A 973,850-nucleotide genomic window follows, 5' to 3' on the forward strand; every position below is an offset into this window, starting at 1 on the left:
TAATTCTTAAACTTAGTGAACTTATCACCTTCCTCTGTTAAACACACAGATCTCAGTCAAACTTGCACTGATGTAGGAATAAATGTCAAGTGCTAGCTCAGAAAGACAAAAAAGATATTTTAATTTTTATGTTATGGTTTAAAAATGCATCCACAAATTCTTTGAAGCTCCTCTCATTAGAGTGGATTCTCACCCTGACTGGTGTGGCTCAGTGGTTGTCATCCAACAAAGTGTAAGGTTACCTGTTTGATTCCCGGTCAGGGCACATGACTGGGTTACTGGCCTGGTCCCCGGTTGGGGTGTGTGCATGAGGCAAATGGATATTGACGTTTCTTTCACACATTGATGTTTCTCTCTCCCTCTTTTTCCCTCCCTTCCCCCTCTTTAAAAAAATAAACACAAAATATTTATTTAAAAAATGTAGGCTCCCGTTCCAGTCCCATTAAATATGACTCCCTTCTAAGGAATAGAAGGCTACAGAAATGATACAGTGTGACTTCTGAGGCCAGATTCCTCCAAGGTACCTGGCTGCCTCTCCTCTTGGGACACAGACCTCTGGAGCCCCAAGACATGACGTAATAAGTCTGGCCACCTGCCACACTGGGGAGACCGCAGAAAAAGAGATGAACAAGCGATTCCAGCTATTCAAGTCTTCCTAGGTCAGGCACCAACTCTGTGAGTGGCAATGATAACTCCAGGTCAGCTACCATCTGGATGCAAAAGCTTCAATGACCTAAGTGAAAAACATCTAACTGAGTGCTGTCAGCCCACAAGACTGCAAGACATGTTAATAATAAATGATTATTATTGTTTAATGCCATGAAGTTGGGATGACTTCTTATATAGTCATATACCGAATAACAATGTTTTGATTAACAACAGACTGCATATATGACAGTGGTGCCAGAAGATTATAATGGAGCTGATTTTGCAATAAGAAATGGAAGAATATGTGGTTCAGGAGGATTCTTTTCCTATGACAGGAGCCATATCTGTGAGATATGGCAATAGAGTCCCCTCTCACTCAGCACCTCAATTTTGAGTTCACAGATGACATCCCAGTTAGTCAGCCAGCAACAAATTCCAGCACAGAGGAGCCAGACCCCCAGATCTAGCTTGATGGTCTTCAAAGTATGTTGCTGTAAATTCCTTGTTGGGGACCTAAGATTCTGTATAAGGACACACGTCCACAGGAGCTACTTTAACAAGTACTCAGTGCCATTGCCACTTGAGTAAAAGCTTTCTGTGGTTGTGTGGGGCCAGCCTAGACTTTGGGAATATTTCCAGGTTGTAATGATGGAAAGCATAGGTAAGTTTTATTTCTTCCAACAATTCAATGCCAGAGAGAGTCTTTTCTGCTAGATAGGGTTATTGAAACCAAAAATAAGTATCCAAAGTCAAAATATGGAGTCCTCAGTTCTACACCGTCTCCATATTAAACCTCCCCTTTTTTCTATGAACACCACAAAGTTCCTTAATCTTGCCACCACTCCAACATGCAATAGCCAAAAACACATTGCCATGTCAGTTCCCTGTGCTCCTTTATCTCTCTATGTTGATTTCTTATTTCTACTGATCCTCAGGCCACCTTTCACTCCCTCCTGATAGTCACTGTTGTGGTAATTTATGCCTTACCCAGCCTGTTCCTCCTCTATATTTCTAATTAGTCTGGCCCACATCCTTATTCATGGAGCTGTGTTGACCTTTTTTTCTGACCCTGTTGGAGGACACAATGCTTGTGGGACAGAATTTATAAAGTCCACAGTAATGTCCAGTCATATGTTCGGCCTTCGCATTCACTGACAACTCACTCATGGACTCACATAGAACAACTTCCAATTCTGCAAGCTCCATTCATAGCACTTTTTACAGGTGTATCATTTTCTATCTTTTATAGAAATACTTTTACTATATGTTTTCTATATTTAGATATGTTTAGATACAAAAGTACTTAGCATTGTGTTACAACTGCCTACAGTGTTCAGTATAGTAACATGTTTTTACAGGTCTATTGCCTAGGAGCAATAGGCTGTACCATATATCATAAGGGTGTAGTAGACTAGACCATCTATGTATATGGAAGTGCATTCTGTGAAGTTTGCACAATGACAATTCTAAAAGTGTATACCTTATGTTAAGCTATGCATGGCTTTACAGCAATAAATAATCACAACATCCTAAGAAATAAATTATTACCTTTCTACTCAGTGCACCTCTGGTAATTTTTAGCTGCCTAGGATTTCTCTTTTAGGAATTCTTCTTCTTCCCAATTCCATATGATTTTTCTGGAATTTTCTACCTGATAACTTGGAGCCCTCTGACTCAGGGACAGATGTGTGGCCCAACCTAGCCAATCATAGTATCATATCTCACGTAGTGATTGGTTCAAGACAGGGAACACATGACTTAGAAAGTTCTACCAGAGACCCACCCCTTCGGGAATCAATGCAGACTTTAGAAAGAGGGGATGTTGCCCTTTTCTCTGCGTTTTCTAACTTTGGGATGGCATCTTTCAGAGGAAGAGATAGTTAACATGGAAACACGGATGGGACAAGAGAATGCACAGTGCAGACATAGAGCTGTGGAAAGCAGAGGTGAGGAAGTGGAGAGACAGAGAAAGCGTTTGAGTCACAGTACCTGATTTGAACCTTTGGCATCTGGTCATTCTGAAGGCAGGATTCACCTCCTTGGATTTTTCACACACGTGAGTAAATAAAGCTTCATTTTTGCTTAAGCTACTCTGACTTTTACTTCTGACACTTGCAAAATGAGTTCTATCTAATTCAATTTTTTTAAAAGAAGCGTTCAGGAAAGAACCAAAACAAAATTATAATTATTCATATAAATCCTATATGCCAATGATGGAAAACAAAATATGCAATTCATTATTTTTAGCCTCATTTGAGGACATTTTTTCATTGTTTTTAGAGTGAGATAAAGGGAGACAGAGAAACATTGACTGGTTGCCTCCCATATGCTCCAGGATGGAAAATCAGAGGAGGCATCAAACCCACAACCTAGGTGTGTGCCCTGACCAGGAATCAAACCCACAATGCTTCAGTTACAACACGATGCTCCAACAAACTGAGCCACACTGGCCAGGCCACAATTCATTTTTAAATATACATAACATAATCTAACTGAAAACAAATGAATAAAAGTACAAAACAGAGGGTTAGGATAAAGATTGGTATCAGGCTTATAAATGATTTTATTTAAGATGTAAATATTACTTTAAAACTTAAACTTAGTGGTTTAGAACTTTATTATCTCACAGCTCTATTGGTCAGTGATACAGAAGTGGCTTAGCTGGGTTATCTAAGGATCTCTTAGGCTGAAAACAAAGTGTTGGCGAGAGCTGGGGTCTCATCTGAATGCTCACCTGGGAAAGGATCCACTTCCAAGCTCACTTCTGTAATCATTGGCAGGATTTCTATCCCTGTGCCTGTGGACTGAGAGTTTACATTCTCCACTGGGTGTTGGCAAGTAGACACCCTCATCCTCAAGGCCAATCCACAACATGGTAGCCCGCTCCCATCAGAACAAGCAAATTAGAAAGTGTGAGAGAGTGATAGCAAGACAGAAGTCACAGTCTTTTATAACACAATCCTAGAAGTCACATCCCATCACTTTGCCCTATTCCTTTCCTTAGAAGTATGTCATTAGGTCCAGCCCACTCTTAAACAAGGATATGAATACTGGAAGACAGGTGTCACTGAGAGCACTTTTAGAAGTGAAATGTCTTTACAGAGGTATTTTCACTTCACAGAGGGCCTTTGTGTGCTCTAAGGCCAGACTTCAAGCCTTAAGAGTCTTATGATAGAGTTCTCAGAACAGAAAGGAATGATGGCAGAAAAATCCTTTTAGGAAACTGAAGGAAGGGATTTTCCCAAACCTAGGCTGCTCAGAATTTCTATATATTGGAGGATTATGTTCTATAGTCTTTTTAGAAGATAAAAACTAGATTTCTTTCATTTGCTTTTAGTTTGTCTGTGAGCAGTTGAGGAGTAGGGATAGTGGATGGAGGTTATGATGGTACTCGACCTTCTCCATGCCTCAAGTGTACCAGCATCAGAACTTTTTGAGACACAACACAAAAGCCACAACTTTTTTAGTCTAAAAGAAAACTGGCCTTGGACCAAAGCCTTCCCATTCAAGTCACCAAGGTCACTCACACTTTTCATCCTTGCTGAGGAACATAGGTGTATTAGGATCTGTAGGAATGGGGGCTAGAGTCTAGAGCAGATGAACTGGTGGAATTGGAGGAACATCACAAGCTATCTGTTTATCAGAAGCACCTGGGTCCCCTGTTGTTTTTTAAAAAATATTTGTTCCTTTTTCTTTCTAACCACTGATTATTCCATACAATCTTGTTGGCTATTGTAAACATGTTCCTACAGCTAAATTAGTCTGTAAAACAAAACTGACACCATTGGAACAGCTCTTTGTTGAGCTTTAGATAATGATTATCATTGCTCTTATGTGGCACAAAGAAAAGAATAAAATTATTTGCATAAAAATTATTGGATATAGAATTTTAAAAGAAGCTTCAAGCTTCAGAGTACTTTATTCAAAAATAGTTTCACTTTTTTAAAAAAAGCATCTATAGAAGGAGTTGTTTATCATTTTTAGTTACTTTTTCCCCACATAGAGAGGTACATTCTAGATTTTGTATGTTTTGTACTAATTCTTGAGTAAGTGCTCCCATTTTCCCATCTTTGTGGGAGTCAGTATTAGATTGTCTCTAGAGAACAATGGGCACAAGTCAGGAGGTAGAAGATATCTTGTGAGTGTGTTTCCTGTGTGGAAAGGCCAAAGCTGAGGCAGAGGCTAAAGCAGAAATAGAAAATTTTCACAGCTTGATTCAAATTGTGTATGTGTCAAGTTCACTCAAGAATCAAAAAAATGACCTACCATCTGGCTATTATTAAACCAAGACATGTGATCTCCAGAAGGAACTGCATGTCAGCAGAGATCTCTGCTACTTCCCATCACCAAAATACCAATATAATAATTGATACTTGATAGTTGGTTGTGACCTTTAAAATTGTAAACAAGCTCCCTTAATGTTCCTTTCCAAGCTAGTTATGAACACTACAGGCACAAAGTTTAAAACTTGGATGTTTCCAAGAGAAGCAACATGAGTTCTCCTTTCCCTTCCTGTAGCCTTTAACCCAAGGAATACAAACTAGGTCAGAAATGACACAAGTCTCCACTCTGTGTTCTCACTCAGTGTTGTCCGTGAATGGCATCTCACATAAATGGGACACAGTGCTGGTTAGAACAGTTCTCAAGTCTTGTGGCTAAAAGGGTGACACCATACATATATCCAAGAACTCCAAGGTGGAAGTTGTCCTTGAAGTTGTTTTGAAGTGGCTTGCTTCAATACATAATTCCATTGGATGCAAACATGGCAGGGGACATGATAATAAAAAATGTGACCTTACTGCTCTTCATTCTTAGATCCTCCAGCTCCAATGGAAGAGTCCTATTTTCCCCACCTGCACAAGGGAACGCTACACTTGTCTTTTCTCTATCCTAGCCCCACTGTCTTTATAGCTGGTTCTCAGTTATGAACTACTGAAAACTTTTTATCTGGACTTAAATTATTGTTAGGAATTTTATCTAAAGCCCCAGATTAGACATTGTGATTATCTCCAAATATTTATTTCACTTTTCCCCACTGGGAAGAAGACACAGATTTTGGGAAAATGGACTTCATGCCCAGGACCCCCACTCCAGATGAGTTGTGTTGAGGTTTCCCAGTTTTCATTTCTCATGGGAGACAGCCTGGGGGCTAGGAGCACAGATTTTGGTGTCAGAGAACCTAAGCTCTAATCTTATTCCTGACTCTTACTCTCTTTGGGCTTAATTTTCATCATATCACATTGGGGATGATAATGGTGTCCACTTTATAGAGATGTTGCATGGGTTAAATGAGACAATCTCATTTAATAGTGCATATAGTAGATGTTCAAAACATAGCATAAAATTGGAATATAGTAGGGTTCAGTACAAGGAAGCAATGCCATCATTATATTGGTGGCAACAAGTTTATGGAAATAGTGAGTTCTTGCATTCAAAAACAAACAAACAAACACTCAAAGAGTGACAATGCACAAGTTTCAAATGGAGGTGTAAAAGGTGGATGAGAAAGAGAGAGCTTGGATGGACCAGTAGCTGGACAATTGGTTTGCATGTCCTGTGTCTGGAATGATGATGAGATGAGGAAAACACAAGCTCCTATGCTTTTTGAGTTATTCTTCTCCCAACCACTAGGGGCCTGATGAGGTCATGACAAAGTCTTAGTCCTAAAGTCATAGAAATTTAAAAGTATCAAGTACAATCCTCTAATTTTATGGATAAAGAAATGGCAGTCCAACAAGGTGAAATGACTTCCCCAAGGTTATGCAATTCAACTGCTTTGTGGTGGAAGTAGTAATGCAATACAATTTCATGACATCCAGGACTACTTTTGTATCCACCTACCAGAATCTAATTAGCTTTTGCTCTTTATTAATTAAAGTTATTGGGATGACATTGGTTTGCAAAGCCATACAGGTTTCAAGTGCATAACTCAATAAAACATCATCTGCACACTGCCTTGTGCACCCATTGCACCAAGTCTCTTTCCATCCCCATTTCCCACCTGCTTTGCTCATCTCCACATAGCCCCACACCCCTTTCTCACTAGTTTATCACCACTCTATTGTCTGTATCTATGTGTTATGTATATATGTTTTTTTGTTAATCCCTTCACCTTTTTTCATCCAGTTCCCCCACATCCCACTCCTCTGACAACTGTTTTCTCATCAGTTTATTTTGTTTATTAGATTCTACATGTAATCAGGATCATGTGGTATTTGTCTTTCTGTGACTGGTTTACTTTACTTAGCATAATAGTTTCCAGGTCCATCCATGATGTTGCAAAAGGCAAGATTTCCTTCTTTCTATGGTCGAATAGTATTCCATTGGGTCTATGTACCACAGCTTTTTTATCCATTCATCTACTGGTGGGTACTTGGGCTGGTTCCAGATATTTGGCTATTTGCATTCTTTCAAGTTAGTGTTCTGGGATTAGGATGTGTTTCCGGAAGTAGGATCACTGAGTCAAAAGGCAGTTTCATTTTTAATTCTTTTGAGGAAACTCCATACTGTTTTCCACAGTGGCTGTACCAGTTGCATCCGCACCAACAGTGCACTAGGGTTCCATTTTCTCCACATCCTCACCAATACTTGTTTGTGGATTTATTGATGATAGGCATTCTGGCAGAATAGCTGATTGTGATTTTAATTTGCATCTGTTGATAATTAGTGGCATTGAGCATTTTCTCAGATGTTTATTGGCCATCTCTAGGTCCTCTTCAGAGAGGTGTCTTCAGGTACTTTGCCCATTTTTTATTGGATTGTTTGTCTTCCTGGTGTTGAATTGTGTAAGTTTTTCGTATATTTTGAAGATGAACGCCTTATCAAATGTATCATTGGCAAATATATTCTCCCATTCAGTGGGTTCCCTTTTCATTTTATTGATGGTTTCTCTTTCTGTGCAAAATCTTTAAGTTTGATGTAGTCCCATTTCTTTTTTTTTCCTTTGTTTCCCTTGTCTGTGGACATACATAGGCAAAAATATTGCTATGAGAGGTATTTGAAATTTTTTGTCTATGTTTTCTTTTAAGATTTTTATGGTTTCAGGATTTACATTTGTCTTTTATCCATTTTGAATTTTTTCTTGTGTGTGTGTTAAGTTGGTGATCTTGTTTCTTTCTTCTTTTTATTTTTTGCACATGCCTGTCCAATTTTCCCAACACATTTATTGAAGAGATAGTCTTTATTCCATTGTTGACTACTTTGTTAAATATTAATTGAATATAAAAGCATGTGTTTATTTATGGGCTCTCTGTTCTGTTTCATTGATCTATATGCCTATTCTTATGCCAGTAGTACCAGACTGTTTTTATTACAATGGCCTTATAATATAATTTAATAACAGATAGCATTCTTTCAACTTTGTTCTTCTTTCTCAAGATTACTGAAGATATCTGAGGTCTTTTTGTTTTCTGTATAAATTTTTGAAATATTTTTACAGATCTGTGAAATATGCCACTAGTATTTTAATAGGAATTGCATTGAATCTATAAACTATTTTGGGTAGTATGGACATTTTATTGGTGGTGATTCTTCCCACCCATGAACATGGTATATGCTTATACTTATTTGTATCTTCCTCCATTTCTTTCTTCAAAGTCCTATAATTATCTGAGTATAGATCTTTTAACTCCTTGGTTAAATTTATTTCTAGGTACCTTTTTTATTGCAATAGTAAATGAGATTGTTTCCTTAGTTTTTGTTTCTGATAGTACATTATTTGTGTATATAAAAATGCCACTGATTTCTGAATAATATCAATTTTGTATCCTGCTACTTTGCCAATTTATTTATTTAAGTCTTTGGACTTCTCTAACATACAGTATCATGTCATATGCATATAATGAGTTTTACTTCTTCCTTTCCAATTTGGATACCTTTTATTTCTTCCTCTTGTTCAATTGCTGTGCTAAGACTTCCTGTACTATGTTAAATAAGAATGGTGAAAGAGGACATCTTTGTCTTGTTCTTGATCTTTAAAAAAATGCTGTTAGTTTTTGCCCATTGAGTATGTGTTGGTAGTTGGTTTTTCATATATGGCCTTTATAATGTTGTGGTGTGATCTCTCTATTCCAGCTTTGCTGAGAGTTTTCATCAAAAATGGGTGCTGGATTTTACAAAATGCTTTCCTTTGTATCTATTGATACAATTATGTGGGTTTTATTCTTCATTTTGTTTGTGTGATATATCACATTTATTGATTTGCTAATAATATAGCAATCTTGCATCCCAGAAATAAATGCCACTTGATCATGGTGTATGATCTTTTAAATGTATTGCTGGATCTGGTTTGCTAATATGTTGTTGAAGATTTAGCTTCTATGTTCATCAAGGATATTGGCATATAATTTTCTTTCTTTGCAGTGATTTTATCTGCTTTTGGAATTAGGATAATGCTGCCCTTGCAAAAATGGCTTGGAGGTCTTCCCTCCCCTTGTTATTATTTAAAATAATTTGAGAAGGATAGGTGTTGGCTTTTCTTTGACTGTTTTGTAAAATTTACCTGTGAAGACATCCAGTTTAGGACTCTTGTTTGCTGGAAGTTTTGATCACTACTCCAGTTTCATTAGTTGTTACTGGTCAATTCAGGTTTTCTACTTCTTCCTGAATCAGCTTTGGAAGATTGTATATTTCTAAAAATATATCTACTTAACCCAGGTTGTCCAATATGTTGGCATATAGTTGTTCATAGTATTTCTTACAATCATTTGTATTTCTGTGATATCAGTTGTTATTGCTTTCTTATTTCCAATTTTATTTATTTGGGTCCTTTCCCTCTCTCTCTCTCTCGAGGAGTTCGGTTGAAGGTAACTCAATTTTATTTATCTTTTCAAAGAACCAACTTCTGGATTTATTGATGTTTTGAATTTCTTTTTAGTTTCTGTCATTCATTTCTTCTCCGATCTTAATTATTTCCTTCCTTCTACTCCCTCTAGTATTTGTTTGTTGTTGTTCTAGTTCTTTTAGGTTAGTGTTAGATTGTTTATTTGAGATTTTTCTTGCTTCTTGAGGTAGGCTTGTAATGCTCTGAACTTCCCTCTCAGGACTGCCTTCACTGTGTCTCATTGATTTTGTGTTGCTGTGTGTTCATTTTCATTCATTTCCAGGTAATTTTTAATTTCTTCTTTGATATCATTGATAACCTATTAATTATTTAATAACATGCTATTTAGCCTCCATGTATTTGAATGGTTTTGAATTTTTTAATTAAGGTTGATTTATAGTATCATGCCATTGAGATCCAAGAAAATGTATGATATGATTTCAATTTTCTTGAATTTTTAAAAAATATATTGTATTGGGAGGAAGATGGCGGTCTTACTGTAGGCAGCGTTTTTCTCGGCTTCTGTGAAGAGGGGGGAAACTCGCAGATCGGTGGAGAGGCAGAGCAAGTGGGCTGGATTGCCGAATCACTTTTGAAAGCAGGACATCAGAAATTATTGCACTCACTGGAAAACCAGACGGTAAGAAGGATACAGGACAAAAGGGGTCTGGGGGTGCGCAGACCCCAGGCCCGCCCGGTGCTCCGGGCTCTGCCCCAGGGATCCCGGGAGAGGGAAGTTGCTGCTCCCTCCCTCCCCGAATACGGGGGTGAGCAACTCCAGGGGAGAACGGGTTGCTAGAAGGAACAGATTGGCCAGTTGGACTGAGAAAAAAATCGCCCAGGGAATATGAAATCCCGCCCAGAGGCCGAGAAGTGAGAGCCTCTAGCCAACAGGACCAGGGGCATCTTTAGCCCGGTGGAAGTGCAGAGCGGTAGTGAGCACAAGCCGGCCGCGCTCGGCTAGCGCCCCAAAGGGAGGCAGGAATCGCGTGCTGCAATCCCAGGAGGGACGAGGGGCTTGGCGCGTTCCTTCAGTGGTGGCCCAGAGATTTCCAGCCAGCCCGACCGGAGAGCCGGGAAAGGTGCCAACATTCCGTCGGAGAGCCGTTTGGCGGGGAACACGGAGCTGGAAAGGGCTAGGCTCCCGCACCTTCATCGGGAAGACACTCTCTCGCACCAGTGTGTCTTGGAGCGCCCCGGGTACCTGACAGACTTGCTGAGTTCTGGTTGTGAGAGAGAGAAGCATTTCAAAGGCCCCTCAGCCAGCTGAAGCTAGCAAGATCAGAAAAACTGGTCTGGCCAGTTAGAAACCAACAAGAGGTTTTTTGTTTGTTTGTTGTTTGTTTGTTTGTTAGTTTTTTTGGTTTTGTTTGGTTTTTATTGGTTTCTCTGGCTGTTGTTGGTTGACTGATTTTATCTTGTGTTTTATGTGACTTTTTTTTCAATTCTCATTATTTTTTATATCGCAATCCCTTATGTTTCTCTTCCATTCAACCTAATATTATTCTTTCCACTCCAAATTTAGCTCTCCTGCACCACATCTTCTGCTTTTCTTTCCTTTTGTTTTAATCTTGCAAGTTACTGTAAATTTGTATTATCTTTTTTCTCACTTTTACGACATTTTTTTATTTTAATAATATTTTGGTACTCTTTTTTCTTTCTGTATAATCTTCTTTGCTTGGCTGGTTATACTGTCATTTGATAGGTTCCCCCTGGTATCTCAGTCACAAGATGTTGATAAGTTACTATCCTTCATCTGTGTTCCATTAATACACTTCTCAAGGTTCTATACTCTTTATTCTTGTTATCTAGACCTCATCGATTCTGCCACAAGACTGTCACTTTACTATTACTGCTAGTAAGACCTAGTCTATACAATTGTAAATGCTTCTCAATATCCCTACCTGATCTCAGCCCACTTTGCAATTTTCTGAACTATACTATTGTGAGGGGTTGCCTCTATTCTTTTACTCACTACTCCTATATACTAATCTTTAGTCCAACCCTACCTTAGAAGCTGACCTCCCACAGCCTCACAGCTTTCTAGATCCAACTAACAATCCTCTCGTCCCCAATAAGAGTCTTACCCTCTTTCCATCCTTTCTAAAACGTGGATAGGGGGGTGGAGGATCACAGCTACACTATAAGGAGCCAAAGGATAACCCATCTCTTCTCTACTGGCTGCTAAAGTAAATATCATAGTATACTATCTTGCTGTTTTAAACCATTTTGCCTTACTCCTCCAACTGATCCCAAAAAAGAGTAGGGGGAAGCTGTGACCACCAGGATACACGAAGGAGATTGCACCACTGAAACACACAAAAAATTCTACCACAGAAGTTCACACCATAAATACAGGGAACCAGAACAGTTCAAATTAACAAACAAGAAGAACAAAGAAGAAACCCACGAACAATGAGAAAACAAAGAAACAACCCCCAACTGAAGGGAAACGAGGAAGCCTCAGGAAAAATGCTAAATGAAATAGAGGCAACCCAACTATCAGATAGTGAGTTCAAAACAATGATTACCAGGAAGTTCAATGAACTCACAATGAGCTTTCAGAAATTAGAGGGAAACTACATCAATCTCACTGCAAACTATATAAACATGAAAAAGGAAATAGAAACTCTCAACAAAGGTCAAGAGGAAATGAAGAATACAATTTCTGAACTGAAGAACACAGTAGAAGGAATGAAAAGCAGGATCGATGAAGCAGAAGATCGGATTAGCGAGCTGGAGGACAAAGTAGAAAACAGCATCCAGAAAGAGCAAGAAAAGGAAAAGAGGCTCAGAAAGAATGAGGAGGGGTTAAGAGAAATGCAAGACAATATGAAACGTAATAATATCCTATAATAGGGATACCAGAAGGTGAAGAAGAAGAGCAAGGGATCGAAAACCTAGTTGAACAAGTAATGAAGGAGAACTTCCCTAATTTGACGAGAGAAAAAGTCACACAAATCCAGGAAACACAGAGAGTCCCAATCAAGAGGAACCCAAAGAGACCCACCCCAAGGCACATCATAATTAAAATGACAAAATTTCAAGACAAAGAGAGAATCTTAAAGGCAGCAAGGGAGAAGAAGGAAATAACATACAAGGGAGCCCCAATAAGGCTAACAGCTGACTTCTCAATGGAAACACTTCAAGCCAGAAGAGAATGGCAGGAAATACTTCAGGTAATGAGAACCAGAGGTCTGCAACCAAGGCTACTATATCCAGCAAGGCTCTCGATCAAGATTGAAGGCCAAATAAGAAGCTTCCCAGACAAAAGAAGTCTAAAAGAATACACCTCAACCAAACCAGCTCTGCAAGAGATTCTAAAAGGACTGCTTTAAGGAGGAGAGAAGAGAGAGAGAGAGAGAGAGAGAGAGAGAGAGAGAGAGAGAGAGAGAGAGAGAGAGGAACACACATACATAAAAGACAATGAATAAGTACCTATCAATAATAACCTTAAACGTAAATGGATTTAAATGCTCCAATCAAAAGACATAGAATAGCTGATTGGATAAGAAAAAATGACCCACATATCTGCTGTCTACAAGAGACCCACCTCAGGATAAAAGACCTACACAGGCTGAAAGTGAAGGGCTGGAAACAAATCTTCCAAGCAAATGGTCAGAAAAAAAAAGCTGGGGTAGCAATACTCATATCAGACAAAATAGACTTCCAAAAAAGGTCCATAAAGAGAGACCCAGAAGGTCACTTCATAATACTCAAGGGAAGAATCCATCAAGAAGACATAAATATTGTAAATATATATGCACCCAACATAGGAGCACCGAAATACATAAAGCAAAATCTTAGAGGACTTCAAGAAAGATATGGACAGCAACACAATTATAGTGGGAGATTTTAACACCCCACTATCAAAAAATGGACAGATCTTCTAAACAAAATATCAACAAAGATATTGTGGCATTGAACAATACCCTTGATGAAATGGATTTTACTGATATCTACCGAGCCCTCCATCCAAAAGAAGCTAAATATACATTCTTTTCAAATGTGCATGGAACATTCTCAAAGATAGACCACATGATAGGACACAAAACAAGCCTCAAGAATTTCAAGAAAATTGAAATCATACCAAGCATTTTCTCAGACCACAAGGGACTGAAGCTAGAAACCAACCCAAAGGAAAAAAAAACCAAAAAACACTCAAAATCATGGAGATTAAATAGCATGCTATTAAACAATGAATGGGTCAAGAATGATATTAGGGAAGAAATCAAAAGGTTTCTGGAAACAAATGAAAACGAACTCACTACAACCCAAAACTTATGGGACACAGCCAAGGCAGTCCTGAGAGGGAAGTTCATAGCGATACAGGCCCACCTAAAAAGGTTAGAAACTTTCCAAACAAACAACCTAACCCTACGTCTACAAGAACTCGAGGAACAACAACAAAGACAGCCCAGAGCAAGCAGAAGGAAGGAAATAACCAAGATCAGAGCAGAATTAAATGATATAGAGACTAAAAGCACAATTCTAAGGATCAATGAATCCAAGAGCTGGTTCTTTGAAAAGATAAACAAAATAGACAAGCCTTTAAGCAGACTCATCAAGAAAAAAAAGAGAAGACCCAAATAAACACAATCAGAAATGAAAGAGGAGAGATTACAACAGATACCACAGAAATACAAAGGATTGTAAGAAATTACTATGAAGAACTGTATGCCAAAAAAATTTGAAAACCTAGATGAAATGGACAACTTTCTAGAAAAATATAATCTTCCAAAACTCAATGAAAAAGAAGCAGAAAGCCTGAACAGACCAATAACAACAAAAGAAATTGAAGCAGTAATCAAAAAACTCCCAACACACAAAAGCCCTGGACCAGATGGTTTCACAGGAGAATTCTACAAAGCATTTAAGGAAGAGCTAACCCCTATCCTTCACAGACTATTCCAAAAAATCCAAAAAGATGGGAGTCTCCCAAACTCTTTTTATGAGGCCAACATCATCCTAATTCCAAAACCAAATAAAGACACAACAAAGAAAGAAAACTTCAGGCCAATATCACTGATGAACATTGACGCTAAAATCCTCAACAAAATACTGGCAAACCGCATCCAACAATACATTAAAAAGATTATACACCATGACCAAGTGGGATTCATTCCAGGGATGCAAGGATGGTTCAATATTCGCAAGTCAGTAAATGTAATAAATCACCTAAACAAAAGCAAAGACAAAAACCACATGATCATATCAATTGATGCAGAAAAAAGCATTTGATAAGGTACAGCACCCATTCATGATAAAAACACTCGGCAAAGTGGGAATAGAGGGAGCATTCCTCAACATAATAAAGGCCATATATGAGAGACCTTCAGCCAACATCATTCTCAATGGGCAAAAATTAAAACCTTTTCCATTAAGATCAGGAACAAGACAAGGCTGTCCACTTTCACCACTTCTATTCAATATAGTACTGGAAGTTTTAGCCACAGCAATCAGACAAGAAAAAAGAAACAAAAGGCATCCAAATCGGAAAGGAGGAAACAAAACTATCACTGTTTGCAGACGACATGATAGTATACATAGAAAATCCTATTGACTCTACCAAAAAACTGCTTGACCTAATAAATGAATTTGGCAAAACAGCGGGATACAAAGTCAATATCCAGAAATCAAAGGCATTTCTGTACACCAACAATGAAACTGCAGAAGCAGAGATCAAGGAAAAAAATCCCATTTGAAATAGCAAAAAAGAAAAATAAAATATCTAGGAATAAACCTAACCAAAGAGGTAAAAGACCTGTATTCAGAAAACTACACAACACTGAAGACAGAAATCAAGGAAGACACAAACAAATGGAAACATATACCGTGTTCATGGATTGGAAGAATTAATATCATCAAAATGTCCATACTACCCAAAGCAATTTACACATTCAATGCAATTCCTATTAAAGTACCAATGGCATATTTCACAGACATAGAACAAACACTTCAAAAAATTTATATGGAATTATAAACGACCCCGAATAGCTGCTGCAATATTGAGAAAGAAGAGTAAAGTAGGAGGGATCACAATACCCGACACTAAACTATATTACAAGGCTACTGTAATCAAAACAGCCTGGTACTGGTATAAAAACAGGCACATAGACCAATGGAACAGAACAGAGAGCCCAGAAATAAGCCCAAGTCTCTATGGTCAATTAATATTTGACAAAGGAGGCAGCAACATAAAATGGAATAAAAATAGCCTCTTCAACAAATGGTGTTGGGAGAACTGGACAGCCACGTGCAAAAAAAATGAAACTTGAGCACCAACTTACACCATATACAAAAAATAAATTCAAGGTGGATAAAAGACTTAAATATAAAACATGACACCATTAAAGTCCTAGAGGAGAACGTAGGTAAGAAAATCTCAGATATTTCACGAAGAGACTTTTTTAATGACGTGTCCCCTAGAGCAAGGGACATAAAGGAAAGAATAAACAAATGGGACCTCATGAAAATTAAAAGCTTCTGCACAGCTAAAGAAAACAGTATCAAAATTAAAAGAGAACCAACTGTATGGGAAAACATATTTGCCAATGACACCTCAGGCAAGGGTCTAATCTCCAAAATATATAGAGAACTTACACGACTGTACTCTAAGAAGACAAGGAATCCAATTAAAAAAATGGGCAAAGGACTTGAATAGACACTTCTCCAAGGAGGACATACAGAGGATCCAAAGACACATGAAACGATGTTCAATATCGCTAGCTATCAGAGAGATGCAAATTAAAACCACAATGAGATACCACTTCACACCAGACAGAATGGCCATCATAAACAAAGCAACAAACAACAAGTGTTGGAGAGGTTGTGGAGAAAAGGGGACCCTAGTGCACTGTTGGTGGGACTGCAGACTGGTACAACCACTTTGGAAAGCAATATGGAACTTCCTCAGAAAACTAAAAATGGATCTGCCTTGTGACCCTGCAATTCCACTACTGGGACTCTATCCTAAGAATACTAAAACACCAATTCAAAAGAACCTATGCATCCCAATGTTCATAGCAGCACAATTTACAATAGCTAGATGCTGGAAGCAACCTAGATGCCCATCAGTAAATGAATGGATCAAAAAACTATGGTACATTTACACGATGGAATTCTATGCAGCAGAAAGAAAGAAGGAGCTCCTACCCTATGCAACAGCATGGATGGAGCTGGAAAACATTATGCTAAGCGAAACAAGCCAGGCAGTGAAAGACAAATACCATATGATCTCACCTTTAACAGAAACCTAAATAACAAAACAAAGAAACAAGCAAAATGTAACCAAAGACACTGAAATAGAGGACAGGCTGATGGTGACCGGAGGGGAGAGAAGAGGGAATTTAAGGGGACAGTGGGAAGGGTTCACAGGAACAAACTTAAAGGACACATGGTCATAGACTAAGGGGAGGGTGGTAATGGGAGGGAAGGGGGGCAGGTGGGAGGGGGAACTGGATTGGGAGTAAAAAGGAGAAAACTGTATATGAACAATGATTAATAAAATATATATATATATATATATATATTGTATTGATTATGCTACTACAGTTGTCCCATTTTCCCCTCTTTGTTCCCTTCTGCTCTGAACAGCCCCTCCCACCTGCATTCTCCACTTTTAGTTCATGTCTATGGGTTGTACATATAAGTTCTTTGACTTCTATATTTCCTATGCTATTCTTAACCTCCCCCTGTCTATTTTCCACCTACCATTTATGTTACTTATTCCCTGTACCTTTTCCCCTCTCTTTCATCCTTCCACTTCTCTGCTGATAACCCTCCATTTGATCTCCATTTCTGTGATTCTGTTCCTGTTCTAGTTGTTTGCGTAGTTTGTTTTTGTTTTTATTTTAAGTTCAGTTGTTAATAGTCATGAACTGTTTATTTTACTGTTCATATTTTTGATCATCTTCTTTTTCTTAGATAAGTCCCTTTAACATTTCATATAATAAGGGCTTGGTGATGATGAACTTCTTTAACTTGACCTTACTGAAAAGCACTTTATCTGTCTTTCCATTCTGAATGAAAGCTTTGCTGGATAGAGTAATCTTGGATGTAGATCTTTGCCTATCATAACTTGGAATACTTCTTTCCATTTCCTTCTTGTCTATAAGGTTTCTTTTGAGAAATCAGCTGATAGTCTAATGGAAACCCCTTTTTAGGTAACTCTCTCCTTTTCTCTTGCTGCTTTTAAGATTCTGTTCTTATGTTTAATCTTGGCTAATGTAATCATGATGTGCCTTGGTGTGTTCCTCCTTGGGTCCAACTTCTTTGGGACTCTCTGAGCTTCCTGGACTTCCTGGAAGTCTATTTCTTTTTCCAGATTGGGGAAGTTCTCCTTCATTATTTTTTCAAATAAGTTTTCAATTTCTTGCTTTTCCTCTTCTCCTTCTGGCACCTCTGATTCAGATGTCAGAATGTTTAAAGTTGTCCCAGAGGTTACTAAGCCTTTTCTCATTTTTTTTAATTCCTGTTTCTTCATTCTGTTCTGGCTGAATGCTTCTTTCTTCCTTCTGCTTCAAACCATTGACTTGAGCTCCAGTTTCCTTCCCATCACTGTTGGTTCCCTGTACATTTTTCTTTATTTCACTTTTCATAGCCTTCACTTTTTCCTTTATTTTGCAACCATACTCAACCATTTCTGTGAGCATCCCAATTTCCAGTCTTTTGAACTGTGCATCTGATAGGTTGGTTATCCTTTTGTCACTTAGCTGTATTTTTTCTGAAACTTTTATCTTTTCTTTAATTTTGGCTTTTTTTTTGTCTCAGCACTCCTGTTACATATAAGGGGTGGAACCTTAGGTGTACAGCAGGGCAGGGCAACCCATGTCACTGCGTTGTGACACTGTATGTGGGGTGGGGTCTGAGAGGGAACAGTGCCACTTGCTCCACTCTCTGCCAGTTTTAAGTTACTTCACCTGCTATGCACAATCAATTTGGGCCCTTCTGGTGCTGATTCCCTGGTGGTTGGGTTTGTGTATGTTCTAGGAACCCTTGGATCTCTCCAATGAACTCTCTTGTGAGGCTGGGAGTTTCTCCCATTGCCTCAACACCCACAGGTATTTTCAGTCAAAGGCTTTGGGGCTTTATTTCCCTGTACTGGAACATTGGGTTGCGTGGTCTATCTCACTCCCATTTTTCTCCCATTTTATCTGCACAAGAATGTGGAACTGCCCAGTCTGAAAGCTGCCACCTCGCCCAGTTGACCAGCCACCACCTTACCAAGAGTCCATCTCCACCTTGCTGCCCATCTCTGCCTCTCCTACTGGTCTGGATGAATGTTTCTTCTTTAACTTCTTGGTTGTCGGACTTCCAAACATTTCGATTATCTGTCAGTCCTATTTTATTTTGTTTCTAAATTTGTCATTGTCCTTCTTTTGGTTGTGTGCTTCCATCTTGGCTGGGAATCCAATTTTCTTGAATTTGTTAAGACTTATTTTGTGTCCTAACATGTGGTCTATCTTTGAAAATGATGCATGTGCACTTGAGAAGAATGTGTATTCTGCTGCTTCGGGATGAAATGTTCTGTAAATATCAATTAAGTCCATTCAATATAGTGTGTCATTTAAGGCCACTGTCTCCTGGTTGATTTTTTGTCTCTGGAATATTTATCCACTGATGACAGTGGGATGTTAAAATCCCCTGCTGTGACTGTATTACATCAATCTCTTCCTTTAAGTCCACTGAGATTTTCTTTATATATTTAAGTGCTCCTATCTTGGGTGTATACATGTTTACCAGGATTGTGTCCTTTTGTTGGATCAATTTTTTTAGTATTTATATAGTGACCTTTTTTTGTCTTTTGTTATGGCCTTTATTTTGAAGTCTATTTTGTCAGATATAAGTATTGCTACACCAGCTTTTTTTCATTTCCACTTGCATGGAATATTTTTTCCATCTCTTCATTTTCAGTCTCTGTGTATCTTTTCTTCTGAGGTGGGTCTCTGGTAGGCAGTATATATGCAGGTCATGTTTTCACATACATCAGCTACCTTATGTCTTTTGATTGGAGCATTTAATCCATTTACATTTAAGGTTATTATTTATAAGTACTTATTTATTGCCATTTTATTCTTTTTACCTATGTTTCTTTCTCTCTTGACTTTTTTGATTTCCTCTTCCTGAAGCAGGCTCTTTACATTTCTTACAATACTATTTTGGTGATAATGGACTCGTTTAGCTTTTTGGGGAGGACTGGGTGTCTAGAAGTTCTTTATTTTGCCCTCAATTTTAAATGGTACTCTTGCTGGATAAAGTAACCTGGTTATAGATCCTTGATTTTCATCATTTTGATGATTTCATGACAATATCTTCTGGCCTGAAGAGTTTCTATTGAGCCCTGGCTGGCTTAGCTCAGTGGATTGAGTGCGGGCTGCAAACCAAAGCATCGCAGGTTCAATTCCCAGTCAGGGCACATGCCTGGGGTGCAGGCCACGGCCCCCAGCAACTGCAAATTGATGTTTCTCTCTCTCTTTCTCCCTCCCTTCCCTCTCTAAAAATAAATAAATAAAATCTTTAAAAAAAAACAAAAACAAAACAAACACACACACACACACAAAACCCTCCCTCTCCATTCTCCAAATATATTTAAAAAAAAGAGTTTCTGTTGAAAATCAGCTAGCAGCCTTATGAGAGCTCTCTGTACGTAACTAATTGCTTTCTTCTTGCTGCTTTTAAGATTCTTTCTTTGTATTTAATTTTTGACATTTTAATTATGTGTCTTGGTATGGGCCTCTTTAAATTCATCTTGACTGGTACTCTCTGAGCTTCCTGAACTTGTATAACTTTTTCCTTCACCAGGCAAAGGAAGTTTTCAGCCATCAACTCATTAAACATCTTCTTGATCCTTTGTTGTCTCTTTTTTCCTTCTAGTATCCCAATGCAGATGTTGTTATGCTTGATGTTGTTTTAGTGGTTCCTTAGACTTTTCTCATTCTTTAAAATTTCTCTTTTCTTTTTGATGTTCTGCTTAGGTTCTTACCATTATCCTCCAAATAACTGGTTTGCTCCTCTACTTCATCAAACCTGCTGTTGTTTCTTTGCAGTGTATTCTTCATTTTAGATATTGTATTTCTCATTTATGAATGGTTCATTTTCATGGTTCCTATGTCCTTTTTAGTGCTCTCTTTATTTAAATTCTTAGTAAGATCATTCATTCCCCTAAGGTACTTGAGCATTCATAACCATTGTTTTAAACTCTGTATCTGGTATCTTGGTTGCTTTCATTTCATTTTATTCTTTTTCTGGAGTTTTCTTTTGTTCTTTCATTTGGGGATGTGTTTTGTCTCCCAATTTTCTTTCTGTGCATTATGTATATCTGCTATGACTCCCAAACTTGTTATGATGACTTTATGATGAAAGTGCCGTGTTGCGCTCAGTGGCACAATCACCCAAATCACCTGAGCTCCGTGCTCCAAGAATGTTTATTTTGGGTTATGTACACCCTTCTGCTGTATTTGAGTCTTGAATGTAGTTGGCCCTTTCATGGGTGCAGTCCCCTTCAAGTTGGCTGACAATAAGGGTAAACTTCAATCACTATGTAAAAGACACAGTGCAAGGTCTGCCCCCTGAGGCAGAGAGGTTCCCAGCAGGGTCTGGTGCCTACTGGAACCCCCCTTTGGTTGTGCTGCTTGGGTATCTAGTTGAGTTCAACTCTGGTGTGGTCTGAAGCCCACCACTGGTTGTGTTGGTTCTGGGTCCACTTGGGTGGGATTCAGGTACATGTCAATGTCCGATGTTATGTGTAACTGGCCTGTGTAGAGTTACCATGCTGTTCACTGTTTGTGATTGTGTCAACTGAGCCTGTATGTGCATAGGAGGGGTCAATGTGTATATAAGGGTCAGCTTCCTCCAGCTTACATCTAGGAGCAGATCTATAAAAGGATCAAGGCTCCCTGAGGTCCACCTCTACCTGTTAGCTACTCCACCTCTTCCTGAGGTTGCCTGGTTTTCCTACAAGGTCTTCCAAAAAACCACTGTAGAGTAGACCCAGACTGGCCACACTCCACAGACTCTTCCACAGATGGCAAGCTCAGTAGGGCTGGGCAACTGGGGTTTGGAGGACAGGACTAGTGGTTCCCCTGCTTGGGTGTCAGAGAGTCAGGCACTCAATGAGGGGACAGTAGCTCCTACACCAGAGCCAAACCACTCAGTTTCTGCCATAGTCTTCAACTCTAGTTCCCCCCAGAGGGTACACAGCAAGTTCAGGTTGGGTGCAGCCAGGTATCCCCTCTGCGGGAGCAATCTCAGCTGGGCAGTCACCAGACACAGGGAGACAAATTAAGAGTCTTCATTGGGGGTGATGCCAGCCCAGCCCACAGGAGGGGATTAAGCACTTTGTCCCAGTCCCAGGCAGTAGCCTCTGAAGGACTCACATTATGAATGTCTCAGCTCTGAGCAGTTCTCCTTTCCCCTGCAGAACTGAGGCCAGTGTAGCAGGGTATCCATGACTTGGCAGGGCTGTTCCAAAGGTCTCCCCTTATAGATGATGCCTACAAGCCTGTAGGAGGGGGGTGGGCACTTCTTCCTTTTCCAGGGTAGCATGAGGTGAGCTTGCTGGGGAGGTGAGAGTTGCCCTGCCCCTGTAATATAGCCACACACTCCAGAACCTGCCCATCTTGTTCCCAGACAAAAGTTTTCCCAAGAGACACACTCCAAAAGTCCCCACTCTGTGCAGCACTCTGGTCCCCCTGCACAGTTGAAATCAGCAAGTGATTCAATGTGTGAGGGGAGTGACGCCAGTTGTGTACTCAAGGTTGGGGGAACCTGCCTTCCTTCCAAAGACATACAGTTTGGTTATTGTCTGAGTCTCCATCAAGAGCTTCCCCATAAGAAGAGAGTCCCAAAAGTCACTGCTGGGTACATCCCAGCAGAACCTTCCATAGGACCAAGAACAGCAAAGTGGCTTTGCAAGCATTTTGGGATTGAGCAGTACACTCCTGAGGCTGGTGGTTGTCTGTGGGAAGGTGAGTTTCCCAGGAGGATTGAATCCTCACTGATTTTCACCACCAGATCTTATGTGGGCTTCTCTTTCCTTCTCTGTCTCTCTGGGTTAGGGGGCGCTGCATGGGGTTAAGAACTTATGTTCCAGGGGAAGGGAGTTTTGCAGCCATAATATCTTTCTGGCTTCTCAGCCATCACACCTGGGTGTGGGGGGTACATCTTTTCATGTCTCTGCTTTTCTTACTAGTTTCTATGCTGCTTCTATTGTAAATCCTTGATTATAATATTTCAACCCAGGTAGCCTTCCCTTGGTTATTCAGGCTGGTTGGTGTGTGATTTAGCTGTAAATCTTGTTTGGGGTCAGAAGCAGGTGAGTGTAGCTTCCTTTGCAGCCATCTCAGAATCATACTGATTAGCTTGATTATAATATTATCATGAAAGTGTTTCAGGAGTCATGACCTACAGATCAACTTTGCATAATAAAAAGTTTTTAAAAATGGTTTAAGTTTTTGTTATTGAGGATGTGAATGTGGCAATCCAAACTACTGTTCGTCAGTAAGAAACACACAAAACAAATATTATTATTGTAAAATTCCCAAACCATTGGATTATTGAATAGAATGTACTTATATTTAGAACATCAATCTATACATAAAACAAAGCAAACCACCAAACACAAACTGGATACAGGCAGAATGGAGAAGGCTGAAATGTTAACTAACAAAACCTTCCAAGATAAACCTGATGTAAAAGTCCTCTCACCAACCCAATTTACCATTTTATTCCTTATAACTGTCATGAGACCCAGGACACAAAGACCTATATTTCAACTCTCTTCTTCTTACTAGTTATGTGACTGGAGCCAGTTACTTAAACTCTCAGGGCTCCATATTCTACTTCTATAAACAGGAGATAATAACATATGACTCACAGTGCTGTCTTCATGAGGCATTAGAGAGAAATTGCTGATGATATCCAGAGTAGTGCCTGGCCCATGAAGTTTGGCACTGCCTCTCCCAGTCCAGGTATGGTCAAAGGTTCATGTTCTAAAAAAGCAGTAATTATCGGTTGCACAGCAAGTCTTTCCTAATTTGGCTTTTGTTTTGTTTTGTTTAATGATTTTTCCAAATTTAATAGAGAACAAAGAGCTGGTTTAGATTACAGGGTCACCACAAAATAGCTGAAGCTGTAGATATGACCTATTTTTAAGCTGCCACAGCATAATTGGGATTTTTTTTTCTTGGGAAGGAGCCAGAGTTGGAAGCCTTCTCTCCTCTGCTGTGTAGGTCATATCAACAAGGCAGCCACTTTGACAACTCCAAGGCCCTGGCCCATGCCTGCTTGCTTCCTTTGAACCTTCCTGAGGTTCCTCCCCTGAAGGCTTGCTTAGTACATTTCTCAGAATTATTGAAATCCCCTCTACTTGCAATTAAACTCCCATTAAGGCAATCGTAAATGCATTTATGATGCTATTGATGAAATATCTACTGCCTCTAAGTCCAGTCGTGGCTTTACTGAATTCTACAACAATTTGTGGTGGATTATCTCCAAAGATGGTCACAAACACATCTTACAATAAATACTAAACGAAGTTTGTTAGGCTGAAAGAAAGGATTCTCAAATAGTAATCTGACTCCACATACATACATACACACACACAAAGTACACACCAGTTAAGGTGATAAAAGATATCATAAATGCTTATTGCTTTTACTTTCTCCTCTTAATTAATTTAAGTAGCAACTATACAAAACTTTGTATGTCATTGTATTATTAGGGTTATAATATATGGAAATATGGAATATTTGACAATAATAGCACAAAGGTAGTGGGTCAGAGCAAAACTGCACTGAAATAAGAAAAGGACACCAGATGGTAATTTAAATCCAACGAAATGGAAAAAAAAGAAATGGCAAATAGGAAGGTTAATATAACAAACTCTATAAATATATACTTGCCTTCTTTTTCTGTTTACTTTATTTATAGATATAAATTATACAATGTGATAATTATAACAATGAATGTTGGGTCTGTAGCATATATACATGTAATATTGTGACAACAGCACAGAAAGGAGCAAAAGTAATAGAGATATATAAAAGCAATGTTTCTTTATCTCACTGGAACGTCATTTGTACAAATCTGAAGTAAATTCTGACAAGATCACATGTATGTAGTTTAGCCCTAAAGCAACCACTAAAAAAATAACTCAAGCCCTGGCTGGCATAGCTCAGTGGACTGAGCATGGGATGCGAACCAAAGTATGGCAGGTTCAATTCCCAGTCAGGGCACATGCCTGGGTTGCAGGCCATGGTCCCCAGCAGCCGCACATTGATGTTTCTCTCTCTCTCTTTCTCTCTCCCTTCCCTCTCTAAAAAATAAATAAATAAATACATCTTAAAAAAAAACTCAAAATATATAGTAAAAAAATCACTAAGGAAATTGAAATGTTTCACTAGGAAATATATACTTAAAATTTTGCAAAAGAATATTTGCAAAATATTTTGCAATAATTTTTTACTACAAAAGAACCAGTAAAGGAAGAATAAAGGAGCAAAAAAACATGCACCATATAGAAAACAAAATGCAAAATGTCACACTTAAATTCAATTATAGTAATAACATTAAATGTGAGTGAATCAAGCAATTCAAAGGCAGAGACTGTCTGAGTAGGTAAAAGAACAATATACAACTATTAACTTTCTACAAGAGACACACTTTAAATTCAAAGACACAAACATATAGAAAGTAAGAGGATGGGGAAAAGATGTCATGCAAACAGTAATAATAAAAAAGCTATCTTAATATTAGACAAAATATATTTTAACCACAAAATGTTACTAGAGACCAAAAAGGACATTTTATAATGGCAAGTTATACAACTTTTTGTCACTCAATCAGGAATATATAATAGTTATAAATAACTATAGTTAAAAATAGAGCCTCAAAATACATGAAGCAAAGCTAGGAATTGGAAGAAGAAATAAACAATTCAACAATAGTTCACTTTCAATAATGGATATAACCAGGGTATCGACAAGAAGACAGTAAACTTGAATAACATGATAAACAGACATTTATAAAACACTGCAACCAACAACAGACAGGATACATTGTTCTCAAGGACACATAGACCATTATTGAAAATATACCATATGCTAAGCCATAAAATAAGCCTCAGTAAATGTAAAATGATTGAAATAATATACAACATATTTTCTGATGCCAATAGAATGAAATTAGAAATCAAAACAGGAAAAAATATTTATATTAACAAACATAAAAAATTAAAAACCCACTCCTAAAAAATCAATGTATCAAAAAAATCACAAATAAAATTAGAAAATACTTTGTAATAAATTAAAATACAGACACAATACCACCGGAACTCATGGGATGCAGCTAAAGCAGTGTTAAGAGGGAAATTTATAGCTATAAATGACTACATTAAAAAATAAGATATGAATCCCTGGCTGGCGTAGCTCAGTGATTGAGCGCGGGCTGCGAACCAAAGTGTTGCAGGTTCAATTCCCAGTCAGGGTACATACCTGGGTTGCAGGCCATGACCCCCAGCAACTGCACATTGATGTTTCTCTCTCTTTCTATCTCCCTCCCTTCCTTCTCTAAAAATAAATAAATAAAATCTTTTTAAAAAAAGATATGAAATCAATAACTTCTACTTTAAGATACTTGAAAAAAAGGAGTACACTAATCCCAAAGTAAACAAAATTAGAAAATAATAAATATTAGAGCAGAACTTAATGACTTAGGGAATAGAAAAACAATAAAGGAAATCAATAAAATTAAAGATAAGACACCAATAACCTATTTGTTTTTGGACACACATGCAGCTTTTCCTATGAAGAAATGGGAGTCTATTTCTTTTCCATATGAATATTTAGTGTCATTGTAATTTGCACTGACTAGTCAAATAAGACAGAAATGAGAGTTAAAAGAGACCACCATGTTATATAAGTCCAGGCTTGCATGCTGTAAGAGAGGCCTCATGAAGAGTCCTAGGAGGATGAGAGAACATGAGGGGAAGGTCCAAAGTTTCCTAACCACCAACCAGCACTGAAACGGGATTTCTCGAGACAGGATTTCTAGAGCCTTTGAGTCCTGCCCAGCCACCAGCTAAATGTGATTTCATGAAGTACTCTTGCCAACACCATGTGGAGCAAAAGAACCACTCAGCCAACTGAAAAAAGTATAAGAAATAACACGTGGTTATGTTAAGCCACTGAGCAAGATATAACTGAAAATAGTCTTTAGTATTAAACCTCAAAAGTAGAGGAATTTCCAGGAAAAGTTAACTGAATCTCAATCTTATGTCTCCATAATGTTGAAGATAAGAGGTCTTTAGCCTCCCCTAGAAGAAACTGGATGAAAGTTAAGTTTCTCTGGTTGAAGTAAACATGGTGGTGGGGAGACACTCAGAAACCTAACTGTTTGGCCTCTCTCATTACCCCTCAGAGGTTTCTCATAGCCAGAACCTTTGAAAAACCAAACATTGTTAACATTATTTGAAAATCCATGATTTAAGTTGATAGTGTGGTTTTAGAAACTAGGCAGCTCTGTAAAGGAGAGAAAGGAAGTTGCCCAAGTCACATAAAAAGTTACTGGCTTGCTTGTAATCAAAGTCAGGTTTCCTGAGTGTCATTCAGTACTTTACTTTTAACACCAGGATTTTTCTGAAAACTACCTCTCCATGCTCACTTTTTAGGGCCTTTCTCACTGTTAATGGGCCATAGACTTTGGAGTCACATTCCCTTAGTAGTTGTGTGAACTTAACCTCTCCCAGCAGCAGAGACCAACACTGAGTCCCCGATATGACACCATTCTCCATGGTGGTTATCCAATTACCTGGCAGCAGATTGATTATATTGGACCACTTCTATCATGAGAGGGACAGCAGTATGTTCTTACTGGAACAGACACTTATTCTGGATATGGACTTGCCTTCCATTCATGCTACCTACATAGCATTGCTCCTGATCCAGGAACTCACTTCACAACAAATGAAGTACAGCAATGAGCTGATGCTTATGAAATTTCTGGTCTTGTATACTCCCTACCATCCTGAAATGGTTGGCTTGATAAATTGGTGCAATGACCTTTTCAAGACTCAGTTACAGTGCCAGCTAGATGGCAATGCCTTGCAGGGTTAGAACAAGGTTCTCCAAGAGGCTATAATATTTTCTGAATCAGCATCCAATATATGGGGTGCTTTTCTTTCATAGGCAAGATTAATGGGTCCAGGAATCAAGGGGTGATCTACTAGCTAAAATCCCTAATAATCCACTAGCACATTTTGTGCTCTCTGTCCTGGCAACCTTTCTTCTGTTGAACTAGAATTCTTACTTCCAGAAGGGGAAAAGCTTTCACCAGGAGAAAAAATAACAATTCCATCAAATGGGAAATTATGAATGGCACCAACTAACTCTGGGTTCTGCATACCTCTAAATCAATAGGCAAAGAAATGAGTTTCTTTGCTGACTGGGATAATTGATCCTGATCACCTAGGGGAAATTGCACTGCTACTCAACAATGTAGGTAAAGATGAGTAGGTATGGGTTACAGATCTCTTATTATCTCTTAGAACTCTTTTGCTTTGTGATTAAAGTCAATGAAAAACTATAGCAACTCAGTTCAGACAGGATGACTAATGAATGGCCCAGACCCCTCAGGAGTAAAGGTTTGTTTGGGTCACCCCACCAGGTGAAGACTTACAGCCAGCTAAAGTGCTTCCTGAGGACAAAGGGAATATAAAAAGGGCAGTGGAGGAGGTAGTTATAAATACCAGCTATGACCACATGATTAGTTATAAAAATGGGGACCCTAGTTATTATGGATACTTCCACATTTGGTCATAAATGTGTATATTAAGCTAATATTTTTCTTCTCTTTCTTATCCCTTTATCACATTAGATAATATATATTAACTGTACATTATGGTACTTAAGTGTTGTTAATTTTACATCATATATTTAAGTAAAAAGATACCAAAAAGTGTATATCACTGAAAATTTTTTTACCTTTTTCAGGGAAAAATAGTAAATTTTTTGTTTACAACAAAAAATGGACTATTTGTATCATATTAAGCAGAAGTATGACCTAGTTATTGTTTTTATCAACATATAGAGATTAAGTATAGTTTAAGGGGATGTATATAGGTTTCAAGTTGACAAGGGATAGACTGTAATGGTTAATTTTATGTGTCAACTTGGCCAACTAACCAGAACTTTGACGGTTAATTTTACGGTGCCCAGCTTCTGCTCAAACACCAGCCTAGTCCTTGTTGTGAAGGTATCTTTTAGATGTAACTAACATTTAACTTAGTAGAATTTGAACAGTACAGGTTATCTTCCTTACTGGGGGCAGAGGGCTGATCCAATCCATTGAAGGACCTAAGAGAAAAGCCCTCTAAGGAAGAAGGAATTCTGCCACCACACTGCCTTTGGACCTCACCACACTGCCTTTGAACTTGAGCTGCAATATCAACTCTTCCACAGTTTCCAGCCTGCCAGCCTGCCCTGTGGTTTTTAGACTTGTCAGCCTCCAAAATTGTGTAAGCCAATTCCTTAAAATAAATCCTTTTCTCTCTTCTCTCTCTTCCCTTCTCCCTCTCTTTCTTTTATCTCACCATACAAGAGATAGATAGATAGATAGATAGATAGATAGATAATAGATAGATATTCTCTTATTGCTTGTTTTTCTAAAGAAACCTTACCAATAGAAACACTACATAAACATGTGCTATTATTATAATATACTTCATTATTTTAGGTATCTTTATATGCCACCTCAATTTTCCTTTGAACTATTAGATCAATTTCTATCCATGCAACACTTCAAAGCACAGTGTGGATATCATTCTCCCTTTACTAAAATCTAAAACCTTGAGAACAAAAGCTAGTTTATTCATCTTTATATTCCTATAGCAAATAGCAGGTGATTGATGACTACTTTTGAATGGATAAATGAATGAATGGCTGAAAAATTCTGCCTTATAGCAGACACAAAAGTTCACTTGCTCTTAGTTCATGTCACATTAGTCTGATCAACTTTTGTCAATGTAACTGATGGCTAAACTGTGGTTATGTTAAGGGAAAAAAATGTTTGATGACAACTATTTCAGAGATGAAACACTTATTATAGGATCCATAATGCCCTGTCATTCTTTAGATAACATCTGTTAACTAAAATTTTCCCAAAGTTCTTAATCATAACACAGGAAAGAATCTACTCAGGTTTCCAAAGTTAATTACTACAGTATAAGTTGTCTTCAGGTTGAAGGTGCTTAAGAACTATGAAGATATGAAGACACACTTTGAAAAAAACATGAGCAGTCCCCAATACTTCATGATTTCTCAAAACCAAACACTCAGAAAACCAAACCAACCAAGCCAGAGCCCAATAATCCTCAGTCCATCATCCTTTACTTGATGGTGTGGAATCAGTGTAATGAGCATTTAACTTACTATTTCTTGGTCACCTATTCTTAGCAGCTTGCTCTGTCTTCCATTTTAGCATAGCTGTTGAATTGGTGCAAACCAGAAGACAAGTAGTATATTCAGAACAATCAGCACATACTTCTGTGGGCTAATGAAAATCAATTGCTAGAATTTCATCAGACACAGTTTTGTAATTATCATTATAATTAATAATAATGATAATAAGTAATCTAATTAGCAAAGGTGAAATTACTCAACACAAAATTGACAGATAATCTCAGTAATGATTATAGGCTGATCTTTTTAGCTGCTTGGGAATATAACCATTCTCTTGTCAGTTTAAGGAGATGAGCATTTGGGAAATTTGGTTTATAATAAGTCATAGAATCCCAGAATCTCAGAAGGTCAGAGCTAAGAAAATGATCTATATTCAATCTCTTTAGAAGACATTAATATATACTGGTGTGAGAAAATGGCTGACAAGCTTTATTGTCAAGTTGGACACAATAAATTGTTAAGACAATACATATAGTACCAATTTTTCATAAACATAACAACTACAAAAATAAAAATAAATAAAATGTTTTCTGAAAAATATGTATTCTCCAAAATAAAAATAAATATAAGTAATTTGGATAAACCCAGAAGACTAGACATCAAAATAGTAATAGTGATTGTTTCTGAGGGAATAAAGTTATGTAGTGATTACAAAAATAGCACCAATTATTTCCCCTTCCTATATGTATGCTGCTTTTGTGATATTACAACTCCCCCAAACAAAATGTGGAGTCAGTTTCTCCTTCCCTTGAATCTTGGCTGGTCTTATGACTTGTGTTGGCCAATATAAGTAGTAGAAGTAAGTGTGTCAGTTACAAACCCAGGTATCAGCGGGCTTCCACTTGCTCTTGTAAGGCCCTGCTCAGCCACCATGAACAAGCCCCAGTCTAGTCTGCTGTGTGATGAAAGATGCAACCCTCTCACCCCATTGTCATTGCCCTGACAGCCAGCATCACCAGATTTGGAAATTAGGCCATCCTAGACCAATGGTTCCTTAGTCAAAATACCAGCTGACCACAGACACATAAGTAACCTCAAGTATGATCTTCTAATTTTGGATCAGGTTAGCAGAAATACCCAACTAACATTTATAGTTCTAAGCAGTAATTAACATTTATTTCAAACCACTGGATTTGAGTGTGATTTGTTATGCAGCAATCATTAACTGATGCAACCAAACAACAGTGATGTGGACACAACCAAATGATCCATTTCTATAATGTTGTAATTTTAAAATAAACATAGATTGGTTTTTAAATCAGACAGCAAAATATTTTTAAAATACCTAACTCTTTAAAGAGAAACAACCTGAAAGCCTGAAGAGGAATTGCCCTACTTGTTACAACTCTGGCAGCAAATACCAAAATCTTCATTCAAAGTTTAAGCAAATCAGCTAACTTACTGATTCACAGGAACTTCAAGTCCGAGTGAACATTTCCAGTTTTGGTAATGGGTGAATTTAGGTGATCAAATCATATTTGTATGGAATATGTTTCTCTTCTTTTGCATTGCTTTTCTTCTGATTTGAGTTCATTCTTAGGCAGGCACTTCTAACAGTGAGAAGATGGCCATCTACAGGTTTAACACAAGAATTCTCCTTTTCTAAAAATTCTAGCAAAGTCTCAAGATTCATTGTAATTGACCCAGTTTAGGTCACATTCCCATCTATCATTCAATCACTCTTGTTCTTATTGGCCAGGCCTTTTAACACCTATCCTTCAATCAGGCATATGCCCTGAATGAAGAAGGAGCAGCTACTCAAATGAAAATTGTGGTACTGTTTTCCTAAGAAGAGACAAGTGAGAGTTTGACAGAAAAATAAAAGGTTCACAACACTCAAGGACAAATAACTAGTTAGTAACCAAGTTGGGATTAACCCCCAGATCTCTGACTTCCAGCACCAGCCTGGAAAAAATGCCATTCCTCCATCTTAGCATAATATGGTATATTCATTTCTGCCCTTGCATTCTTCCTCTAACTGGCAAGCAGGCTTACCAATTATGAAATGTTTTCCTGCTATGATACCTTGTGACAAAATGCTGTGCTTTCACAAATTAAAATGAAGCTGTAGCCCATTATTGGGAAGCAACAAAACTTGCATTCATTCATTCAGTAACTATTTTGTGGCCACCACAGTCTATTACATGCCTAGGCTGTTCAATGATTCAATTGGCACATAAATGAAAAGCAATACAGACACCCTAAAAGGGAGTCAAGTTTAATTATCATCTCACAACTCATCTGTTTCTCAAACTTTCTGGAATAGAGTGGAAAAGATGCCTTACCACAACAGAGGCACAGGCAGGCCCTCATTTGATATGTGAAATGAACTGACTCTGTAAAAATAGAACCTTGATATTTTAAAAGATATTATTTATTATTAGAGAGAGGGGAAGGGAAGGGGAGAGGGAAACATCAATGTATGGTTGCCTCTAGCACATCCCTTATTGAGGACCTGGCCTGCAACCCAGACATGTGCCTGGACTGGGAATCAAATCAGCGACCCTTTGGTTCACAGGCTGGCACTCAATCCACTGAGCCACACCAGCCAGGGCTAAAAATAGAAACTTTAAATGAACTTTTACTAGAGTTAAGTAACTTTCATGCTTTTCTCCTAAAGTTTCACAATATGTACATATTGTCACATTTACCACAAACTCTCATAGCAAAGCCTCCTTTTCACTGTAAAATAAAAGAATATTAAGGCCCAGAGAGAGAAACCACTATGCTCAGTTTCACTGTTTGACTAGATGTGTGTCAGCTCTGATTATCCAGGAGTGGAAGGATCTAACCCAGTGGGTGGCAGAGACATTTTCTTCCACATATTTTGATATCACACCAACAAAGCTGGTACATACAGAAAGTATTTGAGGTCTTCCTCCTCTGATTCATTTGGTAATTAATCATGGACTTCCTTGTAGTAGTCCTCCTTTCTTCAGTTATTTTGAGCTGAAAGTTTAATCTTTCTACTTTCCTATTTTCATGTTTGCCTTGGGAACAGGGACTCTATATCAAGCCAGCAAAGACCAGTAGGGTGTTCCCTGGTGTACCCTCTCCAATCAACTGCTGATAATTGATGGGGTGTTGGAAAGTTTGATGCCAGGGCTCTGTGGGAAAGAGGGCTGAAGTCACTGTTAATCCCTGCCATGACCTCAGACAGGGATTTGATTTGACTCCACAACTTCTTGTCTTTCATGAAACATTGATTAGTATCCTTTATCTAGGATTTAAACCTCTGTATGGGTATGGATAAATAAATGTTAGATATGCCCATATTCTTTTAAAAAACAATTTGTTCTGTTTTCCAGTTAGAAAATGATCACATGCTCTGTGTAGTAAATTTAGGAAAAATTATAATAAACATAATGTGATAAGTAAAAATAACTGTAATTAAGTCATCCAAAGATAACCACTAATATTTTTGGAGCATTCCTTGATAATCTATTTGTTTTTCTATTTGGGTTCCCCCAAATTTGGTTCATGCTAGTATATAATTGTAGATTATTTTTATAACTTTGCACTGTATCTTAAACATTTTAAGTATAATTATTCTTCAAAAAAAAGTGTTCACTCCAATAATATTCCTGTGCATGGATTTCCATGTGTTGATTTTTTATTTATTTGAGGATTTACCATTATTAAGCTATATCAGTTTTGATGATTTAGATAACTATTTATGACTTTCCTTAAAACAGTAGGAGTTCTCATTGCATTATTACAATACATAAAACATTTTCATTGGTTATGTTTCCAAACTGGAAAAAACATCCTGAATTCAAGCCTCAAACATCCTAAATTCAAACCCTACCAGGATAACAATCTGCCTCGGCTATACTGTTGGAAAAACAATATTATAAAGAAAGGAGAATAGTAGCTAGGTTATGTGTATCTATTAGAATATGATATGGAAGAAAATTATACTTTTGAATTTTTCTTACTGAATTTAGAATTTACAATAAAGCTATCTAGTTAACTTTTTCCCTTAATTGCCCTTAGAGCCTCCATGGCCTTGAATCCAGGGGAAATAGTTATATTACCAACAGAGAATTTTCCTCTAACCTTCTGGCAGGTAATACAGTTTTCACAATTTATTCAGGAACATTCCACAGAAGCTGTCCTTGGGATAAGATTGGAGTGAAAAAAAGCCAGCAAGAGCTAGAATTCAAGATAGATCACCCATAAGTATTTTTTATTTTTTCATTGACTCAAAAAGAAACTTTAAACCTAACTATGATCAGTGTTTTGCAAGTTACTTAATGTTGATATACATTAGCATTTCCTAAATTCAGTTGTACATAATAATTACCTTAGAGCTTGTTAAAGTTTCAGATTCCCAGACTTAACCCTAGACCTACTAAATGAGAATGGTAGAGTAGAGGAGAGGGAAGCCATAGACTGTGTGTTGTAAAAAGTTCCCAAGGGGTTCTGATGAAACTCATGGAAAACCGCTCTCTGGAAACAAAGAAGTAGACTTTGAAATCACAGTCAATAATCTGCTACCTCATCTGCATGATTTGATGCCAAACATTGAATAATGTATTTCAGTAAAACAGAGTCCGTGATCCAAGCCAACTAATAATATATTAAACATTAATGTGTTTATCTATGTCCTCTGCCAATGGTTTACAGTTTTTTCTCTGTCAGACTATACAGATCTGATAACTGGTCCACACACATCCCAGAAATTTTATTGGCCTCAGCAACCAACTGATACCTCTGGCAAACAATAATAAAACATATATTACCACCCTGTTCATATAGTTCCAGCCAAGAACAAGAAAACTGACATCTTGGTTGGCTTAGCTGTCTTTAGGATGGGAAAATGTCTGGTTACATTTTGAAATACTAAAAATAAGTCCAAAATCCTCATAAGCTAGTTTTTACTCATAAATCTCTAGAGGTGTGGATTTACCAGGAGAGCAAAGTATAAGGCATATCCTTACTTAAGAAAATCAAAGGGGGATGAGAACAGAATTTATTCCAAACAGCAAAAAGGGAAAAATATAAGATACTGAATAAACAAATGAAGGAAGGACCTAAGTACTAGAAGAAGTTGGTGACCAATAAAACTATATGAGATTTGTTTTCTCTATTTTAGCCTTGCTGATAGAAGCTTGCCTACAATTGAATGGTTTAGTATGATTTTTATTTTAAAATATATTTTATTGATTATGCTCTTCCAGTTGTCTCAATTTCTCCCCTTTGTCTCCCTCTATCTGGTACCCCCATTCCCTCCAGCCATCCCCTCTTTGGTTCATATCCATGGGTCATACATATCAGTCCTTTGGCTATTCCATTTCCTATACTGTTCTTAACACCACCCTGACTATTTTGTGCCTATCAATTTATACTCCTTAACCCCTGCACCTTTTCCACCATTCTTTCCCTTCCCCCTCCCAATTGATAACCCTCCAAATGATGTCCATATCTATGATTCTGTTCTTGTTCCTCTTCTTTGCTCAGTTTTTTAATTAGATTCAATTATTGATAGTTATGAATTTTTGCCATTTTAATATTCATTATTTTTATCTCCTTTTTCTTATATAATTCCCTTTAGTATTTCATATAATAATAACTTGATGATTATGAGCTCCTTCAGTTTTACCTTATCTAGGAAGTACTTTATCTGCCTGTCCATTCTACAGGTTAGCTTTTCTGGATAGAATAATCTAGGTTGTAAGTCCTTGCTTTTCATCACACTGAATACTTCTTGCCAGTCCCATCTAGCCTGCAAAGGTTCTTTTGAGAAATCAGCTGACGGTATTATGGGAACTCCTTTGTAGGTAACTTATCTGCTTTTCTCTTGCTGCTTTTAAGATTCTCTCTTTAACATTTGGCATTTTAATTATGATATGCCTTGGTGTGGTCCTGCTTGGGTCCATCTTCTTTCAGATTCCCTGTGGTTCCTGGACTTGTATGTCTATTTCCTTCACCAAATTAGGGAAATTTCTTTCATTACTTTTCCAAATAAGTCTTCAATTTCTTGCTCTTCCTCTTCTCCTTCTTGCATTCCTATGATTCGGATATTGGTATGTTTAAAGATGTCCTAGAGACTCCTTAACCTATTCTCATTTTTTTAATTCTTTTTTCTTCTTGCTGTTCTTATTGAATGTTTTTTTCTTCCTTGCATTCCAAATCATTGATTTGATTCTCAACTTTATCCTCTCCACTGTTGGTTCCCTGTAGATTTTTCTTTATTTCACTTAATGTAATTCATTTTTGGCTACATATTTTTTATGCTCTTGGAGTATCCAGTGCATTCCTGGAACATCCTGATAACCAATGTTTTGAACTCTGCATCTGATAGGGTGCTTATCTCCATTTTGTTTAGTGCTTTTTCTGGTGTTTTATTCTATTCTTTCATTTAGGCCATGTTTCTTGTCTCCTCAATTTGTCATCCTCCCTTCATTTGTTTCTGTGTATTAGGTAGAGCCGCTTTGACTCTCTGTCCTAGTAGCATGACTTATCGTAGAAAAGCACACCTGTGAGTTGTAAGGGGCAAAGCCTTAGGTAGTCACCAAGGTGGGGCAACCAGTGTCATTGCTCTGTGGCTCTGTGTGGGGGAGGGCTCAGAGAGCAGACAATGCCATTGCCTGGCCTCTAGAGTTATGTTCAGGAGGAAGCTGTCTGTTGGCACTTGCCCTGTTGCCAGTCACTTCACCTTCTCCCTGTATGCCACTGGTGCCCTTCCAAGTGTTGCCCTGCTGCTGAATCCCAGAGAGGATGGACCTACATGAGTCCTAAGTCCATTGTGGGCCCTTTAAGAGGAGTCTGTTGAGAATCCCGCAGTTTCTTCTGCCTCAACCTCATCCCTGACCCTAGTTTTTACTATCAGAAGTTATGAGGACTTATCTTCTTGGTTCTGAAACACTGGGTCGGGTGGTCTGGTCTACGGCTGGGATCTCTCACTCCTGAGGTATCCCTCCTGATTTTTACCCACCATGTATGGATTTGAGACTACCTGTTCCACATCTCCATGCCTCTCCACCTTTCTGCACCTCTCACACATCTCCGCAACTCTACCCCTCCTACCCATCTAGATGAGTGTGGCTTCTTTACATCCTTCGTTGTCAGACTTATATACAGCTCGATTTTTTTGACATTTGTGGGCAATATTTGTTTTATAGTCTAGCTGTAATCTTCACTATAGTTGTATAAGGAGGCAAAGCATGCTTTCCTACACCTCCATCTTGACTGGATATCTTTGTGATCTTTATTTTAAATGTGTTGGTATCATATCATCTCTGGATCCTGGATGGGTCAACCATTTTTGTTTGGTAATATATTTCAGGAACTTTTTTGAAAGCCTGATTTCAACCAGAAATTAGTCAGTTAAGACTTTAAACATACAATCCATTTAAAGAAGCAACTATAATTCATCCTGTCCTTCTTGTTTTTGTACTAAAATATTTTTTTGCCACAGCAATCCAATTTTGAATCATCAACAAAATAAAAAGACAATCCACATAATGGAAGAACATATTCACTGATACATCTGATAAGGAGTTAACATCCAAAATTTACAAAGAACTTCCAAAACTCAACACACACATAAAAAAAAACAACAATTACAAAATAGGTAAAGGACCTGAATAGACACTTCTCCAAAGAAGACTTACAGATGGCTAATAGACATATAAAATGATTCTCAATGTCATTAATCATCAGGAAAATGCAAATTAAAATCACAATGAGATATCATCTCACACCTGCCAGAATGGCTACCATCAATAAATCAACAAACAAGTGCTGGTGAGGATGTGGAGAAAGGGGAACTCTTTTGAACTATTGGTGGGAATGCAGATTGGTGCAGCCACTGTGGATCTGCCTTTCCACCCAGCTATCCCACTTCTGGGAATTATCTGAAGGAACTCAAAACACTAATTCAAAAGTACATAAACACCTCTGTGTTCATTACAGTGTTATTTGCATGTGACAAGATATGGAGGCAACCCAGGTGTCCATCAGTAGATGAGTGGATAAAACAACTATGGGATATTTACACAATGGAATTCTGCTTGGCCATAAAACAGAAGGAAATTTTACCCTTTGTGACAGTATGGATGGACCTGGAGAACATTATGCTAAGTGAATAAGCCAGACAGAGAAAGACACATACCATATGATTTCACTTATATGTGGAATCTGATGAACAAACTGAACTGACAAGGAACATGAGGACAGAATCATAGATGGAGAGCAGGATGACAGCTGGGGGTGTGTGGTTAGGGGGTGGAGGGATAGAGCAAAAAGGAAAAAGGATTCATGGACATGGACAACAGTGTATAAAATAATAGTAATAATTTTCATTCAAGCAATCCAATTGTGAATTGCCCAAAGATGTCACTTACAGAATGGTTTGTCATGTAAAATAAAGAGGGGATTGATTAGTTGTAGCCAGCATCATTTCCCTATCTCATTTTGAAAGAAAATTTTTCTTTAAATATAATGGAAACTAGCATTTAGAAAGCAAATGCTACTGAATATTGCTATGGATATAAATGTATTTTAATATTAAATACATTTGTATTTCAAAAAACTTTATACTATAATTCTACCAATCAGAAAGGAGCAATGTTAACACCTTGGTATATAACCTTCCAAATCTATACCTACATGTATCACATGAACACACATGCACACACATAGATATATTTGTACAATACATAGGATAAAAATTAAAAATATGAAGTTACACATAATACATTTTTATAAATAATGGATCATGTTTAACACACATGTGTAATCTGCTTTTTAACTCTATATGCATATATATTTTTCCCATATCAAAGTGTTCATCTTCAATGTTATTTGAATGGATAATTTGAATTCTATTACACAGATTTGCCAAAAAATGTATTCAACAAGTTCCACATTGTGAGATATTTAGATTTTTCATAAATTGTTTTCTATTTTATTGATATAAAACATAATGATGAACATTGAAAAGATAACATATTTTCTCCAGTATTAATTATATTCTGAGGATAAATTTCTTAACATGGAATATGGCAGCCAAGTGTAAGCTTGTGGCACACAAATGCCAAGTGTTTCTTGGCCCCTGCCCAGACCAGAACCATGTGCCTGTGTTCTTTGCATCAGAGGGGAGTAACTGCCTGGCAAGCCAATCTTCCTAAATAATGTGGGTCTCCTGTTCTAACACACATTACAGTGCTAACACATTAAAGGAGCAAAAAGACATCCTCCCTACTACAAGTGAGGTTGAGGAAGGTCAATAAGGTGAAGAGGGAGAAATTTCACCAGGCACATTTCATTCATTCATTTCATGAGCAGGGATTAAGCATACACTTTGTGCAAGGCACTGTGTTTTGTGCTGGCAGTTCAAAGTTTACTGAGAAGTATTTTGAATAGAGATAATCACAGATTCTCATAGATAATCCTAGAAGGTTATTATGTGTGCCATGTGAAGGTCTCGTGCAGGGTGCCTTGAAAGCACAAAGAATAACGTCACAGACTCTACAAAAGAAGTCAGAGTCACAGGTCATAGAGAAGGTCACCTATTTGGATCATACATGGGAGGACATTACAGCCAGAGGGAACAGGTGTGCAAAGGCTCAGCAGCCTGTGTAAGAATGGAACATTCTGGGAAATTGTAATATAACTGTGGCTATTAGGGAGCACAGAATCTAAGATATACACAGGAGATAAAGATGGAAATGTGAACTGGGCCAGACTTCAAAGGCCCCTAAATATCAGGTTAAGGAGCCAGGACAACAAAATATTTTTGAGAAATATTTTTCTAAGAAAAATATTTAAGAGAGAGATTTTTTATTTTTAAAGACATGATCTCATTTGACCAGACTGAAAGTGATTAAATATAATGCTTTGAAGTCACCTTAAGCTGGAGATATCTATCTTAATTATTTGTCATTAAATAAGTTGACATTCATAAAGATCTCAACAATTGCCTGAGTTATAATCTGTACTCAGTAAATAGTAGATGATGCAATAACAGGCATAATAGTTTATTATTAATCCTCACAGCAACCATTCAAAGGAAGCATGAGGGGAAAGGAAAGTTCAAAAGCTGAACATCTTGCCTAAGTTCCAACAGGTAGGTAGTTGCAAACTTGACTTCAGCATCAAGTTTTGTGGCTTTAGGTCTAGTGTTCCCTTTTTTTACATCGTAATGTGTTTCACACAATGTGTGATGTTTCACATCACAATGTTTTAACTGACTGGAATGATTTGCTTTGATATTCAGCCAAGATGGAGCAAATTGGAACCCCTCTAAAAGACCATCTCTCCAGCCTCTCCAGGAAAGTAAGGATAAGAAAAATAACAAATTTGGGCTAACCACTAGCTTGGTTGAAAATAACAACATCAATGGTAAGACTAACATAGCAGTTAACAGTATGAACAATCATGAGCTTTTATTGAACATTTGCTAGGTTCCAGGTACCACATTTTACATGCCTTACAATGTAACAACCTCCAGCTCCAACGAAAAATTAAGCAGTATTCTACAGGTGAACAAATTGAGGATTGAAGAGTTTAAACTTGCCCAAAGTTTCAAAAATATAAGTAAGATTCAAACATGAGCCACATCATTCGTAAGCCAGTATTTTTAACTTCTGTCAACATTGTATCCAAATAAACCAGACATCCCACCTTTCAGGAAAAAAAGTAAGGAAGGAAGAAAGGGCAGAGGGAGGGGGAAGAGAGAAAAAAAGAAAAAGAGAGAGAGAGGGGAGGGAGGGAGGGAAAGAAAGAGAGAGAGAGAGAGAGAGAGAGGGTCTTGACAAATGTCATCATCAGCTTGGACATAGGCATTTTCTAGAGCTGATGCTTCTGTCTTGAACGCCAGAATCACCAGCTTATAAGGCCACCGAGTGACCCCTAGCATGCTGCAATTCTATCTCTTGCAGAAGGACAATCTCCCATTTGAAAGGTTACACTGGGGAAAGGCTCTTTGCTACTTTAATGAGCTGATAGGATCATTTGTAACTGGGTATCACTGCCTTGCACCAAAGGTCAGTGATGAATGGAAGTCGAGAGTGAAATTTATTAAATCAGATAGCACCCTCCATGCAGAGGAATGAGGAGCATGAGTCAGCAAGAATGATTCACTGAACCTGCTTTGGCAGTCGGTGAAGACTTTACTCCAGACCCACAGCAAGGAAAAAATATCCTTAAATTATATTGCCCACACAGCTCTCTGGGAATGAAATCTATCATGTCACTATAGGGGGAGAAAGAGAAATAAGCCCTGCAATTGTGTGCTGTGTCCAGTGACTGGTCACTGCTTTCAATATTCAAACATCCTCCAGATGTGCAATGAGAGGACACCAGCAACACCTGGCCAATGGGCTGGGAGGCTCCACTGGGCTATGAGCAGCTTTGAGGTGATAGGAAACAGCCTCATTGCATAGAGGATGAGAAGAGAACTTGCATGGAAGGCTATAAACTGTCAGGGAGATAAAAGCAGAATTCTAAAAGGGAGAACACACTGCATCCATCTGCCCTCATGGTCAGTCATTGTCTTCCTTTACCAGGGATGTCAAACTCATTTTGACGGGGACCACGCCAGTCTTGCAGTTGCCTTCAAAGGGCCGAATGTAATTTTAGGGCTGTATAAATGTAACTACTCCTTAACAAAGGGCAAGGAGCTCAGTGCTGCCGCCAGGTAGAAATAAGGTGCCGGGCTGGATAAAACAAGGTAGAGGGTAGGATTTGGCCTGTGGGCCTTGTGTTTGCCACCTGTGCCCTAAACTGAGTGTGAGCTTGATATGAGGTCCTGCCTGTGTGCAGGAAAGGTGGGTCAAATGCTTAGTGGTATTCATAGGTAGGGGGAGGCAGAAAAGCTTTAGCAACTACTTACCACCTCACCTCCTTCTCTAACCATATTGTCTATATCATGAATCCTAATCTTTGTTGAGCCCTCACTATATGCTGGGTACTGTGCCATGTTAAGTCCATTTGTAAAACAAACCTCCAAAATGGGGATTACTATTATCCCTATTTTATAGATGAGCTTTTAGTGACTTGCCTGGGGTCACCTAAGTCATGAGTAGCTTTGCCAGGATTTAGATAGAGCCTTACAATCTAACCACTAGACTCCCCCACCTCAAGTGCCTACACTAGGTTCTGCTCTTGAAGGTCATGGCTACATTACTACTTGTAATGGGGGTGATACTGAGCCTTTATTGATTCCCCAGTTCATTTCCTGTATGACACAGAGGTGGGAAAAGTAGGTTTACAGTTGTTTTTATGGGGAAAAAGGCAAATTTTGATTATTACTATAGTTTTATCAACTGTGTGTTTTGCATACTCACAAATGTAAACCTACATTTGTAGTCTCCTCTCCTAAATTCATGTCCACCCAGAACCTCAGCGGTGATCTTTTTGGAAATAGTCTTTGCAGATGTCATTAGTCAAAGATATCAAGATTTAAAAAACAATCCTGGATATAACGTACACCTTCTTCCTTCTCAGAAGAGATATTACAGAGCAACACAGAGAGCAAGTCCACGTGAAGACACTAAGACAGAGACTGGAGGTATGCTGCCACAAGCCAAGGAATGCCTGGAGCCACCAGAAGCTAGATGGGTCAAGATTTCTCCTCCAGAGCCCTCAGAAGGGAACATAGCCCCACTAAAGCCTTGGTTTCAGACTCTGACCACCAGAACTATGATAGAATACATTTCTGTCATTTTAAACTATCCAGTTTATAGTAATTTGTTATGGCAGACCTAGGAAACCAATACAGTAGTGAATGTATTTGAGAATACAGCTTAACTTAAATACATCATTCATACATACATATGTATAGAACAACAGCAAATGACCCAAATTTTAAGCAGTTCAGGTTCTCTCTGAGAATAAGCTTAATGAATAAAAGTCTTAATTCATAGACAAGATAAATTACAGAGACAAGATCTTCTCAAAATTATTCATCACAGGATCTCCTCAGAGCAAGATTCAATTTAGCAAAATGTTTACTCACAAATTCTCATCCAACACTTTGTGAGCAAAATAAGATAAAATTATAAAGACCATTGTCTTTGAATCAATAACATTCTTTTTTCTTTGCCTGATAAAATGAGATAGACTGCTTATTTATCAGACTTCTCCCTTTATGACCTTTTATAGTAAATAATTTCATTAAAGTATAACATAGATATGCAAAAGTACCCAGCATATATATGTGCAACTCAATAAATTTTTACAAATTGTTCACACTCATGTAATCAGGCAAGAAATAGAATGAGACTCGAGTTCTAGAAACTTCTCTCCTGCCCCCTCCCAGCCACTATTTTAACCTCTAACACCTTTGGTCAGTGTAGCCTGTTTTGAATATGTGTAACAGATTCACACAGCATGAACTCTCTGTCTGCTTGTTTGCCAAACATTGCATGTCTGAGATTCATTCATGTTATGCATACACAGTATTTTGTTCTTCTGTATTTCCGTGTAAATAAAACACTATTTATCCTTTCTACTGCAAATAAAATTTGGGTTGATTCCAATTTTGTAGCTATTAAAAATAGCATTTGTATGAACATTCTTGTATCATCCTTTTGATGCACATGAGATATTCAACATATTAGTGTTGAATTAAAGTGTTATAAAAATACATATATGCATTCATCTTTCCAATATAGTCAATTTTAGTCAATTTAATGGATTTCTAGTGGTATTTCATTGTGGTTTTAATTTGTATCTGTATGATAATTAATGATGTTGGGCACCTTTAAAATACTTTCAAATATTGGTTGTCTATTTCATTATCCTGTTGTGTAAAGTGCCTGTATAAGTCTTCCCATGTTACAAAAAATTAGGTTGACATCTAACATATCTTTAGTTTCAAGTTTCCACAAAATTATTTTACAAAGTTTATGTGAGAAACATTTTAGCTGACCAACTACTGTAAACAAAAGGCTGACTATAGGAGTTCTGTTTTGCAATGTGGTTAGAGTGCTTCTCTCTTTTGCTGGATAGGCAAGAGCCTTAGAAAACACTAGGCTTTGGAGTCTTGAGGCTAGAGTTCTATTTTGGGCCACAAAATCAGAGTTACTATTGCAAACAGGCTGTAGAATTCCCCTGGGAGCCACTTGGAGAATGTCAATCCCTGAAGAAGAAAAAGGAAAAAAAGAAATCCTTTTTTTTTTTATTTTATTTAATTGTTGTTCAAGTACAATTTTCTATCTTTTACTCCCATTCCAGCCCACCCACCCAGCCCTCCCCACCTCCCTCCCATTTCCAACCACCCCTAGTTTTTGTCCACATATCCTTTATATTTGTTCTTGTAAACCCTTCCCCTTTTCCCCTGAAATTCCCTCCCCTCTCCCCTTTGAACACTGTCAGCCTGTTCTCTATTTCAGTGTCTTTGCTTATATTTTGCTTATTTCTTTGTTTTGTTGATTAGGTTCCTGTTAAAGGTGAGATCATATGGTATTTGTCTTTCACCACCTGGCTTATTTCACTTAGCATAATGCTTTTTTTAATAAAAAGAATTAATGGTCTTTCTAATTTTCACTTTGCTTTTAGAGAAAATACTTTTTATAATAAGTACAATTGGTTGGCCTAGATCTTATTTCTGTCCATACTGTGCTCTTTCTACTAATTACTGACATGACCAATTTGGACTAATTTGTCCTCCTCATTGATGGTAAAATGATATACTTTTCCAGGATTCAAGCTGTGAAGAAGTTACCTAAAATAGAGTGAAGAAACTTTTATACTCAATGGAGAAATCACAGTTCCTACTGGTGTTTTAGATTTTGGGTCTAGAGGCAGCTGTGCAGAAAAACCCTGGGGAAAAAGTCTGCAGAATTGAATATGCAGTCCTCAGGCATTTTTATTAGGTGAATTTTCCAAATACCATTCTGCAATGTTACCACTGAGACACCTGACAGCAGTTGTAGCCTTGGGGGATGCTGGATTAAGTCAGGGGGCACAAATTTCATCACTCAGACAGTCTTTCCCTCCATGACAAACCCAAGTTTCTACCTGGAGTTCACATGCTGAACCTAGTGGTAGAGCTCTCAGCCAACACTGGTGATATATAGCTTTGCTGGTTCTGTTTGCAAATTATCCTATGAAATAATTAAGGTATGCACAGAGTTGCAGATAAGGATGATCATGTCAGCATTATTTATAATGGTAACATATTGCCAATTACCTAAATATTAAACAGTAAAAAATTGGAGTTATGTGTTATGTTTTCCTTATTTTTGCTTATATGTTTTCTTTCCATTTTCCCACAAAATTTCTTGTTTAATTAAAAAACATTTTAAAAAATTAAATGATATTAAAATCAGGTTAGATAAAAAAGAAGAATACAGGAGACTAGTTGCAAAGAACTATTTCACAATCTTTGAACTAGAGCTTCAGGATGGGATGGACAGGGCTGGGCTTCCAGTTGAAGGAACTTCCTTTAGAAAAGGAAGATAATGGAACAGTAACATGAGGCAGCTGGATCCTATAGAGACTCTTGTTTGTAGAAAACAGTAACAGTGGATTTATCCTTGGGTCTAGTGATAGTTACCATTTGAGCACCATGCCAGACCATGTGCCAGACATAATTACATGTATTCCTCAATTCGGGCAAAGATGTGATGCAGGCTTTATGATCTACACCTACACCTCTTCTGCAACCCCATCCTTCCTATCTACACTACTTCCCTGACCCCCACTCCCAATTCCTACTCCATGCCTCACTCACTACCCTCTGTGTGAGGAGTTGTGCTGTGTTCCTCTCTGCTAGTCATCCAGAGCATTCTGGACCTTCTCCCCACCCCACAGTCATGTTATGTATAGCTAAGTCATTCAGTCATTCATTCTTCCACTGAACATTGAGTACAGACCCAAACTCAGATAGACAAACTCTGGAATCAAGCACTCTTACCACTCTGTTCTAATAGTGCAGGGTAAATGGAGGCAGTCTGGCTTCCTCACCCAAGTGTCTGGGTAACTAAGGGAAGCAGTCTTCCCATAACCTTGAATAGGCATGATGAGTACTGTTCACAGCCTTGAGACTGGGTCTGATAAACGGTTCCCATAACATGAAGTGGGCTCGAATGCACAGAATCATGCTGTTATATAATTTTTTGGCTTTTTCCAGTTTTGTTTGTCTCGTACTTAAGCAGGTGGGGACTTCTCACTATAGGGACACACAACTTTCAGCATGTGTGTCTCGCCCACCCCTGAATAAAGGCATGTCAGACATCCCAATATTCTTCCATCTGCCCAAATCCTGTGAACCTGTCCGACCTTGAATGGTCACAACACAACTAGCCTTGGTATATATACAAGCTTTGATCTACATAGAGAGGGTTCAAATCCCTATGCTGCCAGTTTCTAGCTGTTTAAAACCTTGGGCAAAAGCTCCCTAAGCCACACTGTCTTTATTTGTAAAAATGGGTTTATCAATGGTAACTATTTCATAGGCTTAATGTGAGGTTTTATTTAAATAAGACAATAGCAGAAAGTCTTGCTCAAAGACTGACATATAGACAACTTAGTTTGATTGATTATAATTGAACTGAAAAACTGGCTCATCAAATCAAGCTTCTGAAAGAAAAATTTGTAAGTGTTTATTGTAACACTTGGGAAGTGGTAGGAAATGAACCATGTCAATGGAGCTTTTTGGTCAGTATAAATACTGAGTTTCTGTTGAGGTCAATTTGTTTCCAGCCATCCCAAATTATCATTTTATAAAGGGCTAATTGAGGGCCTTCTGTTCTGAGAAGTAAACATCTCCTCTAGCAAAGTTTTCTCTAATTTGCTGCTCTCTCTGTCTCAGATATAACCTTCTGATCTCTTTGATTCACCTCAGTAAGATTTAAAATAGGATATTATGTTATCATAACACACTAAAAAATTTGCAGAGTATTTGAAGGAAGGAAAGACCCTCCAAGATTATCCCCCTTGCTGCTTCTCAATTTTTAATGTGTACACAAACCACCTGTGGTCCTTCTTAAATACAACTTCTGATTCAGCAGATCTGGAGTTGGGCCCGAGAAGCTGCATTTCTAAGAAACTCCCATATGATATCATGCTGCTGATCTAAGGATCATACCTTGAATAGCACAGCAACAGAGCCCTAGTTTTCAAATGTCCCCATATATTTGAGTTACCTCAGAGCTGTTAAAATACTGATGCCTGGTTCTCATGCCCAGAAATCCTGATTTCATCAATGTAGGGTGCAGCCTGGATGGTGGGTGCACTATAGCTACTAAGAACAATAGTTAGTAGCTATACATACAAGATTTTAAAGAAATGGTAGCATGTTTTTCTTGAAGTATTCACATATCGTAAGTATACAGAATGTACTGTGATCCCTAGGAACAAGAGGATAGATGCTTATGCACATAGCCCAGATTGCTTTCTGTCAGATAAAATCCTCACTAAAGGACAGCTGGGGTCTCACTGTGTCTCACTATGTACCAGGAACTTTGCTAGAAGGCACACATATTTCACCTGACTCTAAGACAATTTCTGGGTTAGATATCATTAGACCCATTTCAGGTTTGACACTCAAAAAATTAAGTGATTTCCCAAGGTAACACTGTCAATGAGAGGCATAGTTGGGACTTAAAATCAAATCTGTCTGATGGCAAAGTGTGTGTGTGTGTGTGTGTGTGTGTGTGTGTGTAACAACTTTGAGACATAATTGACATACAATAAAGTATGCATATTTAAAGGGTATGACTTGATGAGTTGTAAAATGTGTCTACATTTGTGAAGTTCTTACCAAATCAAAAAAAGGCCTCTATCCAAATAGCTTTTTTTCTGACCTTTTGTCATTCCTCTGTCCTTGTCCCCACCCCACACCCAGGCAACCACTACCTTTCTGTCACTATAACTTGGTTTCCATTTTCTGGAGTTTTATATAAATGGTATCAGAATGTGTGCCATTGTGAGTTGCTTTCCATGTTTTTGGGTGTATCAATGGCACTCCTTTTTATTTCTGAGTAATATTCCACTGTACAGATGTATCACAACTTGTTTATCTATTCACCTGCTGATGAACACTAGAATTGTTTCCAGTTTGAGACTATTACACATAACACTGCTAAAAGCATTCAAGTATAATAAGCAAATATTATATTTGGGTTGATATGTGCTTTCATTTCTCTTGGGTAGATAACTAAGAGTGGAATGTCTGGGTAACATGTTATCTGTATTTAACTTTTTAAGGAACTTCCAAAGTGGCTGCACCATTTTACATTCTCACCAGCAGAGTAGGAGAGTTCCAGTTGCAGCAAATTTTTGCCAGCATTTGGTATGACTTAGTTTTTTTTTAATTTTAACAATACTAATGGATATGTAGTGATTGATACCTTGTTGTGGTTTTAATTTGCATTTCCCCAGTGACTACTAATGGTGCTGAGCATCTTTTCATATTCTTATTTCAAGTGCAAGATTTTACATTCAACATTAGTGTTTCTCAAACAAATAAAATATGATTATTTTAAGTGAAAAAATAAAATCAGACGTATCTTTGAACTTTATTTAAATAACAGTTATAGTGACATTTACTTCATTATAATATTAATAAAATGTCAATATAAAACTAGGCAAACATTTGTTTTACTTATAAATTTGATATCACTATAAAAGTTAAATCCAAACAAATCAAATATTCCCTCTAATATAAATAACAATGAGACATGATGATGTTTGCTGACCCTAAGTCATGACTTGCAAATTTTCTTTCTTTTCTTTTTAAGTTTTATTTTAATCATTGTTCAAGTACAGTTTTCTCCCTTTTACTCCCATTCCAGCCCATCCACCCAACCCTCCCCACTTCCCTCCCATTATTACCTTCCCCTTAGTTTTTGTCCATGTGTCCTTTAAATTTGCAAATTAAAACCACAATGAGATACCACTTCACACCAGTCAGAATGGCCATCATAAACAAAGCAACAAACAACAAGTGTTGGAGAGGTTGTGGAGAAAAGGGAACCCTAGTGCACTGTTGGTGGGACTACAGACTGGTATAACCACTATGGAAAGCAGTATGGAACTTCCTCAGAAAACTAAAAATGGATCTGCCTTTTGACCCAGCAATTCCACTGCTGGGACTCTATCCTAAGAACACTAAAACACCAATACAAAAGAACCTTTGCACCCCAATGTTCATAGCAGCACAATTTACAATAGCTAGGTGCTGGAAGCAACCTAGATGCCCATCAGTAAATGAATGGATCAAAACACTATGGTACATTTACACAATGGAATTCTATGCAGCAGAAAGAAAGAAAGAGCTCCTACCCTTTGCAACAGCATGGATAAGAGCTGGAAAGCATCATGCTAAGCAAAACAATCCAGGCAGTGAAAGACAAATACCATATGATCTCACCTTTAACAGGAACCTAATCCACAAAACAAAGAAACAAGCAAAATATAACCAAAGACACTGAAATAGGGGACAGACTGACAGTGACCAGAGGGGAGAGAAGAGGGAATTTCACGGGAGAACGGGAAGGGTTTACAGGAACAAATTTAAAGGACACATGGGCAAATTTTCTTGAGTCATTGACATAGCACCCCATTGTATTATATGGCCTTCCTTTGGCAGGAATTCATAATTTATGTACAAGGTCTGCCTTCACTCTTTAGCTGGTGTCAATCAAAGAAGATCTTCCTTGCTCCAACACTGTCATAAACACCAATGCAAATGTGGGCACTGGCATTGCATGGCAATACTGGGTTATAAGGAGAACCAGATGATTCAAAATATGTTTATATTGTTTTTGTTAGATTTTCATCCAAATGGAAAACACAATATTGAAATGCCTTCACAGTAGTCATCCTCTGAAGACAGAGCTATGATACCCAGTCAGTCTGGGACGCCCCATAGTTAGAAAGGCTCCATGCTGTGATATGGTGCCCTGTGCTGTCTTAACCTGACCACACATTCTGTTTGCACCCAGCGTCCAAATCTCCTTGCGTTATCCATGTGCTAATGATTCTTCCAACAGTTTATATGTCATTGTGTCACTGATTCCCCTTCCCTGCCGCAGATTTCTGGATGAGGAAACTGAGGCTGAGAGGTTTAGGTAAACCCTTCCACATTCATATAAAAGAAACTCGTGGAGTCAACACTAAAGCCAGTTCATCCAAGTTCAGATTGCATTTTTTCCCTATATCACAACCTCCCTGGCCATAGTACTAGAAGAAACATTCTGGAGAACATAAAAACCTGGAGCTTTTTAACTAGCTCTTCTTATGATCAAACAACAAATGTTTCCACCCATCTCATTTCCACTAATCCAAAACAGACTCAGTGTCCTTTGCCTATAATTCATGTCTATTCTTTTAGTCATCTTTTTATCCTCCTCTATAGGACACTCAAAGTCCTGGGCACACAACTGGGTATGACACAAGCCAGATGCCACCCACGTGCAGCTACTGCCCATCATGTAAAAACAAGGACACTTTTCTCCCTCATTCCTGCAGACAATGCCCTTGTGTTTTTATAATCACACCAGCTTTCAGTATTCTCCACACACTCATATATGTCATTAAACATGCCACATTTTTTTCCAGGTGGATATTTTCAAATAAAGATCTAAAAACAATTACAACAGAACCACAACACCTGCCATTCATTGAGCTTTTGTTTCAGGTCAGGCTTTATGCTAAAAACTCACACATGCCTCATCACTATGCCGTGTCTCTGCAAGGCAAATGCACCTATTCTCACTTGGAAAATACTGCAATGAGTTCAGAGTGACAGTTTTACACAGCTAATAACTAGTGGAGCCAAGAATCAAACCTGGCTTTTAAGTGCCGGTAATGCATGCCGCTATTACCTCAGAGAGGTCATTCCCAATTTGTGCTAGCTGTAGGGAATAGTTCCTTTCTCTAAAAAGTCATAGCCCTTCAATTATATCTCTTACTCTACTTAGCACTTCTGACCTTACGCATTCTTAAACTGTGAGTCTCATACAGTGGTGAGCACACTGCTGCATCTATAATGGGCATTTAGTAAAGGTCTATCTATTTTGGGGTGGGGGGCTGGCTAAATGGCTGGATAGGTAGGCACATGGATGGAGGGGACCCAGTTGCTTTCCTCTGCCCAGCATCTTTATTTCTGGAACTAGTGCCCACTACCATTACCACCTATTTCATGAGTGGACAATCATCCTGTTCACTCCCTCCTCTGGTCACATAAATAAAATGATTCCTGAATTTCCCTGCAATAGAAATTGATCCAGAAGGGTCAGTTTATCCAAGCAGACTCAATTTCTGAAGTCTTACATGGACAATGGCAGAGAGAAGTACCTGTTCCTTCTGGAATGGCTTAACTAGGACAAGGTGACTCTGAAATAAATGGCGCTTATTTTTTCACACCCTAAGGAGAGAACCTGCATGTCAGATGAGGGAAATATCATTTGAATCCTGAATTCAGCTAGCCATGCCTGAAACATGAAATCCCACCAGGCTTACTAGTTAAGTGAACCACATTTGGCCTCTACCCATTTGAGTACTGGCCACTACCAATTTCAAGTGTCCTGAAAAACACAAGAAACAAGGGTCTCTATAAGGACAGTTTTATTTACATAAATTATAACTCTGTGTTATTATTATAAAATTGGTGATGGTACATGAGGAAGGTAGACATGACACATGAGTTTTATGGAATCTGTCATAATTCATAGGCCAAATACTAATTCACACAGCTAAGATACCATGGTCTTCACATGGATTTTCTCCTCCAGTCTTTTATTTATATTTTTGTGCATTAAAAAGAGCAATTGATTTACCCCCTTAAATGCAAAGTCCAGACGTAAAGCTGATTTCAGGGTAGAATCAAACAATACCATCAAGGACCTGGTTTCTCCCTTTCTCTTCAACCTGATTCCTACCTTGTTGCCTCTACCTTCAGGCTTTTGCATCATGGGGGCTCCAACCTCTCTCTTCATGGCCTCAAATGGCTGCAGTATTTCCAGCATGACCTCCTTATATTGCACCATACCAAGAAAAAAGAAGATTCTCTTCTTTTATTTATATATATATTCTTTTTTTCTAATTGTCGCCTGAGGATATGTTTTTCTTAATTTTAGAGAAAAAGATAGAGACAGAGAGAGAGATCCAGCAGTTGCCTCCCATATGTGCCCTGACCATGGACTGAACTCACAACCTAGTTATGTGCCCTGACCAGGAATTGAACCTGCAACCGTTGGTGTATAGGGTAATGCTCCAACCAACAGAGTCACCTGGCCAGGGAAAAAAATCTCTTCTGGCATCTCTGACAAGAGAGCTTGGTATAACCGAGGTTGTCAGTTTCCAATAATAACATGATTAAAAAGGGTGAAAGAATAGAGCATGTATATACAGACAGAGAGAGAGAGAGAGAGAGAGAGAGAGAGAGAGCATGCAAATAGAGCACAAGTATGGTAAAAAAAATTAAATCTGGGTGTGGAAGGTATTTAGGTGTTCAGTTCAGTGCATGATTTTTTCAACAGTTCTACACATCTATAATTTTTATGATAAAAAGTTGATAGAAAAAGAAGGTATGGAAGTCATTGCTGGCTCCCACCAAGTATTCAGTTCTCAGCCTTTCAGACACATTATGAGTTTACTCTTCCCCCCGTATCTGAATTTTGATGTGGACAAGTGAGATACCCACATCAAAGTGAGGCTTTGGCCTGTGAGAGGTGACTAGTGTCACTTCTGGAACAAGCTCTATAGGCCCATTTATTGCAGTGATCAAGGAAACATATATTGAGATGAAGCACCCCTCAACCTGGATCTCTGAGAAGCTGTACAGAAACAACCCCAGGCAAACTACAGTGGGTATACATCTAAGCAGGAAATAAAACTTTCTTGTTACCCATCTCCAAGATTTGAGGGTTGTTTGTTATAGCAGCAACACTTATATCATCCTGACCAATATAAAATTGATGCTATGCAAGAAAAACAATACCACTCATAAAGTTTTAACTCCTAGATCATTTCTAAATAGGAGATTTCAAGCACACACTCTGAGTGGGTTTAAAATATTTATTTTTTTTATTTAAAATGATCAGTTAGATCATAGCCCAACACTAAACACAATGTGTTCAATCTTTTAAGATATCTGTGCTGTTAAATAATGTGGGGAAGATAACCCCAATTGCTGTATTTCCTTTCTTTTTCTGTCCTCCAATGCATTCCAAATGGTGTCAGAGCAGTAGGCAAGAACTTTTGTACAGTGCTAGAGTCTGTCCCATTAGCTGATTGCTTGTGGATATGTACATCCAGCAGCACATTGTAAGGCAGATCACTGCCCATCATGTCTAACTGCAAAACAAAGAAAAGCAGCAAATGTACCTGGCCCTTGGAAAGTTTCCAGTAAGTTGTAATAGTGAAGTGGAATGAGAATGAATTAACCAGCAATATCAACAAAAGAAGTAAATGATTTCTCTTCACTACTTAGAGGAAGTCTTTCTAAACTACTCAAAATCCATTTCACCTACTCCACAAGCATTGCCTGTGTGGCAAGTGGCACTTGGTAGGTCAATATTGGATTTTTAAAAGTAACTGAAGTGACCTCTCCAAAGAGAAATCACTTAAAAGTGAAGAAGTCACCTGGAGTCCAAATTCAATGTGGAAAAGATTCTCTGAGACCAGAGAAAATGGCCTGATGGATAGGTCTGTATTTTTTGTCAGGAAAGGACCACAGCATTTCTGGTGAATGATGGGTCCATGTTGACTGCAGCATGGGAGTGATTCACAACAACCTTTGAGGTCCCACCCACTATGTTACCTCTCAACAATTCCTTCAGCAGGTGTTTGAAACCGTTGTTTTTTTCTCTATTGACTTAGCAGCCACAGAGTCTTGGGTAAGTTACCTAAAATCTCTGAACTTCAGTTTCCCCAACTATAAATGGGAATAAGCCTATTGTAAAGATTAAGCAAAATCAAAATATGAAGTGCTTGGCACATAGTGAAAGGTCAGTAAATGTTTAGGGGCTGTAATTATAACCTTTGTGTCTTTCTTGGATATTGTGTGTGTGTTTCTGTGTGTTGGCTGGCCTTTTCCTTTCTAACTCTTCTAGTTTTCAAGTCATTCTTTTCTTTACTCTTTAATTCAAGGATAGTGAACTATGTGCCAGGCACTTTTCTCTAGGTTGGTGACAATGATGGATGAGGCAGATTTCCTTGTCCTCAGTAGACAAAACACAGAATATAATGTGGTCAGATTGTAGATGGTGACACCATGGAAGAGGGACACAAGAGCTGGTCTTGTGTTCTGGCTCTCCTACCCTATGGAGCTGATATTTGAGTGGAATTCTCCCCACAGGCCCAGCTCCACCCCTAGCAGGACCTGCAAACACCACTCTACCTGCACTTGTTAGGAAACTAAAGCAAAACTCCTCACCCAGCTTTCAGGGTTTTGGAAACTGTCCTGAAGAAAAAGCTTTGGGAGGCACAGGTAAACCCTAGACTCCAAGCCTTTGGGCTTGGGGCTTGAGGTACCAGCAGGCATGGTTCTCTGGCTTGTGTATTGGGCATATTCATAATAAACATAAAGATAGAACTTCTATTAAAAATATTAAGAAAACAAATCAAATTGCTGTCTATCCTTCTTTCTGCAGTTTCTGCAATAGACATTTCTCATTGCATACTTGTGTAAAAAGTTTCACTGGACAGTCTCCCTGAATCTCCACCTGAATTTATTGCTTCAGCAAAACCTCAGCATGATATTAGTGTGAGCATACATCTTGATTAGGTTGAGATAGTCCTGCTTTATGCCTACTGTCCAAGTGTAATTGTCAATAGTATTACCTTTCACTTTCAAAAGTGCTTCCGCTTCAATAGTAAATTATAATTATACAGTGAACCCAATTTTAGTAAACCTCTCTAAAATTAAAAAAAAAGCTTAAGCTCAAAAAAAGCTCATTTTGATGCTGAAAATTCCTTAAAATTATAAGAGAAATTGAACTCATTTTCAATATTATTTATATCATTGATTGATAGAATCATAGTAGAAATAAAAATATATACCATGTATTAAAAAGCAAATATGCTAGTCATTATGCTAAGGACTTTTCTCATTTTATTTTCTATATAAACTTCATAGTTTCATTTTGACTCCTTTCTACAGATGGGAAAATGAAGAAGAAGACAGGGAAATAGCTTGTTGAGGAATTGTCAAAAGGTAGGTAGAAGTATGTAGTGGGGGGAGACGAAGGCATGGTATCTGGAGGGAATAGGAAAGATGCTAGAAGAAGAGACTGGCAAATAGGGAGAAAGCAGAGATAAAGAAGTCTGCTTGGTTCAAGGCCAATCATACTCCTTGGCTAGCACCTTGCAAAAGTTGAAACACTAATGCTTCTTGGCTTTGGAGCTTGAGTCAAACATTCAGCTGCCCAGATACTTAAGTAAAACCCTGAAGTCCACTGATCCTAGAACACTGTGATGCAAATCCTTGCAATAATGAAGTTTTTCTCATCTCAACTATCCATCTCCCCAGCTTCCACCCTAAGCTTTATGACATCTCTCAAGAGCTCTCTAGAGAAATATCAAGTTATAAAGATAAGCATGACTCAAAATCCAAGGATTATCAAATATGAATTTGAGAGTTGTCATGGCCTGCAAAATCCCTTATGTGGCTCAGTGGCTGAGGACAAATTTTATACCTCTTCTCAGATTAGTCTATCTTAAAATGAAGCATGGTCAGTGAATCTGAGCACTGAGAGGTTGGTTCCAATCTCCCTTCTCACATTATTCACATTCTCACTGCTGCTAGCATAGGAGTCTCATTTCTGACATCATGATTAATCTAATCTTTCCAGGTTTTCACTACTAATCACATCTTCATAAAGTTTAATTTAATGTAATTTAAAGTAATACTGCCCTCTTGTGCCTCATTGCACAAGGGGCTTTTTGGAGGAAAGATTTATTTTTAATTAAAAATAAAATTTATAAGCCCTGGCTGGCATAGCTCAGTGGATTGAGCTTGGGCTGTGAACCAAAGTGTCGCAGGTTCGATCCCCAGTCAGGGTACATGCCTGGGTTGCAGGCCATGACCCCCATCAACCGCACATTGATGTTTCTCTCTCTCTCTTTCTCCCTCCCTTCCCTCTATAAAAATAAATAAATAAAATCTTTAAAAAAATAAAAAATAAAAAAATAAAAATAAAATTTATAATTGCAGCACCTTATTGAACATTAGATGGGGAAGAGAGAACATATTTCTTGTTTATTTCCCTTCATCATTTATCCCAGTCTTTTGCCACATTGGTTTACATCATTGATAACTGCTGGCCATGGGAATCAACTCTAAGGGTAAATTTCAATGTAAATCCACATGTGATTATTTTAAAGTAGCATATGGACAGAAATAGCAAACAATGAATCCAGGCTGCCGGGCAATGAGGAATGCAGGAGAAACTGAGTAAGAAATCAGGAAATGAAAGAAAGTTATTAAGTAGACTTGCCACAGATGGCTTAGTGATTTCAATAGACTTGGTTAATGGAAAAAACAATCATAGAGAGCCCTTTAATTGCTTTTCAGCTGAGCTCCTTTCCACCTCTTTATGTTTGCAGAGATTAATTAAGAGTCCCAATCACAACCTAAAGCTAAACTCAAAAAGACAGATCAGAGAAATTTTTTTAATGGTGGCATGCTCCAGAGACTTCTGAGCAGCATGGCTCATAAAAGCAATGATCAGTGGCTCTGGTTTGCAGAAAATTACTTGCAAGGAACAAGTAATATAAGTGCAGAACCTAACATCAGACAATACACAAATCACCACTTTTTGAGTCTTGTTTCTAGCCCCAAAATTCGGTCTTATATTTTTCTCTTAACTAGCCACTACTCTGCACTCAGGTGGAAAGAATAATGGGAAGGAAAATTATCTAGAAAAACTTAGATACTCCATAAATCACCTAAGAAGAAAGGATATAGCCAAGCTGATCTCTAAGATAAGGTGGAACACAGGGGCTGCATACACACCTCTGGAAGTGTGCTCTTCACTCTTTCAGGGAAAGACCTTCCAAGATTGTTCCATTTTCCATTCGGTTTTCTGACTCCAGTCACCATCTCTATGATTATCTCAAAAGATGGGCATGCTGGCCAATGATAGATATCTGAGGACTGGGTACATAGGAGGGGTGCCTACTTTTCCTTTCCCTTACTCATCCCCTTTTAGGCCATACTTTGCTTTCTGAGGATCTCTTTTCACCAAGTCCAGAAGTTTTGGCTTTGCTTTAGGCTCTAGACATTCCTAATGTCTTAAGCTACCAAGGAGCTTCCTTTTGCTTTATCTTCTATTCTCTATTTTGTTTGTTTTGTTTTGTTTTGTTTTGTTTTCAAAATTGTGCCCCTTGCTGGTCTGTGTAACCCAGAACACCATCAGGGTTCCATGACAGACAAGCAAAAACTGAGCTCTGAGAGGGTCAACTTACCTAGTTTGGCAGGCTTCCCTCAGGAACTTCCACTCTCCTTGAAGATGAGGGCCCTGAGGGTGTGTAGGGGAAAAGGAGGGGGAAAGGAGAGGAGGATTATTCCCAATGGGAAGCATAGCAAAGGTGAAAATCAGAATCAAATAAGGAGCTCAGTGTGTTGGGGGAATTTACAAAATTATAGTTAAAAGCAAATAACTATAGAAGGGGACAGTGTGATGAGATGAATCTGAAAAGGTACATTTTATGGCATTTTTTAGGAGACAGTAAGAATTCTTATGATCATTATACTATGGTTCCCCTTTCTTGATCCTTGGTACCCCATTTCTCAGGGCACACAAAGTTCTGCACCTGGCAATTCTCTCCATCCACCACAATTACATCTCAACCATGCAGCTTATGGAAACACATGCAGAAGTGACTACAAAGTCTTCCTGAGTCACACCATTCCTGAAGTCTTGGTAGACTACAGAGCCTATAGAATCTGTAGATAGCCTGAATTCAAATCCAATGCTTCACTCTCACCTTCAGTTTCCTCATTGGTAAAGTAAAAATATTAATAGCACCTTCCTCATAAAGCTTTTGTGAGGATTTAATAAGATAGTAAAGCATTTAGTATAATGCCTAGAGTATCATAGCAGGATAGTCCTAGCATTTTGATCATGGGAACAAAGCTTTAGGCAGAAGGAATAAATCCTGGTAGAATTTTGGGTGAGAGTGAGGTGGAAAGGGATTTATGATATGCCTTTTGTTCATCCTGGAGTTATGTGCAGATCTCCAACTTCGCACATCGAAAAGCAACGTTTACTGTCTCATGAAGCAAAGTGGAACACACTTTATAAACCATTTCATTGTGCCTTGGATCACAGTGACAGTACAGTATTTATCTTGGAGGGGGAACTGGAAGTGTTTCTTCTTTTTCTTTTCTGACTGGTTTATATTTACCTATCTATTAATAATAAACATGAAAGACTTTTGCAACTTAAAAATACATTTTTTAAATTTAAATTTAAAAACATTCTTCAAAGAATTTTTATAGGCTTGGATACTGGCAAGCCTATAAAATTTTTCTTTAAAAATTTTTACCAAATTTGGATGTTGAAATTATTTCACTCCCTTTTTCATACACTATGTACATTTTTCTTTTGCAGCAGTATCTATTACTATTTAATGTAGAGTAATAATCATATTTTCCCAGTAAATCATCACCTTTTGTATATGGAGCTTTGATGTAGACAGTGTACATGTGTTGAGGTGGGAGAAGATATAGGAAAGGGGGCAGAGACTGATGAGGTTTTAAATCCAGAGACTGATGAGTTTTGAATTCAGAAGAGAAGAGTCATACACACACAATTAACTGCTCCACAATGTGGGAAAAAATCAGTGCCTTCAGAGGTAGGTATCAGTGGCCCTTAGCCTTCAGTACACATCAGAGCCACTTGGGCAATGTTACTCTCAGTCTTTCAGTTGAGGAGAGAGAAGGGGGCAGATGGACGCTGTGAACATGGCAGCGGTACTGACCACATGTGCACTGCCTTCCTTGAGTATCCCAAAGTGAAAGGAAGAGCTCTGATTGCTTCTCTCAGGCTTCTGCCTTGATGAGAAGGCGAGGAAGCAGAGGAGACAGCTCAAACTCTAAAACCACTCTGTATTTCTTCTCTTTCCTTTCCATCTCCATCACACTTCTACTTTTGTTTGAAGGGATTGGAATGGCCATGGACATCTTTGGGATTAGGCTAAAGATGGGGATATGTTTTGTTTGAATTTAGTGGGTGGTATTTACATGTTTACAGTCATTTTCATGTAGTGGCATGAAGATATAGGGCTAGGGGTCATATCCCACTATAACTTGTCCTACAGTACCCTGCACCACAAACATGTAGAAAAGAAATATAAGGAAATTGTATAGAGCCAGAGGCTCATATGTAGATAATTTTTTCAATTCTTACAGGCTTCCTAAATTTGACAATTCTAAAAATGTTTAATACTGCCAAAAATATGTGTGAAGCTGAAATTAACTTTTGTAAGCCATAAATAGTAAAAATTAAATGATAATAAAGTATGCTAAGAACAAGACTAATATTATAAATTTAAACAAAGAAGAAGTCAACTGCAGAGATGTATCAAGCAGTTAACTAATAAAAGTATATTATTATTTTCTGGATTTTGTGTGATTTGTGATATTTGTCAGCCCTTTAAAATCTATAATTTGTTATGATTTATTTTCTCATTCTAAAAAAATAAAAACACACTATGTTTGCATTAGTATAATTTTTTGCCTCTCCTGAAATCTGGAAGAAAAGCGTCAAGGTGAACACTTTAAATGTTGCAAGAATGTGTCTAGTCTTTAATCTCAGGAGAAAATGAAATGTTATATTTATTTATATATTTAAATTAAATTATCTGATTTCCAGTTTGCCATGGGATCAGGGAATTGTCAGTCATTATTGGTGTTTCTGCACCCCAGGACTGTGGGAAGGTCCCAGGTACCTTGGGATTGTACCCAACCAGAAGCATGGGGCGATGGTAAGGAGGCGACACTCTTCATTTGCTAGGCATCTGTGGCACACTGCTCCCAAGGAAAGGCTCTATGGCTCCCATGCTATGCTGAGCAAATGAGAATCTTGGACTAGTGCTGAAGCCCTTGAGCTTGCTTATATTCCTGTCCCTGCGCTCCCTGGGTAGGCCTGACCCCTCCCCAACTCAGGAACACAGCCTTGGACAGATCTGCTAAGCTTCCCACTGAGCTTCACTATGTTTAGGCTCTTCCCAATTCCTAGAAATACTCCCTTATCCTCTATCCTTGACCCAATAAGCTTGGATTCTTATTCCCATATCTTCTAAAAGCTTAGGATTTTCAAAAGGCAAGAACGGTGTTATCTTTGGGCAACTTTGGCTACCAATATGGAACAGAGGGAAAACGTGACTTAAAGGAAATATCCAGGGTTTGGCCACTTCTTGGAACAGAGAGAAGGGGGAACTACAGGAAGAATACTGGCCCAAAATATTTAAATAATATCTCAAATTAAAAAACAAATCTGCCCTGGCTGGTGTAGCTCAGTGGATTGAGCTTGGGCTGCGAACCAAAGTGTCGCAGGTTCAATTCCCAGCCAGGGCACATGCCTGGGTTGCAGGCCACGGCCCCCAGCAACCGCACATTGATGTCTCTCTCTCTCTCTTTCTCTCTCCCTTCCCTCTCTAAAAATAAATAATCAAAATCTTTTAAAAAATACATAAAAAATAAAAAATAAATCTGACCATACCACTCCCTTAACTACATCTTTTCAGTGGCTTGCCATCACTTACTAGGTAGAGCATGTATCCATTACTGAAAAGACCATTTATGATATTGCTCCCATACAATAAACTCCATACAAGTTCTTTCTAAGATTTAATGTGCATCAAATTGTTTGGGTTTTCTCAAAATGCAGATTCTGATTTAGGAGGTCTGGAGTGGGGTCCAGGCTTCTACATTTCTAACAAGTTCCCAGGTAATGATGCCAAGGCTTCTGCTTCAAAAGCCACACATGGAGTGGCAAGGGACCACAGCTTTCTCCTCTGAGCATTCCAAGACTTCTGGGCCCACTGCCAATCTGGAATGACTACCCTTCTGTGTGGCTTTCAAGCATCCATGAATACATACTTTAATCCTTATAGTCTGTCTCATAGCTTGGATGTCTTTCTCATAGCTTGTGAACTACTTGAGAATAAGACATTCTTTATCATTTATGCACTATGGACATTACCCAGTGCCAGGGATGAATAAATGGATGGATAGATGAATAGACGGATGGACAGACAGATAGATAAAGAATGAATAAATCATGTGCAGATCAGTCTTTTAATCTAGACACATATAGAAGTTTTACTTGAATGAAATTCATGGGAGTCATTTAAAATACATTTAGTTAAATACATAGTGACAAAGTTACAGAGTGTGGTCATTAAAACCTCAATAAAATATGTCAAAAATCTCAAAAGCAGGGCTTTTCTTCCCAAGAGGACTGTGCCCTCTATTTTGGCCTGCAACCATGCCAGAGAGATTACAATAAAATTTGCTTTTAAAAAGTCATTTGAGAATGTCTTCTGCAGTCCTCTGTGTGCAGTTCTACTCACCCTTATATCACCCCTACGTCACCCCTAGAGCATATCGCAGTTTCTAGCACTATAGCTACTGTGTTACAAACTAAATTACAGCATCAAGATCAGCTGAACTATATGAAGCACTTTTTACCACCCAGGAACTCTGTTGATTCCTTTTAGTCTAAATATCTCTTGTAAACTGCACAATGAGGCCAATGCATGTTACAGATGAAGAAAATGAGATTAAAGTGCCTAAGTTAGCTACCCAAAATCAAAAGCTGGCAGGAGAATGGAACTGGGAACCCAAGACTCTCTAACCCCAGAGGCCACACTTGTAACCTCTACATAACAGTACCTCCCAGGGAAAATGCTTTGGTCACCCATGCACATATCATTCAAAGCCTGTGGCACATTTATTTGGGTAGAACTTTGGATTTGTCACCATTGCACTGGATGACCACTGGGAATTTTTGTCTTTGAAAACTCCTTGACAAAGAAATCTTTATGTTACTTCCTAGGGGATAAATCATACTCACGTTAGCCCCAGCTCCCATCCAGACCTCTGGGACCCTCACCTTCTGGACAGTCTTGCCTTTCTTCACCTCCATGTCTTATTATTAAAGCAGAGGGAGAGAGTCAATATGTGGTTAGTAAGTGGTATGTTAAATTACCCAATGAATTCCACAAAGCTCAGTCTTGCCTAGACTCAAGGTGTTGTTTCTAATGTTACTTACAATTTCTGGAAGGATGGTGGTTTCAGGTAAAAATCCATCAAAGCTGAAGCTTTCCTCCAGTTACCCACCTGGCTGCTGAGACCTCTCTGCATCTGAGATTTAGATTAACTGGGCTTCAGTCAATGATTATGATACCCTCTCAGAGGTTTCTGCCACTTTGAATTTCTCCTATATGCCCACCTCCTGCATATGTTTTGTTTCCCTATTTTTCCTCCCAGATGAGAAATTCAGTCCTTTTCAGCTTCTACAAAAGCATTCCAAGAGTGAGGAAGAATGTATTAGCAAACAGGAAATAAGAAAGCAGTCACATCAGACCTCCTGCTACATCCTCAATCCTCCTCCTATCTGTCTTCCTCACTCACTGCAGAGAAGCCAACTTAGTCCCTCCTGAATATGCAGAATAAATACACTAGACACTGATGCTTAGAGAATCAGAAACATTTCTCTCCTTTGCACCCTAATAGAACCCTGAGATTTTTAGCAATTCCCCTGTATAAGCCTCTGTGTGCTTCAGAGGATGTCCCCCTCCCAGTTACAGACATAACCTGAACACAGGTCTGGCTGCCCACTGCTCCAAAAGCCAATACTTTCTAGGGGCATGTGCTAATATAAAGGAAAGTGGTTTTATTCAAGTGCCAGCCACTTGGAAGATGGGGTACTCTCATCTCAAAGCCTATCTTTAACATCTCAGTTCAGGCAGGGTGGTTTGTAAGGAGAGAGAGGGGCAAGAAGAACAAAGAGAGCAGGGAGAGGGGCTGCAGACACACAGGCGATGTCCTTGTTGGTCCTGATATGGATCTTTATGTCAGTGTCTTGGAGCTGGTCAGTGCCAACCACATTCCTGCAGTTGGGCAATCTGCGTCACCTGAAGTCATGGTCATGGCCATTTCTTGTACAAGCAGGAACTAGAACTGTTGGCCCTTGCAATATGCTTAAAAAGAATCTGTCAGTATGCAAGTTCTTTTCCAGTTTGTTAGTACATTTTCTTCTAATTCCATTTCATGGTAAGTCAGAGTAGTATAAAGCTTATAGTCTCTGCTATACATTGACAGGCTTGACTTGTCAAAGAGAAATTCCATTTACCTGCCAGTGATCAGTGCAGATAGAAGCAGCAATCAATGACCAATAAGAAGTGAGGAGAGGTTTTCTAGGGGCTTCTGGGAAAAGTATCCTTATTCATTGGAGATGACCCAAACCAGAAATAGCCTGTCTCTTTCCTCCTTCTTCCATGATAGATGGAAATAACACCTAGCACTACTACCAGGAGAAGGAAGGTAACTTTGAGAATGACACAGCAGAAAAATGGAAAGAACTCATGAGAAAGAGATAATATAATAAGTTCATTAAACCCATTTTATTTTCCTCTTGGGCACATAACAAAATCCCCGAAGGTAGGCAGTGACACAAAACTGAGTCCTGATCAGTGGATTATGGATGGAAGTGACTTTTATAGCTTCTAGGCCTGGTCTTTTTCCTCCTGCAGGCTGGATCATGCCAGGGTGATCCTAAAGCCATCTTCAAGATGGCACAACTACAGTGTAAAAGAAGCTGAAGTCCTTGGATATAATAGGAGCCTCCATTTCCACAGAAAGTTGGCATGAATGAGCATAATGTTGTATTGTGTGAAGTCCCTGATCTCAGGACTAGTTTGTTATAGCATGTTATAGACTAAATGTCTGTGTCCTCCCCCCACAAATTAATATGTTGAAGTCTAATCCACAATGTGATGGTATTTGGAGGTGAGGCCTTTGCAAAGTAATTATGTCATGAGTGTGGAGCCCTCATGAATGGGATTAGTGACCCATATAAGAAGAATCTAGACAGCTAGTCTGCCACATGACTATACAATGAGAAATCTTAAGCCCTCAGAAAAGAGCCCTCAAGAAACTTTGACCATACTAGCACCTTCATCTGGAACTTTCATCAGAACTTTAAGAAATAAATTTATGCTGCCCAGTCTGTGGTATTTTGTTACAGCATCATATGTTGACTAAGACATAGCATGTGGCATTTCTTACACTGACAGATACAACCAAAATTTTTGAGTGTTGAATTAACCAACTCTAAAGTCATTCTACATCTAGACTTCCCCTTATAAACTAAGTTTTTCTTAATATTTAAGCCCATTTTGGGCAATATATTTTGTTAGTTTCAGTGAAAAATAACAGAAAATTTCATAGTTCTACAGCTCCTACTTTCATAGTTGTGTAAATAAACTCATCAAGATGTTTGCAGAATGAAGGCCAGGATCCACTATGTTAAAGAAGATTACCAATCTATATAAGAATATTTGTAAACACTCTCTGGGGGTTGTTTGCTTTCTGATCCTCATCATGTGATTTTTCTGCCCTTTATTGGCAAGAATCTATTTCTGTGGTTATTTCTGCTTGATGAGTCCAGTGAATTCTCTTAACCAGTACCCTCTTCCACCCAGATAGGACACCTACAGCTATTTGGAATTTAGCATTAAGCATTCTAAAATATCTCTCTTGATATATCCATTGATGAGAACTCCTTGAGCACTTCCCTCAGATCTAGCAATAAATTAGATTTTTTCTCTAGAGTCTCATCTCTGCTCTTGGTTCATTTGGCCTCCTTTTAAGAGAAGGGTCGTTCAGTGATGCCACCCTCCTTCCTTTGTATGTGCACTTTATCTGCCCCTAGACATGGGGCCACAACATTGGCCTTTCACCCACTACAGGTGTCCCATCTTTCTCAGCCTGGTAGCACCATTGTCCCACCCTAAATGGATGTATTAATGTATCCACCCATACTCCAAGGATTTCCAGACTACCTCAATTGGTCTTCCTGCAGTTCCCATGGATATACAGATATAGATCTAGAGAAGAAATAAAACATCCCAAAAATCAAATCAGGAGTCACAGCACTGTATGTATGGCAAGTATCTATATAGTCTGCTTCCTTATGGTATTTTCTCTTATAAAATGAAATAATTTGTCTGAGCTCCAAAGCCTTTCCTGAAACTCCTTATTCCCCACATTAGAATTCATCCCTTCCTCCTGTATGTATCCTGGTATGGTACCTACTGTCCTTTGACATGCTCTTTGAAGTAGCAGGGTATAGACTTTAGGAACTTGGACTCTAGAATCAGGAAGCTTTGGCTAGGTTCCTAGATCTCTTAATCACTTGGCAAAATAACCTCCCTGGGCCTCAGTCTCTTCATCTGTAGAAAGGGATAATAATAATAACAATAATAATAATAATAATAATGACTTCATCAGGTAGTGGTGAACATTAATTGATGAAGTTTACTTTACCTAGCCAATTAAGTGCTCAATAAATATCAATTAAGTGCACAAAGCTATTTGTATAGTATCTGTCTACCTCTTCTTAGATTATGAACTTCTTGAAGACAAAATCTTACTCATCTTTGTAGCCCCTTGATAGACCCTAAGTAATTCTTTATATGTATTGTTTGAGTGAGTGAGTGAGTGAATAAATGAATGAATGAGGAATAAGTAACTGAGTGAATTTCCAGGTGTGCCTACGGCTAATAAGCAGTTACTGAAAGACATTCCCACTAAAAAATAGGACTTTATACCCGCATAATTCCAGTTTTTGTGTCATGTGTCATAACCAAAGCCAAGTTTGGTTTTATGTTCTCTGTACCACTGAGATTTCTGATGCCTTTCCTGCTCCTACCCCACACTCTCAACCCCCAACTCCACACCTGGTCCATGTGAAAATATTCTGCTTATTTAACCACAAGGGAATGGTTAAGAAAGTTAAATCATAGTATGAGGCCTCTAAAAAGGGAGGTTAGATATGTCATCCTTCTGCAGAAAGATGTTTGTAATAAACTGTTAAGTGATAAAATTAGGTTATAACACTGTATTATTTACCATTTTGGTAAAATATACATTTTATATAGTAAACATCTATACCTGCAATTTTTACTGCACATTAGAATCTTTAAAAATGATGCAGCTCAGGCCCACACCAGGCCACTGGAGTCAGCATCTCCAGGGTAACACACAGGCAATTGTACACTAGCCTGCCCCCATCTGCAGTTTTGCTTTCTACAGTTTCAGTTACCTGCAGCCAACTATAGTCTGAAAACACTAAATAGAAAATTCCAGAAATACACAATTGATAAGTTCTAAATTGTGTGCTGTTCTGAGTCATGTGATGAAATTTCACACGGTCTCACTCCCTTGCTCCCAGAATGTGAACCATCCCTTGGTCCAGCATCTCCCCACTGAACATGCTTCCCACCCAGAAGTCACTTAACAGCTATCTTGGATATCAGATCTGTCATGGTATTGCAGTGCTTGTGTTTTAGTCACCCTTATTTTACTTAATAATATCCTCAAAGCACAAGAGCAATGATGCTGGGAATTTGAACATGACAAAAAGAAGCTGTAAAGTGCTTCCTATAAGTGAAAACATTAGTACAGTATAAGATTCTTTGAGAGAATGAAAGAGAAAGATGTCATTCACATAGCTTTTATAACTGTTATAATTGTTCCATTTTATGATCAGATGTTATCATTAATATCTTACTATGCCTAATTTTCAATTAAACTTTATTATTGTTATATATGTATAGGAAAAGAGACAGCAGATATAAAGTTTAGTATTATCTATGATTTCAGGCATCTGTCAGGGGTATTGTAAGGTATCCTCCATGGATAAGGAGGGACAATTATATTTCCTAAAAGGCACCCAAGTGACTCTAACGACATAAACTGATCTGTTTATCAGGGCTGTCTTTGTCTGGTGGGATTATTAGTGTTTTTATTTTCTTTTTGTGGCTTATTTTTTTCCTCCTATGAAAATGTATTGCTTTTGTGATAAGGAAAAAACCCACATTCAATCAAAGCAGAGGTGGAGAGAACGGTAGAGTGGAAACAGTTTTTATCATCAGCCTTGCAAGAAGGGAGTATACTGCACTGTTTAAATTCAATTCCACAGCTCAGACTACATGCAGGTCAACACCAGCCACTTGGAAAATGATTAAACAATAGGCTGGGCAGCTCTAAATACTGGGCTCACTGTTGTTTTTCTTTTTTTATAATTGAATTTGTTAGATGACATTGGTCAATAAAACCATACAGATTTCAAGTGTACAACTCTATAACACATCGCCTGCATAGTGTATCATGAACTCACAACCCAAAGTAAGATCTCTTTCCATCACCATTTATTCCCTGTTTGCCCTCTTCCACCTCCCCCACCCTGCCCCTTCCCAATAACCACACTGCTGTCTGTATCTGGTTTTTGTTTTTGTTTTAGTTCTGGTTTGTTTTGGTTTTGCTTAATCTCTTCACTGTTTTCACCCAGCCCCCCAACCTTCCTCCCCTCTGGCAACTCTCAGTCTGTATCTCTCTTCTAGGTAACACTTGGTTCACTTTTCAAATTTATTCAACTTTGTGTTTGTTGAAGTCCAGCTTTAACTGTACAGTGCCATCGGACTTTCACTAAGAGAAGATAGTGTTCACAGAAGCCCCCTGATAGTCCCTAAGACTGTCTGAGATGTCTGAGGTGCCAAGTTTGTTTGTGCAAACAAATGCAATCCTCTGCACAACCCTCTGTAAAATCTACAGATAGAATGTACAGAATTTGAAAATAATGTCTGAGTTTTCTCTATATTTCAAGATAATCATAAATTTCAGTATTTACCTAAATAGTGGGCTCAGTAGGAAGATCTGAAACCACCCCGAACATCTGTAGGGCCTGGCTCAAGAGTACAAATGGAGGTCCACATATTAGATGTCTATCTTAAAGTCAATCTAACCTACGTGCCCAGCAGTAAATGAGTGGATCAAAAAACTATGGTACATTTACACAATGGAATACTATATAGCAGAAAGGAAGAAGTGATTTCTACCCTTTGCAACAGCATGGATGGAACTGGAGAGCATTATGCTAAGTGAAATAAGCCAGGCAATGAAAGACAAATACCATATGATCTCACCTTTAACAGGAACCTAAACATCAAAACAAACAAGCAAGCAAAATATAACCAGAGACATTGAAATAAAGAACAAACTGACAGTAACAAAAGAGGAGAAGGGTGGGGGATAATAAGAGAAAAAAGGGGAAAGGTCATCAAGGAACAAGTATAGAGGACCCATGGACAAAGCCAAAGGGGGGCATGATTGAGGGTGGGAGGTGGGGATGCGTGGTGTGGGGGAGCGTGGTGTGGAGAAATGGAGACAACTGTGCTTGAACTACAATAAAAAAAATCTCCCCCCACCAAAATAAAGCCAATCCAACAGACTGTTAAATAAAAAGAGACTAAAGATACACGATAACCAAATGTAACATCGGATCCAGAATTAGATCCTCTTGCTATAAAGGACATTAATGAAACAATTGATAAAACTTGGGGCATGTGGATTAAATGGTTGTCATTTATTAATGTTAATTTTCTGATATTGTGTTGGTCATTGTGTAGTTATATAAGATAATGTCCTTGTTAAGGTCAAGTGTGCTCTAACATATTAGGGGATGACTGGGCACTATGTTTGCAACTTTCAAGTAGTTTTGGGAGGAAAACAAATTCATTGCACTGTTTCTTCAACTTTTCTGTAAGATAGAAATTTAAACACTGTTTTTTTTTTATTAAATGTATTGGGGTAACATTAGTTAATAAAATGATATCAGTTTTAAATGTACAATTCTATGATACATCATCTGTATGTTTCATTGTGTGCCTACCACCCAAAGTCAAATCTTTTTCTGTAACCATATAATTGACCCCTTTTACCCTTTACTATCTCCCACCCCCATTCTTAATGGTAACCTCCATATTGTTGTCTGTCTCTATAAGAATTGTTTCTTTGTTTTTCTGGTTTGTTCATTTGTTACTTTCAATTTTATATCCCACACATGAGTGAAATCAAATGGTTCTTAATTTTTTCTCTCTGACTCCATTTAGCATGATATTCTCAAGATCTATCCACATTGTTACAAATGCCAGTATTTCATCTTTTCTTTTTTAATTACATATTTTTAATTTTATTTTAATTGTTGTTAAGTACAATTTTATATCTTTTACTCCCATTCCAGCCCACCCACCCAGGCCTCCCCTCCTCCCTCCCATTTCCACCCACCCCTAGTTTTTTATCCATGTATCTTTATACTTGTTCCTATAAACCCTTCCTCCCATCCCCTGAAATTCCCGTGATATTCCGTCCCCTCTACCCTCTGGACACTGTCAGCCTGTTCTCTATGTCACTGTCTTTGGTTATATTTTGCTTGTTTCTTTGTTTTGTGGATTAGGTTCCTATTAAAGGTGATATCATATGGTATTTGTCTTTCACTGCCTGGCTTATTTCACTTAGCATAATGCTTTCAGGTTGCATCCATGCTGTCACAAAAGGTAGGAGCTTCTTCTTTCTTTCCGCTGCACAGATTTCCATTGTGTAAATGTACCATAGTTTTTTGATCCACTCATTTACTGATGGACACCTAGGTTGCTTCCAACACTTGGCTATTCTAAATTGTGCTACTATGAATATTGGGGTGCATAGGTTCTTTTGGATTGGTGTTTCAGTGTTCTTAGGATATAATCTCAGCACTGGAATTGCTGGGTCAAAAGGCAGATCCATTTTTAGTTTTCTGAGGAAGTTCCATACTGTTTTCCATACTGATTGTACCAGTCTGCAGGCCCACCAACAGTGCACCAGGGTTCCTTATTGTCCACAACCTCTCCAACACTTGTTTGTTGCTTTGTTTATGATGGCCATTCTGACTGGTGTGAAGTGGTATCTCATTGTGGTTTTAATTTGCATCTCTCTGATAACTAGCGATACTGAGCATCTTTTCATGTGTCTCTGAATCCTCTGTATGTCCTTCTTGGAGAAGTGTCTGTTGAAGTCCTTTGCCCATGTTTTAATTGGGTTGCTTGTCTTCTTAGAGTAGAGTCATATAAGTTCTTTATATATTTTGGAGATTAAACCCTTGTCTGAGGTAACATTGGCAAATATGTTTTCCCATACATTTGGTTCTCTGTTTATTTTGATACTGTTTTCTCTAGCCATGCAGAAGTTTGTTTTTTTTTTACTTTGATGAGATCCCATTTGTTCATTCTTTCTTTTATGTCCCTTGTTCTAGGGGACATGTCAGTAAAAATGTTTCTGCATGAAATATCTGATATTTTCCTGCCTATGTTCTCTTCTAGGACTTTAATGGTGTCACGGTTTATATTTAGATCTTTTACACACCTTGAATTTATTTTTGTGTATGGTGTAAGTTGGTGCTCGAGTTTCATTTTTTTGCACGTAGCTGTCCAGTTGTCCCAACACCATTTGATGAAGAGTCTGTTTATACTCCATTTTATGTTGCTGCCCCCTTTGTCAAATATTAATTGACCATAGAGACTTGGGTTTATTTCTGGGCTCTCTGTTCTGTCCCACTGGTCCATGTGCCTGTTTTTATGCCAGTACTGGGTTGTTTTGATTACAGTGGGCTTGTAGTACAGTTTAGTACCAGGTATTGTGATCCCTCCTACTTTGCTCTTCTTTCTCAAAATTGCAGCAGCTATTCGGGTCATTTATGGCTCCATATACATTTTTGAAGTGTTTGTCCTATGTCTGTGAAATATGCCATTGGTACTTTAATAGGTATTGCATTGAATGTGTAAATTGCTTTGGGTAGTATGGACATTTTGAAGATGTTAATTCTTCTAATCCATGAACACGGTATATGTTTCCATTTGTTTGTGTCTTCCTTGATTTCTTTCTTTGGTGTTGTGTAGTTTTCTGCATACACGTGTTTTACCTCCTTGGTTAGGTTTATTCTTAGATATTTTATTTTCCTTTTTGCTATATTGAATGGGATTTTTTTTCTTGATTTCTGCTTCTGCTGTTTCATTGTTGATATACAAAAATGTCTTGATTTCCAGGCAAAAATGCCTGGATAATGACTTTGTATCCTGCTGTTTTGCCAAATTCATTTATTAGGTTGAGCAGTTTTTTGGCAGAATCTATAGGATTTTCTATGTACACTACCATGTCATCTGCAAACAATGACAGTTTTGTTTCCTCCTTTCTGATTTGGATGCCTTTTATTTCCTTTTCTTGTCTGATCACTGTGACTAAAACTTCCAATACTATGTTGAATAAAAGTGGCGAAAGTGGACAGCGTTGTCTTGTTCCTGATCTTAGTGGAAAAGATTTTAGTTTTTGCCCATTGAGTATGATGTTGGTTGTAGGTCTCTCATATATGGCCTTTATTATGTTGAGGAATGCTCTTTCTAGTCCCACTTTGCTGGGTGTTTTTGTCATAAATAAATGCTGTACCTTATCAAATGCTTTTTCCGCATCTATTGATATGATCATCTGAATTTGTCTTTCCTTTTGTTTATGTGATGTATCCCATTTACTGATTTGCAAATATTGAACCATCCTTGCATCCCTGGGATGAATCCCACTTGGTCCATGGTGTATGGTCTTTTTAATGTATTGTTGAATGCGGTTTGCCAATATTTTGTTGAGGATTTTGGAGTCTATGTTCATCAGCAATATTGGCCTGAAGTTTTCTTTCTTTGTTGTGTCTTTATCTGGTTTTGGAATTAGGATGATGATGGCTTCATAAAAAGTGTTTGAGAGTCTTCCATTTTTTTGGAATTTTTGTTATACTCTGTCCAGGAGCTAGCTCTTCTTAAACGCTTTGTAGAATTCTCCTGTGAAACCATCTGGTCCAGGCCTTTTGCGTTGGGAGTTTTTTGATTACTGCTTCAATTTCATCTGCTGTTACTGGTCTGTTCAGGCTTTCTGCTTCTTTTTTACTGATTTTTGGAAAATTATATTTTTCTAGAAATTTCTCCATTTCACCTAGGTTTTCAAATTTCTTGGCATACACTTCTTCATAGTAATTTTTTACAATCCTTTGTATTTCTGTGGTATCAGTTGTAATCTCTCCTCTTTCATTTCTGATTGTGTTTATTTGGACCCTCTCTTTTTCTTGATGAGTCTGCTTAAAGGCTTGTCAATTTTGTTTATCTTTTCAAAGAACCGCTCCTGGATTCATTGATCCTTAGAATTGTGCTTTTAGTCTCTATGTCATTTAATTCTGCTCTGTTCTTGGTTATTTTCATCCTTCTGCTTGCTCTGGGCTGCCTTTGTTGTTGCTCCTGGAGTTCTTGTACACCTAGGGTTAGGTTGTTTGTTTGAAATGTTTTCATCTTTTTTAGGTAGGCCTGTATCGCTATAAACTTCCCTCTCAGGACTGCTCTCACTGTCTCCCACAAGTTTGGGGTTGTTGTGAGTTCATTTTCATTTGTTTCCAGAAACTTTTTGATTTCTCCCCTAATTTAATTCTTGACCAGTTCCTTGTTTAATAGCATGCTATTCAATCTCCATGATTTTGAGTGTTTTGTTGGTTTTTTTTTTTTCCCTTGAGGTTGGTTTCTAGTTTCAGCCCCTTGTTGTTGGAGAAAATGCTTGGTATGATTTCAATTTTCTTGAATTTGTTGAGGCTTGTGTTATGTCCTATCATGTGGTCTATCTTTGAAAATGTTCCATGTGCATTTGAAAAGAGTGTGTATTTTGCTTCTTTGAGATAAAGGGCCCTATATATATCAGTTAAGTCCATTTCATCTAGGGTATTGTTCAATGACACAATATCTTTGTTGATATTTAGTTTGGAAGATCTGTTCATTTTTGACAATGGGGTCTTAAAATCCCCCACTATAATTGTGTTGCTGTCCATATCTTCTTGAAGTCCTCTAAGATTTTCTTTATGTATTTGGGTGCTCCTATGTTGGGTGCATATATATTTATAATGTTTATATCTTCTTGGTGGATTCTTCCCTTGAGTATTATGAAGTGACCTTCTGGGTCTCTCTTTATGGCCCATTTTTGGAAGTCTATTTTGTGTGATATGAGTATTGCTACCCCAGCTTTTTTTTCCTGTTCATTTGCTTGGAATATTTTTTTCAGTCCTTCACTTTCAGCTTGTGTAGGTATTTTGTTCTGAGGTGGGTCTCTTGAAGGAAGCATATGTGTGGTTCATGCTTTCTCATCCATTCAGCTGTTCTGTGTCTTTTGATTGGAGCATTTAATTCATTTATGTTTAAGGTTATTATTGATAGGTACGTATTCATTGCCATTTTTGTACTTGTGCTCCTCACTCTCTCTCTCTTTTCCTTTCTTTCCTTAAAGCAGTCCCTTTAGCATCTCATACAGAGCTGGTTTGGTGGAGGAGTATTCTTTTAGGCTTCTTTTGTCTGGGAAGCTTCTTATTTGGCCTTCTATCTTGATTGAGAGCCTTGCTGGGTAAAGTAGTCTTGGTTGCAGGCCTCTGGTTCTCATTACTTGGAATATTTCTTGATATTCTCTTCTGGCTTGGAGCATTTCCATTGAGAAGTCAGCTGCTAGCCATTTGGGACTCCCTTGTATGTTACTTCCTGTTTCTCCCTTGATGCCTTTAAGATTCTCTCTTTGTCTTGGTATTTTGCCATTTTAATTATGATATGTCTTGAAGTGACCCTCTTTGGGTTCCTCTTGATTGGAACGCTGAGTTTCCTGGATTTGTGTGACTTTCTCTCTCATCAAATTAGGGAAGTTTTCCATCATTACTTTTTCAAATAGGTTTTATATCCCTTGCTCTTCTCCTTCTCCTTCTGGTATCCCTATTATATGGATATTATTACATTTCATATTGTCTTTCATTTTTCTTAATCCCTCTTCATTCTTCCTGAGCCTCTTTTCTTTGTCTTACTCTTTCTGGGTGTTTTTTCTACTTTGTCCTCCAATTTGCTGATCCGATCTTCTGCTTCATTGATCCTGCTTTTCAGTCCTTCTACTGTGTTCTTCACTTCAGGAATTGTATTCTTCATTTCCTTTCTGTCCTTGTTGATAGTTTCTATTTCCTTTTTCATGTTAATATAGTTTGCAGTGAGTTCATTGTAGTTTCCTTGTAGTTTCTGGTAGCTCATTGTGAGCTCATTGAGCTTCCTGATAATCATTTCTTTGAACTCAATATCTGATAGTTGAGTTGCCTGTATTTCATTTAGCATTCTTTCTGAAGGCTTCCTCCTTTCCTTTCATTTTGGGACTGTTTCTTTGTCTGCCCATGGTTTGTGAAACTCTTCTTGTTAGCCTCTGTTTCTTAAATTGATCTGTTCTGGCTCCCTGGGTTTGTGGTGCGAACTTCTGTGATAGAACACCTGTGAGATTCAGTGGGGCAGTCTCCTTGATCTCCTGAGCTCACTGGTCTTGGGCTGTGGTTTAAGTTGACTCTGTGTTTGTCTTTGGGTTTTGATTTTTGTGGGGTCTACCTTTGGGGTGTTCTTCCCACCAGCTGGTTAAATGAGGGTCACTCTGTCCAGCACCTCTTGTATTTTGTTGTGCTGGTGCAGGCAGGTTGTGTTGAAGCTGGTTCTTCTGTGTGTATAAGGTTTTGAGGATTCTCTCTTATTCTTGTTCAGTTGTTTGTACTGGGTAGTGTCTCCACTATTTAGTTGTATTTCCAGATAGGTCCTGAATCAAAAATTGTGTGGTTACCACTCCCTCCTTCTGTTGTTATCTGTTAGTGGTTCCTTTGTTGTTGGGTTTCCTCTTCCAGTGGGTATCCTGGTGTTCAGTGCTTCCACCTACTCTTTTTTTGTGATCAGTTGGAGGGGGAAGGCAAAATGGTTTAAGACAACAAGACAGTATTCTATGATATTTATAGTAGCGGCCAGTAGAGAATAGACAGGAGATCCTTTGGCTATGTATAGTATTAACTGTGATCTTCTACCCAACTAGCTGATTTTTAGAAAGGATGGAAAGAAGATAAGACTCTTGTTGGGGAATGAAGGATTGTGAGTTGGATCTAGAAAGCAGTGAAGTTGTGGAAGGTCAGATTCTGAGGTAAGGTTAGAGTAAAGGATAGTAAATAGGTATAGTGTGTGAGAGAATAGAGTTAACCACTACAGTAATAGAGTTCAGGAAACTGTGAAGTGGGCTAAGATCTGGGAGGGGTGTTGTGAACTATTTACAATTGCATGGAACAGCAGTTATTTACAATAATATTAGAGCAACAATCATATGACACAATTTATATGACCTAGGTAACAAGAAAGGGAGTATAGAACCTTGAGTAGTGTGCTAATGGGACATAAGTGAAGTGAAGGACAGTAAATTAGAAATATGCTATGAAAGAGATATCAGGGGAAACCTGTCAAGTGATACAATATAACCAGCTAAGCAAAGCAGACTATATAGAAAGAAGAGGAATACAAAAATACTATTATAATAAAAGATGTAAAATAATGGAAAAAATAATAATAATACAAATATGCAATAACTTGCAGGTTTTCTGTAATAGCGGAGTGAAATTTATCTCACTGTCACAGCTGTTGTGATGCCCCTTCTTTAGGTTCAACTCTGGTCTTTTCACAGTTCCAGGTTTTTTTTGTTTTGGGTTTTTTTTTTTTTTGTCTCACTTGCAGGTAATTAAAAAAAGAAAAAGGCAGATGAAGGAAAGAAGAAGAGATAAAGTTGGAGGAAAGAAAGGAAGAATGAGTAAAACAAGGAGAAAAGAAAGAGAGGAGAAAGAAATTGAAAGAAAAAAATTAAAAATTGTTAAAAAAATAGAATAAAATTAAAAAGCCTCTTGATTTCAAAGCAGCCAAACTGCTTTTTCTGGTCTTGCTGGCTGCAGCAGGCTGAGGGGTTATTAGTATGGCTTTTTTTCCTTCCCTATCTGCACTCAGTCAGCCTCACACATCATCTCAGGAACTATTGCGGCACCTCTCCCTGGTGCCTTTGGCATGGGAACCAGGTCTTTCCCCAGGGTTACCACTATGGACTGGGGTGCGAGGGTGCACTCCTGCACACACCCTCAGCCAGGCTGCCTCACTGTTCCCAGTGCTATGGGGGTGCACAGGGTCTTCCACACAAGCACAGCCTTCCACACAACCTCAGGATCGCTGCCCAGCTGGGTAGCAGAGCGGCTGGAGCAATTGCTATAGGATAATTCCCGAAACAGTGTCTGTCTTTTCACTTTTTCTTTTTGAGAAATTCCTTCTACTCAAGCCTGCCGCTCCATACAGTGGCCTAGCCTCTCCCACAGCCCAATTCTCCAGCCAGACCAGTGACTATGGGGGTCAGGGCCCATTGCATGACTCTCAACTCTGCCAGTGTCCACAGACTCCAAGGGTGCTCACAGCCCCTGTGTGTTTGCTAGCAACTGGGTTTCTCCCAGTGCTACTCAGATCCTGTTTGGCTGGGGAGGAAGCAGTTGCCCCAGCTCTCTCCTAAGGACTCTGTGGCAAACCGGCAGTGGGCACCGGGCCTGGGGCTGCAGCCCTCCTGGACCCTGTGCTGGTCTTTAGGACCTTATTGTCCTGAAGCACTCTTCTTACCATCTGGTTTTTCGGTTCTGCTACAATTTTTGGTCCTTTATTTTCATATATGTTGAGTTATGTTGGCTGTTTGCTCTTTTACTCTGTAGAGTGGCTAGGATTTTCTCCCATGTGTAGGAGAAAGTGGATTCCACTTTGGAAAACAGTATGGAGATTCCTCAAAAAGTTAAGAATAGAGCTACCATACAACCTAGAAAACCTTTTTCTGGATATCTACCTAAACAATTTTCAAAGATGTGTAGGAGACCATACTGCATGGCATGGACCCAGCTCTCACTTGGAGATGCACAGGGCCTATGCCCATGGATAAGTTCTCCCATGGGGAATCAGGCCTACAATGTGCCTAGGCCACTTTGAGTCTTGCTCTTGCTAAAAAACTCCCTCACCCTGAATTGAGGACATTTACTGCAAAGTAACCTCCTAAATTCCATGCTAAACCTTCCAAGGATGATTGTAACTGGTTCAACCACTTTTGCCTTTCCATTTGCAAATATCCCTCTTCTGTAATGTGTAAAAGATAACCACCTAAAGTGAACCTGTACATAGTAAATGAGAACCATCATGTAATGGGAGGAGAAACCCAATAAAGGCCGGTCACAGGAAGGGCCAAGGCTTTTTCTCCCCATGAGAGAAAAGCCATGCTGTCCTTTTTTTCCACCAGACTTGGTAGTCCATGTGAATGTCTCATTTCATCCATAATTATGCGGACACTGCAGGCCAGTGTCTGCATCAAAGACATATGCACACCTATGTTTACTGCAGCATTGTTCATGGTGTCCAAGACATGAAAACAACCACAGTGTCCTTTGATAGGTGGCTGGATAAATAAAAGAACAAATTGACAGTAACCAGGGAGGAAGGTAGTATGGTGGGGTGGTAACAGGGGAAAGTAGAAGAAGGGTCATCTGTTAGGGGGGGTGGGGGGTCTGCTTGCAGGCCCCCCCACCATCCACTACAGATGAGAATAAGTGTACCAAGACATGATCTACTTGAGGAGGAAAGAAGATCAATCTCTCAAAGGAAAAGGGCCAGGAGCCTGTTCCTCAATGGGCTTTTATTGGGTTTAATTTGCATAGTAATACAGGTAAAGTTCATCAATCATTGTCAAGCAGTGAGGATCAAAGAACAGATAACATTCAAAGAACTATGAGGGCTTACTCTGAGTCAGGGTCAGTTAGCTAAAGGGCTATAAAACTTTGGGGAACAAATGTATTTTATGCTTGGACCCTTATCAAAAAACTGAGGGCATTCTAAGCAAAGCAGTTTTCACAAGATTTTATGCATTCTTTCTTAGGCATGATCACCCCCGGGGAATCTGCCCATTCCTGCCCAGGGCTGTACCACCCTCCAGCATTGTTTCAGGCTTAAGTCACACAGGGGAAGAAAAGCAGCCAAGAGATTAGGAGACTTCTTACAGATAGAATGAGGACTCAGGCTATGTCAAAGTGAAGGGGTGAGGCTCCATCACCCCCTTTTTTATACCCCTCCATGTCCTTTCCTGAGGGCAACTTCATGACCATGTAACAGGGTGGAGCCAAAGGGGTGACCCAAATAGGGATTTGGAATGGGCCCCAGAACTCAGGGTGTCCAGGAAATATTAGAAAGATATATAAGATGTCCTCACCCCTACCCCCTTCAGGTGTGGCTTGGGGGAAGGGACAAATGAAGCAGGGCCATTGAAAGCTGTTTTGCATAGCAACAGCCTTGCAGCTAACCTCTGGCATAGTCATTTAACATATCTATAACCTTTAACTGGTTGCATAGATATGTTAAATAGCTGTGGCCATGCTCTGAGCCAGGGGGGATGGAAGTAACTTCCCCCCCAAGATGTAACTGGGAGGCAACTCCCCTGAGTTACAGTGCCTGCATGAGAGCTTGGAGATGATTGGCTCCATGACATGGGGCCACACCTTCCCAGACTCACGATGGCAGCCCCATAAAGCTGGAAGGATATGAGAGTGCTGGCAAGTGTAGCCAATTGTGGGAGGAGTTGGAAATGAGGCTGCAGGGGAAGATTGGTGCAGGGATTTAAATGGGGATGTGGCAGCCACTGGAAAGAGAATCACGTGACTTTGCCAGAGTGGGGATTCCCGAGGCCATTGTGCAGAGAGGACCACAAGGCTGTGGCAGCAAAGGAGAGCCACTCGGCTTTGCCAGAGTGGGGACCTCCGCAGCTTTAGAAGGGGGAACCACCACCCAGCTTTAGCAGAGATCCCGCCGACACAGCTGATGGTGCTGGGAACTGAGGGAGGCCTACCAGCGGAGACAGATTACTGGGATGAACTGGGGGCTGCCTGAGCCACAGACTTCTATTTCTTTTCCTGAGATATGGTACCCCAGACTGGGAAAAGGGGAAAAGAAGGACTGTGCATGTTTGTGGGTGTTTTAAGGAACTTTGGGATTTTGATGAAGACATTAGGTTACTACTTTAAGTCTATACAGCATTAAATAAACATTTTCTTTCCTTTTCATGAATCTCTGGCATTGAGAGATGTCTTTCCTATAAGGTGGCAGACATAACAAACCTGGGGGGTTCATTTCAGTAATAGTATATTGCCTTTGTCCACGCTGCCCTCTTCCCCTCCCCCCCCCCGGCTCTTCTGTGACAATCATGCACATCTTAGTCGTCCCTCCCTTGAGGAATCTTACTCATCATTGGTTGACCAATCATCCACCCAGGGCCAATCAGGGTGAAGTAAAAGGGGGCAGAGGTAGCTTCTCTGCCAGGAAGAGAAGCTTTGTCTCCTTAGTGGCTTTTGGTCCCAAAGTCTCTCTACTCAGCCTTAGCCATAGAGGGTTACAGCTTCTGAAACCAGGCAGGATGGTTCCCAACAGTCATCAAGGAATGTGTAGAAAGGAGCCATGGACAAAGCCAAAACGGGGAAAGATTGAGGGTGGGAGTGGGTGTGGTGGGAGAAAGTGGTGGCAGGAAAATGGAGACAACTGTACTTGAACAACAATTTTTAAAAAGGACAGAAATAAATAAATAAATAAATAAATAAATAAATAAATAAGTAGTACATAAATATTGTTTTTAAATCATCCATCCTGAAATTTCACAATTATTGACATTACTAATTCTTCTACTATAAAAAAGTTTTATTTTCTCCTAACTCCTCTTTTTAAACTACTAATACCCTTAAAGGAAATTAACACTTTCTATGACCCATGATTGATTGATTCATTAAATAAAATTTTACCCATCTATTCAATAAATATTTTAGCACCTATTAGGTTTTGGGGACTATATTAAGCAGTAGGAATATGTTGGTGAGCAAAATTAGTCTTGATCCTAGTCCTGTTAGGCTGATGATCTAGTAAGGAAGACACAAATTAATACAAAAGTCACATTAGCAGCTATAAAATTCCAATTGTGACAAATATTGCAAAGAAATGTGAGGATATTACAGAGGAATTGACATAGTAACTGTGGAGCACTAAAGATAACAAAGTCAATGGAATATACATTTTCTCATAGTGTAATTAAGAAAAATATGAAATACTTTATTATCTTATGATAAGTCAAATAAGTGTAATATGAAAAAATACACTGGGAGCTCAAGGGCAATATGGTCTTAATGTAAAAATCAGTTCATGGAATAAGTGCTGTCTGATCCAAATCTTGAAAAATGAGTAGGCAATGAAGTACATCTGAATTCAAGAGAGTTCATGGGAACAAATATGGTGGTGGTAGTAAGTAGAGGGGTACAAGTCTTGTTAAGAAAGAGGCAACTATCACAGTTTATCTGCTACACAGACTCTGAGAAAGAATGGTAGGAGCTGTGGTATCAAAGGCAGTTTAGGCTTGGATTGAGAAGGAACCAAAATTTGACCTTTTTCAAGGTAATGTGGAGCCATTAAAATTTTTAAACAGTAGAGCTATATAGCCACTTCTTTGTTTAAAAAGTAATTGTACTTGTCCACTGTATTGAGATTCCAAAGTATTGCATGAATAAATGAATTAATAAAGTAATCTTACACCTAAAAGGGTGGCTGTTAGAAAGACTTCTGAGAAAAGTACAAGATATAATCTAATGCTCATTGCTGATGTGGTCACTCCAGATTTAAATAATACAACCACACTTACCCACTCTACTAGTTTGGCTCAATTGTCCAAACTCTCACCCACAAAGAGCTCCAATTCATGCCTAAAGTGAGCCTCTCAGAATCCTTCCCACATAACTTTTACCAATGAAATGTGAATTTCTGCAATAAATACAATGCTATAATCTTATACAACCTCTATGGTCATTTTTACAAAAATGGGTGGTTTCTATATATACAGGAGGGTATACATCAAAATATGTTGATTCATGTAACTGTGAGACAGAACTTTGTAATGTAAGTGACAGAAAGCTAACTGGAACTAGTTAGCTAACAAAACAAAAGGGAAACTTTAGGATCATATAACTGAGAAATCAAAAGGTTGATAGATGGGCATAGTTTGATCCAGAGATTCAACTGAAGTCAAAGGAATCATGTATTTCTCTCCATTACTCAAATCTTCCTGAATCTGACTTCATTTTTAGATATGACCTCTTTCCATGGTGGCAAATTACCAGTTAGCAGCACCACATTCGTATCCTGAATGTTTAGGATTCTCAGTAGTAATAACAAGCTTTTTTTTATAGCACCAGCCACAGAACCTTGGAGAAGACTCTTACCGTGTCCAGGGGACATGCTCATCTAACTGACAGATCTGAATCAGTGTCTACCATTGAGTGAAGTGTTCCCTCACAGAAAAATTAATAAGTAAATAAATTCTGTTTCCAGAAGAAATAAGATGATGTGGTACCAGGCAAAGAAGAACAAGAGATGTGGTAAATTGTGCAGATTAGCTCATGACTTCCCACTCCAACCCCCGCTTATAGTATGCCATCCTGGATGCTAGAGGCTGGAAAGCTAGAAACTATGCATCCCAGACTCCCTTCCAGCTCAGATGTGCACAAGACAGTCTCTGCAGAAGACATACTCATGCAAAATTTAACAACTTATGTTGTTTATTCTGGCAAGTACAGTCATAGAGGCATTTTGATGAGATAATTATATGTGGCCTCCAGCTTCATGGGCAACAAGAAAAATAGTTTAGGGCATCTATTTGCTGGAAAGGGTCATGGCTGAGACAATCTGGTCTTGGAGCCAATAGATGTGGCAACAGCTTGCTCATCATTGCTCTGGTAGCAGCTCCTTTGGTAAACCACTTTTGTAATGTTATTTTGGAAATACTCCATGAGAGCCCAGCCTACAGCCTGCTCCTCCAGTCCCTCCAAGGACAGTGTAAGCTCCTAAATGTTCCATATTTAATCCCTTTCTATGTAAATCAGGTCAATTATTTTCTGTTATCTGTGACTGGACCCAGATCAGTGCAGTTATCTGCCATAATTTTTGAACAACGCTCAAAAAAACTTTCTTTTTTTATTTTAATTTTTTAAATACAGTTGATATTCAATAGTGTACTAGTTCAAGTATACAGCATAGTGGTTAAACATTTATACAGCTTACAAATTAATCCCTTGATCCAAAAACTTCCTTCTGAATTTTTTACATAAATGGAATCCACCTTAGTGGAGTAATCTGTACTTTCACTGATGGGCCTCAACAGTTTGAGATAATACTTTTTTTATTCTGATATACTATACTTCATGGATTTGTTCTTCTTCGTTATATTATTTGCTATTAAACTTGTCTCTTAAGATGTTAATCTTTATTATTGTACTTTTTAATTCCCATGTTTGTATTTGGTTCTTTTAAAATCCATTGTATCATTTTTCCAGTTTCCTGACAAGATTTTTAATTTTTCAAGCATAGTGACTTTGAAACTCGTTTGATCTTTACAACATTTGGGTTAAGACTTAACTCTACTTTCTGTTGTTCTATTTGAATTTAGTCATGTGTAGTCTCCTTGTGTACCTGGTTATCTGTGGATATAAATGTATTTGAAAAAGCATTCACAGAAATAATTTGAGAAATCATGTTATCTTCTTCCAAAGAAGAGTTTCCACTTAACTTTTGTCAGGAAACTAGAGGCATTGAGAATATAGAATCACTTCTATCCAATTTGTAGGAGTCACTTACATAATTTAAAGGTGCTCTTCAGATTCTATGTTTCCCACCTATTATATATACCTTTTACTAGTTCTCTACCCTTAGTGGGTGCTGAACTTCAACTTTTGTCCTCCGGGTCCCATCAGGTCATCAAAAGCAGTGCTAAGCCCTCTGATGCCTCTTCCAGAATCAGCAAGTGCACCTGGAGTTCAGGCAGCCAAAACTGCTGGTTTCCCCTCTCTAGAGTGCTTCTGTCTCCTGCATTTCAGCCCAATAATTTCTCATAGCCTAGTTAACTCTCTTAAACCTTCAAACATAATTTTTACGTATAGTGTTTTGTCCAGATTCCTGGTTGTCACAAGTGAGAGGGTTGTTCCAAATTACAAAATCTGCCAAAATCCAGGGGAATTTTACATTCTGAAATCCTGAATAGCTTTTCAAACTCAGTCTATCTCAGATTGTACAAAGACTTAAAAGAAAATTATAAACTTGCATAGAATGTTCCAATTATTTTTAGAAAATCAGCCTGGGTACACTTAAGGGATGAACCAACCATTTTGAGGAAGTTAATGGCTATGAACTTTTCTCTTCCCTCAAACACAACAGTAACTAGGAACTCTTGTGAAGCATCACTCTTCATGGTAAGACAGGCATTTCTCACACAGGAGGCTGCTGCTCGGGGAATCACTTCATTACCGACAGCTACTCTGCACTCTCCTCACTCCTAGCAAGCTGAGAATGGTTGTCCCAGTAAACTTTTTTATTTTTTGGTCATATTTCATTTTTAGTTGGCAGGGCATAAAATATGTGTTTTTGGGTGTAAACAATTTTCTCTCAGTGAATAAAAATAAAGAGGCTTGCCTCAAACATGTTTTACAAAGGATTTAAATTTTAAATATATTTGAGATTTCATCATATTTTGTATGTTTTGCTTTGGCATATTGCAAGAAATGCTCCTTTGATGAACTTTTGCCTACATTTAATCCTTATCTAAAATCTGACCTCGTCCAAGCCTGCTGTCTTCACAGTCTCTTAGCATTTCCTTCAGTCCTGATGCTGAAGGATAACAATCACAGAGCTTAAAGCCTTTGAGTGGAAACATGATGCAGTAGCACCAGGAAGCCCCAGATACCCTGGGTTTTCTTTATGAACAAATTTTTTCATTCCTTTCTATAAGAAAGAGAGTCCCTCCATGCTGCTCCTCTGGTAGACAGATTCATTATTGCTGAGAAATCTGGGAAAAGTTCCCATGAAATACTAAGGACTGCCATGTTGATTGCATTTATTAAGCAACCAAGGACAAAATATCAGCTGCAGAATTCTGCAAAATGACCCATGAAAACCAGTAACTCTAAAGAGGTGGGGGGAAGGCTAGAGAAGCTGGTCATCAGAGCTGCCCAGAAAAAAGTTATTTTTTGTTAATGAGCCGCCCTGTAAATTACTGATATGAAGATGATGTACATAACAATGAGACACAGTCAAAAGACTAAGAAATTAAAAATCATATAAAATGAATGTCAGAGAACATAATAATATAGGTCTTTGAAGTTTAGTTTTTCTGTGTGGACCTATGCAATAGAAAAACAATTCTCATATAAGTAGATTAAAAGTGAGCTCAGTGCTTACTAGTTGAATGAGTTTGGACACATTTCATAGTCTTTCTACACATCAGTTTTATTATGTCTAAAATGGGGTTAGTGACAGTTGCCATCCTCAAAGGTCAATTGTATATGAAGAGGTTAGAATAGTCTTTGGTATAAAGTAAGTGATCAATAGTGTTATTGTTTATGTTACCACATTATTATTAAATTATCTTTCCATGAAAACCAAAATACAAATGACAAAATGAAGTGGTCCCCAGACAAACTGATGTTGGCCAAGGAGGAAGAAAGTACAGTGTCTTTAAGACATCATAATAAAATGTCCTTAAATAAAAATCTACTACTTCAGATCCAGTAGTGCTATAAAAAGTGCCTCACTGACTGTTCCCTTTGAACCACTGATTTTTAAAAAATGTTTTTAAACAAATGAAATAATGGAAAGTAGATTATATGGATTGCATATTACCAGCTTCAACAGAAACAGGAATCTATGTGCCAGGTCAGTACTCAAAGGTGACTCTGCTTTCAGACTTGCTTAAAAGAATTAATCATATTCACCTTGGCAGAGAGCTCTTAGTACAAGCAACAAAGATTCTTTTCCCATTTCGATGATATTTCTGTCTTCACATTCTTGGCAAAATTCTGTACATCCACTTGCTTCTTAATTTGCATTAGCCACAAATCCTGGTGACTTGCTTTGCTGAAAGATGTACCAGTCAGGTCTTTTCACTTGTGCATGCAGAACCTCACCTTGATTTGACCTCACCTGAAAGCCAAGGGTTGATGGGCATCAGCATGTGAAATCCTGATGACCAGATGATATCCATTAGGAATCTGTTTTTGTCAGGTCTCGACTGTTTTCCAAAGTGGTGGCTGACTCCCCTCACAATCACAAACTGCCCACCAGATGCTGATCTACTTAGAACACCAGCAGAAAGAATGAAAACTCTTTCTCATACATTCATAATATATCTTGGACCTGATTCTTAGTGAATTGACTTGGGCCTCTTTCCTGTCACTGAACCAGTCATGGTGCCAAGGGGAAAGAGGGTACATTTAGCCAGACCTCTATTACATGTCCCTTCTAAATAACATAAAGTGAGAGTCAATTACATCCAGTCTACCAGTCTGAGAGCAGGGGTACAGTAACCCAGAAGAAAGAGGTATGTTCAACTAACGGAAGAGAAGCTGTGTATACAGAATAATAATTATTGCATGCTCTAGATCTTTCCTGTCTGGCCCCACTGTCTTCTTCCAACCCTCAGGCCACTTTCTGCCAGTGAAACAAAAGGACTACTGCTCCTCAACCCTCCCTCCCTATAAATGTAATCTTCACTCATCTTGTAAGACTCTACTCAGTCATTACTTTCTCCAAGAAGTCTTCCTGACTTATTCATATCACCATAACCCTAGACAGAGTTAGGAGCCCTCACTAATCCTGAAATTCTCTTTTCTTCTATCATGTACTTACACATTTATGTGTTACTCTCTACTCCTCCACTGAACTCCTTGAACATAAGGAATATCTAAGTCAATTTCATATACCTTGAATTTAGCATACTATTTAACATACAGTAGGCATTCAGTTAGTCTTTGATAAATGAATGAGTTGATAAAAAAATTCAACATAACATAAGGTCAGATGCCAAATAATTATATACACATGCACAAAGAGATGATACTCAAACTTGTTAGTAATCTGTAAATTCACTGACCAATCAGAAAGAACATTCTGGCTGTAGGAATTGGACAGGGGTCTGGAGGTACCCTCCAAGAGTCAAATGTTGCCACTCAGTTGCTGGATCACAGGGAGACTGAGAGTTATGAGAATGACAAGAGGAACATTCAAGGGCAGCAGCTATTTACCAAGTTCTATGGGGATATCTCAGTATTTCCTCAGCAGAAATAGTTGTACTGATACATACTTAGTAATTATCATCTATATAAGTGTTTGTATTTATATGGACATATAGTTAATATACATATGTATGTATGAAATATAAGATTTCCATCTGTTTCCATTTTATACATTCCCCTATCTAAAAACTTCCAACAGTATCCAGGCAAGTCTCAAGATTTCTGATAAATAGCGTGTGTGAGAGGGAGTAAGGGATGCTGGCTTGGGGTGTGTGCACCTGGAACACTCCAGAAACCAGGCTGCTTTCAGCAATTATCTCCATGGATTTGCAGGTTAGTTCTTTCTGAGCTCCACATGTTCACCAGATGGTTGAGGCAGCTTTAGTTTCATCATCCCTCTTCATTCAAGCCTAGCTAAGAGAAAGTTTATTTCCTAATACTCAAGCAAACCCCCAGATTTGCTTCTCTTGGCATAATAGCCTTTTTTGAGCTGCATCAAACCTGTAACTGAGACACATGGAATGACGTGTTGATGGGTGCATCCTGGGTCATATACCCTACCCTTATACCCATTCTGGAGGTAGCTTCACTGGGTCCTCTAAAGCATAATAGAACTTTTGTGGCAAGGACAAGTGGTAGTATATAGATACTGAGTGATCAAACCACAAATATCCATCCACCAAGTTCATCATTTTATTCTCCAAATATTATAATCACTGGTAATGAGGTAAGTGATCATTTGATTTACAAAGTTATGCTGAATAGTAATTTGGTCTTTTGATTCATTTATGGTAAATGAAATTGAAGTCTTAAGACTACACCATTAATCCAGATTAGAGAGGGGATCCAGGATGGCAGAGGAGTAAGTAGAAGCTACACTAACCTCCTCCAAGCACTAATCTGGAAGTACAACTAAATTGCAGAAAAATCATCCAGAATAAAGAACTGAAAAATAATAGGAGAGACTTATAATCATGGACAGACAAAAGAAACAACTGCACTACAATATGACTGGTACAGAGTGCAGAGGAGATGTGAGAGGGTTCCCTGGGCTCCCACAGGTGTCAGCTGAAGTGTTGGAGGAATATTTCAGCAGCTGGGGGTATCCCCTGAGAAGTGTGGGGTCTAAACTTCAAGTTAGGCTCCCCAGCCTATAGCACCAGAGCCCAAAAAAAACCCAGATAATATCCAGCTGCGGAAAGCAGCAAGGTTTCTCTTTACCAGGGACAGATGTCTGGAATCACAGAGAGCCTTTTAAAGGGCCAATGCAAAAAATTTCATTTGCAGCCACTTACCCAGGGCTCCAGCAAAGCGGGGTCAGAATGGACTGGAGACACTTGAGGAGGAATTGGTGATGGTGGCTTTGGAGAGATAACTGAGAGAGTTGCCACTAGGACCTTGGTTCTGAATCATCCCCCATACTTCAGAAACCACCCTGCTCAGGAAACACTCCCCTCCAAGTGGCACCACTCTGAGGGGAAGCAATAGCCCTGCCCACAGAAATAACTCTACACCATGCTATGGTGCTTAAGCCTAATTGCTGATTACAGAGTGACAACATTAACAACGAAGGAGTCAGCCACAGACTAGATCTCTGGTAGTGTTGAACAGGCTGCCTGAGGCCACACTGGGTCACCATCTGACATCACCAGAGGCAAATCCAGAAAGAAAAAATCAGTGCACCTACACAACAGAATACAAGACATGGTTGGCAGAGTGACTTGTGGTCAGCAAGATGGAGGGAAGGGTCCACCAAAGAATGACCCAACAATAAGCAAAACCCAATTACAACTATAGAGTTAACATTAATGACATAAAGTGTATCCCAAGAACATCAAGTTCAGGAGATCAAGGAGATTGCACTCTGAATCCCACAGGTCTCCTATCATAGGAGTTCATACCGTGAAGACAGGGAGTAAAAGCAGAACAACCTAAAAAGCAGAAACACACAACAAGAGTACCTAAAATGGGTAAACAAAGAAACAACCCCCAATTGCAAGGAAAGGAGGAATCCCCAGAAAGAGTGCTAAATGAAATAGAGGCAACTCCTGATAGTTTTATCAGGAGTTGAGTTCAAAATAATGGTTGTAAGGAAGCTCAATGAACTCAGTGAGAACTACAGGGAAGCTACAAGGGACTTACTGTGAACTATATCAGCATGACAAAGGACATGGAAACTACAAATAAGAGCCAGGATGAAATGAAGAATACAATTTCTGAATTGGAGAACATAGTACAAGGAATGAAAAGCAGTCTAGATGAAGCAAAAGACTGAATCAGTGAGCTGGAGAACAGGCAGAAAAAAATTCCCAGACAGAGAAACAAAATGAAAAAAGACTCAAAAAGAATGAAGAGGGTTTAAGGGAGCTGCAGGACAATATGAAGTGCAATAAAGTAATATTATAGAAATACCAGAAGGAGATGAGGAGCAAGGCAAAGAAAAGCTGTTTGAAAAAGTAATGACAGAAAACTTCCCTAATTTGATGAGAGAAAAAGTCACACAAGTCAAGGAAATAGAGAGGGTCCCAATCAAAACGAATCCAAAGAGGCCCATGACAAGACACATCATGATTAAAATGGCACAATTTAAAGACAAAGAGATAATATTAAAGGCAACAAAGGAGAAACAGCTAGTAACATACAAGAAAGCCCGGATAAAAGTACACACTGATTACTCAACAGAAACACTACAAGCCAGAGGGAATGGCAAGAAATATTCCAAGTAATGAAGAGCAAAGGCCTGCAACCAATACTACTCTACCCAGCAAGACTCTCATTTAAAATGGAAAGCAAAATAAAGAGCTTCCTATGCCAGAAAAAAAAAAGGCTAAAAGAACACATCTCCACCATACTAGCATAGCAAGAGATGCTAAAAGGACTGCTTTAGGAAGTTGAAGAAAAAGAGAGAAAGAGGAACATAAGAACAAAGGGAAAATGATAATGAATAAGTACCTATCAATAATAATGTAATGGAAATAAATTAATAATTTATTAATGAATTAATAAATTCATTATTAATGAATGTAAATAAATTAAATGCTCCCATTAAAAGACATAAGGTAGTGGAATGGATAAGAAAACATGACCTACACACATGCTGCCTACAAGAATAAAACATCTACACAGACTGAAAGCGAAGGGATAGAAAAAATATTCCAAGCAAACAGACCTGAAACAAAATCTGGAGTAGTAATACTTATATCAGACAAAATAGATTTCAAAACAAAGTCCATAAAAAGAAATAAAGGAGGACACAATATAGTACTTAAGGGAACCATCCATCAAGAAAATATAACCCTTGTAAACATATATGCACCCAACATAGGAGCACCCACATATATAAGGAAAATCTTGGAGGACTTCAAGAAAGATATCAACAGCAACACACTCTTAGTAGGGGATTTTAACACCCCACTGTCAACAATGGATAGCTCTTCCAAACAAAGAATCAACAAGGATATTGTGGCACTGAACAACACTCTATATCAAATGGATTTAACTGATGTATATAGAACTTTTCACCACAAGAAGCAAAATATACATTATTTTCAGATGCTTATGGAACATTTTCAGAAATAGACCACATGGTAGGTCACAAAAAAAAGCCTCAACAAATGCAGGAAAAGTAAAATCATATCTAGCATATTCTTGGATCACAATGGATTGAAACTAGGAACCAATCTCAAGAAAAAAACCTAAAAACATTCATAGTCATAGACACTGAATAATATGCTATTAAATTATGAATGGGTTAATAATGAGATCAAGGAAGAAACAAAAAAGCGTCTGGAAACAAAAGAAAATACACACACAACAACCCAAAACCTATGGGATACAGTGATGGCAGTCCTGATAGAAAAGTACACAGCAATATATGCCTACCTAAAAAAGATAGCAAAATTTCAGATAAACAATCTAACTTTACATCTACAAGAACTAGAGAAACAAAAACAAACAAAGCCCGGAGTGGATAGAAGGAAGGAAATAATCAAGATCAGAGCAGAATTAAATTACATAGAGACTAAAAGAACAATTCAAAGGGTCAATAAATCCAGGAGCTGGTTCTTTGAAAAGATAAAAAAAAATCAACAAGCCTTTAACCAGCTTCATTAAGATGGGGTGGGGGAGAGGACCCAAATAAACAAAATCAGAAACAAAAGAGGAGAAATTACAACCAATACCACAAAAATACAAAGGATTTTAAGAAATTACTACAAACAACTATATGCCAATAAATTTGACAACCTGGGTGAAATGGACAAATTTCTCAAAACATCCAAGAAGAGGGAAGACTCCCAAACTGTTCTTAGGAGGCCAGCACCATACTAATCCCAAAACCAGGGGTGGGGTGGAGTGGTGAGGAGGAAATGAAAACAACTGTACTTGAACAACATAAAAAAGTGTGAAAACAAATTTTAAAAAATTAAATTAAATTATATTACATTTTAAAAAGACACAACAAAGAAAAACGACAGGCCAATATTGCTGATGAACACAGACATTGAAATCCTCAACAAAATATTGGCAAACCACATCCAGTAATACATTAAAAAGATCACACACCATGATCAAGTGGGATTCATCCCAGGGATGCAAGTATGGTTCAATATTTGCAAGTTAATGAACATAATAGACCATGTAAACAAAATGAAATACAAAAATCACATGATCATATCAACAGATGCTAAAAAACCATTTGATTAAGCATGGCACCTATTTATGATAAAAAAAAACACTGAGAAAGGGGGAATAAACAGAGCATATCTCAAAATATAAATGCCATATATGAGGAACCTACAGCCAACATCAGACTCAATGTGCAAAAACTAAAAGCTTTCCCCCTAAGATCAGGAATAAGACAAGGATGTTCACTTTCACCACTTTTATTCAATACAGTATTGGAAGATCTAGTCACAATGATCAGACAAGAAAAAGAAATAAAAGGCACCCAAATTGGAAAGGAGGAAGTAAAACTGTCATTATTTGCAGACAACATGGTAATGTACATTAAAAAAACAGAGGCTCCACCAAAAACTGCTCAATCTAATTAGTGAATTTGGTCAAAAAGCAGGACACAAAGTCAATATTCAGAAATTGAAGGCATTTTTGTACACCAACATTGAAATATCAGAAACAGAAACAAAAATCCCATTTACTAACAGAAAGAAAAATAAATTATGTAGGAATAAACTTAACCAAGGAGTTAAAAGAACTCGGAAAACTACAGAACACCAAAGGAAGAAATTAAGGAAGATACAAACAAATGGAAGCATGTACTGTGTTCATGGATTGGAAGAATCAGCATCATTAAAATTTCCATACTACCCAAAGCACACCATAAATTCAACACAGTCCTTATTAAAATATCAATGACATATTTCACAGAACTAGAACAAATATTTTTAAAATGTATATGGAACCAAAAATGACCCCAAATAGCCATGGCAGTCTTGAGAAAGAATAGAGTAGGAGGGATCACAATACCAGATATCAAACTATACTACAAGGCTACTGTAATCAAAACAGTCTGGTACTGGCATAAGAATAGACACATCAATCAATGGAACAAAATAGAGAGCCCAGAAATAAACTCATGTCTCTATGGTCAATTAATATTTGACAAAGGGGACAGAAACATAAAATGGAGTAAAAATAGCCTCTTCAACAAATGGTGCTGGGAAATCTGGAATGGAACACACACAAAAATGAAATTAGGTCACCAATTTACACCATATACCAGAATAAACTCAAAATGGATAAAACACTTAAACATAAGCTATGATGCCATAAAAGTCCTAGAGGAAAACACAGAGTAAAATTTCAGATATTGTTGCCCGTGCAACAATATTTTTGCCAATACATCCTTTAGGGCAAGGGAAGTAAAGGAATGAATAAACAAATGGGATTACATCAAATTAAAAACCTGTGAGGCTAAAGAAAACATCAACAAACTGAAATGGGGGCCAACCATATGGGAAAACATACTTGCCAACATTACCTTGGACAAAGGTTTGATCTCCAAAATATATAAAGAACTCATATGACTCAATGCTAGGAAGACTAACAATCCAATTAAAAAATGGGCAAAGGACATGAAGAGACACTTCTCCAAGGAGAACATGCAGAGGACCCATAGGTATTTGAAATGCTCAACATCACTAGCTATCAGAGAGATGCAAATTAAAACCACAATGAGATACCACCTCACACCTGTCAGAATGGCCATCATTAACAAATCAACAAACAAGTGCCAGCAAGGATGCACAGAAAAGGGAACCCGAGTGCACTGTTGGTGGGAATGCAAACAGGTGCAGCCACTGTGAAAACAGTATGGAATTTCCTCAGAAAACTAAAAATGGAACTTCCTTTTGACCTGACAATTGCACTGCTGGGATTGTACCCTAAGAATTGTGAAAACGTCAATTCAAAAGAACCTATACACCCCTATGTTCATAGCAGCATTATTTGCAATATCCAAGTGCTGGAAACAGACTAAGTGCCCATCAATAGATAAGTAGATGAAAAAGATGTGGTACATTTACACAATAGAATACTACACAGAAGAAAAAAAGAAAGAATTCCTACCTTTCATGACAGCAATGATGAAGCTGGAAAGTATTGTGCTAAGTGAAATAAGCCAGACGGCAAAAGGCAAATACCATATGATCTTACCTATAACACAAATCTAATGAAAAGAACAACCAAATGAGCAAAATAGAACCAGAGGTGTGGAAACAAGGAACAAACTGACAGATAGGGACCAGAAGGGAGGGAGAAGGGGGATAAAGGAGGAAAGAAGGGGAAGGGCCTAGTTAAAGAACAAATATACATGACCCATGGACTTGAACAACAGGGTGGGGATTGACTGCAGGAGGAGGGGGAGGGCAGAGCAGGGAAGAGGAGCCAGGCAAAATTGAGACAACTGTAATAGAACAACAATAAAAACTTAATAAATTACAATGAAAAAAAGATTTCTGAGAAATATATCTTTGCCCAGAATGATAATATACCTCTCTTCTCCATTATACTTTCCATCAAAGAATCATCTGCTCTGACTTCAGCTCCCAAAACAGTTCCTGTAAGATTCATGGAGATGACTCAAAGATGATGTTTGTCTCTGTGACTCTTGTTCCTACCATAGCAATGTAGGTATACTCATAGCCTTCCCTCAAGCTTGCATTCATTTCCCAAGAGGCTTCACAACCCTTCTCTAAAAAGATGAAACAAACATTAAGAGTCTTCAGTGATCTAAAGGCAACCTGGTTGGGGAAAACCTTGAAAAAAAGCTAATTTTGCATTCACAAAGGAAGTGGCAGTAGTCAGGTCCTGCCAATGAGTGAATTTACAACATATAATTCTTTCAGAAAGAAATATGCAAATTAAATCAATTAAATCCTGTCTGTGCTTGGCCATTCTAATGTGCACACTCATCAACACATTAATTGAAATGGCACTGAAGGAGTCTTAAATTCAGAGAGATAAGTTGACTGAGATAATCAACAGGCAATGCATTCATATTAGGGCTGAGTAGGAAGGGCTGATTCTAAATCATTCAAGAATTCAGCATTGCATGTGAGGGAGACTGGTCATGTGGAGCTGGTACCCACCCCCCCAAAAAAAGCTGTTTTTTTATTATATTGGTAAGAGGCACAACTTGCTCAAAAGAATAGCTATTTCCTCCACTCACTCTGGATACTTAGCCAGAATGAGGGTGAGGAAAAGCAGTAACTAAGATCTTGACTTAGCAAGAACTCAAGAGAATAAAATTAGGCCAATTGCTAGAAGTCAAGCAAGACAATTCTTTACCACACAGCAGTGAGTAGCTTAAGACAGAAACCTGTTTGTTATCCTGGATTCGTACCCTTCTGATGACCCCTTTTCACCAGCCAATCAGTCAGCAGATCCTCCTTTTTCTGTCTTCTAATTATACTCTTAATCCATCAGCCTTTCTCAATTTCCATTGACACCACCATCCTAGACCAAGCCATCACCATATCTTCCCTGAACTTTTGTAACTGCTTCCTCATTGATTTGCCTGATTCCACTTTTGTTTACTTTATCTGTTCTCCATGGTGGCTTTTATGAATAGAAATCTGATGTTACTTCTTGCTTTAAAAAATCTTAATGATTTTGATATAGGGTACAGTCACAAAGCCCCCAAATGGGGATTTGTAATGGAGTCCAGGACTCAGGGTGTCCAGGAAATATTAGAAAAAATATATATATATAGGATGTCCTCACCCCCACAAGTCTGAACGGGGGGATGGGACTCAGGGAGTCGGGCCATTGAGAGCTGTTTTGCATAGCAACAGTTTTTCAGCTAACCTCTGGTATGGTCATTTAACATACCTATAACTTTTAACTGGTTTCATGGATATATTAAATAACTGTGGCCATGGTTTGAGCCAGGGAGATAGGAATGACTTCAACCCATGATGTAACTGGGAGGCAACTTTTGCTGGTTACAGTGCATGTGTGAGAGCTTGGAGATGATTGGCTCCATGCCATGGGGCCATGCCTGCAGACTTACCATGGCAGCCCTGTAATGCTGGAAAAATACAGGAACGCTGGCAAGTGTAACTGATTGTGGGAGGAGTTGGAAATGGGGCTGCAGAGAAAGATTGGCACTGGGATTAAACCCAGGCGCAGCAGCCATACCTGATGGGGACCATGTGACTTTGGGGTGCTTCCTTTTGCCACATGGCTTAGGAAGCAGGAGGAACCTGCTGGGAAGAAAAGGAGTGAAAGGACTCCTGCTAGTGAGCTGTGAGAAGGTGCCACAAGGTTTTGGATTAACTGGAGATCATGGCAGCAACACAGTGGATGGTGCTGGGAACTGAGGGGCTACCTGAGCCATGGACTTCTTTTATCCCAGACTGGGCAGAGGGAGAAGGAAAGACTATGCACATTTATGAGTATTATAAAGAACTTTAATATTTTTAAAAAGACATTAAGTCATTACTCTAAATCTGTATAATTTTTTGAATAAAGAATTCCTTTCTTTTTTACCAATCTCTGTCATTGAAAGATGTCTTTCTCTGGTGGCAAGCAAGATGAACCTAGTATGGGAGGGGACCACCAGAGCACAAGGCAGGGTCCATTCGGTAATATTACATTGTTCACCCCCCAACCCTGGGTCTGTTCTGTAACAGTTTCCTATTGCACTTTCAGTAAAAGCCAAACTTTGCATCATGGTCTAATTGGCCAAGCATAATGGCCCCCTTCCCCAATTTCCCCAGTCTCTTCTCCCTGACTCCCTAATTATATGGACCACCTTTCAGTTCCTCAAATATACCAAATTCTTTCCTCCCTCAGAGTATTTGCTATGCTATTCTTTATATCTGAAACATTCTTCCCTACTTCCCCAAAGCTCATCCCTAACCCCTTTTTATGATTGGCTCCTTCTAATTTTACTGGTCCTACCCTTAATATGACCCCCTCAGTAAGCCCTTCTCTTACCACCCTACCCAGAGAACATTCCTTTCCCATTCCAAAGCCCAATTCCATGCAACACCACCTCCATCAAAGGAAGTTTGATACTACCTTCTAGGGTAGTATTTTCACAGTATCCTCTGTAGCTTGTTTAAAGAGATTGAGAAACAGAAACCCCAGTTGTTACCCTGGTCATCTGAAGCCTGTCAATGCTGCTGCAGTAGCAGTGAGAGATTAAGTACTCAGAGATCTGCTCCTGCTGGGATCCATTTCCTCTACCAGCAGGCATGCTCCAAAGGGAATAGCATTTGGATGACTAGGACCCACTTGAGCTGATTTGCCTTCAATCCAGTCAACAGGCAAGGCAATTTAACCCCACATTTAATACCGCTTGCTTTGCTGAGTACATTCTAACAAGTTTTAGTGATCCAGGGATCCCTCTCTCTACATATGTATCAGTTGATTGGTTGAGAACTTTGATTTTCTCACTGGACATCTCCTTTATTAATCCATTATTTATTAAGCCATTAGTCAAAGATTTCAGCACCCCAAACATGCTGTCACTAAGACTTTAGCTACTCCCCTATCTCTCACCCTTCTGTTCCACTTCTTGGAATGACTTCTGGGTTCTGCTGCCTGAGGGTATCTGCCTCTCAAATCAATGGCATCCTCACCCCACATCATGTTCTGCCCACACCCTTCAGCCTTAAACTATGAATTACCCAAAATCTTCAACAGAATTGCCACAGTAGTCTTAACCAACTTCTCTACTCCTTAATGTAACTTCACCCATCTTGGCCCTGTAAGGACTTTTAATATGCCCAGTGAGAGCTTCCCATTTTTTCTCAATTGATTTGGCTAACCCACTTAATTAGATCCATCTTCTGAAAACTCATTTTTGCAAATATGCTGGAGACTATGACACCACAGATGTATATATAATGGATACCAGTTCTCTACCAAACATAGTCCATCAAATTGCTAATTTAGGAGGAGGAAAGATGGCGGCATGGTAGGAGGGAGCAGATTTTACATGGGAGAAAAACCTAGCCGATCTACGGAGGAACAGAGCAAACCACCAACAGTATCACAACATATATGAAAATAGGAGATCAAAAATTGTAGCGGACATTGAAAAACCAGATGGTAAGGAAAGTGTTTCAGGATAATAAGGGCTCAGGGATCAGCCCAGGGACCAAGGAGGTTGCAGCCCCAGGCTGGCCGCTCCCTGGTCTGCCTCAGGGCACTCGGGAGCAAGCTGGGTCAACCACTCCCTCCCCAGCCAAACAAGGATTGAGCAACACCAGGGGAGACCTCGTTGCTTGAAGGCACAGACAGGGGAGTGAGGACTGAGAGGCAATCAGTCCTGAGACTGATTGCACAGGGGCTGAGAGCACCCACCAATACCCCTGGAAAGAGTGTGCACCCCAGCCTGTGCAACCTAGGGTGGCCTGGCTGCAGGCCCATGCCCGCAACCCGGAGAGAGTGTGCTTTTGTGGAAGACCGGGAGCCCACAACCATCAACATGGAAAAGGCACGGCCATTCCACAAGATCCCCAGTGCCCACGGCCATGAACTTGGCCTAAGTGTACACCCCTCAAGAGCCCCAGAGCCCACACCCATGAACCCAGAAGAGGGGTGGGCGCCCTGCAAGAACTCGGGAGCACATAGCTATGAACACGGAAAAGGCGTGGGCTCTCCCTGGGATCCCCAAAGCACACAGCCGTGAACACAGGGAAGGCGAGCCCACTCCACAGGATTCCGGAAGCCCACAGCCATGAGCTCCGGAGAGCATGCTTAGGAGAGCCCAGATCCCACACCCAGGGCTGGGCGGAGAGGCACCAGACTGGCTCTGGAGAGAACCCAAAAGGCTGACTGAGTGCTGAATGGGAAGGGAGAAAAGTGATACCAATCGCCCCTCAGCCTGCTGAAGTCAGCAAGACCAGGAAAATCGGCTTGGCCAGTTTGAAACCAACAAGAAGTTTGTTTGTTTAATTGTTTGATTTTTGTCTTTTTTTAAGTAACTTTTTATTTTTTTAATTCTTATTAATTTTAGATCTCTCAATTCCTTATGCTTCTCTTTTTTCTTTCTAGTGTTATTCCTTCTTCCTTTCTTTCCAAATGTATCTCTTCTTCCTTCCATCTTCTCCTTTTTCCCTCATTTTTTTCCTTTTTCTTTTTTTTAACCAGCAAGTTATTACATATTTGTATTATCATTTTTCATTATTCTTACATTTTTTATTTTAATAGTATTTTGGTATTTCCCTTCTTTCTGTATAGTCTTCTTTGCTTGGCTGGTTATATTGTATCATTAGACAGGTTTCCCCTGTTATCTCATTCATAGTGTATTGCCAATTTACTGTCGTTCATTTGTGTTCCATTAGTACACTACTCAAGATTCTATATTCCCTATTCTTGTTATCTAGATCACATAGATTCTTTCATATGATTGTTGCTCTAATATTACTGTAAATAATAGCTGTTCCATACAATTGTAAATACTACACAACACCCCGTCCAGATTTTAGCCCACTTCACACTTTCCTGAACTCTATTACTGTAGTGATTAACTCTATTCTCTCACACACTACACATATCTACTATTCTTTACTCCCACCCTACCTCAGAATCTGATGTCCCACAACCTCACTGCTTTCTAGATCCAACTCACAATCCTTCCCTCCCCAACAAGAGTCTTCTCTTCTTTCCATTCTTCCAAAAAATGGCTAGTGGGGTGGAAGATCACAGTTAACACTATATGTAGCCAAAGGATCTCCTGTCTCTACTGGCTGCTACTGTAAATATCATAGAATACTGTCTTGTTGTCAGCAAACCATTTTGCCTTACCCCTCCAACTGATCACAAAAAAAAAGAGTAGGGGGAAGCTGTGAACACCAGGATACCAGAAGGAGACTGGACCACTGACTCTCACAGGTATTCTACCACAGAAGTTCACACCATAAACCCAGGGAACCAAAACAGATCAATTTAAGAAACAGAGGCTAACAAGAAGAATCTCACAAACAATGGGAAGACAAAGAAACAATCCATAAATGAAGGGAAAGGAGGAAGCCTCAGAAAGAATGCTAAATGAAATACAGGCAACTCAACTATCAGATATTGAGTTCAAAGAAATGATTATCAGGAAGCTCAATGAGCTCACAATGAGCTACCAGAAACTACAAGGAAACTACAATGAACTCACTGCAAACTATATCAACATGAAAAAGGAAATAGAAACTATCAACAAGGACAAAAAGGAAATGAAGAATACAATTCCTGAAGTGAAGAACACAGTAGAAGGACTGAAAAGCAGGATCAATGAAGCAGAAGATCGGATCAGCAAATTGGAGGACAAAGTAGAAAAAACACCCAGAAAGAGTAAGAAAAGGGAAAGAGGCTCAGGAAGAATGAAGAGGGATTAAGAAAAATGAAAGACAATATGAAATGTAATAATATCCATATAATAGGGATACCAGAAGGAGAAGGAGAAGAGCAAGGGATAAAAAACCTATTTGAAAAAGTAATGATGGAAAACTTCCCTAATTTGATGAGAGAAAAAGTCACACAAATCCAAGAAACACAGAGAGTCCCATTCAAGAGGAACCCAAAGAGGTCCACCTCAAGACACATCATCATTAAAATGGCAAAATTTCAAGACAAAGAGAGAATCTTAAAGGCAGCAAGGGAGAAACAGGAAGTAACATACAAGGTGTATTTTGTTTCTGTCCAACATTTCCATCTTCCAGCCCACCCCCACTCTACCCCAGGCTTCCTGGGGATCAGGGCCTCATCTTTACTCCTACCACAGTACCCAATAAAAATTCAGATACCCTGTCCTGGATTTAACTCTTCTTTGTTGTTGATCCTTAAACAAGTTGTTTAATTTTTCTGAGCCTTAGATTCTTCATCTATAAAATGATGAATGCCTACTTTGCAAAGTCATTGTGAAAATTAAATGAAGTAAGGCATTTGTAAAAAAACTTATATTTCATTGGCTAAGCACCAAGAGAATGACTCACTTTATTCAGATGTCTATCCTCACCCAATCTGATGGAGTCAGGGAGGAGGATAGCTATGTAATATAATCATAACTGAAGGTTCTCACTTCTTTGTGTGTGGAGACAAACAATTTCTCAGAGAAACAGAAGCCCAAAAGCAGCTACTAGAATAACCTTGCCTATTAAAATGACTGCCTAGTGTTCAATCATCTAGCTTCTCTCAAGCATCTCAACAATGGGCACCTCCATTTACACATTATGACAATTCACTCATAAAGAGATGTGAACTCTATAACAGTGCCGCAGTCACAGAGGTGCACAGCTCAGTTCTCCTTTCAAAAGACTCTGCCATCTCAAGGAAATATTTGCATACCCATGTTTACTGCAACACGTTTCACAATAGCCAAAGGTAGAATCAAGCCAAGTGTCCATCAACAGACAAATGGGTCCAAAAATGTGGGATAAATATATAATAGAATATTATTCAGCCTGAAAAAAGGATGAAATTCTGAGAAATGTTAAAACTTGGATGAACCTTGACAGTATGCTAAAGTGAAAGAAGCCAGTCACAAGAAAAGACAACTCACTGCATGATTTCACTTACAGGAGGTACCTGTAGTCAAACTTTTAGAAACAGAAAACAAAATGGTGGATGCCAGAAGGAAAGGGTGTACTTGTTCAATAGATATCAAATTTCCATTTTGCAAGATGAGAAAGCTATAGTGCTCCGAAGTAAAACAATATGAATACTTAAAATGGTTAAGATGGTAAATTTTATCTTATGTGTTTTTGAGAGAGAGACAAAGAGGAAAGACAGCTGTTAGTTTCCACCTGTGGGTATCATCTGACTGTTTAAATCTTCATCGAAGGCCCCTGTTCCCAAGCAGACCCCAGCCAGTAACAGACACCATGATGGCACAGGACTCACCAACACAAGATCCAATGTCCAAGCACAATGATGGCACAGGTAATCTTTTTACCAGTGCTCCCTTTGGGCTGCCCAAGACTTTCTCAGGGCTGTCCTGCACTCTGGGACTCTTCCGTCTTCTCCTTACCTTTCACAGGTGTCACCCTGACTTCATGATTTGAAGCCTTTCCCTGCCTGTTCTTTCTCCTTTCCTCTTACCTTTCATAGGAAATATCCCCAATAAATCTCTTACCCTTCTACCTCTGTCTGTCATCTGTTTTCCAAAGAATCTACACTTCATAAGTCACTAAAGCTACACACACAAACAAGTTCTCCCATGCACCCCAAGAGAACACCATAGGAGAAAGCCCCACTGAAGGCTGACAGTGAATTCCCCCAACAGCCTCATCTTTCCTCTATTTCCATTGAATCTTAGCACACTTAGTACATCTATTTGCAGTTAGCACTTGTTTAACAAGTTCATGATGCCACTGTGAATATGCTCCCTGAAGGCTAAGGACTTAACCTTATTTATTTCTGTATTCTGAGCAACTGCCAGGATTCTGGCAGAAAGGACATACTCAGAAAAAGTTTAAGAAAGGAAAGAAGAAAGGGCAGGAAGGAGAGAGTGAAGGAGGGAGAGTTAAAGGATAGGAACCATTCAATACTGCCCACCCACAGGTATGTATACAGTATTCTGCCCCTTCCTGTGATCCACTCAAGAGTTAATAAATATGTATTGAGTGCCTACTAGTGCCATATGGAGAGAGACTGTCACCACATGACTTTTGCCTGTGGTTGCTGTCCTAAGCACTGAAACACATGGGGCATTTGATTGTACTGTAATCAGTTGGTGTCCATGTTTCCCACAGCACTATTCAGTCAACAAAGCATCCTATGCACACTGTGGATTTTAAGAGGAAAAGTAAAGGTCAATGCTTGAGTCAGTGACATGGTCACTGATGGTTCTTCCAAGAAGGTGCATGGAAACTTTTCACTTAAAATAAGCTATTAGTCATTTTCAGGTATAGCCTAAGGTTTCTCCTCACTAATTATGTTGACCTTTCTTGAGGCAAAGATTTACACTGTGAATATATTATTTGTTTCAAGAATCATTGGTTTAGAGATGTAATGATGTTGTGGTGCCTGGGGAGGTTTGCAGACTCAGCGACATGAACTTTCCTTCCATTTGAAAGATTTTACCACACTTAAGTCATTTAAGACCTTATAACAATTGTCCCAATGATTATAAAATCATTACTTTCTTCAAGAACAAATACTACTAAATATAGCTGAATTTTAGCTCAATCTTTAAAATTTGTATTGCTGACTTATCCTTGCTTTGGGTGGATTTCTAAGTTCCAGAGTGGAGTGACCAGTAAATGATGGAGATTGGTTCAGTTCAGTGTCCCTTAGCAACCATAATTTCACTGTCCAGTTGCCATAACAACCATAGCACGAACATCAAGGTCATCAAATCCACTGAGCCTCTCTCAGGAAGCTCAGCCTCTCACACTCTCCAGGTTTCTCTTCTCTGTTAGCTCTCACAGGAAATGTATTAGGGAAAATGACCTTTGCTTCTCCCTTCCTCCACTCTGTGTTACTTTAGAAAGCAATGTATTTAAATAAACAAAGTAATCCATAATAAAAGAGATGCAAAGGCCTCTCCTCTAGATTGAAAGAGCCACTGTCACCAAGCATTATGATTGTGCTGTATTTCAATTTTTTGTTTTAAAAGAATAGATAGATAACATGGCAGGAGGAAGGATTTTGAAACTCTGAGTCTTGGGTTCCAGTGACATTAGTCACAATCTTATGGCTCAGTTAGGTCCTCTAGCTTGTAGTTTCTGGAAAAGAGGGAGAGGCTTAACTTGATAGTCTCTAAGGTCCATTATATAGGTGTTACATTTTGTGAATCCACATTTCAGTGCAAAGGCTTGCTTGTAAGTGGTAAACTGAAGTTAGTCCCAGCAGGCTTGTCCAGCTCCAATGAAATAATCAGCTTCATGGAACAAAGGCAAAAGGTCCCTCTCAATATAAGCTTTTGTGCTTGTTCCTCTGTTCACAGGGTAGAGACGGCACACCAGAATGTTGAATCACTATGAATAATTATGCAGCAGGGAGACTTTCCTTTCTCTGTGTTCTCTTAAGAATTATAAGTAGTCAACATTAAAAAGTAGCTCTTTGCATCAGCTCTCACCCAAAATCAGAGGAATTAGCTAGATATTAGCCTTTGGAGATAGTGGTTTTATAGCTCTATTAAAGCAGACAAATCAATCTCCCAGCAAATTGATTCCACTTTGGGGGAAAGAAGGGTCTATCTACTTAGGCTCCTACAAGAACTACAGGAATGAGGGATCCTGAGCACATTCCTGGCAAGCCCCGTTTGCCAAGCTTTCCAACCATTATTGTCAACTGCAACCATCTTCTGAAAGTCTGCACTGCCATTCACACAATGTAGGTCTTAGTGTATCTTAGATAAATTTGATTTTAGGACATGTGCACGAGCTCATTTAATGAACTGAAGACCTTATCTTTTTCCTCATGTTTTTCATTGATTTTTTTGTTGGAAAGAAATATTTCATTAGTTCAAAATAGTTCTTATGGTATTTTGCCTTTTTCTATTTGCCAAAATGTTTATAACATTGTCATAACGATTTTACTTTTTTTCCAAAATGCAGTACTAGCAGGCATTGATGTTTGAAATTACCATCTGGCCCCTTGCTAGCCTTCCAATCCACACTGACATCAGAGTCTTACTGTTTATGGCCTTATCCCCCACCAGCATGCACACCTCCAGAAACTGCTAGGCAGAAATGGGACAGCAAGAACATCACTGACCTAGTTGAAAAATTTTTTTTTCTTTGGGGTAAGGAAGAACACTGTAATAAAGAAAGGCTGCTTCCTGGTTGCCCTGGTTTTACCAGTGGTTCCTCGGGAAGAGAAATAATGTCTCTTGGCAAAGGAGGCAGGACACCTAGAAACTGGTCAATAACTTCCTCTCGAAGGTTGAGACCTGAGTAGTGTGTTCCTTAGAACTGGAAGAAGATGACAGATACAGAACAAATAATAAATTCCTTATAACATGCTAATTAGAAACCAGTGCCTGGCACACAGTGAACATTTAATAAATATCTACAGAATGAATGTATGAATCCAATGTCAGTAATTAGTGTGTGGTGAGCACAGGTAAAATAAAGTTGAAACGCTGAAGAATTAAATCAAATTCATCCACTCATGGATGGAAGTTAAATAACTTCCTGGAAATCATATAGCTAAATAGCTACCCAACTGGGGCTTTAGTTTTTCCTGACTCCAGCTGAGTGGCTTTACCCTAAGGTGGAAATTTTTCTACAAGGTGGATGAATTTGGAATTAGAATTCCTTACCTATAAAACACAGTTAAAGCAAAAAAAAATTAAAAAGGTATCAGTTAGGATTCCTGGCTGCAAGCAAGAAAAACAACAGTGACCACCTTTAGCCAGAAGAATTAATTGGAAGGATGTTAATGGTTCCTACAACTGATGGCTGGAAATGGGGGTTGAGAATGGCAAGGGCTCTTGGGCTGATTTGCTGGAAGCAGAAAGCATAGCAACTCTCTCTCTTCAGAACTAGTCTTGTTAGACATTGTATAGGACACAGCTCTTGTCACTGCCATCATTGCCATTGATAGCCATGAAAATTCATCCAAATATTTTCTTTATGCTTATTTCACTGCTTCAAGATTAAAGTCCCAGGAGAGGGTGTCTGGTTGGCTGAACTTCTGACTCTTTCAGAGAGCAGATAGAGCAGGAATCTGCTTTCCTTGCCCCATCCATCAGTTTCTACAGCAGAAGATGAAGGACTACTGATCCAAATGAAGGTCAAGTATTTGCTATTCCAGTTATAGATAAATGTATTGCCCATAGAATTTTATGAGTAAGTTAAAGCTCCAAATGTAAAGAACTGGGCCACCACCCATCACTTGGACCCTTCTTAAGGTCCCGGGGAAACATAGTGAAAATAGAAGCTAGAAGGACACATAGACTCTGAGAACACCTGGTTGACTTTGAGATATGCTCTGACATCATGGAAGAAGATATCTTCAGTTCTGCTTAACAGAGAACATTTCTGCAAAGGCTGGTGCTAGTTAGCCTTGCTCTACACTGCACTGTATTTTTTCACTGGCCTCCTAGTTCCATGTACTCCTCCATAATAAGCTCACACCTACAGTGGGGTTCTTACTAGGAGAGAAGAGGAAAGTAAATCAACACATTATTTTGCCTTTAATTTGGAGTATGCCACTGTGGGTCTCATCTGTTGTCTACTGAATCCTTCAGGCCAATTAGTTCTCCTTCCTAAAGCTGTTTCTACCACTTAGCTTCATGGATGCTTATTAGTTTTAGAGGTATGTTGGCACCACAGTGAAGAGCTGCTAGTTTTGTCTATCCAGTCCCCTTTCTTCTTTCTTCCAGACATTGCCTCAGGATTCTGGCAGGAGGAACAATACCCCATCTATCTCAGACTTCATGGTTCTGGTATCGCTGACCACACCCTCCCTTGACCTGGAATGAATATGACCAAAGCCTGGACAAATCCTTCCACATGGCAATAATGATTGGTTCAGGAAATGTGTGTGCTATTCAAGTTGGACCAATGATATTCAAGTCTGGGACTTCTGATGAAAGAATAAAGAAAAAGAAGCTGTTTTTAGTCTGAGATGACTAAATTGTGAGGATGTCGTCTTTCAGCCAGCCAGTGGTGGTCTGCTCACCATAAGGTTGATTAGCTTATGCAGGAAGAGAGAAGCAGAGCTGAGAGATGGAGACAAGAGATTTGACCCTTACTGGGTACTTGGATGCAGTCATTCCTTCATCCATTCCTGAATCTATACCTGAATTTTCAATTACATGAGTCAATAAATCCCTTTTCATGATTGAGTCCCTTTGAGTTGTAATTTTTTCCATGTTTATTCTCCACAATATAAGAATGCTAAAGCTATTAATTTACTCAGCAAATACTTATTGAGTTCCAGGCACTCTAATAGGTAATGGGGATATGTAATGTGTAAAATAGACATGAACTTGACAGTCTGGGAATGGAGAGAGACATTAGTCAAGGAAACACACAGATAAATATGTTTTGAGAAATTGTGAGGAATGCTAAGAAGGATGACATAGAGCACTATAGCACTGGACACAAAAGAGATTATGAAATGTCTATAGGTGAAGAACACTGTTGATGTTAGAGAACAATGAAGTGTCATCTTCAGGAAAGACCAAGTGAAATGAGGCAGATCAAGCCAGCTTGATAAGGCAGTTTTATCTTAAATTTGTTAGAGTATCCCCCTTTTTAAAAAACTGTGGTAAGAATATTTATCATGAGATCTACGCTCTAAACATATTTTTAGGTGCACAATATAATATTGTTAACTGTAGGCACAATGCGTGGCAAAATCTCTAGAACTTAATCATCTTAACTGAAATTTTGTACCTGTTGAAAAAATAACTTCCATTTCCCTTTCCCCCAAGCCCCTGGCAACCATCATTCTATTCTGAGTTTCTATGAATTTGATGATTTTAGATACCTCATATAAGTGGAATCATGAAATATTTGTCCTTTGTGATTGACTTATTTCATTTAGCATAATGTACTCCAGATTCACCTCTCATATATGACAGTGTTTCCTTTTTTTAAGGGTAGGCCCTAAAGAAGGCAAACAGAGAACCATAAAAACTCATTGTCCTTAAGGGGCTCACAGTGTTGGTATAGTTGAAATAATAAGAATAGTCAGTTTACCAAGGGCATAATTGTGTGAAACAGACAAACCATGTTCAAGGCCAGTAATTCTCAGTGGAGTAGGAGATGCTTGATATTTGAAAAAGCATTAAATATCACAAAAAACATAAGTCATTACTGAACAATTTTATAGCTGGTACAGATACACAGAAAACATTTAAAAGTGTTCAGGGAACATGAGTTTTTAAATGTGTAGAAATTCTTTTTCTAGAGGAGAGGTTCAGGACAGGTGCAACAGTGGTGGAAGGTAGCCCTTTTTTGGTAGGAGGGCTTGAATCAAGTGGTCCAGGGTTCAAATCCTAGCACTGGCACACACTATCTGTAAGGACTGGGACTCAGGGCATGTGGCTTCACTTTTCTGACTGATACACCTCTTTTAAACAATAGAGATAATAATGTAGCCTACTTTACTTTTTAATTTTTTATTATTGTTTATGCTGTTAGAGTTGTCAGTTGTCCCAATCCTTCTTCCCCGCCTCCAGTCCTCTCTTCTCAGCCAGTCCCCCACCTCCATAGCCAATCCCCATGCCATTATCCATGTCCATGGGTCCCTCATATATATGCTTTTTGACTAATCCCTTCACCCTCTTTCAAACAGTGCCCACCTACCTCCTTCCCTCTTCCCATTATCAATCTATTCCATGATTTTATGCCTCTAGTTTCATTTTGCTCAATTAGTTTATTTTGTTCATTAGAGTCCTCTTATAAGTGAGAATATATGATATTTGCCTTTCACCAACAGTCTTATTTCACTTAGCATAATAGTCTCCAGTTCAATCCATGCTGTCACAAAAGGCAGGAATTCTTTCATTTTGTGTTGTGTAGTATTTCATTTTCTGCTGTGTAAATGTACTACATCTTCTTTATCTACTCATCTACTGATGGGAACTTAGGCTGTTTCCAAATCTTAGCTATTGCAAAGAGTGCTGCTATGAGCATCAAGATGCATAAATTCTTTTGAATTAGTGTTTCAGGATTCATGGGGTATATCCCCAGCAGTGGACTCATTGTGTGAAAAGGTAGTTCCATTTTTAATTTTCTGAGGAAATTCCATACCATTTTCCACAGTGGCTGAACCAGTCTGCATTCTCACCAACAGTGCACTAGGGTTCCCTTTTCTCCACATACTCATCAGTGCATGTTTGTTGATTTATTAGTGATAACCATTATGGTAGGTGTGAAGTGATATCTCATTGTGGTTTTAAATTGCATCTCTCTGATGCCCAGTGATGTTGAGCATTTTTTTCATATGTCTATGGGCCATCAGTATGTCCTCCTTGGAGAAGTGTCTATTCAGTTCCTTTGCCCATTTATTCATTTTTTATATATTTTTATTTAATATTTATTGTATTTGTCCCATTACCATTCAGTCCCTTTACACTCCTCTCTCTCCTGTAATCACTACACTGTTGTCCATATCCATGAGTCCTTTTTCCTTTTTGCTCAATCCTTCCATCCCTTAACCTCCATTCTTCCAGCAGTCATATTGCTCTCTATCTGTAAGTCTGTCCTCATTTTCCTTGTTAGTTCAGTTTGTTCATTAGGTTCCACAAATGAGTGAAATCATATGGTATTTGTTTTTCTCTGACTGGCTTATTTCACTTAGCATAATGTTTTCCAGGTCCATCCATACTGTCACAAAGGTAAAATTTCCTTCTTTTATGTGGCCGAAGAGTATTTCATGGTGTAAATGTCCCATAGTTGTTTTATCCACTCATCTAGTGATGGACACTGGGCTGCTACCATATGTTGACAATTATAAATAATGCTGCAATAAACACAGGGGTACTTATGTATTTTCGAATTAGTGTTTTGGGTTCCTTCAGATATATTTCCAGAAGTGGAAGAACTGGGAGGAAAGGCAGATCCACAGTTGCTGCACCAATCTGCATTCCCACCAAAAGTTCAAAAGAGTTCCCCTTTCTCCACATCCTCACCTGCACTTGTTTGCTGATTTACTGAGGGTAGCCATTCTGGCAGGTGTTAGATGATATCTCATTGTGATTTTACTTTGCATTTCTCTAGTGATTAATGATGTTGAGAATCATTTAATATTGGCCATCTATTGGCCATCTGTAAGTCCTCTTTGGAGAAGTGTCTTTTCAGCTCCTTTGCCCATTTTTTCATTGGGTTATTTGGTTTTTTTTGGTGTTGAGTTTTATAAGTTTTTTATAAATTTTGGATATTAATCTCTTGTCAGATGTATCAGTAAATACATCCTCCCATTCTGTGGGGGCGGGTTTATTTTCTTGATGATTTCCTTGCTGTGCAAAACTTTTTTAGTTTGATGTAATCCCATTTATTTAATTTTTCCTTTGCTTCCCTTGCCTGAGGAGATATATCTGAAAAATATTTCTATCAGCAATGTCCAAGATTTTGCTGCCTATGTTTTCTTTTATGATTTTTATGTTTTGGAGTCTAACTTTTAAGTCTCCAGTCCATTTTGAATTTATTCTTGTGTGTGGTATAAGAAAATGGTCTAGTTTCATTTTTCTGCATGTATCTATCCAGTTTTCCCAACACCACTTATGGAATAAACTATCTTTGGCCCATTGTATGTGCTTGCTTCCTCTGTCAAATATTAATCAACTATAAAAGTATGGGTTTATTTCTGGGCTCTCCATTCTGTTCCATTGATCTGTATGTCTGTTTTTGTGCCAGTATCATGCTGTTTTGATTACTATGGCCTTAAAGAGTATAGTTTGATATTAAGTAGTGTGATTCCTCCAACTTTGTTCTTCTTTGTCAGGATTGCTGTTGCTATGCAGGGCATTTTGTGGTTCCATATAAATTTTTGAAATATTTGTTCTAATTCTGTGAAATACATCATTAGAACCATGATAGGAATTGCATTGAATCTATAGATTGCTTTAGGTAGTATGGACATTTTAATGATGTTAATTCTTCCTATCCCTGAACATGGTATGTGCTTCCACTTATTTGTATCTTCTTTGATTTCTTTCTACAGTGTCTTAAAATTTTTTGAGTACAGGTTTACATCCTTAGGTTTACAAACCTAACCTAAACCTTGGTTAGGTTTATCCCAGGTATTTTATTCTCTTTGTAGCAATTGTGACTGGGATTATTTTCTTCATTTCCCTTTCTGTTAGTTCATTATTAGCATATAAAAATGCAACTGACTTCTGGATATTAATTTTGTATCCTACTACTTTGCTTAATTCATTTATCAGTTCTAGTAGTTTCTTGGTGGAATCTTTTGGGTTCTCTATGTACAGTATCGTGTCATATGCATATAATGACAGTTTTACTTCTTTCTTTCCATTTTGGATGCCTTTTATTTCTTCTTCTTGTCTGATTGCTGTGGCTAGGACTTCCAGTACTGTTGCTGAATAAGAGAAGTGAAAGCGGACACCCCTGTCTTGTTCCTGCTCTTAAGGGGAATGTTTGTAATTTTTTCCCATTGAGTGTGATGCTGACAGTGGGTTTGTCATATATGGCCTTTATTATGTTTAGGTATATTCCCTCTGTTCCCACTTTGCTGAGAGTTTTTAACATAAGTCGGTGCTGGATTTTATCAAATGCTTTTTCTGCATCTATTGATAATGATCATATGATTTTTATCCTTCATTTTATTTATGTGGTGAATCACATTTATTGATTTGTGAATGTTGTACTAATCTTGCATTCCAAGAATAAAACCAACTTGATCATTCTGTATGATTTTTTTGATGCATTGCTGTATTCAGTTTGTTAATATTTTGTTGAGGACTTTAGCATCTATGTTCATCATGGATATTGGCCTATAATTTTCTTTTTTTTGTAGTGTCTTTATCTGGTTTTGGAATTAGGATACTGCTGGCCTTGTAAAATGAGTTTGGGATCCTTCCACCCTCCTGAATTTTATGAAGTGACTTGAGAAGGAGAGGTGTTAGTTAGTTCTTCTCAGAATATTTGGTAAACTCTCCTGTGAAGACATCCAGTCCAGGGTTTTTGTTTGTTGGGAGTTTTTTGATTATTGCTTCAATTTCACTAGATGTAGTTGGCCTATTCAGATTCTCTGATGTTTCCTCATTTAGTTTTAGAAGATTGTATGTTTCTAGGAATTTATCCATTTCATCCAGGTTGTCCAGTTTGTTGGCATATAGTTGTTATTCATAACATTTTCTTACAATCTGTTGTATTTCTTTGGTGTAAGTTGTTATTTCTCCTCTTTTGTTTCTGATTTTATTTCTTTGTGTCCTCTTTCTTTTTTGTTGATGAGTGTGGCTTAAGGTTTGTCAATCTTGTTTATCTTTTCAAAGAATCAAGTCTTGGATTCATTGATCTTTTATATCATTTTTAGACTCTATATTGTTTTTTTCTGCTATAATTTTATTATATATTTCCTTTTACTTACTTTGGGTTTCTTTGTTGTTCTTTATCAAGTTCTTTTAAGTGTAAAGTTAGTTTGTTTAATTGAGCTTTCTTGTTTCCTGAGATAGGCCTGGAATGCTATGAATATCCCTCTTAGCATTGCTTTTCCTATGTCCCACAGATTTTGGACTTTTGTGACCTCATTTTCATTTTTTTCAAGGTGTCTTTTGATTTCTTCCTTGATCTCATTGTTGACCCATTGATTGTTTAATAATATATTACTTAGCTTCCATGTCTTTGAGTATTTTTTTGGTGTTCTTCTCATGATTGATTTCTAGTTTCATAGGATTGTGCTCAGAGAAGATGGTTGATATGATTTCAATCTTCTTAAATTTATTAAGACTTCTTTTGTGTCCTAACACTGGTTTATCCTAGAAAACATTCCATGTGCACTTGAGAATTATGTTTATTCTGCTGCTTTGGGGTGAAGTGCTCGAACATATCAATTAAATCCATTTGATCTAGTGTGTTGTTTAAGGCCTCTGTCTCCTTGTTGATTTTCTCTCTGGAAGATCTATCTATTGAAGTCAATGGGTGTTAAAATCCCCAAGAAAGACTGTATTTCTGTCAATCTCTCCCTTTATGTCCACCAAGATTTGCTTCACATATTTAGGCACTCCTATGTATGTAAATGTTTACTACGGTTATATCCTCTTGTTGCATTGTTTTCTTTATATTTATGTAGTGTCTTTTTTTGTCTCTTACTATAACCTTGGTTTTTTGTGTTTTTTTTTTAAGATTTTATTTATTTATTTTTAGAGAGGGAAGGGAGGGAGAGAGAGAGAGAGAGAGATCAATGTGCGGTTGCTGGGGGCCGTGGCCTGCAACCCCGACAGGTACCCTGGCTGGGAATCGAACCTGGGACACTTTGGTTCCCAGCCCACGCTCAATCCACTGAGCTACACCAGCCAGGGCTATAACCTTGGTTTTAAAGTCTGTTTTGTTGGGTATAAGTACTGCTACCTCAGCTTTTTTTTTTCCTTTCCATTTGCATGAAATATCTTTTTCCATTCCTTTACTTTTACTCTGTGTGTATCTTTCAGTCTGAGATGTGTCTCCTGGATGCATCATATATACAGGTCTTGTTTTCTTATCCATTCAGCTGTCCTATGTATTTTGATTGGAGCATTTAAGCCATTTATATTTAAGGTAATTATTTTTAGATACATATATAGTGACATTTTAATGTTAGACTATTTTCCTCTGTTGTTGTTGTTCTTCTTCTTCTTCTTCCTCTTCCTCTTCCTCTTCCTCTTCCTCTTCCTCTTCCTCTCATTCTTCTTTAAGCAAGCCCTTTAATATTTGTTCAGTACTAGTTTGGTGTTAACAACTCCATTAGCTTTTTCTTATCTGAGAAGCTCCCGATTTCTCCTTCAATTTTAAATGATAGCCCTGCTGGGTAAAGTAGCCTTAGTTGTAGCTCCTTTCTTTTCATCACATTGAAAATTTCACACCACTCTATTTTTGCCTGAAATGTTTTTGTTGAGAAATCAGATGACAGTCTAATTGGTGCTCCCTTGTACATAACTACCTACTTTTCTCTTATGGCTTTTAGGATTCTTTCCTTCTCTTTAAACCTTGTCATTTTAATTATGATGTGTCTTGATTTAGGCCTCTTTGGCTCTAACTTTCTTGGGACTTTCTGAGCTTTCTGCCCTTCTCTGTCTTTTTCCATCTCCAAATTGGGGAAGTTTTCAGACATTATTTTTTCAAATACTATTCTTGATCCCTTGTTCACTCTTTTTTCCTTCTGGTGTTCCCATGACGTAGATGTTGTTACACTTCATGTTGTCAAAAATGTTTCTTAAGCTCTCCTCATTTTTTTAAAATTATTTTTTCTTTTTGCTGCTCTTCCTGGGTGTTTTTTTCTACCTTGTTCCAAATCACAGATTCAATGCTCTGCTTCATCTAACCTACTGTTTATTCTTTCCAGTGTATTATTTATTTCAGATATTGCATTCTTTTTTTCTGACTGGTGCTTTTTTATGGTTTCTATGTCTTTTTTCATGCTGTTGAATATCTTTATAATAATTACTCTAAGCTATCTGATACATTGTTTGCCTTGATTTCATCTAGCTCTTCTGGAAAATACTCATGTTCTTTCATTTGGGGGTCTGTTTCTCTGACTACCCATTTTGGCTGCTTCTTTGCATTTGTTTCTATGTAGTAGGTAGACCTGCACTCTGGTACAGACCTTTGTCCAATGCTCCTTGTGACTGGCCCTGGTCAGTTTGTTTGTAACTATTAGCAATCCATTGCATGTGACTCCCTCTTTTGGGCCTGTTTGTGTGCAGAAAGAACCAGGCTGTGCACCAAGGCTGGTTATTAGCACCAGGCCCTTGGGAGGGCCAGCTAAAGTTTCAGAGAGCTCCCAGAGATCTATCTCAGTTGTTATTTAGTGATATAATCTCAAGCTGTAATCAACAGCCCTGCTTAAATTCCACAGGGTGGGGCAGAGTAATCCCTGTGGGTGGGACTATTGCTTCCCCTAATGCTGATACCATTTGGAAAGGAGTGCTCTGCTTGAAAAAGGGCTGCTGCAGCATGGTGGTCCTGGCAGCTCTTCCTTCAGTTGTCTCCCCACAATCACCAAACCCAGACTCTCCTTAATCATTTCTAGTCCACTCTCCTCTCCCTCTTCTGGAGCCCAGGGTAAGTGGCTGCAAGCAAAATTTTGTGCATTGGCCCTTTAACAGATTCTCAGAGTCTCCAGCCATTTCTCCCTGGAAAAACAGAAACTTTGCTGCTTTTCACAGCTGGCTGTTATCTGGGTTCCTTTCTGGCTCCGGTGCTGTAGGTTAGAGAGTCCAGCTCAATGTTTAGACCCCACACTTCTCAGGGGGTACCCCCTGGCCACTGACATATCCCTCCAGAACTGCAGCTGCCACCCTTGGGAGCCCAGCTAGCCCTCTTGCACTTCCTTCACACTCCCTACTAGTCTTATTGTGGTGAAGTGGTTTGTTCTGTCTGTCCTTGGTTATCAGGCTTCTCTCCAGCTAGTGTTCAGTTGGTTATTCGGGATGATTTCTCTGTGCTGTAGCTGTAATTCCAGATAGGTCCTGGGAGGAGGTTAGTGTAGCTTCCACTTACTCCTCTGCCATCTTGGATCTCCCTTTGCCCATTTTTAATTGGATTGTTTGTCTTCCTGGTGTCGAGTCATACAAGTTCTTTATATACTTTGGAGATTAAACCTTTGTCTGATGTATCATTGGCAAATATTTTCTCCCATACAGTCAGTACCCTTTTCATTTTGATGATTTCTTTAGCTATGTAAAAGCTTTTTAATTTGATGTATTCCCATTTGTTTATTTTTCCTTTATTTCCCTTGCCCTAGGAGATATACCTGCCAAAATATTGCTTCATGAGATATCAAATCTGAAAGTTTACTGCCTATGTTTTCCCCTAGGATTTTTATGGTATCACAACTTATATTTAAGTCTTTTACCCATTTTTAATTTTTTCTGGTGTATGGTGTAAGTTGGTGGTCTAATTTCATTTTAATACTGCCTATTTTAAAAAGTAGTTGTGATGCAGAGATGAGATATTTATCAAAAAGGACTTTGTATTGTCTGGTACATAGTAAATACTAAATAACTCTTAGTTATTATCATTAGTATTATCATTTTGGGTCTTGATGGATGTAGAAAGTGTAGATGGATTTGGCTCCTGAAAACTAACATTGCCCTAATAGCTAATAATAATAGTTAACTTATATAGAATATTGATTCCATTCCAGGCATTATTCTGCACTCATAGCACAATGAGGAGTTACTATTACTACCCTCATCTTACAGGAAACAACACAGAAGTACAGAGAATTTAAGGTACCAGTCTAGCCTTACACACCTGAGAAGCAACAAAGCAGAGATTAACCCTATACAGTCTGACTCCGAGTCCACAAAGTTCACCTTTATGCAGTGCTGCTCCAGGCATGTTTACCAGACTGTTCAGTCTTCAGAACCACTGCAGAAATTTTTTTCAAGACTTTGTTTTATAGTCTCATACCCAAGTCCTCCTTTCAGTAAGTTGGGGTGGAGGAGCTAGGAATAAATATGCTTAAATCTCTCCAGGGGGTTCTGAAGATTAAAAGATTTTAGAAACCCCAGCCTTAAAGGACCATGACCCTGATGACTCTGGCAGGGAATTAACTGTAGCTGCCCTTCCCCCACCATACCTCCTATTCTGGCCTTCAGGTAGACAATGCTGAGTCTCTTTCCATTATCAAAGAATTGTTTTCCTGCAGTATTAACTGATTTGGAACCAGGTATAACTCAGTAGGCAGGGGCTTACTCCATGTGTTGATTCCCTCCATCAACGTCAAGAGCTTTCTTGGCCCAAACTTAAAGACCACTCAAATATTAATTTTAGTTCTATTATAAATCATGATTTTACCGTGTGCCTACACTCTTTTAAAATATCTTGAGCTTTCTAGACTGATAAAGTCTGTAATAAAACTCTCTTTCAATTTATCCTGCTTCCTCCAAAATGTTTGGCTGTCTGTTATGACCTTCCCCAGCTCATGCCAGGCATGGCTTCTCAAACATTGCAAAGGAGATAGAGCACTCTCCGCGTGGTCCAGAGCCAAAGCAGCTGCCATCACAACTGTCATGTAGGCTCAGAGCAGGAGTTACTTGCTTAAGTGGTCTCATTACATGTTTGGCACAGACTCACTGCATCAAGTAAAAGCTCTATTTGATTCTCTGAGAGCACTGAGAATAAACTTTGCTCTCAGAAGATCACCTAACCAAGACTGGAAGTTGTTCCCTATAGACTGTAAAACTGCCAGAGCTGAGGGCTTCAAGCAGGTGGCTTTCAGCTCAGTCCAAACAAAGCTATCACTTCATCATATGATGCCAGCAAGCCATTCAAGACATGTGGTACTGATACCCATATATTAATAATTCAGGCTAATATATCCATAGCATCCAAAGTCAAAGGTGCCCAGTAAATGTTTAATCCTGGCGCAGAATTTACATGCTGTGGAACTATTTAGCTGCTTAACTCTTTTCCACCTTTTCTGGCATGGTATCCCAGTAGTCATTGCTGCTGCCTGGAGTACCAATAAACCTTGTTTAGACAAGTGTTTGAAACACATTGTTCCCACAACAATGGAAAGAGAGACAGTGAACAAAAGCTCTGTGCTTTGACTGATGTGTGGTATAGCCAAAGGTTGACATATTATAAAATATTTAGTTGAAACAATGCACATAGCTGGAGCTCTTATGCAAATATAAGCACCAGCACCTTCACAGCAACTTCCTCATTATCTGCTGTCAGCTGTTCTACATGGTTCCTTTGCTTTATCCTCTTGATACAGCACTTTTGGGGTCTTCTTCCACTAGCTTTCCTGTGTTTTTAATAATACATTTTAAATGTTGTTAAAGATATTTTTTAACTCTAGACAAGAAATCTGAGGACAATGTCCTTTGAAATCCAAAAAACCTTATTTTCTACACCAGGAAGGGTATGAAGGTAAGCAAAGCTACTTGGTAACAATTGATGTCAATCTGTGAAATGGGTCTCCTTGGGATATGTGTGGAAAAGCAGGAAAATGACCTACCTTCCAGATCATCCCCCATGACCTCCTGCCATGGAATATGTATTTTAAACAACTTCTCAGCATGTGAAATACCCTATTCCTGAATTCCAGATGAGCAAGCAAACCATGAAATTAAATGGAGGCAGGCAAACTTGGGGAATGTCAACTCTAAGATTTTTCTACCCCCATTTCTTGTTTCTCTCCATAAAAATGTTAAATATAACTACGTCCTGTTATTCATGTGTCATAGAACCTATACTTTTGTGCCAATGGGGACATTTATTCTCTTTTAGTAACAGTGATTTCCATATTTTTACAATCTATTCCTTGCTCTCATTTTTCTTGGTTAATGGCACATTTAGGATTCACTTTGCAGAGCCTATTTAATTCTCAGTGCTGCAGTGATTGAACACATTCAAGTGACAAACACATATTGAGCATATCATTTATGATGAAGACATAGCCTCTACTCACAAAAATACTAAAATCAAAATAAGACATGCATCTTATTCTTTCCCTCATCCTTCCAAAGGAGCAGCTATCTCTTCACAGCAGTCACCAAATCATCATTTGAAAGTAACCATTTTCTAAAATGTTGTGACAACCTCCTAGTTTTTGTCATCTGTTTATCTGTTTGGGCTACCCAAACCAACAACAGTACCTGAGTTGCAGACATAGTTGGTCATGGGAGTTAAACCAGAATAATAGAAAAAGAAAATGAAAGCTTAGTGGACAACTAGTGGCAGTTTCCCATGCTCCCTCCCTCTTCTTCCTCAACAGCCTTCCATGTGCATTTGGAAATCCACATGGTTCTGGGAAGCTGATTCCACCCCAAATTTCAGTAGGGGAGCATGTGACCTCAGCTGAACCAATGTATACATCTCATCCTCCTGGTTAGTAAATTGGCTTAGGAGTGCCTAGGTGTTTTTAAAAAGAAATGGCTATAAATGGGACAGAGACACAAAATTAACAGTGACTTAAGCAAAATCAAAGTTTACTTCTCTATCACATAAAACTTAAGCTAGTATGATGATGACTCTGCTCTTTAGGGACATCAAGGGCCCAAGCTGCTTCTGTCTTGTTGCTCTTCCATTCCTAGAGTTCTGCTCTTGTCTGCATGGTCCCAAGACTGCTTACAATTAGGAAATACCCCATGTTTCCTCTTCTTTACTTTAGGGGCAAAACATTAAAATTGCCCAGAATAATTTCATCCACATCTCATTGGCTAGAACTCAGTTAGATGGCCACACTAGCAGCAAAGAAGGTAGAAAATACAGTCTTTGGTCAGACATATACGTGCCCAACTAAAATTCTATCACTAGGAAAGATGGGGGGACTAGATATTAGATGTCAACCAGTAAGTAGCCTCTTCCTAGCATGTGACTTAAACTATTCCAAGTCCTCATGTTTTCACTTGAAATCCAGAAAAGTTGGTGCATATTGTCCCTCTGGATATATGATTTGCTGAAGTGGGAACTTGAGTAACAGTAGCAATTTTTGAATCCCTAAGGAAACCAATATTAGGATGAAGCTGACATGCAGAAGGGGTCAGGGTCAAGCAAGTCCCAGAGAAAAGTACCTGGGTATTTAGTGGTATCATAAATTCTGGATTAAACTACATCTGAAGCTCTGTCTTCATACTTTTCACTTATGTCAGCCAATAAATTTTCTGAAAATATATTTTCTGAAGCAGCTTGAATTCTATATCCTAATATATAGAATAAAAAATTGACAGTGAGACAGGGAGAAAGACTGTGAGACAAAGACCAAAAGCTACTAGATAGCCATTAACATGAAATCTTGACAAAAGTCACTTTCAGAGTCTTGAAGGGTGTAAGCTACTTAGAACAGGAGAGCTGAATAGTAACAAAAGTAGGGAATAGCCTAAATATTATGAAATCTTCTTAAAACAAAGAACTGAGGACAAATAGCTGGTATCAAATAGCCAAGAAGTATGTTTTAAACAATTCTTTCCAAAACTGTTAGCTTGGATTGAACTCTGCTGTTATATCACACTCAGTTCTACCACCTGACATAGAAAAGGGTTTGTTGGCTCAGATAATGCCTTGAATATAAAACCTCATTAGATTGGCAGTTTTTCTAGATCAAAACTTTCAATAGATTCTTCAACAAATTCTACTGTGTTATCAATGGGAGGCTGTGAAATCTAGCTTTGTAATATTTTAAATATTTAGTCTATGGTCCTTTAACTTTTGGCCCTGAGAACAAGACCAAGTAATTATGCCCATTCTGGTCTGTATTTTTCCCTAATATCATCATAATAAGCAAAACTTAGAATATAAATGAAGAAGAAATAGGCACAATTATTAAGGAAACTATTAAAGGAGTTTCTTTTTTCTATAGGATAATTCAAAGCTGAATAACAAAACACGTTTGAATAAAAGATTAGAAAAAAATTAGAAAAGATTTTGTTCTTCAAAGTCACAAATAAATTAGAGATAGAATGGGCATTAGAATTCAGATCTCTTGTTATGATAGACATCATACCAACAAGTTCTTCCATTTTATTGATTTCTAGACTGAGAAGACATATATAGTCCAGGTAAATATTGAGAGAAATATTGCTTAAAATTGACATTCTCCTAAATAAAATGTCATTCAGATTCAAAAGAAAAGCCAGACATTTCAGTAGATATTATCATATATTATTTTTCATGTGAGACAGGTAAGGGTAAAAACTAGACTGTTAAGAATATGAATTATGCAGCAGGACTGTGGGGGTGCTCTGTCCTGCAGAGCCCTCCCAGCCACTGCAGATGAGAATAAGTCTGCTAAGACATGATCTGCTTAGGGAGGAAAGGCTGACCAGTCTCTCAGAGGAGAAAGGTCTTCAGCCTCTCTCTTAATAGGCTTTTACTGAGTTTAGCTTGCATAGTGATGGTTTCTGGGATTGTGGGGGTCCTTTTGAGTCAGGGTCTGGTAGACAGGATGATGCCAATCAGCTGTAAAACCTTGGGAAACAAACCCATTTTATGCTTGAACCCTTAACATTTAAATTGAGGACATTCTTAGCAAAGCAGGTTTCACAGGACTTTATGCATTCTTTCTTAGGCCTGATCACTGCCCTCCAGGAACCACCAGTTCCTTCACAGGGCTGCACCCCTCTTTGGTATTGTTTCAGGCTTAAACCAGGTGGGTGAAGCAAGGCAGCCAAGAGATTAGGGGACTTTTTACAGATAGAATGAGAACTCAGGCTATGATAAAGCCGAGAGGTAAGGGTCTTTTGTCCCTCCTCCACAATCCCCTAAATCCTTCTCTAATGGCCCCTTCATGACTATGCCTGTCTTAGGTTGTTCCTCCCTTGAGGAATTTTACCCATCCCTGACTACCCATCCCTGGACCATCTTCCAGGGGCCAAACAGGGTGAAGCAAAGGGAGAAGAGGCTGTGCCTCTGCTAGGAGGGTAAGTTTTGTCTCCTTAGTGGCTTATGGTCCCAACGTCCCCTTGCCATGGGGCCTTTTTGCCTGACAGTGGGGTTATAGCTCCTGAAATCAGGCAGGACAGTTCCCAACAGGAAAAAAGCAAGACTGTTAAGGACACAGATTCTAGAACAGGACAGTCATTCATTCATTCCACAAATACTGATTACTCCAACCGCATGCCATGAACTAGTCCAGGTGCTAAGTATATAGGCAAGAAACCACTGTCCTCAAAACCCTCACCAGGTGGTGGTAAAGGTAAGGAATTCTGTGATAAGATTGGGAAAGGAAGGACAGTCTTAAGTAGTCAGGGAAAGATTTCCTAAGAAGGTGACAATATAGGTTGTCCATTACTCCATAGAAAATTACCTCTAAAACTTCGCATCTTAAAACAACAAACACTTATTATTTCACCATGTTTGTAGATTAGGAATTCAAGAGCAGCTTAGATGATTCTGACTCAGGGTCTCTCATGAAGTTGCAGGTGACCAGGACTGCAGGAATCTGAGGCCTGCCTAGAGCTGAAGAATCTGCTTTCCAGGTGCAGGCAGTCACAGCTGTCGGCAGACCTTTGTGCCTCCATGGGCTTGCTGCGTAGACTTCCTCTGTACACCTCTGCGAATGCACACAATGTGGCAGTCAGCTTCTGCTGCCACCCCAGCCCCAGCAAATGATGACAGGAAGAGAAAGCCCAAAGTCAAAGCCACAGTTTTTATAACTTGATCATAGAATTGACAACAGCCCTTCTGCGGTGGGGTCTTGGTCATGGACTAAAGCTGGAACATTGTGGGAGGTCACTTCACAAAGGTGTCAGGAGGCCAGGAGCAGCAGAGGCCCTTTTGGAGACTGGCTAACTCTGGCATTGAGGAAATAACATAAAATAGGTAAGCTCAAGGTCACATAACTTTAGGCAAGTCACTTAAATTTTACAAATTTCAGTTTTCTTATCTACATACTAGAAATTTTTAAACTATCTATGTTGTAATTATATTCAGAAGACTTAGATAATGCAAATAAATTTCTTTAGCTCAGTGCCTGGCATTCCACAAATGAGCATGACAAGTAGCTATAATTACTATTATCATTATTGTTGATGTGGTTATCATTATCATCCTCATTTTATAGATGAGAAAACTGAGGCTTCAAAATTTAAATGCTCAGTGATGGTCACACCCCTGAAACATGATAATTACATTCAATCTTTCTGAATTCAACTGCTTCTTTATTTAATTGTGCTGCCACATATATACCATGCGAAGGATGAATCAAAGTTTTAAAAATTAATCCAAAGCAAGAATTAGAAAATTAGTATGATATAAGGGGGTAAAATCAAAGAAGATTTAAAAACTTCCCCACTGGTAATAACCAAACAGGGCTATTAGGAGTGCTGTAGGCTTAAAGTAATAGAAACCCAACTTCTCCCTGGCTCAAACAACAAACATAAAAGTAGATAATTGCTCACTTTGATCCCGATGGTAACTGTTTGGTTTTTTGTCTTCATGCTTGTTTGCTAATGCTTATAAGTTGGCTGCTATAGTTTCTGACACCACAACCACTCTGCAGGAGGAGTGAAGGGTGGTGTCCATGAGCTCTGCTTTCTAAGAGGCCTCAGCAGACTTTCATTTATACCTAATTGGCTAGAACTGTGTCAAAGGTTATCTTAGTACAAGGGTAAGAGGTGAATGTATAGCTTAAATCAATCATAATGCACCCTTCCCCCCAGGTCCAGACACATTACTGCCCAAATAAAATCTGGGTTCTGGTTTGGCAAAAAAGAAATGTCCATGTCTTTCTTAGGCAATCAATCAGTTCTGCCACAGTCAGTGATTCCCCAACAGAAAAGCACCCATAAAACATGGTTATTTGTTCCACACTTACCAGGTTAAATCTATTCAAAGCAAAATAATTTCATGATAACTGATAAGAGTTACCATATTTACTAGAGGTCAGAGATAAAAATTGCAGACAAGCCCCTGAGCAAATGCACACATGCCCACTGGAAGCACTTAACCTTGTTTATGTGAGGTCTCAAAGCGGCAGATAAGAGAAACCTGGTTTCATCTTGATGGAGGCTCTTAAAGGACACCAAAAAAAAATAAAATAAAGTAAAATAAACTCCAAGAAACCCACTTGGCAACTCAGGTGGAGTGGACTGTCATTGCTTCCCCATCTAACTTCACTTCCCTCCCCACATGACTATACCACGAAGTGTTTTCTTTCATGGTAATTCAGGATAGCAGTTCTTGCTCTCAGTAGGCAGTAACAAATGTTCTCATTATTCCAAACCACAGATATGCTCATCAACATATAGCATAGAATGAATCATTTTTCAACATTTTTCAAATGTGATGTTTTGTGACCATTTTGTACTCTTTGTGGGCCCAGAGAGAGTCCAGAGATACATTTTACAGAGGAAAGGCTTTCAAAGGCTAACAGAAGTATAAGATAGACTTTTTTGTTTGTTTGTTTTTTAAATGACCGTTAGTCTCAGATAATCAAACAAAAGCACAATTCAGAGGATTTTTAAAAATTAATTCAAAGAAAGCAGATGATTTTTTTTAAAAAACCACCTTTCCATTGGAGTTATGAGGTGGGGTGGTATATTAGAAAGAGCATCCAAATCCCCCAATTCTAAGCCCTATTTGTCCAACTATAAGTCCTGAGGCATAAAGTAATTCAGCTATGCTAAAGTGAAGCTATTTTCTGCCAATTCCATAAGGTTGAGAGGTGGGCATGTTGATGACCAAAAACATGATATTGTTGTGTGGGAATGCTTTCTAAGTAGCCACATTTTATTATGAGATAAGTTTGTGGAAAATGCTACAATGAACAGTTGACACTCATCTCACTTGCACCTAATCTACATAATAGATACTGTTGTCACTGTTCTAAAGCTGTGGAAATTGTGGATGAGGAGAGCTAGTGATTTAGTGTTGATTACGTAGAGAGAAAATCATCAAGCTAGATTTGGACCTGTATGGCTCTTTCCACCACAAAATTATTTTCAGTTCAGTCCACACACACACACACACACACACACACACACACACAAATGCAGTACCTGTATTTATATTCTCTAGACTTGTCTACTTTCCAAAACATCTCCTTGTCCTTCATATCTGACCATACAATCTTTAAACAAAATCCAGCCACTTACTTCAGTATCTCTGTCCTTTACCAAGAAATCTATTATTCTAAAAACATATGCACATATATACAAACAAACTTTTGGATGTTTTAGCTTGGGGTGAATAATCAGAAAATGAATAAAGTGACTGAAACAAAATAAATTGAAAAAATGAAAGGAATAATATTGCTGAAGCTACAAAACATTTAGAAGTCGATAATCTCAGGACAGAGAAGCTTATTGACATTTGAACAGAAATGAGAAATCAAAGAGATGAGAATGGGGAGAAGAAAATGATTCTGCCTTCTAAAAACTCAAGGAAGGAGGGAAAAGAACAGCATAAGCTAGGGAAGTAATTATGCTAGAATACATTTAGTCTCAGAAAAAAGTTCTTTGATAACCAAAAAACACCACTTTATAAACTTAGAGATTTAATACTCATATAAGTTCATTACAGATATAATCTTTACCATGCTGGAAATAATTGAAAAACATAGTCACACAATTGACCACTTTACGGCTTCTTTGATTTCCCCAGGCTGTTTGAAGTGTTGATTCTGGAAAGAATTTGAAAACTGGGCATACCGATCCTGACCAGCTAATTGTCAATGAAGAGAATGAATTACTCGGCAATTATATTAAAGCTGAAAGAGGTCCCAGGGAACAACCCTAACAAAAAAAATGGGCTGACATGGGATAAAAGCTTGACTAGTGACAGCCATGATTATTAAGATGTTGAGCCTGAGTTCAAAGGGAGGACAAGATCAACTTCATATCTGGCAATCTTTAGACAGGGTCACCACCCTGTACCAAGCATGTGCCAACTTATTCAGATGTGATATTTAATTTCATATATCCTTTCTTCACCCACCAAAGTTTTAAAATGCTATCAGATTTGTTTACCATGACTTGTACCTGAATTTGTTCAAAAAGTTTTCCATACAGGTCATTAGTTGGCCATTATCAAGCTACAAATAAATGTAAGACAAAGCAGCATAGACAGATATTCTTCTAGAGCTGTAGATACTCACCTTATGGGACTCATTAATCCCAAAAGCTGATAGAGCTTTAAAATAGAGATAGATTGCAAGCAGGTTTTGATAATTCTTGGATGACAGCTCATAATGGATTTTTTTAAAGGTGTCCAACAATTATCTATTGAACCTCTTCTAGGGTTGCCACATAAAACACAGGACACCCTATTAAATTTGAGTTTCATATTAAAAATGAACAATATTTTAGTATAAGCATATTTTATGCAGTATTTGAAACTTACTAATACTAAAAAAGGTATTGTTTATCTCAAATTGAAGTGTAACTAGTCATCCTGATTTGTTTGGATTTTTGTTTTGGGGTTTTTTTTCTTGATGGTTTCCTCACTTTCTTGCCTGCTTGTTGTTGCTAAATGTGGCAACTGCAATCTCTTTTATTGTAGAGTACTATCTCCCATGGGTTAGTTTTTTAGTTGGTAAGGAAAAAATTTTGTCTTACAAATTATCATGAAAAATCTCCTAAATCACTCAAAGTCAAGTCTACTTGATTTAATGTCATTGTAATATCTATCAGTGATTCCAGAACATACCATTTCCCCTGTGTTGAAAAGTTCTCTAAGTACAAATTGTTAATATTTCCCAAATGCTGTAACATCTCTGCCACACACCTATGAATAATATTTTCCATTTCCTTAAACACATCAGTTCCACATTTTTCTTCCTCAAACACCTTCTTCCCAGAACTTTCCACCCCTTTTCTCCATTCTGTATTTTTCAATCTAGGCCTGCTAATCAACTGACATTCTGGGTCTTTTCCTTTGCAGTTCTCCTGTGTTGGAGTTCTTGATACTGTGTTTGCTCTTGTTGTTGTTTACCCAAGTGTTGATAAGAGTACACCCTCCAGAATCTTCCTAGGGGAGGATACCCTTGGAAGTAAATATTTTGAGTCCTTGCAAGTTTGACAGTGTCATTTGTCTATTCTTATTTGAGAGACTGAGTAGAATTTTAGCTTGATAATTATTTTCACACATAATTTCACTGGTCCATTGAGTTCCCAGTGTTGCTGATGATGAGAAATCTGATATCATCCTGACTCCTGATTCTCTACATGTGACTTATTTTTTCCCCTTTTGAAGCTATTAGAACTCATTCTTTAATTTGGAGTTTTAAAACATTGTGATTTTTAATTTTTAAGTGTGGGTCTAATTTCATACATAGGGTTGAGGACTTGTATTAGTTTCCTAGGATTGTAGTAACAAAATACCACAAGTTGGATGGCTTAAAGCAACAGATATTTAGTGTCTCGCATTTCAGGAGGATGGAAGTCTGAAATCAAGATGTCAAAAACTGTTTGTTCTGGAGACTCTGAGGTAAAATCTGTTCCATGCCCCTCTTCCAGCATCTGGTGGTTGCTAGAAACCCTTTCCAGTCCTTGGCTTATAGCTCTATGACTAAAATTTCTGTCTATTGTCACATGGGCTTTTTCTGTGTGTCTCTTCTGTGTGTTGCTGTATGGCCTTCTTATAAGAACACCAGTCATTGGATTTAGGACCCACTCTAACTTAGCATGACTTCATCTTAGTTTAACCAATTATATCTTCAAAGACTGTGTTTCCAAATAAGGTTACATTCTGATGTTCCTCGAGAACACAAATTTGGGTGGTCATTATTTAAACTACAACACTGCTAAGGGGGGCCTGGCTGGTATGGCTCAGTGGATTGAGTGCCGGCCTGCAGACCAAAGGTTCGCCAGTTCAATTCCCAGTCAGAGCACATGCCTGGATTGCAGGCCAGGTCCCTGGTTGGGGGCGTATGAGAAACAACTGATCTATGTTTCTCTCCCTCTCTCTCTCCTTCCTTTTTCCTCTCTCTAAAATTAAATAAATAAAATATTTTTAAAAAACACTGCCTAGGGGTCCCTTTCATTCAGGAGCTCAGTGCTTCCACTTTCAGATGTTTTTCTTAATTAATTCATGTTTTCCTTCCTTCTCCTTTTTCTAGTTTTGCTTTCTGAAATTCTTATTATTTGTATCTTGGGCTTCCTGGAATCATTCTCTAATTTTCTAATCTTTTCTCTGTTATCCATTTTTCTTTTTTTGTTATGCTCTTCTATAAAACTTGTTTTATTTTTTATTTTTAAATATTATATTTATTTATTTTTAGAGAGAAGGAAAGGGAGAGAGAAAGAGAGGGAGAGAAACATCAATGTGTGGTTGTCTCTTGAGCACCCTCTACCAGAGACTTGGCCCTCAACCCAACATGTGCCTGGACTGGGAATCAAACCAGCAACTCTGGTTTGCAGACTGGCTCTCAATACACTGAGCCACAGCAGCCAAGGCCAGGGCTAAACTTTTAATTTCAGCTTTCGTTTTCATTTCAGTTCAGCATTTAACTTCTAAAAGTCTTTTCTCTTTCTTAGAGTTTTTCTTTCTATATCATCTTGTTCTCACATCATATATGCCATATCTTGTAATATCTCTGAGGGTATTGATTACTCTCTGTTATTGCCACTGCTATTGTTGAAAATGTCTCTGTCTATCAAGTTGAAGGCTTTTCTCAAAAGTGTGGCAATCCTTGCTCTTCTTAACTAAAATGTGAGATAGTAAAAAGGCAAATTGAAATCTCTTTATACAAGAATGGGGTTAGTTGCAGGATGGTGACAAAATAAGCCACTTCTCAATTCAATTTCTCCAGAAAAGAAATATCCAGTCCCTTGTCAGGGATGGATGGGGAAGGTAGTCTACTGATTGAGAGAGTAGAACAAAAATCTAGGCTCTGATAGCACCACACATATTTTTTTCTACCAGTCTCTGTTTCTTCAACCCCATTCATCACCCCTGCCCCTGGTAATAGCTTCTTGGATCAATACAAAGTAAGAAAGCAACCTGTTTTTCAGGGCTTAGTGTATACCAGGCACTTTAAGAAAGTCTCATTTCAGGCCCAGGCTGACGTGGCTCAGTGGACTGAATGTGGGCTGCAAACCAAAGTATCGCAGGCTCGATTCCCAGTCAGGGCACATGCCTGGGTTGCAGGCCACAGCCCCCAGCAACCGCACATTGATGTTTCTCTCTCTGTCTCTTTCTCCCTCCCTTCCCTCTCTAAAAATAAATAAATAAAATCTTTTAAAAAAAAGAAAGTCTCTGGTTACATTTTGCTTGCTTCTTTGTTTTGTTGTTTAGGTTCCTGTTAAAGGTGGGATCATATGGTATTTGTCTTTCACTGCCTGGCTTGTTTCACTTAGCATAATGTTTTCCAGCTCCATCCACACTGTTGCAAAGGGTAGGAGTTCCTTCTTTCTTTCTGCTGCATAGAATTCCATTGTGTAAATGTACCATAGTTTTTTGATCCATTCATTTGCTGATGGGCATCTTGGTTGCTTCCAGCATCTAGCTATCGTAAATTGTGCTGCTGTGAACATTGGGATGCACAGGTTCTTTTGGATTGGTGTTTTAGTGTTCTTAGGATAGAGTCCCAGCAGTGGAATTGCTGGGTCAAAAGGCAGATCCATTTTTAGTTTTCTGAGGAAGTTCCATACTGCTTTCCATAGTGGTTATACCAGTCTGCAGTCCCACCAACAGTGCACCTTTTCTCCACAACCTCTACAACACTTGTTGTTTGTTGCTTTGTTTATGATGGCCATTCTGACTGGTGTGAGGTGGTATCTCATTGTGGTTTTAATTTGCATCTCTCTGATAGCTAGCGATATTGAACATCATTTCATGTGTCTTTGGATTTTCTGTATGTCCTCCCTGGAGAAGTGTCTGTTCAAGTCCTTTGCCCACTTTTTAATTGGATTCCTTGTCTTCTTAGAGTGCAGGAAAAAAAAAAAAAGAAAGTCTCACTTTTAATATTTGAAGCTGACATCACCGAAAGCTTCTCAAATATTTTTTTGAATAATGATAAGAATAACTCAAAATGTCCTACCTTATATGATGTGAAAAGAAAGAGATGGCATTTGCTAATAGCCCATCAAAGCTGCTTTGGGGAGTTCCAGAACAGCTAAGGGGTGAGGATACAGTATGGAGTTGAGAAATCCCTAAATGACTATGGATATAATACTAATTGGGCTATAATATTGCTATTGGACTATACAAAGGTAAGGTCAGTGGGGGTGGTATGTGGGAAGGATGAGGCTTCCATGCTCAGGACATTCGTGATCAAGAACTGGGGCCTGAGTTTGAGTCCCAGATTATATATCTTCTTACCAGCTCTGGCTCCAATTTCTAACTCATGCTGAATTCTCCTGCTTTGCTCAGAATCCCTTCCTTGCTTGCACTTTTTTTGAAGGGTGTCAGGCTACATTGGATACATCCTAGTGCCTTCACACCACAAAGTATGAAGACAAAAGATAATGTATAAGCTCCTCTATAGATGTTTTAGGAAAGAGTGATTGGACAGTGGTAAAAGAAGGGGTACTCACTCATCACAGAGATGGACTAAAGTCTGGATTTGATCCACCATGTTTTCTTTCTTTTTTAACCCTCCGCAACTGCCACTGGCTTTCAGCTTGTCTCTAGCCAATTTGCTGGCTAGCTGTCCTTCCTCCAAGCCCATTTGCCTCTTTCCACAGTGGCTCCTGAGAGCTCTCAGATTCATTATGATGAGAATTTAGTTCTCATTATTTCATTTTTCTACTTTGAGGACCTGTACAGAGCCCATCATTTTGTTGATAAATGGCCTATTTAATGCTTTTTGCTAAGCAAAGGTTATCTGATCTAGAAAGAAATGTTGCCAACCCTTAGAGACAAATGTGGTCACACATGTTTTATTGGTAAAGAACAGTCTGTTTTTCTCATATTCACAGAATCAAATAAGTGTGTCACATTTTTATGACTATATATGTGTATATCCACATACATACTTACATATTTCATAAAAGTATGTATGTATGTTATAAATAAATATAAATATATTATACAAACTTACATACATGTATAGAGAAAAATAAAGAGAACTTTAGAATAGTATTTACTAAAATTGTAAATAGAGCAATAGAAATTATCTCTGGAAAGTGCTGCAAAGAAGAGCTTTGGTTCACTGTATCTTCACAGGGATGTATTACCCAAATAATGAGAAAATAAAAACAAAGTTATCTCCATTTAGAAAAAAAAGTAAATTGAGTATTTGTCAGATGAGTAATAAATATAAAATGTCTAAAGAGGACTACAGAGAACTTAGAAAGAAAAAATACATTTATAATAGAGAGGGAGGAAGTCATAATATTACAAAATTTACTAAACAGAAGATAACACATCTTATGTGACTTTCCCATAATAACAAAACAGAGGGCCTAAGTGCATTTCATGAAGCATGAAAAAAATACAACTAAAGGTTAATGAAGGCTAAAATGACAGAATTTCATTTTAAGACTTGCAAAATCTATGCAGTCTGGAATTGCATTCATATTAAGGAAGTGGGTGGCTCATACTTGCCTTCCCAACTTACCTCTTTATGGATATCTCTGGTTTTTCTACCAGATTAATCCAGTTTAGATCAGTTTCTTTATGGAGAAATGTTAAATAAGCTAAGTAAGTTAGCCAATTTGGTTGATTTTATAGAAAAATGGTAGTTATGTACACAATCCCACATCCCATGAAGACAAGGGTTGAGGCCCAAATTTCATTGCAGTGGTTACCATATGCTCACTTCATCTCCCTTTCACACTCTGAAGATGATGGTTACATTGGGAAAAAATATGGATTCCAAGAAGCTAGAATGATCTCAGTTAAGAAAAGAGAGAAAGAGAGAGAAGGAGTCGGGGAGGGTGGAGAGAGAGAGAGAGAGAGAGAGAGAGGGAGGGAGAGAGAATAGGGTATAAGTTACATAAAGCTTTAAAGTTCCTGAACTTATTTTTTTCCAATTATAAAAAGGAAAACATTATTGAAGATGATTCTTTAAAAAGTTGATGAGGTGTAATAATAGATCGGGTTATAGTGAAAAAAACTAAAACCACTGCATTAAACATTTGTAATCCTTTTAACAGCCTCAAAGAGCTGACAAAATAGAAAGGAAATACTAAGTAACTTCTAAAATAAAAGAGGTAAATGGAAAACTTCATAGTTGCTTTAGCACTGGAGCCATTGGCAAATCAGAAAGAAACTGAGCTGTGTTTTGGATGGCTGTGTGGTCTAGGGAACAAAAGTTAAAGCAGGGAGCCCATTCAGTCTTGTGTGTCTGTAAACCACCTGCCAGAGGCATTAAGCTGAGGTCTCAGAAGGCTACAGGTTCAGGGAAAAGATAAATCAGGAGTATATTCACCCCCTCTGTTCTCCACCCTAGTAGTTTTCGAGAGATGTACCTTGGCAGTGAGCAGAGCAGGAGAAAAGAATAGAAGAAAGAGAGAACTGTCCCTAAGAAAATGTAAACCATAGATAGGCTTTTTCAAGGATGTACAGCCCCAATTTTGTAGTACCTAAATGGTCAAAACATATAAACTTATTTTAAATTAAAGTAGTAGTTCATCATAAGGAACTACCTTCCCTGCACCCCTACCACCCCACCCCACCCCACCCCACCCCACACACAAATAGCTGTTTATGGGCAGTGAGCAGCATGCAGACAACAAGTACGTAAGTAAATAATGTACCATGAGTGAGAATGAACAGAAATAAGTGGTACCTAAATATTTCAGATATTATAATTATCAGACATGGATTATAAAAAGTTATGTTTCTATGTTTAATGAAATAAAAGATAAATTTGAAAATAAATTAATGGTACAGGGAATTATAAAAAGGGTGTTGTAGATTTTAAGAGAACCAAATTGAACTTGCATAAATAAAGAAAATACAATAACCAAAATTTAAAACTTTTTCAATGTCTGCAACTAGAAAAACTGATATGATCAACAGATATTTACAACAGCTTATTAATTACAAAATACTGTGTTAAGTAAGCATTAGAGTTAAAAATACACATGTTATCACATGTGAAATATATGTTCTTTCTTGAAGAACAAGAGCTTCATAAGGATTTTGTAAGGGCAAGATGGACCTGAGTTCTAACCTGATTTTTCTACTTGCTTGCTGTGCAGTTTAAACAACTTATGTAAAGTCCATCTGAGGTTCATTTTCTGTTTGTAAAATGGAGACAATAGAATCAAAAGAGGTAGCACACAGATAGCAGTGACAGTGTGCATGGCATTTGGTAGATGCACAGTAATGTAAGTGTGATTGCATTATTAAGTGAAATTATTTTTTGGAAGCACTGGAGAAACTTTGCATATAACATTTAATTTCAAATTACTTGTGAATCTACATAATCTTCAAAGCCAGCAAAGTGCTGAAATCTATCTTTTGATTTTAATATGGTTACCTAACAATTTGTGGAGAATATTACTAGTGTCCTACCCAATATACGTCCCCCCTTCTTCCTAACATAACCTAAAATGTATCTGTGGCAGTAATCTGCTGAGCTAATAGTCTGTCTTCCAGGCCCTTGGAAGTCAGAGTGTCCATGTGGCATACATCTGGTCAATAAGGTATTAACCATGCTGCTGTATGACACTCCCCACAAGCCCATTTGGCCTTTTACCCCTCCATCACCTTCCTGCCTGGAATGCAGATGCAGCTCCTAGATGTGCAGCAGGCACCTTATGAGCATGAGAGAAAGCCACACAGATGGGCAAAGAAGGAACATGGATGGAGCCTGGGTCTCCGTCACTATGCTGCGATGTCAATCCAGTACTGTCTATTCCCAGACTACTTCTCATGTGAGACAAGTAGACTTCTTATTTAAGTTTTATAGGCTTTTTTATTACAAGCTGTATTAGCAGTGTTCTCCAGAGAAACAGAACCAACAAGATGTAGATGATGATAGATGATAGGTAGATAGATGATAGATAGATAGATGATGATGATAGATAGATAGATAGATAGATAGATAGATAGATAGATAGATAGATAGATTTATTGTAAGAAGTGGCTTACATCATTATAGAAGCTGAGGCATCACAAGATCTGCAATCAGCAAGCTAAAGGACTAAGGTGTAAGCCTCAATCCAAAAACTGGCAACCTTGACCTCTAAGAAAAGCCAATATTTCTATTCACATCCAAAGGCAGTAAAAGATGGACATTCTGGCTCAAATACTCAGGCAGGAGGAGTTGCCCCTTACTGGGAGGCAGGTCAGCCTTTTTGTTCTTTTCAGGCCTTTGGTTAATTGGTTCAAGGCCACCCACATTAGGTAGGGCGATCTGCTTACTCATCTACAAATTCAAATATCAACCTCACCCAAAAACACAGATACACTCAGAATAATGTTTAACCCTGTGGTTCAGTCAAGTTGACACAAAAAATTCAAGCATCACACAAGCAGTCAGATATAATTCTGATACACTAATACAGACCTCCTCCTGGGCACCTGTAAAAGAAAATCCAAGCTCATTTAAGAATAAGCTTCTTATTCTTATTCATTCTTCTTATTCTTAATGTATAAGAAGCTTGGAGATGAAGTGTCCCCATCACCTACAGTTTTATATTTAGAAAGTCTAAGAGGGGACAGGTAGTGGAACATGGACACAAATATTAAGGGAGTTAAGAATAGTAAAGGAAATGGGCTACTGTAGTGTAAAATGTAGCCCTCAAGGAATAGCTGCAGTAAAAGTCTGGGGAATAATTAGAGAAAAATTATGAAGGACACCCTCCCCCAAGATGTCCTTTATAATTGCTGTGAAAGGAGTTTGGAAATCTCAGTTTTCAACGAGAAACGAGATACAAGCCACAGGTCCCACCACTGGCCCCAAGAGAGAAAACAGAACCATGTACCTCATCACTACTACAAAAGCTAATGTTCTTCTTAATCATTTTCCCTGTTACTTTTGAATTTGTGTATAATGAGCATGTAAGACACAAATTTGTGTACACAATAAAAGTGATTTGATGAGCCCAAAGAAAGGTCATAATTTACATGTGACATTTGCTCACTCATTCATTTACTTGCTGGATAAATTATGGAGAGCATTCTACGTGTCAGGCTCTGGGGACACAAAGCCAGGCACTCTGTAAAGAGGTTCAAGGAGCCAGTTCTTCCAGTAAGAGTTAATAATCTAATATTAACACTGACATATGTGCAAATATTTCATGGCACAGAATAAAAGAATTCATTTAGGACATTCTCAGACAGTGAAGTATTTATGTCACAGACAAATTAGCTTAGCATTGAAGTTAACATTTGCAAATAAAAGTAATTGGGAATGTAATGAAATGTGTTTCTGCATGAACTTCCATTCCCAATCTAGCTGAACGACCTTGGGCAAGTAGCAGAGCCTCTGTGAACCTCGTGCTCATAAAGAAGACAAAGATAATATCTAGCAAAGCAGATTCTTTGGTGATTAAATAACAACTTAAAGACATATAACACATGCAGCACAGTGTGCAGCACAGAGTAAGTAGAAAATGCTATTAATAGCTGCTCCTACAATCATCACAATTGTTGGATTAATATTAATCTCACTATAAAAGTAAAGGGCTGTATATACCAAATGTATGTTTGAATTCCACAGACTTACTGTTCTGCTACCAAAGAGTCAAGGTCCATAAACTGAGTTCTCATCAAGGCAAAAAGTTTTATTTGAGCAAATAGTATAAGGGGCTCAAAGTATAGAAAGAAACCAAATTAAGTGATACTTTTAAATGCTTTTCCAGTCATGGAATTAACTATGTCTATTTCGTATTATCAGCTCCTGGTTTTCTGAAATCTCTCAGTCAATTAACCTTCTCCTTAAAATGAGCCCTTTTTGTATTGTTAAACATTATTTTCTAGGTCCTTCGTTTAAGGCATTCATATTTCATTTTAACAACACTACTTTTATTCATTTGGTTACTCTTTTGTCAAAAATATATTTTAGTATGTACTAATAGCTGGTTACTGTTTTGAATTTAATATGTTAAATAATATCATCAAGATAGACACAGTTCCTATTCCCAGGTACCTTAGTCAAGGCTGTTCCCTCCAAAATGTCTTTTGGATCCTTTCATGTCATACACTTTCTTGGCTGATCATTGTACCTTTCATCCCTTGAAGATGGATCATAACATAAGTATCTACTAAACCTTCATCTTTATTTATAGACTATATTTCATCAAGCTTATTTTGATTTCTGCTTCTGTTCACTAATTCTGAGTTTCTTGAATTAGTGGGTCCCAGGATAGACAGAAGTACAGATGCTTAATTTTGGTGCTTGGAAAACTGTTTGTGCTAAGGTTTGATTGAACAGTAGCTCATTCCTCTGACACAAATGAGATCCTAATGCCATGTGATGATGACACATGAAAAGGAGGCTTTCAAATAAATTCTTTATAGTTTTCATCAACTCAGCAGGTAGAAGAGACTGAATATCTGCTCAAAGCATATGTTTATCAGGGACACATGTACTAAGATGTGAGCTATCACTTTTCCAAGCAAGATCTGAAACTCCAAGTACTTTCATGTTACAAGACATGAAAACGCATTGAGCATTCAGTGCATGAATTATAGTCCTTTACTGTGTGGGAACCAGTGGGTAATTCTGTGCACATCAAATTTTCCATTTCTCTCTTGACGTTAATGCCAGCCTTGGCTGATCCCCTGAAAAGAGTAGTATACACAGACCAGGTATTCAGAAAAAACTCAGCAAATTACTGGGAAGAATTGAAAGCATGTTTTTGTTTTAAATGTTCATCTTCCTGTTCATGGGTGAGATGAGATAAACACATTTCCAAAAGTTCAGCAAAACATCTTCAGAAGTTAAACAGAAACTCTAGAAAGCTGAAAGGTATTGATTCCTTCCAGCCCAGCAGCACTGTCCTAGAGGAGTATTTAACAAATGGTGGCACAAGGCCTATATTGATGTCTTTTCTGAATCACCTAATTTATACCCAGGAAGTAACTCACACAGCAGAGCTTGCCTCTTTGTTTAATCATCCACCAACCCCTTCAGAGCCCCGTCAGGATGATAAACTGGTCGGCAGGCAGAAGCACCCCTAAGTGCTCATGGGCTTGCAAGTTCTCTGCCTCTCAAGTTGCCTGTCTCATGCTTGCCTGTCAGTGTCCACAGCAATCTGGCCAACTGAATCTCTGCCTATGTGTCTATCGCTGTCCCCAGTTCTCCCTTTCTCCCTGTTTCTCTGTCACTATGTGAATCTCTCTCTGACTGCCTCTGTTTGCATCCCTTTCTTTCTGCTGCTCTCTATATCTATCTCACTCTCTCCATTTCTGTTTCTCTCTCTCTCTGTCTCTCTCTCTCTGTTTCTGTGTGGGCTTTTCTGTCTCTTTCTCTCTGTCTCTGTATGTCTCCCTCATACATGAGTTATTTTTCAATCCAATAGGTATTCCCACCATCATATATTTTTTGCAAATACATATATGTAAAATTCAAGATTTCTTAATGTAGAATCCACCAATATACCCAGGAGCTGAGGAACCCCTGAAGCTGAATGTAATTTTTTGCCTATAAACATTTTTCAGGAGAAAAGTTCAGAGCTTTCAACAAATTCCCTAAGGAGTTCTTACCATACAGACAAAAAAAGTTTAATCATCAATGTGGTTTTCATTTTTAATAAATTATAAATTTATTGTAAAGGTTTGATTTGAGCCAATGCATACCTTACTAACCAAGGATACTCACAGGAACACACCAGTGTTACATGAAAGTTCACAAAATATTTCACAATTAAAATGGTACAAATAACTGCTTTAGATGCTTAGAAATTCTGCCTACTGGGAACTTTCTCATTTGTCACTGCTGTTATTTTTCAATCTTTTCATTAATATTTGAGACCTATTTATGACATAGTCTGATGAGCTCTATCTCCATAAATTTGTATCTTTCTGAATATTTCCACAAGAATCTTGTCTTTTCTAACATAGCTCCTTAAACAGACACTCATAGGTGAGGATAGAGACATGAAGCTTTTAGCAAGTCCCACGTTCTATTCTCTACAAGTAGTTCTACACAAGTTGTTCTAGAGAAAATTGTGAAGAGGTTATATACTGTTTGGCTTCTCAGCACAGAATGTGTTTGTGTGTTTGGCTTCAACAACTCCCCAAATGACAAAATGGTCAAGGTTAATTCAACATAGATACTTAACTTTAAAATACAATTGTCATTTATTTTATTCTAAGTATATTTTATTAATTATGCTATTATAGTTGCCCCACATTGTCCCCCTTTGACCCCTCACTCCAGTATTCCCCATCCCTCCAGCAATCCCCCTCTTAGTTCATTTCCATGAGTCATCATATAAGTTCTTTGGCTTCTCCATTTCCTATTCTATTCTTAGCAACACCCTATTTTGTACCTACCAGTTATGTTTCTTAATCCCTGCACCTTTTCCCCCATTCTTTCCCTTTCCCCTTCAAATGATCTCCATAACTATGAATCTGTCCCTGTTCTGGTTGTTTGCATAGTTTATTTTTGTTTTTATGTTTTAAGTTCAGTTGTTGATAGTTGTGAGTTTGTTGTCATTTTAATGTTCATGGTTGTGATATTCTTTTTCTTAAATAAGATCCTTTAACATTTCATGCAGTAATGGCTTGTGATGATTTCCTTTAGCTTTACCTTGTCTGGAAAGCACTTTATCTGCCCTTCCATTCTAAATGATAGCTTTGCTGGACAGAGTAATCTTGGTTGTAGATCCTTGCTTTTCATCACTTTGAATACTTCTTGCCTTCAAGATTTCTTTTGAGAAATCAGCTGATAGTCTTATGGGAACTCCTTTGTAAGTAATTCTCTGTCTTTCTCTTGATATTTTTAAGATTCTCTCTTATCTTTAACCCTTGGCATTTTAATTATGATGAGTCTTGGTGTGCTCCTCTTTGGGTCCATCTTGTTTGGAACTCTAAGCTTCCTGGACTTGTATGTCTACTTCCTTCACCAAATTAGGGAAGTTTTCTTTCATTATTTTTTCAAATAAGTTTTCAATTTCTTATTCTTCCTCTTCTCCTTCTGACATCCCTATGATTTAGATGTTGGCACTTTTGGAGATGTCTCAGAGTCTTCTTATACTCTCCTTGTGTTTTTAAATTCTTGTTTCTTCTTTCTGTTCTGGTCGAATGTTTATATCTTCCTTATGTTCCAAGTCATTGACTTGAATTCCTGCTTTATTCCCTTCACTGTTCATTTCCTGCGAAATTTTCTTTATTTCACTTAATGTAAACTTCATTTCTTCCCTTATGCTTTTGACATACTTAGTTCTCTCAGCATCCTAATCACCAGTGTTGTTTTTTATTTCTAATCACCAGTGTTTTGAACTCTGCATCTGATGGGTTGGCTATCTCATTTTCATTTAGTTCTTCTTTGAGGGGGTTTGTTCTGTTCTTTCATTTGAGCCATATTTCTTTGTCTCTTCAATTTGGCAGCTTCCCTGTGCTTTTTTTTTTTTTCTGTATGTTAGGTAGAGCTGCTTTGATTCCTTGTCTTAGCATAGCTGTTAAGTTGCATAGGATGAGCCTTAGGTATTTGCCAGGGTGTGGCACCCCATTTTATAGCTTTATGGCTGTGTGTGATGGGAGGGATCAGAGAGGGGACAATGCCATTGCCTGGCTTCTGGGGGTTTGCCTGGCACTTGCCCCATTTCCAGTCACTTCACCTACTTTCCATATGCAACTAGTGCCATTCTAGCTGTTGCTCTGGTGGTGATTCCCAGTGGGTGAGTTTGTATACATTCTAAGTCCATGCAGGCCCTTTAAACAGATTCTCCTGAGACACCGGCAGTTTCTTCTGCCATCTCAATCCCCACTAACTTTGATAGCCAGGAGTTATGAGGCTTTATATTCCCAGTGCTGGAACCCTGGCATGGGTGGTCTGGGTTGGGGCTGGGATTACTCACTACAATAGTGTCTCTCCTGATTTTTATCTACCACACATAAATGTGGGACCACCCTTTGCACTACCAGCACTGCCACTGCTCCAGACACACTGAGTAATCTCCACTCTGACTCTGTGACTCTGCCCCTCCTACATGTTTATATGAATATGGCTCCTTTAAATCCTAGGTTGTCAGAGTTCCATACAGTTCAGTTTTCTGGCAGTTCTAGGTGTTTTTGTTTTGAGGTTGTAATTCTTCTTGTGGTTGTGCAAGGAGGTGAAGCATGTCTACCTACACCTCCATCTTGACCAGAAGTCCCAATTGTCATTTATTTATAAAACGCATCTAAAAAGAAATGATTGCTTGGAAAATGGGTATCTGAGCAGAGAATTAAAAACAAAAAATGGGTTGCTCAGCAAGGATGCTGGCTTAAAGAAACAACAGGAGGCCAAGGATAGAAATATCCTTTAATAACTTCCACAATGCCAAAAGACAAATCTTTCAGACTAGACTTCAAGGCTCCCTAGAATGTAACACTAAACTTCAGATGCATCCTGACCTCCAACATTCTTTAACAGCCAATTTATCTCTTTCATTCTCTTTTGAACCTAATATTCTAATATCTCTCCATATCTTTCTTTGCTATTATGGCAGAGAGAGTACAATGGGTCCACTGAGATCTCCAATGTGCCTGCCATCCACATCTTTGTATTATTCTATGCTTGGGTGTATACATCCAACCAAAGGGGATATATTATGCTATGTAAGACTGGAATCTCTCTCTCTCTCTCTCTCTCCCTTCATCCTCCATCTATATTGTTCACTTTGAAGAAGCAAGCTGTCATAAAGCTTATAGCCCCAAGAAATTCTGCCAGCAACTCAATGAAACCTGAAAGTTTATCCTGCTTCAGTTGAGTCTCTGATAGATCCCAGCCATTGTCAACACGCTGATTGCAGGCTTCTGAGATCTTGAGCAAGGAATCCCATCCAGCTTCCCCCAAATCCCTAACCCACAGAAACTATGAGATAATAAATGTGTGTTGCTTTAAGCTCCTAAGTTTGTTACACAGTAAAGAAAATTCATACTATTAGTACTTTTCCATTCTTCTGGAATTCTCTCACTCCTCCTTTGAAATCCTGTCCCTTTGTCAAGAATCAGATCCAAAATTTCTCCTTCATCTTATTCTCACCTAAAAACTGGAAATGTATCTCAGGGCTTTTCTAGTAGTTTGATTTTTCAGCCTTTCTCCAATGTCCCTTTCCCACATGCATGACTTTGGACCTTGCTGTCTTGCAGGAATGTGTCTGCATGTTACTATGTGGATATACATCTGTATAGTTGAGCCATTTGGCCTGATTACTTCTTCACAGCTTTGGTTCTGTTTCCCTGGGCACCTCACTCCTCCTTTTCCTACCACTCAACTCTTTTCCTTTCTCCACAGCAAAGGCATTCTCTATGCTCTCCCTGACTTTAGTGATACCACAGCTTTAGACCTGTGGCCTGGTTTCTCCTTGGCTCTAAACGCAAGCTGATTTCTTCAGCTGACCAAACCCTCTGTCTCAAGTTTAAGAGAAGATATAAGGGCTTGAATCTGAGTGTTTCCATCAGTGGGAACAGGTCTCTCACCCAATCAAGAAAGCCTCACCACTGATACACTAGAGCAACAGCTGTGACACAAGCCTCTTATCCAGCCTCCATCCACCATTTTAAACATTCTACATTCAGATGAGCCAATATTTGAGTTCATATCCAGGCCACAATAGATATATCTCACTCCAACTGCACTCACTAAACATCAGGTGAGCATATAGCTGGCTTTTGATGCCCATAAGATATTATCCAGAAGGGAGTGTAAACTAGGAAAGTCTTTTTTGGAGGACATTTTGAAGTATCTATCTAAATATAAGAATTTATACCCTTTGACCAAGCAATCCCATTCCACTCTGATTAATACCATAGAAAAATATCCTCAGGGGTGTACAAGACCATTCAGTGAAACATGGTTTCTAGAGTAAAAATCTGGGAAAATGTGGAATATGGATGAAATAATTATGATATATATATATACATTCATACTACAGGCTGGTACGCAGCAATTAGAAAGGATTCTGGGACTTCTGCCTCCAGGGAAGGTAAGCAGACATACTTTTGTTTATTCCTCCTGCTAAATATAACTAAAAAATACTGGACATTATATATAAAACAAACTTAAGGAAACTTGGAAAGGAATGAAGAAGGCAGATCTGTTGGGGGTCTGCGATCAGGGAGATGGCATGGCAGCCAGTGTCCTAGGTTTCCTTTTCTCTTTACACGTCCTGAAATTGGAGCTAAGGAAGCTCACAGCCCACCTGTACATGAATGTTTGTAATATTCTTAATGGCCCCAGATAGAAATAAGCAAGATGTCCTTTGATGAGTAACAATGGCAAATAAACATTAGCATACCCACACTATGAAACACTATGCAACAGTAAAAAAGGAATTATCTATTAATACATCTAACAACAGAATGCATGTTCGGAGAGGTGTGTTGGGTGAAAAGACTCAATCCCAAGAGAGTACATACTATAAAATGCTGTTTATAAAATGTTCTTGAAGTCACAAAATTATGGAAATGGAGAATGAAGTAATAGTTGCTGGGTTTACAAAGGGGGTGGGGGCAGGAGAGGAGGAGGTGAAGATATAAGAGGCTGACACAGAGCCTCTGTGGTGATGGAAAGGTTCTCTATCTTGACTGTAACAATGTCAGCATTTGGTTTTTGATATTGACCTTCAGTTTTACCAGTTGTTCCCAGTGGGTGACACTGTGAAAGGATACACACAGGATCACTTTGTTTTTCTACATGTGAACTTACAATCATCTCAAAATAAAAAGCTTATTTTTTTGAAAAAGGACATATAATCTCTAATTCCTCCAAAATGCATTATTAAAAAAAGTAAGTTTCAGAGCTTGCCTAAGTATGACCCCACTTAGGCTAACAACATTAACTAAACTTTACAGAGACTTACTGGGTGGCAGGCACTGTTCCAAGTCCTTTACATACGTTCACTCATTTTATCCTCACTATGAGTTAGGCTATACTATTATGTGCATTCTACAGAGAAGGAAATTGAGGCTCAAATAGCTCAGCCAAGGTAACTCAGCAGAGAACAGAGGATTTGAATTCAAGCTGCCAGACTCCAGGATTCATGCTCTAAACCTTTAACTAATTTGTCTAGCTCTCAGTCCAAAATGAATGTTTACATGTAAATAAGTAGAAAAGGGTCTTAATAGATATACATTACAAGTAGTATCCTTCTAAAAAATTATTTGCAGGGGGAGCTCTAATTTGTATTCTTTGACACTTTACATAGCACAAATATGGCCAATTTCAAGCTACTAATGTGATGCCCCTAAACATAAGCATTGATAGAAGCCAGCTCTGACATATCACTGGTTGTTGTGTCCCAGTGTGTTACACCACAAATTGAAACTAGGATACCCCTGGGAAGAGGAAAGGAGAGGTGCCATATGATTTCACCTATAAGACGAATCTAATGAACAAAATAAACTAATGAACAAAATAGAACCACAGGTATGGAAACATGGAACAGCCCAACAGTGACCAGAGGGGTGGGAAGAGGAGGATATTAGTGGAAAGAAGGCAAAGAGACTTGTTAAAGAACAGGTATGAATGACCCATGGACATAAACAGCAGTACGGGGATTTACTGTGGAAGCGGGGGGTGGGATGGGCACAGGAGGGCAAAGAGGGATAAATTGGGACAACTGTAATAAAATAACAATTAAAAAATCTTTAAAAAATGAAAACACTAAAAAAGTAAAAGTAAAAAGAATAATTTTACTTTCTAAATTAACTGTCTACAATGAGAATACACGCATTGCTAATTTATTTTAAAAAGAAAAAATAAAAGCAATTTAAGGATGTATCCTATTGGCTTAGAACTTAAAATCCCTTATGGTCCCAGGCCCTTCCAACATACAGGGTATGGCAAAAGTAGGTTTACAATTGTGAGCACATGAAACACAGGGTTTATTCTTATATTATTATTTATTAATTATTGTACTATTTTCCCTATAAACAACTGTAAGCCTGCTTTTGCCACAGCTATGTTCTTGTGCTCAAAACACGTCAATGCTCTCACTGCCCAAAAAACACCTCAGTGCCCTTCTCAGGACATACATGTCTTCTGAAGTATTTGGCCTTGGTCAGGTCCCAGCCTCACCTTGTACCTCTCCTTCCACAAACTCCTGGGCCTCGCACTACTTATCATACACTGTCTGTCACAACACCTTTGTTTATGCCATTTCTGCTCTGGGCAGGCCATTCCCTCCCCATGTCCACATGCATGTACCACAGCTGACATAAAGCCTCCCACTGCACTATACCCTCCTTGATAGGAGAAATCATTTCTTACTCATCCTTTTCTCCTTTAGTCCCCATAGCAACCGTACACAAGGGGTCATTTTTTTTCCACAGTTTACAGGTAAGGGAACTTTGATTAAGAACTCATTCAACACGTATTAATTATCTATTGCTGCATAACAAATTACCTCAAAACTAAGCAACTTAAAACAATGATATTTATCTTTCACAGATTCTGTGGGTCAGAAATCTGGGCACCAGTGAATCTCTAGCCCATATTCTCTCACAAAGCTGCACCAAGTATTGCCTGCAGTCTCATCTCAAAGCTCCAAGGGGAAGGGTCCGCTGCCATCCACTGATGGTTGTGGGCAGGACTGGTCTCCTCGTGGACTTTTGAACTGAGGGCCTCAGCTCTCCACTGACTGTCAGCTGAAGCTGCCTTTGGTTCCTTGCCCATCAGCCTCTCCCTAGGGCAGCTCAGAGCAGGGCAGCTCACTTTATTGCAGAGCAAGTGAGAAGAGTCAGAGAGAAAACATGCAGGTGAGAAAAAAAGCCACAGTCTTCTAAAACCTCTGCATGGAACTTCCTTCCCGCATATCTCCACATGCCTTGCTCCCTCGCTTCCTTCACATCTCTGCTCAAAGAGGCTAACCCCTCCCTCAACATCCATCTTTATTCTCTTACCTTTTTAATCATCTGATATCATTTACACTTTTTGGTTTGTGGGTTTATTCCCTGCTGTCACTCAGCACCCAGAACAGTTTTAGGCATATTGTATGTATTTAATACATATTTATTAAAAGGATGCATATAGTGAACTAGAGAACACTAACTGTGTACTCAGGCAGATAAAAGACACTGGATATCCATGTAAAAATGCTGGAAATGTTAGTGTGTCTGCATTTGGCCCCTGGGCAGCTGCTAACACAAACAGTGCCCATGACCTCTGCCTCCTGGTGTCTATGCCCTTGTGTAACCCTGTCCCTTTGTATAAGGGTGGAACCTAATGACTTACTCTAACAAATGAAATGTAGCAAAAGTGATGGGATAGCACTTCCAAGATTAGGTAATGGTGGAAGAGAGTTCCAAGCAGAGGGAACAGCAAATGCAAAAGCCCTGAGGTGGGGCTATGCCTGATGTGCTCAAGGAACAGAGAGGAGGCTTGGAGGGGAATGAGGGGGTGAGAGGGAGGGAAAAGGGTAGAGGACTTGGCAGGGCCTTGCAGGCTATGGTAAGAACTTTGGTGTTTTACTTTACATGTGTCAAGAAGCCATTGGAGGGTTAAAAGATTTCTTTTCAAGACCAACTCATGTAGTGAGAGACTGAAGTATTTTTTGAGCCTTTCTCTGGCCCTCACCACTGTCCTGACTTTGACAGTTTTTCTTTTATCTTTTTCAAAGGAAGGAGAATTTACAAATCATCAGCACATGACATACCCATATCAGGGTTCACCGTCATGAACCTAATGCCTTTGCACTGAAGCCTTCGCTTTTCTCTTTTGGGCTTCATTTAGGAGGTCAACAGCAAGTTGCCAACCAAATGACAAAGAGATGTTTTTCCCTCTTTCTTTTTTTAAGCAAACCCCTTGGTTTTTGTCTGAACAAACACTATCCAGTTTGACTAAGAACACATGTACACTAGCCAAAACGAAGTCCAAAATTGCACAAGATGAAAGCCAAGCTAAGCCATTGAGAGCACTTGTGTAAACAAACATTCCCCCACTATCCAGTGTGTACCCAGGGAGTCCTCACAGCTTAAAGAGGCTTTGTGTCATCTATATGTGTCTAGATTTGGACTTTGTGCTTCATCCTCTCCTTCAGATTTGAAGCGAGTAGATCCAAGTTCTGATCTGTCTATGGCAGGAGTAAAACCAAGGTTCTCAGCCTCACTGCTCATAACGTTTTGGTCTCCATCATGCCTTGTTGTGGGGCTCACCTGTACGCTCTTGGACATGTACTAGCACCTGGCCTCAATTCACCACTCTGAAGTGAATGCCAGTAACACCTTCCCAATGTGACAGCCAAAATATCTCCAGACATTTGCCCTCCAAATATCTCTTGGAGGGCAAAATGGTTCCATTTGAGAATACAAATCTATAAAGGCTCAGGTGTGTGTCTTTGGGGAAGTTTCTAATGCTCTTTGGCCCACAGTTGTTCACCTAGACAATGAAAAGAATATTATCCTACATGCCTAAGAATAGGAAATTGGACAAGGTGACTTTCCAAGAGCTCTGTTCAAGAGGCATGCTTGCGTAAATCTGTGATACTCAATGAAACCATGACATTAATTGAGAGTATTCCTCTGATACTCTGAACTACTTTAAGGTCAGAATGAAATCTTCCTCAGCATTGTGTACCAATGTCCAATTTGTGACACGCAGTACATTCTTAACAAATATTGGCATAATTATGATTAAATATTACTCATAGTGTTCTCATGATTGCACTACTAGTCATCTTATGCCTAGCATACCTAGGTACTTAATAAAGGCTTAATGCTGTTATTAAATGTGGTAAGGACACCTTAAATCAGGTTCTTTGTTAATTCAAAAATGTTCAAGTTACTAACCTATTGGTCATTGACAATCATCCAAATACTGGACAGATGGATATAAATAGAACATGTCTTCTGCTTGTCAGAGTATCATGCTAAGTGACATAAGTCAGGCCCACATCAAACGAGATTCCACTCTACAATGAAAGATGTTATAGTCAAAGATGACAGAGGGTTCCAGAGACAACTGCATAACTCTGCCAATCATTTCCTTGCATGGATCTCTAGGGTAAGGAATAGTGGAAAATTGAGGTATATTAATAGAGTAAACTATATTTTACAGAGATTAAGTCATTTCTTGGTTAGAACTCTTCATGAGATGGGTCACACATTTCCCCAGCTTCTTAACTGAATCACATGTATAATTGAATCCAGTGATCACTTCATGTTGAGTGTCAACTTTGACACCTATTTGTTTCCAGGAGAACTATGTCAAGAATGATGCTAAGGCCACATTCAAGCCCATGCTCAATGTCATCATGAATCCAGCATGAAGAAATGGTTCACTTTCAGATATTGACCATCTCTGATTTAACCTCTTCTTGAAAAATCATGATAACATTGTAAATATGGTCCACTATGTCAGTAAATGACAATGCCATAATTTCATTTGCTTGGACATAAGTCTTTGGAATAATCCTAAACTCCTCTTTAACTGTTACAGGTCACATCTAAATTGTTAGCAAATGTTACAGTGCTACCGGCAACAAATATACACCTCCACTGCTTCCACCCAGGTACAAACCTCCATCATTTCTTTATCTCCAGCTACTCTCCTTTCCACCATACTATTCCTTAAATCACCAAGAAACCTCCCAACTTAGGACTTTTGAGCTTCTAATTCCCTCTAGCTGGCATGATCTTTTACCAGGTAACTTTACAGCTTGATCCCTTACCTCCTCCAGCTTCTCAGTGAGGCCTTCCCTAGCCTTCCTATTTGCAATTGCAACTCCAGCATCCTTCCCTTTCTGTGACTTATAGGTATCACTCATCATCAGCTGATATCCTAACGTTTTTATCATTTATTTAGTGGAGACATCTCCCCACTAGAATACATTCTGCATGAAGACAAAGATTTCTCTCCATTCTATTTACTGTTATATCTCCAACACCTAGAAAAGTGCAAGTGCATGGTGGCTGATTAATAAATATTTATCAAATGAAGAGTGGATAAGCAAGTGCATGGTCAGAGGTATAATTCAAACACACTCAGTGATTGTGGTACTTTAGGAATCTCTTTGTTCCTACACTAAGTGATCCAATACAACAATGCTTTGGTTACTTCATTACAACAAGAGAGTCTGTCTGGAGGGGTACCATCTACTATAAAAGCTACAAGCCACATGTAGCTTTTGACATTTAAGTTTACACTAATAGGTATTCAGTAAAATAAAAATTTTAGTTCCTCAGTCACATCAGCCATATTTCAAGTGCTCAAAAGCCACATGTAACTGGCAGCTACCATATTGGACAGCACATATGTAGAACATTTTCATCATTGCAGAAAGTTCTCTTGGCCAGCACTGTTCTGAAATATTCACTCACACTACCCAAAATTAAATACTATAGTTAATTTGATGATTTAGAGATCAGTTAAATCAGCTTGTGGATGTGGGGATGCATGGGGTTGGGGGGGAGTAGTGGGGAAAAATGGAGACAACTGTACTTGAAAAGCAATTAAAACAAAAACCTGTGTACAACAAGAGGAGTATCTGTCAAGGCCTGAAGAATTCTTTCATGAGATTATTTGCCTGGGCTGATCCATACTGTATCCTTCAAAGTCTTTTCTTCCTTCATTTTGGCTTTTTTTTTTTTTTTTGCTGTTCCAAAGTGATGGATTTGTCCAGTAGATGGTCTGTAGTTCAATGACTTGCTATAGTACCACCTCTACCACATAAAAATTGCCCCCTGAACTCAGAACTCTATTTTGTCAACTTTCATAGATAACAGACATATGACACAACTATCAGAAATAAAGATAGATGTGGGAAAACATTCTCTTTGTGTTTGGGGACCAGAGGAGGGGTAAGTGGACCAGTTATGAAGATTGGTGGACAGAACACTGTAATGTCAATAATAGTTGACAGTCATAGTATAGGATAAAAAGGCACAGGAACATAGTATACATTTTCAGCTTGAAGATTTTTCTCAACTCAGGAAGAAAAGTCACATAAATTTGAATGTCTATCATCAATTTTTTGTCAGTATGTTATGGGATCTACATACTGCTTCACTATTGACCCCTCCCATATGTCCCCCCAGTGCTCTTTAAATAATCCAGCCAAGCCACCTGAAGAGGTCAGGGTGGGCAGGCATCCCTGGAAAGGACGTATTTTACCCTACCTGCCTTTTGTTCTCCCCTGGCCTGAGGACAAACAGATCTGTCACTGATGAGGGGAGTCTGCACTTCAACACTTGTAACTGTCACCTTCAGAAACCACCTCAGTCTCTCTCCCTCTTCTTGCTTAGTTACAAACTGCCTTCAGATCCATCTAAGGAACTGTATCTCTCCCTTATTTACAGCAATCCCTGAGAGCCCTCAAGGCTAAGATCAGAGGTTGAGTTTAAATGAGCTACCTGTACAACCTGACCTAATTGTTAGCCCTGCTAAATAACTAAAGGGAAAATTTTAAGCAAACAATTTAAAACAACACCTAAGATGGTCTTTTAATTTACAATTAAAAGTTATTTATTTTTAAAACATACCATGTCCCGGATGGTGTAGCTTGGTTGGTTGGGACATTGTCATCTCATAACCGAAAGGTTGCAGGCTCAGTTCCTGGTCAGGGCACATAACTAGTTTGCAAGTTTGATACCTGATCCAGCCCAAATGATTGCCAGCCTGGGCACATGAGGGAGGCAACCAATCAATGGTTTTCTCTTGCATCGATGTTTCTCTGTGCCTCCTCTCTTTAAAAGCAATCAGAAAATATCCTCGGGTGGGGATAAGTTAAAATAAGATATGCTATGTTTTATGTGTTTTACCCCTTCTTTTTTATCCCTTCTATGGAATACTTTTGCTATTTCATAGCCAAAATGTTCTTATTGTTTTCTGAAGTCCAAATCTTTAACATGGTGGCTTTTTACTATTTAATGTTGTTTCATGAGTAACAGGATTGTGTCCTAATTTCCTTCCATGATTAATTGGCTCTTCCCTTATCTATGCCTCCATTCCATGTTTTAGAAAGTTGACCAGTGGATCTTCGAGAATCCCGAATAAGTCTTGTTCACCTTTTGTGTCCCTCGTGGTACCTGATAGAGAATTGACCATGAACTTGTGTGCCACTCTTGAATAAATGTAGGATGAAAGAATGAATGAATAAATACAGAATAACTAGGGGAAGACTCATCACAGCTCTTGTCCTGTGTGTCTTCACTTTGAGAATGCTCTCAGGGCCTGCAGTCAGAAACACCTTTATCAGTGGGACTTGGCTAGTGTGCAGGATAATCTAGCTTGCCTCAGTTCAAGAGTAATTGGGAACAGATCAAATAGAGATACCATGTGAACATGGGGATGCAACACAGCTTTGAACAATAACAAAGACTCAGACAGATGCCATGTTCCTGAATGGGTGGGAAGAAAGGCAAAGCGTAGGTGCAATATGAATAATGTACCAGGGAACAAAGAAAACCTGAAATTGCTCCCTTTTAAGCCACATACTGGCACCTGGATTATCCTTTCTGAAATGGTTCTCAGTCACTCTTCTGTTGGTTTCTAGAGTGGCAGTGAAATTCAGTCTGAGCTCTAACTTAGCAGGCCACCATGCAAATGCAAATGTCAAGGTGGCTGAGCATCAGAGACTCTACAAAGCTAAGCTAATGCTCAAAGAATGAGTATGGTCTCTGAAACCAGACTCCTTGCTCTGCCACTTGTTAGGTCATACTTGGCCATGATACCCAGCCAAGTTACACCTCTGTACTTCAGTTTTTTCATGTACCTAACTCGTGGGTTTTTTGTGCAGATTAGCCAAGTTGACAAATGTAAAGCACTAAGGATAGTACCAGGCATGTAGTATGTCATCATAAAGTTATTGATGCTATGACAATAATGACAATGATGATGATGTTGGAAAAAGGTGCTTTAGTTATAAAATGCAATTCTAGGATACAGCTTGTGATGTTGGGCAATCTTGATTGCGTTCATAAGCCATATGTTCCATTACACATTCCAGACTAAGGGTTCCACTGTGCTTCCACATACATACACACAAGTGAGATGATTCTATAACACAGATGTCTGGTCCAGCACCACAAAAGCAAGAGGCAGAAGAATGTAGTGTTTACAAGTCAGAATGGAGTGAGCTCAAACTCCAGCAATATCACTTACTATCCAGGCACTGTGGACAAATTAGTCAACCTCACTCTCTCCTCTTCTATGAAACAGAAAAAGCAGTTCGTATTCTAGTACTGCTGTGAAAATGAAATAAAACACCACATGCAAGCTTTTTAGTCTTTGGTGCAGATGAATTGTTCAGTAGAAGGTAGCTATCATAATGTATCTTTTTGGTTAAGATGCTGGTGGCAAACCTTGACCTGTTTCTTTGAATCCATCTCAGGACTTTGATTCAAAGGCCGCTCAACTCTCTGAACTGAAAAGTGCTCCAGGATCATTCACTCTATGGTCCTTTTTTTACAGATAAGAAAATCAGAGGCCCAGAGAGGGGAATTTATTTGCCCAAGTTTACCCATGAGGGTGAAGTCAGAACTGGGATTAGAAGACAGTTCTCCTGGGGCTCTGTTAGCTGTGCCCCATCCCCCCTGCATGAACATGACCCTCCTCATTCCCAGTCACTGTTTTCTTCACCATGCCCACTGCAGCAGGTGCATTCCTGCCACACCTTCACCCTCAGCACTGGTTACTGAGCTTATAGTGTCACTGCTGGGGAACACCTCTGAGGATGTCCAACACTGTTCCCCTGGGACTGGGCCCCAGCAGACGTAGTCTGTTCGCTAATGCACCTTGTATTAGCTTTCTTTTATTTTTTGGCTCACTTCCTAATCACCTTCCCAGTGCTTCCTGGGTGGAGAAGTCACTGTGCCCCCTCTATGGACAGTCCCACAGCATAGCACAGCACCTCTCTCTATCAGCAAGTACCCATAATTTTGCCACCCTATAAAATATCCCATTTTTCTAATCCCCTGCAAATGTCCCTTCCCACCATGTACTCTTCAAACAGAAAGTCCTAACCTCAATGAACTCAGTTCCTCATTTGCCTTCCCACATACGTGAGTGGTGAGGGAAATCTTTTAGACTGACTCTAGGCTTAAGCTTTATAGCCAGGACAGCTGGTTCAATTCCAGGCTTCAGAGCCACTGCTAAATAGGATAAGCTATTTCAGCATGATGAGCTTTAGTTTTTCACATGTAAAATAAAGTAGTAATAGCTGCTTGAAATAATGTTGTGATAACACAATACAGTGTCTATAATGCACAGACTGGCATATTGAAAGAACCAACAAGCAGCAGCAGTACTGAACCTGTACTGTGTTGTTATCATTCTTGCTATGTAATGACTTCATTTGTTCCCACTGTCATGCCTCCTGAGGCTCTTTCCTGGGTGGCAGGCACTCTCAGAGAACATTTGTAGAAGCAAGCTTCCTCCCCTTTCATCATAAAGGACTGATTTGGAGTCTGTCTTTGAGCCACTAAGCAAGGAGAGAAATGGAGAGTCCTCTAAAAATAGAAACAGCCTGCTAACAAACCTGAAGGAATAGGCCTTGGGAGCCAAGGGCCATGGTAAAACAAGAAAAAAGCTATTGTGATGAAGTTTAAAGCTTCCTTGCAAAAATTATGCATGACTTTCTGCTTCTAATTTAAGTTTCACTATAACTTATTGGAGATCTTGAAAAAATATGTCGTTTCTCTTCATTGTTTTTGTAATCAGGCCAAGTCAAACTCACACAGGAAATTCAACAGGGAGATGAACCCCTTGATATCTGTTTTAAAATACTAACACCATCAAGTCAGAATTCCTCTATTTTACACTGAGAGAAGAAATTATTTGTGAAACCACAGAAACCCATGAATGCAGTGAGCCTGGGATAGCAAAACAAAATAACAACTTCTGGCTAAGGGTGGGCTAACTGCTGTAACAAATAGATCCTAGAGCATATAGTAGCACAAACATAACAAATTTATTTCTGGCTTATAAGCAGGTCTGAGTAGGTAAATAGGGTGGCGGGGGTCCTCCTCATGCAGTCGTTAGGGGATCCAGACTGGAAGAGCTCTACCATCACCAGCAGAGGACTTCCATGAGTGCCCGGAAGCTGTCTTGATTTGATCCACCTGGCAAGGAAAGAGCCTGGAGGAAAGTGTGTGGGAGGCTTGTGGATCAGCCCCTACAAGTGCTCATGCATCCTTCCCAGTCCATTGACTAGAACTTGATCTAGTGGTCTCAGGGTATTTGAGGGAAGATGATATAAATGGTGGTATGTTCACAACAGTGTCTTCAACAGAACTCCAGATTTGATTCAAGAGCCATTACTTCTAGACCTAGCTACTAACTAGCAGTGATAAAGTAACTCAACACCTCTGAGTCAATAGGAGAAGTTGGAACCATTTTTATAACATGGATGGACAGTGTATGAAAGTCTCCTGGGTGAGTTTCTGAAACTACACAGTGACTCCAGGATGGCTTCCCTAGCCCTGCCCACCAAGTCAGGTTTCAGTATGACACCACAGCATTGTTCCCTGGTCCAGCATCACTGGCACTGGGTACCGATGGCAGTGTATGGCATCATGGGTTGCTGAGATGGAAATAACCAGGCTATAGCAGATGCCTAAGGTTGCTTTCAGCTCCAACTTTTAACAATTAATACTCCTGCACATAAAAACAGTACACCAATTATTCCCCTAAAAAGATAACAGTTGTTATTGAAGAGAGGGGAAGTTGTCATCTGCGCTTACCCATCATGTTCTTTATGTCTTCTGGTTATAGAACACAGAGATCCAAAGCCAACACCAAATGCAAGCAGAAGCTAGGGAAGGAAAGAGGAAGAAATCCCTGTGACATTATATGAGATCCTGGATTTGAAGGTGCCTGAAGACAGCAAAGGTCCTGACTTCCTAGGTCACAAGCTAATAATTCTTTTTTTACTTGTACTATCTTAAATTTTATTTCTGTCTTTGGCAACAAGAGTACTAACTCATACAAGTTCTTGGGTAATTAGCAAATTTGGACCAACAAAAGCATAACTTAAACATAAAATAAATGTTTTAGAGGGTCTTAATAATTACAACCCTGGCCAGGTAGCTCAGTTGGTTGGAACATTATCCCAATATGCCAAGGTTGTGGGTTCAATCTTTGGTCAGAGCATATACAAAAATCAACTAATGAATGTATAAATAAGTGGAACAACAAATCAATCTCTCTCTCTCACTCTCTGTCAAGTCAATAAAAAAAATTTAAATAGGAATAATACACAGAAGCAAAACAAGAACAAAACAACCAGAGAAGCTGACAACCTCTTTAGGTGTTCACTCACCTCCTTTCTGGAATAGTGTCCAAATATAACTTGGCTCCAACAACCTTCCATCTATAACTACTACCGTTTGGTTTTTCCAATTCTTTGGAGAAAAGACTCTAATTGGCCCTACTTGGGAAAGACATCTCTGCCCTTTCACAAGAATTCCTCAACCTCAGCACTATTGACATTTTTGTCAGGATAACTTCACTATGGGGCCTGTTCTGTGCATTGCAGGTCATTTAGCAGCATCCTGCTTTCTCCCGCTAAAATGCTAGTAACACTGACTCCAGATATTGACAAATGTCCCTGTAATGCAAAATCATCCCTGGCTGAGAACCACTGTCTTACACTGATGAGCTCTGACTATGAGTAGATCACACCAACTTGGTCACTGGGAGATTTGGGAAAAGCTAGACAGCCACCCTACTGTGTGTCTACTCAGAATATTTCTCCCTGGAATTTCAAACTCTTCCTGCAGATATCTATGGGCATCGCCATCTAGATACTATAAAATCAAAGAGAAATGCAGTATTTTCCCTTGAACCTGTTTCCTCTCTTATATTTGCTATTTTAAAATATTGCATATCATTATAGTGATACTTTTATTGTAATTAAGGCTTTACATAAAGAAGTGTGGAGGTAATATGCCATTGTTTTGATTAAGCATCTAACAGAATTTTTACTGAAATCACTTGAGGACTTCTGAGTTCTGACCAAGATGGAGGCATAGGTAGAAACCCTTTGCTTCCTCGCACAACCAAAAGGAGGATAATAACCCATCTAAAATCAATAAACAACCAGAAGTGCCAGAAAATCAAACTGCATGGGACCCCGACAACCAAGGAATTAAAGAAACAGTCAACCAGAACTACCAGACTGGAAAGGCAGTGGACCATGGGGGTGGGGCTGGCTGTGGTAAAGTGGCAGGCTATGCAGGAGGGGCTGATTTAAGGGGAAAATGAGACTCAGAGCGGACTGTGGACTACAGCAGTTGGTGCGATGGGATAAACTCCCAGTCTCACACAAGAGAGTTTATTGAAAAGTGCTCTAGAGATGAGCAAGACAACTGCATTGCTCCCTCTCTGGCCACTCCCCCACAGGCAGCGTGGCCGCACAGCAAGGAGGGTTGCCCTGCCCTGGTGAATACCTAAGGCCCCAGCCCCTTACAGCATATCAGCTGCTCTGAGACAAAGAAATAAGGCCAAAATGAAAGAACAGAGCAAAACCTCAGAAAGAGAGCTAAGCGATGAGGAGATAGCCAACCTATCTGATGGAGAATTTAAAGCCCTGGTAATCAAAATGCTCACAGAACTGATTGAGCTTGATTGAGAAATGGAAGAAAAGTGAAAGATACCCAAAATGAAACAAAGCAAAATATTCAGGGAACCAACAGTGACAGGAAGGAAACCAGGGCTCAAATAAACAATTTGGAACAAAAGGAAGAAATAAACATCCAACCAGAATAGAATGAAGAAACAAGAATTCAAAAAAGTGAAGAGAGTCTTACTAACCTCTGGGACAACCGGAAACATTCCAATATCCAAATTATAAGGGGGCCAGATGGAGAAGAACAACAGCAAGAAATTGAAAACTTATTTGAACAAATAATGAAGGAAAACTTCCCAAATCTGGCAAAGGAAATAGACTTTCAGGAAGTCCAGGAAGCCCAGAGAGTCCCAAAGAAGTTGGACCCAAAAAGGAACACACCAAGGCACATCACCCTTAAGTTACCCAAGATTAAAAACAAAGAGACAATCTTAAAAGCAGTAAGAGGAAAGGAAAGTTACCTACAAAGGAGTGCCCATAAGGCTACCACCTGATTTCTCAAAAGAAACCTTGCAGACAAGAAGGGGATGGAAAGAAGTATTTGAAGTCATGAAAGGCAAGGACCTACATCCAAGAATACTCTATCCAGCAAAGTTATTATTTATAATGGAAGGGCAGATAAAGTGCTTCCCAGTAAGGTCAAGTTAAAAGAGTTCTTCATCACCAAGCCCTTATTATATGAAATGTTAAAGGGACATATTTAAGAAAAGGAAAATCAAAAATATGAACAGCAAAATGACAACAAACTCACAACTACCAACAACTGAACCTTAAAAAAAATAAAAGAAAGAAAAACAACAAAAACAAAAACTAAGCAAACAACTAGAACAGGAACAGAATCAGAGATATGGAGATCACATGGATGGTTTTCAGTGCAGGGGGTGAAGAATAGGTGGGGGGCGGTGAAGAATAGGTGGGGAAATGTACAGGGAAGAAGAAGCATAATTGGTAGGCATTAAATAGACTGGGAGAGGTCAAAAATGGTATAGGAAACAAAGAACTCAAAGAACTTTTATGTACAACCCATGGACATGAACTAAGGAGAGATGCTGAAGGCTTGGGGGGTACAGGGTGGAGGGGGGATAAAGGAGAAAATTGGGAAAACTGTAATAGCATAATCAATAAAATATACTTTAAAAAAAGAAATCACTTGAAAAGATGAATGATAAGTTTTGGGGAAAATTAACTTTTAATTTGAAATCAGAATATTTTCCTACTAAATACAAAGGGAAATCCCTGTAATTTATTGAGAATTCTTCACCTCATCTTTTACCGTACACTTTTTAATTTTTAATAAGGTTGAGGTGCACAGCATTATAATTTGACATCTGTATACACTACAAAATTATCACTACCAGCAGCCTAGTTGTCATCTATCACCATACAGTTGACCCCCTTCACTCATTTTGCTCATCCCTTAACCCCTTCCCCTCTGGTAACCACTAATCTGTTTTCTGTACCTATGAGGGTTTTTTTTTGTTTTGGTTTGTCTGTTCATTTGTTTTACTTTTTTAGAGTCCACATATGAGTGAAATCATATGGTATTTGTCTTACTCTGACCTATAAGCATAAACTCACAAGCTTCATCCATATTGTTGCAAATGGCAAGTTTTCCTTCTTTCTTATGGTTGAGTAGTATTCTACTGTATATATGTACCATATCTTCTTTATCCAGTCATCCATCACTGGACATTTGGGTTGTTTCCATGTCTTGGCTCTTATAAATAATACTGCAATGAACATGGGAGTACAGATGCCTTTTTGAATTAGTGTTTTCATATTCTTCAGATAGATACCCAGAAGTGGATTGTTTGCTATCTTGACAAATAGTAAAACCACTGCCTATTCTCCCCAAGCTGACACATGTCTCTCACCTCAGCTTCTTCATCACCCCTACCCAACTTCTAGGCCAACAAACTCTGCCCAGCTTGTCCCATAATTCTCTTTTCTTTGCACCCTAATTCCCACAGTCTCAGATGTGGCCCACATCATTCTTTGCTGGACTTTGACAATAGCCTGTTGACCAGGCTCTCTACCATCACTCCTCTTGGCTGTTGATCTTCTAGTCAATAGAGTGATCTCCCAATAGTTGTATCTCATCCTAGCACACCCCTGCCCAAAGCATTGTGTGCTCTTATTTCTTTAAGCGACCAGTTCAAATTTTAAGATTGGGACAAAATGTCATTCCTTGTCTTTCCTCAGATTATTTTTCTACATTTTATTTTCCTTTCCTCTCCCTTCCCCATTCTTTGTGTTACACAAACACACACACATGCACACATGCACATCAATATTTCCAGAGGTATGCCATGCAATTGTCATGCTTTTATATGCACTACTGTATCATATTGGAACATATTTTGCTTCTCTTACAAATAAACTTCTCATTCTGAAGTGTCTCTAGGGTACAGTCTGACATTCTCAGAAAGTTACATGTTCTCTTCTCCAAGTTTTTGCTGTGAACTGTGCTTCATCCACTATGGCACATCATTGGTGGAATTAAACTGACCTGCTTACCTGTTAGTCTTCCCCACAAAGTCATTGCTTCTCCAGTCAGTGGTGATATCTGTCCAGCACCTAACAGAGTACAGGACATCTAGCAGACAGATAGATGAGTTTTACTTAGTGTGTTTGTTCATTGAAAGTTTAGGCTATTATTTGAAGGGCAGCCTAAAATTGTTAAGTGTATAAACTCTGGAATCAACAAGAGCCAAGTTCTCATACTGGCTTTTCCAACCATGTTATCCTGCCTTTCTGCTTGAGTTTCCTCATCTCTCATGTGGGGATAGGCAGACCAAGTTCTGCATGACCTTATTATGAAGCTCATTAAATGAAGGCTAAATAAGATCACCTCTGTTAAACACTTACCCAGGGCCTTTGCAAGCCCTAAATAAGTATTATCTGCTATTATTCGTAACATCACCATCATTATTATCCATTCATACTCTGCCAAAAGGCACTCAGGTCCTCTGTTGAAAAGCCATTACCAACTTTATGTTGGAAGAGAGCCAGAAAAACTATCCAGATTTGAAGGGCTGTGGCCTGGTGACATTATCCAGTACAAGCTCTGCAGGCAGTGCTTTAATGAGGCTGAACATTATCATAATGTCAGACTGTTCTGAGGCTCCAATCAATGCTGCATCCCTCATACCACAGTTGGGAGGCCTGTGAGGATGGGGAATCTGTCTTTAATCCTCCACCCATCAAATTTTGGGCAAATGGCTTCTAGGCCTCAGTTTCCTCATCTATAAAATGAGCACAAAATTATCATATATACTTCTCAGGGCTGTGGGTAATAACATTTTATTGTCATAGCACTTTGCAAAGCTTTAGTACTTAGTACTAATGCAGGTGCTGTAGTTTTTCAAACCAGTTGTAAATGTTCTCCATCAGGTATCCAGCAGAATGGGCTGGGCTGAGGAAATTCAGTCACAAGCAGGTCCAGAGTATTCAGAGAATCAGACTAAAAACTTGATCAATCACTCAAATGATTCAGCACACACAAGGCCACAAGGCTGATGGGATGCACGTTACTGCACACACTGAAAAGACACCTCAGATTCCTTAAATAGGAGCATTTCAGGGGAAAGCTTATGGCCCAGGGTCACGCAGTAGGTAGTGGAAGAAATCTGTTAGAACCCAATCACAGACTGTCTCTAGATGAAATCATAAACACTGGAGTTCTCACAGAAAACAAATAATGCATAGTTAAGATTTTTAGTAAAAATACAAAATGCCCCTACTATGTTATGTGCCAATCACTTTATTAGGCATTATACATACTTCATTCTCAATCTTTCCCCAAATTCTAAATTCCATTTTTTGGGGGAAATGGAAGCCCAGATTTTAACCTGTGTCACACAGCTTACTCACAGTAGAATGAAATTTGAACCAGGCCCTCCTCCAAAGCTTGAATTCTTCCCACTCTGTGACATCCTGCTTCATGTTCAATATACACCTCCTGCTTGAAATGTTAATTGTCCTAGTTAATTTCTCCTGGTCTTGGCTAATTTCAATTGTGCATCCAACACAACAGCTGCTTAAATGTGATTCAAAGAGCTTCAAGGCTTCTGAAATGGAAGACCTTAGGGGGTTTAAGGACAGGAAACAAATGCAGCTTGCCTCCTAAAGGAAAGGTAATTTTGATAAGCAAGGCTGGAGTCAGGCTAGCCTGCAGGTTGCTTTCCCAGCCAGAGCGTCTGTGGGAGTTCAAGGTTGACAAGAAATCCCAAATGAGCTACTGAAGTGCTCAACCACACATCAAAAAGATTGCCAAAAATTTATTCTTTAAGGGACAGACTTCAATGCCATGAAAAACACACAGCTTTTGATAAGGGCAGAAAGGTAGGCCCATAACCAAAAATCAGGGACCTCCTTCGAGGAGGAAGTGGCTTCCTCCATTTTGCAACCTCGGTGACATCCAGCTAAGGGTTCCCTGTTACAACTGGTTCTCCTGGGTCAAGATCATTTTCATGGTTACCATGACTACTCATTCAGCATCAGAAGTGATTAGTCAGTGTGTGTGTGTGTGTGTGTGTGTGTGTGTGTGTGGACTGGGGGAACAGAGGTGGGATGGAGGAAACTCTAGAGAAATGGGCAAGACCCAAAATGAAAAAAATTAAAAGTAAAACATAGAAATGGCCCTGGCTGGTGTAGCTCAATGGACTGAGCATGGGCCTGCGAACAAAAGGGTTACTGGTTCGATTCCCAGTCATGGCACATGCCTTGGTTGTAGTCCAGGTTCCCCAATAGGGGGCGCATGAGAGGAAACCACATATTGATGTTTCTCTCCCTCTCTTTCCCCTTCCCTTCCCCTCTCCCTATAAATCAATAAAATCTTTAAAATATATATAGAAATGCCAAGCCTTTGAAAAAGAAAATTTGAAGTCATTTATGGTGCAGAAAAGTAAAGAAGGAAAAATAAATGATTCTTTTTAAGCTCATACTTTTTCATGAATAAAGGACACTCGCTATTTTCTGTTCATAAAAAAAAACCCCAGAAATTCACGCTTTAAGTTAGGATAATCATTTCAAGTCTCCTCTGTCAATGCCAAGTTGGTGCTGAAGGAAACTGGTAATTTTGTCTGGGAGGGAAAAGCTGCAGAGAACTCGAGGTTAAGCAAGCAATTAATCCAGTATTGACAGTGGGTCTGCTGACAGACTAACAGCTTGGGTGTGATCTGTCTTCGAGCTGCCTTGCATTTACACCTCACCTGTATTAGCCATTTTTTGACTGGGAAGGAAAGTGAGAAAGGAAAAAGAAATAAGCCTTTGTCAAAGGGTCAGATAACCTGGGTTTTAATGGATCTAGAATTTCTATGTAGGACAGACTTACAACAAAGCATGCGGAGAGTGTGAAAAATTAGAAGGGAGTGGTGAGAAAATTATCTTAAATCTGCATTTGAATAATGAGCACTAAGCTGTTCTTTGGGTTGTTATGTGTCTTTGCAGCATTTTAAAGGGGCTGATAGACACATAGGTGGCTTTGCTTCTTACTAGCCACATGCGACGTTGGCAAGTTATTTAACCTGTCCAAACCTCAGAGATCTATCAACACTTATTAAAGGCCTATTATGTGCCAGGCATTGTCTCAGACACTGAAGAACCAGTTGTAAACCAGATGGATGTCTTGCCCTCAGGAAGCTTACATACCAGTAAGGGCAAGAGACAAAAAGCATAAATATACACTCTAATTTCAGGGAGTATTATGTTGGATAATGGAATAAGGAATGAGTGGGGCCAGAAGAGGGAAAATCTATTTCCTAAAGAGTATGTCAAAAGCTTTCTCTGAAGAGAAAACAATTAAGCAGAGAACTCAGTAGGACCAGGTTTCCCATTAACAGTACAACTGACACTTGGGGGTGGATCATTCCTTATAATGGACTGACCTGGGTAATGCAGGATATTTACCAGCATCCCTGGCTTCTTCCCACTAGATGCTAGTAGGACCCCTTCTTGGTGCTGACAAATATGTTTCCAGACACTTGCCAAATGATCTCTGTGGGGCAAAGCTGCCCACATCGAGAAGCACTGGAGACGAGAAATGGGGAGAGCAATCCAGTTGTCCAGAGGCAGAACCTTCCAGGTGAAGGAAGGGCAAGTGCAAAGGGGTAGAAATGAACCAATGTTTTGTAAGAACAGGAAGAAGCCTCAATGGCTAGATGGCCGAAATCAGGGAAGAAGAAATGGGTAGCAGGTGAAGTCAGAGAAGTAGTGAGGGGCTAGCTTATTCAAGGCCTAAGTGATAGCAGGAAGAAGTTTAGGATTTGACCTGATCTTCATCTTGAAAGATCACTCTGGCTGCTATGGGAGAACTGACCCTAGAGGGAAGGACCACTGACAGATGTTCAGGCATCTAAGGAGAAATGCTAGTGCCAAAGACTGTGATGATAGCATGGGGATGTGCAGCAGTTGCCAGATTTAGGTTGTATTGCATTGGAAGCACTGGCAGAATTTGATGATATATTGGATGGGAGAAATAAGGGGAACAGAAGCCAAAGAAGTACAAGTTGGAGGTGTGAAACCTGGGTGGGGCTGGGCTGGGGAAGACTGGGCAGAAGCAGGTTGGGATGGAGGAACCAAAAGTGCCAACTTGGATGTGTTGATTTTGACATGCTTCTCCAGAATTCAAGTGTGGGTTTTGCACAATGCTGGCTCATAGCAAGAGTTAGATCAATACAGCAAGAAGATGCAGGATGGGGGGTGGGGGGGAGGGGTGGGCAGGGTGGGTGAAGCAGACACACCTGAACAATCACAACATAGAATTATTTACTTTACAAAACCTTATGAACTATTCATTTAAATTATGCATTATCCTCATGCATTTTAAATAAGACAACTACAAGTTTATTCATGTCATTTACCCATAGACTTTTGTTCCCAATATTTCCATGCTAACGTGGGATAGTTGATAGGAGGAATTTGAGTATCTGGGATCCATCATCTCTGAGAAATTTGGTTAATCTTCATGACCTCCCCCATTTATTTATTTATTAGATAGTAAATCAGTGGCAGAATTAACTGAAATCAGTCTCTCTATAATATTTTTCTCTACGGTTTCTTACATTCCCAAAAAAGTTGCACTCTAGAGAGAAGGATTACAGACTTTGAAATGCTGACTACAGAGAAAAGTGATTTTTCAAGGAATTTAAGGGTGACATTTGTACTTAGAACAAGCTAGACTCCTGTTTTTCAGTAGAGAAATTGCTACTGTGCATTAATTACATAACCTCCACTGCTTCTCCCTGGGCAGCGTGTGTCCATGTGTCCATGTGAGAAGCATCTGCACCCCACATGGTGGCTGCCATTAGGAGCACCTACCTCTGCAACTTCAAGTTTCTGCTTCTCATCTCAAATTGCTATTTTCTCCATCCTTGCCTCTTCATCTATCTGACCATCTCTTCCAATTATTAGCACATAAAACCTTCATTTTAGATATTCTAAAGCTGAGATTGGCAAACTTTTTCTCTAAAGGGTCAGATAGTATTTATTTTAGACATCATAGGCCTTATAGTCTCTATCAAAATTGTACAACTACCATTGTGGCAAAAAAGCAACCACAATAAGTAAACAAATGAGTGTGACTGTGTTTCAATAAAACTTCCTTCCCCCAAACTGACCATGGGTGGGATTTGACCCATGGACACACTTTGCCAAGCTCTGTTCTGTAGGATTAACCTCTCTCAGATAACAGCCAAGTCATCTGTATAGTGACTTCCACATATACAATATAGCCATATTGAGAAAATCATATAAGCATAGCCTTCAACACTGTTTAAAATCTACAGTAATACATAAAGGTAAAACTATAATATTTTTTCTTTTTCAAGTTTTGTGTTAGAACATTAGCATTTGTAACTTCAACAGAAAAAATATTTGGTAGCATATCAGCTATATCTGTTACTACCATGAAGAAATACAATAAGTCACTGCAAAGCTTAGTAGCATAAAACAACAGCCATCTTTCACTTCTCCAAAATCTATGGATCACCTAGATGGTTCCGTTAAGTGGACCTGGTTTGATGATCTTGGTCAGGCTTGATTTTGTGTCTGCAGTCAGTTGTTGAGCTGGCTGGGACTGGCTGGCCTCAGATAACCTTGACTGGGATGACTTGGGTATACTCCATGTGGTCTCTCATCCTCCAGAATCCTAGCCAGGGTGGGTACTTGTGGCATTGCTGGTGTCCCAGCATGAGCATGACCAGCTGAGCAAGAGAGCAAATGAAGTGTGCCAGCTTGAGACTCGGGCTCTAAATTGTCATGCTGTCATTTATACTACATTCTTTAGGCTAAAGCAAGTCACAGAGCTCTCCCAGAATCACATGGAAATGGAACAATATAATTTCAGGGCAGAGGAATGAATATAGAGAGACCATCAACTGGGTCATCAGTGCAGATGGTTTATCACTGTGGCCACTCCAATACAAGCTGATTCCTAGTGTGTTTTGCAGGGTTGGAATACCTCATAGTATCACTTAAACAAGGAAGGATGGGTGAAATCAATTAATTGATTCAGAGTCTTTGAAAACCTGTGTTCCAATGATCATGGTTTTAGAATAGCTGAAAGATGTCATTGCTTATTTTCTCTGTCTAACCAGAATTAAGAGAAGTACTTTACCATTCCAAGGGTGATCACCAGAAAATACACTTTTCCCCAAAGGAAGTATTTAACAGACCCCAGAAGTCTTAAGAAGTAAAATGGTGCCAAAATTCTCTAGTTGGATGGGCAAACTAAAAGGGGAAAAATCCAAACAACAAAAGCCTGTCAGTAAATCTAAATACAAAGCACTGTGCTCCCCACCATCTTTCTCATGGTCCTCTTCTGGGCCAGGAGTCATATTGTTAGGCCGCCTGAGTGATCTGAACAAAAGTCTCCCAGTAGGAAAGAACATCAAAAATAATTCACTTTTTTGTGGCAAGCTAGCAAGCTCCCTGGAAATTGTATTCATTTAAACCCTTTGGCTGCAAGTAACAGAAACCAACTTGAACTAGCTAAAGTATTTTTGAAAAGCTTTAAATAAGGATGCAGATTGTCTCTCAGAACCCATGGACAGAGATGCCACTGAGCTTCAGGAGGAAACTGGAAAGTTAGCTGGGAACAAGGATGGTCCCCCTGTTCGCTTACTACTCCCTGATTTATTCCCTCTCTCTGCAAAACTAGCTTTTTCTGTGACTTAGCCCACGTGATAGAAACTATGGGGTGAATGGCTATCCCATTGTGCCTGTGTTTTATTTTTCTTAGCTGAACTAAAGTGCCCAAGTACTAACTCCATATTCCTGAAAGAATGGATTTCATCCAGGCTGGGTCAGAAGGCCATTTTGGTCCAATCATCTATGACCAGCATTAGAAACTATAAACATGATTTCCAGGGCCCTGAGTTTTATGGGTGAAGGGGGCACTTAAGGAATAGTTGGTAGTTGTTCAGTCAAGTCCAAAATGCTTATCATAGCAATTCTCCCCAGCTGTAAAATGAGTGTCAGGAAGAGGGAAACCAGTCAAGCTTGTGATAGCATAAAGAGGCATCATTCAAACACTTCTACTTTTGTGAAGCTCTTTGGTTCTTTATATTCTCCTACTCATGAAGCACAAGGGCTATTAATTATCTAACACCAAGAAAAGATTACTAAGTATTTACTACTGTCTTGGTTTGGGAATCCTCTCAGCAACAGACCCTGAGTTAAGGATTTGACAGCAAATAGCTTATTTGGGGATGGTCCCAGGAAACGCCAACACAGGAGTGAGAAAAGTAGACAGTGACTAGAAAAAAACCAATGGTGAGTTAACAAGTGAGTCAACAAATTACTACTGTAATCAATTGCTGCTTAATCCTGCTGGGCAACACTGAGAAATAGTGTGGGTTATAAACTCAAGGATTGTCAAACATTGGTTGAGGGCTTGGGATGTTAATTCCCTGGCACTCCCAGCCTGCAGTTACATGGTAAGAACTGGCTCCACTGACCAGAGAAAACTCACAGGCATCGAAATCTGGGTTCTTACCATTAGAAGTCCAGCTGGTGTGTACTGGAATGATTGACATAACCAGCAAGCACATTGGGTGTGATGAATTAGGGAGAGGCCACCCAGGCAGATAAGGGACAGGATCTGACCTACTGCTAAGAAGACCCACACCAGAAGGGGCAAGTGTGGAAGCACTAAGATCCATTAGAAAGCTATTGGATTAGTCCAGGTTCAAGATGCTGGCATCTTGAAAGAACATCAGTGGTAAGAGTGGGGAGAAGTGGTTGACAGATGGTAAGAGTTCTAAGGAAGTCTGAGGAACTACTAATGGGTTACAAGATGACAAGGATGACTCCAAGGTGGGTTTGTTGGATTTGTTTGTTTTTATTTTGTTAGGGAGGGGATGGCATTTTGGGCCAAGCAGCAGCCATGGAAGAGGCAAGTACCAGGCCATGCTTTCTTTAAGCCTGAGGTGCTGAGGTTGGAGAGCTTCCAGAAAGTTGGGTCCAGGTCTGATTCTGAAGGGTACACACTGCCTTGTACAGGGGAAAGGGACACAGTCAGATCTGTGTTTTATAAAGTTATGTTGGCCAATTATGGAAATCAGATTATCAGAGGAAACAGTGTGGAGGTCAAGGAGTCCAGTTACAAAACTAACATAATCCTGAAACATTGAGGGGATGAGGGCAGATTGAGGCAGAGGCATCAGCAAAGAAGTGAGAAAAAAAGATTTGAGAAGCATTTCAGGATTGCAGAGGATGAGTCAAAAGAGCTGGTGACTGGATGCGGGGCTGGAAGACAAACACCTGGGTCAAAGAGGCTCTCAGGGTCAGCACTGGGTGGTGAGGAGGATGGTGAAGCTCAGGGACACAGAGAGGCAATTCAAAGACAACCATTTTGTCTTCTGTAGACCTGCCAGATAAAATGTGAGAGGCCCAGTTATCTTTGAATTTCAGATAAACTACAAATTTTTTTAGGATAATTATGTCCCATACAATATTTGGAATATACTTACACTAAAAACTATTCATTATTTGTCTAAAATACAAATATATGGAGCCTTCTGTATTTTCACTTGCTAAATTAGGCAACCCTACTGTTTGGAAGAGCTGAATTTGTGGTGTTCATGGAATAAAGGGCACAGGTGGAGACATGTCTCACATTGAGGGGCAAGATCTCTGCTAAAGGCACACAATTGAGAATCACAAAGGAAGATTCATACCTCTGGTTCTCATACTTGGCTGCAGTTTGGAATCACCTTGAGAGCTTAAAAGAAAAACCCCACTGATGATCAAATATTCTGATTTAATTAGTCTATAGTAGAATCTGGGCACTGGGATATTTTTAAGCTCCCCCAGGTGATTCTCATATGCAACAAAGCTTAGAAACCACTGATCTAAGCCACGTAAGTAGATAAAATCACTAAAGTAGAAAAGAATGTACAAAATGGTTCTCTGAGGGGAGCCATCATGTCTTAACATACATAGGGTCAAGGAGACCACAAAGAGTGGTGAGGATACAGGGCAGAGGGGGAGGGAGGAAACAGCAAAGGCCAAGGGGAGAGTCAAAGAGGATGTGATCAGCTGTGTTCGGGCCTGTGGGAGAGGGGGAATTCCCCTGGGCCTGTTAGGACTGGGGGCTTTTATGGGCTCAGAATCACAGGGGGTCAATGCGGAAGCCAAATTGTAGGGGTTGAGGAGTGTGTGAGAGATGAGCAAGGTGAATTCACCAATGGACTTGTTGGTATTTGTAGGACAATTTCTTATCTCTTTATCTGAAGAACAGAGACAATTCCACTTTCTCTACTAGATTCCCAGGAGGACAAAAGTTGGATAGAAAAAAAAAAAGGTGGGGAGCAGTGAAATTTCTTTCATATGAGTTCCTAGAAAGAATACAATATTGATTTTTGAAACAATCAGTCCCAGGGTGATCACTTCCCAGCTGTGGTCCAGACAGCAGCCTCTGTGAGCCTTGGTTCTGCAAACTGGGGATAATGGTACCTATGTCAATGGTGACAAGAGGATGAGATGTCAAATTCAGCCTCCAGAACAGTGCTGGGAATATTTGGGGTTCCCTTTTTTTCCAAGCTACAAAATGCTATACAAATATAAGATGATGATGACAGTGACAATGGTGATAAGTATAAGGGAAGAAGAAAGCGAACTCCAAGGGGGTTAAAAGGCAACGTCTATACATTACAGAAAAACCTCCCTGCCCCTGGGGGTCTTGTTATTCTATGGTTCTTTCTGCTTGTCGCTGATAGGAACTGTAGCTTTCAATGCCAGAGTTCGTAAAAAATGAAAGGAACTGTTTATTCAAAAGTTATACAGGTTTAGAGTAATGTTGCTGTTAAATCTCAAAGCTCCTTTAAAACTGCCACACACACACACACACAGTCCTGCCTCCTATGGACAAACCAGGCCAGTCAGAGGCACCATATCTCAGGAAAAGAAATAGAAGTCCGTAGCTCAGCAAGGCTCCTGTTCTTAATCCCAAACTGCATCCTCATGGTGGGCTGGAAATTCCTTCAAGTGCTACAAGGCTGCTACATCCTGCTTTCCTGCTTTCTAAGCCGCATGGTCAAGAGAGCCCCCTCTCCACTCACAAACGACATGGTAAAAAGCCCCAGCATGGCTGCCACGCCTGGGTTTCAATCCTAGCATGGATCTTTTCCCATAACCCCATTTTTCAGTCCTCTCACACTGGATTATACCTGCCAGTAGTCTGGTTTCTTCTGCCTTTCTCAGCTGCCTTTGTTAGTCCAGGCAAGCATGGCCCATGACAAAGGATTCGCTTCCAAGACTCCAAGCCTCTAAGCCCTCCTGGTGACATCGCCTCATGGGTTAGAGTCACGCCCATCTCCCTGGCTCCAAAGGCAGACACAGCATTTAATGTTATTAAAAACACTCGCCAAGTTTTTCAGATAAGCAAAGTAGTTCTCAATGGCCTTGCTTTGCTTCCCTCATCCCCCAAGCAATAGCTATGGGGATTTTCTCCATTTTGTGAGATCTCCAACTCAGCAACCTGTTACATACACAGAAAAGAAAGATTTCCCTAACATAAGTGTGGTTTACTTGAGACATTTCTACCAGTCTCATAATTACACTGTCCTCTTTTTGGGGATGGGGGCAGGGTAGCATGGGGGAAGAGAGGTGGAAGGAAGAGACAGTGAATGAATGAATGAATATGAGTGAGAGAATACAGCATTTCTGCAATTTACTTATTGGTATTTCAGTGGTAATACCCTGAAGTCCTCCATCACCACGAAGGGATTTTAATTTCCACTGGGGATGTTTTTCTCTTCATCTCACCACTAAAATAGAATTTGAAAGTAGCCATCACAAAAGAGGTTTGCATTTTTCCACTGTGAGACAACTGCTTATTCTACTATCCTTCCTCCCAGTGAACCAACTGCTCAGGCAAGTGAGAAGACAGACAGGATCAAAGCCATTAGTAATGACTAAAAAGTCCTAATTTGCCTAATTATAATAGTTAAAACTCAAAGCCAATTTTTTATCTTTAAAGCCCACTACAAAAGTTAATTAATTAATCCTTGTAACACCTTCTGAAGCATGTATTATTATTTTTTTAAACTCAAGGTGAACTTAACAGTTGGTGGCTGAAATTTAAACAAGGCCACTTGATAGTGAGAAGTAATATAACTGAATATGCAACTGAACTCAGGTTGGCTGTTAATGTCACACACTGTTCTCCAAGGATCCTAGGTGTTACCCCTGAGAAATTTAACAGACTGCTTCAGTATCAGTCTGAAGGCACAACAAGGAAATTGTTAACTAAGATATTCCTTTCACAGAAACATTGAAATCAGCAATTTGGGAGGAATTCGGGCTTATCTAAAAATTACATCTTCTGGAAAATTAAGATGTGAAGCCCTTGTTGGGTGACCCAGTTGATTGGAGCATCCTCCCATGAACCAGAAAGTTGCTGGTTTAATTCCAGGTCAGGGCACATACCTGGGTTGTGGGTTCAATCCCTGTTCAGGGCACGTATGGGAGACAATCAATCAATGTTTCTTTCTCACATCAATGTTTATCTTTCTTCCCCTTTCTCTCTCTCTAAAATCAATGAACATATCCTTGGATGAGGGTTAAAAAATTAAGATATCAATAGTCTTTGAAATGATTTGCCCTACTGCAAGGCCCCAGTGTATTTCTATCATTTGATTTAGAGCAGTTTTTCTCAGCCTTGACACTACTGACTACATTTTGGACTGGATAATTCTTTGTTTGGGGGGCTGTCCTGTGCATGGTAAAATGTTTAGAAGCATCCCTGACCTGTACTTACTAGATGCCAGTCACACACCACCCTCCTCCTCCCCCAGTCCTGACATTCAAAATGTCCCCAGGCATTGCTAACTGTGCCCTTGAAGGCAAAATTGCCTCTGGGTGAGAACCACTGGCTTAGAAGAGAAGTCAAGTTATTCTTGTCCAGTATTGCATACATCCGGAGGGCTCTTGATTTACCAGGAAAACAATTTTTTGTTTCTTCAGTGGGTCATTACTCTTTGATCTCAATGAACAAAGAATTCCAGATTTTCTCTTGGAATAAGGTGACAGGTATATGCACACAGAAGGTTCCCAAAGGTGTGCAGAATCGAAAATGTTGCATTTTGGTAAGTGGGTGCAAATAGTGCTGGACAGCTCTGGGTAGTGGCTGGAAAATGGCCTGGGGATGTCTCTCTGTGGTCTGGAGTTTTGCAGTCTTCCCAGGTTATCCACTGGCAATGCTAATTTTCTAGGAAGGCATGTAGCCCACAAAGGACATTTCCAGCCTTGCTTGCTTCCTCCAACTTTCCATACTCAGATGCCAGATTCTCCCACTTTCTGGCAGGGGTGAAGAAACTGAAAACTCAGTGTGCCAATGAGATTGAATAATTGGATATCAGTCTTTTAGAAATCAGTCTTTTGCTTCCCTATCCCTCCTCATCTCCATTCCCTCTCCCTGGCCTTCCCACAACCCCAAAGATGAAGTAAATCTCAGGGTCTTTTATACCAATAGACAAAATCATGTTGTAGTTAAGCTTTAAAAAATGTAAATGAATTTATCCCATGGCAGATAAAGTGAAAGGGGTGGACTGAATTGTGTGTCTCCAAAATTGATGGGTTGAAGCCTTCATTCCCAATGTGACTGCATGGAGATAGGGCCTTTAGGAGGTGACTAAGGTCAAATGAGGTCCTAAGAGTGGGGCCCTGATCAGAAAGGACTGATGTGAAGAGCAAGAGACACCAGGAGTGCACATGTACAGAGAAAAGGCCATGTGAGATCATAGTGAGAAGGCAGCTGTTTACAAGCCAGAAAGAGTCCTCACCAGGAACCAACCCTAAACCTTGATCTTGGACTTCCAGGATCCACAATTATGAGAAAATAAGTTGCTGTTGTTTAAGCCATCCAGTCTATAGATTCATGTTGTGACAGCCTGAGCAGACTAAGACATTATAGAATACTATCCAGAATTTAAAAAAAAAAAGAGAGAGAAGAAGAAAGTCACAAGAGTCCTCACTAACGTGGAAAGATCTACAAGATGTATTAAGTAGAAGAAAACAAATACCACCACTGAACCACATGTACATTATGGTGCACTGTCATCTGTGCACCCCACGGACAAAAGCTGTCGTGTGGACATGTGTTTGCACAGGCACAGTGATGTGTCGGGAGAAGAGCCCAATCTGGCTACAGTGACCTGGGGGAAGGCTGGGGTTTGGGAGGGGTGTGGCCATGAGGGGCTTTTATACTATTTGTGCTTTTTAAAAACAAAGCTAAGCCCTGGCTGGCATAGCTCAGTGGAGTGAGTGCGGGCTGCAAACCAAAGTGTTGCAGGTTTGATTCCCAGTCAGGGCACATGCCTGGGTTGCAGGCCATGGCCCCTAGCAACCACTCATTGATTGTTTCTCCCTCTCTCTCTCTTTCTCCCTCCCTTCCCTCTCTAAAAATAAATAAATAAAATCTTTAAATTTTTTTCACTTAAAAAAAACAAAGCTAAGATAGTATGTGTTAATTATTTCATAAAACAAATAAAAATTTAAGCTTTTAAAAAAAATCTCACCAGCTGTCCTAGTCTTTTTAAAGCCTGAACTATGTTCTCAGTGATGCCGACTCCTGGTCCCTGCTAAAAGTAGCATAAAACCATAGAGAATATGGAATTCTTTTAATCTAAATACTATAAATGAACCAGATAATTTTCCTACATTTGAATGTAATGTTCCACAATACCATGTTGGGGGAGGGTCACAAAGGAAAACCCCTTCATCAAAATACAAATTAAAGTTAATTAATAGGAAGGAAAATGAAGATATTTTACACTCTCTAGGTTTGTGACCTTGAGATCTGTCGTTCAACTCTTTTCAATGGAATGCAGGAAGAGAGAGAAACTTGTAATAAAAATGAAGATAGAAATAGGCAATCCAGACAAAATACACTGAAGTAATAAAACCCCCATGAAATAGATTACTAAGATAAAACCAGAATTGGTTGAGAGGAACAGACATTAGAACCCCGACTGGGTAATTCCATGGGATCCATGACACCAAGCAATCATTCTGCCCATCTATCTACAGGAAGAGTTTCCCTGTGGCAAGCTAACAATAAGACCTGCCCATGAAAGAGTGACTGGCAGCCAAGGCAGTCCCATGCTAGGCACGCTTTCCCTGACCCACATGTTGGCTTTTGCAGGAAAAATAAAATATTTGCTCCTTTGTAAAAAGGAGACAGACCAACACAGGATTCTCCCTGCATATGTTTGTGGTTATTCTAGATTTTAGGATTACAGAAATTTAGAATGCGGGCTGTTCTCACTGCTTTTTGTCACAGGAGTTATTTTAGCATTGGGCCTGGGAATGTAAATTCACAGGTGGTTCCCTATAAATTGCTCCTTGGGTCTCTTCTCTCCCAGTAGGAATAGGCAGTGAGCCTCTCTCCCTGACTCAGACACTTTCCAGGTCTTGCTTCTCTCTTGTCTTTCTTTGCCATGCTAGATCTTTGGGCCCACAGATTGGGACTTGCTGCCCTCCAGGAATGAGCAGGAGGCCATTGCCCAGGTGGGGCTTTCTCCTCAGGAAGCCCTGCCTCCTTCTTTCTTTGCCCCACCCAGACTACACCCCCTCTTGTAGACAGTCATGGGCACCACATACAAGTCCACAGGTCTTACCATCATTTCACTCAATTATTTAATGCTTGTCTATCCTGCTAGACACTAACCTCCAGAAAGGCTGGGTTTTCTGTTGCCTTTGTTTGACACCGAATATCCAGCACCGTGGCTCCAAAAGTCCTCAGCAAGTATTTAATAACAAACTGCTTTGAACTAAACTACATATTTCAGGAGATAATAAAATAAGTTAAAAACAACTAAGAAATAATTTCCAAGGATAAGTGAAGAGCTGCCTCAAAAAAATTCCTTGTGGATGGGGCAGCCATAGGGAGGGCTATAAAATTGGTGGGTTGGGAAGATAAATGAACTTTTCAGTGGTCTTGCCACAATTAGCAGCCAATGAAAAAGGGATACTACTAGTCTTATATTTCAGGACCATTTCAACCTTATTCTTGAGTTTCCCTTTGGTGCAGAGTTAGGGCTAGGAGTATCAGGATGGATTCTGTACCACTGGCCTGGGTTGAAGTTACAGTCTCTTCTGTTCGCACTAAGTAGGTTGCCTTTATTCCTAACAGTATTTTCCCAAGACTTTTGTTCCCCTGAAAAATTTTTTCCTTTTTATTAAATTTATTGGGGTGACACTGGTTAACAAAATTATACAGGTTTCAGGTGCACAATTTCACAACACATCATCTGTACACTCGATTGTGTGCTCACCACCCCAAGTCAAGTCTCCTTCCATCACCATTTATCCTCCCTATATCCTCTTCCACCTCCCCCTGGCAATCACCATACTATTGTCTGTGTCCATGAGTTTTTTCCTTTTTCATTTTTGCTCAGTCTCTCCATTCCCAAAAGCTGTCAGCCTGCTCTCTATTTATGAGTCTGTCTCTATTTTTCTTGTTAGTTCATTAACTGATTTCACATATGAATGAAATCATATGGTATTTTCTCTGGCTTATTTCATTTAGCATAATGTTAGTTTCCCTTAAATTTTAAGGCACATGTGTTGTTTTGGTCATAAGAATGTCATATCCCCCTTATTCAGCCATGACACAATTACTTTCAGCCCCAAAATTGTCTGCTGAAGTAGTTGTGGGGGCAGCATCACAAATATCCCATTAAAACTTGTTAGAAAGAATCTTTTATCTGTATGACTGTTAATCGATAATTATTGAATATTCTCCCCTTTTCACTAGGTTTTAATACAGCACATGTCCTATTTAATAAGAGCACTAAAATATTTCTCAAAATAATTTAAGTGAAAGTGTTAGTGGTGAAAAATGGTGTCAGATCTTGGTTCAGCTACCTCGGTACTTGAGTTTGGGTTGAAAGAGTTCAGAGTCAACAAACTCAAATTATAAAGGAAAGATTTTTTAGAAAGTTTCGGAGACAGTAGAAGGGCCCTTGGAGCTTAGGAGATAGAGGGAGAAAGATAAATGTCTTGAGGGACAAAAGAGAGAGGGGAGGTTCAGGCGTGAGACCAGGAGAGGGGAGAGGAGGGGAGTAGGGGAGGAGAGGAGAAGAGAACAGACTCTCTTCACCTGGCTTATCCTGCCTACTCAGCTCCTGCCTAACTGTCTACTACAAAAATACTCTGGCTAAATCTTGGATAAATAATAGTGCTTTGATCTCTTGTCAAGAATGTAGACATCTCTCAATTATCCTTATTACTGAATAAGTTTAGTGGTGACAGGAATATAGAACAGAATTCACAATTGACACACATGTGCCCATTATGTTTATATTTTGCTAATAACTTTTTGGAATCAGAAGACTGTTTAGTTTACTTTGGAGAAAAACACTTTCTAACCATTTATCCTTGGGGCTGCTGCTGTGTTGCAAACTAAAACCAGGCAATGGTAAGCAACATAAAGAGAGAAAGAAGCACAGCAGACCCATTAAGTCCCCGTCTATGAGATTAAAGCAGATGACAAATGTAATGGCTGCCTATTACCATCACCTGTGGGGACAGACTCTTAGATGGAGAGCAGGATGACAGCTAGTTGTGGTTGGGGAAATTGACTAAAAAAGGAAAAAGGACTCGTGGGCAACAGTGTGGTGATTGCTGGGGGGAGGGTGTATAAGGGGACTAAAAGGTAATGTAAACAAAATACAATAAAGATTAAATAAAAAAAAAAGTAAAAACACTCAGGTCACACCCAGACTGATTACATCAGAATCTCTGGAAGGTGGGCCTAGGCCTTTTTAAAGCTCCCGGGTGATGTGGATGTGTAGTCATGGCTATGAACTGTGCTTAGTGGCTTCACTGTGCTTGGTAACTCTCAACTGATGCGATATGTAGCTCTGAAGCCTGCAAGTACTTTGCTAAAAACAGCTGTTTCCAATGAAAGCATGCAAACCCTCAATAATATCAGTGTCACCAGAAATAAAAAAGAACTAGGAGTCACAATGTATCCCTTCAAAAGTATTTAAACCAAACCACTCACAGGTACAAAGTTTTACATGTAAGGTTGTTCACTGCAGCACGCTTTTGTAATCCATAAGGGACTAATTAGATAAACGGTGATTAACTTCAGGATGTGAACTGCTGAGAGAGACCAACCAGAATACTTCTATTTCCTCAGTGCCTGCTATGTGCACCTACTATAAATGTGATCTTGTTCCAGGAATTTGGGATTCACCAGAGTTCAGGACAAAGATCCTTACCTTTCTGAAACTTACCTTGTGGATAAGGTCAGCTAAATAATTTGTGGGACCCAGCACAAATTGAAAAGGCAGTGTTCCTTATTGAAAAATTACTAAAATTTCAATATAGTGACTGCAGAGCATGAAACCAAACTCAGGGCCCTTCTGAGTGCAGGCCTCGAGTGACTGTAGAGGTGGCATGCCTGTAAACCAGCCCAGATTATAGAGGGAGACAGGTGATAAAAACATAGAGATAAGTACATAAATCATCCAGCATGTTAGAAGAAGATAAGTGCTATGGAGTCGAAAAAAGTAGAAGGGAAATCAAGTTGCAATTTTAAACAGGGTGGTCAGAGTGGGACACATTGGAATTCACAATTGACACACATGTGTCATTTGATTGACACATCACAAGAGTGATATTTGAGCAAAGATTGTAACGAAGTGAGGGAGTCAGACATGAACATTTGGGGAAAGAGCTATCCAAGCAGGGTGAGGGGCTAAAGCAAAGGCCCCAGGGAGGTGTGGGAGTGTGCCTGGGGCACGGCTGGAGAAGAGCTGGTCAGAGAGGAAGGGTCAGAGAGGAAAGGAGAGGCTGGACCACACAGGGCCTTTTTAGAATTGCTCTGGCTGCTGGGTGAAGTGTGTGGGTGCATGGACAAGAGAGCAGCAAGGGAGCCACTGCCATATTCTGGGAGAGGGGAGACAGACAGAGAATGAGAATAAATTTGGTATATGATAGTATATATAAATATTATAAATATAAATATATATACACACAATATGTATGTGTGTGTGTATGGTGACATGGACAACCACCTACAATATATGAGATAAAGGTGCATTGCATAAAACAGACTGTACTTAATGACTCATTCTTTTGGTGTAAAAACAAAACCCCAAACTTTACGTGCATGGGATACGTTTCAAGACCCCCAGTGGATGCCTGAAACTACAGGTAGTACTGAACCCTATATATACTATGTTTTTTTCCTATATCTACATACCTATGATGAAGTTTAGTTTGCAAATTAGGCACAGTAACAGATTAACAGTAATAATTCACAGTAAAAAAGAATAATAACAATATACTAGTAATAAAAGTTATGTAAATGTGATCTTCCATTCACATCTTCCACACACAAATTTAGTGCCTTTTCCATCCTAACTAAGCCCTTATGTGCTGTGGCCATAACTTTTTCAATTTGAGGTATGACAGCAAAACTTGCACAAATTTATTTTTTCTTCACAATTTCAGATAGATCCACTTATACTGTAGAGCTAAGCCACTTTGGCATACTATTTTTTCCTTTCCTTATTAAGTCACAAACTTTCACCTTCTCACTTAGAGGAAGCACTTTATAGCTCCTCTGTGGCAATTCTGAATTGCCAGCATCACCCACAGCTCTTGTGATTTGGGGCCATTGTTAACTAAAATAAGGGTGATGAACACAAGCACCATGGTACTCTAATGGTTGGTCTCATCACCACGACAGTATCGAGTGACTGATGGACACTGAGTGTCTACAGCATGCTGGGCAAAGGGGTTCATGTATGATGGACACCATTTCATCACATTACTCAGAATGGCCTGCAATTGAAAACTTATGACTTATGAATGGTTTATTTCTGGAATTTTTCACTTAATATTTTCAGACCACAATTGATAACTGAAACAGCAGAGTGAAACTGGGTAAGGGGGGTACTACTGTATATACATTTATATATAAGTAGAAAAAGATAAAAAGTGTCAAAACCAAATTATTAGCAATAGATACTTCTGAGGCTGGGGTATTTTAGCTGGTAAGGAACAGCCTGTTGTTTTATTTTATACTCTCCTGACATGCTTGAATATTTTGCTGTAAGTATAGTTTTGTAAATTTAAAAAACCTGCTTCTCAAAGTAGGCTATCGTAGGACCAGCCCCTCTCTCAATACTCAAAACGTGACAAATATGTGACAAAGATGACATAATAATTGGGCTTCTACAAATTGAGAAAGATGTCATTAATCTCAAAAACAAAAAGTAAAAGTAAGATTAGAAGGTTTGAAACCAGGATCTGAAAGAAAAAATGGGAATTTCTAAACCTGGGGAAAACCAGATAGCATCGTAAATGACTGACTTTACTCAAGCAATCCAGTACAAAGCAAAAAGAAGAAACAATTTAGGTTGGAAGGAAAATGAATTCTTCTAAGAGGATGGTAAACATGGGCCTGGAGATTCTGGCCCTGAGAAATTCTGTCTGACCTTGGTTTTTCATAAGGGCTGCTGCCTGGGTTCACAGAGCCTAACTGGATTCATCCCCAACCTCCCCTGTATTGCTCTGAGGCCATCTTTCTGAAGCTCAAACTTGAGGTGGTCACCATCCTCTGGCTGAACTCACATGGAGGTCACTGGCGGCCCCGTTAACCTCTTCAAAGGTCTCCTGTTAATCTTAAGCCTAAAATTCAAACAAGGTCAGCCTGACCCCTCGTGGTGTGAGCTCTTCCATTTTGTACCACACTCTTGTCTGGGCTTGGGACTCCCTTTCACCAGTTCATTCCTTTTCCACCTTCTGGAATTACAACCTTCCTCAATCTGGCTAACAACCTCTATTAATTACCTTCAGAGGACTCTGTATGTGGTTTATAGGTATTTGTCTTTCCCCACCAGATGACAAACTCTCAAAACCAGGAAGCAGTTTAGTCCCACCAAGTACCTGGCAGAGTCAGTCCTCAGTAAGTATTGAAAATGAGTCATCAAGTATCAAGCCTTTTCTATTGTACATTAGAGATTAGTACCTTTTCTGAGCTACTTTCTGTTCAGCTGTGTGATCCTCTAAGATCAAGTAGATTTTATTCCTTGAGGGATAAATATACTTAACAGGACAGCACTTAGTGTGGTATTTAGAGGTCCAGGCTGCGAAGACCAAGTGGACCTCTTGGGACATCCCAATGAAGTGGAAAGGTGATAGAGGGTAGCAGTCACATGCAGTACTTGAGTATTTACTGTTAATATCACCTTGCTTAAGTCCATCTTCTTTCAAAAAGATGTGGTGATGCAGGGATCACCTCACATTAGGGAATTAAAACCATACTCCTTTATAAAGGACATATGGATAACAAGGGGGGGTGGAAACAAGGGAAGAAGGCAGGGAAGGCTGGGGTGGTGGGGAGAAAAGGCAGAAAACTGTACTTGAATGATAAAAAAAAATCAACTTGAGAAAACAAAACAAACAAAAACAAAACAAAACAAAACAAAACCATACTTCTGCTCCTGATAATGAGCATGAAGTATAAAGACCTCACTGGTGAAACAAATCAAAAATTTTCATAAAAGCCCATTCCTACAAAAAATACCTCAAATAATTATGTTGGAGAGTGCCCAGCTTTGTCATTTCCCAGCTTCAAAGCTTGAAATGATGTGTATCCCAAAAGCAGTAGGATTTTACTGTGCTGAACACCCCACCCCCAATGCTGATCATGTTGCCTGATTATGAGAAAAACCACCTGGAGGAACTTGAAAGGCCTCTTCCTCTCACAGTTAAAGCAGATCATCAAAGGTGGTCTCAGACTGCTCACCAGCAGGAAAAATCCCCGAGAGCTATGACTGAGTCATATCCCATGTTTTTTTCGTGTGACTATTTATGGCAGACAAAGAACTTGTGTGACATAGGGCTTTACAAATAGCTTCCACTGTCAGTTAAGCCAGAGACCATTTCCAGATGCCACTTTAACAGAAAAGATATTAGTAAAATGAGCAGTGTCCATAATTATCATGTTGGTAACAAAATAAAGCAAAATACAACAAAAGAGAGAAATTATAGGAAGGCCTACTATTAAACACAACACCCCTTTGAGTGCCCGGGAACTTAGGTTCTGTAGGAAGCTAACTACTAAGTTATACTGAAAAAACAATCCAAATCCTGTGAGGGAACCTGGAATGTCATTAGAAACTACAGAATCAACTAAGACTTGTCTATTGGATCACTCACTAATGGGTTAAATTTTTCATCTAGTAGTACTAGTTAGGAGTATGTCTAACCCCACATTCATCTCTATCTCCAAGAGTTACTCTCCTAGACTATTTTTGTCTTAACTTTCACAGCACAGCTTCTGGTTTCATATTTCAAAACACTGGTGAGCACAATTATACTTGTGAAGTACCTTGAGCCATATTGTTCGTGAACTTTTTCATTAAAATAGAAGGCCATCCTCCCCATTTTGAGCAAGAAAATATTTATTTTGATTGGAATTTAAGAAGAATACTGATTGCTATACAGATAATTCCTCCTCCTCCTCAAAAAAATGTCTTTCACTGAGGATTCTTCTGATTGTCAGAGGTGTGCTGTTTTGCATTTATTCTTCCCAACTCTGAGGTGTGGCCTTTTAAAGATAAGGAAACTGAAGCTTAAAAAGAAGTTAAGGAACTTGCCCAGGTAGGAGGTAGGAGGTGATCACAGGTAGGAGGTGATAATGCCTTTTGTTTTTGAAGGCTTTTCTTATTACCAGGATTCCAAGCTCTCCTATGCTCCTCAAACTTTCCTGAGCATACAAATTAGCTGGGGATCTTGTCAAATGCACATTCTAACTTAGTAGGTTCTGGGTGGGACTTGAGATCCCACATTTCTAAGAGGTTCTACAGTGATAACGAGGCAGCTGGTCGATGGACCACTTTGAAGTAGCTAGGTCCCACACTGCTGCAAAGGTGTAATTCCTTCTCTGTGAAAGGAATGGTGTATTTCAACCAGCTGGAGCCAGACACACTCACTTGACTACCTAACATTGATACATTTGAGACAACATGGAGACAAGAAAGATACCAATCCAGAAGCGGTAGTGGTTATGGAATGCATACATTTCCATGTATTTTTACAGTAAAAATGCATTAAAAATTATTTCACAAAAGAAACTTAAAAAATACAAGTAGGGTGTTGAGTTTTCCCCCCACATTCTTCCAGGCATTAACTGTGTAATGGGTGAGAGGAAAATTTCTAAATTGTTTGATTTCATTGTACAAAATACTCATCCATCATCTCTCATCAAAACATTTACATGAAGTGGGGGATTAGGAAAAGTAGGCTCACAAGAATCAGTCTCCAATTTAAGGTTACAGTAGTTCAGAGAAAACTATATCTTTCTGCTTAGTGCATATTCCCGGTACAGTACAGTTATTTCCAAAGCAAATCTGTGTGGAATTCAGAGGAAACTGCCACACCAAAAGTGTTCAGATTGAGATAGGCGCAGGTGGGTAGCACACAGATTTTCAAATGTCAAATGTCATCTTTGAGGACAAGTAAGACATCAAAATATGAAGTTCAGGACATACTCCCCAAATCTACTTTGATTTCATTTATTTAAGACTCTGGACCACAACTGAGAGCATTGATCATTTAACAACAAAGATTTTGCTAGAAATAGTGAGAAAATTCCTAGCAGTGGAACCTTAGGAATAAAGTCTCCAAGTTGGTTCTTTGGAAATGGATAAAAAAGAACATCATTTTCAGTTGTATTCTTTCTCAGCCTTACTGCTACAGCTCAATGTATGCTTTCTATGGAAAACTTTGAAAAAAAAATAAAAGTCACAGACTTTTCCCTCTTTTTTAGATATAGAATGTTCATTGTGTCTGTTCGAGGAAATGAACTTGTTTTGTGAATGTCCACACAACTACAGCTACTCATTCCAATGTTATGTATAAACCCATAAGTCAAATAAAGCTATGAACAATGTAATATTTATATATGCATAGTGTTTTATAAAAAGATTGGCCCGCATACTGCTTTTCATCAATAAACAGCATTAAATCCATAGCACACTGCAAGAAATGAGTGAAGAACAGAATGCAAACAAGTGCTTAATAATTCGCAAGCAGGCTCACCATGGAGGAAATGATGATATTCAAACCAACTAAAGCTTTAGAGAATTACTTATACAGTCTCCCACTTTAAAACAGCTTTACAATACCTGATTTAGTTTACATTAAAATATATCCCAATTAATTTTTTCCATATTCAGAAATATGAACACATCACATTCCTCATACCTAAATTTTTTGTCATAAATTCTCTTTTATACAGGAAAAAAAGGCAACATTTTTTTAAAACAGGCTCTATTAATTACAGTTTTTAACTCTGTACACACAATGATTGGCTGGTTTTCTTTGTTCTTTTTTTCCCTTTTTAAAAAACAGTACCATGAGAACAACAGTGATTGACTCGCAAAGTTTTGTGTCTGTATGGAAAATGCAAAACAGTACTACAGAAATACACAATGTATTGTAAGCAGCGGTTTACTATAGTGGTCCAACAAGTACAAGCAAACATTTTGGCTCAGCTAGGCAGTAATCCATTTCAACCACTTCCCGGGGCTACACCCGACCCAACTACACCTTATGTGGGATTGCCAAAAGAATAGGTCTTTTCTAAAAAGGAAAATTATGTTTTGTTCTGCTGTCCCAAAATTCCAAGGACAGGGTCATGAAGACATAAGTTTGCCAACTAGATCTACAACCATTGAGATCACGTCCCTTCTCCTTCATTCATTCTGGAGACAGTTAGTTTCAAAGGGAAATCAGCATTTCTAAGAATAAGCACCTCCAACCCTAAAATTCAACAAAGAGCTAACTCCACCAAGGCACATTCCCTTCTCCCCAATTTGGCAAAGGGCAGCCATGGCCTTATGCTAAAAAGAGGGAACAGAATAACCTTCTGTATTGTGGACTTTTATGGCTCCTTCACACTGGGCACATTGTCCCTCACTCCATCTACTCTTAAGCTTCAAATCAGACATGACAACACAGGTGGTGTTTGTTGGTCCATTCCTTCCAGTAGTTGACTGAAGCTGTGGCAGCACTGCCTTAATGAAATCTTAGTAGATGTTGGTGATGCTAATGAACCTTACCATCTGCACTTGGATAATGGTGGCCAACCTTTTCCTCTCTATGCCTTTCTATGGCCAGGGGGAGTCCAAACTGTTTTCTGAACCAACTATGACTCAAGAACATAATGTTTTTGTGTGTGCCGTGTAGGTTTCCTATATCCTTCATTTGCAATAGTAGTCTCTTCATACAGTTTGCTTGATTTTAGGATCATTGGCAATCCTAACCCATCTCAACGAGTTCTCAGCTTTTACAAATATAGCTTTGCTTTTTTATTTAAAAGGAAATCTCCTAACTACAGTATAGCACTACATCATTACATAACAGTCTATATCAAATTAATTAAACTTAATAACGTCCCTTACTTAGTGAAAATGATCAACAGCCCTATTTAATCAGGAGAGAGATTGCCCCCAAAAGGGAACAATTCTTGACAATTCTACAGTTCATGTAGAAACAAAATTTATATCCCTTTGGGGCAGCATTTGGCAAATAATTTCCAAAAAAGTATGCATTTAAAAATACTTTCTTTAATATTATACATCAGGCACAACACTTTTCATATATATTTTTATAAGATTTCAAATGCATAAAATGTTTGTTGCTGTTCATAGGATCATCAGGTGTCAGATGCTTCATTAGGTAAGAAACTAAAGTATTTCAGGTTTGTGAACTTCCTCATAGAACCTTTGACATGGTAAAGGTTGGAATGTGACCCAGAGCTCAGATACTGAGGTCGGTGCTGCATTCTTTGTAAGGCCTCCTTCTCTGCTCTGGGGGATGTCTGCAACTTCTGCTGGCATCCTGCTTCAGGCTCGGCTCTTCTCTTTCTCGTTGGCTGACTCTGTCCTCTCTGTTCCTTTTCTCAAGAGACCGCTCTCGCCTCCGCTCGGGGGACCTCGCTTTCCTGCGGTCAGTCGATTTTGCTCTCCTTTCGGGCGAGCCCCCCCTCCTTCGCTCTGGAGATCTTCTCTGATCCAGGAGCCTTTCGAGAGACCTCCTACGGCGGCTGGGCGAGCTGTCCTTTCTGCGGGTGGGTGACCGATCTCGCCTCCTCTCAGGAGAAATCTCTCTTCTCTTGTCGTGCCTCTCCCTCCTCTCCAACGTGTTGTCAGCGCTCCGGGTGCCTTCCCTCCGCTTCTCTGGGGACCTCCTCGTGGGGCCATTGGTCACCAGCCGCTCAGGTGGGGCTTCTCTTCGCCCCTCGGACGCCCGGTCCTTGGGTCGGCAAGCCCCGCTGTCGAGTGTCCTGGAAGTTCCGTTCCATGTGTGATGCTCGTTGGGTTGTCTGCCGTACTCTCGGCCGCCTTTTGAATCTTTTCCATGTGCCCGCTTTTCCCCATGTGGTGATGATTTGTGAAGATCGGGTAGATAACTGGACTCCAATGGCGGGTGCGGCCTGCGGCCGGCCGGCCCGGGCCTCATTTCCGGGACACCCTGTGCCGGCCCGGGCCTCACTTCCGGGACACCTTGTGCACCGGCAGAGGCGCCGTTCCGGTCGCTGCCGGGGTCTGCAGGAAAGTAAATGAGAGTGACATTTGGGTGAGAAGAACCTTGGGCTCCTGTCCCCACTTCCACGCTTGAGCTCTCATTAGTGACAACAAACACACAACTGTTACAGCGGTCAGAATCAAAGCCAGCTGAGTCCTGGTTAAGTGTAACTGCAACTAGTTCAGTTAAAAACTAGTGCGCACGGCTTTTAGGGTCTACCCTACTATTCTCTCTACTCAACACATAGACGATTAAAGGAACTTAGAACATAAAGGCATGCCCTTATCAATAGTCTGTCTGTCTATAGGTATCTACATGTATCCAAACGCTCCCACTTTACCCCTTGCTCTTCCCCCACCCACCAACCCTTCTCCACCCCTCCCCTGTCCCCATGAAAGAAAATACTTCCTTTAAAGAAGACTTTTAAAAAATTTACTTAAAAATAATCTGGGCATGAGGGAACTCTCTGGGGGAATGTTAGAAGCCTATGTTTTGATCTGGGTGGTAATTAAATGGTTGCACACAGAGGTGACAACTCACTGCACTGTATAGTTAGGCTTTAGGCATTTTAGTGTATGCACAGTATACATCTATTTTAAAATATTTTTATTTAGAAAATAATAATCCAGGGTGGTGGTTGGCTCTATGGAGCCAATACCATCAGATGTGGACAACTGGCAAAGGTGACATTAAGTGAGGGTCCATTAAACATTTTCTCTGCCCTTGCCCATGTTTATTCAGCTATTTAATTTTGTGTGAGTTTAAGAAACTTTTTAAAATATGGAGTCTTCTGACAGATAAAAAGGAGGGGAAGGGAGATTGTGAGGGACCCAGCTTACATCAGATGGAGTTCAGATAAAGTCTTTAGTTTAGAGGCACTTTTCTTTATACTCAGCCATCATTCCACCCATGAGCCATGGAGTTACTGGACTGCTTCTTATAACATCAAGATATCTACAGATTTAAAAGCAGGGCAACACTCATGGGCTCTGGTTTACTATTAAACTATTTAAAATAACAGTGCGCGTGTAGGTGACATCCTGAATTTATGAGAGCTCTTTCAAAGCATAGCTACTTTGTTACCACTGAACTCAACAGGTCCTAGATACCACTACACCATTTTCGGCAAGGCACCGGTGATGGTGTGCTGCAGCATGGTGGGCAAACCAGGGGGACAGTAACAGAGACAAAGTGGATGCTCTGAAAGATCTTTCATGAAGCAACAAGCTCAATAGTAAGCAATCTGTTTCATGAATGATTTCCCAAAACCTTAGGTAGGTGTTAACAAAAGTAGGAATATAGCCTTGAACAGAGGCTGGCAAATTTTTTCTGTAAAGGGCCAAGGAATTGACATTTTTGGCTTTGCAGGCCACTTAGTTTGTTACAACTACTCAACTCTGGCACTGTCATATAAAAGCACCCTTAGACAACACATAAAATGTGTTGTGTTACTCAACTTTACTTGTAAAAACATGCTGTGCACATTTTGGCTCATCAGTTGCCCTTTGCCAAGAGATAACTGATCAAGCAGGAAATTTCATCTTGTCTAGCAAAGCCCTATATATACCTACATACCTAGGTGAGTGCTCTGTGATATGATGTTTGTTCTTTCTAAATGCTAGGTAGCCTATTAGAATTAATACAAGTCATTTTAAGATCTGGGTGAGAGGAGGTGCTTAGATCATTATCATAAATCTAGCCTTGGGGTTCCTTACACCTAACTTTTAAGATAAGGGACAGCAAGACTTTAACAGGGTCAGCGGTGTACTTACAATTCAAAGAACGCAGGGTGCTCAGAATGAATTGCCAAACATACCAAAATAGAGCTAAGCAGAAGCAATGAGGAAATTAGGCCACAGCACAGAAACACCTAGTATTGATTGAGCTACAAACCGTAGTTTGATTATGGCCCATAAGGTAGAAGCAAGCCTCCCCGAGCTTTTCATTTCTCATACATGCAGCGATATTAGGAGGTATCATCGCTGTAGAAGGGAGGGGCCAGCACCAAGAACAGTCAGAGAGAAAGAGAAAGAGAAAGAGAAAAAGTTGAACATTTAGATTCCCTATAACAAAGAGGAAAGAAAAAATCTGCATTTGTTAACATAGGGCAAAGAGAGTTTATTTGTCCAGTCAGACAGTCTAAGGCAACACTCAAATAAGGCTGCAGAGACCGCAATCAGAACAGTGACGTTTTTAGACAGCCATATAAGGTGACTCGAGGACCCAGACAATAGATGCATCCTTTTTTCTTTCTTTTTTTTTCAAACAACTGGAACAATGACAGGCTGGCATAGGAAAGCATTAACAATAAACAACAAAAGAACAAAGTTCCTCCTACCCCCCCTTAAGACCGCGGCAGTTAAATTAAGTACAAAAAACTCATTACAAAAATAGCCTCACAGAGAAGCAGGTTCCAATCAAGTCAGAAAAATATTGGAACTTAACATATTATAACCCATTTGTGAGTCTAATCAATAGAATTAGAGAGATTTAGTCCAAATGACACATGGAGACATTACAGCAGCACAATCCTAACATGTTCAACCCTTCTTGGAAAACCAAGTATTTAAATGATCTTTATTTCTGGCCCAAAGAACATCTGTTAGTGTTGGATTTTCATCCTCAGTGCAACAGACATTGGTTTTGAGAGGGTACACAGGTTATTGACGGTGACTCTCAAATGGAATATCACATCCAACAGAAGCATAGGGAAGACAGAAAAGGAAACAATGTTACACAGTTTCAGTGGCATCAATATACCTATCAATGGTTCAGTATGTACAGCTGTAACATCTTAGTGTTGTCAGACCACCTTCCCGGAGCATGGTTGGCTACAGCTGAGGGGGCTTGATCTGATAACTACCCATCCCCCACCTTGGCCCCTCATACGTTGCACCTGTATGAATGTACAACACCTGGGAAGACTATCCTTCAAAGGAGTTATCTTGTCCTTGAGCTGCATCTGAATTAAGGATCTCAACAGGTCCAAAATGCAACTGGGAATTGTGCAAAATGACTTTCAGAAAAGGGTGGTTACAGATAAAATCCCTAATAAAGGGGACTGATGTACGTGGGGACCATTCAATCACAGTTTCTATAGAAACTTTTGTAGACCTTTGGTTGGGAAGAAAAGCCCTACATCTAGGGCATAGCTTTTTTTCTTTTTTAATTTTTAAACAATAATCTCAAATAAATAGGACATAATTATTATAATATATAATATTTTGCCATCAGGACACTAAGCTAGGTAAAGATCATTGCTGTTTAGTCAAATCATGTCTATAGATATGACAAAGGAACTCTGTATAATCTGGCTTTCCCCATAGGAAAGGTATAATCATGTGTTTCCCTCATGATGGGCACTGGGAATGTATTTCACCTTTTATCATTTAACATCATATGGCTAACATATCAACAGTTTTGTCTGTTTTCTAGTAATGGGCTCAGGTGGTTTGGGTTGGGGCAGGGACCAGAGGTGGGGATGCAGAAGTGTTGTATACAGAGCATAAAAGGAGGTAAGCAAGGCCCCAAATAATCTCAAAGTTTCACGTCTCATAAATAAGACATCAGGTTACCACAAAAGAAAAAAAAAGAATTGTGCCTCAACATATCACTCAGGAAACCTGCTTTCCTGCTTCTTAAAAGGAGTATAGTCATTTTGTGCTAACAATTGGATCTGAGAAACAGTTTGGCACAGTTCAAACAATCATTCCTTCGCTCTTGGTCGGACTAGACAAAATGTTCTCTCTGATTATCAGAAAGGGGGCTGTAAAGATCTTGTCTTAGACCATGCCCCAGTCCATGTAAGCAAGCAAAAGGATGAAATGTGTAGAGATTTCAGAACAAACGAGGCAAATAATCACATGGTGCGAAAGGCTGGTAAGACACTGGTGAATAGGGAAAACAAAAAGACTTTCCTGCTGTAGTTCTGGAGACAAATTCATGGAGTCATGCCAGGGAAGGAAGGAATGTTTTCATAGTTTGACCCACCATATTCTGGTACTGAGCCGTCTCCCCGCTTCAGAGACAGACGCACTCTGCGGCCACCATTCTTAATCAGTTCTATAGCCCGAGAATGCTTCATGTTTTTGGTGGTTTCACCATTGATCTCTAAAATTTCATCACCGATCTGCTCAAAGCAAGAGAGAAAAAAGTGAAAACATCATAAAAGAGTTTCACCAGCTATTGAAGTGTTTTATTATTTAAAATTCTTTCATTTATTGATTACCTAAATACTTATTGAATGTACCCTAGAAAAATCTATGGCTTAGGATGCAACAGGGAAAAAATCTCTGCCTTGATGGAGATGACATTCTAATGGGGGAAATACAATTAACAAGAAAATCAGAAAATTACATCTATGTTAGACAGTATTAAGTGCTATGGAAAAAACTAATAAAACAGTAAAGGGAATATTAATTGTTGAAGAAAGGAGGATGTGGTAAGCAGCTTCTGGATGGCCCTCAGTGATCCCCACCTCCTTATATTCACATCCTATGTAATTTTCTTCCCTTGGAATGAGGTTTGAAATTGGTGACTTGTTCTAACAAACAGAATATGGCAAATATGATGAGAGGTTGGTTCAAAGATAAAGTTACAAAATGATTCTGGCTTTTGTCTTGTTGCCCTCTTTTGTTCTCTCACTTGTTCACTCTCATGCATGCTGCCCTATGGAGTCCATGCTAAGGACATATGGGAGGCCCAGGCCAGCTGCCTGACAGGCACTGACTGCATCCTGCTAACAACCCTGTGAGTGAGCTTGGAAGCAAGTACTTCCCCAGCAGAGTCTTCAGAGGAGATGGCAATCTGGCAGATATATTAACTGTAGCATTTACTATGTGTCAGCCTCTATTCCATGCACTGGAGATAGAGGAATAAACAAAACAGGCCAGATCCTTGCTGTCATGGAACTTATATTCTACAAGGCTTTGGACTTTTAAAGTCCTGAATTTGTGCCTATTGTTTGTTAGCTAAGTGACCTTGCCCAAGTCCTTTTAATTTCTCAGAGTTTACTTCCTCTCCTGTAGAAGGAGATGATAATATCCCATGCTTATTACCAAGCTAAGGATTTGAAATTGGACAATACATGTAAACATGTCTTGTGATCTACATAGCATTATACAAAATACCATGATCATAGTATTTCATTCAATCAGAAACTCTCTTAAGTGACTAAAAACATGAAAAAGCATATCCCATGTGTTTGAAGTTTAAATAAAAGAAATATATACCAGTATACAGGGTCCAGCACAAATAATGCCTTTTTTATTACAAAATCATAAGCATGTAATTCTGTAACATAACAATATCACACTGAAGCACATCATATGACATTTTAGGTGAAATGCTCAAATTAAAACTATAAATCATTACACCCATATTATTACCTTACCACCCACACTCAAACAGGTGTTACTTCTGCCGGATCCTGTATATTGACTTGTACAGGCACCAATTGTGCATGCATGTGCATGAAGAAACTGATATGCAGTTTGATCCAGGAAACTGTATTTTAATTATGTAACACTTTTTACTGTTTAATTTTTTAAAGCTGCCTACATGGTCTACTTCCCCAATGGAAAAGAATATGCATGAAAAAATTCAATCCGAAGAAACTTAAAATTCAAGATTGTGTCTTAAGTACAAGTATTAAGTTCCCTACCCTTGGTCACTTTTTCCCTCTTTCTGCCCAAGGCCCAGTTTCATTCACTTTTTTCTTTTCCTGACCTGACTCCTGATTTTTTTTAATTTGCTGCCAATTGCTTCCTATGTGTGTGTCTTGATCTATGCGATCTATCTATAGCAAGCACATGATTTTTCTTTTTTTAGTCATCTAATCTGCCAAGGAGAGCAACACATTCGTATGCAATAACAGATATTAGATATCTAAACAGAGCAGAGTGGATTTTTGTATTTAAATTTTGTAGCTTTGACTACTATAGAGTGACCCTGAATATTCATGCCATGGAGTGACTGTCCCTTTGCTGAGGGTCAAATGCTGCTGAGGCTAAGGTAAGATGGCTGGTGACTAGCTAGCGACCAAATGGAGCTCACCACCCAAAACCTACAGAACTACAGAGCTTTCCTGCTCTCTAGGCATCCTGGTACACCTCGGAATTCCTATCAAGTGACAGGTCTGCCTCATGAGATTAAGTATAAGGAGTATGAAATGATATTCAGAAAATATCTCCTTCAATAATTTTGTAAGTAATTTTACTCCTTCTTCCAACCCCAAAGAATTGAAAGGGTTCACTGAACTTTGGCAGCTACCTCTAACTATGCTTCAGGGAGAGATTTATACTAGGGTGGGACTCATGTATTTTGACTATCTTGAAAGCTGTAAAAAATGAAATTCTCATGAAGAACTTTCTAGCCACATAACATCAAAAAGTCACTACAGATGATGTATTTACTTTGACTCTGGACTCCTCTTCTGACTTACCCTCATCTTTCCACACCTTTCTGCAGGACCATCCTCTGCTAAGCGCAGAACATAGAGGTCCATGTTATACTCGCGACCCCCTCGAAGACTAAAGCCAAAGCCCTTGGCTCCTCTTTCCAGTTCCACAGTGTAAAACTCCTGCTCCTATTTAAAAAAAAATTAAATGTAATTATTCCGGGAGAACTTGTATCCACACATATTTTTCTCCTTCTCTTCCCAAGCATTCTCTATTATGATGATTTGACCAAAAGCCATAATCACTATCCCCCTCTTGGTGATTCTCACTTGTTTATTAATATCCATTAACCTTAGAAGTTTGGAGATCCAGAAGTTGAAAACATCCATGAGTGTGCCTGTAGACTGCATGAGAGCATGCACATATCAAAATTTAAATCAGTGAGGCTGCAATTCTCCATTTATTGTGGGAAAAATCATTACATGACACTCTGCAAATGGCAGGATGTTCAGCCTCCCTGTCCAATGACCGAAAAATGCCAGCAGTGCTCATTATGAGAATACCAAAAGGCTTGGAAGGCCAGTAAAAAAGGAACCGGTTTAACTTTGTATTGTACAATGTTTCCCAAATTGGCTTCACCTGCTATTTATTACTTGCATACCCTCCATCACCACTGTAAGGGACAGTTGTTTGCTCTATGGGTCCCACCTGAAATTCACAGGTCTGAGACATACCTGAAGAAAAAGACATCTTAGCATAAATGCAATTAGGAATACCATGAGCAGGTATCAGCTGTTTTGCTCTTCCATTGGTCACCAATTACAGCTTTTTATTTTGTTCCCCCCAAAAAGGATATCTAGAAATATTTTTCAAAGGTAGTAAAATAAAATGTCATTTCCTAGACAATCAATGTGAGTCCATATTTAGTGCATTGCCTCACAAAAGGTTATTTATTTTCATTGAGGTACCTTGTAAAAGATACCTCATAAAAATAGCTTCAGAAAGCTGGAAGACACGTACAAAGCAAACAGGAAAAAAAAACGGCCCTCACCTGTGTTGCCTGGGGTGCTTTGAACTCAAACTGAGATTCCGGCTTTGGTTTGGTGGTATTCCTGCTAAAGTGAAAGAAATATATAAAAGCAACCCGTGGGGAAACTGAGAAAGAACGAATGAGGAGTGTCATCATGCCAGGAGTTACTTTTCCCCGCTTTAAACAAACAAAAGAAACCGCAGCCGTGTCTGACCTGGTCTCCTGGGCCCCTGGCTGAGGAGGGGTGTGTGTGGTGGTGATGGTGGCAATCTTCTCCGCATTGGTTAGCAAAGTGGCATTCGAAGACTCTGTAGGATGAGACAGAGCACAATGAAATGTGGGCCCAGAGAAGACACTGTCAAACTAGGAGGTATCCACAAGCCCCATGTCTGAATGACAAATTGGGCTTCTTTGTCACCATTTCAAGCAGCTCTGGCTTCAATTTGTCAATAATTAAGACTTTAAAGTACCACTTTAAGATACTCTATGATGTGAGCCATGTAAATCCCATTCCCCTTTTTCCAATCAGACATCCCAACAAAGGAAATAGTTTGCCCAAGAAAACACTCCCCTAAAGCTGCATCCAAGATAGGTGTCTCTCACTCCTCCCCCATCAGTTACACACGGCAGTCCCATCGAAACACTGTACTGCACCAAAATGACTTCCTAGAATTTCACAGACTGGTAATAAATATCTTTCCAAACATTTCCTGCAATTTATTAGTGATATTTAATTAATCTTTAATTTTCTCATATGAATGTCAAATTTAGAAATGTGCAGTGTCTTGTTAAAAACACACCGTTTACTTCCCCATTGCTGTTAACGAAGTACAACTGAAAATGTGGAGTTCTTGACAGATCTTGTCTAGTATCACTCATGAGAAATTAATTTTAAAATCTGCACTTGTTAGAGCTAGAGTTTGTAAATATAAGTTGTATAAATTATGAAGCCACCCTAACATAATAGACATGATTATATTCCTATGTAAATTGACTTTCTTCTCCACTAACCACATTCATATGCAACTTCATTAATCTCTAGAAGTGTGGAGACCCAGATGTTGGAAACATTCATGCGCATGTCTATACACTGCACACCAATGCACACATTAAAATGTAATCATTCATATAGTAATAATTATATATTCTTTTAAGAATCATTTCTCATTATGATCAAGGCAGACAGCAAGCAACTATGAGCAAGTTGCACTTATCTTTAGGTTGACTGTTGGAACATGGCATAAGTTTTCTATTCAAGAAAATGCTAAATATGATAGTTAGATTCTAAGATTCGCCCATAAATGCTTGTTTAATTCACAGTGTGTCAGGAAGTCTAGAAGTTTCTAGAAGTCGTTTGGCTTATAGGAAGTACTCTAATGTTTATCAAACACATATATCTACCCAAGATGTATAACAAAGTTTCTATGGGGAAATGTTAAGTATCCCCACCTGGGATACCGGGGCTACATTTCTTTTCATTACAGTCCTATGTGAAAAGACACCCTTCAAATCCCAATCACTTGTGGTCTATCTTCCATTATGTGTTCATTTTCCTTACACACAGTTCATGAAAGCATGGGCCTGAGACTGAAACCCAGGTTCAAATCCTCCTTTCCTCACTTATCAGCTGAGTGACTTATCTTCTTCATCTGATAGAAGGGGGCAACGGCATTAGTTCCCTTCCCTTGGAAATGTGTGAAATGTTTAGAACAGCACCTGCCATACAGTAAGCACTCAATACTTATTTCCTGAAGGTCTGGCCCTTGCCACTGCTTCTACTTTTTATTTACTGCTGTGGAACTTGTATAAATTATTTAAATTCTCTGCACAATGAGAAAGTCGAAATATGATTTTAACAGTTTGTATTCCAACCATAAAGCCCATGATTGTTACAGCCACGGTACAAGTTAATAAGAAAATGTAACTGGATCAAGTGAACTGAAATGTGTATCCTGCTCCTTCATTAGGACACTGTTTCTCACAACCTGTTTTGACAAATGTTTCTGCAGATTCTGAAGGAAAAGGAACCTGTGTTCAATTAAGGGTGATACTGAACAGAGAGAAATGTTCCTTCATGTCTGTGTTTTCTTTCCTAAGGACTCCTCCAAACCTTTAATCATGTCACTATGCTTTGCAACCCTTTGAGTAGGGGTGGTGAGGCTTCTCAAGTTTATTGGGAGGCAGTTTAGCATAACAGTAAGTAGGTCAGATTCTGAAGTCAAGACTATTTGGCTTTGCATCCCAAGCTCTGCAATTACCAGCTGGGACTTTAGCAAAGTTAAACTTTCTATGCCTCAGTCTCCTCTACTGCACATGTGGGAGAACAGATATATGTTAGAGAATTGGTGCAATGATGATCTGAAAGAAAAGTGTGTGTGATAATGCCTAGAACATAAAAACTGCCCCCAAAATGCTTGGCAATTTTTACTGGTAGTATGTGTTTATTACTGTTATAATACTAAAAGCATATTTTTATGATTGCAGTTAACTGGTACAGTCAAGGTGATAAATTTAAAATATTTCATGAAGTATAGCCCACTGTGCACATACAAAGGGCTAACACTGCACAGCCTCTCATTATGATTTACCAGGCATTTCATAAACACTTGTATTGGACCTTTTAAAAAACTTGATATTGCTCACTGTGATTACATGTATGGAGACTCTGGGAAATCACAAGGTGGTCCATCCAGGCCATGGGGAAATCATAATCAGGATACCAAAAAGGATGTTCTCTTGTAATTACAGTGATTATAATTACTGAGTTGAGTAGGGGTTTCCCTTCAGAGTGCTTGTGTGTTTTGGAAGCCAGAGTTCTCCAGGCAGATCACATCTCAAACAATTTTTCTATTTCTGCTGCTTTAATGATTACTGAGATATAAAAGATAACTACTCAATATGCATTTTAACAGAACTATTTTATTAATTTTCCATCTATAATTCATTTGTTATTTTTCACTGATTTGTATGCAAATCTGTTTTGGTTGAAGCTAAACTTCAAGCATTTAAAAAATTAACATTTAGTATGCAGCCCTGGCCAGTGTGGCCTAGTTGGCTGGGTGTCTTCCCACGAACTGAAAGATGCCTGGTTCAATTCCCCGTCAGGGCATGTGTCTAGGTTATAGATTTGGTCCCCGGTTGGGTCACATGCAAGAAACAAATGATCAATGTTTCTCTCTTACACCAGTGATTTTCTCCCTCCTCCTCCCTCCCTTATCCTGTCTCCAGAATCTACAAAAGAAACAAAAATTAATCAATGCCTATTTGAGCTTCTTGAATTTCCTTGTTGTTTCTCTTAATCTAGGAACAACCACCATTTCCTAATAATTTACACTGTGCCAAGAACTGTGCCAGGTGCTGTATCACATGCATTATTTCATTATTTATTTTAATTCTCACAACTCAATGAAACACATGTAATTAGTACCCTCATTTTATAGATGGAGACTCTGAGGCTTAGAAAAGGCAGGCAATATACCCAAGGTCTGGAAACTTTTAAGTTTTCATTTAGAATGAACCAAGACTTTAAGTGCTGAAATTCCCCCCACTGTTTTAAAATAGAGGAATGAAGCCCACTATCATAAACTCATAGCTCTATTCCAAAGTAAAATTTACTGCCTATAATAGAAAAAATATAAAAGAAGAGCCTGATATAAGAGTAGGCTCCAGCGGCAGTACTGTGAAGGGGTGTCAATGTATTTGACTTTTAAAACTCCAAGGCAGAGGGCCAGATTGGCTGCTTTTACGATAAATGACAGAAAGTACCCTACATCCTTTATTAAACAGTGTTTACACCTATATTAGCTCCCTCAGAGGAATGAAAATGGATATTACTATACTTTGCATAGCAACTGTGCACCAAGAAAAGCATGTGGGAGCTCTCCAGGTGCTGTCACAGTGCTGTGCTGAATCAGGGAACTAACTTCTGACAGCAGCATCTATCTGGGGTTTCAACATATCTCCATGACAAGAGATTACAGTTCTAACCTTGTTTCCATGGTAATATCCTTAACCTCCCATATGGAATCCACATTACAAAGCCAAGCAAATCAACAAAGGATACAGACATTCCTTTTATAAATATTGTAATGCACAAACACATATGTAATAAACGTCTGAAGGAAGCCTTTGGGAGACTTTTTAAATGTGTGTGGTTGGAACCCTGTTCTCTTTGCCCGAGTCTATGCTAGCATCATGTCCACAGAGCCTTCTATTAAGATGAAGTCACACTATTCTGTGCCTTCACCAAGGAAATTGTGATACCTGTGCTGCCAAGCCCTACCTCTTATTTAAGCAAATACTTTGAATCAGAGTGATAAGCACTACAAATTTATGACCATAATTTAAGTAATATGTTTTTAAGCTCATAAATATTCTCATCATCTTGAACTTAACTCAGTCTGATGGTCCCATGTTAGCCTGGCTCACTCAGGGTCTACCCTATCTGATTAAAGTCTCATTTCCATCCAGACTTCAGAGAGCATCTCTATACAACACAAGTGGTAGGAAGCATATGTGGCTGAATTTGTCAGATTTCAAGTTCCAGTTCAGTATAGTCAGGGGCTGGCTTTAGCTCAGCAGGTAATTCCGGTCAAGCTTCACTTAGTACCAGTACAGTCAGCTCTTCTCTGGGCCTTTCTGTGATGCCATTATGTACTTCCTATCCTGTACCCTTATCTCATAGGAGAAAAGGATCTGTCCCGTCCCCACCCCCACCCTGGTCCCAGATATAGTAAAAGCAGAGATCGTGAGGCCTCCCCTGGTCTAGGCCTGTCCAACATCTAAATGTCACAGAGACTTTGCTGGAGGGGGTTGGCAGAGAGAGAAGGAGAGTGGAGAGAGCAAGATGGAAAACAAAGAAGTGAGGAAAGCTATAGACCCAGATAAGTGAAGCTGTAGAAAAAAAGAGGTGAACGATGATAAGAAGAAAGAATTAGGCAGCATGAGTAAGAGAAAGAAGTGGATTTGGAGGGGGTTCCAAGCACTGGCTAACCAAGAGTGCATCCTCCTGAAATGCCTCCTAGGATTTCTGAGAATAGTTCTCTGGACAAAATGGATTTCTAAGAGATTTAAAAATCATTCTGATTGAGAAATTCAGTCTCCTCATGAGGATCACAAAACAAACTGTCTTTGGGCTACCTGATGAATTAAATATTAGAGTGAAAGATCTGATGGAGACAAGAGTACACCTCCCTTTCCTTACAATCCAACATGTTTAAACCACTTTCACAGAGAGGAGGTGGTACCACCATGCATTTCCCTTCATCAAAGTGTAAAAACCTCCGGGGTGGTTCCAGCCTCAGCTCAGAAATCTAACTCCCCTGCCTCAATGCTAATTTCCAAGAAAGCAATTTTTGGCCCCAGTTACAAGATGAGTATTATAAGCCCACCTATGTCAGACTTGACTGACTTCTGGCCTCCAAAACTTACACAATAACTGATGGAGAGTTTTATTACCATGGCAACAAATTCCTTAGTGTCTTGGATGAAATTGTGAAATTGCATCCTTAGCAGTGCATCAGTCCTTAACTATATTGTATCAATTCCAATGTTTATTTCTTCTAAACAAAACTCTCTGTAGATATTTCTATCTGAAGTTCATATTTTGAAATATTCAAGTTTAAAAAAATGTCTTTTCATTGATAACTATTATTGGATAGTTCACCATGCATTATATTTTTTGTTGTTCAGGTTTTCCAAAAGTATTTTCCATTGCACTTTTTAAAAATCAAGTCAACACTTAGTACATGCACAGTAGTATAAGTTGTTTCTGTATATTTTTGTCTTTCCTGACTTCACACTTTTTTGCCAAGCCCTTTCCTCAAGGATGTGCTTTTTTTCCTTTGGACACTGTCATTCTACATAAGGCTGACCAATATAGATTCAGCAAGTCAATTCCTGTGTCCAGTTCTTTTGGACTAGTTTTTTGAAATCTCTCCATGTGTCTAAATTTATATACTACATTTGTCTCAACCATTTCTTATTTAGTTTTTCTGGTTTTCTTCATCCTTTCCATAAGGAACTTATGCTCTATCATCTTGTGATCACTTTCCTAAATTATAATAGCTTTCCAGGGTGGTGAACTGGTAGAATGGACTCCAGACCAGATGGTCCATTACTAACCATGCATTTGAGATAGTCTGGAGGAGACCATCATTCAAGGAGCTAATTTTTCCTCAATGTTTTGTATGGGGTATTTTTGTGCAAAGCAAATTCTTTCTTTTTGGAACCAACAATTTTCAATATTATTGTTCGATTTGGGGTTTACTTTTTTTGAAAGACATAGTCTATACTATCCAATTGTTAAATTATAAAGCTCACTTTCTAATAATTCACATATGAAAACATTCATCTGGTGAATTATGTTTAGATAAATATCTCTAATTTTTAAAATTTTACATATCAATGGTATAACATTTGTATCACAGTAGCTCTATAAAGCCACATTTCTTCTTGAGAAATACTGACTTTTAGAATATTTTATTTTATCACATGCATAGCAAAAATGAAAAAAGACAATGAAATATTTTGGGACATGTAATCAGTTTCCTTCCAAGGGCCAAATCTACTTTAAATGAGGTCAATATTCAGGACTTAATTCTCTGAAAAACCTATACTTGGTGACATTAGTGTATCAACTTCACTTGTATTAAATATGAATAATACAGTGAATATTGACATTTTTGGCTGGATAACTTTTGGGGGGGCAGCTGTCCAATGTACTGTAGAATGTTCAGAAGCATCCCTGGGTCTACCCATTATATGCCATAAGCATTCACTCCAGACAATGCCAAATATGCTAGGGAGTGGAGGTGGGGGTGGGGTGGGGGGAACATCACCACTGCTGGAAAAGAACCAAAGATCTGCATTTAACCAACCAACCAAGAAAGAACTGGCCAGTTTAATGTAGAGATAACCTGCAATTAAATAAAAATACAGAGACTTAATTCCTTCTTTATTCATATGTAAAAGTTAGAAACAAATCAAGGCTAAACAAAACCACAAGACTCTCCAAATTAAATAAAAAATTAGATACATTCATTTACTCTGGAAAAAAAACCACTACTGGCTCTGCACTGACATTATGTCATTATGTAGATTTTGTGATGTCACCATATTATACAGTTAAATTTTAGTAATTATTTAAAGAAAAATCCTTAGTGATTTCCAGATGGAATATTAGGAGGTCTTTATCACCTGTATTCAAACTATTACATTGTTTTAAAGCCAAGGGCACCCAAACCAAAATCAATTGGGGAAAGTTGAAGACTTTTTGAAGTGTTCATATCTGCACCAAGACAGGTATTAAAGGCTAGAGGATGAAGTACAGAGGGTGAGGTAAGGGTTGGTAACAATGGCTCACATTTGTTTGATGGGTATGTTCCCTTAAGGATGGATAAGACTGTCTTAAATCAACACTATTCAATTACAGGAACACTAATGATAAAGAAATCAAGAGACAGAGATATCAGAAAAAGAGATACAGAGAGACACAACAGGTATACTTTACCATCCCCAGGAATGATGCGGAGGGTAACTGTGTTTCCTGCTTCTTTGATTAGGTTGACAATGTCTGAATGGGACTTGTTGGTGATGGAACAGCCATTTACCGCCAAGATCCGGTCTCCTACTTTCAGCTTGCCGCATCGGTCAGCAGGGCTCCCCTCAATAATCCGACCTATTTTGTGAGGCATAGCCACACATGCATTGCCTGCTTTGATATTGAGTTTTAATTTTTTTTAAGTTACGTGGGAATATAGTACAGGGAGGAGAAAAAGGGTTGAAAAGGGAAAGAGAAGGTTAAGTTGTTAATTAATTAAAGCATTAAGCAAATGTTATTAAAGGAGAGCTCTGCGTCGATGGTCAAAACATTGGCAACACTCAGGGCATCATGTAAGAAGCTACTGCACTGACCTGCAGTTCTTCTCTGACTCCAGAGGAAAACCCCAGTGCCCCTACTTAAATCAATTATAAAATTTGGGATACTTAGCAACTTCAAAGATTCTGAAGAGCCCCAAGATAACTTGCCATTGGCTTATTTTGGGACTTCAAATGTAAAACCCAGAGCTGGGATGGATGCTTTACGCACTCTGTGTTTGTGTCACTTCACTTTTGCCAGCTGTTGTTTAATCTTCTGCCAATGTTTTGTTCCTTCTCCATTTAGAAAAATAATCACTGGGAGTCTGGTGAGGCATGAGAGTCTGCTAGCACCAAAAATTCCAACTGAAAAACACCTACTAGACAAACACTTAAACTTCCTGCCTTCTAGCCATGATGAAGAAAGCTCTAGAAAACTAGAGATGAGCCAAGAAAGCCCCCAAGCTTGACATCTATTTTTGCTTTTACAACCCTTGATCAACCAGCCTACCTTGTGTGCTTTCAGGGTAGGGCCCAAATGGCTCATGAGCTCTGAAATCATCCTCTATCCTCCCAAAAATCTCAAAGGAATATGAAAACCTAGTTCCTACTCAAGCTGAGGACAGTGATCCAAAGCTAGGTTCATATCATTTCTCAGTACTTTTCCTTTAATCATTGCCTTTCACATTATCAGTTTCTACCCATCTATAACATGAAAAACCAGGGAGAGTCCATTTGAAAAGGTAGGTTTATTGTGCATGTTGAGGGATTCCAAGTCTCAACCAAGAGCACTGTTAACTTCTGAGAGAGGTGGAAAATTGGTTTTAAAGACTCACACAGAGTTTTCAGCTAACCGTGTATTAGTTTCCAAGTTTCTCACTCATATTCACCAATTTTGGGAATTTGTCTTTCTGGGGACTATGAAGACAGTTATGCAGTTGAGCCACCTTTTGGAAAGTGTAACAAAATTAACATGGGAGACACTAAAACTAAGCAGGCTCTTCCAGCACAATTTGGACCTTGAGGATAAAATGTGTGGGAAAATAAGCTGTAATCCATTTGAATTTCAGCATATTTGCCTGAGCTTTTATTATTAAATGTAACATTATGTCAAAATAGTTTTTTAAAATGAAGTTAGATTTTTTTTTCTGAATCCAACAAGCAGGTATGGTAGAAAGTTTCATACTCAAAGTCAAGATCTTAAGTTTAGCCCATCTCCAAGGACAACCCAAATGAGAAAGGTATCAAACAGCAGGTATGTAGAAAGCTCTGTATAGCTTGAAACAGAAGTCTCATGCAAGGTATGTGGGATAGTTTAATTCATTCACTGTTAAGAACCAGAGGAAAACAATCAAAGACCAATTGTGAGTGAAGACATTCAATATTCATTAAATAACACATAGCCTCCCACCTCCTGACATACCTGCTACTTCCTTCTAAAAAGTGAAACTGAGAATTCTGAAATCCTAAGAACATTAAAGGGTACACGGGGACACTAAAAATGTGGGTCTGAAGTTTCACTTGGGAGTTCTCACACCCCCTGCCTTTCCTTTTATTTTTTAAATTAAACAGAAGAGTCTCCAAAATTATTTTAAAAACAAAAGATCCTTGCCTTGATGCCATGTCACCCATCCATGGATTATTAAAGTAGCTCACAAAAGCAGTGTTAGTCATGGGTGTTTGTTACTGCAGCCACACATGCATAGACCTGCTGACTCACTTGTCTCCTTGTGGACAAGCCTTAGGGAAAACAGGGTTAGCAGGAAGCAACAGACAGAGGCAAGGGAGTTCTACAGAAGGAGGAAGCTAAAGGATGGAACTTGTAGCTGAACTCAGCCAGCAAGTGCCCTGGGTCACTGCTCCTCATATTCCTGGTGAGTCATTTGGGGATAGAGCTGAGGTACATTTCAAAGCCTGCACAGCCCTTCCAGCCTCCCATTATATCAGCAAATATGCTTGGAGAATAACAAATGATTTTTTATCCAATGATGGTGGATCATTCTTGGAGTACATATTTATAATCCATTCAATTGGAAATAGATTCGTAGATCAGTAGTTCCTGGAATCACCTCCTTTCCTCTTTGTGTCTGCTGGTGCACCCAGCAGAGAGTTAACCTTTTGAGAGTGTGACAATTGAGTTTCTCTATACTCTGCTGAAATCCCTAAAACATGGATGAGACAGGGAAATCACCCTTGTTAGAGTTCAAGGGCAATGAAGACAAATGGCTGTCAGATTTGAATTAGACTCCTAATCAGGTGACAGTAAAAATATTATTTAAAATTAAAGTTAAAAATTTCAGATGGGGATAGAGTAGGGAAAGGACACATTCCCTTTGGAAATGGAAAGGGCATTTCATATAATATTGTTATTCTTTACACCTCTAATTTTTTCTAAGCATATTTTTATAGCCATATGCTTCTTTTAAAAACTCTCAGACTTTCTAATGCTACTGAAATCAATAATATCTCACCCAGGACCTTGCAAAAGGTTTTTCTTGGCAAGAATTTCTCACTCTCTATACTGTCAAGGGGTGGTTCTGCAAATTTCATGCAGATTACACGTATGCTTTAGGTTGCTGCGTGCGTGTTTACAGGTGTTCAGAGTGGATGCTAAACGGTTACCAAAAAAACCCTTCGACCTCCAGGAGGGGAAAAGCTACCAAATAAACTGCATCCCCAATTAATACTTTAATTACCTGAAGCAAAAAGCAGGGAGGCATTTCTGTTAATGATACTGGGGAAGAACTTAATGATACTGGGGAAAAACTGGCAGCACTCACCGAAGGTTGTGCCTGCCTCAGGCCGGCTCACTGAGGACACTATGACGAACCCGAAGCCCTCGCTGTCCCCTCGGCGGATCTCCACGTCGTAGGGCTGCAGCGTGCTCACCACACCGCTGCCCCCTCCCCCGCCACTGCCGATGCCACTGGTGCTGCCGCTGCCTGAGCTCACCGTGTTCAGGGAGTTCTGACTGCCCTGTGGGGTGCGCTTGTCCTCGGTCAGGGAGGCGGGCTGCGTGCTGCTGTGGTGGGAAGAGGCTGGCGAGGGTACCTCCGTGTCTGCTTTGGGGGCTGTGCAAACAAAGTATGTGCCTCTCAGTAACCTGGCTGGGCCCAATGCATGCCCGCCATCCTTCCTCCTCCTCTCCCAACTGTGCATGGGCAAGAGGTCAGGAGGTTTACATGGCCTCACAGAATCCAGATAGAAGAATTTCAAATGGCTTCTTGGGAAAAGTATTTACTTCTCAGTATTTACTGACAATGACCCATGGAAAAATGCCAAAAAGGACAGCGAAATCGTTTCTCGTCTACAGCACACTAATGCGTCAATATCCACACTCAGATTCCAGCTGCAACACTCTGAAGTGTCCCCTGGGCGAAAATCAAAGGCAACCCAGAGGAAGTGCAGGTGTGCCCCATACCAAGGATGACCCCTAACCTCGCCTCAGAGAAGTGCCCAGGGCAGCACATTAATATTGCCGTTACCTAGAAGTCTCAGCCTACTCAGCTTTCCAAACATTTTCTGCTTTTGAGTTTTCCATCAGGCAAGAGATGGTAACTTGACAGTACCATTGAGGTTGCCATCCTGTGGGAAATCTGACATCTGTCAGAGGTATACTTCCTAGTTTCCAGGTGTCAATTATCTGCTCTGATCACACACTGGACCCATCAGCCTCCCTCAGCATTCCCGTTTTATAAAATCCCAGTTTGATTGCTTTGTCAGGTGACAGGGTAAAGCACTCCTAAACTGCCACAATCGTTGGTGGTACCAATTTATGTTTCATGACAAAACCAAAATGTGTTGTGCATAGCCTTGGATAAGACTACATTTATTCAAGAAATCTTGCCCTTCCCTAGATTTCTTTTTCACTGTAGTAAAATAGAAACATAAAATTTATCCTTTCAACTACTTTTAAGTGTACAGTTCAGTGGCATTAAGTAGTCACACTGTTGTGAAACCATCACCATCATCATCTCCAGAATTCTGTCACCACCTTCCAAAACTGAAACTCTGTACCCATTAAAGTCCAAGTCACTTTTTCCCTCTCCCCCAGCTCCTGGCAAACACCATTCTACTTTCTGACTCCATAAATCTGACTACCCTAGGTGCCACAAGAAAGTTGAATTATGTAACATTTGCATTTTTGTGACTAGTTTATCTCTTCATAGATTTAACATCTTTGACTGAGAGCTAAATACCCAAAATATTTAAGATTTTAAAAATAATTCTGAAATAGACAAAAATCACATTGCTCTACTATTTTTACTTAGTCCAGTGAAGTTAAAAAGTTTTCATCACACCTCAAAAGCTACTTGTGACTGACTGTTACTGGCAGCATGGAATACTATTTGCAGAAAGATTCTGAGGCCATAAGTGAGCATCAGGGACCTAAATGATTAACATTTTCCCACAGCTGCAGTAGGCAGGACTCTCACACTGGAACCTGACATCTTCATTCTGTAATGAATGATATACCATTTAAATGACTTACACTAGTTTGTTCTTTTTTTTTTGACAAGGTTCCAGTTGATTTTATCTGATAAGTATTTATTTGACTAATATTAAAACTACAGAGAATTCATATTATTTCATATCACACTTCTTCAGTAATTCAACTGATACAACACTGCTTCTACGGCCTCCTGAGTTCTGTCTTGGATATTTGGAGGTGGGGGCTGCAAACAAAGTTTAACCACCAACAGTGTGCTTTCAGGGAGCTGGAGAGTCAGTGGCAAAGACTGACACATGGTGAACTGTCATTACCTGGCAGATTCTGATATAGGAGTAAACCCTGATTCACAAGAATGGAAGGAAGTAAATGCTAAAATCTGGAGGCATTTGGAGGAAGGAGGGACTCTCCAAGGGTGTCACAGAGAAGGTTATATTTGAGTTGGGCCTGAAAGAATATGTAGTATTTTGAGAACTCAAGTACTTCGAAGCTTATAGGAGGAATGAATTAAGTATGACCTAGAAAGGGGCAGCTTTATACCTTTCTTATAGAGGAGAAAAAAATCTTGCATTAATAAATATTACTGTTGACAATAGAGTAACTTTTTTATGAGCTTATTTTGTGGCACAAACCTAATTTTTATTCTCTTAATTTGAAGTTACAATGCTCCTGACTGTCATAGTGACCTCTTTTGTTGAAAATTATCATCAGATGAAGAGGACAGCAAGGTTCTAGCTGGCGAGGTGTTGGGGGAAGTAATATAGTTTCAACTAGCCTTCTTCTAGAAGTCTTGGCTGAACAGGTACAAATGGCACATTGAAGTACTTTTGAATGACAGTAGTTTTGCAGTATTTGAGAGAAGTAAACTGTCTGGAAATTCTAAGCTTAGTCACATTTGCAAACATTTGCTAAAACAGATGCTTGAGGAGGCAGATACAGAAAGGGACCTTTTTCTGTGCATGAAGTGACAATGCTGTTGGAAGGAATGAATGAGAAACATACCTGAAAATACCACTTTACGCCGCACTGTGAGGTTGACATGGCCTTGCTTGGCGGCTTGTTGCATAAGCTGGACCACAAGCTGGTGTGATTTTCCAATTACTGGTGTCCCATCCACACAGATTAATTCATCCCCTGACCTGAGGCGGCCATCCGTATCAGCAGCACCCAGTGGTACGATGTGACCAATATAAATCTGTTGAGTAATTGGAGGATGGATAAAACATTGATCTTTTGGTTTGCTATTATACTGACAGCCTTCATATCTCTGAGAACATTTTAATCCATTCATTCATTCATGTCTGCATCCATGCCAGAAACATTCACTGAGTGCCCACTGGACACTAGGCATTGTGCTAGTACTACAACAGTTTTCACAAGGTGGGAAAAAACAACTTTTTCTTATCTGGTTCCATGACACTTATCCGTGGTGGTGATTCTCTTTTTCTCCTTTGCAAAATTAAATCACTTTTGTTTGCAAAATCCTTGTTCCTTTTCTATCTACCTAAGGACCCTCCTTTCAGAAAACTCTGCTAATTATAATACTACTTTCTTTAAAATCAAGCATTGTGACTTGCAATAGCAAATGCACAATAAATACTGTTAAATAAAGAAATGAATCAAGCAAAGTGTGGTCTGACACTCCCATTTCTGTACTCCCAGCACCTGTATCCAAGCAGTCTTTATGCAGTGCCTTGCTATTGTATTTACTTTCCACTAAACTTCAGTTGAAATATTTGTGTTTTCCTTGCCTTCTTGTTAGGTAATAATACTATAGCTACCTTTGCATGACCTGTATAGTTTACAAAGAACTTTGACAAAAAGACTTGTGAAAAATACGGACTCCAGAATCAGACCCTTTCCAGTCCTTCCATTTGCTAACTCTATAATCTTGGGGAAGTTAATTAATCTTTTTGTGTATTCACTTGCTGATAGAAAGTGGGGTAAATTGTGGGATAAATTCATGGATTTGAAGGATAAATGAGAGAATGTATGTTAAAATCCTTTGGCATAACATCTGGCACAGAGTAAGTACTCAATAAATAATAGTTATTTTATTACGATGAGAGAATTAATACTTTTCTTTAGTTTTCTTTTCCCCTTTCAAAAGAATTCTGTGATATAATCCTAAATTCATTCTAAAGATGAGGCCCAGCAAGGTTAAATGTCTCCTGATTCTTGTTTAGGATTCTTTCTCTTCTTTTGTAAAGAGGGGGGTCCTACTTTCCCTAATCTCTCATGATGCCTTGTGAAGTGCTCTCCCTGCTGGTGCTATTCAATACATGAAGGCAGTGGCAAATCTAACAGAATTGGCCATTGTTTTCTTAATTGATACCAATTCCTATTTAGCTGTTTGGTTTCATTTTCTTTGATGGGCTCTTCAGATGTATTAGCTCCCAGTTTTCACATATGTTAACATAAACCTTTTAGAAACTGGATCTAGTGAAACTGAGGATCCTTATATCTTTGATTAAATTTAGCTTTAAATCCTAGCCCTAGAAATCATCTCTCTGTGTGTCTATACCCCTCAGAGACTTAGCCTTTCCCCCAGGTAATCAGCAACCCCCAAGATGGCAGAAGACAGGAGCCCAGACCTGACTAGTGATCACAGGGGTCTGGACCTCTGGCACCATAAAGATAACATTTCGACCTAAGTTATGTTTCAGCTCCTGAGGCCTAAGTGGAACAATGCCCTGGCTATTTTCCCATGAGACTGGAAAGAGGGATGCCAGAACAGACCTCAGAGCTGTGCTCAAGACCTATAAGAAATGATGTACTACCCTTACCTCATCTCCCACCAATCAGCTCTCAGAACGACCCTGAACCCCTAACCCACTGTGTCTTGTGATTTTTCCCTGTATAACCTGTATCCTACATGCCCTCAGGGAGTTCGCTGTTTTGAATATTAGCTTCCTGCTCTCCTGAGTGGTGCCATTCATGATAAAATACCCAGTCTTTCTCTACTGCAATTCTCAGTGTCTAGTGTTTCACTCTGCTAGCACCGGGTAGATGAACTCTTCCTGTTCTCTAATATTAGTCTCTTCCCTCAAGACAAAAACATTTCTACAAAACCTAAGGAAAACCTCCACTGCCTGAGATGAAGCAGTGTTACACCTAGAGGGACTCCAATCATGGTGATTTGTTACTGCTGCCAATTTGCTTTGAAGTCTTAGAAAAGAACACTGGGAGAGGGAGGAGGGGAGGCAGAAGACTCACAGGTTCCCCTGGTTCATTTCCACCAAGAATCCTAAATCCAAATCCAGTCTCTTTTCTCCAGAGGAAGATATCCTGTTCTTGGTAATCTGGACCTAGAGAGGGGAGAAGGATAAGAGAGATTACTTCTCTGATCAAAGCAATCACACCCCTGAGATCACACAGTTACAGGACCAACACTGATGGTGCTGAGCAGATGACAGTTTTCTAACACAGACAAGGCAACAACAGAAACTGGATGTGAAGTAATGGAGGATGCTGGGTGAAAGGGAACAATGGGAGTAGTCATTGAGCCCTAAGTTTTTTCAAAAGACTAATCAACTGTTTGATAATTCCTAATCAAGACCAAGTCATGATCTCTGACTAAGCCAGAAATCAGCATTGACTGCTCTCCTCGGCACTGTTCAAGGAGACTTAATTAAAATCATCATGTGCTGTACTGCACTGTGGATGCCCCTGTCCAAGAGAGAGATGCCGAGTCAGAGCGACCTCTGAAGCAGGGGCTGGCTCGGCAGACTTAGGAGGCCCGTTAAGTCGCCTGATGTTATAGCAACTAAAAAAGAGACAAAAAGCTTGCAATAAAGTGTTCCCTTAAAAAAATTACTTCTTTTTCCTTTAAAGTAATCAAGACCAGCAATGCCAGTAATTTGATTTGTTAGATCATCTTTGCCAAAAAAAAGTTAGTCTTAAACATGCTAATATTTCCAAATTTGCAAAGTTTACTATGGTTTCAGTACTATTACCAAAAAGTAGCCAGACTTCCATAACCTAAGATTTATGGTGACAACAAATTGTTCTACATCAAGCCCTGGCTGGCATAGCTCAGTGGATTGAGCGCGGGCTGCAAACCAAAGTGCCGCAGGTTCAATTCCCAGTCAGGGTACATGCCTGGGTTGCAGGCCATGACCCCCAGCAACCTCACATTGATGTCTCTCTCTCTCTCTCTTTCTCCCTCCATTCCCTCTCTAAAAATAAATAAATAAATAAATAAATAAATAAATAAATAAATAAATCTTTAAAAAATTGTTCTGCATCAATGAACCATACTTCATTGTTAAAACGACTGACTGCTTTACTCCTGAGCTTGCTGTAGTGTTTCAACATTCAAAGTATTAGTTTATTATCAAATAACTTGATATTTTACTTTTAAAACTCAATAGTTCAGGGTTTAAATTTTTTTAAATCTCGTATTTAAAAAATAAAAGCAATTTTCATAAAAACATGCTCACTTTACATGAAATTGTTCTATATACCACTGTGTTAAAGGTAATAAAAGGGTTATTTCTATTTAATTTTTATTTAATACTTTAATATGTAGTGTTTTATAGTCTGTAAAATGACATATCTTTTATTTAAAGAGAAAAAATATAGTTTAATGGCAGAGAATCTTAAAGAATTTCAAATACCGTTCTACACACTTTCTGCTCTATTTAATTAATTGGATTTTGGGCTGAAGCAGTGTATGGGCCTGAGCATTTAGCTCTCATCACCTCCAGTCTGTACGATAGAACAGGGAGTAGGGCAGCGGTGTTTATATTTCAAACTAGTGAGAGCTATCCCTCTTCAGTGACTTGTTTACAAGCTTAAATGTACAGTGACTGAGTGTGCCAAGAAAGAATCAGCTAGGTAAACAGGTGAATACATGTCAGAGGTTTGAATCCGGTATTTTGCTTGAGCTATCTTAATGCCATGGCTTTCAACCATGCTTTTCATCCAATGCTTTTTTATTATAATTGCCGAGGCTAAGCTGTAAGACACCATGGGACATGGAGTTAAGCTACATCATGGCACTCCCATAAATGATTTGAGAATGATATTTTCTTGAGCATACGAAGGAAACATTTTCTTTCTGTTTGAGTAGCTGGCTAAAGGATATTTACTGTAATGGACTCACTGCAACTACAAATTAAATCAAGTTAGGTTTCCATCTTTGTTTCCTCTAAGCAGAGGATTATTACCAAAACAGGCCACAGGGCTTCCCAGGCAGCACCAGGGCCCAGGTAGAGTCGGCCTGAGTCTGCGGGGCCTTTCTGCGAACAAGGAAACGGACTCTGCAGAGACTGCAGCCCATCCACACCCATTTTTCCCAGCATCATTTAACCCAGGAACACTCACTTGTCCTACAATGACACCAAATGTAGCACATTTTTGCCTTATACTGTTCAGTTAGGTGTAAGCTAGCACTGTCTGGGTGGCTGTAGCCAATTGACTTGGACTTATCATACAGGTTAGTCCATAGGAGAAAAGCATCTGTCTTTCTCTATGAATCAGTGGGAAATGGCAAATTTATTAAAAAGCTTCCTATTGAAAAACAAGATGCCCAATGACACCAAGACTGTTGAGGACTCCAGTGATGAGCCAGAAAAACAGAGACACAAACACAATACACCAACACACAGAGATATTGCAAAGAAAGTCTTTTGGCACCTCAGTTTTGGCATTTTAACAATTATACTCTTCTTCCACCAACCAAATGCCAGGTACACAAGTGTGTAACTTTGGTGATAAAGTGGTGCTGCCACATAGAGAATTACAGAATTTTTTTTTGTGCATCCTCATCTGCCAGGGGCACTGAGGTTTCTAAAGTACTCCCCCAACAGGGTTTGTTCTCTTCTTGATTTCAGGCAGATTCCATTATAATTACATTTTTAGGAAGTAGCAGGGTAGAACCATCTTTCTGATGTTTTTATCACTTTGCTTTTCTTTTCAGTGAGGCTAAATAAAAAAGGCTAAGAAAACCTTGTCCAGCTTTCTTCACTTTTAAGCCCTTGCATAGGAGACAATCTCAGCAGTGAATATCCTTTGGTAATGCAAGCAACAACTGAATAAAGTGGCGAAAGACTTCCTTTGATAATTAGAAAGAATGGAATCACCAGGTATGCAGAGAAACCTCTCAGTGTCTCCATTACTACAGAACACACATTTTCAGACTTAGCAAAAAACATGCCCATCATTTTTTATTTTATCTTTTCTTTGGTCCATGCCTGGTCCACAAGAATAGCAAAACGTTTTTGTTCATGGCATTTCTCTTTCTGAGTTTCTCCCCAGCCCCCCAGACCAATGGGAACATCAAACAGGATGGATATAATGAAGAAAAAATTTTCAGTGAATCCTTACTCTGACATTCTCCAAAATTCGTGGAATTGATTTCTCTCTCTCTTTCACCCTTGCTCAATCCCGATGCTGGCGAAGGTGACATAGCTGGAATATTAATTTCACAATTTTGCAAAGCTTAATGCATGTGGTTTCTCTTAGTTCATGTTAATTTCGTTTTGATTGATAAGGAACGTGCAGTTAAGCTTTCACAGTAAAGGTCATGGCTGCTGTGAAGTTTAAAAGACTACAGTTTGATTCTGCTTTATTTTTTATCCCATGGTGCTTTTCTTGTCAAAAAGCTAGAAATTACTATTGTAGTGTTGGAAATTTCATTGAACTCCCATTACCATCTAAGACTCTTCATATTTAATTAAACCCCAAAGTGTACATTCTTGTATGACTGTTTTAATCATGTCATAAATTTTAGAGTCATCTAAACACTTATTTCTTTTAAAAAAATTGAGTATACTTTTTTAACTGCCACACTGTGGCACTTATTTGTTCCTGATGGAATACATTCCTGTGCTAATACCTGTTCAGGTGAATTCTATGCAGTTCAACCAGGACGGCTTTTTATTTGGAGGCGCAAATCATCAGATCTGGCCAAGGTTGAACACACACAAATGAGAGCTGTCATAATAGCTCTTAAAATCTCGAAGTGCACACAAGGCTCCTTAAACTCACTTCGAGGAAGAAGCCTGTCCACCAGTTCCAAATACGTAAACACGTCTCCACGGAGCAGTGCAGCTTTACCTTGGTTAATATGACAGCTTGGATGTTTTTTTCTTTCCAAACTAGTTTGTAAACAGGCAAAATTTCAATGGGAAGTTTTAGACTTTCTTTCAGAGTAAACACTAGTGGATACTATCTGGTCCTGAACATTAACCAGTATGATTGCATCAATGTCATTTTTCAAAACATTCATACAATAGGTATGTTACCTGGAGAAAACACAAAACTGGCAATGAGGCTTTTAAAGGACTTTCATACTTGCCTTTGTTTTTAATTAAACATGTAAGCCCTTCAGAGGGGTTTATTAATACATCTGTAATTCCAGATTGACTCATTGGACACTGCTGTTTTGACAGATGGCCGTATCAAGAATATTTTGCACAGTAGTTAGACCATGTGAGGGAAATGGATCAGACTGTATCAGTCTTCACATTGCCCTTCATAATAAAATGAAATATAAGGAAAATATATTTTCCCCTGAAAAGGGGTATAAATTAAGGGTACACTTAAGGTATTAGGACTGACTTCAATTTTCTAGGAGTACTTTGCTTATTGTAATGTCTTGGGGGAAGGGGCAGCAAATCACATCTTAGGCTACACATTTTTTTTCTTCAAAAAACAAGATAAAAAACAACCAAGGGAATATCAGAAACATGTTGGGGATGAAGCAAAATACTAAATAAAAGGCAAGATTGACGTAGGCTCAGTCACAGCACTGGTACTATGAAAAGTAGGAAATCTGTGACAGACTCAGAATAATTACCATTGTGGGAAAAAGTCTCATTGTTACTCTCATTTAGCAGCTAGGAAGAAACCCAAGCAAATCTTAACATCAGTTACATAACTACAATCACTCCATTACCGAGTCTCCAGTCACCAAACAGAAATCGATTGTCACTTGTGCTGCTGGATCCTTCAGGTGGCAAAGAAAGGGGAGATGCGAAACCAGCCCCACCCCAAATGTTTCAGTTTGCCTGCCCCCTGAGCAATTCTGATGCTTAAGGTGTCTGGCTGTGGCAAGATTCTTAGTGTTTGGGGAGTGGGGTGAAAACATTTTTTTAAAAAAATGGATTACATACTAAATTCTGAAGAAATTTTGCTTCCATCAGGGTAAAAATGGCATTTGAGCTGCAGCTTCCTGTTAACTGGATGCATTAGCATCACCTGTCAACTGTGATGTTCCCACCAGTGCTTCAGAATGCGATTTATTTTATCACAAAAAGATTCCTATAGTCCTAAATGTGCGCTGTACTGAGAAAAGCAGAGGCATGGTCCATAACGCAGCATCTCAACATCAACAGAAGTTGGGCCATTGATTGGAGAAGCCACATGGTTATGAGAATTCTCAAACATCCTCTTTGGAACACAATTCTTCAATGAACTTGCTACAGTTTGTGAGAACAGACTCCAGGTCCATAACTCAGAAACTACTGCTTCTGAGAGACGTTCCAAAAGGGGCTGCCAGGGTTACGGTCTTCCAGGGTCTTTCCAGTCCAGGGATGAAATAAATCCCTTCCCAAATTATGTGGCTTTTGTTGGCATAGAGAACCCTTAGCCAAAATAGCCTATTTAATTCCACACACTGTTAGGAGAAAAGGGCAATATTTCCCCTTGAGGAGGAAATGATGGAGAGACCCCTGAGTGACTTCTAAAATTTGATAATCAGCTAGACTCCAACTTGCCTTGTGCAACTGTTGAAACGTAACTGCTGAAATGCACCCAGTAGTGTGGCCAACTTTCCTTCTCAGACAGGGATGCTGGCTTTGTTCCCATTTTGTGTTTTGTTTGGGTCACAGAGGAGTTCCTCCAGCCAGCCAGGGAAATGCTTCCTAGCCACATCTGAGGGGGTGTGCCAGAGCTGGGGCACCTGCCCCTGTCCCACCTCCTCTGTGCCTCACTCTCCAGGGGCCTCTGGAGAGGTAGCACACCTGTGTTGAGGGGGAGGGGCAAAGAGGATGTGCTAAACAATTCTCTTTTCCCTTCCAGTTTTGTTCAGACCCTTTACCAAATGCCTCCTTCATCCTTAAACATTCTCTCCTATTCCAGTCCAACAAGGGAAAATGAAGTACATGACCTCCATAGTTGCTTCATACTGACCAATCATCCTCAGGAGAAAAGGTCAGCAATAGCAACAGCCAAAAAAGGACCTGTTTGTATGCCCCCAAATTAAAGCATTTTAGGGACTTTCATCAGTGATAAATTAAATGAATATTTTTATGGTGAACAGTCTTTGGAAATCACTTCATAATAAAGTTAATATTTTGTTTATAAGAATCAAAAAGTTATGATGCATGCCATCACTAGCTCGTATTTATTGGAATTGTAAAGCCAGAGGAACATAATTAAAACCACAGTATAAATAATTAAAGTACAAACCACTCAAATTTTTTTAAGGGGAATGTTTAGAAAAAGACTGATAATATTGGTAAAAAAAATACCAGTATTCTTAAAAACTAAGAAACCACTAAGAAAGAACTTAATTTCATCTCATTACTCCTGCAATCTGAACCAATCATATTTATGTTGTATTGTACATCAGAGCTGTTTAACAAGAGCATGCTATAATCTCCACACAGGGGAGAATTAATGAGACAGCAGTTCTTATCTGCTACTTCTTTAAACTGAAAAGAAAAAGAAATCCATTATTATCCAGGCCCTTTATTTGATGGCCATCCATATCTGCCCCTCCCCAAACTGGACATAATGGAGCCCCCATGACTATCCAGCAGATTCTTTCACTGCTGAGAAGCGTTCACCTCTCACCTCGGTTCAGTCTACACACTGAAAATCTATTTTTAATAAGCCTCGAGAGAGAGTTGAAGCCCTGGAGTGGGGTCGCAGAAAGGCAGCAGCCAGAGTGCTACTCACGTCGGCTTTCATACATGCTCCTGGACTGGGCCCAGATTTTGAAAGGATCTGGTTTTTTCTGCCCAGTGCTGTCGGTCTGATCTGGAGCCGGGGCCTCTGCGGGTGGGTACTCAGGGAGCACCTGTGTGCTGTGGCTGGGGGACGCTGTGTGCAGGCTTCGGTGGCTGGAAACACTGTGTTGGGAACTGTTCTGGCTGTCTTTTCTTTCCAGAGGTTGCTGAAAGTGAGTGAGTGAGAAGGGCAAGAACAGAAGATTACTGTTGGTTCTCTAAGTGGGTGTTTTCCCTCAGTTTGTCTTTGTTCAGCATTTCTGCACACACATACACAAACACATCAACAACACTTTGGCTTCCACCTTCCTCCAGCCAATGCTGAATGCAGATAAAACCCCAAGTGATCAGCTCACGGAGAGGGGGTGGGCCAGATGCAAAGACATAATCACAAATTGTACTGCCCTCTGGGCTGTGGCAGAAAACAAATCCAATTTTCATCAAAGGTTCTTGGCTAAGACACTGGGCTAATTTATGATGAGATGTCTCAGTCTTAACATCCTCATTTTTTCACAAAATGTGTGACACAAAATACCACTAGTAGTTAAATATAAGGCTATGATATCCAAAAGAAATACAACCAGTGCCAAAAACCGTTTGGGATTCCATGTCTTTTATTATTCTTTCAATGATAAAATACCTGTCTCTAATCTAAGGGTTTGCCATCAGTTTTTGTGGACTGTAAGAAAAGGAGATTAGATCTTTTAAAAATCACTATGTGTGCACTTGAACTTATAAGTATATAAATAACTATTATATGAAGAGCTGTCATAATTCTTAGGTGATCAGTTTTGCAGGTATCAATTCACGTCTTTATCTCCTGATACTACTGTTGGTTCTTTATATACAGATTGAACTCAAGGAGTCAGCCTTCTTAGATCTATACTCTGTCCAAAGTCCAAGAAGTATTCTAAGGGAAAGCATATCATTTAAGTTTCAACAAAATAAGCAATTCCTTAAAACATACCCAGCAAATGACCCTTACCATTTTATGAAATGTTCTTTATTTGAATGGGGAGCAAAAACTAAGGGGAGGATATGAAATAATTTCAGTTCTTATTTTCTCCAGTAGAAGATTTGTAAGCCCAGTTGTTTGGTTTCCCCTATTCCAAATTAAACCCTGAGATCTTGTCCCTCACATGATGGATACTATGTCCCTAGACTTACCTGCTAAAGAGCATCCTGAAGGGACAGAAGACAGGAAAGGGAATCTCTGTCCTCTCTTATGGCTCTTGTACAGCTCATGATTTTGAACTACTTTATAAGATCTTTGGCTCAGAGCATTCTGGGTCTCTATAGTTATTTACAGAATCAAAATCTTCCCCTTGGTCTTCAATGAATCTTATCAATAGTTCTTTGCTTTCTCCCTAGGCATCCTCCAGTTTTCATTCCCCATATTGATGGAAGTTTCCAAGGTCCCTTTCATTTAAAACTCAGGTCTCTCTGCCCCTCCCTGCCCAGTCCTTAATTTAAAATAAGTATCTGAAGAAAGCCCATGGAGGACAAAAGCTTCATTTGCCCTTGACAATTACAGATTACAATTTGAAATCAGGTTTTGGCAAGGATTCAAAGTTGAGGAAAATTGGGCATGCATTTAATAAAGGTAAGATAGACAACTGAAAATTTTCTTCTGTGTGCCTTTGGCAGAAATTTGAGAACCATATTCTACACTAGCAGAGAGGTCTTGGTAGACTGTGGGAGGGGTCTGACTCCGGACACACTCTGTGGGGGGGGATGTTGGGAAAAGCATAGTTTGGGTGCTGACAAACACCATCAGAGACCCAGGAATCATCCTTCTCTTGGAGGATAAATTACTCATCTCAGACATGGGTGGATCAGCATTCCAAAGACTTGGAATAGAACCTGGTTCTGCCAACTTCCAACAGCACCCTCCCCAGCAGCGAATTCAGCTCTTTGGGCCAGCTGTCTGATTTCTGCCCCAGAAAGTCAATACCTGCCTTCTTGCTTCCCCTGGAGGGCATGCTGAAGATTTTCAGAATCAAAAAACATCAATGGCAGATATAATCTCCATTCTCTTTTTCAAGTACATAGGAATTTGTTTTTCTCTTCATGTGATCATTACCAGGGTGGTCTTTAAAAACCAGCAGGAGCAGCACCAGCCCGGTTTGGGTGTGAACACACATTAGCATAAACAGAAGGACCTGGAATCCCGGGTGGGCTTTCCTCCCTCTCCATACTTTCCTGTGTTGCCTACTTTTAATTAGAATGCAGAGAATGCTTTCTATCATTGACACAAAATTTAAAGCTATTTTCATTTTGAAATTAACCTTGGTAACAAAAATTAATGGGAATTATTACTTCTATTTTTACATTTTGGTGGTACTTTGTTTTTGGTCACCTCTGCGGTGAGGGAAGATTTTAAATGTAAAAGCAAATAATTCAATAAAGGACCTCCCCATTTACCCTGGGAGTTGCTTCCCTTCCTTCAAACGCCCACCCTCTCTTGGTCCCTCAAATTAGTAAATGCCACATTGTGGGGTCTGTCTCCCTGACACTACCTTCAGTTCGCAATTAAGTCTCTCTGATCTTTGAAGCTCCAGTTTCCTTCAGGTTTACACTACTCTTTACAAAGTCTCTTGGGGACCCCAGGTGAGCTGCACTGCAGGCTTACCTGAGGGATACATCACACTTCTTCCTTCCTGGGGTTACTCTGTAGTCCCTGGAACCTCAACTTTAACCTCTTCCATTTGTTCCCTCTTCCTGAACTGGAAGAAAATCTTTCTGGCAACCCTGCCCACCAGAGGGAGTCTGATAAAGGCTGGGCCTTTTTCCTGCTGAGAATGCACATGAGCTTCTCCACGTGTACCCACAATGCACACAGAGTCTGCACATTTCCTCCTGGGTTTTAAGACCCTTCCCCAGCTGGTTCACGGTAACTAATCTCTGACATGGAGGACTGGACCTCCTTAAATTAATTGAAGATGTAGTTTTGCTATAAACACAGGTGCAAATGAAGTCTAGTGAACACAGTTTGAGCCATTTTTTAAATTTTAATGCCCCTTCTCACCTCCCCAATAAATGAGTCATATAGGTCTAATTTAACACCAAATGACAGATACAGTTGGAAACAAGTTTGGAAAACTGCCTCACAATCAAGTTGCACTTCTGCAACCCTTTTAAATGTCATCTAAACTTGGTTCTTAAATTTGGAAAAGAAAAAGTAAAGCAGCATCTTCATAACATGCCCTAAAAACTGTCACACTGGGGCTTTCGTGAACTGGCACGTTTGTATCTACTTAGAAGGCTAAATACATATAATGGTCTGGACGCTTGTGGTATTTTCCCCTAGGTAAGATTGACCTCACTTTGTTTCTTCTCAAGTTCAATTATGAAAACTACTTAATTTGAAGATGCATTTTGTATTTAATATTTAGCTGGCACTCTGGGCTTTCTGAAGTTTTATGTTCTCTATATACAAAAAAGTACAAAAATACGCCTTTTTATTTTCTGTGAGCATGATAATTAGCTTTGGCAGTGTCTTTTATCGGGTCAGAGCCCAGAATTGTCCAGGAGAAAAGCTGTGTCTGTGTTTATATCTCCAATCTCAGTCAACTGGCGTGCCCTTCAGCAGGCTGCATCATGTCCCGGAAGACTTGGGGCATGAGAACACACTCACTTCTGAATTAGTTATGAGACCAGGATCAGATCTGCATCTAATGTGATTGGCTTTCACCTCATTTTCTAGGTGAAAAACTGGCCCAAAGACAAATACCTGTAGACAAAGATGCACTTTCAAGCCTGTTGCAGTAATGAATGCAAACTAAGAATCGGGGTGGAGGGAGCACCCGGTCCAACAATGACAGGACACCCAGCCTGGGTCCTCCTCCTGAGTAACTAACTAGCTTCAATATATTTATTCCCTCCTCCAACAAGTACAGAGTGACCACCTACTGCGAGTCAGATTCTAAGATAAGCAGTATGTAAATGAGAAAGAGATGGTAGCTGCGCTGTTAGAATATATACCTCTGTGTGTATGTAGGGTTGTGTGTGTGTTTGTATGTATAGATAAATATTAATCAAATAACTGTAACAGACTGGTAACAACATAATGCAGTGCCCTTTAGCTAGGTAACAAGAGGCTTCCTAAAGAACATTCCATTAATGGAAGCAGCATGTGCTAAGTCTTCAAAGCAAAATGGGTTTGGAGTGTTTGAGAATAGAGAGAAGGCTAGTGTGGCACAGGAAGGGGCCGGGGCAGTCTTAGATGAACTTGGAGATGAAACAGTGTAAGGGCCTTGTGGGCTACTTTAAGGACACCGAGTTTCATTCTTAGTTCAGGGGAGGAGGAATTGTATTAACAACAGGAAAGCAGGCATGCACCAGGAGCCACCTTGCATCCAGAAAGTTTGGTCTGGCTACTGGGTGGTGTAAAGGTTGGTGGGGAAGGGAGAGAAAGCAGAGAGCAGTCAGGAATCTACTGTGTGTCCAGGGCAGGAGCCCAACAAGGTTTACACGATGGGAGTGGTAGTGATGAGGCAGAGGGACAAGTGAAGTTAAAAGACATTTGTTGCGAGAGTCAATAGGGACTGCTCACAGACTGAACAGGGGACAGGGCAGGAGGAGGAAGAAGAGATCTCACAAACATAGTCATTCAATTCCCATGTTCTGGCTTTAGTAACTGGTTGGAAAGGGTTGCCATGTATTGAGACGAGTATTTCCAATGCTCTGTTGTCACTGTGCTGATATTTTTGAATCAAGAGTTTAATTTCTGAATGTAAAATCAGAACCAACTAGGAAAAAAGAAATGGGCTTGATTTTGAAAACTCCATTGAGTCCTTGGCCACATACTAGCCATAAGACTTTTAAAGATAAAATCGTACCAATCTCCCTATAATGAATGATTTCCTTACTACTGACAGGCCAGGGAGATCGGGAAGATGCAATGGTCTTGATAAACAGAAATAGGAAAAAAAATCAGTTCATCAGTATTTCACAGAATTATTTTGAAATGAAGGTACTTATAAAGTGAGCTGAAAATATTCGCTTGGAAGAGCAAATGAATATAGACAGCACTTAGGAGCTTTAATGATGAAAAGAATTCATATAGCTTAAAAATGACAAATTGATACATTTTAAAACAAAATTATTTACAGTTCACTTATCTGCCAAGATTGAAGGCCACTGCAGCAATTTACATGGACAACAGGAAAAACTCCAAGTGCTGATGCGATATTAGGCCAATGTCATTAAAGGTTGTACGGAAATCAGAGACTCAAATACAAGGCAAAGCAGCTGATGGTCCTTGTTTTGGGCTCTTTCTTTTATTATTCATAGGCCTAAGTCAAACAACTTCTTCCAAAAAGGCAGGCAAGAGGAATTAATGGAGAAGAAAAGGGAGGTATTGACTGGATATGAAAATGAATTTTAGTTCACACTGAATGTAAAGCATCTAACACAACTGGCAAGTCTATTTTCTAGGGCTGCAAAGGGTGGAGGGTATGAGTTGATGTGGGAGGTGAGAGACAAGGAGGCTTATTTAAGTCCTTCTCCCATCCACTCCTCACCTTGCAGCCTGCAGGAACTTTTGACGGGTTGTATTATTGCCTTGGCTGAAGGACAAGTGGCATCAGAGTCCTGCTGACAACCGGGAGAGTTTCAGAAAGAGGCAGGACACATAAAACTGGATGAGTCATCCTGGGTTCACTCACGGTGCACGGGTATCTTAGAGAGCTCTCCCTGACGTCTCTTAGTGACTAGTAGTCAGTGAAGTCCTTACAATCCTTCCCAGGGGAAAGGAACAGAAGACAATGGAACAGAAACCTGTCACCACAGCTAGCTTTCAACTTGCTGGATTTGCAAGAGGTTGTTGGAGAGACTGCCTTTCCCCTAATTCAGTGACCCCCTTGTAAAGACTCTACATGAGAAGTTTTTTAGTAACTGGGAACATTGTATCTCCTTAGTGAACATCGTTTGCTTTCTTTGATCTGACACAGTAAATAATGTGGTTTCCTACATTGCTCAGGCTGCTAGTGAACTTGAAAGAACTCCACAGCTCAATCACAGCACCTAACTCAATTATGGGTCTTTTTATGGCTTTATATGACTATGGAACTTAGGTTATTACAATTCAGAGCTGAATGATTTTCATTAAAGTTTGTACTTGGTTCTGCTTTGTCGACTTGTGAAAGTATATGCTCATCAGACTTTAAGCCCCGTGACGAGGGTCTATGTTGATCTGTCTGTTCGTGTGGCTGTTGGTCTCTCCTCAGTGGCAGGAGGGGAGGACTGTCTTCTGTTTTAGTTCTTGTTGTATACCAGCATTGGTCTGACAGAGAAGGTACTCAGTTAACATTTATTGTTGGAACAGAAGCATTACAACATTTTGGTGATTTGTGACAATGAATCTATTTTTTGAAAGTAACAATTAATACAGTTTGTGTTTGTAAGCTCCAAAAACAAAGGTACCGTGACATCTTATTTATTATAGCTTCTCAGTGCCCCACACAAAACCTGGCACTTTGTAGGTTGTCCATTTATTTGCTAAATAAATGAATGGATATTTGAATTAATGAATAAAAGGTAAATGTACTGGTAGATAAATGGATAGATGGCAGTTGGACAGATGGACAAGTGGACAGATGAAGGAAGGGAGAAACAGAAGTACAAGTGAGAGATGAACAAGTGAGAAAACATAAATGGATATTAACTTAAAATTCAGAGTTTTCTATGATATGTAGAGTTTTAGATTCTCACACACAAAATCTTTGTGTGTGATCTAGACCAACACTCTGCCACATGAGTTTCCAGTCAGGGGGATTATGCTGGACCACAGAATTGGTCTCCTAGTAGGATCTAAAACCTGACAGCAAATATGTCTTATTCTTGTCCCTGCCATTTGGCAGGAAAATTTGATGTTCTGGATGTCCCAGCATTAAATTAATACAATTTTATTAAGACAGTGCCATTGTTCCCAGTGAGGCTATAAACCATAAAGTCAACATTTAAACTAAATGTAGTAGGTGAAATTGCTTATTAAGAATTAACTATCAAGGCCACCCAGGAGAGGAGCCTAGATCAAAAAGATAAGTCCTTCTGTTCTAATAAAAACCCAACTACTTAATTACTAAAAGCACTATTTTTTAAAAAAAGTCATGAGGGCAAAAAGAAGCTGTCAGTCATATGAGCAAGCCAACAATGTCAGGAGCCTCTAAAAGAAGAGAAAAACACATGTTGCTGGGTAAGACAGTATGTTCACAGAGCTGATGGTGAATCTAAGCGCATCACATCCCAGGCATTTCACTCCACAGCCTGCAAACCTGGCCTCGCCTGTCATTACATGAATGCCTGTCCAGGACCAAGACATGCAGCATCCCGTGGATTCCCTCAGACCCCACTAGAAAAACCCCATGCTCATCTGTCTCTCTGGCAGGGCATCACTGAAATTCAGACTGGGAAAGGAAAACAGCATTCAGCCCACCTGTACAGTGCTCTAACTGATCACAGATGTCAGCCATGCTCCACTGGCGGCAACAGACATTGGCTGAAATACCCCAAATTTTGTACAGCAGGTGCCTGAGTGTGCCAGCAGTGCTGTGAAAACCATCATCCCTGTCCTGGCACAGATATCAGGTAAGGACTGGGGGCTTGTTCTTTTCTAACCCAGCAGCACTCCAGCCTCTTGGCTTCAGGTAATTAAGAGCCAGCAGACTGTGGGCAAAGCAGTTGAGAGAGCGTTTTTCCTAGGAATGCAGTCTGAGTAATTGGCTTGCTCTTGCTAATGACATGGCTTCTACAAAAATAAACTGTCACAGGGAATTCTTTCAGCTGACTCTGAATGCAGGCTCTATACCTGTCTGATACCCTTGAGTGCAGCAAGGAATTCCAAAACACTTTGGGGAAGAAGAGTCACAAATGAATCTACAAAAATCCTCGTGCACGGTAAGTTTGAATGGGATGCAGAATGAAAGGAACACCATGCCACTTGATGTCCTGTGCAAAACTGCTGAATCTCCCCCAGTATGCTCCTGGCCAAGACTCCGTTCCATGTTGGTGTGTAAAATAAGTCTATCGTGTAGCATGGCTGAGGGTGGGGGAAAAAGGAGTGGCTCCTGCTAACTCAAGCTCGTGTGATACATCCTCCAGATTTCTCTTTTCTGTAGGCTGAACAGGTTCCTGACTGACCCAAGGATGGGAAGACCCATGTGCATGCGTACACACACACAGGCTCTGGCATCTTGGTGCCTACCAGCACTTTTCTGCCTAGACATTAGCACAAACTGACAAGGGAAGCAGCCCTGAAGTCACATGTCCCAATCATCATGTCCCAATCATCATGGCACTAAGCCATTGCAATCACATCAATTATTGCAGTTTTTCTCTTAGAAGTACTTGGGAGCAGGGCTTCAGAATGCAGGAAGCTCCCTCTCTCACCTCTTTAATAAACTTCTGCCTCCTGCTGCCAGGCTTGGAGGCAGGTGGAGAGAATTCAGCTGGAGTGCCACAAGCCACAAAGTTTTAAGGTTCTCCTTTCCTAGTGACAGGAAGCTGTAAAATTTCCCTCCCCCAAATATTCTAAGCCGCATGGAAATGGCTACTTTTTATCTGAATGGCAATGAATTGGGAAGCCTCTTCCACCCAGATCAATTTCATAGGCATCGGGGTTCCAGATTTTTCTAAGTAGCATTTTAATTTGTTGTCAGTGCCCTGGGAGAAGCTCACACCACCAATCAAAATACTATAGCCTCTAAGCTATTAGCTAACATGTCAACTAGGTAATGCATCTTCAGGGAACCCAGATTAGAAAGGACAGCAAACATTGATTTTTTTTTTTAAAGAATCCTATACCTGCAGCATAATGCTGTGAAAGCTAGCAAAAACAACAAAGGACTTCCACAGCAAGGGAATAGCTTATTCTCAGTCTGGCTGGGGCAGTGAACATTGTTCTATGTGAACATGGACACACATACAGGGCAGAACAGTTCTTCCTTAAACCTACAGGCTTTTTAATTTTGTAAATCATTAATCCTCCAGTGCACAGGAAAGCTCAGGGGGAGCATCTACCTATGTGAATGACTGGAAACACCAGTTGAGAGCAAGGCTACCCAGGAAGCAGATGGAGCTTTTTTCCCCTTCTCCTCCCAAAAGACACAATAGCATTTCTCTCAAGTTAAAACATCTAAGAAACTCATCCATTTGAAAGAGAGTTGTAATGCATTTATATAGAGAAGATTCTAATCCTGCATTCTTTATCCCGGCTCCCGCAGCTTTCCCACAATCACTACAGTTTAAAGACAAACCCAAATACCTTCTATACTAAACAGATCCCCAGAACTTAATCTACGGTGGGAGGCTCCTGTCTCCCCATCCGCTCTGAAACACACACATTTAGCCCAGTCAAACAAGACAGCATCCCCTCCCACCACCAACAGCCCCCCACTTCCCAATAAGCAGCTGGCAAGTCCTTACCGATTTAGGGCTCTTCTTGGGAACTGGCAGTCCTGGAAAAAATGCAACAAGGAGGGGTGGGGGAGAATCATTAGCATATAAATGTTACCTTTTCCTGAAAGAACAACCCCCAGGTGTTTCAGGGCAACCTAGCCATCTGCAGAGTTATGTCAGATTCCTCCCCAGCACTGGAGTTACCAGGCTGTTCATATCGAATCAAAGCAGGGGAGGAGGAGACGGGAGGTAGGAGATCTATCTGCATTAGCTATGCTGACTTGTACTGCAGCAGCCTGGAGGCTGGGAAAAGAAATTCACAGACCTCGGCGGCCTGGGAAATTGAACACTTGGACAGAATCTCAAATGCTCTTCTGGATTAAGAGAGACTTAATTTACAATTAAATCCAGGATATTTCCTTTCCACCGATCCACTTGTCAATTGAAGTGGACCAATAAGAACGGAGGAAGGGGTGTGTATTTAATTTCAGTGGTTAAAATTTATTTATTTCTTTCTTTTTTGGGGGGGGTCTTTTCTTTCTTTTTTTCTCTGCCTGTCAGCAGAGGAAATGCCATCTTTATTTGGATGAGGAGAACACCAAAACAAAGACGATGCTCTTCTGCCAGGACAGAACACAAATGCAAGTTGGTCTAGGATCTCCATCTGGGTCATGGACACGCCTCTCTATGTGTAGCATTCATCCAAGCAAACTCCTATTCAGCCTGCTGGAAAGAACTCAGCCCCTCCCAGGGAAAGCAGGTCGTTGGGGAGTAAAAAAGAGAAATTTTACAGAGCTGAGAGAGAAAGATAATAATGGAGAAAGAGGAAGGCAGAGGGAACAAAGATGGTCAGGGAACCTGGCTGGCTCTTCCAAAACCCTGTCCTTAGTGGGAGTAAGACAGCTGGAAGGAACCTGGGATCTCCTCACTTCTAGGCAAGTCCGAAGGGATGGGGCAGAGCATGGGAAATGTACCCCCAGGGGAGTGTAGCAAAGGAGGTACCGAAAGGAAAACTGAAGCATCCAACAGTGTCTCAAAAGTAATCATTTCTGCAAGCTGCCCTCTCATTTTTTTCTTTTCTGGTTTGAACAAGGATTAGAATGCAAAATGCAGATTCCAACTGTATTAGACACCAAAGATGCCCTTGGGATCTGATGATTTTGCACTGCAAATTTCAACCTTTTTAAGGAAAATGATCCCCATATAGTGTGAAGATGTCTATTCTTTGTGAGGTGACTTGACAAGCCATGAGCCAATCTTAAGTTCAGTGCAAGTAGCACAAAGCCCCAGAAGTGGGTAAGTAAGGAAGAAGCCGCAACAAGGAGCAAGGGGAATGTGTCCCTCGTAGGGGCCTGAGAGGGGTCAATGGTCCTGAAGGCATGAGGGCACTCTTTTGGCAGGGCTTATCACATCACCAAAATGAGGTCACCACAGTCTGGAAGAGTGTCTCTGGGACTGCAGAGTGCTTAAGGTGCTCCTGGCAGCTTGTTAAAAATGCAGGATCCCTGGCCTCACCTGGCAGGGGCCCAGGAATCTGCATATGAACAAATATTCCAGGGGGTGTGAGGATTGCATCTAAGGAAGCAACAATAGAGTATAGAATATTACTCTTCCGAGTCAAGTAGACTCAAGAGGCAACTCTCAGTGAGCTGCCTTAGAGCCCTCTATGCTTCAGTTTCTCAATTTATGAGAGGGAGATAATAAGACTCACCAAGATTGTTATGGTAAATAAATGGATGGAATTTTTAAAAGCTTTGTACCTGGTACAGGGTAGGCCCTCCATCGTCCTCCCCTGTTCTCTTCCTTTGCTAACAGGCACCATTCAGGGAGGAGGTGGCTCTGGTTTTTTTACTCTAGCCAAAATCACTTGTCTAGAATGTTAAAATATAAAACATATTGTAGGGGAGATATTTTATCTATGGATGAGAAGAACTGTGTGGGGCAATTTAGATATGTCATTATTCTTAAAAATAATTATTAAGTGCTTTTTATTTATTCATTAATATGATATCCTTAATGAATGTTATCAAGTTATATTAGTGTGTTTCATGGTGGTATGTACTTCAAAATTACATAATATTACATCTTAAAGTTCTGACTTTTCCCAATTCAGACTGACCTTATTCATCAATTAAAGTGAACACAGTTTCACCATTGTTAGCTAGACTTGGCTTTACCCAGGATCCCTATAACTCTCTACAAAAATGTATAAAGTATGTCCAAGTAGGTAAGAGGAGTCAGGGAAAATGGCTTCAACCCACACTTTGCTAGTCATTTATAAGACTAAAGCCATCTTAAATGCCGGCCTCTAAAGACTTTCACATGTGAAAAATAAAGGGTACTTTTCCTTCTCTGTCACAGACACACACACACACGTTCAAAGGTGCCTCTATAAGGATGCTTACTGCAGCACTGTTGATATAAAGGGAACCTGGAAACCAGTGGAAGTCCTAAATAAACTGTAGTACAGCCAACCTATAAAGCAGTCCGCAGAGGTTAAAAGAAATGAGCCATCTTAGGTGGGCAACAACATGGATAGTTTCTGAAACACAAGGCTGAGTGAGAACAGCAGGCTGCCACGTGGTGGTGCGGAAGGAGACAGGTGTAACTGCACTTGGACACAGGCACAGCAGTTGCCTTCCATGACTGTCCACGCCAAACTGGTAACACAGACATTTCTGGTGGGGCAAGGAAAGGCAGGGATCCAGGGACTAGTATAGGCAGAATTTAGCCTTAAATTAGTATTCTTATCAGAAGTACCATATTTACATCTGGCTAAGACAATGAAATATTAATTTAAAAATATCCACTAATGTGTTGGGAACCGCCCTGACTGGTATCAGAGGCTGAAACCCCCGCCTAGCTAAGGCTAAGGGAACGCCCTTGGAAATGTAAGCCAGCAAGGAGACAAAAGCTTATCTTCCTGGCAGGAATGCTGCTTCTGCTGCTTTATTCATAACTGAACCCCAAAAAGCTTGGTCGGTTAGCCAAAGACAGGTAAGATTCCCCACGGGGGGAACGACCTAAGACAGGCACGATCACTTTGGGAGGCCCCCCCCCCAAAAGAAGGACTTGGAGGGCTGCAGCAAAAGGGGGTGATGGACCCTCACTCCTCGGCTTTGACAAAGTCTGAGTTCTCAGCGTCTGGAAGAAAATCTCCTTGTCTCTCGGTTGCCTTAGTTCCCTTGCTCCACCTAAGCCTGAAACAATGACAGGGTGGTACAGCTCGGTACTGAGAAGTGCGGATTTCCCGGGGTGATCAGGCCTAAGAAAGAACATGTAAATTACTGTGAAACCTTCTTTGTTTAGAATGCTCTCAGTTGAATGAGAAGGGTCTTAGGAGGAAGTTATTTTGTTCCTCAGTCTTACAGCTCTTTGACCCCCAACTCAATAGACCGGCAGAGTTCTTTGTTTTCTATGGTTCCTTACTTCCCCTAATGAGTACTGTACTTTACCTGAATTATTATGCAAAATGAGCCTAATAAAAGCAGGTATGGACGGTAAATCAGTGCGCTCCCCTCTAGGGGGGGTGGCCATTTCGTCCCTACTTCCCCACAGAAACTAGTTTGTCTCTGTGCATGTGTCGTTTTTTCTCGCGTGTTTATCGTCGAGCCATCCACAGCGTTCCGTGGTCACTGCTGGCCGGTGACCCATGCGCAACACTAATGAATGAATGGCCCTTCCACCATTAACTGTCTGAAGCACATTCTGATGGTCTCAGCTCAGCTGACACAAGTTGTATTTGACAACAACAAAAACAAACTCATTTTAATTTAAAGGAGAATTTGTTCCTATTTATTAACTGGTTATTAAAAACCTACTTTTAAAAAGCCACACTTTTTACAGGATATAAATGGGCCACAATTTAGTATTTTAAAAGTAAAAAATCAGGACATTCCATTTGACTGCTTTAAAACAATGACAAACATTTGTTTGGGGTCCATGCATTCATTAGGTTTTAAAATCTAATGAATATGAATGCTGGAACAAAGCTTCTGATACAATTTATAATTTAATTTATCCCAAACTATTCAGATGGGTTGAAAACAGCTGGGAGACTAATGGAAAACACTCAAAAAAGGTCACCATTTGGTAGAATCCTCCAAGGCCAAATCAGAGGATGTGGCTCTTGTCTAGCTGGAGCTAACTGTTGGCCACCCCACACTGGCTGGACGACAGCAAGAAGCTCAGTCCCAAACTTCATAGCACATCAGTGGTTCTCCTTAAGACAAACACACACTTTGTGTTCCCAGTGGGAAGATTTGTTGTATAAATCACATGTTGCATAGGAAGCACATGAGTGGAAACAGCACCTGTCTTAATGGGTTCATCTGCTCCCTCCAGGAAAAGGAAGAGGGATTTTGAGAGGAGGCAGAAGAAAGAATTCATGGATGGCACCATCTGCTCTGAGGGCCTAGAAGGTGGCAAATGCTACTTCAAAGGGACCCCTGAAAACTTTTAAAGGGAAGTGTATGTTCAAAGCATGAATCTAAGTGTGATTTACAGAAGTGAGAAAAGCCTGGAAACTGAATTTTTAAAGTTCTCTACAATAAGGTGTCCCTTGGGAGAAACAAAAGGCTAATTGTCTGCTAGTGACTGGGATCTGACCAATTAACACAAGGAGGAGAAAACTCCTTCCTTTTAAATATCAAGGCTATAAACTATGCTCCTGAACATGTTCTCATATAACTAAATGGCAAATGTTATTTTGGTGAAATTCTATAATGGTGATACACAATTCATATAAAAAAGTAAAAATATAACAGAATACATATGCATTTGGAAACAAAGACTCAAAGATTATATGCCAAAACAGCATCCATCGTTCTTTAACTCATGGGATCCGGGATGGCTTTATTACTTATTTTCTACAACATGAAAAGCTTTATTCATTTATAAATACACACATATGTATACATACAGATGTCACAATAAATAAAGCTCTATACCGCCTTTTTAAATAAGTTAAATTTCAGGACATTTTATTGCACTTTTAAATCTGTAGAGCCCTCACTGACTGCTACATCCAAGAGTTATTACTTCTATACATACAGAGTTTCTTTAAGCACTCTGTTGAGATTAAGATTTGTGTCTTCCCTATTGACTAAATGGGAATAGGAAGAATGAGAATGATGTTGGATAGCTCAGCTGCGCTACCTGGGACCCAGACCAAAGCCAAGCAGGACCATGAGAGCACAGAGATGAGCAAGACCTGAGTTGTTTGGAAAGAGATGGGACTTCCCTGAACCTTACTTCCTCTTCTAGGTTTAAAGAAAGTGAGAATGTCAACCAAAGTCACTAACAGAATCAAGAAAATTCTGCAAAGGGCTTCAAAGGGGTGAACTCTAAAGTCACTATCACATGCAAAGTGGATCAACAAATCATAAAAATCTACTTTATCATTTTGGTTCCCTCCTCAGCATTCTAACAAACACTGTGTCTATGTCACTAATCCACATGTCACTGAACACACGAGATACTTCAGAGTTTTGCGTAGCAAATGTTGCATTAAAAACTATATTGCACCTGAATCAGGTTATGCAATGTGCAAGGAGCAGGGAACTGACATATATGTATTTAGAGAAACACAGCAAGAAAGGGACAGGCAGTTATGGAGACCACTGAAAAGCCATGGAAAGCAGAAAACTCAGAGAACTTGGTTAGGGGATGGCATTAGGTACCAAAGAGGACAAGGCTACTCCTGAGCACATTCCTCTCAGAGCCCTAGCCTTCTCTCTTATTCTATAGTCTATCAATATATAACCCTAAATGCAGGACAAAAAAACTATAGCTAACTTTAACTCAATAAACTCATTACTAGGAGTTTATATTAAGGAAATAATTAAAATGTCTCAAAGATTTACATAAAAAAGATGTGCAAGCCCTGGCCAGGTAGCTCAATTGGTTAAAGCATCGTTCGGATATGCCAAGGTTGTGGATTCAATCCACGGTCAGGGCACATACCAGAATCAACCAATGAATGCGTAAATAAGTGGGACAACAAATCGATGTTTCTTTATCTCTCTCCCTTCTTCTGTTTCTAAAATCAAATAAATAAAAAATAAAAAAGATGTTAAACACAGGATTATTTAAAGAAGATTAAAAGCTGGAAATAATACGAACTTCCATGAACAAAGGACAAACATTATTATATCAATAAGTAGAAGAATTATAAATCCATTAAAAATTAGTACAAAGAAGAATAGTGATGTGGAAAAATGGTAATGATATAAGTCATGAAAAGCAGGACAGAAACTGCCATAGAATATAAATTTATTGTTTTAAAAAAATATATATAATCATATGCATATATCATACACCCAAAGACTAGAAGGAAATGCATTAAAATACTGTTTCTGAATGCTATGGTTAATAGGTGATTCAAGTCTTTTCAGTATTTCCCAAGTTTTCTAGGTTTTACATAAAACACAGCTAGAAGCACGAACAGCTAAGCACTGAGTACTGCAGCCATTCTGAGTGTGCTTGGACAGTGGCGTGTACTCACTGGCTTTAGCGCAGTGATAAATTACAAAGTAACTGGAGTTCTAGCTCTTTCTTGACTCAGTGACTGCCATTTCTACTCAATTGGCTGTGCTACTAAATTACTGGCCCATGGCTTGATTGAAGCCTTTAGAATTAGAAGCTGTTAAGAGCCTGTCTCAAGCAAAGCTGTACAGAAGCACACAACTTTGCATATTATTTTAAGCAGTCTCTGAAACCTCTGACCAGTGGCCTTGAGAAGCCCATTCTGTTACGTCCTATAATCCTCAGGTTAAATAATCCTTGCCCAAGCACATCACTATAGTGTTAGATGCAATCCCTAGGGTGAGATCACACCTCCAAAATCTGTGCCTCTGATAAGGGCAGTATATGTAAAATACTGTATCTGCAAGTAGAAGTGACAATGAGAAGGATCAAGCAGAAAGGGAACCATTTCATTGTTTGCTTCTCCCTTTCTTTCTTGGAAAGATCTAAAGGGCACATTAAGAAAATAAATTTATTTTGAGGAGAGAAAATTCATTAAAGAATATATCAGGACACTAGTATTTATCAGCAAAATGCTTCTGCATAAAAAAAAAAAGAATCTTACAGGTAATTGAGGAGGAGTATGATGATGGAGCAGAATACCAAGAATTCAATAAAGAAGAGATATAGAGAGGAGTGCAGAAAAAATACAGTGAGAAAATCTATGATTTACCTAGAAATGCAGAATTGATGGTTGACTGCAAATCAGTGGCTCTAAACAATTAACATTAATGACCAGTAACCCTTATAAAAAGAAGCTGTGTGCACCATCCTCTGCCAACTAGTTTTTTCGTCTCATACATAATATGTAAACCATGAAATAAATATTAAGTGCCCTGCCCATACCAATAAAATGCTAAGGACAGTCCAGAAAACTGGAAAAGGTTGGTAAAGTCAGTCCTAACTTTTCCCACTGAGGGCAGGAAGGAAAATGGGGAAAATTCACTCACTCATTTAACTGAACTGTGCTAAGGGCCTACTATGTGCTAGGAGTTGGTATGAAATAAAGCAGTGACCAAAGCCTATGAGAGTCTGTTTCCACAGTCCTCATGTTCTGTGGGTAAAGAGAATAAACAACTTAGTAATCAGCTGGGTGAGGAAACTAAAACAGGGTAATGAACAGGCTGTTCTTGGTATGCAGAGCTCATTGTACTGGGCATTCAAGCACGTCTTTATTTAAGAGACAGTATTTGAGCCAAGACCTGAGTCATAAGAAGGGACTGACTCTGTGGCTATTCAACCTTATAAGATTTACTGAGCTCTGCCATCTATCAGGTAAAGTATTACTGAAGAGATAAAGGTAAATCAGACTTGGCCCTGACCTGGACAAGTTCATGGTCTATCATTTAAAAGAGAAGGAAGCAAAGTGAGTTATAATTCAGTATGGTCAGTGCCCAGGCCATGACACGAAGAAGCACACTGCTCTCGGGAGCTCAAGGAAGGAAAGCTAATCCAATGTGAAGAAGGGTCAGAGGGATGAGCTGAGCACTGAAGGAGGCCCGGCACTGAGTCACAGGGCCGGGGACTGAAGCAACGTGCAGTGATTGACACTTCATTGCATCATGGCGATGAAGTCTCTTAAGGTATTTTTAATTTTTAAAATTAAAGCCAAATCACTGTGCCAGCATAAACTCAAGGCCAAGTTTAAATTAGAGTGCATTCTCATTGAAGGATCTTACAAACAGTATATATCACAAAACTGAATCTATAAAACCAAATGAAAAAATGGTTCTAGTTTAAACATGTTTCATTTTTTTCTCCTCTCTCTGGACAAATGCCATAATCAACCCCATGGTACAATTTTTCAGTGTAAATATGATACCAGCTGCCAAGAATAGAAGCATCAGATCCAGTCTCCAAAAAGATGAAAACATTCTTTCCTTTGGGGACCTTGTAATGGTCATTGTGATATATTATGACCGTCACAATTTAGAGAGATGGTTGGACTTCAGATGTTTAGAATAAGTAGCTCCCAATGTTGTGTCAGTTGGCATTTTATTAAGAAGATTAAGAATATGACTGTATTGCTTTACAGCTATGGAGAAGTCTGCTTCAATTACATAGTATGTACAGACTAATAAATATGTCCTGAAGAGAAATAAATGGTTTGCAAAGCTGGTGATTGCTAACGGTTTACAGAGCCTTTCACCTGAAAGTCTTATTGGCACAGGTGAGGAGACACCTGAAATCATTAATACTTTGGGCTGCTCAAAACACTGGGTAAAATGGGTAAATTGTCATCATGCAGTTTCTGAGTGATAAATGCTCTAAAGTGAAAAGGTGTCATTGAAATAACAGAGTCCTATTGTTGCTGACTCAAAAGAATGTAAAGTAAACCATGAAGGGTCGAAAACTTGGCTTCCCTTTACATTTCTAAAAAGAAAAAGAGGGGCCCTGGCTGGCGTAGCTCAGTGGATTGAGCGTGGGCTGGGAACCAAAGTGTCCCAGGTTTGATTCCCAGCCAGGGTACATGCCTGGGTTGCAGGCCATAACCCCCAGCAACCGCACATTGATGTTTCTCTCTCTCTCTCTCTCTCTCTCTCTCTCTCTCTCTCTCTCTCTCCCTCCCTTCCCTCTCTAAAAATAAATAAATAAAATTAAAAAAAATAAAAAAAATAATAAAAAAAAGAAAAAGAAAAGGCTGAGTGCAAAAATAACTAGCAAGAACTGGGAGCTTTGACATTGGTGTATACTTCATAACTGCTGTCTGAGTTAAGTACTAACATCCCTATTTTACAGGCAAGGAAACTGAGACACTGATGGTTAAGTAACACAGCCAAGGTCACATAGTCAGATGAGCAGTTAGGAAGAGACTTGGTCAAATGCTGGGCCTGTGCTTTTAAACACTGAACTATCTCATTCAAAGGTACTTAATCTGTTTTGGATCATAACCATCTATAAAGGAATTAAAACAACATTGTTTGCACATACTAAATGAATTCATAGAAAATTCTGCTCATAGCTTCATAGAATACATGGACATCAACCCATAATTGTGATGTGAATTTAGGAATTTCCTTTTACAGATAGCATGGAAGTCTAAGCATAGTCAACTGAGTTCTCCTCATGTCTCTGATACTTTACTTCAAGTGACAGTACCCAAATGATTGACTATTCAAAACCACAAATGTTAAACATGGGTCTCTGATTTGGGGGAAATGAAGCAAGTCTTCAAAGTTACCAAATTAACAGGTTGGCTAGTCACCAATCTGTATGAAGTACTTTCAAAAGTGGGAAGGAGGCCCTCGCTGGCATAGCTCAGTGGATTGAGCGCGGGCTGCGAACCAAAGCATCACAGGTTCGATTCCCAGTCAGGGCACATGCTTGGGTTGAAGGCCATGGCCCCCAGCAACTGCACATTGATGTTTCTCTCTCTCTCTCTTACTCCCTCCTTTCCCTCTCTAAAAATAAATAAATAAAATCTTTTTTTAAAAAAGTGGGAAGGAACTTTATCTAGTTTGTAAATGTATTATGACACTCCCTGATAAGAGGACTGTTTACAAAATTAAGGGCGGGGAATAGATGGAGTGACAAAGTAGGGTGAGCTATGCTGTCTTCTCTCTAGAAGGGGAAGGAAAAGAACTGTCAACTGAAAAAGACCACTAACTTGTCAGGATGGACCTGCACGAGGCCAATCGTTCTTCTCTAGGGAGTATTTCTGCCAGTATCTACCTTTTTTAAGGGTGGAATTAAACCAGCTTCTCAAATGGCTCCAGGAAAGCTCTCTAGCTCTATGTGGGTTCAAAATATTCATAATTAGGCTGTTTAGGGACAGGGTCTTACTTCAGTCTATAAGTTCTTCTACTTCTGAGAAAGACTCCCCAGCTGCCAGACTTACAACCTAACTTTCCTACCATCTATATTCCACATTTGAATTGATTTTTGAGCAACCGCTTAAGGGTTGGCCCCATTCTTCTTATCTATGGTTCATCAAGGTCTCCCTGGGATAGGGAAGACAACTTGTATCCTGGAAGTTCCAAGTCAGTTCCTCTAAACTTGAAAGTTGGATTCTTTGCTACATGGGATATATGGGTGGTGGGGGGCGGGTGGTGTGGGTGGGGAGGATATGAAACAATAGCTCAAAATAACCCATTGAAAGAAAAAAAGCTGTAAGTATTCCTTTTTGGGGTTGGAAAAACAGGATGCTGTGTGAGGCCTTATTTTAAGGTCATTGGCCCCAAAGGGAAACCTATCACTATAATTGGTGCTGAGCTGTTTCCAGGTGTATATATATATATATATATATATATATACACACACACACACACATATATATATATATGCCATGATCCTTTATTTCAGGATTACTGACTTTTAGGATGATCCTTATCCCACTTACTTATTTTTAGCAATGTAAGCTAGGCATAGAACCAAGAAAGAGTATACTAAATTTTATCTTTATAGGACACCAAACCCCTGAAACAAACACACTTCTTGAACATTCTTAATCTCTCCCACCACACATCTACAAAACATATGGATGGGGTCTCCTGACTCCATCCATGTTTGTCCATCTCCACTGCCACTGACTTTTCTTTCCTAAATGAGTTCAAGAGCCTAAAACCTGGGCTCTCTGCTTTACTCTCCATCCCCCTTAATTCATCATCCACACAGAGGCCAGACATCTCTCTATGGCATAAAACAGATTATATGGTCTCCTAGTTCCATGTCCCTGTGGCTTCTGAGCACAGTTTTGATGAAATAAAATTTTTTTTTCCTCCTTGATCTGACACCTCTTTAGTTTTACTTCCTTCTCTTCTTCTCCTTAACTCATTTGCTCTGGTCAAGCTGGCACCCTCTACTTCTGGGCTAATTCCTTTCATTCCTCTGGACATTTCCATTGGCAGTTCCCTCTGCCTGGAACACTGTGCCTGCACTGAGATGTGTGGGTAGCTTCTCGTCACTCAAGGCTCTCCTCAAATGTCACTTCTTCAGAGAAACCACCCAGGGATACAGGCCATCAGCAGATCTGAAGTGATGCTTCTTGTCATACTCTATTCACACAGCCCAGTTTGTTTTCACAGATCCTAGGACTCTCTAAAATTATTGTTTATGCCCTGGCCAGGTAGCCCAGTTGGTTAGAGCATCATCCCAATATACCAAGGCTGGGGGTTTGATCCCTGGTCAGGGCATATATAAGAATCAACCAATGAATGAAATGAATAACTGGAACAACAAATCAATGTTTCTCTCTGTAAAATCACTCTGTAAAATCAATATCAAAATTTCACTCTGTAAAATCAATAAATAAAAGTTAAAAAAATAAAACAATTATTTATTTTGTTTACTGTTATCATTTACTTGTTTACAGTCTGTATTTCAGGGACCTAGTCTCTTATTCTAGAGCTAGTTCTCAGGTCAATAAACATCTTTTGAATAAATGTGGGAATGTGTTGGGCTTGTGAAGTGAATTTGTATCTTGAGGGCTGCAGGAAGAGCTGATGCAGTGAAGGGAGGGGCAGCTTAGCCTTTCTTTTGATTACCATTATCGCTGCTGTGACTACTTCATAGCTCTTGATCCCTGGGCCGCACCCTGATTTATTGGTGAGCTGCCAGGCCTAGCTCAACTCACCACTGCATCCCTCCACAGAGACAGCAAGGTTCTGCTGTGCCACCTTGTGTTCTAAATTCCTATCACAATGGATGGCTCAAGTCCAAAGCTAACTGAAAGCTTATAAAGAAACCCCAGACCCTACAGCTCTTAGCCTCAGTAAATGGATATGTTCTTGGGGATTCTTTGAAAGTCTAAAAAAGCTTAAGGACACCTTTGTGTCTTTCCTCAGAAAAGCATTTTTATGACAAAACTGAGTTAAAAGGCTCCAAATGCCTCACCATTCCCCACAAAAAGCAAACACTCACTCAAATGTCACTGATGAAAAAGAACATTTCAGATCCTTTTCACTAGCCAATCCATGAATCTCTTGAGGAGGTTTAACAACCTCATCAGTGTGACAATCACTTTTCTGTTGCAATGTACTTTTGCAAAATAGGAGGGATATTTTCCTGTTTTCTCCATAAGGGCAACTGTCATTTAGCCACTTCAATTAACTTTATTACCAAACTTTAATTGCACTGAAGCCAACCCTGGCATCATATAAGACTTTATCCCAATCTCTTAAATTTAGGAAATCATATTAGACTTAGAAAGCACTGGTCATGGCCAACAAAGGCAAGGTGATCCCATGTTGGAACCCTGTAGCACTGCATTATTCAAAGTGTCTGGAAGTCATACCTAAAGAACCACTTACTGAAGAGTTGGGTTTTTCCAAAGAGCAAAGGACATATGATGAAGGGCCCCATCCATCTCCCATGGAGATATTAAATGCCTTGAAAAACCTCTTTCTGAAACAATATCTGAACTGTTTTTTAGTGAGTATGTGAAATACAGAGGAAATAAAGCTGTTTCCTTGACTTTGTCAGTTTCTTATGAATTGCTGCCCCAGATAGCTATGGAAAGCAGACGCTTATGCTCTCTTCAACTAATAGATTTCAGGTTTCAGTGAGTCAATCAATACTCATTTTGCCAATTGGATTTGCTTACAGGCAGAAGAGGGGAATCAGTTTCACTTACACACACTGCAGCACACACACTGTCCCAGTCCGGATGAATCTCAATTAAAAATAACTTTTATAGGTCAAGTACATTTAAGATATAGGGGAAATTCAAGAACTGCAAAATTACTTAATGAATTTTTTTATCCAATAACAAGATGTATCCAAGAGGAACAAGGACACTGCCTTGAAGGAGTACTTTGTATTTTCCACACGGAAGGGTAAGTAAAAGAAATTCACTCTGGCAATGAAATGTATGCTGACCCAGTAAGCGTTTACAGTGAGGAAGACACTCAACAAGTTTCTCACACTGGAGATTAAGTGCCAGGGTAATTTTGCTTCCTCTCCTGTCTGATTTTGGCTATACCCTATTGACTTTTCTAGGTAAATGAGGCTCTAATTAAACTTAGAATCAAGGTAGATGGAGAACTTCATGCGAGCAAGTACTTGTACAATGGAGATGATCTTTTAAAAGCTGTCATAAAGTTCTGAAACTACTTTGTACATACAAGAAATCAGCCATAGATACTTTGGGATATCCAGTGCACAGTAAATTTGCAGTTTACCCAATTTTTCTCTTGCTTTTGGATTTAACATTCCTCAGAACAAAAGAATTCATGAAAGAGTCAAACCCATAAAGGTAGCATATGTAAGGGCAACACATAGGCAAGTGACGAAATCTAATCATGGACTTGAACCCAAACTCAGCCTCTCCCTAAATTAAGAGACCTTGGGAGCAATGGGCAGAGAAAGTGTGGAGTTCCCACTGCCTCCCTCTGCTCTGGATCCCAGTCCCCACTCACACATCACTCCTACGCATCCCCACTCCTATTCTGTCTTCCCAACCTCCTACAGGCCTCCTAAACTTTAGATTTCACACACCAGAAAATTTTTGTAAAACTGATTTAAGCAACTGGTCACAATCTGTCAATTTCTTATTTTGTAAATTAGGAACATTAAAAAGGGAGAGACAAATAATCAGCCACCTTCCCATTAGTAAAAGCCTATATCATCAAAAAAAAAAAAAGATAGAAAGGATATCTGTAAAGGAGCATCCTTCACCTTGGAAAAACTAACTTCATGAAAAACCTGTTCAGTTCTAATTTTTCTTATTTCCCTGTTTACTGGAAATCATGTAATCACAGGCCAGAAGGAACACATCTCCAGCTACCTTTCCCTCTGAGGCTCTTCCTTATTGCCTTATCTTTTCTCAAGCCCAGAAAATTACACTAAAACAGTCGGAATATCTGAGTATTTCCTCACCTCCTTTCTTTTGAGCCCCATTCAATTGAGCAATAAACCCTCCATCAGGACAGGGTGGCATTGTGGATCTTGTTCCATGCATACTACAAACAGAGGAAAGTACAGTTCCCCTCATATTTCAGATGACAATGCAGAGGCTCAGGGACACTGCCCATGGCTGACCCAATGTGCCCTACTAGCTAGCGGTAGAAAGGAGGTTGGAAGGGAGATTGTGACACCTGGCCAAGTGGCTACTTCCATTACTGAGGTGATGCAGAAGGAATGACTGAGAAGAAATGGGGGAATTCTCACATGAAATTTCTCCCACCCAAGTTCTACAAAAAATAATCCATAAACTGATTTCATTGGCACCTATAAAAATAGAACATAGCATTTTTAATAAGCAAAACAGATGGGTGTCAATGGGCTTAAACAATGATTCTCAATCAAGTTTGATGTTGTCCTTCAGGGGACATCTGCCAGTATCTGAAGACACTGTTGGATGTTACCATTGGGGAGGATGGGGGTCTTATTGGCCTCTGGGTGGGGGGTGGAGAGGCCAGCAAGGCTTCTAAACATCCTGTGAAGCGCAGGGCAGCCCACACAGCAGAGAACCATCCAGTCCAGGATGTCAAGAATGCCCAGTTTGAGACACTGTGATAGAAACAGCTGTTTCTTCCTCCTCCAATCACCAAAGTCTCGGTGACAGCTGCTTTGCAGGGGCAAACTACATAAACAATGAGTTCCATTAATTCATGGGCAGTGCTATTATTTTTAATGCAATCATTTCCCACTTTGTTAAATAATATTTATGGCAAAAGTGAGCATGGAGAAAATTTTAGAATTTAGAATCGACATAAATATCTAAGGAAGCAGAGACCTAATTCCAACTAGTTCCCAAAGATTAAAAAAATAAGTTTATGCAAATGTAAGAAAGCATTTTTAAATAGTTTTTTAGGTGAGTACATCATGACAAGCCTCCTGACCATACCAACTGCCAAAATAAAAGTATAATAAACACTCGGGTGGCTGAATGAGGTGAGTTGATAGCCAACAACAGGGATAGAAAGGGATTCCTTCTATTGCTGTCTCATCATTGGCCCACGTTTCAGTTTCCTAGCTACTATGACTGCTACTCTACAATAGCATGCAAAGGATCATTCAAACTACCTTGCCTCAAATGTTAAAATTTAAAAATATAGTATATTAGAATTTTGCATGGTAAAGGTAATATATCAGGTGAACTTTCTGGGAAAATAATTAAGCAGGAGAAAATGGGGAGGATATAACTGACCACACTGTACTTTTGCAGATATTTGCTTGCGTGCCATTATCTATAATGGAAGATGAACATGGTGCTGACGTTTGTTAAGTGAAAGAAAAAAAATGAATGGTGTTTCACCGCATACGGTGAGAAACAAAAAATGTCAAGAATGTTAGAAACATAAAAAGAAACGAGTATAAAAAAAGCCAGGTAGCAACTTGGCACAAAAAAAGGCATGTTGAACGTTGCCAATGGAAACAACTCTCCTAAGGACCCAATACTATTTTCAAAGACCTTAGGATTCCATCAGCGAGATTTCTGAACCAAAAAAGGATTATGTTCATGAATAGGGACACGATTAATATCTGAGCAAGGATACAACTAGGGAAAGTACCAGGTAAGGTATAAGTTGGGGAACTCTTTAAAAATCTGCAGGTGGCAATGCAAAGACAGCTTCTGTAGAAACCACGGCAAATACTTCACTCCAGATGGTGGTAAAGAATGTGGGATTTCATTTGAGGGCAATGAAGGAAGGTGAGAAAATGTTACATACAGTAAAGTCTCTGCCTCAGATAAGTTTTTAAAACGGTCAGAACTGAAAGAATACTCAGAGGAGAGGCTAGGAACGTATGTTCTCTTGCAATATAGAGAAACTCAGTGAAATAATAAGGTTGCAGATATAGTGTTAGAGAAGGGAGAAGCTGTTATAATGTTCTTCATGGCAGAGACTTTTCACATGGGAGACACCATCCAAAGGAGGTGTTAACCACAAAGTTAATCTTTATATGGGACCAAAATAAAGGCAGAAAATAAACTCAAAATTTAAGAAAAAAAAGTCTAAAAATAACTAGTTTCTTCTGTTAAAAATATATATATATAAATAAAACAAACAAAAAAAGGAAGAGTAGCCAGTTCCTGGTATTTGGAGAAGATAGTGGTAAAAAGAAATTCCTGAGAAATGGTGCACAGGAGGTCTATGCATCTCTCCTAGTGCATTCATGCATGCTGTCTCAGTTTAAAAATTATAAGACCAAAAACAAGAATTTCTTAAGATGCTGAAAGTGAGGGAGACTTTTTGTGTGTTATGTAATGAAATACAGACCCAAAATAGAGACATTTTATATTTGTCTCATCTCTTGCTATAAGTCATCTCAAATATAAATATGACTTAACATTCTTTAAAATAATTCTGAAATAAAATCCTTGATAACTGTAAACCATGCAATGAATAAAAATAGCAACTTAAAACAGCGTTAGTAATTAGCCAGAAGGCTCCTTACTAGCAAAAGTGACTGCTACACTGGTCATAACCATAGAAGTGCTAGAAGTTTGCTAATTTAATTTGAACAACTTTTAATAGCTAGGAACAAATTAGGCAGCAGTGGATCTAACCAGAGAATTTGGCTTCCAAAATGATTAGAAAACTAAGCACCGTTGTAAGCAGGAAGGCCAATTAGTTTGAGATACCAAATCAGATATATACTCCAAGGAGACTGCAACATCTTTTTATGTGGCTGATAGCTTGTGTGGCAGATTATACATTACTTTATATGTAAGAATTTAAGGTGAATTTTGTGTTTTAAAAGTTCTTCCTCTTTTTGGATTAAAGCTATTTTATATAATAAAATCACCTAAATTAAGCTTTTTGAACAGTGTCAAAAAGTATATGTGAAGGCCCTGTAATTCCCATTAAAACTTGATGAGCTGTCTCGTCCCAAGTGCTAATACTTTACAAGTCTTTTAAGTTTTCTGAGTCTCAATTTCCTGTGACCCCTTAACATTTAGTTACCAAGTTTAAAGAGCTTAAAGTGGTACCTGCACATGGAAAGAATTGAATAAATAGGACCTATTATTATCATTATCTGTATACAAAACCTCATTCACCATGAAGTTGCTTTCTATTCCATATTTTCCTTATATTCCTCATATACAAATAAGAGAAAGAGTAAAATAAGAGATATTCATCATCTCACTTCTAAGGGTAAAATAATGAAGCTCTATAGAGTATCACTGTGCAATAGCAATTTCTGAGAGGACAGGGATGGTCTATGACTGAACTGTCCCATATAGTAGCCATAAACCACACTGAGCTCTTCAAAAGTGGCCAGCTGGACTGAAGAGCTGAATTTTACATGACATTTAATTTTTTTAATATATTTTTTATCCTCACTTGAGGATATATTTATTGATTTCAGAGAGAGAAGAAGGGAGAGAGAGAAACATTGATGTGGGAGAGAAAACACGTTTCAGTTGCCACCTTGAAGAGGACCAAACCAGCAACCTAGGTATGAGCCCCAACCAGGGATCAAACCCACAACCTAGGTATATGCCCTGACCAGGCATTGAACCTACAACCTTTTGGTATGTGGGATGACACTCCAACCAACTGAACCACCTGGCCAGGGCTTTGGCATTTAATTTTAATTAATTAAATAGTCACATATGGCTAGTGATGGCTGTGCTAGATGTTGGAGAACACACTTAATTGGACCAATGATTCCATGATGTGATTCTCCATTGCATTTCCTTGTCATGCAGAGCATCCTGTGACAGACAGCCCAGGCTTTGAAGGTGAACAGCTGTCAACTTTCTACTGTGTGCTTTTGAGATGGTCGATCTCTCCTGCCTATTTCTTCAGCTATAATGATAATGTTCACTTTAGAAAGTGCTCTTGAGAATTAGTGTTTATGAAAACAAAAAGCCAGGTATTAATTTTCCATTTTTGTTCAACAAATATGACTATCTGAAGGCCTACAATGTTCCAGGCACGGTTGTAGGTGATGGGGGTGAAGAAATGGCTGAGACCAAGCTTCTGCCCTTGAGGAGATCTCAAGGAAGTTTAAGTGCCAGGAGGGAGAAAAAGGGAGCAGAGAATGACAGTGGTGGATGCTACTTTATCTTCTATAGAAGCCAGAGCAGGCTTCTCAGAGAAAAGGACCTTTGAACAGAATCCTGAAGAACGTGCATGAGCCCTGTGGCTCTCTGGAAGAGGGAAAATACAGAGTGAGGAAAAGAGCAAGCACTCAGGTCCTGGCACAAGACTTTAGAGTTCACTCTGAATGATGAGAACACATTCTGGCATGATGAGTGACTTGATCCAGAGGATATTAAGTCACTATGGTTAGGAATGGACTGCAGGAAGCACTGAGACCTGTTGCAAGGCCCATGCAAGGCCAGGTGCCACATGATGATGGCTGGTGGAGGCCAGGGGAGAGCTGGGAAGCACACAGAGCCTGGGCACATGGAGAATGAATGCTGACAGTTTGTTGGTGTGCATATACAGAACTATTAGGCTATCACTCTGCAAGCAACCTGAGCTCCTTTTTAGAGGCCCTGCAGCTCATTTTGAGAGATTCTGGCAGTTAAATACTTAAGCAGTGCAATTTGCAATTCGTTCTCCAGTCAAAGACCAAGGGCAGAGAGAGGAGAGGTGCCTGATCACCTCCAGGTTTAGATGTCTAGTACATAGCTCACTGTGGTCCTGATTATGATGGTTGTACATCATTTCAGAAGGAAAAAATACACACACAAAGAGGGTCTAATGCTAATGATGGGATTAGATGATAATATTAGATATTTCTTTCCCTATTTGGATCAATGATTTGTTTAACTAAACCCCATCATTAAATCTGGATGAACATTAAGTGGTAGCAACTTGCCCATGGACTTCAGACTATTCATCCCTTTATGTGTAAGTTATATTACTTAACAATTAGGGCAATGGAGTTTCTTTCCCATAACACATAAGGCTGCTTAGTATAGTGGTTAAGGACTCAGTCTCTAAGACTTAAGTTCCTGGGTTCAAATCCTGGCTTTGCCAATAATCAGCTGTGATTCTGGTTAAACCATTGAACTTCTCTAGTTTCATAGTCCTCCTGTCTAATATGGAGTTAACATTTTCCTTACCTTAGAATGTTCTTTTGAATTATGAGATAAAAATATTTTTAAAGCCAACGATTGCTGGCACATTGTGAAAGTGTTTATTGTTTTTATTACAAGGAATTTATACATGCTTTACTGACCAAAACAGAAATTTCCCCTTTCAACACTGTAAACAAAAACAATTTCTCAATTTCTCACCCTCTAGCATAGAGACCAACAATCACAGCCTTCATTGCCTAGAGGGGCCTACTCAGAATCACACTGCGAAGTGGTAGCAGTTCCAGTGTGATCACAACAATAGGTATTGTGAGGTGTTCTGTTGTGGGTGTATGGCTTGTACAATAACAAGCCTGGCACATAGTAAGTACTCATTGATGATAGTAGTAACAGTGTCATTACCATTACCACCATTTTCATATTTAATATTTGCCTTTTAGCATGTCTTTATCACCTTTCTACAGTTATGAGGTGTGACTATAAAGCTCTATGATTACTTTTCTATTGTGACTTGTGGAGCAAGTTTAATTTATTTAGCTAGGATTTACTGAGACCTCACCACATGCTATTTCCTCTGAGTTTCCAGGGATATGAGTCCAAGGTGGAATGTTAACATTTCATTATTTTATATTCATATCCTAAAATTATTTAGTGACCCAAGAAAAGCATTCTGTATACAGTTTGTGCAAACTAGAAAGCAAAATATCACTTCTATTACTGTTGTGATCAGCAAAAGTCACTGGGAGGTTGTACTCAAAATGAACATTTCCAAGATCAAGTCTTCCCTTCTGTTTTCCTCAGAAGTCAAAAAATGTAGAGTTTGGGAGCTGAAATGGACCTCAGGGAAGACTGAGAAATCTGTTGCTTTATAAAGTAGACTTTAAAGGAAGGATATTACTCTGAAATGAAAGTAGCTGTTTATTGTTTTCATAAACTTATTTCTCCCCTAAGTTATATGTCATAGAATCAAAACTAGAAGGATCCCTGAAGGCAAGAGCCTAACACTGGTTACAACTTGGGCTGCACATCAGAATCACTGGCAGAGCTTCTAAAAACATACAGATGCCTGGTGGTCAAGCACTGAGATTAAGATACTGTAGGCCCAGGCTAGAGCTGTTTTAATTTTATCTTTTTAATACATAAAAAGCCAACCCTAGCCAGTTGCTTCTAGTATTAGGTAATATTAGTAAATACCACTAGTTTATCATGTGACTACTTCTATCTCAGGAATGATCACAAATGCTATCTTATTTTTATCTCTATCATGTGCAGGCATGTGCAAAATAGGTATTACCTTTCTAATTTTTTGAAATGACTTGCCTAAGGTCACAAAGCCAGTAAAGATAGGAGCTGGAATTTAAACTTGCACCATCTGGCTCTAGAATCTTAAAAACAAGACAACACGTCCAAAATGGAGTCATTTATGCTAAGCCCCTATCACCAAACCCAGACTTTAATAATTTCATTATGGATTTGGCCTCTCTCAAGAATGGAATCTTAAACCAGTCAACCCAGAATTACCTGGTTATCACTAGTGAAAGGTAGTACCTGAAGAGACCCCTGACATCCCCTAAACAAGAGTAGCAAAACTACTCTATTTTTAATATTAAAATTTCCTGCCCTGATCCCTCTGCCTGTGAAAGTCTTCCACTGTGTACAGCTCTTCGGAGTGCCTTTCTGGCTATTAGATAGGATGCTGCCCAATTCACAAATCATTAAATAATGTCAATAAGATCCACACAATTTACTCAGTTGAATTCTGTTATACATCACAAGGTCATTCTTTGCATAAGGTTATAACCAAAGGGGTTAACCTAAAGGTGATCTAGTACAAATCACTCATTTTTTTATAAAGTAATCTAGTACAAACCACTCATTTTTTTTTATAAAGAAATGAGGCAGAAGTAGTAACCTATCAGAAGTATCGAGAGGTAAGGGCAGAGTCTGAACTAGAGGTTGGCTCCTGACACACCCAGTATAGCTTTCTTTTCAATACACACTGTCTCTCAAAACCAAAACCAAAATATAAGTTTTTCAATTTTATAAAGTATTGCCAAATCTTCTCTTGAAACAGAGTATTCTGATTCAACCCAAATTATATCTTAAAGAATGACTTACCTACTAATTGGTGTGAATTAGCGAAATAAATAAAATCTTTTTAAAATTTTTTAGAGACAGAGGGAGGGAGAAAGAAAAAGAGGGAGAGAAACATTGATGTTAGAGAGAAACATTGATCACTTGTCTCTCGAACGCACCCCAACCAGGGACTGAACCAGCAACCCAGGCATGTGCCCTGCCCAGGAATTGAACTGCAACCTTTTACTTTTACCTTGCAGGATGATGCCCACACTGGTCAGGGCACATAATATTTTATGCAGAAGGGTAGAGGTAGTTATATGCTTCATATAAAACCTTTCTTTTCTTTTACAAAGTAAAAAACCTTTATGGAACAAATTCTCCATCTTAGTAAACTAAAACAACAACAACAACAACAACAACAACAACAACAACAACAAAACTTGGGCCAATCTGGAATTTCAACTAAAATAAACAACATCCAATCATCCAGAATAACCAACTGAAAACTAGCTGAAGAGAAGTCTTATAACCAAGGATTTACAAAAGAAACCACATCAAGATAGGCAGGGAGGGCAGAGACATGAAAAGTGCAGGCCCACTCCCACAGGCTGTGGCTGAGGTTCTGGGTGGATATGCCAGCTGCAGCAGGGAGTGGGGTTCCCTGTGAGAAGTGTGGGGTCTAAGCTCCAAATGGGGCTCTCCAGCCCAGAGCACTGGAGCACCAGAGTCAGGAAGAGGCAACTACATAACATCTGGCTGTGAAAAGCAGCAGGGTTTCTGTCTGCTAGGAAGAGATGGCTAAAGACACAGGCACCCTCTTAAAGGGCGAATGCACAAAATTGTGCTTGCAGCCACCCAACCTGGGCTTTGGCAAAGGGAGGGAAGAATGGACTAGAGTCACATGAAGAGGGTCTGGGGTTTGTGGCTCTGGGAAGGGAATTGAAGGGACAGTTGCTAGGACCTCTGTGCTAAGTCATTCTCTGATACCATATACACCATCTTTCTTGGGTGGAGCATGCAACTCCATATGGCATTAACCTGGGAGAATGCAATACAACCACCTTCTGGACTCCCTCTTGACCCACCCTGTGGATCTTATGCCCTGGTAAGGAGTGAGCCAGAAGCTCTAAGTGAGTAAGCCTAATAAGCAGCCTGCAGGCAGAGGTAGGTGGAGGGTCCTGAGTTGCCTTGGGACTTTTACTGATCTGGCCTGGGCCCAGTGCTGGTGAAAGCCAACCTTGGTGCACAACTTTGTCCTTTTCACATGCACCCAGGCCCAGCAGAGGCAGCCACAAATTTTGGATTGCTTTGTAGCTCCTAACAGGTTGCCCAGGGTCAGCCACAGTCAGCACCTGACACTGTTCTGCTCAGTGGCCAGCTTCTGAAAATAACAGGGCAGATTTCAGTAAGATTACAAGCAGCACAGCAGCATATTTAAAGGGAGATCTTGGCAGGTACCAAAGCTTACTGAGGCAATTCTGCTTCATGGGGTCTGCACCGGCCCAGCAATTTGCACACTGTGGTCAGAGTTGAACCTCACAGTCTGCCAGCCAGAGGGTCGATCCGAAATATGAACAAGCCAATGGCAGTCAAGACTCAGTTACAACGGGAGGGCCCACAAAACACACGTGGGACATTCCCAGAGCACCCAGCTCAAGTGATCACGGAAACTGCACTACTGGATCCCTCAGGACACCTACTATATAAGGCCACCCTACCAAGACTGGGAGCCATAGCAGGTATACCTTACACATAGAAAGAAAGACAAACAGGCAGCCAAAATGGGGAGACAACATGCCCCAAATATAAGAACAGGAGAATTCTGCAGAAAAAAAGGAGCTAAATTAAATGGAGGCAAGCTATTTATCAGATATGGAGTTCAAAGTAATAGTTATAAGGATGCTCAAAAGCATAAAAAAAAGACAAATTATAAAAAGAGACCAATTAGAAATGAAGAATACAGAAGGAATAAACAGTAGGTTGGATAAAGCAGATGATCTAATCAGTGATTTGGAAGACAAGATAGAAAAAAACATGCAATTGGAGAAGCAGAAAGAAAAAGGAGTTTCAAAAAATGAGGATAATTTAAGGGACCTTGAGACAACACAAAGTGTAAAAACATTGGCATCATAGGGATAGCAGAAGAGAGAGAACAAGGGATTGAGAACATATCTGAAGAAATAATGATTGAAAACTTCCCTAATCAGGTGAAGAAAAAGACATACAAGTCCAGGAAGTGCATAAAGTCCCAAACAAGATAAATTCCAAGACGCCCACATGAAGACACATCAAAATTACAATGGTATGTTAAAGGCAAAGAATGGATCTTAGAAGTTGAAAGAGACAGTTATCTACAAAGGAGATTCCACATGACTGTCAGCTGATTTCTCAACAGAAACACCTCAGGGGACAAGGGGTTGGTATGAAATATTCAGAGTGATGAAAATCAAGGACCTACAACCAAGGCTACTACTTTACTCAGCAAGGCTTTCATTTAAAATTGAAGAAGAAATAAGGACCTTCCCAGATAAGGAAAAGCTAAAGAAGTTTGTTACCACCAAATCAGTATTACAAGAACTGTTTTTTTTTTTTTAATTTTTATTTATTTATTTTTAGACAAGGAAGGGAGGGAGATAGAGAGAGAGAGAAACATCAATGTGTGGTTGCTGGGGGTCATGGCCTGCAACCCAGGCATGTGCCCTGAATGGGAATCGAGCCTGCGACACTTTGGTTCACAGCCCACGCTCAATCCACTGAGCTACGCCAGCCAGGGCACAAGAATTGTTAAAGGACCAGCTTTAAGAATAGTAATAAGAAAAGAACCAGAGGGACCTAGTTAAAAGAATAAAATGGTAGTAAATACATACTTATCAATAATTACTTTAAATGTAAATAGCTTCAATGCTCCAACCAAAAGACACGGGGTAGCCGAAGGGGTAAGTAAACAAGACCCATGTATATGCTGTCTACAAGAGACCTACCTCAGAATGAAAGACACATACAAAAAGGATAGAAAAAGATATTTCATGCAAATGGAAAGGAAAAACAAGCTGGGGTAGCAATATTATATCAGATAAAATAGACCTCAAAACAAAGGCTACATAAGAAACAAAGACGGAAACTACATAATGACAAAGGGGTCAATCTAACAAAAGTGTATAATCTTTGTACATTTATGCACCCAGCATAGGAGCACCTAAATATATAAGATAAAGCCTGATGGACATAAAGGGGTAGATTGACAGGAACAGCCATAGTAAAGGGTTTTAACATCCCATTTACATCAATGGATAGATCTTCCAGACAGAAAATTAATAAGAGTGGCCTTAAATGACACACTAGATCAGACTGATTTAATTATCTTCAGAGCATTTCACCCTAAAACATTGAGTATACATTCTTTTAAAGTACACATGGAACATTATCTAGGATAGACCACATGTTAGGACACAAAACAAGTCTCAGTAAATTTAAGAAGACTGAAATCATATCAAGCATCTTCTCTGACCATAAGGGTAAGAAATTAGAATCAATCACAAGGTAAAAACTTAAAAACACACAAAGATATGGAGGCTAAATAACATGTTACTAAACAATGAATGGGTTAACAGTGAGATCAAGGATTAAATCAAAAGGGTGAAGCAAATGAAACGAGGGCACAACAACTCAAAATCTGTGGGACACAGTGAAAGCAGTCCTGAGAGCGAAATTCATAGCGTTACAGGCCTATCTGAAGAAACAAACAAACAAACAAAAGCTCAAACAAACTAACCTTACACTTAAAGGAACCTGAAAAAGAACAAGAAACGAAGCCCAATGTGAGTAGAAGGAAGGGCATGATAAAGATCAGAGCAGAAATGAACAAACTAGAATCTAAAAAAAACAAAGGATCAGTGAAACCAAGAGCTGGTTGTTTGAAAAGATAAATAAGATTGGCAAACCTTTAACCAGACTCATTGAGGAAAAAAGAGAAAAGAGAGAGGACCTAAATAAATAACATTTATTTATTTTATAATAAATTAAAAGAGCTGAAATAACAACTGACACCAAAGAAATGCAAAAAATTGTAATAAAATATTATGAACAACTATATGCAAACAATTTGGACAACCCGGATGAACTAGAGACATTTCTTGAAACATACAGTCTTCCCAAAATGAATTAGGAAGAATCACAAAATCTGAATAGATAGTAACAACTAGTGAAATTGAAGTAGTAATCAAAAACTTCCAACAAACAAAAGTTCTGGACCAATGGCTTCACAGAGGAATTTTACTAAACATTTGAGAAGAACTAATACCTACCATTCTCAGACTATTCAAAAAAACTCAAGAGGAGAGAAGATGCTGAAGCCCATTTTATGAGGCCAGCATTATCCCAATTCTAAAATGAAATAAAGACACTACAAAGAACACAAATTATAGGCCAATGCCCGTATCCCTGATGAACATAGATGCTAAAATCCTCAACAAAATATTAGCAAACCAGAGCCAGCAATACATTAAAAAGATCATTTACCATGATCTATTGGGATTTATTCCAGGAATGTAAGGTTGTTACAATATCCGCAAATCAAAATATGATATACTACATAAACAAAATGAAGGATAAAAACCACATGATCACTATCAATAGATGCAGAAAACACATTTGATAAAATCCAGAACCCATTTATGATAAAAAATCTCAGCAAAGTGGGAATAGAGGGAACAAACCTCAACGTAATAAAGGCCACATATGACAAATTCATAGCCAACTTCATACTCAATGGGCAAACACTACAAGAATTTCTCTTAAGATCAGGAACAAGACAGGAATGTCTGCCTTCACTTCTTTTATTCGACATAATACTGGAAGTCCTAGCCACAACAATCAGATGAGAAGAAGAAATAAAACACACTCACATTGGAAAGGAAGAAGTAAAACTGCATTATTTGCCAATGACATGATAATGTTTATAGAGAACTCAAAAGATTCCACCAAAAAACTACTAGAACTGATAAATGAGTACAGTAAAGTAGCAAGATACAAAATAAATATCCAAAAATCAGTTGCATTTTTATATACCAGTAGTGAACTATCAGAAAGAGAAACTAAGAAAACAACCCCATTCATAGGTGCTTCAAAAAGAATAAAATACTAGAAATAAATTTAACAAAGGAGTTAAAAGACCTGTACTTGGAAATTGTAAGATACTAAAGAAAGAAACTGAGGAAGATACAAATAAATGGAAGTATATACTGTGTTCATGGATGGGAAGGATTAACATCATTAAAATGTCCATACAAACCAAAGCAAAGTATAGATTCAATGTAATGCCTATCAAGACAACAATGGAGTATTTCACAGAGGTAGAACAAATATTCCAAAAATTTACATGGAACCACAAAAGACCCTGAAGAGCAACAACAATCTTGAGAAAAAAGAACAAAGCTGGGGGAATCAATTCCCTGATATCAAACTATGCTGCAAGGCCATAGTAATGCTGTAAAACAGCATGGTACTGGCATAAAAACTGACATATAGATTAATGGAACAGAATGAATAGAGAGCCCCAAAATAACTGTAAAGTCAACTAATATATGACATAAGAGGCAAAAATATACAACACTGTAAAAGATAGTTTATTCAATAAATGGTATTGGGAATACTGGACAGATACATGCAAAAATGAATCTAGACCACCTTCTTACAGAATATACAAGAATAAACTCAAAATGGGTTAATGACTTAAATATTAAGCTTGAAACCATAAAAACCCCAGAAAAAAACATAGGCAATGAAATCTTGGGACATTTTTCACAGCAATATATTTTTTTCTTTCTGATTTGTTTCCTCAGGCAATAAAACAAAAGGAAATATAAGCAAATGGGAGTACATCAAACTACAAAGTTTTTGTACAGCAAAGGAAACCATCAACAAAATGAAAAGACAACCCACCCTGGCTGATGTGACTCAGTAGATTGAGTGTTGGGCTGTGAACTAAGTAGTTCCTGGTTTGATTCCCAGTCAGGGCACATGCCTGGGTTGCAGGCTGGGTCCCTGGCTGGGGTTTGTGTGAAAGGCAGCCAACTGACTTCTCTCTCACATCTATGTTTCTCTTCGTCTCTTTCTCCCTTCCTACCCCTCTCTCTGAAAATAAATACAGTCTTAAAAAATGAAAAGACAACCCACTGAATGGGAGAATGTATTCGCCCATACATCTGATAAGGGGTTAATATCTAAATTTATAAAGAACTTATAAAACTCAACACCAAAACAAACAAACAAACAAACAAACAAACAAAAAAACAATTCAAGTAAAAAATGGGCCAAGGACCTGAAGAGACATTTCTCCAAAGAGGACACACAGATAGCCAATAGACCATAAAAAGATTTTCAAATTCACTAATTATGAGAGAGATACAAATAAAACCACAATGAGATATCACCTCATACCTGTCAGAATGGCTATCATCAATAAACCAACAAGCAAGTGTTGGTGAGAATATGGAGAGTACACTCCTGGTGGGAATGCAGACTGATGCAGCTACTGTGGAAAGCAGTATGGAGATACCTCAAAAAATTAAAAATGGAACTGCCTTATGACCTATCTATCCTACTTCTCGGAATTTACCTGAAAGAACTGGAAACACTAATTCAAAGAATACACACACCTTCTATGTTCATTGCAGCATTATTTACAATCACCAAGATTTGGAAGCAACCTGAGTGCCCATCAGTAGATGAGTGGATAAAATGGCTATAGTACATTCAAGGATAAGAGCAGACACATAGACCAATGGAATAGAACTGAGAGCTCAAGTCTCTATGGTCAATTAATATTTAACATAGGGGGCAGCAGCAGAAAATGGAGTAAAAATAGCTTCTTCAACAAAAGGTGTTGGGAGATCTGGACAGCAACATGCAAAAAAATAAAACTCGACCACCAACTCACACCATGCACAAAAATAAATTAAAGGTGGATAAAAGCCTTAAATATAAGTCATAACACTATAGAAGTACTAGAGGAAAACATTGGCAGGAAAATCTGACGTTGCACATAGTTAACATCTTCACTGACATGTCCCCTAAAACAAAGGACAGAAAGGAAAGAATAAACAAATGGGACCTCATCAAATTAAAAAGCTTCTGCATGGCTAAAGAAAACAGCATTAAAATAAAAAGAGAACCAACCAAATGGGAAAAAATATTTGCCAGTGATACCTCAAACAAGGGTTTGATCTCCAAAATATATGAGAACTCATAGGACTCAACTCTAAGAAGACAAGCAACCCAATTAAAAAATGGGCAAAAGACCTGAACAGATACTTCTCCAAGGACATACAGAGGGCCCAGAGACATATGAAAAGATGCTCAGCATCACTAGCCATCAGAGAGATGCAAATTAAAACTATAATCAGTTACCACTTCACACTGGTCAGAATGGCCATCATAAACAAATCAACAAACAAGTGTTGGAAAGGATGTGCAGAAAAGGGAACTCTAGTATACTGTTGGTGGGAATGCAGCCTGGTGCAGTTACTGTTACTGTGGAAACTGTATGGAATTTTCTAAGAAAACTAAAAACGGATCTGCCTTTTGATCCAGCAATTTCACTGCAGGGATTATACACTAAGAGCCCTGAAACATCAACAGAAAAGAACCTATGCACCCCAATGTTCATAGCAGCACAATTTATAAGAGCCAAGTGCTGGAAGCAACCTAAGTGCCCATCAGTAAATGAGTGGATCAAAAAAAACTGTGGTACATTTACACAATGGAATTCTATGCAGCAGAAAGAAAGAAAGAACTTATACCCTTTGCAACAGCATGGATGGAATTGGAGAGCATTATGCTAAGTGAAATAAGCCAGGAGGTGAGGGACAAATACTATGTGATCTCACCTTTAACAGGAACCTAATCAACAAAATGAACAAGCAAGCAAAATATAACCAAAGACACTGAAATTGAGAACAGGCTGACAGTGACCAGAGGGGAGAGGGGAGGGGATTTCAGGGGAAAAGGGTGAAGGGTTTGCAGGAACAATTATAAAGGACACATGTACAATAACAAGGGGTGGTGGAAACAGGGGAGAGAAGTGGAGTGGGGAGGGGAGGGGGGGAAAGGCAGAAAACTGTACTTGAACAACAATAAAAAATGTTAAAAAGAAATAAACTTTTCAAAATATCTTAAAAAATAAATAGCTATAGTACATTTAGACAATGGAATACTACATGGCTATAAAGAAGAAAATTTTACCCTTTGGGACAGCATGGATGGACCTGGAGAGCATTATAATAAGTAAAATAAGCCAGTCGGAGAAAGACAAGTACCATATGATTTCACTCATGTGTGGAATCTAATGAACAAAATGAACTAACAAGCAAAATAGGACAGACTTACAGATAGAGAACAGGGTGACCACTGTGGGGTGGTGCTGGGTAGGGAACTGTAGGGACTGAGCAAAAAGGAAAAAAAAAGAGAAAGAACTCATGGACACAGACAACCATGTGGGGGTTGGAGGAGGGTATGGGGGGATAAATGGTGATGGACGGAGACTTGCATTGGGGTGGTGAACAAATAATATGTTGTACAGATGATGTATTGTAGAATTGTACACCTAAAACTTGTATAATTTTGTTAACCAGTGTCACCCCAATACGTTTGATTAAGATAAAAACAAAATAAAAACCTAAAAAAAGTCACTAGATAGGCAATATGAATGCAAATTCTGTTAAAAAATAACTAAAAACTATTCTCCTGACTGCATGGCAGAGGGAGGAGGAGGAAAGAGGCTTGGTAAGCTGAGAGGCATAGTAAGCTGGGAGCCAGGCACAGGAGGAAGGTCCTGTCCCTCAGAGAACTTGACTGACAGACAGACCAGTAGGTAGGGATGTCTACAGAGAAGAGATTTATGAACAAATCAGCAATGGTCCCAGTTGCCAGGGATATGGATGGGCACTCCCAGCAACTCCAAGCATGACCCAGGAAACTGACTCTTGAAGTGGACTAATGATACTTCAATCTCTGTTTGATTTCCAGGTTGGGAGAGGAGGGTGGAAAAGATGAAAAACACCAAAAGCCAAGATGTACCTGATTCTGAAAAGAACAAAAAATAAAAATGAACTATGAGAGTAAAGTTTTAAACAAACTACAAATGTAGCCAGTTATACCCCAAAGTAGAAAAAGGCAGTTCTTTAAAACAAAGAAAGCCTCATCCTCAGACCTAAAGTCCTGAGATTCACAAAGGTGTGGATTTAATGAGTTTATCAATCTGCTTATGTGGAGTTACGACCTGAGGTTCATGAGAAAGAATCAGTGAAATGTCCATTTATGTTCTCATTAACTGAGCTTCTGTCTTTGTTGCCTCATCAAATCTTTTCAGTTACACCCCACCACACAGGACAGGTGATTAAAATGTCAGTGCTGATACAAATAACTAATGTGTGGCAGAAACAGATATATTTATATGCTGTCTAGAAAGATTAATAGTAGCTACTGCTGGCCTGCCAACTGAACATGTTCAAACATTCTGTCCTACATGTAAATCAAATGCAAAGCATATGGTATATTTTAAAGACTGCTGATGTCACAGTTATCTTAATACTCAGGACCTGGAGTAAACTATGCAGATGTTGACTAATGAGGCTATATATTCTTGGTCTTTCCATATTAGTTTAATGTTGTAAAATGTAATGGCACTAACAAAAAGGAGGTCTCAGAAATTAAGAAGAGAGAATGCAAACATTTGAAATCAAGAGATATGTTTTTATAATCAGTTGTTTGTTAGTTTGGGCATATTCGCTATAATATGATTCCAGTAATCACTGTCAGTTAGTAGATTGTGATGAGACTGTATTTTTGGTCCCCTTAAAAGTGAATCTAATAAAAAAAGGTCAACTGAACACATTGACAAAAGAAGGACAAATATATTAAGTAGGAGAACAGAGTGCCTTGTGACAGTCAAATATGCAGGAGCAGAATGAGAGATGCCCCGATGAACTAAAGACTGCTGAAAGTTTTCCAAGTTGCTAACTACAGAAATCAACAATTATGGGAAAATTAGTATTTTTCAGAGTGAAGTGAGGCAGAGTACTGGATTGCAAACTACAGACTGGAGGTGGACTTCTCAGTCATACCATGGGCTGGCACCTTCCTACCTATCAGGGACATGGTGAAAATGACAGATGTGTGACAGTATGAAAGTGCTTTGTAATTTGCCAATTTACGTGTAAATGCTGGGTATTATCATCATTATGCTTACACTCAAGTGGTCTAGACACAAGAGACTTCAAAGTTGTATGGATGGAAACATTTTTAAGAATCACACCTGCACAATGGCTTTTATACTGTTCAAGAAAGATTGAGCATTTCAATTCCCACAAACAGCTGCTCTGAATTTTGGGTTTCCTTCCAATGACACTAATCATTTTGATCACAGAATGCACGGTTTCACGAGAGCATGAGAACAGGCTGCTATGACAGAAATGAGTGACACTGTTGCAAAGGAACCAAGAGAAAATGAAAGCCTGGTTCCTCATCTCTTTTCAGAGGGTCAAAATATGCTATGCACAAAACAAATCATGTTGGCAAGGATTGAGGGGACAATCAATCTCAGGCACATGGTGTGAGGTGATCAATCAAGACTAGTCACACATACATATTTAGAAACAAGACACTTCAACATTGTGGAAAATATTTCTCAGTGTGAGGTCCTGGGAGTTCTGGTGGAACAAGGGTGGAGCATGAAGGCAGGGGAAAGGAGGAAGTCTGATATCTCAAAACAGCATATCCCACTTCTCTGAGATCCTTAACCACTTCATTAAATCACGGGTATGTCCAGATACGTTTTTAATAAAATTGATGGAGCTGTTGTTCCTGATAGGTATAGATAATCACATAATCATTCATTCATTCATTCATTCAAATACCTATTTATTCATGAATACCTAGCAGGGGCCAGATATTGTGTTAAATGCTGGGAATATAGCTACCTACATTCAGACATGGTCCCTGGCTTCATGTATCTTACATTCTAGTGAAAAAGAGAGCAGCAAAAAACACATATACAAATCAATGACTTGTGATAATCATGATAAAGGCTGTGAAGAAATGAGGTAATGAAGTAGAGATTACATGGAGGTGTTGGGGGGCTACTTTAGATAAGTGGTAAGTGAAGCCTTCTCTCAGGAGTTGACTTGAATGAGACTGAGCCAGCCAAGGGAAGAGTTGGGAATAGTGCATGCCAGGCAGAGGGGCCAGGAAGAGCAAAGGCTCTGAGACATAAGGGGCCTGGAGCTCAAAAGGCACTTCAGAAAAGAAGCCAGGTGACTAAAGCATAGTGAGCAGGGGAGAAAGGCATGGGAAGAGTGGCCAGGAGCCACATTTCACACGCATGCTGTGCAGGCCAGGTTCAGGAGAACTAAAGGATAAAAGTTTTTAAATCTTAATGGTCATTAAAAGACACAATCTGATTTATATTTAAGAGTATCACTCTAGCTGTGCATGTGTAACCTAATGTATAAACACAACCTTTATTCTAAAGATGCTAGCACTAGAAGAAATCAGAAAATATTTTGAATGCATTTCCAAACATTTAAATAAAAACAATCTTAGAAAAGTAGACATTTAAAAAGCTCTAAATAGTCAACTAAAAACCAGTTAAATTAGACAATGGGTTATGGGTTAAAAAAAATCAAAGAACAAAATAAACACACATACCTCCTCGTTGCACCAACAATGTGACTTCACTTCCCTTTGGACATTCAATCAGCATATCCACGACCTGGTTGTGAGTCAGAGCCTGCACATTCTTCTTATTCACTTCCACGATAAGATCCCCTTCTTTCAGACCTCGGCACCTTGGACTGTCAACAATCTGTTTCACTCTTTGACCACCCCCACCAGGACTGTCTGCGATAGTAAAACCAAAGCCCATTGGCCCTTTGACTATATGAACAGTTATAAGTTCCGGCTGAGTGGCTATGGAGGAAGCCAAAGAGACAGTGTCATTGGGGTAACCATGGGAACTGTTTGAGGCCACGTCTGCTGGGCTGCTTGGCCTGGCATCCTTCATGCCATTGACTTTGCCTGTTTTACTGCTATGACTGGCAGGCGAATCATAGTTCTCTTGCCCATTCACAATAATTGGTTCTTTATCCAAAATGGCCACCGAGGTCACTAAACTTGTATTGGGGTCATCTGGGTCAAAAGGCAATGGATAACCTCGGCAGAGTTCAAGGTCCACACTGGCACCAATGGGAATGGACTGGAAGATTTTCACAACTTGTGCATGTGTGTGTCCCAAAACACAAGTGTCGTTCACACTGACAATTACATCTCCTGCAAAAGTAAAAGTTTGGGGGTTAAAAAATACACAGAAAATTTATATCAATATAATAATATAAATGCCTACCAATAGGAAACTGAACTGAAGCTGGATTTGGGGGTGGTATAGTAGGACACAAAGAGATTACTTCTATTACTTATTTTAATGGCTAATAAGGCATTCTTTTAGGATCTAGTGTCTTCTCTGCCAGTGAGAATATAAGATCACTGAAAAAACATTGGAGCTTTCTTCTAAAACAAATTCTCACTGCAGAAATCCAAGTTCAGAATTCATTTACTCAAATAGATCTACAATTTTAGGAAATTGCTGCTTTACTCTACTCAATAGCACCTGAAGAGCTCCCCAAAGTTGAAATGGTTTCTAAGGTTTTCCTCTATACCAGGGAATGCATTTACGTAGTGTAGGAACTTTGCTCATGTAAAGTTTTTACAGGAGACTTATAAACTCATGAAATCATGCTGCTGTTTGGTCCTGTTTGAGTGCTGGGTAGAAGTCTCACCACACAAGGGATGCTATTCGGCCATGTGGTTTCTCTACCTGTTTCCATCTTGCCGTCCAATGCAGCAGGACCATCTAGGACCAAGCTCTTGATCTGCAGAAACTCATCAGGTTCATCCCCTCCAACAACTGTGAAGCCAAAGCCACGGCTGCTCTTCCGCAGCTTTGTGTGAATGAACTTGCCTTTCAACTCTGAAGGGTTTCGTGTAAAAAAGGGTTTGCCTAGATTAAAATAAGAGAAGTATAAAGAAAGTCATGAGAAGTGAAATGGTGAACTATATATGAGATGATACAACTTACAGATAATTCTCCAAGCTCTTGTGCTGGGGCATTTGGGTACATAAGTGTCTAAGAGAGCCCTCCCTTGATTTCCGTAATTGGGGTGATTCTTGGTCCCTTTGTTTAGGGAGGGGCACATGGAACTAGTAGACTGTCAGCATGGAGATCCAAAAGGAAATATAAGACTCAAACTGATGTCCATCCTCTGATACCCGCCCATGGTTTCAGTTCATGTGGTGTGACAGTAATGGAGCTGCCACAGGGCCCTTCACAGAAACAGTGGGCCTTTGCTTTGTGTCTTTTGTGTTGTTATCGTTTATACTTTGCAATACAGCTTCTAATGTATTGCTTTGAGGTTGGCTCCCATTTGTAAAACCAAATCAGCAAAATGTTTAGCTTTTAATTAAACAGAAAACTCTTTCTGAAAAAAAAAACATAGATAATACTAAGAATCATATTATGGTCACAAAGAATAATTTTCTAAAAATGTATGATCACTACTTGCAAAATGAAAAAAGTCATAATTCTACTTTGATTTAAATTCTAAATTCAACTGATTTCTCCGTTAATTTGCAACTTTTAACAATCTGTTAAGTAGTCTAGATATGTCCACTGCTAAAATTTATTGTTTGAAAAAAATTTAGGGATCTAGAGGTAGCTCAGTGGTATAGTGCATGCTTTGCCATGTGTGAGGCCCCAAGTTCAAACTCACGCATCAAAAAACAAATAAATAAAAAAATAAAAGAAGTTTAGAAAAGTGGTTTGGAATATTTTAAAAAACAAAACAAAATAAAAACCTAAACTAAGTGAAATACTAACAAGAGTCATATAACTCCAAATTCAGTTGTTTTATTTAAAATAAATTGATAGATATATATAGCTAAATAACTTCCAAACATGCCGCCTAAGGTTTTATTACATTTTCTTGATAACATTCATAAAAAACATGTTATATAGAAACCAACAGTTTTGCATTTTGTTATTTGGGCATTTCACTGTAATTTAGAAACTTACTGGAATTTCTCCGGTTATCCCAAAAGCTCAGCCTTTCAATTCTTCTAATTATATACTTCCTGTCTCATCCTTCCCACAGTTTCCCTATGTGCCCTGTGTTTTTCCTATCAAAAATGTTATTTAAAAAAAAAAAGGAGAAAAAGTCTCCAAAACCCTTGCTCCAGAGCCTGGCACCGAGGAAAGTTATTTTTGATTAGCTTTAACTAAAAGGCCTTTTAAAAAATGTCTCTGGGAACACTTATCACTTCTCAAAAGCTTTGCATATTTCAAAAGCTTCTGGCTCTTAAATAGGAGTCACAGGTCTGCTTCTCAAGCTCCTTCTCTCTGGGGATGTGCCAAGGCTGGTGGAAGCTTGACAGGCCCCATCACCATGGCTGAAGGAAGCAAAGACACAGCAGGTTCCCCATGTAAGGTTGTCTGCCAAGGCACCAGGAGGCCATGTAAACTGCAGCCAGGGCTTGTGGGGCAACAGCTGCCATGGCAATCATCTACTGAGGACAAGTGAGATGACTCCCCAAAATTACTTTGGGGTGTGTGTGAATGGGCTGTGTGGGGACTTACAGGGAACACTGCCAAGACACTAGTAGCTGTCACTTCAGTGACACGTTCTCGACCACCTTATGAAAAATTGCAACACCTCCTCCAACATTCCCAGTCCCCTTTTCTGCTTCATTGCTGTCCTTAGCATTTATTGCCACCCAACACAGTCTTATGTCTCACGTACTGGTTTGGCATTTTGGCTCACTGTCCCTGCCCCATGTATGGGGGCAGCACATGTGCACACACACACAGGACCACTAGATATAAACTCTGTGCTTTTATGGATCTCTGCTTTTATGTCCAGTGTGCAGAATACTGTCCCTTTCATTTTACGTGCTCCAAAACCATGTGCTGAATGAATGAATGAACAGCAGCGCAAAGAAATGAGATTTAACGTGTCTTTGAGAAGGCTGGAAGAGGTGGGTGCATGTTTAAGCTTTCCACCCTTATAACAGGCGAAGTTAGAAAAGGTAAAAATGTACCTGGCAGTTTATCTGAATGAATTTTTAAAGGGCATTAGCATATTTTGAGCTTAGTATGTTTTAAAGTTATTACAGTCATGAGCAGAAGTTTGAAGTTGACCACTGACCTCCTTTTCAAGGCTTAACAAGGAAGGGAAGATCAGAGGGTTTCACACCTATGCATATTATATTCTGTTTTATGTATGGGAGAGTCATCAGTTAATGAAGCTTGGGAAAAGCAATGTCTTTCTACCCACAAGCAGTGAATTTGGAGCTCTCTCTGCTGTAGCCCTGTGGTACATGTGATTTTCTGGGAGGTCCTGGTTAGCTGCCAGTTGTAATATCCGGTTATGGGAGAGAATCTCACTGTGTAGCCCTTTATTAAATGTACTCATTTTTAGGGCTTGCCGCAGACTCACTGAATCAGAATCCTCTGCATCTTGGTCCTCAAATCTGCTTTTGAATAACCCTTAGGTGCCTGCTTCCCTGTCAGGTTGGTAACATTCTTGACACTACTGTGTAAAGGCCCTGGACCACCACTGTCCAGTACAGCTTCCATGGTGCAGTTAACTGTTGAAAGACCAGGCTCAGCATGGAGACGCATAGCAGAAGGGCTGGAAGAATCTGCATGGTCCCCAGGGAGAGTGCAGTGAGTGTATCCCAAACCCCAAACCCAAGTGGGAATGAAGAGAGTCAAAGAAGAAAAGAAAGAAAAAAAGGTCTAGAAAAAAAGAAGGAATCTGAGATGAAGCTCCTAACACAAATAAGTAATTTGGCCCCTTACCTCATCGGTGCACTAAATTTTTGGCACCCAGATTTGAACCTTTAAAGCTTTAATTTATTTAAACATCTAAGACAATTCTTTAAGGAAGCTGGGCTGCTTAGTATGTATGTATGTATGTATGTATGTATGTATGTATGTATGTGTGTGTATGTGTGTGTGTATGTATACCTACAATGAGTTGATGTCAAAGGAACTCTGCCTAGTTTGGAATACCCTACAGTGAAATAAACAGTCTCCTGCTCTGTGGAATTTAAAGTCTAAAGAGGGAACTATTGTCAAATAGCTGAACACAAATAAACAATTATAAACTGTTAAATTCTATAAATGAGAATAAAATGGGAAGACTGAATATAACAGGAGACTCTAGCAGTAAGCTAAAATGGGTAGAAGTTAGTAAACACAAGCAGGAAAAGACAGCTGCAGAGGAAACAGCACATGCAAAGGCTCTGACATTGTTTAAGTTTTGCTGGTTTGAGGAAATGAAGAGAGGTTCCAGGAACTGAAGAGGTAGTGCAGCTAACTTACCAGGAGAGGGGGAAATAAGACAACATGAGGCTGCTGAAGAAGTTCTATATTTAAAAAATATGAAGAAGGCCACAATCATGTTGATATTAATTAATATGTTATTACCTACTATGTGATATCTTTATTAAAACCACTATCATCATAAAAAAGTACAGCCAAGCCAGAAGAAATTCTTTTACATAAGTTGATATTAATACCAATCTCATGACAACATCAGCTAGCAGGGAAACAATTTCTTTCTTATGATAATTATAATGGAGAAATCAAAATTAAGAGAAAAGAATTATTCTACTTATGTATATCTCTTTAAAAATGGAGAACACATTTTATAGTCTTTTTAACAGTTTTGTACTACAAACATTCCTCAACTCTATCAAATATGATGCTTATTCTATTTTTCTTAATTAAAAGAAAAAAATTAACAAATCTGAGAACCTTTTCTGTCATTGAAGATTAATGAGGCCTGAAAGTAGCAAGATTGGGAGCTTTCAATTTTCAAAAATGAGCCTCTCTAGGGGATCAAACTTTTTGTGAATACAGAAAAGTAAGCTGCCATGAAATGCTGTAAAATGTGTACAAATGCCAAAACTGCAGCAAGAATCAGAGATGAGAATGTAAAACAACATCAAACCATTTTATATGTACAGAAAAATTCTGGTTAAAAGCAAGTATGTTGCCTGGAATCTCGAAACATCTAATGCTTAGTTTTCAATTTACCTTATTTAACAAAATTGTTAGTGTCTGTAGTCTCTAAATCAATGGTTCACCACTCTGCATGACGTCATTGAGACACTTCTGATTGTTACAATGTGGGGAGAGTGGTCCCGGTGCCTAGTGGGTGAGACCCCCTATACTGCTAACCATCCTACAGGACAGCCCCAGCATTGCCTTATCTGGCTCTAAATGTCAACTGTACTGAGGTTGAGAAAGCCTGGCTTAATTGATCCTTAATGACAAGTAGTCATTAATTTTAGAGCATTACAAATAACTGGAGAAATTCATAGAGAAAACTTTCTAATCTTTTTTGACAATTGTGATTAATGATATATTTTGAATTTCAATCATTATGGTTTTTACTATCAAAAGAATGAGTTGGGAGTAACAAGATTCCATTCCTTAAAGTACCTTTAAAAACCAGGTTTTTGAGCTGAAACAATAATGTGATTATAAAAACCCTTTACCCTGAAGTGGAGCTTCTCTGGCAGGCTCCGGATTGCTTGTGGGGTGGTTGGGAATAACAGGAGGCACGAGCGATGAATGGTCTTCTGTCCATTCTGCAACACAGGGAATAAATAGCTCACTTAGGATTCACCTTTTTCTTCATTATAAAACTGCCGAAACCAATAAAACCAGGGGCCAATAACTTTTTTTTTTAAAAAAGGTATTCAATTCTACTCTATGTTAAGAATTTCAAGATTCTCTTTGTCCCTTTTTTTCCTAAGACCTTGTGGATAGAAATATTGTGATATAATCAATAAATCTCTAGTTCTCTCTGGCTGGAGATTCCAAAGTGAAACCAAATCAGAAACATCTGAAAAGATCCAGTCAACTAAAGTCAGCCCAGTAAGGAAGACACTTCTGTAGCGCAGTTGAGACATGAGCTTGGCTGCTAAGACAGCCGAGGAAGTGATGGTGAATTTCCTAAGGTGCTATCTCCTATCATCTCTGAACTCCAAACTGGTCCCTCACTATAGTCCCATTCCCCTTGGAGACCCAGAAATAACTCAGTGAGTGACCCCTGATGTTTACCCTAAAGTTCCTTTACAGCTCAGCTCACACATTCAACGGAACACCCCCATTCCCCAAACTCCACTAACACTACCAAGTTTTACCAGCTGAGGAAAAACATTAAAAAACATTTTTTAAAAAACAGAAAAGAAACTGAGGTAGAAAGAACTTTTCAATAGGTGAGCACTCTCTTTTTCTCTCTCTAAAAAATAGTCTATAGCAGTGGTTAGCAAATTATAGCCGAAGGACCAAACTGGGCCTAATGCCTGATTTTATACAACTTGTGAGTCAAAAATGGCTTTTTTGGTTGAAAATAGAAAGAAGAATATTTCATAACACATGAACATTAAATGCAGTCTAAGTTTCAATGTCCATATATCAGGTAGCACTGGAACACAGGCAGGCTCACTTGTAGACACACCGTCTGCAGAGCTGTTCCCACCCAGCTCCAGACAGCATTGGCAGCCATAAAGAGACTGTATGAACAGAGGCAACAAAATTTACTGCATGCTCCTTTGCAGAAAAAGTAAGCTCATTTCCACTCTATGATCTATTTTTATTATATGCAGTATTATAAAGAGAAAAGTATTATATTTGACATTCATGTGTTATACTGAGGGTACACTAGGCCTATTGTTTTGAAAGAGTGAAATAAAAACTGGGAAAGGCCTAAGCATCTATTGATAAACAGATGGCTAAATGAAGTGGTGACATTTATAAAACAGACTATAATGTAGCCATTAAAAATTGTGAGATAAATCTATATTAACCAACTTTGAAACATGTGCAAGGAATATATTTAAGTGAAAAAAAAAAAAAGGTCACAAAACTTAAATATTGGGTTGGCCAAAATGTTCATTTAGGTTTTTCCATAAAAGATACTTTTTTCATTTTTACCAAAAACTTTATTGATTTGGATATTTTGAGCATGTTGGCTATCTCCCGCATGGTATAACATTGACTGTTCTCAATTAATGTCCTAATTTGATTGCCATCAACTTCAACTGGTCTACCCAACCATGGAGCATCATCCAGTGAGAAATCTCCCAGCACGAAACTACGCAAGTCACTTTTGACACGTTCAATCAGTCACAGGTCCTTCTCTATATACTGTTCAAATCCATTTTTGTATTTCAGTTGTGTTTTTACACTCCTTGAAATAATAAAGCATAATATGCTGAAAATGTTATGTATCTTTTTGTAAATGCACGCTTATATGACAGCTGTCACAATGGAGTCTAACAAAATTGTTTTGAATGAAGTTAAAGACAAGTTAGTGCTACTAGAGCCATCTTACAGAAAAACAAAAAACCTTGACAATCTTTTTGGCCGACCCACTGGATACACATATAAAATATGATCTTATTTTTTGTTAAAACATGTATATTTGTATATCTCTAGAAAATTTCTGTGCAGTTTTTATCTCTGAGAATGAGTTAGGAGCAAGTACGGGAAATTTTAATATTCTACACTCCTGAATTGTTCATATTTTTACAGAAAGCATGAATTACCTTGTAGTTTTTTAAAAGCTGGTAAATCATCAGCTTTTTGTGATACTTGCATGTAATCTCGTTAAAAACAAAAGTCAGTTTCATACCTGGTAACTTCCCCTGAGGTGTTAAAAGTGGTTTAGACTTGAACACCAGTTGCTATGCAAAGGCTGCTGGGGGAAAAGATTCTTTCGCCATCAGAAAGTTCTCCAATCTAAATTAAAGGTCCTTTCTAAATTAAAGTGGAGATTTTGGTGCCTGTGAACGGGGTCCCCCACTTCAGCTATCTGGGGTCTAGGGCAGGGACTCTGGCAGCTCTGTATTCCCCCCAGCAGGACATCAAGTCCTCAGGGCAGCAGGAGGACTTGACCACACAGGCCAGCTCTGACCACACGGGGGTGTCAGTGCCAAGGCTTCGCCCTGTACTCCTCGGCCCACAGATAAGGAGAGAGCCAACCTTCTGATGGCTGCGGCTGCTGCTGCTGTGGCTGCTGCCCAAGCTGCTTCTTCCGCTTGGCTTCTAGGACTGGGTTCTCATATTGTGTCTTCCTGTTGATGTGGCTGGAGCAGAAGGCAGATAGTACCTATTTAGAAAACATTTCATCCCACAAGCAAAATGCCAATCAGGCCAACTCCCATGATTAGTGCCTGAGCAAAGCAGGTGGTTTGAGATGGTGACCACCTTGTGTCAAATGTGCAGCTAGGTAAAGGAAAAAACAATGATTTCCAATACTGACTGCTTATATGTGCCAAACACTATGTTGTAAGATTTATGCACATTTTATTTTAAAATCTTCAATCAATTCAAAGAGTTAGGTCCTATTATTATTATTTATGTTTTATGGATTAAAATAAGTAAATTTCTGAGCAGTTAAGTAATACCTCACCTAACGTAACATAGTTAGTAAATAGTAAAGAGGCAGGAAACTCAGATCTGCCTGCTTTCAAATCCCAGAACTCCCAAATTTCCAAGGAATCACCTGATGGGGTAAGCTGCTTTAATTCAACAAGAAATACATTATAGAATTATTCAAAAATGAGATTAAAACAGTGACGTGAGGATTCGGTAACATACAATGCCAGAACTGCCATCTAACTTTCTATGACAGAATTCATGGATGCATATGCACTCACCCAAACAATAAAGCTCAAAGAAGTACTCTACAACATCTGTCAACTATTCTGATCAATAGACACGGGGTCAGGATTAAAAGTATAAGCCTTAGGCAAAAAGACTCCAGATGTAACTAACCTAACTGTGATGTGTGCAAAGTCACAAAGACCCACATACTTCAGATGGTCCTAAAACTAATAAGGCCATGGCAAAACACACACACACAATATGAATACACAGATGGTTTTTTGACATGACCATTTTAGTGTATATATATGTACATACACACATTATATAAATACACATAAGCATAACATATTTCTGTTTTTCTTCATCAAAATCATACTTCACTAGAAATTTGGGAACATAACAATTATATGATTATTTAGGATCTAATAAGGTGGATAGACTACCCTTAATTCCTACTGTAGGACTTCTTGTTTCTTTCCTAATTCTTGTGGGCGATTTCATGCTAAGATATACTCTAACATTAACAAAGCATTAAATCTGAAAAGATGCAGGGAGGCAAAGTGTATAGTAGGAAAACAACTTGCTGCTTAAACCAAATCTCTTCATCAAAGCTGTTACCTGCTCCTTTTCTGTTAATACACAGCTAAGGGAGCACTCAAAAGGAGCCCCAAACAGGCAAGAACCTCACTGTACATGTGCAAGAAAGATGATGTGCTGAGCACACAAAGGGATTTTCATTTACGAAGGTCAGAAAAATGACTAAGCTTGCCTTTCTGATGCCCCAAATCACAATCTTCCCTGTTAGGAAAATAGGGGGCAACATGAGTAAAGGCCAAGGGGACTTGCTATACTGAACTCATAATTTTTACAATAAGATGCTAAGCATTTTATGACCCAGTGTTTTTATATCTTATGTTCTTATCTCCAGGATATTACCCAAATGGCTTTTCATTGCCAGCAGCATGTGGGACAGAAAGCTTGTCAGTTATTTCATTGTGGCAGGTAGAATTATGATGACAGGACATTTATATGGCATTTGTTTCTTTCAAAGGATCCTTTATTAGTTATTTCTCACGTTCCTCAGAGGAAATGATATAAAGCATATTTTTTCAATGTTTAATCACTTGGGTTTCTTTTATTTTCATTGGTGTCATCCTGCTCACTGATAGGATGGAGGAAGACAAAGTCTGGAGCTGGTGCTAGAATAAGGTGCACAGTATAGAGGTCATAATGAGGGCTTGAGGTTCTTAAAAATGGCATAGGAACCATGCGTATGGTCCTCAGGCACAGGAGAGACAAAGAGGCATACAATCTTGCAGGTTAGGCTAGTTCTCAATTTCCTTCTTTATCCTGGCAAAATTTCATACATTATTAAGATTTGTCTGACCCAATAAAGTCTGAATGAATAAATAAGTAATTCTGAGAAGCTCAGGCTTCGGCAGAGCAAAATGTAGGCAATCAGGTCCTCCTCCTGAAATAGTCCCTACTCACTTGGTCTGTTAAATTTTTGCTTTTCTCATTCATTCATCCATTCAACTAATACTTACTAAGCACCTGCCACATACCAGGTTTATGTTGGGCCTCAATAATGCAGTGGAAAACAAAAGATACAGCTATGACCCTCATAAATTGTGTAATATAATTTGCTACCTTCAGATTCATTGAATAGTTTCTCATTCATTAAAATAGACATATTTTCATTATGAAGTTATATTATCATTATTTCCTTCATATTTTATAATGATAGCAAATTGTTAACAGCATAAACATACATAATAACAGAGGGCACAAACTAAAGTGTGGATCAAGGGACACTCACTCTACATAGTAGATACCATAGACAGGGTCTTCAATCTTTTCCCAACCAGCAGGCAGTTCTGAAAAATAAAAGAATATTCAGAGTAAGAAGAGCATATTCTCAAAGAGCCTTGGGATTTTCAACAAGTTAGGCAAAAGAAGAAACTCATACAAGTATTTTAAATACAATAAAAACTGTGTATCCTAAAAGCAAAGCAACCATTGTTTTTATTTTATCAATGTATTTTTTTCTGCATGAAGAACAATTATTTACTTATATTTTGCTCAAGCAAATGAAACTTAATAATATGTAGTCCCAGGTGCCTTCATTCTAAGTCAATTATTAAATTAGATTTTAATAAAAATAGAGTTAAAATTTGCCTTGAATGCCTAGTTGCTATTTTAAATATTTATAGTTTTCTCATTTTATTTTTAGACTATGTTAACACAAAAGCAAAACTGGATAAAAATTAGTTTCTTTTCATGTTCAATAGAATAGTGCTGTTTTTCTCTTCCTGCAATAAAATAAAATTTACATCTGATTTTCTCTTATTCCCAATTACAATGCTACTGAGTAAGTAAAAGTGTCCACATTGCACTGGGTTTTTGAACTGCACACACCCATCACTCAGATCGTTCAGATCCGGTAGGTCTATCTTTACCAGCGGTTTGCCTACAAAAGCAGAAACACAGGTCCTGCTCTCCAAGAACTCGCTAGATTTTATTTCCTTTAAATATGGTGGTAAATAGTATTGGCACATACACATGCCTTTCTGTAAACTCAACTGTGCTCTACTAGACTTCACTTTGTAAGGTTTCATGTGAAAGGTTGGCCCTTGATTAACTAGCTAACAGTGAGTTCTGTCACAAGAATCTATTGTGAAAAGGCCCTCTGCAGTAGATAATCTGACTTGGTGAAAGAAGCAACCAGGCTGTTGTTTTGAGTCATTAAGCAATTCTTTCAGGCAGAGAATAATTACTCAACTTAATTTAAAAGCCACCCAGATACATACATAGATACATAGTTAAGGCAAGCTTGTATAAAACAGTGCTCCAAAGTCAATCACTGGTCCCAAAAGTAGACATTAAGACCAGCTTGAATGGAATATTACAAACTCTTGAAATATGACTTATTTTGAAAAACTAGATTTTTTTTAAATTCAAGGAATCATTTGATCACTATTTTCAAACAGTGACTGTTCCACCAGGGCTTACATGTCACAAACAGTTCCATACTGAAATAGGGTCCTGCACGTCACCCAAACACACAGGCTAATTGCTTAAAACTTATGTTTTGCTCAAATTTGGTTGTACATCAAGACACATTAATTTCAGGGTTTTTGCTCCGTGTTATATATTTGCAAACAAAGAGATACAGTTTTCCTCCTTTTTTCTAAATAAAAAAAAAACCCTGATTTTAAAGATGTCCTTGAATTCTGGGAGATGTAAGCTACTAAAAACGCAAAGAAAAGTCCAATTTGCAGATGTTGATAAAACTTTGCGTTTTTATACACAGTCTTGTGGACTAATGCAGATCAAATGCTGGGAAAATAGTTTCCCCTTAAAAAGCTGGAAATTGTCATTTAAATTAAAATGAACCAGGAAAATATTTCCAAACGTTAGGAAATTGTATATTAAAAAAGTGCAAGTTGGTGCACAGTCATACCCTTGTTGTGGCATGGGGCAAAAGGATGGGTGAGTGTGAGGGTCCACATTCTGCATAATGAGCCAAATCTCTTCTCAAAATCTGCAACCTTAAATATTTGGTTCTATTATCTCTAGATGAAATAGGGAAAATGGTAAAAATTCAGTTCATTCCATTATTAGTTGTTAAACATTTGTTGAGTGCCTACTGTCTACCTCAGAGTGTGAGAGGCACGAGGACACAAAGACAATCACAAGTGTGCCATCTGAGCAGGCGGCTCACACACCGCATGCCGAGCACCTGGTGGAGGTCCAAGAGGGCACAAGGAAAGGGGCCACTTCTGACTTTGTCCTGTCACCCAGTCAACAAAGAGAATGAGGCTAGTCAACGAGGGTTTCTGGATTCTTGTAAATTTAAACACATCTTCTGGGACAGATTAGCAAATGCAAAATTTTTTCAGTTTTTCAATTAAACTTCATTTATAATTTAAAAGGTCGATTTTGATTTCTCACTCCCAAAATGTCAATTAATTTAATCATAGGAATTAGTCCTCTACTGCTTAAAACAGAAATGTTTGTTCTTTAATTTGCCACTTGGTTCTAAAAAACTGAAAATAGAAAGTATTAAAGCTTAGAAAAAGATGACATTACTTTTTTTACTAAACACTCTCAAGATCCCCAAAGAGCCACACTGCCCTCCCCACCTTGTTTAACAACTGCTGGACATCAGGCCAGGCTGCACAGCCTGTCACAGACGCCGGGCAGCCAGGCCCGCGGGGTTGCCCAGGTCTGAGATGAACCTTAGCTCCACCATCTCACAAATCTGGAGTTGGGCTACTTAACATCTTGTAAGCAGGCCTTCCTCTTGGATTTACCACAAAGGTCGACTGCAGATGACATGGGGATGTCTGTAAAACATTTTGCACAGCACCTTGCTGGCACATAGGCTCAGACAACTGGTCTGGGAAAGCAGACAAGGACCTGGACAGATCTGTATTGTGCTATTCATCACCACAAAAGCAAATATGGAGCAGTCAAATGTTCTAAGTTCTTTTCAAAAGGGATTTGTCAGCATACAGATTGAAAGTCTTGTTCATACTCAGAGATAAACTTCAAAACTGTGACTTAGTTTTGGTTGGGAAGAGACTTCATTTCCTCCTCTTAACCTCTCCTAGTTGGTTTCAGCATAAGAATACCCTATAATTCCAAAAGAAGGTTTGCATATGCCTTTCAATTCTAGGGAGATATTATCACAGAAGACCTCATAAATTCTGTAAACCAAAAGTGCATAATGGAGCTCCTGACCCTGATCAAACAACAGAGTTAAGAAATGACAACTCTATAATCAAATGATCTTTGTCCAACACCCTGCCTCTAAGAGGCAGACTGTATAGAGGGTTTCCTTTTCACACCTGGAATTGCATTTTCCCCTGAAAACCTGAGAGTTGCCTTGTTTAAGATTAGGATCCTCTTATTACAAAAATGGATAATGAGCTTATTACCAGATTCTGGAGTGAATGCAAAAGAAATGTGTGTGTGTGTGTGGTGTACACCACTCTTTACGGTGGACATGTAAAAATCAGAGTAGAAAATCCTATTTCTACTTTACCTACGAGGTCACATCTGGGACATTGCTACAGTATATACATTCCTCTCCTGTCCCACATTAAAGGCAAAAAGTACCATAAGGTAGTATTGAAAAGTCCAACAAGAGGGAGTTCAGTAATAAATAATAAAATTGAGGGATATAAAAGGGCTAAATAGTAATGGGAAAAGTACAATTAAAATAGATAATAAAACTGGTAAAAACAATATGAGCTGATCACAGGGACAAATATTAAAACATATCTATCAAGTCTCCTCAACAAGCACCAAGGAAGCTCCTCTTTTAGCTTCTCAACAGATAAGGAAAGGGAAGCTAAGAGAAGGTAAATGAGTTGCCCAAGGTCATAAAGCCAGTGAGGGGAGATCTGAGGCCAGGCAACCTTAAAAAGATAGTCCTCTGTTTCCAAACCACCACCCAGAACTGCGGCCATAATGGATACTATGCAGCCACTAAAACTTATTTGTTAAGAGTCCTTAAGATTATAGGAAAATTCTGACAATGTTATAGTTACTTGGGAAAAAAGAAAACAGACACATCTTTCCTAAAGAGGCAAGACACCTCTTTTAACATTCAAACTTGCACAGAAGCAAATTAAAGTGTGCTGGGTACTGGGCTGTACTGTCTCCACCAGCCATGCACAGACAGCAGTGGTCACTCATATATATTAGGCGGCAGCAAGAGTGGTTCCAACTGGTTCAACAAGTGATTAACACACTCATTTTATGTCTGGAAAACCTCTTTCTTTCTTTTTCAATTACTTTATCTAATATCACTGGACTGAAAATTTTTAAAAAATAAAGTTAGTTTCAAATTGTTCTATTACATAGGTTGAACCTCAAGTCATTCCTACTTTAGTGACCCCAATGACAACTTATTAATCATGTTTAAAAATAGATCTATCAATGGTTATCAACCATCACTGGCATATCTACCAATTACCATAGGATATGTTCCAAACATGAAGAAAAGCAGAGCTAAATTCTAGTATATCATAACTCTAGTCAACCATGATTATCTTCATCTATATAACAAAATTCAATAAAAATAATAATCTCTATTAAATATTATTTTCAGTTAAGGCAATCTTGAAAATGCTAGGCTGATTCAATGATCTCACTATAGTTCCATTCATAGTGATGTCAAATAATTTTCTATTTTAAAAATATACTATGGTCAATTTTTAATCAGCCAAGGCTTTCTTGTATAGTTTAGCCACAATCTGAGCTTTCTCACCTATCCTTCTGGGTAGGAATCAGATGGAATGCAAACTGATACTAACATTGTTCAAAGCTGAACTCTAAACAGCTAACTTAGGGAATAGCAGATATATTCAATATATTCCAACAGCAGAGATAAAAAAACAGTTTGGCATTTTCTGCTAATGTAAATTACTTCCAAACTACAATAGCTAGGGTAATAAAGACCTGATTTACATAGATACATACACTCTAAGGGAAATGGTATACACAAACAAATACAGCATCTGGTTTTCAAGCCATTCGCTACAGTTACAAACATGTGGCAAATAAATTAAAAACAACATAATACTGAAAATATTAACTATTCAGTGAAGAATCACTAAAGTTACTGTATTACTGTCACTCCTATAATGAGCCTTGGATTAGTCTGATAGGTTTTTGCTTGTTTTGCTTTGCTTTTTTTGTATTACCTATGTATAATAACTACCCACACCAAACAAATAACAAAACGAGGCTGAGATAGGTTATATGAGAGAGTTCAAGGGACAAGGCAAGGATCTATCCCCTCAGTTTTTTCTTAATCCTCAATTTACAAGAATACCTAGTAACCATTTGCTAACTCTCACTGTACTCTCAATTCACTCAGACTTTTCCTTTGCAGACGTAATTTACTACAACCCTGTATGATGTCTGCAGTTAGGCACCTGTTGTAAGATTGACCTTTTGTGGATAAACTGGCATGAAAATCACAATTGGAGAAGTGTAAACTAAAGAAACTGAGAGGTTAAGCAATTCACTGGAGACAAACCCATTCAGGACAAGTCATGCAACAGCAGCAGGCTGGAGGGTTTACCTAGTTCACTGTCCAGCTCCTCGGTGTGGACCCCTTCTTCTCCAAAGGAATAGCAGGAATGAGACAGAAAAGAGAGAAAGAAAATTTCAGACACCAGCACCAAGAAGGAAACTCCTCTCAGAAAAACAGCAGCAAACACGTCACTTGATTTTGTCCTTACCTGTATTGTGGCTTATTTCATTGGCTTGGCTAACAAACTCAAGACCTCAGTGTGAATCATAAAATGGTAGGAGCTGGGTGGTATCGGCAACATAATTATATGGCTCATTTCCTTGCATATCAAAATAGGGTTTGATTGGTAGTAAAAGATGATAAGTACCTTTACAGTTTCAATGTTCTTAAGCATTGTTCTTAAGCAAAAAGCCACTCATTACAGGCCTTATTTCAAGCAAACAAAGCTATTATAGCTTTCAATAACAGTCCTTTTAATACTTCAATAATCCTCTAATCATCAAGGTAATTACACTCACAATTAAAGCTTTGCTTATCTTATAAGTGATACTGCTGCTTGAACAATGAGTGGTGAGGTCAAATTGAGAATGCAGATTGTAAAATGAGGTATACTTGAAGATCTTTTAAATGGGGTTAGAAAGATGAATTATGTCATGATGATGTACATTAGGGAAGCAAAGCTTGAAGGCTACCCTGAAGGAGGCAGTTTACTTTATATTAAGACAAACAGCTCAGAAATATTAGAATGAAAATGTTCTCAGTAATTTCAGTGAGTAAAACAAGTCAAGATCCTTTCCATTCTAGACCCCCTCTTGCTGTCAGTAAAACATTTTATTGCCCATGGGGAGAACACAGGCCTGCACACACAAATCATTTCATACACCAAGTCTATGCAGCTACAGAGTGGCAGCTTTCCCTTCCACAGTAAGCCCCACAAAACCAGGGAGCGAGCCTGTTTTCAGTAAAGCAATTGGCTCATGCCCAGTGTAGTTTTGGTACATGATAGGAACAAAACATTTCTTGAATCGATGAAACAAATGAATCGATTATTGACTTATAACCAGCATGGCCCTAAACACCTTATACACTTTTTAAAGACTATACAATTGTAAACAGTAAGTTCTGATGCTGGCATTATATCTCAACAAAGAGGGAATATGATTTACATAAAATCTTTCATGAAAATGCTCATTTAGATACTATTTAATAATGTCTTTGGGGGCATTCATTTCATTTCGTCAATAATTACTTAGTGAGACCAACCATGTGCCAGTCACTATGCCAGGTGACAGAGATATCGAAATGAGCAGTCACAGCTCTATCATCCTGGAGGAGGAGATAAGTCCAGAGCTCACGCAGATAAAAATTAAGTTAAAACTGGGATAAGTTCTCTAGAATAAGACATATAAAAGAGCGACCTAGTCACATCTGGGGGCAAGGTCATAAGAACAGTTCTTGAGCTGTAATTTGAAGGATGGGCAAAATTTAACAAGAAGACGTAGACTGAAAAATGACTAGAATTTAAGCCCTCCAAGAGCAGGACTTTTTGTTTATGGTGTTCATTCACACATCTGACGTTCCCAGAACACATGACATGTAGAAGACACTCAATATACAGGTGTGGGATTTAAGAGTATTTTGAGGAGAGAGACCTGCACATCTAACTGGCATGCAGCATGTTATCCACAGAGAGTAGAAAGAGACACAGAAACAGTACTATGACCAGCAATGTTATTCTTCTTTGTATCATGGTATAAACAATAATATAAGGCAGCTTTGTGTTAATCGGCAACAGAAAATGCAGGTATGGGAGCCTATACTTGTCACAGTGGTATAATCTGGTTATATATTTATACTGTTTTGTATAAAGGCACATGGACATACATATCATTTCTACTAGAAACAGAATATGGGGATTATAACATTGAAGGGATAATTACTAAAGTAAGTATGCTGGTATGAATACATACTTGTTTCAAAGGAAATAACATTTACAGCAACAGTAAGAAACGTAAGAATTAAAACTTACTAGATTTGGTAACAAAACCACTGGGTAATTCTACTCAATACTTTCAATACATACAAAAGTGCATTAACACTTTTTCCTCAGTAAAAACTATTGGAGTTTTCTACAACCTATAAAATTATACTAACAGGTATTTTCATATATTCCCATACTATAGTGGACATTGACAGTGGGGGTAGAGTGACAGCTCAGCCTATGTCTTGGAAAAATACACTTTTCATGTACTTAGGATACACTCAAAGTTACAGGGGTTCCCAAACAAGTCAGCATCTGCTTTCCCTACCAGGGGTGTCCAATCTGCAGTCTGCAGGCTGCAGGCTGCATTCGGTTCAGGGTGGCTATGAATGCATCCCAATACAAAGTTGTAAATTTACTTGAAACACTGAGATTTTTTTGTGACTATGTGTCACAATGTATTTAATGTGTAATGGCCCAAGACAAATCTTTTTCCAGTGTGGCCCAGAGAATCCAAAAGGTTGTACATACCTGCTACACCAAGACTGGGAAAATAAGAGTTATAAAATGTGGACAGTTTAAGAAAAGCTGATATTCCCTCCCCTCTAGACTTTTGTAATAGAAGATTAGGGTTCAATAGGTAAGTCTTTATTCTTAGACTTTATAGAGTCTCCTCCAAGTCCCTGAAGGCGGAGAATATATCTTCATTTAAATAGTTTCTGACTGTGTAAAGTTCTGTTTCCAATGGAAATATGACTAATATGACTACATACCTGCCTCTTTGTGTAAACAAATTATTCTCTTAATATTTCTACTGATTTCCCTTTTGCTTTTGGAAACCTCAGTACATTACTAGAAATTGGATTACATTTTTTAGAAGAGATTTTATTATTTTTAGAGAGAGGGGAAGGGAAGGAGAAAGAGGGAGAGAAACATCAATGTGTGGTTGCCTCTCCCATGCCCCCTACCTGGGGACCTGGCCTGCAACCCAGGCACATGCCCTGACTGGGAATCGAACCGGTGACCCTTTGGTTTGCAGGCCCACACTAAATACACTGAGCCACAATAGCCAGGGCTGGATTACCTTTTAAAAACTCATTGTTAAAACTGGGTTGACCTTACTACAACTCTAAAATATGCATGTGTGAACAAATGGCCAATGAATTTAAACTGAGACCTTCTGAGCCCCTTACCATCATCTTCACACTCTTCCAGGGGCTTCTGCTGCTTGTTCAGGCACCGAGGGTCTAACCATGATGTTGTTTTTGTGTTATGACTGAAATCCAGAAACAAAAACAAGAATATGTTTGAAAAGGAAAAGCAAAGAGCTCAATGACAAACGACTTTTACACTCTTGAACATTTGCTCCTCAACCAATCAAAGATGCTTTCCCAACAAACGCAGACCAGAGGACAGCTCGAATTTGGAATAACACAGCTCAAGGACGACCTCTGGCAGGCTTTTTACTTATGCAAGATATAATCATTCCATTATTGCAAGCTAAAATTGTAACGCCAGTTTTGTTTTTAAAAAAAGAGTTCCAAATGACACACCTTGTCTATACTGTCCACCATTACCTAGTCTTATTTTAGTCTTCACATCTGCTGAAGAGCAAATTCCAATTTATTTTAAATTTTCTACGTCTTAAATCTTGAATGCTGGAATTCACAAGGAAAGCTGCTATTTCATTCATTCTACTATACAAGAATTCTCATGACATTGGGAACCCCCCACAATTCATACAAGTAGCTCGAAGCAGCTAACATATATCATTAATTTCAGTGTCTCAAGTTATGATTCAGATCTAGTAAAGGTGGCCCAAAATTACTTAAATAAAACCTGGGCCAAGAAAAACCTTCGAGAAGGTCAACATTATACCCAACTGCCTTCTGGAAGGTATAACTCTAGATGAAATGTTTGAACAGATACTGATATGGGCCTTGAAAGTCTGAAGTACACAAGAACATTTCAAAGAATGTTGGCCTCAATTGTCTTAGAAATGTCACGAGAACGACTGGCAGAATCGGCCTGAACAGGTCAATGTGGGGGTGGGGTGGGCAGCTCTGCCTGAGCGCCCAGTGCACTCTGTGCACACAAATGGGGAGGACAGAGGGCTGCCAGTCCAGGAGTTCATGCTGCAAACTGGAAATGAACATAAACTAAAAATAAATTTTTTGAAGTTTAGGCCGTAACCTAAAATTTTTTGAACTCTAAAGTTTAAGTTGTAATTATGTTTTTAAAAACTGCCACAATTTTTTTTTATCTTAGAATAATATCTTATTGAATATTGGCAAATAATTATTTCAGTGAAAAACAGAATGTAAAAATGTATGTAACACATCATCTCAACTGGGTTAAAAGAAAGGTGATATATAGTAACAACTATTGCCAGCAATACTACTTATTTGTCTAGCTACAACTACCAGAGTCTGTTCTTTCATGTTACAATTTATTTCTTTCAATAATCCTATGAGAAAAGTATTATTAATATTGAAATGATTACTCCCCATTTTTCAGATAAGAAAACTCAGAACACAGAAGTGAAGGAATTTGCCCAAGGACACTGCTGATGCAAGGATACCTGGGGATCAAGCCCAGACAATCTAGCATGAGAACCCATAGTTTGCACTATACCTGCACAGCAAGACAGTAAACATGGTCAGTGCCAGGAGGGAAGAGTGTGTATGATTAAAAAAAGAAAAAACACTTTTTTAAAATAATTTTGAGGTAACTGCTGATTCACATGCATTTACAGAAAAAAAACACACAACAGATATTCCCATATTGCCTTTTCTTCAGTTACACCATTGGTCACATCTTGCAAAACTATAGTACAATACAATGTCATATCCAGGAAACTGATATTTAGATAGTCAAGATGCAAAATATTTTCCATCATCTCAAGGATTCCTCATTCTACTCATACCCATACCTGGTGTCCTTCTAATTCTTCCTTGTAAAACCCATTTTAAAACAGTGTCAACCACTAATCTGTTTGCCAATCTGTAATTTTATCGTTTGGAAAATGTTATGTAAATGGAACCATACATTATATAATCATTTGGGGTTGGCATTTTGCACTCAGCATAATTCTCACTGAGGTGGTTGCATACAGGGGTTTGCAAAAGTAGGTTTACAGTTGTAAATATGTGAAACACAGAATTCATTCTTCTATTATTATTTATTAATTATTGTATTATTAATTTGTATTAAAATGTAATTCTACTTTTGCACACCTCTCTACATCAGCACTGCTTTTATTGTTGAGTAGCATTCAATGGCATGCATGGACCACAGTAACCACTAAAGGATATCTCAGTGTTTCCAGTTTTTGGTTTTGGGTTGGCAAAAAAGTTAATTGTTTTTTTCCATAAGATAGCTCTAGAAGTGCCTAGTTGTCTTTAACTTCATTTGAAACAATTTGTCAGATTGTAATGTGACAGCTGTCATAACAGCGTGCATTTACAAAAAAAACATAAAATTTGGTATATTTTTGTGTAGCCATTTTAATATTGAAGATGGAAGAAATATGCAACATTTTCAGCATATGATACTTTATTATTTCAGGAAAGATAAAAACGTAGTTGAAACACAAAGAAAAGATTTGTGTAGTGTATGGAGAAGGGGCTGTGACTGATTGAACGTATCAAAAGTGGTTTGCGGAGTTTTGTGCTGGAGATTTCTCACTGGACAATGCTCCACGGTCGGGTAGAGCAGTTGAAGTTGACAGTGATCAAATTGAGACATTAATTGAGAACAGTCAACGTCATACCATATGGGAGATAGCCAACATGCTCAAAATATCCAAATCAATTAAGTTATCGGTGAAAATAGAAATGTGTCCTTCATTTTACAGAAAAAAGTAAATAGACTTTTTGGCCAACCTGGTACTTGAAATAAATCTACTTAAATATTCATGCATGGGTTTTCGTGTGAATGAAAATAAATGTTCACTTCTCTGGCCAAATGTGCACCTGCTGGGCCATATTGTAGTTGCCTGTTTAGTCTTTTAAAAAACTGCCTGGCTGTTTTCTGGAATGCCATACAATTCTACATACCTACTAGCAATATATGAGTGATCTAGTCTTTGCATCTTTGCCATAATTTAGTGCTGTTACTTTTTTTAATTTTAGCTATTCTAATAGGCACATAATGATATCTTTGTAGTTTTAATTTGCATTTCCCTAATGGCTAATGATGTTGAACATTTTCTCAGGTACTTATTTGCCATCTGTATACCCACTTCAGTGAAAATTTATGTTCATGTCTTTAGCTTATTTTCTAATTGGATTTTTATTTTTTACACTGTTGAGAGTTCTTTATATATTCTAAATTGACACCAGTCAATCTTTAGATGTGGGGTTTGCAAATACTTTTCCCAGTCTATAGTTTGTCTCTTCATCCTCCTACCACAGTCTTTTCTTAAGCAAAAGTTTTCTCATTTTGATGAATCTGAATTTATCATTTATTCATTTTAGTTTTGTTTTTAATCAGTGACAGTATTGTAGATATCCCCTTTGTCCCCCCTACCATTTACTCCTTTAAGGGATAATGTGTATGATGTAAAACTAAGAATTCCTTGCCTATTCTCAGATCTCAATCTAGGAAAAATCTGTATATTTTGTTACAGTTTTCTATCTAAGTTTTATTGCTTTACATTTTATATTTAAATGTATGGTGATCTATTTTGAGGTTTTTGGGGGTTTTTTTTGTATAAGGTATGAGGTGGAGGTTGAGGTTAATTTACTTGTCTCTGGTTGTCCAAACACTTCAGCACCACTTTATTGAAAAGGCTATCTTACCCATATTAAATTGCTTTCTCATCTTTGTTAAAAATCAGCTGGACACATATGTGGGTCGGTTCCTGGGTTCCATTGATACATGTGTCTATCCATCAACACCACTTTCAGAAACACTTTGTTTGTATAGCTATATAATAAATCTATATCAGATAGACTGATAACTCCTGATTTATTCTTATATTTTCAAAATTGTTTCACTTATTGTAGTTCCTATGCCTTCTTATATAACTTTTAGGATAAACTTGTCTATACTAACAAAAATGTCACTGAGATTTTGGGAGGATGTGCAATAAATCTGCATACTCATTTGGGGAGAAATGACACCTTTACTGTACCAATCCTGAGTCTTTTGATCCATGAGTAGGGTATGTCTCTCCACTTATAAAGACTTTTAATCTCTTTCATCAGCATGTTGTAGATTACAACATACAAAATCTTGTATGTTTTGTTAGATTTAAACCAAAGTTTATAAAGTAAATATAAATATTTTATTTTGAGTTTTGTTGTCCATATATCCATCGCTAGTATATAAACATACAACTGATAGTTGTATACTTATGTTTTATCTTGTAATCTTGCCGAACTCACTTATTCTAGAAATTTTTGTACATTTCTTGTTATTTTCTACAACAATAATCTGCAAGGAGAAATAATTCTATTCCTTCCTTCTCAGTTGTATGTCTTTCATTTCCTCTTATTGATTTATTCTCCTGTCTACAATTCCAGCATGATATCGAATAAGGGCAATGAGAGCTAACTAATATCTTTGGCTTATTTCCAATCTTGCAGAAAAATATTTTCTTCTACCATGAAGTATAATGTTAGCATTAGATTTTTTTGTAGAGGTTCTTTATCAAGAAAATTACCCTTTATTCTTTTTTTCCTGAGAATTTTTATTGTGAATGAGTGCTGAATTTTGTCAAATGCTCCTATTGCATCAATAATTATGACATAATTTTTTTTCTTTAGTTTCTTAATATGGCAAATTACATTGATTACTTTTTCAAATATTGAACCAGTTTTGCATCCCTTAAATAATTCCCACCTGGTCAAGGTGTGTAAGTTTTTCTAAATTACTGAATACCATTTGCTTATATTTTATTACAGATTTTTGCATCTATTAATACATTCATGAAGATATTGCTCCATAGTTTTCTTTTTTTCTTGGACTTGTTTTTGGTAACAAGGTAATACTCACTTCCTAAACATTGGAAAGTATTCCTCCTCTTCTATTTTCCAGAAGAAAGTGTAGAAATTTAATCCTTTGAACGGTTCTCTAGTGAAACCATCTGGGCCTGGAGATTTCTTTTTCATGAGTTTTTAAATTAAAAAGTCATTTTCTTAATAGTTATAAGGCCTATTTATACTATCTATTCCCTACTGAATGAGTTGTGTTCATTCATGCTTCTCTAGGAAGTGGTCCATTTCGTCTAAGTTCTCAAATTTATGCATGCAGAATGCCGGCAGCATTTGCTTATCTTTTTGAAGTCTTCAAGGCCTGAGGTGATTTCTTGTTTAATTCCTAATATTGGTAACTTGTGTCTTCTCTAAGTTTTTTTTTCTTTTTCAGTTTTGTTAGAGGTACTTCAATTCCATTAATCTTTTCAAAGAATCAGCCGGGTTGTTTCATTGATTTTTCTCTGCTGTTTTCATTTTTAATTTCACTGATTTCTGCTCTTTATTATTTCCTTCATTTATTTATTTCATGTTTCATTTGCCACTCTTTTTCTAGGTTCCTGAGCTGGGAGTTTAGATGGTTTATTAGAGATCTTTCCTCTTTTCTAATACATGTGTTTAGTGCTATAAATTTACCTCTCTCTCTCTCTCTCTCTCTCTCTCTCTCTCTCTCTCTTATTCTTGTTCAAGTACAGTTGTCTCCATTTTTCTCTCACCACTGCCCCCCATCCCATTACATTTTTGGCTGTATCACACCTATTTTGAGATGCTATATTTTCATTTTTATTCAGGTCAATGTATTTTGTTGAAATTTCTCTTGAGATTTCCTACTTGACCCACAGATTTAGAAGTGTGTTGTTTAGTTTCTACGTGTTTAGAGATTTTCCTACTTTATCTGATATTAATATGTAACTCTTACTTTCTTCTGATTAATGTTGTAAGGTATATTTTTCTAAACTTTTACTTTCAACTTACCAGTATATTTTTTATTTGGAATTTGTTTTGGTAGACAGTATATAGTTTGGTCATATCTTTAAATCTCTGCCATTCTCTATCTTTTAAATGTTGTATTTAAATTCATTTAATGCAATTATTGATGTGTTAAGACTTAAGTCTTTCCTTTTGTTTTGTATTTGGCCTGTTTTTTCCACCACATGAGAACAGAGAGGGAAGACAGCTATCTGTGAACTAGGCAGTGAATTCTAATCAGATGCAGAATCTACCAGCACCTTGATCTTGAACTTCACAACCTCTAGAACTGTGAGAAATGTGTTGTTTAAGCCACCCACTCTGCTATTTTTGTTACAGCAGCCAAAATAGAATGACTATATCATCTCTCAGTATATGTAGTCACATACCTAGTCATTAATCTATGTTTTATATATATAATATACACATATAAATATCCCTTTTCCCTCCCTCATTTATAATAAAATTGTCTTAGATATTTTCTCTACATCCGCTTAAAACATATTAGACAGTTATAATTTTTGCTACACTCTCAAACCCAATTAGAAATTTTAAGAGGAAAAATGGATTTTATTTACCTATACTTTTACTCTTTCATTGTTCCTTCTTCCTTTCTAATGTTCCTAGAATATTTCTATTATAATTTTATTTTTGTTTAGCAAATAACCTTCACCCATTCTTTTAGTACAAGCCTGCTAGTGGCAAATGCTTAGTTTTCCTTCATCTAAGAACGTCTTCATTTCCTTTCATTTTCACTGGATACAGAACTGTGCATTTAGCTTTCTTTTCCTTTAGGACATGAAAAATGCTTTTATTGTTTCCTGCTGGCCTGTGGCTTCTGATGAGAAATACAGTGTCATTGAATTGTTTCACCGATAGAAGTAATATATTATTTGTCATTGCTTTCAAGATTTTTCTTTGTTTTCAGAAGTTTGACTATGATGTGTATTGGTATAGTTTTTGGGGGGAGTGAGGCTGTCTGTATCCACTGAGCTTTTCTGTAGGTTTATTTCTTTGGTCAAATCTGGAGAATTTTGTTCTTTCACTACATTTTCAGCCCCACTCAGTTTCAATTCTCCTGGGATTCTGAGGATACAAATATTAGATCTTCTGTTACTGTTCCAAAGCCCCCCAAAGTTCTTTTCATTATTTTACACAGTTCATTTTCTCTCTGTTCTTCAGAATGGGCAATTTCTATGTTCTACCTTGAAGTTTACTGATTCTTTCTGCTCTCCCCTCCATTCTGTCGTTGACTCTATCTACTGAGGTTTTTATTTTGGTTATTTAATTTTTCCATTGTAAAGTTTCCAATTTTTGTAATTTCTGTTGTTTTCCTGAGACTTAATTTTTGTTGAAACTTATTTTTCCATTTGTTTCAAGCATGTTTGTAACTGCTCATTAAAGACCTTACACGATGGCTGCTTTGAAATTTGCCACATCATGCTGACATCTGCCATTGGGTGTTGGCTTCTACTGGTTATATCTTTATTCACTCAATTTGAGATTTTTCAGACTTTTGGTACAAGGGAATTTTTATTAAAACCTGGACACTTGGGACACTAGAGTGCTATGTATAGCATTCTAGAGCACATTTAAACCTTCTGTTTTAGCAGGCTTTCCTGACACTGCTCAAGCAGGGAAAGAGATAGGGCCACCTATTACTTCTGAGTGAGGTTAAAGTCCAGCGGCCCCATTTGGCCTTCACTGATGTCCAAAGGGAAGAGGAACTCCTTGTTATTACTGCTAGTTGGAGATGGGAGTTCTAGCTCCCCTCTGGGTCTCTGCTGATCCCAGCATGACTAGGAGAGTAGTAGTGCCTTACTACTGCTCCCAACTTGGTTCCACTGACTCTGTGGGATGGGGGCTTCTTTTTTAAATTATTTTTATTTATTTTATTTTTTAGAGAGGGAAGAGAGGGAGAAAGAGGGAGAGAGAGAAACATCAATGTGCGGTTGCTAGGGGTTATGGCCTGCAACCCAGGCATGTACCCTGACTAGGAATCGAACCTGTGACACTTTGGTTCGCAGCCTGTGCTCAATCCACTAAGCTATGCCAGCCAGGGCAGATGGGGGCTTCTTACCACTGGATGGTGGCAAAAGTACTGTCTCTCCACCAGACCTCCTATGAAAACATCCTGATAGGGAAGAGGAGGCTGCCTCATTACTTCTAGGTCAGGGTGAGGGTCCATGCTTTCCCCCACATGGCCTCCACTGAGTCCACACAGGAAGAGGGGGGATATCTATTATTGTCTGGCTACAAGTAATGTTGCAGCTCTCTCTGTGCTGTTTTTGACACCACCGTGGCAGAGAAGTTTGGGCTCCTAGTTTCAGCCTGTGGAGGGTAGGGGACTAGGGTCTCCACCTGACATTTGTTGGCAGGGGCAGGGCCACAGGTTTTTCTGTGTTGTTGGCTAGACTACAGTAGTTATTGAAGAAAAGCTTTCTGTCTTGTAGGATGACCCTTTCCTGGTGCTTTAGCTAGAGAGAGCAGACTTTTAGTGGGGCGCTTTTTTTCCTGGTCTCCACTTGGTATTTCTGGGTTACTGGTTTCTTCAGGTCCAAGTTTGGGATATATGAGGTAAAAACTTCCTTTGTTCCCAAGCTTCCCAGCTAGTCTGCCTTTTCTTCCATTCAAAGTCTTTTTACATTTGTTTTCTGTATTATGTCCAGGGTTTGTTTGCCCATGCTTCCTTTTCAGTATTCCTTCAAATTCCAGCATTTCTTAGATTACTCATAAACTATAAATACTCACATTCATACATAAAACCAGGCACATCTGATTCTACAGAAATTTAACTTTGCTATTCAAGGTAAAATATTCTAAGATGAAGCTCTTCAGAATGAAGGACACCTGATAACTCATTAATCAGGATATATAATTTAGGCTAAAATATAAATGGAATATATCTAATAACTTAACATTTACAGAATTTGATAGCTTCTGACAAAATCCCATTGTTGTCAAAAGCCATACATTTGCATAACTTTTCTATTAAATATTAGGTAAATGTCTAATATTGTAGGAAACATTACCATCAGTTAAAAGCTAAATCAGGTTATGAAAAGTAAGCACATTGCTGCAGTCTCCTAAAAGTTAGCCAGTCCTGGATCTTCACTAAATATCTTCACCTAGCATCAAAACAACCAATTCACTTTTTTCAAATTTATGAAGTCAATTGTTAGGAAAAATTATTGGTACATTATTTTCCAAGGATATGAGGAATTCCTGTTGTATTTCCCTTTGTTCCACACAATTTTTCCTACTAGTAGATGTAATTTCAAAAGCAATTTATTACAAAAGCTAAGCACAAAATCCTAAGCCTACAGTTGAAATCAGTTTTATAACAATATTTAAAATCCTCTGTAATAACGAAAGGATGATGATGAAAATGGTAACTGTGACAATAATGCTCACTAATTAGTTCTAGCCCAAGTACTTTACAGCCAGTATCTCATCGAATTCTCACGATGATCTGACAAGGAAGGCATGATTCATAATCTTTACACCTTTTATAGATATGGCAAATTGAAATACAAAGAGGTAGACTCAAGTTTCCAAGGTTACACAACTAGTAAGTAAGGGAAACAACATGACTTTGTAGGTATGCTCTTAACCACTGTATCTCTGGCTTCAAGGAAAGGACTACATCTTCTTCCACCCCTGTCTTTAATAAGCATTTGTCGTTAACATGAAGGCAGAAATCTGGACTGCCCCTCCTCCTGGATGGAAGATAACACAAGAGCTCTAGTTCACTTATCTCAAATTGCCTAGGCTGGTTCTAAAAGAGGGTGTTCTGAGATCCAAGCCTTTCTTTCACTCTTATTTTTTTAAGAAAATTATACTTTCTTATCCTCATGATTTTTCTAATTGTTAAATATATGCTCAAATATACAGGGTCTGGCAGAAGTAATACCTGCTTAAGTGTGGTTGGTAGGGTAATCATATGGGTATAATAATTTATAGTTTTAATTTGAACTTTTCACCTAAAATGTCATATACTGTGCTTGAGTGTGATATCATGTTATAGAATGACATAGTTATGATTTTATAATAAAAGATTTTATAATAAAACAGGGGTGTTATTTTTGCCAGACCCTCTATATTTGAATGGGAATATATACTTAAGAGACACAGAAATGTATTATATGGTTAGAAAAGAAATTCCTTAAATTCCTTATGCAAATTCAAGTATTAAGATACTTCTAGAATTTGTCTACACATAGAGCAGTATCTATTGATACATATTCACAGAAATAAATGGCTAATGGCTAAATATATTCTTTATATATTAGACCATAATTTATATATACACCATAATTTAGATTTCTAACACTTTAGGTAAATTATCAACCTTATGTTTCCTCAAGCCAGCCAGGTTCAATGACTAGGATGCTATGCTAATTGCCTTTTTTGTGCAAAGCTTGTTATATTGTATAAAAGAATACCACCAAGCTGTGTTCCATTCTTTCAGATTAAATCTATTTCTGTAGCTGCTAGAGAGAGGGAAGGAAGGGGAATAAAAGAAAGGGAGAGATTCAGGTAGAAATAATGGTATACTTTACTCTATAAAATAGACTTCTCCATTTTCGGTATAGGCCATCTCCCAGTTTTCAGGTAGAGGACCTAAATTATCCTCTGCAGAAAGAGGTAGGTATTGTGGGAACTTCTGAGAAGGGTCCGTGATGGGAGCAGCGATGATGCTACTATTCACAGGTGGTAGTGTTGTTTCTTGGAGAGGGCGCTCTTCCTGATCACCAGAATCGGCTATTTCATCATGGGGAGAGAGAGGAAAAACAAATCATCAATCATATGCCAAACTGGGGCCTTAGCCCAAACACTGTGTGCATCTAAAAGCCCTCATCCTTTCCTACTTTCTGACCATTGACTATATTGTTTTATTTAGATAAGAGTTTTTAAATACAAAACATAAAAATGATGGACTAAATATATTTTACCTAAAAATAAAGAAGAGAAAAGCAAGTTTAAATAATGCATTGTTCACCATCTTGGACACATCAAAGAAGAAACACATCATGACTAAAAACAAACCCTTAAACTAAGAAGGTTATCAAAACACAGACTGAGATGCACTCTCATTCTGGAGGCATCATTTGGCTTCATGACTCAGAAGACTTTGAATGCAAGAATGAAGTCCATGATGAAAACACAGATTTGGTAGTATTACTGTCCATTTCATGTAAGTTATTGAAAACAGTTTTGGTTAGATAGTAGCAAAGATCAAAGACTTGCAAATCAAGCTGGAAAGCACATAAAAGTTTAGAAGTTAGAGACAGCTATACCAGTGAGTCACACTGAGTATATTTTGCAAAAGTGAGGAGAATGTTCCTATAAAAACCAAGATAGTTACCCCAGAACAGTATTTTGTGGGTGGATGGATTTAACTTGGGTTTTAAAAGAAGGCTCTGAGTCTGCTTGTCTTCTTATCACTAGAAACATCAAGAGGTGATGTCATCAAAGCATCCACAAACTGCGGCAATGTTGACATTCATGTTGAATTTTTTTAAAGGCTGATGATATTAAATGTCAGCCTCCAGGGGGTTGAAACATAAAATTAGAAATGGAGTTTCTTTCTATCTTCCCTAGCGATTATCCTGTAGACATTCTGATTTCCTGAATGCAGACTGAGGAATAATGAAGGGCTGTAACTGGAATCTTTCTCTGATCAGTAGCTCCCAATGACAAATATGAGAACAAAGGCAACAAAAGTTGGATGGAGGATGCCAAGCCTATGAAACAGCCACCACCACCAAAACCACAAAACCTTTGAGGAGGCTGTCTGTGGTCTTTCCTTACTCTGCATCTGTTCCCTTCTCTGGTACCACCACCCAGATCTCCCTTTAAAAATCATCCCCTCTACTCTAGATCCAGGCAGGAACTGCCTTAAATGCACTCCTAGCTTATGTGGTGGGCCCAAGTCATACTCCTATCACTCTTGCCTTTGTGACTGGACCAGGTACATGATCCAAGGCAAACCAATAAATGCCAGGCATGGAAGTTTTGCTCTTATCAAGGTGGCCTCTTGATGCCAAAGTTATTATGTTGATAGGTTCGTGTACTGTAGGTGCTAGTGACCCTCTTTACACAGCTTGTGAAGACCTGCCTGACACACAAGCCTACATAAAGAAAAGCAGAGATGAAGATACAGAAAATCACCTAATACCATGACCAAGCCTCTGATTTCATATCTGAAATCAAGGCTACCCACGATCCCCTAAATGCCCATTCCTACTTAAACTAATTTGAGTTGGTTTTATAATTTATATCCAGGAGTACAGATTCACAAAACAACTGTAAGTTTGAAGAAAAAAGAGAAATTAAGCCAAGAGAGAAGAAACATTTTGAAATTACTAATCAATACAAAATAAATTCATAACTTGGCAAAAATGAAAAGATTCATCCTTACTCTTCTAGAAGCCAACACATATTCATTGCTAGTGTATCTTTGGAAGGTATGTAAGAATCACCAGGAGAGACTGTTAACATGTAAGACCTCATTATGCTATTGTCACTCTATGCTCAAAGTGGTGGATTTCCACTTAAAGTGGTACAGAGTGCAAAATGCTCTGACACAGTTTGATATACATATCATTGACTGGGCAGTGTCAATTATTTGAAAGAATTTATGAATTAGTGTATAACAGGTTACTAGCTGTCATTGGTTGTAGTTTGGTAAGTGAGAGGGCATTCATTTAACATATTCCTTATGTCATAGGTGGCAAACACAAGGCCCACGGGCCGAATCTGGCCTTCCACCTTGTTTTATCCTGCCCAGTTCCTTGTTTCTACCTGGCGGCAGCGCCAAGCTGTAACTTAACTGTTAAGGAGTAGTTGCATTTATACAGTCCTAAAATTACATTTGGCCCTTTGACAGCAACTGTGAGGCTGATGTGGCCCCCGGTGAAAATGAGTTTGACACCCCTGCCTTACATCAACACATTCCTTACACACTGAGGATGTCCCACCACATGTATATATTGAGGCAGTTAGTTATCTGTGCATCCTATTGGTTTTCTTGTTGTAAAGACAGGCACCCCAAAAAGATCGCCAAGTGCCACTTTTTCGTGTAGAAACTAATGATCAGACTGACTTTAGCAAAGATGATCTGGGCCCAGAAGTTTTCCTTTGATGCCAGGATTTCAAGTGAAGATTTCATGGCAACAGATTTTTTGAGGCATGACATCTAGAGACACGAGATTTTACTTGTTAGAAATAGGAAAAGCATCAAGACCTATGTGCTTGGTCTATGTGCTTATTTGTCAACAACCCCTATGTGCTTTCTATCAAGAAATATGCCGCATAAATGAAGGACAAATAAAGACACATGCTTCTTGCGAGCCATTAAGCCAGCTTGGCCGAACTATTTCGCTGCACATTACTCCAAAGGTCTTCTGTTTCTGTACCCACATCTTTGTTTTGGGTTATATCATGATTTATGATTCTTATTTGTTGAAAGATTAAGACATTAAAATATTAGTTATTTTTAAAAGAAATATTGACTTTTTAAAATAATTTGATCTTGCATCAATGAGTGCTACTAACTATAAATGGATAAAATATTTATTTTTAAGTGGATGAAATCACCTGATTTTGATAGGCAAGTATAAAAGATGGCAAATTTCTTCTAGCTATTGTAACTATAGGTTAGCCAGCCACTGGCCTAACCAATTCTAATTGAGAAAATAAAAATTTTCATGGAATCAAATTCTTAGAGCTAGAAGAGAAGTACACAGACATGATTTAATCCTAGGTAGTCATTTCAGCAATAAGGGAAGTAGATACTATTATGTTTAGGAACCAAGCAGGGATACCAAACCAGGTTTCCTCCTTCTTTTTCTAATGCTTCTTGCAGGGGGCTTGGGTTACTGTTATAACAATGGAGCCATCAAAAAATGTTTTTGATTGTTATTACATGTTGAAGAATTTTAGGGTTTTGAGCTTGAAGAATGAGAAAACTTCAGAGAGGCCTATACAGGCTATAGAAAGCATTCAAATAACACAAACTTTCCCCTAAATATCCTATCAGACTTGATAGCACAAAGAAGAAAATGCAGAGCTTAAGCAATTTTCCTTTATTGGGGTTAAGTTTAACCAAATAATGACTGAATATGGTGAAGTCAGAAGAGGCCACTATGAGAGTGGAAGATTTCAAATACTGAAAATGGATACCTCCTTGAGAACTGTAGCCCTAAAATATTAAAGAAAATATTTAAGTATAAGAAAAATAGAAGAAACAATATATTTTTCTAAGTCATAAAACTGTAGAAACTCACATATCATGCAGTTGTTACATTTTGCGTTACTATATAAGTTCAAACCGCCACAGAGTGGAAAATATTTTCTATTATGGTCACTGCGACAACTCAGGGAACACATCATGCCTCTGTGAATGGTCCCTCCCGGAAATATGCAAGACCCAACCTATATAGTCTTACCCAGAGAGGCCTTTCCTTGAAGATCCTTCCATAAAATACACATACCTAAGTGTGGGGGTAGAGAGCCCTGAATATATATATACATAGATAATGCAATGAGTAATATATGCTATATAATATAGAATGCAAGTGCAAGGTATAATCAGCTATTTCTTATCTTCCACCTTATAGGGAATATAGCAAAATTTGCCTGTGTTAACAGAACAAGTGATATATTTCCACTGTATCTCTACTTCCAAAAGTATGACGTAAAAGGATGATGTTAGCCTTCCAGATGGCATCAATTGTTATTAAACTGTTAAACACATACTCATATGTCTTTTTGTAAGCAATCAGTCATAATTATGGTACAGTGTCAAGGCCAGGAAATAAATGAACAAAATACAGATATGCATATATATGTGCATATTTATATATATAATATATACATTATATATAATTTTGAAGAGACAGAAACAATATGATTATTCTCAATGCCCTTCCACAGATATTTCTCTTAGGCCCCTTTAAGATATTTGGGTGAGGTTAAAATAGTCTTGTGAAGAAGCTTGAAAAACAGACTGGAGAAAAGACTACCTCTTCCAACACTGTGTGGTCAGAGTTTGAATTTTGGTGACCCCTCCAAATTCCTCTTCAGGAAATAATAATTCTTTGCGAAAAGCCTCCCACTGCCCACTTTCCCCAAGTCCACTGATGCGAGTGTCATCTGGCTTTACCTGTAAAGCTACTGTTCATTTCAGGAATGTCATCCTCCTCTTCATTCTCCGCATGGACTATGCCAGCATTTTGCATATCATTGTAGGACTTGGTTCGCTTTGGGGTTGATTGCTTGGAGCCAGACTGAAGGCTTTGCAAGGCATCCGTTGTGATCACTTTCCCACTGACTGGCTGGCTAGGAGGTTTGGGTGTCCCATAATAGTTTCCTAGGTGATGGAAAGACACATTTGCATGTTTCAGAAAGAATACATTGTTTTTTTCAAGACTTTACATCCAAATCTCTTGGCACATTTAGAAAATATGTATTTAAACTGAAAAAGCCAATAAACTGTATTTCATTTTTGAAATGGGTTGGAAAAGATGTCGATCCCACCCAGCCAGACAAGATGATTTCAGAAGCTAGAAGGAAAGCTGCCTTGTTTTCATGCAAAGAACTCACTAGGGCTCAAAACAAAGGAGGCTGCACTATATTGAATAGCACACTTTACCCTCATTACATTTGAATTATGTTGACCACCTTTTTACATACATATGCACTAGCCAAAAGCTGAATCCCATTCAGAATGAGCTTCACAGAAAATAAAAAATTCAATACTGCCTGCACCCTTACAGGCCAACCAAGTAGAGGTCCTTCCCTTAATAAGGGGGCTCCTCAAAAGGGAACCAGGGCAATATTTAAAAAGGACAGTGACCACCACGTGGCACCTCAGAATGGCAGGCTTGACTCTCAGGGCCATTCAACCTTGCCAAGTTTTAACAGAAAACTGTGTCAACAGTGGCACTCCTTACAGGACACTCTTTTAGTAATTACCCATCTTCTTTCAGCCAGTTTTTTCCAGACATTGGTTCAGGTCTAAACAGAATGTGCTTCTGAGTAGTACATGGAAAGATTTCTGCACTTTAATAAGAGTGTATATTAACATGTACTAGAAAAAAACTAACTAGTAAATTATGGTAGTAAAATAAAGTTCACTTATAAAAGTTAAGGGGAAAACAGTATTTTTAAAAATTGAGTTTTTTAACTTAAAGTTTAAAAAAGTAATTATATGGAATAAGAAACTAATCACCCACGTAAAACACAGCAATGATTGTGAGGCACTTCCTTTTGAAAATTTAAGTTAGAAAGTAAGTTTTTCAAAAGAAAACTTTAATAACAGACATTATGTTCAGATATGGACAAAATCATGAAGGTGGCTAAAGTTTGAAAAATACAGCTTATAATCAATAAATTCCCTGACTAGATGATAAAAAACATCAACATTAGAATGCCATTGATTCATTCACCATCTCACATCTTTTAGAATAAGCCCAGGAAGAGAAATCACATTCAGCCCTTCATTAACTCCTAAACCAGTGTTGTTATTCTGTGCTTAGTAAAGTAGAATTGTAACTGGTGGACAGTTGGTCAGAGACCAGGTAGTCTCCCTGCAGCCAACATGGTGGTAGGGGAAGGTTCTTACACTGAGCCTGGGAAAAGTCCTTCCTCCCTGCCCCACCCAGGGCCAGACTGGAGGCAGGACCAGAGGAAGGCAGGCACATGCACCATGGAAGTCAAAATAGCAGTAGGGGGAGGTGCTACACCAAAAAGGCCTGTCAGTCTAGCCTGGAGAAAGAAGGAATTGGATGGGAGGTGAACCCACCCTAAGCATATGAAAGTATGGGAAGTTGATTGGTCATTTGAGAGAGTACCTGGTCCATCCCACACCTAAGTTAATATAATCCCAGAAAAAGAAACACTCTCTTGCTCATCACTCTTACTTGGGATCTGGACTTGCACAGCAAGACTTGTCCTTTCTCTCCATGGGCCACATGGCCCAGGGCCTCCGGGAGAGAACCTCTCTTTCTTTCCCTCTTGCCCACCTGGGACACACTAGCCTGTGTGTTTGTGTGACCTTGTGGCCTTGGCAGCCCAATTGCCCATGGCCACGAAAGCTACACATGAAGCCTCCAGGAGGGAGCCAGAAATGAAAAGCAGCTGGGAACAAGCTAAGCTACCTTTAACAGCTGCCTGCAGGCTCTACAGGACTGGACTCTAAATTGAAGCAGGAACTCTGGACATTGGATTTTGTCTTGGTTTTGCGGAGGAAATGAGCTATGAGACAAGTGCCCATCATTCTCCCAGATCATGATACCTGAGTAAAACCTCTTTACTCTTTCACCAGTATCTGCTTCATGAATTTGGCTTTTGATGGTGGCAGGCAGCTGAACCTCCCTTTTTTTTAGTAACAGAATTTGTAAATCACAAGAAATCCTGTACATGCTTTTTTTTTTCCTCACGGATCTCTTCCCATTGTCTAACTTCTGTTAATAACATAAAACATACATCTAAAAAACACACATTTTATTATACAAGCATGAAGGGTAAGAAGACAGTGACATATTGCTCTTCATAATACACAAGTGATGAAGAATTTGCTCCCATCGAGCCGAATCTTTATAATTAAAAAGTTTAATTAGTATTATTTCTCTAAAATATTTTTGAATCACTAAATTCATGGATATATACAACTACTTTCTTTGACAGAGGTGTAATACTCATCAGTAGAGGAATGCTAAACACTTAAATTAGAAGTGCAGTACAGTAAAGAGCACCATATTTGAATTTGAAGGGTACCAGACAAACCTCATACACACATTCTGGTGAACCATACTCAGGCACTGCAGTTCTTTCACAAAAGGTGATAGATGTATCAATCTCTTAAATTTCTTTCAGGCTTCCAACTCAAAAGGTACAGGGGCTAAGCAGAACTAGCTAGAAGAATGGCACCTGATGTGTATTTTTAGGAGCTAATGGATATGTGCAAGGAAGAAGGCACACATACGTGAACCAAGACTCAGCTTGCACTTCTACAGAGGTTACATTGGAGGACGTCCCAGGCCTTTTCCATTAACAGGAGACCTTTAGTGAGGTTTAGGAAAGTAAAGCAGCTATTTTTTAAAAAATCTTTACAGTGAACAAAAAATAGAAACAAAACTTTACTGCATTTAATTCTAATTCCTTCCCATTACACTAAAACATCATGCATATTTTTGATAAACAGGTTAAACTAAGGTGAAATCTATAAATAAGAGCCTTCCACTAAAAGATGTGACTAAAAGTTGGGTCCCTTAATTCATAATTTTATAATTATAACTTTACAATCATACCAATTTTCAGTGGCATTAAACTGAAGTAACACTCACAAAGATATTGTCATTTAAGTATCAATTAAAACTTAGAAACTCTCAGCTTATGACAGAAATAAATGTTTGGAAAATAAAAGGTGTACCTAAATCTAACAAATAAATGTGGATTTTCCTCAGTTTTCAAGTTCAGGGTCTTTCTTAAGTTAATAAATGATTAGATGATTTCTGAACACAGCTAAAAACACAAAAACACCCCCAAACAATCTACCTGTTCATAGTTTTTCCTGTTTCTGGAAATTAGTTTAAGATTGATTGGAGACAGACAAGGTGCATTTCATTAAGTTGAACCATATGAAATTGCTGTTGCAGAAGACAAGCTGTCAACAGCAGCAGTTTCATGTGGGTGAACCTAATGAAGGGGCCTTTGCAGTACTCAAACTACTACCACTATAGCGGTAGTTCAAACTCCAGCCTCACTGCCTGCACATTGGGCAAGACAGTTCACCATTCTGGGAAAAATCATGTTCTCTTCTGTAAAATTGGGATTCTAAGAGTACCTAGGTTAGACCTAGAATATCTGTTATGGGGATACAGTGAGATAGTCCATTTGAAGCCTTTAGCCCATGCTACAGCCACTAGGTTAAGGCTTGATAAAAGTTTATTAATGCTGATGGTGTAGGTTTCTAATTTTTAAAATGAAGCTTGTTACACCTGTTGGGAGGATTAATGAGACAATGTGTCTCAAGTGCCTGTCACCTGGGAGGCAAGTATTTTTCCTTGATATAAAGGAATAAGCGAGAGAATCTACCAATAACCAAATAACTTTGGGCAAGTTTTTCATACTCAATCTAATACTTTCTCTGTGAAATGGGAAATTTCTCTCTGAAACAACACCAGCCCTAGCAACCTCACAGCATTATTATAAAGATCAAATAATATAACTTTCTTGAAGGTATCCCGTAAACTATAAGCTGTGGCAAACAGGAGATGGTGCTGTCATTCAAATTGCTCTAGCATTTCTCACTTTCCATATCACTACAACCTTTATAGAAAGGCTTCTACTTAGTGGTTTCTAATTGCAAAGTGTTCGACTTTCCTTTGCAGATGTGAATTTTCATATTTAAAAATATAATTATGAATTAGTGACTAAATTTATTATAAAAACTGAATGTTTCAGATTATGCAGTCCCCCCAAATTTGCCAGTTACCAGAGGTCTCCACTACCTCAGCCACCCTATTCCACTCTACTCACTCTCTCACTCTACCTGCCAAATCCCCATGCCTGCCCCCTTCCCCAGAATTTGAATTCACATCTCCTCCCTTCCACAAAACTCTCTACCTCATCAATACTTTGCAGTCTGGTCATAAATAATCAGGCCAAGCCCAGCCACAGCAGAAACACAATTTTTACAGAGTATGCACAAGAGACTCACTGTGAAGAATACATGGATCACTTAATGGTATTAAATAAAAATCATGTGAAGAATTATAAATGATTAAAAAATTAATTTGGTTCATCACTTGGCAGGCTGCACAGTTTCTAGGAGACATGAGCTGGACTCCCCCTACTCTCCACGTCAGCCAACATGCACCTCCGGAGGTGACCGGGCTCTCTCCCAAGTGGGAATGTGTGTGTCTCTCTTGCTATTTTCAGAACTGGCTCTATAATAAAACTCAACATGGATGGCAGCTGGACAGAGGGGAAGGGCAGGGCACATTGTATGGGAAGCCACTGCTGGTCTTAATTAACAGGCAGAAACTTTGGATACCACCAAGCCAAAGAAAACATTTTCTGATATGCACTTAAAAATTAATGGGGGCTGCAAATCAATTCTTAGAGCTTGATAAAATATTTAAGGAGAACTGTACCCTGAGTTTTAAGTGAGACTGAATTAAATCTATACCACCTCTCACTTTGTACAAATTTAGTATTCACTCATTTATTTCCTTACAGAGAAGCTTTTTGTGCCAGACACTATGCTAGGCACCACCAATAAAATGCAAAAATGGGACTAAAACACTATCTTCACAATTGTTCTGCATGGTATATATCGGTGTTCTTAAACTTTGTGCAAATAATAAAGTTACACATTAAATGATTCAGTAGGTCAGGGTGGGGCCTGAAGTTTGGAGTTTATAGCAATACTCAGGTGATGCTGATGAAGCTGGTCCATGGACTACCCTTTGCATAGTAAGGTAAACAAACAGGACAGTGGATGAAGAACAATGACACTCAAAGTAGCAGAAATGCCTTTCTTAGCTTCAACCTGACTGGTCCACACTAAGCAGCACTCAGGCCCTTTGTTTCGAAGTCCCAGGTAGGGGAAGGGAGAGACTTGTCTGTCTTATTATAGAAAAAGCTTTTGGAAATGAGAAGAATATGATGGTAGTGATCACCAATAGTTAGGAATCTAGAGCATACATTTTCAATGGGACAATGTCAGCCCCAAGGGGGTAAAATACAGTTTTATTAGGCAGGGGGTTGGTGTACAGGTCCACACAGAGAATGTAAAGACACAGACATCCAGCATATCTGTTTTCACCTTGGCCCAAGGCCATGCATAACTAACCTTCCTGGCTCTGCAGGCACGTTTCACAGTCATTCTCCACTGCTCCTTCTGCTCTGATCCCACTGGTTTTCCTTCAGCCCCATGTGCAAGCTGTGCTCACCTCACAGCTCTTGCACCTGCTCCTCTCTCTGGTTAACACCCTTCTCCTGCTTCTTTTCCCACTGTCACAAACTCATTCTCAGGGACTGTATCTGACCCCACATACTGGATCAGAGCTGCTGTTAGAAGTTCTTATGTGTCCTCAGGGAACTATGTGCCTCTCCTTCCCAACTCCCTTTGCTGTATTTATCAAACTGTTTAATTAATCAATACCTGTCCTTACCTGTGGACTATGAAGTCCTTGAGGGCAGGGACTACATCTGCTCTTATGCACCACCGCATGCCCATACCTAACATGGTGCCAGGTCACTCAGTTCTTTGTAGCATGAGCAACTGAACACAGGGAGACAGCACCCATAAATTGCAGCCATGAGTCGCTATGCTGTGGGTCTGGTTTTTAATAGAGCATGACTTAGGGCAATTTCTTTTCAGTCCAATTACATGTGAATCACCTCAGATCCGCATCACTTCCCATCACCCCTTGCTAGCTCAACACTTGATGGCATCATTCATAAAACCCTCATCACTTTCTTTTAGCTCTTCCTTTTCCTAGCTGCTCTGCTTGCCTTACAGACTATGATTTGTGTGCACAGAAGGTTGATAAGCCAACATCCTATAATTAGATGTTTGTTCTTGCCAGAGTCATTTGGCTTTAAATATAAGACCAAAAAGGGCAATGCAAGTTAATAGTTTTGTTACCCTGAGCAGGTAAGGGACCTCCCTCTTCCCAGACTCAGTTCCCACGGTATAAAACAAAGACAGGAATAGCACCCATCAATAGAGGTTTCATGAAGACTAAATTAGGTGATATACATAAAGTACTCAGCAATGTGTTTGGGACAAGGTTAGCATGGAGCAAACCCCAGCAGTCTTAAATTGTACCAGATGTTTGAGGCAGATAAAAGCTTTACACTGTAGAAGAGGGTATTGTTATCAAAACACATATTCAGAGAAAATTAACCAAAGCTACATTTATTATGTACCTACCAAATGCCACTAGCCTTATATTTACTTACTCTAATCTTCATTAACAACCCTACAGAAAAATGTCATTAGTATTTCTATTTTCATATAAAGAAGCTTAAATTCACACAATGTGTTAAGTGATGAATGGTATTTACGCACAGGTTTGTGTGTTTTCAACATATATGCTCTCAACTTTAAAAATCTTCCGGGCTCTCAGAATAGGGAAGCAAGTGAAATGTCCCTGGCCCCAGGCCTCCTCCTCTTCTTATGCAGAGGAACAGCCAATAGCAACACAGATTCTCTCTGGTTATTTTCATTATCAACAGAGGCCATTCTATGGTGGAGTTTGCCAACAGCGCTTATTATAACAGAGGCTTCCAAGGCCTGCCAAAGAGTAAGACTCCAGCCCGTCTCACTTTCCTTAATGACAAACAAGAACTCTCTTCACCCCTTCTTTATCCGAGTCCCCCCAAAGTTATGTCCATGCAGCTGCTTTTATGCAGACCTTCTAGGAAGCAAAACAATAACATTATTGAATGCTGACATTCCCCTTCTAATTAGCATGCAGAAATATGCAACCCTTAACTTCAATTTGAAATGTCACACTGGCACTACACTTCCAAGCCCAGGGAAAATCTCTGCAGTGCTCAGAGTGCATAATCAGCCTCTTCCACCCAGAAGCATTTGTAAAAACTGGCATGCTTGGAACCTCCCCCACGGAAGAGTGTGTCCCTTGTAAACTTTCTCCTGGAGAAGTCCCACAGTCTAGCTGAGGCAGCAACCTGTGTTGCTGAGAAATACTGACAAGAGGGAAAAACAAAAAAATGAAAGCAAGGCAAAAGGGAGTTGCTGTAACTGATTTCCAGCATCATGTCAAATACATGAATGTCACTATTAGGAAGATGGACCAAAGAGGAAAGACACATTTACTCTTGTCCTCTTTGCCTTGACTTGTCTTGATACTGATTCTGTCTAGTGACAGAAAGAGAAGTTGGTTCCAATGCAAAGTGGAAATCAATTTCAAGCTCTTTGCCTTGTGAGGGGTGCTAGTTGGGTTCCTTACATAACCAAAAATAGCCTCAACTCTGTTGGGGTCTACATGACTGTTGGCATTATAGCTGGTGGGGCTGGGCAGTTTCATCAAGGAGCCCCTGCCCTGTTGGGAACCGCCCTGACTGGTATCAGAAGCTGAAACCCCCGCCTAGGCTAAGGCTAAGGGAACACCCTTGGAACTGTAAGCCAGCAAGGAGACAAAAGCTTACCTCCCTGGCAGGAATGCTGCTTCTGCTGCTTTATTCATGACTGAACCCCAAAAAGCTTGGTCGGTTAGCCAAAGACAGGTAAGATTCCCCACAGGGGGAACGACCTAAGCCAGGCATGATCACTTTGGGAGGCCCCCCAAAAGAAGGACTTGGGGGGCTGCAGCAAAAGGGGGTGATGGACCCTCGCTCCTCGGCTTTGACATAGCCTGAGTTCTCAGCGTCTGGGAAAAAACCTCCTTGTCTCTTGGTTGCCTTAGTTCCTTTGCTCCACCTAAGCCTGAAACAATGACAGGGTGGTGCAGCTCTGTACTGAGAAGTGCGGATTCCCCGGGGTGATCCGCACCTAAGGCCTAAGAAAGAACATGTAAATTACTGTGAAACCTTCTTTGTTTAGAATGCTCTCAGTTGAATGAGAAGGGTCTTAGGAGGAAGTTATTTTGTTCCTCAGTCTTACAGCTCTTTGACCCCGACTCAATAGACCGGCAGAGTTCTTTATTTTCTATGGTCCCTTACTTCCCCTAATGAGTACTGTACTTTACCTGAATTATTATGCAGAATGAGCCCAATAAAAGCAGGTATGGACTGTAAATCGGCGCGCTCCCCACTAGGGGAGGTGGCCATTTCGTCCCTACTTCCCCACAGAAACTAGTCTGTCTCTGTGCATGTTGTTTTTTCTCGCGTGTTTATCGTCGAGCCATCCACAGCGTTCCGTGGTCACTGCTGGCCGGTGACCCACGTGCAACACTGCCCCTTCCCACCACATCTGGCCTTCTCCAGTGTTTCACATTTCAGCAAATGGTAATACCATCTATCCAGTTATGCACAGAAGAAACTAGGAGTCATCCTAGTCATCCTCAGAGGGTTATCATCACTTGCTTCTTTCCCCCCTTATTATGATAACCAACACTTTACCTAGTCCAGCTTTTCAATCACGTAAGTATTTCTATATTAATTGACTGATTACCACCACCACAACCAATGTGGTCCAAAACTAACTCCAACTAGGGCTGTCAAACAAAATGCCAGATTGAGTCTTTTATATATTTATTTGCTAAATCTAGCAACTTGACTCCAGCTCAACCATTAGAGGCCACCTCAAATATTACTTCTACAGGGGAAGCTCTTCCCAAATCCACAGAGATCAAATCTCTCCATCCCATAGTCTCCTTTATAGTTCCTAAAATTTACAATAGTATATTTATTTCTGTGATTATTTAAGTAATGTACCTCATGCACTAGACTTTAAGATCCAGGACAATGATCATATCTGGTTTTGCACAGTATTTCATCTTTAATGAATGAACAATTTGTAATAGAATCTATAAAACAAATGTCAATATTCAGGCAGCAGACATGGGAAATACTGGCATTCAAGTCCTGCCTGGGACATGACCTAGGTGACAAGCATTTGGTCAGGCTTTGTACCCCAACTCCCTTCAGTGTCTTGACCAGTCTCTCTGGATCTTAGTTTTATAACCTGAAGAATAAACATTACCACATTTCTAGCTTTAAAATCTTACAGCCTTGCAATTCCAAACCCCAAACAAATATTAGGCCTAAAAAAAGGTTATCAGGCCTTGAGGTTTCATTGGTTCACTCTATTTGTCTGCCATATCGCATGCCGCTGAATGTATTCACAAAGGATGATCATCACTCCTCTGTAGTGACATTATTTTAGGGACAATTTAAAATTATACTTTTTTTAAAGGAGCTTAACACTTAGAGATGTACTCAGCTCCCTGAAGTCAGCTGGGTGAGAACAGAAAAATCTTTCTGAAGAAGTCCTTACACTTCCTTGCAGAAGCTATTATTCTAGAATTGCACTGTAAAATATGGCAGCCACCAGGCACATGTGAAACTTGTTAAATTAAATTATAATGCGGTTTCTCAGTTGCAACAGACACATGTGACTAGTGGTTACCATGCTGGACATCTCAGAATACTGACTATTCATGTTTATCACTTGAGAAAGTTCTATTGGATAGCACTGGTTCTTTAAAAAAAAAAAAAAGAGGACATGGTGCCTTGTCCCTCCTTCTTGAGGACACATCATTCTAAACTTGTCTTTGTTCATCACCTTGCTTTCTCTGGATTCAGGTGTCATGGCCAGTGATGATTTTGAACTGAAACATAGTCCTAAGCCTGTCACTTAAGCTCATGAAATCTTCTGACAAGCTTCAGTTCAAATATCACTTCCTAAGGGACTCTGCTGATTTGGGATTAGATGAGATAATTTTTTTACCTGCTTCTGGAGTGCCCTATTTTTCCCTTCTCAGAACAATTATCACTTGTCTTGAAATATGATGAAATTTAATTGCCTCACGAGATCGAGGGGCTGAAGAGTATGGACCCTGGAGCCAGACTGCCTTGGTTTGGATTTCATCTTTACCTGGAGCTCATCACGTGAACTTAAAAAAGATAACTGAGACCTCTGGTCGAGATGGCAGAGTATACAAACATGGTACTCACCTCCTCCCACAACCACTTCAAAATTACAACTAAACTACAGAACATCCATTACTGAAAACCACTTGAGGTCTAGTTGAACAAACATCCTATAACTAAGGATACACAGAAGTCATGACGAGACTGGTAGGAGGGGCAGAAATGCAGAATGGGCTGGTCCTAGACCCACATGTGGTGTTAAAAATCAGGAGGGATAGTTTGGCTACAGAGGTCCTTGACCCCCACCCCCCACACTAAGATCCCTAGTCCAGAATTCCAGTGCCTGGAACAGAATTCCCCATAACTTTTGGCTATGAAATCCAGGGGAAATTGTGGCTGAAGCAGAAGATGCTGGAGGTCCATGCATTCCTCTTAAAGGGCCTGCACACAGACTTACTCATTGGTGGACTCACTTGCTCTGAGCTCTAACACTGGGACAGCAGCTAGAAAGGTGCATGAAACATAGGGGGAGAAATGCATTTGTCTAGCTTCAGGGTGAGGGTTGGAGGGACAGCATTCTCCCAGACAGAATGCTGGCAGAGGCCAATGTTCCTCTGTTGAACCCTCCCCGTACAGAGCAGACAGGTAAGCACCAAATCTATGAGCCTCCATGAACCTGACTAATACCGTTCATCCTGCCTTGCTGATTCCAAGACACCCAACCCCTCCCAACTTGTGGGCCCAACCAAGTTGCTCCCAGTGGCTTTTTCATACAAATGGCCTGTTTTGGCTCATGCTGCAGACCTTTCCAAAACCTCTCAAAGGTCCACAAACCACAAACAAGTATTATCTGACCTTGGCATGCCCCAAACCTTTAGCTAAGCAGCTCCAGGCCTGGCACTAGCAGTAGCTGGCCTCAGTTTGCAGCTTAGCCTCTTGTAGACCTCCAAGTCTAGCACAAGTGACAACCATTTGCAGATCACTTTGTGGCTCATACCAAGTAGCATGGGGTAGGGCACAGGCACTGACTGAACTTGGCCTGCAACAAAGACCCTCCAAATAGGTCCTAGAAATAACACACTCATTGTTCTGCTTCAGACAACACCAGAGCACCACCCAACCACCTCCACAAACCACACACCTAAAGGGCAGACTTGGCAGGCACCAGAGTCTCGCTAAAGCAAATCCTGAACAATAGGTCCACTGTAGTAATGGCCAGTTCTCAACCACTCAGGTTGAGAGACAATCCCTCCCATTGATGTGCCAATAGCAATCATGCCTCATTTACAACAGGAGGCCACAAACAACCCACACAAGCAACACTCCCAGACCACGAGGCTCAGGAGATCAGGGAGACTGTGCTACTGGGCCCCATAGGCCACTGTCCCAAGACTGGAAGGCATAGCAGCTATTCCTAATATATAGAAACAAACAAAGAAAGGCAGACTAAATGAGGAGACAAAGAAACATGTCACAAATGAAAGAACACATCAAAACTCTAGAAAAAGAACTAAACAAAATGGCCCTGTCTGGTATGGCTCAGTGGACTGAGTGCTGGCCTGCAAACCAAAGGGTCACTGGTTAGATTCCCAGCCAGGGCACATGCCTGGGTTGCGGGCCAGATCCCTAGTAGGGAACATGCGAGAGGCAAGTACACATTGATATTTCTCTCTCTCTCCCTCCCTTCCCCTCTGTCTAAAAATAAATAAATAAAATCTTTAAAAAAAGAACTAAACAAAGTGGAGAAAAATAATCAACCAGATGTAGAGTTTGTAACACTGGTTATAAGGATTCTCAATAAACTTAGGGTAACAAAAAAGGAACTTAATGAGAACTCCAATAAAGAGATAGGAAACATAAAAATGGAGGTAGAAAGCATAAAAAGAACCATTCAGAAATGAATAGTACAACAGATTATGTGCATGTAGTAGAGGATTGAATCAGTGATTTGGAAGATAAGCAAGCAGAAAACACCCAATCAGGATAGCAACAAAGAAACAAACAAAACATGAGAATAGTTTAAGGGGCCTCTGGCACAATATCAAGCATACCAACATTATCAACATTGGGGTACCATAAGGAGAAGAGAGAGAGAATGAAATTGAAAACCTATTTGAATAAATAATGATGGAAAACCTGGCAAAAGAAATAGCCCAGGAAGTGTAGAGAGTCCTAAACAGGATGAACCTAGAGAGGCCCACACCAAGACACATTGTAATTAAAATGCCAAATTTAAAGATGCAGCAAGAGAAAAGCAGTTAGTACCTACAATGGAGCTACCATCAGACTTCCAGCTGATTTCTCAACAGAAACTTTGCAGGCCAGAAGGGATTGGCATGAAATACTCAAAGGGATAAGTATGTCAACTATAATTGAAAAATTAAAAATTATAAAAAAAGATAACTGGCATTTCTGTGCCTCATATTTCTTTTCTGTAAAATGGGGATAAATTATAACTACCTCATAGGATTGTTGGGTCATGGAGTCAGTTAGTGAATGTAACACCCTTTGAACAGCACCTAGCACATAGCATACAATGGACAAGTGTTGGCAAACATAAGTAACTAAAAAGCCTAAGCACCTTCAAGGCAGAGCTGCTTTGGTCTTCTGCCCTGGTCATCACACTCCGTGGCTCAGGACAATGACCCAAAGTAAATGTTCAATATATACTTGTTGAAACAAACTGTACTTGTTTAAAAGGTCTTGCCTTAAAACTGCACTGCCAGAAACTTAATCTATAGATATATTCAAAAGTGTAGTGAAATACTGCACAGGAAAGCTCACTGCAGCATTGTTTACAAAAACACCTTAGGTGTCCAGCTACTACAGGGCAACTGGTTAAATAAATTACATATATTCATATACTGGGATACTGTGCCGCATTTATAAAGCATGAAGTGGAATTGTATGGGGTGATGTGGAAAGACCTTCCAGATATGTAAGTGTGAAGGGCAAGCACAAAGTGAAATAAAGAAGAACACATATGTATATGCCATTTATGCATAAGTTCTCTGAATCTTTGCACTAGATCCAGTAACAGTGGCTACCTACAGGGAGGAGGGAAAGCAATGGGACTTAAATATTTGAAGGTTCCTTACCATAGGAAGTATTCCATCATGTACATTTATTTCTCTTACTTAAAAATGTTTCAAGTGTCCTACTTTAAAGAGTATTTTGTGTTGTTGCAATATAGTTCTCCTCTCTGGAGCCAGGATAAGGCAAGGGAAAAAAATTGAGCAGGGAAAAAAGATGGTGAGTCCCTGGAAAGTACATAAAGCTATTTTCCTGGCAAATCTGTTGGCTTACTGACCAGTAGAAGAGGAAGGGAATGCCCCCAGGTGGCAACTTAGGACCAGTCATGTGTGTAAACAAATGGTACAAGAGCTAATGCTGACTGAAAGCTTGCATGTATCAGACACTAGGCTCAGCCCTTTCCCATTATTGTATCATTTCATCCTACCTATGATGAGGCATGATTATTATCCTCATTTTTCCAAAGTGAAATGGAGACATGGAGCATTAATTAACTTGTGAGAGGCATACAGCTGAACAGCAGATGGGCCAAGATTCAAACCCAGGCAAAGTCAGTGTGCACCCCTTTGGAGCCCAGCATGGAGGGGTGGTTCAGAGCACACAAAGGTAGAGGAAGCTCTCAAAACTCTAGCCAAGCCTATTCCTGTCACAGTACCTGGCATTTAATAAAAATTCCACTTTGCTTTCAGCTTATGGGAGTCAACATCGTAGACTCTGGTCGGTCCCAAAATATGATGAGCCATCTCATATGGTAGGTAAATTATACAGCTAAAAGGTCAAAGACTTAAAATACAGTGCAGTCAAATGCCTTAAAATGGAATGGATTAATCTTGGGCATAAGAAAATTTCAACTCCAAAATAGCTAAGCAACATTCAATGAAAACCTGTTTCATATGAGATGATCAGACATTTTTAAAGATATATTTTATTGATTATGCTATTACAGTTGTCCTGTTTTCCCCCCTTCACTCCCCTCCTACCCACATTGCCCCTCTTTAGTTCATGTTCGTGGGTCATACATATAAGTTCTTTGACTTCTACATTCCCATACTATTCTTACCCTCCCTCTGTCTATTTTCTACTTACCATCTATGCCATTTATTCTCTGTATCTTTTTTCACTCTCTCCCCCTCCCACTCCCCTGTTGGTAACCCTCCATGTGATCTCCTTGTTTGTGGTTCTGTTCCTGTTCTAGTTGTTTGCTTAGTTTGTTTTTGTTTTAGGTATGGTTGTTAATAATTGTGAGTTTGCTGTCATTTTACTGTACACATTTTTTATCTTCTTTTTCTTAGACAAGTCCCTTTAACATTTCATATTTAACATTTATCAGTTCAACTTGACCTTGTCTGAGAAGGAATTTATCTGCCCTTCCATTCCAAATAATAGCTTTGCTAGATAGAGCAATGTTGGATGTAGGTCCTTGCCTTTCATGACCTGGAATACTTCTTTCCAGCCCCTTCTTGCCTGAAAGGTCTCTTTTGAGAAGTCAGCTGACAGTCTTATGGGAACTCTTTTATAGATAACTGTCTCCTTTTCTCTTGCCACTTTTAAGATTCTCTTCTCGTCTTTAATCTTGAATAATGTAATTATGATGTGCCTTGGTGTGTTCCTCTTTGGGTCCAACTTCTTTGGGACTCTCTGAGCTTCCTGGTCTTCCTGAAAGTCTATTTCCTTTTGCCAGACTGGGGAAGTTCTCCTTTATTATTTGTTCAAATAACTTTTCCACTTGTTGCTCTTCCTCTTCCCCTTCTGGTACCCCTATAATTCAGATGTAGGAATGTTTAAAGATGTCCTGGAAGTTCCTAAGCCTCTCCTCATTTTTTGAATTCTCATTTCTTCATTCTTTTCTGGTTGAATGTTTCTTTCTTCCTTCTGGTCAACACTGTTGATTAGAGTCCCAGTTTCTTTCCCATCACTATTGGTTCTCTGTATAGTTTCCTTTATTTCACTTATCGTAACCTTCATTTTTTCATCTAATTTGTGACCAAATTCAACCAGTTCTGTGAGCATCCTGATTACTAATGTTTTGAACTATGCATCTGATAGGTTGGCTATCTCTCTGTTGCTTAGTTGTATTTACTCTGGAGCTTTAAACTGTTCTGTTGTTTGGGCCACATTTTTTGTCTTAATGTGCCTGTTACATACTGAGGGGTGGAGCCTTAGGTGTTCAGTGGGGTGGGGGGGGGCAACCCACATTGCTGTGTTGTGATGCTGTATGTGGGGAAGGGGTCTGAGAGAGAATAATGGCACTTGCTTCACTCTCTACCCGATTTTAGTCACTTCTCCCACTTCCCACAAGCAAATTGGGCCCTTCTGGTCCTGATTCCCATGTGGCTAGATTTGTGTATATACTAGGACCCTGTGGGCTTCTCCAATGAACTCTCCTGTGAGACTGGGAGTTTCTCCTGGCACCTCAACCCCCACAGGTGTTTTCAATCTTTTTTGAGGCTTTCAATCAGTTTTGAGGCTTTATTTCCACACATTGGGACCCTGGGTTGCATGGTCTATCCTGCTACCCAGTTTAGCCTGCACGCAAATGTGGGACCACCAGGTCTGCCATCCTCCTTGTGCACCTGTCCACAATCTGCCACCTTGCTGCGAGCCCTCTCCTCCCAGCTGCCCATCTCTGCCTCTCCTACTGGTCTGGATGAATGTGTCTTCTTTAACTCTTTGGCTGTCAGACTTCCATGCAGTTCAATTTTCTGTAAGTTATGGTTGTTGTTTGTTTTTAAATTGTTGTTGTCCTTCTTTTGGTTGTGCAAGGAAGCACAGTGCATCTACCTACACCTCCATCTTGGCTGCAAGTTGATCAGACATTTTTTGAAAAACATCTCTGTGTTGCTACATACCAGGAAGTTAAGCTAAGCTACTAATGGGTTGTTTTTCCAACTTTTTAGTTACATCTAGGATATTCCTTTTTTAAGATTTTCAGAAAAGAGTATGGGATGTGTCAAACTGAGCTGGTTTTTGTTCCTGGCTCTAATATTCTAGAACTAGCTGTATGGCCTTGATAAAGTAAACCTTGAGAAAATTCCTAAGTGCTACTTGGCCTCAGCATCCCCATCTAAAAATTGGTGATAATAACTACCTCTGTCAAAGCAGTAAGATTAAATGGGAAAAGAAAATGATTCCACCTCTGTGTCACCTGCAACATAAACAGCTCAAATGAGTTCATTTTCCTTTTTTCCCAAACCAGCTGTTGTCCAGGTCAAATTCTTTTCCCTTTCAGCCCAATACTCTTTGGCTTTGCACAACCACTCTTAGTCTTAACCTCTCCCAAAATGCAAATGGATGTTTTTCATACTAAGGGACTCAAGCTCCCCAGGTGGGCTTAGTAACTGATTTCAGAAAAGGACTATTCATTTTCTGCTAACCAAATAGGATTCACATTTGTTTTGTCCTCAGCCACTTAACTAGATTCACATCTATAAGACCACACATAGAAGATGTTCCTAGTATTCCTCCCTCCCCTCCCCTTACTCCTAGTCCTTAATGAAGCATCTTGCTTTGGGCATTCTGAGATCCCCTCCTAGCCCCTCAACCTAAAGGATACTAAGATAACTGACAGTTAGCAATGCTCAAAGGAAATATTCCTGAGTTCATAATCAGAAATTTGATTAACATCTAAACAATGTCCATTATATATTCACAATTTGGAAATCAGCACACTTAAGATTCATCATCACTTAACTGTTAGCCTCTGCCTGGAACAGGGGTTGTTCTCACATCAAGGCCATGTCCCTAATAAAATAATAGTCAACTTTGTATTTTACTCTGTTTGTAAACCCAATCTTGAAAATGCCCCTATAATCATGCAATAAATCCAAATGTTTAGCATTCATAAAGAGATACAATAATAATTTGACTAAGTTAGTAATTGACCTAGGTAATAGTATCATATTATGTCCTCCTGTCTCAAATAATAACACCCAATAGAACAATCAAGCTATAATACTGTTCCATAAAATGTAAGTTAAATTTTTTCCCCACATTTGGCTTTGACCTTATAATCTCATTTGTGGTATCTTATCCTATAGATATATTTTCATTTGTGTGAAATGATTCATGCCCATGTTATTCAATGCAATTGTTCAGTGTTTTAAAATATTAAAAATATTTATCCAACAGGAACCAGTTTAATAAATGATGATATGCCCATACAAAAAGATTATACAGCCACTGAAAAATAAAACAAGAAGTGCTCTATTACTGAATTGCAAAGACCGATAAGACATACTATTGAATAAAACAGCAAGGTTCCAAATGCCATGTATGTATTATATACTACCTGTTAGGTAAAACAGGAAAGAAATATGAACACATACACATAAAAAACATATGTGTATGTACACACACACACCTGTATTTACATAAAGAAACTTCAGAACAGTAATCAGAAACTAATAACATTGGTTGTAATGCTGGGAGGAAAAAGCACTGGAAATTAGGCAAGTGGAAAACAGGTATAGGAAAGAGATTAGTTATTGAATATTTTTGAAATAGTTTGCTTTATGAACCATGAAAATGTATTATCTACTCAAAAAATCCATTAAAAATCAATTAGTGGTAAAAATGATATTTCATTCCTTCAAGGTTAAAACAACACTACCAATAAGGTCACATTTTGTGGCTGATCATGATTCTTGTTCACCTTCCTTCTAATACCGCACATGCTCACATTAAAAAACAAAACACAAATATTTAAAATAATTAAATGAGAAATTCACAGAAGAAAAAAACCCCAAAACTACTTTTAAAGAGCTAAACAAAGTTTTATTTCATGTATTTTATTATTCACATTAAGGTGAACTGCAATATTAGTTGTTTAGACCTCACTAGTCCACAAAGCATTTCTGCCTGGATAGCCCTGGATCTCCTGTGTCCTTGTCACTGCCACACATTTTAAGCTCACCTTCATAGGTGCCGACTTCCAGAAGAGTCCCACTCTGCTCAAGGTCCAGGAATTCCTTCACAGTCAGAAAGTTGTAGTCCACGCCAGGCACTTCTCCTTCCCTCCGAGCCCGGGTTGTGCCTACAGCAAAAAAGACACAGACACAAGAATCCATCAGTCACCTAAAGCAGGAAGCTCCACATCCAGGTGTAATTAAAATAACCTGTTGAGTAAGCTGAACTACTGAAGACTCTGAAACTGATCTGCCCAGACAGGGACCTGGTGAAGACAATGTCTAACAGAATGACATCCTTACCTCCACCAGCCAGTGCCTGGGACTCTCAAATAGGAGCAGGAGAAAACCAAGCACAGTGCAGTAACCCAAGGAGAGTTTTATCCTTTCAAAAACGCACTGAGTGAAGCACGTGAACTGGATTTTATACAACATTCATCAGCAGCAGCTTTGAGGACTCTGGTAAGTACTAAAAAGTGATCCACCTTAAGCTCAAAGCCTAAGGGGTTTATATTTTTATCACAGTCCTCAAGATTCTTGTGTTCCTCAGTACATTTGGCAAGTTCCAATGTAATAAGCCCTTTGATGAAAATGACACCCATTGCATAAACACATCACTAGGGAAATGTGATTGCCCAAGATCTGTGGTTGGTATCTCCTAGGGACTAAATAATGCTGCTGCTCTCCATGTAATTAATATGTTGGGTAAAAAGAGGCAACCCATAGTTTTGACTAGAGAGAAAGGATACTGCATTTTGCTAGAAAATTCTCCCCTTGAATTAAGCTGGTTATTCTGGCAATGACTAATAAGTAGAACAATCCCTCTTGTGAAATAATAAATATAGAGCTTCTAGAGAATGTAAGTGACCCAGCTCAGGTACTAGGCACAGACTTATCATTTTAGTTCAGTCTTGACTGAAAGTGTGGAAGCATTGTGGAGTTGTGTGGTTTATACAGAAACCAAGAAAAGAAAATAACCAAGAGGAAATTATGTATAGCATACTAGGAATCTATGTTAAATATTATGAAAGACCACTCCTCCCCCCCAAAATACCCCACAGAATCAGCAAGACACGTAATTTCTGCTTCCATGTTCAAGTTAGGGGATATAATTGACATAGTTCCTTTTGAAAGGCACCACCACCTATGAAGCTTTAAGGTCGATATTTTCATATACAGAATGCAGAGATTTCCCTCTATTCCTATGAATTTCAAAACAATTAAATAACCAACTGTATATACCTAGTTACTCTAATGTTCCTAGCACAGTGTAATCTCTGATCACTTACCTATATGACTGATCATATCCACAAACCTATGGTGGACATCCATAATTTTCTTAAGTCAAAAAACAAAAACAAAAACAAAAACAAAAACAAACTCAACACATTTTGCATATTTTACTCAAGATAAATACATTTTAAAATGAGCCCAATTTTTCTAATGTCTAAAATCTGAGTGCCTTCAATAGTGGCAAATTTTCCATAGAAGGGTTATATTACAAATGTTTGCTTATCACACCTAGCATGCTGGGGCTGTCTGGTAACACAGCCTGCTTGTGCAGTACTCAGAAGTCCACTCTTGTACTATTTCCTAGTTTGTTCCCATTTCTGGCTTCCCTAGCATGCAATGACAAAGAAGTCCCTTAAGGAAGCTCACTACTTTTCAACTTCCAGTGTCAGGCACATTAGTAGGAACTCCAGAAACATAAAGAGTATCATGTAGTGTAGACTAGCAGGGGACTGGAGTGTGAGCAAGGGGTTCATGGTCTGGCTCCCCAACTTGTGGTTTTGGGTAAGTCCCCTAGTTTCTGTTACTTCTCAGTTTCCTCGCCTGCAGAATAGGGATCATAATGGGACCTCTACCACAGGTTTGCTGTCTATTGCATGGAATAATCCTTTTAGAGGACTTAGTTCAATAATCATTAGCAGATATTATAGTTTAGAAACAGTAACATCATTTATGTTATTGTTAGAATTAAACGAGTTAGTAGAATCTTTGAGTTCAAATGGTTTCTATATTCATCATTACATAGATCCTATTTTCCATTGATTAATAATTAGTTTCTGAGGTCCCCATAGATGTCCGACACTAATTCTGTCACTGAGAAACACTCATGAAACAGCACAAAGCCCCTGCCCTAATGGAATTTATATTTTACTATGAAAGATAGAAAATAGATAGATATGGAAATAGACATAGCATTTAATTTCAACTGGAAATCATTCTTCTGTAGAAAACATAGGTTAAAGTATTACAAAGTATTTCAGATAGATTAAAGGGCTTGAAAGTGTCTTGGAAGAATGAAAGAAGGTAGAGAGTAGAGAAGTGACTTTAGAGAGGTGATTAGGAAAAGCCTGGCTAGGGAGGTGCCATCAAAATTGAAAGCCCTGCAAAGGCGATGGGAAGACCATCCCAGGAAGGGGTTAGGCACAGAGAAACTGCAGCCCAGCAATGGAAAAGAGGTTAGTTAGAAAGGAAAGCCAGGGTCCAGGCTGTGTAAGCCACAGAAAACACTTCCTATTTTATTACAAGTGTGATGGGTAGTGACTAGGAGGGGTATCCAACTTTTTGACATCTCTGCACCATACTGGAAAAAAAGTTGTATTGGGCCACACAGTAAGTACATTGTGACACATAATCATACACACAAAAAAAATCTCATAATGTTTTAAGTAAATTTATGATTTTGTGTTGGGTTGCATTCATAGCTATCCTGAGCTGCATACAGCCCATGGACTGCAGGTTGGACACCCCTGCACTAGAGGATTTGGAGCAGGGTGATACCATGATTCATTTTTAAAAGATCACCTGGCTTTACAGAGAACAGTCTATGGGCAGAATGGCAGGGGCATGTGGCAAAAAACAGAAGTAGGCCAGTTAGCTGCTGTTATAGTGTCCAGGAGAGAAATCAGGGCAAAGACAAGAACAGTAGAAAGAAGGAGGCACAAAGCACTCGGATTTCTATCACAAATTATTGAGTATTTTAAACAGCAGTAATGTAGTCCACAGTATAGACATGTTAAAAGTGCATCAACTCACTAGGCCACGCTAGGTCCGTATCTTTGACAGAACTTGCTGATGGAGTGGATATAGTGTGTAAGAAAAATGGAAGAATAAAGACTAACATGTAAATTTTGGTCTGGACAAATGGGTACTGCCATTTATAGAGATTAAGAAAATAGGAGAAATGATTTTTAGGGAAAAAGAATTAAGTGAACTATTAGGTAAAGTTTGAGGTGCTTTTTGAGGTGTAGAGAGCTGTTGACAGTTGACTATATAAATCTGAAGATCAGACTGAAGGTTGGGACATAAATTTGGGAGTGATCTGTAAACCAATGGTACTTAAAGGCAAGAGACAAAAACAGCCAATTTAGGGACAGAGAGTGTAGAAACAAGGAAGCCAAAAAGTTTGGGTTGAACACTAAAACCTTGTGATATGTAGAAACTGGGCAAAGAAGGGAGATCCTCAATGGAGACTCAGAGGCAGCAGTCAGCAAGGCAGGAGCAAAGCATGGGAGTGTGATGTCCTGGAATCAAGTGGAAAAGCTGTTCAGCCAGCTACTTAGAAAAGATCACATTGGGAAATTCCAGTGCGGTGCAAGAATAGAATCTGAAACTTGCTGTGAAAGGATCTGTCCTAAATAGGTTCTGTATGTTGCCATTAACTTAACCCACCCCCCACTACACTCCCACCTAATAATGAGCATGAACAAAACCAAACAAAAGATTTGTTGGGTTTTTGTCTTACCAAACCAGACAATCATCCCTGAGTCTTAATTTCCTGAAAGGATTCAAAAAAAGGGGAAAACTTCAAAAATGCTACATTTTAGAAGAAAAAATAAAACTAGCAGATACCATTTTCCCATGTAAATGAATATATGTAGATGGCCTTTGGGGTAGGGGAGGGGGAGCATGTCTCCACCCACAAAACCTTCAGGGTTTATTACTGGTCAAAACCTTCCCACTCTGCAGGCTTGTAGGAGGTTGACTCCCAGTTACCCTCTGAGCAACACGCCCTGGGTCTGGGCCAACCTGACCGGGCTCCATTCAATGATGTGAGGGAGGAAGGAGACTCTGCCTCCTCTTTTCTTCCAGCAGAATGACAGGCTGCCTGCTGGACACACGCCTGGCAGATGGCATTTCAAAGGGTTTTCAGAAGCCATCTGGGGTGGGTACAATTATTACAAACCATGCTTCTAACAAAGCCAGAAGGGCTACTTCCTGGCAGAAGAGATGTAAAACAAATTCTATCATGTTTTTCAGGAACAGCATATAAAAAAATCACCAGGATGACAAACTGGGGTATTCTACATCCTACAACACTGCCTTCCTGCTCATCTAGCTAGAAATTGGCCCAATAATATCTTGTTCATTATTAGCTTTAAATAAATAAATACAGTGTCCACCTTCCATTTTCAAAAAGAAAATGGAAAGAGATTATCAAATACTAAGAAAAGAATAGTAACTTCCATTTATTGGATATTTCCTTAGGCAAGGTGTTAAACACTTAACACTATTGTATATAACCTTCACAGGAAAGGCAGAAGTCAGGGTCACTATTATACTCATTTTATTGATGAGGAAGCTAAGAATCAGAGAAGTAACCTGCTCAAGGTCACATAATAAGTAAGCTGGGCAGCACAATGGTTTCACTGTAGACATTCTGATTTTGGCAGTCCTCCTTCCAAACCATCACTGTCCAAAGGAACTTTCTGCTGTCATAGAAATGGTCCATATCTGTGCTAATGTGGTAGCTGCTAGTCACATGTGGCTATGGACAAATGAGGTTATAACAGAGAAACTGAATTGTAAGAAGTTTAAATTTGAAGACCCACATGTGCCTGGGGGGCAACCAGTGTGTCAGTGCAGATCTAAACCATATGGGCAAGTTGCCTGCACTATACCGGGTCTGGTTCATGTCCCACAAAGCACTTCTGCTTTCAAAATAATAGCAAGAATCATACTTACATTAAACAGCAGATGTCTTATACTCACACAGGAAAGCTTTCTTTTCAAAAACTCATATGCTTTGAAAAATCATCTAGTCTAACTCTGTTTTGTACTAAAAATTCTATTTAGTTCCTATTGGCTCTGGTCTCTTAGAAATAAAACCTCCTCCAATACTTGTGACAGCATGGTTTGTAGAGAACTAAACCAAACAAAAGCAGCCTCCAAAACAAAACATCTGAGTGCCCATTAATATAGGAATAGCTGATAAAATAGGTATTTTCACCCTTAAAATTTTGTTTACTATGTAAAGGATAGTTAGATATATAGTTACTAGAAGGAATGTCTATAATGTTGAGTGATAACACAAATTATAGAATAAAATGCAAAAATGTCACTGCATTTTATTTTAAAAAAGTCCTATGGACACTGAATATTTTATGAGTTAATAAACAGTTAAGAGGGTAGAATAATACCAGAACTTTAACAGTGGTAACCTTTGGATTGTGGTTTCAGAAATGGGAAGAGAGGAAATGATTATTTAAACACCTCTCACATTGAATTGTATCATGTGTATGTAGTTGTTTTAGCATTTTATAAGTTGAATAAAATAATCATTTAAGGAATCTTGACAGACTTAATTCTTGGGTATCCTACTTAAGTATTTCAATAATAACTTAGTCTATTCAGAAGCACACACAAAAATATAGGGTCCAGCTGAGTCAAATAAACATATGTTCCAAGGTTTCCCAGCTCACAGACAGACAGAATTGATGTCAACAATATCTGCTTACAGTCATTAGTGGAGCATACTACAAATAAAGTGGAGAAAAGGTGGTACTACTTTTCTGCCTTCGTTTTAAACCTCAAACTCACTTAAGCAGAGTTCTTTTTAAGTTTTAAAATACCCACAAGATTTGTACCAGAGCAATGAATACTGTACTATCAACCCTTTCAGCCCCTAGATAATAATTAATTTGAGTTATGCCCTACTGAATGTCTCAGTATGAATTAGCAGTGCCCCCAAAATCTGCCCCTTTAGACTTGAGTGGCTGCTTGCTTCTTAAGCACATTTTATGGTTCATAAACTTTTAACATACCTGGCTTGAGTGGCCCTTGCAGCGGAAATCAGAAAGTGACCTTCCTTATCCAACTCCACAAACCACAGCTACAGAAAAGAAACCATATTCAGAGCTCATATGCTCTCCGTCCTTATTCAACTGGAAATTCTCTTGAAATATTGAGTTGAAGTAACAAAAACATTCTAGAGCAAGACACTGTCACACCATTCCTTTGGCTCCATGTTCCCAACACTATCAGGTTCCTGGCTAGCACCCAGCCGAACTGTGTGTCAAGGCCAGGCTGCTAACAGAGGAATCCTCACCCTCTGAAGATTAATTAAGTTGCTAATACTCAGTATCGCTAGATATTACCTTAATCTGGGTCCTGCTTATCAAAATCTAACAATAAGACTTTAAAAATTATATTTGCAATTCCATGTTAAGAAAAGATCATTTTCCATAATGAAACAAGTGCTTGCATTGCTTGAAATAGTTAGATACCCAGGACGGCCTCATGTTCCTCATCCTTCAGCCGATGAAGATGGAGGGCAGTGGAACATGGTGTTCACTCAGCTACCTACTCAAACCCCTTGACTGAATCTCAGGACCAGCAGTGGTATTTACTCAATATCTTCCCTTCAAAATAAACTGAATAAACACACACACACACACACACACACACACACACACACATATTCATGTAAAAAGGAAATATTAACTGCTCCATACCTATTAGTAAAATATCTACACCTCAGGGTTCTGCATAAGCATCCAACCAGACTCCCCTGCTGTAGACCCCATCAGTGTCCAGTGTGTAGTTAAGCATCCGAAACAAACAACAGGTGTAATTGATATTCAGCTGACTTTGATTTGGCTGGCTTAAAAACTGGGATGTGAATCTCAATACCGTTCTTAAAGATATGATCATGGTGAAAATCCCTATGCTTATGATATAGCTACAATATGTATTATTTTGTATTCACACAAAATATCATCAAAGTCAAACCTGCATCATTCTTTGGATTCTGGCCTTCAGTTAATGCAACCCTGTGTTCTGGCTAATTGTCCTGCCTGTGTACTATTTCAATCCTGTTTCAGAAGAAAAATGGAGGGGGCATACACCCTACAGCTAGGCAGACTTTCTGTTTTCCTCCTGAAGGGAAGTTCTGACTCTTTGGCTCATATTCACAAATGATCTTGTCCTCTTTTCATCCTCCCAGAAATACAAACCTTGTAGCACGTCCAGTGCAAACTATTCTCCATGAACTGGTGAATGGTGCATCCCTACAATGAACACCACTCCACAAACAACAGACATGCACAGTGACCCTCAAATTCACATGCCAAGGGAATGAAAAGCCTTTTTCTTAGGGAGCCTAATCAATCACAGTAAGAATGTAAATCTCTTTATTCCTCAGCGATTTGGAAATAATGCCTACAAATACTGACCATAGCCTTATGCGTGTTAGGGACTCAAAACACTAGCAACTCCTTTCTGTGCCTCCAATGTGGCACCAGGCACTTACACGTGTAGCCACTGGCATGTGCACTGCTTGTGATCTTCCTAGAGTTTTTAAACAAAATGCACTCACTTTTACTGAAGCTTTTGTGTCATTAATACTGCCAGTTAACATGAAGTATCCTCAGAGAACTGGGAAAGAAGACCAGCAGATCTTTTCTCCTAAGAGAATGTGTCTGAGTTTAACACAAGGTCACCTGGCTTCTTGCTTGTGTCCTTTCACATTCATGTCCCTTGGAAAAGGGGGTCTGAACTGACTGCCTGTAACTGTGGGGCGTAATAGGAACAATTGGAAAGCATTTGAAGAGAAGGAGAAAAGAGCTAAAAATAGGAAGCACAAGGCTATCTTGGCCCTAACATGGCTATTGAAAGTATCACCTCGTTAAGGAACACAGAACAATATTATTAATAGCTACTATTGATTAAGCACTTGTTAGGTGCCAGGGAATTACTCAGTAACTCATAGTCCTGAGGCTTGGTAAGGGTATAAGTTTTTAACATCACCCACTTTCTAATGGATGCTTGCATTCTTTTATTCTTCCAACAACTATTTCTAAAGTGCCTACTATGTATGGGCCACATACTGTGTAAGATGATGGGGGTGAGCAAGACAGATGCAGAACCTTCTCTGAGAAAGCTTAAAGTTTCTGTGGGGAAGATAAAAGCAAGTAATCACAATAATGAACAATAAGTAATGTTAAGGAGAAAATCAAGAAGACTCTCAGTGGCCCCATCAAAGAGACCTCTATGTGAGAAGACCCAAGTGAGAGGAGGATGTTAAAGAGTGTAAAAAATTCCAATGGGACAACAGGAGAGAGTTTGACAAGGTGGTCATGGAACCACAGAAAGGTCTGGAAATATTCTGTGGCTTAAACTTGGTGTGTGTGTGCAGGGGAGGGGCAGCAAAGGAGAGGGGGTGAAAACCCATAACACTGTTGGGTCTTGGATGCGACAGCTGTGCCACTCAGAATGGTCACAGGAATGAATGTATACCAAAATGTCATTAGTGTCACTGAGCATCTCACACACACAGACACACCAGCTGTGCTGCATTTCCAGCAGAACAAAGCTGAAAAGGTAAGGTCCCTGTCTTCAAAGAGCTCAGATCTACTGGGCCTGTAGATCCAGTAAGAATTGATGTCTCATCATAAATGGGAAAGCAACTAAAAAAGGACATGACTGATTAAAATAAAAAGAAATAAAGAAGGGCACCCTAATCCTAGGGGTGCTAGAACCAAAGTTTTGAAGCTGTCGATGTGTTCTTTAATGCTCCACATGGTGATCATGACTTATGGTCTCTCACTTCTTCACTTCCAAGGACTCTGCACAGGGATGAATGAAGGTTACTTTCATGTGTCAACCTGACTGTGTTAAAAGATGCGTGGTTATCTGGTAAAAGATTATTTCTGGGTGTGTCTGTGAGAGTGTTTCCTGAAGACATTAGCATGAAGTCCTTGGAGAAAAGACATTCACTCTCATCCGTAAGGATGGGCATCAACTCATCCATTGGGTGCCTAAATAGGGGCACAGGAAGGACAAATTGCTCTTTCTGCTTGAGCTGAGACACCAACCTATCTTCTCCTGCCCTCAGACTACATGGCTCCTGGTTCATGGGCTTTTGGAATCAGACCAGTACTTATATCCCATTAGCTCTGCTGGTTCTCAGACCTCGGACTCAGAATACATTACGCCAGCTCTCTTGGTTCTCCAGTAGGTCCACGGCATATAGTAGAACTTTAGGCCTCTATAACCACATGAGCCAATTCCTATAATCAACCAGTGTCTCTACCTACACACACACACACACACACTAAAGGTCCTGTTTCTCTGAAGAATCCTGACTAATATACAGGCAACATAAATTGACCTTTTTAACAAACACCATTTTGACCGAATATTGTCCCTCTCCAAATCTTCCAATCCTCCTAAAAACGGTCAGAAGCAGTACCCTTATCTTTCTGTCCTGGACACTTACACAAAATACTCAGTATCTATGCATGTCTTGAGTGGAATAGTGCCAAGCTGCTCAACAGTGGATGTGTAAAGATAATTATTTCATGTCAGCTACAACTCACATGCTTGGGATCAGAAGACCCTTTTAGGTTCCATCTTGCACATAGGAACACTGTGTGATGGAGACACAGAAATCTCATTCACCAATCCCGCCTACAACACTTGAAATAAGTAAGGACCTGGCATTTATTCCATGACACTGATGATTCAGAAAAATGCTGTAGATATCAGGGATGGCAAACAACTGATCTGGTTTTCAGTTTTTCTCCACAACTGTGATTCAGAATAGGATGAAAAGAAAGGAGACATTTTTGACTGCCCGATCCAGTGAACCAGTGAGCTGAAGGCAGCTAAATAGAACAGTTCAAATTGCCCATACATCCTTTTCTTGGAGGCCAGTTGTGATGTTATTAGGAGATGTTTGAACATGCTACCTTTTAAGGAGATCCACCCAATGACTGCTGAGTGAATCACATTATGATACAAAATGAGGATATATTTTTCCTATGAAAGCCTTTGGCAAGCAAACAGCTCCCCAAAATAAAGAGAGGCAGCAACTGAAAAGAACCGGTATAACAAGAAGAATCAAGTTCTAATTTCAGCACTGCTACTAAATAAATGATGCCACTAACCTTGGACAGTTCCTTTTTTTATGTACTCACATGTCCTTATTTGTCAAACCATAGGGTAGCCAGTGCCCCTGCTAACAAATGGACTTCAGTGCAAAGACACAAAATCGCTGGTAAATTTAAGGCATTTAAGTTTTGTTCATATTAAGAAATCTGTACTTTGGCCAACATTTATACTTTATATGTGTTACCTCATAACAAGCATATGAGGTAGCCACCACTACTACCCCGACTTCACAGATGGAAAAACATGCATAGATGAGGTGACTTGCCCAAAATTAACCAGCCGGTAAGTGGCAGAGCCAGGATTTGAACCCAGGATGATACTGCCACATTGCAGAAAAGGCTCCTGTACCCAATGTAGATATTAGAATGGGGGAACAAACTGATGGGGGGAGGAGGACAGCTGAATCTTCACAGCTTTCACCTGAGGGTGAATGAATCATCACCTGAGTTATCAATATCAAAGAAAGGAAATGGATGCTGATGCAGTTGAGCAGAGTTGAGTGTGGGGGAGAGAATGTCCCTCTTCTGTGATCTCTTTGATCCAAAACCCAAGCTTTCAGAAATTGTCTTACTACCTCTTAACTGGAATAATAAGGTAAACTATGCCAGAATCCATCAAACAGGAAAGTTAAGTACTAACCTGAACTTGACTATTAATCATTCTTTCTCTTTCATATGAGAGAGGAAACTTTGGTACACATAAACTCATGGAAACCACTGCATTCATTAAAAACAGGAAAGTGAAAGTTTTCAAGCTGTCATTTTGATTCATTTCAAATACTCAGCATTGAAAAAAAAAAGATAAAAATCCTCCAATACTCGAGACATGCTTATCAATAATCAACTTCTGAGGAGGGTTATCTTGAGGCATTTTTGCCCGAAAGGGAACTCCAGAGATCAGTAGTGCCATATCGTAGTACTACAGGCTCTTTATGTAAAGGTGGATTAGACCAGATAAACCTCTGTTTTGATACACAATCCTTTTCACTTTATCTAAGTTAATGACAGAAATTGCTTGTGTAAAATTGAATGTACAAATTCCAATTACTTCAACCAGATAATTTCAAAAGCATAGGAAAGAAAATGGTTATTTTGTTGAAAAGCTATAGCTAATTAAGAAATCAAGTTTCCACAGATTAGGTTACTTTGTATAAATAATATTGAATGTTTCTAATATTTGGCAGCTTTCTCTCTTTAGCTTAAAAAATTAAGAGTGACTGCAAACGGCTTTTTGCGGGGTATGAGCATGTTCTAACATTAGGTGGTTGCAGTGGCTCCACATTTCTAGGAATATAATAAAAAGACTGAATCGTGCACTTTAAAGGGGTAAATTTTATGGAATGTGTATTATGTATCAATAAAACTATTAAGAATAATATTAAACTACAGAGATTCAGGATAGAAAAAAGTGTCTTCAAGAATATCATAATTTAGTAAACTGTTACATTTCCATAAAAAATATGTTCATGGAATGATTCATTCTTCACCAATTTTATAGCTCCCTCAATTAATTCTTCTAATATATGAACCAAGAGCAAGTGTGAGATAAGAAATTACTGACCATGTTATGTTATTTTCCTAAAAACTGCAGGGTTCCAGAGTTCTCCCAGAATGAGAGTATGGAGAAATTGTTAGAAAAATCTAAAAATCAGACTTGGTGAGTTCAAATTCCAGTTCTGATATTTACAAATTGTGCAACCACAGCCAAGTTAAACATTTCAGGTATTGGTTCCTCATCTCTAATAATACCAACCTCATACAATTGTGTAAGGATTATAAAAGACAACATATACAAAATGCTTAGCAAAGTCATAATATGAATTCAATAAACACTGACCATAGTAACAACAAAATCACCATCACCGACACCACACACTCTGCTTTTAAAGGAAAACGGTTGTTAAAGAAAGGAAAGAAGCTAGCTATTGATCTTTTATTCTACTGCTAACATTGAACATAGGTTTTCTACATATAATGCCTAATTCAATGCTCCCAAGAGGGACATTTTTCCCTATCTTCACATAATTTTCTCTCCTTAATCACCATTTTTCAAAGCTTCTCATGCAAATGTACACAACTCAAACTACAATCCTTTGGGCTAACCTTTGATAAGAAATCACAAAGTCTGAAGAAAAAAAAAAGAAATCACAAAGTCAACACACTCTGTTAATACCTTAATTGTAGTTCACCGTTTGTTACTGAGCACTAGCATCTATTTATAAGAAAATGACTTTGTTGGCATATAATGTCTTAATTTGAGGACCTCAAGTCCCCTAATTTCATGTTATCATATTATTCTTCATGATTAACTTCTAACAGAATGGATATGATATATAATTGTTCAAAAAACATTGTGTGGCTGGATGTACAGAGAGAAATCAACATAAATCTAATACTAAACAATGTAATCACAAGAGCAAGTCAAGATGAATGTAAGAGAAAAACAGTTTGTGTTGATTTAATAAATACACTGGTTCCCAGTGGGCCTAGGCATGCTAGTTCTTGAAGCCTTCTCAGGCTTATGGCCAGATATTCAACACTGTGTAGACTGAATTTTGGCTCCCATCAAGTATATGTACATGTCAAAGTAATCAAAAGGGAATATTGTGTAGTGTGTATATTAAGCCTGTGCCAATGAAATATATACTACTGTATCACTTATGTGCCTGACTATGTATGGCTACTTTCATAGCATAAAAGAAAAGAGAAGGAACAGTAAAATTTCTAGGATTATAGTCAGCATGGTATTGAAGGATTACTGAGTGAAGCGTGTAAAAACTGGGTGTTTTCTTTCCATTTTTAAACACGTGTTTTTTTTCTTTCTTTTTTTTAAAATAACAGCTTTCACCCTGAAAAGGCTTTACTGATACCCAAAACCCTAACATTCAGAAAGTATTTTATGAGCAAAGACAGAAACTTGAGCATTTGAACATCACTTAAGGGGGGTTCCCCAGGCAGCTGAATTCACTCTTGCGACTCAATTACTCATGAGCAACTTATGCTTGAATTGATGACATCAGTAGGTTCCCAGAAAACTGAATTACCGCCTTGACTCCCCCAACCCTGGGACCATCCATTACCTCATCTAATGGTTGCCAAATATCTCTGTAAGTCAGAACCCCAGAAAATATGAACTTGGAACCATTGCAAAATGATCTAGACCCTGTTGATTAACTGTAATCACCTTCACTGCAATTAGTTCACTTCTCACTAAGCAATTATATTCTCTTATTATGCAGTATTTCTCTTGCCATAACTCTGGTTCATTTTATGTCACAGACTATACTTTTTAAATAGATGAGTCCTATAAATTATTATTTTTCACTTTGTTAAGCCAAATTAGGTAGCTTGTGGAGGTGAAATTACAAAAAAGTACTAATGCTTAGAAAATGAGAACAACAATGAATAGAAGCCTGTGCTGATGTGATAAATTAAAAATTTGGTCTTCACCCACATTCATTCTTTAAAAAAAATTATTTCATTAGAATACTATATGAAGTATCAAGTGTATTATGAGAAAACAAGTGGCCAGTTTTTAAAAAGATTTTATATATTTATTTTTAGAGAGAGGGGAATGGAAGGAGAAAGAAAGCAAGAGAGACATCAGTGGGTTGTTGCCTCTCATGCACCCCCAACTGGGGACTTCACTTGCAACCCAGGCATGTGCCTTGACTGGGAATCGAAGCAGTGACCCTTTGGTTCGCAGGCCCATGCTCAATCCACTGAGCTACACCAGCCAGGACTGAAGTGGCCAGTTTTTAAAATGTAAAATAAAGTGTAAATCTTTATTATTATAAATCACTAAGAATAATTATTATATAAAACAATAATTATTTTATGGCTTCATCTAATAGAAGTTAGCACTTTCAAACAAGCCTTGCTTCAGAGATGACCACTGAGTGAGTGTACTGCCTTCTAAGATGGCCACATCAGTTTAAGCCTCCAGACCCCCACAAATGCAAACAAATAACACTTAATCTCTTATTTTTCTCTTCAGATTTGAAAAAAATGCATGCTGTACAAAATGTAGAACCCACAGAAGAGCACAAGGAAGACAAGCATCCCACCACTTAGGAATGGACACTATCAACAGTGAAGGACCCAAGATGTCCTTGTCATCTATACAAACTAGATCTAACGCTAGTCCAGATAAAATCAAACCAAGAATCAAATCAACAACTTTTTATTAGAGACACAGGAATTTCAAGATCAAGTAATTAAAAGATAACACCATTTTAGTTGTGACATATACAATCTATTCTTCAAAGGCAAAAATTGAGTGGTTTCATTTGTTTCTGCTTTGCTTCATTTTACATATATACATATGCATATACGTACGTGTGTGTGTGTGTGTGTGTGTGTGTGTGTGTGTATAAATTAAGTGTCCTGTCTCACAATGCTTATTGGTTATCTCTCCTGGGTTTCATCTAATTCATCATCCCTGTCAACAGCACCTGCTGATCAAGGGCAAGGAGAGGGGAGAGATGATCTTTATTTCTCGGACTTGGCAGTGGGGTCCGTCTGCCATTAGCTCCCTGTCAGCAGGTGATGTGATAGATGGTCCTGGAGCTCTTACAAGGAATTTTCATCAGATACCTGCCTCCTAACCTATTTACCCAGCAATTATGCTCTCATCTTCTGGGAAGCCCACACTGTTGCCCAGAGGGGAACAGAGTCGAAGTCTTTCAAAAATCCAGACACTGCCACCAAGACCTTCTACAGGCTTGGCTTCTCAAAACAAACCAAAATAAAAAAGAAACAAAAACAAATGGGTATTTAAATGAGCCACTGAGAAATTCAGAACACTTCTAATCTCAATATATAATACATTTGAAATGAGTAATGAAAGATTAAAGCTATTCATTTGTAAAGTTAGTGACTTCACAAAATTTTATAGAAGAAATTTTTGGGTTTATATAGATAAAACAGGAAATAAGACATTTAAGAGAAAACAATTGGTTTTCTAAACCTTTAAATGAACACTCGCTAATGTCAATTTATGATATTTACACCCCCCCTAAAAATAGCAGTAGAAAATAAAAAATTCACAAAATAAGACCTGATCAAATTTTGGATATAAGTGGCTAACTTTAAAACTAGTAACACTTAATCTCTTATTTTTCTCTTTAGATATAAAGGTGCATGCTGTAGAAAATGTAGAACCCACAGAAGTGCACAAGGAAGACAAGCATCACCACCACCTAGGAATGGACACTATCAACAGTGAAGGACCCAAAGCCCCCAGCGACCACTCCAGGCACAGGGATGAAGTCCTGGAGTCTTCAGGGAAATTCTTGGTCCCAGAATTGTCACTAACCACTGTAGGGTTCATTATAATAAACACTCAACCACAAGCTAATACTTTGCAAGGAGAAAGCATATGAGTACCCCTGCCACTCACCTGCTTTAGGTTACATGAGTACTGAAAATGAAAGTGAGAAACATCGCAAAATTTATTGGAAAATGAAGTACTGACTGATGTAGAATTAAGAAATCTTTAGGTGGGGTTGAGGGACTGGAATAATAAAAATCCCAAAACTTATCAGAAGCAATTTCTTGCTCTAGGTATTAGTAGTAGTAGTAACAGCCATTGTAGTAATGAGGAAGAGAAGCAGGAGCAGTAATAGCAGGTGATCAATTAATAATACAGGTCTACTATTATTACCAGCACAACCAAATTTTAGTAAGCATTTACTATATGTCAGACACTGGGCAAGTACTTGAACATTCTTTCCCCTCTGAGATCTTATCACAACCATGAGCATAGGTGTAGCATCCTCACTTCTCAGGTAAGAAAACAGAGGATTGGAAAGGATATATTAACTTGCATAAGGCTATCACATAGTTAAAGAGGGAGATGAACTGGGATTAAAACCCAGCATTTTCTGATTTGAACCTAAGCTCTAAAATGTATTCCCTTATGGCTTCATGTGTCACTGTGTCAGCCATGTTGGTCTCATTCTTAAAAAACTCCAGGCAGGTTCCTGCCTCAGGGCTTGTGCACACTCTTGCCAGGGAAACACTCTTGCACCAGACAGCTTCATGGCTGCTCCCAAACCTCCTTCAAGTATTTCCTCAAATGTCACTGCTGTTCACAAAATTGTGTCCTGCCCCCGCTTCAATTTACACGTTGAAGCCCTCACCCTAATATAAAAGCATTTGCAGGTAGGGATTTTGAGAGGCAATTAGGTTTCCAGAGGTGCTGAGAGTGGGCCCATGATGGGATTAATATCCCTATAAAAACAAACACCAGAAAGAGCTCTTGACTTCCTCTCTCTCCTATTCTCACTCCCTTTTTCCTCCTCTCCTCTCCTCTATCTCCCCCACCACTCCCCCCATCTGCTATGTGAGGACACAGCAAGAAAGTAGGCCATCTGCCGGCCAAGAAGAGGCCCTCACTACAACCCAACCATGCTGGCACCTTGATCTTGGACTTCTATTCTCACTGTCCAAGCCACGAGTTTAGGGGATTTTGTTATGGCAGCCCAAGCAGACTAGTTGTCTTCTCAGTAAGGAGATCCCTAATGCCTTATTTTTTATTTTATATTCTATTTTGAAAATACAAAATTTCCCCAAATTTCAACATCCTCACATCTATTTTAGCAAAAACTTTAGCTAACTCAGTAAATCAAACTATAATGGCAGCAGTTTATGAGACTTTGTAAATTCATAAAAGAAAAAAACATAATTTTATCATTCCATCAAAATTTTGCTGCAGAAAATGAGTGTAAATGCCATTCCAAAACCCTAGATATGTGACCTAACATGGACTGCAGAGTGGAAAAGATTCAAGCAGAAGGATGGCTTTATCACTTTATTAGCCTGGGCTTGATAACAGATCACTGAGATACTCACATGCACTTCCACTTTATTAGAGATTACACTGAACAGAGAGCTGATTTTAACAGTAAGAGTCTTTCTGTGGCATTTAGCCAGAAGCAATAAAATTCTGACCTGGTAGCTATAACAAAACAGAACAACCCACTGCCATATATCTCTATAAAACAACCAGACTTCAAGATACATCATTGGGAGGACGCTCACTGAAAAGGAATGTTGCTTAAAAAATATCAATACCCCATGATATAGAAGCAAGTACAACAGATGTTTAGAATTGGTTTAATAAATGTTTAAATATGCACGCCAACATGCCATTAGTTTGTGAAATATAGATTTCAGAAAATATTGACTTGAGGTCAATATTTTCACTTGAGGTCAGTGAGTAGATGCAAAGTATAATGAATATTCATGAACAATGAAAATTTACTATTTTAATATAACTATGCATACCTGAGTTCCTAAGCGATTTAGCTTCCTATTTGCTGGTTGTTAAGATTATGATAAATGTTACATTCCTTATCATATGTTAGTGAGTAATTTAAAACACAAGAGCATTATAAAGAGTCAAGTTTTCATTTTAAACTACAGAATGTTGAAATGTGTTAGAAAGTCATTACAAACTAACAATCATAAAACTTGCCATTTTTACAAGGAAGCCACCATTTATCTGCTGAAGCATAAATGAGAATTTTGTTATTTTTAAAAACTTGTATTGGCTATTAAACTTATTGCTTATTTCAACAGAATTTAATGTATCTGGGATGTGTTCTGCTATCATTTCCATTATTCTTCTTTATAGCTACATAAGGTTAAAATGAGTTCCCCAAACTCTTTTTATTGCTTCAGAGAGGTAGAAATAAAGGGTACATAGTACCAGAAAGGGAGGAAATAAACACCAGTTTCATTCCTCCTTCTCTCACAATGGCCTTCACAAAGAACTTTGCTTTCTCACACAGTGTGGCCTGACAATGTTAACATACTTTCATCAAACAAGAGATTAGAGTCACATAATTTGGGAAAGTACTAGATTTAATCCAATCAAAATATTTACTGCAAGACTTCATCGAAATCCTTAATGTGCTGATATTCAATGAGAGTTTTTATCCAACTTTTTCTTCGCTGGGCATTTCACAGGACTAGTGTTCCCTGGCATACATTTTGGAAAAACAAAACAGGCTTTGAGTACCACTATCCTTAATCCCAGAGGCAGCTTACTTATGTTTTTAGTGTCAAGAAAAGATTCTTTTTCTTATTTTCTTCTCCACATAAAGCCAAGATTAGGATGGAATCTCACAATGATTTATGAGGTAGGGCACACTTTCTAGACCCAGAAGACATTAATAGCAATAGCAAATACAAATCTAATTATAAGGGAAGACCCCCTAAAATCCTGGAATTATCTTCTGGAGAGCGGGCCCCTTGTAGTACAGGCTTCCCCTGGCAGGTGAATGTTCTAGGAGCCCATCTGTGTCAGTATACCTGCTGGTGGTATTGTGGGAGGCTGCATTTGGCTTTGGTGAATTTTTTTTAAAGACTCAACATGTTTGCCCATTTCATGATGGGTGATTTACAAATGCACCTGGCCACAACATACTGTGTTCAGCAATTTGGGACCAAAAACAGCATGACCCCTGTGCCCCAACCTCCCTATTCACTTGATCTTGCCCCAAGTGACTGTTTTTGTTTGTTTGTTTCCCCAGATAAAAAAAAAAAAGCCCTCAAAGGGAAATGTTTTGCTGACGTAGAAGAGGTAAAACAAAAAAACAGCAAAAGCACTAAAAGGCCTCAAAGCAGATGGGTTCAAAACCTGTTTTGACCAGTGGAAAAAAAAACATCTTGATACGTGTATTGCTTCAAATGGAGAGTGCTTTGAAAGTGACTGAAGTTTAAACATGAAAGAATAAACACACAGTTTTTTTAATAAACAAATTCCACTTCTTGGGTTCCGTGCTGGTATATCATTCCCGTGTTTGAAGTCCTCCAATGGCTTTCCAACACCACAAGAGAAAAACCAAAATTCTGCAGAATTCCTGAAAGTTTTTCTAATCCAGTCACTTCTGTCAGCAATCAGACTCCAATTCTGGCATTCCTGGCTCCCTGCACACCCTTCCCAAGTAAGTGCTCCAAGAGGCAGAGAAGTCTTGGCTAGTTTAGCTCAATGTGGCACCTACTCTGATTGTGTACACTTGGAGGCATTACACTTATTATTCCTCTATAGGAAAACAGTACACTACCAATTACAACTGGGTTTCCATATATTATTTTAGCTTTAGGTTCAGCTTAGACATTACTTCTTCCAAGAATCCTTGGTGGATACACAAAGGCTGGGCTGGGTATCAATATTACAGGTTCTCATAGCATCCACTCCTTTCCCACACCACAGGACTTACCAGTCTCCATTGAAATGACCTGTTTACTTGTTTTAACCAGCATGTCTATCCCCTGGGGGCTAAAAATGGGGTCTTAGTATATATATATCATTTCTAGTAGAGTTTTTTTCACCACAATCAATTGACCCAATGCATACCTACCATTTAATTTCAATAGCAGAAAATTCTCCCTCAGATGCTCTGGATGTTTAATGAGACCATGCTTCTACCTCCACCGCTGTGAAGGTCCAAGAAAGGGTTAGTGGGCAATCGCTATAAACACCATTTAATGTGTGCAAACTTCATGAGTGGAGTCAGAAAATAAGGGGGGCGGGGAGAAAAGAAAGGACGTGAGGTAGAAAAACAAGGTAAAGAGCACTATTGTTTCTCCACTTCAGTGAACTTCTGAGTGACCAGGAGGTGAGAGGCTGTGCTCCCACTGGCCACTGCTCCACATGCATCTCAGAATGACCGCCTTGCCCCACAGTGTTATACGCTGCACAAGTTAAGAGACTTTCAAGGGAAATCCTGACCTTAACCAACTTTTGTTTTCCTATATGCTTGGAAATGGGCTAATTTGTAAGTTAGGACTCAACTGCCTAAGTACTCTAAGAAAAGAATTATTTCAGTGTTGGCAAGAACTGGAAATAGTGGCTAGAATTAAAATGCATACATAAATTTGCCACAGGGGCTAAAATATCCCTTTCAGAATTTTGTGTCATTTAGGATAACCAGCATAAATATTTCCAGAGTGCGTATCCTGGGAAATCTCACTACAGAAGAGCTGACGATATCTTCTTGCTCCTGACATCAACAGAAATTCAAATTTCAAGATCACATAAATCACAGGTTGCAAGTTACTACAGCAGCTGCTACAAAAGAAATGCTCAATGAAGCTCTGAGAAAGGAAGGAAGGAAATGAGAAAGGGAGTGAAGGCAAGCAGGAGAGAAGGAAAAAGAGAGGGAAGAAGGGAAACAAAAGGGAAGAAAAGGAAAAAAAAGGGAAAGAAGAAAGGAAGGATAGTTTTGGCCTTTGCAATAGCTTTGTTATTCCAAAGCAACCACTTATAATTACAATTTTAATCCACACTCTCAAATCGCAAAGTGTGGTGAACAATGAAAACAGATATTACTGCCCAGTGGAAAATATCTGCTGTGTTCATTTTGGAAACAGTGGAATCTCTCCTAAATTCCTAAGAAGAAAAACAAAGTGCCACAGGTAAGACAAAAGTCCTCACTTCTAATCAGCAGCTCATAAAATTGTTCTGAGAGTTCTCAGAGGTAAGAAAAGGAAAGTTTTTTTAGCATATAGCTTGGCCCTTCCCAGGACTTAATGAACGTTTGACTCCAGTTCTATCACTCTGTTCTGGCTTATAGAAAAGTGACAGGCAGGTAGCTGTTTCCTGTCAAAGTTCCAAGGCAAATGCTGGACACTCAGAGAATCACTCAGCTCTGAAGTTGGCTCTGCCAGAATGGGATGGGATCACATACGACAGAGACACAGAAAAACGGAGCAAATGTGACCCACTCCACAGGTGTCAACACATCCTGCTCTCTTGGCCTGCTGTGAAAACAGGCAAATAGCAAAGGGTGTTGTCTTTATTAACCAAGTTGAGGCAAACAACAGAGGATGACAGGTGGATATTTGGACAAAAAGTCCAGCCATGCAGAATTCCCTGTGGTCACTTATATTCTGACTCTTTCAGCTGCATGTGCTCCCTCTGAAGGTCAGTGCCCATCCACAAGGGCCTGGCAATGATCCAGAAAATGTACTGGGAAAACGGGCAGAGCTCCCAGCCCAGCCCATCAAAACCTGCATACTGTCATGACCACAGGTCTCGGAGGTGCAGCCTCACATATGTCTTCCAGAAACAATATTTGAAAACAGAGGTTCATTTGTGCTGTTTGTTAGAAATGGTTTCCTCTTCCGTCAGCTCTAACCTCCCTCAACCACGATTTTAAACACCTACTTGGAATTGCATCTCTGGACTCAAACTGAAACACTGTCATCCAGTCCATGGTCCCTTTCCAACTCATGACCCTCAGCAGCAAGTTCCCCAGATGCAGCCAGCCCTCTGCCTTGATGTCACAGCTGCCTCGTTTGTGGGTAATCTTTGGGGAACATTCCAACTTGTGCTGAACAGAACACCTCCCTCAATCAGCAGCTCCAATTGATTTTCTCACCAACTCCATCAACTCTCACTTGTTTATTCCCCTCTTTCCCCTCACAGTCTTTATGCCCAAGCACACTACTTGCTGTACTGAGGTTGTCCACACAAACCCACCAGCTAATGTTAGGAATACTTTGAAAATCTATACAATTAAGATAAACTCATGATACTCAAATATTTCACTGTCACTAGAGGATCTAAGTGTAAATACTAAGTTTAGAATAGTGATGTTTCAAGTCTACTAAAGTAGCTTCTAAAAAGGTAAAAATACAACAACATCTTACCTTAAAACATGGACTATTGTCTGAAATAAATCTACATGCTCCACTGTATTATCTTTTGAAATTAATGTCATGGAGTATTTCAATCACAAAGAAACCCTGATGTGTAAAAATGTATGAAAAAGCAAAGGGAAACAAAATAATTATCAGTGATATCAAATGTGCCTAATTCTTAATATCCTCAGGTTCAATGACAAGAATCCACTTCATTATACAAATATTTTCTTAGCACCTACTATGTTTAGTCACCGTGCCTGGTGCAAATGATACTAACAGACACCACTCAGTTCCACAACTGGCACACGAGAATGGAATGGGATCAGGGCTTGCTCACTTTCCTCAGGACCTCAGTGACTTTACCAAATCACAGCCAGGGAGAGATGGCAGTTTTTAGAAAATGTGTATAGAAGAAAGGTTTCCTGATCTTTGTAAAAGCAACAGAGAATCTCTTGTTACATATAATAGTTTTCAAAAACTATTCTCACATTCTCTATTTTCATCACAATTTACATTACCCTAATTAAGTAGAACTGCAAGTTAGTATTTATTTTGATTTTGCACTCCAACAATACAACAGGATATCTGATTTCTTTTCCTGCCCTCCGTGATGCTCAGTTCACTGTAAAGGTGTTGACATCATTGCCATATTTTGCCAAAATGGCTGCACACATTAAGGTAACTTGGGAAGTTATTGCCTGTAAAACAAATGGGGCATCACTGAAATGGGTACTTTTTGCTTGTATATCATTTGAAACTTAACAAAGTCAGGGAGATGGGTCCCACAAGCATACCTCTAGTAAAAGCTCCAGCTCTCATTAGCAACGTATGTTATACAGTAATTATGCTACCAAGCTGTCTAGAATTCCTATCTGCATGCAAATTAGTTCATATGTGCTCCAGCTGCTATTATGACAGTATTAAAACAAGAATGTGATAATGAAACTATCCTCTTTATGAAAATACCATTCAGTTACTCTGAATGGTAACGCACTGCACATACCTGCAATCGCTCACCAACTGAACAGCCAAATCCCCTTCTCACATGCAGGACCTTCTTTTGTTTGACCCATCTTTTCATTGCTGTAAATAGGTTGAAGAACAGCCAAGAGAATTTCTGGGCTACCTCTGACAGACCTCTTTCAGTGATGTGGTGGGAGTACTCCTCAACTGACAATATGGGTACTTGGAGCACTAAAGATTCCCACAATCCTCAAAAGGTTAAACAATTAAACAGCTATCAAACCCTCAGCTGTTAGGTCCTAGCTTTGACATCAATCATTACATTAAGACCTGGGGCTTATTTTAAAGGCCACCAGCAGGTAGGAGTAAGCGAGGGAGAAAAAGAGTATAAGCTTCTTAATTCCAGGACTAAAGCATAAGCATAAAGCTAAGAATGCAGGTTCTAAACCATTAGAATGATCATTATATAGGGTGGGTAAAAGTAGGTTTATAGTTGTGAGTACACAAAACACAATTTATTCCTGTGTTCCTATTTACTAATGATGGTACTATTTTCCATACCAACAACTGTAAACCTCTTTTGCCCCACCCTACATTACAGGAAGGCTAACTTTCACACATATTCTCTCCTTCCTCTGGTGATTTTCTAGATTTCTTGAACAGCTGTCCTAAGCCATTGCTTTTAGGTGGAACCTGCAGGGAAAAGTAAGCACTGTTGGTCACACCAGCCACCTTCTTTCCAGGATGCTTTCCAGGAAGCATCCACGTGTACTGTGCTTGGGATTTACCATGAAGGCCCTTAGAGTCTCACATCTACATATCTGTAATGTTGTTTTCAAAGTTGAGAGCAAGTGGCAATTTTGCAAAAAGTGGGGAGGATTGATCTTCACATAAATTTTTTTTTGATCCTCACCTGGGCACATGCTTATTGATTTTAGAGAGAGGGGAAGGGCAGGGAAGAGAGAGGGAGAGTAACATCGATGTGAGAGAGAACCATTGACTGGGACTGAAGCTGCAACCTAGGCATGTGCCCTGATTGGGAATTGAACCTACAACCTTTAGCTTTACAGGACCATGTTCCAACAAACTGAGCCACATCAGCCAGGACTAAAGTTATTTTTATAAACTGCCTTGTTTGGTTAACTGAAAAAAATACAAAGGCTTTAAGAGGACCATAAATTAATCACAAATTGCTTACTTATTTCTCCTTTCCCTTCACATCATAAAAGGACTGAAACACCTTGAAATAGGTGGCTTGAAACACTTTTTAAAACAGAAATACCATATGTTTTCCTGACTTTTACTAGAGTCAACTGATACAGATTTATCTAACAGCACAAATTCCATCTTTTTCCTTAAAACTGATCTTTTCAAAGTGGTCCAATTGCCAGGAAACATGGTGCTATTTTATATAGCAGAAAGTCTCGTCCATTCATTCACCAGATTCGATACATACATCATGGCAGGGCAGGCCTCAGGGCCTGAAGTCCCCATGGATGAACAAGGAGAAGGGGTGCCTGTCCCCTTGGAGCAGAACCCTCATAGGAACAGCATCTCACTCTGTGAGACACTGGGCAGATTCCAGGACTAACTCTACCTCAACTTCTGAATCTGTAACATGGAGAAAATGCCCCCCACAATAAAAGACTGTTGTGATTATTTAAATTGAGAACATAGTTCAGCACTTCACATGGACCTGGAAAAGAGCAAATATGTAGCACATGTCAAGTCACATTTCCTTCTTCTCCCCAAGGTGAATTTCACACCCGCCTCAGTACATTACTTTTAGCTATTCAAAATATTGCCATTAATTATCCTATTAGAATACTCTCTTTTCTAAAAATCAAAAGGAAATCCAGGAATTTCAGTTCCTATTTTTAAAGCAAAACATTTTGAATATATATTTTTATACTGGTAAAATATAAAAACAAAAATTCCACCATTTGAACTATTTTAAACTGTTCAAGTCAATGGCATTTAGCATATTCACAATGTTGTACAGCCACTATCACTATCTAGTTTCAAATCATTTTTCACTACCCCAAGTGAAAACTCCATACCCATTCATTCCCATTCCCATCTTCCCACATTTCCTGGCAACTACGATGGATTTCCTTACTCTGGATATTTCCTATAAATGAAACCACACAGCACTCGTGCAGCCCATGTACAACCTTTTGTTTCTGGCTTTTTTCACTTAGCATAATGTTTCAAGGTTCACTCATGTGGTAGTGTGTATTTTCTTATAGTATGTACTACTTCCTTCCTTTTCATGGCTGAATAATATTATCTTGTGTGAATATACTACATTTTGTTTATTTAGTCATCAGCTGATAAACATCTGGGTGGTTTCCACCTTTTCGCTATTTCGAATAGTGTGTTGCCATAAATATTCATGCACAAGTTTCTGTTTGAACATTCGTTTTCAATTATTTTGAGTATATAACTATGGAGTAGAGTAGATTTTAAATATACACACACATTAATATACAGATATATACATAAAACATATAAACACATATACACAAACATACAGTATGTATACACACATAGATATAATACCTAAATACAGCTGTCCCTTGAACAACATAGGTTTTGAACTGCACAGGTTGGTAACAGGTGCACCGAGACAAAGAGATATGGCCCAAATGAAAGAACAGATCAAAGCTCCAAAAACAGAATAAGCAATGAGGAGATAGCCAACCTATCAGATGCAAAGTTCAAAACAATGGTAATCAGGATGCTCACAGAAATGGCTGCATATGTTTGCAAAATAGAGGAAAAAGTGAAGGCTATGCAAAGTGAAATAAATAAAAATGTACAGGGAACCAACAATGAAGGGAAGGAAACCAGAACTCAAATCAATGCTTTGGAGCAGAAGGAATAAACAAACATTCAACCAGAAAAGAATGAAGAAACAAGAATCTAAAAAAAATGAGAGGCTTAGGAACCTCCGGGACAACTTTGTGTTCCAACATCCAAATCAGAGGGGTACCAGAAAGAGAAGAGGAAGAGCAAGAAATGGAAAACTTGTTTGAAAAAATGATGAAAGAGACCTTCCCCAATCTGGTAAAGGAAATAGACTTCCAGGAAGTCCAGGAAGATCAGACAGTCCCAAAGAAGTTGGACCTACGGAAGCAAACACCAAGCCACATATAATTATATTACCCAAGACTAAAGATAGGAAGAGAATCTTAAAAGCAGCAAGAGAAAAGGAGACAGTTTCCTCCAAAGGAGTTCCCATAAGACTATCAGCTGATGTCTCAAAAGAAACCTTACAGGCAAGAAGGGGCTGGAAAGAAGTACTCAAAGTCATGAAAGGCAAGGACCTACATCCAAGATTACTCTATCCAACCAAGCTATAATTTAGAATGGAAGGGGAAAGTGCTTCCCAGATAAGGTCAAGTTAAAGGAGTTCATCATCATCAAGCCATTATTGTTAAAGGGACTTATCTAAGAAAGGAATAAATGTTAAAGGGACTTATCTAAGAAAAGGAAGATCAAAAATATGAACAGTAAAATGGCAACAAATTCACAATTATCAACAACTTAACCTAAAAACAAAATAAACTAAGTAAACAACTAGAACAGGAACCTAATCACAGAAATGGAGATCACATGGAGGGTTATCAGAGGGGAGGGGATGGGGGGAGATTGGGGAAAAAGGTACAGGGAATAAGAAGCATAAATGGTAGGTACAAAACAGAGAGGGGGAGGTTAAGAATAGTGTGGGAAATGGGGAAGCCAGGAACTTATATGTATGACTCATATGTAAGGGCGAGGGGAACTGGTGGGATACAGGGTGGAGGGGAATAAAGGGGAGAAATATTTGGGACAACTGTAATAGCATAATCAATAAAATCTGCTTAAAAATATTAGAGAGCGAACATTTTTCTAAATGGGGAAATGTTAGGAGTAATACACTAAAAAAAAGAAGAAGGAAAAAGGAACTATGCAGGTCCACTTCTACATGGCTTTGTTCAAAATTTTTTTTGGATATTTCCTTACTATCATGAAGCAATCACATCTATACACCAGGCTACTACAAAACAATTATGGTATTGCTGCTTGCATTATCCGTGGTATTGCATTATCCGTATATGAATCTTTATACCTATAAATAATATTTCTTTTTCATATTATCTTTTAATTTTTGATGTTTAGTGTTAATAATATGTATAACATCTACAGTGTTTTATATCATAAAAGATAGTATTTATGTAGGCACTGACACTGATGATTCATTTTGTAATCAGATGATTAAAATTATGGTATCGATATAGTACAGTACTGTAAATGTATCTTCTCTACCTTATGATATTCTTAACAACATTTTCTTTCTCTAGCTTACTTTGTTCTACAGAAGAATATACTGTAAAAGAATACAGTATAACATACAAAATCTGTTAATGGACTGTTCATGCTGTTGGTAAGGCTTCCAGTCAACAGTCGTATTAGTAGTTAAGTTTTGGGAGAGTTAAGAGTTACACATGGATTTGGGGCTGCATAGGGGGCTGGTGGGTGAGCTCCCCTAATCACCTCATTGTTCAAGGTTGAACTCTACATAGGTAATATAATTAATAGGCAGTTACACTAAACACATATGTGCCCACAGCAGGCAACTTCTGTGGCAAGCCTTCACTGTACTTGTTTGGTTAAGGATTTTCCTGTTTCTTTCTCCATCATTAGAGGATTTTGACCCCTCCCATGTTCACATTTATAATCTCTTAAATGACCTGTGTCCTCTCCATGCTCCACCTACCTTTGTCACCCATATATCCAAGAGAATGCCTAGCTCCTCTCAGGGTTCTATAAATGTTTGCTGAATAAATGAATGAATGAAGTAGTACCCTGGATATAGCAAAGATAAAGTGTGCACTTGAGGGGAAATCAGTCATGCAAGTTTAAAATAAAGAAGGGCATTTTTTACTGTTCAGAGTGTTACCTTGAATGTCACTGAATACCTATCACCAATGTCACCTATGCTGTTGAATCAGCAAATGCTGGGACTGACCTTGATTTCCCTCTTTATTATAAAACTCATCCAAATGGTTTATCGAAGTGGTTAAAATCATAGGTTTGGAGAGAGATATCACAGTGTTGGCATCTCAACTGGTCGTGTTACTCTTTGCAGTTCCCATAAGCTTCTATTTGCCTCTCTCTCTCTAAAAAAAAAAAAAAGAGAGTAATCCCCATGCCTTTGAGTTACTGTGGGAATTAAATGGCATAATCCCCATCAAGTGCCTGGCGCGTAGGTAGCATAATCAAAGGTACCTTTTAAATAAGTAGGTTCCAAGCATGAATTAAATCTCTCTTAGGGCATGCCTAAATCTGTGGGAAATTCAATGCCAGTTGCTCCAATCCAGACTCATGGTTCTACATCTATATATTGATGAATCTTAAACTTATGCCTCAAATTTAGAGCTAGAATTTCACTCAGAGCTGCAGACTTGCCTGTTATCCAACTGCCTATGTGAAATCTCCACTTAACTCTAAGATCTCTGAAACATTTTACAATTAATAAAGCACCTCATGAAGACATTATTATTGAAGGAATATACGTAGGAACTCTCTGTATTATGTTTGCACCTTTATGTGTGGCTTAAACTATTTCGAAATTAAGTTATTAGTAATAATACCAAAACTAACATGGCCCAAACTGAACACTCACAGATTTGCTCTCCTGCCCCAACTTGCCTATGCATCTCTGCAAATGAGCCACAGGGCATCCAGCCACTCAGGTGAAGCACTTAGCATCACCCTCAAGGTTATAGAGAGAGCAGCAGTAGGAGCACATTCCCTGGGGTCAGACTACCAAGTGACCTTGAGTAAGTTAATTGACTTCCCCATACTTCAGTTTCCTCATCTGTGAATGAGAATAAATGGGACCTATGCATAGATTATTATGAAAATTAGTGAGTCAATACACTAAAGTGCTTCATATGATGCACAGTACATTCCAAGTTTTCAGTAATTAGCCCTTATTTTTCCTGTGCCTTACACCCATATCCAACATGTATTCAAAACCTGACCTTGTCTAGCTCGCCCAACTGCCAATAGCTCTATTATAACCCACCACCACCATTGATTCCCATAAATTTGCATATCCTCCTCCCATTCTATTCTCATTCCTGTCCTCCTACATACAGTTAATTTTCCATAGCAGTCAGAGTAAACTTTCTAAAACCTGAATCAAATCATCTTATCTTTTATACCACTGGTTTCCATTCAATGCCCCAAAGGTTTTCCATTAAGAAGAATTTTTTTTTAAATCCTAACAATAACCTAAAAAACTCCAACTTCTTTGACCTCATCTGCCTCCACTCTTTTCACTAATCTCCAGTCACAATGGCTTGAACATGGCAAAGCTTTTGCACTTGCTATTTGTGGCAGGGATTGCTACTTGACCTCCAACATCCACTCTCCCATCCTTCCTTAATAAAGGAACTCCCAATTTCTCATGGCCACATGGTATCCTAGAATGGAGACTATACTTTCAGCCTGCCTATGGTTGATAAAGATGTAGATGTAGAGACAAGGGACTATATTCTAGCCAATGGAATCTAAGCAGAAACATTATGTGTGACTTTCAGGAAAAGACCTGAAATCTGGAAAGCACATCTCCCTTGAGCGCTGCCTTGGTCAGATAGGCTGCTGTGTAAATATAACAGCTGAGGCTTGGATAGCCATTTTGGAGCATGAAGTTGGAAAAATGAAAGCAGCAAGACAGAAGGGGCCAGAAGCCATGGAAGGCAAAGCACAAACATAGCAGGAATCTGGGTCCAGGAGATGGTCAAACTCCATTATCACCTCTGGATTCCTTACCTCCATATTGTTAACATGAGAGGGAAACAGACAGTGCTCTCCTATTCTGTTTAAGACACTTTAATATGAGTTCTCTCCTCGCTTCTTCGCAGAACAATTTTCCCCGAAGATCTGTGCATGGCTGCCTCTTTCTCATCAGTCAAGTCTCCCCTCAAATGGCACCACCTTTGGGAGGCCTCCCTGACCACCCTGATTCAATAGGACCCTCATCTGCCTCCTTGTAGCTCCACCACATGCTATATATACTTTTTTCTTTGTAGCCCTTGATAGCACAAGAAATCACTTGACTTCTTTAATGTCAGTCTTCTTTCATGAGTGGTAAGCTTTTTTTGGGGGGTGGTGGTGGTGGTGAGGGGTGGTCCTCTGCACCCTCCAGCATTTAGAGCAGCTCCTGGCTCACAAAATGAATGAAATACTTATCTTTTGACTGACTGATTGGTGAAATGCTGAATGAATGGCTTGGTTTTTTTTGTTTTTCTCCACATACTGGTGACCTTCTCATCTCAGATTAGTGGGTTTAATTCAGTTAAACATTTATTAAACACCTGCTGGGTGGAGACACTGGAGAACAAAGATAACTGAGGCCCAGTCACTGCCTAGGGTGGGGCTGGGACTTCAAAATGTGGCAACAATGTATTCCACATTTCTTAGCATATCATTAAATATTCAAAGAATAGATAGTAAGTTGATAGCAAATTTTGCTCTGTGTATACTTAGAAGCTTAGATGTTACCCATTATTTTCTTCTTTGAGTGTACTTTTGAAACATACTGCAATCATTACATTAGTTAGTGTTCTGACTATCACAAAGTATGGACATCTTCCAAAACACAGTTTCAAAATGTCACTGCACACCCAATTATTAAGAAAGTCTGTGACTGTACCATTCTTCCTTGAAAAACCACTCTCCAGAATTCAAAGACTCTAACTACTCCCTGAAAAGAGTAACAAGTAGGATTCTACCAAGTCCTTTTAATAAAGACAAATGTTCCCACAAGAGAGAACTCCTAACAAATCTCCTGCATCAAAACATTGTCTGTGTATCTGAATAAGAAATTATCTACACAGTTAAGACAGTTTCTTGGTCTAATTCTACTTAAGATGGAAACCTTGAAAATTAAACCTGCAAAGTCCTGTGAGACTATGCCATGTATCACATCCATCCAATCCAAAATCCTCAACTGTCTAAAGAGCACTTGTGAAAGCTTGTATCACTTCAGTAAATTCTGGACTTGGATGTTTTATAAAAAGCATCATCACTAATGTTCCTCTTTCCAGATTATGCTATGAGTTGTAATGCAGAACAAAAGCATAATTTAATATTAGATAATATCTTAGTGAAAAGGTACTATTGGTTAAGAAAATGGGATTTGTAAAGGCAGAGTCTGAAACTGGCATGAGCCCTGTAACTCTGACAAGCAAGTGTCTTAATAACCATTCCAAGCCTCAGTTCACTGACAGCTGATATGACAAACAAGATCAGAAAAAGATCGCAGTGCCTGGCATAAATGCTCATTATGTTTGTCAGTGAGACCAATGACATAATAGCATGAGTGGGCCAGGATTTGAACCCCAATCTGACTACCTCCAAAATGCAATCTCATTTCACTATCTATTGTTTAGTTTTTTTATTGCTGGTCACCAATCTACAGAGTTTAGAGGAGGCTTCAGCTCTGATTTTTATGGCACAGAGCCTCCAAAGCCTCTGGGGTGGAGAAGGATGAGTTTGTTCAACCACAGTACCATGGCAGATAATTTGTGTAGCAGAAAGAACAGAGATTGAATGGAGAAAAAGTGCCAACTCTCCATGTGGGGGACAAGGCACCATATGGCTCTGCAATTAGGAAGGAAGAAGAGTGCCAAGGGCAAAAATAACCCTGGCAAATCCAATATCGCTGGTAGGAGATGCCAGCCCAGGTCAGCTTTTTTTTTGGAGTTGTTCTTGTTCCCCCAAGGGATTTTACTGCCACCCCTCACCATGACTTTGAAAAGGATTTGAAAGATGAAAAGAAAGTCTGATGTTAGTGGATATTTCTAAGGTCAGGTCATTAAAACAATTTTCCTTTTTCCTAAAAGCCTCACATGAACAAGTCTTCAAAGGGAAGATCTGATTCAAGAGAAAATCACTGTTAAGGCTAAGGAAACTTAACAACCTCACTCTCCTCTCCTGTAAAAGAAGTGAACCACATGAGATGCTTTGTCTCTTGCAGCTCTGACATAAGCTCCTAATGTTGTCAATATGCTAGAAACAGCAACAGGGAGAGGAGGAAGAAAGCTGTACATCCTACGGTCCCAATGAGTGAAGTTTATGTTCAAAGGAGAAGGGGGGGGCGGGAACTCTGAAATAGCATCCATAACGATGTGTTAAGACCTCAACTATATTTCTATCAGCATACAGGTTTGTTTCACACCAGGAAAACAAAGAACACAGTAATCTTTCAAACCCAAAAAGTAACCCAAATGTTCCTTTTCTTTCTCTTATAGTGGAATAAAACTATCAATGACATTCAAACACCCCCATTCATTCAGGTGAAAGCTATTTATACATTTGACTACGAGGAATGATTTAAAGAAAAATAGCTAAGGCTTAAATTTGGCAAAGTTAAAATTAATATTTCTTAAAATACAGATCAGTTAGGTAATCTCTATCTTAATTGTGACACCTCAATATTTTTGTCTTGACAGCTTATAGTCAAAATCACATTGATTGCTGCTTCTCTAGTTAAGTAACAGCTGAGAAAGCTGGCTTGGATTCAAGGACTATGTTGAATTTAAAAAAATACATAATAAGCACTAAAATCATATCGACTCGGTGAGGTACTCCCATCATGAGGGGCACATGGAAACGGAAAACAAATGCAACAGGCTGATTCACGCCCTAACTGCTCTTTTACTTGGGGAGCTTTACCTATTGTTTATAGGTTTTTTCCTTATAGACTATTGATTTTCTGTTTTATACATACTCCCATTTCACTAGATATTATTATTTTTGTTCTGATCTTATCTCCCCCACCAAGCTATAAATTCTGTAAATGCAGGATTCATCTTTTTATAATAATTCTTAGCATACTGGAAGTTCCTAGCTTCAAGGCTTCCCACATTCCAGGTCCTCAGGAACCCTGTAGTGAATAACATGAAAGAAAAAAAGTAAGTGATCTGCTAATGAAATGTGAGTTTTAGAAGCCATACAAATATTGCTACAGCCTACCCTTCCTAAAGATTTCTACAAAAAGGATGAGCCTCTGCCTGGCTCCCTTACAGCAGTTATGAAGGTAAAATAAATCAGAAAGGATTCCAGGGTATTTTCAAAAGAGCAAATCCTTTTCATTGTGTGGGGTAGAATTGATAGTATGGGAAACGTACTGTTTTGATCTAACTAGTCTTCATTCCCCATTTTTTTCTGCAACCAGCTCCCAGCTCCAGAGATCAGCTCGTGACCCTGACCTAGCTAATCAATACAGTCTTTTTTCCACCAAAGTACTCAGGGCTGGTGGTATAACTCCAGTTAATCCAATTGGACTGAATCTCAAACTTTGGTTGTAACCAATTAGAGAAAGAAGCTCATTTTCAGAGATGGTGCTAAGCACAAGGATAGAAGTCTAAAGCTGCCAGGATTAATCCCATCCCACCAGGGATAAGCCTGTTGACGAAACCAACACAGCAGAGGGCACAGCTGAGGTAGGACAGGTTCATAACAGCAACCTTTGGGTACCCAGATCTAGCCACGCCTGATGGCATGTATGTATCTTTGGACTTTTTCATTACATAAACCTATAAATTCTCTTTTCTGTTTGAGTCAATTTGAGTTCAGATTCTGCTTCACTATGTTAATGCAAAGGGTTCTAAGTGAAACATGGGTGTCACTGAGGATCAGCAGAGGTTTGCAACACTCAGATCCTTCACAACATACCCTCACCTACTTTCTCTAACCTCACATGCCACCATCCACCATTCATTCCATGTGTTTAAACAATAGATACACTCCACTATATATTGCCCACGAGTAGGCCATGCACATTTATGCCAACATACCTTTGCTCATGATGTTACCTGCCTTGGCAAACTCCTATTGATGCTACAAAGCCCCTTTCTGTGTTAGCCATTATCAACATTCACAAGCAGAAACAACCACTCCTTTCTCCATGAACCCTTTACATTTTCTTCATGATGTATGGCATCTCATGCTATTTACCACACTGGATTATTGTTATTTCTTCATTTATCTCTCCCCCTGCTCACCAGTCCATACTGAAGAATTATAACTTATTCTCTTTTGTCTCCTCATAGCTTAACGTTTGATAAACAACTGTGGGAAGGAAAACAGAATCAAGGGGGGGAGGTGAGAAGAAAAGGATGCTTTCTGAACAATAGTCCCTAGGACCCAAATATACCTTGAAATAAAAGCAAAAATCTGCACACCAATATTGAATTCAAGTATGTATTCCCAAAATAACATTTTCATCTTTCAATTTACATTGAGGAGTCACTAGATTATTAAGTAAATGCAAAGGAAACAATCACTGTTAAACTAATAGTCAAATTAGGATTCCACATTCTTCCCCACACCCTGAAAATTATACATTTAATGAGACACAGAATGAAGTTACTGATCATTTAAATGCAGTCACAGTTGTTTCTGTCTGCCACTTTCCTTAACCTGCAGGTGGAACAGAAGGATGAAGCCAAAGGGCAGAATTACAGGAATCAGGACAGCAATGGCCTCACCATCTCCAAAGTCTAGTACAATCAACAAAATGCCTCAACTAAGTATGAGGCTTCAACTGGGATAGATCCAATGGATAATTTCTTGGTCAGACTAAAAGGTACATAGCACACTTTCAGGGTAGTGAAACACCAATCTACCTTTCTCATCCAGAAATATTTGTTAAGTATTTCCTGAAAAAAATACAGATATCTAGACATCCCCTACAGGTAGATTCATGCTAAGTTGGCTGGGTTTATCTGTAATACTACAGAAGCTCTTTGAAATCTGGAAAATAAAACATATCAAAAGTAGCCTGTAATTGAGCAGAAAAATTAATTAGTCTCAGAGTAACTCTCTTCACCTGGTTAAGAGCTGCTAGATGCCGTGCTACCATCTAACTCTTGGAAGGCAAGATTCACTGTAGAGCCGCAGGGATGTGCAGGTGGCAGACTCAGAGCGGCCACTTTCTCCTCTCCTTGTGATCCTCAATATTTTTCTTTCTTTAAACAAGACACACATACCATCAACCGTCATACAGAAAACTCTTCCCCACAATGCTGCCAAGGGGCCATCTGAAATGGATATCCCCAATTCTCTAGGGAACAAGCACCACAAAAAAGAGGCCGATGTCCTCTTAACCTGTATCCGCAATTGTGATCCTGGGCCAAAGCAAATGTGCTCAATAACGGGGTGTAAGGAAACATATGTTAAATCACTCACCGTAGCCCAACTGGGATCAAAAGCAGAGCCTTTCTAGGCTATTCCTAGACACAAAAAGAGCTGGCTTCCTCTATACTCAGCAGACCCAGGGCAGCTAGTTAGCACATGAAGAGAGGCCTGTCATGGATATAAATATAGTTTACATGCCAATGGTTTCTAATTAACCTATTGCCAGTAGTTTTGACTACAAGTGCCTATTCCTTCCTAGTCTCAGGAACCTAGGGAAGGACTAAATCTAGACTTAAACACAGTCTGGATTTGAGTATCATCAACTCTGCTACTTAGGAGCTGTGTGAATTTAGGATGGTAATTTAACCTCTCTCACTCCTCACACACTTCAATTGAAGAGATATAATAACTAACTTGTGAGAGCAGTAGAAATACGAGATTAAATAATATATAGAAAGTACTTGTCATCAAAGGGAAAGTCATCAACCACACACAATGACATCTGGTAGTTAGATGTTCATTAACATCGAAACTCTAATGAATATTTTGGATCAGCAAATACAACCCATAGGAGAAAGACTTCCTACTTTTTATTTGCCTTCCTGGATCGCTCTATCCAAAATAAACACCGACCCTTTGAGTCTCTTATCTCTTCACCAGCTTTGTTATTTTACATGACAGCATGTAGCATTCCCTGGCATTTCACATTTACTTGAGGTTTACTTTCTGTGTCTGTGAAATTTGGCTGAGCTCGTTGCTATACCCCCAGTGCCCTTAGGAGTGCCTGGCAAAGAGGAGGCCCTCAGTAAGTACTTGCAGGATGACAGAATGAATGGAACGTAAAACTGTAGGGAGTTATAAACTTTTACACTTGGTTTTAGAAGGGAACGGTATTATATTAAAATAATTCTCAAAATTGCAGGTTGCTTTAAGTCTGAAACAGGACTCACATCTACATAAGCAACAAATACTTACTAGACAGCCTGTTTTACAAAGCTGCCTGCTAGGTACTGAGGAAGAGGTACTGACTAATCAGATTCTGGCACTAAAGAGGTACTGGAAGGATATAGTTCACACACACTGGGGTGCACGAATGCACAACAATCCTTCACTGGGATCTGTCCCTCTCCCTTCCACATGGTGACAGCAAATGCAGCCACGCTGGTAACAAGTAAAACCCAGTGTGCATGAGAGGGAAGGAGGAATCAGATGTTGGGAGCAGCAAAAGAGGCTGAGAATTCCAGGGCTCCCCAGGTGCCGCAAGTCTGATGATCAAATCTCGGGATAAAATCTTTGTTTGAAAAATAACCACACGATACTTAAGGAGAACTTTTTACAAGTATTTACATTTTTATGTTTCTAAGGAAATCTATCCAAAAGAAGTAAACAAAAATTTAAACACATTAAAACATGAAGATGTTGATCACAATAGTTAAAAAGGAAAAACTGTCCATTTTGGAATAATTTAAGGATGTGTGTGTGTGTGTGTGTGTGTGTGTGTGTGTATATATATGGAAAGAGGGATGTAGAGGTAGGTATGTGTGTGTGTATGTAGAGGAAATATAGCTGAATGTTCATAATGATTATTCCTGGGTTATGTAATTCATGTAAATTTTTTACTTTATTCTTGAAATTTTTTAGTACTTTTCAGATTCTTTATAATGCATAAGTACTACTTCACAAACAAAATGCTGTGTTTCACTTTAAAATATTACTCAAAGGCCCTGTCTGGTGTGGCTCAGTTGGTTGGACATCATTCCACAAACCAAAATGTCCCTGGTTCAATTCCTGGTCAGGGCACATACTTCAGTTGCACACCAGGTCCCTGGTTCCTGATGTGCAACCTATCGATGTTTCTCTCATGCACAGATGTTTCTCTCCCTCTCTCTCTCCCTCCCTTCCCCTTTCTCTAAAAGTAAATAAACAAATATTTAAAAAAAATAAAATGTTACTCAAAGACTTCTGAAAAGTTCTTCTGTTTCTAAACAACTAAGTAGCAAATGCTTCAAAGACCACCAGGAACATACTATAGTTGAAAGAATGGGCTAATGACTCATTGCAAGAGGGAGAATGTACCCTCTGGGGAATTGGGGGTACTCAGTAGGAAGTGTTGATTGCAGTGGGCTTTTATAGGAGTTGGGCATGTGTCCAGCTGCTTCCAGTGATTTCAGGAAGGGTTCAAGGAAGCAGGGCTTCAGTCTGGACTTCCCTTCAGAAGTGGAGGCAATTCTAATGTGTGTGTATCCTAATAAATCACACCTGGAACACAGCAGGGATGAAGCAATGCTACAACTATAGTTGCAAAAATAAAGAAGCAGAAGTCAGACATAAAGAAGCAGGGGAAAATGTTTAGCCATTTCTGTGGTCTAGATAACTTTTAAGTTTTTGTCTGTGTTAAGACATGATTATGAGTGGTCTTGTCCTGACCTATCACCAAAGCCTAACTGATAGTAGCAGGCCAAACCCACAATGCTGTTAGAAACAATGAGGAAAAATCAGTGTGATTAGTGCTACCTCGGATAACAAACATAATACAAATTTGATGAGGTTATTTTCTACATTAAGTAATACATACGAATGATTTATAACCTGCCATACCATGTCAATATGTTGCTAACATCTTCACTATCACTATCATCCATATGGATCACTTTTAGGACATAAGGATCAGTATCTCTTTTTGGAGGGCTGCAATAGACATGTGTGCATTATTTTAGTTTACTGAGATGGTCAAGGATAATGGAAATAAAGACCCAAATCTTAGGAATTTGCATATACTAAAAATTCAAATAACAATGTAAAATAGATAGTTCTTCCAAACTCTAATGTCATTCTTTAAAATTCTGTAAGAAATAAAAAAAATGTAATACCTATCTAAAAATATAGTACCTTAAAAGAATTTTAAGAAAATTAAAATTTTTCTTAAGAATTTAAGAAAAGCGCTGGCAGAGGTGAAGTGGCATACTGTGGGCAACTAACTTTCAATGGTTCAGTCAAAACAAATCAAGCAATGAGAGAAAGCAAATACTATTAATATTTGGGCTATACAGGGTATTTTAAAATGACACTTTAAAATTGTACAGACATAGAATGTGAGATTGTTTCTTCCTGCATTCTCATGGGTCATCTTGCACTTTGAAGCAAAGACCTTTACAAGAGGTCAGAATTCTAGAAGTATGTGTAAGATGCTTCTCAAAGGCTAGGAAGTACCCATCTTGAAGTAAAAATTTCTTACTTTGAAACCTGCCCTTATTACCATGAAATTATAAATTCTCAGGTGACTCAAGCTCTAGCCATCTATTCACTTTGAAATGTCTATGGAGTTCCTGAAAAGGACCAGGCTCCATCGAAGGCATGGCAGGTTTATGAAGACTACGAAGAACAACAGTAAGGTATGCTTCATGAGCAAACGCATAGGTAGGACGATGTACCACTTACACAGGAATTCCATCTATAGACATCCCCCACCCCTTCCATGCTTATCATCCTAGCAAAGGGTTGCAGTATTTAAACAAGGCAAAGAAATTAAATGGCCTGTAGTAAAGTGGTAACAAGAAGGGTGAGTTACACAGAATAAAAATTAAAAACAAATTCAGGAAAATCAGGCCCTCTGATTTTTTTTTGTTTTTAATTAGTACATGCACATAATGGTGAATATTACAAATAACCAACCAATCAACACAATCACTCCCCTCCAGCCCCCCAGTCCCTCCCTAAAAACAACCACTGTTTTCTACATGTGCACAGACACATAAATTCATTTAAAAGCATACATAGCAATAAACTAGAGACACTGTTTAATACCTTGCTTTGTCTCAGTGAACACTATTCACTCAGTTGTTCAATTATTTATGAAGCAACTTTTAAGTAGCAAGCACTGTTCTAGGAGGTGCTAAACATGGATGAAATTCTTGACCCTATGGATTTAGTATTGCAGTGGTCCATTCCATACCATCATACACAACACCTCATTCTTTCAATAGGGTCTATTCACCTCATTATAAGTATATACTGCAATTTGTTTAACCAGTCCCTTATTGATGGGCATTTAGGTTGTTTTCTAGAAAACACATTCTGTTTTATAAACATTGATCTCATAGCACCTTCTTCATTTATAAACAAATTTCTTGTTCAAACTCTAAACAGCTGTTTAAAACACATTAATCTGTATCAACAATGCATTTTTGAAAGTTTCATTCAAAGACTTCACTTATCAATATCTATAAAACCGTATCTGAAAAGAAACTCATTCTAGAATCGTTTAAGATTCCAAATGGCTATTTGTAAGTTCTGCAGCATGTGTAATCAATTTTAAGAACCTGTGAAAACAGTAACTGTCATAGTCAATCTGTTTTTTTCCTTGCAACCATTAGGTGTGGTGCTAATTCTTCCAGCTGGTTTTCAGACAGCTTTAAAATTAATTCTGATGTTTCCCTAGCCCTTAGAAGTCAGAGTGATTGCTTTGCCAAGAGAAACTGAGCTCTTACAGAACAACTCAGAATTCACTATGTTCTTATAATTTCAAGTGTAGACATTCAGGGGTATGTGCATGTGGGTCTGTGTGCATACACACACTCAGGCACACATGCCTAAGAACATGTGTATGTGTACACATGTGTGCTGACAAACTCCTTAAGCTAAGATTTGTATTATACAGGTATATGATGCCCCACAATCCACGGAGTAATGCAGAACCATATTAATCCAGATATTACAAAACAAAAACAAACCCAATGCAGTAGCCTATACTGATTTACAAAAAATATATATATAAGCCCAACAGCAACATTTCTTGAGCAGAATGTATGCCAGGCCATGTGCTGTTTTAAGCATATCTTCTCACTTGGTTGCAGAACAGCCCATATTACAGATGTGAAAATGGAGACTTAGGAGGTTTCAGTATTTTGGCAAGTTCATTAGCCCCAAAGTGAAAGAGTTAAACACAAGCACAGATAGCCTCTGCTTTAAAATCTGTAACTGGTTATGGCATTGTGCTCTTGTGACTACATAATACATCTAATAATAACTTTATGAATTATATGCTAGGCATTTTATACTCATTATTATATAATATGCCATATCGGATTTATACAGGTTAACTAGCAAATTCTGTAAATGTTGAATCCAAGATACAACCTAAATCTATCTGACTCCACAGTAAAGAGCATGAGCTCTGCACAGATTCAAATCCCAGTACAACTACATAGTAGCTGTGGATACTGGATAAATTAATCTCCCTGTACTTCTTTTGCTTATGTTAACTGGGGATTCTTGATGACTATGTGCATCAGGGTGTAAACAGATGTAAAGAGCCAAGAACAGTATGTGGCCCATGCTTACACCCTCCATACAGCTGGCTGTTGTGGTTATACTGCTTGTATTCATTCTATAACAGACAAACAATTACATGTTTTCTCCCACATACAAACCACGGCTGGACCACGGTAAGACAGAGCCTGTGGTTGGGACATCGCACTTGTAGGAAAGTCCAAGCATGAAGCTACATTATTAGGAGAAAATAAGGACAATTCTAAGCTGAGGAGCAACTGGAATAATTAAGGAATTCCCAAATTCCTACCTAAGACTTCCCCAAGCAAAGGTCTCTAATAAACCCCCAACCCAGACTAGAATACAGGCAACCCACTGATGGATCCTATTTGGTCTAAAGGAAGGAACTCTGCTCAAAGTATTATGACCAAGAGGAGAGTTGCATTTCCTGTAAGTGGGCGGGGAAGCCATGGAAACTAGAGCCAGAGGGTATGGCGGGGCGGCGGGGGGCATCCAGGTGAAATGGAGCCCTCACAGCTTCAGAGTTGCCTTTGGCTCACAGAGGAAGAATCCCAATAGGGAAGATGGGGCAGCTGACGGACAAGCCAAGGAGCTCGGTGGCCTAACATTCATCTTTCTGTTTGGAGGACCTGCAGAGACTTTGGGTGGGAGAAAAAGCCTGCTTTACAATGGGGCTCTGCATACACGGGCCTCTTCTTTTCAGACCCTCTCCATTTTCTCCAGATGAGCCCAATTTTATGCAAACAACACTCTTAAAGGAGCTCAAAATACAGGCGGGGGGTGGGGAGAAAGGAAGCCAACAATTCATTAAGTGGAGCAGGCCAGTCAAGTGGGGACAGCGAGAATGGGAGGCATCGAGGGGAAATGGAGCCTGGCTCTCAACGGACCAGAGGCCAAGTAAAGCATCCTCCCCTTGACCCTCACTCCTAGCAGCGCAGACCTGGAGGAGACTGGCCATTCCCATCTCTTTTCACCTGTGCCCACGCTGTCCCCGCGCGCTGGCCTGCCGCTCCGCCGTGCCCGGGGGAAGCTAGCCCAGAAAACATGGCTGGCTGCAGCCTGCGCGACGCGGGAGCGGTCCGGGCAGGCATGTTGACCTCGCCCGCTGGCGGGGAAAGGTCGGAGTTGGGGAACTTGACTTGAACGTCTGGTGTGGCTGCAAGTGCAGCTCATATCATCGGCTAGGCTCCTTCCTTCCTTCCTCCCTCCTCAACCCTCCCCCCACTGCCTTTTCCTTCCTTCCTTTCCTTCCCTTTTCAGCCTTCCCCCTCTTTCTCATCCCTGCCCAGCCTCCGCCCAGCCAGCCAGGCCTCCGCCCCTCCCCTCCTCCGGCTGTCACTTCAAGCCCAAGGACAAAACCTGCCAGCGGCTTGCGGTTACCTGCTGGCCCCTTGGGCCCCGAGGTCCGCCTCGGTCACTGCCGGAGCCCAGGAGTACACTCAGCAGCCACCCGCCTCATCCCCACGCGTTTGGGCGGCCGCTGCAGCAGCTGCTCCTTTTATGGGGCCCCGCAGGCAGAGGCAAAGCTCCGGCGTCCCCAGCCCGCGCTCGCTAGGGTGGGGGTGTCAATGCGCACTATTCACACTTGGGCACCGCCCCCCACCCCGGCTGCTGGGTCCCTCGAGAGTACAAGACTTCCCGCCCTCCCCATCCACAAAGTCTGGGTACGAGTGGTGGGATGGGGTGGAAGATAAACACTGCTTTTAGGGCACCCAGCAGGGGAAAGGAGGTCACGTGGTCCCGGGCCCGGTTGCTCAGGGAAAGATGGGCCCAACCTTGGAAATGGATGTGGGCAGTGTGAGTCAAACAGGACAGGTATTTTATCCGTTAAAATAAAGCAGAAATAAGGCTGAACCATCCTAGTTATATTCCTTATAGTAACAATTTTTAAATGACACCTGCCACTTTATTAAATGATTATTATAGGCCAAGAAATATTCTCTACTTGTGCAGACCATTTTGGAAGCACTGTGATGGTATTACAGTCTACCACCCCCCACTTCATACATCAGAAATCCAATCATACCTCAACTCTTCTGGAAACTTACATCTGCCCCCAATCCATGAAATACAAGATAAACACCTTAGCTTCACATCCTAGGTACCTTAAAATCTATCCTAGCACGATGCTCCAGCCACAATATGGATGCATCTCAGCCTCCTGCCACCCAAGAAAGGGGTAACTATTTGTTTTCCCTTTGAAAGATGAGAAAGGTGAGGATCAGAGAGGATAAATAACTGCCAAAGGTTACTCAACTAAGAGGTGTTTGGAGCAATGTCTCAGGTCAGTCCCAGTTCAAAGCCTTGGGTCTTGGTCTCCCTATGCTACTGCCTTTGTAAACTCTAAGGCCAAGAGAGCATGCCTTTTGAATTTTGAAAGGTAACTAATTTCTTCTTTGGCAAGGATAACTGCCTTCCCCACCCCCTAAAAGACTCCCAGGGCCATAGGAAAAAATAAAAAACTCAGAGAGCCCCTTTGAACTTGACACCTCAGGCCAGCTCATCCTTTTGATTCATACATCATTTTGGTTCTAATTTCAGGTGGACTGTGGCAATAGTGAGTGGGCATTCATGGGAAATAATTGATTTGACTACACTGGTTTTGGCTTCTGGCATGCTTGCATCACTGCCCAGGACAGCAAATCCTCTAACAAGGTGGGAGCCAAAAAGCAATTATTTGACATAGTTTATATAATGTTAAAAATGATTTTTTTCATGTGAATTACAGAAGCAGGACAATAAAATCCACAATATAAGTTTGAAACAGGCCTCCCCTCAAGGATGTGGAAATGCATTAGCCAAATGAGAGAGTAATATCACATTCACTCGAGTCTAGTTGCTTTTTTTAAGCTGGAACAGGGAAAAGATTTGACATGAGGGGGTCCCAAAAGCAAAGCCGGTACAATTTTGTGTAGAGCTCATCAGAGAGCCCTGATTCTGATAAGATGCAGTCAAAGAATGTCTAAGTAACTTCAAAAGAGAAGGGTGGGGTTGAGATAGTGAAAGTGATTTTCAATTTTAAATAATTACATTAGGTCATTCAATGTGTGGAATGGAGTGTCTGTCGTACAGGGCATCCCTGCTGAGTGTCCTCAAAGGTAGAGTGTTAGGTGGCAGAAAACCTGTAATTGAAGCCCTGAAGCACTCACATCTCCATGAAGAGGGCTGGGGGCGGGGAAGAGCAAGAGCAAGAGCGAGAGGGAGTGAGACAGAGAGAGTGAGAGAGATACCCTATTTCCCAAAATTACCATCTAACTATACCAAGCCTTATGAGCTTCAAGGGGGTGGGAAAAGAAGAATTAAATGCAAAGGGAAACAAAAAGGCCACTTAATAGAACTCTAAGAAATGTGATTTAAAGAAAGAATTATTTGAACCCACATGCAAAAGAAGCTTGGTCTAACACAGGGGTGGTTTATCCTTTGAAGCAGCCAGCAAAATCCCTAACCATTCAGATTCTGAGCTCCACAAATTTTGTTTCATTTGCACTTGTGGTAGATTTTCTTACAAGCCCTCTTAGTGCTGCTGGGAAATGCCACTGGTAACAAGAAAATGAGGACTTGGTGTGATGTCACCATCCTTTTGTCTATCTCTACTCATATTGAAACGGACTTCTTTTGAGCCATGCTACCCTCTCTTGAGCCCTGATCCTCTGAATTATGTACCTTGTGAAAGATCTCTGAAAACTGACATTTGCACTTGTCTGTAAGGGCATAGTTTGGCAAGTCTAACTCAGTTTTGTAGCCACTGCTGAATCTTCAACCTAGATCAAGTAGATGCAGGTGATATGTCTCAGTAAAGATTATAAAATGAACTTTAAGTTTTGTGTAATATGCTGACTAATGTGTTTCTTGTTCACAGATGGTTAAAATAAAATTTCTTAGGGAGAGGAAATTTCAAATTTTTTGTACATCCTCATACAACTCGGGGTTTTGCACGTGTGTCCAGTGCAATGGAACATCTCAGGTAGGCTGAGTATCCATCTCAAACATAAATAGCTGTCCTTAATACTCAACTGCGAAAAGAAGGTGCTTTATATCTCACTCAATTGTATTATCAGCAGTCTATCTCAAAGAACAATACTGTGGGTTCTTTCAAGCCCCTCAAAATGGATGGGAAAATTAAGTCTGATTTAATCTCTCAGCCAAACAAGATATAATGACATTAAGTTATACATGTGGAGTTGCTAGAGGTGGTTTCTGTATTAAACTCAACTGGCCACCCAGAACTTAACTTTCTCTGTGGTAGGTATGAGTCTTCTGTATTTTGGGGTTGGTGTTTATTTTTTTAAGTGCAAACATCATAGCTCTAACATCAAAACAGAATTAATTCAGTTTGGCTTTGATTTTTTTTCTTAAAACTAACATCCTTTCCCTTTTATTCATTCAACACATATTTTTTGAGCACTTCCTATTTGTTGCATTGTTCTGGACACTGAAGATGCAACAGGGAACAGACAAAAGGCCCTGACTTTATGTAAGTTTATGCCTGTCCCCAAGTAGAACCCTAACATCATTGCAAGTGTACACAGAACTGACCCACAATTATTTACCCTAATTATAAGGTAATATAACAAGGAATTCCAATGAATAACTAACTAAGCCTAGAAAAGTTTTCCTTGATTTTAGGATACACTATATATTTTCTTCTATTGACTTTCTTTTTTTTAGTCCTCACTTGAGGACATGTTTCCATTGATTTTCAGAGAAAGAGGAATGGGGGTGTGAAGAGAGAGACATCAATGTGAGAGAGAAACATCAGCTGACTGCCTCCTGGACATGCCCCAGAGACCAAACCCCAAACCCAGGCATGTTTCCCGACCTGGAAAGGAAAACACAACCTTTCAGTAAAGGGAACCATGTTCCAACCAACTAAGCCTTTCGGCCAGGCTAACTCATTTTTTAAAAAAATATTTTATTTATTTATTTTTAGAGAGGGGAAGAGAGGGAGAAAGAGAGAGAGAGAAACATCAATGTGTGGCTGCCTCTCATGTGGCCTCCACTGGGGACCTGGCTTGCAACCCAGGCATGTGCCCTGCCTGGGAATCCAACCTGTGATGCTTTGGTTCACAGTCCGCACTTAATCCACTGAGCTACACTACACTGGTGTAGTGTAGTGTACAGGGTGGCTAACTCATTTTTAATGCAAATAAGGCTACACAGTGATAGGGATGATCAGTGTTTGGACCTTGGCCTTTGGAATCTAGGATATCCCCTATCTACCCTGGGCTCTGTGACCTTGAACAAATTACTCAATTCCACTAAACTTGTTTCCTTATTTGTATGTTTTAATGGAGAGAATAAGAACACTTAATTTGAGGTAATGTTGTAAAATTAAATGAGATAATATAGGCAAATCATTTTGCCTAAGTCAATGTTTCTCAACCTTCTTTTCATTATCAATCCTACCAATAAGCTTTTTTAGATTTTATTTCCCCTAATCAATCCCCCCATAAAATTTTAATACTATAGATATCCTGCATGTCTGTTTAGTTCTATCTGTACATATACATTTAAAAAGTAAGATTTTTTTTCACCCCTCCCCCAAAGAAACAATGTCTGTACCCTTAGGGTACAATCATTCTCCACTGAAAAGGCCTCAATTCAGATCTGGCATCTAATGCTTGCTAAATCTTAGCAAATATAATAGTAATAAGAAAAATAAAGTAAATATAAAACCTTATATCCCCAGAAGGAAAAGGGAGTAACGTCTGATAAAATGATGATGAAGCATATCTCTAAAACCCAGGAAGCCAAAGCCTGAGTCCAACAGCACAGCAGGTAGCATATGGTGGCTGGGCTTGAGCCCCCAGCAAGAGGACCTGCTTGCTGATGGGAGCACAGTGGCTAGACAAGGAGTGATTACAACTCTTAACCAGTCAGTTAAGGCTCCCCATTAACTTGCACATGCAAAGAAGAACCAAGACAACATGAAAGGGCTCCAGGACAGATATGTTTGTACACCATTCTCCTGGCATGAAAGGTCCTCTTTCCATTTTTCTGTCAAGTAGCACCCTTCCCTCAAGCCCACCAAAAGCTCCACTTCCTTCATGAGGTCCTTCCAGTGTGAAGTCTCTGCCAGCCCTCAGTCAACGGATAACCCTAAATTGAAAGCATTTTACAAAACAACTGGCTACAGCTCTTCCTCAAAAATGTCAAGGTAGTGTAAGACAAGGAAAGACTGAGGAAGTGTCTCAGATTTCAGGAGACATGACAAATCAAGGCAGTGTGTGGGGTCCTGGAGTGGATTCTGAACCAGAAGAAGGACATGAGTGGAAAAAATTGGTGCGATCCAAATAGTCCTTAGCTCACTTAACAGTGTTGTGACAGTGCTAATTTTCTGGTTTTGATCATTGTACCATGGTTACATAAGATGTTAGTATCAGGGGAAGCTGGGTAGAGGATATATGGGAACTCCCCATACTATTTTTGCAACTTTTCTCCAAATCTCAATTATTTCAAAATAAAAAATTAAATTAAAAATCATGGTGACTTGCTCATTCTTTCTTTCAACAATCATATCCTGAGGGCCTATCCCATGCCAGGTCCTTTCAGGGGCTTGGGAATCAGCAATGAACTAAACAAGACAACAATAGCTGTGAGGCAATACCTGTGGGTCTTATCTTGTCTATTATGGCCATGCCACATCCATGTCCCCATGGTATGGTATAAGCTGCTCAAGGGCAGGATATGGCTATTGTTCTCTGTCACTCAAAGGAATGAATGGGAAAGGAGAGCTGTTAAGTCCATTGCCTAGCATGTAACAGGTTCCTAGAACAATGTTTGGACAGTAAATCTTTGATGGGTGAGAGAAGGTACCATTTTTAAAAATATGAAAGACCTTGACACAGAGTCTGGCACAAAGTAGGTGTTCAATCAAGATATTTCTTGTGTGGAATATAAAAATAATCAGCTCCTGATCCCTTTAGACTTTCAAACATTATAATTTTATGACATGTCATAATTCTTTTACAAATAAAAGTGTCTATGTGTGTGGAAGCAAGTTAGAGAATTCATTTTGGAGATACAGGGAAAGAGGAATGGAGACCTGAAATAGTATATCATAATATACCCTAAAAATTACTTCAAAAATTAATTAAACTCAGATTTAAAAGATTTCAACAACTTGCTTTAAGAACAAGAATGATAATCAAAAAAGAAACACCAAGAATTCCCTATGCATTGCCAAACTTCAGCGACTCACATAAATTAAAACAAAAACAACACCTGTCATATGGTACTAAATGTGCAGCATGCTTTTGTGAATCAGGATGGGATTACATTTTTCTTGGCAAAGACCTGCCTGCTTATCTCCATACCTGAACAACCTGATACAACTACTCAACGTATGCAATGGTATCTCAGTTTAGGGTCTTTTCTATTATGTCCCCTTCCAGGGTTCCCTCTCTTGGTGAATATTACCTCCATACATCCCATTCTATAAGTTGGTACTTTTGCAATCATCCTGGATGACCCCTGAGCTGCATCTCTAAGTTGTGACAAATATTCCCCTGAACTCATGTTTATCATGTCCATCATGTCCTCATCTCTGTCACCAATGTTCTCATCTACCATGTTCTTTAGCCTGGACAACTATAACGGCTTCCACACTGGCTCACAGTAGGAAGAAATGTTGTTTTCTTTTCTTTTTTTAAAGGGGTAAATGTGATCGTGTCACTCTCCAATTTAAGTCTCCAAAAACAAAAAACAAAGTCTTAGACTTCAAAGAACATGTGTGGTCTGGTCCCTGCCAACCTCTTCAGCATCATCTTCCAGCTCATGATTCCCAGCTATTTCTGCTCTATTCATGCCAGTTTTTATTCAGTGTCAAAATGTACCATGATCTAACCACCCAGGAAAGGCTCTCTACCATGCCCCCCCACTCCACCTACTCATCCTTTGTATCTCAGCTTCAACAGCCTTCTCAGAGAAACCTAAGAACAATCCCCCAGACTCGGTGAGTTGGTGACCTCCAAGATAGCCCTTATTGGTTGGTGCCCGTTTCCTGGTATTTGAACTCATGTATTCTCCACCCACAGTGTACTAGGGGTGCTCTGCGTGAACAATAGAATGTAGGAGAAGTGATGGTATAGGTCACTTTCAAGGTTAGTTGATAAGACTTCCAAGAAACAGTGGCTTGGCCAGTACTTCCACTGGATTAACTGTAGAGGCTAGGGTTGTCCAGCATTCTTCAAATACACATTTTCAGCTGTAGTACTGCTTTAAAAAATACACAAAGTAGCAAAAACTTGTAACAAAATTCACCGATGGTTCTACCAACTAGAGACAACAAAAGCAAACATTTGGACTATGTGTATGTGCAAATCTATGTTGTTTATTTAAGAATCATAATATATATTCTGTTTTGTAACCACCTGACTTGACTTAAAAATATTGGGACCACCTTTCTATGCCATTAAATTTTCTACCATGTCAAAAAACCCCACAGATTTAGTACCCCATCCCAATCTATCCAGTCAGAATTTCCAGAAAAGGAGCCTATGAATCTGTATTCTAACCAGTAACTCAAGAAATAGACTATACACCTAAAATATAACCTAAAATAACTTCTACTATAAAGGGCTCATATAACCTAAAATAACTTCTACTATAAAGGGCTATGATCCCACAAATGCACATATTTGCTCTAATACAGATAACAAAACTAAGGAGAACAATGACAGCAAAAAGCTTTAGAAACTCATTGTCAAGTATTACTCCTCTTGTAAATTGGGCTTCTCACAAAGGAACTAAAGGATCAATTTATACCCACATTGCACACTAGAGAGCTCAAATTCTTTTCATGGCAGGTGGGGGTAAAAATCATACAGCAATGAAGTTAAGAGCACTCTTCCTGGAGTTCACTTTCATGAATGAACTCATATGTGAGGAACCCCAACTTTAATATCTCCTTGAGGATACCTCCTTTAGAAGGTAATCACCTGAGGAAAATTACCAGAAAGATTTTGTTTTGTCACTTATCACTATTAAAATCAATTGTGTTCCAAGGCAGAGGACTTAAGCATCTTTATACTTTTCTTAGCCATTCTTTCTTATCCTATCAGGGATCATGAACAAGAAGCTGTTTTTGACCTGAACTTCCAACCTACTTTAAACAACTCTACCTAAAAATCTGAGGGACATTTCCATGTGATTGGCTGATTCTGCAATACTGTCAGTTTGGAAAATACCAATTATCTATATGAAAACATTTGTCTACATCTACTTGAAATTCAGTAAATTTTTTTTCCTTTGCTCTTTGTTAAAATATCTCCAAAATTCTTTGGGTGCTTACTCAGTGTGTGCCAGGTGCAACACTGTTATTTAACCCATTACTTATTTTAATCTGCCCCAAATCCTTACAAAGAAGGGATTTTTCCCTTTATATAGATCAGAAAATGGAGGCTCAGAGGGCTTACAAAAGTTCACATCCCTCATGGGTGATGAACCAGGATGTAAAACAAATTTCAATTATCCCACAATCCCACTTCTGAGTATATATCCAAAGAAAGTGAAATCAGTTTCTTAAAGAGACATTTGCACTCACTCCCATGTTTACTGCAGCATTATTCACAGTGCCAAGGTATGGAAACAACCTAAGTAAGTATCCATGGGTGAATGGATAAAGAAAATGTGAAAAAGTATACATAATGTATAATATATATGTATGCATTATTACATAATATAATTATTACATAAATATTATTCAGCCATAAAAAAGTAAATCCTCCTACCTCTGACAAACATGATACACCAGAAGACATCAGGCTTAAGTGAAACAAGCTGGACACAAAAGATAAACACTATATAACCACTTATACATGGAACCTAAAAAAGCAGAAGTCACAGAACCAGAGACCAGAACAGTGCTTTCCAGGGGCTTGGGGGATGGGGAAAATATGGAGAGGGTGGTCAAAAGGTACAAATTTTAAGTTATAAAATGAGTAAGTTCTGGAGAGCTAATGTACAGCAAGGTGACTGTGGTTAACACCCTGTTTCATATATCTGAAATTTTTAAGTGAGTGGATCTTTTTGAAGTATTCTCACCACACACAAAAAGTGAGGTAATGGATGTTTAAACTTGATTATAGTAATCAGTTAATAATGCAATATGCCATGCTGTAATACCTAAAATATACATAATTTGTATTTGTCAATCTTACCTCAGTAAATCTAGAAAAAAATAAAATAAAACAAATCTGACATCAAGCCTGTTTTTTTTTTTTTTGGTAAAATACCAAACTCCATATGCAGAATAAAAATAATTAATACTGTCCCATTGTGAAAATGAAAAGATTGATTTAAGACAAGTAGATAGGGGATTCCCTGGCCCATATCAGTGTTTTCTATTACTCCAGAGAAAGTGATACAACATTGCTATTAAATCAATCTCTTTTAAATTAAAAGTGTACAGCAGGATGGTGCAATGAAAAATGGACCCCTATCATTTACTCTGTCCTTTTATTAAGTAGAGACTACAACTGCTAGACTGAATTCTTAAGGCACTTTTGGAGTCTAAAAATGCCAGCCACCTGCCAATTAATTCAATACTATTAGAGGAACTGAGACCTGTTTCCGATCCCCTACATCATGCAATATGGAAAGATGGACACATGAAAGAAATGGCACTGTGGACAAAAAAGGAAGGAAAGCCACCAAGTTCAGAGCCATAGTGCTGAGGTTTGTACCTGGGGGAGAGCTTCCTGTCATGGTGACCATTAAAGACAATGACAGTCACATGGCCAATCTCCAAAATCTGGGGAGCCGCAGGTAAATGCTGCTCTGTGATTAATCCAGGTGACAACTTCTAAGGTTGCTGATTTAAGCACCAAAGAAGGTGACCCACTCAGATAAGTATTTGTATCGGTACAAATCAAGCCCACTTTTTGAAGGTGTACATGCCAGTACATAGTTCCTTCAGTAATTCTTATGGGCACAACACAACTAGCATGGCTGATATGTACAGAAAAGAAAAGCACAAGCTTTTCAAGGCACTTAAATGTTCGATCTCGTGCTTTCCCTGTTTCTTTAATGGACTCTATAAATGGGGGTTTTATTGAGCCTTTGGACCTCCAAGTAGGTAAAGCTTTTATAAATGTTCAAACACCACTAAGAAAACTCAAAGTACAGTATAACAATGTTTTTTTCTATCAATAACTCTTCCTTATTTGACAGAGCTTTGAGCTATAGATCCCTTTATTAAAGTATTTGAGAGCTTCTTTCCCTCACTAGTTGTACTGGCACCGGGACAGACTGTGGCTAGGGAACTGACAAGTCAGAACTCCAGATGGATTAAGGCAGAGGATATTAGCAAAGGTCTGAGCCTTAATGAGCAATCCATAAACTCAGAAGAATTCAGAAAGTTCTACTTTACATATTTTTAATGGAGGAAAAAATCTTAATACAGAAAACTGCAAACTCAATAAGCAAAATTCAAGTATGTGCTTAGCCTGATTTGTTCAAGAACAGGCTCTGGGTGGTTGATTGACTCCTGAAATCACAGGCAAACTTTGGGAATATGGCCTTATGGACACCGTGTGTTGCAGAGGGCTGATGAACTGCATCCTGTTATAAAAGACATCTGACTGCCCCCAACACATTAACAATTAACTTCTACTTCCCTCTAGAAAAGACCCAGAATCTGAGAATGGTCAAGATGACAGGGCCTTTAGGCACAATTTGTTTCAACTTTCTCATTTTACACATGAGAAAACTTAGACACACACATGTGATGTTTACTACCTTCACTTTAAAAAGGCAGGGAGTTTCCCACTTTTTAAACCAGGTCACTGCTTTAGGAAACTTCATTAATAAATTTAGACAGACTAAGTTATCCAAATCACATCTGGGGAGACATACCCACCTCATTCTACCAAGGAATTCACATGTATTTAACATATTCTCAAGAAAATCATAAAACAACCATGTTTAATCAACTATAAGACAATTATAGTTTATGAAGCAGTAAGGCAGAGAAATACTGCCAGTTAAATGACAACATGCCATGATGACAGAATGCATTTCAATTTCTCAAACATTAAAATGCAGAAAACAAATCTCAGAATTGATGAAATATGATACTGCAAGAACTTTCTTGCAATGCCTTGATTTATATGGTTCTTAAAAGAAAAGAATGTGGTGAATTTCTTTTTGTAATAATTAATAGGAAAGAAAGAGCCTGTAGAACATCTCATACATTAAAAGCCTTCTTTCCAAAAAGTGTGAAACCAGCATACAGTAAGTTAATCAAAAGAGTTCCACAAAAGAAATCGTAGAAATTATTCATATATACGGCATTTTTGGACTATAAGACGCACACCCCAAATTTGGGAGGAAAGGGAGGCTGCACCTTATAGTCTGAATGTAGGTTACCTGGCTCACTGTGGTGGGGGGAGGGGAGGCCAGGGGCAGCAGCAGCCTATGGCCTATGTTATTCATGTTATTAAATATTTTACCACATTTTTTCCTCCAAAAATTTTTTCCCCTATTTTCCTCCTCTAAAAGCTAGGTGCACCTTATGGTCCAGTGCATTTTACATTCTGAAAAATTCAGTACATAAAGTACCTTATTTTAACACACATAACATTCATTAATTCATTGATCTTTTAAATTAGATTAAGAACATTTTTTGAACCTAGTTTCCTTTTTTGGGATTCTAAAGAATCTTTCTTGGTATATACTAGTATACTTATAATTCAGAGTCTAACATTTCCAAATTGAAATGAAGTGATAATGGAAAGACACTTGGCAAAGCAATTTGAGTGCTTTAGATTTTTAATGACTTCTCTTTATATTTTATAGTCCTTCCTAAACATGATTTAACAATTTTTAAGCAACCAACCTTTGTTGAGTAAGTTTTCATGGAAACATCTTTTTTCTCACTTATATTTCATTGGCTTATGTATATTTAAGTATATGTCATTATGTTAACAAAATAAGAAGTATAAGCAGGTTTTGGAATAAACAAGTGACTACTTGAAAGCATGCAGTATGAAGAGAAGTGTGTAGGTACCCACTTTCAAGGTGGCACCCACTGATTCTTGCCCCCAGGTATTCAAGCTCCTATGTAATGTCCTCCCACATTGAACAGGGCTATCCTGATACTGCAGAAATGATGAAGTGTGATTTCTGAGGTTAGGTCATAAAAGACATTACAACTTGCAACTAACTTTCTCTTTGGTCTCTCATAGGAAGGAAGCCAGCTCTTGTGCCATGAGGTCATTCAAGTGACCCTATGGAAGAGTCCACATGTCGTCTGCCAACAACCAGCACGAACTATCTAGGTATGAAGTGAGACACTTTGGAGGTGGATCATCCAGCCCAGTCCAGCCTTTAGAAGACTACAGCAACTTAGGCTGACATGTAGACCACAGTCTCATAGGCTCAGCTCCGGACCACACAGCTAAGTCATTCCCAGACTCCAGAACTCCTCAGATTCTCAGACTACAGACACTGTATGAGGTGACATATGCTTATTGTTTTAAGCCACCACCAGTTTGCTACATAAAAGTGATAACTAATTCAGCAGTTTACTAGCTGACATGGATCATCAGCAGTCTGTGGGTACCTTCTAGAATGAAGAGTAAGTTGGTTCCATAAGAAAGGTTCTCTGGACTTCTGGACTCACAGAGGTTACCAAGTATTCCTTTATAGGTGAGGCTCTTGTATCCTTTCCTAATTCCCCACTGGGGAATTATGAGTAAGACTATTACTCATATTCTTACAAATATGAGGAATAAATTAAGGAAGTGTGATAACAGCACCATCCAGCCACAGAATTGGGTTAAAGATGAATAAGCCGTGTACACAAAAGGAAGCTGGGAAGAAGAGAAGATACCAGAAAACCAGACCTTCCCTGTGCTTGTAGCCTCTGCAATGGCAAACAAGTGCCCACAGCCAGGCATCACACCTTGACACTGACAAGAGGTGTCCAGCCACGAACCTGAGTGCCACTTGCTTCCTACTGTTCTTGTACAAAACACATTCCACCTCCAAAGGTCTACATCTAGGACAGCCTGACCCTGGGAACTGTCAGGCTCGAAAGAATGGATCTCTGAAGTCCACGAACACATCTGTTTTATAACAAAACAAAACAAAATTGAGGGCATCACACACAAGAAAAAAGTGATCCAGAAAATACCTACATTTCCAAATATTCTATCCAGTTCATCTTTGTATGCAAAGAAAATCAGTTAGCAAAAACAACTGCCATCCTAGTCAAATCCCACAGTCAAGGCTTAGCTAAATAAATGTTTTGTAAAATACAAAAGTACACTAATGTAGTTTATGAGCATGTGTTCAGTGAAGCAGACCTCAAAATTCACAGAAGGACAAGAATGGGTTTTGATTGGCATTAAGAGAAATAGATGCCATGGGTCTCAGGTGCCCTGAATATACTTTATTTCTTATAATTACCCATAAAGGCAATCTTATCATCCCAATTTTATAGGTAACAGGTCATGTGATTAAAAATTTACCCAAAAATCATAGTCAGCTTAATTTCAGTGCACCCATTATTTCTGCCATAGACTAAGAAGGGGCAACTGATATGTAGATGCTTCTCTTCCTATCCTCAGGCACTGGTCAGAGCAGGGGCATTCAAGCTGCTCACTCTCTGGCATGGTGGCGAATTCCTCTAACTAGCCTCCAATTTCAGGTATAAGGAGAGTAGAAAGGTTGCAAAGAGAACTAAAGAGAAAAATCACAATTCATTTTCCTCACAGTTGAAAACCACTTCAAAATTAGGAGCCTGATTTTGGAAAAAATAAAGGCGATACCCTCTTCAATTCCTGGGCCTCTGGGACTGAAATGCCTAAAACAGCACTGAAGATAGAATCTAGAATTGAATTCAAAACTCAACCCCACCTCTTGTAAGCTATGTGGATATTGGGTTAAGTCAGATAAGGCTAACATCAGCAGGTTGTCGTAAGTTTAAATGAAAATGTCTATAAAATAGTTGCAAAACGCAAGCACCCATTAACAGATGGTACTGATCACTAATATTATCATGTGCATAAGCCTATGTGCCTATGTGCATAAATTTTGTAATCATTCCAACCTGGGTCTGAACCCAGACTCAGCCACTGACTAACTGGGTAACTTTGGGTGAGGTACTCTACTTTCCTAATAATCAACATTCTTACCAGTAAAATGGGGTTGGCCATTGTGTCCACTCATTGGGTTGTCATGAGTTGTTAACTTCAATATAAATATTGCTAACAAGCAATTATTACTGAATACATACTTATGTCAGAACACTGGGCCAAGCCTTTATATTCACAATCATTATTATGGTAATTAGCCTTCACAGTCTCACCTACCGGGTAGGTACTAGTGCACAGCATTAGGAAGTACTTAATAAAGGCAGCTTCCAGCAATAGCACATGTGGTAAGTAAGCACTCCTGCAACTACAGACTGGGCTGCAACACGACACAAGTCTTGACTGGCCAAATGGATGGCCCTAGCTCCTGCACATAACCCTTTCCATTCCTTCTCCCCTACCGAAGCCACCTTCCTGACTAGATCAGTAAAAACCAATAGAAATAGCATTAGCGTGCAGGGCTGGCAAGTGACCTCATGAATCCTGGACCAGCTCCTCTGCCTTAGACAAGACTACGAAAATAGATAACAAATCTTTTAAGGAAAAACAGGCAGAACAAATCTATTTTAAAGATTCTTTCCTTCCTTTTACAATCACAATGTGCTTTGCAAGTGCCCTGATTTTGGTATTTCTACTGCCATCTCTGCCCTTGCATTTGGCTGTCTTCCACATCTAATTTTGACTTTTCTTGTTCGCTGAATAGGTCTAGCCAAGGCAAAGGACAACTAGACAGCGTAAGAATGAATGAGGTTTATTTTTTTAAAGAAAGATCCCCCATAAATAACGCCCTGCAGACATTTTGAAATAACTGTAGATAAGAATTGTCATGTAATTTACAATACTAACATGAATACAAAAAAAAAGAAAAGAAAGAATAGGTCAAGTAGTGGCTACACCTGAATCCCCTGGGCAATTAACAATGGGCACAGCCTTGTCTCGTGTTCAGTAGCAACCTAAAGATTTATTTGCTTAACATTTTGATGGCCTTACAGTATTCTAACCTGCAGCCAAAGTCTTTAGCAGAGAGACTACTTGTCAAAAATAAGGTCTTTAGCAGAGAGGCTACTTGTCAAAAATGCTCTTAAATGGCAGCATTAATGTTTTATCATTAAATGCCTATGAGAGAATAAATTTACTGTTCCCTCAGTGCCAACCAACTCATCAAAGGCAGAAACACAATATGTTTCCAAAGGCTTCAGACCAAGTGGGACAACAACTTAAAAACAAAGATGAGCCAGAAGGCTACATACTCTGAGTACTGGTTCCCCAGAGAACATAACAACAGACCTTCCATCAAGACCAGTGGAAGTGCCAAGATACTGTCTAGCTCTTTCTAAACCAAGACACCCACAGGCATCAACATAAGCCTATATGCAATCATGCACAGGTATATACACACACACACAGAAGCAATTTGTTAAAGGGTTAAACACATCTCTAATGACAAATGAGAAAAAATGTGCGTGATTTAAGACAACTTCTCCCTTTTTCTTTTTTATTATCAGATGCTGTGACCTGTATCAGATGCAGACTAACTCCGATAGAAAAATGAATATTTTATCAATGGCCCATCATATCCCTTGTTGTTAAACCACAATTCGTAACCAAATCCAGCATGCCAATACTAATTAGAAAGTATGTAGGAACAGGCACGGACAACAAATACTCCACAAGTTTAAAAGAGTAAAAGCATACCATGGCCATTTGCACTCATGGTTGTGAGGTCCAAGTGTTTAGGGTGATTTAACATCTCCAGATCCTCACCTTTCAGCCTGACAGTGTGGTTGTTTGGGCATTGCTACTCTCATTAAGAAACATTTGTGGAAGAACCTACATCACCTCCAGCAGAAAGTGAAAATCTATCACACAGTAGAATGAGAGGAAGCCCTTAACAATCATGTGGCAATTACAGGAACTGGAAAAGAAAGATGGCACAACATTTTACAAAGAAAGAAAGGACAAAAAAGCAATTTTGGTTACTATAGACAGATATGTTACATATGTACATGTCACCTGTATGTGCACAGAACATAGGAAAGACAGCAGCAGCAGGTCATTAACAGGGACTAAGTAGTGGGATTCAAGGTGATTTTGGTTTCTCCTATTTTGCTTACCTGTAATTTCTCTCTATAATGAACACAAATAATCTCTGTGATAGTCACATTAATTGCAAATGGTAACAAAAAAAAGTACACACTTCATACTAACAACCTGAAGTAATCTTGTTTTCCAAGTTTCTTAAGGCATTGGCTAACGTGGCATGTTAACTCAGAGCTCTCAGTTCTCCCAGGTTAATGTTACTGAGCTTTATGGTTTGCTTGTTTTGGAGTGTGGACCATATACTTGTATGAAAGAGTTTAGGCATTTACCAAAAAGTAACCCAACCTACGATATAGGCAGTGTTAATAGCAGAGTTTCTCTAAAAGCAGGCAAATTCAATAGGGTGTCTGACATGTCAGAAGAGGCCCGGGATGTATACAATTTTTGAGAACTTCAGTACAAAAATATCCATAAATGGTTATAAAAGTAATGGTTTATCTTTAGATATATTGTGACTATATGTATGTGGCTCATATGTCCACTTGCCTTTGGAGATAATGTAAAGATAAGTCTAAATTTGAGGATGGAGATTGATAATGGAGATAAGTCTAAATTTGAGGCCCTTATCCCTCCACAGCCACCCTGATACTGGGAAAAAGAATGTCTGCCCCCTAAAACTGCTTTCAAAATTAAAAAATAATTTTAAAAGCATTTGATAGCAAGCTCTATAATTACGTCTTTAACATTTTGATTGAATCCAAGAAAAGAAGGAAGAGGAGGGTGGGAAGCAGCAAGCACTGCTCAGACTACTAGGACTTCACACACTACTGGAACATGGCCCATTGGGTGTCATATTTCCATAACTGAGACTGCCCCAGACTCTAGCAACTGAATGTTTCCTTCAAAGGGATGTCAGGATATAAATCCTGGTATCAGCTTCCACGTCAACACCAACAAAGGAACCTTGAAGATCACCTTCCTAAGGGAACCTATTTCCCAGAGAAGCAACACAAACATAGGACATTAACGTGAAAGCGAAGGGCTGGTGAAGGTCAAGCATCTACTTAAGACCAACTCTTCAAAAGTTCTTTACCCACCTGAGTAAGTAGCAAGCAGTGTTCTTATTGGTAATAAAGAAGGAATTATTTCCCCATCTCACTTCCTCTTCTCTCCCCAGTTCAGATCCCAAGCTTTGTGGCAGTGAAAACAAAATAATTTTGACTGGGAAAACACAGTTCTTTTCCCTCTTGGTTGTTTACTGGAGGTTAGAGAGGCCTTGTTATATCCATCCAACCAATCCAGGCAGTGCTTTGCTCTGGTTTCTTAAGTCGATCCTTAACTGTAATCAAATCAGGACACAGAATGGAGTCATCTTTGGGAATCCTCAAGTCAGGGAGCACAGCACGTGAGCGGGGAGCTGTGGCTTGATTATGTCCAGGCTCCACTCAGATTGGTGATTCGCCAACAGTGTACTGGGCAATAGGAACTGTGCTCCCAGCGCTGCAATATGTTCGTTCATTCACTGTGCACCTGCTCGGTGCCCACTTTGGGCAAAGCTCCGTGCAAGGTTCTGTACGTTGGTTCCCAGAGGAGAAGGACTGCTGCCAAGTTTCCTTTAGAATATGAACTACACTGAGTGTGAAATGAAAGTGCTGGGAGTCTTGAAAAGTCTCTCATAATGCTTCATAAATTTCAGTTAGAAAATTAGCCAAGCCTTTAAGTAAGTGGATGGAGGCCTGTCCCATTACTGTAATTTCCAGGGTTACTTTAGCCTCCATGCTTCCAAGGTTTCTGTGACTTATAGCAATGAGTTAATAATAATGCCTACATATAATTTTATTACCTATGTAGGGCAGCCAACACACAAAATGGCAGTCCATGTGCTAAATTCAGCCAGCTGAGAAGTGTTTTTGTCTGGCTGACAAAGTGCTTTCAATTCTGTTAAAAAAATGAGTTGCCAAGCAACCCAAGTATCCATCAGTGGATAACTGGATAAACAAAATGCGGAATATATACACAACAGAACATTCATTATTCAGCCTAAAGAAGGAAGGAGATTCTGACACATGCAATATGGATGAACCTTGAATGTTATGCTAAGTAGAATAAACCTGTAACAAAAAAGCAAATATTATGTGATTCCATTAATATGAGCCACCTAGAGGAGTCAAATTCTTAGAGACAGAAAGTAGAATGGTGGTTGCCAGGCACTGGTGAAGGGGAAATGGAGAGCTGTGTAATGAATGGGTAGAGAGTTTCAGTTTCACAAGATGAAGAGTTCTGGCGATTCCTGGTAAAATAGTTAAATGTATCTCACTGGTTGTCCACTCAGTGTGAATGTAATGTGACCAAACTGTACGCTTAATGATTAAAATTGTAAATTTTATGTTATATGTATTTTAATTCAATTAAAAATAGTTAGTTGCCTTAAAAAATGGAGAAGACCTGGCAACACAGGCCTGCACGGCTGCTTGTGCCCCAGAGCTCCCAAGTCCGTCATCCCTGCTGTCACTCTCCACTGCACACTCCGTCTCATGTCAGGAGTTCCCAGCAGGAGTGTGCTGGGTGTGCCCAATGAAGGGCACCACCTCTTATGAAGACCAGTATATTAGAATTGCCTGATTTATGAACACATAAAGCCTAACGCTAGATGGATGGAAGTTAGAGAGCCAGATTGGGCAACAGCTCTAAGACCAACAGATCGGTACTCATTAAGGATGAAAAGCCCTGAGCTTTCCCAGCTCAATGACATGGGCTCTCTTTGCAGGGGTGAATGGAGCCCTCCATTCTCCTAAAATGGAAGGTCCTGTCTCTGAGCAGAGGTTCTAAGCCTTGCTCTGTCCAGAGGGCATATCAGAGTCAATTCACAATGATGATTGCAGTGGTCACTAGGAACCAAACATCCTTCTCCCTCTCCATGGTGACTAATGGACCATGGCAGACACTCATCTAGAGATAATGTCCTGTAGCCTACTTACCTCTTTGCCAGCCAAGGATTGTGTGTGTGTTGTGTATATAGGAAGATTTCTTTTAGACAGATTCATTTTACGTAGACAATCTTTTGTTGTATTGAATAACTCTTAATAATAGAAATTACTGGAAAACACTACTTACAGGCAGTGTCCATATTACTTTACATCTAATTGGGGAAGTGAATATAAAGCAGTTTGCAGGTCTCAGACCCCACACATGTGATAGAAAGGTAAGGGCTACTAACTCTGCCTCTCCTCCCTTTTCACCTCCCCAGCAAGGAAGCATTCAGAAAAGGTGTGGATATGATTTTCATTGGCACATAATGAATGATATCCAGCACTTGTGACAGTGTCACACAGTGGAACACTCCCATCCAAATGGCCAATAAGACCCTTAAATTAAGTAAAGAGAAAACCATGCTGGCTTTGGCAGCCCTCTAGCATGTGACCCAGGATGCAGAACTGGTGCACCACTGTCAGAATACTAGAGCTGAAGTACAGAGATCCGCCTGCAAATCTGAATACCTTATATCTACTTGCAGGCCTATAAACTTTCTCAATCTCAGTTTCCAGATCTATAAAATGAGGCCAGTGACCACTGCCCACCTTCAAACTTTTCTGGAGTTTCGGATAAAACATGGATAGCAAAGGTTTTTAGCTATAAAGCAAAGGACACATTTAATAGAAGACTTTACAAAAAACATGGAAATAATGCAAATGTCCATCAATGGATGAGTGGAATAAAAACTGTGGTAAAATATGTATATATTGGAATATTATTCAGCCCCTGAAAGGAAGGAAATTTTGACACATGCTACAAAGGGTTAACATCGAGAACATTATGCTAAATTCACTAAGCCCCTATAAAAGACAGATTAGATAATTCTACTTATATGAGGTAGCCTGAATTGTCAAATTCAGAGAGACAGAAAGGACAACTGTGGTTATCAGCAGCTGGGGAAGAAGGAAACTGGGAATTGTTATTTAATGAGTACACAGTTTCAGTTTAGGAAGATGAAGGAGTCTACAGATAGATACTGGTAGTGTTTGCACAACAGTGTGAATGTACTCAATGGAACTGAATTGTTCACTTAAAATGATTAAAGTGGTAAATTGTGCCATTTATATTTAAACACAACAAAAAATTTACAAAAACCTTCCTTATTTATAAAAATGAATATATGAGCATTGCGGAATCAGAAAATACAGATAAGTAAAAGAAAATATGAATCCTTCCATAACTCAAATAATCACACTCAATATTTTGGTTTGTATCACCCCAGGATTTTTTCTCTTAAGATCCTTTAAGACGAAAAATGTTCAAGCAGACATATGTGGTGAATACTGACTTGATACTATTACTATTTTCACTGGAGTACTCAGCTGGGACAAGACAAGGAAGGATTCGCAGCATTAGAAGGCAGGTGAGGCTCAATTTTCCCCCTCGACACGGAGGTGAGCTGTCACTTCTATAATACCTCCCTCTTAAGGAACACATGCTTAATCAAATCAAGATAAAAATATAACAATGAAAGAAAAACATTATAAACTGAATAGAATAAAAGGCTATACTAAAAAATAAGAATACCAAATATTATGAAAGGCCTTCTAGCTATAAGATGTATAAACCATATCAAACATACTGCAATGTTTACAAATAAAATTATATTGAGGTCCAGAACTTGTTTCGGAATAATCGAGTGAGCAGAGGAGTACCCCGGAGGGGATGTACAGATGAAAGAAGAGTGACCAAGAGTGGATGATTGTTAAAGTAGGTCATGGGTACTAGATTGATTATAATATTCTTTTTACTTTTGGAGTGGGTGGGAACAGATGAAGTTAACAACAGAAAACAGAACAAGATATGAATAAGGACTCAACTTTTCCACCATTACACTCCATTTCTAGCTGTCTAGTTGTTGGCGTCTATTTTAAATTCAGGGGTTCAAAAGAACTAATTTTTTTAAAAGCATGCACACAAAACTTGTTCACTACTGAATAACAAATTTGAGTCTGTCAACTGTATCTGTGGAAAAGTAGGTTCATGTGTTTTGAAAAGTCAGGTATATTTACTAATTTTGTTTCCTTGAATACAGCGGACAGAAAGGTCATCTCTTTCTCTGAAGACTTATAAACCAGTTTGCTTTTTATTGTTTTTCATTAAAATTTTAAACGTGAAATATGTTCCAGCAAGTGAAAAATCCAGTGCACCAACTCACACTTGGGATTAATTGCTTGGAAAATTCCATTTCAAAAAGCACAGTGTTTGAAACTAAGGGGCATTATCTTATGTTTTGCTCTTTACTCAACTGCACATGAAGTATTTTGTGTAACTTTTGATCAAGGCAATACAAACATATAATAGGAATTTTCCCTCAAATTTTATATTTGGAGAATATAAAAAAATAAATGTTCTTTAAATTTTTTTAAAATTATGAATACATATAATGAAGGCCTATCACTTAAAGGAAATTATGTAGTGTTATTTACAACAGCACCAAGATGATGTTCAATTAAATGTGTAAGCTAACATTTCAGAGAGCTTTATTAAATAGAATTTTTCTTTTTTTAAGGTAGGTTTGTTTGTTTGTTTGTTTGTTTGTTTGTTTATAGAGGGGAAGAGAGGGAGAAAAACATCAATGTGTGGTTGTCTCTTGCATGCCCCCAACTGGGGAACTGGCCCACAACCCAGGCATGTGCCCTGACTGGGAATCGAACCTGTGACCCTTTGGTTTGCGGGTCAGCACTAAATCCACTGAGCCACACCAGCCAGGGCTATAAAATAGGACTTTCTATTTTCTACTTAATAAGTTTGTGAAATGTACCCTTCAAAAGCAACCAATGATTATTGGGATAGACCATGAGATTATCGAGAAAAAATTTTTAAACAATCAACTTCTTTGAGTAATTCTTAGCATTCTATATTATAGATCACAGGCCAAGGAATATAGCGGAGTGTCTAGATTTCAAAAGGCATTTGGTAGGGTTTTCCTATGATATCCCCAAGAATGGAGGAGCCATGATGAATAGATAACCACACCAAAAGGGTATTAATTAATGGGTCAACTTTCAGAGATGTCACCAATCTCCAGATTTGACTTTGTCCCATTTAGTGATGTATGCAGGTTTTAAATGCAAACACAAATGGCACACTGATCAAATATAGCTCTAAGACAGTGCCAATAATATGATCCATAAAGGGAGGATTTAAAATCATTTTGTTGCTTTAGACAAATATACCCAACCTCACAAGAAAAGATTGAAAAAATAAAAGTCCTATTTTGGGGGTGAGTAAAAAGAAAAAAATTCACATATACATAAATTGAAAAAAAAATAGGAAAAAAGGAGACAGAAAGAAATTATCCTACAACAGAGAAGTAATGTATAAAAGAAGGGAGGAATTAATCCCACTTATTTTTGATGTGTGAGGATGAGGTAGATCAGACAGGTTTATAGTATGCCAGGTACCATTCTCAACACTGTACAAGTATTATACAAGGAGACAGCCTTATTAGGACTCCAAGGGGTTAAAGAATGATCTAAGGTTACATGAATTGAGAGCAAGATTTGCTTCCCAGGCTAAGAGAAACGTAATGAAAATACAAGAAATTAAGAACAAGCTAAAGGTGTTAGAAAAACGGGAAGAAAGCCAGTGTTGCTAGCGTACAGCGTGTGGGACAAAATGAGGGGAAGCTGGACAAACAGCTGGGAAGTTATTGTTGACCTCACCAGTGGAAGAGTGAAGACTTCAAGTCTGTAAACATCTATCCTTTAAAGTAGTTAAGCAGAAGTAGGAGATCACTTGTCAAACATGGGGACTGGACTTTGGCAGTGATTGTAAAATTAGACTAGAGACCTGGAATTTCTTTGATTCTATCAATAGGAGCAGCAGTAGTGGCACTAGAGATTACATTTTTAGAAAATGCTCTATGCTCTATGCTCTAGTTTCTTTGTATTACCTTTTATCCTTACAACAATAATTGTCCATTATTATGCCTATTTTAAATGCAGAAAAATCAATGGCCCATAGCAAGTCAGGATCCAAGGTCAGACATATTTAGTTACAAAACCCCATGCCCACCACACTACTTTCATTCCCACAGGAAAACCAGACCATGGGAGCACTGGATTTGTTCAACAGCTTTAGGAAGGATCCAACACCAGCCAAAAACCAGATTGTTTCCCTTCTACTTACATGGTTCCCAGAATTTTAGCCTACCCATGAATTTCAATTTAGGCTTGCAAATTCTGTTTTGAAGTGATGAGGTTGTTGGTTTTTTTTTTTAGGATTTTATTTACTTATTTTTAGAGAGAGGGGAAGGGAGGGAGAAAGAGAGAGAGAGAAACATCAGTACAGGTTGCCTCTCAGACACTCCCAACTGGGACCTGGCCCACAACCCAGGTATGTCCCTGACTGGGAATGGAACCAGCGACCCTTTGGTTTGCAGGCGGGCACTTAACCCACTGAGTCATCCCAGCCAGGGCTAGGTTTCCATATTTTTAAAAGTAGACATATTACACACATATGAAGACAAAACTAACTACCCTATCCCATTCCCTCAAATACATCCCAAAATGACCAATGTAAATATGCTGGTGTCTATATTCATTCCTTTCATACCAAATTATATAAACATATAGTTTTTCTTTTTCATCCTTTCAACCACAAAAAATCAAACTATACATTAATGCCCAACAATATCTCACATGGATATTTATATAAAATTCTAAGTAAAATATTAACAAATCAGATACAACAATAAGTAAAAAGGATAATAAATCATGGCCAAGGGGGTTATCCCAGCAATGCAATATTGGTTTAACATAAAAACATTTATTAGTATAATTTGCCACAGTGATAATTTAAAAAGAAAAAACATATGATCATCTCAACAGACACAGAAAAAGCATTTGACAAACTTCGACATTGACTGCTGATAAAGTAAAAAAAAAAACCTTGGCAAACTATAAATATCAGGAAACTTCCTCGACCCGATACAGGGAATCTCTGAGACACCTAACATCATACTTAATGGTGAAAGAGCAAACGAGACATCTTCTCTCCCCATTTCCATTCAACATTTTCTAGAGATTCCAGCCAGTGTAATAAAGCAAGGAAATAAAAGCACCCAGACTGAAAAAGAAAGATGTAAAACTGCATTATGTTTTCAGAAAGCACGTTTATTTATGTCAAAGGTTGGAAAACTGTGGCAGTTTTGTAAATAAAGTTGTACTGAAACATAGTAACATCCAATTCACGTATGTATTGCCTATGGCTGCCCTCACAGACCCCTCACCAACAATGTGGAAAAGCTGAAGAGTTGCCACAAAGATTCTCAAATCAAAAATATTTACTATCTGGCTTAAAAAAAAGTTTACTGACTTCTGATCTATGAAGGAAATCTGACAAAACCTGCAACACAGTTAAACAGGCAATTTTAGCAGTATTTCAGAATACAAGATCAATATACAAAAGCCCATTATATTTCTATATACAATTTGTAGTCACGAATTAAACATTTAAATACATTTATAATAGCACCAAAATTATAAAAAATACTCAAGAGAAAATCTGATTAGAGATGTGAATAAACTGCATGAAAACTGTAAAAATTTACCGAAAGAAATTTAAAAAGATATGCACTGTTCACAGTCAGTATTTTTAAAATGTTGATTCTCCCCAAATTGACCTATATATATTCAATGTAATGCTAACAAAAATTCTACCACACTGTTTTGTAGAAATGGACAAACTCTCCCATCAATCAAGTAACAATTATGAATAACCCATTCAACAATAATGTTTAAACATCCTAACACCGGCCCTCTGGAAATTCTGTTAAAGGCACTGGAATACTCTATACAGTAACACCAACACAGCAATGCATGTGACATATTAGCATGGAACTAGTGATGATCCACAGCAACCCCATGCAGACACTGCCATTGGTCACTGCCCTTTCCTCAATGAGCCTGGATAAAGGATCCGAATTAAAGCAGCTTGGAGCTAGTACCCTCTTTAACATCTCAGAGGTCTGATGGATGCTGCTGATTAAGGTAGGCAAGTATGTTTTTACCTTTATTTTTTTGGCCCAGCCTTCTCTGCCATTTTTTTGCTTTGCCAAAATAAAAAAAAAAAAAATGGGTCCTGTATTGGTGGCTATATTTAGCCTTGCATTTAAATTTTATGTTCACATACTGTTCTCCTTTAAAAACAAATATACAGCTCATATATTGCAGAAAGCTTCCTATTCATTAAGCCTATGTCATAATAAATTTTACTTTCTCTAAATCATTTCAACCCTATATTCTGTGCTAGACAATGCTGAACTCAGTTCTCTGCTGCTAGGGTTACTATCTGAGCCTTATTTTTCTCACCTGTCAAACTGTGAAACTGTATCTGTATCACAGAGTTATGAGGACTAGAGAAGATGGTTGGTTACCACTGGGATGTTAGCTCTACAATATCTGGATTTTGTTTAATTTGCGTATCAACGTAACCCCAGCACCCACAATAATGCTGAGTAAAGAGCAGGTGTTCAATAAATAGCTATTAAATGAGTGAATTGTAACTAGCTTATTACATATTATGGCACATAAAAACGAGTTCAATTCATGTGCATAGTTAATATTCTATTGGGTTGACCAAAAAGTCCATTTGGTTTTTTCGTAAGATGGCTCTAGTAGTGCTTAGTTGTCTTTAACTTCATTGGAAACAATTTTGTTAGACTGTATTGTGACAGCTGTCATATCAGCGTGCATTTAAAAAACTCATCAAAAGTGGTGAATTTTTGTGTAACCATTTTAATATTGAAGATGGAAGAAAATATGCAACATTTTCAGCATTTTATGCTTTATTATTTCCAGAAAGGTATAAATACAACAGAAACACACAAAAAGATTTGTGCAGTGCACAGAGAAGGTGCCATGACTGAATGAACGTGTCACAAGTGGTTTGAGAAGTTTCGTGCTACAGATTTCTCACTGGATGATGCTCTGTGGTTGGGTAGACCAGTTGAAGTTGATAGCAATCAAATCGAGACATTAATTGAGAACAGTAAATGTTATACCACATGGAAGATAACTGACATACTCAAAATAACCAAATCAATAAAGTTTTTGGAGAAAATGAAAAATGTCTTTTATTTTACAGAGAAAACTAAGTGGACTTTATGGACAACCCGATATATAGCCATTTGCAATCATTTTCATCACATGGCACACAAAGTACTAAAATTCTGCAGCACACCAAAAATATATATATATTGCCAATCTGACAAAAAATATAATTTTTATTTATTCATATCAGACAGCTATAGTTGTGTTGGGTGTGTTGTCGCTTTTTATTTGACAATCTCAGGGAAAAGAGGCCAGTGCCTAAATAGTAAGGTATTGCATGCTTTAAAAATTCTTGCAGCACAGCAGTGTACCACTGCACACCGGTGGAAAATCGCTGTTCACGAGCTGCTTGAACACAATCGCCCAAGGTCCTCTATTTGTCCCCTGGAATCATATTTTACCCAGGGCTTCTAAAGTTAGAAATTAAGGAAAATGCCACAAACAGAGCCAGACTAGAGTGAAAAAGTAAGATACAATTCTGGTGTGCAAAATTTCAAGTGCCAAGAAAATACAGTAATGAAGAGAAATAGTATTTTCATGCAATATTTTATAAAAATCAAAACTAATACAAAAAATTTCATGGTGAGCAAAATCAGTTTAAAACAAAAACAAGATCAGTTAACAGTACCATGCTGAGACATACTGAAGCCTGACACAAAGGGGGAAAATCAGTAGCACTGATCCTATCATTATTTAAAATAATTAGATTTTAAATGTCACATGGAAATATTATTTCTCTCAATTACCAAGTTTTTATCACGCCCTGAAATTCTCTGTCCCAGGTGGATGTCTCACTTGCTTCCCCTAATCCCAGCCCTGAACAATAGTCCAAGTTGTTCTTGAAAACCCCTTAAACTGTCCATGAAATAATATAACATTCTATTCTTCATAAATTCTGCTCTGCCAAGTTTGTGGCCACTGGTGGAACAGCTCACCATTTCTCCAGGTGAGTTCTGGATGAGGACACCGGTTTACACTAAAGGAGCCATGCCATCCACAAAACATGTGTCTTTAACCAGCAAAGCCACCCTCAGCTCAGGGAGGTGCTAAGACTCTCCTGGTCACTGAAAACAGCAGAACCATGTCTTCCATAGTCCTGGCAAGGCCTCTGGAAGCAAGGGACCCACTATACTATTTCATGTATGTTCATTCTTGCTTATGTTATTCCTCTCTCTCTGCCTCTCTCTCTCTCTCTCTCTCTCTCTCTCACACACACACACACCCCTGTGCAATTTTGAGGCATAAACAATGTGATTCTGATGGAAAACCCTTTGGCTCTGCCCATCACACCTGCTCGATGACCAACTGACTCTGTCCTCAGGAGCCTCAGCTCCCACAAATCTCCCACAAATCTTCCATAAATTGCTACTGATTTCCTCCAGCTGCCAAGACAAAGGCAACTCTGGCAGCCAGGCTATGTGTTCCTCTTGCTTTCCCTCAGTACCCATACCATGTTGCTTCCCACAAATTCACAGTTTTATCCTGAGATGAAATCGCACAATTTCTGCCAGGAATCACACATGGAAACGGTTTCGTTTTGCTTCTGGACATACTGTATTTGATAAAATTAAAAGGAAGTCACCATATCAACATTTTCACACAAGAAGAAAGGGGGAAAAGAGGAAAGTAAAACTCAACCAGCTATGAGACCTAGTACAGGAAAGATAGGAGAAAACATTCCTTCCCTTAAAGGTTTCAAACCTTGAGGTATAAAATACTCTCTTGTCTTTCTCTTTGTTCCTACTATGGCATCTAGCCAGTCACCAACTAATATGAGAGCTGGGTGCCAATTCCATTACATATATTTAAACCTAAATGGAGAGACAGTCATAAGAGGAAGTGAAATCTCCCTGTCCAAGTCTCTCAGTGAGAACAGATACTCCCTGCAAGCTCTCTGAAATCAGTTTCATTCTTTGGGTCACTGACACAAAACATGGACTTAGCACAGGGCAGACCATGGCAGAAGGCAGGTCTGATAACTGTTCATGTAAATATCTATTAGGTGACAACCTTGAAGTCATGTTCAGGTGCTGTCCAACACCACTGCTGTGCAAATGTGGGGGGGCACCAAGTATCAGATTCCACATGTTTCTTCCAGTGCTTTCCTGGAGCTAACAGGTGAGGTAACAGACTTAGCAAGACCAAGTGACTTGTCTTAGGTCATACCGACAGCAGGTACGACCCTCCACCAAAGCTTCTGCCAAGGAACCATGATGGGTTCCTCTGCCCTGGGGTAGGACCATTTGAACCATGGCACATGTTCCTCATGCAGCCTCTCCCCATGATGAGGGGGGTGAGACCCCTCTCCCCAATGCAACAAGATGTGCCACAAGATATGAGTGGCTCTAGAAATGCAGCTAAGAGTCACATAGCCACAAATACCTGCTCCTTTGAGACCACAACAGGGAGAAACATGGATGCAGAGTGATTCATAAAAACTCAGTACTGGTACACAAAACACCTAATGACACAAGTTCAATTGAATTCTTTCTTCACTAATCAATGTATCTTTTTAATAATTATAAAACTATAATGATATCACAAGGCTATTACCTCCTTAACATTGCAAAACCTTTTTCTTTCTGTCTTGTTCATTGGTCTATTCCCCACCCAGACCTGAATCTAACACTGAATAAACATTTCCTGAATAAATGAAAAGATATACATAGATATAGATATAGACATATAGATAGATAGAGATACACACACATAATATATTCACTGACAAAATCCCCAAAACATGGAAAAGTATTATAAATAAACAAAACTCTCCCATCATTTCACAAAACAGAGATTTACATTTTAGCTACATCTACAATTACATTTTAGGATATTCTGTTCAGAATGTATTCAATCTAATTTGAGATTAGACCATATACAGAATTTTGTATCCTTTTTTTTTCAACTAACACATCTTGCCTTTAATTTTTATCCTTCCCTTTGGTTCTGTTTTCTTCAACTCAAGTGCACTTATAGCTAAAGACCCCAGAAATAAGTAAATCAATATATAATGTCCCAAAGTGATCAAACACCAGAAGTTGCTGGAGTTAAACACTTCAATGAAGTAAAGAGTTGCTCAGAACCAGTTCTTCCTCACTCCTAACACAGGTCATTTTTTCAGTTAAGTCAAGCAAACACCAAGATCACTATAGTTACATTCAACTTTGTAGTATTCTTTGCATAGAAAAGACGTATGTCTTTCTACTAATGTATAGCTAAAGAATAGAACTTAAGGGCAATAGCAAGGATGTGGAAGACAGCAATCCTGCATATGAGATTACTCAAGCACTTCTGAATCCTAAAGACTATAAGAATCACAGATTTGTTTCCAACTTTTTCACAATGTGCACATTGGTTTCTAAATATGAATCGTGCATTTTAACTCAGCAGACTTCCCTTTCAGTATCTCTGCTTGGATACCTAATATACAGTGAGACCCAAATTCCATAATTGAACAATAATCTTTCCCTTCAAAGCTGCAACCTGCACACCCCATCTCAGTAAATGAAGACTCCAGGTTTCCTTCTGTCTCAGGGCAAAAATCATGATGTCATCCTTTTCTCCTCTTTCTCTCATACCTCCCACCAAACCTCTACCTGAATCTGACCCATTATCTAACCACTTCCTAAGCTCCCTGAGGAGGCATCCGTCACTACTCACCTTGATGACGCATGGACATCCCAACTGGTCTTTCCACATCCACACCTGTCTCCTCACTAATAGCCACAGACCATCCTGAATTGTCCTTTAAAATGTTAAGGCAACAAAGTGGCAGCACAAGGAAATCTTCTAGAGAAATAAAATGATGATGGACTCTGTATCTTGACTATGATAGTGGTTAAATAACTGTGTATGTTTGTTAAAGATCACAGGACTCTGTACCAATAAGGGGAAATCTTCTCATATGTTAAAAAAAATTAAACCAAAAACATAAATCAGACTACTGAAGTTCTCGGTTCAAAACCTCTAGTAAAAGTAAAGTTTGTACCTGACCCAATTCTCTGTTATGTCTTTGACTTCATTTTCTAATGTCCTTTCTCCTCTTCACAAACTCTGGTCCAAGCACACTGACCCCTTGCTACTCCTCAGATAAGTGACTTAGTACACAGCCCATCCCCTCTCTCAGGAACATGTTCCCCCCACTACTCTACCTCCCAGATATGTGCAAGGTTGACACCCTCCACTCCATCTCTTGAAAAACATGTTACCTTCCCAATTGTGCTCTATTTAAAGATGCCACCCATCAGCATTTGCAATAGCTCTTACCTTGCTCTAATGTTCCTTGTCCTTTCATAGTTTTTATCAATTTCATACATTCCATATAACTGACCTACTTATATTTTGTGACCATTATCTGACTCCCCATTACCTACCCCCAGTGGAATTTAAGCTCTGGAGAACAATAATTTTTTCTTTTGTTCACCAATATATCATCAACACTTAGAAAAGTGCTTAGAGTACAGTACGTGTTTAACAAATATCAATTGAATGAATGAGCAGACACAAAAGGTGCCTACTCTATGTGAGGCAATGCAATAGCCCCCTACAGTAGATTACAAATGTAAAATGACACTTACCCTTGTTTTAAAAAATGTGTTGGGCTGTATATTCCCCAAGTCACCCTTCCCTGCACAGCTCACAAGTTCATTCCAAAAGAGTGTTTTAAATTACAGGCTACAGCAAAATGAAAGCTCCCCAAAGGCCAGGATCTTAGCTTTCTTGCTGCTACGTTCAGTCTCAAACAGTGTGTGGCCCATAGTAAGCACTCAGTATCTGGTGAATGAGTAAGCTTCCTGTGGACAAGAAATACAGCTCTTGTTGGTTCTGAGCTTCTGATCTTCCCCAGCACAAAGAAGGAACATCAGACACAGAGGACCCAGTCCTGGGTCTGCTCTGCATAGTCTCTTAATGTCAACAGTGTACACAGACTTTCCTCAATATTCTTGGGAACATTAGTGAGAAGGATGATTTTTAGCATGCCAAAGGAGCACTTCACTTGAGGTGACAGCCCTTTGGAATTCCTATTGGGCACATTGCCTCAAAGACAGGCTCACCGATGTTGACATGGATTCTGAGCATGAGAACAAGGTCAACAACTAACACGCCCATGGACAGCAGTGAGAAACTGCTGAGTTTTCCTTTGTATTATGACCTCATGACCTCATTTCTTCATTTTTAAACTTCACAGCAAAGTCACCATGAGCCCAAATATCCAGGAAAGGAACCTCAGCCATCTTCTACCCCAAGGCCCTCTGCTCCACCAAAACTCTCAAAGGCTTTGCATCCCTGACTGTGAATTTTCCAAAGATAGAAATGCCTCATTGGCAAGTAAACAGCACCTGAGATATGACTTCAAGTTCCACAACCACGGTCACATGCAGTGTTTCAGCCCTGTTCAGTAAACATATAATGTGAACAACAGGTATAATTTTAACTTACATATATGATATTAAAAAGAAATAAAAAGGAACAAGTGAAATTAATTCAATAATATATCTGACTCATTATATCCAAACTACTATAATTTCAATATGAAATAACAGTATTAATGATATATTTTACCTTCTTTCTCCAAACATAGTTTTTTAAATCTAGCATATGTTTATGTCACCCTGACAGCCTATCTCAGTTCAGACTGGCCACATGAGACACTCCAACAGTTGCCTGTGGTTGTGGCAACCATACTGACAGCAGTATGCTCCTTCTTTTTCAGGATGCTACTGTTCTTAGATTCATACTGTAACAGGGCGCAGCCGGGGAGGGGGGGCAAATAGGTATTTGTATGGGGTCCAGAATTCAGTGTCCAGGAAATATTAGGAAAAAAAGTATACAGGATGTCCTCACCCCCAGTTTGAGCTGGGGGATGGGACACATGGAGCAGGGCCATTGAGACTTGTTTTGAATAGCAACAGTTTTGCAGATAACCTCTAGAACAGTCGTTTAACATATCTATAACCTTTAACTGGTTTCATAGATGTGTTGAACAGCTATGGCCATGCTTTGAGCCAGGGGGATGGGAGTGACTTCAACCCATGATATAACTAAGAGACAACTCCCCCTGGTTACAGAGCCTGTATAAGAGCTTAGAGATGATTAGTTCCTTGCCATGTGGCCACACCTGCCTGGACTTACTATGGCAGCCCAGGAAAACTGAATGAATATGGGAATGCTGGCAGGTAACTGATTGTGGGAGGAGTCAGAAATCGGGGTGCAGAGGAAGACTGCAGAGGAAGACCAGCCATGCCTGGTTGGGACTATGAAGCTTGGGCAGAGAAGAACCAGGGTCTTTTTGGGACCACATGGCTTGGGCAGAGAAGAACCAAGGACTTCTATTGCTTTTTCAGAGATATGGTACCCCAGACTGGGCGGAGCGGGAGGAAGGACTGTGCATTTGTGGGTATTCTAAAGGACTTTGGGATCCCAGTGAAGACATTAAGTCATTACTCTTAAGTTTATATAACTCTTTAAATATATAAACCCTTTTCTTTTCACCAATCTCTGGCATTGGGAGATGTCTTTCCCTGGTGGTGGGCAAGGCAAACCTACTAAGGGGTGGGGGATCCCTGGAGCACAAGGGGGGTCCATTCAGTAATAGTTTATCATTCACCACCCCCAGGTCTGTTCTGTAACAATACCACTGAAAGATGTTATAACTGATTTTTAAAAGTCTTCTAAGCTATACTGACATCACTTTCATTATTCTTAGCTTCAAAACATCTTCTTGTAAGGCAGTTAAATAATGCAGCATCATAGTAGGAAAGGGCTTTTCAGTATAGCAAAGTTAGCCTGTCTCCCTCACTTACAAATAATATGTGGGTTTCTCTGACCTCTAACTTGAACCTATTTCATTGAATTCCAATGAGTTCCTTACCTTTTTTATGTGGTATTTCTTATTGATGACAGTGCAAGTATGTGCTGGCTACAAGGTATTTTGAAACAGCTATGCCAACAACAGCAAATGGTAAACTGAACAGAAACAAAAAGGAAGCTGGAAGCACGAGGAAGCTCAAGGGTATTTACCTTCTCATTATAATTGCACTGCTGTATTCCAGCTCCTAGTGTTCTAAGAGGTACAACCAAGATGAAGCTTAAGAATAACAGGGCTCTTAAGGACTCGGCATAATGTTCCAACCAAGTTTTTCATGAAGAGGAACTAAAAACACCTTTAGGTTAGGTGGTAATTCACCAGGTGAGAAAGTTGCTTTGAAAATCTGTACCAAGAAGAGCTCTTGTCATTTTTTTCCTTGAAGATGAGAATATTGTTTCTATTAGTTTCTCAGAGATGAAATGGATTACATATGAAAGGCAGTTCCATTTGGAGAACTTTCCACAGGGACAGCAGTGTGAAGTTGGTAGCTAAGTGGAACATAAGATAATTAACACATCACAGAGCATATAGACTCTGACATTCTCAATCCCCTATTTCCATTTTCCATGACCCCAGAAAGCTACTTTTGCAAAAGAAAGCAATCTGAATTAAAGTTAACTTTCAGTGAAAGATTGGTTTCAAGTATTTCTCAGCCCACAGCATGAGATATTCTGGCCCAGTTCTAACACCTGACTCAGCAGAGACCAGCTGCAACAATGGTTTTCAGGAGACCAATGCTGAAATTGGTGAAACTCTGAAAGTACCTTGCTGAAGTTGCTGATTTCTTAAAAATGGGATCACATTATAGGAACCCTGATGCTGTATCTACAGCCCTGGTTTCTTAGAGAGAAGAGAAGACCAGCCTATAACATATTTCTTATCCTACGAACAGCCAAGAAATAATTGGCAGCAACCTCCAGTAGAAATGATTGATACTCAGTGCTTGGCAAAGAGCCAGGAAGCAATTGATTTGTTCTGCAATTACTTGCAAATATCACCTTGAAGTGGAAGAGAAAGCTAAGAACCTCTCATGGACCATGGCCCTTTTGGCCTTTGAAAATGCATATAAAAGCAGAGAGAACAAGAGTGAAGCACATGGCATCACAAATCCTTATGGTTTCAGCCTCCAGAAATAAATTTGAAGTGTGTGAATAAAAAGATATCAATGACTACAGCACTAAAATTAATGGAAAATGTAATAAAGGTACAACTTAACAAATACTTCTAGATTTGGGACAGTGCCTAATAACACTGTATTTGTGATATTTCTGATGAGTCAAGCACAAACAGTAGCCATTCTTTCTTCATTCACGTATTCATTTAACCAGGCTATCCAAGCCTTTCATATGTGGGGTACTATTCCAGACACTGGTATCACAATGGTAAACTAAACCTGACATGGACCTGCCCTCATGAATCCTACTCATCCACTGTGAGGAAGGCAGACATAGCTACATAAATTCACCTGAGTCAGTAATACTGATAATATTTGTAAGAATTGTCATTTAGTGAATGCCTAATATGCACTGGGTTCTATGCAAGGCATTAACCTAATAACCACCAGCAAATAAGCATTAAGACCAATTCAGAGATGAGGTAACTGAGTCTTATAACTTGCCAAGGTCATCCAGATAGTAAATGACAGAGCCAGGATATAAGCCCAGATTTGTCTAACTCCTATCATAAGCTTAATGTTCGAACAAAAGATGTTCAGCACGGACTGGAGTGGCTCAGTTGGTTGGGCATCACCCTGCAAAGTGGAAGGTTGCTGGTTCAATTACTAGTCAGGGCACATCCCTGGGTTGCAAGATGTGGGTTCAGTCCCTGTGAGGGAGCACAGTAGAGGCAACTAATTGATGTTTCTCTCCCTCTCTTTCTCCTTCCCCTCCTCTCTCTCTAAAAATAAATAAAATCTTTTAAAAAATAAGATGTTTGAGTGGGCTGAGAGGGGAATAAAAGATAGAAAATTATACTTGAACAACAATTAAAATAAAATTCAAAAAATTAAGATGTTTGAAAATATCATCATGATATTTTAAACAAATTAGGCAAATCAATGGTTAGTAGGATTGAGTGATGGTTTGTGCATGCCATTAAAATTCTTAATTGAAGAACAGCAATTTACAATATGCATAAAGAATCTGAATAGCTCCAGGTAGTATGGCTCAGTTGGTTGAGTGTTGTCCCAAGAACCAAAAGGTTGTTGGTTCAATTCACAGTCAGGGTACATGCCTGGGTTGTGGTTTCAGTCTCTGGTTGTAGTGTGTATAGAGGCAACCAACTGATGTTTCTCTCGCATATCAATATTTCTCTCCCTCTTTTTCTCCCTCCTTTCCCCTCTCTCTAAAATCAAAAATGCAATAACAAAAAAGCCCTGGCTGGTGTGGCTCTGTGGATTGAGTGCCAGCCTGTGAACCAAAGGGTCACAAGTTCAATTCCTGGTCAGGGCACATCCCTGGGTTGCAGGCCAGGTCCCCAGTAGGGGGCATGTGAGATGCAGCCACACATTGATTTTTCTCTCCCTCTCTTTTTCCTTCCCCTCCCCTCCATCTAAAAATAAATAAAATATTTAAAAATAATAAAATAACAAAAAAAAGAATTTGAACAGACATTTCACCAAGGAAGATATATAGATAGCAAATAAGCACATCAAATCATGTTCAAAATCTTTAATCATTTGGAAAATGCAATTTAAAATTACAATGAAATACCACCATACTATTAGGAAGTCTGGGGGGAATTTTTTTTTTTAATTTGACAACAGGACGTACTAGTGAAGGTGCAAGCAACTGGACTCTTAAGTGGCATTAAAAGGGAGAGTTCAGAATGGTAATAGGTTTGGGAAAGAGTTTGGCGCTTTCTTATGAAGTTAAACATACTCACTGTACAACCTAGCAACTTCACTCCTAGGTATTCATTCACCCAAGGAGAATGAAAACTGTTTACCACAAACCTCTCCAATACACACTTGGTTCCTTCCCTGGGGGTTTGAGCCGATTCTCTTGCTTTCTTTGGAAGCTCCTTTAATGACTTGATTCATAATCTCCCAAAACTGGAAATAACTCAACTGTCCAAATGGATAAGCATATTGTAGTACAGTCTCACAATGGGACACTACGCAGCAATACAAAGGAAAAATCTAATGATACAAACAAAAAACAATGCATAAGTCTGAAAGTGAAAGAACCTAAATTCAAAAACTGCATACTATACGATCTCAATTACATGACATTCAGAGAAAGGTACAATTTTTAGGAATAGAAAACTGATGTGGTTGCCGAGGGGTGGGAGATAGGGGGTGGGGTGGGGTTGACAAAACCACTCTGTATGCATTTGTTAAAATTCAGAACTGTATAGTAAAATGAGCAAATTTTATTGTAATTAAATTCAGAACTTGAATAAAATTCATTTCAAAAGTTGTGAGTTTTAACGTGAGAAATAAACACCTCCCATAAATACATGAAACTATTTAAAATTCATCTAGCTTAAACCATCTCAAATTACAAGATGTTTTCTTGATGACAAAATGTTGAAACGTGAATATTTTCAAACTGGCAAGTAACTGACTTTTTTTTGCAACACCTTCTTTCTGGTTGGCAAGCAGCTCAGTTTGCTCCAACACCTTCACTCTTTGTGCAGGGAAATGCAAACAGCGGGCAGGGCGTTTCTGGAATGGGGATGCAGGTTTCTCCTCAGCCTGTAATAAGTCACAAAATCGGCTGTAGCGAATGTGTGTCTTCACAGAGGAGAAACTGCCAAGAAGCTGTAATTTTCCAAAAGCTTGCTGATTTCTCAGTGAGAGAAACACATCGTAAGAATAACCTGGTCAATTGCCTGGGAGTTTCTATCCTTATCATCTGCTGGTAAGTGCTCTGCGGTCCAAGTCCTGGTTACAATCCCTCTGTCATCCTTTGTCATTCCCCAATAAAATACTGTGCTCGAAATCTTTCCTTACCATGTGTTTTTTTACAGTCACTCAGACATTAACCACACCCTCCACTCTACTTCTTTGCATGGCACACTATAACACAAGGACACCTAACACAGGACACCAATCAGCCAGTCATTTTACAAGCATCTGGCAAGCTGGACAGTAGCTCACCTTGGCAGTCAGTGCCAGGAGAGCAAGACCCCCTAGGTCTCTACTCTCCAGCACACACCTGGGTCTCCCCTGGGGCCCCAGGGCCTATTCTCCTGCTCTCCTTAGAGGCTCCTTTGAGAACTGCCCTCAAGCTCTGGCTCATCTGTCCCTCAAAGACTTACTCAAAACCCTGTATTACAAGTAATCCAAAGCATGAAATGAAAAGTGATGCTCTCGAGAACTTCTGTAAAGATGAAGACAGGAAGCTGCCAGAGCCTGTGTTCCTTCATTTTCCATGTCAGTTTTCAAGAATACAGTTACCAGCATGTTATATAAAATAAGAATATGGACTGGGTGAAGCATTCCTCCCTAAATTAGAACCCATTAAGGCAGTGCTTTTGCAGTACAAGACAAGTCCGGTAGGGCTATATTAACAGAAAAAAGAAAAACTTCAGAATCAACACTCGCCACAGTAAAGATGACAAGCAATCCCCTGTATATAAAGGTGTATTCAAATAATGAATTACTATACTCTTGACTGGGAATCAATCACATGGTTCAACCTGAACAATCCAGATGAAAGTCTCACCACTCTCTTGGTGACATGGGCAGTTTAAGTTCTAGCTCTATGCAATTTAAACATCTGTAAAATAAGAGAGCTGAGCAAGAACAAAATCTCAGAGTTCTCTTGCAATAGTACGCTTCATAGCTTTAGGAATCAGAAAAGCATAGAGGGCAATAAATTGTCTGTTTTCTGCTCTTAAAATACAACTTCCATGAGGACAATCTTGGTACTCTTAGTACCTAGCAAAGTGCCTGGCATATACAGTGTGCTCAGTAAATTTTTGTTCGATGCCTGAATGAGTGATATAAAAGGCAGGACAAGTTTGCTTTGCCCCATCATTTGACTATCAGGTTCTGTAATTAAGAAATCAAATTTATATACCTAAATTATGATTTCATGGTAAATCTGGTAGGCACAGAAAAGAGTATGAGACCCTGAACTTACCTTTGATGTTCTAGATGGGGAAATAAGAAATGTTTACTTGAGCAAAGAACAATGTGGGCAGTAAAGAGTCTGCACTGAAACTATGCAATGGTTCAGAGCAGGGATAGGTCACAGTGCGGAGTGCACAGCCTGCAGTCTACAGAGAAGGCTTGATGGAGTGTACACACATGAAGCCAAGCTTTGCTTGACTCGTCAAGAAACATTAAAAATGGCAAATATGGGGTTCATGTCAAGAACAGGTTACTATACTGGGGATTGAGATAAGGTACTTCCGGACTTTTATGTATTAACAAAATACGGTGAAAGCAGGTCCAAACTTAAACTTCACATTTTGAATGTCCACTTACACCACTCCCAGGTTCATTTATCCCACAGTCTGTCACACATTTCCATGTAGATGCCCCTACAACTTTCCAGGGTACCTGATCACTCTTCCCAGGACACCGTGTACCATCTTGGACTCCTCCCTTACCTCCAATTCCATCTCTCACTAAGTTCTTTTTCCTGAATACTTCTTGGGTTTCTCCCTTCCTCCGTTGCCTTAAGTTGTACTTTGGCCATAGATTCCCTGATGCCCCTCCTGCATGGATTTTATCCCCTATATCAAGGGTCAACAAAGTTTTTCTGTAAAGGGCCAGGTAATAAACGGCTTAGGCTTTGAAGGTCATACAGTCTCCGTCTCAACTACACAACACTAGCATTATTGCCCCAAAGCAGTCATAAACAGTATGCAAGAAAATGACTGTGTTCCAATAGAATTTTTTAACAAAAAGAGGCAGTAAGTGGAATTCTGCCCAAGGACCACAGTTTGATGACCCCCTCCTCAGATTTCTACCACAGTACCAGGTGGTTTACAAAAAATACAAATAGAACCATGCTGTTCTCCTGCCTAAACTCTTTCAACACTCCCACTGCCCTCAGGATAAGTTCCAGGGTCCTTAGCAGGACATACAAGGACCTCTGTGTCTGTCCCGCTGCCTGGCCCTCCAACTCTTACCACTGCACATTCAACAGTCAACGACTTGATGCTTTCCCAGAAATACTAGCCTCTTGTGCCATAATTGCACATGCTTGGGTTCTATTCATATAAGGTCTCCACTTGTCCATCTGGCAAACTCTTGTCTGTCCTTCAAACCTACAACCAATCAATGTCTCTTCCACAAAACCTTTGCTGACCAGAATTCTGAACAAAGTCAGGCCAGTGTCTATTCCCCAAAGTCCTTTACATTCTTTTATAGCGCATGTGACATTGGACTGTCATCACTAGGTATGTGTTTCTCACCACCATCAACTCCACTGGGCCCTAATGAGGGTAAAGGCTGTATATTGCACATCTGTGTATCCCCTGGATCTAGCAAAATCTAGCACATAGCTAGGTCATAGCAACCATTTGTTTTATTAATCTGTAAAAACAAATCACAAATATTCCAACCTGGTTCTCATTTGATCCTGTATAATGTAAAAGAAATCTGACTTTTCTCAACATTCTAACTACTGTGGTTACGCAGATGATTTAAATTCAACACCTGCTATTAAAACTTGTCCAAATGTCAGAATGAATTGTTCTTTCTCAGGATGTTATAACTCAAAATTTCCTCTTTTAAAGGAGATGTACTTTAAAAACTGCTACTTAGCTGTCTCCCCATTAGTCTTTCATTAGCTACTTGAACAATGGTAAATATGTTACATCCTCTTGCAGACAGCATAAGTCCTCAAGCAATTAGTTTGTTCCACCAAACACAGGTATACTTTGTTTTATTGCATGCCACTTTTTTGTGGTTTTTACAAAGTGAAGGGAAAACCCTTCATCAACAAAAAGATTACGACTCACTAAAGGCTGAGATGATAGTTAGCACTTTTTAGCAATAAAGCATTTTTATTCAGGTATGTACATTTTTTAGACATATTACTATTGTATACTTAATAGATTATAGTATAATGTAAACATAGCTTTCATATGCACTGGGGAACCTAAAATTTTGTACGACTCACTTTATTGAGTTATTAGCTTTGTTAGGGTGGTCTGAAACCAAACCTGCAATATCTCTGAGGCGTACCTGTGTGACCTGGTCACCACATGACCACAATGAGCAAAACTTCACAGAGCAGGGAAAATTCCTGTGTCTTCCAGAAGCTAAATGGAGCCTGCGGCCAGAAGACACATGAGCTCATCAGTACACACTATAAAAAAAACGTTTCAGCCATCAAGCTGGCAAAACTTGAAAAGATTATATTCAGTTTTGGTAAAGATAAAGGGAAATGAATAACTTGTACACACTGATGGCAATGCAAATTATACAATCCCTTTGGGGGGTAATTTGGAAATTCTCTCTACTCCTAAAATGCACACCCTCTTAAACTTGGCAGTGCCACTTCCAGGACTTTAACCTGTGGAAAGATTCACAGTTGGGCACCCAGCCCTGTGTGTAAGGACGCACATTTCAGCATTGTTTCTGGTACTCCCAAACTGGGGAGTGACCACCAGAACCAGGCTATAGTGATGTTCTCCACAAGCTTCACACTACAGGCCCACTGCCTTACTGACAGCCCACTACCATGTCTAATAGACAGACATCTTAAACTCACAAAGTCCAAATGAAACTCCAGAGCCTCAACCAAAAAATTGCACAGCACAGCACTCCCAATCCAGGGAATGGCAACTCTGCCCTTCCAGTAGTCCAGATTTAAAAACACCTTGGAGTCATTCTCAACGCCTCTCTTTGCATGGCCCTCATCTTATCCATCAGACAATTCTTTGGGGTATGCTTTCAAAATACATCCAACCCCTTTTTACACCATCTCTACCACTCCTATTCTGATCCAGCCACCATCAGTAATAGCTTCCTAATGGTGTCCTTTGCTCCCAGCCCTCCATACATCCTTAACACATTACCTAAGGTGAGACTTTTCCAATGTTGAGGCATGTCATTATCCTAGTCAAGACGCTGCAATGGTTCCCATTTCTCTCTAAGTTTAAATGGTCTAAAATGCTTGGCATAATCTGTCTGCTCTCTCTTACACTCTGACCTCTCCTTCCATATTTCTGGCATTGCTCTCCCTATTCCAGGCCACAGGGCCTTTGTATGTCAGACAATGCAAGAACCACTTCTGCCACAGGGCCCTGGCACAGAGCCTTTGCACTTCTGCCTAAGTACAAGGCATTTGTACTTTACCCAGGTACACACATGGCTCCTGCCTTTACTCATTCAAGTTTCTGCTTGAATACTACCTTCCCCATGAGATCTACCCTGACAACCCTATTTAAAATTGGGGTAACATACCCTATCTCCACAGTCTTGACCACCTAACTCTGCTCTTGTCCCCACCTTTAATATCACTTAACAGTTTCTTCTTCTTAAGATTTTATTTATTTTTAGAGAGAGGTAAAGGAAGGGATAGAGAGAAGGAGAGAAACATTGATGAAAGAGAGAAATAACTGATTGCCTCTTGCATACCCCAACCGGGGACCTGGCCCACAACCCAGGCATGTGCCCTGAGTGGGAATCAAACCAGTGACCTTTCGGTTTGCAGACTGGCACGCAACCCACTGAGCCACACCAGCTAGGGCTTACCAGTTTCTAATATACAAAATTACTTACTTATTTATTTATTTATTTAGTATGTTACTACTTATTGTCAGTCTCCCTAACCAAAATATAAACCTCATGAGGGATCTTCATTTGTTTTGCCCAATACTATCTCACATAAAGGTTGCTAAATAAATATTTACTGAATGAATACATATATATTAGACTTTTTGTGAAACCAAAATGAACCAGCCCTAACAAACACCCATCTAATCAATTTAGGTTCCAGTTATTATTAGAAAGAATGAAATAGGCATACATATCCTAGTGTGGAAAGGTCCTCCTAGGTAATAGCAATGAGAAAAACCAAGCTGAACTAGGGTGCAACAGTAATTATTACAGAATTGTTGGTAATACTGAAAAGATGAAAACAATCTATAATCCCTCTATCCAGGGAACAGTTAATTAAATTATACCAATCCTCACCTCCACACTTGGGATACAAGGCAGTTGTTACCAAGAATTACATTATTGTATTAAGATATCTATTTTAGGTGGGAGAGAAAAGGGACTTATTGATTGAATAGGAAGTACAGTGTAATACTATTTTCTCTGAAAGAAAAAATCTTTGTACATATTAATGCAAAAAGGTTTAGAGAGAAACCAAATGAAATATATATGTATGTAATAGTTACATTTGAGGAATGAGGGTTAGTACTTAATTTTATTCTGTATTATTCCACTTTGCTTAACTATTTCTGCAAGCAATCAAGCAAACTTCAGTTTTGCCAACCACAATAATTTTAGGAACAAAATTCTTACAACTGAAACATTTCATTTTAACTAATCACTTCAAACTTATTCCCTATTCCCTGATCTTATTAAGACTCAATTAACATGGATTTTAGTGCAAGTTTTAAGAGGGTGTGTGGCAGTATGAGGAGCATGGGGGTGTCTGTTTTGTTTCCTGAACCATCCTTAATATCTAAAAAGTGCCTGGCACATAGTAAGCACTCACACATTTATAAAGAAAGTAAGTTCTTCTATGAGACCACCTTCAGGTAAAAACATAAGTAGTAAATTCAAGGGTCCAAAAAGCTATAAAAGAAACAGCAAAGGCCTCGGTAAACTCAGTAAACTGAAGTGTTAAGCCTCATAAAAAGGATTTAAATGTTTTAGAGTTTTTTTGCTTCCCCTTCAGATCTGTATCTACAATCAGTGGGTATTTTTAAAGCAGCTCTCTTTTTAAAGCACTGTGCCACAATTAATTAGAAAATTAGCCCTGGCTGGGGTGGCTAAGTGGACTGAGCACCAGCCTGCAAACTGAACGGTCACCAGTTCAATTCCCTGTCAGGGTAAAAGCCTCTGTTGAGAGTCAGGTCCCCAGTTGAAGGAGTGCTAGAGGCAACCAATCATTGTTTCTCTCGCACATCACTGTTTCTCTCCCTCTCTTCCCCCTTGCTCCATCTCTGAAAATGAATAAAATCCTTTAAAAAATTATGGCACTTACTGTCTTATTGGCAAGTATTTCATATAGTTGTTAAATTTGTAGATTCCCACTGATCTAATCTTTACTGCAGCAAAGAAATAGACCCAGTGCAATAATTCAGGAAAGGTAGTGAGAAAAAGAGATTCTTTAATCAAAAGAGGAGCATCAACCTTTAAGATCAATTAAACAGTGAATAGAAATCTAAATGATTTTTATTCCAATAGAATAAATGATAAACTAGTTTATAGAAAAGAATGTGTATTATTAAATACAAGGGAAAGCTCTGTTTCTTTTTTTCCTATTTTTAAAACAATTTTTCATGGGATTATACTTTTTGCTCTGTTTGGTAATAGCAACTCCACTCTAGGAACCAGCCCAAACTTCTCAGTGATTGGTCAAAGTTCTCAATTCATTCAGTCATTCAAGAATTACTGAACACATGTTATGTGCTAAGCATTGTGCTTAGAACTGGGGTGCAGAAAGAAAAATAGAAACAACCCCACCCTAACAGAGGTGTTAATACTAACAAAATAGAGTTACATGCACTACGCTTTTTTGCTGCCCTTTCAAATCAGATAAGCACAAACATTAAAACTGTAAACATCTTTTCACTCAAGAGAGTTCAGTGCAGTTCAGATTCATTTTCTTTCTTTTGTTAAAAATTTTATGTATTGAGCTTTTTAAGAGAGAGAGAGGAGAGAGAAAGAGAGGGAGAGAAACATTGCTTTGTTGTTCCACCCATCCATGCATTCATTGGTTGTTTCTTGTATGTGCCCTGACAGGGGATAGAACCCACAGCCCTGGTGTATCAGAGCAATGCTCCAACAGAGTTCATGGGCCAGGGCACCCAGTGATTGATTCATTTTCAAGCTCAGACTTCCCCTTTACTCTCATGCTTAAGATGTCAAACATCTTAGTAAAAATTAAGTGATATTTTCCCCATTCTACTTTTACTCTTGAATCTGACAGCACACTGAAAGTTTAAGGGCTGTCAACCTCATTATGATGAGGAATAAAAATCAATAAGAGCAGTTCAAGGATTGTATAGGACAGGGGTGGGAACCCCCAGAAACACTTAGGTAGTATTTAGGCATCAACTCATTAGACTACAGGGGACTGAACAGATTTAGTGCCATTGTTGGCAACATGAAATCACACATCAAATGGGTTTACCAATGCAAAGCAGCCCCCCCACACTAGTAATGAGCATGGCTTAGGCATCATCTTCCTGGCTTAGGGCACCCTAAATTAACCATGTAGATAGATGTGCTGGTGGCCAATAATGGCAGAAATGTGTCATCAAGACCTGATTAGTAAAGGAATGCCAGCAAGATCTTTGTACTTAGAGTTTATACCACTTCAAAAGTCTGAAAGCTGACACCTGCTCAGACACAGCCATCCACAGGGTGACTGAATTCATGGTTGGTATCGCGGCCTTTTCTTCCTACCAGACTTCTCAAAGATGCTATGACAGTTTTTCTGGTGCCAGAGGGTGTCAGTATGACTGCAAGGGATGTGCTTACAGTCAGATATTTAGGTCTGATTAGCAACATAAGAAATGTTTTTTAAAAGGAACAAACATGCTGACAAAATGGTGATTACCAAACTAACTAGATCTTGCCATAAATATATGGTTGCAAAGAAAAAATGTGAAATGTTTTCACCAGCGTGAAGGACATCTTTTTAAACTATCTTTTCCACATTTACATTTAACTTTAGAAATAATTTTACCTTCAGTTATAGGTGTCTCTCAAATTATTTTCCCTACAGCAACTCTAATAAGCCAACCTCAGAAAAACTCATGTGTCTACATTGTTACTGGGATCATTAAGTGGGCGATCACAGTTGGTATCACATCACTTACTTTATATGACATGGCATAGAAACAAGGTCAGAATTCAGTTTTTCAGTAACTCAACCCTGGTGATTGGCTCCTTTGTGAACATGGAAATTCATTCTCTCCTTTTTCCTCTCCTCTACCCATACCCATATGCTGAGAGTGAATAAAAACCAAAGTGGAGAGGAGGAGTACCTTATTAGAAGTCTCTGCTAGATGTGTCTTAGCAATATCTGCTAGAGTCATTGCTTATGGTGCACAAGGGTGTCAAAGACGTATAGCTGTTCATCACAAAATAGTGCTAGATATGAGAAAAATATAAAGGTTCAAGGAGATCCCTTCTGCTAATGAAACTGTTATCTGCAAGTTTCTAAAGAACCTGGGTCCAGCAGACACACCTGAGCCACATTATAAACTGCTTCTTCTGGCCACAGTTAACAGGTAGCAAGGTTCTGGTCTCCCCTGGGGGAGATCTCACAATAAACACGACTGCCCATGCTTTTTGCTCAGCAAGGACTGGCAGGAAAGACTCAAGTCTAAAGGTAGTAATAGACCCATTCAAGAGCCATAATTAAGTGAAAAGAACAACAAACTGACCCCATACCTCTTTATTACAAGCACAGCAAAGCCAAATACTAAAACCACCCAATTTTTTTAAATGCTGCCACAGAAATACAGCCTGAAATATGCAGCCTAAGAAAAAAACCACATAGAAATGCAAACCAGTAGGGTGCGGGTGGGAGTTAGAGCTAAGTGTCCTCAGCTGGGACCCTTCCCCTGGGCCTCATCCCCTTTCCCAAAACCAGAAGACGAAAAGCCTTGGGAGACAAGAGCAGACGGCTTCTGCTTGCTTGGTTGAGAAATGGAGGAATCAAGTCTCTGTTGACATCATTAATCTGCTAGAGCTTTCAACAGCACTAAAATTCATTGGCAAGTGATGAGCTGTGTCTGTTGACAAGTTACAGTGCAAGTTAAATCGCGAAAAGAGCCTAAAAGCATATCCAATCAATACTTGAGGGCTTCCAAAGTTATCATAAAACACTAATTTTCAGAAGTTAATAGCCTTACAGATGATAAAATATAAGCTTTGCTCAGCTATGAAATGCATTTATTTTCCCAGGATGACAATATCTTATTCTGTGGGTTACCCAGTTAATATACATGGGTTTGTGTACATGGCACATATACCCACACTTAAATATTTTTAATATAAAAAAGTGATAATGCCCTCATGCAAAAGCTCTCAGTTTTATAGCGAACCCCCAACAATTATGTCTGAACCTTCTGAAAGCAATGAATACTTGTTCATGAGGAATGCCAGACAGACGACGACAAGCTCAGCAAGGGCTATTTGGCCAGCACACACTCTTGAGTAGTCTCCTAAAAGACTCTCAATTGACAGAGCCCTAAGCACAGTGAACTCTAGGAAATAGAATGGACACTACATACTTAATCCTTCCTTATAAATAGGCTACACACGCCCCCAATTTGACCCAGGTACAAATCCACTTCCTTTGTTTGTGAGGCAAAGTGTATGCACCAACACCATGGACATGACAGCTTTCTTGCTTTCAGGTACCCAGGGCAATTGAACTTAGGGCTTAAAAAATCCCCAGCCTTCCTGGCTTGGCCCTTTCACTTACAAGAACAAAATAGGGAGACTGACCTTTCAGCTCCCCAACACTCAGCAAACCAGACCCTGGATTCCAGTTCCTATTTTCTGGATGCCTACAGATAAGACAGTGCTGTCACACACACACACACACACACACACACACACACACACACGTTAATTTCCAGGAAACAAACCTAAAAATCCTTCTGCAAGTACATTCTTTCTTTTAAAAACGGGAGAAAAGGGAGGGAGTTTGGATGCAGCTCCTTCCTCTTTTATTAATTCCCGGGAGCTCGCAAAGCCCTCCAAAGTGCAAAGGCATTTGTCACCGCGACTGCCCAGCAGAAGCTGCTCTCCCTCTCCCAGCCTCCCCAGCCTTTCCAGCCTGGGGGCCTGAACAATGCAGCAACATACATTTACCAACACCTGCTGGAGCCTATTAATATGCACGGGGATGTATTGATTTCCCCCCTCTCCTTCCCCTGCCCTCTACACTGAGCAGGCTTTCATCTCTTCCTTTACCATCCATCAGAAACTCATTTCGTTGGCCCCCTCCCCCTACCACCCCCAGTCCCCATTCAGCTGAGCCCCTTGCTCCAAAAGCCCAGACTGACGAGCACACTTTGGAATGCACTTCATTAAAATTTAGCTGCCCAATTCCAACCTGCAATGCGGAGGAGGCAATACAAAGCGCGCGCCACACTTCCTCCAGCATCCCCTTCAAAAGCCCCATTGTTCGCCAGGCATCTGCTCCAGAGCCCGGCCTCTCCCTACCCACTGACCCGATTTTTTCTACCCCTCCCCCGCCCCTCCCACCCTGCCCGGCCAAAGGGGCCTGCCCGGTGAATTAAAACGCAGCCTCAGCCATCTGGCCCTCCCAAGCTGGCCCGGTTTCTCCCCGCCCCTCCTCCCTGGTCCACACACACATACACACACACACACACACACACACACACACACACAACACACTACACACGGCATCTTCACCTCCATGGATGTTCCCACAACCCAAGCACAAACCTCCAGTGGCCAGGCGCCTCTGACACCGCCTGCCTGGCCTGTCTGTCCCCAGGCTTCCTCCAGCGGCGCAGCGTTCGAGTCCAGAGGTGGGCAAGGGGCAGCGGGGTGGGCGAGGGGGAAATCTTGGACCACTTGTACTTGCCTGCAAACCCCAGCCAGATCGCCAAGATTAATCCTTTCCCTTTGTGAGCCTGAAAGCGCCTGCCACCACGATCGTCCTCAGCTCTGCAGCGGCTGTAAAGAGAGGCGGGGGGTGGGGAGGGGTGGGATCCGAACCCCTTCCTAGGCGAGTTGGGGACGCCTTGGCCACCTGACCAGAGAGCGGTTTGCGAGGGAAGAAGGCTCTGGCAGCAGGAGCAGCTGACCATGCGATAAGGGAGATAATATGCCCAAGCTTGCGCCTTTTATATTACTGGCGACATTTCTAACACATGACAACAATTTCCATCTGTATTTAAGCCGGGAGTGTGAAGAGAAAAAAAAAAAAAAAGAGCATTACATCACAGAGCCCGGGTTCCTAGAGGCTGCCGATATCTAGGCCAGGGGGATTAAGGCCGCACCTGTGAGGCAGGCAGAGCAGACAGGGTGGGCACTGTATCTGGAGCCAGGCATGTCAGGTCCCCATGGCCCGCCTGGCCCTGTGGGAGCCCCAGGGGAGGGAAGGCAGGAAATGGGCTGCACCATTGGCAAGACGCTGGAAGCTGGGTAGATGAGTGGGTGAAAGCAGGGCAGGGGGAGTGAGGACTTTCCAGCTAGGGGTGCAATTCTGTCTTAAGGAGACCAGGGTCAGACAGCTTCCAGGGAGCTTCCATGAGACCCACTTCTGCCTCTTCCCCAAGTCTGGAAGGAATTTCAAAGATAATAACTCTCATGTTTGAAATAATATTTTCTGTGGAGTTAAGATAAAGGTGGATGGAGAGGCTTAGAATATTAATTTGAAGAATCCACTTTCGAGGAACAGCCACTTCAAGAATTAAGGATAGAACCTGGCTCAGAATCAAGCTATTTCTTTATTGCTTATCTCTATGTCATTCAAACCCATTCTTTAAAGAATTTGTAAGAGCCCAGGTGTTATCTCCATACCACTCCTGATGAGACATCCCTCCCCTACCCCTTACCCTCCTTGGTGAGAAAACTTTATGGAGACAGGCTTTGGAGAGGTAAGCTTTCTCTGTTGTTGAATGGCCACTCCTTGTCATAAGACAGAGAATGCCTAGATTGTCAAAGCACCTTTCCGTCAGCCAGGTGCTACACAGTCAGGTGCAACCATCCTCCAGGAATTCACTACCTGCTACAATTCAAAGAGAAGGAAATGAAGAGGCTAGAGGAGGCTCTAAGGTGAAGAATAATAAGAAAATGGTAAAGGGAGGCAGAAGCAAGGGACAGTTCTCCTTGCAGGGGAGGGGTAGGGAGGAAAAGGCAGTGCAGACCCTTGATTCAAAATGAGTGAATGTCCATGTGATAAGAAAGCAGTTTAAGAATGAGAGTGGAAAGGTGGTGGAACTGCAGAGCTGTTTAAGTAAGAAGGTAATAATAGATCTTTTCCTCCAATACAGTCAGTGGGATTTCACAGATGAGAAAAGTTGTTTCCTGTATATTCATTACTCAGTAAACAGTCACTGTGTGTGTGGATGTCTGACTGCCTATTCCCTGAACACCCAGGGTGTGGAGCATTTCTAATGCTTTTTGACCTTCTGGTCACTCATCATGGTCAGAGACTCAACTCTCAAGTCACACTCACTGGGTTCTAACCCATCTCTCCAATTCCCTGCTGTGTGGCTTTGGATAAGTTACTTTCCACATCTATGCCTGTTTCTCCAGGAAGAAAAAAATGAAACAAAACCTACCTACTTGTTGTGAGGATAATGCATACCAAGTGCCTGGCACAGTTCACCATACCTGAAAAGTGCTCACTAAATGTTACTTATTATTACTTTTGTTATTATGTTTATATCTCTGTGTAAACTGTCTCCACAAAATGAAAGCCCCATCCTCTACTGCAAGACCTGCAAACTGGAACAGCTCCCAGGGCTTCAATTAGCAAAGTGCAGACACCAACACTCCAGGCATCACTCAACCTGTCAGAAAAAGTGAACACAGAGGCCTTGAAAGAAAAACATATTCTTTGCTTCTTGTTTGTTTCACATCTACTTTTAGGAAGGTGAAAATACCTTGAGAGTTAGGTTAAGTATTAGCTTATATTTTTGGTTTGAGGAAGAAAAATAAACCCTTAAGGGAATAGTGTCTTTTTTAAAAAAATTTTATTTATTTATTTATTTTTAGAAAGGGGAAGGAAGGAGGAAAGAAAGGGAGGGAAACATCAATGTGTGGCTGCCTCCTGCACGCCCTCCACTGGGGACCCAACCCACAGCCCAGGCATGTGGGAATCAAACCAGCGACTCTTTGGTTTGCAGGCTGGTACTCAATCCACCAAGCCATATCAGCCAGGATGGGAATAGTATCTTTATCAACCATAAACATAATACACGTGGACATTTACATCATATCCCTTTCAATCATTACCAAAGAAAAAAAAGAAAGTAGATTCTACTTAAAACTTTTGCAATCCACCCTCTCTAGGTGGCTCAGTTAGAGCATTGTCTCATGCACCAAAGGGTTTTGGGTTTGATCCCCGGTGTTCCTCTCCTGTTCTCTCTCCCCCACCCCTTCTTCTCTCTCTAAAATCAGTGAATATATCCCCAAGTGAAGATTGAAAAAACAAAGAAAAAACTTTTGAAAACCTTTAGCCGCAACCTAATGTTGAAAAATGGGATTTGTATTTTATTAGTTTTCCACAAGAAAATTATTGTGTAGTATAAATTAAATTGCTTTTTTGCAAGGAAGCTGCATTGAGACTGCATGGAAGGGAACAAAAATACAATAGTCATTCTCTCTGTGAAAGAAAGAAGGAAGGTTTTATTCAGTAGGATTCAAGGATAGCTCCCCAGTCTTCAATAGAAGGAGAATAATAGCCCTCATTTGGTTTGGAAATATCCTTAACAATAACAAATTATTTTCAGCCAGAGCTCCAAAGACCAAGTTTCTATGCAGAAGTAAAGCAGAAGTAAAAGACTCCATGAAAATCTACTTGCTTTTCATCAGAGTACATACTTGATCTCAAAAACCAAGTCTCTCTGAGCTTGTGTGGTCTCCAACATAAACCAGGAGAGATGCTTAACTGAATTTCTTCTGAACTCTTTTTTGTCACACACAAAAAATTAAAACCAATAGGTCCTGGGCCAGCCTTTCTTCAAGTGGTGCCTGACTTCTCAACCTTCAGGTCAAGCTATGCAGTGTCTTCAGCACACACTTTAGCATGGTAGCAAAGTGTAGACCCTTCCTCACTAGCAATTTTTAACAAACAACTGTGAGAAAGGGGCTAAGAATTTACCTCAGTGGACAATTCAAAAGCAACTGGGGAAATGATCAGGAATCAGACCAATTAAATGTTGTGAAAATGTGACCACTGATAGATAGCTGGTTCCAACCCACCTGGGGCTGGATTAAGAGACATTACCATGCCACACCTTCACTCTCTTCAGGGGGAGGGGGGGTGATGGGAACAAAGAGTTCCTGCCTCACAGGACTGTTATGAAGACTGAGACAGTACAGGGCAAAGCACTTAGATGAGTGCCAGGCAGAGAAGGGTGCTCAGTGCTAGTTTTCACTGCCATGTCAATCACTTCTAGCACAGGTGTGAATTTCCTCCAAAAGCTTATTCTGAACAGAAGAATACATGTTTGTATTATTCCATTTATATGAACTTCTAGAACAGACAAAATTAATCTAAGGTGATGATAATTCACAACCATGGGTACCTCTGGGAAGGAGAAATATTCAGTAGGAGGACACAGGACAGAGCCTGTTGGAAGCTCAAGTGTTCTATATATTTATCTGGGTAATTGTTACATGGATGGATGCATATATGTGTACATGTGGGAGTACATGTGTGTATGTGTGTGTAAAAATACATCAAGCTCTGCACTTAAGATTTATAGAGCTTACTATGTGTATTTAATACCTCAAGTTTTAAGAAAACTCTGTTAGAACCCATACATGCCATGCTGCAGTAACTGTCATAACTGTCATGCTATTCCAGTCGAGTCTGGAAGATGGGGAAGAAATACACCAGTTTGTGGTATAAGGAAGAGAGAGGGGGAAGGAAATGGAGAGAGAGAAGTGGGAGGAAGGAAAGAACAGAGGAAGGGAGAGAGAAGGATTGATACAGCAGGCAAGCCAAGCTCCTAAAGCACATAATATGATTTCAGAATAAAACAGCAATGCCCTGGCTAGTGTGGTTCAGTGGTTGGGTGCCAGCCTACAGATCATGGGGTCACTAGTTCGATTCCTGGTCTAGGGCACATGCCTGAGTTGCAGGCCAGGTCCCCGGTAGGGGGCACATAAGAGGAAGCCACACATGATGGTTCTTTTCTCTTTGTCTTTCCCTTCCCTTCTCTAAAAAAACAAATAAAATCTTTAAAACAAAAAACAAAACAGCAAGTGCTATTATTAACAAGTTATTTTTTTATCTCATCAGTGTTCCTTAGAGATAGCATACTTGTTTAGTTATATCTGACAGTGTTTCTTAATTTTGAAATGATTCATATCTATAGTGAAATGAGAAGATGGGAAATTCCCCCACAGGATCCCAGACACAGATTTGGGTGGGGTGTCTAATTCTAGTAAAATAAAGGAGTCAGAATGCCCACCAGTTCAGTGGGTGGCCTATGGGAGAATAGATTCAGTAGCAAACATGAAACTCAATCAGACCTCTATTAACCACAAATTTCTATCCCCTGGGAAAAAATTGGGAGAGCTGGGTCAAAGACCTTCTTGTAGATTCCCAGAATTCGCTATGGTCAAGCAGGCAGTGCTGCCAGAACTTAGGCCGAATTTCAGTTGCCCTGATGCTTTTATATGACGTTCCATTTTCAAGTCATCTCATTCACATGAAGAACATTTTATCCACAACTCAGGCAACATTTCCTCAAAATTTCACTGAAATAGGTGTGGTGTTTTTTTCCCCTAAATCACTAATTAAGTGAAGTTGAGACTGTGCAAAACCATTTAGAGATGGAAGTAAGAAATGTACATTCCTCAGATCAAATTATGATGAAAACAAAGAAGACAGATGCTGTAACTCCTAACAACCCTATAAGATCTGTTTGTAATGATGTCATCCTATGAAACGGGAGAGGAGAAAAATGTCAAGTTCATTTATGTACAGCAACTGCAATTAGAAAGCCAAAGTTATAAATCTTTTACAGGTCAGCAGCTTGTTGACCTTGAAAATTACTTCATTTCTAGTATAGCCAAATTTTGACTCACTTTTCAAAGCAAAGCACTTAAGGCAATTGTATGGCTCCACTTCAATTAGGCAGGTCACAAGAGCAGAAAAGTCCCAACTAGAAATGTGGCAATCAGAAGACATGGTCCAGGAATAAAGAGTTTTCTTCTGATGACAGGAGTGATGAGAAAGGCAATGAGAAGGCTGTGCCCTGGCAACACTGGGATTCTGGTAGCACCAATCTTGCCTGCTTATACAGTACTTGAGAACTGTCAATTGCCCTGCTTAGATGTCTTCCATTAACAAGCAGCAGAAGCTGGGTGTGAAATAGCCAAGCCTTGGTTCAGAGATGTCACCCCATAGCCCTTCCTATCCCTCAACATTGCCAAGGAAAGGAAAGAGCAAGAAAGTCATTTGACCCAGGTCTCCTAGTCATGAAGGGCATCCAATTTAGACTTTCATTCTCTTCAAGTAGTGTCCACAGTTACAAAGATACACTAAAAAGAATAAAATATATTTAAACCTGGGGTCTGCTACCAGACTATTACTGATTTCAGTGCACCTTACGTTAATGTCTTATACATCTTGCAACTAGTGAATAGTATAATTATATTGCATTGTTTTGTGTTTCATGGTAAAAGGATTAATTAAATGCAAACATTAAAACCATGTCCTAACTTGTGCTGTTGCATTGGTATTTGTTGTCATTTTTATATTTCAAGAGACTTAAAAACCTAAGTGGTCTCTTAAGCCTTAAGAGGTCGTTAGGAGCAAGCATCATCCAAAGGGCTTCATTATCTAGAGACTGGGCCTGAAGATTAGGATGCTTAAGGTATCTATTATACCCCTAATAAACAGATTCCTTTTTAAAGAGAAGTTAAGCTTAGAGATGTTAATTTGCCCACAATCACATGGTTAGATCTTTCCTGATTCTCCCTGTGAAAGAGGTTCCACTGCTTTCATTTCACCTCTCCTTTGGTATTTATATCACTTCCTGGTCACACTGAATCACTGGTCTCAAGATTGATCTTGGTGCCGGTCCTTGTATGTCATTCCATCCTGGACTTACCTGATGGTGGGATTTACCTTACTCGGGTATAGCTGCCTCCTATTTGTCTTCCCCACTACACTGAGGACTCCCTGAGAGCCAGAAATGTTACTTGCTTGTATTAGTATTTACTACATGTTTGTTGAATGGACAAATAAATAGAAGAAATGTAGAATGGCAGGGTAACTACATGGATCAATTGATTGATAGAAATAAAAATGAAAGAAATAATAGTTACTACCCAATAAAATCCAAATCTAATACTGTCTCCAGCCTTTAATTAGCTGAACGAAGAACAGAGAGATCTTCTAACTTGATTGGATTAGCCTTCCATGTTTATGGATCCAGTGGATAGTAAGTAGCCTTGCTGGGGTAAGGCGCCACTTCACCATATTTGGAGAGCATGATTGAGGCACGTAACTCCCAAATGAATGAAATTTGATTCTGTCTCTCAGGCTTCACATCTAGCTGAGTATCTACAATGAAAACTCAGTCACTGCAATAAAACCTCACAATCAGGGTGCTACCACCAAGGCATCATTCACATAGATTACAAACTATATGCCCTCTGGAGTTGTATAATACAGTGCCTTTAATGGGATCTAAGACTAGAAAGTATATAGAAAAATAAGAGAAGACACCACCTCAAAAAAGAGGTATATGTTTTCGTTTTTAAAAAAATCTTTTCTGGCACTATAAAATAGGCAACATGAGCCACTGGTTAAGAGCAAAACTTCTAGAACAATACACCACAGCTCTAGCACTTAACAGCTGTGACACCTTGAGCAAGTTATTTAACCTTTTTGTTCCTCAGTCTTCTTGCATTTGGACAGCAATACCATCTACACTACAGGGCCACTTCGAGGACTGGATAAGTTACTATGCTAATATGAAGTAAAACCTAGCACATGGCAAGTGTTCAATATGTTAGTAATAATATTATATTTTTATATTCACCTAGAATCTCAGCAGATATTTGGATCCATTTAAAATTTTTTTCTTTCTTTCTAAAAATAGTATGTGCATATATATCTATACACATAGATGTACACATACATGGTCTGAGCAAATAAAATGTGGTTACTAGTGCGAGCTCTAGTATCCATCCTGATGTGCATTCCAGTCCCATTCCACACCTGTGAGGCAACTCACTGAACACTGCTATACTCCAGTTTCCTCACCAAATAAAAAAATATAATTAAAATATTTAGCATATACCTGCTATTCTGTAAGTGGCCAATCTTTTTTTCAGTATATGTACAATGTTGGCTCTGGCTGAGTATTTTTGTTGGTTAGAGCATCATCCTGATACTGCAAGGTTGCAGGTTTGATCACCGGTGAGGACACATACAAGAATCAACCAATGAATACATAAATAAGTGGAGCATGAAACCAGTGTCTTTCTCTTTCTGTCTCTGTGTCTCAAATCAATAAATAAGAATTAAAATAATAATAATATATGTACAATGTCTTTCAGGCTAGTATCTCTGTACTTCAATAACAAAATCTCAATTATAGGCTAAAAACACTGATAATGAATAATGGGGGGAAATAAAAAGATAACACTCACATGTAATCCCTTTCTCCAAATTATATTGATTGCTTTTTAATTTTTTGTAAGGATTTTTTAAAAATACTTAGAGATAATTTCAAATTTACAGAAAGCTGTAAAAATAAAAATAGTACAAAGAATGCTGCATACACTTCACCCAGATTCACCTAATATTGACTTTTTAGCCCTCTCCCCACACATAATACATTTTTAACCATTTTTAATGTTTTGCAGCCATTCAAGAGCAAGTTGCATTTACTGTGGCCCTTTACATTAAATACGTGAGACTGTATTTCCTAAAAATAGGGACGTGTAATTGCTTATTTTTAAATGCAATAGGAAAATATGTCACTGAGTGAAGTCTACTCATATTATGGCTAAAATAACACAAATGACATATTCTTATTTAAATTTAAGGTGATAATTTGGGGTAGTACATTCCCTTGGGACTTTCAGTAAGCCCATCAGAATATGGCCGGTGAAGTATCCCTAGCTGGACCTTAGCATAAATGTGCATAATCCATTACAGAAGCTGAAAAATTATCTATAATATTTTACTGAACCTATTTGATACAAGATTTATTTTAAAATATATTGTACTTTATTCCCTTCATTTAAATGACTCTTGGAAAGCTAAAACATGGTAAAATCATCTCATAAATAATAGAGGGTAAGGATACTGTGAAAATGCCCATATCCCTACAGAAATTGCTGTGGAAATTGCTTTATAATTGCAACAAATCTTGATGAAAAATGTTAGCTGAAATTATAAAGCAATTAAATAAATTAACATGACTACCACACAGATATTTTAGTATCCTAGACTCCGCCAAGGACCACTCTATAGGTTATTAAGACTCTTTTTAAAATTCAATACATTAATTTCTAAAGGGACTACACCCAAAGAAATTTACCACGAGCTTGGACTCTTGGATGCAGTTAAACTGGATTTGAATCTGGGTTCCATCATTAGTAAACTGCATCCTTGAACAAGCCACTTACCTGAGCTCCCCATACCTCAACTGCCACGCTCATAATACAGGATGATAACACTGTGCCTCTCAGGGTTTGGAGAGAATTAAAAGGGACAGGATTTGTAAATTGCTTAGCACAGTGCCTGGTATATAGAGTAACTTCTCTATTAATGATAGATATTATTATTAAGCAGTGAGGCAGGTCTAACATGTTTTCATAAGAAGATTATAAATTACATCATCTCTAATTATACTTAAATCTAAACTGCTATGCCTTCTTGTTTTTCTCTACTCCTGAGAACCTTAGGACAAAGAACACCAACCAAACCGTGTTTATACGAGTCTATTAACACTGGACATACAAATCAAGTCCAGTGTTATGAGCTCTTAAGTTTGTAGTTTCTCTTTCTTTTGTCCCCCAATGACTTCATCTATTCAGCAAATATACAATGGCAATTAGGGTAACAACATATAATAAGAAACACCAAGAAAAAGAACACTAAGGAATTAGCTGATGCTGGGAAAATGCAGTGAAAGTACTGTTTCAAGCATGCCTACTCTTGGCTAGATCATCCAATTATTAATCTTCATATGTTCTTGCCTAGCTTCTAGTGTTAGGTTGTTATTCAACAAATGTTAGCAAATATTTTTTTAAACTTAGCTTGCTCCCCCAAAAAAGAATCATACAAATTATACAAATCATTAAGAAGAGAGAGAGAGTCATATAAATAAGGCACAAGAGCCTAATGAGAACTTGAAAAGAAAAAAGGGAGAATGTGGGTTTGAGGAGTCATGCTAGGAGGGGAGGGGAGGGGAGGGGAGGGGAGGGGAGGGGAGGGGGCCTGAAAGAAAGAAGACTGATCTAAAGGAGGACATACAAGGTGCTGTGCTCACTGCTGGGGGCTTCTGTACTTCTCATGAACATCAGTAATGGTGATGAGGAAATGGAGTCCCACAAAGTCTCAGTCACCTGCTCAAGTCAACAAAACCAGTAAATGCTTGAGCCTGCCAGCCACTCTAACCCACCATACCTAAAAGTCCATCACACCTGGATGTTCTAGCCCAAGGTAAAGAGGAAACGTCTGATTCAGGAGTGTACAAATCCTCTTCATGAACTCAGTGATGGCACAACTCAGTATAGATTCCTCTGGTGCATCAGTGGTCCTTAAGGGACAGTCTAGAAATGAGAAGTGCCATTGTGGTTTGGGTTGTCACAAACACAGGGTGTGCTCCTGGCATTTATCTGGTGGGTGTTAGGAGAGTAACAGAGAACTTTCTCACCTCCCTCATAATCCTCAGTGCCCCTCCCAACATTCATGTGGAAGAAAATCTGTTCATAGTTACCTGAGCCCAGACCCTAATTCCAAATGATATCTAAATAAAAAGTAATTTTTCTAATCTCGTGTTTCTTTTATTTCGGCATAAAACTCCTTACCTAGACTACTTTGTTACTTTGTAAAACAAATCATACTCCAGCTTATACTTGGTGGAACAGGAAACTGTATGAGAAGTGATCCAGCAAGCAGAGGGGAAAATCCCCTTGATACAGGCAATCTTGTGTTTAAAGTGTTTTCTATTTATATAATGCTGGGCCAAGCACTATAACAAGTACAATAACAAACAAAAAGCATAAGAATTCAACCCTAGCCATGAATCTGCTTTGTCAGCAGAACATCTCATTATATTGGGTGTTTTTTATTAGCACCACATTTAAAGTCATCTGTTAAAATATATATATTATGTAGGATAGAAAACCCTATACCACAGTATGAACCGCTCACTTCTTTAAGTCTTGGCTTCTTTGAGGACAACCCAATGGGAATCCAAGGTAGAACAAATACGTTCTGATGGAGAAGGAAGGAAAGGCTAGGTGGAGGTAGTAAGTCAGTGAGTCAGTGACTAAGAAGAATCTCAAGACCACAGACCATCCAGAGCACAGGAGAAAATACAATATTGATGGGTAAAGTTAAGGGCAGAGAAGAGTTGAGAACTGATGGAGAATTAATGAAGACAAATACTGATTGTGTTATATGCAACAAACGTTTGATTGAATAGAAACAAGGCAGGATTGAAGAGACAAATGGGCTTGAGTTCAGACCTCTAATAGTTTGTGTATCCTTGATGAGGCCAGAGTTAGAGATGACACATATATAAGGATCGTGGCAGGGTACCTCACACATTAGGAGAGGCCAAAACTGAATAGCTATTATTGCTGTTCCTGGTGACAGTTTTACAACAGGCTAGGCTTTGTAAAGGCTGAAGCAAATACTTGTTGTAGACAGCACTTCATTTTGTTAGAGGACAAGAACAGTACACACAGTGAGAAGTTCCTAGTGACTTTTATCTGATCAGTTCCAGGAATGCTTGTAGAACTGTCTAGTTCATGAATTACAACCTGAAGCATTCCACTCATATCAAACATGACCTGAACATGGGGATACACATTCCAGGAGAGAAGCAGTGTGCCAGTGCCCAGTTCTTTACCCTGGCCCCCTGCTGATAAACTGATCTAGCTCACATCATCAGCTCAAATTCGAGAATGGGTTGACTTTTGGCAAGCAGTGTTGGAAACAGCTATGCTTAAAAGAAATGAATAGGTTAAAATATATTTAGAAATGGCACAAGCAAAATTAGGATCCTTTATGTTTACCATCACATGAAATTTAAATTGTCTTATAGATCTAAGCAATTTAATCCCTTTGTAAACTTCTTTAAGTCCATGATGAACGCCTCTTGCACAGGTTACAATGGACCTAGTGTGAGGCAGAGCCTTGATCAACAAAGTGTTAACCTACAGAACAAAAGTGACCTATCCTTTCCTCTTTCGGATGAACTTTGCTTGAAAAATAAAGAGACCATCATAAACAAATCAACAAACAAGTGTTGGAGAGGATCTGGAGAAAAGGGAACCCTAGTGCACTGTTGGTGGGAATGCAAACTGGTGCAACCACTGTGAAAAACAATATGGAATTTCCTCAGAAAACTAAAAATGGATCTTCCTTTTGACCCAGCAATTCCACTGCTGGGATTATACCCTAAGAACACTGAAAAACCAATCCAAAAGAACCTATGCACCCCAGTGTTCATAGCAGCAGAATTTACAATAGCCAAGTGCTGGAAGCAACCTAAGTGCCCATTAGTAAATGAGTGGATCAAAAAACTGTGGTACATTTACACAATGGAATTCTATGCAGCAGAAAGAAAGAAGGAGCTCCTACCCTTTGTGACACCATGGATGGAACTGTGAAGCATTATTCTAAGTGAAATAAGCCAGGTGGTGAGGGACAAATATCATAGGATCTCACCTTTAACTGGAACATAATCAACAAAAGGAAAAAGCAAGCAAAATTTAACTGGAGAAACTGAAAGTAAGAACAATCTGACAGTAACCAGAGGGGAGGTGGGAGGGGATAATGGGGGGCAAGGGTTTTCAGGAACTACTATAAAGAACACATGGACAAAAACAAGGGGAACGGTGGAAACAAGGGAGGGAAGGGGATTTGGCTGGGATGGGGGTAAGTGGTGGGGGGGAAATGCAGACAACTGTAATTGAACAACAATAAAAAAAATTTTTCTAATAAAGAAAAATAAAGAGAGTTCCTTAGAGTGGAGCCCAGAGAAGAGAAGAGAGGAGAGCAGGGCGGGGTATCAGGGTGTCATTCAGCATTCCAGAGAACCAGTACTACAGGATGAGTTGTATCTCGTTTTGACAGCCACAGTGTAGTAAATGACAAGCCCTGCCAGGTGACACATTTATCTTCACAAGAAAAGCAGCCATTCCAAAGCAAGCATCTCAGATGTCATACCAGCTCAGACAAGAAGTCATAAAGCAGGAAGACTATTGATGCAGGAGGTGCAGGGTGTCCAGACTGTAATCAAAGCAGTGTGAATGGGCACAGCAGCTCCAAGCTCACAGAAGCCTTGACTTTCTCTCCAGGCCTGGCTTACCAGCCAAGTAATTGGTGGAGGCTTTATCAGCCATCTAGGGGCTCAAGCCTCTGAGCTGCCTTTTATTCCAAAACCTTTATGGCAAAAGCAGCCCTGCTGTTTCTCCCAAATTCAAAGTAGCCAAGAAAACAAAAAAAAAAGCAAAAACAGAAAAACAAAGAGCATCTTCATCCATTTCTTCATGTGTTCATTCTTTCAACAAATACTTATCCGATGGTCTAGTCACTAATCTAGGTACAGGCTGGTCACTGAGGTAGCTACAGTTCCCAACTTCAGTAGAGTTAGATTCTAATAGGACAGACAAACATGTAGGAGGTATAATGGGAGTCACAGAAGGTGATTCTGGGAGCACTGAGGAGGGCAGTAGATGCAATCCATGGAGGCCTTCATGGAGGAAGTGGTCTCTGGGTTAGAGCTTAAAAGAAGGCTGTGAACTGGTCAAATGGAAAGTTAGTGAAATAATATGTATCCAGTTATAAAAAGACACCAGGTGTGTTTGGGGAGTTGATGACATTCATACAGCTGAAGCACTGAGGGAGAGGAGGTTGAGAACTTAAATAAATTTGAAGGGCAGGTGACAGAAATATTATCCAGATGGCTCTGAGGAATCAGAGAAGTGAGCAACACAGATAATATTTACATACATATCAAGTCCATTTATTTAAAGGTGGTTTTGCGTAAAGTATACTAAGCAGAGATCTAATGAAAAATAAGATAAACCTAGATATTTCACGAGATTCCTGTAATGATTTTTAAAAGCTAAATAATCATTAGCAATTATTAAAATTCCATTGTACATACCAGTGAGTTACTTGAAATTCAGGAAAAGGACACTTATTTTTAAGATACAATGTTTTACATAGCCCCAACCCCCAAGATATAAAACCCCATGATTTTAAACAGTCAGAACTATAAAATTCAGCAATGGGAAGCTTTTTTCCTTTTTTCTTCCATTCTCAATGGTCCACATTCTACTGCTCTAATCAGTGTTATTTAGTACACCCCACACGAGAGTTAGAACTGTCTGAACCCTGACCATGCCACTTGCTAACTATGTGACTCCAGGCAAGCAATTCACCTAGCTGAGCCTGATTCCTGTGATGGACCCATCTCTGAGGGTTCCAGGCAGTGTCTGGGGAGATGGTGATTGCAGAGGGTGCCTCTGTTTCCGTTTTACTGAAGCGTAAATGAGACCAGAGAGGTTACATGATTGCATGGACCACACAGCTACACAGCAGCCCCGGCCTTCACATCAGGACTTCTGACTCATTCTGCATCTAGTTCTTTTTTCTGTCATATTTATTTTGGCAGTGTGGTGATTTTCAATGGTAAATATAATCATATTTTAACTGCAATGACCTTTTTCATACTGTGGGAAAAAAGTTTTTGAATAAAGGGGAGTGGAGAATAATAACGAACAAAAATAGCACTGGATGAATATTTTAAATGGGTGAATTGTATGGTATGTGAATTATATCTCAATAAAGCTATTAAAGTTAAAACAGCACTAGATGAGATATGGGTAATGAGGTCATTAGAAGAGGTTCGATTTTGAGGAAATCATGTGTGCTGCTTCATTTTCTCACCTGTGAAATGGGGCTACTATTACCTGCCCTGTCTTTGCTTAGGGATGAGGATGAAATGGAGCCTCAGTGGTAAAACCATCATGGGGCACATAAGGCTCCAGTGCACTAGAAGACACTGAAAAGAACTAGAGAACAAAGGGGCTTTATTTATTAATTAATAATGATATGTGAGCCTCCTAAAATGTATAGGTAAAGAACGCTAGCCCAACTGGCAAGCACCTGTTCATGAGGTCATCCCTTTTCAAAGTACTGAAGTCACTGAAGTAGCAGCAACAGGAAGCTCTGGGAAACAGAGATTACACAAGCTTGTTTCTCTATGGCACAGTTATACATACCAGGAAAATCCATTCTCCAGATCGATGGCTTCCTAACCAATTATCATGACAGGTTGGTACAGAGGTTCTGCTTCACAAGTCACATAGGTCAAAGAATCCAAATAAACGCACATGTGGCTGGAGATATAGAGCCTATAACAGAATCCTAAGTCCCACCTGGCCTCCTCATGTTCAAAGGCACACACACTGTACCAGACTCAGAAACAGACCTCTTCTGAATTGCCTTTCCATTTTATGAAGGAAATGTAAAATGAAACGTTACCTGTTTTTTTTCCAGTAGGAAGACCATTTCCATGTTCCAAATTCCTAATTTATTGGTTTCATAGGAATGCAACATCAATACCAAGGACTTCATACAAGCAAAGATAAAACATGATTTTTCACAGTTTTTAAAAGGCTGAGATCATTTTTGCTCCAGTTCCTACATAGTGGTAAACTTAAAATCAAGCCATTTAGCTCACAGTCAGGCGCAATAAAATCAGTGGAAAACATAAATGGGAAAGCATGCCAAAAATGTAACCATAGTAACACCACAGATGCGTCAAGAAATGGTGTGCCTGTGTGCTTCATTTCCCATTTCTTAAATTGGAATCTAAGTAGGGAAAAATTACACAGAACAATCATGATTCTGCAGCTACTAAATTCTGCAAAACTGCACTCAAACTGAAGATCTAGAACTTCAGAGGCGGCTCCAGTATAGCTATAGAAACAGCCCTGACGGTTTAAGAGATGCCACTTAGCAGTTACCTCCTCTCTCCATGACTGTTTCCTCATCTATAAAATAGGTATTAAAAATTCCAACCTCAAAAGTTTTTTCTAAGAGTAAAATTGGACAGTATGTCAGAGGCAGGAGACCTGAGGCCCTGGTCATTGTTAAGCCTGTTTTTACTGTCTTACCTTAGTAGTGCCTTGGTTTCTTGATCTATAAAAAGAGCATGATAATCCTGCTTTACCCATGTGATTAATATTAAAAATTATTACTAAGCCAAGTGTAAGGAATTATTATTATACTATTAGGATTATAGTTTTCAATTCCAATGTTGAAAGCCCAAGAGAAATGAGAGCCAGAATTTCCCATTAATTCATTATGACATTTTCTCTGTCCAGTGCATTTCTGCCACTCTGCAGAAAGGGGCAACTTTGGGGCACTGAGCCACATTACTTGAAGTCAACCTCTCTTTCTCTGGGAGCCTTGGTTCTTTCAACAAGTAAAATGGAGGGCAGGGGTCTATTCTAGAATCTGATCTCTAAAGGTCCCAGTCTAGATGCATGGTCTAAGTCCATGCAGAGCTGTGGCATGCATTCAATTAAGTTATGTTTATTATTTTGCAGTAGTATCAGGAAATATTCACACTCTAGCACATTTCTTGTGAAATATTATCTTTAAAAAAACAAATCACAGCAATAGGCAAGGTACCTTAAACTTCAATTTATTCTTCCTTTCTTTTCCGGGTTAAAATACAATATTTCTAAAAAGACATTTCAAACTTTAAAGGATGGGGTAATAGAGAAGAGACAAAAAACTTCTCGAATCATTCTTTCTTCTATTTTGAATGAAATCAAATAATTTCATGTCCTTGCAGGTTTACTACCTTATGACTGGCTGTACAGGGATGAAGTTTGGTAGCACATGGTAATACTTCACCACAATTAAACTGCCAATAATCTCCTTTTCACACACCCACCCATCAGTAAGGTGCCCAAACTGGCTACTTACAAGGCACAGCATGGCAATAGGTACCCACTTCCTTCCTCAGTTCTTAGTCCAAAGGCCTGGTCCACACCATGAATAACAATTATAGTTAATATTTATGGAAGCTTACACCTTGTCCATACTAAGCAAAATTGACATACCTCATCCCATTTACTACTCACAACAGTTCTATGAAGTTATTAGTATGACTGAGATATCCTTTTCACTGATGTGGAAATTGAACCTTAAAGGAGAAATAACTCTCCTGGCATTATAAGCCAGTAAGTGACAGAGCCAATACTTGAAAGCCATGTAATTCACCTTACACTGTTCTGTGAATCCCATTGTTGATTATGATTCCCAGACTTATGGAGCCACTGAGCAAGCAAGCTGTCACGTGTTCCAGACCAGCTCTCCTATCTCCCTCTATTTTCACACACCCACCCATCAGTAAGGTGCCCAAACTGGCTACTTACAAGGCACAGCATGGCGATACAGATTATCCCTTATTGTCTGCTGGAGTTCGTGATCAGGAGACCCTTTCTGGAACCGCTGGTTGAGAAAGTGTCGTAGGTCCTTGTTCAGCTTTCCTCCTGCAGGAAATGTATAAAACAGATAAAACACATCAACAACAGGGCTTCCCAGAGGCCAAGCAGCCTGAGAGCTATGTGGAGAAGCCACAGGAAGCCCTTCTATTCAGCCACCCTCAGTCATTAGGAGGACTGACTAGAGGTTTTTCTGTGCAGAAGAGGAAGCAAGCAAGAATGTAACAATAATAAAGCAGCATAAAACAGCCTCAATTTGGGGGCCCACTTCACATAACACTAGAAGCCTAATAATTTACACTAGGTTATTACATTAAAAATATGTGGCACAGGCATTTGCAGACACTGCTACAGAAAGAGAGTAAATGGCCAACACCCTAAAGAGGACAATCTCACAATAGATGACAAATTAGGAAATGTTCTTTGCCCAGGGATCCAACTGGTGAAAATTTGCCCTATGGATATACTTGCAAAAGTCTGCCAGCATATCCAGTATTGTTAATTGCAGCATTTTTATAACAGCAAATAAATAAAAATAAAAACAACATGGAAACAACCACCAGGGATCAACAAGTTAAAGCAGTTCATCTAAATAGTAAATGCTGTGCAAAAGCTAAATCTTTATGTATGGGTAGTGTAGGAAAATATGTAGAATAGTGCATGCTATCTCATCCCTTTTGTATACAAATAAAATTAAGAAAAGGAGATACCATGTAATAATGGAAGAATCAATCACCAGAATGTTCTTTAAAGTGTATTTTATTGATTATGCTATTACTGTTGTCCCATTTTTTTCTCCCCTTCACCACCCCTCACCCTGTACCCCCTTCCCTCCAGCATTCCCCCCACTTAGTTTATGTCCATGGGTCATACATGTAAATTCTTTGGTTTCTCCATTTCCTGTGCTATTCTTAACCTCGATCTGTTTTGTACCTGCCAATTATGCTGCTTATTCCCTGTACCTTTCCCCCACATTCTCCCTCTCCAACTTCCCACTGATAACCCTCCATGTGATCTCCATTTCTGTGATTCTCCTTCTGTTCTACTTGTTTGCTTAGTTTTTATTATTTTAGGTTCAGCTGTTGATAGTTGTGATTTTGTTGTCATTTTACTGTTCATAGTTTTGATCTTCTTCTTTTTCTTAGATAAGTCCCTTTAACATTTCATATAATAAGGGCTTGGTGATAAGGAACTTCTCTAACTTGACCTTATCTGGGAAGCACTTTCTCTGCCTTCCCATTCTAAATGATAGCTTTGCTAGACAGAGTATTCTTGGATGTAGATCCTTGCCTCTCATGAGTTTAAATAGTTCTTTCCAGCCCCTTCTTGCCTGCAAGGTTTCTTTTGAGAAATCAGCTGATAGTCTGATGGGAACTCCTTTGTAGGTAATTCTTTCCTTTCCTCTTGCTGCTTTTAAGATTCTCTCTTTATCTTTAATCTTGGGTAATTTAATTATAATGTGTCTTGGTGTGCTCCTCTTTGAGTCCAACTTGTTTGGGATTCTCTGAGCTTGCTGAACTTGTATGTCTATTCCCTTTGCAAGATTGGGGAAATTTTCTTTCATTATTTTTTCAAATAAGTTTTCAATTTCTCACTCTCCCTCTTCTCCTTCTGATACCCCTATGATTTACATATGGGAATATTTAAAGTTGTCCCAGAGATTCCTAAGACTTTCCTTGATTTTTTTATTCTTATTTCTTCATTCTGTTCTGGTTGAATATTTCTTTCTTTCTTTTGTTCCAAATCGTTGATTTAGTCCCGGTTTCCTTCCCTTCCCTGTTGGTTCCTTCTATATGTTGCTTTATTTCAATTTGTATAGCCTTCACTTCTTCCTTTATTTTGCAGCTGTACTCAGTCATTTCTGTGAGCATCCTGATTACCAGTGTGTTTTGAACTCTGCATCTGATAGGTTGGCTATCTCCTTGTCACTTAGTTCTTTTTCTGGAGTTTTGCTCTGTTCATTTATTTGAGTAATATTTCTTTGTTTTGGCACACCTGTTATGTAGTAGGGGGTGGAGTCTTAGGATTTGCCAAGACGGGCAACCCACCTCACTGTGTTGTGGTGCTGTATGTGGGGGAGGGGCCAGAGAGGGAACAATGCTGCTTGCTTAGCTCATACTCTGCTCCCACTCACCTCCCCCAATACCCACAAGTGAACTGTGCCCTTTTGGTGCTGACTCCCAGTGCATTTGTGTATATTCTAGGACCCTGTAGGCCCCTCCAATAGACTCTGTGAGACTGGCAGCTTCTCCCACCACTGCAATCCCCACAGGTTTTTACAGCCAGAGTTTTTGAAACTTTCTTTCCCCAGTGCTGGACCCCTGTGTTGCATGGTCTGTCTCACTCCCTAGTTGTTCCTTCTGGATTATCCACACTCAAATATGAGATCACCTAGTCCACCAGCCACTGCCTTGCCGCACATCTTCTCTGCCCCAGCTGCCCATCTCCATCCCTTCTACGTGTCTAGATGAACATTTCTTCTTTAACTCCTTGGTTGTTGGACTTCCATACAGTTCAGTTTTCTGGCAGTTCTGGTTGTCTTTTGTCTTTAAAGTGGTTGTTATCCTTCTTTTGGTTGTGCAAGGAAGTGAAGTGTGTCTACCTATGCCTCCATCTTGGCAGGAAGCCTCAATGTTTCTCTCATCAGAAAGTTTTTAACAGCAGTTTCCTTTAGGGAGAAGGTCTTGGGCATGGCAAATAAAGGAGATATCACTCTTCCTTATATAGACAGATAAAATATAGAGGTCTGACTATCCTGTGTTGATTTACAAACACTAAATACATATTTCTTTTTTATTAATGTTGCTGTTTAAGCAATAGTTAATTGGGTGGAGCTTTGGGTTTATTTCTTTGTTAATTCCCTACAGTAAAAGAACAAAAATAAAACTAAAAAAATTATATTGTTACAAATATATGCCTAGAAAGAAGGTAACTAAATTTTTAAAAATTATAAATACAAATTATAGTCTACAGCATCTACAGAAGGCCTGTATATCAACCTAGATAACATTCATTCTTATGGAGAATGACACTTCAGTGACAGCTAAGAATAACAAGGCTCAGATTGTCCTTCCAAATTTAGACAAGATAAAAATTAGGTAAGAGCATTTCTAGCCTTAGAGAAATAATGCAGTAATTCAGTATCCATGTAAGCCACAATATTCAAGTCTTTAGATAATAACTTCCCCATGGTCAAAAAGAGTAAGTCACAAGGATGGCAGGAATAGTTAGGATGATGATATATCCTACCTAGGACAGGAAACTACTGATCTTTACTCTAATGTCATGTTCAAAACAAGGTTCTCTGCTATGCTTGATCATTTTAGAAGATACTAATAAAAAAATCTGAACTTTTATTTGAGTTGTATTATACCTACAGTTTCAAGTGGCCAAAAAGAAGATACATGTATTCAAGTCAAGCTTAAGTCATTCAATAAATATCCAATTAGTCATCAGATATTTGCTTGTTTGTTTATTTATTATGTTTTTTTATCCTCACCCAAGGAAGTGTCTATTGATTTTACAGAGAAGGACAGAGAGAAAGAAAGAAAGGGAGAGATACATTGATGTGAGATAGAAACATCTATCAGTTGCCTGTTGCACACATCTGACCGAGGACCAAACCCACAACCTAGGAATGTGCCCTGACCAGGAAGAAAACCCATGACCTTTTGGTTTATGGGACAATGCTCCAAAAAACTGAGCCATACCAGACAGGCCTCATCAAATATTTATTGAATGAAGAAGACAAACACCCACACACCCTACTTCCTCCCCTCTAAAATGAGCACAAGGTTTAATCAAACATTTTGCAAAATAATATATATGATTGGCCATTAAGCACATGAAAAGATATTCAATACCATAATTATCAGAGAAAGGCAAATTGAAACAACAATAAGATCCTATTGCATACCCACTAATACAGCAAAGTTAAAGGCTGGCAATCTCATGTGTTAACAAGATTTTGGAGTAATGGAACTTCTACATACTCCCAGTGGGTATATAAAATGGTTCATTCTCTTGAGAAAACAATTTAGTTGCATCTTATAAAGTTAAACCTAAACTAACCAAATGACCCAACAATTACATTCTACTCAAGCAAAATGAAAGCAAGTCCACACACACACACACACAAAACTTGTAAATGAAACTTCATAGCAACTTTATTCATTATGCAATAGTCCCAAATTTGAAATAACCCAATAACCCAATAAGCAAACTGTACTGTATTCAAACAATAGGATGCTATACCACAATTAAAAGGAGTACATACCTAATATTAATAAATCTCAAATACATAGTGCTAGCAAAGAAGCTAGGCACAAAAAAAGAACATACTGTACAATTCTATCTTTACAAACAGTTTTAGTAAAGGCTAGCCAGATTGAGAATGACAGAGGGCAGTTAAGTGGTTACCTGAGGGTAGACAGTCTACAAATGGGTACAGGGGATTTAAGATATACGGAGCGTATCAACATTGATTTCTTGGCTTTGCAATTGTACTACAGTTATGCTATAATTGGGAAAAAATGAGTGAAGGGTACATGGGACCTCTGCATGCACAATGATTCCAAAATAAAATATTTTATTTTTTTAAAGATTTTATATATTTATTTTTAGGCAGAGGAAAAGGGAAGGAGAAAGAAAGGGAAAGACACATCAATGTGTGGTTGCTTCTCGTGCACCCCCTACTGGGAACCCGGCCTGCAACCCAGACTTGTGCCCTGGCTGGGAATCAAACTGGAGACCCTTTGGTTCACAGGACAGCGCTCAATCCACTGAGCCACACCAACCAGGCAAAATAAAATGTTTGAAAAAGGGGGAGCATAGGAAAACTTTTGGGAGGAGATGCCAGTAAAATGTATCTTGGTTATGACAATGACATCACAGGTTTAGATATTTGTCAAAACTTACAGAGCTATACATTTATATGTAAACAAGTATATTTTATGATATGCAAATTATACTATAATAAGATCTCTTTCAAATTTTTAAAACATACATAATTATTGAATGACTATGTGGCAGACACTGTTCTAAACACTTAGTTTTCAAGTTATTAGAAAACTGAACTAAAAGAAAGAGAATAAATCTTGGTAGTTAAGACAGGCCTGTGTTTAAATCCAGGGCATGCTGATTTTTTAGCTAGTGAGCCCAAGAGCACTGCTTATCCTCTGAACTGCACTCTTCTCATCTGCAAAAATGGAGCATGGTATCACAGTAGTTCCATCACAAGACCGTTATGAGGATTAAATGAGGCTTGGAGTGCTTGGCACTGAGAAAGCACTCAAAACTGATGGAAATTACCATTATGAGAATATGGCACGGACAACTGAAGCAAGAGAGAAAGAACTGGTATCAGTCCAAAGGTGGACTGTTACGTAAAAAAATTTGTTTCAACTAAACATAAAGCCTGTCCTGTTAGCTTAGAAATAGTGAAAAACAAAATACAGGCCTAGGGAAATATGGATTACATGATATTTTTCAAGTTTCTGAAAGGGAATAAAATACTACTTGTGCTCAAATGGTCTGGACGTTTGTAAACTGGTTAACAAACAGTACATGATACAGTCCAGGCACTGTTCTGGAGTTGAAGTTCAAGAAATGAAACCAACTGGTAAATCACTGATATTTGATAGTCATTCTGCCAACTCTACCTCTAGGTATAAAGCACTCTGGAATTTGACCAAAAGGATAACAATGTTTACCAGCAAAATCTCTATTACCTAGAATCTAGGGTTTTATATTCCCCTTAGAAACCAGAGTGCTAGACATTAAAAAGACAGTGACAGTTATCATTTGAGCCTTGAATACCAAAGGCGTCTATGGGATCCAAATGTACTGCTTGAGTCGAAAGCAAAATTCCAAAGAAGATTCAGGATACAGTATCTCTTCATCATATATATACTGTAGGCTCACACATGACATTCCTATCAAGATAAACCAGGGACTTACAGGTTGGAAGGCATTAAGACATAGACGCACTTGGTTTACACTTGAGCTTTACAGTAAAACTAGGCAAGCCAGCTATAGTTTATGATCTTTGAAGTAAAACTCCTTTCTACTGCAAATGTGTCAATGGGCAGGGTTAACTATGTTGCCTGTTAACATTTACTCTATGTTCCGTGACATTTGTAAGCGAAAAGCCTCAACCTTTGCATTACGTTAACAATACTATACTTTTGGGCATCTAATCTCAAATTAATTGCCAATTATTTAGGGGACCTGTCTATAAATCTTCCCCTAATTGTCAAGGGCAGTGAGCCAATGAAATAATAAATTGCAAGACAGAGTTTGTCATGCATCTACACTTTCCTTGAAATTCAAGACTTGCTTTGCAAATGGAAAACATAGGTCAGGAATACAAGGAACTTTTTCCATGAAAAGGATTCAGAACTTAATTTAAGACATTTCATATGTCTTATTATAAATGGAAAAAAGGGGGTTTAGACAACCATAGATTTACCATTTTACATTTAATATTTTATCTACATATCTGGAATTCTGTTTTTTACATTTAAATCAATATATTGCTGCTTTTTAAATTTGCATTAGTTTACAGAAATTTAACCATGTCAATTGATGTAATTTTTGTTATTTTAAATGTTGTATATTTCATTTAAAAATATACCAAAATATATTTCTCCTTCATAGAATATTGAGCTACCCCCATTGCCGCAATATAATTGTAATGCCTTTTTAAAAAACCAATGTGTTAATTTTTTCTCTAGACTATCAAAATATGGAAATGGACATAAACAGCTTCAATTTACCTAGATATTGGTAAATTCTTCTCCAAAATAGTGGTGCCAATTTACCTTCCAGCAACAATTTTTAGAGCTCCTGCTTCCCCACACTCAAAGCAATGTTTGCTATTATTAGTGTAGCAAGGGTCCCTGATACCACCCCCCCCGCCCCCATTTGCTGATTCACTATCAGAATTCACAGGACTCAGTATAAGGTCGGCTCAGAGCTATGATTTTTATAGCAAAAGAGTGCACAGCAATAGCAGCAAAGGAAAAGTCTCACAGGGCAACAAAGTCCAAAGGCCTTCAGATGCCAGCTTCCCAGTGTCCTCTCCCACTGGAGTCACACACTCAATTCTCAATACAACTTGTAACAATACTGTGAAGTGTTGCCCATTTGACACTCTGAGAAGCTCATTAGACTCTCAGGGCCCACAGTTTTTATTAGGAACCAGTCAAATAGGCAGTGTATGCCTAACATGAAACAAAACTAGACTTTTAGAAGGAAAGCATAAACCGCATCTTTTGCCCAAAAGGTTAAAGCACAGTTGAGTCAATGGAGAGAATCCCTCCAAAACCCAAGCTCCCAGATTCCAGCCAAAAGCCAACTTGGTAAGCAGGCTTTCACGTGAATAGTCATTAACTCTTCTCTGCACACTCCGCCTTTTTAAAATCTTTCTAACCTAATAAGGATAAAATGACAACCTGGTGTTATACTAATTTACAATTATTGATTACTAGTGAAACTGACCATTACATCTTTTTTTGTCTATTTCCTCTCCTGTGACTTCCTGTTCATATTCTTTGTGCATTTTCTTAATGAGTTTTTTGTTATTCTTGGTAAGAATCTGATATGATTCCTTTATTATTTAGGTTGCAAATTTTGCTTGTCATTATTTCAACATAAAAGGATCCCCTAACAAAATTGAGGGGTGCCATTTTTCCAATTTTGCCTCCTATGGTACACAGTTTTCTGCCAACTCAAACAGAAGCATCATTTTCAAGGTTAGGAGACTCTGCTTGATCTGATATCTGCCTCCTAAGAAAGAATATAAGTCAGTAGAAATAATCTTCATGGTCAAGAAGCTAGGTTTTCAGTGAAAACACTTTTCAGCCCTCTTAACTCATCCACTTCTGACCAAGAAGGCAAAACACAACTCTCCCTGTGCCATGTGAGCTCTAAATGATCCACCTCTACTTGGTCAAAGAATAGTGTTTCATTACAACTAGAACTTAGACTTTAATACATTTAACATTTTCAATGTTGAGGAAAACTTGTATATGAATATTAAACTAATCATACTTTCAAAAGATTCTGCTTCAGCACACAATTTCTTCATGAAATGATTATAGTTGTAGGAAACATTTATCAGGGCAACAAAAAGTTTGCACTGTGGTGAAGCTATTGCAGCAAAAAAAAAAAGAATCTGTCAGTTCAGCAGTTTAGGTTTAAAAAGAAAAAATTTTTAAAGATTTTATTTATTTATTTTTAGGGAGAGGGGAAGGCAGGGAGAAAGAGGAGAGAAATATCGATCAGTTTATCTCATACACACCTCGTTCAGCGACCGAACCCACAACACAGGCATGTGCCTTGACCGGGAATTGATCCAGCAACCTGCTTTGTGGCATGATGCCTAACCAACTGAGCCACACCAGTCAGGGCAAGAATAATTTTTTAAAACCAAAACTATACATTGAAGTCCAAATTAACTAGTTTTATAGTCATTCAAACTCACAATTCAAAATATATTGAAATGAGCATTGTTTGAAAAAGATGTTTGCTATTTGTTTCCTTCTGATACATTTTTCTAAAATTAATGTAAATTATTGAGGAGTTAGTGATTTATGGGTAGAGTTTCCACTAGGAAAAATAAAACATGTCTGAGGAAGGCTGGTGGTGATGGCTGCACAACAAGGTATTTACTGCCACAGAACAGTAAACTTAAAAATGGGTAACATGATAAATTTCATGTTATGCATATTTTGCCACAATAAAAAGGTAATATAGATTACTTACATTTGAAAAGTACACAAAAGTACAAAGAAAATTAAAACCAAGTGTATCTTGATTTGTATCACCCTTAACATTTTTATTGTGTGTGTACACACATATATTATACATACTTACATACTTACACAATACACTTAGACATTTGAGGAGATCCACTCACTCATTCAACAAATATTTATTAAGTGCCTCTAGCCCTTAAGATCCAAGAGGACAATGCAGAATCCCTGAGCAGGGACTGGCGGGTAGACAGGGCTGGCCTCCAGACAGAGACAACTGTTAAGATGTGAACTGGAGGAAGACAAGAGGCTGGCTGACTGGCTGGCTCTGCACAATGTGGGGAAAGAACATTTACACAGAGGGAACAGCATGTGCAAGTGGTTTGGAAGTAGAAAAGAGGTCAGCATGTTTGAGGAATGGCAGGAAGCTCACATGAGGGGTGGCACAGACTGAGGCTAAAAAGAGACATGGAAGCCAGATAATTCTGTGCCTCACAGACCATGATAAAGAGCTGCAATTTTATTCCAAGCTCAGTAGAAATCCACTGAAGTGAGTTTAGTCAGGGATGGGGGAAGGTGTGGTCTAAATTCTGAGATGACTTTTGCAACTGTGTGGTGGATCAGGTATAGAGGCAGTTGACAGGATGAAGCCAATGGAATTGATCACCCATCTGGGGTGCTGGGAGTAGGAGATGCCCCTCACAGGAAGAGGGCAGGAAGGGACAGAGAGGAGGTGTCACTGAAAGCTGGAACTGATAGGGTTTGCTAATGTGATAGAGGAGAGCAATAGCAAAGGCAAGGGAGGAGTCAAAATGAATCCAATGTCTGCTCTTAACTAGTGATGAACAGGTTGGATGGAACACAGAGTTGCTATTACGTTGAGATAGATGTGTAGGTTTGTGCTATATATGTGCATTTTTATACAAATATCCTAACGGAATTCAGAGCATTCCCAATATACTACTAATGCTCAAAAATATAGTTTTATTAGCTATATACTATTTTATTTTCTCATCACATCACAGCCTATTTAACTATTACCAATTACTAAACATACATTCCCTGTGATTAATCTTCTTGTATAAATGCTATCTGTATTTCTGGTTATTTTTCTCATGATTCCTGAAATGAAAATATTGAAACTAAAAAGATAAAACGTTTAAGGCTTTTGATACAAATTCCTTCCAAAAAGATTTCATCAGCTTTCCTTCTCTCAGCTTGATTTTAAATGGCTTCAAAGTAGCAATGTGGATTCATCATACTATTATCAGTTTCATGTTAAGACATTTAGATATATTTCCTTTAAAAAAAACTAGTATAAACAATGCTGTTATGAAAAATCTTGAATATAAATTTTTGCTAAAATTTCCTAAGATAGGAATTGCCAGAGTAATAAATATGAAAATAATTTTAAATATTCTTGACAATTACAAATTGCTTTCCAAAAAGGTTATACCAATTTCTAAAGTCAAAAAGAAATACAATATCACTAATCTGACAATTATAGTGTCAAATGAGAATGACTGTTCCCCTTTTAATTCTGTGATTTTTAAAATTTTCTACCTATACTTCAAATGTATGCCAATTCTGTATTAGTAAGGCAACATGGATGATAAAACTATGCTGCTTTTCATTTTGAGAAAGTGCTGATTGCAATAAGAAAATTAATTTTGAGAATGGTTTATTGGGAAGTAATGAATGAAATTCATTAACATATATATTTAAGTAAAATAATAATAATAAAGTGAAACAAACAAAAAAGTCCTTGCTTCTAAAAAATACACAGATTGGGAACACTTAGTGTGCTAGTTCCTTACCAAATTATTCCAAGCCCCCTTTCTCAAATGACATGAAAGTGTTGGTCTCATTTAGAGGTCAGCAAAATTTTTCTATAAAGGGCCAAGGGCCAGATACATATTTTCCAGCTTTGGGAGCACATCAGGACCCTGTCCAACTAGCAAACCAACCCTCCCTTGTCATTTAAAAGCAGCCATAGATTATATGTACACAAGGTTGTTTTCCAATAAAATTTTATTTACAAAAACAGGAAGCATATGTGGCCTACAAGCCATAGTTAGGCTAACACCTGGCCTATATGTTGGCCCTGCATCTCCAGGTGAGCCATTCTCCTTAAGCAATTCTTAGGGTAGAGGTGGTGGGTATTCACTGTCTCCAAGGTTAGCCTAAGCAGCATTACCCAGAAACTTGTTCAATAATAATTTTGAGGTTCCATCCCAGACTTACTGAACTAGAACCTCTCCCTTTCAGCAATCTATGTTTCAACAAGCCTTCCAAGTGATTTTAATAGATCCTGAAGTTGGCAAACCAATGGTCTCAGCCACAGCAAAGCCCCCTAAGAAAATGTGCATAGCTACACTTTGAGGAGTTTATTGGACAATTCTACACATATGTTTCCCATCTCTGGCAAACCTCACTACTGCCATTCTACTACTGGGCTAATAATAATACCTTATAATAATGGGCACAGCAGAAATGACTCCAAGCAGGTGGTACCTAATCAGACATGCAGAGATTAAATCTGTTCATTCCCCTAGTGGTACAAAGACAGTTATTCTTTCAGGCATGTTTCTGTAGAACTTAAATAACATGAAAAAGAAAAATGTGCAGTGAGTCTATGATGTGAAATAGATACTGCACACTGTGTGTGCTGATGAAGCTCTAGAAACTACTACTGACCTTGAACTCCCCACATGGACAAGCACAAAACATTCTGCTAGCACTTCAGGACATTCACTTTATTATTTTCTGACTGCCTTCTCTGTTCTTTTTCTCCTGGAGAATCTTTTTATAACAAATTATGCACAGAAAGAAACACAAGGTTTAAATTCTATCACCTCTATTTTTAAATTATTTTCAGCTTTTTTTGCTTTTTATATTTATTCCAGCTACACTAGGGTAGTAGAATAATATCTATCTGAAAGTAAATAAAAATACAGATTTACATAGAGAAATCAGAAAGCAACATTGGCAAAGTAACAAAGGTGATGTGACTTTACGACCAGCCTTAACCAACTAATAGCTGCATGGCTTCACTGAAAGCTTAAGTCAGCCATCTCTACACTCAGAACAGTGAGTGGGGTCTGAACACATGTGTGTGAATGTGTGTACATTTGTGGATGTGTGTGTGCCCTTCAAGAAAACACTATGCCCTGACCAGTGTGGTTCAATTGGCTAGCGTAGTCCCACAAAACAGAAGGTCACTGGTTCAATTCCTGGTCAGACCACATGCCTGGGATGTGGGTTTGGTTCCCAGATGGGGTGTGCACAACTGATTGATGCTTCTCTCCCTTTCTCTCTCTCTAAAAATAAATAAACAAAATCTTTAAAAAATATATAACTCTAAAATAAAAAGAAAACCTAATGTTTAAGACAGTCCATTGGGATCTAAAGAAAACACTGCTCAGATGTCCTGCTGGACTCCAGTCATAACAGTGAACATCTTTCAAGCACTTTTGACAGACCAGGCACTGTGCTCAGCAACAACTTCACAATCCTCACTCCAACCCAGAAGGTTGGTTCTATTTCCAATCCCATTTTAAAGAAGAAGAAACCAAGGCTTGCAGATTGCCCTACCACCCAGGCAATTTGGCCAAATGAAAGTGTATGAATTTAGAGAGATGAAGATATGAATAGCCAGTGAGTCTTGGTGACAGAGGTGCTGTTCTTTCAACAGCAGTAGGGTTTGAATTTTTTAAAAATAAAAAAAAAGTAAAATAAAAGTGTTTTCATATACACCATGCCACCAGAAAATATCTATGTGAATCTCAATATAGAAACCAAAAACTGACTTCCCATTGTAATGTTGTCCTAATATCCTTCTCAATGCCTAATGTTTGCAGAAACTGAGAAAGTGATATCTAAACAGCACTGGCCTCCAGAGAACACCCAGCCAGGGATGTCACATAAGCAAGGTTCCTTCCCAGAAACCATCAAGGCCTTAGGACATTGCTAACAAATAAGATGTTTTAAATGGTTTCATGCAAATGCAAGCTGGGATCCTGCTGACATTCCAGAGCCTGGAATATCCATAGCAATTAACACAGCTGTGGCCCTTGCCACCTAGCCTCACCCTAATTTATTCTGACAGGTATGGATATCAAACTAATCTGGATCACAAACTATTCTAATATAGTCTGATATCATTTGCACAACAGCAGGCTGGAACCTGAGTTCCAGGCACTCTGATCCAAACTGGGCAATCTCATACAAACAAGGTTACAATACAGTATGCCACTCGAACATCTGCTGGATTATGAGAACAGAGACCACCAGCTATATCCACACCATTTGATGGGTCTGAAAAAGGTGAGACCAGTTCCCCTCAGCAGAGCATCCTTAGGAGTTTATTCTTTGCACAAGACCCCTCTTAAACATCTTTCAAAGATGGAAACAAAAAAGAGAATCACATGGTCCGGGCCCAGCAAGAATGCAAAGAAAAACATCCCAGGCATCAGTAAGATTCTAGAGCAGGGGCACACAAAAGTTTTCTGTAAGGTCAGATAGTAAATATTTTAGGGCTTTGCAGACTGTGAGATTTATGTTCCTACTACTCCATTCTACCTTTTTTAGCAGGAAATAGGCCCTAAATAATATGTAAATGACCGCATGGCTCTATGGTAATAAAATGATATTATAAAACCAGGCAAATTTGTCCCCCAATCTGTACTTTGCCACCCCATTCTAGAGGACTGTGTCTATCAAAAACATGTCACATTTTCCCAATATTGCCAGGGTGTGCATGTGTGTGCACCTGTGCAGGAAGCTCTGGGTGTGAAAATCATTCCCTTAGAAAAGGAGTGGGAAAGTGAACCACAGGTCTGCACTGAAGAGACTTTCACAGAAATACTGACCATGTTAAAAATACCCCCTCCTCACATCCTCTAGAAGGTAAAGTAATTTTACCTAATTTAATTTTAAAGGCCTGGATAGCCTTCAAAGAAATCTATTGAATGACTCCTGGAATAAAGTTTGTTACTGGTGTCAATCTCCAGTTTATACAAATACGCAGAATAGAAAAACTCATAGATTATAAATACAAATTTCCCTTTGATGATTATAAATTGGTGCCTTATCATAAACTACTTTTATGAGTGTTATCTCATTTATACCTAATCAAACCCAATGAGAATGGTGGCATCATTCCCACGTTTAAACAGATAAGGGAAGTGAGACTCCCGGTGCTGAAGCACTCAGATGCAGGATTAGAACCCAGTTGTTCCCCCCAAAGTTCCACACTTTCCCCCCTTCACCTGCACAACTCCAAACAAGAGGTTCATCCAGCAGTGAAGGGTGAAACTCAGTTTTGTTAAATCCATTTAATGATAATCTTCGAAACTATCAAGGTCATGGAGAAAGAAAGGACAATCAAGAATGTGGTGCAGACTAGAGGAGTCTAAGAAGACATGACAAACAAATGCAGCGTAGAGTCCTACACTGGATCAAGGACAGAAAAGGAACGTTGGTGGAAAAAACTGGCTAAATCTGAGTTAACGGCAGAGTTACTAGTATAGTGATACTAACTTCTTACTTTTGACAGATGGGCCATGGTACCAAGATGCCAGCATTGGGAAAAATGAGCAGAATGAGATTCAGGAACTCTGTACTGTGTTTGCAACTTTTTTCCATCTTCAATATTCCAAAACAGAGTCATTTATTTTTTAAAGATTTTATTTATTTATTTTTAGAGAGATGGGAAGGGAGGGAGAAAAAGAGGGAGAGAAACGTCTATACGTGCAAGAAATACATTGACTGGTTGCCTCTCTCACGCCTTCAACTGGGGACCTGGCCTACAACCCTGGCATGTGCCCGGACTGGGAGTCAAACCAGTGACTTTTCTGTTTGCAAGATGGCACTCAATCCACTCACCCATACCAGCCAGGGCATAAAATAGAGTCATTTATATTTTTTAAAAATGGTGCACTGAACACATAAATGTGCCTGTGTGCAGGGTTCTCAGGCTCTTTTGTATGTTGCAAACCCACTAAGGTAAGAATTCTTAGAGATTCATCTCTCTAGATTCACCACAGCTTCCATTTTTAGAGAGTGTAGTGCACAGTACATCTGGCTAAAAAATATTTGGGAGAGAGAGTTCTCATCCCACAGGCTGATCATCAGATATTTCTAATCTCCATAATTCCATAAGCAATGATCATTTTCACATTCTATTTTCATTCTATCTCACTGGAGTCTTTCAGCTGCTATTCAAAAGTGATTATAAATAATGGGGTTATAAAAGCCATTCAGTAATCAGGACACTCACTGGCCATATGCCCACCTTGACAACGGAAGTGATTCGTGTGAGGCAGTTCAATCACTCAGCTTGCTTGGCTTCCCCTCTGACAGGCTCTTCAGTTGCTCATCAACATCACTCTTAAGAGTGTTTCATTTTTTGACTAGTGAGCAGGCCAGCAAGTCAAAGTGCTCTAGCTTTTTAAACTTTGTATGCAAGTAGAGAAAAACAAACTGAACTCTTTTCTGTTTTGTCATCCCACACATCTAGAGGACAGGAGGGAAAGCATAGAATGTAATGAATCAACGCAAAGTCCCGGCCTTTGTCATAGAACAGCAGAGACCCAAGTGGAATCAGAGGACTAAAGAACTCAGACCTGGCCAAAGTTTGGCCCTCAACACGCAAGACTTCAGTACACAAGCTTAAGCCCATTGCATGATTCACTCAGTGTCTCCCAACAGGACCATGGGCATCTTGGCAAGGACAGTTCTATGTTGTTATGGGGTCAGCCCCCTAGACATCAGCAGCCTTGTTCTTGGCAGCCCCCTGCAATTATTGTGACAGCCCTAGTGGGTCGATCCCATGCTGAGAAGTAGGTAAATGAACAGCAGTCAGAGACAGTTATTGCTTAACTGTTAATTTCTTTTCTTTTTTCCATTTAGCTCCCAGAGCATATTAGAACAGAATATTACAAAAGGGTCCATATTGGTGAAGATTGTATTTGCAATGCATAAGCTCATGTAAATATGCATGTCTTTTGGTCCACAGCTGCTGACTTCAAGGCTGGGGAGCTCAGTGCTAGGATCCGAGGGTTTGAGCTCATGTCCCAGTGGCTCAGCAGAGACCTCTCGGACAAGGCCTGCTGCAAGGCGGCCCTCCATCAGTGACTGTCCCGTTGCTCTGGCTGACTGCGCCCAGAGCCATTTTCTTTAAAATAATGTCTTTTCCTTTTTTCTTATATTGTTATCTGTCACTTCCCCACCAGGAGGTTTTCATATGAGAGCTGAGCCCCTCTCCACTTAGAGGAGGAGTTGGCTTACACTTAATGACTGACTGGATGAATAAAGAATGGTAATACTAATTAAAATAATACAAGCAGTAACTAATCCAAAACCAGATGGACCTATGTTCTCACCATGACTTTGCCCTTTGATGCCTTCATCACTCGGAGTCCCAGTCAGTAAAGTGGGCAAACTGACAGTATGTACCAACACAGCTTTCATGAGGAAGAGTTGAGAACACACAACATAATGCTCCATAAATGTTAGGTATCCCCCTTCATCATCTGCCTTGAAAGTAACATTTTAAAAAAACTTTCATGAAATTTGGTTTGTTCTCAAGGTGAGATATTTTTTGAAGATCTGTGATTATGACTAAGTACATAAAATAAACAAGTTAAACAAGCCAGCCTTTCCATATCACTAGAGAGCAAATTAATTAAAACCTAAATGTTATCACCAGATTGCTTTGACACACCCAGTTCTGTTGATAGTACTCGGTATGGCCAAAGGCTTGCAAACGAAGAGACAGGATTTCCAGGTTTGTGTGAACTCTGATGACAGTGCAGGGGACCAAACAACCGTGTTCTTTCCTCTAGACCAGGTGTCAAGGTATCTGGCATTCACTCTTTACTTAACCACTTATTTATATGTCCTGCATATATGTATTATATTGTTTGTTCATTATTTTAATTTGGATTACCCAGATGACTAATGCTGTGAAACATTCTGTCATATACTACTGTGTACCCTAGATGCTAGTCCTTTGTCAGAAATATATTTTCCAAATATCTTCTCCCAGTCTGTGTCTTGTTTATTCACTTTCTTGACGATGTTCTTTCTTTTTTTTTTTTTTTAAATATTTTATTTATTTTTTAGAGCGGGAAGAGAGAGAGAGAGAGAGAGAGAGAGAGAGAGAGAGAGAGAGAGAGAGACATCAATGTGCGGTTGCTGGGGGTTATGGCCTGCAACCCAGGAATGTACCCTGGCTGGGAATCGAACCTGGGACACTTTGGTTCCCAGCCCGTGCTCAATCCACTGAGCTACGCCAGCCAGGGACGATGTTCTTTCAATAAGTGGAAGTTTTGATTGTTGATGAGGTCTAATTTATCAAGTTTTATGAGTTTTTGTATGTGTTATTCATTTATTATGGATGAGTCAGCAAGCAGCATAATCAAATAGACAGAAGAACAATGGGTGAGGGTTAAGATACCTGGATTTAACACCTAAATCTGTGTCATATTTGTTTTGGGGAAGTCATTTGTGAGGATTAATTTTAAGTGTCAAGTTAAGTGGGCTGGCCATAGGGTGCCCAGATATTTGCTCAAATATTATTCTGCATGTTTCTGTGGCTATACTCTTTTAACACTGAAATGATATACTTACTGAGTAAAGCAGATTGCCCTCCCAGGTGTGGAGTGGGCCTCAACCAATCAATTGAAGGCCTGAATACAACAAAAGGGCTGACCTTCCCAGGAATAAGAGGGAATTCCTCCTGCCTGAGCTATCAAACTGGCTTCTTCTTGCCTTTGAACTCAAACATCAACTCTTTCTGGGACTCAAGCCTTCCAAGGCTTAGGACTAGAACTTACAGTATCAGCTCTTCTGGTTGTCAGGCCTTCAGACTCTGACTACAGCTATACCATCAGCTCTTGTGCATCTCTAGCTTGCCATCTGCTGATTTGGGGACTTATCAGGCTCTATAATTGCTGTAATTTTTCACAATAAATCTCTTTAAATATAGATATATATATATACACACACAGGCACTCTATTGGCTCTGTTTTTCTGGAACACTAATACATCATCTGCCTCTTTCTAGCTCCAGCACAGCACAGAGCATTTTAATAGGTACTTAATGAATGTTGCTGGAATCTCTAATAAATTGGCCTGGTTCACATGTTTGTAAATGAATGAATGGGATTTCACAATTTCACAGGTCTCTCCCATTCTGAAAGTCTCATATTTGGTCTCACCTTTCCATTCCAGCAACACCTTCTCCCTGGAGTGTCCTCTTCCAAAATTAATTTGACTGTGCCTCTCAGAAAAACTGACAAAGCGCCTTCCTAGCTAATCAACTCATCAGTCACTCTAACAGGCCCCTGCTCTATACCATCCTGTTACAACTTGCTCTCCCACCTGGGGGAGCAAAGCTAACTCACGCAAAGTAGTTGGAATGTTTACTCTCAATGAGGTGGTAACCAGTGACGACTTCTAAGTTCCTCCTTTAAATATATTGCTCATCTACAGACATACTCACCCCACTTCTGAAATAACAATTTTTAAACTGCACCAAAGATTCCAGCTGAGATAATAAAACTAGTTACTGACCCACTGCTGGGCAAGCAATTCCCCTGCACTCTGGAGTTACCAATTCACAGAAGGGGTCGGACATTTGTCAGAGGAACAAACAAGCATGTCAACACCTCAGTCTCTGGGAACCTGTAACACCCACTCTTCCCTGCTTTGTTTCAGACCCGCCCTGAAATTCCAGAGAGAAACTGACCTTTAAAAATTAAATAAATTTAATAAAAGTAAATAAATTAACTCTAGTACAATTAAGTAAATTTTGCAATGCCTCTTGAGACCAGCCTATACCCTAGGAAGATGCCAAACCACAATTCAGAATTCTTACTTTATAATAAATTTATATTTAAAAAGAAAATTAGGTGATAATGATTGAGAGTTGTAGTGAGAACATGAAGAAATTCAGCTCCCTGGATTCCCTGACATGGCTGTAACAAATGCAGAGAGCTGCTCACTCCTTTGATCCTCGAATATTCCAGTAACAGGGAACCAGGCAAGTTTATTCAGAATTTAAGTGGTAACTGGGCGTTGCCTGGAAGGGAGGAGTCTGAACCTGGCTGAACACTGGAATCACCCAGGGCACATCTGCAATAACACTTGCTTAGGCCTGGATCTCCAACCAATTAAGAATCTGTGGGGAGGAACTTGGCTTTTTCCTTTGGGGGCGTAGGGCAGGGTGGGGCATCTTCCCCAGTGACTCCGGTGAACAGCCAGGGTGCTAAGCCTAGCCTCCTTCTCTGATCCTGATTCTCAGTGGATCCACTAAATGTGAGAATATCCACTCAGAACATTCTGTTTATAGAGCATCCTAGCAGATCTCCTAGGATGAAGCGGCCTGAGCTTCAAAGCAGAAATAAGACTCTGAATGAGAAGCAGGATGGGATGGATGGGAGTGAAGAACATCAAGGGGAAAGGGAATTAAAAAAACCCCAAACATCCTCTTCGAGTCACGAGTCACGATCCTGGGAACTTACATTAAGTTTCTGCCAGTCCTAAGGAAGAAAACACAAATTAGCTGGGTAGAAAGTTCATTTCCAAGAATCAGGGGACCCTGGGTGGTCTGGACTTTGAAGTCCCACTGTGGTTCAGCCACCTTTTCACTTTCACACCAATTCCCTGAGAACAGTCATGAGATACTTATATTTAGTTTGAAAAACACACATCAAATGTAAAGGGTGGGATGGGGGTGAGGCAGGGGGCCACAAGCCAACCCCCTGGCTGTAATGGGTGACAAAGAGTGAGGTGAGAAGGGCTGTGGCAGCACAAAGGGGGGCTTTCCCTCACTGAAATGCTGCCTCTGATGACTTCAAGTGGCACAGGCTGACCTCTGAAGCTGAGGCTGAACACAACGCCAACACATTTAGAAATAGCTAGAGAGGATGAAAGAACAAACAGAGGGCTCCAGCAAATGAAACACAACTCAAATGTAACTGATGTGAATTGAGTAATTCTTATGTTGATGTCGACATTCAAGCTAACACTGAACATGTGCTACCTCAAAAGGTTTCTTTAAGGAGTAACACCAGCTGAGTGGCCTTCAGCCACTCCCAGATCCTGATGTACCTTCAGTACACAGAGGATCAATTTCCTTTAATGAGATATGATTCTGCCACTGGTCACGAGTACAGGAGCTGTTATAGCTGGGCCGTCTCTCCAAAAGACTCCCAGGGAATGAATGAAAAGGCTTCAGTTTTTTTTCCATCAGCAAACTAAAAATATTTAAGCCTAGCAAAAAAACCTTTCTTCATCCAGATACCAAAATTTCCTGTAAACTGTTTCTATTCTGGCTTACCTAGACATCCACGCTCTCTATAACCTTGATATGTTTTATTTATATATACTGAAAGCACACTGGTAACTTAAAAAGTTCAAGTGAAATCAAATTATGAAAATAAAGCTGTTATGCTTCTCTTCTTTTTCCTTGTTGAAAGAATACTAGCTTAACATTTGCTTTTCTCCTCATAATTAGAAAGATTCTGGAAAGAAAATGTAGTCAAACAGGCTTGAGCAGAACAAAGCCAAAAATGAAGTCTTGTATATAAAGGAATAACAATTAAAGAATAAAAGATCCAGCTCTCACTTGACAGCTAGGTACTACCTGCCTGGAAACAGAAATATCTGTTGTGCTATCTCCAGAGAAGCCTTCTGTTCCCAAATGAGGGTCCAATGTTTGGCTGGTACAAGCTCAACCAGCCGGAAGAAACAGACGGTTCTGCGAAGCTTCAGCAGAACAAGCCCTAACAATATGTCAAGAACACATTTGGCACAACAGTAGTAGAAAAATATTTTCAAAATCAGTTCTTGGCTTAAATACAGCATCTGGTACCTAGAGTAAATACAGAGAAAAACAAACTTGGTGATGTCCTATGACTTTCTGAACTGCACAGGCCAGCCGGTGGGCTGGTTATTCATTTACCAGGCTCTGCACCCTCTATGCCCTTCCATCAGCAATTTCCCAGTTCAAGGCTCAGAAGGGCTGGAAAGAAAAGAACTGCAGAAATACAGACAACTAACTTTCTTAGCTATTATGTCCTTTAAAACCATGCTGATAGCAATACCTAATGCCATCTCAACAATTCTCATTATTAGATGTTCTGGATTATAGAGTCAAGTTGATATCTCACCTGCTGCCTATAAAAAGTAAAGGGGTATACCTTACCCCTCTGGGAAGATGGGGCAGAGAGACATTTGCCTATTTCTCCCAAATGCAACAACAGATTTTGGATGTTTCCTGTAAGACAAGCAAGAAGTCTCGAAATGTAAACAGAGGAAGGCAGACAAGCTAGGAACCTCCAGAAAGACTTCAACATAGAGACAAGTTCCATGGGTTTTCTCTACGCCTCACATATCCCAGAATTTAGAGTGAAGAGCTGGCAAGTGGCAAACACCAATGCATCAGACATAAGGAGAAGAGAAAAGCCTGATTTCTCTAGCTAAAGAACCAGAAAAGATGTAGACTAACAGCACAAAAAAACAGTAACTGCTCTCCTCCAGCCAAACACCACAGGAAAACATACTATGGTCCCAGCAATATCCAACCCAGAAATCACGGAGCAGGGAGCCTAGACATCCATGCTGTCCACGCTATAATGGGGTGTCCAATCTCCCTGCTCCATGCCAGAGAACACAGAGCAGAGAAACAGAATTTTCAAGCTACTGGATTGAAAAGAACATTTCTCCTCCCTCCTCCCTCCCTTCTACCCCGTGTGTCCCATAGGAAGTCACAACTTCTGCCCACCCGAAGTAATAAGAAGCCTCCCCACCCCCATAGAGTGTCAAAGGAAGAAGAGTAAAGACCCTGGACTTCCACTAGCCCCGGTAGTAACAAGGCATCAGCCCCTTCCTCTGTCAAATGACGGGAAACAGAAAGTTTAAGTAAGAGTCAGAGTTTCCTGGCCAGTGTGGCTCATATCGGAGCAGTACTGTCCTGTAATTTAAGGGTTGCAAGTTCAATTCCCAGTGGGGGCACGCCAGGGTTATGGGTCTGATCCCCAGTTTGGGTGCATACAGGAGGCAGCCAATAGATGTTTCTCCACATAACATAGTATCCAAAATGTCCAGATTTTAATTGAAAATCACTCATCATAACAAGATCCAGAAAAATCTAAACCAGAATGAAAATAATCAGTACTGTAACCAACACTGAGAAGGCAGAGATGTTGGGATTATCTGACAAATACTTGAGAATGTTCACTGTAAAATTGATTCAAGGAGCAATTACACACTTGAAACAATGAAAAGGTACAAGGTCTCACCAAAACAATAGAAGAGACATTATAAAGGTAAAACAAAGAGAAATTTTAAAATTATAAATTAAAATCAATGAATAATAAAGGGAGAGCAGAGGAAACAATTACTCAGCTTAAAGGTAAAATTTTAGAAATTATCCTATCTATCCCAGTCAGACCACAACCCTGGGTTGCAGGCCATGGCCCCCAGCAACAGCACATTGATGTTTCTCTCTCTCTCTCTTTCTCCCTCCCTTCCCTCTCTAAAATAAATAAATAAAATCTTTGGGGAAAAAAAAAATTATCTTATCTGAAAAAGTGAGAAAATGACTGGGGAAAAAGAAACAGTACCTCAGCTATCTGTGGGAATATAATGAAAAATCTCACATTTGTATCACTGGAGTTTTGAAGGAAAGGAGAAGGAGGGTAGTGTTAAAAACTTAATTGAAGAAATAAGGATTGAAAACTTCTAAATTTAGCAAGAGACACAAACACACAGATTCAAGGTGAGCAAACTCTAAAACAAAATAAAGTTTTTAAAATATACACCAAAATACATCATAATTAAATTTTTGAAAACTAAAGGAAAAGATAACATTTGAAAGTAGTAGTAAATGACACCTTACCTAAAGGAGAGAAATAATTAGTATGACAGTGGATTTTTCATAGGAAACTATTATGGAGACCAGAAGAAAAAGGTACACCATTTTTCCAGTGCTGGGGAAAAAGAACTATCAAGTTAGAATTCCACATCAGATGAAAATCTCCCTCAGAAATGTAGAAATCAAGACATTCTCAGATGAAGGAAAATTAAAAGATGTTGTAGGTAGGAGACCTTCCCTATAAGGAACTAAACAGAGAAGTTGTCTAAACAGAGAAAAAACATTGTAAAAGTAGAAATTTTAGAATAAGAGGAAAGAAAAAATAAAAAGAGCAAAAATGTCAATAGATACAATATATAGTATTAATATAGACACTACTCCCTTTGAGTTTTCTAAGTTAGAGTTGATGGTCAAAACAAAAAGTATAACACTGTCTCATGTGGCTCCAAGTGTACACGAAGGAAATATTTAAGACAGTGATGTTATCAACAAGGATGTAAAAGAGGCAAAGTTTCAATAATCCACTCACTTGAACTGATAAAATGACAATAGTACATTGTGTAAAGAGTCTATATCTAAAGTAACACTGAAGAACATTCAGACAAACCAAAATAAAATGCTAAAATATGTTAAAAATAACTCACAGGAAGGCAAGAAAGAAAAACAAATGAGTAAGAGAGAGACCAAACATACACACACACACACACACACACACACACACATACATACACACACGTGCCAGACTTAAGCTCTATATTGTCAATAATTACATTAAATGCAAATAGTTCAACTGCATTCCATCTATAAGAAACTCGCTGAAAGTAAAAGAATGGAAAGTTATATTGTGTAACGTTAATGAAAACAGGACTGCTAATATTAATATCAGATAAAACACTCTTCAGAACCAAGAGAGTTAACACAGACAGAAAAAGACATTATGTAATGGCAAACTGGTCAAAGCACCAAGAAGATAAAAGAGCCAAAGCACCAAAAAGATGCATCGATCATAAATGTGTGTGTACCCAACAAGAATACTGCAGAATACATAGAGCAAAATTGACAGAACTGAAAGGGAGAAGAACAAATCCACAATTATAGTTAGAGACTTCAACATCCTTCTCTTAACAACTAATAGAATTAAACAGAAAATCAAAGATGTGCCCTGGCTGGCGTAGCTCAGTGGATTGAGTGCAGGCTGTGAACCAAAGTGTCGCAGGTTTGATTCCCAGTCAGGGCACACGCCTGTGTTGCAGGCCACGGCCCCTAGCAACCAAACATTGATGTTTCTCTCTCTCTCTTTCTCCCTCCCTTCCCTCTCTTAAAAAAAAAAAAAAAAAGATAAATAAAAAAATCTTAAAAAAAAAAGAAAATCAAAGATGTAAAAAACTCACCTTTAAGCAACAGGATCAAATGGACATTTATAAAACATTCTACCCAACAGCAGCAGAATGCAAATTCAAGTGTCCATATAGGTCTTATTGTGGATAAAATGAACCTCAACAAATTTTAAGATTTTATTTATTTATTTTTATAGAGAGGGGAAGGGAGGGAGAAAGAGTGGGAGAGAAACATCTGGGGACCTAGCCCACAACCTAGACATTTGCCCCACTGAGCCACACCAGTCAGGGTCTCAACAGATTTTTAAAATTATTTTTAAGTATATTTTATTGATTATGCGATTACAGTTTTCCCATTTTCCCCCTTTATCCCCTTCTACACTGCACCCTCCCTCCCACAAGCATTCCCCCCACTTAGTTCATGTCCATGGGTTGCACATATAAGTTTTTTGGATTCTCTATTTCCTATACTATTCTTAACCTCCCCTTGTCTATTTTGTACCTACCAATTATGTTTCTTTTTTTTAAGATTTTATTTATTCATTTTTAGAGAGAGAGAGAAAGGGAAGGTAGAAGGGAGGGAGAAAGAGAAGGAGAGGAACATCAATGTGTGGTTGCCTCTCACCTGCCCCCTATTGGGGACCTGACCCACAGACCAGGCATGTGTCCTGACTAGGAATCAAACTAGTGACCCTCTGGTTCACAGGCCAGCAATCAATCCACTGAGCCAAACCAGCCAGGACCCAATTATGCTTCATATTCCTTATACCTTTCCCCCCATACTTCCCCCACCATTCCCCACTGATAACCCTCCATGTGATCTCCATTTCTATGAATCTGTTCCTGTTCCAGTTGTTTGTTTAGTTTATTTTTGCTTTTTTAGGTTCAGTTGTTGATAGCTGTGCATTTGTTATCATCTTACTGTTCATAGTTTTTTTTTTTTTAAGATTTTATTTATTTATTTTTAGAGAGGGAAGGGAGGGAGATAGAGAGAGAGAAACATCAATGTGCGGTTGCTGGGGGTTATGGCCTGCAACCCAGGCATGTACCCTGGCTGGGAATCGAACCTGAGACACTTTGGTTCACAGCCCGAGCTCAATCTACTGAGCTACACCAGCCTGGGCTTACTGTTCATAGTTTTGATCTTGTTCTTTTTCTTAGATAAGTCTCTTTAACATTTCATGTCATAATGGCTTGGTGATGATGAACTTCTTTAATTTGACCTTGTCTGGGAAGCACTTTATCTGCCCTTCCATTCTCAATGATAGCTTTGCTGGATAGAGCCATCTTGGATGTAGGTCGTTGACTTTCATGATTTGAATACTTCTTTCTAGCCCCTTCTTATTGAGAAATCAGCCAATAGTCTTATGGGAACTCCTTAAAGAACTGAAATCATACATACAGAGTATATTCTTTAAGCACAAGGACATCAAACTTGAAATCAATAAAAGATAAGAAAACCTCTAGAAACTACAAGCCAATACACTTCTTAAAAAAAAATGAGCCAAGAGAAAAAAGTTTCAGGGAAAATAAAATACAGTAAACTGAATGAAAAATAAAAGTGCAACATAAATTTTGTGAGACACAGCTAAATCAATGTTGAGAACAAAAATATACAGTACTAAAGGATTATATCAGAAAAGAAACATTTCAAATCAAAATCTCAGTTATTGCCTTAAGTATTATAAAAGGAAAAGGAAAATAAACCTAAAAAAGAAAAACATAAAGACAGAAATCAATGAAATTGGAAACAAAAACAATGAAGAAATATCAGTGAAACAAAAAGCTAGTTCTCTGAAAAGATCAAACAACTGATACATTTCTAGCAAGACTGACAAAGAAATTCCCAGTAGCAATCCAGCAATATATAAAAATAATTAGCCCTGGCTGGCGTAGCTCAGTGGATTTAGCTCGGGCTGTGAACCAAAGTGTCGCAGGTTCGATTCCCAGTCAGGGCACATGCCTGGGTTGCAGGCCACGGCCCCCAGCAACCACATATTGATGCTTCTCTCTCTCTCTCTCTCTCTCTCTCTCTCTCTCTCTCCCTCCCTTCCCTCTCTAAAAATAAATAAATAAAATCTTTAAAAAAATAAATAATTATACATTATGACCAAATGAGGTTTCAGGGATGCAAGGTCAGTTATAGATTCGAAAATCAGTCACTATAATCCACAGTACATATTAACATGCTAAAGAAGAAAATGCACATGATCATATCAAGATATTCAGGAGTATTTGATAAAATTCAATATCCATTCATGACAATAACTCTCAGAAAAATTATAAAGAAACTTCTTTAAGCTTCTCTTTAAGATAATGAACATATACAAAAACCCACAACCACTTTATACTCAACGGTGAAAGCCTAACCCATCACCCCCCCTCGCCCCAATGGTAAACAGCACAAGGTTGTCACCCTGTCATTCAACAAAGTCTAGAAGGTCTGGCAAGAGTGTTGCAAAAGAAACCAGAGAGGGAAAAACAAGGCATACAAATCAGAAAGGAAGAAATAAAACCATCCTTATTTGCAGATGACATAATTATGTATATAAAATGTCCCAAGGGATCTGCTGAAAAATAAAAACAACTCCTGGTATGAATAAATGACTTTAGAAAGACCACAGTATACAAGAAACACATAAAAAATCAGTTCTATTTCTATATCCTAGCAATGAACACAATGAAGTCTAAATTTAAAATATAGTTTACAACTGTTCAAAAAGATGGAATCCTTACATGTAAATCTGACAAATCATGTACAGGACCTGTTTTCTGAAAACTAAAAAACAGTGATGAAATAAATCAAAGAAAACCTAAAGAAATGTAGTAGAAGATATATGGCAATTCATGGATGGAAAGTATCAACATAGCAAAGACATCAATTCTCCTCTGTCATACAGGTTTGATACAATTCCTATCAAAATCCCATTAAGGTATTTTGTATATATATATATAAGATTATTCTAAAATTCATATGGAAAGGCAAAGAAATTGGAATAGCAATTTTTTTTAAAAAGAAGAAAGTTAGAGATATCAGTATACTTAATTTCAAGACTTCATAAAGCTAAGTATTCAAGCCTGCATAATACTGATGTTGGGCCAGACATGTAGATCGATGGGACAGAATACAAAGCCCAGAAATATATTCACACAAATACACCTGACTGACTTTTCATGAAGCAGCCAAAGCAATTCAGTGGAGCAAGGGCAACCTTTCAACAAATGGTGATGGAACAACTGGATCACTAAGGAAAAAAGATGGATCCTAACTTATACCTCACACCTTGTATGAAAATTAACTCAAAATGAATGATGGACTTAAATGTAAAATGTAAAACTGTAAAATATTTATGGAGAAAATAATAAAAATCTTTGGTATTGAGAACAAGGTAAAGAGTTATTCTTAACATCAAAACCACAATCCACAAAAAGAAAACAATAAATTGGGCTTTATCAAAATTAACAAGTTGTTTTTCTGCAAAAGATCATAAAGAGGATGAAAAGGCTATAAGAAAATATTTGCAACCATGTATCAGACAAAGACCTAGTGTAAGATGGAGAGAAGGATGTGGACATTGTGAACATACACAAATGGAGAACAGTTTTTAAGTCTGGATGCCTTACAACAATCTGTGCAAAGGTTTCCCCACCACTTTCAAATCAAGGTTCCATGAATAACAAAAGCTTCCAATTCAAAACTTCCTTTGACACGCAGTTAGGACTCTTTCTGTGTGCTAGTGACATGCATAGTGACTGTCTAATTTTTGCCCTGAAGAATGTCTTTTTCATTATGGGTATGTCAATGTACCCCCATGAGAAATTTTACCTACTCTTACCTCTACTTCTCTAAAGCCACAGCATGAATCTCGGTCAGGGCAAAATGAACAGATGTATAGAGACCACCGATTGCTCAGTCTCCTTCTGACTGCTAAATTTGTCTTCCCAAGTTTCTGAGTGTTGGGCCTTTGAGTGAAAGAATATCAACTACACTGACTTTGCTGCCCAGTGGTTTTATAAATGTAAAATGTTAAGCATAGATTGCATGTGGAGTGATTATATGTATTTCACAATCATCAAATAACTTAAATTTAAACAGGAAAAAGCCTCTCACTATTTTACCCCATTCCTTTCATATCAGTTTCAAAAGATGAAATTGCTGTCTTGGAGCAGCAAGACCAGTTGTAATCATTACAGGGGCCTTTCTAAGTTCCTTCCATTACACACATGCATTCCCCTACCAATGTGATGGCTGGTGTGTGTGTGTTTGAGGGTGGGGGTTCTCATTCAACCCCCTGGTATTCTAGCAGTATGACCACTGGGAGTATAAAAACAGGGAAGGAGGTTGGGGGGGCACATCTCACCACCAGTGAAAAACACTTCACTGAAAACCCATAAAGGCTTAACAATATATAAAGCAATGCACTAATTAAAGGCAAGATCTACATCCAGCTAGCTATACAGAGTTAGTGACAGATTATTACATACACAGTCAAGTGTGACTTCTGAAATAGAGCAAACTCCAGCAAAACATACATGAGAAAATAAAGAGCTCTTCTGTTTCTCCATGTACTAATGGAACAAAAGAATTCATATAGATTTATTAAGGCAAAAAGTTTTTCCATTTAGTTCACTTTGACATGTAGAAGAGAATTTTGAGTTGCCATCACCCATTCCCACAATGACAACAACTTATTACAGGACTATGCTAAGCATTCACATACATTATTTAATTCAATCCTCTCCACTGTTTGAAATGAGAACTATCGTTATTGCTATTTTAGAATAAGGCACAGAAAAGTTGAGAAAGTTGCCCAAGTTCACACAACTTAGTAACACGTAGAAATTGTGCTTGAATTTACCCAGTTGAATTCTAGTGTTCTGACTCTTGTACATTCCTTGTGAAAAGTCTTGTTATTTAAACAAAGAAATAATCTTCTTAGGTTTGGGACTTGGGATTTTTTTTTTTTTTGGTCTCTTCTCAAAACTTGGCTATACCTTGAGATCACTGATAACCCAAAAAGCTTTTGTGTCAAAGACATTAGAACTATCTATTCATAAAGGTGTGGATCTCCCAGCTAACCATCCAGATTTCGTTTTTAATAAAAATATAATCTAATGTTGCCAAGTCTGCATCAGGGCAAGAGAAATGAAGTTTAATGACTGATAATTTTTTTTAAGTTTCCCTTAATGTTATTGAGGAAGTTCTAGGTAACACATTGAGAAAATTCATTCTTCTTCATCAAAAGCTGGAAAACATGCATCCATCCCAAAGTCCCTTGGCCTCTGATGAATTCTAATGTCTCTTAAACTACATACGACAATATGACAAGTGTCTGCTCTGTTTGTGTTTCCAGTACACCACCCAGAAGGTTTAATACTGGAAATGAGGTGAATGAAGTCTGATGTAAGTTTTCAAAGACTACTTCACATTGACAGGGGTCAAATCCTATATGCAAAGCCACCATTAAACACAGAACAATATACATCTTTAAGCAATTTTCAATTCCAAATCTCATGCATATAAAATGTTATGGAATATGACATAGGATAATGGAATTTAAGATAACCATCAAAGGTAAAAAAAAGACCCTGGAAACATTTTGTACAATTCTTATTCCAGAGGAAAACAATGAAACAGAGTTATCTGATAAAATATGGGAATCAATGAAAGACTATCTATGTATTCTATAACAAACAAAGGATGCATCAGAAAGTATCAAAAAGTGACACAACAGCAAACATGATGATAATGAGAATAAGGACAATAATATCAATGGGCAATATTTATCAAATGCCTTCTGCCTGCCAAGTATTGGGTTAAGAACTTTATACATATTCCTGCCTTCAAACACCGCAGTATTCCTAGGAGCTGAACACTACCGTTATCCCCACTTTAAAGAGAAGGAAACAGAGGCAGAGGCAGACTAGGAATCTTGCCAAAAGTATATAGTAAGTTTGGAGCTGGGATTTAAACTCCAGAGTGAGCATGTGCTGATCCAGACAGAACAAACAGAAAACAGTATAATGGGGTAGGGCAAGTGCCCTCAACTTTGTATATACAAGAGCAAGAAATGTGGAAGCCATCTGCTGCTAGTTATTTAGGGAGCAAAACATACTAATTTCCCAAATGAACACCTCTGTTAAAGGAAAGAATACGTTGGAACCCTGCTCCCACCCCCTGAGCAACTGGGCAATGAGAGTGCAGTGAAACCCATCTGGCTTCATGGCCTGGCTAAAATCGGGTTTCTATTAGAATCTCTACTTGGCTGCATTCTAATTAGCCTAAGCTTTGTGCAGCCAAAATCGGATAGCAAAGACACTTGCTTCCAAGTCTGGAGCAAAGGCCAATAAAAATCAAACCCCCTTGCAAAATCCTCCCTCTCCCTCTGAAAGAAGTGAGAGCACTACTAAAGCCTTGCTTTAAATCTTGACTCTGCCACTGAAAACAGCTGCATATTACTGGGAAGGACACTTTTATTCTCTGAGAGTAATTTCCTCATCTATCAAACGAGCCTAACACTGACTTCCTTAGTGGTTCATTGCTAATTGAGATAATATGTGTAAAATGTTTTAGCACCATGTATGATGTATTGATCAGTAAATCACTGTGTACATGCAGGGAATAATTTGGGGGTTAGCATTAATCCAATATGCTAGGATGTTAAAATGACATAGAAGCCACATCAAGGAAAATCACCAACTTCATCACAAGTTCCTAGGGAAAGAGATTTAATGCTAAAAAGAAAAATTTGTAACAAGAAGGCAGAATAGGGTAATGGTTCATTAAAATTACCTTATTTTTTGGACTATAAGATGCACCTCCCCACCATTTGGGAGGAATAATGGTTGTTAATGCTGCTGTTGAGTTCTGTTTATATTTACATTGGTGAAATATTATGTTATTTATGTTATTAAATATTTTACCACATTTTTTGCTTCAAAATTTTTTTCCCTATTTTTCTCCTCTAAAACCTAGGTGTGTCTTAAGGTCTGAAAAATATGGTAACTGATTCTGGTTTTCTTTGGGGTTTTTTTGAGGGAGGGGCTCAAATTCACCTATGAAACCTTGTTGGGCTGTAGAGAGTTGTAAAGTTCTCTTTATAAATGTCACTGTTGACTTTTAATATAGATATGATAAACCAAATATCAATCATGTCAGCATTGGAATACAAGCTCCAATTTGAGATTCAGTTAAAACCCAGTGGTCAAGTAAAATGCTATTATTTTAATAATCAAGATTAATTTTAAAGATTTTACCATCTCTGTCCTCTAACATCATCATGATAATAATCAAACTAATATAATGAACAAATGAATTTTTTAGGGCAGATCTTCTCAAGTGTTATCTGCCTCTCAGTCATGTAGGCATTTAGTTATAATGCTAATTTTGGTTCTGTAGGGCCAGGGTGAGCCCTGAAATTCTGCATTTCTACAGGATTCCATGTGATGCCGAGGCTGCTGGCCCATGGGCCACCACCCTTTGAGTAGCAAGGCTGTGAGACATGTCATCTCTCTCTCTCTCTCCCCCCGCCCAGCTTTACATTTTTTAAATCAGCTCAGAAGCTGTTTGTTGGTCCTCCTACTGCAGAGGAAGTTTCTTTCCAATGTCAAAACCAAAAAAAAAAAATACCTACAAAACACAAAATTGTGGGGGGTCTAAATCTGAGATTTTCTTGCCCTGTACCTTGATATAACTACATCAGGATAAAAACACAATACTAGAAATCAACCAGAATTTATATCCACACCTCCTTTCTTTAAGGATTAATGATAATTGCTCTTTTTTTTCCCACATCTTTCACGCCAGTCCTTTATGTTGATCTAATCCCAACAACCTCCAGGTAGGTCCTATTTTTATCTCTATTACGTAGAAGAGAAGAGTGAAGCTCAGCCAGATTAAATAACTTGCTTACTGTCATCCAGACAGGAAGTTCAGAGTCTGTGTGACCGATTCCCTGTTGTGAGGTACAATTGTCCCAGACCTTTCCATTTTCCTTCTGGGGTAAAGGGCACCAAACTACTCACCCCGTGTCACACTGATCTCGGCCCCTGCTCTTCATTTCTCACATCCTAAACCTCCAAGTGCGCGCATGGTGAGGGAGGCAGGTTCCCAGAGTTTGGCTGCAGTCTGTCCATGTGCTACATACATGGAGCCGGTGGTTTATAGCCTGCCCAGAGCAACACTAAAAGACACCAAGCTGACCACACTCAGCTTATCCAAATTTAACTGGTTAAATCAAAAAATGATTCCTCTATGCTGTATTGTGTGGTAAGTACAAGAAAGAGGTTGTGGTCAGAGAGAGAAAGACAAATACCATACGATTCACTTACATGTGGAATCTAAAAACACAATAAACAATAAAACAAAACAGAGCACAAATTGATAGTTTCCAGAGGGTAGAGGGGGAGAGGGGATGAGTGAAAAGGTGAAGGTAAGTAAGAAATACAAACTTCCACTTATAAGGTAACTCATGGGGATGTGTTGTACAGCATAGGAAACAGGGTCAATAATATCATAATAACTATGTACAGTGACAGGTGCATACTAGATTTATCACAACCACTTCATAAGGTATCTAAATATCTAATCACTATGTTGTACACCTGAAACTAATGTAATATTGTATGGCAACTCTACTTTTTAAGTTAAAAAAGAAAGGAAGGGAAATGGGGCGGGTAGGCTGCTAGCCTCCAAGGGCATCTAATTTTTTGGCAAGGTAAGACTTCACGGTTTTCATTCATTTCACAAAAACTCACTAGTGACTGTACTTTCTCACCTACACTATACTAGGGTACTAGGGCCATGAAGGTAACTATGCCAGACGAGGGCCTCACCCTCTTTGAGTCCACAGTTAAGCAGTAGAGAGAGACATTAAATAAACAATTATATAATACAAATAATCAAATTGTGATAAGTGCAACCAGGGTCAAGTACAAGATGCTAGGGAAGTCCTGGGCTAATCAAGGGGCACAGACAAGACATCCTAGAAAACTTAGACAAGGTGAATACTCAAATACCCATAATTACTCAGTTGTTTTTTTGGGGGGGTGGGGGTTGGTCTAATTACGCAATATGACTGTCCCTCTGACAACTCTGAAATCACCACATTCTTTGGGAACAAAAAACATTACTGTCTTTTGAAAAAGTTTCCAGATTTCATTAGGGGAAAATGGGCCAGATTCCTGCTCTTAATGGCATGCTCTTCAAACCATGCTTAAAGTCACAGAAAGTGAGGCTGTCGAAAAGTTTTCTGACATCTGTCTTCTAGCAATACTTTTCACTTTCAATTAAATGAATTTTGCTCTGATGAAACACAATGAACAAGGAGCACCATCTCTTTTGGAGGCCACAGTATCTAGTCTTTCATAGTAAGCTATTACAACACATTGGAATAATCTACATGAGGCCAAAAGACCAATTATTATTAGAATTTAATTCTGGGAATAAGATTAGTAGCAAAAAGAGCATCACGTTCAAACAGAAAAACACTCATTACACTGGTACCTCATACATCAAACAAAACTCTAAACTATACCCCAGGATTCCAGCATGAATACTCATTTCCTTAAGTAAATTAGATACCCTTTAGGACATACAACCATCTTTCCTGACATCAGTTTAGAGCTCTAGAAAATTAAAAACAAGTTGAAAACCCAAATGCATATTATTGTGCACATCTGCTCACTGGATGGTTTGCAACTAGATTAATTGGGGCAGAAATAGCCTTTCCAGATCCCCATTCTAGAAATCTGGAATGAGTAGGGAAAGAAGCAAATGTCAAAGATAACTCCATTATCATATGTAAATCACAGGGTAAATGATTTCCTGTCAATAAAATAAAAATTCTGTATGTTGCTGTGGATATAGGATCTTATTAAACACACGAGTTATTTTCATAATTAAACAAGGATAAATTCCATAGAAAACAGCATTTAAAATGACATTGTGGTTTTTCAGGAAAAAAAGCCTGAATGTTAACATTTTAAAATATATAGTGAAACATATGCCACATCACACATCAATAATCAATAGGCCCTGCTGTTTAAAGAATTAAAACTTAGTGTCCCAGGTTTGATTCCCAGCCAGGGTACATGCCTGGGCTGCAGGCCATAACCCCCAGCAACTGCACATTGATGTTTCTCTCTCTCTCTCTCTCTCTCTCTCTCTCTCTCTATCTCCCTCCCTTCCCTCTCTAAAAATAAAATAAATAAAATCGTTTGAAAAAAAGAATTAAAACTTGACTCAGGTCAAGTCAGGTCTTCCACTCTACTCCTTCTTGACTGGGAGAGTTGGGCAAACTACCCATCTTCTCTGAGACTCAGTTTCCCCATTTGAAAATAGGGGAATGACAGATTTCTTATGATGCAAAGCATATAAAGTTCATAGCCAGCACCTGGCACTCATAACTTTTACCTGTTGTTACTATTCTTATAAGCATCTTTGTATTTCATTATTGTTGCAACCAAAAAAAAGCAGGGCACTAACATAATGAAGAAACAGGCATTATCAAGAACTTCACTAACGAGATCAGGATAGATACTCAATCAGATCAAACTAAAAGGTGAATTAAAGGAGGAAAAAAAATGCAAATCAAAAAATTGGATCCCTCCCTCCCAACCCCCATCTTTAACAAGTTGGACTTCCAAGAAGCCAAATTACTTATATAGGCTAAAGCAAATGAGCAGCCTAGCCTGGTTTTAGATGAAAAAGTACTGTTTTAAATTAGGGAAAAACAACCATTTTCAGTAAAAGGCAAGGCAGTAATTATTTCAGGCTTTGCACACCATGGCAATTCTACAGCAACTCCTCAATTCAGCCCTTCAGCTTGAAAGTGGCCAGGGGCAACGCAGACAGTAGGCATGGCTGTGTGCCAATAAAACTTGACTAAAACAAAATACCCCTGATCTAAGAGGGTTTTACAGAGGTTGGTGTGTAGCTATCTTCCAGTTTATAGTTCTTCTAGTAGTTGCTTCTGACTACTTCCTGAGATTCCAGCATCTGGGAGGGGCAGGGAGTAGATGGAGGAGCACAGTGGGCGGCTGGGCAGGGCAATGAACAGCCTGGCCTAAGGTAAGGAAGGGCACCTGCCTGTGCCTAGCATATCCTCGAAGCTCAATAAATACATCCACAATGTTTTATTTCTTAAAAAAAAAAGCAAAAGGTGGCAGAGTAAGATTGAAACAGAGATCCACACATGAATTTATATAACAAAATGTCAACATCTGTGAAATCTTGGAAGTGGGAGTCCCAGAGCTGGTTACTTGTTCTTCTCAAACTACCAGAGGTGGACAGCTAGGGTTTAAAGCACCCACACTACTGTAGACCGATGTTTTGCACTTGCAAGACAAACACCACAGTGTTGCCCAGTTGTTATATAAATGTTCTACTCTTACTCCCACTGTCTTTACTGGCCTCCTGAGAACTGATATCAGTCTGCACCCTGGCCCCAGTTCCCGGGTCACAATTAGTACACTGCTTATAGTATTTTCTGTGTTCTCCTTACATAGGAAATATGGCACAATTGATACTTTTAAAATAATAAAATCAGAAGGGAAGAGATTAGTCAAAGAGCTGAATCTTAAAATGTGGAGGTCATACAGCCCAAACCAAAGGGCTACATGTGCTACAAATCCACTCAAAAGGTTGAGCTACTGAGGACCCTCCTGGGTCAGCCTTCAGGACATCGAAGAAGCCCCAATGCCTGCCTTCAAGAAACCTTCAAGTTCAGTTTAGGGTTTTTCACCATTGGAACCCCTGTCAGCTGGAGTCTGATAGTTCTTTGCTGTGCACAGATGTCCTGTGCATTGCATGCTGCTGAGCAGTATCCATGGGATCCACCCAGTAGATACCAGTAGCACCTCCCCCAGTTCCGACCAAAAATTTCCCCAGACATCACTAAATGCACCCCCAGCATCCACTGGCCTAAAGCAAAGGAATGATGGTTACAGTTAACAAAAATTGTTAACATGCTAATGGTGCAGAAGGGGTTTTAAACTCAAAATGTTAAATCCTCACAGAAAAATCATATTCATTATAAAATGTAAATCCTGACTAAGTGATAGTTATCATCATTAGGAAAAGGGTACACTGCATTCATACTGCTCTGTGATGTTGTCACAGGTCCTGTGATGGGCGTTGGAGTGGACCGAATTCTCTCACCTATAGAATGTCATAGAACTCTTTCACAACAGCCCTGCCAAGTGTTACAGTATGCACTGCATGGAAGGAAAAGCAGAGATCCAGACACTACATCAGATTTACTGTCTCCAAGTCTAGTATTACTGCCAACAACACAAAAGGTAACATTTATTCAGCATGCATGTATTATATGCATAACAACCCTATGAGTTAGCATCTGACATTGCCACAATTTACAGGTGAAAAACATGCCCAAGGTCATACCACTCTCAAGTGTTGGAAGAGGGTTTCAATTCTGTCTCACCAATGGCTCCCCAATCTAGCTTCATATGGAGAAATAGTCAATCCTAATTATTCTTGAGTATGTATTTGTGTATACTAAACTAAAATTTACTTGTAACCCCCAGTCACTAAAATTTATTTGTAACTCCCAAAATCAACACTTGTGGCACTTTTACGGCCATTTACAGACCCACACTAATCAATTAAAAATTGTAGTCAACCAATGTGCATGTTATTAGTGAGATCAAATAAGGCCAAACTCTGCTTTCTTGTTTCAGCTTTCCAATTAATGACAAGTGACCTTTTCATATTTTTTTAGTGGCATGTTTTCACATTTTTGTGGTGGTTTTTTTTTTGCGATTGGTCTATTTTAAATGGTTCTCAAGTGCAAAGCTCAAGTTCCTAAGTGGAGAAAACTGTGATGAGCCTTACAGAGAGAGCACAGAGTAAATAACCTTCATTCAGGCATGAATTATGCTGTGTTGGCTGTAAGTTCCATGTTTTCAACAGGAAAGCACATCCAGAAAAAGCAAGAGAAAATCTGCCAACCTGTAAATTTGTGGATTCTTCAGATGATAACCAGCAAGAAAAAAAAATGCATAGTAGACAGTGTTGTGAGACTGAAGGCCAAAGAAATTTACAACCACGTAATCCAGGATCAGGATAGTGTTAAATCTTTCTCATCTATGGTTTTATTATAAAGAAATACTGTAAGTATGATTTGTAAGAAATATAAATTACATAAAGTATCTTTAAAGAGAATCACAAATAAAACAAGGGTATGTATTGAGCGATGATATCATTGTGGCCAGGAACTCACAGGAACTTAGCCCTGTTTTTCCCCTAGGAGCAATGGCTTAGTATTTGCTAATTCAGTGTTCCTGGATAGTCTACAGAATATGACTACTGAAAGAAAAAAAAAGGATCAGTTGCAACTGCATCATAGAAATTGCATATGTATGGGCTTCATCTCACAGCTCCTGATATAAAATTTTCAGCAGTGGGGCCAAGAAATCTGAACATTTTAAATCTCTTCATCCACACACCTGTGTTTATGAGTCGCTGTGAGTGATACATGATGCTCTCTAACAAAACTGAACTATCACCCTGGCTTTTAGCATCACCCTGAATTTGATTTGTATGACAAAGAGCATTGCCCACAGTCATACAAGGCTCATCCTGCAAAATTATTGGCTTACACCCTTGCTGCAAGGCAACAATTCCTTAAACTATTAGGAGAAAAAATTCAACTGCGTTCTGTATGGTCATTTGAAAAGTGACCCCACCCAAAATTCTAACCAGCAGTCTATCTGCTGAGGCAGAAGGCTTTCTGTACTAACAATGGTTACACTGGCTTGTGTTGGTCAATTCATGGATTTGTCATCAACTCCCTGTTCTAATGTCCCTCCCCTTTAAAACTTTCCATTTGTATGTCTGTTTGCCATGTACTATTACATTAGTAATGAGAGCAATATACAAATAGCATTAAAAGATACTCAGACTTGGAAATAGTGATTTAGAAATGTACTTTAAGAGAACAATGACTGACCCATGCTCAAGGTAGATCTTAGGGTCATCCCCAAATGTCCAACAATATTTATCTCCAACACAAAATTCCACAGAGGTGGTTCTGCTAAACACAGTCACTTAGAGTGCTTTGACAAGAAAGAATCCTACAGCAGGTGAGTCTGGAAAACACTGGAGGATACCGTGTACACACTCAATCACATATTAGTGTAATAAAAGCTCTGTGACGCCCTGAAGGCAAGATTGGAATAAAACATATCTAAAATATGTTTCAGTGAGCCGTTCCCAGGCTTAGATACCTATAAATTCTGGGGAACAGAGGCCACAGAGAGTGATAAAACAATTTACCACTAATGGCATTTTCAGTGCTCTCAGACCTTCCTTGACTCCTCACCTACCTCCCCCGCATGGAAAACTCACAGCAAACAAATCGCCACACCGTCTCAGGTCCCTTCAGAAACTCCACAGCTACAATCACTTGCTGCCTGACCACAGTTAAGGGCTACCCTTTGGAGGAGCTGAGCACTAGGATCCACTCCCCTTTCCTCCATGACAATATCCATCCTAGATTAGGTAATATAGCCCAGGAGAAGTTTTGGAAACACATACTCTATCCCACTGGGAGAGATGAGCATGAGAAAAGAAGGTTCTCATACAAGAAAAATGCAGAAATAGTAAAATGGCTTCCTTCTGCCTGGAATAAGAATAGAAGAGAAAAGACTTCAAATTAAGACATTTTCATTTTCAAAGGCCTTTATCTAAATTATTTAGTGACACCAGCAGAGATTCCATGAACAAGGGAGCAATAGGCTATTGTCCCTTGAGGAACAACTCAAGATGGTAAGTGGGACTTGTGGTATGTATGATGGGTGGGTGAAGAAGGTGTGGAAAGATTTCAAAGTGGTTTAAAGAGAAGAACAAACAACACAGAGAAGAGTTCAGTTCATCAGAATTCCACAGTGGCCAACCCTGTGAGAAAAGCAGCCAGAAGGTAAAACTTAATTAGACTCTCCAAGGCCACTGGAGACATGCCTGTGTGAGGACTGTGATGTGTGCCTGACACTGGCTGGGGAAGGAAGGACCCCATGTGTACGAGAAAATAGAGACAGGAGGAGTGAGCATCTTATCAGAATTTCAGACCCTTAAGGAAAATTGAAATGAATAATATTAGAATTTCTGAGCAATAACAGTGTAATGCTGAGGTACAGAGAATGAACTCTGAACCCAGGCTGCCTGAATCTCCATCCTAACCCTGCCATTTACTAGCTGTATGACCTTGAGCTAGTTGCTTAAACTCTGTGCATCTGCAAAATGAAGGCAATGATAGCACATCTACCTCCAAAGGTCTGATGTGAGGTTTAAATGAGCTATCCACTTTAAGCTCTTAGCACAGTACCTGGGACATGCAAGTGCTATTAAGCAGTCATGTACTGAAGCTGGTTGTACTGGTTCATGACAGCCGCTCTCTTCCCAATTCTGTGTTCAGTGATGTCAGGCTCATCAAAGCCTGAGTCAGTTGTTAAACACTTACCAGCATATCGTACATATATGCACGTGTGCACACACATAGGCATGTATCTGTGCATATATACATGCATGTTATATACAATACACACCTGTGTATATACATATACATGTTATCTATGCACGCAAGCACACACACGTATATACACGTGTGTGTGTGTGTGTGTATCTCCTTGTATGTACACAGACACACACACAGGGTCTGTCCAGAAGATATGTAGCCATGTAGTATGAAAAATAAAGACATTTATTGAAGAGGATACAAGATACAAGAAACACTGTATGTAGGACAATGACACCTCAGTCCTCTTAGAAGTAGGCACCTTGGGACCTCACACAGTTCTCCCAATCACCATTGGCTGTCCCATTGTATTTTCTTGGATCTCGTCAATGGTCTGAAATCTCTCCCCTTTCAAAGATGATTTTAGTTTTGGGAAAAGCCATAAGTTGTAAGGTGCCAAATCTGAGCCATAGGGGGCCTGAGTCACCTGGGTGATTTGATGTTTTGCCAAAAAAACTCTGGACAAGATGTGATGCATGGGTGGACGCGGTGTTGTGATGAAGCTGCCAATCATCAGTTGCCCATAGTTGTGGCCTTCTGAATCATCCAAATAGTTTCCATGGAGAAATGTTCAAGCTTAATGAAAAATCTGATGTACATTCATTGCTCTATTTGCTCATTTTGAATGCCTCAGCCACACAGTACATGTACTTATTCAACAGCACCTACCAACCCCACTGACTAGTACAGTGAAATCCTCATTGTTTACGCATGAGTATTCCAGTCCACTCTCCTTGGCTGCCAGGTTACACTGATGTCACGCAAACTGTTCTCATTATATTAACAATGGCTGGACTTTTTCCAGACAGATCTCGTATGTATATTTGCCATCACTATTATAACATTACTAATATATGTTTTAATGCAACTCAAGTAGAGAGTAGGTCTTTTGAATTCCTGGCTTTTAATGCACGTTACATAAAAATTCTGAGGTTGACCCTAAATCCTCAATGTTCATGAAGTGCCGGCAGCATGTCTGGCACAGGCAAGTCATTATGGCCTATAGAAGAGACCCAAAAAAGGTCCTTGCCTGTAAGCTGTTTACAACCTAGTTAAGATAATACCAGAAATAAGACCCAAACTCACCCAATGTCCCCTGCCCCTTTACCTCTTTCACAAGATGAAAGGAAGAGCAGCTGGGAATCTGGTACCTGGTGAGCACTGCTTTCCCTGTGATCATTCTGAGCATCACTGGGACTCACCTGTTTTTACTCCTGTTCCCAGAATTCAGTTATCTCCACAGTTAATGTGGATACATAATAGCCATTGCCCTGAAGCTGTGAACATTTGCTACTCATACCTTTTACAGATATATACTGAGAGAGAGAAAGAGAGGAAGGAAGGCAGGCAGGCAGGCAGACAGGCAAGCAGGCAAACACATTTTTCAACTTAAATCACCAAGCCTATATTAAGTCCTTAGAAAATGTGAGGGGGCTTTTTGTAAATGTCTACATTTGAGAGCTATTTTTTCACTATTTTAGCTAAGCATTATATGATGTTGTATTAAAACAAAAAGGCATGCACTACAATGATAGTCAATTATAACACCTAATGTTTACTGAATGTCCTAGCAGCCACACACTCTTCTAAGCACTTTACATTACTCCTCACAAGCCTGTGAAGTATCCTGTTACTATCGCCATTTTACAGATGGGAATACTTCAAGAGCTTGAAGAGATCAAGTAATTTGCCTAGGGCCACAGAGGCAGTAAGAACTGAAATTTGACCTGGAGTTTGGCAAACTCCAGAGTTGCACATCGGGTGCCTCTCAGGGCTGGCGTGACTGGCATTGGCCTGGGTAATCCCTTGCTGTGCTCCATTATGCACCATAGATGTTTAGCATCGTCTCTGACCTCTACTGACAAGATACCAGAAGCAATTCCCATTTGTGACAATGAATGGTATCACCCATAAGAAACACTCACCCAAAAGGGTTTGCCAAATGTCTCCTCTGGACCAAAACTGCACCAGGTTGAGAACCACTGCTGTAAACGAAGGAAGCAGAATAGAGGAATTCCTAAACCTGGCTGTATGTTAGTAATGCTATGGGATACTTTTAAAAATAAGATTAAGCGTGGAGATATCAGGCCCTACTACCGCCTCAGGAAATCAGAATTTCTAGGGGTCCAGTCTTATGGCCCAGGAAAACTATTAGAGGAGACATCTGCCACCAATGAGTTATATCATCTTGGGAAACTACTTGCCCTCTCTGTGCCTCAAAGCCCTTATCTACAAGCTCAGCAGACAGAGCCAGACTATGAATGAGGCCTCTGCCTGCTAACAATCCATCTGTGACACCACCTGACACCCACGGCTTTCTTCCTGGCCAGACTTCCACCCCACACTGCTCATAGTGGCTCAAATCCACAGAGGGAAATGGTTTGTACAATTCCAATCTTCATGTAACTATGAGACAACCTGACCAAAGGCAGATTCTTTGATAGATTTACAATCTCTTCATCAGAGACACAAACTGGGGCAGGATCACTGCCAGGAAAAGGCTGGTTTCTGCTTCACATCTGAGGGGTGTGAAAATTTAACCCCAAATTAGCAATGCATCATTCCACCATGCAAAGTGTCTGCTACATCTCTGAAGGAAAAAAACAATCAGTATTGCCATAAACTGGATGCATCTGAAATCTCTGACTGGAGATTCTATGTTCATGCCTTCAGATTCACAAAATGCATTCACAACCTTTGTGTAATAAAAGCCAAAGGGAAAAAGTAGGGATATACTATACACTATGGATGGGTAGGCTGTAGTCTAAAATCTCCAGGTCCTACCCTATCCTGACAAAATTCATTCTATGACAAATAAGTACTTTAGAGAATCAAACAATAATCACTATATTTGTAAATACTGGTTAAGCCCCAAATGAGAAAACTGCTGATGGACCATAGCAACAGCTTGAGAGAAGGCATTTTTCTCTGCTTGTACCAGTTTGTGGGTAATCTGCACGTTACATTAATTTAGGTCACTTTTAGTTTATACACCCTTGTGTGGAAATGGAATACAATGGTTACATTTGAAAGTGTCTGAGGTTGTTGAAGAAGCAATGACAACCACCATTCTTTAAGTAGGAGGGGGAAATAATCCCTGCAAGAATGTTTCATAGATGGAACCTCAAGGAGGAGAGAGGAAGGGGAGATTTCCTGGATTACAACATCATGTGCTTTCTGTATGTTATTGATTAACTAAGAGATGATCAGATACCACTAAATCAATTTAGCAGAAACTGATTAGTAGCTGTAATTATAAATCCATTCCTATAAACATGTGCTACCAATACACTCTATCAAGGGCAGACTTTACTTAATATTAAAGCATTAAAGAAATTATTCCTACTTTCTTGGTGAGTATGGAATAACATAAGAAAGTAATCAATTGATTTTAAGAGATATGCTGCCATCAAGTATGAATAATTGCTTTCTCCTATCCCATCTTAATTGATGAGTTAGACAGGTTCTGAAAAGGTGTTAAAAAACACTAGTTCCCAAAGCCCAACAAGGCATCACCTAAACAAACCACTACCGCCATCTATTGCTGGTAGACAGTGCTGCACTTTTACATTTCTTGGTTCATTGGATCAAGATGCCTTCATTAAAGTTTTCCATGTGGGGAGGCACATTTTGACTATTCTTAATGGCGTAGTACAGAAAGTCTAAAATGTTTTTCCTAACATTTGTACTTCTAACATGGCTAAACCCTGAATGGATTCCCTGTAGTGATCTGGAGCTAAAGTCTAAAGCCAGGGAACTTTAATTCCCTGGTATATAATATTTTAGCTTGAAATTTCATCTGAATTTTGTGCTATATACCAGAGTAATTCATGTCACTGGTTCTCTGTAAAGATATTTAAGACTATACATAGTTTGACTGCTTTGTTTTTTCACCAAATATTCAGGTTAAACTGATGAGTCATTTGGTTACCATATTTAGCCTCTGGTTTCACATAATCCTGGATACTAATGATCTCCCAAAGTAGTCTTGCCCCAATTTGAAAAGAATCTGAATGAGGTTAAGTTCAGCTCTGCCACAGCCTGAAGTGCCCATGCTCAGTCTCAGTTTCCTTACTGGCGAGGAAGAATCTTGGACAGGATCTTGAAGGATGCTCCCTGCCCTGACAGCTTCTGCATCAATGGCCATCAGACACAAGCCTCACTCCTCTCTCTACAGATGAGCTGCCGGTGCACATTCTTATAAAGTATGGGCACAGAAAATGTAATAATGCTATTATGTTATATAATATACAAGTAAATTACTAAACATTATAAATAGACATTTCCTATTTCATCTATATTCCTAAAAGCTCTTGTACACAAGTTGGAAAAATTTAAGTTCCTCCCCAATTTCTGTCATTAGCAAAATAGGAAAAAGCCTTACATGTGGGATCACCTCATATTTAAGCATACAGTAACTCAGTTGGCTAGAGTTCAGGATTGGAGCAAAAGGTGACACTAGAGACATAAGCAGTGACCATACCAAAAGAAGTCTCAAGAGTAATTTAAGATCCAAATATCCAAAGAATTCTTAAAACTCAGCAATAAAAAAACTAACTACAAATGGGCTTGGAGGGGTTGCAAGATGATAACAGAGTAGGAAGATTCTCACATTTGCTCTCAGAACTAAACTGGAAATAAAACTAAAGAGGGGAACAGTCACCCAGAATTACCAACCTGAAGAGGATTACCTGAAGATGAGACTTTTAAACAAGGATGGGCAGAAACCACCTCAAAACCAGTAGGAAGGGCAGGGTAGAGAAAGGGGCCAGCCCACTCCCACAGGCAGCAGGCCAAGGTTATACATAAAGTGTAACTGCTGCCTGAGAGGAGTGAAGCCTGGACCCCAGACAGGGCTCCCTAGCATGGAGCACCACAGCAGGATCAGCAGTCTGTGTAGCATCCAGTGGTGAAAGGCAGCGGGGTTTCTGTCCAACAGGGAGAGACGGAGCCTACTGGAAACAAAGCCACATCTTTTTAAGGGACCAAAGTACAGATTTTTCATTCTCAGCCAATCACCTTTTGGGCTCCTGTGAAGGGTGGGCAGTGCAAACTAGAGTCACCTGAGGAAAGTCAGGAGTGGGAGGCACTAGGGAGAGACGCTGAGGAGTGGCTGCTGGGATACCTGTCAGGGGTCATCTTCCAATATCACAGCAGCCATTTTTCTTAAAAAGAACAAGTTCCTCCCAGGGGAATCAGCTTGGGGAAAACAATTATCCACTTGCTCCGCCTTCTGGAATCCTGCTCTCCTCCATCTTGCAGCTTTTTTTCTGCCCACTCTGCATCTCAACCCCTGCTGAGGAGACAGCAACATAAGCGGACTTATGGGGTGTCAGAGACCAGCTCTGGGGCCTGCCATTCTCTGTACTTTCCGGGGAACTGGACTAGTGCTTCTCTCTCACACAGAAGTACCTATAGAGACACCTGTTACAAACACACTCCTGATCTCCAAAGTCTGGGCTCCAGGCTCTACCCTCTTGCCTACTAGGAGCTCTGTCCTGCCAAATAAAAGGAAAGAATCCAGGAGAGATTCAGAGGTGAGCCCTGAGTGCAGGATAACATACCCACAATCTTCACTGAAGTCTGAAAGGCACCTTCCCCCAAAATGGGAGATCCAGGGTGCCCATCCTCCTGATTCAGCCAGAAGTCATTTCAGAAACAGTCAGTGTCAGTCCAGCAGGCAGAAGCAGATCCTGCAGTGCCCTGGGATGTTTGCTGACCCACCCTTGGGCCCTGTGCTGGTAAAAGCCAGCCTTAGATCTCACCTTGGCCCATCCTGGAAGCAGCCAACCAAGTCTAGCAAGGCAGCAACAAGCTGTGGATCACTTGTAGCCTCAAATATGCAGTGGGGGGCCAGACATGGACATGAGCTGACACTGGCTGACACCTGCACCAGACAACACTGGAGTAGCACCCAAAGAGAGCTCGCGCCAGGCACTAAACTCTGCTGAGATGAATTCCACTTTGTTTTTTTCCATTATTTTTGTGATTTTTATCTTTTTCATTGCCTTTTTATTTCTTCTTTCTTTTTCTTCTACTTTTTCTTACTCTATTTTTTCTTCTTTTGCCCTTTCCTTATTTTATTTCTAATTCTTTGTTCTTTTTCCACTGTTTTTCTTTGTATTCCTTATTTTTGTCTCTCCTCCTTCTCTCCTCTCATAATCATTTCTCTTTCCTTAAGTGTTCTCATATTCTTTTTATTCTATTTCTCTTTTCTCTTTTGTTGTTGACTTTATTGTTGTTGTTGAGTATTTTTTTTACTTGGTTTCCCATTGTTTTTTTGTGTTGTTTGGTTTTGTTATGTTCTGCCAGCATCTCTACAACATCATTCAAGTTGTGGTGGAAATTAGCCTCTTAGCCAGCCAGCCAGGGTGGAGACCTTACCGATGAACTGACCAACAACAAATACAACAGGAGAGCCCATGTAACCCACACAAGGACACTCCTAGAGCATGTAGCTCAGGAGAGCAAGGAGACTACACCACAGGATCCCACAGGACACCTACCACATATGGTCAATGCATGAAGATGGGGAGTCAAAACAGACCTATCTAATACATAGAGACTCACACCAAGCCACAACATAATTGTAATGGCAAAGCTTAAAGGCAAAAAGAGGATCTTAAAGGCAGCAAGAGAGACACAGTGAATTACCTACAAGAGAGCTCCCATAAGACTGTTAGCTGATTTCCCAACAGAAACACTTTATAACAGAAAGGATTGCCAGCGTATTGAAAGTGATGAAAAGCAAGGACCTGCAACCAAGACTACTCTATCCAGCAAGGCTCTCATTTAAAATTGAAGGTGAAAAAAAAGAGCTTCCCATATCCTCCCTCCAAAAAAACCCTACAGGGTAAAGGAGTCAGAGGAGATAAGGTAGCTGAATGGATAAGAAAATATGACCAATATATATGCTGTCTACAAGAGACCTACCTCAGAACAAAAGACTTCCACTGTCTGAAAGTATGGAAAAAATATTCCCTGCAAGTGCTGGTGTAGCAATACTTACATCTGACAAAATATACTTCAATACAAAGGCCATAACAAGACCATCACCACATAATACTAAAGAAATCGATCCAACAAAATGATATAACCCTGGTGAGCATATATGCACCCAATATAGGTGCTCCTAAATATATAAAGAAAATCTTGGTGGACATTAAGGAAGAGATCAATATGATACAGCCACAGTAGGGGATTTTAATACCCTACTGCCATCAATGGATAGATCTTCAAGACAAAAAATCAACAAGGAAAGAGTGACCTTAAATGACACACTAGATCGAATGGATTTGACTGATATTTACAGAACATTTTATTCCAAAACAGCAGAATACACATTCTTCTCAAGTGCACATGGATCATTCTCAAAAACAGACCACATGTTAGGACAGAAAATAAATCTTAAAAAAATTCAAGAAAATTGAAATCATAGCATTTTTTGGATGACGATGGCATGAAACTAGAAATCAACCTCACCTTAAAAACTCAGAAACATTCAAATACATAAAAGCTAAAAAGCGTGTTATTAAATAATGAATGTATTATCAATAAGATCAAGGAAGAAATAAAAAATTACCTGGAAACAGAGTCTTCCAGCCAAGATGGAGGCATAGGTAGACACCCTGTGCCTCCCCGCACAACCAAAACAAGGATAACAACAATTTAAAAACAAAAAACAACCAGAACTGACAGAAAATTGAACTTTATGGAAGTCCGACAACCAAAGAGTTAAAGAAGAAATATACATCCAGACTGGTAGGAGGGGTGGAGACAAGCAGCTGGGCAGAGAGGACTAGGGGTAAAGCGGCAGTGGAGAATGGGGGCAGGCAAAGAAGCGGCTGGTGAACCCAGTGAGGCAGAGGATTATGGAGCAGGGTGGACAAGGCTACAGCTGGCTGGCAAGGCAGCAGCTGGCAGACCTGCCGAGGCAGCAGCTGGTGGAATGGGCAATCCCACATTCACATGCAGATAAACGGGGAGGAACACCTGGGGAGTGAGACAGACCTCACAATCTAGGGAAATAAAGCCTCAAACCACTAAATGAAAACACCTGAGGGGGTTGAGGAGGCAGCAAGAGAAACTCCCAGCCTCACAGGAGAGTTCATTAGAGAGACCCACAGGATCCTAGAATGTATAAAAGCCAACCCTGGGGAATCAGCACCAGAAAGGCTCACTTTGCTTGTGGGTAGTGGGGGAAGTAACTGAAATCCAGCAGAGAGCGGAGCAAGCGCCATTGTTCCTTCTCAGACCCCTTCCCCACATACAGTGTCACAATGCCACATGGGTTACCCCACCCTGGTGAACACCTAAGGTTCTGCCTCACACTACATAACAGGCACATCAAGACAAAAAAAAAAATAGCCCAAATGAAAGAACAGATCAAAGCTCCAGAAAAAATACAACTAGGCAACAAAGAGATAGCCAACCTATCAGATGCACAGTTCAAAACACTGGTAATCAGGATCTTCATAGAACTGGTTGAATTTGGCTGCAAATTAGATGAAAAAATGAAGGCTACGATAAGTGAAATAAAGGAAAATGTACAAGGAACCAATAGTGATAGGAAGGGAACTGGGACTCTAATCAACAGTGTGGACCAGAAGGAAGAAAGAAACATTCAACCAGAAAAAAATGAAGAAACGAGAATTCAAAAAATGAGGAGAGGCTTAGGAACCTCCAGGACATCTTTAAACATTCCTACATCTGAATTATAGGGGTACCAGAAGGGGAAGAGGAAGAGCAACCGGTGGAAAAGTTATTTGAACAAATAATAAAGGAGAACTTCCCCAATCTGGCAAAGGAAATAGACTTTCAGGAAGTCCAGGAAGCCCAGAGAGTCCCAAAGAAGTTGGACCCAAAGAGGAACACACCAAGGCACAACAAATTACATTACTCAAGATTAAAGATGAGGAGAGAATCTTAAAAGTGGCAAGAGAAAAGGAGACAGTTACCTATAAAAGAGTTCCCATAAGACTGTCAGCTGACTTCTCAAAAGAGACCTTACAGGCAAGAAGGGGCTGGAAAGAAGTATTCCAGGTCAGGAAAGGCAAGGACCTACATCCAAGATTGCTCCAGCAAAGCCTGCATTTATAATGAAAGGGCAGATAAAGTGCTTCTCAGATAAGGTAACTTAAAGAATTTCGTCATCACCACACCCTTATTATATGAAATGTTAAAGGGACTTATCTAAGAAAAAGAAGATAAAAAACACGTACAGTAAAATGATAGCAAACTCACAATTATTAATAACCACATCTAAAACAAAAACAAAAGCAAACTAAGCAGACAACTAGAACAGGAACTCCACCGAAATGGAGATCACACAGAGGGTTATCAACAGGGCAGTGGGAAGGGGAGAGAGGAGGAAAAGGTACAGAGAATAAGTAGCATAAATGGCAGGTAGAAAATAGACAGGGGGAGGTTAAGAATAGTATGGGAAATGTAGACGCTAAAGAACTTATATGTATGATCCATGGACATGAACTAAAGGGGGGGGATGTATGTGAGAGGAGGTATGCAGGGCAGAGGAGAATAAAGGTGGGGGGAATGGGACAACTATAATAGCATAATCAATAAAGTATATTTAAAAAATTACCCAGAAATAAATGAAAAGGAACCCAGAAATGCCTACCATAATTGGTAGGCTTTAAATAGATGGGGAGAGGTCAAAAATGGTATAGGAAATAGAGAACTCAACTTATATGTACAACCCACAGACATGAACTAAGGGTGGGGGAGGAATGCTGGAGGGTTGGGGGAGTGGGGATCAAGGGGGGAAAAGTGGGAATACTATAATAGCATATTCAATAAAATACACTTTTAAAAAAAGAAGAACATATTTGCTTGACCCTTATTATGGATGAAGATGTGGGGATGGCCTCAGGGACTGTGAGAGGCTGAGTGGAGGGCATAAAGGGGGAAAACTGGCACAACTGTAATAGCATAAACAATAAAATATTAAAAAGTAAAAATTTTTTAAAATAAATACACGGAAAATAAAAATGGGCCAAAAACTTAAGAGACCTCATGAAAGAGTAGGTATGGATACAAAATAAGCATATGAAAAGATGATCCATATCATATGTCATCAGGAAAATGCAAATTAAAACAACCAAGGTACCACTACACAGTGATCAGCATGGCCAAAATCTGGAACACAACACCACCACATACTGATGACAATGTGGAGCAACAGAAACTCTCATTCATTGCTGATAGGAATGAAAAATGATGTGGCCATTTTGGAAGACAGTTTGGAAGTTTCTGACAAAACTAATTGTACTCTTTGCCATCAATCCAGCAACCACAGTTCTCAGTATTTACCCAAAGTTAAAAAATATATGTTATGTCCACACAAAAACCTGTACACAAATATCTATACCAGTTTCACTCATAATTGCCAAACTATGGACTCAACTAAGACATCCTTCAGTAGGGGAATGGATAAATAAACTATGATACAACTAGAAAATGGAATATTATTCAGGACTAAAAAGAAATGAGCTATCAAGCTATAAAAAGACATGGAGGAATCTTAAATGCATATTACTAAGTCAAGTCAATTTGAAAAGCTACATACTGTATGATTATAACTATATGACATTCTGGAAAAGGGAAAATCATGGAGACAATAAAAAGGTGAGGGGTTGGAGGAGGGAGAGGGATAAACAGGTGGAGCTCAGAAAATTGTTAAGGCAGTGAAAATACTCTGTATGACACTATAATGATTAATACATGTCATCGTACATTTGTCCAACCCATAGAATGTGTAACACCAAGAGTGAACCGTAACATAAACTACAGACTCTGGGTTACAAGGACATGTCAGTGCAGGTTCACCAATTATGACAAATGTACCACTCTGCTGGGGGAGGCTGCAGGGTGGGGAGGGATGAGGACATAAAGAAATTCTATCTTCTCAATTTTGCTGTGAACCTAAAACTGTTCTAAAAGAAAATTAAGTCTTCAAAACATAATTTTTCCCTTTACATGTACACATATCAAGAAAAATGTTTTCCCCACTTGGTGGCCTGTGGATTTTTATACTCTGACAAGTCCGGCAAGCTTACACACCAGCATAGAGAACCAACCACAGCCTGATGAGGCCTTCAGTGTCAATTCCTGCAAACAGAAGAAGGTAAGCTCTCAAATAAATTTTCCAGAACAAGACCAGTCATTTTATTTCTTCCCCATGGTGACAGACATTCCCAGTCCCATGAGGTACCAGTGACATTCCACATATGGGAACTATATTTTCGGGAAAAAGGCCACAGTGTCAGAGGCAGAGTATCACAAGAATAACCCCTTCTTTCTCCATTACTGACAAAATTCCACGTTCTCTACTTTCTGCAGCAGCTGTTTCCAAGGCTTTACATTCTCAGACAAGTTTCAACAGAGTCTTGCTCCTAGAGTCACTAATAAAAAAACAGATAAAATTTCCAGTGTGCCCTTCACCTTACCATATCCCTACTTCATTCCCCACCCAGCACCTTGCCAGCGATGTAATTCAGACCTGGTGCACTTCCCAGTCACATCAGTAGTCTACGTATGTACTACAATGATGGCTTCAAGCAATAATCAGTTGCAAATCAAATATTAAAAATGAGAATTAACCTCATCAGTGCAGGCTGACAGATGTGTTTAGTGTAAATAAACTTGAAACCTCCTGCAGATACTGTGAAGTGAATCCCCAATTTGCTTTAGAGCCTGGTTCCTGATGGAGAGCACTCCATTGACATGCTGAGGCTGCACTGCCCGAGAATTCTAGCAGCTGGCTCTGTAGAATCTCAGAAAACAGAAGAATCAGAAGAGGACAAACATTTTGACCTGCTGCCCTCTGACCTCCCTAAGGAACCTCCAACCACACCCTGGTCTCAGTCACATTGTGTGGGCACTAAGATTCATGAGGCCAATTAAAAATAAAATTACAATAGTCATTGATGTGTGTGATGCAAGGGTCGGTGAAAAGCTCCACATGTTTGCAGTTTTCAGTATAATTTAAAACAGCAGCATATTGGCCTTGGAAACAGAAACCCCTAAACTTCAGGGATAACAGAAGCTGCTTGGTCAAAATAAATCAATTTGGAAAACTATACTCATCAGTCTCAAAGTAATTTCTGCCAAAGCATAAATGACAATATAAATATGGAGGGGGTGCTAGAAAAACTATTGCTTGAACATTTATTAATAGCATATTACAGAACATACATAAAAGTTATGTATTAAGGAATATGTGAAAAATACACAGAGATAAACTCATATGCATGCATGCATGTAAAAATGTAGCACAGTGAGTTCAACAGTATGTTGAAAACAAAAGCAACACACCATGGACCAAGTAGGGACAATCCACAAATTTAAGGCAAGACAATAGATCTATTAAAGTAGTTCAATGCAATGGTAGAGCATCATACATACATCTAACTTAAGAATTTTAACTGTATAACCAAAGTAAAAACAAAAGAGAAAACAACAACAGAACCAAGAATAATCATCTTTGATGAAGGATGTTTCTAAACACAAGCCAACCATTTCATGTTCAATCAAAGAAACAACAATCCGTTCCAATAGTGGAGGAAAACCTGACTGAGCTGTTCTCACTGAGAAATGCTAGAACAGAAATGGGAATGATTTAATGGGTTTTCAAAGATAATTATAGCAATAGTCAATTTTTGCCTTGTTCAATGACTTTAAACGTTAATACCCCCTACATTGCAATAGTTTAGAGAGGGGAAAAAACCACATCATTACCTCAGCATATAGTGTAAAGAAAGCAAGTGATAAAATTGAGCACATATTCTCGATACACTTTTAGTAAAGCACAAGGAAATTTGTAGTATTGTTATTTAATAGTAAATTTTGGAAATAACCCCCCCTCAAAATTGTGGGACATTTATACTACGAATTCTGAGTAACCATTTAAAAAATGAGATATATACATAATAATGAGGGGAAAGAGGCAAACTAAAGGAAATGATGGAAACTAGTATAGCTGCACTTTTACGAAAGTCATGACATGTACACACATATGTTTCCACACTTAAAAAGTATGAAAAGACATACGTCAAATCATTAATTATGGTTATCTGTGGGGAAAGATATTAAGCAGAGGCTTTCATATTTTACTTCATAACTTTCTGAAAACTCAAATTAAAAAAATTATTTTGTAAGTAAAGAAACTAGGAAATAAGAAAATAAAAACCCTGGAATGAAAAACACAGAATTGGAAGCAGCCTAGACAGATCACCTAGGAAAGGCTACGTGCACCATCTCCATCAAAGACGATGCTTCTTCTGTGAAGACTGCAGGGAAGGAGGTGGCGGAGTTCCTATGTAATCCAGTCGATTGTTATACAGCCTGAACAGTGAAAAAAAATTCTTCCTTTTATCTACCCCCTTCTTCTTATCCTAGCTCAGAAGCTAATCCTTTTGTTCTTCCCTCAGAAGCTACAGAAAACAGATGGTCACACCATCCTTTGAATTTGTCAGTGAGCCACACAAAACCAACAGTGTTCTTCTGAAGGGACAATACTGTTGTGTTGACAATACAGAATGACACATCCCACTTTGCTCCTCACACATAAACTTACCAGACTTTATTACTAATGAGCTATTCAAAGGGATTTTACTAGATGTATTTTCCTTCAACAGCTATTAATTCAGTGTCTCCAATGTACTTGGTATTTTATTATGAGTTAGGAAGGGTCCTATAGAAATTAAAAATTTCATGGTGGGGAGGAGAAAATGACAAAAAGGAGATAAATGAGTCAAGATGGTTTAAAATTAACTAGGAGAATGCACTCATGTCATTATTATTATTAACGCATAAACTAGATCTTTAGAGTTGAAGCAAGGCTAAACAGGGTAAAGAGAAAACTTTTATGACCTTTTAAAATTTACTATTTTATTTTGTCTTCCTTTTTAAAGTTTGTTTTTAGATATATTATTTGCCAGCAAAGTGGAATAAGGTCTGAAAGGAGAGTAGTGAAGGTCAGACTAGGGCACACTGCCAGGTGGAGGGAGAAAGGCTAAGGCAGAGGCTTTTGGGTCATTAGGCATCCACAGCTGGTGGATGCAGTGACCCAGACAAGTAAAAGAAGACTTGACCAGGCTTGATAACTTAACACAGAAAGGGAAGTTCCTGTAACTGACAAAAACAGAGAAGAAAAGTGTCCAATTTGAGAAGGGTGCTGAAGGTAATATAAACTGTCAGTACTGGAAACAGAAAGGCTGTCTCAAAAGTTAAAACTGGGCCATGGCTGGTGTAGCTCAGTGGATTGAGCATGGGCTGCGAACCAAAGAATCACAGGTTCAATTCCCAGCCAGGGCACATGCCTGGGTTGCAGGCTAGGTCCCCAGTGGGGGCCACATGAGAGGCAACCACACATTGATGTTTCTCTCTCTCCTTCTCCTTCCCTTCCCATCTCTAAAAATAAATAAATAAAATATTTTTAAAAAGTCTGAACTGGACCCAGTTGCAGGTTCATCACATATAAGAATCATCACTTTGTTGCCTCTCCACTTTGCACACCTCACAGCTCTCTGCAGTTAGCAACACAGTTGAGTGGCAACTCCACTATCTCGAACTCTTCTATATACATGTCCAAGGCAAATCTCTTCATATGCCAAGCAGGCACCTCTGCCTAATCCAATCACAAAAGAATGCACCAAAGAACAGACATCACCCTAACAATTACTAGTAGCTGTGTGTGTTTCCTTCTCATTAAAAAAAATTGTGTCTCATACTGCAAAATGGTAGTATTTTGGCATTTTCTTTAAGTATCCACCTTGCAACCCCAGAAACTAAACCAATGGTCCTTGCTAATAAAAGAAAGTGAGTGTTAGCCCTAGCTAGATAGCTCAGTTGATGTACAGCATCATTCCCATACACCACAGTAGCAGGTCTGACCCCTCGTCAGGGCACATACAAAAATCAACCAATGAATGCATAAATAAGTGGAAACAACAAATCAATGTCTCTCTGTCTTGGTCTCTCTCTCAAATCAATAAAGCTTAAAAAAATAGTCCCTTAACAATAAGGGAACATGCAGCTATCCTTCGGTCTCAGTGGCAGGGTCAAACAACAGACACTTTGTGAAGTCCACTCTGTTCTTGGACTTTCTGCAGACACAGGGAACCCACTCTTGTTTGGTTACACTGACAGGAACTCACAGCTTGCCTTGCTAAAAGGAGGAAGCTCAGAGACATCTTGTTTTAATTTACTCATCAGTTCTGTTCTTTTCATATTTTGTCAGCCTGTTGTGCTAACACTTTGAACAAGAAAACTGTCAATGGGTATAAAATTTCTCTCCAACACTGAAATTCAACAGACTTGTGAAAATCTGCAAAATTCCACACATACTTATTCTAGGAATTTTGAAAATATTTTACTGATTTCAATTTACCTTTTCACTTCAGAGATAGTTACCTTCTATCCTTATCGACACCTAAATAAATAATTAGAAGCCACTCACCCTTTCAACATGAATAATAGCCTAAGTGGTTACAGAACTCTTTTTTTAGGTCCGTGTTTATTTGCTCTGCTTTTCCTCCTCAATCATATTGTTTAATGTCTCATCAGCTAAGCCTATCTTTGGACTAATAAAGCAATTTTCCCTACGGTATGTTATTTTTACAGGGAATGTTTTCTATTTACCTGCCTACATCCTTGAGCTCAAAAAGAAGAATGAGGTAGACTTAACTGTCTCAAATATTCTGCATTTGCTTTGTGTTTGATACATGAATTACAGAGTGAGCCATGTCTTAAAATTGAATGCTTAGTGGTTACTTCATCTTAGGACCATCTTTTCACAGGCATCCATGGTGATAAGAACTGTTGTTGAGGTTTCCTTGGGGATTCTTTGGTAAATCTTATCATTTCCTTAACAGCATTCCCACAGCTTAATGAAAACCAACCAGAAAATCCATCAGAAAAGAAGTGAACAAGTCCAAAGCACAGGATCATGGGGGATCTTCCTTTAGAGGCTCTGCGTGTTACCTGTACAGACAACTCAAGGCTCACACTGGGTAACGTCTCCACTCCTGGTCAGTCATTCTCAAACCTTACTATCTGCCCACAAGGGTAGAAAGAATGTCACAAGAAAATAATCAAATGTTCAGGTTTGCAAATTATTTTTTATTTTTCTCATAAACTAGAATGAATTGGAGGCATGTTTATATAAATTTACTCTCAGATCTGCATTCTAATATGTCTTCTTGAGTTAAATGAGAAGTGTGTGAACTTATAGCTAAAATGTAAAACACCCCAACTAGCCCTTATCTATGCTGGAGGAACAGTAACAAACACTTCTCAATAAAAATTTTTAAGATTTCAATTTAATTTCTTTCTAAAATAATAATTTTTGAAATATTATAAATTGCTTGTATCATTACTTAGGTGCTTTAAAAATATTGCTAAAAATTCTATACCAAAAATTCTGTAGTTGCCCTGATCCTGCTCAGAATTATGTCATTGCACACTCCTTAGAAGCGGAAGAATGACCAGGTCCAAAAGGTGTGGCTTTTAAGAAAGCCCCTCTTTCCCATCTTCATACCACCCTCCAGGAAGAGTGCTGCAATGGTTAGAGAGGGTAAAAGGCATTTTAGCAGTCTCTAATGCTGGGTGAGGTTTCACTTGCTCATCAGAAGTCTGACAGCACGGGGATGCTGAACCTTTCCCATTCCTAAGTTTCCAGGAGGCTCTTGGGCAGTAGGACAAGGGTGTGCCCAGACAACTCTGATATTCTGGCCTTCTTCATTCTCTTGATGAAGTGGGAAGAAGGCAGGTCCTAAAGCTTTCTCCCTTCCTAATATAGGTTAAAAGCAGCAAGGGCTTCCTAAAGAAATGGGTCTTGCATCTCATTTTTTTCTTGTACCCTCTTACTCTTGCATGCAATTAGGCAGAAGAGGTCTGCAGGTCTCTCCCTTGGATTCCTATGCCCTACCGCAAACTCACCTTGTTCAAGACAGCAGTAGACAGTAGGGTGGGGTAGGTCTCCACCAAGCATTAGGCAGACTCTTATCATCATCTCTTCCTTGTATTGTCTCTAATTGAATGTGTTATGACTATAGTGACCACATAATCCAAATAGGGATATTTGAGAATGAAGTAATTAAACTGGGACACCCAGAGATGGATACCATAGATGTTCCAGGCAAGCAAGAAAATTATGGTATGACTTTTTTCACCTTATTGAGTGGAAAGATCGGATATTTGCTTTTGGCCTTCGGGAAGGACGAAGGAGTGGTATGGGCCGACTCTAAGCCATTTTGGAGCACTGGTGGGCTCAGGAAAGTAGTTCACAAGTCCATAGGTCCAGATGTATATAATCAAGACCTGCAGGGGATGCTTCACACAAAGCATCTATGTTCTTATATTTTGACTCATCACCTGTGCTTAAGTATCTCAGAGACTTTGAGAACAAAGTGCAGGTATTCCTTGGTCTACTGGCTAAAACACCATCACAGAAACTTCACAGCATTCATTTCATATTTATAATACAAAGAATAATTCTAAATCATTTCTCTCTGAATTTATTCCCTCTCTCTTCCAAAGGTGTGGGTCTCACTTGTAGACCACAATCTAGAAACGTCTTCACACTAGCTATTCCCTCAGAGACCTTGAAAAATAACAAGGGCCTACATGACTCTAAGAAAGAAAAATCATCAGTTTATCTTGCCATTATTTTTTAATGTGAGTGATATCACTTTCACTTTAAATGAACAACCCAAATATTTTTAGGAAAAAACCTCTTCATATGTTTATATATTCAATGAGGGCAGGCATTACAATTAACACTATCATTTGCTGCCACACTGTTTGGAAATAGTTTCCAAAGAAGATAACTCCCCAAAACTTTCTATTTAAATCAACACTGGCTGATCCTCAGCCCTTATACTTATGCTCAAGTTCACTGACACTCCAACTCAAAGCCATCTTGCTTTTTGAACAGAACACTATTAGATGGCCAGTGGGTAATCATCCCAAATCCCAATCATGTAGATAAGCTTGAACAAAATAAAAAGAATTTAAGAACTGGATGCCCAAGGGAGCAGATCATACAAAAGCAGAACAAGCCCGTGGCAAGTTGTTTAAAAGTTTGGCAAGTTTTGGTAGGCATAAATAAAATCATTCACAATTTAATTTTTAGGACACTCAGAGAAAAAAAGAAAGACAGGATTCCCCATGAAAGGGAAAACGCTCCTTTAGTAAAACAAAATACTTTCTGGAGGGAAACCTGCAAAATGAGTCCAGGGTTGAAAATCAGCATCATGAACAGACATGAACACCAGAAAAGAGGACCCATCACCACAAGCAATCCAGCCTGAGAGTAGCTAAAACAATGCTGATGGAGAAGAATGAAGTAGAAGGAATCACTCTACCCAATATTAAGGTTCATTATATAGCTCCAGTAATCATACACAAATATGCCTGACTTTTGACAAAGCTACACAAAAATACTGAATGGCAAGAGGACAGTCTTTTCAACAAATGGTGCTAGAAGAAGTGGACATCCATAGGCAAAAAAAATGAATATTGACCTAAACCTCATACTTCATACAACAATTACTCAAGATGGATCATGAACTTAAATGTAAAATGTAATACTAGGTTTGACACCAAAAGCATGAGCCATAAAAGGCAACATTTATTGTTTGAATCTTATCAAAATATAAAACTTTTACCCTGTGAAAGCCCATTTGAAAAGCATAAAAAAGGCAACCTACAGACTGGGAAAAAATATTTGAAAATGATACACACGTTAACCTAAAAATAAAAGGCCTTTCCAAGTGAGAAGCAACAAGCATCTATTTGAGATCAAAGCTATACACAGCCAGCACTGATTCAGAAGGAAGCCCACATGGTGTTCTAATCAGGAGACAAAGGCAAGGGGCATTTATGAGAAAGGGAACAATCACATTAATGGAAGAAAGGCATTTCTATTGGTGCAGATTACGTAACATAATGATCCTAATTCTAAATTTTTTTTTAAATTTTGCAGTCCAATAATCATTAGTCTGGTAGTCATATTTCTGCTTTCTTGTTATCCTTGTAAACAGTTGTGGGATGTGAGGTTGCTTTAGGCACAGTCCAAAGATATTTTGCCCTGTTTTAACATCCAAAGGTTTGAGGCTTGAGTCACGCAAGGCAGGTCCCCTGGCATGGCAGCTCTGGCTCCATTTTAAAGGGGCTCTATTTGTATATTTTTTTAAATTCACGTGACAAAAAACTAATATCTAAAACATATAAAGAACTCTCAAATTTCAAACATTTTTTTTTAAAAATCCAATTAAAAAATGAGAAGAACACCTGAACAGACATCTGACTAAAGAGAATATGTACATGGCAAACACATGAAAAGATGTTCAATGTTATTAGGCACTTGGGAAATGCAAACTTAAAATACAATGAGATAACTTTACACACAGCAGTATGGACAAAATGAAACAGGCACACCACCATATGCTGGTAAGGATGTGAAAACACCGCATCACACCCCTGTATTGCAGGTGAGAATGCAGTATGGCACAGCCACCTCAGAAACAGTTTGTCAGTTTCTTATAAACTAAACTTATGACTGAAATTGCACTCTTGTGAATTTATTGCAGAAAAATAGGAGAATGTTTATTCAAAAAGGGAAGAGAAAAGAAAAAAACCTTGTGGAATCAACCCAGATGTCTTTCAGATGAGTGGTTAAGCAAATTGTGGTACATATAAAAATATATATATACAAAATAAATACTCCTAACAACCAAGATGAATTTCCAGATAATTACGCTGAGTGAAAAAAGCCAATCACAAAATGTTAATATGTATTATTACATTAACTTAAAATTTTTGAAATGACAAAATTTTAGAACTTGAGGGACGATTAGCAATTGCCAGGGGTTGGGTGGAAAAAAGAGGTGAGAAAGGCTATAAAGGGGAACAGGAGGGGTCTTTGGTGCTGGAACGGTTCAGTATTTTGCCTGTAGAGGTGAACACATGAACCTATACAGGTGATACAACTATACAGAACTAAATACACATTATCCACACAAATGAGTACAAGTAAAATTGAAGAAATCTGCATAAGATTGGTAGAGTGAATCACCATCAATGTCCTGGTTGCTGTATTATACCACAGTTTAGTGAAATATGACACTGATGGAAAACTGGGCAAAGTATATAAGAGATCTTGCTGTACTATTTCATAAAACTATATATAAATCTACATTTAACTAAAGTTCTTCCATTAATAAAATAACAATTGCTAATAAAGCATCTTAATATTGTAACATAATATTAAGTACAAATACTAATGTACAAAACTAGTGGACCCACACTTATTTTGTTAAAATGTGAGCTTCTGCCTGTATATTTATGCTTTAAATACAAAGATTAAGATTGTACTTATAGTGGTTGTCATTTCCGGGTAGTGAGACTATACATACTATTACTTGCTTTGTTTTTTTAATCGTTGTTCAAGTACATTTGTTTCCATTTTCACCCCACCATGCTCCCCCACCCCACCCATCCCTGCTTCCCACCCTCAAACCCACCCACTTTGTCTTCGTCCATGTATCACTCATACATGTTCCTTGATCCCCCCTCCCCATTACCCCCTATTATCCCCATCCCTCTCCTCCTCTCTGGTCACTGACAGATTGTTCTTTATTTCAATGTTTCTGGTTGTATTTTATTTGCTTGCTTGTTTTGTTGATTAGGTTCCAGTTATAGGTGAGATTATGTGGTATTTTTCTTTCACTGCTTGGCTTATTACTTGCTTTTTCATTTTACTCTCAAATTTCTAATTTATTTTTTAAATAGTCTACAATGAATAAATTATTTTTATACTTCAGTGGTTTTAAAAATGCTTGATACCATCCTTAGTACCAAAAGAGGGGAAATCATCCCTATCATATATATTTCTTATCAAGCACAATATCAAAGAATGCAGTTTGAGGGTTTAAATATTTTAAAAACTGTGAGGCAGTAAATAGTTGAATTTAGAAAAGATCATCCCTTGAATAAAAATACCTCTTGTGATGCAGCTTAATAAAACCCACTCTGAGCCCTGGCTGGCACAGCTCAGTGGATTGAGCGTGGGCTGCGAACCAAAGTGTCGCAGGTTCGGTTCCCAGTCAGGGCACATGCCTGGGTTGCAGGCCCTGGCCCCCAGCAACCACACATTGATGTCTCTCTCCCTCCCTCTCCCTCTCTCCATCTCTCCCTCCCTCTCTTCCCTCTCTAAAAATAAATAAAAAATAAAATCTTTAAAAACAAAAACCCACTCTGCATACTCGAATTCACGTTCAGTCAATCCGCCTTTTTATTTTAGAAATAAGGCTCTCAGTGCCCATCTTCAGAGGGCGATGCAGCCCTGAGAACTGGCCTCTCCACCAGGAGACATGGTGGCCTCAGGTGTTGGGAACACAGGGCCACTGGGACCCATGGAGATTGAGCTGGAAAAACACCAATCAGGCTGTGGTTACCAGGAAGTTAACACTCACTTTCTTCTTCCCCCAAATTATCTTCATTTGTTTCAGATACTTCACAGGCCTCCACTTAACACCTCTGACGACGTGGTGCCAAACAAATCTGTCAGCTGCAAATATGGCCATAGCAACTTTTCCCCAATTACTGGGGCAACAAAGTGAACAGCAGAGAAAACACCACTGAAAAGAACGTACCACTCTGCTTTCCACATGGGGTGGCATTTCCTGGATTTCCTGGATTTCCTGGATTGTGGGACAGTCTGCTTAAATAAACTATAGGTCTTCCCATCACCCCATGAACCTCCCTGTGGCCTATTTGCTTTTTATTGGTCTTTGGGTTCAAAGTTCTCAACAGATGGTGGGTCCTCCTGGGAGCCATCTTGGAAATCGGTGAGATGTTTTCTACATACACAGAGGAAGGGCACTGCCTCAGCCATGGGGAGGCAATCTGGGATTTGGTGGCTGGGGTGTCTCAAAGAACTGTGCCATGATGCATCAGGACTGCCAAGCATCTGAGCCTAGAACCTTCCTTTGGGTCACATAAATGCAAAACATGTTTTTTACAGTTTCAAATAAAATGTACGCAAAATTGTGTAACATGAGAAGGAATTGCTACTTCTTAGTTGGGAACTTCACCAAGGTTTGTTCACTATTTCAGAAAATGGCATTACCAACTACCCTTTTCAGTAACCCATTGCATGCACCTGCAGCAGTTGGTTTTACAGCTGGAGTATTCACAGGGATTCTGAGTAGAGGTGTAAGCAGCTGATATTCTAATACATTCTCCAGCACCTTGTTATTCAAAGTGGGGTCCAAGACCTGTGGTTCTGGTGTCACCTGGGAGTTCATCAGAAATGCAGAATCTCAGGTCCCAAGCCAGAGCTGCTAATCATAATCTGCATTTCACCAGGACTCTTCTGAACTTGGACTGAAGCATGTACTACACGTATGCCACTTATTATAAATTACTTTCCTTTTTTTATTTTCTATAGTTAATTAGGTCACTATATGACTTTAAGAATTAGATCAATTGAAGGATGTATGAGGGAGAATCCCCCTCAAAAAACTGGAATTATCTTCTGGAGGGTGAGTGCCTAGTAGTATAGGCTTCACCCACTAGGTCGGTGTTCTAGGAACCCATCTGTATCAGTGCACCACCTGGTGTTGTTGTGAGAGGCTGCATTCCGATTTAGTGAATTTTTTTTTGAAGACTCTTTCAACAGATTTGCCCATTTCATCATGGGTGATTTCTGAGTGCACCCGCCCACACCATACTAAGTGTTTAGTGGTCTTTAGCAAAAACGGCATGATCCCCATGCCCCACCCTCCCTATTAACCAACTTGCCCCAAGCCACTTTTTTTGTTTCTGCAGATGAAAAAAGTCCACAAGGGGAAACATTTTTGCCCATGTGGAGGAGGTGAAACAAAAATTGGCAAAAGCACTAAAAGGCATCAAAGTCAACAAGTTCAAAAACCCTTTTGAACAGTGGAAAAAAGTCTTGATAGGTGTACTGCATCAAATGGAGAGTACTTTGAAGGTGACTAAAGTTTAAACATGAAGAATAAATACACAAGTTTTTATAAATAAATTCTGGGGTTTGGGGTAGATCTCCCCGAGCATTATTTATTTATTAATTTCACTTGAGGATAATAAAAGTAACACTAAAAGTGTTTATTTTAAAACAGGAAGTTACTGAATTGAGAACTACTGAGTAAGAAATTATTTACATGTTGCCAGCTCTGTTTGTAATTTTTCTACAATATCCCTAGCCCTGGAAACATTGTTGAACTACAGGTGACTACAAAAAAAAAAAAAATGTGAATTTTTCTTGACTACAATTTTTGTACCCCAAATTGTTTTCATTGAGTCAATGTGATGTTATGTCACTAAAATATGGCATCGAAAGCAATTTGCCACTCACAAGTGGAAATATTTAAAACGCATCGTCCCTCTGAGACCCACGTATCAGCAACTTGAAGAGAAAACGAATGCTCCAAAAACACTTCCCTTGAACTGTGTCATTACAGGATAAAGCATCCCATCTACTGCCCTCATGAGGACACATGCCTACACTTAATAAGAGAAAGCTCTGTCCTGAAGTAGATGAAATTGGACTTTCCCATGACACAAGCAACGGGCCTGGGGCCCATGGTCCCAAATGCCAACTGTCCCACCAGCAGCTCCAATGCATCTAACTTGCAAAGCCACCCTCAGCATCTTCTCTCCTAAATCTGCTCTTTCTCCTTTGTTCTCTTGTTTCAGTTGAAGACACCCCTCCCAACAACAACAACAACAACAACAACAACAACAAATAACAATCCCCTAATTCTACAACAATAAAAATAATCATTGAGAATTTACTATGCTAGGTCATGGTGACACCAACATGACACCAACACAGTCACCCTGGTGGACAGGCTCACAGACAAGGAGGGCTCCTGGTCCACTCATCACCTGGACCATTTTTGTCATCTTGAGTCCTCCCTCTCATGTGTCTCCACACTTAATCCATGGTCAGGTCCAGTCGGTTTTACTTCTGTGACATCTCTCCCATTTGTTGACTCTATCACACCTAATTACCTAACAAACTTAATCAGCTATAGCTTAGCTAACTAGAAGGTCAATTAACTGAAATATTTTCCCTTCAACATGCAGCAAAAGAGGTTTTGACAAATCAACAAACTAAAATGGCACCTGGATGGAATACCTGTTTTTTCCTGTCAGACATATATTCCTCGGGCCACAGCATCTCCATTTGCTTCTGGGCATCCACCTCCCACGTCTTCACCCTGGCTCAGTGCCTGTGGTCTCAGTGGGGTTGGCCGTACTCTTTGGAATAAGAGACAGCACACATCCCAGCCTTGCCCATCAGAGGGCTGAGAGCAGGTGGGAGGAAGAGAGTCACAGGATGAAACCAGGCCAATGGGATTTCAGTCTGGACTTTGTTAGAAGATAGCAAAGAAAAGTTTGATTTGCAGGGCAAAAGCTATGTGAGTAGACCTGCTAAGTCCATTTGCTACATAGGCAAAGCTCTTCCTGAAGCATCAAATGACTACAGACAAAAGAAAATCTAGCAGATGGAGTAGGGCTGAATCCTGATGACACATTCTTAGTTAATACATCTCTCTCCTGATGCTTTCATACTATTTTTGACTAAAGCCAACTGGAATTGGCTATCTGACATTTGTAACAAAAAATAGATGTTTTATTTTTCTAATTGCTGAGTTTAGTAATAAACTTACAGACAGATCTATAAAACTTTAACCATTATAATGGTCTATTTTAAAAACTGAATTTTGGAATGATGCCTGTGAAATACCAAGATACAATACTAGGATATCCTGAATGGTAAAAGACAATATTCTGATAAAAACACCACATTTACCAAACCAACAAAAATCTGTGAGCTATTTTAGATTGTCTAGAAAAACCAACTCAAAGACTGTTTCTCAGGATTCCAATCTCTCAAGAAAAAAGTATGGGGAAAAATGTGTGTAAAGGCCTGCATACAGTAGTCCCCACTTGGAAAGTGGCGATGTACACTAGCATATTCAGGGCTCTGTGTAGTTCTGCCTTTTAGAAACATGTTTTCCAGTGCTCTTTCACTACATAACTTTCTCTTATTATATTTTAAAATTTTCATTTACTCATTCTTAGGGAGAGAGAGAAAAGGAGGGAGAAAGAAACATCTATTTGTTTTTCCACTTATATTTCCAGTAGCATTCACTGGTTGCTACTTGCACGCACCCTGACCAGAGATCAAACCCACAACCTTGGCATGTGGAGACAATGCTCTAACCAAAAGACCTGGCCAGGGCCTCTTTTATTATAATTTTTATTTATTCTTAGCAATACCCAAGAACATCTCACTAGGGAAGCATTGCATACAAGGGCCCACCAGCTCCACCTGAAGCACAACCCTATTCTTGTTCTCCCCAGTCTGCTGCTGTATTGATAAAAATGCAAGCACCTTGACTTTCAAACACTAACAGAATTTGAATCCTACTACCACAGCATATTCCAAGATAATATACTTCCAGCAGTCATGCCATCAGCATTGTGTGGTATTTCTCAATTTTGTACTTGAGACTGCTGTGGCTGCTTGTGCTACATGTCAGGGAGGAAGAAAGGTAAGTGTAACCAGACTGAGACCAACCCAGAAAACAGATGCAAACCAATTCCAACTTAATCAGTTTCTTTTCGAAGCTGAAAACCTACTTTATATAATGAAATAGCTATTATTAAATCAAAGTGCTGCATTTCAGAACAGAATAAAATTCAAATTGTTAACTAATCACTCCAGAGTCAAAATTTAAATATTCTGTATTTGTGATTTAATTACATGATTCTAACATCATTTGTGCTGAATCAAGTAAACAAGTATAGGCACATGAGATTTCTTTTTAAAAATGTAACCTGGACATTCCTAGATTGGATGTATAAACAGAAACACAGAGAAAAGGAACACAGAAAAAGAGAACTCAAAGAATAAGCTCAATGTTAGAACATGTGATACAAATACATGTTTTAAATGTTTCAATGGTCAATCAAGTATGGCATCACTTATTCATGTCTGCATGCATATTCATTCATCTAGTAGCTATTTATTGACAGTCTACTCTGAGCTAAGCGCTGTGCTACACAAAGGGGAAAGAAAAGTTAGCAAAATCAGATTTCTTTCCTTTCCTCATGTTATTGACTGAACTGTGCCTTCACCCCCACCCATGCCAAATGCATACGTTAAGGCCTAAATCCCAATATCACAAAACGTGACTGTATTTGGGGATGTGGTATTTAGAGAGGTGATTCAGTTAAAATGAAGTCATCAGGATACATGACTGGTGTCCTTAAAGAGGAAATTAGAACAGAGACAGACAGAGGAAAGACCACAGGAAGACCACAAAAAGGAGGCGGTCATCTACAAGCCAACAAATGAAGACTCAGAAGAAATCACCTCTGCTGAGACCTTGATCTTGGACATCTAGCCTCCAGAATTGTGAGAAAATATATTTCTGGGGTTTCAGTGGCCCAGTCTGAGATGCGTTGTTATGACAACCCTTACAAACTAATACACGCATAAAGCTTGAACTCTGTTTGGAGAGACAGACCTTGATTGAGTATCCACACAAATAAACCCAGACCTGGAGCTCTGAGTTGGTGCATGAAATTCAACAATAGTTACTTAATAGCAGAAAAGAGTCCCCTCATGGGGGAGATCAGTAAGATTTTCCCTGCGAAAGTGATTCTTGAACTGGAATGGAATGATAGGAGGGATGAGAAGTATATTCGAGGCAGGGGAATCGGTATGTGCTGATGCCCTGTGAGGAAGAATAACATAATGACCAGAGGTAAGCTGTGTGGTTGTGGAGCAGAAAGCAGGGGAGTGTGACAGGAGACATGTGGCTGGGAAGGAAATCAGAGACCAAGTGGTAGTGTATAAGACAAGGAAGGAATTATTAATAAGACCATATTCCAAGGTCTGGGAACTTGAACAGAAAAAAAAATCACATCCTTTTTTTCACTATCTTTAACTAAAATTCAGCATTTCCTTCTGTTATGAATGTAGGCAACAAGTCAAGGTAGTATTATAGCAACTTTTTCACCAATAGAAATTAGTGCTATTTTCATATAATGTTGAGGTTCTTGCAGACGCCTTGAAATTAATCTGTGTTCATCACTACTTTGAAATTACAGAGTTATTATGCCTGGCTCTAGATTTGGTTACTTAAGTCATTTAAAGAAGCTCATATGTTACTTCTGTGATCCTTATGCTACAAGTTTATTTAAAATATTTTACTAACTGTACATAATTATTTTATTTGCAATATTGTTATTTTGTGCAGTTAAAAACAGCATTCTGAGGTTCTTTCCATGGTGGGGGCAGGTGACAGCTAGGTTCAAACTCTGAAAGATCATTATGGCTCCAATGTAGAGAAGGCATGAAAAGGCTCAGAGAGGAGACCAAACAGGAGACTCCTAGAGTAGTGTGGCAGTTAAAGAATTTTCTAATCTAATACTATACTATTCAGTAGAGAAAACCATTCTTCAGATCAGATCTTAAATAGAAGTCAGATACATAAATCAGATAAAAGCAGCATCACTCCAATTGAAGTTGGGTGTGCAAGCCCAGTCCCATCAGCTCAGCATTTCTCTGCTCCTAGAAAATCAATTCTGACACATTTATCAAAAACTCCTGAATCAACAAAAAACGTAATTCAAAGGACTGTTCAGAGTTATCTTCTGATAGGATAATTCTGATACTGCCCAAACTGTTAAATAGTCCCAGGCTCTTACAAACTGTAGGATCATCCATTCTTTAATTTACCTGCATGTTAAGTTTCAGCAGAGATTCATTCATTCATTCAAAAGTCCAGAGTACTACTTTGTGCCAGACACTGTCCTAGACACTGAGGATACAGACACATTCATAGCATTAAGTGAAAAATCTAGAGGGCAAATAACACAGAAAATAAACAAAATAAGGGAAATGTATATGTAAATGAATATGTTTGTATATCATCATTATCTAGATTAATGCCTATATGGCCATAACATTGTAAAATGGTCACAAGCCTGTCTCACCTCCTGGCACAGCCTAATATTGCTGAGATTCTAGACCACTTCTTTGATTTATTTTACATCCAATGTTCTTCTCTTTCATCATAACTTCATTGTTTATTTTTTATTTATTCCAAGTATATCACCATTTGTCTATCTTATCTTTATTTTAAATACCTCTGATGCCTTGCCTCTATTTCTTCTATTTTCCCTCTTTTGCAAATATGTTTTTGTGTGCTTGGTATTCTCTGGATAAATTCCTACTCTATTTTCAACCTCCTAGCCATGCAATGAGTCAGCACCTCCTTCTGAAGTGCCATGCAGAGAGCTCTGTCTCTAACCCAACACACTGTTCTTGGAAAACCATCCAATGTGCCATCATTTCCCCCAATTCTGATCCTCAACCTACAGGATGAAAAACTTTTTTAAACTAGTAGGCACAAGGGGGCTGAGTGGGGAAGAAAGTAAGCTCCATGAAGGCAGCACTGCCCCTTTCTTGTTCACTGTTGTATTCTAGGGCTCAAGGGGCATTTGATAAAAGTAGTACTCAAGGCTGAGAAGGATGGAGGGATGAACAGATAGAAAGATGGATGAGTAGGTGGGTTGGTGGGTAGACTATTGGATACACAGAATAAAGGGGAAGAAGAGGGGGTGAGAATTAACATCATGAGGGAAACTACATATTGAGGAAAAAGTAGAATACATAGAAATTGAAGTATATTATTTGAGAGAACTTGAATTACCCTATATAGTTTTGTATAATTCACATAACCTAAGAGATTTTATGAGATGAGATCCATATAAATGTGTGAAACCTAGTATTACCATCGATATCATCATCACTACCACCCCCATTTTGTAAACATGGGGGCTGAGACCTTTAAACACAAAGCTAAGACTTGGACCCTTGTCCTCACTGCCCCACACTATTAGGTTCCAAGACACTTGGAGCATAAAAAATAACACATGAATTGGCAATGTTTTCAAGAGAGTCAAGTGAGATTCTGAAAACATGGAAAATGAGAAGTGGAAGGATTGATCAAGATCATAATGTTCCAGAGGATCTTTTCTAGTGTATTTGAAATGTCTACTCCCCCATCACCAAAGGGAAATCAAGGTGAGTCTTCCTGGAGGGCCCCAAGAAGGCCTGGCCCAAGAGGACAGTGGATGCTGTGCTCTAAGGGAAAACAGGGGTTAAAAAAATTAAAAACAGACTTTTTTTTACCATCAGGTAAACAAAGATGCAAGTTAGTGCCACGAAATGAAGCTAGAAAACTAAACAAACAAAAAACAACAGGGATTAAGTACCTGACCTCCTATACTCTGGAATATAGTTAAACTATGTTTTTTTTTTTTAAGTCAAATTTAAACATTAGGAACTGCAGTTATTTCCTTTGCATGAACATCTGACATCTATCTGGCACTGGACTCAGCAGGGTGCCCCTGACCAACTCACTTACCTTTTTAGTATCATGGTTTCCTCAATGGAAACATGGGGATACCAGTGTCTACCCACCAGGCCATAGTGAGGAGTAACTGAATTGGTATCTGTAAAATGCTTTGGAAAATGTCTGGCAGGTCGTAAATGCTCATAACATGAACTGTTCTCATCACTACCATCCTGGGTTCCTCCTTATAGCAACCCAATAAGGCAAATTCAATCAACTCCATTTTATAGATGAGTAAACCAACACTTGGTGAGCCATCCTCAGGGGCTAGAGAGCAGAAGGGACTTACCTGAAAGCCTCTTTAATTCAGACAGTTACAGACAACACTGACAATTTGTTCCAGCTGAGTTTTCTGCTCTTGCCCAGTCATACCTGGAAATTCCTACCCTGCAAATAGCAGGTACCCTGATGCTTCCCCTTAATTCCTGCTCCTGTGACTAACCCCTCAGCTGTACTTGTCGAAGCAATGCCCAATAAAATGAGTGTACTAAAAAGCAGAAATCTATTATTTTCAACCAAAGACTTCCATGACAAAATACTTCAATTACTACTCGCTACTCTGGTTGAATGACTCTGAACATGAAATAATTGGTTTCCTTTACATATTATTTTTCCTATTGAATGACATCTTCTGTATGTATATTTTAGCAACTACTATATCAGGGTACAAAATGAGAAATGTATTTTGTATATGAAGTTACTTGTGCTTAAGGAAAATTTTAGTATATTAGATGGGTATTTATTACAAAAAAAATAATTATAGAGGAAAAGAGGGAAAGAAAAAGGTCCCCAAACTAATAAGTTTTTTACTACATAAATGTGATGTGAGACCTATTTTCATATCATCCCCCAGAAAATCCTGTTCAACACAGGTGACTGGTAAAATGAAAAAAGGAGGCTAAAGGAGAACTGAATTAGAGGGAGGGGGACAAAGTGGAAATCAACACAGGAGACAAGAGGTATTTGGGGTGGGAGAGTGTTAGGAAGTCCAAAACTGAAGGAGGCATCACCCCTATCAAATGATTCAAACACTTGCCAATCATGTCACAGGGAGCACACTGCAGAGCTCATATTCAGCATGGGCTGAGAAAAGAGGAAATGTGCCCTAGATCCTGCCCGCCAGTCCATCTTGCCACTGGGACCTCGTATGTGTTGCTCCCTGAAACAAAAGCCCTTCCTGTGATTTAAATGGCCAACTCCTCATTTTTCAGATCTCACTCACACCATTTTTCTTCATAGCACTTAGGAGCTGAAATGATTGTTTATTGACTTACGGACTTTTTATTGTCTGCCTCACAGTGTTCAATATATAGGGTCTGGCACAAATAATGTCCCCTTTTTATTACAAAATCATATGCATGTGATTCTGTAACATAACAACATCACACTCAAGCACACCATATAACATTTTAGGTGAAATATTCCAATTAAAATTATAAATTATCACACCCATATTACTATCCTACCAACCCCACTCAAGCAGGTGTTACTTCTGCTGGACCCTGTATATTGTGGATGACTGAATGAATCTGGAACAGATGCTGAGACCTCTTCTAAGGATAAATAATGCATTCATAAGCCATTTGATGTATGAACTGTTGGGACAGACAGAGATCTCATTTCATGTGCACACTCCAAGCTCAGAGCTGCCTGCAGGCTGTGCTCAGAGGTCATCCCCATCAACATCTAGACCACCAGGAAAGGACTTTGCCATTGATTTGTGGCATCTGCCACATGCACAGCAACAACTTTGACAGTGTTTCACTCACGCATCACTCATCCTACATCGCCTGGCATGCCTTGCTTCCGTTCACCATAAGAAGCCTGACTGCTGCTTCTTCCAAAGATAAAGCAAACCCTTTCACTGTACTTTTTTTATCCTTACCCGAGGACATTTTCTTATTGCTTTTAGAAGAAGGGGAAGGGGGTTGAGAGAGAAGGGAAAGGAAGGAGAAAGAGAGGGAAAGAAACATCGATGTGAGAAACATCGATTGGTTGGCTTTTATACGTACCCAAAAGCAACTGACCAGGGTCCGAACAGTCAGCCTAGGCATGTGTCCTAACTGAAATCAAACCTGAGACATTTCAGTTTGTGGGATGGTATATCCAAGCAACTGGGCCACACACACTGGCCAGGGCATCACTGTGCTTCTCAAAACCCTTCCATGATACTCCTTCTCACTCAGAAGAAACTCCATGGGTCCTTCATGATCCCCCTCCCTCTCCCCGAAAGGGTCCCAACTGCATTGGCCTCCTTGCTAATCTTCAAATACAGCAAGGATACTCCTGCCTCCCTGTCCTGAAAGGCTTTCCTCCATCAGAAACAGCCTCCTTCCCTCAACATCCATGAGCACAGACCCCTCACTGCATGCAGCAACTATCACAGTACCTGGTGGCCAACCTTGCTGGTCTGATGTAAAACAGCCCTCTCTCGTTATCACCATCTGTAATTCCATCCAGTTTATTCTTTACTACATTTTCTTCTTGACATGTATTGTAGTCATTGTCAGCTTCCTCCTTCTACCACTCCTGTATCCCAACCAGTACCTAGACCGAATTAGGGAAGGAATCTTATCTTCCTTATTCACGGAGTATCTGGAACATTTAAAACATACCTGGTACATGGGAGTCCCCAATAAATGTGGTGAATGAATGAATGAATTCCCACTGATAATTAAAGTGATTAATACCTATTTTCACATAAAGAACAGCTTATGCACCCATTAAAATGTGTATTGAGCCTAACACCTTGCTACCCTTCTGCCAGATACCATAAACCCAATTTTGCAATTTGAAACAATTGTGGGTGAAAAGCCAAATAGAAATACACATTTGGATTCTTAGCAAAAAGCAATGTACCTCATCATGAAACACATGTAATAAAGAAACAAGATGGGCAAGGAGCTCTCCCATGTAACCCTTATATATAAGTTTTCCCTGAAGCCATATCCTCCTTGTGTGGTCCCTACACTCAGCATCAGAACTCCCTGGACACTTGCTAGAAACGCAAGTTCTTGGGCCCTACTCCAGACTCCCTGAATCAAAAACTTTGAGAGTAGGGGCCCAAAAATCTGTATTTTTATAACCCCTTCAAAGGATTCTGACACACATTCAAGTTTGAGAACTACTGCCCTGAAGGAAGTTGTGAGATTTTAGAGATTTATTTTAGGGAGGCATAATTTTACTCTTTTGGCTGATAAATTAAAAGCATGATTATAAGGTGGACAAGACAGTCCTTAAATAATAAACAGCAAATTTTACCCTGGCATCTAAAAGGAATTGTCATTTTGGCTAGAAACTATCACAAATGGATCTAATGTTTGGAATAATTTTTTTTATCAAGCTTTGTATTCCACGGCTGCCCTGGGTGTACTTATAACTGAACAACCATATCTAATTCACCCTAATGTTCTGATTGTTTCAGGTAGCCTTTCTGATAATTAGCAGGAATCAGCAAATTAAAAAATGACAATAAAACATTGTATAAGAAACCTTTGAAGGATAGAAAATGTGAAAGTCTAACAGCCCCATGTATAGAAATCTCAAAAGTCTTTACCTGAAACTGTTTCTTTAATTGCTTTTAATGAAGTCAGTGCATGTGTTAATTAAATATTAAGTGCAAATGTGAGTACTTACAACATGCAGCAGAGCTCTGCAGAGCGTAAGTACTCTAGCTACTCCCTAAGTCTACGGGACAGGGACACCTGGGGTCCCCAATCACTTAGTCAACTGTCCTCCTAAAGCACTGGGGCCACCATCAAGGCGCTCATTACCAAATTCCAGAGACAAAAATTATGCCCACAACATGGCTTGAGGACAGTGTATATGAACAGGTTAGTAGTAGTAATCGCTGGCCTTGTGCTAAGTACTATGTACCTTTTGTTTAATTTTCACAATAGCCTATGACATTTATATTTATTTCCAGTTACAAATGAAATAACTTTGATCTCAATAGACAAAGTAACTTAACTAAAAATCTACAATTAGTAAGAATAAAGCCTGAACTTGAATCCAGGTAGCAATCAATGCAAGATTTACTTTTTTTTCCTATCACACTTATATCTCCCATGAGCTTCCAAGACAGGCCCCAAATAAAGGCACTTTTACTACAGGACTCAGATGGACAAGGAAGGGCCAGAATGCAAACTTCATTTGCCAAGGAACGGTCTCTGGTGGACACAGACATTCCCTTTTTCTTTCACTGATGCTCTGCTCTGAACCACAGCTGTACATTTCCAACAAAAAGAAATATATGAATTACAGTCAATATAAGCAAAAGAATAAAACAGAAGGGAGAATGGCTACATGGGACTCCATGAGAAAATTTTAATTTGAACATTTTCTGAGACCAGATTTCAGCTTATCGAGTGCTGTGAAAATCACACACAATGCCTGCATATATTCCCCATGCCTATTATTTTCTCTTCCTTTTTTGTTCCCCCTTCCTAGGATGTGGCCCTTGGGAAATCCAAATACAAACAACAGAGCTCTGATCACCCTCCTGGCTCAGTGCTCAGGCTGGAACATTGGCTGTAGTGGAGAAGAAAAATCTCAGAGGGTTTTGATCGGTATTCAGTACTTATGTTCACAAACAAGCCCACTGGTCTGCGATAATGGCAGCATTAAACCCAAACGTCAAGAATTTACACAGAAATATTTTTTAAGTGTCAGTTTAAAAGCCCTCAGCCCCATTACATGCAGACTTTTGCCACCCTGCTTGTTTAAAAATCAAGGCACACACCCAACAAACCACTTTTGGGGAGTACCCATTAGGCCTTTGAAATAAGGATTATAATGGGAAGAAGGGAGGTCCAATGCTGCCATGGTTTCGGGTCACTGTTGTAACTTGTCATAGGACAACTGCAGGCTACCCCAGGAGACACCTCTCATATGGCACACTCTTGTCACTTTCTAGAATTATGGAGCTGTCTCCTCCTTGGCCTTTTCACTTGTTCTTTAACTCTTCTTGATTATTTTCTTACATCTATCCCCTTTGCACCCTCCAGGACTCAGTTTAACAGCCTCTCCTCTGAGAAGCCTTCTCTGGCTAACGAAGACCATCTAATTATTTTCTATCAGAATACTTATATCACCTGCAATTATTTAATTTATTTTATCTCTGTATTTCTTCCAGACCCAAATACCTTGAAAGCAAAGACCTTGTCTGTGTTGGCAACCAGGATATCTTGAAAAGCCTTAGTCTTTAATGCATGCTTGTCAAATACATGAATAAGTTAGCATCTCTTTTTTACTTTTTAATTTCCACTCCTAAAAACTTGGGCTCAACATATGATGGTGAGGAACTTCATTTTTTTTAGCTCTCTATGATGCAGAGCTCCCCCCATCCTCTAAGATCATGGAAGGAACTTGCCTTTGAAGCATACTTTCAAGCAGAATCTGGACCAGAAGCACTGAGAGAAGGGGCATACATGATGTTCTCCAGACTGTTGCGGCAGAGGGTGGCTGGCTTTTGGTCTTTGCTGCTGTACTACTGAACCAGTAGATGAGCAAATGCAACAGCTGCCCTAATGCTGAGTAAGTTTCACTAGAGAAATGAACACCATGAGGATAATCACTGAACTCAGAAGTGGGTTGTGAAGGTGAGGACCCATGACTGGTGAGTCAATTATCAATTCAAATGCTAGCAAGACTGCCCCACTCAACTTCTCTCACTTATTAGAATGAAGACCCAATAAAAATTTGCCCAAGAAAATTTAAATATACTCCCAGCACCCTTTCTCATTTCATTAGAGGCAATGCCCTTAAGTGGTTCTATCTAAGCCCAAGTCTTCAATTATCTCTATGCTGATAAGTCTTCCAGGCTGGACCTTTCTTCTGAGAAACTGTCACATACCAACTGCCACTTGGACACTGCTACTTGGATATCTTGCAGGCATCTCAAACTCAAAATTGTGCAAAACTTGCCTAAGGTCATGCTGATAGAAAGCGGCAGGTTATTTCATGTTTTGATGACACCAAGGAATATACAGTACTCCCCCGCTCTGCCATCTATGGGGATGCCTGTAGGACAGTGCAAGGGAGGGTGCGACGTACTGATTTGCTTGGGTAAATGAAACTCAGGGAAATGAGTTCTAGATTGGTAATGGCAGTGAAGGTTGTCAATAAAATGCTACACAGCCTCCAATAAACCCGGGAATTAATGTCAGTGGTAGCTGGGGATTTCTTACACATTAATGCACTTGAAGTTGGTTCAGGAAATTCACTTGCCTAGAAAATTGTGGGGCTTTTTGCGGGGGGGCGGGGGGGGGCGCGGGGCGGTCTGGTACAATCTCTGAACAGCCTTTTACTGCTTACGTTACTTTTTAAGAGTCTCAGGTAATGAAGTGCCTCCCTGCAAAGGGGATGAGGAAGTGTGGAAGAAGAAAGGGGGTCACCAATAATCCTCACAGAAACATACCATTTTTTGATCAACATTCTACAAGTCCACTGGCTATGTGTTCTGCCTCATTTCTTTTACGTGTTAGCTCACTGACACGAACAGGTGAAATTATTCCCTTCCTGAACAGAACTGTGTCATCTCTTTGCAGTTTGTTTGCAAGCTTCAAACCTTCCAATTTTCTTAGACACAGTTATTGCCAAACGAGCACCAGCCCCAGGATTCAACTCAGCCTACTCACCCAGGGACGAGCATCCCTCCTCCCCAGTAGGGGCTCAAACCAGACTGGCTGTCCTATCTTGCTTCATTTGCACATGCTTCCTCAGGATTTTTTGGACATTACCACTTTCCAGGTTTCTCCTGCCCATGATCTCCTGTTTCCCATTATCTTGGTGTAGACAGATTATTTCGATTTAGATATTTTTCTCATCTGACTTTGCACCAAGAACTTGCATATTTGACAAATGAAGTCAATGGGGCTTATGCAGTTTGTACATTTAGAGATGCTATTGTAGGTCTGTTTTCTTTTTTTCAATAGTTATTTTAATCAGTTCCTGAGAATTTCTGTGCACCAGTACTTCCTGATCAGTACTCACTGATCAGTACTCACTGATCACTAATTCCTGACCACATAATGATTCATATTTTAGATTCATTTTTAATCCTGCAAGTAACAGTACAGAGTTAACACTTTGTAGAGATGCTTCTCTAGAGTGAGACTGTTTCTCCTCAATATTAGTCATGCACTAGACCCCATCTCATTCCACTCTGCAGGAGGTCTGCACTGTGAGCTCTTCCTCGTATTTACCTGCCCTTCCCAACAATTCCCATCACCTTCCTTCTAAACTCAAAACACTGCTTTCCACTGTTGCACAGATTCCTCAGGGGCCCTCCCAAATCCCCACTCAATTAAAAATGCCTCTGCCTGGCTAAATTTTTGGAGACCTTTGCCAAGGTTAAGGATCAGTCACAATTCATCTCACATTACTTTCACTCAAATATTGGGTAGGACACTAATGCAGAGAATTTCAGGAGATTTTACAAAAGTTCTCATCCTCATGGTATTAAGTCAAGCTATGTTCTTATCAAGGTCTACTTGAAGTAAGAGAATAGGATTTCTATGCTTATATTTGGATAATATAGGGCTATTTTAAGCACTTTAATGTTTTTAGAATATGTTAGCTTAAGTGAGTATTTTTTTCTGCTCTGTGAAATTCCACGAAGCAGCTAGCATTCAATGGCCTACCAAAGCCAGCTATGCGGTACTTCAGAAATTTACTAAAATTCCATCTAAAGAGAGTGTGTGTCTTGAAAACCCCCAAAAGGACCAATACCAACTATATACCTAATCCCTTAAAAAGCAATTGTGTGCATACACTTTAAAATGGTTAATTTTGTGTTATATGAACTTCAGCTCAATTTTCTGAAAAGCAATTGTGCAAGGTGCTAATAAGTCCATCTAAACAACTTCAATGGTGATGCTTCTTTGTTACATGGGCAGCCTGTGACTATCATATTCAGTCGCAGAACCTCCAATTTATGGCTTTGAATAACAGATTTTAGACATCTTCACACCCTATTTTCTTGTTCACACACAGCAAACACACAGGTTTGGGGCTACTGTCTTTTCAATAAAGAATCTAATGGAAAGTTAGCACTGATATTCTTATTAATTAACAAAGGAAAATCTTATGGTGAAGAGATTATTTCCTTACTGCAGCAATGTTTCTACTTAAATTGTAGTTTTAGCATAAAACATATCCCAAGTCCATGAGGTAACAAATTCTTCTCTAAAAGTACAAACTAGAATCATGCTTATAAAGGATAAGCCTTTCAGTATATTCTATTAAACAAAGAGTTCATCCCTGGCTGGCGTAGCTCAGTGGATTGAGCGTGGGCTGCAAACCAAAGTGTCGCAGGTTCAATTCCCAGTCAGGGTACATGCCTGGGTTGCAGGCCATGACCCCCAGCAACTACACATTGATGTTTCTCTCTATCTCCCTCCCTTCCCTCTCTAAAAACAAATAAATAAAATCTTAAAAAAAAAACCCAAGAGTTCAGTAGAACCAAACTAAGTTCTCCAAGCATTTTTTTCTAACAGATATAATGAAAATAGTAGCACTTCTGTTATGTTCTTTTAGAAAGTCCATTGGTAGAATAGATGATACACAGGCAAGTTTAACATTCACTTTGCTTTGCAGATAGAATTTAAAACAAAATAATGTTAACTTTATATCAAATTGATGCTTCTGTCTGAAAGCACAAAATTTGTTTTTTAAAAAAAAGAGAAAAGCTCTGAAATAGCAAACCATGGCAACTGTTGACATGAATGAGCAAAATCCAAGCAGAATTTTTAAAGCCTCGCTGGAATGCTTAGCATGTATTCTAGAAGGAACAAGGAGCCATATTAGAACCTTTGTCTTTCCTCAGCTTATCCAGGCTCCATTCGCTGACTCAACAAATGTGCACTGGGCTCTTTCCATGCCACAAGCAGAGTGATACAAATGTGGAAACTCAAAAAATTAGCCAAGGCCCCATTTCCAGGAGCCAGAAAGCAGTGTCAGCTAGGATAGAATTAGCCATGCGATACTGGCAGAGGGGAGCCTGGGGTGTCAGCAGGTGTCCAGGCTGGCACAGCCTTAAGTGGAGTAAAAGATGAGGAGGATCCAGGCATGGACGAGACGGCAGAGATTCAAGACAAAGGTAATGGAAAGGCAAGGATCCTGAGACAAAGTCAGTCCAAGAGCACCATACCTTTCTGTTGACTACAGTGTGACGATGGCCAGTGTCAAAGTACCATGAGAAGGGGCTGAAAAGCAAGAAGAGGCCAGATACCACAGGGCCTGTTGGCCATAGTATTAAGTATCTGCATTTTATTATAATTTCAACAGGAAGACACTGATAGCTTTGATTCGGGATGCTCAATTTTCTTTAATCCAGTCCTATAACTCCATCTTTGCATGGCATAAACAAAAAATTTACACACCAAGATCACCTATGGGTTTTATTCATCATTTCAAGTGCTCCACTGTCTCAGCACAGCAGTACAATAAACCAAAGACCTGGAGAAGGATTCTGGAAGATGACAGCTCACTGATCAAACATGAGTATATTTGCTGCAGTTACTATAGATGGTGCAGGAATTTCTACCCCCTCACAGCTTGACTGAATCTTAGACGTAGGAAACTTTTCTCCACTGTTGACTAGCAGGGCTGCTAAAGTAGAACTTTCAAACTAAACCTGCCATTTCACACTTCCAAATTATGTAAGTATTTCATTACTCATATGCTGCAGAGTTAATGCTATGCCACACAGAGTCACTTTGGAAATAATCAAAATAGGCAATCAAGATGGCAAAGAATCCCTGGAGAACAGACAGTTATGAAGCCACAAAGATAAAAAGACATTTCACCAGCTGGGGATTTCAAACTTCCCTCTCAAGCTTCTTTCTCAGTAAAGCCTTTAAACTATATCAATAGCTGAACCAGAGAAAAGCAAGTCAATAAAATATTAACAATTAAAAGGTTTGTTAAGACCCAAGGTTATGGTCATGCCAATCCAACCTGGGGAGGTGACTGTGTGAAGAATATACAACCAAATAGGTACAAAGAGTTAAGCATCATTTGATAGACCATCAATGGATACATATTTAAAAAGCATTTCATTATCAAGGAGCATGAAATAGGGTATCTTTAGAAGCAACCTTGACAAAATCAATGTCTCTCCCACACCTAAACTTTCTCCAACCTGACATTCAACATTGCTTCAACCATTTACAGATGAGACTCAACCTGGCTTTCCCCCCTTTAAAAAAATCAATCTCAATTAAATATGGAAATAGTTTAAAAATGAACAAAGCCAATGAAGAGAAGGTAATGAAGGCCATAAGGGGAGGAAGGCCCACTTTTGTTGACATTACAAACCCTCTGGCCCCTTACAACTAAAAGTGAGCAGTGTGGGCAAAGCTCTCTGTCCCTGTAGGAAGAGACAGAATGTGCTCAGAGGGGCAGCCGTGGTTGCTCACTTGTGGGGAGAGGCAGGGATGGGGAGAGTCCAGTCATAGATGGGCTAAAAGAGAGACTGTCTGAGGGATGCCATTTTGTCATTGATCTAGAAAAGCTTTACCTTTTTAAAAATAAATTTGGGGAGAAATAATCAATCACTTATTTTTTCTAATTAGAGCTTTGGTAAACAGGGAGGTTGGCAAGTGAGTTATTGGTAGTGAAAAAAGGAGGAAGATAAATTGAGAAAAGAGAAAGGGAGGACAGAAAGATAAAAGGTTGGGAGTAGAGAAGAAGGTGAGAAAAGAAAGAAGAGAAAAGAGAGAAAGAAGAGGAAGGAAAGAGAAAGAATAGACAGGAGATAGCATTCCATTTCTTGTGGCAGCTTCCACAGAGACTTTGCCATTCTTTTCAGTTAGCCCTTTCCTATATTTTCTTCTTCCCACCAGAGGCCAAATTGTCTGAAGCATATGAAGAAAAAGGAGGGAGGGGGAGTCCAGCCAAGCAGAGAAGAATAACGTCCCACCTTCTCACTCACTCTCTCAATTCTCTTCTCACTCACTCTCTCTGCTCAATGGGCCCTGGAACCTTAAAGGAAGAACTCAGAGGTTTCCTAAGAGTCAACAAATTGTTCTAATTTAAAAAGAACCCCAAAGATTAGATAGACCCACACACCCCAGCTTTGTCATGATAGAAATAAAATTTAAAACTGGTCAGTAATTTTCAAACAGAGATGTGTATATATATTAAATATATGCCATATATATAATAGATTTCTGTTGCCTTTTGTGTGACAGAAATTCGTTCTGCATTCACATTAACATTGCTCAGTGTTTTCCAAGTAAAGAAAAGGGCATGGGAAAAATGTGCAGCCCAATATATTTCTTAACCCAATCTCCGAGGCAGAGCAGTTAGCGACACACCAGAAAATGAAAACCTTCTTTCTCTTTGTTTCCAGTCTCATGATTAGTACACTGGATTACAGGGCCATCAGAAGTTTTAAGAAAACTTGTATTTGAAGCTGTGTCTTTTGCCAAGTTTCTGCCTTTGAAAGTGACTTGGGCCCTGGCTGGTGTAGCTTAGTGGATTGAGCTCAGGCCTGCGAGCCAAAGCATCGCTGGTTTGATTTCCAGTCAGGGTACATGCCTGGGTTGCAGGCCATATCCCCAGTATGGGGTGTGCTAGAGGCAACCATACATTGATGTTTTACTCCCTCTCTTTTTCCTTCCCTTCCCCACCTCTCTAAAAATAAATAAATAAAATCTTTAAAAAAAATTACTTGGTTCATCCCCACCTATGAATACTTCTGAGGTCTTCCTCCATATTTAAGAGGCACTGAAAGGGCCAAATTGAGGACAAAATAGTTAAGCCTCTTTTAGAAACATCATAGATGAGCTTTAGGAAAATAAAGACACAAAATTAGAGAAAAAGAAAAACATCAGCAGTCTTACTGCATTTCTTTGCCATGGGAGCTTTTAGTAAGACCAGATGCATTTATTACCTCCCTTCCCTTGTCTTATCCATGAGAGATGTGTGTAAGCAAGCTGATGACCAATTCTGACCCCTCAATCAGCATATAAGAGAGTGTTCACTTCATGTGGTGCATATTAACAGGTTAAATATTCAAGATCTGCTTTGGTCAAGCATTTTTTAAAAAATTTAAATGACTCAAGCTTCTATATTAATTAAAACATACACCATAACTAATGTAGCACTTGCCTAGAAATAGCTGGTGTGCTTTAAGTTATGAAAAATAACTGTGTCCAAAACTGATGTTCTTATGATTAAAGCTTGTCCAAAAAGCTCACCTACTTGGTGAGAAAACAGTGAACTGTGGCAAATAAAATCCTAACTTTTTAACTTCCGAACATTCTGTTTGTAGGTTACCTCATCATTAAAAGTCTGTTAAGAAGTTATTCCCCAAGATTCCACAAGCATTTTCAATCATGGTTTAAAAAAGGAAATACTGGGTTGGCCAAAAAGCCCATGTAGTTGTTTCTGTAAGATGGCTCTCATAGTGCTTAGCTATCTTTAACTTAATCCAAAACAATTTTGTTAGATTGCATTGTGACAGATGTCATATCAGCATGCACTTTAAAAAATTATCAAAATTGGGGAATTTTTGTGTAGCCACTTTAATATCGAAGATGGAAGAAAAGACAACATTTTCAGCATATTATGCTTTATTATTTCAAGAAAGGTAAACACACAACTGAAATACAAAAAAAAAACGTGCTGTGACTGATCAAACATGTTAAGAGTGGTTTGCGAAGTTTCCTGCTAGAGATTTCTCACTGGATGATGCTCCACAGCTAGGTAGACCAGTTGAAGTTGATAGCAATCAAATCGAGATATTAATTGAGAGTAATCAATGTTCTACCACATGAGAGAGAGCCGACATACTCAAAATAACCAAATCAATAAAGTTATTGGTGAAAATGAAAAATGTGTCTTTTATTTTGTGGGAAAAAACTAAACAAGCTTTTTGGCCAACCCAATACTACTATATGACAGAACAGGAGGGAGACAATTGAGTCACAATTTAAAAGACATAGTCTTAAACCAGGTAAGCTTAGATGATTCTTGATTTTGACTCTCATTTCCCTCCTTACATTTCTAGAGCACTTTGTAGTTTCTAGATTTGTCTCCACACCCTGACTGCTTATAAAATGCCCACACCCTGTGGGGTAGATGGTTGCAAAGAGACACAATTATTCTAATTTCAAATATGAAGAAACTGATTTTTAGAGACCAGTTTGCCCAAGATCACACAACTAATCACAAGATCACACAACTAGAAGCAAACTGGTACTAATGTTTTCTAATTTTTCACCATGCACTGGAGTGTGTTCTTCCTAGGCATCCAAAGACATGGACATTCCTGAAGTCCTACCTCCCTGCCCTCTCTCTAACTACTGCTTTTTCTTTTGTTCATTCTCCTTGCTGTATCCCTTAAATATGGTATGATGGTTAATTTTATGTGTCAACTTAACTGAGCTAAGTGATACTCCAAGAGCTAGTAAAACATTATCTGGTTGTATACATGAGGGTGTTTCTGGAAGACTTAGCATTTCATTCAATACAATGAATAAAGATCTCCCTTCCCCAGTGTGGGTGAGCATCATCCAACCTGTTGAGGGCCCAATAGAACAAAAGGACAATGGAAGGGGGAATTACTCCCTCTCTCTTTTTGAGCTGGGACATCCATTTTCTCTCACCCTGGGTATCCATACTCCAGGTTCTTGAGCCTGTGGACTCTAGGACTTACATGAATGCTTCTCAGGCCTTCAGACTGGGAGTAACACCAAAGATACCACCCCTGGTTCTCAGACCTCTAAACTCAAACTGAACTATACCACCAGCTTTGGTTGTCCAGGCAGACAGAAGATCACGGGACTTCTCAGCCTTCACAGCCATGTGAGCCAGTTCCTATTCATTCATTTATTCATTCATTCACTCACTCACTCTCTCCCATTCTGACTAATATAAATGGAACTTATGCACTTCCTTTTCACACACATTCCTCCTGATGTTCCCACCTATTTTCATAACTTCTACGCAGTCTATTTCCTGAACATTCATTCAAAAAATGCCAACTATGTTCTTTGCACAGTAACAGGTTTCAGGGATGATGCAATGAATGGGAGAAGTTCTTGCCTTTATGGAGCTGGCAGTCAGTCTAGCAGAGGAGAAACAATTCTCAATACAAACAATTACTGTAAACTCCATAATGCCATGATCATCGAACATAAATTCTTTTGGAGTATAGAGATAGGATCAATCAGGTAATGACTGCCAGAGGAAATGAGGTAAAAATTTGGAAGCTAGACTTCTTTAAATATACTTCATAAATTTTACTTTGAAACAATGTAAACATTTTATTTCAACATAAAACACAATTTAAAAGAAACCCCTAAAAACAGAGAGAGTCACAAATAATTTAAAACTGGGAAATTTGAGTTTACGTCCATAGCAAAATACGGACAAAAAGATCTGCAAAAAAAAAACAAAAACAAAAACAAAAACAAACAAACAAAAAAAAACGTCAGTCAAATCTCTATTTAGAGCTTTACTGTGTCCCTCAAAAATTTAAATGCTGCCCTGGCTGGCGTAGCTCAGTGGATTGAGCTCGGGCTGTGAACCAAAGCGTTGCAGGTTCAATTCCCAGTCAGGGTACATGCCTGGGTTGCAGGCCATGACTCCCAGCAACCACACATTGATGTTTCTCTCTCTCTCTTTTTCTCCCTCCCTTCCCTCTCTAAAAAATAAATAAAATCTTAAAAAAAAAGAAAAACCCAAATCTTAAATGTTAAGACCTTAAAAAAAATTTAAATCCTGAGGTCTTCATTCACAGAACCTCAAAACATGACTGTATTTGGAGACAGGATCTTTAAAGAGGTAATCTATAGGGAACCGTTCCAAGTGGCATGGGAATGTAGCCCAGCTCCCACTCAGAAAAGCCAGTGGAAAGCAAGGTCTGGCACACAGGAGCCACGCCCACAGACAGGTTCTCCCATGGGGAATCAGGCCTGCATTGTACCTAGGCTGCTATGAGACTTGCTTTTGCTAAAACTCCCTCACCCTGGATTAAGGCAGCAAGGGCTTACTGTAACTTCCTAAAATCTGAGCTAAACCTTCCCAAGTATGGAGTGTGACCAGTTCAACCACTTTTCCCCTTCATCTGTAATATCCTTCTCTTTGAAGTAATTAGCAACATTCTTTCCTTTGTTACTTGTAAAAGGTAGTCACATACAGCAAACCTGTGTGTAGTAAATGAGGACCATCCTCAATGTAATGTACCCAGAAAAGCAATAAGCCTGTCCAGGCAGGAGCCAGGACCCTCTCTCTCACTTAGAGAGTGGCCATGCTGTCCCTTTTTCTCCACAGGACTTTTGTAGTCCCTGTGAATTTGTCTCTCACAGCACAACAGAGGGATCCTGTGGCCAGGACCCACATGAGTAATCGAGATAAAATGAAGTGACATGAGTGAGCTCTAAACCAACAGAACTGATATTCTTATAAAAAAAGGAGATTAGAACACAGATATGTATGCATAGAATACAGACCAGGAGAGGACGCATGAGAAGGAAGAACTTGCAAGTTGAAGAGAGAGGCCTCAGGAGAAACCAAACCTGCGACCAGTGATTCTGGTCTTCCAGCCTCCAGAATTGTGAGAAAATACATTTCTGTTGTTTTAGATCCCCAGTCTGCAATATTTTGTTAGGGCAGCCTGAGCAAACTGATTTGGTCCCCATATTATAGGCTCTCAGACTATGGCCCTATCAGGGCCCTTACCATACTGCAATTTACCTTCTATTTTTGTGTTTTTAAATTGAAATCTATCTCCCAGGCTATAAACTACATGAGGACAGAAAGAGGGCGTATTTCTTCAAAGTGTCCAGCACATAGTTGGCACTTGTGATGGTTTAAAAACACAACCTAAAAAGCCTTTGGAACTTTCTCCATTGAAAGGTAGGATCTATGTTGCCTCCCCTGCAATGTGAGCCGTACCTATGCCCAGGCTGAGAGCACAGAGACTTCCAGTTCCTCTCTCCTGGACACTCACTGCTGGAACCCAGCCACGATACAGTGAGGAACTCAGGCCATGTAGTGAGGCTGTGAGTGCATGCTCTGGACGACAGTCCAAACAGTAGCACCAACACCACACGTGTGAGTCAGCGGTCCCACAGGACGAACCACAGCCCCAGTGACCCTCTGAAGTACAACCACATAAGAGACTAGACGCAAGAACTAATTGCCCCTGAATCAGCAGAGATAATAATAAAATTGTTGGTGTAAGCACATGTTTTGGGATGGTTTCTTATGTAGCAATATATTACCTAAACAGCACTCTAACAATATTTGTTCAATGAAATTCTTTCTGGGATACTTCTACAAACTTTGTCCTTTTGGCTGTCCCTGGGAACCTCAGCAGGTGAATGTCAATCTAACTCCATTCTGTCACTGGTAGATTCCCCAACTACACATGCACTCAGGAAAGTCAAAGTCACAGAATTAATCCTACTGTCAACTCTTGGCCCTAATATAGGCAACCCTCTCAAAAATGCAATGAGGAGAGAAAGCATCACAGACAAAAACAGCTTTTCAGGACCCATTCCTTCCACCCATAAGCCACTTTGTGTCCACTGTTAGTTATTGGCTGCAAACCCTACTGTTTGTGGTCATAAAGGGTTTCATTACTTGGTAATGCAACATCATCACCCTATCTCACATTTCCTCTCCCTGCCACACCAGCTCTATTAAAGCTGCAACCATCACCATGGAAACTAGCCTAGGAAGAAATTCATCACTCTTGGTCAAACCTTCTATGCTCTCACCCACAGGGAGCTAGAGAGAGAGACTAGCATTTAAGGAAAATGGTTATTTTTGATTCTGAAAGGCACCCATTCAGGGGTTTTTTGGGGGGAGGGACATTGTTTTCTCCCTATCAAGCTTCAAGAGAGATTAAAAACATAAAAATAAATGAATCTCTTTCATTTCTAACTGCTTCAAAAATAATGTTAACTGCCTGCCTTATAGGAATTACTATGACAATCCATACAAAACCTAAGCCCCAAGGATGTTTGAGCACTGGGCTGATATCACTACTAATTGAAGAGGGCAGAGATTAACAAAGTTTAAGAACAAGGCTTCAGAACCAGACAGACCTCAGTTTAAGTCTTGACTCCATTACTCAGTATTAGGGCAAACACATTCATTCATTTATATATTCATTCAATAATTTGTTCATGCATCTACTAGGTCACAGGCACTTTGCTAAACACTGAGAAAACCCTCAGGTTCAAAACAGACACAATCTCAAAGTATGTACCCCATTCCTCCCACATACCACCAGGTACTAATCTGGCTGTAGGAAAAGCAAAGGCGAACAAAATAAAGTCTTCAGCTTTGAAGAGCTTTCACTTCAGTGGCAGAGACAAAGGAGAACATTTAAATAACAGGACACATCATGATAGGAATAACGAAAGAGATATACAAAGGGCTAAAAACAGAAAATATTAGAAAGAGCCTCAATTTAGGGCAGTGGTCAGAAGAGGCAATAGTGTTTACACTCTTTAGATACTAGTTAGCCTACCTATAAAGTGGCACACTTCTACACTGGGTTATTACAAGTTAACCCATGCAGAGCATGTACACTGTTCTTGGTGTACAGTGATGTGCAGTAAATGCCAGGTGGTGTTACTGATATGACATACAAAAGTAACTTGGGGAACTCTTGGGTATAGCAACCCACCATGGGCCCTGAACTCCTACTGCCCCCTCTTAAGAATGCTAAGCCCTGACTACTCTTTGCCTGGGCTATCAAGCAGAATTGTGTCTACAGTGAGCAATCTTGAGGGATAAGGTCAAGGTTCTCTCCAGGGCCAACAGCAGGTTGGCCATAAAAATGAGTGGGTTCCCCAAGCTCATGGTTCCTTGGCTTTGAAGCAAACCCAGTGTTCACAATACCCACCAGGGCCCTTTTGCATAAACCCCCTTGGAATTTGGGGAGCTTGAAAGCAGACACAAAATGATGCTCATTCTGCTTTCTGTGCTGGGGGTGATCAAGTCCTTTATCTCTGACCCAAGAGTCTAATGGTTCTGTCAGTATGCATAAAACCATAATAAGCAAACATTTACTTGTCAGTAGAATAAAATCCCATATCCTAATAATGTTCTTCAAGAATCGCCAGTGAGCCTTAACTTAGTTTTCTATAGTTAAGTCTCAAGTCACTTCCTCCCTGACAGTAATTTCTTTTAATGAGTTTGTAGGTTTCATCATCAAGAAATACACCACACAATACCAAGCTACATCATCCCAAATTTCTGTTCACGATTACACTGAGCCTAGAAGTTTCTTTTGTTCCTCACCATTGGAGGTTATAGATATTAATGATGTTTTATTTTCCCACAAGGCCAGAAAGAGCTGTGACCACAGATACAGCTTTAGAAGCAGCATACAAGATGGTGAACAAGATACAAGATGATGAGAGAGAGAAAGGGATGGATGGGGAGGAAGAGTCAAAGAATCATAAGAACAAAGAGACTGGCAAATTTGCAAATATGGTATAGAGCACAGATTTGCTCTCAAAATGGAGACTTACCTAAAAAGAAAAATGATCTCAAACAAGTAAGTTGTAATCAGCAATGCTTTGCAAAAGGCACTTTGTCAAGGACATATCACTTTTATTAGATGATATTATGTAACTCAAGTAAAAGTAAAAAGTGCACAGGCAGCAGGTATAATTTTTAGCAGGTCATAAAGGATTTCTTGGTCCCCTTGTACTATTTTCTTCCTTCTCTCCTGGCTAGTTTTTGTTAAGAGCAAAGGTGTAGGTGGAACTTGCTAACTCTTGCTATATATGGCAAAAGTTCAGAATTCGAAATGCACTTTTAATTAAGTGTACAGCTAGGAATTTGGAAATTCCAATTGGACCAGCATTTGTCTATTTCATCTTGATAGCAAAAAGCAGCAACACTCTCCTCTCTCATTGCCACTTACTCCTAGGGTCACATGGCCAGTCCAGGGAAAGAAATGGCAGGTACAAAAAGACTTGTACACACACACACCACAGTTTCAGACACACATTTTGTTTGTTTCAAAAAGAAATCATCTGGAGAAAGGAAGTAGATTTATCACTTGTCCCAGGCACTAACCATGCTGTGAAATTATATCACATCAAAGATAATTGCATCGATGAAATATTTATGTACAAGCATTAGAGGCAAACACTCCATTTCATAACCAAGACTGTGCTACTTAAGTAAAAACACAAGAAAAGTTTAGGTTGTAGAATTTGTTCTGGCTTGGATTTGTAAATTTTGTAAACTAAAGCCCGAGCAGCTCCCATTGGCCAAGATGCCCTTCAGGCAACCAGAGGTGCTGGAAGCAGTTTGTGAGAGTACAGTTTTCAAAAAGTTCCATGTTCCAATAAAACATATGTGAGATTCAGGTCTCTGTCCTCTGGTGCCTGCAAAAACAAAAAATCAAGTTCCAGGAGAGCATATGCTGAACCGAACCATTCAGGCTCCCTTGGACTGCTTTAAATTAAAGGCATCCTCTGGTCCTTACCTTCAGCACTATTGGAACAGATGCTGTCTACCCAGCCATGAGGCAGAGTCACAGGCAGGACTAGCCTGAGATCTGGGAGGGTTTCTGAGGACACGAAAGTCATAGTAGAAATAGCCAGATACACTATAGGCCAGTGAACTGTAATCCCAAAGGGATCAGTGGCATCTCCCTGTTAGAAAACCCGGTCTCCAGAACACACAAGGCAGAAACACAGAATACTTAATCTTGAGAAACTGATCTGAGAAGGATAATAAAAATAATAAATTCTTCTCCACCCAGGATTGATTTATCAGCCACCTGCATCAGTGTGCAATGCACAGAAAACAAAAGGACCAAAGAGAAACAATTAGGCCAACACAGAAACAGACTACCTTATTTCATAGAGTGGTAGGAACAGTAGGGAACTGCAGTTGTTCCTTGCTACCTGACTCTGAAATCCCCAGGTCTTCAAAATCACCTAATTGCTTATCTTTGCAGGGAATGTTTACTTCCTTTTTCTGCATTCTCTCTCCCAGAGCCCTGCCTAACAATTCATGGAATAGAATTTCTAATCATTCTCCTCCAGGGACCCAAAACAAATGGTAAGAATAAACCCACATACAATGAGTCCACATGGAGGGACACTGTGTACCAGGCTTTCTGTCAGGGACAAGGGTGGAGAGAGAGGGGAGGGAGCAGGGATGTAAAAAAAAAAAAATCTGATTCTAAAAACTGCAGCCTGATTGAGAAAGGTTTCAAATACTAGATATCAGACATTTTATTGTTAACTCTTAGTTGCAGTAACTGAAAGTCCAGTTAAACTAGTTCAAGAAAACATAAACTCAGTATATATGGCAGGCAGGATAATGGCTTCCAAAGGTCTACTCTTCAAATTTGTGAATGTCACTTTACATGGTGAAAGGGACTTTGCAGAAGACCTCGAGAGGGGGAGATGATCCTGGATTATGTGGATGAGCTGATCTAATCACATAAGTCCTTAAATGAGGAGAACCTTTCCAGAAATTAGTCACAGATATGATGACAGAAGCAGGGTCACAGAGATGGCAGCAACAGAAAATTAATATAGTACAAATGACTAAGAAGTTAAAGAGTTATTTTCAAACCCAATGAGATCTGGTTGTTTCAATCAGTAGTTCTCAACTAGAGACCATGTTGTCCATCAAAGGCCACTTGGCAATGCCTGGAAACATGTTTGGTTATCACGTCTGGTGCCATGGGGACCGTGCTATTAGCATCTAGTGGGTAGAGGCAGGAATGCTAAGCATCCTACATTGCATTAAGACACCTCCCTACAATGAAGAATTATCCAGGCTCAAATGTCAATTGTGCTCTGTCTCACATTTTCTCTACATGTCTTATTTTTGCTTGGCTTTATTCTCAGGTAAGAGTTCCCAATATGGTAGCAATGTGGCTGCACACAGCTTCAAGTAACAACTTTCAATCTTGGAAACCCATTTTTTGACAGGTCTGGCAAAAGTCTTTGTATTGATTCTGACTGGCCAGCTTGGGTAACATGCTGACTCATGAACTAACCGCAGTGGCCATGAGTATGGAGCACTATACTAATTGGCAGAGCATGGTCACATTCCCACCCCTAGGCTGAGTCAGCTCCAGCTCCACATACACTATCATGCAATAGTGTAAGGCAGTCACCAAAAAGAAACAATGTAAGAAAGAATTTTTTTAAGTGTCTGCCATAGCAGTAGATTCTGTCTAACCTAGTGATCAAGATACTATTCTGGAGGGTTTTATGAACACTGCAAAACAACACCTTCCACGCACAGGTCTCCGCACCTCCACACCTGCACACCTCCACACAGAACTATGAATTGATTGGTATATTAATCTAACATCCCATCGAAGTGTTTTTCAGGAGGTCGCAATGAAATACTGTGTTGTCTGATATGTGACATGAATTTAGTCAATGCAGACTTTCCTTTTAAGGGTACTGTGAGCAGTCACTCAAACAACAGAGGCAAGCTCTACAGCATTGCCAGGAGCACTGTGGCTGGATCTAAAACATAGCTTCCTGAAAGGGTGGGGAAAGGATCACACTGAGAACCTGATACAATTCTCTTCACAGCACACACGTCTAGAAGGAGAGGGGGATGAACCAATCTTTGATCAGCTGCAATGCTGAGTATCTGCTTTATTCTTTCACATCACTTCTATCACACATCTCTCTGCAAAGCATGGGCCTCATAATGAGCCTTCACATTTCTTCTTCTAATGACTTCACATTTCTTCACGTTCTCATAACTCTGGTACAAACAGTCAAAGTGGCCTATTGACCAAGGATACAGATTTCTAGGCACATACTGAGGTCAAACCATTATGAGATTCACATATAAACATGGCAGATACACCTCGAAATTAACATAGCACTAAGAAGGACAACATAAAAAGTGACATCTTTTTTTAAAGATTTTATTTATTTATTTTTAGAGAGAGGGGAAGGGAAGGAGAAAGAGAGGGAGCGAAATATCAATGTGTGGTTGCCTCTTGCACAACCCCTACTGGGGACCTGGCCTGCAGCCTAGGCATGTGCCCTGATTAGGAATCGAACCTGTGACCCTTTGGTTCGCAGCCCACACTCAATCCAGTGAGCTACACTAGCCAGGGCTGAAATCTCTTTTTTACATGACTCTCCCAGAAATAACATATTGGACATTCCAGGATTCATGTTTCCCAGGTCAGATATCACTAGGCATCCTTCACAGACTTCCACCTGTTCTTTCAGACTGGGCCACAGTATTTTCCTTCCTTTGTTTGTTTCTCCTTCCTTCCACTTTCCTTCCTTCCTTCCTTCCACAATTCCCTAAGAGACAGTGTCAATCCACTCCCTCTGCCCTCTCCCTGCTCCTCCACCATGGCTCTCTGCTCCCTTCCTGAATGCCCACCCAGCAGCACACAGCCCTACAAAGAAAGAACACAGTGCAAATGCTCTCAACTGCTCCATGCTAAAAATGTTCTTTAGAAATCCTCTGAAAAATAACTTTAAAGCAAAGCATTATATATTTAAAAGAGAAATGTCAGAAGACAGCTAAATACAAGGATATCCACAAAGAGTAGTCTATCCATAGAAGCTAATCTGTATAAACACACTGGTATGGATTTGTTCAGGCTGCATATAAAGTACATGTGGATTATATAATTTATTATATAAAACACATGCAGTGTATAGATATATACACATATCTGGACTTACTATATATAGCTCCACTTTTATAAAACATACTATATTTAATACACATTAAATATTTTAATAGAATATTTTGTCCTACTTTATAACTAGCTTTTTATAACTAACACAACACATTGTGAATACTGTTCTATTCCAATTAATATTAACCTATGACATCACTGTTAATGCATAGTATTTTATTGAAGATATACCATAATTTACCTACTCACTCCCTTCTTTTTACATAAAGTTTTTTGTTAATTTTATGATTTTAGTGACAAATTTTTAAATATTTCTATTCAGACAGCAAGGCTAAATGCAGCTTCTTAACTTTCTTTATAGTTTATTTAGTCTTCCTTAAGAGTTCTCCTTTTCCCTCCCTCACCCCATGGCTGAGTAGCATTAATTTATTGTTAACAGTATTTCAATTTCTTATGATCTGAATGAGGTCCTTGAGTAAAGCCATTGAATGTAACTTCCACACAAGCAAAGATTCTTCCACTTATTTTTTTACTGATGTGTCCCCAGGATGCAGAGCAGTGCCTGGCACAGGGATACATTTTCAAAGAACAAATCCATCTCATTGGTGAGAATGCAAACTGCACACTCTCCATTGCCCTCTCATGCCTTCTAATGCCTAGGGAGACAGCCTAGTGCAGGGCAGGCTTACACAATCTTGCAGCAGTAAGGAGTAGGGCCCTGTGCTGGCCTCTAGGTCCCCTGCTCTCTGCCCTGAAGCATCTTACCTCCCCAGGTTTACCCACGGCTGGACACTGAATTCAGCCCCAGGTGATTCAGCTCTGTTCTCCAAGCACAGACAGAGCCCTGTGTCCTCCTTCCCATCTCCATCCTACCTGAACTCTTCCATCTTCTGGTGAACTGTCTGGATCTTAGTCCTATCTTCCAACCAATCCCTGTCCAGCCTACTTAGGCTGTACCCTCCACGCAGTTATCTCATGTTCCCTAAGTCTCCCCTGTGACAAATCCTCTGGTTTTCTAAACATCCCCCCAAAGAATATGTCAACTTGCCTTTCACATCAGGTGGGAGCCCAGAATGCTCAAGACTGACAGGATCTCTCAGGCTTTCTCTGCCTAAACTCACCATACCGTTCTTATCATGCTGCTGACAACCTGTCTCCATGAGGTGACCCTACGTTGTAGTCTTCTTAGGGTTCCAAGGACAGTGAGGCCAAAAATACTATCACCACTTTTAACTAAGATATCCACCTGCACTCCAAACTTTGGAGAGAAAGTAAAGCATAAATATATCAACTGCCTTCTCCTTTCCCATATTCACTGGGGCTTGAAGGCTCAGCTCCTTCTCATTCCACATTCTTTGTAGCAGAGATTTCCTTGTAATTCATCATCCGAACCAGAAAGCATCTGAGAGTGAAGGGGGCACTACTGACAACAGGCCAGGACAACGTGCATGAACAGAGCCATCCTAGGCAAAGTGGCAAGTATGGTCACTCTAATTACACTGAACCTGACACTCAAGTCCACTAATCCTAGCTCTTGATAATGGTCATGGAGGCTCAAGGGATTCAGAAAATGTTACTTTGGTCAAAAGTTAAAAACTGATTCTTCCTTTCTGCTCTAAGAATCCTCATCTCTTGAGCCAAACAGACACTTCTGAGTGATGAGAAAGGTGGTTCTGTGCACAGAACCAGAGAAGAAAAAACATAATAATTTACTCAAAACAATTCGCTCTCTATTGATGTTTTCTAAACAGTGTAGCAATGGCCACTCATGGAATTAAATCGCGGCACACTAGCTCTATGATTTTCTTATGCATATTTTAAGGAACTGGGCTTACAAAGACTTGATAATTACTGAAGAGGCTTGTGAGGGGAAAAAAAAAACTGCTGGAAGCCTACTAAACAACGTAATGTCCTACTTACATAGTGTTTCTCAACTCTGGCATGCTGTTTCTCTTCCCTGTAATGCCCTCCTACCATCGTCTCCTCCCCTCCATGGTGAAGTCTTTACTGACAGTCCTCCATCCTCCTCCTAAAACTTCCCTACTCTCGGTCACTGGCTCCCTCACAGTCTTCTCCTGTGTTACTGCACATGAGGGTATTACCCATAGAACTCATCAACCAATTTGTGTAATGGAGGTAGGTAGAGTATTACCATTTTGCAGATTAGGAAACTGAATTTAGTAAATCATGGTACAAGTATTCTCGCCAAGGTTTACTCAACATTGTCTACCTCACCTGGTTTTTTGTTGTTGTTTTAGGTTTTTAAAGATTTAATGACCTATTGAACGTGAAAGCTCTGGGAAACAGTTGAGGAGGTGGGGAAATATAACAAATTACTTTAGGTTCACCTTTTCCTACCTGAATGTTAAAGTCTTGGATAATAAAGACTAGATTTTATCTAAATGCTAAAACATTAACATGATATTAAAAGCCTCAAGAAATTCTTAATAAATTAAATGGCAGCAGAAGTCTCACATGAGCAAACACAATTCAGCCCTCCAGATGGCCACATTTCTGGAAAGAAACAACAGCATCACCATGTGAGTTTCCTGACACTGCTGCATCTAGAATTGAGTCCTGGGGGTGGGTAGATGGAATGATATCTTTGACTTTATAGATACTGGAGGCACATATCCATTATTCTTGAGGAAGGCTGTAAATAAGAATTTGAACCTCCAAGATCCCTGAGCAGAAATGATGACTATTAGGACATCCCCGATGGACTGAGGCTGACTGTGGTCATGAATCAGAAAAGAATGTCAGGGATGCCCAGGCAAAAAACTAGCTTAGAGTTTGGACTAATGATCAACAAAACCTAGATGTACTGAGAAAAGGAACGGGACAGGCTAGAGTGTGGTTAGTGGTGAAACCCTCTATAGCACTGAGACTGCACCATGGAAAGGAAGACTGTGCATGTATGCGTGTATGTGTATGTGTTTATGTGTAACAAAGAGCTACATCTCCAAAAACCTGAATACCAGACCTTTTGTGCAGAATGTCCAGCATCTGGTGTTTCCATACCCCAAGGCGGCTCCAAAAGAAAGCTGGGAATCTTCAGGGGCAGAAAGCACAGCAGGGGCATATCCTGATCCCTCTGGCTGTGGAAAGCCCTGGAACAGCAGTCCTCGAAGTTTCAGGACCTCTGTATGCTCTTCAAACCAGCGTTATACCGGGGCCTGGATTCTACAGATGCTGTATTTGTGACACACCCAGTCACTTCAGCCACCACACATAATAAACTGGAATCTTTAAGCAGTGATTTCTCATCAATGTTAGAAGTTAGCAACAACAAAAAATGACAAAATCAGCAAATCTGATATCTAAAATGCACATCATAATCAGAGTTTTGGTGGAGAACTTAAGCTAAAGTGAGAGTAATAAAATCTTAATCACATAGGAGGGCCTCACTAGAGCTTTGAGTTTTTCATCTTCAGTGAGCTGCAGTGTGTCATAGAACTTTGTGTGAAAATTCGTGTTTTGGATTAGAAAAAGTGAGAATTTGTTAGGTGTACCTATGAACATATATATATTAAAAATGCCATCACTCGCAGCATACCATCATTTCAAACAAAGCAATTGCAATTTGGATACTCCAAGCAGTATAAGCCTGTACAGATAGCTTTAATTAGTCTGAACACTGTGGATTTTAAAAAAGACAATACACAAATTAGAGCTTCTTCTACCACAACCAGGCTTTCTAAAAGCACATGTGTTTATACATAAACTCACATTTTCCTGTCAAAATTATGATGTAGTGGTGGAGGGGGATGCTAAGAAAAGCAGTTACCATAGCAACAAAAAATCACCACCACACTGGAGATGTCTGAGTGATTTTGTCTCATCTCTGGGGTTCTTGCCAGAATGACTTGCACAAGTTATTCTTCAGCAGTCCTGAGGACAGTTCTTTAGGCACTGGACTCTGATTGTTCTGAATCACCTGAGTACAGTCATAGTTACAAAGTCTTTGGGTAGGGAATTTACTGCATACCCGGCTCAGAAGATCAACCAGTACTGCCCACTGGAGTGTAGGCTACCTGCGAGGAGGAATTTTCCCCCATTTTTGTTCTTTGCTGAATCTCCACTATCTAGGACAATGCCTCTCACATACTAGGTGTTCAATCAATATCTGTTAAATAAATTATCACTATGAAAAGCACAGCACAAATGAAAACCACAGCTCAAATCTCCATACTTTATTTTAAAATCTCAAAGCCCAGGATTTGAGTCAAAGAACTCAGTTTTTCAATCTACTTAAAAAAAGAAAAAAGAAATGAAAACCTTTCAAATAAGATTTCAATGTAACACAGCTCGATACTGTGTCCCTTCCAATTCATCATTAAGTCATTCAACTGAGATGAGATAATACAGTGGTTAAGTATGTGAACTCTGTGACCACAATGCCTGCGTTTAAAACCTGGCTCAATCACTGTGTGATCTTGAAGAGATCACTTAACTTTTGTGTGTCCCCCGTCTCCATGTGAAAAACAGGAGAGTACTGGGATCTACCTCAATGTTAGTATTATAGTTAAGCTTACACCATAGATAAAAAGATGAATAAACATCTGAAGTTTTTATTACAGCACCACCCACATGGTGTTATACATCTTGTTGTATGTGTTCCATTGTCTCAAGTCAGCAATGGCTGGTATAAAATTTCCAACAGTTGGGGAGTGGATTTGAAACTCCACCAAATCTTTGAAGATCATACCACGACAATTATGTTTATATCATTTGCTATTCTGAAATGGAGGCTGGAAAGCAAACATAAGGGCTAGCTTTTTGATCCTCTAGCATAGCATGGAAAAGGAAGAATACAGGGACTTCAGTGAGACAAGCTAAAGGAATGGAAAGACAGGAATCAGGGGATCCTTCACTCTCTGGTCAAATCTGGGAATGAGTGGCACCACACTTTAGTCCAACTTAGATGGTCGAGGCATAGCCTTAGCCGCCAATCACACAAGTGATCTGGCAGTTAGGTTACCAAAACCCTGCAAAGTGGTTGCTCCAGCACTAGAAAAATCTGTGCATAACGGCAACATGTGAAAACTCATCTCAAAAAACTTGATTCTAGGTAATGTAATTAGTAATATAAAAAAGGAAAAGAGAAACTATTATGAAAAAGGTTAAGACACTAGTAGCTTTTCAAAAATTTTCTGAAATCAGTCTAGCAGGGGAAAAGTGATTTATATGAACAGATTCTTGGCAAAAATAGTATAGTACAGAAATATAAAATTATGCAAAGGCTTGTTGAGATTAAATGAATTACTGTAGCATATGAATCAGTCTTTTTTAAAGAAGCTATACATTATAAAATAGACATAGCCTTGTGGTTGATTAGATTTGCACTTCCATCTTATTTAAACTATGCCACCTGGAGAATAAAATAATTCAAAGCATTTTATATAAAACACCTTAGCTTAATATTTCACAATGAGAAGCCTTCCTTTTGGATTAACTTATGCCAAAACAGGAGTCTAGGAGAAAAGAATATTGAGTATGTGGGATGTTAGTCATTCAATCTAGTAAAACACTAAATCTCCTGCATTGAATGACTATTGCAATGTACATTTTCCTACAATTGGGAATTGTGTTTAGAAATGCTACCAAATCTTTGATAACCTGACCATCAGGCAGACATAAATTGCCATGTTTTCATATAAAGGCACCAAGTTTCTGCAGCATTCAAAGCTTAGAAATCTCTGAACAATGCAATTCTCGGTTCACAGATATCTTAAAATAACAGAATTAGTCTTCTAGATACTCTAATGTGGGAGAAGGCATAAATTCTATAGGTCATTATCCATAAGTGTGCACAGCTCCTCAACCAATGTTCCTAGATAAACTGATGTCCTTAGCCCTCAGGGTCCTGGGTGGACAGTCAGGCAGCTAAAGGCCTCTCGGGACAGTCTCATTCTATGTGCATCTTGTCAGGGCTCTAAATTCCCTCCCAAGATCATGTAGATATCACCACTGTGTATTTCAGCCATGGCCTGCAAAAAGTAGAAGGCACGTTGAGAGAATATAGTTAGTTCCACACAATGTTAACAGGAGTTTGGAAGAAAACAAAATACCCGGGGATAGAGGAGATTCTGTGGCCAAATAATGTAAATGTTGAGAAACAAGTAATAGAAGTTTCATCACTGAGGAAATTTGAAAAATTCTGTAATATGCTAATGGAATCTACTAAAGGACTATAATACCACTGTATTTCACCAACTTTTTTGGCAGTACACTCTTTTTCATGAAGTTTCATCAAGATTAATAATGAGCAAAACAGTTTGGGAATGGCTGCTTTAAGCATTTAACTTGTGTTACCTGATGAAGGGGCTTCAATAAGCACTTCAGTTACATGTGAATTATTTTAAAAGCAAATTTAAAAAGAAAAGGGGAGTCATTCCAGATGGAGTTTCTAATGAGGCAGATGTTTTATAATAGAGTGGACTGACTGTGGCCAGGAGAAGTAATAATATATTTGGATGGCCTAAATTCATTCTCCCATTTCCCTTCTAAAATATCCCAGGTATATATGTACATTGTTTGTGTTTCCTTTCATTTTATTCAAGGAGTATTTATGAGTGTATACAGGTGCTCCAGGCACTGGGAAACCTGGTCTCCCTTGCAGGCAAACAAGATGAATAAACAAGGTAGGCAAGCTGGAACTCCCATTTCCATAGAGGGAGATGGACAACAGAAATGCTGATATATAAAATAAATTCAGAATTAAAATTATGTTATGCTTTTAAGTGTGATATATCAGCCTGGGTAATGTGATAAAGATGGGGTGGCTATTCTAAGGAGGTGATGTAGGTACTAAGTTCAAAGCCATGAGAAAAAGGCAGCAAGGCAAAGATCTGGGAAAAGAGATTTCCTTACCAGGCAAACAGATGCAAATGCTCTGAAGAGACATGAATGGAGGGGAAGCTGAGAAGAGGGCAGCTGTAACTGGAGTATTATCCTAGAAGGCCAAAGGCCCAGGCAGGAAGAGACCATGTGGGCTGCACAGCTCAAGGTTAACAAACTTGGATGTTCATCTAAGGGAATCGACTCAGCAAGTTGTAGCAGGAAAAGGCCATGCCATGATTTCTATTGTTACAAATAGGTGCTGTTGTATGAAAAACATCAGGAAAGAGGCTACAGCAACAAAGTGGTACAATTCACACCTAACCATGGCAGACACCTCCTCAAAAGTCAGGGTCTCAAAACCTAAATCCTGGAGGAAGGAGTCCTACTCAGTATTCACCAGCTAAGGAATGAACCGATGTATGTCACACAGATGTACTTCACCCTTCACATAGTATTGTCAGATGAGATACAGTCATCCCAAAGAAACAATGCAAAGAAAAAACACATCTGCTTTAATAGTATTTTGCCTAGGGTGCTACTGTTCTTAACAATCTTCTTTTGAATCTTAAAGAAAAAAAAAACTTGGTGATAAAACTTACAGTTTCAACTACATAAGCATGATTCCTCCAGTAAAACTCAAGTGTGTATCAAAGCCAATTATTAAAATAAACAGTAATGCTTTACCTTGGTTCTTACACCCACATGACAGCTCCCTACAAAATAACTTACAATGTTTAGAAACTCCTGAGATTAAAAAGAAGCAACAGTAGAACAATCAATTCTGACCCTATTAAATCGGAGCCTGTAAAAATTTGGATCTGGTAATCTGAATCTGTACTCTGCTTTATCCAATAAGAAAAATTCTGGTCTACATATTAGCAATTAGCTTACAATTAGAGTTCCAGCCAAGCTGGAGGTGTAGGTAGAAACCCTCCCCTTCCTTGCGCAACCAAAAGGAGAAAAATAACCAATCTAAAATCAATAAACAACCACAAGTGCCAGAAAAATCAAACTGGGTGGAACTCCGACAACCACTGAAATAAAGAAACAAAGAGAACAACCAGATCATTAATGTGGTAGACGGAGAGAAACTGCAGTGAAGTGGCAGACCATGGGGGCAGGGCTGACTTAAGGGGAAACTGAGACTCAGAAGTGACTGTGGCCTACAGCAACTGCCACAGAGGGAGAAACACCTAGAGTTCTTGAAAGCAGGCAAGCTGCAATGTTCCCTCTCTGGCCCCACCCCCACAGGCAGCGTGACAGCACAGCAAGGAGATTTGCCCTGCCCTGGTGAATACTGAAGGCCCCACCCACTTACAACTTATCAGAGGCCCCAAAAAGAAATAAGGCTGGCCCTGGCTGGCGTAGCTCAGTGGATTGAGCGCGGGCTGGGAACCAAAGTGTCCCAGGTACGAATCCCAGCCAGGGTACATTCCTGGGTTGCAGGCCATAACTCCCAGCAACCGCACATTGATGTTTTCTCTCTCTCTCTCTCTCTCTCTCTCTTTCCCTTTGATGTTTCTCTCTCTCTCTCTCTCTCTTTCCCTTCCCTCCCTAAAAATAAATAAAAAAAAATAAAAAATAAACATTTCCTGTAACAATGCTTTTAAAAAATAAAAAATAAAAAATGAAAAAAAAATTTAAAAAAAAAGAAATAAGGCCAAAATGAAAGAAAAGTGCAAAACCCCAGAAAGAGAGCTAAGCGAGGAGGATACAGCCAACCTATATGATGGAGAATTTAAAGCCCTGGTAATCAAAATGCTCACAGAACTGATTGAGCTTGGTCAAAAACTGAATGGAATAAAGCAAAATATTCAGGAAACCAATAATGACAGGAGGGAAATCAGGACTCAAAGCAATAATTTGGAATAAAAGGAAGAAGTAAACATCCACTCGGAAACAGAATGAAGAAACAAGAATTCAAAAAAAAAAAAAAATGAAAAGAGGCCAAGGAATCATCACCAAGCCATTATTATATGAAATGTTAAAAGTTTAAAAGGACTTATCTAAGAAAAGGAAGATCAACCTGAAATGTTCCAATATCTGAATAATAGGGGTACCAGAAGGAGAAGAACAACAGCAAGAAATTGAAAACTTATTTGAACAAATAATGAAGGAAAACTTCCCAAATCTGGTGAAGGAAATAGACTTTCAGGAAGTCCAGGAAGCACAGAGAGTCCCAAAGAAGTTGGACCCAAAGAGGAACCCACCAAGGCACATCATCATCAAGTGACCCAGGATTAAAGACAAAGAAACAATCTTAAAAGCAGCAAGAGAAAAGGATACAGTTATCTACAAAGGAGCACCCATAAGGCTATCAGCTGATTTCTCAAAAGAAACCTTGCAGACAAGAAGAGGCTGGAAAGAAGTATTTGAAGTCATGAATGGCAAACACCTACATCCAAGGTTACTCTATCTAGCAAAGCTATCATTTAGAATGGAAGAGCAGATAAAGTGCCTCCCAGATAAGGTCAAGTTAAAGAAGTTCATCATCACCACGCCCTTATTATATGAAATATTAAAGGGACTTATCTAAGAAAAGGAAGATAAAAAATATGAAAAGTAAAATGAAACAAACTCACAGTTATCAACAAATGAACCTAAAAAAAGAAAGAAAAACAAAACAAAAACTAAGCAAACAACTAGAATAGGAACAGAATCAGAAAAATGGACATCACATAGAGGGTTTTCAGTGAGGAGAGGGAGGGGAGGAATGGGGGGAAAAGGCACAGGGAAGAAGAAACATAACTGGTAGGCATTACATAGATGGGGAGAGGTCAAAAGTGGTGTAGGAAACAAAGAACTCAAAGAACTTATATGTACAACCCACAGACGTGAACTAAGGGGAAGATGCTATAGGGTTGAGGGGTGCAAGGTAGAGGGAGGTAAAGGGGAAAAATTGGGAAAATTGTAATAGCATAATCAAAATATAATTAAAAAAAAAAACATACAATTGGCCCTGGCTGGTGTGGATTGAGCACGGGCCTGCAAACAAAAGGGTTGTTGGATCAATTCCCAGTCAGGGCACATGCCTTGGTTGTGGGCCAGGTCCCCAGCTGGGGGTATGTGAGGGGCAACCACACATTGATGTTTCTCTCCCTTTCTTCTTCCCTTCCCCTCTCTCTAAAAAATAAATGAAGAAAATCTTTAAAATAAAAAATAAATAAAGTCAAGAAAAGTAAACTAAAATAAAATAAAATATAATAATAAAATAAACATACAATTGGTGGGGATAAGGAGCGATTTCAATCTGAATAGAACAAACTGTACAGAAATATACAGAACCAACACACTAATCACAAAGTGGGCATCTATTCATTATAGAAGGTCACCAAAAGATCTCTATTACATTATCAGAGTACTTTGAGGTTGCCTATACCTACATCTTAGTAAATGAATGTATTAATTTAAAAATATTACCTAGTTGAAAGTTTTCAGTAATTCTAGCTAGTTTTAGAATACAGTTCATAGAAAAGATTGACTTTGGCTCAAATCACATGAAATTAGTATTTTTAACATTTTGGGTATAACATCATGTGTGACAAACAATATAAATCAGACATTTTATCCAGTCACTTGTAGATTTTTTTTTCTAAACTTGTAAGTGGATTAAGCTCCAGCCATTCAGGTTTAGAAATGAACGATCCTGCATCTACGTCTGAGAGAAGCCCCTCCCCAGCAAGGCCGAAGTCTTTGAGCAAGCCCCTGGTGGTCCTCTCTGGAACCCATCTCTGAGGATCCTACCACTAACAAAAGTGAACTCTATCTCCTGACCTTTTCAGCTGCTCCAGCCATAACCAGAGTCTCCTGCGAGAAAGTCTGAGTCAATTTATTGTATATATAGTACTACAGTCTAAGCAAAAGACTGGACTAGATTTTAAAACAAGTGGTTAGCAACAAAAGACAGCAACTAAAATCACCATGTAATGTAATCGTGCTAGCTCTGATCTTCGGTGATTCAGTGGCATAGGATGATTTAATTAAATAAGAAATTCTGGATTATTTTTTTCTGTTGCCAAATATTTTAGGGCCGCATGTTCAATTAAAAATTAAAACTTGGCCACACATACCAAGTCTAATTACATTTCTCAACATCTGTCTTTCATTCCAGGCCAAAAGAAAAATAATATTTACAGAATAGCATATTGAGGCAAAAAATACTGCTGTCTTTTCATCTAGTTGAATTGGTAAACATCTCCATTACATAATTTGCCTTTTAGATGGTGTGTCAGTTACGAATGCTTTTGGCTACAAATAAGAGAATCTTTGAATAGCAGTAGTTTAAATAATGAGTGATTTATTTTTCTCATAGAAATCTGGAAGGAGATGGTCCCTAAGAACCATGCAGCTATTCAACAATGTTGTCAAAAGGTGCAGCTCTCTCCTTCTATCCCACCATCCTAGCATGTTACTTTTCCTCTTCAAGCCTGTTTCCTCATTGTTACAATGTGGCTGCTGTATTATAAAGCAATGTATCTTCCTTCAAAACGAGAAACAAGAGAGTCGAAAGAATTTATTTTCATGGGTCCCTATCTATTTTTTTTCCCAGGAGGGCACTGGCTCCCACTTTCCCTTATGTGTCACTGGCCAGAGTTGAGTCACATAAACAGCTCCAGACCAACTGCTGTGGAAGAAGAATGCATTAGGCAGATTGGCTGAGACCAATCATGATTCATCAAGTACCACAGGGGACAGGCCTGCTTTACCTGAGACCAAGCAACTGTGCTGACTAACCACAAATCAGGGTTCTGATTGTAGAAACAAGGTAGGGTTAGCTGCTGGGGAGGCCAGGAAGTAGTGTATCCCACAGGTGCTTCAGACAATGGAAGTGTGTGTCTATAAGTAAATAAACAGCCATTAAAGGAGAAAAGCAACCTCACATCTTCTGTCTGCTCTAAAGCTTGAATATTGTGGGAATCTGAAGTGTCAGGGCTGTAAAAGAGAATGACTTATCATGAACTTTCCTCAGATTTTTCATTCACTGTTTTTAATTAGAGAGGTAAACATCTCCATAGCAAGTTTTACCATGTTCACTGAAAACAAGTGGGATGAATGAAATCACCTCTGGAAATATCTTCCAACTCCACAATTCACTGATTACATAACTCAAAAGGGTAACCAAAATGCAACAAGATATTTCATCCAGTTTTCCAGGAAGGTGGTTTAAATATCAATTTTGAATGGGTGATACGTATAAAGAAAAGGTAAAACTTACAAATACTCCCACAAAGGAAACCTGTCCTCAGACTACTATAGCTCCAAAGGAGAAATGAAGGTGCATGTTTGCCATGTTACAGCTAAAAATGCACAAACTTAACATGTGGTGGCAGTCTGGCCAAAATGGAATTCTAGCAGCATATAAAGAAATTTACATTATTATGCATAAATTAACAATTTCAGTGCTTTAAATAGTAAATGTTACTTCTTATGACTCAGGCATCAAGCAAACTGTACATACTTATCCCCAGAAATCAAGGCCTGATACTAAGAGCATTAAAAATTGATCATAGGCAAAACTGGAATATAATGTATAATGTCCCTTCTTGCTAGGTCTACAAGCACAGGGAAGAATGAGTCTCCAAATTTTACGAACAGCCAGTGTAATATAATTGGTGGGGGGGTTCATATAAAATATTAAGATGATAATTAAATGTTGATTAATTAAGTTAATAAACAATTCTATAAGTATTGTGAAACTCTACCACTTTAAATGATATTGCTGCCTACTAGAAAGTAACCATGTAAATCTGTTAATCAAATTAGGTCTTGCTTACTTGTTCAGGAATAAAATTAATTCATACTTGGCCTCAAGAAGAGGTCACAAATCTAAGAGAGACAACAGAACCTAGAGTAAAAAACCTCCTGCCTCTTTTGACGCATCTCGGTGCTAGAATTATAGTCCAGTTGTTTGGCACTTAGAAGATAAGCAAAACACACATGCAGGTTGTATTTGGCTACTATATTTTAAAGACACAGAGAATGGAGGAGGCAAGACAGCGGAGGACTGAATGAAAGCCACACTATCCTCCTCCCAGAACCAATATGGAATTACAACTAAGTTGTGGAGAAATCACCCAAAACAAATAACCAAACAATATACTGAGAGAGGAGCCTCATAAACTTGGACAGACAGAAGAATCACCTTCAGCACTGACTGCACCTGTACAAGAGCACACAAGACTTAGTGGGCAGAGTGACCCTCAGTCAACCAGCAGGAGGGAAGAACCCACCAAAGAATGACTCAACAACAATCAAAACCCAATTATATCCAGAGAGCCAACATAAACGGCATCTCAAGACCACCAAGTTCAGGAGATCAAGAAATCTGTACCACTGAATCTCACAGGTTTCCTACTATAGAAGTTCACACCACAAATTCAGAGAGTCAGAACAGATCAAAGAAGCAGAGGCTAACAAGAAGAGTCTCACAAACAATAAGAAGACAAAACAAAACAAAACAAAACCCCAGAAGGAAAGGAGGAATCCTCAGAAAGAATGTTAAATGAAACAGAGGCAGGTCAACTATCAGATACTGAGTTCAAATGGTTATAAGAAAGTTCAATGACCTCATTGAGAATTATCAAAAACTACAGGGAAACTATGAGGAAAATAGTGAAAACTATATCAACATGAAGAAGGAAATAGAAACTATCAACAAGAGTTAAGAGGAAATGAAGAATACAATTTCTGAATTAATGACCACAGTAGAAAGAATCAAAAGCAGGCTAGATGGAGCAGAGGATCAAATCAGCGAGCTTGAGCACAAGGTAGAAAAAAAGTCCTAGAAAGAGAAAAAAGGGAAAAAAGACTCAAAAAGAATAAAGAGAGGTTAAGGGAAATGTAGGATAACATAAAACATAATAATATCCGTATAATAAGGATACCAGAAGGAGAAGAATAGCAAGGGATAGAAAACCTCTTAGAAAATGTAATGATGGAAAACTTCACTACTCTGATGAGAGAAACAGTCACACAAATCCAGGAAACACAGAGGATCCCAATCAGGAGAAACCCAAAGAGGCTCATTGCAAGACATGTCATAATTAGAATGGCAAAATTCCAACACAAAGAGAGAATCTTTAAGGCAGCAAGGGAGAAACAGGAAGTAACATACAAGGGAGCCCCAATAAGACTAGCAGCTGACTTCCCAATGGAAACACTCCAAGCCAAAAGAGCATGGCAAGAAATTTTCCAAGTAATGGAAAGGAAAGGCCTGCAACCAAGACTATTCTATCCAGTAAAACTCTCAAAAAGGAAAGAAAAATAAGGAGCTTCCTCAACAACAGAAGGCTAAAAGAATACACCTCCACCAAACCAGCACTGTAAAATATGCTAAAGGGACTCCACTAAGAATAGGAAGAAAAAGAGTGAGAGAGAGAGGAACACAGGCATGAAACAAGTAAAAGAGCAATTAATAAGTGCCTATCAATAATAACCTTAAATGTAAATGGATTAAATGATCTAATCAAAAGACATAGGGTAGTTGAATGGATAAGAAAAACATGACATTCACATATGCTGCCTACAAGAGACCCACCTCAGAACAAAAAAACCTACATAGACTGAAAGTGAAGGATTGGAATATATTTATTTGAAACAAATGAACAGGGGAAAAAAACAGTGTAGCAACACTTATATTACACAAAGTAGACTTCAAAACAAACATCATAAAAAGAGACACACAAGGATGTTTCATAATATTCAAGGTAAGAATCCATCAAGAAGACATAAACATTATAAACATATATGTGTCCAACATACAAGCACCCAAATATATAAGGAAAATCTTGGAGGACTGCAAGAAAGATATAGATAGCAACACAATTATAGTATAGGATTTTAACAACCCACTGTCAAAAATGGATAGACCTTAAAAACAAAACATCAACGAGGATATTGTGGCATTGAACAATGCCCTTGATCAAATGGGCTTAACTGATATATATATAGAGAGAGAGAGAGAAAGAACACTTCATCCCAAAGAAGCAATGTACACATTCTTTTAAAATGCACATGGAACATGTTCAAAGATAGACCACGCAATAGGACAAAAAAACAAGCCTCAAAAATTCAAGAAAACTGAAATCATATCAAGCATTTTCTCAGATCACAAGGGACTGAAACTAGAAACCAACCTCAAGAAAAAAAACTCCAAAACACTCAAATTCATGAAGTTTGAATAGCATGCTATTAAACAATGGATGGGTCAAGAATGAGATTAAGGAAGAAATCAAAAAGTTTCTGGAAACAAATGAAAATGAACTCACAACAATCTAAAACTTATGGGACAGAGCAAAGGCAGTCCTGAGAGAGAAGTTCATAGCAATACAGGCCCACCTAAAAAAGATAGAAACATTTCCAATAAACAACCTAACCCTATGCCTACAAGAACTTGAGGAACAACAACAAACAAGCCCAGAGTGAATACAAGGGAGAAAATAACCAAAATCAGAGAACTAAATGACATAAACACTAAAAGCACAATTCTAAGGTCAATAAATCCAGCAGCTGGTTCTTTGAAAGATAAACAAAATCAAAAGCCTTTAAGCAGACGCATCAAGAAAAAAAGAGAGAGGACCCAAACAAACAAAATCAGAAGTGAAAGAGGAGAGATTACAACTGATACCACAGAAATATAAAGGATTGTAAGAAATTACTATGAAGAACTGTATGCCAAGAAATTTGAAAACCGAGGTGAAATGGACATATTTATAGAAAAATATAATATTTCCAAATTGAATGAAGAAGCAGAAAGCCTGAAGAGACCAATAACATAAGATGAAATTGAAGCAGTAATCAAAAAACTCCCAACACACAAAAGCCTTGGACCAGATGGTTTCACAGGAGAATTCTACAAAGCATTTAAGGAAGAGCTAACCCCTATCCTTCACAGACTATTCCCAAAAATCCAAAATGATGGAAGACTCCCAAACTCTTTTTATGAGGCCAGCATCATCCTAATCCCAAAACCAGATAAAGACACAACAAAGAAAGAAAACTTCAGGCCAATATCGCGGATGAATACAGACACTAAAATCCCAACAAAATATTGGCAAACCACATCCAACAGTACATTAAAAAGATTACACACCATGACCAAGTGGGATTCATTCCAGGGTTGCAAGGATGGTTCAACATTCACAAATCAGTAAATGTAATACATCACATAAACAAAAGCAAAGACAAAAATCACATGATCATATCAACAGATGTAGAAAAAGCATTTGGTAAGGTACAGTACCCATTTATTTTAAAAACATTCAGCAAAGTGGGAACACAGGGAGTATTCCTCAACATAATTAAGGCCATATATGAGAGACCTACTGCCAACATCATACTCAATGGGCAAAAACTAAAATCTTTTCCAGTAAGATCAGGAACAGAACAAGGGTATCCCCTTTCACCACTTTTTTTTAATATAGTATTGGAAGTTTTAGCCACAGTGATCAGACAAGAAAAGGAAATAAAAGGCATCCAAATCAGAGAGGAGGAAACAAAATTGTCATTGTTTGCAGATGGCATGGCAGTGTACAAAGAAAACCCTATAGACTCCACCAAAAAACTACTGGACCTAATAAGTGAATTTGGCAAAACAGCGGAATACAAAGTCAATATTCAGAAATTGAAGGTATTTTTGTACACCAACAAGGAAATATCAGAAACAGAAATAAGGAAAAAAATCCTATTTGCTATAGCAACAAGAAAAATGAAGTACCAAGGAATAAACCTAATCAAGGAGATAAAAGACCTGTACTCAGAAAACTACACAACACTGAAAAAAGAAATTAAGAAAGACACAAACAAATGGAAACATATACCATGCTCATGGATCGGAAGAATTAACACCATCACGATGTCCATACTATCCAAAGTGATTTATACATTCAATGCAATCCCTATTAAAATACCAATGACATATTTCACAGATATAGAACAAACATTTCAAAAATTTATATGGAACCATAAATGACCCTGAATAGCCACAGCAATTTTGAGAAGGAAGAACAAAGTAGGAGGGATCACAATACCTGATAACAAACTATATTACAAGATCACTGCAATCGAAACAGCCTGGTACAGGCATAAGAACAGACACACAGATCAATGGAACAGAATAAAGAATCCCCAAAAACCCCCAAGTCTTTATGGTCAATTAATATTTGACCAAGGGGGAAGAAGCATAAAATGGAGTAAAAGTAGCCTCTTTAACAAATAGTGTTGGGAGATCTGGACAGCTACATGCAAAAAAATGAACTCAACCACCAACTATACCATACACAAAAATAAACTCAAGATGGATAAAAGACTTAAATATAATTTGCAACACCATAAAAATCCTAGTGCAGAACACAGGCAGGAAAATCTCAGATATTCCACGCAGCAATATTTTCACTGATATGTCCCCTAGAGCAAGAGACATAAAGGAAAGAATAAACAAATAGGACTTTATCAAAATAAAAAGCTTCTGCATGGCTAAAGAAAACATCGGCAAAATGAAAAGGCAACCAACTGCATGAGAAAACATATTTGCAAATGATACTTGGACAAGGATTTGATCTCCAAAATATATAAAGAACTCACATGATTCCACTCCAGAAAGACAAACAACCCAATTTTAAAAAATGGGCAAAGGGCCTGAACAGATACTTCTCCAAGGAGGACATAAGGAGTACCTAGAGACATATGAAAGGATGCTCAGCATCAGTAGCCATCAGAGAGATGCAAATTAAAACCACAATGAGATAACACTTCATACCGGTCAGAATGGCCATCATAAGCAAAACAACAAACAATAAGTGCTGTCGAGGTTGTGGAGAAAAGGGAACCCTAGGACACTGTTGGTGGGAATGCAGACTGGTGAAGCCACTGTGAAAAACAGTTTGGAATTTCCTCACAACACTAAGAACAGAACCGCCTTTTGATCCAACAATTCCACTGCTGGGACTATCCCCTAAGAATCCTGAAACACCAATTCAAAAGAACCTATGCATCCTAATGTTCATACCAGTACCATTTATAATAGCCAAGTGCTGAAAGCAATCAAAATACCTGTCAGTAAATGAGTGGATCAAAAAACTGTGGTACATTTACACAATGGAATTCTATGCAGCAGAAAGAAAGAAGGAGCTCCTACCCTTTGCAACAGCATGGATGGAACAGAAGAGTATTATGCTAAGTGAATAAGTCAGGCGGTGAAAGACAAATACCATATGATCTCACCTATAAGTAGAACCTAATCAACAAAACAAACAAGCAAGGAAAATATAACTAAAGACACTGAAACTAAGAACAAACTGACAGTAACCAGAGGGGAGGTGGGAGAGGATAATGGGGGGAAATGGGGGAAGGGTTGTCAGGAACATGTATAAAGGACATATGGACAAAGCCAAAGCAGGGCAGGATTGAGGGTGAAAGGTGGGGATGGCTGGGGTAGGGGTGGTGGTGGTGGTGGGAAAATGGAGACAACTGTACTTGAACAGTAATAAAAAATTTTTTTAAAACACAAAGGCTTGCAAAAATAGTTTAGACACACACACACTCTTATTTGATTGATTTCTAGGGGCACTAATAAGCAATCCTAGCAGAAAATACAACGTTCACCTCTCTTTCCTTGTGTTCCAAGAACTCTCTTTACTCCCAGAATTATCATGCAAGGAAAACTGGAAGAAAAAGGTTTCTGAATTATTCCAAATCAGTAGCTAAGCCCCAGACTCTATCCTCAAGCTGCTCTCTATTTCCCTCTTGAGGATGTCAATATTATAGCAGGAAAAGAGGGACTGCTCAATTTTCACATCATTGCATACTTCCTATTCACTGATGACTTAGCAAACAAGAATGTGAAATTGATTTAAAATGAGGATTTCTTGCACATAAGATTCTGAACTTTTAAGACGTAGGTTTTTACATTTCAACTATTATTAGAAAACCATGCAAAAATCTTGCCACAGACTGTACATCACAATTAAGCATAATTAACCCAATAGCCCATCGCCCCACATTTTGTCTACTTCCTGGAGTTTATACATCCACTACCTGTAGGTACTAGACTATCCGCTCTCTAAAAAGTGTCTCTAAGTCCTAAAATTCATGACTCAGTGATTCTTAAATTCAGTGATTAGAAACTGAAATGAAAGAAATAAACTAGGCATTAAACACTGGGGGGATGCCCTGACTGGTGTGGCTCAGTGGGTTTGGTCACAGGTTCGATTCAGTCAGGTCACATGCCAGGTTTGCTGGCCAGGACCCCACTTGGGGGGCGTGCCAGAGGCAACAGATCAATGTTTCTCTCCTTCTTTGTTCCCCTCTCTTCCCTTTTTTCTAAAAATAAATAAAATAAAATAAAATCTAAAAAAATAAAACATTAGAGGATGATAAGACTGTGGCAAACTGGGAGATCTCACCCCCATGAAAGAGGTTCTTGCTAATTATGTGGATGCAAATCACCTAATCATTGTTGCAAATCACCTAATTTTTTTTAAAGAAGAAAAGTCAAAAATCTTACATAAAAATTTCCACATTTCATATGTTTTAATTACCTCAAGACACTGTATTGGGAAAAATAAGTCATGGCAATAGAGTGGGTTCAGCTCACCAGAGCAGACATGTCTGCTATAAGATCATCTATCGATGGCAACTGCAAGCCAGGAAAAAAACCAGAGAAGGACAACTCATCCAGCTCTCCTACAGTGAGATTCATCCTATCAAAAGACATCTGGTTAATAGGGATAGATGCTGCAGTTATGGTAATTTGAAGAGTGCTTAAATCTTCAGACAGCCCCTTTGTTTGGATGCTTCCTTTTAATTTTGAAACAACGTGGCTTTCTATGACATATTAAAGCATAAATTAATCGCTCTAATATTCTGGGCTATTTCTTCTCCTCCTGGCTAAGTCCAAAATCTCAGAAGACAGATAGTTAGATGGACATTCCCAAGGAGGAAATGAAGGCAATGGAACAGAGTCACATAATGCAGGAGGCCCCATCGCCACAGCTGTCCTTAATCTCCCAGAGAAGGGAAACCAATGCAGGTCCAGGTCTGGTTAAACAAGGAAGCTTCAGCCTTAATTCCTACTGCTACTTTTTTCCCATCTTGGGTTAGATTTAAACTCCAATCTATCCTTCCTAATGGCCCTTTCTTACACCCATTTATCTTTTGAAAAAACAAGTGCATACACTTAGTCCATTTTCTCTACAGCCAACAGACCATGGGACAGATATGGAATAGATTCAGCAAAAGAGGACGAGTTGACAAGATGCCAACTTGTTTTCACTTACAGGTTAAATAGATTGTCTTATCTATATAACCTTTGTTATCATTAGTCAAATCTCTATTTAAGCATTAAAAACTCCTTACTGACTGTTCCCAACTTAAATACATGACCTTTGAAGACTCCTAAAGGAAGAAGACTTCCTAAAACCTAATGAAAGGACCCAATCTCTTTCAAAATATTTATGTATTTATCAGAAATTCCTGGGGTGCTAAATCCAGTATTAAATCTAGATTAACAGCTCTAAAGAAGAAAGAAAGACAAAGCAAGTAAGGGAGAGAGAACAAATCCTAAAATTATCCTACTGACCATTGCCAATTCACATGATAGTTCCTCTATATATATTAAAGAATGCATGTACATGTAATTTACTTGAAAATCTGGCCAAATCTTTACTGATTATTTAGTAATAAATTACTCCTGAAGGAGATAACAAAATTAAATTTAAAGACCTATGGATATCATTTTACCTCCAAAGAATTCTTCAGATTCCCACTGAAATTGTGCTATATTCCCAGCATTTATTACCCCTGCCCCCAAAATGAATGAATGGGAGCTATACAGGATGCTTGGTTTAAATTTCACTTTATCAATTGCTATCTGGAAGTGTTCTAATAATAGGCAAATGGAAGCAGAAATTTATAATGCTCAAGCCTCTTTTTTTAAGTGGTTAAAATCCATTTTTTAAAGTTATGTTTGATTTTTTTTAAGGACAGGAGGTCAACAGAAAATATAAATATTGGAAGTAATACCTAAGGTTATGTAGGCAATTAGAAGAAAACAGTGACGATCAGAAGTGTGGGACCCTGGGATTCCATGGACTTGCTATATCATGCAGAAATTATAAATCAGAAGAATCAGGAATGTTGTCAAAGGGACAAGGGCAATGTGACGACTCCACTGGGTGCTCAGACAGCATTGAATTTGGTCAGTATCCGCTTCTGTTGCTAGGGATCATCCTGACACAGCAGAAACTCCCTGAGCTGCTGTAAAAAGTAACTGCCGGGCACCAGGGCAGCAAAATCAGTGGTGATTATTGTCAATAACCCACTGAAGACCAAAAACAGGTAACACACACTGACCAAGGAGACCCCACAATTAGAGAGCCCTCCTTTGCTAATTCTTATTTTCAGCAAGAAGAAATCACACATTTCAATACAAATAAAGATAATATTTAACCATCAATTAAATATTTAGAATGTTAAAGGCACTGTGCCAGGCACTTTGCAGGCACTATATCAATAAATCCTCCAGATGTCTTATGAGGCTGCTGTTCATATCCTTATGGTCAGATTTCACGGAGGCCCCTGGAGATTAAATGACTTGATCAAGCTCACACCACCAGTGAGGACACAAGCTGCAACCAAACCCACGTCTTTATCCAAGATGCTCCAACAGTTAGAACTCACACACACAGAGTTTTCAAGAATTAACACTGATATTTTTAAACTGAATTCTCATCACAAAAGGACTTTCATTTATATCATTCTATCTCAAGTCTGTAAGAGAAGTTCCCAGAAAGAGAAGAAGCCTCACCTATCTGGGAGTTGCAGGTGGTGATTTTTAGACCAACAGAGCCCCGGATGACAAGAAGAGAGCTCCCATTTAATAGGATACTATTCATTTCAAAGACAACATCATTCACCTACATTACAAACTCCTGATTATTGCTTCAAGCCTTTTAAAATGCATGAGTGGATGGATGAGTGGATGGATGAACAGGTGGATAGACTGTCCAAAATGAATAACAAAAGCAATTTCTTTAGGTAAGTGACAAGTCAACCTTTAGAACTAATCCACTTAGTCACCAAGTATGCCTTGAGTTAGCACCCAGTAAAGTGCTTGTCACCAGGAATCCAAATGGCCCAAGACAATTATGTTAAGTGGCTCCAGCTGAACAGCTCCAGCAGGGGTGAGCAGAGTACTATGGGACCATGGCAAGGGGGTGCTATAACCCTGTCCCAAAGACACCAAGGTCACCTTCCCTCACAGCTGACAAATGTCTACAGCTCCAGCTGAGTGGCATCAGTGAACTGTGGGACTTGAATGCATGCTTCAGCTACTGTTTCAAAGCCACTTGCTGCCACATGTGGCCAGGCCTTCCAACTCTTCTGAAAGGCAGGAATTGAAGATTTTAGGGGTCATGTCAAATTAGAATCAATAAAAAGTTTGAAACAAGGAAGTGTGGTCATTGATTCTGCTTATGAACATCAGTCCAGCTCCATGTGACAGGTTGGAAATGGGTGACAGAACAAGTCTTAAGTTTCACTTAACCAGTTACTGAAAACACACACTTACATTAGCCCATGGAACCAGCCTCATTAGACCTCCTAAAAATAGATTCTGCATTCCCTTACAATTTTCTAACTTGAGAAAAACTCACTGCAAGCAATAGTGTTTTCAAAAGCCCTCCAGTTTTCTTTTTCCTTTGTGTCAGTGGCTTCAGGCCATATCTCCTCACTCCAGTATCAAAGTGTTTACATCATAAGTTTACATTGAAACCAGCACTCATACTGTCAATATACTCCACGAAGACTTATAATGGTTTTTGTGTTTATCCAAAGCCTTGATAGTACACTCAGAAAACACAGGAACTCCCACCTGTACACACACACACCAACCCATATTCTTATTTCTGCCAGGAAACACCATGGATCAGCTTCCACTGGGGGTGCCTTTAAGGTTTTTATAATGATCTACTGATAATGACACTAATGACAGATAACAACACTAAAAACATCTTCTATGTGCTAGATATTGTGCAAGGTACATTTCATACATCATCCTAACATTTGATTTAATCCTGGCATGAATGCTAGGAGGTCAGAACAATTATTATTCCCATTTTCCCAGTGATGCTTTGAGTGATTAATGAGCTGGCCAAAGGTCACACTCCCACTATGATGCTGAGACCTGGATCTGGACAGCCTGACTCCTACCCATTTCTAAATGCCACACCCACTGTATCAAGTGTAAGAACAGTAAAGGTTGTTCTTCAAAGGCTTCTGTTGTAATGTATCAATGACAAGAACAACAGCAACAATAGGCAATACCTAGAGATCAATAAGGGTGCATCAGATACCATGTCAAAGATTCTACATCATCACATTTAATTTAAAGAGATGATTCTCACAATCCTTGTGCCCATGTTTTGAAACCATGCATGTATTTTTTTTCTTTTTAGAAAAATCCATCATATCCCAAACATGCTTCTCATTTTAATAAATCTTTTTTAGAGAGAGCAAGTAGGGCTTTGGAACATGATGCATCAAGGTATGAACTGTGACCTATTCCATGAATTTTTCAAGTGGACTTTGGCAAGTTTTATGGTCTCTGAAACTATCTGTTCTCAATGTCTTTTCACAGAACTCTTCAGAGGTTTACATAAGATACCATGTATGAGTTAATGTGTGTGCACTGCCCAGTACTCAGAATGGTAATTGCACAATGGCTGAGCATCATCTTATTCAAGAAAAGATCTACAGCCAAACTGTTTCATGTGTTCTCACCCTTTTAAGGAATTCCATTCTATAAAAACTGTCCTAAGATTCATTATCAGATTTCCACTGGATTCTGCTGAGTTGGTTAAGCTTCTCTGTCCCTGCATCTCTGAAAACCTAATAGAACTTGTCATACAACAGGAACGCAGAAGACAGGCTTAAGAATCTGATGTTAATTCAAGAAACCTGCTGATTGACAATATGTCTGGAAAATGATTGTAAACAAATTCTGAAACATCTGCCCACATAAATGTCTGAAAACAGATATGAAGAGTAGCTTTTGAAGAAAGGAGGGTAAATGAGAGGTCGTATAAAATAGGCCCTATGTTATCAACCGCTGAAAAAAGTCCTAAATGCTCTACACACAAAGCTATCTACATGCATTTCTGGCTGCTTAGATACATACACACAGGCATACAAACATCAGTCACACCATCCTACTGTCACCACTCTGATTTCCTTGAGATCATATATTAAAATAATATATCCTTATTCCTGTGGGGATAATATTCATACCCTAGTGTAAAAGTTCTATTCTTTCACAACCTATTTATTCATTGAACTGCATATCAAGTTTCTACTATGTGCCTCGTACTATACAGTGAAGAGATAGTAGGTTCCTAAGAATTCATCCACTCAGTTCAAATTCCACCATCCCCCTTCTATATCAACCAGGAAAAATATTTCAAAAGCAGTCCTAATACTGTCTCTTTCAGTGTTTAAAAAAAATCTAAAAAACACTTCCACTTGTATCATTAAGGCTTTTCTTGAAATAATTTTTCTTCATCTATATTTAGTATATATTCATTTTCTTATGTCAGTTCTGAAATCTAGAGTGGAATATATTTTAAGAAAAGAAAGGCTAGGGAGAATTAATTTACACATAAGAAAAATATATATTCAGAACACAGTTATCGTGTGTGGGCTTTGTTCTTCTACTTCTTAAAAAAGTGACACTTCACACTTCTTCCCCAGAATTCTGGTAAGGAGAGCATTTGGGTTTTTGTTGTGTTTTTTTTTTAACACCTCTTTCAAATTGTTCATTATATTATAAATCAGTTTTTAGGAGAGGTCAAAAATATGTGTATTCACTAACAGAAAAAAAGGAGAGCTGACTCTGGAAAATACATACAGTAGTTTATTCATGGCCAGGTTACTTTCAAATAGTTTTCAAGTTTTAGAATGGAATGCCTTACATCAGAGGATTTTTAGGACAAGAGGAATGTTACAGAATCCTAGACCATCCACCCAGTGTCTCCCAAAATACACTGCACAGATCTACTTTCCATATGTCAGAGGATGTGACCCAACTACTTAGGCCCAATCCTGGCTTCCCTGCACTCAGAGGACCAGCAGATGTGTGGCACCCAATGAGTGGTCAGGAACTACCTGGTAATGAATGAGAGGGAGATATCAGCAATGAACAGAAAAAAGCTGAGAAGGATCATGGTAGTACTTGGTCTTTAATGAATGTGTCTGATTAGAATGAACTGTTATGTAGCTGACAGTATTGATGCAAAGGTTTCAATGGTATAGAAAAATACTTATGGGACCAAGACAGGGATGTTCACTTTCACCTCTCTTATTCAATACAGTACTGGAAGTCCTAGCCACAGCAACCAGACAAGAAGAAATAAAAGGCATCCAAATTGGAAAGGAAGAAGTAAAAGGTGGTCTTTTTTGCAGAGGACATGGTACTATACATACAGAATCCCAAAGATTCCACTATGAAACTAGTAGGACTGATAAATAAATTCATAAAAGTAGCAGGACACAAAATTAATATCCAGAAATCAGCTGCATTTTTATATGCAGTAGTTACATATATAATGTCATGCAACCATCACTATTTATTTCTAAAAATTTTCAATAATATCTCAATAAAACTGGTGGGAAAGCCCTTTCACATTACCTAAAACAGAAATTCTGTAATTTTAAGCAATAATTCCACATTCTCTCCCTTCTCCCAAACCCTGGTAACCTGTCCCTGTGAATGTGCCTATTCTACAGACTCCATGTAAGTGGAATCATAAACTATTGGTGCCTTTGTGTCTGGCTTATTTCAATTACCATAATATTTTCAAGGTTCATCTACAACTGATATTTTTTAAATATATGTTTGGATATGTGATTTTTTTATAGTGAAAATGTTATATATGGGAAATTGTCAGGCTTTGTGTTTGAAACAAGGGGTGAGATAGGCATCCCCGCAGGATGAACAGGGCAGATACAGGTGCAGAGGGCAGACATGGGCCTCCACAGCATGTGGGGATGAGTGCTAACAAGCAGTGCTCAGTATGTCAGACTGCATTCGGAAATCAGCCTAACAGAGAATGCATATAGCCCCAGTATCTTCCATAGCTCTTACCTCAAGATCCACTGCACTGAAAAAAAGCATAGAGCATTTTACTTACAATTGAAGCCCTAATTTTGCAGGCAAGCGTATTTTGCATGATTTGGCAGGTTATAAACAAATGCAAGAAGACAGCATCTGTCAAATTCCTTAGGAAACCAGGCAGAACCAAATGTAATTCCTTACCTGAAAAACATAAACACACAACACACATTAAAATTCAATTGGCATAATTCTATGTCTTTCTTAGTCATTTAAGCCACATGTTTAATCAGTGATTTCTTCTTCTCATGGCAGGCTGGCAATGGCACATGGAGATAGAATTCTTAATTCAATACACATTTATTCCTGAGTCCAGACTGTTTTGCTGTAATGTCCCCATCTAGGCTATATACTCCATAAGTGCTTCTAATGCAAGTATGTGAAGTCACTGTGTCAAACATAACTCAGATTTGACAGCAATTATTTTTAAATATATTTTATTGATTATGCTATTACACTTGTCCCATTTCCCTCCCTTCATTCCCCTCCACCCTGCACACCCCCTTCCACCCACATTCCCCCACTTTAGTTCATGTCTATGTGTCATAAGTTCTTTGGCTTCTACATTTCCCAGTACTATTCTTGCCCTCCCCCTGTCTATTTTCTCCTTACCATCTATGCTATTTATTCTCATGACAGCAATTATTAATAGTGTAATTAGTCATTTCCAGGATACAATACTCAAATAATCAAATGGACCCTCAACTCCCTCTTGAAATCCCATCTAACCCCTAAATCCATCCACTCACTAGCTGAATATCCATCCATTCACTCAGCATATCTACTGAGCACGAACTATGCCTGTTAATGATACACAGAGGAAAAGCATGACTCCAGTCATCAAGGACTTCACAGTCTAGTGTAGAAATAAATTATGTGCAAGCTTCTTTTTCCCTTTTTACTGGTAAATTGCAAATGGACAATACTTATACTAGTTTCCATTTCTTCTGCCTAGTCAATCATTGAGTCAATAAGTATATGAAGAGCATTTGTGCTAGTACTACACCGTAGAGCAGTGAACAATCCTTGCCCTTGGAGAACTCACAGTCTCATAGCAAATACAGGTATTCTAACAAAAGCAAGTGTGTGATGGAAAGGCGGAACAGAGAGGTCTAGTCTAAGGTAAGAGAGGCCTCCTTGACAACACATATGGCAACTGTGACCTAAAGGATGAGTAGTAGTTAAAGGAGATGCCATCTGAGTGTATGGAAGTGGTTCTCAATGTGTGGTCAGGGGGTTCCCAAGGCCCTTTTGGAGGATTCACAAGCTCAAACCGTTTCCTAATAATACTAACACATACAAGACCTTTTCACTCCCATTTTCTCACCAATATACAGTGGTGTTTTCTAGAAGCTATGTGACTAGTGACATTACAACAGACTGAAGCAGAAGCAATTATTAGATGCCAGCTGTCTTCTATTAAACCAGGCCATAATGTAAAGATTGGCAAAAATGTAAAGAAATGCCAGTTATAATATATAATTTATCAGTTTCAATTTCTAAAAAGATACATAAAAAACAAAAGCCCTTTTGTGTTCTCAAATACATTTATGAGTGTAAAGAATTAAACTATGGACTTTAAAGAATATATTGATATTAATTTATCAACTGTAACAAATGTTTACACTAATACAAAACTGTTGGGTAAGGGGAGATATGTGGGAACTCTATGTACTTTCTGTGCAACTTTTCTGTGAACCTAAAACTGCTCTAAAAACTAAAGCCTATTAAAATACAAAGTACAGAAGTGCTGAGATCAAAAAGTTTGAGAACCCCTAACCCACAGAAAAGCAAAACTGAAGATGGGGAGGGAGGGAGGCTGAGAAACCTCTAATCACAAGGAGAAGCAGTGGTAATTAGAACAAAGGTGTGGCTGTAAGAAAGCTTTTCACAACAGTTTCTAGCCAGAAACAGAATGCCATTCTCTTCAAATAATGACATCTAAGAGGGACAAAGAAAACATGAAGTCTCAGAGACAGTCAAGTTACAAGCAAGGGCTGATACACCTTAGTAGCAGAATTTAGACATTGAGTCTGTTCACACTTGCTTTGACCAAATTTAGGAGAATTAAGATTTTTGAAAAATATATACCAGGTAATTCAAAAAGTATCCTCAAAGAATCAGAGAGGAGCAGCACTAAGCCAGTTCATATCCACTGAAGTTACATTCTCCCGTGGCAAAGAGAAGGAAACTGAAGCCATGAGTGCAGACACATTTCGATTCTCAAGTTCAAGTCTTCTGGAAATGATCAATGCAGAGCCAAGAACAGGGTATGAGCCTTTAGATCTTCCTACTCTCTTCTGGGTTAAGAATTTGAAAAACTGAGCAGTAACCCCCAAAGAATACAGAATGCAAAGCAAATGCAATTATGTGTCATTTCAGACACAGGATGATATATTTATAAATTTCTACCTACTGCTTTGTATTGCTATACAATACAGGCAGGCTAGGTTCAGCTGTTTGTTCATTCATTCAAATGATATTTATTAAGCCCCTACTATATGCCAGACCTGACATCAAGGATCTGATGATCAATCTGGAGAAACAGGTTAAAAAGAACGAGTTTAGTATTTTATGAGAGAGATAAAGGATGCTATTAGCATTCAGCGGAAGGACATGAGGAACACGTCTCTCTGGAGGAGCTTTTGTCAAAATTGAGGTCTGGTTGACAAGTAATATTTGGCCAGATTATGAGTAGAAGGATGGAATGCACAACAGTGTTGAGACTGGGGGAACCACAAGTGCAAATGGGCAGAAGCAACAGAGGATCTCAGAGGATTTCTGAGAAGGGAGAGGGAAGCAGAGGCAGGATAGTAGGCAGGAGGGATGACAGCAGTCCCGATGGCATCCTGAGCTAGGCCAGCAGCAGCAGGCAGAAAGAAGTCAATGGGCCCTGAGATATTTCTGAATGGCACTGATGGGCTCTGGGAATAAATGGATGCATGGAATAAAAGGGAGAAGCACAATGTAAACCACCAAATCTCTATCATGGAAATGCTAATGGGCTTTTACAACTCAATCACATAAGAGTAGAAGTTGGTGGCCAGCAAACCCTAGCAAAGGTAGTGGTACAGATTAAATGAAAGAATACCAAATGCCTATATGCAATTAAAAAGACCTGTTGTTATTATTATTATCATAGCTGTCCTTATAACTGAGCATCAGACCAAATAAATAAGATGACTTTGACTCTGTTTTATATAAATCATGACCAAATTCAGCTGTAAAGCTGTGCTCTTGGCCGATCATCTATTATGTGAGTGAGGTTAAAGGTTATATCCAAGAAGAGCTGATATTACTTAACCAAATGTTGGCCATGCAGTCAAAGGGGAGCCCTCAAGTTATATTCCAAATCTGTATTTCAAAATGTCTTGTTTTTTCCCACTCTGGTAAGGTCCAGCTAATATAGATGGAATATACTCTTCCTACCTGCTCCATAACCTTAGGGGAAACATTTAAAGTCAAAATGATGATCAAACACAGACAGGGTCGGGAAGTCCACAGCACATGGGGAAATCCAGCCTCCCAGAAGCCAAGGCTCTGGTTAGGGGCAGGCAGAATAGGAAGGGGTCCAGTGGTTGCTGAAGCCAGGACACATGCCACCAATTAAAGTGGCAATGCCCTCAGGCAAACACCAGAACAAGAGGAGCGGGTAACTGGCAAAATGATCATCAGGGATGCAAAGCAACCATCCTGTAATTCTGTAAAGTGTCCCTGATGGACGCAGGAACAGATATCTGGAGGTACAAATGTTACAAAGGAAAACAGGCTATGAAAGGGCAATCGAGGAACTGGCATTTAGAACTAGAGAGGTGAGAAAGGAATCTTTAATACTGCCTCTCAAGTAGAGCTGCATCGTCGAGACAAAATCTGCCATTAACAGATGAACAAGAGAGTGAGTTCATAAAATTTATAAAAGACCTCATGACATGGGTCTTCTAAATTATGGTTAATTTAACAAATACTGGTTTATAAACATTTTAGAAACCCATGCAATATAACTAGTGTCTCTGAGCATCAGAGACATAGTTCAAAATTTGCTATGTAGATTAGAGTTTCTCCACATATGGTCAATGCACAACCTATATGTGTCTCACTTGAGGTATCTGTGGAAAATGCACATCTTTAGGACCAAATTCAGATACTTTGCTTTAGAATCTTTGGGTCACAAAATATGAATTTTCTATAAGCTCCCTAAGGTTATTGACATACACTAAAATTTGAAAGTCCCCAGGAGGAAACAAGTAGACCTTGAAGGAAAGGCTCCTACATACTCCACTGTTCTTGATCAACAGAGGAATAAAGCACCGTTTGGAATTTGTGTAGCCAAAGAAAGAATTTTACAACAGGAGGTGTCAATGAACATTGAAATAAATTATCAAAGACGCATATAAAAAAATCTCTGAACCTTTCTTTATATAAGATGCAGTGGACAAGTTATGTAACCTCTCTGAGCCTCAGTTACCTTATCTTTAAAATGGGGATTAAAAATAACATCATGAATCTGTTATGAGGATTGATGTAGCTAATACATTTACCATGTGCACAGTGTCAGTCACACACACAAAGCTATGAACTATACAATATAAGCAATGAGTATATAACATTTGGTTAAAATGATATACTAGTTCTTCATTCAAAAGAAAAAATGAATGTGCATTCCATTCTGCCTTTACTTCCTGCCTTTACACCTGCCCTAACCAGCTCAGAGATGTTCGGAAATAAAAATAAGGATCTTCAGCTAGCAATGGCTCATGAAGAAAGAAACAAACTGCCCTGCCCCCTGCTGGGCAATGGAGTAATAACAGAAAGAGAAAGAAAAAGTATCATCACAGCCTGGCCGCAGTGTTTTCATTATGTGGCAGGGTCAGATACAAAGAACAGTGTCTCCCTTTGTCCACTTTGATGTCCCTTTTCAATCTAAGATTATGATGTTGCACTGACCTTCAGAGAAAAGGGCACTGTTCCACACAGTTCTGATAAGCTGCTTTCTAAAAAAACACTTCCTAGCAGTACTTCTTACCAAGAGAACAAGATGATCATGTCATTTAATAGTGGCCTTATGAAAGAGAGACAGATGAGAAAGGCTGTTTCCAAAGGTCACTGGAAACTGGTCTTTGAGAGTATCACTGAGTTAGATGTGGACGGTATGCATGTAAGAGTGTGTATGTGCATCTGTTATATACATGTGTGTATTACATATAATTTTTCTCTCCCTAATTGAAATACATAAAAATCCTACACTCAAGTTCATGTAACACTTTTACAGTTTAAAATAAGATGTGTAATATTTAGAGTCAACAGACCTGATCACTAACCAGTTTTTTATTTCCTTTTTATTCTGTTCTTTTACAAATTAAGGATTCCTAACAGAAGGATTTTTAAACAGTATTTATCTTTAAAGAAGTCTTTAAAGGCTTAAAGGTATCTTTAACAGCTGGAGTTAAAACTTAGATTTTGTTACTTCAATATAACGTTAGGCAAGTCAACCTCTGTAAGCTTCAATTTTCTTCTTTAAGGTAGGGGAAATGCCTACCTAGATTTCTTGTAAGTGAAATAACGTATGGTAAAGTGCTTTACAAATGGTAATTACATAAATGGAATTTAAAGTCAAAATTAAACCATGTAATTAATCCAAAATGATTGCTCTCCACAAATTTTTTTTTTGGAAATGATCTTGCACAGCTACACCTGCAAGCCCACAGGTATGATTTTTTAGCATACAGCATGAAGCTTCTAAGGGGGTAGTGACAAGCAGGCATCTATTTTTGGAGGACCAGGCCTTCCTGTATCTGTGTACTGACAAAGACTCTCCTTGACCAGGCCCTGATCCTGGCTCGGTCTTGTCTTTGGCCTGCTCAGCCCCATTTTAGCAAAGACTCCTGTCATTCCCCAGCCCTTGAAGTCTGCACCTTGGCCTACCTTCAGCCAGAATACAAAGTCTGTTTATCATAAAGCCCCACCTACCCATGTTTCCTCTGAGTAATTTTCCATCCACTGACCATCCCCCAACTCTGCTCATTGGTTATGAATGCCCATTGTCCTTCTAGTAGTCAGAGTTGAAGCCTAACTCTCTCCCCTATTGTAAACCCTCATTGTAATCATTCTGAACAATCTTAAGTGCTGTTTTAACAACAGTCAATAATTTTCTCTTTAACAATCTGTAAAAGAAAACTAGAAAAAGCATGAGCTCATGCCATAGGACACTGACAAAAATAAATATAAGAAAATCAGGAAAAAAACATATATCCTGAATTGAAATGGAGTATCTGAAAATTACAGGGAAGCATTTGATCTCTCTCTCTCTCTCTCTCTCTCTCTCTCTCTCTCTCTCTCTCTCTCTCTCTCTCCCTCCCTCTCTCTCCCTCTCTCTCCCTCTCTCTCCCTCTCTCTCCACCCCCTCTCTCCCCCACTCCCTTCCCTCCCTTTCTCTAAACTGTCTAGGGTCATTGAAATTTGTGGTGGTCCAGACACATTGCCATCATCACCCAATGAGAAAAACCAAGAAAAAATACTAAGATGAAGCACTCTTATGACTATTTTATCACTGAATCTTCACAGAAATAGGGTAAATTAATTAAACAAGGGAGTCTTTCAACTGAGATTGCTTTAAGACTTAGACTACATGAGCTATTCAAAACCTAAGCTAAGAATGCCTCAAGACTAAGAAATTGAAACCAAAGGACAATTAGAAATAGCTTTCCTAAATAAGGCAACCACTTAAGTTACAGCCAATCAGTTTCCTGGCTTAGCTTCAACCTCTTCTCTATAGGAGTCTCTCCCGGGCTCCTGTGAGTGGTGTACTCCTAACCACTTTCAGAGTGGCTATGCCTAAATTGAACTGATTTTTTCTTAAGTAAACTCTCAAAAATTTTACTAACCCTCAGTCTATCTTCTAACATAGGGATAATTATTATTTCCATTTTATTTGTGAGATAACTAATAAATAGAAAGGTAAAGTAATTTGTGCCAAGTTATACAGCTAGCAAGTGGTAAAGCCTGGATCAAATGCAGGATGGTTGATTCTGAAGACCATTCTTTTCACCATACAAAACTGACTCCTTGGGAGTGATATTCAGGAGGAAAGAGGAAAAGGAAAATTGAAATTCCAGGAGAAGTGGGGGACCCAGAATTAGAGAACCATGGCCACAGAGATTTGGGCAATTTTTGAATGAGTACTTAATGTCTAACAGAACAAATAAGTTAGTTTGCCCTCTTCATTAGTTATAATCACACAAAATTTTTCTTATTATTCTTCAGATATTCCTCCCAGATAACCTTCTTCTCTTCCCTACCTCATTTACTGTTCACTTGAAACCTATCAATGATGGCTATTGATATAATACAGTAACACTTTTTTTACCAATTACTTTAAAGCATAAAAGCAGAGAACATCACCTACATATGGTTAAAAGACAATTTTGATCACCACCATGAAGAGTGAATCAGCAAATATGCCAGGATCTGATGTAAAAACAGTGGCACATTAAAAGTTAATGTCTATCCCCATTAAACTGACAGTTGCAAGAGGGAAAAAATAAAAAGCTAATTTGGGATGAAATGAGAAAAAAATGAACTTTTTAAGACATCTATCAAAGACATCAATGCTCAGGGTGCACACACATGTCCACCCAGGTTTGTGCTGACTCACTTGTGTTGGTCCTCAGACTTTTATCTTCATCATTGTTTTTCAAGGGCAAGAAAGTTATTTCACAAGCATCCAAAACAAGCATTCTATTAGATGTACATGGTGCACTCTTCAGTGTTGTCAGTCTGCCTTTTGACTGGTGCCATTATAAAAGGAGTGCCTTAAGGAAAACAGTTTTGTGTCAACCAGTACCAACCCCCTACCCCCGGGGAGTGTTAGTTTCAAGCATCTGAAAGAAGTAAAACTTAAGAGAAGGCCCTCTGGTTTTCAAATTCTTTACTCATTATTTGCAGCCAAGTATGCTAAGTTATAGATAAACATATGGCAAATTCTTAGTCAACCAGTTTGGAAAGTATTTTAGAAGCTAAACCAATTTGGAGTACATATGAATTGATCGCTGGGGGGTTTTGTTTGTTTGTTTAAGAGAGTATCTTCCATATGAAAAGAAAAGGGGGTACCTCTCCAACACCTATTATACACCAAAACACAATGAATTTACATTTTCTCAATTTTTACACACTTCCCCCAACCCCCAGCCTCAGCCTCTGACAACCACCACATTGTAAAGTGCCTCTATGAATTCAGTACTTTCAGATTCCATACATAAGTGAGATGATACAGTATTTCTTTCTCTGTTTCACTTATTTCACTTAGCACAATGCCCTCAAGATCCATCCATGTTGTCACAAATGACAGGCTTCTTTTTATGGATGAATAGTATCCCATTGTAATATATATGTATATATCACATTTTCTTTTTCCATTCATCCAATAAGAGACACTTAGGTTTCTTTCTGTGTCTTAGCTATTGCAAAGAATGCCGCAATGAATATGGGGGTACAGATATCTATTCAAGACAGCGATTTCATTTCCTTCAGGTATACATATACCCAGAAGTAGAACTGCTGGATCATGTAATAGTTCCTTTTTAATTTTTTGAGAAACATCCATACTGTTTTGCATACTGGCTTCACCAATTTACACATTATCTCAGTTAATGCTTAACAACAATTCACCCAATGAGGTACTTATCTCCTTTAGACAATTACAGAGAAAGGGATTAGAAAGATTAAGTAACTCAGTGGAGTTGTGGTCGTTTCTGACCAGGTCCAGCCCATACTTTTCCCATATATTTGTAGTCTCTGGTGTTGGCATATTTGCACAAGTATGTGGGAGTTTATTGAAATAAAAATCATCACTTTGTATAGTCATATAGGGAAAGAGTGCAGGTGGTATTAGAATTAACTTCCTTCAGTGTGTGAAAGAATTCAGCATGCGATGGTAGAAATTTACATAGAAGCATAAAAAAATCAATGTCTTCTATGAAAATGTAAATGATACCCAAGGATACAACTATATATACTTACGGCCTACAGGAAGGTTATCATAATGTTTTAATATTTGCTCATGTGAATAATGAAATTAACTTACTGCAATCAACTAAATCTTTTAAAAATTAAGACAATGGTTATTCTTCAAACTTATCATAATTATTAAAATAAAATCTCATTAACCCTGTGCCAAGTTATTTCAGATACTACCACTTTGAGAACACTGTTACCCAGAAGGCAACTTAATGCATTATTATGCAACAATACAAATAATGAATAATCTGAATGTGGATAATTCAAAATCTGTCATTTCTAACATCTTACATTTAAAATTCATATAGTTTTATCATTATCACTTCTCCACTTATGAATAAGCTCTTCTCTTAAATCTTTAAAATAGTTTCAACTTTCACAATGAAAGATATTCTAAATTTGGGAACAACTATACAATATTCATGGAGTAAGAACATCAACTGGGTTCCCCCACCCCGCCAACTCCCATTTGCTGAAAAGAGAAAGGACGATCTGACGTAGTTTTCCACTACGGGATCCTTGCGGGGGGGTGTTGGGGAAAGGAGTTAGAATGAAGGCTGCGTGCTCCTGCTGAAACACTGCTGCTGGGCAGAATCAAGCACATCTTTGGGCAGCCTAGCTAAGTGGTGCATGATGGTGTGGCAGAGAATAAAGTCCTCAGGTGTGGTGAACGAGAGAAAGCAGAAGCCAAAAGATTTCAGTGAGAGTTGTCATGTGGTCTGTAATTTTGAACCACCTTCAATATCACATAAAACATGGGTAAAGGACAAAATTTTTATTGGAACTATTTTCTTAAATTCAACAGTACTCCAGGGCTGGACAGCATGAGCACACCTTATGAACATGATCTGGCCACTGGCTGTCAAGCCTTTCCTAAGCATCTCTGTGCATCCTGGGATATGTCCTTGGCCCACTGCAAACACTCCAAAGTGAATTATGGTGGCATAATCTCTTCCTATAAGTGACACTTATAAAAAATCATGGCCATATTCCCAAGTGACACATTCTGGAGTAGATATTATCTACAATACAGAGTATTCAGAGAAGACAGCTAAAATAAAAACAACACACAATGTCTAGACTTGAGTCTTAACTAAAACATAATACCCACATACATGAACACACCACCATACAAAGGATACTTAACTCTATTATCTACCCTTTCTGAAAAGAAGAGTTCTTTGGTAATGGGTACCCTATATCTAAACCTCATGGAAAGCCAAATTTGAAAGCATTTCAGTTCAAGAGAATAACTCTTGCCCTGGCTGGGTAGCTAAGTTGGTTAGAGCCTTGTCCTGATTATGCCAAGGCTGTGGGTTCAGTCTCCAGTCAGGGCACATACAAGAATCAACCAATGAATATATAAATAAGTAGAACAACCTCTCTCTCTCTCTCTCTCTCTCTCTCTCTCTCTCTCTCTCTCTCTCTCTCTCTCCCCCATCAATAAATTTTTAAAAGTTTAAAAAATAACAAAACATAATGAAATAATTCTATTTTAGGCACTGAAAAGGCTATATTTAAAATCTCGTTATATATCATAGCGTTGGGTATCACCTTTTCAATGCAGTTTGTAAAATCGCTTTAAAGCCCTTCTCAAACCTTGTACCTTTCCATTTGACTTTTTTTAACAGTAACTTGGAGACAAAAACATATTTGATTGTCTACGCCGACTCTTTTACTCTTCACTGAGTCTGAGCTGAAACAAGCTCTAATTTATAACCATTTTAGAGGGACAAAGCCACGATGAGGGAGAGGGCATCTATGGAAAAAAAAAATTCTCTGAAACATGGAAACAAGGAGACTATGCTGGAGAGAGAGAGGGAGGGAGGCGGCACTGTAACAATATAACCAGTTGATTTTTTAATGTAGTACAAATTACACTTCTATAAATAAAACCATACCCTCCCAGTGACTTAAACCATGTTTTCAGAAGTGGATCACATTATGCAGGGACAACTAACTATTTGTATTTAAGTTTCTCTATCAGATTCTCTGCTACCTAATCCATAAGAAGGAATTCTCAAATAAATTATTTTAGAAACTAAAAAGAGGGGAGAAAAGAAAATGTACTCATTTCTCTGGTTAAGTTAAAATCTCCAGCTTTGATATTGAAACAAAAAAAAAACATGAATTTTAACTAAAAGCCATCATCTAATTTCCTTTGAAAAATAGAGAGAAATATTCTGTTTCAGGAAGACACTTCAGAGCATTTCTTCTCTTGCCAGAAACTTCTCTCAGGAGGAGCTGACTTGAGAGGCCCGTTTCTGTGATGTTTCAGCACCTTACACACACAGAGCTCATAGTCACCTGAGATCCTAGAGTGTAATGAAGTGGGTTCTAACCCAAAAAAGGACACTTGCTGACTTCAAGAGTGTATTGATTCTCAAGGAGATGAATCTCCCAGTCCTAGCTGAGTCTCTCAGAGAGGCACAGAAAGAACCAACTAAAATGGAATGGTTGAACCAATCACCTTCTTATGCTAGGAAAGCAAGGTGGAAAAACAAGATTTTTCATGAAAATGGGGGGAAAAAGCTAGGGTAGCAATACTTATACCAGACAAAGCAGACTTTAAAACAAAGGCTATAACAAGAGACAAAGAAGGACCAAGCAATGCCACTTCTAGGTTTTTATTCGAAGAAACCAAAAACACTAATTCAAAAAGACATATGCACCCCTGTGTTCAATGCAGCATTATTTACAATAGCCAAGATATGGAAGCAGCCTAGGTATCCACTAGTAGATGAATGAATGGATAAAGATGTGGTTTGTATGTGGAATATTACTCAGCCATAAAAAGAATGAAATCTTACCATTTGCAACAACATGGATGAACCTAGAGAATACTATGCGAAGTGAAATAAGTCAGACAGAGAAAGAGACACACCAGATGACTTCACTTATATGGGAAATCTAAAGAACAAAATAAACAAACAGAACAGAAACAGACTCATAGACACAGAGAACAAACTGATGGCTGATAGAGGGGAGGGGACTTGGAGGCCTGGTTGAAAAAGATGAAGGGATTAAAAAGCACAAATTGGTAGTTATGAAATAGCCATGGGGCTGTACAGTACAGCATAGGGAATATAGTCAATAATATTGTAATAACTGTGTATGGGGCAAGGTGGGTACTAGATTTATCAGAGGGAACACTTTGTAAATTATAAAATTGTCTAACCACTGAGCTATATACCTGAAGTTAATATTGTATGTCAAACATAATTAAAAAATTAAGAATTATTTTTTATAAAGAAAATAAGGCAGAGTGTGGACGGGAGGGGACAGAATATAAACAAAGGCAAGGGAGAAAAAGAAAGGTTATTCATCCTTTTCAAAGATGTGTCCTGCTACTGACTTTATTATAATCAAAACTTTTCACACATTAGACAGCCAATCTGTCTCACTGCCTTTTTTTTCTATAATCACATGGAATTCCTTCCCAAGAAAGGCATTCTTGAAATACAGGGGGAAAGTCCCTTTGGTCCACAGTGAGCCAGATCTCACAAACTGTCCACAGGAGCCCATTATCACATTTTACCCAGTGTGCAGTATATTTACTTCCAAGCTACTCCTTTGCCAGTATAGCATCCCAGACCAATGGCTCTCAGCTGGGGTTGCTATTGCCCTCAGGGGACGTTTGCTCCATCTAGAGACATTCTTGGTTATCACAACTGCTGGGGGGACACTGCTGACATCTAATGGACAGAGGCTAAGGATACTGCTAAACCTCCTACAATACACAGACCTCTTATGACAGGAAGCACCCAACCCAAAATGTCTGCAGTATCAAGGGTGAGAAACTGATTTCTAGAGAAATCAAAAGCATTTTTGTTGCCTTCACTCATGGAGAGCAGTGTTTTACAAAACAGTAAACTTTCTGACTCACAACTTTCACTAACTTGGACATATACCTATATATATGGTATATATAACATATACCAACAAGTCTGAAAATGGGCAAATATTTACTTCCACATTTAAAAAATAAGACAATAAACACATATGCTTATGAATGTTAGCAGAGTTCACATTGTAAACCCACTAAACACTTGCAAGCTTTCCTGTATGTTATGTCATGTACTGCACCACAGCCCCACGAAAGGGGAGGTGTCATGCCCATTGTAGAAGAAGCAAAGCGAGCCTGAGGAAAGTGAAGTGATTTGTCTGGATTTTCCCAGTGTGTGCAAAGGACAGCAGAGAATTAAATCTCATCCCTAATTTTGGTTTTTCCTCTTGCAGAATGAGGTTCTCCTCCAGAATGGTTTTGACATGCAAGTAAGCTGCTAAAATTGTTGCCAGTCTCATCAATGTCAAATGTTCACAGATGTTACCCAACCCATGCAAGTCTCCGTTTCCTGACCTGTGAAGTGGGGATGTGCTGTGTGGAGTAAATGAGACAGAGCTCTCAGGTCTGTACTAAGCGTACCATGAACTCTCCGGTACAAGCAGCTGCTGCTGATGCTGTTAGTGAGATCTCAGGCTAAAGTATGGAATTATAGCAGAATGATATTTGAGCAAGCAACCCAAAATTGGGAGGGGAAAGCTAACACCAGAAACATCTATTGCAGTATATGAGCAGAGTAAGCCACAGGAGAGACTGCTTTCAGGTCAGATGGGGCACAGGGTTGAATAAACAAGTCTTTGGCATTTGCCTTCATTGCCTTTTCTGCTATAGAAGACAAGGCATGGGTAAAGGTATGGCTAACAAATGTGTGGACATCTTTGTGCCAGTTAAATTCAGTACATGCCTCCTTACTGAAGGGGATAGTGAACAGGTGAATTAGGTTCAAAATAGAGTTAATTTTCATGTGAGTAATGTGGCACTGACAAAACTCAAGGCCCTAGAAACAGACAGCCTTGATTCAAATCTTGGCTCTACCTCTTACTAGCTGTGACCAGTAAAAAGTTAGAAACCTTTCTAACCTTCAGCTTCCCTGGCAAATTTGAGACTACAACAGTACCTCCTTCATAGAAATTGTTGAGATTCCAATGATATAATGCATGTCAAACTCTTTACACAGTGCCTGGCATACTGCACACGTAAACTTGAACCATCACTACTATTGCTGCTGTTACCATCATCACCATCATCCAAAAGGCCCAGCTCTACACCCAGCTCAAGTCAGATTGACAATAAATGTCTGCTGATTAATAACGGCTAACATTTAATCATTGTTTACTATGTGTTAGACAATGTTCTATGGGTCATCACTATTTATATTTACAAAGTACAAATTGGACACCAGAGAAGTTAAGAAACTTGTTCCAGGTCCCATAGCCACAAAGTAGCAGAGCTGGTATTTAGGCCCAGGCTGTGAGGCTGGGCTAGCATGTGACACTGCCTTATTATGGAGGAAAGTTAAAGAGAGGTTAAGAAATTTCTTGTAGTCTGGGATCACAATCACTGAAATAGGCAGATATTTGGGGATGAAAAGACAGAGCTTTTCCACAGGATACACACAGCAAAATACCACATGTGATTTGAAACCCTCAACTTGTTTTGACTCTCACTGGGCAAGTACAATTTCCAGAGTGTCCCTGAGATGTAGAAGGCAAAAGATGGTATATTTGTAAAAAAAAAAAACAACTCTAGACATCACAGCCACACAACTCTACCATCTGATCACAAACTAAATCAGAGGAATAATTATTAGATGTGAGGTGATAACAGAGACTCCCATGCAGCAAGAGAAGGCAAATGGAGTCAGATTAAAACCAGACATTTTTATAAGACTAAATCATAGTTCCTGTAAACCTAGGAGTAGTCTTGTCAGTAAGGACTCTGCAGAACTATAGCAAAATACCAAATCCTAACACTGTCAAGCTGTTTCCGATAATAATTACATGGGGTTTCATTTCTAACCTCTTGAAATGCTTTTAAGTCTGTTTTCTAGTGGCAAAGGCAGAGGTTAAGAGGAGAGAGCTGTTTTGTTGAACACAAGCCACAAACCGAATGCATGATGCTGCAAATGTAATCTTTATGCTGCCAGCCAGCCTGATCATTATCCAGCCAAGAAAGAGCCCAGAATACACAATGCCCTGGTAATCACAGAAAGCAGACGTCTGTGGCTGCAGGTAAAACTCATGTGTTTGCCTTACGGTGCCACTTGCTAGGGAATTTCTTCCTTCCAGATTGCTAGACCTCCAAGTGTTTGTGGAAAGAAGTCAGGTGTGGGGACAGCACTACAGAAATGAAAAATGGTCTGGACGAGACAAACACTGCATTTCCCATCTTGTTTTAAATGGGCCTAGAGAGACACGACATGAGGGCTGCTTAAACCTTTGGACCCATTGCTCCATAGAGCACAATGGAACATGTCCCCAGAAAGTTTTGTGAGGTCAACAGGGCAGTGTGGAATCTTTACAGTAACTCACTGTCATTTACCCAGTGCTCATAATACCCCAGAATGACTGCATTTCAACAGGTAGAAAGTGCTACAAATACCCAGGTCCCCTCAGGCAGGCAACCCATGAACAATCACAGCTCAAGTGGTTCCACTTTTTCCCTCTCTAGCAAGAACCAGGAATGTGTCCTGGGAGGGGGTTCCCATTGGCAGCTCCTTCAACATCCATCTCTCTCTGCTCTGAACTGAAATTCTGCACAGTGGCTGCAGGCCTCTGATGATGGAAAAGAGACACAGGCAGCAGAGGAGACCCCTGGAGCACACAGGCATCCTCCAAAATCTAGTCTCCCTTAGGACTCTCATTACTGCACAGCAGATGGACATAGGAGGTACAGAGAGTAGGAGGGAGAAACCCAAACGGCAAAAATGTGTAGCTCTCAGAAGGAAACCACCATTATTTTATTTCATAATAATCCCAAGAAAAGACTAAATCACTCACAGCTTATTTGTTCATTCACTAGAGACACATGGGCAGGCTCTGCAGAAGCAACATTATCAGTAACAATAACAACTTTATTTCCACTTCTTTGGTTAGTTACATCATGTCTAGTATATTTACTGTGAGTCAGGCACTCTGCTAAATGCTTTTCTCATTTAATCTATTTAACCATCCACTGAAGTAGGTATTATTGTTTCCTTCCATTTCATAGAAAAGCAAACTGAGATCTTGGGAGACTAAATATCTCACCCAAGGTCACACAGCTAGTAAGTAGCTGAGATAGAATTTAACTCTTGTCTACAGTAAGAAAAAGAAACAGAGCAGCATTCTCTGTATGTTATTAATGTAGTGTGCATCATACTACCACCTCCAGAATGTGGGCTAAATGCAGACATAATTAGTGAGTGTACAAGAACATTCATTGCAGCACAGTTTGGAACCCAAAAGTAGGGGTGGTTCAATCAGCAGCAGAAAAGCCATACAATGGGATATATGCAGTCATTACAAAGGAAAAATGAGCTAAGTGAGGTGATGACAATGACAACTTTTATATAGTACTTACTACTTGTTAGGTACTTTCATATATTAGTTCATTTAATCCTCACAACCCCAGGGGAAAGAGGAAAACAGGCACAGAGAAATAAAGTAACTTGCCCAATCATAGCCACCAAGTGCAAGAGCCAAAAATCCAACTTTGGCTGCTTGGCTTCAGAGTCTATGTTGTTAAACATGACCCTCCACTAAGGTAACAAGACAGCACAATCTCCATGTTGGGAGTGTATGCATATTCCTTAATTTTATACACACACACACACACACACACACACACACACACACACACATACTTTTTAGGAACAAAGAAGAACCCTGATTACAAACAAGGGTTATAGTTGGATAGTAAGATGGTCTTTCTCTTTCCTTTTACAATAAACATGAAACACCACAGTATAGTTAGCAAAATTTCTACATTCCCCCCAAAAAGTGATATAGATGTCAAAATGGCATGATCCTGAATTATCAAGATCTTCTCAGCTACACAGTTAATGTAAGCCTGCATAGCATTACTTACTGTTGTGATTCATTCTCTCTCTGCCTCTCCTCTCCCCTTCTCCCTCCCTCACTACTCAAAAAGGAAAGGAAAATCTGAATGTCTGGCTCTGACACTGCAAGGGTTGCTGTACTCTATTTTACTATGTTTTCAAAGAAAGCAAACAATTTTTAAAAAGAGAATGTCAGTTTTATTTAATTTGGTTCTCCACTTTTTATTGTTGTAAAAATTAGTAACAGAAACCTCACGCACATGTCGCTCAACAAAGACTACTCTTCCCCCACAGGAAGAGACTGCCTTTCATCTCAGACAGAAGTGGTAATACTTGACTCCACAGCAAGAGGAAGGAAGGACTCCTCCTTGCCCAGTAACAGCTCAGCCAATGAGAGACTGTCATAACCAACCACTTGGAGCCTTCAGTTTCTTCCAATGGACTCTGTTTACAACATCCCCTCCCAAGTCCATAAAAGAGTGTTTCTCTCCTTTGTTCCTGTAGACTTGTGCTAGGTTCACTATTAGACCAAATGTTCTGAGTTGCAATTGTTCATATTCCCAAATAAAGCCATTTTGCTTGGCAACAATCTGGCTATCTCGTTAAGGTCAATATTCTAAATCAGGGATGTCAAATTCATTTTCACTAGGGACCGCATCAGCCTCAAGGCTGCCTTCAAAGGTCCGAATGTAATTTTAGGACTGTATAAATGTAACTGCTCCTTAACTGAGGGCAAGGAGCTCAGCACTGCTGCCAGGTAGAAACAAGGTGCCAGGCTGGATAAAACAAGGTAGACAGCAGGATTTGGCCCATGGGCCTTGTGTTTGCCACCTGTGTTCTAAGTCAAAGTTCAATTTATCTTAACGTTTTAAAAGAAGATCCGACAACAGAGGCCTTTTGAAAGGATCACCTAACTTGACAGAATGCTTAACAAAAAAAATCATGAAAAGTCCTACATTTTGCAGATAGCAGACATCAACTACATATCAGGAGTTTGGGGGTTTGTTTTTCTTTTTTAAGTATTCTCTTTAGGATATGGTAGGGAAAAAAAGTATCATATAACATGAAATTTTAAAGGATTTCAGAAATTAATTTATTTCTGGGATAATCGTAAGTACGCACAGAGATTCAGAACATGCCGAGGGCCTACTGATTTCTTCTAGACATATAAATATATCACCTCTTGTTCTGTCTATTTTCATGTGTTTCTTACATGGCTCACAAAGTAACATGGTAACAGGCTGTGTACAATTTCCTTGGGATTCCATCACTGAAGAAAGAATATGACAGAAAAATGGACACAGTCACCAAAGAAATTGTATGAACTTAATTATGTCAACCAAACAGTGAGGATGGTTTTCACAAAGGGGCTGTGGCCCTAGGCACACAGTGCATACTTTCCATCACAAGGTCAACAGACAGCCCTCAACATTGTGTCCTTGGTGCTACAGAAATTAGTAACAAACATTATCTGACTTATCAGTTCCCTCTTAGAAGTATAATATATGATATCGACTCCATTAGAATGAAAATTTTTGGCAAATATGATAAATCCCATTTATAGCTTCTGTGTTACGAAATGGACTGACACCAAAGGGTAAGGCTACCTACCCCATAACAGGATTGTTATTAGGAGGCTTGGTTTGCATTTGACATAGCACCAGTATTCAACTTTATCACAACAATTGGTAATGATAACAACTATAAATTTACCCATAATTGAGTGCACACTAAGATCAAGAGTCTCATTATTGCTCTTAACAACCTTAGAAAGTACATTATTAACTCAATTTCACATAATAAAGAAAAATGAATTTTCAAATATTTAAGTACTGTACCCAACATCACTCAGCTAGAGGATTAGAAGTGCCAGGATTCAGCCCTGGCTGGTGTGGCTCAGTGCACTGAGTGCTGGCCTACAAACCAAAGGGTTGCTGGTTCGATTCCCAGTCAGGGCACATGCCTGGGTTGCAGGCCAGGTCCCCAGCAGGCAGGGCTCAAGAGGCAACCACACATTGATGTTTCTCTCCTCTTTCCCCCTCCCTTCCCCTCTCTAAAAATAAATAAATAAAATCTTTTTTAAAAAAGTATCAGGATTCAAAGCCCAGGACAGCCTAACACACCAAATCCATTAAGCTATAAGTGCCTTTGTACCACCTTTTAACTTGCCTAAAAAGTTGCTTGAAGAAGTACTGAGATTGGACTTTAGGAATACTCAGCTACAAGCTGTGTAGCCTTTTAGAATTAATTCTGTAGAGAATTTAATCACTGGTTTGGGAATGCCAGTGATTCCTTCCCTGTAAAATCAACTCAGTTTTTCCTCATGCAAATCAATGGACAATCTTCAAAATTTTCAGAATTTCTGTCTTTCTCAACTTTGTAGGCAAAGCAATGCCTATGCAAAATAATTCACATTTCTGCAACATTTACCTAAACTGCTAATAAGAACATGACCCTGACAGTATAACAAAAATATTTGCCACCCTTAACTAAATAATTTGACTTGACTATCTCAACCCTCAGTTCCATGTGTGGCTTAATTCTTGCTACCTATTAAATTGAGAAGAACAGGTTGGGCTGAACTATGCCTAACATTTTCCTGCTTGTATAATTGACAGCTGTAAATATTTGTATTTGTTTTCCTAACATATTTAAACCTCACATATGCAGCACAGCTCTTTCTACAAGACACAAGTTGTTAAGTTAATCCTCAGAAAACATCGGGTGAGTGGGGGGGATAACTGCTTCAACTCAGAAGTGGGCATAAGCTTTGTATTTTAATAATCTTTGTTTGCACTCAATGTAGTATATTATCCAGGTAAAGGGAGGAGGTGTCCTGTTCTGGTGTGCAATAGGTAGAATACACCTGAGCTACTGCAACCCATGCTGGTGCCACATTTTAAGAGGGACAAAAATTGAATTGATGCAAAGGAGAGGTGGGCAAAAACCAGGTTCCAAACCAGGTTGGAAGAGATTCAATGTTTGTCTCAAGCAGTAGAGTGTTGGGTATATACTTAAAACAATGTTCCTTAAATTAGCTCAAAGCATAAGTTTAATGAGATACACCCCCCAAAAAATTGGGTCAGGGGGTCTTCTGGTAAAGTAGTTGGAACTGATATGTTACACATTTTATCCTCCACTTAGAATTTGAAAAATACTAGTATTCTAATGAATATATTCAGGGAATAGATGCTAAAGTTTTACGTGTGCTTTTCTACATGGCCTAGACATCTATGGCACCACAGTTAGCAACTACAGCTTGCCAGCAAGAGCTTGAAGACAACAAAATGGCAAAGGAGTTCTCTGGGTAAAATGCAAATATGGGGGATGTGGCCTGCTAAAGTGCAAAAAAATTGTCATCACACCTATCACTGTGATGAAGCAACAGAAAAACACACTACCTCAAAGTAAAGATGCCTGAGTTCTAATCCAGCCCTGGTTGGTAACAGACCACCTTCTGGGGCAAGTTAATCTGCTCTGCGAGATTCTGTCTCTGGTCTCTGCTCCAGTGTTTGGTCTGGATTACATCACAGGGGTGGCAGAATCGAAGCGTGCAGCACCAAGTGCAGACATGTTCTGTTTGACCATCATGAATAGTATTTTTATATCATTTAGGAAGCTCAAAGCCATCCATTCCTCCCACCAAGGAAAGCACATCCAAGAATGAAGCTCTGACAATAGAATTAGGCAAGCATCCTCTTCCTACCGGAATCCTTTAAACAAACTGCAGGAACAATTACTTAGGAACACTGGTTCCACTGTATCAAATTCAAGAACTGGTAAAACAAAGGTCATTTGCTGCAATTTTTTAATTTAATTTTTTTTTGCTTTACTAAAGCATGCAGACACACACACACTATTGAAACCAAACAGGACAAAACTAGAATGCTTTCTGAAACCTAATCACTCCTGCAGGATTCACATAATCACACCCGCTGTGGGCGAGGACAACTTTAGCCACATCTATTAAATAAATGACAAAGATGAAATGCAGCAGTGGAGGCCCATTTGTTCCAGTTAAGGTAGAGTGCCCAGGAGTATGCCTTTGAAACTTCCTAGAGCTTAATTTTTATATCTCTACTTTAGACCACACTATACTGCATTACATTAAAGAAATCACTATCTTTTGAAAACTGTGTAAAACATGATTTTAAAAGATAAAAACTGTGAGGCACAGAGAATATCTTCTTTTAAACTCCAAGGGCAAAGCAGATATTCCATCTTACTGGAAGCCACTGGATTCTGAGAAGGCATGTCTATCCGAACTCAGTGCTAAGAACACCTTGGGACTTAAACCTGTAAACAGCTCTAGATAAACTGATGCATTTCAGTTTTACAGCCAGTAACTCCTCAACAAGAAGCACCTTGGAAAAACTGGCAAAACTTGAAGTCAAAGTTTGCTTTACCATCAAACAAAAGAAGAAACTATTCTTTAAAAGTTGCCAAACCTTTTTTTATGACAAAAGTTATATAAGCAAGGCCAAATGATTACATAGGTGTATATAATCCTCACATGTGTGTCTATAGAGGTCTGTGTTTCCTTTTGATCTTTTTGCAGAATGAGTTCACATTGTAGATGCCCTCAGTTTGGGTGCTCAAAGGGCATCAGTATCTCAGGGAGGTTATTAAAAAATACACAATCTTGCCCTGGCCGGGTTGCTCAGTTGGTTGGAACATCATCCCATACACCAATAAGTTGCAGGTTCGATCCTCATGTAGCGGTGGAAAATTGTAACAGGGAATTGTAACCCACGCCACCATTCATTCTTTTGGCATTGTCTCTGTAACTGCTCACTCTGACAAATACGTTAGCTTGAAGATGAAGAGTATGTTTGTGTAAGAATCCTAGGAACTAACTTCAAAAGATAAAGACCTAGACCTTCAGGCACCCCAGGTCCAGGAGATTTGCTGACCTTTAACTATAGAACCAAAATGGTGTGGAGCCAGGATGACTAATCCAGGGTGATGCACACCGGATCATCATGTGCCTTATCAGAATGGGCTGTGCACATCTGCACGTAGAGGACTTTGCAACCTCCTTCCTTTGATCTCTTTGCTCTGTTTCCCTCTCCCTCCTTATAAAAGCCTCTGCTTCCAATGAAAAGTGGAGATGGGCTTTGTGATATGAGTCCCCCAACTTCCAGATAGACAGCATCTGCAAATAAACAACTTTCCTTCACATCAGCTCTTGCCTCTCGAGCATTGGCTTTCATAGCAACAGGCAGTTGGTCCTGTTTTCCATTATCCCCAACCAGGGCACAGAGCTAGGCTGGGGGTTTGATCCCCGGTTGGGGCATGTGTGGGAGGCAACCGATCGATGTTTCTCATATCAATGCCTTTGTCTCTCTCACTCTTCCTCTCACTCGAAAATCAATAAACATATCCTCAGGTGAGGATTAAAACACACACACACACACACACACACACACACACACACACACAATACACAAGCTCAGGCAGGCCCCATCTCAGGTACAAACAGCACTTGAACAATATTCCAAGGGGATTCACATGCAAATATAAGTTTAAAAAGCCCTGGGTATAGAATGGTTATAAAGCACCAATCTGATTCCTCTTTGATGGGAAGATACAAGTACCAATGTTGATAACACACATCGCTGGAAACTAAAGATGTAGTTGCTGTCTCTATACAACAGTGCCTCCAAAAACAGCATGCTCATCTTTTTTTTAAGAGCACATCCATACAAGATGTCTTATTTACTGAACTGTTGTGAAAACAAGAGCAAAATAAAATAAAATAAAATTAAATTAAATTAAATTAAAATACATAAAATAAAATAAAATAAAATAAAATAAAATAAAATAAAATAAAATAAAATAAAATAAAATAAAATAAAAACTGAGTTCCAACCACTGTAAGGAATTTTCTAATCTCATTATCCATCTCATTTGATCCTGGTGCAATCCATTTCATATCCATGTTTGACTTGTGAAGAAATTGAAGCAGAGTGAGAATAAAGGGAGCCTTCAAGTTCAGGTTCTAGGGGGTAGAGGGCCTTTGGCAAAGCTTCCCCATGTTGCAGCAATTCTCTAATAATGTGGCTCAAAAATCATCCATGAAATGAACTCTCCTGTCACAACCTCTGACTAAAGTCACTGTATCCAACAGGGCCCTTGGGCAAAGATGTTCACATCCAAAGTACCCAATAAAAGTCGCAAGTTACAGATTTATGTAGTGCTCATGAGGTTGCTAGCTGGGGCTCATGCCACTATTGCAGCTTTCACACACATTATTATTGGGATGTAGGGCAGTGAGGGAGACAGGAGAAAATATTGACATATCAGAGGGCAAAATGCTCTCTGTGCTTACCATGCATTTGGGCTAAACTCCTGCCTGCAGAAAGGTGACCCTGGGGCAAGACCTTTAAGGTCACTCCACTTTTCCCAGACTCTATACCGTTTCCCAACTCCAAAGAACTCAGCCTCCTGAAAAACTGTAATCAGATTCCCAATCTCTGTATCAAAATTGGTCAAACTAATTATCAGGAGTATGTAAAATGCTGACTATCCCTGCCCTTTAGTTGTCATGGGACATCACTCAATAAATTGAATCTCTGATCCATCTTGCCAGGTAGAATAAGAAACAGAGTTGGGAGGAAGCCTGCTGGTCAGTCCTTCCTCTGAGCATGCCCAGAAGCCCTTGACACAATCAAGTCACTCTATGTGTCCCAGTTCACTCTTGCGTAAGTGACACCTGTTTGCCTCAAGTGTCTCAAAGTGTGGTTCACTTCCCATGGGGGGTAGTGGACAAGGACTGTAAAAGATGAGTTTGTAAAAGATGAGTTTAACAGGTGTTCAATATTAGAAAAATCCTGGCTCTTTGTACATAGATGGGTCTTCTTTTTTAGTAAACTGTGTTATTTTTAAGAAGTCAACTTAAAGACTACTATTAAGCAAATATCAGCTCAGATGATATGTCAATGTCAGGAAAAAATCTTGAAGATGGTTTTTAATCTTTTCAGAAGGCAGAGCATTCAGAGGTGAGCATTTATTCTGAGAATACAGGGAAATACTGAGATATTCTATTTCATCTTAAATACAGGGAAAATTTTATAACTATATAATATAAAATGACAACTATTAGATTACATATCTGCAAAACTTTTAAAAACCGCATTAAATCAAAAAAGGACATCGCCAACCATTTTAAAGTGTGTTGGTTAATAGTTGTTTGCTATTAGTTTATATTGTTTTTCTTTTTCTAGCATTCAAAAGTAAACAAGCTAGAGTAAGAATCAAATATTTTAAAAACTTTGATCAAAGGAATAGCTTAATAAATTTAATTTTTTATTCAATAAGACTATGACTATTTTACTCTATTTCCACCTTAATCATGAATTTCCAAAGCTGCTTGGAACATGCTTTAAGAAGCAGGGGATAGATTATGTCTGAAGTACATTTTATTATTCTATATCATAATTTATGGTTGTGAATATTTTAAAAGAATGTTACATACTAGGCCAGACTCCTTCCCTGTAAGGATCAATTTCCTCTTTCCTCATCAGAATAGAGACTTTATGTCTCTACTTTATGATTCTATGCTCAAAGATCTACCCATTAGGAAAGTCAGACTGTAGGGAGGATCTATTCCTTCCCTGCCTCTACCCACTCTTCATGGGATGCCATGGGACCCAGTATGGCCATCCATCAGGGGACCTGGCTATTACTGTCACGGGAGCCAAGGTGGCCAACCAACCCTGATGTATGTGTGGGACCTGACTGAGCCAACTGAGCTCTAGTCAGTGAATGACAGTGGTGCTGGAAGGAAGGGTGCCTCCTGCCTCAGGACCATTAGATGTGACAATAAAGTGAGTCAGGAGCCATCATGTGGAGACCACTTTCCTGAGACTGAAGCAAACAGACATGAACAGGAAACAGAGAACAGAACGTTGGTGAGTCCTGGAAAGCCTCCCAAACCAGGAAGCTGGCAGGCTTCGGAGGAGTCAGGGGTGGCTTTTGTACACCAGTTTGTGTTTGGGACAAGACCTGTGCAGGGATCTGATTTTGTGACCCAGGCCCTGATTGCTGAACAGGCTGGTGGGGATTTCTTGCCCGTAAGGATGACAGAAAAAGTGCACATGGACGTCCGGCAAGATGGAGGCATAGGTGGACTCACTGTACCTCCACGCACAACCAAGATTAGAACAACAATTTAGAGCCAGAATAACACCCAGAACTGATAGAGAATTTATCTCAATGGAAGTCGGACAGCCAAGAAGTTGAAGTAGACCCATTCATCCAGACCGGTAGGGGGGGCTGAGAGGAGGAGCGGGCACGGGGCTCGGCGCATGGAGATCGGGGAGAACTGGGTGCATGAGGCAACCAGAAGCTCGTAAGCCTTCCAGGAAGCAGCGGTGGACCCTGAGTACACAAGCAGCGGCTGGCGGACCCAGTGAGGCGGCATTGTGGACCAGAGCAGAACGCACAACCCAGGATCCCAGAGAAGGGACTGAGATCCCAGGAGAATGCAACTACCGTCATTCCCCTACCCCGCCCCCACATACAACGTCACAATCTAGTTACTGGGGTGCCCAGCCCCGGTGAACACCTAAGGCTATGCCCCTCACCTTAACAGGAGCGACCAGACAGAAAGGAGAGAGAGACATGTCTCCAACAGAAGAACAGATCAGTCCCCCAGGACTCATCCTTTTGAGCGACCAAGAAATAGCCAATCTATCAGATACACAGTTCAAAACACTGGTGATCAGGAAGCTCATGGAATTGGTTGATTTTGGGCACAAATTACATGAAAAAATGCAGGTTACCATAAAAGAGATGAAGGAAGATGCACGGAGAACCAATAGTGAAGGGAAGGAAACTGGGACTCAAAACAATAGAGTGGACCAGAAGGAAGAAAAAAACAACTAAGCAGGAAAGAATGAAGAAATAAGAATTCAAAAAAAAAAAAACGAGGAGAAGCTTAGGAACCTCCAGGACATCTTTAAACGTTCCAACATCCGAATTATAGGGGTACCAGAAGGGGAAGAGGAAGAGCAACAGATTGAGCACGTATTTGAACAAATAATAAAGAAGAACTTCCCCAATCTGGCAAAGGAAATAGTCTTCCAAGAAATCCAGGAAGCTCAGAGAGCCCCAAAGAAGTTGGACCCAAGAAGAAACACACCAAGGCACATTATAATTACATTAGCCAAGGTAAAAACAAAGGAGAGAATCCTAGAAGCAGCAAGAGATAAGGGGACAGTAACCTACAAAGGAGTTCCCATCAGACTGTCAGCTGATTTCTCAAAAGAGACCTTACAGGCAAAAAGGGGCTGGAAAGAAATATTCCAAGTCATGAAAGACAAGGACCTACATCCCAGATTGCTCTATCCAGCAAAGCTCTCATTTAGAATGGAAGGGCAGATAAAGTGCTTCTCAGATAAGGTCAAGTTAAAGGAGTTCATCATCACCAAGCCTTTATTTTATGAAATGTTAAAGGGACTTTTCTAAGAAAAGAAGATACAGAAAAAACATGTATAGTAAAAGGACAGCAAACTCACAATTATTAACAACCGCACCTAAAGCAAAACCAAAAGAAAGTAAGCAAACAACTAGAACAGGAACAGAACCACAGAAATGGAGATCACATGGAGAGTTAGCAACAGGGGAGTGGGAGGAGGAGAGAGGGGGAAGAGGTACAGAGAATAAGCAGCATAGAATGTAGGTTGAAAATAGATAGGGGGAGGGTAAGAATAGTATGGGAAATGTAGAAGCTAAAGAAATTATGACACATGGACATGACTAAAGGGGGGGATATGGGTTGGAGAGGGTGTACAGGGTGGAGGGGAGTGAAGGGGGGAAAATGTGACAACTGTAATAGCATAATCAATAAAATATATTTAAAAAAAAATAAAGAAAAAGTGCACACAAAGCAGCTAATGACCTGAGAATTTAGGGAGGGGAAACAACATGGAGAGGTGGGACATGGGAGGTTATGGGGTCTGCAGAACTGGACCTGGATCCAGACTCCTCCTACTAGACACAGCCTCCCTCCTCTGAAAAATCTGTAAAGTGACCTGAACCCTTTAGGGCCTAGTTTCTTCACATGCTAAATAGAGAAGCTACCAGCATGGCAGTACCATTGTAAGAAATAAGTGAAATCATGTGTATGAAGTTTTCAGAAAAGTATCGGCCTGGAATAGCCCATTAATGTTAGCTATTATTACCTTTATACCCATAAAATGTAAAGTTAAAAAAATATGTAAACTCCCACATTCTCACCAGTCCTGAAGTGCTATGGTCAAGGAATAATATATTAAAACAACCAACACCTCTCAATATTAATGGCCTGAATGAGTGGGAAAGGGTCACTGGCAGATCCACTCAGGACACTCTGGTCCCAGGTCTAGCCACATCATCCTGCTTGGTTAATGTCAGCTCCTGGCTTGGAAAGTTCCATGGGTTGTGGTGCTCATGAGCAGACCTTGGAGTTCTATAATATGCTGCAGTCACCTTCAATTTGCTCTTTGATCTACACAGTCACAAGATTGCCTTCTGGAAAATATGTTGAATTCATAAGGAAAATGTAACTATATTCTAATTTGCTCTTCTCAGGTTTCAGATTGCCTTGACTAGGCTGCTTAGCATTAATTATATTTGTCATTAATTTTAATGACTTTTTGTAATTAGATACAAAGATTAGAATTTTTATATCCCATTGTACTTTCCTTTTAATACAAATTACTTGTGGTTTTTGAATGAGTTATAAACTACAATAATTTCTTCCAAAGAACAGAAAGAAGAATTCACAGGAAGAGAGAAAACTCCAAAAGATAAATAACTCTATTGCAGATATTACACACTCTAGAATCCCATAATGTAACTGCCCAATAATTGTTTGGCATGTAAACATTTGGGGTTTTTTTAAGATTTATTTATTTATTTTTAGAGTGGGAAGGGAGGGAGAGAGAGAGAGCAAGCGAGAGAGAAACATCAATGTGCGGTTGATGGGGGCCATGGCCTGCAACCTAGGCATGTGCCCTGACTGGGAATCGAACCTGTGATGCTTTGGTTCACAATCCGCACTCAATCCACTGAGCTACGCCAGCCAGGGCAACATTTGTTTTTTATAGCCCCAGATTCTCTAGCTAATAAACAAAAGTAAAAAATTGGTATTTAATAAAGATTTAGTCTATCATTGCACTTAACTGTTATAAATGTCTACTTTCAACATAAAATTCTAGCTGAACCAAAATTCTGGGGTTTTAAAAAATATTTGTTTGTCTGTTTGTTTCTAGAGTGGGGAAGGGAGGGAGAAAGAGAGGGAGAGAAACATCAATGTGCGAGAGATTGGTTGCCCCCAACTGGGGACCTGGCCCACAACCCAGGCATGTGCCGTGACCGGGAATCCAACAAGTAACCTTTTGGTTTACAGGCTAGCACTCAATCCACTGAGCCACACCAGCCAGGGTAAAAAAATCTGTTTTTGACAAACACAGATGTCCTGAGCAGAATAAAATAGTTATCATCTTTAGTGTCACTTTCAAGACATGAAATATATTTATCACAAAATCACTGATCCCTCTATGATCTGTCTGTGATTTTTTTCACCCATGAATTTATTGAAAACATGAAATGAGCCCAGTTTTTTTTTCCTGCACTGCTTCCTACATAAGTAATTCATTTCTAAGGTGAGCAACATTTAAAATGTCAGGCCAAAGAGTTCCTTCTTATTTTGAATTCCCAGATTTTAGTGGAAACTACCCTTCATAAGAGCTCACATATTTTCCCAGAAGCCTGCTGGTACTTGTCCCCGAAAAACTCAGAGTCCGCCAAGCTTTTGTTCCCATGGTCTGTGGATGGACTGTGCACCCATTCTTCACCTTGACATTGGTCTGTTGCACTAAGAGAAATGGCATGCTTAAAATACTCTCCCATTTGGTGATGAACAACTACATTGAATTTAAAGACCACAAGTGATGTTAAGTAAGAACAGCCAAGAAATTCAACCAAAGAGCCAAATGGTACTAAGCACATGTTCTTACCTAATAAGGGGCCCTAAGATCTAGGACTCAGCTTAGACGGCAGGGAGATAATAGTAAGAAATCAGCCATTGAAACCAAGTAAACCTGGGTTTGAATCCTGCATCTGCTATTGATGATCTACTTGAGTCAATTTCTGAGCCTTTCTAAGCTTCAGTTTCCTCTCCACAAATTCGGGATAAAAACATTAACATTGGACAATAGTGAAAATTTAATGTGACAACATATATAATAAAGCCTGGCATATAATAAAGTGCCTGGCATATAGTTAAGAACTCAATAATACTATCTATAAATTTTTTATCATTATCATTCTTATTATCATAAAAAAGGGTCATATTAATATAGCATGAACATAGTTTACTGATCCCAAATATATGTTTTATTCTTAGTTTTCTAAAATCTGTGATGTAATAATTCTGTCCTTCCCCACCTCCCCCACCCTTTAAAACTACTGCTGCTTACACTGGTGAACAACAATAAACATCACAATAGACAATACCTTATAATAAAGATCTCACAGTCTGTATATGAAAGGATATGCATAGAGAAAAATCTATAATCACCGAAGTATTCATTGTGATTATAACGATTGATAGGTATAGGTCTTTTTTTTTAAAGATTTGATTTATTTATTTTTAGAGAGGGATGGGGAGGGAGAGAGAGAGAGAGAGAGAGAGAGAGAGAGAGAGAGAGAGAGAGAGAGAGAGAGCGCACCATCAATGTGCGGTTGCTGGGGGTCATGGCTTGCAACTCAGGCATGTACCCTGACTGGGAATCGAACCTGCGACACTTTGGTTCGCAGCCCATGCTCAATCCACAGAGCTACGCCAGCCAGGGCTGGTATAGGTCTTTTTAATGGCATTTTATAATTGTTCTCTGACAACACATACTACTTTTGAAATAAAGAAATTGAACAAAATTCATTTTGTAAAAGAAATAGAACATACAACCCCAACTTACATTATGCCCCAAATCTAATAGAATAAATTACATGAATATAGTTTTTGTCACTCTTACTACACAGTTTGCAATTTTTACTAGTCCCTGGCAATATAAATAGGCATTACTCTGCCTTCTCCATAGGTAGTACCCAAAGAATAAAAGAGACCAATGCAGCATTCTTTACTACTTGCTGCATGAAACACTACTGGCATCAGACAGCTGGGGTTTTATGGCTTCTGAATGTTTTAACTTCCATTAATTAAATCCTACTTAAAATTATTTGTAAAAAGCCACAAAAACATTAATGTCAAAAAAAGTGATGAGGTGAAAGAATGGAAGATACAGTTCCAAAAAGTTTTCAAGGTCTCTTGAGTTCCAGAAAACACCATGTTGAAAATGGTAGCCCTTATTTAAACACACACACACACACACACACATTGAAAAAAAGATCTCCTTTTCAAACATATTAAATTATAAATTGGACACCAGTGTTGTAAAGGCTGATTTCTAAATCATAATGGAACACATCTGGGTGATTTTCTGACTCTCCTTGAATATTTGGTTTTCTTGGCAGCAACAGGAAATCTCTGGGCAGACATACAGCTAAAATAATTAATGCCAGCTTTCAGGCACAATGATGAAAAAAATTCATGACAGCAACAAAAAATGCCCCCCCCCCAAAAAATAACCACAGAGATTTAATGTAAAACATGAATCCACACAGCCTCCAGCCTAGAGCAGCTGAAAGACATTTGTGTGATTCATGAACAAAGAGTCATTCGATCTCTTCCTTTTAGAAGACTGCTGCATTTTCAGCGACTTTTGTTTACACCCAGTACTGGCTGCTTCATTCATACCCTGGTTTTCTCTGCGCTGAACTGTGCTCCTGATTTCCACCACTGGCTCCAACAAGGCCTGTGCCTTCTCCTTGCTCCTAAGCTCCCACAAATGCAGAGCCCAACACAATGCCTAGAATAGAGCAGACACTCCACCAAACACTGGGTAGATGCACTAAAGGACAAATGAGTGTGTGAATAAATCAGGAATGTATGAACAAAAAGCAAAAATCAAAAACCAAAAGCTTTCCCCAGTTCTAAAATGGCTTCATTTCAAAAAGGAAAAAGGACTCATGGATATGGACAACAGTGTGGTCATGGGCGGGGGTGGGGGGAGGGCGGTCAGTACAGAGAGGGAATGGTGTCAGCGGGGAGTAAGTGGACCAAATAGCAATGGAAAAACTACAACTAAAACTCATTTGAAAAGATGGAGGCATAGGTAGAAACACTGTGCCTCCTCGCACAACCAAAAGAAGGACAACAATAAATTTAAAAACAAAAAACAACCAGAAGTTGTTTTTGCAGAAAATCGGCAGAAAATCGAACTGTATGGCAGTCTGACAACCAAGAAGTTAAAGAAGAAACATTCATCCAGACAGGTAGGAGGGGCGGAGATGGACAGCCAGGTAAAGAGGGTGTGTGGCAGGGCAGCAGCTGGCAGGTGGGGCAAGGCGGGGGCTGACAGAGCAGGTAGTGCCACATTTGCATGCAGATAAACTAGGAGGAACAACTGGGGAGCAAGACAGACTGTGAAACCCAGGTTTCCAATGCAGGGAAATAAAGCATCAAAACCTCTAACTGAAAAAACCTGTGGGGGTTAAGGTGGCAAGAGAAACCCCTAGCCTTACAGGAGAGTTTATTGGAGAGACCCATGGGGTCCTAGAACATACACAAACCCACCCACCCCTGGAATCAGCACCAGAAGGACCCAATTTGCTTGTGGAAGCAAAGTCACTGAAGAAGTGGGTGGAAGAAGTCACTGAAAGCCAGCAGAGAGCTGAACAAGAACTACTGTTCCCTCTTAGACCCCACCACCATACAGTGCCACACACAGTGACATGAGTTGCCCCACCCTGGAGAACACCTAAGGCTCCACCCCTTACTACATAACAGGTGCACAGAGACCCCCCCCCAAAAAAAATGGCCCAAATGAAAGAACAGATCAAAGCTCCAGAAAAAATACAACTAAATGATGAAGAGATAGCCAACCATCAGATACAGAGTTCAAAACACTGGTAATCAGGATGCTCACAGAAATGGATGAGTATGGTCACAAGATAGAGGGAAAAGGGAAGGCTATGAAAAATGGAATAAAGGAAAATACACAGGGAACCAACAGTGGTGGGAAGGAAACTGGGACTCAAATCAATGATTTGGAGCAGAAGGAAGAAAGAAACATTCAACCAGAACACAATGACGAAACAAGAATTCAAAAAAACGAAGGGAGGCATAGGAACCTCTGGGACAACTTTAAATGTTCCAACATCCAAATCATATAGGGTGCCAGAAGGAAAAGAGGAAGAGCAAGAAATTGGAAACTTATTTGAAAACGCAATGAAGGAGAAATTCACCAATCTGGCAAAGGAAAGAGACTTTCAAGAAGTCCAGGAAGCCCAGAGAGTCCCAAAGAAGTTGGAGCCAAGGAAGCACACATGAAGGCACATTATAATTACAATACCCAAGCTCAAAGATGAGGACAGAATCTTAAAAGCAGCAAGAGAAAAGGAGTCAGTTACCTACAAAGGAGTTCCCATAAGACTATCAGCTGATTTCTCAAAAGAAACCTTACAGGCAAAAAGGGACTGGCAAGATGTATTTGAAGTCATGAAAGGCAAGGACATACATCCAAGATTACTCTATCCAGCAAAGCTATTATTTAGAATGAAAGGGCAGATAAAGTGCTTTCCAGATAAGGTCAAGTTCAAGGAGTTCATCATCACCAAAACCTTATCTTATGCAATGTTAAAGGGACTTATCTAAGAAGAAGAAGATCAAAATTATGAACAGTAAAATGACAACAAACTCACAACTATCAACAACCAAACCTGGGGGAAAGAAAAGAAAGTAAGCAAACAACTACAACAGGAACAGAATTACAGAAATGGATATCAGGGTTATAAGTGGGGGAGGGGAGGACTGGGAGAAAAGGCACAGGGAGTACATAGCATAGAAGGTAGGTACAAAATAGACAGGGGGAGGTTAAAAATAGTATAGGAAATGGAGAAGCCAAAGAACTTATATGTATGACCCATGGACATGAACTAAGGGGGAAGGGAATGAGAATGGGAGGAAGTAGGCAAGGCAGAGGGGAATAAAGGAGGAAAATGGGATAACTGTTATAGTATAATACCAAATACCAAATACCAAAGGACTTGAAAAATATGTTCAGCCTCCTAAAAGATGGGGAACGAATGTTCACAGCTGGATTCAAATCCTGCCTGTTTGATCGGGTGGTGTGTAACCTGTGGGACTCTGGAGACCATCTTTAAAGAGAGATGGTAAAAATAGTTCCCATCACATAAGGATTTTGTGAAGATTAAATTAATAGTATGTATAAAGAATTTATTGAGCAGCCTGGCACATAGTTAATAATGAATATATTTTAGCTAACACTACCATAGTGTTATTTGAGGATGTGGTAGGTGGTGCATACTAATGCACCATGATTAAGTAGGTGGTGCATACTAATTAATGTTGTGCATCATTTCTTCATGCATCTAATGCTCATGGAGCACTTACATCATATCAAGCAATTTCAAATATCATAATCTGCAAAAGCCACAATAGCCACATGAGACAGTTTACAGCACAAACTTCATTTAAAAAACAAACAAAAAAACATTAATTTTAAAAGAAGAGCCTTTTGAGAAATATAGAAGAGGATTAAAAAAAGATAGTATTGATTGAAGACCCAACATATTCCAGGCCCCATCAAAGGCCCTTCCCGTACATAATCTAATTTCATTCTCACACAATACTAAGAAGATTGATGCCATTACTTAAACTACACAGGTGAGGACACGCAGCAGTTGAGCCACTTCACTTGCCCAGACCACACAAGTCACAGAGCCAGAATTCAAACTCAGATCTACAGACTTTATGCCCATCTCTTTAAAATTTGCCAAAAGAAAAATATAAAGGTGAATAAACCAGCCAAAATTTATCTTTACTTTTAGTAACTTTAAAAAGACAAACTGTCACCTCAGCTCAGGTTGATATGACAAGTTTCCAAAGATTCTAATGTATTCCCAAGATTTTCTGCAGGAATGAGTATGCTCCCAAGGGACACTGTCAATCCAGACACAGTAGTGGTGGTCACAAGTAGGGAGGAGCTACTGGCATTTAGGGGTAGAAGCTATGGACGTGGCTAAATACCCTACAGTGCACAGCCCCGGACAACGATGTCCAAAACATCAACAGTGCTGATATTAAGAAACCCCGTGTTCACCAACAAAACGAAAATCTTTGAATTTCCATAAAGTTGTCCAGTGCTTGGTCATGCTCTAGAATTCCACAGAAATAACCAGTCAGTGTGCTCATGTTTTCCCACTATGAAGCTTATGCTTCAGCACACGTTACTGCTAAGGTGACCTTGTCCATCACCCCCTGAGCTTGGCCAGCATTCATGCATGGCAGGGACCCTCTTCTCCATGCAGATGTGGACAAATGGACTGATGATCATTTCAGTGATACAGAAGGCTCCCAATTGGCTTGTAAAAGGGTTCAGCCCAAGGTAAAGAGAGTCAGGAGGGCGCTCTTTCCAGTGCCATATATTTGCACTCAACATTTTTCCAGATATAACACATCTTCAACCCAGCACTGTGGTCTTTTTTGCCTGTGTTTTCTGGCATAAAAAACTGTGAGACCATTTAAAATGAACTTTGGAAGGTAAATTTGAATCTGCTAAGAGCAAGAATTGCAGTCACTTGATAGATTTATCCCCTAATTTGATAGCCTCTGCCCCTTCCCAGAAAATTTCAGCTTAGGATTTATGGTTCTCCTGTGGGAACACAAGCCTTTGAAAGGCAGTCTAATGAGTTTTACTCACACCATGAAGGAAAAGCTCTTGATTCCTGAAGGTCTCCAAAAGCTATCTCTCTTTTGAAAGTGACAAGTATATGTTGTTAGGCCAAGCAGTAACAAGTAACTCTAACCTTTTCCTAACTGGCTAGATCTGTTACCTATTACATGTGAGGAGAGCATGAATTTTCATGCAAATCACAGCATTTCAGAATGAGAAGAATGACAGCTGTAATACATTTGACAAACTTGAAGAAGGGGTGGCACTCACTGTTTGTGACTGTGCTGTTACATTAATGTGTAATAACAAGCAGGCAAAAAGACTCCCCCTATCAAACACATACAGATTAATTTAAGTCAATATTTAATTCTAAAATTACTTATTCAAAGGATCTGCAAAAGCAGTGAAGACAATTTAAAACAAAAGTTCTATAACCACAATACTAAGGACACTGAAAGGATGAGAAAGCAGATCTGAAACTAATGAAAGAGGAATCCTGGAGGGCTAACTCCCACATTTATTCACAGAGAGCTTTAGTGCTCAGGTTCAAGGTAACTCAGGGCCACCAGGTGTTAACAGCTGAACTCAAATTTTCACTTTGAGGGAAGAATCCAATTTTTTAAAATGATTCTAGTAATTTTTAAAAAAATATTATTGTGATCAATTGGATAAAAAAACACCTGTATACATATTTTAAGACCATGTGTGGACTGTCTGTAAAACTGTGAAAAATTAAGGAAGGATGAGTACCAAATTGTTAACAGTGCTTTGCAGAAGATAGGAGGAAAAGAATCTAGCCCACATCATGCAGAAGGTGTGGAAACACTGCTTGTTTAACTCTTTGTAAGGGCTGTGACTATGGGTGATTCTTACTTTTTTCAGTATTTTTTAGTGTTTTATGTTTTAGTGATTCCATTTTTTACTTTTAAAAGTTTGGGAGGAAAACAGAACTGCATCAAGAACAAATGTTAGAATATCACACGCTACTTTACAGCATTCACAGAGCACTTCTAAGTGCTAGGCCCTGGGCTAAGGCTTCCTTGTTCATCTGAGTCCTTGACTGTTTCCTCTTCACAACTGCCATATCTACCCTGATCAGGGACTGAAGTAGACTCTTTTTAACTGAAAAATAGGCTTCAGAGAACTAGGTTCATTAAATGAGTTATTACAGATATTATATAGCAATTGCAAATTTTCAAAGACCAAGGATGTAATGAAATTGACTTGACATGAAACTCACAGATAATTCAGTTTCATCTCATAACTGAAAAGCTGTTATAGGGTCATAACACCTTCAACCCAACATTGGCAACACCCTAAATAACAGCAACTCCCATGACAGGGACCTACTGATGACTTTAGCTCATTTCTCATCCATCTCCATCGCTCTGCCCCCACTGAGGCTACAAAATCAGCTTAGGTAGCTTTCTTGAAGTCACAGGGGTCAGTGGGAGGCTGAGCTATCTGACTGTTCTGTAAAAATAGACACACATGAAGAGAACCTTCTCTGGGTGGACTGGTAGATTTCACTGTCTCATGGAGTTTGGCATAGGATGCCATTCATGTCAGTTCATCACTCTAGTCTAGATAACCCCTGGCTATCAAAACTCTGTAGTCACAGCTGACAGAAATTATAATTAAGAAGTGTGGTAGGCAGAGAAATGGCCCCCAAAGATGTCCATGTCCCAATCCCCAGAACCTGTGAGTATGTTACAATATGGCAAAGGAGAATTAAAGTTGCTAACTATACTGACTTTAAAATAAAGACATTTTCCTGGCTTATCTAGGTGGGACAAATCTAATCACAAGGGCCCTCAAAAGTAAAAGAGAAGAACCAGAGAAAGACACTACTATGGGAGAAAGACAGAAAGATACAGCATTGCTGCCTTTGAAAACAGAAGAGAAAAGCCAGAACTGGAGAGCATTATGCTAAGTGAAATAAGTCAGGTGGTAAAAGGCAAATACCATATGATTTCACCTATAAGTGGAATCTATTTAACAAAATAAACAAACAAGCAAAATATAACCAGAGACATTGAAATTAATAACAAACTGGCAGTAATCAGAGGGGAGGTGGGAGGGGGTAATGTGGGGGAATGGGGGAAGGGTTTTCAGGAACATGTATAAAGGACACATAGATGAAACCAAAGAGGGTAGGATCAAGGATGGGAAGTGGGGATGGCTGGTGGGGATGGGAAGAGTGGTGGAGGGAAAATGGAGACAACTGTACTTGAACAACAATAAAAAAGAAGTTTAAAAAAAAAAAAGAAGAAGCCTCTAGAAGTGGAAAAGTCAAGGAAACAGATTCTCCCACAGAGCCTCAAAAAGGGAATGCAGCCCTGCAAACTACTTGGGCTTAGCTCATTAAGTACCTGTGGGACTTCTAACCTATAGAACCATAAGACAATAAATTTACATGTTTTAAGACACTAAGTTTGTGGAAATTTGTTATAGCACTAAGAAGGAAACTGATACAGGAAGTAACTACTGAATCTTTCTCTAAAACCTCTTAGAACAGGAAGAATAGCAGCTATTTGAAAAGGAATTATATGTATTGTTTTAGCAAAAGAAAAAATCAGTTTTGAAAGTTGCACTTTATTATGATTATTTTCCTCAAAATATCTGCCTTCCAAAGTAATTGATAGTTACAATTGCAATTCAGGGTATAACCTTGATGGTTTGAAGGGCTCTATTTTAGTAGGGCTAGTATGTTTTCAGGTCAGATAACCACAATAATAAACATTTACTGAGTGTTTACTATGATCCAACTATAGGTATCATCTCATTAAGTCCTCACAACAACCTATGAGGCAGGTACTATTACTACTAGGCCACTAGTAAAAAGTAATTTAAGGGATCATAAGTTTTAATAAAATAGGTAAAACTATAAAACCCTTAAAAGGAAACACAGAACTAACTTTCATGACCTTGACTTAAGCAATGGTTCCATTGCTCGGATATGAACAAAAGCATAAGCAACTAAAGAAAAAAAAAACAGATAAACTTGACTACATCAAAATTTAAAATTTGTGTGCTATACATAATGATACCAAGAAAGTAAAAAGACAGCCCACAAAATGGGGAAAATATTTACAAAACCTGTATCTGAAAGGATCCCTGGTGCAGAATATATAAAAACTCAAAAAATGGTCAAGTATTTAACAGACATTTCTTCAAAGAAGTGATCTTATGTTGAGCATATAAAAAGATGCTAACATCAGTGCAGTACACATTAGGGAAATGGGAATGAAAAGCACAATGGGATACCACTCCACATTCACTTGGGAAGCTAACATCAAAAAAGAACACTAGCATCCTGGCTGATGTGGCTCAGTGGATTAAGTGCCAGCCTGTGAGCCAAAGGGTCACTGGTTCAATTCCCAGTCTAGGGCACATTCCTGGGTTGCGGGCCAAGCCCCCAGTGCGGGATCACACAAGAGGCAACCACACACTGATGCACTGATGTTTCACTATCATTCTTCTCTTTAAAAATAAATAAGTAAAATCTTTTTTTAAAAAAAGGAACAATGAGAACCGTCATGAGTCAGCCACTTTGGAAAACAGTTTGGGAGTTCAAAAAGTTAAACACAGAGCTATGACATGACCAGCAATTCCACTCCTGCATATATATCCAAGAGAAACCAATGTCCACACAAAAACTCATGCATAGATTTTCTTAGTAGCATTATTCGTAATAGTCAAAAAGTAGAAACTACCCAAATGCCCATCAACTGATGAATAAATAAAATGTGGTATATCCATACAGTGGGATATTATTTTGCAATAAAAAGAAATGAAGTACTAATGCATGTTACAAAATAGAGGAACCTGAAAACAAGGTAAGCGAAAAGTAGCCAGTTAACAAAACACCCCATGCTGTCTGAATCTAATTGTATCCATTTGTCCAGAATAGGCAAACTGATACAGACAGAAAATAGATTTGTGGTTTCCTAGGGCTTAGCACAAGATAGGGCGTGCTGAACAAGGAGTGACTACTAATAAGTATGGGATTCCTTCCAGAGCCAACAAAATGCTCTAAAATGTGATTGTGGCAACAGTTGGACAACCCTGTGACCCTCTTAAAAACACTGAATCTGTAAAGGACCCCATGGACAAAACCAAAGGTGGATGGGATCAGGGATGGGAAGTTTGGATGGCTGGGGTGGCGGGGAAAGGCGAGGGAGAAGGGAGACAACTGTACTTGAACAACAACAAAGAACAAAGTTTTAAAAAATTGAATTGTACATGTTACATGGGTGAAGTAGATGGTATATTAATTATATCCCAATAGAGCTGTTTTTAAAAATGTTATTTAATTTATATAGTCCATATGTGTCCCTGAATTAATGTATAATTTTTATATAAGAAAGCAGATATTTGAGAAAGAATTGTGAAACAACCGGTCAACCACAAGAGGGCACTTTCTTCATAAGCACAGAATGAGAAGGTTCTGAATTACCTAGGTAACACAGTATTTACCAGTTTGACCTCATTCCCAGCCTTGTGTGGGAGCATACCTGCACGGCCTGGGGTGGGGGTGAGGCAGTTCTGAGCGTGTTCCATCCAACACATTTACACCAACAGTGTTACCCTAGTTGATGATGGGTCAAACAATTCATGACAAACACAGATAAAAAGTAAATGTTTTAACTTCAGTAATAGATAAGCGGTAGATAGAATAACATTGGGTTCATTTCTTTTCCTTCTGGCCATACAAGAAATTATACAAAGTTATTTATTTAGCATAAAACTCATTAAGATAATACAAATCATTCCAAGAAATGAAGCATGTTATAAATACTTGGCCTCTAGTTCTTCAGCCTCCAGAACAATGCCTGGTATAATTGGCACCAGATAAATATTTATTAAATGAATGAGAAAATGAAGATGAGTGATATACACATTTCTTAAATTTCAGGAAAAAATTTATCTACTATGCCTTGAAGACCACATCAAACTATCTCCCTTCATCCACAGCAAATAAATACATGCCAGTCATTTCACAAAATAAATCTCTCTCTCAAACAAGTTTATAGAGACATTCTGTGGTGTTAAATATAATTTTTTGGCCAAGAATCCCTTAATATCGACTGATGCATTCACTCAGTGAGTTATCTTTGGTCTTCCTACTTAATGTTCTTTAATCAATGCATCTCTTAATAAACCACAAGCACAGAACATTTCATTTGTGGAAACTGGATTCCCCTCTAGCCATCTCCTTTTTCAAACAGTCTGGCATCAGAACACTGTCTGGAGGCAATAATAATTCTGGCCCTGATTTCCTCCACACAAGCCACTTACAACTGCAAAAATTACATTTGACACTAAGTTCCGTCACCACAAAAATTAGGCATAATTTTTAGAAGTATTTTTCATTTGAGATTAACAACTAGGTGAAGAATGAGCTGTTGCAGACTCAGGAGAAGGATGAGCTGCTGCAGAATTTATCTGGCACTGGAGCATTGTCATAGCTACACACTCTAGGAGACACCAGATCACCGAACGATAAACAACTTAAAAAGCCTTCTCTGCCATTTTGTGTGTGTGTGTGTGTGAACAGTCTACTGTCAAAACAAAGATGTCATGTTTAGCTGGTTCTAGGCAGCCCGGAAACTTAAAATAGAATGCCAAACACTTTGTACTTGAGCGACAAGGGAACTAACTTTCACACATCATTCATTTATATGTCTAAAAATTATACCATGTAACTAGGTGCTTGGAGATATGCTAGCAAAAAGGGCACATGAACTGCCCTCTAGGAGCTCACAGCCCTGTAAACCAGTGGGCCACCAAGTGGGCAAAAATAGAACAGCATGGAATGACAGGGTAGGCCCAAGGTGCTATGGGAACACAGAGGATGAACTCCTAATGTAGCCCCAGGTGGTTAGTAATAACTGTAAAGGGATGTAATAATACAGTGGGAAGTTAGGAGAAGGAGGTAGTCATTGAAATAAGTAGGACAATCACCCATGGCAGAGGGAAAAGCCTGTGCAAAGTCCCAGAAGCAAGATAGATTAGCAAATTCAGGAAATAAGAGAGTTCAGCATGGTTGACATTGACTGTGGAACAAAGACTAAGAGAGGTTAAGGAGGTAAGCCCAAGCTAATCATGAAAAAATGTAATAACCATTTTGGTGCATAGGAAGCCACTCTGTAAGGACCCCCACATTTTCAAGACCCTTCTAAATTTCCTTGAGGTCAAACCAGAAACCTTAAAAAGTAATTAACACGTGTTGTCACTCACCTGTGCCCAAGTTAAGTCCACAGAAAACAACTGCGAGGAATTCTCTAAAAAAACCCTTTTGGGGAAGACTCACAGGTCACATGTATGTTAAGAGAACTTGACAGTCTTACAAAGAGTTTTCAGGTGCAGTTTTTCCCAGCAAGCACACAACCATCCTACAACATAAGTGTTCTCATGCCAGTCTTGCAAACAATATTACTGAGGTTCGAAAAGGAGAAGGAAAGAACCAAGGTCATGAACTCAGTAACAGCACTTGGACTCCAACTCCAGTCTGCTTTATTCCAGACTAGTAGTTCTAACTCGCTCAAGTGCCAAAGCAAGCTTATCCTCAGCCCAATTTCACCAAACAAACCCAACATTAAAAATCAAGATGCGACATTCAAAATTAATAAAAACTATGAAACCTCTGGACCATAATAAGGAAAAATAAAAGAAAAAATGCTTTCTTTGACCTTTTAATCTATCGTACTGCCTTATAAATTACAGCAGTTTATGTAATTGGAAAGAAAAAGAACAAGGAAGCCCACTGAGGCCACCTATCAAAACATTTGCCTAGAACAGGTCTACCTAAGTTAGTCCTTCACTAACTCAGATCCAGCCAGCTTTTAATCCAACCCCTCTGATATCTAGTAATGGTCCTTCTTTTGACGAAGCCAAACTGAGTAGTCATTTCATTGGTTAAGCAGAAGACATGACATTCGAGACAAAAACACAGCCTATTTTTCGGAAAACACAAAGATTTAGAACTTGATATGATAACATTGTACTAGTCGTATTAAATTGGCTATAGGATAAAAAATGCTAAACTTAAGTTAATAAAGTGGGGAAAATAGTAGCCTTGACTCAAAAGCATTACGGCACATCCCGCTAACAATCTCAGCTCCCTGGGGAACACGGGCGAACCTTTCAGTTCCACGGTGGTAAGAGATGGGTGCAATAAGTGAATGTTCAAATCAACATGCCATGCTTTTGCCACAGACACCCTTCACTATGCTTGTGGTCCCCTCCAAGCCTGTCAACGTCTCACTCCTGGCCCCTGATGACTGCAGACTCAGCCTCCACAGGAGGAACCCTTGAACCCATGATCTCCCAGACGAAAGGTGAGTGACCCAGGCTGGGCCCATCAGAAACTCTACCAGAATTCAGAATTGGGACACAATGTTAGGTATCTGCTTGTAGCCCTCTCAGGGGTGTGCAACCCGCAGCCTGCAGGCCACATGTGGCCCAGGATGGCTATGAATGTGGCCCAACACAAAATGGTAAATTTATTTAAAACTCTTTTTTTGTTCATCAGTTTTAATTAGCATTTGTGTATTTGTGGCCCAAAACAACTAACTCTTCTTCCAGTGTGGCCCAGAGATGCCAAAAGAATGGACGCCCCTGTGGCTCACAGGCCCCAAAAAGCCAGGGCTGTGATGGCCATTTTTCCACCCTGTACATGTGAAAACAGAAGCTGGTGTGGAGGGGAAGGAAAACAGGGTAGACACAAAAAGTGATGAAAGGAAATGAGAAAACAAAAAAATACAAAGTGGGACCCCGGTTACTGAATTTCTACCGACCAGGCAAAGTCCCCACGGCTCCTGCTCTTTCCCTTGTTCTTGGCCTCTAAGAGCTGCCCTCAGGTCCTTTGGTAAATTCCTTTTGTGCTCCAGCTAATTTGAGTAAGTTTCTTTTTGTGTTAAAACCTTTAGTCTGACATTTCCACTTTGATGTAGAATGCCACCCTGAGTTATAATTTTCTCAAGAAAATGGTTGGATAAATATACTCATACATATAGTCTATACATAAATACATTCACTGGGCAGAAACTTAAATGACAAGCTCTACCAGATTAGTTACATGAATTATGATTCATACATTCTGATACTGTTCAAATATTTACTTACTATCACCTATGGGCACTGTTGCCTGCATTGGGCTCAGTTGGGAACAAGATGAGGTCTCTACCTTCAGAGAGCCTACCCCTAGTGACATGATGGACAGCAATTAAAAAGCACATGGTTAAAAATATTAATGTTGGACAATATTTAAGGGACAGTAAGTGGAACAAGTTTATGAATGAGACCCTCTAAAAATTATCAGATTATCAGTAGATATATAATTACATATTTCTAACATACAAGGGCAGAGGGAGAGGACAAAGAAGAGGAAGAAATGGGAAAGAGGAGAGGAAGAGATGGAGGATTTACCATCTTTCCCCCCAAATGAACAATAAGATAAATGTTTTTATTGGTAGCTTGTAGGTAGTGTTTACTACATGCTTCATGCTTTCTTCATGCTTTTCCACTTACCAAGTTTTCTACACATAAGATATGTTACTTTCATAATAGGCAAACAATTTATTTTTATTTTTATATACCCGTGTGTATAGACATATAGATACATTCATATGGCCCCCGCCCTTGGTGTTTCTGTAAGGCCTTTGTAATAATAGTGCAGTTGGAGCTGGGGCCATCGTCGACACATCTGCCTATGGGTGCCCTCAAACAGTGTTATAAGTTCCCCTCCAATCCTTATAAACCAGAACCTCTAAAGTGAGGCCCTGGAACTTGTATTTCCAGCCTTTGTGCCACTCAAGCACACCACAATAAAAGAACTACCACTACACTTGAGTTTGAAAATGTAGTTAATTTTAAGGCGAAATTCTGACCCTAATGATTTCCTCAGGCAGCCAGCTAAGTGGAATAGGTTTCTTTTTTGGCTAAGAAACCCTTTGAAGACTGCCTGTAGGGAAGTCAAGCTTAGGAAGACAGGGCCTTTGGATGGCAGGGCTGGGGGCTTGGAGTGGTGATTACCTCAGGGTTTGATCATTTTCAAGTGGATATATACCATTTAGGCACCCTGTGGGCTTAGCTGAAAGCAAGAAGCCCATTTAGCCAGAACAGATGGAATATGGGCTGAATCTATCTGTAACCATCTTTAATAAAATTTCTCAGGCCCAGGCAAGAAAAAAAATGAATGGCGTATAAATAGCTTAATTACACACAATGGTGGCAATGACAAGAGCTCCCACCAACAGAGCCTGAGTCATTAATCCAGTCACCTTCCACTGTGAACCCCAGAATCTCAGAATGCTACAGGCGGGACAGGAGAAACTTTTGAAACCTCACCACTGACTGAGGCATTACTGTGAGCAAACTTCAAGGCTTTAGCCTAAGCATCCGGGTGCTACCTAGAAGAGAGAACAACGAAAATACGGGAGCAAACAGGAGCCCCACTGCTAGGTTGGGTGAAACGGCTGGAGACCTGTACCTGTCTGGGAGGACCTCCAGGGCTGTCTGCCCTGGGTTTCTCCTCTCAGTTTGTCCACACCACACTCTAACAGAGAATCTAACAGTGGAAGAGATTACGAAAATATATTATACAGATATATTTCTCTACCAGTGGCACACAGATAAAATCCACTCCATTCCTGCTATTTGATGCTGGCTCTTGTGACACAGATTGTACCAACCTTCCCCTCAGACTGATGACGCACTTCCGTGAACCTGCATACTCTCCTCAAACACATTTCCTTCCTCTTTGGAGCAAAATGGCCACAGTATGTTGGAGAGGGTGCATTTTCACAACATAAATCATGCCTTGCATCCAATGTCCTTCCCTTCCTGAGCCACACACTAATGCTGGAAGATACCAATGAAAGTAAGAGCTGAGATGAAAGTCATGGCCAAAGGCAACATCCAGGCAAATTTCTCTGGAAGTTCTTAATTAACTCCTCTTCCCAGTCACCTTACATATATTGCAAAGTGCTAAAACAAACAAAAACAAACAAACAAAACTCCACTGGTTTCTCTTTTAGATGTTTATGAAGAGATAAAGAACAACTCTGGGTAAAGCTTTTTTTTGGGGGGGCTAACACCATAGATCTAAAAGTTTCCGATGGAAAATTCATTTTTGAAATGGCAAGAAACTACCATAAAAATTCAAGGGGAAAATAGATTTCCAAAACAGCAGGTGTTTAGCTTCCAGTCATACAAAAGCACTGACGCAGTCAACACCAATGGCTCAAGTGCTTCCAGATCTAACACACACAGGACTGGTTTAAAAAAAAAGAGAGAGTACATACACCTTTGAACTGATAAAGCTAGCTAAATCTTGAGATTGAATGCCAAGTCACAACATTCTAGAAAAATGCCAGGTCTCTGAGATCTTAGATTCCATCAACATGACTAACAAATTTGGAGAAAAATCTTTGCAGTTGGATCACTTGGCTAAAGTAGCATCTTAGGCAAACTTGGCTGGAGAGAGCTCTACATCATCAAGGTCTGAGGAAGATCTCTACAAATCTGGGTATTATTGGGAGGGGGCAATTTTCCCCTTACCCTTCTTAGTTCTGAATGGCTGATCTAACAATGAAATAGACACAAGACAGATTTACAGAGAAAAAATATTCATACATATGAATATCTCATAGAAATGGTATCCAAGAAGTGACCCAGGCAGGCTGCTTATATATATTTTTAGACAAAGAAACAATTATGTGTGAAGATATGACAAAACTATGGGTTTTGTTCAGGGTAGCAAATTAATGAAGAAGTAAAGAAGTTTGTTTATACAGATTTCATAGCCTTGAATTCCCTAAGGCTGCTGATAGGCATAGCCTCAATTCTCCTGGTACAAGAGAGAAGAGGCTTTCACATGGGTGACTTAGCTCTGGCTTTCAGGGGGAAAGAGCAGGGCAGACCAGAGAGTTCTTGTAGCAGCTGTTTCTCAAGTAACTTTAATTCAAAATAATCAAATGCCAAAGTGGCATATTTTGGGGTTGCTTACTCTGAACCCCAATCATTATCCATCTCCTGCAGCCTGCCTCACTCTCCAATACCTCCCCCACCATTGGCTCTACACTCCAGCTCAGTAGCTTCCAACTTTTCCAAATATGCAGGTACATTTTCAAGTTTAGTGGAACCTAACATGACAGTAATTAAAATTTTAATATCAGTAGGTTAAGAAAATACATGTAAACAAAAAACATCAAGAAATTCACTGAGTTCCTATTTTATTAACCCTCAAAGCAGCTGCATTAATTTAAAAATATCCATTCAATTCAAATTTATTTGAGCTCCTACTATGTGCTAGACATTGTCTGAAGAACTTGAGCAAACCCCCTCTTCCTTTCTCCCTGACCCCTCCCATCTCTCTCAGAAGTGGTCTGAATGAAATGGTTACATCTAACAGGGAAATTCTTAATTCTATTTGGTTGAGGGAACGAGGGAAGAAAGAGAGATGGAAGCAATTTTCCCTCTGTCTTTGGGGTTTTAATTTTTTACCACAAGAATGCATTAATGAATTACTCATGTAACTAAAACTAAGTGGAGGAGGGGACTACAGAATTTGTGTGAGAGAACTTTAGAAAAACTTTAAAAAACCTTTGCAGTGACTTTAAGGCCTCCTAAGATTATGAGATACCACTCAACCGTGCACTGCTTAGTCGGACAAGAAATTAGTGGTTCTGCCAATTGTTCCTATCAATGCAAAATTAGTAAACTGGTGGCAATGCTCAGGCAAGGACCACCTTTCTTTTGTTCATCCTGTTGCCTCCATCAAGTACACAGTGCCTGGCATGACTAACACTCAGTTAAGTAAGTCCTGAACAGCTGGCTGAAAGAATGGGTAACTGAGACCTAGTACCATTTTTTCTTCTTTGGTGACTAACACACTCTTCACAACTCTCCTTAAATAAATCACGTCCTCTGTGTATGTCTTTTGTTGACATCTAACTTACCCATGATGCAGAACACAAACTTCAAGTCCACGCCTAGATGTTTTCTGCTGTTGAACACACTCATGCAGGTAAAGGCAGAGACAACATTTTCAGTGCCCCCAACAGACTCCCTCTACATCACTTCTTTTATCCTTTTAATAACATGTTCATCCATTCTTTGTTTGTTTCTTTGTTTTCTTCTACTTGAAAAGTGAAGTGGGTTATGAATAAAACTATGGTTATATAAGCTGACTTTTTTAATTAGGGAGAGCAAACATCTTTAATCTGGCAAAGTGATATGAACTCAAAATAGTATGAGGAATCTAACAGCACTCTATCAGGATATGAAGATTTAACTGGGCTTAAATTACATCAGTGACATTTATCATAATGGGCATCATGAACAGACAAATGTATTATAGATTTAATTGTAATACCTTTACTCTAAACAGTCGATGCTTAAATAATTTTTATTTACATGTTTCTTGACTACAAATAGAATATACACTAAGGACATACTCAGCTGAGACAGAATGTACAACCTCAAAATCCTCATCTTAAAATTGTCCCATTTATGCCCTGGCTGGGTGGCTCAGTTGGTAGGCACATTGCCCCATACACCAAAGGGCTGCAGGTTTAATTACTGATGAGGGCACATACCTAGGTTGAGGGTTCGATCCCCAGAAGGGGTGTGTACCCAATCAATGTCTGTCTGTCTGTCTGTCTCTCTCCCCCTCTCCCTTCCTGTCTCTCTGACATCAATAAACAAACCCACAGGCCCTGACTGGTGTGGCTCTGTTTGTTGGGCATTCTCCCGCAAAGCATAAGCTCACCATTTGGATTCCAGGTCAGAGCAAATGCCTAGGATGAGGGTTTCATCCCTGGATGGGGCGTGTACAGCTACCAATTGATGTTTCTCTCTCATATCGCTGTTTCTCTCCCTCTCTTTCTCCCTCCCTTCCTCTCTCTCTAAAAATAAATAAATAAAATCCTTTTAAAAAGTAAATAAATACATCATTGGGGGAGGATTAAAAAAAGAAACATTTTTTTAAATTGTTCCATCTATGAAACCTTAGTCAATCTATCACGATGTTAGAAGGCATAATAATTCATTAAATAGATTTTGCAAACAACAAAATACTTCATGATCTTCTTTTACACAGGAATGACAACATGAGTGCTTCACACACAATGTTTATCTAAGGTTTATAAAGACTACGTAAATCATTGAGATTATAATTCTAAATTAACAAGAACCCAGAACAAACTGTATAAGGCATCTCTAAAATCCACTTCCACCTCTCCTGGGACAACTCCAAGAATATTCAAGTCCCATATATAACATTCAAGAAGTTTGAGAAGCAAACATCTGTCTTATCGACATAAAAGCCCAGAGAAGTCTCACACTATCAGCTCCTCAACACAGCCTGGAACAGACTCTGCTTGGCACAGAACGCAGATAAGAAAGGAAGAAAGTTCTAAAGTTGTCATTTTGCAAAACAGGGCATTTTTCAGATGGCTTAGAGAAAGAAACACAGTAATGCCAAACCATCAAAACAAAGAAAAGATTTCCAGATGTTATCAGTGACTGGTGTGAACACTTTATTTACATCAGTGTTTCTCAGCCTCAACACTACTGACACTTGGAAACAGATCATTCTCTTTTAAATTTTTATTTATTGATTTGAGAGAGAGAGAGAAACATTGATTTGCTGGTCCATTTACTTATGCATGCACTGGTTACTTCTTTTGTGTGTCCTGACCGGGAATTGAACCCCTAACTTTGGCGTATCGGAACAACGTTCTAACCGACTTAGCTCCCTGGCTAGGGCCAGATCATTCTTTTTTACTGGGAGGCTGTCCTATGCACTGTAGGTTATTTAACAGTGGCCCTAGTCTCTACCCACTAGATGCCAGTAACATACCCACCAAGCTATCAAAAAACATGTCCAGACACCTTGGAGTGTCTGGACATGTCCCCTGGAAGAAAAAAAACAGCCCTTGGTTAGGAACAACTGATTTATAATGATGACTGACACAGACAATGATGATGACAATGACGATGATGATAGTAATAGCAGTAATAAGAAAAAAACATACTCGTAATTTCCACCTATTCGGTGTTCTGTATCAGATGCTATGCTGAGGATTATATATATATACTTTACTCTACAAAACAATCCTATGAGACAAGTAGTATAATTTTTCATATTTTATAGATAAAGAAACTAAGGTTCAAAAGTTAAATGTCCCACTCATGGTCAAACAGTAAGAGGCTGACCAGGGGTTCAAACCTAGGTCTAACTTATAAATCCTCAAGTTTACCGACCATGCTATATATTGCCACCTCCACATAGAGGCTGCTCTTCTAACACAGCACCAGGCTGTTCCAAACAGAGGCAAATGTAGAACATAGTATGCAAAGGACACAATAAATGATGTGTAGAGGCAGTGGAAGCAGGCCACCACTGGACAGGGAACTCTCGTGTGGCTTCTATTAGTAACATATGCTTTGTGTGCTCATATGATCTCAATAACCCTCAGAGCAACTTTCAAGATAGATACCATTATTCCCATGTCACAGGTAAGAACCCCTTGTCCAGAGAGAGTGAGTAAATTATTTGAGGTCACATAACTGGCTCTTCTGATGGAGCCATGAGTTAAAATGAGACTGCTCTGACAACTGAGTCTCAATTACTTTGGGTACAATGACTTTGTGGGCTGAGGAAAAACAATAAGGTAAACAGCTGACATACAATTAGCAGTACCTGACACGGGTGAAATACCCCTGGGTCCCACTTCATCATGAGGCCCTCATAAAACCAACAGAATGGCAGCCTCATGCTCCAACCACCTCACCCATTGGGACTGTTCTGGTCTCCTGTCACTCTGGACTTACTCAGGTTCTGAATGGGTCTTGGCTTTTCAAATATCATTTCAAGTAGAACCAGATTTGGGGGGATGGGGTATGTAAGTGAATTTTCCCTTCACAAAAGTATTAACTTCACAGCTGAAGCTCATCAGGGACATGTGAAGTATATGAACAATGTGGCTCATGGATAACCTGAAGGGAGAAGGAAAGAAAAAAAGGGAGATTTATGGTGGGAAACTGAGAGCAATACCCATGGTGAGAATGATCTAAAGTGCAGATATTTAATCTGAGAGAAATATTTGGATGTTGGGAATTCCAAAGAACTGAGCCCATGATTAAGGTCAAAACAGGCCCATGGGCTGTGATTAAGAAATGTACTTACATAGAAATACTAGGCCACATACACATGCACACACCGGAGTGGTGTAAAAGTGCTGTGTGAGGTTTCACATGGCACTCCCACCACAGACAGTGATGGCATGCTCTAAAAGCTGGGATAATTGACTACACTGGGACCCAAAGCTTCTTTCCAGACACTTCTGCAGCTCAAATGTACACATAAATTTAAATTTAAGGCCATTAGGACACAGGAACAGTTGTTACCATTTTCAAGGGGAGAATAAATAAGTAAGTGAAAGAATTTATATAAACCTTTAGCAGGGTCAGAGAAATTCAGCTCTCAGATGCCATCCATTTTAAGTTCCTTTGCAATATGTAAATAACAGAGCATTTACAAGTCCGAGAAGTGGAGGCAATAACGGTGGCAGAGAAGAGACATCCAAGGGTAGGAAAAGACAATTTAATAGGGGGTCTTTTAGAAACACTTTGCAATGGCTGCTCACTTTGTTCTGCTCAATCCCACACCCTACAGAAATCCTGAACAATCGGGGCAGAAGGAAGGAAAACCTTTCAGTTACGATGAAAACCCAACTCAAGCTGAAGACAAGACACTTTCAGCTGCTGACCTGGGCACATGTGCAGCCTGGAGCATGGGAGCACAGTACAGGATAGACTGCCCTGGGAGAAGTGGCACCCAGTTAAACCAGTAAAGGGGAAGGGATGCAATGCAGGAAAAAGTACAGACTGCACATTCAGGTCAGTCTGGTCATGCAAATACAATGGCAAACACGTTCTGCTTTCTAGAAAAGCTCACAGTCTTTAAAACTCACCTGGATTCCTTTCCCACCACTGCCCTTCTGCACACCCTCGTCTTTTGTGACCCTCCCCCAACTCTCCTCCCACTTGTCCTCTGAGCACATCTGGACTCCCCTCCCTCATTCACCCCGTCTATCATCTGACACTCTCCTTCATTTCAGTGTCTTTTTTCCCAATTATCTCATGATTTCATCTCTGCCAGAAATATGGCCAATAGATGAATTAATTCATGAAGTTTCTACCAGCATCATTCTTGCCTGTAATGATTAGGTAAAGTCACCTTAACTGGAAGGCATGCAGGCTAATGGTGGGATCTCAGGTACTGTGCACTTTGGAGAGACTAAGAGGACCTTTCTTCCTAATGGCCTTCAAATCATGCCATCAAGACAAGTGTGCCTCTGAAGTCCAGCCAGCAGGAGGCCTCTCTCTTTTACCCAATTTCTACCCCATATGCTTAAAAGGTCAATCTGTGTAGCAGTAATGCCTCTACCTGGACTAGCCATCCTCCCAAAAGGTTATTTCCAGACAGATTCTTAAATGAAACATGAGTAATTCTATTAGAGTGTTGATTAGAAACTCAAGTCAGAAACTGCTCCCAACAAGAAACTAGTAACCTGAACAAATGGGAAATGAAGTCCAGCTTGGCTCCCAGAGAGAACTGAATGAACTGATGATATTTTCCTTTTCTAATTTCCGAGGATCCCTCACTTTCAGTGACACTAAGGAGTCGGGTCCAGGGAAGATGGCACCAGCTCTCTGTTGGAGCACCAGCAGTCCTCAGCCAGCCAAGGGGAAGTAGCCCTATCTCAACACATGGCAGGGAGATTTCTCCACTTCCCTGAAATATGGGTGATACAAATTCAAATTCCTCCACTCTCCTCCTTACATGACATACACACCCACAACCACACATACCTACCAATGTGGCTACTCAAACTGCAGCATAACTCACAAATAGCATTACCACTGAAAGAACATATCTGCCTTAGCAATTTCACTAAATACTCACTACAGTTTTCCTATAGTATACACATTTTTTAAAATGTCAACCTTGGGATCTGTCTTCCAGTTTCAACGTATGTCCTGTGCATTGACTTTCTCAACCCATGCCTCTGAATGTCGTGACAAGACACCCCATATGCTTGGCTGCTTTAGGTGAAACTCATCCCTCTGGCATTCAGACCTCCTGGTGACACACCTTGGCCAGCCTGAGACAGTCGTAGGTCTTCCTTGCTTTGTGCCCTGCCTGCAGCAAGTTAGATGCTGCCTTTACTGTGACCCCACAGGCCTCTGTACCTCTCATCCCCAGATACACATGCTTGTTGTCATATAAGCCTTCTATTACAAAATGCACCATGAAGCTTGTGGGTTTGTTAAAATAATAATAACTCACCATCTCCTAGGCCCTGATATTCCAGGCTCATTCACACCACAATCGGCCTTGCTCATTATGACTCAGCAGTATGACTGCCTGCCCTTCCCTCTACCTGGAAAGGTGTTTGCCCAATCCTTTCCATTCTTCCAGTCTGGATCTCATGTCACCTTATCACAGAAGTCTTTTTCATGATCTATAAATAGTGGCATGGAAAACAACCCTATTCCCTCCCCAGGTCACCTGATTCTCAGCCTACTTATGCCCTTCACGGCACCTACATATCTTATTATTCTGTTTGTCTTGTTCTTCATGTACATGCTTATTCTTTCTACCCTACTCCTCCATCAGACTATATTTAGGAGGGCTCTGGGCAATATCCTTATTACCTTATAAATACCTGGCACAGAGTAGACACTTAATACATCCTGGTTCAGATCATTAATCCATTGGTTTTAAACAAAGAATTGATGAATAATTTAATGAATGCCTACATACTGTCTTAGTCAAAGATAGCTGTCATAATACCATAGACCAGGTGGCTTAAATAGGAAGAATTTATTTCTCATAGTTCCTAAGGCAGAGAAGTACAAGATCAAGGTACCCACTGATTGGATTCCTGGCAAGCGCTCTCTTCCTGGCTTTCAGACAGCTGCCTCCTCATTGTGTCCTCACATTGTGAAGAAAGAGTAAACTCTGGTCTTTCTCCTCTTATAAGGACACATCCCATCAAGGGGGACCCCTTCTCAGGACTTCATCTTAACCTAATTACCTCCCAAAGGTCCCCACCACCAAATACCATCATGTTGGGGGTGAGGACTTCAACATATGGATTTGGAGAGGACATGTACATTCAGTCCACATCACATACAAAGAAAACTTTTCTTCTCAAGGGATAATTAATTTTTAGTCACTGCAGACTCAGCTAATAGAAAATGTCCTACAATACCTAAGTGTGTATAAAGGAAAGCAAAAACATGCTGTATATACTTTATTTAACTCCACATAGTTTCACAAAGCAACCTTTGCATCCTGCCCTCTTAATATGTGTTGAACATTTATTGTTATGGTATTTTTTTCCCTTACTCATCATTCAGTGCCTACTGACAGGAACAAATAATGAAGACTACATTTGCTAATGTTTCCTGCTTAGAGTCCAGGATATTAGTGTCTAATTGCTGGGGGGAGAGGGGGGGTCTTATTATATTGGACATCTTTTGGATTGCCTGCCAAGCCCAGAAGCTATCCTTCTTCTCAGGAACCTTTCTGCCAGACCCCCATGGGGAGCACAAGGCAGCCCTGTTTGCACTGGGAATCCAAGCTCCACACTGACCAAGAGCAGTCATCTGACCCAAGTTTGGCAATGCAGAGCCTTTCCAGGGAATGTGGAACTGCAACTGAGAGCCAACTAGTCAGTCTCCATGGGTGGCTGGAACTGCATAAGGAGTTAAGGGTTATTCATGTTTTCCTCATGAAAGCCACTCCGCTGAGACAGAAAAAGTAGCAAAAACAAAAAAGGAGGGACCAGAGAGAGAAAGTCCTTATCGTTTTTCAGGTTTAGATTCCAGTCTGTTTCCAAGAACCAGCCTATTCTTGACCCTAAGTGGCATGAGATACCTCGATGTAATAAAGATCCCCTCTCTTTTTCTTGTTTTACTTAAGCTAGCTTCATTGCTAGCTAGTTCATTCATTGTAACTGAATACGAATGTTCTAACTTCCTGAGAATGTGAAAATCTTTTGTATATTTACATACACATGTGCTCTCAAACACACTCAAACACAGCTATAAACACAAAACTATTTCTTTTTGTGAAAACTCCCACAGAAACTCTGAGGGAGGGAAGGGGGAAATTACCATAACAGAAATTAGCATTTCTAGAACACGTACGTTGTGCTATTATATTGCACCATGCTGAGTCAGAAATGAGAAAAGACTGGCCAACTTGGTGATACATTATTATTTTTCCCTTGTACTTAAAAAATATTTGTTATTTGTCTAGGGAAGTGGTTAGCTTGGCTTCTAGTTACCAGAGAGGAGAAGGAAAATTTAGCATATTTTGCTGTGTATAATGTGCTCCCATGTATAATATGTACCCACGTTTTTGGCCCAAACTTTCAGGAAAAAATCTTTCATTTTAATTTTTAATTCAATTGTTTATGTATTTATACTTAGAAACAAAACCATTTATCATATTCCAGGGTATATTTTGCAGACAGATATGATTATTGCTTTCTAGAGTTACACTTTTAACACATAAGTGTAAGTAAAAGAATTAAAAATATTTATATAGATATGAAATTAGCACTACCCATGCATAATGTACATCCTTATTTTTCCCTCAAAAATTTGGTCAAAAAAAGTGCACCTTGTACATGGCAAAATATGGTAATCTCATGATCTCTGAATTAATCCAGCCTGAAACTCATCTGCATATCTCCGTCACTCAAGGCCAAGCTATCTAAAGAGCTTTCAGAAAACATTTCACTAGACAAATAACAAATATTTTTTAAGTACGAGGAAAAAATAATAATGTGCTGCCAGGCTGGCCAATCTTTTCTCATTTTTGACTTAGCATAGATGTAATATAATAGCACAAAGTTGATGTTCTAGAAATGCTAATTTTTGTTATTATTGCTATTAAAATATTATAATGTTCCTGCTCTTGACCCAGTGCTCCTAAGTGGAGCTGGTGAGGTACAGTTACATGATGCTGACTCTAAATCCATAAAAACATTTTCTGTGAGCAAACACTAAATAAAATCATGGGATAATTATGAATCAACCAAGGCACTCGGCATTCTGTATTCTAAAATTTTTTTAGAATACATAAAATTAATGACACAAAGTGACTGGTTACAACTGGTTTACATTTTTTAAAAGACAAAAATGTCAATTTATACTTACTTATTAAAGAGAAAAATACAAAGTCACAACGGCACTTGAGGAAATGAACATATCTTCATTCATCCCAAAGAATCCAGAAGTGAGAGGCATGGCATTCTGGGGCTGCTTTCCAAGCTCCCCTCTCTTTTTTTCACCAAGACTCACACCCCCATTCCTCCCAGCTCTCCCATGGATCCAGCATGGCTGGACGAGAACTGTAACAGCTGAAGGCCCTTTATTGTTCACCACTGACCCAACCAAAGAAATCCTACAGCAAAGCATGACTACCCTCAAGAAAAGTTGACCAAAAGCAACTTGGGAGAATAGGGGAGTAAAAAAGGGACTAGGAAGTGATAGGATTCCATAATCACCTTCACTGGCAGTCGACAAATTAAATGGAAACAATGAGAGTCTACTTGGGACCTATCAAATGGGCAGTTACTCAGAAAAAAATATATACTACCGAGTGATAGTAAGGATGTGCAAAAAGTCTCTAGCTTGACTAGTAGAAGGGTAACTTGTCTTACACTCTCTAGTACTCTTTATTAAAATATGCAACATCTTAGGCCCAGAAATTCCGCTTCTGTAAATTTATCCTACAGATATAATCAGAAAGATGCAGAGTGCTTAGAGGAACACAGGTGTTCCAAACAACAAAAACCATAAAATGGTCTTATAACAGGGAGAAAATGGCAACCATCTAATGATCCCATCATGGCAGAGTGATTCCAAGAAATATACACATACATGAATTTAAGCCCCGGGTTCTTCAAACTTTGATCTTTATCAAATCAGCTCAAGGAGTGGCTGAGTTAGCTAAAGATCTCCTGCAGCAGAGAGCAGGGAGTTCCAGTGGATGTGTCCCTTCCCCATTCATCCCAGATTTACTATGCATTACATACTAGGCATCCACCTAAAATTATATGTAATGAAATTCTTCCATTGCACAGGTGGCAAACAAGGCCCACAGGCCAAATCCAGCCCTCTATCTTGTTTTATCCGGCTCAGCACCTTGTTTCTATCTGGCAGCAGCACCAAGCTCCCGCTTAACTGTTAAGCAGTTACATTTATACAGTCCTAAAATTACATTTGGTCCTCTGAAGGCAACTGCGAGGTTGATGTGGCCCCTGATGATGAGTTTGACACCCCTGTTCTATTGCTTAAGAAACAAAAAATGGTTGGGTACTGAAAACTATTATGCAACTGTTACAAATCATGTACTATAACGACTGAAAAGGGTAATTAGCTACCCAAAGACCTAGTAGATTCCTGTGAAGGGCGGGTCTTTAGTGCCTACCACTTACAGAAACAGATTAAACTCTTAAATATGGTGTAACCTTCTCAATTCCATCTGCATAAAGAAACAATGATAAAATTTCCCTTCTAAGACAGTAATGAAGCTTAATTGAGATAATTCATGTAAAAGTTTTTAACTCATATCTGATACACAATATTCCATAATGGAAGTACTTTCAATATATATCAGCCTAAAGCTTAGAGTTTCACATTTAGCCAGTAGTCAGCCCTACTTCCATTGATGTAACAATGAAACCAACATCAGCTCAGACATCCTTGCAGGCATCCATGACTCCAAGTATTTTATATACATAGTTAAAAATTACTTCTCTTGCCCAAAAGAATCCCTCTTCGAAACGTACAGGCTTTCTGTTCTGTTTTGTTTTGTTTTTGTTCCTAAGGAAGCAGGCACTTCATTTCTTAAGCAACTGAATATCCTCACTAACAACCCCAACAGGTCACCTTTCCCCACAATCACAGAAGTACTCAAAGAACACTCGAGCATCACAGAATGTTACAGATGCCTTTATGGGGAAAAGTAGGGCTGGAGAGTTTTATGTCTTTGAGAAATGACAATAATTCAGGTTTCATTTCTAAAGTAATATGACATGATCATTTTAAAACACAGACATGAAATGGTTCATTTATATAACCAGTTGCTCAGAGTCTTGTCATTTTAATGGGCAGCTTATAAAAACATACCTTTTGAAAGAAAAAGGTATATTTTGAAATAGTGTCTACAGAGAGGAAAAGGATGGATGAAGCTCATAAAATGTAACTGCATTTTAGTTTTGACTTGGGGAAATCAATCCACAGATCCACTGGTACATCGCTACGTCCTACCTGCTACAGTTCCCAGCCAATTGCTGCCATGAGAGCCCCTTTTTAAAAGGGTTCATCCAATAAGCTGCATCAAACAGCAGGAGTTGACATCTGCCCCTTCATCAAACCTCTCTGTGTGACCTCATGGGAGTCTCAGTGACTGTAGGAACTGGAAAGGCAATTCTGATAAGGCTGGGCCCACTGGTCTGAGAATAAGATAGTCTTGCCTAATTCAGGCCAGGGCCAATAACCAGTTGTTGACCACTCTAAGAATGGAGGTGGTACCAGCCCCAGTCATTTCATAAGAGAGAACACCTGTTAAGAGCATTCAGATTCAAACTTGTTCAGCAACTCTACCATGCTAACCAAGAAAGGAGAGAAAGCAACTTGTAGTAAATACAACAGACTCTCTAGAAACCTTCCTGCCCCAAACATCTCCCCATTCATTTAACACTGGTACCCAAATCCCCATCTTGGTTTCCCAGTGCACACAGTAAGGAGAATATTTAAAAGTTCCCTGCCAGGGAGGGCAAAATTCCCTCCCTGGAATTTGTCTCCCCATGAAGACAAATCATGTAGTATTATCTTAGGAAGGATATTATAAATTATATTATAAATATCTTTTAAATATTTTATTCTATGCATCATAAAATATATTTTATTATATGCATAAAATATATTTTATTATAAATATATTAATATTAAGGGCTTATGTGCCAGGAACTGTCACAACTGTTTCATATACCTTATCTTAATTAATCCTCACATGCTGCAAGGCAAGTACTACTATTATGTACATTTTACACATGAAGCAACAAAAGCTCAAACTGGTTAAGTAACTGGCCAAAAGTCACTCAGCTAGTAAGAGCCAGAACCCAGGGTCGCTTGGCTCCCAAGACATTATATTCTATTGTCTCTCTCTAAGCAGGTTCCAAAGGAGGTAGTTTGAAAAAAGACAGGTGCACCAAGTTCAAGAGATAATGATTTGTACATCAAAGAAATAAAGTGCTATCATCTAGAATGGTGTTAGCAGATGAGTGGAATCACTAAGGGAATTTTTTTTAACGTTGGTGCCGGAACTTCACGCCCCCCCCCATGCCCAACACAAACCATTCTGATTTCAATTGGCTTGAGTGCAGGAATTTTTAAACACTACTCAGGAGATGTTTGTGTAGAGTTAGAGACCACACCTGAAAGGATTTGGGGCTGAACTTAAACGTTAATAGAAGAAGCTAAGTGAGCAAATGAACTTTTGGAAATCTCTAGAGCAGCTCTGTCTGAAAACACGTCCTTCAGTAAGGGAAATATCCAAAGCCTGCGCTGTCCAAATGCTAGTCACTAGCTACACTGGCCTGTGTGACTAAGGAAATGGATTTTAAATTTTATTAAATTTTAATGAATTTTAATTTAAAAAGCCCCACAAAGAGTACTATTGTACTGGACATCAGTGTGCCCCACTTCGCTGGTTTGAAATGGGTGAAGAGGGATGCCATCTCCAAGCCAAGAGGCAAAGCTGAGGAGTGCTTACTGTGAGTATTAAACAGGGCTGCTTCTCCAAAAGGGACCTCCATTAATGATTCAGGTACTGTGAGGGGCTAAGAGGGGAAAAAATCACCAATGCCTTTGAAAACAGGTCAAATGTTTCCAGCCAGATATGCTTTGAAGACACAGCTCTTCAGGATCATTCTTAATGTTCTCCGTATAAAGCTAATTCTCCAGATTTAGTACCAGCTGCTCACCACAGCCATCATATATACTGTATCATAATGATAATGCAAAGAAATGAATTTAGGATATGAGAAATTACACACTCATAAATCTGACACTACTTCAATTTTCTAAATATATATTCAATTGATTAATTCAGGGATTTTCAATTGGTGTGCCTAAACAATTTTTAAAACATGCAATACCTGACTATTTAGTCAGGGGAACTAACCTCTTTTCCCTTAGACCACAGGCGGCAAACACTAGGCCCATGGGCTGAATCCCACCCCCACTTTGTTGTATATGGCATGGCACCTTGTTTGTACCTGGTGCCATCACTGAGCTCTTTGCCCCTAGTTAAGGAGTAGTTACATTTATATAGCCCTAAAATGACATTTGGCCCTTTGAAGGCAACCACGAGGCTGACGTGGCCCCCAGTGAAAATGAATTTGACACTCCTGCCTTAGACTGTCAAATAAAAAATAACAGCAGCCAGCAGAACAATAGTCATTTGAGTGAATACCTTGTCTTGAACCATAAATGTATAGGTCATATAATAATGGAGTTGCTTCTTACTGGTCATGTCATATAGTAAGGCTGCATCTGATTGGTTAATTTTTGGTACCAGAAATTCTTATATAGAAGTATAGGCTCCTGATTTTTAAAAAGTCACTTTGGAGCAAAAAGGGTAGGTAATCACTATTATTTTTGTGTGTGTGTATAAATCAAACAAAATTATACCTAATTTTTTTGGGTGGAGGAGCAAAATAAATAATTATTTTTTGGTGTGCTGCAGAATTTTAGTAATTAGTTTATGTGTGCCATGAGATGAAAAAGGTTGAAAATTACTGGATCAGTTAATAATGTAATGACAGAGCAATTATGAATATGTTCATCCAATATCTTTAATATTGTAGCTAACCATACTTGAAGAATATAAGGGCTTAGAGATAAGTTAGCATCTAGAAAAGCTATCAATACATCTCACTTTTATTAGAATAAGAATTTTTTACATTCTCAGGTATATTACATGCCTGTGTGACGAGCTGTGCACTTCATTTGGGCTACAAGACTGCATTTCAGAGGACTAATTCCAGAAATGTGTATGTTTCCCTAAATTTTGCCATAAAATTATATTTTTAAAAGCCTTAGATTTATTGAATTTTGCATCAGATATCTGAATTCAATTTAGAAAAGCCTTAGCTAATTACACATGTGAACACCTCCATAATTTAAAATGACATTATATTCTGAGTAGCACTTTCAAAAAGGAAACATCACCTATGGCTCCACATTTATCTCTACAACATAGTCATGCTAAAACCTGGGCATGGGACCAATTTAAAAGCAAGCAAGAGCTTCATCTGGTAAATTAAATTGTCTGGAGATTGCCCTGGCTGGCGTAGCTCAGTGGATTGAGCGCGGGCTGCGAACCAAAGCATCACAGGTTCGATTCCCAGTCAGGGCACATGCCTGGGTTGCAGGCCACAGCCCCCAGCAACCGCACGTTGATGTTTCTCTCTCTCTCTCTCTTTCTCCCTCCCTTTCCTCTCTAAAAATAAATAAATAAAATCTTTAAAAAATTGTCTGGAGATAAGAAACCAAAAACCTACTGATATACTTCTCATTAACTCAATAATAAAACTGAACTTCCTCCCATTTTCCAAAATGAATCCAGACTAACTACTGAGTGGCTATTAGAAAAGTGAGAGGGAAACTGATCAGTGACACTGAACATGTCACATAGGCTCAGTTCATCAGCTGCTTTGAGGACGCACACTCCTGGACTATGCCTATTCCATTCCATCTCATCTAAGTAATGGTTACTGCTCTGGTCTTGGTAAGTACCATTTTTATGACAGTCATAAAAAGAAAAAGTTTGCCTGTGTTTTTAAGCAAATGACATAGCAAATATATTACAACAAGATACGTGGTCTAATTAAAAAGGAAAGCAAATCCTAAAACAAATTTGGACTGTGATACTGGACTGAAATAGTCATTTGCAATGCAAGAGATCTCATCTTCTAATTGTTCCTTTCTAGTTAGACAGTGAAAACCAAAACATACAACATATTAACTATAATCAGAGAACAACTAAGTGAAATTATGAGCCAATCTCTCTCTCCTTTTCTAAGTAGAATGTAAAAAGAACTGGAGTCTTTTAATTCTTTTAACACTATAGTCTATATTACCCAAACACTGTCCTACTCTAGAAAATGTGGGTTCATGGCCCGGCTGGCGTAGCTCAGTGGATTGAGTGCGGACTGGAAACCAAAGTGTCCCAGGTTCGATTCCCAGTCAGGGTACATGCCTGGGTTGCAGGCCATAACCCCCAGCAACTGCACATTGATCTTTCTCTCTTTCTCTCTCTCTCTCTCTCTCTCTCTCTCTCTCTCTCTCTCTCTCTCTCTCTCTCTCTCTCCCCCTCCCTTCCCTCTCTAAAAATAAATAAATAAAATCTTTTAAAAAAATATTGTTTAAAAAAAAAAAGAAAATGTGGGTTCACTTATCGTCTATGGATTCTCTTATACATTTTTCCACCTCAGAATTTACTGTACTATTTTGTAGTTAGTTTGTACATCTATCCCTAATATTCAATTCCACAAACATTTATTGAGGGACCATTTGTCAAGCACCATACCAGATACTGCAGATCTGGTAATAAACTTGGTAAGTTTTATGGGCTGATGGAACAATACCTAGATTTATGGCTGAATAAGGGCTGATAAAGGCAATAAAGGGAGTAAATACAGGGTGCTGTCAGAACATGCAATGGGGGTCCCACCCAGATGTAGGAGTGAGGAATGACCTTCCAGAACAATGTGACCCACAGCATGAATTTAAGTTGGCCAGGAGAAGGAGCAGAGGGTAAAAAAGTTAAGAACATCACTGGCCCAGAAAATGACACACACTACTACTTGGCAATGAGCACAGCACTAAAATAAGAAGAAAACAAAGTTCAGTAAGCTCAAGGGGAGAGGAGTGTGTTCAAGATGAGGCCAGAGAATGAGCAGAGGTAACCACTGAAGGCCTTGTACTTCCTGTTCAGGCATTTTGACTTTTATCTGGATAGCATGGTGGAACCAGATTTGAGTTTTATGGGACAATTTTTCTGGCAGCTGGAAGAGAGGAGATCAGAGTGGGGAGGAAGCCAGAAAGCAGAAAACTCCTGCAGACTGCCTCCCAGAATGCAGTTTAATGAGCTCAATGTAAAATCAGTAATGTTGATTCAACTTAATTCATGCTGGAAAACATATCCATTTACTAATTCACTCAAATATATATATTTCTATCATTCCTTACTGACAATGTATATGCTCCCCAACCAATGAACATGGGTTTGAGCTACTTTATAATTACTAAATTGGCTGCCCTAAGTTTTATGCACTCTGCCTCCACCCCAGCATCCTCACATTCCTCATTCGAGTGGTCAGCACGTGCTCAGTGGCAGGCCAGAATCAGAGATCCCCTGAACCGAGTTAACTCATTTTTTCACAATGTTAATTCTATCAATGTGAGTCTACCCCAGAATTACACAACAAAAAGCAAAGTTAAAGAATACAAGCAATTTGCCTATACATACAGAAATTGTTTAGCAGATTTATGTATCTTAAGCATACACACAGCATGTGCACAGATATGTCACTCAAGAAGTGTCTCACTGGACCACTCTGGGCACCATCCCTGCAATTTATTAATCAGCTGATTAACCTTTAAACAGACCCACCAGAACATCCAACAATCAGCACCTGAACAGAAACAAATCTTTACTGCTGTACAAGCAAGTAGTTCAAAGTGAGAGGAAAAAACAAAACCCCCACTTGAAGGTAGTGTTATTTACTGTTAGTGTTATTTTATGCAGTGCAAGCTTTCAAGCTTTCAGCTTGCACTGCATAAAATTTCCATTTCTGGGAGATCCTTGGAGATGGGTCTCTGGTGCTCATGCCACAGATGGAACAGGTGTAGAAGCCTGCTCACTGACATGTGAGGTTTGTCCTCCAGTTACATTGTGATGTCATCCTCCATGTCACAGCCGGAACTGGGAAGAAGGGGTAGTGATGGAGTAGTGATCTTTTTCCTTTAAGTCAAGTGTACAGCTTCCATTGTAATTCAGAAACATCATCAGGGGTCCTTAATCTTTTGGAGTCATGAGGCGAGGGGGTCATGCCTCCTGAGTATCACAAAAGCGTGAATGCAATTTCTAAAGCCCATGTATGGACCCCCAAATGCATGCAGATCAGCTGGGATTCTTTGGTTTCTAAGAAACAGGAAATCAAAATCAAACTAACTCAAGCCCTCTAACCCCAGGAACTACATTGTCTTATACAAATAACTAACATGTCACTTAACAGCATGGCACAGCTTGAATCAGGAGGTACAGTTTGCACCAGCAAGACTATCTTGCTTTCATCTCTTTGGGCTCGTTCTCAGGAGCTATATGGTGGTACAAAGGAGTAAGGGGCTCCGGGCCAGCACCATCTCAGGTTCAAAGGAAAGGAGGCAGTATGTTTTTTTCCCCACTGTATCAACAAAACTCACAATAGCTCTAATTGCTTCTGATAGGGTCACAGGCCCATCTCTGAATCAATCACTAGAGTGAAGGAAATGATGTAAGCTCCATACAGGCAACACTCCTGTGTGTGCCACTCCCCAATGTTTACCCCACATCATTCTTCTCAGATGTTATACAATAAGAAGCTTGATTCTTGTATGGAGCTACAACAGGTTATCACTACAACATAAACATGGTATAAACTGTAGTTAATTTACTTGGGAAAAGGGCTTTCTTAGTGCCCCTGTGCCTTAGCAACTTTGGATTGGGGCAAAATTTAAGATAAGCAGCTAGGAGGACAGAGTTGATGGTACATAATAATAAGCAGACTCAAACTTTACTAAGGCATGTGCCAGGGGAATGATGGTTGCAATAAGCTAAAAAACCCTGAGACAAATACTCTGTTTTTAAATTTCATTTTTAGATTTTAAGGGGGTTACCTCAACCTGACCATATCACTCCATTTTCCATTCACTCAAAGAAGGAAGGTAACAAGTGTCTATCTGCACCTACCAACTTACAGGAAACACTGAGAACCAAGGAACATGTGAACTGAAATGGGAGGATGGACCAGCTAGTCCACATTGTGAGAAACTAAACGGCAAACAACCCACATTCTTCAAAACTAAACTGCAGGGAGAGGAAGATTTGGTGGGCAAGGGAAAATGGAGAAGGAACTTAACAAGAAGCATAAAGAACCAGTCATTCAACCACAGAACAGGGATCTTATTTAGACGCTTATTCAATCAAAGAGAAAAAACTATTTTATAACATTTGATAATTAGTCATTTGAACATCAACTGGATATTTGGTGACTAAGGTATTAAGCTAATTTTTTTAACTTTACATTTTTCAAATCCTTCTTTCTTACAAGGACATATTGAAAAATATATGAAGTATAATAATATCCACAAATTGCTCCAAAATAAGAAGGACAATACTGGGGAGAGCTCTTGGGGGTGGGTGGGGTACACAGGGACGGGTTCATTATACTTCTCAGTCTCCTGATGTTCAATTTCATTTTCTGGAGACAGAAAATGGGTTAGACAAAAGCAGGGTCTTAGCCATTTTGTTTTCTGTTACATTCCCAGTTGCAGCACAGTTCCTGACAAAGAAGGGCTTGAGAAACATTTGTTAAATGAAGGCGAGGACATTCCCAGTACTACACATTATCCATTTCACTAGTCCAAGGTCAGCAGCAGCTATGTGGAGGGTCCTATAAATCTAAAGGCTCTCCAGCCTGCTTGTACTAACATAAGCACTGCATACTCTGCTATGGTCGAAAGCATCTTTTTACTCTCACCCTCTTTGTCACTACGGACAGCTTAGTACATAATCTCCATCATTATGTAAATGGAATAAAAGTGGGGGGAAACCCTACCCACAGTGATCAATATATGTTTATACTATACACATACAGTATATATTATATTATACATATATATTCTCAATCTATACTATAAGCCAGAACTAGGTATTGAGGATGCTTCATGGCACTTACATTTCTAATGGTGGACACGCCTGGCACGCCCCTTCTCCAGTGCCCCCCGGGTGAGAGGCAGAAGTGTGCACTGGGCTCCAGAATGTAAATGAGCAGGTATGAGTCTGGTTTGCCATCTACCAGATGGTAGGACATTAGATGAATTGTTTAAACCTTCTTCACCTCTGTGTCTTCACTGGTAAAATGAAGAACATTTAAGTGTTTCTTAGAGTTGGTATTAGAATTAAACATAAAGTGCCTTTCATAATGCCCAGTACAATAGAATCAAAAAAGTTACTATTGTACCAATTTTCTTCCCTGGAAAATTTTAAAGAATTTGTTTTAACTAAATAAGATTACAAGTTATTTAGCTGAGCCACCTATGACTGCTCACCATCACTGCAAATTTGGAACCTGACATGATTTTGACATTCCCTGCCCTGCCTTCACACCAAGCCCTTTCGGGATCTTGAAGGAGAGATATAATTAACTTCCAGAGCTTCAGGCATGCAAATAGTGGGTCTTGTTTGCAAGTCGCATCTGAACAACTTTCCATTTCCTTGCTGGCCAAGAATTCTTTGCAAGTTCCAAAGTGATACATGTCACTTGTACACATGCTACAAGGTATAAATGAACGCATCCAACCGCTGCAGGGATGGAAGAAAAGAAGAGTGGGCAGGTCTAGAGGCCCAAGGTTAATTCCCAAACTTGGAGCTGCTAAAAAACAAATGAATGATCATGAAGACATTAAGAAAGTTGCACGTACAAGCCAAATGGATTGTTGAAACAGTTTTGCATAAGAACCACTGTCCTCAAAAATCAGTCTGCTTCAGTTGACCAACCTCTTTCCACCATTCATTAATTCATGAATAAAGAAATGGCACATCAGCCTTCTATTTCCTCCTGAAAGTGGCCACCTAAATACCTTTCATACCTAATGTAGCATTTAGAGCTTAGGGTTTTTAATCAAGGCAGACAATATTACTAGAGGCCATGTTTTTTTTCTTATCTATCAATAATTTAACCTTGCTGAAAATGCCATGTTTCTTTCCATCTTACCTCTTTTGTTCCCAGACACCGAAGCATCCATGGGAATATTAAAACATATTTTGAGATTAAATGGACACTAAATATTTACAGATGCTTCCTGGGAGAAGCATGTTCTGCAGTCCCTAGCCCATGCCAGCAAATATGCACACACTAACAATCTAAGATAAGATCCATGAAGTAGAGGAGAGAGTAATGTCTTCAAAATGCACAAAGACACAGGAAATGCATTAACTACTTTAAAACATTTTGGTGTCAGACGTTTTAAAAGATTATCTTTAAAAATTGAAGCACAATGTTAGTTTTGAAAAACTAAAAGAAGCAGTGAAAGAAAAAGAGTTTGATAGATTATCTATTAAACATTTTGGCCAATAGTAGGCATGTTTTTCCCCCCTAGCTGACAGTCTCTCTTACCATGCTGAGAATCTGTTTAGCGTCTAAACAATACTTCTCTTCAAGAACTATCCTTAAATCCATTGTTTAAAACTTTAACCTTAGTGGTGTGGTGCTGAAGCTGGCGTGTCCTGGTTCACACAGTAACACCTCTTCACTACTCAATGTTCAGTTACTTCATACTGGTAGCTGGACATCTGCCATGGTGGTGGTATATATACACCATGGAAATCAGGGATCAAATCAAGGCTGTTTTTCCCCCAGAGAACCAGCTGTTGAACATTTACCAGCATGCTACTGAAACTAAATGTCCATCAAAAAGCAATTTTAAAAAAATAAATCACAGCATAATTATACAATGGACTTTGAAAGGTAATATAGAACTATATATTTATCAATGAGGAAAGATGTCCACAGTATTTTAAAGTTAGTATTATATACATATATTCACGTAAGTATTTTATATTATGAGCCCATTTTAGTAATATACACACCCCTATAGAAAAACATCTGAAAAAATATACATTGAAATGGTAAAAACATATTATTGATGTGTGGTAGGATCATGAGTGACTTCTAGTTTCTTCATCCTACTTTTCTGAACATTCCAAAGTTTTTGGAATGAATAACTATGATTTCATAATGGATAGGGGACTGCAACAAAACTTAAATAAGAAGAGATTATCATAATAGCAATGCTAGTATAATGAGCTACTTATACGTGAATGTGACTGGGATAATAAGAAATAGAGGGGAGTATTATTTTTAAAATGTTCTGAAATGGATTTGATATCAGACTTCCCTGTAACTTTTCAAGTCATTTTGGCCCAAAAGAACCTTCATCTGCTCTGGGCCAATTAGGTACGGCTGTTCAGTCTGGTAACACTTTGAAAAAAATCAATAGATAATTAAGAAGAGTATTTTTCTTAGTAATCTTTCCTATCATTAAATACACTGATTACATCCTTCAAGACTTGGATGTGCCCAATTTAGAAGACCAGACCAACCTGACATTTATTAGTGTGGATTTTTTTTAACTCCCTCCCTCTCTAATCACTCTAAGGGCATTGTATTGGGATGCCAACAGTTTCACCATCAGGATGCTCTAAGAAGCTGTTCCTCCAAAAACCCTTTGCTGTAGCTTTTGAAGATAGGACACATGATCAACTTCACATTTCAAATGTTTATTCCCCAAAGCCTTTTAAACATATCACCAATGGTAACATTAGTGAGAGGAATAAGAACATCTTTACAAATAAATGACAGCAGCCCTGGCCAGTGTGGCTCAGTTGCTTGAAGCACTGGCCCACACACCAAAATGTTATGGGTTTGGTTCTGGTCAGGGCGTATGTGAGGCAATCAATGGATGTTTCTCTCCCCCATCCCTCTCCTTCTCCCCTCTCCTTTCTCTCTAAAATCCATAAGTATGTCCTCAGGTGAGGAAATAGATAAATAAATAAACAGAAATTGATCCTTTCTATTAGCACTGCCCTTGGCGACATTCTTCTGTTTCTCCTCACGTTCCCTGACTCACTCTAACCTGACATGAATTTGTGCTGCCACTCCCTGCATCCTGCCCTTTGACAAGGCTTCCTGCTTCTCAAGAAGGTGCCACATTTCCATAATCCTTGAGGGTTCCATAATCCAGGGTAATCACCTGATCAATAAGGAATTGCTTTTTCCCATTCAACTTTCTTATACTGGCCTTGTTTTTCTTGACCTTGACAGTTTTGAAGAATACTGGCCAGGCATTTTGTAGAATGACCTTCCATTTGGGTTTGTCTGATGTTTTTCTCATGATTAGACGACGGTTATGTTTTGGAAAGAATACCAAAGTGTGAGATGTCCTTTTTGTCACATCATATTAGGAGTATGTGCTGTCAGCATGGCCCATTGCTGATGATGCTGACCTTGATCACTTAGTTAAGGTGGTGTCTGCCAGCTTTCTCCACCGTAGAGTCGCAATTTTTCATTCTCCATGTTCTAGTCTTTGCATGGGAGTCACTATGTCCACACCACACTTTAGGAAGCAAATTAAGCTCCCTGTTCTAGAGATGGAAGTATCAACCTATAGTACTTGGAATTATTCTGCAAGGTAGGTTTCTCTCTTCTTCCTCAAACTGGAGGGGGGCGGGTGTGTGTGTCTTATAGTCTGAAAAATACGGTAATACTGAGTTGGGAAGTAAGGCAGCAAACAGGAAAGAGATGAGGGGTGGGGACTACCATATTTTCAGACTATAAGATGCACCCCCCAAATATTGGAGAAAAGGGGGTGTGTCTTATAGTCCAAATGTAGCTTTACATTTACATTGGTGAAATATTATGTTATTTATATTATTAAATATTTTACCACATTTTTTGCTTCAACAATTTTTTACCTATTTCCCTCCTCTAAAACCTAGGTGTGTCTAATGGTCAAAAAAAATACATTTCTTCCATTCATTGATCATACCAGGCATAGTGTAGACAATATTATTTTTTTAAAAAAGGTCTCTTTAGGAGACAACATTATCATTAGAATTTACACAGCAAAATAAGATAATGCAGAAGTGTCACAGAGCTAGTTAACCATGGAGTCAAATCGCCCTTGCTCCAAAGGCCTTCCTCTTAAGCACTGCACTCTTCTGCCTCAAAGCAGGCCTCCATCTAACCCTTCAAATGCCTTTGACCTAGGATGTTGTATCAAGGGGGTCGAATGCAGACATGCAGGTGCATCTTTACTTCAAGGTTTACTCATCTACATTCCCTCCCTGACACACTAAATTTCTGGCTCCCAAGCTGTTCTCTCTTGGAGTGGAGGACATTTCTACGACTGCTGACATAATTACTACACAGGGGGATAAGCTTTCTCCCGTCTCATTTCAATACTCAGAAGTACCGTTCTACTTACATTTATGTAACATATAAGTTAATGTTCCATCAAATCCTTCCCATTGACTACAGTACAACTTTTTTAAAAAAGGATATGTGTACAAATAAGCAGCATCATTACATCTACTCTTAGAATGTGAGGCTTAAATCCATTCCAAAAATTCTCTGAGCACTTCCTCCCAGGTAGAGCAGTAACTACCCACTCATACAAAGTGCATGCTCAACCAGAGTTGGTTTCATACTACATTAATTAACACAGCATCATTCTGCAGCAACAAGGGCCCATCTGCTTTCTTGGCAGCAAAGAAGAGATGGATTTCAAGTCAGCTTAAGGAACGCTGAACCTGGAACATTTCTATCTGCATATTAAGCTGGAACTTCTTATCTAGTTCTAATTCTCAGTGTTAACTCAGCAAATCTTAACAGATTTCTTTAACAGATCACAGGAGGTCGATATTCATCCATCAAATCCCAGCATCATAGGCTAAGTCTGAAGCTGAACTTTGGAGCTGAACTAGGAGGAAGGAGGCCCATCCCACCACGGTAAGATTTTTCACTGCTGAAACTGAAAATAGTAACTTATCTACAGCTAGACCCCCTTTCTGCATTGTTTGTGTTCTCTGGGGGCAGTGTAATCTCAAATCAGCGTCTGGACCTCTTCAAATGGCTCTTCTTGAGTGCCCTGATGGGGGACTAGAAGGAGGGTGTAAGCACTGTTGATGTTGCTGTGTGGTGAGTGATCAATGCTCTGCTCTCCAATTCCAAGGGCAAAAATCTAAGCAAATTAACATGGTTTCAAGTTTAAAAGTCAAATAATGGATAGGCTGTGGTAGGCAGAATAAGGGTGTCCAAAAGATGCCCACATCCCCAGTGAATATGTTACCTTACATTTCAAAAGGACCTCCAGGTGAGGAGATTATCTAGGATTACCCGGTGGGCGCCACCTAATCACAAATCCTTGAAAGCTGTGGACCTTTCCTGGTCAAGAGGTGGGATTGGAGGAGAGATTCCCAGAAGTAAAAGGAACTCAGCCCACTGTGGCTGACTATAAAGATGGACTCACAATGGCCACAACTAAAAGAAAATGGGTTGCCTTGTGCAGCTGAGAACAGCTCTCAGTTGACAGCCAGCAAGGAAACAAAATCTCACTACTCCAGGCACAACTGAATATTGCCAACCACCCAAATGGGTAAAAAAGAGATCTTACCCTACAGCCTCCAAAGAGGAACAGAGACAGCTGACACTTTGATATTAGCCCAGTGAGACCCATGGAAGACCTCTGACCTTCAAAATATAAAATAAATTTTTATTGTTTCAAGCCACTAAATTTGTTGTCATTTGTTCTGGCAGCAATAGAAAACTAGATAGTGTCAGGGTAAATGAACCCATTCCTCAACATATAGGTCCTAGTTTTCAAAATCAAAAGGAACCATAATACTTAAATAGCACTCTACTGTGCTATTTAGTAAGAATTGCTGCAGAACCACATTTGTGATGCCAAAAACAGCTGTTGGTGTTGGGCAGTCTCTGAGAGATCACTACCAAAGATACTGATATTAAATGACCCCAGACCACTCTGAAGGGCAATGATAATTAACACTGACCTGTGATCCCAAGTTTTTCAAGTGCAAGGAGCATTTATAATGGTTTAAAAAAAAAAGGCACAGATCCTACATGGAAGTCGTGCTTTCAGTAATGTGGACTAATAAAATGCATAATCCCCCAAATCTGGTCTGGATTCACCAGTGTTTGTAAGTGAATTGCTATCTTATTAATTACAACAGCATCAACATACAGGTGAAAACTGTACTCCAGACATATGAGGTAATTATTTATGTAGACAAAGTCTGGAACATATATGGGTGCAAGTGTCCCTTTGTGTCCTGACCACCAGCACTATCCAGACCCATAATACAAAAACCAGAGTCATGGACTAAATACACCATCAGCGTCCTGGCACATACGTGGCACAGGGTACCTCAAGGGCATCACAGTTTTTGTCATTTCTATCTAAAGGATGAGTCTGATTTTCTCATAATTACAAATCCACCTGAGGCTATTTATATACTGCTAAAGCCACACTTGGGAAATATATTGTAAAAGGAATGCAAGGAATGACTATTAAAAAAAGTGACTTCCAGATAAAAAAACCTGGGGCCACTATGATTGGTATGGTTTAGTTCATTACCAACCCATGATTGCTTTAACCATGACTCCAGTGAAAACTTATCTCATGGAAAGCATGAGATTAAGTTGTAACAAAGAAAATGGATTCAAATAATCTTCTAAATATTAAATCACAGATAACCAATAAGCTACCACACACATCACCTCTCAGTAGATATTACTTCCACCAGGCTCCCAGTCTGACTTTGTATCACACACCTTCCCAATACCAATTCAACGAGGCTCATATTTGCAATCAATTTCCAGTGTAGTTCATGAGTGACAGTATAATAGTATGCAATCCATTAAAAATAATCAGATGTTTCCATGCGATTGATTCACTGGAACACTTGCCCAAAGCTCCTCAAGAGAACAGTACTTCCAATTCCTTATTATGGGTTAAAAAAATGTATAAAAAGATGACAATACCTCCTTTGTTGATTATAAATCCAACTTGTGACTTCTGATGGAAAAAACAATGAAATGATTACAGTATTAAATTGAAGCCAGTAAGCAGGGAATACTGGAGAGATGTTGACATTAAATGGTTTTAGGAAGGTTATATAGGAACCTTTAAAACCTTTCAAAGTAGCCCTGGCTGGCGTAGCTCAGTGGATTGAGCTCGGGTTGCAAACCAGGCATCGCAGGTTCGATTCCCAGTCAGGGCACATGCCTGGGTTGCAGGCCACAACCCCCAGCAACCACACATTGATGTTTCTCTCTCTCTTTCTCCCTCCCTTCCCTCTCTAAAAATAAATAAGTAAAATTCTTAAAAAAAAAAAAAAAAAACCTTTCAAAGTAAACAGTAGTCTAGCATGTAGAAACTGTCAATACCCAGCTGTGCATCTTTAGGCCAGTAACTGAGCCTCTCTGAACCTGGGATTTTCCCCTCATTTGTAAATTGAGGAGCAACTCCACATCTGATTCTGCATTCTAAATTCATGAATGCTACATGGACTAGCAATATCTCTAACCATGACTTTTGATGCCTGATAATGTTCTTCACTTCTAGCGCAGAACTAGAATCAGCCTGCCCCACTGCTCTGAACACTCCCCCTTATTCCATGGACAACCTTGAGCAAGCGTGGCTTCCGTAGTAAGCCTCAGTTTCTCCTCAGATCTACTTCTGAGGAAGAATAGGGCAACCCAGAGAGAAATTTCTATATAATTTAAGTAGTATTACTGATTACAAAAACTACAAATATGGATTAAAACCCAGAACTAGTGAGTTTAAGTTCGCTCATACTTGTAAGAACAGATTGTATAAAGAAGTGTAGAGATAAAGCACCTCACCATAACCAAGCACACTGATGGATCTGACCATTCTTTTTCCAAAGTACACAAAATGGAACACTTAAGATTGTCCTCTAACTATTGACATGTGGCATACAGCCACAGTAGAGAATGCCAAGATTTTGAACAAAAAAAAAAAAGAACTAAATTACTCCTGCTATTAAGATGTGGGCAGGAAAATCCCAAACAAAGCAAACCAAAGTTCCACAAAGACTTTTGCAAGGCAGAATTTGCAAAGCTCCTACTAGAGAAAGCCTATGTGCATGAATGGAATTTTAGATAAAATGCCCACACTGAACTACAGTGACTTAAAAAAAGATAGAAAGAAAAAAGGAAGGTGGCAGGTATTTTAAGTGTTTGTTGCAGATTTAAATTGAAAAAGGCAAATCTGAAGCGTGTCACCACAGATGTGAGACCCACACTGCAATGAGGAGCACACCATCATTTTCTAATTTATATACTGTATTCACTCCTAGATTATGGGGATGTTGGGTATTAATTGTGGCAGCCTTGCTTATAATATTGTGCCAATACTCTCTTGAGAGACTTCAAACTGTCACTTATCAACAGGTTTTTAACATTTTGTTGTCATCCCTCCTGAGTGCCTTTTTCTCTGTGATGTTCCCAACCTTCTCTCTTTCTGAGCACACCTCTGTCTGCCTGCAGATGAATGTGTAACAGGGCTTCACAGGGAGCGAGGGCTTGGCCACCAGCATAAACCCCCTTGAAGACCCACTCACCACCACACTTAATTGGCAGAAGTGATGTCTGCCATACCAGTTCCTACAAATACAGCTGGTTTTGGTATAGTCCTTGTGTCTTATAATTTGGCTAAGCGTAAAATTGTGCCAAGGGGGGAGCTAAGAGAGAATCTTCAAAATGGCAGTGAGACTGTCAGTGTGCATTTAACACATTTAATAAGACTAAACACAGAAAATGAAACTACTAGGGATCGGCTTACTCATCCCTAGTAGTTTAAAAAATAATAAAAGGCTTAAAGGGAATCCTTTGTAGCCAAACTGCTAGCACTTCTCTGGACAGGGGAGCTTCCATGCCCACCTGCTCTGTACATGTACTCTGCCTGATTGCTTCACCTTGATCAGGGGAACCTCACTCATCCTTCCAGACCCCTGGGTAAAGCTAGATGCTCCCCTCTCTCTCTTTGCCACAAGAGGTTAGACTTTCTGTTCCAGAAATTACCATGTGTTTTGTAGCTGTTCATTTTTCTGGCCATCTCTCTCTGGTATTGAGTAACAAGACCAGAGCTTCTTGTTCATTTCTCTATCTCCACAGGTTGGCCCCACCCAGACACACGGGAGATACTTCATATTTACTGCAATGACTATCAAGCAGACAAAGCATCTGCCTTAAAACGTAACCAGCAGAACCTCTATCTACTTCCATGAAGATATAACTGTTGAGTTTTCAAGTCTGATTATTATTCACTGTGGTGGAAGCTTAAAGCCTACACACAGCTTTCCCCCAGTATATAATTATGTCAAAGAGACAAATTAAACATGCATTACTTTTTTTCTTAAAACCCTCCCAACAACTCTACAGTGGTGCTCTTATCATTCCCATCCTAATGGGTGAGGTGAGTAGGGCTGGTAGGGAACCGACTTTTCCAACATCTCCCAGTAAGAAAGCCAGTGACATAGCCAGGACTAGACCTGTCAAGGTTCCAACACCCATGATTTACAACCTCCCCAACTCACCCAACAGCATATGTTCAACTCCTATTTGAAATAGAAAAACTAAAACCTTGAAGGTAACTTTTCACTTAATGTGCATTTATATGTTCAAATACTTATTTAACAGGGTAACCACTATTTGTTCATCATTTATCTATTTGCAAATTTTTGTTACGCCATATGAACTAAAGAATATCCATTTCTAAATCCCAATGAATTTAAAAGTCACTGGTGTAGATCTTTATTTCATTACTACAACAAACTTTAGGGAACTACATGCCTTTTTCCACAAGTTAAGTTTGCAGACTTCTGAATGCTTTTGAGCATATCCAACCTATTTCAATCCATGCTCCCATGAGAGTGTCCTTTGTTGGGTTATCAAATAAGTGAAACCAAATGTTAGCTAACCAGAGAAACTAGTTCTCTGTGTTTCATTCTCATGCAGGAAAGAGTTTGTTTATTAACTTTCACAAGATGATTCCCTGTGGCTTTCTATAGCAGGAGAATATCTTTAGGTAACTACAGTACACATGACTACCTCGGTGATACAAACCCACCGTCCACTCAGCACCTTCTGCCCTGGGGGCTGGGGATACTGTGTAGCACAGTATTTCCTCCTTTCCTAGAGTTAATATTCTTGTGCATAATTGTGGCCGATAAATAAGTAAATAAATTAAAAAGGTAGCTTCAGATAGCAGTAACAACTGAGAAGAAAATGACAAAGTGATAGAAAAGTAGAGGGGTGGGTGAAGACAGGAAGATGGTAGCAAGAAGGCCATGCAGAAGTTACTTGACATAAGGTATATACAGAACTTTCTGAGGTGGTGTTGAATTTAGTGCTCAGAATCAATAAGCCATGAAAATGTCTAAGGGAAGAACATTCTCGACAGAAACTACAAATGGTGTGAATGTTCATACTATATTCAAGACAATACAGGAAGTCCAAGTAGCTGGAGCTATCTTTCCCTTACTGATTTCCCCTTACTGATTTGATTCCACTGTGATTGGAGGAGATATTCTGTATGATGCAGTTGTTGTTGTTGTTGTTGTTGTTTTTAATTTAGTGAGGTTTGCATTATGGCTTAGGGTATGGACACTCTTGGTATATGACCTGTGAGTGTTTCAAAAAGACTTTTATTGTGTTCTATATAAACCCTCATGGCCGATGATGTTGTTATTCAGTATCAATTCCCTTAAAATCTCTCCGGTTGTTCTATCAGTTGTTGAGAGAGTTGTTGAACTCTCCAACTTTAATTATGTTGGATTTGTCTTTTATTTTTCCATCACATAGTATGCAGACCTGTTGTTTGGTGCATAAACACTTAGGATTGTTATGTCAACTTCATGGAATGACCCTTTTTTATTTTCTCTGAGGTATACTTTATCTGACATTAATATAGCCAATTTTGCTTTCTTTATTTGTGTTTCCAAGATATATCTTTAGCTATCCTTTCACAATGAACCTGGCTATGTCACTTTATTTGTCACAAATGTCTTGAACACCTGTATAGTTCTGTTTTCGTCCACCTGCCAGTCTCTGTCATGAAATTGATCTATGCACGTAGGCCATTTGCATGTAATGAAATTACTGATGTGTTAGGGTTTAAATCTACCATTTTATTTTTCATTTGTTTTTTCTCTCTTCTTTTTCCTGCCTTTCTGTGGGTTACCTGAATATTTTTAGAATTCCATTTTGATATGTCTGTAGTATTTTTAAGGGTATCTCTTTGGTATAATATTTACTTTATTTTTATTCAGGGGCTTATTATGTGTTAGATACTATGTAATTACTTTACTCACATCAAGGAAACAAGAGATTATAGTTACATCATAAGGATATTTTAAAATTCAATGGGTAGATGTGTCTGGAAGGAAGAGAAGTGTCAGAAGGGCCTCTTAGTAGCAACGATAAATGTACCAGCAAGTTAATTTATATCAAGCAATGTAGAAAAGATCCACTTTCAACCCAAAGCCAATGCATTTTCTAATTCTATTCATCTGCATTTGCTGACTTTCTGATTCTTACCATTTTAACAAATAGAATTCATGAATATGATAAAAACCATTCATGGTAAGCCAGTATTTGAAAATAGATGACTGTGTACAAGAAATTAATACACCAGAGTAATAACTCTGGTGTATTTACTTTCACTGCCAAATAAAATCTGCATTAATATTACATTTTTATGGTGAAATACTAAGAAATTTAAAATATTTAAATGTAAATGAGAACATTCTTATTTCACACTAAGTATTTATAGGCCATTATTTGGCAGGTTTAATGATTTATATTTACAATTTTAGCACCCACTGCACCATATATAGACTCTCCTGTCCTGTGCTTGAAACCAGAATTCAGCCCTTCTGTTCAACAGCCCTGTTTCTCCCTTGTGGATTACATTAAGCTTTTAATTTATTCCTCCTTCAATTATAAATTGGCATGATGGAGAAGAGGTGAAAGCAGACCTGAAGTTCCTATCACTACAAACGAGCAAGGCACTGCCTGAGCAACCTGAGGACCAGGATCAGGATACTGTGTTCTGGTGGTGGCTTCTCCCTGTCACCCACATCACCTCAGGCACAGACTGTGGTCTACCAGCTCAATATTGCCAGGAGCAGGGTGTGTGGACCGGAGAGGAATGAGGCATGCCTAGTCCTGAGTAGGAGCACGCAGCACCACAAAGTCGAACGAAGATGATGTATTCACGGAAAAATCTGAAAACTTCACTCCATGAATCAGGAGAGTAAACAGCTCTATTTAGCAGTAGGCTGAATGGTCATGAAAAAGCTGATCTAATTTTGCATGCATGGTGTGATGCTTCTACAGTTTCACTAGTTTCTTAAACTATCTCTAAAACACAGAGGTTGAGGCCCACTGGCTAAGTAACAGGGGAGGCAAAGAAAGGAAAAATATGAGGGAGTCCAGGGAAGACAGAACCAGGTATGTTTCCTTGTGAAGTACTGTGATATCTCAGTTCCATGGAGACACAGGTGGGATCTGGGAGCACTCCTGCTAAAATAATCCCAAGTAAAATGTGGTTTCCCAGGCAGGTGCACACCTCCCTGGCCTTGCACCTCCACGCTGGGCCCTGTCTGTCATCTCTGCAAACAGCTGGCCTACCTTCCAGAGGTAGGACAGGGCTCCTGGATTTCTCCCAGCCACATTCTGCAATGCCCATACACCTGCAATGTCACACAGCCACAACATCCATCCCTGCAGCTCACCAAAAGGCACTACCACGGCCAGTAGATGCCTTAGTCTTTTGCTTATGTCAAACACACAGCCACTGCAAGCAACTGCTCACCCAAGACACAGCCAAGCTCCAGCCAGGCCCCTGCTTCCTGGTAACAGTGTGCATTTTACCCGTGGTGTAAAAAACACATATGAACATAAAGCACGAAGTAACTCAAATTGGCCATTTTCTCTCTTTTATGCAACACTTTACTCTCCTTTAGACTCACAGGGTTTTGTCAGCATTCTAATCTAGGTTGGTCTACTCTGCTCATCTATCAGGTCCTGTCTGATATTATTATCTGATGCCTTAAAGGCATAACCCTGAATTTCATGCTTCCCTAGGGTTTCTCAAACTGAAACTCTTGACACTTAGAGCTGAATGATTCTATATCATTGTGGCTTTGCCATGCACTATAGGACATTTAGCAGCATCCCTGGCCCTCCCCTTGTGACAATCAAAAAGTTCTCCAGACACTTCACAATACCCCCAGCATGGACAGCGGGTCCTCACATTTGGTGAACAAATGATCTAGATCACAACTGACCTAAAATGAGTCAACTCCAACAGCAGGAGGGACATCAGCAGTTCATTTTAAAAACAGGATCATCATTTATGTTGATAATGTAGACACAAGGGAAGCCAGTCCCAGTAATGAAATATTTAGATATCAGTGTAAGCATTTTTATCATTCCACCTTCCCACTTCCTGCTCCAGACCTCCCTACACAGAAATTTTGGTCTCAATGAAAATTTACTGCCATTTTGCTATTATCAAAACAGATGTTCCAGCTCTGAGTTATGGAGCAGTTTCCTAGAGAGCAGGAAGAAGCTGAGTTTCCCTCCCGGGTGCCCTAAGAGACAGCAAATAAACAATATCACCTTCTGTAACACCATAATTTACACTCTGGTAATGGAGGAAGTAGAAAAGGTTTAATCAAGCAAATAAATTCACACCTGTTCTCTCCTCCTTTTTTTCCTTAGTTCTGTCTCCCTTGCATTTTATAAATGTGTGGTTTTAACCTATTACTGTTTCCTGCTAAAAGAAATATTTGGACTATAGCAAAATGCTGCTATGCAATTCCTTCCTTCCTTCCTTCCTTCCTTCCTTCCTTCCTTCCTTCCTTCCTTCCTTCCTTCCTCCCTCCCTCCCTCCCTCCCTCCCTCCCTTCTTTCCTTCCTTCTACTAAGCTTCAGCGCCCACAAGGTTCCTGGGGTGGCAACAGGGGTGCAAAATCATGCTGGCCAATTGTTCCTGATTTATTTCCATATATGCCTTACTATTCTCTGCTTACTCATGGACCATGAAATATGATACAGTGAGAGACAGTAGCTTTTTGTTCAACTGTCTCCTCACCACAAATGAAAACTGAAGCATGTCCCTTCTACCAAGAAAAATGCGTCCCTATTTTCACTTCTGTGGTAAGTTATAAAAGATCGTCTCTTCTGTCTTAGGTTCTCTCCCTCATGCTCTCCCATCCTTCTTCCTGGAAGAAGTCAGGTGCCACATTATGCAGTCACTGTGTGGAGAGGTCCATGTGGCCAGGGACTGAGGTGTGCCAACCATGAGATGATCTTGGAAGGATAGTCCTGAGCCACCACAGTTGGACCTGCCTTAGCTGACACTGCAGCCCCAGCAGACGGTGATGTGACTGCAATCTTAGCAGAAACCTTGAGCCAAGGCAGCAAGTTAAGCTATGCTCAGATCACTAACCCATGGAAACTCTAAAATACAAAATGTTTGTTGTTGTAAGCTGATAAACTTGGGGGTCATTTGTTATACAGAAGTAGGTAACTAATAAACCTGCCCAGCTAGAGGCCTCCACAACCAAAATAAAAGTTAGTCAGCTGTCACTTAACTCACTCATTTCCAAGAGACTCTGTTTGCAGAAGACCCTTCACTTCAGCTCTCCTCAGCAGGTTCCTCATGTAGAAGTCATCGCCATGACTTCTCTCTGTGGAATGTTTTTCACATTTAAGCAACCAAAATGTAATGGAAACAAAAGGAAGTAAAGCTCAAATTTTTCACATGTTTTCAACACTTGTCTCAGAAGAGCTCTGTAAAGAGAGTTTCAGGGTCAAAAATATTTTGACAAGCTATGCACTCTTCCTGGAGAACGCTAGGATTTCTTACCATGTTGAAAGCTCTGAGAATCCTGCAAAGGAGCTCTGCTAAACATCAAAACACTCTCCACACACCAAGTATCTCCTACAAAGGTCCTACTGAACCAGTATAAATGACATACTTGAGGGAGCAGAGGTCCAGGGCAGCAGTTCTCAAAGTGCAGCTTTAAAAGTGAGTGAAAATGCACTTCACACAGGTCTTTGTCTTATTTGACAGGGTGCTTCCCACTGCAGATTGCAGCTTATTCTAAAAGCATGAAAACCAAATGGTGAATGGAGTGATACTGATTATTATTTACCACTCTTTTCTCTAAAGGACACGATGGGGGCCATGAGTCTACTCTCACTTCAGATTTCAAGGTTAGGGAGACATCAGCTTTCTAGGTGGCTGTGTATAAAATTGCTCAGCCCTTTCTTTCTTTCTTCTGCCAATCAAAATCCTTGGGAGCACAGTGCAGTAGTTAAGATGATGGGCCTTGGAGTAACTCTGAACTTTATTTCTGTTCCATCACTTACTATACATGTCAACTAACCCCTTTATCTAATATAAAATATGGATAACAAGACCTGCCTTACTGGATTAGATATTTATGTTTAATTTTGGCACAATGCCTGGCACAGAGTAGGCACTCAATACATGTCACCTACTTGGTACCATTATCATCATGCAATACATCAGATCTTAATTAACCACTCTAACTTTCTAACAGAACCCCAACATCACAACACATCCCAACCACGTCATTCACGACTACACAGGTGCCATGTCCTTGCTGTCTTTGCACTGCCAGATGGAAGAATCTGATGCTTTATCTTCACCCTCATGTGGTAGCTCTTAGCTCCTGACCCTCACCTGTCTCGGCCTTCTCTAGTTTTCAACTGCAGGCAATGCCATAATAACCACCTCAATTTTAGAAGTTTCATAGTCGTTTGCAAAAGGTAAGCTTTGCTGTTTTATTTCCAATATAATTCATAAGGCCACCCAATAGTTTACTGTGGTCTAAAAGACGGATTAACCTGCAAGGCCTATCAGAGCCTTTTGTCCTCCTCATCTGGTTCAGAGATGAAAAGTAGGTAGACGGCCAAGCTTAAAAAGTTAATTCTTTCACTAAATTTAGAGATCAGAGCTACAAACCAGTGGTAACAATGCCACACTCAGCCCCGTGCTTGACCAGCTGAGAACCCAAGGAAACTGAGCAGGTGTGTGGAAGATCAGGTGGCTGCGCACACAGCATTTGCCAGCTCCATGCTACCACTAACAGAAGGCAATGGTTATGTAAAAGTGCTATTTTCATGATGCTCACTAGAAGCTCTAACGCTGACTACAGGCTGTCTGGAATGAGTGTCATTCAGAGATGCAAGCCATGAGGTAATGTGGTCTCCAGTGAATTAACACCTGGAAAGGGAAATTTCACTCTACACTCAGCAACATGGCAAACTCACATCTAGGTTGAGACACACATGCAGCTTGGCCTTTGAGTGACTTTAATAAGGTATGTAAGCTCTCTAAGCAACACTTTCTCCTTTATAAAACCAGAGGCATGGTCTGGACTATGTAGGTTGTCAGTGGTAAATTATGCTCTTCCACTAATGACATATGTAAGGACAGCTCCATAAGGGTCCTTATATTAATCCCAAGTAGTAACTGGCTCAAAGTACCAATATTCATGGTCTCCAACATGTTCCAAGCATTTACTCTGTAAAAACATGTGTGCCATACTTTCGGACTCATCACAACCCTGATGTAGGTCCTGTTATTATTCCCACAACAGATGTGATAACAGCAGGCCTGAGAGGCTAAACAACTTTATTCACCCAGCTAGGAAATGCTGGAGCTAGGATTCAAATCCGAGGTTCTAGCCACTGCAGCACACTGCCTCCCTGAGGAAGCATTTCATACATATTTGTGAAAGAATGGATGAACTGTCAAGGACAATTATTTGGTTTTTATCCTGTAGCACTTTCTTTTTTTCAAAAAAAAAAAAGAAAACATTGATTTGTTCTCCTTGCAGATTAAAAAGAGCAGCAGCTTACTAAACACCAAACACATTTCTTTATACTAATTTTAAGACAATTACTTCCTGAACCAAATTTTTACTACCCAAGAGTGGGTACTTATTTAAACACTGCCAATTAATGACGTGAGGGTCCAAAAAGCAACAGCTGGTCACTACAGGCAATTTTTATTTTGTAAGTCCAAAAATCCCAGAGGCTAAAAGAGTGTAGCATAACGAATCACAAATCAGAGACAGAGCCTTTGACATAAGGATTTAAAGCTCAAGAATTTCAATGTACTTAATAACATGAAATCTGAGACAGATGGCAGAATGCCTTAAGAAACCCCAAATTGTTAAGGTTATCCAGGATGGAAACTACTTAGCTGGGTTTGTATTTCTTCTCCCTTGATCAGAAAATGGCTGGCACCACCTGGTGGTTTTTCCTCTAAAAATCTAAGTCCCCATGAGCCAAAAAACTAAGATCTGAACCATATTCTTGCTGTCAACGAAACTGACCTTCCTGAAGAAAGCAGTCAATCATTAATTTATAGTTTATTCATGTAATTCTAACTGAAGTGTTGAGCAAATTTAGTTTTTATCTAAATAGAAATATTCTCACCTCTACAGTACTCCCTTAAAAATAGAAAATAGATTGTCCTGGCCAGTGTGGCTCAGTTGGTTGGAGCATCATCCCATAACCAAAGGGTTGTGGATTCGATTCACAGTCAGGACACATACCTAGGTTGCAGGTCCAATCCCAAGTCCAGGCACATACAATACCTGGTCTGGGCACATAAGGGATGCAACCAATCGGTGTTTCTCTCACACTGATGTTTCTCCTTCTCCTTCCCTATATTCCTTCCTCTCTCTCTAAAAGCAATGAAAAAAGTATCCTTGGGTGAGGATAAAAAAATAGAAAATGTCCCCAAGACTCATACCCAGGACAGTGTGAATGCTCCTGAACTTACACACAGCCTGGGTACCACCAACATCATGTATTCAATCAGGCTGAGGATGGAAAGATGCTTTCCTGTAAGTTAAACATACTTGCAGCAATGCTACACCGTGGGGTACCAAGCTCTTCACCATTTTACAGATGAGGACACTGAGACTCAGCCTGAATTTGGAACCTGTTCCAGAACTAGGATGGAGTGACAAGTAGCATATTAAGATTTAAGTGCAATTTTGTCTGTTTGCATAGTCCTGGCTATGCTGTGATTTGCTTCACCTTGATGGCCATGATGCCCACTAATCATCACATAGTACATGAAAATGGATGAGTTCTAATGAACGTTTGAACCCCATTAACTAATGGCAGTCATGGTAAAATTCTCCTTTGCTGGCAGTCCTAGTGAGTCAAGGTGCAGTTGTGCTAGACACATACCAGGTGCTCAAACATTGCTGATTTCTTAGTTTAAGCTCGGTTGACCTTGGGTAGCTCTGAAGCACTAAATGTTCTTCCCTTATGGAAGCACAAAGGGATAACTATAGGGTAAGAAGTATCCAAAGGGTAGGAAGGACACTTGTCAAATTTATGACCAGCATCAAGACGAAGATAAAAATTAGAAGAAATCCACTTTTTCAACCACATGTCTCTGAGTTACTAGAAGTATAGTAAACATGGAAACTGTGTTATCCTGAATGAACATTCAAGTAAAGAAAATCAAATGGGAAACAGCAGAGACAGTTAAAGGTGGGCAAAGAGAAGTGACCTAAAATATTTCACAGCCTCTGTTGGTTCTGGACAATCTTAATTAGATGCTCCAATTGATGTCCTATGGACTGGCAACCCACTTCATTACTTCAGTACATTTTCCCTCACCCAGGGACCCATTATTGCTCAGCTTCACCATAACACATTTACAGAGAGCTGACAAGCAATGTTTGAGCAAAATGAACTGGAAATGAATGACTTGCATAAAGAAAATGACAGTTTCTTTGGGAGAGTTACCAAGTTTATGTTGTATCCAGTTTGTGTGTGCATGTTTTCCTTCTAAGCTGAAAGTTTTTATTGAAGGGAAGAAATTGTCGTTGCTGGTGTGTCTCGGTTGGTTAGAGCATCGTCCCATACACCAAAAGGTTAGGGCTTCAACTCCCGGTCAGGGCACATACGTAGGATGCGGGTTTAAAACCCAGCCGGGGCACATTGCAAGGCAAACAATCAATGCTTCTCTCTCACATCGATGTTACCTGCCCACCCCCTCTCTCTGTTCCTCTCTCTCTAAAATCAATAAACATTTTAAAAATAAAGGAAGAAATTAACCTTGAAATTTATTGAGAGAAAAAAGTCTACGGTGGAGAGAATGGGAGGAAAGGCAGCTGGGTAGCTTGTGTTTAAGAGCTTGGCTGCTGGACCAAAGTTTGAGTCCTGAATTTGAGCCCTGCCACCCACACAGGGAATGCTCAGGGCCAAATTACTTAAATCCTCTGAGCATCAGGTTCCCTACCTTAAAATGCAGACTTCCTGTACCCTGGCCCTCTGCCTCTTCCTTCAGGTACAGGGAAGGTAAACACACCCCTGCCTCCTCTCTGATAGGTAAGGTGGGGCTGTATGATTAGTTCTGGTCAATAAGTTGTATGCAGAGGTGTGGTGTGTCCCTTCCAATCTAAACACAGAACCACAGGTTCAAGACCATCCACAGCCTGCTTTTCCCTTGTGCACAGCAATGTTGGAACAGGCCTCTATGTCAGTCAGAGTGACTAGGATGAGCAGGCCTGCTCCCCACCCACTCACATGTTTGATGCACACGCATCTTGACCTAAAAACAGACCTTTTTTTACAACACTGGTATTTGTGGAGTGGCTGTGTCTGTTACTGCACATAATGCTGACTGACTACTTCATAAGCTGCTTGTACGGAGTAAATAAAATAATGCTAAGATGTCTGTAAGTATTCAATGAGTGACCTGTTCTCCTTCCTTCCTCCCATCCTTCCATCTTTCTTTCTTCCTTCCTAAGGAACAAGCACTTCTCCTGGACAGGTACAACATGGTTAGTACTGCAAAGTTACACTGGGGGATATTTTACTTTACACCTAATAGAGAAGGAACTTAACTGAAGTAAAATATAAATCAATAAGCATTTTCTTTCCTTTTTTTCAGGTTCCACTGAAGGTTTAACATTAGTTTTTAGAAAGTATAAAAATTTAACCCCAAGGAAACCAGCTTTCCCTCTCAGGATTCAGCTTCAAACTAGAGCACTTCTTTGCAATATAGATAAATAAGTTACTTTAGTAGTTTGGTACAAAGCAAGAATACACATCAAAAATTAATACACAACAGTTGAGGGCTATGTTATATTTTCCTATGAAATAACTGAAATTAGAAGTGAAGTAAAATATCACCAGCCAAACTCATCTGGATACCCAGTTTCTGTACAAAAATAATGCTAATTTTAATTCACTACTGGGGGAATGCTCTCAGATTTTGAACTAGTGTTCTGTCATGTTCTCCATTACAGTAAACGGCCCCTTCACTGCCCGTTTTAACGGGCAATCAGGATGACCAACTAGTCCCATTTTGTCTGAGACTTACCCAGTTTTAACACCCAAAGTCCTGCAAACCTGGGAGACCACTCAGTCCCAGCAAACCAGACAGTCCGGGACTGTCTCAGTTTTAAGTAAGTCTGCATCCCAGAAGCACCCTCAACCCAGGACGAGCCAGCATGGTCGGCCACCCTTAATGCAGAGACAGCCGTAAGCACAAAATAAGCAAGACACCTCTCCCTGGGGTGTAAGATACAAGGGAGGGGCATTACATTATCTAAAAGAGTTTTACTTTAAAACAAAGATATATAACAGATTACTATACAAATTCTGAGTTAACTTTTAGGAGAAAATTCAGGTGGTCAAATTAAGGTTGAGCATTCTGGCCTGTTTTTACAGGGGCACACAGGTGGAAAAGCCTGATAAGCAAGACAGCAGAAGAAAAGCCACAGACACAGAAACACCCACGGTGCCACGTTTATGCACTCCCTACTTTGCTGCATCAACTTAGCCCTGTCATTTAAGCTCTCTAGGCTTCAATCATGGTTCCTCAATTTTAAAATCCTGCCCAGAAGAAGGCAGGGACTTTGCTTTGTTCATTGCTGCATTTCCAGGACCTGGCACTATGCTTGGCACAGAGGAAATGCTCGTTCTGTAGTGTGTTAATGAGTGCCTACATTTCTACATCAGTGATAAAACTAACACCCATATGAGCATCACTGACATTCTCAAAGATTATATATGCAGAAGTGTTCTGCATGGTAATAAGGGCAGTGTGAAAGTAATTTCTATTACTTCTACAAAGCTCTTTATTATCTTCTTTCTCCATTTAGTGACTCCTGGATTTTGTTGAGTAGCAGTGATGGAGTGTAATTTGCAGACTTCAGTCAGGGAAAATCTGTTAGGCCAAGTTAAACATTACAGTAATCTCTCCTTATCTGCAGTTTCACTTTCAGCAGCTCCAGTTGTCTGTAGTCAACCATAGCCCAAAAATATTAAATGAAAATTTCCAGGAAGAAACAATTCATAAGTGTTAAACTGCACGCCATTATAAGGGGTGTGATGCAATCTCAACACATCCCGCTGTCCCGCCCAGGATGTGAATCATTCCTTTGTCCAGTGTCCCTACACTGTTAATGCTCCCCAACTGTCAGTCATTAGTACCAGTCTCAGTTATCGGTATAACAATCTTGTGTTCAAGTGACCTTTCTTCTACTTCACAATGGCCCAAAGCACAAGAGTAGTGATGCTGGCAATCTGAATTATAGGCCAAAGAAAAGCCAAAATAGCTTCCTTTAAGTGAAAAGGTGAGTGCAGTACAGTATTTTAAAAGAGTGAGAGAGAGAGCACATTCCCAGAACTTTTGTTGTTATAATTGTCCTATTTTATTAGTAGTTATTGTTGCTAGTCTCTTACTATGGCTTATTTATAAATTAAACCTTACAGAGGAATGTATGTATAGGAAAAAGCATAATATGTACAAGTTTCAGTACTCTCTGTGATTTCAGGCACCCACTGGGGGTCTTGAAGCCTTATCTCCCACAGATAAGGCGGGGCTATTGTTAAACTTATGAGGCAATACATGTTTGGAAATACTTTCTAAAATATACTGGAAGAAATCAAATGTTTATACTCAGTAATATCAAAGTTTACTCAAAAAGTTTGAAGACATGTGAATCATAGGGAGGAAGAAACTGCAGTTTGATCTACCAGAAAAGGAGAGAAGAAGAAGAATTCGAGAGGCATGTGAATGAAGGCTGAGGGGGACCACAGTTTACCTCTCCAAAATATGTCTTTGGGATATTCATGGTTGTAAGCTAGTTATTTTTAAGAAATAAAGACTCAGGAAAAAACCTTTGATCTCCTCCCTAAGTGCCTAAAAGGAGTTTAGATAGAGGACCAGCACTAGGAAGGGAGGTATCATCACAGGGAACTACAGTTTAATACCAACTCGTGTGTGATAGTCAAGGAGGAAGTCCTCTCTGTAGCTCCCTGTTCCACATGGCCCAGCAAACACCTACTTAGCAACATGTGCTTTCCACCTCCATGTGAACTGCCTTCCTGCCCTCTGAAGTCCCAGAAAACTTCCCCCCACTTCTCCATAGCTCCAGATGACACATAACCCTCAACAGCCCAATGTGTAAACTGGTCTCATATTCCCATGTTGCCCCCACATGTACATCCACATTAAATTTTGGACATTTTCTCCTGTTAATCTGTCTCATGTTAATTTGATTATTAGCCCAAACAGAAGAACTTAAAAAGGTAAGAGGAAAATTATCTTTTGGCCTCTAAAAGGCCAAAAGCTGAGACAGTGTGAGGAAGGTTTTTCTGTAGGGAAACAAGAGAACACATTGAGCCAAAGTGGGAGGACCCCAGAGCGCCTGGCCCAGGGCAAGATCTCCACTCCTCCACCTGGTGGGGCTAGCACCAGCCTAAACACCAAGCATTCCTGGGTCAATGCTACATACAGCTGCCTTTCTTTTTTGTCCTTCATATAAGGAAAAAATCCTAGGCAAGGTTATTTCACGTAACACAGCATTTAGTAATGGGAACACATGCTGTCTGGGATGGGTATCAGATTTGAGCCTGCCCAGAAAGGGAAGAGGAGAATAATGAGAAAACAAATGTCATGTTTAACCACTGTCCCAGCATTATGTTTGGGACTGTGGATCAAATGTGAAACTCCACCTAACAGGTAAAACCAAACACTAGACATGTGTATATAAACACATCCATTACCATTACCATTTTTTAAAAAAAATTGTTAGAAAACATGTCTGACACACATATTTGAAATTATTGGCAAAGTATTAGAAAATATTTATGGTTGTTATTTTGATACACATCATCAACATCCTGAGTTGATTCATAACTCAAAGTTCAAAAAGGACTCTTTTGAGATTTACGATGTTCTCTCGACAGCCCCACCTGACACGGGTGCAGCAAACAGCTGAATGGAAACTGTAAACATTACCTGGCCTGCGTGATAGAAAGGAACAGGTTCACAAGTGCACTGTGTAATGCTCTGATGAGTGAGCTTCTGGAAGTAATAGGGGACTCAAAAGTTGGAAAAATTTAGTTTAAGATAAAAAGTTACAAGCCTAGTAAGTAATGTATACGTTAAAGCTTTTGTTTCAGAAACTACAGATAGATAAGGGCCATCCTGACTCCTGGGAAAACAGCCGAGCTCCTGGGGCACTGCTGAAGATTACCACCTGGGGATAAGTGGAGGCATTCAGGCCTTTGTGTTCTGGGAAGAGACAGACGACCACCTGCCCCTGGGAGCAGCTAACTACCCAGGACAAGAATGTTGCCCATTTCTTTCACCTAATCCTCCGTGAACTTCAAAGCCCCTCACTGTACCTTGTTTATTCCCGTCTATAAAAACCTTGGCCTGGAAAGAAAAGGGAAGATGGTCTATTAGGGTAGGAACCCACCATCCTCTCAGATCGCCGGCCATCTAAATAAATCGCCCATAAAGATTCAGTCACTGTCATTGCTTACTGGGTTTGGTAGTGACAAGCAGCCCGAACACCCGTGTCTTTTCTGGTTTCAGCAGGGTCAAAATCTTAGCTCATTCTTGTATGGCTACCCTGTGCTGATAAAATTTTTAACACAAGTACCCTCTCCAAAATATCTCAATACCAAAAATCTAAAACACACCACACTTTTCTCAGCTGCTGGGGTGTTCTGATGTGTCTTATTCATTTATCTGCTCTGCCCACACTGCCCTCCCCCCTCAGGTTAATATTAGGGAAATGTAGGCTGCATTTCTCTATCAATAAATGAAACTCAGATTTGTCCAAAAAGGGCAGCTGGATGTCAAAGAAACAAAAGCAGAATCCTTTAAAATACCTGACAAAAATAATTTGGTTGTGTGAAAATTCTAGCCTATTTAAAACTATACATATTTTTAAGTATACAGAAACAAAGAAGCATAAATGCAACACACTTTCTCTTTTCATTCAAAACACACCATTCCTGACAGCTATCAGATAGGAAGGGGATTTCAGAGCAAGGTGGAAAAGGTGAAGGGATTAGTAAAAAACCGCAAACACAAAACCTCATAGACACAGACTACTGTATGGTGATTACCAGGGAGAAAGGAGCTGGGGGAGGCAGAAGAGGGTAAAGGTGGAATAAATGGTGATAGAAAGGGACTTGACTTTGGATGGTGAACACAAAATACAATATACACATGATATATTATAGAATTGTACACCTGAAACCTATATAATTTTATTAACTAATGTCACCCCAATAAATTCAATAAAAAGGAAAATGTAGGCCATTCCAGTAACTCAGTGCTTTATATATAAAAACAACTATTTTTTAAATAAATGAATGAATGAGTGAGTGAGTGATAGGCATCTCTCCCTATTCACAAAGCTCAGGAATCCCTATGCCAGCAGTTTCACGCCACAATTTCCATATAATTTAAATAAAGAGCCTACCAGGTAAATAAAAAGTGGTTTCAAAGGCCAGATTTAGAAGAACCACCCTTTCTGCAAAATGAGTAACTTTCAAATATGGTCACAGAAAACCTCAAAGCTAGTCTTACAAACACCACTTCAGGAAGCCCTGCCCGGGGGAATTTGCACTGGACCTCCTCCCCGAGGGCGCCCAGTGAAGTGCCTTCTGCAAATGAAGCACAGACTTGAAAACAAAGCTAGTCTCTGCCAACTAAATGGGGTGCTATGTCACAGGGCTCGACTGGACCCATAACCCATGGTTCCCACACCTACCAGGACCTCACTACAGAAGAAGGAAATACACAAAGCCCACAACTGAGGGAGAATCTGGCACCTCAACAGTCTGAACAGTAGTACCCTCTGGTCAGGGGCCTGGAAGGGAACATACATAGGTCACCCATCTGCTGGGTATCACACAAGAGGGGACATGCTGGCTGCAGCTGGAGATGAAACTGAGAGTACCTATGACTTTCACTAAATTTAGCTTTAAATCCTAGCTCTAGAAATCAGTTCTCTATGTGTCTAAACCCTTCAGCAACCTAGCCTTTCCCCCAGGTAGTCAGCAACCCCAGAGGCAGGAGAAGACAAGAGCTCAGCCCTGACTAATGGTCACAGGGTCTGGACCTCTGGCACCATAAAGACAACATCTTGACCTAAGTTATGTTTCAGCTCCTGAGCCCTAAGGTGCAACTGACTACTTTCCCATGAGACCAGACAGAGGAAGCTGTCTAGAAATAATTCATTACCCTTCCCTCACATCCCCACTGGTCAGCTCCCAGAACAACCCTGAGCCCCTAACCCACGGTATCTCGTGATTTTACCCTACAAAACCTGTATTTTACACACATTAGCTTAGCCTCTATATTGGCCAATCCAATATTAAACAAGTTTTCTTTCTATACTACAAACTCCTGCCTTTCTTTGAGCCAATGCAAACCCCAAGAAAAAAACTGGGGTTTCAGTAACAGAGAGGATATGCCACACCTGAAGGATAAAAATTAATAGTTAACCTCTGGGCTGACCAAGTAAAACCTGCCCAAATCCACAGGGGTGTGAGTTCCCAGCCTCTAGAAGGAACATATCACCATGAGGTTGTGACAGGCTGTAGGCGCCAACCCAGAATTCACTCTTCTCTCACTGCTCGTGGAGGGAAGCGGAAATTTCATGGGTGGCAGAGTGGCAAGCTAAAAGACTGCATGTCCCAGTGTCCTTCACAATGAGGTGTCCATAGAGCTATAGGGTGAAACTTGAAACAAAGTTCTTTAAAAGACCGTATTCCCTTCCTGTTTCTTTTGTCTTGAACTCCATCCAGGAGCCTCCTGTGAGGTATGGACAAGGGCCTGACAGAGGGACGGCAGGACAGAGAGCAAACGTGGTGACACTGTCATGCACCTGACATTCTGGCCCCTGTCCCCTGGACTCTTCATTTCCTGGGAGAAATGTCAATCTTGTTTAGGCTACTATTTTAGAGTTTTTGTATTATCATCCCAACACAATTTCTAACTGACACGGAGTCCTAGAGGTTTCTAAGGTCAGTCAGAACACTGATTCCCGGGGAAGCAATAAGGACACAGTGAGAGAAAGCTCATCTAGGGACTTTAAAGTTTTGATAAGGATGTGACCACTGGCTCTGCAGCATTTGAGAGCTGGCTCTCCTTAGGCAAATACCTTGACTTAAACAAACCAGCAGGCCCCAGCTTTCCCACCAGGTCCTCCAGTAGCACTACCTTCAGGAAGAACACCTGGGCTGCATTGAATTGTTTACCTGAAGCACTTCCCACACAGTAAAAGGTGTCAAAGGGAGTAGAAGACTGGGAGAGTCCACAAAAGGAAAAGGGCTTCTGAAATGTCGGCTTTGAGATCTGCAGACAAGAGATTAACAGCATCAAACAACTGTGAGGAAATGTAACCCAGTAAATGAAGTCAGGAGGGAGATGGCACAAGTAAACTGGTAAGAACCAGGCATGGACACCTTCACTTGCTCGGGCCACAGACGGTCGCTGGGAGCTTCTCACGTGCCAGGGACTCATGGCTCGGCACCTCAGGCTTGATGGTGAGCACAAACACATGCGTGCACACATAAAGGCTTTGCTCTTCAGGGTGTACTGTCTCTAGTGCAGTACAACAGAACTTTCTGCCATGACAGAAATATTTTAGATCAGCATTGGCCTTTATAGTAGCTATAGAGCACATGAAATTTGGCCATTATGACTGAGAGAATGAGGATTTCTTTATTGCATTTCACTTTCATTTATTGATATTTCAATTTAAATAGCCACATGTAGCTAATGGCTACCACAATTGCCAATGAAGGTCTAGGCAGAGTGTGTAGGAAATAGCCCTCAGCCTGAGGAGAAGGGAGGGAAAAGAGTGAGAGCAGAGGACCCAGAAGAATGGAGTGCAGGTCTTCCCTCAACATCCCTCACATCCTCATAACTTTCTGTACCTATCAGATCCTCATGAGTTCAGCTTTTTCATTCCTAACTCCTCCAACCTTGAAACATGCCTTCCCGGGTAGAAGCTAAAAATGAGTGGCAGATGGTGACAAACACTGAAGGTCCCCCTCTTCAAGGAACTGTCTACCAAAGGACTGAATCGACGAACTCGGGTGCCCCATCCAATTTAGTCCTAACTGCATGCAGCCTGGTGCTGCTCCATTCCCGCACTTCCCTGCAAGAATGACAAGGTCACCTTCCCATCAGGTGACAAAAATGCTGCAGTACTATAGAAAACAAGGAGTCTCCGAAAACATACCAGCCTTTTCTCCTCTCCATTCTGACATGTTTCGGATGAATAAGTGAGGATGTTATATGTTAAGCCTTCATGTCAATAGCACTTTTTCAAGATCAACTTGCCCCCACTGTATCAATGCCTGGAGCACAGGGCAAGGAGTTGATGGTCTCAACAGCTCTGCAAAACTGGAGTCATTCTAGACACAGCCAGCAGCACACCACAGTCAGCAGCATGAAGAAACAGTACCTTCTCCCTCCAGAGGAGCTCAGGGGTGAGCTGGGGTTTCAAGGATGCCTAATGGTAGGGGGCTGCAAATTGCTCAAAGTGATACAGGGTGCAGCTAAGAGGGGGGGTCCCAAAAAGGGATTTGGAATAGAATCCAGAACTCAAGGTGTCTAGAAAATATTAGAAAGACATATAAGATGTCCTCACCCCTTCCCCACCACAGTTGTGAGTTGGGGGAAGGGTCACATGGAGCAGGAACATGCAGGCCTGTTTTGTACAGCCATAGTTTTGCAGCTAATCCACGGCATGGCTATTTAACATATCTATAGCCTTTGGCTAGTCGCTTAAATATGTTAAATAGCTGTGGCCATGCTCTGAGCCAGGGGGATGGAAGGAACTTTCCCCCAAGATGTAACTGGGGGGCAGGTCGCCCTGGTTACAGTGCCTGCATGGGAGCTTGGAGAAGATTGGCGCCATGACATGGGGCCACACCTGCCCAGACTCACAATGGCAGCCTAGTGGACTTGGAATAATACAGGAATGCTGGCAGGTGTAACAGATTGTAGGAGGATTCGGAAATGGGGGTACAGAGGAAGATTGGTGTGGGGATTTAAACCCAGACACAGCAACCATTAGACAGAGAACCACGAAGTTTTGCCAAAGTGGGGACCCCTGCAGCCATGTGAGGGAGAGAGCTACGAGGCTTTGCCAGATTGGAGACCCCCACAGCTTTGGTGGAGAGAAGAACACTGCAGTTTTGGCCAGAGTGCAGCTCTGGTAGAAGAGGACCATGTGGCTTTGGGTTGCTCCCTTTGACTGTGTGTGGCTTGGGAAGCAGAAGAGACTTTGCCTGGAAGAAGGGTGAAGGAACTCTTGCCAGTAGGCCATGAGGTACCACATGGCTTTGGATTAACTGGAGATCCTGCCTGGATGGCAACACAGCTGACAGTGTCAGGAGCCTGAAACATGGGACATTTGCTTCTTTTCCTGAGTTATGGTACCCCAAATTAGGGCAGGGGGAGAAGGAAGTGTTACAGGGTGCAGACAAGAGGGGGGACCCCAAATAGGCATTTGAAATGGGGTCCAGAACTTAAGGTGTCCAGGAGATTTTAAGGTGTCTTCACCCCTTCCCCCACAGGTGTGAGTAGGGGGAAGGGGCACACAGAGCAAGAACATACAGGGCAGCTTTGCAGCTAAATCCATGGCATGGTCATTTGGCATACCTATAGCCTTTGGCTGGTCACTTAGATATGCTAAATAGCTATGGCCATGCTCAAGGCCAGGGGAATGGAAAGGGATCTCCCCACCAAGATGTGACTGGGGGGCAGGTCCCCTGAGTTACAGCGCCTGCGTGGGAGCTGGGAGAAGATTGGCTCCATGACATGGGGTGACACCTGCCCAGACCCACGATGGCGACCAGAAAAGCTGGAGAAGACAGCAGATTGAGGGCAAGTGTGCCCAAGTAGAGGAGGAGTCGGAAATGGGGCTGCAGAAGAAGATTGGTGCGGGGGATTTAAACCCAGACGCGGCAGCCATTGAGGGGGAACCACGCGGCTTTGGACAGAGTGGGGACTCTCCCTTCCCGCAGCCCTGAGGGGGAGAACCACACGGCTTTGGCAGAGTGGGGACTCCCGCATCCCAGAGGAGGAGAACCACGCGGCCTTGACAGAGTGGAGACTCCCATGGCCCTGGGAGAGAGGACCACGTGCCTGTGCCAGAGTGCGGACCCCCACAGCTTTAGAAGGGGGAACCACCACCTGGTTTTAGCAGAGATCCTGGCGACTCAGCCGAGGGTGCTGGGAACCCAGGGAGGTCTCCCAGTCGAGATGGAGGACTAACTAAGAACCAGAGGACTGCCTGAGCCATGGACTTCTATTTCCTTTCCTGAGATACAGTACTCTGGACTGGGCAAAGGGGGAAGGAAGGAAAGGACTGTGTGTTTGTGGGTGTTTTTTAGGGACTTTAGGATTTTTGATAAAGACATTAGGTCACTACTTTAAGTTAGTATAGCATTAAATAAACATTTCCTTTCCTTTTCACGAATCTCTGGCATTGAGATGTCTTTCCTAGGGCGGCGGACATAACGGACCGGGGCCTTCTTTCAATAATAGTATATCGTCCCAGGCCCCCCTTGTTGTGTTCTGTAACAGAAGCACTGTGGGTGTCTGTGGGTATCCTAAAGGACGTTGATATTTTAATGAAGATGTTAAGTTATTACTTTAAGTCTGCATAGTATTAAATAAACATTTCCTTTCCTTTTCACAAATCTCTGGCATTGAGAGATGTCTTTCCTATATGGCAGCGGACATAACAAACCTGGGGGGTTCCTTTCGGTAATATATCATCCTCACTCCCCTTGGCTCCTTGTGTTCTGTAACAAAAGGGCTAGCCTTCCTTCTCTTGAAACCAAGTGATATATTAGAAATTGTCAACTAGTCTACCAAAAATACAGAGCTCACAAGAAAACCAATATAACCTGATTGCTCTGTTCACCTGACAGGAATCAGTGAGCCAAAACAGAGGTGATGGGCTTTGGTGGGGCTCCTGGCCGCTGTACATGCACAAGATGCGCCTGGCAGAAGGGCAGCCCTTATTTCCCAGTGAGAACTGGCCTTAGTTCATTGGGTCAGTGGCGGGAGTCATGGTCAGCAGTGTTCTGAGCTGCAAGTAGAGCAAGTCTGTGTGAGGGCTGGCAAGTAGTTTCTTGTGGGGAGAAAAGTGGAAATATGGCACAGAATCTAAGACTTTTGGAGTTCATGAAACATCAAAATACAAATATGATGCCAAGCAATCTATGATTTCAGATATGTCCTATTTTTCACATTTAACTACTGAAAAATTTATAAAATTATATAATTATCACCCTAAGATTGTTTGCAAATGAGAACACTTTATCAGGGCTATTTTCTAATTTAAACCTCCTAATCCTCGCATGACTTCAGCCAAAGTCAATGTCACCACCCCCAATTCATGTGGGAGAAAGCACTGTTCAGAGTAGAGCGGCTCTGACTTCCCCGCAGGGCTTTCTGATATATCATATATTGTGGGACATTGGTCAGCAAGGCTGTGGTTTTTAGTTCTTTTGTCTAGTATTGTCACCAAGGAAGAACCTGAAAAGAACAGCAGATACCTCCCCAAATACGCCTCTCTGGCACAGAATTATGTTGAACTGGTTATTTTTAAGAAATGACAGACACATAAGAACTCTGAAAACTGAGTAAAAGTTACCCTTTTATAAGAGACATTTATATTTACAAGGGAAATTTCCATTTGTAAGTGTCTCGCTCTGGATACCAGGAAGAGGAAGATGACTAAAACTCTCTATCAGTGGAGGAGCCCAGATGTAAATATTCACACCCTCATCTACTGGACTTCTCCTGGCCACCTCCCATAACTGGCCTTCTCCCCACCCACAGCATCTCTCTTTTGTCTTCAGCTGGAAACAGTTTTTAAAGTGACAGCTTGGGCCATTTCATGGAGTTACTCAGTGTTCCTGGGTATTGCCCACGTATATGAAAGTATTAAACTTGTTTGTTTTTCTTCTACAAATCTGTCTTTTACTACAGGAGGGAGGGTCTTGGCCAAAAATCTAGAAGGGTAGAGGGAAAATTATTTTTCTTCTCCTACAAACCTAAAAAGGCATAAACCCAAAATGCTGCCTTTCATGAAATGGCATGAAAGGGCCCTCTGGGGCAGTGCTTTGCAGTAAGAATCCAGATAGGTAGCGGTACAGTCTGCCACCCACACAGACTGGATGGACACAGGTAGGTCCTGCTTTACCTGCACTGGATTCTTTTCACAAAGGAAACATTGGTAACACCCCTTCAGGCATTTCAGAGCAGACAGAAAGGGAAGAAAGGAACAAATTGGCCTAGCTACACACATTTTGATGATTAAATAAAGGTTCATGAAAATGCAGTGTTTTCAACAGTGTTAATTCTAAAGTGATGATAACAAGTAAAGTATTTTAACAACGGCCTAAGTATAAGTGTGATCATTACCATTGAACAGAAATTCATACCAAAAGCTTCTAGATGATTACAGAAGAAACTCATTGCTCCATGTTCACATGATAAGACGTGATGCTATAAATTATGGAGCTAAACAATGTGATTAGGAAAAATATCCTGGCTCACATACATGACACAAGCCAGTTGCTATGGAGACAATACATCAATGGGTCTCTACTGCATTCAACTAATTTTTAATCTTGTTGATCTGTGAGTCTGCTTGGCTGGGTAATGCTATTAATAAATATGAAATAATGAGAACATGGATTTTCCAGGTTTTAGTGTGAGACAATTAAATAATTGCTTCTTCCCAACAGGAATCAAAAATTCCTTTACTTTGAACTCTACTGTACTCTTATCTCTTCATGGGGCATATTTGAGACTATCTGTTTTTTTGAGAAGAGGAAAAAGGAGGACAATTACATTGCGGCCCTAAGGCTTTACTTTTTAAAACCACCAAAGGCCTGCTTTTCTCATCTCTGCAAGAAAACCCTCACCTGCAATCGGGGGCAAACATGGCAATTTTCAACAATTATTTTATGCAAATATATAATCTCCAATCGCATCTGCACTAAAATAGTTATAAACCAAATCCTATTTTCTCATTGACTTGTACTATTATTTCAGAGTTAACCCATTTTCATTTCTGAATGAGCTAACACCAAGTTTCTCTGCATCTATCACAAATGCAATTGGACTCTTCAAACTTACAGAGCAAGAAATTCATACCAAGGCAAGAAAGGGGAAGAAGAGGAGATCAATTATATGTTGAATGCCTGCCATGTGCCAGCTGCTTACTATGTGCTTTAAGTGTGTCACTTTATTTAGTCCTTGTACCAGAATTGTAGACCAGTGTACTATTGACAGAGCCATCTTTACAGATGGAGACAATGGGGCAGGGTAGAACCAGAAGTCAAGGAGCTGGGCAATGGGCCACCAGTGTACTGATGTACATCCCTCCACACTACCCCAAAACGGGGAGAAGTCCTTGGGGGAGACTACAGGAATCTGGGTCCATTTCTAACAGGAGCTATGGGGATTCACCATGGTGATGGCATCCTCACCTAGGTGTCTTAGGCTAGGGCCCTCTGGGACTGTGCTCGGAGCTGGCCCTCCCTAAGTCCGCTGACACCAGTGAACAGAATGCTCAGGGGAGAAGAGCAGGATGTGTGCGAGTGTGTGTGAGTGTGCCAGACTAACAGAGGGTAATTTTCTCTCTTCTTCCACTAGCATAAGCTGCTTTGAGAGGGGAGCTGTCCTTTATAAATTTGAACTGGGTTTGACATAACAAATATATTGTCTGAGCATTTTCAAAGTATCAAACAATAATCATTACTTTCCCCTCACTTTCTCATTACTTCCAAAGTAGCATACTGAATCCAAGCTCAGGCACCAGTTGTGCTTTCATGAACATCCTCATTTCAGCAGCATTTCCAAGGAGGTGAGAGAGTCAGCCACAGCACTGTGCCCATGGGGCCGGCGCCACCCTCAGATTACAGGTGACAGAAAGCAAGCTCTCCTCTCTCTAGTTTTTCAACTGCGGGGAGATGTGGGGATGCCTATATCCTGTTTATGCTGCTGCTGGTTTTCACAGATTTCTCCAACATGCTATATTCCTTAGTAGAAACTTGGGGCCTGAGCACAGCCCTTGTAAATATTTTGTTTGCCAACACAAAGGGCTTTTTTTAATGGAGTTAACAGTTCCCCAGACCAGGTGTGAACTCATTTGTCTAACCATCACCCCACTTATTCTGACCAATTCTGAGTCAGCCAGGCCAGTGTCACTTTTGTGTCACTTCTCTGACCTCTAAACACTTCGTGTTCGCAAACCCAATTTTGTATATTCAGAGGGGGAAATGATGGACAACTCATCCCCACAGAAAGTATGCATCTATCCTAACCTTTCCTGTATATAAATAAACCCTAGACACTGGGGACTGTTAATACCCTAACTGAGGAAACAGACCCCAGAACAGGCCATAATAAAAAGAGTAAACAGCACAGAATGAACAGAGAGGAGGGAAAACCCCTTCTGACCAGGAGGTTAGGGCAAGTTTCAGAGTGGGGGACCATTTGACCTGGTCTTCAAGGTGATGGGAAGCTTGCTTACAGAGGGGAGGGACACCCTGTGACAAAGATGTTCACACAATGAAGAGTAACATGGCTCAAAGGCTGAGTCACAGGGACTGTGCCTACACTGTCCATGTAAAATGTGCATCCAACTTTCCTTTAACAACCAACACAAAGAAACCAGTGAAAACCCTTATAGAGCAGCATTAACAGGCATGTGCAATTCCTGTGCTAAACCAGGGCCTGGCCTTGTGCGGTGGCAGATGCGGACCTCGGAAAGCCTTGTGCACCAAGTCACACGAACATGCCTTATCTTTCTACCTGGCACCAGCAAGCCCCCAAGCATGACATCTTTTCATCTTTGATTCCTCTCTTCCTCACCTCATTTCATACATGGCTGTCTTTTCACCTTCTCTTTTCTTCTGCATCCCCATAATAACAGCATGGCTAGCTAGCAAGAAGCAGGCAGTAGGTTAAGAGTTCAGGAGCAGCCTGGGTTGGAATCTTGGTTCTTCCAGTTTTCAGCAAATAACCCCCTAGGCTCAAGTTTTCCTTCTGTAAAACAGGGCAAGAGCAGCACCTGTCACATAGGGTTGAAGCCCCTGCCACACAGTGAGTGTTTGATGAATGCTAGCCTTCGTTATTCCTGCCTTCACCAAACAAGCTGTCATATAAATCATGACATAGCCATAGTTATAACCATAAAAGTGGGTATAGTCCCCTCTTTTCCCATCCCAATTCCACCACCACATTTGGTACCTCAGGTCACAGATAAAGTGCCAGCCCTCAGGGATGAAGTCCCCTCTGCTATTCACTCACAGAGCAACTTTCCTGCAGGGCTGGTATGATGCAGTATGATTATTTGATTATTATCTATCTCTCCTACTAATATTAAATGAATGACAGTGGAGTATTTCCTTTTTATTATTAAATAGGTTAGTGAATGAAAAAATGAACAACAGAATATTTACATGAAAAAATAATATATTTGTAATTGAAAAAATTAGGTTACATAGTATCAATAGCATGTTCAGCATAATCCTATTCTGTGGAGGAAAAATGTTGTGCCCGCCTATCAACACACACACACACACACACACACACACACACACACACACTCCTGGACAGTACTACACAAAATATCAACACTGCATTTTTCTAGCCAAAGTTAAAAGTATCTATATGGGGGGCAATTATGACCCCACTCAGAAAATTCCAGGTTCATCTTTCTCCCTGGTACAGTCCAGGGCAGTCCCCAAGCAGTGATGGATAGAATGGACAATTTCTGTGAGCAGGTGGAGGAGGAGCCTGCCTCCCTGCTTTGATGCAGTTGTGATGCCCAAGTGTGGACTGTCCTGGCTGTCCACCAGCCATAGCAAGGTGGGGGAGCCCATGGCAGGGGCCTGTGGCCAGACCAGCCACATCCAGCACTACCCAGCTATGTCAGAACTGTGAAAAACAGCACATTCCACTCCAGTTTCCCAGCATGAGCCAATCCATTATAGAGAAAACCAGGTGGTTTTTCATATCAATCCACTGGAAATATTGGACTAATGCAAAGGTCCTACCTACGCATTCTATTAAAATCCAAACTACATCACAAAATGACAACAATAAAAGAACATATTACTATAATGATGGACATAAGCTCATATCTTCAATGCATCAGATGAAAGTAGCTGTAACTCTGCCACATATACACACACACACATTTAACATACATATATAGAGGGTATAATAATACAGTGGAACCCCAGTTCTCAAAGTTAATTCATTCCATTAAACTGTTCAAGAAGTGATTTATTCAAAAACCATATCTCCCTTGTTTGTTGCCTGAAAGATGCGTGACTGAGTATACACTCAAGAGTGTTGGCTCAAGAGTGTTGTTGGGTTGAGAATCGAGACCCGAAGTTTTGTTAAGACAACCAAGACATTTTTTCCCACGAACAACTTGGTCAAGACTAAATTCTTTAAGAACCAAGACATTTGAAAACTGAGGTTTGACTGTATATAGGCATGTTTATTTAAAAAACAGAAGTTGGGGAAACTGTATACCCTTTGGTGGTACAATTTTCTGCTGTAAATTTACCAAATAAATAACCTAGAATGTGTGCCAATATAGAAATCTGGAAATATCGTAAACAGTTAAAGAAATCATGGTACACCAAAAAGGAAGCACTTCATAAACTTTTAAACCCACAGATGCAACTGCTGACATAGAATAGTGTCCATGATACATTACTGAGAAGAAAATAAGTTTTAAAACACTATATATTGTTTGACTTGAATTTTATAATATAAACATATACCTTATATGTATAAACATGCAAAAATTCTATTAAAATATAAATATTTTACAGAATATAAAACTATATGAGACATGTAAAATGAATATATACCATCTACAAAGAAAGTAGTTCTGGCCCTGGCTGGTGTGGCTCATTGGATTGGGCACCAGACTGCAAACCAAAGGGTCACCAGTTCAGTTCCCAGTCAGGGAACATGCCTGGTTTATGGCCAGGTCCCCCAAAGGGGTCTCCCAAGGGGTATCCACACATTGATGTTTCTCTCCCTCTCTTTCTCCCTCCCTTCTCATCTCTAAAGACAAATGAATAAAATCTTTAAAAAGAAAAAGAAAGTAGTTATGGTTGATATTGTCTATCTTTAAATTTTTATTTCCTTTTTTTCTTTAAGAATGAGGTATGTGATTTAAAAAAAAAAAAACAAAACTCATAGGGTAGAGAAGAGCCAGTTGAGAAAGACCAGGTCACAACAGAATAGCCCATGCAAGTTGGACTCTGGACTTAATAGATGTGGCATCTCGTCTATATGTTTAAGATGCTATTTCCCATGTGGGCACTGCCCACTATATCTGTCCTACATTCCCCATCCTCCCAAGCATCCGAACTTGACTGTTTTCTGAAGTCGACTGTTTTCTAAGGCTGGAGTGCCACCATATTCATCAAATAAACCTTGAAAAGCAAACTAATTCAAGGTTCCTCACTACACGAGAAAGAGGCCAGGTAATCAGCACAGAGAAGACAAAGGCATCACAGAGCAGTTGATGGTGGGGATGGTCAATCAGCAGGAAGAGCAGACACCCAATTGCCACTGGCTATCACCAAGCAGGACCAGAGCCCAGCAGTGTCCATCCACCCTAAAGTCCTTTTAAAAAGAAGCTGAAAACGCAGATGTCTGGGAAATGTCCTGATATTTTAAGTGCTCATTACTACATGGGTTGGCCCTTGGGAGAGTTACACAAGCACTCTCTGCCTTACTCCCCATCTGTAAATTGGAGATAACAGTATCTATCTCACAGGGTTGCTGTAATGTTTAAATGACTTAATCCACACAAAGTGCTTAGAAAGTCACGTGACCAACATAAGCACTTAGTGCTTATCATCATCCAACCGTGAGCTCCCACAGGTCACCCCTGAACTACCACTACCTAATGGCTAGTAGCAACCTGAGGACAGGGCCTCTGCCTGCTTCATTCATCTGAGCACTGTACAGTAGCTGGCACACTGTTGGCAGCAGTGTTTTTTGGTTATGTGAATTCATCATGGGATGATTCCTAAGTTTGATCCATGAAGAACTCTCGCATCACCAGGCCAGACCCATGTGATCTCAAAGGATGTGAGTAGGCTGCACAGTAAGCAGCCTACCTGGAAGACTGCCCACACCCCGGCCCCAAGGACCTCTGCCCTTTATTCCTGTTTTCTGAATTCCACTTAGGGTTGTAGATTCAAGAAATGGCAAGTCTGGGGATGACTGGAACAGATGGCAGTCCCAGGGATGACTCCTGTAACTGCTGATCTACCAGGAACCCACAAGCCACTTTTCCAGGCCCTATCATTTGTTTACACATCCACCTGCTGAGAAAAATCCCTGGGGGTTCTTTCGATCCATATGCTATTCTGGAAAGTTGGCCTGTGTTGGGAGGAGGAAGTAGAAGTGCCGGAGTGTTGCTACTACACTCCTCTCACCTGGCCTCAGCACAGAGGCTTTGTGCCACTAACTGTCACCTGAGGCATCCTGCCAGGAGTAAAACCTCAAATGATCCTGCAGATGAGGACAGACAACAATGACCACTGTTGTGACAACACACGTCAGACTCCACATTCAACACTGCCAACAATCCTTCTGCCAGTGTACCAACAACCCTTTGCACAAGCATTAACATTCCCATTTCACAGAAGAAGAATTCAAAAGGTAGTCTGACTCTGAAGACAAGGCTTTAATCACCTCACTGTACCTCAAGGAGAGGTTCTCAGCGCAATGGGAAAACATCTCAGAATTTCATGTGTCACTGGGCCACTCACAGAGCACGTGCTCAGCATCCATCTCTGGGAGAGTGTTGACTGAGAGTCAGTCCCTCCTCTGAACTCCACAGAAATCTGTCCACACCATTCTCTGAAGTGACTAATTACTTCATAGAAGCTAAATGATCTTCGAAAAACTGTTGATGGATAAGCCGTTCCTATATTACCCAGCTCAACAAAGCCTTGTCAAATGAGGACAGAGTGGTCTTTTCACTACTTTGCACTTTTCACTGGATTCGCCACTTTCCCATGAAGTCACCTGGACTATTCCATTTAATACCATAATCTCCTAAACCCTGGACATTGTTAATCCCCTGACCCTGCTCTACTTTTCTTGATTCCACAGCCCTTACCAACTTCTAACATACTTCTTCATTCACTCACTGATTACTTTATAGTTTATCATCTATCCTATGCCACCCGCCCACCCCCACTAGAATAAACACTGCACAAGGCCAAGACTCTGTTTTCAACTGATGCATTACAAGCTGCCTACAAGACAGTCCTGCACATAGTAGGCACACCACAAATATTTCTAATTGAGCTGAACTGAAATGCAGGTTCTCATTGCTTGGTGTCTCATGTTCCTTACCTACAATCAGCGGTTCCAGTGCTACTTACTCCACACATTGTCACGAGCATACAAGGGCCAGACACAGCGTGGGGCACTTGGTGTGACGGCCGGCACAAGGAAAGCCTTCAGCGCAGCTTCTCTGTTCTTTTTTATTATTGTTGTTGTTGATCAATTACAGTTGTCTGCATTTATCCTTTACCACTCCCCACCAACCCAGCCAAACCCACCTCCATCCTTTGCTTCTACCCACCCCTTGGTTTTATCCATGTGTCTTTTATAGGACAGCTTCCCTGTTCTTTAACCCATAAAATGAAATCCACACTGTAGACTGTACTTGGCTTCATATATTGAGCCATAGACTGCTAACCTTCCAGCAATCAAGCCAAGTTTTCGGTCAGGAAAGCCATTCTTCTTAGACACAATTCCTCTTAGAAGTAGCTATTTATTCTACCAGAAATGCTCAGCATTTCTTTCTTTTACGTAGGAGCCTATAATGGTGACAAATGTCTGAAATTATCAGTAAATAAACACATAAAGGGTAGGAACTGAACTAACTTTAATAGGTTGCCTGAACACTGGGATACATTTTTTTTTTTTAATTCCCAGGAGCCAAGCTCAATTCACTATTAGAGCAACAGGCCTGGGCCTCCAATGACCCTTCTGTTTCACTCTAAGTGAAAGAGGAGGACTGTACAAATGATAAAAACAAAGCAAAACAAACAAAAGAAAACCTTTGTAGCAATTAACAATTCACATCTGACTTCCGCACAAGACCTTGATCTCCCAACATGTAAGGGCAGTATCTTCATGCATCTTCATGTCCCTTGGCCCCAGCACACTGACTGGACCAGACTAGCAATTCACTGAAATGAGAAGGGGTGGAGGGAAGAGAAGAAGGAAAGGAATCAGGAAGTAAGAACAAGTGGGGAAGCCAGTAGGGGTTGCGGGGGAGGAGGGAGGGCAAGCAGAAAAGAGGAGAGAAGAGGAGGGAAGGGACTGTGTGTATAATGACATCATTTTAGGGGAAAAAGGGTTTTAGGCTATGATTGTTACACTTTCATATATTCCTATAGGTGTGAAAAGATACAGTTACCTGACAGTACCTGGGGTGGGACCAAAGGAAGCATTGAGATTTTAAGGGGTGGGAGATGTGTTAACATTTTCTTTGTTGTTTATTTACTTATTTATTTATTTTTAGAGAGAGAGGAAGGGAGGGAAAAAAAGAGGGGGAGAAATGTCAACTGGTTGCCTCTTACTTCCTAACTGGAGATCAGGCCTGTAACCCAGGAATATGCTGTGACTGGTAATCAAACCAGTGACCTTTCGGTTTATGGGATGACTAACCCACTGAGCCACACCAGTCAGGGCATGTTAATATTTTCTTCATGCACCTCTGTAGTGTCTGACTTGCTCTGGTACTGGGTTTGTGTGACCACAGTAGGTCCATCCCAATGAGAGCACAGCACTAAGAGAAGAGACTTGGGGAACTGCTGAAGGGAAAAGAGAAAAATAATTATGGAATCTTGGGTACTTCCTAGGAGGCCAGTACTAGATCTCAGGAGCCAAGTAGTTAGCAGCCAAAGGGTGGTGTGAGACCAGGACAGCCCACAACATGGCAGACAGGGAGAGAAAGGGAAGGGAAAAGAAAAGCACGTTTACCTGGGACCATTCTCAGGAAGCACACTGCAGAAGGAGCAGGCTGGGGGGCTTTAGGCAGAAGTGGCACGAGGCAGGTCTGGACTGTTCAACAACATCTCAATGCAAACTTTTCTAGTGAATGCTGGGAAAGAAACTCAAAACTTGCTCTGGAGATGAGGCTATATACTATGGAAAGAGATTTGCCAACTTTCCTTTCTCCTTCATCTCAACAGTCACCATTCCTTCTTGGACTACTCCAGAAAAGCCTGGATGAATCACCTGGTGATTTATCCTGCCTGTATCCACAATGGTTCTTCACTTGTTCATGTCTCAAAGCAAGTACATGTCAGTCTGCTCCCATGGTCTCTGCAATCAATACATTGATGTCAACCCATCAGAGTTACCACTGCACTAATTTACCAGTTCTGTGACCTGGGGGGCACATTACTGAGCCTCTCAGACCTTTAGCTTCCTAACTGATAACCTGGGAAATAAAAGTCCATAACTCACAGGTTGTTGTGAAGATTAAATTACCTAATTATTCAATACATCAGCACAGTGACTAGCACCTAGGAAGCTCTCAATAAATGTAAGCTTTCACTTTGAGGCGTTGCTCATATTCACCCAATGATACAAGTTCTTATTATTTGCCCCATTTTACATATGAGAACTATATGCCTCAGGTGAATAAGTTTCCTGAAGTTAAACAAGTAGTAAGTGGCAGAGGTCGAATTTAAATCCAGACTGGAAACTTGTATTCTTGACTCATAATTTTTACTGTCTCCAAGTCATTCTCTTCACTCTCTTCCCTTAATACTCTCCCATTTAACATTTTAACTGTCACAGTCTTCTTTAATATTACCTGACCTTCTACCCCTTTCTGCTTCTATCAAATTCTCTTCCTCTTTCCCCTCTGTGACTTACACTTGCCTGGCAACAAACTCATACTCTCAGCCAGAGCTTAGAGAGGGATGTGAACAGGAAAAGAGGATCAAAAACCAGAATCCACTTAGCAGTGTCTTCTAAAGCCAAATGCATACCCATCATCCAACCTAGCTCTTCCATTCCTGTGTAAATGCATAGAAAAAAGGAGTGTTTGTGTCTGCCGGAGTACCAGGACAAGAAGAAATACAGCACTTTAACTGAAAATAGCTCCAAAATACAAGCTACACAGATTCCTATGAGCAGAAGAATAAATATTATGGTATACTCATACAAGGGAATATTAATTACACTGTATGATATAAAATAAAAGCAATAATAAATGAACTACTGGTAGGCACAATAAAATGGATGAGTCTCACAAACATTATATTGAACAAGTTAAGCCAATCATAAAAGAGCACATACTACAGTTTTTATTTATTTGAATTTCAAACGCAGGCAAACAGACATGACCTCTTTGGGAAGGGAGCTTTGAGAAGGAAGAGGCACAAGGGAAGCTTCAGAGGTGCTTACAGTATTCCAGACCTTGATCTGGGCCATGGCAACAGAAGAATGCATAGGTTAAAAGTTTACCAAGTTGTATTGTAATATTAGTGTGCTTTATGTATTCTAGACCTCAATTTTAAAAAGAACAAAGGTAATACAAATATCTAAATCCATTTCATCGCAGAGGTACTGAGGCTTCTGGGCAGTAGCCAAGATGATGGGCTTTGGTGCTGTCCCCAAAGCGCTGACTTGTCCCCTGGCTAAGACCTGAGACAACCCTGTATGCAGGAATGGGAACAGTGTGGGTCAGAACACACCCAATGGAGCCACAGCCAAGTGCATCTGCTGCTCTCTGCATCTCTTAGTCCCTCAGACCTACATAGGTCTGCCACAAAGGCTATAAAGCACAGCCCCTCCACAGCTGGGCAGCTTGTGCTTATGTTGTATCATGTTCTTTTGGAAATCCTCAAAATTGAATCCTAGTTCATATTTTCTGGTACAGTTGATGGTTTTTAGTTGGCATAATATTATACTTTGGTTCTCTGTCTTCCCCTTATTTGACCTAGAATGCTAGAATAACCCAAGATGATTATTCCTTCTGGTCACAGAGATTTCACACAAAGGAGATTGTTAGAATCCATTCATTTTATTATCAGGCACATTATTATATTAGTCACCCAAATTTTGAGGGACAGAAAGATAGTGTAACAGTATGTTAAAACTCCTGCAGATTTAATTTTCAACAAGGGTGCCAAGACAATTCAATGAGAACAGAATAGTCTTTTCGACAAATAGTACTGGGACAATTTCATATCTACATGCAAATAAAACATGGCAAAACCTTTTCCTCACACCATACACAAAAGCTAACTCAAAACAGATCACAGACCTAAGTATTGTATAAGACCTAAAGCTGTAAAACTCTCAGAAGATGATACAGGAGTATATCTTCAGGATTAAGAGCTAGGCAAAGCCTTCTTAGATATGAACCAAAAGTGTCAACACAAAAGAAAAAAATTAGATAAAACATTTGTGCTGCAAATGAAACCAACAAGTAAGTGAAAAGATGCCCCACAGAATAGGAGAAAATATTTGCAAATCATACAACCAACCATTAAGGCATTATGTCCATACAACCAACCATTATGTCCATACAACCAACCATTATGTCCATAATTATATATATATATATATATATATATATATATGTAGATAGATATATATATAAAAACTATACAAAAAAGTCATGAATAGAGACAACACAATTTTAAAATGTGGAAAGCATCTGAATAAATATTTCTCCAAAGAAAATATACAAATAGCCATTAAGCACAAAAAAAGATGCTCAATATCATTAACCACCAGAAAAATACAAACAAAAATCACAAGATACCACTTCAAATGCTTGAAATTGGATCCTTCATACACTGCTGGCAGGAATGTAAAATAGAGCAGCTGCTTCAGAAAACAGTCTGGAAGATCCTCAAAAGGTTAGGTATAGTGTCTATGTGAACCAGCAATTCCATGCCTAGGTGTGTCCCCATGAGAAATGGAAACATATATCCACATAAAACTTGTACATAAATAGTCATAAGAGGCAAAAAGTAGAAATAACCAAAATGTCCATCAACTGATAAATGAACAAAATGTATATCTCTACAATGGGAAACTACTCAGCAATAAAAGGGAATGAAGTACTGATACATGCTACAACACAGATTAGCAATTTTCAATCTGTGTCACAAGAATTTTTCAAACATGCAATACCTGACTATTCAGCCAGGGGGACTGACCTCTTTTGCCTTAAAGCGTCAAATGTAGAAAACAACAACAGTCAACATAACAATAGCCACCCAGTGTAAATGAATCAATATTGTATTTTTTTTTGGTCAGATGGCAAAACATACATTTTTTGGTGTGCCACAGAATTGTAATTTGTTTATATGTGCCATGAGATGAAAAAGACTGAAAATCACTGGCATAGATGAGTCTTTTTAAAAAGATTATTTATTTATTTGTTTGTTTGTTTATAGAAAGAGGGAGGGAGGGGAATGAGAGAAATATCAATGTGTGGTTGCCTCTAGCACACCCCTACTGGGGACCTAGCCCAAAACCCAGACATGTGCCCTGACTGGGAATCAAACTGGTGACCCTCTGGTTTGCAGGCCAGTGCTCAATCCACTGGGCTACCCCAGCCAAGGCTGACACAGATGAGTCTTACAAGCATCATATTAAGTAAAAGAATCTGGTCACAAAAGGCCGGGTTCCATTTAGGTTCCATTTACATGAAATGTCCTCAACAGGTTTGACTGATCTACAGGAAGTAGATTAGTAGTTGCATAGGGATGGGAATTAGAAGAGTAGGAGCAAAAGGGTGCAGGGTGTCTTCTTGAGACGATGAAATGTTAAGTTAGATTTTGGTAATGACTGCAACTCTGTGAATGTATTAAAACTATAGAATTATAAAATTTAAGTGGATGAACAGTATGGTATTTGAATTATAACTCAATGAACCTGTTCTCTATTTTTTAAAAGAAAGAAATTAGGAGAGAAGAAATATCTATGACATTTTTTAAAAATAGAAAGAAAACAAAACAAAACACCCTGCAGGCTACTGAAGTGGCATGAGGAAACGGAAAGAACACCTGACTGTGACTAAAGTAAGAGGGGTAGCAGTCTAGATCTGCTCTACCTCTCTGTGCCAGACTGGCCCCATGACCTTGTCATAGCCACGTATCTCTCCTCTCGGTCTCACTGTAACGTGAAGGGTTATGTTGTAGCTGTCTCCCAACTGTAATATTTCCCGATTATTATAAATATATTGCAGATTGGCGATCACAGTATAACATGATGAAGAAGAGGAGAACAATAAAAAAGAAAAAGAGTAACAGTAACTAATACTGACTGAGCTCTACTTTATGCTACCGGCTTACCTATATCAGCTCATTCAGTTCTCACAATAACTCCCTGAGACAGATGACATCCCTATGGTGCAGATGAGGAATGATGGCTGAGAGGGGTTGAGACCCTTTGCCTTTCAAGGATATTACCAGGGGAAGCTTCAGGGAAACAAGTGTGGAATGGACACAGAAAAAACCCAGTGCGGATTGGAACAAGAGCACAGAAGAAAAGCCTCCAAACATGCTTTGTTTCGTTTTGTGTTGTTTTTTAAAGGAACTGAGGGATTCTTTTATTATTTTTGCTATGTTGGAAGCATTTTTCAGTTCTGCTGTAAAGCATGGGGAAAATTAGAGATGAGCACAAGAAAAACTAAGCAAAAAAGCAAAGAACTTAAATGTCATAAAAAGTCATTATACTATACCATATGGCTGTGAATGTTTACCCAAAAATGCTGATATGCTGATAATGATATGTAGATATTATTAGCAGGGTAGAGAAAGAAAGTGTGAGTTTTAGGTGGAGTAAGAAGATGAAACCTCAACTTCTTACTAGGGACAAGAGTAGGTAATACCTAAATTTGAAACTGGTTTGTAAATCTGGAGGGAAATACCAGAAGCAGCAGCTTACAGAGTTAAAGAGGGCATTCTCTGAGGGGCCCTACTAAAGCGTGCAGAGGAGTGATGTAGGAACTCCTATTTTTTTGTTATAAATCTTAAAAATACTTTTCACGCTTCTTAAAATTATCTACACGCATTACTTAAATTACATTGAGTTAAAACAAAATTAAAACCCTTGTTCAAGTTTGAGCTGGGATTCAAACACGGGACTGAGCACACAATCCACGCCATGGGATCATTATCCCTGAGAGATACATGTAAAATGCTCTCGGAGATGACTTAGAAAATATCCTTCAGCCCTGGCTGGTGTGGCTTAGTGGACTGAACACTGGACTGTGAGGCAAAGGGTCGCCGGTTCGATTCCCAGACAGGGCACATGCCTGGATTTCAGGCCACGTCCCCAGTAGGGGTGCATGGGTGGCAAGCACACATTGATGTTTTAAAAAATAAAAGGAAAGAAAAAAAAATCCTTCAACAAAGGAAGTCATTTTTGACATAATCACCAACATGAGTTACTTCACCCCCCATTAGAGATGAAACCTACACAGCTCAACTCTCTCCACAACACTTAACCCCCACATGGTAATGAAGGCAGAGCCATAAACACTGGCAGCCTTCCTCTAAGTATGAGCAGCTCTCAAAATCTCACAGATATTTTAATGTGCTTTTCTCCACTTCCAACCACAGGAGGGTTCCCAGAGATGCCCTTAGGGTATATCCAGATGCAGAGTGCAGGACTCATTCCTGGAAAAAGTGCCCTAGCTCTCAGGCACAGAATTAGTTAGGTTACAAAAAGAAGGAGAAATATTTTCCCGCAAAAACAGCCACCTGGATTTTCCAGTTAACTACTATTCAGAAGCTTCCCAGTCATCAGAAAAGAATCTGATCTCCTGCAAGAACAGAATCTCTGCTCACAGAACAGGACCACAGCATGCACAAAACCACCTGACTGTGGAGGAAATTCTCCACTAATAGGGTGTTCAGGGTTCGAGGTGACAGATGGGATATAAGACTGTAGGTCCATTCTTTGGTTGCCCAAATAAAGGTAAAATAAATTATTATTCTCTCCAGTCCTCACATAAGTGTTTATTATATCTGCGATTAGAAGGAAGGAAGAAATAAAAGCAATGGACAAGCAACACCAGAGACAAAAGGGAGTTTTCCTGCTGTGGCGGCATAACACATTTGTGACCACTTAAACAGTGTGCTCAGCTTCCACAGTCAGCCTGGTTACAAACAGCCCAGTGCCCTGCTTCTGATCACAACCCAAAGGAACCTGCTGGATTGATTTAATGACCAGCTCTGACTAGAAGCTGCCTTCAATTTATCTATGGAAAAGGTGGAGCAGATGGAGGGGCTGAAGGTGGGAACTGGTTTTTACATTTGGCAGTTTCTTCCTCCAACACTTCACCATTCATCCTATCTGAGCTGCATTTGCCTGCTCCTGTAGCCAGAGCTCCACCAGCTGGGAGCTGGATTGACCAAAGCCAACACAGACCTCACTCAGAATGGATTCGCTGCCATTAATCCACCTTAAAAAGAATAAAAGCTCCTCAGTAAACAAGAGTATCCCCACCAGGCAGGCCCTCAGCCTAATTGGAGGTGAGTCAGCTCACCAATGCACCAGAGACTGGCTGAAACCTCCTTGAACATTTCTCAACTTGTTGATGCAAAGCCAGAAAAATGAGGTGGAAGCACAGAATGAATAGAAGCAATTTAAGTTCACTGGGAGTCCCAGGATCAAGAGTCAAACCCCTAAAAAAGCAATCACTCTACCTTTGCTTCAAGGACTGTAGAAGACCAGATCCATCTCCAGCTGCAGCAGGCAGAATGTCAAAATGGGAATAAAAGTGCTGTGCAGAGAGAAGTCAGGGTGACCTCCACGAAAGAAGAAGCAGGCTTCATTGATGATTAAAGACTAGCTTGTGATTACGTTATTACACTTGGAATAAGTGTTACAATGTGCCAAATGACATCATGCTCAAAGCATCACATGTTATAACCTTGGGCAACCAGACCACCTGTGTCCCAGTCGCAGCTCCCCTGCACACTGGCTGTCCTCAGGTGAAGTTCTTATTCACTGAACTCAGAATCATCTGTAAATTGGGAATGATGATGATTCCCACAGCCCAAAGGAGAATTAAAGGGTTTGAGGTGGACAGTCTGGGTAAATGCCTAGTACATTCTAAGAAGTGAACATCATTACTCCCATCTCACAGATAAGGAAAGCAGCCCAAGAAGGGATCATAATTTTGTCTCAAGTTATACAGAACTAAAGTGGCAGAAATGAGTCTGACTGCAGAGATCACTCTTAATTACTATTATACTCTCTCCTCTCCCATCTACTCTTCCTTTTATAATCCTTAAGGGATACATGAAACCATCTCTTGGCTTGTCTATGTAATAAAAAAGAAAAAAGAAGTCTTGGAAGAAAATTCCTTAAAAACCCATATAGTAGTAATAGTAATAGCAAGAGGGTTGTTGTCATCACCATGGTAGTACTCAATATAGGAGTGGCCCCTGGTTGCCACTATGGGCTGCGGTGTGTACATACACCATCTCATCTCGTCTCCTCTGTTTGAGAGACTGCAATTCAGCTAAAACATCAGGTATTTGGAAGTGGCAGCACAGAAGCAGACAGATATGTTGGCAGGACGATTATAAACAAGAACTATTGCTGAACAATCCCAAAACAAGCACCCTTCTGACAGAAGGGGGAAGAGGACCAGCATAGCCAATGCCCATGTCATAGAAGCAGGCACTACAGACATCACATCTAAGGAACTGATGGACAGCTGGCAACCACAGACCACTGGGAGATGGTCCTGACTAAACAGCAGCCAGGGCAGGAAGAAAGGGCCTGAATTTTTCTGCACCAGAAAAAAATCACAGTGAAGTCATGCTACTGAGAGGAAAATTTAAAAATATAGTTGTAACCTCCTAAACTAAAAATCAAAATAGTACTCTTGGCCAGGGACACTTTTAACAATGACGCATTTTCATCCTCTTTCACATTTTCATGGAAAATGAAACATCTCTGGGTCTCATTTTAACTCCTCTTCTGTACCCTAATCTCTACAAGGGCAAGTACTGGGTGCTGTTCACTGTTGTACACCCAAGTATCCACAACAGTACATGACACAAAGTAAGTATATAATAAATATTTGCTAAATGTGTGAGTGATGTTTCTAAGGCTCTTAACAGGCAAACACTAAGAACTAACTAAATAGGTGCTAATTGATTAGCATTATTTTCTATTTTTCTCTACAGAAGGACCAGTTTACTTCTTTGAATCCCCACAATTCTCAAGCCTTAAATGCAAAGTTCATACTCAACAAGTGCTTCATGAGTACACAGAGAAAAATATGAACATTTGCCACTAAGCAGATCCCTGCCATCATAAATGAGGACTTAAATCAAACCAAAATCATACACACAGAGACATATAAATACACACAAAACCCCTGCAATTTACTGTGTGTATACTGAACACTTCCTTCCTAAGAAGAAAGGAGAATCTACACAGCAGAAAAAGTAATTAACCAAACAGCTGCTTTTTATAACCTGGAAACTCATCACTTTGATCCCTTTCTTCCAACAGAAAGCAAATTCCTTGAGGGCAAAAAGTGAAAAAGAGAAAAATCCAAGATTGCTACTTCAGTTGGCCAGAAAAAGAGACAAATAGTAAAATTAAAAATTTCAGTTTATTACAGACCTCTTTTGAAGGGGAAGATAATAATGTTTTAACAAAAAGGAAATGCTTCCCCATACCAGTGTTTCTGTTACTTATTCACACCTACTCCTACTTTCACTAAAAAATCCGTAACATTTTATAACTAAAAGAAAAAATCAAAGATTATCTAATGACTAAGCTTCTCATTTTCCCAACAGAGAAAGAAAAGAGATGTGGCAATTTCATGAGAAAACTACACTATACTCAGGACATTTAATGTTCTCAGAACATGCTATAATTAAAACAAACTAATTTGAGATCTGTAAAGGCCACTGACACCACTGTAAATATATACATTTTTGTCTCCATTTCTGCCTTGTTCCTTTCTTCATTCCCCAGCTTCTACATATCTTATAACTTGGCATCTCTCCTAGGAACTCATTTATACAAGAAGGTATTTCAGCTGCAGGCCAACAGGCATTCCCAAATCCACATATAGGAAGGGAGAATGAAAACCAAAGCCTCAAGGGCAGATCGATGGGTAAAATGTGGTTATTCACTATGAGTACTCACACAAGTTACGCAGGCCCAACCCACCCTGACGAAGCTTTGGCTTTATGCCACAGGTGACACACCCAGAGCCCAAGAGGTTGTGGTTCCACTACACTCTCTGTGATCTTAGCTCATCCTTCAAGGTCATGTGCAATACCTTCCTGTTACTCATAAACTGAAGTCCAGAGCAGTGAGATACGGAAAAGCAAACTCAGGTTTCCTGGTTCCCAACCCTGTGATCTTTCTATGGCCCTGATTGGACAGAGACCATATGAGAGGGCCGGGGCTGCAAAAACACAAGTGTAATTTGTCATGTTTTGGTACCTTCCCCAGCTCCCACAAACTAAATCAGTTTGTCTTTCTAGGCCAAGCTAAATGTCATCTCCTCTGTGACGTCCACTTCATCTTCCCCTAGCCCAGTTGAGATCAATCACTCCTTAGTCTATGTCATCAACTCAGCCCTTTCCTTGATCTGTCAATTAACCTTCAATTCAGTCAATCCTGTAATGAACTTTATCATTTACCACTTGTCTTGTCCTCTAGACTAGAAGATCCTCATTGGCTGGATTCACCTTTCTATTCTCCTGTTCACCCGCAGTCTTCCCTGCCCTGCACATTTCCATGTACTCATCAAAATGTTAACTTATCTGACACATAGTTACTAAGATCCTACTTCATTCCACACATTACACTAGAGATATAACAATGACCAAGACAGAAACTGAAACTGCCCTCATTCACTCTTCACTCGTAAAAGGAAAGAGTCGCATTAAAGAATCATTTAAATAATACTGAGGGGTAGTACTGACTGATCAGGAAAAAATGCACTGTATTTAAGTGGGAAGGAATGGTGGGGGTAAGTAACAAGCAAGTGAAATGCTACTTGAGAGAGGGTCTGTATGTGGACATGCATATTTGGGGACATTCTGCATATTCTGTACCAGTAGTAGAATGTATTCAATCTGAAATTTTTGGTGATCATGATTACACCAATTAAAAAATGTCTTGGGCAGTAGAGCCAAGAGGAATAATTAAAAGTCGAGTTCTGACCTGTTTGTGACTAAAAAAGGGAGGGAGGAAATGAAGTGGGATTTTGGAAGAAATTTCTGAAGAATACTGCTGAGATCAGATAAGAAAGGATCAGAGTGGTGAAAAGGAGTTTCCCCAAGAGAATGTTTTAAGCTGAGAACTACACTGTAACTAAGACTAAGGTAGGTGGGTTGAGGAGGATGAGAACCAGGAAAGGTATGGATTTTCCCAGGTGGAAGGAATAACAGATTTATATCAAGCCTGAAAATTATAAGTTATCCACACACTATTGGCATCCAATGGCTGTAAAAGTAACCAATCTTTAGGTTCCTTCATCTCTTCTTCCACCACTAGAATCCAAACACAGCAGCCAGATGCTACCAGCCTGACATGTCAATTCCTCCCAAACACCATTTCAAACAGGTTTAATTTCCCAAGAAGCATCACGTATAAGTTCAAAATTGTTCTTGTCTTAAAAGACAAGATGGTCACAGGACAGACATTGCACAGAAGGAGTTGGAAAACTTGGGCTTAAATGCCAATTTGTGGTTAATATACCAGGTGGCCTTTCACAAGTCAATAAACAACCTTCTGCCTTCCATTCTGTGTCTATAAAATGATTATCCAGAATGACCCTGTTTTTTAAAACACTGCAATGTTACACTATCTGCTAAAATATACCACTGAATCTGCTTTAAAATGATTCAGTAATTCAGTCAATTCAAAAAATTGTTTATAAGTATTTAAAAGTTGTTTGTTCTTTTGATGCAGAGGAATTTTATTCCAAAAGATTGTGTTTTTCTAAATTGTTTGAAGTCTACACTACAGCTTTTACATTAATTAGAAAAACAATAGATGGCCCAATTCTTATGCAACAACTGGGAATTTGAAAGTAGACAAACTACAGGCCAAATGTCCATGGCCCCATGTGTTAGCGCTTCAACAGTGCAAAAGGAACAAAAAGCAGGGAGCAACACTTCGAAGATGACAGATGTTAGTTTGGATTCTTCCTCCCTCACCTCACCAGCAAAGTAGCATGACTTTGGGGCTTAACCTTCTAAGACTCATGTTCCTCGTGGAGTAAATGGAGTTCAAGGTTACCTTAACTGGCAGCTATTGCAGAGAACCTACTGCAGAGAATCAACTTCATAATATACCATTAGCAAAATTTAGCACAGTATATGGCACATACCAGGTGCTGAGCAAGTGCTAATCCAACTTAACCTCAGAAATTAGAACAAGGAAGGCCACTTTGATAACCTACAACTACTGATTAAATATCCAGCACATGCATAGCTCTCATTGTGCCAGGTACAACAGTCAAGGCAAATAATAATTAAAACCCTGAAGATGTACAGGGTGGGGCAAAACTAGATTCACAGCTGTAACTATGTGAAACACATAGTTTACTCTTGTACCATTATTAATTACTGCATTATTTTCCTTAAGAACAGAGGTAAACCTACTTTTACCCCACCCTATATCAAGTCACTTAATTCTCTCAATAGCCAAATGTGTACTATTATTGTTTCCCATTTTACAGATGAAATTATGCCACTGAGGGGTAAACAGTTGTCAGCCCAAGCAGTCAAGCTCCAGAGCCTGTGCCACTGACCACTAGGATATGCTGCCCCTTCAGAGAAACAGGGAGTCACTCTCTGTTCTTCACCACAGGAATATTATGATCAAAGAATTTTCTTAGAAAAATTATTCAGGCCATATTAACAAAACTGAATGAGGGAGACTAAAATCAGAGAAACCAGGTAAGCTCATTAGGGTACTCCAGAGGAATGTGAAAATAATAGGAAAGAAAATAAACATCAAGGGACCAGCTTTCCAAAGACTCAGACACATGACATAAAACACATGGGGACATCAAGTCTGGCTGAATTTCTGGGGTAGGCTGGATCCTCTGTCCAACCTCTAGTCTATTACCAGGTATCCTCTAAAATCTTTGCAGAAAAAAAAAATGGGGGAAGGAGCAGGGAATAAAGCTGTTCCTCTTGGCCAAGAGCTATGAAGAGCCATTTTGTAGTGTGAACATGAGGTTGTCTCTAATGTGTACTGGAGAATTCAGAAGCACCCAGGGTCCAACCCAGACAATCTGGTTGTGATCCTAGAAAGTTAGGACTAACATGTGAGTGTAATGAGCTCATCTCACATTTGTAGTAAGCTCATATCAAATGACTGTACTTAGCCTAATGAACGTCTAGGTATATAGGAGAATGTGTTCTCAAATGTATGGTGCAGGGCTTCAGCCCCTGTGTTCTTCTGAATTCATCCAGCTCCATTTCCTAGCAGGTGAGCTGAGTGGGAGAAAAAGCTCAAAATTCTTCTCACCTGAGTAAGCAGTGGTCAAAAAGCCATGAGAGCCTCTGTAGAGGAAAGGGCAGTAGGTGACAGTGCCATCTAAGCACTGGCAAGAGGACACCAGGTTTCAATTGTGGATCATACAAATAACTCATCCTATTCACCAAACAACCTTCTGTTTGGGACAGACTTCCCAACTGGCTTGACAAGAAACAACTTCATTAAAATGCTACAATAAACATTCTAATTTGTGTATCATTCTCTGTCAGGTGAAGTAATGTGAGTTTGCTCCAGGCACCAGAGCGAATACTCCTTCCATGGTCCCTGGCTGCTGCAAAAGCTTCATTGAACCATCATGAGACGTATATTCCAGATAGACTTCTCTGCTGGCAACAGAAACAAACTTATCAAAAAAATAAGTTTCTTATGTGGCCACAAAATAAAAGAAAAAGCTAAAGAAACAGCCTTAGAAAGGATGAGAACCAAAATATTTTTAAAGATCTAGTCAGGAGGAGCTAAGCCTTTTTTCACCTCTAGGTCAGTAGTTTTTACATAACTCAGTTTCATTTCAGTTTCAGGAAGAGTGAGTCTGATTGGCTTAGCTTAAGTCACATGTTCTCCCATCAGAAGACAAAGAACCTTGGCTGACCATCCCATGGAGACTGAAAGGGACTTTTTCCAATAAAAGGGGTGGGGACAGAGGAAGGAAGGGAGAGAGGGAGGGAGGAAGGATGAATAGGAGGGGAAGAGGAGGAAGGAAAGGGAACATGCACTGACCCCTCCATGCAGAAAATGCACACATTCATCGTACAAACATTCAAGGAGTCCACAACAGCAACTTATACAACTGTTTATCCTCCCAATTTCTTTCACGTTCCAGTTATTTAGTGGGTCAAGATATACTAAAAAGATTGAAGTTCAGGTCTGAAATTACAATGGCCTCTCATGAGAAAAACATAGTTAAAATGCATATATCAAAAATGAACCAAGCTCTGGCCAGTGTAGCTCAGTTGGTTGGAGTGTCATTCCATAAACTGAAAGGCTGCGGATTCAAATCCCAGTCAGGGCACACACCTAGGCTGCATGTTTGGTCCTAGTCAGGGAACATATGAGAGACAACTGATAGAGGTTTTTCTCTCACATCAATGTTTCTCTCCCTCTCTCTCTCCCTTCTTCCCCCTCTCTCTAAAATCAATATGCTTATCCTTGGGCAAAGATTAAAAAAAAAGCCAAAAAATCAGTGAGAGCCATAAAAAAGGATTCCGTTAATTCATTGCATAACCTTTATTGAAGATGGATTTGTGATACCTCAATGAGTTGAAAATAATCTTTCAGAAAATATACCCATGCAGGAGTTGCACTTGTCTAAAAGAACAGTAAAAGCAAATAATTCTGAAATGAGACCCAAAGGACAAGACTATCCCTTTCACAAGCCAGGTGGGTCATAGGAAGGAAAAAATTAATACTTGTTAGACAAACAAGTATTTGGAACACTTATAACAAAGATTTATATCTAGAATTCCGCTGAAACTGGCAATTTACTCAAAGATTCTACTGGTAAGACCACTCACTTTAAACGGAATGTGTCAATTACTGAATTGCTAATATTCACACTTTTCAAAAGATATTCTTTGGAAGAGATTCGCTTTGAACACTGGTATTAGAATATCCATTGTAAAACACATGATACATATCAGGACTGCTACTGTTCTAACCTTTTCCATGTTCTTCTTTTCCCTGTCTCCCACCCTCCGACAGAAGGAGAAAGGGTAGCTGCAATTGTAACAACAGTTCATCTTGGGTTTTTTAACACGTAAATCGCCTATGGGCATTTGGTAAAATATGACTTCTCCAAGTAAACCAAGTGGAGACAGTACATCTCTTGTTCATCAAGAAGAAATAAGGCTTTCAGTCTTAATTCCCCAGACTACCAAAAAGAAAGAAGGAAAGAATTCTTTCAAAATTGTTTCTCAAACAAGTGAAAGAAAGAAAATGAGATTATAGTAGGAAGTAAGATAGGAAAAGGGATGAAAATGAAAAGAGGAAGATAAATGGAGAAGACACCAACCAAAGGCTATATTATTAAAGGGATCTAAAATTGATGGTCAACTAATACAATTCCTGAATTCACAATAAAACAGAAAGAGAAAGAGGTACCTGCCCAAATAAAGCCTACCAGCCTCCTCACCCCACCTGCAGCCACTTGCTGTCTACCCTTACATACCATAGGGAGCTAATGACAGAACGTAAGAACATGAGGTATCTGAGTGCAGGCTCATTACCGCCATGGAAGGATACTCTGTATGACACAGAGTGGAAGAACAAAGAGAACTTGACCTCACCACCATCTAGAAACACATGAAAATGGCAAACAATGAACAAAAGTACCTCCCTCAAATACAAAAAGCCATCATTTCAAAGTATGGGATAAAATTAAAGAATAAATTTCAGACAATTTGAATCAATTCCCTATGAAAATACTGAACTATCAAACAATGAATTTTGCTATCAGGTTAACAAAGATTTCAATAAAAAAATAAAACTCCAGGGTTGCAGAGAATGTAAGTAAATTTGTATAAATATGACATGTACCAAAAACTTTTAAAAAATATGAATTCCATCACCAAGCAAAATTGCATGTAATAGCTGTCTCAAGGAAATATTCAGATAAATATACAGCATTGTATATACACATTCACAATGGCATTGTTTATAAAATCGGAAGTTCAACAAAAACCTAAATATTCTCCAATAAAACTCAATAAGTAAATTATAAAACATTGGTAAAATAAGTATCTGAATAATGATGAAAAATTGATGTTTTACATGTACTGTGGACATCATTCCATAGGTCATATGGTTAAAAAATTCAGGCTGTGCAAAAGTTAAAACTTATGGGACAAATGTTCATGTAGTTGTAGGCCATATATGTGTATCTATAAACATAAACACACATTTGCATATACATTTATACACACACATTCATTTATACATATGCTATTTAAAAACCAAACATTTCACAGTGGTTATCTTAGGTAGAGGTATCACAGTTTATTTATCTATATTTTCTAACTAGAGCAAGCAAGTGTGATAAACTAAAGCAAAGATACTTTATAAGGATAATGTGTCATACTTACAAATAGGTTAGAACAGTAACAGGCCAAACTTCAATCAGACTGAGAAATAAACTGCTGTATTCCAAATCTCCCTATTTTTACATACTCTCATTTTTCCTTGCCTAAAAAAAACTTACTTCACATTTATTCTGCAGAGACTATTCACATGTGAAAGTCTCATTATTAGCAAAATTATATTTTTGACAAACTACATAAATTGATGAAAACAAGGACAAATTTAAATAGAAAATCATTTTTTTCACCTCTGGTACATCAATGGAATTTTCACTTAATTGCAAAATGTTAATATTTCAAGATTCCTTGTGAACAAAATTATAAAGTCATACTATTCAGCAAAAACTGTGAGTTGCCATCTAAAATGCATTCCCCCCACCTTCCAAATCCTCAGCTGAGCAAATGGTTGCCCTGATTAAAGTCTTCCACTGCATCTGGTTATGGCCATATGAACAAGGTCTGGCTAATGAGATGTGAGCAGAAGAGATGTGTGTAATTTCCAAGATGTGCCTGTGAAGAGACCTGCCCTCCCTGTTCCCTTTGCCTGAACATGAAGACTAAAAAAGATGGTAGTACTCTCTTAATGGCAGAGCAGAAACTGAATAGAACCCAAGTTCCCATCTCCACAGAACCACCACATTAGCCATGGGCTATTACAGGGCTGGACCATTATATAAAACAGAAGTTGACTTCTCTGATATTAAAGCCACTATAATTTGGGGTCATCTGCTAATGCAGTCAAACCTATATCTTGGCAGATAAACAGAAAACTTGACTACAGTGGAACCAGTCAGCTATTTAATTTCTCCAATCTGATCTCATACATCTCTTCAAAAAAAAAATCTCAAAATGAGTTGTCACTTCTTAATCATGTAATAGAGTACCTAGTTAATGTCAAGGGCGTCTATAACACATAAAAATACTAGGCATACTTACAATAAAATACTGATTAAGGATAGTCTAAGTTGAAAGCAAGATTTTCAGACAAGAGTAAACTATCTGCCATCGAAAGAAAAAAATCCCAAAGAGTATATGTATGTGTATGTGTATGGGTATATGTATAAAAAAGCTGAATAATATATCTTAAATTGTTTACCTCTGTAGGGTTAGAACTTTTGGTTGGGGATAGAGAGAGGTAACGGAAAATGTAGTTTTCTTTTTTATATACCTTTGCAACAAACATGCATTACTCTACTAATATTTTTAAAACTACCAAAAAAGCATATTTCAAAACTCTAAGTTATACTGACATTAAAAATGACTGGGGAAGGGAAGGCAATGAAATTTCTATCTACAAATAAAACCACAACCTTCTGAATTCAGTGGAAAAAATTCATAAACTTGTAACTTCTATACATTAAAAAACTATAGCATACCATAAACTATATTTCTATTTCTTTAACTTCCTTAACTTCAACAAATACCATAATTTCTCTTAGAGATGGTAAACAGGAAAAATGAAAACATGAAAAATTAAAGGGACAGAGAAACAAGCATCCATTGTCTGGTTAAGACATTAAACACAGGATCACAGGGCACCACTGGCATCCAAGGACAGTGTTTTCAAATCAGATGTTAAGTCAGCCTATCTTAAAGCCTCAATCAAGCTCTGATGGCTATCAAGACCTTATTAGGATGTGGCAGGCAGCCCATTTTCAAATTTAGGCATTCATTCATTGCAGAGGACTTACTGCCACAGAAAAGTGCATAACTACACCACACTGAATGATAATGCACATCAAACATACATTAACGTCCTATACACTGAATGTTAGCAACTATGAGAGTTTGCATAACACAGTATCAATAACTGACTATATCCTTCAGGCTGCCATTAGTCCAGTATAGTATATTGTATTTCATGAAAAACACCATCAAATAACACTTCTTTACATCAGCAATACCCAATTTTTATTAAAGGTGCACCCAGTTGATTAGCTAAATCACATTCTCACTAGTGTAATGGTAAAAGAGTAGCCACATAACTGTGTGACATTACCAACTTTACATTTTCCTAGAAAATAGTGCTTCTAATCTTCATGGAACTTATGATCTAAGAAGCCACATTAAGCATCTAGAATTAATCTCAACAACCTTACAAAAGCCCAAGGGTATTCAAAGATAGGCAGAGAAAGGAAGGACTGTATCTTTCATCTCCAAGGGCAGAACCAAGGAAGGTGTTGAGCATATAACGGGGACTTAATACATGTCTAATACTGGCAACCAGAGAATTCAAGAAACCCATTATAACTCTGAAGATCCAAATGAACCCTTAAGAGGCTAAGCTAGTGCACACTGCAAGCTCCTACTGGCAGAAGTTAAGAAAATAAAATCATTCAGGCAGTAAATGGGATAAAATTTCTAATATCAATGAAAGCAGTTTTAAAACCTATCAAAATGAAAAAATTAATTTACAAGCTTTACACACACACATATTTAATTTTTAAATGTTTCCAAAGCTTTTAATTCTCCCATTCTAAAAATAATAGTAATACAAGAGAGCATAAGTTTGCCCAAGATGCACAAGACATTAAAAGTCAATGCTCTCAATAGACTGTGGGTCACAAAATCTGATAGAAAGAACAGTTATTCCAAGGGATATAGGATTCTATATGTCAAAAATTATCTTTATTACTAAACATGTAATGTAATTAAAACATAAATATTATACACACATACATATGTAATAGATATGTGGATGTAATACATAATAGGCATTATTGGATTCAAAGTAATTTTACAGAACTAACAGATTCTGAGAATACAACTAATATTAAGTGAGCATCTGAATTTTGGGGTTTTTTAATATACACTCCATAGACGCTAGAAGACTGGAAACCACTACCTTATCCAGAGTGATCTTTTCATTGACCTAGATAATACAATGCCTGGTAGACTGGGAGAGTAACTAAATTAGCCCTAGGTCAGAGGGAAATGGCTACATTAAGGAAGTACAGAAAACAAGCATCTGATTATGTAATGGAAAATGTGTGAAAGGAGAAGAGAAAGTTCCATCAATGTAAAAAGGCAAACCAGTTTAGAGACACAGTTTCTGCAGATTTTGGATCAGCAGAGACCTTCCATTTTCTTCTGGGCTTAGGGATACCTGCAGCATTTTCAGTGCAAAGTCATAATTTTCTGTCCTCTTGGCTACTCACATACATAATGAGCCACAATAATGACTATGTTTAATACTGCTAGAGACTTTCAACAAATTGTAAGTTTATGCCAACCAATTTTAAATGTAAGTGATACAGAGGAGTAACACCAGGGAGCTGCAACTTGAGACAAACATCATATTTCAATGTCAGGAAAACATAAGAGTTTAACTTGAGAGTCCTTAAAATAACAACAATGCAAAATTATTCAAAACAAGGAAAAGAAAAATAATATTGGCCATCACCATCTTTTGAGAACTAAGGTATTGGGTAAATTTACATTCATCAACTCCACAGGGCAATGGCTCCAAAGGCCAGGAAACCCACCATTGAGCTCTCCGGTTTTTTAATGCATGCCTTGGAATAAGTTGAATGGGCAACATTCTGTTTTCTATGCAATCAGAGGAAAACAAAGGTGTAGGTTATTCAAAGTCACCAGATAACAATTATGGAGTACCACCCCTTTTGAATTCCATCTCATTAAACTGGTAATAAAATAAATATACACTTCTTAACACATACCAAACAGTCAGAAATGACTAAGTAGAATAAATATGTGAGAATTTAATAAATTAACATTGGCATTAAAATACTGTATTACTCACTTTCCTAGTAATACACTATCAAAAAACAATACAACTTTGGACAATTCAAACCATCACATTTACATTTTCCCTTAACTTAATGAAAGGGTATGAGAAATACCTCCCTGAATTTTAACCAACAAGCTGAGGAAAATAAAGCCAGAAAGAGAGAAATATAAACCCCAAGATGAAAGATCCGTGTTCTGATTAAACTTTGTGTTATGAGAGAGAAGGAATAGAGGCAAAGTTAGACACAGAGATTTTGGTGTTAGTAAACGTCCATCTGTCCATCCATCTATACATTCATACACAGGATGTATGAATCACATGAATTACATACAAATGAATTACTATGTACTAATATGTACTGAGCATCTATGATGTGTCATGTGGGGCTATAAATATAAAGGAGGCCATGTTTACCCTCAAAGAAGTCTTGGTGGAGGGCTGGAAAATAAAGTAGACATACTTTAATAAAAATATATGTGGTACAGAAGGAAGCAGGAAAAGAGGCACTTAACCAGGAAGAAAGGAGATGCGGGAGGATCCGGAAGAGGCTGTCAGGTAAGACTGCCTGGAGGAGGTGCCACCAGAGCTAAAACCAAAAGCAAAAGTAGAATGTAAATCTTTGGGCATACAATCACAGGAATAGGTATGAGGATGTTCACACATGTATATGGGTGTGCACTACAGTGTTCCTTCTAAAAGCCAAATGTGCCAATAAGCTTTATAGCTTTCAACAGGTTATAATCTTAATGCCTTTCTTGTGCTGTCCATTAAAAAAGTATGGTAACTATATGCATACACACACACACACACTTATTGTGGTTATCATTTCACGATATATTCAAATATGGAATCATTATGCTGTACACATAAAATTATTATCATATTATGTGTCAATTATACATCAATTATTTTCAAAGACAACCATAATTTTATCTTTCATGACTTCTGACTCAGGATTTTGTACAGAGCACAGTGGAAATGTCTTGTCTCTGCTCCTTGGTGCCTGGAGCATCCACTGTGAAGAAGAGGCAACTCAACAGCCAGGGGCTAGAATTCTCCAGGGCCTTGGCAGGGGATAGCCCATGAAACCGCTCAGTGCTCAGTGGCAGTGTGTTCCATGAGTCTGCTGCAGCTTCCTCACAGCCTGATGACTATGTTCCAAAATCAAATGTCCCAAGACCATCAGGGAGAAGACATGCCCCTTTGTACAATCCTCTCTTAGAATTTTCATAGTGCCACTTCCTCCAGTCATAAACCCCCAGATTCAAAGAGAAAAAACGCAGACACCACCACCCTGTTTATCCCCAGAAGCAGTGCAGTGCCCAAGTCACTCTGTAAGAAGAGTATGTTGTCACTTAACTCAATTTCTGCCATAATCCCTAAAAAAGCAATGAATATCATGATTCCTAAAAATGAATGAAAAAATCTAGTTTCAGAGGCTATGTGAGTTGCCCAAGGTCACACAATTAATAAGCCACAATACTAAGATGCTAAACCAAGCCTGTGTTACTCCAAATCCTGTGGGATTTCCATTACACCATTTGTAAAACATGTCATTGAAAATGTGCTCTACTTCAGTGAAAGCCAGGACACATGTATGTTTTTTAAAAAATAAAGAAAAGTAAATCATCCCACAAAAGTTATGTTAAAAGAATATCCAAATATGAATTACCATATTTTGGAAGGTTAGCAATTAGAAATCCTATTATATACTTAGCTTTACCAGTACTAAGCCTATTTGTTTTTAATTGAGGATTAGTATAAGAAAAGAGAAATAAATACCAAGAGTATTCTGCAACTAAAGTCCTTAAAATGAACAGGAACAACCTAGGACAGTAGTGCCATCATCCAATGAAGCCCAAACAGGATATGCTCGAGCAACCCCATGAGCCAACTCGTCTGATGACAAGTCCAAAAGAGGTATTCTCAGTCATCACCGTTGACAGCCTTGAAAGTGCCAGTCCCAGCTATGAGTGTCTCTTCTGGCACGGGAAATTCTACAACACATCTGTACTGCGAGCCAAGGATGCTTACATCACCCAGATTTTCTGCCTTTTGAAAACCTGCAATGTGAACATTTACTGTTGTTATCGAAACTTCACATGAGGTCAAAATAACACACACCCATTGTTGTAACATTCCCAAATGGGACTAATAATCATAATGATGGGAAATAGAGACATTTGATAATGTATTTATTACAACAAATCAAGATGCCTCTTTTTTAGGTATCTGTGATGTACCTGGGGGAATGAGCAGTATATACACACTCTTTCATAATTTGACAATAAGCCCATCCATCCTTTATTTCACCATCATGGTGAATACCGTGCCAGCGTCGGCTCCGGCTCCCTCGATGGGTTCACAGCAAGTAGAAGAGATAGAATTGCTTATTTAAAAACCCAGTGCCTCTTTTCAATCCCTTTTTTCTCCACCCAACACCTTGGCCAAGATATTAAAGAACACAACATGAAACACACACAGCATTTATGGGTCTGGGTTTGATCAAGTAACATTTTGAGAATTCAGAATAAAATGCCACCTCAGACCCAGAGACGACAATTCTCAAAATCACTATCGTTCATTCCACAAAGCAAGGCATAGTAAATACTCGCTTTGTCTTCAAACACTAATCAGATTTTTCTTTCCAAACCCCTACAAGAATCTTAATATGACTAATGACCACCTATCCTACACCTTTCTTTATGAATGGGAATAACCTAAATTAATTATAGTTTGAAGTGCCAAGTGGGTAGTTAATGACTAAAATCAAAACAAAGTCATCTAGATGGTGAAGCTTCTTCCAAAATTATGCCAAAATTATGCCAAATCTCTTCATGTTAATCTTGAAAAACAATGCCCATCTCTGCTATTAAAACAGTGAACACTTTCATCCTCTGAAAGAGTTCTTCAGTAATAATTGGTACTAAGCCCAAAAGAATATTCAACAATAGCATTGAATATCTCCCTGGAAACCAATTAATTATTCAGCATTCCCTAGCTGCCTTGAAACCCAGAGATGTCCAGGCTGTTCGGGGATGAAAACACTTGCTCAGGACTCCTCTGGGGCAGAGAGGACCACAGGACTCACCCCCATGGCAATACTCATGAACAGATGCTTAGAGGGGATCACATCAATGACACCCAACAGCCTGGCTGAAAGTGGAAGCTGCACACAGATCACATCTCTACCAGCTGTGGTATTTGTCTCCCTAAAGTCAGTGGACAAAAGGCAAATGTTGCAACAGATCTCAAATTCACACATGAGTAATAAACACACTTAGGCACAGAAGGAAACTGATGTTCCAGTCACAAAAGTGAAGCCATCAGGATGTTAAATAATGATGACAACAACAACAACAAGAGTCACTACAGTAAGGAGAACAACTGTGCCCAGTGCCAATAGGAAAGTTATTCACAACAGACACATCAAAGTCTTAGACTCAGGAATTCCGCTTCTGTGAAGCTCTCCCAGGAAAATTATTAATGTGTTGGACAAAGATTTAGGTACAAGGGTGTTCATCACAAAGTTACTGAAAACAGAAAAACCTGAAAGAACTAAGATACCCAGCACTAAGGTAGTAGTTACATAGTATGTGCATACCACAGCACACTAAGCAACCCTTAAAACTGACGGTGTAAAACCACTTGGGTTTCTTTTTTGACAAGGCACATATTCATGATATTAGGAAACAGAAATTCAAGTAGCAACATGTATATATTTCAATTTAAATGTTATACACATATACATAATATATCTAGAATAACATATCCCAAAAGGGTAACACTGGTTATATTTGATTGGTGGAATTACAGGTGATTTTTTTATCTATTCTTTCTAATATTTCTATAGCAAACATGCAGTACATTTTTGCATTAGAAAATTAATAGAAACCATTTAAGCCACAGGTGGCAAACACAAGGCCTTCGGGCCAAATCTGGCCCTCTACCTTGTTTTATCCAAACTGGCACCTTGTTTCTACCCGGTGGCAGCACCAAGCTCTTGCTTAACTGTTAAGGAGTAGTTACATTTATACAGTCCTAAAATTACATTCGGCCCTTTGAAGACAACCATAAGGCTGATGTGGCCCCCAGTGAAAATGAGTTTGACATCTCTGATTTAACTATTTCACCAACATGCTTTCACATAGAGCACTTATAAAAGTGTACTGTTTTCAGGAGCCCAAATCCAAATATTTAACTCAATAAAAAGCCATCAGTAGCTCTCTCTCTATAGAACTCTTAAGAATGAATGCTTCAGATAGCCTAACCATCATCCAGAAAGTTTGATATACCAGTCAGTGCAATGATTCTGTAGAATCCCTGTTCAAAAGGTATCCTCAGAATATCTATTTTTGCCATGTGTTTCTACCCAGAAATCCCATGTTGATTATGCCATACAAATCCTTATTCTTCCCAAATAATAGTCCATTGAAAACTCTTTTTCAAAAAGGGCATGGGGAAAAAAGGTGAGGATAAATATTACTTTACTACACACACCTAAGGAAAAGCAATAAAATAGAAGTTTAGTGTGGCATCATATAACATAGGCATTTACATGTAAAAATTAAATACATTTGTATGTATAAACACATAGGTATACATGTGCATGTGTATGTATGATTATATAACAAAAAGATAACCTGAAATTCAAATTGTTGATAAGTACCGAATATAGGAGTGAGTTGATGGCTCCTTGCTTTGTATGATTCATTTCAACAGAAGTTCCTATTACTATTTTGAAATATTTATTATGCATAGTCCCCCAAAATATATTGACCTAGAACAACAAGTTAAAACAACAGCAGCCAATGACAAAGCTATTCATTGTCAATATGTTTTTCAAAAACAGAAAATGCATTCACGCTGTGAAATCCCTCTGAAAAGATTCACTTCCATGAAAGCATACAAGGCAGGAAGTTCATAATTATTAAGTCCATTTTCTCTCCATAACTCTTACTAATAATATGTACCTTTATGATCATTCATCTGAAGAAATCAGGCTTACCATGAAATGAAAACAGATCACAGGAAGACAGAGAAGGAATGTCAACCTCAGGAAAAAAAGAGATCCTTTCCAAGGTGCTGAGAGATCATGGAAATGTCACCCATGCCAAAACCACCATCCCTTTGACATGACTGGGTTAAAATCCCTTAAAGACAGCAATACCAGAGGAAGGCAATAAAGAAGGCTGGAAAGAGAAGAAACAATTACAAGCTGTCCTTATTTCTTATGTTGGAAAATTAACTTATAGCAAGGACCTTGGCACCAATGTTAATTCTCCTTACACACACCAATTACCCACAGAGATTTTTAATACAATTTATAGTATACTTCACCTAACTTGCTTTCCTTTTGAATTAGACTTCCAAAGGCAGATTAAAGTTAAAACTGGATTAAAAAATACAAACCAAAACAAATTCTCCCTGATGCATTAATTTTCTAGATACCATATAAGGCTTGGTCAAGTCCAAAGACTTCTATGCCCAAAGACTGAAATGGCCATAAAGCCACAGAAATCCACATCTTGCTTTCAAAGAAAAACAAAAAGGGAAGTTTTTCACATATCTTGCAGTTAATCAGTTGTATGCTTACATCAAAGAGAATACTTAAATATAGGTCCAAAAGAATTTCAGATCAGCTTTGTATTCATTAACTATTTAAAAATCATACCCACTACCCAGGAAAAGAAAGTTATAAATCAAATATCACTAACCAACCTGCAAATGACTTCTCATTCACTATAAGTATGGGTGAGAAATAGACAGAAAACACAGGATTATCACTGGGAAGAGGTTATAAAGGGGTGGATGAAAATGAAATGAGGCATGAACTAGTTGTCTAATTTTAGACTTGAAACAGGGTTTAGCATATAGTAGGCACTCAATAAATGCTCACTTAATGATAGTATACTAGACACAATTTATTTGCCATATCTGGTTGGTTGCCAATACCATGCACATAAATACTATTACTTGACTAGGTTCTAAAGTAGGAATTGGGGTGGGAAGGAACTTAATAAGAGGTCCAACAAACAAGGATAAAACCCAACTGTGGAAAACCACAGTGTTCCTAGGCAAATGCCCCTCCCCCAATTTTTTAGCCATTGTCCCACTCCTATCTACTGGCACACTTCCAGACACACTTCCAACAGACACACGCCCAGCCACTATATTTACATGGAACTCACTGTATTGGCAGTTTGTTGATCCTGGCCCTTATGGACCAATCAGAGCCCCTCCCCTGAAATGTACAACAAGGACTAAAAGACTCCAGTCTCAGTCTGGTTGAGACCATGAGAGGAAGAAATGTATGCTGGGAGCTGTGGGCAGCCAGGTGCTGCTACGGTAGGTAGAGCAGTCTATTTTAAGAGAAGAATATTTAACCAATGAATGCATAAATAAGTGGAACAACATACTGATGTTTCTTTCTCTCCCCCTCCTCTCTCTCACCTCTCTCTCCCCCTTTCCTCTCTCTCTGTAAAATCAGTAAATCAAAAAAAATTAAGAGAAAACAATAGAAGAATAAAGCAAGAGCACATTGTGGGGGGAAAGACAGATACCTACAGAAAAAACTGATAAAGTCAAAGTCCTGGGTCCCAGGGTGTTTCTAAGGCTTGACTATATCCCTGAGCTTGGGTATCCGTGAGGTATCATATACCCATAAAATACTCAGATACACCCTCTTTCTATTGGGCTCAAGAGCATTACACAAGTTGCAACTCAGGGTCCTACACAGAAGACTCTATAACAAAAATAATCAACAGAGAAGAAAAAAACAAGATGAGGCCACAGGACGAGGAAGGGCAAATAACCCAGGGTGGCCCCAAACAGATGAGGAACACACCATGCAGGGCCAGAACAGAGAAATGGGAACTCAGAGAGAATGTACAAATAACAATTCTGTTCATCCTGTGGAATGTCAGAGGAGTGACTAAACTGGCGAGAATATCAGTTGTTTTCACAGTGTTTTCATCTCTGCAAATACCACATTCTTTTTCTCCCTTGCACGGTCTTGTTTGAAACTCTGGCAAAATGCTGTACAGGGAAGCAATTGAAAGTTGGCTGAGATAAAGTTCTGAGATTTCAATTAAAAACACTCTCTCACTCACCGCTTGCTAACACCATGGAATGTAAAGAACTGCAAGGGCGAGGTTTTCTTCATTTTGAAAAATATTTCTGTTAAGCTCAGAATGGGGAAAAATCATCTATCTACATACACAAAATAACTGCTGTTCAGGCTATACCAGGGCTCTGGTCCAATCCTCAGTTTCTGGGAAAACTGGTAAATTTTGTATAAACTAATTCTACTGTTTTCATTTCCTAAGCGACCTCCACGAATTTGCATTTATATATCCAAGAATGCCTAAAACGTTCCACATTGCCTGCTATCCCACAGAGTTCCAATTATTATCCCTTTTACTAGTGCCTGCTCATTCTGCTTCAAAAGATATCTACTGAGTTTTAAAAGTCATTCTTACTAATAATAAAAAAAAACTTTTACCACACCGAACACCCAAGACTATTCCCTCCAAAAGGTCAACATCCCAAATTTTTCACGAAGACACTAAATACAAAAGAATACAATACCCTTTTGAGAATTTTCTGATATGAATGAATGACAACTTCTAATATAGTGATAGGGGATGAATATTTAAGTTTGCTTCTGTTACTGAACAATCACACGGGTTGGAATGTTAGTATTATACACACAAAAGGAAGGCATAAAAGCAAAGTTGAAGGAGAGAACTCTCCCACAGCTCTGAGCTGATCTTCCCAGAGTACTGGTCTCCCCAACACTGCTCCAACCCCCAGAGTGCCTAACAAGGACAGGAGCCACAGACTGACACCCTCTAAATGAAGCCCAACTTTAAAAGAATAGAAAAACAACAGAAGGAACCAAGATGACTCCTTCACAATGAAATTCCGAGAATGCAGGGAGTCAGCAGCCCAGACAGAGACTTCAGAAGGCAGGAGTAGACCAGGCCCCTTGACTGAATAAAATAAACCCCCTATGGAGTCATTCATTCCTGCAGGAAGCACCCAAGGCCTGAAGGAATCACAGGCAGAAGGGTCAAGTTTGGCTGTGAAGAAACAGAGGAGCTCAAGCTCCCAGCTCCGAATCTCTTACCTGCACTTGCCTGTGGCTCCCTTCCCCTTATTCCAATTAGGAAGAGGCAGCCATGGCACTTCCAGCAACTCTGTGAAAGGGGCGGGGCTGCCTGAGCTCTGTTGGCACCTGAGTAGAGCAAACTGAGCATGCTCCCCAACCTGGAAGAACCACACTCTCATTTCTAGATTAAGAATAGACCAGACCAGCAGTGTCCACCTTCTAACATTACTAATAACCTAGGAAAATATGAGTAAAAACTAAAATTGCCCTAAGGAGCTTTATGAGAATTAGAAATTAAAGATCAAAGGAAGAGAGCCAAAGGAGTCTTTGGGGTCACTAAATGGGTCCAACAAGGCCACAGGCCAATTGGGTAACAACAGCCATGGAATTTGTCCACATTCAGCCAGGGTCACTTTGACTGAAGTCTAAAGACAGTGCAGGAAGAGTGGATAAGAGTTCGAACTGTGGGACCTGGGTTTGCTTTCTGACTATGCCATTTTCTAGTTGGGTGTGACCTTGGGCAAGTCACTTCTCTCTAGAGTACAGTCTCCTCATCCACAAAATAGGATAATAACAGTGCCCACCTCACAAGGCAAAGTAAGAATTAAATTCCTAGCATAAAGAAAACAGTCATGAAATGTCATTATCAAGCACAATGCAATCTAAAAGAGTCTACACACACATACACACAGACTCACACTCACACACACATACCCTTCCCTGGACATCTGGTACTTCCTGAAAGGTTTTTGTTTTTATTCCGTGCCGATGGGTTTGCTTTATTCAAAGTTCCTAAATGTCTTTTATAAATAGCCTAGCTTTCACTTTGCCTAAAATCAGGCATAGAAAATAATTTAAAATTCTGTGAAACCATGTATATCTAGAAAATTAGAAAAAAGTACAGAGTCTTTGAGAAGTCATCTAGATTGTGCAAGAGTATCTGGATTCAGCTCTCACCTTTCCAACGAATCCCAGACAGCACAGAAACACAATCACATGGATGGCTTTTAGTTCTACAAAGTACACAGCAAAAAGAGCTGGTGAGGGCCCAAGTGACCTGCACGGCTTTATCTTCTATTTAGCCCGCTTGACCTGAAATCAGTCTCAGGATTAGAAGGGCAACAAGGCCACCCAATCTCAAGGCCCTTCTCACCTACGACATCTCCAAAGGGTTATTCAACCTCTGGAGATAACAACCTGGGGGAGGAGAAGCTCACTACCTGCTTAAAGTCCTCCGATGGCTGACCACTGCCCTTGGGACAAATTTCAAATCCTTTAGCATCACGGCCTTCAAGGCCCTGTGGTCTGTCCTCTGCTGCTTTTCCTAATCCAGTTCCCACCATTCTCCCTGGGCCCAACCTCATGAGACATTCCAAAGTCCGTCCACTTCTAGGATTTTGTTCCCACCATCCCTCAGCCCAGTGTTCTTTCTTTCTCATTCCCATCTTTAGCTCTTTTTCATTCTCCAGGTCTTAAACCACCCTGCCTCATACAGGCTCATAGCCATGTGGTTCACACCATACCTGGTTTACAGCCCACCTCCCTATCCCCCTACACCAGAAGCCCCATGAGGGCAGGCACATGAGCTGATTCCCAAGTGTATATGAAGCAGCTGGCACATGATAAGGGTGAAGAGACAGGCAAGGTGGTGGTAACCATCTCCAGAAGCTTCCCATCTCCTCTTTGGATACCATTCTGAGACATAGCTCAAGCAAGTAACAGGAAAAAAAAATTCCATCTTTTATGGAAATCACCAAGAATACACAACCCTAAGCAAAATGTCAGGTACACCATACACAGAACCTCACCCTTGACTGCACATTAGAGTAAGAAGGGGAGCTTGAAAACGATATTTTAAGAGAAAAAAAACTGGTGCCTGGGTTATATATCACCAAGGTTCTGATTTAACTGACATGCAGTAAGTCCCCTGGCACAGGGAGATCCGACAAGCTCCTCCAAGTGGGCCTAAGTGTGCAGCCAGGGTCAAAAACCACCACTTTAGACAACTCCTTCTCAAACTATTGGTGGGGAAGAACCAGTTGTTTCTTGCTTTCAAAAGTATCAATATACAGTAAAAGTGAATTACTAGAAAAATAAAAACATGTACTCATAATTATTTTCTTATTTTTAAGATTTTATTTATTTAGAGAGAGGGGAGGGAGAGGGGGGAGAGAGAGAGAGAGAGAGAGAGAGAGAGAGAGAGAGAGAGAGAGAGAGAGAGAGAGAGAGAGAGAGAGAGAGAGAAACATCAGTGTGCAGTTGCTGGAGGTCATGGCCTGCAACCCAGGCATGTACCTGACTGGGAATCAAACCTGAGACACTTTGGTTCACAGCTTGCGCTCAATCTACTAAGCTACGCCAGCCAGGGCATAATTATTTTCATTATTAAAATCAACAGACATACAATTGCTCTATAAAACTATTATTAAATTTCTAAATTCTGACACTCAATTTCTGTATTTATACCACTGTGCACAGGTAAGAAAAACAGTTGGTGCATGTCTACAGAGCATACTTAGCGCAACACTGCCCAGAGGCTTTAGGGAAAGCACAAAATCTAGTCTACCAACTGCTGCTTCTGGGTACAAGGAAGAGCTCTCTGAGAGCTCATACAATGATGAAATTTCTGGAGTGGTTTGTGCACAAACTATTTCCTGATTAAAAACATAACCTTACCTGTGTTCGCTTGGTTTTTTAATGTCGCTGTACTGAAACAAGCATTTGGTGTTACCTGATAATACAGAGGGGTGTCATTGTCCTCCCTGAAAATTTGCTCTTATCATGAAGGCATGTGTTAACAATGATAGCATCTTACATTAAGAGAAAATATCACTGATGTAGAACTGAGTAGGGAAGGGAGAGGCATGGCCTAAAATAAATTCAAGGATGGGAGTGATCAGGGTGGGTCAGAGGAGCAAAGGAGGGCCTCATGAAGGAGGAAGCTCCAGGGGTAGGCTTAAAGAGGCATTGGGATTGGACATGGAATGAAGGAGAGGTTTCGGCCCAGTCTGAAGGACAGCGAGGAAACCAGAGAGCTGTGGCACAGGGCTCTGCACAGCAAGGGAGAGGGGCAACCGGCAGAGGAACCATATCCCCCAGGCTCCCAGGCCCATGCTGCCTTTTCAGTATCCACAGAAGACAATGCTTTCGTTAAGCTCTCAAAGCAAATACCAAAAACAAAGAAAAGTTTAAGTATGATCTAAGCCAAAGTGGTCTTCCTAATAAGTTTTAAAAAGGAGAACTTGATAATGTACTTCTACACTAGAACTGTGGTGAGAAAAGTGGGATTTCCATATTGTGTCTAGCACTTCAGTACGATGAATCCACAAATTCAGTATGATGAATCTTCCTTCTTGTTTACTTAAAACCAAACCAAACCACAGAAACAGTCTCCACTTGGTGAAGGTTAAGGATTTAAAAAAAAACCAACCAGCTTGATTACAAATAATATTAGTTCTAAGGAGGGCCCTTAATCATGTTTCAAACTGCTAAGAATATTACTACTTATCTCCCTTTGGTTTCCAATATGGCATGTTATGTAATATTGTTAATAATAAACACCTTATATAAGTTATTCTATTTCTCTTTCAGATAACCAGTGTAGGTGGATGGATATCACTATCTTTTTACAGACTGAGGCCTTAGAAAGGTGAAATTACTCATCAGAAGTCCCACAGATCGTCAGTGACAGCAGTCAGACTCCAACCACGGGCTCTGGTGCCAAATCCTTTGAAGGTCACCACCTGCAAACTGCTTTCACTCCGCTGCCTTCCTAGATCTCAGAACAGATCTGCCAGTCACACTTCGGCTAACAAAACATAAGCAAATTTTAAAGCAAAAAGGACATAAAAGCAAGCACAAATACTGTTTTAAAATCTAGACTGCTCTGGTCTGTGGAAATGGTCAACCAAAAAGCTCCGTATTTTTCAGGTTGAAGTCTTCAACGGACCTGGTGTTTTACGTGGTCCAGCCCTGAACCCTCATTCAGCATCACCAGTAATCCTAATGGGTAACTTCTCTTCACTGGCCTTTAAGCCTGTCTCAAGCTATTCTTTCTCCACCACAATTACTTTCCTCAAACATGCAGTGGCTTTTTCAGACTTGTCCCTGTCTCAAAGCTTTGACACTTGTCATTTTCTTTGCATTCACCCTTTCTTCAAATGCCGTGTACCTGGGTTGGATCTATATTTGTGTCTCAGCTCAGAAATTCCACTTCTTCAAAGAGGCCTTCTGGGAATACCCTGCCACCCTCTGCTTTACTTGCTCTTGAGTGTGTACTACTACCTGAAATTCTTAGCCATTGGACATGCAACCTCCACATGAGCCCAACTTAAAGGAAAAAAGAATCAAAATTAACACAACAAATAAACCAGATGCCACACATATCAGAAACAAACATACCCTGAAGGAAATAAAGCTAAAATAAGAGAAGAGACCGAATATTGGTGAGATTGCTAGTGCATGCGTAGCACACAGTAAGAAGCACTCAAAGGCAGCGCACACAGAAAATGTCCTCCAAACAACAAAACACCAGTCCTTCTTCCTACTGTTTAATACTCTTCCCTCAACCAATATTGTCAATGACAAACTTTAATCTTTCTAAAAGGAACAGCTTTTTAACTGTGGCTACAAATTATCTCCAGTACAGCCCCCTCTATGAAATAGGAAAACTGATAACTAAGCTGTCCAACATAAAGTGTATGAGGACTCCCTGTGCAACTTCCCCCTCCAGAAAACTTGGATAAGTCTTTCCAACAGACTCTTCGGGGTCACTTTCCCAGGTGCCTTATCATTAGAAGTTTCTCTCAGTTATCGGCCATAATGACCATTCACAGGCCCCTCATTTCTGTCTGCAACACAAGAGCTGAAATGCAGAGCCTGCTCCTTCCCCAGCATGCTACGCTGATGCACACCAATGTTTTAATAAAAGTGGTAAGTTTACGATTTTAAAATATAGAGGATGACTTCCAGCTTTGACAAAACAACCCATTTTCTAGAAATGGCCCTCTACAATGCCAACCCCATGCACAACTAGAAAGCACGTTCAAATGTGACCATTTCCAAGGAGAGTGTGTGAATTCTTACTGCAGGGTATTTTCTGATGGCTGTGCCTGCCCTCCCTGTGAAACCATCCTATAACTGTATTCACAGGTACAAAATCTAAAATTTCTGTTCTACAATGAAGTGCTAGTGTGGGAATGGTGTTCTACAGCCCACCTCTTCTAAAAGCAGCTGCTGTCAGCTTTATTTCAGAAGTTTGAGGATTCCAAACAATATAAGCAAAGCCGGATAATACCTACACAACACAAACTCATAACCATAGGTCTGTGTTTGAAGAAATTATATACTGAATAACAATATAAAACAATAAATAAATCTGAAGACTTAAGGAGTACTTTTGTCAAGAGATACAACTGGGAATGTCAACGTTGGAAGGAGATTTTATCTTCATGAAAAAAATATACCAGTTATTTCAAAACAAGTAAGTGAAAAAATGACAATATTGTGCTGACAATATACAAATCTGTCAAATGTACTATCCAGGGTAAAAACAAACACCCTTAAAAAAAATCTGTGTAGCCCTAGCTGGGCAGCTCAGTTGGTTGGAATGTTGTCACATCAAAAGTTTGCACACACGTATGCCTCAGTCAAGGCAAACACGTAGGCTGCAGATTTCATCCCCAGCTGGCACATGTGGGAGACTACCATGTTTCCGATGTTTCTCTTTCACATGGATGTTTCCCTTTCTTCCTCTCTCCCTCTCCCCCCCGCCACCTTCCTCTCTCTTAAACAGAACAAAACAAACAAAAAAATCTCAATAAACATATCCTAGAGGATTTTTTAAAAAAGAAATTAATGAAAAGCAGTAAGTAAATCAGCAAAAACTAATATGACAGAGGACATAGAGCTATGAGGTAACTAGGGAAAATGATAACCAATCTAAGAAAAGAATACTGCTTATTAAAACTATTTAAAATAACTTGCTATTAAAAAAAAAACAGAAAATGATCCTTAACTTCCACCAAAGCCCTACAATGGCCTCCCATTACCCTCAGAACATAATCCCAAACTACCTCTCCATCCTCACCATCATCCTCCAGACACAAACATCTTGATCAAGAATGAAATATCTGTGCATCATCTATGCGCCATAGTGGGTGAATCTCACTTTTCAAGTTTCAAAGAAACTTTTAGGTTTCTTTCATACATGGTAGACCACTACTACCCAACATCCATTTCCCCTCTCTCAGTAGGAACATGCCAGTGTTGTTCAAAGAAAATACTGTTTCTTCACTGGCTATGAGTTGTGGGACCAGCAGGCAAGCGGCTCTGAATGGGTATTTTACACAAGCTGAACAATTCGAACATTTGTTCATGTGTTTTTCATCTCAAACAGAAAATGGTTGGCGTATAGTCATCCTCCAGGGGGCACCTGACAGAGATGGTACATCAGCTCCCCTCCGCCCAGCAGGCTGGAGCTGCCCAGTCTCTCTACCTTTCCGTTCCCATTTTTCAGGTGTCCCTCAGATTCTATAATCTATCCTTTGTTCCTGTTATTTGCTTTTAACACATTTATTTATTTATTTGTTTGTTTGTTTGTTTATTTATTTGAAGTAGATTCGGGGTAGATTTTTCAGGGCTGCTTGCAACCAAAGTGTCTAAAACTCACATGCTTACCAAGGTCATTCTTGTACCTAGGTACAAAAGCCCAGCCCCTGATTATTTTCAAGCCCCTCAAATCTACTAACCGACACTATGACCCTCTCCCCTCAAAATTATGTAAGTCCTATCATGGACTCTTACTTTTCATTTACCCCATGTTTCCAAAGAAAATACAAAAGCATAATTTTGTTTTATAGCCCATTGACTTGCGACTTTCCAGCACTGAATTTGCCACCTAGATGGTGATAAAAGTTTTTTTTTTAATTTCTCATTACTAAGTACTTACTATACGTAAGGCACTGTGCTAAGTGGCACACAAGATAGGAAGAGTTGTCCCACTTCACAGGTGAGCACACCAAGGCTGAAAAGAGATTACTTACCCAAGATCAAACATACACAGCTAGTAAATGAACAAACCCCTAAAAAACCTAAATTCCTAAGCACTATAATGATAATACTTGATGCGGAGAGAGGGTAGGGAGGGGAGGGCTGAAAGTAATTGTATCTTGGAAAATTTTATTTCTTGACTGACCATTAATAACCAAATCCATCTCTTGGGTCTGGTTATGAAATTCGGCCTATTTGAATGCCCATGAGCCCTGTCTTAGAAACTATTTAGAGTTAAATGCAACAGTCCATTATTTCAGTTAAACAACAAAAAAAATTTTTTAACTTGTCCTCTTTTAAAAAAGAGAGAGTTGTGCTGCCCGAATCATACACACCATGTTCTTAGATTTTGGGGCTGGGTTATAAACTGCTCTGACCAGGCGGTGGTGGAGTCAGAGAGACAGAAACAGCAGGGAGGGCAGAACCCAGCAGCCAGGCATTAAAAACTACTGCAAGTGGAGAATAATTTGTATTTGATCATTTGGATTTGGGTATGCTTAAAAATAACTTGCATCTGGTTTTAGTCAAGCTCCCTGTTTTGTCTAATAAACAAATGCCAAAAAGTAACAAATTCTGACTTGTGGCTTTTAAAAAATTGGGTAACATAAATGTATTTTTCAACTCAAACAACAAGTTGAGTTAGTTTAGAGAATGGGCACCTGCAGCTAGAAAGCCTAATTCACTGAACTAACATACCAAGTTACTTCATCTTTTTGGACCTGTTTCCTTACAAAATGGGGAAACATTTTTTTTAGTTGCCTCACAGGATTACAATGAGACTCAAAATAAAGTATTTTATGGGGGAAAGATTTACAATCATGAGAACAAATATACCCAGAGGAGGCAGAGAAGGTCCATCTAAGCTGACATTTACACAAGTGTGTCTAACATGCCATAAACTGCAGCATCAACTATAAGTCATTACAAGTCACCAAAAGAGAAACACAGTCCTACATCACCTGATGATGTCACCCACCAGACATCATGAGGGATGATATAAGTTTTTATTTAGCATAGACATTGTGAATACTACCAAGCCTTTAATTTCAATTCTTCATTAATAATTGTTCATATTTTAAACTAAATACCTACAATGCTCCCTTTGAGGTTCAGGAACCACACTGTGAGACTATTTAAAAGCCAGATAAGAGGGGCATGATGGGCAGACAAATCTGACTTAATCTACAAACTAACCCTCGACCTTGATTGAACTTGGACAGGGCCCAGTTGTCCTATAATCCTCAAGAGTGAGGAATGACCAAAAGAAATGGGGCAACTGTACCCATTCAGAAACTCCTTTCTTTAACATGGCTTTTTCTACTTTCTGCTCATCCACTCCATTCCTTAATCATTAAGCCCTTAAGGCATCAGATTCTGATTAGCATCAAACTGTCTTAAGAACAAAGCCTCAGGTACATTTTGACTTTTGTTGTGTTTCAGCCCCAGGACCCAGAAAGCAGAACCACCCTACGGGCCACACACTCACAAAACCAGACAGAACAACGCCATGGCTGACATCAAGACCTAATACAATGATCAACTACTCCCTACCCTGGCCCCAGCCAATCCACAGAGTCCACAACCCTGACTCATTTAGCCACTGTAATTAATGATTTTCCCCTGTATAACTCATCCCCTAGAGGCCATCAAGGAGCCAGGTCTTTGAGTATGAACTCACCTGTGACTCCAGGCATGGCACCATTTCCTTAAAAATAAACCTTCAATTTCTTAGCTGAAAAAAAAAGTCGTTCATATTTGACAAACTTGCACTTCACAAAATAAGTCCATTGAAATGAAACTGGAATTAGGCCACTGCCCCCTCAAAAAAAATGAAGACATGGTTCCATGCTTTCAGGCAATTTCTACAGAGAGGCAATGTCAAAGTACGTACTGTAGAAAGCTAATAGGTACAGGTTGTTTTGTAGGATAGGAGGTGGTGTACAGAAAGTACAGATTCTACGGCGGGTTCTCTGGTCAATTAAGTTTGAGTGACACTGTGTTAGGCAAAACTAAATATGTTCCTTAAATATGCTCCTGCTCAGAGCCTTTAACATCTTATATATTTCAAATTCCTAAGTAGGTGTTAGAATAAAAAGCATTTCCCAAACATATTTGTATAGTGCATCCTATGAACAAGTATTTCACAGGAAACACACTAATAATGCGGCAGAAGATACTTAAAGATGAAAATACAAGGAACAGCCCTGGCTGGTGTGGCTCAGTGGATTGAGCACAGGCCTGTGAACCAAAGAGTCGCCGGTTTGAACCCTGGTCAGGGCACATGCCTGGGTTGCAGGCCACGTCCCCAGTAGGGGGCATGTGAGAGGCAACCACACACTAATGTTTCTCTTCCTCTCTTTCTCCCACCCTTCCCCTCTGTCTAAAAATAAGTAGGTAAAATCCATTTTGTTTTGTTTTTAAAGAAAATACATGGAACAGAAATTTCTTCAAAACATACCACATTTAGAGAAGTCATTGTCCATAAACAGTGGTGTGGGGAGTCATCTACCACCAATCCCATACCCGAGGTTCTCTAGTCCAGGAGTCCCAGAGCCCTTGAAGAATCTTAATAATTTAGAAGATAATCACGTGGGGCCAGAATGGAATTTATTTAAGCTGAACAATCAACTGACAAAGAAATAAAGGCAGGAGGGAAGAGAGAAAAAAATCACAGGCCCTCCTTTTTCTGCTAATGCTTATGAACAGCTTATGAACAAACAACCGACTTGCTTTAGTTTTTTTTCTTCAGTAGATGCCCTTATGATAAGTCACCTCCGGGCACATTATTAGAATGAATCAAACATCAGTCTTCAGGAAATGCACCATATGACTCTATCCACAGGTCAGCAGACAGACACAACAAATTTAAAGAACTTGGAAAATTCTACAAAGGGCCTTCTGTGAAAATGTTAAAAGTGAATTGGTAGTAAAGTCAACCCACTGTTTAACACTGAGTAATGTATTGTGTACTAATAATCAGCAATGATTATTTCAGGACAAAAATTGATTTGTTAATGTTAATGTGAACCAACAAATAAATCTCATTAACTGTTGTATTTCCTGATTTAACGGTTCTGCCATCACATATTCAAATTCCATCATAAGCCATGCAGATAAACTTAGTGAATGAAGTAAGCAGGGCCTAAGAAAATGAGGACTTATGGGGACTAAGGGGGAACTTGAAGGTACAAGCCAAGCCATGAGGCATACATGCTCAATTCAATTAAAACACAGTGCTTTTGTCCTGCACTGCCCCTCCCCAAAAAAACTACAACAGGTACAGTCCAAATTCTGCCCATAGGATGCTAGTTTGAGACTGTGGGAGAGCTACCATCCTTAAGAGGGTTTGAACCTACTTTTCTACAAATGCCTGAAGAGCACACTAAATTTACAAATCACCAAGTTGAGTAGAAAGTATCACCCAGATGTGTCAAATATATTTGCTTATAGTGGATGGATATTTGCAAGGTGTACATGCAAACATAACAGGCTTTCAACACTGCATAACTGAGTTGAATGCCTGCTCAGTGACCTGGAACAAGGCAGGTCACCTCTCTGCGCCTCAGTTTCCTCATCTTAAAAATGAAGATGATACTGCCAGCCTGATCCTTTGGGAAGTAGTGAAGGTTACACAGGAATACATCTGATACACTCTTAGCATATAGCAGGCGCGTCATTAAACAGTAGTTAATCATTGTTTTTACAAGGTATATTTCAGTTACTACTACAAGTGATGTTTAGAACAATTCAGGTGAGGGTAGAGTGAACTTCACAGGCAAACTGTTGGGTAAATGATGCTGAAAACTCCCTTGGAAAAAGCTCCTTACCGTGTGACCAATCTCAGCCACTTTCCAGAAGTAATGAAGAGATGCTGGTGCCATCTCAAGGAAATGCCCAGAGCTCAGAGGAGATAATTTAAAAAACAAAACAAAACAAAAAACTCTTATACTGTTCAAATTTGAACAACAGCTTCAAATTTGATCAATAGCTTGCAAACATTTAGCAGTAAGTCTGTAAAATAAACACTCAAATCAAAAGCATAGATCCAAACACACAGATGCAACATGCCCAGTTACTTGCTCTCCATAATTCACACCCATTAAGGTCACCATTCTCACTTCATCTTCCAGCAGATCATCTGTATTCTTGCCCTTTTTAAGATATGGAATGTTCTCCACTACAGAAAATTTACATTCCAACTTGTTGGGCCTTTTTTTTTTTAATCCCTAAAGAAACTGGACTGGGAAGAGGAAAACTTATCAAGTAAGAACACACAGGTGCTTCCTCCCTAATTAAAAGAGAAGTTTACAGCTGCACTGGCCGTGAATCACCCCTGTGGTTACCCACGTGTGTCCTTCAAGAGGCACGTAGCTCCATCAAGAGCCATATTCCATATGCTTTCCTGAAAACTGCCTTCTCTTCGCTTGGTAAAATAATGACTATCAGGTAACTAATGGTATTTTCTGCTTCCTGTCTTTCCTCCCTATGGATATCCCAGGTCATTTGTTTCCTTAACTCTAAAAATAATTAAGCAACCTGGAAGCAAGAGGCTCAGAGCTTAGCAAATCAAGCTTTGATTTATATTGAATTAAAGTGTGCTGTCAGTTGGGGGAAAAAAAGCTAGTTGCAAAATTATGGATATGTTACCATTTGTTTCAAACGCATGATGCAATATGTATTTTACACATACACAGCCTCCAGAAAAGCCCACTGATAAAAGTGAGGGGAAGCTACCTGGTTGAGGGAGGAACTACTTTCTTTTTATCTTTTTATTTAATACCCTTTTTATCTTTTGAAAATCACATACCTAATGAATACATTAATCACCCTGAAAATTTATCTTTGACTTTAAAAATTTATCTCGACTGCCAAGTGTTTTCTTACATTTCATTACTGTCAAAAGTGTTTAAATTATCTGATTCTTATTTTGTGAACTTAGCCAAAGGTATTTCTTTTTTATATATAAATTAAAAAACAGATAGAAAGATATATATCAGACCACTAACTCTAAGAATGGGGAGGTAAGAGGTTTTGCTTTTTCTCTACCCTTCTGCAATGTTACCACTTTTAAAATTGAAAAATAAAAAGCTACAGAGGAACAACGAGTTACCACTACATATCTATTAGAATGGCCAAAATCCAGAACAGTGACAACACTGAATCATCACAAACAAATTCCTATACTTAAAGCATTTTTATTAAATGCCCAGAAAGACACCGGCAATTTAAAGATAAACTTAAATAATTATATCAGGTTAATTTTCTGTAATCTTTTTTTAACTTAATTTATTAGAGTGATATTGGTTAATAAAATTGTATAGGTTTCAGATGTAGTTCTGTAATACATCAACTGTATATTGTATTGTGTGTTCACCACCCTAAGTCAAGTCAATTTTCGACACTCTTTACTTTTGCTTATCTTGATTAAAAACCTGGGGCTGAAAACGTTCACCTGCTGATTGCTCCCTTTGGAGGATCTATGGAAATATCTAGCTCCACAACAATCTTCAGCTACTCTCTTTTGGCAACAAATGAGTTGCTCTCGTTCTAATTGTTGGTGGCTAAACATGTCAGCTTAAATTTAATTGCTTAAAATCAGAATATTTAATATAGTGTCCCTTTGAAACTGTCCCACATACAAACAAATGTAAGATAAGAACAATGCTTGTAAAGTGCTGAAGTGTTAAACTTTATCACAGGGAGATCTGTTTTTCTTAAGGAATAATAATGCTCCTCATTTTCCAAAATGATCAAACAAAACAAAATGAAAACTAGCTGAAAGGGGATAAAATTGGAGTCCCATATTATTCTGGCAGACAGTTGAGTGTCTACCAGGGCCTTCACTGCACAGGAAACCAGGTAATATGATGGACCCTGATCTGGGAAGACTATCAGTTTTCATGACCCTTGCTTGACAGAATTCCATCAGCTTTTCCTTTGGAGAAGAGTGAATTAATTCACTGAATTTGAAGGAGATTTTATTTTTTGTCCCAGGAGATAAAATGCTGACTTCTCATTCTAAAATTATGTATGTAACAAAAACTTGATTTTCCATTTCTGAACCCCCGTAATTCTTATACAAGAAAAGACATCCAGGAGATAACTTGTATATACTCCCATCCATTCATTCATTCATTCATTCATTCTCATTCTCATTCTCTCTCTCCCCCCACCCCTCCCTCCATGTTTTATTCATTGTGACAAGTTAGAAAAATGCTCCCAACTCCCTAGAGAGAATACATTTAATTATTTTATTTAAAAATGCAATTTCCCACAGTTTTTGGTTTTGTTAACAATGACCATTAAATACTGCTGGAATAATTTGCCCCATACCCACTCTTGACCTCCTCCCTAAAATTCAGCTACTGCTTTGTACATCGAAACTCTACTTCTTAGACAAATACCCCAAAAACCTTCAATCACTGTGCCCCTTTTCACTTTCTCCAGTTGTATCCCATTGGTCATCATCCTGGAAATTCAGTATCTAGGTGTTGGGAACCGCCCTGACTGGTATCAGAGGCTGAAACCCCCGCCTAGCTAAGGCTAAGGGAACGCCCTTGGAACCGTAAGCCAGCAAGGAGACAAAAGCTTATCTCCCTGGCAGGAATGCTGCTTCTGCTGCTGAACCCCCAAAAGCTTGGTCGGTTAGCCAAAGACGGGTAAGATTCCCCACGGGGGGAACGACCTAAGACAGGCACGATCACTTTGGGAGGCCCCCCAAAAGAAGGACTTGGGGGGCTGCAGCAAAAGGGGGTGAAGGACCCTCGCTCCTCGGCTTTGACATAGTCTGAGTTCTCAGCGTCTGGGAAAAAATCTTATCTCTTGGTGACCTAGTTCCCTTGCTCCACCTAAGCCTAAAACAATGACAGGGTGGTACAGCTCAGTACTGAGAAGTGCGGATTTCCTGGGGTGATCAGGCCTAAGAAAGAATATGTAAATTACTGTGAAACCTTCTTTGTTTAGAATGCTCTCAGTTAAATGAGAAGGGTCTTAGGAGGAAGTTAGTTTGTTCCTCAGTCTTACAGCTCTTTGACCCCCAACTCAATAGACGGGCAGAGTTCTTTGTTTTCTGTAGTTTCTTACTTCCCCCTAATGAGTACTGTACTTTACCTAAATTATTATGCAAAATGAGCCTAATAAAAGCAGGTATGGACGGTAAATCAGCGCGCTCCCCACTGGGGGGGTGGCCATTCTGTCCCTACTTCCCCACAGAAACTAGTTTGTCTCTGTGCATGTGTTGTTCTTTCTCGCGTGTGTTTCGGCGAGCCATCCACAGCGTTCCGTGGTCACTGCTGGCCGGTGACCCACGCGCAACATCTAGGTGGTCACCTGGCCCAACTTCGAATCCAATCTTTGGGTCCACTGTAAACTTCCACTTGGAATGACCCAGCCTGGGCTTGGGAAATTCAGTTATCAGTGAAAGAACCACATTTCTAGGCGATCACATGCTCCCTAAAGCTTTTAGGGAGCTTTGCATGTCATCAATTACTCCCCAGAATTCTGTTTATGTCTCTTTGGGCCACAGAGAACAAATTGCACTTCATTTACACATATTGACTCTTCACCCAGTTAGTATTAACCCTCCACCCAAGTCCATTGTGCTGTGTTATTTTCTTCTAACTATGCACTTCAGACCATGCCCTTCATTTCTCTAACACCTCTGTGATAAGTCATTAAAGACAATGATATTCAAGAACAAGAGCTTCCATATTGACCTTCTCTTTAGTTTTAAGCTACATATTGAATCTTCACTCAGATTGTCAGTCACATACAAACACCATATGAATTTCTAATCCTGAACCATCTCTTCTTGAGGCTATAATACCTAGGTCAGGTGAAACCCTAATCTCTGTTCTCCTAGATTCAAGCACCTCAAGCCACTCCATATTTATAAGTTTCATTCTCTCTTGAAACTTAAAAATATTTTTAAAACAATATGGTATAATTAATTTTAGTCCATTTTGCTTCATCTTAAACAGATTCTTAACATGTATTCAGTTTCACATTTCAGAACAAAATGAAAATTAACATTAACTTGAATTATCACAGGTGACACACAGGCTTTAATTTATATTAATTTACTAAGTACAAAATAGAATTGGGCTGCACTTTTATACTTTTAATCTACCCCACTATCAAATGTTCAGTTCAGATTATAATTGCACAGAAAACGCAAACATATTTCTTTGACTTTTATCACCATTTCTACCCACTGCAGAATTATTTAACATGGTTTTACCAAATTGGAAAAACCCAAACACATGATCTCTTGCTCAAGCCAATGGTCAGCCAAAAGAATTTGATGTGAAAAGACAAATTTCTTAAGTCAATCTGTATTTTACCACCGACTTACAATTTTCTTAAAAACTTTACCACCATATTGGAATAACCTCTAATCAACACAGAAACTCTTACCTCTATTGAAATCTTCCTAAAGGAGTGATCAATTTACCAAGTCAAAGAAGAATCAACCAAAATAAGAGATAATTGGCTACAACCTACTAATAAAAGTTAATGGAACAAAAAAGAAAATCAGAATTGATTTGGAAAATCAGTAAAAAGAAAATCAGAAAATATCTTTAGATTTGGCTTCAGATAAAGGAAAGAAATAATAATAAAAGTATATTAAAAGCTTTTCCCACATACTGGTGACATTTTACATGGCTTTCTGCATCACCTCACTTAATCTTCAAAACCTCCTAAAAAACAGGTACTATTACTAGTCCCCTTTTACAGAAACCGAGACTGTAAGAGATGGCATGAATGCACAAGGTCACACAAAAAACAATAGAGCCTTCACCTAAACTCATGGACTAGCCACTATGGAAAAGAGGTGAAACCTGGTGTACTGAATTGAATAGTGTCCCCATCCCCCTAAAATTCATGTCCAACTGGAACCTCAGGTGACCTTAATTAGAAATAGGATCTTTACAGACATTGTTCGTTAAGATGAGGTCCCACTGGATTAGGGTCAGCCTTAAACCCAATGTGACTATTGCTTTTACAAGATGAGAGAAGACACTCAAGAGACCCAGAGGGAAGGCAGCCATGGGCAGAGGGAGACATAATTGGCATGATGAGGCTGCAAACCAAGGAATGCCAAGTACTGCCAGCAACCAGGCTAGGAAGAACTAAGAAAGGGTCTTTACCAGAGCCTTCCAAGGAAGCATGGCCCAGGCAGACACCTTGGTCTGGGTCTTACAGCATTCAGAACTGTGAGAAAATAAATTTCTGTTGTTTTAAGCCACCTGCTTTTTTATGGTAACCCTAGGAAACCAATACACCTGGGAAGAGAATGTAATGATGCGATATAACATTACAGCGTGAATAAAGTCTGTAAACAGCAAGACAGCATTAGTAACCACAAGTCAAAAGATCACCAGGTTAGTGTCAAATAATCACTAGTGTAATCCCAGCTGCTTCCAATAATCATTAGAAGCCCCAGCATGCAAGAGATCTGGTCACACTGCACATAATAATAAAACATAACACTTTTTCTTCCTAGCAGGAACATCTGATTACATTGAACACAAGAGATTAACAACAGAAGAGATTTACAAAATGCAGCCTCCCTGAAGGCTGAGAAGCACTTAGATAAAACTTGATGTCTCCGTACCAGTCTGCAAGTTTGATTTTAAGGTCCTAGGTCCATGTGTCCCAGGCAAAGGATCTCTAATTCTTCAGTGCAAGACCTATGCTTGCTCTCTCCATTCCATTTGTACCCATCCTCCAACCCATGCATACAACTGTCAAGCCTGCATTCAATACACATCATAAACAATAAACATGATAAAGAGCTTACCAGGTGCCCAGTATTTGCCAGTTCTTAGAGATAGAGCAGTCAAGATGACAATATGGGGTTACCCTCCAGCAAGAATGAGACATTCAACAAGTCCTTTTGAGCGTGATGAGAATTACCCAGGGGGCATGAAGGATGTTGTGAGGGATATGAGATGAGGCTGGCCAGTCCTGTGCAGCTGTGCAGGGATGCACTGCACAAGGGCACTTGGCCAAGGAATGTGTTGGGGCAAAGGTGCAGCCCTCTCCATGTGTTATTTTCTCATTATCACAAAGAAGCAATTTGAACTAGCGTCAGCCCTGAAGATACAGAGGCCAGAGGCCAGATATTGCAGACAGCATTAATGAATTTGGATTTTGTATTAAGAGTAATAGGAAATAATTGAAGAGATTTTTAAATATTAGACTCAGCTGTGGAGGGGAGCAAGGCAGTAATTTACTCGACATGATTTCATCACTTGTATAATACCAAAATAATTCAAGGAAATGTATAAATAAATGAAGTTAAGACCATCTGTTAAAATGCCATTTTGGTTCTTGATGAATTAGCATGCATTTAAAACCTGGTGCAGCGTGTAGCATTTTTGCATTCTTTTAACTTAAGGAAAATTTAAATGGTTTATTAATCCAATATCCTTTCCATTAACTTAAGTAGGATCACAGGCCCTATTCAAACCTGTCCTCCCTTTCCACATATCAAGTCCTCACCTTCAAGATGTGCTACTGAAGTTCTCAAATAAAAAAGGGCTGGTCTGCAGAAATGGGATCAGTTCCCCTCATCCAAGAGATTGTCAAGTTGAAAAATTAAACCTGCCACTTTAAGATATATGAGTCCCACTTCAAGAATTTCTAGCATCAAATCAAGCGAGACTATCATGAGAGACAAATCTATGCAGTGCAGGGATTCTAAGACAAGTCCTCATTTCCTGGGCAGAAACCAGAGGCCTAGCACCACGATGAGGTCAGAGTGAGGCCATCCTACATCCAAAATTATCTAAGTGAGAGTCACTTTGCTAGAGCATCAGAGTAGGTTTCCAAGTCTCTAATCTGACAAGGTGCATCACAGAACCTGTCTCTGATCAGGTAGGCTCTGGAAACGCTACGTCCTACACTCCATGCTTCAGTTTACTCATGTATCAGATGAGAATACATACATATGTCTACCTCAGTGGGTTGTTGTGAGGATTTATAAGTCAATACATGTGAACTGCTCAAAACCATGTCTGGCACATACTAAATAAGTGCTAAATTAAAGTTAACTTATTATTATTTAATATTTTAGAGCATTATGGGGATTTTCATACATAAAATCCTGAGAAGATGTGCAAATAGATAAATCTAGTGAGCTTTATGTATTCCAGTCTTTCCCAGACTTGTCTGCCCACCTCCCCACCCCAATCTTGTCACTGTCCCAATAAAATACTATCACTAGAGGACCTCAAGTCCTATACAGCTTACCTTGGGATATGCCACCTCAAGCCTGTGTCTCTCTCCACCTCCTTCCAAGTGCTTATCTAATAATCCAGGAGATTTTATTTTTCATATAAACCATGAGATGGCAGAAGAAGAGAGAGCAGATCCATACTTAAGCCACCTTTAAATTTCCAGTTCCTCATATATTGAGTCACCCTTGAAATTTCCGTTGAAATTTAATCCCAAATTAATAAAAGGCCTCAGTCCAAGGGGTGCTTTTGTGTATTACTTATACATAAAAAATTGGCCTAAAGGTCAAACAAAATGACAGTAAAGGGAACCTTGCCCAGACTTTGTATAAAAAAGCCAACCTTGACCCAATAAGAACAATTAAAAACAACCCAGGGCAATGAAAACATAATTCTCCAATAAGAAACTGGGAAAAAAGCAATGGTAACTTTGTTCATAATATTAACACTTAACACAATATGGCTTATTTCTTTTTCAATTTACATGACCTAGAACACTAAGTAATATACTCCTTAAACAGCTAGGGCATGTTGGTTAGACTGATGAAAATGAATGAAGAACATCATCCCCTTAAAAATTAGAAAAAATAATCATAGCTCACACTTACATAGGTATAACTATCCTTAATACATTAACTCATTTAATCCTCACAATTATCTTTTGAGGTAAATACTTATATCCCTATTTTTCAGATGAACAAACTGAGGCACCAAGTACAATATTAAGTACCTTACCCAAGATCATACAACTAGCAAAGGAGGGATTCAAGCCCTGACGGGTATAGCTCAGTGGGCTAGGCACTGTCCTGCAGACTGAACAGTCACTGGTTCAGTATCTGGTGGGGGCACATGCTTGGGTTGCACGGCCAGCCCCCCCGTGTTGGGGGCATGTGAGAGGCAACAAATGGATGTTTCTCTCCCTCTCTTTCTCCCTCCCTTCCCCTCACTAAAAAAATATATATTTATAAGAATATATATTTTAAATATATATAAATATATATTTTAAATATATTATATATAAATATATAAGGTCTGAAAGGTCTTACATTTTTGAAAGGTCATATATATATATATATATATATATATATATGTCTGAAAGGTCTGGAAGGTCTAAAAGTTTTATACATATAAAATATTTTTTTTTAAAAAAGAGATTCGAATCAAGAGTTTGGCTCCAAAGTTTATGCTCTTAACCACTGTTCCAACTACATGATTATGGTGTGATATTTTTAGATTTTAAAATGTTGTTACTTATCTTTTGACCTGGGCTAGTAAAAAGATTTATGTCTACTTCTGACCCTGCAGCATTAGACAAATATTAACCAAACTTCAGACATTGAAAAGCCAACTTTATAATGTGACATAGTTGAAAAACACCTATCATTTATGCATATTTGCTTAAATGACATATTATAACATGAACAGATCTAATTTTATTTCATTATTGTGAAATGAAAATCAATACCACCTACTCTAACTAAAAGGAAGCCCTAAAAAATACAATGTAAATAAAAGAATGTTATTAATTTCTAGCTAAAAACTGTCATTTGCAGAAGGTCCAAGATTGGCATTCTCTCCATTTCACTGTCTCCCTTTTCTGAACAGGTGGATCAGCAAGGCTTAAAGATACTACAGACCCATGTACACCAAATGAGACAGTCTCAACCTCATCACACCCACTTACAAGGAAAAGTGACCACCTCACTGCAAGATTCAATGCCATTCAATGCCAATCCCTCACGTATAATGGGTAGCTCCACACTTTAGAAAACACTGCTTCAAGGAGCATTAAGAAACAGAGACGTCACAAATGCAAATTTGTTTGCTAATAAATCAAGTTGCCCCTGCAGGTTTTTTATATAATGAGAAACCACAGAGATAAATATAAAGGACTGATTCTAGGTTCACTCAATCAATGATAAAATGACACACTGAGGAAAACAAGGCTTGGCTGGCAGGTGTCCTATTGGAAACAGATGTGTGTTTTAGGCCGACCACAAGATCAATACCAGCCAAGAATGTGACATGGGTCCAAGGATAGGGAAGGGCCTCTACCCATTAAGGACCAAACCAAGGGAAGGAAGGGGAAGGGAGCCCTGCCTGAGGCGAGCCAGGCAGAACACACCTGGTGCTCAGGAAACACAACTAAACACAGCACATCCTTTCCAGGAGAGGCAGTCAGCGAAGGAGGAAGGTCTGAAAATTAAATGATCTAAGGGGGTAGCATCACCGTATTTAAATTTTTTTCACCTCCTAACAGAAACATTCATTACTTTTACATGAATTTGTTGTATAGCTCACCCCGCCAAGATGAGGATATTTTACTGTTTTGGTCCCTGACACACCCCTAGCGCAGAGAACAACAACTGACACCTAACAGATGCTCATTAACCTGAATAAATTAGTGAGTTATTTAATAAGAACGGTGGGTATTTACAACTGGAAAAGAGAAAGCTTATGGGAAATGCAATCAATTTTTAAACATTTAAATAATTATTTATATTTTATAATAATTACAAATGTAGACCCTAGAATCAGAAAGACTCGGGTCTGAATCTCACACATGCCACTGAGAACCAACTTCACTCTGGGGTTTTGGATAACCTCAGATCTTAATGAGATGACTAATGAGAATGAGAATCCAAGTACCTAGAAATAAAGGCTGGGTCTAGTAACAGTGCTTATTTCAGACCGTGCTCCTTAAATAATGTGTGTAAAAGAGCTTTTAAAACTCCTAATCCCAATGAACCATTATCCACCCTCATTTATGGTTATTATATTATCAGTCATCATACTTTACTGAGTATGGAACTCAATGGTGGCAGGAGCCATCTGCATTAACACCAAAGAGCCAACTGTATGCATCTACCCGGCTCTGTGTTCTGTGCCTGTACATTAGTCACTTCATATTGGCCTTTGTGGGAGTATTTACACAAAGGAAATGGGCAAATGTATTTATCAAAACACCACTTCCATTCTTATGTTTTCTTCAACTTCTTTTCAAGTTATATTACAGGGCAAAAACTTACACATTATTCCCAGGGCACAGGGATACCTGCTATTATGTGTGAATTTACACACAATTTTGGGTTCCAGCACAGTGAAAATCTCCACATGTATTTTCTTACAATTGACTCTTCAAAGCCCTATAATTAGCATAGATATACACACATTGAAAAGCCTTATGACAGAAATTAAACCATGTGTTTTAAAATATACTCTCCCCACTGGAATACCATCACATATAACACATATAAAAAGACTTCATTGAAGCTTGGAGTTGCCAAACATTGCAGAAAATAAACCACAGAAATAAATTAAGATATTGGGAATCAGAGTATTTTGGAACCTCACTAAATTACCTGTTTGTGGACAGAAATATTTACAAACACTTCAAAAGCTTTCATTATGTTTATTTTTCAGCATAGAACACTTCGAAACTTGTACATTTTACATCTAATCTATACAACATTTTCTTGCTCATCTTCTCTTCTGTTCTACTTAAAAGAATGCAAAGAAGGCTTTGACAGAGACCTACGGAATTATGCTGTACTGAAAATACTTTGTTGTATTGTTCATGAGGAAGTATTTCAGATATCTTGATCCTAAGTCCTATGTGGCAAATAAACACATCAGAACTGTCTCACGTATTCAGCCCAAACTCCAAGAGATGCTTAAGTTCACAATGACCAGAACAATATTTGTTCTTATTCCCTCTACTCTTTCAAATGCATATTTACAGGTGACAGTTTTGACTAGCCAACAACACTGACTTCCCTTATAAATATCATAAAAGTATATTATCAATATAGCCTTTGATTTTGTCTTTTAGGGTGTGTAGTATTATTTTACCCCCAAATACTAAAGCTCTTGGTTGTAAAAGGTATAAACCCAGGATCTAAGTAGGAAGGAGGAAGTGGGGGAAAAGGATAGGCTTTCTCAGTGGTCACTGCTTTGCATAACAATAGGTTGAGGATCTGCTGCTTTATAAATCTGAGATGGTACATCATGTTTTCTAAACCAAGTTCTCTCCTCTCCTAGCAGATACCTTTTCAAGTGCTTGTCTGTCCCCCAGGCTCCTTCTTTAGAACTTTATCACCTTTACCATCTTCCCCTCAACACACACATTCCATCAACAGGAATGTGCTCCCGGTAGCCCATCCCTCACCCCCAATACCCTCCCATCTCTACATACCCCCACAGGCAATGGCTGACTGGCTCAGTAATGACCATCTGGCTTAGGAGCCACCAAATTCTTTGGGAAAAACTAGAACACAAACTTCTGTGTGACTAAAACTGTCACATAATAAGTTAGGAGGCTGTGGTGCTTCCAAATTCCACCTTGAAGATGGAAAATCAAAGATCTAGAGAGAAATACATGTAAGGCAAAGAGAGAAAGTAGAGTCCTCACAACTTTCTATTCCAGTTCCAGAACCTTCATGAGGCCCTACTCCATCCTTACCCTTGAGTTTCGTGAGCCATTCCTCTTTCTATATAATAAATTCTCCTTCCTTCACATGCATGCTATTAAAACCAAAGTTGATTCATAATTAACTATAGATAAAGCATTATTCTCTACTGTCCTAGAGCAGCTTCATTTACTTAACAATTCTATCTTTTCAAAGTTTTAATCTTATGATGTAGGAATAACATGAGAGATGAGACCATCCTACCTGTCTCTAAGTAGCATCTGACTAAATGTCCCATTGAAAATTGGGCATCCAGGAAAGATTATAGTCACACTTCTCTCCATAATTATTGTGTAAATACCATGGCTGAAGGACCTTTTCCAGGGCTAACCTCAGCCAGCCAATCCAGTTGCAGACAAAAGCTAACTTCTTAAGAGTCCACAGAGAATGCAAAATGGCTGACATATTAGTTCTCTATTGCTGTGTTAACAAATTACTCCAAAGTGTAGTAGCCTAAAACAACAATCTCACTTCACTATCTCACACAGTTTCTGTGGGTCAAGAGCTTGGGAGCAGTGCAGCATGATGGTCCTGGCTCAGGGGCTCTCATGTCATTAAGTCAAGATGCTGGCCAGAGCTACAGTCACCTGAAGGCTTCATCGATGCTAGAGGATCTGCCTTTCAGAAGCTCATAATACAGCTGTTGGCAAGAGACCCGGGCTCCTCACGATGTGGACAAGTCCAAAAGGCTGCTTTCACATCCTCATCCTGTGGAAACTTCATCCTGTGGCTTACCCCAGAGCAAGTGATCCAAAAGAGCAAAGCAGAAGCCAAAATACCTCTAATAACCTAACCTTGGGAGTGACATGCTGTCATTTCCACCATATTTTATTGGCTCAAATGTCTGCCCTCTTATATTGTGGAGATTTTTGTTGTTATTTTTTATTTTGCTTTGAAATTAAAGTATGCAAAATAAAGAAGATGCAGTTTTATTTTAAAAAATCAGTCCTCTTCAGTGTGAGAATGAACTATACAAGGCATGCATACAAGAAGTGAGAAGTGGTGGGGGTGGAGGTGGAGAGCTCTGAGGGCTGGCTACCACAACCAAGTAGACTGGAATATATACTCATTGAGACTCTGAAATAAAACACTAAATACAGTGTTTGGAGTAAAAAAAGAAGGAAGAGCAATCTTGGATGAGCCAGTGTTTACTAACTAATTACAATGGTATGCACTGTGAAGAAATAAATGATGTATAAAACATATTCCTTTTTCTTCAAAGAGTTAAATCTAGGTGAGAAGCTGAGACTTGCTCATGAAATAATTAGAGAGCAATTAGGGTGACAAGCTGACCCTAAATGCAATATAGGTGCAGAAAAGGAGGAAATAATAGGGTGGATGAGCTAAGGGAAAGTCTTTCTTAAATTAGTATCTGTAACCACCTATTTTATAGACTACAAATAAGATTTTTTCTGAAGTCATTTGATATTAGCAAGTGATTTAACAGGTCTAATGGCTTAGTAAGTCTAAGAGAAAGGCTTCTGACCTAATTACATCACCAAGTCCTCTTCTACTAGGCTATTTCTTTGAGCAGAAAGGGATAAAGGGGGATGGCGGAGACAGAATGAGATATTCCAAAAGGGAACATCAAGATCATCTTGAGAGCAAATGCCAATAATGAATCTGCCCCAATTTGATCTGCATTCTACAAGTATTTCTTTCACATCAGCCATTATAAGCCAGTCACTGGGCTGGGTACTACACACACAATAAGAACAAGATAGATGCCAGTCCTGCCTCCTACAGTTTAAAGTTTATCAGGAAAAGATTAAAAATATAATAATAATAGTTATTATTATTAGTATTATTATTACTAGTCTCTTAAAAGAGTGATGAGTGATATTATGACAAGGAAAGCAAAGGGAATCATTAGATCATAGAAGAGGGATTGTATTTCCCTAAACCTAGGGCATGGGCAAGCAAGAGCTCCCTCATTAAGTGACAATGAAGCTGAGATCTTTAGTATGTGTAGCAGTTAGCTGGAAAAAACAGGTGAGAAAGAATATTCCAGGTGGTAAGAAATACTTATTGTCAGGCCAAAAGCTGAAGAACAAGCTCAATTTAAGAAACTGAAAAAATTTAGTGGCTGGAATAGGCAGTGAAAGGGGACATATGGAAAGATCCAGAGGAATGGCTTGGCAGACCAAATTCTCTACAGCAAATACCATCAAGAAGTGGAGTCTGTTTCTTCACCCTTTAAATTTTGGCTGACCTGGGACTTCCTTTAACCAATAAAATGTGGAAAAGGTGAGAGTGTGACTGCCATAGCATGGGCCTCAAGTGACCTTGCTTCTACCTTCACTATTCTACAATGCTGCCCTGACACCATCAAGTAAGAGAGCCAGCCAGTCTAGCCCTAATGAACGTAAAGACACCATGTGGACAAGAACCAAGATAACCCCAGTGGACAGCCAGGACCAACGGCCAGACAGTAAAAAAAACCACCTTGACCATTTGGCTCAGTCACCTTTCCTACTGAACATAAAAGAAGAGTCAGCCCAGGTAAAACAAGCCCAAGAACTATCTGCCAATCCAAAAAATCATTAGAAATAAGAAATTATTGTTTTTATTATTTTTAATATTGTATTTATTTATTTTTAGAGAGAAGGGAAGGGAGGAAGAAAGACAGGGAGAGAAACATCAATGAGTGGTTGCCTCTCAGGCATCCCCTACTGGGGACCTGCCTATAACCCAGGCATGTGCCTTGAATGGGAATCGAACCTGCGACCCTTTGGTTTGCAGGCCTGTACTCAATCCACTAAGCAACAGCAGCCAGGGTTTGTTTTTATTTTTTTAAGCCACAAAGCCTTGGTGGTTTTGTTAGGCAGCCAAACAAAGAGGTCAGATCATACAGAACCAGGTTATGGATGTTGACCTTCACCTGAAAACAATGAAGAGCAATAGAAAGGTTTTAAGAAAAACTATCATAATCCATCAGCACCACAGACATCATGTCTAGGCCAACAAGTTTTCCAAGGGTCTACAAATTTTGTAATTGTTTTTGAGGCAGGACAAAAAGAAGATGGTAATGGTGTTGGTAAAATTGGACAGATACATGCAGGAAAATGAAACTAGACCACCTTCTTATACCACACACAAGAATAAATTCAAAACGGATCAAAGGCTTAAATGTTAGACCCAAAACCATAAATATCCTAGAAGAAAACATAGACAGCAAAATCTCGGGACATTGTTTGTAGGAATTTTTTATTGGATACATCTTCCCAGGCAAGGGAAACAAAAGAAAAAGTAAACACATGGGACTTTGTCAAACTAAAATGTTTTTACACACAAAGGAAATGATCAACAAAATAAAAAGACAATTCACTGAATGGGAGAACATATTCGCCAATATATCTGATAAGGGGTTAATAACCAAAATTTATAAAGTACTTACAAAATGGAACACCGAAAACACAAACAAACCAATTAAAAAATGGGCAAAGGACCTGAATAGATACTTCTCCAAGAGGACATACAAATGGACAATAGACATATGAAAAGATGCTCAAAGTCACTAATCATCAGAGAAATGCAAATAAAAACCATAATGAGATATCATCCCACACCTACCAGAATGGCCATCATCAATAAATCAAAAAACAACAAGTACTGGAGAGAATGTGGAGAAAGGGAAACTCTTGCACTATTGGAATGCAGATGGGTGCAGCCACTGTGGAAAGCAGTATGGAGATCCATCAAAAAAATTAAAGATGGATCTGCCTTTTGACCCAGTGATCCCACTTCTGGGAATATATCCAAAGGAATGTAAAACACTAATTTGAAAGAACATAAGCACCCCTATGTTCACTGCAGCATTATTTACAGTCACCAAGATATGGAAGCAGCCCAAATGTCCATCAATAGATAAGTAGATAAAACAACTATGGGACATTTACACAATGAGATTCTACTCAGCCATAAAAAAAGAAGAAAATTTTATCCTTTGCAACAGTATGGATAGACCTGAAGAACATTATGCTAAATGAAACAAGCCAGTCAGAGAAAGACAAATATGAAATGATTTCACTCATAATGTGGAATCTTAACGAACAATCTGAACTAACAAGCAAAACAGAGATAGACTCATAGATGGAGAGCAGATGACAGTTAATAGACATAGTAGATGGGGGGACTAGGGCGTGGAGGGATTGTGCAAAAAGGGAAAAAGACTTATGCACATGGACAACAGTGTGGTGGGGGGAGGGGGTATAAGGGGACTATATGGTAGTGGAAAAATATAATAAAGATTACATATTTTTTAAAAAGGGCAAAAGTAGCGGTTGGAATTCATCCATGTTTCAGTAGATATCTGCGATCCATAGCAGGTCAACTGTAAATCAATTCTTATGTAGATACATATGCTATCTTTCATCTGAGAAGTCAGTACATTTCAATTAATTTCATTAGTCATGGAGGGAGGATTCTCCAAAATACCCTGTTCCTTGACTGTCTTTAAATGACAAAGGTGGAACAGAGGGGACTCAGAAGTTAGGGTAGCAAGCAAAGAGACCAATGGATACAGCCAACAATATAGGAAAGAAGAATTATGTTTACCTGGCCAACCAAAAATAAAATAAAATTCAGCAAAATTTGAATCGAACTGCTAAATATATATATATATATATATATATATATATATATATATATATATATCTAACTTTCTCTGTGGACAGCATCTTTCATCCTGAAGATGAACAAGTTTGTAGAGCTTACCAAAAGCACAGCCTCTACCAGTGTGGTGATACCACAAAGAGAATATCATCAAGAAAGTAAACCAGTAAGGAGGAGGAAGTTCCATATTCTGCCATCTAAATTCCAATTACAAGGTATTACTGCTTGAGATTTCAAGAGCTGTCAAAAGAATGGCAGGCAGCCTAATACCTTGAAAATGCCTTCAAACTGTCTGCAGATCTCAGCCTGCTTTTCCTGGTCACAACTCCCTTGCCCTTTTCCCACAAATTTCCAAGACTTGCTGTCTTTGTCTGTTTTGAATGACAGTGTTCTGCTGAGGAAATCCCCTCCTTCCCAAGCTGGGTCACCAGGAAATTGTTTGGAAGTCAGTGTCTTCCTGGAGGTGATCTGATTGCCCACAGGGAGAGAAAGAGCTAAGAACACCACCCCACCCCCAGGCCAGTTTCTGGCTGATGGGTGTACACATGGCCACAGGCAGCCATGGCAACCTGAGGCACCTGTGCCCCTGGGTTTCTATATGTTTCTATTTGGCTTGTTCTGGATAAGCACACCCACAACTCACTGTCCCTCACCTGCTAAATACAACTTTTAAGCGACACCTTTATTTGATTTTATTTATTTTTTACTTCTAACTTGATCAACTTCTGGCAAACAAGACAGCTACTGCAAAGGGTAATGTTTAACTCAAAGGAGGGGAAAGAGATAAATAACAAAATTGCATAAAATTGTTAGATGGTTACTTTAGGCCAGAAGTTATTTTACTGAAATCAGGCCTTGTCAATCTAATTTTTTTAAAAATACACACACACACACACACACACACACACACACACACAGAGCAATTCTGTTATTTTTCATTTAATTTTAATTTTATTTTTATTTAGGGTTTTAAAAAAAAGTTGTCAAAATCAAGAGTATGAACAAAGTAATACTCTTCTAAAAATGAAATATTTTACTATGTGCCCTAACCTTAAGAAGTATATTCCATATTAAATGTCAATATAATCACTCTTTCCTCTCAAGTTCACATATGTACAAAGAAGATAAACTTCAAGCTACTGAGCATTTTTTCAATTACCCAAATTAAAAATAAAAACAGTGCTTCCCTGAGAAATGCAGAACTTGATCTGTGGAAAGGAATAATTTCTTTCAATTTACCTTAGTTAACTGAAGTGTTACATGATGATGGGGCACTAGATTTTGAAACTTGGTCTTCTCTAAAAACCTTTAACAAAGGCTCTGTTCTCACTCATCTGCTCAAGGCGATTCAAGTATTACACAGAGCCTGTGACAGGGTGACCAACCTCTGAATGCCACCTTCAGTCTTATGACACTGTCAAAATGACAAGCTCCCTACTAGTTATATTCTGTGAGACTTGATGTTTTTTGCCTTTCTGCATTTAGACAGGCCAATTTAAAGCCTAAAATAAAATAAAATAAAATAAAATAAAATGTATCAAACATGCACCTTTGAAGGCAGACTGCTTGTATTGAATATAGGTGGGACATCCTAATTATCTAATGCCTCAAGATGTACTTGTTCTTCGGTGTAACAGTGACATAAGATTTATTTATAGTTTTCCCAAGACTCATTAAGCGTTTCCTGAAATGAGACTGACTCACTGAAATCACTTTATTGTGGTAAGATGGCAGAGCACAAAGGGACAGCAGTCCTCAAAGACTAGATGGTTCTGCCTGAGTTTTTGGAGCAGAGGGCACGGCATGTTTTTACTGAGGTTGCAGCCATTGTAGGTGAACAGGGAGAACTCTCCCTCTGTTACATCCTGTCCTCTTTAACTCATTAATGCAAGCGACTCTAAGCTGCTGGAGTAAACACCAGCATTAGGAATTCTTTTGTGACTACCCCTCAAATCACTTCATTGACTATGTCGCTAAAGAGAACAACATAAACCCATCTACTTATTCTTTAAACTAACAGATCACACATGCAATGGGCTATTCAGATCACCACTCTTTTGAATTTATTTCCCTCTTTTTAATTGCCTTTTGCAAGTCCTGAATAGTTCCACATTGCTATTATTATGGGCAGGAAGACTAACAGCAAAATGCACAGTCTTTATTATTTAAAAACATGCAAACTGCATTTTACTACCAAGATTGTTTCATACTCTTTCATGTTTATGCTGTGAGGGAAAACAATCAATAACCAGAAAGATTACTGATACTAATTCTGGACAAATTACAAACAGCTAAATGTAGACAACTATAGATGATCCTGAATTCCTTATAGACGCACTGAATCATTTAAAAGTATTCCAAAGAAACACTGTCAAATGGTCTTAAAGATGGTTCGTTTTCTAACTTCACAGAAAATATTTCAACAGTGAATTTTCAATTGTGAGCCCATCTAAATTATTAAGTCGGAGTGATATGGGCTATATAAAATACCAACTCCTACTTCTCCATCACTCAGAGCAGCCCATCTGATGTTCCCTAGAATGTGTCATCTGCATCTAAGACCCTGCAGAAACACAGGATGATGGATTTGGGGAGTAAAAAGATTTAAGCAGTGATGGTGTCAAGTTTGGGGCTAATGAGGATTTGGAAGCAAAGCTGACATTCCTCATATTCTTTGAACATCAGTGAGTATAGTGTGGCCAACTGATAAATGGTTGCTCATAATATTACTTAGTTTCTGGATGATTTTATAGTCTGTGGACATTAAAAAAAAAAAACAAAGAAAGAAAGAAAACTCTTAAGTGACCAAAACAACAACAAAAAAAATCAGAAAGGAATCTTTGAGTATCACAGTGAAAGGCTGCAGATCACCCATTGTCCCTCCTACCCTTTTGGCTCTTAATAACAGAATTCACATCAGTGGCAACCAAATGCCAAGAGCTGGGCTAGGCGACCAGCAGGGAGGAAAGGCCCTACTTCACCAGGATCTCACTTGGAAAAGGAGTTCTGCAAACCTCACTTCTCGTTATTCCAAACAAAGCACAGTTCACAAGGAGAGCAACACTAGGAATGCCCTGTCAAAGAATTTTCTATTTATGCCACACTTCAACAAAGAATTAGGGAGTCTATTGGGATTCTTCCCTCATCTTTAAAACAGGTAAGATTTTGAACTTTATTGGATATTATGAGTAAGCAAAACATATGCAAAGTGCTTATCACACTGCCCAACCTGGGACAACCTGAAATATGTTACCACGATTTAGTTTGTTCATAGCACATGTTTCCCATAAGATCCTTCAACATCTCACAAACTCCAAACTGGAAACAGCCCTGTCCAAATTCAACAATTTTCCTATCTATGGACACCACCTCTCACCTCTTCTCTTCACTGCAGTCCCTGCCCCCAGAAATTTGCAAATGGACATGAAACAATATCCAACCAAGAAGAATTTTAATGAAATCAAGGACGAGATAATCAGAATTCTATCGCTCCTAGTTAAAAAACCAAGACAGTTTACTAAGCCAAAACTACACTGAATTGCTCTGAAGCAAGCTTTCCCAACCTTCTACAATTCGCATAATTCTCTGTTGTGAGGAACTGTATTATGCATTGTAGAATGTTTGGGCAGCATCCCTGGCCTCTACCCTCTGGGTGACAGGAGTACCCTCTGAGTTGTGACAACAAGAAAATGTGTCCAGACATCACCAAATGGCCTCTGGGGACCAAAATAGACCCTGTTGAGAACAACCACTACTCTAACACCAAGGAATGAGAGCCACAACTCTACAGTCAGAAGCTCTTTGGTTTGGCTTCTCTTATAAATGGATAATCTCTTTAGGAATCAACAGTGTTTTTCAGTAGTTATGGGGCATTAAAGGAAGAGCATTAACTTTCTCAGAGAACGCCACTTTCTGTTCTGGTGGAAGGAAAAAAGTATTTTCCTTCTACCCTTCTCAGTTCTCAGCCAGGGAGGGATCTGGATCAAAAGACAGATAAACATTAACAGGAGACAAGCATACAAATTTATTTCATATAAGTTTTTTTATTGATTGATTTTAGAGAGAGAGGAAAGGAAGAAGAGAGAGAAACATTGATTTGTTGTTCCATCTATTTATTCATTCATTGTTTGTTTCTTGCATATGCTGACTGAGGATAGAACCCACAACCTTGGTGAATTGGGAGGATGTTCTAACCAACTAAGCAACCCAGCCAGGGCTCACATAAATTTTAAGTGACATGGGACCCTTCCTAAGGAAATTAAAACCCCAAGGAAGCAGTTCAACCTGAGCTTTTTAAATGCTAGTGTTAGCAAATGCAGCTAGTTAGATATATTAACAAAAGAGAAGGGAACAAAACTGGCTAAGCCTAAACCTGATTATGTCTGAAGTTATAGCTTCAGACACCCCAAGGAAAAGTTTCAGACACCAAGGGGACAGCCACATCCTCCACCAAAGGGGACTTCTCCACCCGAGACCAGTTTTCCAAGCTGGAGTGGAGTGTGGGGAGGCACACTACTAGCCATTAGCAGGGATCACCAAAGGAGTGCAATTCCTGAGTTGGGCACATGCACAGGAGCCAAGATGATGACCATAAAGGGAAGGTATCTAGCCTGGGAAAAGGATCAGATTGGATAAGGAAGATAAGGAACACAGAACCCTGGAAGATCTAAGAAAGGTATTGGCTACAGGGAGGTCTCAGCACAAGCCCTTGAAGGATTGGGAAAGAGATTAGCTAGTTTGAAAGACAGCCAGCTCCTTCCCAAGTTCAAGATAATATAATCAAAATTTAAGAAAGGCCCCTCTCAGTAGCACGTGTTTGTCAGTTAGTTTGTGAGGTTTTACATTCTTTCTCATAGCAGTCGTGAGGCTCCAAGCACGGCCCTGGGTACACAAGAGTGGCACCAGCCAGAACACAGCAGGAAACAGAGACTAAGCTAGCCAGACAGGGAGAGACACCGAGCTGGACTAAGCTTTGGCATGGACTGAACTGAACTACAGCAGCTTCAGATCCCCTGCTGATGCCAGCAACAGTACAGCATCTCTGGACCCTGGCCCTTCTTCTGGGCTTGGTGAAGACAAAGCTGGACTTCTGCTACAGCTGACAGAGCTGAGCTATCTGGTCAAGGATGAGACACTGGGCACCTGGGGACAGTCCTTTGTGTTAGCTTGGGCTCCAAAAAATCTTACTATTACACTTCATCCTCCTATACATGAGTTCCTGAAAAATATTTCTTACAACTCCATGGAAGAACTGCACTTCCACCAACAACACTAGGTTTAATGAAGAGTGGAGTTCTAGAAACTGTGACAGAAGGACATGAGCAAACGGTAGCAAACTAGGGCACATTAGGGCTTGTTCTTTCCTCTCAGTGTCTTCCCCTTCGTCTCAGGAAATAAGGATGCTCCTTTCCCCCAAGTATGGGTCATATGACCTTCTTCAGGGGAAGGGCAGAGAGTCCTTCCTGCAAACACCATTTCCCAAACTCCTTCAACTTGAAATATAAGCCAAGGTGCAATATTTGGGGGTAGTGTCTCCTAAACCCCGTCACCATCATCTCTTGTGGCCAGGAACCTCGCCACTCAGCATGTCACTGTATACACTGTGTTAAAGTTACTGAGAAGTGTCACTTCTACTCTCATCTGCAAGAAAGACAGGTGCAAAATCAACATACGGAGTAACCCTGACACTGATATTATTTACTGAGGATCACTGGCCATCACATGCAGTGGCCAGAAACTAGCAAGCAGTTTTGAAGAAGTTCTAGAGAACTGTCTTCTTTGAAATAGTCCTCCGTTGATTGTTCTAGGGTCTAAACATAATTTGCTTTGTCCCCCAACCCCATTATTAAGGGGCCAGAAAGAACATCACCCATGATCACAACTCTACTGTAACATGGTAGGCTTCTGGTTTTGATTTTTAATTATCATGACTAAATAGGAGGTCAAAGTTATACATACTAGAGTAATTACTACTGTCACTTTCTTATTTTATAGTTAATTATATCATAAAGAATGCTAGCAAGTACTTCACTTTTTTCACCCATAAAATGGGGTTAATAATAAAAGTATGTACACCCTACAGGGTGTACAGGGTTGTACAGGGTTGTTATGCACCCTACAGGGTTGTTATGCAGATCAGATTAGTTAATATTTGTAAAATGCTCACAATGGTGTTGCCACATGGTGAGTACTACATATTTGTTGAATAAATAAAATTAATATTGCTCTGATATTTAAAGAAGAAATTACAGTGTTCATGCTTGCACTCTTCATGTCAAATTGGCTGTATTTTCATGTTGTTTTGTTTTTCTTTTGATGGGAGGAGGTGAAGAAACAGTCTTTGAAATGTCCTCTTCTGTCTCTGAACTCTCAGAACACTCTCACACACCTACAAAACACCTTTTGGGAAACACTACCCTACCATATGTGAGGCACTAATATGTGTGTATGTTTATGTATATGTAAATTCTGGTTGTAACCCACTATATGGATTTCACTACCAGTAATCATGAATCTTGTCCTACAACTGGAAAAATAGCACTTTAGTATTCCCCAAAGAATATTCTATAGAGAAGTGACATCAGGAGATATTAAAGAAAGGGTTCCATAGTCAAATAAGTTTGGGAAACAGTTTATTTCATATACCCCCAAAACAATAAAAGTCTTAAGAAATTCTGTATTTAAGAACTCTAGTAATTCCATATAGCTCCAAAGGCCCAAAACTTACCTGTGACCTGGGAACATTTTTTTTTCCATTACAACAGATTAGCAACACCTAGCTTAAGAAACTATAGCTAAACTTTATTTCTCAAATTAAAAAAAAAAGGAGAAACACTAGTCTTGTCTCAAAGTACCCAACCTAGGCTTAATCCAACAGAAGTGCCTAGGAATCCCTGCTCTACTCCATTGAGCTGTTTTAAAATTTCTTGGTGAACATTAAACAAAAAGAGGTCCCAATTGTTTTTCCCTTAAAAAGAAATGTACTAGTTAAATAAGTAAGACAGTAGGTGTTGAAAGTGCTATATAAATGCTAACAGCTTTAATAGTCTTTCCTGTTTTTGTCCCACTCACCTATTTATTTATTGATCTAGTCAACAAATATTTATTGCCAATCTACTATGTGCCAGACACTGCACTGGATGCCGTGTGTGTGTGAGGGGGGGGGGGGGCCGGTGAGAGGATGTTTGGCATTTCTAACCCCCCCAGTTTTACTGTGATATAATTTACATATAACATTGTATTCATTAAGGTGCACAGTACAATGATTTGATACATGTATATACTGTAAGATGATCACTACAATAAGTTTAGTTAACGGTCATTATCTCACATAGAACTTCAATCGTCTTTTAAATAAATTAAGTACACATTTTAAAACCACAAAGGAAGTCCTTTGGATATTTATATCTCTTTTCTACAAGAAACTTCTAGAAAAATACTACCAGCTCACAAAAAGAAAAGCTCTATGCCTGAATTTCTTATTCTTTGTAGGATTCAAAAAATAACAGAAATTTGGGGGCTATCCAAGAATAGGGAATTGGTTAAATATAGAGAGTGCCAATGTTGTTGGATAATCAAAAGGTATATAATAACTGGGTAAATATTCACAGTGCTGGCATTCAGTTGTTATATTTGGTGTATTCATTACACAACATTACTGGGGTGAGGTAGGGAAAGTGGACTAGGAAATGGGCACTAAGATCTTCACATTACAATACACGTACGAAGAGCAACAGGGAAACTAGAAATGGTGTATTAGGTCATCTGTTCTCAAATTTGGAGACATACTGACTGGAGAAGACTATTTAAAAATGCAGATTCTCTAGCCTCTCTCCTAGGCATTCTGATCCTGCAGGCCCAGGGAGTTCCCGAGAATCTGCATTTGCAATGACCACCCAGAAGCTTCTGAGCCAGTGGACTGTGGACCATACATTCATTCAATGAAAATTTACTGGGTACCTAGTATGTGCCAAGTTCTGCTCTAGGTGCTAAAACAGAGCAGTGAATAAAGCCACACCTGTGAAATAAGCATTAGGGTGATAATTATGTTTTAAAATTCTTTTAAATTAAATTCTATTTCTCACAAAAACTGAAAAAAATCATGGGCCAAAATGCCTCTGCTGTCTAATTTCTTTTTTACATAAGAGGAAAACAGATGCCACAGCTCTCTGGGCTCCCGACCCTCAGGGCAGCCTGTGGCAGGGGGCCCTGGAAGGGAGTGGAATTAGCTGGCTGCAGAGGGCCAGCAGCCACCTAGAGAGGGCTCCAAAAATGAGGCCCCATCATTTCCTGCCAAGCCTGTGTGCCTTCCCAGGGAATTAAGGACAACAACTAGAAGTCAAAAAGGGTGGCGAAAGAACACAAAATGTGTTACCTCACCTTTCCAAAAACACAAGTGAAGGGACATTTAGAAACTGCAGTTCCTCCTCTGCTTCTTTCTGGTTGCTGACATTGACCTCTGAACTCTGTACCAGGTACAATTTGTTCCCTAGCTTTCCTGAATTTCATCATTTATTTCTGGACTTGGAATATTAAAACTTCACTACCTCATGTTTTGGTGTTTGTTTGTTTGTTTGTTTGTTTGTTTGTTTTCTTTTGGATACAAGTTTCAACAAGCTTCTCCAGGGTAGAGAAAGGTAGAGCCAATGGTGGAATGAAATCCAGCACGGGCATAAGCTGCCACCAACGGGGACAACTCAGTCCTATTTGTCTTGGCAAGGTGTTCGGTGAGCTGTTGGTTATGTCATCTGCCCGCAAGTAGGCAGGCCTGGCTGTTTTGCAGTCAGCCACTTCCCAAAATTGGGATGCTGAACACACAGAGCAGTACACCACCCCCTCTGCTCTGACTCCAGAAGCAATAAGACCAGGCACGATCAAATAAAACCCAAAAGATACAAGCCACATAGAGCCAAACACATAAGAATTTTAAATATTAAAATATTTTTTCGCCTACAGAGTAGGGAACTTCAGGAAAAAGTTGATGGCTAGAAAATTTTATCTAGCAAATGAGTTTATACAACACATTTTTGAAGTTAAATCTATAATGACAAAACCATGAAAGCTAAACAATACTCAAAATTCTACCACTAAAGTGTTTCATCTCAGGTATTTTATATGAATTAATTTCAATTTACAATTCAATGTCAAGGTAAATTGGTTCCTTTCTCTATTGTGCTATATTTGGTGCCCTAAGGCCTTTAGGCCCCTCGTAATTTAAACGTAAGTAACATTTTATCCTGATTGTTATGTAAAATAATTCCCCAGCTTTTGCTGCCTTCAGTCCCTAAAGGAAACAGAATCCTACTGTTGCAGGAGAGTTAGAACTACAAGCCACAGCAAACAGTTCCTGAAAGCAAACCAACAGATGGGAAGATAACACTATGTCCCTTCACATTCATGGCTGTATCTATAGGAACTCTGGAACTGGAATTTCTAAAATCCCCAAAAGAACAGCAAATCAGATGATCAAACTAAGATGGGGTAATAGGGTGAATAAACAATAGCATTTCTCTAAATTCAGGCATAAGATGAATTGTAAGGATTAAAAATCCTGTATTTATATTTTAAAAATCATCAAATGAGTACACTGAAATAAACTATCATAAAATTATTGTACTCATATTACATTACTTATAAGTGCACATTTCTGGTGAACTATGGAAGATTTTAAGGGAAAGGTTTAATCAGTGAAACCTTCCTTGAAATCTTTGGCAATGTCGCCCTGACTGTGCTGAGCCTGATCTAAGCCCTGAGCTCCCGCAAAGGAGCCTGCTGGAGACAAGCCCTCCCTTTAGAGACCCTTGTATGTTCAGAGACAGGACTAGCAAAAGGCCACGCTGCCCATCTCCACCATTTCCCAGTGATCCCCTTGTTTCATAAAATTCCACGTTTTCTCTCACTACTTTAAGACTTCCCTCATTAATGAAAGTTCTCCCTATTGCAACAGCCTGAGGAAAATGTCCTCTGCCTTTGCCCTTTCATTACAATAGAATCCAAACTGACCACTGGAGTTTACAGTGCTTTTTGGCCAGCCTCACTAAACTACAGTTTGTGTTAGACTCAAGAGCCTGAAAATTCTTATAAAGTTGGTAGGGCTAACTTAAAAAAAAAGAAAAGAAAAGGAAGAAATCAAATCAAAATCCATTGTTTGAATTTTGGAAATCTTCTCTTTAAAAAATAAGGGCACACTATTCAATATATTTGAAAAACAAATCACTATGCATGCCACAAGCAAAGACATCTATCTCCAGCCACAGTGGCCTTACAAACTCAGAGACCCAAAGTAACCAACCACAGATGGTCTGAAATTAAAATTTTCTAGCTAAAAGCAGGTCACAGGCGTAGTCCTGTCCTAGGCCTGTTGCTCCCTATTCTATTTATTAATAGAATAAATAAATTCTATTTCTGTTGTTATTACTACTAGTTGGATGGAAATTACTAAGTTTCTGTTAGGTGTAGAATTAAGAAAAAAAAAAACCAGAATCCATGGACAAACTTGTCTCAATCAGCATTTAGACTTTTCCAAGTTTACTGCTTTATTTTACAAAGACTATAACTCCTCAAGAGCAGCAAATATGTCTTTTATTCTGTTTATTCTGATTGACAAAGGTCAATCTGTACCTTAACTGAACCTGTCTGCTGTTTTTTAGCATCCACAGTAACATACCTTTGGAATGTCAGGGTAATTTCCTTTTCTTCCCCGACCCCTCAGGGCAAAACCACTAGAGCAAAGAGCACAAATCCCCTCATTATTATTGTTGTCGTGTTAATTGTTGATGGTTAACCATCCAGTACCCACCTCTGTAAAAAAACACACGTGTCTACTCCTTTTACTTTTCACCCAATCCCAGGGGTTTCCCCACTTTGCTTTCTCCCTCCCCTCATCTATCACCAATGGATTTCATGTAACCCCTTATGCTTCCTCCTTTGACTGTAATGTATAAAATAAACTGCAAAACTGCCATTCTCTGGAGCATTTGATCAATCCCTTGAGATTTTGCTTCCCAGAATTATCATCAGTTTGGCTCAAATAAACTCATAAAAATTCTCTACAGGTTTATGGTAGAGAATTTCTTACATTGACAATGCCTGCAAATAATATTTAAGCAACTGTATAAACTGTTTAAATTTTAAGTTGCTTTAAATTGTTTTCACCACTTAAAATCTGTTTTGATTTTAGCTTCATAACATCTCTTAGCAGCCCTTTAATTACAAAGTCTCTGGGGCACAAAATGATGGTATGATAACTACCGATGAATCATGCAGCTGAGTTCTATGTCCCAAAGCAAGTGACTGAACTGTATCATCCAGTCTCCTTTAAGGGCCCAGAAACCATCCCAAGATGACAAGACCAGAATGAATGAAGAAGAGAGAAAAAGGTAAGCAAAGCAGGCCACTGTCACTCCTGCAAGTCTGTCCTCATTGGACCTACCTGTATTCTTCAGAGCACTGATCACTTCCTGAGCATACCTCCTTTGCAGCCATGATAACATACACCTTTAGAGTGTATCCACTCAACTCGTTAACATGCCAGTGTGCAAGTGCCACATCAGATCTGCTCCACACCTGCAGAGGCAAACTGTGTGTGCATTGTGTTGGTTGCTGTAGTCTAGAACAGTGCTTCATACATAGCAGACACCCACTAAACATTTGTGGGAGGAATAAATAAATTCTATTTCTGTTGTTATTACTACTAGTTGGATGGAAATTACTAAGTTTCTGTTAGGTGTAGAATTAAAAAAAAAAAAACAGAATCCATGGACAAACCTGTCTCAATCAGCATTTAGACTTTTCCAAGTTTACTGCTTTATTTTACAAAGACTATAACTCCTCAAGAGCAGCAAATATGTCTTTTATTCTGTTTCAGAAGCCCTACCACAGTATAATACTCAGCTGAGGCATAACACATGTATCCAGGTTTCCAAGGGCCAAAAGTTTTAACATTCTCTCCGAAGTGCAAAATACACCAGGAGTTACTACTGGTGGGCAGAATTCACCTACTGGCAGTATCAGAACACACTCCACATCTTCCTCACCTCAAGTTTTTACACTTTGATATCTAGGAAACTGCAAACTAGATCAGGAGTAGCAGCTTTATGGGTTCATAATTTTTTTCAGAACCTGTCAATTTTATCAAAGGAAATGAAAAAGCCACATCCAGTATCCAAATCTGACCCACACATTAGCAAATGAAAGTAGAGCTCACTGCCCAAGTGACTAATTTATGGTTGGCTGAGATCACCTAGCTTACTTTTGGAAACTCACCCCTGGAAAGGAAAAGGCATTTTAACAACTTTAGCCAGTGGGAAGCATGGAGCGTCACAGAACCTTTGCAGGAAAGGTCCCCCATGCGGATCTGCAGATCCTCTCGAGCCCCTAAAAGGCTATTAAGACCCAGCTCGCACCAGCCCTAGCTAGTGAATGACAGTCAAGGATGGTCAACCTGGAATCCAGAAAAGAGGGCACAAGATGAAATCAAGTCCTGCACGACACCAAGGAGGTGGGGGTGGGGTAACACAAACGAAGCCCTAAAAATTAATGTGTAAACTAAATCCTATTATTATGCCAAAGTTTGCTCAAGAGGAAAAACTAGAATCTTTCCTCTCCAAGAATTTGTAAATCCCTCTTCAAAGGCCAAAATGGAAATTACAAAGTTCCACCCCCTACTGATCTGCAAAAGCCTTCTTTGAGTCACACAAAGCCTCAGCCAGTCTATTTTGTGTTATCTTTATTGAAGTGAGAGTCTGGGGACAGGAAGAATGCTGGGGACACTTTAGGGAGAGGATCCCAACAAGCACCCGCCTCACTAAATGAGGCAACAAAAGATGATGCTGCAATCTCACTGAAGTTCCCCGGAAGCACCTTCCTGTTTTCTCTTGTCAGACTCTGGAGTTCGGCTGCCTGCTGTGGGCCCCATGCAGGGGCCAGGGTAACTGTCAAACTGAATTGTAAATTGTATTTAATTTTTTTTTAAAGATTTTATTTATTTATTTTTAGAGAGGGAAGGGAGGGAGAAAGAGAGAGAGAGAGAAACATCAATGTGCGGTTGCTGGGGGGTCATGGCCTGCAACCCAGGCATGTACCCTGACTGGGAATCGAACCTGCGACGCTTTGACACTTTGGTTCGCAGCCCGCGCTCAATCCACTGAGCTATGCCAGCCAAGGCTTGTATTTAATTTTTTAAAACAATTTTGTCTTGGGGTTTTTTTAAAGGTTTTATTGATTGATTTTGAGAGCAGGGAAGGGTGATAGAAAGAGAGGAAGAGAATCATAGATGTGTGAGAGAAACATCAATTGGTTGCCTCTGGCACACCCCCCCTCCACCCCAGAGAACCTGACCCACAACCCAGGCACGTGCCCTGACCAGGAATAGTTTGCAGGAGGTCGCCCAACCCAACGAGCCACACCACTCAGGGCTTTAAACTTCATTGACTTAAATTTTAATGACTCAAAAGTTAATGGAAAACTTTTCCTTGTATTTGGATATGAATCTACTTTGCCAACAAAATTCTGTTAACTGTAAATACAGACCCAAGTATTATTACCAATGAAACTTACAACATCCAAAATCAGATGTACTCTAAGTAAAAAACACACAGCTAGTTTCAAAGACTTAGTATGAAGAAAAATGTAAAATATCTCATTTGTAGCTTAATTTTGACTACCTCTTAATATGACACTTTGCATAGATTCAGTTGAACTGATTATTAAATTTAATCAATTAAAATTAATTTTATTAAAATTACTAGTATCCATGTGACTTGTTCCATTTATTCTTCTTAAGTAGCTACTAGAAAATTCTCAATTGCATGCCTCTTCCATCATATTTCTATTAGACAGTACCACTTGAAAGATTCAAGCTGCTTGAACTTTCCCCTTAAAACTCCCTATGCAATGTTTTTGTGCCTGTACTCATTTGGCAGCTGGATGAAATCCGTGGGTCTTTCAGAATGATGTTTATAAATGAATAAAATAACATATGTAAGAGTACAAAAGAAACCAATTATACTGAAATACAGTTTAAAAATACTTAAAATTATAACTATGTTTTTTCTAAGTTAAGGCACTGAATATCAATAAACAGTGGTGAATCTAACAACTAGTATAACTGCTAAGTACTGATACACACAGCCAAACTGTAATGCCATGCTAAAATATCTAAGATTTCTATTGATGACAAAGTCCTGGGAATTGCTTATGCTGCTGTGGTTTATTGCCTACATTTATAATTGAAGGAAATGCTCAGGTTCAGTTAAGGGTGAGGGAAAAAGGAGATGTCATTTTTACCCCACACAAATGTATGATGCCCTGACTCTATCCACAGGCCCCCTGGGGGATGCATGGACTCCAGGTTAAGAGCGTTGTTTTAATACCTGGTGAATTCCGGAGTCTGTTTGTCAAAGATGAACCCTGTCCTTGAGGTGTCATTTTACCTTGGCTCATTCCTGTTAATTTGGAGTTCATGACTCACAGTTCCTGTTTTTGACCACAACCAAACCAATACTATGAGGAAGCGCCTGTACTTGTGTTTCCCCCCAATACTTTTGCTCTCCAAAGGGACAGGAACAGCAGTAAGGAACGTACATTTAAAAGGAAAAAGTCTTAACAACATACCAAAAAAAAACACCCCAACTCTCTTAACCTAATGATTAATTTCTGTGTGTCAGAATGATCAGCAATCAGAATGACCACAGAAATTTTGGTGGCACTTCATATAATTTTACAAAGTATTTCCCATTTTATTTTCATTTACAAACACCTCTACAACATTTCTGTGCTAGGTACTATTCTAAGAACTACAAATATTACAGTCTTAATCCTTAATACAACCTATGAGTTCATTACTTTTTTAAAACGTTTTATTTATTTATTTTTAGAGAGGGGAAGGAAGGGAGAAAGAGAGGGAGAGAAATATCAATGTGTGGTTGCCCCTCGAACGCTCCCTACTGGAGACCTGGCTCACAACCTAGGTATGTGCCCTGACTGGGAATCGAACTGGTGACCTTTTGGTTTGCAGTCCAGCCATGGCCATTACTTTTTATTATTATCCCCTTTTTACAAGTGAGAAAACTGAGACCCAGGGAAAAGTTAGGCAACTTGCCCGAGGTCAAGGTGCACTTCCAACAGAGATCAGCTAGCTTGCCTGTGGTGTTCTCCAGGAGCCTGGCAATACCAAACAATGGGACCTCAAGGCTAATTCATTGCAAGTGAGCAAAGGGGATTAGGAACCCCATTCCCTTTCCTAAATTACTTGCTGAAAAATTCAACCTAGATGGGGTAAGGAAGGCCACTTTTATGCCTTCTGGCCTATTCACAAGCAGCTTTCAAAATTAAAACAAATGCCTTTCTTTGTCTGTAAGGAAAAATAAAAGTTCCTCTGTATCTTAGGGCAGCAAATGCTGGGCCTGGCATTTTTCCACTCTTATCTGAAATATGTTGCAGGGGAATCTAGGTCCAGTGATAAGCCAAGTTTCGACCTCACCACACCAGCTTAAGAGAGATTACACACATACTCAGGACTAAACGAGGAAGAGGACACAGAAACCTCTGTTCCTCGATCCAGTCACTGTTGATTCTCTGTTGCCAGGGCCCAGCCAACCACCTGTGTCAAGTGCTGAGCAGTGAGGTTTTATCAGCTAAACCAGCCCTACAGGTGTATCCAGGGAGGCAGGTACACAATGCCACATTCCTTCCTCCCGAGAACAAATGAAGGTTTGTCTTCTTGATGCTTGGGGCAGAGAAGCCTCCCTCTCTCATACAATAATCTCAGCATAGGAACATTTTTGCTAGCTGCCACTCTTAACACTGAAATTAAAATGGCTCTAAATGCCAACCACAGGAAAAAAGAGGCAGATAATATTACAATAACATTTATCTAGAAAGACAATACTCATTAGGTAAAATTTAACTACAGCAAGAATCTTTAGGGCAAATACAATCAATAAATATTGTGGCTCAGAAAATTAGCTGCTACCTTTTAAAAGTCTTTTTGACTAATTTAAAAGCTTTATCTTGGCTGTGTGAACTGCCATCCCCTTTCTGGAATGATAGAGTCCCAGTGGTAGCTATAATATTAAATAAAATGACCTCATTTCCTCCAGAGAAATATTTTTACCTCAACCCCCACGCTCTGGTACTCAAATACAAAAAACTCCAATATCAGGGGCAAAAAGTCAGGGCTAATAGGCCTGGATCGTTCTCAGATTAACAACCTTGGGGAAATAATCCTATAAGAAAATATTTTAAAGATTTTGTGTAATAACATTTTTGGGCCAGATGAAATTTGTTAGAGTTTGCACTTTTGTTTCTAAAAACCTCTGAAGTCATTTGTTTCCCACAGTTTTTCTCAGAAGCTACTTTGTGGGAAAGAAAGCCAGTCCCCAGGCTGCACGCCAGCCAGAACGGGGTTGCTCTGAAAGAAAGCCAGCCCTGCCAAGGCTGGGCCAGATGGCGAGCTCCTGCCAAGGAGGTTAATTTGTTACCTTGGGAGAGCTATAGGTGCTGCCATTGAAGAACGTCTGTGACATAGCATATCATGAAGCAGGCAGATCACATACAGAGTGAGTGGTAGGATCCCAGGTTTGTTTCAAATTACATAGGAAGAGGTCTGGCAAACTGAAATGGTTATCTCTAGAGAGATGGGGGTTTCGTTTGGAGGGACAGTGGGAGAAGAGCAATATGGTGATTAGGGACAGATTCTACAACTAAACTACCTCCCATTCAAATCCCAGCTCTGCCACTTATTACCTGAGTAATCGTAGTCAAATTATGTAAAGACTCTGCCTCAGCTTCCTCATCTATGCATTGGAGAACACGAACAATGGGCTGTCGTGAGGATTAAAAAAACTGATGTGTGCAAGTACTTTAGGTAACCAGCTGTTACTATTTTTGCAATTTTTAAGTGTTGCTTTGTAACATTTGTCATTTTTAACATAACCTTCGGACCTCAGTGTCCCCACAAAGAGATGAAACAAATAAGGCTGAGAGAAATCAAGGAACTTGCCCGAAACCCTGCAGGTAATTAAGAGATGCATGCAGGGAAGCACAACCTGAGTGTAAATTCCAAGGCGGCAGTGCCACCCTCTAGACTCCTGTCTGCCTTTTCTTTCCTTACTTTACTTTCCCTTAAAAAAGAAAGACAAGGGATAAGTAAAGAAAACATACTAGGTATATACTTCTTCAACTAATAAAATTAACCTTAGCTAATTACAAATGAAAGTCCACCAGGTCAAACTCTGGGAAGTTGCACGCTCAGGGCTAGCCCTCTCCTACCCCCCACATGGCCTGCACCTGGATTCAAGCTGAGTGTCCCGGGCAGAGCAGGTGAAGGACAGTGAGGCTGGCAGAGGGAAGCCAGGAACTCAGCCACCTGAACCAAAGCTCCCGTGTCCTTGATGCAGTTTTACTAAGGCTCAGGAGGCCAAATGATAAACCTGGGTACTCAGGGGAGCAAATGTGAACAACCTTTGTGACTCTTCTGTTTTTTCGTCCTTGAAATGCCTCACAATTTCCCTCAAAAGAAAAATTCATCTTGTCGTTCTTATTTCTCTAGGCATCACTTTTTCATTTCTGGAACTGCTACAACTCTCTTTCAAATATCAGAATGACAACCACTGATCTTTTAAAATGCTACCCATGGTCACCACGCAATGGTGAGAGAGGAAAAAACAAGGACACAGGCTGCCAGTCACAATATTTACCGGGGATGGAAAGTTTGTCCTCGGTGGAGGATGCAGAGAATTGACAAAAGAAAAACAAAACTCCTCTGTGTCAAAACACAAGCTGAAGATGACTTCCTTCTCCGTGCAGCCCTGTGTCAGCCGCACACAAATCCAGAGCGGCCCTGGGCTCCGGAAGTGTTTATGGTCCCATGGAGTCATAAACATGCCATCCTTCAAAACAACACAAGAGCCACACGAACATCAAACAAATGGGGCAGTTCCACAAAGGATATATTGGGTTTTGACGTCTAATGCTCTGAGTGCAATAACTGTGTTTGCCCTAAAAATAGATGAACTAAAATAAATATCAGAGTGTTCCAAAGCAGTGCAGCCAGCCACTTCCTCCTGTGACTCACAACAGCCTCATGACTTCTTTTCTATAATGACTATGGGGTAGGAACTCCGTGCTTTTTAGTGGATTGACTTAAATACTCTGTATACCAATTCTGTGAGGAACTTAAAATCATTCCCATTTTGTAGATGAGGAGACTGAGTCTCACAAAGGTTAAATAAGTATGTAAGTTCACATAGTTTGCCACTGGCTTTTGGACCCTGGTCAGATTCTGGAAGCTAAAGTCAAAAAAGACTGCCCTACACTCAGTTAAGATCACAAACAGTACCTGAGTGGTCCTTCAACCAGGGTACATGTGAAATTCATTCAAGGTTTCTGGGCTCTAAACCTCAGCTTCACTTTTTTTCAACAAAATACACAGACACCATAATGATTAATTTTACAGTAGGCGTACTTTTAAATGGCTAAAAATAAAAGATTAGCAGTACTAAGTGCTGATGAGAATTGTTTTGAGATTTAAAAAATTTATTTTGAGAGAGAAGGGAAGGGAGGGAAAAAGAAAGGGAGAGAAACATTGATGTGAAAGAGAAACATCGATGTGCAAGAGAAACATCGATTGGATGCCTCCCACATGCCCCAACTGGGGACCTGGCCACAAGCCAGGTATGTGCCCTGAGTGAATCGAAGCAGCGACCCCTCTGTCTGCAGGACAAGGCCAAACCCACTGAGCCATACCAACCAGGGCTGCTTTTTTCTTTTTTTTAAGATTTGAGAATGTTCAACAATGGAAACATATCCTGCTGGTGCGAATGTAACTGGAGCCACCATCTGGGAACACTCTTTGGAATTATCTACTAGAATTAGATAAATCATACTCTATGACCTGATCCCCAGAGAAATGCAAGTACATTCCATATATATCAAGAGACATGTACAGTCATAATGATAGTAACATTATTCATAATATTCCCAAACTCCAAATAATGCAAGTATCATCAAAAGTAAAACATGTGAGCAAATGTTGCTATATTCATGCTGTAATACTATAAAAATGAAAATGAATGACATATAGCTGTGAACTGTGCAACATAGACAAACCTATGTTGAGCATAACATTGAGGAAGTAAAACCAGTACAAAAGACTAGATAATGAATGAATGAATCCATTTACACCAAGTCCCAAACAAGTAAAACTCCTCAGTGGGAATAGAAGTCAGGGCAGTGATTACTTTGGGGAATGTGGGGAGGGGGGCAAGTAGTGAGCCCTGAGAGGCATTCTTTTTTATTTCCAATGATTTCATTTATTTTTAGAAGAGGGAAAGGGAGAAAGAAAGGGAGAGAAACCTCAATGTGAGAAATAAATATCAATCGCCACTTGTACCCAGTCCCACCAAGGACCAAACCAACAACTCAGACATATATGCTGACCAGGAATCAAACTGGCCACCTCTTGCTTCATGGGACAACGTTGACACAAGAGCCAACCACACCAGCCAGGACCCAAGGGACATTCTTGGTTGCTGTCATGCTCTAGGTCCAGATTGGGTCTGTGTTATCCTGATAGGCTGACACTTTAACATATCCACTGTATACTTATGATTTTTGTGGCTCTCTTTCATATTACAGCAGCCCTCCCTTATCCACAGTTTCACTCTCAGTGGTTCCAGTTTCCCACAGTCAACCATCCAGTTCAAAGACATGAAAGAGAAAATTCCAGAAATAAACAATGTATAAATTTTAAATTGTGTGTCATTCTAACTAGAATGATGAAATCTCACACCACCCCATCTCCATCTCACCTGGGACGTGAAGCATCCCTGTGTCTAGCATATCCACACTGCAGATGCCACCCACACATTAGTCACTTAGTAGCCCTCTTGGTTACCACATTGGTTATCACATCAACTGTCGAGGTATTGCAGTGTTTGTGTTCAAGTCACCATTATTTTACTTAATAACATTCCCAAGTGTAAGAGTAGCGATGCTGGCAATCCAAACATGCCATGAAAGAGCCATAAAATGCTTCTTTTCAGTGAAAAGATGAGTATACTACAGTAAGATATTTTGAGAGAAAGAGGTCACATTCACAGAACTTTTATTACAGCATATTATTAATATAATTGTTGTATTTTATTGTTAACTATTGTTGTTAATCTCATACTGTGACTTATTTATAAGTTAAAATTTATCATAGGTATGTGTGCATAGGAAACAATAATATTTATAGGGCTTGGTACTACAGGCAGTCTCAGGCATCCACTGGGGCTCCTGAATGTATTCCCCATGGATTGGGGGGCACTACTCTACCTCCTCTCTAAAAAATAAGGACATTACTACAACCTGTAAACCTAAACCAAGTTTTAAAGATTTGAACAAAAAAAAGTAGTACAATGACAGACATTCTTATACTAGCTCGATATTCTTAACATGCAGAAACAATTCTACAGAGAAATTACTTCAACAGTATTTTAAACAATGTTTGTATTCAATAAACACCTGCTTCCTGTGGTATCAACACACATGCAATCCATTTCAAGAATAGGCATCCACACACAGTGCCTAGGGTTTGAAAGTATAACTCTTGTTACAATAATGAAGTCATTTAGTGTTCTGGCACAAAATGCACTGAGCCAGTGTAAAACTGAGTATTCTGTGTTCATCACAGTGTTACTTGCAGTAGTCCTACAGGAGATTACAGGGCTCTATACAATATGGCCCACATATTTGAGGTAAAAAGCCAATGCCCATGGTCCTAGTGAACAAAACTACTCATTTTGTCCCCTGACCAGTGTAGAAAGAATTCTAGTGCTTCTTACATTTGCCAAAGCAAAACTCTCCAGAAACCCAAGGGCATGGTAGCTCTGAAAGATACAGACCCTGGGACAGACTAAACTAGCTTGCTTCCTCTCCAGCCCCTTCATTTGGTTAACTCTCAAAAAGACTTCAGACTTACCTCAAGCTCACTGCATCCAAGCTTCCCCTGGCCTCTCTTTCCCCTGTGTTGGGTCCCTCCATCTTCTGCTTCTTTAGACTGTTGATCCTTTCCTATTAACTCTTTACTCAAATTGTCATTATACCCTTACCTGCACAATTATTTGATTCATCACAAAGAGCATCACTTTTCTGCCCATCTTTGATTCTCTACAACAATGGGCAATGTCTGTGCTTAGTAGGTACTTGATAAAGTCTTAATGGACAAGTGAATAATAAATTCTCTCTTAAAACAACAAAAACAACAGAGACAAAGATCTTTCCATTCTTCCCAAACCAACAGCCACAGCGCAGTGCATTTCAGGAGTGATCTGAACTCATTCCAGAGTAGTTTTTGACATGCAAGCTCATTTTTCTGTGAGCCTCATTTCCCAGGTGGAAAAGCTCCTAGAAAGGCTTGCCTAGATAAGGTGAGAGTGATGTCTAGACACTTCTGCTTTAGCCTTCTTCTGGGAAAACCTCCAGCTACTTCACTGAACCTCATACAACCAAGTGAGAGTTTACATTTTACAGATTCCTCATGAGGGTTTTGGCATTTTTGGAGAAGACAGCTGGGGGAAGGGTGGGCAAATATCTGTCTTTAGAGTGGTTTCTAACAAAGTGATGAGTACAAACAATTCTAGGACAACTAGGATGTCACTGATCCCTTTATCAAATGAGGCTGCCAAACAAAAAGCAAGTCTGACCTATGGAATGACACCCAGGAGGAAAAAGTACTTAGTCGGGATTTAATTATAATATTTAATCCGGAAATCATAGAGGAGAAAATTACCCAAGTCTGAAGCTGGAATTGTGGGTCTCATTGTCCATAAAATACAAGATTGCCCTTGAGCAGAACTATGCAGGAAGGTGGTTCTTCATACCCTTCACCCATTTCAATTCTCTCACTTTTCCCTACAATTCCCCACTTTGTTTCCACATCATTTCCCTATCCTTCCTATGTGGCTTCATGAAAAAAATTCTGACAAATGAGCTTAAATGCTCCACTTACATGCACTCCTTTGTTTTCAGTTAATAACCCATCACTCCTGCTGACCTTCTCTATCATGCCTCTACACTCTAAGCTCTTAGTGGGCAGGGTCCACTTTCATATGTCTTTTCCATGTTATAGGCAGCTCAGAGTACATACAGGCCAGCCTGGCAGAGGAGGCATGCAAATAGTGATAGATGGCAAAGAGCTTGATGCTGGGGTGTGGTAGACGGATGAATTAGGTTCCTATTATGCTTTGAAATAACATGAAGTCCTAGAATAACTTTTGAACTTTCATGACACCATGCTTCTAGGGACAAAAACAATGGGGTTACTCCTCTTTCCACCTAGCACACCCCAGCATCAGGCTATTTCCACTTCCTGAGATACATCAGAAAGGAAAAACAGAAAACTAAGTGGTCTCTCTCCAGTCAAAAAATTATTAAACACAGCCCTGGCCAGGCAGCTCAGCTAGTTGAAGCACTGTCCCACACACCAAAATGTCATGGGCTTGATTCCCGGTCAGGGCACATACCTAGGCTGCAGGTTTGATCCCCAGTCAGAGCAAGTACAAGAGGCAACTGATTGATGTTTCTCTCTTGTGTCAATATTTCTTTCTCTCTGTCTCTCCCTTCCCCTCTCTCTCTCCAAAATCAATAAAAACATGTCCTTGGATGAGTATTGAAAAACAAATTATTCAACACAAATGTATATAAATAAAAGTGATCTTGAGCTTGGTACTACTTACCCAGCATGCATTTGCCCTTACCGCTCTGAATTCACTGTGATTCAGCCAATCCCTTCTTGGATGGTAGTTACTAATATGGTTACTCTCAAGTCAAGGTCCTCAAAGAAACACTAAACATGAACACATGGAACTGTACACTGTCAGCACTAGGTATTTCACTAGGATCTTGAAGATTCCTGATATAAGTTAAGGAAAAATACAAAGCACCCCTGGACAGTATGGCCTGGTTAATTAGGCATCATCCTACAAACAGAAAGGTCATGGGTTCAATTTCCAGTCAGGGTACATGGCTGGATTGCAAGTTTGGTCCCTGTCGGGGTGTGCAAGAAGCAGCTGATCAGTGTTTCTCTCACACATCAATGTTTCTCTCCCTCTTTTTCTCTCTCCCTTCCCCTCTCTATAGAATCAGTGAAAGAAAAAATAAAAAATTTTAAAGAAGCAATACAAAACAAAAATTCCACTGAAAACGACTTTGTGGCATTCTGCATGGCTGGCTTTAACAACAAAAATACCTCTGTATATGTACTATGCTGGGTATGCTAGGAAATAATGTTAAAAGGAGCCCTTTTGGAGATCCCAAAGAGATAAGGAAGGTCAAGGGACTAGATAATGCCTCAGAAGGCACTGTGTGGAAACCAGGTATCCCCATCTCCCATACAGTCAGGAGATAAACTGATAACCCAGTACTGCATCCAATCATGTCATTTTACATATTTCAGAAAACAAACTTTCCAATAAGGACAGACTATATCCCTCTTTCCCCTGACCTTCCTGTCAGGCTTCCCTTACTAAAGTTTCTACCTGATAAACACCATGAATGTTCCATTTTGCCAGAAGAAGACTACAGGAAATTGCTGGGTTAGAGCTAAGAGCTTGGGAGGCACCTGAGCAATCAGCTAAGTTAGTTGGAAAAGGTTATTCCTCCAACTGGGACAGTTTCCATGATCTCAATTAGCATAATATTCATCAAAGGGTTGTTTTTCTTCTATCTTTCCCATATCGGTAGTTTCAGGATAAGAAATAAGCACATGTGGCTTGTTTGTTCTTATGGATACTACTCTGAACTACATTATTCAAGTGTACTCCAGTTTTCCCAGGAGATACATGCATTCATACACACACACACAAATGTACTTTTCAACTCAGTTATTTAGGAAGATGAGCTTTGTTATATCAAAACATTGATTAAAGAATCATGACACAATGGGCAGTGAAATTATATTTCATCTTTTGAGCAGGCAAAAAAAGAACATTAAAAGAATATCAGTTTTTAAAACACTGTGTATAGTCTTTCTAGACTTCCAGCCAAGATGGAGGCATAGGTAGACACACTGTGCCTCCTCACACAACCAAAACAAGGACAACAACAAATTTAAAAACAAATAGCAACTAGAACTAACAGTAAATCAAACCATATGGAAGTCCGACAACCAAGGAGTTAAAGAAGAAACATTCATCCAGACCGGTAGGAGGGGCGGACACAGGTAGCCAGGCGGAGAGGACTAGAGACAAGGCAGCAGCTGGAGGACCAGAGCAGGCAAGGCAGCGGCTGGCAAACCAGGCGAGGCTGCAGCTGGCAGACTGGGCGGTCCTCCATTCGAAAGATAAACCAGGAGGAACAACTGGGGAGAGAGACAGAACTCGCAACCCAGGGTTCCAGCCCAGGGAAATAAAGCCTCAAAGCCTCTGACTGAAAACACCTGTGGGGGTTGAGGCAGCAGTGGGAGAAACTCCCAGCCTCACAGAAGAGTTTACTGGAGAGACCCACAGGGTCCTAAAATATACACAAACCTGCCCACCTGGGAATCAGCACCAGAAGAGCCCAATTTGCTTGTGGATAGTGGGGGAAGTGACTGAAAACCGACAGAGAGTGGAGCAAGCGACACTGTTCCCTCTCAGACCCCAACCCCACACACAGCATGACAAGGCAGTGATGCTGGTTGCCCTGCCCTGGTGAACACCTAAGGCTCCACCCCTTACTACATAACAGGCATGCCGAGACAAAAAGGGCCCAAATGAAAGAACAGTTCAAAGCTCCAGAAAAAATACAACTAAGCAACAAAGAGATAGCCAACCTATCAGATGCACAGTTCAAAACACTGGTTATCAGGATGCTCCAGGAACTCACTGGGTACTTCAACAGCATAAAAAAGACCCAGGCAGCAACGAAGGTTACATTATGTGAAATAAAGAAAAATCTACAGGTAACCAACAGTTATGGGAAGGAAACCAGGACTCAAATCAATGGCTTGGCTGAAAAGGAAGAAAGAAACATTCAACCAGAACACAATGAAGAAATAAGAATTCAAAAAAATGAGGAGAGACTTAGGAACTTCCAGGACATCTTTAAATGTTCGAACATCCAAATCATAGGAGTTTCAGAAGGAGAAGAGGAAAATTTCAAGAAATTGGAAACTCATTTGAACAAATATTGAAGAAAAATTTTCCCAATCTGGCAAAAGAAATAGACTTTCAGGAAGTCCAGGAAGCTCAGAGAGTCCCAAAGAAGTTGGACCCAAGGAGGAACACACCCAGGCACATCATAATTCCATTGGCCAAGATTAAAGATAAGGAGAGAATCTTCAAAGCAGCAAGAGAAAAGGAGACAGTTACCTTCCAAAGGAGTTCCCATGAGACTGTCAGCTGATTTCTCAAAAGAAACCTTATAGGCAAAAAGGGGCTGGAAAGAATTTTTCAAAGTCATGAAAAGCAAGGACCTACATCCAAGATTACTCTATCCAGCAAAGCTTTCATTTAGAATGGAAGGGCAGATAAAGTGCTTCCCACATAAGGTTCAGTTAAAGGAGTTCATCACCACCAAGCCCTTATTATATGAAATGTTAAAGGGACTTAACTAAGAAAAAGAAGATACAAAATATGAACAATATGAACACTAAAATAACAACAAACTCACAGCTATCAACGACTGAACCTAACAAAACCAGAAAAACCCTAAGCAAACAACTAGAACAGGAACAGAATCACAAAATGGAGAACACAAGGAGGGTTATCAGAAGAAGAGTAGGAGGGAGAGAGAGGGGGAAAGGCACAGAGAATAAGAAGCATAAATGGTAGGTAGAAGATAGAGGGAAGTTAAGAATAGTATGAAAAATATAGAAGCCAAAGAACTTATATGTACAAACCATGGACATGAACTAAATGGGGGGAATGTGGGTGGGAGGGGGTATGCAGAGCAGGGAGGAATAAAGGGGCGAAAATGGGATGACTGTAATAGCATAATCAATAAAATATATTTTAAAAATTAGTAAAAGAAAACATAAAATAAAATAAAATAAAATAAAATAAAATAAAATAGATAAAACACTATGTACAAAATAAGTAATTTGTTCCGAGTTCTGTTATTAAAATAACAACTCAAGGTAGAATGAGCAGTTCAAAACTTTTCCAAAATGACTATTTTATCATTTTAAGAAGAGCTCTATGCCAAGCTCTTTACAGGCACTATTTTATTTAAATCTCAGAGTCATCCTAGATGAGAGGGGAAAAGACCACAAGGGCGGGAACTCTGCCCACCTTTTTCACCCATTTATCTCAAGATCTGGTACAGTGCCATGCATACAGTAGGTACTTAATAAAATTTGTTAACTCAAGGTCAAGATTTTTTACATGTTAGACAAATGCACCCCCTCCCATTTGCTCCCACTCTTAAGAGGCTCCATGAATTGACAACAATTTCATACCAGTGAGTATCTGGTTCTCCTTCCAAGGCAAGGATCTTCCCCTTACCTTTCCTCCTTTCCAAACTTCAGGTTATTTAGCACTAACTCAGCTCAGACAGATTTTCTGAGTAGCAGCACACCTTTATCTCCCTAAATGGAATCCCTGAGAACAGTGCACATCCTCAGGCTTATCCTGGATTCTCTTTCAGGGGACTCCCTGAGGATGTCACTCTTTTATTTTCACGTGCATTCTGAAGCCACCGGAGCCTAGTAGATTTATAGTACCCATTTCTTGGATGTATGGCCAAGTAAAAAAAAAATGCAAAGAATTTCACTAAGAAGTGAGAAACATCTGCATCCAACTCACTTATTCTGGGTGCTGATTATACCAAGGACTGTGTCATGAAAATAAGCCTGCTTGGCCAAAGCCCGAGGGCATAATTATCCTTGCTCTAAAACCTTCCACCAAGGAGGCCAGAACTTACTGCATATATTTTCCTTAGCCAAGAAATAGAGGCAGGGTATAATGATTTTCAACTGAGCATCTCCCAAACAGATGCAACTATGAGGGGGGGGACCCCCCAAAAACAGAATTTATTTATAAAAATTGTGTATTTATTCTTACATGTTTTAATTTCAGTCATCTTCAAAGTATTCTCCATTTGATGCAATACACCTATTGAGACATTCTTTTCCACTGCTGAAAACAGTTTTTGAACTCATCAATTTTAATGCCTTTTAGTTCTGCCATTTACCACCTCTTCCATGTTTCTCTTTGAGGGCTTTTTTCATCTGGTAAAACAAAAAAAGTCACTGGGGAGAGGTTGGGTGAATAGGGAGGTTGGGGCATGGGGGTCATGCCGTATTTGGTCAAAAACTGCTGAACACTGAGCAAGATATGAGCAAGTGCATTGAAAGAGTCTTCAAAACAATTCACTGAAGCCAAACACAGCCTCTCACAATAACACCAGCTGGTGCACTGATACACATGGGTTCCTAGAACGGTCACCTAGCAGGAGAAGCCTGTAACACAAGGGGCCGGCCCTCCAGAAGATAATTCAGTTTTGGGGGGTATCCCCCCTCATATCTCTGATAAATGTTCCCTCTGTCCAAAGCATCCAGTCAGTGGAAACTAGACAGACAACCTTGAGGATCATTCAGTGCAGGGGTGTCCAACCTTTGGGCGTCTCTGGGCCACACTGGAAGAAGACTTGTCTTGGGCCACACATTAAATATATTGTGACATGTAATCACACAAAAAATTCACAATGTTTTAAGTAAATTTACAATTTTGTGTTGGGCCATATTCATAGCCATCCTGGGCCCCATGTGGCCCACAGGCCCCAGGTTAGACACCCTTGATTAGTGTTCAAAAACTTCCATCATTTGCACCTCATCCTCATGACTTTTGCCGTATCTCAGTACTAACTACTATTTTATCTTAACTTTTAAAAAAGTTTCTTTTATGTAATTAAATGAGCTCTAAATTAAAACCTTATATCATCTCTAAGGAGACATAGAGAATTAGCTGCCATAAAAATAATGTTAACTCAAAGAAAATACAGTGAAAGCCAAATGATATTAAGACCTATAGCCTCTCAATTCTTAAGGGAAGTTAGTAAACATTAAGGAGTGTTAAAGACACACTGGCACCTGGAATCAATGGGAAAGGGCAAAGGCCTGAATCTGAATTGAGGCAGGAACTCCAGTGAGAAGACAAAATGCGAGGGCTTTATTTCACTCTCCTCTTCACTGTGGATGTATACGCTTAACATAGCTTACAGTGGACCACTTCTCAGAGACACTGATGTTACTTACCAAGGCCAAAACTTTCACCCTAACGCAGGGGTTTCAAACCCATTTTCACGGGGGTGGGGGGGACATCAGCCTCGTGGTTGCCCTAAAAGAGCTGAAATAATTTTAGGACTATATAACTGTAACTACTCCTTAACTGTTAAGAAGTTGAAATTGCATTCGGCCCTTTGAAGGCAACCGTGAGGCTGATGTGCCCCTCCCCCCCGCCCCGGAAAAATGAGTTTGACACCCCTGCCCTAAAGTAACAAACTGGGGCAAGGCTTCTCCTCAAAACATCCAGGTCTATGAGAGAGTCAGTAGGGATATTATTTTTCCATTTCCTATTTTCAACAAAAGAGTTTGGAGAGCAAACTAGCAGTAATTTTCTAGCATCTGAGACATTAAACAGTTGACAGATGAAGGCACTGCCAAACGCCCCAAGAAAATTCCGATTGGTTAGGTCAGCCAGAACTCCAGACAGCAGGACCTGGAACTGGAAATGCTAATGGAAGGGAAAGTGTGTTAGCGAGATACAAAAACAGCAAGGTGTTCTTTCTTCAGCAGTATTGACCTTCAAGGTCACAGCAAAGTAGTAAAACCTTGGGTGCTTGTACCTGTTTCCCAGAGTTCAGATGAAAGGTTTCTTTTTTTTTCCAAGCACAGAAATCATGGCCACCTTACACAATTCCTGAAATGTCTCCATGGTGAGGCTAAAAGACAAAGGGAAAAACCTGGAGATTATGGCTGAAGTGCAACAGATCTGTGACTGAATCCCAGTGCTGCCACTAGCAAGGTCTCAGTTTGCTCATCTGAAAATGGAGATAATTTGAGAATCAAATGAAACAATGGACTTAAAATATTGGACATAGTATCAAACACACAGTGGCTTCTTCCCTAAAATCCATAAAAACCCACAAAAATCCTTGAAATTAATATTAATTTAGCACTTACTTTATGGCATGTACTACATGGTTAATGTAAGTAGCCTCTGTTCTAAGTGTTACAAACATACCAATTCATTTAATCTCACAAAACCCCATGAAGTTGGCACTAGTATTACCATTTAACAGATGAAAACACTGAGGCACAAAGAGGTTTGGTAACTTGCCCAAGATCACAGGATTAAACAGTGGAGACAGGAATCAAACCTAGGCAGTCTGCCTCCACAGCTCACACTCCCCCCGTATCACAATGCCTGTGAAATGCCAGAGAAGGAACACTAAAAGAGCCCAAAATACTGACTAGAGGGTTAGCTGCATAATAAAGCAAGTATAGTAAAATATTCATGGCAGAATCTATTAGCAGGCATATGGTTGTTCATTACAAAATTATTTCAACTTTCCTGTACATTTAAAATTTTTCATAATAAAATATTGGGAGGACAGCAAGGAAGAGCCCAGAATGTCACTTCGTGCTCAAAAATGGTAGACCGCTCAAGAGAGGCTCTCTGCCAATAATGTCAGGGTGAGAGGATTAAAAAGACCATGTCCCAGTTAAACTCTACAGGCCACAGAATCAAGTTACAGGTGACTCCAATTGGGGTCAAGGGCTAGGAAAGATAGAGAACCATGTGGGCTGGAAACCTGGGTCCCCTGCCAGCTTAGCGAGAGAAACCATCTCCCCCATGAAAATGCTAATGGAAATGCTGGGCCAAAGCAATCATCTGGAAACCGTGTCTTGACACTGTATAAGCAAACAGACACTGCTTCTTCTGAAATGGCTAAGAATGCAGTGGTCCAACCATGCCTATCTTCACTGCTGGCAAATACCCAAGACAAGTGAAAAGATTTCAACTTCTCAGGTGCTAGAGATAAATACCAGCTCTTAAATGCCTCCTGGGGAATGAAAGGGAGGGAAGGGTGAGGAAGCAGCTTCACCCAGATACAGTTGAGCTGGCAATTAACAGGGAGAACAGAAGCGAGTGTCCAAAGAAGAAGTCCTAGCACTGCTCAAAAAGTGGACAGATTTGTGTCTTTCCATAATGTGCCCTCGACTTGTGTTCAAATACTTCATTGAGGAAAACCTTCTACTGAAGGCCTCCCACCTTCTCGACTGGGTCTGGGGCTTGGAAGGGCAGACAGACATGGGAAGGAAAGGATTATAAGGAATAAGGGGATGAAGTTTTAGGCATGTCCATATATATTAGTAAAAGTAGAAAATGGTTTATTTTAGAAGGGCAATTTGGCAATGTAATAAAACCATAAAATGAATTTGCATTTTGAACCAGAAAGTCTCCTACTGGAATTTTCCTTTATAAATACAATTATATGTGCATAAAGATCAAGGTACAAGAATATATTACCCATTGCCATATTATTTGTTAAAAACAAAAGGCTGGAAAGGACCTTAATGCTCATCAGCAGGGGACTGGTTAAATGAATTGTGTACGGAACGGTGACACAAAGGGACACTCTAAGTCACTGAAAAGAATGAAGCCAATCTCAGTGCTAATGAAAAAAGGGCTCCAAAACAGAGCTGTAAATATTAACTGAAAATAATGAGTGGAAACTGATATATACATATCATCAAAAGATACATAATGTATATATGCATATATACACAAATATACATATACACACATGTATTCTGCTTTCTATCTTTTTCTGTGTACTTTATTACAAGAAAGGAGGGAAAGGAAAGAGGAAAAGAATATACTTATAATAGCATGAACAATTTCTAGAGAAAAAACCATCATCTAGGAGAAGTCAGGGGATCAAAGACTTTTCACCCTTTTGTACCATTTGAATTTTTTTTCTACATCTATACTCCCTTTTTTACTTTAAATAAAAGTAATTACATATGGATATTCCCAATCAGCCCACTGAAAAGATATTTCACATAGCTTCACAGTGCATTTATGGTATTGTTTGTGAGTTTGTACTGAATTATTTTCTAAGGGGCTGTGACAATTAGTGGTATACCATAAAATACTGTACATCAGTTGTAGGACTTTAAAGCTCACTTTCATATATATTAACTACTCTTGATTAAAATCTCCAGAAAAAAAAAATGTGTCACTTCCATGGACATTCTATCAAGGAACTCTTCAGTGATAAAAAACAAAGTCTCAAGCTGTTGATTTTTGGAAATCAAGTTGATTCAGTTTCCAAATGGTTAAAACTCAGTCTTCTTTAAAACCATAAATCATAGGTCTCCCTTTAAATACATATAGATCTTTCAAGTGATGCAATGCAGAAATTCCTCAGATACTGCATCTACATGCTGAGATGGTAAGATTCTGAAAAGACATTTTCTGATGCCCTTTGGTTACCAGTAAAAACATGCGGGACTAAGATCATCACTAGCCAACAGACCACTATTAAGATACCATGAGGCCCCACTGTTTGTTTTTTAAATATTTGATTCATATAGAATCTAACAGTTTATTTGATATTTAGTCAAAACATCTCTGTGAGCCTACTGCAATGAAATGCCCACTCCCATAAATCTAATACTCAATTTACACAGGATGTAACTAAAGAACAGAACTGCTAAATAACTTGTTCTATTTGAACCATTTAGCAAAAGGCTAAAACAAACCCAATTCAAAATACTTCAAGTGAAACAGTAAAGGTTCATGACACTAAGGTTCTTGACAGAACCCCAGCAAAAGACAGTGGCTTATCTCAGGAAAAGACAAGTGGAGACTGGAACCTGGTCAGGAGTCTCTCTAGCCCTGTGGCTTCATTTTCTCTCACTGCACACCAGCTTCTTCTACATACCAAAAGCATGGCTCTCAGTCCCCTATCTTTATTTGTAACCATTTCATCAGGAGCAGGGACATATCTTGTGTTTAAAATTAGGAGCCTTTGGAGCCACAGAGTTCTTTGCTGTGGGGGGGCTGTCCTATGCATTGTAGAATATTTAGGTGAGATGCCCAGTGGACCTCCCTCTTGCCCCAGGTATGAAAATCACATCCTCTCCAGCCACTGCCAAATGTCTCTAGAAAGTAAAGTTGCCAATGACCTACAGAAGCCCACCTACCTGCTCAGTTTGCCTTCTGAATTGCTGAGGGAGGGCAAGTGCTGATTGGCTGGCTTGTTGACAAATAAACTATGGCAAGCTAGAACTCACAAGGTGACACCTTGATAGACTTGTGGGTTTAAGGGAAAAGTTTTCAGAAGTAGAGAGTTGTCATTCTACCATTGCTAAATGGCTTTCCCTAAAACTTTTCCATCAGCACTGTCCAATACAATAGGCACTAGCCACAGATGGCTATGATCACTTGAATAGCAGCTACTGCCATTGAAAAAATGCATTTTAAATTTTATCTCACTTTCATTAAGTTATATTTAAATAACCACATGTAACTACTGGCTACCAAATAGGGCAACACAACTTGAAGTATTGAGAGAGTTCAGCTTCCTTTAGAGTAGCTACTGGGACATACAGGGTCTGGCAGAAGTAACGCCTGCTTGAGTGTAGTTGGTACAGTAATAATATGGATGTAATAATTTAGTTTTAATTTGAATATTTCACCTAAAATGTCATATGGTGTGCTTGAGTGTGATATATTTATGTTACAGAATTACATGCTTATGACTTCGTAATAAAGACAGAATTTCAGGCTTATGATTTTGTAAAAAAGAAGGGCATTATTTGTGCCAGACCCTGTGATAGGTACTAAATAAGTATTTGCTGATTTAATGGATACATGAGTGGACAAGGCTGGACCCAGAATGCAACAAGGAAAAGATCATTAAACAAAGGCAGATGGCTCCAGTCTAGGTAGAATGAGAACTCAACAACAAATAATAGGAAAGTAGCCAGTCAAGAAGGAGAGTAGGTAAACACTGTGCCCACCTCCTCCCACAACTATACCAAAATTACAACTACAGTATTTTGCTGTGCACAATGCACGCCTTGTTACCCAAATTTTTTAGGGAAAAATAAGGATGTGCATTATACATGGGTAGTACTAATTCCATATCTATATAAATGTTTTTAATTCTTTTATTTATGCTTATGGGTTAAAAGTATAACTCTAGATAGCAATAATGATATCCATATCCAAAATAATACCCTGGAATATGAAAAGCAGAGAGTTACCTATAAAGGAGTTCCCATAGGACTGTCAGCTGATTTTTCAAAAGATACTTTTCAGGCTAGAAGGGACTGGTAAGAAATATTTAAAGTTATAAAAAGCAGGGGCCTAGATTACTCTGTCCCACAGAGCTATCATTTAGAATGGAAAGGTATAAAGTGCTTCTCAGACAAGGTAAAGCTAAAGGAGTTCACCATCACCAAGCCATTATTATTGAAATATTAAAAGGACTTATCTAAGAAAAAGAAGATCAAAACTATGAACTTTAAAATGGCAATGAAAGCCCTGGCTGGTGTAGCTCAGTGGATTGAGCGCGGGCTGCGAACCAAAGTGTCGCAAGTTCGATTCCCAGTCAGGGTACATGCCTGGGTTGTAAGGCCATGACTCCCAGCAACCACACATTGATGTTTCTCTCTCTCTACCTCCCTCCCCTCCCTCTCTAAAAATAAATAAATAAAATCTTTTTTTAAAAGGCAATGAATTCACAACTATCAACAATAGAATCTAAAAAACAAACTAAGCAAACAAGCAGAGCAGAAACAGAATAATAAATATGGAGATTATTTGGAGGGTTACCAATTGGGACAAGGAAGTGGGAGAATGGAGGAAAAGGTGCAAGGATTAAGAAGTAAACTTGGTAGGTACAAAATAGACAGGGGGATGTTAAAAACAGTATAGGAAATTAAGAAGCCAAAGAACTTACATGCATGACCCATGGACATGAACTAAGGGAGGAATTGATGGAGGGAATTGGGGTACTGGATAGAAGGGGACAAAGGGGGAAAAAATTGGGACAACTGTAATAGTATAACCAATAAAATATATTTTAAAAAAACAAAGGCTATAACAAGAGACAAAGAAGGACTCAGCAATTCCACTTCTGGGTATTTATCTGAAGAAATCCAAAATACTAATTCAAAAAGGTGTATGCATCCATATGTTCACTTCAACATTATTTACAATAGCCAAGATATAGAAGCAACCTGAGTCCCTCAAAAGATGAATGAATAAAGATATGCGTGTATGTATAAATGGAATATGATTCAACCATAAAAAATAGAATGAAATCTTACCATCTGCAACAACATGAATGAACCTAGTAGCAGTATTGTGCTAAGTGTAGTAAGTCAGACAGAGAAAGACCACATAATTTCACTTAAATGTAGAATCTAAAAAATAAAATAAACAAAACAGAAACAAACTCATAGATACAGAGAACATTTTGATGGTTGCTGCATGAGAGGAGGGTTGTGGGGATGGGTGAAAAAGGTGAAGGGATTAAGAAGTACAAATAGGCACTTACGAAATAGTCAATGGGGATATTAAATACACCACAGGGAAAATGGTCAACAATATTGTAGTACTGGCTGGGTAGCTCAGTTAGTTATAGCATTGTCCCAATATGCCATGGTTATAGGTTTGATCCTGACTTCTTCTATGTGATCTTGGTCAGGGCACATAGAAGCAGCACACAATAATTGCATAAATAAGTGAAACAACAAACTGATGTTTCTCTCTCCCCTTCTCTCTCTCTAAAATCAATAAATATAGTAATGATATTATAATAACTATGTAGAGTATCAGAAGTATAATATATTTACTGTGGTGATCACTTCTTAAGTAATATAAATACCTAATCACTATGTTACATACCTGAACCTAATATAATATTGTATGTCAACTGTAACTGAAAAATAAAAAAAGGATTTAAAATATTTTTAAAAAGGAAGAATCAGGAAAATGTAAGTAACCCAAGTGCCCACTGACATAGACTTACAATGAAATATTATTCAGCTCTAAAGGGAAGGAAATTTTGACACATGCTACAACATGGATAAATCTTGAAGACATTACATTAAGTGAAATAGGTTAGTCAAAAGATAAATATTATATGAGTCAACTTACATGCGGTAACTAGACTAGTCAGATTCGTTGAGGCATAAAGCAGAATGGCAGTTGCTAAGGGCTGAGGGAGCAAGAAATAGGGAGCTAGTGTTTGGGTACACAGTATCAGTCTAAAAAATTGAACAAGTTCTAGAGATGGATGATGGTGATGGTTGCAAAACAATGTGAATGCAATTAATGCCACAGAAAGAACTGTGCACTCAGAAATACTTAAAATGGCCATTTTAATATTATGTGTATTTTACTATAAAGGAGGAAGAAAGAAAAGGATGGAGTATGAGGGAAGGATGGAGAAGAAACAAACTGGGAAAGCCTAACACAGTACAGTAAACAGAACCTCACAGTTCTTCATGCCTTCCCTGTATTAAAATTATACGTCCATGCCCTCTGCCATGCAACTTCTCAGGTCTTTCTGAGATGGAGGGAGTACACTTCTCTGCACCATGAATCCCAGGATTGACGTGCATTCTGGGATTCTGTTTTGGCCAATGGAACGTTCCTGGGCATGACAAGACACAAGCAGAGGCTTCAAATGTGCTTTTGCAGTCTGCTAGTCCTCTTTCACTCTGGTGATTCACCATGAGCAGAATATATCAGAGTAGCTACTAATTAGAGAAGAAAGAAGAAACAAATAGAGCAGACCCCAACCCAACCCCACACTCTAGAGCAAAGACCAGCCTAACCTAGAGTCGCCCACAAAGTTATGACTGAGAGAAAGACATCTTTGTAGGCTATGGGTTTGGGAAGCAGTTTATTGCACAGCAAGTTTATAGCAAGAGCTACCTGATACAATGAGTTTCAATGGTTGTGGCTTTGCCACCAAAAGAACGATCAAAGAATAATGAATATTTGCCACAAGGGCAGTTAAAAATCAGGCATATTCTAGAATTACAGATATATCAGTTATTTTAAATACAATGCCCTGAACCATGTACTTTTATGAATCATAATTTAGAAGGCCTGCTAGGCCTCAGAGCCTTAAAGATGGTAGGTCCAACATAGAACTGTACTTCATTCTTAGGGGGCTGTGGCTTACAGTTGTAAGTGGTGTTGAACCTGAGGAAAACACATCCTGGAACCCCTCAAAACTCATTATCATCCCTGGAGACAATCTGATTGTAAAAGGATCCAATTTGAAATGCTCCCTGAAGCACTTCAGGCCTCACTCAACATTCTCCTCTTAAAATTTCTCCTTTCAGCAGCCCCTGGCAATCACTCGCAGCTGGCAGCCAACATATTCTACTATCTGAGGCCCTTCACCCAGAAAGGAAATTAAATTTGCATCCAAGTCAAGCACGTGTTTGTATGCAGTTCAAAAACATCAAACCAGGGAAACTCGGCGGGCTCACAGGAGCTCTGTCATCACGCACAGCGATTTGTGAAGCTGATCCTCTGTGAAGCTGACTCCGGGCACCCTCACTTCCACATGACAGTATGCCTCCCTGCAACCTGCTAGGGGGAGCCCTGCCCAACTTCCTGACAGTTCGCTTCCCTGGGCTTTAAACAGCTACACACGCAGTCCCAGCTTCCCTACCCCTCTGCACCAAGTGGCCAAGGAGGGAGATGGTTTGGAATTTTATTCCCCCCAGGGAATAAACTTCCTACCCTACTATGGCCCAAGCTCAACGCAGGTTCCTCTTGAGCACACTCAATAATCATGCTGTACCCAGAAAGAAGGAGCAGAAGGAAAATCCAGGGGCAAATGGGAAAACATCTTATGGGTCTGAGAAGGAGAGCACTTCAGAAAACACTGACTCAAGGGAATAAGGGCAAGGGGGTCAGTTAAGGCTCTCTCAGTCCCACTGCCTACATCCCAGCAGCCTGACTGATCTCTAAATCTGCCACATCACATGGCAAAGTGGATCCATCACTTGTTTGGAAAACCAACAGAACATGAGGCAGCAGGTAGTGGGAACACATACAATAGCAGTAGAGAAAGAAGTGAAAGACAGAAGACCATTAAAAGAGTGAGATTTATGACAAACCCATTGTTGTAAATTTAAATGGTTAACTATTATGGAAAAAAAATTCAAATTGCCTCACTATTGTTAGAAAGACATTCACCAGCCCTGGCCTGTGTAGCTCAGTTGGTTGTAGCATCATCCCACAGACCAAAGGGTCACAGATTAAATTCCCCATCAGGGCACACAACCAGGTCGCAGGTTTGTTCCCCTGGTCGGGACGCATATGAGAAGGCAACTGATGGATGTTTCTCTCTCGTATCAATGTCTGTCTGCCTGCCTGTCTGTCTGTTTCTCCCTCTCTCTCTCTCTCTCCCTGAAAGCAATAAAAAAAAAAAAGTCCTCCAGTGAAGATTTTTTTAAAAGTGATCACCAAATGATGAAATTTTGCTGATTACACCTTAGCAATTTTAAACATTTTCTGATGCAGTAACATTCCATTCCCCAATGTGTATGTCATATGCACATAACAAACACATTTGTTTCTTCTTTTATTTAAACTGTAATTTAATTAATTAAGTAGTTATTCCTTCTAAGTTACTTTCTGTTATATATCCCCCTGGGTGGTCAGCACTGTCTGAACTTTACTTGCCCAGAACCATTTGTTCCCTGATTTTTATTTAAAGTTTCTATTCAGCCGGACATTTCATGTATTTCTGTTAAAATGGTTATGACCCCTTTGAAGGGTTAGGATTGGGTGAGAGAGACTGCTCATGATGAAAATAATGAAGAGGAAGAGAGGAAAAATCAGACAAGAAAGGGATCTTATATTCAACTATTAATGGTTAACATTTATTAAGTACATACAAGTATATGTATAAACTCAATCCTCAAAACAACATAAGCATGTTAAATTATTCTAATTTCATATATGGGAAAATAAACTCAAAAGTGCTTAGGCTTCTTGACTCAAGTCACATATATGGTGAAGAGTGGTGCTCGGATTAAAGTCCTGTTCTCTGAACAACGTCACTAGTGTCCTGCCCTCCAGGTAGGTGCCAAATACCTTGATGAAGACAAGAAAGAGGTAATGGCCTTGGTACCCTTCCAGGAGACATCAGCCTACTTGACTCGGCCCCTTGTCTTAACAATGATTAAAATTTAATAAGATGAAGTACATTTTCCTGATGCCTCTAATCTGGTATTTTCTCTTCCTGTCCCCTCACTTCCTCTTCCTCCTCTTCCTTTTTTTCATCTTCAGCACCTTCATAAATAAAGTACCAAAAAGTTCCTTTGTGTCACCCATAATTTTATAAGACACTCCATTTAAAGTTCTGACTATTGCAGCCTGCCTGATATTCTGATACCAATTTGGCAGAACCGTGTTGTAAGGGCTCTGTTTACACAGAGCAAACAATGAAACTAAATGTGTCCTGGTAAAACTATAAAACTGCAGAAACATGCAGCATGATATTATGCAACTGTACACAAGTATATACACATTTATGAATAGCAGAGTAACTAAGACCTTGAGATCTGGGTTTGAAACTCACCTCTAATCCTCATGGATTTCTGGATTTTGTGCTTAATCTTACTTTCATTAAAAGTAAAATAGGGATGATCATTCTATCACCTTGTGAGAATTAACAGGAGAAACATATATAAATTGGTGATCATTTTGCAATGTACACAAATACCACATTGTTATAGTGTACACTTGAAATTAATAAGCATATAATGTTGTATGTCAATTGTATCTCAATTTTTTAAATTTTAAAAAAGTATTATTTCACAGTTTCTGTGGGTCAGGAATCCAAGACAGGCTCAGATGGGTTGTTCTGGGTCAGATCTCTCACACCTTTCCCAAGTGTCGGTGGGAATGTGGTCAGCTGCATCTGACAGGGTCTGGAGAATACCCTTCCAAGCTCACTCACAAGGCTGTTGACAGGGCTTCATTCAATTCCTCACTACATGGGCCTCTCCACTAGGATGCTCACAACACAGCTACCCCCAACCGGAGGGACCTAAAAGAGGGGGCAAGGGAAAAATTGCCCAGGACAAAAAGCAGTCTTTTATAACAATCTCAGAAGTGGCATACTATCACTTCTGCCTGTCACTACACTACAGGTCACAAGGACCATTTAGGAAAGACTGTATAAGGGTGTGAATCACAGGAAGCAGGAATCATGGGGAACATCTTTGCAGGCTGTAAAGTTTGAAATCATCAAATCTTCTAAATCCTAGAGCCAAACTCAGACAATGAAAAATTGACACAGCACCACAGGCAGAGTTGTTTTTGCTCAACTGCAAAAACTTAAACCATTCATGTTATATTGCAAAGGTAAAAGTAGAAATATCTATGAAAAAAATTATCCATGAGAAATATCAACTTTTTTTTTCCTATACCAAAAATGATCGAAATGCTCTTGCTACCTAACTTCTACTCATGGTAATCTTGATTCCCATGCTAAAAATGCAGCACTTGGCTCAGCAAACACACCAGTGTCCAGACAGTAAATTCCCCAAATTGTGTCTCTCATTCTGGAGCAAAGCCTAGGCCTAAATGAAAAAAAGAGTTTAGACCACAAAATGGTCTGTCACCTCTAGCCTGTGTATACATTTTAGTAAGGTGAGAACATTTTAGTAAGGCATAAAATAAAAGGAAACACTTTTCTGAAACACCATATTATCCAAGTCTGAATTGGAAGATGGATTTTATACCATGAAAAGCTTTGCAATGATTTCTCTCTTTTCCTTCATTTGTAATTAAATGTCACTCAGACTTGGACTAAATTCAAGTCCTAGGTGATAGATGTTGATTCCCCTGAGTCGGAGCTCTTGCTCGACTGGATCAAGCCCATGCGTAACTTTACTTGGCACATTCTTCTTCGTTTTAAATATTTCCGGAGGATGGTAAAAATGGGCAGCATGGATTAATACAAAATACCTCAAATTATATTTTTGAACTAGAATTAAGGAGAAACAAATGCCAGGCTGAACACACTGCAGCTGAATGATGGATAGGGCCTCTGCTGCAAAGGGCAGACTTTTTTTTATGGCTGCTTCCCTTCCTGGTTCCTTCAAAATTGCCCTTTGCAAGTGTTTCATCATAGCTCTACTCTGAGTGCTAAGAAGCCAGAGTGTTTGGTGAACTCAACCGCATCTTTCTGTGTGGGCTGCCTACCTCTGGCTGGCCCTCCCTAGTCAGCCCATATGTGATCATGTAAGAGCTGCTGAGTCATAGTTATTCACAATTAAAGCAAATTATCACTAGGCCCTGGCCGGGTAGCTCAGTCAGTTAGAGCACTCCCCCCCCCTTTGCCCCCCACCACAACCCCTGATCCCCTGATACACCAAGGCTGAGGGTTTGATCCCTGCTCAGGGCACATACAAGATACAACCAATGAACACATAAGTAAGTAGAACAACAAATTGATGTCTCTCATTCACTTTCTCTCCCCCTACACCACCTTCCTTTCTCTATAAAATTAATTTTTTAAAAAACAAATCATTACTAACACCTTCAAATAATGGAATTTATTTGTACATGACTACCTTTAAACAGAGTATGTGTATGTGTGTGGGGGAGGGCAGTGTTAAAATGTAGACCCTACAAAATTTACTTTAAAAATCTTTCTTACTGATGAGCTTATTGATGGTAAAAAAATAAATTATCATGAACTACAGTTAATTATTCTTGTACTTGACTGTTACTCTTTTAAACCAAACTTAATTACATACAAGAATCAATCAAAACACACTTAGCTTAAAGGACAGGTAACCATGAAGAAGTATTAGAAGTTGTGCAGCATGCCCTGACTGGTACAGTTCAATGGGTTGGGTGTTGTCTCACAAACCAAAAGGTCACCAGTTCAATTCCCATTCAGGGCACACGCCTAGGTTGAGGGTCAGGTACACAGTTGTGGGTATTTGAGAGGCAACCCGTCAATGTTTCTCTCCCTCTCTTTCTCCCTCTCTTCCCCTCTCTCTAAAAGTAAATAAATAAAATCTTTGAGGAAGACATAAGAAATTGTACAGCATGATCCTAAATTAGCAGAAGCTTTATTAACTGCCCTAATCAAATCACACACTTTCACACTTGCATTGTTAAAAAGAAACAACAGGTAGAGGGCATCCTCAAACATTCTCAGCAGTATCTCTTACAGGTATTTTCAAGTAGAAATCAATTGCACATTTCAAGTTAACAAGAAATGGAAAGCACTCTGAGGCAGGAGGTAGTCAGGAAGGAAGCTCCCGAGGCCCCGCAGGGCTGAGGTAGAAAACACCTATACATGACAAAGACCCCCTAAGACGGGTTGTTCCTGTTTTCTGGGATAACTCTGAATCATAGAATGCGCCTGCGCGCTACCCCTGATTCATCATAATATCATTATAATGAAATAACATTGTGGGACTCCCTTCTCCAGAAGCCAATCAAGAAAGTCATGGGAAACCACGCATGCGCAGTAGCTTTGAAATCCAACTCCTTGTACCTGCGCAGGAAAAGCCCGCCAAAGACTAGCAAGGGGGCTTCTGCCCCTATAAGAATAGAATCCTCCAGCCCACGTGCCCTTTTTTTTCCTCTGCTCAGAGCTGGCTCACTCCCGTGTCCTGTGGTGTGTACTATCACTTAATAAACCTCCCCTCTTTCTTTATGCTATAAACTTTGTGTGTTCGGTTCAATTCTTTGTTCTCGATCACTAAGAACCTGGTTACCTGTGCACACCTGTGCACACCTGTGACAACTCCAACAGGCAATATTCCAATATTTCAAATTCCAATTCTAGGAAACCAAAATGTCAATTAAAGCACCTAACCTTGGACCTTTTTAGAGATGCTCAATACTTATTTATAAGTTGTGGTGGTGTTACAGGGTCTGCTTCCATTTAATCTGTGCTTTAGGCATCTCAGCATTGGAAAGGAACCCAAAGTTCACCAGAGTCTAACCCTGTGGTGTGCAGACATGCCTTGCCCCAATACTATACATGGAAGGATGTTACCCTCAGCCTGCTAGCACTCCACCTGACTTCATCCTGAGACCACACTCAGGCATGGGTTCCAAAGTAGCTTTTTCAAAACCAGATCACTGCTCAGCTCAAGACCCACCATCCTTACAATAAATTACAGCTTCATCTCCACAATCCACAAAGCCAAGCATGATCTGGTCATGGCCTTGTCTTGAAGCCATTGCCCATTTTTGTGCCACTGGAGCCACATTGGTCCTCTGGCTCTTCTTCACTCACTGAGTTCTTTTCTGCCTCAGGGACTCTGTTGGTGCTGCTCCCTCTGCCCCACATCTTCATAGGGCAAATCCTTGGAATCCAGGTCCTGTCTCAAATATCAGCTTCTCTAGGCCTTCCCTGACCATCTTATCTAATATTTCACCCCCCACTATCCCTATTGCCAGTTGCTATTTTTACCTGTATTTATTCATTAACATGCCTATTATCTATCACATGGGTATGCATGAGAAGGTAAGCTCCATAATAATAGCAGTTAATAAAAACTAAGACTTATATTTTATAGATGACTTATTGGGTGCCAGGAACAGTTCCAAGCACCTTAGTTCTCATAACAACCCAACAAGGCAGGTAAAAGCATTAACCCCATCTTACAAATGAGAACACTAAAGCCCACAGAGGTTAAGTAATTTGCTGAACACACAGCTACTAGGTAGTAAAACTGGGATGTAAATCCAAAGTGTGTGACCCAGAATCTGTGCTCTTAACTACCACCTCCTGCTGCCTTCCCCATCAAAGCAGGAACCTTCTCTGTTCTGCTCAGCTGCATCTCTCAGAACTCAGCACTTGGAAGAATAGCAAGAGGAAGTAGCTCACTCATCTCGTACACTAGGCCCACTTCCTTCCCTCCTATCACCCCAAAATACCTCCAGCTCAGGGACCCTATTCTCCACCCCCGCTCCTCTAGTGTTCTCAACTTCTTCACTGCAAGAATAATCTGAAGTCATCCCGCAGTGACTCAGCCCTACATCACTTCATTCACAGAGCAATGATGGTAAGGATCCAAAAAGCACCTCTTTCTTCATTCAAATATCCGTTTCACTGAGTCATTCATTTTCTTAAATTCCAGAAAAAGGAGTCAGGTTAGAGAGAGTAGCCAGTTTTTTATTTGTTTGTTTTTTACCACAGCTAAATACAAAAATCTCAAGATCTCTGGAACAATAAATAAGAATTGAACATTAAACCCAGATCAGTTTTCTTACAGTAATTTACCTAGCAAGGCACAACCTCAATTTACAAAGCCCTTCCTGCTATTCCAGCTTCTATTTGGGCCATAATATTTCTGTCTTCAAGAGATCACATTCCCAGGGCTGGGAAGCAGCCTGTTGCTTAATCAAACCGCTATCCAACAAAAACCTTCCTAGCAGCTGAGAAAGGGTTCCTCCAGGAGCAGTTGGCTGAGAGCTCAATAGGATGTGTGGTTTCAGCTATTCTTACTCTTCAGGATAATACTACTTTCCTCAAAGCAACGTAACCCAGCAACCCCATGGAAACCTGAGTAACTTCTTTGGTGATACGTTCCTAAAACTCATAACTCTCTTCACTTCAGGGAATTTTAATGACACACCTCTATTTCATGACAGACAGCCTTACAACATCCACAGGAATATGAGCAAAAATTGATACCTCTTCTGGAATAGTCTTTCTCTCTCCTTGGTCCTTATTTTGTTTTCAGAACACAGGTCAGCTTAGGAACTGAAAGCTATACCTTACCTTGATGATGCAGGGTTCAAGAAGTTCTTAATAAGTGAATAGCTTATGTGTTAATAGGACATGCCAATTTCTCCACTGTCTGGGGCAGCCCAGCTTTGATGGTTCTGGCAGTAGGCCATGAAACCAGGGATTCAGAAGCAGTCTCCTTACAAACTGTGGGCTCAGCAATATTCCAGGGTTCAACTGCACTCCTGGTCCCAGACAGTCATCTTGAAAGTATGTGCTGGTGACTCAAGATTAACTGGCCTACAAAGTGGGTCAGTACAAACTGATCACTATTTCTAAAAAAGGCTGCCAAGCCCTTGGCTCTGAACAAGAGCATTCCTGAGCAACACCACGACTGAGATTACAGTGTGAAGAGTAAGGCAGGGATGAACAAATGCAGGGCTGAATCCTGATTGTATTAAAAACTTGACATTTTGTTCATCATAAACTTTTCCATTAATTCTGAGTTTTAAAATATTACCTTGAGCCCTGACTGGTGTGGTTCAGTGGTGTGGGCATCGTCCCACAAACTGAAAGTTCGCCAGTTCAATTCCTGGTCAGGGCATATGCCTGGGTTGTGGGCCAAGTCCCCACTTAGGAGCAAATGATTGATGTTTCTCTCCTTCTCTTTCTCCCTCCCTTCCCATCTCTCTCTAAAAATAATATATAAACTCTTTCAAAATATGTTACCTTGAATATTGGAGTTGTTGGTGCCCCTTAACTTTTGCACCCAAGACAAGTGCCTTACCTGCCATACACTAGTCCCTGCCCTGACACCCCAGCTCTTTGGATTAATTGCTCACATCCTAAGTTTCATGCGGCAGTTGATTTATTCATCTCTGCTATGTTATTCAATCTTCATGACAACCTTATGAGGTAGGCATCTGCTATTATCTCCACTTTGCTCAGGACACTAAAGCATAAGGCAGGCTGCATGCTAGTGACAGCAGGGGCTCTCAGGGATCCATCCCAAAGCAGCCAGAGTGGAATTCGTAGCTGTGCTGGTATTCCTTGACAGGTAAGCTTAAAACCCTTACCTGCATTGCCTACTTTCACATAAAGAAAGGGCAGCTGATGAATACAACATAATACTCAAAGTGTAAACCCAAAAACAGCTGGAAAGAAGAAACAGCTTGTTGGGCTATCATAAGCTAAATAAAAATAATGTAACACATACCCTTAAAAGACTATCTAAACAAACAAGCTTCTAAGTTTCCAACTGACATTTCAAATATGGCTAATGAAGCACAGGAGAAAACAATCTCAATTCCTGAATCTGAGCCAGAACCAAACTCGCTGAAATCCTGGTAAGGGATACACATACCTCAGAAAAAGAAATCAAGTACATGCAAGGTGGAAGGACCAAGGATGTGTGCATTTGCACCTGGGGAGCATCAAAGCAAGATCTAATTTTAGGACTGGCTATCCTGTTAGAATCCCTTTACCTTAATTATATACTTCTGCTAACAGAGCTTAGAGAGTCACTCAGATTCAAATGAAAGAGTCAAATTCAGGCACCCCCAAATCATCTATGGATAAAATTAGTATAGATTATACATGTATTTATAGGACCTTTTCAGCTGAACCTAAGGATCTCTGCAAATATTAATTCCTCTACTAAGGCAATAATTTTTTAAAGATTTTACTTATTTTTAGAGAGAGGAGAAGGGATGGAGAAACATAGATGTGTGAGAAAAACATCAACTGGTTGCCTCTTGCACATACTCCAACTGGGGGACCAAACCAACAACCTGGGTATGTGCCCTCACCAGGAATTGAACCTGCAACCTTTCAGTTTGCAGAAGGACACCCAGCCAACTGAGCCACACTGGCCAAGGTAGGCAATAATTTTTTTAAGTTAATTTAATATCCCTGGCCAGATGGCTCAGTTGGTTGGAGAATTGTCCTGTACACTAAAAGGTTGTGGGTTTGAACTTCAGTCAGGACACATAAAAATCAACCAATGAGTGCATAAATAAATGGAACAACAAATTAATCTCAATCTCTCTCTCTCTCTCTCTCTCTCTCTCTCTCTCTCTCTCTCCCCCCTTCTCTGTCTCTCCCCTTCCTCTCTCTCTAAAATAAACAAACATATCCTCAGGTGAGGATTTAAAAAGTTTATTTAATATAGGTAAAATCTGGACCACATCATTAAAAAAATGATATGTCATAAACAGCATCAGTTTGCATTTCATGTGCCAATTCCAATACATTGAGAATAACTTTGCAAACAAATTTACCTTTGGTGGGAAAAGGTACCGTGACTGAACAGCTATATCTGCCCAGGATGCGGAGTCAATGACCAATGATGTATGTTCATTTAACATATTTGCTCCCCCTCTCCTATACCCTTGCCCTTGAGCTGGTTATCCAAAAGCCAATGAAGAATAAAGAATCTATGAACCAGGGTAGATATCTTTACAAAATACATGCAACATTTACTACATTCTTCTTGACTAAGGTTCTAAGTCAAGTCACAGAGCATGTTCAAATGGGCACTATTTTAACTGTTTTAGTTTTAATTTTTCAACTTTCCATTTCACCCTTTTTTGGTTTTTCCAGAATGTCACTATCCTTTTCACCTCAACTCAGAGATGCAGAAAATGTGAGCTAAATTGGGTCCATCCCAACTCACTGTCTGAACTCACTGCCTTCTTATGACCATAGCTCCTGTTGTTTTGAGACAATAGGACGTTTTCTCCAAAGTGAGAGTTAGTAAACAATCAGTCAAATACTGGGATTGAAGTTTACTTTAGCTTCCCAAGTACCAAGGAGGAAAAAAATAAGAGATTCCTACTTAAGACAGTTTATTAGTCATACTACTGTAATTCTGATTCTACTGAGCCCTTCAGAATATACTATCTACAGGAATTTTCCAAGAGACTCGAGAAAGATATGCATTTTCAACTTTACCAAATAGCATATCATGTACATTTCCAACAAGGAGGTACCTGAATACCAGTTGGCTCCAACTAGGCACTGCGAATATCCCTGCATATGACCAAATGATCAGGCTACCAAAATGGGCACTATGGCCATTTTGTCCATCCTTAGAAGAGATTACATTCATGAACAAAGTCTCAACTTGAATGCTTCCTTGACCTGCCACCTGCAATACAGATAATGTTAAGAACAACCCGTCCTATGTTCCTAAAACACTCTCAGCATTCCTCTAGTTACATGCTCAGGATAAGAGTATGGCAATCCAATTCATCACAGAACTCAAGGGGCTCACAAAGCATCTCAAAAGTGACACCTGCCCAGGAAATGGGGAAACACCAAGGTTGCCATCAGCACCAAAAATGAGGTTGGAAGGGCTATTGCAGAGAACTGGACTCAGAGGTGGAAGGCCTGGGCCTCCGCCCCACTCTGACCCTAACTGTGAACCACAGTTCTGTCCTCAAGTTGCTCTATTTGCAAAACAAGGGAAAACACCTCCTCCTCTCCATGGTACATTAATCTGAGAACAAAATGGCATATTTTGAAAAAACTATTTTAAAATTTTTAAAAAGAGGGTAAAGGAGATATAAACATGAAAATTGGCCATTGCAGTTTCAATAAACACTTCCCATCTTAGTACAGAAAACTTTCAAAAAGTAAAGAAAACTTTTTTAAAAATAAGTAAATGCTAGGTTCAGAATCCATGAATGCAGAACCACCTTTCTATTAACCACCAGACTCCCAATATTCAGCACACTGCCTTTTAAAAAGGGATTTAATTACTGTTTGATGAATAAGGGAGCAAGTGGATGAAAGAATGAGGATGATAATAACAGAAAATAATAATGACAACATATTGAGTACTTCCTCAATGGGTACTACTCAAAGCACCTTCTATGCATTAACATATTTAAATCTCCCACCACCTTCTAAACTCTACCTGTGGCACTTACCTTCTGGGTTTAGCACTAACAAATACTCTCATTTTACAAATCAGAAAACAGAGAGGTTAAGTAATTCATCAAAGGTACCCATGTGGGAAGTGGTTGCTCTCAACTATCATTTCCAGCCACGCCAGGCATGCTGAGTGACTTCAAGAAAGAGGACCTGAGGAATAATAAGATAACTGGGAGGAGGGACAGGGAAATAATTTATTTAAAAGACTGTCCACCAAACCCTTCAGTTTGATTTTTTAAAACACAGTATTTATCTAAAAAGAAAATGTATTTAGAGAAGCAGATTCAAATTTGGAATCATGCTATCTAAGTCTAGTTGTCCGTTCAAATTCTTTTAATCCAAATTATGTGAGTAATTTAAGAGACAGCAAAGTCCCAAATTTCAGTGGCATAACAGTCATTTCACAGAGAGAGACCTTGGAGAGCCACATTATATTCTACATTCTTTGGATAAAAGGACTTCATTTAATTTTCACAGCTTCAAAGAAGAGACAAGCAGACAACAAGTGGTCCATAAGTAAGTGACTACTGAAGCTGATGAGAGAAATCACCAGTCCACATAACAAAGGGAAGGGAAGGAAGTATAGGAGTGGGCAAAAGTAGGGTTACAGTTGTTCCTATGGAAAAAGATATGCAAGTTCTGATTATTAATTACAATAGCTTTGTTAACTCAAAAGGACAATACAATAATAAACTCTGCTTCACATACTTACAACTTGAAACCCTACTTTTGCCAACTCTGTGTCCATGTCAGGAAGCAAGTAGCTTTTTTTATGATGCTTCCTGACCCCTACTTCTTTATGAAACCCCATACGTGAAAATATCCATGTTCCTGACTGTTAAAATTTTTTTACAAAATATTTTATAATATAAAACTTGCATTCACAAGGCCAATCATGAGAGCTTCTGAGAGCTTTTAGTCCTGGGGCCTCTCAGTCACAGACTTCTGGCAAATTCTCATACTGAGCTTTAGACACTGGGACTCTGACCTACTGACTAGATTGAAATTACACTGCAGTCATGACAACTTTACACACGAGCCCCATTACTGGACTATACATGCTCCAAGACATTGATAATTAATACTGTTTATGAAGTCATAACTATCCAATAATGGTGATCAGTCCACATGGCATATTATGTATGCACTGAAAGTACTAATTTATTTGACATAAATATTTAAAATATACCATCATTTTTATAGCCATGTTTTGGCATGTCTTCCCTGTATGAATACACCATGGAAATTTCCCAAGTGTCTCAAACCCTGCCCATGACTGGTGGTGAACTATCTCACCGGTGAAGAGGAGAAGGGTAACAGAAAAGAAATTTGCCTTTTTTCTGAAGCTGTACCTTGCATACAAAATATCACACAAGACAAAGAGCATGTCACTTGCCCAAGTTTAGCCAAGTTTAATCCTTGAGATAAACAGAGGGTGGGAATTAACCCGCAGGCTGCCCTCAGGCTGAAGTGGTCGTGGAAACCCTCTCCCTAAATCAAGACCTCCTCCCAAAGCCACTCAGAAAGGGCCAGATGCCCAGGGAAGTGGGCCAAGAAGTGCAGGCACTTGTCTGTTGATTCAACCCAGCTCCAGCCAAAACGGCACTGCAGAAAAAATATCCTTTACTTGCTTGTTTTGAATGGCATAATTAAGGTCTCCATTTTTGCAAGGTCAGGAGGTGCTGCAATGCAGTAGTATTTAAAGAGCTAGGACTCTTAAGGCAGACCTAGAGGCTCCACCTACAAGACCTGGGGCAAGTGCTAAACTATACATAAAAGATATATACCATCTTTTGATCAGTTAGTATACACAATATCTCATATAAGATTTACAATAAGTCTGTAAGGGGGCTATTATTGTCAATCAGATAATTTGTGGAAAAGCCAAGATCAGAACCATTAGTCAGCATAATTCCAAGATCATCTGCTTCGTGGCCCTATTTTACCAAATCCCCCAAAAGGCAAACTGTGGGCCACATGGTTCTCCTACCTGCTAGAGCAACACCATCCAGTAACACTTCCAGTGACGAATGTGTTCTAGTCAAGCTATCTGATGCAGTAGCCATCAGCCACATGTGGCTGCTGAGCTCTTGACATGTGGCTAACGTGACTACGGAATTAAATTTATTATTTTATTTCATTTTAATTCCTATAACTTTAATCATTTAAATTTAAGTATAAACTTAAGAGAGGGTAAGCAGGGGCGCACATGGATGACCCACGGCAGGGCTGGTGCTAATCAGCAAGCAAGCTCTCAGGCGGGCGGGTGCCCTTCCACAGTATCAGACAGCAGGAGTCCCATGGGCCAGTCTTCCACACACGTCATTTAACCAGTCTGAGCCTCAGCTATTAACTAGCAACTCTGTGCTAAGTTGTCAGGCTTTCCACATGTTACCCTTTTATTCATGGACCCATGAACTATATTATTAGAGTCCATGAAAATGTGGCTCAGAGATTCTAAGTAATTTGCCCCATGTCACATAGCTAACAAATGGCAGGAGCCAGGACTCAAAACATTTACCTTCCGGCTCCCTTCCTTAAAGCTGAACCCTAGCTGCCACCACCATTTACTTGTATAAAATGAGGAAAATTCCTTTCCCAATTACCTCATATCATTATAAAAATGAAATGAGATCATGGATCTGAAAGTGCACTGACGACATAAGACAGGTGTAAGTTATTATCTGGACACTTTTTTTAAAGTTTGAAAAATGAAACCAAAAACTTCTCAACTTTTCAGCTTACTATTGTGAACTTATGACATTCCAATCAAATAAAAAACCTAGGTCAGTAAGCATTGGAAATATTCAGAAATCTCTCCAAGTCACTCAAGTCTACATTCATTCCAAAGTTCAACATATTCATTTATGTTTGTGAGATGACTGCTTTTTTTTTTCTTGTCAGCCTATGGTTCCCAAAGCCAAAGTGGCCAGCTATTTTCAAGTTGAAGGTTAAATCAGGCATAACTGTGTTCTGAACAATGTTAGCAATGGGCCATGGTATAAGGGGGATCCAGACTGCCCCTAAGTCCAGTGGGAGATGGAGAGTGTGATGTCTCTCTTCACCCCATCACTCCATCTGAACCAGCATCTGCTGCAAAGCAAGATTTCTATCAATAACGTGGAAACATGCAACTTCCAAGGACTCCACCCACAAATGAGGGCAAATCCAGGGCCAACTAACCCACCCTGGTAAAGACAAATAAACACATGGAAACAACAGTGAAAGGGACTCTAACCTCTAGATATTGCAGTCAAGCTGTGTTTTTGTTTTAGTTGTAGTCAGCAGCTGCTGTTCAACAAGCATTCAGACAAGCCCAGCTGTCCTTTTCTGAGGACTGTGAGCAGTCCAAGAGTGAAAAAATGGGCTATATTCTATAATTATAAGCAGTAAGAAGTCATTTTTTAAGTCATCACCACTAGCGTGAAATATATTCTCAAGTCCTTCCCTATTGTTTAATCTTCCCCGAGCCTTAATTAATAATAGTTATATGCCATGATACCCTTAAGAAAGTTGACAGAACATTCTGAAAATACATTTTCTCATTTGACCCATACTCAACTCTGGGAAATATTGATGGTATACATTAATCTCTCCATTTGACAACAGACTTAACAACGGCTCAGAAATGTGTAGTCATTGCCAAGTTAATAAGTGGCAGAACTAAGCCTGGAACCCAAGTCTCCTCACTTTCATTCCAATGCTGTTTCACAAAACTATACATTTAAAATGTCCCTGGTAGTGGCACTATTCAGAGCACCATGACAATTTCTACCTAACCAGTAAGTCTTGAAAAAGATACTTTTAAGAGGATTAATAGAGAAATAGAGTAAAACATGCATTAAAATGGGTAGAGACTAAAGATAGTAGGACTATTTGACCATATTCTGGGCTCAGTGTTTTTCAGTTTTGGTTGTACATTAGAATCTCCCAAGAAACTTTTTAGAAAAACTCTCTATACCTATATCCCATTCCCAGAAATTCTGACCTAACTGGTGTAGCTTCATACATCGAGATTTTTTCATCTTTTCCCCAGATGACTCTAATGTTACATTTTAGCTAAGAACCACTGCTAGAGGTCAATAGTACATGGGCAAGGTACAATTTTTTTTAATGTTAACAGTTATGTGTTCATTTTAATGATTATTTGAAAAAAGGTAGCTGTCTTATAAAACTGATAATTTTATTTATGTTTACAGACTGAACTTTAAAAGGTGTTTGGTTCAAAGAAAAAAGTAGAAAATAGTGCAGGTGGTCCACAGACTAGTTCAAGGATGACCCAAGTCTAGCTATCTAATGAGGAAAGCTGCAAGGGTTCCAGGGGAGGGGGAGCAGACACAGTGGGCAGAAGCATCAGGACCTTCACAGTGACCTGAGTGAGGCAGGGAAGAGAAAGAAAGAGCAAGAGCCAACCAGGACAAAGCCAAGTTCTGCATCTTGTTCCAAGTACTACCAACACCTCGTAAGTAGGAAATAAGCATTGCACCAAAGGCAGAAATGGAAAGGTTAAAGGCCAAGGAGGTTATAGATGCAAGACCAACAATGAAACCAACTGCTCAGGATTGTTTCATTAGACAGACGTACAAGTTGCTTATAAATGGTGCCCCCTACAATGGTTGCCTGCCAAATAATGGCCCGTGGTAAGGGAGACTCCTCTTATTTAGCTGAAAACTCCTAGGACAGGGATATCAAACTCATTTTCACTGGGGACCACATTAGCCTCACAGTTGCCTTCAAAGGGCCAAAATAATTTTAGGGCTGTATAAACTGTTACATTTATACAACTGTTAAGGAGTTGAAATTATATTTGCTCCTTAGAAGGCAACCACGAGGATGATGCGGTCCCCAGTGAGAATGAGTTTGACACCCCTGTCCTAGACCCATAAGAACATAACTGTCAGACCATTTTCGGGTACATGCTTCACGTTTCGTTCTTCAAATTTGGGGCCTGCTAGGGCACTATGGATCTTTGAGCCAGTTTGCCTCCTAACACAGGCACCTGATAAATGTGAACTTTAGTACAGTAAACTCTCCTGAAGCCCAAGTGTTGTCATCTGGACAACTTGCTCAGAGATGGTTTTAGACAGAGAATTCCACCCTGGCTGGTGTGGCTCAGTGGACCGAGTGGCAGCCTGAGGACAGAAAGGTTGCTGGTTCAATTCCTAGTCAAGGCACATGCCTGGGTTGTAGGTCAGGACCCCCCAGTTGGGGGCGTGCAAGAGGCAATGGATTAATATATCTCTCACACATCGAAGTTTCTCTCCCTTTCTTTCTCCCTTCTTTCCCTTCTCTCTAAAAATAAATAAACAATTTTCTTTTTTTTAACTTTTTAAAAAAGATTTCTTTCTTTCTTTATTTATTTATTTTAGAGAGGGAAGGGAGGGAGAAAGAGGGAGAGATAGAAGGATCAATGTGCCGTTGCTGAGGGTCATGGCCTGCAACCCAGGCATGTACCCTGACTGGGAATTGAACCTGCGATACTTTGGTTCGCAGCCCGCGCTCAATCCACTGAGCTACGCCAGCCTGGGCAATAAACTATTTTCTAAAAAAAAACTAAAAATGAAAGAATTTCAGCAGTGTAAACTTATTTATCTTCAGTCATATTCACCCATGTGCAGAAGAATTTAGATGATATACAGACCCAGAAAAAAGTAACAGTAAATTACATTTTGAGAAAATTATTTCCTTTCTAATTCTCTTTCTACCCTTCTAGTTTTGGACCTCATAAGGTCACAGTTTGGAACTGTAGGGGTTTTGTCACCTACCACTGTTGGTTAACTGCACACTTTAATGAGGAGACAATGGGATTCAGGCTCAGAAGCCTGGACTCACGTGTGTTACACTCAAGGCAAACAGTGTAGGTTCCCATTTATGACTGTGATATAAAGTTTGCTCTTAAAACTTAATTTTTAAGTGACTCAGTCACAGAAAAACAAATCAATACTATAGAAATAATATGCAAATGTGGCAAAAAGTTGTTAAGGTGGTTTCCAAGTGACTCATATTTGAGGCCTTTGCTTCAGATGCCATGTTTTACTGTTCTTCAGTGATATTGTAAAAGTGTTTCTCTGCAGCTTCACTGTATTTATGAAATGCAGGTGTTGGAAATGCCGAATGAGATACCACTTTTTCTCGTCCCCAGGAAATTGAAGAAATAGCCTGGAAGAGCTCACTCTAGCAGACTGCCTCAGGGCCTGCTTCTGATGCAATGAAATTCAAATATTTACCAACCACTACATTTCAGACTTTGCTCTGATGGACCAAATGTGAGTTTTGGTGTAGACTCTTTTCTTGCTTAGATTCTTCCCTAAATTGTATATTGATACCAGTTTTAAAAATCACTCCCAATGCCATGAAAAAGAAGTGTGCAGGAGGGGTTGGATGCCACAGAGATGTGGCATTTGACCACAGGCAAGTTAACCCCATAAAACATCCATGTCCTCATGAAGCTATAAGAAGACTGAATGAAACCATGTACAGAAGGTGTCTCATACATTAACTGACATTTAACAGGCACTTCATAAATGTCATTTTTGGAATAACCCAGCCAGTTATGCAGTTAAGGAAACACTACCTCATCAGTGTCCTGACAGAGACATTCATCCCATGAGTAACTCAGCACAAGTATTTGTTCTCCATCCCCAGGAACTGAGTACTATCCTTGAGTACCTATAATGAAATAACATGGGCCAGGTACTGGAGAAAACCTGAGCCAAAACAACAAACAGCTCTGTGATCAAAGTCCATTGTGTAGTAGTGATTATATCTCACCTGCCTACAAGCAACACTTTCTCTTTAACAGTCATCACGTTTCTTCCAGGATCATCTAACCAAACCTTCCCAATCACCCTCCCAACCATAAGTTTACTGCCTCAAGGTAGTACCTGGGGATCTTGATAAAACGCAAATTCTCATCTAATAGGTCTGGGAAGAGGACTGAGATTCTATATTTAATAAGCTCTCAGGAGCCCTGCCTGGTGCAGCTCAGTGAATTGAGTGCCAGCCTGTGAACCAAAAGGTCACAGGTTCAATTCCCAGTCAGGGCACATGCCTGGGTCAAGTCCCCAGTAGGGGGCACTTGAGAGGCAACCACACATTAATGTTTCTCTCCCTCTCTCCCTCCCTTCCTCTCTAAAAATAAATAAATAAAATAAAATAATAGCTCCTAGGAGATGCTGACGCTGCTGGTCAGTCAATGGACCACTTTTTAAATAGCAAAACCCTAACCAACGACAACGCCTTGCAGGCCAGCAAGGGGACCAATGGAAGGAAGGACATAGTCCTTATCAGGTTTTCACAAATCCTCTTCTTTTTCCAAGGGTCTGACCATCATTTCAGTTTATTCCTGGATGCTCCAGGAAGGAAATGAGATGTCTAACTGAAAATCCCATTTAATGAAGCGTCACTGCAACAGACCATATGGAACTGGTTATAATGACACATTACTATTTTGCTTACTTCACACAATGTTACCGACAACCCACCTGATGTCAGTTTCCCCATGACACTTGGAAATGACAGTTCTGCCTGTTATCCCGCAGGATGTGGGTCTACCTTGGTAGAACAAGAACCCAGGTAGCTAGAGGCCGGTGCGTCATGGTAATGACCCACCGGCAATTAGAAGAACCAATGAGCCCTGACTGAACACCTACTGACCAAGAATAAGTCACGTCCAAATAGACCACACATTAGTCATCATTCAGCAAATGCTTGTGGGGCATTAACCAGTGCCCACTACTCTTCTAGGTTCCACCGCCTGACCCCAAACACTGTTCACCACTGCAGCCTCTACTCCTTTGGGAGACACTTCATTGTTCTAATCAAATTTAATGAAAGTTGATCACAGCAAGCCTGTGAGTTACTAAGTTCAAATATAATTTCATCAGTCCTGGCTGGTGTGGCTCAGTAGATTGAGTGCCGGCCTACAAACCGAAGGGTCACAGATTTCATTCCCAGTCAGGACACACACCTGGCTAAGAGCCAGGACTCCAGCTGGGGGCATATGAGAGGCAAGTGATTGATGGATCTCTTGCACATCCATGTTTCTCTTTCTTTCTTTCTCCCTTTCCCTCTCTCTAAAAATAAATAAAATATTTTAAAAAAACAAATATGGCCTCATCAGACCCTACGCTACATCATCTTACATACTTTTCAGACGCCATGTGGTAAACATTATCTGTAGCTTACATACACACACACACCCCCTTCTTGAGGTGGTTAAGTAAAATTCTCCCAAATAACACAACTAGTAAATGCCAATCAAATCCCACCTGAGTGCAAGATCCATGGTCTTAGTTTCCAGTCTGTGCTCCCTTCTCAGGGGACAATGGCAACTCCCTACCTGTTCTCCAGAAGTTTATCATCGTGTAAAAGAAAGAGAACAGCCCATAGCTGGGAGGGAGTCAAACAAACAAAATAGTAAGTGGTAAGCAAAATGAACATTCCAACACAAAACACTCTAGAACTCAGCATCCAGTGAGAGCCCATTACCCTTCCCAAAATACTTTTAACTAGGAAAAATGTATCAAATATCTTTCTTCCTACCCATACACTAAGCTCCCTGAAGGAGAGAGACCAGCCCAGTGATGGGCCCACACTTGGTGCTGGCTAAACGTCCCCCATATACATTTTTGTTATCTTTTTTATACCAAACTATGCAAAGCTAAGTGACTTAGAACACACAACAACCATTTAATTATTTCTCACAATTCTCAAAATTCTCAGTGAGGAATTTGGACAGAAAATAGCAGGATGCTTGGTCTTAGCTCCCTATGCTATCTACTAGGCTGGAGCATCCAAGCAAAATAAAATGCCTTCCACACGCACAAGTCTGGGGTCCCAGCTAGAATGGCTTGCACAGCTGAAGCTGATGAGTAATGCTTACAAAGGGTTCAACGACCAGGTGCTAAATGTGAGGGGCATGGAGTTCTTGGACAGGAAGCTGCTTCACTAACATACAATAGTCCCTTCTTATCCACGGTTTCAGGTACTTATGGTTACCATGGTCCGAAAACACTCAATGGAAAATTCCAGAAATAAACAATTCATAGGTTTTAAATTGCTTGCCTTTTTGAGTATCTCACTTCATCACATCACACAGGCATGGTATTATCTCACATCATCACAAGGGCAAGTACATTGCAATAAGATGTTTAGAGAGAGATCACATTCACATAACTTTTATTCCAGTATACTGTTATAGTTGTTCTGTTTTATTTTTACTTACTGTTGTTCATCTTTTACTGTGCCTAACTTACAAACTAAAATTTAAAATAGGTATGTATGTATGCATGTATAGGAAGAAACATTATATATATATATATTTATTTATATATATATATATATATATATATGGTTTAGTACTATCTATGGTTTCAAGCATCCACTGGGGGTCTTGAGGATGGACAAGGAAGGACTATTGATTGTATAAGCTTCTGGGGGGCAAGAATATTGCCTTGTTCCCCACGGATCCCCAATGCTTACACACTGCAGGCCCCAGACAAACACGGAAGGAACCATGACCCTCTGATGAGTCACTTAGCTTTGGCTTTTCCCTAGTGCAGACAGACAATAAGAAACACATTTCCATAAAGGAGCTGAGATAAGCAGCAACATAAATAACAAACGCAATATGGTCTCGGATGGCCTGGCTACCTGACAGGGCCCGTCCAGAGGGGTTCAGCAATAGCCAATAATTACAATGAGTCATTAGTAGGTAAGTAGCTAGAGCTGTCCCAACACAGGGGAACCAAGAAATAAAAAACAGATTTGGTCCCAGTGAAAGGTCAAGTTAATTAGAAATTAAAAATACTTTTAAACAGTATCACTGATAGAAACAAGACGACACACTGTTCACCCACTTTCCAAGTAGGGATTTATAGCTCCCTTAAGGTTTTCTAAAGATGGGGGTCAGATCCAAAGTCTGTTACCAGGCCCCAAACAATTAATTCAAATCCTACTCCAGCTACAGTCAGGAAAGGAGAGAAAATAAAAGAACCAGCAAGCACATTCCTAAAACAGCAAACTTAACCTCCAATAATTTCTTCCAGCTGAGAACGCACTACACAGCTGGGCCTTCCTATTCCCATTTGTAATTATTCAGGTGCGAGCGTTTCCATAGTACTCAAGTCTACCTAGGTCCATGCTCTGGGAAGCCTGAGAATAGATTCTTTCAGATAAAAGATTGTGCACCAATTCAAAAGGCTCTTCTTCTGTCAAAAAAATAAAATAAAATAACCAGAGTTCTAAAAATTTGGGCCCCAGAATATGCAGTGGTGGCTTATAATCTGGGACCTTCCACTCACTAGCTAGGTAACTTTGGGCAACTGCTGAACTTCTCTGAGCTTCAGCTTCCTCATTTATACTATGAGAATTACAATGGTGCTCAACTAATAGGGTGGTTAGAAGGATAGAAAAAAAAGGATACTATGTCTATCAAGTGCTTCTTCCAGGACAAGGCACCCAATAAGCTCTCAATAATTGCTAGCTACTATTATAACTTGTCTTTTTATACTACAGCTAACCCTAAATTAACAGTGAGACAACTTTGTTTTAAGTCTCATAATTCCACTCCATTCAAATCTTACTGAATTTAAAATATACACCAAAAAAAAAAACCTTAAAAAAAGATACAGGCACAGCTGCCAAATGGCAAGTAAAAAGCCATAATTTTCCATCATTTGAATATATTTAGTGATAACTATAAATGAAAAACTAAGGGAAAAAAATCCCCAACTTAAAGTTACCCTCCCAGTCTGACAGTCTAGAAACCAAAAATGAAGTTAGACTTCCACCAGCTTTGCTCCTTTTCACTCCCGTCTGTCAAGGTTGGGTGGAGAACTCCCACATTTCCTGTTCTGAGCCAGAAGCACTCTGCCAGGTAAAGCAAGAAACACTCCAGCTTGCATTGCACAGCTGGGACCTTCAGAGCGCTGGGAACTCAGGAAGCTTTCTCCCATTATTTCTGGGTTATTTCTGATGGTATCAGCAACCCTGAACTGTGAGAGGGCCCCAGCCAGCCAGGGTAAAAGTTCACTCATCAAGTGCCTAGCATGCCTACATCCTAACAAGCAACTCCTGTTTTACCATACAGTTCCAATGACATCATCTCTGATACACACCTTGTGGGCTATTCTAGTCCCAATTTCTCACAGCTGAAAAGCCACTAGCCTTTTGGCTCCTCATTTTGCTTAATAGAAGAAATTTAATTGTGGTATGTATGATTTCTTAGATTTTCTTCTGCAGATTATGTAGCCTGCAGCACTTTACACACTCTAGGTCACAGTGTCTGATCTAGGGGTACTTAAAATGTGTATTTGTACAGATCTACCCCTTGATGGACATCAGACATCCTCACTTACATTAATCAGCATGTACAAAACTTCACAGAAAATTCCAACCACCAAAACCTCCACCACCTAACCCACAGATCAAAATTCAGATTTGCCAAAAATTATATAAAACTATAGCAATGTCATACTAGAAAGGAAAGAATATCAGCCCTAAATCACTCAATAAAAATGACAAAATATGATATGACTACATTTTACCCAGTCATGTTCTACCACACCACCCAGCCTCTATCTGAAATTATCTTGTCCAACTAATGTGTTTTTGCTAATGTGTTTAACTCTTTTTTCTCTCCACCCAACTCTCCAAAATGAGAATATAAGATCCGTAAGAGGAAGGACTTTTTCAATTTTGTTCACCACTGTAACTCTAGACTCACAAGAAATGGCAAATACTAATTGTGGTGAATTAGATTATTTTTGACAAATATTCTCTCCTTCCTTCTCCAACCTCTATGGAAGCAATATACATCACTGATGTGCTTTGGACATGAGCTGAAATGGCAGCATCTTGTCAGCTCGAAGCCCAGGCTTTACTGTCCACCTGCTTTCCTCTATGGGAGCTTTGCATTGGGGCACCAGAAGCAGCTGCCCCACATACCACTGTCCAGTCCAGCCTGGGCCCCAGAATGAGACAGAACAGAGCTCCCTAACCAATCTGTAGACCCAGGAGTGTGAGAGTAATTACTTAATGCTCAATGCCATGAGTTTTGGTGATTTGTTACAAAACATTATGCCAATAGATGACTGATACAGCAAGCTCTCAATGAATACCTGCTAAACAACTGAAACAAATTCATTTGTTATTAACAAATTAATAAAGGAATTAACAATGAAAAAATTCACTAAGCATTTCTAAAATCCATTAACTGTGAAATTCTGCCATATTTTAAGTTTTAAGCCTGGTTTCTGCTTTGGAATACACCCCTTTGTGTAATAAAGAACACAATCAGAAACTGAAGCCAAAAGCTAATAACCACTTCCTCCATTTGTAGACTATACTAAAACCAATGATGGTTGGATTTTTGTTTGGGGTTTTTTTTTTTACCCTCTCCTTTCCTAAAATGCTGGTGAAAGTTTTAAGCTCATAAGATACCAATTTTTATAGGGTAGCATTCCTTTCATCTAGTGCAAAAAGCCTTGAAGCTCATAAAAATGAGGCTATAAACTTTTCAGGCATATAGCTTCATAGGATCACTGTTGATGTGTTCTCAGTACTTGAAACATTTAATGGAAGTAGGTCTATAGTTCACTTACATCTCATATTTACAATTATTTCATTTCTTACCAGAGAATAGAATCACATCTAAATGGGGTAAAACCAAGTTACAGTTCATAAGTAGCTTTTCATTCTCACCCTTTATTATTCAAGGCAGTGGCTATAAAAGAACCTCTTTTTAATGAAATTATAACTGGGGCAAGACAGAGATTGGGGGGGTGGATTGACAGACAGACAGAAAGGGGATAGGACCAGTAAATATAAGACCAATATGCTTCCCATCTATGGAATTGATATTCTTAATCTGAATGTGCTAAACATATGAAATACCAAAATTTCATGTGAGCAGATGGTTATAATCTATCAATGCCTTCCGCTCCTCCAAGTGTGAAAAAATATGGAAGCACCTAACAGAGTACCCAGAAACTTATGGTGAAATATTCAGTGAATAAAACAAGTCTATTTTAATACATATTTTAATGACCTAAAATCAGATTAATTCAAAATGCTTTCCAGGCCACATGGAAAGTCCATAATTTCCCTATGTCAAAAAGCTCAAATCATTTCTTGATGTATGCAATAATGTTGGCTTACTCCTTTCTTTACAACCAAGTTTTTAAGTTCCCTTTTAAGACATGACAGGATATGCCAGTGGTCCACAATCCTTTTGCTATCAAGAACTAATTGCATCATGTTTCAAAAATACAACCCAGTTGTGAGAAGTCTGAGCTCCCCACTGCACTAATGAACGAATGAGTAACTTATCTGCCCCTGAGATAGCCAGTGTAACCAACAGAGTGGGGATAATTTCAACAAAAAGTAAAGAAACTTGACTTTTTAGTTAACCTAAGTAACCATATCTTTAGAATATGTACTCTTGTCCAGTGGGCTTTGTTCTCTCTTAGTAATGAAAACAGCTTGAGATTCTTTCCCCAAAAGCCTTTTAAGGACTCCAAAGAGTGAGGGAATGAGGCTGGGAGGTAATGTTCAGTTTTAATCCCTATTTTCCCTTCTCTCTCTTCCTACACCAACTAAATTTTCTTACTGAAATAAAAGTAGGCTAAAAAAAACCCTAATATGACTAAGGCAAAAATACCCTCTGTACACACACTCTGATACTTCTAAATAAAAGCACATGATGGGCTTTGTGGGGGATAAAACCTAAGACATCCAAAGGCAGACAAGATGAAAGGTGTTCAAATTGGAGTATTACAATTAGGAAGCAGGTGGGCTGAGAACTTGGCTCACATCCCAGGCCTCCTCTGGAGGGGCTAAACGGCACAAGGGCCTGGCATGCACTGGGCTCTTGATGAACGTCACTCCCTGTCAGCAACAGGACAATACTTCATCTCATGGGCTAAACCTTCCACATCAGGCTCTATAAAAAGTCAGCAAATATTTATTCTCTCAGTTCACCAACCTCAATGAGAATCCAGTACATGCTAGGCCCTGTCTAAAGGGCTGCACACCCTTTACTTCATTTACTCATCCCAATGGTCCAGTGAGCAAGAAGGAAACTGAGGCTCCAAGAATTGCAGTCAGCATGGGTAAGACATGAAGATGACTCGTCCTAGTGCTGGATGACTTATACAATCAGCACCTTCAAGACTGCTCCTACCTGCCCTTCAGATTCTGTTTCCTGTCCATTTCATAATAATGTGTTTGCCTAATCAAAAACAAGTAGTCTGAAGAACAATGGAAAATTTTGGACACCTGTGCCAATTTTAATAAAATAATCACTTGCCCACAGGCCAAGCTGTGAAAGCTCATAGAAAAAGATGGACATTGAAACCACTTGCAAACATCAAACAAAAAGCTACCTAGAGATGACTGTTAAGGTCCAGACCTTCCCCAGCCTCTGTCCTTGTTCTCAACAGAAAGCCCAGGTTTACTGAACCACTTCCTGCCTCATCCTTCCTGTGAGTCCCAGGGTGCTCAGACCCTCACAAGCCATTTGTGAGGCTGCTGCCTCCATTTTGTAGAGTGAGTCTCATAAAGAAATACAAGGAGCTTACCAGTAAAGGGACTCCCATTAGTTCACCTCAGACAACTATGAACTTTAATAAAACATTTGTAATTAGCATTTTTGGAAACAAAGAGCAAACTGGCAAGAAAAAAATGTCTTGATTGGTGAGGTGAGACCTCACTATGTTAAATGTCTCTATAATAAAGAATCCCCTAAGCTATCAATTTTAATCACTTGATATTTTGCTTCCTTTTAATGCAAATATACAGAAGACAACACTACATCTCTAATTTTATTTGTAAGGATATAGGTCTTAGGCAAGAATTAGGGCCTATTTTTAAGATATTTTGAAAGGCAGGAAGACCTGTGTCTTCTCCAAAATGATTGGGTACTACTCACCTGTCCACTGAAACCATGCATAAGGTCTTGCTTTATGCTCCCCAAAAGCAAATTGGGGTGGGGGATCCCATTCAGATTTCATTTGAAGGAAATGCCTTTTTCTATCCTCTCTCTCTCTCTCTCTCTCTCTCTCTCTCTCTCTCTCTCTCTCTCTCTCCCCTCCCTCCCTCCCTCCCTCTCTCTCATTAGTAATACTCCAAAACAAACCACTGCAAAACTTTGGGGTATAAAACTACCATTTTATTAATCTGGGGTTTAGGAATTCAGGGGGGTGCAATGGAAAAGGTTGGACTCTATGGTGTCTCTGGCTTCAGCTAGGGATGCCCTGACATCTGGGCACTGGAATATCAGGAAGCATCTTCACTCACATGCCTAGAGGTTGACACTGGCTATCAGCTGCAACACCTACAAAAAGACCCTCCGTATGGTCTCTGCATGGTCTAGTTTGGACTTCCTCACAGCGTAGAGGCTGGGTTCCAAGAATAATATAATACCCCAAGAGAGCAATGCAGATATACATGGCATTTTTATGGTCTTGCTTCAAATGTTATACAGTGTGAATGAATTTTGTCATGCTCTGTTGGTTGAGACAATCACAAAGGTCTGCCCAGACTCAAGAGGAGGGATATGTGGGGAGGACAGTCAAGGTCATGTTGTAAGATGAGCATGTGGGATGAGAGATAGTTTTGCAGCCATCTTTGGAAAGTGCAATCTGCCACATGGCACCACCACAGACAAAGAACCCCACAAATAAGGTTCACTGCAAAAATCTGAGTCTCGGGCATCTTTGACTATTACAGATTTAAAGCAAACACTTTGGTAAGCAAAAGATCACAGCCCAGAGCTAGGAGAATGAGAAATCCACCAAGCTGCCTTTGAAGTGATGATTACAAACACTAGTCCTGGTAACAACTAGAAGGGTCCTCGACTCACATACCTTCGTTGTTTTATTACAGCTTAGTTCCGTCTGTACCCCATTGACATTTGATTTAAATGTACAAGGGTATTAAAACATCTGCTGAATTATAATTCCAAAGTTCAGAAGACAGTGAGATGAAATCTATGAAACTATGAATTCATCATGTTAAATAGTTTTTTTTATTTTTAATGGAATACAGAGAGCAGCTGTTTATAAAGCAGCCCCATATGCAAAGCCATGGATTTGGTTTAATTTGCAGCTGATGTGACCCATGACTTTTGGATATGTTGCAGAAGAGACTTCAGTCTTCAATAATGCAGCATGTCATAGCAGTCCTGCTCTTGGGGACAGGAGGGGAGGGGAGACAGAGAAGGTGGTCAGCACTGAGCATCCCATACCTTGGTTTTCAGTACCTTTTTTCCCCTTCTTAAACCTAAAAACCATGCCCCAGCCTCTTCTTCTATTTTAAGGATGTAACAGGACCATCTTTTAGGTTTCCAATTCCATCACTAACCAGGGTTACCATCAGATATTAAGCTAATATCCTTATTTTATAAGTAAGAGTCCCACTATTTTATAAGTCCTTATTTTATAAGTAAGAGTCCTATTGTTCAAGAATCAAATCTTCACAACCTCCTTGCCTTTCCTCACCTGCTAAGAAAATATTTGGCCTTGCCCACTCAGCATCAGCCCCATTCCTAACTGCTTTCCCCTTCTCCTACTCCTTCCCCTGTGTCTTACTCTGCAGATAGAGGTGATCTATGTGTGAGGGTGGAGGAGGGGAAAGCAAAGGGACATAAGAGCAGGTGAAGCATGAAGAAAAAGAGAAGGAAGAAAAGACACAGGAAGGGTGCCAGGAAAGATCTGGTAGAGGGAGGAACACACAATGAGATTTTCCAGGCATATACCAAGTACCAAGAACTGAACTGAAGACAAATAGGCAGAGTAGGAAAATATTGCGGAAGGCATTCACCTGAGTTCCTCAAAATGTTCTTTGAGAGGCAGAAGATGGGAATCTCTTCTGCTGGCTCCTGGACTTTATTTCTTTGAATGAGAAATGTTCCAAGAGTCAGTCAGTTAGGATACTTAGATATCCATGGGTTCTATGCAGGTGATGAAAATGAGGCTCAGAGAGATCAGTAACTGGGAAAGTAACTGCTCAATTCTACTTGTCACAAAGGCTAGTGACTTACCACTATCACACTGCCAGTAAACAAAAATCTACAGTCATTCAGCCATTATCACCAACTGGTCATAAGAATCAGCTATGCAGCAGGCCAAAACCCACAACCAATATAAAGCATTTATGTTGCTACTACACAAAAAATACCAGCCAATGAAAATTAACTCGCAAGACACTGGAAAACTGTTAGTGCCATTGATGGATGCGAAATAACACAAACTTCCACTTTCTAAGAAAGAAAATTGCCAAGGATTTTATTCGGAGTTTTAAAGTCTTTAAAAGTTCTCATAAAGTCAAACAAGTAATTTTGTTTCAATAAAAGAGAGATGAATTTCACCCAGCACTGTGGTTCTCAACCTGTCCTCATGAGAATATTAGCTCTTGAAGCTAAAAAAAACTTTTATTAAATAAGAATAATCATTGGCATGCAATGATGCTAAGCCCTCTCCTCACATTTACTATTTTGTTAAGTCGTCACAGTAACTCTGTGAAGTTAGTGCCACTATTAACTCCAGTTTACAACAAAGGACAAGGAGGATCAGTCACTCGCTCAGGCTCTAATTGTGTGTCCGGCTCTAAGCAGGCTTCTGACTCCTCAGGACCCCAGTGGGCATCACCCTACACAGCAAGCTGGCAGTTCCCAAAGGGCTCCCCCACTCACCTTGAGCTCTTGTGACAGCAATATCATGGTGATGTTCACGGATTCCCAACAAGGCCTGGTACACTCAAATGCTCACTGAGTTAAAGCTTGAATGAAGGAACCCACCCCTAGACCAAGAGTAGAAGCAGGTAAAGGGTAAGAAAGATTAAAACAGGTGGACTTCATAAAAGTGCCCCACTTACATATGACTTGGCTGGAATGCAGTGTCCTTAGTAGGCTACCTACCTTAAAATCCCTAAGGACTAAATTTTGGTAAAATGTACAGTAACTTCCTCTTCCAAATTTCCTGTTTGGACTCCTTGAAGGAATTGCCTAATCCCTGCTTTATTCAGCCACTAACTGTCTTTATCCTTCTGCACACCACAGACACCACCAACTTGGTATTTACTAAACATCTTTGCCCTCAGGATTTCCAGGCAGTGATAAAAGCACCAAGGAAACAGTTTGTGGTGTAGGGGGTGTGCACAATGGCAGCAAGCTGTAAAGCACAGGACCAGGAGTAAGCTTTCTAGGAGGAAGCCAAGTGTTAGCAGTGGCATTTAAATGGTAAAGGGTCTTGAGTCAAGTGTTTCCCCAGGGAACTGGAGAGACACCAATTTGCTCAAAGTCACCCCTGGCTGGGGAATATAATAGAGGGCCAGAGTTCAGACTTTTATTCCAGCTGATGACTCATTTAGGACAAATGATTTTACCTTTCCTTTCATACCCATGACAAAAGGTATTTTGGAGAAAGCCAATTCAGCAAACTTCAAGGGTGTCCACACTGCAGCCAGACGTAAAGCCACATGGAAAATGAAAGGACCTGCCCAAAGTATTCTTTTCTATGGCAGCTAACATTCCAACAGTCATACAGCAGCAGAAGCAGAGGTCTAGGGACTAGTCAAATGTGAATTGAAAATGAAACACATCCACTTCCCAGATGTGTGTCTTCAGCTAAGTTACTGAAGACAGTGTCAATTAAATTAATACAAACACTCACACGCACACCTGCATTATGTGCTCATATGCAATGAACACTGCGCTACGCTTCCAGGGTCCCCAGCAATGACTGCAAAGAGCTGCCTCCTCCTCCTAGGTCACATGCCCATCCTAAAAGAGTCCACACCCAGGGGTTAGCTGACCTGACAAGTCAGCCCTCTCATCTCAACTCAGGACAATGCTGCAGAACCATCTCAACTCCCAAGCTTCCTGTGGGTTGGCCTGGGGTTCTGCTGAGCTCTCTCACAATTCAACCAGCCCCTCTGTACAGGCCGACTTGTAGGCATTCCCTAACAAATGTCCTGTCTGCAAATCTCCATCTCAGTTTGCTTTCCAGTGAAACAAATCATATACTTCACCAAAATACTGGAAAAAGAAATAGTACTAATACCACTTGGCTTGTCATTTTTCTAAGTAATATGCAAATCTGAAAAAAAACTAACTTAACTCTTTACAGAGCTGATATGATACCCAATAGACACTCAACCTTTCCTTTTTTCTTAGCTCTAATTCTCCCTACGTCATACAAACTGGTCTATACCAGATTTGTTTTTGTTTTAATTAAGTGGGTATTTGAAAGTTTTATCTTTGAAATTAAAAAGAATGACAGCTAATGAAACAATAGGCTAACCTGAAACACCCAACTTTAAAATGCATAAAGGCTTTAATTTCTCAAAAGCTTAACTAAAACTTTTCTTGGACAGGTAATATATTAGAAACTATTTTTTAGCTTGGGGCAAACAAATTACTCCATAATCCACTAAATTTGAATAATACACACTATACTTTAGGAAACATTCATTCCAAGTTATTCTTACAAATATAAATATAGAAAAAGATAGCATTAGAAGTCACCAATCACCAGCCTTTCCTTGAAACACAAAGAAAAGATATTAAAGCTCAGTAATAATCAGTTATTTGCAGAAAAGCAGAGGTGGGAATGGATGAGGGATAAAAAGCAAATGGTGAGCCTTTGTTAACCAGTTTAATTCACTTAAAAGGGATTTCCCGGGAATGAGCCTTGAAGTGGCTAAGAAACAGACCAATGTGTGGCATAATGGCTAAATACCACTAATACATCGCCAAATGTTCTAAGCAGCATTTTTAAAGCCTCTTGCCATAACTCTGAATGGAGTCCTATGGTTACGGCACATCCCTGACTGACCAGGGCAAAGAGAATATAATATCTGACAAAGGAGGGACAAGATTAATAAATTAAGAAATGTCTTTTTGGTTTAGCACTTTTAACCTCTTCAACATTTGCCAAGCACCATTTATCGACTAATAGGATTTTCAGGTACTTTTTTCTACTTTCCCAGGAACTGAAAATGAGAAGCAAGAAAATTAGACCTGGAGGAGAACACAAACTGCCAAGCATAAAGGTCTGTCTCACTTTGCCTGACTACTCTTAAATCTTGATTTGTCTGGATTCCACAACATTCTTCAATGTTGGTATGGTAAAGTCATTCTGAACCAGGGACTACTCTGTCTTCCTCTCCCCAGGGACTTCTAGCAATGTCTAAAGAAATTATTTGGTTGTTACAACTTGGTGGAGATGGGGGGTGGCATTTTACAACACCCACCACAGCCCCCAACAATAAAAAAGAACCCAGTACACAATGCCAACAGTGCTGAGGTTGAGAAACACGAGTGGAGTGAACAGAATGCTAAAATTCCAAATTGAAGAAGCCTGATTTGATTCCCAAATACCAGGGTCAAGTACTTAGCTTTGCTGAGCCTCAGTTTCCATATGTATAAAATGGTACTCATAATACTCTTCAAGAGTTCTAGTAAAGAATAAATAGGATTACAGATAAGAAATCACCCACATAGTGCCTGGCACATCAAAGTTGTCTATGAAGTCTGGTGAGTCTGAATCACTGCTGTTTTTTAACTGCCACTACTTCCCGCCCACCCCCATTTCCTCCAGGGTTTTACTGGGAAGCAGAGAAACGGGGAACCCAGCCAATTCTAAAGCCCAATCTAAGTCAATAGTTTGCATGTAGCTCATTTAATAATTTTGACTCCCATTGTGTCTAAATTTATGTTTGAGGAACCTGGGGGTGGGGAAGGCCACAATTTCTACATTTTTTTAAAAGGTGTGTTGTTTTTCTAAAGAAGAATTTCAATTCAATGACCTGGGAGCCAAAGAAAGAAGGAAATACAAAAATCCCCACTAGATCTTTAAAAAAGCACAGTAATGTGGAATGCTAAGTACTTTTCTCAGACAATAAATATCTTTAATGAATTAACTGAAGACATTTAAATAGAATGAAGTAGATGCTCAGATATCTGATGCCCCCCACTCCAAAATGGTAAGTTCTTCCTTATTAATGACCATATAGGGTGGCTCAGTGGTGAACCACTACATAATGTATCAGGGCCCTAATATTCAGTTCACCTTATAAAAATAATATGTACCTGCTGTAAACTATACCAACAAGTCACATGTGTAATAGTCAGTTTCCATTACTTTGGCCCCAATCCCAATCCTCAGAGGAAGGCCAGGTAACCATATGATTCATCATCCAAACTAAGACACTGAAGACTGAAAGGGGCACTATTAATAATTAGGCCAGGTGTAAACTGGGTATTTCTCAAGCAAACTAGGACATATGTCCACTCTACTCAGAGGCTGCCAAGGGCACAGTTCTCTACACACAAAAATGTACCCACCTAGCTCAGTGAACAGTTACACAAGTGCAATTATTCTATAGATGCAGCCCTATCTCTAGCTTTTTTAATTTAATACATATACCAAGAGATGTTTACATGATTAACCTCACTCTTTTTAATTCACAGCAGAATATGCCACTATAGGGAGATACCATAATTTTTAATCACCCATAGCACATACAAGGTCTGTCTGGAAAAAGTCCAGCCATTGTTAATATAATGAGAGTTGTTTGCACAACATGAGATCAATGTAACCTGGCAGCCAAGGAGAGTGGACTAGAATACAAATGCATGAACAATGATGACTTCACTGTACTAGTCAGTGGGGGCAGTAGATGCCTCTGAGTGAGCATGTGTACCGTGTGGCCATCACATTCAAAATGACTAAGTGAGTAGAGCAATGAATCTGCATCAAATTTTGCTTTAAGCTTCAACATCCCTTCACGGAAACTATCTGGATAATTCCGAAGGGTGTAGCTATGGGCAACTGGTGATTGGCAGCTTCATCATGACAATGTACCCGCTCATGCATCACCTCTCATGAAGAATTTTTTGGCCAAACATAAAATCACCCAGGTGACTCAAATTCCTACAGCAAAGATTTGGCATCATGCAACTTCTGGCTTTTCCCAAAACTAAAATCACCTTTGAAAGGAAAGAGATTTCAGACCATCGATGAGATTCAGGAAAATACGATAGAGCAGCTGATGGCAATTGGGAGAACTGTGTGAGGTGCCTACTTTGAAGGGGACTGAGGTGTCATTATCCTGTGTACAATGTTTCTCGTATCTTGTATCTTCAATAAATGTCCCTATTTTTCATATTACCTGGCTGCATATCTTCTAGACAGACCTCATATAAGTCAGCTTTCTATTTTGTGTCATTATGAGCAATGCTATAGAGAACACAGCACTACACCCACCTTCTACAGGCTTGAGTATTTCCAGAGAACAGATTTCCAGTGATGGCAATATAAGGTGAAAATGTTACCATTTATGATGGATTCTTACCAAATGTTCTCCAAAAAGGCTTTACAAGTCATATCAAGAACAAGAGTTAATAAATACTTCTGAAATTCTGCAAAGCTGATAAAGGGAGCATGTTATCTCATTCCATTCCTTTTTGGCATGTTCCCTCATCTCCAAATAGTGTGAGCTGTGGGTGTACTAGGAATTTTCCTGCCTCTAGGTCTGTGTTCATGTTTGTTAAATGGAGCCTCTAATTACCATTGCTCACTGGATCAAATAATAATAATAATGATGATAGTTAATAGGCACTGAGCACTCAGTATGTACTATGCACTCTGATGAATATTTCTCATGCATCATCTTACGTAATCCTCACAAACATTCTTTGAGGTAGGTACTTTACAGATAAGAAAACTGAGACTTGAAGAAGTTGTAAATCTCACCAATGCCACAGATGAAGAGGGGATTCAGAACCACAACTGCCTGACTCCAGAGGCCCCTTAACACATTCCAGAGTATGAGCACCTTAGAGAGAGAAATCAGCAGAGTCCCCAAACCTCCTAGTCTTACTTACATACAGATTCTTTCATAAAATATACATTCCTTTATATGCATGCAGACTGGATTTTCAGAGGCAAAAAATCCTGTGACGTAGTGCAATCACTACTCAGGTATGCCTGTCCCTTCTCCACCCAGCTCCCCACCAATGAAACCAGATACAGGGTGGGGCAAGGTAGGTTTACAGTTGTGAGCACATGCAACATAGTTTACTCTTGTATTATTATTTATTAATTATTGTATTATTTTTCTATATGAACAACTGTAAATCTACTTTTGCCTCACTCTGTATTTACTTTAAAAATAAAATGAGCCCCAAGGGCAAGGACAAATGAAACAACCCTATAGAGGGCAAATTTCAGGTCTCCAAGGCCAGGCTCAGCCGATATCCTTCCAGTCAAGAGGATCCTATACTTGACCTGCACTGTAGCCTTCAGGTCCAAAAACATACTCCTGCAGCTCTACGGCAGCACACTGCCCTGAGAGAGGAAACATGGCCAGCACTCCAACAGTCTGGGCAGTGAGTCAAAGTGAGTTTTGAATATGCCCACCCTGTCAGGAATTTCCAGCCCCACAGTGGGTTACTGTGAATACTCAGTCCTCAGGGACATAATGAGCAGAGACACCACATCCTCACGATGGTTGGAATTTTGTAACTTCACTGAATCCAGCAGTGTGTCTTCACATCTATGAATATGGCACAGTATTCTTTCTACAGATGAAGAAACTGAGGCATGGTCCTGGGTCATTTGAAACTAGAAATAAAATGGGACTGCCAGTAAGCACAATATTTCCCCACAAAAGCCACACTGATTTGCTGCATCATTTGCAGGACTTCTCCTAAATGGTTTGGGAGAATGTAAAAGGAAAGATGTACTCGACATGTACTAAGTGATACAATGAAGATGGTTGTGGTAAATCAAAATCAGCTTGGGGTATGGCATCAAAGACCTGGGCAGAAGGTTCTGGCTCTGCTGATCTCAAAGAAGTCCACTTACTCATTGATTAGTGAAGACACAGTCAACCACCTCCCTGCGCTGATAAGTGTATCCATCATTCCTGCATCGGAACATGGTTTGCATCTCAGTTCTGCCATTAACAGCAGGGGCAGAAAACATCTTAACTTTTCTTTTTTTTTCTTTTTTTTTCTTTTAATCATTGTTCAAGTACAGTTTTCTCCCAACTACTCCCATTCCAGCCCACCCACCACATCTTAACTTTTCTGAGCCTCAATTTCATCTGCAAAATGAGGATGACTACAGGACCTATACTTCATAGAGTTGTTTGAGGACCAACTGAGATAATATGGAGCACTTACAGCAAAGTACAGCATACATTAAGGATTAAATGAGATTAAAGCATACATAAATTTTTATAAGCAATAAATGTCTACTTGTTCCCTTTTAATCTCATTCACAGCTGAAAGAATCAATTAAAAAAAGAACTGACCCAATCACGCATCTTGTTTATTGCAAAACGCCTGTGTGCATTTGCTCCCCTTCTATCTTGACCCCAATCACTCTACAATTCTAAAGACTCCAAAATCATTTAATTGTGCACTAATCATTTAAATTTAGTGGTAACTAAATTCAGACTTCAGGAAAGAGAACTAAAGGAAATAACATGAAGACATACAGATAGTACACTTAGAATGTGTTTCTATCAAATCTGCTCCATATAATTGGGTCCAACAAATTCAACTGCATAAAATCTAAAAGGAGGTGACAGTGCCAGGAAAGAAGATAAAGTCCCAGCGTATTAAACAGAACTGTTCTGAGTCCATTACATAGTCAGTTCAGTGCCTCCACAAACCTAAAATCAAAAGTTATCAGATTCAGTTGGTTAGCATGCTGTCCCGATATACTAAGGTTGTGGGGTTAATCCCCAGCCAGGGAACATACAAAATTCAACCAATAAATGCCTAAATAAGTGGAACAACAAATCAATGCTTCTCTCCCCCCGCCAGCCCCTCTTTCCTGTCTCTCTCTAAAACCAATAAATAAACAAAAATTGAAGTTATCAGATTCAAAAGAGGAAAACTGACCAATGGACTATCATAAATATCATTTATTCGACACTGCCTCTGCTCTATGTTCCATGCTGAGAGTTTCACTGTAACACTTCCTTAATCCATACAAGGTGTGTTATCACTGTGTCACAGGAAAATCACACTCCAAAGGTCACAGAGCAGGTGAGCAGTGGGACTGGGCTTGAGCCCAGCTACTTGAAATGCAAGCCTGTGAGCATAACTACTGATCATAAGTCTCAGACCCAGCAAGGTGGACTACTGGCCAGGTCAAAGCTGATGGAAGAATTAAAGCCCCTAAGACCAGATGACCAACATACATACCCTTACCAAACTGCTCTAAGTTCCAAAGAGATGACATGGAAACATTACCCATCCTCACAACTAGCGACACCAGGCAATAGGTGGCCCTGAGAGACCTGGGAAGGGCAGGCACAGCAATGCAAGAGGGAGAAAAGCAGAAGGGAAGCCAAGGCATGGAGAAAATCAAACTTCACCTGCTTCTGAGGGCAGAAAGATTAAATCAAACAGAAAAGGTCAAAACTCCAATGTCCACTGGCAGATCAATGGATAAGCAAATACCACCCATACATAGGATGGAATATTATTCAGCCTTTAGAAAGAAGGATATCCAGACACATGTGACAAAATGGATGAGCCCTGAAGACATATATTAAGTGAAATAATAGGCCAGAAGAGGACAAGTGTTGTATGATCCACTTACATGGGTACCTAGAGTAGTCTGAATTACAGAGAGTAGGATGGTGATTGCCAGGGACAGGGGGAGGGGAGTTGGTGTTTACTGGGTACAAAGTTTGCAATGATGAAAATGTTCTGGAGATGGATGGTTGTGATGGTTGTACAACCCGGTGAATATACTTAATGCCACTGAACTATACAATTAAAAATAGTATAAGTAGTAAATTTTGTTATGCATATTTTGCCACAATTTTTTAAAAAGTCAAATCGAGCCATGATGGGTGTTGCTCAGTGGACTGAGTGCTGGCCTGCAAACCAAAAGGTCGCTGGTTCAATTCCCCATCAGAGCACCAGTCTGGGTTGTGGGCCAAGTTGCCAGGTGGGGGGTGTGAAAGAGGCAATTGATAGATGTTTCTGTCTTGCACACTGATGTTTTTCTCACTCTCTCCCTCCCTCTGTCTAAAAATAAGTAAACAAAATCTTTTAAAAAGTCAAATAGAACCTTGCTATGTCCATGAAGTACAAGTTCCATGGCCTCGGACTATGTCCGAAGAGACAGCTGCAATCATCACTGTGGAGGACACTGGCACTGTGTCTGGACCTGCACAGGGCACAGCTGCAGATGGACAAACAGAAGCTGTGAGGTGTGAATATCCACACCCAACACCAAGGCACACACATTTCCTTCCCTTCAGAAGGCACAAGGACTGTGGCCCACCCCAGTGCAAGGAAGGGTGGCTAGCTGCTGGACCACACCTGGAACTTTCTGCACCCTAAATTCACAAGATGGTGTGGTACAGTCTGAGGAGATCCCACCACGTGCCATGAGGCAATAATGCAGCTTCTGCTGACAGCCCAGAGGGTCTCCAGGCATGAGAAAACCCATCATTGTCACTTCATCAGCTGAGTACCTGGGACTCCTTAAAAGCCTCAGTGTCCTGACCTCTACAATGGGAGGATGGTGCATATTCTTCACAACTGAGCTGAGGATGAAAGATTATCTCCTGTGGTGTTCAGAGCAAGGCCTGACCTGACAAGCACTGAATTGAGTTCCACTATTGCTGGCATCATCCATATTTGTCTTCTCCCCCAGGTTTTTACTCCCACACTTGAAGCTCAACAGGCAGATGACACAACAAGGTGAGGAGGTGGGAGCTGGAAAGCTGCCCACTTTTGGCAAGAAAGAAGGACTTTTAGGCCCACACAATAGAGGAGAAAGCCAGTGAGCAAACAGTGAGGATGCCGGGAAACAATGCTAAAAGAAAAAGCAAAAATCTTTACTCTTCTTTGGGAGTTAATATCTATAAATTGCTGTATTATATTGCATTCATTTATTTTTCCTTCTTCCACCTTGGTCAGAGATGGGGTCCCTAATTACTACTGGCTGTATTCTCTTTCTCACACACACACACAACCATGAAGCAAAGATTAGGACACTGGTGTGTGTGTGCATATACATTTCATGTTGTTATATTTCACAAGTCCAGAACAAAATATCTTTAACCACCACACACACACACACACACACACACACACACACACACACACAGAGCTCCTGCATATTTCCACATTTGTAACTTTCTGCTATCATCAGTTGGGGGATGTAAAAGCAGACAGTTTTCCTCCACAGACTGTATACCTGGTTAACAGCATTTGGCTCTCTTTCCCAAAAGACAGCATCCATTCCCCTCTCCAACCACGAGAGTATTATAGCCAGGATTTCAACTTCATCTATACTTCTAAAACTTTAAAGCAATGAGCTGTGTGGCCTCCAGCCAGACACTATTATTATCACTTTTTATAGGTGAAGAAACTGAGGCACAGAAAGACTAAGTAAAGTGCTCAAGGTTGCACATCTGGTAAGGGGTGGAGCTGGAATTAAAATCAGGGCAGCCCACTGTAACCACTTAGCTAACCTGGCTCACATGGATCATGGTCCCTTGTGGCCAGGTTTCCAGGTGTACCTGCCGAAGCCTTTGGTGGCCACTGATGAGATAGTGATGTTCTTTGCATCCCCCTGCATTCTGAGCATCTAGGCTCTAATCAGCCGCCCAAGCTCAATCTCTCACCTCACTCTGCACAACACAGGTTGTTCTGGTTACTTATCTCCCTTTCTCCTCTTCACATCACTGCTTCTCAAGTTTGACCAGCAGAACAAAACCTTGTCTGCTCTTCTCTCACTCTGCCCTTCAGGAATACAGTGTGTCTCCAAAGATAACCAACACTGTTCAAAGCTTCTGGCTAACTGTTGTATCTTTCCTGAATCATGTCCATATCTGAAAGTACCTACCCACCACAAGAAGGAAGCCATTTGGGTTGGTTCATTCACTCATTCATTCATTCACTCATTATGCTGCTCATTTGCCAGGTGCCAGGTACTGCATAGTTATAATAACAATAGAGTATAGGACTCAGGTTCCTGCCCTCAAGGTAATTACACCCCAATGGTACAGAAGAAATAATCTCAGATGGTGAAGAGTGTTAAGATGAAAGTAGAGTGGTGAGTGACTACAGGGAGAGATTCTATGAGAAGGTAACAGGATTCTAGACCAAAATGTCTAGGTCTTGGTTGGTATTTGGTGTTTGGGGCTAGGTAATTCTTTGTTGCAGGGGACTGTCCTATGCACTGTGGGATGTTTAGCAGCCTCTCTAGTCTCTATCCACTATATGCTAGTAAGTCTTCCTCAGCTGTAACAACCAAAATTGTCTTCACACATTGCCTGATCAGGATGGGAGCAAAACCACCTGAGTTGGAAACCACTGATCTTAAATGATGTTTAACAGCACCAGTTCTAGAATGAGAACCAGACTAGGATCGCTGCTTATTAGCTCTTGAGCTGAGGCAAATTACTTAATCTAAGCTTCAGTTTCTTTATCAGTAAAATAGGTAAACTAATATCCATATTAAAAGTTACTGTGAAGAAAAATAATACCTGTTGTCATAGACTGAATATTGGTGGCCCCTCCACCCCAAATTCACATATTGAATCTCTAACCCCCAGTGTGGCTATATTTGGAGATGGGACTCTTAAGGAAGTAATTAGGGTTGAATGAAACGATAGGATGGGCCCCTAAACCAAAAAGATTAGCGCACTTATAAAAAAGGGACACCAAAGGTAAGAAGGTAGCCATCTGCAAACCAGGAAGAGAGCCCTCACCAGAAACTAAAATTTGTCCTTACCTTGATCATGAACTTCTAGCCCAGAACTGTGAGAAAAAAAAAAATCTGTTGTTTAAACTACCCAATCTGTGACATTTTGTTACAGCAGCCCAGGCAGGATAATACATATTTTCTTTTAAAGAGCCCATAGCAGAGCTACAATAACAAAAGGTGAATAAATGGAGCTCTTCTTGAATCCACCAGCTGAACTCATATCCAAGGACTCCTTTCTTGCCTCATCTATACTCAGTTACAATTGAATTTCCCATGGCATTTGTCCAATTTGACTCCCTCTAAATTCACCATCCTGTTGGGGGCAGGTGCAACAATTAGGTATCAGGCCCTGACGAGCGTGGCTCACTGGGTTGGGCGTCATCCACAAAGTGAAAGATCACCGGTTGATTCCTGTTCTGGGCCTATGCCTGGGTTGCTGCTTCAGTCTGCAGTCAGAGTTCATACAGGAGGCAACCAATTGATGTTTCTCTCCCTCTCTTTCTTCCTCCCTCACACTCTTTCTAAAAATAAATAAATAACATATTTTTAAAATAAAAAGAACTAGGTTTCAGTTACTAACATCCATCCCATGTCTTCTCCCTTCTTAACAGATCCTACTTGTTTCCCCCACTGTAACAGTCACAGGGCCCAGGTGAGAATTGACTTTACCCCTACCACAAATGAGCACTGATTTGCATAAGCTTTAATGATTGGTGTAGAGATTGCAGGCCTAAGCCACTAGCACACAGCGTGTGACATTACTCTAGGCCTCCCTGTAAATAAGCAAACACATCACCCCCATTTGCCAGTTACCCTTCTGCAAACAAGAGAAGCTGTCCTAAGGCCAAAGCCAGCACAGTGCAGAGTGCAGCACTGAGAGAATCCAGAATGTCCTTGACAATATCTGGGTTGTGTTCTCACAGGTAATGAGTATGGGCTGATATCCAGTTCTACTGAGATGTGTATGCCCAGAAAATATATGAGAGGTACTGTCTAGTTTGAACAATGGCGCCATATGGGCTAATTGCAGTTCTAAAGCAAACCAGAAACATGACCCATGTCCTGATCAAACCCTACCTGAAGCTCCCTCTTTTTTCTAAAAGTCTTAGTTTCAGGCATTAGCTAATCCCCTCTGTTCTTTAAGCCAGTTGTTTTTTTTTTATTACTTTTAACCAAAAGCATCAAGGTGATTAAAATAGTTTATGCAACCAAAAGGTACCATATTTTTCAGACCTTACGACACACCTAGGTTTTAGAGGAGGAAAATAGGAAAAAAAATTTGAAGCAAAAAATGTGGTAAAATATTTAATAACATAAATAACATAATATTTCACCAATGTAAATGTAACCAGAGCTGAACAGCAGCATTAACAACCATTATTGTCCGAAAAATATGGTAATTTAGAATCTCCCCCTCTGTACAAAATACTCAAACTAGAAGTATTTATGCAATTGTCCATTATATCAGCTGCTGGAGACACAGCAATCCCCAGAAACGTCATGCTGACCCACATAGAACATATCTGTTCTGAATAAGCTACTTCACTTGGGAGAATCAGCACACTCTACACGCTGAGCTTCCTCAAGAAAACTGTCATCAGTAAACACATTGATAAAAAAAGTTAAAATGAACACTCAAAAACTACCTATCCCAAGTTTTCACATTTAACAAGCATCAACCCAAAGTGTGTCACTCCAGCCTCTTCTTCATGGAGAAGGTAAATATGACATCAAAGAATGTGCCTGTCCTCACCATTTGTAATGGCACTGTGTCCTGTGCTGTTCAGTTTGGCAGACACTAGACAGTCACATGTGGCTACTTAGAGTTAAATTTAAATTCATTTTATGCAAATAAAATGAAAATATTCATTTCTGTATTGTGACTAATGAAATGTGGCCACACTAGCCGCATTAAAAATACACAATCTCAACCAAAGCATCGTAGGTTCGATTCCCAGCCAGGGCACATGCCTGGGTTGCAGGCCATAGTCCCCAGCAACCACACATTGATGTTTCTCTCTCTCTCTCTCCCTTCCCTCTCTAAAAATAAATAAATAAATCTTTTTTTAAAAAGTACACAATCTCTACATGTAGCTAGTGGATGAAACACTGGACAGAGGAGATGAAGAACATTTCCATTACTGCAGAATGTTTTATTGGATAGTACAGTTTTTCCTCCAGAGTCCCTTTGCTATTTTAAAACGGCAAGTGTGGTGCTGAGGAACAGGTCCCTCTAAATCAACAGACTAATGCCAGGATCCAGAAGCAAGAAACTGATCTTCCACCTACACATATGCACACACCTGGTATTTGCCACCCTAGAACTAGTAGCTCAAATCACTCAATTAGTGTTTCTCTTCTTTACAGTCACCCTCAATCAGTGGTCATTTGAATAAAAGGTATGTCTCTTACCATCATTTATTAGGTAGCTGGAATTGAAAAGGCCAATATTTTAGGGCCTGGAGCCTCAAACTTAGGACTTCCCCTAATCAGCCAGAACTGTTTTAAACAATGGGTTCACAGGGCCCATCGCCCAGGATTCTGATTCCATAGGTCTGGGAGGGGGCCTGGTGACCCCCATATTCAATAAACACCCTGGATGATTTTGAGTCAGTGGCTGCTTGTGGATCATTCTCTGGAATTGGGGCACCAAGCAGTGCAGGGCAGGTATACATGACTCCACACCACTCATAAAATCACCCCCTGAACTCCCACAGCTTGAAAACTCCCAGGTAGTAATTCTGGTGCACTTTCCTTTCATGCAAACCCAATTTGTGGGCCACCATTTCTGAAGTTGACCTTTGCCAAGTACCTCTGCCTGCAATCTGCTAGCAGCCACCAGGTAAATAGAAGTGCCTGGTAACAGGTACACAGGGTCACAAAGTTCTCCACACCTTTTTAGAATATCTCTTTCCCCTCAGGAAGTCAGGCAACAGGGTGACTCATCATGTTTTATTAAACCCCATGGATAGGCTCCTTCCACCAAAAAAAGACTTCAATAGTAACCAGCTCTCATATCCCCATTAATGCCTCCTTCCCACAATCATCTTCCTCAAGATAATTATTTCACAAAGAATTGCTTGAGCTTCCACTTTAAGGTGAAATGAGCCTCAGAAATAGATTCACACTGCTTATGAAAGCCAGGCCTTTTCTTACTTACAGCAGTATTTTCCCACAGGTTTAGAGAGGCAGAAATAGACAACAGCTACATGATTTTTTTTCCTTGCTGGGCATCCTATCTCTCTGACTTCTTTCTTCTAAATAATTAGATATGTACAATATGTCAATATGGAAAGAAACAATCTGTGCTTTCTAAAGAATTTTTAGCCCTGGCTGGCATAGCTCAGTGGATTGAGCGCGGGCTGGGAATCAAAGTGTCCCAGGTTCGATTCCCAGCCAGGGTACATTCCTGGGTTGCAGGCCAGAACCCCCAGCAACCGCACATGGATGTCTCTCTCTCTCTCTCTCTCTCTCTCTCTCTCTCTCTCTCTCTCTCTCTCTCAAAATACATAAAATCTTTTTAAAAAACAGAATTTTTATATGCACATGGAAGGGCCTAACTATGGCTTTGCACTACAGCATGACTCACTGTGGCTAGACTCTAATCTTTACCAAAGACCAAAGCTCAAGAATTTTATCAGGGATCACCTATACTAAAACACCATGGAATATAAGCTTTGCCTGCTATATCTTATCCTTCATCATTTTAGAGAAACAAAAGCCAAAGTTCATGCCAACTTAAGGGAATTGTGGGTACTCCAAAAGCAATTATAATAAAGGAAGTGGATCCAGGTATACAGTAATCGAAACTTGAAAATTGTCCTCAGCTCTCACATTCAAAGTCCTACATTGCACACAGAATATCCTATCTAAACTTTGAGTTCCTAGACAGACCATTGGAATGTTCTTATTCTGTCTGATATGGCTATGGAGAGAGGGAAGGAGAATAGAAACACAATACAAATCCAAACCAAGCAAAACTGAAACTCCATGTTGGGCTTTTGCTGCCAACTGTATAGTTTTCATTTTATAGAGGCCCTTCCTTGCTTGGCTCCTTGACAGACAAACTGCAGTGACTAAACTCAAGTCTGAATTACCTGAGTGCCTTTTGCCATCCCACTGCTGCAGACCCAGTGCCCAACATGAAAAATGCAGGACAGTCCAGTACACAGGCAGTGAAGCAAAAAGGGCTGTATCGGTTTTCAAGGGACAAAACTCTACCATATAAAGCACTCCCTGAAAAACAGACACCCACTGATAATAGAGGTTAATCAAGTTCTGAAAACATCCACTCCTGGAATGAAGGTTAGAGACCTTATTTATCTGTAGAATGTCCAAACAAGTCGTTACTAGGAACTTTCCGACTATATTTAAAACCAGACTTCCCTAAAAGGTGTACATAAAATTCATTGATTCTTTTATTTGTAAGGTCACATACTTCACAGTAAAATCACTTAAGAGCAGAGAAAATACAAAATACACACACACACGCACACATATCTATGTATTTCCAGTACATAGTCATATAAATGTCATCATCAGGATACTATTTTTGCACTCTGTTTTAAGAGTCAGCAGACCAGAACCATGAGATAAAGTATTCCAAGAATTATGATCAGCTGTCAAAATATACCCTCTCCCCAGCTCCTCACAATTAAGGAGGAGGAGCTGTCACCAGGTGGGCCCCAAATAAACTTCCGTGGACTAGACTGACAAACTAGACCACTTCTGGAACTTAACATCCACTCTGACGCACACTTACTGACCCTCACTGCAAGTTGGCAGCTCTCCTGAGCCCCGAGAATACAGACAAGGGTAGGAAATGTGATCACTGCTCTTAAAGAGAAGAAGTGTGAGAGACGTCAAATAAGAGAGACAAATACATAAACAAGAGGTTTCAAGTTTGTCGCCTGAGGAGCAAATATGGCTCCCAGATGTGTTTTGTTTGGTTCATCCATGCTTTTGAAATAACTTTGAACCAGCCTTTAGAAATTGGCGAAGTTAGTTTTTTTAACAAATTCAAGTTCCTGGGTTCTCTTGAAAACTTGAAAAAGCTGGCAACACTGGGCCAGTGTTCCCACATGACAGCAATAAGCTGAAGCTAAATGGCAACTGCTCCCTTTGAACAAAACATGACCTTCCAGTCCCACACATCTGATATGGATGTGTCTCCCTAATGTCTTTTAACATACCCACTCAGTATTTGAGTTTGTGATGACTATTATTAGGTAGAATCTGTTATAACTAAGATTAGTGAAGAAATACAAGACTCTCACAAACTCAAATTGGCGTGCTTTCTGAAGAGCACTATAATGTTAGGAATTTAAGTCTTAAAAAGATAAAATTCATGTGGACCAAGAATTCTAGATATCTATCTGAAGAAAATCTCTAAAGAACTCACTAAAATATACATATGGATATTCATCAATGTTTGTGAAAAATAGGGAACTGAAAATAGCCTAGGTGTTCATCATTTAATATATAATATAGTAAATATAATGGTTTAATATATTATAATGCAACCAAAACATGGTTTAATATGTCATCATACAACCAAAAATTGATTCCACAGTCACCGTAATGATAAAGCAGCTATATAGGTAGTGAATAAAAAATATCCATGCTACACTGTTAGGCACAAAGAAAAATCCCACTTAAAAAAACATATATTGTATGATCCAATTTTCATAAGAAAAAGACCCTGAAAAAGTCTATCAAAAAACCATATCTAATATATGTTTGTGAGTGTTTTACATATGTGTGTGTTTGTGTGTGTATAAATAGTGTTAACACATTGTACTTCTCTGCAGTGGATGAGCAATGTGTATACAGTTTTCTTTCATATTCTCATCTTTCTATATTGCACACCTTGTTTAAATGAGGGGACAAAATTAAATTTCACCAGAAAAAACATAACCTGTAGAAGCACAGACCAACTATGGGTAGTGATTGACAGCCACACAAGATCACAATACTATTTGAGTTTTTAAAAGATTAGAAACTGCCCTGGCCAATGTAATGTAGCTCAGTGGATTGAGTGCAGGGTGTGAACCAAAGAGTCTCCAGTTCAATTCCCAGTCAGGGCACATGCCTGGGTTGCAAGCTAATTCCCTAGTGTGAGCCACATGAGAGGTAACCACACATTGATGTTTCTCTCCCTCTCTTTCTCCCTCCCTTCCCCTCTCTCTAAAAAATAAATAAATTAAGTCTTAAAAAGTTTTAAAACAAAAGGATTAGAAGCTATAATCTAGATGCCTCTGCTTTAATTTAAAAAAATAAAAATAAAAACTCACATGTTCCAAAGTAAGTTCTTTTTTAACAACTTGATCTTGAGTTTTGAATTTTTAACCAAGTCACACAGACTTCAACAGGCTAATAGAGGAGGAAACAAATAGGCTTTCCATATCAGATGTAAATCATAAAGCTTGGCCAAGAATTCAGGTGGTAAAGTACTGACTCTACTTAAATCAAGCCAAAAAGTGATGCCTTCTGTGGCCACATTACATAAGCAATAGGTTCAATCACTGAACACATCTGGCCAGAATAAAGGCCCTCTGCGACCTTCAACACAATTAATTCAATATTTTCTATATAGTTCAAAATGCTACAACTGGCAGACAACCTCTTAAATCTTCACAGGAAAGTCAGACATATGGCTAAGTATATTTAATATGCCTTAAAAATAAGCCATGGATTTTCTAGCCAACAAAATCTTAGGGAAGAATTTTTTTTTTAATTTAAAAGTTATGCCTACTTGTTACCCTCAAAAGAATTCAATTCAACAAATAGTCATTGAGCTCCTACTGAGGACAGAGATGACAAGGAGCTCGAAAACAGGGATGCTGGCTTCAAGAATTCAAGAAACTTATAATCCAGTACAGAAGAGTGGCAAGTCTGCAATTATATCCAAGACCCTACTGTGAGTCTTGAAATCAAATGTTTATGAGGGAAAAAGAGAGAGGAAGGAATCAGCAGGATTGTGAGGGAGATCAGGGAAAACAGAAGATGGTAAATGAGCAGAATTGCTTGAAAGTAGGTAGCAGCATGCTGTGTGTTCCAGCAGACAAATACTTCAGGAATCAATGTTGTACTTCTAACAGTCTTTGGTGGGGCCACCTGGCATGTTGTACTCATGCAACAACAAGGAGACGGCCTCTAAGAAGTGCATCCACACTGACTGCAACAGTCAAAGGACATGGAGTCAACACATTTCTGACGTAGAAACTTAACAGAGAAAAATTCTGAAATGTCCTATACTAAATTACAGCAGGCTGAAGGTAGGAAGAAGAAATAAGGAGAGTTAATCAGTTAACAGCCACAGGGCCAAAACCAACAGACTGCTCACATACTTGAATGTATATTAAAATGTTGAGTCAACTCCCAGGCAGCTACTTCAGTTCTTATCTAACAGGATTAGGTGACCACCAGATGACACCACATCTTGCTTATGCATGAACTTCCCAGACGGTTGCCCACAACCAATCCAGAAGCAGCAAATACTTCATTACTATGCATCTGGCCCAGAACTTTCTCTGCTTCACCTTCTCTCACCCCAACACAAATTCTTTCAAAACAACTTATGTCTTCTTTCTCCAAACTCATTATAAAAGAACCCAGGATGGTGGACATGTTTGTCTTCTCCATCTGGACCTGCCGCTGGTGGTCTAGACTACATGCCCCGGGACCTGGTCCTTTTCCTAGACAAAACCAAGGATAAGAATTTTAGAACCAGGAATCTCACCTATGTCAGCTACCAGGGGGCCAGGATATATCACTGACCTCTCCAGCTAATTTTCTCATGGCTAAAATGAGACCGACCTCATGTACCCAAGTTAAACCCTAACTGGATGTCAATGACATATTAGAAGATCGGGGGCAGGAGGGTGATTGGGGGACTGGATATAAAAGGTGAAGGGATTGAGAAATACAGATTAGTGATTACAAAATAGGAATATATAAGGTACAGAACAGGAAACACAGTCAATAATATTGAAATAACTATGCATAGTTCCAGGTAGGTACTAGAAATACCGGGGGGAACATTTTGTAAAGTATATGGATTGTCTAACCACTGAGCTGTACACCTAATACAAAATAATATTGAAGGTAAACCATAATTGAAAAAAACTTCAACTGAAAAAAAAAATGTTTAGCCCTGGCTGGCGTGGCTCTGTGGATTGAGTGCTGGCCTGTGAATCAAAGTGTCGCCGGTTCAATTCCCAGTCAGGGTACATGCCTGGGTTGTGGGCCATGTCCCCAGCAGGGGACGCACAAGAAGCAACCACACACTGATGTTTCTCTCCCTCTCTTTCTCCCTCCCTTCCCCTCTCTCTAAAATAAATACATAAATAGAGAGATAGAGGGATAGATAGTAAATTTATTTATTTTTAAATTTTTAAATTAAAAAAGGAAGATCAACAAATAATAGTTTGATTATTAGTTTACGACTCCTAAATCAGATCTCCAGTCTTAACCATGAAGCTTTACCATAGAGCAGGTTTCTTAGCCTCAGCCTTATTGTCATTTGGGGCTAATTCTCTGGTGTGAGGCTGTATGTGCACAGTAGCACGGTTAGCAGCATCCCTGGCCTCTACTCCCTAAATGCCAGTAGCACGTCCCACCCTTGGTTGTTAACAACCAAAAATGTTTCCAGACATTGCTAAAAGTCCCCTGGGGGCAAAATTTCCCCTAGTGAGAACACTGCTTTAGAGCAACTCACTGATGAGTCTCTATCTCACAGATGAAAATTATCACAGCTGTTAGTTACTATGAAGGTTATTTCAGCAAGCACTCCTTAGGTGCCAAGCAAAGGACTGTTTTGCACACATTTTCTCATTGAATCCTCACAACCATCCAATGAAGTAGACAGTATTCTCACTTTCAACTGAAAGAACTGAGGTCCTGGAAGGTTAATGTGTCCACGGTAACTCAGCTGGAAAATGGCAGAGCCTGAACTTGAACCCAGCCAGTCCAATCAATTCCAAACTCTTGTAACACCAAGCTCCCCTGTCTCCCCAGCCATTCCTTAGACTCTGGGAACCTAGGTATGATGCCAGAAAGAACAAGGGACATTCTCACAGATCATCTAGGGGTTACTGCCCAGGACCCCCAGAAAATAGGGAGAACTTGTCCCTCCTTTATGCCTTACCTCAACCTGAGGCCTGATGAGAATCATTAGAATCAACTGTCACCAGTGACAATGTGGGAGAAGTTCAGGCAGCTCAGAACTCCACCTATGCTTGATGAGGAGTAGGGGTTTCCTTCTTACTTGTCTGAACTACTCCAGCCTCAGCCTTTTAAAAAAACAGCATCTGAATCATGTGGAAAAATGAGGGTTTTTTCTACACTTGAAATGCTCTCCAGAGAACTGTGTACCACAATCTCCATCTCTTAAGAAATTCTTCTCTTCCAAATGCTTTCAGACAGGGAACATTCAAATAATAATGGAAGCCAACATTTACTGAGAACTCACTATGTGCCGGGCCCTGCACCAGGTGGTTTACTTAAATCTCATGTTATTCTTCCATCAGCCCAAGGAAGTAGGTATCATTATTTTCCCTATTTTCAGAGGGAGAAATCCTTGTACAAAGAGGTGAGGACTCTCACTCTGGGTCACTGAGCTAATGAATGGAAAAGCCTGCCTTCTAACCTTGGCCAGCCTGAGCCCAAAATCTGTGAATCTACAACACGTTGAGAAATTGATATTTGTGGATTACCTTACAGTCCTATTAACTGTACTGCAGTCCTTTTAACACTGTATGTTGCAATAATTTTGAAACATGGCTTATAATCAGGGCATAATTTCCGCTTAATTGCACCATCAAGTCACTGTCCATAAAGAGAGTTTCCAATCTTGTCTCATAATGGTCTGAAAGATTTGCCTTATTGTGGAAAACATAACTGCATCCCATTAAATACACACCAAATGCCTCCATTAGCAATAAAGACACCTTAGATGCAAGAATGTAATTCTCTTACGTACTTTGTTCTCACAACACTGGAGATGAAAAGTCTATACACACAGCTGCTGACAGTCCCAGGAGAACCTCTCACAGTCCATTTAAGGTTGACAGAGTTTGCAAAGTCCCCTGACACTCAGCACATGGGGCCAGCGATGCTCATTGTCTTCAAGAATATTCAAGTCCTCATTGTCTATATTAATCAGCTAAGCTCTAGCTCCAGTCAGAGGCTGCAAATGCTAAACCCTTAGCAAGTTGAACATGATCCATTACGAATCACCTAAGTTGTCAGAGACTTTCAAATATTGGAAATTTTTAGAGGCAACTGAGCTCAGCAAAGATTTATTCTAGTTCTAAATTTGACAGTGGAAGTCAGGAAATAGTTGTACAACTACTCTGCACTAGGCACTATTCTCGGTGTTGGGAGGCAGCAGGGAAGAGAATCAAACACATCCCTGCTCTCTCAGAGCTTGTTTTCGAAGGCACAGACAAAACAAGGAACTTACCTATTTTGAAATTATTTACAAATATACAGTAAAACAAAGCAGAGAAAGGGAATAGGGAATGACAAGTGGCACTGGACTTACAGTTTTAAATAATGAGGTCAGAGGAGGCGTCACTGAGAAGGTGACATTTGAAAAGGACTTGAAGTTCATGAGGAAGCAAACCTTCGACATGTCTGAGTGGGTAAAAGCAGGCCACGGACAGGACAGAGAAGGAATGTCATGGGCCACATCATGGGGAGGAGGGGGCCCATTAGTCCCTGTAAGGAATTGGGCTTTCACTCTGAGATAGGGACTATAGAAATGACTAAAAATAATGGGTTATTCCATTATTTAATTACTTAGCTATAAAAAGAAAAGATTTAATCATAGAAGACATTGTTTAAATTACATTTTCTAATTTTGCTACATGCCCCCAGAAAAGCTGACATCCAAAACACATTGGACCTCACCCAGGACACTTGCCTATAAAGCAGAAGTCAACATGACAGGCGTGTACTGTGGAAACACCATCACAAATTCACAAGAAATACTACATGAATGCAGACATCCATAAGATGCAGTATAGCAAAGCTCCAGTATTTACTAGGGATTTTTCAAGGTTATGGATCTCACATATGAGCTGCATGAAGACAGACAGGAACACAGTAACCTACTTTTTTAGGATGTGAATGTCAGCTCTTAACAAATTTGACAGCCTTTATTCTCAGTGTATACAAAATCAGTATATCCTGTTACACATATATACAAACTCAAGGAAGAGACCACTAACATCACAGATGGGTGTTTTGCATTAAATAACCATCGTTTATAAAGCAACATCCTTCGCATAAACCCTTGTGGTAAGGAGATGTCAGAATGTTTTTGCTTATAAACCACTTAATTCCCCTTGGTGGATATCATCAATTCTGCCATCTAAAACTAGCTGAGGAACAAATGCCAACAAATGCAGTGAACCAACTGCATGCCATTGCATCATAAAGTCAAGTTAATCTATTTTTAAGTAACACAGCCATTGGCCAAGGGTGGCCCCTGGAAACAACGCACAAGTGGGGATGCCTGTCCTTGCATTATTTTTTGTAAAAGCTGTGGAATGTTTCAAAGTATAACCCAAAAATATCCTTCAGAGAGTGGTCTTTTGGCACCAAGAACAAAAACGGATTGATTTTTGAAAGTTTAAGTTAAAAAAAAAAGACAAAGCAATTTAAGAGCAGGAAGGGAAAAAAATCAGACTTTCTGTACCAAAGATCTGATTTGCTCTTGGTTGGGAAAATTGTACAGAGAGACAGCGCTACAAGGAAACAAAGGTACAGTGTCATTCTTATGGATCTTAACATAGAACCAATCCCACATCATCAGAAAATAGAAAAAGCCCTCATCATCCTGCCTGCTGGACATCTGAATTTTCACTTCATAAAGTCCAGTAACAGTCAACACAGAAATACTTAAATGTAATTCATTAAGCCTATCAGTCATTTATTTATTTATAGCGCAGTCTAAATTATTAGACACAGGAAACCAGCTAAATGGAAGATCTGGTGATGAGAAAATTAACATATTGTGTTCCTAAATGAGAAGAAATAAAAGATAAATAGGGAGAAAAATAGGAAATATGTTGTAGATGGTCTAGCCTGCACGTACTTACCTAAGAAGCAACACTGGAAAATTCATTCACGCAACCAAGAAATTTTAGTGAGCAACTATGATTTGATGGGTACTATTTTGGCAATGGGAAATAGAGGGGTGAACAAGCGAGTAAAGCTACTTGTTGTCATGGACCTTACATTCCAATGGGAGGGGAGACAGACAATAGAGAAGAAACAGAAGACTCTGTGAAATTTTGGCAAGGCTATAAAGACACAAACAGGAAGAGGAATGGCACGGGGTTCCAGGAGCTGTCTTCCAAGGGGTCAGTAGAATGCTGACTCTCACAGAACTGATTACTCTCAGCTCTTCCCAACTCAGTGATGCCACAGAGCAGGGCCTCCCCTTTACCAGAGCTGGCTGGTAGGCATTTAGCAGCACAGCTTAGGAGAAGGAGCTCAATGAAGGTCTCTCTGAAGGGACACCAGGAGAGGAGTCAATTTTGTGACACTCTGGAGGGAAGAAAAAGCAAGCCCAGAGACACTGAAGCAGAATTTGTGGGAAACCAAGAAAGACAAAGCATTGTGTTTTAAGATAAGAACAGAATTTTGTTATAGAACTATTATAATATATTCCAATGAGTCAAAATAAACACATAACATCAAAACAAAACAAAAAAAAGCACAAAGAACTATATTCAATTGTGTGTGGTCATCATTCCCTCATTATGGCGAGGGAAGGGCCAGGTGGTGGTGTTATGGTTTTCAAATTTTATCTTATTTATTTTCTCCATTCTGTCTCAGGAAAAAGTAGAGAGACCATTTTTGTTCCAGGGTAATTTGCAAAACCACAAAATTCACCTATAAAAATATGTAAGCATGACCTATAATATTACCAGTTTGGGAAACTACAATCACACTATCTTAAACTCCTCAAGTCTGAGTTATTCATAGAATTGCTGCATTTTGAATGCAAAAGACAAAAAGGAGCAAACCCACTTCTTTCTGGCAAGAAGAAACTTAGGCCCAAAGAGGGTGACTTGCCAGAGTTACAGTGCTAGCTGGCGAGCCTGAAAGCCAGGTCATCTGCCTCAGATGATGTCATTTTCTCACTGTCAGTCTGTCACTCTAGATCAATAGTACTCAAAATTGAGCATACATCAGAATCACCCAAGGGCTCATTTAAAACACCCTACAGGCTGCACCCCCATGAGCTTCAGAATCAGTGAGGATGTGGTGAGGCCAGGAAATGTGCACTTCTAACCAGTTCCCAGATGATATTGGGTTGGCCAAAAAGTTCATTACATTTTTTCCATACGATGGCTCTAGTAGTGCTCAGTTGTAACTTCATTTGAAACAATTTTGATTGATTATTGTGACAGCTGTCATATCAGTATGCATTTTTTAAAATAAACTTATCAAAACTGGTGAATTTTTGTGCAGCCATTTTACTATTGAAGATGGAAGAAAATATGCAACATTTTTGGTGTATTATGATTTAGTATTTCAAGAAAGGGAAAAAACACAACTGAAATGCAAAAAAAAAAAGATTTGTGCAGTATAGGGAGAAGGTGCTGTGACTGAACGAACGTGTCAAAAGTGATTTGCAAAGTTTCTTGGTTCTACTGACATTTCGGCCAAATAATTCTTTGCTATGGGGCTCTCTTATGCATTGGAAGACGTTTAGCAGCACCCCTGCCCCCTACCCACTGGAGGCCAATAGCAAGAGATAGCCGACATACTCAAAATATCCAAATCAATAAAGTTATTGGTGAAAATGAAAAATTTGTCTTTTATTTTACAGAAAAATCTAAACAGACTTTTTGGCCAACCCTATAACAATGCCATTGGTCTGGGGACCATACTTTGAGACCCACTGACCCAGTAATTTAGGAGTATGGGTGTTTGAATCCAACACAGCTGAGTTCCAGCTCTAGTTCTGCCACTTGTATGACCCATGAAAAAGCCACCCAAACTCTCTGGACCTTAGTTTGCAACATCTAAGTTATGAGGAAAAAAGAACCAAATACCCCTCCAGCATTAGTTTAGCCAAGGACCTGGCACATTCTAAAGCAAGTGCTTAGTAAAAACTAGCTACATCCTATACCAAAGTTTCCTTAGTTTTTTTTCTTTTTCCACATACATTAGAATGGCTAAAATTCAAAAAAAATCAGACAAGATCAAAGATTAGCAAAGATGTGGAGCAAACGGAACATTTATAGCAGCTTTATTCATCTAGCTATTATTCAACAGCCAAAGTATGATAAACGGTCCAAATGTCCATTGATGAGCAAAAACATAAACAAACTGCCCTGACTGGTATGGCTCAGTGCGTTGGGTGCCATCCCGCAAAGCAGAAAGTCATTGGTCAGAGCACATGCTTGGGTTGCAGGCCATGTGACCTGACAGAGAAAACCAATCCATGTTTCCTTTACATATCAATGTTTCTCTTCCTCTCTCTCTAAATAATAAATAAATAAAAATCTTTAAACACACACACACACACACACACCCTGACTGGTATGGTTCAGTGGGTTGGGCATCGTCCCACAAACTGAAAAGTCCCCAGTTAGACTCTGGGTCAGAGCATATGCCTGGGTTGTGGGCTGGGACCTTGGTTATGAGTGTGAGGAGCAACAGATCAATATTTCTTTCATACATCAATGTTTCTGTCCCACACTCAATAAATAAATAAAGTCTGTAAAATATATATATATACATATACAAATTGGTATGCATATATAAGGGAATACTACTTGATAATAAAAAAGAACAATGATGCACACAACCATATGAAATCTCCAAAAATATTTTGCTGAGTGAAAAAAGCCAGACACAAAGAGTACATGCACACTACATTATTTCATTTGCATGACTTTCAATAATGAATGAAAGTAATTCATAAGTGGGGAAAATATGTTGATGGAAGGAAATGTGACTTGGAGTGGTGGACACACAATACAATATACAGATGATGTATTATAGAATTGTTTCTCTGAAACCTATATAATTTTTTTAAAATTTTTATTTACTTTTAGAGAGAACGGAAGAGAGGGACAGAAACATTGATGTGATGTTGCCTTTCACAGGCCCCTAACTGGGGACCTGGCCCACAACCAAGGCATGTGCTCGGACCAGGAATCCAACCAGCGACCCTTCTGTTCACAGGCTGGCTCTCGATCTGCTGAGCCACACCAGCCAGGGCCAAAACCTATACAATTTTATTAACAAAGGCCACCCCCAATAACTTCAACTTAAAAAAATAAAAAATAATATCAAAAACAAGTAACTGATGGTGGAAGAAATCAAACAGCCTTTTCCTCTCGAGGACGTGGGGGGAACTGACTGGAGAAGAACATGAGGGAAATTTCTGGGGTTCTATATCCTAACCTGGGTGAGTGTAACATGAGCATATAAATGGGCAAAATTCAGCAAATCATATACTTAAGATTGTGCATTTACCATAAGTAAATATATAAAGTATGCATATATGCTTTATTATATGTAAAATAACATTTATATAGCATATATACACACACACATATATATAAATTGTTGTAGGTACTTTGTGACAAAAGCCTATCTTCTCCCTTTAAAATGAATCAACTCCAACCTGGTGGATCCATTTAGCTTGACTCCTTCACAATCCAATCGTGCTTCATGTAATACCATTTCCTATAGATTATTTTGGTGTGTGCATCATTCCAGAGGCCTGTCATTACACAGAAACAGCAGAATTTTCTCCCAGAAGAAGACCATGACATTTCAATACAGATAGCACCCACAGTGACCCATGTCCCTGGGAGTAGCTAGCTCAGGAGGCAGACAACACCAAAGTAACATTTTCTTTTACTATGTACCAAGTAAGAGTCTATCTAACATGATTAAAACACAGTAATGACACAGTAAGAGCAATGCTGTCATAATTTAAATTATATTGTCAATGTAAAAGAGGGAACAGAAGACCAGTGAAATGCTTTCTAGTGCCATGTTTCTGTAATGAAAATGTTAAAGAGCTAACTATGTCCATGTAATTATCATGTGAAATAGTAGCTTTCATTTTGTAGTGGATTCCAGGCCGTTGGAGTGTCTCCATCCACATCTTTATTCTATCCCACTACAAACAGGTCAAGTTGATTTACACACACACACCTGATGTGAACACTCCTGTGCAGCACAAAGGTTCTGAGGAAGGGAAATAACATAACACTTGGAGACACTACCATTTCCTTCTGGCCCAGAGATGTCTGACTCCAAAAGCACTTGATTATCTGACCAACGCTTCCTAAGTTCATTGACAAGGCAGCCCTGGGACAATGCCTCTGAGATCTTTGATAACTGGTGGAAGAGGCTCAGCACATGTAGCATCTTGATGTGGAACACCAGCTCCCACACAAAACCCAATGGACACATGGAGTCCCCCACTAGATGGTACCCCTGGCTGTCTTTCCTCCAGCCCTTTCTCCAGAAATGGCTCTGAACTGAGACCTATAGCTGCTCTCATCAAATGATTTTACAAAGTATTTCCTCTAAAGTTCCAACAAGAAACTCATAAGCCAGGTTTCTAACACTGAAAGCTAGGCTTAGAAATAAATAACTGCTCAAATTCAATTTAAATATAACAATAACAGCTAATTTTTATTGAGCACTTACTACGTGCCAGGCACTGTTCTGCATACTTTCCACTTATTAGTTTATGAAACAACCTCAAGAAAGCCAGTTTACAGCTGGCTATGAGGACACAATCTCTAGTGAGGCAAGGGACTGGCCCTTAAGCAAAGTCTGGGGAGATAACCAATGAATGAAGCACTCTTTCCTTTGGTGAACTTACTACCTTGTATGCAACTGAGGCAAGAGGAGATCTAACTCACCGTTTAGAATAAAGAAAAACTACAAGATACACATTTATGGGACCCCAGAGAAAGAAGGATTTGTTCACCCCAGCTGGCTGCTCTAGGGCTCCTTCTTAAAGGAGGTGTCCAAGTGGAAACTGAGGACATAAATGGAAGGAGCTTTCCGTAGCTAAGTGTCAGCCCCTCAGCTCCCAAAGCTAAAAAGCCAGGTCTACTCCACCTGGTCTCCTCTGTCACCTGCAACAGGCCAGTTTCCAAGGCAGGACCAGCCAGCCCTTTTTCCCTTAGACATGTTCCTCCAGCTGCTGTTGCCCCTGCAGACCAGGCACACATGGGAACTTTTCACCACATTCTGTCACCTCCGCCAGAGCTTTTAAGGAGAGGAACTGCGTCATGGCACTGGATAGTACCAGGCAGGCCTTTACTGCTGATACAGGGTCAACCCCCTGCCTGCACCAACTGAGATGTAAAGGACTCCCCATGACCCTCAGCCATCAAAGAGGCAATCACTCCACTACACACTTGAGAGGAATTTGCTTCCACTCCCTCCTCACAAGTCACCCCCTCCCCTCCCCAAAGGTCAGCTCCCCACCTTTTCCTCCTCAGTGCTTAAGGCTATGCAGCAGGGCTCAAACCCTCATTTCGGTGTCTGTGTGATGTTAGACAAGTAACCTAACCACTGTCAGTCCCAGTTTCTTTATCTGGAATATGGGATTTATAAGAACAACTCGCCCTCAGGATTCTTGTGACTCAGAACAAGATAATGCAAGAAACGACTTTTACAGTCTAGTATGCAGTAAGTTAACAATAAAATAGTGATTACCCTTATCACCATCATTGATGGTGACGACGGTGCTTGGTGCCTATAGTAGTGGTAGCATCGACTGGGGCTTGGTTCGAGCTAAGTAAGAAATACCCCTCCTCTCCCTCCCCCAGTCCACCGCCCCCCTGCCCCCCCCCCCCCGCGCCTTGGTGCTGAACTGCACCGAGGAGACACATGCGTCATCCAGCTGTGGGGTGAGTGCAGTATCTTCAGGAGGCTGGCTCAGGAACATCCGGTACCCCGACCCACCTGGAGGGTTGCAGGGTAAAAACGATTTTCTAATGGAGGAGGTACAACAATCATAGATCCTCTCCTCGTGCATACCCATTCTCTAGGTATGGACACAGACAATTGGCAAAAGAACGCAGCACTGCGCCTGCTGCAGCGCTCCCCCCGCAAAGGAGCCAGGAGAGCCTCCACTCTGCCCCAGCCTCAGTTCCCCAACTCTCCTCCAGGCGCAGGCGTAGCTGCGCTACACTTGGTGGCTGAGATAACAGGTTGGCAAAACGGCCGAGGAAAAGTGCCCCCGCTCCCCAGCACAAATCCAACCTTTTCTTCCCAACACAGGTGGGCAAACTACCAGCAACCTCTCCACAACTTTGTGTATTTAACCTACCATCGGGTGCGCAGCCTCAATTTCCCCCCTAAGCTGCGCTCGGAGGAGCGAAGAGGGAAATCGAAATGGGGGTTGGGAGGAGGGAGATACTCTGCAGGCCGCTCCCCTTTTCTGGAAGCAAACCTGAGGTGCGTCCCGTCTTACCTTGTCTGACGGCTTTGAAGGTGACGGACTCCTTGCAGCTGTCGATGACTCCCAGCACGTCATAGCGGGGCAAGCCGGAGACCCGGATCCCCTGCACTTCCAGAATCAGCTCCCCCTCGCCCAGCCGGGGGCCCTCGCCGCTGCCTGGAAGCCCTGCCGCCTCGGCCGCTGCTACCGCTCCAACATACAGAAACTCCCCATTCTCCGCGCCCCCCAACACCGTTACCCCCAGCTCGCCCTGAGGTCCCAGCTTCACGGTGCATTCGTGAACCTTACTAGTCCAGTGGTTCTTCTTCTGGATCACTTTCGACATGACGAGTTATATCCCTCCTCCCCCCCCAAAAAAAATAATAATAAAATGAGAGACAGGTGTCCCCCAACAGCGCAGCCCCCAAACCCCCGCTGGTTCATGGGAGAGACATCTTCCTCCAAATAACGCAAAGAGAGAGAGAAACTTGGCAGCCTTTCTCCCCTGCACACGCTCGCGCACTCAAGCCATCATAAAACAAACTTTCTGGGCTTCCTCGCGAGCCCTGCACCGGCGCCCGCGAGCTTTGTTTGCATTCCGGTGCTTCTCGGTCCACGTTCTGGCGCCGGATCGTGCTCCTCGGGACCAGAGTCCACTCTGCGCCGCTTGTGTTATATTTTTTTCCTTCCTTCTTTTCTTTCTTGCCTCTTAAAAATGCAAAGGCTCCTCTTTACCTCCAGCCTGGCTCTCCTGTCCTCGCTGGCAAGCTGTTCCCGAGGGTGAGGGAAGCCCTTCCAGCCAGTTGCTGGGAGCCCTGGAGACGCTGTTGCAGAGTGGGGGTGGGGGTGGGGGACAGGAGGGAAGTGCCTGCGGCCCCTTTAAGCAGATACAAAGGCTGGGCTTGTTTTGTTACAATTCATTCTATTCCGCGCCGCTGAGCGCAGCGGCCGGCCACAGGAGACGCGCGCGCATGCGCCCCGCGACTGCCTGCCGGCCAGCCCGCCCGCCCCACCCCTTCTTCCCAAAGAGCTAGATTCCAATGTGCTTCCCTTTGGGTCCTAAAACCGACCCTCCAGAGGAAGGCTAGTTACCTTCTCTCTCACACCCCGCTTATTCCTCCCTTTCTTTCAGTGCCCTGGACGCAGCAAGTCCCTCTGGAGCTAGGAAGACGAGCACGTGTTTTACTCCAGCTATTTGCAACTTTTGAAACAGGTTAATCTGGCTTTGGCATTTTAAAACCATTTCAAACAGGTGGGGGTTGGGGGAGGTTTACACCTTACCCTCACACTCACTCACTGTCCCCGGCTAAGCCTCCTAATCGCCTTCGGCCTGTAGGCTGGCCCTGCTTGTCCGCCGCCCCGCCCCCACACGCACCCCACGCCCCCGCCACATTTCCCTCCAATACCCCTGTGCCCTACTTGGAGGCCTGCGTGTGCTCGTGCCGATGCAGCGCAGGAGGGTTCGGGTCCTGGAATTGGGTCTTGCCCGTGTCTACGGCTAGAGGAAGTGGGGGTTGCGGGGGTCCTCTGGAACCGCGTCGCACAATACCACACACAGATATCCGCACCCTTAAACTCTGGGGTCAACTTTTTAAGACAGGGAAAACTATAGACGAGGGAAATAAGCCAGATGGTGATAGTGGGTTGGGGGCTTTTTAAATGCCCTTCCAGAAAAGACTTCTGAAGTCAGTCATCTCTACCCCCAAGTTAAGTTTCTGGCTGACTCTGAAAGGCTGCGGACCCGCTCCAGGGCCAGGAGATAAAGATCACCCCCGGGCTTGGGATCTGCACCCACCTCCTGGCTCCCGCGGGGGCGGGGGCGTGTCAACCACCTCTTGAAATTTGCAGCCCCGGGGTGGGTATCGCCTTGGGGCGGCGGGGAGGTGGGGAGGGGTACAGTGAGAGTCTGTCCAGAGCTGGGGAGCTGCCGGCAAAGAATACCCTGCCCCCGAAGTATTCGGGGAGACCCGAATACTCCCCAAATCGGCCTGGGCGGTACATTTTCCCAAGCAAAATTTTTCCTCAGTGATTTATAAGTTATTTATTTATGTTTGGTAACAGGAGAGAGTCCAAGTGCTCAATAAAGGAAGTGAGTGGAATGGACTCTTAGAAGGGTGGGATGCTGCAGCAGCCGGGGTTGAGATCTGAGTTTAGGTTCTCACTGGTCCAATCTCTCTGTGTCCTTGAGGGAGATCCTTAACCCCGGGAGCCTTCGTTTCTTACGTTAAGTGAGCATAACAAAACCTCACATGGTTTCTAGTAGTATACATGCGTGAACATTTGTAAAGTGCCCAGCATGTAAAGTGAATACTTTTTAAGTGGTATATAATAAAAACTGATACTATTAGTAGTAGTATCACAATATATGGAAAGTGAATTGGAAAATCACTTGGGGTTTCAAATTAGATGATGATGATAATTCTTCCTCTCCTTTCTAAAGCTTAAATTAGTATTTAGAAATACATTTAAATATTTTTAAAGCACTGGTTGGAGGGTACTACCTAAGCTAATCAATAGAAGGGAAGAATGTTGCTGTTTCTCTCAAGATATCCAGAACTGAAAATTCCCTTCCTTTGTAGTATTTGTCAAAGGAGGATCTGGCCAGTTTTTCTTGGCTCTTCTTGGTCAGGAAAATATTTCCATCCTCTTCTCAGAAGCAATCAGTTTATCTCACACCTGACTGGATCAAAATGAGTGGGAGCTTCAAAATATTCCTTCCCAAGCCCAAACAACCGTCCAGCTCATCAGAAACTGAGGACTTTTAACGTTCCCCTTACGTGGTGCTGATACACAACATTGAGGACCACAGATCTAGCATTTTGATTCCTGAATGTTATTTACATCACAGATGCTTTTGGAGAATAAACCTGTTGCACATCTTCCTCTAGAGTGTAAGTTCCAGGAGGGCAGGGAACATTGGCAATCTGGTTTATTGATATATTCCTATTTCCTGGAACTGTGCTTGGTATCTAGTTAATGAACAATTTTGTTGAATCGAACCCCCCACAAAAAAAGCACATTTTTGCATACCACCTGAGAGTGGAGTCATAGATTCCTCTACAAATCACTAGTAAACATGAAAGCTTACTTCTCCACCACTCCATATTCTAGTAGTCTGATTGCTTGCCAAGGAATCCCCCACCTGCCTAGAACTGGTGGTCTCCTCTCTGTTTCCCCAGTATACTCTTGCTCCCACCAGCAGGAGTCCAAAGGATGGGTGAGACCAAGTGTTCTGTGATTCCTCCCACTGCACAACATCATCTTCCCTCTCTAGGACTGCAGCTGTCCTGTAGCTGAAAAGGAGAAAAAACTTGGTATTTGTCAGAGTTCAGATTTTAGATGTGGAATAACCCCAAGAAGGAATATCTGAGGGTACAAGGGCAGGACAGAGAGATACACAGAGAGACATATTAGAATCCAAGAACATAAGTATGTTGATGTTCCAAAGCAGCTAAGACTGCCAATGTTCAGGTACTAAGTTTTTGAAAACTCCCCTCCTCTGACCTTTTCTGTCTACTCTGTTTCACCTGGTCTATTTCCTGTGTCCCATTATCCAAAGCAACTTCAGGGCAGAAATATATGTCCAATTCAACCTTTCAATTCTTAGCACCTAAACCCATGCTTTGTGTGGAGTGTGCACCATACGTATTTGTTGAATGAATACATGAGGACATAGATGAAGAGTGACATTACACTTCAGAATATGTGGCCTTTGATACAAAGCCTAGTTAGATTTGGTGGCTAGATCCAAAGGTATTTACAGATTGTTTTCTTGAAAGAACTTACAGTTATCTCATTTTTAAGTAGATTGTTCTTGAAAAGATGTGAAGTGGGATCCTAGTGCTCTGGCTTCTCTCACTTAGTCTATGACTTTGGTAATACATTCCAATGGGGAAAATAATGCCATAAAATACCAAACTTTGAAGCTTACCATGTGTGCCAGGGTAGTTATGTGAATTATTTCATTTAATCATCACAACAACTGTGTAAAGTAGGTATGACCTTGATCTTACATAAATGACCTTGATTTTACAATTGAGGAAAGTCAAGCTAGGGAAATGAAAAAACTTGCCCAAGAGCTTGGAAGTAACAAAGCTAGGACGTCAACCCAGAGGCATGACCCAAAACCTGTGCCCAGAACACTGTACTATGAGAGTGTTGGATGTGGCCTGCTGCCATGTAGCATATTTGGCTAATAGTATTTCTTTGATTCTTGAATGTGTCACAGTGTGGGCACATTAAGTTTCTTTCCTATCTCTTCCCTTTAATGTGAACGAATACAGTGTTCCACTCAGGAATCCAATCTCCTGTTCCCCACCTGTGGGCTCTGAAGATTGAATAATTTACTGGAATGTAAGTGGGATTAATTTACAAACATTTCTAAAGTGTTTGGAGATCTATAGGATGTGGTACTGGTGATGTGCTAAACATTCTTATACTCATGACATTAGCATTTCAACAATGAACTTTCAATAAGCACGGTAGATTGAGATAAGAACTAAACCATATAACTCTACACATAAAACCTTATTTTCATATAGCCAGTTTCACTAAGGGGAAGAGAAAAACCCATGAATATAAACTGTGCATTTCTTCTCTTTTCCCAAATACGTTTCTTCTCAAAGTTCTCCATTTGTGATTAAAGAAATTTATATTTGCAGTCTTAAGTGGTGGTTTTACCTCATTTTTCTGAAAATGTGAGTATGGAAAATAAGTTGGTGAGCTGTGAGGCAAAGAAGAACACATAAATTGGTTATCATTTCATGATTTTTCTGGAAAATGACATTAAAAGGCATATATTATAGATATCAATGAAAGTATGTTGTACGGTAACTAACTCCAAACTGGTAATTTAGAAAAAGAGGAGCCTGATGTCATTAGTTCAGATAGAAGGTAAACGACAGGCAGTGAGGGCATTTTTATGATTCACTTGGTAATTTGTTCTGTACCTCACAAGAGGCAGATGGGTAGTTTTCTCTGACTACAGTATTTCTTTCTCCTTTTAGTACTTTCAGCTAGGCAAGAATAAATAAGATCTTAATTCTTATGACCTTCCTAGACAATACATGTACACTATTATTTTAATACCCCCGAGAAGGAACTCCAAGAAGAGAATTTAATCGTGACTTATGTTCTGTTTCACTTCCATGGGAGAAATGAATATTGGTAACTAGAAGATTTGAAATTTTAGAAACCCAAGAATTTATTATGAGAATCTCTCCTAAAATTTCCCAAATGATTAAGCTGCATAAAATACTATGTATTCCATCCTGGCCTGGTAGCTCAGTTGGTCGGAGGACTGTCTAGATGCACCAGGGTTGCAGTCAATTCCAGGCCAGGCACATCAAGAGTCAATCAGTGAGTGCATGGATGCCTGTATCAATGGATCCATACTTCTCTGTCTCTCTAACTCAATCAATAAAAAATAAAAAACCCTCAGGGGAAAAGGGAAAGGGTTTGCAGGAACAAGTATAAAGGACACATGGACAAAAACTAGGAGTGGGTGGAAATAGGAGGGAGATGGGGAGGGATGGGTGGGTGGGCTGGGATGGGAGTAAAGGACAGAAAACTGTACTTGAACAATGATTAAAATAAAATTTAAATTTTTTTAAAAAGTTAAAGCAAAAAAACACAATGAAACCTATGTATCCCATATTAGTTATCCTGTGTAATTCTACTGAAAATGTATTTATTAATCTTGTTAATTTTCTTGAGAACGGGACATTTGTTTTTTCTTGATCATAGACTTTTGTATCCCTTTTATTCCATTTCTCACCAACTCTATGACAATACAGTCATTTGAACATGATAGGTGCTTAAAGAATACAGGATTTTCACCCTGGCTGGTGTAGCTTGGTGGATTGAGCATAGGCTGCAAATTAAAGGGTCACTCATTCAATTCCCAGTCAGGGCACATGCCTAGGTTGCAGGCCAGGTCCCCAGTGGGAGCCATGTGAGAGGAAATCACACATTGATGTTTCTGTCCCTCTCTTCTCCTTCCCTCCCCCTCTCTCTAAAAATAAATAAATAAAATTTTAAAAAGAATGTAGGATTTTATTTTTGAAAGTATCTCTCTTCTTCCTTATTGTATATCTTGAACAATTTATTGCACCAAAACAGAACCGAATGAATTCACACTGAAACCAAGCGTGGAATACGCATACTTTTTTTAAAAAACCCTACTGATATATTTTTAAAATATTTTCTTAACTTTCTCATGTTTTTTTAAATATTTTATTTATTTATTTTTAGAGTTGGGAAGGGAGGGAGAGAGAGAGAAACATCAATGTGTGGTTGCCTCTCATGTGGCCCCCACTGGGGACCTGGCCTGCAACCCAAGCATGTGCCCTGACTAGGAATCAAACCTGTGATGCTTTGGTTCGCAGCCCATGCTCAATCCACTGAGCTACACCAGCCAGGACTAAAAAACCCTACTGATATGTTTTTGTCACACAATTTTAAAATGGGTAAATAAAAGGCAGCATTAAATCAAGATATTAGAAATTCTATTAGCTAGAGATATCTACTTTTTACATTTGGTTATATCCTGATATATACTTTTTACATCCTGGACTTTGGCCAAAACAAACACACACACACAGATCTCTCTCTCTCTGTCTCTCTCTCTACACACATATACACCTTTTGAGATTTATAGCTAATATATGGAATGAAATCATGCTTTTCATTCCCCAATATATTATCAGTTTTCCTATTTGTAAATATAAACCTATATTTATCATTTTCTATGGCTCAACAATATTCCATTCTTTGAATATTTCAAAGTGTGTTTAACCAATGTGCTAGTAATGATCATTTAGGATTCTGAATGGGGCTAAAGTAATTATTTGTATTAGGATGTTTTGGTTACCAGTGACAGAACCCCAGTTGAACCAGCTTAAGCAAAAAAGGAAATGTATTACCCTGTATAACTGGCAACATTAGAAGTGAAACTAGTTTTCAGCATGGCTCTGCCCTCTGCTCTCTAACTCTTGTCTCTGCTTTGCTCTGTCACTCTCATCCGCTCCTACTACATCCAGATTGGCCTTATCCAGGCAACTGGAATAGATAGTCACAAGCAGCTTGCATCATCCAGATTTAACAATGTCAGAAGAAAGAAGATTGTCACGAACAGAAAAAAGCAATAAAGAAATCTCAGTTTATATTACAGCTTTCAGTTTTAATTGTTGAGGGTAGAGGTAGAATCTGCCTACTTTTCAGTGGCTTTGACAATAAACACATGTCACAAACAAGCTGCCTGATCAAGCCTGGCAGAGTATGTGTGGACTTAGGAGACTCAGGGAAACCCCAGCAAGGTGGGTCCTCTGTAGGCTCTTATCATGGTCACCTTTCCTATAGTTAAAGAGTTCCAGGAATTCTAATGTAGTGACAGTTTGATTTCAATCAAAGCTGCAGTGGTTGGGCCGCATTTTGGTAGATATGTTGAAGATATGCTGAGGCTGGCAACTGTTCAGGTTCAAACCCTTTACAAAGGGGGCCAGTCAAGTGTTTTACTTGTTTAACACAGATGCTGTGTTAAATTACATAAGACTGATTTCAAATGTTTTGAAATAAATTTTAGTTTCTCTGAGGCTATACCAAAAAAGAAAATTAGATATTCCAAGATGGCACATGACAATGATATTCATTCATTCAACATATTATTTTCATTCATTCAACTAATGTTGATTAAATTCTTAATTTTGCCAGTTCCTAGTAGATATTGATAGTTCAAGACTAAAGGACACACTTTTTTTTCTGGAGGCAGTTTACCTCCTAATTGGATACTCAGACAAGAAAACAATTGTGTTTGGTAAGTTCAATGACAGGGAGCCTGGGGTGATCCTGCAGGGTATCTCATTAGGGAGGATTGTAATGTGCAAACATGGCTTCAGAAATTAAAGGTACCATTATTAAGAGAAAATCTTGCCTCCTCCCACTCTAATTTATTTTAATAGTATTTTAAGAAGTTGGGGAGAGCTGGGGGGTAGGCTGGGATGGAGGTAAAAGGGAGAAAACTGTACTTGAACAACAATTAAAATAAAATAAATTTTTTTTAAAAAAATGAAAGACACCTGGCTGGTGTAGCTCAGTGGATTGAGCTCGGGTTGTGAACCAAAGTGTCGCTGGTTCGATTCCCAGTCAGGGTACATGCCTGGGTTGCAGGCCATGACCCCCAGCAACCACACATTGATGTTTCTCTCTCTCTCTATCTCCCTTCCTTCCCTCTCTAAAAATAAATTAATAAAATCTTTAAAAAAGTGAAAGACAAATTCCAGTTTTATGATCACATTATGGTACTCAAAGGTGTGTTTTATTGGAGCCATTCACAGAGTTCTCAGTCACCTACAGTACAAGTACATGGCTCCATAAAGCACAACACTTTCTTGACATAAAGCTGATCCAGCAAATACTAGGTAGAGTTTTGGAAAATGACTTAGGATCATTATTTAATCTGGAACCTGCACAACCTTGATCCTTGAACTGTGCCATCTTTGGAAAATTGTTCCCCACAAAATCTAATAGACAGATACATGAGGAACCTCCAAAAGTGTATAATTCATTTTCCAGATTTAGCACATTCCTAGAATTTTAAACCTGTTTTTATAGCCCATTGCCCAGGTGAGGGGAGGCTTAGGCAAACCAAAAGTGGTTAAGAGCAAAATCCCCATAGAGTCAATGCCCAAATTTAGTGTCTTTGTGTTCTGAACACTCCTGACCCTCCTGGCTGAGAAATTCAGCATGCTGAGTTTGGGTACCCCAAAGATTATACATGCAGCAGAGAACTGCTGAATTAAGCTAAGTATTGGAAGACACCGCAGTTTTAATTATTAAGCTAGCCCTCTGCCTTAGTGAATACACAAGCTGGCATAGGCTTGGGAATGTTTCTGCTTCCAAACTCATAGGATCTGCATTTTTTAGATATTTGACCTTATTCTTTTGACTTTTCCTCTACAGTCCTGAGAGTGCTGGGATCACTCACAGCTGAGTGGTGGGGGCAAATATTGGAGAGACAGCAATTTTTTTTTCAACTTAAATCCTAGGCTACTCTGTTTTAGACTAGACTCAATTTCCCTTTCAGTTATTAATTTTATTTTGACATTAATTTTGTCATGACTTTACTTTTTGAACTGACACCACTAGAACCTAAAACAACCAAAGCTATGTAATTCCCTTGCTAAGGCAAACTGTAGTTTCCTGACACTGCTCTCCAGATAGCTAAGATCCTTCTCTAGGTTAGTGTTTTCAAATTTTTGTTCTCGTTGTTCAGAATAAGAAAAGCACTTTGTTTCTCTACCCAGCATACTTACACAGCTATACATATTATGGAAACAAAAGTTTCATGAACCCATATTTGTTCTTTCTGTGGCACACACTGTGCCAGGTGTTATGGTCCACAGTGAAATCCATTCCTTAACCTTTCTCTTTGTGACTGACCAATTAGCTAAGAATGATTTTACATTTCAAATGGTTGAAAAACAAATCAAAAGAAGAATAACATATTATAATATTTACTTACAATATGTCATGCACTCTTAAATCTTTGCATTTATCATCTCATTAAATCTTTATAATAATTTATATTTGTCTTAATAAAAATCATGATCATAATAGAAAATGATGGCTAACACTTTTTGGGTGAATGGTCATTGTGTCAGGTGCTCTGGTGAATGCTTTAGATGATGCATTTATTTAATCCTCTCTATGAGACAGGGAGTATTAATATTTCCATTTTACAGATGAGGAAACCAAGACTCTGTGGAAACACAGACAAATTAAGTTATTGCTCTTTTCTTTAAAAAGTAAGCAATCAGCCCTGGCTCATGTGGCTCATTTGGTTGGGGCATGGTCCTATAGACCAAAGGGTTGAAGGTTCAATTCCCAGTCAGGGCACATGCCTCAGTTGTGAGTTTAGTCCCGGGTCTGGGCATGTATGAGAGGCAACCAACCCGTTTCTCTCTCTCTCACATTGATGTACTCCCCCAACCCCACTCTCTCTAAAATCAATAAGCATGTCCTCAGGTGAAGATTAAAAAAAAAGGAAACAAATATATGTCTCATTTATTGAGTGCTAAACACTGCAGGTAAATACTCTCAACAAGTTTTCTCGTTTGATCCTCATAATGACACTGTCAGATAGATGCTATTCCTATTTTTCAGAATGTCAAAGACATAAAGTACCTTGTCTGAGGTGATATACCAGTATTCAGACCTATGTGATTAAGAACATGTTAAGCTATGTAGCTTGCTTAATTAATTTCTAATGTCACTATAATACTATCTATCCCATTTGTAGGCAAAATAAACAGTGTATCAGAGCCTTCATTAATAACTATAATGTTTCCCAATGACACATTTCTCTATCAGAAAGTTCAAAATCTCTTGGAAGAAGTAAAGAAGTACTAGAGATGCCTTCTGGTACATTTGATAGAGAGATTGTGTTCTTAAAATGTTGTTATGTAATCTTCGCTATTTTTCCATAAACCTAAAATTAAGTTTATTTAAAAACACTTTGAAGAACGTATGGGATCTAGGAGTTAATAAGAAATACTTTATTAATTAATAAAAAAGATACCTACTCTACCCTTTCCCTTGAGGATAACTCAGCTGTTGCCACAAATATCCAGACTGCTATTTCTTCTGGTATTTGCATATGGCATACTCCCAGTTAATTTATGGAGCAAATCTTAACACAGCTCCAAAAGAAACCATGAAGCTGCTTTAGTATCATTAGTTACCAAAAGGCCAAAATGTTTAAAGAGGCAAGTGAAATTCATCTTCCAAAAGGCTGACACAGGATTCTCCCTCCACTCTATACTATATATGGTTCTTCCCCCCTCCCATCCCCATGCAATTCAGCCTTTGTAAGTAAGAGAACACTTCTAGAACTCAGCCCTCTAACCCTGCTCCTTGTCCTCTCTAGCTCTCCTGGGAGTTGAGGAATGCTGAGAAACAGCTTTGGAGTCTGGCTTCTAGTTGGTCAATCCTGACACTAATTTCTGGATGGGACACTTTTAATCTCTGTTCTTGGCAAGAAACTGCAGGATGACAAAGGCTGCCAGCTGAGTGAACAGATATTTGTTGAAGAACAGCAGAATGGGTCAGGTGCAGATCTGGGGAGTGCACGTTTTTACAAGAGTTCCCATCCCTGCTCATGCATTCTAGTCTTACCACAACTGTAACAAAGTTTGACTGATGTTTGGCGCATTGGATTAACACAATCAAAATGACTGAAAGCCCCTTATTCTTCTAGGTACTTTGTGTGACTCCTCCAACTAGGGTAAAGGCCCTGTATTTTTTAGTAGTATATGTATGTCTTCATTCAGGCATTCATTCATTCAAAAATATTTACTGAGTGCTTGCTATGTGCTAACCAATTGCCAAGCACTAGATACTAATTCATCCAGCCTTTCACTGAATAAATATTTATTGAACATCTAATACCTGTTGGGCATTTGAGCTACTAGAGAAAAAAAATTGAGAGAGGTTTGTTCTCACAGAGCTTACATTTTAGTGTTGTAATGCGCAAATGAGAAAAGAGTCTTTAAATAGCATAGGTGTTATGAAGGGGGAAAAGGGAATTGTGATGCCCAAAGTGGGATTTGCTCTTATGTGTAAGGAGGTCAGGGAAAGAAAGTGAGCCGGGTGGCTCTCTGAGAGACAGTGCTCCGGGCAGAGGGAACAGCAAAGGCCAAGGCCCTGCAGCAGGAGTGTGCTTGGTGTGGCATGGGAACACAAGGGTGAAAACAACAGACAACACTCTCTCCTTGGCAGATCATGCAGTCTGCTTGGGGAGCCAAATGGTAATCAAATATCTCCCAAATGGATATCTAGTTCTGAAAGGTCTAGATACCAAGAGAGAAATACAGTTGAGGCTGAAGCCCCAAAAAGGATATCTGATCCAATCTCCTGAAACATAGTTTAAAACTGAAATCCAAAGAAGAAGAGATTAATCTGGTGAAGGAGAATGAAACAGTGGGGTATTTCCTGTAAAGGGGACAGTGTGTGTTTAAAGGGGTGGAAAGAAATAGAGCTGGTTCTGAAAAATAAAAGATCCAGGCATCTGCCTTGTAGGGAATGAGGGGGAAGCAACCTTGATAAGCCAGAAGATATGAGTAGGGGACACATCCCACAGGGACTCCACAGTTTGTATTTATGTAACTGTTTAAGTAAATATGTCTACAGTCTATCTTCTGTGCTGGAGCAGGCCTCTTGGGGTTAGGCCCCTGCCTTGGTCACCACTTCATCCCTCCTGCCCAGAGTGCATGAGGTCCACAGCAATAGCTCAGCCTGGTGCATTTACCTGCCTGGTGTAAATCTCAAGCCACCTAACATCCATCTGAAACCCTAATAATGAAACTGCAACTTGGGTTTTATAAATAGTTAGCTCTGCCAAATTCTGGATTTAGAAAAAGTCAGGGCCCTGGCCAAGAAGCTCAATTGGTTAGTGCCTACCCATACACCAAGGTTGCAGATTCAGTCTCTGGTCAGGGCACACACAAGAAGCAACCAGTGAATGCATAAATAAATGAAACAAGTTGATGTTTCTCTCTCTCTCTCTCTCCTCCTTCCTGTATTTTTCTAAAATCAATTTTTAAAAAATTTTTAAAGAAAAGGCCAGTAGACTCAGCAGTATTCAAAGCTGTATTTTCTCTTTCAAAACTATAGATAGCCCTGCATGCGTGGCTCAGTTGGTTGGAGTATCATCCCATGCACCAAAAAGTTGTGGGTTTGATTTCCAGATGCGGCACATACCCATCCCTCATGGGTTATGGGTTCCATCACTGGTCAGGGTACATACAAGAAGAAACCAATTAATGTTTCTCTTTCAATCACTCTCTCTTTCTCTCTCTCTCAAATCAATACATATCCTCAGGTGAGGATTTTATAAGTAAATAAATAAATACATAAACTAAAAGAACCATAGATGAAAGCTGACTGTGACCATGGAGAACTCCTCCCACTAAGAAGCAGCATCTACATGGCACCTTGAAACCTTGGCTGTACTGATATGGAGCAGAGTTCTCATCATTACCAGGCAACAGTGCCCTTCTTGGATGGGTGCTCATGTACACAGTAGTAAAGAGTAAAACTGTCAGATATGAAAACAACATTGTTCTTTCATTTCCAGAGCATGTGTGGTGTTACCTAAGATACCTGTTGTCCACCTAGTAGACTGATTGCCTAGCCATCTTCACTGTGAGAGAAATAAAGAAAGTATAACATAGCTCTGGGACAAAGTGCAGAGATTAGGCAAGTCCTCATTTTGTAGGATGAAAGATCAGCCTTTTGGGCATCATGTATGTCTTTTGGGACTAGGGTAACAGACTTAACACTTGTCTTCAGACCTCCACTTCCCCCTTCCTCCTTCTCTACGGCCCTCAGTTTCCATTTGAAGATACCTATGGTTCTGGGGAAGCAAGTCTTTCCTCCCCAAAACAGAAGCAGGTTATCCCAGGTGCAGCTTCTAAGCTCATTTTATTCACCTGGTCCTAGTCACGGATTCAGCCCTGCACAGGTGACCTAGGCTGGTTCATTGGTATGAACCTTGGTTGTTGCACTTGGAATGCTGGGACAAATGTTCCCTTCATTCTAGACTGTTATAGGGCCTGAAGCAGAGGTGGCTATTTTTGCCACCAATACTGTAGGCCAGCCTGGGACCATCGTGAATTCAAAAGAGGCCTAAGTTAAGAGAATTAAAGGGAAAGAGTGGTGAAATCCCCAAAACACTGTGAACCTCATGATTAAATGACACCTGGTTCCTACCCTGCTTCTGGACTCCTTCATTAAGCCCAGACATTCTGTTCATTGTTTAAATTGAAACTTCTGTAATTGGTGGTCAAATCATCCTCGATGGTAAGGGTGATAACAATTCAGAAAAATTTTCTGTTCTCTAAAAATACAGCAGGTCACCCCAGTAAATTCCATTATAAATAAATATAAATATAAATATAAATAAATATAAATATATAGCAGCACATACAGGAAATCAGAATGTGGATGGAGTTGCTCCATGACATCTTCTCTTAAATTTCATAAGTGAAATCTACCTAGAGTTAATTTCTTAAATATATTAATGAAATTTTACATAAAAATATATATATTTTTTAAATGCCAAGAGTCAAAAGGGGCACACAGCGAGAAGAGGGTCTCCATCCCACTCTTCAACACTCTTCAACGTTCCCTCCCAAAGGCAACATTTTAACTACTTTACACAGTTTCACATGTATACTTCCTAAAATATTCTGTACATTTTCTCTCTTTTTTTATCCTCACCAGATAATATGTTTATTGATTTTAGAGAGGAAGGGGGAGAGAGAGAAAAAAAAATCTATCAGGCGCCTCCCATACCCACTCCAACTGGGGATCAAATCTACAACCTAGGCATGTGGCCTGACCAAGAATCGAACCCACAACTTTTTTGTGTAGGGGACAATGCTCCAATCAACTGAGCCACCTGGCCAGGGAAGATTTCTCTTTTAATTTGCTGTTAGCCCCTTGATTTTTTTGCTTAGAAATAAATCTCAGAGGCTGATCCATATCAGAAAATATTTAGCTGCTTCCTAAATATAGCAACATGGCTGAAATTTTTAATTCTTCATTTCATTGCTACCTGCCAACAGGGGCCAGAAATAGTTTGTTTAACCAGTAAAATGAAGCAACATTAGTCAAACCTTCACAGACTTCTGTGAAAAGTCATTTAAAATTATGAAGTAGCTCCAGACCATCCCATTTTTGGTTCTGTAATTTATTTATTCAAGATTCTATGGAGCTCTGGCCTGGTAGCTCAGTTGGTTGGAGTATTGTCCTCACATGCGAGGGTGTGGGTTCAATTCCCAGTCAAGGCACATGCAAAAGTCAACCAATGAATGTATAAATAAATGGAATAACAACTCTCTCTCTCCCTGCCCCCCAAATTAACAAATTAAAAAAACTCTATGGAAAGTCATTTAGGCTACCACTTTTAGCAATTACATACGAAGCTACAACAAGTGTTGTCTATGCTCCTTTGTTTGAGAGCTGAATAACATGTTCTCAACAATAGTCTATATAAATATAGGCTGTGGAAACAAAAGTATTAAATCTCAGACCCTGAGGAAAATAATTAAAAAATTGAGTGGTGTTTTTTTTTTCTTTTGGCATTTAAACCTCTTTCCCCCTACAAATAGATGGACTCCTTTTTCTCATTCATGAACCCATCCATTTATTTATTCAAAAAATATTTATTTGGCACCCACTATGTGCCAGGGAACATCTGGGTGCTGATTCTTACCTTGAGAGCCTAACATTGCATGTTTATTTGAGAAGGTAATAGGACTTCTAATAAGAAGGACTATTCCATCCTCTGTGGGTATTTACACACATTAGTAGTCAAAGGATTTTAACTGTAACAGCTTTATAGTTGTTTCAGTGCAAACCAGCTATTCTTGGACTGTCTTAGAAGGGGTCATATCTGTTTTCTGTAATTAAAATACTTTAACAGGAGGAAATAAAAGTTTAATACATGCACATGGGGAATTCACATAGACATGAAAATTCCATGAAAATTCCAAAGACAGTGAGCCAACATTGGGTATATAAGGTATTTTTTAACAAAGAGGAAGGGGAGGGAAGAGGGTATCAGATTTTAGACATGAGAATGAGTGATTTGCAGGTAGTTGAGGAAGAGCAGAACATATATTGGCAGAAAAATCCTTTTTAGATAGCTCAGGAACAATGGGACATGGTTGGGGGCAGAGGGGAGGATGTTGTGTCTAGGTAACAGATACATGCCTGACTTCCTCTTGCTTACCATACTTAATTCAAATTAGACTAAAGCAAAATGCTAACATCTCTTTCCTGAAGCAGGTTTCTCTGTTTGGATCTCTTGGACAAGAAAGGGGGAAGATCAAAAGTCCTTTCTGAGTTGGACAGGATCATTTAATATTTGTAAGCAAAAAAACACAAGGGACCAATAGTCCTTTTCAAGGGAGAACCTTCACCACAATCTCTTACTGCAAGACACAGCTCCAGGTCATTCACCCAGTGTCCATGCCCATGCAGGTTTCCTGCAGCCCTAGTTGTCTGGATATGGCTGACTAGACCAGACATGGGCATGGGACCTAAAGGCAGCCACTTTATAGGTTGGCTAGTGGCCTATCAGCAGGCCTGGCTCCAGAGCTTTGTCCAATAGGAATGATGGTAACAACATTTCACCAATCAGATTCTTTCTTTGAATTGACATACAGAGAAAACAGATACATGGCAGCTAAGGAAGAAAAACCAAAGGAGAGTAGTAGCTGAGTCATGTAACCATTGAACACCTAGTCAAGGTTTTCAAATCCAGTGGCTACCCAGGTCAGGGAGTGGCCTTCATTCTAGGGTATTTGTTCTCAGACTTGAACAGATGCTGGTCTCACCACCAGAGTTTCTGATTCATTGGAGATGGGGTGGTAGGAGGTGAGAATGTGTACTTCTAATAAGTTCCCAGATGATTTTGATGCTGGTGATCATAAGACCACACTTTGAGAACTACTACTCTAGAGAAATCTTCCATTCATTCAAGTCCAAGTCTTTATGGGTCCTGTTCTTACCTTTAGAGCTGAGTATTCTGTTTGTTGGATCCCTTTGAGATCACTCTTCCACACAGCAAAAATTCTTGATTGCCAAATTTCTCTGCAGGGCCTTAGAACACCTCCACATTATTTGAACTAATCGGAGTAAGTCCTTACCACAATATAAGCCCAACAAATAGGACATACTAATAAGTACCTATATATAGAAAGCATTCAATAAATAACTAGATTTTCTCTTAGGGACTACAGTAGGTCTTATACTTTGTCACTAAATTCATTACTGTAGGGTTGTTTATTTTTCTTTTGAAAAATGTTTAATTTCCTCTTGAATCTTACCAATGAAGTATTTAAGAACCAATTTTGGCTCCGCATTTGCATTTTTTCTACAGTTGCACTGTTCAATCCCATCATATTCTCAAAAATATTAAAACACTAGACTTCTGGCCAAGAAGGAGGCATAGATAGACATGCTTCACCTCTTCACACAACCATAAAAAGGATAACAACCAATCTAAAAACAAAAAACAACCAGAACAACCAGAAAATCAAACTGTATGGAAAACCAGCAACCAAGGAATTAAAGAAGAAACATTCATCCAGATAGGTAGGAGGGGCAGAGATGGGCAGCCAGGGCAGAGAGGATACAGTGTGGTGTGGCAAGGCAGCCAGTGAAATGGGTAGTCTCACATTCATGTGTAGCAGATAAAAACTGGGAGGGACAATTTGGGAACAAGTGATCTGAGCCCCAGGCCAGACTGTCAGTCCCAGAGTACCAGGGAAAATAAAACCTAATAACTCTGGCTGTAAAAGTCAGTTGAGGTTGGGGCAGTGGAAGAAACTGCCAATCTCTCAGGAGAGACCTTTTAAAGGTCCCACAGGGTCCTAAAACATACACAAATGCACCAACTCAAGGAATTGCCACCAGGGAAGGAGCTAGAAGTGTTCTAGTCACTTGTGGGAAGTGGGGGAAGTGACTGAAAATGGGTGAGAGCTGAGCAAGGGACATGGTTCCCTCTCCTCCTCCACATACAGCACCACAAAGTGAGGGAGCCAGTTGTCCTGCCCTGGTGAATACCTGAAGCTCCACCCCTTACAACATAACAGGTGTGTCACTTGGGAAGTCAAAGCAGCTCTACCTAATACATGGAAACTAACCCAGGGAAGATACCAAATTGAGGAGACAAAGAAACATGGCCCAAATGAAGGAACAGATCAAAACTCCAGAAAAAGAACTAAACAAAACAGAGATAACCAACCTATCAGATGCAAAGTTCAAAATACTGGTGATCAGGATGCTCACAGAAATGGTTGAGTATGGCCACAAAAGAAAGGAAGAAGTGGAGGCTACACAAAGTGAAATAAAGAAAAATATACAGGGAACCAACAGTGAAGGGAAGGAAGCCGGGATTCAAATCAACAATTTGGAACAAAAGGAAGAAATAAACATTCAACCAGAACAGAAAGAAGACACGAGAATACAAAAAAGATGAGGAGAGGCTTAGGAACTTCTGGGAAAACTTTAAACTTACCAATATCCGAATCATAAGGGTGCCAGAAGAAGAGGAAGAACAAGAAATAGAAAACTTATTTGAAAAAATAATGAAAGAAAACTTCCCTAATTTGGTAAAGGAAATAGACATGAAAGTCCAGGAGGCTCAGAGAGTCCCAAACAAGTTGGACCTAAAAAGAACCATACCAAGACACATCAAAATTAAAATGCCAAGGGTTAAAGATGAAGAATCTTAAAAGCAGCAACAGAAAAGCAGACAGTTACCTACAAAGGAGTTCCCATAAGACACTCAGCTGATTTCTCAAAAGAAATCTTACAGGCAAGAAGGGACTGGTAAGAATTATTCAAAGTGATGAAAAGCAAGGACCTACCTCCAAGATGACTCTATCCAGAAAAGCTATCATTTAGAATGGAAGGGCAGATAAAGTGCTTCCCAGATAAGGTCCAGTTAAAGGAGTTCATCATCACCAAGCCCTTATTATATGAAATGTTAAAGATACTTCTCTAACAAAAAGAAGATAAAAAATAGGAACAGTAAAATGAGAACAAACTCACAACTATCAACAACCAAACCTAAAAAAAACAAACAAAAGCAAACTGAGTAAACTGGAACAGACACAAACTCACAGAAATGGAGATCACATGGAGGGTTATCAGTGGGGGAGGGGAAGGGGAAAATGGGGGAAAAGGTGCAGGGATTATGAAGCATAACTGGTAAATACAAAATAGAGAGGGGGAGGTTAAGAATAGTATAGGAAATGGAGAAGCTGAAGAACTTATATGTACTATCTACGGACATGAACTAAGGGGGTGGGCACTGCTGGAGGGAACAGGGGTACTGGGCAGAGGGGGGCAAAGGGGAAAAAGTGGGACAACTGTAATAGCATAATCACTAAAATACACTTAATTTAAAAAGTTAAAACTTTAAGAAAATAACAGTTACTAACAAAATGAGACTGAACTTTTTCTGTGGCCTAGACACATTGCTTCTGACAATGTGTGTGTTATTAGAATGTTTACCTATGAGGAAATCTGATCACATTTATTATAAACAGAACTAGAAAGATTTCACAGAAGTTCATTGCTGTCAGGTACCATCTTTATAATCTCATGTCTTTTCTTTTACTTCTTATTTGTCTTATGTCAAACTTTAAAATGTAATATTTATTATATTATTATTTCTTGTCTTTCTTCTCCACTGGATTGATTATAAGCTTCATGAGATCAATGACTAGGTCTATTTATCATGCAACTTTCAAGGACTAGCACATGACAGGTCCTCAGTAAATATTAGTGGATGTTTTGGACTAAATGTTTAAGTCCCCCCAAATCCTAACGCCCATAGCATTTGGAGGTAGAGGCTTTGCAAGGTAAACAGGTCATGAGGGTGGAGCCCTCATGAATGGGATGGGTGACCTTATAGAAAGGCTCCAGAGAGCTCTCTCCTCTCTTTCTGCTCTGCAAGGGCACAGCCAGAAGAGGGTCCTCACGGAAATTAACCATACTGGTCCCCTGGTCTCAGACTCCCAGGCTCCAGAAGTTTGAGAAATAACTTTCTGTTGTTTATAAGCTACCCAGTCTATAGTATTTTATAGCAGCCTGAGCAAACTAAGACAGTAGAATTGAATTTACTGGGCAATGCTCTTATTATTGAAATGTACTAAAGCAAGAGTAGTTTGCATAATAAAATTAAAATAGCAATATGAGGGTAAAAGTAAAATAGTAAAGTGAAGTTAACGTAGTTCATTTGGTCAACCAATTAGTAGGACCATGGCTAGGAATTTGTTCCCTCTACTGAGAGAAACACCACCTGTGGCCAAGGACAAGTGGATTTGCTTAACTGATGAAATGAGGCAACCACCTTCACAGGATTCTAAGAAAACACTTCATTTAAAATGACTGTGCTCTATATCCTATAAAAGAAATGTAAGCCATAATACAAATCACAGTCTGAAACACCAAACTGGCCCTTTCATCTCAAGACCTTGAGGCATTTTGCAAATGATAATTATTTCTTACCTCATCCCCTCTGAGGTAAGAATTATTTTCCCCATTTATAATGGAGCCTATGAAAAATTATCTCACAAAGTCCCAAGTCATGACTGCTCTTTGAAACCCTTACCTGCTGAGATATGTGTGTGAGTGAGCACATAAATCACATTGTTAAAGAAAAACTTTAAATCAGGGCAGTTATGTTTGAGCTATCAAAAGACTAAGCTCATTAGGGATTTCAGATATCAAATAAAAATTTCCCAGTGATGAGTGGAAATGGAAATGGAATGAAAGAATTTCAAGACAAAAATCTTTTCAGTTCTACTTCATAATTTAATGACATTTTCATTATTTGGATGGGCTAAGAGATGAATGGATTTCAAAACACATTCTGAAATTACAGGTGACCTGAAGCCAAAATAAAGAATATCTGACCAAGCATACATTCTCAGAGGAATGATAATAAAATCCTAGACTGGAAGAATGTTTCATTTTATTGCCCAGATCCATAGAAATTCACCATAGCAGAGCAAACTTTTAATATCTGGTCACAACAGGATATCATCCTTAATGATACCCAGCTGCAGAGAGTGTATGCTTGGAATTTTCTGCCCTACCTTTGTGCTATGAGGGACTCTACATTTTAAATTTACAAAATTTTAGAACTTTTATTTGTAAATAAACAGAAGTATCCAGAAACCTCACAAAGATAGTACAAAAAAGTATCATATAGCTCTGCCTAGATTCACCAATTGCAAACATTTTGCTCCTTTCATGTATCTTATATAAATTTTGTTCCTAAACCATTTGCAATCAAGTTGTATTCACCATGCCACCTTTCTCTTAAATTCTCCAGTGTTTCTTCCCTAAGCACCAGGACATCCTCTTACATAACTGCTGCACATACACCGACTTCACATAATTAAACATTGATTGATACTTTTATTTCATCTACTGGCCATATTCCAATTTTGTTGACTGATCCAATAAGGACCTTCATTGCATTTTTTTCCTCCAATATGGGTTTCAGACCAAGATTGCATATTTTATTTCATCATTACATCCCCTTTAATTTTGAATCAGTCCTTTACCCTTTCTGTATTTCATGACATCAACATTTTTGGAGAACACAGGTCCATTTTTAAACAGATTACATGGAAAAAAATTTTGAGAAATGTAAATGCTATGTTTGTTGTTATTGTTTTCCAATGAACAACTTTTGATGGTGACCAAAAGAAAAGGAGAGATGAGGATTGCATGGTGTCTGACTCAGCACCACGGGGAAGTCCACGCACATGTAATGTGTGCAAGCAGTGCCTGGCATCCGCTGCTGCCCAAGAAATGACCTCAAAAGCACTTTTTCTGCCCCCCACACACATGTAGGCCCCATGTAAGTGAGGGCCAGAGATGAATCTTGTTGGTCATTGTATTCTCACAGAAATGTCCAACCACTGGCCCGCAGACCTTATGTAACCCAGGAAGGCTGTGAATGTGGCCCAACACAAAATTGTAAATTTACTTAAAACACTGATATTTTTGTGTGTGTGATTATGTGTCACAATGTATCTAATGTGTGTACCAAGACAACTCTTCTTCCAGTATGGCCCGGAGATGCCAAAAGTTTGGACACCCCTGGTTCTAACACAATGGGCTGGTATTCAGTATATTCAGCAAAGAGTTTGTTAAATAAATGACTATCACAGGGGATAGGAAGTGTACTCAGGTGTGTTAAATGACAGCATCTCCTTTTTCCCCCCTTTTAATCCTCTCAATGTAGTGACAAGGTATGAAATCATCGAGCAGTTGACAGCCTTCACCTTTGCAAGAAAGTAGGTTTTCCCAGAGGGTATCAAGCGTACTCCTGGAAAGAACATTTTGTTTACTTCCCAAATGCTTAAAATCCACAGACATGATATTATGTTCCATTATTTTTAACGATTGTCACATAAAATTTTGTTTTTTATTCATTCCTTCTCTCCACACTTTGGGATATCAAAAACTCATGAACTTAAAATCTGCTGAATTGAAATTTGTGAAGTTTTTAAAAGTTCTGTCATCTGCCCTGGCTGGCATAGCTCAGTGGATTGAGCACGGGCTGCGAACCAAAGCATAGCAGGTTCGATTCCCAGTCAGGGCACATGCCTGGGTTGCAGGCCATGGCCCTCAGCAACCGCACATTGATGTTTCTCTCTCTCTCTCTTTCTCCCTCCCTTCCCTCTCTAAAAATAAGTAAATAAAATCTTAAAAAAAAATAAAAGTTCTCTGTCATCCGAACATGCTAAGCAACTTTTCACAAAATAAACTGTTGTAAGGGTGCCTGTTTTGTCTGCTTAAGGAAATCAATAGTAGTTTGCTTAGGCATCATTTACATACAGGCGATGAGTTAATTGCAAAGAGATGTATACTATTATTTAGTTACCAAATTTAGGGGACACTTACTATGTTTCTGTTCACTGTTTTAATCCCCACATAACCACATTTCAACCACAAACAAGATGATTGACAGAGATTAGGAACTAACCTAGTATTACACAGCTGGTAAATGACTCAGCTGGGATTTGAATCCTGGTCTGGCCTGTAACAGATTTGTTTTAGAGGTGCAGTTCCTTACAGCTGTGATTCCCTAGTAGGAAGACCAAATGTGCTTAGGCACCAGCAAAGCAGACTCACTAAAACTTTTTTTGAAAAATTATTAAATGTATAATATTTGGAAAAAATCAATAATGTAGCATTTGTGGGGAAAGCAAACTTTGGTCTTCTTTTTATTTACTTGTTTTTATTTTTTTAATATATTTTATTTATTATGCTATTACAGTTGTCCCATTTCCCCCTTCATTCCCCTTCACCCTGCATACCCCCTCCCACCCATATTCCCCCCTTTAGTTCATGTCCATGTGTCATAAGTTCTTTAGCTTCTACATTTCCATACTGTTCTTGTCCTCCCCCTGTCTATTTTCTACCTACCATCTATGCTACTTATTCTCTGTACCTTTTCCCCCCTCTCTCCTCCTCCCACTCCCCTGTTGCTAACCCTCCATGTGATCTCCATTTCTGTGAATCTGTTCCTGTTCTAGTTGTTTGCTTAGTTTGTTCTTGTTTTTGTTTTTTTTTAGGTTCTGTTGTTGATAGTTGTGAGTTTGTTGTCACTTTACTGTTCATATTTTTTATCTTCTTTTTCTTAGGTAAGTCCCTTTAACATTTCATATAATAAGGGCTTGGTGATGATGAACTTCGTTAACTTGACCTTATCTGAGAAGCACTTTATCTGCCCTTCCATTCTAAATGAAAGCTTTACTGGATAGAGCAATCGTGGATGTAGGTCCTTGCCTTCCATGACTTGAAATACTTCTTTTCAGCCCCTTCTTCCCTGTAAGGTCTCTTTTGAGAAATCAGCTCACAGTCTTATGGAAACTCCTTCCTGGGTAACTGTCTCCTTACCTCTTATTGCTTCTAGGATTCTCTCCTTCATTTTTATCTTTGCTAATGTAATTATGATGTACCTTGGTGTGTTCCTCCTTGCATCCAACTTCTTTGGGACTCTTTGAGCTTCCTGAAAGTCTATTTCCTTTGCCAGATTGGGGAAGTTCTCCTTTATTATTTGTTCAAATAACTTTTCCACTTGTTGCTCTTCCTCTTCCTCTTCTGGTACCCCTATAATTCAAGATGTCCTGGAGGTTCCTAAGCCTCTCCTCATTTTTTTGAATTCTTGTTTCTTCATTCTTTTCTATTTGGTTGTTTCTTTCTTACTTCTGTTCCACTCCATTGATTTGAGACCCAGTTTTCTTCCCATCACTATTGGTTCCCTGTGCATTTTCCTTCACTTCACTTAGCTTAGCCTTAATTTTTTCATCTAATTTGTGACCAAATTTAACCAATTCTGTGAGCATCCTGATCACTAGTGCTTTGAACTGTGCATCTGATAGGTTGGCTATCTCTTGGTTGCTTAGTTGTATTTGTTCTGTACCTTTGACCTGTTCTTTCAGTTGGACCTTTTTTTTTTTTTTTTTGTCTTGTTGCTCCTGTTATGTATGAGGGGCAGAGCCTTAGGTGTTCACCAGGGCAGGGCAACCCAGTTGCTGGACTGTGACACTATGTGGGGGCGGGGTCCGAGAGGGAACAATGGCACTTGTTCTGCTCTTTGTTGGATTTCAGTCCCTTCCACCGCTTCCTCCAAACAAACTGGGCCCTTTTAGTTCTAATTCCCATGTGGCTGGGCTTGTGTGCATTCTAGGACCCTGTGGGTCTCTCCAATGAACTCTCCTGTGAGGCTGAGAGTCTTTCCCTGCGCCTCAACCCTTACAGGTGTTTTTAATCAGTGCCCCAAGGCTCTATTTCCCTAGTGCTGGGACCCTGGGACTGCCCAGTCAGCCAGTCACCTTGTGCACAGTGCCTCGCTTCACAATCACCGCCTCGCTGGGTCTGCCCGTTGCCACACCAAGACCAGGATCTGCTAGCCGCTGCCTGCGTGCCCAGTGCCACCGCTTTTTGTGCCACGATCCCTCTCCGCCCAGCTGCCTGACTCTGCCCTTCCTACTGGTCTGGATGAATGTGTCTATTCTAACTCCTTGGTTGTCTGACTTCCATACAGTTCAATTTTCTGTCAGTACTGGTTGTTATCTTGTTTCTGAATTGTTGCCGTCCTTATTTTGGTTGTGCAAGGAGGCACAGTGTGTATACCTACACCTCCATCTTGGCTGGAAGTTTTTTTTGTTTGTTTTGTTTTGTTTTGTTTTGTTTTGAAATACAAGATTGAATGGGGGGAGTAGCCATCATAATCTCTTCAGTCCTTTGAGTTTTTTAAAATTTTAACTCCAGGTCTGGGTTCTTTAAAAGTAATAAAATGATGTTTCATTTAAAAATATTCTTTACTTTGGCCCTGACTGATGTGGCTTAATGGGTTGGGTGTCATCCCACAACCCATTACCTTTGACCTGTTCTTTCCTCTGGGGGCTTGTGAGAGGCAACCAATCAATGTTTCTCTACCTCTCTTTCTCCCTCCCTTCCTCTTTCTCTAAAAATAAATAAAATCTTCTTTTTTAAAGTGGGGAGTTAATAGTTTAAAAAACAAAATATTCTTTACTTTGGACAAAGCTTCCCTCACATTGATTTAATGAGGTTTTCCTGCAAAATATGATTCTGAGACACTTTGCTTTATTTTAATTTTTAAATTCTAATATCTTTTATTGATTATGCTGTTATAGTTGTCCCATTTTTTTCCTCCCTTTTCTTCTCCTCCACCCTGTACCACCCCTCTTACCATCATTCGCCCACCTTAGTTCATGTCCATGGGTCATACATATTTCTTTGGTTTCTCCATTTCCCACACTATTCTTAATCTCCCCCTCTCTGTTTTGTACCTACCATTTACACTTCTTATTCCCTGTACCTTTTCCCCCATTCTACTCCCTCCCTCTCACCACTGATAACCCTCCATGTAATCTCCATTTCTGTGAATCTGTTCCTGTTCTAGTTGTTTGCTTAGTTTGCTTTTACGTTTGGTTGTTGATAGTTGTGAGTTTGTTCTCATTTTACTGTTCCTATTTTTTATCTTCTTTTTCTTAGGTAAGTCCCTTTAACATTTCATATAACAAGGGCTTGGTGATGATGAACTCCTTTAACTGGACCTTATCTGGGAAGCACTTTATCTGCCCTTCCATTCTAAATGAGAGCTTTGCTGGATAGAGTAATCTTAGATGTAGGTCCTTGCCTTTCATGACTTCAAATACTTTCTTCCAGCCCCTTCTTGCCTGTAAGGTTTCTTTTGAGAAATCAGATGATAGTCTTATGGGAACTCCTTTGTAGGTAACTATCTCCTTTTGTCTTGCTGCTTTTAAGATACTCTCCTTATCTTTAGTCTTGGGTGATGTGATAATGATGTTTCTTGGTGTGTACTTCCTTGGGTCCAACTTCTTTGGGACTCTCTGGGCTTCCTGGACTTCCTGGAAATCCATTTCCTTTGCCATATTAGGGAAGTTGTCCTTCATTATTTTTTCAAATAAGTTTTCCTTTTCTTGCTCTTCCTCTTCTTCTGACACCCTTATGATTCAGATGTTGGAATGTTTAAAGTTGTCCTGGAGGTTCCTAAAACTCTCCTCATTTTTTTGAATTCTTGTTCATTCTGTTCTGGTTGAATGTTTATTTCTTCCTTCTGGTCCAAACCGTTGATTTGAGTCTTGGTTTCCTTTCCTTCATTGTTGGTTCCCTGCACATTTTCCTTTATTTCACTTTCCATAGCTTTCACCTTTTCCTCTATTTTGTTACCATACTCAACCATTTCTGTGAGCATCCTGATTACCAGTGTTTGGAACTCTGCATTTGATAGATTGGTCATCTCTTCATCACGTAGTTGTATTTTTTCTGGAGCTTTAATCTGTTCTTTCACTTGGTCCATATTTGTTTGTCTTGGTGCATATGTTTTGTAGTAAAGGGTGGAGCCTTAGGTATTTGCCAGGTGGAGAAACCCACATTGCTTCATTGTGGCCTGAATGTGGGGGAGCAGTTGGAGAAGGAACAATGCTGCTAACTCAGCTGTGGGCCAGCTTTCAGTCACTTCCTCCATTACCTACAAGTGAATTGGGTCTTTCTGATGTTGATTCCCAAGTGGGTGGGTTTATGTACATTCTAGGACCCTGTGGGTTTCTCCAATGAAGTCTGCTGTGAGGCTGGGAGTTTCTCCTCAACCCCCAGAGGTTTTTTCATTCAGAGGTTTTGAGTCTTTGTTTCCTCATGCTAGAACCCTGGGTTGCATGGTTTGTCTCGTCCCCAGTTGTGCCTCCCTATTTATCTGTATGCAAATGTAGGACTGCCCTCTCAGCCAGCTGCTGCTTTGCCTACCCCTGTCCTCTATCCGAGGACTTGCCACAAGTCCTCTCCATCCTGGCTGGTGCTCGTCTCCACCCCTCCTACTTGTCTGGATGAATGTTTCTTTTTTAACTCCTTGGTTGTCCAACTTCCATACAGTTTGATTTTCTGGCAGTTTTGGTTATATTATGTTTTGAAATTTGTCATTGTCCTTCTTTTGGTTGTATGAGTAGGCAAATTGTATCTATGTATGCCTCCATCTTGGCCAGAAGTCTGAGACTTTGCTTTTGAATTACTCAACTTGAAGCACATTTTGAGTGATTAGAACTGCTGTGAGATAAAGGCATGCATTTGTGTTTAGAGAGAGTTAATGGAGACTTCAGGGTAGGCATTACTTTTTGACTTTTCATTGTTTATATCTGGTTAGCTAAAAATTAAATTCTTTCACCCTGGCTGATATGGCTCAGTGGATTGAGTACTGGCCTGAGAACCAAAGGGTCGCCGGTTCAATTCCCAGTTGGGGCACATGCCTAGGCTGCGGGCCAGGTCCTGAGTAGGGGTTGTGCAGGATGCAACCACACATTAATGTTTCCCTCCCTTTCTTTGTCCTTCCCCTCCCTAAAAATAAATAAATAAAACCTTTAAAAAAATTAAATTCTTTCTTCACATTCTGATTAAGTGCTCTTCTGAATATTTAATAGGCCACTCTATATACAGTTGAATTTTTATTTATTTTTTTTTAACTAGGGCCATAGAATAAGTGGAATACGAACAGTATGTTAGATGTATGAAAGAAATTTCATTAACTTCCTTAAAGAAAGAATCTTTTAAATGTTTTACTTATTGATCCTAGAGAGAAAGAGATGAAGGTAGAGGGAAAGAGAAGGAAACATCAACCCACTGTTCCACCCATTGAAGCACTCACTGGTTGAGTCCCCTATGTGCCCTGACCAGGAATGGAACCTACAACCCGGTCCAAGCAATTCAGCCACCCAGCCAGAGCTAAAGAAAGAATCTTGAAATGGTCCACTTACCCTTATTTTAAATGCTGTTTTTATATATGTGATTTAGACTGGTTATAATATAATTGGTTCCATCTACTCATGATCGTGCTAGCCTCAAAAATTATGGGAAAACAAAGAAGACACAAACCTCCTTTTGCATTTTACCTACACAAAAAGATGAATGAGTATTGTATAGTAAACCTGCATATGTTTATAATCACTGGGGTGAGATTGTCCTAATTCACTGGCTGGTACACAAACCAAGTAGTAATAGTAACCACACCTGGTATTTACTGAGTATTGTTATTTGCAGATACCAAGGGAAGCACTTCACTTTCACTTAATCCTCACCTGAAACCTCAGAGGTAGTGATTGTTATCAGTTTTGTAGGTGAAGACAATGAGGCTCAGAGAGACTATGGCTGAGCTAAAGCCCCTATATAGCTAACAAACCCATTCAGTGTGACTCTAGTCTAGCAGTTACAGCTTGTTTGGATAAACCTCACTGGAAGCTGTCAGAAAGCTGAATTACAAGGCATCCAATGGAGTCAGGAAACCAGAGAAGAAACAGTTTCAGGTGTAGTTTCTTCACCTGTGGCCTCTCCAGGTAATGGTTAATGGTAGCTTGGAGTAGAATTTTGAAGGTGGCATTAAAGGAAAGTGGATGGAGTGGTCAGGTCTTGGTGATGGATTGGATTGGGAAATGGGAGACAGGTGGTTTTGAGGATCAGCCCTGGGTTTTCCTTGATAAAGTATGAAATATATGTTTGATCTTAGTCCTTACTTCCTATACAGAGCTTCTAAAACTTTGGTGCCTTTATTATGTTAATAAGGTGATTTGGGGGCCCCAAGTAAGGATGAAGGAGCTGGTTGCCAGGGGAGCCAACCATGTGATTCAAGGGTTGGAACTTTCAGTCCCGCTCATGACCTCTATAGAGGGGAGGAGGGTAGAGATTGGGGGTTGAATCATTTTCCAATGGCCAATGATTTAATCAAACATGCCTAAGTCATGAAGCTTCCATAAAGCCCCCAAGAGGGCAGGGTCCAGAGACCCTCCAGGGTGGCAAACATGGGAGGGTACTCAAAAGAGTGACCCACTTGCAGAGGGTGCAGAGGTTCCATGCCCCTTCCCCATGCTTGGTCTACCCATCTCTTCCATCTGGCTATTCCTGAGTTATACCCTTTTATAATAATCCAATAATCTAGTAAGTAATATATTTCTCTGAGTTCTTGAGCCACTGTAAAAAATTAATCAGATTCAAGGAGGAGGATGTGGGAAACACTGATTTACAGCTGGTCAGTAAGAAGCACAGGTAACAATTTGGGCTTGTGACTGGTATCTGAAGAGGAATGGGGGCAAACTAGTGGGACTGAAACCTTAACTTGTGAACCTGATGGTATCTCCAGGCAGATACTGTCAAAAATGAGTTGAATTGTAGAACACCCAACTGGTGTCCTGAGACTGCTTGGTGATGTAGGGAAACCCCTCTCCCTCACACATACATCCATGCATTGGAACTGGGTTTGGGAACTCCAAAATACATGGCAAGGGTAGATGGTGAGGGAGCAGCTCTGAAGAAAAAATCCATCAAAGCCTAGTTGTCTGACACCTTGTTAGAGGAAAGCCAGCCAGGATCAGTGGAAGGTTAGAATACTAAAATATTTTAACAGAAACAGTTTTATTATTTCCAGGAAGTAGAACCAAGCTATAAAAGCACTTCCTGGTCTGCCCCAGCACTTGTTTGATAAAGAATTAGAATGACTTGCAATTCACAAATAAGTTGGACTGCAAATAGTGCTTATCAAGTGTTTGAAGGTGATTAAAAGCAGTTTGTTTTTCTTAGCAGCTTAAATATTCCCTCTGGTAATCTTGTTAAACTCTTCATTTGCTTCCCAAACTCTTTCTCCTTATAAAGAGGAAAACATAAATTTGAGTTGAGCCTCTGTCACAATTAGTGAGGCTTTACTCATTTAGGAAATATTGACCGCTGCATTAGTCTGTGTCTTTTTCTGCAGCTAACTGAGGCACCTTTTTATAAGGCACTTAAACCTGAGCTGATGTTAGTGGTTATTTTAACGACAATATTGGCATCAGCAGCAACCACCCATGGTTAGAAATCTATACTCATTTAAAATTTTTTTTCATTTATTGATTTTAGAGAGACGGAAAGGTGGAGGGAAAGAGAAAAACATCAATCTATTGTTCCACTTATTTATACATTCATTGATTGCTTCTTGTATGTGCCATGCCATGACCTGGGACCGAACCTGCAATCTTGACCTGTGGGAATGATGCACTAACCAACTGTGCTACCCAGCCAGGGCCATACACTCATTCTTGATTCCTCCTCTTCTCTCTTACTCTTTTTTTCTACCTTGCATAGCTAATAAAGTGCTAAAATTTAATGGTTTCACTCCTACATATTTTTGTATTAGTTTGTTAAAATCCTCTATATTAGTTTTGTATGGCTGCTGTGAAAAATAATCAAAAGTGTAATGACTTAAAACAACACAGATTTATTCTCTTACAATTCTAGAAGCCAGAAATCTGAAACGAGTCTGATAGGTCTGACATCAAGGTATGAGAAGGGCGAGTTCCTTCTTTAGGCTATAGGGTAGAATCCATTTCTTCATCCTCTACAGTTTCTGGAAGCTGTCTGTATTTTGTTGTTCATGGCTGCTTCCTCCAACCACATCACCTTTTCTCTGCCCCCCACCCCACTACATCCCCAGTCATATCATCTTCTTCCTCTTCTGCATTCAAACCTCCCTTTCCTTCAGTCTTATAAGGATACAGTGATTACAATTTGGGCCCACCTATATAATGCAGGACAGCCTCTGCCTCTCAGGATCCTTAATTACATCTGCAGGGGCCTTTCTACCATACCAAGTAACATTCACACATTCAAGGGATTGGAATGTGGACATCCTGGGGGCGATGTTTCTGTTCACCACACATTCCTGGCCTGGCTCTATCCTCATCCCTTACTTCCCAGCTTGTCTCCCTGTCTTTAGTTGAATCTATCCTCCCTCACTGCCACCTGTTACTCAGAGCAGTGGTCCTTGAAAGCAAGTTCATAGGTTGAACTCTGGGAAGGTTGTTAAGGATACAGATGCCCACCTCCTAGCATACTGGCACACATTTGACATTCAATTAATGTACAGTCAACCCTTGAGTAATTTGGGCTTCAGTTGAAAATCCATATATAACTTTTGGTTCCCCAAAACTTAACTACTAATAGCCTATGGTTAACCAGAAGCCTTAACAGTAACATAAAAAGTCCATTAACACATGTTTTGTGACCCTGGCTGGGTTTCTCTGTTGGTTGGAGTGTCATCCTGATGCACTGAGGTTGTAGAATCAACCAGTGAATGTGTGGGTGGGGGAAGCAACCAATGTTGCTTTCTCTCCCTTCCTCTCTCTCTAAAAATCAATTTTTAAAAAAGCCCATATTTTGCATGTTATATCTATTATATACTGTATTCTTACACTAAAGTAAGCTATAGAAAAGAAAATATTAAGAAAATTGTTAGGAGGAGGAAATATTTATAGTATGTAAAGAAAGAAATCCCATATAGAAGTGGATCATGCAGTTCAAATCCATATTGTTCAAAGGTCAAGTGCATAGAAATGTATGATTCAATGAATTAATGAATAAATTAATAGAATTAATGCTAGTACAAAAGAGTTTGTTGAGTTGTTACTAAAAGAAAACCTATTTTGATGAGAATCTGAGGTAACAGATTAAAGAATCTGTTGGGAGAAGCACAGACAACCAGGTTGTTCAGAGATGAAGGTGACCACTTGATGTTGAGGAGTGTTACCAATGCTGGCTGGTGATGATGCATGTCTAAAATGAACATAAACACTTCTGGGAAGTAAAAAGCAAAGCAGATGTATGTTATTTGTATCTGTCTAGATATGGGGCATACAGATAATAGCTGACACCTACATAGCACTTACTATGGGTGAGACACTCTTCTAAACACTGTGTGTGTGTATTGGCATGTGGGGGGTAACTGAGGGCATGGCCCCTCCACCTCAGAGAACAGGTGGCTGCCTGCCCAGCTGCCATTAGGAACAAGGAAAACAGTCTGTATTTGGATGTCCTGGCTCCCTCAAGGCCCCTGTGCCTCAAGGCTCCTGTGTTTATCACAAAAGCATAGAATTTTCACATGCTACTCCCTCCCTAACCCTATAAGTAGCACCAAGACTGGAAGTGGGACACAGTCCCTCTGGCACTGATCTGCTGCCATTGGTGCACTGCCCTGTAATGTGAGTAATAAATGGCACATGCACAGTATGTCAACATCTGCTGGTCCCCCAGGTGGTTTTTTTGGGATATCATGAACACAAATGCAGCTCCCTGATGTGGAGCTCCTGCATTACATCATATATGTACATCATCTCTTTTAATTTTCACAAAAACCTTCATATCCCCCCACCACACACACACACACACACACACACACACACAATCATTTTCCAATGCTGAAACAGTGTGTTTAAATAACTTGCCAATGGTTCCACAGCTGGGGAGCAGATTCAAACCTGAGCACCCTGGCTTCAGAGTTCTCACCGCTATGCTGCACTGCCCACAGATCTGTGCTGTCACACTGGGCAGGAGGAATTAAAGAACAGGTCCCAAGTGTGTGATGTGGTCAGGTAGAAAGAATATGAACATAGACAACATTTTGAGACTATGGAAAATAATTTAATACTGATATACTTGTTTCCTGAAGTCATAAAAACTTAAAGGAAGGAAAGCAGCTTGTCCAAGATTGTGCTAGTAAGTGGCACAGCTGAGACTAGAATCCACCTGTGTCTGAGACCAAATCCAAATACTGTGAAGTGTAATGAATCTTTCTAAAGTAGGTCCCAAAGGAAGGAATAGCCAGGGCATTTTATTTAATCAGAGGCTAAGAAGGACCGGGCATTGTTATTATTATTATATAATTTAGTAATTTTTATTAAATTTACTGAGTTAAATGACTACCTCTAAAATCCAGTTTCAGAACATTTTCATAAACCCAATAAGATCTCTCATTCCCATTTAGAGTGAATTTCTGTTTCTACCTCCAGCCATGAGCAACCACTAATCTACTTTTGTCTCCTTTTTATTGAATTTATTGGGGTGACACTGGTTAATGAAATTAGGTACACAATTTCACATTTGTTGGCTTTTTCATGTAGCATAATTTGTTTTTAAAGTTTCATGCATGTTATAGTGTTGGCAGTGGAAAGATGGCACCAGGCATTAACCTCAGTTCAGCAACCTCAGTTGTTCAGTTCTGTCTCAGAGCTGAGACTCAAACTGTAAGAGAAAGTTTATTTAGGAAGTTACAGAGGTAGAATAAGTGAGCCATAGAAGGAATGGGCTCAGGAAACAAGTTATAGCAAAAGAAAGGCCTTTGGAGGGAGAGCAAGAGAGAATGAGAATGCCCTGGGAAAGAAGTGGGTGAGGAAAGTTGTGCTCTATAGAGAGAGTTCCTCCAGGTACTCTGTCGCACATCTGTGGGCTTTTATCTGGAGGTCTCGGGGAAGATCTCAATAGAAGATTCACCAGCTTTCGAGGTGTGTCCTTTCAGGGTCATGGTCTCTACTGATTGGTTGATGCCAAGGTAGAGTGTCATTAGTCACCACAGCTGGCTCATGTTAGCCACATCTGTTGCTCTGCCTGGTTTTGCTGATTTTCTGGGCCTGAAGCTGAAACACAGCTGAGGCCTCACTGTCATCTCCAGGGACTGATGCTTAAGGGAGTGGTCATGTAAGGGCTTGTAGTTCTGCCTGTTGCTAGACACCTAGGGCTCTCACCTTGGTGACCCTCTGCACCTGGGCCATCTTTCCTGCTCTGTTCATACCTATCTAACTGCCTACTCCAGTAGCATCTATGTGTACTTCTTTCCTTTTTATGGCCAAATAATATTCCATCATATGGCTATATCGCATTTTTTTAAAGATTTTAACTATTTATTTTTAGAGAGAGAGGAAGGAAGGGTGAAAGAGAGGGAGAGAAACATTGATGTGTGAGAGAAACATCAATCCATTGCCTCTTGCGTGCACCCAACTGGGGACCTGGCCCGCAACCCAGGCATGTGCTGTGACTGGGAATCTAACCAGCAACTTTTGGATTTGCAGGCCAGCACTCAGTCCACTGAGCCACACCAGCATCATTTTTTCATCCAGACCTTTGGATATTTTCCAGTTTGGGCTGTCATGAATAATGTTGCTGTGAACATTCATGTACAAGATTTTATGTGGACATACATTTTTATTTCTCTTGGGCACATGCCTAAAAATGAAATTGCTTGGTTGTATGGTAACTTTGTTTACTTTTGCTTATGTTTAATTTTTAAGGAATTATGATCTGACATTTAAGCCAAGATGTGAAGGCTGAAAAAAGTAAGAAGCCAAAGAGAAGGAAGGGGCAATGTTCTCAAAAGTGGGAAAAGCACTAGTTTCTTTGTTTCATATGTAGCACCAATAAAGTGATAATTATTGCATTTTGTATTTTAAACCCAAGGCAAAACAATGTTGTCAAATCAAACTTGTCAATTTCTGGGAGGTGATAAATGCGCTCATTCTATAGCAAGGCTGCCTTATCTCAGTTGGCACTGAAGTATTCTATGAGAAATAACAAAAAAAAAACCCCACAAAACCAACCAAACAAAAAAACCCCACAGCTACTCCAAGCTAACTAGAAGGAAAATAAAGAGCAAGCAAACAAACAAAAGCCAAAACTCTGGCCCTGAGGGTCTGGTCTAAGAAGGGAATATGCCAAAAGGAAGAGGCTATCCTACTGCTTATATTGTCTTTTTCTGTGTTTCAGCAAGTTAATCTCCTCACATGCACAGCCATGATGTCTGCAGAGTCCAGAAGCCACAGCTTTGTTTGCACTGTTTCCCAGAAGACAAATGGTAGTCAGCAAAATGCAGAAAAGTAATCACACCCAAGTCATCTTTCTCCAATGTGTTTTCTTCCTTTCTGTCAGATTTAGTCAAAGTTGTTTTGTGTGCGTGTGTTTTCCCTCTGCATGTTTTGCAGTGCAAGACTCCAGCAGCTCAGCCAATCAGTTGAAAATACAACACATTGGTTAATCCAAGGTGACCTGCACATTTAAGCTGTGTTTGCAGAGGCAGCTGCATTACAACCATGAAGGCAATTACGGCATTATAAACCATGGACATGAAGTTGGAGAGATGATTTCTAAAGACCCATAGAGAGTTTTTACTTCTTAGGCCAATGACCAGAAGTTCATGGCACATTAAGTTTTCCATTTGAAAACTAAGAGAATCCCTTGTGACAGCTTCTAACTTCTGAAAGTGATTGGAGAGAAAAAATATCAGGATTTCTCTTGATGAAAAGTATTCTCTAAGTGCAGTGGTAGAAGGCCAGTTTCTTCTCTGTGCTTTAAGGCTGAGTAGGAGATTGAGATTGGTGGTATGCGTAGGTAGAGATCAGCAGTGGCCATTTTTTAAAATTATCCACTTAAAATTCTTGTCCCTAACTTTTGGAAAAGGCCCCTTGATTTTTGGGGCGGGGGGGTTGCCATTCTCAAGTTCATGCAGTTTGGTTGATCTGACAATATCACAGTGTCCCTGGGGTTCGCACATGACCCCTACTTGACTAGTTGGGAAGATGTCTTATCCTGGTCACTGTGATTGTTTCAGGAATAAGCATGTAACCCAAGCTGGGATAACAAGGATCCTGGAGCCTTTGCTGAAACAATCAGGAGAGAGGTGTTTTTTTCTTTGGGACAGTAGGCTAGAAGAATGGAAAGTTAGAGCTGCTAATGAATATCTTCTCAGGCCACACAGAGGGCACCAGTCTGTAACAGAAGAGACTGAAGGCAGCAGAGCGGAAAGTAGAGCCCAGAGGTGGAAGATGATGGGTTAGCACGGCATCATCTCAGCATTTTGAGCCAACTGTGCTGGAGCTGCCTCAGCCTGCAGACCAGGCCTCTTTTTGAACCAGTAATTTCTTGTGTGCGTATTTGAGTGGCAGCGGGGTTTTGTTACACACAACCAAAAAGAGGGAATTGGTTTGGTTTAGGGTCCACCCAAAGCTGTGTTCAGTACTGAAGGGAAATGACCTTTCTCCCTACTTTTATCCCCAACTTTGAATCAACATAGAAATAGCAAAATAGTCTTAGCACATGAAGATGGTTTCAGCATATTTTTGCTTTATCTAGATACAGGTATCACATGTCAAAATCTCAGCCAGTTAAAACTGAAAGAATCCAAGTTTATGACCTAGTAAGGTGAAGTGGCTGTCCTAGGGTCATAAGATGTGGGATAATTGAAGTGCTATGGTGTCTGAGTCTTTCCCTTTCACTATCTTTTAGTGAAATATCTTTCAAAATTTAAAACCCTACACATAAGTTGGTTGTAAAATCAACATATTGGATCATGGTTAGCTTTTTAAAATAAGTGAAATTAAATAGATAACTTCAGACTATATCACCTATGAGGGTAAGTAATATTTTGTGAAGTTTTATTTCAGTTGTGTATGAAAGTAAATGTATATCCACATATACTTAGATATCACTGCAGTGAGTCTGACATGAACTCTGTACTTCTTTTCATCTGAAAAGTAAAAATATACATATATTTGTTGTAACAGGGAAGAGTCACCCGGCATTCTAGTCAAGCTAGCCCATTTTGGATGGCATGGACTGTAATGAAGCTTCAAAGCCTGAGCTATGGACACAAGACATCCCCCTGTTTGTCTTCCACATCACTGAGTTGCCAGTAAAGAGCATTCTTTTGGAACACTTTCAGAATTCTTTGGGGATTGAAAGTGCTGCATAAAATCAAGTCCTGTCTGTTTATGGATGTGATTCCCTGTGCTGAGAGATCAGAATGAGCACTGTGGCATGAATTACATGCATCTGACTCTCAGGCCATCTCCCCTTGGACGGGGTGCCTCTGCCCTTTCTGAATCCCTGTGCAGTGGCCAGCTCCTGCAGGCTGTTCAGCCTTGGTCAGCTGCAATCGAGTCTACTGCTCTGTTACAACCCACACTGCAATTTGAGCAGACCCATATCAAGAGTGTTTTGGACATAAAAATTCTGTTTAATGACTAAAGAAATTCCCTGAGCTAAATGTTGCTGACTTTACTAAGTTTATTACCCAGTGCTGTGGAAGAGAAGGGGGGGATTTGATTTCTCAGGCCTGTAGAAAAAAATTGGACAATAAATGTTTATTACCAAAACTTGGACAGCAAGCAAGGCCTGTCTCAATCACTTTTTAGTGCCAAAAGAGTGTTCCCAACTTTTTCTTAACCTAATAAGTGCTCATGTCATGCCTACTATGTGTCATGCATAGTCTCAATGCTTAACAATTATTTACTTACGAAATCTGCATAACAACACTCAATCAGGGTGAGCTAAGTTATGCTCAGTAACAAATAATCCCCAAATTTTAGTGTTTAAATCTGTAGGTGTTCATTTCTTCTTCATACCATGTCTTCCTTGGGTCAGTGTGTGTGTGTGTTTGTGGGGGGGGGGGGCGCTCCTTTCCATGTTGTCAACTCTCAGGTACCCTGGCTGCACCAGGAAAATAGCAAGCCACTGTGGCAGAGGAATAAACAGCTGCACGTTGTGACTGGTTCTTAAAGACTCTACCTAGAAGTGACATATTCCTTCTGCTCACTTTCCATTGGCTAAAGCAATTCACAGGCCTCACCTAACTAACTGCATGGAAAAGAAAAGGCTGTCCTACCATGTTCCTGGAAGGAAGAGAAGCAGACATATTTTATTGAACAATACAAGTACTACTACAGCTATTCCACGAAGAATGTGCTTTAACTATTCCTTTTTTTTTACACAGATGAGGGAACTAAAACACAGAGTTTGTGTAACTTGCTCTAGTTCACAAAACTAGTAACTGGAGGAACATTACTGGGTTTAGCAAATAAAGTATAGGACACTCAGTTAAATTTGAGTTTCAGATAAACAACTAATCATTTGTTAGCACAAATATATCTCATATGCAAGTTTGGGACATAGTTTTGCTAAAAATGTATTTATTGTTCATATGAAATTTAAATTTAACTGGGTGTCTTGTAGTTTACTTGGCAACCCAGTAGCAAATTTGAAGACTTCTTCATCAAAGAATAGCATTCTGGAAATGTTTTCTCACTAATAGTCTCATGTAGAGTCCTAGGAACTAGGGAGTGGGGTGGGGACAGGAGGTGGAGGAGTAGGAGAACAGAAGAGAATGAGAATCTTTGCTGTAAAAATGGAAGTCTCCTTTCAGATGTGTCTAGTGATCTGCTTCCTAATGTTCTTAACTAATGAAAGGGAAAATGCAGGGCAGAAAATCAAAATGACAGTTAATTCCTAAAACTGTCCCCTGATTTTGAAATGTGACATATTTGGCTTCCTAATTAGGAAGTACTTACGCTGATCATAAAATTAGTTTGCATTCTCTGACCACAATAATTGAGGACATAGGCTTGAGCAGTTGGATTCACACCAGGGGTAGTCAGTGGGTATGTTTGTGTGTGTGTGTGGGTGTGAGCTTGAGAGGGGGAATATGAAGGAAGCCTAAGACTCCAAATCTTACAGATACTTTCCCACAAAGTGGATAGTTGATATGTAAATAATTTAGTGTTGAAAATAATGACAGCTGATACATGATACATGTAATAAATATTTATTAATTGCTTGACTCAGAGCCTGGCAGTGTTAGGAATTGAATATTTGTTAAATCAATGAATGTTGGAACCCTGTAAGATAGGTGCCATTATTTGCCCTATTTTACAAAGGAGGAACTATAAGTTTAAAGGGGCTCAACTGACCCTGGATTAAAGTCTGGCCAACTTCTGAAGAGCTTTCGTCTATTCTAGAACTTCAGTTTAGCAAATGGATGATTTTGCAGAGTTCCACAATGCTACTGCCTTTGATTTGACTTGACCTCCTTAGGACTTGCAGTAAGCAGCTGAACCTGGTGACTCATCACCCTTATTAGGAATAATGACAAACAGTTATGAAGAGTTGATTAGCATGCCTGAACTCTTGAATAAGAAAATAAACTAAGTACAAAAAATATTTTTACTTTTCTTCTTTCTTTTCTTTTTAGCTATACAAGATGGATGTTAGTTAACTTACTGTATTAATCAATTTACAATATATGTAAAGCCATCATGCTGTATGTCTTAACCTTTTTTTATTGATTTTTAGAGAGATAAACATCCATTTGTTTCTTTAAAATATATTTTATTGATTATGCTATTACAATTGTCCCAATTTTCCCCTCCCCCCCACCCAGTACCTCATTCCATCCAGCATTCCCCTCACCCCACCTTAGTTCATGTCCATGGCTCATGAATATCAGTTCTTTGGCTTCTCCATTTCCTATACTATTCTTAACCTCCCCCTCTCTATTTTGTACTTTCCAGTTATGCTTCATAATCCCTGCACCTTTTCCCCATTCCCCTCCCAACTCCTTGATAACCCTCCAAATGATCTCTCTATCTATGATTCTGTTTCTGTTCTGCTTGTTTGCTTAGCTTGTTTTTTCAGATTCATTTGTCAATAATTGTGAATTTGTTGCCACTGTAAGGTTCATAGTTTTGATCTTCTTTTTCTTAAATAAGTCCCTATAATATTTCATGTAATAATAGCTTGGTGATGATGAACTCTTTTAACTGGACCTTATCTGGGAAGCACTTTATCTGCCCTTCCATTCTAAATGATAGCTTTTCTGGATAGAGTCATCTTGGAGGTAGGTCCTTGCTTTTCATCACTTTGAATAATTCTTACCAGTCTCTTCTTGCCTGTAAGATTTCTTTTGAGAAATCAGCTGAGTGTCTTATGGGAACTCCTTTGTAGGTAACTGTCTGCTTTCCTCTTGCTGCTTTTAAGATTCTCTTTTTATCTTTAACCTTTGGAATTTTGATTATGATGTGTCTTGGTGTGGTCCTCTTTGGGTCAGCTTGTTTGGGACTCTCTGAGCCTCCTGGACTTTCATGTCTATTTCCTTTACCAAATTAGGGAAGTTTTCTTTCATTATTTTTTCAAATAAGTTTTCTATTTCTTGTTCTTCCTCTTCTTCTGGCACCCTTATGATTCGGATATTGGTAAGTTTAAAGTTTTCCCAGAAGTTCCTAAGCCTCTCCTCATCTTTTTGAATTCTCGTGTCTTCTTTCTGTTCTGGTCGAATGTTTATTTCTTCCTTTTGTTCCAAATTGTTGATTTGAATCCCGGCTTCCTTCCCTTCACTGTTGGTTCCCTGTATATTTTTCTTTATTTCACTTTGTGTAGCCTCCACTTCTTCCTTTCTTTTGGTGGCCATACTCAACCATTTCTGTGAGCATCCTGATCACCAGTATTTTGAACTTTGCATCTGATAGGTTGGTTATCTCTGTTTTGTTTAGTTCTTTTTCTGGAGTTTTGATCTGTTCCTTCATTTGGGCCATGTTTCTTTGTCTCCTCAATTTGGTATCTTCCCTGGGTTAGTTTCCATGTATTAGGTAGAGCTGCTTTTATTCCCTGTCTTAGTAGTGTTGCCTACTGTAGAAAAGACACCTGTAAATTATGTGGCGTAGAGTATTAGATAATTGCCAGGGCAGGGCAACCCACTTCATTGCTTTGTGGTTCTGTATGGGGTGAGGGTTCAGAGAGGGAAAAATGCTGCTGCCTGGCTCCTGGAGTTTTTCCCAACACTTTCCCCATTTCTAGTTACTTCATCCATTTATCGTATGTGACTGGAGCCCTTCCAGTTGTTGCTCCGTTGCTAAATCCCAGAGTTTGCATACCTTCTAAGTCCATGCAGGCCCTTTAAATGGAGTATCTGAAAATCCATCAGTTTCTTTTGCTGCCCTGACTCCCACTGGTTTTCACTGCCAGTAGTTATGGGAATTTATCTTCCCAGCACTGGAACTCTGGGATGTTTGGTCTGGCCTGGGGCTGGGATGACTGACTCCCAAGGTATGCCTTCTGATTTTTATCCACCACATGTGAATGTGGGACCATCTGTTCCACCATTGCTGCTTCTCTGTGCCACATTACAACTCTGTGTCCTTCCACCTAACTCCACAACTCTGCCTGTCCTACCCATGTGGATGGATGTGTCTTCTTTAAATCCTTGACTGTTGGATTCCCATACAGTTCAATTTTCTGATGGTTCTGGGTGTTATTTGTTTTTAGATCTAGTTGTAATTCTTTCTGTGTTTGTGTAAGGAGGTGGAGCATGTCTACCTATACCTCCATCTTGACAAGAAGTTTAGTTTTTCCACTTATTTATGTATTTATTGGTTGATTCTTGTATGTGCTCTGACTGGGGAGTGAATCCACAACTGTGGCATATGGGGATGATGCTTTAACCAACTGAGCTACCTGGCCAAAGCCATGCCTTAACCTTAGACAGTGATATATGCCAATTATTTCTCAATAAAACTGGAGGATAAAAGAAGCTGTGGAAAAATTGAAACTAAGGTGATAAGGCTAAAAAATGAGGAATTTACCATCAAAACTAAGATAAGAAGTGTGAAAGACAGTAATAAGGTTGAAAGAAATAAAGAAAGCCCTGACCAGTGTGAGTAAGTTAGTTGGGCATAATCCTGTGAAGCAAAGTGTCACCAGTTTGATCCTTGGTCACGGCACATACCTGGGTTGCAGGCCAGGTCCCATGTCAGGGTCCATACAAGAGTCAACTGATCAATGTTTCTCTCACATGGATATTTCTCTCCCTTTCTTTCTCCCTTCCTTCCCGGTCTCTCTAAAAAGAAATAAATAAAATCTTTTTTAAAAAGATGATAGATAGATAGATAGATAGAATCTCATAACCAGAAAGCAAAGTTCTATGGGAGTTATATGGTTGTGTGAATATCACCCAAAAAATGAGACATAAAGCACTCTAGGGGGAAGGCGCAGCAAGAAGGCTGGTGGCATGCCTGCATTTGATACTCTGTATGATGCTATGTATTTAAATAGGTTACCTGTTTAGATTTAAGGGATGCTATTGATTTGGTTTCCTTACTTAGCATGCTAGAAATTGGATGACTACCATTAAAACTATTTTCCACTTTGCAAACAGATTTTCTTGTTCATCTTTTTATCTCTAGTGACTACCACAAAAATCACTGTTCATTTTGGTTGTTTTTCTCTACAGTAAAAAAGTTCCAGTTAGCCCTGGCTGGGTAGCTAAGTTGGTGAGCCCATCATCCTGATACCCCAAGATTGTGTGTTTGATGCCCAGTCACAGTACATACAAGAATTAGCCAATAAATGCATGAATAAGTGGAACAACAAAAGTCAGTCTTTCTCTCATCAATAAAAAAAATAAGAAAAAATGCTTTAAAATCCATTTATACACCTTTTTATGTATTTATTCACTGACATTTGGTGTATGAACTACATTAATATTGAATTTAATACAAGATTAACTAATAATAAAAAAAGATAAGTAAGTACAGAAGATTAGCATTTCCTTGCTGCTAAGTGGCCTGAGTTTCCTGTCTTAATTAAGACAACAATCTTACCCTAGGCAAGATTTTTAAAGATTTTACTTATTTATTTTTTTGAGGGGTGGGGAAGGAGGGAGAAACAGAAGGAGAGAAACATGTGAGAAGGAAATATAGATCGGCTGCCTCTCACAAGTCGCTGACTTGGAGACCTGGCCCACAATCTGGGCCTGTGCCCAGCAACCGTTCAGTCTACTGGCCAGCGCTTAGTCCACTGAGTCACACCAGCCAGGGTCCTAGATAAGGTTTTAAAGCAAAGTATTTCCTGTGCTTTGATGATTCCACCAACAGAACTACATGTCTTTAAATCTCTTCCTGCAAAGACACAACCTGTGTATTTTTGTTCCAGAAATAGCTATTGTATGCAAAAGCACTGTGATGCTTTGTTTTAATCTTGTCAGCTTGCTTGTTGTTCAAAGAAACTTCCTCCTCAGTGAGGCCTATGCAGACTATGTAAGTTCTGAGCAATGGGGATCCCTCAGAACCCTCTTATGTACCTCAGTGCCAGGGCCAGAAAAAGGAAAGTTAATGCAAGTCTGAAGAAGCTGTTCTTGATCAGGAAGCTATTCAACATTGATGTATTTCTTGGGCTACTTAATACGTTTTGGTGAGGCACTAGGGTGTATCAATAAACCACATATACATACCTTGAAGACTTTAATAGTGTAGCGGAAGAGAACACTCAGCATTAATTAATTAGTATTGAGAAAACTAATTTTTATTTAGTTGTTACTATATCCTATGTCCTCTCCTATGTTCTTTACCATGATCTTATTTTATAATCCTCAAAACAGCCTTACTGGTGGTTATACAGCTTGGTAAAGCCACTTTGGAATACTGTTTGGCAGTTTCCAAGCCATCCATTCCTCAATATACATCCAACAGAGATGTGTGCTGGTGCTTATGGAAAGAACAGTAACATTGTTGGTGATAGGAACAACCCCAAAGCCCATCAACTTTATACAGGTAAGTAAACTGTGGTATATTCGCATTTGTAGCAATGTAAATAAACCGTCTGCAATTACATGAAGAAGAATGAGTATACTTCCACAAACATAATGCTGAACCAAAGAAGGCAGACACAAATGGAAAACTGTATGATTCCATTTTATAAAGTTGAAAAATTGCTAAAAATTCCTGTGTTAGACATCAGATAGTGGTTACTTTTAGAGGATGGAGTGGCGACAGAACTCTAAGGTGGCCACATGATCTTTGCCAGTAGTGTTACTCACTTGTTTAATCCGTGACCCTTGAATATAGGTGGAACCTGTGATTTGACGGGATGTCACTGATTTTATTAAGATCCCTAAATACGTAGGAGATTTTTCTGGGTGGGCCTGACTTGATCAGGCAAGTTCTCAGAAAAGCATTTCAAGTCAGAAACAGAAGTCAGAGAGGCAAGCTACTGCTGGCCTGGAAGAAAGCAACAGTGTGAACTAGCTGTAGAGGTCATGTGGCAAGAACTGTAGGCAGCCTATAGGGGCTGAGAGTAATCTCCAGCCAACAGCTAGGAAGAAAACAGAAACTGCGGTCACACAGCCATGAGGAATGAAATTCTGCCAACAAACTGAACGAGTCAAGCCTAGATGAGACCCAAGCCTTGGCTCACACCTCAATTGCCACCTCATGAGCAGAGGATCTAGCTCAGCCATGCCCAGAATCCTATGGACACTGAGATAACAAATTTGTGTTGTTTTAATACACTAAGCTTGTTTGTTACACAGCAAGAGAAAACTAATCTTGGTGGTAGAGACTGAAAGGGAGCTCCTGGGGCTCCACTGAAAGCATTGCTTCCTGATTTAGGTGATTGTCACATGAGTATATTTTTAATTTCTGAAGATTCATTGCGCTTTGCACTTAGTATGGGTGTACTTTCCTCTATGTATAAGATACTTGATACAAAATATCAGTACAATAATACAAAGTATTCATAAAATTAAGATATGATCTTATGAAGTAAATTGTATATTATAATCTCTAATTTACAGCAGGGAACATGGAAGCCCATAGACAGAAAACCCAGGCCCACCTGTTACACTGTACTGTGAGTCCACATTACACCATCCCTCTTGTTCCTGGTCATGCAATAAATATATCCTCTGGGAGGTACTACTGTGCGGTGGTGGGAGCGGGGGAAGAAAGAGAAAGAGAGGAGTAACCCTAGAATGATTCACACCTTTGAGATATGTCATTATGATTATTTGGAGAAGCTTGATAATAATTCTGGTCATTCATCAAGGGTGCAGTAAGTGAGCTCTGATACATGCAAACTTTTATTGCTGTCTCAGTGTCATTGCTTCCAAAGACCAGCCAGAACTGTAGCTACTGAAGATTCTGACTTTTGACTCAACAAGAGAGAACGAAATTAGCAATAAGAATAAGAGGTAAGGGTTTGCCCAAGGTGTGTTTATCCAGGGAAAAGCACTGTTGGAGCCACAGTTTTTTTTAAATAAACAAAAACTGAACAACAATGGTCTTTTAAAGATTTCTGAACACACAACCACTTCAATAGAATCAAACAACTTTAGAAATTAAAAACCTGCAAACTAAAGACTCTTCAAAAATAATTGCTGTTAACTTGTGGGCATGTCTTTCTTTTGTTTGTTTATGTTTTAATGATTTTGCTGTCTGTTTGAAGTATAAAAGTGAGTGAATAGAAAGGTTCCAGAGAACAGAATTGGCTGTCCTGTTATTATGTAGCACAACAACACAAGCATATGTAAGACTTAGGGAAAAAAATGAATGTAAATACATCAGTGGTATTTTATTGATCATATATTAAAATGATAGTCTTTGGGTATATTGGGTTGAGTATTTATTACCAGAATAAGATTTTACCTGTGACTCACATAATATTTCCATTGGATAGGGTGATAGTGCAGATTCTCAGAAACACACCTACAAAGGAAAAAACTGGAGATTTAATCCCATGGCATCATTATTTGTTTCTTACTCATCTTTTTTTCTGATTATAAATGTATTATAATATAGTTTTTCTTTGTTTTTTGTTTTTTTTTTTAAGATTTTATTTATTTATTTTTAGAGAGGGAAGGGGGGGGAGAGAGAGAGAGAGAGAGAGAGAGAAACATCAATGTGTGGTTGCTGGGGAATGTGGCCTGCAACCCAGGCATGTGCCCTGACTGGGAATCAAACCTGCGATGCTTTGGTTCACAGCCCGCGCTCAATCCACTGAGCTATGCCAGCCAGGGCATAATATAGTTTTTTAAAAAACCAGAAATACAGGAAAGAATAAATTAGTAAGCAAAATCTCTCCCATAATCAGAATCATCATTTTTGTTAACATTATGGCTTATACTCTTACAAATGATATATATACATACATACTGTATATAATCTCTTCTATAAACATTTTTCACTAAATGTATTACGGACTTCTTTCTGTAATCATATATAAGTTGATGTTTTACTATATGAATGGCCCATACGATTAATGTTCCATAAAATACATTTTTTCATGGAAAAAAATCAAAATGTTACCTACTAAAATTCCAATAGTACTTTTATTATTAATTCATAGCAATTTTAGGGTATTAACTCTTCAGGGAGTGCCTGGATATTAGTGGGTGCTCAATTGCTATAATTAACCAAATTGGAAAAATCATTCAATTCTATCTACCCAAACTTTACGCCAGTAAGATTAGCAATAATTTATTGGAAATATAAAACCATTCTGTTCTCAGGAAACATGCTTCAGTCTAAAATACATACCTCTAGGGATTTAAGACCTATAGATTAACATTCTATACTATATAGTTCTTCAGGTGATTTTCTTTTTTCTAAAAAAGGCAAAAATGTCACCTACTGGAGTGTAATGTACTTAGAACAACTTGACTAGTTTCACCTGGAGATGGGGGTGGGGATGGGGGATAGAACCTGACTTACATGGAAAAACCTTAAGGTGAGAGGCCATCCCTTCTGGCAGATACAGAGTGAGCTGTGAGCCAGGAGCATGGATGCCCACAGGCATTGGTAACCTTGTTTGAATCTCATTAAAGAACCCCCCACCAAAGAAGAATGTGGCAGAATGCACAGTATGGGCTGTACCCCAGAGCAGACCAGGAGAGGACACACAAGCTCTTGGTGAAAGAATGCTGTGACTAAGAAAATAGGGTGCTGTCAGAGTCCCTAGTTCTAGGGTGGTGAGGGAGGCAGTGAATCGCTAAGGAACATAAAACTGTCCCAGAAAGGAAGAGGCCAGTGTTGGAGATTGTACGCCACCAGTTCAGGAAGAAAATATTGTCCCCATTTGATAAACTCTTCTCCCTTTCAGCGCCCCAACTCTGTGTGATCCAATAGCTGAGAGTGATTAGAACTGGAGGCCCAGCAAGGAGAGAAACAAAAATTCTGCTTTCCCATCTGGAGTTACAACTCATCTACTGCAGAGAAAAGCTTACATTGGATGAGACACTGAAGTTCTGACATTAAAACTGTATCGGACATTTTAATACCTGGATATGACATGGGTTAATACTTGACTGTTACTGAACAGGCTATGGAATCTGCCGTAGATGTTGACCTGGGGTAGGAGAGAAGAACTCAGTGAATAAGGTTTGAAAACAGCAGTGGGAGAAATGAATTTGCTTCCTTCTGTATCTCGTCAAGTCCAGTTCATTTAAGTAGCCAGCTTCTCCTGTAGGTCTTCATTGTTATGTAAACAATATCCCAGCCCTGGCTGAGTAGCTTAATTGGTTAAGAGTATTGTCCCAATATGCCAGGGCTGTGGGTTTTATTCCTGGTCAGGGCACATGTAAGAAGCAACCAATGAACGTGTAAATAGGTAGAACAAACTGATCTTCCCTTCCCTTCCCTTCCCTTCCCTCTTCCCTTCCCTCTTCCCTTCCCTCTTCCCTTCCCTCTTCCCTTCCCTCTTTCCTTCCCTCTTTCCTTCCCTCTTTCCTTTCCTCTTTCCTTCCTTCTCTCCTTCCTTCTCTCCTTCCTTCTCTCTCTCTCTCCCTTCTTCTTCTTCCTCTTCCTCCTCCTCTTTTCTTTCTCCTCCTTCTCCTCCTTCTGCTCCTTGTCCTTCTTCTTCTTCATCTCTAACAAGCAATAATAATAATAAATAAAAATTTGTATACCAGTTTTTAACAGCCTGAGATAACCTGACTGACACCATGATCATATGTGATTATTAGTTTGGGATCTGATCAAGAGTCTCTACTAAAAGCAGATGGTTCTCTTTTGACTAAACAGAGACTGATTGCCAGCATTTGCATCACCCAGGAGCCGTTAGAAATGCAGAATCCCCAGTTTGATTCACATGCACATAATAGTATGAGAAGCTTGATTAGTGAACTGGGTGTGTTTTGGATTATCAGCTAGACAGAGAATTGCTCATTTTGATTTCAGGGTTGTGGGATGCTGAGTTAGAAGGAGCTGAGAATTATGAGACCTGGGACCTCTCTGTTACCTTGGGCAAATCATTTCCAGGACTGTCCTGCTCTCTCATTGTTGGTTAATTAGGTGAATTGTAAGGTCCCATCTGGTTCTGACATTCTATAATTCTATGAAATTTTGCAGAAGCAAAAGAAAAAATAAAACCCTGTTAAAATGTAGTAAACACTGTAATAAATTGATTGAAGAGCCACTGTGGCTTTACCATGTCATTGTGCAGCTGTAATGGAGGGTATTGTTCATGTGTTCAAGCTCATCACACAGTCCTGTGTCAGCCCAGGTGAGAAGTAATTTCCTGTTTAATAACAATTACCTCTTCTCCACTGAGGAGTAAGCACATTTAATGGGAAAAGATTATCATTATCACTAAAACAAAAATATATTTAATATAGCAGATGTGAGGAACTTCTGAATCATTTCTATTGGAATCATTAGCAAATTCTTTATTTCAAAAACAGTTAATCAGGGTCATTTTGATGTTCAAGAATTTTTTTAAGGAAAAAGAGAGCTCTGTTGAAAAACAAAAGAAAACCACACAAATATAATAAACTCATAAATGATCTTCTGAGTGCAAGTCATGTGTTGGTGTAGATAAAGGGCAGTACAGAGGAACATGTTTCAGGTGCATCCCTGACCCACTGTGTGACCATGGCCAAGTCTCTTTCCCTCTGTGACTCAGTTGTATTGTTTTAAAAGTGATAGGATTGGGCTATCGCATCCTGCATGTTTGTTGCTGCTCCTTAATAGAGGTCACCTGAAACTTTGGACTGAGAAGTACGACAGGACTTCAAGCAAGCTCAAAGGGAAAGAGTTGATCGACTAGTAATGCCTGTTCTGGGTAAGATAACAAGGGGTCATCACATCCAGTCCATTTGTTTGCCAATTCCTGGGCTAGAGGCTCTCTGAAGACATTGGCTACTTTAAATATTTCCTCCTGAAAACATTTATGAAAGGGTATTATAGGATGAAATGAGAGAGTAGACTGATTACTAGGTTTATTATGGCTATTTTGGAGTCTTTTGGTAGTATACATTTATTTTTCTGGTCTTGATAGCAACAAGAAGGACAAGCTCTCTGGGAAGAGAAAAATGTGCCTGGATTTAAAAGAAATTCAGTATGAGGTATCTGATAGGTTGAAAGTGATTTATGCAAGGACTCTTCTATTTGGTTAGAACACAGATTGCTATTCTATTTGGGCCTTTTATTTGAAACAGGTGCCCAGTCTTTCAGGCAGGCACCCTGTGCTAAGGTACATGGCATTTTGTATAAATTATTGTAGACCAAGGAAGTAAAATTGTGGATGAACACATTGTTATTGGTTTCTTGACATAGAAGTCATTTTATCAGTCATTTGTTTGGGGCAATCTTTTCCCCTTTCCTCCTAGGGGATTGATTGGTTATGAGGAAAGTGTGGAACGTTCTGTAGAGAAACAAGTTCTTTAACCTAACAGGTTTCCCCTCAGATTTAACATGATGGGGGAGGTAAGTGCCTCCTTCCCAGCCTGTTGAGAGAGCTTGTTTCAGTTTCAAATGTAAATCCCTAAAAGGAAGTGGCACTAAAGTAACCCACAGAGTTCACAGAGCAATACATTTATAGTTTTCTTTTTTCCCTTTAGGTCACTGAGCTCTTATTTCAGTGGTCAACTTTCTACTTCTTGTTTTAAAAATAAAAATGTCACTGTTTTCATGTTATTCCTTGGTTCCTTGTTTTTAATAGTCAACTAATGATCATTCTCTTCATACTTGAAATTAACAAGATCATTCCTTTATTTATTCATTGGTTCAGTATGCATTTAATTACCTGACTGAGAGTGAGACAGGCAGCTGGCCACCCAGGTTACAGTGTTGCACAGGACATGCCCTGTCTTCAAGGTTTACCACCCATAATGGGACCAGAAATATGTTCAAAATTAAACAAAGTTTAAGTATAGTGTCTGATTTTGGAAGTCCTTATTTATTTTAGACATTGTTAAATGTTTTCTTAAATGTTTAAATTACAATTTTGATTGTAATATTTGAGTTGGTGATATAGTCACATGATTGAAAATAAAAATAAAATCACAAGAAGTTTTAGTCTAACTTTTGACCCCCACCTACCCGATTTCCCACTGTTAGCTTCTTATTCATAACCATTCCTCTGATTTGCATAGCTTCCTGTTGTTAATTTTTATGCATATATAAACAAATACAAATATATTCACTAAATTTTTTAAAATTTATTGATTTGAGAGAGAGAAACATTGATCTACCATTCCACTCATCTATTCATTCATTGGTTGGTTCTTGCATGTGCCCTGACCCGGGATTGAACCCACAACCCCTGTGCAACAGGACAATGCCTCAATCAACCGAGCCACCCGGCCAGGGCTATAAATATATTATTTTCCCTTCTGTACATTGAAATGAGGATACTATGTGGATTATTTTTGCATCCTGCCTTTTTCATGTACTAGCTGTCCTGAGATACTTTCACAGGGCATGGAGAACTGCATTCTCTTTTTCACAGCTGTGTAATACTGTGTAAAAATGCCATGGTTTATTTATCTGCTCCTCTCCACATGGACTCTTGGATGTTTCCAGCCTCTTGTTCACACATGCACACAACTCTACAATCAATAATGGAGTTTATCTGTCACTTTACTGCATGCTAGTTTAAGTATAGCTGTAAAAGATAAATCTCAGGAGTGAAATCACTGAGTAAAAAAGTAAATGAATTTTTAATTTTGATAGGATTTGCTGATGAGCTTCCCAAACAGTTGTACCATTTTGCTTTCTTGCCAGCAATGTATGAAAGTGCCTAATTCCACTATTTATTACAGAACACATTGTATAATTTTTGAACTGTATTTTTGCAAACTTAATAGGTGAAAAATGATATCCTCGTATAGTTTTGACTTGCATTATTCTTATTATAAGTGAGATCAAACATCTTTTTACTTGGGTAAGAGACATTTATTTTTTTGTGAGCTGTCTGTTAATGTTTCTTGCTCATATTTCTATTGCTTTGTTGATATTATTTTCTTCACAGTTCTAGGGAGAAACTTTATTCTCATTTATGAACATTTATTCTAAGGATCTTAGCTAAGTCCTCTTTATATGTGCATTTCTTTAATTCTTGCAGCAAGCCTAGGAGGAGGGTATTGCTACCTCATTTTAATAATGAGAAAACAGTTTCAGAGCAGTAAAGTAACTGACTGCAGGCCACATAGCCAGTAAGAGGCAAAACTGATGCTCAGATCCAAGTTTGTCTTGTTCCTAAAAACTTTCTTCTTAATCACCTGTTATTATTCTTTTTCTTAGGCAGAGAACAGAGTTAACTAATTCAAACTGGCTTTCATTTCCCAAGCACACAAGATGACAGAGAAGAGTTTTGCTGAGATCATGCTGGGTGGCATTCGGAAGCCCAGCTGGGATTAGAAACATGCCTCGCATGATCCACCCAGTGAATAATTCACAGGAGATTGATGATGTATACCCTAGGAAAGTTTCTCCACCACACAACTGAAGCCAATAGGAAACAAATGACAAGTGGCTGAAATTACCCAGGAAAAGGATTACACAGAGTCAGGCATCACAGTGTGTGGCCACCATGAACCAATGCAGAAACCAAACTTTACCCAAAAGTGGCTCCCCAGAAAAACATTAAATGTTGCAGCTCCTTCGGCTTCTGCTGTCTTGAAGGAGGTTTCAGGGAAATCCTGGTTGTGGGCAGCATCTGGAATCCCTTACCTAGTTATTTTTTAAATAGTGTGGGCCAGCACCCAGAGCTCAGGGTTCTTGGGAAGGATCATTTCCCCTCCCAGCTGTGCTCTCTGTTTCAAGTTGCTTGTCCTGTGGATGAAAAATAAGAGCTGGCCCCAAATAGAAAAAGAGATAAAACTGCAGTTCATTTATGGCCTTTGACAAATCTGAAAGATTTGATGCAAATACATTACCAGATGATTAAAACCCTGGGTTCCCCCTCCAAGAGTAAATGTGTGAGACCATTGCTCTGAATAATGGAATCACTGTACTTTCCTGTTGGTTCAAAAGTAGAGCTGAGATGCCCTTTCCACTCTATTTACCAATTGCATTCTAAAAGCCATCTTCCTTACAGCAAGTTGCTCCATTTTCTTTCACTTTAGTTTATTGTGACTCAGTAAAGTATGAATCCAGTGGATTTAAACTTAATTAAAGCTACAGTCATATTTTAAGCAACATAGCAGGCATGTTCAAGGGCATGTGCTAACAAGATCCTTGGTGGTGTCTCCTGGTGTATAGACTGATCACTCATAACAGGAGGGGAAGTCCGGTTTAGTTTAGCTGAGCATTTAAAGTTTTCTTTAGCATACAGAGGTTCAGCATTTCCCCTGAATGTATATGTTCAGAAATAGAAAAAAATATTGGAAATGGATTTTTAGTATTGTTCCCAGTGCTTTAGCTTGATGGCATAGGGGAGCTGCTATAGTAGAATCAGGAACATTTTTAAGCTGTAGCCACACCACAGAGCTGAGGTTGGCAAATTTTTCTGTAAAGGGCCAGAAAGTAAATCTATAAGGCTTTTAAGGTTTCTGCTCCCCTCTGCCATTCTAGTGCAGCAGTAGCAAACACATAAATGAATGGGAATGGCTTTGTGCCAATAAAGCTTTATTTAAAATAGTAACAGCAGTGGTTAGACTTGGGCAGACTTGGTCAGAAAGCCATACAGCAAAGCATGAGAGCTTTCTTCTCTAGGTAAGGAATCCTGCTCTGGGCAGTGCCTCCACCCACAAAAATAGAACTAGACACCACCAAAAGGATCATGGAGGTGGGGCTTCCACCAACTTTTTATTTTCATCATTCTTGCTTTTATCTCCTTTTAATCATAAACTACTTATTTAATACTTTTCCTATCATGTGACATGGTTCTCTTTTCTATTCTGTTCACTTTCTCCACCTTCCTGCTGACTCTCGAGATACTATGGAGAGGGGAAGGAGCAGGCTTGAGGCTTTCTCACACACGGGTTAAAGCTCAGCACAGCCACACATTTAAGAAGCTGCTTGACTACTGGGACTGTGATTTTTCATCTTTTGAATGAGGTTTGAAGTAGATAATCCATAAAGTTACATTGATGTTTATGAATAGGAATAAAGATTCACAGGTTACTATAAGTATAAAAATGTATATACAAAATAGGTCTAAACTGTTACTACTAGTTTGTACTTTATGGCATTCTCTCTACTTTTATGAGTTTTTGTTCCAGATTTCCATATTTAATAAGGTTGGAAGCAGAGAAGTCCTCAGAAGAGAATAAGTAATTGTTTTGGATATTGTTAAGCTTGGCTGTGAGTAACTAAAACACAAAAAAGCAGTGGCTAGGACAAGAGAAGCTGGGCAACATGGTACCAGGATGGAGGCCCCTCCACCTTGCGCCTTCCACATCCATATTTTGTCCGAAGTGGCTTCTCTGGCTCTGTGGGTACATAAGCAATCAGACAGATCAGAGCAGAAAGAAAGGGCAAGGAGCAGAAGGCTGTGCCAGATCAACCAGTGGTTTCCTCAGGTACTCTCTGTCACACAAACCTGCTTCACTTGCTGCACTAACTGGAATCTTCTTGTGTCTTTCTTTATATGTCTATTGTCTGTTTCTTCCCAATAGAATATTAAGTTTCAGGAGTGTGGGGACTTTTATATGCCACTGTTTCCCTCAAATCTGATACAATGGCTGGCACATTGTAGATACACATCAAGTACCTTTAGAATGAATTCCAGAGTAAAATCATTTCACTTTGACACAATGAAAGAATTATTCCTTGTGTCCCTCAGAGTGCTTTGTGCATTGTAGGTTCTCAATACAATTACCTGGGTGAGCACTAGAACACTGAGTAGAATATCAGTTAGCTTGAATTAGTGCCATCAATCAATAATAGTTAACAACGATTACATGCCAAAGAATATGCAAAGTACTTTACGTGCTTTACCTTGTTTACCACTCCTACAACTCAAGATCGATAGCTTGTAGTAGCATGACTACTAGTAGTAGCAATACTAGTGGTAGTTGTAGAAGTGACAATACTAGTGGTAATAGTAGTGGCAGTACTAGCAATGGTAGTATTAGCAGTACTAGCGGTAGTACTAGTGGTAGCAGTACTAGTAGTAGCAGTACTAGTGGTAGTAGGAGCAGTAGCTGCAGCAGTCATCTCATTTTAATGATAAGGACACTAGACTTGAGGGAACTGAAATAACTTGCCCAAGGTCATACCACTGAAAGAATGAGAAAATTAGGACTTGACCTAGGTGTTTCAGATTTAAGGTCTGTTGTCTTAAATACCAGATTGTATTGCCCACAGTGACCCCACTAAACAATGTGGCTCGATTGAGATGATTTCAGGATTCCTGGACTAACTGGAATAAGAGATGTTTGAGGTGCAATAGGCCAGTCTCCAATATGTGTGGGAAAGAGATACAAAGAAGTACTCTGCAAAGGAACTACTTTGTCATCAGCCATTGACTTGACAGTGAGTCTGTCTGAACTTGTTCTATTATTTTATTATGATTAGTGATAGTCATTCAACTTAAATTCAAGGGAAAGTTAATGAAGTGAAATTTAAAAGTTAGCAAAAGAAGAAAAATAAATCAAGCTGATAAAAAACTAAACTTAAAGACTTTTTCCAAACATTTGAAATCACATTTCTTTATAAAGAGCCAAGTGCCCAAACTTTTCTTTAATTAGGCTTTTCTTTTTTGGATGTAGTACAGCTAAATATCATGAAATCATGACCATAATACAGGTTGAGCAACTATAACCATGAAAATGATTTGAAATTCATTTTTTAAAAATACAAGTCAAAATCATCATGTTTGAGGCAGTGTGGGATAGCAGGAAGCATCCAGGACCAAGAAGCAAACACATCTGACTTTAAATGCTGGCTTTGCCAGCTCCTGCCTGGGTAGTCAATGTCTTCTCACGTCTGACACTTGGTTTCCTCATCTTAAAAAGTGGGGGTGGGGGGATGGGGGATTGGGGTGGGTACTAAAATCTTCATTGTTTTGTCATGAAAAATCAATGAAATAAAAAAATCACTTCACACAGTGTGCCAATTGTAAGCACTCTTGAAATGCTGCATGGGCTCTGAATGTAACATCTGAGGTCTGTCCTGGGGAATTGCAATATGCACTGACAGCACCATGACTGTAAATAGTACATTTCTGGATTTTTATGAGGAGCCTAGTCAATGCAAATCACTGAGCTTGTTCATCAGTTTTTCTTGATCAAAGTTGATTTCGTTCTTTTCTTTTAGACACTTTTTTTTTTAATTTGAGGAATAACATTCTCACAGCAAAGTGCACAAATGTTAACCACAGTGCTCACTGGAATTTAAATGTGCATGTGCCAATGTACTCCAAGCTAGATCAAGATAGAGAATATTTCCAGTACCCCAGGTTTCCTCCCATGCCTTCCAGTTGGTACCCAAGGGGAACCAGTATTCTTTTCTGTTTTTTGTAACTTTTCATTTTTAAATAATCTCAACCTTACCAAAAAAATTGTGAAAGTTGAACAAAAAATTCCTGCTTAACAACTTCACCCACTTTTCCCAAGTGTTAACATAATATTTTCTAATTATAGAACAATTGTCAAAACCCAGAAATTAAAATTGATAAAATACTACCAACTATCCTACGGACTTTATCTCAATTATTCCACTAATGTTCTTTTTCTAGTCCAGGATCCAAGCGAGGTTCATATACTGTATCCTGTTGTCGTATCTCTTTAGTCTGAACCCCATTCTGGCACAGTTCCTCTATCTTTCCTACCCTTCATAACATTTTAAGGGGCTAGTCCATTGTTTTGTATAATGTTCCTCAATTTAGGTTAGTGTGGTGTTCCCTCATGATTAAATTCAGGTCATGCCTTTTTTACAAGGATGCCACAGAAATGATATTGTGCCCTTCTCGATGCCACATATCTGGAGATATATGATAATTACTGATAGTCATGAACATATGATAAAGGTGCTGTCTGCCAGATTTCTCAACTATAAAGCTATTATTTTCTCTTTTCTAATTAATAAATATCTAGTTAGTAGATATTTTGAGACTATGCCACTATATCATTACTCATCATACATTTACCTGCTAATTTTAGCATCCATTGTTACTGTTTGACAAAGGTGGTTGTCTAATTTCATCATTCCTTCTCCATTTATGAATTGGAATTCTGCTATAAGGAAGAAGTGCCCCTTCCCCATATTTCTTTAATTTTTAATTAATAACAGTTTATATATTAATGGGAGTTTACTTTATTCTATGTGTTATAATGCATTACCATCTGTATTTATTTTACAGCTCAAATTGTCCCAGCTTTGTCTACTGGAGGTGCCTTCATATTGGCTCCTGTGCCCATTCAAGGTGCCCCATCACCTTTTTTGAGCAGTTCCAAGCTCATCTCATGCTTTCTCTCCTCCAGCCCTGGAATCAACCATTGTTTTAAAAAGTCCTGCTTCCATTTGTTGGGGAATGGCATAGAGACCATGATCTGTGAATGACATACACTCATTGCCACTAGAACATCATTCTTTCCTTTTTTTGGTCTTTCTTTTTATTTATTTCTTAACTTTTAATTTTAATTTTTTATTTTAATATGTTTTATTGGTTTTGCTATTACAGTTGTCCAATTTTTTGCTTCCCTTTATTCCCCTCCACCCTATACCTTTCTTCCCACCATAATTCTCACACCTTAGTTCATGTCCACAGGTCATCTATGTAAGTTCTTTGGCTTCTCCATTTCCCACACTATTCTTAACCTCCCCCTGTCTATTTTCTACCTACCATTTATGTATGCTTCTTATTCTCTGTACCTTTTCCCCCATTCACCCACCCCCCAAACCCCCACCACTGATAACTATCTATGTAATCTTCATTTCTGTGAATCTGTTCTAGCTGTTTGCTCAGTTCATTTATGTTTTTGTTTTTTTAGGTTTGTTTCTGATAGTTGTGAGTTTGTTGTCATTTTACTGTTCATAATTTTGATCTTCTCCTTTTTCTTAGAGAAGTCCCTTTAACATTTCATACAATAAGGGTTTGATGATGATGAACTCCTTTAACTGGACCTTATCTGGGAAGCACTTTACCTGCTCTTCCATTCTAAATGACAGCTTTGCTGGATAGAGTCATCTTGGATGTAGGTCCTTGTCTTTCATGATGTCAAATACTTCTTCCCAGCCCCTTCTTACCTATAAGGTTTCTTTTGAGAAATCAGCTGATAGTCTTATGGGAACTCCTTTGGAGATAACTGTCTCCTTTTCTCTTGCTGCTTTGAAGATTCTCTCCTTATCTTTAACCTTGGGTATTGTAATTATGATGTACCTTAGTGTGTGCTTCCTTGGGTCCAACTTCTTTGGGACTCTCTGGGCTTCCTAGACTTCCTGGAAGTCCATTTCCTTTGCCAGATTGAGAAAGTTGTCCTTCATTATTTTTTCAAATAAGTTTTCCTTTTCTTGCTCTTCCTCTTCCCCTTCTGGTACTCCTTTGATTCAGATGTTGAAATGTTTCAAGTTGTCCCAGAGGTTCCTAAACCTCTCCTCATTTTTTTGAATTCTTATTTCTTCATTGTGTTCTGGTTGAATGTTTATTTCCTCCTTCTGGTCCAAACCGTTGATTTGAGTCTTGGTTTCCTTTCCTTCCCTGTTGGTTCCCTGTACATTTTCCTTTATTTCACATTTCATAGCTTTCACTTTGTCCTGTTTTGTGACCATACTCAACCATTTCTGTGAGCATTCTGATTACCAGTGTTTCTGAATTCTGTATCTGATAGGTTGGCTATCTCTTTATCAATTAGTTGTATTTTTTCTGGAGCTTTGATCTATTCTTTCATGTGGGCCGTATTTCTTTGTCTGGACATACCCATTATGTATTAAGGGGCGGAGCCTTAGGTATTCTCTAGGGTGAGGCAACCCACATTGCTTCATTGTGACCCTGAATGTGGGGGAGGGTTTGGAGAGGGAACAATGCTGCTTGCTTGGCTCTCAGCCAGCTTCCAGTCACTGTGTCTGCTACCCACAAGCAAATTGGGCCTTTCTGGTGCTGATTCCCAGGTGGGTGGTTTTGTATATGTTCTCAGAACCTGTGGGTCTCTTCAAGGAACTCTCCTGTGAGGCTGAGAGTTTCTCCTGCCACATAAACCTCCAGAGGTTTTTTAGTCAGAGGCTTTGAGGCTTTATTTCCCCATGCTGGAACTCTGGGTTGCATGGTCTGCCTCGCTCCCCAGTTGTTCCTCCTGGTTTATGTGCATACAAATGTAGAATAACCCACTCCACCAGCTGCTGCTTCATTCAGTCCTCCAGCCGTCTCCTTGTCGTGAGTCCTTTCCACTCCAGCTGCCTGTCTCTGTCTGTCTTAGTAGTTTGAATGAATATTTCTTCTTTAACTCCTTGGTTGTTGGACTTCTATACAGTTCCATTTTCTGATAGTTCTGGCTAATTTTTGTTTTTAAATTTTTTGTTTTTCTTCTTTGGCTATGAGAGGAGGCCAAGTATATCTACATATACTTCCATCTTGGCTGGAAGGCTCCCTTTCTTTTTAAATTACAGTTGACTTACAATATTATATTAGTTTTAGGTGTACAGCATAGTGATGAGACAATTTATGTAACTTACAAAGTGATCCCTTGATAACTCTAGTACCCACCTGATACCACACACAGTTATTACAATATTATTGACTCTATTCCCTACACTGTACTTTTGTCATTGTTTTCATTGCTATGGATCCTCTCACCAGAATGCACTAGGAAATATATACATGTATACTAACACACATCTACATTTATTTCTACATCTATCTGTGTGTGTAGCTTTGTGTGTGTGTGTGTGTAAATATAATACATAATCATGGGTTCATACTGATGATTCTAATGCCAATCCAATACCACAAAGCTTATTCTGTTCTTCCTCATTTCCCTTTTTCTTTAAAGATTTTATTTATTTATTTTTAGAGAGGGGAAGGGATGGAGAGAAGGAGAGAAGCATCAATGTGTAGTTGCCTTTCATGCATCTCCCACTGGGGACTGGGCTTGTGCCTGGCTTGGGAATCAAACTGGTGTCCCTTTGGTTCACAGGGCACTCAATCCACTGAATCACACCAGCCAGGGCCTCATTTTCTTATTTATAACTCTTTTCTCTGACAGTGAGAAACCCATATCTCTTCTATAGTATATTGCTCTTGAACACATATAAGATAGCCTCCAAATTGCTAACCCGTGTTTAAAATAGTTCATTATTGTTATAACACATAGTGAAAATACTGTTCTCTAGAAGTTACTTTGAAAAAAAAGTTGGTGCACATCTCACCTCCAGTCATTCTGTTATTCAGTAGTAATACAAGTTCATTTGTTACTATTTGTATTCTACTAGCTTCCCTCTACATCCTTGTTGATTTCAATTATGTATTTACATTTTGAGAATGCAAACACTAAAATGGTTCTAGACTCCAGCGCTCTTCTCAGAAGGGTCACTCCCTCTGCATTTGTTCCAGCCCTACCCCATTTCTCCATTCTTTCCACCCCATGCATGGGCATCTCCTGCAGGGTGCTATTTTCATTAGTTTCCATTTTACCTGTCATGTATTTCCTTTTGTAGAAGTGAGCAGATGCACATATATTTTCTTCCATCTTCTTCTTTCTTACATGAAAGATGGCATATACAGATATTCTTTTGTACTTTGCTCTTTTCACTGAAAACATACTCTGGAAATCACTTTTTATCTGTTCATTAAGATTTTCTTCATTCTTTCTTTCTTTTTTTTTTTAACAGCAACATAGCACTCCACCTTGTGATGCACCCTGGTTACTCAACCATTTTATATTTGGGCATGTAAATAATTCGCCAGTATTTTGCAACTACAAACAGTGATGTAAAAATGTGCATGTGTATTTTTGTATTGCTGAAGATGTGTCTTCAGTACAAATTCCTAGAAAAAAGACTGTTGGGTCAAAAGGTAAGGGCATACGGAGTTTTGTTAGATATTTCCAAAGTCCCATATGTAGGGCTTGCACCAGTATGCACTTCCATCAGCAATGTATGGGAGTAGCCATTGTCCCCACAGTCTTGCTAACAGAATGAGTTATCATAATTTTTAATGTTCACAAATTGATAGGTAAGAAAGAGTATTTCAATGTTGTTTTAATTCACATTTCTCTAATTACCTAATTATGAGGGAGTTTGCACATTTTTTCATAAGGTTAAAGGCTATTTGTGTGTGTGGTCTGTTCATGTGGTCTTTCACCTTCTTTTGTTATATTATTCTGAAGTGAATTGTTAAATGTTCTTTATGTTTTAGTAGTATTGAGTTATGTGATATGTGTTGAGAGTATCTTCTTCCAGTTTTTCAGTTGTCTTTTTGACTCTGTTTATCATGGTTTTGGTCATGAAAATTTAAAATGTTTATATAGTCAAATATATTTATGTTTATATTTACATTTACTGATACTGCTTTTATTGCCTCTAGATTTTGAGTCATTGTTAGAAAGCCTTTTCTTACACTATGGTTAATGAAGAATTCAAACATGTTTTCTTCTAGTGCTTGTATGGTTTCATTTTTCCATTTTCTATTTGGCTGCCTAATCTACTTGGAGATTATTCTTGTGTATGGTATGAATTATGCATTTAATTTTATCTTTTACAATTGGCTAGCCAGTTATCTCAGCACCATTTATTAAAATTCTTTCTTCTGGCCCTGGCCGGGTTGTTTAGTTGGTTGGGGCATCATCTAGATAATCCAAGGTTGGAAGTTCAATCCCCAGTCAAGGGACATGCAACAATTAACCAATGAATACATAAATAAGTGGGAAAACACATCAATGTGTTTTTCTCAATAAATAAAACAACTTAAATATTTTAAAAATTAAAAAATAAATAAATATTTTTAAAAGTATTTTTCCCTAGTGATTTGAGATGCCACCTTTATCACATGCTAACTTTTCATATATACTTGAGTCTGTATTTAGGCTCTATTCTATTCTATGCATGTGCTTTTCTTTTTATTTGAAAATACTATACTGTTCCAATTCTATTTGCCTGGTAGAATGATGAAGTTTTTCTTTTTCAGTGTAGATAAAAACTATTTTGACTTCTCTCACTGTAGATTAATTTTGGCTGTCTTTGATCTTCATATAAATGGAACTATATTTTCTGTCCAGCTGCTTTCATTTAATCTTTTATCTGTGAGGTATATTCATGAAGTAGGAAGTATCAGGAGCTTGCTATTTTCACTGCTGTGTAGTATTCATTAATGTGCATATGCTGCAAATTCTTTGTCCATTCTTCTGTTGTTAGACATATGGATTGCTTCCAGTTTGAGCTGCTCATAAGACAAGCGTATGCTTAGCTTTAGTAGATACTACCAAATGATGTTTCAAAGTGTTTGTACCAATTTATACTCCTACCAGCAATGATTGATATTTCCAGTTACTCCAGAGTCTTGTCAGCACTCAATATTGTCAGTCTTTTAAGGAAAAAACTTCTGCCTGAAAGGAAGAAAGTAGAAGAGATTGATGAAATGGACCAGGCAGAACTGGTGGACTTGGATCCAAATCAAAAAGGATAGCAACATTCCAATGGAGAAGCATATGAAGATGATGAACATCATCCTAGGGGTGGTGGTCAGTGTCAGACCTCTTAATGGGGCCAGTGAATGTCACTCACTGTTGGCATTTTATATACAGTAGTAAAAGAGAGGAGGACTATAATCATAATATGCTCACTACATGCTATTGTTTTGTTTCAATATTCAGCTATAACAGTGTTTTAAAAGTTAAAGGAGGAATAAATTCAAAATACTAAAAAAAGAAAGAAAAACCTCACATGACAACAATTCTTCTTCCTCTTGAGACTCAGAAGCCATTTCCAAAGCAAGGAATACCCTTGAAAAAAAAACACAAACAAACCACAGTAGGCCCCATTTCCAACACATCTAATAAATTACTCATGGCAGTAATGAATAATTCCATTTTATAGAAAAGTGTAAAAAGTGGTTATTAGCCTAGATTCAGTGTAGCAGTTTGTTGCCTATTCATAAGTCATTTCCTCTCTTCTTTATCAGCAGGACCTCAATTTTGTTCAGCCCCCATCCTACAGGGACGGTGAACCTACCTTCAGCTCGGGGGGAATCCTGATTAATGTAAGCTAATCATGGCTTTCCTATTCCTGTCACAGTAATTAGCTGAGGAATGATCATGGACCCAGGTCTAGCCAGTGAGAAATGAGGAAGGACTGCTAGGGGCTAGGAGGCTTCTAGAAAAGATTTTCTTACTGCAGAGACAAGATTCCAGAGAAAATGGCCCTTTTTGCCTCTGATGTGTTGTATCTGGATATGATCCATAGAACAGCAACAGCCACCTGATGGCCAGGCTGAAAACACAGCACATCCAAGAAAGAATCACAAAACGTGGTGATCAAGCCTTTACCATAGGTCCTGGAAACTGCCCTATCCAAGTTTCTGAGAATTAATAGTAGCTAATTGCCTAAGACCACTATGGCTGGGTTTTTCTATTACTGGCCAACTCTAAACTAATAACCCTGGACTGTGTTAGAATAACAAAGGGGAAACATTGCTCTTATGTATGCTTTATAAATATGCATAGCAACTTTCTGCATCTTTTAGATCAGTGGTTCTCAGACTTTAGCATGCATTAGAATCTCCTGGAATGCTTATTGCAACAGGTTAATGGAATCTACTATAAGAGTTTCTGATTAATAGGTCTTGCTGTGTTAGAGTCCAGAATTTGCACTTTCCCAAGTGATGCTAATGCTGTTGGTCCAGGGACCACTATCGGAGAACAAGTGTTCTAGAGTATAGACACTGTATTATTGTTTTTATCAACATGCTTTTTAAAAATTCATATATTTTTAAAGATTTTATTTATTTTTTAGAGAGGGGAAGTGAAGGAGGAAGAGAGGGAGAAAAACATCAACGTGTGGTTGCTTCTCTCACGTTCCCTACTGGGGACCTTGTCTGCAACCCAGGCATGTGCTCTGACTGGGAATTGAATCAGTGACCCTTTGGTTCATAGGCCGCTGCTCAATCCACTGAGCCACACCAGCCAGGGCCAGGATTTTTCCTTCTTATATCAGCTCCATAATCCCTCTAGTCCAGGGTGTCAAAACTCATTTTTACCAGGGGCCATGTTGTAATTTCAGGAACCAAATGTAATTTCAACTCCTTAACAGTTAAGGAGTAGTTACATTTATACAGTCCTAAAATTATTTCAGCCCTTTGAAGGTAACCATGAAGCTGATGTGGCCCCCCGATGAAAATGAGTTTGATACCCCTGTATACTCCCAGATATATTGTCCTTAGGTTTTGGTATTTTGCCAGAGGACTTTAGGTTGATCCTGCTCAGCAGGCCAAGACCTTGACCATTTGTCTTACTGTGGTCTTTCTTTCATATTAAAAGAGTTGAACACAGAAGACCACAGCACTGCCAGGCATAGGCTAGTCCATTCCAAAGAGTTCATTTAGTCACTTTTATTAGAGGAAATGAATGGATGCCTGAAAGCTTCTTACGTCTGTGTTTCTCTATAGCATGAGAATTTGAGCATGCTTTTTATCTTTGTCACATTTTCTTTGAAAATAAAGAAAACCAACTCCTCAGTGCTCCAAAGATCAATGCTTGCATTTAAATGTCATCTGTCAATCATCTCAGATATAAAAGAAAGTCACTCTGCAGAGAAAAAGCTGAGTCTGAGTTACAGCTATGGTCTTTGACCCATGAAAGCATGGGTTTTCCAGCCCCTTCTGGCCTGTAATGTTTCTTCTGAGAAATCACCTGATAGTCTCATGGACACTCCTTTGTAAGTAACTGTTTCCTTTCCTCTTACTGCTTTTAAGATATCTCTTTATCTTTAATCTTGGCTAATGTAATTATGATATGCCTTGTTGTGTTCCTCCTTCTGTCCAACTTCTTTGGGACTTTCTGAGCTTCCTGGACTTCCTGGAAGTCTATTTCCATTGCCAGATTGGGGAAGTTCACCTTCATTATTTGTTCAATGCTGGAGGGTTGGGGGGTGCAGAGTGAAGGGGGGATAAAAGGGAAAAATTGGGAAAACTGTAATAGCATAATCAATAAAATAGACTTCAAAAAAGAATTGGTTTTCAGATGTATCTACACTCCTAATGTAACAGTGGAAAATTGTAATGGTGGGAAATTGTAACCCATCCCACCATTCTTTTGATATTATTTCTGTAAGTGCTGACTCTGACTAATATGTATCCTGTAGATGAATAGCATGTTTGTATAAAAATCCTGGGAACTAACTTCAAAAGATATAGATCCTGACCTTCAGGCATCCCAACTCTGAAAGATTTTCTGACTTTCAACCATGGAACCAGGATGATGTGAAGTCATGATGACAGGAAGCCAGGATGACTAAATGAGGATGATACACACGAGACCATCACTTGCTTAATCAGAATGGACTATGCTTGTCTGCATGTAGAGAATTTTGCAACTCCCTAAGGCAGAGTAGCACCTTCTGTTCAGTCAGGGCATTTAGTATAATTTAAGGGGAAAATGTTCATAAGAAGAAAGCTGACACACAAAATGTAGATGATACCCAATTATCACTGGTCTTGGCTTGAATTCTTTAGGCAGCCTGAGGCAAAGTTTGGGGCACCCAATTCATTTTCATTGTAAATATGAAAGTTTATTTCTCTTTCACTTAAACCCCCAGTGATGAATGGTCCAATACTGGCTTAACAGCTCAGCCATCACTGATTTGTATATTCCCAAACCATTTGAATTGCTGCTGCTTCCCAGACAGTGGGGAGTGGGTGATGGAGAGAGAGAAAAGGAAGAGAGGCAGGAGGGTGAAAGGAAAATGTATACTAAATTGTTTTTAAGAACAAGACTTTAGAATGTGTATATACCACTTCTGCTCACATCCCCTTGGCAAGAACTTAGTCAAATAGCTACACCTAGCTCCAATGGTTTGGTCTCTAGCTGGGCAGCCATGTGTAAGGCACTAAAACTTTGATTCAGAAGGTGCAAACTCAGGAGGTTATGCTGAGGGAAAAGCGAGGCCAGGCAAGGAAAGATGTGAAACACTGTGATGCCTTGCACTATAAGCCAGTCATGAAGAGTAGTGTGGATCACTCATCAGACCTGTTGGCTTTGCACACAGTACTTTTCTGCAAGAGTTACATGGAGGCAATGTGCTTAGAAGTAGTAGCAAGGAAAAAGAGGGAAAGTTATTTGTTTCTCTGCCACCAAGTCCTATTTCTCACTGGCCAAGGTCCACAGTCATGGGGAACTAATTCTCTCTTCCTTTTGTAAAATCTAACCCCTTGGCATCTGCTCAGAAGTGATCCCCTCTCTAAAAGTGGAAGAATAACCCCATGTGAATGAGGCATTAATGAGGAGAGGGGAAGGGGCAGTTAGAAGACTCTGAGAAGGTATATAAGATCTATGTTTCAATACATTACTTACTGTCACTTTGAGAGGAAAATAAAAGGGATGTTTTTATAAACTGCTCTAACAAAAACTATTTCTCATAGTTCCGAGTCTGTTGCTTGGTATTTTACAAAGGGAGCTAATTGATCAAAAAAGCCAATGGGGGAGAAAGGAGCCTTCTTTTACCTTTGACCAAGAGCTCTCCTAACATAGGGATATTTTCCTCATCTCAGAAACTTAAATGATGATTTCCTTTTTCTGCTCTCTCCCCATTGGATGTCAATCAGAATGCTCTGAGAAGTTATCCTTTGTCCTATCCATCATCCATTCTTTCTTTCTTCCTACCTCCCTTTTTTTCATCCACCAATCCAAAAAGATTTATGTGTGATTATTTTTGCTTTGTTAAAAAGGTTAAACCCCATCATGGCATTAAAAAAAAAAAAGCAATGTGCAAATCAACTGCTCCAAATGGCACAGAACATGATCATTAGGCAACCAAATATGATTTAGGTGGTCTTTGACTGAGCTTGACATATTTGTTTACTCTGAGTCTGTGAATTTGGAATTAAACCAAATCAAAACATAACTAAAAGACTCGTCTCCAATGAGAAACAGCCTCAGTGGATTTTGAAACATCTAACTCTGTTTCCAAAGAATCTTTAAAAACAGAAATATAATCATATTGACACAAATTATATCAATTGGCTGTACAGATTCTAGAATGTAAGAGCAGGAAGATCTGTCAAGATACAGTCACATGATTTTTAGACTTGGTTGTCTGAAGTTCTGTGGTCTTCTCAGAGGCCCCCTTGGGGTCTCATTGTGGTTGGGGCAACAGTGAAGAAAGGGGAGGCTGAGTGAACAGGAATCATGCCCCCTGCCTCCTGTAATTCAGTCCAATCAGCTCCATTTTGTGCTTCTCACATTGTTTCAGAAGCTAAGTATTCATTGCTCAATATTTATCCCCCAATTTTTCCTTCCTCTACCCTGATGTTGTGTGCAATGGTAATGGCCCACCTTCGAGCTATGGAGTATGTTCATTCATGACAATTCTGTTCCCCAGTTTCTCAGTCTTGCTGGCAGGTAATGGATTGGCATATGACCCAGCATTGTCCCATGAAACATGGGAAGTCTTTGATGTTAAAGTTTTTGTGAAATGCTGACTTCCTTATTAAAAAGGGACACCTGTGGCTGATACTGACCTTGCCTTTCTTCTTCCCTCCTCCTTTCAATGCCAGCGTTATGTGCATCACTACTGTACATAAGTAACCCTGTGAGCATGTGACCATAAGCATGAAATGAATGCCTGGAGTCACAACAACATTGATTCTGACCTCAATGAGCCACTAAACTAATTTCAGCAAACTTCTGACTCCACACTTCTTGCCTTGTGAGGAAACGAACCACTCTTGCCTAAATTATTTCAGTTGGATTTTTGTCAGTTGCATCCAAAAAAAGCATTCTTATCAGATACACACATATTGTGCTTCCAGATAAGATTTTGTTTTGATCAACGATTCTGAAGTTAAGAATTTGAGATATCACAATCTTGCCCCATCTTCTCATTTTAAAGATAAAGAAGTTTTATTTGTCTATTGCTGTGTAACAAACTACCTCAAAACTTAGTGGCTTAAACAACAGCCTTTAAAAAAAATCTCTTACAGTTCTGTGAGCTGACTGCATCCAGCTGGGCAGTTCTGCTCCGTGACATCCACTGAGCTGGTTATTTGGGTGCTCAGCTGGCTCACTTGGCTAATGTCTTAACCAGAACAGGATCCCTTAGCTCAGTGGGGCACTAAGTATCTCTCTGCCCTTCCCTTCAGAGTGGCAAAGCTCTCTGTCCACATGGCCTCTCTATGGAAGCCTCTCTGTTTGGTTTCCTTAGCCAGGAGTCTGGGCTTCTTACATGGCACCTTACTCAGGCCAAACCAGGTCTTCCTGTGCCATAGGCCTGAGTCTAGCACAGTGTCACTTTTGTGATATTCTTCTGGTTAAAGTAAGTCATGGAACATTTAGATTGAAGAGCAGAGGGCTATGCAAATGTATGAATACCAGATGGTGTGCTTTATCAGGGGCAGTCTTTGCAGATTAACTCCTACAGAAACTGAGACCCAGACTGAAAGCTTGTTGTAGCAGCTACTAGCATCTTGACTGTGTCATTTAGAAGGCCACTGAAGGAATAAGAGCTCCATTCATGGGATGGAGAGTGCTGGAGGAAGAAGACAAGGTACTTATCCCTGGCTCAGGGTTTTTAAACCTCAGCAATCTTGACATTTGGGGTCAGTTATCTCTGTGTTGCTGGGGACTGTCCTGTGCATTTTAGGATATTTAGGCCAGCATCGCTGGCCTCTACCCAATACAAGGCAGTGAAAGTTCCCCTCCAGCTGTAAGGATGAAACATGTCTCTGGGCATTGCCAAATATTTCCTGGAGACAAAAGAGTTCTAGCTGAGAACAACAGCTCTAGACTGAGAAGTATTTAAAGGTTGTGTTACTTTACAGAAGCCCAAGAGGGCTAGAGAGCCTTATCTTACATGTGGGCCAGTGGAGCACATTTATATTTCTTAATTCTTCCCATGGGAAATGTCTCTATGTAATAGAAAAAGATGGGATAATCAATTTGTTACCCTGGACCACTTACTTGATGTCGAGCCTTTACTTTGGATAAGGGCTTTTTAATTTCTGCTCTAAGTTTATGAATGAGACTGTACCCTCAAGTGGAATCTGAATTGATATTCTCCTTCTCTTCTAGAATGTAGAACTAAGTGATTTCACTACCATTTTTCCTTTTTTGTTTTTACCAAGAGCTGTCCACAAATAAGTAAGTGGATTTTAAAGTCATGAGATACAGTGAAATCAGCCAGAGAAATAAGCAGATGAAGAAAGAAAATGTGGTAACCTATGACAGGCTCCACCCTGAGTCTCTTCAACACTTAAAAGTGGGATAGAAAAGAAAGAAAACCAGAAACATATTCATGTATATTTATTTACACAGACATACACTTATATGCATATATACATATGTGTAAATACATATATATACATATATACATATATGTATACAAGGTCTATCTAGAAGGTATCCAGTCATGTGCTATGAAAAACTGAGACATTTATTGAAGAAGATAGAAGAAACATTGTACGTAGGACAATGATGCCTCAGTCCCCTGCAAAGTAGGCACCTTGGGACCTCACATAGTTCTCCCAATTGCCATCAGCTGCCCCATCGTATTTTCCTGAATCTCGTCGATGGTCTGAAATCTCTTCCCTTTCAAAGGTGATTTTAGTTTTGGGAAAAGCCAAAAATTGCAGAGTGCCAAATCTGGGCTGTAGCAGGGCAGAGTCACTTGGGTGACTTGATGTTTTGCCAAAAAACTCTTCACAAGATGTGATGCATGAGTGGGTGCATTGTCATGATGAAGCTGCCAGTCACCAGTTGGCCATAGCTGCAGCATTTTGAATCATACAAATAGTTTCCATGGAGAAATGTTCAAGCTTAAGGCAAAATTTGATGCAGATTCTTTGGTCAGTCATTTTGAATGTGATGGCCACACAGTACACATGCACACTCAACAGCATCTACTACCCCCATTGACTAGTACAATGAAGTCATCATTGTTTACACATATGCATTTCAACCCACTCTCCTTGGCTGCCAAGTTGCATCAATATTGTGCAAACTATTCTTGTTGTATTAACAATGACTGGACTTTTTTCAGACAGACCTCATATACATATATGTATATATTTATATTTTGTGAGATAATACAAAATATATATTGGTCTCTGCCCCCAGTTCCTGGCACAGATCTCTTAAAACCCTTGTGATTTCCTAAGTGATAAGAACACTAAAAGCATCTGTTATTGTAATATTTGGGCTTTGACCCTGGTTCCTGACACAGGGCTCCTGAAACCCTTGTAATTTCCTGGAGGAAAGATGTATCTTTTGTTTCAGTGAGGGGACTCTGGGTGCATTCTTGGTGAGGGTTGGTCACCAGAAAGACAAGCCATCATTAGAAACTTGGGTCTTTCTGTCCACCCTCATTCTTCTGAGAAGGGAGAAGCACTGAAAATAGAGTTAATGATCAATCGTGTCTACATGATGAAACTTCTATAAAGTCCTGAAAATATGGGGTTTGTAGAGCTTCCAAGCTGGTAAATGTGGAGATGCTGGGAGAGTGATAAACCAGGACAGGACAGAAGAGCTCCATGCCCCTTCCCACATAACTTGTCCTGTGCATCTCTTCCACCTGGATATACCCTCATCATATTCCTTTATAATAAGCCAGTGATCTAGGAAGGAAAATGTTTCTCTTGAGTTCTATATGCCTCTCTTGCAAATTAATCAAACCTAATGAGGGCATTATGGGAATGTTTTAAAATAGAAAGAAAGAATTTAAAACAATTTTTAGTCACACTTGCTTAATGCAAAGAATTGATCTGGTCACTGCCAATTCCAGGCTTATCACAGCCCTGTCTAAATTATGAGGGGAGCATATTCATGAGTTCCATGAAAGTAGCCTGCTTGCTCACCCCTGTGTCCACAATGCCTGGAAAAGTGCATGGCATGGAGTAGGTGCTCAAGTTAAGTTTGTTGAATGAGTGGGTAGTCTGTGCTGCAAGGGAAAGGACTTCAACATGTGCAGTCAGATGACATGGGTGATAGGTGCAACTCTGTGTGAAGTCACTGTGATTGGTGCTATTGGTACCCTGCCCAGTTCCCATTTACTTAGAGGGGCATCCATCCTCCAGGGACTCCAAGTATTGGCTTAATCCATGTAAGTGATAATGATGATGTGGACCATGGTATTGTCAGTAGAAGTATTAGAATTGATTAGAGTCTGGATTGTATTATTTATATGTTTTATTTTCTGAAAGCTATGATGATAAAAAACAATCTTTCTGGCCCAGAGGTACTGCTCCTTTTAGGCTAATCAATTCTTAGAGATAGTAAAGGGTTCAACATGCCATTGATGTAAACTAACTAATCCAGAGGCATACTTTCTCCTTACCTAGCTGGCCCTTGCACCCCAGGAGGCAATATTCCTCTGCCTTAATCATACCAAGGCTGCCTTGGCTGAATAGCTGATTTGGTTAGAGAGTTGTCCCGATATGCCAAGATTGTGGGTTCAATCCCCAGTCAGGGCACATAAAAGAATCAACTGATGAATGCATAGATGAGTGGAATAAACTGATGTTTCTCTCTCTCTCTCTTTCTCTCCCCCCTCCACTTCCTTTCTCTTTCTAAAATCAATAAATAGAAAAACTAAAAATAAATCATCCCAAGACCAGATACCTGGCAACTAGAGACTACCTTTATAGTTTAAAGCCTGAAAAAATTGTTCAAACTGTTTACCCTTCCCTGCCTTTCATCTCCTGCAGACACCCTAATAAAGGCTCTGGCGTAGGTGTTTCCCCTATACTCCTGTCCTCAGCCCCCAGACCAGAACCTGGTTCCTCACAGGGTCTGTGTGGTGTGTCATGCCTCGTACTCCTAGGACCTTCACTATATTAAACCTTGTGTTTCTGAACCTTTCCTGTGTCTCTTTTAGTGGCCACTCCTGCCTGACCATCACATAAAAGAACACAGACCATGGATACATTTTGGCAGTAGAGCCAACAGATTTCCTGGTGGATAGGATATGGACAGTATCCATGGATAAAAAGAGCAGGCAAGGATGATCCCAAAGTTTCTGACTAGAAAAACTGGCTAGAGGAAGTGGGAATTTGCTGAGATGTGGAAGACTGCATATGCAAGCAGTGAGGGGTAGAGGGGAGGAACGGTAGTGGTTATGCCTTGTTAATGTTCATATTTCTATTAGACATCAGACAGAAGAAATTGAGGAGGTAGTCGAAAAGTGAGTTTGGGCTTTAAGAGAAAGGTCTTGGCTAGAGATACATGCATAATTTGAGAGTTATTGGCATATAGATGTCTGAAGCCATGAAATTGAAAAAAAAAAAAGTCACTAAGGGAGTGAGTGTTTAAAGAAGAACAGAGGACCAAAGACTGAGGACCAAGGACTGAGCCCCAGGATCACCAAAGTTTAAAGTTAAATGTTTATCCTCATGGTTCTTTATGATTCATTTTCATTATCTTATTCAGTAAGCCTCCTGAGGGTAATAAATTTCTCAGTCTTTTCCCAAATCTATAAATTCAGTGTATTTCCTTTCAATTATTCACCACTTGAATCAAATTGTTATTGTTTACCAAAACATAGGGACATAAAACACCAACTTTTTATTATATCTCATAATATAATATGAGATATTATATTTATATTATATAAATATAAATATATCAATATATTAATAAAATATATTATATTATAATAGATAATATATTGTATCTATTATAATATATTATCTATTATAATATATAATGTATTGTATATTATAACATATATGATATATTATATTATATTATATTATATTATATTATATTATATTATATTATATTATATTTGTGGGTACAGAATGTGAGCTGGGCTGGGTGACTCTTCTGATCCCTTTGGTGTAGCTGGAGGTCTGTTGATGGTATTCAGCTGGTGGATGAACTGATACAGACAATATGGAGAGATGTAAACCTATTGTTGCAGCCACACAGGTAAGAGCTGATGAAAAGAAGTTACTGTGTCATGGGAAGAGGGGGTTGGGCCTTTCTGAAGAAGAATTCAGTCTTCTCAACCCTAGGGCTGTTACAGAGCTGGGGGAAATGACCAGAAGTTTGGTAAATCAAAGTATAAATAATTAGACAACTTTACTCATGTTCAGGGTAACAGAATCCTATCAGAGTGTGAGTTCTCCTCTAGTTCATCACTGTCACTTCATCTAATAACCAACCCCCTGAACTATGGGTCCCTGTACTGGAAACCACTACCCTCACACTTCACAGTGAATGACCTCCAGACCCCCCCAGGCAGCAGGGGTTGTTTCTTCTGCCGTGTTCCTGCAGTGGTTTGCACCGCCAGGGTCCTCATTGTCTGAGGGGCACACTTCAGTGCACAGTGTGGATGTGTGTTTCTGGGGAGGGCAGGTTTAATGGAAAGAAAATGAGAATAAAGTAATTATTTCCTATTCAATATTATTTCTGATTGCAAATACATGCAGAATTCAAAGAAGAAATCACCTGTTGATTGTTTTGCTTGGCATAAAGTTTTAATAGACAAAATTTCATAATAAATGGCATAATCCAGCTGTCACTTTTTTGCCTAATACAAAATCAGTTTTGCATTTATATATGCATACTTAGGTGTGTGTATAAATGTTCTAGAGCTTCAAAATTTGGAACATTTTTGATATATACTTGCAGAGAAGTGCACAACTCGAAAGTGCACAGCTCAGTGAATTTTCGTTCTCATAACATGTTCACACCCAGGTAGTCAGCACCTAGGCCTGGAAACAGACCTTACTAGCACCTGAGTGCTCCTCTCTTGCTCAAATAGTTATTATCCAAGAAAGAATTCTCCTTACTTAGAACAGCATAGATGAGTGTTGCAGGTTCTTAAATGTCATATAAATGGAATTATGTTTTGTATCTGGCTTCTTTTTCTGCACATTATGCCTGTGAGATTTATATATGCTATTGTTTACAGTAGTTTATTCAATCTCATCAGTATGTATTCCATAGTATGCACATGCTAAAATTTATTCATTTTGCTACTGATGGATATTTGGGAAGTTTTCAGTTTTAGGCTCTGAGTAATAGGGTTAGTCTGAACACTTTAGCACAAGAGTTTTGGTTCACATGTGTGAACCAAATGTCATTGGTTCCCAGTGTACTTCCTCTTCCCTTACAAATCTGTTTACTTGGTTATATCTGTTCAAAATTGTAGCTTCATCGATGTTTTGCACATTGTTGGCACCATACATATTGAATTCAACTGATGTTTAATATACTTTACAGAAGATTACACAATGATTCAGATGCTCTCTCTGGAGGACAAACTCATCTGAGGTGTGGAGGGACAGGAAGACCATTCTGGCTTCATGTCTAGGCAGTGTTCTGTCCAGTTTCACAGCCGTGAACCACCACTGCAGTACAAGCCCTCATTATCTATTACCTGTATCACTTGTGATAATTTCCTTAGAAACCTTTCTGCTTCCAACACTACCACTGTTTACAAACTGTTCTCAGCACAGCAGCTAGAATGAGCATTGAAAACATGACAGGACATGTCATTGCAAACGTGCAGTAGCTTCCCATCCCACCTTCCCATCCCACCTGGTGTCCAGTCTGAGCATCCCACAGACCTGTGCCCTGTGACCTTCTTACTTTCTGACATCCTCTCTTACCACTCTTTTCCCTCCCCTCCTCCCTCCTCAGCTACAGCTGTACTGACCTTCTTGCATGCCAAAATTTGGGGCCTTTCTCGGTTTGTCCCTCCAGGAACACACTTGGAGACAAGGACTGGAGCATAAATCCTTTATTTGAAAAGTGAAGGAAATGCTCTAACAGGGGTATACAAACTTTTGGTGTCTCTGGGCCTCACTGGAAGAACTGTCTTGGGCCACACATTAAATACAGAAACACTAACAAAAACTAATGAGCAAAACAAAGGTTTTAAGTAAATTTATGATTTTGTGTAGGGCTGAATTTAGAGCCATCCTGGGCCACATGCAGCTCGTGGGCTACGGGTTGGACACCCCTGACTAAGACATTGGGAAGGGAGCTAGGACAGGGAAGGTGGCTAATAAAATTGTGCTACATGCCAGCTCCCTCTGTGGGAGGCTGACCTCATCCACTGGCAAAATCTGGGAGTCAGCATGCAATAGGCTCCTCGGTGTTAGTCCTCCAGAGAGTCAGCACAGAGAGTGTGTGCACAGAGGGACTATGTGGAGGAGCAAAGCAGGCACCAAGGCCCAGAAAAAGCCCTCAGGCAAAAAGGATTCAGATGCTGACAATTTGACTTCAGACTGTCATTAAAATGGTAACCTGAGGCATATAGGCTTGCTGTTTGCTCTGCCTAGAGCACTCTGTCCTCTGATATTGGCACATCACCCTTTCAGATCTATACTCAGATGACGCCTTAGGAAGGCCCTTTCTAATTGCCTTCTTTAAATTGCCACCCGACTTCTAACACACACAGGTATCTTGTTTATTGCCTTTCCTCCCTCACTAAAGGGAGGCACCAGGAGCACAGGAACTTGAGTCTGTATGTGTGTTGTTTTATGTCCACTCCCCAGCTTGGTGCCTGGTACATAATAGGAGTTCATTGAACACTAAAGGAATGAATGAAAGCTCATTTTTAAAATGGACTTTTTTCATTTTTCTCCTATGTCTTTGTCAATAGATTTATAATCCTTAGAGATGAAAAATATGATTGGCATCTACAAGCACCAACATGTACCTATTGGGACTTGATTATGAATGGCCTTAAATGGCTCTCCTCTTGCTCTCATACAGGTTGAACATCTACTGTGTGCTGGGAACTGTTCAAAGGACTAGGAATATTGCTATATAATGGCTAGGAATGACTTGGTAGCAGGAGACAGAAACGCCAAAAGCAATGGCTTTAACCAAATAACGGTTTTATTTTTCTCATCTAATTAGCCATCTAGATGCAGGCAGTCCTGTATACATACAGTGGCTCCAAGGACTCTTCAGGGACCCGTCTGATTCTACCTTCCCCTGTGGTTCCAGGCTTGTTGCTCCCCCTCCAGCAGTGTCTGCATTCCAGGCAGAAAGGGACAACACATGTTCCAGAGGATACCTTACTCTATGATCTGCTTTCCTGAAAAGTCCACCCAACAATTCCTGCTTGTATCTTCTTACACATCTCTTGGCCCCCTAGCAGTAAGGGAGCTAAGAAATGTAGCATTTTTGTGATTAGTTTGTTTCCTTTAGTGGGCTACTTGCTTGTGGAAATAAAATTGGGGACAATTAAATGCATCCCTCAGTAAGCCACTAGCAATACCTGCTGTCCCACTGTTGCCGTGAGACTGACAAGCACCATGCTCTCTTGAAGCTGTCCTTGGTGAGCAGGCAAACAGAAAACCAGAAAGCAAGCATATACCCACTTACACATACATACCCACTTGCAGAAAGTGCCAGCTAGCCATGAGAGCTGTGCAAGTAGTAAAATGAGGGGAGTGGTTATAGTAATTCAGATTCTAGTTACATCTAGAAGCCAGAGGCTGCTCTCTGACATTGATGCTGAAGTGACATTGATGCTGAAATCTGAATGACAAACAGAGGCAACCTTGCCAAGATCAATAGCAATTTTACTGATCCTTTGTTGGTTATAACTTAATCTGGGAAAAGAGAGCAGTGTCTGCCTAGTTTTACAAAATCCAGCTTTCTAGATGTGAAATAAAGCATCCTTATTTTTGCTAAACATTTTCTCAAAGTTGTGATGGGGCCTTTTCTCCTTCTCAGGCTCCTCTCTCTCTTTTTCTCTCCTCTCTCTTAAACACACAGCAAAAGTTGATGTTGTTCCTTGGCAATAATGGGGACATGATACAGGGTAAAGGGGTGGAGAGGCGTTTTGGTTATTTTTTTAAAGCATGTCAAAGCATGAGCGCGGGCTGTGAAACAAAGTGTCATAGGTTCATTCCCAGTCAGGGTACATGCCTGGGTTGCAGGCCATGACCCCCAGCAACTGCACATTGATGTTTCTCTCTCTCTCTCTTTCTCCCTCCCTTCCCTCTCTAAAAAATAAATAAATAAAATCTTTTTTAAAAAGCCTAATGAAAAAAAATTCAGGGAAAATAACCAGATGAGGGCAATTTATAACAGAGGGAGAAATTGTAGAGATGGTCTGTTCACACCATATGCCAGTCCAGTGAGGGTAGGTTTTATTAAAGAAGATGCATTGTAAGAGCTTGATGTTTTGGCTTTGAGAGCTTGTCAGTGGCATTGGATGACACAGTCTGCCTGTGGGTTACATCCTAATTCACACACAGTGTTGGCATGATTTTCAAGTGTTCATGGATCGTAAGTTAGCTATTACAGAGAAATGTGGTTTTTACATCTATGAGGTTTGTTAGCCACAATAAGGGTTCAGATGTCACTGCATTTATTTTTTCTTGAGACCGCTGAGAACTTGCTGCCAGTTCTTTTCTCCCAATGCTTTTATGCCACAATTTGTTATCCTTTTTCTAATAGCCACAGACAGAAACACCTTCGTGCAAGTTGGCAACCTTGTGGCTCCTCAAAATCCTGGTTAGACTGGAAACAGCAGGTGACTTCAAGTCCGCTTTCATGAGAATCAACAGAGAGGAGAGTGGCAAAATGTCAGTGAGTGCTGTGAGTCTCACATGTCTATCACAGACCACTTCATGTTACACGTACCGGTGATTTTTTACACTTTGTGTAGAAACATTTGAAACATCTTTCATCGCATATCATTTTAAGGTTACAATGTTGTGGGACTGTTTTTTCCTTTTACTTTGGAGATGGAGTGCTCTGAGCCCAGATCACCAATGCTCAAACTCAACACCGTATGGACGGCCACATCCAAATGAGGTGACTTTCTGTTTTTCATCTGGATGTTCAGTACAGTGTAAATGTTGCCTCAGTGGAATATTTTTCTTTTTAATTGTAAGAAACCTATATTATAATGGACTCAGATAATGTTAATGTCTTTATTACATATAACTTTTTTAGTAATTATCTTCTCTGTATAAGGAGTGCCTGCTGTTTATACTGTTCCTTTTGTAACTGCTAATAATTAAACCCTATGTCCTTAATTTCTGGATTCCATATCTTGTTCATTTAATAATTCTACTTATGGAATAAATATATAAGATAAAAGATATTGATAATCAAGATTGTTTTAAAATGTCACTTGAGTGGTTTAAATAAACTCATACATTATTATAGAGGAATTGTTTACAATGATTAGTAACCATATTATTAAAGTATTTAATAAAAATGGTGACAATATCATGTTAAATAAACATAAAAAGATATAGAATAATGTAATTACTGGATGATTACAATTTTGTAAGATGCATTAAAAAACTAGAAAATAATACCTCTGAGTATTAGTCACTGTATGGTGGGAATTCGAGTAAGTTTTCTTTGTTATTTTGCATTTTCCTGCATAGTTTGCATTATTTTTTCAATGAACATGTAACATCATTTTAAACTTTTTTATTTTTAGAGAGGGGGAGGGAAGGAGGAAGAGAGAGAGAGAAACATCGATGTGTGGTTGCCTCTCACATGCCCCCCACCAGTGACCTGGCCTGCAACCCAGGCATGTGCCCTAAACCGGGAATCAAACCAGCAACTCTTTGCTTCGCAGGCTGGCACCCAATCTACAGAGACACACCAGCCAGGGCAAAAATCAGTTTTAAAAAGACTACCAATTTATTTTTCAGTGAGGAGGTAATTTATGAGGAAAAAAGAGCACTGGCTCAGAAACTTAGTAAATGTGAGTTCAAATTCAATTGACTGTTTACTACATATGCAACCTAAACCTCTCTAAGCTCCAATATCTTTTTTTTCTGTAAGGGAGAGGGATAAGTAGTTCTCCAAAGCCATACCTTTTCCAATAAATACAAAGACAAGGGTTGAAATGACAGTGCTAGAATCATAATGAGAATGTGACAGAGGAGCCTGTGAGAAAGAAAGGTCATGAGATGGTACACACTGAGAAGGTGTTCAAAGTGAAGCCCTGATGTCACCCATGCTCCCAAACTACCATCAACACAGGCTCACACTCCAGTGTCGGAGCACTTCCAGACACTAGCTACCCTCTTCCTGTAAGACGGGAAGCAAAATCCATATGTGTAGTGTGATCATAAAAAGATGCCAGTAAGATCCCACACATTGTGGGCACTCAGAATTGTTATATTCTAATGTTTGCTTTTGTCACCCACAGTAGAAAGGAAAGAAGGGCTAGAACATGAAAATCACGATTTGTGCTGAGGGCTGCTTTAGATACTTAGAAGTCTATTTTAGCAGGCTTCCCTCCAGTTGGAAAACAAAACCTCTATCTTTTTCCATTTAAACACAGATATCCTGTTCTGATGACCTTCGACACTTTATTACATGACTGTAGTAAATAACAACTTCCCCATTTCAGACTCCAGTCCTGGTTAAACACTGCCATTAATTGCTGTACATAAAAATTGAAGTTTTTGTGAATAGAAGGAAATGTCATTTAGATTCCTTTGCTTTGTTTGCTAAATTTATTGGAGGGCTTGGGTGGTGTCAGCAGCTAAGACAGTATCACTGAGTTGTTGGTCTGTCACTGGGAACTGCCCTACACAGATGCTAAACACCAGCCAGCTTAGGGGCAGTGCTGACATGTTAGGAGAATTATAGAGCTTCATTGGAAATCTGAGTGCAAAATGAAATTGAGAAATCAACTTCCAAACACTCACAAACAGATTTAGTTGCTTAGAAAATGCACTTTCAGTTACCTTAGTTACTGTATAAAATGACACTCTTTAAGAACTTGCAAAGAAATTAGTTAAAAATCATGTAGGTAGCTTTGAAGAAATTCTCAGAAATTGCTTTACCATAAATTTCTGTATTGATCAGGACATTGGGTTAAAGCTTTTGTCATCTTTCACCTTTGGTTGTGTCATTCTTTGTCAGCATTTCTTAAATAAAGAAAGCCTGGGATTATATAATTCAAATTTTACTGAAAAATTGGTTTGCTTCTAGTTTTCTATTATCAACTCATTTTTTATTGCAGTTTAATTTCAGAAATTATTTTTATTACAGATTGATTTTCAATTTACTTCTAATGTTTTGAAACTAAGCTTTAGTAAAATAGAAATAACATTATAATCTGCTAGATGATAGAATCTTACAATTTTAAAATTAGAAGAGGCTTTTCCTGCCCCATCATTTCCATTATTGAGATGATTACTAGAGAATCATCAACACTGGTAATATTTTAAAGGAGAATAATTTGTTCTAGTTTGCTTATCTTGTATTATAAATCTCCTATTCAAAAATGGTGTTAATTTCTGCAGACTGGGTCTTGATGTAAGTATAAGGAAAAATTAAGACTTTGGAGTAAACAAAAGGAATGACTGGCTATTCTCTCAGTGGAACACAGGTCTCTGGGGATCATGTAATTCTACAGGAATATACACCTTTATCTTTCACTAACCTATTTTATAAGTCACTGAAATAAAAGCTAACTTGAAAACTATTTTACTATAAATTTCTAAATTGACCAGAAAAGTTCAGAAGTTGATGAGAAAACTACAGTAATGCAAATAAATCTTGTCCTGTGGGTAGTCAATGAATTTCCCCTTCCCATTGTGCAAGAGGACAGTTTTTGTCTATTTGTAAATTTATTCCAGCATTCCCATTTATCTATGTTTCTGTTCTTTGAATTCTTCTTTGAGTTGTAATTTTTACTAATAAATTAAATAAAACATTCACCAGGTATTCATTTTTATTTATATAGGAGTCATTATTTTACCTTTTTGATAAAATTATCCTTTAACCTAAGATACTATGCAAATGACCATTGTGTGATAGAAAGCCAGTCACACCTTTTTCCAAGCTTATGGATGAAACAAATGGAAGCCCAGAGAAACTCAGCATGCATGATGTACATGTAATGAACTGCTGAGTACCTGTGAGTAAATGTCTACTTGGTGCCTAAATTGATGTTCTTTCTCTCTCGATGCACTGTCTTCTCATGGAGTGCTTCTCAAACATGAGAAATACTTCTTTATTCTCAAGAAAACTGCTTTTAGTTTCATGTTCCAGTTAATGCTGATGTTTCCAAGTATTTATTTGGTACTAAAAAAAAAAGGGTACTCCTATAATCTTGAGATTCATGGCAGTGAAATTTGATTTACATAGTCTTTGAACTCAGTCTTGTCTTTCTGACTGCTAGGTTTCTTTGTTCTGCTTTGGCTGAGATATTTTTCTTGGCTTTGCATCAAATACCAAATTTCTTGAAGCCATAGTTGGTATAAATTAAGGTATGCATTAAATTGCACGCAAAGCTCCTCCCTTCCAGCACTTGTCAGACCTTCTGATTATGTCTAGGAGAAAGCTTCAGTAGGGCGGTAGTGTGTCTTTAACTTCTCTCTTGAACTTGCCACTTGCTATTTTATAACAAAGAGGGAGCTTCAGAGCCTCCCAGAAGGGTCAGTATATAATTTTCTTTTTATTTTGTTTTGCTTATTTCATGATTATCTTTTATTTATGGAACATAATTCTGTTTTGTATTTACATTAGAAGGAAAAAGCTTCTTTTAAAATAAATTTTAGTTAAAAATAGGTTGAAATAAAGAACATCATTATTTAAATAACCCAGGTAATAGTTATAAGGTAGGAGATGGCAAAAATTATGATTCTTATGATTACTCAAATTTGGGAAGGAGGAGAATCTTTGGAGGTGAAAATCCAGGGCTACTCCAGTGAACCATGTAATGGTTAAGTGGCCCTGGGTCACTTACCTATAAGAATCTGCCTGTCAAACTGAGAATTTTGTAGACAGTACCAAATAAAGACATTTTGGTCAGTGAGGAGCCACGTATACAACAGTGGCCCCTAAGATTACAATGAAGCTGAAAAATTCCTATCACCTGGTGACATGACAGCCACAGTGCAATGAGTTACTCATGTGTTTGTGGTGATGCTGGTGTAAACAAGCCTTCTGCACTGTGAGTCATATAAAAGTATAGCCCATACAATTATAGTAGTAGGCTATGCCATTTAGGGTTTTGTACATGGACTCTAAGCTCTTCACACAAAAACAAAATTGCCTAATGATGCATATCTCAGAAGTATCTCCACTATTCAGTGGTGCATGACTGCGCTATCTACTTCATGGAGCCATTGTGACAAGGTAAATGACTGTAGGTTTTCTGATGTCACAGAGTCTGTCTAATTTATCTGTTTATTCCTCAGCTTCTAGTACAGTCCTTAGCACACAGGACTCAATAAGAGCTCATTTTCTTTCTTCCCTTCTGTGGTTCTCCCTAGTATGGTCACCTGAACTTCCCTATGGTGTTTTAAAGCAGAGAGTATTGCATAATAATACATGAAATATACACAAGCACTTATAATCTTTTATTTTTCCCTGTGATTATCAAAGCTGTGTACAGTGACTGCATACAGTGTGTGTGTATGGGGGGTACACACACATATATATGAAATACAGAATGAAGCAAAAAAAAATTCCTGAAATGCCATCCCTATACACACACATCACACCTCAAAGTCAACCACCTTTAATTTGATAAATTTTTATTTTTGCTGTAATTAAAAAATTCTTTATACATTGAGATGCTACCATTACCAGTTTTATAACCTGTTATTTTTATTTAACATTAGATCATAGATTTTTTTTGACTTGGCATTTAAAATTCTTTCATTCAACATAATTTTTTTATTTTAAAGATTATATTTATTTTTAAAGAGAGTGGAAAGGAAGGAGAAAGAGAGGGAGAGAAACATCAGTGTGTGATTGCCTCTCACACAACCCCCACCAGGGACCCTAAACCACAACCCCGGCATGTGCTCTGACTGGGAATCGAACCAGTGACCCTTTGGTTTGCAGCCCACACTCAATCCACTGAGCTACACCTGCCAGGGCTCACTCAACATAATATCTAATCCTTGATCCACACTGGGGCCTTTCTTTCCCTTCCATCATGGGATCTACCAAAAGAACGTGATCCTGTGAACCCTTTGGTAAAGGACCAATCAGACTATTTGGATTTGGGGAGTAAGGCAAGGGAAAAAGAGAGAGAAAAAGGGAGGTGGGTGGGGGGTGAGTAATGGAGAAAGAGCTTCACCAACACAAACTGGGTTGGGAGGTCTAGGTCAGGGAAGAGGTTGCCTTGCAAAGCTTGAAACCCACCCATTAATCTTGCGCTCCCCCTGCTGGCCTCGCAAGCACATCCACGGGGCGAGGTATGACTAAGCAGGAACCAAGTCCATTGAAATCACCGATGATGGAGCTAAAGAAAAACAGCCAGCTTTGTGCAATTTTTAAACATCAAAGTTTACATCAACATCGATGGATTGACTGTGCTTATTTAGTTGAAACAAATTAGAATCCGATATCCCTACCCCTTCCTGGTCTCTTTCTCTTTTTCTCTGCCCCAGGGAAATGAAATTTTAAAGGTCTCAGCTTTCCTTTTCAAGATTCTTATTCTCTGGCCAGGTCTCCGTGATCTTGTTGGTTGTTTCTCTTAACTGTATTTTGCTGTTGCTTTTTTTTCCTCTCTCTCTCTCTTGCCATTTTTTTTAACTGTCTTTGCCATCCTCCACCCCTTGCTGGTGCATTTGTGAATAAAAAGGAAACAGTGAAACCCTGCCTTTGCCTTGCAAAGCAGAGCTCCATTAGCTCCTATAATTATGCAACCTCTTATCTCTCCATTTGCACTTAATTTGAAGATGTAAAAAGCTTTTCAACAATAGGTGTAGGCTCAACATGACAGTTGTGATAAAACAATGCCTCCAATAAAGAGAAAGGCACATTTGTAATTTCCTTTTCCATAATTTATAGTGATTTAGTGCCCTCCATCCCAATCAGGAGATAAGAATTTCTTTGGAAACAATTTTCTTTTAATAGTACCATATTAAGCCGCAAACACTTTTTTTTGCAGCCATTAGAGCTCCTAGTTTACAAAACAGTGACTAGAGATTGAATTAGGATTTAGAGAAAGGCTGTCTGCATCACATAAATAAACAATGAAGGCCTGGGCCACTTCATCACAGAACTTAAATAAGCAGTAGAGATGGTCACCTGCTGTGCTACGCACGCATAACCTATTTAAAAGATGGCAATGGTAATGAAAAAAATATAATAAAGATAAATATTATGATCAGAAAAAAAAGATGACAGTACAGGGTCAGAAGCATTAATGGACTCACAGTACCATTCATTTACTCTACCTGAGTATTTTTTTTTACACTAACGCCAAAGCCATGGGTCAGGTAAATTATTGCTGGCAGTAATGCAGACAGATGAGAAGACAAGGGGATTGTTGAATGATGAGAGGAAAAATACTAAATTAACTTAAGGATTTGTAGCCCTAAGCTTAACCTAATAAATGTTATTTGCCACTGATCCTTCTCACTGAGTTGTGACAAGAAAAAAAATCAATTCATGTTTAAGCACACACAAAAAGGTAGTTTATTACCGTGTTGGCTCATGTAACAGAAATTTAGAGCTTTAGGTATAGCTGGTTCTAGAAGCTGTTAAAAAACAAAATTCGGTTTTGTTTTGCCGTGTAGAAAGGTCAAATAAGGGGGGTGAAAGATGACGGCTTTGCTCCAGGCAGCATGATTCTGGGCTTCTGTGAAGAGGAGGGAAACTCGCGAATCAGTGGAGGAACAGAGCAAGTGGCCTAGGTTACTGAAACATTTTTGAAAACAGGACATCAAAATTTATAGCGATCATTGAAAAACCAGATGGTAAGGTGACTGCTTCAGGACAAAAGGGACCCAGGGATCAGCGCAGGGACCAGGGGGGTTGTGGGTCTGCCTCAGAGCACCCAGGAGAGCAGAGTCGCTGCTCCCTCCCTGGACTACAGGGGTTGAGCAACACAGGGGGAGACCCTGTGGCTTGAGAGGGCAGTTGGACTGGGAGACAATTGCTCAGGGGCTGCAAGCACCCACCCATAGCCCTGGGAGAAGTGAGTGCCTCCAGCCGGCTGGACCAGGGGTCCCAGCCCTGTGGGAGTGTGGATAGGTGGAAAACCCAGACCTCGCAGCCCCGATCCAGGAAAGGGCGAGGGCATTCTCACGTTCCGGAAGCCTGCAGTGCTGAACTGTGGAGGCGCATGCCCCATTGGGAGTCCTGACTCTCACGCTGTGATCCCGGAAGAGACGCGGTGCTTAGTGTGTTCCCAGAGCCCAAAACTCAAAAATTTCCAGCCAGCCCGACCAGGGACGGCCTGTAAATGCGCCTGCACCCCTAGCCCGGTGGGAGTGTGGATCAGTTGAAAACCCAGACATTGAAACCCCGATCCAGGAAAGGGTGAGGCGTTCTCAGGTTTCTGGAGCCTGCAGTGCGGAACTGTGGAGGCATGTGCCCCAGCAGGAATCCTGACTCTCCCACGGTGAACCTTGAAGGGACACGGAGCTTAGGGCATTCCTAGAGCCCGAAACTCAAAAATTTGGTGGAGGGGCGCACCCTTTTACGATTCCCAGGGAGGGCACAGTGAATCCCAAAATGTCTTGGGTGCCTCCTGAGATCATAGAACTGGAACCCTGCAGGGACCCCGGAGTCCAGAAGAACATGGCAGTGAGCTCCGGAGAGCAAGTGTGCTCAGGAGTGCCCAGGGTACCTGAGAGACTTGCTGAGATTTGGCTGGGAAGAGTGATAAGCATTTCAAAGATCCCTCAGCCAGCTGAAGCCAGCAAGATCAGAAAACCTGGTCTGGCCAGTTAGAAACCAACAAGAGGATTTTTTTTTGTTTGGTTTGGTTTGGTTTGGTTTGGTTTGGTTTTTATGGCTGTTGTTGGTTGATTGATTTTATCTTGTGTTTTAAGTGACATTTTATTTCTCAATTCTTATTATTTTTATATCTCGCAATCCTTTATATTTCTTTTCCATTCATCCTAGTATTATTCTTTCCACTCCAAATTTATCTCTCCTGCACTCCATCTTCTGCTTTTTTTCCTTTTTTTTGATCTTGCAAGTTACTGTAAATTTGTATTATCTTTTTCTCACTTTTCCAACATTTTTTATTTTAATAGTATTTTCGTATTCTTTTTCTTTCTGTATACTCTTCTTTGCTTGGCTGGTTATACTGTCATTTGATAGGTTCCTCCTGTTATCTCAGTCACAGTGTGTTGATAATTTACTATCCTTCATCTGTGTTCCATTAGTACACCTCTCAAGGTTCTATACTCCTTACTCTTGTTATCTAGATCTCATAGATTCTGCCACAAGATTGTTGCTTTAGTATTACTGTAAATAAGACATAGTTCATACAATTGTAAATACTACTCAACACCCCTCCCTGATCTCAGCCCACTTCACAATTTCCTGAACTATATTATTGTGGGGGTTGTCTCTATTCTTTTACACACTACTCCTATTTACTAATCTTTATTCCCACCCTAACTCAGAATCTGACCACCCACAGCCTCACAGCTATCTAGATCCAACTAACAATCCTCTCGTCCCCAATAAGAGTCTTACCTTCTTTCCATCCTTTCTAAAATGTGGATAGTGGGGTGGAGGATCACAGTTAACACTATAAGTAGCCAAAGGATATCCCATCTCTTCTCTACTGGCTGCTAATGTAAATATCATAGTATACTCTCTTGCTGTCTTGAACCATTTTGCCTTACTCCTCCAACTGATCACAAAAAAGACTAGGGAGAAGTTGTGAACACCAGGATACACGAAGGAGACTGCACCACTGAATCTCACAGGTATTCTAGCACAGAAGTTCACACCATAATCACAGGGATCCAGAACAGATCAATTTAAGAAACAGAGGCTAACAAGAAGAATCCCACGAACAATGAGAAAACAAAGAAACAATCTCCAATTGAAGGGAAAGGAGGAAGACTCAGAAAAAATGCTAAATGAAATAGAGGCAACTCAACTATCAGATATTGAGTTCAAAACAATGATTATCAGGAAGCTAAATGAACTCACAATGAACTACTAGAAACTAGAGGGAAGCTACAACGATCTCACTGCAAACTATATAAACATGGAAAAGGAAAGAGAAACTATCAACAAGGGCCAAGAGGAAATGAAGAATGCCATTTCTGAACTGAGGAACACAGCAGAAGGAATGAAAAGCAGGATTGATGAAGCAGAAGATCAGATTAGCGACCTAGAGGACAAAGTAGAAAACAACACCCAGAAAGAGCAAGAAAAGGAAAAGAGGCTCAGAAAGAATGAAGAGGGATTAAGAGAAATGCAAGACAATATGAAACGTAATAATATCCGTATAATAGTGATACCAGAAGGAGAAGAAGAAGAGCAAGGGATAGAAAACCTATTTGAAAAAGTAATGAAGGAAAACTTCCCTAATTTGATGAGAGAAAAAGTCACACAAATCCAGGAAACACAGAGAGTCCCAGTCAAGAGGAACCCAAAGAGGCCCACCTCAAGACACATCATAATTAAAATGGCAAAATTTCAAGACAAAGAGAGAATCTTAAAGGCAGCAAGGGAGAAAGGCTAACAGCTGGCTTCCAATGGAAACACTCCAAGCCAGAAGAGAATGGCAAGAAATATTCCAAGTAATGAGAACCAGAGGTCTGCAACCAAGGCTACTTTATCCAGCAAGGCTCTCAATCAAGATAGAAGGCCAAATAAGAAGCTTCCCAGACAAAAGAAGTCTGAAAGAATACACCTCCACCAAACCAGTTCTGCAAGAGATTCTAAAGGGACTGCTTTAAGAAAGGGAAGGAAAAGAGAGAGAGAGAGAGGAACACACATACATAAAATACAACAAATAAGTACCTATCAATAATAACCTTAAACGTAAATGGAATAAATGCTCCAATCAAAAGACATAGAATAGCTGAAAGGATAAGAAAAAATGACCCACACATATGCTGCCTACAAGAGACCCAACTCAGAATAAAAGACCTGCACAGGCTGAAAGTGAAGAGATGGAAACAAATCTTCTAAGCAAATGGACAAGAAAAAAAAGCCGGAGTAGCAATACTCATAGCAGACAAAATAGACTTCAAAAAAAGGTCCATAAAGAGAGACCCAAAGGTCACTTCATAATACTCAAGGGAAGAATCCACCAAGAAGACATAAATATCGTAAATATATATGCACCCAACATAGGAGCACCCAAATACATAAAGAAAATCTTAGAGGACTTCAAGAAAGATATGGACAGCAACACAATTATAGTGGGGGATTTTAACACCCCACTATCAAAAATGGACAGATCTTCCAAACAAACTATCAACAAAGATATTGTGGCATTGAACAATACCCTTGATGAAATGGACTTTACTGATATATACAGAGCCCTCCATCCAAAAGAAGCTAAATACACATTCTTTTCAAATGTACACGGAACATTTTCAAAGACTGACCACATGATAGGACACAAAACAAGCCTTAACAATTTCAAGAAAATTGAAATCATACCAAGCATTTTCTTGGATCACAAGGGACTGAAGCTAGAAACCAACCCCAAGGAAAAAAAACCCAAAACACTCAAAATCATGGAGATTAAATAGCATGCTATTAAACAATGAATGGGTCAAGAATATTAGGGAAGAAATCAAAAGGTTTCTTGAAACAAATGAAAACGAACTCACAACAACCCAAAACTTATGGGACACAATAAAGGCAGTCCTGAGAGTGAACTTCATAGCAATACAGGCCCACCTAAAAAAGAAACATTCCAAACAAACAACCTAACCCTACATCTACAAGAACTCGAGGAACAACAACAAAGACAGCCCAGAGCAAGCAGAAGTAAGGAAATGACCAAGATCAGAGCAGAATTACATGAAATAGAGACTAAAAGCACAATTCTAAGAATCAATGAATCCAGGAGTTGGTTCTTTGAAAAGATAAATAAAATCGACAAGCCTTTAAGCAGACTCATCAAGAAAAAAAGAGAAAAGACCCAAATAAACACAATCAGAAATGAAAGAGGAGAGATTACAACAGATACCACAGAAATACAAAGGATTGTAAGAAATTACTATGAAGAACTGTATGCCAAGAAATTTGAAAACCTAGGTGAAATGGACAAATTTCTAGAAAAATATAATCTTCCAAAACTCAATGGAAAAGAAACAAAAAGCCTGAACAAACCAATAACAGCAAAAAAAAATTGAATCAGTAATCAAAAAACTCCCAACGCACAAAAGCCCTGGACCAGATGGTTTCACAGGAGAATTCTACAAAGCATTTAAGGAAGAGCTAACCCCTATCCTTCACAGACTATTCCAAAAAGTCCAAAAAGATGGGAGACTCCCAAACTCTTTTTATGAGGCCAACATCATCCTAATTCCAAAACCAGATAAAGACACAAAAAAGAAAGAAAACTTCAGGCCAATGTCGCTGATGAACATTGATGCTAAAATCCTCAACAAAATACTGACAAACTGCATCCAACAATACATTAAAAAGATCATACACCACGACCAAGTGGGATTCATCCCAGAGATGCAAGGATGGTACAATATTCACAAATCAGTAAATGTAATACATCGCATAAACAAAAGCAAAGACAAAAACCACATGATCATATCAATATGTGGAAAAAGCATTTGATAAGGTACAGCACCCATTTATGATAAAAACACTCAGCAAAGTGGGAATAGAGGGAGCATTCCCCAACACAATAAAGGCCATATATGAGAGACCTACAGCCAGCATCATACTCAGTGGGCAAAAATTAAAATCTTTTCCACTAAGATCAGGAACAAGACAAGGCTGTCCACTTTCACCACTTCTATTCAATATAGTACTGGAAGATTTATCCACAGTGATCAGACAAGAGAATGAAATAAAAGGCATCCAAATCAGAAAGGAGGAAACAAAACTCACTGTTTGCAGATGACATGATAGTGTACATAGAAAATCCTACAGATTTCACCAAAAAACTGTTTGACCTAATAAATGAATTTGGCAAAACAGTGGTATACAAACTCAATATCCAGAAATCAAAGGCATTTCTGTACACCAACAATAAAACAGCAGAAGCAGAAATCAAGGAAAAAATCCCATTTGAAACAGCAAAAAGAAAAATAAAATATCTAGGAATAAACCTAACCAAAGAGGTAAAAGACCTGTATTCAGAAAACTACACAACACTGAAGAAAGAAATCAAGGAAGACACAAACAAATGGAAACATATACCGTGTTCATGGATTGGAAGAATTAATATCATCAAAATGTCCATACTACCCAAAGCAATTTACACATTCAATGTAATACCTATTAAAGTACCAATGGCTTATTTCACAGACATAGAACAAACACTTCAAAAATTTATATGGAATTATAAACAACCCCGAATAGCTGCTGCAATTTTGAGAAAGAAGAGTAAAGTAGGAGGGATCACAATACTTGACACTAAACTATATAATACAAGGCCACTGTAATCAAAACAGCCTGGTATTGGCATAAAAACAGGCACATGGACCAATGGAACAGAACAGAGAGCCCAGAAATAAACCCAAGCCTCTATGGTCAATTAATATTTGACAAAGGAGGCAGCGACATAAAATGGAATAAAAATAGCCTCTTCAACAAATGGTGTTGGGAGAACTGGACAGCTACGTGCAAAAAAATGAAACTTGAGCACCAACTTACACCTTATACAAAAATAAATTCAAGGTGGATAAAAGACTTAAATATAAAACGTGACACCATTAAAGTCCTAGAGGAGAATGTAGGTAGGAAAATCTCAGATATTTCACGTAGAAACTTTTTTACCGACATGTCCCCTAGAGCAAGGGACATAAAGGAAAGAATAAACAAATGGGACCTCATCAAAATTAAAAGCTTCTGCACAGCTAAAGAAAACAGTATCAAAATTAAGAGAGAACCAACTGTATGGGAAAACATATTTTCCAATGATGCCTCAGACAAGGGTTTAATCTCCAAAACATATAAAGACTACACTCTAAGAAGACAAGGAATCCAATTAAAAAAATGGGCAAAGGATTTGAACAGACACTTCTCCAAGGAGGACATACAGACAATCCAAAGACACATGAAACAATGTTCAATATCGCTAGCTATCAGAAAGATGCAAATTAAAACCACAATGAGATACCACTTCATACCAGTCAGAATGGCCATCATAAACAGAGCAACAAACAACAAGTGTTGGAGAGGTTGTGGAGAAAAGGGGTCCCTAGTGCACTGCTGGTGGGACTGCAGACTGGTACAACCACTATGGAAAGCAGCATGGAACTTCCTCAGAAAACTAAAAATGGATCTGCCTTTTGACCCAGCGATTCCACTCCTGGGACTTTATCCTAAGAACACTAAAACACCAATCCAAAAGAACCTATGCACCCCAATGTTCATAGAGGCACAATTTACAATAGCTAGATGCTGGAAGCAATCTAGATGCCCATCAGTAAATGAATGGATCAGAAAACTATGGTACATTTACACAATGGAATTCTATGCAGCAGAAAGAAAGAAGGAGCTCCTACCCTTTGCCACAGCATGGATGGAACTGGAAAGCATTATGCTAAGCGAAACAAGCCAGGTGGTGAAAGACAAATACCATATGATCTCACCTTTAATAGGAACCTAAACAACAAAACAAAGAAACAAGCAAAATATAACCAAAGACACTGAAATAGAGGACAGGCTGACAGTGACCACAGGGGAGAGAAGAGGGAATTTCAGGGGACAATGGAAGGGTTTACAGGAACAAATTTAAAGGACACATGTACAAAAACTAGGGGTGGGGGTGGTAATGGGAGGGAAGAGGGGAGGGTTGGGTGGGTGGGCTGGATTGGGAGTAAAAGGGAGAAAACTGTACTTGAATAATGATTAAAATTTAAAAAAAAGAAAGGTAAAAAAAATTCTACTGGGTAAATTTAAAGATCTAATTGGCTTTGTTTAATCCATGAATCAGTTAACATCCCTTCTAGCAAACAGGAAAGAGCTCCAAAGGCCTGAACAAAATAAGAGAGGGTGGAAAAAGGAAATTTCCATTTAAGAACGGATTGTTTCAAGCAGTGGTGTATCAGGCAGATTGCCTCACCAGGCTGACCAGGTAATTTCAGATTGACTGGTTAAAGGTTACATCCCTGAGAGAGGCTAAAGCTGCAGTTAGATTAGGTATTAAGTCTTGGTTTGATGACATGGGCCTAGCATCAGTGACTCCATTTTGGGCCAGTTGTCACTTTTTCAACAATGCTCAGGGAGGGTTGTCAGGTCTGCTTTCTTCCCTGTTGGCTTCATTTACAGTGTGCTGTCCCTGCTGGTGTTCACTGATGTTCTATGTGTACATATTAACACAATCAAGTCCACCAAAAGAGATTCTTTCCTAATCATCCTAGCAAAACATCAGGGATTATATCTCTTTGACTTCTTTCAGATAATGTGCATTTGTAACTGAGCAACCCAGGGTCTCCCATGAGACCCAGTACTTCTCTTGCTCCCCACATGGCTATAAACCAAAACCAAGGCCAATAGTTCCCCATCTCCTTATCTGTTCTTAAGCTGGCTGCACAAACATTTCTCCCATCCTCTCTGGAAAGAACACTGGTGGGTTTCAAAATCTCCATCCTCTTGCAGCAGCTCTCTCCTTCAGGACCTGGGGTACGTTGTCCTCAACCTCCATGTAATAATCCAGGTAAACATGTGCTGTGTTACACTGGATCATGATGAAGTCTGGGAAGGCACATGTTCCAAGAAAGCAGCTTCTCTGTACATCTTTCAGAGAAGCAAAAGTCTACAATCTCAGCATCCTGGCCACAGTTCAGCATTCCAGCCATCTCCCATGAATCTGTGCTTGGTTTGGCTGGTTTTTTCACAGTTCCATCAGCTCTGCTGCTGGACTCTCCCAGCAGGTCTCCCATGGCTCTCCTCTTTCTTACTCCAGCTCCTTCCTTATTACAGACCATATGGCTGCTTCTTACATTACAGCCTGCATAGCTATGTCTCCTCATGGCTACCTCCCTTTCAAACCACATGGCTGCATCTTTTTCTCTCCCCATGGAGGACCAGCTCTTATGGTGGAATTCTCAGAGAAGCAGAAGAAGCTCCTCTCTCACTGCAGGCAGCATGGCAGAATCTCTTTTTCTTTTAGACCGCCCTTATTTTAAATCCTGACCCAAAGCTTTCTATGTGACCTCCTATCCAGCTGCTCCCATAGTGTGCTACATTTGCCAGTTCCCCCGTATCATTTATATTCTTTCAGCTTCCATCTTTAGTCAGGGCAAGAGTGACCCAGTGAGACACTCAGGCCTCCACCTCCGTGCCTCTCAGGCAGGCACTGTACAACACCCCTGGCTAAGTCAAGAGTCTTTGAATATTCTCTGGAAGTCACATATGCCTTTTGCCTGGGACAGTAGCCTGCTTCCCTTCAGGAAAGGCACTGCTATCACCTTTTCATTGTTATGAAAAGTATCTTAAGCCATATCATCTGCTTTTCCCCTTCTCCCAACCATGAGCTGTGGGGAATATCTCCTATTTTGGGGTCCACTTGCTTTGCACCCTTTTTCACATTTTCTGAACCAGTCATTGTGTACTGAAGAATGGAATGTGTTGATTGAGTCATGCACCATGCTCTGAGCCATGAGTGTGTGTGTGAGGGGGAAGAGACAAGGGGCGTGTGGATAGCATCATCAAAACAGCTAGACTAAGACTAAAATCTACATGCCATTAGCAGAAGATTGTGGAATAGATGCCAAATAAGGTAAGGAAGGCCTAATCCTTCAATGAATGCAGTTTAGAAAGGAGCGGTCTCTAGAACCTTCTAATGAATTCATTTAACACATAGGATGGACCCTACAGTAAACACTGGAAAGTGTCTTCAAGTTTGTTTGTTCACCTGAGGGTCCAGTTCTAAGTTAAATTTATTAGGAGGCTGTATGAGCAAGTGCTCTTAGTAAGTAAAAACTAAGTAAAAACTATTTTAGTAGTACCCTTAGATGCTACCACTCTATGTTTACCAAATTTCAAGTTTCCCATTTTCTCAAGTGACAGGAGAAAATGTTACTGTATCACATCCTTCAGTGTATTGAATTAAACAAAATGCTGGGCACTAATCTGAGAATTGTGGCACTGAAAGGGTCAAGGGAGTGTAAGAGGCCTAACTGGTTCCTGACTGCTAAACCCCTCTCACTATTTTAGAACTGTTTCTTTAACTTGTACTTGGGTCCATTTACTTGTGGTTACTCTTGATCTCTCTGGAATTTTCACTATTCAACAGACTATAATACCAAGAGGAACTGTTGTTATACTTCAATACAGAAACAGGACACCCCTCGAACACACACACAGATGAATATGTATGATACCGCTGACGTTTGAATGAGATATAGATGGTGTCAATGTCAGTTTCCTGTTTGCATTATTATTCTATAGTTTTTCAAGATGTTTTCAACTGTGGTAATTGGGTAATGGGGACATAGATCTCTCTGTATAACTTTTAAAACTGCATATGCATCTAAAATAATCTCACATTTTACTGTAAAATAGCGTAAGACCAACAAACAAAAACAGCCAAAAAGTAGTTCTAGGATTGGCATTGTGATGGTAACAATGACCTGTGTCATCTCAGTGGAAGCAAATGTTTGAAATGTTTTTCCAGATAATGGTTGAACATACTCTTATTCATGCTGACTCAAAAGCTTTGGGCTGAAGTTGCTGAAGACCTGGGCTGGGGGAAGAACACTCTGCACTAAGCTGTGGGAAGAGTGTTGAAACAAGTTCTCAGTAAGTATTCATTCAACAAATATTTATTTTTTAAAAACCAAAGTAAAGTTCACATAACACATAATTCATTACTTTAAAACACAACATGAACCACTTAAAGTGAGCAATTCGGCAGCATTCAGTATATTCAGAATATTGTGCAACTGCTATCTCTCTCCAGTATCATGCCCCAGAAATAAAACCCTGTACCCAACAAGCGGCTTCTTGCTATCTCTCCCCTCCCCTCATCTCCTCTGGCAACCATTAACCTGCTCCCTATCTATATAGATTTACCTGCTCTGGATATTTCATATAAGTAGAATCATATAATATATGACTTTCTATGTCTGGCTTCTAAAATTTAGCATAGTATTTTGCTAAGGAAAATGTTCATCCATGTTGAGCATATATCAGCTCTTCCTTCTTTCCCATGGCTGCATAATACTGTTACTTAATATAGCATATTTTGTTTATCCATTTATTGGTTGATATATTTGGGTTGTTTCTTCATTTTGTTACAATGCTACTATAATGTTTGTACAAGTATACAAATATTTGTTTGAATATATGTTTCAATTCTTTTGGGAGTATACCTAGAAGTGAAATTACTGGGTCATATGATAATCCTATATTTAACTTACCAAATATTTGTTGAGAACCCACAATATCCCGTAGAGTGTTCTCAGTGCCAACAACACAATATTGAACCAAAGAGATGAAAATTCCTGCTCTTCTGGGCCTTATGCTCTAATAGCAAAGAGAAAAGAAACATTAAGCAGGCGTAGCACCTAACTTGTGATAGAAAATGAAAATGTGGATCTCTGTGGGAAAGCATTATTATTCTAAACTTTAAGATGACAATAACAGGACATTAAAGCACATGGAATGCCCTTCTGGAGAGACTGTGTATCACCCATCCTATAGTGCCCCAGATGACAAGAACATAAACACAGTACTTGCAGGTGCCTGGCACCTGCAAGGACACAGAATGAGGTAACATGACAGAACCCTGGGACTGGATGAGCTATTTGGGAAAAGGCTCTGAGAAGGTCATGTTCAAGTTGAGACCTGGATGATTAAAAAAAAAAACAGCTTTATCAAGATCTAGGGGCAGAGTACACAAACACAGGGAACAGTTTGAGCAAGGGCCCCCAGGTGTAAATGTGTTTGGTGTGGTTAGGGAACCAAAACAACCAATCACAGCCAGATCCTGGCCAGAATGTGGCTAATTCTGGCTGTCTTCAGCCTGGGTCCAAGTATGACTTCTAACAATATGCTCCTTGAAGAAGGCACCCAAGCCTTTACATTTCCAATCAGTGAATATGGGGGCCTGTTCTTCTGAATGAAGCCAGTGAAGTTGTCTTGGTCACTTCAGGCTCTGGACCCATGGTTCTCAATGAGCAGAACACCAGTGTTCCCAGGTACTTTCTAGGTGGACCCCAGATTTTGGTGAATATGTAATATTTACTGTGCTTTAACAAAGAACACCCAGTATCTTAGGCATGCTGGGCTGAGGGCTGGCTGGAGGTGGTACATGTGGACTACAACATGAACCTTCTGAATGATGGGAAACACATCATGGTGTCAGCACAGTGCTGAAGGCTGTCTACTGGGATGCACAGAGAAGGTGGGATTCTGGGAGCATGAAGGGTAGGAGGTGGAACTGAGGCCAAGAGAACAGAGGAAGTTTGGGGCACACTATCATAGACACCACCAGATATTGTTAAGCTGAAGCAGACACTGCTTCGTAATCACTGCTGATGTCTCTGTGTCTTTTTATCTCTTTAAGCAAGTCTCCTAAAGTCTTACTATTGATCAAGTTCTGGGAACTGGAACAATATGGAGAGCATGGCTCCAGACAACATTGACAAAGACTGTGTAAGGTGGAAGGGTCCAGTCCAAGAAGTAGGGTATACACCCAGGCCAAGACTTTTCTGGGGCAATGAGGCCAAAGGTGGATCAGTCAAAGAGATGATGTAATCCAGAAGGAATCTCTTAAGAATCACTGTAAAATCAATGGTTTAAAAAATGGAACTAATGGGATTGGAGACTATATATTAGCAAGGGGGAGAATCTACATTCACCATGTCTTCCCCAAACAGTATTAGAAACTATGAGGTGGGCAATGTGTGTCATCTGAAAGGAGAAAGTGAAGAAAACAGATCACAGAAATAATTGCATGGGAGTCTAAATGCTCCACAAGCTTTGCATAAATAAATCTTTCCCAGTTCTTTTTGGTGGATAAACACTTCATCTTAGATCATAACTTGGATCTATAAATGTGGTCATATTCATTTTAAAGGACATCGTCTTAGTCACTTGGGGCTTCTGCAACAAACCATCATAGACCGGGTGGCTCAAGCAACAAACATTAATTTTTCACAGTATGAAGGCTGGAAGTCTGCAATCAGGCTGCCACATGGTCAGGTTCCGGTGAAAACCTCTTCCAGCTTGTAGACAGCCACTTTCTCATTGTACCCTCACGTGACAGAGAGTGGGAGAGAATTCTGAGGTATCTTTTTATTAGGGTGCTAATCCCACTTGTCTCTGCTCTACCTCATAAATTAATTACCTCCTAAGTCTCTTCGCCCATTACACTGAGGGTAGAACTTCACTATGTATATTGGGCAGACACAAGTATTCAGTCCACACCAGAATCTAAAGTGGCCTTCATAGTCGTTGACTTTGTGGAACTACTGATTGCTGAGAACATTGTGAGTGGTTCCAGCCATGTTTGGGGGTCAGTTATAAGACAATTCGTGCCAGGGTACAGAGTCCCCAATCCTTTTTCCTTGTTAACAGGCATAGATGAATCAGTATTCTATTCAGTGTGCAATACATAATTTTTGTGTTTTTAAAAATACTCATCATCACTTGGCAAAGTTCTTTTAAAAAATTCTTTCAAAGTGAAATACCTAGGGAAAATGCTATATTCTCATTTATAGCTAAATATAACACTTCCAGATAGGAGTAGAAATTAGAAAATGTTCCATCTCATTTCAATTCTCTTTTTTTCTCTAGTATGATAGTAAAAGGAATTCATGGAAAACCGGTCAAGTCAGAAAAATTCCCCACATTGATTTTTTCTAGCCTGAGTAAAATGTGAAAGGTAAATCACTTCTTTATGAGAGAACTCTTAAAATAATTATTGGTAATTGTTTGGAAAAAGGTGAAGTTATAATAACCCTAATAATAATGTTCTACAAACATAAAGTAATTTTTATATGATTGAGGTTGAATCTGAAAACATTAGCTTCCTGTTACCTATTTTTTTCAGGAATAGTAAACTATTTTTACACACTGTCCATTTAAAAACCTAATAATTACACTGGCTGGTGTGGCTCAGGTGATTGAGTGCCAGCCTGTGAACCAAAGGGTCACCAGTTCAATTCCCAGTCAGGGAACATGCCTGGCTTGCGGCCCAGGTCCCCAGTTGGGGGCATGAGAGAGGCATCCACACATTGATGTTTCTCACCCCTTCTCCCTCCCCACCCCTTTGTCTAAAAATAAATAAATGAAATCTTTAAAAAAATTTTTAAAACCTAATAATTATTCCACTTTTGTTCTATTTTTTAAAAATCTGTGTATGTATACAGAGTGGGGCAAAAGTAAGTTTACACTTATTCATATGGAAAATAATATAATTAATAAATAATAATACAAGAATAAACACTGTTTCATGTACACATGACTGTAAACCTACTTCCCCCCCACTCTGTATATATTTATATGCAAAGAATAAAATATAGAAGGGCATAGTTCAAAATGTAAGTAATTATCACATCTAGGAGTAAGATTAGGTATGATTTTTCTTTTCTTTTTGAATTTACATGTTTTTCTACAATGATATGTATTATTTTTATAACTGGGGAAAAATAGAAAACTAACATAGGCAAACTATGGGTTCGAATCTTGGCCATAAAGAGATGGCATACTCAAGAATTTGAACAAGAAGAGTGGAGTTGAGTTAATGCCTTCGTGGAGAGAAGCAGTCAAGAGTTAAGGAAGCAACAGGGCATAATGAAGTTCCCAAAAATTAGTGGGATGAGAACATGATTCCAGAGCTTGGAGAGCTTGAGACTGACAGGACCTTGGTAAGGCAGAGTCTGGGTATATTACCTAGCTTTGCTTTCTTGCCCCTGATCTGAACCCAGTGGAACCCAGGTTCAGCACTCCTAAGAGATCAGTCTCAAGGCCCCAAGCAAGGCAGAGAGCAGAGGATGAGGGATGCACTGGACAAATGGAGAAGCAGCAGCAAGAGCAACCAGGTTATAAAGATACATTGTCTGCTACGGGCTACATTCTCTTGCATGTTTTCACTATTTTGAACAAAATTACTTTTTTAAATCCATTATTTTCTTCATTTTGCTCTTTATGGAATTGAAATAAATTCTATGTGTCTATATCAGAGACTACTCTCTCAACACCCATTAGGGATTGAGTGCAATTTAACAACCTCTGTTAAAGATATGTGTGGTAGGCATCTGTTTTTTTGTCTATCTTCCATTCCTTCTGGGGAACATTTTCTCTCCAACTCTGCATGATGAACGAATTAATCAATGGCATCCATTTCCTTTGCCATGTGATGGGCACATAACCCAGGCTGGTCAATTGGCATGCTCCATCTCCCTGGATATGGGGTTAAGTGAATACAGGACCCCCATGGGAACCACCTGATGGGAACCATGGGAATCAGTCCTCTTTTCTAAGGACTGAGATGAATAGTTGGAAATAAAGGCTCTTTCTAAAAGAAGGCTCCTTCTTTCTAGAAGGCTCCTTCTAAAATCAGGAACTCTAAACACCAGATCTGGAGCTCTCAGCAGCTACTTGTTCTACCATCTAGTGAGCCTTTGGTGACATTGCCAACATGCAGGAAAAGAGAACTAAAAGATGGAGGAAGAACACAAATTCCTTATGACATCATTTAGCATCTGAGCCTTGCAGCACGTAAAGCTAGCAAAAGCCCTGGACATCTGTGTTATGTTTAAATGTTCTTTTCTGCTTATGTGACTTTGAGGTCCATTTCTCACACTAAAACTGAAAGAGTACTGAAGACTAGTCTCCAATGGGAGAATGAGGGTGGTAACAACTACTGTTCCCTGTGTTCTTACTTATATTGTTTTCGTTTCTATAATAACCTTTAATGAAAGTAATATTACTATCGCTATCTTCCAGATAAACAAACTGAAGTAGAGAGATGTTAGGTTACTTGCTAACAACCCTAAGGGACTAAATTGTCATTCAAATCTTAGTTGGCTCAACTGCAACTTAGTTGGCTTTGCTTTTTAAATGTTTTTTTTTTTTTGAGAGAGAGAGAGAAGGAGAAAGAGAAGGAGAGAAACACTGGTGTGAGAGAGAAACATCAATCAGTAGCCTCTTGTATGCACCCAACCAGGGACTGAACCTGCAACCCAGGCATTTGCCCTCACTGGGTATTGAACCCAGTTCAAATACCCAGTGAGCAGTTATTTTGCTTTGCGGGATGATGTCCAACCAATTGAGCCATGCCAGTCTGGGCAAAAACCTGTGCTCTTAATAAAATAACTATGTAATTTATCTGCTAGGCCAGAACACTTTTATAGTGACACTGGAATAATAGACACAAGCCAGGACTGTCCAAACTCAACTGGGGTCCACCTGTCTGTCTGTTTACCATTCTACCATAATTCTCATGATTGATGTTTTACTGTTTGAAGAACTGAAATGTGGAACAAAGCCAAAATAAGTTGAGTAACTTATCCAAGGTCACATGCTAGCACACGTCAGAGCTCTATGGTTAGGGAGGAAGAGGATTAAGAGAGTGACCATCAGCCATATCTGTGTCCTGCCTATACACAACCCAAGGCTTTTCAAGATTCATAGGTTCCTCATTGATGGATCCATACAGAGGCACTGGAGATCAAAGTTCAGGCTATGACAAAGGCTTATCTACAAGTCAAAGGAACTTGAAGTACAAAGATAAATTTATTAAGAGGTAGTTTTTGAGCTGCTAGAATGACAGAAGTACAAATTTTAAAAAATATATGCTATGGCACCTAGAAGAGCAGCTATTAACAGGCTGGATTTGAGACTGAGTCAGAGACTATGAGATAGTAGTAAGTTAGGACATCTTTTCATCTACTCACAAAACCATCTGGATTATCCAAAAGTTATTGGATAATATTTAATAGGCTCTCTGTTTTAGATCACAGTAGCTGGTGGTGGGAATTAGCTGGTCATCCTATCTTTCCTTTGGGATCCCCTGTATGTGTATGTGCGCGTGCATGCACACTCAAGAGCATGTATTTGTGTATGGTGTGGGGAAAATGTGGCATGTGCCTTGCACTGTGCTGTATACTCACACAGTCACCTCTATAACACAACCTAGGACTCAGATACTATTATTATCCTATTTTATAGACAAGGAAACTGAAGCTCACTGTGGTTAAGGAACCTGACCAAGGTTATTCAGCCAACAGATACTAATTATAACCTCCTTTGGGCCAAGATGTGTGGCCCAAAGTGCTGAGAGTCAAGTAGTAATGATGTTACCTTCAGTGGCCCTCGCAGGAATGATGTTGAGACTGCTTCAGTCCAGGTCAGCCTGATGGACTGCCTCATTTTGCCTGTCAGCCCCAAGTAACAGGAATGCTGTGAACATGCTAAACTATGCTGGTGTACTCTGCTTTGTTGAGAAAAGAGGGAGAAAGATAAGATCACAGATGTTGAGGGAAGGGCTCAGGTTTTGCACCATTCTCAGTGAATAAGCTGTGCATGCTGGAAGAGGCTGTATCAAATGCATCAATGACTTTCTGCACAACAAAGGAAGAAATCAACAGTGAAAAGGAATTCTATGGGAAGGGAGAAAATATTTGCAAACCATCTATCTGATAAGAGAATAAGCTCCAAAATATATAAGGAGCTCCTACAACTTCAGTAGTAGTAGTAGTAGTAGTACTAGTAGTGGTGGTGGTAGTAGTAGTTGTGATCTGATAATTGGGTTAAAGACTCAGTTAGGCATTTCTCCAAAGACATACATAAATAGCCAACAGGTATATGAAAAAAATGTTCAGCATCACAAGTCATCAGGAAAATGCAAATCAAAACCACAATACGATATTACCTCACATGTGTCAAGGTAGCTATTATCAAAAAAGACCCCCCAAAACAAGGGATAGCAAGGATGTGGAGATATTGGAACCCTTGCACACTATTGGTGGGAATGTAAAATGGTGTAACCACTATGGGAGACACTGTAGCTGTTCCTCAAAAAGTTAAAGGTAGAACTAACCTGTGATCTAACAATCCACTTCTAAGTATTTAGCCAAAAGAATTACAACCATGATTTGGCAAGACATTAGCGCTCCCATGTTCATGGCAGCACCATTCACAATAGCCAATTTGTGGAAAAAACTTAAATGTCCATTGACAGATGAATGGGTAAAGAAAATGTCTGTATGCACACATATATATTTATATACACTCACATATACACAATGGAGTACTATTTAGCTTTAAAAAAGAAATCTGCAAAATGCAACAACATGGATGAACCTTGAGGACATTGTGCTAAGTGAAATAAGCCAGTTACAGGAAGACAAATATTACCTGATTCTGCTTATTTGAAGTAACTAAATAGTCAAATTCACAGAATCAAAGTGGAATGGTAGTCTCTAGGAGCTGAGGAAGGAAAAATGGGGAATTACTAATCAACCAGAATAAGGTTTCCTTTAAGTTGAATAAGCTCTACAGATCTGCTTTACAACATTGTCAACCTACAGTCAACAGTAATGCATTGTATATGCAGGCATTTGTGGAGAGGGTAGATCTGATATTAACTGTTCTTTACAAAATAAAATAAAATTTAAAATGTAATGCATCGACAGTTTTATGACCGTTTAAGGATTAAAGGGGAAATCTTCTTAAGATGAATTTTATTTTTTTCTAACATGGATCTTAAAGTGCTATAAGGCTTGGCTCTTGACCATCCCTCCAAACCCATTGGGAACCTCCCCATCCCCAGTTCAGCTTTCTGCATCCCAAACTCCCTGTCCTCTTGAGGCTGATTGAGTTGGCCCTTTTTCTCTCTGAATGGGAATGACTTCTGTGTCATCCTTTCTTCTGCCTTGAGTATTCTCCTCTCCACCTGTTCCAGTTTTCTTTACTCAAACTTCAGATCTCATCAGGACAGGCTTGCCTAACCACCCAGATCACATCAAATCTCCTCCATGGCTCCAAGCACCTCTCCACAGTAGCACTTATGTAACTGGCACCTTAACATTTGTTTGTGATTAAGCACTATCTGTTTCCTTCAAATAGACAGTAAACTTTTGAAAGAAAAATACTGCCCCTTTTCTCTTCTTTGCTTACTTTTCAATATTTTTTTAATTTTATTGAATGTATAAGTGTCGTGCTAATTACATATCTGCTGAATGAGTGAAATAATGAATGAATTGATGAAAATGAGGTGTTGCCAAGTATAAAATAGGGCATCTAACAAGTGAGAGAAGCCAAATAATCATGTCTGTTTTTTGTTTATCATTGTCTCCTGATCACCTAGTCCAGGACTTGACAGATCGGTTATCTAAGCCACTGCTTCAGAAACTTGAATGTTCACACTAGTCACTCAGGCATCTTGTTACCATGCAGCTTCTGAGTCAGTAGATCTTGAGAGGAGCTTGAGATTCTGCATTTCTAGTGAAGACCGTACTTTAAGGAGGAGCAAGTCTCCAAGCAACATCATGCTGCAAGAGGATATTGGCTTAGAGTGGTATACTAGTTAGGATGCTTTAGTTGCAAGTAACAGAAAACCCAGTTCAAACTGGTTTACTTAAAAATAAAGATGAACCAAAGTGTTGCAGTTTCAATTCCCAGTCAGGGCACATGCCTGGGTTGCAGGCCATGGCCCCCAGCAACCGCACATTGATGTTTCCTCTCTCTCTCTCTTTCTCCCTTCCTTCCCTCTCTAAAAATAAATAAATAAAATATTTAAAAAATAAATAAATAAAGTATTTAAAAAATAAATAAAGATGATTTACTTTGTCACATAACTGAAAAGGCCAGTGACAGGGTGGCATTCATGCACAAGTGGATCAAGGCTCCCATTCTCTCTCGTGTGACTCTCATGTTGCTCTCCTCTGAGTGCCCTTTCGTTCCTTTAGCTGACTTCCTTTTCCTTGGTGCTGCCAAAATGACTGCTGCTTCTTCAGCTGTAATATCTCTGTACCATACTATTTAGTAGAAAAGAGGTTATCTGTTTCTGCAGCCATCAGGAAAAATTCTACTTTTAAGCTTGTTTTGACCAAGTTTGTTTATAAATGGGGTGAGGTGGGAGGAATTTAGAATGTATTTGGCTGAAGTTGTCCATTTGCTAGCTTCAGAAGAGGTGGCTCCTATTGTCCTATCTGCACGTCTGGTCCTGATGGCATGTAGGCCTTCAAATATTTCCCTCTGTGCTTCATAACAGAATAGGCCCTTGCCTCCAAGTGTCTAAGTAGTTCTCAGATCTGACACATTAGAATTACTTGGGAAACTTTGAAAATATAGGTGCCTAACTTCTACCTTAATCAAACAAATTAGAGTTTTGGGGGGTATGGTGCAATAATCTAACTTTTAGAAAGATAAGATCCCTGAGTAATTCTAACTGGCAGCCAGGATTGGGAACCACTTACCTAGAGCAGTGCTTCTCAGTGGGGAACAGGGGGGACTTGCCTTGAGGGAACATTTGTCAATGTTTGGAGCCATTTTTTGGTTGTCACAACTGGAAGGTAGTTATTACCTGTGTCTTGTGGGATGGTGCTAAATGTCTTATAATGTCCGGTGAGGGCACAGGACAACCCCCTGCCCTCATATGAAAATTACCTGGCTCTAATGTTGATAGTATCAAGTTAGAGACCAACTGACCTAGAAGGACAGATGTTCGAGCCACTGACTTATCTGCAGCATACAGCACACTGGCAGGGGAACATACAGGGCAGAATAGTGGTTTTCAAACTTTATTGTACTTAAGAATTAGTAGAAGTGTATGCTTAAAAGGAAGGTTCCTGGGGCCCTTGCCCAGAAGTATTGATTTATCCAGTCACCTTGATGTCTACTCTGATGAAGTTGACTTGAAGGCAGGTGTTCCACAGATCATGCTGTGAGAAACAGTGACAGAATATAACTTACATTTCACAGGGTGCTCTCAGGGACCAGCCCAGCCTGACCCCAGAAGTAGTGTCATGGAAGGTGGCATTGGGCTGGAATGCATCTCCTGGTGCGAGTTAAGGGGCCGCAGTGGATGAGAGGTCCTGGGGAGACCTGGCAGCAGCTCTCATTCTTCTCTGCTGGGCTTGACCTGAAAAAGTCAAATGAAAACCCAGTTAGTTCATGATCTCATCTTCCTCTGAGAAAAGATTGTCTGAAGACAGGGTTACGGCTTCCACTGAGCTCTGAGGGTTTTTATTGACATTTGTTTTTATAGCTCTGAGGAGGTTATTTTTATCCTTCTGTCAGCAATGTGAGGTAAGCATGGAGGAAAATGAAATTCCCCAGGAGCACACGATTTTGTGGAGCATTGTAATGTAATTATGATGAGCCAGTGTGAGCCTCATGGAAGCTCTGACCAGCTTGCTCGTCGTCTCACTGCAGTGCCGGTGCCTGGGTCTGCAGCCCAGGCCCCAGAGCCTGGCTGTCAGAAGATTTGGGGAAGGGATGGCAGCCTGGCAAACTTCAGCCTTCTGCATTGCCCCCCAGGAAGACCCTGGGCCTCCATCAGAGCCCCAGCACAGTTGGGAGTCTCACTAAGACCACATGGCTGTGCTTCAGCAGAGAGAGCTGACTAAATGTCTCTTCCTTGTGCTGCCTACATTATTTTGGGAGAGTTTATCCTAAAAATAGGATAGCCAAATCCTGCCTGGATGCCCTCTGCAAGGTTATACAGTGTTTATGGTTTGTACATACTTGGAGTCTCACAGAAGAGTCAACATTTTGTAGGAGGAAAAGGAAAAACAGTGGGCTTTGGAGACAGGATACAGCAGCTAAGTTCTGGTTCTGCCTCTGACCAGCCTCAGTGACTTTAGATAAGTCACTTAACATTTGTGGGGCTCAGTTTCACTGCAAGTTTTCAACTTGCTTATAAAATGGGCATCTTCTAAGACTGATCTCTTAGAGTTAATCTAAGGAGAAAATCAGATAAAATATGTATCAGTTATTTGGTAAAAAACAATATGAGTGTTCCTATTCTGAGCAGACTGTGGTCCCCTTAATATTGAGGATGATATAGGTGTCTGTGTATAGCCCACCACCATCCTAGGAACAGAGCAAGCAGTGTGTGATACAAAGTGAAATTCACTATTCCTCTTCTTGTATTTATTTAATTAATGACTCTCACCCTGCCAGAATGTCATGACAGCAGAGATGGTGTCTACTTCCTCTTCTCCTTCTGGCACTCCTATGATTCACATGTTGGTACATTTGGAGATATCCCAGAGGCTCCTTATTCTATCATCCTTTTTTGAATTCTTGTTTCTTCTTGCTGTTCTGATTAAGTGCTTTTTCTTCCTTATGTTCCAAATCATTGCTTTGAATCTTTGTTTCATCCCCTCCACTGTTGGTTCCCTGTAGATTTTTCTTTATTTCACTTAATGTAACCTTCATTTCTGCTTGGATCTTTTTTATTCTGTTGCAGTATCCAATGATCTTTGAGCATCCTGATCACCAGTGTTTTGAACTCTGCATCTGATAGGCTGGCTACCTCTGTTTTGTTTAGTTCTTTTCCTGGGGTTTTGTTCTGTTCTTTCATTTGGGTCATATTTCTGTGTCTCCTCAACTTGGCAGCCTCCCTGTGTTTGATTCTGTGTATTAGGTAGAGCTGCTTTGACTCCCTGTCTTAGTATGGTGGCCTATTGTAGAAAAGGCACCTGTAAAGTGTGTGTGGTGGAGACTTAACCTTAGGTAGTTGCCATGGCAGGGCAACCTATTTCACCACTTTGTGGCTCTGCCATGAGGGAAGGCTCAGAAATAGGAAAATTCTGCTGCCTGGCCTCTGGAGATTGCCTGGGAGGGAGCCATCTTCTGGCACTCACTCCCTTGCCAGTCACTTCACTTTCTTCCCTTTCGTTTGTGCCCTTGTATGTGGTATACCACTGTGCCCTTCCAGCTGTTGCCCTGGGCTGAATCCTAGAGCGGATAGTCTGTGTGAGTCCTAAGTCTGTTGCGAGCCCTTTAAGAGAGGTCTCTTGAGAATCCTGCAGTTTCTTCCACTCCCCCAACCCCCATTGGTATTTACAGCCAGAAATTACATGGACTTATTTTCCTGGTGCTGGAACCCTGGACTGAGTGGTATGGTCTGAGCCTGGGACTACTTGATCCTGAGGTATCCCTCCAAATTTTTATCATCAATACATGAATGTGGGACTGACTGTTCTGCCACCTTTCCGTGCCTCTCCATGCCTCCTTGTCTCCACCCCTCCTACCCATCTGGATGAATGTGTCTTCTTTAAATCATTGGTTGTACAACTTCCAAACAGCTTGATTTTCTGATGGTCCTGGATGATATTTGTTTTGTAGTCTATTGTAATTTTTGCTGTAGTTGTGCACAGAGGCAAAGTGTGTTTACCTACACCTCCATCTTGACCCTAAGTGTAAACTCTTATTAACCACAGTCTCTGACTACCAAACCTAAACTTCCAAGAAAGAAATTATGAATATCTTAGCTAAGGGAAGGAGTCTACTCCAGGTCCAATCAGTTATGATGTCATGCATTTGTGCTGTGTGTGGGTAGGGGAGAGCCTCTAACATGCCCCTTACTTTGAAGAATAATCTTGGATGTTGGGAGGGTGTGGAGTAATTCTGAGAGGTGATCATTGGTAGAGACCTGTCTAGAACACAGACACAGTGCTGGGCACTGGGGTGAGCATTCATTCATTCCAGAAATAGTCACTGGATGCCTACTTTGTGCCAGCCACTGTTCCAGGTGCTGGGGATACAGTGGTGACAAGAAAGACAGGCAAGAGCCATGCCCTCCTGGAACCCTCATTCTGAAATGCCAGTGGTTCTACATTATAGCAAACAAGAACATCAGGAAGACAACTTCATACAGTGGTAACTGCATTAAGAAATGGCAGTACAATTCAGGATGATAGGGCAAGGGGTGGGGAGATTATTTTCAGTTGCCCCTTAGAGTGTCCTATTCTGTTATACTGCCAAAAAAAAATCAACAATAGTGCCATGATCTGATTGTTCTGATCATAAAAAAGCAGTAAAAGTCATGTTCAGAATGTTTTCCACAATTCTTCCTTTGCTTTTCATGATGTGTGTGTGGGGGGGCAATTGGGTGGGGGCAGAACACTTAGCAAGGGATGGATTTGGGACAACCAGGCCATGGAGCCACCTCTTGAACCCTCTTTTGGAAACATTTAAAGCAGCTCTAAGTGGCCCAGGGCAAAGCACAGTCCAGGAGCCACCTGCCTCTGCTTGCTTTGGGGGCCTGCCTAATAATGTATGCAGCCTTCAGGCAAATAGAGGAAATGTTATGGGAGAGGGGAGGTCATTTGTTCTCCTCAACTTCAGGCCTCTTGGGCTTTCTCCAACAGTCTTCCATAGAAAAGTACAGCAAAGGTCAGGCTTTTCTCTAGCTATCCTCTGAGATAACAATAGTTAAGGGATGAATAGCTATATGTTATTGAATGCTTAACACAGGCCAGGCACCATTCTAAAATCTCTGTATGTATTGTTATTTAATTTAACATATACAGTTATAATATGTATTAATTTATTTAATTTCCCTATATTGTGAGGTAGATATGATAATATTCCCATTTTACAGTTGTGGAAATCAAGGCACAGAAAGCTTATATACACCTTGGCCAAGATAGAGGCATAGGTAGATACACTTTCTCCTCCTCGTACAACCAAAAGAAGGACAACAACAAATTTAAAAACACAATATAATCAGAACTTTCAGAAAATTTAACTGTATGGAAATCTGGCAACCAAGGAGTTAAAGAAGAAATATTCATCAAGACCAGTAGGATGGGTGGAGATAGGAAACCGAGGTGGAGAAGACTCAAGTCAAGGTGGCTGGTGGAGTGGGTGGTCCCACATTTGCCTGTGAATAAACCAAAAGGGACAACTGGGGAGTGAGACAGACCATGCAACCCAGGGTTCCAGCGCAGGGAAATAAAGCCTCAAAATCTCTGACTAAAAAAACCTGTGCAGAGCTGAGGCAGCGGGAGAAACTCCCAGGCTCACATGAGTGTTTATTGGAGAGACCATCAGGGTCCTTGAATGTACACAAAACCACCCACCCAGGAATCAGCACTAGAAGGGCCCAATTTGCTATTGGGTAGCAAGGGAAGTGGCTGCAAGTTGGCTGAGAGACAAGCAAGCAGCATTGTTCCCTCTCTGATCCCCTTCCAACATATAGGGCTACAACGCAGCAACCTGGGTTGCCCCGCCCTGTCGAATACCTAAGGCTCCGCCCCTTGCTACATAACAGGTACACCCAGACAAAAAAATATGGCCCAAATGAAAGAACAGATCAAAGCTCCAGAAAAAAAAATATATCTAAGCAATGAAAAGATAGCCAACCTATCAGATGCAGAAGTAAAAACACTGGTAATCAGGATGCCCACAGAAATGGTTGAGTATGGTTGCAAAATAGAGGAAAAAGTGAAGGCTATGAAAAGTGAAATAAAGGAAAACCTACAGGGAACCAACAGTGAAGGAAAGGAAACTGGGACTCAAATCAACGGTTTGGAACAGAAGAAAGAAATAAACATCTGACCAGGACAGAACGAAGAAACAAGAATTCAAAAAAATGAGGAGAGGCTTAGGAGCCTCTGGGACAACTTTAAACATTTCAACATCTGAATCATAGGAGTGCCAGAAGGAGAAGAGGAAGAGCAAGAAAAGGAAATCTTATTTGAACAAATAATGAAGGACAACTTCCCTAATCTATCAAAGGACATAGACTTCCAGGAAATTCAGGAAGCTCAGAGTCCCAAAAAGTTGGACCCAAGGAAGCACACACTAAGGCACATCATAATTACAATACCCAAGATTAAAGATAAGGGGAGTATCTTAAAAGCAGCAAGAGAAAAGGATATAGTAACCTACAAAGGAGTTCCCATAAGACTGTCAGCTGATTTTTCAAAAGAACCTTGCAGGCAAGAAGGAGCTGGAAGGAAGTATTTGAAGTCATGAAAGGCAAGGACCTACATCCAAGATTACTCTATCCATCAAAGCTATCATTTATAATGGAAAGGCAGATAAAGCTCTTCCCAGATAAGTTCAAGTTAAAGGAGTTCATCATCACCAAGCCCTTATTATATGAAATGTTAAAGGGACTTATCTAAGAAAAAGAAGATAAAAAATATGAGCAGTGAAATGACAACAAACTCGACTATCAACAACTGAACCAAGAAAAACAAAATGAACTAAGCAAACAACTAGAACAGGAACAGAATCACAGAAATGGAGATCACACAGAGGGTTTTCAGTGGGGAGGGGTAGAGGGTTGAATGGGGAAAAGTTACAGAGAATAAGAAGCGTAAATGGTAGGTAGAAAATAGACAGGGGGCGGTTAAGAATAGTATGACAAATGGAGAAGCCAAAGAACTTATATGTACGACACATGGACATGAACTAAGGTGGGAGAATGATGGTGGAAGGGGGCTACAGGGTGGAGGAGAATAAAGGGGAGTAAAAAATAGGAGAATTGAAATAGTATAATCAATAAAATATATTAATATTTAAAACATAAATGCTTATATAATTTGCTTAAAGCCATATGATAAAACTAGACTTCAAATCTAAGCATTATGGTGACAAAATGCATGAGTGTTTGTTTGTTTTTATGAGTAATTCCTGGTTCCAGTTGACTCAGACCCTGGTCTCTGGCTTTCCTCAAAGTAAGTATTAAACCACTAAATGACTACATCATGCTTTCTATGTTCACCAGATATTTCACTAAATGAGGGCCATTATGCAAGGCCAATATCTTTCAAAGTTCCTACAGAAATAAGAGAGTCAAAGAGATGAAATCCTTGAATTTCAGATTAGATGCAGAATGATTCATTTTTGCAACCCTTCCATCAAACCATGGTAATCAGACACCCATCGAGGGCAGAAAGAGTTATATTATTCCTGTCTTCATTTAGAGAACAGATTGGTACCAGACATTGCTCCATACATTTGTAGAGTAAGAGCAAAGTATTAAAACACTTAGACTAGCCCTGGCCAATGTGGCTCAGTTGGTGGGAGTGTCATCCCATAACCAAAGGGTTGCAGGTTCAATTTCTGGTCAGGGCACATACAATAGGTTGTGGATTTGGTTTCTGGTTGGGATGCCTAAGGGAGGCAACCAATTAATAGTCTCTCTCACATCAATGTTTCCCTCTTTTCCTCCCCCTGTCTCTAAAAGCAATAAAATGTATCCTCAGGTAATGATTTAAAACAAACAAGCAAACAAACAAACAAACAAACAAACAAACATACACCCTTAGACTAGAACATGACTCCACAGGAGAGGTTCAGGAATCAGTGAGTAGGCAATGAAAGGTTTGGGGTCAGGGCAGCCATCTTTATGCTGCCCTCGTCACTGCTGTCTTTGGGAGGGAAGTGTAGCAGAATGGATTTGTTGAACCCAAGTCTGGTTTTGTTAGAAGGAATTAGAGAGAGCTAGAGATTCTTTTCCCCCATTTTTCACTTAAATTTAATTTTTTGAAAGACTTTATTTATTTATTTATTTATTTATTTATTTATTTATTTATTTATTTAACTAAGGGGAAAAAACCACAATTTATTGGCTCATGTACCTGAATAGCCTAGGGGGATAAATTTCAGACATGGCTGGATGCAAGTGTTCATAACATGTCAGGAGGTATGTCTTTCTGACTGTCTCTCATCCCTGGTCATGGTTTGCCTCTGTGCTGCCTTCATTCTTTAAAAAAATTTTTTTTTATTCATTATGCTACTGCCATTGTCCAAATTTTTTTCCATTTATCCCCCTCCACCCAGCACCCCCCACACCCTCAGGCAATCCCCACACCATGTTTGTGTCCATGGGTCATGAGTATACGTGCTTTAGCTACTCCATTTCTTATACTGTACTTTATATCCCCATGGCTATTCTGTAACTACCTACTGTATTTTGCTGTGTATAATGTGCATCTAAGTTTTGGCACTGATTCCCATGTATGATGTGAATTATTAGTGGGAATTTGTACTATCCATGTATAATGTGCATCCTTACTTTTCCCTCCAAAATTTGGACAAAAAAGTGCATAGTATACACAGCAAAATATGGTATTTGTACTTCTTAATTCCTTTGCTTCTTCACCCATTCCCCTATATCCCCCTCCCATCTGGCAACTATCAAAACACTCTCCATAACCATGATTTTATCTCTGTTCTTCTTGTTTGCTTGGTTTGTTTTCTAGATTTAATTGTTGATAGGTGTGTATTTATTGCCATTTTATTGTTGACAGTTTTGATCTCCTTTTTTTGTTTAAATAAGTCCCTTTAATATTTCATATAATAATGGTTTGGTGATGATGAACTTCTTTAGTTTTTTTTCTTGTCTGAGAAGCTCTTTATCTGCCTTTATCTGATTGTAAATGACATCTTTGCTGGGTAGAGCAATCTTGGCTGTAGGTCCCTGCTTTTCATGACTTTGAATATTTCTTACCAGTCCCTTCTCACCTGCAAAGTTTCTTTTGAGAAATCAGCTAACAGGAATTCCCCTGTAGGTAACTCTCTATTTTTCTCTTGCTGCTTTTAAGATTTTCTCTTTATCTTAAACATTGGCTTTTTAATTATGATGTGTTTTGGAGTGAGCCTCTTTGCATCCATTTTGTGTGGGATTTTCTGTGCTTCTTGGAATTGCTCTTCTATTTCCTTCACCAAATAAGGAAGTTTTCTTTTATTTTTTTTTTAAGATTTTATTTATTTACTTTTAGAGAGAGGGGATGGGAGGGCAGAGAAATATCAATGTGGGAGAGATACATTGATCATCAGTTTCCTCTCATATGTCCCCAATGAGGGACCTGGCCCACAACCCAGGTGTGTGCCCTGACCTGGAACCTTTTGGTTCAAAAGCCAGCACCCAATCCACTGAGCCACACTAGCCAGGGCAGGAAGCTTTCTTTCATTATTTTTTCTAATAGATTTCCATTTTATTGCTTTGTTTTATCCCTCTGGGACCCCTATGATGCAAAAGTTGAAATGCTTGAAGTTGTCCCAGAGGTCATTTATACTACCCCCATTTTTGTTTTTTGTTTTTGGATTCTATTTTCTTCTTGTTATTCTGATTGGTTGTTTTTTGCTTCCTTATGACTGAAATCATTGATTTGATTCTCAGCTTCCTTCACTCTACTGTTGTTTCCCTGTAAACTGTTCTTTATTTCAGTTAGGGTATCCTTTGTTTTTGACTGGATCTTTTTTATGCTGTTGAGGTCCTGACTAAGTTCCTTGAGCATTCTTATAATCAGTGTTTTTAACTCTGCATGTGACAGATTGCTTATCTCCATTTTGTTTAGTTCCTTTTTTGGAGTTTTAACTTGTTCTTCAACTTGGGACATATTTCTTTGTCTCCTCAGTTTGGCAGCCTCCCTGTGTTTGTTTTTATGTAATAGGTAGAGCTGCTATGACTCTCTGTCTTGATAGTATGACCTAATGTAGTAGGCGTCCTATAGGGTACAGTGGCATGCCTCCTATATCATCCAAGCTGGGATGTGCCCTTCTTGTGGGCTGAGAACACCCTCCTCTTATAGTTGAGCCTTGGTTGCTATTTGCAGGTCAATGGAAGGGATTTATCCAGGCAAGTCAGTTGCAAGGCTAGGCTGTGACCACTGCCCACCAGCCTTAGCCCTCTGTGGAGGACCAGCTGTGCAGGGGAAGGGTAGTGGTGCTCTGATGTGGTCTGTAGTTGTCCACTGGCTGCATAGACCCTGGAGTTTCCCAGGTGATGCAGACCAAATTCAGCCCCACCTGTGTTTTGTCCAAGGTTACCATGCCTAAGCTACAGAGCAATCTGAGATGGCTGCTACTTATGCTTGGCTTGGAGATTCCCAGGTGAAGCCAACCTATGAATTCAGGCTGGCTGCTGCTAGGGCTGGGCCTGGGGCCACTTAACAAGAGGCATGGGGGCTGACAGCTCACTGAGGCTAGCTGTTGCTTGTGTGAGGAGATTTAGGAAGTTGTGAAGCATGAGCCAAGACCAACCATTCATATGGAAAAGCCACTGTTAACAGCTACAGTTTGGGTGTGATAAAACCTCAAGGGATCTCCAGCACAGTGCAAACAGAGTTAGTCGTGTTGATGGAATCTCAGATATGTTACCTGCCTGCTGTCTCTGGGGCTCTTCCCATCTTTCTGCCTGGGAGAAAGCTGTTCCCCAACTCTCTGATTGATGCCAGCCATTGCAGTTTCTACTGGTATGTCTCTGGTGCCTTTCAAACTGCAACCCTGGTGCTGAAGTTCAGAGGGAGTGAGTCTGAGTAAGTTTGTGTGTGGGTTCTTTAAGAGGAACTGCTTGGGACTCCAGAACTTTCTTTTACTGACTCAATCACTGCTGGTTTTTGCAGTCGGAAGTTATGGGGACTCATCTTGTTGGCACTGGTAATCTGGACTGGGGGGCCTTGTGTAGGGCTGGTACTCCTTGCTCTGGAGATACCCCTCCTGAATTTTTATCCACTGAGCATGTTTGTGGGACCAGTCTGTTCTGCATCTCTGCCCCTCTTACCAGTTTGGATAGATGTAGTTTCTTTAATTCCATAGTTGTCAGACTTCCATTGAAGTTGAATGCTGCTGGTTCTGAGTGATGGTTGTTCTATAATTTAGCTGTAATTTTGATGTGGTTGTGTGAGGAGGTGAGCTGTGTTTACCTATGCTGCCATCTTCTATTTGTTTTTAGAGAGAGGGGAAGGAGTGGAGAAATAGAGGGAGAGAAACATGAATGTGAGAGAAATATCAATCATTTGCCTTTCACATATGACTTGACCAGGGACTGAACCTGCAACCTAATTATGTGCTATGGCTGCGAATCAAACCGGTGACCTATAGCTTTGCAAGACAATGCCCAACCAACTGAACCACATTGGTCAGGGCTCACTTACATTAAAAAAAAATTTGAGTCTAGCTCTGGCCAGCGTGGCTTGGTTGGTTGGTTGTCATCCTGTAAACTGAAATGTTGCAGGTTCTAATCTGGTCAGAGCACATGCCTAGGTTGTGAGTTTGGTCCATGGTTGGGTGCATATGAGAAGGAACCCATCAATATTTATCTCTCACATTGATATTTCTCTTCCTCTCTCCTTTCCATACCCTTTCCCTAAGGTCATGTTCTTGGGTGAGGATAAAAAAAAGATTGAGATCTAATTCACCTACCATACAATTAACCTTTTAAAGGTTAAGTCTAGTGTATTCACAGAATCATACAACTGTCACAGGTGGGCACAGGTAGCCAGGTTCTTGGTGATTGAGACAAAGAATTGAACCAAACACCCAGAGTTTATAGCAGAGAACATGGGAGCAGGCCAACTCCAGGCAGAGATTGACCTCATGGGCTAGAGGGACTCTATTCTTACAGGGTGGATTATTCCTGGCTACTTTTGGGGGGCTTTTACTGCATATGCGCAAGTAGTTGTGTTACTTTAAAGCTACTATGCATGTGGTCTCCCATGATTTTCCCTGATTAGCCACCACAGAAAGGGGTCCCACAATGTTACTGAATTGATCACCCCTTCTCCTGGGGTCCCCCTGTACTAGGTTTGTCTTACCCATTGCCAGATAATTATAGCTCTCCATGTTAGAGATTAGTGAAAAGGAAAGGAATTATTTATTCAAGTTATACAGACTTAAGAGTAATGACTTAATGTCTTCATCAAAATCCCAAAGTCCCTTAAAACACCCACAAACACACACAGTCCTTCCTTCCCCTCTTTGCCTGGTTTGGGGTACCATATCTCAGGAAAAGAAATAAAAGTCTGTGGCTCAGGCAGCCCCTGGTTCTTCTCAGTAGTCTATGCTCGGCTGGTAGGCCTCCCTCCTCCTCCATTCCTGGCACCATCAGCTATGTCCTGGGATCTCCAGTTCTTATTCCAAAATCACATGGCACCTTCTCACAGCCCACCAGCAGGAGTCCTTTCACCCCTTTCCTTCCTGCAGCATCTCTCCTGCATTCTTCCGAACTGCTGAGAGAGAGAGCTTTGTATCACTGCTACATCTTCCTTCCCAGCTTCCTAAGCTCTGTGGCAAAGGGAGACCCAAAGCCATGTGATTCTTCCCTCCCAAAGCCACGTGGTGGTTCTCTGCCAAAGCTGAGTGGTGGTTCTTTGCTAAAGTTGCATGGTGATTCTTGTCATGGCTGCTTCACCTTGGTTTAAATCCCAGTGCTAATCTTCCTCTGCAACCCCATATCCAACTCCTCCCACAGTCAGCTACACTTGCCAGCACTTCTGAATTTTCCAGCTTTTCTGGGCTGCCATAGTAAGTCTGGGCAGGCATGGCCCTGTGGGGTGGAGCCAATCACCTCCAAGCTCTCATGCAGGCTCTATAACCAGGGGGAGTTGCCTCCCAGTTACATCTTGGGTGGAAGTCACTCTCTTCTCCCTGGCTCAAAGCATGGCCACAGCTATTTAACATATCTGTGAAACCAGTTAAAGGTTATAGATATGTTAAATGACTGTTCTAGAGGTTATCTGCAAAACTGTTGCTATGTGAAACAACTCAATGGCCCTGTTCCATGTGACCCACCCCCAGCTCAGACTTCTGGGGGTGAGGACATCCCATATTTTTAATATTTCCTGGACACCCTGAGTGCTGGACCTCATTACAAATCCTTCTTTCGGGTGCCCCCTGGCTTCACTCTCTTACACAATCATCACCACATTCTAATTCCAGAATGTTCTTTTTACTCCACAAGATACCACATGCCTATTAGCAGTCACTCCTCATTCCTCACTGCCCCTAGATAACCACCAGTTTCCTTTCTTTTTTTTGTGAATTTACCTATTCTGGACATTTCATATTAATGGAATCAGACAATATGTGATCATTGTATCTAGCTTTTTCACTTAGCATGCTATGTTGAAGATTTATCCATGTTGTGGCATGTATCTGCATTTCTTCCTTTTTGTAACTTAATAATATTCTATCATTTGAATATGCCCCATGTTATTTATCCACTCACCTACTGAAAGGCATTTGGGTTCCTTTCATTTTGGGGTGTTATGAATAATATGGTTCTCAACAAGTATGTACCAGTTTTTATGTAGATGTTTTATTTTAATTACCATAAGTAAATACCTAGATGATATTGCTCCTCTTTTCCATTATCAGTTGTTGATTCTTGTAGGTCTTTTGTTCACAAATTATTCTACAAGGTGGCTTTTGTTTTGCTGGCTATAGGAAAGTAAGGATTTATTTAGCTATTTATGTGTATAGGGGTTGGGTGCAGTAGGGACAGTAGAGAATTTTGTTACCCACCCTTGCCAATAAGTTTATCTTGAGTTTCAGGGAAGACAGGAGGTACCTCAGAGTACAAGAAGTTCCTCAAAGACCTGGGAAGATTCTGTGCACCAGCAGGGTGCTTTGGAAGCCAGGAGACCAGGTTCAACGGTATAGGGACCCTTTCCCCATACTGATGCTGGAATATGGGGCAGCATGGAGGGGTGCTGAGGGACCTGAGCACTGTAGTGGCACAGCTGCTCCATGTTCATTGAGGGCACTGGGAGGAACATGTCGTGTGATCCCTCCTTGAATGGCTGGTGGTCAGTGGCTTCACAGGGAGGCTGGGCTGCAAGAGTATATAGTGACACACTGAGCAAATTCTGCTTCAGGAGCTAAAATCAGCACAGTTTGGGAGTGAACCTTTGACCCACTGGCTGGCAAATGCTGGTGCCATGTACATGCGGCCCCACCTCAGAGGCCCCATGCAAACCTGAGTTCTTTTGCTTTTTACCTTCTAGGGAATTTGGGCCTGACAAGTGTAAGTAGCTTTGAGCCTAATGAAGAAATGAAGATAGAAGCCCCTGCATCCTTTCAATTCCTCATGTTTTCACCCAGCATGCTGTTTCTCATTATTGTTTTACAGAATGGAAGAAATAGATTTTGTACCATGTAAATTATTTTCAGTTTATGGTCTCTGGAGAAAAAGCCAGGGCTGATTCTCCAGAGGATGTTTTATGCTAGTTTGTTAGCAGGAGCTCCTTACTGATGAACCAATAAAGCACACTCTGCTTGAACTAGATCAGAATCTCCTAATTCCTAATTAACACTCAGGGAAAGGGCCTCTACATTCATCTGAGTTCCGTCCTGTGGTAATAGATGTTTAATTTCCATTGTATTGGCCAGGGTTGGTAAATCCTGGAAGATTCTGGTTCCAGACATTTATTCTGAGAGGCTTCTGTGTCCTTTGTTGTTTTTAATTTAATTATTCCTTTTGGGAAACAAGAAAGCCTGTAATGTCTTAGCTTTTTGTGAACTTTAAACTACAAGAAACTCTTCTGTGATTTCGTTTAGGCTCTGTGCCAGCTTCAAAAGGTAGGATGAGGTAGGTATCACAAAGCGTCATTTGAACTTACGAACTGAAGCTAGAAATGGGTTTTAAGTGGCAAAAACTGAGTCTTGACCCGGATTCTCTCGACTTTATGCAAGTCCTGTGCTCCATTTATAAAATGTTACTAATGAAACTTATAAAATTTGCTTTATTGTCTTTATCTACAGATCAGTCTGTCTCCCATTTCTCCACCATCCCAAAAAGCCAAGGTGCTTGGAGCCAACACACTGTCAGGATGACTGATCGATTCAGTTAAAATAAAATAAAATGTGCCCAAGCAAAATAATTTTAAATATTATGAATGTATTCCCAATACACTGGCTTCTCCTCCCCTGCAATACTTTAAGAGAAATTATTCTATATGCACAATAATCTGTGACAAACCTGAATTGACACATAGGGTTAAAAAACTATTATGAAAAGCAATAGTAAATGGCCAGAAATCCCACTGCTACTAATCACTTTTGCTGCCTCTAAAATCAGCCTGTGATTTATAGCTTGTTAAAGTGAGTTTCAAAATCAAAGGGAACTCTCTTTAGGGTAGGCATGTATTTGATTTAGGGTGTATTGATTTGCATAATTTAGCAAATAAAGTACTATGCAGTTAAGGGTCTGGAGATATTTACTCTTACCTAAGTTAAAAAAAAATCCTATCTTGTGGCCTAGGTTAGTTACATGAGCACCATCCTGTAAAATGGAAACTGTGCAGGTAGAAATTATTCCAGCCACACCTTGAGAAGCCTTTCACCAGGTAGCTTGGTTATTATCAGGCCTACATATAAGAAAGTAGGATTATATAGAGAAATAAAAAAAGACACCTGAAAAAGAAGGGAATGTAATAAATGTAATAGCCAGAGATTTTATTACAAATACAATACAGAAAATTTTCAAGAACAGAAAAAAATCAATAGTAATTAAAGGGAACACTTAGCTGACAAAGTTGATAGAACTGAAGTACTTGCAAGCTCTTAACTTTCTTTTACCCCGCAATTGCTCCCTCTGGCTTTTCATGTCTTTCTATTGTTTGTTAATATCAAAAAGATGAATTAGCCTGCATGCTACTGGGTGGTTTCAATTACTAAAAGCATAAACTAGGATCCCATTTTGAAAGAACTTCTCTAATCATGGACTTATTCCTTTAAACTCTGTCAATGTGCACCCTAATCAATGGTTACATGAAAAACAGTGGCCCATTGCTTTCCCATGCCCATCAGTATAAATGAATTTGAACTTTAGCAGGAGGTACTAAGATCAGATATTTGTGGATTCCCAAATACACAAGAATTTTTGTTTTTGCTTCCATAGTCTCTTTCCATCATCTTCTCCTGACTCTTATGGGAATTGGGATACAGAAATGGCAAGACCCAGAACCAAGATAAATAATGGAAAACCCACCAGAAATTTTTCTTTGACTGCTAATGATTCTAGGACCAAAGTTAAGGGATATTTAAAATCTGTAACTTCATAGGTCTAGTGAGTTATGGATACTTTTATTAGAAGTTAGTGAACTTAGGTAAACTAACTAGTAAAATGATGCTTCAAGTCCATGTTTCTTCAGTGAAAGAGTTTATATTTGCCAAAATTATCTGGATAACTGACATGATATTTCTTCATTCATATCTATCCATCCATCTATGGAAAATATACTGCATGCATTCTATATGTCCATAGATATTTAGGCAGGTCTTGATGGTGCAGAAACAGACAATTCCTGGCCTCAAGACCTTTAGTCACCTATCCCTCAAGCCGTTCCATCATTCTGCATACACCTACACACTAAGAAGGAGACAGAACATAAAGCAGACAATTCTACCTGATATTTTTTGAAAAGAAAAATAAAGCATGGTATGAGAACATCATGGTTGGTCTCCAGGAAGTCACTGAAGGTTTCCTGAGGTATATTAGTTAGGGCTGCCATAACAAAGTACCACCATCTGAGCAGCTTAAACAACAGAAATTTATTTCCTCACAGTTCTGTGAGGCTTAAAGTCCAAGATCAAGGTCACAGGAGGGTTGTGGGGGCAGCACACACTTGTCTTTACCCTCAAGGTTCTTTTGGCTGGTCTAATAATCAAATAGATATGTGACAGATTAGCGAGAGAAAAATAACCAAATTTAATACATGTGTATGTATGGGAACCCTGCATTCATGAGAGAGTCAGAGATCCCACATGAGGGAGAGGTTTAGAGATAGAAAGGGAGATTGAGGTGTGTAAAACATCTTGAGCTAGGCAAGTGGTAATACACCTTGGGGGCTTCAAAGAATCACTGCAGGATGATAAAAAGAACAGGTGTTTGGTAAATACAAGATTTTCCCTGCCATATAAGTGATAATCTCTTATTACGGGCTAGGTCTCTAATCAAGTTCTTCTAAGGGTTAAGGGAGGGGCATAAATTTCTCTTGAGCCTACAGATATTAAAGTTGCCTTTAGTGCAAAACAATCTGTACATTTTGGGGCAAGTTGTTCTGAATCCCCACAATTTCTTCAGAGGCCTCTCTACTTAGCTTTCACACAGCCACCTTCACATGGTCCTCCTTCTTGTGTATGTTTGTGTCCTAATCTCTTATAAGAACACCAGTCATATTGGATTAGGGTCTACTCATATGACTTCATTTCACCTTAATTACCACTTTAAAGGCTCAACCTCTAGACCCTGACCAAGTAGCTCAGTTGATTAGAGCATCTTCCCAATATTCCAACAGTGCTGGTTCAATCCTCTGTCAGGGAACATACAAGAATCAACCAATGAGTGCATAAATATGTGGAACAACAAATTGATGTTTCTCTCTCTCACTCTCCCTTCCTCTCTCTATCTCTAAAATCATTTTTTTTAAAAAGCTCTATCTCCAAGTAGGTGCTATTGGTTAGGACTTGAACATGTGAATGAGGGGGACACAATTTTCACCCTATAACATAGGGAAACTGACTTTTAAACTGGGTCTTGAAGAAAAAGTAGGATTTAGTCAGGTCAAGAACTAGGGAAGAGGGCATGAAAAGTGAAATAAAATGATGTCATTTATGTCAAGGGTTTTTAAATGGAGCCAGGAGGTCATTTAGGAGATGGACCTTATGCACATCTTCGCCAAATGGAAACACGAACTTCTGAACTGGGCTGAATTGCAACTCTTACAAGAACACCTAGACTCTATGAAGAACACCCGCAACTTGCTACAGTAGCACTTTTACTTAGTCCCCTAAAGCACTCATGTTTTCCCCAAACTAGCTTTCTTCCAGCATAATCATAACTCTTTGTAAACAACTTCTGCAAACATTGATTTTTTTCCCCTGAAAAAATTCTCTGACTTTTGTTCCCTAGTGGGTCACTATTTGGATGGCTACCCAAATCTGAGCATCCAGAACTGTAATTCTTTGATCCCAAATAAACACTTTTGCTAGATTATTGCAGTTAAGAAAGCTGTTTCATGTAGACATTCTAGTTTAATACTCCTAATTCACAGCTAAGAACACCAGGTCATAGAGTGATGGAGCAATTTGCCTAACCAAGGTCACAAAGCTAGCACCTGGTAAGCCTGAATTGGAACTCCAGCCTTTCACCTCCTTGCTCCAGGCTCCTTTTAGGAAATCAGCCTCCAGAGTGGTGAACTGCATTCTCTAACTTCTCTTTCAAGAAGCCCTGCAGCACATGTTTCTTTGTGGGCTACTCCACATTCTTGTTAAAATGTTTACTCTTTTAAGGAGGAAAAAAGTTGTCATTTGTGAAGCATTTACTGACATAATTACAGCCACCATTTGGTGAAGTTGAGTGAAAAGACTCCAAAGATAAACCACACTGCGTATGCCGCAATCTGTCAGGGGCCAGAATTGACAGAAAACAGTTTGATGGAAACTTTTCTGTTGTATTTTCAAAAGAGACAGACACATTGCAGAGAACCACATTGCTATACTGATGTATTTTTCTCATTATCATATTGTGATTTTCCAACCATTTTTGTGAGCTATCTTCTTCTTCTTCTCTTATTTTTAGATTTTATTCATTTATTTACTTTTAGAGAGAGGGGAAGGGAGGGAGAAACAAAGGGATAGAAACATCGATTGGTTGCCTCCCATACACACCCCAGGCATGGATGAAACCCAGGCATGTGCCCTTACTGTGAATTGAACCAGCAGCCCTTGGTTTTGCAGAAGGATGTCCAACCTGCTGACCCACACAGGTCAGCGCTGTGTGCTATCTTCTAATCTTCCTCTCCTCCACCCATCCTTTATCAAAACCTTCACCCCAAAGGGCTGCAGTCTCCCTGAACTTTCTGGACATCATTAGTAAGATCACATTTCTTTTCATCTGGCCCTTTGTGGTCCCCAGGACTATTGTAAGACATAGACCAAGAAACTTTTCTCATTATGTTCCAGTAAGTTCTACATAGTAGAAAGGACCAGAAGAAGAGCTAGCAGTAGTGATCTCTGAGCCCTGCTGGCCTGAGACATCGCTGAGATTACACTGTCCCCTCCCACTCTTCCCTTGTCTTTGTGGTCCCAATTAGCCCTCCCAATTGTACCCCTTGTCTCCAAGGCCTCTATGCCTTCACTGCAGTTTGACTGAACCTCATGTTTAATCTGAAGTTTTGCATAATAATTTATGATAGAAATTAATATCCTAAGAATCATTCATTTAGACCAGTGGTTCTCAGTTGGGAGTGATTTTGCCCCACAAAAGACATTTGAAAATATCTGGGAACATTTTATTAATAGCATCTAGTGGGTAGCAACAGAGAAGCTGCTACCTTCTATACTGTACAGGACAATTCTCACCACTGAGAATTACCTGGGTCCAAATGTCAGTAGTGCTGACAATGAGAAACTATGATTTAGACAATACTTAAAACTTTATTCTATGCCAGGCCTTACTGTAGAAATGAGGGATTCTGTGATCAACATACATTTTGCCCTCTAAAGTTCACTGTCTACAGGGGAGTATGTATAATTTAGAATGTTTTCAGTGGCAAGTAACAAAATTCCCAAATAATGGCTTAAAGATAGTTTTAATTTTCTCATATAACAAAAATCTGGAAGTAGGGTGTTTTAGGATTGGTTAACTGAGTAACTTAATGTCAGGTATCTAGGTCTGATGCTCTAGAATATAATATTTTATGCCTTTCCCTTCACAGTTTCAAGACAACTGCCACAGTTCCATTCTCACCAGACAACCCCCATAGCAGGATGGACAAAAAGCATAAGGAATATCCTCTCATGTATCTGTTTTGTTCTTTTTAATGAGGTAGAAAACTCCTTTCCAGAAGAACCTCAGTGTCTGGTAGGCTTTCCCTTATCTCTTTCATGCCAAAATTAGGACAATTGGGAATGGGATTATCATCAGGGACTTAGACCAGGCATGAGTAAACTTCATTTATAAAGAGACATGCAGAAAAAATTTTAGGCTTTATGTGCACTCTATGGTCTGTGTTGCACATTCTTCTTCTTTCAATTTTTACATTTTAAAAATGTTAGAACTATACTTAGCTCATGGGTTGTACAAAAACAGGCCATGGGCCATAGTTTGCTGACCCCTGGGAAAAAGTGCTTTCTAATACCTGAACAAAAGCAGGTTCTGCAGCCAGGAGAATGGGGATAATGACTGTTGGTAGGCAGACAACTATGTCTGCCACAGAAAGGTGTGCAACTGAAATATAATTATAATATGGTGGGTTGAGACTATAATAAAAGTGCATAAAAGAAGCTGTGGTAGCCAGCCTCCAAGATGCTCCCAAAGAGCCTCCTAGTGTTCATACCTTTGTATCAGGTTGGTTTGTTGGGCTAGTGGAAGTGACAGTATATGACTTTAGAAGCTAGGTCATAAAGGACATGGTTACTTCTACTTCAGTCTCTTGAAGTGCCCATTCTGGGGGAAGCCAGCTGTTACACTGTGAGAACACTCAAGTAAACTTTTGAGAGGCTCACACAGTGAAGAGCTGACACTTTCCACCCACCAGGCTGCCAGCCAAAAGAATAAACCACCTTGGAAACAGCTTGTCCAGCTCCAGAACAAGCCTTCAGTTGGCTGAAGCTCAGGCTGATAGCTTGACTGCAACCTCATGAGATATCCTCAGCTAGAATGTTTCAGCTAAGCTTCTGAATTACTGACTGACCCACAGAAACTGTAAGATAATATACATTTGTTGTCATAAGTCCCTTAGTTTGGGGGTGATTTGTTATGCAGCCATAGGTAATTAACATGCAGGTATCTAAGGCAGGTGGCGATGCCTTAGTTTTAAGACTTTTGGAATATAATTTTTAGATATTAGTGAAATAGTAAAGTGTGGTAGTGGGTAGTAGGGAACCCAACAGAGGGTTCAGGAGTCCTGGGACCTCTAGTTCATTTATGAGCTTGGGGTGAATTGATTTACTTTGGATGACATAAGCAGTTCCTGGGGATGAGAGAGTGAATAATTGTCAGAAAAGTGCAGAAACTATCAAAGATTTGTGGAATAACCTATATATTGTAATACAAGGCTCAATTATCTTTTCTAGAAGGTAGCAAATAATGTATACTTCCCCTCATTTATCTGGAAACAAAAATACATAAAAACTCAGTACCAGGAGAGGTTGAACAGGAAGGAGTACAAGTATCAGATACTAGAAAAAGCTCTGCATGGAGGAGTGGTTCAGAACCAAGGACAGCAACCCACATACTTCTACCTTTTCCCCCCACAGAAAATTTGGGACTTGATATGCATTTTCTGGCATCCATTCCCTGATATATAAAATTAGGGGAGTTGAATCATATGCTATGTAAAACTCAGCTCTAATCTGTAAATTCATGATTCTAGGTTATTTGCACTGCTCTCAAATCTCCACCAAACACCTTCAGTTTCTGCCAGTGCAGAAGGTCAGTCTTGTCCATCAGTGGACAAAGCACTGAAGGTGATACATAAACTTGTGTCCATTTACCAAGGAAAAGAGGACAAGCACAGGTTGCTCGTGTTTTTCTCTTGACTTGGCTCACGTTTACTGCTGTTTGCTATCAGTGCCAAGCTCTGCAGGCTACAACAGAGGGAATCACAGATTCTTTCTTTAAAAAGTCTGCAGTCTATATGGAAAACAGTATGGAACTTCCTCAGAAAACTAAAAATGGATCTGCCTTTTGACTCAGCAATTCCACTGCTAGGATTATATCCTAAGAACCCTGAAACACCAATCCAAAGGAACCTACACACCCCAATGTTCATAGCAGCATAATTTACAATAGCTAAGTGTTGGAAGCAACCTAGGTGCCCATCAGTAAATGAATGGATCAGAAAACTATGGTACATTTACACAATGGAATTCTATGCAGCAGAAAGAAAGAAGGAGCTCCTACCCTTTGCCACAGCATGGATGGAACTGGAAAGCATTATGCTGAGTGAAATAAGCCAGGTGTTGAAAGACAGATACCATATGATCTCACCTTTAACAGGAACCTAAACAAAACAAACAAACAAGCAAAATATAACCAAAGACACTGAAATAGAGAACAGGCTGCCCAGAGGGGAGAGGGGAGGGAATTTCAGGGGAAAAGGGGAAGGGTTTACAGGAACAAGTATAAAGGGCACATGGACAAAAACTAGGGGAGGTAGAAATGGGAGGGATGTGGGGAGGGCTGGGAGGGTTGGCTGATATGGGAGTAAAAGTCAGAAAACTATACTTGAACAACAATTAAATTTAAAAAAAGTCTGCAGTCTAGAGGGGAAATGAAAAGGATTCAAATTACTCTACTCCCTGCATATACCCTTCCTCCTTAATACACATTGCACTCATCTGTTGGGAACCGCCCTGACTGGTATCAGAAAACTGAAACCCCCGCCTAGGCTAGGCTAAGGGAACGCCCTTGGAACCGTGAGCCGGCAAGGAGACAAAAGCTTATCTTCCTGGCAGGAATGCTGTTTCTGCTGCTTTGTTCATAACTGAACCCCCCAAAAAGCTTGGTCGGTTAGCCAAAGACGGGTAAGATTCCCCACGGGGGAACAACCCAAGCCAGGCACGATCACTTTTGGGAGGCCCCCCAAAAGAAGGACTTGGGGGGCTGCAGCAAAAAGGGGGTGATGGACCCTCACTCCTCGGCTTTGACAAAGTCTGAGTTCTCAGCGTCCGGAAGAAAATCTCCTTATCTCTCGGTGGCTTTAGTTCCCGAGCTCCACCTAAGCCTGAAACAATGACGGGGAAGTACAGCTCGGTACTGGGAAGTGCGGATTTCCCGGGGTGATCAGGCCTAAGAAAGAACATGTAAATTACTGTGAAACCTTCTTTGTTCAAGAATGCTCTCAGTTGAATGAGGAGGGTCTTAGGAGGAAGCTAGTTTGTTCCTCAGCCTTACAGCTCTTTGACCCCCCAACTCAATAGACCGGCAGAGTTCTTTGTTTTATATATTCCTTACTTCCCCTAATGAGTATTGTACGTTACCTGAGTTATTATGTAGCATGAGCCCAATAAAAGCAGGTATGGACTGTAAATCGCGCGCTCCTCACTAGAAGGGGTGGCCATTTCGTCCCTACTTCTCCACAGAAACTAGTTTGTCTCTGTGCATGTTTTTTCTCGCGTGTTTATCGTCGAGCCATCCACAGTGTGCCGTGGTCACTGCTAGCCGGTGACCCATGCGCAACACTCATCTCCCTAAATAAGACTGATTCTCAGTGAAATATCTTGTAACAGATATTTACTTTGATGTGAGTTTAATACACTGTGTTACTGTGTACTTGAAACTTCATTTATCTTAGAGAATGGAAGGTTTAATCTTCTGTTAAAGAAATTTCAGGCCATCATTAACTGACACTTTTAATTTGGGCAAGTCTAATGTTAAATTTTTTTTAATCTAAAAAATGGGGCGACCAGTATTGGCACTGCCTGTTTGTAGCTTTTGTTACTCAGCACTCCTCTTTTATTACTGAAATAGTACCCCCAACCCTAATACCATGTGGCTCTGATTGGGCTGTCAGTCACACCCACTACCCATAGACCTGAGCCTGGCCTATGACAATAAACTGTTCCATTGTCCATAGAGATTGGTTCAAGGAATGAGTCCAGGGCCAAAGCAAGGCCACTTAGAATCTTTCACACAATTTGATTTCTGCTTCATCTTGTCACAGGTGGGCACAGGTAACCAGGTTCTTAGTGATAAGGACAAAGAATTGAACCGAACACCCAGAGTTCATAGAAGAGAACATGGGAGCAGGCCAACTCCAAGCAGAGATTGACCTCATGGGCTGGAGTGACTTTATTCTTATAGGGTGGATCCTTCCTGGCTAGTTTTGGTGGGCTTTTACTGAGTATATATAAGTAGTTGCATTACTTTAAAGCTACTGCACATGTGGTCTCCCATGATTTTCCCTGATTGGCCACCAGGGAAGAGGGTCCCACAATGCTACCGAATTGACCCCCATTTCTCCTGGGGTCCCCCTGTACTAGGTTCACCTTTCCCTAAGCCAGAGAATTATAGCTCTCCATGCTAGAGATTGGTGAAAAAAGAAAAGAGTTATTTATTCAAGTTATACAGACTAAAAGTAATGACTTAATGTCTTTGTCAAAATCCCAAAGTCCCTTGAAACACCCACAAACACACACAGTCCTTCCTTCCCCCCTTTGCCCAGTCTGGGGTACCGTATCTCAGGAGAAGAAATAGAAGTCTGTGGCTTAGGCAGCTCTTGGTTTCTCCTAGTAATTTGTGCTCAGCTGGCAGGCCTTCCTTAGTTCCCAGCACCACTGGTTGTGTTGCCCGGATCTCCAGCTAAAGCCTCGAGGTGATTCTTCCCATGGCTGGGGGGGTGGGCGGTGAGCCCCCTTTCTGGGAGAGCGACGGTGGCAGTGGCGGCGGCAGCAGCAGCACCGAGAGGGCTAGCGCAGAGCTCATTGTGTCCTGGCCAGAGCAGGTGGCTGCAAGGTTAGCTGAGCCTGAGAGCCTTGAGAGCAAGCGGGGGTGGGGGTGGGGGGTGCAGCTTGCGGAGGCCTGGCGGTGGCTGCGGCGGGGGGGGCAGTGATCCGGTGCTCCCGAGTCACTTACTGGTGGCCCCTTCTCACGGCCCGGCTGCAGAGCCGGCTGGGGCTCGGAGCTGGGTGGTAGAGGAGCCGCAGGCGGCTGCATCCCAGACCGTGTCTGCAGGGCTGCGGGAGTCCCCACTCAGCTAAAGCTGCATGGTTCTCTCCTCAATAGCCGCCAAGTCTGGGTTTTAAATCCCGCGCCAATCTTCTTCTGCAGCCCCATTTCCGACTCCTCCTACACTCGGCCTCACAGGCCAGAACTCTCAAAGCTTTCCAGCTTTACTGGACTGCCATTGTGGGTCTGGGCAGGTGCGGCACCATGTCATGGAACCAATCATTTCCAAGTTCTCACGCAGGTACAGGTGCGGTAACCAGGGGGAGTTGCCTCCCAGGCTCCATAACTAGGGAAAGTTACTTCCATTTCCCTGGCTTAGAGCTTGGCCAGAGCTATTTAACATATCTATGTAACCAGCCAAAGGCCATAGATATGTTGAAAGACCACTCCAGAGGGTAGCTGCAAGGCTGTTGCTATGGGAAACAGCTCTCAATGGCCCTGCTCCATTTGTCCCTTCCCCTGGGGTGGAGGGTGAGGACATTCTATATATTTTTCTAATATTTCCTGGACACCTTGAGTTCTGAACCCCACTCCAAATCTCTATTTGGGGACCCTTTGGCTGCACCCTCCTACAATCTGGAACTGAAATCTACAAGATTGATGTTGGCTTTAGCTGCCTATAGTAAGCCATCCACAATAGGAAAAGATTACATTAATGTGTTATAAAAAATGAAGTCAAGCCCTGACCGGTGTGGCTCCATTGGTTAGGAGTCATCCCATAAAGCAACAGGTCATGGGTTAGATTCCTGGTCAGGGTGCATGCCTGGATTGTGGGTTCTGTCCCTGATAGGGGCACATAGGAGGGGCAACTGATCAGTGTTTCTCTCTCATATTGATGTTTCTCTCTCCTTTCCCCTCTAAAAATAAACAAATATAATCTTTTAAAAAAGGCCCTGGCTGGTGTGGCTCAGTGGATTGAGTGCTGGCTTGCAAATCAAAGAGCTGCCAGTTCAATTCCCAGTCAGGGCACATATGTAGGTTGCTGGCCAGGTCCCCAGTGGAGGGCACACAAGATGCAACCACACACTGATGTTTTTCTCTCTTTCTCCCTCCCTCCTCCCTCTCTAAAAATAAATAAATAAAATCTTTGGCTGGGATGGGAGTAAAAGGCAGAAAACTGTACTTGAACAACAATTAAAACAAAAATAAAATAAAATAAAATAAAATATAAAATAATGAAGCCAAGATACTGAGAAGGTTGGAGAAAGACAGAAAGAGAGAGAGGTAGAGAGGTAGTTTGGCCTCTGAATCTAGCCAGGTCTGAATGTAACACATTTTATATAAGCCAACATATTCTTTTTTATGCTTATACATGCTTGAGATAAGTTTACATATCTTTTTTTTAAAGATTTTATTTATTTATTTTTAGAGAGGGAAGGGAGGGAGAAAGAGAGAGAGAGAGAAACATTAATGTGCGGTTGCTGGGGGCCGTGGCCTGCAATCCAGGCATGTGCCCTGACTGGGAATCGAACCTCTGACACTGGTTCACAGCCCACGCTCAATCCACTGAGCTGTGCCAGCCAGGGCTAAGTTTACATATCTTACACTTACAACCTAAGAGTCTCCTCATTAACATGCTAACTATAAGGGTTATTGTGAGGACCAAATAAAATATATGAAAGCCCTTTGTCAAACACTCAATATAAAGACTGCACTAATGTTCTTCGGAGGTAACCCTTTAATCTCTCCATATGTCTCTAAGAGCATAATAAAAATTATTCACTTCTGTCTTGCAGCCTTGATGTTTTGATAGTGGGGAATACCTTCAAACTTTCTTCCTTTGATATTAAGCTAATATGTTTATTAAATTTCCCAGTGAACTAAATAATAACCTGAAAGACCTCTGTATTCTTTCAGTATGGGTTAAAAAAATGCATAGCTACTCAGAGTTAAGTGCAACCAGCTTTTTGTTTTACTTTATAGCTAGAACTTTGACGGAACCACTGCCCCTTGATGTTTTCTTTAAATTGCAGTTAAATAGTTGCTGTTTGGGATGACAGACACTTCACTATTCACTGCCCCTGATTTTATCTGCACTAAGATAAATCCATTATAGTGACATCCCTTAAATTCTGAGGCAGGGCAAAATGCTTGCAGGTGTTTTCTCAAGTTGATTTTTCTCTTTGTATGGGAGTGGTGGTATCTTTAGAAAACCCTACCTTTAAAAGGCATCTTTAGGAAGTCTTTTTGGAGCTTTGACTTATAGTCAAAATTGTAATTAGTCTTATTTTTCCCCCAAACATGAAATATGGGAAACACGGGATTTTGACTTCCCTCCCAAAGTAGGCACATGTTTGGAAAATACTTTAGAGATGTTGAAGATCTGATGGTTCAAGTGAAGGCAGGGGCTGACGTGGGGGTGAAAAGCTTGGTGGATCTAAGCTTCTGGCTGATAGAGGTGGTTTTGAGCTTTAAAAAGTCAGGTAGCTCAACGATTCCTAAAAATTGATCTATAGCCCATAGATCTTCCTGATAAGGTATTTAATAATTGAAGAAGTGTTGGTCCTTTCTTGATTTTTTGCAAGGACTTTTGGTTTCTTAGATTTCCATTATACAAAGCCTAGTCCTAAAAACCTATTAAATAGTTACCAAGTAGTCATTAATGCTCATTCGGATTTGGCATTCAGAAATTAACTTAGTGCACTACAGACCTTACTAGTGCCTTACTAAGGCCTCACATTCAGTATTAATTTTCTATGTGCCAGCTAAGTGGGTCCTGTCTCTATTCCTCAGTGAGGCCAAGTACATTACCTACTTGGTGCTTTTGTGCTTACTGTTTCTTGTACCTTGGAATGCAGTTTCTTATATCTTCATATTTGCCTCCATCTTGCCACTAGGTGTCAGCTCAAATGACTCCTCAGGATGCCTGCCCTGCTCACTTCATTAAAATAGCCACCCACCAGTTACTTTTGGTGACCTTCTCCTACTTTGTTTTGTATACTGCTTTTTGTGTTTATTATCAGATTTGCCTCTGGAATTTCTACTCCATGAGAACTAGAGCCTAGTTCATCTCATTTACTTCTATATCATCAACTTCTAGAAACTGCCAAATGCCTATTTCACACTCAATAAATATTGCTGGATGAAAGAAAATCTAGGGTTCATGTACCTTTACACACTGGCTTGTGCATATTAGATTTCTCTTGGACACTGGAAGAGAGTGCATAGGTGGACTATGGTGTTTTTATAGCACTAAAACAAAATGATTGCAGGCTTTTAAAAAGTTTTAGAGTCACTAATCAAGGAGAAGGTTCTTCACCTGAAACTCACAAATAGGTTGTAGAGGTCCATGAACCCTCTGAAATTTTATGCATGTTTTTTTGGGGAGAAGGACAATAATGTTAATGAGAGAAACCTGGTTCTTTTTGCCAATGCTATAAAAAATTACTGATCAGCAAATCTATTAGCATGCAAGCAAGATTTATTGATGGGCCTTGCTGAGGTGTGGGCGGTGAAAGGCTAGGTTCAGGGCAAAGCGGGGTAAGGGTGACCAAAGCAAGGGTGGCCAAAGGCCAGGGTGGCAAATGCCCCTGGTCCTTCATTCTGAGGACGTATATAGTTGGTAGGATGGCAGGTGAACGGGTTAAATATTGATTTACAGGTAAAAGTGGTGCCTGCTCTGGGGAGGGGCTGGTTGTGAATACCCAAAGGTGTTAATGGGCTTCTTCCTTTGGGCACTGTGAGTGCTTTCTAGCCTTTCAGGTCTTGGGATAAAAGCAGATTCAAAAGCTTTCTTTCCCAGATAGTGGAACAGATACATAGAATTTCAAGGGCTTCCCTCCTTCCTGCCTTGGTTTACTCTTCATCCTCCCTAAGTGCCAAAAGGCATTTCCTGGTAACCAGGACCAGGTCAGCAACAGAAGTGCAGTCTCAGAGTTCTTCCTATGCTATCTCCAGCCTCAGGGATATTCCTCATTTCCTACTGGGATGGTCAGCACTGGCTGAGGCCCACTTGTTGCTGATCTAGACCAAGCTGAAACCAACTCTACTGCACTGAAGTTCATACCTAGGCAACCCACATTTCCTCCTTTCCAGCCTGGGAACCTGCCTTCAGGTTCAAAGAAGATGCTAATGAAGTGCTTTTATTTGCCTATATTTTTTTTTAAATCAATTGTTTTAAACTATTGAAGTTCCTAAGACATTTGTGTAAGCATATACAAATATAGAGCAGAAAAAAATATTTTAAAAACTTTGGTAATTTGTTGCCTAAAACTCCCCATGGTTTTTATACCTCAGGTATGACTGAAGCATTTCAACACAGCTTGCTACTCCTGTCAATCTTGCTGATGTCCAAGATTTCAGCCTCTGGTGTCAGATGGATTTATGTTAGAATCCAAGCCCAACCACTCTATGACCATGCACAGGTTGCTTTTACTCTCTGCATTGCAAAACGGTGCACTAGCCTTGAGGATTGTGATGAGGAGCACATGGTACTATATGCTGAGCACCTCCCAGCTACTTCATATATATTAACTCAGTAATACAGGGGGACCCCCCAAAAAGGGAATTATCTTCTAGAAGATGGGCCCCTTGTAGTACAGGCTTTCCCCACTAGATGAGTGTTCTAGGAACCCATCTCTATTCGTGAACTAGCTAGTGTTGCTGTGAGAGGCTACACTCAGCTTCAGTGAAATTTTTTTGAAACTCCTTTTAATGCATTTGCCCATTTCATGATGGGTGATTTACAAGTGCACCTGCCCACACTGTACTGAGTGTTCAGCAGTTTTTGACCAAAAACAGCATGACTCCCATACCCCACCCTCCCTATTCACCCAATCTTGCCCTGAGTTACTTCTTTTTGTTTTTCCATATAAAAAAGTCCTCAAAAGGGAAATGGTTCACCAATGCAGAAGAGGTGAAACAAAAAATGGCAGAAGCACTAAATGGCATCAAAATTGACAAGTTCAAAAATATTTTGAGCAGTGAAAAAAGATCTTGATAGGTATATTGCATCAAATGGAAAGCACTTTGAAGGTGACTGAAGTTTAAACATAAGAATAAATATACAATTTTAAATAAATAAATCTGAATTTTGAGGGGTACCCCCTCATATAGTCTTCATACAAATCTATGAGGTAGGTAATTTAATAGTCATTGCAGTCTATAGACTGGGAAATGGAGGCACAAAGGAATTACGTAACTTGACCAAGGTTATTAAATGTCCCTGAAATAAATAAATAAGTAAATAAGTAAATAAATAAATAAATAAATGTCCCTGCAGAATTCAGTGTCTATACATACACCATTCCACAGGGCCTGACACATAGTGGGCATATCACATGGCCTTGGAGTTGTTGGAATGACTAAACGGGAAGATAATTTAGTACGTAGAGCCCAGCACTGAGCAAGCATTTCATAGATGTTATTGCTTCATTGAAAGCAGTCCTTCCTGTCAGAACAGTTGGTGGCAGAAGTAACCCAAATGTAGCCTAATCCCCCAAAACATGAATATTTTATTTTTTGGACCAGAAGGTTGTTATGGGTAAACCAAACTCAGACTACAAAGTGTTTGTAAAACATTTCTCTCCTTCACTAGTGACAATGACAAATGCAACCCAAAGTGAGATGTTTAGTGTTCAGGTGCAGTGGTGAGGTAGGAGGTAGTCAGGAAGGAAGCTCCAGAGGCCCCGCAGGGCTGAGGTAGAAAACACCTATACATGACAAAGACCCCCTAAGACGGGTTGTTCCTGTTTTCTGGGATAACTCTGAATCATAGAATGTGCCTGCGCACTACCCCTGATTCATTATAATATCATTATAATGAAATAACATTGTGGGACTCCCTTCTCCAGTAGCCAATCAAGAAAGTCATGGGAAACCACGCATGCGCAGTAGCTTTGAAATCCAACTCCTTGTACCTGCGCAGGAAAAGCCCGCCAAAGACTAGCAAGGGGGCTTCTGCCCCTATAAGAATAGAATTCCCCAGTCCACGTGCCCTTTTTTTCCTCTGCTCAGAGCTGGCTCACTCCCATGTCCTGTGGTATGTACTATCACTTAATAAACCTCCCCTCTTTCTTTATGCTATAAACTTTGTGTGTTCGGTTCAATTCTTTGTCCTCGATCACTAAGAACCTGGTTACCTGTGCACACCTGTGCACACCTGTGACAGTGGCAGTGGAGTCCCCACAACCAGTTTTGTGGCATGATTTTGATTATGGTCCTTGTAGCATCCAGCAAACTCGAGAACAAATATCGGAGACTTTCAGGGTATCGAAGATGTTACTTTATTGGCCAAGTTTAACCTGCGCAGGGGCAAACTCTTAAAGTGTCCAGCGACACAGTGCCCACAGGAGCTGCAAACGAGAGCCACGCCGAGCGCTTACAACTACGTTCTTATATATGGGGAGGCAAGCAAGCGTTATACAGAAGCAGACATGGCAGTTAGTAATTCGCTTACAAAGACCGTGCGCGGGAATTTCAAACCAAGCATTCTTTCATAAGGCGGAAAGGCAGGATGTTTGTTCATTAACCTAGTAATCTCCTGGCTCTAGCTAGCTAGTTTTCTATTTTCTCATTAAAAACTACAAAGCACTGCTTATCTAGCCTACCCAGGGGAGAGTGTCTGCTAGACACAGGATGTTTGCTTTGACTGTACTTTGTCTCTTTTATCATTTCTTTTCAGCTACAATGTGGTTCTTGTCTATTAAGGTTAAAATTTAGTTCTTAATTTCCTTGTTCCCAACAGTCCTGGCTGTGTATGCCAGTCAAGTTCTCTAGTCATCTCTGCAATTATTTGGTTTACTCAATATCTTTTTAATACATCCCCACCTTATTTTTGTTAAAGAAGCTCTACAGCTTCCGCCTAAGGACTCTGAAATTTTTCATTTCATTTGTTTATTAACTATTTACAGACCAACTGTTATGTGATAAGCACTAGAGATACAGCAGGGAACCACAGAGAAATGTTCCTGCTCTCACAGAGCTTATGTGAGGAGTTTCTGGGACAACTGTCTTACTCCTGTTGGATTCCTGCCTTTGAGTTGTCATTCAACTGGTTAAATATTCCCAGATCCCTTGCCCTCTCCTGATACAGGGTACAGCCAAGAAGGGAGGCCCCAAAAAGGGATTTGGAATGGGATCCAGAACTCAAAGTGTCTAGGAAAAATTAGAAAGACATATAAGATATCCTCACCCCTTCCCCCTCAGGTGTGAGTTAGGGGAAGGGACACATGGAGCAGGGCCATTGACAGCTGTTTTGTATAGCAACAGCTTTACAGCTAACCTCTGGTGTGGTCATTTAACATATCTATAACCTTTAACTGGTTGCATAGATATGTTAAATAGCTGTGGCCATGCTCTGAGCCAGGGGGATGGAAGGAACTTCCCCCTGCCCCCAAGATGTAACTGCGGGGTAGGTCTTCCTAGTTACAGGGCCTGCCTGGAAGCTTGGTGAAGATTGGCTCCATGACATGGGACTACCCCTGCCCAGACTCACGATAGCAGCCCAGTGTATTTGGAATAATATAAGAATGCTGGCAGGTGTAACTGATTGTAGGAGGAGTCAGAAATGGGGGTACAGAAGAAGATTGGCATGGGTATTTAAACCCAGACATGGCAGCCATTGGGAGAGAGAGCCATGAGATTCTGGCAGAGTGGGGACCCCTGCAGCCATGTGAGAGAGAGAGCCATGCACTTTTGCCAGAGTGGGGATCCCGTAGCTTTAGTAGGGGGAACCATCATGAGGCTTTATCAGAGAATCACCACTCGGCTTTGGCAGAGTGGCAACCCCCTCATCCCTGCAGCTTTGTGGAAAGATCCACATGGTTTTCCCAGAGTGCAGACTCCTGCAGCTTTGGTAGAAGAGGACCATGCAGCTTTGGGGTGCTCCCTTTGGCCACATGGCCTAGAAAGCAAGAGAGACTTTGCCTGGAAGAAGGGTGAAAGAACTTTTGCCAATAGGCCATGAAAAGGTGTCACATGGCTTTGAATTAATTGGAGATCCTGCCTGGACGGTGACACAGCTGACAATGTCAGAAGCCTGGATTCCGAACATTTGCTTCTTTTCCTGAGATACGGTACCCCCAATTAAGGCAGGGGGAGAAGGAAGCACTGTGGATGTCTGTGGGTATCCTAAAAGACTTTGATATTTTAATGAAGACATTAGGTCACTACTTTAAGTCTGTATAGCATTAAATAAACATTTCCTTTCCTTTTCACGAATCTCTGGCATTGAGAATTGTCTTTCCTATAAGGCAGCGCACATAATGAACCTATTGGGGGTACTTTCGGTAATAGTATATCGTCCTCACCACCCTTGGCCCCTTTGTTCTATAACACTCCCAGGTAACATAGTTGTGGTTTTTTTTACTTTTTTAAATTTTAAAAAATTTATTTATATTTTTTTTATTTTAATTGCTGTTCAAGTACAGTTTTCTGTCTTTTACTCCCATCCCAGTCCCCCCCCCCCCCGCCAGTGCTCCCCACCTCCCTCCCATTTCCACCCCCCTCGTTTTTGTCCATGTTTCCTTTTGTTACGGAGCACAACAAGACAGGGGTGGGGGGGACAAAGGCAGGCCGAGGGCAATATACTATTGCCTGAAAAGAACCCCGCAGGTTCATTATTTCCACCACCAGAGGAAAGACATCTCTCAATGCCAGAGATTCATGAAAAGGAAAGGAAATGTTTATTTAATGCTATACAAACTTAAAGTAGTGACCTAATGTCTTCACCAAAATCCCAAAGTCCCTTAAAACACCCACAAACACACACAGTCCTTCCCCCTTTGCCCAGTCTGGGGTATCGTGTCTCAGGAAAAGAAATAGAAGTCTGTGCCTCAGGCAGCTCCTAGCTCTTCTCAGTAATCCGTCTCAGCTGGTAGGCCTCCCTTGGTTCCTGGCACCATTAGCTGTGTCCCTGGGATCTCTGCTAAAGCTGAGTGGTGGTTCCCCCTTCTAAAGCTGCGGGGGTCCTCACTCTGGCAAAGCTGCGAGTTTCTCTCTCCACTGCTTCAGCTGCATGGTCCTCTCTCTCCCAGGGCCGCAGGATTCCCCACTCTGCCATAACCTCATGATTCTCCCTCCAATGGCTGCAAGGAGGGGGCTTGCCACTCTGCCAGAGCTGAGTGGCGGTTCTCTGCTAAAGCCTCATGGTGATTCTCTCTCACAAGGCCATGGGAGTCCCAGCTCTGGCAAAGCTTCGTGGTCCTCCCCTCTATGGCTGCAGCATCAGGGTTTAAATCCCCACACCAATCTTCTTCTACAGCCCCATTTCCAATTCCTCCCACACTTGACCACACTTGCCAGCACTCCCATATCCTTTAAGCTTTACTGGGCTGCCATCATGAGTCTGGGCAGGTGTGGCCCCATGTCATGGAGCCAATCATTTCCAAGCTCCCACGCAGGTGCTGTAACTCGGGGGACCTGCCCCCCAGTTATGACTTGGTGGGGAAGTTACTTCCATTCCCCTGGCTCAGAGTGTGGCCACAGTTATTTAACATATCTGTGTAACCAGGTAAAGGTTATAGATATGTTAAATGACCACACCAGAGGTTAGCTGCAAAGCTGTTGCTATACAAAACAGCTCTCAATGGCCCTGCTCCATGTGTCCCTTCCCCCAACTCATACCTATGGGGGGGGTGGTGAGGACATGTTAATATTTCCTGAACCCCTTGACTTCTGGACCCCATTCCAAATCCCTATTTGGGCCCCCCCATCTTGGCTGCATCCTGTTACACTTTATATTTGTTCCTGTAAACCCTTCCCTTTTTTCCCCTGAAATCCCCTCCCCTTTCCCCTCTGGTCATTATCAACCTGTTCTCTATTTCAGTGTTTTTGGTTATATTTTGCTTGTTTGTTGGTTTTGATGTTTAGGTTCCTGTTAAAGGTGAGATCATATGGTATTGTCTTTCACTGACTGGCTTGTTTCATTCAGCATAATGCTTTCCAGTTCCATCCATGCTGTGGCAAAGGGTAGGAGCTCCTTCTTTCTTTCTGCTGCATAGAATTCCATTGTGTAAATGTGCCATAGTTTTCTGATCCATTCATTTACTGATGGGCACCTAGGTTGCTTCCAACACTTGGCTATTGTAAATTATGCTGCTATGAACATTGGGGTGCATAGGTTCCTTTGGATTGGTGTTTCAGGGTTCTTAGGATATAATCCTAGCAGTGGAATTGCTGGGTCAAAAGGCAGATCCATTTTTAGTTTTCTGAGAAAATTCCATAGTGTTTTCTATAGTGGTTATACCAGACTGCAGTCCCACCAATAGTGCACTAGGGTCCCCTTTTCTCCACAACCTCTCCGACACTTGCTGTTTCTTGCTTTGTTTATGATGGCCATTCTGACAGGTGTAAAGTGATATCTCATTGTGGTTTTAATTTGCAGCTCTCTGATAGCTAGTAATATTGAACAACTGTTTTTCATGTGTCTCTGGATCCTCTGTATGTCCTCCTTGGAGAAGTGTTTGTTCAAGTCCTTTGCCCATTTTTTAATTAGGTTGTTTGTCTTCTTAAAGTGGAGTCGTATAAGGTTCTTTATATATTTTGGAGATTAAACACTTATCTGAGGTATCATTGGCAAATGTTTTTCCATAGAGTTGGTTCTCTTTTTATTTTAATAGTATTTTCTTTTTTAAAATATATTTTATTGATTATGCTATTACAATCATCCCATTTCCACCCTTCACTCCCCTCCACCCTGTACACCCTCTCCCACCCACATTCCCCCCCCTTTAGTTCATGTCCATGTGTCATACTTATGAGTTTTTTAGCTTCTACATTTCCCGTACTATTCTTGCCCTCCTTCTATCTATTTTCAACCTACATTCTATGCTACTTACTCTCTGTACCTTTTCCCCCTCTCTCCTCCTCCCACCTCCCTGTTGCTAACCCTCCATGTGACCTCCATTTCTGTGGTTCTGTTTCTGTTCTAGTTGTTTGCTTAGTTTCTTTTGGTTTTGCTTTAGGTGTGGTTGTTAATAATTGTGAGTATGCTATCCTTTTACTATACATGCTTTTTATCTTCTTTTCTTAGATAAGTCCCTTTAGCATTTCATAAAATAAGGGCTTGGTGATGATGAACTCCTTTAACTTGACCTTATCTGAGAAGCACTTTATCTGCCCTTCCATTCTAAATGAGAGCTTTGCTGGATAGAGCAATCTGGGATGTAGGTCCTTGTCTTTCATGACTTGGAATACTTCTTTTCAGCCCCTTCTTGCCTGCAAGGTCTCTTTGGAGAAATCAGCTGACAGTCTGATGGGAACTCCTTTGTAGGTTACTGTCCCCTTATCTTTTGCTGCTTCTAGGATTCTCTCCTTTGTTTTTACCTTGGCTAATGTAATTATGATGTGCCTTGGTGTGTTTCTTCTTGGGTCCAAATCCTTTGGGGCTCTCTGAGCTTTCTGGATTTCTTGGAGGACTATTTCCTTTGCCAGATTGGGGAAGTTCTTCTTTTTTATTTGTTCAAATACATGCTCAATCTGTTGCTCTTCCTCTTCCCCTTCTGGTACCCCTATAATTCGGATGTTGGAACGTTTACAGATGTCCTGGATGCTCTTAAGCTTTTCCTCATTTTTTTGAATTATTATTTCTTCATGCCTTTCTGCTTGGTTGATTCTATCTTCCTTCTGGTCCACTGTATTGTTTTGAGACCCAGTTTCCTTCCCTCCACTATTGACTCTTCTCCGTGTATCTTCCTTCATCTCTTTTATGGTAACCTGCATCCTTTCATCTAATTTGCACCCAAAATCAACCAATTCCATGAGCTTTCTGATCACCAGTGTTTTGAACTGTGCATCTGATAGATTGGCTATTTCTTGGTCGCTCAAAAGGATGAGTCCTGGGGGACTGATCTGTTCTTCTGTTGGAAACAAGTCTCTCACTGTCTCTCCTTTTTTTCTTTCTTTTTTTTCCGGTCTGGTCGCTCTTGTTACGGTGGGGGGCAGAACCTTGGGTGTTCACCGGAGCTGGGCACCCCAGGCGCTAGATTGTGACATTATATGTTGGGGTGGGGGCGGGGGCGGGAGCGGGGATGGGAGGGAAAAATGGCGGTAGTTCCATTCTCCTGGGATCTCTTCTCTGGGATCCTGTGCTGTGACCTCTGCCCTGGTCCACAATCGCCGCCTCACTGGGTTGGCCAGCTGCAGCTTGCGTGCTCAGAGTCCACCGCTGCATTCTTGCATGCCCCTGGATGGCTTTTGTGCCAAGTTCACACCAAGTTTTCCCTGACCTCCATGCACCGCCGACCAGTGCCCTCCCAGCTCATCCTCTCGGCCCCTCCTACCAGACTGGAGGTACTCGTCTACTTCAACTTCTTGGCTGTCCGACTTCCATTCAGAAAAAGCCATTGTCAGTTCTGGGTATTATTCTAGCTCTAAATTGTTGTTGTTCTAATCTTGGTTGTGCTTGGAGGTACGGTGCGTCCACCTATTCCTCCATCTTGCCGGAAGTCTAATAGTGTTTTCTTTAGCCATGCACAAGCTTTTTATTTTGATGAGATCCCATTTGTTTATTCTTTCTTCTATGTCCCTTGCTCTAGGGGACATATCAGTAAAAATGTTGCTGCATGAAATATCTGAGATTTTTCTGCCTATGCTCTCCTCTAGGACTTTAATGGTGTCACGGCTTACATTTAAATCTTTTATACACCTTGAATTTATTTTTGTGTATGGTGTAAGTTGGTGCTAGAGTTTCATTTTTTTGCATGTAGCTGTCCAGTTCTCCCAACACCATTTGTTGAAGCAGATATTTTTACTTCATTTTATGTTGCTGCCCCCTTTGTTGAATATTAATTGAGCACAGAGACTTGGGTTTATTTCTGGGCTCTCTGTTCTGTTCCACTGGTCCATGTGCTTGTTTTTATGCCAGTACCAGGCAGTTTTGATTACAGTGGCCTTGTAATAGAGATTTTGTGATCCCTCCTACTTTGCTCTTCTTTCTCAAAATTGCAGCAGCTATTCGGGGTCCTTTCTGGTTCCATATAAATTTTTGAAGTGTTTGTTCTATGTGTGTAAAATATGCCATTGGTACTTTAATTGGTATTGCACTGAATCTGTATATTGCTTTGGGTAATATGGACATTTTGATGATGTTAATTCTTCCGATCCATGAACACAGTATATGTTTCCGTTTCTTTGTGTCTTCCTTGATTTCTTTTTTCAGTGTTGTGTAGTTTTCCACATACAGGTGTTTTACCTCCTTGGTTAAGTTTATTCCTAGGTATTTTATTTTTCTTTTTGCTATACCAAATGAGATTTTTTTCTTGATTTCTACTTCTGGTGTTTCATTGATGGTATACAAAAATGCCTTTGATTTCTGGATATTGACTTTGTATCCTACTGTTTTGCCAAATTCATTTATTAGGTCAAACAGTTTTTTGGTGGAGTCTATAGGATTTTCTATGTATACTATCATGACATCTGCAAATAGTGAGTTTTGTTTCCTCCTTTCCAATTTGGATGCCTTTTATTTCCTTTTCTTGTCTGATCACTGTGGCTAAAACTTCCAATACTATATTGAATAGAAGTGGTGAAAGTGGACAACCTTGTCTTGTCCTGATCTTAGTGGAAAAGATTTTAGATTTTGCCCATTGAGTATGATGTTGGCTTGTAGGCCTCTCATATATGGCCTTTATTATGTTGGGGAATGCTCCCTCTATTCCCACTTTGCTGAGTGTTTTTATCATAAATGGGTGCTGTGCCTTATCAAATGCTTTTTCTGCATCTATTGATATGATCATATGATTTTTCTCTTTGCTTTTGTTTATGTGATGGATTACATTTACTGATTTGCGAATATTGAACCATCCTTGAATCCCTGGGATGAATCCCATTTGGTCATGTTGTATGATCTTTTTAATGTATTGTTGGATGCGGTTTGTCAATATTTTATTGAGGATTTTAGTGTCTATGTTCATCAGTGATATTGGCCTAAAGTTTTATTTCTTTATTGTGTCTTTATCTGGTTTGGGGATTAGGATGATGCTGGCCTCATAAAAAGAGTTTGGGAGTCTTCCATCTCCCTGGATTTTTTGGAATAGTCTGTGAAGGATAGGGGCTAGCTCTTCCTTAAATGCTTTGTAAAATTCTCCTTTGAAACCATCTGGTCCAGGGCTTTTGTGTGTTGGGAGTTTTTTGATTACTGCTTCAATTTCGTCATCTGTTATTGGTCTATTCAGGCTTTCTGCTTCTTCATTGAGTTTGGAAGATTATATTTTTCTAGAAATTTGTCTATTTCACCCAGGTTTTCAAATTTCTTGGCATGTAGTTCTTTGTAGTAACTTCTTACAATCCTTTGCATTTTTGTGGTATTAGTTGTAATCTCTCCTCTTTCATTTCTGATTGTGTTTATTTGGGTCCTCTCTCTTTTTTTCCTGATGAGTCTGCTTAAAGGTTTGCTGATTTTATTTAAAAAAAAAAACAGCTGCTGGATTCATTGAGCCTTAGAATTGTGATTTTAGTCTCTGTGTCATTTAATTCTGCTGTGATCTTGGTTGTTTCTTTCCTTCTACTTGCTCTGGGCTGTCTTTTTTGTTCCTACTCAAGTTCTTGTAGGCATAGGGTTAGGCTGTTTGTTTGAAAAATTTCTGTCTTTTTTAGGAAGGCCTGTATCACTATGAACTTCCCTCTCAGGACTGCCTTTGCTTTGTCCCATAAGTTTTGGTTTCTTGTGAGTTCATTTTCATTTGTTTCCAGAAACTTTTTGATTTCTTCCCTAATTTCATTCTTGACCCATTCATTGTTTAATAGCATGCTATTCAATCTCCATGATTTTGAGTGTTTTGGGTTTTTTCCCTTGGGTTTGGTTTCTAGTTTCAGTCCCTTGTGGTCAGAGAACATGCTTGGTATAATTTCAATTTTCTTGACTTTGTTGAGGCTTGTTTTGTGTCCTATCATGTGGTCTATCTTTGAAAATGTTTCATGTGCATTTGAAAAGAATGCGTATTTTGCTTCTTTGGGATGAAGGGCTCTATACACGTCAGTTAAGTCCATTTCATCTAGGGCTTTGTTCAATGCCACAATATCTTTGTTGATATTTAGTTTGGAAGATCTGACCATTTTTGACAGTGGGGTGTTAAAATTCCTTACTATAATTGTGTTGCTGTCAATATCTTTCTTGAAGTCCTCTAAGATTTTCTTTATGTATTTGAGTGCTCCTATGTTGGGTACATATATATTTACAATGTTTCCATGTTTTATTTCTATCACCACTTTGGTCCCCTCTTCTGGTGCTCCATGGGTTGATAGAGCATTTGTGAAGAATGTTACATAGGGAGTGCTAGAAAGTCCATCAAATTAAGAAGAAAAAAATTATTGGTTCAGGAAATTAAAAATTCTAGGGCAGGTCAACTTCAGGCAAGCCTACATTGGCTCTAGATTACTGTGCTAGGGCTGCCATGGTAAAGTACTGCCTACAGAGTGGCTTAATGACAGATATTTCTTGTCTCACTTTCAGATCCTAGAAGTATAAGATTAGGGTATGGGCAGGGTCAGTGCCTTCTGAGGCTGTGAGGGAGAATCTGTTCCCTGCCAATTTCCTAGCTTCTGCTGGTTTGCTGGCAACCTTTGGCACTCCTTGGAATAAATCTGCTTAAAATATTAATCAGCAGAAAACAGACAGGATGCCCCTGTTCACAAAATGAGAGTTATTTAATTCTTCCATGATAGGAAGTTTCTGGCTGACAAACAGCTCTCCCCAGAAAATTCAGGGTCTCCCCAAACTCTCAGAGATAGGAGTAGTTTCGGAAGTTGTACCTAAGTTACCGAGCCCCAAGTACATGTGTTTCCTCACTACTGCATTAATACCAACATTTCCATTTTGAACCAAACTTTCTACAAGCTCACTCATTCTTGTGACAAGGCTCTCAGAAAAGACACTGTGCCTGGAGCACTTATTAATATTCATCATTATCTGTAAATGAGGACCAAAACCACATTGTGTTGTCAGGCTTATGAAAATGCATTATGAAAAGTCACTAAATATTGCTCTGCAGAGAATGGCACTGAGAATGGCGCTTTAAAGATGTAGTCTGTACCTCTCCATCTACCTACCCTCATATTACAGTTAGCCCAGGAAGTGAGTGGATTCTCATCTTGGCTTATTTGTTAAATGAGGCAGAATTGATACACTGAGAACAAAATTTATTTGCAAACCTGGCTCTTGGTTCATAATGGATCTGGTTCTACCCCCAAGGTCCAGCCCCTCTACTCTCTGGGAAAGTTACTGAACTGCTCCAGGCATGTTTCCTCATCTGCAATATAGAAATAAATGCACACTTATAGGATTATTTCAGGATTAATTTATTTAATTCTGAAAATAGTTTTCAGGATTAAATAAGTTAACTTATGAAATTAGGTGGTCTAATACCTGTCTACAGAAAGCATTGATCACAATGGCAACCATGGCAAAGTTAAACACACACACACACACACAAAACCTTTGTTCTTTAATAATCAGAAACCATAAGTGTCTTTGATCCTTTTGCTTGAACATGGTGTTTAGATAAATGGAATCTTTGAAAAAACACACCTGAATAATATTTTTGATCTTGAAAGAAATACCTATCAAGTTGCAAAAGTAGTGTTTCATTGTGTATTTACTGTTGTATAAGAGTAAGTTATACCTTTAAATAATTGTTTTGAAAAGCTATCTATGCATACACACAGTACACAGTTCTTTAAGAAACAAACTGGAGCAAATATTCTGGCATCTTACACTGAACCTGAGAAAAGTGTTGAGATGTTACATGAGAATAATAGATAAGGAATGATGACCATTTTTACAGCCAGAAGGGTGAGTATGGAGGGAGTCTATAGATGGTGGCATCCTTTATAAGTGACAGTCAGAGTTTCCTATAACATGCCGCTCTTTTATAAAATAAATTCAGAGAATGCCCCAGAGCCTAATAAAACACAAGTGCATTTGAACCTTATTGATTGAATAAGAAATCAAATTAATCTTCTTCTGAAATCTACTTGCAGTTACAGAATATTACCTGAAATTTTAGAGTATTGAGGAAACTCTACCAGCCAAAAATTGCCAGCCAAAAACCAGGTTTTTAGAGTTTAGAAGATATCAGACTTTTATTTTTTAAAACATGTGTATTGATTTTACCGAGAGAGGAAGTGGGGAGAAGGAGAGAGAGAGAGAAAAAAAAAACCACATTGATTGGTTGCCTCCCATACATGCCCTTACCTGAGACCAAACCCACAACCTTTTCTTGTACAGCACAATGCTCCAACTAACTGAGTCATGCCAGCAAGGGCAGATCTCTCACTTTTGTATTTACTTGACTCAAAATCTAACATCAGATTATATCCAAATAAAATAAGTGATATCATTGCAGACAAAAATCCAAGGGTGGACTTCCAGCCAAGATGGAGGCATAGGTGGACATGCTGTGCCTGCTCGCACAAACAAAATTAAGGACAATAAAAATTTAGAAATAAAAAAACAACCAGAACAGACAGAAAATTCAACTGTACAGAAGTCTGGACCACCATTCATCCAGACTGGTAAGAGGGGCGGAATCAGTAGCCAGCTCAGAGGGGTCGTGGCAGGAAAAAGCAGTAGCTGGCAGATCTGGGTATGCAGGGTGCAGGCGGTGGCTAGTAGAGCAGAGTGGCAGACCCCAGGCATGGGCTCAGGGAGGCAACAAACAGACCTAGTGAGGTGCACAAGGCAGCTGGCTGTCTACAGTCACACATCTGTGTGCAGATAAACCAGGTGAAAATATGCAGTCAGACAGACCAAGCAACCCAGGGCCCCAGCGCCAAGAAATAAAGCCTAAAAGCACTGATTGAAAACACTTCTGAAGGTTGAGGTGCTAGGAGAGACTCCCAGCCTCACAGGAGAGTTCATTGGCGAGACCCATAGGGTCCTAGAATCTACACAAGCCCACTTACCCGGGAACCAGCACCAGAAGGGCCCAATTTGCTTGTGGGAAGTGGCAGAGGGGACTGAAATCTGGCAGAGAGCGGAGCAAGCACCATTGTTCTCTCTCTGACCCCACCCCCGCATACAGCATCACAACCCAACAACTGTGTTGCCCCGCCTGGGTGAACACCTAAGGCTCCGCTCCTGACTATGTAACAGGCACAACCAGACCCCCCCCCCCAAAAAAAAAAAAAGCTTGAATGGAATGAAAGCCCCAGAGCCAATACTTTTAAGCGACCAAGAGATAGTCAACCTATCAGATGCACAGTTCGAAGCACTGGTGATCAAAATGCTCACAGAATTGGTTGACTTTGGTCACAAATTAGATGAAAAAATGAATGCTAATGCTACACTAAGTGAAATGAAGAAAAATACACAGGGAACCAATAGTGATGGAAAGAAAACTGGGTCTCAAATCAATGGAGTGGAAGGAAGAAAAAAAATACAATCAGAAAAGAATGAAGAAATAAGAATTCAAAAAATTGAGGAGAGGCTTAGGAACCTCCAGGATATCTTGAAATGTTCCAACATCCAAATTATGGGGGTACCAGAAGGGGAAGAGGAAGAGCAACAAGTGGAAAAGTTATTTGAACAAATAATAAAGGAGAACTTCCCCAATCTGGCAAAGGGAATAGACTTCCAGGAAGTCCAGGAAGCTCAGAGAGTCCCAAAGAGGTTGGATACAAGGAGGAACACACCAAGGCACATCATAATTACATTAGCCAAGATTAAAATGAAGGAGAGAATTCTAGAAACAGCAAGAGAAAAGGAGACAGTTACCTACAAAGGAGTTCCCATCAGAATGTCAGCTGGTTTCTCAAAAGAGACCTTGCAGGCAAGAAGGGGCTGAAAAGAAGTATTCCAAGTCATGAAAGGCAAGGACCTACATCCAAGATTTCTCTATCCAGTAAAGCTTTCATTTAGAATGGAAGGGCAGATAAAGTGCTTCTCAGATAAGGTCAAGTTAATGGAGTTCATCATCACCAAGCCCTTATTATATGAAATGTTAAAGGGACTTATCTAGGAAAAAGAAGATAAAAATATGAACAGTAAAAAGATAGCAAACTCATAGTTATTAACAACCACACCTAAAACAAAAGCAAACTAAGCAAACAACTAGAACAGGAACAGAACCACAGAAATGGAGATCACATGGAGGGATAGGAACAGGAGAGTGGGAGGAGGAGAGAGGGGGAAAAGTTACAGAGAATAAGTAACATAGATTGTGGGGAGAAAATAGACAGGGGGAGGGCAAGAATAGTATGGGAAGTGTAGAAGCTAAAGAACTTACGACACATGGACACAAACTAAAGGGGGGTAATAAGGGGGGATAATGTAGGAGGGGGTGTGCAGGGGGAGGGGAGTGAAGGGGGGAAATGGGACAACTGTAATGGCATAATCAATAAAATATATTTTTAAAAATGGAATCCAAGTGTAGGAGGGTGCAGCCAGAGGGTCCCCAAAAGAAGGGTTTGTAATGGGGTTCAGAACTCAAGGTGTCCAGGAAATATTAGAAAGATATATAGGATGTCCTCACCCTCCACCACAGGTGTGAGTTGGGGGAAGGGACTCATGGAGCAGGGCCATTGAGAGCTGTTTTGCATAGCAACTAACCTTTGCAGCTAACCTCTGGCATGGTCATTTAACATATCTATAACCTTTAACTGGTTGCAAAGATATGTTAAATAGCTGTGGCCATGCTCTGTGCCAGGGGGATGGAAGGAACTTCCCCACAAGATGTAACTGGGAGGCAACTCCCCCTAGTTATAGCACCTGCATGAGAGCTTGGAGATGATTGGCTCCACAACATGGGGCCACCCCTGTGTAGACTCATGATGGAGCCCAGTAAAGCTGTAAGGATATTTAAACCCAGACTCGGCAGCCATTGAAGAGAAGCATGCGGCTGCAAGCATGTAAGGAGGACCATGCACTTTTGACACAGGGGGACCCCAACCCCTGCCGTGGATATGAGAAGAATCACCACGTGGCTTCAGCAGAGAACCAACACGCAGCTTTAGTTGGAGATCCCGGCAACACAGCTGATGGTGCTGAGAATGGAGGAAGGCCTACCAGCTGAGCATGGATAACTGGGAAGAACCCGAAGCTGCCTGAGCCATGGACTTTTACTTCTTTTCCTGAGATACAGTACCCCAGACTGGGCAAAGGGGGGAAGGAAGGACTGTGTGTGTTTGTGGGTGTTTTAAGGGACTTTGGGATTTTGACGAAGACATTAAGTCATTACTTTTAGTCTGTATAACTTGAATAAATAACTCCTTTCTTTTTCACCAATCTCTAACATGGAGAGCTATAATTTTCTGGCTTAGGGAAAGGTGAACCTAGTACAGGGGGACCCCAGGAGAAACAGGGGTCAATTTGGTAGCATTGTGGGACCCTCTTCCCTGGTGGCCAGTTGGGGAGGATCATGGGAGACCACATGCGCAGTAGCTTTAAAATAATACAACCACTTGTACATACTCAGGAAAAGCCCACCAAAACTAGCCAGGAAGGATCCGCCCTATAAGAATAGAGTCCCTCCAGCCCATGAGGCCAATCTCTGCTTGGAGCTGGCCTGCTCCCATGTTCTCTGCTATAAACTCTGGGTGTTCAGTTCAATTCTTTGTCCCAATCACTAAGAACCTGGTTACCTGTGCCCACCTGTGACACAAAGCACTTTATATTTTTTTTTCCTTAAGGGACCCCTCCTAATTTTGTAGGATCTGATAAGAATTTTATTTTTTGTTGCCTTAATTGTGGAAGGAGTATAAGTGATAAGGTGAAGAGAGGGGGAAGATCCCAAGAAATCTACTCTCTTGCCCATTAAACAAGAAAGCTTAGATGATGTGAACCCCAGCCCACGGGGTCCACAGTGTTAGAGATGAGATATGAGACAAATTCACATGGATGAGGAGTCCTGTGGAGGAAAATGGACGGCATGACCACTCTCTCAAGACGAGAGTGCCCTGACCCTTGCTTTGACAAGATTTTATTGCTTTTCTGGGGCACATTACATTGAGGAGGGTCCTCATTTACCATGTACAGGTTCACTTTAGGTGGTTACCTTTTATAGAAAACAAAGCAAAAAATGTTGCTAATTACTTCAAAGAGAAGGATGTTGCAGACCAAGGGGAAAAGTGGTTGGACTAGTTATGCCCCATACTGGGGAGGTTTAGCACAGACATTAGGAAGTTACAGTAAGCACTTGCTGCCTCAGTCCAGGGTGAGGGAGTTTTATGAAAAGTAAGTTTAATAGCAGCTTAGGTACAATGCAGGACTGTTTCCCTTCGGGGGAACCTATCCATGGGCGTGGGCCCCGTGCATTGGACCTTGCTTTCCACTGGCCGTCCAAGTGGGAGCCGGTCCCATGGCACACAGAACAGTCTCCTATACTTAGAGGTATCTGGTCCCTTTTTTTACCACATAACTAAGACTATTATTCTGATGATAAATGACCTTAGATCTCTTTTTCATCCTATAATTTTTGAATTCCAAGAATAAAGCATCCCTTTGGCTATTAAGGTAATTAAGGAAAAGATCACACTTAGGCAAAAGTTAGATTATGGCCCAAGTCATCCAGATAATTGCTACAGTCCTCTGCTATCCTTTGGCTTTGGAAGCCTGTCATGTTGTATCAAAAGAAATGCCCTCTTGATTGAGGGAAAGAGATGGTTAACTGGGTTCATCGAGAACTGCAAACACTCATATGCCTGGTATCACAGTGAATGTCAACTCATATGATCTCTGCTTTGCAGAATTTTGGAACTGCTGATGGAGCTAGACTGAACACAGATTGTCTTATAGATCTGAACAATTTTAGTGATAATGGTAAGTAACAAAAAGACTTTCCCCAAAGGCCACTAGACTAAATAACTTTTGCACTTAAGGACCCTAAGCAAAATTGTGAAGATACTAAAACTTTTTCCAGGAACAATTCAGAACATATTCTAGTTTCACCCTCTCATCATTTGACCTCTTACCCTTTCTTGCCAACATCTCTTGTGCCCTCCATATTGAATCCCCACAGTTGCCCTTTGCTCCAAATGGAACCTTTGCTATGAACACCTTTATTTCTCACAATGTACCCATCTTCTGCCCTGATTGCCCAAAGATGGGAAAGAACAAGATCTGTGGGTGACCTGGATGGTGCATGAAACCCCCCTCAGGCTGTGCACTCACCCCTTGAAGAGTAATGCTAAGTAAAGTTGGCATTTTAGATACTAACTGAGCTCAGTAGTTCACTACTATGAATATCTACTATGTGCTGGAGTTTTAGAAATAGCTGTGGTTCATTCCCTTTAACTGCAGTCTAGTAGAGGCCAGCGAGGAAGATATTGTTCCTTTCTTACACTACTGGGCAGCTTCTCTTTCATTCTACTTATGGGAAAGCAAGTGGCAACATGAGTGGACTGAACAGAATTGAGTTTTCAAATTGGCATTTCAGCTAGCAGAGGTGGGTCACTTCAAAGATGGACCCTTGTTTGGAATTTTCCAACTGAGAGAGCTCCTAAGAATTGGACACTTGATCTGCCTGGCATTTGCTGAATTTGAGGAAGCAGGGCAGGCTGCTCCTGTGTAGGCAAATGGGAATCATCTATAAGGAAGGAGTCTTGCCATGACCTGTTGTCCAGCCTTAGTGACCCCAGTTGGGGGCTGGGTTCCAAAGGCCCATCTGCTCTGGGTGAGCTCAGAGTGACCCTGCTGGCCACATCCCACTGACAGACACATGTAGCATGCTAATAAACAATGAATGGGTCAAGAATAAGATCAAGGAAAAAAATGAAAAAGTTTCTGGAAACAAATGAAAATGAACTCACAACAAACCAAAACTTATGGGACACAGTGAAGGCAGTCCCGAGAGGGAAGTGCATAGCAATAGAGACCTACCTAAAACAGATAGAAAAATTTCAAATACACAGCCTAACCCTATGCCTACAAGAATTTGAGGAACAACAACCGCCCAGAGCAAGTAGAAGGAAAGAAATAACCAAGATCACAGCAGAATTAAATGACACAGAGACTATAATCACAATTCTAAGGATGAATAAATACAGGAGCTGGTTCTTCAAAAAGATAAACAAAATCAATAAATCTTTATGCAGACTCATCAAGAAAAAAAGAGAGAAGACCCAAATAAACACAATCAGAAATGAAAGAGGAGAGATTACAGCTAATACCACAAAAATGCAAAGGATTGTAAGAAGTTACTACAAAGAACTACATGCCAAGAAATTTGAAAACCTGGGTGAAATAGACAAATTACTAGAAAAATATAATCTTCCAAACTCAATGAAGAAGCAGAAAGCCTGAATAGACCAATAACAGCTGACGAAATTGAATCAGTAATCAAAAAACTCCCAATACGCAAAAGCCCTGAAGCAGATGGTTTCAAAGGAGAATTTTACAAAGCATTTAAGGAAGAGCTAGCCCCTGTCCTTTACAGACTATTCCAAAAAACCCAGGGAGATGGAAGACTCCCAAACTCTTTTTATGAGGCCAGCATCATCCTAATCCCCAAACCAGATAAAGACATAATAAAGAGAGAAAACTTCAGGCCAATATCATTGATGAATATAGACGCTAAAATCCTCAACAAAATATTGGCAAACTGCATCTAGCAATACATTAAAAAGATTATACACCATAATCAAGTGGGATTCATCCCAGGGATGCGAGGATGATACAATATTCACAAATCAATAAATGTAATACATCATAGAAAAGCAAAGACAAAAACCACATGATCATATCAATAGATGCAGAAAAAGCATTTGATAAGGCACAGCACCCATTTATGATAAAAACACTCAGCAAAGTGGGAATAGAGGGAGCATACCTCCACGTTATAAAGGCCACACAGAAGAGACCTACAGTCAACATCATACTTAATGAGCAAAAACTTTAAGCTTTTTCACTAAGGTCAGAAATAAGACAAGGATGTCCGCTTTCACCACTCCTATGCAAGATAGTATTGGAAGTCTTATACATAGCAATCAGACAAGAAGAAGAAATAAAAGGCATCCAAATTGGAAAGGAGGAAACAAAAGTGTCATTGTTTGCAGATGACATAATAGTGTACATAGTAAATCCTATAGACTGCACCAAAAAACTACTTGATCTAATAAATGAATTTGGCAAAACAGCAGGATACAAAGTCAATACTCAGAAATCGAAGTCATTTTTGTACACCAACAATGAAATATAAGAAAGAGAAATCAGGAAAAAAACCCCATTTGATATAGCAACAAGAAAAACAAAGTACCTAGGAATAAACCTAACCAAGGATATAAAAGACCTATACTCTGAAAACTACACAACACTGAAGAAAGAAATTAAGGAAGATACTAACAAATGGAAGCATGTACCATGCTCATGGATCAGAAGAATTAACATTATCAAAATGTCCATACTACCCAAAGCAATTTATAGATTCAGCACAATTCCTATCACAGTACCAATGACATGGTTCACAGATATAGAGCAAACATTTCAAAAATTTATATGGAACCATAAATGACCCCAAATAGCTGCAGCAATTTTGAGAAAGAACAAAGTAGGAGGAATCACAATACCTGATATCAAACTGTATTACAGGGCCACTGTTATCAAAACAGCCTGGTAGTGGCATAAGAACAGAACTTATTTGCCAATGATACCTTGGACAAGGGTTTGATCTCCAAAATATATAAAGAACTCATATGACTCCACTTCAGGAAGACAAACAACCCAATAAAAAATGAGCAAAAGACTTAAACAGACACTTCTCCAAGGAGGACATACAGAAGGCCCAGAGACATATGAAAAGATGCTCAGCTTCACTAGCCATCAGACAGATGCAAATTAAAACCACAATGAAATAACACTTCACACTGGTGAGAATAGCCATCATAAACAAATCAACATACAAGTGTTGGAGAGGATGTGGGGAAAAGGGAACCCTAGTGCACTGTTGGTGGGAAAACAGACTGGTGTAGCCACTACGGAAAACAGTATGGAATTTCCTCAGAAAACTAAAAATAGATCTGCCTTTTGACCCAGAAATCCCACTGCTGGGATAATATCGTAAGAATCCTGAAACACCAATCCAAAAGAACCTATGCACCCCAATGTTCATAGCAGCACAATTTACAATAGCCAAGTGCTGGAAGCAACCTAGGTGCCCATCAGTAAATGAATGGATCAAAAAACTGTGGTACATTTACACATGGAATTCTATGCAGCAGAAAGAAAGAAGGAGCTACTACCCTTTGCAACAGCATGGATGGATCTGGAGAGCATTATGCTAAGTAAGATAAGCCAGGCAGTGAAAGACAAATACCATATCATCTCCCCTTTAAGTGGAATCTAGTCAACAAAACAAACAAACAAGCAAAATATAACCAGAGACATTGAAATTAAGAACATTCTGACAGTAACCAGAGGGGAGGTGGGAGGGAATAATGGGGGGAAATTGGGGAAGGGTTTTCAGGAACAACTATAAAGGACACATGGACAAAACCAATGGGGGTGGAAGCAAGGGAGGGAAGTGGGGATGGCTGGAGTTTGGGGGGTGGTGGGGGGTAAATGTAGACAAACTGTGCTTGATCAACAATGAAAAACTTTTTTAAAAAATTTAATACATATTTTTCAATGCCAGCAAGTAACATAGAAGAAAAGCCTTTAAGAAAGCATAATGAGAATGAAAAATTAAGTTGAAAAGTTATACACTAAGATGTTTATATACCTGTTTAAAGACATACCAAGCAACATCTTACATAATTGGTTACTACATATATTTGTGATCAAAGAGTTACAGAACACAACAAGGGGGGCCTGGGACGATATACTATTATTGAAAGAAGGCCCCGGTCCATTATGTCTGCCGTCCTAGGAAAGACGTCTCTCAATGCCAGAGATTCGTGAAAAGGAAAGGAAATGTTTATTTAATGCTATACTAAAAGTAGTGACCTAATATCTTTATCAAAAATCCTAAAGTCTCTAAAAACACCCACAAACACACAGTCTTTCCTTCCTTCCCCCTTTGCCCAGTCCAGAGTACTGTGTCTCAGGAAAGGAAACAGAAGTCCATGGCTCAGGCAGTCCTCTGGTTCTTAGTTAGTCCTCCATCTCGACTGGGAGACCTCCCTTGGTTCCCGGCACCCTCGGCTGAGTAGCCAGGATCTCTGCTAAAACCAGGTGGTGGTTCCCCCTTCTAAAGCTGTGGGGGTCCCCACTCTGGCACAGGCACGTGGTCCTCTCTCCCAGGGCCACGGGAGTCTCCACTTTGTCAAGGCCGCGTGGTTCTCCTTCCTCAGGGCTGCAGGAAGGGGAGAGTCCCCACTCTGTCCAAAGCCGCGTGGTTCCCCCTCCTCAGGGCTGCGGGAAGGGGAGAGTCCCCACTCTGTCCAAAGCCGCGTGGTTCCCCCTCCTCAGGGCTGCGGGAAGGGAGAGTCCCCACTCTGTCCAAAGCCACGTGGTTCTCCCTCAATGGCTGCCCTGTCTGGGTTTAAATCCCCCGCGCCAATCTTCTTCTGCAGCCCCATTTCCGACTCCTCCTACACTTGGGCACACTTGCCCTCAATCTGCTGTCTTCTCCAGCTTTTCTGGTCACCATCGTGGGTCTGGGCAGGTGTCACCCCATGTCATGGAGCCAATCTTCTCCCAGCTCCCACGCAGGCGCTGTAACTCAGGGGACCTGCCTCCTAGTCACATCTTGGTGGGGAGATCCCTTTCCATCCCCCTGGCCTTGAGCATGGCCATAGCTATTTAGCATATCTAAGTGACCAGCCAAAGGCTATAGGTATGCTAAATGACCATGCCATCGATTAGCTGCAAAGCTGCCCTGTGTGTTCTTGCTCTGTGTGCCCCTTCCCCCAACTCACACCTGTGGGGGAAGGGGTGAAGACACCTTAAAATCTCCTGGACACCTTGAGTTCTGGACCCCATTTCAAATGCCTATTTGGGGTCCCCCCTCTTGGCTGCACCCTGTAACAAAAGGATGCATTCCAAATTCAGTGTTAGTCACCTCAGGGCAGGCAGGCAGTGGGGGAGACAGACTAGCAAATGGGGCTTGCAAGGGACACAGAAGGAATTTCAACTTTATCTCCAACTTTTGTCATGTATTTTATAGAAAAAAATTCAAGAAAAGTTGACAAAATGTTATCATTTATTTATTTTGGTTGGAAAGGATGCATGCATTTGTTATATATTTCTGCTATGTATTTTAACATTTTCCCCAAATTGAAAAGTGGAAGCAATTTGATGTTTTCTAATAAAATTCAGTGAATTCAAAACTTTGAAAAGGAATTATGATGACCTGTACAAACTTGGCCCCAACCAATAACCATACTGGCAGTTTAATACATACTCCTTCAGCTTTTTTTTTCTACCTTAGTATTTGTTGACTTGAAATGCAACTCTAAGTCTTGGCTGTCTTAGAAGCTCATAACTTCTGTTGTTGATTATGACAACCAGGGTGGAAGTATTAGTAACAGAAATTTTAAAAATATATTAATTTTTTTTCAGAAAATGTAAAATTAGCACTATGAGTAAATATGGGGTGTGAGTTATTTCATAGTCACACAGAGAAAGTTCCCAAAGTAAAGAATATTTGTTCATGTCCCAGATGGCTGAACACCCATCTAGAATTTTTATCAGAAATAAATCAAGTTCAACCACATTTCTATCTTTCTTCTACCATTCAGCTATAAAAACTAAAACATACAAGCTTTATTCTATCTTCCAGAGAACTCTTGGTTACTGGGCTAGTTTTTCCTTTTTATGGTTACAAATAGCCATGATTAAACTTGCAAACTAAACCTACAGTTTAGAATCTTGTGCATGGCTGCAACATGGTATTACTCAGTATTATTAATATATTGATTTAATATATATGTTGGGAGACAAAAGTATATTTTGATAAATGCTTGTGAAATTTACCAGATCAATATGCACACTTAGAGTCTCTATTTGCACAAAACAATGATGTGAACATATGGTTCCCAAATTCTGAAGCCTGATACTGCTCGATAGATTGATGCTGGTAATTTATCATTACTTGCTATGAGTGGAGAGATGAATTGTAAAATGCTTTAATGGTTTCTGGCAGGCAACAAACCTGACTGGCTTCTGGGTCTTTGCCCTTAGTCTCATCCGCACCTTTGTGAAGCAGGGCTCAAGAATGAAGGTCAATGGGACATTTTTTTGCTAAGTTTTCAGGAAAAGACCAGGAAGGCTTGGTTAGGAGCAAAACTCAGCAGGAAACACTACAGAGATAAAACCACAATTTATTTTCCTTTGAGGCTTAAAAAAATCCTGCAGTTTTGCATGCTATAAATCTTTCTCTTTGTTTCCCTTTTCTCGCTCACTCTCCAACCCCATGGGAACCAGGAATAATAGTTTCTAACGACTGACTGTGTGGGGTGGGGGGCGGGTGCAGGGGTAGCATGCTGCAAAGCCCTGTAAGGGATTTGAGAACTCTTGACTCCTCGGACCACTAAGTGCCCGAAACTATAAAGAGTAATCCTTGGCAAGAGGGGCAGAAGGGACAGGCCTTTCACTTCTGAATGCTTTCAAGCAGGAGAGAGAGAATATTCATTCCTTTAGAACTTGGCCTTATGGGACAGCAGATATTTGGGCAGGTTTGAGAGCTGAAGAATTTTGCTGCTGTTGACCTGGTGGATTTTAGAAAATCCCTCTTTGGGGGGAAAAGTAGACAAACTTCTTATTTTTCAGGGTATTTTTCTATTACATGTTTGTTATGGACTGAGTTGTATTCCCCTCCACCTTTCCCCCTAAATTCATATTTCGGAACTCTAACCCCCAATGTGATGTATTTGGAGATAGGGCCATTAGGGAGGTGACTGAGGTTAAGTGAGGTTATAAAGGTGGGCCCTAATTTGACTGGATTTGTGTCCTTATAAGAAGAGGAAGAGATACCAGGAGACTATATGCACAGAGAAAGGCCATGTGAGGTCACAGCAAGAAGGCAGCCATCTGCAAGCCAGGAAGAGTGTCCTCACCAGAAACTAACCCTGTGAGCACTTGATCTTGAATTTCTATTCTGCAGAACTGTGAGAAAATAAATCTCTGCTGCTTAAGTCACCCAGTCTGTTATGTCACGTATTCTGTTATGGCAGCTCAAGCTGACTGATACAACGTTGTTTAACACAGAGAGAAGATTTCATTTCATTTGTGTACATGTAAAGGCACTGGATACAAATTAAGTGGTAGAATGGCTAAGGAAATTGGCTATTGGACTTCAGCAGGCCATGTTCAAGTCCAAGTTGACCACTTACTGGATGTATGACCTTCAGCAAATTACCATGCCTCTGTGTGTTTCTTCGTATGGAGAACAGGAATAATAGTTTATACCTGCAAAACTGTTGTGAGATTAAATGCTTTAATATAAGTATGGCAAGTCCTAGTGGCTATAAATAGCACTCTACAAAATGCTAGCTCTTGTAATGATGCTGGGCTTTAATGTTTATAGCATTTTCAGTTCACAAAGTACTTCCATAACTATCATTTTACTTGATTTTTACAGTGATCTTATGAGATTAGTTGGGAAGGAAATATTACACCCACTCAAGGGGAAAGGAAACCAAAATTCGGAGAGGCCAAGCTCAAATTTCTACTAAGTTAAATAAATCAAGCAGAGCCAGGCTTCAGTTTAAGGTCCCTGACTCCAACTTCAGTGCTTTTCCTCCTCATTTCCTCCCTTCTTATTGTCTTCTCTCCCCACTCCCCAGTGTGTGCTGAGTATCTATCATGTTCCAGGCATTTCTCCTTCTTTCCCTGGACCTCTGTATTTCTTTTTATTTGTTTTGACCTGGATGCTATGTGTGTGCATGTGTGCACATGTGTGTGTGTGCATGTGCATGTTCCAGCATGCCCATGCTCAAGCATCCTGAGATGTGTTACTCTCACTGAGGATGACTCTCTGCCTTGTCTCTTCTCTTTTCTGCCAGTTTATTTTGTTTTAGCTCAAAGAAGTCAACCTCCACTTTCAAGGACCTATTATAAATAGAGCCTTAACAGCAACTCTTATTCTCATCTGAAAATTGACACCAAGCACAGACAAGCAGGGCAAAAAGAAAGAGAACAGGATCAGTGGTAGAGCAGATTATCAGTATCTTTAAATGACATGACAGCAGAGATGCCCAAAAGAGAAGTGAGAGGAGACCTGAAAGGTACAGCCTGAGAGAGCTTGCTGGGTTATAAAAGCAGATTTCTTATTACAATTTTTATATTTTGAAAAATGTTAAAAATTTTATTCTCATAGTACAAACCATGGAAATTAATGCTCTGCAGAATGTCCCTGACCCTAGAAGGTAAGCAAGAGTTGAATTTGGTCCCCAGGACATAGGTGCCTAGATGGGAGATGAGATCATGACCTGCATTTTAGGCCATATGAGACATGAATTTTATTTTATTTTTAAAATGTATTTTATTGATTATGCTATTAGAGTTGTCCCAATAATTCCCCCTTTATCCCCCTCCAGCCAGTACTCCCATTCCCTCCACCAATCCCTCCCTTAGTTCATATCCATGGGTCATGCATATAAGTTCTTTGGCTTCTCCATTTCCTATACTGTTTTTAACACCATCCCCCTGTCTATTTTGTGCCTACCAATTTGTACTTAATCCCTGCACATTTTCCCCCATTCTCCCCTTTCTCCCTTCCAGCTGATAAACCCTCCAAATGATCTCCACATCTATGATTCTGTTCCTGTTCTGCTTGTTTACTTAGTTTATTTTTTAAATTCAACTGTTGATAGTTGTGAATTTATTGCCATTTTAATGTTCATAGTTTTGATCTTCTTTTTCTTATATATCCCTTTAACATTTCATATAATACTGGTTTAGTGATGATGAACTTCTGTAGCTCTACCTTGTCTGGGAAGCACTTTATCTGCTCTTCAGTTCTAAACAATAGCTTTGCTGCATAGAGTAATCTAGATTGTAGGTCCTTGCTTTTCATCACTTTGAATACTTCTTGCTAGTCCCTTCTAGCCTGCAAAGGTTCTTTTGAGAAATCAGCTGACAGTCTTATGGGAACTCCTTTGTAGGTAACTGTCTCCTTTCCTCTTGCTGCTTTTAAGATTCTCTTTTTATCTTTAACCTTTGGAATTTTGATTATGATGTGTCTTGGTGTGGTCCTCTTTGGGTCAGCTTGTTTGGGACACTCTGTGATTTCTGGACTTGTATGTCTATTTCCTTCACCAAATTAGGGAAGTTTTCTTTCATTATTTTTTCAAGTAAATTTTCAATTTCTTGCTCTTTCTCTTCTTCTGGCACCCCTATGATTCAGATGTTAGTACACTTGGAGATGTCCCAGGAGCTCCTTATTCTATCCTCACTTTTTTAAAAAATTCTTTTTTCTTGTTGTTCTGGTTGAGTGCTTTTTCTTCCTTATGTTCCAAAGCATTGGTTTGAATTCTGGCTTCCTACCCTCCACTGATGGTTCCCTGTTGATTTTTCTTCATTTCATTTAGTGTAACCTTCATTTCTGCCTGGGTCTTTTAAGGCTGTTGAAGTACCCAGTGAGTTCCTTGAGCATCCTAATAACCAGTGTTTTGAACTCTGCATTTGATAGAGTGCTTATTTCCATTCTCTTTAGTCCTTTTTCTAGAGTTTTGTTCTGTTCTTTCATTTGGCGATATTTCTTCATTACCTCATTTTGGCAGCCTCCCTGTGTTTGTTTCTTTGTATTAGGTAGAGCTACTTTGACTCTGTCTGAGTAGCTCGGATGACCTACTGTAGAAAAGTGCACCAGTAAGTTGGATGGGGTAGAGACTTAGGTAATCTCCTAGGTGGGGCAACCTGTGTCAACCAGGTTGAGGAAGTCTCAGATATGGTGTTGCCGTTCTGTGGCTCTGTGTGGGAGAGGACTCAGAAAGGGGACAATGCCACTGCCTGACCTCTGAAGCTTTGTCCAGGAGGAAGGTGTTCCCCAGCACTCATCCTGATGCCAGATACTTCAATTTCTCCCCATATGCCACTAGTGCCCTTCCAGCTGTTGCCCCGGTGCTAAAACCCAGAGGGAGGGAGTCTGCGTAAGTCCTAAGTCTGCTGCAGGCCTTTTAAGAGGAGACTCCTGGGAATCCCACAGTTTCTCCAGCTGCCGCAAATCCCACTGGTTTTTACAGCTAGAAGTTATAGGGTCTTATATTCCTGGTACTGGAACCCTGGGCTGGACAGTCTGGTTTGGGGCTGGAATCCCTCACTCCTGAGGTATTGTTCCCAATTTTTATCCACCACATGTTGGTGTGGGACCACCTATTCAGTATCTCCATGTCTCCACACCTCTGTGCACCTCTGCCCCTCCTACCCATCTGGATGAATGTGACTTCTTTAATTCCTTGGTTGTCAGGCTTCCATACAGCTTAATTTTCTGACAATTTGGGTGATAGTTGTTTTGTTGTCTAGTTGTAATTTTTGTTGTGGTTGTGTGAGGAGGTGAGCCATGTTCACCAATACCTCCAGCTTGACCAGAAGTGGGAAACACTATTCTACAATCTGCATGAGAAGCATGGCCTGAGATTTGGGAGGGTAAGTGCCTAAAATGATTCCACAGAGTTTGAAAGGACCATTGAATCCAATTGTCCTGTTTTATATATGAGGCAACTGATGCACAGAGAGAAGTCACTGCATGGGGGTAATAGTTATGGCCAGATGTGTCATGCACAGTACTGCTTCACCCTGAAGATGAGGGGATATTCTGAAAGACCAAGGAAGCTCTGAGTAGTTATTCTCTTCTAATATAGAGAATGAAGAGGTGGCTTTAAGAAGGTGGGCCCAAGCCCAGGGCATTGGCTCAATAGAGATGAAGGAAGAGCTGGGAGGGCTGCAGGAACACAAAAGTGGATGCTGTTCTAGGTAGTTCTGAGATCACAGTTCATTCTCACACAGATTCATATCCTGAACCTGACCATTACCAAGATCCTAATCTTGACCTTGACCCAGACACTCAACGTGATTGAATTCTGACCATTAAATTGAACCTCACACTGACTCTATCCATAATGCTCAGTCTGAGTCTTAATTCAATGCTGAATAAGCTCCTGACCCTGAACCTGACTCTCAACCTGACCCTACCTTCATTTAGACCCTTACCCTGACCTTTATTTGACCCTTACCTTCATTCTGTCCCTGAACCTTACTTTGAACCTTACACTAATCTAACCTTGACCTTGCCTTTCCTTTGGACCCCAATCCTTATGCATGTCCTACCTCAATTCTTATCTTGACTCAGATCCTTATACTCACCCTAACTCTGACACTGACCTTCATCCTAACTCTGACCCTGATTTTGACCCATACCCTTATCATGACCCTCATTCTAACTTTCTCACTGACCTTGAACCTGACCATGAATCTTATCCTCACTCTGATGCTAACATTGACCCTGAACCTCACCCTTCACAAGACCCTGAGCCACACCCCGGCCATGTCTAGAACATTGAATGTGATTGCTGATCCTGAATTTGACCCTCATCCTGGTTTTCACCACAGCTCTGATGCTTACCCTGACCCTTATTCTCACCTTTACTTTGTACCTGACACTTAAGCTGACCCTGACAACCTCATCTTAAACCTCACCCTAACTCTGTCACATAGATTACCCTACTCTGACCATGTTCCTGACCCTGATCCTGACAATGAACATATCACCCTGAACTTTATCCTTACCCTGAACCTCACCTCAGTCTTGACACTCTTCCTTATCCTGATCACAATCTTCACCCTTACCATGAGTGACTGTGAAGCTTATTTGATCATGTCTTTTATCCTGACCTTAACATTGATCCTCAACCTAGTCCTTAGACTACCCTACACCTTGAAACTAACCATCACATTAACCCTAACTATGACAATGTCATTGATCTTCATCATGTCTCAACTCTACTCTGAGCTTGACCATCAACTTCACATTGACCCTGTCTCTGAATCTCGTACATACTATTACATTCATCCTGACTTTTACCTGCCTCTGACCATGATGTAGACTCTGAAGTTTATCTTCATCGTATGCCTAAATGTGAACAGGGCTTTTACTATGACCCTCTTCAGACCCTCACACTGAACCCCATCCCAACTTGACCCCTAACCTGAACATGACTTTCAATTTCACATTCACCTGAAACTTACCCTCACTCTAACCCTAAACTTAACTCTGAATCTAAAGTTTACCCTAATCCTCACACAGAACATGACCATGACCCTGTCCATGACACTGACCCTGATGCTTATCTTAACACTGAATCTGATGCTCATTCACACAGTAACCCTGATACTGACCAAGATCCTGATGCTTAACTGACACTATCCTTCACCCTATCAACCTGATACTTAAACCAATTCTTCACCCAAAACCGACCCTCACCACGATACTGACCCTAAATCTTGCCATGTCCCTGATTTTGACCCAAACTGAAACAATTACATTGTCACTGATTCTCTTCCTTTCACATAACTTAACCTGACCTTTAGCCTGTTCCTTATTCTCATATTCCCAGTACCCTGACCCCCACACTTATCCTCTTCTGAACACATACTAAACCTTGCTCTTACTTTCACCCTAATCCTGAGCCTCACACTGACCTTGTCCCAAAAGCTGTCATGACACTGACCCTCAAACTGACCCCCACCATGACTCTTACATTCTCTATGACCATTTACCCAAACTGATTCTGGTGATTCAGAGCTAATACTGGCTCTGACTTTCCTACTCACAAGCCTTACCTGAACTTGATTCTCAACTTGCCTTACCTTTACCCTGACCCTGATTATCACCCTACCATGAAAACCTTGACCCTGATCCTGAAGCAGACCCTGACCCAGACACTACTCTCATGCTGACCCAGATCCTGAGCTTGACCCTGAACCTTACCTGATCCTAAACTTTACGTTAAATATCACCATGTCCCACAAGATGATATTGACCATGACCATAAAACTAACCTTTACCCTTACCCTTTACCTTTCTCTAACAGTAATTTGACCTTTACCCTTACTATGACTCTCATGCTGACTCTGACATAACCCTCTCCCTGAACTTCACCCTTACTCTCACCATGTCTCTGACCTTGATCCTTACACATACATGTTCATGTGTTAACAAGATATGCAATTACCTTTGGTTAGTAATACATATGCTTGTATTTGCCTTATCAAAGCTTTTATTAATATGAGATAAATACTCAAATTATCTGGGCAATTTTCAACTTTCTGTATTCTAGGTATCTCTTATATCTAAGAAAAAATACAGTATTAAAGATAGTATGTAGCATAGATAGTTGATTGTACTGGTACAATCATTGCAGAGATATACAGGTGTGTGTATGCATGGGATATGAATTTTTGTTTACTTTTGAAAGTTGTACAGTTCATTCACATAATAAATTTAAGATGATATATTGCTTTATTTAGTATACTGACAACTATATTTTAAAGCTGCCATTTAAATTTTTAAATTATTACCTAACATATGTTTTACATCTACAAAAAGGTATGTATTCTTTTTCAAAAGATTTTATTTATTTATTTTTAGAGAGAGGGGAAGGGAAGGAGAAATAGAGGGAGAGAAACATTAATATGTGGTTATCCCTCACATGCCCCATACTGGGCACCTGGCCTGCAACCCAGGCATGTGCCCTAAACTGGGAATCAAACCAGTGACCCCTTGGTTCATAGGCTTGTGCTCAATCCACTGAGCTATGCCAGCCAGGGCAAAGGTATGTATTCTTTATTACAATTTGTACATATGTACCAAAAAAGTTGTTAGAATTTAAAATTAGAATTGGGTCCTTTTCTGTAAAATGACTTGTTATTTTATACTCAGATTCACAGAAGTTACTTTTTGTCACAGTTAACAGTTGGTAAACTATAAATGCTCATATTTTTGCATACTCTTCAACCATATGCTTAGTGATACCAAGGATACCCTTAAGGTAATTTTTTTTGTTTAATGTTAAAAATGCTACCATGGGAGCTATGGGTTAAGATGGTGACATAGGCAGACATGGTTTGCCTACTCCCACAATCACATCAGAACAACCATCATTCGGGAACATCAGAAATAGAGTTGAATGGAAGTCTGACAACTATGGAATTGAAGAAATCACATCCATCCAGACTGGTAGGAGGGGTGGAATGGGCTGGCCCTATACCCATGTGGATAAAAATTTAGGTGGGATATCTTGGGAGCAAGGAATCCCAGACCCCCCAGGTCGCCCAGGCCAGGATTCCAGTGTCAGGAAGATAAGTCCCCACAACTTCTGGCTGCAAAAACCAGTGGAGATTGAGTTGGTGCAGGAGGCTGCTTAAGCCCTAAGCAATTCCTATTAGGGACCCCACACACAGACTCACCTACTCAGACTCACTCCCTCTAAGCTCCAGCACTGGGGTGGCAGCTTGAAGTGGTAGTGGTATACAGGGAGAAACTGAAGTGTCTGGCATCAGGGTGAGCAGAAGCCATTGACCCTTTGCTGGGCCCTCCCCCAACAGAGCTGGTAGGCTGGTACCATATCTGAGACTCCATCAACCTGGCTAACACTGTGTGATGCACATTAGAGACCCATGGAAACTCTTCCCCACCCAATTTATGGGCCCACCCAAGCTGCTTTCCTATAAGAATGACTGTTCTTGGCTCCCAAACCTACCAAATAAGCAACAGCTGGCTTCAGTGATCCCTAGCAGCAGACAGATTAGAATCACAGCTTGCTTCACCTGGGAATCTCCAGGCCCAGCAACACAAGTAGCAGCTGTCTCAGATTGCTTTACAGCTCAGGCAGGGTGCCTTGGGCGAACCACAGGTGGGGGCCGAACTTAGTCTGCACCACCCAGGAAACCCTAGGGTCAATGCACCCAGTGGAGACCTACAAATCACACCAGAGCACCACCACCCTGCCCCTGCACAGCTGATCCTCCACAAAGGGTGGAGGTTGGCGGTCAGTGGTCACAGTCAGACCTTGCAGCTGACTGGCCTGGGTAAATCCCTCCCATTGATCTGCCAACAGCAACCAAGGCTCAACTATGAGAGTAGGGTGTACTTAAGCCCCCACAAAGGGTGTACCTTGAGTACCCAGTTTGGGTGATAGGGGAGGCTGTGCTACTGGACCCTACAGGACTCCTACTCTTGTAGGCCACACTACCAAGACACATGGTCAAAGCAGCTCTACCTAATACATCGAAACAAACACAGGGAAGCTGCCAAAATGAGCAGACAAAGAAACATGACCCAAATGAAATAACAGATCAAAATTTCAGAAAAAGAGCTACACAAAAAGGAGATAAGCAATCTCTCAGATGCAGAATTCCAAACACTGATTATAAGATTGCTCAAGGAACTTAGTGAGGACCTCAGCAACATAAAAAAGACCCAGACAGAAATGAAGGATACACTAATTAAATAAAGAACAATTTACAGGGAAACAACAGTAAAATGGATGAGGCCAAGAATCAAATCAATGATTTGGAACATAAGGAAGCAAAAAACAACCATGTAGAACAACTGTTGGGGACCACCCTACCTGGTCTCAGGAAGCTGTAACCCCCTGTGACTTAGGCTGAGTGAAAGACCTCTGGACCAGAAGCCACTAAGGAGACAAAACTTATTTCCCTGGCATGATCGGCAGTAGATGACAGGTAACAATTCTCTAAGAAAGAGAATGAATCTAAGACAGACGCGACCACCTAAGAATGCCCTAAGGGAAGAGACTCACGGGGCTGTGGAAAGGAAGGGGTGATCGACACCAACCCCTGCCCCTCAGCTTTGTTAAAGTCTGAGTCTTTGTTCTTGGATGTGAGAAATCCAAGTCTCCTGGTTGCCTTTGTCTTCTCTGTTAACTCAGGCCTGCAGGAAATAGCAGGGGTGGTGCAGCCCAGACCAGAAACAGCAGACCCCCAGGGTGATCAGGCCTGGGACATAGAATATGCAAGATCCTGTGAGATCTGTTTGCTGGAGGATGTTATTAACTTGGAATTTAAAGGCACAGACAGGAAACCTTTGGAACCTGTAGTCCTTTCATATGTTAAAACTCCAAACTTTGCCCAGAATCACAGTGGGGGTTCTGTCCGTACCTTTGTAAGTCACCTACTTCTTTTGATCTTTTCTGCCAGACTGTGAATCCACAAACTAAGTCTGTATTCTTAATAAAAATCTGCTTGGGAATAGACATAGGATGCTCTCCACTAGAGAGAGTGGCCGTTCTGTTCCTATTTCCCCACAGGACCTGGTTGTCTCTGTGTATGTTTTTTCTCATGTTTTGATGAGCATCCACAGCCGAGATGGATACTGCTGGATGGTATCATCCACAAACAACAAGAAAAAAAAAGAATCTAAAAAAATAAGAATAGTATAAATAGCCTCTGGGACAACTTTAAGAGGTCCAACATTCACCTGATATTGGGTGCCAGAAGGAGAAGAGAAAGAGCAAGAAATTGGAAATCTATCTGAAAAAATAGTGAATGAAAACTTCCCTAATTTGGTGAAGGAAATAGACATGCAAGTATAGGAAGCGTGGAGAGTCCCAATTATGATGGAGGAAAAGAAGCTCACTCCAAGACACACCATTATTAAAAGGCCAAAGGTTAAAGATAAAGAGAGACTCTTCAAAGCAGGAGAAAAGTTAGTTAGTTACCAGAAGGTTGCCAGATGGGAAAGGGGTGTGGAGGAATGGGTGAAGAGGTGAGGGGTTTAAGAAGCACAAATACATAGTTACAGAATAGCTATGGGGATATACAGTATAGGAAATGAAATAGCAAAGAACTTATATGCATGACCCATGAGCAATGGTGGGAGGATTGCCTGAGGGATTAGGGGGTGCTGGGTGGAGGGAGGCAAGGGGGAAAACTCAGGACAACTGTAATAGCATAATCAATATAATATGATTCAAAAATAAAAAATAAATGCTATCAGTGTTAAATTTACCCTTTAGACATAGACAACTTCCAGAAATTAAATCAGTTCAGGTGTCTAGCATAATTGTTCTTACACAGGCTTGCCAACTAACAAAATAATGAAAGTTCAAATATTTATACTGATAGTAAATGTACTTTTGGGTTAGTCCACAAATTCACCATTCACAATCATTTAGAAACAAAGCTGTTTCTAACCTTGAAAAACCTGGACAACACATTAAATAACTCTTAGATGCTTTGCTGTTATCTAAGAACATAGCTATAATGAAAATTCAAAAATCAAAGATGAAGATCCAGAGGCTCACAGTAATGCTTTGGCTCACCACTATGTTAAACAACATTAACTTGGATAAATACTCTTAAGAGTCACACAGACAAAAGTCTTGGAGAAATTCAAAGAGGCTGTTGTTAACTGTCAGAAAAAAAGTCTAATTTAACTGAAGATGCTTATTACTGGTACATCTTGAGGTGACTTGCTGATTACACTGAAACACTTGAAAATGGCATTTAACAAAAATTCTTCAAGTATGAAGCAAAGATAAATCAGCAACAATATTAAGTCAGCCATGACCAGTGTAGCTCAGTTAGCTGGTGTCATCCCTTAAAGTGAAAGGTAGCAGCATTGGATTCCCAGTAAGCGTACATGCCTGGATTGCAGTTTAGATCCGGAGTCTGAGCGAAAGCAATAGGCAACCTATTGATGTTTCTCTCACATCATTGTTTCTCTTCCTCTCTATTTCTCTCCCTTCTCCTCTCTCTAAAAATAAATATGATATTTTTAAAAATAATATTAAACTAACACTGGGGTCTTAATTTAAGATGTAGAGGATGGTTGCCAAGCAAGTCTTATCTAGCAACCACAAAATGCTGATAAAAAGGTCAAGATGGGTCACGGACAGGAACTAAGGGCCCTAGGGCTCTTTAAACACCTCCAAATGTCCTTCATTCAAATACATTTTGCATTAAATAGAAATATGTTCAATTTATTGTGTAATTATTCTCAGGGTGCATTGAAGTTTTTCCTTGATGAAGAACTGTGCTCATACCTGGGGGAAGACGAAGGTGGCTTGGTTTTGTTTTCACGTCTGGGAAATTCTCAGTTACCTTTCTAATGACAGAGACACTGATTTAACTAGTACTGCTATTAAATAGTACTTTTACACAGAAGCTTCACTGTCCTTGACTATAAGTCCTCAAGAACAATAGAACTAATGGAGTTCTAAAACTAAAATGAACAAAGTTCTCAGAAACCCTTGAGTCTCTGCCACCCAAACTACCATTGTCCTTCAAATCTGCATTCTTTCTGGGGCCCACGCGTTTTCTCCTTATTCCGCAAAGGTGAAACTTGCGTAAAAGGGCAGGACTCAGTGTTCTACCTGGGGTCCACACTCTGCCTCCCGCACCTTCCAGAAGGGAGATTGCTGTAACAGATCTGACCACAACAGGTTTTACACTACCCAGCGTCCTTTTGCATTTCAATTTGTTTGTCATAAATCGCCCTCCCACTGCTTCTCAAAGCAAGCTCGCGGACAGACGGTTTTCGACTCCTGGCAAAGTTGGTAGAGAGGAGCCTCTGCCCTTGGACATTCCTCCCAGAACCTGGGGCAGTCAAGAGTCACTGGGGCTAGGAAACTCCTTGTGCGATCCCCTTAATCCTGCCCAAACCTACTGACCTTTCGGGAAAATGCCCCTGTCCGACTACTGACCACGGTGGGACTGGACGATTCCAGGTGCGTTGTCGACCGAACAGTTCTCAGGAGGCGAGCGCGAGGTAGCCCTGCCTAGCCCCAGCAGCAGCAGTCCGGCAAGGATGGGGGTTACCGAGATGTATTGCCTGTTCCCTCCCCGTCTTTTCTCAAAAGAAAGAACCACAGGACGGAATGTCGGAATGTCGCGGCTCAGATAAACAGCGGGTCCCAAGCCCCTGTTCACATGAAAGTGCAGTTGCGCTGGGCAGGTCGGAGGGCGTGTTTCTGGAGGGGTGGTGCTGCTCCGCCAGCACAAGCACTTAGCGTCTCTACCTGCAGGTAATGTCAGTTATTTTTAGGGCTGAATTAAAAAGCGGTGACATTTTAAAATATGAACAAATAAAGTTAGGTCAGGGCTGTCCAAGAGAGTCTTAAAAGAATGGTTGAAGGGCATGTAAAAAGTATTGAAAATTAACAATAATTTGTGACAAAAGGAGTCAATTGATCTGGGCATAAAATAACTCTAATTTTTACACGAAAGACCTAAATCTTCCTTCCTTCCTTCCTTCCTTCCTCCCTTCCTTCCTTCCTTCCTTCCTTCCTTCCTTCCTTCCTTCCTTCCTTCCTTCCTTTCCCCTTTTTCCTCTAGGTATAAAAGACACTCAGAGGACAGAAAGTTTAAAATCATCCAACTTTTTTAAAAAAATAAATAAGCCTTGCCCTGACCAGTGTGGCTGATTTGGTGGGAGCTTCGTCCTGTAAAATGAAGTGTCACATGTTTGATTTCAGTCAGGGCACATGCCTAGGTGGCCCTTTGGTTGGGGTACTTATGAGAGGCAACCCATCGATGTTTCTTGCCAGAGTCCAGCTCCAGCAGGTCCAGAGATTCCCAGTGGAGGGACGGCTTCGGTGGAGGAATGACACGAGAGGTGCAGTTTCAAGCTCAACAGCCAGGCATCTCTGCTGGGCTCTTGAGTTCTTTATTTTTATACAGTTGGGTGTGTACATGTGGCATATGTGAAAGCAAACAAAATGCGGTTCTTAGGGCATATTTGCTTTGTCATTGTTCTGCAGAAAATATGACACAGGCATAATAGGAAGTAGCTGTCCATTGCATATTATTGTGCAAGCTTTTAGCTCCCAATCTTCGCAATTAATCAGTAACATGTTTTACCATGTTATATAAACCTTAATTTCCTAAAGCTTAATTGAATTTGAATCTATATATTCTAAAGCTGTAAGCTGGGCACGTAAATGGGCACAGGATTGTTTTAGCTCACTGGCAAAGGCCATGTGGAAGGCTTTCGTGGTCAATGTGGTAGTTCCTGTCTCTCACTTCTCACTTCAGCACCAGAGCCCTGTCTTTCTATGCAAGTAATAATCTTCGTGTTGCTCAGTCCATTCGGCTGCCTCCCATTCACATCGGTGTTGATGCATTTCTATTATTTGTTTCCATCTTTGATGTCTGACCTCTTTTGGCAACAAACACCATGGGGGCCCTGATCGCTTAAGTGCCTCATAGAAGGGGAGTGTATAATAATCTTTCCAATATCCATTTATATTTACCCATCACGTCCCTTTATGATAGATTCCAGTATAGGGTAAAGGGGAATCAGTGGGCCTAGGAGTTAGAAGGGGAACAGACCATGGATACTGGTACAATGCTGACCAAATGTGTTTTTGAATCTACTTCTAGTTCCCAGAGCCCTGGTTTTAAGGAATTGTGTAATAAGGTTGGGTATCGGGGCTTTTGTAGGGAGTAATCCTAGGAGTCTTTTCCATTCCCATTCTTTGAACTCCCTAACCCACTTAGGAGGACAGTCTGGTGGGGAGTCACTCTCCAATGAGCTGTCATTTTCTTGCTTACTTCTGAAGAACTGTATTTCTTCTGTGGAATTGCCATTTGTCCCAGTCCTATGGTAAATCACATAGACCCCAAGCACAGGTAGTAATACAGTGATTAAGCAGAGGAGTGCCAGGTACTTTCCCCCACCATGTCTGCTGTGTGGACGCGAGGCTCCCTCTGTGACTGTGTCAGACAGCAGGGCTAGGCTGGCTCCAGGCAGTTTTTCTCCCTCTCTGTCCCTCCCTTTCCGTCTCTCTAAAATCATTAAGCATGTCTTTGAGTGAGGATAAAAAAACTAAAATTAGCCTTTATCTCCTACTATTTTAAAAAATTGGAAAGACAAAATAAAAGATATTCTAACCCTGACCACTGACTCCACAGCTCCTGTGCCCATGAGTGCATTCAACTTGTCAGTGCCATTGAGTCAAAAAACCCTAAGCTCATACCTGTAATTGAATTTGGCTTATTACTCATTGCATTGAAGGAAAAATGCACACCCTGAGAACTATATGATGTCTCAGTAAGATGGTGTTTAGAAAGTACCTATTATAGAATTGGACCCTTTGTTGGATGATTTGGGGAAGGTCTGAGGAAGTGAGGGTTTGCTTTAATTTCGGTGCTGTTAGAAAGTGGGCCAATTCTATGACTGGATGCTTTGTGGATACACCAACAAATCATTAGGTAATAATTTAAAGTTGTTTAACTATAGATTTAAAATACATTTAATTATCAGTGTGTTAAATAAAACAACATATATCATATTGAATTTATTATATGAATGAACTGCAATAACTTTAAAAAATAAACACATAGAAAATCATGTATGTGCTCTCTTTGTAATTTTGTACCCAATATAATCAATTACCTACATTATTATCTTTCACTTAAGTACTGTTGTCTTTTCTTTCTTTTTCTGTAGACATTAGCGACACCTAGAGGACAGGAAGTTAAAAATGGTCCTGGTAATTTTTTATGAGCATTAAAAATTTCATATTAAAAAATTTCAAGGGGGCAAATACAAACATATATATATATATTACAATACAAAGGAATTCACTGATATTTTAAGAAATAAGGGGTCAATTAAAATATGGTTTATAAACAGTGTTTTATATATATATTTCTTTACTTAAGATGTGTTTTTGTAATGAATGTGTTTTGCTGTTTTATGTTTATCTCAGTTTACTCTAAGGAGCAATAAGAACTTCATTATGAAAGGAATGTCTGAGGCTGAGGAGGTTTACACCAATAGGAATTTTTTTCAATACTACTTCTTGTTTCTCTAAAATGAGAATTATGTAAGATTTATGTGTGAGTGAAAAAAAACAGAACTCAAAAAAATTTTATCTCAATTGCTCATACTTCCTATGAGTTAGAAGGTAAGGGTAAGAGTAATATAAGTCATATATGTGGAAATGAGCTCCTATTTACACATTGTTCTCTACTGCAGCTTCTTAGGAGTTCAAGCATATATAGTTGCAAATTACATGTATCTTTATAGACAAGGATGCATGTGTATAGACATGTATGTATGTGTAAAGAATAAATGATGCTCAGGATCAGGCATTTGTCTCTAAAGAAATTCTTTTTAAATTATATTTTATTGATTAAGCTATTACAGTTGTCCCAACTTTTTCCCTTTTGCCCCCTCCACATGGTACCCCCATTCCCTCCAGTAATCACCCCCTTACTTAGTTCATGTTCATGTTTGTGCCTGTAAGTTATTTGGATTCTCCATTTCCTATACTGTTCTTAACCTCCCCCTGTCTATTTTTTACCTACCATTTATGCTACTTATTCCTTGACCTTTTCACCCATCCTCCCCACACCCTCCCCGCTGATAACCCTCCATGTGATCTCCATATCTATGAATCTGTTACTGTTCTGGTTGTTTGCTTAGTTTGGTTTTGTTTTTTAGATTCAGTTGTTGATAATTGTGAGTTTGTTACAATGTTAATGTTCATAGTTTTGACCTTCTTTTTCTTAAATAAGACCCTTAATATTTCATGTAATGATGAATTACATGATGAATTTCTTGTAATGATGCATTGAATGATGGTGAATTCCCTTAGCTTTACCTTGTCTGGGAAGCACTTTATCTGCCCTTCTATTCTAAATGATAGCTTTGCTGGCTAGAGTATTCTTGGTGGTAGGTCCTTGCTTTTTCATCACTTTGAATACTTTTTGCCAGTCCCTTCTTGCCTGCAAAGTTTCATTTGAGAAATCAGCTGAGTCTTACGGGCACTCCTTTGTAGGTAACTCTCTGCTTTTCTCTTGCTGCTTTTAAGATTCTCTCTTTATCTTTAATCTTTGGCATTTTAACTGTGATATGTATTGGTGTGGTTCTCTTCAGGTCCAACTTGTTTGGGACTCTCTGTGCTTCCTGGACTTGTGTGTCTATTTTCCTCACCAGATTAAGGAAGTTTTCTTTTATTATTTATTTCAAATAAGTTTTTAATTTTTTGCTTTTCCTCTTCTCATTCTGGCACCCCTATAATTCAGATGTTGGTACATTTAAGTTGTCCCAGAGGCTACGAAGACACTCCTTGTTTTTTTGAATTCTTATTTCTTCTTTTTGTTCTGGCTGAATGTTTATTTCTTCCTTTTGTTCCAAATCATTGATTTGAATCTGGCTTCCTTCCCTTCACTATTGGTTCCCTGTATATTTTTCTTTATTTACTTAGTATATTCTTCGTTTCTTCCTCTATTTTGTGGCCCTACTCAACGAGTTCTCTGAGCAATCTGATCACCAGTGTTTTTTCAACTCTGCATCTAATAGGTTGACTATCTCTATTTTGTTTAGTTCTTATTCTGCGGTTTTGTTCTGTTCTTTCGTTTGGGCCATATTTCTTTGTCTCCTCAGTTTGGCAGACTCTCTGTGTTCATTTCTATTAGATAGAGCTACTTTGACTCTCTGTCTTAATCACATGGCCTATTGTAGAAAAGGCATCTGCAAATTGTGTGGGGTGGAGCCTTAGGAAATTGCCAGGGCAGGGCAATCTTCTCCACCATTTTGTGGCTCTGTGTGTGGAGCAGTTGGAAGCTCCAAGAGGGGACAATGCCACTTCCTGGCTTCTGGAAACCTGCCCAGCACTTGCCCTGCTTCCAGTCACCTCCTCCAGCTCCTGTATGTGATTAGCGCCCTTCCATCTGTATGTAGGAAAGACAATATCGCAAATCATGGAGAAGACCAAATTGGTTTTTGTCTTGGTATTCTCTAGTATTTACCACTGATTTTTCTTTCTAGATCTGCCTCTGGTGATGTCAGATGTTTAACCCATCTGAATTTAGGCAGCCTGTTTGAGACTTCCAGGGATCTACTGTCTGTGGCTGACTCCATCAGTTGTTAATCTAGTCACTGTGCATTCAGCAGCCAGGCTTAAGCACCACAGGACCAGGGCAGAGTCCTTCCTGGGATTGGGGCTATTGTTTCTGCTTAGACTGCTGCAGCTAGGAGGTGAATGGTCCGCCTGAGCACGTTGGCTGCTGCCATATGAGGGATGACTCAGCACCAGGATCCCTGTACCTATCTCTCAGTTTTCTCCCCAAAGCTTCCATTCCCAGTCTCTTATCAAGCATCTCTGTCTCTGCCTCTGCCAGAGCCCTGGGTAAGTGACTGCAAATGAAAATCTGTGCATTGGCCCTCTAAACGGCTCTTTGTGTTTTCAGCCATCCACCTCTGCCAGAGAGCAACCCTCCTGCTTTCTGCTCTAGGTTGTTATCTATGTACTTTTTGGGCTCTGGTGCTCTAGCCTGGGAGTCCCAGCTTAGGGTTTAGATGTCATTCTTCTTGGGGGGATCCAATTGGCCTTTTAATTATCCCACCTGTGCTGTTGCCTGCGGGCACCCAGCCAGGCTTCTTGAGTCTTCACAGCATTCCTTACCAGTCAGGTTGTGCTGAAATTGATTCTTCTTTCTGTCTGAGGTTATAAGTTTTCTCTCTCACTATTATTGTTCAGTTGTCTGTTCCTGGTGTTTACGCCACAATTTAGTTGTAATTCCAGATTAGTCCTGGGAGGAGGTTAGTGTGACTTCCATTCACTCCTCTGCCATCTTGCCAAATTCCTGGGAATCTCTTTTCAATGTGTCTTCTTTAAATCCTTGGTTGTCAGACTTTCATACAGCTTGATTTTCTGATGGTTCTGGGTGTTATTTGTTTTTGAGATCTGGTTGTAATCCTTTCTGTGGTTGTGTGAAGGGGCAAAGCAGTCTACCTACATTTCCATCTTGACCAGAAGTCCTCTAAAGAAAATCTTTAATGACTATTAGAATTAACGGAATTGAACCCATGTTTTAATTGAGGAAAATTGATGAGAAACACATAGTCTTCCCAGCTGCACATTCTTACTTTGAAGTAGAACATAGCAAAACAAATCAAAGCAGCATATTTGAAACACGTGGTAGAAGCATAAGTAAGCAAGTTTAGAGTTATACATCATTCTCAAAAGTACATTCATAGGAATTAAGAATCTAGAAAAGGAATCTAGAAAAACTAGAAAAACTAGAATCTAGAAAAACTAGAGTGTAACTGTGCAAGATTTCATGTTCAAACTCAACTTGCTGATGGAAAGGCTCACTTCAGGGCCAGGGTCACATTTTAAAACTGACATTACCTTGACTCTCACCTTACTCTGACCCTCATACTCATTTTGAACCAGATTCTTTCCCTGACTGTGATCCTTACTTTCATACTTATCTGAACCTGATCATCACCCTGATTATGACCCTGAGCTGACTTGACACTTGCCTTGATCAAGATTTGACTTTTACCATGACTGTGACAGTGCATCAGATCTTTACCCTGATCGTGACCCTCAACTATACCCTCTCCATGACACTTATCCTCAATCTGACTTTGACCCTGATACTATATCCCTGAACTTCCCACTCCTTGTACCCTACTTGACACTCAACCTGACCCTGACCCTGACCCTGACCAATTCCCAGATCCTTATACTACCCTCACCTGGGCCTGACCCTCTCTCTACCTTGACTCTGATCATGACTCTGACTGACCTTAATCATACTTTGACTATTCTCACACTGATACTGAATCTGACCCTCATCCAGACTCTGACCATCACCCTGACCATCCCCTAGGAAAGTGACTCCACATTCTCGCTTTCCCATGATGTTAATCTTTACCCTGTTTCTGAAACTGACACTAAGCCTCCTGTATAATTTCACCCTTACTTGGCCCTCACTCTGACCCTGACTCTTACAATGACTGTAAGAGTAACCTTCTCAACCTGATCCTGACTATCACCCTCATACTGACCATAATAGTACACTCATTCTCATCCTGACTCTGTCCTCTAACTTCACTCTGACACTAACCCTGACACTGTACCTGACCATCCCTGGATCCTACTCTGAAAATAAACCCTTCACTAACTGTGACCATTATGTTGCCCCTGACATACACTATGACCCTGATGTTAACCCTTTCTATGACTCTGAATCTTATTCTCACCATGACTTTGATCTTGACCCTCACTCTCACCCTCTCCCTGACACAAAACTTGGTTCTAATCATAATCAAACCCTGACCTTGACCAGAGCCTGACACTGAGCTTGACCTCTATCAGGATCCTGGCCCTAAAACTGACTCTGACACTGTGTACCCATCATTCATGGTGACCCTCACCAGTATCATGACCTTGATTCTAACCTTGAACTTTACTATAACATTCACCCTGACCTTGTACTTAGCCTTAAAGCTCACCTGACCCTCACCTCCATCTGGACCCTCTTCTTTACCACTACCTATCCACATCCTCAGCTTTATTATGACCCTCACAATGTCCCTAACCCTGCATTTGATCTTAACTCTCACTTTTAGCTTGATCATTTACCTGTCCTAATCCATGTTGGTGACCTTCACACTGATCTTTTACCAGGTTGCTAACATTGATGCTAAACTGCAGCATGATGCAGATCCTGGCCAGCAGGATCTGTGTGTTGTGGCTGCGAGAGACGAATTCACAGGGACTACAGAAGTCCTGTGGAGAAAAAGGGACAGCATGGCCAGTCTCTAAGTGAGAGAGAGGGCCCCTGCCCCTGCCTGGACAGGCTTTTATTGTTTTTCTGGGTATATTACATTGAGGATAGTCCTCATTTACTATGCACAGGTTTGCTGCAGGTGATTACCTTTTACAGATAACAAAAGAAAGAATGCTGCTAATCACTTCAAAGAGAAGGATGTTACAGATGAAGAGGAAAAGTGATTGAACTGGTCACACTCCATACTTGGGAAGTTTAGCACAGACTTTAGGAAGTTACAGTAACCCCTTGCTGCCTCAATCCAGGGTGAGGGAGTTTTAGCAAAAGCAAGTCTCATAGCAGCCTAGGTACAATGCAGGCCTGATTCCCCATGGGAGAACCTATCTGTGGGCGTGGCTCCTGTGTGCTGGACCCTTGCTACCCACTGGACTTTCTGAGTGGGGGCTGGGCTACATTCCCACACCATGTGAAAAGGTTTCCTATAGGAATATATTCCACACTATGACACCAACAATTCTTATTTTTACGATGAACCTCTACCTAGACTCTGACATTCCTGCTGACTGACTGGCTTTGACCTTGAATTTGACCCTCACTCACACTTTTTCTGTCCTATTACCCTATGACTCATTCTTTCTCTAATCCTCATCTTACTTTAAAAAATACATTTTATTTTTAGAGAAGGGGAAGGGAGGGAAAAAGAGAAGGAGAGAAACATCAATGTGAGAGAAAAGCATTGATCTGTTTCCTCTCACATGCCCCCAACTGGGGACCTGGCCCACAACCCAGGCATGTGCCCTAACCCTAATAGGGAAATTGAACCAGTGCCCTTTCTGTTTGCAGGCCCTTGCTAAATCTGCTGAGGCATACTACCTAGGGCTTCTCATCTTACTCTTTGGTAACTCTCATGCTGGCTCTCATCATGACCCTGACACTCATCATAATGACATATACATTCACACTAACTGTGAATCTGACTCTAACCCTCAACTGACCCTGACACTAAGCCTGAGTTAGGCCCTGATCCTCACAATCATACAGTAGAGAATCTGAATGTTAACCCTATCCCTTCCTGACCCTGACTCTGAATCTGATTCTGACACATTGACTCTGTCCTTGATGCTCACGCTTATCCTTACTCCTCTGATTCATTCTGACCCTGTTCATGAAGTAGACCTAGACCCTGACCCTGACCCTGATGCTCCCCTTGCCCTGATCTTACCTTCATACTGACACTGACTGTGATTATTATGCTGATCCTGAGCCTGAATCAGATTCTGAACCTGACCCTACCCTGTCCCTGGCTCTCATGTTTACACTCTTAAAAAACCTGCCCCTCAAACTCACTCTGATGTCACCCTGCCACCATCTCTGATCTTCCATTCATTAGAAGTTACCCTGAAATTGACCTTCATCCTGACCCAAACAATGACCCTGATCTAATCTGTGACCATGATCAACACCCTGAACTTGACTCTAAAGTTGCCCTTAACTTTTATACTTCTCTAACTTTGACTCTATTCCTGAAACTTACCCACATCCTGACCCTAAATTTTCACCTAATTCTTACTCTGAAACCTTAAACTACCCTGACCCACACTAGAATCCTCACTTTTATCTTTAACCTGATTTGACTGTCATCCTGAACTTTAGCCTGAAGCTGATAGTTACTCTGACCCTCATATGAATGTGACCTTGATACTCACCTCAAACTGTACAATCACCCTGACTCTCACCCTGAACCAGACTTTTACCTTGTGCCTGATTCTGACCCTCACCCTGAACCTGGCTTGTGCCCAACACTAACACTACCCTGCCCTGATTTGTTGTACATACTGCCTTTACACTTATCTGAATTTTGAAGCTGAACTGACCTTCAGGTGACTCTGACTCTCAACTTGACACTGACCTGGACCATCAACCTGACCCTTTATCTGAAATGTACACTCACCCTTACCTTGACACTGACCATCATTTCTCTCTGACTCTGACCCTATTCATGGTCATCACCAATCTTGACCCTTGTTTGAACTTCACTCTCATCCTACCCTCACCATTTCTACAACCTTGATCTTTACTCACACATTTACATTAACCCTGAGCCACTTCCATCTCAAAATGCATCTTGCACTTGCCCCTCACCTACAACCTCATACTAATCTTATCTACCATCATGAACCTGATGTTAGCCTTCACCTATTCCCTGATTCTCACCCTTACCCTCACCCTCACTGAGACCATTTCCTTCACCCTGCACTTGACTCTCTGACCCTCACCATAGTTTAAATTTCATCCTCATGTGGACCTGACACTGACCCTAATATTCATCTTGACACTGCTTCCAACCCTTACCTTTATCCTTAAGCTGATACTGACCCTGAAGTCTGCCTGACATTGTCACATTCACCTGACATTCATCCTGATCCTGACTCTGACCATGACTCTGACCCAGATCCTTCCTGACTCTGACTTGAAGTTTTCTCTGATCCTGACCTTGATGCTGTCCTGATACTGACATTCATATAGATTCTGACCCTTACTTTGACTCTCTACTTAATTTTTACCTTCACATTGAAGTGGACCCTGACTTTAAATCTAAACCTAACTTAAACTTCACTATGACCAAACCCTGACACTCATTCTCATGGACATTCAGATCTACCCTATTCCTCATTATGTCCCTGATATCCACCCTCACACTGACCCTGACACTGAACTTTACTGTGAATCTGACTCTGACCTTAAGGTATACCTGACTTTCACAGGGATTCTCATTATCATGACCTTGACTCTGACTTAGAACTTTACCTTCCCACTCATCGTGACCCTGCACTTGACACTGAAACTCACCTGACACTAATGCGTTAACTTTCATCCTGGCTCTATTCCTCTCCATGATTCTGATCCTGACCTCACACCATCAAACTCATTCTGACCCAGACCCTCATCTTCACCGTGTCCCTGATACTTCACTTGATCCTCATCAACATCCTAATGCTGACTAATGCTCACCCTGACTCTTAATCTGTCCTAATCTTCATGCTTCCTATTAACCTGACTTTGATATTAAATGTGACATTAACACTTATCCTTACTTTCACAATAGCATGCTTTGACACTGATCCTTACTTTAATTCTTCCCTCACTCTTACTCTTAAACTCATTTTGATCCTGACCCCCTCCCTGACCATGAGTTTACCTTGATCCTCATCTGAATCTTATCATCACCTGATTTTGAACTGATCCTGGAGCTGACTTGAAACTGACCTTTAAATGTGACCCTTATCCTTACCATGACTCTGATCTTCCCCTTGACCATAGCACTAAATCACACCCCTCACCTGATCTTTATATTCATCCTTACTCTTTTCATGATCCTTACCCTCAAATCTGACTTTCACCCTCATGCCTGATTCTCTCTGACTCCTTTACCTCTCCCACCCTTACAATGATCTGTACTTGACACTGAACTTGACCCTGCCCCTGACCATCACCCTGAACCTGAACAATGTCCTGACTTCAACCCTAATGCTCACTCTAACCCTGATACTGCCCTCATTATGAACCTGAATCTTACCCTACCTTTACCCTGATCCTTACAATGACCCCAAGTGTGAAGTAAATCATTCATTAACTCTTACTTTACACTGACACTGAACTTGACCTTGACCCTCACCCTGACTCTATCCTTTCCTCCTACCTGACCTGAACAATGACTCTTATACTAAATCTGGCCCTTGCTATCACTTTGACTCTGATCCTGACCCTCATTCTGACTCTGAAAATGATCTTGAATATCATCCACACTTTACTGGACTATCATTCTGACCCTGACCCTCTCCATGACCTTGACCCATAACCTGACCCTGTCCCTGTCACTGACATAGACCCTGAAATGTACACTCACTCTCACTTTGACTCTGACCTTCATCCTCATTCTGTTGCTGACCCTGAATCGATACCTGACCCTTCTTCATCTTTTTTTTCTGACACTAAACCCTTTACTTACCCAGATCTTAACCCTGATACTGATTTCAACCCTTACCCTGATTCTTACCTGACTTTGAATCTGAGCTCTACCATTACATTGACTCTGACTCCCATCTTCACTTTGTCATGACACTGAGCTGAAACTTACCCTTACCCTAATCCTGACTTTCATTATCATCCTGAAGTTGATTCTAACCATCACTGGATCCACACAGTTACCCTAATCCTGTCCTTCCTCTCAACCACACCTGGAATCTGACATGAACCATCATCACCAAATTGAATTTGAGCACAATATCTTCTTTTTTAAAACATTTTTATTGTATTTTTTCACTACCATTTAACCACCTTATATCCCCTTCCCTTGATATGATATCTTCTTGTCTGCACACATAGTCTAGTTTCATCTGGACCATATTAACATGAACAAAATATACTGCTTTTGTTCATGTTAATAGGGTCCAATACAATAAGGTTTTACAAAAACAAATATATAGTGGCAAATATATTCTCATTTGCTACTATGGTAAATTATTCCAGTGGTAACTTGAGGGTTGGAGGGCTGAAAATGGTTCTAAACTTTTTCAGGGTTCCAAACAAATTCAAACCCTCTAAGAAGGTCACCTGGATAGCTAGGGACCACTGTCTTTCTTGGCCCTAACTACTGTCCATGGTCTTCAATACCTTTCCCCTGGCAGGTGCTGGTGGAGCAGATTGCTGGCACAGTCCAGGCAGCAAGGGAGGGTTGAACAGGACACAGGACTCAGTTTCTGGCATGGCTGGTGGCTTGCAGTTGCAGGCCTAAGTGTTATGGCCATGGAAATGGATTCTTTAGCATCCTTTTATTAAATAAAACATATTACCAAGGTATAAGCAGTGGGTACTCCACAAATGCACTTCAACTTGCCTAAGGAGATCAATGGTTAGTGTACTTGCTGATCTCCACAGAAGGAAAAAACAACCTGTGCTTATGTTTTCAGAAGCTATTTTTTTATAAAAGCTATTTTAAAAAATTGAAAAAAATGACTTGGCAGGGCACAAAACTATGCATGTTATAAAATCAAAATCAGAAATTACTTTTAGATATAGCATAAACTTTGGAGAGTTCATCCTGGAGATGGTTTCCTTTGAGAACTTTCTTAGTTAAACAATGCCACTGAACTAGTATAGAGCAATTGACAAAGTGGGGAAGATATCTTAAGACTACAGAATACTTTCTATGTGCCAGACACAGCCCAAGATTTTCATAAATGAGAGAAGACAGTAAAAAGACAGTACTCTCCTTCACAGACAGTAACCCAGCAGATCCCTAGACCATCCTGTGGTCATGGTGGAAGGAAGACAACTGATTGTTCATGGTTTTAATCATATTTTTTGACTGTGCTACCTTTCCTCCTTACTAGAGGGAAGTAGATCAGTAAGAAAAGCTAAAGTCCTGATATGAGGAAAAGAGGAAGAAAGGAGCATAACATTTAAAAAATGGAAGCTTTTCTTGATCAAATAGAATCTGTTTTCAACGTGCCAAGTGAGTGAATGTTTTTTAATTCTTCAGTATAAATATTGTTCCTTCACATTACATATCAGGTACTGATCTTGTCATGCCATTTCTGACTTGGTTGTAAGCCCAATCAACTTGAGTAATGAGTATTTCTTATGTAGACACAGGCACCATAGCCTCGAACAGGCAAGGCAGATAGCAGCAGTATGAAACTGCCAAAATCTAAGGAACAGAGGCCCAATACAGAGTATTTTATATTACATAGGACAGGAGATTAAAGCAGAAGAAGCAAATGATAACTGCTGTACAGCTCTGAAAGCAGGGGAGCTTCCTATAAAAGCTCATGTAAGGAAGAAAAAAAATCCTATTGTTAAGTTTACCTCAAGAAGGGTGTTTAGATGTCTCAAAATTGTGGCATCATAGGAATCACCTGAGAAACTTGCTAACCATCAGGACTCTCCACCTTTTGTACAGCTCTAATTTCACCCCCATGTGGTCCTACACATCAGTAGCCTTCTGAAAAGTCATTAAGAAACCCCACTTCAAAAAGAAAAAAGATACAAAAAAAGGAAGGAATTCTCTTTTCCCCCCAGAAGTTATGTGGATCTCTATTTAAATAACTCTAATGGTCAGTGTTTGGCAATCCTAAAGCTTCAGACATCATTCAGTCTCTAGCAAGTACTTTACCATGAAAAATTTAGCACAATGTTTCACTTGGTTGGAGACCAAGGGTAAATTTACAATTAAAAATGATGTATGTTAAATTGTATTTAACTAAATAATGTAATGGTGGATGTCTTTTTAAATGGCTTATTTTATAAAACTCTTGCAGTAATACAATTCATAAAAATCTAATATGTGGACTAAATTGTAATTTTTACATTTTTAACCAACTTTAAAAACTTAGACTAAGTTTAATTAATAAGTTATCTTTAAATGCCTATTTCTTTTTTAAAAGATTTTATTTATTTATTTTTAGAGAGGGAAGGGAGGGAGAGAGAGAGAGAAACATCAATGTGCAGTTGTTGGTGGCCGTGGCCTGCAACCCAGGCATGTGCCCTGACTGGGAATCGAACCTGTGACACCTTGGTTTGCAGCCTGCGCTCAATCCACTGAGGTATGCCAGCTAGGGCTCTAAATGCCTATTTCTTTAAGAAATGACAAAAACCACTGAATAGAATTTTTAATTTTAATTTACCTTTTTTAAACCAAGCTCTGCCCAGTTTTATTAAAGAAAAATTATGCAAGATTTCCTTTTCACCAGTGTGTTCTGGCATGCTTCTAATGATACCAGAATCACCTGGATTGCATGGTAGCCAATGTGAACACTCTAGTATTTTCCACACACTGTGTCCTATTCAATATCCTTGCCAATGTAGTGATGGACACCAGTCTCGGCCAACATGGCATAGTGCTCTATTTCCGATCTCCTCAGGGCGGGACAGTTGTTGGTGAGGATGGCCAGTTTCACTTTGCCTTATTTGATCATTCTGAGTCTGTTTGTACCCAGCATATACTTCTCACCTTTCAAAACAAGTAGGAACCTAGAGTTGATTGACACCAGTGACTTTTTCATCTTCTTTACAGCCATCGTCCTCCTGCCTTAGGTGCAGGACCACCCCCAACAGCTGCCAAAATGGCCAGCAAGCAAGAAAGCTAATTTACCCATATGTCTTTAAAATATTTTTATTGATTGATTTTGAGAGAGAGAGAGAGAGAGAGATGGTGTTCTAATTATTTATGCATTCATTGGTTGATTCTTGTATGTGTCCTGACCTGGGATCAAACCCACAATCTTGGTGTGTCCGACATATCAGGTTGATGCTCTAACCAACTGTACTACATGGCCAGGGCCTTACTTCTTGAAATGTCAGTAGAGTAATAAAGTATAAGAATGCCTTTAGATGACAATATATATCTTTGGCTTTCCTTTAAAATATATAAATGATAAGAGATAAATGCTCCTCAAAAATTACCAATTTTCAGGATGGGTTTTAACTTTCTGGCCTCTGGGCATCTAGAGAAAGAAAGAAAAGATGGATTACTTTAAATATGGTAATTTTCTGTGGTATAGTTCATAAAAGTAGTGTATTACTTCTAGGACATTTACAGCAGAAGGTCTTCAGTGGAATGATTACATTCAAGGATCAGCTTGTTCAGCTGACACAGTGAGCCCAGCCCTGAGTACTCCACAGTACTACTCTGAGTTCACCTGTTTATGATCCCACATTCCTCATTACACTGTGAGCATTACAACAGCAGAGAATGAAACTCAATCAGCTTTGCATCCCCACACCTAATTTAGCACCTGACACACAGTAGGCAGACAGCAAGTTGGAATGGAGAGGAAAGAAATACTCTATCAGTTTATTTACCCTTTTCCTCTGTATCTGAATTGTTTTCAGTAAATGAGTTAATTGACCTAGTGAAGCAATGGTAGAATTGCTGGCCTTAGAGGTGGAAGCTTGAATAAAAATATCAGTAATAGTTTTTATATGGAGCGTGCAGCCAAAAATACCTATACCATTTACTTCTGGAGGGTTATTTTGGATTTTCAGTTTTCTGTTTTCAAAAGCACTTATTAAAATGCTGAGACCCTAGGAAAAGCAAAGATATCATCTGTTTTGTTTACCACTATATCATGTTATCAAGAACATTGTTTTTTCATCACCATATTCCTAGTCAGAACAGTGACTAGAACAGTAAATATTAGTTGAAAGAATGACTTTCTTGTACCAACTCTGCTGGCTGCTGGCTGCACTTTGTTGGATAAATGTGGTGTTGTTTTAGGAATTGATTAGTGATGTCTGCCATGTGCACAATAATGTAAAGTGGGGATATTTGGAACATGGTTGCTATGAATGTGTCAAACCACTCCCCTCACTACATATTTTAGACAGTTAGTTGAGAGTAAAGAGGAAGACTACAGTACTGGGGGGTAGGGGAAGGGTATTGAGCAGGATGACTAAAGTGGCTGTGAGATGAAAATCAGAATTCCAGAAAGCAGATTCTTGCTATTTCCATGTTTAGTTGAGTACTTAAATGAAAAAGGAAAAATTTCAAGCTTTACTATTATTCATTAATGCTAGTTTTTGTTTGTTTATTTAGTTTTCCCACAAATTAAAAGGCTATATTGTGCAATGCAACAGTTTTTTTAACTTTTCTCTAATTGAAGGAAGGTATGATGTACAATGAAAGGTTTTCATATTTATTTATTGAGATTGTGCATGCACTGTGTTAATTTCACACTCTGCACATGTATTCCTCTTCAAATTAGAGAAAGAGCATTGTTGAGGCTCAGAGATAAAGGAATGATTTTAAAGAACAAAGAAATGGATTTATAATTCCCTGTCCCAGAGTCTTACATCTTTTTCTGGTTAGGAAGCAGATGTACTCATGATCATTCCAAAGCTAGGTTATTTCAAGGCTTTGCATTCAAGATCAGAATGGGATTGTTTGCAGGTATTTTATTAAGAGCTTGAAGGAAATTTGAGGGGTGGAGGAGAACATTTTATAGCATAAATACAAAGGGTCATATACTTCCCCCAACTCAAAAATTACAATAGGAGGCAGTGCTATATAAAGCAGCATTCATTTGCATCTGGAACTGAGCATGTTTTATTGCACCCATGAGTGACAGTTGAGTTTTGTGTCACATTGTCACATATGCAGTTTGAGGTATGAAACTTAATAATGAACTCTTTCTTCTTGCTTCCTACCTTCCTGATCAGTGGAAGTGGCCCATTGTCCCACTGAAGAATTATTTGTCTGTTTATTTAATAAATACTTAGACCTGACCAGCACGTAGTTACAGAATCAACTAGGGTCATTTGTTTTCCACGGCATCTGTTTTAATTTGGGTTTCTTCTAAAATAGACCCTGAGGCAAAGACTTGGGTGCAGGTAGTTTTTTGGGGGGAGGGAGAAGACAATCCCTAGAACTGCAAATAAGAAAGTACAAAAACTAAGACAGGAAAGGGGGAAAAGGTGATAAATTATGCATAAAATAGCAAATTAGTGCTGCAGGCAAGGAGGGCTCAATTCTCCTATGTAACCTGTGAGAAATTATGTGGAATCTCCCTACCAGAGCAAAGATTGGGACATTTATTTACCCATGTATCTCTTGATAGGTTATGCCTGCAAAGCTCCCATGGTGCAGGAGAGAGCACCCAACTAGAGGAGGAGAGACACTCCCAACTTGAGTTGTTGTCAGTGTGCCAGAGCCTGTTTATCAAGAGACACTGGTAAACTCAGGTGAGCCAGGGAGGTATGGGGCAGTGCATCAGTAGCATCTTGAAATTCTTGTTTTCTTTACTCAAGGTAGGATTCATGTTGAAGCTAGTAAAACTCACACTGAAGTAGATCCAGGGCTACCATATATGGCTGTGTAGGCTGTGCACTGTACAATTCTAGGGATTGCTACTTGTACAGCCTGCAAAGTAATTATTGTCCCTGAACACTGTGCAGTGAACGATCTGTAAAACATTCACATGGACTACATTGCATTCCTTGGAGCTATGCCATGCACAATCTGCAAAACTGTACACATACTTTCTCTTTATAAGAAAATCATCCCCTGAAGAGTAGATGTTATTTTTGGAAGAGTGAACAAATTATAATAAAGCATGAGGGGACATTTTAAAACAAAAGAGACTTTAGTTTATATATCTGCATTAGCCCTGCTATTGGTACTGGTTCTTTCTAAATGGCAATCAGACTCAGGAGATCCAGTAGACTTTAACCTAACACCACATTTTCTTACCTTTTTAGATAGATAAAGGACCACATGCACAGCACCTGGGCCTCATTGGGAGGCCAAACTGCTACCTGAATTCCCAGCCTTTTGGCTTTCTTCAGCCATACAGAACATGAATAGCTGCCACATATATACAGTATAGGTGTGTCATCTTAGCACAGAAAGGCTGCAACCTCAGTTTCCCAATGCTTTACACCATTCTAGTGCAGTCCAAGGCTGTTCCATTCTCACTGTGGGACCAACAATTAGAGGTTTTACAGCAAACAAGGCAGATACTACCTTCCATATATATCTTAATTTGTGATTTCTAATGAGACAGTATTATAAGAGACAGACTCTGAATTTCTTTCAAAGGTAGGTCTTGATTTCAGCCCAGGGCTTGATGTTAACATTTTACTCACAGCCCTGACTAGTGTGGCTCAGTAGGCTGAGCATTGTCCTGCAAACTGAGGGGCCGCTGGTTTGATTCCTAGTCAAGTCACATGCCTGGGTTGCAGCCCAGAACCCTGGTTGGGGTCTTGTAGGAGGCAACCAATCAATGTTTCCCTCATACACTGATGTTTCTCTCTCTCCCTTTCTTCCTCCCTTCCCTCTAAGAATAAATAAAATATTTTTTAAAAACCATTTTAATCACAGTAGTCTGCATGATTCTTTGATGAATAAGAACACAATGCATATAAAACAATGGCCCCATCTGACTTGTGTGGCTCAGTTGTAGAATATTTGGAACAGGAGATATAGGCATACAACATGTATTTTAGAATGACATTTATCAACTTCCTTTAAAATTTTTTCCTGTCCCAATTTTCTTGTCTAAGCATTCTTTAAGAGCAGCAAGAATTTTTAAAACATAGAGTACCTGACTATTTAGTCAGGGGCACTGACCTCTTTTCCCTTAGATTGTCAAATAAAAAAATGACAACAGCCAACACAACAATAGCCATCCAGCGTGATTGAATCAAAATTATACCTTTTTGTCAAATTGGCAAAAAATATAATAAATTGTTGTGTGCCACAGAATTTCAGTAATCATTAGTTTATGCATGCCATGAGATGAAAACAGTTGGTATAAGTAGAATCACAAAGTATGTAGTTTTTTATCTGGCTTTTTAAATTTAGCATTAGGCTTTGAGATTATTCCATGTTGTTGCATGTGCCAGTAATTCATTTGTTTTTATAACTAGGTCATATTCCATTGTATGGCTATTCCATAAAATGTTTATCTGCTTACTAATGGATGGACATTTGGGTTGTTTCCAGTTTTTGCTATTATAGATAAATCTGAACAATAACATGAAAGTCTTTGTATGAACACATTTTCACTTCTCTTGGGTAAATATCTAAGAGGTTCATTGGCAATCTGGGAGGGGGAATGAAGCATTTGGGGGAGGATATAACAGTAGAACATTTTTCTTTTAAAAAGATAGTAAAAACACATATACAAAAATAAAGTCATTGGTTTCCATATTTGTACCATATTACATTCCCAATAGCAATGCATGAGTGTTCCAGTTGCTCTTCAAAAAATTATTTATTTATTTATTTACTTTTAGAGAGAGGGGAAGGGAGAAAGAAAGGAAGAGAAACAGTGATTGGTTGCTTCTCCCACAGTTCCAAACCCACAACCCAGGCATGTTCCCTGAGTGGGGATTGAACTGGTGACCTTTTGCTTTGTGGGTTGATGCCCAACAAACAGAGCCACACCAGTCAGGGAGGTTCCATTTGCTCTTTGTCCTTGCCAGCAATATTTGTTCTTTTTGGTCTTTTTAATTGTAGTCACTTTAGTGAGTATATAGTTGTAACTCATTGTGGTTTTTACTGGCATTTCTCTGATATGATAGTTTCCAATATGGCACCCAAATGATCCTAACCTCTTGGTATTTATGCCTTTGCATAGTCCCATCCCATAATAAATAGGAATGACCTGTGTAACAAATACGCTGTTGTAGAAATGACAACTGAGTGACGTCTGAGGGCAGGTCATAAAAGATACTGTGGTTTCTTTCTTGTTCTCTTAGATCATTTACTCTGGGGGAAAACCTGCTACCATTTCAAGAGGGCACTCAAGCAACACTATGGAAAGGTCTCTGTGGCGAGGAACTGGGGCTACCCACCAACAGTTAGCACTAATTTCCCAGTCATGGAGTGAGCCATTTTTTAAGTGGATCCTCCAGTCCCAGTCAAGTCTTTGGATATAGCCCTAGCTGATGCCTTGACTGCAGTCTCATGAGAGAGACCCTGAGACTAAACCACTCAGCTAAGCCACTCTTAAATTCTGACCCACAGAAAGTGTGTGAAGTAATAAAAGTTTATTGTTGTTCTAAGTTTTGGGGTAATTTGTTACTCAGCAATGGATAACCAATAGAGATTTTGGTACTTGGAAATTGGATACTGCTGTAACAAACATCTAACCTGTGGGAGTGCCTTTGGCATCAGGTAGCAGCTGAAAGATGGAATAACTTTGAGGGGGGTTTTAGTGAAAGCCTATTGACAGAAACTTGATGGCCTTTGAGAAGGCTACCGGCAAGGGCTTGTGGGAAAGTATGGTAGGCAGAATTCTCAAATGGCTCTCAAGATTCCTGCCCCTTAATGTATGTGTTTAGCATAATTGCTCCCCTTGAGTGTGAGTAGAACCTGTTAGTATACTACAACCAGGATTATGTTGCACTCTATGGCAAAAGGGAATTTGCAGATGTAATTAAGGTCTCTCATCATTTGACTTAGAGATATTCAAAAGGAATACTCTAATACTCTAATACTTCTGGCTAGGCCTGGCCTAGTAATACAAGCCCTCCAGATAGACAAACAACAGCATAAGAAATTCTTTTGGCTTTGAGAAAGTGAACTAGCATGTTTTGAGATGACCATTGGAGGTTGCCATGTGGCAAACAGAAGGGGATCAATGCTCTGCAGGCAGCATAGGGAAAGGTGTTCTTGGTCGAAGGAACAACATGGGTAAAACGAGGAGACTTGAAAGTGTAGTCTGTGAGCAGTCCAGTCAGTGGGAACAGTGACAGGAGACACCAGCTCAGAGGTGTCTCATGTTAAGGAGCTGGACTGTCTCACATGGGCAGCAAAGGGCATCATTCAAAACTGGGAAGTGACATCACCATTATCTTTAGAGAGCACTTCCAATCAGCCAGGAACTAAGTTAATGTGAATGTGTTATCTCACTTAATCTGTATTAGTACTAAAGATGTTACTCTCATTATCTCCACTTTACAAAGGAGGAAACTCAATCTTAGAGAAGTTTTACCTTAGGGAAGGAAATAAATAGCTCAGAATTTGAAACTCTAAAGGTATTCTGCTAATCATTTCTAGATCAGCTAGTCCATAGAGAATGAAGATTCTAGCAGTGGTATGAAAGATTGAACAAGGGCAGACAGGGAGGCTGCTAAAGCTGTTACACAGGCTTTGAAGAAAAATGAAAGCACTAAGTAAAATTGCAAGCCACTCTACTATGTTCTCTGTAGTTTCTGGTTGGCTACTGAACCTCTTGGAGCATCCCCATCCTCTGTAAAATGTGGTTGGTAATAGTTTATAACTTACAATGTGACTGTATTATGTGAGAAACTGTTCCTCAATCTTCTAGTACCACATCCAAGATGTAGTTGGCTCTTAATATACGGTAATTTTGAAGGAATTTATTGAATAAATGTAAGGGCAAGTCCACTTCAAGAAACCTTTATTAAGTACTTAATAAAATGGTATTCAAGGTGTGCACACTGGTCGCAATGAACAAAATGAGCAATAACTGAACAATAACTTTATTTTTAAAAAGAGGAGAAGGGAGGGAGAAAGAGAGGGAGAGAAACATCCATGTGTGAGAGATATATCAATCAGCTGCCTCTCACATGCCCCCACCTGGGGACCAGGCCTGCAATCCAGGCCTGTG

The 973,850-nt window shown here is 39.6% G+C and overlaps 1 protein-coding gene across 20 annotated transcripts; it reads right to left on the reverse strand.

Moving 5' to 3' along the window:
* Positions 1 to 177,550: 177,550 nt before the first annotated feature.
* Positions 177,551 to 785,347, reverse strand: MAGI1 (membrane associated guanylate kinase, WW and PDZ domain containing 1). Of its 20 annotated transcripts, none has more exons than XM_045832043.1 (25): positions 784,420 to 785,347; positions 411,803 to 411,919; positions 305,951 to 306,070; positions 287,597 to 287,803; positions 282,990 to 283,191; positions 272,674 to 272,756; positions 269,548 to 269,586; positions 264,268 to 264,325; positions 261,822 to 261,925; positions 259,328 to 259,420; positions 254,583 to 254,765; positions 253,418 to 254,038; positions 220,201 to 220,232; positions 210,725 to 210,941; positions 207,146 to 207,229; positions 204,032 to 204,123; positions 201,818 to 202,010; positions 199,146 to 199,436; positions 196,019 to 196,222; positions 188,723 to 188,816; positions 188,530 to 188,593; positions 187,523 to 187,666; positions 185,071 to 185,209; positions 182,974 to 183,062; positions 180,905 to 181,100 (listed from the first exon to the last, which is right to left on the reverse strand). In XM_045832043.1, exons 1-25 carry the CDS (start codon positions 784,730 to 784,732, stop codon positions 181,044 to 181,046), a joined length of 3,840 nt encoding a protein of 1,279 aa, XP_045687999.1. In that variant the 5' UTR covers positions 784,733 to 785,347; the 3' UTR covers positions 180,905 to 181,043. The 20 variants fall into 20 exon arrangements, with proteins under 20 accessions (XP_045687986.1, XP_045687984.1, XP_045687983.1 ...); XM_045832045.1 differs by having other exon boundaries at positions 188,530 to 188,590; positions 196,019 to 196,219; positions 269,548 to 269,583; positions 784,420 to 785,345; XM_045832044.1 differs by having other exon boundaries at positions 188,530 to 188,590; positions 269,548 to 269,583; positions 784,420 to 785,345.
* Positions 785,348 to 973,850: the final 188,503 nt, after the last annotated feature.

The sequence above is a fragment of the Phyllostomus hastatus genome, unplaced genomic scaffold (assembly GCF_019186645.2).
Source record: "Phyllostomus hastatus isolate PE091 unplaced genomic scaffold, TTU_PhHast_1.1 phas_contig_16, whole genome shotgun sequence".
NCBI lineage: Eukaryota > Metazoa > Chordata > Mammalia > Chiroptera > Phyllostomidae > Phyllostomus > Phyllostomus hastatus.

Coding starts and splice junctions, on each gene's coding strand:
- MAGI1 (XM_045832027.1), bottom strand. CDS start 784,732: ATGTCGAAAGTGATCCAGAAGAAGAACCACTGGACTAGTAAGGTTCAC. Junction 220,233..253,417: donor ATTGTTGGTGCAACGAGGAG/GTATGTGTGTTT, acceptor CATTTTTTCCAG/GACTGCCAGTTCCCAAGAAG. Junction 181,101..185,070: donor CGGCTCAGTACCAGAATATG/GTGGGTCAAACT, acceptor ACTTTCCTGCAG/ACCCCGGCAGCGACCGGAAC.